General features: G+C 41.7%; 8 protein-coding genes, 1 long non-coding RNA gene and 3 pseudogenes across 18 annotated transcripts; 9 read left to right on the top strand and 3 right to left on the bottom strand.

The window, feature by feature from the left end:
- Positions 1-1,094: 1,094 nt before the first annotated feature.
- On the top strand, positions 1,095-194,232 carry PGM5 (phosphoglucomutase 5). The gene is made up of 11 exons (XM_081238180.1): positions 1,095-1,586; positions 23,685-23,847; positions 31,581-31,727; positions 35,109-35,234; positions 39,716-39,906; positions 40,508-40,662; positions 118,478-118,593; positions 137,163-137,298; positions 140,864-141,047; positions 157,242-157,376; positions 192,733-194,232. Exons 1-11 carry the CDS (start codon positions 1,326-1,328, stop codon positions 192,820-192,822), a joined length of 1,704 nt encoding a protein of 567 aa, XP_081094306.1. The 5' UTR covers positions 1,095-1,325; the 3' UTR covers positions 192,823-194,232.
- Positions 194,233-202,094: 7,862 nt separating this feature from the next.
- On the bottom strand, positions 202,095-205,841 carry TMEM252 (transmembrane protein 252; the record flags this gene model as incomplete). The annotated part of the gene is made up of 2 exons (XM_081237095.1): positions 205,490-205,841; positions 202,095-202,332 (listed from the first exon to the last, which is right to left on the bottom strand). The coding sequence occupies exons 1-2, from the start codon at positions 205,765-205,767 to the stop codon at positions 202,095-202,097; spliced, it is 516 nt and encodes a 171-aa protein (XP_081093221.1). The 5' UTR covers positions 205,768-205,841.
- A 134,875-nt stretch (positions 205,842-340,716) lies between these two features.
- LOC308619045 (large ribosomal subunit protein uL22-like) lies at positions 340,717-341,556 on the top strand (annotated as a pseudogene). The gene has a single exon. The product of its transcript is annotated as a large ribosomal subunit protein uL22-like (transcript).
- A 33,095-nt stretch (positions 341,557-374,651) lies between these two features.
- PIP5K1B (phosphatidylinositol-4-phosphate 5-kinase type 1 beta) lies at positions 374,652-701,879 on the top strand. Of its 2 annotated transcripts, none has more exons than XM_081238182.1 (15): positions 374,652-374,744; positions 483,837-483,921; positions 487,529-487,597; positions 533,256-533,386; positions 545,413-545,530; positions 555,128-555,280; positions 570,641-570,940; positions 594,375-594,586; positions 596,184-596,267; positions 596,391-596,439; positions 599,243-599,327; positions 611,078-611,233; positions 624,807-624,951; positions 678,760-678,877; positions 701,137-701,879. In XM_081238182.1, exons 3-15 carry the CDS (start codon positions 487,529-487,531, stop codon positions 701,137-701,139), a joined length of 1,623 nt encoding a protein of 540 aa, XP_081094308.1. In that variant the 5' UTR covers positions 374,652-374,744; positions 483,837-483,921; the 3' UTR covers positions 701,140-701,879. The 2 variants fall into 2 exon arrangements, with proteins under 2 accessions (XP_081094308.1, XP_081094307.1); XM_081238181.1 differs by lacking the exon at positions 701,137-701,879 and adding an exon at positions 691,355-691,511.
- PABIR1 (PP2A Aalpha (PPP2R1A) and B55A (PPP2R2A) interacting phosphatase regulator 1) lies at positions 447,442-448,836 on the top strand. Its single transcript, XM_081236821.1, has one exon. It carries the CDS (start codon positions 447,571-447,573, stop codon positions 448,435-448,437), a length of 867 nt encoding a protein of 288 aa, XP_081092947.1. The 5' UTR covers positions 447,442-447,570; the 3' UTR covers positions 448,438-448,836.
- Positions 560,586-563,114, top strand: LOC308619190 (M-phase inducer phosphatase 3-like). Its single transcript, XM_081237753.1, is given in 2 exon segments — positions 560,586-561,429; positions 561,435-563,114. Coding segments are annotated over 2 exon segments (1,365 nt in total). The 5' UTR covers positions 560,586-561,375; the 3' UTR covers positions 562,746-563,114.
- Positions 694,514-793,099, bottom strand: LOC308619422. Its single transcript, XR_014016175.1, has 3 exons — positions 792,654-793,099; positions 694,866-694,927; positions 694,514-694,776 (listed from the first exon to the last, which is right to left on the bottom strand). It is a non-coding gene; the product is annotated as an uncharacterized lncRNA (long non-coding RNA).
- Positions 729,277-751,151, top strand: FXN (frataxin). The gene is made up of 5 exons (XM_081238172.1): positions 729,277-729,466; positions 736,270-736,367; positions 739,674-739,794; positions 745,637-745,734; positions 749,577-751,151. The coding sequence occupies exons 1-5, from the start codon at positions 729,299-729,301 to the stop codon at positions 749,737-749,739; spliced, it is 648 nt and encodes a 215-aa protein (XP_081094298.1). The 5' UTR covers positions 729,277-729,298; the 3' UTR covers positions 749,740-751,151.
- TJP2 (tight junction protein 2) lies at positions 792,016-926,361 on the top strand. Of its 5 annotated transcripts, XM_081238175.1 has the most exons (24): positions 792,019-792,206; positions 819,289-819,409; positions 882,197-882,250; positions 885,015-885,139; positions 886,303-886,405; positions 892,094-892,757; positions 896,752-896,855; positions 897,795-897,948; positions 899,487-899,595; positions 899,701-899,834; positions 901,280-901,346; positions 902,406-902,556; positions 906,539-906,647; positions 907,948-908,158; positions 909,005-909,192; positions 909,823-909,918; positions 910,659-910,738; positions 911,153-911,363; positions 917,980-918,080; positions 919,304-919,516; positions 920,686-920,796; positions 921,990-922,319; positions 924,302-924,387; positions 925,414-926,361. In XM_081238175.1, exons 3-24 carry the CDS (start codon positions 882,206-882,208, stop codon positions 925,577-925,579), a joined length of 3,558 nt encoding a protein of 1,185 aa, XP_081094301.1. In that variant the 5' UTR covers positions 792,019-792,206; positions 819,289-819,409; positions 882,197-882,205; the 3' UTR covers positions 925,580-926,361. The 5 variants fall into 5 exon arrangements, with proteins under 5 accessions (XP_081094302.1, XP_081094301.1, XP_081094303.1 ...); XM_081238176.1 differs by lacking the exon at positions 819,289-819,409 and having other exon boundaries at positions 792,016-792,206; XM_081238177.1 differs by lacking the exons at positions 792,019-792,206; positions 819,289-819,409 and adding an exon at positions 840,356-840,411.
- Positions 887,646-889,433, top strand: LOC308619420 (UDP-N-acetylglucosamine transporter-like; annotated as a pseudogene). Its single transcript has 2 exons — positions 887,646-888,140; positions 888,501-889,433. The product of its transcript is annotated as a UDP-N-acetylglucosamine transporter-like (transcript).
- Positions 889,782-891,943, bottom strand: LOC308619421 (hypoxanthine-guanine phosphoribosyltransferase-like; annotated as a pseudogene). Its single transcript has 2 exons — positions 891,192-891,943; positions 889,782-890,954 (listed from the first exon to the last, which is right to left on the bottom strand). The product of its transcript is annotated as a hypoxanthine-guanine phosphoribosyltransferase-like (transcript).
- Positions 926,362-965,175: 38,814 nt separating the features above from the next.
- On the top strand, positions 965,176-1,026,822 carry ENTREP1 (endosomal transmembrane epsin interactor 1). Of its 2 annotated transcripts, XM_081238178.1 has the most exons (11): positions 965,176-965,684; positions 976,251-976,307; positions 1,002,563-1,002,673; positions 1,010,066-1,010,194; positions 1,011,709-1,011,816; positions 1,011,937-1,012,070; positions 1,018,620-1,018,749; positions 1,018,923-1,019,001; positions 1,020,305-1,020,457; positions 1,022,703-1,022,995; positions 1,025,960-1,026,822. In XM_081238178.1, the coding sequence occupies exons 1-11, from the start codon at positions 965,268-965,270 to the stop codon at positions 1,026,161-1,026,163; spliced, it is 1,815 nt and encodes a 604-aa protein (XP_081094304.1). In that variant the 5' UTR covers positions 965,176-965,267; the 3' UTR covers positions 1,026,164-1,026,822. The 2 variants fall into 2 exon arrangements, with proteins under 2 accessions (XP_081094304.1, XP_081094305.1); XM_081238179.1 differs by lacking the exon at positions 976,251-976,307.
- Positions 1,026,823-1,153,433: the final 126,611 nt, after the last annotated feature.

The following is a 1,153,433-nucleotide window of genomic DNA, read 5'->3' on the forward strand; positions in this document are numbered from 1 at the left end:
TGAGGGTGAAAGGAGATAGAAGCAAAAATGAGAATTGTTTCTTCCCTTTTGGGGCTTTATCCTTTTTCCTGTTGATTTTCTATGGGGAATTTCTTGATTTGGGATTTTTGGTGGGCTTTATGGAGAGAAGGCAGAACATATCTGACCCCCCCTCCCCACCCCACCCCCAAATGCCAGAAAGCTTGTGAAAGGAGCAAGCCCAGTTCCTGGTACCCTGTCCTTGTTTAATTGGGGTTTGTTCATTCATTCCTGGTAAGACCTTACAAAGGGCTTTACCCTCCTCCTAGTTAAAGCGATGAATCCTGGTAAGAGCTCCGCAGTGTGGACACGTACAGTGTGGGACAGCCTGTTTCTAAGCAGGAGCTGGGCCAGGGAGGGTGGAAGGTCAAGAAGAATAAGGAAATACGCGTCCACGCATCTGTGTTGCTGCTGTTGCGACCACCACAACAAACAAGCAAAAACAAAAAAAAGTTTTCTTCCTGAGAAGTGTGCTGCCTTCAGAGAGCCTGGGGAAAAGTGTGGATGGCTGGGTGGATCCTGCTGGATTGAAGGGCCTGACAGTATGTGATTCCCTGCAACAAATGGTAGTGGTGGGGTGTGTGTACACACGCAGACACACTCGCAGCGCCCAGCCTCCAATTTCAGCGCTGGCAGAAGATAACAATTCTCAGCTCGCTCTTCCAGGGTTATTTTTGGCTGGGGCTGTTCTCTGATGGCAAAAGGTTTCAGCCCCCTCCCAACTCCACCCCTGTCCTTGTTCAAAAGAGAAACTGGTGCTTGTAAACCGCTCACTCCCTCGGAGGCCGGGAGGCAGGGCTGCGGGTTGGAGGGGAGAGGGGCCGCGGGTACGGGGAGAGGACCCCCAATCCTGGTCAAGTTCTCACCACCCCTTCCCCGGCTGTTTTCTAGCGGAGGGTGTGCAGGGGGAGACGCGATCACCGGGGAAGGCTCGGGCTAGGCGCGCGAGGAGGCGTCCCCGGTATCGGGGTAGCTGGCCCTGGGAAGGGGCTTTGGGGACACCCCGAAAGTGGGTCCAGCTGGGAGAAGAAGCTGCGGGCACGTCGGGCGCTCCGGCCGGAGAGGAAGTTGGGCGGGTGCGAACTTTTCTTGGAAGGTAGAGGCCAAACTCTGCGGGGGCAGCTAGGGGCCGCGCGCAGAGGGGAGGAGCGGTCGGCGCGGCAGGAGGGCGCGGGGTGCGGGCCGGCCGCAGAGGGGGCCGCGGCGCGAGGCGGAGCCCGGGCACGCCGCCAAGCTGGTGGGGGCCCCGTCGGGCTGCAGATTCCCTCCGGCTCCCGGAGCCGCGGCAGGACCGGCCAGGAGGCGCCATGGAGGGGAGCCCCATCCCGGTGCTGACGGTGCCGACGGCGCCCTACGAGGACCAGCGGCCGGCCGGCGGCGGGGGGCTGCGAAGGCCCACCGGGCTCTTCGAGGGTCAGCGCAACTACCTGCCCAACTTCATCCAGAGCGTGCTGTCGTCCATCGACCTGCGCGACCGCCAGGGCTGCACCATGGTGGTGGGCAGCGACGGCAGGTACTTCAGCAGGACGGCCACGGAGATCGTGGTGCAGATGGCCGCGGCCAACGGGGTGAGTGACATGCCGCCCCTCGCGTCCGCAGTCCCCCTCCTCACCCTGCCTCCTCCGCCGGCCCGCCCCAGGCCCAGCCCAGACCCCCACCCTACTCCCGGGCTCGGCCGCTCCCCCAGGTCCCCTCCGCCCGCGTCCCGCTACCGCAGCTCCCCGCAGCCTCCCCGGCGCACCCGGGACGCCCGGGCTGTGTCGCGCCCGCCGTTCCGAAAGGCCTTAAGGGTTCCTCGCCCTTTTTTGAGCCCAGCCGGGCATCCCGACCGACGTGCCACATCGCCCTGAACTCTCTCTGGACGCTGACCATGTCCTGCACCTGCTCGCTGTTCTCGACTTTCTCTTCCCCAACCCTTTAAAAATATTTCCTCTGACCGTTTTCACTACCCTCCCGCTACCAATATATTGATAGTTGTCCCCCTCCCCCCAACTCCTGTATCCTATTTGCAGTCTTCTACTCCACATCTTGGCTCTGCCAAATTTAACAGTAGTGTTGGCTCCGAAGACACACACACACACACACACACACCAGTGTTGGTTACTGACATATTTAGCAAGCGTGGACCCTGAAGATTTTTAATATCATTGGTTCGTGGAGTTATATTTCATAATTGATTTGATTAGGGAAAGGATGGGACGGGGATCAATGTGAAGCTATACAGACTGCGCTCTCGGTTCCGGGCAGGCAAATCTCTAAATGGTCAGAAATGGGATTTGCAATGCTTTTCTTGAAGCAGTTCCCACCTTCTCTCCAAGATGCCCTTTGGCAGTCGACAACATTTCATGCCTCTTCCCCCCTGCAGTTTTCATCCTCCTTCCCTCTCCCTTCTCGCACCACTTAAGTAGTCTTCTTTTGCAATGTGAATTCTCAGACCTTGAGTTTATCTCTTTCTCCTTCCTTTCTCCCTATCCTACAACTAGAAGCACCTTTTGACATATCCCCATACCCTGATCTCCTCCTTTCCAAAGCCACAGCGTCTCAAGAGGGATACTGACTTCAAGGGTCCCTGAGTTCTCTGTGGGAAACATTGTCTAAAAGAGGAACTTAAGCCTTGTTAATGCAGTCAGATCCACACACACAGAACTTCCCTTTAAGTGAAACCTCTGCAGATGTATAAATGAGTGTGAACATTTAAAAAAGCGAAACTAAACAATGATCTGGCTTTTGAATGCCTCCTTCCCTCCTTTCCAACCCTATCCTTTTTAATTTTCTCATTTCTTGCTTAAAAAGACAGCTTTGAGGTTGTCCATGCTTCACATTTGTCTACTATAACTCCCCTTTCTCAGTGTTTCAGGAATAGGGAAAGAGGATTTTTTTTTTTTTTTACTAACCAAAAAGCAGTTGGGTGAAACAGGGCCTGGCTGGGGTGAGGGTGAGCTGGGTGGTGGGACTGTGATCTCCAGCCCCAGCAGATGATGCTGCTGGAGATATAAGACTTGTATTTCTCTCTGGCTCCTCACTTGGGATTGATGAAAGTTGGCCTGAATCAGGGATTTGGAGAGAGGTTAACAAATGGTCTTTTTACTCTTGTCTGACAAAGCCATTCCCATGGAATGATAGAGAATAATGAGCCTTGGGAGAGCTGTGGCAGCTTTCATACTCCTTCCTGGGCCAGGTTTTCCAAGGAGTGAGAAAAACATGGCCTGTCCAATATTTATTGCGGGTCAGGATAGTTTTGGAGTTACAGTTGTTGATTTGCATGGATGCATTATTATTATGCTTTATTATTTCTTGGCATACTTTACCCTAAGGGCTCTTCAATCTCTTAACTTCAGTGGGTCTTCTCTGTAAACACATTTTATTGACTTTAAGAGTGGAGTTTATTTTAGGAGATAGTTAGCATATGTTAATATATACCTAAAATAGAGTCAAATTTAATCTACCAGTTGTTATGAAGGACAGAATGACAAACTAAAGTCCACACAGAAGCACCGTCTTTTAAATAATCTGGAAGTATTAATTCTAAGATGGACGAGCATGGGGGAAAGGGATGGTTGACTCTTATAAAGATTTCAAACAGCCAGTTTTCACCAATCTTTTCCTCATTTTGTTCAGCTTCGTGGGAGCTTTTGCTAAAGCAAAGTGAATAATCAGAAGGCTGACTTCAGGAGAGAGGCGGTTTAAAAGGGACCACCGGGGCTTCCCTGGTGGCGCAGTGGTTGAGAGTCCGCCTGCTGATGCAGGGGACGCTGGTTCGTGCCCCGGTCCGGGAGGATCCCACATGCCGCGGAGCGGCTGGGCCCGTGGGCCATGGCCGCTGAGCCTGCGCGTCCGGAGCCTGTGCTCTGCAACGGGAAAGGCCACAACGGTGAGAGGCCCGCGCACCGAAAAAAAAAAAAAAAAAAAAAAAAGACCACCGTAAGCAAAATTGGTCTTGCATGATTGCAAATTGATGGGGATGCACTTGCCTCCTGACTTGGCCTGCTGATTATACTCAGGAATGGGGAACTTCAACTCAATTCCAAATGCTTTGGCCTTTTTTGATTTCCCCATTGGATATTCATAGTAAAAAAAAAAAGAAAAGAAAATAGTGGAAGATAGAATTTATTCTCTTTGAACTGACTTGAATATGACCAGGTGGGCTGCATTCTCTCTCTCTGAAAAACCTTGGTTTTGATTGAAAAAGTTAATTTTACAAAGCAGTTTTTCTATAAAAAATGATAGTTACTCTTCGATTATGAAATTGCTGGAGGAAAACAGAAGTTTGGAATTTCTAAAACAATAAACTACACTATTAATATTTTAATATCTCATAAAGTTTGAAATAGATTCCTACACAAATACCTGTACAATTGGAGATGTTAAAAAACTTTCTCATAAAGTTATGAAACTTTCGAGCTTTCAGAAAAGTGGAGAGAATAGATTAATGACATCCATATGCCCTTGTCCTAGATTGTTGACATTTTTCTATGTTTGATTCATCTTTTCGAGAGGCTAAAGTATATTAAAATATATTAAAGAACATGACATTTTACCCTAAGTTCTTCAGTATGGATCTCTAAAAAAGAAGAACATTTTCCTTGATAGAGACAGTATCATTAACATCCCAAACAAAATAAAAAATTATTTCTTTACGTTATTTATGACCCAGTCCACATTCAGATTTCTTCAATTATTCTGAAATGTCTTTTATACCTAATTTGTTCAAACTTGTTTCTTCTAATCAAGGAACACACATTACATTTGTCTTAAGTCTCTTTTAACCTAGAAAGTACCTCCCTTTTTATTTTTATTTTGTTAACGAAATTGACTTGTTGCCGAGACTAGGTCAGTTGGTTTTTCTATAGAATGTCTCCTCCACCTCCTTTCTGGAATTTTCTGATTACTTCTTTATGGTGTCGTTTAACTTTTCACTCTATTCCCTGTGTGTGTGTGTGAACTAGAAATCAGTCTAAAGGCTTAATTAGGGTCAGGTTCGGTATTTTTTTATAAGATTATTTCATAGGTGATGGTGTATATTCAGTTGCATAATACAAGGAAACATAATCTCTGGTTGTTCCATCATCCGTGATGCTGAGATAATTATAGAGCTATGGTGGTATGGTCCATTATTTTCCCCTTTGAGACTAGCAGTAGGCTGTGGGGTGAACTTTGTACCATGTGAATATTCAGTTCCTTATCAATTTTTACCCAATTGTTTTAGCATCCATTAATGATACTGGCTTGAGTTGATTATTTCATTAGGGGTTTCAAAATGATGATTTTCAAATTTCTAATTCTATCTACATGTTTTAGCTGGCATTTTTCTATAAACTGGGTATTTTCCTCACTACTAGGCTATTTGATTATTCTGTAATATAGTTCCTTCTGGAAAGACAGAATATGTGTTTATTTCTCTCTCTTTTTTAATTACCAATTTTCAGAGTAAGAATTTGGTGAAATAGCCACCTCTATTGATGATACATGAATTTTGTTTTGTTTTGCTTTCACTTTTTCAAATATCACTGTGGACTCCTGGATTTTTATATAATCAATTTGAATAGATTATTGAAGAATGAAAAGAAACTACCTTTTTTTTAGTAGTTTTTATGGGGCTATGTGAATTTATCTAAAAAACCCCAGAAGTATTTTAATCCGTCTTTAAAGATACAAACTATGTCATGCTATATAGAGCAACAAACAAACAAACAACAAAAAACTAAGTATATGAAGTAAATAGTGTCATTTAAATGAATTGAGATCAGACCTAGTTTGAAACTAATTGATTTTTTTATCCTATTTCTATTTCCATCTGCTTTAGATCCTCCTCAGGGGTTTAGATCCTCTATGTATCAATTTATTCTAATGTCTTAAAGAACTGAAAAGCTAAATGCATCATAATGGCTGCAGGAATGCCTTTGCCCTTCTCTGGGTAGATCCATTTGCGGCTAAGGGCATCTGTCTTTCTTCCTCCTCTTCGTTAAAATCTTCTTTTTTAGTCCCAAACTACCTTTAATATTGGACAGGTGACAGAACTGTAGCTGCCTGAAGATGTTTCTGACTTTTTCTAAAGTCTTCTTTTTCTAAGATGACATTGTATATCAGTACTGTCTAACAGAACTTATTGTGATGATGGGAATGTGCTGTAATCTGCACTGTCTTAGCCAACTAGGACACTTGACTGTTGAATACTTGAAATGTAGCTGATGCTGCTGAAGAACTGAATTTTACATTTTATTTAATTTTAATTAATTAAGATTGAAACTTAGATAGTCACAAGTGCTTAGTAGGTACCATACTGGACAGCACAGTTCTATAATTTAACTTTTTTTTTTTTTTTTTTGCTGTACGCGGGCCTCTCACTGCTGTGGCCTCTCCCGTTGCGGAGCACAGGCTCCGGACACACAGGTTCCGCGGCCATGGCTCGCGGGCCCAGCCGCTCCGCGGCATGTGGGATCTTCCGGGATAGGGGCACGAACCCGTGTCCCCTGCATCGGCAGGCGGACTCTCAACCACTGCGCCACCAGGGAAGCCCTATAATTTAACATTTAAAATGTGTGTGTGTGTGTGTGTGTGTGTGTGTGTGTGTGTGTGTTTAACGGAGCCAGACTGTTAAAATCAAAAGCAACTATTGGTTAAATAAAGGGAGGTCGACAAATACTACAAATACATAATTGGCAAACCCAAACCAGATTTCTTCGTACGATAACCACACTCTCTTTTGACTTGAGCCCAGGAGGCAATGAGGTATGGTAGAAAAAGCACTGTATCAGCAGCTGGAGGGCTTGCCTTATTTTCCTAGCTCTGACATACAAGTTGCAGTGCAAATGCTTTAGCCTCTTGACATACCTAGAAACCACTTGTTTTCTCATCTATAAATTGGGTATGATAGCATCTCTGAATTATCCTGAGAATCAAATGAAGCACTGCATGTGAAAGCATTTTGTAACATCTACAGCACTAAGAAATGCAAGGGAGTATTTCTATGGTCAGCTGAATACATCTCAGATAATAATGAGTTGACTCATGTATGGACTAACCTAGAGCTCTGTAACAAGTTTTAGCCAAGAGAAAATCCATTTGTCAATTAGCCATGCACTGTACTGGCCACATGATGATCAGCATTAATGTTAATAATATTGGCATACAGTGCAGCTTACAGAATTCAAGAGCTCCTCAATGGCTTGTGAAATCTTTTAGAGGTAGAAAATGAAGTGAAATGATACGAGGAATGCTAGATCAGTGAGGGGCTTGGGTGTGCCCTCCGGATAGATGCTGGCACAGGTTGTATTTGATTCCAACAGGTCATAAAGAGGTGTCTGTTTCCAAAGAATGAGAATACACTTGCCTTGGCATTTATGAGAACTATCTGGGCAACAAATTTTGGTTTGGTCCCAAAGACAAGGAACATATATTTGGAAGAGAAGCAGAGTGGGATATGGTGGTGGTTGGCCAGTAGTGATGAAAGAAGAAGGAAGCAAGAGAGGGAAACATGTACTGTAACACTAAGGCTTCTTTCCTGGAATGGATCTGGAAATCTGGGTGTGGCTAGTTCCAGATCCTGTCTCTAGAAGGGAAAAGGACTGGGTGGTGATCGCTCTGTATTTTCTATGGCTGTTCACAACAGAATAGGTGAATGGAATGGGCTACTATGGCCCAGATGTTAGGAAGGGCTGGTTTGTAATATATTAGAAAACCCTAAAGAGCCTCCCATAACTTTATCTTGCTTCCCTTCCCAAATCCTCATCCCCTGAATTGTGGAAATGGAAAATCTATTATATGAGCAATAGCAAATTTTAGGGAGCCCTTGGTTCCACCCTTCCCCTTGTTTGGGTCTGTTCATTCTTGACTCTTTTAGCCTCAAGTCCTCATTCACTTTTTTATGAGGAAGTAAAAGGAGTGGGAGAGGTTTTGAGAACAGCTGGGCCCTCCCAGTTGCTGGGGTGGGTTATTTTAAGCTTTGTTTAATGTGTCCAGAGACCCAGATGGCATTTTTAACTAAGCTGCTTTATTAAATCTTGTGATAAAGTATAATGATGTTTATTGAAAAGACAGATACCCATCAGCAACATTATGTCTGAAACTTGCCCTAAGAATTTTTTATAAAACATCTGTTCCCTTTGTGAACTCTGGAAGTTTGCTAGTTTCTGTACAGCCTTGAGGAATAGAAGTTGGAACCTATTTTGGGGGAATCTAAGGAGAGGTATTGGCTTTACCAACCTTACCCTTCATCTTTTGGGCTTTAGCCACTCTTCTGTTAGACAACAGTGACATGAATGAACACTGTAATAGGATTATTGGGGAATAATAGGCAGCAGAAAAAAAAAAGGTCTGAATTTCCCAGGGATTTTTAAATTGAAGGTAAAAAGCTAGGGCTGCAATGTCCTTTGTTAGCCTACAGCCTTGACAGCTAATTGCAAACACTCAAGATTTGGCCAGTATGCCTTTACTGTTTATACTTGCATAGCCAAAGGGAAAGTTTTCGGTTCTTTCATCTGACTTGACTCTCATTACTTATGAATAAGAGAATATCTGGGATATATATACACAAGACTTGTTAAAATCCACATTTTCTGAGTCTTTCAATACCTTTCATCTCCTGCATTGTTAGTGACGTCAAATTTTGGAGTAATGCCTGTATTTGTCTGAAGAAAAAAAAATTTTTAGGAATATTGAATCCCCAAAGAAATTCTTTTTCTTGGCATAAAGTCACAGACAATTTTCTTTCCCTTTCCAAGTCTCTACTAATAGATGCTTTGTACAAATAGAATAATTACTGCCTTTCTATTGTTTTCCTCTAATAAGAGTCCGGTTTGGTAGCTAGGGATATGTAGTTTTATATTTAGACATTTATAATAAAAAAGAGAAAAGAATTTGAAATCATAGGATCAGAGTTTATCCTGCTTGACAAAAGACCCCTCAAAATACTAGGAGGAGAGTTTTAAAGCAGATGGTTAATATCTACAATATATGAAAAGCTTTCCCAAATCAATAAGAAAATTCAAACAGTTTAAAAGAAATATTGTCAACAGCAACCACAAATGCATGAAAAGGTGATCAGCCTCATTAGTAACCAAAGAAATACAAATAAAAACAATCCATTAATTTGAAAAAAACAGAAAATACTCAGAGCTGGCATAGGTGTTGGAAAATTGTCATGTTTGTACACTGTTGGTGGAAGTTAAATTAATACAACTTTTTGGTCAGGCAATTTGGCAGTATGTATCTAAATTAATAGAGTACTTGTCCAATAATCTAAGAATCCCTTACTCTAAGAATATACCCTGTAAATTTTCTAATACAAATGTGGAAATATTTATGTACAGGAATACTCACTGCAGCATTTTGCTAAAGAAAAACTTTGAGGGACTTCCCTGGTGGTCCAATGGTTAAGACTCCATGCTTCCAATGCAGGGGGTGTGGGTTCGATCTCTGGTCTGGGGAACTAAGATCCCACATGCTGCTCGGCTCGGGCCCCCCCACCAAAAAAAAAAACTTAAAAAAACAAAACAGCTTTATTAAAAAAAACACTTGGAAACAATTTATATGTTCAGCAGTAGAGAACAGGTACATAATTTATGACACAACCACACCAGGAATGCATTAATATCCAAAAATGAAGAAGGTGGAGCTTATATGTGACATGACAAAGATGTGGATGATAGTTTGTTAAAGTGAAACAAAGCAATTAGTAGAGGGTCATGTGTAGCATGATCCCACTTTTGTGTATATAATTAGGCATAGAAAATAGGGTTGGAGGAACATAGTCCAGACAGTTAACAGTGAATATATCTGGGGTATGTGGGTGTGTTTGGTGGGGGAGGGGAATCCTTTCCCTTTCTACTCATATACTTCTCTTTATTAAGTAATTACACATGTATATATGCCTTGCTTTCATAATTAAACACATCACTAGAGAGTAGTTAAGAAAAAAGGAGAAGCTTTGAATTTGAATCATTATACTATCATTTGCAACGTGTGTGACTGTGGGGAAGTCACCTAGTTTTCTGGGGTTTGTTTCCTCATTTATAAAAATAGGCACTGTCATAATACTTGCCTCCCACATCTTCCAGGGGTTTTGGGAGGATTGAATGAGGTAATGGATTATTGTCAATTATTTTATTGATTCATATAGCACCATTATTACCAAACTATTTTTCTCTGATTAAAATAAAAGGACAAGTGCATATATGCTTTTTATTCTCAGCAGCCTTACTGATAGAAGGTGCCCGTCGACGTGGTGATCACAGTTGCTTTAGTAAGACTTTCGGCATTTCTGCAGGCTGCTGGCTAAGGCTTGGGTGGCAACTGCTGAAGTCATGATCCTCTCCCCTCTCCCAGCATGAACGCTCACACACACACACACACACACACTCACTCACTCATGCACACACAAACACACATGTATGCACACCCTGTCACGGTACTTGAGGTGGCAGCAGCTGCTCTGGCATAGACTTTGACTCAACATAAAGGACTTCTTTTTGCATGGTCTGTGCATTATTTCCTATTATGAATCAGCTGAGTCAATGCCATGCTTTTCAATCTTAAACCTTTCTGAGGCTCAGGCTACGTTAAGAGTAGACCCACCCTTCTATACCTGCTCCACTGCCCCAGCTGAGGCCAGATCTTAATCTGCTCATTTCATGCAGATTTTCAAGCCTAATGGGCTGGGCCATGTGAGGGATTACTGAGAGGAACAGACCAAGCAGAGGCTAAGAGACTCCATGCTCATCTGCTGAGTAGTCTGAAAATGCACAGCTGCAAGCTCTAGCGATGCTTTAAAGCATTTTGTCAGGATGTTTGTCAGGGTGCCTGTTCCTACAGCCCTGCTGAATGTTTGGTTAGGAGGCATAATCTTTTTTTGGACAGGATCTCCCAAATGTAAAGTGACAGATGCTAACGTGGAATATAATACAGAAGACCTAGCTTTGCTGTCATAAATAACAGTAAATTGTTGAATCTTGCTGAGTTGTAAATCTGTGATTGCCAGAGGTCTTTAGTTCACTGGAACATAGTATAAGGGTTGGTGGCATTTAGTAAATGGACAGTAATTATTTCCCAACCAGACAGATATTAGTCTGATGGAATTTAAAGATCCACATATATGTATTTTAATTGACTGTGACAACTACTCAGGGAAAAACACATAGCTATAAAGAGAGACTGAGGTTTTTCCGGGAAAAAATACACACACACATATATAGAGGAATGTGTATATGAATCTATATATATATATATATTCTATCTATAAAAGAGCCAAAGATAGTGAGTTTTTTCTTTGGGGATTTTATATGTGTGTGTGTGTGTGTGTGTGTGTGTGTGTATACTGTCTACTTATAAAGGTTCCAGATGGAAAGTGTTCTTAAGCATTTAGATAGTTTATCAAGTAGCATATGTGTGTGCACATGTGCCCAGGACACCCCCTCCCCGAAGATACATCTTCTTCCCTGGATATATTAAAAAAGAGAGTAGAGCAGAGTCCCAGATGACAGAAGTATCTGAAGACAGCATAGAGTTGAAGGAGGTGACTAAATGTTCCCAAATGACCTACGTTTCTATGATAATAAATAGAACTTGTGCTGGAGTTGGATGGACCAATAGTAAGAAATATACGTAGTATAAATCCTGCATTCCAGGCAGGATCTTGTACGGACAGCTCTCTGCTGTGAGCTCAGTAACGTGGGTAAGTTAGCAGTCTAGCATGGGACATACCAGTGGATGGTGCAAGTCAGAGGCATAGATGGGGCAATGAAAATAGGAAGATCCGGGCCAAGACGAGGATACAGACATGAGGTCCGGTCACTAATCACCATGACTTCAGCAGTTTCTTAATGAGCAGTTCTGGCGGTTAAAGAAGAAAGAAGACATTGCACTTACGTAGGTGTGTTACAACTAATTTTCTATTTAATTGGTGGCAAGCTACTTTGAGTTAAATTTATTCCATAGGATGGGTTTAGTCCTCAAACATTGTTAGTTTCACATATAAAAACTTAGGTAAAAGAACACTTTTATATTGGTCAGTAAACCATGGTACATTTAAATAATGGAAGATTATACAGCCACTAAAATCATGTTGTGGAAAAATAGTCAGTGACAGAGAAAGATAGACTCCATGGAAGGGGTAGATATGTTAAGTGAAAGATGTAGACTACACGACATTCCCTTTTGTAAAAATATAAATATGTAAATGAGAGAGAGAGAGATATCCCAAGACACACAGACAAAGGTTAGACACTGAAATGTTTACTGTGGTCACTTTTAGGTTTACAGATGAGTTTTACTTTCTTCTTGCTTATGAGTACTTTCTAAATGGCATATATATACTATATATACATATATTTGTCATATATATAAAAGTATATACATTTGTAATTAGAAAACCATTGCAGGTTGGTGAAACAACAAATGCATTCAATTACTATGAGTTAGAAATTCATAATTAAGAATCAAGAAATGACACCAGCAAGCAAGGCAAGGGAAATATATCAAAGATTTATTGGGTGTCAGATGCTGAACTGGAGCTTGGCTGTGTTACTTTCTTTCACCCTCTATCTTTTAGGTAATAAAACTGGAATACAGAGGATTCAGGATCTTGTCCAAAGTCATGTAGCCGGCAGTTGGCAAGTCCATTTTTGCATCATTTCCCATTGAATGCCAAAATCTCAGCTTATCTCCGGGCACTCAGCCCTGCTTTCTTGACCCAGATGGATCCAATAGTTCTTATCCTGGTATCTGGTTGGGTTGATCACCTCATAAAATGGCAGCAGATAGAGCCCTTTCTTCTTTCAGTGAGCCGAGTTCTATATCTTAAGGTAAAGATTTCAGTATCTTCCAAGCACTGAATTACCAGTAGGAACATAAGTTCCAATTTCATTGCCCCCATTTTGCACCCAAGCAAAGCTAGAGTGCCTGATCTTCTCAGTGAGACCTTGAGAATTGGTGGGCTGATTGAGGAATAGAACTTGGGCCAAACTTCCAGATGCCTGTGACTTTTCTGCACCTGTTCAGATGTTGGGAATCAAATGTGAAATACAGCTTGGTTTGGTTCTCATGAACTCTCGTCTCACCCTCCAGCCCCTGGGTATGTGGGTCAAGGCTTCCAGGGGAACACGCGTCTGAGGATGAGCTCGGTTGTTCCCATCTGGTCTCCGTGTAACAAAGCGTATAACTGAACAATTATCCATGTGCAAATAGAGAAGTCCCTTGATGTTTGGATAACTACATCCATGTCTTGAGTTTGTTATTTCTCAAAATTCCACTTAGCCATCTCCTGCTTACTCATGTGCAGCAGTGGTCAGGGGCTGGTTCTCTTCTCTGACAGCAGGGACGAGAGACTGAAGCCTGGCCATCCACAGCAGCGTGGCTCTGGGTTTCCTTCACGGCTTTTGTTTTTTGTTTAACCAAGAAGATGAGAAACAGGCATCTTTGTGTTTATGGCTTTCCATGCACTTTGTAGGTGGACATGGTGGTGGCTGTGTGGTCCTGTACAGCACTCTGTCTGCGAACCATCAAGGAAGTTTCTGTTTAGTGCCCTCTTTACTCTCTCTAATTCACTTTGGGAATTACAGGGATGTGACACAGTGACCAGAGGTTATTGAAGAATGTCATGCTAACTTTTTCTTTTCTCTCTGTGGGACTCCTTTTTTTATGACTTACTTAAAGTTAAAAGGAAACCATAAAGTGGAAATCTTATTTAAGGGATTTCACACATGAAAACAATCCTGCTTTCTTCAGTGTTATGTTACTGGGGAAAAATCATTTGGTATCAAAATTCCACGTCTATCCTGAGATTCTAGCCTGAGGGTTTAAGTTGTATATTGCTGCTCTCCTGGACTTTAATCTGAGCTAATTAGAAACTGAACTCGTACTAAATCTAAGTTAGAAGAGTAGTTGTTAGTGTTCTGGAAAGAGGGAGCCATCAGAAATGAAATCATTAAAACAATTCGTTGTATATGGCACATGGTGTAAAGTATGGATGTGCTGGGAGAAAGCTTCATGAAATAAAATTTTCTCTATTTCAGGACACTGGTCTGTGGCATGTGGAAGGGCATATCGATTCCAGAGGCACTTGCTGTGCCCATTCATGGGTGGAGTCAATGGTGATGCAATCTAGGTGAGGCGTAAGAGTTGGTGGAAGACGCCAGCATCTAGTTAGAAGAATAGACTCAGAGGGATTATAAGTAACTGCACTGAGGGAAATGATTGATGGTAATTGCACACGGCTACCTGCTACATCCTCCCTTTCCCTAGCATTTAGCAGTCATGACTGGATAAGAACAATGTCATGCTGGGTCTGTGTATCTGGGTGTCTGGGAAAGTGTGTGCCTCACGTATGTGTCTGCAGGCGCTGGTGTGACAGTGTTCTCATGGCTACCTGTGGATCCTGGTATCTGCCTGTATCTGTGTGCCTTCTGTGTGTGTGTGTGTAAGCAACACTGGACTGGGGTCTACTTTGCCCCCCTTTCCTAGTGGGAACTGAAGGACATGTTTCTCAGTAGCAGTAAAGCCCACCCAGGTTGGTGCACCATCTGCAGGGCTGGGTGGGGTTTCCTTTCCTCCAGTCAAAGACAGACTGTATGGTATGGGCGTGGCAGTTCCTCCAGTGCCCCTTTGGGAGGGTCGGCGAGGGAGCAGCAGAGTGCTATGGCTCAGACCTCCCCAGGCTGTGGTCTGGGTTTCACTCAGGAATAGAAGTCAGATGTTGCCTGCTTCAATGCTGTAAACAAAACCAAAGCCAATGATGTAAGTAGACCATCTTTTTCTTGCAAGGTAGCAGTCTGCAACATTGGCAGAGAATAGTACTTCTAATAGACTTTTTCAGAAAGGGAAATGGTAGTTTAAGGTTAATTTAAGGTCTAAAATTGAATTTTAAATGTTGGGGGAGGGGAGGGGGCTTGGGGAAGGCAATAGCATGATTTGGGTCATGTTGAATTTCATGAAGAGTTTATATAATCTCATCTTACGTGAATTTTCATGACCCTGAACCCTCTCAACTTTGCAGATGAAGACAAGGTGCCTCAGACAAGTGACGCAATTTGCCTTAGGTCAGGGGTGGAGCAAAGACTCATATCTAGATCTTTTAAGTTGCCTGTTGCTTTTTCTTTATGCAACAGGGCTTCCAAAGGTTATGTTTCTTTGATCAATTACTAGATCTTGAAACTCATAGCTTTTCTGATGACATTTGCCTTGGGCTAATTAGGAGAGGGAGAATTTACAGAAGAGAAGAAAACAGACACACAGAGAGGGTAATGTGAAGACAGAGGTGGAGATTGGACTGAGGGCTGGTCTCTGCTGGGAGCACATAGGGCCCTCAGCGGTGGCCACAGCCAGGTCAGCCTTGGTGAGTGGAGGTCCATGTGCTGAGCCCACGCTTGACCTCCCTCCCTGCAGCCCGTCGGCCACCCTGTTCACGAGCCCATTGGGCAATGACAGGAGTGGCTGGGGAAAGAGGCAGAGTGGTTTGACAGAGCTGGTCCTTCTAGCCACTTGATTATTTAAATCCTTCTCTGCTGAGGTCACTTTTTGGTGAGCATTCCCACGGGGCACAAATATCTTCATGATTTTCCATGTCTTATCTTAGAAGCCTCATCACCTGCTCTCCTGCATCCCCTCCAGCACTTGTCTCCTCTCAGAAGTCCCTCAACTAGAGTTATATACAGTGTCCAGCGTTACCTCATTCTTTTTGGTATTGGTGGGTTAATGAGCAGATCCACAGAGCTAAAACTTCCAGATAACTAGAATTTAATCTCCTATTAATCCTCCACTGACAACTAAAATGTTTCAGGTTGAAATTTTATTCAAGTGTATTTTCCCACTTTAATGTTAAACAGAGAAGATATTACCTTTTAAAAAAATTCAAATTTAATAAGATAAAAATGTATCTATAATCTCTCCTATTTAACAAATAAACCGTACATATTTATTTCTGTATTTTTCTAAGTGCTAGCCCCAAAGTGTACATAATTGTACATTGTTGTAATAGCTTAAAAGTTATTTAGATTTCTGCATTTTGACTTAGCATTAAAGCATTGTCTATGTTCCTTCTCTACTACTTAAGAAAGTGTAAGTTGTTATAGCAAATAAACTTGAATATTTAAATGTTTTAACAAAACTTAAATGTTAAATCTTAAGTCTGTTTAGAGCAGCTGTTTTTTGTTTTGTTTTGTTTTGCTTTTGCTTTTTTGAGGTACGCGGGCCTCTCACTTCTGTGGCCTCTGCCGTTGCGGAGCACAGGCTCCGGATGTGCAGGCTCAGTGGCCGTGGCTCACGGGCCCAGCCGCTCCATGGCATTTGGGATCTTCCCGGACTGGGGCACGAACCCGTGTCCCCTGCATTGGCAGGCGGACTCTCAACCACTGCGCCAACAGGGAAGCCCCTTTCTGGAGGTTTTTTATCATAAATGGGTGTTGAATTTTGTCAAAAGCTTTTTCTGCATCTATTGAGATGATCATTTGGTTTTTCTCCTTCGGTTTGTTAATATGGTGTATCACATTTATTGATTTGCATTTATTGAAAAATCCTTGCATTCCTGGGATAAGCCCCACTTGATCATGGTGTATGATCCTTTTAATGTGCTGTTGGATTCAGTTTGCTAGTATTTTGTTGAGGATTTTTGCATCTATGTTCATCAGTGATATTGGCCTGTAGTTTTCTTTCCTTGTGACATCTTTGTCTGGTTTTGGTATCAGGGTGATGGTGGTGTCATAAAATGAGTTTGGGAGTGTTCCTCCCTCTGCTATATTTTGGAAGAGTTTGAGAAGGATAGGTGTTAGCTCTTCTCTAAATGTTTGATAGAATTCGCCTGTGAAGCCATCTGGTCCTGGGCTTTTGTTTGTTGGAAGATTTTTAATCACAGTCTCAATTTCAGTGCCTGTGATTGGCCTGTTTATATTTTCTATTTCTTCCTGGTTCAGTCTCGGAAGGTTGTGCTTTTCTAAGAATGTGTCCATTTCTTCCAGTTTGTCCATTTTATTGGCATATAATAGGTTGTAGTAATCTCTCATGATCCTTTGTATTTCTGCAGTGTCAGTTGTTAATTCTCCTTTTTCATTTCTAATTCTATTGATTTGAGTCTTCTCCCCTTTTTTCTTGATGCGTCTGGCTAATGGTTTATCAATTTTGTTTATCTTCTCAAAGAACCAGCTTTCAGTTTTACTGATCTTTGCTATTGTTTCCTTTATTTCTTTTTCATTTATTTCTGTTCTGCTCTTTATGATTTCTTTCCTTCTGCTAACTTTGGGGGTTTTTTTGTTCTTTTTTCTCTAATTGCTTTAGGTGTAAGGTTAGGTTGTTTGAGATGTTTCTTGTTTCTTGAGGTAGGATTGTATTGCTATAAACTTCCCTCTTAAAACTGCTTTTGCTGCATCCCATAGGTTTTGGGTCGTCGTGATGTCATTGTCATTTGTTTCTAGGTATTTTTTGATTTCCTCTTTGATTTCTTCAGTGATCTCTTGGTTATTAAGTAGTATATTGTTTAGTCTCCATGTGTTTGTATTTTTTACAGATTTTTTCCTGTAATTGATACCTAGTCTCATAGCGTTGTGGTAGGAAAAGATACTTGATACGATTTCAGTTTTCTTAAATTTACCAAGGCTAGATTTGTTATCCAAGATATGGTCTATCCTGGATAATGTTCCATGAGCACTTGAGAAGAAAATGTATTCTGTTTTTTTGGATGGAATGTCCTATAAATATCAATTAAGTTCATCTTGTTTAATGTATCCTTTAAAGCTTGTGTTTCCTTATTTATTTTCACTTTGGATGGTCTGTCCGTTGGTGAAAGTGGGGTGTTAAAGTCCCCTACTATGATTGAGTTACTGTCGATTTCCCCTTTTATAGCTGTTAGCATTTGCCTTATGTATTGAGGTGCTCCTGTGTTGGGTGCATAAATAATTACAATTGTTATATCTTCTTCTTGGATTGATCTCTTGATCCTTATGTAGTGTCCTTCTTTGTCTCTTGTAATATTTGTTTTAAAGTCTATTTTGTCTGATATGAGAATTGCTACTCTAGCTTTATTTTGATTTCCATTTGCATGGAATATCTTTTTCCATCCCCTCACTTTCAGTGTGTATGTGTCCCTAGGTCTGAAATGGGTCTCTTGTAGACAGTATATATATGGGTCTTGTTGTTGTGTCCATTCAGGCAGTCTATGTCTTTTGGTTGGAGCATTTAATCCATTTACATTTAAGGTAGTTATCGATATGTATGTTCCTATTACCATTTTCTTAATTGTTTTGGGTTTGTTTTTGTAGTTCTTTTCCTTCTCTTGTGTTTCCTGCTAGAGAAGTTCCTTTAGTATTTGTTGTACAGCTAGTTCGGTGGTGCTGAATTCTCTCAGCTTTTGCTTGTCTGTAAAGGTTTTAATTCCTCCATCGAATCTGAATGAGATCCCTGCTGGGTAGAGTAATCTTGGTTGTAGGTTTTTCCCTTTTATCACTTTAAATATGTCCTGCCGCTCCCTTCTGGCTTGCAGAGTTTCTGTTGAAAGATCAGCTGTTAACCTTAGGGGGATTCCCTTGTATGTTATTTGTTGTTTTTCCCTTGCTGCTTTTAATATTTTTTCTTTGTATTTAATTTTTGATAGTTTGATTAATATGTGTCTTGGTGTGTTTCTCCTTGGATTTATCCTGTGTGGGACTCTCTGCACTTCCTGGACTTGATTGACTAGTTCCTTTCCCATATTAGGGAAGTTTTGAACTATAATCTCTTCAAATATTTTCTCAGTCCCTTTCTTTTTCTCTACTTCTTCTGGAACCCATATGATTCGAATGTTGGTGCATTTAGTGTTGTCCCAGAGGTCTCTGAGCCTGTCCTTAATTCTTTTCATTCCTTTTTTTTATTCTGCTCTGTGGTAGTTATTTCCACTATTTTATCTTCCCGGTCACTTATCCGTTCTTCTGCCTCAGTTATTCTGCTATTGATTCCTTCTAGAGAATTTTTAATTTCATTTATTGTGTTGTTCATCATTGTTTGTTTGCTCTTTAGTTCTTCTAGATCCTTGTTAAACGTTTCTTGTATTTTCTCCATTCTATTTCCAAGATTTTGGATCATGTTTACTATCATTACTCTGAATTCTTTTTCAGGTAGACTGTATTTCCTCTTCATTTGTTTGGTCTGGTGGGTTTTTACCTTGCTCCTTCATCTGCTGTGTGTTTCTCTGTCTTCTCATTTTGCTTAACTTACTGTGTTTGGGGTCTCCTTTTTGCAGGCTGCAGGTTCTTAGTTCCCATTGTTTTTGGTGTCTGCCCCCAGTAGCTAAGGTTGGTTCAGTGGGTTGTGTAGGCTTCCTGTTGGAGGGGACTGGTGCCTGCGTTCTGGTGGATGAGGCTGGATCTTGTCTTTCTGGTGGGCAGGACCATGTCCGGTGGTGTGTTTTGGGGTGTCTGTGACCTTATTATGATTTTAGGCAGCCTCTCTGCTAATGGGTGCGGTTGTGTTCCTGTCTTGCTAATTGTTTGGCTTTGGGTGTCCAGCACTGTAGCTTGCTGGTCATTGAGTGGAGTTGGGTCTTAGTGTTGAGATGGTGATCTCTGGGAGAGCTTTTGCCATTTGATATTACATGGAGCCGGGAGGTCTGTGGTGGACCAATGTCCTGAACTCGGCTCTCCCACCTCAGAGGCACAGGCCTGACACCCGGCCGGAGCACCAAGACCCTGTCAGCCACACGGCTTTTGGGAAGTCAGGTCTTCTGCCCGCATTCAGTAGGTGTTCTGTGGGAGTTGTTCTACATGTAGATGTATTTCTGATGTATTTGTGGGGAGGAAGGTGATCTCCACGTCTTACTCCTCCGCCAGGAGACTTGAAGGTCTCCTCGGCAATTTTTATTCCCTTAAAAACAATAGAAAATTATTTCTCACTCACGTAATAGTCCAACGGGGATTTTGCTGGTGAACAAAGGCTCTTGTCCATCCTGTGAGTTAGGCACCCAGGTTCTTTCCATCTTCTTGCTCTGGCATCTCCTCGAGCTGTGTGGTCACCTGTGTTGAGTGTGTGGAAGGGGAAATAAGCAGTGAGGAGAAGATGTATCTACTCCTTAACATCCTTAGCCCAGAAGGAACACACATTACTTCTGTTCTCATTCTCATAGTAGTTTATCACTCATTGCGAGAACTCGTCATGTGGCCACACCTAGATGCAAGGGTGGTCTGGAAAATGTAGCCCCTGGCTGGGCAGCTGCTGCCCAGCAACAGTTCTGCCCTGTGAAAGGAGAGCATAACTTGTTGTGGACTGCTCACCAAGTCTGCCACAGGTGCTCGGTCTTCATAATAATCCTTTTAGATGGCTGAAGAATATTCCATAAGTTGATACATCACACTTTATTTTACAGGTTCTTCATTATTAGACATTTATAATGATTTTTAAAAAATTTTTACCTCTAATGAATACCACTGTAGGAAATGTCTACACATACGTACCTTTTTCCCCTTTAAAGATTATTTCTTTAAGAATAATCCTGAAAAATGGGAGAGAGAGAAAATTATGAACAAAAGTTACAAATATTTTTCACATTCTTGAATCTGTAGGTTTACTCCTTGAGGGTAGTGATTAATTTGTATTCATTACTGTACCTGCAGGGTTTTCTACATTTTCTACACCATCACTTCTGCAATGTTCTACTAATCACTCAGGTCTGCCTTATTTGCTGTGGGAGGGTCCTGCACCGTGGCATGAATGCCAGAATGCACAGATCATTGGGGGCCATCGTAGAGGCTGGCTACTATAGCACCTCTCTTCTGTATTTCATTCCACGCACATGTTCTGTTCATTCTCCTTCCAAAAATATATTCATATGTAATCACTTCTCTTCATTTCTGCTGCCTCTGGTCTAGTCCAAGATGCTGTCCACACTCAGCTCTGCCGTGAGAGCCTTCCATCTGATCTTTCTCCTTTTGCGCTTGTCAGTCTCTAATGCATTTTTCATATTGCAGCCACTCACTCATCATTCATTCATTTTTTTCAATTAATTAATTCAACATATATTTATTGTGTACTTAGTATATGCTAAGTTTGTTTTAGATACTCAGAGTATAGCCGTGAAAAAACCAAAGTCCTTAGAATTTATATATAGTGGGAAAATAAATAAAATGGAAAATATTAAGGGGTAATATGTGTAATACAGAAGACTAAACAGGATAAAGAAAATAGAGGACAGTAGAGAAATTTGGGACTTATGGGTGCTGTACTGTATAGGGCTGTCAAGGGTGCTATCTTTGATTAGTTGACGTTGAAATAGTAACCCAAAGGATGGGGTGGGGCAGGCTTATGAATACCTGGATAAGAGTGCTCTAAGGAGAGGAAAGAACAATGGAAAGGCACTGAGCACGCTTGATGTGTGTGAGGAACAGCAAACCATCCAGTGTGGCTGGAGCAGAGAGAGGGAGGGAAGTGGAGAATGGCAGGTGATGGCGGTCAGATCATGTAGGGCCTGGTAGACCATGAAGACTTTGACTTTACCTGGGGTTGGTGGGAGACAAGGACAGTCATTGGAATGCTTTGCTGATGTGAATGACTTGCTTTTTATTTTATTTTTTATTTATTTTATTTTTTTGCGGTATGCAGGCCTCTCACTGTTGTGGCCTCTCCCATTGAGGAGCACGGGCTCCGGACGCACAGGCTCAGCAGCCATGGCTCATGGGCCCAGTCGCTCCGCGGCATGTGGGATCTTCCCGGACCGGGGCACGAACCCGTGTCCCCTGCATTGGCAGGCAGACTCTCAACCACTGCGCCACCAGGGAAGCCTGAATGACTTGCTTTTTAATACGATCTTTTGGATTGCTCAGACCATGATCTTTAAAAAATGTAACTGATATCAGGTCACTTCCACTGCTTAAAACCCTTCTATGGATTCCCCTTGTACTTAGAATAAAATCCAAGCTCCCTTAGCTATTACAATTGTTACTGTTACTATTAAAATTAACACCCCATTATTCTCTATCACAGAAACCTGCTGATTTTTTCCAATATGTATCTAACTAGTAATTACTACTACCACTACTACTATTAGGCTTATTTGTTTATAATCTGCCTCATCCACTTGAAAATATGTACTCTGGGGAGGTTGTGGAGTGTGGGTCTTTCTATACTAAATTATCACAAGACTGCTTTGTTTTTGGAGCTCTTGTGTTTGCCCTTAAAATTTTTTTTTTTTTGTATATTTTCTCATTGTCATATCTGGTCAGTGACCTACTTCCAGCAATGCTATCGTTGGTGCCAGGGTAACTGCTGTTGAGCTGGACATGGGAGCTGGTTTTGGTTGCTGGGCTATGTCGGTACTTCTCAAACGTTAATAGACAAATGAATTATGTGGAGAAGGGGTAGGGATCTTGCTAAATACTGATTCTTATTTAGTAGGTGTGGGGTAGGGCTTGAGGTTTAGCATTTCTCCCAGGCTCGCAGGTAATGCCCATGCCCCTAGCCCTTTGAGTAGTGAGGGGGTTTGATCACCAAACTTGGCTGAATGCTGGAGACAACTGTGGAGCTCAGGATCCCACCCCGAGATTCCAATGTAATTGGTCTGGAATGCAGTCTTAGTACTGAACTAGACTACTAGACTACTTAGTACTAGAATTTTCTAGGCTTCACTAATGATTCTGATTTGTAGCAACATTTGAGAACCACTGGATTGGATGACGTTGGGCCCTATTTTATTTAATTTATTTATTTATTTATTTTATTATTTTTTTTGCAGTACGCGGGCCTCTCACTGTTCTGGCCTCTCCCGTTGCGGGGCACAGGCTCCGGACACGCAGGCTCAGTGGCCATGGCTCACGGACCCAGCCGCTCCGCGGCACGTGGGATCTTCCCGGACGGGGGCACGAACCAGTGTCCCCTGCATCGGCAGGCGGACTCTCAACCACTGCGCCACCAGGGAAGCCCTGGGCCCTATTTTAAAACAAAGCATTTGGGGTAATGCTCTAGGGCTATGCTGTTTCCTTTCTTTTTAAAAAAAATCAGTTTTGTAGCTATAGACAGTCTGACCACACTGATGGATTACCTCCAGATCTCTGCCTGGCATGGCTGGATTTCTCCAGTGTCCCTAGCACATGCTGCCAAAATAGGACTTCTGCCTTCAGGAGACTGGGCCTTCCAAGTGCAGTTAAAATACACTTGCAGACGATGAGGATATAGCAGATCAGGTCCCTGCTGTGTGAGCTTGTGCTGAGGCAGAGAAGGAAGGTGAAGCAGAGAAGTGCTCTGTTTTTTTTTCTTGTAATTTCCAGCATGTACACGTGCAGTTTCTAATCCGGTAACAAACTAAGAACTTCTCGTGTGATTCAAGCTAACCCTTTGGTCATCAGAAGTGGGTGTTTTTTTTAATATATTAAAAAATTTTTTGTTTCATATTGGAGTATAGGTGATTAACAATGTCATTAGTTTCAGGTGTACAGCAAAAGCAGGTGTTTTAAACTACTGAAAATCAATGAGGCAGATCCCATTTACAGGTTAATAACTGACTGGGAGATGTGGGTGTCCCAAATGGTCTTGAAGACATGGGGAAGGAAAGACAACGCCTGAACTACCCTTCCCCCCACCCCCCTACACATGCCCCCTACCTTAACCCCACTCAGTTCTTTTTGCCAAGTGATTAGTGTGTGCTCACAGAGCCTGGGACACTTTCTCATTGAAATGCACTTCAATCCCATGTAACTGGATTGATTTGTTTTCCTTGGCTAATCTAGATTGGTCGGCTGATTATTGGACAGAATGGCATCTTGTCGACACCTGCTGTATCCTGCATTATCAGAAAGATCAAAGCAGCTGGTGGAATCATCCTGACAGCCAGCCACTGCCCTGGAGGACCAGGGGGAGAGTTTGGAGTGAAATTTAATGTTGCCAATGGAGGTATGTGGTTCAGAATATGCCCTAATTGTCATGATTTCTTTCTTCTTATATTGTCATAGTCTTATGGTGACCCACTGATGGTGGACAAGCAAGGCAGAGAGAAAATGGCTCAGAAAAATCTAGTGAGGTGCCTGTATTAGTCAGGGTTTTCCAGAGAAGCAGAACCAATAGGACACATAGACGGGCTCCAACCTACGATGGTTTGATTTAGAGATTTTTTGACTTTACAATGGTGTAAAAGCAATATGCATTCAATAGAAACTACTTCATTTGAATTTTGAATTTTGATCTTTTCCTGGTCTAGCAATGTGTGCGTGGTGTGATTCTCTCTCGTGATCCTGGGCAGGGGCAGCGAATGCAGTTCCCACCCAATCGCAAGGGTAAACAGCCAGTACACTTACAACCGTTCTGTACCCATTCAATCATTTTTGTTTTTTAGTCTCGGTAAGTATTCAATAAATTATATGAGATATTCAGCACTTTACTATAAAATAGGCTTTGTGATAGATGATTTTGTAAAAGTGTTGACTAACGTCGGTGTCCTGAGCACTCTTACGGTAGGCTAGGCTAAGCCATGATGTTAGGTGTATTAAATGCATTTTTGACTTATGATATTTTCAATTTACAATGGGATGATTGGACTATAACTCCATTGTAAGTTGAGGAAGATCTGTATAGAGATTTATTATAAGGAATTGGCTCATGTAATTATGGAGGCTGCGAAGTCCCAAGATCTTTGGTCAGCAAGCTGGAGGCCCAGGAGAGCCAATGGATGTTATGGCTCTGATCTGAGTCTGAAGGCCTGAGAAGCAGCAGAGTGTAAGGTCCAGTCTGAGTCAGGAGGGGCCCGTGTGTCAGCTGGAAACAGTCAGGCGGAGAGTGGATTCTCCCCTTCTCAGTTTTTTCTTCTGTCCAGGCCTTTAGTGGGTTGGATGAGGCCCAGCCACACTGGGGAGGGCAATCTGCTGTACTCAGTCTACTGATTCAAATGCTAATCTTACCCAGAAACACCCTCACAGACATACCCAGAACAATGTTTAAATGAACATCTGGGCTCTCTGTGGCCAAAGCAAGTTGACACATAAAATTAAGCATCACGTCGCCCAGGGTGACATGATGAGAAAATGGTATAACGGGGTCTCAAACCCATTTTGGTTCTCTGTACTCCTCAGCACAGTGAAACGGTTGAATGTTGATGCTTATCTGACATGGAAGGACTCTGGATTTTAAAGTTGGAACAGACCCTCAAAGTCATTTAGATCATTCCTGTCATTTTATAGGTGAACAAATCAAAGCCCTGAGAGGCTGTTTGCTCAAGGTCACATGGTCAGACAGATGACTCCTTAGCCTAAGTCCTACTTTCTCTCTTTCCTATAGTGTTGACTTTCTCTCACTGACATGCCTAGAATTATTTCACTTTTTCTTATATTTATAGAAATTTATAGTTTAGAAGTCCTAGTGGGGTGGGATACGTGTATAGGGGTGAATTAAAAAATTTTTTTGAACATATGTAAAGGTAGGAAGGATAATAAACGGATACCATATATCCATTACTTTGTTTTTCCATTTTGCTTATTTTTTTCCTCTGAAGAATTTTAAGATAAATTACAGCATGAAGATATTTTGCACCTAAATATTTCTGACATCTCTTTAAAATAAAGACGTATTCCTATATAACTACATGATCACACCTAACAAAAATAATAGTAATTCTCTAATATCATCTAAAACCTAATCTGTATTCAGAGTTTTCCAAGTATCCCCCAGATGTTATTCACATCTGTTTTGTTCAAACCAAGATTTATCCCAGAACCATGCATTTCATTTGTTTTTTTAAATTTTAATTTTATGTATTTATGTATTTATTTATTTATTAACTTATTTATTTTATTTATTTATTATTTTTAGCTGCTTTAGGTCTTCGTTGCTGCACGTGGGCTTTCTCTAGTTGCGGGGGCCACTCTTTGCTGCGGTGCCCGGGCCTCTCACGGTGGCTTTTCCTGTTGCGGAGCACGGGCTCTAGGCGCGTGGGCCGCAATAGTTGTGGTGTATGGGCCGCAGTAGTTTTGGCACGCAGGCTCAGTAGTTGCGGCTCGCCAGCTGCTGGTCTTGGAGAGTCCCCTGGAGAGGCGGGGTGGCTGTCCCTCACCCTGGGGCCGTTCATCCACGTGAACATGGTGGCTGCGTGTTTGCCTCGTTAGCATGGATACCGCACCTCATCCCACCCAACAGCCTACAGGTGCCGGAGCTGGGAAGCCTCGGGGCCAAACAAGTAACGCGGGAACAGAGCCCTCCCCATCAGCAGGCAGGCTGCTTAAAGCCTGAAGAACCCCCCGCTGTCTCTACAGTCGCCCCTAGACACGGCCCAGCCCACGTGAGGGCCAGGGACCGGCTCCACCCACCCTATTTATTTTTTAAATTAATTTTTATTGGAGTATAGTTGCTTTACAATGTTGTGTTACTTTCTGCTGTACAGCAAAGTGAATTAGTTATACGTATACATATATCCCCTCTTTTTAAGATTTCCTTCCCATTTAGGCCACCACAGAGCACTGAGTAGAGTTACCTGTGCTATGTAGTAGGTTCTCATTAGTTACCTATTTTATACATAGTAGTGTAAATATATCAATCCCAATCTCCCAACTCATCCCACCCCCCTGCATTTGGTTTTTAAGTCTCTTAAATCTCTTTTAATCTAGAATACTGAGTCTTCGTGTATATGTGGGTGGGAGCTGAATTTTAACCAACAACTGTTGCCATTATGAAGCATTACTGGCCCAGGCAAAATAGCACGTCCTGAAGGGGAAGTACATGATTGCCCCCTCCTTGCAGCCATTTTGGACATTATCCAAAGAAAGAACATTACTCACATCATGTTAAAAAAAACACCTTATGAAGAGCCTCATTCTTGAAAGTGTGATTGAAGAAACCTGCTTCACTAAGAAGCACACCTAGGGCCAACATCTAGTCTTGCAGCAGCTGCTGAATATTTCGGGAAAAAATATGCAATGCATTAAGTGTTCTGCACACTGATAACACAGGACATTTCATGAGCTCAGAAAATGGCAATTTGTAGAGCAATGTAATATATAAGTTGCCAAACTAAATAATGTATTTAATCATTTAAATTAATGTCTGACTTCATATCTTGTGAGAGAATCTCAGTCATCTCTATGATAACTTGTGAGGCATAAAAGGGGAAGATATTATTTAAATAACCATTTCGTAGGCCGAATTACAGGAGGTTTTGAGACCTGTTCAGTCATATCCTGATTAGGGGGAGGGGGTTGAACTTATTGTTTGGCCTTTAACTCTGTTGAAAGTCCTTCCTCTTACATTTAATTCTTTATGTTTACATGTCTTGGCATCATTAATGAGACTAACATTCCTAATGGCATAGAGAGATTCAGTTGGTTTCTTCCCACTTAGAGTGAGTTTTACCATGTTATCCTTCATCTGAAGTTGCAGACATTCATCTCTTCTATTGGGTGTCATACAAATACATTTTATGGCATAAGTTAAAAGCGAAGTGTCTATAGAATTAGTAGGCACATCCAGGGAAATAGGACACATCTAAAACTATGTTGCTTTTAAATTATTTAGAGGACAGGACCTTTCTGAGCATGTTTTTAAATAGGGGAGAAGGTGCTAGAGGACAAAAGGAATCAGTAATAAAAATACTGATTTTTTTTGAATAATTACAGTGTGCCAAGCTTCAGAGTCAGAACTTTACATACATGTTCTCATTTAATCCTCATGGTTTAAAAAACTTGCCCAGTGTCACAGAACTCATAAGCTGTGGAGCTCATTTGGAACCTAGATTCCAAGAAATAGGTAGAACTTCTGAGTAAGGAGGCAGAGATGAGGGAAAGAAGCACTTTGAGGGTGCAGAGTGGAAGTTTTGGGAAATAGTTGCCTATATCTGTTGAAAAAAAAGAAGAGGAAATGTAACTTGCTAAGATAATGGGGAAAGGATAGAGAAGGGGATAAATGGAGATGTTTTCTAAAAGGTCCTCTGGGAAATTTGTTGAGGATTCCTGAGGGGTTGTGAGGACCGAGTTGAAGTTAAGCAGTCTCATTCTTTGGGGGAGCCAGTTGGTGTAATTTCATGACTGCCTTCAGCGATGCATGGGGGGAGTATGGGAATAGCAGCAATGGAGCAGATGATGGTGATGTCCTGGGATTGGGGAATGGCAGTGTGGGCATGGCAGAGTATAAGGTGGGGCTGGCAGTTGTTAAGAGTGTCTGAGCTGACATCAGACTATTAGGAGTCAAACCCAGCCTCTGTCACACGAGTGATGTGACCTTTGTTAAGGTCACCTCTTCCAATTTCAGTTTCCTTATTTGGAAAATGAGGATACTAATAATTCTTACTTCATCTGCTTTTTGTGAATGCTGAATTCCACGTATGATGTGAAATGTGGTATGTGTAAGTTTCAACAAATGTTGGCTTGTCTTATTATACTAACAAAGGCAAGGCTCAAATGCTAGACCATAGGGTCCTTCTGGGATAAGAGACCAGTGAAATGAAAGGGACCGATGGCCTGGGAGTAATCAAGTGACGTTGGGCATCAGCATAGGACTGAAGAACAGATTCACAGGGGTACAAAGTAGGGTAGATGAAAGATTAGGAATTTGTTTAGATTAGGATTAAGATACTCAAATTTGATATTTTTGCAAGAAGCATATCAAAAGACAATAATACTTATGGTATGACTGTACTAGGAATTGACTAAAATGAAGAGGGATGTCACTGGAGTGGAAGATGTCAAGAACTGGGAAGATGTGAAGGGATGCAGAGGATGTTGATGAACTCAAAGGTTATCAGTGTTGCTTTTGGAAATCAGTGTGCTTTGGCAAACAAACTCAGATGGAGACTTTTAAAATGTGATGGAAACATCCCAAGAACATAGTGTGGTGCCTGGGAGGCAGAGGGATAGATGTGTATCATCTGGCAAGCATTAAAAATTGCAAAAACTAAATAACACTATTTACTTTTTAAGTTTTGCAAAAGAATAAAAAAGGTAAGGGGTAAAACAAGAATAAAGACACAGACTTACTTGAGAATGGACTTGAGGATATGGGGAGGGAGGAGGGTAAGCTGTGACAAAGCGAGAGAGTGGCATGGACATATATACACTACCAAACGTAAGGTAGATAGCTAGTGGGAAGCAGGTAGATAGCTAGTGGGAAGCAGCCGCATAGCACAGGGAGATCAGCTCGGTGCTTTGTGACCACCTAGAGGGGTGGGATAGGGAGGGTGGGAGGGAGGGAGACGCAAGAGGGAAGAGATATGGGAACAGATGTATATGTATAACTGATTCACTTTGTTATAAAGCAGAAACTAACACACCATTGTGAAGCAATTATACTCCAATAAAGTTGTAAAAAAAAATGGTAAGGAGTGAAGTTGAGAAGGACTATGTTTACTTCTCTGTGGTCTTCACTTTTCCTATACAAGAAAATGTGGGTAAAATCTACTAGGCTCTTTTCCACCCACTGAAATGGTGCTATTGCTACTCCTTTCCCCCCTCTTCCCCCGCATTATTGAGATGTAATTGATATATAAAAAACCGGCACATATTTAAGGTATGCAACTTGATGAGTTTGATCATTATTCCTTTTTATATGTTCAGTGAACCTTTTTTGGGAGACGGTAACAGTGCTATGCTCTAAGGCAGCACTGTGCAATAGAAATATATTGTGAAGCAGCTCATGCAGCTCAACATCAAAAAAACAAACAACCCAATCCAAAAATGGGCAGAAGACCTAAACAGACATTTCTCCAAAGAAGATATACAGATTGCCAACAAACACATGAAAGAATGCTCAACATCATTAATCATTAGAGAAATGCAAATCAAAACCACAATGAGGTATCACCTCACACCGGTCAGAATGGCCATCATCAAAAAATCTACAAAAAATAAATGCTGGAGAGGGTGTGGAGAAAAGGGATCCCTCTTGCACTGTTGATGGGAATGTAAATTGATACAGCCACTATGGAGAACAGTATGGAGGTTCCTTAAAAAACTAAAAATAGAACTACCATACAACCCAGCAATCCCACTACTAGGCATATACCCTGAGAAAACTATAATTCAAAAAGAGTCGTGTACCACAATGTTCATTGCAGCTCTATTTACAATAGCCAGGACATGGAAGCAACCTAAGTGTCCATCGACAGATGAATGGATAAAGAAGATGTGGTACATATATACAATAGAATATTACTCAGCCATAAAAGGAAACGAAATTGAGTTATTTGTAGTGAGGTGGATGGACCTAGAGTCTGTCATACAGAGTGAAGTCAGTCAGAAAGAGAAAAACAAATACCGCATGCTAACACATATATATGGAATAAAAAAAATGGTCATGAAGAACCTAGGGGCAGGACAGGAATAAAGACGCAGACATAGAGAATGGACTTGAGGACACGGGGAGGTGGAAGGGTAAGCTGGGACGAAGAGAGTGGCATGGACATATATAGACTACCAAATGTAAAATAGATAGCTAGTGGGAAGCAGCCACATAGCTCAGGGAGATCAGCTCAGTGCTTTGTGACCACCTAGAGGGGTAGGATGGGGAGGGTGGGAGGGAGACGCAAGAGGGAGGGGATATGGGGATACATGTATATGTATAGTTGATTCACTTTGTACCTAAAAAAGTAAAAAGAAGCAGGTGAAATGAATAATGTATTCTATTTAACTTAATATATCCAAAATATTATCACTTCAACATGTTACTATAAAAATATTAATGTGATGTATTCTATTTTTCTATTAACTCTTCAAAATTTGATGTGTATTTTATAACTGCAGTGCAGGTCAATTTGACTAGTCACATTTCGAATGTTCAAGAGCCACATGTGGCTAGCAGCTATTGAATTGGACAGTGTAGCTCTAAGCACTGGGATATAAAAGAAATCAAGAAATAATTTCTGTTCAGTAGAAAGTTATAATATAGCTGGTGAGTGAGATCAATACACAAAGTTATCAATTATTTATGTTTTAGATCTTTCAATCTACTTATTTATTTGATTCCCAAACTCATTGTAAAAAACCTGAAGTTGCTTGCATGAAGATATAAAAATTAAAAAGAAAAGAAAAATTAAAGGAGGACAACCATTGATTTCATGTTCAGTTCATTTAAAGCCTATCACTTCACCTTAACTGTCAGCTTGACCTTGTGAGGAAGTGCATCAGATATTTTAAACCTCACTTTAAAAACTTGGGAGTCACTAGAGAGTGTGAATTGGGGAAAATAATGTACCCTGGTCAGCTTATGCATCAAATAGGCAGCAGATCTGGGAGTAGAAATTGTATTTTCTTTCTCTAGGTGCACTTGGGAAGCTGCAGTTAAAATCTGGAATCCCTCAGTTCTGTCAAATGCATATCCTGTTTGTGTCTCATATCCTGAATAAAGCTGATGACATAACCAGGTCTCCCTGGCAGGTGTGCAACTATTTTTAGGGAAGACATATCATTGTTTAGAAGTGGATTAAAACAAACCAACATGTGGGTCATTGGCCTACATGGAACAGGTGAGGCTGGCCACATTTCCTCCAGAGTGGAAGGATAAGAAATATCGAGGCACATCGAACTGTGAACTGTTGACCATTGTCTAGAGCACAAATGAATCTTTCTCCTGCTTGGTGGAGGAGGAGCTAACATTTCTCTGATTGAATTTTTAAGCAGATTTATTTTGGGTGGTGCATTATGTTCAAATTTTAGGTCCTGCGCCAGATGTCGTCTCAGACAAAATCTATCAGATCAGCAAAACAATCGAGGAATACGCCATATGCCCTGATTTACGAATCGACCTGTCTCGACTAGGAAGACAAGAGTTTGACCTGGAGAACAAATTCAAACCGTTTAGAGGTAACAGAGAAACTGTATTTTGAAGACATCAGAATAACTCCGTGGATGGGGGTGACTCTGGTTTTTTCCTTCAGGGAAAAGCACACACGAAAGTGATGGAATTATCAATCTCAGGAGTGGCACTTGATAAGTAGATGTAATCTTAGTGTGGTGCAGAGGGAAATGAGACCAGCCAAGATATTTAGAACTGGCAAACTTTCAAAAACGACTTTCCAAACTTTCTATCATTTTTGACATAGGGAACATTTCATGGCTGACTCTTTTACAGTGTTCCAGGAATAGGCTGTGAAGCCAAAACGTGTCTTTGCTTTTCTAAGCAATTACGGTGAACATACCGAAATACTTCAGATAATTAAGAAGAGACCTTAAAAGGTAGTGGGGTTATTAAAATTTCCCATGGAAGGTAGGCATTTCTTTTACAAGGCAGAACCACGCAGTTCATGTTGATTCAATGCACAATTGTTGATCACCTGCTCTATATTACACTCCGTGTTAGGAGATTTTACAAAGGAATTTACAAAGTACCAAATGGATTTAGGAAAATGGTTCAAGAATTAAAAAACTGGGATGAAGTTGTCAAAAAATATTATCCTGTATTGTAGAAGGAATAAAACTTCTAAGTTCTCCATTATAACCTTTGAATTTGTAGATTAATATTGAACTATATAACAACATTAATGCCATGTATATGCATATCATTTTTTCACCCTTTATATTATCCTATTGTTTTTTCCTAGAAGGCATATAAGTAGCAATAAAACTAACACTTTTTTACTCCTTCAATGCCCCTATAAGCTTAAATCCAGTTTGTGTTAAGATGGTATCCTTATTTTACAAGTAATTTAGTTTAGTTAAAAAGGTGAAATACCTGGCTCATGGCCACATGGTATTTTAGGGACAGAAAAGAGCTTGAAATGGACTGTTTGGAGTCACAGTGTTGGGCCAACTCTACCACATTTGTCTTGGAAGATTTTGAGTCAATTGCTTGCTTAGCTAGTGAGCAGAAATTAATTGAAAACCATGTGATATTTATTGGAAGCAACATTTCCTGATTTTATTAATCTGGTTGGGAGTTTGCACACACACACACACACACACACGCTTGCACAATCGCTTGACAACTAAAAGCAAGGGATATTTTATTTATTTATTTATTTTCAAATTTCATTTATTTATATATGTATGTACGTACGTATGTCCGCCGTTGAATCTTCGTTGCTGCACGCAGACTTTCTCTAGTTGCGGCGAGCGGGGGCTACTCTTTGTTGCGGTGCGCAGGCTTCTCATTGCGGTGGCTTCTCTTGTTGCGGAGCATGGGCTGTAGGTGCACGGGCTTCAGTAGTTGTGGCACACGGGCTCATTAGTTGTGGCTCACGGGTTCTAGAGTGCAGGCTCAGTAGTTGTGGTGCACGGGCTTAGTTGCTCCGCGGCATGTGGGATCTTCCCGCACCAGGGCTCAAACCCGTGTCCCCTGAATTGGCAGGCGGATTCTTAACCACTGCACCACCAGGGAAGTCTGCAAGGGATATTTTATGTTAAACAAATGATTTAAGTGTACTTGATTACATATGTTTAGAAGGACTGGCAAATAAGATGCTAAGAAAAAGAAGGTATTACCATCAGGAAGAAAGTTTATTTATTTATTTATTGTATCTTCACACTTGTATTTGTTGTCCAAGAGACCCAGACCTTCGGTGAGCTCAGATTCAGGCCCACTGCTCCAGTCACATTGCTAGCTTGATGAGTTTTCTACAATGCTACAGATACCACGAGGTAGATAGAGACATTCCCTGGCTCCCAAGAAGAATTTGGAGATAACTATTTGGGATAATTTATGTACTGTGTTCTTGCTGTTTTAAATGTTGAGCAAGGCTTGAGTTAATTGGAAACAAATCAGTCTTTGACATTTCACCTTAAAGGATGAAGAGCATGAACTATGTGATGTGAACTTTCAGTCTTCATGGAATTCTACTTGCTTCCTTGTTTTTTACATTTCTGTTTGGTGCTGTGTGTTATCTGCTGTAAATACCAGATGTATTTAGACAAGTGGTTCAGGAATTTCTGAAAAGAACCAGAATGAAATAATTGCCAAAAATATCATCCTAAATTGTAGAGTGAGTAAAACTTCAAGCCACAACCTTTTATTTTATAGATTAGTTTTTTATTGTGGTAAAATATATGTAACGTAAAGTACATCATGTTAATCATTTTTAGATGTACAGTTCATATAGATTAACTTTTAATTTATTTTATAGATTAATATCCTCCAAATATCAAAAGATGATTAAAGACTATCTATGTTCTGTAAACAGTAATTACATTATATTTGAATGGACACACATACTACCTTGATTTAAGTGCAAGAAAAAATATTTTTAGACATGTATTTGACTAGACGAAGGGACAGTTTCATATTACATATAAAATCTCATCCATCAAGTATTGCACCTGGATTTACTAAAAATTATTAAAAGTGGATTGGTAATATCTTTAGTGCAGGTTTAAGTATTTCAGGATTCTAAAGTAGTATGTTTTTGAAAAATTTGAGAAACAGCATACATAAGTTTCAAAATTTAACTATGAATTTAAAAAGCAGGGCTCGTGGACAAATTTTAGTGCCTAAAATAAAATATTTATTACTTCTAGGAAAAGTACTTTCTGGGTATTAATTATGTACTGATTGCCAAGGTTGAAAAATGTGATGTATTCTGGGCTTTATGAATCTGTGAGATAAGTGGAAAGGACTTGTTTTGGATGCCTGGTCATTGGGTGGTGCAGGACACTGGAGAACATTTGTGTTTAATGAGGATTTCTAAATATCTGGCACTCACCCTGAAACTGGTACTAATTGGGCATGCAGGAGACGTCACACAAACTCAGGAAAATATCCTTCATCACCAATTCAGAACCTGGATCTGGTTGGCACCATGGCATTTGGAAAGTAGGGGTCATTGCAGAGGTCACTTCTTGATTTGTTTCAGGCCAGTTGAGTCATTCTTTGGCCATTCCCCACAGGAGAGGCAACCGGGTGTGCCAAGATGCCTCTTAGCATTGAGGTGTTGCCGTTTGGGGGAGGGAAAGAAGGTGGGAGTAGCGACAATAGGCATAGTTTTATCTTAACTACTTTATTCTTGTGGTTGATTTTTTCACTTGCAAAGAAGAATTTATAACGAGATTTTTTACACCTTTTGATCACCTGCAAACTTTGCAGCATCTTGATTGTGCTTTAATTTGTGATTTTGTCTGCAAACGGATACTTCGCTTCCCACGTAAATGTGTGGGGTTATGATATGATTGTCATCCTAATTTCATGCATTTTTATACTTCCAAGTATCCTTCATGGGTAGTCACTGGTGTCTCCTTTTGCTTTCCTATCCTTAGTGGAGATAGTGGACCCAGTGGATATCTATCTCAACCTCCTTCGGACCATCTTTGACTTTAATGCCATCAAGAGTTTGCTGACTGGGCCCAGCCAACTGAAGATCCGAATTGATGCCATGCACGGAGGTAAATGCGTGTTCTCCTACCAAGTGGTGGGCAAGAAATGGTAAAGGAGACCTCAGTGTGTGTTGGGTTCTGGGATTAAGAGGAAGGCTGGATTTATAGATATTCATACAGTGTGTGTGTGTGTTCAGGCATTTGGGATGCTCTGGAAAACTTCAGGGCTCTAATTTCTCTCTTTTGATGCAAATGAAAACAAAGCTTGAACAAAAGGTTTTGAGGCTATGCCTGTTAGAGTGGAGATAGCAAAACTGTAGTTATTAAAATTGTTTTTTTTTTTTTTTTTTTGTGGTACGCGGGCCTCTCACTGCTGTGGCCTCTCCCATTGCGGAGCACAGGGTCCGGACGCGCAGGCTCAGCGGCCATGGCTCACGGGCCCAGCCGCTCCGCGGCATGTGGGATCTTCCCGGACTGGGGCACGAACCCGTGTCCCCTGCATCAGCAGACGGACTCTCAACCACTGCGCCACCAGGGAAGCCCTTAAAATTGTTTTTGATATGTACACAGTTTAAAAGGTCAAATAGTTCAAAGTTTATTATGAAAAAATCCATTCCCAACTCCTTCCCCCAATTTCCTACTTTTCAGAGGCTACCTTTTTTTTTTTAAACTCTTTCAGTGTTTTTCTTTCTTTTTTTTTTTTTAAAGTATTGATCTTCCTGTTACTAAATACTATGAATATAATGCTCCTTGTTGATTTTTCAGTTTGGGGCATTACTGACTTCATACCATGGAAGATGAGGTTGTAGCTCTTTTTCACCCGCTCCAGTCACTAAATGCAAGCACACTTCCTTAAACTAATTATATCATCATTTTGGGAAGATCAGTATCTACTGTCTACATTATCATAACACTGCTGAGCCATGAAAAATACTGTAATTATATTTTCCTTACAGAACAACTTCTTCTGTGGAATTAGTAATTGTCCTGTTTTCTCACTGTTTAGGTTTTGTGAAGTGTATTTACCACTCTTAACCCTCATATTCTCCCAGTGTCTAAATCTTCTCTCACTTCATTTTCCTGGAGACCTGGGATCTCCTCTGCTCTGCACTGGTTGCTCTGTGAGCTGCTGTTGTCCTGGAATCTCCACTTAGCATCATCCTGTAATTCCCTTTACCCCTTTCTTATGCTGACTCTCCTATTTCTGGATCCTTGGTCTTCCACTTTCTTGATTTACTCTTACATTTTGGAGGAATAAGTTCTCCAGGAACTCTGTGAGAGAAAGCTCATAGGAGGTAAATGTTTTGAGTCATTGCATATCTGAAAATGCCTTTTTTCTGTGCTCACTCTGAGTTGCTATCTATCTGGATATAGAAATCTAGGTTGGATATTATTTTTCTTCAGAAGTTTGAGGGCATTGCTCCATTGTCTTCTAGCTATTACTACTGAACTTGAGAAATCTGATGCTGTTCTGATTTTTAATCTATGGTATGAAATCTTTCTTTGTTCTTTTCTGGAGGCTTTTAGGGCCTTTGACATATCTTCAGTGTTCCTTCTTTTCACAATGATGAGTCTTAGTGTGAGACTGTTTTCCTCTATTGTGCTGAGAACTTGGAGGATCTTCTTAATCTAGAAACTTGTGTCCTTTAATTCTGGGAAATTTTCTTGCATTACTTCTTGGATGATTTCCTCCATTATTTTCTCTTTCCTTTCTTTCCAGAATGGCTGTTGTTTAGATATTGGCCCTACTTGACTGATCCTTTAATTATCCTATTCTTTCCCCCACCACCCATTTTCCTTCTCTTTGTTTTTTGCTACTTTCTGGGAGATTTCCTCAGCTTTATCTCCAAGTCCTTCCATTAAGTTTTTCATTCCACTAAAAACTTCCATTAAGTTTTTCATTTCATTCATTCATATTTTTAATTTCCCAAAACTTTTTTTTTGTTTTCCAAATAATCTATTTTTAAAAATAGCTTCCTATTCATCTTTCATGAATGCCATATCTTTTTTTAATAAGTCATGTTTACTGAGGTATATAATTTATATGTAGTAAAATTGATACCTTGTTGGTATACAGTTTCATGAGGATTGACAAACATATATAGTCATGTAACCACTCTGACAATCAAGATATAGAATATTTCTCTCACTTCCACAAGTTCTTTTGCGGCTCTTTATAGTCTTACCCCTCCTCCTTTCCCTAGTCCCTGGCAATCACTCATCTGCTTTTTGTCCACCATGCCCCCCCAACTGCCCCAGTTTTGCCTTTTCCAGAAAGCCATATAAATGGAAGCATACAATATGTAGCCTTTTTCTTCAGGCTTCTTTCACTCACCATAATGTTTTAGAGATGCCTTCATGGTGTTGTATATATCAGTAGTTATTTCTTGTTACTACTGAGTAGTATTCCATAGTAAGGATGTACTACATATTGTTTATCCACTCACCAGTTGATACAATTAGGGTTATTTTTACGTTTTGGCTACTACAAAACAAAGCTGCTATAAAGATTTATGAACAAGTTCTTTATGGGGATATGTGATTTCCTTTGTCTTGGATGGATAAATACCTAGGAGTGAGAATGCTGGGTCATATGATGTATATGTTTAACTTAATAAGAAACTGCCAAAGTGTTTTCCAAAGTGTACCATTTGCAATATCAGCAGAGCATGAAGGCTTCAGTTTCTCCATGTCCTCACCAATACTTGGTATTGTCGGTCTCTTCAGTTTTAGCCATTCTGTCACATCTTGTTGATCTCTATTAGGATATGACTGAAATATACTTTAAAATATTTTTTCTCTCTGTGTTGTTTCTGCTTTCTCCAGGTTGCTCTTTACTCTCTTTGTTTTGGTCTCATGTTAGATGCATTCCTCAGAAGTTTGGTGGTCCTTGGCTGCCTGGCATGTTTAAGAGTGAGGTGCTAAAAATTTTGTTGGGAGCTCTGAGCCCATGTGTGGAACTTATCTTCCAAGGGCTTCACTCTGAGGTCTTCTGGCTGGGCTGTTTTGCTTTTTCCTATTGGGCTGGTTCTTTTCCCCAGAAAAGGCTCTTTCAGTTTCTTACCTTAGCTTTATCTGGCCTAGAGGGAAGACAGCTTCTCTTTCCAAATAGTTTGAGCCATGTTTTGGATTCGAGCCTCATTGCCTAGCTTGTACTGTGTGTTCATCTCTGAATCAGCCACTCTGGTTGAGGTATGGAGGATACTGACTGGCAGACCTAGGTCACCTCCCCAGCCTTAGGGTAAATAGGATTTAGCCACATCCTGATCACATGAACTGAGATGGGAGAAGGATTGGTTCTCCAAAGGAAACCCAAGATGCTGCTACCGGAGGAAGGGGAAATGGGTTCTGGGCAGGAAAAATCAAAAGATGTTCACGGGCTTCCCTGGTGGCGCAGTGGTTGAGAGTCCGTCTGCTGATGCAGGGGTCACGGGTTCGTGCCCCGGTCCAGGAAGATCCCACATGCCACGGAGCGGCTGGGCCCGTGAGCCATGGCCGCTGAGCCTGCGCGTCCGGAGCCTGTGCTCCGCAACGGGAGAGGCCACAACAGTGAGAGGCCCACGTACCGCAAAAAAAAAAAAAAAGTTTACTATTTGAGGTTTGAATTGTATTACTGGAAAATAAATGGAAGGCAGTACTTTGATATATTTCAGCCAACAGGATTATGTGCTGATCCCCAAATGTGCTTGCTGTGTGTTCTACCACAGGCTCTGTTTCCTTGCTCATAGTGTTCTTTTCATTTGGATGGCGTCCTCACTCCTGTCAAATTTATTTTCTTCCAAGTCCTCCCAGAAATGCCACCTTCTTCTTGAAGCCTTTCCTGTGATCATTTCTTCTTTCAAGCTATTGGATCGTATTATTTCATAAATATACATTGAATAGAACTAGTCTTCCCATTGCAGTCACTCACCTGTAGATTTGACTCATCCCACTGCTAGATGGAGAGCCCAGTAATGTCGGAATTGGGTGCTTTGCGTCCCTTGATGCCCTCCATTCTTCACATAGGAGTTCTGTGTTAGGCGCTCCACGAATGTGTGTTGAACTGGAAAACACAACTCCTTGACATTTATTTTGTAAAATGTGCTTAGTTTTATATGCTTCAGTGTTTTACAGTGTTTAATTATACACTTGGCAGAGTTAAAACAACTGTAGAGACAAAGAATGTTGCTAGAGCCTATTAGTGCTTTTGCATATATTCAGCTAAAGCTTTTCATACATAAAAAGTAACAGTCAATAAATCATTATTAGGTAGTCGATTTATTTCTGCCAATATTTTAGATAAGTTTTGGAGAGAAATTTCATGGAACTGGATTATTGAATACAACTTCTGTTGCCTAATGCAGTCACTGGCACATAGCAGATGCTCAATGAGTAGCAGTTGAAGTAAATATTATTCTGTGTTGTGTCTTGAGAAAACTTGTAGAATTTATCTTTTTTTTTCTTGTGCTATTAAGTAACCTTCTTGTTCTAAGCAGAGCAAAACACCCTTGGTTGCGGGGGTGGTGGCAGAGGTTCTGCAAAGATCTCATATTGCTGTGTATTTTTTTCAGTTATGGGACCCTATGTGAGAAAAGTCCTGTGTGATGAGCTGGGGGCCCCAGCCAATTCTGCAATCAACTGTGTCCCCCTGGAAGATTTTGGAGGGCATCATCCTGACCCCAACCTGACATATGCAACGACCCTTCTGGAAGCTATGAAAGGAGGGGAATATGGGTTTGGAGCTGCATTTGATGCTGATGGGGTAAGTAGGAAAGTTTTCTGCATGCTGACCCTTTTGCTATATAATGAACCAAGCACTGGAAGCCAGAGAACTATTGGATACCTCTGGAGCTGACATGTATGGGGCATATGAACCCTAACTGGCTCTGCATCTGCCCTTCTATCTAATGGCCAAGTATTGCGCTTAAATAACCATTACTTTTCTTTTTTCAAGTAAGCTTATGTTATAAAGAGGTTATTTCTTTTTTAAAAAAATTCATGCAATACATCTTTATAATGGCTGATTTTCTTGAAATCACCATGTTAAGAAGCGAGCTATTTTAGCAATAATCTCTGTTCTCCATTATGTTTGGGGGAAAGTGTGAATTGGGAATATAGAGGCTACTGAAGCCTGAGGAAGTCATCCACATTTCGACAGGTGGGATATATTCCTAGTCGTGTCAAGATCGTGGGCCCTATAATATTCAGAGGTCTTGGTTTCCCATGCCCTCTTTGGCCTCATTTAACTTGTTTCATGTTGTTTAAATGTGGAATGGCAGTAAAGTGGCTTGTAATGATGATGGGAATGGGCTGCTGGCGGCAGATGCCTTTGCCTGAACATTTTCACACATTCTTTCCCACAGGACCGTTATATGATCCTAGGCCAAAATGGCTTCTTCGTGAGCCCTTCCGACTCCCTGGCCATCATTGCCGCCAACCTCTCTTGCATTCCGTATTTCCGTCAGATGGGGGTCCGAGGGTTTGGGAGGAGTATGCCCACCAGCACAGCCCTGGACAGGTAAGCAAGGATGTCACCATGAAAGCCTTCATGGCAGGCCTCTGATATCAATGTTCCCTTTGCTGGTAGCTGTCACTCATACTCCCCTACTCCACTGGGAACTTGTTGAAAGCATGGGAAGTTAGAGACATGCTGTAGTATACTGGGTAGGCATGTGAAGAATCAGGTGGCCTGAACTTGATCCTCGGTTCTGCTGCTTTTTAGCTGTTGGGAACTTGGGGGACTTATTTGACTTCTGTGCCTCTGTTTTCTTATTTTTAAAACGAGGATTATAATAGTATCATCCTTACATGGATTGTTATAAGGTAGGATTGAGGTGATTCTTGTAAAACATGTAACGGAATGCCTGGTTCATAGTAAATACTTCACAGATGTTTAGTAAGAAAACTTACTAAATATGTAAGTGAGGTGGAAAGAACATGAGTCTTGAGGTCAGGTAATATGTTAAAATTCTCGTTTGTATCATCATTAGTTATGTAAAAACGGGGAAGATACATCATAGGTTTGTTGTGAGAATGAAATGAGATACGCGTGGAAAATGCCCAGTAGGAGACTCACTTAGTAGATAGAACAGTCTGAGGTTTCCTTCTCCGGGCCCTATCCATCCGTCTTTTACCTTGTCTTATAAAACAGTGAATTTCAGAGACTAATATTTTCAAGCAACATATATTATTGTGGAAGCAGTATTTGTTTATGGTGGAAAGTTAGAAAACACAGAAAAATAAGAAAATGTAAACATCATATCTCTCTGCCTGACTTATGTTAATTGATAAATATATATTCCTTATTGGATCTCTTTATATACATATATAACATACATACATAGTTCTAAATCATATATAATATACACAATATATAATATATATTTGCCTTTTTGTAAAAACCAAAAGGAGATCTGAAAGTACATACTGCCTTGTAACCTGTTTTTTATTCTATCAACAATCTCCCACTTTGTACTGAAACATTTTTATGTCATCTAAAACCAAGATCATATTAAAATTTCCTCCGAGTGTCCCCGGAATGTCTTTAATAGAGGGTTTGCCCGAAGCAGCATCCTGTCTAACACCATACATTGCATCTGGTTGTTACATCTCTTAAGTCTTTTATAATCTACCACAATCCCTTTATCTTTTACTTAATGACAGTAATTTTTGAAGAGACCTGACCAGTTGTCCTGCAGAATCCCACCTGGTTATCTCTGCATGGTGTTACCATTCATTCAGTCATTCATTAAATAAATTTTATATGCAGTGAAATGAATAATCTTAAGGCTACAATTCAGTGAGTTTTGAAAAATGTATACATCTGGGTAACAACCATCCAGAATAAGATATAGAACGTTCCCATCACCCCCTATAGTGCCCCCATCCTCCTTGCAATGCCCCTTAGGCAACCATTGTCATAATTTCTGCTACCGTATTTAGGTTTTGCCTGTTCTTGAACTTCACATAAATAGAGTCATATACTATGTACTCGTTTGTTACTGGTTTTTTCATTTAATATATATTTTTTGATTCATCTGCATCCATTGCATCTGTCACTAGTTCATCCTCCTTTGTTGCAGTGTGGTATGCCAATGTATGAATATATCACAGTTTACTTTTCCAATCTCCTGCTGATGAACATTGGGGTTGTTTCCACTTATTAGCTACTATGAATCATGCCATTATAAGCATTCTTACACGTCTTTTTGTGGCCACATCTACATTTCTTTAGTTAATATCTAGGAGTAGAATCCTGATTTTAGGGTAGATGCATGTTTAATTTTACAAGAAACTGCCAAACTGTTTTCCATCGTGTACTCCTATTTGCAATGTGTGAGAGTTCTAGTTGCTTCATATCCTCAACAACATTTGGTGTCATCAGTCTTTTTTATTTTAACCATTCTAGTGTGTGCAAAATATTATCTTATTTTGGTTTAGATTTACATCGTTCTAGCGATGTTGAGCTCATTTTCATATGCTTATTGTCTACTTGTGAGCTCTTTTGTTATGTACCTGTTCAGAATGTATTTGCTCAATTAAAAATGCACTGTTTGTCTTTTTGTTATTGATTTATAGAAGTTCTTTATATATTCTGGATAACACATCTTTTTTTTTCTTGGCCACACAGCCGGCTTGTGGGATCTTTCTTAGTTCCCTGACCAGAGACTGAAAGCAGGCCCTTGGCAGTGAGAGTGCAGAGTCCTAACCACTGGACCACCAGGGATTTCCCTGGATAATAAGTCTTTTTTCAGATATATGTATTACAACATTTTCTCCCTGTCTGTCACTTTCCTTTTCAAATTCTTTATTTTTTTTAACATCTTTATTGGAGTATAATTGCTTTACAATAGTGTGTTAGTTTCTGCTTTATAACAAAGTGAATCAGCTATACATATACATATATCCCCATATCTCCTCCCTCTTGCGTCTCCCTCCTACCCTCCCTATCCCACCCCTCTAGGTGGTCACAAAGCACCAAGCTGATCTCCCTGTTCTATGCGGCTGCTTCCCCCTAGCTATCTCTTTTACATTTGGTAGTGTATATATGTCCATGCCACTCTTTCACTTCGTCCCAGCTTACCCTTCCCCCTCCCCGTGTCCTCAAGTCCATGCTCTATGTCGGTGTCTTTATTCCTGTCCTGCCCCAGGTTCTTCAGAACCACTTTTTTTTTCTCTTAATGGTGTCTTCTGATGAGCATAAGTTTTCAATTTTGATGATGGCTAATTTTTTTTCTTATATAGTTAGTATATACTTTTTTTATCCTCTATAGGAAATCTTTGCTTGCCCAAAGGTCAAAAAAATGTTTTTCCTATGTTTTCTTTTAGAATCATTGTAGTTTTAATTTTTACATTTAAGTCTATGATGATTTTGAATTAATTTTTGAAAATTAATTAATTTTTGGCTGCACTGGGTCTTCGTTGCTGCGTGCGGGCTTTCTCTCTAGTTGTGGTGAGCAGGGGCTACTCTTTGTTGTGGTGTGCGGGCTTCTCATTGTGGTGGCTTCTCTTTGCTGTGGAGCATGGGCCCTAGGTGCACGGGCTTCAGTAGTTGTGACACGCAGGCTCAGTAGTTGTGGCTAGCAGGCTCTAGAGAACAGGCCCAGTAGTTGTGGCACACGGGCTTAGCTGCTCCGCAGCATGTGGGATATTCCTGGACCAGGGCTTGAACCCGTGTCCCCTGCATTGGCAGGCAGATTCTTAACCACTGTGCCACCAGGGAAGTCCTGATTTTGAATTAATTTTTGTGTGAGGTTCACTTTTTCCCCATATCCAGTTGTTACTGAAAACAATTTACTTTTCCCTTGATGTGTTTGTTAAAAATCAGTTGACCATATATATGTGGGTCTATTTCAAGATTCTCCCTTCTGTCCCATTAATCTGTTGTCTATCCCTATGCCAATATTACATTGTCTTGATTATTGAAGTTTTAAAGTAGATATCTAAATCAGGTGACTCCTTCAACTCTATTTTCTTTTTCTTCATATAGACAAAGTTATGTATCGTAGGTCCTTTGCATTTCTATATACATTTTATTTGTTTTTGTTTTTTGCGTTACATGGGCCTCTCACTGTTGTGGCCTCTCCCGTTGCGGAGCACAGGCTCCGGACGCACAGGCTCAACAGCCATGGCTCACGGGCCCAGCCGCTCCGCGGCACGTGGGATCCTCCCAGACCGGGGCACGAACCCGTGTCCCCTGCATCGGCAGGCGGACTCTCAACCACTGCGCCACCAGGGAAGCCCTCTATATACATTTTAGAATCAACTTGTCACTTTTTTACCAGAGCCTTTTGAGATTTTGACTGAGATTGTGTTGAATCCATAGAGCAATTTAGGAAGAATTGCATTTTAATAATATTGAGATTTCTAGTCCGTGAATGTGATATATCTCTCAATTTATTTAGTTTTCTTTAATTTCTTTTGCATACTTTGTAGGTTAATTTCTCTTACGTATGTTTTGCAGTTTAGTGTGGAAGTCTTACACAATTTTTGTTAAACTGATTCATGCGTATTTTATATATTTTCATGCTATTGTAAATGGAATAGTTTTATAAATTTAGTCTTCCAGTTGTTTGCTGCTAGTAGTTAGAAATATAACTGATTCCTGTAAATTGATGTTTTATTCTTCCATCAGTGGGGAGATGAATCACATGCCTTTTGGATGCTCCCTATTTTACTTCTATCCCTCAGGTGATATTGATACCAAGTCATGGTAATGAACCAAGCCTCAGCCTAAAATTCTTGCCTAGCAGCACCAAAAAGTAGGACGTATGATTCCACATTTTCCCCTTTGCCTTTGTTTATATCTTTCTTTAAAAAAAAAAAAAAATTCGGTGAAACTGTAGAGAGCAAAGCAAAAACCAGACTATCTCTAGAAATGGAAAACCCAGAGTCATAGAGGCTTCTGAGTCCTATGTGGGATATTTAATATTGTGCGAGCATATTTAGTAACACTTTCCACTTATACAGAATCTTATAATTTAGAAAGAACTTTCGGAAATTTGAACTCACTTGATTTTTGCAATAATTTAGTAAGGTAATTGGGTAGGCATTAACTCTCAACATATTAAAGATGTTGAACCAGTTATCAGAGAGGTTAAGTGACTTGTACAAGGTTACACAGCTAATAAGACAGCGACCCAGGATTTGAAACTATTGCATCTGCCCCATAACTACAACTTAATCAGGATGGTCCCTGAGAAACCAGTTGAAAATATTGCTCAACTCTCCTGTTGGGTAGTCAGCAGCTTTCCGAACCCTGGCCAGGAGAGGCTGGTTTTATTCTGACAACAAAAACCATTTGTCCTCTTTTCTCGTGGAAATTTCCCAGTAGTTCTTGATTTCACTTCATCCCCCCTTCCCAATAAATCTCTGTTTCAGTCAGAAACCAGAGGCCTTGCTTAGAAATTTCACAAAGGACCTGTTCTGATATGTAAGTGACCATTTAAAAGGATTATTCATGCTTGCTGGTTGGGATTCAGAATTCTGTGGGGCTCTGACGTGATGATTTGTTTTGGGTATGTGATCTCTTGTGGAGTCCCAGGTGGATTCTCATGATGGACGCTTTATAAGCTTCTTTCTTCTTAGTAAAATAAATGCACCCTCAAAATTTTATCTTGACAGTGGTTTCCCATACAGGTTAATTTTTTTAATTAAGAAAATCATAGGAATGTACCCTTAAATGCCAGTCCCCGGCAGAATGGCAATGGAGTGGCTGAGACACATTCAATGATGCACTTGCCCAAACTCCTGAAATTCCCGAATAAGGGGGGGCCTGCATCGTTGAAGCTGATGAATTATTCAGACAAACTTTCATTGTTCACAGATAACTGTTGTTCCCTGAGGGAAGACTTTCAGTATCTTTAATTTCTGCTCTTACAGTATCACTGAAACAAGGATTCCATTTACCCCAGAATAATACAGTTTCAGTCTTGAAAATGGCATTCTTTTGGGGCTTTGTCATTCTGAATGTGTCTGATTTGTGGTTGCCGATGAATCTGTGTTGTTGAAATCATTTTGCTTCAAATTATTTGAGAAGTAAAGCACATTCAAGCTATATTTGTGGCCCAAGGTCTGTCTCCACCCCATGAGGAGGTAGCAAATAATCCTCGGTGTCATCATTCTTCAGTAATATTTATGCAGAACCCATCTGTGTTTGGGGCTGTGCTGAATGCTGTTTTAAGCAAGGCAAACAGACTTGAAATCTCTTCATTAGAGATATTTAGAGCCTCAAACACAGCGAGCATCCTTGTACACACTACAAGGGAGCGAGATCTGAAAAGTATGTTTTGACTACAAAGTCCACCATATAAGGTCCACCACCCATAAACATGATGGTGCAGGGAATTAATGCTCTTTACTCTCTTTTTGCATTTTGTGTCACTCCTGTTGTTCACCATTTGTTCACTGAAGAAATATTTATTAATGACCTTCTAGGTCCTATAAAACTGTCCCTTGCCCTGATGGAATTTACAGTCTAATGGAGAATTTGAGTAATAACAAGTAAAGAAAAAAATATAAGCACAAATTGTAATGCGTGTTCAGGGGAAATGAACTTGGTGTAGTAATAATGGGCGGGTGTGGAACATCCTACTAAGATAAGGTAGCCAGGGAAGGACTTTCTGAGGAGGTTATGGGTAGGATCAAAGATTGGAAACGTGCAGATGGACCTGGCTTTGATGCTGAGATTAGAAATGGCCCATAACACATGTGAAGATACTTATTTTTGCAGAATGTAGTCTACAACTATTTGTTGCCAATCCCCAATGTGAAATATGTATTGTAGCTTTATCTTAAACATATTCAGGTGGTCATTGGAATCCAAACAGTGTTAATCCTGCAAGTATGCAAGTATCTACTGATCTACGATGACCTTGGTCCTTGCTACATCCTTTAGATCTGTGCTATTTTGTCTCAAGATCAGTCAGGATGCACAGCAGTAAGGGGAGAGATAGTGTTGTGAGATAATATGTAATTACTCAGTCTCCCATACATCCCTTGTGCTATAGCGTGATAGGAATTATGAGAGAAAAAAACCTTTATTGGAGTACTTATTGCCCTAAAACTCTCCATAGCTATTTAGGTCAGGGTCAAGGGAGAAAAGAAATGGCACCCTCAAAAGGGTTTGCTAAAAAGAATTTAGTAATAGTAGCTTAATGACCTGGTCCACAGAGGTATGGGTGAAGATAATGAAAGAAACCGAAAAAATCATGAAGTGATGGAGAGGTATCCCAGGACTCACAATATCAAAAAGCTATTAATTCTCCCAGGACTAAAGGGTCAAGGGAGGGATCAGGGTAACCATAGCCTGGTGAGGTTTGGAGTTGTCAGGGACTGAGCTTGTCAGGGAGGTATAAATACCCCAACTTCTCTCTTTTCCCACCCTCTGATTTCCTGCTGATACCTCCTCTTGACCAAAACCAACTGGAAGACAGAGGGTAACCTGTGGAGCTCAGCCTCCTAGGGAAGTGAATAGGGCAGAGATGGGCATAGAATGTAATGGGGACTCTTAAGGTGGAAGGGGGCAAACAAAGAATAAGCAGCATGACCAGCACAATGGCCAGCCTTTCTGGTAATCTCTACCTGCTTGTCTCCCAGTCTTAACCTTGTCCTAGTTTTTTGGAACTCGGGTGTAGTGAGTTGAGTTAATCATGCTCATCACTGAATAATCCTTTCGTAATTTGTCCAATGGGAGACATTTCTTATTATTAAAAAATTAATGTATTTCTCTTTTCTTTGACTACCTTTCCCCCCAGAGACAAGCACAAATGTGTGTTTATTGGGTGTCCTTTTGTTTGTGTATGTTGTTTTATTTGCATGTATTTTAAATGATTGTGACTAGTACTGTATAATAGATTGTATTTGGTTTCTTTTTTCCACTAAAGACTTTGTGTTAAGATCCTCTCAGTGGCTCTGTGTGCATCTAGTGTGTTGCTTCTAACTGCTGCATAGTAGTCCATCGTGTGTATCCACAGGTCACCTCTGTTCCCTCAGCTGTGAACACTCAGCATGCCTCTTATGACTCCCATTACAATGAATAGCCCCTTGGGATTTATGTGAGAATTTCTTTGACATGTGTATCCAAGAGCAGAGTTTTTGGGTCAGAGGCAGTGTGTATACTTAATTTGACCAAATCCTATGTTAGATTTTACTCTAGAATGGCTTCACTAGCCTGCTTTGCCCACCAGTTCCTGCATCTTCAAGACCAGGCCAATACTTTTATTGTCTAGCTTTCTAATTTTCCCCCAGTAGAATAGATAGAGAGTAATATACCATTGCTGTATTAAATTTTCATTTCTCATATTACTAATGAGCATCTGTTCAGATGCTTGAGATACTTGGGGATTTCCTTTCTATCAATTGTCTCTTCTTGTCCTTTGCCCATTTTTCTATTTAGGGTTTTCTCCCCTTTTTGATGGATTTGCATGAGTTCATTGTATATTCTGGATATTAGGCCCTTGTTAATTTTAGGCACTTCTAATTTTCATCTTTTTTCTTCAGACAGAAATGAACCCCTGTGTTCTATATCCAAATTGCTGTCAATAGACAGCTCTGCTATATACAACTCAAATTTATTATGTGTAAATAGCAATTAAAAAAATTTTTCCCTAAAATTGTTCCTTTTTATGTTTATTATCTGAGTGACTTACCTATCATAATCCTAGATTTTTACTTCCTCCTCATTCCCAGCACACCATTAGTCACTGGGCTCTGTTAGAAAAATCCCTTAAATAGTTCCTGAATCGTTCTTTCCTCTCCATCCCTATTTTTTACTTTCCTAGTTCAGGTTCTCATAATCTTTTGCTTAGACTAATGCAATAGTCAGTGAACTGGTCTTCTTGGCCCCAGACCTCCTCTTCTTTATTCCATATTCTAGAACACCTCAAGAGCGATTGTTCTAAGGCAGAGAGCCATGCACCTCCCTCCCTTGCTTAAAATGTCTTGGTGGGGGGCTTCCCTGGTGGCGCAGTGGTTGAGAGTCCGCCTGCCGATGCAGGGGACACGGGTTCGTGCCCCGGTCTGGGAAGATCTCACATGCCGCGGAGCGGCTGGGCCCGTGAGCCATGGCCGCTAAGCCTGCACGTCCGGAGCCTGTGCTCCGCAACGGGAGAGGTCACAGCAGTGAGAGGCCCGCGTACCGCAAAAAAAAAAAAAAAAAAAAAGTCCTGGTGGCTTCAAAAGCCTGCAGAATGAGATCCTATCTCCTGATTCTAAAACATGCATAATCTCTGGATTACTTACATCTCACTCTTGCCTGTCATTTTTATCCTGCCCTCCAGACGTGTTATGCTGCCTACAGTTTCCCAAATTTGATGGCCTCTCACACTGATGTGCCTTTGCATATCCTTCTCTCTTTCCTTGAAATGTGTTCCCTTTGCCCCATCCCACCCCACTTTGTTCTTCCTGATCTTTCAAGACTTGAATCAGCATCACCTTCTTAGTAAGTACTCCTTTGATGTCATGTTTCTCTACCCCAAAGCAATACATAGAACTTGCTCTTTAGAGATCCTTATATCACAGTTGTCACAGACATTGAAAACATGTACTTGTCTGTTTCCTAATGTCCTGTAAACCCCCCAAAGGTGAAGGTTTTAGCCAGTGCTTGGCATAGAATAGGTTCTCAGTATGCGCTTATTAAATGAATGAATGAGATTTTTTCCCGTTTTGGATACTTCTTATTTGGGAGAAAAAGTAACTAGAATGCCACAGCTCTACGAACAAACATGCTTCTTTGGACATTTTTACAAATTAAATTTGTCGATGCTATCACCTGGTTGCACAGGAAAGTAAGTATACTGAAGGATAAGAAGAAAATGAATGATGTCTAATTGCACAGTCTTTTTTTGGGTCTAATAAAACTGTGCCTGACTTAAGGTTTTAATTTACATTTAGGTAAGTTTGTAGTGAGTTGGATTTTAGTAATGATATGTGGGTGTTGATTATAACAATAAAAGTGAGATAAAAGGAAGCAACGACATAGCAGTTATTTCCTAGTCCATAACTAAAAAACCAAAGCCTGAACTTAAGCTCGGGTTTCTTTATTCCTTGCCCTGCTAAGTAGGGTGAGCAGTGAGGAGCTAAGTAGGACAGTTTGAGGATGCCTAGCATTGCCTTCCTCTATGCTTTTTGTGTTCACCTATTGGAGAGGATGCTGACAGTGATTCAGGCCTGCTTGTCAGTATTTCTGAGAGCTTCTGTCTGATGAGAAAGCAATTTCATGCCTACGTTTAGTAGAGGGCACTTACACATTAATTAGCTAAAGTGAGAGGAATAAATTGGGAACATTTAAGACTAGAGGCTGCAAGAGCTTTGGAGATTTTGGATAAACCATCTTTTGTCAGTTGTTCAGAGCTGTCTTGGGTTTTTGCTCTCCGTGTTGATCAGAAAAACAAATTTGGATGAGCATTAAGTGACTTGAGTTCCAAAATATATAATCATCATCACCCTTCCATGTGAACGCAGACAAACCATTTTTAGAAATTGGCTTTCTCTGGCCTGCTATATGTGCAAGGACTCTTTGCCGCTCTTTGGTTCTGTTTCTAGAAAGGCATAGTCATTGTTAATGGTGTCCAGCATCCTTTTCTCAGCCCTTCCACTGACCTGGCACTTGTTGGCATTTGGCAAGTAATTTCGACCATTGGTGGGTTCTGCCAGTACTGAAAGAAGTTCCTTTACACCACTCTGGGTGATTGGGGATTAAAGATCATTTTAAGCAGGGGTTTCAAGGCCATTCAGTCTAGAGCTAAGTGGAATGCAGTTGGTCTCCAGTGGGAATGTTGACTTCATGACCTGCTTTTATTTATTATCTCAATTTTGGTTTTTGGCGGGTGCATTTGGTTAATATCCTCCTTTCTTTTTTGTGACTTAAAATATTTATACACTTTAAAAATCAATCCCATTCGTTTTTGCAAAGAGGCATGAGGTAATTTTTTGGGCTGATAAGAATGTTTTATATTATAATTATGGTGGTAGTAATACAACTCTATCTATCTACCCATCTGTCAAGACTCATGGAACTATATACTCTTAACATTGTGAATTTTATTTTATATCAATTATACCTTGATAAAAGTGATAAAAATAATCAAACCCTATTTATTTGAAAGCAAAACAAAGAACTTGTCTTGGGTCTTCCTTTATGATTGGGGTCATGGATCATGACTATTTGAATGACCCCAGATCCCAGCATCAAGGCTTGCATTGACCAGACCGTCAGTAAACACTGGCTGGTTCAGGTGAGTCCAGTGGTCTTTGGAATCGCTGTACACTGTCTCCTTCTCTGTGGTGAGCCAGAATGTCAGTGTACTACCTGCAGGCTTGTCTTGCAAAAGACTTCCATTTAAAGTTGAGAGGTGCTTTGTGACCACCTAGAGGGGTGGGATAGGGAGGGTGGGAGGGAGGGAGACGCAAGAGGGAAGAGATATGGGAACATATGTATATGTATAACTGAGTCACTTTGTTGTAAATCAGAAACTAACACACCATTGTAAAGCAATTATACTTCAATAAAGATGTAAAAAAAATAAATAAAGTCGAAAGTTCTAAGATTTCAAGGTCATTAATCAAATTTCTTAATGACGTAAATATGTTAGGAAGACAGGATAGCCCAGCATAACTCTTGCTTGGTCAGTGTAACTGTATGCTTTGTCAAGCAGCCAGAGAAGCTTGGCACTTGACAGTGCTTTTAAATGATGGAAGATAATGATAAATCATCTCAGACCTGAAGATCCTCCTGGAGTGAAAGAGCTTTTTGCACAAAAAAAATTGGACTTTTTGTATTCGCTTTATATTTTGAAATGAATTTTGTAACTCTCACCAAAAAATGTTTTCTAATGGATTTTAAACCTCAACCTGTTAGGGTAGTGTTAAGCTGAACCTGTTGGAACACTGCTTAAATTGCTAAATATCATCAATTTCACTTACCCATCAGGCTGAGGGAAGAATAGTATCGAAAAAACATGCACAGGGAGGGCTTCCCTGGTGGCGCAGTGGTTGAGAGTCCACCTGCCGATGCAGGGGACATGGGTTCATGCCCTAGTCTGGGAGGATCCCGCATGCCACGGAGCGGCTGGGCCCGTGAGCCATGGCCAATGGGCCTGCGCGTCCGGAGCCTGTGCTCCACAACGGGAGAGGCCACACCAGTGAGAGGCCCGCGTACCGCAAAAAAACATGCACAGGGTAATCAGGAAACTGCCCCAAAGTTTTGCCTGCTCAGCACAGAGTAAGAGGGAATGCATTTTTATTTACAGTGGATTCCATTACAGTGCCTTGTTTGATATTCACACAAACCCTCAGAAGTATTTGTATCAAGTGCTATTATCAACATTTTATTTATAGAAAAAATACAATATTTGGAGATTAAGTAACTTGCCTACAGTTGCCCATCAAGAAGGAAGCAGTCAAGACTGGTGCCAGATTGTCTAATTCCAAGTCTCATAATTTCTTTGCAGTTCCTTATTGTTGAGAGCAGGAGAACATTCTGATTATATCAGAATGTCATTTGTGTCTATTGGTGTGTGTGTCTGTGTTGGGGGACCTATGTGTGTGGTGGATGACATCAGACAAGCATAATTAGTATCAACCCCAAGATGTCTTGTAATTTGACCTTGAACATCACTACTGTTTAGTAAAGCTCTGGAAGAAGCAGTTCTTGGCTTTAATTTAAGACTTCCAGGAAATTGTTGACCGGAGTTCAAGGCAGCATTTGAATTTTATACCCTTACCTCAGGATTTGCTTGCAGTAGTAAGATCAACAGTGGCTCTACCAAAAAACCTTTATCAGGTTTCGGCAGCCTTTCTCCATAACATTCTGTGTAAAGTGGGTGAAGCTGATATGATTCCTTCTAAGAGTTTTTAATCTTAAGCAAACAACACTGATGAGCAGAAACATAAAAGATACCAATTAAGTACAATGGAATCTTTTAGTAAATAATGTGCTGGCAGTTGTGTATAAGATATCGATGCTTAGAAAAGGAAAAGAAAAAGAAATGGTGTCAGCTCCTGTCTGTATGCCCTAAACAGGTGAGGATAGAATTCAGACCTGGGAGTCCACTCATCTCATCTCTGATCAGGTTTCTGCCTGAGGTTTAAGTTTGTCATTTGGAATTCCAAGTTCTTTTACAGTCCCCAATTTGCATCAGTGGTTTATATCCTAGCATGGAGGAAAATTGTTTGGTAAGTTGTTGCCTGTATTTAAGAATGCAAGTTCTCTATCCAGGACTCACAGAGAGATTGTATCAGTCAGGATCTTTGTGCTGCAAATGAGAGAAAACTAGCTGAAATGGGACCTAAATAATAAAGGGAATGTGTTGGTCCACATTAACTGAAGTAGATTTGGCCTCAGGTGAACCTTGATCCAGCAGCTTAGTGATACCTGATTATTCCCTCCTCTCTGCTTTGCCTTAGGAGGTATTACTTTCATCCTCAGGTGTTCCCTGCCTTTGGCTCTCCAGGCTCTCCCTTTGGTGGAGCAAATGTCTGCAGGATTTCTAGGCCTCACGCTCTTACACTACCTTGTCTAAGAGGAGTTTTAAATTTTTTTTAATTTTTAATTTTTTTTAACATCTTTATTGGAGTATAATTGCTTTACAATGGTGTGTTAGTTTCTGCTTTATAACAAAGTGAATCAGCTATACATATACATACATCCCCATATCTCCTCCCTCTTGTGTCTCCCTCCTACCCTCCCTATCCCACACCTCTAGGTGGTCACAAAGCACCGAGCTGATCTCCCTGTGCTATGCGGCTGCTCCCCACTAGCTATCTATTTTACATTTGGTAGTGTATATATGTCCATGCCACTCTCTCACTTCATCCCAGCTTATCCTTCCCCTTCCCTGTGTCCTCAAGTCCATTCTCTATGTCTGTGTCTTTTTTTTTTTTTTTTTTTTTTTGCTTTACGCGGGCCTCTCACTGCTGTGGCCTCTCCCGTTGCGGAGCACAGGCTCTGGACGCGCAGGCTCAACGGCCATGGCTCACGGGCCCAGCCGCTCCGCGGCATGTGGGATCTTCCCAGACTGGGGCACGAACCCGTGTCCCCTGCATTGGCAGGCGGACTCTCAACCACTGCGCCACCAGGGAAGCCCTATGTCTGTGTCTTTATTCCTGTCCTGCCCTTAGGTTCTTCAGAACCATTTTTTTTTCTTAGATTCCATATATATGTGTTAGCATACGGTATTTGTTTTTCTCTTTCTGACTTACTTCACTCTGTATGACAGTTTCTAGGTCCATCCACCTCACTATAAGAGAAGTTTTTTTTAAAATTGAAGTATAGTTGATTTACAGTGTTGTGTTAGTTTCAGCTGTACAGCACAGTGGTTCAGATATATATATATATATATATATATATATATATATATACACACACACACACACACACATACACACACACATATACATATATGTGTGTCTGTATATATATATATATATATTTCACATTCTTTTCCCTTATAGGTTATTATAAAATATTGAGTATAGTTCCCTGTGTTATACAGTAGGTCCTGTCCTTGTTGGTTATCTATTTTATGTATAGTATTGTGTATATGTTAATCCCAAACTAGGAGGATAAAACTGTGTGTGTGTGTTTGTATGTGTGTGTGACAAAGCTTTTCTAGAAAGAAGTAACTGAGAACGTGTCCTTGAGTCTTGACTTTGGTTGGGGTTTGTATCATCTCTGATCCATCGGTTCACTGAGGCCATGAAGGGTGGGAGAGGCTGAAAGTTTTTTTTTTTTTTTTTTTTTTGCGGTAGGCGGGCCTCTCACTGTTGTGGCCTCTCCCCTTGCAGAGCACAGGCTCCGGATGCGCAGGCCCAGCAGCCATGGCTCACGGGCCTAGCCGCTCTGCGGCATGTGGGATCTTCCCAGACCGGGGCACGAACCCGTGTCCCCTGCATTGGCAGGCGGACTCTCAACCACTGCGCCACCAGGGAAGCCCTAGGCTGAAAGTTTTAAGCCTTTTCCCCTTATTAAGTGGAGCTGGGAGGACAATCATTCCTTCCCATACCAAATGACAGAGAATGGATGCAGTTTTCCTCCAAAGCAAGATCTTTTCTTTCTCTTTCCAGAAGGAGTAGTGGTAGCAATTTGGGACCCAATAGATGGCAAGGGGAAGTGAGCTGGGTGAGTGCATTGGGGTACAGTTCTGGAGGGAGAATTCAGGACCGAGTTAAGAACTCAAGAGGCCCTTCTTCTTGTTACCTCCTCATACCCCAGCCGATCCTCTGCTACTTACGTAACTGACAACACTGTTACAGTGGTGGTGCTTGCCCTGATCCTAGCATATGCTCAAGGATTCATCTGTCCTTCTTTCCCATCCTGTTCTCTCTATGCTTCCTTCCTTTCTGTCTCCCTTCCTCCATCTCTCTTGCTCTTTCCCTCCTTGCTTCCTTCTTTTCTCCCTCCTTTATTCCCTCCCTCTCTCCTTACCTACCTTCCACTTTGTCATTCTTCAAAAACCATTTTTAACACCTGCTGTGTGCCAGGCACACTGCTAGGTGCTGGATACTCTGCCGAAATTCATCTCCTCTTCCACATCCTTTCTTCCTTTGTCAAACATCACCATCAACAAAATGCATTAATATTCTCCATGGAAGGTATTCTGCTAGCTTCACAAAGCCTCATGACTTCAATCTGAATGTTAATGATAGACTTGGAGAGTGTTTCCAAATCATGATGTTGTATCCTGCAGCTTGCCTTACACAGATTCTACTAAATTTAGGAGTGGGAGAGAAAAGAGAGTATGTGTGCTAGAAAAAGAGGACATAGGTTAAGGAGTGCAAACATTTCTGCCTGCCAGTGTACCCAAATGTGTTCGTGCATGGAGTGGGACGTGGTATCTTTGACTTTCATTGGCCTCTGCATTCAGACTACCTGGATTTGAATCCTCTGCTCTCTGGCTCTGTGACTTCGGGCTGGTTCCCTCATCAGGGTCTTCCCTGCTAAATGAGATAATAACAGCATCATTCTCATTGGGATTAAATGAGGTAATGTATGCACAGTGCTTAGAGGAGTGCCGTTCACAGTAAGAGCTCCAGGAAGGTTAGCTGTTATTATCATGATGATGGAATTTTAAAGATAACAAACTCAAGAATGGGCAGTGGATTCTAATAACTAGTCTGCAGTTCTTCCACACTAAGGAACTGGGACTAAACTTAGAGCCCATATCCCCCATGTAGCTAACAGTTATTGAGTGGTGTTCCTTCTATGGGTCCCTCACATTTCACAGTACAACAAGCTTTTAGAAGACTGCTGTGTGACCCTCAAATATCTGCATTTGGTAGTTTTTCAGGTTACTTTGTAAGTAATGATTGTTAATTTTCTTTAGTTCTTCTCTGTGTGTAAATGGAACCTTTCAACTAGGGATCGAGGATTAGACCCATTGCCATTTGATGCCTTTTTATTAATATCCTTTAAAGTTGTTATAGATGAAAAGTTCTTTGTTCATAGAAGCACTTGGACCCTGGACTGTTGGACCCTGGAAATCCCATCTCTTTAGAAAAACTGTCTTTATGGGAAAACATAGGGTTTCTTTTTTTTCTTTTAAAACACACCTGTGGGGGCTTCCCTGGTGGCGCAGTGGTTGAGAGTCCGCCTGCCGATGCAGGGGACACGGGTTCGTGCCCCGGTCCGGGAGGATCCCACATGCCGCGGAGCGGCTGGGCCCGTGAGCCATGGCTGCTGAGCCTGCGTGTCTGGAGCCTGTGCTCCGCAACGGGAGAGGCCACAACAGTGAGAGGCCTGCGTACCGCAAAAAACAAACAAACAAACAAACAAAAAAAACCACCTGTGTCTGTCTGTATTTTGGCCAGAACCATTAAACCCCCATACAGAGTTCAAAGTTTTTTTTTCTACTGCTAATTCTGATGCTAGGATTTTGGTGTTGTGTTATACATACATACCATTAAAATATATAATGTGGTTTGTGTGCGTAATATAAGCACTTGCCCATTTCACAGTCTGTTCAGTATTCAGCCAAAAGCTAAAAAGGTAAAATAAGAGAAACATTATGACCAAATGAATTGCTCTGTGATATACCCGTGTGTGGGGAGGAGAGGACTGAGGAGAGATTTGTGAAAGTGGCTTTCTTTGTTATTCATATACCACTAGCTACTTCCTTTCTTAACAGTTAGCATCTCAATCCCAATTTATTGTTGTAATGGTTGTTTCCTGCTTTTATAATGACTTTTTAAAAGTTTATAAGCTCCTCTGTAGTCCATTTATTTGCAGACTCATTAGCCAAGTCCTCTGGTGCACTAGGGAGAGGCATGGGAGGTGGAAGGGTGAAGATTCCTCCCCAAATGAGGTATATTTACGTGAATATTATCAAAGCAGGTGGGTGCCAGGAGCATGAGAAGTTTGAGAATGAGAGTTGATTTGGACAAGGCTGTTTGGATTTTTGGTGGAAATTTCCATCTGAGGACCAACTCCTGAAGTAGGTCAGAGATCAGGGGCTGTGTTGTGGCTCTGGGTGGGCATGACATCAAGCCAGGGCCGGGTGACGAGAGGGAGCTCTCACGGAGATACGGTAGAATCAAACAGAAAAGGAGATATGTGTGTGAGCATGTTGGTACTTCTGACTGTACTACTGATTCTTATCATTTCTCAAAGCCTGGCTCTCCCCTTCTAGAAGGGAAGTAGTCAGGGCTGGTATAGTGGCCCTTCTCCACAGAGCTCCCAGGGACTCACACTCCTTCTAGCTCATTGCTCTGCCTCATGTGGGTGTAGCTTGTGCCCTCATGTTTCAAGGTTGCAGGAGCTCCCACTACCATGTCTGCATTTTATGCAGCTACTGGAGTACAGGATAAAGAAGAGCAAAAGGAAGAGCAAAGATAGATACACAATCTTTTTAAAGAGGTTCACAGCGTAGATATTTGATGCTTTTGCTTATATCCTACTTGCCAGAACTTAATGATATGGCAACACTTAGCTGCAAGGGAAGCTGGGACATGGAGTCTTCACTCTGAATGGCCATGTGCACAGCCCAAAATCAAAGATTTTCTATCAAGAAGGAAGGGGAGAATAGTTATAGCGGGACAACTAGCAGTCGCTGCCATGGGTTTAATTTAGGTGATGGTCTAAACATTCTGTATAGAATATTGTAATCTATGCAATTATAAAATATTATTTTCTCTAATCTTTGACATGGTGAAAATCTTTTATTCTTTTCTTTACTAAAGAAGTTAGGATGATGACATAAATGATGATGATATGAATGATGATGAGGAGGAAGAGGATATGATATTCCTCATCTACCAAAGAAAAGATAAACCGAAAGGACAACTGAATGAGAAAAGTCTTATTTCCCTCATTTTATAAATAAGTAAATTGATGCTCAGAATGGAAGAAACCCACTAACACTGATCCTTACCTGTGGAGTTATGATATAACAACAAAGATTGGGAAGCAAGGTTTTGGGGAAGGAAACGAGGTGATTTTTAGTTTTAAGTAACAGAAACCTGAACTCTAAATGACATAAACAGTAAGAGAAAGATGTAGCTCACATATTAAAATGTCTAGAAGGAACTAGCTCCAAGGGGGAGGGGGCCAACTCATTGCCTTGGTCTCATCATTAAGGAGCTACGTTCTGTCATCCTCAGGGTGTGGTCTTTGTTCTTGGTGAGCTTTCCTCATGGATCGGCTCCAGCAAGTCTAGATATTTCCCCTACATATGATGTGGTCTTATGGAAGAAAAGGGACTGCCTTTTATTTATGTGTCTTTTGAAAGTCAAGGAGACTTTTCTGGAAACCATCCAGTGTCGTATTTTTTCTTTTTTATAGTATATTCACTTTTGCTGAGGTAAATAATAAAGTCATTGTTCTGTTAATGAGTAAATCAGTGTGAATGACTGGGTGGGCAACTGTCAGTAGCTGCTAATTCATTTAAAGTGTTTCCCCAGTGTCAAAAGACATTGTAGAATTATAGATGTTTCCTGAAAATGCCATTGCCTTTGATTTCACTTGCTTATTACAGGTTTTTTTTTTTTTTTTTTTGCGGTACAAGGGCCTCTCACTGTTGTGGCCTCTCCTGTTGCGGAGCGCAGGCTCCGGACGCACAGGCTCAGTGGCCCCGCGGCACGTGGGATCTTCCCGGACCGGGGCACGAACCCGTGTCCCCTGCATCGGCAGGCGGACTCTCAACCACTGCGCCACCAGGGAAGCCCCAACAGTTTGTTCACTTACTTATCAATAACATTTATTGAATACCTTCTCCGGGTGAGATGGTGTTAGAAGTGAATACAATTCGTGCTTACCCTCAAAAAACTTATGACTAAGTGAGAGAGACAGATATCCTGAGTAGCACTTACAATGCAACGTGAGGAATGCCATACTAGGAGCCATGAAAGTGCTGAGAGGAAACCATTTATGCTGGCCTGGACCAGGATCAAGACTGGTGGCTGTAATGGAACTTTCTTCTCTTAGGTTATGAATGTCTCTAGTGGGAAGCCCTTGAATGAGCTCCTTGAGAACAGGGACCACATTTTATTCTTTATCTTTCTTTTTAAATCTGAGTATAATGCTTTGACCATAGTAGTCGCTCATGGTGGTAAGCAGGGATGAGTCAGATCTGGAAAACAGAAAATATTCTGGAGCAAACCATCCACTGTGAGCAAAAAAGGTGTTACAGTGTGGCTATAAAGAGTAAGAGCTTTAGTTTCATGAAGACCTGAATTCAAGTGTGAGAGATCTACCGTGACTTAGCTGTGTAAATGTAGGGAAGTTACCTAACCTCTCTGTGCTTGTTTTCTCATCTGTTAAATGAAAATTAGAGTACTGGGACTTCCCTGGCGGTCCAGGGGTTAAGACTCCACACTTTCACTGCCAGGTGCGCCGGTTCAATCCCTGGTCAGGGAACTGAGAAAAAAAAAAGAAAAAGAAAAGTAGAGTACTTAACCTTGTTAGGTTGTTGTGCAACTCAGATGGGATAATACATGTAAAGTGATCAGCAGAGAATAAGCACTCAGTGGATATTGCTGTTATTATTACTTAGTAACGTAGTCTACCTTATTTCTAACTTATTTTTCCTCCCTCATCTAAATCTTCAGTTTTACTGAACTGTTTGTTGAAGAAAATTCTTTCCCTCAATCAGAATGTTTCTGGCAACTGAAAGTGAGCCATACACATATTATGCTTCCTGATACTTTAGTTGAGAGTCATAGAGTTAACAGACATTTATAGTGTGATTCTGACAAATATCACATGCTAGTATTTCCTACGTTCTGTTTATTCAGTGTTCTCTATTTCCTAAAATAGGAAAGGGTGCACTGCTGAAGAGTTGCCAAATTTTCTCCACAAGTGGCTGGGTTTTCTTTAATTGATGAACTCACACTTTGTTGATTGAACCCATTTCCACAGGAATTTCTAGATCTCAGGTCTCATGCTCTGGCTTCCCCCCTCCACCCCCTAAAGGTATTAGGTATTTTTATGCCAAGAGTGTCAACTAGTCATGGCAGCTGCATGTCAGAGACTGTATTTCCTCTAATTGGCTCTGGGGGCCATTCTCTTAATAGTTTCTCCCTTTTATAAAACTTGGTGCCGTGTTCCATTTATGAGAAGAACACAGAATTCCAGAGCATGTTGTTTAGGGATAACTGATCTAGCAAATGGAACAGTGAGGTTAAGGAGAAATCCAGTTGCATGGAGGCCCCTGGTCTTATGTGTGGCTTGAAGAGATGGAGGACACTGATGTGTTCTTTGGGGAGAGATTCACAGTTTGACAGGAAACATCTGCCTTCACCTGCTCCAACATCAACATGAGTGATGTGGTAGGAAACCTGTCGTGACTGTGTGGGTTCCATTTCTCAAGCCAGGGCTGGGCCTGAGATCAGGACTGTTTGGACAGGCAGCACAATGTGGCTCCATTTGTCAAAATATGGACATAACAAGCGACATTATTTGAGAGAATCCTGAGGCTGCTTCTTATTTAAAGCAAACCATTTCTAACCTGTCTGGTTCTCTCTTCATGTCACTCTTTTTTTTTTTTTTTATGTTTTCTCTCCCTCGTCACATTTCTAGTCTGGGTTTCAGTGATGAGTGTACACTTTTCAACCTTCATTCTACACCACATTCTCTCTCAGAAGTAAGAATGGCTCCCTGTGGAGGAGGATTCTCCCCAAAAGTATCAAAATATCTCAGAAACAAGAATGCAAACACACAGACTCACATCCACTCACACTCACAAAATTTTAGAGATTGTCATCCACCCCTTAAGATATATCTGCCTCCACTCCCCACCTTCAGGATTACTACCTAGAATTAATTAAAGATGCTGTTACTGTAGCATTCGAATTGGTTTGCAGAGAAAACTGCCTCATTTTTCAATATCCAGAAGAGTAAAGTTGGTATCTGACACTGTTCAAAAATAACTGACATTATTCAAAAGAGTAAAGTTGGTGTTTGTCTCTGGAGAGTTCAAAGAGAATGGAATTGCCATCAGGTCTGAAATAAATTGTGCATGCTTCTGGGAAGATGTAAGATCTGAGGAATTCCTTCTACAAATGCTCTGCCTATCTGATTATTGGTTAGCCAATGACTTTGTGCAATCTTCAAAAAACCCCACACTGAAATAGTAAGAAAAAATTAAACATTAGGTGAAGTACTTTGAGTCCAAGGGAATCCACACAAGGAGTTATGGATGGCTCTGTTGGGATTGCTGCATGAGTGCCCGAAGAGAGTTGGTGTATAAATACCCCAGCTCCCCTGCCCCTCAGCAGGATCCTGAGGCATGTGTTTTCACAGGTTCCTAGAGCATCTTTGCAGGATTAAGTTTCAGTCACCTACTGTGATAACTGGCTTGAGAACCCAACCTTTATGAACTTTCTTCCCTTCTGTGTTTTACTTCCCTTCTCCCGACCTGTGCTCTCTCCACTTCCTTCCTTCCCCCACAGATCAATGTGTGCACTTGAATCCTTGCTTCAGGATTCGAGCCTGCTCCTGGGGAACCCAAACTAGGACGTCAGGAATATTTATTCTCTTTCTTCTCATTTGGTATTGATATATTTTAAAGCCCTAAAATTTCCCCGAATATGCAGATCCAATTATTTGTGCCTGGCTTATGAAAAGCAGGTAATGAGAAAAGTAAGGCACACAGAGAAACCTTACACAATTATGGTGAGATAACTCAGAAATGTGCCCAGCTCTAGAAATTTATCTTAGACCCCTCTAAGCAGGAAATCTCAAAGGGGGGGTGCTTCTAGCTTTCATGATTATGTGTGATTTTGTTATTTTATGAAATCTGCTGTGTGACTCTGTTGAGGAAAGACACTAGATAAAGCTAGAAAAATATACATCTGCCACAAAGGGAATTTTATCTCAAAAACGCTATTTCCTCCTCAGCTCTGAATGTTGACAGATTCTTTCTTTCCTCACGGGGTTCAACAGGTTGGCTGGAAAGCCAGGATCAAATACCAACGGGAGGTGTGAAGACTGGGCAAGCTCGGGTCCCATGAGTAGCCATCCTCTTGCTAGGTCCTCCATCCTGATAAGATAACCACCCTCTTGATGGGATACAGGCCTGCTGGTGTCTTTATAGTGTCTGCTGCAAAGATGGATAAAGTAGATACAGCTTTTAAATTAGGTTTAGCAGAAGGTTCCTGTGAAATAGGATTTCCTTGTCAAAAAACGGTGAGACATAGTGACAGACTATATTTGGAGTCCCTTCTTTGACAGTGGGTTATGCCTTTCAGGCTACTTCTGCTGAGAAGCACATGTGATAGCTCTTCACTCACTCTGAAATTTCTGCCAAACCTGGGGGACCTCTGGGAAGAAACAGTGAGAGTCAAAGAACGAGGGAGTGTACTCTCCTGGGCCCTGGCGGGAGAGTGAAATGCTTGTGCTGCATCTCCATTTGTGGAGAATTTTGATCAAGTACCTGGATGACTTTTTTCGTGGACCATCGGGTCACACATCCTCTCATTTCCATCATTCAGGGCAACATCCGAAATAGAGGATAGGCATTTTTAACCACAGAGGTGTATTGGGAAATGAAATGTATGCTGGAAAAGGTACATTATATGCCTAATCAGGCAAGAAGAGGCTTAAAGCATATAGATGCTGCTAAATTCGGGGTCAAAATCTGTCTTCAAAACCTATTGACTTGGGCTTCCCTGGTGGTGCAGTGGTTGGGAGTCCGCCTGCTGATGCAGGGGGCGTGGGTTCATGCCCCGGTCCAGGAGGATCCCACATGCCGCGGAGCGGCTGGGCCTGTGAGCCATGGCCGCTGAGCCTGCGTGTCCTGAGCCTGTGCTCCACAACGGGAGAGGCCACAACAGCGAGAGGCCCGTATCGCAAAAAAACAAACAAACAAACAAACAACCTATTGACTTCAGCTGTAGCCACTGAGGACTGCCTTCTTTTCCTGGCCGTCAAGAAAGATTTTTCTTCAGTGTTGACATCCACATTTCCTGGGATTTGATGGCGTCTGCCAGACTTTGGAGGAAGCCAGAGGAAGCCTCTTAGCTCTGCCTCAGTTGAACCATGTCTCTCCACTGCCCCTGGCTTCTCAGGGACTTGAATTTCACTTTCTGTGTTATGGAACCTCTGGCAGTAACTGCTCCCTGCCTGTTACACTCCTTTTTTTTTTGTAAATTAATTTTTAATGCAGTATGGTTTCTTGACAATGTTGTGTTAGCCTCCACTGCACAACAGAATGAATCAGCCATACACATAGAGATATCCCCTCCCTTTTGGACTTCCCTTCCATTTAGGTCACCACAGAGCATTAAGTAGAGTTCCCTGTGCTATACAGTATGGTCCCATCCATTGTCTATTTTATATATAGTATCAATAATGTATATGTGTCAATCCCAGTCTCTGAATTCCTCCCACCCCACTCCTTTCCCCCTTGGTATCCATACATTTGTTCTTTACATCTCTGTCTCTACTTCTGCTTTGCAAACAGGTTCCTCTGTAACATTTTTCTAGATTCCACATATATGTGTTATTATGTGATATTTGCTTTTCTCTTTCTGACTTACTTCACTCTGTATGACACTCTCTAGGTCCATCCACGTCTTTACAAATGACCCAATTTCATTCCTTTTTATGGCTGAGTAACATTCCACTGTATATATGTGCCATATTTGTTTATCCATTTGTCTGTCGATGGGCACTTAGGTTGCTTCCATGACCTGGCTATTGTAAATAGTGCAGCAGTGAACACTGGGGTGCTTGTCTTTTTTTTGAATTATGCTTTTCTCTGGGTATATGCCCAGTAGTGGGATTTTACACTTCATTTGAGACAGTTACCAAAGCCCTCTCTGACACCACTGGAGAGAGGGAATTAATTCTGCCGTCTTTGATCTCTCCTTTTTTGCTCTGTTTCTGTCCTGACAAGAGCCAGAGCTCTTTTTATTAGGGTCACAGAGGGCCTCTCTCTCTGCTTTGTTCTCTCTGTCACGTCCCTGGATCATGGTCTCCTCACACTCACCTGCTTGCAGGGTCCCACGTTTTGTTTGCTGAGTTTGACCAAAGGCATCTCAGGCTTATATGAACTCCAGAGGCCAGATCTGCCTGCCAAACCCCAGTGCCCCATTCCACTGGGCAAACCTACTGGAAGGCTTTTATATTTACCTCTGTGAACTCAGAGGAAGGAGTCCCCAGAGAATTTGCCCCATGAGGTTTCTGCCGCCTCCCACTCTGCCTCGGCTTAGACAAAGGCCTTCTAGGCTCTGAACCCACTCGGCCCTGTGCTCGACTTGACAGACAAGTGGTCTTATTTTTAGCTTACAGACCTTTTAGTTGGCATCCTGTCGCATTGAGGGTGTGAGAGAGAAGCGCTTTGGAAATCAGACCCTGTCACTGATAGCTTGTCCTGAACTGAAAGGGCGATAAAAGAAAGGATACCTTGTGTTCAGGAAAGGAGAGAACTGGGCTCTGTGTGGCCACTGCAGGCTGCTTCTGTTTCTCTCGCCTTGCCGCTGCTCTTTGTCCAGATGACTCACTGCTCCTGACGCGCCTGCCCTGCGAGGTGCTGTGCCTTGGATGGCATCTCACCTAATCCCGTCTGAGCCCATGGGAGTCGGTTTTATCAACTGGCTGGTGGGAGTGGGGCATGGCTGGCACCCCTGTCAGGGTCCTCTTCTCTTTGCCTTCAGGACCCTTCCCTCCAGATCGTGTGCCTGGACCCCTCCTGCCAGCCCACAGCCTCTTGATTTGGGTGTCAGAGTCCGAGGGAGGTTGATACAGCCTGAGGAACCAGGCTTATGTGAGCTTAGAGTCGACTGAAAAAAGAAAATGTGGTAAGGATTTGGTGGCCTGTTTTAAAATGGCTGTAACTTTTACTTAATACTTTACCAGGTGCCTCCCCCCACCTCCCACGGTGTATGTATAAATAAACCTCTGCTTTGGGATTTTGACAGAAAAGAATCAGATTAAAGAAGACTTATGAAATTAATATGATTTAATATAACACAATTGATCTCAGTTCCATAACATATTATAATTTCTTTAATTAGGAGGGAGATACAGGCACTGTGACGTGTACTTTCAATTGTCTGAGAGAGAAGAAGATGAACAGCAGATAATGTCTTGAGGGCTTTGGTTAAAGTTTTAAAGCTTTGTGGCTGCTCATAGTTTTCCATAAATGTGTGGAGCACCCATCACTGTACATTTTATGGGCAAAACAGCAAAATACACATAGATTTTTGTTTTTACTTAATTAGTATATTTTAATTTTTAAATTAAATTTAATTTACCTTTAAATTTTATTTTATTTTTTATTGAAGTATGGTTGATTTACAATGTTGTGTTAGTTTCGGGGGTACAGCAAAGTGATTCACATACATATACATATATCTATGCTTTTTCAGATTCTTTTCCCTTATAGGTTATTACAGAATATTGAGTAGAGTTCCCTGTGCTCTACAGTAGGTCCCTGTTGCTTATCTGTTTTATATACAGTAGTGTGTATAGTTCCCTGTGCTATACAGTAGGTCCTTGTTGGTTATCTATTTTATATACAGTAGTGTGTGTATGTTAATCCCAAACTCCTAATTTACCCCTCGCCTCCACCCATCTTTGGTAACCGTAAGTTTGTTTTCTGTGTCTGAGAACACACGTAGATTTAATGATCAGCTCTCAGACCTCAGCTCTGTTCCTCCTCCTCCATTTCTACCACCAGCCAGGCATCCAGACAGAGGAGGGCGCCCTGCTTGGGAAGAGTGGTTGTAGGTGGAGCCCTGCCTGGGGTGATTTAGCCTCCGCCAGGGCCAGGGCCAGAGTGGGTACTGCTTCTGACCCAGCTGGGCATTGTGAAGCTGAGGTGGATGGAGCCATACTTGAGAGGATCTGGGAGAGGACATAGGACCCAGGAGGCTCCCACAGCTCCTCTGCAAACCATCTCCTCCTCCAACGCTTAGCTTTGTTTAGAAGCATTTCTTGGGAACCAGTACCCACTGCTCTTTTTATGTAGCATTTAAATGCTCCCAGTCTGGAAATGTCAGTCACCCATGGGGAGCCATGGCCTCTGCATATTCTCAGAGCCCAAACAGAATATTTCATGGTAGAAATGAGAGAAGTTTTGGTGTCACAACTAGGGTAGGCTTTGTGTCTTTTTTGAGATGGCCCTTTCCCCTCTTGTGAGAATTCTGTCAGGGTCTGACATTGTTTGGAAATCCTTGTTCTGCTGAGCGCTAGCCCTGCTGTTACAATCAGATTCCAATCAGGTTGTGATGCTCCGTACTGAACGGTGCGGCTGCTTTTCATCTGTAGTACCGGCTAAGAATAGTTGCCAAGTGCATGGAGGTGCCTTGATTCCAGTATTTGGAGCTGTCACTCCTTGCAGACTAGATCAAGTTACCATCCAGCGCTTTGTGCAAAGGTACACCAGGAGGAATCCCAACTATCTAATGGGATTGGCCATTCCTGCCTTACTGGTGGCAGGCATAGCCCTGCCCTTGCTCTGGGACTCTGAAGACCCTGAAACTCTGTTACTCCCAGAAGCAAACCTCTGAGGTGTGGTGTGTTCCAAACAGAGACAGAGCTGCTTTGTTGTCTGTGATTTTGTGGGTCAGGGGAATAGTTAGAAATAGGTCACATCTGAAGAAAAGTCCTCTAACTGTGATTTTGAGTACAAATGAAGGAAATGGATCTCTTTGAATTCATGCAGTAGGTCACAAGATTCATATTATCCATGAGGAAAAAAAAAACAACCTCACTGACCTTGAGCTTATTCACTTACAATGCCTGCAGATTAGATATGGGTTAGGTACCATGATGTATTTCATGAATATTATCATATCACATGGGGAAATGGGGAGCACTTTGTAAGCAGTCATGCACTATACAAATTATTGCCATGATGAATTTTTCTTAAAATGGGTAACTTGAAGCATAAAGTTGATTAAGAGAGGCTATTGCCTGTGATTAACTTAATATAGCCTCGTTTATTAGTGTGTGGCCAGATGTGGTGACTTAAAGCCTAGAGATTTTACTTTGCTCACCTGTGACCTTCAGGCACTCATCAGTAGGCAGAAGATAAAGAGCCTGCTCTTTGTGCCTGGAGAATCCAGGACTTAGATCTAACTCTGCAGTGTACTAGTTAGATACCTTAATCTCTCTAAATTTCCTCATTTGTAAAATGAGGCTGTTAATACATGAATTGCCTCATGTGGTGGTTGTAAAAACTAAAATAAAAATGCATGGATGGTTTTGAATGTGCTGTGAAACAGTGGAGTGTTATAGAAGTGTAAGGTCTTATGATGATCATAGAAGCTTTGAAAGAAGTTATCTTAACTTGGGATTCCTGCTTTGGTCATGGATGGTTTCTTCTCTGGAAGGCAAAGCTGAGGAAAGATAGATGAATGAATAATGTGGGGTGTGTGTGTGTGTGTGTGTGCATACATGTACACACGTGGGTGCCTGTGTCCTGGTCATCCTCACTTTTGCATTAAATCCATTCACTGCTTTCCCCCTCCTTGGCCCTACATCTCAGGGAGCTACGTTACCCTAGGTCTCTGACTACTGCCAGCTTCCTACCTCACCCCAGAGGTGAGGAGCTAGTTCCTTTTGAATGGCTGCAGCATCTGGGCTCCTCTTGTTGCCCCTGTAGCCCTGAAGGTTGTGACCATTTCCTGATATTGCAAATCTCTGGTGTCTCACTCTCTTCTGTTTGGCTGCTTACTCCTCCAGTTCCTGGGTAGCTGATTCTCCATATTAAATTCCTACTGCTTGAAATACCTAGAGTTGATTCTGCTTTCCTGATTGGACCCTGGCTGATACAAGATATTTGCTTCATAAGTGGATATTAGATTAAGACATGGGTACCAGCAATTTGTAGCGAAGAAAGATTATATAGAATTTTAAATGAATATTTAGCAAACTTATAGGTCTGTAAATTTGGTTACCCTATTTTAAAACAGGGTACTGTGTTGAGTGTACCCTGAATCTGCTTGAAGACTTAATTAAAATAAGCAGTTTAGCAAAGTTTGGGATCTAATATTCTGGAGCAGATTTTTTGAAAGTTTAGTTAACAAAAGTTTTTCCCTTAAAATCCTTTTTTAAAACTTAGAGTAATCAACGAGATATTTTATGGTGCCTGAGTTTTCCAGATCTCAGCTTGGGTCTATAAAATGGGATAAGAGCTATATCATCATGTAATAAACATGAATGAAATAAAAACTCAAGCTTGATTTTACAGAAACCATGCTGAGAGAGGTTGTAATCTAAACCTGGGTTCATCAATATTGCATTTACATACGATTAATTCTGAGTTCTGCTTATATGTTATCCTATATATTTGAGTCATTGTGTCTGTATAAAATTAAGGATAGGATATAATTTCCCAAGTTCTTAGTCATGGAGGGATTGGGGATGATTTTAAATGACTGTGTTGTACTATGTGATTAATGGGCTTTCCGATTTCAAAAGGCAGTTGAAACAGCATGTAAAGAATTCTTTGAATCTTAGAAAGTTAGTTCTACATTTGTTTTTTTGTCCCTCAGATCCTAACATTTCAGATACATCTGGGAAAAGACTTAAACATCTGTATTGAGGTTCAGAACAAGTATGAGAGTCAAGTGATGAGTTGTTTTTTTTTTTTAATTTTTATTTATTTATTTATTTATTCATTTATTTATGGCTGTGTTGGCTCTTCGTTTCTGTGTGAGGGCTTTCTCTAGTTGCGGCAAGTGGGGGCCACTCCTCATCGCGGTGCGCGGGCCTCTCACTATTGCGGCCTCTCGTTGCGGAGCACAGTCTCCAGACGCGCAGGCTCAGTATTTGTGGCTCACGGGGCTAGTTGCTCCGTGGCATGTGGGATCTTCCCAGACCAGGGCTTGAACCCATGTCCCCTGCATTGGCAGGCAGATTCTCAACCACTGCGCCACCAGGGAAGCCCAAGTGATGAGTTTTAACTTAGTTTACATTATCCATATTAAGAATGAAAATGAGCAATTAAAGGCTGTTGATTAAATGATCAAAACACCAAACTTTTAAAGTATAAGTGTGTAAAAGAAATTACTCCTAACCTTATTTTAAAACATTGCACACTGATTATAATTTTTTTGAAGTTTAAAGCAGGTTGTCCAGTACCTTCATACTGTAAGTACTCAACAAATATGTGTTGAGTGAATAAACCACAATTAGAATTAAGAATGGGATATACTCCTGCCAAATCACTGAAGAAAATATAAAGCAGTAAAATTGAGTCACTATAGCATTAGACAGAATTAGCAAACCAGTATAAAGTACAGAGCAAGATGACAGAAGGAAGTCCCTGATTTGTGTGCATGTATGGATTATAAATGTAAATGAATTAATATATCTTTTTAAAGGACAAAGACTCTCAGAATAGAGTTTAAATGGTTAAAAGTAAATTGTTAGGCAAAGATATATAAAAAATTAGGAGAAAAAAAGAAAGAAAAGCAAAAAGCAAGGTAAGAAAACGTTCAAGTAATGAAGATCATTTTTATTGTTTTAAAATAGCTTTCATAAATATTTATGTATTAAATATCATCATCAAAATATATATTCTTAAATATGCAATAATTTTTTTAGAAGCTCTATAGAACTGAGAAAACTTACTGTAATTCTCCTAACTTTTGACAGAACAAGTAAGAGGAAAAATCCCCAACAACAATGAAATAATGATTTGATGACTTGACAAGGTATTTAATAACATCAATTGGTTCCAATATGTCTGTATAGGAGGGTTTTAGTCATCATAATCTTTTCGGAAGGGGTCTAGAGGAATTGTCTTGAAACTCCATTTGCACAGTAAGGACTCAGTTTTTGTTCACGTTTAGTTAAATTATTGGGAGGATTGAAGGAGATAATGAGGGTGGGGCAAAATTCCCCCCGCCTTGGTAGCACACTGATCCTCAAGATTCCCTGTATGCCCTGTTGCTCCCTCTTCCCCATTTAGAAGAGTAAAAAAAAGTAAACATGTAGATGAGATAATTAAAGGAAATAAAATAAATTAGCATACTAATAGGACAACCAGTAATAGGATAAAAACATTCTGCAAAGGTAAAAATATTTTAAAAACATGCACAATAATTTGAATTTAAGAGTAGCAAAGCTCTTAGGGCGGCAAAGCCCCTTTGAAGGGAGAAGGCTCTAAGGAGCAGGACTGCAAAGCTTTGCACAGTCACGATTTGAATCAGGAATAATATGGGAATGGTAACAGTTTCAGGCAAGCCATTTCTCTCACTCTCCCTTTTCTTCAGGGGCTGAGGTCCTTGGAGATCTGTTAGCATTCCATGAATAATTAATAATTCTACACTACACTTGGAGCGGGCAAAGTGTGGTGTGCAGATACATAATCCTACCTCCTTCTTCTCTTTCTTCTCTCCTTGCCATGGGAGGAGCAGGAAGTAGATAGGGAAACAGGACAGCATTGGGGAGACAGAATTAACCCAGATGGGGAAGATGGGGCTGAATTTGAGGAGGCTGAGTTTTATTTTCAAACTCATCCAGATATCACTGCCGCCATGTCCCTTGACAAAATTAGAAGGTGATGCAGTTTGTGGCCGTTTCTCTCCTAACATCATTTCAGAACTCCTCACTCCTCCCTCCCCAGATCTGCCCTTCAGGCACCGCTGACCTCATGATGAACAAGGAGGGTGAAGTGTCTGAAATTTTTCCCATGTGGAGCTCTTGACAAAACCGGAGATGTTTAGCAAAGACAAGACTCAGCTTTGTAATTCCCACAGTGTTTCTCAACAACACGGCTCGTGAGAAGTGTTAATTGGTGTTCCAAAGCAAGGCAGAGAGGTTCCACAGACAAAATAAGTTTGAAAAGGGAGGAAATAAAGATAGAATAGAGTTTTTTGTTTGTTTTTAAGAAAACTTCTCACAGCCTTTAACAGGTTGCTGTGATTCTCCAGTAGAGGTAAAGAATGCAGTCTTTCCCAAACTTATTTGAGAAGAGAACCCCCAACCCAGGTGAACCTATTAACATATCTTAGGAACTAGGGTTCCTTGGGAACCACTTGGGAGAAATCTTAACCTAAGCCACTAAGTGGAAAAGCAATGGGTTTATTCTGTATTTAATCAGAGGGGAGATGCTGGTAGAAGTTTTAGGGAGAGACAAAATTTAACTCAGTATAAGAGAAACTTTAATTATTAATTCTGCTCTGCAAAGGAATTAAATGGACATGCTTGAAATGGAAGCTCTGAAACCCACAGAAGCTAGTCAGCTCCATTGTCATAGATTTTACAGGAGGGAGGTTGAAATATTTGATTTTAAAGATCCCTTCCAAAATCTGACACTCTGATTTCAAGTTGCCCTCCCTACTCAGACATGTCTTCTGATGTCCAAAATTGACCTTCTTCCCTCTTTATCTGAAATTAATGTTATTATGTGATTAAACATATTTCTAGCAAGGTAAATTTTATATAAATCTCATTTCATTTGCTGTTCATTAAAAAGTGAAGTTTGTTATTCCAAATAAATAATTAAATTTTAATGAGAGATCTGTTTTTTGAGGATTTTTCTGAATGCTCTTTGTAGTCAGGGTCACCTCATCCTGTTTTCTGCCCTTGGCAGGCAAAGGGACAAGCTTAGGAACAATCCAGAGCATCAGAACTTCTACAGCAGTGAGAAAAAAAAAGAGCAAGAGGAAGGCAAGAGAGGCAACTCCCTTGATGACATGGTAGAAACATCCAAATAGCTACATTGTTTTCAAAAGATGACAGGCAAGGCTCATGGTGACAGTGTCCCATATGGTTAATGATTTCATAACAATCCAATCCACCATGAAAGGGGGAGAGGTGAAGTGTAGAGTAATGCAGATTCCAAGGTACTTTGCTGGTACAAGGAGTTGTGGAAGCTTTCAATTGTGTGTGTATCTTAGAGGGAAGTGGGCTTGGAATTTTGCAAATGTATATTTGATATTACACTCCTTAATATACATAATGGAGAGAGAAAATCAAGAGCATACTCTCAGAGAATGCTGGGGTTGAATTAAATCCTATCCTATGCATTGTCCTATTTTGCAGTTAAGATACCTAAATTCCAGAAATATTTTTAATAGAATTCAGCTCAGTGCTGGACATTCAGGTTAAAAGATTGTCTGCTTGGCATGTGGGAGGGAAACCATCTTGAAACAGTTGTATTCCTTGGTCAAACAGTAAGATAACACCTTAGCAACTTTTATTGACTTATAAATTAAAGCCAAGTTTTAACTTTCACTGCAGTAAAACCTGGAAACAAAAAATGACAAGGGATGCCCAAAGTGGCTTTCTACAACTGGGATCAAGATGAATTCTATTGAAAGAAGACTAGGATTCCCATTTTCCTGATTTTCAGTTTTAGATAAAAAAAGAAACACGTCCTGGTTCTCAACAAAGTTGTTTATTGCTGTTATTTGATGTGTGAAACCCTGCTATGCTACTCTAGGTATATTTTTAAAATTAAATTTACTACTGAAAGCACTTTAAATTATTTAAAGATGTATATTGGTAATTAAAAACTAACACATATTTCACCTATACTAGCCCAACAATGATTTGCATTTTCCAGAAACAGAGTAATATAATGGAAAGAAGGACTTTGAGAGTAGACGTCTTTCTAGTGTTTGTTTTCTATTCTGACCTTGGACAAGTCACTTATCCTCCGGATCTCCATTCCTTAGGCATTAAAAAAAAAAAGTGGCTTCATAATCATACTGCTTATTTCCCAGGGTTGTTGGGAGTATCCAGTAAGAGAATATGTAAAAGCAGCTTGCAATTTTCAGGTTCCTTACACATCTGTGTAATCACTTTTAGTTCCTTTCTGGTCTTTGTTTATATGTAAATGGTTCCAATCACAGTACCTTATACAAATTTGTGTTCTACTTTTTACATCTAACATTATGTTGTGCTGTAGTTTATTAGGTTTTCTTCTAGTGATGGACATTTAAATGGTTTACAGTTGTTCCCTATTATAATAATATGGTGAAAAACATCTTTGTACATTTAAGCTTTTTTTTTGACCAATTGCTCTGGGACTAGTTCCAGAGGAGGGATTATGGAGTCAAAGTGAATGAACATTTTTTAATCTATCCTGTCTTTTGAGCTTTTCCCTTCATCCAAATACCCCTCCCTTTGGTAGCTTTCCTAGAATGTCAGAATGCTTAAATGCCCTCTTGAAAGCAGCCAGCAGGATTCAGAATCTGCATTTGGTGGCTGTATTTCCATATTTAAACTCTATCAAAATGATTCAACTCTAAGGCCTCCCCCTAGACTACTTGGTCCTCCGGGGCAGGACTGTGCCTTAATCATCTTTGCATCCTAGCGTGGCCTGGCCTGTCATAAGATCTCAATGAGTGATTGTTCAGTGGAAATAAACCGAGCAGATGGCTAATGCAGGATAGGCTCCTTACCATCACCTGACTTGCCAAAACATTCATTCATCAAAGAGTTGTTAAAAATGCCAGACACTGGTGCTAGAAACTGGAGCGAGAGAGGCAGATGTAGCACAGGTGGCCTTATTGCCCTAAGAGCAGAATTCCCAGCGGGAGTGGAAGACTTTGGTCTTCAGTCTGTGAATTCCCCAAGAAGGGGTTAAAGGGTAGAGCTGGCCTGACCCATGTAACATGATTTCAGGGAAGCCTCTTGCTCTGGTCAAATATTTTAATCATCTCCCCCCTAATATCGGTCATTCTGTAAGCAAGATCTTGTTACAGAGGTTAAGATGACAGAAGGGGCCTCTGCTGTGTTGCTTGATAACCATATACTGTGTCCTTGAACTCCAGACTGTGCTGTAAGAGCCAGGATGTGAAAACAGAGTTCCTTGACACAGCAGGGCTAGGGAGGGTTTCCAGATCCCCTCTGGAGCAGAAGATCCCTGTTTGATCATATTGAGCATCATACGGCCACCTGCTGTGGGCATGGATGCTGGGGGTCTCTGGCCAATTCAGGGAGGATCAGAATGCGGAGCTTTTGACTTGTATATGAATAAGTCCATGTCTAAATATCATGTGTATGCCACTTGCCTATTGCTGGAGAACTTTGATAAGGGGAGTAGAAATTAATAAACAGTTCGGAAAAGTTTGCCTTGTCCTCAGACTCTGGGTTGTTTTGCAACTGATTCCTCTGGAGTCTCTGTGATTTATTGAAGGCTGGCTGAAAGCCAATCTCGGGCCTCTTGTAGTGTTGGCTCAGCTTGAACTCTGAGGGCAGAGATTGTCAAAGACAGCAGCTCTGCTCCAGAATCCTAATTACTGTTGTTTTGTGTGGAAACCCTCAGGGAACTCTGATACGGTTTTCAGACCCCAGATTGTTTCATGTTGGACATCGCACTATTGAGCAATGACTTGGAGTTCTGTTTATGAGCTAGAACATTGGGGCTTTCCTTTTACAGTATCCTGTTAAAGAGCTCCCCAAATTTGGCTAAAAATTATACACTTTATTATGCTTTGTAGTACAGTCATCTGTAGAGTTTGGTAAAAATAAATGCACTGGACCTCACATACAGATGAAACTCAATTTGACAATATTTATTAATGTTCTAATTTGACCAGGAAGATGTTATTTGCCCAAGATTGTCACTTAACCAATTGGGACTAAACAGTTTTTCTATGTTTCAGACAGAGCATTAATGATCTGCAACTTTTAAAAGTCAAAGGGAGATGGATCTAGCACAGTTGTCTTGCATGGGGTATGGGTGGCAATTTCATACGTGCAGATGTAGTTAGAGGTTTGGTAGGTGTTTGATTTACTTTTGACAACCATAGATGATTTCTTTATCTCAAATTTATATTAATGAGCAAACGCTTTCAAACTTTTTGATTTCAGCTCCTATTTCAAAAGTACCTGTGCGTATTCTTTGCTTTGCCCCTGTTGACTGGCTTTCAGGCAGGCGTGCTAATTCCTGTTTCCCCTGAGCCAGGATCACATCTTGTGTTTCGGCTGCAAGCTAACAACCTGTCAGGAGTATGGAAATATAGATCTGGAGTTTGTGATTCTGCTTGGAATCAGGATTTCCAGGAGTGTCTGTTAGAGGACACTCTGCTCTGTGCTTCTCATTTCTTAATGTTGGCTCTTAATGTTAATTCAAAGCAGCTGCCGGAGACCCAATTTCCCCTGTAGGTTGCTGTCTCTGTCTTTCACATTCTGCAACCTTACATGCACAGAAATCCGATGCAACTGGTGGAATTTCTCTGAGTATGTGTGTTTTGGAGAACGATCCCCACAATTCAGATTTCCTGCATAGACTCATTGTCACATAACTGGGGAGGTAGAATCCATGGTGCAGGGCTGGGTTCAAATGCCAACTCCATTGCTTACTAGCTGGGTAGTCTTGGACAAATCTTCTAACCGTTCTGTCCTTTGCTTTCCTCATCAGCAAAATGAAGATGAACATTGTCTTGGTTTAAGTTTATCCAGTGGTTCAAGGTATATGTATAAAACACTCTAGGGTCTGCTTCAGTAATTGTTCTGTTGTAAGGATTATACCAGTCTTGCTGCAAGTATTATATGAAATGATTATCTAAAACATTTAGGGTTGAAAGAGCCAGGTACGAGGCCTCTGCACATAGCCCCCCTGTGAGCAAGAGAAACCCGACTAAGCACAAAGGAAAAAAGAAAGCCATCTCAGGGCTGTGACTATTTTCATGGCTACTGTTTTTCTCTGTGCAACCCTGCCTTTGCGGCAAAACAAGGAAGAAGCGGGTGATTCTAATGTGCAGCGCAGAACAGAAGGACAGCCACTGCAGGGCAGCTTCTCCAACTCTGAAGGCACTCCAGCCGTGTGGCTGAAAGGATCTTGGTGCTCCGGCCGGGTATCAGGCCTGAGCCTCTGAGGTGGGAGAGCCGAGTTCAAGATATTGGACCACCAGAGACCTCCCGGCCCCACATAATATCAGTCAGCGAGAGCTCTCCCAGAGATCTCCATCTCATTGCTAAGACCCAACTCCACTCAATGACCAGCAAGCTACAGTGCTGGACACCCCATGCCAAACGACTAGCAAGACAGGAACACAACCCCACCCATTAGCAGAGAGGCTGCCTAAAATCATAATAAGGTCACAGACACCCCAAAACACACCAACAGGTGTGGTCCTGTCCACCAGAAAGACAAGATCCAGCCTCATCCACCACAACACAGGCACCAGTCCCCTTAACCAGGAAGCCTACACAAGCCACTGAACCAACCTTAGCTACTGGGGGCAGACACCAAAAACAATGGGAACTACGAACCTGCAGCCTGTGAAAAGGAGACCCAAACACAGTAAGTTAAGCAAAATGAGAAGACAGAGAAATATGCAGCAGATGAAGGAGCAAGGTAAAAACCCACCAGACCGAACAAATGAAGAGGAAATAAGCAGTCTACCTGAAAAAAAATTCAGAGTAATGATAGTAGAGATGATCCAAAATTTTGGAAATAGAATGAAGAAAATACAAGAAACGTTTAACAAGGACCTAGAAGAACTAAAGAGCAAACAAACAATGATAAACAACACAATAAATGAAATTAAAAATTCTCTAGAAGGAATCAATAGCAGAATAACTGAGGCAGAAGAACGGATAAGGGACCTGGAAGATAAAACAGTAGAAATAACACCACAGAGGAGAATAAAGATACAGGAATGAAAAGAATTGAGGACAGTCTCAGAGACCTCTGGGACAGCACTAAACGTACCAACATTCGAATTATAGGGGTCCCAGAAGAAGAAGAGAAAAAGAAAGTGACTGAGAAAATATTTGAAGAGATTATAGTTGAAAACGTTCCTAATATGGGAAAGGAAATAGTCAAGTCCAGGAAGCACAGAGAGTCCCATACAGGATAAATCCAAGGAGAAACATGCCAAGACACATATTAATCAAAATATCAAAAACTAAATACAAAGAAAAAATATTAAAAGCAGCAAGGGAAAAGCAACAAATAACATACAAGGGAATCCCCCTAAGGTTAACAGCCGATCTTTCAACAGAAACTCTGCAAGCCAGAAGGGAGTGGCAGGACATATTTAAAGTGATGAAAGGGAAAAACCTACAACCAAGATTACTCTACCCAGCAGGGATCTCATTCAGATTCGATGGGGGAATTAAAACCTTTACAGACAAGCAAAAGCTAAGAGAATTCAGCACCACCAAACCAGCTTTACAACAAATGCTAAAGGAACTTCTCCAGGCAGGAAACACGAGAGAAGGAAAAGACCTGCAATAACAAACCCAAAACAATTAAGAAAATGGTAATAGGAACATACATATCGATAACCACCTTAAATGTAAATGGATTAAATGCTCCAACCAAAAGACCTAGACTGGCTGAATGGATACAACAACAAGACCCATATATATGCTGTCTACAAGAGACCCACTTCAGACCTAGGGACACATACGGACTGAAAAATGAGGGAATGGAAAAAGATATTCCTTGCAAATTGAAATCAAAAGAAAGCTAGAGTAGCAATTCTCATATCAGGCAAAATAGACTTTAAAATAAAGACTATTACAAGACACAAAGAAGGACACTACATAAGGATCAAGGGATCAATCCAAGAAGAAGATATAACAATTGTAAATATTTATGCACCCAACATAGGAGCACCTCAATACATAAGACAAATGCTAACAGCCATAAAAGGGGAAATCAACAGTAACACAATCATAGTAGGGGACTTTAACACCCCACTTTCACCAATGGACGGATCATCCAAAATGAAAATAAATAAGGAAACACAGCTTTAAATGACACATAAATAAGATGGACTTAATTGATAGTTATAGGACATTCCATCCAAAAACAACAGAATACACTTTCTTCTCAAGTGCTCATGGAAGATTCTCCAGGATAGATCATATCTTGGGTCACAAATCAGGCCTTGGTAAATTTAAGAAAATTGAAATCATATCAAGTATCTTTTCTGACCACAACGCTATGATACTAGATATCAATTGCAGGAAAAAAACTGTGAAAAATACAAACACATGGAGGCTAAACAATACGCTACTAAATAACCAAGAGATCACTGAAGAAATCAAGAGGAAATCAAAAAATACCTAGAAACAAGTGACAATGAAAACACGATGACCCAAAACCTATGGGATGCAGCAAAAGCAGTTCTAAGAGGGAAGTTCATAGCAATACAGTCCTACCTCAAGGAGCAAGAAAAATCTCAAATAAACTACCTAAAGCAATTAGAGAAAGAAGAACAAAAACCCCCAAAGTTAGCAGAAGAAAGAAATCATAAAAATCAGATCAGAAATAATGTAAAAGAAATGAAGGAAACTATAACAAAGATCAATAAAACTAAAAGCTGCTTCTTTGAGAAGATAAACAAAATTGATAAACCATTAGCCAGACTCATCAAGAAAAAAAGGGAGAAGACTCAGATCAACAGCATTAGAAATGAAAAAGGAGAAGTAACAACTGACACTGCAGGTATAAAAGGATCATGAAAGATTACTACAAGCAACTGTATGCCAATTAAATGGACAACCTGGAAGAAATGGACAATTTCTTAGAAAAGTACAATCTTCTGAGACTGAACCAGGAGGAAATAGAGAATATAAACAGTCCAATCACAAGCACTGAAATTGAAACTGTTATTATGGTCACAGTTTCATATGGTCACCTTATCTTTGATAAAGGAGGCAAGAATATAAAATGGAGCCTCTTCAATAAGCGGTGCTAGGAAAACTGGACAGCTACATGTAAAGGAGTGAAATTAGAAAACTCCCTAACACCATACACAAAAATGAGCTCAAAATGGATTAAAGACCTAAATGTAAGGCCAGACACTATGAAGCTCTCAGAGGAAAACATAGGCAGACACTCTGTGACATAAAGCACAGCAAGATCTTTTTTGACCCACCTCCTAGAGAAATGGAAATAAAAACAAAAATAAACAAATGAGACCTAATGAAACTTAAAAACTTTTGCACAGCCAAGGAAACTATAAGCAAAATGAAAAGACAACCCTCAGAATGGGAGAAAATGTTTGCAAATGAAGCAACTGACAAAGGATTACTCTCCAACAGATACAAGCAGCTCATGCAGCTCAATATCAAAAAAAACTCCAAACAACCCAATCCAAAAATGGACAGAAGACCTAAACAGACATTTCTCCAAAGAAGATATACAGATTGCCAACAAACACATGAAAGAATGCTCAACATCACTGATCATTAGAGAAATGCAAATCAGAACTACAATGAGGTATCACCTCACACCGGTCAGGATGGCCATCATCAAAAAATCTGCAAACAGTAAATGCTGGAGAGGGTGTGGAGAAAAGGAAACCCTCTTGCACTGTTGGTGGGAATATAAATTGATACAGCCACTATGGAGAGCAGTATGGAGGTTCCTTAAGAAACTAAAACTAGAACTACTATACGACCCAGCAATCCCACTACTGGGCATATACCCTGAGAAAACCATAATTCAAAAAAAGTCATGTACCACAATGTTCATTGCAACACTATTTACAATAGCCAGGACATGGAAGCAACTTAAGTGTCCATCGACAGATGAATGGATAAAGAAGATGTGGCACATATATATGATGGAATATTACTCAGCCATAAAAGGAAATGAAATTGAGTTATTTGTAGTGAGGTGGATCGACCCAGAGTCTGTCATACAGAGTGAAGTAAGTCAGAAAGAGAAAAACAAATACTGTATGCTAACATATATATTTGGAATCTAAAAGAAAAAAAAAAAGGTTCTGGAGAACCTAGGGGCAGGACGGGAATAAAGATTCAGACCTACTAGAGAAGGGACTTGAGAACACGGGGTGGGGGGGGAAGGGTAAGCTGTGACAAAGTGAAAGAGTGGCATGGACATATATACACTACCAAATGTAAAACCAATAGCTAGTGGGAAGCAGCCGCATACATAGCACAGGGAGATCAACTTGGTGCTTTTGTGACCACCTAGAGGGGTGGGATAGGGAGGGTGGAAGGGAGATGCAAGAGGGAGGGGATATGGAGATATATGTATACATATAGCTGATTCACTTTGTTATACAACAGCAACTAACACAACAATGTAAAGCAATTGTACTCCAATAAAGATGTTAAAAAAAACACATTTAGAATAGTTCCTAGCACATGATAGGCTTTTAGTATGCATTAGTTTCCATTGTCACCTTAAGGGTCTCAAGAAAATATTAATGCTCTGCCTCTGAAATGAGACAGAACTCTAATTAAACTAAATGCATGCCTGCTGTGGGGAGTTTGCATTTTCTCAATTTCTGCAAGAGTAAATACAATCAATTGTTAAAAATAATCAACCAACCATCTAACCATCTAACAAAACCAACCAACAAAACCAATCAATCAACCAATAAAACCAATCAGTTCAGATTTTAAAGCAGTAGAGTGACACTTAACTGCACTTCCTGCTAACACAAGTTTCTTAAATCACAACCGTACCTCAAAGAGTTAATCCAAATTGCCAGTTAATACTCTCCCTTCAGGAAGTATTTGTTGCTTTTATATCCCACAAAAGACAAAACTCACTGCCTGACAGTGTTCATTGTCAGTGTTTTTGGAAGTCAAATGAAACAAGTATATTTTGGAATGAAATAGTATAAAATATATTTGGAATGAAATGTGGTGAAAAATTTCACCCAAATACAATTTTTCATTGGTTTCTAGGAATTACACAGTCTTGGATTAAAGAGCACTCATCCTATTTGTCCCAGCATCTGGAGAAGAACAGGCCACAGTTTTACTCAGGCCTCCATCCCAGAGTTTAATGGCTATCACAGTTCTGAATTCTTTCTGAGAGATAATCTATGTTGTTGCAATTGAAGACAGTTTCTTTTTATCCTATCTTCCACACTCATCCTTTGAACAACAGCCAGGGATGGACTTGAACGTCATGATCCTGTTACACAGGGAAGAATGCCAGTGATCTAGAATAGGACTCAGTGTTGTTATTGCTGGGAGGAGGGGCAGTATCTGGGTACCTGAGGTTGGTTATTATTTGCTTTATTCTCTTAACACCCTTCGGCTTTATTTGAAAAGCAAAACCCAATTGAAAAACTTCTGTTGTAATCTTGAGATATATCATTTGAAATGTAGAAATACTCCGAAGAATAAGCATACGTTATTGAAATAGCTCTCAAAAATTAATACTTTTGGAAATATACAGTTTCCTTTTGTCTTCTCTACAGTTTTGAAATTTAACCTTGAGATATTTGTCATCATTCTACAGGTTGAATTTTCCAGCCCAGATTAGAGTGGCTGTTACAGTTTTGTTTCATGTTCCAGTTCTTGTGCTTGCAGTGGATGTGCATGAGCAATAAGCCCTGAGCTGGGCCTGCACTGCTCCATGTCTCATGGATAATCAAATTAATACATTTCATGCTTTTCCTTTCCAGAATGTTTACTCTATTAAAATAAGTTCTACTTACAGACATTTTCATTGTTTTTAATCTCTTCTAGCATATCAGTAATATAAGAGGTAAATAATTTAGAGCAAAATTAGGAGAGCATTTATATTCTTTCCTCACTGACCTTCACGTATTCTTATTTCCTTATGTAGTCCTGATTTTCTCAAGACCCAATGATGTTAAATTCGTCCATCAACTTCTCAGGAATCAAATTTCCTTGGATGTTATTTCTGATTTGAGAACTTTTAACCCTTGTTTCCAGGTGTAAAAATGGCTTCAACTTTCTCATTTTAAGGGAAATCTCAGATTTCCTTTCCCATACCTGTATGTGTATATACTTGAGTTCTCCATATCTTGTCTCTTTTATGGTCAGAAATAAAGACAGCCAGAAAGTTTGAAAACTTCAAGGTGATTGTTCTTTTCTAATTAGAATATTATTTTCTCACTTAATTCTTTCCTTGAATTCAAGTCCTTTGTCTTTTGAAGTTAGGATAATCAATCATAATATGCACATAAGCATCAGATATTTAAATTTTCTCAGTAAATAGTTTTTGCAATGAATTTTACTCCATGGCTCTTTTTTTTTCCCCCTCCAGCTTTATAGAGATATAATTGACATATAGCATTGTGTAGGTTTAAGGTGCACAATGTGATGATTTGATAGACAGATATATTGAGAAATAATTACCACAATAAGGTTAGTTAACACATCCATCAACACATGTAGTTACCTTTTTTTTATGCTGAGAACTTGTAAGATCTATTCTCTTAGCAACTTATAAGTCTGCAACACAGTATTGTTAACTGTAGTCACCATGCTGTACGTTACATCCTTAGAACTTATTTACCTTATAACTGGATGTTTGTACCCTTTGATTATCTTCACCCATTTCCCTCAACCCTCCACGCACCCCTGGAACCACCAATCTACTCTCTCTTTCAATGATTTCTTTTTTTAAGATTTGACAAATAAGGATGTTTTTTCTTTTTGATGCTATTGTAAATGGGATTGTTTTCTTTATTTTTTTTCAGATAATTTATTGTTAGTGTTTAGAAACATAATTGATTTTTGTTTGTTGATTTTGTATCCCGCAAATTTACTGAATTCATTGATTAGTTCATACAGTCTTTTGGTGGAATCTTTAGAGTTTCCTGTATTTAAGATAATGTCATCTGCAAACAGAGACAATTTTACTTCTTCCTTTCTAATTTGGATGCCTTTTATTTCTTTTTTTTTGCCCAACTGCTCTGGTTTAGACTTCAACTACTCTGCTGAATTAGAGTGGCGAGAATGGGCACCCTTGTCTTGTTCCTCATCTTAGAGGAAAAGCTTTCAACCTTTCACTGTTGAGTGTGATGTTAATTGTGGGCTTTGCATATGTGACCTTTATTACGTTGAGGTGCGTTTCTTCTGGACCCAATTTGTTAAGAGGTTTTTTTTTTTTTTTTTTTTTGCGGTACACGGGCCTCTCACTGTTGTGGCCTCTTCCCGTTGCGGAACACAGGCTCCGAACGCGCAGGCTCAGCGGCCATGGCTCACGGGCCCAGCCGCTCCGTGGCATGTGGGATCTTCCCGGACCAGACCGGGGCACGAACCCGTGTCCCCTGCATCGGCAGGCGGACTCTCAACCACTGTGCCACCAGGGAAGCCCTGTTAAGAGTTTTTGTTATGAATGGATGCTGAATTTTGTCAAATGCTTTTTCTACATCTAACTGAGATGTTCATATTATTTTTGTCTTTTATTGTATTAATGGATGTATCACATTGATTTGCATATGTTGAACTATCCTTGTGTCCCAGGGATGAATCCCACTTGATCAAGTGCATGATCCTTTTAATGTGCTGTTGAATTTGGTTTACTACTATTTTGTTGAGAATTTTTGCATCTATATTCATCAGGGATATTGGCTTGTGGTTTTCTTTTCTTGTAGTGTCCATATCTGGCTTTGTTGTCAGAGTAATGCTGGTCTCATAAAATGAGTTTGGAAGTGTTCCCTTCTCTTCAACTTTTTGAAAGAATGTGAAAAGGATTGACATTAATTCTTTAAATGTTTGGTGGAATTCACCAGTGAAACCATCTGGTCCTGGGCTTTTCTTTGTTGGGAGGTTTTCGATTACTGATTTAATCTCCTTACTCATTGGTCTGTTCAGGTTTTCAGTTTCTTCATGATTTAGTCTCAGTAGTTTGTATGCTTCTAGGAATTTATCCACTTCTTCTAATTTGTCCAATTTGCTGGCAAATAATTGTTTCCAGTAGTCTCTTATGATCCTTTGTATTTCAGTGGTATCAGCTGATAATGTCTCCTCTTTCATTTATAATTTTATTTATTTGATTCCTCTCTTTTTTCTTGGTGAGTCTAGCTAAAGGTTTATCAATTTTGTTGATATTTTCAGAGAATCCACTCTTAGTTTTGTTAATCTTTTCTATTGTTTTCCTTTTCTCTATTTCATTTATTTCTGCTCTAATCTTTATCATTTCCCTCCTTCTGCTAGCTTTGGGCTGCTTTTTTTCCCTCCTAATTCCTTGGAGTATAATGTTAGGTTGTTTATTTGAGAACTTTCTTTTTTCTTAGTGTATACATTTATAAACTTTCCTCTTAAAAATGCTTTTTCTGCTTCCATTTTCATTTGTCTCAAGATAATTTTTTAATTTCCTTTTTCATTTCTTCTTGGATTTAGTGTTTGTCAGAAGTGTATTGTTTAATTTCCATGGATCTGCGAATTTTTCAGCTTTCCTCCTGTTATTGATTTCTAATTTCATACCATTGTGGTCAGAAAAGATACTTGATGTAATTTCTGTCTTCTTAAATTTGTTTAATCTTGTTTTGTGGCCTAACATATGATCTCTCCTGGAAAATGTTCCATGTGCACTTGAGTAGAATGTGTATTCTGCTGATGTTGGATGGAATGTTCTATATATGTCTGTTAAGTGCATTTGCTCTATAGTATTGTTTCAATCCACTGTTTCCTTATTGGTTCTCACCATGGTTCTTTTAAATACAGTTCTATGAATATCATACCTGCCTGTTCCCCTGGAATGTATTATATCCTGAATAAATTCTGGCCTTATGTGACTAAGTCTCAGAGCAGTGTGACATTCAAAGAAACAACCAAAAGCAAATGAACAGTGGTTCTAAATTTTGCTTGCAGTTCTCAGAACATGGTAAAGGGGATCCAATGAACAACGCTTGCCTAAGATTCTCATAACCCTGTTCTTCCATTTCTTTATTGTTGGAGACCCCCTGGAGCCTTCTTCTCCACTTTCTCTTTTCCATGACTCCCCAGTGCTCTCCACTCTTTTTTTTTTTTTTACTTCTTGGATTCTGTCTTTCTAGTCCTACCTCTTTCTTCCCATTCTTCTTATTCTGTGTCACAGGAACCCAGCAATTAAGTTGGCAAGATAAGAAAAAAATCTCTTTAGAAGCTAGGCAAAGAGGAGACACTAAGCAGGCAGAGACAACATTACCTTTACTGGGGAGCAGAGTCCTCCAGGGTTCAGAGTGAGGCTAGGAATACTCACATAATAATAAATTTTGTCTCTGTCTCAAAAGCATTTTGAAAAAGGACACAGGGATTTAATATAGCTATTAAAGCTCTTGCTTTACTTAGCTTAGGTTAAGCTTTACATAACAGGCAACTTGTCCACAGTTCTCAAGCCTGTGGCAATGGAATGTGTGCTCAGAGAAACCCCTGATAATACATTTACAGTCTTCTTCTAGAACTGTAACAGATACAGGGGCAAAATGCATTATTAAGAGTCTGAGTCTATTCCATCTCGTAAGGAGGGTGGATTTTCTAGGATTCTGTGCTGTGGTTTTCCAGCATTTCCCTCCAGGAATAGGTAAAGGAGGCAGCTGGTTGGAAGGCGAGTGCTGGGGAGAATGAAACTTAGGTTTGAAAAGCACTTTATACAAGATGGAGAGAACGTCATTTTTCACATCAAAGAATGCAGGGGTGGTGGTGGCTACTGAAGATCAATGCAGCGCCAAAGCTGCGCCCCCCACGTCCCACCCCCGGCCAACCAGTCCACCCCTAGGAGTTCCCACTGCTCATGTGTGAGCTGTTTGCAGCCCAGGAGTCTTTCGTGAATGCAGTATGCCTCAGTTTACTAACATATTCTCAGATTATTCTGTTATTCTTGTTGGAGCCTTTGTGTTGTGTTGCTTTTTGTTTTTTAAAATTCCTCTATACATAACCACTTTAAACTGTGGTGTGTGGCTTTCCAGACATTGTACACACACGCGCACACATACACACACACACAAACGCACATATGCACATACAGTTTTAATTTGTTTTTTAAACAAACAAAAAAATGAGGTCATACTTGCTCTTTGATCTGAAAATTGCCTTTTCACTTTAGTTTTTCACGAATATCCATGGCAGAACATTTAAATATACTGTACAGTTTTTAACAGCTGTTTTATTCCATTGCATGGTAATGGAATCTTATACTCAATTATTCACCCATTGTTGGACATGTAGGTTGCTTTCAGTTTTTCTTTCTACAAACAATGGTGCAGTGGATATCCTGGTATATATATATTGCACATTTAACTAGTATTTCTATACTATTGGCTCCTAAAAGTGTCATTTCTAGGTCAGAGAGAGTATGCTTTCAAAATTGTACTTGCTGCTGCAGAATTAACACCCCTCACCAAAGAAAAAACTTGCCCCCAAAGGCATGGGTTCTAATCTGAATTCTGCTACTCCCTAGTCATGCACTTTGAGCAAGTTGCTTCTTCCCTCCTCTGTGTTGGCTTTTCCTCTCAGTGAAATGAGGGAAGAGGAGCAGATGACTAGCTCTGAGTTCCAGTAGCCCATGAGCCTTTACATGTATAAATTGATGTTCCCCAATTTCAGAGAATTATTTAGGACAGTCCCAAACCAATATGAAAATCTCCTCTTTTTGTGTGTGTGTGTGTGTGTGGTACGTGGGCCTCTCACTGTTGTGGCCTCTCCCGTTGCGGAGCACAGGCTCCGGACGTGCAGGCTCAGCGGCCATGGCTCACGGGCCCAGCCACTCCACGGCACGTGGGATCCTCCCGGACTGGGGCACGAACACGCGTCCCCTGCATCGGCAGGCGGACTCCCAACCACCGCGCCACCAGGGAAGCCCAAAAATCTCCTCTTTAAAAGATTGCCGAGAGCAAAAGTAACTTAAGTTCCTTCTGATTTAGCTTTGATTAGCAAACAAATCCATTAACCCGCTGGAGGATTCTTTTGAGACATTCAAGCTGTGAATTTTTCTTTCAGGGCTTTTTGAAAGCTGAGAGACAGTACTGAAAAAACTCCCATTTAGGCCAGATTTTGTTTATTTTGTCCAATTCAAATCAGTTTGATGGCTGTGTGTTTATGTGTGCTCTTAAACATTCCCCAGTACTTGGACCGGGCACATTTGACCTGTTGGTCGATGAACAGATTTGGTTTTAATCAAGTTCCAAGTCAGATATAGCACTCATGTGATGGTAATCTTTCGTTTAAAGGCCATGTTTTGCTCACTGAACCTTGTAAAAATCAAATACATAAATAAAATTAAGAGGTTGGGAAAAATGTTATTTTGGTTTCTTTTAACCTTCTGCTTTTTGAGGGCTCAGAGCCAAAAGAAGGGGAAAGGTAGAACGATGGGGATTTTACTCTTTATTTACTTAACTGAACAAGTCTGCAGATGTTTGGAACCATCCTCTGTAAAATATATTACTCACCAGTTCTTAGGAGTCCCTCAAGGAAACAGTCCTGGTTTAATACCGCAGATATCAAAGTGGATTTGAAATCTGTTCAAACCAACACAGGTATGGGTTAGAATTTGCATTGGTAGGATACATTTACGCCTACTCTGCGAGAGAGTGTTTGTAGTAATCCATGTGCTAGTTAACCAAAGGTCTGAAACCTAGTGTTAGAATTTTTGATTTCTCTGTGATGTTGGAACCTAACCAGGGTGAGTGAGCATCACAAATTTTGCCAAAGAGTGGTATTACTTTTATTTTTAAATGAATTTGAGCCATAACAGATTAGGCCAAGGATGGCTGATCAGCTCAAATGTGGCCTATTCACAGATTCGTCAGTGTCCCTTGAAATAGAGAAAAAGGTCTTCATAAATAGGAAATTAAAACACGATCAGATTCTTTTTTTTAGTAATCTTGAATTTAGTCGTGTGAATGTGACTAAACCAGGTAGGAATCCTCCTCAAGCAGGAGAAGAAGCTTTTAGGTAATAAGGTAGAGGAATCTGGTAGGGCTATGACAGTCATGAGTGAGTGGAAGTTAGAGGTAAGCCAGACCCAGAGTAATGAGAAAACAGAACCTAGAAGATAAAGTAAAACAAAAAACATATAGAATGGAAGATGATGCTGCCAGTGAGAAGGAATAGCTGGGCCAGGGTGGTGACAAGCCACATGACAAGCCATATCTCCTCCTTGGCTTTTGAACAATGTATGTTTGTGAAGCCTGGTTATTCAGTGTTTCCTGGATTTCTTTTAAAGCTTGGCCTCATGGTCAAAATATCTGTGTTCTCATTCTGCAATATATATAAACTACTTCATCTCATAGAATCCTACCCTATTATTTGAGGTTAACTTGAATTGAGACTTTGTTCCTTGAAACCAGAAAAGCGAGTTAAAAACTTTCATTATTAACTGCATTTTACAGATGAAGAAACCAAGGCTCAAGGTCATATTCTAGTAGGTTAAGGGGCTGGAATTTAGATTCTGTTTTGTTTGTTTGTTTGTTTGTTTTTTTGCGGTACGCGGGCCTCTCCCGTTGTGGAGCACAGGCTCCGGACGCGCAGGCTCAGCGGCCATGGCTCACGGGTCCAGCTGCTCCATGGCACGTGGGATCCTCCCGGACCGGGGCACGAACCCGTGTCCCCTGCATTGGCAGGCGGACTCTCAACCACTGTGCCACCAGGGAAGCCTTAGATTCTGTTTTATTTGACTCCAAGACCCAATCTTTTTACTCCACACTTTGTACTCAGATATATTTCCTGACATTCAGGTGTTTAACTTCAGTTTGGATAGCAATATGCTTTCACCAGTTAAGTGAACCAGCTTGGAACTAAGTGTAAATTCATCTTTATTAATGAATTTCTTCACTAAAATTAAATATGGTGTCATATTTATGCATAACTAACTCCTGCTTTTCTAGTAGTGACAATAACTGAGAACTGGTATGTATACAAAAATGTTTGTAGCATACATTTCACTTTATTATCTCTGTCAGGTCACATCACTTTGAAATTAAAATCAAATGAGACATGTCACATACCCTTCAGTAACTTGCAAATTAAAAATTCTTGGCAACATAAATTCAATAATTTTTGAGATTTTTCTTTCTTTTACTAATTTCCTCCCCTTGCTTCATTTCCTCCAGGTTCTTGTTGAAAGAAGAGGCTTTGCTAAAAAATATTCTTAATGGGGGAAAAGGAAGCTTGGCAAGTTCCATTAAATGATATGCCTTAAAGAAAAAGGAATTCTTAGTAATACCCCAGGGAGCCCAGTTCATGGGCAACAGTCTATAAATTGGTAAATATCTCTTTCCAAAGGGTGTTATACTTTACACATGTTGCTGCACCACAAAGTTTCCAAACAATGAATAGTTTGGCTACATATAGGGGATCTCCAGGTATTCAAGGACCGACATCAAATTTTTCAAAGGAATACACACACACACACACACACATGCACATGCACACACACATATACTGTATAATGCACAACCAAATTACTTTATAGAAATGCTACCAGTTTCTCTCTAGACCAAATAGATGCCCTGCAGTTACATTTTTGAATTGTTTTGCTACCATTTAAAAATTGGTAGATTTTGTATAAAAATCCAGATTGTTATTGTTTTATTGAATAATTGCAGTTCTGGTGCTACTGAGCCTGCATTCCCCCATAGGAGTAGTTGTTTGGAGCTTACTGGAGGCTACCCCTAGCAGACATGGACTTTCTAGTTCACCACGGTCCCCATAATTCTCTGGTGTCATAGTTCCAACTGGTTGCTTAACCTGTGTGGCCTGTGGAGGCATTTGAATTTGCGATCTTTGATTAAGGACCCAGAGTTCTTAAACTTTAGCCATTATCAGAGTGATCTGGAGTAGAATCTGAGCAGCTGCAGGTTATCTGTAGCTGGTTGACCGTGTTCTGAGAAATGGCTCTCCACAGCAGTTGTGCATCAACTCCTGTGGAGCTTTCCAAAAATCTACATTTTGTTCCCCACTTCCCAGTTCCCCTTTAAAAGCCTGTAGATGTGGTGTGAAGCCAGGGAATCTGAAGGTTTAAAAAGCTTTCCTCTTGTTTCTGATTTTAAGTAAGATGGAGTAAGCACATTTTATACACCCTGTCTTCCACGGAAAGTAGCTTATAAAATCTGGACAGGAGTATGGAACGACTGTTTGAGGACTTGGAAAAGTAAATAGTAGCAGACAGATTGGGGAAGACCAGCACTTAAAGTACCACCAAACTGGTAATGGGTTTACCTTTTGTGTGTATCTAGTATCCTCCAGCTTGAACTCATTGCAGTCTAAAACCTGGAAGTGAACATCAGCACAGACAGAACTCCAGGATAAGTCCTCTTCTTCTGGCTCAAGGAGCCTAACACACAGAGAGTTTGTGTGAGGAATTTCCCCGTTTTTCTTCTTTTCCTCTCTTTTTTCCATTCTCTCATGCCATAGCTCCCAAGAAGTTCAGGGGTAGCAGTAGCAATAGTAGTAAGGTGGCCAGCAGGAACCTAAAACTTAGGGGGAAGGAAACATTCCTCTCACTTGGAGAAGTAGTTCCAAGAGAGTAGAGAGAAACACCATTGCTTTGTTTTTCTTCTCTGTCTTCCCACTGCTTGACTCTCCCTATCCCCAGAAACAGGGGCAGACGTGGGAAGTGTGTGGCAGAATGGAGTAAATAAAGTGCCAGCTTTCTGGTCAGAATACCAAAAAGAGCTCCAGGAAAGCTGGAAAGTATCAGGGAGATCAAAAAGAGGGTGGAGTCAGGAAAAATGACCCTCAAGTTATGTGTATGAACTACTGGGTTCACTTCTGAGCTGAGCATGCATGGATCTGACCCTAAACCGTACACATTGGCTTTGAGAACTCAGCAGTACTGCAGAGTCTTTGAAAACTGAAATTATGTTAGACCAATTTACTAAAAAGACATAATAATCCTAAGTGTATATGCTCCTATAACAGAACTTCAAAGTATGTGAAGCAAAAATGGACAGAACAAGAAGGGGAAATAGAGAAATTCAAAATTCTAGTTGGAGAAATCAACAATTTTCTCCCAGAAACTGATAGAACAGACAAAACCAGATAGATTAGACAGAAAATCCACAAGGGTATGGAAATACTGTACAACACTATCCATCAACCATGTGTTATTGACATTTATAGAACACTCTTACCATCAGCAGAATATGTATTCTTTTCAAGTGCATGGAACATTCACCAAGGTAGACCATATCCTGGGCCATTAAAACAAACAAAAATAACAAAATGTAAAAGAATTGTGTGTTCCTGACCATCAAGGAATTTGACTAAAAATTGGTAACAGAATGGTAAGAGGAAAATCTGTAAATATTTGGAATTTAAACAATATGCTTCTAAATAATCTGTGGATCAAAGAGAAAGTTTCAAGGAAAATTTAAAGCATTGCGAACTAAGTGAAAATAAACACAACACAGAAAAATTTGTGGGATGCAGATAAAGCATTACAGAAGGGGGATATTATAACAGCGAATGGTTATATTAAAAAATAAGACAGTTTTCAAATCAATAATCTATGCTTTCACCTTAAGAATCTGGGAAAAAAGGGAGCAAAATAAATACAAATCAAGTAAAAGACAGGAAATCATAAAGATAAGAGCTGAAATCAGTGATATTGAAAACAGTAAAACAATTTAAAAAATCAACATCCAAAAGCTGGTTCTTTGAAAAGATGAATAAAATTGATAATCTTCAATCTAGTAAATTTCTTCAATCTAATAAAGGGCATCTACAATATAACCTACAGCTAAAACTATAGTTAATGGTGAAAAACTGAATGCTTCCCCCCTCAAGACCAGGAACAAGGCAGTTGTCCACCCTCACTACTACTAATCAACATTGTACTGGAAGTCCTAGCCAATGTGATAAGACATGAAAAGGAATTAAAAGGCATATAGAGAGTGGAAATGAAGAAATAAGGCTATTCCTATTCACAGGTGACATGATTTTCTACATAGAAAATCCCAAGGAAGCCACAAAAAAGTCCCAGAACTAATAAGGGAAGATTGTAGGATGCAAAGTCAGTGCTCAAAAATCAGTTGTATTTCCTTATACTATCAATGTTCAGTTGGAAACCAAATGAAAAAAAGCAGTACTATTTACAACGCTCAGAACATAAAATACCTAGCTACAAATTTAATAAAGCACATAAGGATCTATATGCTAAAAACTACAAAACAATGGTGAAAAAATACCTAAATTGGAGGGACATACCATGTCCATGTATTGGAAAACTCAACACAGCAAAGGTGTCAATTATTTTCAAATTAATATCTAGATTTAATGCAATTCCAATAAATGTTCCCATAGGATTTTGGTAGATATAAACAGATCAATTCTAAAATTTATATTGAAAGGCAAAGGAACTAAAATAAGCAAAACAATTTTGAAAAAGAAGAATGAAACTGGAGGAATCACATTTTCTAATTAGCATAAAGCAATGTGGCATTGGCAAAGGGACAGACATACAGATCAATGAGACATGATAGAGAGTCCAAAAGGAGACCCTAATAAATATGGCCAGTTGATTTTTGACCAAAGCGCTAAAGCAATTCATAGAAGAAAGTATAATTTTTAAAACACATTGGAAGAATTAGAATGTCAGTGCAATTTAAAATGGGCAAAAAATTTGATCCACAGAGAATGTATAGATGCCAAATAAGCACATTAAAAGATATACAACATCATTAGCCTTTAGGAGATGCAAATTAAAACCAGGGTGAGATAGCACTACATAATGATTAAAAAGGCTAAAATAAAAAGTCCTGTTAATACTAAGTGCTGATGAGGATGCACCTCTGGAGCTCTCATACAGTGTTGGTAGGAATGCAAAATGGGACATACAGCTACTCTGGAAAACAGTTTGTCAGTTGCTTATAACGTTAAACACATGATTATCATATGACTGTAATCTTACTCCTGTGTATTTATTCTAGAGAATTGAAACTTTAGGTTCATACAGAAACCTGGACACAAATATTTATAGCAGCTCTATTCATAATATTCTCCAAATGGAAATAACCCAAAGTCCTTCAACAGGTGAATGGATAAACAAATTGTGATATATCCATACAGTGGAATACCACTTGGCAATAAAATGGAACTACTGGTACACACAACTTGGATGACTGTCAGGTGATAATGCTGAGTAAAAGGAGTGTGATTCAAAATGTCATATACTGTGTGAATCCATTTATATGGTACTCAAAAAGACAAAACTAAAGAGATGAACCCAGAGCAGTGGTTACCAGGGGCCAGAGCAGGTGATAGGTGTGACTGTATGAGGGTGTTTCTTGAAGGTGATGGAAATGTTTTGTCTCCTGATTGTGGTGCCAGTTACATGAATCTATACACATGTCAAAATTCAAAACACACCAAAAAGTCCATTTTATTGTGGGTTAATTAAAAAAATTAAAATACATTTAAAAATCTTTCTTCCTAACGCCAAGTTGCTGTCTGGGTTGAACAGTACTTCTCTGGAGCAACTACCCAATGATGGGCCTCTTAAACAACAGTTTTGGAACTCTCCTTCAAAAACTTAGAACTCATTTTAGAGAATCACAGTAAATAGTAAATAACCTGCAAAAGGAGACAAGAAGACATTTCAATGCAAGAGCAGTAAAGAATCTGAAAGTTTGCCTTGCTGCCAAGTCAAAAGGAAAACACAAATATTTGTATAGCTTTGTAACAAAAGAGCCATATGGGTTTTGGCAGGAAGACCTCTTAATGGCACTTAACGGCTTTAAAATAACAAGCCTTGCTCCTATTATGTGGAAATTGCACGCAAATGTGCTGCATGTCAGGGACCATAGTGCTGCCCTGGGGAGAGGACATTAAAGATAAAACCCAGACTGACAAGGAGGAGAATCTGTCTACTTGTGTAGATGCGGTGAGCCCAATAACTTCTTGGCACTGGATCTTGAGAATGAGTGCACTACTTAGCAGGGTCATTTGGATCACTTTGCAGTTGTGGGTTCATGACTATTTCTATTTTCAGCTGTACAGATAGTATCTTAAACCCTTTAGTTTAAATGGAGTGTTTGGGGATCAAAGGCAAAAGACTAGGGTTTTTTGAAAGAGTAGAGTGGTGGTTATTGATGAAGACAGGGGTTTTCAGTATTGCATCCCCACTCATCCAACTGCAAGGTCTCATATCCTTTCTGTTTCCAACAAAGAGATATTTAACAGCAACTTCCCTTTCCATAGAACTGAATCAAATGCTTGCCCATTTATGGTTTTGGGTTAAGGAAGCAGGGGTCAAGTAGAGTTCTTGGCATATCAGTGACAGACCAACGTAAAAGGAATGCAATGGAAGAATAAGGGGTAACTCTCAGAATCAAAGGAAAAGCTGGTCTCAAAAATAATAGGAACCTGAGGTCAGAATGGCCATCATTACAAAGTCTACAAATAATAAATGCTGGAGAGAGTATGGAGAAAAGGGAACCCTTTGGTGGGAATGTAAATTGGTGCAGCCACTATGGAAAACAGTATGAAGTTTCCTTAAAAAAACTAGGAATAAAGTTGCCATATGATCCAGCAGTCCCACACCTGAGCATATATCTAGAAAGACAAAAGCTCTAATTTGAAAAGATACATGCACCCCAATGTTCATAGCAGCACTGTTTACAATAGCCAAGATGTGGAAGCAACCTAAGTGTCCATCAAGAGATGAAAGGATAGAGAAGTTGTGGTACATATATACAATGGAATACTACTCAGTTATAAAATAGAATGAAATAATGCCATTTGCAGCAACATGAATGGACCTAGAGATTATCATACTAAATGAAGTCAGACAGAGAGACAAATATCATATGATATCACTTATATGTGGAATCTAAAAAACAATACAAATGAACTTATTTGCAAAACAGAAACAGACTCACAGACATAGAAAACAAATTTATAGTTACCGAAGGGGAAGGGGGAAGGGATAAATTGGGGGTATGGGATTAACAGGTGTACACTACCATATATAAAATAAACAACAAGGATTTACTGTATAGCATAGGGAATTATATTCAATATATTGTAATAAACTATGATGGAAAAGAAAAAAATCTACAGATTAAAGAACAACACAACAAAAAATAATAGGAACCTGGGTGCCAGGAATTACATATGGACAATCTTGTTAGAGAATTGCCTTCCAGATCAAGGAAGAAACTTTATACATTTTCCCCATTTCACTTCACTCACCTCATTCTAGGTTGAGTCACATGCTTGCTCTTTGGCCAGGGAAGAGGGGGTCACCTTGAGTGACATGCAGTGGGGAAGGGGGTAGGTCTACCAAAGGTTTTTCCTTGAGAAGGGGTTGGATATTGGACAGACAGAAACAACAGTTTCCAGATCACCATGGTGGGGTATTCTACATTTTTAAAAATTAATTTTTATTGGAGTACGGGCATCCTACATTTTAAACTAAACAGCTCTGGAGAGTGTGTGACTGAGTGTGGGTATGGTGCAGAGAGGGGTGGGGAAGGTGTTGGGTGTTACGGCAGAACAAGCAGTAGTCTAGGAACTGGACCAGGATCAGAACTCCCAAAGGATTCTGCCGTAAGGTGGCAATAAGATGCCATGGCAAGTTAGTTACTCTTCCTGGACCTCTGCTTTCCTTATTTAAAGAATGAAGAGGTTGCATTTGCTGTTCCCTAAGATCTCTTTTTGCTACAAATATTAAGAGAGGTATATTTTGGGGCCAGGGCCATGACTGTATTCCTTAGCTGGGTATAAGACTGTGTTAAATTCAACAGGATTTTTTGAGTGCTTATAGCAGTGGTTCTTAAATGTTAGCATGCATAAGAATCTTTGTGGAGGTTGGGTGGGTCGAGATGTCCTTATTCCAACGCATATTCCAAAGCCCTGTCCCCAGAGATTCGGATTCAGCCATGCTGAGTGGAGCCCAGGCATCTACATTTTAAACGAAATGGTCAGGTAGTTCTGATGCAGTTGATCAAGCCTGCAGACTTGCATATCTACTGGTTGGTTTTCAGTGAAACAAAAGGGAACCTTCTCAGTTGGAGCTGCAGGTATTACAAAATATTCAAAGTAGGGCAACGGGCATGGCCCTGAAAGCTCCCTCGTTAAGCCCCCTAGACAGTGTGAAGATGCTGGGAAGACAGTGGACATCAGAGTAGCCAGGGACTCTACTGCCTTTGCATTGGGGCACAAGAGTCACACCCACCCAGGGCTCCTGCATTTTGTCCTCAGGCCTCTCACTCTGTTTGCCTCCAGTGTAGCCATGTAATAAAGCTGTGGGGTAGAGAGTAGGCCATGAGTACCTTGAGAGTTTTCCTTATTGTACCAATCTTACGAAGCTCTTAAATAGACCTTTCTAGGTGAGGACATGTGTTTGGGATCAGCAGAGTCTGATTTCTAAATTTCTGTTTTCAGAAGTTGAACCTCCAGGCTACACTTTCCCATTAAACACATCTCATGTGGAGAGTTACGTTGAAGGATGCACAGTCCATTGTTTTCTTGAGTCTTATAATTTGTACTGCACCCTCTGTCTGGGGATCTCCAAGTGCTTTTGAAGAATATTTCACTCAAGGTGCTCCATGCATACATGTCATTTGTAAATGGTGAAGGAATATGCATTATGTGTATAAAATGCCTGAATCCTTCTCTACTAGCTTGTACAGTGTGCCATTAAAACCTATAGTGGACAGCCAAGGGTTTCTTGGCTTTTTGAGGCAGAAGAATTTGGTCATGTGGACCAGACTGTACTCCAAAGAGATTCAGAGTCCTGGCCAAATGAAAGTGAAGTATAACCAAGGTGAAAGTAGTTTAAGTTGTGATATAACTTATACTTGGTTATATCCAAGAAACCTACTGGTGTATTATATAATACACAAAATAATAGTGATTTAAAAATAACAATGCTATGAGGACATTAACACAGTATTTAACTGTGGATATCATATGATTTATGATGTACAAAGCACTTTCCCATACATTCCCACTTGATGCACCCTCTTGTCTTCATTGGTTCCTATCTTAGGACAGAGATTGGATGGGAAAACTTGGTCTGTAACTTCTAACAAAATGGCTAAAGCCCTTTATAGATAAGAACTCTCTGTCTTTGCAGCTGACTGTTCTTAAGTAGGACTGTGTCCCATTTCTGTGTTATGTTTCAAATGAAATTGTCCTTTCTTTTCAGATACTTGATTGGTTGTGTATATGCTGTGTGTGTGTGTGTGTGTGTGTGTGTGTTGCATGGAGAAACAAAGGCTAGGGCTGGAGGGGGTATATGCATGAAGGATACCTTCTACAAGTTTTAATTCTTGCTTTATTTTTCTCTTTATCTGATTCTGAGGGGAGTTCAGCATATTCTTTGGCTTCAAGAAATGATATTTGAAAGAGGAATGAAAGTGTTTATTCTTCAGAGTTAAAAAAAAACCTCAGCAAGTATGCATTCTGTTCCACTTGGTCTTGGAAATCCTTTGCCAGCGAGATGAGCTTTATATCTTCTCTCTGGTGAAACTTCCCCACGTCTCCTGATCGACATTCCTCCACTTGTATGCTTCATAAATTAGGAGGGAGGGTGCTATTGTCATACTTGACCATATAAGGGAAAGAGAGGCCCCATGTTATTTGGTTCTGCCCTCATGTCAGAACTGTATATACACTCAGGGCCTTTTAAGGGAACATGGTGCGTGCAGGGAAAACATCCCCAGGCAGTCCATCCATTTTCCTCACTACTGCAGGGCTGGTGCCTGCAAGCTCTGTGTCACTTGGAAGCATAAATCACTGAGAGTTGCTGGCACTGAGCTCAGGGGAGGAAAGCCTCGGAGGACCACGCTCGCTGCCTAGTGCTGTTGGCCTCTTCATTTTTACTAAAAGCCTATCTCACCACTTGGCCTTCTGACTTATACATCCTGATGTTCATTTGGACACCCCTCACCCCGCTCCCTGTTACAAATTATTATGATGGCTACAGTGAGGTGACCACGGCTTCCTTAAGATTTCAGATGAGTCTTGTCTGCACTGTAACATTTGTCTCTGTGTAGCATGAGGTCTCGACTTCAGAGAGGCTGGCCTTGAACCACAGGGCTTCCTCTTCCTTGCTCTGAGAACTTGGACACGTTACCTAACCTCTATGAGGCCCAACGTCCTTATCTAAAAATGGGGAAGATAAAGGCGGTAACATCCATTTTAAAGTGTTTAGCACAGTGTCTGGTGCATAGTAAGTAAATGCTTGATACCTGTTAGCCGTTACTATTATTGCTATTGCTGCCAGAAGAGAGCTATAGTTCTGCTCTTTGCAGCAAGAATTTCCTATAGCTCCCACTGCTCTGATACAACACTCTTTTTACCAACATTTTCTTTGAATTCAAAACACATCCAGAAGTCTTCTTAGCAGCCCTGAAGAATGTCTTGGCACAATTCATTGTACAGAGAATAGGCTCTGGAATCAGGCAGGCCAGGGCCTGAATCCCTGCCCAGCCACTTACCTGTTACAGCATTGGACAAACGACTTAATCTCTTGGTACCTCAGTTTTGTGGTCTGTAGTCTGGTGGTAATGATTGTTTAAATCCAGGGTTTGTTTGTTTTTTTCATCTTTATTGGAGTATAATTGCTTTACAATGGTGTGTTAGTTTCTGCTTTATAACAAAGTGAAGCACTTATACATACACATATGTTCCCATATCTCTTCCCTCTTGCGTCTCCCTCCCTCCCACCCTCCCTATCCCACCCCTCTAGGTGGTCACAAAGCACTGAGCTGATCTCCCTGTGCTATGCGGCTGCTTCCCACTAGCTATCTACCTTATGTTTGGTAGTGTATATATGTCCATGCCTCTCTCTCACCTTGTCACAGCTTACCCTTCCCCCTCTCCATATCCTCAAGTCCATTCTTTAGTAGGTCTGTGTCTTTATTCCTGTCTTACCCCTAGGTTCTTCCTGACATTTTTTTCCCTTAAATTCCATATATGTGTGTTAGCATACGGTGTTTGTCTTTCTCTTTCTGACTTACTTCACTCTGTATGACAGACTCTAGGTCTATCCACCTCATTACAAATAGCTCAATTTCGTTTCTTTTTATGGCTGAGTAATATTCCGTTGTATATATGTGCCACATCTTTATCCATTCATCCGATGACGGACACTTAGGTTGTTTCCATCTCCTGGCTATTGTAAATAGAGCTGCAATGAACATTTTGGTACATGACTCTTTTTGAATTATGGCTTTCTCAGGGTATATGCCCAGTAGTGGGATTGCTCGTTCATATGGTAGTTCTATTTTTAGTTTTTTAAGGAACCTCCATACTGTTCTCCATAGTGGCTGTACCAATTAACATTCCCACCAGCAGTGCAAGAGTGTTCCCTTTTCTCCACACCCTCTCCAGCACTTATTGTTTCTAGATTTTTTGATGATGGCCATTCTGACTGGTGTGAGATGATATCTCATTGTAGTTTTGTAAATCCAGGTATTTTGGTTGCCACAGGCAGAAATGAATCAAGTATAGAACCAGGACAAAGAGGGTTGATAGCAATCCTGTAGAGATTTCACGGAAATAAATTGCAGTTCGGAGGGCTCTTCAGTGCTGATAGTAAGCAAGGTGGATGGACTTCCCTGGCGGTCCAGTGGTTAAGGTGCTGTCCTTCCAACGCAGGGGGCACGGGTTCGAACCCTGGTCAGAGAACTAAGATCCCACATGCCGCACGGCCAGAAAAAAAAAAAAAAAGAGCCAACTGTGAGCGAGGTGGAGACCCTTCTGCTCCTTCAGGTCTCGTCTGGCTCTGTCCATCTGGCGGACACCCGGTTCAGCCTTGGTCCCATCAGCTCAGATCACCCCGGCCACAGGGCCTCTGGGCTGGAGCACTTTCTCTGGAAGAGGCAGCACGTAATGAAGCACGAGGAGGAGGATAATAATGCCTCGTGGGATTGCTGGGAGGAGTCAGTGCATTACTGTAGGGAAACACCCAGCATGGAGCCTGGTGCTAGTCAGTGCTCACTAAGTGTTCACTCTGTCCCACCGCATCCCTAACTCCCTTCCCCAAGAGTAGACACTCCACTCCTAGAGCCATAGTACCAAAGATGGGGAGAGGAAGGAGCACTGATGTCACTTCTGGGTTAGAATTCAAAGGGAAAGAGATAGCTAAGTTTGGGGAAGAGAAAGAGAGGCCTTGAGAGGAGGGGGAGCTTCCACTTGGAGGTACATAGATTGTCTCCTCCGGTGCAGCTCATCAGACTCACTTCCTTCTTTGAATTCCACCCGCTTGAGCTACATTTCACAGAAAACCACAGTCCTGCAGGATAGGTCAAAAGGACAGTAACACGACTGTGGGTTTCCTTCAAACTCCTGCCCCTCTGTTCAGGCAGGTCCAGCATCAGCCACGCTGCCAGGACAACCAGGTAGCTACATCATCCAGGCCAGGGGGGTGTTGGGGAGAACACTTAGGGAAGCCTGCACGAGATGTCCCTTGATGCTCCCGAACCTTCAAGGCAGAGCCCTGGTCCCATCCAGAGGCTTCTATCCAGTACCCCAGGGGCCCCTGCTAATTTCATTAACAAACCTCCCTTCTCCTCTCGGGTTAGGTCAGAGGTTGTCAAACTGCCTTTCCGTTCACAGGCGTAACCCGCTCCCCTCAGGAGCACCTGTTGCCCCTGCAGTGATTCTCAAGCAGGTGGTGCTCTGCCTCGTAGAACCTCCCCACCTCTGAGTTGCGGATAATCCCTCCTGACCCTGTTAGAATGTAACTCAGAGGTTGTTTTTCAATCAATAAACATCCCTCAAGCACCTGTTCAGTACCTGGCCCTGTGCTAGGAGTTGGTCTTCAGAGAAGGACACAGCCCTTGTCCTCCTGAAGCTGCTGGACCAGGACAATGATGTTTTGCACGAGGCTATGGGAGGGCAGAAGAGACACCTGTGATGGGGTGATCTTGTTGCCTTCAAGGAACCTCTGCGGGTCTGGAGGTTCTTCCCAGAAACTGAGACTTAAAGGACATTTAAGAGTTAGCTAGCTGAAGTGAGGGAAGCTGTATTCCTGAGTCCCGGGGGACAGAAAGCATGGCTTATCTGGAAATGGCAAGCTTTTGGAGTCCCTGGAAGGTAAAACTGGAGAGTATTTCTTCAAGGGAGGACAGACTCTTTCCCTTGATGCCAAGCTTGGCTGTGAGTGCCCTGGGGCCCCCAGGGTCATAGCCCTTTTAGTTCCCATGCAGCACCTTCCCAGGAAGCACTCTGTGCCAGTCCACAGTGGAGGGAAGCGGGGTGGTGGCAGGTCCCCATCCCACACAGCCATCTCTCGGGTTCAAACCCCTCTGGCAGCCCCTGTTTCCTTGCAGGCTATCGCCAATGGATGAGTCACTTTTCTTTGAAGCCTTCAAAAGACCCGCTTACCCCAAGGAGGTTGAGGATTTCTGCCTGTTAAATTGTGCTGCTTTCCTGGTATGTTTACTGTGTCAGGAACACCCCCATCTCTTCCTGTGAGGACACTGAGACTCACAGAAATGCAGCGACTTACCAACAAAAGTTAGTGAAAGATGGAGTCAGGATTTTAACCCAGGTTGCTCCACCCAAGAAGCCCAAGCTTGCTTCACTCTGCTGCCCAGTCTCCCTAGAGCAGGGGTCCCCACCCTCCGGGGTCTAATGCCTGATGATCTGAGGCATTTCTGTAATAATAGCAATAAAGTGCACAATAAATATAATGAGCTTGAATCACCCCAAAACCATCACCCCACCCCTGGTCCATGGAAAAATTGTCTTCCAAAAAACCGGTCCCTGGTGCCAGGAAGGTTGGGGACCGCTGCTAGAGCACTACAGGAGAAGTGAGCAGCGAAGTAAACCCACTCCTCTCAGCAGCAGGTATTGTTATTATTCCAGTTTCTTGGATGTGAACCACAAATAAAAGAGGGTAAGTGGCCTATGAGGGTCACAGGATGAAAAGTGTAAGAGCTGCACTTTGAACCCAGGCTTGTCGGATTTCAAAGACAGTGCGGTACTTACAGGCTAGGGGGCTGGTTGTCCTGCTCACGTTTGCGGAAAGTGCCATGGTGCGGCGAGAGCTGAACCTCAGCCTGCCAGGGTTTGATTGCCATCTTCTGTATTCTCTTGAGACAGACTCACATCTAGGCTAACCCTGATGTTCAGTGCCAATCTGAGTCTGGACTCCCAATCGAATAATATCCTCTGAGGACTTCTTAAACATTGGGCAATATGTACATCAAAATTTGGTTATAGGGACTTTCCTGGTGGAGCAGTGGTTGAGAGTCCGCCTGCCAATGCAGGGGACACGGGTTCGTGCCCCGGTCTGGGAAGATCCCACATGCCGCAGAGCGGCTGGGTCCGTGAGCCATGGCTGCTGAGCCTGCGCATCCGGAGCCTGTGCTCCACAATGGGAGAGGCCACAACAGTGAGAGGCTCGCGTACCGCAAAAAAAAAAAAAAAAAAAATGGTTATTAGCATTTTGAATACACACACATATATATATATATGTATATATATCATATATATATATTTGTCATATTTAATCCAAATCCTTTACTCTGTATATATCTTTTAAAGTATAGAATGTTTGTAAATAAAGGTTTTTATCTTGCCCAAAGTCTATATATATATATACATACATGTATATATATATATGGTTGCATTGCTTAATTGATCACCATCATTTGCATATAGTTTGTCTTCACTCACAGCTTTTTATAAACCCTCCTAGAATAAGAATCTTCTAGAAATAAGAAACACTACTTGTTATAAGCATAGACACCAAGACCTACTAATTCAAGATATTCTTGTGGAGGGGCCTAGCAATCTTTATCTTTAATAAGTACCCCAGATGATTGTTATTATCAAGAAAGTGTGGGAAGCACTGGCTTCTTCTGTGAAACTGAGTGATTAAGCACCACCAGCTAGACAAAAGAAGGGGGAAGCTCATCCAAGCTGTGTGCCAGGTGAGGCAGGTGAGGCCTTTAAAAACACTATCTGGGTACCCCATAGATGTCATCTTACTCTAAGTTTATAAAAGTTTACATCATAGGAAGTCATTTTGCTACTTTTATTTGAGTTGAATATACACATTTGGTTTCACTAGGGGAAAAAACCCCAACTGTCGTATTTCATCCAGCTAGAAAGTCTGTTACAAGTGAATGACCATATTTTCTTTCTAACCTTTGGAGCATTGCCTTGAGATTTTTCCAAGAAACTCAGTCAGTAGCCTAGTGCCAGGTTAGTGTGCTGGGGTTGCATGCATCCATATCTGGCTTTCCAGATGGGCATTATTAACTGCATTGGATATTGGCAGAGAAAATGGGAGCTGGCTGAGAGAATTCTGGGATGGAATGTTCAGAAATAGATTTGTAGGACCTGCTGAAAATAAGTATAGTGTATGCAGAATGTGGTGGGGATAAAGTAAAGGAGAAGATGAAGCATTCTCCCCGAAACCTTATTGTGCAAGAAACTACCTAAGATTCTGACAAGAGTTACACCAATTTCCCTTGCCCCCAACACACACACCCCCACCCCCCCACCCCCTGACACACTCAAACACACAATACACATGCATACACATGCCCCCCCCACATGTCCACACACACACAAGCACACACACACACACACGTGCCCACATGCACTTGGGTCATTTTATCCGTCATTGGCATCCTCAGCTTCTTGCCTAGGGCCTTTGATATTCATAGCCTTAAAAATAGAGACCTGAAAACAATTACAGTTGATCCTTGAGCAACACGGGTTTCAACTAAATGGGTCCACTTATATACAGATTTCTTTCACTAAATACCTACTACAGTAATACATGATCTGAGATGAGTAGAATCTGCAGGTGCAGAACCATGGATACAGAGGCCCAACTGTAAAGTTATATGCGGATTTTCAGTTGCACAGGTGAGGTGGCCCTAACCCCTGTATTGTCCAAGGGTCAACTGTATTAACTCCAAAATGAAGAAAACTGCAACATCGACATGAGTAACTGCTTAGTTTAATGTAAAAATGTAACATTTTGTCACTTTATTATTAAATTTAGTATCCAAATAGTCAACACTTGAAAATAATTTGAAGTATGTATTTTCTCATTTTGAAAGGATTCCCAAGTGTGCATGATAGATGAGAAATCTTGTCCATAGTTAATTGAGTGACTTGTAGCCTCATTTCAAAAACAAAATTATAAAAATCCTTTCAAGATTCTTTTAAAGCAAGAAGTCAGTTTTTATGTGAGATGTAGATATATTTTAATATGGTTGGTATGATATGGGTTGAGGCCTCACCCACACTTGCACACTCACAGAGTTCACCACTTCTGAATGCTATTGGGTAGGGCATACGGTTGGAGAAAAAGAAAATGTGCTGTTTAAAGCTGTGTCTTCAACAGTCCAAAGACTGCAAAAGGCTTTAGGGTCCACCCTTAGTCATAGGACCATTGGGGAGGGTGTGACCCACCCCTTGCTACACCAGGAATATGTTTAAGGGACTTGAGAGCCATAGCTTCTGCTCTGGCTACATGCAGGTGAAACTGATGGAGAGCTTCTGCATCCAGTTGCACAGGCTGTGCATTGTGTAAGGGCCCCGCATTCCAAGGGGGCAATGTTCCCACTGAGGACACTTACATTTAAATATTTATTATGACAGTATTTTCACAGGTGGCATTAAAGTGCTCTCTTCTAAGAAAAGCAGTGTGCTACCACACTTTCTTGAAAGCTGGAAATTATTGGGTCTCAAAGATGATGTAGTACCTTTAGCACCAGGGCACTGCTTGGGCTGCAGCCTGGGCCGAAGGAAAAGGCAGTGCTCCTACCTCTCCACTCATCTGTATCACCCCTTCACCGTAGGAAGTGGTGTCTTGACCTGAAGAGAATTGTTCCTCTCACAGGAGACTGTGCCCCTGCAGTGGTTCTCAATGCCCAGAAGCCATCGTGTCCTCTGCTGACCCCGTCCCTCCTCTGTGGGTCCCCAATTAGGCCCAGCAATCAGCCGAAAACATGGAATGGATCCACACAGAGAAACATTTCTGTGCCTCAGTCTCTGAAAAGGGGGAAAGAACAGTTGAGAGGCATTCTAATTCCCCACGGAGACTCTACTTCTTCAATTAATTTCAGGAACTGTGTGTTCTCACCAACCTATTTTGGTCCCCATCCTCCAGAGACCACTTGGCCCTCTGAGAGAGAGTCTAGCCCACTGCATGGGTCACCCTGAATACAAACAGCTGCTTTCCCCATCTCCTTCCTCTTCCCCTACCGCCTCCCTAGGGACAGAACCCCAGGACCAGATTTAGATAGCTAAGAGCCCTGCTGTCAATCACCCTCACTGGCCCTGCCCCTGGGCTGCCTCCCTCTGTTGAGCCCAGAGCTTCCTGCAGTCCAGGACCTGGAGGAGGGTATCCGGTTCCCAGGGATGCCCTTCCACCCGGGGATGCCCTTCCAGTTAACTTGTCTCTCAAGCCTCTTTGGGAAAGGCATCTTCCTGAGAATCCTTTTTTTTTTTTTTGCGGTATGCGGGCCTCTCACTGCTGTGGCCTCTCCTGTTGCAGAGCACAGGCTCCGACGCACAGGCTCAGCGGCCATGGCTCACGGGCCCAGCCGCTCCGCAGCATGTGGAATCTTCCCGGACCTGGGCACGAACCCATGTCCCCTGCCCTCCTGAGAATCCTTGATGTGACTCCAGACTATTTGACATGTTCCTTCTGCCTTGCTCTTCAAAAGTGTTCAGTGGGAGTAAAGTCCTTTGAAGCGCACTCCTGCTATAGTCATATAAGGGATATATTTCTTGGTTTATCTTAACCAGTGTTTTCCAGCATGTGCTGCATGAAACGTCAGCCCCACGAGGTGCTACTTATAAACATGAGAAATATGCACCCTCCCGTCTCTTTAAAGTTTTACAGTAAAATGAGCATTTAGTTCTGAGAAATCCCGCAAAGGTAAAAAGAGACCAGTTTTACCATAATCTCCTACCTTTTCACAATAAACTTACAGCAGTGGACTTGGTAAACTAACATATACTTATTTAGAAGTAAGGTTATCAATCTTTTCAGCCAACTCTTTGTAAGTAATTCCACGTGGAAGTTCATCCACCGTAACTTAATTTTATCCTGAGCTTTCAACGGTCTCATGTACTTGCTCCCTCTGGTATTTGAAGGACTTAGTTCTGGAATCTAAATGACGTTTGTACCCATGTAGGAGAAGTCTGTGTTCCGATAGAGCCCACAATGTTTGCATGGAATTAACAAATGTCATTAAGTACTTGCTCTGTGCCAGTCAGAGCCCTTGCCCTCCGGGGGCTCACAGATGAGAGGCAGTCAGCTGTCCCAACATCTAATGCAATAACCTGTGCTGAGTGTGTCATTGGTAGGGTTTCCTGTGGCAGCACAAAGAAGGGACTGGACACATTGACCTGGATAGTCGAAATAGCCTGAGTGTAGGGGGCTGGATGAAAAGAGTGCTGGGTATCTTCCATTTGCCCCGGGATGCCTCTCCACTCTCTCCCTACACTCTGTCCTACAGGCTGACCTCTATGGACTGTATCAACTGGCTCATCTTCCCTCCTGATTTCAGTTGGGTTTGGACAATTGGGGGCACTACAGATGCCAGGCAGCTGGAGTAGAATGGGGTCAGGAATTGATTTCTCTCCTTGATGGGTCTCTATGGGCTGGCAGCGTGTCTCCTCTGAAGGTCATGGCTCCCTCCAGGCAGCCCTCTCCACCCAGCTCTGTCTCTGGTTCCAGGAATGAGTCTGGGGGTGGGGTAATGCTCACCCTGATGTTACTTGCCCTGGGGTACTGTACTGTCCATTGTGCTCCCCTTCTCCACTGCCCACGCCTGCGTAAATAGCACCTGTGTTTTGTTGTTTTGGTTTTTAAAATTTATTTATTTTTGGCTGTGTTGGGTCTTCGTTGCTGCACACGGGCTTTCTCTAGTTGCGGCGAGCGGGGGCTACTCTTGGTTGCGGTGTGCGGGCTTCTCATTGCAGTGGCTTCTCTTGTTGCGGAGCACGGGCTCTAGGTGCATGGGCTTCGGTAGTTGCAGCGTGTGGGCTCAGTAGTTGTGGATTGCGGACTCTAGAGCGCAGGCTCAGTAGTTGTGGCGCACGGGCTTCGTTGCTCTGCGGCATGTGGGATCTTCCTGAACCAGGGATCGAACCTGTGTCCCCTGCATTGGCATGTGGACTCTTAACCACTGCGCCACCGGGAAAGCCCAGCACCTGTGTTAAACTCTCCTCAAATTACTCAGTTTGACTGTGTCATCTATTCCTGTTGGGACTCTAACTGATATGAAGAGTATCCCCATCTATGTGAACTATGTGTGCCAGGATCTGAAGCTGCATGGTGCTTTAAGGAGGCTCTACCAAAATAGCAGTGTGCTCTGGCAGGAGGACAGAGGGAAATGCAGGAAGCAGCAGCTGGAGAGGTAACAATGCTAACAGCTGTTGCTGCTGGCCGTGCACGTCTCTGAATGTTTGGGGCTTCCCAAGGATCACCCCATTTAGTCCTCCCTGAATAAGGATATTCAGTGTTATTACATTTCACAGGTGAAAGAGCTGGGCTTATTGAGTTTAAGTAACTTGGCCAAGGTCACTCAGCCAAGAAGGGGTGGAGCTGGGGGGGACTCAGGCAGTCAGAATTCAGAGTCCATCCTCTCGTCCACGCAAAGGTGTTTGGACTTGATTCCACGGCAGTGCACGTCTGCCTCCCTTTCCTGTCCACTCAGCTTTACCTTGTGCTGTAAACATCATTTCCCACAAAAGGACATCAACTTCTCCAATCGTTTCTTCCCACATAACTATGTCTTACTAAATCAAAACTTTTTAAAAAGATAAATTAATGTGGCATGAGCTTTCTTTATACTTATCAGCAAAATTAAACCCAATCCTGAGTAAGGATGCACATCCTGGAAGGGTAAGTGCAGCCTTGAATATGTGATATCTTTCAGTTGGGGTGGGTGCTTCTGTGTCCCTTGATAAATGCTCATTTTCTCAGAGCCCAGTTAGGCATGGCTGCCTGATGAGTTGACCTGAGTTCCCAGGAAACAGCGAACTGGGTCATACATCAAGCCACAGATCTTTGAGAAAACTGATAATGACATGATATTTTACTGTTTACCTCTGCTCATGGTATTACCCATAGAATGGTGATGCAGCATTATACAAATACTTCTTTTCTCTGGGTTTTGTTCTTCCTTTAAAACGAGTGTCATTTTACAGCCGCTGTCTATTTATTTAATGTTCCATGCCCAGATGTCCCATTTCTCCTGTTTTATGACCTAAGAGCAATAAGCTTTTTTTAATACCATCCAGGAAAAGATGCTGATTGAATCCAGAAGAGGAAACACAGAAGGTTTTAAGAAAGAGAAGCTTGGTTTCGTGAGATGTTTTATCTCCTGGGTTAGAGCTGTCGCATCAGTTAGCATTCACTACTGTTTGTCTATAGTTGTAAAGGAAGTGATTCCAAATCTTCCAAGGGTATTATATAGGCTTTTTAAAAAGCTTCAGTAAGGTGTCGGGCTTCCCTGGTGGTGCAGTGGTTGAGAGTCCGCCTGCCAATGCAGGGGACATGGGTTCGTGCCCCGGTCCGGGAAGATCCCACAGGCCGCGGAGCGGCTGGGCCCGTGAGCCACGGCCGCTGAGCCTGCGCGTCCGGAGCCTGTGCTCCACAACGGGTGAGGCCGCAACAGTGAGAGGCCTGTGTACTGCAAAAAAAAAAAAGAAAAAAAAAAAAGCTTCAGTAAGGTGTCAACATACTTTAAACTTCAAAGCAAAACAAAAAGACAAGAAGATGCTTCACTTTTTGCTCTTCGGGAAGCAGTCTCATGGGAATCTGAAGGACAACTGACAGTCCGTCTTCTCTTTACCTCTCAGCTTAACTGGAACACTTGGGGCTTAATATTTGCCAGCCCTAGCCCCTCAACAGTTTTTCTTCTTTGAAAATAATTAGAACCAGGAGCAATTTACATCAAAGTTCTCAAGCATCAAGATGGTAAACATAGACACTTGTTGATTCCCAGACATAGGGTTCCCGAGTATTTGCTAGCTTAAGAGAGCGAACCTGTGATTCTTTCAATTTTACGTGTTTTTCTCTTGGATCTTTGGTCCAAGTCCAAAGCCAAATTTTTTTCTTTTAAGTGAACATCCTCAGAAATATGCCTGCCTTATGTTTCCTAACAAGCGTTAAAATCTAATTGGGAAGGATCCTATTTTCCTCTGTAACACTTACCTAAAATGAAAGTACAGAAGCTTTTAGATAAAGCAGCAAAAGCCCCTGGGTTTGGGGTCCACCTTTGTTTGTTTTACAATTGCCCCAAATCTAGAATTTTTTAGGGAGCATGAAACATACAGTTATGTTTTGCTTTTTTTTTAATAACTATTCTTTAAATGATATGTCCATTTCCCTTTGGATTAAGTGAAAGTTCCAATACCCAGAACAGTAATAGTGATGTAATACCGTAGGACATTTCACAGTTGTTAGAGCACTTTCTTTTCTTTTTATACCATCTCATTTGATCCTTAAGACTTCCCTGATAAGACAGGCAAGGGAGGTGTTACTTAGTATGTGAGTTTTGAGGTTCAGACCAGGCTGAGATACTACAGGCCCCAGGAACAAGCAGCTTGCTGCTAAAGTTGACATATATTAATATTTATATATATGGTTGAAAAACTTTTGTGGTCATCTTATTGTGACAGCCTCATGTTTTATATTTATTTTACCTGAAAGTGTGAGTTGCTCCATTCAAAGGATGAGGAAAGAGTGAACTTTGAGATCGGTATTAGAAAACAAGGCCTAGTCGAACTCTGCTTGATTCTTATTGGTGAGCTGGGTAGGCCACCTTAGAAATGCATTTAAAGTGCAAACTCACATAAGCCTTTTACCTCAGAGCAGCTCCAGCCAGCAGTGCCAGATATCAAAGAAGGGATCTGGGAGTGAACTCATCCATGTGAAAATACTAGGGGACAAACTTGCAGGCAGTTTTGTTCCATGTCTACCAGACCTTAACCAGCATGTCCAGAATGCTATTAAACTCCATCTTCAGTAGTTTATTTCTTGGGATGATGTAAATAAGGCTAATTTAAACATGTACTCAGCCATAAATACTACAGGGGTTTTTTTCTTTTAAATAAAACAGCTTATGGAGCTTGATATCAAAAAAAGAAACAATCCAGTTAAAAAATGGGCGGAAGACCTAAATAGACATTTCACCAAGGAAGACATAGATGGCCAAGAGGCACATGAAAAGATGCTCAGCATCACTAATTATTAGAGAAGTGCAAATCAAAACTACAGTGAGATATCATCTCACACTGGTCAGAATGGCCATCATCAAAAAATCTAGAAACAATAAATGCTGGAAAGGGTGTGGTGAAAAGGGAACCCTCCTGCACTGTTGGTGGGAATGTAAACTTATACAACCACTATGGAAAACAGTATGGAGGTTCCTTAAAAAACTACAAATAGAACTACCATATGACCCAGCAATCCCAGCACTGGGCATATACCCTGAGAAAACCATAATTCAAAAAGAGACATGTACCACAAAGTTCATTGCAGAACTATTGACAATAGCCAGGACATAGAACCAACCTAAATGTCCATTGACAGGTGAATGGATAAAGAAGATGTGGCACATATATACAATGGAATATTACTCAGCCATAAAAAGAAACGAAATTGAGTTATTTGTAGTGAGGTGGATGGACCTAGAGTCTATCATACAGAGTGAAGTAAGTCAGAAAGAGAAAAACAAATACTGTATGCTAATGCATATATATGGAATCTAAAAAAAAAAAAAAAAGGTACTGATGAACCTAGTTGCAGGGCAGGAATAAAGAGGTAGACGTAGAGAATGGACTTGAGGACATGGCGTGGGAGGGCGAAGCTGGGGCGAAGTGAGAGTAGTAACATCGACATATACACACGACCGAGTATAAAATCGATAGCTGGTGGGAAGCAGCCCCATAGCACAGGGAGATCAGCTCGGTGCTTTGTGACCACCTAGAGGGGTGGGATAGGGAGGGTGGGAGGGAGGGTCAAGAGGTAGGGGATATGTGGACATGTGTATGCATGTGGCTGATTCGCTTTGTTGTGCAACAGAAACTAACACAGTATTGTGAAGCAATTATACTCCAGTAAAGGTCTATTTAAAAATAAGTAAATAATGTTAAATGAAGCGTAATGTATATTTAACAAGGCACATCTCATGCGTAGCTCAAGGACTTTTTACAAAGTGCACACACCCATGTAACTACCATTGTAGATCAAGAAACAGAACAGCATTCCTGAAGCTCCCTCGATCCCCATTCCAATCACTACCTCCCGCTCCTCCCCAGAGATAACCTCTATCCTGACTTCTGTCACCAATGACTAGCTTTTTTGGTTATTTTTTCCAGCTTTATTGAGATATAATTGACAGATAAAACTATAATATATTTAAAATATACAATGTGATGATTTGATACTGATAAACATTGTGAAATGATTATCACAATCAAGTTAATTAACTCATTCATCACCTCACATAGTTTTTTTAGTGAGAATTCTGCTTTCAGCAAATTTCAAGTACACAGTACATGTTAATAACTATAGTCACCGTGCTGTACATTAGATCTTCAGAACTTATTTATCTTTTAATATTTTATTGAAGAATAGTTGATTTACAATGCTGTGCCAATCTCTGCTGTACAGCAAAGTGACTCAGTTATACACATACAGACATCTTTAGAACTTGTTTATTTTATAAATGGAGATTTGTACCCTTTGACCACCATCTCCCCATTCCACCTCCCCACCCCAGTCCCTGGCAACCACCAATCTACTCTTCATTTCTATGACTTCAGGTTTATTTTTTTTTTAGACTCCACATTTAAGTGATACCTTACAGTGTTTGGTTTTCTCTCTCTGGCTTATTTCACTTAGCAGAATGCCCTCCAGTTTCATTCATGTTGTTGCAAATAGCAGGATTTCCTTCTTTTTTTGTGGCTGAGTAATATTCATTGTATTTATATACCACATCTTCTTTATCCATTTATCTGTCATTGGACATGTAGGTTGTTTCTGTATCTTGGCTATTGTGTATAATGATGCAATGAACACAGGAGTACAGATATCCTTTCGAGATCCTGTTTTCATTTCCTTTGGATAAATATCTAGAAGTGTGATTACTGGATCATATGATAGTTCTTTTTTAATTTTTTGAGGAGAGGACCTCCATATTATTTTCCACAGTGACTGTACCAGTGTACATTCCCACCAACACTGCACAAGTGTTCCCTTTTCTGCACATCCACACTGGCTCTCTTATCTCTTGTCTTTTTGATAATAGCCATTCTGTCAGGTTGGCTAAAAGCCCAGTAATAGGTGTGAGGTGATATCTCATTGTGGTTTTGATTTGCACTTCTCTGATGATTGGTGATGTTGAGCATCTTTTCACGTATCTCTTGGTCATTTGTGTGTCTTCTTCAGAAAAATTTATTTTCCTATTTAGACCCTTTAACCATTAAAAAAATTAGATTGTTTGTTTTCTTGGTATTGAGTTGTAAGCATTCCTTATATATTTTGGATATCAACCCCTTATTGGATATAGGGTTTGCAAATATTTTTTCCCATTCCATAGGTTGTCTTTTCATTTTGTGGGTTGTGAATATCCTCTTTCGTAAAGTGCCTAATCAAGATTTTTGCCCATGTTTTAAAGGATATCTGCCTTTTTTATTGATTTGTAGGAGTTTTTACATATAAACTACGTATAAGTCTTTTGTTGGATATATGTGATGCAGATATCTCCTAATCTATGTAGATGGAGGCTTTTTTTTTTGGTGGGGGATACGTGGGCCTCTCACTGTTGTGGCCTCTCCCGTTGCGGAGCACAGGCTCCGGACGCACAGGCTCAGCGGCCATGGCTCACGGGCCCAGCCGCTCCACGGCATGTGGGATCTTCCCGGACCGGGGCACGAACCCGTGTCCTCTCCATCGGCAGGCGGACTCTCAACCACTGCGCCACCAGGGAATCCCTAGATGGAGGCTTTTTAAAAAGGGGCTGAGAGTTCAGTATGTAGAAAATAGAACCAAGAGGTGTGCTCAGCTCTTAAGAAAGTGGATGTTTGAAGATAAATTGAAGGAAGAGCGACCTGGATCTTTTCCTTTTAAAATCTATTGGAACTTTCTTAAAGTAGAATTCCAAGAGTAGCTGACGCTGCCTCATGTACTTGACATAATTCGTCATTTTTTATTTGGCTGTTTTCTCGCAAGGTAAAAGAGAGTCATTAGTAACCGTTGGTATTCCAGTAGCATATTGTCACGTACAATGATGTAGGACCGTATAATTAAGTTAATATATATTTTAATACCTACTGTAGGCGTGCACGGCGCTGGATGCGGGAGGTGCAAAGGTGGGTGTGCTAGCACCTCTACATGTAGTGAGCTTTTAGGGACATTTCAGGATGCTTTTGCATCTGTTATCTCGTTTGAGCACATGAGGGTAAGGCGACCACCAGACTGGTAAAATAGAAATAATTTGTCCTTCTGCTTCTCAGACTTTTTTTTTTTTTTTTTTTTTTTAATTATTTATTTATTTATTTATTTATTCATTTATTTATGGCTGTGTTGGGTCTTCGTTTCTGTGTGAGGGCTTTCTCTAGTTGCGGCAAGTGGGGGCCACTCCTCATCACGGTGCGCGGGCCTCTCACTATCGTGGCCTCTCATTGCGGAGCACAGGCTCCAGGCGCGCAGGCTCAGTATTTGTGGCTCACGGGGCTAGTTGCTCCACGGCATGTGGGATCTTCCCAGACCAGGGCTCGAACCCGTGTCCCCTGCATTGGCAGGCAGATTCTCAACCACTGCGCCACCAGGGAAGCCCCTGCTTCTCAGACTTTTGACTCATATATGCACTGCCCTCATTCTGTAAAATCTTTATTTTCAAGAAATGCCTTTGTCTTATCCTGATAGCCCCACCAATTAATACCTGGAGAAATTCTCTTTGCTCAAAATGACTAATTTAAATAAAACACGCAGAAATTACTTCATTATTTCTTAATATAATATAAGGAACCTACAATGAGAAAAGACCATAAAATAGAGAGACTTTTCCCCTTGCTATTCAACAATCCTCCTTAAATAATAGATATTAGTCAACTGAAATCATACAGAATTTATTGAGGGCAAGTCTGACAAGGTATTATGTTATCCTAGACACTGAAGAGCTATAAAAGTATATAAGATGCAGCCCCTGCCCTCAAAGAACTAACACACTGGTGGTTGTAGTGATGGTATCTGTGTGTGGAGGGAGAGTGTTAAGAAGGTAACAACATATACAATGACAATGTGAATATAAAAACCCCCTACCAAGAGAGGAAGCCTAGGGCAGGAAGGGTTACTTTGGATTGATAACGGCAATGAAAAAAGAATTGTATTTGTTACGATAATGGAGCTGGTGCTACAGAACTAATCCCAAAGTGTACAATGGCTCAAACATGGCAAGAGGTTATTTCTCAGTCATTAGAAGTTAAAAGCAAGTGTTCTTGATTGGTGACTGATTCTGCTCCAAATGGTGATTCAGAGATCCAGATCCTTCCAACTTGTAGGTCCACCATCTTCAACATGTGGCTTCTAGGATTGCTGGGTTTGTCCACATTAGACTGGCAGAAGGAGAAAGAACGTGGAGGATGGGGAATTTTAATAACCAGATTTGAAAAGCGTGTGCATTGTCTCCACTGGAGTTCCGTTGGCTAGAACTCAGCACGTGGCCACAGTGAACCTCGTGGGAGGTTGGGAAGTGTAGTCCAGCTGTGTGTCCAGGAAAAGATACTTTTGTTGACCACTAGCAGGCTTTGCCACAGGATTCATGATGGCGAGGCATTTAAGATAGGTTTTGAAGCAAAGGGAAGTATTTTGAGAGAGATTGGAAAGGAGGATTAATCCAGGTAATATGAAAAGCATAAAGAAGGACTCGTAAAAAACAACAACAAAAATGCAAGAGCATATTTGGAAAATAAGAGATGGTTCAGTTTTTAGGAGCATATGGGGAGTATCATGGGAAAAAGTATTGGCAAAATAGGTTGAGGCTATTTCCAACCTGAAGCCACATTTTTAGAGGTTTTAAAATCCACACTAAGAAGCTTATATCCACCTTTTTTTTTTTTTTTTTTTTTTTTTTTTGCGGTACGCAGGCCTCTCACTGTTGTGGCCTCTCCCGTTGCGGAGCACAGGCTCCGGACGCGCAGGCTCAGCGGCCATGGCTCACGGGCCCAGCGGCTCCGTGGCATGTGGGATCTTCCCTGACCGGGGCACGAACCCGTGTCCCCTGCATCGGCAGGCGGACTCTCAACCACTGCTCCACCAGGGAAGCCCACCATGGTTTTTTTTGTTTTGTTTTGTTTTGGCTGCCAAGGCTCAGTCCCATTTGCAGGAAAATTGTGGCCCAGATTCATTTTCTTTCTTTTCCTTTATATGCTGGTCTTTTCTAGAAAGTGAGTTTTGTTTGTCTCTGGCACATGGTGGTGGTAGTCAAGGAGAGGGGTGCAGACCCTCAGCATGAGCAGCTTCATTTTTAGCTTTTGTACCAGCGACTCCACTGGGGCCTCCTGCCAAAAACCAGTCTGGAGCCTGGTATCTGCTGAATGCTATGGTTGGGATGGATCCCAAGTTCAGTAGAAGGAGAAGGGAGGGGCATTCCTTTCTGACTCTAGGACACATCAACTCATGCTCAGGATCCGGGAATTTAATTACCCATGTTGTTATCTTAGCTTGTACAGCTGCAAATGTGGCTCATACTTATAAAAGTATCCGGTCTTTTAAAATCCAGCCTCAGCCTTCAGCCTGATGACCTCCTGACAGTGATCAGCTGAGAAGGGTGGAGCTGGGGAAATCCTCTCCCCTCCTTTCAGTTCTGCCAACTTGGCTTTGAACCAACAAGAATGTTTTGACCAGAGAATATATATCCCCACACCCTCTAGCCTCTCTCTTACCCTCACCTCTGCCCCATGTTGCATATTCTATTTTGTAATCTTATGCATTCATTTTAGCTAAATTAATTTTGACCCCGGCTTTATTATGCACTGCCCTAGAAGGCTTCTATGTGAATGATTTCTCCTTCCTTGAGCTTCTGACCATAAATTAATGGCTGTGAAAGCTTACCTTTGCCCTCCAGTTTGGAGAGGATTTATTTCATTATTCCTACCAGGATGTAAACATGATTGTATATCTTTCTTAGACTACTGAGGAAAAGAGAACCTTTGATGTAACACCCAAGCATCCAAAAGGTGCTTGTTTTCAAAGCAAACTTTTTTTTTAAGACATATTTTTTTTTTAGTTGAACCTTTATTTATTTACTCATTTACCGGCTGCGTTGGGTCTTCATTGTTGCGCACGGGCTTTCTTTAGTTGCAGTGAGCGGGGGCTACTCTTTGTTGCGGTGCATGGGCTTCTCATTGCAGTGGCTTCTCTTGTTGTGGGCTCTGTGGGCTCTAGGTGTGCGGGCTTCAGTAGCTGCAGCACACGGGCTCAGTAGTTGTGGCTCGTGGGCTCTAGAGCGCAGGCTCCGTAGTTGTGACACACGGGCTTAGTTGCTCCACGGCTTGTGGGATCTTCCCGGACCAGGGATGGAACCCATGTCCCCTGCATTGGCAGGTGGATTCTTAACCACTGTGCCACCAGGGAAGTCCCTCAAAGCAAACTTGAAAGAGACTTGGCACACAGTTTTTTCAAGATTGTGAGCACATTAATTACATTTGGGTTCAATGGAAGGAGAAGTGTTATGTTCCTCTGGCAAGAGTTCTAGATATTTTTTCCTCTAGGTGGTCACAAAACAAACCTAAAGAAATCACTATTACATCGTGTCCTTTGTCCTTTGTGTATTTTTCTTCCTCTTCTTCACCGAGATGCCCTCACTGGTTCCTCTCCATGGTCACCTTCTGCACGTACAGTCATCAAAGGACTAAACCTTGCTGGTGGCAGGCATTTGATGTTTTTCTCTTTGGGTTGCTTCCATGTGGGGCTGATGAAACTCTTCAGGCCAGTGTCTGTGGCAGCAGCTCGTTCCCCAGCCACCTTTGAGGTCTGTATATGTCTTGAAGCACTAAAACATTTGGGGAGACAGCATGGTGTAGTAGAATGGAACATGGACAGAAATTAAGCAGACTGGGGTCCAGAATCTAGCTTTGCCTCTTATCTCTGTGAGATCTTGAACAAAATACTTGACCTTCTGGGTCCTCTGAGCCTGAATTTTGACAGTAGAGCTTAGTTTTAGCTGTTTTTTAATTTTATCTAAATGGAACTGTATAGTGTATATTCCTTTGATACTGGTTTCTTTCACGTGATATTATGTCTGTGAGATTCATTCAAGTTGTTGCATGTAGCACTAGTTTGTTCAATGAAACTTATGCTATTGCATTATATATTGCAAATCATTTGTCCCTTCTACTTTGATGGACTTTTGTTTCAGTTATTACCAATTGTGATTCTATGATCATTAAAAAAAAAATCTTGTGTACATACTCTGTTGAGTAATGTCACATGCTAGGTTCCCCAGGAAGCAGCTCTGAGAGAGATTCACTTGCAGGAACTTTATTCCTTTCTGCCATCAAGATCAAAGTTTCCTTCAAGAGCAATACCTATGGAGGAGTGAGGAAGGAGGATCAGACAGAGAAGTTGGAGCTGAAAGGGCCCTACAGAGTTGTGCCAAATAGGGGCAAGAAGCCTAGACCTTTATATATCTCTCATTTGCCAGGCATTGGATGTGGATTGACCCAAGGAAGGGAGCATGATTTTGAGTGAGACATCTCTCTTTAGCAGAGGGTGGGGGCCACATCTGTGAGCTGTCACCATTCCTAGAAGCCATCAACACTCCTAGAAGCTGGTAGAGTGTTCCAGTCCTAAAAGTCCTAAAATGTGTGTGTGTGCGTGTGCGTGTTGGAGGTGAAGCTGAGCAGTGCACCACAGTGTCTACTACATCGTTAGTATTAATTTCTAGGAGTTGAATTGCTGGTTCATAGGATATGTGTATATTCATCTTTAGTAGATACTGTCAAACAATATTCCAAAGTGTTTGCACCCAAATACCACCTTAATTTAGATTCCGAGATTCCCCAACTGGGATCTTACCACCAAGATAAAGGAATATATATAGAAGTGAAAAATAAATGTGAGAATATGCTGTACATTAACTGAACATCTTCTATATTATGGGAAAGCAAAATTGAGTACCATTGGAATAGGCTATTTATCATTCTCTACCTAATGGCTTGCCATCTTGAAAACTGTCCACGTTGTTCAGGATGTTCTAAAATCTAGTTATGGCATTAACAGATCTTAAAGACTTCCTTATGTGCTGAGAAAAAAAAAGGAAAGGAGAAATATGAATTAACTGTTGCCTCGAATTTCATTTTTCAGAGTGGCCAAATCAATGAAGGTCCCTGTGTATGAGACCCCAGCTGGATGGAGATTCTTCTCAAATTTGATGGACTCAGGCCGGTGCTCTCTGTGTGGAGAAGAGAGCTTTGGCACTGGTAGGCTTTATTGGGTTGGTGTTACTGGAGAGGGTGGCTGCAGGACCCTGTGACCCTAGTTTGGGAACCTGTCAGTCCACTGTGAATCAAAGGCTGGCAAAAGAGTTAGAGGCAAAAAAAAAAAAAAAATCAGAGAAACCTAGTGGGATATGTGCTATGACACCTTCACGTCTTCTACCCATTTCTTCTTCTTTTTAGAGAGAGAGAGAGAGAGAGGAAATATATCAAATTCCCATGTGTTCATCACATAGTTTCAACCATCATCAACTCCTGGTCAATCTTACTTTATCTCTACCTCCATCCACAAGAGGAGCCCTCCCCTCTGATTATTGTGAAGCATTCCTTAGTGTGAATCTTTAAGTATAAGGGTTACTGAGGGAAAAAAAAAACCCATATATATATATATATATATATATAATATATATATAATATATATATATATAAAACCATAGTACAATTATCACACCTAAAATGTTAAAAAATAATTTCTTCTTTCACTATTTTAAGATGTCACACCATTGTCTTCTGGCTTGCATAGTTTCCAAGAAGTTGGCTCTAATTCTTACCACCATTGCTCTGTATTTAAATTTCGCCTACTTTCCACCTCTTGCTGGCTTCAACATTTTCTTTTTATCTTTTGTTTTTAACAGTTTAATAATATGTATAGGTACATGTATTTTTTTTTTAACCCTGCTTAGGGTTCTTTGGGACTCTTGGATCTGTTGTTTGTTGTTTTTCATTAATTTTAGAAAATTATCTGCCATTATCTCTTCTAATATCTCTCTTTCCTTATTCTCTCCTCTCCTCTGAGACTCAAATTACATAATGTTAGATAATTTGTGACCATGTGTTGTCTCAGAGCTCTTACATGCACTATTTGGTTTTGTTTACTCTTTATTGTTTTTGTGTTTCAGTCAAGATAATCTCTATTGGCATATCATGAATTCTTTCCTGAGCTGTGTCCAGTCTTTTGCTGAGCCCAGTGAAGGATTTCTTCATCTCTGATACTGTAGTTTTTATTTCTAGTATTTCTCTTTGACTCTTTTTAAATAATTTTCATCTCTTTGATGAAATTCCTTATCTGTTTATGTCTGTTGTTTATCTTTTCCATTAGATCATTTAACATATTAAGCATAGTTACTATAAACTTTCTGTCTGATAGTTCCAATAACTGGTTATTTTCTAACTCTAGTTCTGTTGATTGCTTTGTCTCTTGATACAGCAATGATTTACTCTTTCTTGATTTTTGCATGTCATAATTTTCGTTGAATGCTGGACTGTATGTATATAAGAACAGTAGAGACTCAGGTAAATAATATTTATACACAGAAATGGGCATACCTCTTCTTCTCTCAGGGCATTAGTGTGCAAGGTTACATTAAATATAGTCAGGAGTTGAGCTGGGTTTGGATTTTATTGTTTCTGTTATAATCTTTAGTATCTCAATGTATCACAGGTTTCAAATTCTTCTGGTAGTGGGATATTTTTACTATGTACTGAAAATGATGATGGGGAGATGGAGGAGATTTTTCAGCGTTTCTGTTGCATTCACAGGTTTCAGCAGTTATTGCATGTCTGTGAGACAAAATAGACCTCTATTATTAGGTACTTGACCCTTTTCTTGTGGCAGCAGGTGTCTGTTTAGTATTGGTGTAGGATTCTGGGCCCATTGTTTCCTACTCTTTGTCCAGGGACAGAGAGTTTTTACTTCAACCCCTATTTCAGAAGCAGTGGACCTCTGCCTGGATCCTAGGGATGAGAAGGTTTGAAGCTCATTCATCCAGGAGCTTAAGGCTTTTGTTTCCTATGAAAGAAATGTTTGGGTAACTAGAAGGGTTTCAGGCTTATCTCTTGGCAGGACTTGATCATTTCCTGCATGTCAGCACCACCAAGTCTCTCTCTCTCTTTTTCCAGTCTTTCTTGTGAGTACCCAGGGGAGCCTATGGGAAATAACTTGGAATGTGCCCTTCATATCTGGGACTCCAAGCAATTTAAAACTATCATAATAGGCTATACTTGGCCTTTAAGAATGTTTAAAACTCTTATGTGACTTCTTATTATTCACTTGTATGGAAGCATCCTCTTTCTCCTGTGCTCTGCTAAAGGTGAGATGGTTTGTGTCCTGTCTTGCCTTGAGACTCTTTGGAATTCACTTTATTTCCTGTGACCTCAGATCTTTTTTTTTTTTTTTTTTTAAGTTATGCCGTAGTTTCCTGGCCTTTTCTTATTACTGGGATGGAAGTGACATTCTCTTATAGATTTCCACATCCTAAACAGAAGTGCAGAAGTGGAACTCCAAAAGTAATTTCTTAATAATTTCTCCTATTCTCAACATTCCCCTCCTTGATAAATCTTTACAATTAGGATCTAAAAGATCTTACATCATAACTCATTGATATCTCTTAAGTCTCTTTTAATCTGCATTTCTCCCCTCTACGTTTTCTCTTTCTAATTTATTCATTGAAGAAACTGGGTCATATGTCCTATAGAGCTTTTAACAGCTTTGATTTTTTTTTTTTTTCTTTGCGGTATGCGGGCCTCTCACTGCTGTGGCCTCTCCCGTTGCGGAGCACAGGCTCCGGACATGCAGGCCCAGCGGCCATGGCTCACGGGCCCAGCTGCTGCACGGCATGTGGGATCCTCCCGGACCGGGGCACGAACCTGTGTCCCCTGCATTGGCAGGCGGACTCTCAACCACTGCGCCACCAGGGAAGCCCAACAGCTTTGATTTTAATGTTAATATCTTCATTTTCCTTTCTAATTTGTTTACATAGCATATAAACATATAACAGATAAAGAAAAGCTATTGATTAATATGCCTTTTCTCTGGTTCACAGCCACCTTAACAGATTCTATCATTAATTATGACATTTTCTTTTCTAAAAGGTCTACATTTTTAGGTATACAGTCCTATAATTTATGACTAAAGATTTTTTGTGTTTTCTAATATTTAGACCTTTTATTTCATATTCTTATGGCACTAGCTGCAATCTTCAAAATAATATTAAATAACAGTTGTGATAGTTCATGATTTTAATGGAAATCAATTCAGTATTTTACCATCTATTTTGATGATTTCTTTTTAATATTGGTAAAATCCCTATCATGCTTATGTAGTTTTGTTTCCTATTCTAATATTTCTTAGAATCATATTATAAATGGCTGATGGAAGGTGCCCTTTCAGAATCAAGTGATGTATTAATGTTTTTTCTCCTTTATTATGTTAATGTAATGAAGTATGATTGATTTGCTGATACCAAACCATCCTTGAATTCCTAAGAATAAGTCTTATTTGGTCATGCTTAAACAGATTGCAGTAAAACCACTCTAATTAGTCATCATGACAGCATTTCAGGCTATGTCAGGGTTCCTGAAGGAATTTTCTCCTGGGAAATTTTCTCCTTTTACCAAAATCAGCTAGACGCTAATAGCATTAATGGTGCAGAAAGGTTGGCAGGCACCTTTTTCTCCTTGGAAAAAGAGAGATCATATCAAGCTCTCTCAATTACTACTGTTTGATCTCAGAACTTATGGATGGCAGGTCTGCTTGGGATAGTTGAAACTGTTATACTTTTTCTCTGCTGAGGCCCTAAAAATAGGTGTTCTGTGTATCCTTTTTGGTGTTCTGTGTGTCTAAACCAGTGACCGTGACTCAAAAAATCAGGGATTGGGGCTTCCCTGGTGGCGCAGTGGTTGAGAGTCTGCCTGCCGATGCAGGGGACGCGGGTTCGTGCCCCGGTCCAGGAGGATCCCACATGCCGCGGAGCGGCTGGGCCCGTGAGCCATGGCCACTGAGCCTGCGCGTCCGGAGCCTGTGCTCCGCAATGGGAGAAGTCACAATAGTGAGAGGCCCGTGTACCGCAAAAAAAAAAAAAAAAAAAAAATCAGGGATTGTATATTGTATATAATAATTCTGCCTGCTGGTTATTAAAATAACACAAATCTAGCAACTGGAATGGAAACTGATAAGTCCAGGTTATCTCTCTCTCTCTCTCTCTCTCTCTCTCTCTCTTTATAAACATTTGTTGAGTGCTTACAGTAGACCATAAATTTATAGTCTTTAAAATTAAAGGATAAAATATTATATGTATGGGGCTTCCCTAGTGGCGCAGTGGTTGAGAGTCCGCCTGCTGATGCAGGGGACATGGGTTCGTGCCCCGGTCCGGGTAGATCCCACATGCTGCGGAGCAGCTGGGCCCGTGAGCCTTGGCCACTGGGCCTGCGCGTCTGGAGGCTGTGCTCCACGGCGGGAGAGGCCACAGCAGTGAGAGGCCCACGTACCGCAAAATAATAATAATAATAATAATAATAATATTATATGTATAAACCATATTATACCATTAATAACAAATGTTTGCTGACTTCAATTTAATAAACATTTATTCAGTACTTACAGAGTACAAGGCTCTGTATTGGATGGTATGTAGAATACAAAAAAGACCATACCCTTAAGAAATTCAAGATCTTTAGGGTACATAGTTAGAAAGATGCACAGGTGAGTTTTCTACAAAGCAGAAACTTTAAAGTTCCACAATAGAGGAATAGAAAAGGTGCTTTGGGAGATGAGAAAAGGAGAAAGTGGTTTGGAACTGGAGGCTCAAAGCAGACTTCCTGGAAGAGATGGAATTTGGGTAGTTCTTAAAGAATGGGAAGGATTTGCACACATAAAGATGAAAGGACAGAGCCTTGTCAGATGGGGGCAGCAATGTCAAGAAAGGAATAGAAGTGGGAGACTAGGGGCCATGTGTTGTAAGTAGCCAGCTGTTCAGTTTGTCTAGAGAAGTATTTTCCAAATATGAATCAAAACTAATTTGGGGTCATGAGGTTGGTATAGTTGTGAACAGCTTTTTAAGAAAATATAATAGGCTAGAAACTATCAGAATGCATTGTATTTAGGAAAGGTAAATGTTACTTTGAGAAATATTTGTATGTAAATATGTGCACAGGTATCTACGTGTTTGCTAGATCTCACAGTAAAATGTATTTATTGTGGGTCATGGCCAAAAGACTGAAAAAGACTGGTCTATATCAGGGGTTGGCAAACTTTTTCTGTAAAGGGCCAGATAGTAAATATTTTAGGCTTTGTGAACTGAGAGGCTACGTACGGTCTCTTCCACAGTTACTCAACTCAGTAATTGTAACACAAAAGCAGCCATAGACAGTACATAAATGAGTATGGCTGTGTGCCAATAAAAGTTTACTTACAAAAATAGGCCTAAGTCCAAATTTGGCCCATGGGCTGTAGTTCACTAACCTCTGATATATAGCGTAGGGTAGAGAAGGGAGTCCCAAGAAACAGTCTTGGAAATACCAGTGGGGAGGGGCTCATTTCTGAAGCCCTTTGCCTGCCTAGCTTAGACGTTAAGACTTGACTCAACTGGAAGTAGGAAACCATGGTCTTCACAGGGGGGAGGTCTGCTTGCAGCCACTTTCCAGCAAGCTTTGCTTTCAGACTGTTATGCTGATTGCAACGTGTAGCCTGCACTAGAAGGGACTTTTAAAAGCCTCTCACTGTTATATTTGCTTGCCATTTTCCTTTCAAGGAGCACAAGAGATTTTTCAATGTGTAGAGCTCTAAAGGTATTGCCCACCCCCACCATTCTTCAAGTTCTGGTGACATTGGCCTGATTTGCCAGATGAAGCTCCTGAACCCAAGTAGTTAAGTGACTCACCCAGGGCCCCAGAGCCTGGAAAAGGCCTCCACTTGAATTAAATTACAGTTGGACTAAAAGACAGGTCTCCTGCCCTACGGCGTATGCTGCTTTCCACTGTGCTGATCAGTCTTTCCAATGAAAGCAATGGCTAATTCCATCTCTCCAGCACCCGACAGTGAATGACTATTAGAAGGCCTGAGGAACTGGACCACTCAGTCTTGGAAGGAAAAAGTGGATTCATGCTGTTCCTTATTAATGCCAGTTCTTGGAGAGGCACTGAGCTGAATGTGTAAGAATCACCTGGGAAGCTTGCTAAAAATATAGATTTTCCATCCTACCCTTGCTTGGAATCCCTGGCAAGGTGGAGCCTGAGAGTCTGCATTTTAAGTAAGTATCCTCATGTAATTCTGATGTGCAGTCAGGAGTAGGAAACGTTGCTCTAGTGAAAACCAGTATTTGTTTTTCATCAGGAATGGTAGAAAGAGTGTGTCTGAGATGCCACACCAAGTTTGGTTCAGGAAGTCTAGAGGCCTGGAATGTGAGGCTGATGATTACATTCAAGACCCTCACCTGCCACCTACAGACAAGCCGCATGGTCCCTCTGACCCCTCACAATTCCAGCCTGTAAAAGTCATCTGATCACAGGAGCTCCCCATCTACCTTGGGATATAGTTCTCAAAATCAAGTGGGCTAATTAAGGAAGGAGAAAGCAGAGAGATGGAAAGATTTTAGACCTGAGACTAGGGAGACACTTCGAAAACTTATCAAAGCTTTCTCTAGTGGAGGCCTTTTTCAGTGCCCCTGGGGCATGGAGCTGTGTACCAACTAGTAAGCATAGTTTAGTGCCAAGAAACCTTGAAAATATGGATCTGCCTCAGGCTCAGGAATGCCAAGCTTTTTGCCCAAGAGAAGAAGGATATATATACCCTGAGTGGAAATTTCCCTCAGGGGAAAATCAGCCGGCATCTTGAGCTCCCAGAACTTTCCAAGGTAACAAGCTGGTGATAGGATCAGTGTTCAGGCTTCTCTCCTGTGGAAAGGTGCAGGTCCTGGACAATAGGAAGCCTATATTTATTGCTCTGTCAAAGAACCAAGGTCATTTCAGAAGCCAAATCATCTTTTGTGCTAGAACCAGATATTCATCCACTTCCTGGGAAGGGCTTTGGAAAACTCTTTTCTGAGAGAAAGAACATTTTACAAATCCTTAAACAGAAGACAACTGTTCATCTAAATGGCATTCTGGCTAACTTTCTCAAGTTCCAAATTGGAAGGAATCTGGACTTGTTCCCATACACAAAAGGGGATGTACTAAAATACTAAAACTAAGAGCTAAAAAACCAAAAACTTTGAGGTTTGGGGGCAATTTGTTGATGATGCTCTATTGGTTGCCATCATTGTCATCAGTTTTGTAAGAAGTCATACCATCTGGGGAGTGTTTGAATTATCACGCCAAAGCTTGTCCCTTTACAGGTAACATAAAGAATTGCTCTGTTTGTGAATGCCTGGAAGACCTCCAAGCTGACCACCATCTCGAGTATTACTATTACTTTTGTTATGTATTTTTTAAAAGTTAATGTCAATAGACATACAAATTTGCCAGATAAAATCAGGCAATACAACAATGTTTTCTCTTTCCAAGAAAGTGCTCTCTGTTGAGTTCTTCACAATAATAACAATTATCTTTTTAAATGAGCACTTAGTATGTGCTGGGGGCATTGCTAAGCCTTTTGTATACATCCATCTCTTTCTGGAAATTTGGAATTGAATCCAGGTCTCCTGGCACCAACATGGCTTGTCCCTCATTATCACACCAACTTTTTTCACTGTGAACTCTGGAGTACAGTCTGGTGCTCTTGACATTGGCTATTTTTATATCTCTCCAGTCTCTAACACAAAAGGAAGAGGCCCAGAGTATGTAGGTGTTTCATTCACAGGAAATCTCGTGTATCTTTCCAGTCTTTTGAGATTTTTCTGGATCCCTCTGCTTGCCATGCAACCGTAAATGCCCTGAGGACAGGCGCCATGTCTCTCTTGCTCAGCTCTATTTCTTATATATATGATAGGCTTTGACTGATTGTGGGTTGGATGGAAGGATAGAAGGAAGGAAGGGAGGGAGGAAGGGAGGAAGGAAGGGAGGAAGGCTGGAAAGATGGATGGAAGGAAAAAAGGGAGGAAGAAACAAAGAATTTCCATTTTGGTATTTCTTCTTTGCATTGCTAGTAGTTATATTTTTATCATTCTTGAGTGGTTGTATTTCTGGAAGTCTGGGCATTAGGGTATCCCAAGATTTGGGAGAATTCATAAAAACAAAAACACATAAATATAGACCAGTTGGAAGGCGGTGAGGAAGAATTTTATGAATGATATTAAAATTGGAATTATATAAAATTTTGAAATAAACTTTTGGTACTTTCAATTATCACATCATTATTAGCACAAATTAATAGCGAGCAAGGTGCTTCTAGGAAAATTCATTCCCAAGACCTGTGTTAATGAACAGATTAAAAAATTTAAATCCTGTTAAGTATTTATAATTCATTTTATTAACATTTATTTCCTGGGGGGGAGTGGAGGCTGCTGACAATTACCTGTAAATAGCCGTGTTCATTAGTGGCTAGGTTCCAGCTTTAGTGATCTTTTGTATATAAAGATCTTCTTACAGCCTTTAGCAGAGACATTCTCTGCTCTATTGTCTTATGGTTTATATTACTGACTTACTCTCTGGTTGCTTTATGAATGGACATTTTATTTTCCCTAATAGTTAAACAGTCTATAACACTTTCAAGTTCCATACCTACTTCTTCATCTGTATTTCACACATGAACTATGTACATCCTAACTCAAGATTAGGTTCACAGGAGTGCTGTTGAATATTGAATAGGCTTAACTGTCTCTTATTTATACAGTTATTTTTATTTAATGCCAGATTTTTTTAAGGTACAATAAAGGAAAGCTTTAGTTCATTCCCTATTTAGATAATCATTAACTCTACATTTGGCAGTTTTCACATCTGTCTAGTCTCTAGGCCAGAGAAGGAGGCCCATATATCTGTGAATTTCAGATTATTGAGGTTCTACCACATTTCTTTCTCTTATTTCTGGCCGATTTGGGTAAATTTGGCTGGGTAGCAGATGTGACGTGAGGAGGCTGTGATGACAGCATTATCAGCACTAGGAGAGCAATTTCTCTGCTGGGCAAGTCGAAACAGGCTGTGTGCACGTGTGCAATTCAATCTAGGCTGGGCCAGAGCACAGCGGCGCTGTGATTGACACTCCCCAAGAGCCTCCTTGTAAACTCTGAAAACTGAAACTCTCTTCTGGACCCTCTACAAACTCTCAACCCCTGTGCTGGGAAAGAGAGCTCCCACCTGGTGTGGAAAGAATGTCTCCATCAAAAACAGAACCAAACCAAACCTTTTCTTGGGGTCGCCACAGTTCCAGCTCCACTGACCCTTTCAATGATGAAAAGTGTGGCAAGAGGGGGTGTTGTGTGACACCAAAGTGTGGAGCAGAAAGAAAGGAATGGGGCCTCCCTCTGAGGCTGCGTCCACACTTACCCGTGCATTCTGGGACTGTGGATCCTGGGAAATCATTCTTCAATCTTCATGGATTGAAGAATTCCAAACACACTAAGGGTTTCCTTTCACAGTGTCTACTAGGGGACTTTTAACAAGGGGGCCCATCCCTTGGTATTTAAGATGCAGTCCCTAAAGTTGTGCTTTGAGGCTTCCCTTGCTGCTCTCTCCCAGGTAGCCCCACTGAGAACAAAGTACAATGCCTAAAGAGTGACAAGTCCTCAACCCTGTGGTGCAGGCTTTAAACCTGATGGAGAGATTTCTGCTTCAGCTTATGACCAAGCAAGGAATAATTCTTAGAGAGCTGTGTTGTTCCCATGAGCACTGGAGGCAAAGAAATGGGATGGGACCTATGAGTCAGGAGGTCCCACTGCCCTGTACCTTGGCTTGTTCCCGTGAGGGACGAGCATCAGCTGGCCAGCCCTGACATAGGGAACGCTTTGTCCTCCTCTGGGATAGATGAGATAGATGGCCTGGCTGCTGTAGGGCCTGTGTTAGTGAAACAGTGCTAATACTTGTTATTTATTGAGCATCTCTTGGAGTGCTAAGTACATTCTTAGGGCCTCCTAGATGTCATTTCACTGAGACTTCTTGACTCTGATATGAACTAGGGACCATAGTGACCACAGATAAGGTAATGGAGGCTTAGAGAGGCAAGTCGAACCACTGGCCAAGTTCACATGGCAGAGCCAGGATTCAAACCCAGTCTTACTCTGCTGCTCCTGTTTAAGGACAATGCCAAGGGTGTCCTTTTCTCCCATCTGGTTAATTCTTTTAGATGGGGATGGGATGCATGCCGGGGATGTGGAAGAATGGTGTCATGTAAGCAGCACAGCACCGGGAGATGACAGTCCCAGTTAGACCCAGATAGACCTTGACTCCCACTCTCTGTCATTGAACTTCCTTACACAGATCACTTCTCTGGGCCTCAGTTTCCTCATTTATAAGCTGAATCTGTTCAATGGGATGATCTATAAAGTTTTTTTCCCATATATCTTTTCAGGTTGCTTCTAGCTTTTAGTGAGGAGTGAATCTGATGAATCACACTACATACTAGAGTGTCACCTCATCATTCATTTACTCATTCAGTGAAGGTTTACTGTGCACCTTCTATGAGCCAGGGCCAGGATAGAATGATGAGTCATTTCAGATATGGGTCCTTCCCTCATGGAGTTTACAGGGTGTTGCAACGGTCAGGATATTAGCCAAGAGCCCTGCTGCGTTATTATGTCAAACACTATTATTATTAATCATCATCATCATCAGATTCATTGTTACATAGCATTGGGAGCCCGTATGCCCACAGCACAGCGTGAGCTACACTGTCGGTTACTGCCGTCCTACCTTGCTGAGCTGACAGCTGGCTCTGACCCGCTTACCTGCAGGACAGATTGGTTTTCCAATTGCAAACATTTTAGAGCATTAATTTTTTAAGAAGCATTTCTTTTTTGTTTGTTTGGTTTTGGTTTTTTTTGCAGTACGCGGGCCTCTCACTGCTGTGGCCTCTCCCATTGCGGAGCACAGGCTCCAGACGCGCAGGCTCAGCGGCCATGGCTCACGGGCCCAGCCGCTCCACGGCATGTGGGATCTTCCCGGACCGGGGCACGAACCCGTGTCCCCTGCATCGGCAGGCGGACTCTCAACCACTGCGCCACCAGGGAAGCCCAAGAAGCATTTCTTTTTAAGCATGGAAAATTGACAATTTTTCCATGAGCCCTGCTTTTGGCCAGATTTAAAGAGCTGAACATGAGCAGTTTGAGACACGGAAAAAAAAAAACCCAAAACAACAACCTGTCACAGTTCAATAGCATGTTCTCAAATCTCCGATTCCCTGCAAGGGGTGCCTCCCAGTGTTCCCTCATGACTTCACTATTTTGAAAAGACAAATCCTTGAGTGGATACAAAGAGGATGGAAAGAATTTCACTGCAAATTAATGAAAACTTCATTTGTAAATGAAAAGGGTAAATCGATAGGAGAGGAGAAGTAAAGGGAAATTTGGCAACTTTTCCTGAATGTCTAGTGTGAGGAGGAAAAAATACCAATCCATCACCCAGATCTTCAGAAGGGTTGCCTCAGGTCTAACCACCTGGGGCATTTTATCTGCCTCATTGCAGCTCCTGAGGACCACTGGCATGCTGGGCATTTCCAGCAGTGGTTATGTCCACAGGCGTTGGAGCCAAACTGCCCAGGTGTGAATCTTCTTTTCACCCCTTAGTGGCCATGTGACTTCATACAAATGACCTAACCTCAATCTCTTATCTGTAAAGAGAAGCTATCAAATTGTCAAAATTAGATAATAGGGCTTCCCTGGTGGCGCAGTGGTTGAGAGTCCGCCTGCCGATGCAGGGGACACGGGTTCGTGCCCCGGTCCAGGAAGATCCCACGTGCCGCAGAGTGGCTGGGCCCGTGAGCCATGGCTGCTGAGCCTGTGCGTCCGGAGCCTGTACTCCATAACGGGAGAGGCCACAACAGTGAGAGGCCTGCTTACCGCAAAAAAAAAAAAAAAAAAATTAGATAATAGATGTATAAAGTACTGAGTGAAGTGCCTGGTGCCTTGCTGTTATTCTTCCAAAAATGGAATTTATCTTGCTGTGTAATTCTGCATCAAGTATATAGATATATTTCCTATCATTTCTGGCTCTAGGAAATATGTGTGCTTAGGTATGTGCTGTATATGCACATATCCTGAAAACCGTCAGGAGCCTCTTTGAGCAAATGGCCTTCCTTATCAGCTGGCCAGCCACCTTGGTATGCATGGGATGGAGAGGTTTCCTGGGATATTGTTCATTTCCTGCTAAAATGGGGAAAGTCCCAGGCACACCAGGATGAGTTGGTTACCCCACATTTGGCAAGGCCCTCACAAGATTTCCAGACAAAAGGGGTGGGGGAAAACCATGATACTGAAGCTGGCTCCAGTGAGAGGGCCCCCCCTGACTAGGGCCAGGGGCATCCATCAAACTAGAGACCAATGACCACTTTCCTTTAGTGCCAAATTTGAGCAAATAGAGGAAGAGGCCTAATTCACTACCCCTAAGTAATCTGCCCCTGATATGGGACTGTTTTGAGTAGGCTTCTCTTAAAACAGTGGTTCTCAACTCTGGCTGCTCATAAAAATTACCCAAGGAATTAAAAAATATATATACTGATGCCTGGGTCCCATTGCCAAAACTTCTGATTTTATTGGTCCGGGGTGGGGCCTGAGCATTGGTATTTTTAATAAGTTCTTTAGGAGATTCTAATGGGCAGCCTGGGTTGAGAACCACTAACTTATTTCTAGCTTGGAGTTGGCAACAGGTGCATAATGATTTGTGTTTTCCCAAATGACAAATTAAGACTTTCCTGATCTGAGTTTCAGCTGAGATGACTTGATCTTTTAGTAACATGTGTGGTGTTTTATTGAGTTGATTTGCCCGTGCTGGCATTTCCATTTGAGGAAAATTCCTTTGAGATTGAGTACTCTTTTTTTCCCCCATTTCTTTTATGTCAGTATACTTACTGGTGTACTGCCTAGCTCAAAGTAATATGGTTTTAAAGCTTGAGAAAATTCAAAGTCTAGTTTTGGGGAATAGAAGAGTGGGGATGTTTCTGATAAGAAAAAAATAGACCTGTTTTTGGTGTCAGTTTTTCCTGGAGTTGTGGCAGGGAGAGCTGAGACCCTTCCTTCTGGTATCTGGGTGGGGATGACTGCTTTTCCAGGCTGGTCAAAGCAAGTCTGAGTGGGCTTCGGGCTGGGCTAGCCTGGATAGAGGAAGGACAGTTGAGTGGTACTTACAGGCTTTGGAAATATGGGTTAAAGCTTCTTGCAATGTTCTGAACCAGGTGGCAAGCTCTGGCTGCACCACCAGCCAGAAATCCAGAGGAAGCAAACTTCAAAAATTGTACTGTGTTATTCAATGCTAAGGAGAAATGAGCTATTAAGACATGAAAAGAGGGCTTCCCTGGTGGCGCAGTGGTTGAGAGTCTGCCTGCCGATGCAGGGGACACGGGTTCGTGCCCCGGTGCGGGAAGATCCCACATGCCGTGGAGCGGTTGGGCCCGTGAGCCATGGCCGCTGAGCCTGCGCGTCCAGAGCCTGTGCTCCGCAACGGGAGAGGCCACAACAGTGAGAGGCCCATGTACCGCAAAAAAAAAAAAAAAAAAAAGACATGAAAAGACATGGAGGAACCTTAAATGCATATTACTAAGTGAAAGAAGCCAAACTAAAAAGTCCAATTATATGATAATCTGGAAAAGGCAAAACAATAAAGATAATAAAAGGATTAGTGGTTGCCAGGGGCTACGAGGGAGGGAAGGATGAAAAGTCAGAACACAGAGGAGTTTTAGGGCAGTGAAACTGTTCTGTATGATACTGTAATGGTGGGTATATGTTTGTCAAAACCCATAGAATGTACAACACCATCAGTGAACCCTAATGTGAACTGTGGACTTTGGGTGATGATGTGTCAGTGTAGGTTCATCATTTGTAACAAACATCCCACTCTGGTGCAGGATATTGATGGTGGGGAGATTGTGTTTGTGTGAAGATAGGGACTCTTATGGAACTCTCCGTTCTTTTCATTCAAGTTTGCTATGAAGCTAACACTGCTCTAAAAAATAAAATCTACTAAAAATTGTACAGGCAATAGTATGCATGTATAAATATTAGTGCCGAAGAACTTTTTTCTGGAATCTCATGTTTTAAAGATGGAGCAGCTGTGAATATATGAAATGAGGAAGTAAAAGAGCTATTTTATTTGTTTTTTCCCAAACAGCTGTTTAACTGTTCACAGAGTGTAGAGATTTTGCCTGGGAAGATAGGGGGTGAAACACAGGCTGAGTGAGCCCCTCTTTGTGCCCGGTCAGCAATAGTAGAAATGCCCTAGGGGCTATTGGGATGAATCTGAAGCTTTGTCCTTGCTAGTGGAGTCTCCCTGTGAGGTGAACAAAACACATCCCCTAAGCCCAGCTTCCTCCAAGGCTAATGTTGACAGCTCAGCAGTGCACTGCCTTCCCTGTTCTCATTTTCTGTCAAGTCCTAAAGCCTTACAGTACATCCTGAACCAAATCCCAAAACCTGTGAGCCCCACGAGGGAGTCATATTCAGTCTCTATGCTCTAAATAGCTATTACTCAATCTAAGAAATGGGATGAGCAATAGGTTCAAAATTCATCACTTGTTCATCAGCAGTGTTGATCCCTTTAATATCCAGCTAACCCTTGGTAGATGGGGTTTCATGTTTTCAAATGTGAATTTGTACACACCGTTGACAGCTTTAAAATTTTTATTTTTTTCTTATAATGAAAATAATATACATTTATTGTGGAAATATTGCAAAGGAAAAAGAAGCAAAACAAAAAAAAGAAGCAAAAATTCTACTGCTTCAGAGATAACGCTGTTAACGGCTGGGTCTGTATCCTGTTGATAACCTGTGCACACACATAAATACATATCTAAATGTTTTTCTACAAAAAAAATACTGAATACTCTTTTTTGGTAACCTGATTTTTTTAACATTTATTAAAATTGGATGAACATCATTCCATGTGTTACCAAAGATTCTTATTCAATATTTTATCTATCTACACAAGTTTTTATATGGATTTTCCACAATTTCCTATTCTTTAACAGTTAGTATTCATTTTTCAACTTTCCCTCTTCTTTTAAAACAATTTTTTTCCTTTTTATTATTCCTTCAACTTTCTCTCTTCTTTAAGCTGTTTTAGTGAATGTCCTTTTGACTAAAATTTAAGAAGTAGAATAGCTGGGTCCAAAGCTGGTTGCTATTTTAAGGCTGTTGATTATTATTGCCAAATTATTCCACCAAACTGTACACATTTACACTGGTACTTTGCTAGTACTAGGTGTTCCCCTGCCCCCTAATGAACGCTTGCTAATTTGAAAGTCTCCAAATGGGATTCCATTTTATGGACTTTTCTGTGACTGAGGTGAGATTGAACATTTTTTCAAATGTTTCTGACTTTTAATATTTTTCTCTTGAAAATTGCTCATTTGTGCCTATCCACCCAGTTATCTATTGGGGTTCCTCTTTTTCTGATTAACTTATAAAAACATTTTTAATATAAAGTCTATTAGTCCTGTCATATATAGTGTCAGCATTTCTTGCATCCATTTTCACTCTGTTTATAGTGGGGTTTTAGGAAACCATTTGACGCCTTTGTATTTTCTGCATTTCCTGTTGAATTTATCTTCCAGGGATAGGGCATTATAGTTCACTTGCCTTAAAGTTATTAAAAGGAGAGTTGTTTCCCCAAAGCCCCCTCTAAAGCACATTATGAGAGTTCAGTGGAATCATGTGTGTGTAATTGCAAGTCATCAGTGTCTCCATCCCCACCTCAAACAGCTGTAAAGAGCACAGTTAATTTTACTTGATCATTGGCCCCTTATGAATCTGGGCAATGTTTAACTTGTAGGTGAGAATATCCAAGCCAGTTCACAATTTACTATGTGGTTGGTGACAAAGGGTTGAGGTGGGTTTGTGTGGGGTTTTTTTTTTTTTTTTGATTCTGCTAAAATAACTTTATGTCTCTCTCCCCTAAATTATGACATCTTATCAGATGTCAGACTTATCAACCAATGGGTCTATTTCTAGGTAATGTAATCCAGCTGGAGATTCAAGGTATGCAAAGCCCATGTTTTAAAACAAAAAGGTATTTCTCTCTAGACAGTAAATAAAAGTGATTTTTTTCAGCTGGAAAAGGACAAAGGATTTTGAAATTATCCCACTGGGCAGGACTTCCTAGACTTGTTTTTTTGCACTAGGCCATGGAGCTAACCCAGCATCTTCCAAATTTCTTCCATTTTTGTAGCAGTGTGCAGAATTCCTTGGATGGGACTAGAGTCACTCCATGCTGTGATGATTAAAAGCCCAGGGTCTTCTCAGGCTAAAGACAGGCACAACCAGACATCTAAAAGTGTCATCAGCAGACCATCGATCGGTGTATGGAGGAGTCAAAGACTTGATCATTTCTCCTTTTAAGTATCTTCACTGCCCTCTCAAGGTTGTATGTTTTCCTTTTTGAGGAAAAACATTTAACATTTAACACTGCAAGTGTACCAAGAAGTATAAATGGTCCATAGCTTTGGTGAGAAGTTCTCAAAGTTGCCTAACTTAAGTAAGGTATTGTTTCAGTCCATTTTCAAAGTTTAAACAGCTTTGTGTCATTGGGTTTTCCTTTCTGAGTTTCTATGTTTCATAGCCCTGAAACCCAAGTACTGTTGTCCATTCTTATTGCTCTATTGCAAGAAGAAATGATCCAACCCCTGGTCCCAGTCTCCTGGTCTTAAGACATTGCTGTAGCTAGAGTCAGAGGATAAAATTAAATGAATGACTGAGAACAATTTGCCTCAAAGCACATATTGAGGAATCAGCACCAGGTTGGTACTTTATGTGAATTACCAATAAGATCAACAACAAGACAACCACTTGTGACATCCCAGTCATTGATCTAAATACCTGGGCATATTTAGTTACTTCATCATGATAGTAACCCATGAGGTAGGGGCTATTATCTCCCTATGTTACAGATGAGGACAACAAGTCACACAAAGGTCAGTGGCTGAGCCAGACTTTGAATGTGAACAATCTGACTCCAGAGCCTACTCACTGAGTGTGATTAAATTCATATGACAACCCAACAAGATGGGTGATGGTGTCCCCATTTTACAGATGAGAAGCTGAGACTCAGAAAGGTTAACACCTTTGCGATAACTTCTCACATTCCGGGGAAGTAGAAGAGTTTAGTTTTAAACCCTAATTCCAAAGTCTTCCCCATGCTTTTCCCATTATATCACCTTTCTTACACTACAACACATTCCTTTGTATTCAGGACAGAGCTTACAATTAGCCAATAGACAGATGCTTAAATGAGCCTCCAACATATTCCTCTGGGTTCTTTTTGCACAGGAAGCTACCTGTTTAGCCCGCACACTTTATCGTGTGAATGCCACAATATGAGCTGCCTCTCTTTCTATGTAAATAGCTAGAGGAATAAGCTTCACAGTTCCTTCCTGCCTCAGGGACTTTGTGCTTTGTCCCCAGATCTCTGCATGGCTGACTCCTTCTTCTCAGGTATCGGCTCACATATCATCACTTCAGTGGGGCTGACCCTGACTACCTGTATTCGTTTCCTAATGCTGCCATAACAAATTACCAAGAACTAGGTGGCTTAAAACAACAGAAATTAATTGTCTTCTAGTTGTGGAGGCCAGAAGTCTAAAATCAAGGTGTTGGCAGAGCCATGCTTCCTCTGAAGTCTTTAGGGGAGAACCTTTCCTTGCCTCTTTCAATTTCTGGTGTCTTCCTGCCTTCCTTGGCTTGTGGCAGCATAATTCTGATCTCCACTTCTGTCTTCACATAACCTGCTCCTTTGGATTTCTCCTCTCTGTGTCTTCTCTTCTCAGAATACTTGTCCTTGGATTTTGGGCCCACCTGGATAATCCAGGCTGATCTCACCCCCAACATCCTTAACTTAATTATATCTGCAGGACTATTTCCCCAGATAAGGTCACATTCATAGGTTCTGGGTGGCCATATCTTCAGCGGGTGGAGTGGGGTTAGGGAGTACCATTCAACCCCACTCTAGGTAAGCTGTGCTGCTCTAGTAAAGAAGTCTTTGCTGATATCATGCTCTGTGACATTATCACCCAGTTTAATTATTTTCATAGCTCTTGTCCTTATTTGATGCATGTTGTTCTTTCATCTACTTTTCTGTTGCCTCCCCGCCTACTTGAATTCAAACTTGATGAATAAAGAGCTATCTTGTTCACTGCCGTATCCCTAGTACCTAGACCAATGCTTGGTATGCTGTAAGGATCACCAAATATTTACTGAATGAATGATACCATTAGTCAAATGTGATGTCAGCTTGGCTCTTGGATCCTTTCAACAACTTCCAGGATTTTATTTTACTTTTTGATATTGTTTTATGTTATTTGAATTTCGGTTGCATGTTTTTAGAAATGCAAGTTTATTATGGGACTTTTTTTTTTTTTTTTTTTTTTTTGCGGTATGCGGCCCTGTCACTGTTGTGGCCTCTCCCGTTGCGGAGCACAGGCTCCGGACGCACAGGCTCAGCGGCCATGGCTCACGGGCCCAGCCGCTCCGCGGCATGTGGGATCCTTCCGGACTGGGGCACGAACCCGTGTCCCCTGCATCGGCAGGCGGACTTTCAACCACTGCGCCACCAGGGAAGCCCTATGGGACATGTTTTTAACACAATAGATAAATATATCCTACCATTTCAATGTAACACTCAAGTGCTAACTGGTCTTCATAGTTCATTTAGTTTTAATTTTTCCCCTCGTGAACAAATCTTCAGCAGACTCTTCCTTTCTCCCATAGGCTCTGATCACCTCCGGGAGAAAGATGGCCTCTGGGCTGTCTTGGTCTGGCTCTCCATTATCGCTGCCCGGAAGCAGAGTGTGGAGGAAATTGTCCGAGATCACTGGGCCAAATTTGGCCGCCACTACTACTGCAGGTGAGAAGGGCAAGGGTCTCCGTATGGACCCTGGGAAACTGCTCTTAGAGAAGTTTTTTTTTTTTAAAAAGTGGGCTAGAAACTTAGGAGGGAGGCATCTTTCAGGAAAATCTGAGGAGCACAGACGCTAGAGCCAGATAACCCTGAGAGGTGGTAGGAGTGGTGTCAAGGAGTACCCCTCCCCTGGTGACACCCCTCTGTCATCTTTTCATCCTGCCTATACAGTGGGCCGCCATCCCCAGAGGGAATATGAACTACAGAACCTTGAAAGGTCCTTTGGTGGCCATGAAGGTTGTACAGTCAGACCAGGGGCTTTCCTTGTTGGCTTTCCACCCATAATTATCAAGGAAAGGGAGGCAAAGCCAGAAGCTCCCACTAATGGTCCCAACCGTGACCAAGATGCCTAAGCTGGCATCCTCTGAAGGGACCACATGGCTCAGGAGCCCCAGATTTTGCTAAAGTTTTGTCCCCATGAAAGGAGTTACAGCAAAAAGAAATACTACCCTGGGAAGGAGGGAGGGGAAAGGTCAGTGGCAAAGAGCTTAGGGTTGGGGGTTTCTACCGCTTTCCTGTTGTTGAAGCAAGCGATGGGGGCAGAGTCTTCTGGCTGTGTGGCTGCCTGCTAGATATGCTAGTACCAAGCCATGGTTTAGGGGATGCAGTGGTCGGAAAGGATGTTAACTGTGGAGAACGTGGGATTGGGGCAGGGAATCCTTGGGTAGTCTCAGCGGCTCTCTGTGTATTAAAAACAGAGACAGTGCCTCATTTGCTTTGCTTATGAATAGTTAACTACTTTGGATGTTTGGTTGCGTTTCAAGAGCCTAAGGGACAGAAAGAAAGCTTTAGACTTCCCTTATAAGGTGATTGTTTCTTCTCTTAAGAGGTCGTTTACTTAGATAAATATCAGAGAATAAGGAAGCCTGTGACAGTTTTCAGTAAACTCAAAGAGACTGCAGTACTCTGGGAAATGTAGACAGCACCATCGTATTCAGCTGGGAAATCACCTCAAATTATTCATTGTGTTATAAACTAAGGACTCTCAGGGCAGGTGGGAGCTTGTTTTATTCACTAGTGTTTCTAACAAGTGCCCCAAATCCTGATTCTTGTGGGCTTTTTTGGCATACCAAAGGGACCAATTGGCACAGCAAATCCTTTTATTGCCTGAAGCTGCTCCAAAAAATCCAACCTGATAAAATATATTGTGACTGCCAACCTCTGGCTTAGTGAGATCGCTTTGAGTCAGAGATGTGTTCCTCATAATTTGTGGAATGATTGTCTAGCTTTCTGCCAGCATTTTGAAGACATGGTATTATGATAAGTGTATTCATAATATAGTTCATTTTTTTGTGGCCAAGAGGTTACATGGCAATTACTTTTTTCATACCAAATACCGTATTAGAGAATAGAATGCAGTGGAGATATAAATTCTTGTAGGACTTTGAATTATGTTTCAGATTTCTGTACAAGGAGATCACAGAGATAAAGAAAAAGGCAGGAGGGAATAGGTAGAATGAAAGTAAACATTTCCTTCAGCCTCTGGGGAAGGTAGGTTAAAAGTGCTTGTGAAAGAAAATGATGTCTAGCCTGACTGTTGTCTTGGTGGGGAGGAGATAATTAAACAATTTTGGTTTAACTAATACTGAGCCTGAAGTTGTATCTGAGAACCCAGATGATTCTCCTTGTATGAGTGGACCCCAAAAGGAATTCTCCATTTTGAAATTTCTTTCCTCGAAAGTGTGTTGGTGGTGGTGATGGTCAGAGGGGGTTTTTTGGGGTAGTGAGGGGAAGGTAGTGCTAGAACCTGCATGTGTATGAAGATGAGCATTTGGGCAGCTGGTCTGATGACCTCAGCCATAGACTGGATGTGACCTGTCACATTAGTGTATTTTCTCAACTTCTAAGTCTCTTTCAGTGCCTCTCTGTCTCCTGCTACACCCTCTTATCTCAACCTCCTGCCCCCTTCTGCTTGGCTAGGTTTTACCTTCCCAAAAAGTTATCTTTAAAGAGAATCTAGGATTAGAACACATACACTACGGAGAAGGAATGTTCTGAGAGAATTCCCTTTTGTTTTGTTTCTGAGGCTGGGAGGACACACCTTGTGTAAGAGAGAACAGAAGAGAGGGGGGATGAAGGTGCAGGGGACCCATTGTTAGCCATGGTATCATTCCTTTTGGCTAACACCCTGTTGTCTGCTGAAGTCACAGAAGATCTTGGGTGGAAAAAAGTAGTAACAACTATTCAGATCTTCCTTCTTTAGTTCACTCTGAGAACTCACCTTCTTTCCTGTTTACAGAGAGCCCAGTGTGAGATCCCAGCACAGCTGCATGAGCACAGCTAGGGCTTCCTTCTTAAACAGAGCCCCCTGGGTGTGCCGTAAGGACTTGGTCAAAACCATCTGACATCGGGAAAGACCCTACAGTTTCCTTATGGTAGTGACTAAGAATAAAAGTAATTAAGAGTTTTAAGCACTGGTGTCGGGCATTGTGCCAACTACTTGGTATGCATTATCATATTTAAACTCCACAACAACAAATGAGATAAGGGTTATTTTTAGTCTTTTTTTTTCCCCTAATCACCTCCCAGCCCCATTGTTATATTTGATGTTCTTGGCTAGGGGGACCTTCTTTTTTAATGGAACAATTATGATATTTCTTCCAAGTTTCCAAGAGAGTTTTATGGTACATTGAATTCGCTTCCTCCTTCTCTCTTCCCCTGCCTTGATTCCTCTCTCTCCTTCCTTTCTTCCTTCACTTCCTCCCATCTTTCATTCCATTACTTACAAAAAACACTACTTGTCGGAAGCAACAGAGAACAAAACAGGTAAGATCTCTACCCTCCTGGAGCTTCCAGTACTCAGGGGCAAAGACAAGAAATAAGGAAACAAATATATAAACAGAGCAAATGCAGATTGGGATAACTACCAAAAGAAGAAATAAAGGATGGTAAGAGGTGGGGAGAGATAGAGGGAAGCTACCTTAGATGACTGGTCAGAGAAGGTCACTTTCTAGAGGTAACACTAAATTTGAAAGCTGAAAGAAGGGAATGTGTCAGCTATTTGAGTAGCCTGGGGAAGATTGTACCAGGGAAAGGAAACAGATAGCAAGAGCAAAGGCCCAACGAAGGGAAAGGGCAAAGTGTCTCTGAGGACTGGAAAGGGGGCCCATGTGGCTGGAGCATAGTGAACAAGAGCGGGACAAAGTAAAATCAAAGACGTGGGCAGGTCAGATCCCACAGTGCCTTATAGGCTGTGGTTAGGGTGTTGACTCTTGCTCTCAACATGACAGGCATTTCTGGAGGGATTTAAAGGAAAGGATTGGCACGATTTGATGTTTACAAGATGATGCTGGCTGCTGTGTGGGGAATGAATGGAGGGCTGGCAGGGGAAAGAGGGGAGACCAGCTGCAGATGCTTCTCTGTGCTGTTCTTCCATGTTTCTTCCATGTTCTTCCATGTGCTGTTCTTCTTTAAACAAAACCAATGATTAAATGACCTTGAGAGGCCCACCCAGCTGCTGGTTCTCTGATTAGATTTGTGTTTATCCTGTGTCCTGCTCCTCCCTCGCCAGGTTTGATTATGAGGGCTTAGAGCCCAAGACGACCTATTACATCATGAGGGACCTGGAGGCCTTGGTCACAGACAAGTCCTTCATCGGCCAGCAGTTTGCTGTGGGGAGCCACGTCTACAGTGTGGCGAAGACAGACAGCTTTGAATACGTGGACCCCGTGGATGGCACTGTGACCAAGAAACAGGTACTTGCTATGAAATCGCCAGAACAGGTTATCAAGCAGAGGAGGGGTGGTGTGCGGTGGGGATGCAAAATATCCTACAGCTGGAGAGATCTTCAGCGATGATCTACTCTGAGCCCTTCATTTTACAGATGAGCGCCCTGTGGCCAGGAGAGAGGAAAGCCCTCGGTGAAGGTTACCTACCTACTTAATGGCAGAGAGTGGATTAGAATACAGGGCCCTGGCTCTCTGTCCAGTATTCTTTCCACTTGGTAACTGATGGGCCAACACCACAAATAGATTTAGACCCAACATTTCTTTCTGAAATGTTTGCAGCCTGCAGTCCCTCTATATAGTGGCCATGACTGGTGACAGATTCAGAAAAGTTTCCAAGAGCAAGGGATCCCTTTCCTTGGGACCCCCAGGTACAGGGATGTTTCACCTTTTATTACCTTATGTCATTACCTTATGTCAATGATAGGAGCTTAGCCAGCTGGGTTTGTTACTCCTGGTAGGGGAAGAAACAATTGGAAATTCTGCCCCACAAACCCAAAAGCAAGATTTATGGTTGAGAATTATATTAAATGAAAGATAAGTGGCAAAATCAACCACAACTTTTATTATGATCTCATCTCTGTGAACTGTATGAGAGATGTTGAAAGCTATTACCATTATTTTTCTTCTCGATTTTGTTTATTTATTGGCTATGGCAATGTTGGCCACTCTGGGAGCACATTTTAACATTTATAGTCTAAATAAGACACTGAGTAATGTTAAGAGCAGTTCCATTCTAAAATCCCCAAATTCTTATCTTCTTGTACGTGCTTCACCAAGTACAGACAACAAAATAAATCAGAAGCTGTAGGCTTTAAGGGACTAGATGTAACGGTAGATATTGCTGCTTTTATTTTGACTAGTGCTTCATACATAGTCCTTGCCCTAGGGTCCCCTGACTTGCCGATGTTCCAAAGCCCAGTACCCTCCTGTTACTCTTGCGATATTCTCCCTCTGGTCTGCTTACTTTTGTAGTGATCTTTCATCTCTATCAAAATGTCAGTCTTTCGTTCTAGAAGGCCTTCCATGGCTAGACAAATTCATTACAGTCTTACTTTGGAAAGGTGTAGGGTAGTGGAGAAAATAGTGGTTAAGAAGTTTGAAGACCCAGAATTGAATCCTATCCCTGCCACTTATTAGTTGGGAAGGTTGTTGGATTTCTTTGAGCCACAGTTTCTTCTTCATCTGTGAAACATCTATCTCACAGAGTTGTTTTAGAAATAGAACAAAATAACATATATAAAAACTCCTAGCCTTTACGCAAGGCTTTGTAGTTGTGATTTGTTTTGCACAAGGATGCTTCCTTGTAGAATGGATTGAATTCTCTCCAAAATAATACCAGTGAATCCCTGGAGATGTGAAGCCAGCACACAGCACATGTGCATCTTTGAGCCTCCATGTCTCAGATAATCTATTCCAGTTTGGTACCATATTTTCACCTCTGTTTCACACAGGGTCCTCAGAACAAACTTCCCTAATCCAAGACTTATTTTGTTGTTGTTACTGTAGAATTTGAGTCGTAAAATACATGCTTTCTAAAGTATCCCTGAGAGGTTTTTTGTTCCCTGACGAGGAAGGCTTGAAAACTATTCCTTGAAGGGAATGTCTAGTCATTGGTAGGTTCTGGACCATATCAACTCATGCAGAGCTTGTTTGTTGAGCTCATTTGTTTTGCTGTTAAATCTACTAATACTCTACCTTGTTTCTTCTTCAATGCACTCAGCATTTGGGTGCTTTTTTTTTCCTTGGCTTTTCTTTAGTCATTCACACCAGGCTAATTCCTCAACTGGATCTCAAGTTTGGACTTTGATTTATTCTATGTTCCTCCCCTTCAACCCTGAATATTGGTTTCTATTTTTACTCTGGAATTTATTGATATTTTCCCCATACTCTTTCATCTGTCCTCAAAGGTGACCATAAATAGATACGTGCTACCAGGACCTGCTCTTGGGGGTTTCTCAAGTAACAAAGGAAGGGTAGTTGTTCATCTTCCTGGATTCCAGGACCCAAGTGATACCTTCATTAGCTGGTGGCCCTGAGTCACACTAGAGATTCTTGCTGGTCTGGGTTTGGCTCAGTGAGGGTTTTGGGAGATCAGTTAACACTCAGCGGCATCCCTATTGTCAGCAAGCCACAGATGGTTCTTTCACCACAGCTGGTCCTGTTGGAACAGAGGGGAAATTCCTCCACAGGTGTGGCCATTGCTAAACTTTCACCACTGAGGACCACGTTTCAGCCCTTGTGGGATGTCAGTATTATCAGCATTCACCTCAGGGGATGGTTGAGTCTGGGGCATAGTTTATGCAACGTTGTTGCTAAATAAACTATCCATTCCTAAAAGACATATTTGAATTTAAATAAACTAGTATTATTTTTAAATAGTCATTCATTCAATAGGTATTTCTTGAGAGCCTATCAAATGCATAATATTGGGTTTTTTTCATGGTGCAGTTTTTTAATATAAATATATAATTGCTCTATTGAGATATAATTCACATAACATACCATTCACCTATTTAAAGTCTACCATTCAATGTGGTACATAGAGAAAGTTGTGCAATTGTTACCACAATCAATTTTAGCACATTTTTTTTTTATCAACCTCCCCCAAAATAAACCATCTACTCTTTAGCTATCATCTCCCTTCTAACTCCTGGGAACCAATGATCTACTTTCTGTCTCTATAGCTCTTCCTATTCTGGACATTTCACATAAGTGGAATCATATAATATGTGGTCCTTTGTGACTGGCTGCTTTCACCTAGCACAATGTCTTCAGGGTATATCAGTGCTATACCATATATCACTACTTCATTCATTTTTATTGCTGAATAGTAATTCCACTGTGTAGATAAACTACATTTTGTTTATCCACTCATATGATGGACATGTGAGATGTTTCTACTTTTTTACTATATGAATAATGCTGCTGTGAATATTCATGTAAGTTTTTGTGTAGACGTAGGTTTTCAATTCTCTTGGGTACATACCTAGGAGTGGAATTACTGGATCAAATGGTTAACTCTATGTTTAACCTTTAAAGAAGCTGCCAGATAGTCTCCAAACACAATTGTACTATTTTACACTCCTACTGACAGTGTATGAGGGTTCCAATTTCTGCACACTTTCACCAACCCTTGTTATTATGTTTTTTCAATTATAGGATACTGTAACTTAAAAATAGTCTACTATATTATGGGTTATTTCAAAATTAAGATACAAGGAGACTTAACCTCCACAAGGAGAAACAGACATATGCTTCACCTAGCAAAACTGAAAGGAAACATAATAATGTAACATCTCTGTTTGCTGTCAAAGGCCGATTGCTATGGTTTCTCCAGTGTTCTGTCATGTTGGAGTCAGACAGACATAGGTTTGAAGGCTGGCTTTGTCACTGCCTAGATTTGTGACTTTGGACATGTTACTTAACTTCTTTGAACCTCAACACAGTGAAGGGGAGGGGGAGGCCATGCTGATAATTACCATATAGGGTTATGGAGAAGGTTTTAGGAGAAAGACTTATAAAGCCCCGAGGCACAGTAGCTAGTACTCATTTGATGCTCAAGAAATATCAGTTCCTTCCCCCTTATCAGAATCCTTAACTTGACTGCATATCAGTCTGAGGAAAGGGCGTGAGTGGCATTTAAGTGTGTAGTCTTAAAGTCAGATTGTCTTGGATTTGAGCTTTGGCTCTGCCACCTCCTGGCTGGGTGATCTTAGGCAAGTTACTCAACCTCCCTGTGCCTTTCTCTCCTGTCTGTGGAAATAGGAATAGTAATTATGGCTAACTCATACGGCCATTGGGAGAATTCAATCAGATAATATATATAAAGTCCTAGTACCTGATAAACATTAATAACTGGTTAACTAAAATAAGTTATGTTAAAAGAGCATCCTTGGGGGCTTCCCTGGTGGTGCAGTGGTTGAGAGTCCGCCTGCCGATGCGGGGGACACGGGTTTGTGCCCCGGTCCGGGAAGATCCCACATGCCGCGGAGCGGCTGAGCCCGTGAGCCATGGCCGCTGAGCCTGTGCGTCCGGAGCCTGTGTTCTGCAACGGGAGAGGCCACAACAGTGAGAGGCCCGCATACCACAAAAAAAAAAAAAAAAAAAAAGAGCATCCTTGGGAAAGAAAGATTTTGGCATTTAATGAACCATAAATGATAAGCAAAGCAGTGGGTAAGAGCATACAACAACAACTTTGCAGGGTGTCACGCGAAGATACAGGAAGGCCCCGTCAGTTTCTGAGCTATCTGTGAATTGATTCAAACTCACATTTCTCTGCCTGCCCCCACGGCCCCCCACCCTCCATCACACATACATTTTGCTTCAGAAAGAAAAACGTTTTTTAAGGCAGCTCTGTCCCCTTTTTGTCCTTGATTTGAGGTCAGAGTCAGGAAACAGACCGTGGGAAAAAAAAAAAGCTGTTTTACATGTATCTCTAGAGATAAAGAAGAAATGCTTCTCCATCCAAAATGAAATGAAAATCCTGTTCTGGTGATAAGCCATCCCTCCCACCCGCACCCACCATCTACTCCACTCCTATGGAAATGTTCAGCAAAATCTATCCTGCCTGTGAGATCCTGTGGAGGTCATTCAAAGAGCAAGAAGGAACCCCCTGAAGTACTCATCCCCTGATGTGAATTCCCAGGGACCTCACTGGCCTCACTGTGCCCTGTCGGGTCTCATGGAATTTACTGTGGCTGCCTCCAAGTGTCTGATATTTTTGTGACCTTGGGTGCCAGGAGAAAAGTTGATGTGTGCCTTCCATTAAACAGAACCCAAGAGAGGCTCTGATTTAGAAATAGCAATTGAGAGGTGTGGTTCAACAATTGCAGCTCATCTTTCTGTGGTCCCATGAGGATGTGTCACTTGTTATTTTCTGGTAAAATCTAGTCACATGAATGAATGATGATGGTTTCTTCAAATACGAGTGGGAAAAATAGCCAGTAGCTACTGTGAGAGTAGGGCAGCCGTTGGATCAAACTGCTGACTAATTTAATAGGTTCTTGATTTATGCCTTATAAAGAGATGGGAGAGATGAGGAAAGGTTAGACGGCCCCTTAAGGCATGAAGGGTGGCCCAGTCTTTCCTCAAGGATGGATTCATTGTTCAAATATCAAGATTTTCCATGGTGCTTGGCGTGCTCTCTCTTCCCTCAACTATCACTTTCTCTGGGAACATTATCGATACCCAGATTATCTTTTAGTGTTGTCCTCCCCATCTCATCCTTCTAGCCCTGACTGTGAGACTCTCCAGCTTTGGGAGAAGGGATGCTCTAATACCGGTGCTGTGAAAGAAAGACAACTTCACAAATGGTACCAGCCCTGAGTGATGGCGTATTGCCACCAGGGTGGGCATCAGTCCAGAACTATGACCTGTATTTTGAAAATTAGCTTTGAAATGAGAAACCTTGATACTTCAGGAGCAATATTTAACCAAACAAGTCTCTCTTTATGTCTCATCCAACTCCCTTACTTCTATTTAACAAGATAAAAAATCATTAAATTCTATGAGTGCTGAAGTCATTTGCAAGTAAAAGTTCAGCTGATATTAAAAAAAAACTGATGTAAATAAATGCATACCAGTTAGCTGATGTGGAAAACCAAATCCAATTTGATTATGTCAGACTAACTTTGAGCTTATTAATACCTCTTCAAGTTACGCAGGCTGTGTGGAAACATTTTTGATGTTGTCCTTAACCTGGAAAAAAGAACCATTTGAAATTAGTTCAGAGAAAAAGCACACTTTGAAGACTGATTCTGAAGTCAGTTTGCTTTTAGTGTTGTTATTTTAATATACAAGAAGGTGTCTGTACTTCTTACTTTTGGTATTTAGAAATAATAAAGAAAGTAAATTGGCAATCTTGAAATCACATTTCAGTCTGACATGTGGTGCTTCAATATATACTGTGGTGTTGCCAACTCCTGGTCAACAGATATAGAGAAGTTTACTGAGGCCTTGTCTCTGGTGGCCTCACATGAAGGCAACTGAACAGTCTTAGCTGGAAAATCTGGGGCCCCAGAGGGGCTCTCTACTCAGAGTTAACTGGTCATCCTTTAACTTCAAGCTTCAACTTTTATTACATTCCAATCAATGAACCAACTGAGAGACTGTCCTATTAACAATCCTTGTCCTATAATATGCCATTGGCTAGAGTGTGCTTTGGGCATCTAGAAGTAGAATTTAAGAAATCACTTCAGTCAGACTGGTTATCCCACCTACAGAATTTAGCTAAATCTGAATGTTAGTACCTATTAACAGTGCTCCTGTGTTGAGTAACAGAAATGTTTAGGGAGTGAGGTGTAATCGTTCAATGTATACTGTGATCAAACCTGGGTTAAAAAATCCTTTTTACATTGCAAGTTGTGATGTCTAAAAAAATTTCCCTTAATAAATACAGCTTCCTTTCCCACCTTAGTACCACATGGTGAAGGTAGTAGAAGTTTGATTCATTCATGTCTGCATCCATTTAACGACTATTTTCCAAACACCTACCACATGCAGTCAGCTTCCTGGGCATTGAGGATAAAACAGCACACAGGACAGGCCAGCGGGGAAGGCAGACTGACATTAAGCTTGTAATAACTACAGGGTTTGTTTAACAATATTACAGAGAAATCACTTATTTGGAAGTGCATAGCAGAAGGAACAAACCTAGACTAGGGCTCTGGAAAGCTCTCCATGGGGAGATGATACTTAAGCTGGGTCCTGAAGAATGGTTGGAAGCTGGCTCCGGCGAAACTGTCTTATCAGACTACATGCTTTTCTTCCATCATGTGTACTTATACAGTTGTTTAGCTTTCCAGAGAAAGAGATGGGTTTCCTATGGGCAATCACATTCCCCATGGGATGTTACAATAGCTGTGATTATGATTCTCAACTCCAGTGCTCATTCTACAACACTGTAGTTGTGGGAAATAGAGACAATTGGGCCTCTTAGTAGGATACCTTGAAAACTATGGATTAAAAAAAATTTTTCCTAATGGCTACTTTTCCTATGATTTTGCCTATTTGCCTTCCAAGGACCAAATATATTTTCAGTGCTTTGTAATGACCTGTTGGCTGATTTGGAAACAGAGAGAGGGAGACATTGTTTTTGGTTAGTTGGGAAGTTCTGACTCCCCTGCTTCTGATTTGTTGGAGTTTTGTTATAATGAATTACCTTCTCCTGACATAATTGATTGCTTTAGGGCTATCTTCTAAAATGTTGGTAGTAGAACCCTGCTAAGATGTGTGGTAAGAATCTAAGCATTCTGGAATGGCATCCCAGTTACTTCCTACTGAAATACTAATGTCTGTGTGTAGTCAGGAGGGCAACCATCACCAGGAAACATAAATATTAAAGGAAAAAGCTGCAAACTATCACAGGAACTGAGGGAGGAAACTACCCCTGTTGTCTGGGTAAAGTATGTCTGAATCCAGAATATCCCAGAACCGGGCCTGGTGTTGAGTGAACAGGCATCAGCAGCCATTTTGGCCATTTTGGCCAAAGACACAGGGAAATGGAACATGTGTGACCTAGTTCCATTGTTCCAGACTTGATAGTTAGAATCTGGATGAGGACTGGTTTGTCTTCACTTCCCACTTCACTTCTCATCACCTAATGTGATGGTTTTTGCTGGATGTGTGTTGTAAAAGTGCACTTAAGAAGCCATTTGACCTTGATTTCCCCAGATAATTATTTGCAATTGTTGGCTCCCAAGAGTGCTGGTTGGTTGTAAAAAAAGGCTAGCTGAGAATTGCTCCCAAGGGTAGGGCAGCTGGGTATGGCTGTGTAGTCAGTGCACTGCACAAAGGCACGGGCCTAATGCTGGAGGAGAAGCTGAAATCCAGACCAGCCAAGAGAAAAGATGCTCTTCTGTAATTTGTCCACCCAGAGAGGGCATTGCTTGTAATTTATATGAGGGCATGGTATGGACTAGCAGCTGCCCAGCTCAGCCACTTGTGAACTCATGCTCACAGCTAACTCTGTGACTTAAACAAAGAAAAATGGGGTAATTCTAGGTGATTTTTTTCGTGGCAAGAAATGTCTGTCCAATCCAAATTTTCTGCTTTATAAGCTGCATGCTTTCTTCTACAAAATATGGTTCAGATGTTACACAGCAATATTTTCACCTTGAAGCGTTCCAGATAAATCGTTGGGATTTCCTGTGGGAGATAACATCTGAGTTAATCTCACAGAGTCTCTCTCTTCCAAGCCTGTCCTGTCTCCAGGTTCATATGCCTGGGGTGGCCAACTGACTGTATATGTGACATTGTACCAGATTTCAGGGCCATATGCTGTTTTCCCCTGGAACTCTTCCTAAGTCGGTATTCAGCTAGGTCAGATGCTGCCAAATAACTGTTGGTAATGTACAGTTCCTCCTTCCCCGCCTGGCTGCAACATGTCCTATAGTCTCCAAACTCACATCTGGCAGCTCTGCTTGTACTTAGCAACTTGCAGATTTCCCTGCATTGATTTACACAAGGGCTTAAAAAAAAAAAAAGAAAAAAAAACAACCCAAGATTCATTTATCAAATGTTTATCAGATACCTACTCTACAAAAGGCTCTGTGCCAGTTTGCAGGACCATACAAAACATATGAGATATTGTTCAAATATTTCACATGAGAAGCAATGTATGGCTATCAGTGGTTTCATATGGTTCAACCTAAAATTGTAAGCCTGCAGTGAGAAGACGTAGGCTGAAACCCTGGCTCCTCCATTTACTGGTTGTGTTAACCTTGAGCAGGTTTTCTGACTTGCCTGTTCTTTTCAGTAAAAGGAGGAGATGGCCTGGATGACCCTAAGGTCCTCCTTTCAAGACCTTAAGTTTGTAAATTGACCAGCCAGGAAAGAGAATTTTATTGCCAGGAAGCCAGTTTAGTGGGAGATATGGATAAGATAAATGGTAACAGATCTCTGTGTTTAGTAGTGATTTCAGAGGACATGGCAAAGTTTTAAAAATAAAATTAATCTTAATTCTGCCTAATATAAAAATAAGTATGTAGCACTGCACCACAAACCATTGCCATTCAATCTTTATATAGCAATCTTTTGCAAAATCTGGAAAGTTAGACAAGTTAGAGCATAGCACCGTTTTCACTAAAAGCTTTAACATGAGAAAAATAATTCTATTTATATAGTGATTTATAATTCTCAAAGCACTTTTCACATACATTTTCTGATCTGATGCTCACAACAATCCAGTAAGCCGGGGTGTATTATTTTTCATCCGCTTTTTAGGAAACTAAGGCTTAGAGAGCTTAAATGACTTACTCAAGACCGCCAGCTAACAAGCCAAGCCAGAATTTTAGCCCAGTTCTCTAGTTATTCCTATATTGTTTCCAAACTCCACAAGTGGCAAACCAAAGAGGGGGCAAATCTGGGGAGGAAAAGAAATGCTACAGAGATAACTGGAAGCAGATTGCAGGATTTTTGTGTGGAGCAGTTCTTTAATAATCCTTTCTCACTGGGACAGAGCTAAGGTGGGCAAAACCCCACCCTGGTCACTGAGGCATACAACTATGGCCACTCAAAGGGTTTCCCCTGGGCTAGAAGTGCAGTGCCCTTTGTGTACCCCACCCCATACTTAACATTCTCTTCTAATGGAGGAGGGCATCTTCTTCCCTTCTTTGAGCTTGGGGCTGTTGTGTCATCCTGGAAATTCCCGCTCCTATAGCTGCTATGGTTATGGTGGTATCATGGATTCCTTCACTGTTGCTTCAGGAATTCCTTAGGAGATTGTGCTAGAAACAATTAATGTCAGATGCTCAAGAGGAGATGCTTCTAGTGGTTCTGCTGCTGACAAGGCTCTAGGAGGAGGCTTTCAGGACTCAGCAGCAACATGATGTTTTATTAGGCCCCTGTGTTATGGCCTCCTAAGATCCCAGTCTGATGGTAGCGTATGCAAGAAACCTCAGATCTTAAAGGCATCTTCCTTAAGGCTGACATGTGGTATAGTCAGTCACTCGGTACATGAGGGCGGTGACCTAGAAAAAAAAGACGACAGCAGTGCTGTCTGAATTTGGCTACACATTAGAATCACCTGGAGAGCTTTTACAATCCCAGTGCCCAAGTCACACCCCATACAAATTAAATCACAATGTCTGGAGTGAGAGCCAGGTACCACTATTTTTTTAAAGACTCCTAGCTGATCTTAGTGTGTAGTAAATTTTGCAATTAATAGGCTAGCTAATGATTTGTCCAAGATCACACAGCTGGAGACAGGAACTGTCTCCAACTGAACATGGTTCAACTCCACTGTTTTTAGCTAAAACCGACCCTTGCCCTAAAAATGAAGGATGAGTAGACATAGTATCTTTCACAATTACCCTTCAAGGTGAATATGTAGCCCCAGTTCATTAGTGAAGAATATGAGTGTGTTTCCATTTGGCCTTGTTACATGTGGAAGGAGGCCTTCCAGTGATGCTCACACCAGCTGTTGGACATGTAATGACATTCATTCAACAAGTGTCAATGGAGGACCTACCGTGTGCCAGGCTTGTCCTAGGCTGTATCAATAAATGGTGAACAAGGAATGTAAGGGTTTTCCCTCCCAGAGCTTATCAGCTAATGAAGGACCCAACGACATAATTCAGTGATTCCAACACTTTAGGGTTAAGATTGTAAAGGGAACTTATTTTATTCATTTGCACTGGGCCTTGTTTCTTCAAGAGGATTTGTGGCAGCAAACACACATAATGAAGTTGTTAGAATATAAATAAGAAACAGAAATCAAGACTAGGGAAAATATAAATAAGAGTAGAGAGTCAAGAACAGAAGAAGAAAAATTTTAAATTTTGCAAGTCATAAGGATCCACTTGGGCTGAACCTCAAATTTGGCATTAAGTGTCCTGGCAGCCATATTAAAAAGGAAACTATGGTTAGTTATAAAGTTCTTGTTGTCAGAAAGAAAACAGAATACCAGTTCCTCAGGGAAGGAAAGGCTTTCCTAACAACTTGGCTCTTGAGGAGATGTCTAATGTGGAGCTTCATACAGTCTCCTATAGTGACTGCAAAAAATGGATTTTATAACAGTGCCTTGCAGACCCTGCAATAAAAGTGAGGATATAAAACTAAAATGCGATTTAACAAATCTATTTCTATCATGAGTAGGTGATCAGAAGTAAGTTGATTTGGGCCAAATATATGTCCAGATGAACCTATGACTGGAAGGTGCAGTGCCTGAGGGACACCCTTATAACAGTGTTCATAGTTTCTCTCTACTGGGATTTCCATAGGCATACGGTTATATTTTTCATTTTCTGGGGTAGAGTTGAAGGGTAAGTGTTCCATGTTGTGGATAATGGAATAGTTTTTACCAGGGGTCAGCAAACATTTTCTGTAAAGGGCCAGATAGTAAATGTTTTAGCCCTTGTGGGCCAGACGATCTCTGTCATAACAATTCAGTGCTGCAGTTGTAACACAAAAGCAGCCACAGACAACACATAAGTGAACAGGCATGTCTGTGTTCCAGTAAAACTTGATTTATAAAAACAGGTGGCAGGTCAAATATAGCTGACAAACTGTATTGCCAACCCCCTGGTTTAACCCAAAAAATTTTCTAAAGCCAAGTATATTATTGGTATTCTTTTGTTGGGATTATGGAACATTTCGAAACTTGGCAAGTCTTGGTCAGTGGTTACTTTGGCCTTATTATTTAGTTGATAGCAGGTGATGATACATGCTGGAGAGAACATGGTTCATGTTGAGGTTACAAATTCATTAAGCTCATTGGAACAACATGCAGACCCCAAAGCAGTCCAGTACAACTATTCACACATCCAAGTGATGCTCAGCAGACATGGAACTAGGGTCATTGCAGCAGAGAACTGGGCTAGGTCTAAACATTTTTTGTTCCATGTGGAGAAGGAGAATTGTTATGCTCTTCACTGGGAGGTCTCACAAAGCAACATGGATTCTCTATTAAGATCTCATGGTTCCTTAGGAAAGAGAGAAGACACTGGATTATTTCCAGCAGGCTGATATGTGCTATTCACTCCCTTATCATCTTTTCAAGTGCAAAATCTATTCCAGGCTACCCGATACAGATTCTAACCAACCTTCCATGAGTACAGCCAAAGATATGGCTACACTTAGTGAAAAAACAAAACATGATTTCACTGTAAAAGGGGCTTAGCTATGAGCAGATAATACATGTTGAGGATTTATCATGGCCTGAATTCTTAAGTACCCCCCCACTGGCCATAAACTAATCTGGGAAGTTAATCGTGTAATGGAGCTACTTTAAAGGGTTAAGTCTGGGAAGTCCTCAGAAGAGGTGGCTTCAAGTGATTTAGTACCTGCAACAACAGGTGCTTTAGGGCTTCGACCTTAAAGTCTGTAAAAACATGGCTGTGGGGCTTCCCTGGTGGCACAGTGGTTGAGAGTCTGCCTGCCAATGCAGGGCACACGGGTTCGAGCCCTGGTCTGGGAGGATCCCACATGCCGCGGAGCAACTAGGCCCGTGAGCCACAACTACTGAGCCCGCGCGTCTGGAGCTTGTGCTCCGCAACAGGAGAGGCTGCGATAGTGAGAGGCCCGCGCACCGCGATGAAGAGTGGCCCCCACTCGCCGCAACTAGAGAAAGCCCTCGCACAGAAACGAGGACCCAACACAGCCAAAAATAAATAAATTAATTAATTAATTTAAAAAAATTTAAAAATATATTCAAAAAAAAACATGGCTGTGAATACAATGGTGGAACCAACCTTTGGGGCTTCATTGTCAGTCTGAACAGAATTTGGTATACCATACTTTTTGGATAGCAGGGTTTGTTTGCTCTATTGGGAATTTCCTAACTGTTCACTTCTCCAGCAGCATAAGGTGGTTAAGAAAATAATTTTGCTCATTGTGATAGAATATTTCAGGCTTATGGAGAGCAAATACTGTCTTTATCTTCATATACCCGGGGCTTAGCCCCATACCAGATCCCTAAGGGTTGCTGTAAAATGTGTGCCTAATGAATGAATCCCAGACAAAATCAACCTGTTTGCATAGCTAGTGTCACAGAGTGATAGGCTGCCAGGAAAAGACATGGCTCCTTTTTATTACACAAATTGTGGCAGACATTGAAGCCTCCAAAAGAGACTAAGCTTTTTGTTTGGGGATTGGAACAAACTATGCCTACACAACTTAAAAAGCAGAAAACCACACAGATGGAATCGTAGTGTTTCCCAGCAGATATCACCAGATGGGGGAGGGGGTAAGAGATTAGCGGTCAAGTTCACGTGGCATGTATGAATATTTTTAATAATGCTGTTCTTAACAAGCAGGATTTGAGGCCAGAGACGTTTCCAGGGTAAATTTCTTAGGGAAAATGACTGGTATCAAAGTTGCCTGAGACTTCTACTTTTTCAGAAGTAACAAGTGACCAGACATATTATTTTGTTCCTGGCTCTCTTTCTTCTGGCTCCTGCCAGTATGCTTCTTTATAACAATAACTTTAACAGTTGCCTTAAGAAAACCAATTTCCTTCAACAGAAGTCACAACATGATCTTACAGTCATACTTTTTAAAATGTCGCTGCCACTAATGAGAAGAGATGCATAGAGAACAGTGATGTTCCGAGCCAAAAATCAAATCCTGGGCAGCAGTGTGAGGTGCTGCCACGGCTCTGCCCCTGACCCCCCTGGTGGCCAGGTCTTACCGTAGGAAGGAAGGAGAGAACCAAGAGGATGAGGACGTACACAGAAACCCTCAGAACCCGGCAGATGCTCCAGCCCTGAGCATTTCATTGTAGGCTTCCATGGCTACCAGAGGAATGTGGGAATGAGGACAGAAACAGAGAGAAACTTAAAGCAAAGTCTAACATCATGTGGGGGTAGCTTTAACACGGGTCATTTGTCATACTGTAATAGATAAATTGCCTACTTGACTGCATCCAGCAGGTTCACAAGGGACAAACTTTGGCCCCAGGGACATTTAATTTAATTATTTTTTAAACATCTTTATTGGAGTATAATTGCTTTACAATGGTGTGTTAGTTTCTGCTGTATAACAAAACGAATCAGCTATACATATACATACATCCCCATATCCCCTCCCTCTTGCGTCTCCCTCCTTCCCACCCTCCCTATCCCACCCCTCTAGGTGGTCACAAAGCACCAAGCTGACCTCCCTGTGCTATGCTGCTGCTTCCCACTAGCTATCTGTTACATTTGGTTGTGTATATATGTCCATGCCTCTCTCTCACTTTGTCCCAGCTTACCCTTCCCCCTCCCCGTGTCCTCAAGTCCATTCTCTATGTCTGCGTCTTTATTCCTGTCCTGCCCCTAGGTTCATCAGAACCAATTTTTTGTTTTGAGATTCCATATATATGTGTTAGCATACGGTATTTGTTTTTCTCCTTCTGACTTACTTCACTCCATATGACAGACTCTAGGTCCATCCACCTCACTACAAATAATTCAATTTCGTTTCTTTTTATGGCTGAGTAATATTCCATTGTATATATGTGCCACATCTTCTTTATCCATTCGTCTGTCAATGTACACTTAGGTTGCTGCCATGTCCTGGCTATTGTAAAGAGTGCTGCAATGAACACTGTGGTACATGACTCTTTTTGAATTATGGTTTTCTCAGGGTATATGCCCAGTAGTGGGATTGCTGGGTCATATGGTAGTTCTATTTTTAGTTTTTTAGGGAACCTCCATACTGTCTCCATAGCAGCTGTATGAATTTACATTCCCACCAACAGTGCAAGAGGGTTCTCTTTTCTCCAAACCCTCTCCAGCATTTATTGTTTGTAGATTTTTGATGATGACCATTCTGACTGGTATGAGGTGATATCTCATTGTAGGTTTGATTTGCATTTCTCTAATGATTAATGACGTTGAGCATCCTTTCATGTGTTTTTTGGCAATCCATATATCTTCTTTGGAGAAATGTCTATTTAGGTCTTCTGCCCATTTCTGGATTGGGTTGTTTGTTTTTTACTGTTGAGCTGCATGAACTGCTTGTATATTTTGGAGATTAATCCTTTGTCAGCTGCTTCATTTGTAAATATTTTCTTCCATTCTGAGGGTTGTCTTTTCGTCTTGTTTATGGTTTCCTTTGCTGTGCAAAAGCTTTTAAGTTTCATTAGGGCCCGTTTGTTTATTTTTGTTTTTATTTCCATTTCTCTAGGAGGTGGGTCAAAAAGGATCTTGCTGTGATTTATGTCATAGAGTGTTCCTATGTTTTCCTCTAAGAGTTTTATAGTGTCTGGCCTTACATTTAGGTCTTTAATCCATTTTGAGTTTTTGAGTTGAATTTTGTGTATCGTGTTAGGGAGTGTTCTAATTTCATTCTTTTACATGTAGCTGTCCAGTTTTCCCAGCACCACTTATTGAAGAGGCTGTCTTTTCTCCATTGTATATTCTTGCCTCCTTTGTCAAAGATAAGGTGACCATATGTGCGTGGGTTTATCTCTGGGCTTTCTATCCTGTTCCATTGATCTATATTTCTGTTTTTATGCCAGAACCACACTGCCTTGATCACTGTAGCTTTGTAGTATAGTCTGAAGTCCGGGAGCCTGATTCCTCGGGCTCCGTTTTTCTTTCTCAAGATTGCTTTGGCTATTCAGGGTCTTTTGTGTTTCCATACAAATTGTGAAATTTTTTGTTCTAGTTCTGTGAAAAATGCCAGTGGTAGTTTGATAGGGATTGCATTAACTCTGTAGATTGCTTTGGGTAGTATAGTCATTTGCACAATGTTGATTCTTCCAATCCAAGAGCTCAGTATATATCTCCATCTGTTTGTATCATCTTTCATTTCTTTCATCAGTGTCTTAGAGTTTTCTGCATACAGGTCTTTTGTCTCCTTATGTAGGTTTATTCCTAGGTATTACCCCAGGGACATTTATTAAATATCACCCCATCCTTGTTACCTTTACCGCTTTCTGATTTCCACATCACCAGACCAAGGGAACTTGAGCATCTATTCATAGTTTTGCTCCTAACCCTCCCCCAACATGAACCAGAAGGCAACAGAAATAGAATAGAGACAAATAGATAACCTTAAGTAGCTTCTAGGTTTACCTCACTGTCCTGTTTGGTGAGTGTAGAGAGCCAATTATAAATTGTCACAATGCCGAGCATCTTTGGATGATAAGAATACGCTAATCTCCAAGGTCGGTATTCGTCATTTTTAGCTGTGTATTCATTTGTTCACTGATCCATCCTTTGATATTCTTGCTCTTAGGGCCTGAGGATCATTTTCTCAGATGCATCTCGGCTCATCTTCCGGCTCAGTTCCTCCAGTGGTGTACGGGCCACCATCAGACTGTATGCAGAAAGCTATGAGAGGGATCCCAGTGGTCATGATCAGGAGCCCCAGGTACCTGAACGGAGCTGTGCTCTCAGCACTGTGTGTCTTACTGCCCCTGGAAAACTTGAGGAGCTTTAGTGGGGGTGATTTTACTTTCTAGAGAGGTGTATTGATAGCTCCAGCTATCAAGGACAAACTGTGAGTGACTCTAAGCAGATTTAACTCATTTATTGCAGTGTTTGAAACAGAAAAATTGCTCTCAAGCATCTGTGAGTTTAGACCAGCATTTCCGAAGCCACTTGCCTCTCTTGACTGTTCTGCAGTTTGTTGATTGTGGTAACCTCAAGAGAGGCACCTTGTATAGACCAGTTAAGGAAATTCTGAGTTAGAGTCAAGCGGGTCAAACTCTTCAGAGCCTTGTCTATACTTATGTAAATGATGGGTTCCCAAGTGTTCTGAAAACTCTGGGTTGGACCATGTCCGTGAGGTGCCACTATAGATGCTACCCTGGGCTTCCTCTCTGAGGTTGCTGCATGGCCCACTGTGAGAGGAGGGGCCATGGCTGGTCTGAATTTAAAGTGAAGGGAGGACACTGACACAGCTGGGCTGGCCTGTGTGTGGCAGAGCCCCCTTAACTTGTCAGCACAGGGCTAATTAAAAACTCACTTAGAAAAGCAACAGCACAACCATATCCTCACCCCCGTATTTGTTAAAGCTCCAGGCAACATTATTTAATACCAGAAAGTACCCATTATAATGTTGAGCACTTCCATCTACACTGCTAGCTGCCCCTCCCTGCCTTGGTCTCTAGTTCAGCCTGGGTTTTGAAGCAGAGTCCTTGAGGAAATGGTTCCTTGAGATGAAACCATTGGTTCCATCTGCAATGCTTCTTTTGTGGAGAAGTAGAGAAGCAAAGAAAAACTCACTGCTTCTCAGTGTAGAGTTGCCCAGAATTTTCAGGTATAATTTGCCAAAGTTGCACCATGGATGGAATAAGATACCAGGGAGGGTTATCTTTCTTTGTAAGTAATTTAGTGGTTTTTGTTTTTGTTTTTAATGGTATCTTTCTTTGGAGGGTCTCAAAGAACTTGATGAAAATGGTACCATAGAACCTTACACCTGACTCTGTAACCAGTGGATCTATCTGGAGTAAAATTACCCCAGATGGGGAAGGAGAGGCCTGGAAGGCCTCTGTTGTCAGGGTCACTGTAAGTGTGAAGGGCCAGAGCACGAAGCCAGCATCGAGACTTTGGCCTTTTCCTTCTCAGGATCCCAGGCTCTCCATGCAGGGATGTGCCACGCTCTGTGAACATAATTTGTTACTGAGTACATTTCACCCAAGATAGTACCAAATCATGCAAGAATTAGAGGCTAACACTGTCTTTCCATATAAAACTCTTCTACACCTCATGTTGGGAAGTGAGATTAAAGCAAGAGCCTGAAAGTCCAGAGCTACATACAGGGTGAGGAATGATATTCCTGGCCTCACCAACTCTGACTCACTCTGATTCAAGGCTATTTTTTCTTCAACATTCCTTTCCCTATTTGCATGGGGTAAGTGGTTATGACGTTTGCTTATTTTTATTTACCTTTGCACTAACTGCAGAAGTATGATGTCCAGGCCATTAGACACATGTAAAAATACCCTATACACATGTGAGTCTCTCTCTGAGGTGGTCCCCAAAGGCCAAGTGATACCACTTTTTTTTAAGGTTTACTTTGAAGTTGAAAACCACCACAGGTCTGCTGCTAGAAGGTTGTGTAGTAAGTATATACTTCAAAAGAATCATAAGTAATGCTGGTTATAGTCGCCATTGCTGTGTATTTCCCATCCTGTTGGTTTAAAAAGTTTGCCACTTTGAATGGTTGGGAAATCCCTTCATTGATAGGGCTCTTCTTCTGATTGCTGATATTCCTTTCTTTTGTAATCCTAAGTGAGGGTTTTGCCGGACCTAGCTAGGTGGGCCTCAGAATATTTAGCTTATGATCTAGCTAAAAATTTTATATTAAAATAGAACTCCTTGTTCAAAGACCAGACATCATTAACTCATCATCTTAAGCCGTACTGTGTAATATATTTCAGTCAAGATATAATTTAGAGTAAGATTTTAAAAGGCACCTAAACCCCTAAGGAAAAGGAAGCAGCATCTCTCAGCAGGCCCACCTGTCTCAATTACTGCTGAACTGTCCCTAGGCATCTAAGTTTAACCACTGGGGGGCCTCCTTCCAGCACTGCTTTCCGGGACCACCTGCTTCTGCCTTCCAAGAGCTCTGGAAGGGAAAGCCTGTGGTTAACTGTTAACAGAGATCAAAGATAAGGCCTTCTGCTCAAGCTGCTAATATTATTATTGGTCCAGGGCCTAGCAGGGCAACACCAGCTTGTGGTGCTTTCTTAGCTACAGAGACCTCTTCCACCTTTTTATTATTATTATTATTTTATTTATATTTTTTTGTGGTACGCGGGCCTCCCACTGCTGTGGCCTCTGCCATTGCGGAGCACAGGCTCCAGATGCGCAGGCTCAGCGGCCATGGCTCACGGGCCCAGCCACTCCGTGGCATGTGGGATCTTCCCGGACCAGGGCACGAACCTGTGTCCCCTGCATCGGCAGGTGGACTCTCAACCACTGCGCCACCAGGGAAGCCCTTTTTATTATTTTTTAAAATTAATTAATTAACTTATATTTGTCTGTGTTGGGTCTTCGTTGCTGTGCGCGGGCTTTCTCTAGTTGCTGCGAGCGGGGGCTACTCTTTGTTGCGGTGCACGGGCTTCTCACTGCGGTGGCTTCTCTTGTTGTGGAGCGTGGGCTGTAGGCATGCCGGCTCAGTGGTTGTGGCTCACTGGCTCTAGAGCACAGGCTCAGTAGTTGTGGCGCACGGGCTTAGTTGCTCTGCGGCATGTGGCATCTTCCCGGACCAGGGCTCGAACCCGTGTCCCCTGCATTGGCAGATGGATTCTTAACCACTGCGCCACCAGGGAAGTCCCTCTTCCACTTTTTTAGCTTGTTCTGACTTAGAGTCCAGAAAGCAGAGAACAGATCCCACCCCCCCACACACACACTCCCACTTGCACTCAGAAGCCCATAAAAGTACCTCTCTGGTCTGTAGAGATTCCATTGATAATCTTATTCTAATTCAACAGGTATTTTTGGATGTTTTACCCACCCTAACAAGTTATTTAACAAGAAGACTCCCTTATTATTGTTATTTAACAAGAGTTCCCTTTAACTAGCTTATCAGCATCTGGCTCTTCTACTTTGCACATGGATAGTTTCTTTTCCAGACATTTTAGACACATGAACAGAACATGTTTTAAACATTTATACCGTGGTTGCCTTGTGGAAGTATTCATAGCTATCCTAGTGATGCAACTAGGAAAACTTGTGATACAATCTATATGCACATAAGTCTTTACTCCTGAGTGTAGATTTTCCACTTGGGTCCTTTTGTCTAACAGTGATTATGCTATTTGCCTTAAGCTGATGTAAAATAATTTCTTATCTACATCAGAAAATATTTTTTTAAAAATTCTATTCATGTGCACCTAAGAATTGGTGGTGAGGGGAGGAAGGGGGTGGGGAGGGCTCTGATGAGATGCAGAGGTGCTTGCCTTGCCCTCACCCTGTGTCCTTGGTAAATTAGGAAGGAAAGCTTCCAAGGCCTATTTCTGGGAGATTACAGAGTTTTCAAAATACAAGATTACTTTAATTTTACTGGCAATCAGTAGGCCTTCAATGAGCCCTCACACCAGCTGGGAATAATTTGAAAAAGGGATGAGCCAAAAGAATTTAAATTCACAGGTAACCAGAAACAGTCCAGTTATTTCCATTTTCTTTCCCACCAAGCTTATTAGCAGGACTGCTAAATTCACTTTTTCTTCACCTTCTTTCCTTGTCCCTTTGAGCCTGAGGGTGGAATAGCTAATAAACAATAAACGATCCAAAAGGAAAAGGAAGGAGAAGTTTTGCTAAGGCCAGGGGTAATCACAGGCTGATAATCAGTTCCCAGCTAATCAGCAGTTGGCTTTGGAACTTTAAGAGCTCCACCCCATCCAGCCCCTGGAAGGAGACTGATTTTCTCTAACCCTCCTTACAAATTGAGGGAATTTATGTATGTATTTCTGATAAGCTGTACATAGAACACCTTAAAAACTAATATCTAAGCACCAGAAGTCTCTCTACACTGGATTCATCTGTCAAACCAAAGGCCATCTGGTGTTTTGTCCTAGCTGTTCTTATTTTGACTTTATAATCCAGAAATATAAAGCCCAGAGCCCTTTTGTACTACGCTGGGAGAACATATAATTTATCTTCTAAACCACGATACTTCTGAGAGTGACAGGGGGCACCGATCCCAGCTCAACAGATGGTTACTCTAGCTACACACCTTCTTGCTCTCTGAGATATGCACACCTCTTTGGAGATGGGTTTCTAAGAGCATCAGCAGTATAAACCCAGTAGTACAGAGAGAGCAGGCCAAGAAGGGAAGAGTTAGATCAGTGGTTCTAACCCAGACTGCACGTCAGAACCATTTGGGGGCCTTGGTGAGGATAACACGCCTGGGCCCACTCTCAGAGATTGACTTTAGTTATTCTGCCTGGACCTATAGTTTTAAAAAGCTATCCAGGTGATTCTAATTAGACGAGTGCCTCTCAGACTTTAAGGTGTATATGAATCACCTGGAGATCTTATCAAGATGAAGATTCTGACTCAGCTTTGGGGAAGACTGGAGAGTCTGCATTTCTAACAAGCCCCAAGGCATATCGTGCTGCTGGTCCAGGGGCCACGCTTTGAACAGCAAAGAGTTAGATGAACTGTGAAGCCCTAAAAACAGGGCCTTGAAAAAAAAATTTTAAGGGGGAAATTTTATTTTTATTTAACTATGTTTTCCATTTTCAGAATTAAACTTTTTTTAAAAGTTAAAGTATATTTGATCGACCTTGAAATCTTTAAAATGGTAGAAGGGGCAACACCTGTTTTTAGTGCCCTTGCAGGCATGGGCTTCTGTCCTCTAGACTTCCCGGTTGCCCACTGGACTCCATGTGAATGTCTTCTAGGGCTCTCCCACTTGACGCCTGCCAGCGCTCTGCTCCCCTCCCCCACCAAACCCTGCTTCTTTCAGTGTCTTCTTCATCTCAGTAAATGGCAGTTTCATCCTTCCAGTAGGTTCAGCCAGAAATCTAAGATTCATCCTTGACTCCTTTCTTTCTCTCCTACCCCACATCCAAGAGCAAATCCTATCAACTTGACCTTCAAAACACAACCAGAGTCTGACCCCGTCTTACCATCCCTACCATTGCTACCCTGGGCCAAACTGCTGTCCTCTCTAGATGATTGCAGTGCCCTCCTCACTGGCCTCCTTCCTTCCACTCTTGCCCACTCCCTTGCCCACACCCTAGTCTCAGCACAACAACCAGAAGACTTTTTTTTTTTTTTGCCATATGTGGGCCTCTCACTGTTGTGGCCTCTCCCGTCGCGAAGCACAGGCTCCGGACGCGCAGGCTCAGGGGCCATGGCTCAGGGGCCCAGCTGCTCCACGGAATGTGGGATCTTTCCGGACCGGGGCACGAACCCGCGTCCCCTGTATCAGCAGGTGGACTCCCAACAACTGCGCCACCAGGGAAGCCCCAGAAGACTTTTTAAAAAAACATGTTAGATCACCTCATGACTCTAAAATCCTCCAGTGGCTCCCCAGCTCACTCAGAGAAGAGCCGAAACCCTTACTGTGGTCTCAAACACAACTGGAAATGGCCCCTTTTCTCCCTCTGACTTCATCTCCTACCTCTCATCCTGTTTCTCTCTCCACTCCAGCCATTGTTTGGTGAACATGCCAAGGATACTCTGCCTCATGGCACTTAACAGTGGCTGTTCCCTCTGCCTGGAATGCTTTTCCCTCTGATATCTGCATGGCCTTCCCCCTCACTTCTCAATGAGGGTTACCCTGGCCACTCTACGTAAAATAGCCCTCATACCCGAGTGCGACTTAGCTCCCTTGCCCTGCTTTACTTTTCTCCATAGTACATAGTCCCGTCACATATATATTTACTTGTTTCTTTGTTTTATTGTCTGTCTCCACCCAGTAGAATAAAACACCAGGAGGCCAGTGCTTGGTTTTTTTTCACTGTACCCCTAATGCACAGAATACCACCTGGCATACAGTAAATGTCCAGTACAATTTTGCCAAATGAACAAAATACAAACAGTCCCCGATTTATCATGGTTCAACTTGATTTTTCTACTTTTTGATGGTGCGAAAGTAATAAGCATTCAGTAGAAACCGTACTTCTAATTTTGATCTTTTCCTGGGCTAGCGATACGTGGTCCCGTACTCTCTGGTCATGCTGGGCAGCAGCACTGAGCCACAGCTCCCAGTCAGCCACACAATCTCAAAAGAAAACAACCAATGGATACACTTAAAACCACTCTGTATCCCTACAACCGTTCTGATTTTCACTTCAGTACAGTATTCAATAAATTACATGAGCCATTCAACACTTTATTATAAAATAGTCTTTGTGTTAGATGAATTTGCCCCACTGTAAGCTAATGTAAGTGTTCTGAGCACGTTTAAGGTAGGCTAGGCTAAGCTAAGGTGTTCCGTATGTTAGGTGTGTTAAATGCACTTCTGACTTATGGTATTTTCAGCTTAAGATGGGTTTATCAGGAGGTTACCCATCGTAAATCAAGGAACATCTGTATTCAGTGTTAATTACTTTGGAATATCTCACACTGATTATATCACACTGGAAACTGTACTCAGTATGAACCTTGGTGCTACCATCAGGTTTTCTTCTGTGATTGAGGGTTTGAATAAAACCAGTTGTCATTTTTAAGGTCTACAATGTGCCAGGCACCATTCTACATATTTGGTTGGCCAAAAGGGCAAAACATTGTATGGAAAAACCTGGACACACTTTTTGGCCAACCCAGTATTTTAGATGTATCCATTATTTTATTAATGGTTCCAGTGGCCCCCAGAGTAGAATTACTGTCCCGCTTTTGCAAGTGAGTAAACTGAGTCAGGGAACATTCAGCCCCACGGATCCGGTAAGGTCTGGACTGGAGATTCATACTAGGTCTTAATAAAACCTATGTTTTCCATGGTAACGCTTGAGGTCCTGAGGAGGTCCCGAGGAGAGAGAATTTCTTCTTACCTGTGCTTGAAGCCAAGGCTGCACCTGGAGCCTCGGTTCAGTGTTACTTATTGAGAGACTTTTTTCTCTCACCAACAACCAATTCTCTGATTCTTAGACACCAACTGGGTGTCCAACAATTCAATTCAGTTGAGACTAACTATGCTGAGTTAGCCCAGACCCACAGGTTAAGGGCTCAGTCTCACAAGATTGCCCCCACTTCAGACACTAGCTGCAAATGGGCACCCAGGCTCCCCACATTACCGCCCATTTGACTATAAATTCAGGGGTTCCCATGATTCCCCCCTTAGGCTTGATAATTTGCTAGAGTGACTCACAGAACCCAGAAAAGCACTTTACTTACTATCAGTGATTTTTTTTTTTTTGCGGTACACGGGCCTTTCACTGTTGTGGCCTCTCCCGTTGCGGAGCACAGGCTCTGGACGCACAGGCTCAGCGGCCATGGCTCACGGGCCTAGCCGCTCTGCGGCATGTGGGATCTTCCCAGACCGGGGCACAAACCCGCGTCCCCTGAATCGGCAGGCAGACTCTCAACCACTGCGCCACCAGGGAAGCCCTACTCTCAGTGATTTTTTATAAAGGATGCAACTTCATTTTTCTCCTCAGAGTTTAGTCTGTATTGCTGTAGTTTGGAGGTATGGGGGAGGGTGGAGTGATGTAGAGAGAGTTGAGAAGAGCAGCACGTGGTTAAAGGGTTGGGATGTAAACTCTATGGCCAAGTTGAAGAGCTGGCTCATTTTGCTTGAAAGAGAGGCGTGACCTGGAGGTCTTCAGGAATTTAAAGAATAATGTGATGCAGAGAAAGATGACCAGCTGTTCTCCATAACTGATGAATATGTAATTTGAGGAAATAAATTCAAGCTGAACTGGAAGTGATTCAGATTGCCTGTTAGAACAATTTCCCAACTTAAGATGGCTGGTTTGTGCTTTTCTAGAAGTCTCCATGACCACAAAGATTCAAATAATTTTTAAATATGGGCAAGGGTGGAAGAGATAGAGAAAGATAACATTTCAACGTATGCTTCAGCCTAAAAATTTTGGTTCTGTGATTATTACTTTAAAAAAAAATAAAGAAAATTTTGCTGAGGTGGGTTAGATTTCCCCCTAGTGGACTAGAAAGGAATTTAGTACAACTGTTTTCACAAATCAGAGTCACCTGGAGCTGAATTAAAATTGAGAAAGAAGCAAACATGTATGGGATTTCTTTATTTCTACTCATTTAGGTGAATTGCCCCTTAAAAAAAAAAAAAAAGACAGGGCGGGCTTCCCTGGTGGTGCAGTGGTTGAGAATCCGCCTGCCAATGCAGGGGTCACGGGTTCGTGCCCCGGTCCAGGAAGATCCCACATGCTGCGGAGCGGCTAGGCCCATAAGCCATGGCCGTTGAGCCTGCGCATCCGGAGCCTGTGCTCCGCAATGGGAGAGGCCACAACAGTGAGAGGCCCGCGTATCGCAAAAAAAAAAAAAAAAGACAGGGCAAACAGTCCTTATTTTTCTCACTTGGATATTGAAATCTGGACTCACGCTCTGCTGTTACTGTGGATTGTTTTCCCTGGAACTGAGGACCTTTCCTGGGATGGTCATCAGATGGTGTGTGATAAACTCCCTTGGGCTGGGAATTTGGCAGATGTTTTGAAGGGGCTAGTGACTGTCGCAGTCCAGGGCTGTTTAGGGTTTTGATGACAATGGGCCTTTCCCTCGGCCTCTGCTGGGATCACAACTCCCTTTAAGGTACTGAGTGTGTGCTGGCTTCGGGCAGAGGCTCACCCTGTCCACCCACACTGTGGACATTCTAGGACTTGTGGGAAAGCGTGTGCCTTGATGACAGCTGGCTGTCACTCACGTCAATCCCACAAATAGGGCCCATCTCAAATCCTCCTTCTTTTGCAGTATATGCAAAAAAGACCCTTGCTCCAAATCTTGTCAGACTGTCTTGATATTGCTAATTTATCCCAAGAACTTAGTGGTCTTAAGAAGTAGAACAGCTAAAAGTCATGCCTTGATCCTGGCTCTGGGTCAATTTTGAATTAAGGTTTACAGACCCAGAGCTCTGAAAAAAAAATTATATTTCCTCTTCCCACGTCCCCGTGTGTCATTCAAAATAAAACCAAAATCAGCTTTAAACATAAAGGTAAGGGGCTTCCCTGGTGGCGCAATGGTTGACAGTCCGCCTGCCGATGCAGGGGATACGGGTTCGTGCCCCGGTCCGGGAAGATCCCACATGCCGTGGAGCGGCTGGGCCTGTGAGCCATGGCCGCTGAGCCTGCGCGTCCGGAGCCTGTGCTCCGCAATGGGAGAGGCCACAACAGTGAGAGGCCTGCGTACCGCAAAAAAAATAAATAAATAATGGTAAGGAAATCTAACAAAACTTAGGTATTTTTTTTCCTTACAAGGCTATTTATTTTGGTGCTTCTGCTTTATTGTGCCCAAAGCACATACTTAACCAGCTATTGGTTAACCTAGAGTCTTGCTGGATCTTGTTTACTCAGCCTGAAAAGGGAGCATGAATGAATTTGCCTTGGTCACACAAGTACAGAGGGTCACTGGCCATAACTCCTCTCGCCAGATGAATGGGCTTGACAAGCTGTGGCCAGCACAATCTGGCTTTCCCAGCATCCTCTTTGTTCCAGCCCAGACGCACAGCACAACCAAGTTTCCATGCCTTTCAGCAGAAAGCTACTGAAGGCTCATAGACTGGCGGTGATTCAGGCTTTCTTTGAATCAGTGCCCTTCTTTGGTGGATAGTAAATCCTTTGCTTTACTCGTAAGTTAAGAGTGTACCTTGGCAAATAAACACTGATGGTGAATCTTGAGATTGTCTGTGACATTCAGAAGAAGGCCCAGGACGAGACCATGCACTGAAGCAGCCTGAGGAGGAGGAGGCATTGCCTGGCTTCCCCACCACGGTCACGCTTTTTTCCCATGATGAACGCAGGATCTGTGCAGTTGAGGTGAGGAATGTGGCTGTTTTTAGCTCTCCTATCTGCTCTTGGCTGATTTTAAGTGTGATGCCCTAATCCCCAAAAGAGAAACCCTATTCAAGATGCAGGTGGGGGAGTTCCGCATCCTTTGTTTTTGCTTCCCAGGAAAGTTGGGAGGTATGACACAAACTTCCGGAGAGCGGCACATCAATAGCGGAATGCTTCAGCCTTAGGCAGGAGGGAAAACAGCGAAAGGTTCCTGAAACTCTTGTTTTACTGTTTTTTGTTGTTTGTTTTTTAGTGGAGGAGCAGGTGGTTGGTTGCTTGGTTTCATTTCCGAGCACCTTTGTTGGTAGAAGTCATCATGTAAGGCATTGTTTGGTAGGTATTTGAAACAGGGGCACGGGAGGTAGATGAGGCTATGAGTGTTTTATTGGGTTTTTTTTTGCGGAACGCGGGCCTCTCACTGTTGTGGCCTCTCCGGTTGTGGAGCACAGGCTCCGGACGCGCAGGCTCAGCGGCCATGGCTCACGGGTCCAGCCGCTCCGCGGCATGTGGGATCCTCCCGGACCGGGGCACGAACCCGTGTCCCCTGCATTGGCAGGCGGACTCTCAACCACTGCGCCACCAGGGAAGCCCTATAAGAGTGTTTTAAAATGTAGGTTTTATCATTATTTGGGTATGGTGAGGCCAGTAGGTGAGGAGAGGATTGTCATTGAAAAGGTAGCTTGTTACTCACCATTCCCAAGAGGTGGGACAAGTCACTCCATGCAGTGCCATGTGGGGAGGAACCAGGGTTGGTTATGAGGCAGAAGGAATAGGGGGAAATGTAGCTAAGAGCTTTTATTATGGTTTCCGTGGAAAGGAAGAAGGGAGGCAGGGTTCGCAGGTTTAGGATTAGCTAGTTTGAATAATTTCAGCAGGCTCTGGGGCATAGGGGCTTCTTGTGTTCCTAGTTGTCGGGTACCTGGCCCTGGGGTGATTAGGGCAGGTGGATAGTGGTCTGAGTGTGAGAGCCCAACAAAGCAGGTGGTTGGGGAGTGAGCTCTGGATTCATTGCTCTAATTATAAAAGGGGGGGGGCTCCCAGGGGAGCTCTCTGCTCTCTCTAGAAATTAGCTAATCCTGAAGGAGCGGTCCCTTCCGGTGTCAGCAAGGTCCCAAATGTCAAAGCATCAGAATGGAAGACATGCTTCATACAAAGAGGAAGAAAACACAGTGACTTTTTCAGGTGAATAAAACTGTGGGGGCACCAAGATTTTGCTTTTTTCATATACCGTTAAGGCCACGTGGCCCACATTGAAAGGCTGGGCTTTGGAACCCTACATCCTTGGTCTTGAGCCCTGGGTCTGCCATTTTCCAGTTCTGTAATCTTGGGCAACTTAATTTCTGTAAACTTCAGTTACTTTATCAGTCACATGAGGATAAAAATACTTATTTCATAGGATTATTGTGATGATTACATGAAATAATTCATTTAAAGTGTTTTGGACAATGCCTGGTACATAAAAAATGCTCACTAAGTGTTTGTTGTCGTTAATAATCTCGTTCTTGCCATTATTTTTATTAATAGCAATGTAGACCAGAGTTTTGATCATGTGAGGATCAAAAAGTCCCAGACTAACTAGCAATTTGTTTTATAATGGAATTAACCTGTCTTGTCTTTTCATCTTCCATTAAATTCTCTGAGGGCCAACTGGATCTATGGGAGATATCCCAAGAGAACTGGCAGCTTTTAAAGATGTTGGTCTTATAAGAGGGTGCCGGGGCCCTGTGACACAATGTTTTAGTTACATAATACTGTATTGAAAGGTTCAAAAATGAATTTGAAATTCTCTTCCTGTCTCTGCATTCTCCTTTCCTTTTCTCACTCCTCCCGTTATTTAAAATTCTTACATCCATGGAGCTAGTGGAACAAATTTGCTGCCCTCCTGGCTTGAAGCAAGAGGTACTGAGTTGGGGTTGTTCAGTAATTCTGTTTTATCCAAGATAATGTGCCATTGGTTGGTTGTTCCCAACTCATTTGCCAGAGAAAAAGTATTTAAAGACTAGGGTAGGTGTGAGATAAAGAGAGGATTTCTCGAGTCTCTGTTGCTTGTTATGAGGCATGTGCTTGCTGGCTTCAAAGCATTAAATGCAAAAAATTAGTCCCATGAGTTGGGAGATTGGGATTGACATATACTATTTTATATTATATCTAAAATAGATAACTAATAAGGACCTACTGTATAGCACAGGGAACTCTACTCCATACTCTGTAATGGCCTATATGGGGAAAGAATATAAGAAAGAGCAGATATATGTATTGATATAGTATAACTGATTCACTTTGCTGTACACCTGAAACTAACACAACATTGTAAATCATCTATACTCCAATAAAAATTTTTAAAAAATTAGTCCCATGGAGTAGGTGTTAGCAAGCTTTTTCTGTAAAAGCCAGATAGTAAATACTTTAAGTTTTGCTCGCTGTATTAGTTTGCTAGGGCTGATGTAACAGTCCGACAGACTGGCTGCTTCGACAACAGAAATGTATTGTCTCACAGTTCTGGAGACTAGAAGTTCAAGATCAAGGTGTTGGCAGAGTTGCTTCCTTCCCTCACCTCAGAGCTGTGAGGGAAGGATGTGTTCCAGGCCTCTCTCCTTGGTTTGTAAATAGCTGTCTTCTCCCTCTGTCTCTTTATATCATCTTCCCTCTGTGTCCAAATATCCCCCCTAGTAAGCAGACCAGGCATATTGGAGTAGCGCCCACCCTCATGACCTCACTTTAACTAGATTGCCTCTGTCAAGACCTTATCTCCAAAGGTCACATTCTGAGGTACTGGGGATTAGGACTGGAACAGCTGAATGTGGGAGAGAGGGACACGAGTCAACCCATAACACTAGTCACATTGTCTGTGTTGCAACTTCTCAACTGCCACTGTAGCACAAAAGCAGCCACAGACAATACATAAATGAATAAGTAAATTTATTTATGGGTATTAAACTTTGAATTTCATATAACTTTCACATGTCACAAAATATTCTTCTGATTTTTTTTTCAATGATTTAAAAACGTAAAGGTAAGTCTTAGTTCACAGGCTATCCAAAAACCAGGTGGTAGACCAGACTTAGCCCGAGGATTCTAGTTTGCTGACCCTGGCCTTTTTGAACATTATGGACAATTTCTGATTATATTCAGGGAAGCATGCATCCAAATGAGTTTGGCTCAACAATACATTTTGTAAAAGGTACAATTACATTCGTATTCACATGTGTGTTTATATAGAGAGTTGAATTTTAACGTTTTCAAAACAAGTATCAAATATCCCTGGAAATCTCCAAAATTGGCCTTCTGAGGTTGAATCCCCAGCATATGATGGCAAGAAAACCTGAAAGGAAAATGTCTTCAAGCGTGGTTGTTTCATGAAATCGAATTCCTTTTTCAGGTGTTTGGTTTCTTTCTTATAGGAAGGATTCCTTCTTTTTTCTATTTAAAGCAGTTGCTTACAAATGATTTTCAGATGAGCAGCACTAGAACTATGTTGGAAGACAAAGGAGAACTATTCAGGAGGAACTAGTGGATAAATGGTATGAAAAAAGAAAGGTATGAGAGAGAGTCCTGGACAGTACTTAGAATGCATGGGCAGCAAGTGTGGGCCATTTCTACTTGTGCAAAGCCAGGAGTGCCCTGACATTGTGTTCCGGTGTGAATGGGGCTCCCAGGAGTGGCTAACAAGGCATGATTGCATTTCAGATGCTTTCTCAGTGACCCTCAAACCCACCGCCCACAGAAGCCCCACATCCCTTAGGAAGCCAAGTCTATTGTTGCCTTTTGTTCTTGGTTTGCTTTTAGTTACAGCCTCAGGTATTACAATGAGGATGGGCAGTATGGTATTCAACAAAAGCTAAGATACTTTGATATCTGACTAAGATTTTCCAGCTGTACATTATGTACTGTCTTTAACCACCTGGGCATTTGTCTACTGGTGAATCCAATTGCTGACCCCGACTTACATCAACATAGGGTATTTCATTTTGATACAGCTCAGAATTTGCAGTCCTGATGAATTCACCGTCCATGTAATGAATACGATTCACTAAGCAGTTTAAAAGCAGATATAGGGGCTTCCCTGGTGGCGCAGTGGTTGAGAGTCCGCCTGCCAATGCAGGGGACACGGGTTCGTGTCCCGGTCCGGGAAGATCCCACATGCCGTGGAGCGGCTAGGCCCGTGAGCCATGGCCGCTGAGCCTGCGCGTCCGGAGCCTGTGCTCCACAACGGGAGAGGCCACAACAGTTGAGAGGCCTGCGTACCGCAAAAAAAAAAAAAAAAAAAAAAAAAAAGCAGATATAATTTATACCGTTTCTATTAGTACTTGAAACTCTTGCTACCCAAAGAGTAGTCCTTGGTTCAGTAACATCAGCATCACCTGGTTGCTTCTGAGACGCAGAATCTCAGGCCCCACCCCAGACCTGCCAAATCAGATTTTGCATTTTGAGAAGCTCCCCAGGGGATCTGTGTCCACCTTCAAGTCCGAGCGTTCCTGCTCTGCTAACCTTCAGCATCCTTATTTCCACCTCTGTTTGGCAGGATTGACTTTCCCTCCAGACCAGATAAATCCCTCTAAAGCCAAACCACTAGGAGGCATTTGTAAGGGTAACTGGCCTCTGCTATTCTCTCCTCCTGGAAAATTACAAAAAGTGCAGAAAATAACCCAGACAAATGTCCCAGGACCTTTGAAGACCTGTTTCCACTTCTCAGAAACTTCACAAAGCAAGAAATAAGAAAATCAGTTTTCCTTTGCATCACCATAGAAACCCTACCTCAGTATCAACTCCGTAGTGTTAGACTGTGTTTTCTTCACACAATTACACTAGTCAAACTGAGAGATTCAAAATAACCTGGGCATGAAGAACGTTCTGATTTGATTTTACAGAGATAGGAAGCCTTGCCAAAATTGTGGGTAGGCAGTCTAGCACTACTTCGATTAAAAGGCCAACAACATACTTCGAGGACTTAAGGGCAATATGGCAGCCGCGTCACAGAGGCAAAGTCCACAGAAGAACATATTCTTTTGTCAAAAGTGGAAGAAACGTTCAGTCACTGCACTCGTAAAATGTATATTCACCGCCCATAAATTCCAGGCGCAGTCTTTATCTCGCAGGGAAGACTGTGCGTAGAGGGCTCGCTGCTGTCACCCTAGAGCCTGGCGCTGAGGACTCCGCTGCACTGGCCCTGCTCAGACAGCCTCACAGCACAAGTTCTCTTTCTTCTGTTGCTTCTGCCCTCTTTCTCCCTGTGGTGGTCCTTGCTCACTTACTGCTTTAGACACAGACACACCCTGAAGGAATGTGTTCTGAGTGTAGGCATGTCTGTTCCATCTGTTTTCAGCTTTGTCTTGTCCACCTGCCATCTGACTGTGTTCCCTCTGGCTAGATAGAGGGGCCCCCCGTGTACACAAACAGAAAAGGAAGGGATTTCCTGAGGCCCAGAGCATCTGACTGATACAGAGAGATCTTAGTTCTGACCAGAGTGACTTTGGGTGTCTTTCATTCAAAGAGCTGAGAACACTGGTGATATTCTTAATCTTTTTTTATCTGATCTTCCATCAGAAAAGATCATATGAACTTCATTTTATGGACAAGGAAGCACAAGGCAGAGGAGTTGTTGTCTGTCTATCAAAGGTCAACATGCTGGGGCTAGAATGCTGGTCTACTCACTTCCGCCCCCTGCGGTCCTAGCAAGCCAGGCTTCCTGCTTCAAGAATAACAACAACAACAACAACAATAATATATTCATTAGCTTGTGTTATATGTGTATTGGGTTAGGGTAGAATGCTAAGTGTTTTGTGTGAGTTATATCTGATTCTCACCACAGTCCAGTGGGATACATACTCATCCGTTCTTGTTATGCAAATGATAAAACTTTGGCCCTGAGGATTTGAATAACCTACTATTTCTAAATGATATGAACCTAGGCTCTGGCCCCAGAGCCCATGGTCTTAGCTAGGGTGCTGTGCTATGTGGTATCAAAAAATATAGGGTGGGCTTCCCTGGTGGTGCAGTGGTTGGGAGTCCGCCTGCCAATGCAGGGGACACGGGTTCGTGCCCCGGTCCGGGAAGATCCCACGTGCTGCAGAGCAGCTGGGCCCGTGAGCCATGGCCGCTGAGCCTGCGCGTCCTGAGCCTGTACTCCGCAACGGGAGAGGCCACAACAGTGAGAGACCTGCGTACCACACACACAAAAAATAATAATAAATAAATAAATAAATAAATAATATAGGGATGTGCACCCAGCTATGAAAAAATAGAGTAATCAGGGTGCCCGTCTTCAGTCTGGTGTATCACTGATGCTCCCAACCCATCCTCTACGAGTATTCTCAGATGCAACCCCTGAGCCCCACAATTCCAGAGCAGTGGGAAGTCTAGTTTCTCCTTTAGACTTCCTACCCCTGTTTATGTCCTCAAATCCTTTCCAAAGAACTAGTCCTCTCTTAGAAGGCTGTACCTTCTAGAGGCTAGAGAATGCCACAATGTTACCTGTGACCAGTTACATCAAGTGGGCTGGGGGTTGGCAGTTATGGGACATGCAAAGAGACTGTTAACTTTTCCCCTGGAGAAGTAGTATCACCACCCCAGGGTGGGCTCCCCAATGGTGGGCCTGAAAGGAAATGGTGGGCTAGGCCACTGAAGATCCCCCTAGGCCTCGGTGGTTTCTCAAGGTGGGAGAGGAAAAGATCCCATATTCTCAGAACTGCGCTCAGCCAGGAGTTCTCCCTGCCAAAGTGGACCTAGAGTCTCCTCATCTCTCTCTGTGGCTTCCTTTGCACGCTGCTTTGCCAGCCTCAAGACTGCCCCTGGGAGGCTGTGTCGAGAGGAGACAGTTCCTGGATTACAGTCCTGTGTCTTAGTCACGGTCAGCCCAGTCCATGTGGAGAATCTGAATCTCAGAGACTGCGGGTTGGGGACGACCTCAGCCCCTTCATTCCCCAAAACTGTTCTGGGCTCCTCATGCAAATCTGCCGGCCCTCACTCACAGTTTTCAAGCCCCTCACAGTGAGACTGCCTATTTCAGAAAAAGAAAACATGTAAATTAGAATGTCCTAGATTGCTGGATATAGAACTATCCAGGTAAGGTGTATCCTCATTATACTGAAATCATCTAATTGCTTCTGTTTCATTATTGCTTATTCAGTGATAGCCAATTCAGATGCCTGTCGAGACAGGCAGCAAATTCTAGACTGGGGCTAGTTTAAGACCACAGAGCACAGTGGGAACTCTGGTGACACTCAGCTCTCTCCAGTTATTGCCTTGTTAGTCTGTGAGCCCAGGGTTGCCAGATCCCCCGAATTTTCAGAAATCTAGATTTCATATGAAATTTAATATTGGCAGGAAAATGATTACCAGAACAAAAGCAAAACCCTGTCTGTGTGAAGGACTTCTAGTATGAGTGGGCTAGATGATTCAAACTAACCTTCCTTCTGAAAAGAGAAAAGCTGAAAGAAATCTATAAAAGTATCTTTGGAAAAGCATCAATGACCAATGACCTAATAAGATAGCAACATGAGTAGGAAGGAGGTGTGGGCTCAGGGAAACGAGCCAGAGCTCTTTCTATCCCGGGGCATCTGCCTACCCAGGTGAAGGGCTAAGAAGAGCTGCTTTTGGCAAATTACACAAAGTGTAGGTGACAGGCATCAGGTCCAATGCAGAACCTGGTCTATTTCCACCTGCCTCTGCCACCCAAAGGACGAACCAAAGGAGGCTAAGAGGCAGACCTGTGCTGCACATTCCTGTGGCTGAAGGAAAAAGAGTTAGAGCTAAGAACTCACCAAAGGCAGAGATCTTGGTACAGTAACCCCTGTTCTAGACTGTAAATTTGAAGGGAATCATTCCAAAGGTAGACTACAGACTGTAATCAAGGGGTTATAAAGCCACGGCTCTGAACTACTAGTGCCCTCAGGCATCTCACAGGAGGCAATGAAGGACGCTAGCAATATCCTAGGTCTCAAGTTATTTCTATAATAATTCTTTCAAACAAAATGGCCAGCAAACAGTAAAAGGTTACAAAGCACCTGAAGAGACAAAGCAGTGTGCACCAGAATCAATAGACAATATAGAATAGAGGGTAAGACACGTGGAGGATACATTGAGGTCTAGCATAATTTAATTGGAGTCTCAAAAGGAGAGGAGAGAGACTGGCGTATAGGTAAAACTTGAAAAGATAATAGCTGAGGATTTCCCAGAACCAATGAAGGAAAGCAATCCACTGGTGCTAGAAGCCTGAGCAGAGTAAATAAAAATAAATTCACATCTAGACACATCAGACTAAAACTACAGAAGATCAAAGACAAGTTGTTTGACTGACAACTAATTGTTCAACAGCAACATTGAAAATCAGAAGACTGAAATAAAATAACTGACAGTCTAGAAACGATCTTTCTCAAATGAAAGGAAAATGAAGACGTTTTTAGACAGACAAAAACTGAAGAGAATGGGCTATCAGCAGCCCCATACAGAAAGAAATTCTCCAAGATATTCTTCGGTTAGGAGGAAAATTATCCCCCATGAACCTCAGAGATGCGTCAAGGAATAAAAAGGAAAGAAAAATTAAAAATAGGGGTTGGTTTATGTGAACATTAGCTGTATAAAACATTAATAGTAATGTCTTATGATGCTGAAAATTTTTATCATATTAATATTATAAAGAACTAAAATATACAACCATAATAGCTCTAAGAACTGTGAGAGTAATCATACTTAAGATATACTAAGATCCTTGCATATTTTGGAAGAAAGTAAATTTATGGATCATTATTAGACTTTGATAGGTCAAGGATTCATGTTAACTCTTTGACCAAACAAGTTGGTCAAATAAAAAGCATATAAGATGGTAGATTTAAACACAAATGTATTTGTTATTACTTTAAATATAGATGAACTAAGTGCTCCAGGGAAAAGACAAAGTTTGGATTTTTTTAAAAAGACAAATATAAGCTCATTATAAGAGACACATTTTATATAAAAATACAGAAGATTTGAAAGTTAAAAAAATGGAAAAATATATACAAATAACAATAAAAAAATCTGACTCTGTTAGTTTCAGATAAAGGTCAAAAGTATTGCTTAATATAAAGAGGGACTCTTCAAAATGATCAAAACTTTAACTCCCCCCAGGAAGACCTAATAATTTTAAATTTATAAAGCAAAAAATTGATAAAACTATAAGAAGAAATAGAGAAACTGACAATAGCCCTGGAATATTTTAACAGCCCTCTCAGGAATTATTAGAACGAGGAAATAGAAAAATGAATAAGGCTGTAGAATATTTGAACAACATTGTTAACATGCCTTATTTAATGGACTTACATAGATACTACAGCAAACAATATCAACATATAAATTGTTTTCATGACACAGGGAACATGTATAAAAATTCACTATAAAAATTAACTATGTATAAAAATTAGGCAATGAAACAATGCAGAGTATTATCACAAGGGCAATTAAGTTAGAAAGTATCAATAATAACAAAATGAACGGGAATAAAGACACAGACCTACTTGAGAATGGACTTGAGGATATGGGGAGGGGGAAGGGTAAGCTGTGACAAAGCGAAAGAGAGGCATGGACATATATACACTACCAAACGTAAGGTAGATAGATAGTGGGAAGCAGCCGCAGAGCACAGGGAGATCAGCTCGGTGCTTTGTGACCGCCTGGAGGGGTGGGATGGGGAGGGTGGGAGGGAGGGAGATGCATGAGGGAAGGGATGTGGGAACAGATGTATATGTATGACTGATTCACTTTGTTATAAAGCAGAAACTAATAAAAAAATAATAATAATAATAACAAAATGGATACAGAAAAGCATTTGATAAAATGCTTTCCTAAATCATCTATTCATGATAAAAACTCTGCAGAGGGCTTCCCTGGTGGCGCAGTGCTTGAGAGTCCGCCTGCCGATGCAGGGGACACAGGTTCGTGCCCTGGTCCGGGAAGATCCCACATGCCGCGGAGCGGCTGGGCCCGTGAGCCATGGCCACCGAGCCTGCGTGTCCGGAGCCTGTGCTCCGCAACGGGAGAGGCCACAACAGTGAGAGGCCTGCGTACCGCAAAAAAAAAAAAAACCCTCTGCAGATAGAAATCAAAAGGAAGTCCTTTAATCTCATAAAGAACATTGCTAAAGAAAAATCTTGGACATGGGCTATATGTGCTGACAGTATGTCATGCTAACTAGGGAAAAAATTTGATGAGTTCATGTAGAACTCAAATGCTTAAGGGCCTCAGAAGTACAAGCATCAGCTTTACATGTAATTCAAGTATGTAACTTTTATGCACTTCCCTGTGATTGCTGCATTTCACAGTTCTTAAAAAGGTCGTTTTCAAATAGCGTACCTGAAACAGAGAAACCTTTTACAGTAAAGGCATGAAGACAAATATTTTAAATATTCAGAAAATGGAAAATTTTCCCTCAGTAGAAGGGCAGTCTAGGGTAGTGAGATACAGCCCAGCTTTGCCGTTAAAATCATGGCACCAGCTGGGTTCAGAGCTCAGCTCTGCCACTTACCAGCTGTGTGTCTTTGAGCAAGTGATGTAATGCCTCTGAGCCTCAGTTTTCTCATCTGTAAAATGGGGATAATACTACCTACCTCACACGATAGATATATCTGTTATTGATTACATAAAATATAACCATCTATTATAAAGATTAACTCAACGCATGAATTTGGAATAGTGCTTGGCACATGGTACATATTCAGTGTCAGCTATTAAAAACTGCTGAAGCAGAATTAAAACTTCAGAACCCGAGGCACAAACTATAGATGAGAGCAAGGAAAGGAATTTCCTTTTCCCAAGACTTTTGCAAGCCAGTAAATCAATTCTCTGTCTTCTTGTGTAGCCAATTCTATTGCCTGTGACCTAAACCCAGCCAGGAAACATAACATCTTCTGGCTTCCAAGACTGCTTAGGCAAGAGCAGGAATTATCTGATGTTCATATGTGCAAGCTGCATATTTATCAGGGTGAGGCCTCCTGGCAGCCTTCAGTGACAGAGTCACAAGTGCAGGGCTGGGGATGCTGTTGAGGGCCATGCTGTATCTCATTTCATGTTTGTCACCCTGTGGAGCAGGAACAATTATTAGCATCCCAATTTCAAAATTGATGCGTAGTAAAATACAGTGATGCACAGAGAGATTAAGAACCTTACCTAGTGAGTGCTGGAGATGGAATTAAGCCCAAGCCTAGTGGATCCATGCATTCAACCAACATACTATAAGTTCTCTCACTGTACTTAAGCCTTAACTTCTTTCCCCACCTCATGAATGGTCAAGCAATTTATCAGCCTAAAGTTCTGTTGAGACGGCTCACCTTTCACTCTGGTTGCCTATTGTTACTTCACAAATCACCTTAACCCTTGTTGACACCCTATGACAATGATTTCTGCCCGCTCATGGACCCTGTAGGCTAGGAATTTGGACGTGGCACAGTGGGATAGCTTGCCTCTGCTCCCTGATGTCTGGGGTCTCTGATGGGAGAACTAGAAAAACTGGGAGTGACTCAAATGGCTGGGAGCTGGAGTCTTCTGGAGGCCTCTTTACCTTTTTGGCCTCGAGATAGTAAGTCTTCTTGCATATAATATTGCTGAGGGCAATATGGGGAAGCTGCCGGGCTTCGTGAGCCAGGATCACGAGTCACAGAACAGCACTTCTGTCAAACTGCATTGGTTGAATAAGGCTGCCAAGTTTCAAGGGAAGAGGGACTAGACCCACTTCTTAATGGAAAGAATCCCAAAGAATTTGCAGCCATGTTTGAAAACTATTACATCATTCTTATCCTTTTAATTGGCTAAAGAGTATCCAATATAATAAAGATGGCCTAGTGCCTAAAGGCAAATAATAGTTCAGCAGTATAGAGTTTCCAAGACATATTCTCTTTCTTCACACCTTCTGATTTGGAAAATGTTTGTTTTGTTTTGTTTTTTTTTTTTTTTTTTTTTTTTGCGGTACGCGGGCCTCTCACTGTTGTGGCCTCTCCTGTTGTGGAGCACAGGCTCCGGACACGCAGGCTCAGCGGCCATGGCTTATGGGCCCAGCTGCTCTGCGGCATGTGGGATCTTCCCGGACCGGGGCACGAACCCGTATCCCCTGCATCGTCAAGCGGAATCTCAACCACTGCCCCACCAGGGAAGCCCTGGAAAATGTTTTTGAAATGGCATTTCCCACTTCGTTTTAGTGAATAATATTTTCATTAGTCCAGATGGGCTAGACCAGTGCCATGGTAACCAACAACCCCAAAATCTCACTGGCTTAAAACCACCACTGAAAATAAGGTTTACTTCTAATTCCTATTATATATTCACCACAGCTTGGCTGGGTGCTTGCCTCTGTGTTCTTACCCCAGGGTCCAAGTGTACAGAACAGGTGTCTAGAACAATCTCTGTGTTAGGGAGGGAGAAATTGTCCTCTGCCCTCTAGGTTCTTCTGGCTTGTCTAACTGACGTGAGACAGATTAACAGGAGAAAATCAAACAGAATTTTAATAACATGTCTACAATTGGGGAGACCCAGAAAAACTGAGTAACTCGCCCAAATGGCTGAAACCTTCACCTTAAAATACCATCTTCAGCTAAAGATAAAAGAAGATGTTGTAAGGGCTTGGGACTTCAAAAAGGAGGAAGGCAGTTGACCCGGAGATGGAAAAGCAAATGTTTGGTAAATAAATGTTTTCTGGGCTGTGCAGAAACAATGGGACTTAGAGTGGATGCATCTCTAGGCCCTGTTCTCCCCTGACACCAAGCCCATATTCTTTGCAGATGTCTCTGGTGAAAGTTCTATTCTGGGAACAGGCCCTCTATCTAATTTATTTTTTAGGCAGTTAGGGGGAAGGTCAAAATTTCGTCCTGAGTCTTTTGGGCCTTCATTGTTTTCAGCTCAAAATAACCTACGTGCTAAAGAGACACTTTGGAGTGGCAGATTTGCTCCCCAGCAGCTGGTTACCGTAAGGAGAGGAAGAGCTTTGGCTGAAAGTGACCACATCTCCTCTGCTCTTAACCCACTGCCTGGAAATTGTCAAAGGGCCCTGCCTGACCATGAGAAGGCCTGGAAGCTCAGCCTTCTGTGGCAGGGAGGAGAGAAACACTAGGTATCGTTGTGTGTGGCACTGATGACACCACAGTGATCCAGTAACGCCACGAAAGAAAGGAAGCTTAAATGTATTATTCGGAATAGTCTTTCTGAGCCTAGACCTATGAGGGCTTTGGAACCCAATATTTGTAACTGGCCTTTTGGAAGTGTGGAAAGGTAAGTTAGTTTGGATGAATATAAACAGTGTGCAAATGTGTTCAATTTCTGTTAAATGAACCAAATTCAAAAGTCCAGTGGAGGGGGCTTCCCTGGTGGTGCAGCAGTTGAGAATCTGCAAGCTAATGCAGGGGACACGGGTTCGAGCCCTGGTCTGGGAAGATCCCACATGCCGCGGAGCAACTAGGCCCATGAGCTACAACTACTGAGCCTGCGCATCTGGAGCCTGTGTTCCGCAACAAGAGAGGCCACAGTAGTGAGAGGCCCATGCACCGCAATGAAGAGTGGCCCCCGCTTGCCACAACTAGAGAAAGCCCTCGCACAGAAATGAAGACCCAACACAGCCATAAATAAATAAATTAATTAGTAAACTCCTACCCCCAACGTCTAAAAAAAAAAAAAAAGTCCAGTGGACACTGCAGATTGAGGAAGATATAGGACAGCTGGCTGAGGTTCCAAGCTTGGTTTCATGATCCTAAAGTGCACCTTGAGGAAAAACCTATGACCACCTATGTCTAACAATCACAGGTCTCCAGGGACACCCTATAGTCCTGATAGACGTTCCATATTGGGCCTCAAGTTGTACAGCCACTAAACCCAGGTTGGCTGCAGGTGCTCTTCCAGGGTGGAGAGGGTGTAAGATCTGGGGTCAGGACACCTCGAAACTCAGTCAGGAGCTTTTTGGTACGGTATCCATAGGTCTCTTCTTCCCCATGCGAAGCCACCCTCAGGAGCAGCCCTGGGGGCGTGCACCATCCTCTCACCAACACACCCACCACCCACATCGCTGACAGCAGCCAGCTTCCTGTGACAGGGATGGGTGACTACAGGGTATGCACCCCATGGCAAGTCCTGGGGTCAGAAATTCAAATGACAGGCGGATAACTCACCAATGTGAATAGGGCAGCAGGGCATAGAACAGTAGGAAGTTGTTAGAGCTGGCATGCCATCTAAAGGCATTCAGTTCATATTTTTTTAAATATATATTAAGTTTGCGCCAGCAAAAATGAGAGATGGTTGAGTGGATCTGTGGCCATGGATCTCCAGTTTGCATGCCCCAGTCTAGCCCCATCACAGTAGGTAAGTGTTCCCTATTTCATGGAAAGAGAATGAAGGTTCAGGGTGGTTAAGGCACGTGCCCAAGCTTGCACAGCTCATAAAGGGTAGAGCCAGGCAGTCTGGCTTCAGAGTCCATGCTTATAACCACCATTCTTCACTGCAGATTCTAGAATAAGTGTGCTTTCAAGACCTGGATATGCACCAGAATCACTGTGGGAGCTTGTAGAGCTACACATTGCCTTCCTGGTCCCTAGATTCACTGAAACAGCATCTCCATGACGGGAGGCCACAACAGCATCCCCAGGTGATTCTTACCTCGTCCTCAGGTAGCAGTCTGCTGACCAATCTTTGGGAGACTTCTGTTGATGCTTTTAATCCATCTCTAAGGAGCCAGGCTTTCTGGGATCTATACGCAGAAAGCCAAGCTGAATCACATTATTGTTCCAACCCTAAGAACCTAGTTTTAAAAAAATGACAACTACTAATAACCTAGACCTTGGCTTCAAAAGAGGAGGCAAGTGGCTACAAGGAGAGTCCTTTGAGAACTTGAACTGGAGAGTGGTTCTTTTTTTTTAAACCTCTGCTTTCAGTCTTGCAGTTATATTTCTGGTAACAGTTTTGCAAGTGGCGGTAGGGAGGTGGGCAACTCTAGGTTCCCTCTAAATTGGAAAGTGCATTCTACATCAGGGAAACCTTTGAAGTCTGCTGTGGAGTCGAAACGTGAAGACACGATAGGGACATTGGAGGGGGAAGGCAGAAATTGTGGCGATCTGAACCAGTTAGCCATTTCCCACCTTTTTGCAATGTTTTTGGTGGCAGATGAGGGGATAGAAAGAGAGAAGAGAGGAAAGAGGAAAAGGGAAAGAGTGACCAGGGGAGCAGTTCTATAAAATGGAAGCTGTGAACTCTTGCAGGTTGGTCTGTGTTTGCATGACAGGACAATGAAAGGCCACCAAGATTCTACTTAGTGCCTTTGGGCTGTGCCCCCAAATGCTGGCCAGCATGTTTGTTTTCTCCTCCAGCCCAACATGATACTTCTGAGTAGGGACCGAATGCAGCTCCAATTTATAGGAAAAATGGCTTCATTGACTCCTCTTATTTATTTTGGATTTGCAGCCTAAGCACTGCCTTTTGCTTCCTGAAGTCCCAAGTCAGTTGCAAAGGTGGGGAGGGCTGTGGAGAAGGAGGCCCAGCTGGCCTGGTCAGTGTGGTTTCTGTTAAGCTCGTCACTGCATTCCCAGAACGCTAGCTTAGTTTTTGCTTTGATTGAACTTCTTTGGGAGTATCTCATCGCTTATATCCTGGAATGGCTTTCTCCCCCTCAGAAGAGAGCTTCTATGGAGGCCTGTTTTCTGACATTCACAAAATAGATGGGTTCCCTCAGGGTTGGGCTTGGAATTCAGATTTATCTATAGTCATTTTTCATATTCTCTAGTTTGGTTAATTTTAGGTCCATTTTGGATCAAGATGGACAGATAGATTTATTACATGAAAAGGGGATTAAAGTTAGGACCATGGTTGTATGTATTATATTAAAGAGCAGAATGTTTGCAGTGTTTAGCATTTTCACTTAACTTTTTGTTTTTTTAAGGACTAATCTTTTTTAAAAAAATTATTTATTTTATTTATTTTTATTTTTGGCTGCATTGGGTCTTCATTGCTGAGTGCAGGCTTTCTCTAGTTGCAGCCAGAGGGGGCTACTCTTTGTTGTGGTGCGCGGGCTTCTCATTGCCATGTTTCTCTTGTTGCGGAGCACGGGCTGTAGGTGTGTGGGCTTCAGTAGTTGTAGTTCACGGGCTCAGTAGTTGTGGCTCACGGGCTCTAGAGCGCAGGCTCAGTAGTTGTGGCTCAAGGGCTTAGTTGCTCCGCAGCATGTGAGATCTTCCCGGACCAGGGTTCGAACCTGTGTCCCCTGCATTGGCAGGCACATTCTTAACCACTGTGCCACCAGGAAAGCCCTCAGTTAACTTTTATTAGCAACAAATGTATTTGATTTTTTTTGTTGTTACAATTTCTCTTCTAGACACTTCTCAGGTGGATTTGAAATAGCTAGTCATCTTTGTTACCCCAAATCTGGGCTTCTGTAAACAGGGCAGCATCTCACCTCTAGGACCCCTTTGTGCAAATTAGAAAAAGGCTCTCTCAGCGGGAATGCACAGGGTGGTGAGGCTAGGGGATGGCATCTTTGTGAAAAGACAAAGGCACCCTTCCTCTGGGAAAATGCAGCCCCTTGCCAGGATGCCTGGCTTGCTGAGAGAAGCTGGCATAGATTTCCACCCCTGCTTACCTCTTTGGGCAGGGCCCTTATAAATTTGCCCTGACAGTTAGTTACAGATTCCTATACTTGGCTGTCTCTGTTACATTGTGTAAGTGTTCAGGATTTGAAGGGCAATGTAATCAGAAACTTTCTCCCTACTGTATAGCACAGAGAACTATACTCAGTATTTTGTAATAACTTATAAGGGAAAAGAATCTGTAAAAGAATATATATATATATATATATATATATATATATATATAACTGAATTATATATGTATAACTGAATATATAACTGAATCACTTTGCTCTACACCTGAAACTAACACAACATTGTACATCAGCTATACTTCAATTAAAAAAAGACTTCAAAAAAAAAAAAGAAAAGAAAGAAACTTTCTCCAATGCTGAGATGTATTGGAAACAAAGCCAGAGGATGCCTCCAAGTTTATAATTATAGCAGGTATGGATTTTTCCACGACTCCTGTGATGCAAGGAATTTCTGTATTGTATGGATCTCTAGCTCCCGCCTGAATTGGCAAGAAGCTCAGCAGTAGCCATTTGGGGCTCCTTCCCTTTTCCAGATCATATAAAACAGCTCAGAGGGGATGGAGCCGGGAGAGGGCACACACCGTCCTGGGGGAGAGTGCAGGTCTCTGTGGTTGCCTTCACCTCTGCTGTTGTCCTGTCCTCTGTCTGGGGCACTGCTCTGGGCAGGGGCACAGAGTCTTTTCCCTAACAGTCCTTTCCACGGCCACAGGCCATCTTTTTCTCAGAGTTCTTTTCCCTTTCCTGCTTTCTCCGATCGGACAGCTTTCCTTTCCTTTGAACTCTGGATTGTGAAGGTTTCATTCAACCCTATCTCCACATTAGCACTTAGTGCTAGTTAGAACCACCCAAGCACCTGCTAACCCTTCACAGGCAGAGCAGTCCCTTGGGCTGAGGAAGAGGCAGGAGGGAGACTGGATGGACAGTCTCATCTCATCCTGGTGAATCTTCCTGATGAAGGGGGTGCAAAGCATAAGTTAGTTTCTCAGTATACCACCCCCTGCACTAAACACTCGAAATAGTATCCCAAGCCCACCATTTCTTTCAGCATCTCTTATGGGCAAGACACATAGTATCGGGAGGGAAACAGACACATTTAAGAAAAATTTTGCCTTCTAGTAACTTAGAGTTTAGTTGAAATGTGATAGAGGAAAGAAAAGAAAACCCCTACAAATTCCTGTAAATCAAGATAAAAAGGAATCATCAGAGAAGCAAGTGAAGGGGTCAGAGAATGGAGAGATCCTTCCTGGGACTGTCAGAGAGATTTCATGAAAAAGGCCTTGAGGGATGGGTGAGATTTCAGCATCCGTCCAAAATGAAAGAACAACATATGTAAAAGTGGAGAAGAGCGTGGGCTGAGAGGTCACTGTTCAAGGGGTGCAGTGAGGTGAGACAAGGAGCAGGCAGAAGACTGGGGAGGAATTGTGGAAAGGAAGGGTGTGTTCATTTCCTTTGGCTGCTGTGTAACAAATTACCACAAACTGGGTTACTTAAAACAATAGAAATTTATTCCCTCGGAGTTCAAGAGGCCAGAATTCTGAAATCAAGGTGTCGGCAGGCACACACTCCCTTTGGAGCCTCTGGGAGAGGATCTTTTCCTCGCCCTTCCATCTTCTGGTGGCTGCAGGCATTCTTTGGCTGGTAACCACCATCTCTGTCCCCATCACCACATCACTTTTTCCCCTGTGTGTGCATATGATCTCCCTCTGACCCTCTCCTATAAGGACTCTTGTGACTGCATTGAGGGCCCAGCTGGAAACTCCAGGCTAATCTTGTCATCTCAGAATCTTTCACTTAACCACGTCTGCAAAGACCCTTTTTCCGAATAAGGTCACATTCACAGACTGCAGGGGATAGGACCTGGTATCTTTGGGGGTTGAGGCATAGGATTCTGCCTACCAGAGAGGGTCAGACCCAACTGTCAAGAAGCTGACAGCCATACTGCAAGGGCAGACCTTGGGCTTAGGACACCATCCAGGACTTTTACATTAGGGTTCCTAAAAGCTCACTCTGGTGAGCCTGAGAAGAGTTAGCAGACTCCTGCAAGCCAGGGGTGATAGGGGACTGTGTTAAAGGAAGGAGCCATGGGATGAGAAGGAGTGGGTGACTGCTTAGATGTGGGGAAGAGAGAGACTCACCAAAGTGCACTTCCAGCCCAGCTGATGGAGAGATTGGTGGGATCTGCTAGTAGCGGAAAGGGGAGGGTGGTGCCATGAGCTGATCTGGTTAGGAAGTTAATTTCAATTTGCAAGAGGTTGAGTTTTATGAGGAAAGAGAGCCTTTTCTCACTGGTGGTAGAAAGCTGGATAGTGATGGTTCCTCAAAATGATCCAAGAAAAACATACTTGGGGTTTGTTTATTAGTGTGATTTAGTTTGTTTTAAATTTTTGATTTATTTTAGTGCACAGACAGACCAAAGGTACCTCAGGAAATCCAAGAGTAGGGTCAGGTCTCAGACACTAGACCTCGAGCAAGTTATTGATTCAGGCCCGCCTGGCAGGAGTTAGTGGGTCTTTACTTTCGAGATTATTGTGACGTACGCCATCCTTTTCTCTCTACCAACTCTTTATTATTTCCCTCTGCTCTGTTTCATTTTTATTTCTCCAAGATCTTTTCTAAATTTCTTAGAATTTTTCATATTTCTCAGAATCTCTGCTTTCTCGTAATCCTGGATTACCCTGGTGTCTTATGCCCTTGTGATTAGTGAATTATAACCTCGTGGTTAATGTAGCTCCCACTGCTGGCTGGCTTATTCTTTCATTACTTACCAATTAAAAAAAATTGATCAGAAAAAATCTGATCAGCTGGTTCAAGTTTTGCCTCAGGCTATTGCTCAGTCACTGGTCAGCCTATGGATCAGCTGCCTGTAGGTCAGGGACCTACTCCTGGTCCAGTCAGCTATGGCCAAGGAGTGGGATCATGGGAACAAACCAGGCAACCTAGTCTCTAGCTGGAGCAAGGAATTTGACAGGCACAGTCATGGGCGTGCCTTAGGACAGTGGTTCTCAAAGTGTGGTTCCTGGACCAGCAGCATCAGCATCACCTGGAATTTGTTAGACATGCAGATTCTTGGGCCCCAACCCATATGTCCTAAATGAGCAACTCCAGGGGAGGAGTCCAGCAATCTGCATTTTATCAGGCCCTCCAGGTAATTCTGATACACGCTCAAGTTTGAGAACCACTGCCTTAGACTAAGCAGACTGCACACGGACTAAAAATGAATGTTTGAATGAAATCATGAGAGAAAGGTGGTTCATCTTTAACCCAAGAAGGAGTGTTGATGCAAGTTGCCTCTAAGCATCAGGCGAACGTGGCATTTGTTGTAAATCCCTATTTTATGGATGTTGGAATGTCAGTGTTTTATGTTGTTGAATGATCTGCATCCTCCAGGTTTTACTACCTGCCTCAAACCATGAACTAGGATAAGTACTGTCTTCCCCATGCCCTCCTTCCCACATGGATACTTCCCTGACTGTCCTAATGCACAGTCCTCATTGGGACCAGCCAAGCCCTGGGCTCCCTCCACAGATTTGAACAAATTTTACTTAATAAGTGATTGTGTTTCTGGTGAGCATTTGTTTTTCTCCAAAAAAATCAGTTAACTATTTACTTTGAGTCTTGTGACATTCGGATCATTTACACCTCTCCTGTCTATTGCCGGTCAGGGTAAGAAGTTCATTTGTTAGGGGCTTGTTTTTATGGCTCCAATTTACATGAATGTGAATCAAAACAACAACAATATAGAACAAGAGAGAAGATGAAAAAGAAAGGGAAAGAAGAAACCTCTTTCCTTCCGGGGGGTGGGGTATAAACAGTTTAAAGCCTAACACAGGGCTAGGACGAGGCTGAGGTTAGCAGGGTGTAGAATTTAAAGGGGTGCCAAAAAATTCAGTACTCAAGATAAATATTGTAATGCAATACTTTAAAAAATCAAAACCAATGCAAAAAAATCCATGGTGAGCTAAGTATCAGAATTTTAAATAGAGACAGACTCCATTTCCCTTTCTAGGCTTATTAACTTGAGATGACAGCAAAAGCCACCCAAACCTCCAAGGTTGAATGGAGCCGCGGTGTGAGCACCCTCGAATGGAGGCATTGCCGATGCCGTTTGCTGCAGGATGAGCACTCACTGTGTCCTACTCTTGAGTGCAGAAAAGCTATGTCAAGCACTCTAAGAAGCACTGGAATTAGAAAAAAGATGCTATATTTCTAATAGATTATAGTCTCTATTAGTTTATTTCCTTCATTCACCAAGAGTCATCTTGGAACATCTAATACATTCACAAAACCGGAAATGCTTTTCTCCCCACTGTCCACCTGTTCTTGGTCAGTGGGAATGGCTAATCAGTCCTATCTGACCCCTCATCTGATGTGGGACTGGTCTAGTACAGTGGGATGACGATCCTACTTTTTCTTTATCTCTCCTCTTAGGCTCACCTTGTCCTCTCTGTTTTTCCTTGTCATTCACGGGTCTCGTGTTCAGAATTGTGTCATGGAAAGAGCAGTAGAGGAAGAATCACTATGTTCTCATCCCAGCTCAGCCACCAAACAGATGTGTGACCCTGGGCCAATCACATCTCCTCTCTGGGCTCAGTTTCCTCATCTGTCACGTGAAAGAATCAAATTAGATCATCCCATGCTCCTCTCTGTTTCTTAAGCTCTGTGTCCAGCTCCTCCTCAGAAATTTCACATCCGCAGGCTTCTAATTTTTCACCCCTCTTCTCACTCCCCAGTCTGAGGGCCTTTCCACTTGCTTCAGAAAGATGAATCTCCCTCTCTCTCTTTTCCATGATGAATGGTTGATGAAATGAAAAAAGTATCTGGGAATCGCACGTACCAAAGCTGTGATTTCTTTTTTTTTTTTTTTTTTTTTTTCTTTCTTTTTTTTTTTTTGCGGTATGCGGGCCTCTCACTGTTGTGGCCTCTCCCGTTGCGGAGCACAGGCTCCGGATGCGCAGGCCCAGCGGCCATGGCTCACGGGCCCAGCCGCTCCGCGGCATATGGGATCCTCCCAGACCGGGGCACGAACCCGTATCCCCTGCATCGGCAGGCGGACTCTCAACCACTGCGCCACCAGGGAGGCCCAAAGCTGTGATTTCTAAAGAAAAACATGACAGTAAAAATTCGGTACCACTGACCCTCTGGCTCACCCAGAGTGCCCTTCATGAATGGCCACAGAAGTCTCTATCAGCCTCATCATTTTCTTTTCATCAAACTGATATAGCATCCTTTTATTCCACCAATATTTATTCAATGCCTCCTAAGTAGCAGCACTTTTCTAGCCCTAAATTAGACAAAGCTCCTGCTGTCATGGTGTAACCATTCATTCTAGATCATGCATTCTGTGTACACACACACATTCACATGCACACTCAAGCAAGAAAAAAAATACTTTATGATCCTTAAATTATGACTTGAGGCTCCCATTTCACAAGACTGGCAAAAAATGCAAACTTGGGCACTTTTAGGGATCTCTCCCAGAATTTCCTAGGATCCTACAAGCATCTAAAGACTTTCTGGGCTCCTGAAAAATGTGTGAAAGGACCTCAGTAGTATTCAGTCCATGGTGATCATCACTGATGTTTTTCTTCCCAAACCCTCACGGTCTCTTGAGGGCAGATTGTTCCACAGCTTCTATGTCAGGCTGGCCTGGAACTCTTTGCTCAGGGTGGGAGTTCCCATGTTCAGGGTCTTCCTCAGAGAATTTCAGTTTGCATAGTTACCATGGAAGCCTTCTTCTCTGACATGGTCAGGATAAGGGACAAGTACTTAATTCACTACTCCAAAAAGAGAGTTAAAAGGGGTAATTAAATGTACACATATCTTGACCATTCTATTTTTAGCACAAAACATATAAATGTATGTTTGTTTGTCAACCTTTTAATTTTGGTCCAACACCTTTTCTTTGAATATGAGCATACTCTTTTGTTGTTGTGATTATCTTTCTTCAAAAGATTCCCACTCATAATTCATCATCTGTAATGTTCACCTTTAATTTCTTTATTGTCAGTGGGAACTTAAGGCCACTTGTGAGGCAATCTGAAAAAAGAATGTTCTATACTTTAAAAAATTCTCCCCAGTACTTTACAGCATCTCACTCACATCTAATTGGACAGGCATGGCTAATCACCATTATCTAACTCTTTCCAAAACATTCAACTTAATTTTCATAGAAAGAACTCTTCCTATTTATTCTCACATTTCTGTGGTTTACGTATAATTTAATAAATTCATAGTTTCAATAACAAGTACAACAGGCATTAACATATTTAGGAACAAACGTAACTGACTTCTAATAAGCACATAACTGCTAGAGGCAGAAGTAGGTGAGCACGTTAGAGGGTCATCTGTTGGTCACAGACATCCAGTGTGCAGTGGACCTCAGTCAGGATGGTCTACAGAAGAAATGGGCAGCATAGGTTCATCTGTAGAGTTCAGCAGAGATCAGTTAAGAGAACACCTGCAGTGTTTACAGTATCGGTTACAACTGTGCTCCCTTACCCTCTTGCCAATAGGTACCACCACTTCAAGGTAAGGAGTAGAAAATCCTTAATCTTGAAACTTACAATGCTGTCAAACAAAATAGGTCTTAATTTTCAGTTTAAAAAAAAGTGAGGGTTAGGGTTAGGGTTTCAAGTTCAGTTTCACTTCATTTTCTTAAATTGATAGGATATTTTAGCTTTATTCATCCTCCAGGACCTCAAAGTGATTGATTTTAGCTTTATTCTCTTTCTTTGTCCTCACTTTACCTCTCTTATAGGTGTTGTGTAGGCTTAGATAGCCGAAAAGGGGGGAAGAAGGAAAGAGGGGAGAGAAGACAGGAAGAGGAGGAAAGCTAATAATCTGACATCTATACAAAGTGGGTGTTTGTCTCTTAAAGAATCCAGATGCTGCCCTATGGGCATCCTGTGGAACAGGGCCTGGCAAAATGTGCCAGTGGAAAATTTTTCTGGGCACCAGTTGGGTTACTAAAAGGAAAGGAAATGCTTCTGTTTCTGTGTATCAAGTTTATGGACTCAGAACCAGAAGGAAGCAGCACTTGCTTGTGTAGTTGTGAAAAGGCTCTAGATTTTCATCTCTCTTCTGGCTTCCAAGATTACATCTGCGCTGCTTCATCTCGTCGTCTTTATAGAGTGAGATAATGTAATACATTTAGCCATAAATGTATTAAACTATGAGACTTGCTGCTAGAGCATTCTTTCCAAAGCACAGCTCTGACAGTGTCACCTTTTAGCTCAAAAACCTCCAACATCTCCCCTTACCTAATGAATTAAAACCTTACATTTGGCCCTGGTGGTTAAGGTCGCTCCAAACAAGTCTTGCTCACGTATAGCTCAGGAATGCCCTGTGACCACAGTCCACTCAGGACAACTGGGCTACTTGTGCTTCTGGTGCCCTGGGTGTTTGCTTGGGCTCTTGCTGTCTGATGAGGATGCATGCATTCCCTCCGTGCCTCTATCTGTTAGGAATACGTGAAGGTTGCAAGTAATAGAATCTTTCTCTCCCCTCCAAAATTACAGGTTTTATTTTCCTCAATATGATATCTTTTTTCCCCTTATGCCAGTATTTCCCAAACTTCTTTTCTGCCAGCACCCCTATATTAGCATTCGTCTTTAAATGGACTTAACTTTGTTTTCACTTAAATCTATTTTTTTATTCTAGAAAGCTTACATCAGTGCTCTCTATGGAAAAAGCAGTATCCCTAGGTAAACTCCCTTGATAAATAAAACAGTATATCTTGATAAATAAAAATTATCATAAAAAATAAATGCAATAAAAAATACAATGACATTACCTTCTATCTAGGTAACTCTTGCCTGAGGCATGCTCTGTCCTGGTAAAAGTGTTAAAGATTGGCAGCAAATAGATTTTCTCTTTGCTGAAATTAGGAGGATTGAAGAGGAATGGAAAATCGACTGACCTTCTCAGTGTTCTGGTGCCACGCCCATGCACCATCTAAAATCATCTCCTGCACCACCTGAAATCATCTCGAGTGGTGTGTCCTCCTCACTTTGGAAAACACTGCCTGAGTCTCATGAAATGATGAGCAGCTAAAGGGCAAGACGTGATTCTTACTCCCCTTCATGTCCTTCACCTTTCCAAGAAGCTATTCCCCAGGCCTCCAAACCTCCCCACCTCCTTCTAGGGGACGCTGAGGTGCCCCATGAGCCACTGTGTTATATGATGGGAAGAAATGAACAGTTATTCTCTGCAGCACTAGCTGATGGATTGGTCTGTCTTCTCCAAAACATCAGGAGAGTATGTCCATCAGGTCCATGGACTTAGGATGGAGAATGAGTGTTTTTCCTCAAGTTCACACACGTGTGTGTGGCAGTGGGGTGGGGTGGGGCGGTGGGGTGGGGTGGGGCGGGTATGTGTTGGGGAGGGAATGTAGCAGAGGAAGACTGGGGGGTTTTCTGAACTTCCTTGGTTCACAGCGCTCTGTTCCTGAAATGCTTCAGTACTCTCGTAGTTGGTTTGTGCAAGTTCCTATCTTAGAGCGGTGTGTTTGGGAGCCAGGTAAGACTTTGGAGATCAACTGCTCCCTCTCCTCTCCCTAACCCCCCGCCCACTGAGCCTCCTCTTACGGAAGAGGAAACCAGGGACCAGAGAACAGGTGTCCGGATCCGCAAATCAGAACTGAATCCAGATGCTTGGAATAGAAACCCATCCCTGTGGCCCTCCTGTGACTGACTTTCTTCCTCCTTTTCCAGGCAGTGCTGAGCCCTCTCATAGCCATCGCGCTGAAAATATCCCAGATTCACGAGAGAACCGGCCGGAGGGGCCCCACTGTCATCACCTGAACGGAGGACAGATCGCTCACCACAGCCAAAAGAACACACTCGGCGGGGGACGCTTCACTCATGCCTTCTTGCTACCTGTTTGTGCCTCTTATGACTTTGAAAAAAAACAAAGGTTGATTTGGTGGTGGGCGGGGTAGGTGGGGAAAGAAAAAAAAATCTGTTTTGTTTGGGTTTTAGTCAGTTTCTGCAAATGCAACAGGGTCTTTGATTGTCTCTGAAAGCTGCACTGTCATCTGATATCTGTGCTTTATCACACGAGGGAACCTGCCCTTTCGAGAGAGAATCAGTGGGCTGGGAATAGTCAGGGCATCTGTGCATCATTGGTGTCAGGGGAGAGAAGGTTCTGGAATAACAGAGGAGCGTGCAATGCCAGAAGTCAGCTGACCCTAAGCCCCAGGTGCTCCCAGACAGACCTAAGAAGGCTCTCCTCAGCAGGGGGAGGATTTAACTTTTCACCCCAGGTCAGGTCTCCCATGGGTGAAAGTTGTAGAACTCCTAATAGCCCACCTCATGCCCACCAACCACCTGATGGCCACTCACCCTCCTTCCCATCTCCAAAGTCCCCATGCCACCCCCTTCACATCTTCAAGAGCTTCCTACAAACCACAATGACACACTTTCAACAAAACATATCAAAGGGTGTTTTTCTCTCTTATTTTGTAAATAATATCAATACTAGCTATTAAGCAGGCTGCATTCCTTCAAATTCAGCCATTCATTACACAGGTGGGAGGTCATTTCTTAGCAGGACTCTTGAGAATGAATGCTAAACATTTTCGGGCCCTGCCTTGATTATATCATGTGGGTTGGTACATGAGTTGATACTAATTCCTGCTGAGAAGGCAAAATACCACCATGTCGGCCGTCTCTCTGACTTTCTCGCTCGGCTAACTTATCTCCCAATAAGGGCCTGTTTTCATGCACTTGTTTGGACACAGTTCGGATCTTACTTGTCATGTCCATAAAAGGAGACAGTGAAATGCTGTAAAAGTAGGAGACGAAGTGGATGCTGGAAGAGAACCTTGCTGGTGGCACAGTGATGGGCCTGATGAGATGGCAGGGATTGTGTGGTCCCCTGCTGGAAATCAGAGGGTCACAGCTGGCTTTATTTGCCCCGAGAAAAGATACTGTGGCCCTGGCAGCCTCTGTCAGTCCTCAGCCAGAACCCTGGGTGCACAAGACCTGTTTGCATATGTTTTGCTTCCTTGGGAACGCACCCACTTATCATGTCATTGGCACAGATAACATGGTGTGCTTTGACAGCTCAGCAATGCATTATTGCTGTAGTCAAGATTAGGGCAAGCAGGGAGACATTCCCAGCAAGGTATTTGTTTCCATTTTCTATCTATGCTCCTGTCAGAAACTTGCTAGGACCTTTAGTAGCTAATAAAAAAGAAATTTCTGATTTCAACCTTACACAAGAATTGTGGATTTTTGCTTATTTGTTTGTCTTGCCATTTGAGAAACTCCAGTAGTGGTCACTCTTCTGATAAGTCTGCCTTGCAGAACACTTGCAAGGGCTGGTTTTCATCATTATGATCTTGGGAATTTAGTAAATAAATGGAACAGAGAAGGCAAAGGGCTCAAAACTGCCTTTGGGCATCAGAAGAAACAAACGTGGCATCTAATCTTTCATCACAAGTGTCTTCATTTCAAAGTAATAGTAGGGTGGCTTTGAGCTGAGATTCTAAGGAACTAGTTATGAAGTTTATCAGCAATGGAATACAACTTGCCTTGTGGCTTTGGTTCTCATCATCTTTAAAGTGGAGGTCCATGGGACTTCCCTGGTGGTGCAGTGGTCAAGAATCTGCCTGCCAGTGCGGATTCGAGCCCTGGTCTGGGAAGATCCCACATACTACGGAGCAACTAAGCCCGTGCGCCACAACTACTAAGCCTGTGTGCCACAACTACTGAAGCCCACACACCTAGAGCCCGTGCTCTGCAACAAGAGAAGCCATCGCAATGAGAAGCCTGCGCACCACAACAAAGAGTAGACCCCGCTCGCCGCAACTAGAGAAAGCCTGCGCTCAGCAACGAAGACCCAACCCAGCTGAAAATAAACAGATTTATTTTTTTGAAAAAAAAAGAAAAAAAAAGAAAGTGGAGGTTGATGACAGCCCAACTAGATACACTCAGACTTAGACAGCTAAGCCTATTTTTCAGTATCTTTTCTCAAGTTGCTGAACTTTTCATCATGTCGAACTTTGAAGTTCAAATGTAAATTAATCCTCATTTTTAAATCCTGTTTCTTTTCTTTTCTTTTTTTTTTTTGTACACGGGCCTCTCACTGTTGAGGCCTCTCCCGTTGCAGAGCACAGGCTTCGGATGCGCAGGCTCAGCTGCCATGGCTCACGGGCCCAGCCGCTCCGCGGCATGTGGGATCTTCCCAGACCGGGGCACAAACCCGTGTCCCCCTGCATCAGCAGGCGGACCCTCACCCACTGCGCCACCAGGGAAGCCCAAATCCTGTTTCTTTATTTCAGTATGGAGTCATGTGTGTCCAGCAACACAAATATCATTCATTCATTCATTGAGCAAACGCCAATTGAACAACTACTCTATGCAGAGTCCTGGGTTTTTTTGGTGCAGCAAATGGATGCATAAAATATTATTCCTGCTCCTGTGAGTTTGTAGTTTGGGAACAGGAGGCTATGGCAAACATGCACAACGAATCAGGTAGACGTGAAGGTTACAGCAGCGGCACAAGCAACCGTCTGTGGGAATACACAGAGAGATTGACTCAGAGATGGAAGGCACTAGAACGGATTTCCCAAAGAGTAGAGTTTCCTGGGCCTGGTAACCATTTCTGTAATTTCACCAAGAGTGAATGTAGCAAGAACAAAGACTAAAAGTGGAGGGGTAGGATGGCTGGAGAAGAGGCTTGCTTTGGGTCTAGTGAGAGGTTGGCTTGCATGAGTGGAGCTGAAGCAGACACAACGTTATAAATATCAGACGAAGCAAATCTTTGGGCCCAGCTACGGAAAGAAGCAGCTGCACAGCCACCTATTTTTACGGAGCTTTTTCTCAGCGAGGGTGCAAAAGGGAAGGTCCTGTAGTGGCTCAGGACACAGCCTGCCTCTGGAACCTGCTTCAGATCACGCTGCCAAGGTACGAATTCTGCTTTACATAAAAGTCAAGCTTCTCTTGCTGAGCTATACATGCACATCCTCTTGCCTTACCCTTGGGAGAAGTGAAAGACAGGAAGTCACCCTTCTGCACATAATGTTCTTTGGTTCTTAAAGACAGAGCTTCAGCCACCAGTCTCTCTTAGGAGTAGATGACTGGCGAGGTCCACGAATGTTGTGGGGACCACAGGAGAGAATCGTGGAAGGGACTGTGGATAGAGTATGGCAGCTGTCAGGCCACTCCTGTGATCAGCTAGGACTGAGGTGTCCACTCACTGCACCACGTGCTTCCAGAGCAATGACAAGCACCAGTGTATATAATGCAGTGATTCCCAAAGAGGGCAGTGCCACTACCTGCCCAGGGAGTGTTTGGAAATGTGTGTATGTATGTGTGCCAGGGAGGCGCTTAGTGGGAGGGGACCAAGGATGTGAAATATGCTGCTGTGTCAGCCAGTCCCCTAGGTCAAAAAGTTGTTTTGCCTCATCTATGATTCTTGAGTTTATTGACTGACCTTGGAAATGGATAGACAGCTGTTATTAAAATGAGATCCTTTATCAATCTTACTGATTCAAGGTGCAGCCTACATCTACCGTATTCTTGGCGCAAATAGTGCTGCGTGACGTTGCAGGCTGAAGGGCTTGCACAAGACATGAAGGCTTTCTGCACAGGAAGCTTCAGATTGATGACCAATCCCATGGTGGCACAATGGGCTGACAGTTGGCCACACTGAGCCAGTGTTCTCTGCAGGTAATACAGGCCATGACAGGGTTAATGACATGGTGACTTCTGATTGGCCAGCGTGGCTCGGTGTAAGGCATAGGATTTACCTTGGCAACACATCCATCAGCCACGGCCTGTGGCGGGTGTGGGGAATTTGAAATGCACCTGCGGGAACTGGTAGTGATATAACAGATGACTCCATTTTATTGCTTGATTACCCACGGACTACTCGCCAAACACGTGGATCCTGATATCCCAGACACCTGCCTTGAAGAGATTTCCATTCCTGAGTGGTGAAGGGGCGGAGAAATCACACGCCTTTGGAAATGAGGTAATTCCCAGTAAACCAGTCTTTGGCCCTTCAAAAGTTACAAACAGGGCTTCCCTGGTGGCGTGGTGGTTGAGAGTCCACCTACCGATGCAGGGGGCACGGGTTCGTGCCCGGTCCGGGAGGATCCCACATGCCGCGGAGCGGCTGGGCCCGTGAGCCATGGCCGCTGCGCTTGCGCGTCCGGAGCCGCCCGTGAGCCATGGCCGCTGTGCCTGCGCGTCCAGAGCCTGTGCTCCGCAGCGGGAGAGGCCGCAACAGTGAGAGGCCGGCGTACGGCAAAAAAAAAAAAAAAAAAGTTACAAACAGCAAGAGATTATCCGAGGCGGCAGAGCTTAGCAGAATGCCTGCTCCACTCCGACCAGCTGGAAACGTCATCAGTGGATGGTTCATGCGGCTGACGACCCACCTGGTATGTGCCTAAGTTGTCATGTCATGGAGCATAGAATATGGTGAAGGGATGCGGTATAAACCCGTGTCTTTATCATCTTCCCATGTCTTTTAGCACCCAGTATGTGCCTTACAAAATAGGTGAGCTGGGGAGATACCTCACCAAAGACAGTGTGCTTAAGTAGAATCTTAAAGGATGGATAGGAGTGGGAGTTTTTGAGTGGAGGGGCTGAAAGTATACACTCTACATTTCAGATGTGCAAAAGATGCAGCACAGTGTATTCTATAAGTGACCTTGTCATGCTCATCTTCTGGGGGGTGGAGGTGGCTTCTTAGACGTTATAAGATTAAAACACTGGAGAGTCATCACCTCTGAGAATTTCCCTTCCTTTGTTGACACGTGAGCCCCCCACCCCGCCGTTCACTTTTTTGCGGTAGGCGGGCCTCTCACTGTTGCGGCCTCTCCCGTTGCGGAGCACAAGCTCCGGACGCGCAGGCTCAGTGGCCATGGCTCACGGGCCCAGCCGCTCTGTGGCATGTGGGATCTTCCCGGAGTGGGGCAAGAACCCACGTCCCCTGCATCGGCAGGCGGACTCTCAACCACTGCGCCACCAGGGAAGCCCCCGCCGTTCACATTTCAGAGGAGGTAACGGGTAAAGACCGCACTTTCTCATAGTCTAAGTGCCCTGCCTGCCATTCACAGAATCATGGTTCTCAATTCATCACCATTAATTTTATCATAAACTTCAGGAGGAAGAGGGGATACAATGTCTACTTCCCGTGAGTGAATCATCCAGGCGTGGCCAATGAATTCTCATTAATCACAACAGGACACTTTTTTTTTTTTTACTTTTCATTTTATATTGTATAGCCGATTAACAATGTCGTGATAGTTTCAGGTGCAGAGCAAAGCGACTCCACCATACATACACATGTATCCACTCTCCCCCAGATTCCCCCCCCCATCCAGGCTGCCACATAACATTGAGCAGAGTTCCCTGTGCTATATAGCTAAGTCTTTGTTGGTTATCCTTTTAAAATATAGCAGTGTGTACATGTCAATCCCAAACTCCCTAACTATCCCTCCCCTCCACCCTTCCCCCCACCCTGTAACCATAAGTTCATTCTCTAAGCCTGTGAGTCCGTTTCTTTTTGTAAGTATGTGCATTTGTATCACTTCTTCTTAGATTCTGCATGTAAACGATATCATACGATACTTCTCTTTCTCTGTCTGACTTACTTCACTCAGTATGACATCTCTAGGTCCATCCATGGTGCTGAAAATGGCATTATTTCATTCTTTTTTATGGTCGAGTAATATTCCATTGTATATATGTACCACTTCTTTATCCATTCCTTTGTCGATGGACAATTAGGTGGCTTCCATGTCTTGGCTGTTGTAAACAGTGCTGCAGTGAACGTTGGGGTGCATGTATCCTTTCGCACCATGTTTTTCTCCGGATATATGCCCAAGAGTGGGATTGCTGGGTCGTATGATAGTTCTATTTTTAGTTTTTTAAGGAACCTCCATACTGTTCTCCATAGTGGCTGTACCAATTTACATTCCCACCAACAGTGTAGGAGGGTTCCCTTCTCTCAACACCCTCTCCAGCATTTATCGTTTGTGGATTTTCTGATGATGGCCATTTTGACTTGTGTGAGGTGATATCTCATTGTAGTTTTTTTTTTTTTAATTTATTTTTGTTTTTTGCGGTACGCGGGCCTCCCACTGCTGTGGCCTCTCCCGTTGCGGAGCGCAGGCTCCAGACGCGCAGGCCCAGCAGCCATGGCTCACGGGCCCAGCCGCTCTGCGGCATGTGGGATCTTCCCGGACCGGGGCACGAACTCACGTCCCCTGCATTGGCAGGCGGACTCTCAACCACTGCGCCACCAGGGAAGCCCTCTCATTGTAGTTTTGATTTGCATTTCTCTAATCCTTAGCGATGTTGAACACCTTTTCGTATGCCTCTTGGCCATCTGCATGTCCTCCTTGGAAAAATGTCTATGTAGGTCTTCTCCCCATTTTTTGACTGGGCTGTTTGTTTTGATGGTATTAAGCCACGTGAGCTGTTTGTAGATTTTGGAGACTAATCCCTTGTCGGTCACATCATTTGCAAATATTTTCTCCCAATCTGTGGGCAACAAGACACTTTTGTCTGACTCGGCCGGTGGGTTTTAATTGGTAGGCCTCTCAAAGGCAGGATTTGTTGTGGGTAATAACCATGTTTCTGATGCTTGCTTCAGAGTACATTTGTTTTAAGAAAAAAAATAAAAGGCAATAAATGCCTGTTAGTCGTATTTCTTTATGAAAGGCACATGGCTCATTTTCTGACTCAATAGTTGATGTTCAACGATGTTAGGCTTTGCAAAAAGATTAACTCATCTGGATGCTGTGTTCCACATGGAGAATAAAATTTTGACTTACGCTCCTCTATTGATTTTTTTTTCTGATACAAAACAGCAAAAAAGGGGAAAGTTTAAGTACAAAATTTATTGCAGGAAAGAGATTAAAACAATTTTCTTATGTAAACCAAAATTACATTTGTCTCACATGACTACCAGTAGTTGGAAAAACCATCTATTACAAATTCAAACTCTGGACGATAGCCCAGTTATAGAGCTTGTTCAGGTCAGTGAATGTGCTCAGACCCCAAGGAAAATTTCAGGATAACCATCTCAGTAGAGGAATAGAAAGAGATGACAAGAGAGAAATAATAAATCGCCTTGCTAATAAATGACCGCCTTCCTGTTGGACAACCACGAGTGACCTTCATGTCCAGTTATGTTCTTGATGTCAAGGATTCAAATCACAGATGCCTAAAGTCCTGCTTTGTGTAAAGGAACCAGGATTTCCTTTTATGGCTTCCTGTGTATTTGTCAGGACATGCTTCATCTGAGCACTCAGCAATAACAAGGAAGAGGAGGCTATGGAGGCCCCATCCCATCTCTACAACCCTTATCCTCTTGAAAGCTCTCCATCCTTCCCACCACTGTCCAAAGCCCTCCTGTGCCGGTTCACCAAGGCTGTCTGTTATCTTTAGGAACCATCTTTCATCATCAGTATAAGAATCAGATGAAAGGAAATTACACCAGGAGGTGAGGGCCAAGCTCCTAGGCAGAAAACAGAGGGCTTATTTACATTTTAAAAGAGCAGCCAGACTGTTAACCCTAAAGCAACCTTTGCTGCCTCTCTTTAAGATAATGCTGCAACCCTGGGGCTCCACTTCCTGTTAGCGCCCACTTCCTCAAGTGGGAGACAAGTCCAAACTGTTCCCTGGGAGGAGGAAGTAGGACAGGATTAGCACAACCTAGCACAAAAGTGTGAAGTCAATATGTCTTCCCATCCCCCCCTAGGAACCTTTCTTCACCCTCCTGGAAATAACTGTATGTTGTTGGAGAGGTTTCTTAACTTCTCAAAGTCTCGATTTATGCATCTGTAAAATGGGAATAACCATAGCACTTATCTCTGAAGGCTATAATGAGGGCTAAATAAAAAGTGTAAAAAGTTCATAACACAGTGCCTGTGATATAAAAGGCATTCCCCAATTGTTAGATATTAATCCCAACATAAAGTCCTCACTTGATCGGGGAGGAAACTGAGGCCCAGAGAGATGAAGTTTCTTGCTCAAGCTCTAAAGCATCAGGCTGCATCTCCTCCCACCATTCTGCCACCTGATTTGTCCTCTTGTATTAAAACTTATAATAAGATATAATGAAGCTGAGGAGGAATCACTGGGCTTTAAAATAAATGTCCTAAGTCTAAAAGTGCCTGGATCTGTATCTTGAGACACAAAGAATTTCCTGTTAATGATTAAGGTACTACAATATAGTCTCCTTTCTTTCAAATCCTAGAGATTTACAGGGGGGTTCACTGAAATATATGTGTATTTTAAAACTTTTCAAGATTTATGTCCAATTCTGTATTAATACAACCTATGGCTAGTACAAATTCTTTTTTTCCTGAATCCTGTGTATGATGAATTTTTAAGTATTCTCTTTATTCAACTTGAGTCTCTAAGAAATCTTTTCATATATGCTTGTACAACCATCCCGTTCTTAAAATACTCATTTAAGATTTTGTACTTGAACCATTTTGAAAGCAAATATTGAAGTCACTTTCCTTTCACATAGAAATAAAATACACATACTTAACATAAAGTCATTCAAAATAACATTCATGGGTTCCAGAGGCAAATCTCTTACAGTGTGAATTACTGTGTCACTCTGGTAAATGAGGATAACTTCAAAGCCAGCCAGCAGAACCCACAATTTAAATGATAATGACCCTTCATTGCCAGCATGCTTTCCCTTTGTGATTATTGGTAATGCAGTACATGAAGGCACGTGGTGTCCAAGCAGCATCTATTCCTCCCTTTGCGGGGTCTAGGGGATGGGAGAGGAGAGAGAACGGAAAAGCTCTCTGCGGAGCAGAGCTCTCACAACACTTCTGCAGTCCAAAAGTTCACCTGGGTTGGGGTCCTGTGAAACGTTTGCCTGGTGCCGACCACACCCTTCCAGGGCTCCACTCTGCCCTTGCAGGCCAAGCACGTGTGCGGAATTGCATTGTTGTCACACGCAGCATCCCCTCTGCAAACTCTCATGTGGGATCACTGATGTGGCTTTTCCTCCCACAATCCCTGCCTGGGTTTATTATTAGCAGCTGCATCCCATGAGGGTGCCTCATGAGGGCTGGAGAGCTTCCCCTGCTTCAGCACTCTTGGTTTTGCCTTTCAGCATCCTGCAGTGGCGTTGCTGCCTCCACCCTGTCTGCTACAGACTCATCATAGGATGGTGGGGCCTCTGGGTGGGCATCACCTTCATCCTCAAATTCGAGGCCCATCTCTGTATACGGAGGTGGAGGAACACCCGAGGTCTCTTGCTCTGCAGGACAGGCTTGCTTTTCAGCGTCAAGACTCTCTTCATAAGCGGGAGGATAAAAATCTGGCCTGGGGGACAAAATGCCACAAACATACATGTGTTATTTAAGTGGTTCATGCCAAAGAGGCATATGTCTGCCTCTCTCAGATCACACTGTGTGAAGTTAAACTGTTAAGAAACATTGATTTTGAAACAGATGTTCTTCCCTGGCATCACCAGTTTTTTAAAAATGTGCTGCTCTTCCAGCAAAACCCTCTTTATCTGCCATTGGACGTGTGCCTCTATACTCATATTTTTCCCATTGGGTTATTCCAAACTATTCCCTCTCTCTTACTCATTGGAACCAGAGACTTTCAATGTGAGATCCTTATCAGGGGTAGGAGACATGGGGGCCTTGACTGTTATTTAGTTCATTCACATCTTTGTCCCCATTCACACACATCATCTTCTACTCGATTGCACTCACTGTCTCAGATCCTCACAACCAACAAAATGGTGAATGAAAACCAGCTCCATGAAGATTCCTGAACTATATCAGATGCTTCTCTCTTTCCTTTCACTCTTTCAATCAGCTAGTCTGCCCCTCCTCCCGCCGCCATACTTATTTCTCAAACTATTTCAACTGACAACTTTATGTAGATTTCAGTAGTGGTCCTTTCCATGCCAACAGGCCAATGGCTAAAGGAGCCATTCATGCCAGAGCTGATGTACTCATTGGGAATCTTGCCCAGTGTTGCTAATTGCTAAATCCTCTGGCTTCTCCATCGTCAGTGGGATTGGGGGTGGCGTGGAGGTGAAGAAGGGAGAGGGTGAGCTTGATTTAGTTGTGTATTTATGGAGTGAGTCCTTTCAGTGCCTACAGGGACTGTTTGTGGTATGTAACCACAACAGAACAGGGACTGCCATTTGTAGCCACAGCTCCATTCCAATGTTACCAGGCCCAAAACCAAAGAGCTGAAGGAGCTATCTACTGTACAGCATACATCTCAGCCTTCGCTCAGAATAGCCAAGGCTGTGCCATGGGGCACATGTGTACAGGCATTGAAGACAGAAAGTTGAGCTGTTCCCTGGAGTGATTTGAGAGGCTCCAGGATGACTGCTGCCTGCCCCCATGTCCCATCCACTTCTCCCATCCCCCAGCCTCCCCACACTGCTTCCCATTCCCAGTGTCCTGAATTCCACCATTGCAGACCCCTTTGGGTACCCATTTTGAATGCAAATGCTTCTGAGAAATGTAACTTAACCATTTACTGACTTACTAGCCATTCTGAGTGGGCTGGGCATCTATTAGATGCGGCAGAAAGAGGCAGTAAAAGGGAGGTGTCGTGATACCATAGTTTAAAGTATTTCAGCACAGACAGTGCAATATTATGCATGTGTTAGTAAATTAAGCTACATCCTAAAGGCAATCAGTTATTCTTATCAGGAATTCACACTCTGGAGGCAATCATCTAACATTTATACCAAAAAAAAAAAAAGAAAGAAAGAAAACCATCACTCTAGAAGCATCTTCTACAATCACTTCAGTTATCTTTAATTTTTTATCAAACCCAGAGACCTTGCAGTTAGTATCATAAACATTGGAAATGGATTTTGGTCATTGTAATTAGTATCTTATTAATTAGCATAATCATGTCAAAAATCAACTGTCATGGATAAAAATCACTTATATTCAAGGTACACGGAGTAGCTAAAATATTGTTTGGCTAAGAAGTTCGTTCGGGGTTTTCCATAAGATGTTACAGAAAATCCTGAACAAACTTTTTGGCCGACCCAATATCTTAGATGAAGAGAACAAAAGAATTTATGGAGTCTTGCAGACTGTACCTTAAGGATGATACCTGAGGTTTTATCCCTAAATGATTCCGTGTTCAGCCAAAAATTAGGAGATTTTTAGTTGTCCGATACTTACCATAAAGCTAACTGAAATTTTTTTATTGTGGTAAAGTACATATAACATAAAATTTACCACTTTAGCAATTTTAAGTGTACAGTTCAATGGTATTAAATACATTCATGTTGTTTTGCAGCCATCACCATTATCCATCTTCAGAACTTTTTCATCATTCCAGACTGAAACTCTGTACTCATTAAGCAGTAACTCTCCATTCCCTCCTCCCCCAGCACGTGGTAACCACAGCTGTACATTCTGTCTATGAACCTGACTGCTCTAGGTACCTTATAGAAGTGGAATCATATAATATTTGTCTTTTGGGCTTATTTCTGGCCTATTTCACTTAGCGTATTGTCTTCAAGGTTCATTCATGTTATAGCTGCATCAGTATTTCCTTTCTTTTTAAGGATGAATAATATTCCATCTTTTGTACGTACCATATTTTGTTTATCCATTCATCCACTGATGGATATATGGGTTGTTTCCACCTTTTGGCTATTGTGAAGAATGCTGCTACGAACACTGGTGTACAAATATCTGTTCAAGTCCCTGCTTTCAATTATTTTGTCTATATACCCAGAAGTGGAATTGCTAGATCAAGTGGTAATTCTATATTTAATGTTTTGAGGATCCTCCATACCACAGAGCAGCTGCACTATTTTGCATTCCCACCAGCAGTGCACGAGTTTTCCAGTTTTTCCACATCCTTGCTAACCTTGTTGTTTTCTGCTTTTTTGATAATAGCCATCCTAATGGGTATGAGGTAGTAAGGTTAACCAATTATTACCTCTGGAATATGAGTGCCTTGTCTCAGGGAAATCTTTCACGCAATGTGTGATGAGAACACCTAAGAGTACAGAAAGCTGGGACTTCACTGAGTTCATGAAGAGATTATATAGCTGATTTTATGCTTGCTTGCTCATTTGTTGTGTGACAGAATTTGGTCTGGGACTTGCTTTCCTTACAACCTGGTAGCCAGGTTATGAGGAATAACTAACCATCACCTGCCTCTAAGGACAGCTCCCATGATACAACAAAAGAAAATGAGTTTGGCCTCTTAAATTGGCTTTGGTGGGTTTTTCAGTGGTAATGGGAGAAGGGTGGTTATTCTCTGGCATAAATTCCCTCTACTTCACAGTTTTCCCCAGAGGCAGCACCATTCTTCCTCATGTCTAATCCCAGAGTAACTCCCTGACAATAAAGCTTCAGCTGTAGACACATAGCCCCATGGGACGTGTAAGTTGCTCCCCAGTGGATTAGAAGCCATTGATCTTTTCCGGAACTCAGCCCCACCTCAGTGCTCCCCAGTCCTCTGGCTTCTCAGCACGTACCTGTCCACTGTGGCCAGGGGCAGGGCCCCCTGAGCACCGTACTGTCTGAGCACACGGCTGAACACCCCTTTGCTTTCACTGGCCTGGTGGAAGGTGCTCCAGAAAATTCCACTCAGAAGGATCACAAACCCCAGAGGCAGAAGCAAATAGGCCAGGATCAGGTTCCCCTGGCAGTTGAACAGGGAGCCCGAGGAAATGAAGAAGGCCCCCAGGCAGATCATCAGGAAGCCCGTCAGAAGGGCAAAGGCACAGAGAACTAGACAGGTTCTGTTCTGCATCCCTGCTCCTTTGGAACCCAGCTCCCTGCCCCTGCCACTCCCCTGCTTCCCCTGCTCAGAGAGGATGCTCTCATTAGCCAGCTGTCAACTTTATATGCTCTGGGACCAACCGGCCTTTGGACAATTAAATGAAGCAGGCACTTAGAAGCTATTCATTAACCATTGAAAGTAACTATAATATCCTTGGATGATTAACCTAAAAACACAGCATTGTGTACTGCAGGAAGGAGTGGCAGAGCTCTCTTGGTCTTCTGAGCTGAATGGGACCCAAGGCTGACCCCAGTTATTTGAGGGAAGGTCTCCCATCCTTTGATTAAAAGGGTCTCTTGATTCCCATCACAGGAGATTCCAAAGTAATGCTAGAGAAATTAGCATTCCTTGCTGAACTCTTCTTTGTGGTTTGGCAGGGAGTCCTTTCCTAATTGCTTCTTCCTTTTTCAGTCCTAAAAAGATAATTGTTAAGGCTCTTACCATCTTTGTCTTGCTTCTCTCAGTGTTTCTCCCTTTATTACCCTCACATTAGAATGTTGGAAAGATTCCAAGAAAAAAGCCCAGGGGTGAACTCCCTGATTCAAAGGGGAGTGTCAGCAGGAGGGGGAAGAAAGTGCTATGGAGGAGGATTGTGATCGACAGATCTTCAGGAATGTGAGGGGTTTTCTGAGGATGGTTGTAAATGGTAATAATCTGGTGACTTCTGCTCTGAGTCTGATTTTGTATCTTTCCCATTGTCAGGCCCGAATGTTGAAATAATGTGGACTCCTAGGGTCATTTCTTATTCATACATAGGTGTTAGATACATTTTTTTGTATCTAAAAAAAAAATGTTAGATACATTTTTTTGCTTATTGCTAAACCACTGGCCACCATACTTGGCTCAGTAGAAGTATTTAAACCAGATCTCACCGTCCCTGCTCTCAAAAAGGCCACAGGTATTTGATAAAAGAGCATTCCCTAAACATGTGTAGCATGTTTCCACCTCCAGGAAAAGCAAATACGTATGAGAAGTGCTGCCTGTTCAGTCCTTACCCTCCCCCCAACATATCTTAGGGTTTCACAGAGTGCACTCAAATATTGAAGGCTCTGAAAAGTCCTACAACTTTTTCCCTCACAAAATACATATTAAATGAAATTTGTTTTGGTAGATGCTGCTAAAAATTGTTCCCTGTCCTCTCCTCTGTACCATTGCTCTACGTAGCACTGCCTTAAAAAAATCTTTCCAGAACCAGCCTTCTGTTTTCTGTTTGGAATTTGTTTCTTCCATCTTGTCTGTCTTTGGTTTAGACACCCTACTCCAGAGCAGGTTCATGCTCTGATTCCTTCCTTTTTTATTTGATGCTTTGACATGTCCCTGCTAAAAGTCTCCTCCCAGAGGGACTCTGGATCACTTTTGTCCAGAAAGGTTATCTTCTGTTCCTCTTTGATACTCCACTACTGCATTACTATTCTTTTCCATTTACTATCCCAATGGAAAAAGCAGTTCTTTGTGCAGTGCCCTAGTAGAAGTTCCATGTACACCCTTTAGTCTCATACCCACCACCTCCTCAGCTCTACTATCATGTTATGGGCTAGGAGAAAGAGAGAAAGTCACGGGATGAAAAATAATATACAGTCCTTCCTCATTTCACTTCGTAACCTCTATCTTTATTGGCTTCAATCCTTATCCTCACCTACTTTCATCTTCTAATCTTGATATTATCCTTGTAGCCTTAAAGCAACCCCTTCTCCCTTTTTCTCCAACTGTTTCCTTTTTTTGCCATATTCAAAATTTTAATCAAATGTATGTTTACTTCCAGTATCTAACATGCCAATTTATATAGATGTATATTTTTTTTAATTTTTTAAAATAAATCTTTATTGGAGTATAATTGCTTCATAATACTGTGTTAGTTTCTGTTGTACAACAAAGTGAACCAGCCATATGCATACATATGTCCCCATATGCCTTCCCTCTTGAGCCTCCCTCCCACCCTCCCTATCCCACCCCTCTAGGTCATCGCAAAGCACCGAGCTGATCTTCCTGTGCTATGCGGCTGCTTCCCACTAGCTAACTGTTTTACATTCGGTAGTGTGTATATGTCAATGCTACTCTGACTTCGCCCCAGCTTCTCCCTCGCACTCCGTGTCCTCAAGTCCATCCTCTATGTCTACATCTTTATTCCTGCCCTACCACTAGGTTCATCAGTACCATTTTTTTTTTTTTTTAGATTCCACATATATGTGTTAGCATATGGTATTTGTTTTTCTCTTTCTGACTTACTTCACTCTGTAGGACAGACTCTAGGTCCATCCACCTCACTACAAATAACTCAATTTCATTTATTTTTATGGCTGAGTAATATTCCATTGTATATATGTGCCACATCTTCTTTATCCATTCATCTGTCGATGGACATTTAAGTTGGTTCTGTATCCTGGCTATTGTAAATAGTGCTGCAATGAACACTGTGGTACATGACTCTTTTTGAATTATGGTCTTCTCAGGGTATATGCCCAGTATGGGGATTGCTGGGTCATATGGTAGTTCTATTTGTAGTTTTTTAAGGAACCTCCATATTGTTTTCCATAGTGGTATCAATTTACGTTCCCAGCAGCAATGCAGCAGGGTTCCCTTTTCACCACACCCTTTCCAGGATTTATTGTTTCTAGTTTTTTTGATAATGGCCATTCTGACTGGTGTGAGGTGTTACCTCATTGTAGTTTTGATTTGCATTTCTCTAATAATTAGTGATGTTGAGTATCTTTTCATGTGCCTCTTGGCCATCTGTGTATCTTCCTTGGTGAAATGTCTGTTTAGGTCTTCTGCCCATTTTTTAATTGGATTGGTTGTCTTTTTGCTATTGAGCTGTCTGTATATTTTGGAGATTAATCTTTTGTCCAATATATTTATTATTAGCATAAAGAATGTTGTACACCCCTCAATGTGCAGTTCTTTGAGCACTTTCAGTTAAACTTACAGAAAGGTTATCTTCAGTTCCTCTTTGATACTCCACTACTGCATTACTATTCTTTTCCATTTACTAAGTTTACTAAACTTACAGAGGAGTTCTTAGATCCAAATGGTCTTGAGGTTGACAGATTTCTAAAATGACCCCTGGAGATCCCTCCCTCCCGCTATCCATGTCCTCTTGAGTGTGGGCTGGACATAATGACCTGATTCTAACCAATAGAATATGGCAAAGGTGATGGGATGGTACTTTTTTTTTTATTAATTAATTTTTATTTTTGGCTGTGTTGGGTCTTCGTTTCTGTGCGAGGGCTTTCTCTAGTTGTGGCAAGCGGGGGCCACTCTTCATCGCGGTGCGCGGGCCTCTCACTATCGTGGCCTCTCTTGTTGCGGAGCACAGGCTCCAGACGCGCAGGCTCAGTAGTTGTGGCTCACGGGCCTAGTTGCTCCGTGGCATGTGGGATCTTCCCAGACCAGGGCTCGAACCCGTGTCCCCTGCATTAGCAGGCAGATTCTCAAGCACTGCGCCACCTGGGAAGCCCGATGGGATGGTACTTCTCTGATTAGGTTACAAAAGATTGTGACCTCTGTCTTGCTAGCAGACTCTCTATTGCCCTCATGGCTTGCTCTCTTTGAGAAGGAAGCCACCATATTGGAGAAGCCCACATGACAAGGCAGCTTCTGGCCGACAGTCAGTAAAGAACTGAGGCTCTAAGTCCCCAAGCCAGTGAGGAACTGCATCCTGCCAATGACATGAAAGCCTTGCCCAGCTGAGCCTTGAAATGACCAGACCCTAAGCAACACCTAGATTGAGAGAACTTGAAACCGAGGACCCAGCTAAGTCATGGCCAAATTCCAGACCCACAGAAACTGTGAGATGATAAGTGTGTGTTGTTTTAAGCTGCTAAGTTTTGGGGCAATTTGTTAGGCAACAATGGGTAACTAAAACAGTTCTTTAGGACTTGGAAACCAGAGGAGACAATCGGTTTTATGTGTTTACCCAGTAGCGAGCACATAGAAAGTGCCCTATCAAAGTCAGCTATAACCATCTTCCCCATTATTATTACTGTCATCACTGCTGTAAATCCAAAAAGCTGGGAAAGACCCAGGATTTCCAACTGAAAGGTCTGCACTAGGACTTGGGTCCCAAGAAAAGGTAAATGGTAGAGCCCCCGAGCTACAATTAAGTATTAGAGTAAGGAGGGATAAAATTCTCATTGAGAACTGCCCCAAGCACACATAGGGTTGGGCTTCTTTGTTTTAAACCAAAACTTGAGGATTAGTCAGGCTGGGCATTAGGACAGGTCAGGCCTAGTTCCCGTGATCACGTGAATATCTTAGTAAGGAAGTATCCCTACATTTTCTCTCCTCCAGTTCCAGTAAAGGGTAACTAGAGCCTTATATTTTGTCAGATAGGTTTTTCCTCTCCAACACCCTTTAAGGAGGTGTGTGTCATTCCAGAGCAGTGTATTTTGTTGTGGTGGTTGGTTTTTTGCTTCTTTGTTTTGGTGAGAAATTGAATAGGAAAGAGCAAGATCCAGGAAGTGGCAGAAGGGTGGAAGATCTTAGTTATTTTATATAAAATTTATATAAAATAAAGAGTAAGTCCCTGGGCTCAGAGTATTTAAGGAGTTTATCTGGGATGAGATGGGGCCCCAAGGAGGAAGTATAGGAGAATCTGTAGTATTTGAAGAAAGTAGATGAGAAAGGGGGGGTGAGGCAAAAATCAGTATAGAAATATGAAGTATTAGGACTTCCCTGGTGGCGCAGCGGTTACGAATCTGCCTGCCACTGCAGGGGACATGGGCTCGATCCCTGGTCTGGGAAGATCCCACATGCCACAGAGCAACTAAGCCTGTGAGCCACAAGTACTGAGCCTGCGTGTCACAACTACTGAAGCCTGTGCACCTAGAGCCCGAGCTCTGCAACAAGAGAAGCCACCACAATGAGAAGACTGTGCACCGCAACGAAGAGTAGCCCCCGCTCGACGCAACTAGAGAAAGCCCGCATGCAGCAACAAAGACCCAATGCAGCCAAAAATAAATAACTTAACTAATTAACTTTAAAAAGAAAGAAAGAAAGAAATATGAAGTATTTCTGAGAACTGTGTGTCTCCTTCATGGCTCTTGAGACACACTAGTGAAGGATTATGTGGAAGTTATTTTTGCATGATTGTGTTTATTATTATATTTAAATATGTAAGTTATTAAAATTTTTTTTTTACTGTGATTCTGCTTCAGTTCTGAACCACATGCATCACTGCTCTATGAGCATTATTCCCCTCTGATACCTCAAAAATGACCAAGGATAACTAAAACCAGTGATTTGTAGTTTTAAACAATCCTAATTACTTGTGGTTTCCCTGTTTCTTCGTGCTGTGGTATGCCCTCTTTCCCCACAATCACTAGCAGTGGAAACATTTTTGAAAAGTGAGAAATGAAAGAAGGTGTGTGCTTGCTTGTGTGATAATAAAGTAGCACAAACATTGAGAGGAAGCCTCCTGGTCTTCATCGGTCTTGAAGGGGCAGAAACCCCAGCAGAAGAGCAGTTGTAATGATAGAGGGAAAAAACGCAGGTCAGATCCTCAGAACCGGGGAAAAATTAAAACAGTCCAGTAAAGAGCCAAACACCAAAAATATCACCTTAAAGAGTCAGGAGACCTTAAAGTTTCAGGAGACCTTTGGGCCTCTGGCTGGCCTTCCTTAGGCTGGGCCCTGTCTTCCGGCTCTGCCTTCACTCCTAGGCCTCCTTTCCTGTGCTCGCCCACCTTGCCACCTAGCCAGCCCTGAGTGTGAGGGGAAGAGGCCAATGATACTGACTCCATTTCAGGCGGAGAAACTGCAAGAGGGAGAGATGGATGACTCATCTAAGTTAAGATGGTCAGCATGGGATTGATGAGAAAATGGATACTCTGGGAGGAGTATGGACAGAGGCCCACCTTCTATAAAGAAACGTTCTGGGACCCAGTGGAAGCCAAGTTCCCCCCATCCCAATTCCCATCCCCTCCACAAGAGATTCACCTAAGAAATGATGTCTTCCTTCTAAACCAGTTTATTTATTATTATCATTCATTAAAATTCACCAGTCAACAGTAGTGCCTGACTTGGCAGTAGGCAGTAACATGTTATTTGGTTGACAGCCAAACTATCTTAAAACGTAATCACTCTTTCAACACTCTGTTCCTTTGAGCATGACTGACCCACCAGTGCTGTTCTGAACATTGAGTGCAGCTGAGTTCCAAGCACTGTTCTGCCTTCTACGTCCGAGCCTCCAAAACCTCACCCTTTTTTCAAACTCTCCAGTGTAAGATGTGTCTTGGAACTTCTAACAGGCCTCTGCACTCCCGTCTTTGTTTACTGAGCACACGAGCCAGCACCCTTCTCTTGAAAGCCGGAAAAGCACGTTGCCCTGGATGAGAAGTAGATGGGGACTTTGGAAAGAAGCTAATGGTGTGTAAAGGGTGTTGCGTAGGAGGGGCATGGGGCCAGGAGCTGGGACAGAGTGGCCAGATTTCAGAAGGTCACTTGGGTTTAGGAAGTGAGGCTCTGTGGGAGGTGGGGAAGGTGAGCATCTGCGCAGTGAGCGATGTCACCTGGCCTGATTTCATGGTGGTGATTACTGAGTGATTTCTGGATTAGCCTTTCACACGTGTGGGTTCACTGGGCACTGGCCACTTCCTCCTCCAGCTCCTTGTTTTCTTTGCTTCTGACCCTTTCCCCCACCTCTCTTTTCTCCCCTCGCCCACGCAGGAAGATTTAAATGAAGGCATTTTTAGGTTAGCAGAGGACAAACAGCTTCAGAGAAAAAGTGTGGTGTAGTGAGGTAAAGAGATATGAGACCAGCACGCAGGACTCACGCTCCCCCCGCAATGAACCTAGTGAGCCTCTAGGACAGAGGGCTCTGAGCAAGGCCAGAACAGGGTGGGGCCCGTGAGGCACTCAACTACAGTACAGACTTCTGGGGGCACCCAAAAACTTAGTACTCAAGACAAATCAAAATTTCAAACAATGTTTAAAAAATCAAATTGGAGGGCTTCCCTGGTGGCGCAGTGGTTGGGAGTCTGCCTGTTGATGCAGGGGACACGGGTTCGTGCCCCGGTCTGGGAAGATCCCGCGTGCCGTGGAGTGGCTGGGCCCGTGAGCCATGGCCGCTGAGCCTGCGCGTCCGGAGCCTGTGCTCCGCAGCGGGAGGGGCCACAACAGTGAGAGGCCCGCGTACTGCAAAAAAAAAAAAAAAAATCAAATTGGCAAATACGGCTTATGAGCTGCCCCCTGTTTCTGTAAGTAAAGTTTTGGTGAGGAAATTGGGTCATGTCTGTGGACCAAACAAGACAAATTCTGCTCTAGACAGAGCTCAGCTTCCAATTTAATCCAGAAACAAGCCAGAAGAGATTTAATTTCTTTATGGATCCTTAGAAAACTGAAAGGAGGCCATACTTCTGTGGCCACTTTGGATCAGAGCAGAAGCCTCAAGCCAGGGCAGCTTTGATTGCCTAGGTTACACCAGTTGGTATGATGGCCAGTGACTTGTAAATATGAAGTGGGTTCTGTATCCCACCTCAGGAAATTTTCTTTCATATTGATCTTCTATTTCCTACCTCCCTGGTTTTTAATACTCTTGGATAACTTAAATGATAGCATAATTATATGTTCCTCAAAGATTTGGTAGAACTCACTCATAAAACCACAGGATCCAAGACATTTTTTTCCTCACTTTTTTATATCTTAGTTTTTTTTTAATTGAATGCCAGATGGTATGCATATGATAGTAGAGTCTAAGATAAGTAGTATTTATGCCATGCCTGGAAATGGGAACACCTCCTTCTGTGCTCAACTATCAGTGGACTAGGTCGAGTGAATCTAGTCAAGATTTGAACAGAATTTGGGTTTCATTGTCACTATGGTTACCTTCAGTGCACTACTGTTTTCCAATTCCTCGTGTGTTAACTGGTGCTTGGGGTGAGGGTTCGGTTGCTGGAGGGTTTTTTTTCAGTGTTCCTCCTCTGCTCTCAACTGTAGAGCTTCACTGTGTGCCCACAAGGGGTCTTCACACTCACCTATTCCCTCAGCAGTAGACTGCTGTTGCTTGAGACTGGTGCTTGCTAGCTGGGTGGTGGGGTCAGGGGCTTTCTCTGTTATCCTGTCCACCTCAGTCTTAGGCAGGCTGTGTGGTCCTGGGTCTTGGGGGTGAGGGCTTTCTCAGTGGTCCCACGATTTCTCCAACATTAGTCTCCTCTAAAGATCTGGCCTCAGGATGGTTCCCTGACCCTCCTCTTGAGGTAGAGGGTTTTTTTCCTTTTCGCTGACCCCAGCTACATGGGTTTCAGCTCTGTCCTGGGGGAAGAGGTTCTGCTGCCCTCTTCTCCAGCAAGCTGCTGCTTAACAAAGTCAGGTGGGGTTTTGACATTCATGTAGCAGCTTGGTGAAGGTCCACGGAAAAGAACCTAGAAAAGTAGGTGCAAATTCCCCTTGTGCCCGCAGCTCCCAGTGGTTCTGTTGTCTCAAGTTAGCCCACATTTGACATTTAACAATTCACTAAAAATGTTAACTGGATTCTTCCTACCAGCTTGTGTGACACTCTGTGTCTCTTCTTCCTGTCTCTTCTTCTTGTGTCCTACCACAAGTGAGCCAGGGCTCATGTCCCAGCTTCCCTTGGAGGCTCCTGTCTTTCCTTGGCCTCCAGGCTGTTTTCCCTCTAACTTCAGCTCTTTAATGGATTCAAGAAAAATTATGGTTTTGTAAGTTATCAGACATTTTCTTGTTGGGAGAGTGAGAACAAAGCTCTTGCCAGCTTTCTACATTCTAGGCAGAAGCAGACCATCCTTGGCACAATCTTTTTAAATGGGTCAACTTTAATTACTTTTTCAAAGTTTCCTAGGAATTAATATAGGGTTATCTCCTTTTCTTGAATCAGTTTTTGCAGGGTACAGTTTCCCAGAAAATGCACATAGAAAAAAAAAATATATATATATATATTTCACTCATAATTTTAAAATCTCCTCTGATTCTGTAGGTATGTCACCTTTCCGTTTCTTTAATATTGCTATTTGTGTCTTTACACTTTTTCCTTGATGAGACAAGAAAGCTATTTTACTAGTTTTTTTCAAAGATACTTGTTCATGTACTGATCTTTTCCAAGAGTCAGCACATTTGGTTTTATTATTCAAGCCTTTCTAAAAAGGACTTTGTGCGGGCTTCCCTGGTGGCGCAGTGGTTGAGAGTCCGCCTGCCGATGCAGGGGACACGGGTTCGTGCCCTGGTTTGGGAAGATCCCACATGCCGCAGAGCGGCTAGGTCCGTGAGCCATAGCCACTGAGCCTGCGCGTCTGGAGCATATGCTCTGCAACGAGAGAGGCCACAACAGTGAGTAGGCCCACGTACCGTAAAAAAAAAAAATAAACAAAAAAGACTTTGTTTTGTAAGTTTTATATTTCATGATTTTCTGCTTTTATCATTAATAAGATCTTTAGTATACTTTTAAAGAGTTCTTTGTCATTCTTTTGTCTTCAGTAAATCAGTTCTTTACTTTTTTATCATTTATCATATTAGGTTCATATTTCATCAATTTCTGCTCTTTGTCTTTAGTAAGTTATTTAGTCTACTTTTAATGGTTGTTTTTGTCATTCTTTTTGTAGTATCTTCCATAGAATGCTTAGTTAATTTATTTACCTTTTTAATTGTTTTCTAATCCATGTAATAAGGGCTACACATTTTCTCCTGTGTGTCACTTTGGCCTAAATCCCACAAGTTTTTATATGCCATGCTCATATTGTTACTCATTTCCAAATAAAAAGTAATTTAACCTAATATAAAAATGAGCAAAATATGTAAACATATAAATGATAGAAAAAGAAATGAAAATAGCCCTTAAATAATGAAGAAATATTCAACCTTACCTGTAATAGGAAAAACACTAAAATACAATTTCTCACCTATCAGATTGGTAAATCTCAAAGTCTGACAACACATTCTGTTGGTAAGTGCCTTAGGAAAAGGCACTCACTCTCATATGTTACTCGTGGGAACACAAAATCTAGCAAAATTACGTTTGTATTTTTCTTCTGACCCAGAAATCACACTTCTGGAAATTCGTTCCAAAGATACACTGGCAAAAACCCAAAAGTATAAATGCATACATCCACTCATTACAGCAGCACTGTTTATAGTTACATAATACTGGAAACACCCAAATGGCTATGAATAATGGGTCTGAAAAAACTAAGGTACATCCACATAATACAGTGTTATACAGTTGTAAAGGAATGAGTAATATTTTTGTATTACTATAGAATAATATCCAGGATATATTGATAAGATAAAAAGTCAAAGTAAACAACAGAGTTTAGAGTATAAAAAAAGGAGTAGTTGATAAAACAATGGTAGATACATGCCAGTATAAATTTGTCCAAACCCATAGAATGTACAACATCAAGACTGAATCCTAATATAAACTATGGGCTCTAGGTGATAATAATCTATCACTATAGGTTCATCAGTTGTGGGGTTTGATAATGGAGGAGGCTATGCATGTGAGTGTGGCATGGGATATATGGGAAATCTCTGCACTTCGTTCAATCTTGCTGTGAACCTAAAATTGTTCTAAAAAATAAAGTCTATTAAATAAAGTCACTTTTATAAAAGAATGGGATAAAAAATATATATGCATCAATGCCTGTATATTTTCAGAAAGAAACAATGAAAGTATCAAACAAAATTAATTTTTTAAAAAATGATTACCTTTAGGAAGAGGGAGGTAAAAGTGTAGGAGGGACAAGATTGGAAAACAGACTTGTCCGAATGTGCCTTTTAAAAATAGTTTTGACATTGGAACTGTATACACGCTTTATATAATTAAAACAAAATTAAATTAAAACTGAAAGACAGGGCAATCCCTAAATATTTTCTTTTTTAAATGAAGGACTTAAGGTTTCTGGTTCTGATGTAAGGAACTTGGAAGTTGCCACGCCATCCTAACAAGTAAGGAGCTAAGTAGACTGAAAAATCAACAATTTTCTTGGATCCATGAGGGTAGGGAGGACACAAGGCAAACCACTGCCTCCAAGATTAGAAAGACTGACAGGTGAATACAGGGAGTCATGGCTTCCTGGAGCCCCTCTAGACCAGGAACCATGGTAGGGACTGGTGCCAGTGCACGAAGACACTGCACTGAAAACTGAATTGAAAATTGAATTGAAAATTGCTGGAGACTCCCTATGGACAGCTCTGAGAGTTAAAAACTCCAGAGGGGCCCCATCAGAGGTGGACCCCTGCACAATATTGTGAGATTTACTGCTAGGAGCTCAACCAAGTTCCCACAGTAAATACTGGGGGGAAATCCCCTCATGCTTCTGGCAGCGGGAGGGGAAAAGGAACCATTTTGAAATATCCCTGAGCACTCTGTTCTTCTTAATGAGGCCTGCCCTCAGGAGAAACTAGTTAAGAGGAGCCTAACCAATATGGAAGAATGGAAATACCCAACCCTAGCTGGCTCTAGCCTTTGATACGGAGGAAGATAAATACCCAAATTCATCCCGTCTAGCCATCCTGTCCCACTTAAGGGGTGAGAAACAAAACAAAACAAAACTGAGAACACTTGTGAAGTTCACAGTCCAGAGGGCACAAGCTCACTAAAAACCTGAGACACAAACATTCTCATTCCATAGTGCTCCAGAACACTTCTCCTCCCTACCACCTCTCCACCACATTACTAAGGGCCTGTTTACTGCTATTCCTCTTACCTGGTACATCATGTCCAGCTGTCAACAAAGAAACAAACAACCAAGCAAAAACAAGGCCTACCAAAGGGCAAAAAACAGCATTTGAAAGATTAGAACCAGACATTGTAGGGATGTTGGAATTATCAGACCAGGAATTTAAAACAACTATGATTAGTATGCTAAGGGCTCTGATGGATAAAGCAGACAGCGTGCAAGAGCAGTTGACAATATAAGCAGGTAGAAATCCTAAGAAATAACCAAAAAGTAATGCTAGAGATAAGAAACACTGCAGTAGAAATGAAGAATGACTTTGATGGCTTGTGTAGACTAGACACAGCTGAAGAAAGACTCTGAGCTAGAGAATCTATCAATAGAATCCTCAAAATAAAAAAGTAAAGGGAACAAAAGACTGGAAAAAAAAAAAAAAAAAACAGAAGAGACTATCCAAGGACTGTGGGACAACTACAAAAGGTGTGGTATGTGTAATGGGAATACCAGAAGGAGAAGAGAGAAAAGAACAGAAGGAATATTTGAAACAATAAGGACTGAGGATTTCTCCAAATGTCAGATACCAAATCAGAGATCCAGGAAGCTCAGAGAACACCAAGCAGGAAAATGCCAACAAACAAACAAACAAACACATCTGGGCATATTTTCTGGCTACAAATTAAAAAAAAGAAATAGGAAACAAATAAACTTAACTCCTGATCAGGTTGATAACAAACCATAATGAAAGTAATTTTTTTTTTTTTGCAGTACACGGGCCTCTCACTGTTGTGGCCTCTCCTGTTGCGGAGCACAGGCTCCGGACGCACAGGCTCAGCGGCCATGGCTTACGGGCCCAGCCGCTCCGCGGCATGTGGGATCTTCCTGGACCGGGGCATGAACCCGTGTCCCCTGCATCGGCAGGCGGACTCTCAACCACTGCACCACCAGGGAAGCCCCAAAAACAATTATTTTAAGTAAATTTAAAATGCAGTATTTTCACTTAGTGGAAAAGATTTTAATGAAAAACAAAACAAAAGCAAAACCTAGGGATAAATCCTAATATGTATTAAGTGGTCTTATTGTTAGTAAGAATATAAAGTATTATTTTCAGATTTTTATATGTGTATGGTAGGATAAGCCAAACAGGTTAATGTCAGTATGGACAAAAATTTCAGCATAAGATACACATAAAAATCAAAGTTAAATAAGATCTGCATAGTCTTAAATTTTAGCTTGAAAAAGCACTTATGAATTCATGATTTATTTTGCTATTTATGAAAATTGCATATAATCTAGCACTGAAAAGGCTTTTAGAAGCAATGACAACCTAACAGCAAAGAACATCCATAGCACTCAGATTGTGGTCTCTCACCAAAACAAACAAACAAAACAAAACAAAACAAAAAAACCCAACCATCTTTGTAAAAAAATGGTTGATTCTAGGTCTCGGGCAGAAGATCTAGGAGATATAATAGTGACCCCCAAAACAAGGAAACTAACAAAAACTGCAGGAGTTATGCCTAAGAGGTGTAGGAGCAAACCTGAAGGGGCCCTTACTAGCCTGGGGTTTCTCATCCTCCACACTACATATTGACATTTTGAACCAAATAATCCTTTACAGCAGGGGCTTACCTGTGCCCCGTTGTACACGGTTTAATAGCAGCCCTGACCTCTATCCACTAGATACTCAGTCATGGCAATCAAAAATGTCTCCAGGCATTGGTGAATGTCTCCTGGGGATCAAAACTGTCTCTAGTTGAGAACCACTGCACTAGCCCAACATGGGGCAACCTGGGACCCAAAGTTTCAAAAACTGTAATGAATAGAAACAAATAAATTACATAAAAACGCATGACTTCATAATATTTCTTCAGCTCTGAAAATTAGTCCTCTCTGACTTTTGAACGCCCTTCCATCTATTGCCTTTGTTTCCTCCATTACAAAACTCTCTAGACAGATGTAGTAGCTTCTGGAAATATCTTTATATCTTTGCACTGTTTCGAAAGAGCTCCTCGGCCCAATGTTGCAGCTCTTTAAAATAATATTCATCTGTGCGCATGTATGGTCAGGCCACCCAAGGTGGCTGTTCTCTTGGTCTCTGTACATCCCCTACCTGACCAGTGCCAGCTTCACCTACACGCTACTCACCTGACTGACCTCCTTTTTACATACTCGCCTCAGGCCCCAGCTGATGATTGTTCTCATCAAGAGGGCAGTGAGGGGCGTGCCCTCTGCCGGTTTCCCTGGTAACCAGTGAGCGCACCTGCTGTCAATCCCCCTATAACTGGCAATCTTCCCTCCCCCCGGGAGCGAAGCCTGCCATAATGTCCTGCCCGCCGTTGGCCGCACACAGTGGGGTGTCGCTCCAGGACCTTGCTTCAGACAAGTAAGCTCCCCCGTCGGTTAAATCATTGATGTCTCTGTCGCTGACCCCGGGCTCTTTCTTCGGTCTTCGGTTTTCGGTCGAGTACAGGCCTTGTAGGCCCGCGGGGAGCCGCTCAACAGCCCGTTTGAATATTCAGCCCAATTTTAAGTAATGGTGATTCTATTTTCAGTAATCCAGAAGTCTGTGTATTTCTTTCACAAGGCTGCTTTTCTGTTTTATGGCTGCAATAATCATCCCAGTGAATGAAGGGTCTGACTAAAGAGCCAGCTTCTAGGGTGTGTGGAGTAGAATGTTGCAGACATGCAGGTAGATTATCTTCGTGTGGGAGATGCCTCTGCCCAGCGTCCAAGGTCTGGGAACCTCTTATATCAGAAGCATTTTGTGGTTTCTCTTTCTTGTCACCTCTTCCCACTCTAATTCTTGTTGTTATACAGGTAGAGTTATCAAGTTCTGCCCTGCTTCTCTGTCCAGAGTCAGCCCTGCTGATAGGAGACCGCCCAGCGTCACTGGTTGAAGCAGTTGCTGAGGCTTTAACATAGGAGCAGACGTCATTCGTGCCAGAACTTCAGCATATGATGCACATGCGTGGATCATGATAAGCCCCTCAGTTCGTAATACAATCTTTTATTTACCAGATAATTATTGACAAGGCCCCTCCCTACACTGTACCGTTAACCCTGAGCTTGAAGTTCCCTAGAAAGTTAGTGCACAAAACAGCTGTTACCTTTGCGGTGTCCTTCTGCTGGCTTTTCCCCCCCTGCTTTTACTGGTCTTTCCATCCAATTCTATCTTTCCTCTGTTTTCCAGGATAATATCTTCACAGTATCTGATCTTTGATTGTAACTCTTCTTGTTTGGTATTTCGGTGGAATTTAGTGGGGAAGGAAAAGCAGACAGGTGTGCTCAGCCTGCCAGTTTGATCCCCATATTTTTTCTGAGTGTATGAGTAGAACAACATATGTTTTCGAAAACATTATTTTTAATGAATAAGGCTTCATAGTTCATCATACTGGAGTATATATACTAATTTTCTTCTCTTTCTTCACCACTAAATCATAAGGTCCTTGAGGAGAGAGAAAACTGTCAGCTTTGTAGATCCTTAAGACTAATTGAAATGTCTGGCATGTAGCAGTTCATAAGCATTCCTGATTCAATCTGATTTTTTTTTTCAGTTGAACAGGTGAGAACAAATGTAGAGACTTGGGGTAGCAGGTAGAGAGAGAAAGCAGGGAGGAAGGTTGATTGGGGAACAGAAAACACTAAATGTGTGCGTTCCTGTGTTTGTATTTGATTCCCCCTCTCCTACATTTCTGTGCTATTGCAGAAGTTGATCCTTGTGCAGCCACTATGGAAAATAGTATGGCGATTCCTCAGAAAATTAAAAATAGAACAACCATATGATCCAGCTATTCCACTTCTGGGAATATATCCAAAGGGAAACCACCCCCCCAACTAATTTGAAAAAATATATGCACTCCTAGGCTCATTGTAGCATTAATTACTGTAGCTAAGATATGGAAGCAACCTAAGTGTCCACTGATGGATGAATGAATAAAGAGTATGTGAGATATATATATATATATATATATATATATATACACACACACACACACACACACACATATACATGCATGGAGTACTACTCAGCCACAAAAAGAAGGAAATCTTGTGACAACATGGATGGACCTTGAGGGTATTATGCTAAGTGAAATAAGTCAGGCAGTGAAAGATAAATACTGTGTGATTTCACTTGCATGTGGAATCTAAAAAACAAAACAAAACAAACACCCAGATACAGAAAACAGGTTGGTAGTTATCAGAGGGGGGAAGGTGGGTGGGTAAAATTGGTGAAGGGTGTCACTTGAATAGTGATGAATGGCAACTAGACTTATGTGTTGATCACTCTGTAGTATATACAGAGATCGAATTATTATGCTGTACACCTGAAACTAACAAAATGTTATACACCAATTTTACCTCAATGAGAAAAAAAGAAGTTGATCCTTAGTTAGACTGGGAAATATGGATGTTGAGATTTTCCTCTCTCTTTCTAAAGCCCTAGAAATAAGAACTTATCTTTGGAGCACAATGTTTCTTTCAGCACATATCACAATATGTATAAAATACTCCAGAAGGGATGTGTTTCTAAGTTACAGGTGTAGGAAGAAGTATAAAGATGGTGTTGATCTACCCAAGTTGCTATTTACTGCCTCAGAAGGATGAGTCATTCTGTTTATGTTGAGAGACTGAAGTCACGTCTCCTCACAGCCAGGAGTGTAATCAAGTCGTGAAAATGCCATGATAGGAACTGTAAACTCTCATGGGATTGTGACATTCAGATCGTTAGAAACCTTTATGGAAGCGTATTGGGATGAATGGTTCACTACACTTGAACAACTATTGGAAACCAAACCAAGAAGGCATAAGACAACATTATACTCACATATCATCAAACCTAGAATTATTTTTTCAAATTTTATAAATATAACTGGGAGCCTCAAAATCTGATGATTCCGATTTTCTATCCACAAAAACTGAAAAACAAATCCAGTCTTATTTTTTTTCTCTTTCACCCCCTGCCCCTTTTTTTTTTTTTTTTTTTTTGACCATGCCATGAGGCATGTGGGATCTTAGTTCCCTGACCAGGGATCGAACCTGTGCCCCCTGCAATGGAAGTGTGGAGTCTTAACCACTGGACTGCCAGGGAAGTCCCTCTTTCCCTTTTTTCAATGCATCTATTTATTTACTATGAGTCACTGGTGCCGAGCAAGCATAAAGTTGAATAATTTATTAAAATGTTCCTCTCTCTAAATGAGAAGTGATGTTTATACATAAACTGTCATCTCTTCACATATAATAGTTTCATAGATTTTTTAAATCAATAGGGGCCCAAATTTATTTCTTTTTTGAAAGATGAGTGAAAGAAGATTGGTGAGGACAACTTGCTGCTGATGAATAGGAGTTAGCAGTGAATACCTTGGTTTAAATTGAAATATGTATAGTTTCTCACATCTCATGGTCCAATGTGGAAAACACCTAAAACAATTGTGATAACAATTTGTTGAGTACCACCATGTACCAGGTACCACTCATTTACTATTTCTAATTCTTGCAACAGTACCACAAGGTAAGTATCATAAGCTCCATTCAAGATCGGAGGATGCTAGTTCTGAGAGAATCAGTGACCAAGGTCATGTAGAGCCTGTCTGCAAACCCTAATGGGCTCTATATCCTACACTCTTCATTGTATATCACAGTGCCTCTCTTGACAGCTCCGTTTAAGTCTGGTGATTTTACTTGATTAATTTACAAGTGATAGACATTGATGGCTGCTTCTGATGGATTTTGTAAAAATTCTAGACTCACAGTATTACCATTTACAAGTGTATCAATCAGGATGGGGTAGGCTTTGCTTTGTGGCAACCTCCAGATCTCAGTGACTTTCAATAACAAAAGTTTGTTTCTTGTTCACTCACCATGGCCATCATAGATCAGCTGGGGCTCTGTTATAAGTTGACATTATCCCAGCTGAGGGAGGGACTATTCTCTAGAGCATGAACAGTCACAACAGCCAAGAAGAAAGATGACCTAAAGGGTCTTGCGTTGGTGATTAAATTTTGTCCCAGATGTGTCACACATCACTTTACTTACAACTCATTGGTGCTAATTGGCCACATGTCCCCAACCAACCATAGGGGATCAAGAAGTGAAAACCTGTTATAGACCCAGAAGACTCTAATAGCCAGAAATATTTGGTGAGTGGCATTAACTCTTACCAGGTTTGCACCTCGGTGCTGGGGGGAGCACAGAGAGTAAGGCATGGTCTTTGTCCTTAGAAAACTTAGTGTGAGACATGCAAAAAATCAACCATAAGGCAAAGGAAAATAAGTTCTAAACTAGTATAAGCATCACATTAGAGGAACACGGAGGAAAGAATGATTAGTTTTAAATGGTGAGACTCCAGAAGCCTTTGCAGAGAAGAATACAGATGAGCTTTAAAAGCTTGAAGTATTTCAAAGCATTGAAGGATTTTTTAGACCCTCTTTTCTTCTCATCATGTGTTCTCTAAATTAGAGTATTCAAACCATGGGTAGTAACCCATTGTAAGGCCATTAAATCAACATAGAAGTTTTGACCAGCACAGGGAAAAAGAACAGAGAATCACTGGACGTCAGGCATGGCAGAGGTGAGAATTGTTCAGGGTAATTTGTTTCTGGTGTGTGTGTGTGTGTGCGATGTAAAATACATTTTTTTCTTTTTTTTTTTTTTTGCGGTACGTGGGCCTCTCACTGTTGTGGCCTCTCCCGTTGCGGAGCACAGGCTCCGGACACGCAGGCCCAGTGACCATGGCTCACGGGCCCAGCCGTTCCGCGGCATGTGGGATCTTCCCGGACCGGGGCACGAACCCGCGTCCCCTGCATCGGCAGGCGGACTCTCAACCACTGCACCACCAGGGAAGCCCCTAAAATACATTTCTTATTGTAGATCCTCATCAAAAAAGTTTGAGAGCCACAGGTATATATGGTCTCATTATTTCTTTGACTCCCAAACCTTTGTCTTTACCTGTCTGTCTATATCAATTCCAAACCCATATCTTCAACTGCCTGCTTAACATGTCCCCTCAGAAAGCACAGAGCAATTCACAGTCAAAGCTCCTTTTGCCATCATCCCTTCCAGGTCTGCTCCCATCCCCACCCCACTGCCAGCTCCAAACCTCCCTTGTTTCTTTCATCAGCCATCTACCCATCTTTCATGACCATCTACCCACTAGGCAAACTGGAACCCTGAGAGTCATTCTTGGCCCTCCACACACTACATTCTCGGTCTCTAAATTTTATTTCATGCCTATATACCTTTCAAAAAGGTATTTTTGCAATAACTTTCGCCCCTCTCCCTTACATGCTACCATCCTGCTGCAGACTTCTGTCATCTCCCTTCTGGACAAGGGCATTTGCTTCCTAACTTGCCTCTCCACAGCATCTCTTGGCCTTTTCCAATCCATTCTTCACTCTGCAGACAGAGGGATCTATTAACCCTGTCATTGCCCTACTAAAATTGAAAGGTAAAGCCACAAATCAATCTGGCTTGAAAGGCGCTCCATAACTAGGCCCTGACCATCTCCCCTGCCTCTCCCTCACAGCTTCCCATCTGGGGCTGCTCTCAGCCTTGCGTACGTACCATACCATCTCATGTTTGGGTCTCTGGAGATGCTTTTCTTCCCAGGAGCCCTCTTCTCCCCTCATCTCTTAATGTATCCAACCTTCCCTTATTCCTTGAAGTCTCAGAAGGCTGTCACCACCTTAGGGAGGCCTTCCTTGGCTCCTGAGTAAGATTAGGTCCTTCCAACATAACACATAGCACAACTGTAATTATTTACTTGTTCTAAGGTCTGTATTCCCCATGAGACTCTCAGCTCCATCAAGGCCAAGAATGCATCTGCTGTGCCTCTTCGCCTTGGAACCACAGTGCCATGCCCAGGGTCTGGTATACAGTAGTGGCTCAATCATTCTTTTTGAATAGATTGAAGAAGACTGTGTTTAAGACATTTCTTTAAATAATTATGGTGGCCAATTGTGGTGTTACATCCTCAGAAGAACACCTGATTGCCTGAAAGTGGAACGTTGCCATGTGACCTTTTCTGGGAGGTCTGGACTTCTTTGACATTCCAGATAAGATCAGCTTCATCTGTCTACCAGAAGCGTGTGTTCCCCAGGAGTCTGACTGTGCTACTCATCTGATAGTAAGTTGCTGGCTAACCAGATCCATACAATGAAATCGTTCATCCCCATCAGACTTCTCTGTCTCTCTAACGATCAGAACACACATTCAGAGATGTGACTTAGTGACACCGGAAGTGGCGTGATCCTCTCTCTGCCTTCTACTGCCTAGCATTCTTTTTCGGTCTCTTCTGCTCCCCTGCCAACCTCAGGCCTACAGACAGAGAGGAGCCAGCAAGGCCACTGACGCCTGATAACGGAGGCCTCACCTATTTTACTTTTCATGCCCTTCAACATGTTATTCCTCAGTCTGTCCCCAGGGGATACTACAATCATCCCCTTGGCCTTGGCCTCTCTTTGAAGTTGAAAATTAAAATGAGTTTTCTCCAGTTGCTTTAAGTAATAGAGTTAAATATTACAGTGTGGTTGACCCCTGCCTCCCGACATCTCCCCTTTGACGTGATTCTGACCAGCCTGCTGATCAGACAAGCATGGGTGAGCTACAGAAGGGAGTTAGCAGGGAAAGGGACATGTTATACTTTAATTAAAAAAAAAAAAAAAAAAAACAGCCATTTCACGTTCCCAAGAAAGTTACCTTGGGACAGGCCATGGAGACGCACATACTGCTTTCTGTAGAAACTACAAAGGCCAGGCCTCACTCGGGGTCCATCTTCCCTTCTGCACCAACCAGTGCAGGAGATGTGAAAGGGGAGGCTCCTTCCTGCTGCTGGTGAAGAGCCTGCACACGTGTGGGGACTCTGCCAGTGTCTCCATCACTTGTAGCCCCAGCACTGTTCAACAAAGAGGAAGCACGGGCCTTTTCCTACCTTTCCAAGCCACTGGCCAGATGCAAAACACCCACTTGTTCCCCCATTAGGCTATGGGGAGACCTCTGCTGGTGGAGCGAGTTCAAATTGTGTTTAAATAAAGTCCCTGGCAGTGTTTCCCCTTCTCTGTCCATTCAGAGACAGAAAAGGCTGAGGTGGCTGCTGTGTCTTCCTGGCTTTGGGGAAGGATGTCTGCTGTGGTTCCCAAAGAAGCTCCAGGGAAGTCATCACGCTCTTAATGACCATTCTGCCTCTGGGGACTATTTGCCTTGTCTTCACTCATGTGAGAGTCCACATCTTATGTTATGTGGACTCCTCTAATTATTTTCTCTCTTTACTTTGCCCTCTTTCCAGTGGAATATGTCTTGGCGAATTAATTGTTTTTCTTTCTTCACATGCTTCCTGTGTGAGTGCAATGCTCTGTACACCAAACTAATGCAGCCTTGGCTGAGTTTGGGTTCCCTGGAAATAGGCTCTGTGATAGAGAGCTGCATGCAGCTTCATTAGGGAGTGCTCTAGGGGGCTGTACAAGTAAGGATGTGAAAAAGGCAGAATTGGGCAAGGGGAGAAGCTGTCCCATGATGGGGCTGCAACCCAAAGGCCTTAGCCAATCGTGCAGGGGTCTCTGCAGCTGGATGGCCCTCCAGAGGTGTCCCAAAAGGAAGCTAGGGGCCAGGCCTTTGTTTCCCTATATCAGTCGGTCACTGGCCACAGGCTGTCCTTGGGAAGGGGTTTATTCTTGGACCAGGTCAGGTAGTTCCCTTCAGCAGAGGGGAGTTCCTGGGGATGGGGACAGCAGTGAGCTGCCCATAGCTGATAATCCCAGCAACTGGCAAAGGATGCGGCAGCCCTCATCTCAGGGAATACCGCTGCGTTGGCTCCAAGGCTGAATTTGGTCTTCAGATACATGTTTTTCTTTCCACAGTATTTTAAAAAATGAGTGATTCCATAAAATAATCTAGATACTTAGCTTCTCCTTAAGTCAAAAGAACTGGTGAATCAGTCAGAGTCCAGTCAGTCAAACAAAACCCACACTGGGTATTTCAACAGAGATTGAATGTAGTGAGGTTATTAAACAAGTGTAGGGGAGGCTGAAAAGTAAAAATGGGGAACATCGTGGTACCCACATGTAGTAACTGCAGGAAGGAGCCACCGCTCCTGGGGTTGGTGGAATGAAGGGAATAAACAGGGGTTATCAAAACCCAGGGGCTCAGAGAAGTGGGGTCTGTGGAGCTGGGGAGGAGGAGCCCCCTGTGAGGAGGTGGGAGCCCCTGGGGCAGCTGCTGGTTCCTTTGTGGGGACACAGGCTGATTCTGGGAGTGAGAAAGAAAGCTGGCATCTGAAACCGTGAAGGTAACTGCCGGGGTGAGGCTGGCGGCTCCAACAAGCAAACAGGCACAAGGGACTTGCTCCCTCCTGTCTCCTGCCATCCAGGCTCCCTCTACTGCCCTCTTCTGGCAGAACCTGCCAGGAAGGCAGTTGACAAAAGAGAAAGGCCCCAGCATCGCTAAACTGAATGTAGAAGAATAGATAATAGCTTAACAACCGACACGTCACGGCGATTCTGCATCCATGGTCCTGCATGATAACAATCAAGGAGCTGCACCTCAGCTGCCTTTTTTTAAAAATTGAAGTATAGTTGATTTAAAATGTTGTTTCCAAGGTACAGCAAAGTGATTCCTTTATACATACATATTTTTTCATATTCTTTTTCGTTATGGCTTATTACAAAATATTGAATATAGTTCCCTGTGCTATACAGTAGGACCTTGCTGTTTCTCTATTTTATATATAGTCGTTTGTATCTGCTAATCCCAAACTCCTAATATATCCCTCCTCGCCACCTTTCCCCTTTGATAACCATTCATTTGTTTTCTGTCTGTGAGTCTGTTTCTATTTTGTATATAAGTTCATTTGTATCATATACTAGATTCCTTCTAAAGAAGCTTACTTCACTTAGTACGATTATTTCTAGGTCCATCCATGTTGCTGCAAATGACATTATTTCATTCTTTTTTTATGTCTGAGTAATATTCCATTGTGTATGTGTGTATGTATATATATACCACATCTTTATCCATTCATCTGTCGATGGACATTTAGGTTGCTTCCATGTCCTGGCTATTGTGAATAATGCCCTCAGCTGCCATTTTATTTTATTTTATTTATTTTATTTTATTTTTTTTTGCGGTACGCGGGCCTCTCACTGCTGTGGCCTCTCCCGTTGCGGAGCACAGGCTCCGGACGCGCAGGCTCAGCGGCCATGGCTCACGGGCCCAGCCACTCTGCGGCACTTGGGATCTTCCCGGACTGGGGCACGAACCCGTGTCCCCTGCATCGGCAGGCGGACTCTCAACCACTGCGCCACCAGGGAGGCCCTATTTTATTTTATTATATATATTTTTTGTGGTACCCGGGCCTCTCACTGTTGGGGCCTCTCCCGTTGCGGAGCACAGGCTCCGGACACACAGGCTCAGCGGCCGTGGCTCACGGGCCCAGCCGCTCTGCAGCATGTGGGATCTTCCCGGACTGGGGCACGAACCCGTGTCCCCTGCATCGGCAGGCGGACTCTCAACCACTGCGCCACCAGGGAAGCCCTCAGCTGCCATTTTAAAGAGACAAGTGAGGTGCCCTCAAGTTCATTGATCCCACCTGGCTAGTGTCTCACTCATTTACCTTCCCAGCCGGGCCCTTGTGGGCTTCTGTTTGCTACACCTGTATGAAAAAACTATTGCTCCCAAAGGATCCACATCATCTTGAGGAGTTCCAGGAATGAGTATGGGCATGGGATTTAATGCCCCATGCATTAATCACAGCCAGTACCACTACATGATGTTTTTCCTGGGCCTAAATTCTCCTCCTCTGTCTTCTCCCCGAGTCCATAGTCACCCTCACCCAGCTTCTCTGGCTGAGAGAAGGTTGGGGACTTCCCATTCCTGATTTTTCTGGAACCTGGTTGTACCACTCAGCGCTGGGTTTGTAACCTGTCTGTCACTCACCGCTTTTTTTGTTTTCCCTCACTGTCTTTGTCCATTGAAGAGGGAGCTGTATGTAAGGCCAGGCTGCTTTTCACAGCATGTGACTCAGCAAATGCTGTCTTGAGGGAATCAAAATTGTCTTGAGACAGACCAAAGCCCCAAGTGGAACTATTTCCCCCTGATATGGATCTGTTTTGTTTTGTTTGAAAATTGATGTGATCAGGAATTGGCAAAAAAGTCACATTTTTCTGGCTTTCTAAGAAAGGCTACAAACGTTTTAGCAAATTAGTAGATAGCATTGGAGCCAATGATCATTTTGGAAATCAAGTCCCTGGGACCCAGACTATGGAAGTATGGGGTCATAGGTCTTCAGAGCCTTTCAGCTTTCAGAGCCTGGAGCCACCGATTGGTTCAGGAGAAGGAGGCCAATGGGGCATCAGGTGGGAAGAGCGCAGTGTCTGGAGGGGCCTAGGTCTGGCTGCCCCTCACTGCTTAGGGTCCGTGGGCAGGGTCCTGCAACCCAAAGGCTCAGTGTCCTGACCCATGACCCAAAGGGGAAGTGGATTCTGTGATCTCCCTTGTTTTCCAACAGTTTTAAGATATTCAAAATTGAACTTTCCCATCTCTCCTTACTATCTACTCCTTAGGACCCCTAGCAGATAAGCAGATTCCTCAGATCAGTAGCCCTCCAAGCATCTTTACCCTGCCTCTGCTGAATGTGAATTGTCACACCCACCTGACGCTTAGCCCACCCCTGCTCTGCTGAAGCAAGGACAAGTGAGATCCCACACCTGTGCTTTATTTCAAGCACAGAACTATAGTCTTTTTAAGAAGTGACCATTGGGCTTCCCTGGTGGCTCAGTGGTTGAGAGTCTGCCTGCCGATGCAGGGGACACGGGTTCGTGCCCTGGTCTGGGAAGATCCCACATGCCGTGGAGCGGCTGGGCCCGTGAGCCATGGCTGCTGAGCCTGCGCGTCTGGAGCCTGTGCTCCGCAACGGGAGAGGCCACAGCAGTGAGAGGCCTGCGTACCGCAAAAAAAAAAAAAGAAGTGACCATTGATCATAGTGACTTATTGAGTGCCTACTGTGTGCCTGGCTTTTTGTATATGTGATGTCTACACCTCTGAGGTGGTTCTCATTTTCAGACAGAAACCTGAGGCTCAGGGCAGTCAGATGACACAGGGCAAGGAAGGGACACAATCAGATTTGGAATCCAGAGCACATAGTAAGAAAATGATGTTTGAGAGTCTTTTATTCATTATCATTATGTTAAGGAGAAAGCCAAGTTAAGTTTTATTCTGGCATTAATGCACACTTTAGATTTTACTTTTTGTTATTTGTTTTGTCTTATGTTTTGGTTTTCATATATTTTTAACACCTCAGTAACACCTGCTTCTCTCCCCCCCACCCCACCCCCCGCTCCTTCTTCACAAAGAGAAAGCAAATCTTTGATCTTGGCAGGCAGGAGAATCAAGCTAGAAGTTAATAACATTGCTTTGCAGGAATTCTATCCGTTTTCATAGTTACCTCCTATTTATGGCAAGTGATACTGATTTCCCACCTACAGTTAGAGACATGAAGTTTCCTTTTGAAATAAACTTAAGTTTTAAAAAAACTTTATCAAGTTAAAAAAAAATCAGTACCTAATAGCTGAGGTGTATTGGCTGTAGCAAATATCCTGCGGGCATGACCTTGCATAATGTTTCTGACCATCTCTGTGCCTCAGTTTCACCAGGATATGAATCACACCTACCTCCCAAGGTTGTTGTGAGGATTAAATGTGTTAACCTATGTCAAGGGCATAAAGCAGCACCTGGGATACAGTAAGCTCTACATAAGTGATAGCCAGTGTTATTATAATGCAAATGTGTGACATTTAGAGACCATTTCCATTTGGTTCTTGTGTGTCTCCTGAGGAAATGCAGGCTGATAAAGCAAGGACAACCAGGGGCATCCAGCTTTCAAACACAGATTTATTGGTAAAAGCCATACCTAGTTCCACGCTCTTCTGTAAATTTTGCAGAGTGTGGGGAAATTTTTACTGTAATTTATTGTAATCAGCATGCAAGTTACCTTTTAAAAATTCATACTGTGTTTATGACTATAAGGAAAGTACAACTTTCGAAGCGCTTTATTTTTAACATGCTCTCCCTGCCACCCCCCTTATCCACACACCCACAAAAAATTGAGAACAGTAGTCAAGCTGTGGAGATTGCTTCAGTAATCATTTACCAAGTACTAAGCTTATTAAGAAAAGTCCAGGGACTTTTAGCGCGTATTTCGCTCACATGGGGCATCATTATGATGAGGTAAAACTGTGGCGTCTTCTCAAACAACCAAATATCTGGAAATACAAAGTGGAATCTGTGTGTAGAGGTGAACTTTTAAAAGAGCTCGTGGGGCATATTTTAGTGTTTCAGCAGGAATTAGCTTTCAACAACCAGCCATGTAATTTTGGAGATTAAAGGCTGGTGTGAGGTGTTGGTCATGGGAGACTGAAATGAAGCTTACCTGGGCTCTCAGGTGTGAGATATTTAGTAGTCAACAACAATTAGGTCCTCAGGATTGAAAGTAAAGGAGCATACTCCATGATATTTAAGGTACAAGGATTCTAAAGGAATACACTCTCGACTGAAGAAAAATTCACAACCTAAAGGACGTAAGTTAAGTTTTATTTGGGGACCTTACTGAGGACTATAGCCTGGGAGACAGCCTCTCAGATAACTCCAAGGAACTGCTCCAAAGAGGTTAGGGAGGACCCAGGATATATAGGAGTTTTTGCCTGGAGAAAAAAACAAAAACAAAAACCGAAGACAACTCATAGAGTTGAACATCAAAAGTTTACTGCTAATCACAAAAATAGACATCTCAAGTTAATGATTTCGGAGCTTGTCTGTGTATGGGAGGATGCAAGAGTCTGGGGCCATTGAAGTTATTCCTTAGATATGCACCTTAACTATCTAGGGCCAGGATCCTGTTTTTCTCCACGGAGAATCCTCCTCAGTGTGCCCAGTTAGGGGCAGCTACAGTGGATGATGGCTTGATGGCAGGCAACATTCTTTGTTTACCGAAGCGGCAGCCGACATTCTTTTGTCTGCACTTGCTTTGGAGAGGGTGTTGCAAAGAGGCCAGAGCTGGACGCCTCCTCAGTTTAGTCATGGTTCTCACCCTTCGTGAATCTGCAGCCTGTTTGTTAGATGAAACTCGCACCGTTGCTTGGCACCTCTGGGTCTCAATAAAATGAAAAAGACAAAGAGCATGGTGATTTTAGCTTAATCCCACAGAGGCAAGGGAACCTGCCTTTCTCATTCACCAGTGTCTCTAGGGCCTGGAATACTGCCTGCTGCGTAGGTGATAAACATTTGAAAAAAATCAGTGAGGCTGGTGGTAGTTTGTTATCAAGATGAAAGATGGGGCAGGGTTTTCTCCCTTAGACAACCAGGCAGGAAAGAGCCAAAGGGTGACACTCCTTATGGAGTAACTTGGTCAGTCCAAAGAAATCGGGGTAAGTGTGAAAGTCCAAAGGAAGGAACAGGGATGAAAACTGGAGAGAGTCAGTGGTCAGGAGGTGGGCAGAACTGAACTTAAATGGGATCAAGGGAAGGAAATGAGGTAAGGATAGTCCTGGTATCCATCAACTGCCTGGTACATGAGTAGGTTAGGTTGGCTTAAAGTTACGTTAACTAATATTTGACAAGTATTAAGTCCCTACTATGTGCCAGGTGCTAGTCTAAGAGGCATTTGTGATTTTGCAGTAAACAAACAAAACTCCCTGCAATCATGGAGCAGATAGCAACTGGCTCTGGAGGGAACATTAATAATAGCTACTTAATGATTTGATAATAGCAATTAATGATTGCTTACCATGTGTCAGGCATTGTCCCCTACTAGCTCACTTAGCCCTCGTAAATGGCTGATGAAGTAATTTCTATGCTTATTCTAAGTCTTACTTTTCCAAGGGTCATCCTTCTTTAGACCAGCCCCTTGTGGGACACAACCTTAGGAGTAAGTAAGGTCAGAACTTATGGCCTGGAATGTTGCATTTCAACTCGGTTACTAACATGGAGGCAGGCAAGTCACTTCACCTCATATCACTGGTTACGAAAGACTGAATAACATGGTTGCACTTAATGGAATAATATGAGGCTTTGCTGGTATGTTTATGTGAATAATAAGTAAAGGAAATGTTTTAAAACAATGAGCATCGAATGTTTTTATCCCATGGCATGTTGTCAGAAGAACATTAATAATGAACTCTTCTATAAATTCTCTCAACAATGATTTTATTAAAAAAATAATACTGCCCAAATTGATAGGAGTTTGGTTAAAAATTCCAGCCAGATGGTGATTACTTGAAAAAAAAAATCCTGATAAGTTAAACATACACACATTACGCTCTCGTGTAAAAATTTTCATTATGAAAAACTAGATAGAGATACCAGCCCAAAGCTCCTGTAGGACAATAGTACTCCTGGATATCAAATAAGTTTTTCAGAAAATTTCAGCCTTTGCAAGGGGTTCTCATTGTTTATCTCATACCTTCTACACATGGAGTTTGCTTATGTTAAACTAACTTCATTTATTTATTTAACTGACAAATGATTATGAAGCATCTACACTGTCCTCGGTGTAACAAGACAGACAAGGCAATTACCATCCAGTGGGAAGAAAGATCCTGGACAAGTAAAGCTCGGGTGTTGAGAGTTGTTACAAGAGGGAAACCCAGGATACTATTGTGGACTTTTGCTGGGTCCGGAGAGACAGGGATTGGCTTCACATGAGTCTTGTGTCTGTTCAGTGTCCACCAGGCAGAGAGGAAGAGACTGGCTGGGAGAAATGAAGGCATTGATAGGGTGTAATGGACTCCATATGGGGTCAAGGCTGGGTCCAGGGCTTGCTTCTTTGTTTCCCTCATAAGACTGTGAGAACGTCTTGAGGGCAGGGACCAAATCTTGCTTGTTTATTTATCTCTGGCATCCATCACAACATCTGCAAAGAAACTTCAGAACGTGAGTGAGGCATATAGCCTTCATGTCCCAATCATACCAGAACATGAAACCCCTTTGACTCACAGATGTCCCACCCCCACCTTGCTTCCTAGCAGGGGACCTAAGCTTTTGCTATGTATACTTCTCCATGTATTTCTGGGAATGCACCTGGTGAATGCTTCTGCGTGTGAGAGAAGAAAGTATAGCATTTTAAGGGCCCAGCCTCAGTAGCCAAGCCACTTACTAGCTATTTGATCATTAGGCAAGTTATTTAACTTCTCCATGTCTCATTTTCTCCATCTGTAAGATGGGATGGTAATAGTACCTCAGGGGGTGATTAGGAGGCTTGAGTGTGTTCATAAAGATAAAGTGTTTAGCGTGGAGGGTGTCTGTGGAACGCACTGATAGTATAATTCTCTTTTGCAAATCTGCCCGGCTGTCCTTGGCCCATTCAGCAGACCCTAGACTGCCCTTCCCTCTGAAGGTCTCCGTCTTCCATCCAGATCCTCTTCCTTCACAGTGCTGCTGCTGTCTCTTCCACCCAGTATCACCCGTAATTCCCCACAGCCCAGAAGAACCGAGCAATACCATTAGTACAGATAAAAAAAGAGAGGGGGCTTCCCTGGTGGCGCAGTGGTTGAGAGTCCGCCTGCTGATGCAGGGGACGCGGGTTCGTGCCCCGATCCGGGAAGATCCCACATGCTGCGGAGCGGCTGGGCCCGTGAGCCATGGCCGCTGAGCCTGCGCGTCCGGAGCCTGTGCTCCGCAACGGGAGAGGCCCCAGCAGTGAGAGGCCCGCGTACCACAAAAAAAAAAAAAAAAAGAGAGAGAGGGCACAGAGGGAATGTTCCCTCTCCGGCAGAGGCCCATAAGCATCTTAGTGTTGATTCCTGAGCTGGCTCAGGGCTTAATCCTGGCCTTTTCCATGTGACCAGAGACAGTTCTGTGCAACGAACCTACTCCAGGCTTCCCCACACCTCAGAATTTGTCCCCAGAAAATAGAACCATACTTTCCCCTCCCCCTAGTCTAAGGTCCACCACCAGAGCATCTGCCCCTGGATCAACCCCTCTCTAGGCTGGCTGAGAGTTGGAGCATCCCTTCCCTTCAGGGCAAGCCCCACCCCACCCACAGGGAGGTGAGACAGCCCTGAGGCCCCAAAAGACAATCCCATCAGGGTTTGATTTAGAGAGTCTCAAGAAGTGCGGCCATAATTGCATGGGGTGGGGGTGGGGGCCCACCTGCCACACTGTGCTGTTCAGCTCCCATTCCGCCAGTTCCTCCAAATCAAGATTTCAGAAGTCTTAGGGTCCAGTCTCACCCGGGGTTGCCTTGACCTGGGAGAGCTTGGGGTTCTGAGAGGCCCACATGCCTAAGATTCAGAGTTCCCTGCTCTATCAAGGATTATTTTAGTTATATTATAGTTTAGGAAGAATTTGAGCATCGCTCTGGAGACTTAACTCTATTTATAACATTGTTTCTATGGGAAAAGTGTTCCAAGTGACAATTTAAAACAGAATTCTTAGAATACAGCCTTTTCGTTGCTAGAGACTGCAAGTAATTGTTTTTTCACATGTAGTGATGATATTGAAGCTTTCTTTTAAAAAATGCATCTAGTGTAAACAAATAGAACAAGGTAAAACAGGTGTTGCTTCTTGCATTTTTTGGCAAGTTTTAAAAATTGAGGTTTTTTTTTTAAAAAGAAACTATTTTAATTTCAAAAAAATAACATTTATTGAGTATTTATTGTTTCCCGGACACTGAGTTAAAGCTGTTTGTGTATAATCTCATTTAATCCTCACAACAACACTCTAAGGTGGTATAATAAAGAATCTGACCCCATTTTTGACACTTAGCTGCTGACAGCGGTCAAGCCCCCCCAGGCCCCTTGCCCTTCTCCCCCACATCTTGGCAAGTTTATTTAAAAAAAACCCTCAAGTGCTCCCTACCTTGGTGCTATTGGGAAATTCGAACCATTTAAACCCCAGCTGCAAGGGGGAGCCTTCACTCCAGCCCCAGCCCCTCATTATAGAACCTCAAATCCAGTGTCCTTTCCTTGTTTCCCTAAACCATTCTTGGACCTGCTTGGGGACCCACCTTACTCTCCCCAGAAAGCCTCCTTACGTGAGTTATAAACCTTTTCAGACCCTCTTGGCATCTGTGTGGCATAAATTTGGGGTGAGGGGTCCACTTCATTTCTGCAAGGAGACCACAGCAGGTGACTACAGCATTCTCTATTTTACAGATGAGGGAAATGAGGCTCAGGGACATTAAGTTGTTTGCCAGAGGTCATAGAGCCAGTTAATAGTATCATCTTAACTACTCTGCTCTTTCCCTACTTCAGGCCAGATGAGCTTGGCCTAAAAATTAGTGAATACATTTTCAAATTAGTGAATACATTTGCATTGAGGGCTTATACCTCTTGCTAATATTTAACATGTGTGGAACACCTACCTTTTTCCAAGCCCTTTTTGTGAGTTAACTCATGGTATCCTCTTAACAACTCTTTGAGTTACATACCATTCTTATTCCTATTTTTATAGATGAGGAAACTGAGAAACAGCAAACTTAAATAACTTATGGAGGGTCAACCAACTAAGAAACAGCAGTGCTTGGATATGAACACAGGCAGTCTGGCTCAGAACCCAGACTTTGAGTCACAGGACTACAAGGCCTCATACATGGTGTACAAATAAAGAAGCTGCTGTTAACCCAGTTTACAAGGATTGTATTCTTGTCACTGCTTTAGTGGACAACACCTGTTTAAAAAAAACCTTATATTAATGACAAATTCATTGATTTCATTAGTGCTCTTATATTATCCATACATATGTCACTCAATATTGTATACTTATAAAGGGAAAAGCCAATGATGTGTTGTCTTTGACATTCCTCTCTCTTCCCCCAACAACTAGGAGATTGTTTTTGAGACAACAGGGGCTCAACAAGTGCCCTTTGAATAGCTTAAAGTCCATGGGTGTTGCAGAATGAATCCCTGAGATTTTACCTTCACCCTAGATACTGCACAGCACATCGCTGCAAATAGGCCACGGCTCTTCTGCAATTGCCATGGAAACTCTCTAGAATTCTTGTTCTCTGTCTTGTGCCATATGTCTGACTAAAGGTATAACAAGGAAAATAATGATCTGTAATTTCCTATAGGAAAGCACCCCAAATTCACCAGGAAAGATTCTTTTTTTTTTAAAAAAAAAAACCATCTGCTTTCCCTCTAGGCTTTCCAGAAACTTCTCTGCAGCCTAATAAATAAAGCTGTATGAAATTTTTCATGGCCGGTTCACCATACATGGCTACTGGCTCTAGAAAGCCAGTTATTTGGAAGATTAGGATTAAACAAAAAAGTCTGAATCAAAGAAAATCAGCATGAATTACGGCACTAATAGTTGGAACAATTATTAAAGCTAGTCTCTTATTCAGTCTGGGTACCAGAGGCAAGGCTTGCTGCTTTTAAATCTTGTCTCCCTCAAAACCCTTGGGCAAATAAGATTTATAATTTGCCCATGAACAAAGCTAGCTAAATAATGGCTTCCATGCAGAGCTGTCAGAAGATAAAGGAGGCTATGAAGGATTATGAGGAATACAAATTTACACAATTAAGTGTCAAATATAGTCATTCCTCTGAGGAAATAGGTCAAAGCCAGAGAGTGAAGTGTTTGAGTTGGAAGGCACTTAGTTCAGTGGTTTTCAATCTGTGTTCCAAGGAACCCCTGGATTGTCTCTGATTTCCCCCCGGAGCTCCCAGAGTTAAGAAGTGAGTGCAGTCACCTCTCGACTCACCTACCAAACTTCCCCAAAGCAACTCTACATTTACTTGATTTTCATTGAGGGTTCTCATAAAATTGATCTTAACAAATAGTTAGTTTGAGAAACCCCTGATATCATCCAGCTCCCTCATTTTATAGATGAGGACATAGCACTAGCTAGGACTAGAGCAATTCTCGTGACTCCCCAGTCTGCTCTTCTCTCCATGGTCTTTTGGCTGGAAATATAACACGAGTGCGCAGCTGCCACTCAGAGACAGTTCTGAACCATTCTTCCCCACCTCCGTCCTGACCTTCATTCTCTTGTCTACTAACTTCTTGCTTCTCTAATTTTATTTTCATCTGGCCAGTGGGGTTTGCTGCCTGGCATAGCTTTTTCCAACAATAACCTATTTGCTCTTCAGGTAGATAACTAAGTAAATGTTTATTTCCTAAAAATTCTCAGTGCACTCTGTCTTGGGAAAAATAAACCCTGCAGAGGTGTATCAGCAAGGTGCTGGGTCTTGATATCTTTAAGAAATGGTACTACAAGTGACCCACTTCAAAGAAAACACTATTTTTATTCATGGAGTGGGAAAATCATAAACTTCTTTGACATAAGTAAAATAACTAAAATTATGGCTTTTCATCAGGTGTCCCAGGTGAAAAAAATAATAATAAAAAAGGAGAAAAGTCTATGTTTTCTTTGTTACATGGAACTGTCTCCAGATCACAACATTGGTACTGCTAGACAGGACCACGGAGATCATTTCTCCTTCTGGAGAATCCATGCTTTCCAGTATCAATCATTATTATCATCTTTAATTCTGCTACCATTTTTTTGAGCACTTCCTATGGACCAGGCAACTGTGCTAAACCCTTCACATGGATTGTCATTTAATCTCCATAACTACTCTGGGTGTTACTATTCTCCCCATTCTTCAGATATGGAAACTGAGATTCAGAATACTTTCATTGAGACTACAACCTTGCACTACTACAGAGAGCATCATCCACTTTTTTTCTATGTAAATGGCGCCGCCTGGGGAACAATGCAGCAGCCCTTGTTAAAATGACTCCCAGCTTCACAGAGCTAGTAAATGGCAGATTTGGGAATCACACCAGGACTGTTGGGATCCAAAGTCCATGTTCTAACCACTTACACAAGCTTTTTTTTTTTTTTTACTTCAGATATCCTTCTGTGTGTTCAGACTCTGTGAGTCTTGTTTTGGATAATTATTATTATTGGTAATATATTGATAATAATGAATCAAGAAGGAAGTAAGTTGGCTCTTATATATTGAGCATGACTCAAACCCACCACAAGTGCCCAAGGAGACTTTATTCATACTGGTTTTCTTTTTCCAAGATAGCAAATAGTTTTAGTTTCATGGTATAATTTTTAATTTTTTAATTTTTATTTTGAAAGAATTTCAAACTTAAGGGAAAATTTGCATTAAGGGTAAAGAATTCATGAATACTTGTTACCCAGATTCACCAATTAACACTTTGCTACATTTGCTTTATCAGTTTCTCTCTCTCTATATATATATATATATAAATATGGTATCACATATGTATCATATAATGTATACGTATATATACATGTACACACACACACACATATACTTTTTAGTTCTTAAAGTGTGGTCCCTGGGAACAAGCATCACCTGGGTAGTTGGTAGAAATGCAAATTCCTGGGCCCAACCCCGGAACTACTAAATCAGAAGTTCTGGGGGGTGGCACCCAGCTCTCCAGGGGATACTGAGGTTACCTGGATTTGAGAACCTGTGTCCTATGGAAGAACACTTGGGGGAAAATTGTTCTAAGCACTTGCTATTTTTCTCATAAAAGGAGACAAGTTGGGAAGTGTATGTTAGTTTTTCTAGGGTTGACTGTGACATAAAAGAATCATTGTTGAATTTTTCTCCAGTCTGCTGAATTGATTCACATAAAGGGACTCCATAGCCTAAGGTAAGTTCTAGGGCTTAGTGATCTAATTAAGGTTCAAATATGACTTTCCAAACTATTGCCTGGAATGAATTCACTTCTGTGTACTTAATCTCTCTAAAATTGTTCTAACTTTATTGCTCACACTCATACCAAAAAAATCTTACAGAAAAACAATCTTAACAAAGAAGCTTAATGACTATATACATTAGTGTTCACCAAAGTGGCTTATTATAATTTTCAGAGGATGAGTTCAAGTTGAATCTACCCTTTCTAGAAAGCAGTTTAATAAGATTGTCAAACATTGAGGTAATCAATGAAATCATCAACTACATAAAATTTCATTCATCCTTACAATTACAAAGTCACATTTCTCCCTTTAAACAAATGATTTAGGGTTTCACAGCTTGCAAAGTGAAGATTCCCAACTTGAAAGCATGTGTGTGTGTGTGTGTGTGCGTGTGTGTGTGTGTATTTGAAAATGGAGCCTGAGTCTTACAACAGGTTGACATTGTTACCAATAATTATTTCTGTAGCCTGGTTCAGTTACCAGCAATCATAAAATAGGCTGATCATGATTGTGTATATAGAATAAGGAATAAATTTCTAAAGAAGGAACACTGGAAAACATTTATTTGGGCTATTAAAGTCTGGGTACATCTCTGTGGCGTAGTCCTTTCAGGGAGGTTCCTTTATAATTAATATGACAATTAAGTCAAATTATAATAAATAGCTTAAATTTCAAAGCCTAGATTGTGATACATTTATTTCAGAGAGAAGGTGGTAAAGAAGAGGAGGAGGGGAAGGAGGGGGAGGAAAAATCATCATCATCATCATCAGGGACTGTTTCTTAGAGTGTTCTAAAATGAAATCCTTCCTGTATTTAGGATTTTTGTGTCAAGAGGGGAAGTAGGTTTAACATTCGTTCCCTGGGGTTTATAAGCTATAGGACTTTGATAGTATTTGTGTATGTTTATTCTAAAACTTCAAAGAGCCCCATCTCACAACATCTCAGATAAGGAAGACGGGAGAACAGATGAACAAAGGACACGAACTAATATATTTTGGGATTTTTTTACTCCTTTCCTACAGGCAAATCAATCTTTTGGAAACTGACCATTTTCAATCATCTCCCTGTAATTTTGATGGTATATCTCCCAACAATCCTAGCCATCATTTATATTTAAAAGTCTTCCAACATCCTGCTCATACCACCACCCCTGCCCCATTTGGTGCTCTCTCCTTAGGATTCACTTTGACAACGGGCAAGTCTTTCCTCTATCCTAACTTCAAACCCAAGATGCAGCATGTGAAGTCCTGCCCCATATCAGATCACATTTCTGATAAGTGATCCATGAAAAATTAACAATACAGGTTTTATGGCAATGTAATCATAAGCGCTCTGAATTTGGGGTCCAGACACCTAAATTTGAGTTTGGGTCTGGCTGCTAATTAGTTTGTAACCTTGGACTCATGCTAAAGCTCATTGTCCTCATCTGTAAAATGAGGTAGTTGGAGTAGATGAACTAGAAAATACCCTTGACCGTTCAACTTCTGATACCTTTTCTCCCCCAGTTTTATTGAGATATAATTGACATACAGCACTGTATAAGTTTAAGGTAAACATCATGACTTATCTATATTGTGAAAAAGTTACCCCAAGTTTAGTTAACATCCATCATTTCATACACATACAAAAAACAGGAAAAAAAAGGAAAAAAAGTGGTTTTTTCCTTGTGGTGAGAATTATTAGGATCTATACTCTCAACAACTTTCAAATATACCATACAGCAGTGTTATCTATAGTCATCATGTTGCACCTTACATCCCTAGTACTTATTTATCTTACAACTGGAAGTTTGAAACTTTTAATCACCTTCATCCATTTCCTTCATCCCCTATCATCTGCCTCTGATAACTACAAATCTGACCTCCTTTTCGATGAGTTTGGTTTCCTTCTTCTTCTTCTCTTCCTCTTGCCCTTCTCCTTCTCCTTCTTCTCTCCACATGTAAGTGAGATCATTCAGTATTTGTCTTTCTCTGTCTGACTTATTTCACTTAGCATAATACCCATCCATGTTGTCACAAATGGCAGGACTTCCTTCTTTTCATGGCTGAGTAATATTCTAGTGTGTGTGTATATGTATGTATGTTTGCATATATATGTGTACATATATATATACATGTACATACATATATATACATATATATATATCACGAGTTCTTTATTCATCCATTGATGGACACTGAAGTTGTTTCCATGTCTTTAGTATTATAGATATCATGCTTCTATGAGCATGGGGGTGCCGATATCTCTTTGATATAGTGTTTTTGTTTCCTTTGTATGTATTCCCAGAAGTGTAATTGCTGGATTATATGGTAATGTTATTTTTAATTTTTGAGGCATTTCCATACTGTTTTCCATAGTGGCTTTAGCAATTTACAATCCCACCAACACTGCACAAGGGTTCCCTTTTCTCTACATCCTTGTCAACACTCCCAACCACTGTGCCACCAGGGAAGCCCAACACATATCTTTTTGATAACAGCTATTCTAATAGATGTGAGCTGATATCTCATTATGGTTTTGATTTGTATTTCCCTGATGATTAATGATGTAGAGCACCTTTTCATTTGTGTATCATTTTTGGAAAAATGTTTATTCAGGTTGTTTGCCCATTTTAAAAATTGGATGATTTGGTTTTTTTCTATTGAATTATATGAGTTCCTTATACAGTTTGGATATTAACCCCTTGTCAGATATATAGTTTGCAAATATTTTTCCCATTCCATAGGCTGCCTTTCCATTTTGTTGGTCATTCCTTTTGCTGTGCAGAAGCTTTTCAGTCTGATGTAGTCCCACTTGTTTATTTTTGAATTTGTTGCTTGTACTATAGGTGTCATATCAAAAAAATCATTGCCTAGACCCATATTAAGGTGATTTTTTCCTATGTTTTCTTCTAGGAGTTTAATGATTTCCAGTCTTACCTTTAAATCTCTAATCCATTTCAAGTTATTTTTTTCAAGTGTTTGTAAGATAGGGGTCTAATTTCATTCTTTTGCATGTGAATATCCAATTTTTCCAGCACCATTTATTGCAGAGACTGCCTTTTCCCCACTGAGTAATGTTGGCAAGAGTTAGTTGACCATATATGCATAGATTTATTTCTGGACTCTTAATTCTGTTCCATTGACCTATGTGTCTGTTTTTATGCCAGCACCATGCCATTTTGATTACTATGGCTTTATGATATAGGTTGAAATCAGGAAGTGTGATGCCTCCCACTCTGTTGTTCTTTTTCAGGCTTATTTTGGCTATTCAGGGTTTTGGGGGTTCTATATAAAACTGGGGATTGTTTTTCTTCTTTTTTAAAAAAAAGCCACTGGAATCTTGATAGGAATTGCTTTGAATCTATAGATGGCTTTGAGTAGTATGGACATTTTAACTATTAATTCTTCCAATCCATGAACACAGGATACCTTTCCATTTATTTGTGTCTTCTATGATTCATTGATGTCATATAGTTTTCAGTGGAGAGAGCTTTTACCTCCTTGGATAAATTTATTCCTAAGTATTTTATTGTTTTCAATGCTATTGTAAATGGGATCATTTTCTTTATTTCCTTTTCATATAATTCATTATTAGTATATAGAAATGCTGTTGAATTTTTGTATGTTAATTTTATATCCTGCAAATTTACTGAATTTGTTCATTCTAACAGGATTTTTGCTGGATTCTTTAAAATTATGTAGGATTTTGCTGGATTTTTAAGGATTATTTCTTTATAATCATGTCATCTGCAAATAGAGAATTTGACCTCTTTCTTTTTAATTTTGATACTTTTTATGTCTTATTCTTGCCTGATTGCTCTAGCTAGGACTTCCAGTACTACGTCGAATAGGAGTGGTGAGCATGGGCACTCTTGTCTTGCTCTTGATCTTAGAAGAAAAGCTTTCCACGTTTCACCTTCGAGTATGATGTTAGCTATGAGCTTGTCATATATGTTGTTTATTATGTTGAGGCATGTTTCTTCTATACGAAATTTTTTATGAGTTTTTATCATGAATGGATGTTGAATTTTGTCAAATGTTTTTTCTACATCTATTGAGATGATTGTATAATTTTTTTCTTTCATTCTATTAATGTGATGGATCACATTGATTTGCATACTTTGAAACATTCTTACCTCCCAGGGATAAATCCCACTAGATCATGGTGAATAATTCTTTCAGTGTGCTGCTATATTTGGTTTGCTAGTATTTTGTTGAGAATTTTTGCAATCATATTCATCAGGAATATTGGTCTATAGTTTTCTTTTCTTGTAGTGTCCTTATATGACTTTGGAATCAGGGTGCGCTGGACTCATAAAGTGAATTGGGAAGTATTCCTTCCTCTTCAATTTTTTTGAAGAATAAGCAAAGGATTGGCATTAATTCTTTTTTAAATGTTTGGTTAAATTCACCAGTGAAACTATCGGTCTTGAGCTTTTCTTTGTTGCGAGATTTTTGATTACCTATTCCAGTCTCCTTACGCATAATTGGTCTGTTCAGATTTTCTATTCTTCCAGTCTTGGAATGTTATATGTTTCTATGATATCTTTTTCACATTATGTCCCAAGAGCTGCAAATATAAGTTTAAAAAAAGCACAATAAATAGGAATTTAAAAGGAAATGAACATTTTAAAAGCACAATGTACTAGAAACTGTGCTGAGTGTATTTCTATGGATCAACTAATGTAATCTTTACAACTGTGCAAGATGTTTGCTTTTATCTCCATTTTATAGATAGAAAATTTAATTTCATAGGAGGCAAATAATTTCTGAAGATTACATGGTTTAAAAGTGCCAAACCTGTCATTTGAACTACTTGGGTTTTAGAGCAAAGAGGTTTGAATCTGTATTCACATTTTTTTTAACAGAATAGAACTTCTACAAGTAACCATGTGTGTTTGTTTTTGAATATGTATTTCAATGTACATATATTACTTACGGACAATTTAAAAAGTAGGGTCAGACATCACAACCATTTTATTTTTTTAATTTTTTATTTATTTTGAATGAGGTAAAGATTTATAATATTATAGTAGTTTTAGGTATACAGCATAGTGATTCAAAGTTTTTATAGGTTATACTCCATTTAAAGTTAGTGTAAAATATTGACTCTAGTCCCTGGGCTGTGCAATATATCCTTGTAGCTTATTTATTTTATTTTTTAAATTTATTTTTTATTGAAATGTAGTTGATTTACAATTTTGTGTTAGTTTCAGGTGTATAGCAAAGTGATTCAGTTTTATATATTTCTAAGTATATATATCATTTTTCAGATTCTTTTCCCATATGGGTTATTACAAAATATTGAGTATAGTTCCCTGTGCTATACAGTAGGTCCTTGTTTACCTATTTTATATATAGTACTGTGTATATGTTAATTCCAAATTCCTAACTTATCCCTCACCTCCCTTCTCCTTTGGTAACCATAAGTTTGTTTTCTGTGTCTCTGAGTCTGGTTCTGTTTTCTAAATAAGTTTATTTGTATCCTTTTTTTTAGATTCCACATGTAAGTGATATCATATAATATTTGTCTTTCTCTGTCTAACTTACTTCACTCAGTATGGTAATCTCTATGTCCATCCATGTTGCTGCAAATGACACCATTTCATTCTTTTTTATGGCTGAGTAATATTCCATTGTGTGTATATATATATATATATATATATATATATATATATATATATATATATACACCACATCTTCTTTATCCATTCCTCTCTTGATGGACATTTAGGTTGCTTCCGTATCTTGGCTATTGTAAATAGTGCTGCAATGAACATTGAGGTGCATGTATCTTTTTGAAGCATGGTTTTCTGCAGATATATGCCTAGGAGTGGGATTGCAGGATCATATGGTAGCTCTATTTTTAGTTTTTAAAGGAAACTCCATTCTGTTCTCCATAGTGGCTATACCAATTTACATTCCCACCAACAGGGTAGGAAGGTACCCTTTTCTCTACGACCTCTCCAGCATTTATTATTTGTAGACTTTTTGATGATAGTCTTTCTGACTGGTGTGAGGTGATACCTCATTGTAGTTTTGATTTGCCTTTCTCTAATAATTAGCGATGTTAAGCATATTTTCATGTGCCTTTTGGCCATCTGTATGTCTTCTCTGGAGAAATGTTTATTAAGATCTTCTGCCCATTTTTTGACTGGATTGCTTGTTTTGTTGTTTTTTTTTAATTGAGCTGCACGAGTTGTTTGTAGATTTTGGAGATTAACCCCTTGTCGGTTGCATCATTTACAAATATTTTCTCCCATTCTGTAGGTTGTTTTTTGTTTTGTTTGTAGTTTCCTTTGCTGTGCAAAAGCGTTTAAGTTTAATTAGGTCCCATTTGTTTATTTTATTTTATTTTTATTTTTTTTGCTGTATGCGGGCCTCTCACTGCTGTGGCCTCTCCCGTTGTGGAGCACAGGCTCCGGACGCGCAGGCTCAGCAGCCATGGCTCACAGGCCCAGCCGCTCTGCGGCATGGGGGATCTTCCCGGACTGGGGCACAAACCCATGTCCCCTGCATCGGCAGGTGGACTCCCAACCACTGCGCCACCAGGGAAGCCCCCATTTGTTTATTTTTGTTTTTATTGTATTTTCATTACTCTAAGAGGTGGATCCAAAAAGATATGGCTGCAATTTATGGCAAAGAGTGTCCTGCCTATGTTTTCCTCTAGGAGTTTTATAGTATGCGGTCTTACATTTATGTCTTTAATCCGTTTTGAGCTTATTTTTTGTGTATGGTGTTGGGAGTGTTCTAATTTCATTCTTTTACATGTGACTGTCCAGTTTTCCCAACACCACTTATTGAAGAGACTGTCTATTCTCCATTGTATATTCTTGCCTCCTTTGTCAAAGATTAATTGACCATAGGTGTGTGAGTTTATTTCTGGGCTTTCCATTGATCTATATTTCTGTTTTTGTGCCAGTACCATACTGTTTTTTTTTTTTTTTTTTTGCGGTAGGCGGGCCTCTCACTGTTGTGGCCTCTCCCCTTGCGGAGCACAGGCTCTGGACGCGCAGGCTCAGCAGCCATGGCTCACGGGCCTAGCCGCTCTGCGGCATGTGGGATCTTCCCAGACCGGGGCACGAACCCGTGTCCCCTGCATCGGCAGGCGGACTCTCAACCACTGCGCCACCAGGGAAGCCCTACCATACTGTTTTGATTATAAAATATTGACTATATTCCCTGTACTGTATAATATATCCTTGTAGCTTATTTATTTTATAGATAGTAGTTTGTACCTCTTAATCCCCTACCCCTATATTGCCCCTCCCCCCTTTCCTCTCCCTACTGGTAACCACTAGTTTGTTCACTATATTGGCGAATCTGTTTCTGTTTTGTTATATTCATTCATTTGTTTTATTTTTTAGATTACACATATAAGTAATAAGATACAGTCTTTGTTTTTCTCTGTCTGACTTATTTCACTAAGTGTAATACCCTCCAGGTCCATCCATGTTGTTGCAAATGGCAAAATTTTATTCTTTTTCATGGCTGAGTATATTCCTGTGTGTGTGTGTGTGTGTGTGTATTTATATATAATATATATATATATATATATCACATATGCTTTATCCATTCATCTGTTGATGGACACTTAGGTTGTATCCATATCTTGGCTATTGTATTGATAAATAATGCTGCTGTGAACACTGGGGTGCATGTATCTTTTTGAATTAATGCTTTTGTTTTCTTCAGATATATACCCAGGAATTGCTAGATCATATGGTAGTTCTATTTTTAGTTTTCTGAGGAACCTCCATACTGTTTTCTGTAGTGGATACACCAATTTATATTCCCACCAACAATGTACTAGTGTTCCCTTTTCTCTACAACCTTGCCAGCAGCTGTTATTTGTGGTCTTTTTGATGATAGTTGTGAGGTGATATCTCATTGTGGTTTTGATTTGCATTTCTCTGATGATTAGCAATGTTGAGCATCTTTTCATGTCCCTGTTGGCCACGTGAATGTTTTCTTTGGAAAAATGTCTATTCAGGTCTTCTGCCTATTTTTAATTTTGGGTTTTTTTGCTATTGAGTTGTATGAGCTGTTAATATGTTTTGAACATTAATCCCCTGCTGGTCATATAATTTGCTAATATTTTCTCCCACTCAGTAAGTTGTCTTTTCGGTTTATCAATGGTTTCCTTTGCTGTGCAAAAGCTTTTAACTTTAAGTAGGTTCCATTTGTTTATTTTTGTTTTTGTTTCCTTTACCTTAGGGACAGATTAAAAAAATATTGCTATGATTTATGTCAAAGAGTATTCTGCCTATGTTCTCTTCTAAGAGTTTTATGTTTTCCAGTCTTACATTTATGTCCTTAATCCATTTTGAGTTTATTTTTGTATATAGTATAAGAAAATGTTCTAATTTCATTCTTTTACATGTAACTCTTCAGTTTTTCCAGTACCACTTATTGAAGAGACTGTCTTTTCCCTACTTTATATTCTTGCCTCCTTTGTCACAGATGAGTTGACTCTAAGTGTGTGGGTTTATTTCTGGGCTCTCTATTCTGTTCCCTTGATCTATGTATCTGTTTTTGTGCCAGTCCCATACTGTTTTGATTACTGTGGCTTTGTAGTATTGTCTGATGTCCACGAGCATGATACCTCCAGCCTTGTTCTTCTTTCGCAAGATTGCTTTGGCTATTTGGGATCTTTTGTGTTTCCATACAAATTTTGGAATTATTTGTTCTAGTTTTGTGAAAAATGCCATTGGTATTTTGATAGGGATTGCATTGAATCTGTAGATTGCCTTGAGTAATATGGTCATTTAAGCAATGTTAATTCTTCCAATCTATGAAAACAGTATATCTTTCCATCTGTTTGTGTCATTTTCAATTTCCCTCATCAGTGTCTTATAGTTTTCTGAGTACAGGTCTTTTACCTTCTTAGTTAGATTTATTCCTAGATATTTTATTCTTTTTGAGGTGATGGTAAATGGGATTGTTTTTTAAATTTCTCTTTCTGATTTTTTGTTGTTAATGTATAGAAGTGCAACAGATTTCAGTATATTAATTTTGTATCCTGCAACTTTACCAAATTCACTGAGCTCTAGTAGTTTTTTTGGTGGTATCTTTGGGATTTTCTATGAATAGTATCATGTCATCTGTAAACAGGGACAGTTTTACTTCTTCCTTTCCAATTTGGTTTCCTTCTATTTCTTTTCCTTTTCTGATTATTATGGCATTATAACCATTATAGAGAATGAGAAACTTGACACAGAAGAAATACATAACTCACTTAAGGATTAATTTTCTGGTAGTAGAACTGGAAAGGAAGGGATTTTTCATGGGGTTCTTCTGTAGTTTTAGAAGTCAAAGATTCCACAGTGGACATTATGAAAACTTTGTAGCCATAAGCAGTCTTCCAGGAGGATGACAAATTGTACCCTCTGAATTAAGTTTTTTTAAAATTCAAGAAGCTATTTAATAAGTTGCAAATGTTTGTTTGGTGTCATATGAGACATACCCCTTGAGGGATGTACAGATGGCTTCACCTGCCTGAGAGCCCTAACAGCCATGCATAAGCCCTGGGCTGCATGGTTTGGATAATTTACTCAAATGGAAAGGCTGACTTGTTCCTTTAGGAGAACAGACCATTCATTTAAAGAAAGTGAAAATCTTTTTCTTTTCCTAAGATGGGCAAAAAAGTTGTGTAAATTCCATTCCACAGAAGGTGTCACCAAAAAAACCCAAAAAAGATAGTGTCAAAGGAAATACTTCTAATGGAAGAATACTGGCCAGTAAAATGTACCTGCCCATTTTCCTTAGACCCCTGACATATGACTTCAAAGAAGTCTCTTTTCAGGACCCTCGTTTGGTGCAGTGAGTTGAGTCTGGACAGGGCTCCAAAAAGATAGTTGCTGCAGACTTCCGCTAGCAGCATTTACTGGCAAGGGGAAATAGTCCCCAAGGTCAGGGGTAGGGACATTGCCTACATGCAGATAATCAGAGGGTACAGGATGGACTCAAACATTTGTGGCTTTCTCACCACCTTCAGTATTTCTCAATATGTAGAAAATCTCTTTCTAGAAACTACTAACACCTTTTATCTCAAACTGTCAACACTAATAGTGGTACCAACCCATTTTTTCTACCACAGGTAGTGACTCATTTTCTTGGGACCAGAGATTCCATCACACATTTTTCAATCTGCTGCCCCTGCTCCCACACCACCCTTCCCAGCTGCAGAGCAAGGCATACCATGGGTGTCAATGAATGGTTAATGGGTTTAGTTCATTCCCAGTTCCATTTTTTTAATACTTACAGGTTGGGCTATAAAAGTCTCACAGTTCCCTTGGCAATTGCACATTACTACTAGTAGTGAAAGCTCAGAAGTAATCATAATTACTTAGCCATAAAAAAGAATGAAATAATGCCATTTGCAGGAACATGGATGGACCTAGAGATTATCATACTAAGTGAAGTAAGAGAAAGACAAATATTATATGATATCGCTTATATGTGGAATCTAAAATATGACACAAATGAATCTATATACAAAACAGAAACAGACTTACAGACATAGAAAACAAACTTATGGTTACCAAAGGGGAGAGAGAAAGAGGAGTGATACATTAGGAGTACAGGACTAACAGGTACAAACTACTATACATGAAATAGATAAACAACAAGGATTTACTGTATAGCACAGGGTACTATATTCAATATCTTATAATAACCTATAGTGGAAAATAACCCAAATATATATCTCTATGTATATTCAGTTATATATATAACAAAGTGATTCCATTATATATATATATATATTTATAAACTATAGTTATAAACTATATATATATAAACAGAATCACTTTGCTGTATACTTGAAACTAACATAATACTATAAATCAACTATACTTCAATTTTTTAAAAAAGAAGTAATCATAGTGAGGATGAGCTGTACATTTCTGAACTGCAAAAGCCAGCCCAAGTTTGTGGTCAGGGCTTCTCTTTCTGCTTTCTTGTGGTCAGGGCTTCTCTTTCTGCTTCCTTGAAAAGTTGTTACAAGGGTCAGGTCAGTTCTCGTCTTAATCCTTTAAATCAATGTGTACCTGTCTGCAGTGAAAAGGGTACATGAAGCAGACAGACTTTCTAGATCCAAATATGGTGGAAAGGAAAGGGCCTGGGTTCCCTTCTGCAGCATCAGGCACTGTCGCCCCTCACCCTTCCAGGCTCACTATCCTGTACCTTCAACTGCTAGAAACATAGTTGAGAATCAGAATGTACAATTTTCTTGTTCCCTTGTTTGTTTCTAAGACTCTGAAGCACACAATACTTATGTAACAAAGTCTGTATACCAGAATCTTACTTTGGGTATGATTTCTATGGCAATTTCTGCCCAGTCTTCTAGACTGGACAGCCCGGGTGAGATATGCACAGATCCCTCAGATTCACTGCACATTCCTACTACAGTGCCACCCATGTTGGGCGTCCTTTAATGCAGACATAAGAAAGGAAAGTATCTTTATTTGAACATAACCACCTCACTATAGGCAAACAAAATTTCTACTAAATAACTTGACACATTTCAACTAAAAAAAAACCTCATGAATGGAGGTCCGGTTTTAATCTTTACTCCTTCTTCTGGAATAGTGGGTAAGGCTGTAGTTCTCTGTCCATGAGTAGCTAGGACAGAGCCACCATCTTATTTATGAGGTTTTCACATGTCTGTATATGCTCTTCATCCTTATGCAAGATATTTATGACCACGAAAAGCATCTCCTAGTCCATTTGTTGCTACTCCTCACGGGGATATTTACATTGGTCTCTTCTTTCTCCGTGCTCATGTTACACTCATGATCACCTTCTTATGCTGCCCTGGGGATGGATTTCCAGAGGCTTGTTTATTCTTTGGTCATCCACTTAGTAAGAGGCCTGTGATCATGTCAGACCCCATCCTGTCCATTTTAATTCCAGGTGTAAGTCTCCACTGGTCACATCTTTCTCGAGGGCACTCTTGTCGTGCACGGGTGAGTCCAGTTCTTTAGAAGGTCTGACTCTGGCAACTGACTCAGTCCTGCACTCTCAGTCTTGGGAGGGTCGCTTCCCTAACCACAGTGTCCTGGATAAGGAAAAATTAGCTCTCTGGATGAGCAATGTTTCTTTACCAAAATCTAATCCATAGAATACTAGGTAATGAGGATCTAAATACATGTAACATAAAGCAAAAAAATGATACCCTGTGTGTCCATATGGGGGGATTTGAGGGCCTTTACTCATTCATTGATTCACTCATTTACCACATCCTTAGTGAAAGTTCTAGAGGACACCACTGATATCCTTCCCAGGTCCCCAACTTTTCTGTGCCACACAGCTAGCTGCTCACAGCTTCGCCTTTCTTCTAACTTTTGACTGTGACTGCTGAAGTCACCTTGTCCACTTAGAGAGTCTGGGAGTTGATGACCCACCGTGCCCTCATGGCCTCTGCTGCTTAATGACTGACCTTACTGTGGAGGAAGCATTTGACATACCACCTTCCTTGCCTCCCAAAGGGACAAACTCTGAGGTGCAACTGATGCTCCAGAGCTCCCCTGGGACCCGGAGACCGGGACTTTCTCCTGGCATCACACCATTGCTTGACTTCATCCTCTTTTCTCTCTTGCCTCCACGATCCCTTAGCAACTTCTCCCAGGAACACGTCTTTAATAAATCACATGCACTCATATGTTTTTTAATTAAAATTTTTTTTTTAATTTATTTTTAACTTTTTATTTTATATTGGAGTATAGTTGATTAACAATGTTCTGATAGTTTCAGGAGTACAGCAAAGTGATTCAGTTGTACATACACATGTATCTATTCTTTTTCCAATTCTTTTCCCATTTAGGTCATTACATAATATTAAGCAGAGTTCCCTGTGCTATATAGTAGGTCCTTGTTGGTTATCCATTTTAAACATAGTAGTGTGTACATGTCAATCCCCAACTCCCTAACCATCCTTTTCTCCCACCCTTCCCACCTGGTAACCATAAGTTTAGTTCTCTAAGTCTGTGAGTTTGTTTCTGTTTTGCAAATAAGTTCATTTGTATCATTTTTTTAAGATTCCCCATATATGTAATATCATATGATATTTTTCTTTCTCTGTCTGACTTACTTCACTCAGTATGACAATCTCTAGGTCCATCCATGTTGCTGCTAATGGCATTATTTCATTCTTTCTAATGGCTGAGTAACATTCTGTTGTATATATGTACCACATCTTCTTTATCCATTTCTCTGTCCATGGACATTTAAGTTGCTTCCATGTCTTGGCTATTGTAAACAATGCTACAGTGAACATGGGGGTGCATGCATTCTTTTGGACCATGTTTTTCTCTGGATATATGCCCAGGAGTGGGATTGCTGGATCATATGGTCATTCTATTTTTAGTTTTTTAAAGAACCTCCATACTGTTCTCCATAGTGGCTGTACCAACTTACATTCCCACCAGCAGTGTAGGAGGGTCCTCTTCTCTCCACACCCTCTCCAGCATTTATTATTTATGGATTTTTTGATGATAGCCATTTTGACTGTTGTGAGGTGATATTTCATTATAGTTCTGATTTGCATTTCTCTAATAATTAGCAATGTTGAACATCTTTTCATGTGCCTCTTGGCCATCTGTATGTCTTCTTTGGAGAAATGTCTATTTAGGTCTTCTGCCCATTTTTTGATTGGGTTATTTGTTTTGATGATGTTAAGCTGCATGAGCTGTTTGTAGATTTTGGAGACTAATCCCTTGTCGATCACATCATTTGCAAATATTTTCTCCCAATCTGTGAGTTGTCTTTTCATTTTGTTTATGGTTTCCTTTGCTATGCAAAAGCTTTTGAGTTTAATTAGGTCCCATTTGTTTATTTTTGTTTTTATTTCCATTACTCTGGGAGACGGATTGAAAAATATCTTGCTGTGATTTATGTCAGAGAGTGTTCTGCCTATGTTTTCCTCTAAGAGTTTTATAATGTCCTGTCTCACATTTAGGTCTTTAATCCATTTTGAGCTTATTTTTGTGTATGGTGTTAAAGAATGTTTTAACTTCATTTTTTTTACATGTAGCTGTCCAGCTTTCCCAGAACCATTTGTTGAAGAGACTGTCCATTCTCCCTTGTATAGTCTTGCCTCCTTTGTCTTAGATCAATTGACAATAGGTGTGTGGGTTTATTTCTGGGCTTTCTATCCTGTTCCATTGATCTATTTTTCTATTTTTGTGTCAATACCATACTGTTTTGATGACTATAGCTTTGTAGTGTAGTCTGAAGTCAGGGAGCCTGATTGCTCCAGCTCTATTTTTCTTTCTCAAGATTGCTTTGGCTTGCACTCGTATTTTTGGTTCAGGGTCTGCTTCTGAGAAAACACCATCTAAGATAAGCACCTTCTACATGCCAGACAATGTGATTATGTTCTAGTGTAAAAGACTGTAGTGGAGAGATTAAAAAATGAAATAAATGGGTTTTAAAATGTCGTTAAGCATCGTGGATCTCTAATGAAATACATGGTCTATGAGTCAGGATCATGAAAGAAAAGAGATGGTATGCTCAATTTACCTATGGGTGAAGGATCCATACTCAGAAAACTATAAGATGCAGGTGAAAGAAATTGAAGACGACACAACAGATGGAAAGATATACCATGTTCTTGGATTGGAAGAATGAATATTGTTAAAACGACCATACTACCCAAGGCAATCTACAGATTCAATGCAGTCCCTCTCAAAATACCAATGACGTTTTTCACAGAACAAGAACAAATAATTTTAAAATTTGTATGGAAACACAAAAGACCCTGAATAGCCAAAACAATCTTGAGAAAGAAGAACAGAGCTGGAAGAATCATGCTCCCTGACCTCAGACTATACTACAAAGCTACAGACACCACACCTCCACTTCTTACCTTGTTATTTGTACTCTCAATCATAGACCCACCTTGCCTCTCCTCACTGTGATCTTTGCTCCCGTCTTGACTCTGGTTCAGATTCTCCTCCAGTTATGCTCCCCTGAGTAATATCTGCTTGCCCTCCTCTTATCACTACCTGCGGGATCCTTTTCTGTGAGACAGCAGCCTCTGGCAGCACCCTGCCCTCCTAACCACTAGAGGGCAGTGCTTCCAGCCTAGGGAGCAGGACCCAGCTCTCCTTCCCCACCCCTACCCCCCACAAGGAGACAAAAATCAAAAGAGGGCTGCCTCAAGAGCTCTCAGCTCGCATGATCAGCTGCCCATCCTAAGAAAAGTTTTAACACTTCCTTTTAAAAATTTTTGCTCTTTCCTACTCCCTGGGTGTAAATTCCAAAGGCACTACAAGGCATACTTGTATTCAGATAGGAGATTATGTGTTTTGCAAAGAGGGGAAGAGTTCAGACATTCCCGCTAGAGTCTATTTAACCTATTGCACAAAACAGAATTCTAATCAGCTCTGTTACCTCGTTTCTGGCTCCACAGTGGATTCGAAAGAAGGGTGGAGTCAGCAGTGGTGTTAGAAATGGGCAGTGAGATAGTGAGGAGAACAGGTGAAAATGGAAATAGAAACAAGAACTCAGAATGTGGTGCAGGCAGTTCACATGCAGATCACTAGCTCTGTAGTAGAAAAAAGTAGGAGAACTGTACTCAGACCTCAGCCACTTCTTAGCACTTTATTGCTATGGGCACAGAGTCATTTTTTACAAGGAAAAATAGGAGCCTCCTAGAAAATGGTTAATGTCGGTCGTTGTACTTTGTTTAAAAACTCAGTGAAGAATGTAATGCACCTTTTAAAAAATGTTCATCTTCTGGTTAAATAGTAATAGTTAACATTTGCTAAGTACAATGAGCTAGGCACTGTGCTAATATATTTATTACATTCTTTAATTGTCATAACTCTGCAAGGTAGGAACTATCATCATCCTCATTTTGTAGGTAAGGAAGGTGAGGTTTTGAAAAGTTAAGTCAGGTGCCTGCCTGCCACCCAGTTAGCAGAACGAGTGCTGGAATTAGCCATGACAGCCCATGCCTTTAATCACTATCTTCTATCTGCAAAACCTGACAAACGTTATAGTGGTTCAGAGACTACACCATCAGCTCTCTGGAGCATTCCCTTCATCCATAAACCATGTCTGATAAATGGGGCAAAATCGTACTACTGAAACTGGGTAATTCCAAGAGGATGCTCAAAGTAATGGAATAAACAGAACAATAACAAAAGGTATTGAATAAAAAAGACATACAATTCAATCATCCTAAAGGAATGAGAATCGATTTGATTCAGCTTTTAATAAATCTCTGAGGGGGAAAAACATACACAAGCTCTGGCGGAGGTGACTCAGTGTTTGCCAATCCGTCAGGTCAAGTCTCTGTCAGTCCAACGGTTTCTCTGTAGCCTTGGTCTCTGCCATCTCAGAAATGTGGATGTCTTCTCCTGCCCTCCACAAGAGGGCGCTGAGTTTCCCAGCACGGGACCCACCTCATGCCAAGAGACCCGCTGAAACAGGATAGAACCACTAGGGGGAAGCAGTGAGGTCCTTATGCTTCATTCTTCCCTGAGATTTCAAATTTGTACTCTTTGATGTCATCATTTTAAAGATGCTCTCATCTGAGAGACATATTTCATCGTGCGTGGATGGTGCCACAGAAAACCGGGCTCTGCAAATCACGGGGGCACACTTCAGCTCAGCGTTTCCATCTCATCAGGGCGAGTCTGATATCAGCAGTTAACTTTGCAGGAGGCCCCAGGTAAACAGCTTACCTAGTAGAAAAGGCATTTTCTTCTGCTCAGTCTACTCATAACATTTTGCAGGACATATTAAATCCATTAAACTTTCCCCCGTTTCAAGAATGCATCATCAATCACAAACAACTGCAAAATATCTGATTCTTGTCATTTCTTTTTTGAGGGAGTTGGAGTGAATACAGAAATACAAAGACAATAAGAGGGGTCAAGTCTGGATAGAAGTAGCCCACGCACTCTTCAAATGAGTCGTTTGGGTTCTGAAGGAACTGTGCCACCTAACAGCACCACCGGAAGACTCTTCTGGACTACAGAATGCTACATCAGGTATGCACTGAAAAGAGCTCTGAAGTGATTAACTTAATGGCAATGATTACTCTGGGTTTGATTTTTCAAGTGCCCTCTTCTGTACATGTGGCTAAGAACACATCACTTGAATGGATACAGTTAAGATTTTAACACAAATAGAAGTGGGAGATTGGAGACGGTTCAGGATGTTCTTCAACATGGACTAATAAATGGCCGTTTAAAATGATGCCGAGGAGTATACATATTGATACGGAAAGATAGTCACAAGATATTGAGTTTTCTAAAGTAAGTTCTAAAACAGTATGAACCCATTTACGTAATATAGATTTATATCCATGCATTCAAACAAGTCTGAAAGGCATATTTATTATCTCTGGGTGGTAGAATTATAAGTGATATTTCTTTTTCCCCCTTCCTTTTGCTTATCTGTGGCTTCAAAATTTTCTACCCAAACCATGTATTGCATGTACGATTTTAAGTTCACCAAAATATGCATTTTGTATCATTTGCTCTGCAAGGGTTTGTTTAGGTAGAGCCTTCTGATCTTTTTACACAGGATGTTCTCAGAATCACACAATTCTCATCCCTCTGTGCTTACCCTGGATCCACTAGGTTGAATTAAGAATGAGCCAGGAATAATTGCTGGTCTTATGTGATGTCGTATTTGCCGTCTTGCTTTCAGAGGGCAATGCCACATCTCCCAACTGTCCCCGCTCAAGGCTCTGGTCCCCAACGCCACCCCAACCATCTGACGTGTCCTGTCTTATTCTATCTCCCAAGCTCTGTGATTACGTAGACCTTTTCCTCTTCCTTGATCATCCCCTGCACATGCAGGGCCCTAGGCCTTTGGTCAGTTTTCCCACCACCTGGTAAACCTTTCCCTCTGGCCTCACCTGTCAAAATCTTCTCCATCCTTCGAGGCCCATCTCAAGTGTCTCTTCACTTGGAGCCTTTCCTGAATTCCCATAGGATGCGAGCAATCCAGTGTTGCGAGGGTGGGAGTGGGTGGGTGATGAAGCCAGACGGTGCTCCTGTGGCCTCTGCTTTTCATGGGTGCTTCTCAGGGACGGTAACCACATCCGCAAACAACCAGCAACCTTCACCCCCCAGCCACCGGTACCACGGGTGTTTATAAAGTGAAGGGACATATCTTAACCAAAAATACATGCAACAAACAAGAACAGGACTCTTACTAAGATGTTCCATTGTAATTCACAGGTTGTTTAAGAGAATTTCAAGAGCATATCTGAACACACCTTTCCCTCTTGAGTCACAGCAAAGGTTTTCGCAGAAATGATTTTGGTGGCCGCTGCTAGTATAAGACGGCGGAAAAAGATGGTCTGGGTACACACAGGGCCGTGAGGACACACAAGTCCACCCTACACGCCCCGGGAGAAATGGCACCGTAGTCCCACCCCGGCCTCTGCTGTCCTGGCCGATGGACATGGGCTCCGCGGGGCAGCTGGAAGACAGCTCCTGCTCCCTCCCCACCTGAGAATTCCAGGAGGCCCTGAAGGCCCTCCCATCCTGTTTCCTGGTCTGTCCTGGTCCCCCAGTGATAGCGCCATTTTCCCCACTTTCCTACCAGCCCACCTCTCCCGGGCCTGCCCTCAGCCAGGCAGTGGGGGTCTCACTGGATGTAAGTGGCCACTAAGGACAATCGCAGCCCTCCCGGGTGGGAGGCAGGCAGGTCCCGACCCAGCTGGGCTCAGCTACTCCTGGGTCCTCAAACACCCCACGTGCTTCCCTCCTGTTTCCCACAGGGCATATGCCTTGACCCCTGCCTGGAACTTTCTATCTTAATTCCATTCCAACTCCCATCCAACCTCCAAGGCCAGCTGAGGTCTCTCTCCCCTAGGGCTCTTCTTGACCGTCCCCACCCCCAGAGCATCTGTCCCCTCGTCCTCACAGCACTGGTCTTGCTGTCATTCATTTAGTCCTGGGCACATGCAGGCTTTGCAGTCAGGCTGCCGTCTCCCAGCCTGGGCCCGACCACTTGCTGGCTGTGTGACTCTGGGCAAGTTACTTACCTGCGGCTTCCTCAGTTTCCTTCCCTGTAAAATGGGAATAATCGTAGTACCTACCTCATAGCGTTGTTGTAAGAATTAAGCCAGCGATTCCTGCTACATAGTAAAAACTTCATAAGGGTTCATTTTCCTCTGGAGAGCACATCTTTCTCAATTTAGTACATTCTTATTTAACTTTCTATAATTTACATCTTGTCTTCCTAACAAGGTTGCAGCTCCTTTTAGTGCTACAACTGAGCCATTTATCTGCAGGGCTTTTTTGTAGTCTTCACAGCACCTACCCCGTAACCTACACACAGTAGGCGCTTAATTACTTACTGCTCAACTTACAAAATGGCAATAGGAGTGTCTTGTCATCTGCAAAATAGATCAAACCAAACTGCCAGTCATACGTCAGTGTACCTGGCTCTGCAAAACAAACCACCCTGAAACATGGTGACCTAGAGACCCTGATGACTCCTTATTTCTCATGATTCTGTGGATTGACTGAGGAGTTCTGTTGGTTGACAGCATTCAGCCAGAGGGTCCAGTGGGGCCGGAAAGTCCAAGATGGCCTGACTCACGTCTAACCATTGTTACTGGCTGTTGGCCAGGTTTCTTGATTCTTCTTGACTTAACTTCACATCCTCCAATAGGCTAGACTGGGCTCTCCAGCCTGGTGGGGGGTGTCTCGGGAATCTAGAGTGTTACAGTGAAAGGCACATTACCCTGGAGGTCTAGGCTCTGGAACTTGCTGTGTCACTTTCACCATATTCTATTGATCACAGCGGGTCCCAAGGCCAGCCCGGAGCGGAGGAGTGGAGAAATAGGCGCCACCATTTGATGGGAGGAGGGGCAGAGTCATATTGCAAAAGGGGTGTAGACAGAGGGAGGCCTGATCCACTGGGGGCCGTTACTGGAAGCATTTTCCACACATCCTTGGTAAGAGGTTTGGTCAGCTTGTGAGATGACAACCTCAGTAACCTTTCTCTCCCGTGCTTTGGGGTTTAACAGAGGGTTTCACAAGCATTAGCTTTTTGACCTTGACAACACCACCAATTCCTCTGAGGCAGGGAAAAGAGGTATTAATCCTCTTTACAGTGTAGAACAGAAAGCTGAAGTTAGACACGTGCCCTGACGCGCACGGCGATTATTAACAGAATTGTACTAGTGTGACAGTTTCCTTTTTTATGAGTTATGAAATATTTGTCTTACAGAAAGTGTGGAGAGTAATACAAACACCCACCCATGTGACACCACCTTGCTTAAAGGCTAGAGTGTGAGCGGCTCGTTGGGAGCCCCCATGCCCGGGTCCCCATCACATGCCCTCCATTTCCACATCAGCATTCTCTCTATGGTGATAGCAGCCATCTTGAACTTGGTGTTTATCATTTCCATGAAGAGTTTTTACATTTTTATTCATAAATAATACCTACCATATTGCATCATTTCTACGGCACACATCTTCTTTTGCTTTTCCATTATAGTTTATTTCAAGATACTGCATTTAGCTCCCTGTGCTATACAGTAGGTCCTTGTTGTTTATCTATTTTATATATATAGTAGTTTGTATCTGCTAATCCCAAACTCCTAATTTGTCCCTCCCCCCCTTTCCTCTCTGGTGACCGTAAGTTTGTTTTCTATGTCTGTGAGTGTTTCTGTTTTGTAAATAAGTTCATTTGTGTCCGTTTTTAAGATTCCCCATATAAGTGATAGCAAAATGTTGGTTTCCTTACAAAGCTGGACTGGAAGATGTGGCATGGCTGTGAAGTCGAGTGGGTTTGCTAATACTCTCCTATTTTGAACTTACCCTCCAAAATGTAAAGCACACATCTTTTTCCACATTTGAATATCTCAGAAATCAGGATGCTCTTATACCTGATGACACCTTACAATAGCTACCAGCCAGGTGGCAGTCGTGCCATACTGCCTGCACATCCTCCAACATCAAAAGTAGCAGGACTAAACTTGCAGAAAATTGTGGAGACAATAGTGGGGCCCTCTTTTTCCCTTCAGGAACCAAGTGGTTGTGAGGAGATTGTGGGTACGGAGGTAAATCAGAAATGTCCAGCAATGTTCCAGAAGGAGGACTCTAAAGAAGCTTAGCTATACCTAACTGTAAAAATAGCTTAAGAACCCAGTGACAACAACCATGAGTTCTCTTATGGATGACTTTCAGGGATGCCTTATCACCAACCCTCTAGTTTGGTGGAGGATTTATTATGTGGGAAACACAGACATCAGTGACTTTAAGTCAAAAGAATTTAGAAGAGTCAGAATTTACATGTGGAAAAGTTGATTTATTTCACTTCTACTTATTTCACTTCTATTTTACTTTTTTATGCATACACAAGAGTAATATATGGTAAAAAAGTGTCTAATCAAGTATAAAGTATCAAATAATAGGTGACAAGAAACATTTTGTCAGAGTTTAATTCTCAGCATTTTTTCTGTCTTAAGGGTGCATAAAGAAATGATAGACTTTATAAGCTTTAAGTACAGGATGTCAAGTTGTACCTGTATTTCTGCAAACCATGGCTGTTTGTTCAACATTACGCTTTTGAGATTTTTTCAGTTTGATAAATCCAGCCCCAGTTCATTCATCTTAACTACTGCATAAAAATTCATTGTATAAATATAGCATGTTTTATGTATTACGTTTTATCCATTCTCCTATTAATGGGCATTTAAATTGCTTCCAATTTTTTATTTCAAAGAATACAGTTATGAGCATCTTACCCATAACTTCTTGTGAACAGAATTTCTGGATCACAGGGCACACGTATCTTTGACTTTACTAGACATTCCCAAACTGTTCTCCAAAGTGTTTGTCTAACTTACACACCCCCTAGCAGTGGTATGAGAGGCCCCAGTGTAAGAGCCCCTTGACGGGATTCCCAATCTCCTTTCTCATTCCCTCCAGGTCACTCCCCTTACATAGTCAAGTGATTACGAAAACACACAGTAGGTCAAATCACAACTCAGGGGGCTTCCCTGGTGGCGCAGTGGTTGAGAGTCCGCCTGCCGATGCAGGGGACACGGGTTCGTGCCCCGGTCCGGGAAGATCCCACATGCTGCGGGGCGGCTGGGCCTGTGAGCCATGGCCGCTGAGCCTGCGCGTCTGGAGCCTGTGATCCGCAGCGGGAGAGGCCACAACAGTGAGAGGCCCGCGTACCGCAAAAAAAAAAAAAAAAAAAAAAATCACAACTCAGCTTTACCCCTTCCCTGGCTTCCCACTGAGCCTCCCTGGCCCTAACTGAGCTCTACCGCCTCTTTCTTCCCTTGCTAACCCTCTGTCACAGCAGACCCACCCACTCCAGCAACGGCAGAATCCTGCTATAGTTCCTAGCATGACACACACCCCTTCTCTCTCCTCAACCTCTGCATCTGCCATTTCCTCTCTCAGGAAGGCTCTTCCCAACTAAACTACCCTGCCGCCTCTGACACCCAGTTTTTGCCAGCTCACCCTCCGTGAGTTAGAACAAACTTATCCCTCTCTTTCTCCTCAGGGCCCCCTTTGACCTCCCCTACACACACACCGCTGCCACTGGAGTAAGTGCCTCTCCGCACCCTCCACAGCGTATCTCAGACACACCCCACTGACTCCTCCTCACACGGGGCTGAAATGGCCTCTTTGCTTGTTTGGATCTCGTGTTAGACTTTAAGCTCCCAAAATGGGGGCGGAGGGGAACAATGTTGACCTCGCTCACGGCCGTCTTCTCACCCAGTAGCTAGTCCACGTGGTCTTCAATAAATTCTGTATTTGTTGAGTGAACAAGTACATGAGTCAAGTCAGCCCTGTAACCTAGTCATTCGGGTCCCAGTTCCTTGAATTTCCTACTACGGGTTCCCACGCCACCCAAGACAGCTCTTTTTCCTAAACCTACAGATTATCAGCAGAGGGCCAGGTGGGCTACAGAAGCCACCATGAGGGGGAAATACCAGGGAAGAAATTGGGAATTTGGGTGTCAAACTACAGAAATTCCTTTTGGCTCATTGCAACTGAAAGCCTTTGAGTGGGCCCTTGGGTGTTTTTTGGTTTTTTTTTTAATTTTTATTGAAGTATAGTTGCTTTACAATGTCGTGTTCATTTCTGCTGTTCAGAAAAGTGAATCAGTTATACATATACATATATCCCCTCTTTTTTAGATTTCCTTCCCATTTAGGTCACCACAGATCATTCCCTGTGTAGGTTCTCATTAGTTATCCATTTTATGCATAGTAGTGTATATATGTCAATCCCAATCTTCCAGTTTGTCCCATCCCCTCTTCCCCCCTTGGCAACTGTAAGTTTACTCTCTACATCTGTGGCTCTATTTCTGCTTTTTGTTTGTTTAAAGTATGCTTTTTTTAAATTACTTAATTTATTTATTTTTGGCTGAATTGGGTCTTCGTTGGTGTGTGCGGGCTTCTCATTGCAGTGGCTTCTTTTGTTGCAGAGCACGGGTTCCAGGCACACGGGCTTCAGTAGTTGTGGCTCGCGGGCTCTAGAGCGCAGGCTCAGTAGTTGAGGTGCATGGGCTTAGTTGCTCCATGGCATGTGGGATCTTCCTGGACCAGGGCTCGAACCTGTGTCCCCTGCACTGGCAGGTGGATTCTTAACCACTGCACCACCAGGGAATTCCCTCTTTGTGCTTTGCAAATAAGTTCATATATACAATTTTTTTCTAGATTCCACATATAAGTGATATTATACGATATTTGTTTTTCTCTTTTTGACTTACTTCGCTCTGTGTGGCAGTCTCTAGGTCCATCCACATCATACAGAGTGGATGGCCCTCGGGTATTTAAAGGACGAATCTATACCGTGTAATGAGGGAGTCAAGGAAGGAGCCAGCTGGGCCGGTCCTGTTCGCAGCCACCTACAGTGTACAGCTTGGGTAACAGAAGGCACATCTGGAGGTGTTCGAGAAGAAACTAGCCATTCTCTAAAAAGGATGGAAACAAAATGGAAAAGGTTGAGTTCACGTTAAGAGATTAAAAATAGTCTGAGATTATTTTGAAAGAATGTGTCTAGATATTCGATTTGTTTTTTAAGACAAGGAATGAATTTGGCAGATCCTGACAGCCTTCCTCGACAACTCAAGAAAAAGGCCAAACCATTTTTGCCTTTGAAACGTCTATACTGACTTGGGGTTTTGGGCAGAATAACAAAATCCTGAATTTAGGAGCCTAGCAACTTCCTTCTATGTCAAAGAGCGTAGGCCGACATCTCCTAAATCAGGAGTTCTTAAATGCTAGGATGCCTTCAAGTAACCAAAAGGGCTTGTGACAACACCAGTTGCTGGACCCCACCCTCGGAGTTTCTGATACACTAGGTCTGGGTGAGGCAGGAAATTTGCATTTCTAAAAAGTTCTTAGAACCATAGAAAGGAATGAAGTGCTAACACATGCTACAACCTGGACGAACCTCAAGAACGTTATGCTAAGTGAAAGAAGCCAGACACAAAGCGTCGCGTATTGTGACTCCATTTCTATGAAACGTCCAGAATAGGCAAATCCGTAGAAACAGAAAGTGATGAGCGGTTGCCAGGGGCTGGGGGAGGGGAAGTAGGGAGCGACTGCTTAATGGGGACAGGCTTCCCTTTTGGAATGATGAAAATGTTTTGGAGCTAGGTAGAGGGGGATAGCTGCACAACACTGAGAACGTACTACATGAGGATGAACTGTACACTTTAAAATGGTTAATTTGATGTTGTGTAACTTTGACCTCAATTGAAAAAGAGATTCCTAAGTAGCACTGATACTGCTGGTCCAGGGACCACACTTTGAGAGCCACTGGCCTGAGTTACAGCACAGAGAGGGGAAGAGACTGAAGGGAGATCGACTTCCAAAGTGAATGGAAGCTTCTCTGTAATCCACCAAGCTGGTCTATGACTGAGAATTCTGAAAGTCTGAAACAGGTTGTTATATTGAACCTTAGTTCTCAATTTGGGCTGAGACCCAACAGCTGGCAACAACTTCCACATTTCAGATCTAAGCCCTGGACCACCTAAACACAGGTGTTTGAGGTGGCTGAGAACCAGTTTTGCCCTTCTCAGCTGATCATTCACCTCTAGCAGCTTATTCTTTATAAGATTTATTGGTTTTACAGGATGAGGGGAAGTTGCCAAATAGAGAGAGAATTTCTTTGGATGTAGTCATTGGTGCTCCATGAGTCTGACCACATGCACTGGGGAATGCATGAGAATTCTTCCCTTTCACCTCCTCAACCCTGTCTCCAAACACTATTTGCTCTCCTAGGACCATTTATCTTTGTAAAGAACTTGAGAAGGTGGAGACGATTTAATCCCCACTATAATATGTAAAGAGAGGGTTGAACCTGAAGCCAGAAGACCTAGGCACTTTTGAGCACCTTGAGCAATTGTTTCCTTTCTCTGTGCTTGTTCCTCAACTGGAAAATGGAATAAGAATAGCGCCTTCATAGGGCTCTTGCGAGAACCAAACCAGATAACTTGTAATTATCACAGTTATTTCCCACAGTTACAAAGTTGCTCTACTCTTGTCTTCATGGATCCAATCCCTGTGTCTCACATCCTCTGAGTGACGCCTCTCCGCACGTGGAGCGGCAGTTCTTGATCTTTGTTTCTATGGTGACACATGAAAGATGGCATTTATGTGTGTCACAACATAATACGCATTTGTGTATTATTTAAGAAAAATCACTGCTGCTTCAGAAGACAAGAAATACAAATGGGAAGTGTGGATAGGTAGGTTGGTGACTCAGGGGACATGATAGGGCATACAGAGCACGTAAATGCTGAACAGAGAGAGGAAAGAATGGAGGGGCCAAGAGGCACTTAAAATTCGTGAGGTAGTCAGTATTCATAAGGCCTTAAATTGACCCCAATGATGATGGCCATTCTGGTCCCAAGAACACAGTTGAAGACTACAGCTGCTCATCAGGCTAAGGGGTAAACTACAGCTTTGGCCAGTGTGCCTGCTCCTGGGATCCTTCATAGGAGCAAATGTGTGTTGTTGACTCTAGACCTTTCATCCGCCAATCTTCTTTGTTCAGACATCCGCTCTGGTCTGTGTACTCATGCTACGGGGAGGGGTAGGATCAGTAGTTGCCAGGAGTTAGTGGTTGGGGATGGGAAGATTGACAGCAAAGGGGCGTAGGAGAATTTGGAAGAGGGGGTAGAACTGATGTATATCATGACTGTGGTGATAGTTTCATGAGTGTATACACACTGGCCAAAATTCACAAAACCATACACTAAAAAGCATGAATTTTATTGCATGTAAATTATAGCTTAATGAAAAAATAAAAATAAGTATGGTTTTTTTAGCCCTTCCAAATTATACTTCATTTGTTCTGGGGTAGAACCAAGAGATTGTTTTACAAAAACTCCCCAGGTGGGAATATCTGCTTCTGTCTAAGATGTAGTAACAGGGCATGGATTTTCCTTCCTATTCCTGCCTGAGACAACTAAAAAAACAGACAAAATATGTGAAACAGTCATTTCCAAGTAAGTGGATGCCAGGCGACACCAAGGACAGTGAGCCTTGCAATTTGGAGGTGATAAATATGTTTATTATCTTGATTTTGGTGATGGTTTCATGGATGTATACGTATGTTAAAACTTATCAAATTGCTCACTATATGTACAGTGTATTGTACATCAGCTATATCTCTATAAAGACTTTGGTTTTATTTAAAGGTCCCCAGGTGATCCCAAGTGTATAGCCAGAGTTGAGCACCATCAGCCCAAATATATGACCTTACTTGGCCCTGGGATCTACCCTCATATGATTCTAATAATTTGAATTTAATGTAATGTTGAAGAATGTAAAGTATTAATGTTTATTAGAAGACAAACTTCGCATAAATGGAACTCATTTTGGAAAATAAGTCTGCACTTGCAGGAATAATATTTATTGACAAGGATTCTTTTGATAGCTCACTGTAAAGAAAGATAAAATAGACCTTCCATGGAGAATTTTTAATTGTTAGTACAAAACATGTCAATAGGGGCTCCGAGGCAATTTGGAATATGTATTAAAAGTCTCAAAATTGTTCATAACATTTAACCCAGAGTTTAAACTAAGGAAGTAAGAAATGAATGCAAGGGTACCACTGCAACAATGCTGGATTTTTTTTGAAGAGCAAAGGAACTTTTCCCAGAAGTTCCCTACAGACTTCCTTCCTGTCTCTTTGGCCAAAATAATGTCACATGTTTATTCCCAAGCCAGTCACTGACAAGACGAGTAGAATTATCCAGAACGACCTAGACCAATTAAGTTGCATTACTTCAGGCTGGAGAAGGTCCCAGCCTTCCCTCAGGCACATGGCTGTCCTCTATTTGGACAAAATCAGGGTTTACTGGTAAAGGAGAAAGCAGAGAAGGGGCTGTTAGGTAACGTGGTGAATGTGATATGATTCCATTTTTAGAAATAAAAGTGAACATAGTTAGGCACCCCCCCCAAAATGAATGAAATGCTATATATTCTTAAATATTATCTCCAGTTGGTGGGATTACAGTGAATATTTATTTTTCTTATTTCTGCTTTGCTTTTTTTCTTTCCTAAATTTTCTGTAATGCATATATAATATTTGACCAAAAAATTACCCAAGAAATGTCATTTTAAAATAAAACATGTTTAGCCCTCACCAGAGCTTTTTAAAAAGTAAGTTATAAGAGTAATTATGTAAGATCCAAGCCAGGGCATTCAGTGGAGATTGGAATCTGTCTGATGTAGCCTCCAAGGCAGGGCCTCTGCATCTACATGAATCACGAGGACCCAGAGGCCCCACAGAGATTTCAGCAGCTCTGTTTTGAGGGGCTACCCCTGCTGCCTGGAAAACTGTGCCAGTTAGTTCTTTTCCCAACCCAGAGGGTTGAGCAGCAGATTCTAAGCCATTCCTTAGAACATGGGGGCCGAGAAGGTAATGTAGATCAGACTAGGGAACAGAGTTACACAGAGACCCTTGCCCCTCCCCACACCCTATAAGCAGGAAGACAGAGATGGAGGAATGGAAATGAAAGGCATGAAAAAGAAGATAATTAAAGAGCAGCAAGGCCACTCTATGCCCCCAGACCACATGTCCGATAACTTGTGCTTTACCCTTAAGCACACTGATGTTGTGGCCAAGTCAGAGTGGAATTCTGGTGTGTCCCAAGTGTCACCTATGGCCACTTCTTAGTCCATACCTGGGATTCAAAGGGATGAAGGAGACCCAGAATGGCCAAAGTTGACCAAAACGGAGGGAAGACATTCAACAGCCAAGGCATTTCACGGCAATCCACATTGTCACTAAACCTCTGAGCTGCTCTCAAACCCAGCCAAACCTGGCCCCTGCATCCAGCCCAATCTCTACCTCCAGCCCGGTCTAGGGAGCACAGGGCAGGCAGTGCCGTCAGGGAATCGGAGAGGCAGCCCAAAGGGAAAAGACACCAGCTTTAGGGTAACACAGACCTCAGTTCATATCTGCCTCCACGAACTCCTGGTTGTGCAAATTTGGGCGAGATGCTTCCCCTCCCTCTGCCTCAGTTTCTTTACCTGTAAAATGGGGATAAATCTGCTTAAGGCACTCAGTGAGCTGGTGTATGCAGGGTGTGACAAACCGCACCTCCACATAATCCAGTGGAGAAGCTGGGAGAGGAGCAGTTGCCTGTGAATGCACCTCTGACACTTGCCCAGGAAATCCTTCTCTCCCTCACCTTGGACTTGGAGCACAGAAATTAACTGAGTGCCCTGAGGCCAGGCATCTGGGGCTGTCATTTTCACTTCTCTGAATCAAAGTTTTGTTTTTTTTGGTTTTTTGAAATAAATTTATTTATTTAATTTATTTATTTTCGGCTGCATTGGGTCTTCGTTGCTGCGCGTGGGCTTTCTCTAGTTGTGGCGAGCGGGGGCTGCTCTTCGTTGCGGTGCGTGGGCTTCTCATTGCGGTGGCTTCTCTTGTTGCGGAGCACGGGCTCTAGGCACGCGGGCTTTAGTAGTTGTGGTGCATGGGCTTCAGTAGTTGTGGCCCGCAGGCTCTAGAGAGCAGGCTCAGTAGTTGTGGCACACAGGCTTGGTTGCTCCACGGCATGTGGGATCTTCCCGGACCAGGGCTCAAACCCGTGTCCCCTGCACTGGTAGGCGGATTCTTAGCCCCTGCACCATCAGGGAAGCCCTGAATCAAAGTTTTGACGGAGGCAGATGACAGGTGCTTACTCTTGCCAAAAATAAACAAATAAATAAATGGTTTTTGGGAAATGATACCCGGCTCACTTCACCTGTTCACAGCCAGACCACCCGGTGCTGGGACAGCGAGCTCTGACTCTGGAGAAGAACAAATCGTGCCTGAGAGACCAAGGGAAATCACCAGAACCTCACTCTCTGCGGAGGATGGTGTGGGCGGTAGAAAGGAGCAGCAGAGAGGGAAGAAAGAAAAAGCAGCAGGAGGTGGACACTGGGGAGAATCCTCTGTCTGGGAGTAGCTGTGACTTTGACTTATCTTTCCTCTGGAAATGCTGAGCTCTTTGCTGGTTTAGCACAGTGAGGGAGCTGGCTCATGGGAACTTGAGGGGAGGTGGGGAAGAAATTCTCTCCAATGAAAATTTCTGAACTATACGCTTCATTAGTTCTACACAGGGCATCTTATGCCTGCAAGGAACACACAGGGATCTCTCCAGGGGGAAGATTATTTTTGGTGGCTTATCTGGACACCAAATTCTGGTTCAAGAACTATTAAAACTGTCCTGAGGTGGGGGGTGGGGTGGGAAATGGGGCATGTGAAAATGAGAACACTCAAGGTCATATTTATTTATTTATCCACATGGCATAGACTGAAAAAGCTTACAAAGCTTGCCAGGCTATTAAAAATGATACATGACAAAACATGGCCAGTATGTCAGAGTTTTTGTACTCCTTTCTTTCTTTTTTTTAACCTAGAGTGTTTTGGTGTGTTTTAGTATTTTATCTATGAAAAAGAATTGCGTTTGTGAAAATAAGGAGTTGTCTTTTTACAAGTGTTACAAGGTATTTTACAAGTTTGCGTTTTGGTAATAGTGCATTTGAGATTTCAGAGATCATAGATAATAAATTCAAACCTCCCACTTACAAATGGGGAAGCAGACTCAGAGGTGCAAGGACTTACCTGAGTCCTTGCTGGTGTGGTTGACTCAGGACTGGAACTCAGGGCTTCACGTAAATATTAAGAATATTTATTAGTATTTACACAGTAACTAATCCTTAAAATATGGACACATATTGCTCTGAAATAAAGAGTCAAACTGCACTACCCAATTTGTAACTGGAAACGTAAACCATAGAATCAACACAGAGATGTTACTCGTTCAAAGGATTCACTCATGTCAAGTTGAAAGCAAGACCAAGAAATGCTGAGGTGCAGAATCAAAGGTTAAGGTTGACTTTTCCAGGAACCGGGACAAGGGCACCCCAGAGGCCAAAACCGTCTAATCAGGCAGCCTTGCTAGCAGCTGTTGCCGTAAGTGGTCTCCACCCCTGAATGCATCTCCTCAGAAGTAACCACGTCCAAATCTGTCATGTGGCTCCTCTGGCACGTGCCTCTATGTTTTTAAATAATCTACTCATAGTGATTTCTTGATTTACCTACTTTATGCATCATCTATTGATTTCCTAATTTGCAAGATGAAGATTTAGTACGTCCCCAATTTCTCCTCCCATTCCACCTATATTTGGCAGTTATTATAAAATTTCTGATTAGATCAATAATCAGCAAAAAAATTAGTACAACCATGTAAATATTCTTGCCTGCCAAGTCAAGTAATAATTATGATATCCTTTTTCAACATTTTCTTGTTCTTAGAGTTAACAATTGCCTTATATTTTTAGATGACCTCAGTTATCCAGGTACTGTCATTAATTCTTCCCAATAAAATGTACTCTCCCTCTAGTACTATTTTCCACATACATCAAGTTTCCCACCAGTTTAATATTGTTCCTGGTTAGGGCTCCCCTGCAGACCCATCCTCCTGCTCCAAGCTGGCCAATGCTCTCGAGGCTCTGCCCAAACATCAAGCTGGGGATGCCCTTCAACGGATTCTCTCCATCTTGGGTTGGATTCCTCTGTCTCCTAATCCTGTATATTCTTCTTGGATGAATATCTTACTCATTGCGGTGGAATACTTTCTGAGGAAGGGTGCATAGGCTATAAAATATTTTGTGAAAATGGCTGTATTTGACCCTCATCCTTACTTGATAGTTTGGCTGGGTAAAGACTTCCCTTTCATAGTTTTGAAGGCGTTGCTCCTTTGACATCTCTAGCTTCCAATGTTGCATTTGGGAAGTCTGATGCCACTCTGACTTCTAATTTTTTTATGTGATCATTTCCTAAGGTATTCTCTTTGTCCCTTTGCACGGGAAGCATGTATTGAGCATCTACTATATATTAGACATTGTATTAGAGGCTTTCCATGTGCTTATCTTGTTTAGTCCTTACCCAAAACAAAAATAAAATCCTGAAATAGAAACTTCTCTTTTTAAATAAGGGAACTGAGACACAGAGAGGGTAAGTAATTTACCCAACATATGAGAGACCGTCACTGTAGATTTTGCTTATGCTATAGTGACGACCCCAAAATCTCACCAAAGTTTCTCATGGATATCAGGAGTTGTCAGTGGTCTCTGCTTATCACAATCACTCAGGGACCCTGGTTCTGGAGGTTCTAATTCAACATGTGGCTTCTATGATTAGTGCAGCAGAAGGAATGTGGCAAATCTCATCACAGTTGTCACAGTTGCCGCCTGGAAGTAACATGTTCCATTGGTCAAAGCCACCTCCCTTGTAAAGGCCATGGTGCTATTTCCATGAGTAAATGCCTTCTTGGCATTTTTCTAGAAATGTGTATGTTTTTCCAAATCCCAAGTCCCAATACAATTCAGTCAAGAAATTGGGAAAACAGGAAAAAGTTGTGATTCTCCTAAAAGAATTAAACCATAAAGAAGCAACATAGAGATGTTACTGGTTCAAGGGATTCACTCATGTCAAGTTGAAAGCAAGACCAAGAAACACTGATGTGCAGAATCGAAGGTTAAGGTTGACTTTTCCAGGAACAGGGACAGGAACACCCTAAAAGCCAAGACCATCTAATCAGGCAGTCTTGCTAGCAGCTGTTGCCATGTTTTAAGTGTGTGTTCATGGCCATGTCTGCTGGGTGAGGCATTCTTTCAAATAAATATCAATAAATTTGTATGCTTCATATATACCTCATCCAAATCCCTTGAGTGATGTTCTAAGAAATAAGTTTTGGAAACATTCAACACACGCTCCCATTTAGTGCTATTAACTTTGCTAGTAGATCTTAATGTTATGTTATTTGAACACAACCCAGTAATGTTCACTGGTGTTTTCCAGTGTTTGAATATTCCCTCTAGGCTACAATTCTTTGTAAATACTTTAGCTGAAAGAAATGCAAAGAGCTGATGATGGGAAAATTGTTGTGGAACACTCTGACAGGAAATCAGAAACTGAACAAAAATCTGAATTAGCAAAAGCAATATCAGTTTCAACAGCAAAATCAAAACCAGGGCAAGAAGAAAAGAAAAATAACTATTTTTAATTTTCATCATTAGAAAAGGAAATGAACTTATGTGAAGCAGTATGTACTCTAACACTTGACTTGAAATTGCTTTTGGATGCACTGCTAACAACTGAACGAATGTCAAGGCAAAAAAGAAAATTGGTTAGGCAATTAATGTTCTGTGTGTTTTAAATTTTCATTTTAATAACAATACCTTATAGAAATATTTGTGTTACATTCCATTTTATAATAATTTTCTTGAGTGTTTATCTTGTGCCTCTCCCCTTCTTTTAATATTTTTATTATCAAATGTCTCCATAAGGAAGAGATTATTTGTACATGTTATTGAAATATATAATCTTGTCACAAGAAATTGATTCATAACTATAATAAACCATGCTTTTATTATTATATCATTTTTACAGAAAACCCCTGGCAGTATAACCCTATCACAGAAAAATGATTCAATGTTCATTATTATGGTTACCCATTATTATTTAAATATAGGTAAATAAAATGTCATGAAAAATACAGAATAATTTATGATTTCAGAATTCCTGGGAATTCTGATCTCTTATTCCCAAATCCCAAAGACTGATGCCTTTTGGGAATTTGGAAACACTGCAATGCAAGGTAGAATTACCAAGTGCCTGAAATGACTGTGGCCAGGAATATTTGGTGAATACTTCGTACTTAAGGACCACCCAAATGATAGAGCCAGAATCCAAATCCTTTTTATTCCAAAAGTCATATTCTGTCCTCTATCTGAAACTTCCTCTATTGTCACTAACTATGTTTTAGTGTTCATTCATCCATCCATTATCCAGCAAGCGTTTACTGAGCCCCATGTGTGGGAACCATATTGGTGTAGCACAGAGAAGTTCAACAGGATTTGCTGACTGCCTGACTACGAGGCACAAAAAGTACTTGAGCCTGAATCAGTGGTCCTGAAGGAATGGGACACAGGACAATCCACTTTTGATTGGGGGTAGAAGATGTGGTCTAGGTAACAGTGGGGCAGCTTGGATCTAGAGTATGGTAGATGTCTACTGGAGTTACACCTAGTATTGTAAGTGTACTCATGGTAGGAAAAGAGGAAAGAAGGAAGGTCCTGAAATGGAGATGGTAGGCTTTTAGGAGAAAGATGAGAGGTCTCCAAGATGCAGAGCTCACTGAATAGGAACATGGACTTTGACATCTGATAGTCTTGCATTCAAATCCCAATTTTGTGATCTTAGACAAGTTACTAAAGTGCTCTGAGGCTCAGTTTTCTCGTTTGCAAAATAAGAACAATAATACTTACCTTTAAAGCTTATTCTGTGAGTTACATATATTTATATTTACTTATAATGCATATCAAACTCTTAGCATAGTATCTGGAACATAGTAAACTCTCAATAAGAGGTAGCTGTTAATCATATTTTTTTGTCATTTTGCCTGATCCTAAATACTGGAAGTTAAGAAATTTCCAGTATTTATGAAAAATGTGCCATGAAGAGTTTTAGACATTTCTTTAATGAATCAAGAGTTCTTTCCTAAGGGAACCCTCTTGCACTGTTGGTGGGAATGTAAATTGATACAGCCACTATGGAGAACAGTATGGAGGTTCCTTAAAAAACTACAAATAGGGGCTTCCCTGGTGGCGCAGTGGTTGAGAGTCCGCCTGCTGATGCAGGGGACGCGGGTTCGTGCCCCGGTCCGGGAAGATCCCACATGCCGCGGAGCGGCTGGGCCCGTGAGCCATGGCCACTGAGCCTGCGCATCTGGAGCCTGTGCTCCGCAACGGGAGAGGCCACAACAGTGAGAGGCCTGCGTACCACAAACAAACAAACAAACAAAAAAAACTACAAATAGAACTACCATATGACCCAGCAATCCCACTACTGGGCATATACCCTGAGAAAACCATAATTCAAAAAGAGTCATGTACCACAATGTTCATTGCAGCTCTATTTACAATAGCCAGGACATGGAAGCAACCTAAGTGTCCATCGACAGATGAATGGATAAAGAAGATGTGGCCCATATATACAATGGAGTATTACTCAGCCATAAAAAGAAACGAAGTTGAGTTATTTGTAGTGAGGTGGATGGACCTAGAGTCTGTCCTACAGAGTGAAGTAAGTCAGGAAGAGAAAAACAATTACCGTATGCTAACACATATATATGGAATCTAAGAAAAAAAATTGGTCATGAAGAACCTAGGGGCAGGACAGGAATAAAGACGCAGACCTACTAGAGAATGGACTTGAGGACACGGGGAGGGGGAAGGGTAAGCTGGGACAAAGTGAGAGAGTGGCATGAACTTATAAATACACTACCAAATGTAAAATAGATAGCTAGTGGGAAGCAGCCGCATAGCACAGGGAGATCAGCTCGGTGCTTTGTGACCACCTAGAGGGGTGGGATAGGGAGGGTGGGAGGAGACGCAAGAGGGAAGAGATATGGGGACATATGTATATGTATAGCTGACTCACTTTTTTTTATAAAGCAGAAACTAACACACCATTGTAAAGCAATTATACTCCAATAAAGATGTTTTAAAATAAATAAATAAATTAATTAATTAATTTTTTTAAAAAAAGAGTTCTTTCCTCAGGAGAGACTATTTAAAATGTAGTCTAACTTTTGGAGGAAGAAAATAGCCCAAGCTTTCATATTTCCTTTTCTATTCAGTGATGGGAAAGGTTTTTCTTAGTATGTTTGTCCTGAAACCATGGATACGGCACAAAAATAAAAGAACGTGGCTGCCCTGGGATTTAGGATGCATGTGTTAGTCAGAAAGCCTAAATAAATATATCTAATATGTTTCCAATATCTTTTCTTTCAAGATATGTGGAACCCATCCCTCCTCAAGCCTGTTGTGGTGTCACGGTGCGCCCTCTGGTGGCCCATTTTTCAATGGCTTCTTCGGCCCTGATGCGCAAACTTAAGGAACCCTCTCCTGGTGAGTGCTTCTCTCTTCCACTACGGAGGAGGATCCACAGGTGGGGGACAGGTTTCTAAAGGCAGAGTCTTGTAAATGGCCAGGTCAGAGCTGCTTCCGTGATTTCCCGAGGAGAAATTGCTTTATGTGTGCACACTGAGGAGCTGCATATGCTTTTTCAAGAACACATTTCATATACAGTATGTTACCTTGTTCCTGTCTCGGTCTCTCTGGCCAGAAGTGAGGCCAATAAGTAAGAGGTGGTTCCATGATGAAATGTATCACTGGTGAAGTGGGCCAACTCTAGGCTGTGGGCCTTGTATGCCATGTTAGGGAGTTGAGACTTACCCCTTTAGCCAAATGATCCTTAAGGGAATGGGGAGCTACCAAAGGGTTTGTTGTTGTGGTTGGGACATGATCAGATTTATACTGCAAACAGGTCACTCTGAATGAAGTGAGAGGAATGGATTGTAGTTCACAGAATCTTGGAGGCAGGGGGACAGTCAGGAGGCTGTTGCAGAAGAGCAGGTGAGAGATGCTGGTAGCCTGGACCAGGTGGTGCCATAGGGCTGGAAATAAGAGAATGAACTCTTGGGGATGTTTGGAAGGTATCCTCACACAGGATGGTTAGATGTGGAGATTCAGGAAGAGCTGGGACTAGAGAATGCTGCCCAGATTTTTGGCTTGTGCAACTGGGTAGATAGTGGTGATGTTCCCTAAAATTAGAACTCTGAGGGAGGCACAGGTTTGAGGGCGTGATTGCCTCAAAGGAGTTCAGTTTAGGATGTGTTCATTTAGAGGAACCCGTGGAATCTCCAAGTGGAGATGCCAGGTCATTGCTCATCTGACTCTCAGTCTCCAGCTCTTGCTGCTGCACCATGGTTGCCTCATCCTCCAGGCATAGCTCAAACTTTGGAATGGTGGAGCAAAGGTGCTGTCAGGGACCTGTAGTCATTTTGGCCCAAATGGTTTGCCTGGGGCATCCCTTTTCCTGTTAGAAGAGGAATAATGGGGAAAGGCTGCAGGGAAGAAACCTCACTATTACAATACTCCCTTTTCCAAAAGTATCTATGCACCATAGTAATATTGTAATTGATTCAGGCAAGGGTCATCAATGGATGCTAAAGCCAGTTTCCTTGTAAACAAGCTATCTACACAGTCTAAAAATATCTCTCCATAGATTATTTATTACAACAAAGGGAAAAATTACCGTTAGAGTGAAGAAATCTGGGTGACGATACCAATGTCTACTCATTGATTATTTACTGATTATGAAAAGGGCAAGTATCCCGTAAAGTGGAGAAATCATCTGGGTACCACTTAAACCACATGATCAAAGTCAATGTCACCAATAATGGGACAAATTGACAACAGGTGCCTCTTACTGCGATGTGCTGAGAAGGACACAGCATGTACGTAATTTGAATCTTGTCCAAAGGAAACACCAAACAAACCCAAATCAAAAAACCTGCTAGAAAACCACTGGCCTGTACTCTTCAAGAATATCAGTATTGTAAAAGACAAAGGCTCAGGCACCATTCTGAAATAAAAGAGACTAAAGAAACATGACAACTAAGTGTAAATATGCAATCCTAGATTGGGAGAACATGTTATAAAGGACAATATTAGAAATATGGCAAAATCTGTATATGATTGTGTTCAGTAATAGTATTACATCATTGTTAAGTGTCCTAAATTGGATCATTATACTGTGCCCTCATTCTTAGGAGACACTTGCCCATATGTTTAGGTGAAAAGAATCACAATGTCTATAACTTACCTCGAACATTGATATTTCCTGCCTTAGTCCATATGGGTTGCTATCACAAAATACAACAGACTGGGTGACTTATAAACAACAGTATCGTATTTCTCACAGTTCTAGAGCCTAGAAGTCCAAGGTCATTGTGCACATTTGAGTGAGGGCCCTCTTCTAAGTTGTTGACTTCTCCTTGTATCCTCAACTTGGGGGAAGGGTCAAGGGAGCTCTGTGGGGTCTCTTTTTTCTTTAATTTTTTTTGGGAATACTTTAAAAACCTTTTTTATTTTATATTGGAGTATAGTTGATTAACAATATTGTGTTAGTTTCAGGTGTACAGCGAAGTGATTCAGTTATACATATATATGTATCTATTCTTTTTCAAGTTCTTTTCCCATTTAGGTTATTACAGAATATTGAGCAGAGTCCCCTGTGCTGTACAGTAGGTCCTTGTTGGTTATCTATTTTAAATATAGCAGTGTGTACATGTCAATTCCAATCTCTTGATCTATCCCTCTCCCTCACACTTCCCCCTGGTAACCATAAGTTCATTCTCTAAGTCTGTGACTCTGTTTCTGTTTTGTAAATAAGTTTGTTTGTATCAGTTTTTTTAGATCCCACATATAATCGGTATCATATACTATTTGTCTTTGTCTGACTTACTTCACTTAGTATGATAATCTCCAGGTCCATCCACGTTGCTGCAAATGGCACTATTTCATTCTTTTTTATGACTGAGTAGTATTCCATTATATATGTATATACCACATCTTCTTTATCCATTCATCTGTTGGTGGACACTTAGGTTGCTTCCATGTCTTGGCTATTGTAAATAGTGCTGCTATGAACATTGGAGTGCATGCATCTTTTCAAACTTGAGTTTTCCTCTTTGCCAATATATGCCCAGGAGTGGGATTGCAGGGTCATATGTTAGTTCTATTTTTAGTTTTTTAAGGAACCTCCATACTGTTCTCCATAGTGGTTGTACCAATTTACATTTCCACCAACAGTGTAGGAGGGTTCCGTTTTCTCCACACCCTCTCCAGCATTTTTTTGTAGAATTTTTTATGATGACCATTCTGACTGGTGTGAGGTGATATCTCATTGTAGCTCTGATTTGCATTTCTCTAATAATTAGTGATGTTGAGCATGTGCCTCTTGGCCATCTGTATGTCTTCTTTGGAGAAATGTCTATTTAGGTCTTCTTATAAGGGTGTTACTCCTAATCATGAGGGCTCTGCCTTCACGACCTAATCACCTCCCAAAGGTCCCACCCCAATATCATCACATTGGGGGTTAGAATTTCAACATATTGGGTTGACCAAAAAGTTCGTTTGGATTTTTGGTAACATCTTATGGAAAACCGAACGAGCTCTTTGGCCAACCCAATATGAATTGGGGGAGAGGGAGGCATAAACATTCAGCCTATAGCAGTTGCTGACAATAATATTAATATGTATATTTGTATACAGAGAGATAAAGCAAATATGATAAAATGTTAACAATTGGTAAGAGTGTATAGATGTTCAATGTACTCTTTTTGCAGTGTTTCTGGGGGGTATTTTTTTTAAGGTAAAAAGAAAAGAAATACATCTATCCGACCCATATACAAATAGAGGGGATTCTGAACAATGAAAATTTTAACCAAGTTCTCTTTTTTAAGGTCAACTATAATATTATCTTTCAAAGCCACTAAATTCCATCTTGATGAAATATCAAAATAGTAGACAGGTGAAGGAGTAATTTCCTGTCCTGCCAGGCCCTTAAGAATGTACGGTATTTGCTGTCAATTTAGAACCTTCAGTGTTTAGAGAGGAATTTGTTTTCTTTTAAATCAAGGTACCTAAGTTGAAAGTGCCCAAGGTCCAAAGAGCAGCTGGAACAATCATTGCTGCCCGCAGGCGTTCCTGTCCACTAGCCACATGTCAGTGGGCGGCCTCCGGAACCAGCCAGACTGTGCATGCACCGGCTGTTCCTGCTGGGGGTGGGAGTAGGGGGCCAGGGCCATTTGGATGCTCCTGTTCACAGAGCTCCTCCTGAATCTTTCTCACTGCCTGCTGAGCATGCGCAGGAAGTCAGGGACTCAGAGCGTTGAAATGGATCTTGGAAGGCGCTCAGTCCAACTCTCCCCGCCTTCCCATCTGTGGCTTTAACCTCCTCTACAGTGTTCCAACCAAGTGGTCATCCACCCACTGCTTAAACATAGCCAGTGGCCAAAACTCCTAGACAGCCCCTCCATTTTCAGGCGTCTTAAATCATTTGAACATTTTTCCTCTTACGAACATGTATCAGAGCAAAATATCTACTACTTTTCAAGGCACCTAGTAAAAAACTTTTAATGAAAAAAATGTCAGAAAAGGTTAACTAAAATTGTGGAACACTTCAGATACTTACAGTCCATAGTTAAAGTCATATTTGACTGTTTCCAATCCTTTAGCAAGGCATCTCTGTGTCACATCATTCAGAAATAATAGAAATTGGGCTTCCCTGGTGGCGCAGTGGTTGAGAGTCCGCCTGCCGATGCAGGGGACATGGGTTCGTGCCCCAGTTTGGGAAGATCCCACATGCCGCGGAGCGGCTGGGTCCGTGCGCCATGGCCGCTGAGCCTGCGCATCCGGAGCCTGTGCTCCGCAACGGGAGAGGCCACAGCAGTGAGAAGCCCGCGTACCACAAAAAAAAAAAAGAAAAGAAATAATAGAAATTTACGTTAGAAGGCCCTTCTTAATCACCTCCTGAGGTACGCCAATTTTATGGCTATATTTTTAAGAATAAAACAAAAATAGAGCAAAATTATTTGTAAACATACAGAATGCATGTGTATATGTGCAAATAGTGTGTTTGCATGTGCACAGATAGAGCTGCAGGAGGATAAATGTCTAGGATACTCCTGGGGAGTCCTTATCCAAGCTATATGTTCCCATTTTCTTCAGCTGTCATTCAGTTGACAGGTTTCAAGTCTCCTTGACATCCTGTCACCCTCCACTGAACTAGAGCATATCAAGTGAGCTCAGAAAAAATCTATTTGGATGTTCAGGTGGCAGTTGGTCATCTGTTGAAAATTAGCAAGTCCATGTGTTCGTCCACTAACTTGGCCTAACTTTGTGGGTTCTCAAGTGCTCTATTAAGTGATTGTATCAGTGATGGACAAAGCAGGTCTGCAGGGCCCCCATGCAGTTTTTATCTCACAGTGCTTATAAAACCTGGCTGACTTATCAATGCCAACCCAGGAAAAGAACAGAAAGGGTGTCACATGATATCCTAGTTGGGCTTATCCAGAATAAAACCTTTGTCATAGCTTTAAGATGCTAATTCTGGATGGAAGGTTAAATTAGGAGAATGGGATTAACAGATACATACACACACACACACATACAAGATGCTAGTTCCAGTTTCATTTATCATTAGAGTGACAATACCTTCTGTTTGCCAAGTTGAGTCTTGGTTTAATGCAAATTTGTCCTTGCATAATTATTAATAATGCCACCTTTACTCTTAAAAGTATTGCAATTTGGATGTTTAGCTATATACATGGTCACCCCACTTATCACATACCAATAATAATATCTCCCTCACATAGAGAAATTTTCTTAACATTGGAAAAGGAACTTATCCCTGGCTTCAGCTAAATCCAAAACGTTACTGAACATTTCAGATCTATAGATGCTGAAATTCAGGGGATGAGGCCGCTGCTAACATGATTTTTCCTCTCTGGAGTTACATAACCATTTGAAATGGGAGCCCCCAAACTTCATATTGGGAAGTCAAGAACCAGATTCCTTGAGACAACTGATTTCAACGAAGTCTAAGGTTAGCAGAGTGGCCATGGTACATTTTTTCTTTCCCCTCTTCTTTAGCAATATGCATTCCCTTGAAACTCCATCCCACCTCTCCCACCCAGGAAAGTTTATTCCCCCAGGAATCAAGAGAATCAGCCAATAGGTGCAAATTACATCAGCACATATCAAGATGAAAGCACAAAGCACGTAGTCCAGAGTATTGAGTCTGCCGCTTACTTGTTCAGGTTTCTTAACCACTCCATGCCTCAGTTTCCCCATCTGTAAAATGGGGATGATAGTGGGCCCTACCTCATACAGTTAAGGGAGGCTTAAATGAGTTATTATTTTAAAACAGGGCCTGGCACGTAACATGTGCCACATGGGTATTCGGTAAACAAAAAAAAAATGGGGTAACTTGACCTTGATTCCATGATTCCAAGACTGGAATGGTCAGAGGAAAGAATATAAACAAGAGGTGTGTGAGTGGATCTGCTTGACAAATTTGAGAATTAAACTAGGCTCTGTTAGGAAACATCACTGGAGAATAGAGTTCTATCAGCTGAAACATCCCACCCAGTGCAAACACAGAGGAAATTGTCCTTTCATAGATTGGTGCTCTGGACACCTGCCTGCCTGCCATTTCCTCCTTGTCAATAAAGTCTAAAATAGACCAACCTCATTAGTGCCAGGAGGACAGGAACAAATTAAATGGTGGCTACACTGAATCCTGTTCAAAGGTACAATGACTGAGGAGGAAACAACTGCCATTCCTTCATTTACATGAAGCCTCAATGAGTGTTCTTTGGGGGGGCACACAATTGAAGCTCTATAATTTCCCCCATAATGTACCATCATTGTTTGTACGCAGGCAGATTGGATGTTCAAGGAGCTAGGGTTCTCACTACGCTGAGCATATCAACAAAATACAAGTTATCCTTGAACCAGGTCTTTCCTAATTCTGCGTTCTTCCCCTATTGTCTTCAGCTTACCCTCACTTCAGCTGGTATCTCCCCGCCAGGCATTGCCAAGAACTTCCTCTTCAAATCTGTCTCTCCCATGCTCAGAAGTTAATTACCCGCTTTCATATCATAACGTCCTTTCATGTATTTGCTAATGTCACAAGTTTTCCTGCAGTCACATGGCTGTCCTGGGAAGTTTTGAGGAGATTGAGTCGATTTCATTAATTCAACTCTCAGAGTTGAAGTATAGATCTTGTTTCCCTTTTTTAGGTTCTGGGGAGACATCTCACTTGGCCTCCCATGCTGCCTTTGGTTGATTATAGATTTTGCTTGTTTTTAAAAAAAAGTACGTGTGTGTGTGTGTGTGTGTGTATACTATATATATAGAACTTCAGTGAAAGAAAAATAAAAACAAGAAAAGAATTACTTTTTCTCGAATTTAGAACCAGACTCTAATTCCTGTTCCAGACTGTCATGACCACAGGAAATGAGGAATATCCTCCCATAAAATGTTTTCCCTCATGATTTCTTTCAGATGCTTCAAAACAGAGGTTTTAGGTCTTTGCCCAAAATCTGGTTCAGGTTGTGTATTTTTTCTGTGCCTGAGGGTGGCATGGTTTAGGAGGAGCAAATAACATTGGAAATCTCTTCTAACTAGGGTTGCCAGATTTAGCAAATGATAATTGAATTTCAGATAAAAATGAATACATATTTAATATAAATCTGTCCCATTCAAATTGGCAGTATCTGCAATATATGGGACATACTTATACTAGCAAGTTATTTCTTGTGTATCTGAAACTCAAATTTAATTGAATGTCCTGAGGGTTTTGTTTGTTTTGGGGTTTTTTAAAAAATGTATTTATTTTATTTATTTTATTTTTGGCTGCGTTGGGTCTTTGTTGCTGCGCGTGGGCTTTTCTCTAGTTGTGGTGAGCGGAGGCTTCTCTTTGTTGCAGTGCACGGGCTTCTCAATGCAGTGGCTTCTCTTGTTGCAGAGCACGGGCTCTAGGCGTGTGGGCTTCAGTAGTTGTGGTGTGTGGGCTCAGTAGTTGTGGCTTGCAGGCTCCAAAGCTCAGGCTCAGCAGTTGTGGTTCACGGGCTTAGTTGCTCCACGGTACATGGAATCCTCCTGGACCAGGGCTTGAACCTGTGTCCCCTGCATTGGCAGGCGGATTCTTAACCACTGTGCCACCAGGGAAGCCCATTTAGTTTGTTTGTTTGTTTGTTTTGTTTTCTTCTGTTCTTTGGCTACCCTAATTCCAACCCACAAGGTGAAAACCACTTGTAAGTGGCCCCTATAAGCATATACTAAGAGAGAATTCTTCCCCTCTCCCTCTCTTTCTCATTAATGTCTGGGTACTGTAGAGGGTGAGGAGGGATATTTTCCGCAGGGACTGATTTCTGATATGTAAAGCCTGAGTCTGAAGCCTTTCCCAGGGATGGAGTAGCACCTGTTAGATCTCTATCATCTTCCAGCTGACTGTCACCCAGACACCTGAGCATCCCTGGGTCCTGGGCCTTCTGAGAACAAATTCTTCAGCTTTTCCTTCAGTTCTATTATGGTAAACTGATTGCAGTGATGGTCCCAACTAGTGGCCTCCATATCCATGTCCTTTGCAAGAGTTAGAGGCCTATGAAGAGGTGGAGTCTAGTTCCTCACCCCTTGGGTCTGGAATGTCTTGTGACTTGCTTTGGCCAACAGAATGCAGGGGAAGGGAGAGTGTGCCAGCTCAGAGCCTAGGCTTCAAAAGGCCCTGTGTGTTTCCACTCTCTTTCCTGGAACACTGACTCCACCATAAGAACTGACCTTGTGGGAGACTGGGATTGACATGTATACACTGATGTTTATAAAATGGAGGACTAATAAGAACCTGCTGTATAAAAAAATAAATTAAATAAAATTCAAAACAAAACTTACAATGTTGCTTGATATGACATTTGAAGGCTTTAATTCAAATGAATACTTATAACAAAGAAATAAAATATATTTCCAGCAAAAACAAAAACAAAAAAACTGACCTCATCTTGGCCAGTCTGCTGGAGGATGAGAAACCATTTGGAGGAGAGCCCAGGGGCCTCAGCTAACTCACAGAAGCAGAACCACCTAATGGACACACAGGTGCCTTCAGATAGATGGAAGACCAGCCTACATTCCTGAGCTAAATAAATTGATTTTTCAAGCCACTAAGTTTAGGGTGGTTTGTTATGCAGCAATAGCTAACTGATACATCTGTGAACTTCCACATCCTTCCAATAACTTCCTGTCCTGGAGAGCCAGAGTGAATTTCTGTGGCTGCAAACCAAGAGCTCTAATTGACACTTTCAATTCTTCTACCAGAATATGATCATATGATACATCCTCTTTTGTAATCTACCTTATTTCACTTAGCAATTGATTTTGAGCATCTTTCCCTAACAATAAACTGGGCACAGTAAAGAAGGAAAAACTGCCAAATACCACTTCAGAGCCTCTGCCCAAATCAGTTTCCATCATGACATAATGGCCTTTGGTCAAAAAGCCATTCTTAGATAGGCCTAGAATGATCCGTTCTGTTCAGCAGGAAGTGCCTTTAATCTGTTTCTCAGTGAGATTATTGAACAGCAGGATGATTTTTCACAGCTTGATGACCAAGAGAATGACAGAGCCATGCCTCAGAGGTGCTTGAGAACATTAACATTTCCAGTCATTGTTTACCTCTTTGGAAAAGGAAAGCATTCACAATGTTCTATTCTTTTCAAATGTGTAAGACATTTGGATGGAGAAGACAGAAAAAAAGATAGGTATTCCCTATAATGATTTTATTTTTGGACCTAAAACTGAGTGATGGGAGTTCTGCAGTCCTTTTCTTCCTGATCATCCTATTTCTATTATCCTTTTTCTTTCCCACTAAATGGTAGCTTTAATTTGAGTTACTATTTGCTTGGCAGAATGGGACAAGGGAAGGTGCAATGCTTGCCTAATAATCATAGCGCTAATGGAAATACATTCATACTTTCCAAAAAAAAATGAGCGTTTGTCAAAATGGATCCTCTGCAACTCTGCAAATGTTTCTACTGGAGGGAGTTTTCTGGATGCATTATCTACATGGGTCCTTTCCATCAAGGTGCACCACTGGAAGTCAATTCTTGTCTTGATTGCTTTTCCTCTGAATTTGATTTTTGCTGATAATAACAATAGCTAGCATTTATAACACTTCCTATCACATTTATCTCATTTAATCTTCACAAAAACTCCACGAGGTAGATATTATTATGATTCCCCTTTGAATAAATTGAGGCTCAGGAAAGGCAAGTAAACAGTGCAAGGGCCCACAGGTAACAAGGCTCAGAGCTGGAATGTCAACCCAGTTTATCAGACTCCCAGGTGAGAGTGCTCTATGGTACCTTGATGTTATATTGCCCCAATCACTATGGAATTTTTTTAAAAGACATGATATATATATGTATAAAATCACCAAAATATGGGTTAAATACCTCTGATGCCCTTTTTATCCAATGGGAAGCAATAAGTGGTCTTAATGAATTTCCTTTCTATTCTAAGAGGGTATGATGTCGAAATCATACCTGATCTTCTCTGTTTCTTTCCACTTTAAGCAACTTCCCCAGTCTTCCACACAAGCCTGAAGGGGCCAGGAGAACACACAATATCTCCCTGAATGAGACCACTGGAGACCCTTGTACAGAACATCATTCAAGAACTTGAAAAACGTTCTCAATATTACCACAGGCAATTGCTGTGGTACTAGATGGTGAGAAAGAATACACTGTGTGTAGAACAGGCTCTCTTCTTTCTGAAGTGGCTCTCACCTTAAAGAGTAAACATGGGAAACATGAGAATACCTACAAGAGACACCAGAACTAAGAATTGCAGTACATTCTATAGATCTGTACTGTCCCACAGAACTTTCTATAATTATGGAAATGTATAATGTCTGTGCCATCCAGTATCATAGCCCCTGACCTCATATGGCTATTGACCACTTGAAATACAGCTAGTATGATGGAAGGACTGCATTTTAAATTTTAATTAATCTTAATTAGTTAATGAACCAAAATTTAAATAGCCACATGTGGCCACATCTTGCTACCGTATTGGACAGTGCAGCTCTGGATGATTGACAAAGCATAGTGAATGAAATAGGTAAGGGTGGTTGGGGAAGGTCTCAACCAGATGTATCTTGAGCAGTTTTTGAAGAGGGATAGGGAGGAAAGAAAATGCAATTGGGTTGAAAAAGAAAGGAGGAAAGGGGGAACACAAGAACTTTGTCCTAGGAGAACACCATGGTTATAGATTAAAATGCCTACCACAAGGACTGTGAAAGTAACTTAGACAAGGGAAGCAGGTTGGGGTTAATGGGGTATGGTGGGGACTCTGGAGAATTAGGGACCCTGGCCCCCTCTAACGCATAGGTCACTAGTCAGCTCCAGCCAGCTATTGTCATACAGAAATGCAGACCCAATGTTGACTACGTTATTTTTTCAGAGAAGTCAGAAATTCAGATTTTTATGTGAAGTCATCTAATTTTAAATGTTGGCACCCATATCAGTCAGTGTAGGCTACGTGTCTTCAGCAGACACTGTTGGTGCCCCCGTTCATGTCCACGCGGCATTCACCTTTGCCAGGCTGCCCCCCAGTGAACACCTTTAACTCTCCTCCTGAAGACATGGCACACACACTGGGCCTTCATGCAGGGCGGGCTGAGAGAGAATCCTGAAGAGTCTGAGTTCTTGGAAGCAGCTCTCCACCAATGCTAGACATGGAGGAAGCCCATCAATACCCCAGTCTCCCACCTCTCAGTTGGGATGGCTGTGAGGTACCATCTAAACTGTCTCCCAGAGAGACCAGCTCGGTGCTTTGTGACCACCTAGAGGGGTGGGATAAGGAGGGTGGGAGGGAGAGGCAAGAGGGAGGACATATAGGAATATATGTATACATATAGTTGACTCACTTTGTTATACAGCAGAAACTGACACACCATTGTAAAGCAATTATAGTCCAATAAAGATGTTAAAAAAAATAGATGAATGGATAAAGCAGATGTGGTATATGTATATGTATGGAATATTACTCAGCCATAAAAAAGAATGAAATTTTGCCATTTGCAACAATGTGGATGGACCTAGAGGGTATTCTGCTAAGTGAAATAAGAGAAAGACAAATACTGTATGTTATCACTTGTATGCTGAATCTAAAAAATAAAACAAATGAATATTTAAAATATATATATAAAAAAAATAATAAATTATCTTCCAGAGCTCTCTGTGAGATGAACTCCAGCTGTCCACAGCAGAGACTGGCAGAGGATGGAAACCCATTGGTTTCCATGCCTTCCCCATCTCACTCCCACCCTCGCCTACTCATGTTTCCTGGGATCACCTTCAAATAAATGACTTAAACACCAATCCCTATCTTAGAACCTGATCCTGGAGGGACCTGAACAAAGATACAGTTGTAACAAAGAAACTCAAAATCTCAGTGGTGAACTCAGCGAAGTTTTAATTTTCACTCCATCACAGCCAGTGTGGGTCATTGCGGAGATTTCTGTCTGGTCATTCAGGGACCTGGGTTCCCTTCATCCTGTGGCTCTGCATCCTCTATGATACCTTTCTTCTCTGCATTCAGCTGCAGATGGGGAGAGAGAACCTGCAGCACTGGGAGAAGGATTTTTATTGGCAAGGCCTAGAAGAGGTGAGGATCGCTTCTGCCCCCTTTCCACTGGCAAAACAGTCATGTGGTCCCTCCTCCGCCCTGAGGAAGCTGGGAAATGCAGTATTGCTGCGCATCTGTCACAGAAGGAAGTTGCTGTTTCTGCCACTGCAGCTTACCTAGATTTTGTAAAACACTGTCCAGACCAAAGAAACCATGTCTGGGAACCAGATCCAGCTTGTCAGCCACCAGTCTGGGATTTCTTCCCCACACGTCATTCCCTACAATTGAGAAAAAATGCTATAGCAAGTCACCCAACAAGTTCGTAACTTACACAGAAACAAGTGCGACACGTTTTACCCAATCGTGTAATAAAATAAGTGTATGAAAATTGAATCTCTTCTTCCTTGACTATAATTTTATAATTTCAGGGAGAAAATTATAATTTCATTTCTGATAGTTCTTACATGGACAGTGTCTCCCAACGGGGTCGCTTTCTTTACTTCCTGTGTTCTCTGTGATGTGATTATCTATCCGTAAACAAAAGATTTAAAGGTAGTCCTACGCCCACCTCATCTTTGAGCGTCCTCTCCTTGGCTCTCTACACTCCAGCCTTGTGGCCTTGGGGTCTTTGCAAATGCTGTTCCCTCCTCTAGGAATATGCACCCTCCCTTGTCTAGTCTCCTTTTCTCACCCTTTACCTAACTGCTCCTATTTATGATTCCATTCTCAGTATAAATATTGTTTCCTCGGAGAAGCTTTCACTGACCGCTCCAAATCAAGTCACTTTCTTCTGCCCAGCGTTATTCTCTCGTTCCATCTATCACAATTCAGGACCGTATTTGTATATTTTATACATGTCTCCTCCAGAGACTGCTCACTTCAGCATCATACACACAGCACACAGTGTCGGGCACACTGCTAGTGCTCAAAATAGATTTGTCCAATAAATAATACCGAGAAAAATCCACTGCTTTAAAGAATCTTCTGGGGATATCTTTTATAATTAAAATAACATTTCCCAATCTGTTTTGGAAGTTTAGTTAAACTTTATTGGGATTTAAGAACGAGGAGTATTTATACATTGAATGCTACCTGAAGCAATGAAATAAAATAAAAATTCTTTCTTTATCCCAGAAATCCTTGAACTTAGGCTCTTCTAAAACTAGCCTAGGGGGCTTCCCTGGTGGCGCAGTGGTTGAGAGTCCGCCTGCCGATGCACGGGACACGGGTTCGTGCCCTGGTCCGGGAAGATCCCACATGCCGTGGAGCAGCTGGGCCCGTGAGCCATGGGTGCTGAGCCTGCGCGTCCGGAGCCTGTGCTTCGCAACGGGAGAGGCCACAAGAGTGAGAGGCCCGTGTACCGCCAAAAAAATGATAATAATAATAATAATAATAATAATAATAAAACTAGCCTAGATAAAACTCCATGTGATCATTTATGGCAACAGGGGTGGAAACATGGAAGCTCTTTGAAAAAGTGAAAGAGGTATTACAATGTAAAGGGTTATTTCTTAAGAGCATAATTGGCCGGAATAACGTACCGAATTGCCTGGGCAGGGGAGCGGGGTGGAGTCGGAGTTAACTTCCCCGATTCTTCCCTTTACTTTACCCTGCGCATTTCCAATGCATCTGCCAGCATTCCTAGTTGTACTCCCAGCTGGAGCCCCTCCCCCCCACCGCCCCGCCCAGTCCTTTGCCACCAGCAGTCAGAGTGGTCTTTCCTGTTTGTAACCTAACCTGGTAGGAATTGCTCTTGGTCTTAGAATGAAATCCAAACTCCTACAAGGTTCTGCATGACCTGCTTCTGGGCTACTCCTCCATCTCATCTGGTGTTCCTCTCCCCCTTCTGTCAATCTACTATAGGACTATTAGTCTTTTCGTTTCTCAGACTCGCAAGATATTCCCCCTTATGGCTTCAGCGCCCTCTGCTTGGGATGCCATTCCCCATCTCTTTGCCTTAGCTGGCGAATTCTCAGCTGTCTGAAACATGATTTCTGCAAAGCAGCCCTTCCTAAATACTCCTGTAATGTAGATCCCCCTCTTCACGGCCAAGCGCCGTCACATCGATCTTCATTTTCCCCGCAGAACCTATCCCCGTCTGTGAGCATCTACTTTGTTATTATTTGCATCTCCCCACTGGGTAATGAGGAGAGGGATCATGTCTGTTTCTATTTGCTACCATATCCTCAGCATTCAGGACACTGCCTAGCAAACAGTAGATGCTTAGTTAGGTGTTTGTTGAATGAATGAATGAACGTTTAGCTAGCATATTATAATAGAAGGTTTATATCCACAGATGTTACATGGCAACATTGTTAATGTGTCACTATTACTATTATATATACACAATATCTTTATGCATGTTGATTCTTTGTGAATGTTCAGCCCAATCAGAGGTCACTTATATATTGCACTATTTCAACAGACATTTCTTGAGCACCCACCAGATGCCAAGCTCTGGGTTACTCTAAGTACTAAGCTCTCATTCCTAGCTGCACATTAGAATCATACTGATGTAAATCATTTCACAATGTATACATGTATCAAAACATCACGTTGTACACCTTAAATATATATAAATTTATTTGTCAAAAATAAAGGTAGTCCGGGCTTCCCTGGTGGCGCAGTGGTTGGGGGTCCGCCTGCCGATGCAGGGGACACGGGTTCGTGCCCCTATCCCGGAAGATCCCACATGCCGCGGAGCGGCTGGGCCCGCGAGCCATGGCCGCGGAGCCTGTGTGTCCGGAGCCTGTGCTCCGCAGCGGGAGGGGCCACAGCAGTGAGAGGCCCGCGTACAGCAAAAAATAAAAAATAAATAAAAAAAAATAAAGGTAGTCCAATAAACCACTGATGTAAAAAAATAAATTAATTAAATAAATTAAAAACAATTTTTAAGAGTAACTATGGATACAGTCAGGGAAAATGACTCCTGCTAAAGGTTATGTTTTGTACAGGAAAAACAAACAAAAAAAGAATCAGACTGACGTACACTGGGTCCCACCCAGACTAAGTAAGCTACATTCTCTAAGGGTAGAACTTGGGCGTCTGAATGTTTTATAAACGTTGGAGCGTGTACAGCGAGAGCTGAGAACCCCTTGCTCTGTGCTGCCCAGTACAGTAGCCATTAGGTACATGTGACCATTTAAATTTAAATTAATTAAAATTAAAGTTTCAGTTCCTTAGTCACATTTAAAGTGCTCACTAACCACATGTGGCACGTGGCTACAGCATCCGTGCAGACGTAAGGCATTTCCGTCACCAGGAAGTTCTAGTGGACAGTGCTGCTTGAGATGTTCAAAGGAGAATACGACAGTTTCTGCTGTGGAAATGCTCACAGTCTAGGGGAAATTCTTCGTGAAGTCTCATCTTCTGGGAAATTTGAACCTATAGTCTTGCTGTTAGATAATTTGTATGCCAATGAAATGTCCACAGGAAAGGTACAAAACCAACCCAAGGTTTAAGAGGTAAACAGTGTCCTCATAGCTAACATAGAAACGATGTCAAAGAGGCTGGCTTGTGATGTGGACAGTGTCTGGAACAGAGAGCAGCTCAATAAACACCTATGAATGAATGAATGAATGAGTGAGCAAACGAATGCAGAGCCGTAATGTATATGGACCCAAATGTGGTGTGTTCAATTCCCTTTCCTGCCTTCAGAGTCAAAACTAAAGAGACAGAATGGCCTGTATGGAAATAAGGTCAGAGTGTTACATGAAAGGCTTGAGGAGATTCTTAACAAGACTGTTTTCTTCTTCATGCCCTGAGCTACATTTTGTCTTCAGTTGTTCTCATATGGCCCTGGGGGTCTAAGATCAGGAGTGAGCTGATCAGAGATGAGGAGTGAGCTAGTCAGACCATTTGATTCCAGGGCCAGCACTTGCCAGCTGTGATGCCGGGTGAGTCACTTAGCCAGGTCTCAGCCCCGATTGCTCATGTGTAGAAGAGGAGTATTGGTACCTCCCTCGTAAGGCGGTGATAGCCACGGATGAGAATTGCAACATGTGGACACTTTGAAAAAGAAAGAAAAAGAAAAGGACACTTTACCTTGAGTCCACTGTGAACTCGTTATATATTTAGGTCCCTTCAGCTGTCTGGGATGCCCCATTTTTTTCTAAAAAAGCAAAGGAAGGGGTGGTAGATACAGGACTTGTATTGTGCTTTACCGCTGACATTCTCCAGTTCCTGGGAAATGATAAGAGATGTGAAGGTTCCGCCTCTGCCCAAGATTGTGTCCCTCTAAGCTACCAAATGCAGAACAAAGCTTTAGTTTGGGCTTGACATGATTTTTGGTTTTGGGTTTTTGTTTTGGAGGGATTTGTTGCCAACTGGTGCGATTTGAGTGTGTTTTCCCTGTAGGAGGCAGAGTCGGAAGTCTGGCCTGCTGAGACTCTTCTGGAAGCTGAAACTAATTAAAATGTTTACTTTAGCCCCTGTAGCTAAGACACGGCAGGGGAGAAAGTCCAGCATTCATTTCTATGCAGATGTAATTATACCTACCAAGCTCGGTGTGACCTGTTCAGCATCTGCCCGAGGGCCACCCCACCTGTTCAAACACCTGCCCAGGACACGAGTATTTGGTAGAACAGTACTTAATGCCGAGCCTAAGGCACCAGGGTTCCCCACCCACACCCAAGGACAATAAAGCCTTGTTCCACTTGTCGTTACCTACAGACTCACCTCTGAGTGAAGTACAGTCTGCCTTCCTGTCGGCAGATGTGGAAAGCAGGGATACAGAGGGCCAACCATACAGTGTCATTTTATCTAAGGGACTTGAGTGTCCTGGATTTTGGTATCTGGGAGTTTGTGGTGGTTCCTCGAACAAATGACCCACGGATACGGAGGAACGACTGTACTTTCCTAGTTTCCTCCTCAGTGACATCTATAAAGTTACGCAAAAGAGAAAAAGAGAAAGGGGAAAGAGAAGAGCTCAAAATAAAGTAATTGAGTGTTGGTCTTTTGTGTGTGGTATCACAAAGACTGAGAAAGATACAAGAATAGGTGTGAGCCCTCTGTACTTCCTGAGTACTTACAAGATCCTTGAAGAAGTGTAAAGGTACAAGACAAAGCTAATGGAGACATTCACGCTTTTGAATGGAGAAAATTAATGAGGCCACTTCTGAATACCCACTTTGTCTGAGCACGGGGTGACTGCTTCACTTACATCACCAGGTTATTCCCCGATACTCCCCACTGTAGGTGCTGTTATGAAGAGTCTGCAAATGAGGAAACGGGGGGCTCCAAGAAGTTCAGTGACTTGGGAAGTATAACTAGAGGGCTAAGAACATAGGCTTGGTGGCCCCACGGATATGGGAAGGAGTCCCAGCTTTGCTAATGACCAGCAGTGCGATTGGGGCCAAGTTATTCATCTCACTACACCTCTGTTTTGTCATTTGTAAAATGGGGGTGCTAATAGTGAACTACCTTTCTTATGAAGAGTCAATGAATTAGCACATGCCAAATGCCTGGCATATCACCTGTCACGGGAAACATGTCCTCAAAGCAAGGTTTACCATCCTCCTCCTCCAAGACCACACACAGCTGCGGGGCGTGGCAGAGCCAGGATACCAACCTGGGTTGTTTCATTCCACTTGTAAACCTTCCATATGTTCACTTTTCAAAAACTAAGTTCAGAGAAGACAGTGGGAAGTAGAAGGGGATAAACAGGGAGAACACCACAAGAGAGAGACCCGTCCTCCTGTCTCTGGAACACACCCTGCATGTAGGTCCTTTGACTCCCATCCCAGGCCCTAGAGAAAATCTGTTTGGTGGGCTAAGAAGTATTTGTTTTCATCAAGAGCAGAGACAGTAAGGCCTCTAGAATTCCCAGCCTTGATGGTGAAGAGAAATTACAAGGTACACATTATATTGTTACAGGCCAACTCCCTGTTTTCTTCCCCCCAAGACTTTTCTCACACCCTTTCCCCCTGTCTCCTTCTCCATCTCTTGACATTGGCCTCATTCTTCAAGGGCCAGTTCACATCCCACTACCGCCCCATGATCTGGTCTCCCCTTTCCCTAGATGCCAAAACTTGTATTTTCAGTTTCACATTTAAATTGATTTCTCTGTTTCAGAAGGACTAATCTCCCTTAAATAGACTTATGTGCTTCCTTTGTCTAGGCCATAGGGTTTGCTACTAAGTTGAAAACCTAGGAGGCTCTAGTGACGTGCTTTGTATGAACTCTTGTTGAGAACCAGACTGATTATGGCATTTGTGAAATGCTGGTGAGGTAAGGAGGACTGCACTGAGAACTTGGCACAGAATTTTAAGACTTGGGTCTCCACCTGCAAGACACTTCCATCCCTAAAGAGAACAAAGCTCACAGTATTTTGTAACTGGGAGACACTGTAGCAGAGAGGTTAGCAACATGGGTTCTACAGTTACTTAATTTCCCTTGCTTTTCTTAACAGTAAAATGAAAATAATAGTAGTACCTACTTCATGGGATCTTGTTGGGTTTAAACAAGATAACGCAAGTCAGCCTCAGTGCAGAGCCTGGCATCTCCTAAGAGCTCATAGTTAGCTATAGGTAGGTTCGGAAATGAGAAAAACAATTGTTCAAATGCCAGGGTAGAACAGCAAACATACTCAAGAGGCTCACCTGGACATATTCCAGATACAGCCCAAGCTCTGTGAAATTATTTTGAAGGTATTTAGTGCTAAGCTCACAGTAGGAACAGACACTGTGCCCATACCAGTTTCTATGCAGCGTGCCAGGGGAGAGGGAAAAGGAGCTGAAGAATGGAAAGGAGCTTGCTTCTGGGCTTGGGAAGACCCAGGTGGAAGTCAAGGCCACTTCTTGCCCTCTCTGACCTGGATCACAGGGACGAGTCAGTTGAAGACACATGAAGTGACAAAGTTCCAGGTAGTGAACGTGACGTTCTGTTGCTGTGTATTCCATTATGAGGGGAGTGGAGGGCTGAGGACACTGGGCTACAGTGGAACTGGGAGATTTTTTTTTTTTTTTTTAACAGAGGCCCCTTTTCAACACAGGCAATACTTCTTTTCTCTGAAACTGCTTTGAGGAGAACAGGCAGGCAGATTTGATATCACTGAGCTGGAATCATCCAGCCTCAGCGGCATCTCTTGGAACAGCAGTCTGATCCCGGGGGGCAGTTGTGTTCGACACTGGCACAGTGGATGGGGGAAATCAGCTGTTTGGGAAATGACTTTGGTCCACGTTGATGCGCTCTCCTGAGGAGGTGGGGGGGAGGAGTTCTTGGACTAGGTAGTGACTTGGTTTCTGGTGGTTGCTGGTCCTGCTGGAAGGACTTAACACTAAAATGAAGCTCCCCCAGCCGCTGTGCTTAGCATGAAGGTGCCACACATAGCTGAAAGTGGGTTCTGGTTCAAAGGTTCCTGTTCCAAATGTAACTGTGTTTTTGATGAAATTGGTTGGGGGGTGGGGTGGACACCTGCCAAGAGGGTCTCCGGTTGATCCTATTAATATGCATCCCCGCAGCTGGGGAAATCACAGTGCTAAGGTGCACTTGGCTGAGCTATGGTTTTGAGTGTGATCATCCTCCTCGCCTGAATGGAGATAAAAGAGAACCGCTTGCGTTTACAGATTCAACAGAAGCACGTGTTGAAATGCACAGAGGAAACGTTGCAGGCTCAGCTATGATGAGCTCAAACTCTCTTAGGAAGGTGATAAGGTAGACTTCCTAATAACAAGATCCACTCCAGAGACAGCACTTGCTGCGTGCTTCGTCTGTGCGCTGCACTCAAGACCACACCTGCCTTAATTATCTCAGACTCCTCAACATCATCACTCTGTGATCTTCCTTTTCTGTTGAGGTGCCCGAGGCACTGAGAGGTCAGGCACCTGCCTGGAGTCACACAACCAGAAGGAGCAGAGGCAGTGCTTGAATGCAGATTAGCCTGATTCCAAAGTCTGTTCTTCCTACCAAGCTGCCCGTGTTAGTCACTAATGCAGGTGACACTGACAGCAACACATACTGAGCACCTGCTGGGTGTGAGGGGAGACAGAAACGGTGCCTACAACACAGTTCTGAAAAAGCAGTGAACTTTTTTTTTTTTTTTTTTTTTGTGGTACGCGGGCCTCTCACTGCTGTGGCCTCCCCCGTTGCGGAGCACAGGCTCCGGACATGCAGGCTCAGCGGCCATGGCTCACGGGCCCAGCCGCTCCGCGGCATGTGGGATCCTCCCAGACCGGGGCACGAACCCGCGTCCCCTGCCTCGGCAGGCGGACTCCCAACCACTGCGCCACCAGGGAAGCCCAGCAGTGAACTTTTTGTGTGTCACTAATTGGATGAGAATAAGAGCCATCTCCCAAAGAAAACAGTAATCCTTTTGAGAGGGAGGCCTACGTCTGCTTCCTACCCAGCGTGCTTTGCTCAAAAGCCTATGCCTAGTAGGCACTGGGCAAACATCTCCTGATGCTGAAAGGAGAACAAACCAAGTCTTGGGGCTGAGGGTCCTGAATTATGGTCCCAGCTCTACCCCAAACTAGCTTAGTGCCGTGGGCAAGTTACCTCACCTCTTTGGGACTCAATTTCCTAGTTTACAGAATAGAAATAATAAAGTGAAATTTTAACGTATGTCCTGGCCGACATCCCAAGTTCCAGTGGAGATCAAACGAAGTAATTACATAAACATGCTGGAAAACACTAAGAAATGTGGTTATTGGACTTTATTCCTTGGATTATTAAGGAGGGGATATCACTGAGGCCTGAGTGCTGGGGGGTGGCCTCACAGATGCAGAGGATAAAGGGAGCTATGGAGTCTTTGGCATTCTAGAGGCCTTAAACTGGTCAGTTCTCCTTTTATGGTGGCTCTTAATAATCATGTTTGAAAGTCAGGGGGTGAAGGATGGGATCCAAAATTCTGTCCAGCTTTGGGATCAAGGGTCTCCTTGTTCAGTTCAAGTGGTCCTGCCACCCTTCCTCCCTGTGAGCTGTGCTGGCTTCCTCTTCCACACCCTCTCCACACCCAAGGAGTGACATTTTCTGGGGTTAACCATCAGACCCAGGGCCTGGATTGGAGTTGTTCTAATTATGACAGATTTCTTCACCACTCTAAACTGCTTCCTCAGCAGAAAAGAAGGAAAAAAAAAAAAAAAAGGAAAGAAAGATGATAATAGGACCAACCTTACAAAACTATTGTAAATATTTAAAAAAGGTAATCACTATAAGATGCTGAGCCCAGTAGCTGGGAAATAAATACAGGCTATTATTAATATTATTACTATATTTATAATTCTAAGTCCCATGTAGTTCTAACCTTCTGCCAGACTCATCCCTGATATACTTGTTTTTAGCTAAAGTTCAATATCCTAGAAAGCGATTTTAAAGAGTTGGGAAAGGTTAGTGAAATCAAAGAATCAAAGGTCGCTAAAAATTTATAAGGCAAGAAGCCGGAAGCATCAGTTTCCCAGGATCCAGGTTTTTCCCCAATAATCCAAACTGAAAAACATAAATTAGGACAGAGATAACCTGTCTTGCAGGTTTATTTATAAATGACATCAAAAGAATTTTATATTCCGTAGCCCCTCAGTTGAGAGTTTTGGAGACAGCAAATTCTTGTGTGCAGTAATCACTATCATTTGCTATGAATTGCCTTAAATTTCCAGGCTCGCCATAATTCCAAAGCCAACCCCCTGGAATCTGCCAACAAAAGCACACTGACTAGATTACAAGTCTTCTAAAGTTTCCTGATTCAACCTCGAAAGGCCAGGAATTCCTTCCAACAAAGAAGGTGAAGGGAAAGAAGGAACTTCAACAAAAATGTCTATTTGTGTTATCTCATTAAATATCTTCAAGGTTTATAGGTTTGGGGAAAGATTTCCTCTTTGGGTGAAGTGGCAGGAGGAAAGAAAGAGGCTCAAAAGCATTGCTTGGATTTCCAGAAGTAATGGTGGAAAATCCCCACCCCAGAGGCTTCCTTTCTCTCTACACAAAACAGTGCTCCTGGAGTTTCCCAGGAGAGCTCAGCGTCTTGACCCAGGCAGGCAGATGTCAATTATTGATCTTCCATTTTGCTGGCGGAGTCACCGGAGCTTAAAGGCGAGGTAGTGAATTCATGCGCACATCCTGGTAAACCTGCAGCCACGGGTCAAATTTCACTACGGTTAATTAAAAATGATCGAAGACCCGTCCCTTGGAAAAAAAAACCCCAAAACTCTGGGCAACCATTTTGTCTCAAGGAAGCTGCTCAGACCCAATGTAAAGTAGTTCTGGATATGTCTTGGTTGTGTATGGCGTTGCCTTGAAATAAGCAAACAGCTCTGGAAAAGATCTCATGACAGAAGTGAAGTGCTCTGTGGGGAAGTAGAAAGACGTAGCCTTTCAGTCCTGGCAACTATTTGCCCTCAGGCTGCTCAGTAAAAGCCTGGAAATCCCAGAGCAGTAACTTGGCGATCCCATCTGCTATATACTTGCCTGAGCATTTTTATGGTCATATCGACACTTGTCCTTCTGTTTGTGTAGTTTAACTTTAAACAAACTTGTTCCCTTTTTGGTGGCATTTTAAATTTCATTTCTTTTGATTCTTGACCCTCTCCTATTTCACGATCACTTCCGTTCCCTTTGTGACACTTCGAGAAAGCCTTTAACGAAGGGATGATGCCGTGATTGCCTTCAAGCCATAAACACAGGTGTTAATCTTAAATGAGAAGACGTCTGCTTCCCTGCCCAGACTGGTTATGACTGAACTGACTTGTCAATCAGCATCTTTTCTGGTGAGGCATGTAGCCCAGCATGGCAATGAGAACCCTGCAGCAGGCAGATAACGTTTTGAATCCTGTAGTTACCACTAAATAGTGCATGATGTCAGGTCAGTTACTTAACCCCTCTGCCTTCAGCTTCCTGATCTCTTAAACTGAGAGTACAATAGCATCCTCCTCACAGAGATGTTATGAGGATTACATGATCTTATAAAGCTTCAGTAAACCCTAACTCCAACTACAGTATTTTATTGAGGTCTCACTGAACTAGATGCCTGACAGAAAGAAGATAAAGTGGAGATGCTTAACATTTTATGACAACTTTAATGTGAAATTCACTTTCCCTAAGGATTATAATGCTTGTGTGACTTCAGTTTTCCCAAGATGATAGGGACAAGATATCATTCATCCTGAACGGCAGTTCCTACTTTCTGGCCCCGAATCTGTATCTATCCTCCAATTTTAATTATACCTTCTCTTCATCCTCATTAGCGTCACCACGTGACATGTGCTTTTCATCCAATACTCTCCTACCTTCCCAGAAACCTTAGATGTATCAATTATCCCTTCTTGCCTCTCAACTAGGTCCCTCCCATCAGTATCTAAGCCCGTAAGTACTAGAAAATAACCTCCCTGGTCCATGTCCCCACTCTTGTTACTCTTCCTTTTCTCTCTTTTCCTTCAGGGCCAGAATTTTAACAAATGGTGTACCCATTGCTGCCATTTTTTCATAACTGATTCACTCCTTAGCCCATTATAATCTGGTTTCTAGCCCAAACGTTCCTCCAAGAACTAATATCCCTAATGCTCTCCACGTTGTTAAATCCAAAAGACTGTGTCAGTCTTCATCTCATTGAGCCTTCAGCAGTGTTGGACATGGTCCCTCCTCCTTGACCTTCCTTGACTCTGGGACATCACATCTTGGATTTCCTTTCATCTCTCTGGCTGCTTCTTTTTTGTCTACATTTCTGGCTCATTCTCCTCCACCTCCTTTCATTAAATGTTGAATTTCCTGAAGGCTCAGTCCTAGACCCTCTTCTCACTTTATGCACTATGTCCAGGAAATAATTATCCATTATGATTTCAGTTATCATCTACATGACAGTGGGTACCAACTTATATCTCCAGCACAGACTGTTTCTTTGTGTTCCAGACCCAGATGTCCAACTACATATTAAATCTCCATTTGGAAACATTCCTTTTCAACATGTCCAAGACCAAGTTCATGATCTTTCCCAGCAAATCTGCTGCTCCTCTTCTTTGTTCCCTATTTCATTGAATGGCACCATTATCCAGCCAGAGTGTAGCATCCTTGCTGCCTTCCTTTCCCTCATTACCATATCTAAGTTATCACCAAGATCTGTCTCTTTCCCCTACAAAATGTCTTTCAAAACAATCCTGATTCTAGTATTTCCATAGCCATCACCCTAATCTATGCTGCCATCCTGTTCTCTCTGTTTTATGGTACTTCTTCCCCCATTTACTCTGCTTTCCCAGGCCCATTCCTTTCACACACTATAGACAATCGACCATGTGACGTCTTTCCATAAAACTTGCCAGTTGATCACATTGGCACTTCCTATTGGACTTCCTATTGATCACAGGAAAATAACTAAAATCCCTAATACAGTGTGGCAAAGACTGCCTTTCCATAATATCCATTTTCCCTTTTTCCTTACAAAAATATTATTAGGATGGTAATGTCTCTCTCTCTCTCTCTCTCTCTCTCTCTCACACACACACACACACACACACACACACACATTTCCTAGCCTCCTTTACAGAGAGAGATAATCTATAAGATGCAAGCAAAAGTTGTTAAGTAGAGTGGCCAGGGAAGCCCTCTAAACTTTTCCTTTTAGTTCTTCTTCATGCCTGGGTTGTGGATGTGATAACTGGAAATCCAGCAGGCATCTTGAAACCTTGAAGGTGGAAACTAGTACTAGAGGTGGTAAGGCAGAAAGATGAAAGAAGCCCGGGCCCTGATGACTTTGTGAAACCACTATACAAGACTTGACTGCCTACTTCTGGACTTCTTTCCTATGAGGAGACAAAATCCTTATTTGTTTAAATTCACTATCATTGAATTTCTGGCTTTAAGAGTTGAAGTCAATTTCTAATTGATTCATACAGGATTTATAAGGCCCTCCATGGTCTGATGTCTCTCAATAGCTTCTTTTTGCCCCACCTCTTGTCCTTACATTCTTTAGTTCATACTGGCCTGAATTCAGTTGTTCAACTACACCATGTGGGCTTTCCTTCACAGGGCCTTTGTATGCTCTTCTCTCCGTCTATAGGATTTTCCTTCCTGACCCTTCATCCTCCAGCCTGACCTAATTTACCTCGACTCATCCTTCAGATCTCAGCACAGCTTTCTTAGGGAAGCCCTCCCTGAACGTCCCTTTTACTCTTCTCATCCCCTCCCTCCACCAATCTAGACCAGGTCCCTTTGCTACATGCTGTCATGGAACTACATGCTTTTGCTTCAGATACTTTTCTTAAGTTCAGTAATTAGACATTTGTTTATGTAATTTTTTGATAAATATCTGTCCCCTCTATTAGATTTAAACTTTATGAAAGCAAGGGCCATGTCTATTTTTGTTCAAAATTTTATTTCCAGCACCTGGCGCAGTTCTTGTGTATGTGTGTGTGTGTGTGTGTGTGTGTGTAAACATGTATATATTTATTAGGCACAATATATATAGACACAGACATACCTCATTTTATTGCACTTTGCATACACTGCATTTTTTACAAATTGAAGGTTTGTGACAACTCTGCATCAAGCAAGTCATTTTTGTGTCATTTTTCCAACAGCATTTGCTTATTTTGTGTCTCTGTGTCACACTTTGGTAATTGTAGTAATATTTCAAACTTTTTCAGTATTACTGTGTTTGTTATGGTGATCTGTGCTAGGTGATCTTTGATGTTACTGCTATAACTCACTGAGGGCTCAGATGAGGGTTAGCATTTTTTAGCAATAGAGTATTTTTTTTATTAAGGTATATACATTGTTTTTTTTAGACTTAATGCTATTGCACACTTAATAGACTACAGTATAGTGTAAACATAACTTTTGTATGCACTTTTATATCATGTGACTCACTTTATTGCAGTGGTCTGGAACCAAACCCACACTATCTCCAATTTATACCTGTATTTCATGCCTAATAGCTAAGAGTCAAGTGAATGAAGGAAGGAAGACCTCCAGTCTCTTTTTCATAATCGATCTCAGTTCCCCCTCATTCTCTCTTGCCTCAATCACTCTTTTGCCAAAACTCTCAACCACCTTGCACTAACGTTTTCATAGTAGAGGTATCCGCTACTTTTTGAAAGTTTACTTTACACCACTTCACTTTTACACAAGACCTACATTAGTACCTGTTTTCACTGACCAAAAGAAATCCGAAAATTTTGCTTTTACAAAAAGGGGCAGAAAGTGAGAATATCGTTCAGAGCTTGTTATGCACACCCTGAGCAGCAAGAGTGCCACCACCAAGCTCCTTCCCCGGGAGCTACTGTACACTCAGCATCTCAGCATCAAGCCTCCTTGGCTTTGAATTGTGTCTGTGAGCATCTGTGCTTTATCTTGGTTTATTTTGTGTATCCATTAGCAAGATGTGTCCTAGGATAATTGCTTCTCCGTTTTACGTCATTTTGGCTCAGAAAAGGTTTCATAGGAATGCTCTACTTTGGGATAGCAGGGGAAACCTGTATTTTATGGCTTCAAAACACCTTCATACAAATTATCTCATTTTCAGTCACTCCAACAATTCTATAAGGTACTAAAAGAGTGGCAAATACTTTTTCAAACAAGACATTCAAAATAAAATTGATTTTTCTAATCCATTTAAATGGTCACCTGAGTTTGTGACCTCATTTCCTCTCATTTAAATTTTGAGCTCAGTAGTAAATTGCAATTTTGAGAATTTTTCAACAGGTCTGTGGCCATGCAAAATATACATATTCAAACTAAGAAAGGGAAAGGAAGAAACTCTTAACAGCACACATTTCAAATAATGTTTTCTGTAGCTAATTTGATTCTTCTGACTGTAAGATCTCAGGTGATACTGATGCTGCTGGTTCAGGCATGCTTTGGGAATCACTGTTTTAGTGGCTCCTCAAGGAAAGAGGATGTGTTTCTTTAAAGGAACCCAGCAGTGGATAAATTTGCTGTTCTGCATGTTTAATAGCAGCCTGCAGATCATGTCAACTTGGGTATAATTTCTAGCTCACCCAGGACAAAAGCAGTAGAGTTGTGATGATACTGAGACCCACTGAGCCATTGTGTATCACCCTGTGGGCGATGAGGAAGAGAAGCTATGGAACCTCAGTGGGAAAGCCCTGGGTGCTCGGTGGCTTGCCCAGAGTCCTGAAACTACCCTCCTCCTATGAGTGTGGGTCTTAGGAGGCCACAGCAGCAGCCGTGTGTGCTAGCGGGTAGCCTTCATTCCAGTCTCCATTTCTGCATCCCCACCAGCCCAGGCCAACCGGTACTGGTCTTCAAAATACAAATAGCAAGAAGAAGTAGGATGGCATCTCTGACCCCACTTTAACTCTACTGATGGCTTATATAGTGGAATTATTTCCTCTGTGATCCTAGCCATCCACCCAAGTCTGATAATCTTGGCAATCTTAACAGCTGAGCATTTTACAGTTTTCTCCCACCAAGATATTTATGTTGTTTCACGTTTTCCTTTTAAAATGGTCTGGGGAATTCGGTTTGTTCCTACAGTGTGGTTGTGTCTACTTTCATAACTGATGTTGAAAACCTGTTTGGGGTATAAGGCCCAGGACCAAAATAGAGACTAGTAAGATTTAACTATTCCTTTAATCCATTCAACACACCTTTATGAAGTTCCAGACCATGGGAGGCACTGGGATAGGCAGAGACACACAAAAAAAGTCTTCATTGCTCTTAAGGATCCTCTCTGAAGCCTCAGTTTCCTCACCTGAAAAATGAAGGTAACAGTAATAACCCCTATCTTATACAGTTGTTGTAGGAATTAAGTGCGATAATATCAATACATATTAAGTTTTTAGTAGCATGCCCAGTGCATCACTGGTTGTTATTAAATTAGGTAGAAAGATAACAGCACCAGTGTTTCAACTGATAGGCAAAAATATATTATGACTTTATCATGGTTTGAGTAAACCAGTACTTAAAAGTGTAAAATTTTATTACAACTCCCATCACTAGCATTACTATCCTAATATTCACTTAGGTTATTACCCACGGCCTTTGTTTAACGGGAATTGCATAACGCCTATAAACCAGTTTAAGTTGTGTCTTTACAGCCTTATTCTCTGGTGCATGTACGATGACTACTACTGTCAAATAATAATAACTCCTAACACTTTCTGAGCACTTACCATGTACCATGCACTGTTCCTAAATGCTTTGCAAGTATGATCTCATTTAACCCTCAAGAGCACACTAGAACACAGATACTATTTTTCATCACCCTTTTACAGATGAGGAAACTGATACCCAGTGAGTTTAAGAAACACAGGAAACTTCCCATGGCTCTTACTATAAACGTGTATAATACTTTTCACATACGCTCATGTGTGTGTGTCAGGAGGAAAATGAACAAGTATGTAAGTGTCCAGCTCTTACAATGCTGAGGATTCTGGTTCTACCTGCTCCATTTCTTCTTCTCTACTGCCTGAGGAAGGTCCAGCTTGCCAGAGGTCCATTATGTTGAACCTTTGTGCTGCAAAATGGGTAAAACAGATGGAGGGGGGGGGAAGAATAGGAGAAACCTGAATTAGGGTTGTAGGAGGAGTTTGAGGAGTGTTGAGAAAAGAAGTGTGGGAGTTGCCACAGTGTGTGTCAAACGTGGATGAGGGAGAAGAGGAATTTTGAGAGACGCTCACTCTATTGTGTTCTCAAAAGACAAGTAAATAACTTGAGTTATTTTTGACTAGTTATTTTTTGGATGCCAGATTGGGTTTCTTTGATTGAGAGGCTTTGAAACTAGAAGATGTGGATGAACAACTTTTAAACATCAAGGGTGTATATTTAAAACATTATAACTTTATCAAAACTGTCCTGATTTTATGTGTTTGTTTGCAATATAGTACCATTGGTGACAACAGGTTTTGAAAAACTTTGTCCTGGGATAGTGTTTCTTACACTTCTCGTTGGTCAGAACACCTAGAAATTACAGTGCCCTTTGCAGAATGCCATGAAATATTGCTATGTCTAATTCCCTCATAGAATAACTTTAAAAAAATTATCAGTCAGGCTGAAAATAGATAAATGGAATTTGAGAGCTGGACAAGTATCCTGAAGAGATGAAAACACTCAGAATCGTAGAAAAGTTTACTTCCAGAAATGAAGACTTTATTACATAAACTCTGTGTAGATCTCTGCATCTTCACAGAGAACAGTATATATATGATAACCTAACAAGTCAAGTTTATGAGTTTTTCTGTTATAACTTTCCTTCTAATTCATCGATTTTTGAGTAGTAGCCAGCTATTAATTCTGGGTACACAAACATTAGAAAAACATTGTGGGGGAAAAAAAAAGGGAAAGCAAGGCTAGTACCATCACACCCTAATTTCCATGGGCACACACAGCATACATCCCTGTGGTTTCTAATAAGTCAAAAGGGACACAGATTACACAGTGGTTTCTTTCCTGAATGAACTTCTCGAAGCAGGGTGTTCTGCATCTAGCGAACTGCCTCAACCAAGGAACGCCCTAGTTAGGCTTCTGGGCCTGTGCCTCTTCAAAAGCCTGCAGTGTTACATGAAGCACTGAGCTTTAGTTGAGTAGGAATGCAAGCAGACTTTCTCATGGAGGCAGGGTGACTTCAGGTAGGAGGTCCTCGATGAAAACAAACAAACAAACAAACAAAAAACCAGACTTTGAAATTAGCACAGATACCATTCCATAAACCAAATATGTAATAGACAAGACCTACTCCTTGCTCAATGAACTGGACTCAACACCCCCTATGAACCGCAGAGGAAAATATGTGACTAGTAAGAATCTTAAAACTTATGTATTGATATGTCTCCGTAAATTAATCAAGTGTGTGTAGAGCAGCATAAACACAGCAGTGAAAATCAGCTAAACCCCATTATAAAAATAAATTTCAAAAACAAAACACAAAGACAGGGAAAGAGAGAAATTCTTACAAAATTCATTCAGGGGCTGTGATGCACCCTGGATTGACCACATCTACACCCACAGCTGGATTAAAAAAAAAAAAAAAACATTGTGGGGAAATTTTTTAAACTGAGAAAATTGATATTCGTTAGCTAAGGGTTTTCTGCAAGTTGGGGATCTGTTATTTGATATTGGTGGTAGAACATTTTAGTTTAGATCACTGAAAACTAGTGTTACATAGGAACAAAATATGAGAACCACTGTAAAAGAAACGAAGGAAGTTACAAAGGGATCAATATGGGAGCTGTGCCTGTTGAAATAAGGTACCGATGTGCCATTAATCATATAAATATTTTGAGAGTGGACATCAGATTGTGAAATGCAGCTAAGAACCAACATTTTTGCTCTCAAGAATCCCTTTAATTGACACTATCAACTGTCATTCAGAAAATGTAATCCACATGATATGCTAATATTTTTCAGACTTGATGTTTTGACTAGCTCGTGGATGTAGATACTCAAACTTGTATAGATTTAAATGAGGATTTGGGGAAAAGAATTAGACCATGGGTTCTGTATCTGGCATTATGACAAACTACATAGCCAGAAAACCCAAGGAAATGATCAGTGATCAAAAATGAAGAGGAAATTGACAACTACAGTGATAAGCAAATAGACTGATGCTAGGGAAGCTTGGGAAAGAAGGGTCTCAGTTCCTTAGTGTCTTGTGTTTTAATGGCTTTGGACCCGTGCAAGGTGGGGAGTTGAAAATGAAATTCCTGCATAAAGCCAAGACCCCTGAACGGCTATAACTTTGCCCACTGGCACAGGACAACAACCAAGAAACTTCTAAGTTTCACTCTAGGTGTTGGTGGGGGAAAAATATCTCCCCTAAGAATTTGTAATCATAGGAATGTCCTCACATGGGTTAGGCATGGGTTTGGATTTCAAATTTACATGACTGACATGACTCAGGAAGCCTAAGAAATAAAAATCAAAGTGATTTTTAGTGGGTTATACCCTGTAGTGACTGGCAGATGCACATGCAAAGCCTCTCTAGAGGGACACAGAGCAGCATGAGACTCCTAGAGTTTCAGATAATAGAATTTCAGAGACTATAAAATAAGTTTTAAAAGTGATTAAGGATTAAAAAAAAGAAAAATATATGAAAAGAACAATTATGAAAAATGAACAAGCTGAGTTGAAAATTGACAAAAAAGAATTTCAAAAAATGTCAATGTAGTCAATGAAATTAGAAACTCAAGGGAGCAATAATACAAGTAAAATGCAGCTGAAAAAAACATAAACAAACTGGAGCACAGATCAGAAGAAATTTCTAGTTGGTAGCACAGAGAAATAAAAATATTAAAAATATTAAACTGAGGGCTTCCCTGGTGGCGCAGTGGTTGAGAGTCCGCCTGCCGATGCAGGGGACACAGGTTCGTGCCCCGGTCCGGGAAGATCCCACATGCCGCGGAGCGGCTACACCGTGAGCCATGGCCACTGAGCCTGCGCGTCCGGAGCCTGTGCTCCGCAACGGAAGAGGCCACAACAGTGAGAGGCCCGCGTACCGCAAAAAAAAAAAATAAAATAAAATAAAATAAAATAAAAATATTAAACTGAGGATAAAAATAGTGTTTATAGAATGAGAAGGTATAACATACATCTAATAGGAATTTCAGAAGGACAGAATAGAGAGTAGGGAGAAGCAATGTTCAAGGCAGGACACTTAGACGTATCATAGTATAACTGGAGAATACCAAAGGCAAAAATAAAGAAATTGGAGAGAATATTGACTGAAAATGTCAAGAAATAATGATGAAATTCCATCACAGTAAGCACACCAAACATCCATTTTTTTTAATGCAAAATACCAGTTTGTACTAAAATAAACCAGGCCCCCATGGGGACATGGCTGATTCCAGATCTGTCCAGGAAATACCCAAAATGAACCTAGAGTATCTTGTCATAACCAACAGTAAGGAAATATCAAAGACTATGAAAGCCACGTTAAAATGGCTTGAGAACCAACCTGAATAAGCTCCCTTTGGCCAGAATGGGACAATTGAGCAAGAAAAAGGGAAATAACTGAAATGAGTTAAAGTAAATCAGATGTGTTAAAATCCATGACTTCATACTAGTAGTGGGGGAAAAAAAAACCCTCAGTGATCACCTGGGAGGATGCCAAGGTATAATAATAGACACATAGATCAACCACAATATTTTGAAAACTGGTAAACAGAGAGAAAAAATCTGTCATTTGTCCTAATTTTCCTATATGATCTCAAACTCAGGATAACCAAAAGTATTTACAAAGGAATTTATAAAAGTTTAGCTAATAACTGAAAAAGTAATTATAGAATTAGACTATCATTTTACACGCCTTAAGGAAATAATGGGTCTAGGCAAGGCTCACCCAAAACTGCTAATATTACAAAAAACTAGCAGACATTATGTACCTCCTCATGTAAACATGCAACACCAACTATGGAGGCATCTTGCAAAACACAAAATGCAATAAAAACATGAATCTGGTCAAGCCTCTAGATTAACTATCAACTTACAGGAAATAGAAGGGAGTGGGGGAGTGTTCATACCTTGGGGATGCAATCAGCAAAATTCAGAATGTGGGAAATTCTACAGACCCAACTAACCAGTTTCTTCAACAAAATGTCTCAAGAAAAAAAGAAAAGGAGGAGGAACCTATAGACTAGAAGAAATTTAGGAGACCTACAAACAAATTACAATGAATGGATCTTATTTGGCTCCTGATTCAAAGTGTTAAAAACATATATAATGCAATCAGAAAAAATGTGAACATGAACAGAATATTTAATGACATCAAGGTATTATTATTAACTTTAGGTGTGTTCATTTATTTTGGTTATGTTAAAATGCACACACACACACATACACAAAATTCTTAAAATAAAGTATTCTGCCTAAGCACAATTTGTTGTCTTGTTAGTTAAAAAATCAAAAATATCTAGGAAATCCAGGACAAGGCAGTGAGAGTTGATGTGCAAGTATTAATTAGGTAGAACAACATATGATGACCAGTGAAAGTAGTTACTCTTATGTTCAGGAGCAGTGGTTTATACACCGTTGGGAACATGACAAATTGGGGAAATCTCTATAACAGAGCTCTTAAACTTATTCAAAATGCCCTTCAAGTGAGTTTTAATAAAATAGCGCTTTTTAAAAATGGAAGCGCATGGTAAGGAAGTGAACCACTTGGCATTCAACATCCTTTCAACCATGATGAGGAAAGCTATGAAGGCATGATAATAAACCTCAGAGCTAAGTGATAATACAAATCATGTTCACACAGCTTGAATGAGATGTCTAGGTCTATTTTATTTCCAACATTGTATAAAATGCTAACTCTAGGTAACTAGAAATGATTTAAAATATTACATTAGCGATATCATAATGGGAAAATATCATTTAAAAACTATTCAGGTAAAACTAACACAACATTGTAAATCAACCATACTCCAATAAAATTTAAAAAACAGAACCAAACAAAACTATTCGAGTAAGCACATGCAAATTGCAGGAATTATGGGACTTACAGGGGAGAATTCAGAGTTAGAAAAATATTGAGATTCCCCCATTAATTTATTTTGGGTTGATATGTTAACAGATGTTAAGGTTGTTTTACTGATTTTTCTTTAAATGTTCATCTCTTGCAAAGAGTTTTTTTCTTTTTGGAATTGAGGGTCTTTTTATAGTCATCAAAAAAAAAAAAACCCCACCACATCCTCATGATGTGTTATTGTTCAGAAATACATTTTTTTAATTTTTAATAAAACCGATTTGAAATTATTCATGGGTCCGACAAGAAATTATAATGGAAATTAGAATTATTTCACATTAAATGAGAGTCAGTGAAATTAAAAACTCAAGGTAGCAGTAATAGAAGTAAATGCAGCTGAACGGAACATGAAATAATCCAAAGCAAGAAGGGACCACACAAAACAGAAAGAGCACAGATTAATGAAATTGGAAACAGAAATATTGTTGGTGTTTGAGAGAACCAAATAGATGACTTTGCTATGTTCTTTCACATGGTGAACCCACTGAGAGATCAAAAGTCAAAGATATGAAGATTAAATTATCACCTTTATTGATGATAGACTACTAAGAGGGTGTGACTTAGAGCAAGCATCAAATGGGTCTACTAATACTCCCCAACCACCGTCCATTTGTAGAACTTGGAACCACACACTAGTGAGAACCAGATGCACTCACCCAGCATTGTTATCTTGCGCTGGTCTGGAGGTCAAAAGAGAGCCAATTCCCAAGTGCTTAGGAGGTTTGATGATTTACACTCACCCAATCAAGAAATGGCTGTCGCCCAACTACAGATACTCAAGTTCACCTTTATGCAGAGGGATAAGGAATGGAAAAAAAAAGTCAGATTACTTAAGGAAATCTGTTAACATGTAAATCATAGGAGTGGGGGATTAGTATTTCCTCCTGTTAAACACATGCAGAGGATCAACCAAATCAAATACTTTAAGTTTAATCAAGTAGACACATTTTGGGCAAAATTGAAAAAAATATAAAAAGGAGAGAGAGAGCACAAGTAAATACATGGAGGTGAAACAGAATATAAATGAAGATAAAGCAGACTTAAAATAATAAAACAATAATGTGAACTTTATACAGATAAATTTGAAATTTTTGACAAAATGGATAATTTCCCAGGAAAATATAATGTTGCATAACTGAGTCAGAAAAAAATAGAAAACCAAACAGGCTTATGACCATTAAAGAAATTGAATCTATAATTGTATAAATAATCTACCCCACTTCACCACCCCCCCACAAAAAAAAGGAAAAGAAAGAGAAGGTGGAAAGAAGAAAAAAGAGAAGGCAAGGAACCATCACCAGGTTAAAATTATTTTAGTGCTAAGTTCCACCAAGTATTGGAACATGTAAGTCCAGTATTATACAAGTTCCAGACAATTTGGACCACCCAAATATTTCCCAAGGATGACTTAAATTTCCTCTCTGAGAAGGAACAATTCTGTTTTCCTTTAAGTTTTTGAATTTTTCTTAGTTTTTTACTTTCTTTTCATAAAATATTCGAAGGGAGGCGAACAGGCTGTAAAAATATTGTTCTTTCATTTAATGGAATAATGGCTGTTGTGAAATGAGAGATTAGAGATATTTATATATATATTATATATGTGTATATATATATATATATATGGTATATGTATTAATTTTTAAAAGGTTGAAGAGGGGACAACTACACATCTATTAGAATGGCCAAAAATCAGAACAATGACCATACCAAATTCTGGGGAGAATGTGGAGCAACAGAAATTTTCATTCATTGCTGGTGGGAATGTAAATACAGCCACTTTGGAAGACAGTTTAGCAGTTTATTACAAAAGTAAACGTACTCTTACCATACAGTCTAGCAATTGCACTCCTTGGTATTTACCCAAAGAAGCTGAAAACTTATTTCTACACAAAAACCTACATATAGATGTCTATAGCAGCTTTATTCATAATTACCAAAACTTGGATACAACCAAGGTATCCTTCAGTGGGTGAATGGATAAACTGTGGTACATCCAGACAATGAAATATTAATCAGCACTAAAAAGAAATGAGCTATCAAACCATGAAAACACTTGGAGGAAACTTAAATGCATATTACTAAATGAGAGAAGCCAATCTGAAAAGGCTGCATACTGTATGATTCCAACTATACGACATTCCAGAGAAGGCAAAACTGAGGAGACAGTAAAAAGATTAGGGGTTGCTAAGGGCTACGGGGGAGAGATGACTAGGTAGAGTACAGAGGATTTTTAGGGCAGTGAAAATACTCTGCTTGATACCATAATGATGGACACATGTCATTATACATTTGTCCAAACCCATAGAATGTACAACACCAAGAATGAACCATAATGTAAACTGTGGACTTTGGGTAATTATGATGGTCAATGTAGGTTCATCAATTATAACAAAAGTAGCACGCTGGTGGGGGATGTTGATACCAGAGGAGGCTGTGCATGTGTGAGGGCAGGGGATATATGGGAAATCTTTGTACCTTTTGCTCAATTTTGCCGTAAACCTAAAAGTGTTCTGCAAAAAAAAAAAAAAAAAGACTAGTATGTTTTGTTTGTTTGTTTGTTTGTTTGTTTGTTTTTCTTTTTGCGGTATGCGGGCCTCTCACTGTTGTGGCCTCTCCCGTTGCGGAGCACAGGCTCCGGATGCGCAGGCCCAGCGGCCATGGCTCACGGGCCCAGCCGCTCCGCGGCATATGGGATCCTCCCAGACTGGGGCACGAACCCGCATCCCCTGCATCGGCAGGCGGACTCTCAACCACTGCACCACCAGGGAGGCCCAGTACGTTTTTTTAAAAGAGGAGACAATGCATGCATAATTAAGGTCAATTCATTTGATAACCTGTTCATGGGAGGAAAATTTTATGTTCCTCCTTCAACCAAGAAAAGCCAAGGAGTCCCATTCTAAGTTCACTGCCATAAGTGATCACGTTTTTTTAAAGAGGTGAAGGTGATCCTTTACAGGTGTTATTTCTGAATTGCCAGCCTGCCCCCAGATTTCTTTCCAACCCCTACTGTTTTCCAGAGTTTTGCTGCTTGGGAAGCCCTAAAGATTCCTAAAACATTGTCCACGGGCATCCCTACCCAGATTCATTCTATTTACTGTTGGCCTGCTTGTGGTATAACTGTGAACTTTCATCAGCATCCTCTTTCTTTTAATTCCCCAAAGTTATGAATTATGAGATAAAACGTGGGTTGCAAGAAGTCACTGATTAAGGATAATGGTCATGATCTAGCTCTTGGCCACCTGTTTACTTCCTTCCAGATGGCCTGTGAGTCATCACCTCTGTGAGGGTGCCCAGTTGCCAAGGTTGCCCGTTCTGAGCACCATCAGAGATGGGCTTTCTATGTGACCCTGAAGACTTCATGTCTGTTCAATGGGATTTTTTCCCCCTGCTTTCTGTCTAGAACCCATCTTTGTAAAGAGTTCCATTTCTTTGATTTAAGGCCTCCTCCCCCATTATATGTCATCATTCCTGGGAGGAGTAACACCGTAAGCCATACAATTGAAGTGGATGGTAGACTAGGATAAGCTTAAGATGGCATTTTGCAAGGGGTGGGGGGTGAGAGCTGAATCTTATGTTGGACCAGTCACCCCTCCTTCCCCACAAGGTCTTCAGAGGAGGTAAATACAAACAAACAGTAGGCAGAGCAAGAAAAAGTGATGTTTTTGTTTTTTGTTTGTTTGGTTTTTTTTTTGCGGTAGGCGGGCCTCTCACTGTTGTGGCCTCTCCCGTTGTGGAGCACAGGCTCCAGACACGCAGGCTCAGCGGCCGTGGCTCACGGGCCTACTGCTCCGCGGCACGTGGGATCTTCCCGGACCAGGGCACGAACCCATGTCCCCTGCATCGGCAGGCGGACTCTCAACCACTGAGCCACCAGGGAAGCCCATAAGTGATGCTTTTGATTAACTTCCTCAGTGAGGAGGTGCTGGTCTGGTTATCAGGGTGGACATCATCTGATACCCACCCAATGCATCTAACATTGAACCTCAGAACCTATCATCCCAATGAAAAGCCACACACCTCCAGTGCCAGAGGAAAGGGAATTCAGGAATGCTTAGAGCTGGCTCCCAACTCCCCACTCCATTCTTCTCCCCAACCCTCCCAGGTCTGCCTGCTGCAAAAGAAGACAGACCATCTAAAGAGAGAAGAAGAAAAGGCTGATGGTATCCCAAGCAACCCCATATAATTTGACCATTACAACTGGAAGAATATTAGTAAAGAGAGACACACGCCATTCCATGTGCTGTCCTAGAAGCCATCCAGAGTCCCCTAGAATTTCACCAAGTCATTGTTGGGGACACTGATCAAAGTAGATTAGCACATCCTCTCCTTGGAGTAGCATAAAAGGCGGGGAGAGAAGAAGGGAATGAAGAAGACTTTCTAAAGGTCAGAATTTACCTCCTACAGCATTTACACATTAATATGAATTAATTAATCACAGGAAGTTGACAAAATAAACATACATTAGGAAAGGCTGAGAGGAAGGAGTCTATCCAGGGAGAGATGAGGAAAGTGTGGAGGTTCTGCTGTGCTAACACGTTCAAAGTCCCAAAGCTGGGCGGTGGCAGAGGGAAGATTTCTATGGAGTTCCTTTAGATTTCAAAGATTACGCTCTTCCTACCATCTTGTGTACCAAAAAAAAAAAAAAGGGTGTCTAAAGAAGGCTTGACTCTATCTCAGCTACCTAAGATAGTATCACACCAAGAACTACTTGAAAATAAATTCCCGTGTCTGTATCTGACTTAAGTCTTTTATGGTATCCATTCTTGAGAAACACCAGAAGAGAATGAATGCCTCATTTTATTTGATTAAAATAAACTTGTTAAAATAAACATGTCAGAAAAAGATTTGAGAGAGCTGTTTTCTAATCCTTCATGCATATTTTCTCTTCTTAAAGTACAGGAGTAAAAGAGATGGAATGCATCATCATACTTTGCAATTCAGCACCACATATTCCAAATGCCTGTTATCGATACAAGTTATTCTGTGATACCAGTTGACACCTCAAGGAGATCTCAAGTGGCTACACTGAGTTCTCAAGAAGCTGCCTGTTCTAGGTTTTTTGAATCTCCAAACAAGGCAAGCCACCCATACTATTAAAAAAAAAGAAGTTTCACCCCCTAGTATGTCATGCGATACCAGCAATGTGTATGGGAGACCGTAAAATGGCACCCTGTGTCATTTATTTTCAAGAGAATGAAGGATTGACATGGACATTTATTGTGGGAAGGAGTCACTGTGCTGCCATATTGTCAACTGAGAAATATGCTTCCCAGAATCCCCTCCCCTATAATGATTCTGAGAGTTGGCCAGAAGTGACACTATCCAAGATCTGGAAGTGAAAGCAAAGAGACTGCCATTACCCTTTGAAGGTAGTTGTTGGTTAGAGGTGATGAGAGACCGCTTGAAAAGGACTTTGTTAGAGACTCAATCTTCTTTTGAGACAAGTTAGTACCATCCTATTCTGACAGGCACTCGGATTCCAAAAACCCATTTCAAAGATGGCATAGACTTAAAAATCACACTGGTTTAAGAGTCAGAAGCTTGTCCTAAGACAGCTAATAATAATAGCACACATTTATTGCTTGCGATCTGTTATCCTGCTCTGTGATTCACAGTACATATCTCATTCAGTCTTCACAATGACCCTATGAGGTAGACACTGTAATTATCCTCATTTTACAGATGAGGAAACTGCGGCCCTGAGATGTTAAGTAACTTGCTCATGGTTGTATATAGCTTATACGAGGAATATTACCAGGACCAGGATATTAAGCTTCGCTGAAACTCTAAATTTCTAGTTGTGTGTTGGTGGTCCAGTCACTTCAACACAAGGAGTCTCATTTTTCTCATCTGTCAAAGGAGAAACTCATACTGCGTGGCCTCTGAGGCCCCTTCTGGGACAGTTGGTCTATTATTCTACTTCCCTCATATTACAGAGTGACATTCTCCCCAGCAAGAATTTGATGCCACCTATGTAAAATTCCTTCATCAAAAATCACACATGCCATGGAGCAACTAAGCCTGAGCACCACAACTACTGAGCCTGTGCTCTAGAACCTGAGAGCCACAACTACTGAAGCTCATGCACCTAGAGCCTGTGCTCCACAACAAGAGAAGCCACCGCAATGAGAAGCCCGTGCACCGCAATGAAGAGTAGCCCCCGCTCGCTGCAACTGGAGAAAGCCCACGCACAGCAATGAAGACCCAACACAGCCAAAAAAAAAAAAAAAAGTTAATGGAAAACTACAACATCCAATATAAACTGGATTGGTAATGGCTGAGACCCTGCTGGAATGAAGGTTTGGTTTACTCCATCATGCAAGATTATGATCAGATTGGGAGTTTGGGATAGACATGTACACACTGCTATATTTAAAATAGATAACCAAGAAGGACCTACTGTAAAATAAATAAATAAACAAACAAATAAATTTGTTGAAGAAAATAAATTAGTTTTTAAAAAATCACCTTTTCGCTACCCTCTAAGAAACTCATCCCAGGTGGCTTAATCTTGCCTTCATCTTTGTATCTTTTCATCCAGTACCAAAATGCAGTGGAAGTCAACGAGAAAGTGATTTTATATACAAGTTTTTGTTTGTTTATTTGTTTTTACACAGATCTTCCCGCAAGTTACCCAGAGTGAATGTCTGAATTTTCTTATAACTTGGCATGCTTTCTCTCTTCTGCATTCTAGTATGTAACAAAATTCATAAAGTAACACCATATTCTGTTACTAAGTACCTGTTGTCCAACTTGCTTTTAGAAGCCAAAAGACTGGTATTCCTGGTTTTCATTTTGATGCAAAGAAGGGGTTCTGAAGCTAAGCTGAGAACAAGGAGAAAAAGATCAGCTGGCATTCCATGCTGCCCTTGGAAATACTCACAAGGCCTACAACTTGAGAAATATTTGGAGTCTTTCAAGTTCGGCAGGTTTCACAACCCATCCCTTAACTGGGCTCAAGGATAACAACGGCTCTAGTGAATTCTTTCCCACACACGTTAGTAAAGACCGTCAGAAGCTGTTTGCTTTCATCTGGCAGGCTTGGCAGTGAACCTTCACTGTCCTACCCCAGGGCTCTATCCACTTTCTGGTCCTCTGTCAACACCTAGTCTGCTTGCATTTCATTGCCTCTGTATTCCACAGGATATGATGCTGGTCCACTGCATTTTGACCTGGGGATTAGGAAGTAGCCATTACCCCAGACAGCGTGATATGACACATCCATGCCAGAGGGTGGGAAACAAATCTGACAAAAATTCAGGTGTCTGCGATGTTTCTCCCATAGCCAGGATTTATGTGTCTTGGAATCAAGGGGTGCAATGAGAGTGGCTTCTTTCTCTTTTATCCCTGGTGATCCATTAGTAAAGTCTTTGCTTTTTGTTCCCACAATTTTGGGCTCTTAGTTTAGAGATCTCAAATCCCAGTGGAGAAATGTTGCCAGTGGCAGACACGATAGTAGGTTTTTAGCTGATATCTGACATGCTCTTCTGATCATTTTAGGCAACTCGTACCAAAGAACAAACTAACCAAAAAAAAAAAAAAAAAAAAAAAATCTCAATACTTACTGGCTGGGGTGATTGATCCTGACCATCAAGGAAAAGTGGAGTCAAGGAAGAGTATGTCTGGAACACTGGAGATTCTCTTAGGCTGCCTCTTAGCCATCCTGTGTCCTATGATAAAAGTTAATGAAGGACTTCCCTGGTGGTGCAGTGGTTAAGAATCCGCCTGCCAATACAGGGGACACGGGTTCAAGCCCTGGTCCAGGAAGATCCCACATGCCGTGGAGCAACTAAGCCTGTGCACCACAACTACTGAGCCTGCGCTCTAGAACCTGAGAGCCACAACTACTGAAGCTCATGCACCTAGAGCCTGTGCTCCACAACAAGAGAAGCCACCGCAATGAGAAGCCCGTGCACTGCAATGAAGAGTAGCCCCCGCTCGCTGCAACTGGAGAAAGCCCATGCACAGCAACGAAGACCCAACACAGCCAAAAAAAAAAAAAAGTTAATGGAAAACTACAACATCCAATATAAACTGGATTGGTAATGGCTGAGACCCTGCTGGAATGAAGGTTTGGTTTACTCCATCATGCAAGATTATGATCAGCTGTACTGCTTGCTGAGGGAAAAGAAAATATGAAATATAGTAGTGAAAGAGAAAAGTAATAAATACCAGCTATGACCACATGACCAGTTGTAGAAATGAGGACTGTAGTATTTATGACTGTTTCTTCCTTGCTTTGATGTGAACATGTTTGTAATATATATTAACCAATACATTTTTATTTTTATTTTCCCAATTCTCCTACTATCTAACATAGGATGTGTTAATAGCAGTTAACTTTATATCTCAGTGTTTAAGTTAAAGGCTATCAGAATGTAACTCAGCTAGAAGAGGACTGAGCATCATTCAATAATGGACAAATGTTACACATGAGCTTCCGAGTAGCCTTTTTTGGGAAAAGGGTTTGCATTTTTCTGCTATATGAGGAATACCTGCATCATGTTAAATGGAAGCATGATTTTTTTTTTTTTTTTTTTGCGGTACACGGGCCTCTCACTGTTGTGGCCTCTCCCGTTGCGGAGCACAGGCTCCGGACGCACAAGCTCAGCAGCCATGGTTCACGGGCCCAGCCGCTCCGCAGCATGTGGGATGTTCCCGGACCGGGGCACGAACCCGTGCCCTCTGCATCGGCAGGCGGACTCTCAACCACTGCACCACCAGGGAAGCCCTGGAAGCATGATTTCGCTATTGTCTTTATTTGAAAGTTAAATGTAGTTTGTTTGTTTTTTTAAGCATTTATATACATGCCAGGGTGACGGAGCGTGGACTGTGGTGGTTTTGCTGTGTCACCTTGGTTAAACTTGAAGCTACATTTTCCAAAGTTATATTTCGTGTGTGGTTCCAAGTTATAGTTGGTCAAAAGAGGAATTCTGTGAAATTTAGGAGGCAGAAGTGAGACAGCAGCCATTATTCTCTAATGGTCGTTTTGTTGTCCAATGTGGTAACAGATGGATGCAGAGGTGTCCAACAGTTTCCAGCTGGAACTTACTCTCTTCTGTTGCATGTCCAACTCTTCTTCCCAACTCTTGGCCCTGCTGACACACCCCAGATGTTTGGCTGAGGACCCCGAGACGTGGCAGCAGCTTCCCATATATCTCGCTGGGAGCTCCCCCTTTCCAGCCCCTTCAGCAGCTCAACATGCTTGGCTTCTCAAAATAACCAGTTGGTGATGCCTTCTCTGACGCTCCAACTTTCTGCAGCTTCTCCCAAAATGTAGGGTCTATTTTTCCATAATAAATCCTTTATCCCATAACACTTGTAATCACTGGAACTCTGATGGATACAGACAAAATCAGAAACATCACGTGCAACTTCTCAAAGTAGCTATAAAGGGAGTAGGCCTTCCATTCTTTATCCGTTCTTTCTCCCTGCTGCCTGGAATGCAGAAGTGATGGCTGGGGCTCTAGTAGCAGTTCTTGGACCATGAGGGAGCAGTCACATTCCATGGATGGAGGAATAGCAAAAGAAGAAGCCTGAGTTGATGATTGGTAAACCACAACCTGCTTACTTCTGGCTTTTGTTTACATGAAGAAAAGTACATTTCTGTTTGGGCAACTCTAAGTCAGGTTTTATATCAGTCACAACCACTCTAATTTCAAATTTTCTATCACTCATAGCCCAAACTAATCTTAACTGAAATAGTACCTGAAGACCTTATTTGTTCTTTTTTATTTGTTACCTGTTACGTCATCCTATTAATATACCATATTATATTTAACCATTTCTCCCTGTAGATGGGCACTAAGGTTTTCTCCAATTTTTTGATGTTATAAATGATGATGCAGCAAATATCTTTGGGAATACACCTTTGCCCTTCCTTATTTACCAGTCTCTCCCTCCACCCATCTGTAAACCCCTCACGGAATTTTACTGTTCCCCGTCTTTGTATCCCTAAGTGCCTGGAACACTATAGCACTCCAAGCATGTTTGAGCATGAATGGATAAATGAATGAATGCCACATGGCTCTAGCCACAGTGCTGCAAGCCCTTCCCAACTGCTGGTCCTACTGACCAAGTTCTTACCTAAAAGCCACATCCTACAACCACCCTGAGCCCAGGAAATACCTACACAGCCCCAAGATGCAAGCTAATTTTGGTCTTAATATCAAGTCCATGCTTTTTATGCCTTCATGCATCTATCTATCCATTAATCCACCCGTCCATCCATTCATTTCTTCAACGAACAGTTATTGAGCCTCCCTATAATATACCAGGCATTAGTGTCTGATGCTAAGGATGCAATAATGGAAAAGAGTGAAAAAAATAATGGAAAAGTCCTTGCACTCAGAGAAGTCTCGGCCTAGTGGGGAAGCCAACAGGGGACAATTATAATGCAGAGGGACAAATACTCTGATGGGATAAGGTCCATGTGTTGTGGGTAGAGAGGAGGCCTTTCAACACAGACAAGGCAAGGGGGAGAGAGAACACAGAATTCTTCAAGGGCAGCTCCTCTGAGTGGTGGAGGAAGGTAGAGGGTATCCCTAGGAAAAGAGAACAAGGCCCATTTGTGGAGAGTGTGTCCTGCAATTGCCTTTACCTGGACTTAACCTTCTTGAATCTTGTCCCTGATCCCTGGTGACTCAGAGACACCCCGTGCGATGTTAGACTCATAACATCACTTCCTTCTCTGTTCTTTAATAGTATTATGTTCTTTTTTAATTTTTTAATTTTAAATTTTTATTTATTATTATTATTATTTTTTTGCGGTATGTGGACCTCTCACTTTTGTGGCCTCTCCTGTTGCGGAGCACAGGCTCCGGATGCGCAGGCTCAGCGGCCATGGCTCACCGGCCCAGCCACTCCGCGGCACGTGGGATCCTCCCGGACCGGGGCACGAACCCGTGTCCCCTGCATCGGCAGGCGGACTCTCAACCACTGCGCCACCAGGGAAGCCCTGTTCTTTTTTTAAAAAAAAAAATCTTAATTAGAGTATAATTGCTTTACAATGGTGTGTTGGTTTCTGCTTTATAACATAGTGAATCAGCTATATATTTACATATATCCCCATATCTCCTCCCTCTTGCATCTCCCTCCCACCCTCCCTATCCCACCCCTCTAGGTGATCACAAAGCACCAAGCTGATCTCCCTGTGCTATGCGGCTGCTTCCCACTAGCTATCTATTTTACGTTCGGTAGTGGATATATGTCCATGCCACTCTCTCACTTCGTTCCAGCTTACCCTTCCCCCTCCCCATGTCCTCAAGTCCATTCTCTATGTCTGCGTCTTTATTCCTGTCCTGCCCCTAGGTTCTTCGTAACCTTTTTTTTTTTTTTTTTTTGATTCCGTATATCTGTGTTAGCATACGGGATTTGTTTTTCTCTTTCTGACTTACTTCACTCTGTATGACAGTCTCTAGGTCCATCCACCTCACTACAAATAACTCAATTTTGTTTCTTTTTATGGCCGAGTAATATTCCATTGTATATATGTGCCACATCTTCTTTATCCATTCATCTGTTGATGGACACTTAGGTAGCTTCCATGTCTTGGCTATTGTAAATAGAGCTGCAATGAACATTGTGGTACATGACTCTTTTTGAATTATGGTTTTCTCAGGTATATGCCCAGTAGTGGGATTGCTGGGTCATACGGTAGTTCTAGTTTTAGTTTTTTAAGGAACCTCCATACTGTTCTCCATAGTGGCTGTATCAATTTACATTCCCACCAACAGTGCAAGAGGGTTTCCTTTTCTCCACACCCTCTCCAGCATTTATTATTTGTAGATTTTTTGAAGATGGCCATTCTGACTGGTGTGAGGTGATACCTCATTGTAGTTTTGATTTGCATTTCTCCAATGATTAGTGACATTGAGCATCCTTTCATGTGTTTGTTGGCAATCTGTATACCTTCTTTGGAGAACTGTCTATTTAGGTCTTCTGCCCATATTTTGGATTGGGTTGGGTTTTTTTTTGATATTCAGCTGCATGAGCTCTTTGTATATTTTGGAGATTAATCCTTTGACAGTTGCTTCATTTGCAAATATTTTCTCCCATTCTGAGGGTTGTCTTTTTGTCTTGTTTATGGTTTCCTTTGCTGTGCAAAAGCCTTTAAGCTTCATTAGGTCCCATTTGTTTATTTTTGTTTTTATTTCCATTTCTCTAGGAGGTGGGTCAAAAAGGATCTTGCTGTGATTTATGTCATAGAGTGTTCTGCCTATGTTTTCCTCTAAGAGTTTTATAGTGTCTGGCCTTACATTTATGTCTTCAATCCATTTTGAGTTTATTTTTGTGTATGGTGTTAGGGAGTGTTCTAATTTCATTCTTTTACATGTAGCTGTCTGGTTTTCCCAGCAGCACTTACTGAAGAGGCTGTCTTTTCTCCACTGTATATTCTTGCCTCCTTTATCAAAGATAAGGTGACCATATGTGCATGGGTTTATCTCTGGGCTTTCTATCCTGTTCCATTGATCTGTATTTCTGTTTTTGTACCAGTAACATACTTTCTTGATTACTGTAGCTTTGTAGTATATTCTGAAGTCAGGGAGCCTGATTCGTATTATGTTCTTTATCTTCTTTATCCCCTCTCACTGCCCCATCTTTCTCCCCAAGCTTGGACTTCAGTTTGTTTCCTTACTTCAAGCCTCTTTTAGTTTCCTAGGGCTGTTTGTGGTACAAAGTACCACAACCTGGATGGCTTCAACAACAGAAATGTATTGTCTTCTAGTTCTGGAGGCTAGGAATCCGAGATCAAGGTGTCAGCATGGTTGGTTCTTTCTGAGGGCTTTGAGGGAGAATCTGTTCTCGGACTTTGTTTGGCTTGTAGATGGCATTCTCCCTGTGTCTTCACATTGTCATCCTTTTGTGAGTCTCTGTGTCTACATTTCCCCTCTTTATAAGGACACTAGTCATATTGGATTCAGGCCCACCCTAATGACCTCATCTTAAATTAAGTTGATCATCTACAAAGACTCTCTTACCTGAAAACGGGGTTTGCCTCTTGGTGGGTGTCAAGCCAAAAGATAAACCAAGCTAAAGATCAGGAGAAGGAAGCTTTTATTACTTGCAGCAAGTAAGGAGAACACCAGAGATCCTTCCCAAAGCAGCATCTCCTTGAACACCAAAATTGGGGAAGTTTTAAGCTAAGGGTACGTGCATATTCATGAAGGGGCTGGGTGGTGTTTGCAAAGTCATGAAGGGGCTTGAGTGGAGGTAAATTCAATGTAGAGTTGAGGCAAAGGTTGACAGAGTCCAAGCTTTAGTCGATTGAAGTCACGAGGGTCAGAAAAGGTCAACTTCATCATTCCTTAGGTTCCGACCAGTCCGGGGTCTTAGCATGTAGTTACCATCCTCCAGCTGGTTGGGGACCTTAGTTCCTGTAGAACAACTCAAAGGTGTGTATCAGGTTGTTATGTATATTCCTTGAGGAGGAACTAGGACTCTGTTTTATTGCTGAACTATTGTTTCTTGAGTGCTTTTCCTCTTTTCCTGCATTCCTTTGTTCTCTTAAGATCATTAATTTCTGAGTCCTGTTCAAGGGCAAGCATTGTGGCCAGGCTTAGATCACAAAATGGGCTTAGGCAAAAAACGGCTTCCCTTATGGCAAGAAAGCCACACCTGGTTTTCTTTCTCCAGGGACCCCTACCCTATCCGCTTACCACTCTACTTCCAAATAAGGTCACATTCAGAGGTACGAGGGTTTAGGACTTCAGCATCTTCTGGGGAGGGACACCATTCAACCCTAAACAGAACCTAAGATCTCAGCTCCCCTCCAATTGTTCCTGCTCTGCTCTCACCTCCTCCAATGTGACAATTAGGAAAGCCACCACCAAAAAGTCCTGAGGTTTATGCTTGGGATTTTTAAAAAATTGCATTTCATCAGTAAGGCCCCCATGTGTTGCTGGTTTATTTCTTAATAAAATTGACCACCTCCTCTGTGGGCTTTCATTATAAGGCAGAGGAAATGAATAACAGAGAATCCAATCTGAGGTGGCAGTGAGGCCATTTCCATTTAACTTTTCTGCAGATCCCCACTGTGTACATCATTCTCATAAGCCATGGAATTAAGCAAATGAGCCCACTGGGTCAGACCTTGCAGCTCACCACTGTCAGAGTGGATGTCTGGAGTAAATAGTGATAGCTGGGTCACGTGCACAGATGGGGCTGCACTAAGCTGAGCGGGCTGGGTGCAGTCTCAGCATGCATGTCTACTCCAGGCTGCTCGGGAGAGGGCACACTTGAATATCTGCTCCAAAAATTATGCCTGAGAGGACAAGAAAGCTGTCCACTGCTTAAACAGGACAATAGGCTCTTGTAACTAGAAGAGATGTTAGTAAACCTCTTCCAAAGACTCTTAACCCATGTGCATGGATGAGCTTCCCAGGATCCGTAGCAGTGTTAATGCCCCACCCACATCCCCTCTTGGCCCGCCCAGAACTTACCTTCAGCTTCAGTGAACAATTCCCATACACCCGGAAGCCTTCTCAAACACCTGAGGGCTTTCCTTTACCTGAGGGTTTTTTTGGCTGCAGGAACGTGCTTGCCCCAGGGCAGAACAGTCTGGAATAGCTGGAAAGTTAACGCCACAATTCTAAGGTATGTTCTGCACATTGTCTCAGAGGACCTCCAGCAAAATGGAGCCTCTGTTATCCACAGTGGTACCTACTAGGTAACACATCCTTTATTGGGTTTCTTCCCTTCTCTGTTTTACTTCCTCAATGTATTCCTCTGAATCGCCTACCAAATAAACTACTTACATCCAAGTCCTTATCTCAGGGTTTATTTCTGAGGGAACCCAAATTAAATCAAGGTTTATAAACCCCCTGAAACTACGTGCAAAAGTCTGCATGCCTGTGCGTTTTTCTGGGAAAGGGTACATAGCTTTCATCAGATCCTCAAAAGTTTTCACCCCAAACCCCCAAAATGGTAAGAACCACTGCTCATCATTTCATGGATGACAGCAGTTGTTTCTTTCAGGTCTAATCTAATCACTTTCAGCCTGGGAAACCAAAAGGAAAAGAGTCAACATTTCAACTTGTTGACAGATCAGCACAATGGGAAAGAGGATGGCAAAGAGAACAGCACCCGTGTGTGAGCGTTCAGAACAGGAAAGATCTTTACATACAGTCCTCAGATGCTGTTTCCAAGGCCCGTGATTGTTTAAGGCTAATCTGATGTGTGTATGTGTTTTATTTTATTTTCAAATAGAAGGGCCGGTCACAAAAAGACAAAAACTGTATGATTCTACTTATATGAAGTACCTAGGGTAGTCATATTCATGGAGACAGAAAGTAGAATGGTGGTTCCCAGGGGCTGGGGAGAGGCGGGGAATGGGGAGTCGTTGTTTAGTGGGTACAGAGTCTCAGATCTGCAAGATGGAAAGAATTCTGGAGATTGGTTACATAACAGGGTGAATGTACTTAACACTTGAACTATCCACTTAAAATGGTTAAGCTGGTAAATTTTATGTTAAATGTGTTTATCACAATTGTAAAGGAAAATGTGTAAAAGCCACTGATCTCAATAAAAAACACAACAAATTAGAAGGAAATGTGACCCCCATATTGGCACTATCTCTTTTCAGGGATGAGTGCTCACAGATATGAAGCTGGTCTTTTGTGTTTCCATAAAACTGTGAAATATTTTGTTCTAGTTCTGTGAAGAATGCCATTGGTAGTTTGATAGGGATTGCATTGAATCTGTAGATTGCTCTGGGTAATATAGTCATTTTCACAACGTTGATTCTTGCAATCCAAGAACATGGTATATCTCTCCATCTGTTTGTATCGTCTTTGATTTCTTTCATCAGTGTCTTATAGTTTTCTGCATACAGGTCTTTTGTCTCCTTAGGTAGGTTTATTCCTAGGTATTTTATTCTTTTTGTTGCAATGGTAAATGGGAGTGTTTCCTTAATTTCTCTTTCAGATTTTTCATTATTAGTGTATAGGCATGCAGGAGATTTCTGTGCATTAATTTTGTATCCTGCTACTTTACCAAATTCATTGATTAGCTCTAGTAGTTTTCTGGTAGCATCTTTAGGATTCTCTATGTATAGTATCATGTCATCTGCAAACAGTGACAGTTTGACTTCTTCTTTTCCAATTTGGACTCCTTTTATTTCTTTTTCTTCTCTGATTGCTGTGGCTAAGATTACCCTGAATTAGCAAACAAAGCCTTATTGTTATTAATACAATTTTGTGCAAAGTACTTTACAAATAGATTTATTGTTCACATTGATATTTGTAGAAATCAAAAAAAAAAAAAAAAAAACCAGAGCAGGATAAATGTAGATCTGGACTTGTTTTTTGTCTCTTTTTTTTCTTTTCATATACCAGTTTATTATAAAGGATACAGAAGAACAGCCATATGAAGAGGTACACAGGGCAAGGTCCATAAGGGTCTGGAGCACAGGATCTTCTGTCCCCATGGAACTGGGATGAACCCAACCTCCTGGCATGTAGGTGCATTTACCAACCCAGAAGCTCTCTGAATCCCAACCTTTTATGTTTTTATGAAGCCCTAATAACATAGGCATGATTGATTAAATCATTGGCCATTAGCAACTGATTCATCCCCTAGCCCAGAGGTCAGGGGGTGGAGCTGAAAGTTGTTTGTCTTTTTTGTATTAAACCTTACACCAACAATTCAGTTTTAGCCAAACAATAATTTCTCAACATTACTTTAATATTATAAATATGAAATCAATTGCTTTTCTTGTTTTAGTTTGCATTTAATTTATACATTTTTTCCTTTTTGTCTAGTGTGTAAGAGCTATAACACAATGAGAATATACCTAGCTTTACTTGTACTTAAATAGTGTTATACTAGAAGTGCTTAAGTGAACCCCAGGGAGTCTATGAGACTTTGTTTTTTCAGAAGGGTTTTGTACATCACTCAAGCTAGAGAAATACTGTCTTAGAGATTCAGAGGAAGGTGTTATCAATGTAGCCTGGGTTGTCAGTGTTGGGAGATAATTCTCCATGGGACTGTCATGTTTCTAAACATCTTGTGAGCAGAGGTGCTCACTACCTTTGTTCTGGACTGTATTTTCAAGGATGTTTGCATCGTGAACAACATTGGCAGATAGAGACAATGTCTCTATGAAGCAAAGTGCAGATTTGGTTATAGCATTGGAATATAGAGATAGTAAAATGGACATGCTTACTGTCCATTATAAAAGGTTCCAGTTCCTTAAGCTCTGTGTTCCTCTCCTGTAATGCAGCCTACTGTGTATGCAGGTGTCACCCGATCCACTTCACAGTACCCTGTGGGCATCAGGACTTGGGAAACTGGCACCAAAAATGCTAGTACTCTGGCTATTACTATTGCTGTTGGTAAAGAAAAGAAAACAAACAAACAAACAAAAAACTATCCTATGCCTTTGTCATGAAACCCAGGAGGTTCATGGCTTCTGCCACATCCATGAAACTGTAACTGGTTAAATTGTCAACTTGCAAGTAGGGTGGAATTTCAGACCCTTCATAGTTCTAGACAATCAGGTTGGCCCTATGGAGGAAGTGGAGTTTGAGATATGACCTGAAGAATGGGTACAAATTGGCTGGATAGATGTGAAGGTGGCATTCCACCTGGGTGAATGTCACAAGATTCGTAATGGGAATTGGCTGTGGTCTCTAGTGAGGTGATAAGTAGATTAGCCTGATGAGAATAGAGGATTGGGACTAAGAAATAACAAAAATTAGATTAGAAAATTAATTTGGGGCTATTTGTCATGTGTTTAAATTTAGGTTAAAACAAATTCTGTATGTAATAGAAAATCTTTGAAAGTTTCTAGTCTCCTTCCTTCAAGTCACTGATTTATCTGTTTTTTTACTTAAGTTTCTAAGCAGGAAGATGAACATATTGAATCTCAGAGTATGATGTCAAAAAAGAGTAAGGTGTGGTGTGATAAAAGAAGATCACCAGGTTTCTCATTCTGACTCTGTCAGCTCTGTGACCTTAAGCAAGTTACTTCTCTGAATGCAGTGTTTCCATCTATAAAAGAAAGAATAAAAGTCACCTTAGCTTAAGAAGGTGTTGCAAATGTCATAGATAATGTCTCTAAAATGCTTAATGGAGTGCCTAGTACATAGTGGGGTCAATAAATGGGGAAGATTTTTAACTAGCTAAGTGCAGAATGTAGAAGAAGTGAGGGCACCGGTTTCCTCTGTTTTGAAGTTATTATAGTTATATAAGGATAAGGTCATTAGGACATGGGCTAAGGTAGTGATGCTGGTAACAGGAAGGACCCTGAATAAATGAAAAACTACTCGAACTTGGAGATAGATTAGACATGAGAGCTAACATTTATTGAGTGCCTACTATGTGCCAACTGCTATTCTAAGCACTTCAGTATAATAACAGTTCTCCTAAATATGCTCTAAGGACGGACTATTATTGTTGCTATCTCACAGCTGAGTAAGCTGAAGTTCACTGAGATGGAATAACCTGTCTGAAATCAAATAACCAAGAAAAAGCCAACCGAGACTCAAACCCAGGCAGCACAGTACCAAGCCCGTGTGCTAAAATACCATGCTGCACTCTCCCTGGCCATCAGAAGAAGTAAGGGAACAGTCAGTAAGGACTTGCTGGTCTGGCCATCCCAACATCCTTGCCATGTGTGATTCTGATGCTTCCTCTGTTTCTTCACATTGTGTGTTTTGCTTTTTAGTATGACTTGTAATTCTTTTTTTTCATAGCTGGACATGGTGTACCAGGTAAAAGGAACTGCTATAAATATGTGGTGGTGAGGTATGGGGGAGGGGAAACGTGCTGTAGTCCTACGATTAGGTCTCACTCTTTGGCCTGTGCCCCTGGACTGTGAACTTCACAAGTGTTTCTCAGTTTTTTCCTCCCACCTTAGATGGAACAGGCTGGTGAGAATGGGATGGAGTTGGGCATTTCCCTTCTCCCAATTAGTTAGGCTCCGATAATACCCCAGCAGGTTAGCTTCTGGTTAACTAGTTTCTCCTGAGGGCAGGCCTTGTTAGGAAGAGCAGAGTGTTCTGGGATATTTTCCTTACCTTGCTGGAAGCCCAAGAGGAATTTTTATTTATTTATTTACTATGGGAACATGGCTGAGCCTCTGGAGGTAAATCTCACAATACTGTGGGAGCCCCAGCCGGGTCCCCCTGGAGTTTTTAACTCTCAGAGTTGTCCCTACTGAGTCCACCACAATTTGTCAATTACAGTTTAGGTTTTCCTCCCCCAGCAGTGGGGCACCAGTGTCTGTGGCAGTTTCTGTTCTGTGAGTCTCAGCTCTCCCTATGCACTTGTCTTTCCAGTCTTGAAGGCAGTGGTTTGCCCTGTGTCCTCCCTCTGTTACAGATCCAAGAAGAGTTGTTGATTTTTCAGTCTGTTCAACTTTTTCCCTGTTGTTGGTGGACTTCCAGTTCCTGTGGGATCAGGAACTGGAAGTCTTCCTTGCTGGCCTGGGAACTGAGGAGGGTGGGGGGAGCAGAAGCTTGCACTGAGAAAAGGATGCTGTGTGTCCTGACATGTTGAGTCTGTGGTTGGGGAACATTGGAATGGAGGTGGCCTGGAGGTGCTCGTGTGAGAGGCTACGTATGAAGGCACAGGTGTGAGAGTCACCTACTACACAGGAAATGGTTGCACTCTTTCATCAACATCACCCTCTTTGACTGTCAAAGGTGTGTGACCTTGGGCAGAGACAGCCTAGCATAGCTGACCAGGAATTGGAGAAGAGCTAGGACATCTGGCACCTCTTGGACTAGGCTTGCAGGGGGTGGTGTTACACCTGAGCATACTGTCTTCTCAGAAGGACACTCAGGCCCCTCCTGCACCAGTGACTCTTATTTCCCCAAAGCAAGAAGGTAAGACCATGGTCTTTTCCCTTTAACCCCTTAGCTCCCATCATGGCACTATCTGCCATGGTTGACTCTTCTTCCTTTCTCTATGATAGACATCATGGTATAATGGTACAAGCTCCAGAGTTGGAATTAGATGGGTCTGGGTTGAAATCCCAATTCTCTAGCTCCATAGCTCAGCCGCTTTGTGTAAGTTAATTGTAAGTCATTTAATTTTGGATGTGTGGACTTCTCTTTTTTTTTTTTTTTTTGCAGTACGCGGGCTTCTCACTTCTGTGGCCTCTCCTGTTGTGGAGCACAGGCTCCGGATGTACAGGCTCAGCGGCCATGGCTCACGGGCCCAGCCACTCCGCGGCATGTGGGATCTTCCCGGAGCGGGGCACGAACCCATGTCCCCTGCATCGGCAGGCGGACTCTCAACCACTGCACCACTAGGGAAGCCCATGGATGTGTGGATTTTTTAAAGCTGTAAAATGGAAATAATAATACCTTTCACGCAAGGTTTTCGTGAAATAACTATGAAAAGCCTTTAGTAAATGTTGGTTGCCCGCCCCCAGTGATTCCCTCCTCTTCCCGCCCATCCCCGGCTGGTTGTAAGCCCTGACCACAAATTCTTTGACACTCCATTGAAAGATGGGGAATCTGTGTCCCCTCTCCTTGAATTCAGGCAGGCTCATGACTGCTTCAACCAATAGAGTAGGGTGGAGTGTCATTATTTGACTTCTGTGCCTAGGTCAAAAAAGATGCTGCAGCTTTTGCCTTATTTGCTGGTACACCTGCTCTTGGTGCCCTGAGCTGCCTTGTAAGAAGTTTGACTACACTGAAGCTACCAGGCTGGAAAGGCCATGTGTAGACATGGTGGACAACCACAGCAGAGCCCAGCCTTATAATCACTCCCACCAAGGCACCAGATAAGTAGTAAAGCTGAATTGGACCTTTCAAAGTAGCCCAAATGCCAGCTAAATACCACCCAGTGATCTCCACTGATGCCACATGGAACAGAAGGATCAGCCAGCCAAGCCCTGTCCACAAAATTATGAGATACAATAAATGGTTGTTTTAAGCCATTAAGTTTGGAGTAGCTTGTAACCCAGCAATAGTTAACTAGAACAACCCCTTTAATCCCATACACTCCAGTCTCCCAGCCTCCTTACCTGAAATTGCCAGTCCTGAGTATATTCTGAGTTTAGTCTCATTCTTCTAATATTTCATCATGTGAAATGTGATTTGGGAGAAATTCATTCTATCTCCTTATGCCTCCTTCCATCCTTCCTTCCTTCAATAAGAGTTTCCTGAGTGTTTTCCCCGTGTCAGGTGCTAGATTGGGCATGATTGCTTTCCTCTAGGTCAGGGATCAACAACCTTGTTGAAACTACCAGAGAGTACATAATTTAAGCTTTGCAACTCTGCCGATGAATCATAAAAGCAGTCATAGATGTAAACGTATAGGTATGGCTGTATTCCAATAACACTTTACTTACAAAAATAGGTGGTAGGTTTGATCTGGTCTGTAAGACTATAGTTTGCTGACAGTCTTCCCATTGAAAGGTGGGGTACATTGCATCGGCAGGGGCTACAGCAAAAGCATCAGGAAAAGGAAATTTAAGACATGTTTTGTTTTCTTATCATTTAGCAAATGCTGCTACCACCTTTGACACTGGTATTAAAAGTCTACAAACCCATCCTATAGAAATGGTACTTAACAACTGGCTGGGAACAGGTTACCTGTGCAGATGTCCTTCTGGGCAATGTGTGGTACATGCCAGCACTAGTGGCTCAAGAAAGATTCTCCCTCCACCCCAACTCAGATAGGACTTGGGATGCAAGGTGAGTCTTGGCTGACCGAAGGATGGATGTTCAGATGCAGAGATCATGGCACAAAAGCAGGTAGCCCCAAAGTACCAACAAGGATTTCAAAGAGGCTGATTGAGCTGGAGATGAGAACAGGCCTAGAAGAAGTATAAGAGGTAAGGCAGAATGCTAGAGGATCTCATTCTGTGAAATTGAGAGAATGCCTCTTTGGCTCACTCATTTTTTATGCGAGGAGTTGTAAGGACAAATCAAATAAGGTAAAACAGCTGTGAGCTCCGCAGATGCCTGCCACCCGTGACTGAGGCTATCCTCTTTCCTATTCAGAAAAGTAGCTCCTTAAAGGAGATGTCTTCGGAACATGGTGTAAACCCTCCCCCTCCCTGCAACAGAGCTGGCATTCATGGGAGGGAACCAGAATAGCAGGTCATGTTCTAACAGCCCTTCCAGCAGTGAGACTAAATACACATAAACTATTCCAAATTTGTATCTGCTGTGAACATGAACAATGACACAGTGCCATTCAACTATGAGGTTCATCTGGACAGATTATATGCGAAGAAGGAATATGCACGCTCCATCACTTTTCCTGACTTTTCCAGCTTCAACCTTTGTGACCAAAAATAAATAAATAAATAAATAAATAAACTCGGGGGCTTCCCTGGTGGCGCAGTGGTTAAGAGTCCGCCTGCCGATGCAGGGGACACAGGTTCGTGCCCTGGTCCGGGAAGATCCCACATGCCGCGGAGAGGCTGGGCCCGTGAGCCATGGCCACTGGGCCTGCGCGTCCAGAGCCTGTGCTCTGCAACGGGAGGGGCCCCCACAGTGAGAGGCCTGCGTACCACACACACACACAAAAAACCTCTGGCTTCACTTTTATTATCCTTTATTTGGTAGCTCTGTCACAAAGAGAGTGAATCCAGATTAAGATGGAAATAGGACATTTACAGGAGATACAATGCAGGTTTTTCTGGCTATCTCAGCTTTGTATCTTTAAATCAGCTCAGTTTATCTTAGTTAAATGAGTTTACTGGAGGGTTACACAGGGAAGTAAATAGGGTGGGACATCTTTTCAGAGCTATAAAGCAAGGCAGTCTTAAGAAAACTAACAAAGTGTGGGATACAGCACTAGCTCTAATCCTCCGTGCAAAGGTCTGAGAACCTAAGAGCAAATGAGCCTTGCTCCTGAGGCAGCTTCTCTGTCTGCCTGCTGCCTATCCTGACTCTTCTCCGTGCCTCTTTTGCCTGGTAGCTTTGTCATTGTTTCCTGTCTGATTTCTTAGTGTCTTTTGACTTATACCTCCATTGTCAAGTGCTTACTCATTCTTTCTAGGTCTCTCATTAAAACTCCATTAGAGAAAGTGTGTGATTAGAGTAGTCAGTCCCATTAAGAGTAGAACATACCAGTGGTAAGTACAATGTAGGACCACTTGAACAACCTGTGATAGCTTGGGATCAGTTACTTACCCTTGGTTCCAGCAGCTGGGCAGGGAGTGGGGGTCGGGTGGGAGTCGCTTTCCTCATAGGCACCTCTCCTGACCCAAGTCAATACACCTTAGCCCCAGTGTCCAGCCATGAGCACAAAGAGGCAGTGCTCTATCAACTACCTATAGTGTTTCCACTCTTGTCCTGTGTCCACCAGTTTCCTAATTCTGAATTCTCCATCATGATTCCACACCTGGCCACTCATGTCTGTATGTGTCTCTCTGGCTTCTGACTCTTCAATACCCTTCAAGGGCTTTGGCTCAGCCTACTTTGGCCAACTCTCTCCATTGCACGTTGCCTCTGAAATAAATCCTGACCCAGCAAGCCCACTGGCAGTGAAGGGTACAGGTTAAGCTGCTGTAACAAAAGACCCCAAAAGTATAGAGGCTCCAGTAAATATGAACTTACAGCTCCCAAGTAATAGTCCAGAATTATGTGGTCTACCATTATCTGCTGTCATTAACACTTAGCTTAGCTCTCTGGATCCAAGGTGGCTACTCCACTAATGCCTTTTTACCAGCCAGCCGAAAAGGGGGAAAGAGAAAAAGGGAAGGGCACATCCTTGACATTTCTCACATTACTTGTGCTCACACTCCATTGACAAAATCCTAGTCACGTGGCTTATAATAAGACTGGGAAATATTGTCTGTAGATGGGGAAGTCACACCCAGCTAAAACTTGGCGAGGAGATGGGTGATTGGATCACTGAAGGGAATGGGGGAGAGTGAGTTCCGTAGAACGACTAGTGGGCTCAGACATAGGGAACAACTTCTGGCCCAAGCCCAGGGGCAGTTCTGGATTTTATGAGGCCTGAAGCTTGTGCAACTCTTGGGCTCCTCTTTAAGATAAAGAATGCAAACTGATAACCACAAAATAATGAACTGAGGACTTTGGAACTGGCCCAAGCTAGTGAGGGGCTGGAAAGCCTAAGTTTCATCAGCTTCGTGGTAAACCTGCCTCTGCTCAGGTCATTAATCAATGTCCCAATCAGGTTCTCCCAACCCCTGCAAAGGGTAGTTTAAACCATTCCTACAGGATGAATTTTGTAGACTTTCCATGCCAGTGCCAAAGGTGGTAGCAGCATTTGCTAAATGATAAGAAAACAAAACATGTCTTAAATCTGCTCTTCCTGATGCTTTCGCTGTAACCCCTGCCTGTGCAATGTAATTTGCTGGTGGGCTGCCCCAGAAAGGGTTGAAAAATGTTCTGCAGCTAATGGTGTAACTGGGTTACAGCGATAAAACTTGCTGCTGTGACTTCTCCTTCGGTACAGTCTACTTCCCAGCCCCTGATTGGTGGAGAGACCGCCTTATTTATGGGCATTTATTCTGTGCAGGCAGGATACCATAAGAAACCCGTTTGGCAGCTGATCTCGGAAACTCTTACTGTGTCTTCATTTTCATATCAGTAAGCACACTGTAGGAGATGAAGAACAGACTGAGGACGATGGCATTATCCCGCATGCAGTCAGTCAAGACCAGGCTAATTAGATTTTCCAGGTGCTTGGATACTATGGGACTGCATACTACATAAATACATAGATAAACATTCCCGGCCGTGAGAACCAAAGAATTACTGCAGAAGGCTGCAAAATAAGTCTTTAGAAAAGGCTTCAATGCTCTTGCTTGCATGCTCTCCCTCTCTTTTTTAGAAAACATAATGAAACTTCAATACAACTGAAATGCTATGACTTGTGTACTATTAATGTTTCATAGGGCACAGCAGTGTTCCTCGAAAAGTGAAAATCTGAAAATATACATCCTGGAGGTTTGATGAAATCAAATATATAAATACTTCGCAGGTTAGGGAAATATTCAAGAACAGTTTGCTGTGAGGGATTATGATTGCTTCCTTATCTGTGTTCATACCATCCCTCAGTTACATTTAATCTCCCTGACTTTATATCAAAGATTTTTAAAAAATCATGTTCTTCATTCATTAAAGCTATAGCCTTAATTAAAGCTTGCTTCTGGCTATTCAGAAGCCATGGGTTTACTGATGAGCAGATCGCTCATGTGTAGCAAACCCGCTCTTCAATAGCCTTAGCATATCTCCCCCACACCCCAAACACCAGTATCTGTGTACCTAAGAGCATTGTGACTTTGTGACTTCTCTGAATATGGACATCTGGGCATTTGCCTGGTCACTTCACTAGCATTTCCTCTTATGCCTTGCATGGATATTCTTTGGGGGTTCATCCTTAGTCCTTCCCCTCTCCTTTATTTATTTATTTGTCTATCTATCTATCTATTTATTTATACTGAAATATAGTTGATTTACAATATTAGTTTCAAGTGTACAACATAGAGGTTCAATATTTTATAGATCGTACTCCATTTAAAGTTATTATAAAATAATAGCTATATTTCCCTGTGCTGTACAATATATCCTTGTTACTTATCTATTTTATGCATAGTAGTTTGTATCTCTTAATCTCCTACCCCTATCTTGCCCCTGCCCCCTTCCCTCTCCCCACTGGTAACCACTAGTTTGTTCTCTCTATACACCCCCTTCTTTAATTCAACATTCATATGTTGATGGTGTTTCATGCTTTATATCCAGCTCAAAACTCTTCTTCCTCCCTGAATTTGGGATATCTCCACTTGGATGTAACACTAGGACTGTGACATTTCCAAACCTGAACTCGTTTTCCCCCCAAACAATCTGACCCTCTTCTCATGCTCCACGTCTCCATGAATGGCTGTCATCCCACCAGTCTGGGAGCCATACTTGACTTCTCCCTCTCATTTTTCTCACTTTCCATGTTCAGTCACCAGCCTGTATTGATTCTATGTCACTAACTTATTTCACATCTGCCTACTGCTCATTCTCCACTGCAGAGATATTCAGCCAGAATCTCATTCTCTCTTACTTAGATTACTGAACAACTTTTTGTCCCCCTGCTTCCCACTGCTGGGGTGATTTTTCTAAATACACATATCAGTTATGTTACTGCCTTGTTTAAAACCCTTCACAACACCTCGCAACTTTCAGGAGAAAGCCAAAGGTCCTTAGCATGACATACGAAGCCCTTCTTCTTCTGTCTCTTTCTTATCTATTTGGCAAAATCGAGTTACATCAGAGCTCAGAAAAGTCAGTGCTTTCTTTGTTCTCTGGAATTTTAGTGCCCTGCCCTTCTTCACTTGAAGATCTCGCCACCATTCAAGAAGCTTCCTCTCACCCCACCACACTGGGTTTGGTGCCTCTTCTCTGTGCTCTCACAGCCCACTGTGTCTCCCTGTCCATGGCTCCTGTCACACTGCATGGATACTGCCTGTTATTTTTTGAGTTCCCCACGCTTAGACTAAGCCCCTGAAAGTACTTGTTCTTATCATAAATAGACACTGTGCCTTGTTTTTCTTTGTGTTGCCTTCATCTTAGCATGGTACTGACATATAATAGGCACTCAAGAAATGTCTATTAAATGAGTGAATTTGGTAGCAGAGAATCAAGTATTAGATTAATAATTGGACATTTCTAGGAATTATTCAGATAAAATTCCTTGGGCAGATTCTACTCTACTGTTTAAGCTATTGCTTTCCATACTCTCAGATCCAAGTTTCTTACCACTTAAACCATAGCTAAGTGTTTGATGAACACCTACTATGTGCCAGGAACTGTACAGTCACCAAGGATGTCTGGCACATAAAGTAGTGTGTAACATTGTCCCTCCCTCAAGAATCTCGCAGTCCAGGTTAGAGAAGTGGCTACTAACAAATAATGATATTGCAACGAGACACTTGCTATTGATTAATACAGGTGATAAGGGAAGTCAAAGGAATGAAAACTTTATTTTTCAGAAAAGGAAATAAGGAAGGGGTGATATTTGAATCTTTAAGGCTGGAGTGGTGTTTACCAGGACGATAAGGGGTTGGGAGTGGGCTTGGGGAGGACATTACAGAGGGGAAGATCAGCCCCTAGATTATGTGTATGACTGAATTCCAGGGATAGGTCTCAGAGAGTTAAGCTGGACAAAAATTGTGAAGGACAATGCAGGTCATGCCAAGAAGTTTGGACTTCACCTTCCAGGAGATGAGGAACCACTGAATGGGTGAAGCAAGTTTAATCCAATTTGCATTATTGAGGGATCCTTTGGGTGGCTATGTGAAAGGTCTTAGAACGAGAAAGAAGAGGCAGCAGGAGCAGCTAGGAGACAATTGCAGGATTCCAGGCTAGACTACGGAGGCCACAGATCCTGTGGTTACTCACGCAAATTCCTGCATTCAAGTTCCAACTCTGTTGTTTACTAGCTTTGGCAAGTTACTCAACTTCTCTGTGCCTCATTCTCTTCAACTGAAAATGGAATTGTAAGAATAACAACTGATGAGCTAGCTGTGCAGGATTAAATGTAAATTTATACAAATGTTTAGAGCAGTGCTCATCTAAAAGTATAAAAGCATTTACTTTTTTATTCTATGAGAGCCTGAACCAAAGATGAGAACATAGGATACTGGAGGTAAGCCAAGAAATATCTAGCAAGTAAAATTGAAAGTATTTGGAGTACAATAAGATATGGGGGTAAAGAAGATGGATAAGTGGAGGGTGATCCCCAGGTTTCTGGCTTGAGCAGCTGGTGAGTGATGATATCTTTCACAGGAGGAGGAGCAGGAATTTCTTTGAAGGTGAGTGATTGTTAGTGAGTTTGATGTTTTTTTATCTTTTTAATTTTTATTGGAGTATAGTTGATTTAAAATGTTGTGTTAGTTTCTGCTGTACAGCAAAGCGAATCAGTTATACATATACATATATCCACTCTTTTTTAGATTCTTTTCCCGTATAGGTCATTACAGAGTATTGAGTAGAGTTCCCTGTGCTATACAGTAGGTCCTTATTAGTTACCTATTTTATATATAGTACTGTGTATATGTCAGTCCCAGTCTCCCAATTTATCCCTCCCCCAACCTTATCCCCAGGTAACCATAAGTTTGTTTTCTACATCTGTGACTCTATTTCTGTTTTATAAATACGTTCATTTGTACCATTTTTCTTACATTCCACATATAAGTGATGTCATATGATATTTGCCTTTGTCTGGCCTACTTCACTCAGTATGACAATGTCTAGGTCCATCCATGTTGCTGCAAATGACATTATTTCATTCTTTTTTATGGCTGAGTAATATTCCATTGTCTATATATACCACATCTACTTTATCCATTCCTCTGTCAATGGACGTTTAGGTTGCTTCCATGTCCTGGCTATTGTAAATAGTGCTGCAATGAACATTAGGGTGCATGTATCTTTTTGAGTTATGGTTTTCTCCGGGTATATGCCCAGTAGTGGGATTGCTGGGTCATATGGTAATTCTATTTTTAGTTTTTTAAGGAACCTCCATACTGTTCTCCATAGTGGCTGTATCAATCTACATTCCCACCAACAGTGCAAGAGGGTTCCCTTTTCCCCACACCCTCTCCAGCACTTGTTGTTTGTAGATTTTCTGATGCTGCCCATTCTAACCGGTGTGAGGTGATACCTCATTGTAGTTTTGATTTGCATTTCTCTAATAATTAGTGATGTTAAGCATCTTTTCATGTGCTTTTTGGCCACAATGGCAAATCTGAGTTGCTTGCAGCAAATTCAGGGCAATGTATTCAGTAGGCTGGTGGGAATATAGATCTGGGGCTTAAGGGGAGATTCTCAGGCTGAAGATGGAGAATTGGGTCCTATTAGCATCCAAGTGGGGATTGAAGCCATGAAAGTGTGTGCGGCCAGATGGCTTAATGAGAAAGTACAGAGGAAGAAGGGAGGTGAGGGCAGAGCTCTAGAAGACACTGACACCAAAGCAGTAGTGGGAAAAAAAGGTCCCAGAGAAAGAGGCAAAGCAAGACAAAATAGAGGAATATGAAGAGAATCACAGCAGAACAAACTAAAGAAACGACAAGGTCACCTGTTGCTTAGCAATGGCACAAAACAGTACGTTCCTGAAAATATACTGTACCAGACCAGTGGCTCCAAATTCTAAATTTTATGAGAATTTTAAGGAAACTCTGTTTTGTTGAGTCCAGCCTCAATTCTTTGAAGCTGCAGGTTTGTACTAATTTGCATGGATAGTTTGTATCCCAGAATCTAAGCAAAACTGTGGTATTGTAGCTGAAATACTTTAATTTTCCATTTCAGGAAGCAGGCTGTAGGTAATACAGTTTTCTAACAAACACTCACTGTTTGTTAAATCAAGAGTTAAAACACCTACAAGGATTAACTCTTTGACAAGTGATGAGGAAAGAACCATATGACACTGTGGTCCGCCTTTTTGGCAGTTTAGGAATTCAGAACAAATTCTCCAGTGTGGGTCATTTGAAACAACACCTAGTCTGTCATACATGAAAAATATATACATATCAGTAAGTGACACTTGCTTACAAGGAAATCATTAAGCATTATCCCATAGAATTCTCATAACTAGAAGTTATCCTGCTGAGGGTCTACTAGAAGGCAGAAACAAAATTCCTCTGTATAGAAATGCATCTACCTAGAATTTTAAGACTTCAGGAAATTCCAATTCAATGTTAGAATGTACAGTATGATTGCGTGTGTGTAATTTGACTTTCATTTACTCGTCACATATGTATTGAACTTCTACTTTTGTCAGGCACTATACAGAGGGCAGGGCACACAATGGCATCCAAGGCAGATACCCCCATGCCTTCACAGAGCTCACAGTAATGCAAGGACATCAGCTCAAAAGGTAACAGAAAAATAAACAAAAGTTGTTTTAATTTGTAATAAATACTGTGATGGAAAGAAGGGACTGAGCAGGAGGATTACAGAAAGAGCTCGCTGTAGTTACTATGGTTGAACTAGAGGCTCACTTAGAAGGTGACATTCAAACTGAGCTTAGAGATAAGAAGGAGTAACCCTGGGGAGAAAATATTTGCAAATGACGTGACTGACAGGGCTTAATTTACAAAATATACAAACAGTTCACACAGCTCTATATCAAAAGAAACATAACCTAATCAAAAATGGGCAGAAGACCTAAACAGACATTTCTCCAGAGACGACATACAGATGGCCAACAGGCACTTGAAAAGATGCTTCACATCACTAATTATTAGAGAAATGCAAATCAAAACTACAGTGAGTTTTGATCATCTCACCCTGGTCAGATGGCCATCATCAAAAAATGTACAAACAATAAATTCTGGAGAGTGTGTGGAGAAAAGGGAATGCTCTTGCTCTGTTGGTGGGAATGTAAATTGATACAGCCACTATGGAGAACAGTATGGACATTCATTTACAAACTAAAAATAGAACTACCATAAATGATCCAGGAATCCCACTCCTGGGCATATATCCAGAAAAGATGAAAACTCTAATTCAAAAAGGTACATGCACCCCAGTGTCCACAGCAGCACTATTTACAATAGTCAAGACATGGAAGCAACCTAAGAGTCCACTGACACAGAATGGATAAATATATGGGATATATATATATATATATATATATATATATATATATATACACATACATACACACAATGGAATATTACTCAGCTATAAAAAGGAACGAAATGGTGCCATTTGCAGAGACATGGATTGACCTAGAGACTGTCATACAGAGTGAAGTAAGTCAGAAAGAGAAAAACAAATATCATATAATATCGCTTATATGTGGAATATAGAAAAATGGTACAGATGAACTTATTTGCAAAACAGAAATAGAGACACAGATGTAGAGAACAAACGTATGGATACCGAGGTGGGAGGGGTAGTGGGATGAACTGGGAGATTGGGATTGACATATATACACAATTGACACTATGTATAAAATAGATAACCAATGAGAACCTACCATATACCACAGGGAACTCTACTCAGTGCTCTGTGGTGACCTAAATGGGAAAGAAATCCAAAAAAGAGTGGATATACGTATATGTATAACTGATTCACTTTGCTGTACAGCAGAAACTAACACAACATTGTAAAGCAACTCTACTCCAATAAAAAAAAAGAATGAAATAATGCCATTTGCAGCAACATGGATGGACCTAGAGATTATCATACTAAATGAAGTCAGACAGAGAAAGACAAATATCATGTGATATCACCTATATGTGGAATCTAGAATATGATATAAATGAACTTATTTACAAAACAGAAACAGCCTCATAACATAGAAAACAAATATATAGTTACAAAAGGGGAAAGGAGGTGGGGGAGGGATAAATTAGGAGTATGGGATTAACAGATACACACTACCATATATAAAACAGCAAGGATTTACTGTAGAGCACAGGGAACTATCTTCAGTATCTTGTAATAACCTATAATGGAAAAGTATTGAAAAAAATATATATTGGGTTGGCCAAAAATTTCGTCCGAGTTTTTCTGTACAATCTTATATATATATAATCGAATCACTGTGCTGTACACCTGAAACTAACACAATATTGTAAATTAACTATACTTAATTTTTTAAAAAAAGATTCTGAAGAAAGCCATTAAAAAAAAAAAAAAGGAACAACTCTGGAAAGAGTTGGGGGAGAGCATTCCAGGAAGTGTAACCACACCTGCAAACCCTACTTGGGAATTCAAGGAAGAGACCGGTGTAGCTGGAGCTTAGCAAACAGGATTGGTAGGTGAGAGCTTCAAGAAGCATCATGGGGCTTCCCTGGTGGCGCAGTGGTTGAGAGTCCGCCTGCCGATGCAGGGGACACGGGTTCGTGCCCCGGTCTGGGAGGATCCCACATGCCGCGGAGCGGCTGGGCCCATGAGCCATGGCCACTGAGCCTGCACGTCCGGAGCCTGTGCTCCGCAATGGGAGAGCCACAACAGTGAGAGGCCCGCGTACCGCAAAAAAAAAAAAAAAAAAGAAGAAGCATGGTATCCTTTTCAAGTAAGCGGCCTGAGGTGACCTCTAAAAATGGTTTGCTATTCACTTGACCCAGAAAACCCCACAAAATCATGCAAGTCAAGAGGTTCAAATCTTTGTGTTCACTTCAAGAATATTTGTGAAACTGCATCTAAAAAGCACCAAGTATCTGAAGGATGTCACTTCACAGAAGCAATGTGTGCCGTTCCATTGTTACAATGGTGGAGTTGGTAGGTGTGCCCAGGCCAAACAGTAGGGCTGGACGCAGGGTCAGTGGCCCAAAAAGAGTTCTGAATTTTTACGGCACATGCTCAAAAATGCAGAGAGTAATGCTGAAGTTAACGGCTTAGACGTAGGACTCTCTGGCCACTGAGCACATACAGGTTCACACACAGGTGAACAAAGCCCCTGAGATGTGGCACAGGACTTACAGAGCTCATGGTCAAATCAACCCATACATGAGCTCTCCCTGCCACATTGAGATGATCCTTACTGAAAAAGAACAGATTGTTCCTAAACCGGAACAGGAGGTTGCACAGAAGAAAAAGATATCCCAGAAAAAAACTGAAGAAGCAAAAACTGATGGCCCAGGAATAAATGCTGTAAAAAAATAAATGCAAATAAAAGTTAAAAAACCCCATCATAGTAAAGATCTAAATGTTTCCCTAAATTCATTGGGAAGGGTTTACATGGGAAGGGATGTGGCTAAGAAATTTAAATTCTTAATGTTTAAGAAGTTTCAACCAAGATGCTACCAGAAAACTACTAGAGCTAATCAATGAATTTGGTAAAGTAGCAGGATACAAAATTAATGCACAGAAATCTCTTGCATTCCTATAAACTAATGATGAAAAATCTGAAAGTGAAATTAAGAAAACACTCCCATTTACCATTGCAACAAAAAGAATAAAATATCTAGGAATAAACCTACTTAAGGAGACAAAAGACCTGTATGCAGAAAATTATAAGACACTGATGAAAGAAATTAAAGGTGATACAAATAGATAGAGAGATATACCATGTTCTTGGATTGGAAGAATCAACGTTGTGAAAATGACTGTACTACCCAAAGCAATCTACAGATTCAATGCAATCCCTATCAAACTACCACTGGCATTTTTCACAGAACTAGAACAAAAAATTTTACAATTTGTATGGAAACACAAAAGACCCCAAATAGCCAAAGCAATCTTGAGAAAGAAAAACGGAGCTGGAGGAATCAGGCTCCCGGGCTTCAGACTATACTACAAAGCTACAGTAATCAAGACACTATGGTGCTGGCACAAAAACAGAAATATAGATCAATGGAACAGGATAGAAAGCCCAGAGAAAAACCCACACACATATGGGCACCTTACCTTTGATAAAGGAGGCAAGAATATACAGTGGAGAAAAGACAGCCTCTTCAGTAAGTGGTGCTGGGAAAACCGGACAGCTACATGTAAAAGAATGAAATTAGAACACTCCCTAACACCATACACAAAAATAAACTCAAAATGGATTGAAGACATAAATGTAAGGCCAGACACTATAAAACTCTTAAAGGAAAACATAGGCAGAACACTCTATGACATAAATCACAGCAAGATCCTTTTTGACCCACCTCCTAGAGAAATGGAAATAAAAACAAAAATAAACAAATGGGACCTAATGAAGCTTAAAGGCTTTTGCACAGCAAAGGAAACCATAAACAAGATGAAAAGACAACCCTCAGAATGGGAGAAAAAATTTGCCAATGAAGCAACTGACAAAGGATTAATCTCCAAAATTTACAAGCAACTCATTCAGCTCAATATCAAAAAAACAAACAACCCAATCCAAAAATGGGCAGAAGACCTAAACAGACAGTTCTCCAAAGAAGGTATACAGATTGCCAACAAACACATGAAAGGATGCTCAACATCACTAATCATTAGAGAAATGAAAATCAAAACTACGATGAGGTATCATCTCACACCAGTCAGAATGGCCATCATCAAAAAATCTAGAAACAATAAATGCTGGAGAGGGTGTGGAGAAAAGGGAACACTCTTGCACTGCTGGTGGGAATGTGAATTGGTACAGCCACAATGGAGAACAGTATGGAGGTTCCTTAAAAACTGAAAATAGAACTACCATATGACCCAGCAATCCTACTACTGGGCATATACCCTGAGAAAACCATAATTCAAAAAGACTCATGTACCAAAATGTTCATTACAGCTCTATTTACAATAGCCAGAACATGGAAGCAACCTAAGTGTCCATCAAGAGATGAATGGATAAAGAAGATGTGGCATATGTATACAATGGAATATTATTCAGCCATAAAAAGAAATGAAATTGAGTTATTTGTAGTGAGGTGGATGGACCTAGGGTCTGTCATACAGAGTGAAATAAGTCAGAAAGAGAAAAACAAATACCGTGTGCTAACACATATATATATATGGAATATAAAAAAAAAATGGTCATGAAGAACCTAGGGGCAAGACGGGAATAAAGACAAAGACCTGTTAGAGCATGGACTTGAGGATATGGGGAGGGGGAAGGGTAAGCTGGGACGAAGTGAGAGAGTGGCATGGACATATATACACTATCAAATGTAAAATAGCTAGTGGGAAGCAGCTGCATAGTACAGGGAGATCAGCTTGGTGCTTTGTGTCCACCTAGAGGGGTGGGATAGGGAGGGTGGGAGGGAGGGAGATGCAAGAGGGAAGAGATGTGGGAACATATGTATATGTATAACTGACTGACTTTGTTACAAAGCAGAAACTAACACACCATTGTAAAGCAATTATACTCCAATAAAGATGTTTAAAAAAAAAAAAGAAGTTTCACCCATGACCTGTCTGAAATGTTACCCCTGTCCATATACCTCAATGCATAGTAGGCTGTAATAGCATGGCTGCCATTATAAGGGGCAAGATTCTTTCTTGGCATTTCCCCCATTGGCGACAGGTGGTTATGAATCTAAATAGCAGCTAAGGGCACTAAGCACTCCTTTGGATCCCTGGAACACTTCTTACATTACACTAGGGAGATGTTTACTCCTGCTCTTGACAGGTTTGGGTGGCAGATTCTCTCCGTCTGAAGGAGAGCTTCCTTGACCTCACTTGTGAACTGATGTTTACGTCAGGAAGGCTTAGCCTCTATTAACCCACGTAGGAAAGACTCACATTCAAAAGTAGCATCGAAGAACTGGAGTGGTGCTAGCAGTCCTATAAACAAGATTTTCATAAAGTAAATGGACCTTAAAAGAATGTAGGGATCTCTACCACTTAGTGACAAATATTTTTTGCTGTTCTCAGCATACGGCTTAGCAGTTTGTAGGCAGTAGATGGCTGACTGGCTGGATGAGTGAGCAGCATGGCATGAATTGAGAGGCAGCCTGGCATAACAGAAGGCAGCCACACTCTGGAGGGAGCCAGACTTTGTCACGCTGGGTTTCTGGGACCCTCTGCTTTTGTATGTGTATTGAGGGAATCATGATGCTTTGCTGGGAGGTTGGATGGACATTGGAGATAGTGCTGATAACTTGGTTGCTGTTTTTATTCTCATCATCTCATTGTCCTTACTCGGTGCCTTTGGCTCTCATCCATCTCCTAAGTCACCCCAGTTGGGGTTTCGTCCTATCTCTGACAATACCTTCTGGTCTGGAACCCTCTTTCCTTCTTTCTCCACCTTCTCATCTTTCAAGCCTGGGTGATGCTTGGAAGGCAGTAAGTTGAGGCCCAACATTTGAGTTTTGAATGAAAACAAGCAAACCCACTGTGGCCTCATTCCTCATCCTATATGCCAGAGGTGTTACTGGAGGCCTGTAGTTACCAAAGATATTTTTGTGGTTAGTGACTCTCGGCATAGAGTCATATTAGGTTTGGTTATTTTTCAGATTCTTCTTCATAAAGCTGTGTTTCAGAGCCCAGAGTTAGTGGTGGGGAAATATTGCTTCTGGGAAATAAGAGGGGTCCCTGGCTCATGCCGAGGAAATAAGATTCTGTGAGTCAAACCCTTTATTAATCTGAGACACATCAATAGTAAATAGATTTGATGCACCTCACCTGCTCACAATAAACAAGTGGGCGTAGCACTTTAAGAGCATAAGACATGCGCTTACAGTTTATAAAAAATGAAGCGCTTAGTCATACAAGAAACCTCTAGCATCGGATTTTTAAGGTTGTCAGTGAAGCTGAAGAGAGACAATTCAGGAGAGATGTCCACTAGACACACTGTAAGCCTAGCCCTCCTTCCTCTATCTCAGCACCCTGAGCTCTACAACAGTGATTTCTATCAGGCTGTCTCTTCATGGAGAAAGATTTGTAACTCATCCAGTAAACAAATTCCTTTTTTCTTTAAAGTAAGAATGGGAACCATGTCAATAATAGGGAAATAAGTAACTGTCAGTGTACTGAGTGCTTAACAGGGACCTTGAGCCTCTCCCCACTGTTCCTCCAGAACATTGGTGACCAGACATTTACCTACAGGAGGAGGATTTTAAACCTCTTCTTGGAGGTGGAAGGGTAGGGGTACAGAGATCTGGCCAGCCTAAGAGGAATGACTCTAGGATACTAGCACCAAAGGCCCCCAGAAGGCCTACTTAGATCACCTTAGAGGGATGCTCGAAGTTAATAAGCTCTACCCTTGCCCTAAGAGATACCAATCAGCATTTTTACTAACCCCCCCCAACCCAAGCAGACAACCAAGATTGCCAGACAGGTTAGGAAAGCCTCCAGTAATCAAAACGAACAAATAAAAATGGAACTAGGAAGAAACAGGCTATTCAGGGAGAAAAAAACTTCATTGCCATAAACTAAAATAAATACCTGGAGAGAGATAGAAGATATTGCATCCATGAAGTTAGAATAGGATGCAATAGTAAAGGACAATTTAGAAAACAAAAAGAGCTTTTGGAAAAAGAGCTTTTGAGAGCTGAGATAATCATGCAAAAGAGAGGTTAGAAGATAAAGCTGAGGAAATCTCCCAGATAGTAGAGGAAAATGACAAAGAGGAAAAAAGAAAAGAAAAGAAAATAGAAGAGTGGTCCAGAAAGTTCACGCTTACATGATGGGACTCTGTGAATGGGAAGATAGAAAAAACAGGGGAGATAAAATCAGTGATAAAATAACTCAATGAAAATTTCCAGAACTGAAGAAGAGGAATTGCCAGATTCAAAGAACATACAGCATAACGAGTGAGAATAGACCCACACCAATGCACATCGTTATAAGTTTCCAAAAACACTGGAGACAAATATAAGATCTTAAAAGCACTGCTCCCCTACAGAGGAGCAGTTAGAATAGGTGCAGACTTCTTAACAGCAAGACTGGAACCAAGAAGGTATGGAGCCATTCCTCCAAAATTCTGAAGAAAAATGATTCTGCCCTAGAATTCCATTTCCAGCTAAGCTCTTTGTGTAGGAGGATAGAAGAAGGATTTTTTTGGAATGTATGATATCAAGAAAGAAATCTCCCATGCACACCACCCAAAAAGAGGGAGTACACCTAGAAAAGGTGAGATACCAAAAAACAGGAGATGCAACACAGCAAATGGTGAAAGCATTCCCCAGGGATGTGGCAAAGGGAGAGCTCAGAGTGACAGCTCTGCAGCAGATGCAAAGGGCTACCTGTCCAGATGGAACAACGTGGCATGATAAGAGAGCTGTCACCTTCATGATGCTTGCTGCCACTGTCCTCACTTAAAAGGCAAAGTGTCTAGGTGAAACTGGCCGGGTCTGACTCCCCTCCACGCCCGCCTCCCTGAATCAGCAGGGATACCTATCACACCCTCACAAATGTGTCTGCTTTGACCTATTGTTTTTTTTTCTAATTGTGGTAAAATATACATAACATTAAATTTACCGTCTTAACTATCAAAAATTTAACTATTTTTAAGTGTACAGCTCAATAGTACTTAGTCCGTTCTTACTGTTGTGCAACCAGTCTCCAGAACCCTTTTCATCTTGCAAAACTGAAACTCTATACCCATTAAACAACTCCCCATCCCCTCTCCCCCCAGCCCCTGGAACCACCCTTCCCCTTTCTATAACTATGAATTTTTTTTTTTTTTAAAGAAGATGTTGGGGGTAGGAGTTTATTAATTAATTTATTTATTTTTGCTGTGTTGTGTCTTCGTTTCTGTGCGAGGGCTTTCTCTAGTTGTGGCAAGCGGGGGCCACTCTTCATCACGGTGTGCGGGCCTCTCACTATCGCGGCCTCTCTTGTTGCAGAGCACAGGCTCAGTAGTTGTGGCTCACGGGCCTAGTTGCTCCACGTCATGTGGGATCCTCCCAGACCAGGGCTCGAACCCATGTCCCCCGCATTGGCAGGCAGATTCTCAACCACTGTGCCACCAGGGAAGCCCTATAACTATGAATTTGATTACTCTAGGTACCTCATATTAGTAGAATTATATAATATTTTTCATAAAAATGCTGGCTTATTTCACTTAGCATAATGTCCTTAGGGTTCATCCTTAGGGTTCATCCATGTTATACCTTGGATCAGAATTTCCTTCTTTTTTTTTTTTTTTTTTTTTTTGCGGTATGTGGGCCTCTCACCGTTGTGGCCTCTCCCGTTGCGGAGCACAGGCTCCGGACGCGCAGGCTCAGCAGCCACGGCTCACAGGCCTAGCCGCTTCGCGGCATGTGGGATCTTCCCAGACCGGGGCACGAACCCGTGTCCCCTGCATCGGCAGGCACACTCTCAACCACTGCGCCACCAGGGAAGCCCTGAATTTCCTTCTTTTGTAAGGCTGAATAATATTCCACTCTATGTATATTCCACATTTTGTTTTTCCATTCATCCATTGATGGATATTTAGGTTGCTTCCATATTTTGGCCATTGTGAACAATGCTGCCGTGAGCATGGGTGTACAAATATCTCTCTGAGACCCTGCTTTCAATTCTTTGGAATATATACCCAGAAGTGGAATTGCTAGATTATATGGTATTTCTATTTTTTCAGCTTTATTGAGATATAGCTGACATATAGCATTGTATAAGTTTAAGGTGTACATGGGTTGATTTGATACATTTATATTTTGCAGAATGGCCTTAGTTCATACCTATGTTTGCAACATAGCCTTAGTTCATACCTCTATCACATCATACATTTACCATTTCTTTTTTGTGGTGAGAACATTTAAGAACCTCTACTCTCTTAGTCACTTTGAAGTATATAATATAGTATTAGGAGCTACAATCACCATGCTGTACTTTAGATTCCCAAGAACTTACTCATCTTAAAACTGGAAGTTTGTCCCCTTTGACCAACATCTCCCCTTTTCCTCCACCCCCCAGCCCCTGGTAACCATCATTCTAGTCTCCATTTCTATGAGTTCAGCTTTTTTAGATTCCACATGTAAGTGATATTATATGCTATTTGTCTTTCTCTGTCTGACATCTCATTTAGCATAATGCCCTCAAGGTCCGTCTATGTTGTCACAAAAGGCAGTATGTCCTTGTTTCTCATGGCTGAATAGCATTTCACTGCGTGTGTATACACTCTTGATAAATCTTCATTATCCATTCATCAGGTGATGGACACTTAGTTCTTTCCATACCTTGGCTGTTGTGAATAATGCTGCAACGAACATAGGAGTGCAGATATCTCTTCAAGATAGTGATTTCCTATCCTTTGGCTATATGCTGAGAACTGGAGTTGCTGGATCAAATAGTAGTCCTATTTTTAATTATTTGAGGATCCTCCATACTGTTTTCCACAGTGGCTGCACCAATTCACATTCCCACCAAGAGTAGACAAGCGTTCCAACTTCTCCACATCCTTATCAACACTTGCTATTTTGCTATTTTCTGTTTTTGTATTTTATAGTAGCCATCCTAATGAGTGTGAAGTGGTATCTCATCATAGTTCACCTTGTTTTTGAGAGCTGAGGGAATCCATGATGAATTCAGAAGACACAGGTTTGAGTACAAACCCCCTTGACCACATTTCTGGTAGACATCTAGTATCTGGGTGATTCTACAATATCGCCAAATGCCCCCACTATCGTGATCTGTATTGAGTTCATACAAAACGTCAATTTGTCAAATGGGATGATGAGAATCCTAGGTTTTACTCAGCACCAAACTTTACTAATGATTAAAAAGATACAGGCAAGCAACAGGCACAAAACAGAACATTCTTTTCCTGGAGGGTCCTAAAACCACCAGTGTCCAAAAGTGTCCCTTTCACCTACATTAGGACATATTTTGGTGTCAGATCTACGTATGGGTTTTGAGCCATATATGCAATTGCTCTCAAAGGAAGCTATATCCGTTTGGGGGCCCCCCTCAGTTTTATACTTCATTTATATTTTATTTATTTATACAGATAGGAAGTAATTACACAGTTAGGAAATGCCCTGCCCCTGCCATTCTCCAGCCAGCCATGCTCTTAATCCATAAATTCCACATTTATTTACAGCGATCAATCTAAACAGAGCAGGTAATTCATGTTGAAAACACTTTTAAGTAGACCCTTTCCAAATCTTTCTTCTTAATACCATCGATGGAATTACAGCAATGGTCTGACAGAAGCATCCCCTAGTGGGGAAGGAGTGAATTACAGGCTTGTGTTAATCTTTTTTCTCCCCTTTCTTTCCCAGGACTCAGATGTGACGTTGCCCAATGACTTCCCTAGAAAAGGCTCCCATAAGCTCCCAGGGAACCTGAAGGCCTATTCTGGCTCTGGGGATCTTCAGCTTATTTTTCCTGGGAGTCTTCGTCTAATAGAGGTAAGATCATCCTGTCCTTACACAGCCAGGTATGTGCTTGCTACTCAGTATTTAAAACTAAAACATATTTTGTTTAGATACATACAGTAGTCACCACTTATCCATGGTTTCACTTTCTGCATTTTCAGTTACCCCTGGTCAACCACAGTCTGAAAACATTAAATGAAAAATTCCAGAAATAAACAATCCATAAGTTTTAAATTACACACCATCCTGAGTAGATGAGGAAATCTTGGGCCATTCCGCTAGGTGCAGCCCAGGTTGTGAATCATCCCATTGTCCATCATATCCCACCAGTTGGTCATTCTGTAGCCTTCTGGTTCTTCAGATGACCGTTGATGGTACCGCGAGGCTTGTGTTCAAGTCACCCTTATTTACTTAATAATGGGTACAAAGCATAAAAGTAGTGATGCTGACAATTCGAATCCATGAAAGAGAAACAGTAAAGTGCTTTCTTTATGTGGAAAAGTGAAAGTTCCGATTTAATGAGGAAAGAAGATTTTATGCTGAGGTGGCTAAGAACTATGGTAGGAACGAATCTTCTATTGGTGAAATTGTGAAGAAGGAAAAAGAAATTCATGCTACTTTTGCTGTTGCAGCTCAAACTGCAAAATTATGGCCACAGTAGTTGATAAGTGCTTAGTTAAGATAGAAAAGGCATTAAAGTTGTACAAGTAAGTATTTTGACAGAGAGAAACAGCATTCACATAACTTTTATTACAGTATATTGTTACAATTGTTCTATTTTATCATTACTTATTGTTAATCTCCTATGGCACTTAATTTACTAAACTTTATCATGCATATGTATGTATAGGAAAAAAATAGTATATATAGTGTTTTGTTCTATCCATGGTTTCAGGCATCCCCTGGGGGTTTTGGAATGTACCGCCTGCAGATAAGGGAGACTGTTATATGTATAAGTAGGAAATCTGTAAAGAACAGCAAGGGACTGGTTAACCCCAAAGTAAGCTAAATGTGTACTTCAAGGTGGGAAGGAGGGGACGTGGTTAGGGAAGGATGCATAGGAGGCTTCTCAAGTGCTGGAAATGATCTACTTCGTAACCAGGATATACGTACATGGATCTTTATTGTTTTTCAAACTGTAAAATTTTATACTTTTCTGGATGTATGACACATTTTACAATAGAAATCATTGAATAAGTTATAACATTCTGGAGATTTCTCAGTGGTTAGAAGACATACCAGTGAATTGGTACAAAAGCAAGCCCATCATTTTGACCTCCATGTCCTTTGGCATATTCCCCAACGTCAGCATAGGATAGGGAGGTAGTAAAGGGAAAAAAAACCCTCATCTAGGAAAAGGCAGGTCACTGGGATCCCGACGTTCTGCCCTAATGCCATAGCTGTGCCTCACTGGACAAGTTACTTACTCTCTCTGATCATCAGTTGGCTCATCTGTAAAATGGGATACTCACACCTGTCCTGCCCATCTCTCAGGATTGTGATGAGAATGAAATGAAATAAAATATGAATGTGCTTTAGTCTCAGAGCTTTGCTCTCTTTCACTGAGCATTCACTGAGCAGTTAGAATGCACTGGGCACTGTGGCAGACATTGGGGAAATAATGGGGAATAAAACTCAGCTGCTGTTTTCATGGAACATGGAGGTTGGTGGGACAGAGAAGCAAGTAAATATAGGCTCTCCAAGTGCTCGAATGGGGAAAAGCAGAGAGCACATTGGGAGCACAGAGAAGGGATCTCTACCTAGTCATCACAATTTGAAAATAAGATAGTACCATATATTATATATACGTAATATATATGTGTATGTATTATTTTTAAGGGAATTTTTCTAATTTGGGGTTTAAATAGAAGGCTATAGAAGTTCTATCTTACAATATATGAATAAAGGATCATTCTTACCTCTCTCTTGCCTCCTACCTCTACTCCTCCTCCTACCTCAATTACAGTACTTTGCCCACTGTAGTGCATTTGTTCATGTGTTTGTCTCTTTCACTAGATCACGGCCTCCTGAGGGCTAGGCTCTGTCTCACTCACCTTTGTGTCAGAGATGCTTGCCCCAGGCATTGCTATTTTTTAAGGACTGAGAATCAAGTCTCCTTTATCATGGCCTCTCCCTACCTGCAGCCCCTCTTTGCCTCTTTAGGCTCTTTTGTACCACCATCCCTTGCTTAATGAAACTCCAGACACTCTGGCCCCCTTCCTGTGCTTCAGTCACACCAAGCTCATTCTCACCCCAGGACCTTTGCACTTACTGTTGTCTCTTCCTGGAGGGCTCTTGCCTCAGTTTGTTCTTCTCACTCAGGCCTTGGCTTAAATGATGCTCCTTGGGAGAGGTCTTCCGCAACCACTGTATCTAATACCACCTTTTTCTCTGTCTTCTCACCTGTCCCCTCTGTCCTATTTCCTTGACTCATTTTCTCCAAAGCATTTCACTACCTGAAATTAGCTTATTTATTTATTGTTTGTTTATTGTCTCTCTCCTCCATTAGAGCAGGGCTCTTCATTTTGTGTGTGTGTTTTTGTGCTATATCTCCAGTAGCTAAACTATTACCTGGCCTATAGTAGGTACTAAATAAAATTTTTGAATAAGTGATTTAATGGATGTGTAGGTACTGTATAAGTATTTATATAATTGAGATGAATAACTGCTTCTTGAAGTATTTAGCAATGAACAAAGTAGACTCAAGATTAGTGTGCTAATATAGTACCTGATACATAGCAGGCACTCAATAAGTATTTGGCCAATGAATAAATATACAGAATATATAAAGGACTCTTGCAAATCAATTTTTTTTTTTTTTTTTTTTTTTTTTTTGTGGTATGTGGGCCTCTCACTGTTGTGGCCTCTCCCGTTGCGGAGCACAGTCTCCGGACACACAGGCCCAGCGGCCATGGCTCACGGGCCCAGCCGCTCCGCGGCATGTGGGATACTCCCAGACCGGGGCACGAACCCGTTTCCCCTGCATCGGCAGGCGGACTCTCAACCACTGCGCCACCAGGGAAGCCCGCAAATCAATTTTTAAAACCCACAAACCAATATATAAGTTGGCAAAGGAAAAATTTCTAGAAGTAATGGGCTTAGCAGTGTTGCAGGATTTAAGGTCAGTATACAAAAATCAATTATATTTCTATATACTAGCAACAAGAAAGCAACATTTTTTACTTTTTTATTTTAATTTTTTAATAGTTGATTTACAATGTTGTGTTAATTTCTGATGTACAGCAAAGTGACTCAGTTATACACATATATACATTCTTTTTTATATTCTTTTCCATTATGGTTTATCTCAGGATATTGAATATAGTTCCCAGTGCTATACAGTAGGACCTTGTTGTTTATCCATTCGATATGTCATAGTTGGAAAGCAACCTTTTTAAAAGTACCACTGACAAACTGCACCCCAAAAAAGAATACTTAGGTATAAATCTAACAAAATATGTGTAGGATCCATATGGTGAAAACTGGAAAACACTGATAAAAGAAACAGTGAACTAAATATGTCAAAAGATACATAGCCCTGGGATAAACCATAATGGAAAAGAATATATATATATATACACATTAGAAATCAACTATACTTCAATAAAAAAATAAATTTAAAAAAGACACATAGCATGTTCATTGTTTTAATCTCAGTTTTCCCCAAATTAATCTACAGATTCAACATAATCCTAATCAAAATCTCAGCAGAGTTTTTTGTAGATATCAACAAGCAGAATCTAAAATGGATATGAGAAGGCAAAGGAATTAGATTAGTCAAAATAACTTTGAAAAAGAGGAACCAACTTGAAGAGTCATGCCACCTGATTTCAAGAATTACTATAAATCTCCAGTAATCAAGACAGTGTGGTATTGGCAAAAGGATAGACAAATAGATCACTGAAACAGAACAGAGAGCCCAGAAATTGACCCACACATGTATGGTCAATTGATTTTTGACAAAGATACAAAATAGTCTTTTCAACAAATAGTGCTAGAACAATTGGACATCCGTAAGCAAAAAACTGAAATTCAACTCATATCCTGTATTATGTACAACAATTAACTAAAAATGCACCATAGACCTAACTGTAAAACCTAAAACTATAAAACTTGTAGGAGATAAAATAAGGGACAAAATCCTTGTAACCTTGGGTTAAGCAAGGATTTCTTAGACATGTCACCAGCAACATGATCCATGAAAGAGCAAACTGATGAACTTGGCTTCATCAAAATTAAAAACTTCTGCTCTGCAAAAGACACTTCAGAGAGTGAGAAGACAAGCCACAGACTGGGAGAAAATATTTGCAAACCATATATCCAACAAAGGACTTGTATCTATGATATAAAGAGTTTACAAAACTCAATAATAAGAGAACAAACCCCAGTTTTTCAAATGGGCAAAAGATTTGAACAAACACCTTACCAAAGAGGCTATATGGACAGAAAATAATCACATGATAAGATGCTTTTCACTATTATACATTAGAGAAATAGAAACTAAAACTGCAATGAAATAGTTTTACATCCACCAGATTATAAGTTTTACAACTCCAAGTGGTGTGGAAGATGTGGAAAAACTGGAACTCTTATGGCCTACTGATAGGAGTATAAATTTCAACTGACTGACTCTGGTCCATCCAAATTATCTAGGATGATCTCCTTTACTTAAAGTCAACTGATTATGGAGTTTAATCACACCTACAAAATACCTTCACAGAACGCCTAGATCAGTGTTTCATTGAATGACTGGGCACTGTAGTTGACACATAAAACTGACCATCTCATGTATCAATAAAGATAAATCTTGTAAATATAATGCTGAACGACAAGTTGCAAAATTGTATGTGAGGTATGGTAACCTTTAAATGAAAGCTTAAAATAATCATAACAATTTAACAAAATTGATGTATACATGGATATATAAAACTATGTGGAACAGTGATAAACAGCCACTTTATGATACTGTTTGACACTGGGGAGGAAGGAAAGGAATGGAACTGAGGGTGGGTATACTGTATCTGTAATTTTTTTTTTAAGGCAAGAGACTCCAAAGCAAGGGAGGCATGTAAGAATCTTAATAAGCTTCACCCTGGTGTTGCAATTTTTAAACTGTATTATTAACACTATGTGCGTTTCTAATCTTTCACAATCATTATTTAAAAAAAAATCTTAAGGATTGCCCTCCTTTGGACAAGCTTGAAGAAGCATGTTTGCACTGTGCAGTCCACTTCGAATCAGCACCACACTGGATAGGATCAGAGAGTAAAAGCTTCTTTTTTTCCCCTAAATGTAAACACCGTCTTCGGGGGCTACTTCAGTTTTTTTGCATGGATCAGTATTTCAGGGACTGAGCCTCACAACCTGGGAGCCGAGCATGGAAAATCACAGTGTTCATCGTGCTCCAGCCTGTGCCCAGCGGAGAGCATGGAGTGGGGTGTGAGTCATTCTTACTGGAGCCCTGACCTTGGCCGACCTCCACAGTGTCAAGCTCTGTAGCCAGACAGAACTCCTGACTTAAGGAGCTAGAGATAAAGAGGCAGGTGGCTAGTCACATGGCACGTGGCTGCTGATGGAATGAGACTTGTCAGACCTCCCAGGGGGCTCTCACCAGGGCCCCCCTGTGTGTTCACACAGTAAGGGACACAGCACTGAGCATTCTTCCTGAAGAATGTCAGAAGATTTCTGATTTAAGAGGTGCTTAAGCACAGATCCAGAGATTGCAACCTCCAGTAAGCCTGCAGAAATCGATCAATTGACGTTTCATACAGCAAGGCAACATGACTCCTTTTGCAAAAATTAATTCTTTTTTATGATTCAGAAAAGTACATGATCTTTGTAAAAAATTGGAATATCTGAAAAGCTAGAGAGAAGAAAACAAAAATCTCCCTATGCAGAGTTATTGGTGGTTATATTCTACTCTTCTTTTTCTTTGTCATATATATTTTTTTCTATAGTCAATTCATCTTTTCAGCAATGATTATTGAGTAGCTACTATGTGCCAGGCTTTATTCTAGGTGCTAGAGATATATAAGTAAACAAAACCAAAAAAATCAAGGTTTCTACCTTTATGGAGCTAACAATGAGGAAGGTAAACCAACCATGGAAAAGTAAATACATAAATATGCAAGAGAAATTTAGACTATATGTGGTATAATGGAAAAAATAATACCTAAAAATACCAGACTTAACAATGTGCTGTTCTAAGCCCTTCACCCCATATGTATTAATACATTGAGTAAAACCAGTGTGCATGTGTGTGGTTTTTTTTTTTTCATATTTATTGGAGTATAATTGCTTAACAATGGTGTGTTAGTTTCTGCTTTATAACAAAATTAATCAGTTATACATACACATATGTTCCCATATCCTCTCCCTCTTGCGTCTCCCTCCCGCCCTCCCTATCCCACCCCTCCAGGCTGTCACAAAGCACCGAGCTGATCTCCCTGTGCTATGTGGCTCCTTCCCACTAGCTATCTACCTTACGTTTGGTAGTGTATATATGTCCATGCCTCTCTTTCGCTTTGTCACAGCTTACCCTTCCCTCTCCCCATATCCTCAAGTCCATTCTCTAGTAGGTCTGTGTCTTTATTCCTGTCTTACCCCTATGTTCTTCATGACATTTTTTTTTCTTAAATTCCATATATATGTGTCAGCATACAGTATTTGTCTTTCTCTTTCTGACTTACTTCACTCTGTATGACAGACTCTAGGTCCATCCACCTCATTACAAATAGCTCAATTTCGTTTCTTTTTATGGCTGAGTAATATTCCATTGTATATATGTGCCACATCTTCTTTATCCATTCATCCGATGATGGATACTTAGGTTGTTTCCATCTCCGGGCTATTGTAAATAGGGCTGCTATGAACATTTTGGTACATGACTCTTTTGAATTATGGTTTTCTCAGGGTATATGCCCAGTAGTGGGATTGCTGGGTCATATGGTAGTTCTATTTGTAGTTTTTTAAGGAACCTCTATATTGTTCTCCATAGTGGCTGTACCAATTCACATTCCCACCAGCAGTGCAAGAGTGTTCCCTTTTTTCCACACCCTCTCCAGCATTTATTGTTTCTAGATTTTTTTGATGATGGCCATTCTGACTGGTATGAGATGATACCTCATTGTAGTTTTGATTTGCATTTCTCTAATGATTAAACATGTTGAGCATCCTTTCATGTGTTTGTTGGCAGTCTGTATGTCTTCTGTGGAGAAATGTCTATTTAGGTCTTCTGCCCATTTTTGGATTGCGTTGTTTGTTTTTTTTATATTGAGCTGCATGAGCTGCTTATAAATTTTGGAGATTAATCCTTTGTCAGTTGCTTCATTTGCAAATATTTTCTCCCATTCTAAGGGTTGTCTTTTCATCTTGTTTATGGTTTCCTTTGCTGTGCAAAAGCTTTGAAGTTTCATTAGGTCCCATTTGTTTATTTTTGTCTTTATTTCCATTTCTCTAGGAAGTGGGTCAAAAAGGATCTTGCTGTGATTTATGTCAATGAGTGTTCTGCCTATGTTTTCCTCTAAGAGTTTGATAGTGTCTGGCCTTACATTTAGGTCTTTAATCCATTTTGAGCTTATTTTTGTGTATAGTGTTAGGGAGTGATCTAATCTCATACTTTTACATGTCCCTGTCCAGTTTTCCCAGCACCACTTATTGAAGAGACTGTCCTTTCTCCACTGTACATTCCTGCCTCCTTTATCAAAGATAAGGTGACCATATGTCCGTGGGTTTATCTCTGGGCTTTCTATCCTGTTCCATTGATCTATCTTTCTGTTTTTGTGCCAGTACCATACTGTCTTGATTACTGTATCTTTGTAGTATAGTCTGAAGTCAGGGAGCCTGATTCCTCCAGCTCCATTTTTTGTTCTGAAGATTGCTTTGGCTATTCGGGGTCTTTTGTGTTTCCATACAAATTGTGAAATTTTTTGTTCTAGTTCTGTGAAAAATGCCAGTGGTAGTTTGATAGGGATTGCATTGAATCTGTAGATTGCTTTGGGTAGTACAGTCATTTTCACAACGTTGATTCTTCCAATCCATATCTCTCCATCTATTTGTATCATCTTTAATTTCGTTCATCAGTGTCTTATAATTTTCTGCATACAGGTCTTTTGTCTCCTTAGGTAGGCTTATTCCTAGGTATTTTATTCTTTTTGTTGCAATGGTAAATGGGAGTGTTTTCTTGATTTCACTTTCAGATTTTTCATCATTACTGTATAGGAATGCCAGAGATTTCTGTGCATTAATTTTGTATCCTGCTACTTTACCAAATTCATTGATTAGCTCTAGTAGTTTTCTGGTAGCATCTTTAGGATTCTCTATGTATAGTATCATGTCATCTGCGAACAGTGACAGCTTTACTTCTTCTTTTCTGATTTGGATTCCTTTTACTTCCTTTTCTTCTCTGATTGCTGTGGCTAAAACTTCCAAAACTATGTTGAATAAGAGTGGTGAGAGTGGGCAATCTTGTCTTGTTCCTGATCTTAGTGGAAATCATGTGTGTGTTTTAGATGGAAGATCGTTACCATAAACCTTTCTGTACAATGGTCAGGAAAGTCCTCATGCAGGAAATGACACGGGAATCAAGGTTTACATGAAGGGAAGAAGACAACCAGGGAAGATCCAGGTTAAGGGCTTTCCTGGCAGAAGGAACAGCAGGTTGAAGTTCCCTGAGTACAGAATAGTTTAGCATGTTCGTGAAACAGAAAGAAAAAGACAAGTGTGTCTGAAACTTTGGGGAGCAAGGGATGGAGTGGTCTGCAGTGACACCAAAGATGTATATTTTGTGATCACACAATGTAGGGCCTTGAGGGCCACAGTAAAGAATTTAACTTTTATTCTAAGACATTAAAAAGACTTTAGAATATTTTAAACAGCAGAGGGACAAAATCTGATTTCCACTGGTTTAAAGATCTCACTGCACAGTGTTTGGCAAATGAATTTTAAGGAGGCAAAAGTGGAAGCAAGAAGACTTAGTTAAAAGTTTCCTGAGGTCATCCAAGCAAGAGGTGATGGTGCATTGGGCCAAGGTAATGGCAGAATAGATGTACAAAAGTGGAGAGAGTTAGGATTTTGTTGAAGTGATACTGTTTTTGTAGTTTTATGTATGCCCTAATTATTTTGCTTAATTTTATAAAATAAAAAGGATTTAGAAAAGTCTTCTAAAACAGAATTTAAAAATATATCAGGGCTTCCCTGGTGGCGCAGTGGTTGAGAGTCCGCCTGCCGATGCAGGGGACACGGGTTCGTGCCCCTATCCCGGAAGATCCCACATGCCGCGCAGCGGCTGGGCCCGCGAGCCATGGCCGTGGAGCCTGTGTGTCCGGAGCCTGTGCTCCGCAACGGGAGAGGCCACAGCAGTGAGAGGCCCGCGTACAGCAAAAAAAAAAAAAAAAAAAAAAAAAAAAAATATCAGCCATACTTCAGGAGACCCAAGTTGGAGAACAAGCTGGGAAGCCTAAGAATGATAGATCCTGAGAAGATGAAAGGGTAACCCCAGACTGTCATTTTGGCGGTTCCAAGGAACTCTTAAGAAGAGAAGAACCAGGCAATTTTTTCCAGCTGTTTCATTCTCTCCCCATCCCAACCCCTATTTTCACACTCTCATTTCAGTATGAGTAAAGGCCTGAACTTTTGTTACAGTTGCCACGCAAGGAAAAATTGAGACCCCCCTAACTGACACAGTGCTTGTGCCTGACTTACCAACATCTCACAGACAGAATTTGAAGCTTGGGGGCCCTCTTTGCTGAAACTCTGCCCACGCTTAGGTCCGTGCAAAGTTGAAGGCAGTTGCAACTGGGGTTTTACCAAAGGCTGTAGAGCTCACATTATGGATTGCTACACGAAGTCACTCTCTAGTACTTCTTCCTCTCCTGAGAGCCTTCCCTTTACTATAAAGAGTGACAATACCAGGTATTTTTCCTAGCCTCCCTTGCAGCAAGATTACCAATCTCAGAGTCTTGTCTTGGTTCTTGGATTTATTTCCTAATGACCACAGGATGGCTGCCTCTGTCTCCCAACAAGAGTTTCCTACAGTCTGGATTTTGAATCTTTATGATGTCATTTAACATGGTCTTCTGATCTCTATATTTCCTATAAAATGATAGTTGTAAACCTCAACACGTATATAATCCTTGCAACAACTCAAGGAGGCAGGGCTATTAATGTCCCCATTTTACAGAGGAATAATCAGCTAAGGCATAGAAAGTTTCCGTACTAGAGGTCATGTGGTCAGGGTTTGAGTCTAAGCAGATGCTTCTAACCTCTATGCCACACACAAGGAAATATATCAGAAAGACATTTATGCAACTCCCTTTGTTTCAACATTCTCCAGGAGCAGATAATTGGTTGGCTTGTAAGCCTAGAAATCAATTAAGTCAATTAGCAGCAGTTAGTGAGCATCTACAGCGTGTGCTAATCTAAGCTGTGGGATGCAAAGAGTGAGGAGATGATGTTGAAGATTATGATAGCTGCCCTACTGAGAGCTTCCTGTGTACCAGACCCTGGGCGAAGTGCTATGAATACAGCAGTGATCATCACAGTCAAAATGAATTTCGCTATGTATCTCAGTCTTGTGAAAGGTGAACCACAGTGTAAGTGCTATAATGGGAATTGTTGAGAGCTGTGTGGTCCATCCAGTGGTCACTAGCCACATGGGGCTATTTCAATTTAAATTAATTACAATTAAATAACACTTAAAATTCAATCTGTCAGTCTTTGTAGCCACTTTTAAAATGCTCAATAACCATATGTGGCTAGCGGCTCCCTATTGGGTAGCACAGATTATAGAATGGAATCATTGCACCAAGTTCTACTGGACAGCACTGGTTTAGAGAGTTGGGAAAGCACAGAGGAGAGACACTGCCCTGTCGAGACTTGGAGGTGAGGAGGGGTATGAGGAAAGGGACGCCAAAGAAAATAATATTTAAGCTGAGACTTGAAGACTGAGTAGTTTTAATCCTTACTGTACTCCTGTAAGATGTCTTATATCCCTATTTAATGAATGAGGAAATGGACTTTGAAAAGTTACAAAATTCGCCCAAAGTCTCAAGAAAAATGTGAGTGGGAACATTTGATTCCAGATCCATCTGTCTACTCAAAACACTAATGATTGAAATGCTAATACTCTAACTAAAGGAACCCTGGGCAAAAGAGATGTCTTTTAGAAGAAATGGGTGACAGCTTCACAAATTTTTTTTTAATTAATTAATTTATTTATTTATTTTTGGCTGCGCTGGGTCTTTGCTGCTGCCTGTGGCCTTTCTCTAGTTGCAGCGAGCGGGGGTTACTCTTTGTTGCGGTGTGCAGGCTTCTCATTGCGGTGGCTTCTCTTGTTGCAGAGGACAGGCTTCAGCAGTTGTGGCACGTGGGCTCAGTAGTTGTGGCTCGCGGGCTCTAGAGTGCAGGCTCAGTAGTTGTGGCGTGTGGGCTTAGTTGCTCCGCGGCGTGTGGGATCTTCCCGGAGCAGGGATCGAACCCGTTTCCCCTGCATTGGCAGGCGGATTCTTAACCACTGCGCCACCAGGGAAGTCCCAGCTTCACAAATATTGATTGAACACTTTGTGCCGTATTTCAAAGCACTTGGTAAGCACTGATGTCATTTGGGCAGTTTACAAAAACTGGGGCCTCTCACCACAGGGAGTTTTCCATCTCGCTGTGAAACGGGTGCAGAAAAGTGAGTGCCATGGGAATCACAAGTGGTGGCGATGGCTTCCTGCGAAGACTCCTTCGAAAGAGGAAGAGTCAAGGGGGTCGATGTGATATGATATTGCTTATATGTGGAATCTTTAAAAAAGGGTACAAATGAACTTATTTATAAAACAGAAGTAGAGTCATGGATGTAGGAAACAAACTTATGGTTACCAGGGGATAAGGGGAGCAAGGGATAAACTAGGAGATTGGGATTGACGTATACACACTATTATATATAAAATAGATAACTCATAAGAACCTGCTGTATAGCACAGGGAACTCTACTCAATTCTCTGTCATGGCCTGTATGGGAAAAGAATCTAAAAAAAAAAGAAAAAAAAAGACCCATGGGATGTGAATAGCAGGAACATTCCAGGATGGAGGAAAGGCTTGTAGGAAGGCTTAGGGTGGGAGTATACAAGGCCAATGCCAAGACCACAGATCATACCTCCGTCAGGTTGGAGATTTATTAAGACGAGATGACTCAGTCCTTTCTGCAGGCATGGAATTTCAATGCGAATTCTTCCTGAACAACCTTTATGGGTATGTTTATAAACAGATCAATTCAGAGGCAGGTCAAAGACATTGCTGATTTCCCCCTGATCTCTGAGAGCATCACGGATATCACAGCAGAGTCTGTCTCTTTCCAACAGGAAAGTCTTCAGGAGCATAAACACGAGAGGTTTTGGGGGTGATGCATTTTTGATTTCAGAAGCATCATGGTGCTGCCCCTGTCTCTCACACCCCTCTTCAAACCCTCAGATGGCCCCCAGCTCCAGAGAGGGAAGGACATTTAATCATAGACTACAAAATTAGTTTTGGGAATTTTAAATCAATGTACTGTTATGTACTTCACTCTATGGGAAAAATAATCCAACTAACAAAAAAATCAGAATTGACTTGTGAACAGTGCAGATACGACACATCAATGTTGTACAAACATTTTTTATAGTGTTCACTCTTCACAAACTGTCTATGTGTTCCATTTTTTTGTCTTTAATTCATGTACATCTTTTTGCACATCAATACAGTCCAAATAATATTTCCTTCTAGTGATAGTCTGTAACATAATGTCTTTAGTTGTTGACTGTTGAGTTTATTTCTTGTCACTATTTTTTTTTTTTTTTTTTTTTTTTTTTTTTTTTTGCTGTACGCGGGCCTCTCACTGCTGTGGCCTCTCCCGTTGCGGAGCACAGGCTCCGGACACACAGGCTCCGTGGCCATGGCTCGCGGGCCCAGCCGCTCCGCGGCATGTGGGATCTTCCGGGATAGGGGCACGAACCCGTGTCCCCTGCATCGGCAGGCGGACTCTCAACCACTGCGCCACCAGGGAAGCCCTCTTGTCACTATTAATATCAATGCAATGAATAGTTTTGAACAATCATTATTTTTTAAGTTATGTAATTTTTTTAGAATATATTCCCCAAAGTAGGATGTCTGGGACATAGGTACTAATAAGTGTATGCTTCTTGTTAGTTGCTCTCTAGAAAGACTATGCCAGTGTTCATTTGGTGTATCTGTTCCCCCAAAACCCCATCAACACTGGGTTTTGTATTAGTCCTTTGCTTTCAGTAATTTAAGGTATTTGGAGCCATGGAGAATCTCAGCCCTGTTAGCTTAGGGACTTAGCTTTTCTGCCTCAACCGCTTCATTTGAGAATGTAAATAAGACTAATTTCCTGGGTTGGGGATTGCATGAGATACTTCAGGAGAAGCGGCTGGCACAGGGCCTGATGCACAGTATGTAGGCAGCCAATGTCTACTCCGTGTCCCTTAACAGGGATTCAGAGGTACCTTAGAGCTCTCACTTTGCGTTTTCCCTTTATTGCTGCTGAGGTTAAGCATCTTTTTCAGGTAATTATCATTGGAATACCTATAGAATATGTAAGAACTACTGTCCCTTCCCACTCTTCTCCATCTCCTCTGTCCCACAGGATGCCCCAACCTTGAACTAGACTCTGTCATCCTCTCTTTGCCACCTGGTCCAAGATAATCACCACAGCATCCAGACTTGAAGTCCAGTGCTAACAGGATATAGCTGAGCATCCTCCTTACAAACCCAAAGTTCCAGACTCAAAGGCTCTCTGAGTTTAAAGGAAGCCACAATGGTTAATCATCCAACTTTCATTTGGATGCTTGACAGCTTCCCATCAGCATAAGTGGTCTCTTCTTAAAATAGATTAAATAATGCCTATTGGGTAAATATGATGATGAATTTAAGGTAAGGCTAGTATTTGGTCTCTCTATTCTTGGCCCCCAAGCAGCACAGTGTTCTTATACACTATGGTCAATTCTCACATAAATTTTTTATCACTTAGCCAAATTTTGAGAAACATTTAAAGTTCTGAATGTCATAATTAAACAGGGTAGGAAGCAGTCTTCTGTTGATAAAACTCAGTATTTTATTTAATTGAATTTCTCCCATGTAGTTTATGTAGTTATGAAACATCTAAGATCTACCTCCTTCTATTTAATAGATGGTGTCTAAGATTGATAAATCAAGAAATAGAGGCTTGAGTATATTATTAAAATTATAAAAGTGGAAACTATTACAAAAATAAGAAACACAGAAATTGGGAGGCAGAAAGGAGGAGAGGATATGAGAGTTAGTAAAACTGTGTTAATTTTCTTCTCTTTCAGAGCAGAAAGTCAGATATTTTTTAATTTGATAGCTCAGTTAACAAAAGTATAACTATTATTTAATGTTAAAATGAGAGCCACATGAAGAACAAAAAAACAGAAACTTAAAAATGGTCTTCTCTAAAACTAGGTTAGATGGTGAGTAGGAAGGAAAATCTTACTTTTAATTTTAGATTCTTATATTGTTTTAATTTTTTGACATCTGTATGTTATTTTTTTCCTTTTTAAAAAACTGCTTTATTGAGATTAATTTACATACCATTCCATTCACCCACTTAAAGTGTACAATTCAATGTTTTTCAGTATATTCACAGAGTTTGTACACTCATCACTGCTATCAACTTCAGAGTGTTTTCATCATCCCCCCCAAAATCCAGTACCTATTAGCAGTCACTACCATTTCCCCAGCCCTAGGCAACCACTAATCTATTTTCTGTCTTTATAGATTTGCCCATTTTGAACATTTCATATAAATAGAATCAAACAACCTGTAGATTTTTGTATCTGGCTTTCTTTGAATTAGCATAATGTTTCAAAGTTCATCCATGTAGTAACACGTATCAGTACTCCATTCCTTTTTATTGCTGAATAATATTCCTTTATATGGATATACCACATTTTGTTTTCTGTTTTTTTTAAATTTAATTTAATTTATTTTTTTATACAGCATGTTCTTATTAGTTATCCATTTTATACATATTAGTGTATACATGTCAATCCCAATTTCCCAATTCATCCCACCACCCCTCCCTTCCACTTTCCCCCCTTGGTGTCCATACATTTATTCTCTACATCTGTGTCCCAATTTCTGCCCTGTAAACCGGTTCATCTGTACCATTTTTCTAGGTTCCACATATATGCGTTAATATACGATATTTGTTTTTCTCTTTCTGACTTACTTCACTCTGTATGACAGTCTCTGGATTAATCCACGTCTCTACAAATGACCCAATTTCATTCCTTTTTATGGCTGAGTACTATTCCATTGTATAATATTCCTTTATATGGATATACCACATTTTGTTTATCCATTCATCAGTTAATGGAGATTTGGATTGTTTTTACTTTTTGGCTATTGTAAATAATGCTACTATGAACATTTGTATACACGTTTTCCTGTGGATGCAAGTTTTCGTTTCTCTTGGGCATATTACTCTAGCAGTGAAATTGCTGAGTCATATGGTAACTCTATGTTTAACCTTTTGAGGAACTGCCAGACTGTTTTCCAAAGCAATTTCACCTTTTTTATATCCCCACCAGCAGTGTATGAGAGTTCGCTTCTCCACATCTTCACCAACTCTTGTTATGATGATGTCTTTCTGATCTAGCCATCCTAGTGGGTGTGAAGTGGCATTTGGTTGTGATTTTGATTTACATTTTCCTAATAGCTAATAATGTTGAGTGTCTTTTCATGTACTTATTGGCAATTTGTATACCGTCTTTGGAGAAATATCTGTTCAGCTCCTTTGCCCTGTGCACATGTTATTTTCACCTTTAAAAAACAGTATAAAATATATTAAAGCAAAGTAAGCAAATACCAAATGTTAGAGGTGATGGTCTCTGTGTGAAGAAAATTAAGTATTTCTTTTTTGCTTTTCTAATTTTTTCTAAAATTTTAAAACATGCATAATTTTTATTCATCATCAAACATTAACATTTCCCTCATTTCTTTATCTTTCTCTGATTTGAAAAAGTAGCGTAAGGAGTTTTTTTAAAAGGAGACACGATATTAACCTAAAGGCAATAATAGCTAATATTTTAGCAGATTTCCCTCCAAGATATTTTACTAGACTTTCTGTGCTTTTTGAGGTTGTTGCATACGTGCAATTTCAAATTATGCCTTTTATTCTTATCATAATATAGTAAATAATCCCCTGCATATCAAACAAAGCTCTTTAGCCATTTCTTCTGAAAGTTTCTAGAGGAAATGCCAGTAAATCTTTTGGTGTACAGAATGGTCATGAGAGAGGGCTTCTGTCTTATATTTGTTGCTTTAGAATTAAGGGAAAAAATTAGGTCACATACCTAATATATACTGTCCCCAAGTTGTGGAAAACACAAACCCAGTAGAACTTGTTGAGGACATAGCCTGGTCTTTTGCTGCAGTGTGATGCTCTCTCCCCACTTCACATAGGAAAAGACAGAAAGGAGTCTCATGCAGTAGGAAGAAGCTGGGCAACTCTCCAACTTCTTCTAACTTATATCTTCATGGTGTGGCTTTGCCTTCTGGCTTGAAGTATTTGTAAATCCCCACGGTACCACCAACTCCTGTATTTTTCCTTACAGAGTATTTGTGCTAAAAAGAACAAGTATACTTCTCTTGCTTGTCCCATCCTTTTTCTCTTTCCCTCATTATAACTCTTTCTTCTGAAATCACTCATGCCATCAGGACAGGCTGACTGCAGATAGAGCTATGACTTACGTTTCTTTTTATCTTTTTTTTTTCCTCCCAAAGGCTCCAGAGTTTGCAGTTGCAGCCACTTCAAAAGCTGATTGCACAGATTCCATTTTCTCCCATGACGATGGAATCAGTAGCCCTCCCCTTGTGGCAAGGGTTCCAGAAAGACAGTTTTTAATACACTTGCTTCAAGTGTTCAATTTTCTGTAACAATATAGGCTGCTGACTCTTTATGCTCCCATGTATGTCCACAAACACTTCCAAGATAACAATGCCATCCCTAACTACACACATACAACAGGCTGCTTCTCATCTAAAAATGCAGGGAAAACACCGGGATACAAGCATAGGAGAATAAATCTGACTACCAAAGACTCCCCCCAGGCCTCCAATCACAGCTGTGCAAGAATAAACTTAAGATGAATGATTCATCTTTAATTCAGCACATTGGGAAGAAAATATAGCGCTAACACCCATGCTCTCCTCTTCTTCCTGAGCACAGCACTTAGACATATCTTTCCAGGCTTCATACTGGTGGGTGGGGCCCTGGACCAAGTTCTGCCCAGTGGAATGTGGGTGGATGTGATATTCACCACTTCCATACCTGACATCTTAAATCCTTTGCTCACTCTCCCAATTCAGCAGGGATTTTGGAGGCCACTTGTTGAAGATAATGGTGCCACAAGATGGAAGGACCCAGGGTCCCTGAATGGCTGCAGGAAGCCAACCCCACCACCAAACCATGTTGAACAGAGTCATGAACAAGCAATGAACCTTTATTATATTTGTCCGCCTTAACTGGGGATTGGGGATTTTATCTTTCATCATTTGCACACCCTGATTGACACATTTGCTTTTTCTATCTCCTACCCCAGCAAAATATTCTAGGTTTCTGTGATAGCTTGTAGGCTATATGTTTTAAAAGTGGTCAAAGTAAGGGCTCCATTTTGCTAACAAAGCATTCAAATTCAAATATTACCAAGAGGAGAAGCTTGCTAGTCAGGTTCTGCCTAAATGGTTCCAAGTCCAAGAAAGTTCCTAAATTTTTTGAGAAATAAAAGCAAAAATCAACACTGTCTTCCTGGTTCATTCACATGGTGAAGTGTCACAGAAGACTTGAGAAATCTTAGTGGGGGCTTCATTGGTTGACTGAAGTTAACATTCGCTTCTCTTCACCAAGTATCTATTGTGTCATCAGCATAATTCACACCATCTCCCTTCAGACAGCAAGGCTGAGAAACTCCAAGTCTTGGCCCTGGAACCTGCCCCTCCACAAAGGGTGGGAGCTAATCTTGCTCATTGTAAGCACCTGAACCCTTCCTGAAATGGCTGCAGGAAAGCGTCAGTTAAACCATGGACATCTTAGGTGGGCAGCCATTGCTGCTATTTAGGAAGCTCAAGTGTCTGTTGAATTCATTACCTTTTCTTCTTTTTCAGCCTTGTAGATTCCATTATTTCTCGGTATTGTTTCTAGACCTATCACTCTTTTATTGTGACCCATTTAATGTCAAATGTGCTCACTATTGATGAGAAACTGTTTTAGTATTTCAATGAGGTAGAACACAAACTGAGCATTTCACATTTTAGGGCAAATGAGGCTTTGGCATGAAAAACCTATGCTTAGTCATGAAGAGTCCAGGGCCCATTCTGCTGACCACCTCCTGATCCAGGGATAAGATGGCAGCCCTAGGTTTTGTTCCTGGCTCTATGGCTGGGTTTTGTGACCTTAGATTATTTCGACACACTGTTTCTCAGGGTATAATAATTGCAATAGATTTTGTGAAGTTTTGAGGATCCCTGCTGATTCATTTCTGCCTCCTTTCTCTACTTAAAGCTTTTAAATTAGCCCCTCCAACCAAAAAGGGGTTTCTTTCTCTCTTATGAAGACCTTGACTTTCAGCTTCTTTAAAACCCAAGTTCAGACTTGATATACAAAATGTGTGTATAAATTTTACATGCCTTTAGGATGCTGTCTTAAATGCCGCTTGGTTCTCTGTGTCATCCTACCAATTCTCTATTTTTTCTTCTTTCTTCCCTTCATTCTGATATTCTCTTGTTTCTTGTTCAGTCTTTGAATCAAACACTTAAGTTTACGTTGTTTTTGTAACTTCTGGGCAAGGTGAACATTCATCTAGAAAAGGTAGGCATGTGCGTCTGTTTGTAACAAGAAAAAACCATTGAAGAGAAAAGGAGTAACTGAACTCAACAGAAAACAGGTTGCACAGGCCAACAGAAATTAGAAGTTGTATGGCATATGCATTTTTTAAATGTAAAAACAACATAACATCAAAACGTTTTTAATCTTAGAATTCCCCTACCCTAGCACAAGCACTTTAATATTTAATTGTTTTCTTTCAGGAGTTGTTCATGTGCATGTTTTTCCACACAATTGTAATCTCAATGCATATAATTTTGTATTCTGGTATAAATTTGTTATGGAAATCTTTCTTAGCTCTTTTTCATATTTCTTAGGTAAGTTACCAGGTATTTGGGGAAACATTTTTAGGGTCAGACCTGAATGCCTGCTAACACTGGGCCTCCAGTTTTCATACTGTTTCTGGCTAACAGATGTAAAACATCAGCTGGTCTTGAGAGCTAGGATGATACCAACCTCTGGGTAAAAAGTAATGCGTTAAATAGATAGGGCTTGTAGCTGGTAGAGTTGCATGTTTTCTAATTAAAAACAAACAAACAAACAAACAAAAAACCTTAGGGAAAAGTACTGAGGTGCTGGGAATTGCTTGAGAAGGGTTGAGACACATGTGTACCCCTTCTAAAGGGTTCTGAGTCCTTAATATTCAGCCCCCTCCAAGCCTTGCCACTGTATGTATTGCAGAAGCATCTAAGGATCGTAGACTGTCAGGCTTGTGACCTTTCAGAGCATCTCATGATACAGACATGAATCTGAATCCAAGAAATATGAAGCCAAGAGAGAATGCAGACTTCACTGTTGCAGGGACAGTCCTAAGCAGGCCTAGGACTCCTAGTTCAGTGCTATACGGTTAAGGAAGAAAGGATGCAGCAGGAAAAGAAAGCATAGCTAGAGGAAAGGAAGATGGTACAGGGAGAAAGAAGAGATGGAAGGGAATTGGGGGTGAGGTTCTCAAGTCTTTGCTAATTTTAAGAGCAGACCTGAAATTAGAGAGCGTAAGGTCCCCCGGGTAAACACACCCTCTGAAATGAGCATCTCAAGTTATATAGGGGAGTCAGCTAAGCATTTAACTTTTCTTATCTGCTTAGAAATCAAATTTCTAGAAAGTGAAGACAAGACAGTGTTATGAAAGATGATCCTTGAGGAGTCATGATGGATGCATCCTCTACTTTACTGCTTGATGTCCATGGAGGCAACGCATGCCTTACATGTGGCATCTTGAGAATTTTTGCTTGAAAAATAATTAACAGATGAACTGCTAAAAGTACCCATGGTTGACCAATGTGCCCCAGATTCCCTGTGGCAACTCCTTTTTAGATATTTATTGGACTTCAGTTTGCCCTTGAGACATCACCAAAGAAAAGGTAAATAGGCATTAGCAATATAGAGAAACTCAACCTCCCTCATTTCATAGAAAGGTCCAGAAAGGACTTGTAACTAGTCCAAAGTTCCATAGCTTAAAAGAACAACCACTCCAAAACTTAGGAGGTGAGGTAGTCTCCCCAAAATGGCTGTGATAAGGCCCTTTAATTCCTGTACATACATGCTGCCCCTCAAATCAAAAGTTAGAGTCTATTTCCTCTCCTCTTGAATTTGGTTGGTCTTGTGGCTGCTTTGACCAATAGAATGAAGTGGAAGTAATGTTCTAGAACCTCCCATCTCAGTTCTTAAGAGGACTGGCAGTTTCCAGTTCCTCCCTCTGAGAAGCTAGCTGCCATGCAAGAAGTCTGACAAGGCTGAAAGGACCATATGGCATGAGGAAGTCCAAGCTAACCACGTGGAAAGAGAAAGGTCGGGGGAGGCAGATGGAGGTAACTGATGTGTGAGTGAAGCCTTCTCAGACCTTCCCCTTTGGTCCAGTTGCCAGCGGCCACCTAAATGCAGTCAATTGAGTGACACTAGCCAATGCCTAGCGGAGCCCAGTTGACTCACAGACTCATGAGAAATAGGAAATGGTGGTTGTTTTTGGCTACGAGTTTTGGGGTGGTGTGTTACGCAGCAATAGATAATTAATTGAAGCCGTGACTTAAAACAGCAACCATGTAATATTTCTCATGAATCTATGAGCTGGGTGGGAGGTTTGGCTGACCTGGACCAAGCCTGGCAGATCTCAGTTGAACTTGTTTGTACCACTGCAGTCAACTGAGGGCTGGCTGGTCAAGGATGACCTCAGCTGCAATGACTCAGCTCTGTTCCACAGGGTCTTTCATCCTCCAGGGGCTTGTTCTCCTGGTGATGGCAGAATTCTAAGAACAGAAACAGAAATGCACACAATTTTTTAAAAATAGACTTTATGCTTTAGAGCACTTTTTGGTTCACAGCAAAATTGAGGGGAAGGTACAGAGATTTCTCATACACCTCCTGCCCCAGCACATGCACAGCCTCCCCGTTATGGACATCCCCCACCTGAGGGCACATTTGCTACACCTGATGAACCTACACTGACACCATCATTATCACCACAGACCACGAATTACATTAGGGTTCACTCTTGATGTACATTTTAAGGTTTCGGGCAAATGTATAATGACATGTCTTCATCATTATAGTATTGTACACGATTTACATTAGGGTTCACTCTTGATGTACATTTTAAGGTTTCGGGCAAATGTATAATGACATGTCTTCATCATTATAGTATTGTACACGATTTACATTAGGGTTCACTCTTGATGTACATTTTAAGGTTTCGGACAAATGTATAATGACATGTCTTCATCATTACAGTACTGTACAGAGTAGTTTCACTGCCCTAAAAATACTCTGTGCTCTGCCTATTCATCTCTCTCCCCCCAACTCTTAACAGCCACTGATCTTTGTACTGTCTCCATAGTTTTGCCTTTTCCAGAATATCATATAGTTGGAATCATACCATATGCAGCCTTTTCAGATTGGCTTTTTTCACTTAGTAATATGCATTTAAGTTTCTTCCATGTGTTTTCATGGCTCGATAGCTCTTTTTTGTTTGTTTGCTTTTTTGTTTTTAGCACTGAATAGTATTCCGTTTTACCACAACTTAACCATTCACCTACTGAAGGACATCTTGGTTGCTTCCAAGTTTGGGCAATTATGAATAAAGCTGCTATAAACATCCACATGCAGGTTTTTGTATGGACATAAATTTTCAGCTACTTAGGGTATATACTAAGGAGGATGATTGCCAAATCACCTGGTAAGAGTATGTTTAGTTTCGTAAGAAACTGAAAAACTATTGTTCAAAATGGCCATTGCATTTTGCATTCCCTCCAGCAATGAATGAGAGTTCCTTTTACTCCACATCCTCGCCAGCATTTGGTGTTGTCAGTGTTCTGGATTTTGGAAAATTTAATAGATGTGTAGTGGTATTTCTTTGTTGCACAAACATTTTTCAAACCTTCGTTTACATCAAGTCTGCTATTGTTCCACTGACCAAAGTAAATCATGTGGGTGAGCACAGAGTGGGAGGAGACTACAAAGTTAGAAGGAAAGGACCTGGATAAAGGGAGGTCATTAACTGGAGCCATTAATGCTATCAAATCTACCATAAGAAATCTATGCATGTTTCTCATAGGGGAGTATTACATAGCATTATTAAGATTTTGGACTAAGATCTGAAATCAACTGGAGAAATTATACTCGAAATCAAGTAAAACAATTAGATAAGCATTATCTGATTTTTAAATATTTCCAGATTTTATGGCCAAGCCACTATTGCTAATGGTAGTGATAGTGTTTTATTTCCAATAGAAGGTGACTTTCCCAAATTGCTGTTGATAGATTTCGAGATAGAATCAAGGAGAAATATCAGGTCTCATGGTATGTGGTCCCTTGTTCCATTAATTAATTTACAGTAATGATGGTCTTAAGGCTCTTGGTATATTTCCTTAAAATCCTGTTTAATAGAGTTAGCTCTCTAAATAGCCAGTGGGGAGTCTGCTTTGTGACTTCTTTCTGGAAACTGAAGCCTGTTGGCATCTGTGCTTTACAGAAGGGAATCAAACTGGCTCTTAATGGAAAAGGGGGAGTGTGTATACACGTGTATGCATCCATTTGTATGTAGCATGTCTGACCACCTCTGATCCACTGTGTTTTAAGTTTGGTTTTACCTGTTTTCACCTCCTCTGCATTCCCAGGAAATCTTGAGAACTGACTTTGCATTTTCACTTATCACTACCTCTGTGGGAAGCAGGTTTGTTTTCTACTCCTTGGATTTCAGAGCAAACGTCTGAGAAGCAGAGAAGAGACTGGGATTACCATCCCCAGATCCCAGGCAGTCTGCTACTTACAGCAGGGTGCTGCTGCCCTCTGCACAGTGATTCACACCAGGCAGATGAAGCGTTCTTTGATCTGTTTCTCTTTCCTCCACCCGTCTCTCTTTAGACCCCAAATTGAACTTTGTTAGTCCAGTGTTTCTGGGAGTCATGAAACCTATGTTCTCGCCCTTTGGTCACTTAATGTCTTTGGGTCTCAGTTTTTACTTCTGTAAAGTGAGCATGCTGGACTAGACTTGTGTTCTTGCTCTGAGCTTTGAAGAGCCTAGGATGCTAAGATAAAACCAGACACGAGTCACAGGGTCCTATACAAGCGATGCCAAAAAAAAAAAAAAAAACCCAAACAAACAAACAAACAAACAAAGTGATGCCCTAAAACTCCCAGTGATGGCTAGACACATCTGGAAGAAGTATGCTGGAAAAACAGTCTAACAGATATGTGTTACCAAGGAATTCTTTCACTCCATTCTGAGCTGATGTGGTGGGAGGTGGGAAGTAAAAAGGATTTCAAAACTGAAAAAGAGGGTTTTCACTTGCTGAGAACGAACGGAGTATCCTTTCAAACAAATTCATTTTGGCTTGCCAAGCCGGTGGTATCTGAGGATAAGGACTATGAAATGTTGGCTTTTTTCGGACAGAATGTATCCCACATTTCCCATGAGTGTGTTCGTTTGTTTTTTAAATAAGGGTAAGGTGGAAGGAAGGGGTGAGAGTGAGAAATACCACTTGCTTTGATTCAGCTGGGAGAGATCCGCTCCCTTTTCGGTTCCAATTAAGGACATTTAGCTATAGCTTCCATGATAGCATTCCCCCCGCCCCCCCCCCCCCCCGCAAAAGAGTCCTTTAGACCTGGCCCGTGCCCTCTCCGTAGCTAGGCTGACGTCAGGTGAGATTACCAGGGCCCCACGCCCGAACCCCCATCACCGCCTATCCGTGCTTAAAGTCCCTCCAGCCTTCTCTCTCCCAAGACCCCTCGCCTACCCACTTCTACCTGTTTGGTAGGTCTTACTTCCTGGGAACACCTGCTGTCCTCAGACTAGCTTGTCCCTTCCTGGTGAAGGGGACACCTGTGCTTAAGTGCGGCTTCGGCACAAGCAGAGTTCCAGAGGGCAGGCGACCAGGTGTTGCTGAGGAGGCGGGGAGCCCTATCCTAACAGCCCTGTTTTCCGGGGCTACAAGACTTTGAGCACCGCCGGAAAGCCCTTGGCTAGCCCTGGAGCCTTAAAGGAACCGGCCAGATCGAGGGGCCCGCCCCAGCCCCGCTCTCCGTCTTAGGCATTCGGCGGCGGGACGGAGCGCCTTGTCCCCGAGTATCGACTCGGACGCCCAGTCCGACTGCAGCGGAGGCTCCCGCCGCCTCAGCTGCAAACCCTTCTGCCTTCCCTGCAGGGCGTGCGGGGATGGAGCGAGGGGGTGGAGAGAAAAGGGGAAGAGCCTGGGCGGCCGGCGGGCGGGGCCTGCAGCCTCCCGGAGCCGCGGCCGCCGCCGCGCAGCCCGCTCGGTCTCCGCGCCTCGCTCTCTGCACCGGGACCCGCGCCCGAGCCCGAGCCCGGGGGCGCCCTGCTCCTCGGCCCCCGACCCCGAAGGCACCGCGGCCAGAGCGCGCCCGGCTGTGGAGCCGCTCGGAGCGGCTGGGGCTTTGGCGGCCGCTCGCGGCTCAGTCTGGCCGGAGGACCGGCGGGGAAGGAAGGGGAAAGCGGGGACACACACCCGCCGCGGCGCGCGCGCATTGCACACTCGCAGCCGCGCGCCCCCGCCGAGGCGCGTCGGGGGCGAGTTTGGCCCCGTGGCTCGGGCCCCGGCACCTGCCCGCTCCCCGAGCTGCGCCCCGGCCCCGCCCCGCCAATCCTCCGCCCCTCCCGCTCCTCGCCTGCACTGCTCTCCTTTCGTCCGGGGGAAGCGACAACGTCCCGATAACTTGCAGACTGTGGCGCAACTGGTCTCGACACCGGAGGCGCCCGAATGCTGTCCGGGTGAGGTAAGTTTCCTGCGCGTCCCTGGCCCCTCCTCCCGCGACCCTCTTTCTGGGCTCGAGCTTGGGGGCTCTGAGTCTCGGATGAATCCTGGAGGTCTCTCGACGCTCTCACTTTGTCCACCTTGTGCTGGAGGTAGGGTGTAGGGGGTGCGCGTGGCCACCGAAGCGGGACCTTCATTCCCCCGGGCCACGGCTGCGCGCTCCCCGCGGGCACCCACCCGCTCACCACCCGGATCCCCGGAGCCGCAGTGACACTCGGGGACCACTCTGGGTTCACTTAAGCAGCAGCCCCCTCCCCTTTAATAGGAGCCAGCTGAGTTTGGCTGCAGAAAGAGAGATCTCCCACCACCCTTCCCCGGTATTAAACAGCGGAGAACTTGTTAGGCGCCCCTGGGATCTCAAGAGGGGCTTGCGAGTCAGTGTTTGGTCATTTTTGGTGCCGGAGCCGGGTTGAACAGGTGCGGTATGGTTCCAGCCTAAATGCAGCAACCGACTTCTGCATTTCCCCTGCTTCTCTCCCCTAGCCCCGTCAACATGACGCTTCAGCAGCTGGGGAGGGGGGTGGGAGTGTGGGGCACCGGAGAGGGAGAATGCCGGGGTTTGATTTGCCACACCGGTGCCAGGAGTCACCAAAACAGCAGACAACGAATGTCTGCTTATCGTTCATCTATGCAGATGAGCCTGTTGTCAGTTCTTACCAACCCCCCACCCCCGGCTCACTTGTCCCTCGTGCCCAGCGTGGTTGGATAGAAACCTGTTCCAGAGAAGTTGTTTGGATAGGCTGATGAATTCTTTCTTCTGATCAACTGAAATCAGGGTTCTCAGCAAGGAAATGCTAGTTACTCTGATGCCTTGTTAAAGGCAGCGTATTGCAGACCCAAAATACCGGCCCCCGCCCTTACTATTTTTCTGTGACATTCTCAGCCTGCCAGAGGCCCTAGCTCTAAGGTGAATGACTCTTGAGGGACCGGTTGGGCCTAAGAATGTGTTAGTCTCCTGCAAAGAAGCAGCAGTCTCCCCATCAATACTACTGAGCGTGGGTTTGGGTAACCCTTGTTGCCCCTCCCGTGAAAAGCATCCACCCAGACTTCTGTCTCATTCTATGTGAAGGCTGAAGTGTTCTGCAGTTGTTAGGAGTGGAGAAAAGCCAAAGGGTTGGATTCATTACCCCTCTAACGTGATGAAGTAGAATAGTGTTCATGGAAGCTTTTGTCAGAGCGTTTCCAGTCGAAAGGAGGCCCTAGAAAAAAACCTTTCTTGGTCAAGTCCATGCCAGTGGGAAGTTGAGTAAGCAGTAAACATTATCTCTGAGCTGAGGGAAATGGTGCGTTCTTTGGAGACTTAGGAAGACTGATGAGAAAGCTGGTAAGTCTGAGATTGAATGCATAGTGATGTCTTAGTTGAGGAGGAAAACTGTTAAAAAATGAATAATAAAACCATGTTACATTTTTGTCCAAATTAAGACTAGAGGGATTTGGTAATAATACCTTACGTTTGCATCAATGCCTTGCTATTTGTAATTGCTTTTTAGTACTCTCTGAAAAGCATTTAATTCTGTCCATTTCTGAGGGAGGCAGGGCAAAGATTATTAACCACATATTCACAGGAGGAATGTGAGGCTCACAGGTTCAATGACTTATCAAGGTAACAAGTGGCTGGAATTAGAGTTGAAGCCGGGTTTCACCACCATTTCAGGTGGTGAAATCACCACCACCACCACCACTATCATCACCCAGTGTTAGTTCTGTACTTATATAAGGTTTTTTACAATGGCCAGACTTCTGCATTTATTGTGGTCTGTACCATCTTACTGTGAATTACTGTTCACATTTCAACAGATGAGGAAACCGAGGTTTAGACAAGTGATTAGAGTTTTCTATAGTATCATGTCTAGTAGCTTACAGGACTAGAACTCAGAGCTTCTGATGTCTAGTCCTTTGCTTTGTGGATTATGCCATTGTTCCACTTGTGATAGCAATGAGGACACATCATGGGATACAATACATGCAATTCACCAGAGACTGTTAAGCATGCCTGCTGGTGACCTGGGTTCTAGTTCTGGCACTATATTTAGCTGTATAACCTGGACCAAATTCTACCACCTTTGAGCCTCAAGTCTCCCACATATAAAACAAGAGGTTTGTATTATTTTTCTCTTTCTAGTTTTAGCATTCTATAATGCTTATCAATATATTTGTAATCCAGTGGTATCATTTTTCTCTAGGGGAAAGAGAAATCTTCACCCTGTATTAACTAGGGGATTTAGCTAATAATCTATTCCACCTGTATTCTAATTTGCTAATAACCTATTCCACCTGTATTCTAATTTACTCCCCGTTCCTCTTCATCGCATACCACTTAATGAAGGGAAAGAAAATTCCAAGTGCACTTTAGCTTAGCATCTGAATTATTTAGTATTATTTTTTGATTTGGAAATATTCTCAGGGGCTGAACTACTCTAAAATAAATGTCAAGATTCACCTGAATATTCCAGACAGTCAACTCATACCTTTGTTTATTTATTTTTTTGGCTTTGGGGTTTGCATATAGTAAGTATTTAATGAAGAGTTGCTGAGTGAAGGAGGGAATGAAATCACTCATAAGGAAAACACATGCTGTAAAACATAGAAAGCATCTTATCATGTAAATTCGCAGCATCTGCTGACCCAGAAGGTAATTTACATACAAGAGGTATGCCTCCTGAAGCTGGCAGGTGCAGGTGCCCATTGTGTCTCTCCTTGCTGAATACATCATATAAAGAAGAGTTTTTATTTCTCCGTGTAGACAGTAGACTCACATCATCTATGTCATGCTCTTTTGCTTGCCTCCCCTGCCCCTTTAGTTGTTAGTAATGTGTAACTGGCTGAAATATACGTTCCTAGAAATTGACTTGTGCCATTTTCTGAAAGAGTATGTCTTGAGATGAAGAAACCAACCACTCTTATATTTGGGTAAATTTCAGCAGGTGCTAATACTGGCTCGTGGTTTCAGAGGGGGAACCTAATTAACAAAACCAACCTAGTTTCTGTTCCCTTTAAGAATCCTCTTCTCTTTCCACCCCTTCTTCCTATAAGCACAAAAGTAGTGTTTTTACCTTTAGAAGTATGATGACAAATAATTAGAATGGGTCTTAAATATTATTAACAGATTCAGCCATTGGGGATTGAGGTAGATTTCTTTCTGATAAAGAATTAGTATATTAACTAGTTCAGAAACTCGCACCTTTTATGGGTAAGACAGCTGAGGCTTGGAGAGGTGAATTGACTTGCTCATGGTCGAACAGATAGATGTTTAGCGACCAGGGCTAACGTGGAATTCTTAAGGTTCTTACTCAAGGTTTTGCTAGGGGTTCTATGGTGAAAGTGAATTTTTGACTTCTAGAAATCATAGAGGTTAACAGAAAATTTCTGTTTACTAGTAATTAATGAGTTGTCACACTTTTTTTTTTTTTTTTTTTTTTTTTTTGCGGTACGCGGGCCTCTCACTGTTGTGGCCTCTCCTGTTGCGGAGCACAGGCTCTGGACACGCAGGCTCAGGGGCCATGGCTCACGGGCCAGCTGCTCCGCGGCATGTGGGATCTTCCCGGACTGGGGCACGAACCCACGTCCCCTGCATTGGCAGGTGGACTCTCAACCACTGCACCACCAGAGAAGCCTGAGTTGTCACATTTTAACATTGTTTAGTATTTATATTTTTATATCTTCTTGTCCAAGCAGATAATTAAGGAGACAATGTCCATTTTCATCCATTCACTCTGATTCTCTTGGCTTATATATGTCCCTGGACTCAGAATTAATACTTTGCTCCAACCAGTGCTTGGGCAGAGAGAACTATTTGAATAGAAATACAAATGTGTGGTGGTTTTCCAGGCTTCTCCTCCTGGTTAATAAAGCCAGAAGCCAAAGGTGGCCTTGTCATACATTGGTAAAGTCATAAATATGTATACATTTAATTTGCATTTTCATTTTACTTGTACTTCTGTTAAACGGTGAATCAAAACATTTAATATCCTGGAAAAATAATTTTTTTCCTGTGGCTGGAGCCTTCATTAGTTACTCTGTAAAACATCAAGCCTGAAATGTATTTGTTGCAGAAACATGTTCTCTTTATATCAAGTACATTAACTGGGGTTGGAAGGAGTCCTTTTTTTTTTTTTTTTTTTTTCAGAAGCTGCCCAGTTAGAACTGGGCATTATGCAGCTCAGCTGTTCATTTGTGGACTTATCTATGGCAGTTCTTCTAAATGCCAGGGAAATCGGGGAGGGAGGAAACCTAGCCTTTTGTTTTATTTAGTATTTTTCTTTTTTTAAATAAATGTTAAACTTAATCTCTTTTTTTTTTTTTTTTTTTTTTTTTGCGGTATGCGGGCCTCTCACTGCTGTGGCCTCTCCCGTTGCGGAGCACAGGCTCCGGACGCGCAGGCTCAGCAGCCATGGCTCACGGGCCCAGACGCTCCGCGGCATGTGGGATCTTCCCGGACCAGGGCATGAACCCGTGTCCCCTGCATGGGCAGGCGGACTCTCAACCACTGCGCCACCAGGGAAGCCCTAAACTTAATCTCTTGATGACATTTTTGAAGTACTGTGTAGTCAAAATTGGCTGCCATTGATGAAGCATTTTATTCAGTCAGGTTCCTTTCAGTATAAAAGATTAGGGCAGGGAAACCAGGCTTGATTTTGTGTATTCCATTCTCAATTGCATCTACTAACTTCATCAGAGGTGTATAAGGAGATGATATAGGAAAACACAGGAATCCCACTCAAATTAGGTTACTCTTGGGAAGATTTGAAACATAATAATTGGGATGTTGTTACATGTCTAGTCAACTGGCATTTCCTTGGTATTATCATTTTAAGTTAAAACAAATCCCTGTTTAAAAGGACAACTCCATGAAGTGTGTATTCTTCTTGTAGAAAGTCTTCTGTGTTGTTTATGGGATGAATTAAAAATAGGTGTGCAGTATGTCTGTGGGAGTTGACATATGGGTGAGCAAGTTCTTGAGACCTGTTTCTCTCAGAGTTTTAGAAAGTCAATTATAAAATTGAGTATTGTATTGAACTATACAGCATTGTGTGTGCAGTATTGCTCCCACTAAAAATGGGCTTGTGTGTCTTTCAGTAGAGGTTCTTCAGGCAAGGGTTGGGCTTGCAAGCCCTGGAGGCCTAGAAAGTATAATTACCTGGAGTTGGAACTAAAATCCCAGGACTAAAGACACAGGACTGTAGAATATTCCTCTCTTTTGTAGGAGAAAGGTGATATCTAAGACTTTGCCATCCAGTAATGCTGAGCAAGGGGTTTAGGAGGAAGTTATAGTTAGCCATAGACTGGCACAGGAAATGCAATAGATTCTACTTATTGGTTAGTGGGTTTTCTTTTTTTTTGCTTAAGTATAGTTGATTTACAGTGTTGTGTTAATTTCTGCTCTACAGAAGTTATATAACTTCTTTTAAAAATTCTTTTCCATTATGGTTTATCAGAGGATAGTATAGTTCCCTGTGCTGTACAGTAGGACCTTATTGTTTATCCAGGGTTTATCCAGGATTTTGCCCATCATAATCATCTCTTGATCATTTGGTCATGACATTTGTTGATAAAGTAAGGAAACAAAACAGTAGCAATAAAAAGAAGCAAAACTGTGACCAGCTTGAGGAAGCGGTAAGTGCATGATAGGTGTTTAGCTAATATTTGTCAGTGGGAAAGGTTAGGCATCATGTTTTATCTTTGTATTCTTGGAACTTAGCACTTTGCATGGGAAATGGTGGGGATTTAATAAATGTGTACTGAACAATTTATGAATTTACATGATATCATTCTTCAAAACCTTGGAATGTTTTATAATTATTCTGATTTTATTATTTTCCAGACCATTTTAGAAATGTCAGGCAGGCTGATAAACACTAGTTTCAATAGTTTATAGTGGTCCTTCTTTTTACATCATAAATGGTATTTATTCACCAGACCTCCAACTTTTTTTAACCAATATGCCTAGGAATGATTTTTTTTCTCTTCCTTAACAGAAATAATAATATAAGTATGAAATGTATTATTCTTTTTACTTTTTATAAGTATCAGATAAACATATTTTTAAAGCTCCCAGGGTGGCTTAAGGGTGAATTTGGCTCAGGGTACACAGACAAGAATGGACTTTAAACTTCTCTAAGTTAATCAGTTTAAACATCACCTCCCCTAGGGGCTTTCTCTGATCATCTAACCTAAAGGGGACTTTCTCCGTATGTTTTCTTCACCTATCACAGTGGATACTTATACATTTATGCATTTTTGTTTATTTTTTATCACCTCTACTCAAATTCACAGTCAATTTATAAGCTCCTTGAGGGCAGAGGTCATGGTTCGTTAACACTGTTTTTCAAGAAAGTGCTTGACATATAGTAGGTGCCCAGTAAACATGTAAATGAATGAATGACTAGGTCCCATCCATCCTGTCAGGATGAATTGAGCCACCATTGAGGTCACTCAAGCCAAGCAGGTTGAGCTGTGAAGACAGTTCTTAAAGGCTGGCTATGGCAGGTCCATGAGAAGGACAGCTAGGTCTTCCAGAAGGAGGAAACAGTGCTTGTTTAGGTGAATAGGTTCTGGCATGAGTATGAAGTAGTATCTCTATTTAAAGAGTTCTCACATTTTATTTACTCAAAAATGAATAGCAGAGAACAGATAAGTAGAAATTATGAAGCATAAGACAAAATGTTCCAAAACTATTAAAATAAGGTCTGAAAGTACCTAAATCCCAAACATATGTAATTCCTAATTAAGACACCTTACTGATAGTATACAAGGCAACATCCTATGACACTCCAGGTAAAAACTTCCCAAGCTCAGCTGGTTTTTCTTTAAATGTTAGAAACATCAATAGCCCTGTCTCAGGGAAGAAGCCAGGACAGTGGTTCTCAGGTGTGGCCCCTCGACCATCAGCATCACCTGAGAACTTGTTAGAAATGCAAATTCTCATACTGTTCCCCAGGCCAGCTGAATCAGAAACTCTGGGGATGGGGGCTTAGCAATCTGGCAACAGGTGATTCTGATGCACACTCAAGACTGGCAGAAAATGTTAAATCCATTGCTCAAAATCTACGCCTCCTGAGGTGCTTGGTATTCCCAAGTGAATTTCAGGATACATGGAGAGGGTGCCATCTGCCTGCTCCACTAGAAATACCAGAGGAGAAACAAAGCCAGTCTTTGCTTTTCTCACATCCTTGTGGATCACAAGAAAACAATTTCATATGACTGGATTGGGTGTCTAGGACTTTAGATAGTACAAAAAAGCTCTGGGTAGTCATTGGCCCTGCCAAGTGATGGTTACTCCCAAGGCTGGGAGATGTGGCTGAAGAGGGGTAAGACACGCTCCATGCATAGCTTATGTTTGGGTGTTGCTTCAGTAGGACCCCAGGTGGAGGAATGATTTCGGGAGCTAGTGGTTGTCTAGGAAACTGTGGTTTACTGACAATTCTGAATATTTCAGGTCAGTTCATCATACTAGATACTGATGGACCCCTTGGCCAGGACAGTACCAGGTGCCATGGGGTATACAAAAAAGTACAAACATGGTTCTGGCTCCACTGTGCTGAGAACTTGCTGTGTTCCAGGCACTTCTCAAGTGCTGTTTCTTTCATCTCCACCATGCTTCTGACAGTGGGCTGCAGCATCCTTGCTGATAGAGGAGGAAATGGAAACCTAATCAGGCAGGTACATAGCTCATGGGCACAGAGCCACTAAGGCAAGGTTCCATCTCTGGCTTTTCTGATTTTAAAGCCCACATTCTTTTCTCTGCTTCATGCAGTTGTGCCTCGAAATGTAGTTTTGGTACAAGAGTTTAAAAAAGGAGGACACAAGTGAGTCTAAAATTTGTATCTCCAACCTAGGCCTCTCTGTGAGCTCTAGATTACATAATTGACATTGCACCTGGATATCTCAAAGGCACCTCAAGTTTTTCATGTCCAAGACCAGAATCCTGATTTTCTCTTCATACCTCATCCTCTTGCAAGGTTGCTTAGCTCTGTGATGGGCACAACTAGCCACTATCTCGCACAAGGCAGAAACTTGGGAGCCATCCTTGTCCCCGTCCTTTTCATCCACCACATCTAACCCATCACCCATTTCTATGGATTTTGCTTGCTTAATAGCTCCTCCATCCGTCTGCTTCTCATTGTTTCTACTGATTCTGTCCTAGTCCAGCTTCTCATCTCTCTGCTGGATTCTAGCCATCGCCTCCCTGGGCTTCTGAGTCCAGCCTGGCTCTTCTCTAATCCATCCATCATCCATACTGCAGCCAGAGCAACTGAAATGGCTGGAGAGGACCCTAGACTTGGCTGGCTGGATCCTTACCTCTCACATCCAGCCAGGCCCTCCAGGAAGCAGACACGTTTTGGTCCCTGAACTCTTGCACAGGTCTGAGGACTTGCTCTTCTAAACAGCATCCTACTCTGATGCTTTTGCTCCCTGGAATGTGGTCAGGCCACGGTCATAACTATAGTCGGCTGCTCTTAAAGCCACAGGATGAAGACTCCAGTGTGATCCTAGGGACCGCCCAACCTACACCGAATACCAAGATTTTAGAGTGGTCTGGAATCCCGAGGTGCACCTAACAGGAACCAGAGACTGCTATTTAGATAAGAGAAAAGCAGTTGTTGAGTAAGGAGTTAGTTGGAGGCCAAAAGCATTATCTTTGATGTTCTAGGTATTTTTAAGATGAATACGAGGCAGGATTGTAGGATCCTGCAGAAACTAGTGAAAAGAAATTAGCCTAAGCTAAGCTTGCATTTAATCTTTGCACGTGGCTTTTTCAGTTACTCGGTGTCCCTTGACTGTAAATAATTGAGAAGTACCAAACTGTCTTAGTCAGTTCGAGCTACTGAAACGAAGTAACATAGACTGGGTGGCTTGCAAACAACAGAAATTTATTTCTCACAGTTCTGGAGGCTGGAAATCTGAGATCAGGGTGCCAGCATGGTCAGGTTCTGGTGAGAACCCTCTTCCAGGTTGCAGACTGCTGAGTTCTCTTTGTGTTGTCATACAGTGGAAAGAGGGCAAGAGAGCTCTCTGGGATCCCTTTTATAAGGACACTAATCCCATTCATAAGGACCCCACCTTCATAGCTCTGTTACCTCCCAAAGGCCCCATCTTCTAATACCATCACACTGGGGGTTAGGATTTCAAAATATGAATTTGAAACACATTCAGTCCATTACACAACCCTTTATGGCCAACTCAGTGCCCTTTAGGAAGCACATTCTATGTTGAAACCCAGTACAGACATAAAAATATAAATAATAAATATATTCAAAATAAAGCTTTCATGGAGCGATACTTAGCTATACTGCGTGCAGTGTGCTCTAGTATTTTCTGATAAGTTCCATCCCACCTCCAAACTCTACCAAACACTGATCATGATCCACCAAATTGATTTTACTCCCCACTGATGGGCTGAGACCTGCAATTTGGAAAACAGATCTATCCTATTGTCCCTTCCAGTGCTGCCTGTGCAGAAGCTCAGACCAGATGTGTGCATTCATTGAGGAGCTGAGTGTGACTTCTCATCCAGTGCTCTTTCCATCCCTGTGGGTTCAGGGAGGGTTGTGAGTGAACAACTCCATAAGGCTCCGTCTGCAATTTTTTTTTTTAACATCTTTATTGGCGTATAATTGCTTTACAATGGTGTGTTAGTTTCTGCTTTATAACAAAGTGAATCAGCTATACATATACGTGTATCCCCATATCTCCTCCCTCTTACGTCTCTAATTTCTGTCAAAAAGCATTGTGAAATTGGGAAAGTAGGCATCTGATAGAACTTGGCGTTGGGGGAAAGTAACTCATAAAGCCACCTTGTCAATTACATAGGATAAATAATCTACAATGATGAACTATGACCTTTAAACTGGGGCAGGGCTACATTTTTTCATATACTGTTCACCGTAAAGTTCCTACTAATTTATTTTAGCAAGAATCTAAATAGTACTTCAAGAAAAAAAGACCTTACTTAAAAAATATGTCAAGAACAATTTGACAGTGTGGTTTTTTTCTGCCTGAAGTTCATTGAGACATCAAGCCTGCCAATTTTAACTGGCTTGTTCAAGCACAAAATGAAAGAAGCTTAAAACAGGGAACTCTTAGGTACTCAGAACTTTGGGGCAGGCTGTTTTACTTCTAGAATAAATTTCCTGATCACTGAGGGTTTGCTTATTTAAGAATCAAAATTTATTATAGCCAATTTTTGTATAGAAAATTTCCCCAAAGTTGCTACAACCTTCCCTGATTCTTTAAAAGATTATACAGCATAGAGTGTGTCTCTAATGTTGTAATAAAGTGATAGCTTTCAGATTCATTCACGGATACAAGGCTCTTTGCACCTGTACCAAACGGCCCCACTTTGCTGTTTTTGAAAATCTTACCTGCCTTGATTTTTTTGTTTGTTTTTTGATGCTGTTTCTATGGCTTTCAGCAGTGATAACCCTTCACTCACTCATTTGCTACTGAGAATCTGTTGTGATCTTGGGAGCCAGATAACACCCATATTGTCTGAATTGTGTTTCCGAAATAGACTCATCTTATGCATTGACTTGAAATTTATTTTAAGAAAGAAAAAACGGTTTTCGAGGGAGAGTCTCAAGGAAGCAAGCTTTAGTTCTTTCTCATTCACTTAGCTCATTGGCCAATAAAGAGCATGTTTCTCTTATGTCTTGTTTTTGGGCTGTTCAGGTAAATAAAGTGCTACCTTTTTAGGCTGAGATATTCATGGTTTCTTTTTTATTTGTATAAAATATTTGTGTTTACTATATTATGATCTAAAGCACACTTTCATAGACTTTTTTCATTTAATTTAAACAGAGTGGTAATTTATGGGTGTTTTGGTGAGAGTTTCATTTTTAATATTTTATGCCCTTGGAGGTTATAAATCACCAAAGGTTATTTCATGTCCCACTGGAGAAATTGCATAGAAACTTCTATTGTATAGGACTTCTGATGTCTATCTTCTATTGGAAAACTAACTTTAATACCTACAATAAAGCAAATAAGGTGAATATGAAAATTTTAACTTGTTTTTAAGAAGTGATGTGAGCCAGAGTGTTCTTAGACTTATGAATTCATCATATGGAAACAAACAGTAGCGTCATTGCTTTGGCAAGCTCTATTTAAATGATGCCCTTTGCTGTTTTTCCCAAGACATGTAGTTTAGGCAGAGTGGTGAAGATTTATGGAAAATGAGAAATCAGTCTCTCATGCTAAGGATTAAGAGAGAAACATGCCTTTGCTTATATTTGTTTATAAAAGATCGAATGGAAATGCAGCTTTTAAGGTTTGTATGGAGTTGGGCTTCACTATTTAGTTTTGCAGTTTCTCAGAAAATTCCTCTCCTACGTGGCAATTTATAATGTAAACATGATGCATCATTTCATTTTGTGCAAACTATATGTAAGGAACAGTCACTTTCCACATATGTCAGAAGACTCCTGGCAGCATTTTAGAGCCTAAAGTATCCTCCATAAGCCCTAGCAGCTTTAGAGGCAGTCACCAGCACTCCCTGACAATCCGTTTTTATTGTTTTCTTCATTGTCTGCCTCTTGTACTGGAAAGTGAACTTCCACAAGGGGAGGGACTGTGTTCTGTTGGCTCTTGTATGCCCAACACCTAGAAAAGTGTCCAGCGCAGATGGCTCTCAATTAACGTTTATTGAGTGAATGATTTTCTTAAGCCACATCTGTCTTTTCTTCAACTTCCTAGGTCCCTCTTCCTTTGTAAAATGTTAACAGTCAAGCTTCTAGCCTTCCCGCTGCTTCAAGTTCCTTTCCCAATGAGCAGCCTTGCTCGTGGCCAAATTTTAGTCTTTTTTCCATCTCTTGCTTTTTTGGTCTGTTACATTTAGAACTATTTAATAATTCATGCCTCACTCTCTCTTAGCTGCTTATCTGCTCTTGTGAGCCCAACTCTTGCCTCTGTCAAAAATCCCTATATTATGAAATCTGAGCTTGTGCCTTTCAAAAACCTGAATCTGTCTCCTTCCCTAAATTCTAGATTTTCATCAAAGATACCCTCTTTTTTTTTTTTTAACCTACTTTTGAAATTTCAGCAATCTTTTTATCTTGCTCATCTTTGTTTCTGTGCAGCTACCAAGTCCTGAGGAAGTTTTTGAAAAGTTCTCTTCCATTTTCACGTGTATTTCCTATATTAACTGCTTCTTACCTGGACTATTGTAGCAGCTTCCCAAACGGCCCCTGTACCTCCCTCTCTCTCCCCCTTTAGTCAGTTATAATACTTGCTACCAGAGATTATAATTTCATCACCTCCATGCCCCCAAATCCTTAGATGCTTTGTTATGCCCCAAATCTAAGTACCTTGGTTTGGTCCTTAAGAGCATCCACAGTTTGGCCCTAGTTCTCTAACGTCATCATTGTCGTTGCTGTCATTGTCATCCTTGTAGTACTGACAGCAACTACCATTTCTTAAACTCTTACTCTGTACCAAGCCCAACACATGGGAAGAAATGAAGTCATAAAGGTTTGTGGTATGTTTGGAGCTATATCTGATAATGAGTAGGGTAGGTGTGGGTGGGAGGAAATAGGGCTGGAGGGGTATGTTGGCGCCAGACCACGGGCAGCTTGTCAGATGGGCTAAGGAGTTTGAACTTTTCTTCTATAGGCAGGGAGGCAACAAGAAGAAGATTTTCACAGACGAGTGATGAGCTCATGCCTTAGGTTAGATCAGCAGCATGGCCTCCAGCTTGGGAGGTGAATGAGGTGGGAATGAGACTGGAGACAGGGAGACTAGTTAGAGGAGATGATATCGTTACAAGAGAGATGATGAAGACCTGAATTCAGGTACGGAGGGGATAGGGAAGAGTGAGCAAATTTGAGATTTAGGAGGAAGAATCGATAAGACTTGTTACCACTTGCATGTGGATTTTGAGGGAATGGGAGAGGTGGATGATGATAATTCTCTGGCTTTGGCTTGACTAGCTGGAGAGATTGGAGAATGATGATCAACAGAGAGAGAGAGTATGGAGAAGAGGGAGCATGTATGTGGTGGCAGAGGTGGGAGGGCTGTAATGATGAGTTCAGTTTTGAACATGCATTTCAGATCCCTGTGGGGTATCTGGGTGGAGTGTGGCTGTAAGGAGAGAGGTCCACAATGGAGACACTGGCTGTGTTATGGTCATGGGTCTTTGGGCAGCGATTCAAGCCATCAGCGTGGATGAGACCGAGATGCCTGCAGGACTTCAAGGTATATGAGTGTGGAGGTGAGGAGAGAGGCCTGGGATGGAGACAGCGTTATGATCTCTTGCCTGTGATTAAAGCCATGGGATTAGACGAGGCTTCGGAAGGGTTTGTAGACCAGGAAGAGAACATGTCTGAGAACCGACATCATTCCCTGATCTTCCTTTGCAATTTCATTTCTTTACACCTTGGCTCATTACATTTTTCTCTTACTGAATCTTCTTCCGTTTTCTTCTCCGTTGAGGGAAATGGCATCAGGCTTTCATGACACCACATATATCCCACTTCTCTGATGCCCACACATGCTCAAGAGTGATTTCTCGGGCACGCATTCCCTTTGGCATTCTTGCTCTTACCACTCTCTTGGAACTTTCCCTCAAGGCTGACTTTTCATTTGTTCTCCACTTAGCTCTCCACGCAGGCTCGAGTCCTGACAGCAGGGACCACATCTTCTCCCGCTTCATGTTTCCCACCCAGCTTGACAGCTCCAGTGTCTCCTTCACACTAGCTGCTCCTACACCTTTTTGTTTATTTTCATTCTTCTATAGAGAAATAAGGAAAAAGGTGAACAACTCCAAGTTCTCTAAGGATTTAGAGCAGTTGAGGTCCCTTGAACTAAATTGAAAGTGCCTGCTTACAGTAAGTTTGTGGCTAGAAGTTTCTGTTTCTCACTAAACAAACAAAAAAGAAACATAATTAGCAAAAAAGTCCATAAAACCAGTGCATAAGTCTTGTCATTTATCATTCTCACTATTTGAAACTTTCAGAGGAAGAGAATATATCTTTTGGCAGCTCCCCTACAACTACCATTGCTTATTGCAAGCAGAGTTTATCTCCAGGTTTCACTGGGTTGTACTTCCTGTGTTTTAAAATAACATTTCACATACATTTGCACAGGCTGAATCTGGGTGCAGTGAGAGATCTGTCCCTAGAAGCAGGGATTCTGGCTTATCCTGCCCCTCTCCTTCTCCTGATACTTTGGTGACCTATGGTCAAGTGGCTTGACCTCTCTTGTACCTTTTTGTTCTCATCTGTGGAATGAGAATCTGTACATTGGCTCTTGGCCTCGTTCAAAGGTATGTTGTGAGGCCAAATGGAATGATGGCCTTTGAGGTTCTTAGAAAAAAAGCATCATGCACATTACATTAGAGAATTTATTTCATAAGAATTACAAAAGGAGGTCAGGCTCCAGACAACCACCTTTATAGCCCATGGATAAGGAAATCTGAAGCAAAGCTGGTAGCATCTACTGTGATGGAGTTCCCATAAAAGAAGTCTCCTCCCCAATCCCCAGAGGCCAAGGGTGAAAGTGGGACTCTTTGCTAAAGTCTGTCTGAACAGAGTTCCAGAATTTAAACACACCCTCAGTATGGATGAGAAGAGCAGCATACTCTGATCTTTAAAAAGGGATGGATCTTGGATGTGGAGGTTTGTTGAAGAAAGCAAAACTCATGTTTACTTGTTAAAAAGAATGCCGGTCGATTAATCTATGACGAAGGATGTAAGAATATACAATGGAGAAAAGACTTCAGTAAGTGGTACTGGGAAAACTGGACAGCTACATGTGAAAGAATGAGATTAGAACATTTCCTTACACTGTATACAAAAATAAATGGATTACCTAAATGTAAGACCTGAAACTGTAAAAATCCTAGAAAAGAAAGTAGGCAGAACACTCTTTTGACATAAATTGTAGCAATATTTTTTTTGATCGGTCTCATAAGGCGAAAGAAATAAAAGCCAAAATAAACAAATGGGACCTAATTAAACTTAAAAGTTTTTGCACAGCAAAGGACACCACCAACAACACAAAAAGACAATCTACTGAATGGGAGAAAATGTTTGCAGATGAAATGTATGAGAAGGGGTTAATATACAAAATATATCAAAAAAACAAACAACCTGATTAAAAATGGGCAGAAGACCTGAATAGACATTTTTCCAAAGAAGACATACAGATGGCCAACAGGCACATGAAAAGATGCTCAGCATCTCTAATCATCAGTGAAATGCAAATCAAAACTGTGTGAGATATCATTTCACATCTGTCAGAATAGCTATTATCAAAAAGTAAATAGCAAATGTTGGTGAGGATGTGGAGAAAAGAGAACCCTCATACACTGTTGGGAATGTAAATTGGGGCAGGACTATGGAAAACAGTATGGAGGTTCCTCAAAAAACTTAAAATTGAACTACCATGTGATCCAGCAATTCCACTCTTTGGTATACTTCTGGAAAAAACCAAAATATTATTTTGAAAAGATACATGCACCTCAATGTTCATTGAGCAGCATTATTTACAATAGCCAAGACATGGAAGCAACCCAAGTGTCCATCAACAGATGAATGGATAAAGAAGTGTGTGTGTGTGTGTGCATGTGTGTGTATGGTGGGATATCGTTTAACCATAAAAAGAATGAACTTCTGCTGTTAGCAACAAAGTGGATAAACCTAGAGAGTATTCTGCTTAATGAAGTAAGTCAGACAGAGAAAAACAAATACTATGTTATCTCTTATATGTAGAATCTAAAAAAAAACACAATTGTATATAATGAAATAGACTCACAGATATAGAAAACAAGCTAGTAATTACAAGTGGGGAGAGGGAGAGGGGGGTAAGATTGAGACATGGGATTAAGATATACATGCTACTCTGTGTTATATAGATGAGCAACAAGGATATACTTTAGAGCTCAGGGAAATATAGCCATTATTTTGTAATAACTTTAAATGGAGTATAATCTATAAAAATATTGAATCACTGTGCTGCACATCTGAAACCAATATAATGTAAATTAACCATATTTCAATTTTTTTAAAAAAAGAATGCTGGTGGGCAGCAAATAATTCATATGATAGAGTCCAAACTAGGACATGATGCTCAATGTATTAAACAAGTTCATTGCTTATTCAGTTTAGATTGAATGGTATGTGGTGGTCATTATCACCCCTAATACTGTGCCTCACATACAAAAATGGTCAGTGTTTCAATTAGTGCCTATTTAGATGGAGTAGGAGAAGCTCCTAGAGGTCATTCAGGAAGCATTTTTAATACCTGTAGAATCCTTAAGGCTGCTTGAGGTTAATTGGACATTCCTCAAATGCTAATAAAAACTTCAATTAATAATATAGATATTTATAGTTCAGTGACCTGTATCACACCGCAGAGAGGTTTGACTGGAGTCACTGATGTAGGTAATACCTGATCAAAAGTGAGGGGAACTCAAAGAGTTTAACATCATTGGCATAGGGGTAACAATACTGGATCTGTAGTCATGACATGGGATCTACAGTAAGAGACCAAAATCTTAATTCCTTCCTTAGCCTGGCTGTGAGCATACTGGCATAATCATAACTATACAGGTGCTTTTTCTCAGTTTTCTGCCCTTAGAGTCGACTATGGACTAAGTATGGTGGACTTGGTTATGTTGGTAGGCTAGATAGCAAATTGTAGCAACCTCAACAGAGTAAAAGTATAGCTGACAGAAGGTGGAATGTGGAAACAGAGGAAAGGGTTAAATGTGCTAATATTTTCACCTCCTAAAATGGGGGGTAACATATAGTTGTTAAAAATTGGTGGGGGGACGTCTCTGGTGGTCCAGTGATTAAGACTCTGGGCTCCCAGTGAAGGGGGTCTGGGTTCGATCCCTGGTCGGGGAACTAGATCCCACATGCATGCCACAGCTAAGAAGTCCTCATGCCACGACAGCCTAAATAAATAAATAAATAAATAAATAAATAAATAAGTAAATACATACATACATACATACCTACATACATACATACATACCCATGCGCCACAATAAAGAGTGGCCCCTGCTTGCCGCAACCAGAGAAAGCCTGTGTGCAGCAATGAAGACCCAATGCAGCCAAAGATAAATAAAATTAAAAAAAAAAAAAGTTGGTGGTATTCTGGAGTTGTGCCATCTTGCATTCCCACTGGTGGCATATGAGAGTTCCAGTTGCTCCACATCTTCATCAACACTTGGTATGGTTAGTCTTTTTTATTTTAGATATTCAGATAGGTGTATAAGGGTACCTCATTGTGGCTTTAAATTGTACTTCTCTAATGGCTAATGGTGTTGAGCATTTTCTCATGTGTTTATTTGCCATCCTTATATTTGGTGAGGTGTTAAACTCATGTATTCATTCTGATGACTTCTTTTTTGTAGTATGCATAGAATTTTTTACATAGACAATCATGTTGTCTGTGAATAAAGACAGTTTTACTTAAAAGAAAGTTGGTGGAAACACACATGAAGACCTGAATACTTAAAATTGCAAAGGTTATGAACAGACGAATTAAAACAATGACATATATTAAACTTTGGATGAAAACCAGGGCAGTATGAGGAAAGTCCCTGATATGAGCCAAGAACAAGAGATTTAAGCATGTTATCAAGAGTTATGGAGATAACTGAGACCAAAATAGAAAATTTTAAGAATGGTTGTCTTGGGAGAATGGAACTAATGGCAGGAATAGGAAAATCAAGAAATGGTGACTCTCATGAGGTCCTTTATGTCATATGATATATTACCTCATACATGCATTTCTTTGATAAAAATAAATCATTGGTATATTGGTCATTAGATCATAAAGATAAAAAGCAACACGAAATAAAACAGGTAGAGGGTGAGAGCTGAATATTATAAAATAAGAAATACTGGGGAAATAGTTTATGTTTAGAAAGCTGTATAAGAGAAGGAGGGGCCCTAAAATGGCAGTCATTGCTGATATGTACCTAACACTTATTTGGGCACTTACTACATTCTAGGTATTTTTTAAACAGTAGACATTCATTAACTTGTTTAATATTCACAGCAACCTGTGAGGTCGGTACTATTGTCATTTTATAAGTGAGGAAGCCATGGAGTAGAGATATAAGTATGTTATTCGAGGCCACACAGCCAGGTTTCAAAGACAGGTGGTCCAGCTCCAGAACCATCTCTTTTAGCTATGATACTATGTGATGTCTCACAGTAGGATGAGGGGTGTAACACCCCACAGTACATACAGTGCATGCTCACTGATTCTAAGATGACTTGTTCTTTGAAGCTGTCTCCTAAAGAGGTACTTGATTTAAGTTCACTAATAATTTAACAGATATTTGAGTGCCTATTGACATGGTTTTAGGTACTAGGATTATTCCATTCTAGTGGGAGAGGCCAATGATGAAAATGTAGAATTTACATTTACAAAAAATACATGTAGAATTTAACATAAAATGCTGTAGAGAAAAAATAAAGCAGGATAAGGAGTAGACTGATGGTAGTGGTGGTGGAGGAATGTTATTTTAGAAAGCAAGTTCAAGGAAGACCTCTCTGAGGGGACTATACTTGTCTTAGCTCAGGCTGCTTTAGCAAGTACACCACAGGCTGGGTAGCTTCAATAGCAAACATTTGTGAAGGTCCCAACAGATGTGTCTGGTGAGTGCCTGCTTGCAGGTTTGCAAATGGCCTTCTTCTCATGGTATCCTCATATGGGGGAGAGCAGAGAGAGAGGGGGGGGAAGCAAGCTCTCTCATGTCTCTTCTGATAAGGGCACTAATCACAATTACGAGGACTCCACCCTCTTGACCCAATTACCTTGCAAAGGCCCTACATCCTAATAGAATATTGGGGGTTAGAATTTCAGCATGGGAATTTTGGGGGGGATACAAACATTCAGTCCAACACAAACATAAATCTAAATGAAGTAGAGAAGTGAACTATTCAATATCTGTTAATTGTACTGGGAAAAGCATTCCAGGTAGAAGGATAGTAAGTGCAAAGGTCTGAAGCAGAGCTCCTTTGGCCTGTATGAGGAACGGTACAAATGGCCAGAGCTGAGGGAGTGGAGGGGAATACTTGGTGCCCAGGCAAGTAAAGCCTCTTAAACCTGATAGTGACTTTTATTTTTAGTGCCCGAGTGAGGCACTTTCCTTGCGGTCGTAGTTGAAACCTGGTCCTCCTTTACTCACCCTTCAATCATTAACAAGTGAATAGATATGACCATCATAGTCATCACTCTTCTTAAGGCTGTCACTCTTAAGCCTATGGATTCTTTTCTTTTAAAAATTATTTATTTTATTTTTGGCTGTGTTGGGTCTTTGTTGCTGTGTGCAGGCTTTCTCTAGTTGCGGTGAGCGGGGGCTGCTCTTCGTTGCAGTGTGCGGGCTTCTCATTGACGTGGCTTCTCTTGTTGCAGAGCACGGGCTCTAGGCGCGCAGGCTTCAGTAGTTGTGGCACGTGGGCTCAGTAGTTGTGGCTTGCAGGCTCTAGAGCTCAGGCTCAGTAGTTGTGGCTCACGGGCTTAGTTGCTCCACGGCATGTGGGATCTTCCCGGGCCAGGGCTCGAACCCGTGTCCCTTGCATTGACAGGCAGACTCTTAACCACTGTGCCACCAGGGAAACCCCTATGGATCCTTTTTAATATGTGTGATAGTTTAATTCAAGGATCATGGGTCATGTTTGAGTACCGCTTTAGAATCTTAGAGACTTGTTCTAGAACTCTTGATGTCTGAAAGTTGTAGTATTTCAGTGTGACAACGGTGTATGAATATCTGTTGACCAATATGATTTCTGATGCTCCCGATGTATGGATAAGATGTGTATGTTTTGTAGGGGAAAGTGAGGAGAGGGGAACCTGACATCGCATTGTGTACAGTGGACAGGGTCTGAGATAATTCAATCTCTTTGTCTTCCTAGCAAAGAACAGCCTCTGAAATGAGCCTAATGGTGCCCACTTCAGTGTGTTCTTGAGAGAATTAAATAATAATTAAAGGAATGCGGGTAGTAGGAACGAAGTAAATGTGAGTTCCTTTCACTTTTTATGTGCAAAGCTTTTTGTAAGGTGCTGAGGACAAAAGGGGTAGCATTTAGAGCGAGGGGGTGGGGTAAGGAGGCAAGAGCAAAACCAGATGAGTGGTCCTTGCCCTCAAGGAATTTACAATAGATAGGGGAGCCAGTCAGATACCCTTAATTAGGGGAAGATAATGCAATTAAAAGAAGAGTGGCAAAAATGCTGAACGTGGCTTGAGCTAGGGTAAAAACCAGCCTCCAGTTTCCAAATTAAGCCTGGGGTTTGTAGTGTGTGATGCTGGTTCTCTTCAGGTTTGAAGGTAGGCTGGTGCTGAGGGCGAACACAGCTATGAAATTTCTCTGAGAGAGTCACACATAATGCTCGAATTGTGCTCTTTGCTTTTCAGAATTGCCTGTTTTTCACTGTATTTCAGGAAGTATTTCAGATTAAGCAAATTGCACTCCTTTTTGTTATGTGGATGAGAGGAGGCTGGGAAGGGAGCTCATTCTATTCCTCTTCCTCTTCCAGGGGCTCCTGTCAACTAGTCCCAAGGTAGAATTCTTCCTGAAGCTCCTGAAACTTTTGTGGCACTGGAGTAAATAGGGAGGTGGAGGAGATAAGCATTTTATGTGTACTTCTCTGACGTCCTGCCTTTCAGTGTGTATTTTCAGTTATTTGCAGGCGTGTCTTGTCTTCCCTGCTGAATTGAAAGTTCCCTGAAGGCAGAAAGATCTCTTGTTTATTTTTTTAATAAAACTTGTCCAAAGCAATTCCCTTTATCCCAAAGACTTGCTGACAGAATGAATTACATGGATCACTTCTGCTTAATAGGGCTGTTCAAGGAGTACCCGAAACTCTGTATTCATTTGGTTTTTGGCATATTTACGATTCAAAGGAAATTCATTCCCTCACCATTTCTAACTTAATCCTCTGCTAGCATTTTCCCTTTCATCTGCTTAGGAATCAGCTACGGTATGTTTTAGTCTTCATTCAGATTTTTTTTGGAAACTCAGAACTATAGCTACGTACTGTTTGCAAAGGGACGTCATTAGAGGAGGCACTGGTCCCAAATCTGATAGCTGAACCAGACATGTGGGTCTGGTAAACAGAAGCTGGTGGGGCCCAAAAGATGAGTAATTAACACGTCTAAGAGATGGAGGAAGGACAGTGTTTTTCCCTGGGCAAAGCTTTCTGCGAGTGCTCAGAGTTCAGTAGCAGCTGGCATGAGAGTGATGGCAGGAAGTGGGCAGAGCAGAGAGGTCTGCCTGTCCCTTAGGCAAAGCCTGGTGAGTCTTTTTTTTTTTTTTTTTGCTGTACGCGGGCCTCTCACTGTTGTGACCTCTCCCGTTGCGGAGCACAGGCTCCGGACGCGCAGGCTCAGCGGCCATGGCTCACGGGCCCAGCTGCTCCGCGGCATGTGGGATCTTCCCAGACTGGGGCGCGAACCCGTGTCCCCTGCATCGGCAGGCGGACTCCCAGCCACTGCGCCACCAGGGAAGCCCCAGGCATCCTTTAAAAGCTCATCATCTGGTGGTGCTGCTAGTGATGATGATGATGATGATGGAGATGATGATGATGAAGAAATTGGAGGCTTATACCAATTTTGATGCTTTGCACCTGCTGAGGAGTTCAGCACCGTCTTCCTCTCATAGAAAGGACAGTGGCTTAATTTAGCCATGGGCTACATGGTGACTGTAAATACTTGTGTACTTGTGTCATTGAATTGGTGGTAACTTAGTTTTAGAACTCTTCTAAGAAGCCGATCATCCAACCACAAAGTTGCCCGGGGGAAATGAGAAGCAGATGGCTGAAGAGGACCTCGCTGTGTTGTCCGTGCCCATATGGGATGGTGCTGGGTGCTGGCTGCTCCTCTAGCAGGGTGCCTTGCCTCTGCCCAGTTTCCTCAAAGTGTATGAGCCAGCCTGGCACTGCAGTCCAAACTGTCCAGACTTGCATATTTTGTTTTCCTCTGTTGGTTCATTCTGTGTCCACCAGCCCTCCGACTGGTTCATGTGTGAAGAAAGATGGCGAACCACAGTACTTGCTAAAGAAGCGGTTTTTGATACAGCTTTATTGAGGTAGACTTTATATGCCAAAATTTCACCGATTTTAAGTATGTATTTGGAAGACTTTTAGTAAACTTATACAGTGGTGCAACCATCATTACCATCCAGTTTTAGAACATTTCTGTCACCCCAAAAGTTATCCGGTACCCCTTTTGCAGCCAATTCACCCTTTCCCGTTCAGCCCCAGGCAGCCCCTGAAAATGATTTATTTTTCAGTAAAAATGCAAATAAGGATTTTGGTGATGCACAAAGTCAGGATATATACAATGGAATTACTAAAATCCATGGAGAGACATTTGCACAAATAATTGCACATATAACACACTATTTCCTAAAGACTTTTTTAAAAGTACGGTCTCCCATGAGTCCTACTGTCTATGCTATAAACAAACTCTGTGATTTTTAGGTTTTTTGGGGGGAGGGACAATTGAATAAAAATTTTCTCAGTCCATTTGAGGTCCACAGACCAAGGGTTTTTTTTTTTTTAATTCTTATTGGAGTATAGTTGATTTACAATGTTGTATAGTTTCAGGTGTATAGCAGAGTGAACCAGTTATACATATATCCACTCTTTTTTTTTTTAAGATTCTTTTCCCATATAGGCCATTACAGAGTATTGAGTAGAATTCCCTGTGCTATACAGCAGGTTCTTATCAGTTTTTTTTTAAATTAATTTATTTTATTTCTGGCTGCATTTGGTCTTTGTTGCTGCGTGCGGGCTTTCTCTAGTTGCGGCGAGCGGAGGCTACTCTTCGTTGCGGTGCGTGGGCTTCTCATTGTGGTGGCTTCTCGTTGCGGAGCACGGGCTCGAGGCGCGCAGGCTTCAGTAGTTGTGGCGCGCGGGCTCAGTAGTTGTGACTCGCGGGCTCTAGAGTTCAAGCTCAGTAGCTGTGGTGCAGGGGCTTAGTTGCTCCGCGGCATGTGGGATCTTCCCGGACCGGGGCTTGAACCCATGTCCCCTGCATTGGCAGGCAGATTCTTAAACACTGTGCCACCAGGGAAGCCCTAGTTATCTGTTTTATATACAGTAATGGGTATATGTCAGTCCCAGCCTCCTGATTTACCCTCCCACTCCTTATCCCCCAGTAACTATAAGTTTGTTTTCTAAATCCGTGACTCTACTTATGTTTTGTAAGTAAGTTCATTTGTACCCTTTTCTTTTAAATTCCACATATAAGTGATATCATATGATATTTGTCTTTCTGTGTGCAACTTACTTCACTAAGTATGACAATTTCTAGGTCCATCCATGTTGCTGCAGATGGCATTATTTTATTCTTTTTTATGGCTGAGTAATATTCCAGTGTATATATGTACCACATTTTCTTTATCCATTCCTCTATTGATGGACATTTAGGTTGCTTCCATCTCCTGGCTATTGTAAATAGTGCTGCATTGAACATTGTGGTGCATGTGTCTTTTTGAATTATGGTTTTCTCTGGGTATATGCCCAGTAGTGGGATTGCTGGGTTGTATGGTAGTTCTATTTTTAGTTTTTTAAGGCACCTGCGTACTGTTCTCCATAGTGGCTGTATCAATTTACATTCCCACCAACAGTGCAAGAGGATTCCCTTTTCTCCACACCCTCTCCAACATTTATTGTTTATAGATTTTCTGATGATGGCCATTCTAACTGGTGTGAGGTGATACCTCATTGTAGTTTTGATTTGCATTTCTCTAATAATTAGTAATGCTGAGCATCTTTTCATGTGCTTTTTGGCCATCAGACCCAGATTTTAAATTTTCCTTCTGAGATCACCACTTACTAAAATACCTAGACTCTGTAAAAGATCAGTTAACTAGTAAGTGTGTATTAGGAGGCAGTGGAATGTACTGAGGTGATTAAGAGCTTGAATTTGGGTTCATATTCAGGCTCTGCAACTTCCATGTAACCCTAGTGAAGTCACTCAGCTCCTTTATTCCTCAGCATTTGCAGCTCTAAAATGGAGGTAATTATGTGCCTACCTCATTGTTGGCAGATTAAACACTCAGTGGCAAGCTTTCAAATACTTGCTGATGTTTACTGGGCAATTTGAATGATCAGTGCACAAAGTGTATACAGAAAAGGAGACAGAGGAGTTTTCCCCAGTGAGGAGCTTGCAGTGTAGTTGAGGAGAAAATGCTCATGAAACCAGTGGTGCTAAGAATGCAAAGTGCGTAAGGTGGGGTTTAGGAGAGTTCAGAGAAGGGGAAGATCACTCCTGTGTGGGAGGCACACAAGATGAATGAAGCTGGAAGAAACAAGGGAATAGGGAAATGGCCTAGATGGGAGGGAAGGACAACAAAAACAAAGGCTCAAAGCTGCACCCAGCATGTCTCTACTGCTTGGTTAAGAACTTTTAGCCAGTGAGGACTGGTGTTAGCAGGCAGGTGGTCCAGAATGTGCCAAGTGGACCCCATATGGCAGGTCCTACTCCTTTCCCCTATACTTCTTTTCTTTAACATGGGGGTTGATGTTTGCCCCCAGGGCTTCCTGCCCAAGTGGTCCTGAGACCCACAGGAATGGGATTGACTCTCCCATCCATGGAAGAGAAGAGGAGAAACAGGATTGATAAAGAGGGAGGAACACGCTTATCTATAAACCTACAGTCTGATGGAGGAACCGTTCTGCAGAGCATTTGGTGAAGTTAAAAGGAAAAAAACCAAAGCACTAGTTTGATTGTCGTGGGGACATTCTGCTAACCAGACAGATGGAGACTAAAGCTGAGGATACGTTGTTGACACAGACTGCAAAACTGGAAGAGGCAGTAGGAGATGGCTATCTCAGCTTTTCCCGGCTGGATAATTGGGCTAAAAAAAAATCTAATACATTGTGACCTTTTTTGGGTCATGTCTCAGAATAAAACAAAGGAAGTTGTTATATTAGACTTAACATTAACCACTAAGGCAGAACCACTTTATGAGGTGGAAGGTGGAGGAGCCTTTGAAGACAGTGATTATGATCTCTTGAAATTATTTTTAGCACATTTTTAGATTTAGAGAACTCTCAAGAAGATAGTATAGAGGATTCTTGTATACTTCACACAGTTTTCCCTGTCATTGTCTTTCATGAGTATGGTACATTTGTCCCAATTCATGAACCAATACTGATAACATAATTATTAACTAAAGTCCGTACTTTATTCAGATTTACTGTTTTTCCCTGCTGTTGTTTTGTTCATCTTGTCTGGGACAGCACATTACATCTAGTTGTCATTGTCTCTCTACGCTCCTGTTGGTTGTGACAGTTTCTCAGATTTTTCTTGTTTTTGATGATCTTGACAATTTTGAGAATTACTGTTTGGAAGGAAGTCACTATTTGCAGCCCACACTTAAAGAGTGGGGAGTTATGTTTCTCTTCTTTTAAGGAGGTGTCCCTATAAAAATTCTGTGGAATTTTTCTGTGTGAGAGATTTGTCTGTTCTCCATTTGTTTATTTATTCAATCATTTATTTATATCACTATGGACTCATATTTGTTATACTTTGAGTTACAATCCTGGCAATGATTAGGGGCTAGAATTCCCGAAATTGAGGTTTCAGCAGGGCTGCGTTCCTTCTGGAGGCTCTAGGGGAGAATATCTTGCCTTTTCCAGCTTCTAGAGGCACCTGTACACTTTGACTCATGGCCCCTTCCTCTATCTTTTATTTTTTTATTTTTAATTTTAAAAAAATGTTTGGCCGCGCCCTGTGGCATGGGGGATCTTAGTTCCTAGGGATCAAACCCGTGCCCCCTGCAGTGGAAGCGCAGAGTCTTAACCAATGGACCCCCTTCCTCTATCTTTAAAGCCAGTAGCATAGCATCTCCACATCTCTCTCCTCCCTCCTCCCCACTTCAGTCTCTCTGTCTCTCACCTCTGCTTCTGTCATCACATCTCCTTTTCCGACTTTGACCCTCCTGCCTCCCTCTAAAGTGGACACGTGATTACATTGGGCTCACCTGTATAATTCAGGATAATCTCCCCCTCTAGAAATTCTTAATTTATTCACATCTGGAGAGTTCCTTTTACTATGTAAGGTAGCATATTCAGAGGTTCTGGGATTGGGGGTAGCTGCCTTTGTTGTGGGGCAGGGGCATTATTTGGCCTACCACAGTTGGTATTCTGTGGTTCATAGCCATTGCCGTTGTTGGACACTTAGACTGTATCCAGTTTGGGCTATTATGAGATTCCTAAAGACATAGTTTTGTATACTTGTATCTTCTTTTCTTTTTGCAATGTGTCTCTTAAGATAAATGTACAAGTGTAGGGTCCCTGGAGCAAAGGGCATGAACATCTTGTATTTGCTGTCCAAATACAATTACATTTCTGGTAAATGTAAGTATGTCCATTCCCCTACAACCTCATCAACATTACTTTGATCACTTAAAAGGTATGTTCCTATGGTTTGTTATAAAATGACATTTCATTGTTGTGTTCATTTAATTTCTTGACTGGCTAGGTTGAACATTTTTGGTGCACGCCTGTGTGTGTCCAATTGTGTAAGGTGTGTGGTGTGTCATTTGTATTTTGAGAACAGTATCTTAGTTTGCTTTGCTTTTTAGTTGTATATGGAGCTAGAAGGAGAGAGACAGAGGCGGACTCTTGCTTAAGTAAGTGTGTAAGGCTGATATCAATAGATGACATTTACAGAACTATTTTGCTTTCACTTCTCCATCGAAGAGAATGATCTTCAAAATGGAAAAGAATTAAGAGGGATTTAGAAGACAGTGAGAGATCATCTAGGTAATTTGAATGAGTTCACATCTCTAGGGCCCACTAGATTGTGTCTCAGGGTGTTGAAAGAGTTAGGAGATACCATCTCTGCGTCACTGCCAGTGATTGTTGAGTAAATCTTGGAGAGTGGGAGAGGTTCCAGAAGACCAGAGACATGCAAATGTTCTGTATAGCTTTTGAAAAAGTCGAATTCCTAAAGCTGTTAATGTGGAAAAGCTCCCTTGCAAAAATTGTGAATTATTATCGTACAAATGATTTATGAGCCTGTAGAAGACACTGCATTGATCCCTAGGAACCAGTATAATTTTACTAATGTGTAGTGACTGATTTATCACATTTTTTTAAGATAAGGGTTTTAGATTGGTAGAGTAAGAAAATGTCATAGACATTGAAGCATCTGATAAAAAAATCTCCCACAGGTCTCCTTATGCGCTTAATAGAGAAAAGTTGGAGGATGATGGAATAATTACATTCACAGCTGACTCTGTTCATATGCCATAGCATAATTAATGACTGAGTGTTGGCCTGGAAAGAAGTTTCTAGTGTCAGAACTTCAAGTTTTTCTTTGGCCCCAACTTAAGAAAGCTCCTTAGGATTTGGATAGAAATCTAAAAAGTCATATATTCTATGTGATTGATGATGCAGAGCTCAATGGGTTAGCTAAACCTATAGAATAAGGATTCACACTATGCAATACATACCCACCAACGATGAAAATACACCAACTAGATAAATTTAATAGAAATGATGAGAATTTTTAAAAACTGAGGTTTTTAGAATTGAAATTGCAGTTCATTTTCCTCCTTCTTTGGCTTTCTTGAATTTCCCCCAATTAAAAATGAAAGCAAAAAAAAAAATGAAAGCAATAGTACTTGTATGGTGAAAATTATTATTTTAATTCATGTATGATGGGAGAATGGTGGGTCCATCTATATATGGTTGATATGAGAGCAAGGTATATAATATAGAAATTGCTGGAATGAGAGGAAAAGATCTGGGTGCTAACCCTGGCACTGCCATGAACTAGTTGGCATCTTGGGCGAGCAGTTGACATCACCTTTCTGGGTCTGAGTTTTCTTAACTGAAAGTTGGGGTTGGCAAAGGGTGGGGTGAAGCTAATTGCTTTGCCCCATTCCCGCTCTCAGGTTCCATCATGCTGTTACAAGTTCATCCTCACGTTCCTTGGTAAGTTTGGCCAAATTTCTAGACTAAATGGAACCTTCCAGACTTTTCTGGATTAAACAGACCCTTTCAGGCCCTCTCTAAAAGGGGCTCCATTTTCTTGTAATCTGCAGGTTCCCTCAGGTCTCCCTCCTTCAAGGTTCTGTTAGCCCATCCTTTTTTCAACCCTTTAATCCAAGGGTAATGAAGCACTGTACTTGGGCCCCCTTTGATCTTAGGAAGACCAACATCTTTTTTTGTTTAGGGCTCAGGCCCACCTTTGGGATTTCTGGATGAGCCTGGAGCCTCTCCTTCACCACCCCAAAAAGTTCTCCATGGCTTTACCCAAGGGCACTTGGCTTCAGCATCTCCATCCTCCATCAGTCTACCCTGGACCAGCCTGGCGACCACTGGCTCCTGGTCCTTGACTCTTCTCCTAGCTATCTTCCCAGCACCATTATTTTGATTTAGTTGTAGCTATAATGAATGTTTAATTTTGAATTTTGAAACTTCATATTGGTTCTCATTTGTATCTTCATGTTATCATTTCTAAAGGGGTTGAGAATATTTCATGTGCCTTAATTTATTCTTGTCTAATTTTTCCCTACCGTTAGTCACCAAGTAAGATCTAGTGTTTTTACTTTTGCTCTTACAGAGTACAATGTATTATGCACCTTCATACAACCTAGCCTTTTGCTCCTTTTGTCTTACTGACTTAGATTAAATTCTCAGAGTTGATTCTTTTTATTTTATTTTTTAATTGAAATATAGTTGATTTACGATGTGTTACTTTTGCTGTACAGCAAAGTGATTCAGATATATATATACACTTTTTAATATTCTTTTCCATGATGGTTTATCACAGGATACCGAATATAGTTCCCTGTGCTATACAGTAGGACCTTGTTGTTTATCCATTCTATATATAATAGTTTGTGCCTGCTAATCCCAAACTCCCAGTCCATCCCTCTTCCAGCCCCCTCCCTCTTGGCAACCACAAGTCTATTCTCTATATCCATGAGTCTGTTTCCTAGATAGGTTCATTTAAATTCTGAATTCTCAGAGATGAGAGTCTGATTGAGAGGTACATTGGTAGGATCCTTGTTCCATTTTAAGTGTTTTTGACTGACGAAATAAAGAAGAGAGATCACTTCACATTACATTCTTTCCTTAAAACTTACAGGTATTTAAGAATTTGGCATTTATAGTTAAACGTATAAAATTCAGTCTCCTTCTAGGGCTTCCCTCAATACTGAAATAAGTTTGGTAAGAGGAATATTTTGCAACCTGAAATATCTCAGGTTGCAGTACTTTTCAGCCTGCTCTTACCTAAATTTCTCCTTGGAGTCTTGTACCATAAATTCTTCCAGTGTCAGCAATTTCACATTTTCGCAGCCCGTTTTAGATCCTTCCTGCTCTGCTATGCCTATGCATGCTCTAAGCTTTGCCTTATTTTGCGTGACGTGCACAGCTAACTTCAGATTCTAAGTTAATTACTGCTTAATCCAGGCAACTGATGTATTGTCCAGGCAACTGATGTATTGTCCAGACTCCTGCACGCTCTCTGCCCACCATAAGTATATCTTGGGCTGCCTATTATGTTTCTGGTTAGCACACTGGGCAGGAAACAAGCCAGCTGCTGTGCCTGTGACCAGGGTTAGAGTCTTTGCTTACCTGAAAAACAGTTCTTTGACTTGCCACCTGTGGCCCGTCCTCTGCTACTGTGTCCTTGGAGGCCACCTCCCCACCGCTTGCTGAAAAGCTTTCCCAGCCCCACCAGCTCAAGATAAGCAGAGCAAAATCGGAAGACACTTCTGTATGGCCCATGGCTGCTCTTGTACTTGTGTTTGCATCAGATGTCTGAATTTTTTCCCTTAAGAAATGAAAGAGCTTGAAACTGATCTTTTTGTCAGATTTAGATGATGCTTTGTTCCTAACAAGGTTTCATGTTTATAAATAGGAAGTACTTAAAGCCTTTAGGATGTGAGAGCTTCTAAAGAAGGTTTTCAGTCTGTCTGCTTTTTCTAAGTGTTTTGGGGCTGGATAAATGTTAAGTAGTTCTAATACAGCATGATATGGTGGAATGGAAGTTAAGTGACTGTTGTATGTGATGTTAGCAACAGTGGAAGATGGAAAATAAGCCATTTCTTCCCTCATCGTCACAGAGATGCCTAGCTTACGGACAGAGGTGCCTTCTGATGTATGTTCATCTTGAAAGTCTCTGAAGGTGGGTTTCTTTGCAATGCAGGAGTAAAAATGTAAACAGGACTGTGGTTCAGTAGCTCTGATGAAGTCACCAGAGCTCCTTTAGCAACTGAGTTGTTTGCATGTCATAAAACTATGATATAACTCTAGGCAAATATTTATTTAGTGAGAAGTATAGGTGTGCACAGTAAGACTTGCTCCTTCCTTATGGAGTATTTCCTTCTGAAGTTCATTAGTCCCTGACTCCAGGACACTGTGATGTCATGGGAGTGGCACAGGCCATACATGTCACAAGATCTGAGTTCAAGCCACCGTTTGGCTAGTTCTCCATTAGTTGGAAGACTTCAGACTCATAAGTCACCTGAGGGACCAGAGGTATTTTCCCTATAAAATTAAGAGGGGTTGGAGGAAGTGTTGGATTAGGTCATTTCTAAGAATCCTTTTTGCTTTAAAATCTCTTATTCGAGTTTCTAAATTCCATTTTACCCCTTTTAATATAGTTACTTATTCATTTAACCAAACTTGGGAAATACAGAAAATTATAAATAAACCAACACACACAAACACACCCTGTATTTCCATAACACAGACAAAATAATTGTTCATGTTTTGGAGTCTTTTTCCTTCTAGTCTTTTTTCTAAACAGATATGTAAGGATGTATAAAACAGCATGTACATGTATTTCAAAATTGAAATCATACCATATATACATTTTTCATGAAATGACTTCTGTTTCATCTAACATTGTATCATAAGTATTGTCCCATGTCGTCCGAATAGGGCTCAGAGTTTTATGCAAAACCAGATTCCCTTGGTCATTTCTGCAGTTTCTTTTGACTTTTCCATATTAGAGACAACATTATAGGAACTGGCCAAGCTGCATACACTTAGCTTGTGAACATACTGTAAGTCCAAACAACCAGCCTCTGCCATTCCAAAGACAAGCAGGGCGGAATACCCCAGAGCACTCTGTGCCTTTTTGCTGCCCATTGCGTGAAGTCAGAGTGGGCATGGCCAGGGGTCAGACTGAGGCTGACAGATAACCCCTAAAAAATTGCATATGCATGGTGACCCATCAGGGTCTCAAATGACCTCCACAAATAGTTTTAATTTGTGCACAACCAGGTGAAACAGGGCTGACACTGGGAAAAGTGAGAAAGGAGGTGAAGTTGGTAACCAAGGCCTTTCTTCCTGTGCCCTGCTTCACACCCACACCTCGTCCCCTTTGACACCCCCCCTCCCCCAATTCTCTCTGTCTCCTCTGTGGGCCTGCTACGTTTTGTTCACGCTGCAGATAAAGTTCCTATCTCATGTTAACTGGAAGCTTTTTTGTGGCAGTTGTTGGATGTGGGGAGGGGCAGGGTAAGTTATAAGAAATAAGAAATCGTCTCCCCACTTTCTACATCAGTGAATTTCCAAGTGGAAAGATAATCTTAGCTAAGGTTAGAAGATCATGTGAAGATGAACTGATCAACATTGAAAAATCATTTTCTACTATTTTTTGTTTGCTTGCGTGTAGTATTTCAACTACATTATAGGTCATGTTGGTTTTGAATGACTTACCTGAAACTTAAACCCCAGGGAGCCTACATTAGGAAATACTCCATTTAGTGGGAAGTTTTATTACATCACTAGATGAGCTTTGAGGCACCTTCTAGTTCTGAAATTCTATGATTTGTAGCATTGTTCCTATGGGAAAATGCATTTCAAGTTCCAAACAGCTGAGTCTTAGATCTCAGCTCCTTTAAGAGTTGTGGACCACTTATGTATAATATCATCTTTAGATGCAGATAGGTGTATGTAATTCTCTTTATGTGTAGATAATGGTAATAAAACTGCTGTTTGAACCCATATTATGTGTCAGATACTATAATCAGAGCCTCCATACATTCCCTCATTGTCTGCACAGTGGTTCTTTGAGGTAGGCATTATGATCTCCATTTTACAGATGAGGAAGCTGAGGCCCAGCAGAGCCAAGACATGACTGGCTGCAGACCTGTCCAAATCTTGTGACCTTTCTTCTTTGGTGCCTGATGCGTCCCAACCATCTGCTAGTGAACCTTTCCTCTTTCTGCTTTGCCCCCAAAGGGTCTTCCACAAGAGAGGTGAAAGTCAGTTCTTTTCAGTGTATCTATTTTAAAGCAGTATTATTCCCTTTGAGAGACCTGAAACATGGATTCCCTTAGACGGAGTCACATACCATGATGGATCTTTGCTGTTGCTTAGTGGGGGTGAATGGCCAGTTGACCTGGTCTCAGGGGCCTGTTGAAAGAGTAGCCTTAGAAAAATCTTTTATACAAAGTAACACTAAAGTATCCAGTTATAATATTCAAATACACACACTAAAATTGGTAGAGAGTAGAATGGTGTAGTCAAAAATGATGGACAGCAGGTTTCTCCCTTTTTAAAAACATATTCAATTACAGTATTCACAGAAATCTAGCTTGAAGTGTAAGCCAAGATATTCATTTGTTTGTTCATTCACTTATCAGCCATAGGACTGTATTGAACCCTCTTAGGTACCAGATTCTGTGCTAGGCCCCAAAGGACGCAAAACAGATGAGACACAGTCTGCCTTCATGGAGCTCAAAACTTAGCGAACGGCAGGCCCAGAAATACCTTTTAAAATTATCTTGATTTTAAATGAACTCTCATCAAAGTAGAGCATGTATATCTTGTATAGCATGTATTTGGTACCAATATTTCCAATAACATAAAGACTAGTCTAGTATGTGTTGATTTGCTAAAACCAACTCACATATAATGATGCTGAAACTGTTGATTTTGCACATTTGCTTGACCAAAGTGTCAGTTTATTGAAGATGAGTTCTGTTTCATGTTTTACTGCTCTGCATTCTAAGATATGCTTCTCATGACCCATAGACAAAGGGAAACTGAATGGAGGGAGTTAGAGAGGCCACCATTTTGGGATTGATACCCTTGGGTTTACCGCTGGGTGTGAGTTGAGGTTCTGGGCTTCTCAGCTGGGTCTCAGTGGAAGGAATCCTATTAGAGTGATGTCTAAGGAGAAGACTGGTGAGGCTCCAAGTTGGGAACTCAGTCAGAAACTATTTCACACAGATCAGAGCTGAGCATGGTGGTGGCTCCTGGTGGCAGGGATCCCTTCCTGGACCATGTGTGTATTTCTGGAAGAGCAGGAGGGTGTTGGGGACAAGAACTCTGCTATGGGCAACAGGTTAGTAGCTTCAGCTACTGCAGACTCTGCATGGCCTTCCCAAGGCTGGAGGGTGTTACAAGGGGAACCCAAAACCCACAGGGATCTTCATCTTCAAGTTGGGACACAGTGGACCTCATTTCTGTAAAGTACACTTTCCATGAGATGCGCTGCCACGAATCGTTCCGTGTATAATGTGCCTCCAAGTAGATTTTGTGGGAGAGAACCAACTTTATCTAGTTGTCAAAAACCAACTTTATCTAGTTTCCCACTCTCTCATTAAAATTTATTCAGTGGAAAGCATTTCTCCTGTTTCTGGACGAAAACATATCCCATGACTATTCTGATTCGTCTTACATAATGAAAAGTCCCAGTTTAATGTGCCAAATACTGCAAATGTCTTGTGTCATCTCATAGTCAGAGCTCCCAACTTCCAACTTCATTCCTACTTAGCCTGCTCCCCTTCCTCTGGGGAGGGCCTGTTGCAGGGAGAAGGGGCTGGGGTTGGATGCTTTCCCTCTTGCTTACTCAGTAGCTATTGCTTCTGGCTTGGGCAGGGGTGGGGAGGACAGGAAGGGGCTCAGGAAAAGTTTGATTGGCAGGTGAGCCGCCTTTGTGCTGTAAGTGTCTAGAATCGGTTCTTTCTCTGGTGGGACCCTTTTGTGGTTCTTCAGAGATATCCCCTTACCTTGTCTCTGGGGACCTCTTACCTCCAGTTTCTTTGGTGTGACTGCTGCACTCTGTCCTTTCATAGACTCTGGAAAGCCCCCTGGTCCATGTGGACTCCTGTCTACTGGGTTCCATTGTTGTGCAAGAGGTGGCCCTTGTTGGGCAGAGCCTGAGATAGCCCCATACATGTGCTCAGGGTGTGGTCCATGTCTGGTCTTTGGGAAAGACTCACACATCTTTGCTCCCACAAACTTGGGGGGTGCAAGCCGATCCCAGTGCAACTGTTATTTCCTCTGGCTTGTCCATCAGCATCCAGGACTTCTAGTCCTTTAAATTTCTTAAGTAGAAGTCATCAACAACGTTACCATGTCCCCCACGTTGCAGGAGTCTCCTGCTCTCCTGCTAATGGCTAGTCCTGCTGAGGCCCCTCACCAGGCTAGCAGAGGAGGGCTGGTACTTCTGCCTCTTCCGAAATCTTTTACCCTATGACCAGAGCTGCAGCCAGCTTGCTTCAAGCATTCCCTCCTTTTAGCTACCAACAGGCTGGCCCATTTGCACCCTCACTGTGGCTGAGGAGCTGAAGATCAGTGAAAATTGTTTGGGACCATATTGTCCTTTGAAGAATTGCATCCAGGCCTGGCACTTCACTTTGGAATCTGATATCTAGTCTTAGTGGTTGCCATGTCCATTTTGACATCCTATAATACTCTTCTGGGAGGCGGTGCTTACCATACCCCCGATTTTGCCCTAGTTTCTTCCTCTCTCTTTTTTTCTCAATACTTTTATTGAAGAGAAGTAACAGTACATGGACGAGTAGGTTATAGCATACAACAAATTCTTCAGACACATAGTTCAGTGTTCTTCCCAGCTTGTGCCTTTACATTCTAGTTTATCAAAGTGTTTGTAATAGATTCTCAGTGCAGAGGAGATCAGCTCTGCCTGGTTCTTTCTCTCTTTTTCTCCCTCCCCGCCTCCCCATTCTCTCTTTCTTCTTTTCCTCCCCACCCCCCCCCCCCGGCTTTTCTTGGTAGTTGTTTGGCACAACGAAAGGATTTTCTAAGACATGTATTTAAAGTTTTTTAAAATTTATTTTATTTTTGGCTGCATTTGTTCTTCATTGCTGCACGCTGGGGTTGCAGCGAGCGGGGGCAACTCTTCGTGCAGTGCGCGGGCTTCTCATTGTGGTGGCTTCTCTTGTTGCAGGGCACAGGCTCTAGGAGCATGGGCTTCAGTAGTTGCAGCATGTGGGCTCAGTAGTTGTGGCTCGTGGGCTCTAGAGCACAGGCTCAGTAGTTGTGGTGCACGGGCTTAGTTGCTCTGCAGCATGTGGGATCTTCCCGGACCAGGGCTTGAACCTGTGTCCCCTGCATTGGCAGGAGGATTCTTAACCACTGCACCACCAGGGAAGCGTAAGACATTTATTTACGTGGATTGCCATTTAATTCAAAAGAGGGCTCTCTTGGTGAGTTGGGGGAAAATAGGATATTTCAGTGAATGTATGCTAAATAAGTCAATAAATTTGAGAAAAGTTCTCTTCTTCTCCTGACCTTCCTCCTCCAGGGGCTGGGCTCACACTGTATCTCCCCTCTGGGTGTCCCTTCCCTGCTCCCTGTCCCTCTTTGCCTTGCTGGCTCCTTCTGAGCCTTCAGGATTCTGAAATATTGCTGCCCCAGAAAAGACTTCCTCCCCCGCCTCCCACCCAAGTAGATTTCTCCCTAATTTTCTGCCACTGCATTCTCTTTATTTCCTTCACAACACATATTTAGTATCTTCCTCTCCTATCAAATTGGAAGCCCCACAAAGGAAAAGTTCATACCTGTTTCATTCAGTAATATATACCTAACTGGTGCTCATTAAATATTTGTTGAATAAATGAGTGAAGGCATGAATAACCAAGTCAACTAAAGCCATCATGTCCCAAATGCATCTCTTCTTTCGTGTGAACTATTAACATCTGGGGGCTTGGTTGCGTGGGATGCACCTGTGGGGTTTAGGAAGTGCTGATGACTTAACTTTCGGTGTACTTTTCATTATAGTCCCCTTCCCCCCTTCACTCCCACTTTTTTTCCTCACTCTTTTTTTTTTAATTTAATTTTAATTTATTTATTTTTGGCTGCGTTGGGTCTTCGTTGCTGTGCACAGGCTTTCTCCAATTGCTGCGAGCGGGGCTACTCTTTGTTGTGGCACGCGGGCTTCTCACCGCACCGGCTTCTCTTGTTGTGGACCATGGGCTCTAGGCGTGAGGACTTCAGTAGTTGTGGCACGTGGGCTCAGTAGTTGTGGCTCACGGGCTTAGTTGCTCCACGGCATGTGGGATCTTCCTGGACCAGGGATCGAACCCGTGTCCCCTGCGTTGGCAGGCAGACTCTCAACCACTGTGCCACCAGGGAAGTCCCTTTTCTCACTGTTTTCTAACGGGAACTTTGTTTGAGGCTGGCAGGGCCACCGCCCCGTTTTACAGATAAAATGTAAGTCCTCCTCCAAGGAGGAGGACATAGGGGTGAGATCATGGAAGGGGTTACTGACCAGTGTGGCCCAGAGATCAGCACTGCCAGCTCTCTCCTGGGCTTTTCCCTGTCGTCACAGCTGTCCTCTGGCCTTGCAGCAAGGCTGTGGCCTGGCTTACCACTTCCAAATCACACAAAGGTGACGGCAGCCCAGCTGCCGTTTGGAATGGAAAGACTAGTTCCCCGCCCAGAGTCTATCGTGCATGGTGCGAAGCAAGAGAATCTCTAAGAGTCACCCCTAGGAAAGTGGTGCATTTGCAGGTGGCATGTCCCCTCCCTGTCCTCAGCCCACATAGTTGGAGGCTCCTGGGCCTGCTTCCTGAGGGAACAGTAGCAGCTGGATTCTGAAGGAAGGTGTTGGGCTTGAACTAGGGTATGCTGGGCAATCGCCTTAGCTTTCCTTCTTTCCCAGCTGCTCAACAGACTGCCCTGACCCCGGCCACAGTCAGAGAACTTTACATTCTTGAATGTTTTACCCGGCACAGGGCCCCTGGGGCAGTGCAGGCTCCCTGAGGCAACAGCCTTGAGGTGCTCACTCAGGAGGAGGGAAGCTTATCTCATAAGTGCACATTCTTCTGGTCTGTCCTATCTGGTTATTATCACATCGAAACTGCAGCTGTTGACGTTTGCTTAATAAGTGTCTGTTGATTGTGCAGTAATAGACCATCAATTTCTTTGGTTAGTTATTACTGCCTTGTCATTTTTTAAAGTGCTCACTGCAACGTGTCAGTATTTTACTTGCTGCTGTCTTTTTCTTGGTTATCATTATGTATACTAACAATAAATGCCTTACATTTGAGAGGTGCTTCAGAGTTAGTAGAGCATTTTCATTTTGTTATCTCATTTGGCTTTTTTATAGGAAAATCCAAGTAGGCAACTTACTTTAGGAGAGTGGGAGGTAAGGTTTTTATCCTAGGTATTACTTTACTATAAATTTGGCATAATTAGTTTTTACACCAAGTATTTCTTACATTAGTTGTAAAAATTAAAAAGTGAATTAAAAATTTTTATGGGGCCTCCCTGGTGGCGCAGTGGTTGAGAGTCCGCCTGCCGATGCAGGGGACACGGGTTCGTGCCCCGGTCTGGGAGGATCCCACATGCCGCGGAGCGGCTGGGCCCGTGAGCCATGGCCTCTGGGCCTGCGCGTCCGGAGCCTGTGCTCCGCAACGGGAGAGGCCACAACAGTGAGAGGCCCGCATACCGCAAAAAGAAAAAAAAAAAAAAAAAAAAAATTTTTATGGCCTCCAGTTCTTTAACACTTCTTGTCAAACTTCAAAAAGTAGAATAGTAGAGGGAAGATTCTGTCCAGGGACGTATAAAATAAATCATAGTTTCTTGGCTAGGTGCCACTACTCTAGGAATTGAACCAGAATATGGTTTAACATTTAACACTGTAACTAGAAATGGGTTTTCTACCCCAGAGTTTGCTTAGCATAGAGGTCTCCGTTTATTTGTCTTTGTTCATATTGAGGTGGAATTCACACGACATAAAATTAACCATGTTAAAGCAAAAACCGGAGGCAACCATCACCTCTATCTAATTCTGAAACATTTTCATCACTTTAAAATAAAACTTCATACCACTAAGCAGTTACTTCCCATTCTCCATTCCCTGTAGCCCTAGGCAACCAGTAATCTGCTGTTTCTATGGATTTAACTATTCTGGATGTTTCATATAAATGGAATCATACAATATGTGTCCTTTTGTGTCTGGCTTCTTTCACTTAGCATGTTTTTAAGGTTCATCCATGTTGTAGCATGTATGCATACTTCATTCCTTTGAATGGCTGCATATCCAGTATTTTTAATATCAAAAAACTTGTGGGGTTACGAAAACTCCAATATCTACCCACACGTAGACCCACCGTATCCTTCCCTCCATTGGCAATAACTTCCTCTCACCATAAGCTTGGGATTTTAGTCCATTATAATGTACATATCCTGAAGGAACCTGTGCAGTTAAAGCTGTAATTTGTAGCATATTACGTAAGACTCAGGAAGAAAGGCTGTAGGCTGATCTGTGCAAGGCTTACAGGTAACTCTTTGTACAGTAAGATACCTCCAAGGGGGATAAGAAATGATCACTAGGGGCTTCCCTGGTGGCACAGTGGTTGAGAGTCCACCTGTCGATGCAGGGAATACGGGTTTGTGCCCCGGTCTGGGAAGATCCCACATGCTGCGGAGCGGCTGGGCCCGTGAGCCATGGCCGCTGAGCCTGTGCGTCCGGGGCCTGTGCTCCACAACAGGAGAGGCCACAACAGTGAGAGGCCCACGTACCACACACAAAAAAATGATCACTAAATTATGTAAAGAAAATAATGAATTAATGCAAATATTCTCAAGACCCTCTCACATCATGGAAGTTTGTGCTTTCTTGATTTTTACTGGTAATTCTTGGAGCACGTGTCAATTTTTAGTCTCCTTGTATTAGTGCCCACTTGGTGGTTGGGCCCTGCTAGTTTAAAATCTTTTCTTCAGCTTTCCTAAGTGTTGTGGCATAAAGATAAGAGACTGAGCTTCAGAGGTGGACAGAGGGAGGTTCAAATCCCACCTCCACTGCTTGTTAGCCATTTGTCCTTGGGCACATGACTTCAGTCTCCACCATGGGTAAAATGGGAGTGTGCTCTCTACTTGTAGTGGGCTGAAAAATGGCCCTCCAAAGATATCCATGCCCTAATCCCTGCAACCCTTAAATATTACTTTATCTGAAAAAGAAGAGGCTTTGCAGATGTGATTAAGGATCTTGAGATGAGGAGATTATCCTGGATTATCTAGGTGGGCCCTAAATGTCATCACAGTAGCCTAATAGGAGAGAGGCAGGGGGATTACACATAGAGGCACAGAGAGAAGACGGTGATGTGAGGATGGAAGCAGAGACTGAAATGATGTGACCATCAACCAAGGAGTGCCAGTGCTGGTAGCAGCCAGCAGCTGGGTGAGGCAAGGGACAGAGTGTCCCCTAGCACCTCCAGAGGGAGTATGGCCCAGCCAACACCCTGATTTCAGCACAGGAATACTGGATTTGGATGGCTGGGCTCCAGAGCTGTGAAGGAATAAATTTCTGTTGTTTTAAGCCACCAAGTTTGTTTTGTCATCTGCTACAACCTTCTCAGGAAACAAATATCCTTCTTTTATATAATAACTTATAACTGCCTATTACTGGCAGGTTATACTTAATTTACCTCCTTTAGTCCCTGTATCAGTGGTGGTGTTTCTCAGACTTTGAGAACAGTCAGTGGCTAAGAGTTTTAGCTCTAGAGCAAGGTTTCTCAGCCTTAGCACTGTTGATAATTCTTTGTTGTGGAGCTGTCCTCTGAATTATAGGAAGTTTTGCAGCATTTCTACCCACTAGATGCCAGCAGCACCTTCACTCCAGTTGTGACAACAAAAAACATCTCCAGACATGGCCAAATAGCACCTGGGGAACAGAACCACTCCCTGTTGAGAACCACTAACCTGGAGTGTGACTTCTGGGTTTGATCCCAGCTCCATCACTAAGTAGCTGTGTGGTCCCAAGCAGGTTAGGCAACCCCACTGAGCCTCAGTTTCATTATCTATAAAATAGTAATAGTACCCACATCACAGAGTGGTTGTGAGGTTATTCAGATGATGTGATATGTGTGAAGGCCTCAAAACAGTGCCTGGTACCTAGTAAAATGTTTAATAAGTGAAAACAATTATTAACTCATGCTCTGCCATACTAGGTTATCATATGATTTTCTCTAATTTCCTTTGCAGAAATAATGAGCATTTTAAAACATTTCCAAATATGTAGTGACTTCTATTATAAAGATCAGTGTTTGAAATTAAACATCCTTCTTTCGTTGCACTGACCTCCCACCCCACTACTCCCCAGCCCTGTGCCTGAGAGTTGAGGAATCATGGCTTGATTTGCATGCTCCGATCACCTGTCAGTCATACTAACTTACTGAACTCTTCATATAATTCCCTGGGTAAGGTGTAGCAACAAGAAAACCCTCTTCCATCTGTCAGTGATATTTCTATTATTCCATAATTACAGCTTTCTCCTCAGTGACACAGCTGTTGAATTCATGTATGGATGTGTCAGTGTCTCCACTCAAGTTTGCGAAATATTTAGCAGCATTTAGCAGTTTTTGGTGAAATGTTAGAAAGTGTTTTGAATAGATACCATCATCTACTTTTGTGAGGAAGAGGAAAGCACTCCAACTGTGGTTTAGGCCACTGTGTTTCTTAGCACAGGGGACACAGCAGTGAATAAAACAAAGATTCCACCATTGTCAATGAGCTTGCGTTCTAGCACAGCGGAAAAATATGCACAGTCCGTAAGTCAACGCTGTAGTGTATTAGATGGTGATGAGAACTGTGGGAAAACTAATAGTCTAGCGTAAGGGGGATTGGGAGTGCTGGAGGTGGCACCAGGGAAGAGATGCGGTCTTGAGCAGGGCAGGAGCATTTTTGAATATTTTCATAGGGATAAGTGAAAATGTCTTTGATGTGGATTGAAACCAATGTTTGCTAATGCATTTCTGCTGATAACGAACAGTTGGAATATCCGAGGAGCTGAACCTCTGTTTCTTCTCCACAGTACCGCCTGGGAGTGTCTTTCACAGTTAAGCCATGTGGCTTTGGTTTATCCCAGCTGCCGTGGGAATTCTTGATAGAAATGGTTCCAGAATAATTACTGGCAGTGCAGTCTCAGGGAAGGACTATGCCTAGCAGATCAGAGCACTTTTTTTTTTTTCCTCTTACGTCAAATAGATCATCTTTTTCATTCTGGCTCTCCACATATAAAGTGGATGATTTGGGGCCAAGTCACTTAATCTCTCCAAGCCCCAGTCTCCTTATAACCTTTGTCAGGAGTAAATGAAATAATGTATTGAAAGCACTTTGACCTGTGTCAGGAGCATGATAAACCCTCAGAAGATGCTGGTACAGGCACACCTCGTTTCATTGCACTTCACTTTATTGTACTTCCAAGATACTGCATTTTTTACAGATTGAAGGTTTGTGGCAACCCTGCGTCAAGCGAGTCTATGGGTCATTTTTCCAACAGCATTTGCTCATTTTGTTTCTCATGTCACATTTGGTAATTCTTGCAGTATTTCAAACCTCCACTAGCAAAAAGATTATAACTCACTAAGGCTCAGATGATGGTTAGCATTTTTTAGCAATAAAATATTTTAAAATTGAAATGTACATTTTTTAAGACAATGCTACTGCACACCTAATGGACTGCAGTCTAGTGTAAACATAACTCTTATATGCACTGGGAAACCAAAAAATTCGTGCGACTTTATTGCAATATTCATTTTATTGTGATGTTCTGGAACTGAACCTGCACTATCTCTGAGGTCTGCCTATAGTTGTAATTTTACAATTAGCACAATAAGTATTTCTAAGGGAATATGTAAATATGGTAATTGTAAAGTGTACCTGTAATTGTTGGTTTCAGATGCATGCAAACATCTCTGTAATAAACTCTGCCTGCAAAAGGGGCATCCTAGGTAGAGAGCCTGTGAACTGGCCTCTTGTGAGCTTGGACCCCAGACACACTGTAAGGACTCTGTGCAGACTCTCACAAAGGGAGATTGAAATGAGAGCGTAGACACAGTGAATAATTCAGATAATAAATGTCTGGCTGTTGAAAAACGTGATTAATTAGTTCTCATGGATGGTTCTATTGATTGGCTTTTCTAAATAATTGCATGTCTCTTCACTTTATTGATAGAGACCTAGATGGACATTTGTTAAATGGTTCTGGAGTAGAATGAGTTGCCCAATTATGCTGAATGACTTCAAAAATTCCTCCAGGAATCAAAGGCTTCGCTGGGAAAAGGTCAGGATCAGGAGTGGGGTGCATCTGGGATGTATTGCTGCACTGCAGGAGAGGTTTTGGAACTGGTGGAGGTGGTGGCTGCACAACATTGTGACTGTACCAAGTGCCACCGAGTTGTTCACTTTATTTTATTTTATTTTTTTTTTGCGGTACACGGGCCTCTCACTGTTGTGGCCTCTCCCGTCGCGGAGCACAGGCTCCGGATGCGCAGGCTCAGCGGCCATGGCTCACGGGCCCAGCTGCTCCGCGGCATGTGGGATCTTCCTGGACCGGGGCACGGACCCGTGTCCCCTGCATCGGGAGGTGGACTCTCAACCACTGCGCCACCAGGGAGGCCCGAGTTGTTCACTTTAACATGGTTACCTCTGTGTTATGTGAATTTCACTTCAGGAAGTTTTTAAAAAGTAAATTTCTGACACTGCCAAATTCCCCACCTCCTTGTCTAGTCTTTAAGAGTTATTAAAGGATATGATAGTCTGACATTTTATATATATAAATATATATGTAAATTTACATATGTATAATGTATGGAATAACTTTTCTTTAACTTTACAAATGTATTAGAAGTTTAGTATTTCAGTATATGCCAACACTTTGTGCTTGTTTGCTAATTTATACAATTCAGTCCTTCCCAGCTCTAAAATTTTATGGTGCTATATTGGTTACATAGATAGAGGCCAAAGCGATATCCCCACAGTATCTGTCAGGGTATCTTGCCCATAGTAGGTGCCCAATAACTGTTCATTGAATTGAATGTATGTTGTTTTCTGTGTTGCATCATAGGTTATAATTTCATACTTTAATGGAAGTGGACTTAAACTGTACAGTATTAGAGATCTTCAAGTTCAGTTTGCTCTAAAATGAGTAACCTAGGCCCAGAGAGGTTAGGTTACTCCTAGAGCTAGGGGAAGGGCAGGAAGTTGTGGTTCCCTGCCTTACCCAGTTTTATTGAGATATCATTGACATACAGCAGTGTATAAATTGAAGATGTACAGCATAATGTTTTGACTTACATATATTGTAAAATGATTACCACAGTAAGTTTAGTTAACATTCATTATCCCATATAGGTACAAAAAAAAAGAAAGAAAATGGTTTTTTCCTTATGATAAGAGCTCTTAAGATCTACTCTCTTAACAGCTTTCAAATATAACACACAACACTGTTAACTGTACTCATTATGCTATAGATTACATATCTCCAGTACTTATTTATCTTATAACTGGAAGTGTGTACCTTTTGACTGCCTTCACACAATTCCCACTTACACCACGCCCTACCTCTGGTAAACACAAATCTCAACTTTTTTTCTTTGAGTTTGTTTTTTTCTTTTTCTTTTAGATTCCACATGTATGAAAGATCTATAGCACTTGTCTTTCTCTGACTTTTCACTTGGCATAAAGCCTTCAAGATTCATTCATGTTGTCACAAATGGCATGATTGCCTCCATTTTTATGGTTGAATAATATTCTGTTGTATGTATGTGTGATATATATCACAAGTTCTTTATCCATTCATCTGTCAGTGGACACTTGGGTTGATTTCATGTTTTGGCTACTGTGAATAATACTGCTGTGAACATGGGGGTGCAGCTATCTCTTCAACATAGTGTTTTTTCTAATTTAATTTTTATTTTATATTGGAGTAGTGTTGATTTACAATACTGTGTTAGTTTCAGGTGTACAGCAAAGTGATTCAGTTATAGATATATCCATTCTTTTTCAGATTCTTTTCCCATATAGGTTATTATAGAATATTGAGTAGAGTTCTTTGTACTATACAGTAGGTCCTTGTTGGTTATCTCCTTTATATATAGTAGTGTGTATATGTTAACCCCAAACTCCTAATTTAAGTTTTTTTGAAGTCTGTGAGTCTGTTTCTGTTTTGTAAATAAGTTCATTTGTATCATTTGTTTAGGTTCCACGTATGATATCACATATAAGTGATATCATATGATATCTGACAGTTCACTGAGTATGATCATCTCTAGGTCCATCCATGTTGCTGCAAATGGCAATAGTTCATTCTTTTTTATGGCTGAGTAATATTCCATTGTATATATGTAGCACATCTTCTTTATCCATTCCTCTGTCGATGGACATTTAGGTTCCTTCCGTGTCTTGGCTGTTGTAAATAGTGCTGCAGTGAACACTGGGGTGCATGTATCTTTTCGAATTATGGTTTTCTTCAGATATATGCCCAGGAGTGGGATTGCTTGTCAACATAGTGTTTTAATTTCCTTCAGGTATATTCCCAGATGTGGAATTGCTGGATCATTTGGTAATTCTATTTTTAATTCTTTGAGGACCCTCCATAATGTTTTCCATAGTGCTTGCAGCAATTTACAATCCCATCAACAGTGCACAAGGACTTTCTTTTCTCCCAGGATGTTGTTTTTTAACTTAGCATTTGTGAAAACGTGTGTAGGTAATTCATTCATCCATAGCCACTGGAATATGATTTGGTGTCCTTTTTTTCTTTGCCTTTTCTCTTTTTCCTCCCTCCCTCTTCTCCTCCCTCCCTCCCTCCCTCCCTTCCTTCCCTCCCTCCTTCTTCCCGCCCCTCCTTTTTTAAAAGATTCATGTCACCTGATGTTCTAGAAAACGTATGTTTCTAGGAACATAAGACCTGAGTTTCATTCCTCCTTTTGCCACTAGTTAACTGTGTGTTAAAATTTTAGCCAGTTCTTCCTCTCCGGGTTTCTCTTACCTCACCTATCAAAAAGCGAGAGTAGTACTTTCCCTGCCTTAAGGGTCAGGGACCAGACTAGATACTAGGTGTGCTTTTGAGGCTTCTTTTGATTTTACAACCCAATTCAGTGATTAGTTGGTGGGTTTGCTTTGAGCTGACTTAAAGATGAGGGGCTATTGCAGGTTCTGTTTATAACTATCTTTCATACTGTTCTTAACTATTTTTCATACTGTTTTCATGATAGTACTTGAGAAGAGATATAGGAGGAATGGATATTGCTGTGGAAGAGGTGGAAAGGGGTCATATCTGGAGTGCAGACAAGGATTCTATTGTATGTTAAGTTCAATGTAACAGAGTGTGGTTGGGTGAGATTAGAAAGTTTGAAGGGGTGTTGTGAGCAGCAGGATCATTAGCCCCTGGGACATAAAAATGAGGCTGGCAAACTGTGTCCAAAACAAACAAGGTAGTTCTTTTGTTTTGTTTTTTTAGTGAAAATAAAGGAGGAAATGGACATTTTTTTAAAAAGGGAAATAACCCAGGAAGAGCAGGCAGGAGGAAAAAATATGGAGAAAGGGGCAGTTAAGATTCAGTAAAAATAAAGTCCAGTACCTGAGCTTACTGGCTAATATAATGCCACATGAATCTTGGAATCTGCAAGTTCTATTTCATCTCTTCACAAGTCTTCCCCCAGCAAAATCTGCTGTAAATCTACTTTGCATAAAAGTTAAATATTTATTTCTATAAAAGGAATACATTGCTCATGTAGAAAATTTAGAAAATACAGGTGATAAGAGAAGATAAAACCTCTAGTAACCTCACAATTTAGAATAACCAATTTAAATAATTTTGGTATGTATCCTTAAATCTTTTCTACGTCCATTCACTGCACATCTTCTAAAAACATAATCATAGGGGATATGCTGCTTTAGAATCTGCTTTTTAAAAAGTTAAGATGGCTTGAATATATTTTCTGTCTCTAAATAGTCTTCAATAATATTTTTAATCATTGCATTTTTAGTGGACATAGCATAATGTATACAAATTACTAGTGTCAGAAATGTATTTTAATCATTAAATATTATAAATATGCTTTAAACATCTGCAGTCATTTCCATGGGATAAATTCCTGGAAATGCAATTACTGGATCGGTGTAGTTGCAGAATGTTAGGTTTTTTAAATGTGCATTGCCGAATTTCTCTCTTGGAAAATGATACCTATATAGATTCAGACCAGCAGTGGGAGTGGCCAATTCCTGCTTGCTTGAGAACACTGGATGTGATCATGTTTTTAAAGCCTTTGACACGTTAATGTTGAAAACAGTGTGTCATGTTTTAATTTGCACATATTTGCTTTTAGATATGTTTGAATTTTTTTCGTATGATTTCTTTTGTAAATTGTCTTATGTCACTTGCCTGTTTTTGAAAGCAAGATTTTTAATCAGTTCACAAAAACTCTCTTTGGTTAAGGTTATTAACTCATTTTCTGCCACATGTTGCAAATATTTTGTTTAATTCACCTGCCTTTCAGTTTTGTGTTCGGTGGTTTTATTTTTCTCAAAGATTAATATTTTTATGCTATCAAATCTAATATTTTTCCCTGTGATTTTGGCCTGTATTAGGCTTAGACATTTCTTTTCCACCCCATTATTATATAAATATTGCCTTAATTTTTTTCCAGTACTTTTGTGGTTTCATCTTTCACATTTAATTTTATTGCATCCAAAATTTATTTTTATGTGAGGCAGGAGATGGGGATCCAACTTAATCTTTTCCAAAATGAATAACTGGTTGATGAACCTGATTTAATAATCCATCCTTTTTGCATTAATTTGAAATGTCATTTTAATTGTATGCTGAATTTCAGACTGTATTTGGACCTTCTTTTCTGGTAAGAACAAAACAGATTTCAACTCCTATAGCTTATAACACATTTTGATATCTGATAGTGTGAGCTCTATCTAGTTAACTCATCCCTTTTCCTCCAAATTTTCGTGAATATTCTTGGCTATTTATTCTAAAGGAACTCTGGAGTAATTTTGTCAAGTTCTAAAGACAATTTCTAATGAAATATTATTGATAATTGTAACTGCATTACATTTCTGAATTTATTTGGAGAGAAATTCTCATCTTTACAATTAAGCTTTCACATTCAGCAGGATAGTACCTCAGTTCATTAATTCAAATCTTCTTTTGTGCCGCACAGTAAAGGTACATGGCTTTCTTTATGTTGGCTCTGTATACCTCTCTTTAAATATAGTTCTATTTGTTTACTGTCTTTTTCTCCCTTTATATTTGTGACTTATACCCTGTTATGTTTTCCTGATGGTTATTTCGGGAAATTAGGGAAGCTGTGGATTTTGTATGTTGACTCTGAATTGTTTTCAAGCATTTCTACTGGGTCTTATCAGTGAATTATCATGTCATTTCCAAATAATGTTAATTACATTTTCCAGTTTCCATTATCTATAATTGTTTACCACTTTGGCTAACACTTGTAAAAACAATAAATATTAAAATAACAGAGCTGATAGGAGGCATCCTTGTCTGCTTTCTGACTTTAAAGGGAGTGCCACTAGTCTTTCACCATCATACATGATTTGTGGATACTAACAGTACTTTGGCAATGCCAGTCTCTTTCCTCTCCAAATAAGATATTTTTAATAGTGCGTTATTTGTGTATGGCCTTCCTGATGTATAGCAGTTAAACTCTGTGAAAATGGTAGCTACATTTTTGCCTGGAGCTCTATGACTAAAAGGTGACATAGCAATCAAATAAATACCTTTTGTATTAGATTCTAAGTGATTTGTACCTCTCTGCCCTGCTGAACTTTTAAAAATCTATAAGAAATAATTTGAAATATATCATACTCAAGTTAGAAAAGTGGATCAAAATTCATGTAATGTAAAGTCTTAATTTTTCATGCAGTATTATCAAGACCTTAGACATACAATGTAATTGAATGGTCGAAATTTCCACTCACACTTCAGAGAAGAAATGTTTTAGGTTTATTGTATCTTACTTTGGAGACTACTTTCCTAAAGGATCCACTTTTTAGTAGTGATCCTGTTTTTTGGATTAGCAGGGTGGCGCTTTGAAAGTACACTTACAAATATACCTCTGCTTAATGATGTTACAAGCAGTTTATAAAATGTATTAGGTGCTAATATCAAAGGAGCATGCTAACTCAAGATATATTCAAGTACCTTAGGAATATGGACCCTTTTTATTTGTTAACACTCCCCTGTACCAAAAATGAAAATAAAATAAAAAGGAAAATTGGCCTGTATGAGTAATACAAGTTCCCCCCCCAAATGTGGAAAATATTGAAAAGTATAAGCAATATAAACTTTCCAGTAGAGATAACCACTGTTGGCATTTGCAGTTGTTTTTTCCTGTGTTCATGTAGTTACAATCACACTGCATATATGGATTGTATATTGTCCTTTTATCTAAAATATTTTAATCATGTGTTTTTTGCCTAGCGGTGGAGCTTTTAAGTATGAAAGCTGGACTGTTTGGGCTGTGGGAATGGAGAATGATGTGATCTGAGCAGGCTTACAGATGGCCGGAGTCCTGAGGATGAATCCCAGGATGAACTCAGCAAGGTCCACCACGGTCCTCAAACAATCACTGACCCAGGTCCTCAGAGTTCCTGGAAAACAAAGCTGAGATTATCCTGCATGACCTCTGGGAGGCTTAGGGTCAAAACAAAATACTCCTTTTCTCTGAGCAACCGGGTGTCCTCTGGAAGCTGGCCTCCTCTGAGCGGCTGTGTAGACTGCCGTGACTTCTTTGGTCAGTCGTCTGGCACACGGGGATATTTCCAGGGTAGACTCACTCCTGTTGTGCATAAAGAATCCCGTGAAGAAGGAAGTCGGATAAATTGGTTTACTCCTAAGGCCAAATTCCAGGGATTTCTGTAGGGCCTTTGGCCATGTGATATTTTCACATAAACATTTTTTAAGACCCCTGTCTGATAGATCAGCATTTCTCTCTCTGTGGTGTAATACTAGTTCTAAAAAACTTATAGCTAATCCATTACCAAGACTGAAAGTAGGGAGAGCTTGGACTGGCAATTTAATGCAAAGTGTTTGTGAATTGCTTGTATTCTCATTTTGTCAGCTTGACACATTTGTAGAAAAAATAGGTTTTTAAAAATGTATAATGACTGCTATGCAGTCTGTGTGCTCATTCTTAGTTTACAATTTTGTTTTACAAGGTTATCTGTAAATTAAGAGCCAACTAACAACAAAGGGATGTTTTAAGAAGGGTAATTTTTGTTTGAATCGTCCTTTGTATTCCAATTGATTAAAAATAAAATTAGAAAAAACTTTTATCTGTGACCTTGTTACAAAGTTTGAGGGATCTGGTCATATAGATGTGTATTCTTCTGTCATGTGTTCCCTCTATAATTTCTTCCTTGCATCAAACAAATACCTGGTATTTTTGCTGTTTCCATTTTTTTAGAGTATCAAATTAAAATACATGTGTATCTCAGTCTATTCCTTCAGAACATCAGTGTCTGTTAGAAATATGAGAGCCACATGTGTAATTTAAAATTTTATAGTAGCCACATTTCACCTAATATATCAAAAATACTATCATTTCAGCACTTAATCATATGAAAAATTAAGGATACATTTTATATTTTTTCTTCAGACTGGATCTTCTAAATCCAGTGTGTATTTTGCACTTACAGCGCATTCAGACACTGGATTTTCATCAGAAATACTTGATCTGTATTTAGATTTCGGAAGCTTTACAGTTGAAAAAGTAGGCTCACATTCCCAGGTTGTTCCAAACATACCTAAAAGTTTCCCAGTAACAGAAACGTCAGGTTTTAAAAAAAATTAAAATGGGGCTTCCCTGATGGCGCAGTGTTTGGGAGTCCGCCTGCCGATGCGGGGTGCGCAGGTTCGTGCCCCGGTCCGGGAGGATCCCACGTGCCGCGGAGCGGCTGGGCCCGTGGGCCATGGCCACTGGGCCTGCGCGTCCGGAGCCTGTGCTCCACAGCGGGAGAGGCCACAGCGGTGGGAGGCCCATGTAACACACACACACCCAAAAAAAAAAAAAAATTTAAATGAAATAAAATTTAAAATTTACCTCTTATGTAACTAAGCAAGTAAAAGCTCAAGTGCCATTTTAGTTGTATGCAAAGCATTTAATTTTAGTTACTAGTAGCATAGGGCAGTGAAAGAGAATTGGAGAGGGAGAACGAGAGAGAACGTGTATGGCTTTGAGATTAACTAGCTGTGTAACCTGGAGAATAGTACTACCTGCAGCCTTCTGGCCTGGATGTCATCATTTATAAATTAATTATAGGGAATGGACCAGATGTTCTTCTCTGAGGTCCCTCTGGCACTCAGAAAATGTTATGAATCTTGTATGCACAGAGCCTCAAAACGCCACACCAACTTGAATGTATTTCAGACCATTTCTGTAAAATAGATGGGTGTGAAGTGTTCTCTTTCATGATAAGGCTTAAGTTGAGGGCAGAGATGGGAAAGGGCCACATCAGATCTGGTCATCTGCAGGAGATCTTGGCTCTCCTTTGGGGGAATAAGTGGTCACCTGCTATAGAAATTATAGAAATCATGTATCTCTCTCTCAGGTGAAATTCCCTGTATTCCTTTCCTGTTGCTACTGTTACAAATTCCTACAGATTTAGTGGCTTAAAACAACCCAGATTTATTATTTTAGTTCTGAAGGTCAGAAGCCCAAAATTGGCCTCACTGGACTAAAGTTAAGGTGTCAGCAGGGCTGCGTTCTTTCTGGAGGCTCCAGGGAAGAATCTGTTATCTTGGCGTCTTTCAGATTGTTGAGGCCAGCAGCAGCAGTCTTTGGCTCATGACCTCCTTCTACCATCGAAGCTAACAATCCCCGGTTCAGTCTCTCTCTTCCCTCTAAAGGCCCCTTATTTTAAGATCAGCCGATTAGCAACCTTAATTCCACCTGCAACTTTAATCCCCCATGCCACAGTCACAACATAGTTACAGGTTTGGAGGATCAGGACTTGGACGTCTTTGGGGGAGCATTTTTCTGCCTACCACATTGTCAAGTCTCTGAGGTTTCATAGTTTCTATGAATAATTTCAGAGCAAGTCGTTTTTGTCTCTGTTCCCTCTTCCCACTCCGAGTTAGGCACAGTCAGCCAACAGAAGGCAGGAGTCAACTGTGGGAATTAGGGCTAAATAGTGACCTTGAATGACTAAAGAATTTCTCTTCAGCGAAGCCTGCCTCAATCTCCAGCTGTTTCTTAAAGCTAATTGTGTGTAGAAGGTTCTTTGACCAAGGACCATGTTCCCACCCATGGAAAGACAGAAACTGTGTCCTTCTAAAGAAAATAAGAATGTATTGCCTAAGCTTTTTTTTTTAACCTCTAATCAAAGATATCATAAATGTTTGCCAAAGTTCAGTGTGTAATTTTTTCTCTCTGCCGAGCAGGTGGTTGGAAGTTGTGGAATGTTGGTTTTCTGAATTTAGAATCATGCTGTCCTTGTGAACGTGCTCATTAAATAGAAAAATTGGACTTAGTTTGTATTTCAGTCCACTCTTTTGGGTAGATTTTTATATCTGGCTCTCACTACGATTATTTGCGTCTCTGGTGAAAATGCCACATTTATTTGCAGATTAATTATGCCATTATCAAAGGCTTAGAGGGAAATCTAAATTCACTGTTAGCATTTAGAGAAAATGTACAAGAAACTGATGTAGAAGAGACAAGGCAGGAGTTTTCTGAGTGTGCAAACCAGCACTTATCTTTCGGTTGACAGTGTTGGTCTGGAGGGTAATGAACTGGTTGGGAGACCTCAATGGTGAAGCACCATTTCACATTTATTGTGAGCTCTGTCTCGGCCATTCAGTCACTTAGAAATGTGCCAAATTCTTTGGAAGGCAATGGGGATAGTGTCCTTTAGAGCTGCCATATCGTACAACCCCAGGAGTCACCATTTACATCACTCTGTAGTCTATGAATGGCACCCCCTGTATTTGTGCAGTGAAAGACTATGAGACCTTATTCAGTGACCCTGATATTGCCCGTGAGGGAGCCTGTAGCCCAGTGGGGGACAGATTTGCATACAGACTCTTACAATCCCCATGTTAGGTGTGAGTGGATACATATTGGTAATAGGAGTGCAGAAGAGGGAGCATCTAACTTATCTTAGGGAAGTCAGGGTATCTAGAAAGTTTCTCAGAGGAGGCCCTACCTAAACTGAGTCTTGAAGAATCAATAGGAAATGGTCAGATAAGAAAAAGTGGAATGGTTTTTTGGGCAAAGCCAATCATGTGCAAAAGCATATGGCGTTTGCAAGACCTGCAAATATTTCAGTATGACTGAAGTGTGAGATTCATGTGGGAACGTGATGAAGCAAAGCATTTAACCTTTCTGTGCCTTAGTTCCCCATTTAGTAAAACAAAGAAAACAACACTAGCTACGTTGTGGGGTTTTATTAGTAAGATCTCATAAGTAAAATGCTTAGAACAGGGCCTTGGATATAAAAAAAACACTTAACAAATGTCAGCTGTTGATGTTGATCACAATCATATTACATGAGGTTGAAAAAGTAGGAAAGGTCTGCGTAGCCCATGCTGAGGAGTTTCAACATCAGAAATTGTTGGGAAAATTGTTGATTTTTAAAAAAAATATGATTTGAGCTTCGTGGATTTATCAACTCTGTCCTTATTTTGCAAGGCTGATTAGACCCTGGTGGTTCGATTCTTACTACTCAAAATCATCAGAGAGACTGATGAAGAAAAATGACACTTTTATCAATTTATACTCAAAATGGAAACCTCTCAGCGTGCTGTGACAATTATGGCAATGAGGTGGTGTATTTTCTTCCCATGAACTGGTAAACTTTCTTGAGCTCCTGTGTTAACATCAAATGGTCTCATAAGTAAGGATGAGGAGTTGGAGCAAATGTAGATGAATGCTTTGAAGGGCTGGTTTCAACAGACGATGCCAACCCAGTGGATCAGCCTTGCTCACTTAACTCCATGTCTGCCAGACAAATGAGAATTCTCAGAGCATTTGGTTCAGGGCACCATCTCTCTGTAGATAGCAGAGACACTGATTTTCTCTTCTCTCTCCTTTTATAGATATCCCTTTTTTTGGACATATTCCTCCCATGATTTTTTTTTTTTTAATCATCACCTTTGTTTCATCTTTCAGGAGATGTCACGATTTTTCGGTTTATCTTGACTCTCTTTAAACTTGGTTGCTTTTTGATGATACTAATCTCAACAATAAACAGTCTCCATAGTGGTCATTTTTTCATTGCATTCAGGAGCTAAGTGGTGGGTTATTTCTGGGAATATTTACTCGGTTAAGTCCATCCATTGTGGGTGAATTCACAGTACTATTAATTCCATAAAATGGCCTTTCCATTTCTTAGTGTCATCTTATTTTCCTAACCTGTTGCTTTAATCATCTCTTATACTAGATTTTAGAATCTGTTATATTTGGGGGCCTATAGCTCAATGAATGAGTTGGGAGGATAAGATTTGTTTCCCAAAGTTGCTATATTTGTCTAGTAATTCTTTTATCAAAGTACTATTGAAGGACCTTAGAATTTTAGTATCTTTCTACTGAATGCTTTAGGAATATAAACTTTTTTTTTTTTTTTTTTTACTGGATTTTCATTTAATGCTAGAGTGTTGCTTTATACATTATATCAAGCGTTGCAAAGTCAGACAGATTAGGCAATACTTTATCAAAACAAAAAAGAATAATGGTAAAAAAAATATTTATTCTAGTTATACTTGATAAATTAAACCTTTTCTTGCCCTCACCTTTATTATGTGATCTCTTGATATAAACATAAACATCAGTGTTTCCCCCCAAAATTTTATGTTTCAAATTATAATTACCTTGATTTCTTTAATGACAGTTATTTAAAAACACTGAAGCATTTCACACATTTGACGTGTGCATTTAAAAATAAAACTAGAGTTTAAGAAAAAGTGGAGAAGGCCCATCTAAATTTGCTGCCTTTTGGAATATGGATTCTGAATCTTGTTTTTAAGCATTTAAACAAAAATGCTTTGATGGAATGCTACAATCACTGCTCATTATCTTGAATTCACTTGCAGGTCGTTTGTTCTTAACTGTTTAAAAAAAAAAAAGTGAATGTTCACCATGTTATTGCTCCAAAGGAAATCAGTCACAATTGTTCATAATGGGTGCTTATTTAAAAATGAAAGCCCTGAAAAAAATGAAAGCTCTGAGAAAGATTGCACTCCTTATTTTTTAATGCTTCAAACATTACAGATGTTGACAATGTGATGAAACTAGCCTGCCTCTAGTATTTTAGTGGTCTGTTCCATGGAGCAGTTAGAGATGAGACTGTATTATAATGAAATATCTATTAAAATGCTTATGCTATACTGGAAAGTTGGGTGTGTACCCGTGCTACACTGAATTCTGTGCTCCAACAAAACATTTTATAATGTTCTGGTACCTATTCATGTTAATGCAACATGGAGAAAATGGTTGCTCTCCCTTACTTGGAATAAACTTAGAACAAAATTCCAAAAAGAGCACCCAGAGCTAATTCTAAAAATGCAAGGCATGTTTTCCTTTTTTCTTTTTTTTTTAATTCTCCAAAATAGGACTGAAGATTTTAAGAAATAAATATGATTTATTATGGCTATTCTGTTTATAGATAGCTACTAGATCATATAGAGTGATTTGGTAACTTGTGAAGAGCCAAAAAGTACATAAAAAATATCCAATTTATTAATAATTTTTAAAATGCAAAAAACAGGGATTTCCCTGGCGGTCCGGTGGTTAAGACTGCTTCCAATGCAGGGGCGCGGCTTCGATCCCTGGTTGGGGAACTAAGATCCCACATGCCGCAGGGCGAGGCCAAAAAGTTAAAAAAAAAAAAAATGCGAACAATAGCAAACCTAAGTGCCACTTTTTGTTATCTAAGCCTAAGTTTAAGAACAAAAATACCGAGGTTGAGGTTGAGGTGGATGTGGAGAGCAAGCACTCAGACTGTTGGGAATGCTGATTGGTGCAGACTTTCTCAAGGGTCTTGTGTTCATCAGAAGCCTTGAAGTAAAAATCCTTTGATCTAGCAGTTCCACCTCTGGGAATTTAGCCTAAGGAAATAATTGAACAATGGAGCCGAAACTAAAGACGGTGATATTCATAGTAGCATTGTTTATAGTAGCAAAAATTGGAAACATCTCACATTTACATCAGTAGTTAATCAAATTATGGTTCTTTTATCCATTGAATATCTTATAGCTGTACAGAATGATGCTGTGCAGGAAAAGATGGTATAATATGGAAAGTAAGTTACAAATTAGTATGTATAATATGGTCTCATTTATGGTTTTAAAAAAAGTATACACTAAGGCTTGGTGGCTATATCCCTAACAAAATGTGAACAGAAGTATCACTGGAGAATGGATTGCAGGAAATATTTACTTTGCTGATTTTTTTAATATAAGAAATATAGACTTTTTATAAGCAAAAAATTGTTTTTAAATATATCTATCTTTGACTAGCACTTCTACTTTTAATAATCTGTCCTACCAGTATAACTGGATGAGCATGCAAAGATGTTAGTTAACGTTCAATGCAGCATTGTTAAAAATAGTTAAAAAAAAAAAACCCATCTACCTATCCCCTATTGTCAGGAATTTAAATAGGAAAGTCATGGTATAATCATGCTTCACAGCCATTGAAATTGAAGATGTAAATATGTATTTATTGATATGGAAAATATGGTCACACCATATAACAAGGAAGAGACTAGTTAATAAACGCTGTGCGTAGGTAGGAATACAGGTTTGTAGGCAGCCAAAAGTCTGAAATGTTCCACATGACAGTGTCAGCAATAATTATTTCTGAGTAATGGGGTTATGGGTAATTTTTAACTTTTTCTTTGTATGTGTTTTTATTTTTTTAATTTTGTATGTGTTTTTATTTGTTTTTTTAAAATTTTGTACGGTGAACAAGTATGGCTTTTGTTCTCTTATTACCAGAGAAAGTAAAAGTCAACAAAATTAAAGACCAAAAAAGAAGAAATAACCAAAAACTGTTGTAAGGTACTATGTGAAATTCCATGGAGATAGATGAAGTAGGTGGTATTTCTAGGAAATTTTACTGTTTCAAAGTGGCTCCCAGGAGAGAGAGCTTAAATCAGTAACCATGGAAGAAATGAAAAAGTTATCAGAAGATGCTTTCTAATTTCAAAGTGCAAGGTCCAGTTGGCCTCAGTAAATTCTTCCAACATTCAAGGATATTGATGATATTAAGTAGGGTGACCATATAATTTATTAAAGGGAGTTTGACTTGGGACAAGTGATGTAAACTGGAGCTTTCCCATGTAAACCTGGATGAATGTCCACATTACTGTTACAGCTTTTTCTAAGGAAAGAGCAAAAAGCAAACTTCCAAGTTTTTTTATTCCAAAATGATCTTTATATCAGAACTTCACAAAGATAGTGTGTGTGAACATGTACATGTGTATGCTCACACACACCGAAGATCAATCTGGCTTTATGAATATCGATGCAAAACCCTTCAATAAAATACCATCAAATAGAATTTAGCAGTACATTAAATAAATACATGGTCAAGTGGGGTACATCACAGGAATGTGAGCTTGGTTCAGTATTGGAGAAGCTGGGCTCCATATTAGATCAAAAGAGAAAAATCTATATTGTCATCTTAACAGGTGCCAAAAATGCTTTGCTAAAATTCAACATCCAATGATATATTGATTGTGGCAATGTTTATGTGGCTATATACATTCGTCACAACTCACTGAACCGTATTCTTTATAAAGGTGAATTTTATTGCATGTAAATTGTATGTCAATAAACTTAACTTCATAAGAATAAATAAAATCAGTCTTTGGTAACAGAAAAAATATCCAACACACATTCTGGATTATAAAGAAAAAAGTTAAACTTAGTAAAATTAGAATAAGTAGGATTTGTTACTTTTGTTGCTTTATTTTAAATACCGCATAGTCTCATGACAAAACAGCATCATATTTTGTGAAACACAAGAAGCATTCCCATTTAAGTCAAATGCATGATAAGAATGCTCATTTTCATTGAAATTATAAACCTGACTCAGAAAATACCAGCCAGGAGACAAGAGAAAGTAGTAATAGATATAAACATTGAAGTGGAACTTATTATTTGTAGGTATTTGAAGTACGTACCTAGAAAGAAGAGAATCAACTGGAAAATCATTAAAAACAGTGAGAGAAGTCAGTAAGACACAGGGCTGGTTATAACTGTTGCTGGTAGGGATAGAAGTGGGAAGAAAAGGAAAAACTGGATGCATCCATCATCCACTAGGAGAGGTATCAAAGGTATCACCCACCATCATTCTCATGTTCTTGACGTGCACCAAGCCCCAGGTCAAGCACTGCAGGGTATCCCTTTACTTCTAAAACATGACTGCTGTCCTCTTAGCCTGTGGCCAGAGACTAGGTTGAGAATAAAGAAAAAAGACAAAGGATATTGTGGAAGGAGGGGTCATCATGCAGCAGAACAGGAATGACAGTCCTGGGGAAAGAGGGCTGAGACTAGAGTGGCATGGACATATATACACAACCAAACGTAAAATAGATAGCTAGTGGGAAGCAGCCGCATAGCACAGGGAGATCAGCTCAGTGCTTTGTGACCACCTAGAGGGGAGGGATAGGGAGGGTGGGAGGGAGGGAGACGCAAGAGGGAAGAGATATGGGAACATATGTATATGTATAACTGATTCACTTTGTTATAAAGCAGAAACTAACACACCATTGTAAAGCAATTATGCTCCAATAAAGATGTTTAAAAAAAAAATGAGAGAAAAGAATGGGTTTTCAGAGGTCATGAGCTAGTGCCTCCGAGCCTAAACCAGCGTTTATACCCTTTTGATCAGGCCCACCCAGTGTGTTAGCTTTTTTATTTTTTTTAATTTAACATCTACAGATTGTGAGAATCCATGGTTTTGAAAATCTGAATGTTTAGCCTCTCGAAAAATTAGAAGCTTCAGCATTGAATGACACCCTTTTCTGCAAAGGGCAACAGTTGGCTGGAATTGCACAGTGGCTGTTTGTCTCCTTTAGGTGCCCCCCAGCTCTCCAGTCTGCTGAGTGCAAATGCTCTTTCTTGTAGTGCTATCACTCCTCTGCCTGCCTGTCCTTGGAAGCATTTCAGTTGTTGATAATAAACTGAAGCGAGATACTGGGCACATGTGTAGACAGTTGACTTAGTCACACTATTGGGAAAAGTGGTGGAAGCATTTGAAGAAATTAAATATTTGCTTCATTAAATGCACAACCTCTTCAAACCCAATAATATACCCCTAGTTCCCTCATCTTATTTTTAAAATTAAAACATTATATACATAAAAAAAATTATTTTATTTTATTTTTGGCTGCATTGGGTCTTTGTTGCTGCACGCGGGCTTTCTCTAATTGCGGCGAGTGGAGGCCACTCTTCCTTGCGGTGCACAGGCTTCTCACTGCAGTGTCTCATTGCAGTGGCTTCTCTTGTTGCGGAGCACGAGCTCTAGGCACACGGGCTCAGTAGTAGTAGCTCACAGGCTCTAGAGCACAGGCTTAGCAGCTGTGGCACCCAGGCCCATTGCTCCGCCGCATGTGGGATCTTCCCGGACCAGGGCTCAAACCTGTGTCCCATGCACTAGCAGATGGACTCCCAACCACTGCGCCACCAGGGAAGCCTAGGCTGTGTTTTTTTTCTAGCTTATAGTCTATATCCGGCTTCCAGAACTGCTAGGTATAATAAAAGCACTAGCATTAATTGCATTTTCCCTTCATTTTTGCTGAAGAAAAGTGGAAGTTTTCATGTTGTCAGTGATGGAGTAGATCAAATGTAAGCAGCCCTCTGAAACTGTAACTAGCTATTATTATTTTTTTTTTCTTTGCGGTACGGGCCTCTCACCGTTGTGGCCTCTCCCGTTGTGGAGCACAGGCTCCGGACGCACAGGCTCAGCGGCCATGGCTCACGGGCCCAGCCGCTCTGCAGCACGTGGGATCTTCCCGGACCGGGGCACGAACCCGTGTCCCCTGCATCGGCAGACGGACTCTCAACCACTGCGCCACCAGGGAAGCCCATAACTAGCTATTATTGATGAAGAAAAGAGCGGTGTAATTCCCCCAGATTTGACTTCTCTAAAGCTAAAGGTTATTTTTATAGGCTTTAAATAAATATTTATAACCTGTTGCTTGTGCCCCCAATTCCATTTCCTCCCTGCACTCCAGGACTTTCTGTCCCAATTATCTTTCCTTTCATATCATTAGTATTTCTCTTACCATTAGTCACTTCTCGGGAAAGAAAAAAAGTTAAAGAAAATCCTGTCCTTAAGAACCCTTCCATGATCCGTCATGGTGATGTTTTATTGCTTGCTTTCCTCTGAGTCTGTGCGGAAGCACCTGGCACCCCGTCAGAACTTGAAAAATGTTTTCTCAGTTTGAATCAACCACATTTTTCAGAGCATAGTCTACTGGCTTCCTCCAGTTTCTTATCACCCACCTAAGGTGCAGCTCCTCCCAATTCCACCCCCCCCCCCCCCCGCACACGCCCTCCCTCTGTTTCTATCTCCCTCCCTCTGCCTCTCCCTAAGATCCCCAGGTATCTCCCAGACATCATCCTCCCTCCCTGCAAACCAAATCCTTCAGCATTTCTGCCACATTTGACAAGTGTCATTTTAAATCCCTGTTTGCTGCTGGTATCTCCAATGTGATTGGCAGAGCCTCCAACTTCATTTCAGCTCTTCTCCCCTCCTTCGGTAAGGCCTGCTGCAGGCAAAAAGCCTCTTTCTCAGCCTTTGGCCATCTTGCTGAGGTCCTGTCCTCTCCAGGTCAAAACAGGGATAAGAAGGAGTCCAGATAACAGAAAAACAAAAATTCTCACGTGAAGGTTTCACTCAGCTAGTGTTATTATTGGAAGATGGCTTCTCATGCTCCAAATTGGGCAGGTTAGAACAGACTCCCTTGGGATCCGTTTTGCAAGAATTCTGCATAGACTTTCTGTTATTCCCCTCAATCAGCTGAAAGCAATCTCCTCATCTTCTAAAATGTTAATATTTTAATAAGTACTTGTGAGCAGTAGAGATGCTTTTCACTCCAGGAGTTTCCAACCTTTGGAGCACATCAGATTCACTTGGAGAATTTTTTTTTTTTTTTTTTTTAACAAAAATGGCAATACCAGGTTCCGGGCCTATTGAGTGAGAACCTCTGCACTGGGGCTCTGTTGTGTTTGTTTTAAAAATTCCACAGATGATTCTGATGCTCACTTAAGGCCAAGGATATGAGAACTAGCTTTTTTTTTTTTTTTTTTTTTTTTTTTGCTGTACGCGGGCCTCTCACTGTTGTGGCCTCTCCCGTTGTGGAGCACAGGCTCCGGACGCGCAGGCTCAGCGGCCATGGCTCACGGGCCCAGCCGCTCCGCAGCATGTGGGATCTTCCCGGACCAGGACATGAACCCGTGTCCCCTGCATCGGCAGGTGGACTCTCAATCACTGCGCCACCAGGGAAGCCTGAGAACTAGCTTATTGTATGGTTAATAATGTGCTGATTACCTCCTTCCTGGATTCTCAACTTCCCTGGTGTCTTTTTCATCTTTATAATAGCCTCTACAGAGCCTTCATTGTAACAGATTTTGAGTGTTTTGTGGTTTGAAGGATTTTGAAATCTCAGAGTTCTAGCAGAGAAGCTTTGTCACCAGTATTTGTTCAATCTCCAAACTGAACGGCATGTAGATTCGGCACTCAATAAATACTGCAGGAAGAGCTCGCTAGGTGGTTGGTGCCTAGGAAAGAGAAGTGAGGCAACAGTCTGGTTAAATAAGATGTACTGGTTATGGTTCTAGGATCTGTTTTGAGAAATCTCATGTCTGGCTGTGTTCTAAGAGTTTCGTGCATATTAGCTCAATTAATGTTCACAATAGTCATTTGATAGAGGGACTATTATCCTCATTTTTCGATGAGGAAACTGAGTCTCAAGGAGGGGAAGTAACTTGACCCCCAAGCCACGTATGTGTAAGTTACACAGTCAAGATTTAAACCCAGGTTCTCTGACTTCAGAGCATGATTTCTTAAATACTATGTTGTAGTACTTTCCATTCAAAGGGAGTGGAGCTTTAGAGCAATTTGGGCAGATACTAGGGTTAGCCACTTCCTCCCTCCCTCCCACCCTCCTTCCTTCTTTTCAGTCTGTCTTCCTCTCTGTAGCCTGTCTGTCTGCTCTTGTGATGAGATTATTTCAGAAAATTCATCCTGGCAGCACTTATGCAAATTGGGTAGGATTGGAGCCATCCTCACATGCCCAAGACTCATTGAAGCTATTGTAGTTGGGGGCAGACAGAATGCTTTAGTAATAGAGGCAGAAAGAAAGGGGAGGCTATCAGATGTTAAGCAAGTAAAATTGAAGAGATTTAGTGATGGTTTAGATGGAAGATATGAAGGGGTGGAGAGATCTAGAATCTGTGCAGTTTTGCTGTGGCTGTCTGGAGAGATTATTGTGTAATTCATTCTCAAGAGAAGAGTGGATTTGGGGTAGGGAGAAGTGAGCTTGTTCACAGACAAGTTTGAAGGACCTGTGAAAAGTATAGTGGAATTGTCTAGTGGGTAGTTATATATTACAGTCTAGAGATAGGTCAGCCCTACTTAGGGACATGAATCTGAGAGACATCAGCACATTGGTCATAGTTGAAACCATGGAAGTGGATGCTGTTGTTTAGAGAAAGAGTTGAAAGTGAAAGGGGAACCCAGAGAGCAAACATGAGGAAGCAATTTCTATGACTTAAATAAAGCGTCTTGCCTCTGTCCTGGATGCCTTTTTGACCTTGAAGAAATCACTGGCTCTCTCTGCACCTAATTCCTTGCTGATAAAGTTTAGTGTAGGTGATTTCTAAAGCTCCTTTCAGAGCTGACATTCTGTGGTTCTAACACTTTGCATTAGTTTTCGGCACTGCTTTGGGGCAAGTAGGGCATTTATTAATTGCTGAATTTTGTTACCTCGCTAGTATCTGTAAGCCCATGCAATTACATGGATCCCTCATCTGTCTTTCTGATAAGCAGAATGATTATCCTGTACATGTCAAGTCCACCATCATTCTTTCAAAATAGCCTGGAGCACTATGAACATGGCAGGTTTGAGGAATCCACCTGTGTTTCATGAGCTGTGAGCCTCTGAAGCCAGACCCCTGGGCTTAAATTCCTCTACCCCTTAACTGGTTATGTCATCTCAGGCACCTACGTTAACCTCTGTGTTCCTCCTTTCCCTCATCTATAAAATGAGGATCATAATCCTAGAAATGGTGTAGGGATTAAATGAGTTCATATACACACAGTACTTAGAAGGGTACCTGGCACATATGCCCTCAGTAAATGTAAGCTACTATTGTATGATGATGATGATAATGATGACGACATTGTCTGGTAAAAGTGTCACAACCATAAGGGCTGAAGAAGTCTCCTCTTTTAGAGGAGAAGTCTTCTCATTCCTTCTGTATGTAATAACAGCCCCGCTGAGTTCCTCTGACGTTACTTTAACTCTGTTTCATTTCATGAAGTATGCTTAGGAGGATACCGCAGAACCGACTGAACAGAATACACGGATTGCAGTTGAGAAAGTCAAAGGCTATGAAATGGGCTTCATTTCCTCTTTCATGCCTCCATAGAAATAAGTAACTTTGAGAACAGGGCCAAGGAGAACCGACGGTTCTGTTGGTGATCTGTAACTGGCCTCAGACAAGTGTCCAGGGTTTGTGTGAGTCTCCTGGAGTCTCTTGGTGTTTAGGGCCCCAGTGAAAGGCCGCTTGAAGGGCGTATGTGTGTGTTTCTGTCTGCTTTCTTTGTCTTGTCAAGGCCAACTAGCTATTCTTCCACTGATAATGTTGTGTGTCAGAGATTTGGAAGCTTAGCGTTCCAGTTTAGAGTTAGACTCGTGGATAGCGTTTGAACAAAATGAACAAACGGAGAGTGAAGAAGAAAAATCTGTACCACTTCCTAATAAGTGAAACTTTCAGATGACAGAACTCCATGGGTGGTAAAAATTCATTTCCTACCAAAAACTGGAGCCGCATGTGGAAAAGGCATACAGATGCTGAATTACGGTTGCATTCAGTTTATAAATTAGTAAGTATAAGATAGGAGGAAATAGAGCACCCCTCCATAATACATATTAGCTTAAAGTATAGCTGGGTGAAAGGAAAAGAACAAATTAGAAACTGCCCTCTTTCTCAGTCCTAGAATTCACTTTCTTCAAGTGTCTTAGAGGTTAGGTGACTCTTGGCTATGCAGCTGTCATCCTCTAAAGCCAAAAACATTTCCCTAAAGCATGTAGTTTATGAATCTTTAGGTCTGGGGCAGCAGCTTCAAACTTCTTCAGGTCGTTTGGCCTGATCTTCAAAACATACCTACAAGGAGTCAGCTACCTGGAGAGAAGGGTGTGCATCTCGAGGAACGGTAACTCTTGAAACTTCTTGAATCTTCTTCTGGTCTCTTCCCCTTTCCCCTTCCGATTTTGTCTGAGAGGGGCTGGGTTCATCTTGTTTATCAGGCTCAGCCAAATGTGTGTCTGTGCAGTTCATTATGTGCCAGGAAAGACAGTAGCACGACAGCAGAATTCAAAACAGGGTTTAAAATGAATAAATGAGAATAAGCCTCTGGGATTAGTCCCAGTTGAAAAGTTCAGCGCTATCAGGGAGGGTAGCTGCTGCTGTTGGGGACAGACAAATGACTTGCTGCGGGGAATAGGATTCACTGATCGAGCCACATTTTTAGTCCTGATGGCCTCTCCACCCTGTGGGGTCCATCTCTTCTCAGGCAGACTCAGAGAGTGAAATTCTTAGAAATATGGTTTTTCTTATTTCTCCTTCTTAGAAATTGTCCACCTAATTGCAGATGAACTTTTCAGTTCATACTTCTTAGACCACAGAAACTGTGTGTCTCTAAAAATTACTAATGGTCTTGGGGAAGAAGGCAGGGAGAGAATTTTATTTCACAGAATCAAACTAAAAGCAAGAAAACAAAGGAAGCTTTTGGATGAGAGTAGGGGAAAAGTAGGCAGGGTCATTCTGCGATCATAGCACTAAGTATTTTCATTGAGAGAAGCCTGTTTGTATAGGGCCTTTACCATTTGCAAGGCCTGTTACGGACAGAGATCATTTGATCTTTACAACAAAGAGGTTGTGTCCCCACTTCATAAATGAGAAAAGCAAGCCCAGAGAAGTTGACAGACTTGTCCAAGGTCACTGTGCTGGAAGTATGATTGTCTGACTCCAGGTTTGGTACCGTTTTTTTTTTGCTATAGTCCTACTGGCACTAATACCCCTTTTAGAAGTTTCCCAGACACTAATACCCCTTTTAGAAGTTTCCCAGACACCCAACTGGAAGGCCAAGTATATAATCCAACTAGATTTGCAGCTTTTGCATGTTTCAAAGTTAACTTTATACATTATCCGTAAAGACATCAGTTCTTTTTTCTTGCTTGCCAGATGGGTTAATCTTTTAAGGGAAAGATAGCAGACAGGTAGAGAGAAACATGAAAACAGTAAAGGACAACAATCATAACCTTGGTTTATGGCCTAGGAGAAGTTTAATGCCAAAGAGAAGGCACTAAAAAATGGGTACTGCCTAAAATGTATAAAATTGGCGAGGATCAAAAAGTGATACCAACTCATTGTTCTACTTTATTCGAAGGACTTAAAGTAGAGAGTGGGGGCTGGATGGCTATTTTTAATATCTTCCTTGATATTCTCCCTTGAAAAAAATTGAACAAAATAACTACAATTCACATATATTTGTTTGCTTGAACTTTGGTGAGGACCTAGGCTGTTTAAGCCTCCTCTATCAGGCCTTTGAGGCCCCCTTTCTGCCTTTTTACTTCTTCCCTATAAAGATTGTAGCTCCATGCAAGTGGCATGATGGCTTTTAGCAGTTGTCGAAAATGAAAGGTGAGGGGGTCAAAAGCCCCTTAGTAAACTTTGTGCTTTGATCTTCTAATCCTTGCTGCTGCTTTAAAGTTTTAAGGATTAGATTAAGCAACCTCGAGGGTAGATGCTAGGAAGAGTCTCTGTACTTACTGGCTCTCAGTAAGTGTACAGTAAATGGTTGATAACAGTTTCTGAGATCATCTACTATTTTTCTTTCATTATGATAACGAAATAAGTTCCCTGCGGCCAAAGTCGCGTCCTCAAACACAATTCTCATTCCTTCCATATGTAATCACAGCCCCCGCTGAGTTCCTCTGACGTTACTTTAACTCTGTTTCATTTCATGAAGTATGCTTAGGAGGATACCGCAGAACCGACTGAACAGAATACACGGATTGCAGTTGAGAAAGTCAAAGGCTATGAAATGGGCTTCATTTCCTCTTTCATGCCTCCATAGAAATAAGTAACTTTGAGGGCTCTTTGGGAACAGGGCCAAGGAGAACCGATGGTGCTGTTGGTGATCTGTAACTGGCCTCAGACAGTGTCCAGTGTTTGTGTGAGGCTCCTGGAGTCTTTTGGTGTTTAGGGCCCCAGTGAAAGGCAGCTTGAAGGGCATATGTGTGTGTTTCTGTCTGCTTTCTTTGTCCTGTCAAGGCCGACGAGCTGTTCTTCCACTGATCATGTTGTGTGTCAGAGAGATTTGGAAGCTTAGCGTTCCAGTTGAGAGTTAGACTCGTGGTTAGCGTTTGAACAACATATCTTCATCCCGACTAAAGTACATCCTTATTCTGTTTTGTCTTCCATTTACGTTCCAAGTTCCCATTCTGTTTTTCTCTATATCGATAACATTTTGAGGACTAACTTGATATGCAACAAAGTGTATACATTTTAAGTACTTATTTAATCATTTTTTACATATGTTGATGCCTGTGTTAACAGCACCCAGAACAGGATATGGAACATTTCCTTGTGTCCCTCCTAGTTAGTAGTCCCAAGGGTAACAACTATTTTGGCTGCTACCTCCATCGATTGCTTTTGGCTGTTCTTGAATCTCATAAAACGGTAGTCAAAGAGTATGCTTTGTTATGTGTTTGATTTCTTTCGTTCAACATTGTACTGTAACTCATCCATCTTGTTGAGTAAAGAATTCCATTGTAGGACTTCCCTGGTGGCGCAGTGGTTGAGAGTCCACCTGCCGACTCAGGGGACACGGGTTCGTGCCCCGGTCCGGGAAGATCCCACATGCCGTGGAGCGGCTGGGCCCGTGAGCCATGGCCGCTGAGCCTGCGCGTCCGGAGCCTGTGCTCCGCAGCGAGAGAGGCCACAACAGTGAGAGGCCTGCGTACCGCAAAAAAAAAAAAAAAAAGAATTCCATTGTATAATGTGTTCACCCTTTTTGACTGTTCTGTTCATGGACATTTGGGTTGTTTCCAGTTTGGGGCTATTATGAATAATAATGCAAGGAACATTCTCGTACATGGCTTTCAGTAGACATAAGTACTCATTTCTCTTTGATATATACCCCAGAGTGGAATTTCTTAATCATAGAACATGCATATATTTTCTTTTAGTAGGTAGTATGATGTACTGCCAAACATTTTCCCTAAGTTGTTGTACCAGTTAACACTCCTGAGCTCCTGTGCTTTGAAAGTACACTTTTCCTCTGCAATATTTTTATTCTAGATAGGTGATATTAGTTAATGTGGGATATGGAGACATTTTCCAGCTTATCTCAGATTATACATGTACACATATTTTTGTATTTCACATTCATTCAATACGGATTCAAAGGTGGATATTTGCCTTTTTATATGCTTGGGGGTTTAATAGTCAAAAATTGCTCCTAGATGTTTATAGAACTCCTATTTGCTGTAGCCCCAAACTGTAAACTGTGCAAACTTCCACTAGTGTTTGAATGGATAAATAAATTGTGGTATATTTAAAGGGTAGATACTATACAGCAACATTATGTTGAATCTCAAAAATAAAATGTTGAGTTAAAAAAATTGCTCCTAGGAATTAAAAGGAAACTACCTGTTAGTTTGAAAAAATATGATATTAATCACAATAAAGTTTAATGAGTAGATGTTTGATTTTATGACTTACTCCTAAGTGTGGTATTTAATTCATACCTGGAGTGAAACCAGAAGGGTGAATTGACTTAGGGAAGATCTAGAGCCTGCCTCTGGTATTATTTTCACAACAGGCTGAATTGCATTTTATGGCTGCTCTTTTCTTTCATCTATCTTTTATTCCTTTGAGATGAAGCAGTAACTCAGTATATTAAATACTGCTTAGAATCCTCAGCACTGAGCATTTTAACTCTGTCAAGTGTGTATAAGCAGATGGTTTAAAAAGAATGGAAACTTAGGACTTAAAGGTCTTGGTTCACATAATGGTTTGTTCAGGTAGCCTACCTGCATGGGCTGGAGGGCACTGTAACTAATAATGATATTCTTGATATGAGAAAAGGAATTGTCAAAGTAAGGAGCACTTAGGATCAGTGTAGAAAAGTCTATTAGGCTTTTCTGGACTTCCAAATACCAGAGTTCTCTTCCCTTTTGGACAGAGCTGTGTTAGTCCATTCATTCATTCATCATTCACTTGCACAATGACTCAACAGCTGCTTACTGAGTGCTATGTGCCAGGCCCTGTTCTAGATACTAGGCTTATAGCAAGGAACAGAGCAAAGGCCTTGCCCTCATGGAGTTGGCCTTCTTGAGGATGAGGCAAGAAAACAATGTATACATATTGTCACTGGAGGAAAATGAAAACAGAGTGAGGGGGATGGGAGTGTAGACTTGGTGTTGGGAACTGTTGTTGCTTTTTACAAGGAAAGGTCATTCGTGCAGAGAGCTGAAGGGATGGAACAATTTGATGTCCACTGGAAGAAGAGTAAGCTAGGTGGCAGGGGAGCATGCCAAAGCATAGCAAGGACGCCTCTGCAGTTGGAGGAAGGCAGTGACTGGGGAGAGCTGTTGGAGGTGAGTAGGCAGAGGGATGGCAGAGACCCAGATAGAGCTCTATAGGTCATTGGAATGACCTTGGCTTTTCCCCCCCCCCCCCGAGTGGGAATCCATCAAAGGGTTTTGAATAGGGAAGTGACTCTTCAAGTCTTATTTTTAAGGATGACCTTGAACATAGGGTGGAGAATTGACTGTAGAGACAAGGGTAGAAACAGGGAAACAAGTGAAGATCTCTAATAGGTGTATGTTTGATTTTGTAGTTATCACCATCTCTGTGCTTTATTAGTAAAGATAATTATTGTGTTTATCCAGACATGGATGAACAATGTTGGCACATTTGAGGCATACTATTGATAGAAATAATTTAGTAATATGCAAATTAGAAATAAGCTATGGATACTATAAAATAAGCTCTATAGTTAATACTTTTTTCCTATTAATCTAATATTGATTGTCTTCCGGAAGCTCTTCCTCTCTCTTCTGTTTTTATTCAGTACTGTTGTACCATTCTTTCAGCTACTCATGCTTGAACTTCAGTTGTTTGTGACTCCTCTCTGTTCATCCTCCATACAGCCAGGCAGTCAGGTTCTGGGTTGTTACCTTCTGGTCTCCACATCCATCTCCTTTTTCTGCCATTCCCAACTTTAGTTTAGACCCTCTTTTCATCTCAGAGTTAGCCATCAAATTCTCCATCTTTATTTTTTTAATAGATCTTTATTGGAGTATAATTGCTTCCAATACTGTGTTAGTCTCTGTCGTACAACAAAGTGAATCAGCCCCATGCACACAAACATCCCCACATCCCCTCCCCCCGAGCCTCCCTCCCATCCTCCCCATCCCACCTCTCTAAGTCATTGCAAAACACCGAGCTCATCTCCCTATGCTATGCGGCTGCTTCCCACTAGCTAGCTATTTTATATTCGGTAGTGTGTATATATGTTGATGCTACTCTCTCACTTTGCCCCAGCTTCCTCCTCCCCACCCCCCACCCCCGTGTCCTCAAGTCCATCCTCTATGTCTACGTCTTTATTCCTGCCCTGCCCCTAGGTTCATCAGTACCATCTTTTTCTTTTTTTTTTTAGATTCTATATATATGTGTTAGCATATGGTATTTGTTTTTCTCTTTTTGACTTACTTCACTCTGTATGACAGACTCTAGGTCCATCCACCTCACTACAAATAGCTCAATTTCATTTCTTTTTATGTGCCACATCTTTATCCATTCAACTGTCAATGGACATTTAGGTTGGTTCCATGTCCTGGCAATTGTAAATAGTGCTGCAGTGAACATTGTGGTACGTGACTCTTTTTGAATTATGGTTTTCTCAGGATGTATGCCCAGTAGTGGAATTCCTGGGTCGTATGGTAGTTCTATTTTTAGTTTCTGAAGGAACCTCCATACTGTTCTCCATAGTGGCTGTATCAATTTACATTCTCACCAACAGTGCAGGAGGGTTCCTTTTTCACCACACCCTTTCCAGCATTTATAGTCTCTAGATTTTTTGATAATGGGCATTCTAACTGGTGTGAGATACCTCATTGTAGTTCTGATTTGCATTTCTCTAGTGATTAGTGATGTTGAGCATCTTTTCATGTGTCTCTTGGCCATCTGTATATCTTCTTTGGTGAAATGTCCATTTAGGTCTTCCGCCCATTTTTAAATTGAATTGTTTGCTTTTTTGATATTGAGCTCCATGAGCTGTTTGTATATTTTGGGGATTAATCCTTTGTCCGTTGTTTCATGGGGAAAGCAGCAAAAAGAATATAGGTTTTGAAGTGAGATCTTGATTCATATTGGTTCAGATCTTTGTTCTTCCATGTAGCTATAGGGCCTTTTGTAATTTTTGAACCTCACTTGTCCCTTTATAAGATGAGCATAACAGTATCTGCTTTATAGGATTACAATGAGAATTAAGTGGAACTATAGTGTTTAAAGGGCCTGGCAGCATTGGGCACTTAGAAAATGTTGGTTCTTTCCACCTTCCATTCTTCCACTTCCCTCTATCTAAGATCCATCCACCTGGCAGGCCCTAAAGCATAGCTCTCATTGTGTCATTCCTCTTGTCAACAGCTTCCTATTGCCCCACACGTTAAATACAGGCACTTTTGTTTGGCATTCAGGGCTCCAATTCTCTGACTCCAACTTTGATTTCCAACTTTTTCCCATTACCTATTCTTCTCCATGTACTTTATGTATTAGCATATTTGCTATTATATACTCATGCTTCCAATTCTATATAAAATATCATCTATTAAAATCCTACCTGAGGGCCTCCCTGGTGGCGCAGTGGTTGAGAGTCCGCCTGCCGATGCAGGGGATGCGGGTTCGTGCCCCGGTCTGGGAGGATCCCATGTGCCGCGGAGCGGCTGGGCCCGTGAGCCATGGCCGCTGGGCCTGCGCGTCCGGAGCCTGTGCTCCGCAACGGGAGAGGCCACAACAGTGAGAGGCCCGCATACCACACACCAAAAATAAAAATAAAAAAAAAAATAAAATCCTACCTGTCCTTCAAATTCTGTCTCAAATACCATTACACTCACGAAGGTGTAAACAATCTGGAAGTGGTTTCTCCTAGTCTGAAATGTTACTGCATGTGGAGGAGGCACCATCGTGCCCATGCTCTGGAGCCAGAAGGGCGAGGTCCCATCGCTTCCTGTCATCCTGGGCACATTACTGAATCCCTGCATCTCAGTTTTCCCTGCAAACTGGAACAGTGCTACTTACTTCCTAGGGTTAGTGTGAGGATTAAATGAGATTCTACATATGATGCACCTTGAATAGTGTCTGGCACTTGGAAAACTTAAATCCGTTTCTATAATTATAGGTATGAATAATCAACATTATTTCATTACCAGGATCTGTATTCTGTGGGGACTTCAAATTAAAAGCTGTTTGAGAGACAGTGGAAAGGGTATGGACTATGATTCTCATACTGGATTCTAGTACTGGTTCCCACTACTAAACAAGCTATGTGATGCTGACTGTACCGCCCTCTCTGGATCTTACTTTCTTCAACTGCAAAAAGGAGGCCAAACAAAAATCACTAAGCTCTCTTTCAGTTCACCTAGGCAGATGGATATCTAATAGACACTTCCAAATCAAATCAACCAAAACAGAACTCTTAATTTCTACTCCTCTAAATGCACTCTCTCCCTATCTCAGTAAATGATACTGCCATCTACCCAGTTTAAGTAAAACACCTCTGAGTTGCCTTTGAATTATCTCTTTCACCATCTAAATCTAATCCATCTGCACATCCTATAGGTTCTACTTCCAAAACATATCCTGAATCCATCTACTTCTGCCCCATCGCCATTGATATAACCCTAGTCCAGTAATCTCTTGTCTGTACTGTTGCCATGGTTCCTAATCCATCTTTGTCTCCACTCCTGCCCTCTTTCAGCCTGTTTTCCACAGAGCCAAAGTGATATCTAAAACATAAACTAGATAATATCACTCTCCTGCTTAAAACTCCCCAGTGGCTTTTCATCATACTTAGAATAAGAGCCAAACTCTTGTACCTCCTCATACCACTCCCCCACTTATGCTTCAGCGGCACAGCCCTTTTTTCTTTCCTTGCCAGCTCACCACACTTACGTTTGCCTTGGGACTTTGCACCTGCTAGTCTCTATGGTTGGAATATTCATCCCCCAGATGTCTGCAGGACTTGATTCTTGTCGTTTAGATCCCAGTTCTATCTAATTGCCCCCTGCCTTCTACCGGTAGTGCTCTGGCACACCACCCTATTTTATTTTTTCCTAAGGCTTACCACCATCTGAAAAATAGCCCATATATTTATCTCTTCCCCGCCAGATAGAAATTAAATGTCTCCATATTAGGGCCTAATTCCTACCACATTGCCTGGCATACAGTTGGTTATGTGCGAAAAAATCTGACTGAATACACTAAAGAATAAATATAAACCGATTTTTAATGATATGAAAGTTTATGTTACTTACATGAGCCAAGTATTGTGTTTTTATTTTTTAAAGTTCGAGGACCTATTGGTTTTCCCCTCATTAAATTCCTCATCCTAAATGAACATGATTGAGCACATATGCCTGTGCTGGAAATATGATTCTAAATAAAACAATAGTAATATAGGTTGGTTTTTTCCCCTCTTTGACCGAGTTCCCAGATTTTCCCATTCTCTCCAACTCCTCTCCTACAGTACCACCTTACTGCAAACTACCATCATCTCTGGCCCCGAGGATTGCCTCCTCTCTGGTCTTTTTCTGTAGGTTCTAATCTCCCAATAACGTTATTCCCCGGACTGCAGCTACGGACCTTTACAGTCGCCATTATACCCATGGCTGGAAAACCTTCCGAGTTTTCATTGTTCTCAGGATAAAGATCCACCACCTCACGTCCCGCCAGCTTACTCTCCACTCCAGGCCACAGTGCTCACTCCCTCCCTTCCTGGTTCCCGCCAGCCACCCAGCTGGCAGCCCTCGCTTCCCGCTTCCCAGGCAGTTCTACACCGCATCCTTTTGGCCTGCTTCTTGGGATCTCAGGAGATGGTCCCTTCCTCAGGGAAGGCCTCTCTGGTTAGGACGAACTCCACTCCTAGTCATACAGCCCCACATCGCCAAGGGCCTCTCTTTCAGAGCTCTAATTTTATAAATATATACTCCTGAATATGGTGGTAACCTTATTAATATGCGTTAAAGCAGGCTTGCGCTCACAGCTATCTGCAGAAGGAACGTACTGACTGGTGGCCCAACCACTCCTCCCCCCTCCCCCTAGGGCTGCGGCGCAGCTATTCTGCGTTAAGCGGGCGCCGCGAAGAGAGACATTGCAGGGCGCCTGCGCCAAGGGGCACGCATGCGCAGCGGGACGAGCCCGCTGACAGATTCTCTCGGTGGTGGCGGCGGCGGCGGCGGCGGCAGCGGCCCTGGACTGCGGGGAATGGGAATCCTAGGTCTTTGAGCACCGCCCCCGCCTCCCTGCCCGCGACATGGCTCAGGAGAAGATGGAGCTGGACCTGGAGCTGCCTCCGGGCACGGTTGGGAGCCCGGCGGAGGGCGGTGGCAGCGGCGGTGGCGGCGGGGGCCTCAGGAGGTCTAACAGCGCCCCCCTGATCCACGGCCTCAGTGACACTTCGCCGGTGTTCCAGGCCGAGGCGCCGAGCGCCAGGCGAAACAGCACAACGTTCCCGAACCGCCACGGCCTGCTACTACCGGCCTCCCCCGTCCGCATGCACAGCAGCCGCTTGCACCAGATCAAACAGGAGGAGGGCATGGACTTGATCAATCGAGAGACCGTCCACGAGCGCGAGGTGCAGAACGCAATGCAGATAAGCCACTCCTGGGAGGAAAGTTTCAGCCTGAGTGACAACGACGTGGAGAAATCCGCCTCCCCGAAACGCATCGATTTCATTCCGGTGTCGCCAGCACCGTCACCCACCCGGGGAATTGGGAAGCAGTGTTTTTCACCATCCTTGCAAAGTTTTGTGAGTAGCAATGGATTGCCTCCAAGTCCGATTCCCAGCCCAACGACCCGATTTACTACCCGGAGAAGCCAGAGTCCAATTAATTGCATTAGACCAAGTGTTCTTGGACCATTGAAAAGAAAATGTGAAATGGAAACTGAATATCAGCCAAAGAGATTTTTCCAGGGCATCACCAACATGCTTTCTTCTGACGTTGCACAGCTGTCAGATCCTGGTGTGTGTGTATCTTCCGATACCCTTGATGGAAACAGCAGCAGTGCCGGATCTTCTTGTAATTCACCAGCGAAAGTCAGCACTACCACCGACTCTCCTGTGTCACCTGCCCAAGCGGCCTCTCCATTTATTCCAGTAGATGAACTTTCATCTAAGTGATTCACCCACCCATCCTGAGACTCGGTTTTGTTTTTGTTTTTGCAGTGGAGAGAAAAATGAAGTTGGAACAAGCACTGAACTTTGTCGATTAATTTGAGGCTATTTCCTATTTTACCCTTTTCCTTTTTTGGAATTTCCTGAAATGTTGTTATTCTAGAGAACTTTTATGTCAGATTCCTGCGGGTGCCCTTGACTTCAGTGTAGTAGTATTTTCAGACGTTTCCCCAATAAGTGTGTTGAAGCATACATCTTTACGCTGCTAATATGTCTAAATACATATGTTATCCCTTGATTTTTTAAAATAACTGAGAGCTCTATTTATTTATGCGATTATTAAGTTCTGATGCAAATATAAATGTTGAATTAATCAGCATAGTAAACTGATGTTTTAAAATTCCATACTTCATGCCCACACTAATTTTTAATGTTATTTTCAGTGATTGCTAATTTCTATTTGATGAAGAACAATAACTTACCTATGTACAGGTATTTTTAAAATGTTAGTTTTATCCATCCAGTGGTTGTCTGTTTTACCCAGGAATCCTTGAATATTTAGTTTTCTGGGTACAGAAGTGGATGGGGGATGATGATAAAAGAACAGAATATAAAAGTTTGCAACAAATCTTTTAAAATTAAATATATAAAAGTAAACATATTTAAAAAACATTTTCTAATGAAATATTAATAGTAATTCTAATAAGTTGTGCAAATATAACTACTATACAGAATTTCTTTCTTTTTTTTTAAACCAGAAAGTGCATTCTTTTGGGCATAATCCTAAAGTGAAATGGGACAGTGCCTTGCAGTCTTAGCCCACTGTACATAGGCTGAGGCCAGGTTCTTTGTACCACTGCAGATTTAAAAGTTTTTCCATTGTAGAAGATGTGTGGGAAGCCCTGTTGAACTTCAGCAGAGCACCCAGGCAGATGAAACTCTCTCAATCATTAATATGCTTTAAAATACCCAATCGTGCCTCAGTGAAAATCCTTGCCAACAAGGAACCAGCGCAACTTTTGGCTGCTTTTATGCTCTGCCCATCTGTCACCTTCTTGGTTTTCCCTGGCTCAGGAAGGAAGCAGCTGTTTCCTTGCCAACAGGTCCTTCCTCTCCACCTCCCAAGAAACTAGGGCATCATCGGTTAGACAAAGGTACAGTGTGACTCAAACTTCTGACAGTAAGCAACAACAGGACCGTGGAATTGTTTCAGGAACCTCTGTGGTTAAAGCTACAGCTGGAGTTGACTGCCTGGGGGATGTCGTTTAATTAAGGGGCAGTGACTTGCCAGAGAAAATCAGGGGAGAGTCACCTAGGTAAATCATTATTTAACTTAGGTTTTGTTAAAGGTAGAATTGTAAAATGTTCTTTTCTTTGCCTTTTACAATTAAGACAAAGTATGAAAATATTTAATAACAAATTTTTTTGTATTATACTTCCTTATATTTCCTGTATCTTCCTTAACTAGATAAGTAGGTAGGTAGAAAGAATGGCAAACAAAAGGGGAAGGGGAAAAAAATAAAAGAGAGACCAAGAAACGAAGACAAAATGTTCCGGCTCACTTTAAGTTATTGCCTACAGAGACTTTAACAATTACGTGGAATTTTTACAACTATGAGAATACATGGAACTGGTCAACTTTTGGCAGTTGCCTCAAGAATTCAGTGCATTACATCGAGGGTAAGATCGTGTCCACAGGCTTAAAATTCTCTATTCTGGGTAATAGGGTTAATGTGCTCCAGTTCTGACTTTGTTCCTCAAATTCAAACGTGTATGTCCAACTTCCTGTTGGGCACTTTGACCTGCTTCCAGAGGTACTTTAACCTCAGCATCTTCAAAACAAAATTTATGATCTCTTCATTTAACTTGTTCTTGGATTACCTAAATTGATGTCATCCTATCTAATTCCTTAAAACCATGGGAAGCATCTTTGACTTTCCCTTTTTTCTGTGTGTCACATCCAGCTCAATCGCCAAGTCCTTTCTACTTGTGAAGTGAATCTTGTGTCTCCCCTTCTCTATCTCTGTTGCCCTGATTTAGCTTAAGTTCCGGTGTAAGTGATCTCCCAGCCTATTTTCTTACCTCCCTTTTGGCCCAGTCTTCACACTGCCTCTAAAGTGATCTTTCTAAAATATAAACTTGAGTTTGTTGTCCTCCTGCTTAAAAACTTTATATGCTTCTCCATCTTCTACAGTTGAGAGAATGCTTTCTTTAACGACATATGATAAGGCCCTTCATGAGCTGGCTATACTCTAACACAGGTTTAATCCTCTGCTCATCCTGTCCCAATTACACAACTTCCCTTCTTACTCTGTAAACACTAGACCACTTGATACTCTAAATATGCCATGTACTTTCATGTGTTTGTACCTTTGATTAAATTGTTCCTTTCCCTAAAATGCCATTCCTATCCTTTTTACCCAGGAAAATGCTGTTTCTTTTTATTGCATTTGAATTTAACTATGAAATAATGTATACCTTCTGCTTATAAAAATACTTAAACAACGCAGATATCTATATAGTAAAAAAAAAAAAATGAAGGTCTGCCTTCTACTATGTAAAATTCATCTTCCCTACCCATAGGTAATTTCTGTTAATAATTCGTTATATGTTATACAAGATGTTACTCTGCATTCCATGTATATGTGTATATAAATTCAGGAAACCAACATCTCACTGACATCTCTTTTCTTTCCCTCATATCTAATTATTCACCAAATCTTACTGATTTTATCTTCCAGAATCTATCTTCTTTCATCTGTACTGCCACCTGGATCCAGCCTACCATCATTTCCCTTTTAGGCCTCCTAATTCCCACTTGTCCCTTCACACTCATTCTGGTTGGCTACCCGTTCATCCTCCATACAGCAACTAGAGTAATCCTTTTAAAATTGCAGATCTGATCCTTCCATCTCCCAGCTTAAAGCTTTTCATTTGCTTCCTGTTGTTCTTATGGTATACCAAAATGTATTAATTCTGCCCTAGGAGGCCCTGTGCAGTCTGGCCCTTGCCTCTCCCTCCCCTTGCTTTCTGTGCTCCACCCTCACTGGCTTGCTTTCTTCTTGTTCAGTACATCTTGTTCTCCTGTTTTATGGGCTTTTACCAGATCCTTTTACCTGAAGGTACAGAGAAACTTTTATTTCTGTAAGTTAATTTTTCTATATAGGTGGTAAGTCTTAAATCAGATAAGGCTCTAAGAGTTTATATAGACAATTTAGATTATTATATTATTGCTCATGGCTTCAGTCATTACTCTATAGGATGTAAAGGCTTAGCTCATGTAAGAATTAGCCTCAAAAAAACCTTTTTAATGTATTAGTATTGCTAATCTATAAACTTTGTGCTAGAAGCCCCAAAGCACATCAACATTGAGTTAAAGTACAGTTTGTCATATGTAACAAACCTCTGTTGTATATTTTCCTTTATTATGTCTCTCAAAAACACAGTGTAAATGGAACATATAATTAATGGTCACCAAATCTGCAGCTGCTGGATGTCAGAACCTTTAAGCATACGTAGAAGATTGATTGTAATCAAGAATAACCTGTATGGGATTGCCTTCCAGTGGTTCACATTTATCAGTTCAGCCGGCTACATACCTATAGCAAGAGACCACTCTTAGGTATTTGGCATATAAGTGGGAAAGGGTCAAGGCTTCTGAGGGAAAAAGGGCTGAGGATTGTTTTCTTATTGGCATGTGTTTAGATGAGTAGAAAAAGTCTGAAGATCCAAGAGAGAAGTGGGAGACTGGGGGGAATAGTTGCCAAAACAACAAACCTAAGAAGATGATGTAACTGATATTTCCTGAGTAGCGTCAGTGAATAGAAGGAAGAGTTGGTCTTGGAAAGGTTGTCTAGAATAATTTTTTTTTTCCTTTGCAACAGGAAGGAGAATGAAAAGGGTAGGCAAAGATAGTAAAAATGTTGAACTGATTTGTGTTGCAGGAGTTTAGGGGTTTAGAGGAAGGTATATATGAAAAGTGAAAAGAATTTGTATCTGATTGCTTCTATTTTCCAATTTTTAAGGAGTGTAGGATGTTTGAGGGTGGGGCAGGAGTAGATTTGGAAGCTTGAATGAAGTAAAGGTTTAATGCTGCCTCTGTGAGAATCTGTAAAGGAGTGACAAGGGTGAGTAGGAGCTTTATTAGGCCACATTGGATGACAGGTTGCAATTGGATGTCAGGTGCAAAAGAAGTAGATTGGATTGACCTAAGTTTGGGAATTGGTTAAGCGGGAACTAGGTGAAGTCAAGTGTGTGAAGCAAATAAGTATTCTGCTGAAAGTGGAGTTGAGTGATTGGCCAAGATCTTGGAGATGCTAAAAGAAGTCAGCAGTGGGTCATGGAATCGGCCGTTTTTTTTTTCCAAGGTCTTACGTTACAATCATCCATGACAAAGTATACAGAGAATCTGATCTCACTGCAGAACTCTCACTTTAGCAGTTTTGCCCAAATTTTTCATGTCTCATTTTGTTCAGAGACTCAATCCTGAATCAGCAAGCCTTGAGTTCCATTTAGTTGATTTAAAAAAAAATTTTTTTTTTTGAGTCAAATTGCTCACTGTAGCCAAGACAGTTCTTTATGCCTTCCCTACCTTGCCATCCAGGTAAAAAGGTTTTCTTAAAAGTTGATATGACCTTTATATTAAAAAGTATATATAAAGTACTTGCTACATATACTGTTCTAGCTGCTAAACAAATGTATTGTTTCATTTAATCATTTAATCTTCATTTAATCTTCATCAGTATCCTCTGAGGTTAGTGCCATATTATCCTCATTTTATGTGTCCTTATCATGTTGGCACAGAGACGTTAGGTAACTTGCTCAGGATTCCGAACTGGGAGGTAGTGGTTAAAAACACAGACTGTGGAGCTGGGCGGCTGAGGTAGGGGTCACTCTAGGTAAAGTCCTCACAGCAGTGCTGGACAGTTAGTGTCAACTGTCATTACTATCCTTGTGGGGCTGGTGGTTGTCCTTATTGTCACCTAGTGTGGACTTGCTAAGGAATCTTCTTTATTATCCATGACTGATGAAACTCCTACTTTCACACCAGAGTAAAAGTAACTGTATACTCTACCCTTCTAGGCAGCCTATCCTTTTATAAGATGAGAGTTTTTGACTTTGGAGTCTTTTTTACACTGAGCAGACATTTCCCTCTGGAACTTACACCATTTAATTCAAGTCCAACTCTCTGGAAAATGCAGAACAAGCCTTATCTCTTTTTTAGATGATAACCTTCCCTTCACAAATCAGAAACACTGATCCCTCCGTAATGACCTCTTCTTACTTCTGGATTTGGGGAATCTTGAGCAATTTTTTTAGTGTACTTTCTCTGGGAAATCAGGCTATCATTGCTCGGCAGCCAGGATTTTCACAAGATTGTGATCCCTTTAAGACTGTTTGCTTTCCCTAGTAGAAAAGCAAGAGATGGTCTAATAACGAGCCATTGCCAATAGTAATAATAATAATTAGCACTAATATTTATTGAGTATTCAATAAGGGCCTAGACACTATTTTCCATGCTTTGAATGTAATGAGTTTATTTAATCCTCATGACAACCCTGTGAGGTAAATGCAATGATTATTCCCATTTAACAGATGAGAACACCAAATACATTTTCTCAAGTCTCTGTTACTTTCTATTTTTTTTTTCCATTTGGATTTAAGTCTTTTTTGTCTTTTCCTTATGAACAGACTTTTTTGGTTTTGTTTTTTGAGATAAAGCCTATTTTCCAGCTTGCTAGGGTTGCCACTTGTTTTGAATCAAACAATATGTTTACTTAAAATGATGGCTTTAGACATTATTATCATATTAGAGGAAGCAATCAGGAGGATTGTTTTCTTCACTAATAGGTTAAAAAAATTAAAGATGTATAGAAGGATATCATGGTTTACATATTTTAAAACTGATTTGCTATTTGAAATAAGAAATCCCCAAACTACAAATTTTAAATTATTGTTTTTTTAAAAATATATATATATGTTATATATGCTTTGTTATACTTGAGTTATACAGTATCCTTGGTTGTCCTTAGATTTTCACTCCTGGGGAAACAAAAGCAAGAACCATTTGACCGCCCCCCCCCCCAACAAACTCTATAAGGTAAAAATGTATCATTTTTAGAGGAAAAGTAACAGCAGGATTTAAAGAGTGATCCAAAATCTTTTATTACCTAATTAACAAATTTGCCTTCTTTCTCTATAAGAAGCTCTCCCCAGAGGTTAGAGATTTAAATTCAGAACACTTGAGGAATCCCTGAGAAACTATTATTCTTCTTACCTTTACTTCATAGAAAATCACTGTTCAGCAAAAGGACCCAAAAAGGAAAACTTGCCTTTGAATGCATTTTGGAATTGGTGCTTAAACTTCAAGTTTCACAGTGTAACGTCCCTGCATTAGATATTTTGAAACAAACCATTGAAAGCCACAGTTTGTTCCAAAAGGTTAGTATCATTTTTGGAAGTTCAATAAATATTTTAAAATCACCTCAAAAGTGACTTTTGATTCTACCTATAAGGGAAATGAATCTGAAAAAGAATAGATAGGTAGATAGTTAGATAGATAGATAGATATGTAGGTAGATAGATAGATAGAGAGAGAGAGATAACTGAATCACTGCTGTACACCTGAAACTAACACAACATTGTAAATCAACTGTACTTGAATTAAAAAATAAAAATAAGGAAGTTAACCTTAGTGAAGTTAGGTGATTTACCCAAGCTCACAGAAATAGTAAGTGGATGCAAATAAAATTTGTACATAGATCTGCACACACACACACCCCCGCCAAAAAAGTGACTTTTGGTTCTACATGTAGCTTGTTTGTGAAAACAGTTTTATAACAGAGCAGTTAGGCAGATAACATCAAATACTCCAGTCCTGTGCATGCACAACTAAATGTACATGCACATTTGCACATACACACACCTGACCTACTTTATGAGTTTTGTTCTGTGTGCTTGGAGCCTTATTTAGCTTTACCCCCATTTTAGATTTCCCCTCATTTTCCTCTCCTCGGTTTTCTTAGGTAGGTTAGACTTTGTAAATTACACACACACACACACACACACGTACTGTTGGTGAAAGTGTTTTGTGCCTTGATTTTGCATCACCTTTCCAAATTCCAAGTGCTGCCCTAGAAGAGAAATAGGTATTTGGTTCTCATACCTAGGATTTCTTTGTGCCTGATTTCTATTTCTCCTTTTTGAACTTTTGGAATAAACACTTGGGAGATGTGCAAATCACTCATTAACAAATTCTTAGGCAGTGTGACTGAAACTAGAAAGCAGAGAATGTGTAGCTTTTATTTACCTGTGAAACTTCAGTTCTGTATCAGTGCCAGGGATAGTTCTGGTTCTTTTCCAATTGCCTACAGTGGCCTTCCAAAATAAACTGACCTCTAAGGCTTGGCTAGCAAGGCAGATTGTGAAAGAAGACAATTGAAAAAGATCTTTTGTGCCCTCACAAAATAAAATTGGTTGAGGTAACCATTCCTGTGATTCAGACGATCCCTCCCTCTTACTTTAAGGACAAAGAATGATTTCACTGTTACAGTGCCCGGAGGGTTACTGGAACTCCAGAGTGACAAGTAGCTATTGAGTGTTGGTGTCTTTTGGAAAGAAAAATGCGAGGCGTTCAGGAAGGGATGGGAGTGAGGAGATGATGCATGGATTGGGTATTCCTTTTGGCATGTGAGACCTCGGACTACCATGGTGAGCTCCCTGTTGACTAGAGAGTGACATTGATGGTGGTTTTCTTCATGAATGTTTTTTCTTTGTTCCACTTCATTTGGGATTTGGGGTTGAATCAGTATGTGTTTAAGAATGTCTTCGACCATCTTTCCCTTAATGGTCTCGTCTTTTAAGTCTTCTAAAAAATGGTAAATAATAACAATAGCGATAATTATCTTTCTTTATTATCAAAGGTTACTTTGAGTCAAGAATTAAAGTTCTTGGAGCTCTTTACCTTACCAATTTATACTAGGTTTCTAACTCAATTAAAATTATACACCTATCTATATGGTCTTTCTCAAGGCCCCATTTTACCACACTACTTGCTACTAGTATTTCTAAAATGCAAACCTGAAATTCAACTTTAATAGCTACCCCTTAACTTCAGGATTAAGTCCAATTACACAGTATGATAAGCTGCATATCTCCACATACCCCGTGAACCCAAGGACTCTAGCCACACTGAGCTGCCTGGGCTCCCCTGCTTCGGGCTCCCCTGCTTCAGGCTCCCATGTACTATCTGTGCTTTGACAAGCTGTGTCCTTGGCTGAGAACAGCACTTCCTCCCTTCTTCCTCTGCACTCCCTACCAACCTTTTTTCTTAACTAACTCCTTAAAAACTTAGCCCAAGGGAGCATAGCTTCTGGAAAGCCTTTCCTAATGGCCTCTGCCTCTCCAGCCCTGGTGAGTTAGATAGCTTTCTTGTGGGATCTTGTTATACCCAGGACTTCCTTCTATAAAGGCAGTTAACAGGCTGATGTGTGTTTGGGTTGTTTCTTGTTTCTTTAACCTATGTAAAAACAAAGGCTCTGTCTTTTACTTCTGTTCCTAATGCCTGTGCATAGAACATTATAGTTACTCAAATTTATATTGAGTGGATGATTAATGGATGGGTAAGTGGGTGAACAAATGGCACAGACTGTTTTTTTTGTTGTTGTTTTTTGTGGTACGCAGGCCTCTCACCGTTGTGGCCTCTCCCATTGCGGAGCACAGGCTCTGGACGCGCAGGCTCAGCGGCCATGGCTCATGGGCCCAGCCGCTCCGCGGCATGTGGGATCCTCCTGGACCGGGGCACGAACCCGCGTCCCCTGCATCGGCAGGCAGACTCAACTACTGCGCCACCAGGGAAGCCCTGCACAGACTGTTTTTAAGAGAAAGGAATGTAGTAAGATTTTTAGTGGACCAAGTCTAGTCACATGGCTGGGCTCTTTATAGTTTGCTAAGAGACTAGAAGTTCATTTGTTAAATAATTTTGATTTGATCGCCTGCCTCACATTGGCTAGTCTCTTAGGCTACGTCAGTGTACAAAACAGACTCCCACCCTTGTAGAGCACACATTCTGCTTACATCCTAACAGGGTGGAGGTGGAGGGAGGGGTTGGCAATAAACATAATAAATAAGTAAATTACATCATATATACAGTGAGAAATGGCAAGGAAATCAAGGTGGCTGGAGCAGAGTTATTGAAGGGAAGGATAGTTAGAGGGGCTTAGAGGGGTGGGCAGGGGTGGGAACTGCTGCCAACACAGGGGGCATAAGGTCTCGTATGCCATTATAGGACACTGACTTTGGGCTTCCCTGGTGGCGGAGTGGTTGAGAGTCCACCTGCCGATGAAGGGGACACGGGTTCGTGCCCCGGTCCGGGAAGATCCCACATGCCGCGGAGCGGCTGGGCCCGTGAGCCATGGCCGCTGAGCCTGCGCGTCCGGAGCCTGTGCTCCGCAACGGGAGAGGCCACAGCAGTGAGAGGCCCGCGTACCGGAAAAAAAAAAAAGGACGCTGACTTTGTCTGTGAGAGATGGAGAGCCAGTGCAGGGGTTTGAACGTAGAAGTGGCACGACCTATCTTAGGTTTTAAAGGAAACACCCTTGCTGTCTTGGCTATGAGGGGCAGAGGAGGAAGCAGGGGGACCAGTTAGGAGGCTTTCCAGCAATCCAGGTAAGAGAGAATGGTGGCTTGAACGAGGGTGGTAACAGTGGAGGCGTGGAGAAGTGGTTAAACTCTAGATATATTTTGAAGGTAGAGCCAATAGATTCTGCTGACAGATTTAAGGTGGGCATAAGGTGGGGTTGGGGCAGAGGGGAGAAGGAGAAAGAGAACCTGGAAGGATCGAGTTCCCATCTACTGAGATGTGGAAATCTGTGAGTAAGGTAGGGTTTTTTGTTTTGGGTTTTTGTGTGTGTGTTTGTTTTGCTGCTGTTGTTTGGCTGGGGGGTGGGGTGAGTTGAGGATGGGAGGCAGTAGGGGCTCAGTTTGGATATGTTAAGTAAACGAACCTTATTAGACATTCAGATGGAGATGTCAAGTAAGCAGTTAGATTTCTGAATCTAGAGCTCAGGAAAGAAGGCTGGGCTGGAAATACCTAATTGGGAGCCATCTGCCTGTGATGATATTTAAAGTCAAGAGAATACATGAGATCACCAAGGGTCATGTGAATGTGGGTAAAGAACAGAAGAATAAGAACTGAACCTTGGGACACCCTATAACATTAAGAGGTCAGGAAAAGGACCCTGAGAAGGAACAACCAGGGAGGTAAGAAAACCAAGAGAGTGTGGTGTCCTAGAAACTACGGGAAGGAAACATATGAGAGGATGGAGTGATCAAATGTTATCAGTTGCAGCTGATCTGACAAGAGAGGCTTGATTGTTGAGCCCTGGATTTAGTAACATGTAAGTTACAGGTCACCTTGGTGAGAGTCATTTCATTGGAGTGGTGGGGTGGAAGCCTGATGAGAGGAGGTTTAAGAGAAAATAGGATGAGCAGAATTGGAGACAGCCAGATGGCTGAAGAAAGAACTTGAGTCCTTCTAGATCCTTAAGGATAAAGAGGAACTAAAGTGAAAAGGTCACCCCCCTCCCCTTCTTATGGGTAAATTGTTATTAAGCATTTCACAAGAAATACCTCTTTACATATATGTGATTATAATTGGGGAAAAACCAAGGTCAAAAGAAATTGTTTTCTTTCCTTTTTTTTCTTTTTGGCTTTTTTGTGAGGAGAAAAACCTACAGGTAAATGCTTTTACGCCAAACATGAGGAGACTGTTCTAGCAGAAGACTTACTGATTTACTTCCTTCATGAATTCATCTGGTTCATTTTATTCCCTTGTCATCTATTTCTCTTAATGGCTTTTTTTTCCCACTTATAAATTGAAATTTAGTTCCGCACCCGTGACACAATTATTTCTGCAAGTTTGGCCCAGTTTCTTAACCCAGAGACATTTTGCTCTTCAGTGAGTACTGTGAATTTTTTTTAAAGTAGTTCATTGTCTTCTTAGGTTTTATTTAGGGACAGATTTTTTTTTTCCTTATCCCTTTTCAAAATTGTTGCTGAACGGTGGGAGAGGAGAGTGCCAGTAATGATAAGAAAGAAAGAATGCTTTCCTTGCTTTAAATTGCTACAATTTCATTCTAATCATAAAATATTGTCAGGTTCCTTCTTGTGGGTTGGGCAGTCCATCCCAGTCTTTCATACAAGAGGACTCAGGGACATCCAAACCATATTTGTACTCAGGAGGGAAGAGTGCTTTCTCCTGGACTTCCTTCTCTCTCCTGATACTGCATTTCTGCCTTTCAAGACTCCAGTCAAGTCCTGCTGACTTCATGGAGCCTTCTCTGCTTCTCCTGGTTCTAGGTAGTATTGGTTTCCTCTTAATCGCTATACCTACTGCCTGTAGCCCTTACTTTGTCGGGTTTTGGGGGGGGAGGGGAGCAGAGGGGGTGTAATGTCATGTAATGGTTGTAAAAGCACTGCATCTGCAGACTTGTAGAACTGCATTCCTGACCTAGCCCTCCCACTTCCCTGCTTCGTGCAAATTAATCTCTGTGTGCCTCAGTCTTTTTACCTGTTGAATGGGAGTGGTTCCTACCTCAAAAGTCATAAGAATTGGAGGGGAGAAGGCATGTAAAATTATTTGGCAGAAAACGAATCATTTGAAAAAATGGAAACCTGAAGAATATATATAGTATATAAAATAATCCCCCATCGTTATGGCAGATTTCCTGAAAGAAAGACAATGGCTTATGTATCTTTCCTAATAACAGTGCATCTCTATAGAAAGAACTTGGGGTTTATCAGTGATGATAGGTGGAGCTTGGGAAACATGGAGTGTTTGCTCATGGAAACCTGTGATACACATGTCATGATGTATTTCACTGTTGCACATTAGAGAGTATTTCAGGCTTTAGGACCTCTTCCAGACTAAAACCCTTACAATGCACAGGCTAGGGAGGGTGATGTTGCAACTTTGATGGTATGTGAAGTCAATCCGCTTTCGTTTTAGTTTTCCTAACACTCGTGAAAGTTGCTGGGGTTTTTTGCCTCTCATTCACGTTTTCACAGCCCAGAATTCAGAAATCTGCTTTAATTTTAACACAGTCGATCAAATTCCGCATAATTAGGAGAGAAGTTTAGATGACATTTACTTTTAAGCAAACTTTCATAAGCTGTGTATTTTAATAATGTGAAAAAAGATTAAAAAGAAAGAACCAAATAGGCTAAAACAAGCAAATTACACTTTCTAATGATACTCAGGAGGGAAGAGTGCTTTCTCTTGGACTTCCTTCTCTCTCCTGATACTGCAATACAGATTCATTTGAAATTAAAAGAATTCCAATAAGCAAAAAGAAGTACACTTCACTGAGTTGCTGCTGTTTATCTTCCCATGTATATTCTAGGCCTTTTCTTTTTTTTAAATAATTTTTTAAATAAATTATTTATTTTTGGCTGCGTCGGGTCTTCATTGCTGCGCACAGGCTTTCTCTAGTTGCGGCGAGCCGGGGCTACTCTTCGTTGCAGTGCGCGGGCTTCTCATTGCGGTGGCTTCTCTTGTTGTGGAGCACGGGCTCTAGGCGTGTGGGCTTCAGTAGTTGTGGCATGTGGGCTCAGTAGTTGTAGCTCGCAGGCTCTAGAGCGCAGGCTCAGTAGCAGTAGTTGTGGCGCATGGGCTTAGCTACTCTGTAGCATGTGGCATCCTCCCAGACGAGGGCTTGAACCCATGTCCCCAGGTGGATTCTTAACCACTGCGCCACCAGGGAAGTCCTATTCCAGGCTTTTTCTATGCTTAAATATGCACATGTAATTTTTACACAAAAATGGCACCTATAGTCAGCTCCACAAACTACTTTTTTCCATATAATATACAGTGAATGCTTTAAATATACTTTTGCATCATTTTGCCTTCTGTGGCTGTACCATGTTATAGGTAACCAGCTGCTTTTGGTTCTTTAGGATGTTTCTAATTTCTTCTCAGTTACAGTGTTCTGATGTACATCTGAACAACTTTTAAAATGTAAAGACCACAGAACTTTCTTGGACTTGCCAATGTGAAATAGCTGGCATGTTAATTTCAATTCCATTTTGTCCACTTCTAAAGCATTCTTTTCCAAGTCAGTTTTGAGTGATTTATTTGATGGTCATGTTTGGAGCTCCCGTGTGTGACTGAAAAAAAAAAAATAGAGCATAGTTCTCTGAAAATAATCTGTATTTCAGTTTTTTTTTTTTCATGAATCTAAGACAGCCTTTTCTTCATTTAATCCAACCTAAAGAGTTTTGATAATGTCACTAGGAACATGTTGCTCTGAGGTCTTTATCTCCTTTACTAGACCTATCTGTAATTCAGGATTAGCGAGGTCTCCAGGAGGTCACTTATTACTGTTCTGTCATTCAGTGGAAAAAAGGCTGGAGCATGTGGAGGTGAGAAGGGGTGCAGAGATTGCATGGGTGGGTGGTGGTGATGGAGAAGGAGGCCAGGATTAGACAGATATCTGCCCTCACAGACTTCAGGTCCCCACCCGTTTTCATCTTTCACAGCTATGGCAACTTGGGATCTCACATTTTCTAGGGTAGTCAAGATAACAAATATTGCCTCCAGCTGCCCATTGAAATGTCTCAAAAATCTTGACATTAAAATTGGCATATTTCTGTTTCATCCATCTAGAAATGATATGAAAATCCTTCATGATGTCATGTTTGTCAGTATTAGGGTTATAATATATGGTCACCAAAGGTGTAGGTCTTAGGAGAAGGAATAATAGAGATGACTTACTCATTTTTGCAGTAAATGTTCAGTGAATACCTAGTATGCACCAGGCACTGTGCGAGGGGCCAGGGATACAAAGAGGGGTGGGCAAGTCTTTAAGCTGCTCTTGGTGGGGTACACACATAGAAATTAAAAATGGACAGTGCTTTGCTGCAATATAGACATATTTCCAAGATTCTATAAGAATACAGAGGAAGGAAATACAAAGGTGTTTACAAAAGAAGCAGGTCTTTAGCAAGTTGATAAGTGAGGAGGTATCTTCCAAGGGGAACATGAAGAGGGTCATGTAACATGTGCAAAGAACAGAGCGTATTCCAGCAATTTCCAGCAAACAAGAATTACAGTGTTCATTAAAAAATAATAATTAATTCTTAAGTTAAAAAAATTTTTTTTTACTAATTTAATGTTTTCTTATTTCTCTATATTTCTGATTTTTAAAAAACCAAATTATTTATTTGTTTATTCCTTTTTAGGAAGTTATGAAATCATTTGACCCTAAAAGAGTAAATGAAATGAACTTGGTTTGTAAGGTGTTCTTGTAACTGCCTCCATCTCAATGACATTCTTTTTCTCCTGCCTTGGATTTAATAGCTTAGAAATTATGGCTGTAGATTCATAAGGAGATTGAAAGATAGAATAGACAAAGACTATGTAGATCAAATTATCTGAGAATTTTTTCATGCTCTTAGTAATATTCCAAAATATGATCAACATCACTGTGCACATCTGTTGGTCTTAGCATTGGAAAAGCCTTGGGCTACACATTCTGAGATTTCAAATAAAGTGGATTTATAGTGGAAAGGAACCAGGGTTCCTGGTTCCTAAATAGATACTAAATAGATACATTGTAACAGAGCCATAATGATCTTATTTAGATATTTTCCACATTAAATAAGGCATATAGTACTGCTCTGTTATTGTCATGATTTTTTAAAATAAATGAATTTGCATCCATGGTAGTTTTTTTTTTTTTTAATTCTCCATGGAGTACCACATGTGAATAAAATAATCTGTTGGAGCCCAGATTTGAATTAAGCTTCCTCAAAGTATAATGATTCCTTCATTAATTTTAATCTTGTTTTATAGGCAAGAATTTTTTTAAGTTTAGGAAGCCTAATTAACAACATTCTGGGGAGTGATAATTGGGGTGAATTTCTAATATGGTTGTAACATTGTTCACTTGGTAAGTATTTCTTTTTTTTTTTTTTTTGTGGTATGCGGGCCTCTCACTGTTGTGGCCTCTCCCGTTGCGGAGCACAGGCTCCGGATGCGCAGGCTCAGTGGCCATGGCTCACGGGCCCAGCCGCTCCGCGGCATGTGGGATCTTCCCGGACCGGGGCACGAACCCGTGTCCCCTGCATCGGCAGGCGGACTCTCAACCACTGCGCCACCAGGGAAGCCCGGTAAATATTTCTTAAGCACCTACTCTAGGCCAGACACCGACCTTTCATTGACAATTTTATCTCAGTTTTCTAAAAGACACATTAATTCCCTTGCTTCATGGAGTTTATATTATAGTGAGAGGTAACAGACCAAAAAAAAAAAAAAAAAGGAGAGGGAGGGAGGGAAGGAGAGAGAGACAATGGAATCCTTGCCAATTACAATAAAGGTTAGGAAGGAAGTAAATGAGGGACTGAGAACTTGAATGATAGAGAAGCACCTGTTTTGTACAGGCTGGTCAGGGAGAAGCATTACAGACCTGGAGTAGCGTGTGCAGAGCCCTTGAGCTAGAAAGAGCTTGGTGTGTTTGAGGAATTGCAATAAGGCTAGTGGGGCCGAAGCCTAGTGAGTCAGGGGAAAAACAGCATGAGATGAGGTTGAAGAGCAGGGTAAGTAGCAGATCCTACAGGGTCTTACAGGCCAAGGCCAGGAGTCTGGATTTTATTGTAAATGCAATGGGAAAGCATTAAAGGGTTTTACACAAGGGACTCACCTGAACAGATTTCCTCTTCATGATCGTTCTTGCTTGCGGAGAATGGAAGCGGGGAAACCCATGGGGAAGCTGTTGTATTCGTCTAGGCAAGAGATGCCGGTAACAGGGACCCCAAGGGGTAGCAGTAGGATGGAGAGGGGAGGATAAAGAAGGGAAGGTGGTTGTGAGACATCAGCAGGGCTTGGGGGGAGGACGTGGTGAGGGGGGAGGGGGGACAGCAGGCATGATTCCTAGTTTACTGACTGGAGTAAAAAGGGGGGGTGGAGTGACATTGAACGAGATGGGAGATTGGAAGAGGCAGGAGTAGGGGTGTTTGAGTTCTGTTTAGGATGTATTACGTCTAATATACGTGTGAGAAGCACCAAGGGAGATGTCACTTAGACATGTAAGCCCAAAGCTAAGGAAAGTGACGTTCTAGCTAAAATTATATTTGAGATGACCACACTACCCATTAGAATGTTAGCTTGAATCGATTTTTTAAAAGTGTTGGGAGAGTGATGGATAACACTGAAACTCTCTCTCTGTAGTGCATATCATTTGTTCATCAGTGACTCAGTTTAGGGCACACGCCAGTTGTGAAAATGAACGAAGTGGTGACTCTTCTCTTATTCCAAAGGCATGGCACACAAGACCTTCCCTGTAGAACCTTCCAGACTCGTGCCAGGCCCCTCCCCAACATGTACCTCTGTATTTCCACCGTGACAAATAACTGGTAATTTCCAGAAGGCACCATGTTGTCCCACCCTTGTGTCTTTGCAAATGCTGCTCCTGTGTCCTGGAAATACCCATTCCAGCTTTTTCTACCTTGCTCTCCGCGAGTCATTTAAGATACAACTCAGGGGGCTTCCCTGGTGGCGCAGTGGTTGAGAGTCCGCCTGCCGATGCAGGGGACGCGGGTTCGTGCCCTGGTCCGGGAAGATCCCACATGCCGCGGAGCGGCTGGGCCCGTGAGCCATGGCCGTTGAGCCTGTGCTCCACAACGGGAGAGGCCACAACAGTGAGAGGCCCGCGTACTAAAAAAAAAAAAAAAAAAAGATGCAACTCAGGTAGGAATCACTTCCTCAGAGGAGCCTTCCTGGAATCCAGGTACTGTGCCCCTTCCATGTGCTCCCCTGGGCAACCTGTATCTGCCCCATCTCAGTGCTGATTACACTGTTTTCTGGCTGCCAGCTGGTCCTCCTGTTTCTTAGGCAAAACTCTCTTAAACCCAGGCAAGAGGGGCCCTGTTCTTGAGGTGTTTAGGTGTAAGCGTTCCAAGTGTCAGAATATTTTGAGCTGTTGTCTCCATACCTATATCTCCTTCTTCAACCTCCCCCCGATTCCCAGACAGGAAACTTGACCCAAGTCACTGGTGTCCGTGCCCATTCCCAGTGCTCCCAAGGCTCTCTCAGTTAGCACTTGCTGCTGCCACACAGGTAGGTGGTCCAGAGGTATTTTAGGCTGTCACTGTTCCTCTGCCTGCCTGCCTGCTGATAAGGTGAATTGAAATCGTGTGTATGGGGGAGGGGGGCTTGCTGCCTTCCTTGAGCCAAGACACAGTCGTCCTGAGCTTCTGATGGAAACTCCCCACGTAGGGCTATTCAAGGGGAAACGACAAGCCTGGGCAGCAGAGAACTTGGAATTCCAGGGAGACTTAGTGGTATTAACACTAGGAAAAGGGCACATATTTTTCCATGGATTGCTAATAATCAAAACAATGCTCGATCCTTCCTGGCTTGCATTCCTGAATTTAAACCTCAGAGATTTATCCTTTTCCTTGATGTTAAGAGGGTATGTTTAGTACTGAGATACCAGCATGGTGGTGAGCTTTGAGGCAGCCTGCCAGGTGTGTGGGATTTGAAATAAATCCTAAAGCTGAAGATTGGGGATTTTCCCCCCTATTTTCAAAGCCATAGGAATTGAAATCGTTCAATAATAAGATGGAAAGTTACTCCTGTGAACTTAATACACCACTTGAAAAGAAATCTTTGCCAGAGTGGACTGAGTCTCATCCAACGGATAAGTGAAAATCTAGACAGTTTTCACTTAAAGGTAAGATTACTTTGCAGTATAGATATACCCCAGTAGGGTTTGAAGATGAATAACAGCTCACTCCAAGAGAAGCCCAATCTCAGACTGAAGTTCACTCCTTAGAACGGCCGCTCCACAGGGTCTTCTTATTTTGTTCTGTGACTCATGCTGCATTGAATTCTGCTGGAATGAATGACGCAGGCTTGCCCCAGGGTATCACAGCCCAGTTCAGCCCCTGTGCCATAGAAGCAGTGAGGGGATGGAGAGCAAGGCAGTGTGTGAGCATACCAGAAAGCAGGTTAGAAGAGACTCCAGAGGAACACAATGGGCATCTCTGGGCGGTGAGATAGCTGGCCAGTTTTATTTTCCTTGTGATTTTCTATATTTGTGCAATATTTCTATAATAGATACGAGTTGCATTTATAGCCATATTTTTTTTAATGTTCAGAAAGAGATCCATTTGAAGAAAATGAGATGGGAGGAGGAATAAATTAGGAGTTAAGGATTAACAGATACACACTACTATATATAAAACAGATAAACAACAAGGACCTACTGTATAACACAGGGAACTATATTCAACTTATTGTAATAACCTATAATGGAAAAGAATCTGAAAAGTAATTCAGTATATATATATATATATATATATATATATATATATATACACACATACATACACTGAATCACTTTGCTGTACACCCAAAACTAGTACAGCATTGTAAATCAACTATACTTCAGTTGTGTGAAATAAACCTAAAACAGGGATGGAAAGAAGGAAAGAAGGAAGGAAGGGAGGGAGGGAGGGAGGGAGAAAGAGACCTCTTGTAGAAGTATTTGGGATGCAAAATCACCATCCTAGTTTTTCATCTTGTTTCTCACTCTGAAAACTAAACATTCATTTATTATCCAATGCTAAAAAGAAGGAAGAAGAAAACATTTATGAAGCATTGACTTAACTGAAAATAAGTAAGGACTGAAAATAAGACCTCCTTTCTGTACTCAAGATAGCTTATCTAAGAAGTGTGGCAGACATTCTTATATGTACATTCATTACACTTTCAGCTTTTAAGTCCGTGTGCCAAGCACTGTGCTAGGTTCTGTGATTTACAGAGAAATACACAGAGGTTATTGCCCTGAAAGGGCTGATAGTGTAGTGGAAAGAAAAGAAATTGAAACTCATAATTACAGTATAATCAGTAAGTGTCACAATAGGGGCAGGACCAGGGCACCATGGGAGCACAGAGAGGCACTGAGCCCTGACTTGGGAGGAGGGAGCGTGGATTCATAGAAGGAAGTGATTGCCTTAGGTGCATCTTGAAGAATAAGAAACACCCAGCCGGGGAGCGGGTGGAGGAACAGTGGCATGTCAGGCTCTGGAGAGAGTGCAGTGGAAGGAGGCAAGAGAGCACTATGGCTTCTGAGAACTGCAAATCATCCCACATGGCAGCAACCATGCCGGGGTGGGCAGCAAGGAGAGATGAACTGAAGAAGCCAGGTCATGAGAGGTCATGTGCTGTGCTAAAGACTTTGAGTTCCACCCTGAAGCAGTGGGAAGCTACCACAGGATTTTGAAGAAGGAGAGTGGCATAGAAAGATTTGCATTATAGAAAGATTCTTCCAGCAATAGTGTGCCCCAGCAAGGCAGACTAATTAGGAGGTTGAGGCAGGAATCTGTGCAAGAAATAAAGAAGTCTCAATTAAGATAGTAACAGGGGAAATGCTGAGAAAGAATCAAAGAACATTGAGATGGATTTAAAAGAATTTGATTGATTGGCTGTGGGATGAGGTTAAAAGAGGAGTCGGGATGACCCCTTGGTTTCTGGCTTGGACAACTAGATGGATGATGGCAGCATTCTCTGAGCGGGGAGGCGTGTGATGAACTGTAGAATTGATAGTGCCCCTAAGATGCTCTATAAGAACCCTGAAAGCAACCGAAAATATAGATCTGGAGCTCAAGAAAGAGATGTAGGCTCCAGAGTTATGGGGGACTATCCCAAGTAGGTGGCAGTTGAACCCCTGGGTAATGGAAGAGATGGTGCAGAGGGAGTGAGAGGAAGAGAATGCAGAAGACCACGAGGAACATGAATTTTAAGAGGCAGCCCAAGAAGAGGGAACCTGCCAAGGAGACCAAGGTGTGTTCCGAGAGGTAGGGGGAAAGCCGGCTATATCAGGAAGGGAAGACCAGGTATATGTGGAATCCTGGTTCAGGCCCACTCTCAAGCCTGCCATCCATGGAAGAAAGGGCAAAGAGCAAGTGACAAGTGGCAGAAGTGCCCACACCAACTGAGTTTGCCTCTAACAAGTCTCCCTGGACATAAACGTCTGCCAACATCTCATTTGTAAAACGTCTGGGAATATAAGTTTTCTGTTTGTTTAACTGGGCGTATTGCCTCCCCCAAACAAAATCAGGCTTCCGTTAGTAAAGACCACGAGGAAAGGGATTTGGGGCAGGCAAACGACAGTGTTGGCCATGCGGGGTAGCCAAGGGTGGAGGCACTGTCGATGGAGAAAGACTGGTCCTTCATCAGTTCAACACAGATTTCAGAGCCCACCGTGTGCAGGCTACTCCAAGGTCAATGCTGTGAAGAAGTCCAGAAAGGTGATGAATGAAGCTTTGTGGGTGAAGCAACCAGTAGCCCGCTTGTGAAGTTGGGGTGGTTATGGGGGGTGGCTGGATTGCTGCTGCATCCAGAAGTGAAGGGGGAGGGGGAGGAAGTCAAGGCAGGGAGCGTACACTAGTCTTTGGAGGATTTGGTCTTGAGCGTAAGGGGAGTGACACAAGGTTGCAACCAGAAGAGGGCGTCAGGGTGAAGAAGAGGTGTCAGGGAGGAAGGGTCTCCGGAAAGGTATCAACGTGCTCACATTCCCAAGGTAAAGAGCCAGATGAGAGAAAGCGGTTGAAGATCCAGGTCGAAGGATAACTGATGGAGAGAGGGCTCCGGACTGGTGTGTGCGGGAGGGAACACGGAACATTCCTTAGGTGTGCATTAGAGAGGAGGAGAGAGCCCCAGACTAGAGAGAAGGTTGGGAATCGGTGTGTGAGAGTTCACAGGTGGGGAAGGCAGCAAATGAAGGGACCATTCATCCCTCTGTGAAGCAGGAGGCAAGGTGCAGAGATTGTCAGGCAGGGGACTTAAGGAAATAAGTGAAGTCTTAAAATAGGCAGTATTCATAGAGTGGTTAGGAGCCCTTCTTTGGAACTGGACAGTCTGTATGCTCACATCCTCATTCTGCCACTTAACTGTGTGAATTTGGATAAGCTATTTAACCACTCTGTGCCTTAGTTTTCTCATCTGTAAAATGAGGGTAATAACAGAAGCCTGTTACTTGGAGTCGTTGAGAGAATTAAGTGGCTTGATTAACGTACCTTTTTTTTTTTTTTTTTTTTTTTTTGCGGTACGCGGGCCTCTCACTGCTGTGGCCTCTCCCGTTGCGGGGCACAGGCTCCGGACGCGCAGGCTCAGCGGCCATGGCTCACGGGCCCAGCCACTCTGCGGCACTTGGGATCTTCCCGGACCGGGGCACGAACCCGTGTCCCCTGCATCGGCAGGTGGACTCTCAACCACTGCGCCACCGGGGAAGCCCTTGATTAATGTACTTTTAACTGTGCCTGGCACAGAAAAAGTGCTCCACATGTATTATCTGTACTAATTACTATTAGCAGGACTGAGAGCAAATGCAGTCCGGGGTCACACAAACACCAAAATGCAAGCGGTTGATGGGGATTCTGCGAGCACAGCCAAGGAAGCGCTGTGTTCTTCTAGAATAGAAGGAATCAAGGAAGTCCTCAGAGACGAAGGACACTGGACTGATGCACAGGTCATGGAGAACAAACACTGGGCTTAGGCAAGAGGCTGTGGAAGAGCATATGCTCTCCTGAGACTTGAGAGGGGGCAGGTGAGGCGCGGGGCGTGGTGTGTATGTGTAAAGGCTCCTTCCACCTCCAGTGAGGCAGGAATGCGCAGGCAGAGCAGAGCCGTGAGCCTGAGACTCAGCAGGGCCTTGAGTGCTGGGAGTCTGCCCTGTGGCCACGTGAAGTTTGGAAGCACAGCAGTGACAGGATCCGCTGTGGCTCATGGTGCCCCTGCTGGTGCGAGTAGCTGAGGAGGAGGAGGATAATAATAATGCTGAATTTATGGAGTGTGTGCTCTGTGCCCGGGACACCGTGAATGCTTTACATATTGGTCACTCCTCACAGCTGCCCTGTGACAGAGATACTGTCATTTCGCCCATTTCTCAGATGAAGAGGCTATACAGCTGGTGAAGCCGGGCAGTCTGACTCCATCGCGTTTCCGTGACCGCTTCGTTGTCACCACCTTGCCCATTAGGGTGTGACTCGGAGGAAAGGGTGGCAGGCGGAGGATGGGGTGAAGACCTCAGTTAAGCCTGTGGTAGCTTATTGATAGTGGATTTTCTGTCTTAGTTAAGGAGAGTTTGGCCGTAAGGATTAGAACCTCCTGCAAAGAGCTCAGGGGAGGGCTTCCCTGGTGGCGCAGTGGTTGAGAGTCCGCCTGCCGATGCAGGGGACACAGGTTCGTGCCCCGGTCTGGGAGGATCTCACATGCCGCGGAGCGGCTGGGCCCGTGAGCCATGGCCGAAGAGCTCAGGGGAATGGTGGATGTGTTATGAAGATACAGAGCTCTCCCAGAAGCCAGCTGCTAGCTAGGAAGTGTGACTAGATTCCAGGGCTGGGTGTCGGCAGGCAGTAGTAATATCTCTGTCTGGAAACGCAGAGCCTTGTCTGTGAATCCTTCTATATTCTGATTAAATTGCCAGGTTCTCAGTTTCACTCTCCTGGGCTGGCTTCTGGCTCTTCCTGACCTGAGAAGTCCAAGACCAACCCCACTTGACCACTTAGTCCCTGCGTTGTGGGAAAGTTCTCGATATGGATAACGCAGTGGATCAGCCTGGGCCTAGTGTGGCCCCTCGGTTCATCCTGAGGCTGGGATGGAGGTGGGGAGGGTACCACAGGCGGGGAGACAGCAGCTCTTAGAGCTCCCATGATGGTCCACAGTTAGCAAGGCTTGAAATATTAGTCACCCTGACTGGCCCCCAAATTCCCACAGGCCCTGGCAGTGCCTGGGTTCTGACCGTGTTTTCATTGTCAGCACCACTCAGGGCTCTGTCCTTTTAGTCTTGAGCTCAACCTGGCCTTCTAGGTTCTCACCACCGTGACCACTGCAGCAACTGCTGCGTTCACTCTTTCAATCCAGTCTTCCGTTCCCCTTTCATCCTGTCTCCTTTTAAGCAATATTATTATTTTTAATATTACTGGCCTCCTACTCAAAAGCCTTCAGCAGGTGTTCTCTAGCTTTTCATATCTGTGGTTGGCTCCCAAGGCCATCTAGCCCGGGCCTAATCACTGTCTCCAACTTCATCCCCCACTATTAGGTCAGGGCGATCTTCCTGTCTCACCAGGAGTGGTTTTCCCAGATGCACCCACTGCTGTCACCTGACAGCTGCTCCATCCATTAGGGCTGCACTCCAGACCCTGTCACGTCCTCTTCTCTGAACAACTCCTTTAGTCTTGATTCTCCAGTTAAATTGTTGGTTTGTTGAAAACAACTCTCTGTCAGGATGTCTCAAACCTGAACCCAGATCTTGGGAAATTTAATATTCAGGGACTAATAACTGATTTACGATCTCATGGCCTTGGGTTTTTGGGGTCAAGGTTTTTTTGTTGTTGTTGCTGTTGTTTTTAATTTTTAATTGCATTTTTTAGAACATTCCATGTAAGCCTTCTGACTGTGATAATTGAATACCTGTTAGAAGCAAAGCCAAGTAAAAGGTATTAGCTCCTAATCCTGTTAAAGACTTGCCCATTATTTCTGTGCTTTTGTTTTGGCTTCTCTTTTACGCACCTTGACAACAGGGACCATGTTACTCATTGTCATTTCCCCCCAAAGTACCTACCATAGAAGTGCTGGAATCAATGTTTGGGTAAATGAATACTCTTCTGGGTGAAAGTGTGTCTTAAGTGGTCATCTCACCACTGTTTTCCCTCTATCTAGACTTTTATATTTGTGCCTCGTTTGAAACTTCTCTTATTACTTGTTGACTATTAAGGTTATTAGCCTAGAACTCTAGAAAATTTTTCTCCTGCTCAGTCTCTTCTACTCTTCGGAGCGTTTGCCATTCCCTTGAGCAGTGCATTTCTTTTAGGGTCCTACCTACCCCCATCTCTGTCCTTTCAGATTTCCCCTCAGACACACAGCCCACAAACACTGGCAAAAAGAAAGTGCTTTGGGGTAAACTATTATCTGTCCCTTGTTTGGGGGGCATATAGGAGATCTGTGTTGCTCTGGCTTTCTTTGAAGAAGATGAAATAAGCCCAGAAATACCCTGAACACTGCTGCAGGAGCAAAACCAAATCGATTTTTGGTTATTTTGTTTGGACTACTTCTTTTTACCAGTCATGAGAGCATTCATTCCTATATGGTTTACACAATTATTATTAGTGGAATAATTGAATAATTTCTGAGGCATATACTCTTGGGGGGAAAAAAGCTTAGAAATAAAATGTGGACAGGAAGCATAATCTGGTAAATAAAAAATGAGAAAGTTTACAGTGTAGTAAGAATATAATGTTGTGAAGTCTACCCAATATCAAATGTCTAGTAAAACTGGGGAAAGAAAAAATGTAAGCATTATATAGAGGGAGAAAGTCCAACTATGTGCAATTCTTAGCGACTGTCCCAGATGTCTCTGGGAAGAGACAAAAAAGTGACAATGTTTGTGAAGTCTTCATAGAGGCTTTTCCTTGTGCCAAATGGAAGCCCAGGTGTCATGACCATGTATGAATTTGCTCTCCTGACTTTCAGCCCTTTCCCCAACCCTCTTACACTACCCCAAACACACACAAACACACAGTAGGTCTTTGTGTATTTAACATGAAAACCAGGGCAGGAGAAGATTGTACAATAATGGTGTTTTCCTGAAAGGCTGTGAGTTGCACTGGTCTGGAACCAACACACCCGTCACAGTTGTTTCCATGGGCTACTTTCTTCTGTTTAATGTTTGCAGTGAAGGCTTGGTTTGAAAAGATGTATGAATTCTTTTAGCACAACTTTTGTTGGGAAAATGAATTACGAGTGGTTCATTTTATGCTGAGCCTTTTGTCATCGCCATTTATAACTATTCTGTTTATTCACTTGGTGAGAGCCATTCTGAGAGTTCATGAGTGTTTCGTGAGAGACTACAAGAGCCCTGCAATTTGTTTTGATTGGTCTCCATTTGGATTCATAGCAAGCAGGTGCCATCGTTTGGAATTGGTTTTGGCAGCAGCTTGGTTATATAAATATTAGATACATGAAACGAAACCTCATGTAAATTATTTTCATCAGTAGGAATAGGGGAGCATTACACTGAATATAAGAGCACCACGGTTCTATTTGTACAGCTTCTGAGCTTACAAATGTGTAACATACCATATGTCTGAACATATGTGTGTATAGGTGGCCTCCTTTGTGCAGATACTCAACATGCAGATCTTCTGCATTTCTTTGAGAGTTTATGCAAATATTCTAAAGAAAGAAATATGAGCCTATGATTTCTTAATAGAACAGAAATTTTTTCCCATTTGAAAAATATAGGTATTTCTACCTTGGAAAATCCGTCAAGGATTGTTTTCAGTTTGGTGTATTTTTGTTGCTTATATTTAAGCCTTGGAAAATAACCTATCACATTTTTAAGCCTTTGGTTTTTCCTGTCTGTTCTATTATTGTTGTTGTTTGTTGCCAAAACCACATTAAAAGAGTATCACACCCCTCCCAAGTGCACGGGAAGGACTACAATACTTCTTACCTCCCCAGCAAAACTATTTACAAGGCTGACATTTTCCTAAGAATGACTTTCTAGGTTTTCATGAAAACCATATACATTTTTTACAAATTTAGTTTTATGTAGGCAAGGGACTGAACAGGGGTTTGTGATCATAGGTGGAATGAGCAATCTGGATGTCTGTCTGTAACATCCTAAGCCTGCTTCTGGGTATATTCTTAAAATGCAAGATTCAAGATCTCAGAGAACACGCCGGAAAATGTGTTAAATATGCTTCATCCTGCTGGGGCTTTCTTTAAGCTGCCATGGCACCTGGCATCTTCCTCACCCTCTACCTCTCAACCTTGTGTCCCCCAGAAACTGCTCAGTTTCAGTGTTCCTCATAAATGAAGCTTTCCATGGTCCCTACAGGCTGACTTGGGCAGCTCTTTCTCCAAGAACTCTAGTAAAGCACGTGGCATGTCTGTCTCTCCTGCTGATGTGACTTCTTTGAGGACGAGAATCTGTTTCTGTCTTTATGGCTCCAGGGCCAAGCTCATAGCCTGACATGTACTGTTCAATGATGTTGATGAATGCATGAAAAAGTGAATTAGTTTGCTGGCAGATAAGATGAACTCAGAAGAGCATAATTTAAACAGAAATGATTAACATTAACAGGCAGACATGACCAAGGCCCAAACTGTGTTTTAATTGCTTTCTCTATTGGGAAATGATCTAGGAAATGTTACCATAGATAGCCTGAATGGCGTGAAAACATTTGAATATGGCTAACTTGTGGAAGATCAATTCCCATAGGGCAGGTTGTACTCAGGATGATCAAATGATTAGTGAGTCTCCTCCTCATTCCAAAGAGGATCTGAGGGGAGGCTGTACCCAAGAAACTTGGCGATGGCACCAAACCAGAAGCGCCACGTAACAGAGTCAGCAGGATTCGTGATAGAAAAGAAGTGGATATGACCCAAGGTCATAGAGAATCAGTAGAAGAGATGGACCAAAAAACAAGGCCTTCAGAGGCCTCTTGCACTGTTCTTCCCATTAGTCCTTTTTGCGTTGCTTCATCGGTGTTTAATGAAGAGGTTGTTTTTATGGGAAGATCAGTAAGGATTCATGGCTAGTGCCCCTCGCCTCTTGTATCTATAGGTTGGCCTACTTAGTTGGGTAATTGGGTAATTAGTCATTTCCCCCCTCATTTGGCCTTGCATGAGGAGCAAACTCATCTGTGGCAAATTAAAATACTGACTTCAATGGCCCTAGCTGGGAAATTAGAGGTTGAAAGGGTTGCATCTGACTAACTCGAATATGGCCCCCAAGTATAATATATCTAAAACCTTCAGTAACTGTAGAGTTTTTGTTTTTTTTTTAACACCTTTATTGGAGTATAATTGCTTTACAATGGTGTGTTAGTTTCTGCTTTATAACAAAGTGAATCAGCTATACATATACATACATCCCCATATCTCCTCCCTCTTGCATCTCCCTCCCACCCTCCCTATCCCACCCCTCTAGGTGGTCACAAAGCACCGAGCTGATCTCCCTGTGCTATGTGGCTGCTTCCCACTAGCTATCTATTTTACATTTGGTAGTGTATATATGTCCATGCCACTCTCTCGCTTTGTCCCAGCTTACCCTTCCCCCTCCCCGTGTCCTCAAGTCCATTCTTTAACTGTAGAATTTTAAAAAGCTCCCCTACCACCTTGTAAACTCAGAAATGCCCTCCAGGTTGAGACTCACTGATGTCGAACAAGTTTTACAGGAAATAATTATGTAAATTAATATTGTCAGCTAACCTCCTGATTGCATTTACAAATTGAAAAATGCAATGTAATATTTAGTAGACAGTCTTCCAACATTTTGTCAGATAACTAGGAGGGAGAGTGTGGTATGGTAGAATGAGCAGTAGATTTGAAGTCAGACAGCTCTGGATCAAGTCTCAGCCCCACCACCTCTTGACTTGACCCCAGGCAAATTGTCCCAAGTCACAGCCTCACTCCTATGCTTAATGAAGAGGCTGCAGTAGACCCTGGCTACTTTGTAGTGATCTATTTAAGCTCTTTGGAAATCCCCAGAGTCATAAAAATAGAAATGTTTGTACCAGCTCCTAGCCTGCCTCCCAATCCACATTTTCTTTGGGAACCATGTATCTTGCGCATATCATTAGCTCATATCTGCTTTCCCACATTCCTATTTTTATCTCATTTTTGTATCTCATTCTGTAGCCCATCACTGGCCTGTTTGTCCTCAAAGCCATTCCTCACTCTTCTCCTGTTCTGTGTCACAGGGCAGGCATTCCTAGAGGATACATTTCTCGGGCTCCCTGTGTCACATGGTTTTCAGTAGGCTGGCCCATGGGAGCCATAGACAGGGATTGCTGGGTAGAGGGGCTGAGGGAGAATCTAGAGTGTATCCCCCTCTGTCTGTCCTGGGTAGTGTCTGCAACAGTGACTGTCTTCACCATGTCTCCAAATATACCCCCTCCTCCTATAGTTCCAGCCTCTTCCAGTTCATCCTCGCCATGATGTTCTGCAGAGCCCTCCAACTTTTGAGGTCTGGTAACACCCCTTACCTTGGTGTGCCTCTAGCCCTTGGGGTGCCGATGTTAGTCTCTGCATTTCATCACCATCTTTTGCTTAGCTTTTTAACTCACCCGTCACTTTTATAACTAATTCCATGTCTTAAATTCTCTTTCTTTAACATACCCAGAATAGGTTGTGTGTTCCCTCCTGGACCCTAACATCTCTCTTGAAGTGATAAAACATATTTATTGCCCCTGCTGCTTAGAGTAGCTTAGATGAACCCAAGCTCTTGAAGCATACTGAAAAAAACGGATTCCTCAGACCCACCATGCAGAGGCAGTGATTTAGTTGTTTTGGTGCATGGCCTGAGAACCTGAATTTTCATAAAGCTCCCCAGGGGTTCTGATGCTCAGCATTGGTAAAGAGAACAGCAAACCAGGCTGAGATGGAGGGGTTTGGGAGTTGCTATATTTATTCACCACTAAGGGCTTCACTTCTACAAACCAGCCTAACAGCGAGAGCCTCAGCAAAATTAAAAATGACTGCATCCCATGGATGTTATAGGACAGTCAGTTACGAGTGTCAGAATCACACAAGCTAAATTGAAGAATGCCAAAGGATTCGTTGCAGGATTAAATGAAATCTTTTTTGTGACAGCGTCTCACACATAGTTGTTGCTCAATAAATGATAGTCTTTCCTTCCCTCAAATTGAATGAAATTTGTAGCAGGCTCTGAAATAGTATAAATTATTTATTCCTTATGCTAACAGAATCCAGATACCAAATACCAGAAAGGATACATAAGCCATCATCAACAAGTCAAAAAAAATTTCAGTGCTTGGCATGTATTATTGTTAGCTGAGCTGGTGTTTCAACAATCTAATCATATGACACTATAAATTGGCTCTGTTTAATGTCAGCAATAATTTAAGAAAATAAGTTCTAACAGGGAGTCTCGTGTCAGATTACATATTAACACATCTCCTAAGGAGACCTGAGTCTTATGATTATGTCCTTACTTGGCCATTAGAATTTCTGCATTCCAGGCTCTTGCCAGAGACTATAATTTTGAATGCTCCCCTGTCCAGTTCTTATCAAAAGGTTGGTCACGAGAAATAATTTTCAGAGAGCACTGCCTGAAGGATATGAAGTCTGTTTATTCCTCAGCTAGAGAGCCTACATATTATTCATGGTTTAAGTCATCAGATCTCCGTGTAACAGCTTCTTGTCAGTTTCCCTTTGCTGGGCAGGATTGATGAAAAAAAACACATCTGTCCTTATGGAATTTTTGAACTATGTGTTAAAAGGGAAAACTCTCATAGGTTTCTAGACAGAGAAAACCAATAAGTTACCAAGACAGAAGCATCAGACTAGCATGAAACTACTCATCTGTAAGCCAGGAAGCAAGAAGACAGCAGTGACATATCAACAGGGAGATGAAACAAAGGGCTGGGAGCCAAGAATCCAAGAGATCTAGTTATACATGGGGACAAAGGAAAGACATTTCTGGTCATGGAATGACACAGAGCAGACCATCCATGTGCCACTTCTGGGGAACTACTTGAAAAGTTTTTCCAACTGAATGAAAATTGAATCAGAACAAAGGTGTTCGGATAGGAGGAGATGAAGAGCCAAAGAAACAATTATGAGCAATGAACCTTGTAAAACTTATGGTCAAGTCTAAATAAATGATAATGATATGACTGAACTATAAATTGTTCATTAAGAATAGCTGTGTCGGGGCTTCCTTGGTGGCACAGTGGTTGAGAGTCCGCCTGCTGATGCGGGGGACGTGGGTTCGTGCCCCGGTCTGGGAAGATCCCACATGGCACGGAGCGGCTGGGCCCGTGAGCCATGGCCGTTGAGCCTGCGCATCCAGAGCCTGTGCTCCGCAACAGGAGAGGCCACAACAGTGAGAGGCCCGCGTACTGCAAACAAAACAAAACAAAACAAAAAAAACATATATTGAAGTCCTAACCCCCAGTACCTGTGAAACATGACTTCATTTGGAAATAGAGTCTTTGTAGATGTAATGAAGTTAAGATGAGGTCATTGGGTAGGTCCTAATCCAATAAGACTGGTGTCCGTATAAGAAGAGGAAAATGCCATGTGAAGGCAGACAACAGAGGCAGAGACTAGAGTGATGCAGCTGCATGCAGAGGAATGCTCAGGATCAACGGCCACCACCATGCAGCTAGGAAGAGGAAAGGAATGATGCAGTCCAGAGCCTGGGGGGAGCAGGGCCCTGCTGACACCTTGATTTTGGACTTTCAGCCTCCATAACTGTGAGAGGATGAATTTCCGTCGTTTTAAGCCACACCGTTTGGAGACTGATACAGCCTGTGAAAGGAGGAGGGGGGAAACACGGTCAGGCAAGCAGAGGCAGAAGTCAGACTTCCATGTAGGACCCACAAAGCCGGGGCCAACTCAGTGGGGAGCTGCCCCACCATTCAGTCACAGGCTGTGTGCAGCCCCAGGGAGGCCAGGGCCTGCGAGAGGAGGCTCCCTGCAGAGGCAGACCCTGAAAGAGCTGGCAGCCGGAGGCATCTGCTGACCACCCTCTTAGTGGTGAGCAACCTGCCCTCCTTGAGGGGAGATCTGGGTGGCACAGGTCTGTGTCTAGCACAGTAGACCAAAGGAAAAATGCCTGGGTAGTGGGATGGCATAAAGTCATTTTATTATTATTTTTTTTTTTACTAGAAACATATAGATTCTTAATGGTTTAAAAATAGAAAGATAATTATGAGCAAAATATATGTGGAATAAAAATCTTCAATTAATGGGAAAAAAAGAATTGTAAATTTTATTAACCCAACAAGAAAGGAATGGATAAAAATAAATGCAGGAAGCATAACTATAATTAATAGTAAACAAATACGATGGAAGTAAACCAAATATAATCTAATCACAATAGATGTGAATTTGTTAAGTCCCCTTTCAAATGACAAAGACTCTTAGATAGGTTAAAAAAAAATCCAGTTTTAAGCTATTTGTCAGGCACACAGCTGAAACCAAATGACAATAACTAAAAAAGCTGAAGATAAAAAAATGGACAAGAAGATGCCAAGCATGTGCAAATAAAAGGAAGGAAGTGAGGATATTAGCATCAAGATGGAATCCAAGACCAAAATTATTAAATAAGAAAAAAGATACTTTTGCAGATAAAGAGTACAATTCACAAGGACACTATTATACATATATCCTTTGTACACGGCCAGCGTAGTTATGGAAGTTTTAAGGCAAAAAATAAAAAGTAGAAATACAGGAGAATATGCTTAACCTATAACCATATCAGAGAATTTTACTGTATTTTTTCATAATTTGACAAAGTAGACAATGTTATAAGGTGGTAATAATATAGTGTTTTTCTACCCTAGAAACAGGGCACAGGCATGTTTTTCTCTTGTGTCTATGGAACATTTACAAAAAATTGTTTCTACGGCCATAGGAAAAAACTTGAATTTGAGTGGGAGGGGAAATTTTACTTATCCCATATTTTGATCCCAGTGCAATAAGCAAGAATATGACAATGAATGAAAAGATTAATAATTAAAATATAAATGCTTAACATTAAGAAATATAGATGATTCCTGGATCAAATTGAAAATCAAGTCCAAAATTACAAATTATTTGGAAATTAACTAAACAGAATACTTCACATCAAAATTTATGAGGAAATCATTAATATATTCAGGAATACTTTGTAGCCTAAGTGATTTTAATACTATCTTTTTAAAAGAGTGAAAATAAACTAAGTAGTGCATCTAAGAAATTCTTTAAATCCCAAAGAAAGGAAATATTAAAAGCTAAAATTAATGGAAATGGCCACAAAAACAAATAATAGAAAAGGGAAGTCTAAAAAAATACATATTTATAACATATATATGCAACATATAATACATATACATTTTATGTCTATACCCACATACACACACACACACACATGCATACATGCACACACACACACATGCATACATGCACACACACACACCCCATCAGGAATAAGGAAAAAGACATTACCTGGATTTCAAAAGAATCGAAAGAATTCAGTAACAAAATATTATGTGTTAACTTTATGGTAATAAATTAAAAAATCTAAAGGAAATCGATGGCTTTCTAACAGAATATAAATTATGAAAATTTGATTCAAAGCAAGGTTATAAATTCCAAGAAATGAATAATCCCCCAAAACTAAGTGCATATAAAGAGCCATCCAATTTTATGAAAAGTATTAATTTTTTAATACCAAAACCTGATAAAGATGGGAGAAAATATTTCAATTATGAAAATATCCTTTTAAAAATGGTAGCAAATCAAATCCAAGTTAGGGTTTTTCTAGAAATATATAATTTTTCATTGTGAAATTTCTCAATGTTATATTTGACACAGTAGAATAAAGGAGAACAATTATGATTATATCAACTGATGTTGAAAATGCATTTGATATAATTCAGTAGACATTCCTAATAAAAAGTAAAGTAGAATATAGCAGAAAGAAGCTACTATGCTACCAAACGAACAAGAACATTATAGAGGATGGTGACTACTGCAGGATTATAATATAAATATCAAGCACTACTACTATTACTCAACTGCTATTATTCAACATTTATTTGGAAGTTCAGTGAATGTAATAGGAAAAGAAACAGAAGTAAGATGTATAAATATTGCAGGTAGTGTGATTGAGGCTCTGCCTAAAATCTTTTAAAATTCTGTAAGAGGATTTGATTAAATGACTGGGTGAAAGATAATAGATGAAACCCAATCATTTTCTTTCTATGAGTTAATAACCAGTTAGAAATGCAAATAGAAAAATCCCTATTTAAAAGCATGACAAACTAAAGTATCTGGGAATGAATTTAGGAAGACATAAGACAAAAACCAAAAATATGGTTGTAGTAAAAGTTATAAAATAACATTTGAAGAAATAGAGAACTATACCATGATTTGAATAAGAAAACTTAAAATTCCAAAGATATTAATGCTTCCCAAAGTAGTATATAAATTTAATATAATTCTAGTCAGAATTCCAACTTGGCAGGGGGCTGGTGGGGTGGGCGTGTTTTCAGGTTAAGCAATGTGATTTTCAAGTCCATATAAAAATATAAACTTGGAAGAAACATAGTGTGGGGAACTTGTAGCAGCAGCATGTTACTGCATTTAAGACAACATATTAGCTTAGAAATCAACAAGTAAGTCTTTGGAACAGAAAGCCTAGAAATATATTGAGGTATATAGGAAAACTTAATATTTGCTAAAGGAGGCATGAAGGCATGCCCTTCCAGTAAGAAGATAGATTATAAAGTAAATGATGTTGGGGCAGTTAGCTACCCATCTGGGAGACGATGAGGTTAGATTCCATTTGAAGCAAAGATCTAATGTTAAAAATGAACTATAAAGGTATTTGAAGAAAATACAGGAGAATACATGTAGTGTAACATCAGGCTCGGGAGAACTCTCCCAAGTAAGGCAGTAAATCCACAGTCCATCTAGGAAAAATTAGTAGATTTGACTATGTAAATATTTTCAATGTCTACCTGACAAGTCACCATAAACAGAGCCAAAAGATGAACAATAGCCTGCAGCTCATATGACTGAGTTAATGTTTAATATACCAGGACATCTTACAGATTGATTATAAAAGAAAAAAAGATAAACAGCACAGTATAAAAGTAAGCAAAAGGAGGGGCTTCCCTGGTGGCGCAGTGGTTGAGCGTCTGCCTGCCGATGCAGAGGACACAGGTTCGCGCCCCGGTCCGGGAAGATCCCACATGCCGCGGAATGGCTGGGCTCCTGAGCTATGGCCGCTGAGCCTGCGCGTCCGGAGCCTGTGCTCCGCAACGGGAGAGGCCACAGCAGTGAGAGGCCCGCATACCGCAAAAAAAAAAAAAAAAAAGCAAAAGGAAATGAACTGAAAATGTAAATCACCAGTAAACCTGTGAAGAGGATAGGCCCCGTTAGTCGTAAGAGACCGTGAATTAAAATGACTGAGGTGTCATTCTCTGCCCATTAGATTGGCAAACATTTTAAAGATGGTGAACATCCAGTGCTGATTAGTATGTCATTAAGCAGGTACTCAGTATGCACTGTGGGACTCATTGCTTCACCCTTTTTACAGAAAAGAATGTAACAAAGGTCCTTCAAATATTTAACGCACTTATCAACTTTGGATTAATTTCCAGGATTCTTTCCCACAGAAATAAAAGTACTAGAACATTAGAGATGTTTATGTAAGTCTGTTTATTCCTTCTCTGGTTACAGTAGCCAAACCTGGAAACAGTCTGCATGTTCATCCGGGAGGGAGTGATTGCTTAAATGATGGTGTGTCCATTTTGTGGAATATGGTACAATTATTTTTTTTTAAGGTTACACCATAGGATTCCATTTGTAACATTTTTTTTTTTTTTTGGTTGTGCCGGGTCTTAGTTGCGGCAGGCAGACTCCTGTTAGTTGTGGCTCGTGGGCTTCTTAGTTGCAGCTCGCTGACTCCTTAGTTGTGGCATGCGAACTCTTAGCTGCGGGATGCAAGCGGGATCTAGTTCCCTGATCAGGGATTGAACCCAGGCCCTCTGCATTGGGAGTGCGGAGTCTTAACCACTGCGCCACCAGGGAAGTCCTGATACAGTTATTTTTAAGTGAGAGAGATATATAATATAGATTTGAAAAATATCTTTAAAGTGCCAATAGAAGTGGCTGAAATAAGTGTGTGCATGTGTGTGTGTAAGCATAGGGAAGATTTGAGAAGGATAGTCAACAAACTGTTACCACTGGTTATCTCCTTGGGGAGATACTGATGGGACCTTATTCATTTTTACTTTAAACTGTATTTTTAAAATTGGTTACCATAAGCAAGTATCTCTTTTGTATAAAAACATAATTATAGGGCAAAAAGGTTTGTTGAACTGTCTTTGAAGTTGTGTTATTGAAACAACCTTCATGAAAATCACAGTTGATTTATCACAGGAATAATATTGCAAAATTATCCACATACCACATGGGGTCTCTTTTATGAAGACCCACAGGAGAAATTTCCACTGCAGCCTCAATCCCCAGTGTGGTTCATTTGAGCAACTGACTTGTTTTTATCTTATGAACATTGGACATTTATGTAACTGATTATTTCTTCCTCTGCTGTGACCACTAGGAATCTCAGAGTCAAATTGGAGACTGACCAGGGTATTCAACAACTATACGGGATTACACAGCTCACATTCTGTGCACAGCCCATACTGCTGGCACCATCTTGTTCCTCACCTTTATCTTCCCTTCTTTTATACACACATTTCTTTATTTTAGTTTTAACTGATTGCATTGTGTGTATCCCTATAGCCACCTCTGATCTCTTCTGGGAGATGAAGTAGAGGTATGAATAAATGATGAATAGTGATTTCTATTTTAACAGGAACCTGGGAAGGAAAACAGTCTCAACAATGAATAGGCCACTCATCACGACCAGTAACAGATGACTTGCCATTTCATTGACAAAGGTAAGGAAGTACAGTCTATATTTTTAATTAATTCCAACGGACTCATTATAAGCCCTTACTCTTTTATTTTATATTTACAAATACTCTAAATCATGTATCTAGTTCATGGCCTTTAACTTTGACATTATCAAATTGAAAACAAACAGCAAGCAAATAGAAACAGGAAATTTTGTGGTCGTTGGCATGCCAAAAGGGACAGAACCCAGGAGATGTGGTCTCTGCTATTAATTACTGTGTCTGGTTAAATATTTGACTAGCATTAGTGTTTTTCTTTTTTTTTTTTTTTTTTTTTTTTTTTTTTTTTGCGGTACACGGGCCTCTCACTGTTGTGGCCTCTCCCGTTGCGGAGCACAGGCTCCGGACGTGCAGGCCCAGCGGCCATGGCTCATGGGCCCAGCCGCTCCGCGGCATGTGGGATCCTCCCGGACCGGGGCACGAACCCGTGTCCCCTGCATCGGCAGGCGGACTCTCAACCACTGCGCCACCAGGGAAGCCCTGTTTTTCTTATTTTTAAATGTAGCAGTGCTCACTTCAGAATACTTGGAGAATATAGCAAAATATTAACATGATAAGCCAAAGCATTCACAATCCCATCATCTGTAGATAATTACCAGTACTTCTGCGAATTTCTTTCCTCCTTCCTTTATGCATATGTAGAAATATATATGATTATAATGTTTTTAAAAGCAATGTTTTTAATCCATACTTACCTTGGCTTCCATAGTTATAAATGATATACCTTAATGAGTGCAGAACATAGCAAGTCTAGGAAGAGACAGTAATTGTCACTGTGACCATTTTAATAGCCATTTGCAGTCGACCAGAGCATCCCCAAAGCATCTCATTTGCCTCTCCTACATGGATGTCCTGGTGAATAAGTCCGTGTGACCTTTGTTAAACATCATCCTACAGAGACAAACAAACAAAAACCTTTGAATCCAGGTGATATCTCATGGTCTGCTTTTAACATTATTATCTGCTTTGTGCTGCTTGAAGGGAATTGTCTTTTTTTTTTTTAATATATTAAGTTTACCCACTTTTCTACCGTCTAGTCAGGAATGATTTACAAAGTAATAAAAAAAGACTCATCATCCGTCCTTCATTCATGCCAATTTGTCAACCCCTCATTAAGACTGTATTTTCAAGCCCTTTCAGCATTGCTCTTGAAGTTTTTCGGGTTTAAAAGCTGCAAAGGCTTAGAAGTGAAATTACTGAAATGGCATTCTTTAGGGAAGTCTTCATTCTGTGGGCTCTATCAAACAGCTGAAGATTAAGGAAAATCCTACTCTTATTAGTGGTAGTACATACTAAATTGCACAAACATACTCTAATACAGAAATAGGGATCAAATATCAGATAACTCCTTATATATTCTTATAGTGATTATGTAATTTGAGCTTTCCAGGGGAATGATACAGGGCTGGGTTTGGTTTTTACCCTGAGCCTGATATTGCAAAACCTTTCCAATATTCCAATTCCACTCATGTATTATTCAAAACTCATATTATGAAGTAACTAGAAAAATCAATTATTCTTTAAATAAATTAAGCAGATACAGTGTGGGAAGCAGTAGTGTATGAAACATCTGTCCTTGAAAACTTCACATTCAGATACGGACAGATTGAATGGAGACAAATGGAACTGAAAGTTTATCTAAGAGAATGCTTGGATTGGTGGGCCGTCATAGGTCTGGTGAGGTTGGCTTGCCATGGTCCATTCTTTCATTTTCTTGGGTGGTTTTTAGTCACATCCAGCTCATGGCAGTCATTTAGCTCCAGTACAGAGAAATGGCTGGCAGATCCTTAGGTTTAGTGCATACTATGTTTATTGAAAGCCCAAGATTTAAAATGTGCTTCAAAGGCTTATGAGAAAGTCAGAAGTTTTCTCCTCCATGGTGTATAGAATGCTCTTCATTGCAATTTTTTTTTTTTTTCTTTTTGCGGTATGCGGGCCTCTCACTGTTGTGGCCTCTCCCGTTGCGGAGCACAGGCTCCGGACGCGCAGGCCCAGCGGCCATGGCTCACGGGCCCAGCCGCTCCGCGGCATATGGGATCCTCCCAGACCGGGGCACGAACCCGTATCCCCTGCATCGGCAGGCGGACTCTCAACCACTGCGCCACCAGGGAGGCCCTCTTCATTGCAATTTAAGATAAGACTCTTAAATATCATGGCACCTTGAGTTATGTAGTTATCCTTGTTTACCACATAGGTAACTGGTTTTAAGAAATCAGATGAATTAGAAAATGTAAAAGCCTTATTATTAAAAGATGAGAGGAGCACATGTTTAAACATCTGATACCTGCCAATGAAAAATAAAATTTTATCTAAAAGCATTGGAAGAAATCACAAAAATAGTCAATAGTTTTAAGTATGAAAAATGTAAAACTTCTCCATGTCATAATTATAAAACACATTAAAAGACAGCAGCATGGAAGATACTCATAATGTGCTTGTGAACAGATTAATAACCTTAATACATAAAAATCAATAAGGAAACCACAATATTACTAGCCATAATAGGTCAAAAATCAATACCTAAGACCCCAATAGATCAGTGGACAAAATAATAGAAAAGTTGAAAGAAGAAATACAAAGAGCCAAAAAAAGATATGCAAACAATGTTAACCTTCGCTAATAATTTTCAAGGATGCAAATTAAAATCAGGAGGTGCTTCCTTTCACCTGTCAAGTTAGCAAAGCTCGTTAAAATGATAATAGTCATTGCTAAGCGTGTCATGAAACCAGCCCCCACTCATTGCTGATAGTGTGAATGGGTGTATTCTTCTCGGAAAGAAATTTAGCAATACGTGGTAAGAGCTTTCGATTTTTTAGTGACCTAGTAACTCTAGGAAACGAGTCCAAGAAAACATGGAAGGTGGACAAAGGTAGAAGCGCACAATCATTACTGTTGCATTATTTGTAGAAACAAAACCCCCGATCCACCTCAACTGTCCTTCAATGTTGGCATTGTTAACTAAGTATTAACGCACAGTTGTGTTCACCCAGTGGTGTCTCTTGCAACTAGAAAAAATTATTCTTACATTGAGATTTTTATAATCAAATGGGAAAATGCTTATTACATAAGTGTTCAGCGAAAAATGCTGTGTTAAGATAGTATCATAATATTTTTAGTATGAAAGTGCATGGAACAAAAGGTGGAAACAAACATACCAAAATGTGAATAGTGGAGTTGCCCAAGGGCAGTAGAGCTGGGTAATGTTTTTGTTCTGATTCATGTTTTTGGTACTTTCCAGATATTTTTACAGGAAGCGTATATAACCAGAAGAATAGGGGAAAGAAATTAATTTTTTAAGGCTTTGTAGAAAGAAACTTATACACACATGATCTGGGCTTGGACTTCCACGGCCTCTTTCTTAGAGCCTACGGAGTAAAATATGCTTCCAAAACGATTTATATGTGAAGCTTTATTTTGGAAAGCATGGGGAACACAGAATTTTTTTTTAGTATTCTGAGAAATCTCTTCCTTTCTTGGAGACAACAGCATAACAACAAAACTGTAGTTAACCCAAACAGGTAACAGTATTATTAGCATATTGTATTTCAGAGTAGAATATCTAAATTCAAATAGGTACATTTTTCTCTTGTAGATGTCGTCTGCTGCTGAGAATGGAGATGCAGCACCTGGGAAACAAAATGAAGAAAAAACCTATAAAAAGGTGAGTGAGTGTGTTATCTTCTTTTTTCAGCTCAAAAAGAGGAACACTTTTATTGCTTAGAATGCTAGCATTGCCATAAGCCTTTTCTTCCTCCAAAGCATTTGTATGTAAGTTACCGCCTTAGTTTCCTATTTCTGTAACATATTACCCCAAAGTTAGTGGCTTAAACAACATAAATGTATTTTCTTACAGTTCTGTAGGTCACAAGTCTGGCATGGGTCTCACTAGGTCAAGATCCAGGTGTCTACGGGGCTGCATTCTTTTCTGGAGGCTCCAGGGAAGAGTTCATTTCCTTGTCTTTTCCAGCTTCTTGAGGCTGCCTGCATTGTCTATATCATGATTTCTTTCCAACTTCAAAGCCAGCAAAGGCCAGTTGAGTCTTTATCAGGCCCTATCACTCTGACACTTTAAAGGATGCTTGTGATTACATCAAGCCCTCCTGGATAATCCAGAATAATCCCTTTATTTTAAAGTCATCTGATTAGCAACCTTAATTTCTTCTCCACCCTTACTCCTCATTGTCACATAATGTAGCATATTCACAGATTCCAAGGATTTGAACACGGACATCTTTGGAGGGCCATTTTTCTGCCCACCACAGTTACCGTGATATAGAACATTGACAGAAGGTAGTTACTTGAAAACCCTTTTTATTCCTAAGAAGAAGGCCTTTATGTGTGTGCAGTGTTCTTTGTTCACTATGTGAATCTTTTAATTGACTTTCTACTTGCCACCATAATTTTATTTTATTTTATTTTATTTTTTTATTTTTTTATTTTTTTGCGGTACACGGGCCTCTCACTGTTGTGGCCTCTCCCGTTGCAGAGCACAGGCTCCAGACGCACAGGCTCAGCAGCCATGGCTCACAGGCCCAGTTGCTCCGCAGCATGTGGGATCTTCCTGGACCGGGGCACGAACCCGTGTCCCCTGCATTGGCAGGCGGACTCTCAATCGCTGCGCCACCAGGGAAGCCCATCCACCATAATTTTAAACATTTTCTACCTTTAAAGAAGATTTTTAGCCTGGAATTTCATCTCACCCCTTTCTAAGCCTCTCAGATTCCATGTCTTCAGCCCATTTCACAAAAATCTCTTTCTAGACTTCCCAGAGTATCTTGCCTGACCACTCTTTGACTTCGATAAATTCTTGGTCTCTAGCAACCAAGCTAATGTTCAGAAGCATTACTGGGTAATATATGTTCCCAAGCACTGCTGTTCCTGATTTTAAATGGACTGTACATTTTAGCTTTTTAGCTTTTAAAAGACCTTGCTCTCCTCCTCTCTGGGGAGTAGAAGGTTTGTGTATTGAAGCTTTAATATACCTTAACATTTCCTTTTGCCTTTTACTCTGTAATGGATAGCTAGCAAGAAGTTTTGTCATAAAGTCACATGAGCCATGTGATCTGCCCACAGATTTAGGTCATGGAACTAACATGATGTGTTTCCTGTTCCATTTCCATGTGGAATAACATGCCCTTTTTCCTGGTATATCTTTTCTTCTGACTTTTCTACTCAGCCAAACCTAGACATATAAACAGAGAGCTTGCCATCCAAAGTGGTGATGTGTTTGGTGAAGAGTAGGTTAAAGATTCACGAGCTCACAAGTGTCATGTTACAGCTTATAAAATGTGTTAATCTGAACAGAGGCAGCAATACATTATTATTTATTTTCAGACACAGGTGGAACACGAAATCTTATCTCATTTACCCAAGACTCTTTGTAAATTCAGTCATACATGGGACCAACACAGAGATGGTCAAACTGCCAGTCTGGCATTACTTCAGAGCAGTTTCAGGCAGTTTTCTCAGTCAGCATCAAGATGCATTGTGGTTCTTGATTGTGATCTGATGTACAGGAGCTCTTTAGTAATGCAAAAGTAATAGAAGGCATGTGACCATGCGATCTTGGAGTTTACTAAGTGTGTCTTGCTCAAGAATTAGTAAAAAAAGGTTTTCAGTAATATTATAGGTATGATTCTATGATGAATGTCCCTAACAGGGTATCTGACTCAGCAATGTTGGGAAGGTTATAAAAACTAAAAATCATATTGTATGATAGCAAATAATTCTGAAAAATAAAGAGAAGACGCAGGAAACTTAAGAGGACCAAAAAAATCAATGATTTTTTTTTAATGTGTGATGGCATAGGGACCTTTTTGATGACCTCTGATTTTAAAAGGAAGGTTAGCAAGGGAGGAGGAGGAGGACCCTCTCTGTAAGAAAAGCACCAAGACACAGCAGAGTGCCTAGAACTTTAGCCCTCAGTTAATATGGTGTTATTATGCAAAGCAGGAAGATGGGATCACTTAGAGAAAGTGTTGCTTCGCCAACAGGTTAACAGCTCAGCTGAACTATTCCACTGAATTCTTCTCCATTAAGCAAAAGGTCTTTAAACTGGAGGTGTTAATGGTGGTGTTAGGAGTGGTGATAGTAAGAGTTACGTTAGCTACTGCAAATGTGTTTGTCTCTAGGCCCAGCTGAACCATGCCCCAGATGAAAGAACTTGAAGCTAGAATAGGGAAACCATTGAGTGTGAGCTTTGAAAAATTGGGAGAACGGAAGGCTTATTTTATCAAAAGGCAGGAGCTGAGCAAATATCATCCCTATTTTCAAAAATGAGGAAAAGGTACATTCTGGAAACCAGATGTGAGACTGTTCCTCGGCATAATTTGAGCATGGGTTAGTAAACATACAGCTATGTACATTTAGAGAAGAAACACATGTCTTTTACAAACCTGCAGAGGTTCATAAAGATAGAGTTTATGTCAAATTAACTACATTTCCTATTATGAAAGAATCATTAAATTGGTCACAGATACGGGAGAATTCTCAAGTTTAGTGGATCTTGATTTAAAGGTACCTGGAACATTCTTGTCTCTACTGACATGATGCGAGTTGACCCTGTGTAGCTTCATAATTTTTACCCATGACCTTCATGAAGACATCAAATTTATACTTTGCAAATGTGCAGATGACAGAAAACTGGGAATGATAACAGATTAGGTGGGTGTCATCAAGGCTTATCATTAACTATTTCATTTCATTAACTATGTATACATATTGTCCCCTGCATTTCATTAACTATTGTCCCTTTTACAAATACTTTAAAATTAACTTTCTTTCCCAGCCCTGAAGCCCTGACCATGGGGTGTGCTCCTTTTTAATGAGGAGTTTGATGAGCAATTGGATTTTACCTGCGACTGAAGCCAATCCGGGTTAAGAACACTCTGATCTTGGGTACTAGGCGTGAGAAGGATATCAAGGGAGTTTATAAGGAACTTACGGTTGAGTGGGAGAGCCAAGACATGAAAACAGTTTTAGAACACAGTAGTCTATAACAAAGGTTCAAAAGAGGAGAAATCAATATGGGTTAGAGTTAATGAGCGGGTTTAGGCTTTCTGTGTCAAGATTCATTGGGCAGCTGCCAGCAACACTCAGCATCATGAGTGCTGTGATGTCCACGTGTTTTTAGGGAACACTCAGAGTTCATGGAACACTGTTATGCTCTCTGAGTTTCAATTATTTGCATGTGATTATTTAGGCTGGCTGCTTTTTGTTCTTCCAGTTGACCATTTCTCGAATCCATTATCAGTTCCTGACAAGCCCAGGAAGAGTAGCTAAAATCAGTTGGGAAGGTTAATGTCTTCAGCTAATGGCTGAGATAAGAATTCTGATTTTAGCTGCTTAGAACAAACATGATGCCCATGAAGACAGGCATTAAGGGCTGCCTGGCTTCGTTACAGAGCGTAGTATTTCTGTTCTCAGTTCATTTATTGGGTGTCTTCCACAAGAATTGTAAATGCAGAGGCTTTAAGGGGCCAGGCAGGTAACAAGGGAGTAAACAAGCAGGGGGAAGGTGGTAAACAGGAGAATACACTCCTTTTATAAAGGGGACAGGTGGCCTTAAACGCTAGCTAATAGAGCTTTGCATGAGTCCTCACCCAGGGTTGCCAGATAAGTGATTTTTCAAGAAACCCAAAATGTAGATTCTGATGTAAAATCTCCTAATTGTTAAAGATTGGCAACTGATTCAAAATTGTTCAGAAATACACTCTGGAAGAAAGACTGTACATAGTGGAAAATAACAAAGACTCTGGCCCCTTCCTCAAATGATTCTCCGTTTAAAAACTTTCATGGTCTAGCAGAATGTTGCGGTTAGTTTTTGGACAGGAGTCCACCATGTCCCCAGGTGCTGGCCTCCTGAATAAAGCAACCTTTCCTGTTCTTACCAAAAAAGAAAAAAAAACACTCTGGAAAAAGCAACAAACTGTATCAATCATATCTGGTCCTCACATGGTGGCCAGTTTGCAATCTCTGCACTCTTTAGGTGGAGAAGTGAGATAGGAGAGGAAGATGCAAAAGATATGTGTGTAAGGCCTGGTCTCTGCTTCCTATATCCATACAATTTATTTAAGAGAAAAAAATAGATAGGAGGCCCATGTGAAAAAAAAAAACAACGCAGAGTGGTATGAAATGCCAAGACAAGTGACATTTCACTTAATCCTCTAGCAAGTCCTGACAAGCCCAAAGTTCCTTACAGTCTTCTGGGGAAAAGTCCTTTTCTTGGACTTGTTTGTTAGCAGAACATTTTGCCTGGATAAAAAGTTCCCACATGCCTCATTGCTTTTTGTCATGGCAGAAAATGCCACTCATTCGACGACTGTGCACTGACTAACCAAGTCATCTGTCTCAATGACGGGGAATCCGATGGGCACAGGCACAGAATCAGGGATGAATTTGTTGGAGGGACAGTAGAGTCTGACCTAGACAAAGCTGCGTGTCATTGTTTGGGGGAAGCAGAGGCAATTTCAGAAGTATGGGCTGGCTCTAAGTGACAGCTAGCTTTGAGTGCTGGTTCGAGGAGTTTGGATTTCATGCTCTGAGCCAGCACTGTCCATTAGAACTCTTGACAATGATGGAAATGTTCTATAATCTGTACTAATACAGTAGCTACAAGCTGTGTGTGGCTATTGGGCACTTGAAATGGGACCCATGTGTCTGAGGAGGGAATTTTTAATTTTAATTTCAGTTAAATAAGCACATGTGGCTAACACCTACCATGTTGGACAGCGCAGCTCTAGGCAGTGAGGTACCATGACACTGGTTCGGAGATCAGTGACATGATGAAATGACAGTCTAAACCACAATGAAGGGTGACCTGAAAGTTTCCAATCAGAGTAACTACTAGAAATTTTCTGCCATTGATGGAACTAGAGAAGTTTGAAGAAGAGATGTTTTTTAACAAGATGATAAGGAAGGAAGGAAGCAGAAAGCAGGACCTCAGTTCACTTTAAGAATGCTTTAAACTCGAGTTAAAATACCAATGCCAGAGGTCTGAGTTGTTACTCTTTTGTATGTGAGGAAATTGCCCACCCCACTTCCCCCACCCTTCCAAAACAGACATGTCAGCGTAGTTCAATGGCTTATCCCAGGTCCCTTAGCAATTCTTTGTCAGGAAGATGATGAAAAGCTCCAGCCACATGATGTCCTAATTGGTGACTTGTCCATCGGAATCGATCAGTGTTTCCCAGTCGGCTGGCCGTGGATAGGCGTGGGAAATTTTTAGGGCTGCCCTTTGCTTTCCTCCCTGTCTCACCTCTCCATCCCAAAGGTGTCCTTCCTGGCTTGTCATCCTCCCTCCTCTACCCCCCCTTCCATCCTGGGCCTACCCACAACAGGTCCCCACTAGGAGATTCTGGTTTTGATGACTACCACAGGCTACTTGAGGTCTGGAGGGCCCACATTTGGCACCATCAAACACCCTGACTTCAGGTGTGGTCTGAATCTTGTTAACCAATTTCCGCCAGGACGGGCACACGTGATGAGAGCACCCAGAGTGACCTAGTAGGAAACTGACCACTCTGGATACAAACAGGGTCCTTGACCCAAGTTCCCCAGGTTTTTTTTCATTTTGTTTTGTTTTTTAAGACCTAGGTTGTCATGTAAATCCACTGCCTCAGCCAGTGTTCCTCTCAGTGGAGGCAGGCAGGGACCAGGTGGGAGGACGATGCCTGCCTCTTACCACATGGCAAGGGAAGATGTCCCTTATGACTTTCTAAACATGAGTGAAGTCATGACTCAGCAATACTTTGAACTAAGAGGAAGCATTTATTTAAATACAAGCTCTTTTATACAACATCTCTGACAGATATGCAGGCAGCTATCAACATTGACTGCCTCTGGGGAAAAATGGGTGGTGGGAATCTTGAGTCAAGGGAAACTTTTCTGTATATACATTTGATGGCTATTTAATTTTGAACCATATGAATGTTTTGCCTATTCAAAAATTGAATAAATAACATTTTAAGATGGGAAGAAGGGGTGGGGGAAAGGGTTAGCATGTGTCCCAAGCCCTGACTGCTCTTCCTTCCCTTCAGACTCTAGAAAGCCATGACTTCCAGAAATAAGACCCTTGCTTTCCGCGTTGGTGGAGCTACACTCTGTAGCTTAACAGAGACAGCTTTGTCTTTGCATCACGCGGCCCTTGTCATCAATAGCAACTACATTGGTCTATAGGAAGAGTGATCCTTTGGCATTCCAAGTGTTATTCCTAATTCACCTTAATCCAAAACACCCTAACCCAGTGGTTCTCAACCAGTGCCCAGGGAACATTTGGCAATGTCTGGATACATTTTGGTTGTCAAAACTGGGGGCGTAGTGCTGTTGGCATCTAGGAAGTAGAGGCCAGCAATGCTGCATCCTACAATGCCCAGGGCAGAGCCCACAACAAAGAATTATCAGAATTTTAGCAGTGACAAGGTTTTTCAGCCAAACTCAACTACCCTTTTAAGTGGAGGGTAGATGTGAGTCCAGCTCTTTTATTTTATTTTTATTTATTTATTTATTTATTTATTTATTTATTTTATTTATTTAATTTTTGGCTGCGTTGGGTCTTCTTTGCTGAACGCAGGCTTTTCTCTGGTTGAAGCGAGCGGGGGCTACTCTTTGTTGTGGTACACGGGCTTCTCATTGTGGTGGCTTCTCTTGCTGCAGAGCACGGGCTCTAGGCACGCAGTCTTCAGTAGTTGTGACGCGTGAGTTCAGTAGTTGCGGTACACGGGCTTAGTTGCTCCGCGGCATGTGGGATCTTCCCGGACCAGGGCTCGAACCCGTGTCTCCTGCATTGGCAGGCGGATTCTTAACCACTGCACCACCAGGGAAGCCCCAGCTCTTTTAGGTACTAGTTGTATCATCGTAGGCATTTTCCTTAATTGATCTGAATCTTTATTTTTCTCATTGATGAAATGTGATTAATACTTGCTCACAGCTCTGTGAGAATCAAACAATTTAACAGATGTGAACACATCCTGGGAAAAGTGGAATGCCAAGGAGTGAAGTGACTGTCGTATTAGCAAAAGCAGAATCCCTCAGCCTCTGATTTCCAATCAGATTTTAGTTCTGTTAGGACTGAGCACGGCAGCCAGTGTGACTTCCTCCCCCAGCACTGGGCTTACGGGGAGAAGTGTCACTTAGCATCCTGAAGCTGGCTCTGGTCTGGCCTGGGCATCATAGAGTAGGCGGAGCTGGAAGAAGACAGTCTTTCCTTCCCAGCAGCAGTGGCTTCGGAAATAAGAGAGAAAGATGTTCTTCTAATGGTGGGCTGCCTCTGTGCGTTGAAAATTAGGCAGCAAGTAGGTCTGTGTCTTTATAAAGCAGAAACTAACACACCATTGTAAAGCAATTACACTCCAATAAATGTGTAAAAAAAAAATAGGCAGCAAGGAGATGAGCTGCACCATTCAGAGAGGGGGAATTTTTAAATAATCTCGTTCAGTTTAGAAGCACGTATAAGCATTTACCATTGCCATCCACCCCTTTGTACAGATCTTCCCTCCAAATCCCTCAGCTTCCATAGAAGGTCACCCGTGCTTGTCTTCTTCCTTGAAAAGTCCTAAAGCAAATGATTTCAAATCTGCCTTGATGACTTTTAAGAAAGAAGTGGCAGGTAATTAAGCAAAAACTATCAGGAGCTTCTGAATAGGAATAGAAGCTAACCGCCCCCCCCCAGGGTGGTTCCCTGAGCCGTTCAGTTCTCAGTGACCTCTTTTAGCATTCACTTCCAAGGGAGCATCTGTATGTTAAGCCACCCAGGTTTGCCACGCTTCTGCATCCTGGTTAACCATGGAAAGTCCCCCAAACACTGACTCCAGGGGATAACATGCTACACCCGAAACTTGCTGCACAGTTTCCTTTGGGGGCAATAAGAACCACTGCATTGTTGCATTTGGTGTTCATGACGGGCTGGGAAGCTGGGGTTTCCAGTGTTTCTGTAGCGTCTGAGCTGGAGCACCTGCTCTCAGGGCACAAGGGTGCTTTTGTTTTCAAGTTAAAAGGGTTAATATCCGCGGGTGATCTGCATGCCTCCCTGCACAGCTTGGCCAGCAGGTTCTGATCTGGTCAGCAGGCTCCTGTCCCAATGCTCAGGACTTGACCATTTTTATCACTACCACCCCTCTTCCCTCACCTGGATACTTAACAAGGATTATTAAAGGTGGCTCTTAAGATGTTGCATAAGATCATAGATATTTAAAATTCTGGAATTCTTCATTCTGGATTCCAAAAAAGATGACAGGCAATGTATGTTAGATTCTCGGCTTATATCTACTTAATAGACACTAACAGGACATATGCCATGTGCTTATTCAGGACTTTTGATGTTTTATGAAGTTAGAATCATTGGTTGCTGGAAGCATCTTACTTTTCAGACTCCAGTGGGTTTATTCTAGCCAGAAATCTATTAATTCAGCAAATTAAAGTATAATTATTACCAGTTGGAAGCATTTTAAAAGCTATGCTAGTAATAAGAACTAACATTTATTAAGTGCTTAGCATGTTCTAGGTACCATTCTAAGCACTTAGAATTATTAACTCATTTACTCTTATAAGTACCCTATGAAGTAGTACTATTATTCCCATCTTACAGATGAGAAAACTGAGGTACAGAGAGGTTAAGTTAACCTGCTTCGGGCCACACAACCAGTCAGTGGCAGAATAAAGCTGGGATTTTCACCCTGATTGTCTCTCCCTAGGGTCTGTCAGACCCTAACCAGTACACTCTCCTCAGAATACTGTGGTGCCTATGATGTTAAAATGGAAAATTCTCAATTATCCAGTAGAATAATGGGGGCCAGTGGCACAGATAAACCCAGCCATCTTTGGAAAGGGAAAAATGAATGGAAATCAACAATTTTAGAGCATGATTTCCCTAATTTAGTGGTTCAGAAGCCAACTTGTCTCCTCCAAAGTGTCTCACCTCTGAATATAGAATCTGAACTATAGCCTCAAGAATACTTTTTTCTAGAAAGTGCATAGTACTTTTGAAATGAAAAACAAATCGATCCCTTGGGCACTGAGCAGAACACTGGAAATAAAATGATGAATAAAGTCATAACTTCAAAAATTATTCTTGACCACAGAACTCAAAATTGTCAGGAAGGGATGAGATCTACTTGGAGGGGGTGACATATTCTGAACTGTCAAATTAGGAGAATATGTTTTAGAAGCTAACTATTTGGTAGACTGTCACAGAGGGGTAATAACTCACTAATAACCTATTCAGTAGCTAAAAAGACCTGATAAAGGAAGAATTGGGTCAAAGGGTGACCCAAGTTAGAAGTTATTTTCCCCTATGGGAATCACATTCCCCCAGATGGCACACCTGTCTTTTCCGGTGAGTTCAGTTCACTGCATCTGAGACTTTTGTTATGAAAGGAAGATGAGATGGCTCGCCCTCTGCATGGAAGCCATCACCCCTGAGGTGGCTGACATAGCACTAGGCAGAGAAGAAAAAGAGGTTGGTGTGGTCTCTGGGGACTGTAATATTAAGGTCCTTTGTCCTCCTGAATTGATTTTGCTCAATTCCTGAGACATATATATATATATAGACACCCAGAGATATAAATCGGGTCCGATTATAAGGAATATAAGGAATTGTAAGGAATTGGGTTCAATCATAGGGTCTAACTGTACTTATTTCCCAGTGGAGATAAGATGGGACTACTGTTACTTTTATGCAAGTGCTTTCTCTTCATCCAAGATATGCTGCCATCTGCTTTGCATTATGGATCAGGGTGCATTTGGTTATTGAGCACAGAGCTGAAATATAGGCTGTCTAGGTGACGTTCTAGTTCTCCTGAGCTAATTTTTCATATTGTGGCTTTGTCAATTTTAAGGGTGTGGTCAGTGCCTGGGCTCTAAGACATACGTCTGACTGTACGTCCGTGCGTTCACTCAGTTATTTAGTTGGTGAATATTTGTTTAGCTTGGCACTGAGCTAGACCTTGGAGGTAAGACAGCGGCCAAGACAGACATAATCCTAGCCCTGCTTTCATTGTTGTGGTAGAGACAGACCTGAAAAAGTAAGCATAATAAAATTATTACTACCTTTAAAAGTGTTATGAAGGGCTTCCCTGGTGGCACAGTGGTTGAGAGTCCGCCTGCCAAGGCAGGGGACGCGGGTTCGTGTCCCGGTCCGGGAAGATCCCACATGCCGCAGAGCGGCTGGGCCCGTGAGCCATGGCCGCTGAGCCTGCGCGTCTGGAGCCTGTGCTCTGCAACGGGAGAGGCCACAACAGTGAGAGGCCCGCGTACCGCAAAAAAAAAAAAAAAGTGTTATGAAGAAAATAAACACAGGCAGTACTGCTACCTTTTAGACGAGGTATTCAAGGCAGCCTAAGGAGGTAACACAGGTCTGGGATCACAAGCTTGAGAAAGAGCCGGCTGACAGAAGAGTGTAATTGAGAGCGTTCTTGATAGAACAGCATCTGCTGAGCCTTGGAGGCAGGAAGGAGCAAGTGGATTCAAGGACCTGAAGGAGAGCCCAGTGCGATGGAACGTCCCAAGCATGGAAGAGAGAGGCAGCCTGAGCTGAGAGCAGTGGCTTTCAACTGGGGCTGGTTTTGTCCCCCAGGGTCATTAGACAATGTTCTCACAACTGTGGGCAGGGACTGCTCCTGGTGTCTAGCAGCTAGAGCCCAGGGATGCTGCTACACGTCCTACAGTGCACAGGACAATCTCACAAAACAACTGTCTTGCCCCAAACATCAGTAGTGCTAATTGGAGAAGCCCTGGGTTAGAGAAATAGGCGGTGGCCTAAGCTAACCTTGTAGGCTAGGAAGAGGAAGAAGGAAAGGAAACAAGTTCAAGGTATATTTCAGAGTTAGGATGGACTGGGCTGGCTCATGGTTGCATGTGGGAGTGAGGTGACAGGAATGACTGATGAGCCCAGCATTCTAACTTGAGCACTTGGGTGGATTTTGTGGCCATTTATCAAGATGGAAAGGAATGGTGTGGGGAAAGGTTTGTGAGGGAAAATCAAGATCTCCAATTTGGACATGTCACTTTGGGGGTGTCTGTGAGCCATCTAAGGGGAGAATCTGGTAGTTGGAAGTGTGGATTTGGGACACTGGGGAGAAGTCCAGGGTTCTGCTTCAGTTTGTCAAGCTGTTGATTCACAGGAATTGGTGAGACAGATGGAAAAGAGAGGCCCCCAGACTAAGGAACACCCACATTTTGATATTACCTCCTAATACCCTCTCCTCCAGAGTGTCAGATTCCTGAAATAAACAAAGCTGGCCAAGTCATTCCCTTATGATCTTCCACTGGCCTTCTGTTACCTACAGAGAACACCCACACTCCACAGCACAGCATACGAAATCGTTTGCAGTCCTCCGCCCACTGGGTGTGTCTTAACCCATCTTCTGCCATTACCTTCAACACACACCTGACTCCAGGCACACTGAATGAATCCATCCCTGTTCCTCTCTGCCCATGCTGATCACTGTAGAATGCCTCATTCCGGAAACAGCTCTCTCATGGCCCTTGCCCATGCTCCCAGGTAGTGACTCTTTGTCACTGCTTCCCAGGCCTCCTGGACTTACCACTGTTATATCGTGGATGACTTTGTTTTGTAATAACCGTTGGAAATTATGCCCTGCCAACTGCTCTGGGAGCAGCTGGAGAGCAGGGGCCTTGCCCAGTCCTCTTGACATCCGTAGGGCCCACACAGTGCCTGACACATAGCATTGAAGAAATGTATCACTTTTTTCTTCTTAATTCTAAAATTGTTGTAGACTTTCCAGAGAGATATGTTCTTGAGCCTACAGTTCCAGATCTGCAGTTAGAGGTGAGATATTTTGGGGGGAGGGAGGCGGGGAAGAAGTGGGCAGAATTTGGGCTTTGAATATGCAGATCATGGGAAGAACATTTTGAGAGAGCTCAGTTCACTTCTGGCTTTTTCTGTTCAAAGGTGATAGTGATTGTCTGTGTCATGGGTCACCATAGGGATGTTTGAAAATTGGCTGTTCATGACATGGCATCCTCAAGTCCCTTAGTCTGTGGTCCACAGACTGTTTATGATCAGGCACATAGGGAAGAGCTTCAGCAATGAATTTTAAAAGGCATTCTTCTCCCATCCCTGTCATATAAAGCTTCTTTTCTTTCTGGATGTTGGCCCCATTAAAGGCTGCCCTAGATGGAGGCCAGTAATTGTCAGGGAGATCAGGATTTGGTTGGCAGTCTGTTTCTTTAGCACAGCAGCCTAGTAAACACCCCTTTTGTGTGTGTGTGTAACTTTATGTTGGAAAGAAACAGGATCCATGATTTTTTCGGGTTTGCTATTGCAGAGGGAGGGAGAGGGAATAATAACTTAGCAGTTTTAAAAGCAGCTACATCCCTCACACAATCGTGGAGGAGTGCAGACTTTCAAGCTGCACTCAGGAACCAAAACAGGCAGTGATGAAAGTGCCGGCCCTTGGGTCTTCCTGCCTGCTTTCCTCACCAGCCACGGATGAGAGGGGGTGTGGCCGGGCAGTCAGGCTGGCTCTGCTGTTTATGAACTCAGCCTTGTGCAAGACAATGAATGTCTGGGCCCAGGAGTACCACAGTGTGGTTTGAGCATTAGATCTGAGGATGTATGAGAAGGCACTTGGAAGATGATAGTTGGCTGTACAAATGTTAAATCTCTACTCTTGTTGCTGGATCCCCACTCACCCACAGTGGAACTTAAGCCACTTGAGAGCAAGGACCTGGCAGACCCGGTAGAGCTCAACTCTTAGTGAAGCAACAGATATTAGTGCCCCCTTCTCCATACTGGGACCCTGCTCAAACTGGGAATCCCAAGTAGCTTAAGATGCTGTCCTCTCTTGATGGCAGTTCTACTGTTGACAGGTTGTTTTCGAAAAGCAGTGGGATTCAGTGGCAAAAGGAAATCTAACTTTTGTCCATTAAAGAAACCTGAAAAAAAATAAATAAAAGACTGTCTCCAGAAAGGGGAACTGTTTTCTTTGCTTTCCAGCATATTAAATAAAAATCTGAGGTCTTCTGTTGTAGCTTTACCATCACCCAGGGTCTGAAATAGTCTGAGGTAACTGTATAGTGTTTCAAGAGCCCTTTCTCCTCATCTGTCTCTGCCTTTAAGTGTTCTAGCTGCTCGTCCTGGGCCAGTGGAATTCTCCTGAGGAAATGAAAAGTCATTCTTTCCAAGGACACAGAGTGCAGTAGAATGGGGTGAAGGTGTGTCATGGAAAACAGCAGGAGGGGAGAAGTGGGGATGGGCAGGGAAGTCCAGCTTTGTGTTCCATGCATTTTCAAGAAAATCATGGAAAAACTAAGCAGCACGATCAGCACAGTCCTCCCCCAAGATCATTTCCTTATTTTTAACTTAATTATTTGAAACTTGAAAACAAATCTGTTCCACCATTCCCTCCCCTCCTCTGTTCTATGGAACATTTAATTTGGATATAACTGTAATATAAATTAGGGGTGTCTTAAAGTTGTAAATACAAAAGAGATTTTGAAGCAGTGAAGTTGCATTTGTGAACAAAATCGAAGGATGAAGTCTTCTGGAATTATGCTTGGTAAGATGAAATCCTGTTTTTCAAGGGAGTTTTACATACAAAAATGTCCTAAGTTTCCATTTCCTTTCGAAATCTGGAATATGCCTACCTAAGCCACCTTGATGTTTATCACCACACTTGTTATTCATTCATTTAATTTTTAAGCAGGCTTTTAAAAGTATATTGAATACTTCCATTGGCATATGTATTGCTATCTATCTATCTATCTATTTATTTATTTATTTATTTATTTGGATTACGGAGGTTCTGGAATGTTTCAGGCAAGTTTACAAATGGGTGGGAAGAAACTACACAGTATGATAAAGCTCCTGGGTGCTCTAGCCAAGGGAACGGTATCCTGCCAGAAGACAAGCTGCACAGAGCAGCAGCAGGTGGAGCATATGCCAGTGGAGCATCCCTTGGACCTCAGAATCCTTTCAGGGACACACACAGTGCTTGGTGCCCAAGGCAGAGTCTGACCAAATGTGAGGCACCAGGCCATAACCTTTTACCCTCAGGCTTCCAGCCCCACGAAGGAGGAATTTAGCAATCTACTCTTGAATAGCAAACATTACAACCATCCACACTCTTCCTACTTATTGACCCAGACTCATCCTTAGCAAAATCACCTTGAGTGATTTTGATTTCTAATACCCTGTGGATTAGAAACTCAAATGACGAGAGAGCACTCAGCACCCAATGGCCCAGGCAGGATAGCATCTTTGTTCTCAGCTTCCAAGGCCTTAGGATACCTATTTCCTCATGTGTCCTTACTCAGTAGATAAATCTGGGCACCTACTGGTGTTAGGCAGCAGGAATACAGCAGCGAATACAAGGGACTTGGCCCCTGACCTCATGAACCAAGTTAAACTGTCTGGACATCTTAGCACTATTACTGAATTACCTTTCAAAAAGTTATCCCACTTTAGACTACCTGTAGCTGATCAGGCGAGGGCATATTTTCCCAGGTCCTCACCAACACTGAGCACGATTATTTTCAAAAATCTTTGCCAACAGGATAGGTGGAAAATGCCCTAATTTTCATTTTAATTTGCATTTATTTTTATCACTAGTAAGTTTGACCATTTTTTTCAGATGATTTTTATTCACTTGCATGTCTTCTTTTGAGGATTATCTGTTTTAAGAGCTACTTATATATGAAAGGCTTGCATTTTTGTTGCCAGTGTTTTTCTGGTTTTAGATTAGGCTTTTAATTTTCTTTAACTCAAGATTTATAGAGTCAGATTTCTTGATAGTTCCCTTAAAGCTTTTGTCTTTGCTTTCATTTCTTAATTTTGTGCTAGTAATGCCTTGTTTTAATTATAATATTCATAATGTAAGACCTCCCATGGTATTTTTAATTTTCAAAAATTTCCTGATTGATGTTTTTATATTTATCCCTTTAATTGAACTTTTGACTTCTAAGGTCATTTCCTCTAAAAAGATTTCTATTGTGATATTTGTTAAACTTATTAATGAATTTAGGGAGAAGTAGCATCTTTATTCTTCCAAGAATGAAATGTCTATATATTTATTGTCTTTTCTGCTCCTCAGTAAATTTTTATTCAAAGATTTTGTACCTCTTTTTGGTTAAATATACTTCTGAGTAATTTATATGGGATTTTTTTGTTTTGGGATTTTTTAATTCCTACTGTGAATAGGATTCTTTTTTTTTTTCCCATTGCATTTTCTAACTAGAAATGTATAAGATCTTGATTCGTGTGCATATATTTTATAAAGTGCCAACTTGATCTTTTAAAACTATTCCACTAGGTCCATGATTGATTCTTGAATATTACAGGTAATAATCATATCATCTGTGAATTATAAGTTTTCTCCTTGTAACCAGCATTTTGTATTTGGTTTTCTTGTCTTATTTTACTAGCTTGATCTTCCAGAATAGTATCAAAGAATCTTCATGATAAAAGGACAGCCTTGTCTTGTTCATGATTTTAAAGGGCAAATGGCTCTTGCACTGTTTCTCAGAGTGCATTCTTTGGCACACACACATTATTAATAGATACGTGAATGCAAATCCCTTGGTCAAATGCATTTGGGAAGTGTCACTCTAGTGCTTCCAATAGTATAATGTTGTCACGTAGCTCAATAATTGTTTTTCATATTAAGAAAGTTTCTTCCTGACTCTAGATTTATTAAAAGTTTTTTTGTAAACCTTAATTGGATATTGACTTTTTTGTAAAATTGATTTAAGCCGACAATGAAAAGGCAGTCACTGGAAACACAATTCTCTTTTTGAGATACTCTAAGTACTTGAAAATAATAAAACCATGTTTTTCATAAAATATTGTTTAATTTAGATTTGGTATCAGTTCAGATGGACAGGATAATTGTATTATTTCCTTATAGTTTGGGACAATTTTTAGAATTTCTTCCTATAGGCCTGCTGATCTTTCCCCCATACTAGAGTAATCTGTGTGGAAATTATCCTAAGGTTTAATGCCTTCCGCGAGCTATTCTGGGGTAGGCAAGTTGTTGAAATCATTCTCAGAAATTGTGTTTTGGGGGAAAAAGGAGGGGGAACATATTTTTTCCACCTGAAATTCTTTGTTTATTGATCTCACTTTTACTTTTGAATGTAATTTTATATTATATTTGGTCTTCTCTTTCTTCACTTGTAAAATTGAGGATGTGGATGACAACCAAATGCCCTTCAAGTTGCTCAGGTTTTTAATGTTGTTTTGTTTGTTGTTTGGTTTTGATTCTGTGATCATCCCCTGGAACAATTGCTTTATTAAGTGCATGCAGGATGCTATAGAAAAGTGAAAGTGAAGAAGGTGAAAGGTGGGCAGGAGGTTACATTTTACTTCTCAACTGTTTTAAGAAAGTCTGTGCTAGTTTTCCTTTGGTGCAAAGGCGATAATATCTTGCATACTTTCCCACCCTTTCTTAAATACCCTGTGGATTAGAGACTCAAATGACTCTATGGGTTTAAAAAGATTAATCCTCTCTGGGAAAAAGTGGAGATTTCCCCCTTTTTCTATGGTCCAGGGAAAATGAGTACACCAGAAAATGATCAAAAGCCTGTCACGAGACTTACAAGACAATCTTGTAAGAAAATAAAATAAACTGAAGTGTGTGTAAGCTTAAAATAAGTGTGTATAAAGCATGGCACTGTGACCCTACCCCACTTGCTCTTCAAGCCTAGGAGAATCATGACATAACCAGAGACTAAGATATAGAAGTGGTCTCGTGGAAAGAAAAGGAGAAAGACCAGAGTGCTGTGTTCCTATTGGGTCCATCCTTGGTCATCTGTAGTCCACAGAGGTCCTGTAGAGACCGTCTCCCATCCAGAAGGCCAGATGTATACTCTTCCATGTCAAACCCGTCACCCATCTATTCATTCATTCATTCAACAAATGGTCATTTAGAGCCTGTTTTCTGCCATTCACTGGTACTGTAGAGATATAAACCCATCTCCTTAATTTTAGCCCAGTGCAAATTAGCTGTGAAGAATGCCTTGGAAATAATTTTGTAAGTAATGAGTTTAAAGAAAGAGATAGTCAGCCAACAGTCAGTCCCCTTGGTCTGACTTCAGTGTGTTTAAACTTACTGTGAGCTGCCAGCATGTGACTCTTGCCTTAAAAAAAACAAAGATAAACCATTCCAGACAGGTCTCAGTAGAACATTTTGTTTATAAATAGATCCATCTTTTGGGGGCTGGTGGATGAAAAGGTGGGGTGCCTCAGGTAGACAGGACCTAAAAGTATTGAGAGTGTTTTAAAATTAATACATGCATTAGTTTCCCTGCTGCAATAAATTTCCACAATCTTAGTGGCTTAAAACAGCACAAATTTATTATCTTACAGTTCTGTACGGTAGATATCCAGTACCATCTCACTGAGCTCAAATCAAGGTGTCCCAAAGGGCTGCATTCCTTTCTGGAAGCTTTAGAGGAGAATCCATTTCCTTGCCTTTTCCAGCTCCTAGAGGCCACTTATATTTTTTGATTTGTGGCCCCTTCCTCCATCTTCAAAGCAAGCTATGGCAGCTGAGTCCTTTTTACATCTCACTCACCCTCTCTTTTGCCTCTTCTTTTTTCACTTTTGAGGACCCATGTTTACTACATCGAGCCCGCATAATTCAGGACAATCTCCCCATCTCAAGTTCAATTGATTAGCATCCTTAATTGCATCTGCAACCTTGTAGGGTAAAATTTTGCCTTCTAAGGTAACATTCTCTTAGGTTTCATAGGTTCTAGGGGTTAGGACATGGACATATTTAGGGGTCGATCTTAATATAATTTAACAGCGTCTTTCTCTGTGTACCTAGAGCACTTTTCCATCCCTTTATCATGTCTGTCTGAGACTGTCAGTAGACCTTGGTGTAGGGGTCCTGAGGTGTACACTATCTCCTGTCTATTTCTTTTTCCTCCCCTCTTTCCCCTCTCGCTTTTATTTAACTCCCTCCCTCCAATCAACAAGAGTAATAAACATATGTCTAGGACCTAAATCTTTCTGTAATAAATTTACATAGATAAGAGATCATTTTACAAGGTGTGAGCATGAAACTGGGCTTCTGATATTATTCCATGTGATTAAAAAGCAAATATGGCTCATGTGTTCAAAGATTTACTGTTTCATGTTACAGTAGTAACACGAGCCATATTACTTTTCAGTCCTTGAACACAGTTTTGAAAATCAAATGCTGATCTCGCTGCTGGAGATAGTACAGATGGTGTCCTTCATTTCCTGTATTATTATGCATCTCCCACAGTACCATTTGCCATGTGATTTCTTCGGTCTTTACAGAAGCAGGTCACGTTTATGAAGCATGTCTGGAAGAAGGAAATGATATATGGAAAATCTCTCCATGGGGTATAGAGTCAAGTGATCCCTAGGTTGGAATCAAGGGCTATAAATACTCTGGTGACTTCATATGCACCATGGGACTGGTATTTTCCATCTTTCAGCACACAGTTTGGGTTAACTAGAATGGACCTTTTTAGTAGTTCTTTGAAAATGGAACACTAGCTATCCACAGAGATTTAATCTTGGGCAAAAACATAGGAACAAGGTCATCACCTCCGATGACAGGATTAGTCCTTTTTCTTGAAAGTAATCGGATATCTTGTGCATTTTTGCAGTTTCTGTTGAATTGAGAATACTCATCATCACTCGAGGTGGAAATAACAGGAATGATTAATTTAGAAAGGAGAAGGATTGTGGGGTGGGTGGGAGTGACATTTGTCTGCATTATATTCTTAGAAACTTAAACTGTTAAGAGTTGGAAATGCCTCTGATAAAACTGTTCATTAACATGTAAGGAAGTAAAAGCCCAAACACTTATCTCTAGCCAAGAATGTGCTGAGTCAAGAAGCAGAGCTGGAGCTTAAGTTGCAAGTTTCTGGGTCTTCGGCCTTTCTCAGCACACTGCACTTGTTGCCAGCGCCTTTGGTGGCCACACTGGGATGAGCAGACCAAGCCATCTACCCCAGAGACACCCTTCATGTCGATTTCCACGTGGGCATTTCTCCTGAGCAGATGGCCAAAATACTTCCTGTGCCATTTACCCTGGGGAACTGGAGAGTCATCTGCTCTGGGCCACAGTAGCCCCTGTTTGTGTGTACGTGTGCAAGTAGACATGGAAGGTAGGGAGGGTGGGCAGGCTCGTCTGCACACACACACTATGCCAGCAGCATTTTTAAGGACCAGGATCATGAAAAGGTGAACAGAGTGCACTTTCCTGTCCTGCTCTATCATTGGTTTTTTGTTTATAAATCACTTCAGTAATTAGGTTTTACACTTGGCTTGGTGCAACACAACATGAATTAAAACAACTGTGGGGCTTCCCTGGTGGCACAGTGGTTGAGAGTCCGCCTGCTGATGCAGGGGACACGGGTTTGTGCCCCGGTCCGGGAGGATCCCACGTACCGCGGAGCGGCTGGGCCCGTGAGCCATGGCCGCTGGGCCTGCGCGTCCGGAGCCTGTGCTCCGCAGCGGGAGAGGCCACAATGTGAGAGGCACACATAACGCAAAAAAAACCCAAGACAAACAAACAAAAAAAACTGTGAAACTTCAAGACATTGTTCTTGATAAACCTAACATGCAAGACATTCTTTTGACATGGACACCATATACACAGACAACAAATTAAGCATCAACACGGTACTTTCACCAGCAGATAGGAGGTGATTTATCTTCGTGTATATTATGAGAGTTTTGCACTTAGATGAAGTTGTGGTTTTCACCCAGTGCTAAGTTTGTCCCCCTCCCCTCAGGGAACTTTTGCCAATGTTTGGAGACATTTTTGATTGTCCCATTTGGAGGAAGTAGTGCTACTGGCATCTAGTGGGAAGAAGCCAGGGATGCTGCTAAACATCGTACGATGCACAGGACAGACCCCACATATGCAACAAAGAACTATCCAGTCTGAAATGTCAGCGGTGCCAAGGTTGAGAAACCCTGGCCTAAGGGAATCTATGACTTAACTGATACTTGGCTTTAGAAGGCTATGTGAAGAGTTGATTAATTTAGAAACAGCTTCGATTGTGGAATAAACATGCCAGTATAATGCATGGCTTGAGGAAGTTTCCCTAGTCCGGTTAGGTAAAGGAATAAGTTTGCCCCACAGTCCCAGAACTGCCCCTGTGCACTCTCTTTCAGGCCTCTATTCTCAGCGACTAGAATTGAAAATCAGCTTCCCTCTGCTCTTCACATCTGTGGATTCTGTGGTTGAGGATTTAGATGTATTGTTTTTGTTTGTGGGTCATGGTATAATTTAGATAACCAAACATAGTATTAAAGAAGATAATTACGATTATAAAGACTAAGGAATGCCTTACCCTTATCCATTCTTTACAAAAACAGCCCAATCAGGGAACCCTATGGCAGGTGAGGAATCAGGCCTCAGTATGGTCAAGTCTTGGCGAAGTCTACTATGACAGCAGTAGTTGAAAAGGGAGAAGGGTCCAGGGAGGGAAGAAGTGGTCAGGAGGCTGCTGGAGCCCTGGCCGTGTGCTGTATGCTACTCAGGCACTGAGTGTAATAAGAATGATTTGTATTTCCTTGCTCCTTTTTGAATCTTTGAAAAAAAAATTTCCATATTGTTTGGGTTTTTCCCCATTACCAAGTGGTTACATTCCAACCACATTAAATCATGGGATAGAGATGCAGGTATTTCCAATCACGCTCATTTTGCAGGGCTGATGGCAGGTGGTTCCACTCCCATGAAATTAACGCTCCTTGACGATGCAAACCCATCAGTACGAGTGGCTGTGGTGCTTCGCATCAGGACCATCTGCACTTTTGTCTAGCAGCCCTGGTTGGTGGTGGTCGATCGAAGAGACTGGGACTGCTTTCCTTCCCTTCAGTTCACAGTGAGACACTGCTCCTCTTGGGAAAAGCTATTTTCTTACCCAGCCAGGCTGCAGAAATTGCCCCGGAGCCACATACTTTACCAGGTATGTCTATTTCACAAGCCAAGCCGTTTCTAGGCAACCATCCACGGAGCCGCCTAAAGCCGAGTGTCGGATACTGGTGCTGGAAGAAGGGTGCAAGGATTGTGCACAGGTCCAGGTCATATCAAAGCAGACCTGGAAGAGCAGAAGTTGGAGGTGTGGGTCAGAACACAGGTGGAGGCCATCGGAAGTTAAGACAAGGTCGGGAATCAGCCAGGCCTTTTCTACAGCAGATTGAAGGAACACGTAAGAGAACATAACACAGAAATTTCTAGACAGAAAACTGCTTCCTTATATGCATCCTGAGAGTTAGCTACTGCAGGGCCTAAAGAGGTGCTGTGGTAGATGGCAGACAGGTTAGCACAGTTGGAGAGAGAATGAGTGTAGGGTCGGAGGTCTGGGCTGCGGAAACCCACCACAGTTTCCTCTGTTACCAAGAAAGATGGAAGGAAGCAGCCCTCTACTGAGCAGTGGACTGTGGGTCAGGCACTTTCACTTTAATAGCAGGTCATCCACCAGCTGGGGCCATCAGTGATCCATCTGAGCTGGGCCACTGGAAGGCTGGTTTGTTGGGATCAAGTCAAGAGGTTCTAAGAAACTTGCTAAGAACAGTCACATCACCTGAAGGTCCAGAAAGTTACCTGAATCTGGTGGCGAGCTCCCATAGGAAGAATCCCAAACTAGGTGTTTATCTGTTGGTAACTCTGACACCAACTTTTATGACCTTAGGCAATGTCAAAATCAATTTAATAATGCTCTGAGTTCAAGAGAAAAAGACCAAACACATAAGTAGCACCTTCAGCTTTATCCAGCTGGCACTTCTGGGAATTGCTCATGGGTGAAGCAAGGTTGCTTCCTCCTGCTTCTCTTGTGAGAAAAGACTACCGTGTTCTCCTTTCTCAGTATCAGTCTTACTTACTTTAAGGATTGTGATCTAAAGTAGGCAAAATGCATTTACTTATGTTGTATTTTTTAAGGAGCAACTGTAATGGGAAAAAAAAAAGCAGAGAGAAAATGTTGGAATGCAATACGTTAAACCTTGCAAAACAAGTGGCTTCTGGTTGGTGACTGCATAGACTGAAAAATAAGTGAAATTAGAAAGTAGACTTATAGAAATTTAGATGGGGAAGAAATTTTGGCAATCATCTAGTCAAATGCCTTCATTTTACAGAGCAGGAAATTGAGGCCCAGTGATATCATTAACTTTCTCAGTCTCACAACGCCCCCCCGCCCCGTAGCAGAAGGGGTCCCAAACTCAGATTTTTCTGCCTATTGCTGATCGCAAATGTCTGTTCATGTTTGTTCATTAATATGGTGGCCTTATGAAATATAAGCAGTAGTCATTGTCTGTGAATGCTTTTTCTTCTCTTTTTCTACCTTTGGTGAAAAAGCTGGTTTGGCAGAGCAAGGAACCTCCAATCAAGTGTCTTTTCACTTGTGTCTGGGCCTCGTCCTGCACCCCCAGCATCCAGCTGTAGGTGAGAGGAGACAGAGGGCCTGGGACAATAGATGGTGGCATGGTGCCATGGAAAGGATCTGGGAGAAGCTTCTCCAACGACCCGGAGCTGTGGTGAATGCAGAAACATCTTAGGCAGGCAGGACCCCACAGTAGAGCTTCTCAGGGATTCAGGGGGAGGTACTGGCCCCTGTCAGTCCATCACATTCGCCTCAGTGACCAGCAGCCCTCTGGCCAGGGACTCTTCCCTTCCATCCTAATTGCAGCCCAGGTGTCCAGCTGGGTTTTGATAGTGCTTCTATTACAGAGACCTAGGGAGCTTTTCTGGCAGAAGGGGCCGATCTTAGCTTTTGGGATCAGGAAAACCACAGTAATTTGAAAGGGCCATGATAGGAGGGATCCAGAGGCAAGGGAGAAAAAGCCATCATCAGACATGGATCGAAGGAGCTGCAAGCAGACGGGAAAGTCCTGAACTCCTACAATGGCTGGGGTTTTGTTGTTGTTCAAATGTACAGGGTTCTAAGACAGAAGATTTTGGAAATGGTTCCATGATTCTAAAAGAGAAAATGTGTAGGGAGAAAATCACATCTTAAATGCAATGTAATCCTAGATCTTGAAACATACAGGTTACATGGGCAACGAATGCTTAATCCCTACTTGAAGCTGTGCACAATGTCTCAGATTATCCCCTTACTTTAACCTGGTTATTGAGATTCTTGAAAGATTCATAAAGAACCTCTACTTCTGTCTATACATTTTAATTGCATAGTCTTTTGTGCAAAATGACCTAGAATTTATCTTTCAGATGTGCAGTGTTTCTGAATTTCAGTATTCATCCATAAGAGGAAGACCATAGGGTTATGGTGAGAAATCAGTAATGCAAGTAACTTGACCTGGCCCATACATAATAAGCACTTAAAACAATTACAGCAGAATCTAAGGCAGTATTATAGAAGTATATGTGCATATTTATCTCACAAAAGCAATTATTATATTAGGGCCTTTAAATCCTTAGAACCAATCTTTTTGTATTAAGGAAACACCTAAATTCCATATTTTAAAGCCCCATCAGATAAATACTAGCATTAACATTTCAGATCTTTTTGTTAAAAACTCTCTTGGCATTGTTTTTCTGTGGCTTATCAGAAATATGGGCAGAACTACCAAGCAAGTAGTAATAACACTGTTAACAATTACTGTTACGATCATTTAAACTAACTTAATTGTGAAAGGAGGGATAGCTTCACTCCCCATCCTTTCAGAAAAGACAGCTTGATCCTAGGAATTTAAAGAGAAGCCATTTTTTTTCATCCTTTGTCAGCATCCATCATTCCTTGGTCTGACAGCTGCTGGTTCTGTTCTATAAGGAGTGTTAGGACCTACCTATAGAAGAAGGGTCGAAGATTGACAGGCAGCACATCTCTAGCAAATGATGCTTTTCATTGTCAATCTACAGAAATCACTGTATTTTCAGTTTGTAAAATTACTTTTGTTTTATGTATGATTCTGTCTCATTTAGCAATTATAAGCCTTCCCCTTTCTTCCCTCTAAGTCTTGGATCCTTTTTTTTTTTAATTTATTTATTTTGGCTCTAGAGCGCAGGCTCAGTAGTTGTGGCGCACGGACTTTGTTGCTCTGCAGCATGTGGGATCTTCTCAGACCAGGACTCGAACCCGTGTCCCCTGCATTGGCAGGTGGATTCTTAACCAATGCGCCACCAGGGAAGTCCCGGAAATCTTGGATCCTTGAGCTTTGCCTTTCTATTCCATAAATATTATTTATTCCTGTAAAAATATATATATATACATATGTGTATATATTTTTCCATAAATGTTATTTATTCTTATAACATACATATGGATATGTATATATTATGGTATCATAGAGAAAAACAAATACTGTACACTAAAGCATATATATGGAATCTAAAAAATTAAAACTGGTACTGATGAACCTAGTGGCAGGGCAGGAATAAAGACATAGACATAGAGAATGGACTTGAGGACACGAGGTGGGAGGGGGAAGCTGGGGCAAAGTGAGAGTAACATGGACATGTACACACTACCGAATGTAAAGTAGATAGCTAGTGGGAAGCAGCCGCCTAGCACAGGGAGATCAGCTCGGTGCTTTGTGACCATCTAGAGGGGTGGGATAGGGAGGGTGGGAGGGAGAAGCAAGAGGGAGGGGATATGGGGATATATGTATGCATATGACTGGACACTTTGTTGGACAACAGAAACTAGCAGCATAGTGAAGCAATTATACTCCAATAAATTATAAAATATATACTTTATATACTTTATACTTTATTAATATATATTATAATATATATTATATATATTCATAAAATATATTAAAATATATTTTTAATATATTAAAATATTTTTAATATACATGAAATATTTATTATATATATAATATATGATATATATTATATATAATATATATTTAAATATATATTCATAAAAGTCCCCTCTGGCCTACTTAAAGAGTTTGTCATGAAAATTAAACTAAGGGGAAAAAAATTAAACTGGGCGAGGTTTGAAAGAAGAAGCAAAGCTATTTTATACTATGGTATATGTCTGCTTCTATACCATTTATTATTTTTCTCATCTATTTTTTATAGATCAAGAAACTTAGTTATTAAAAGCATTGTGACTAATACAAATCGAAGCATAAATGGAAAAAAAAATCCAAGGATCCCTGCCCCAGGAAGAAGTTTCATTTCTGTTTTTGTTCTCTTTATTTGAGTAAATGTATAGCAATTAAACCCACCTGTTTTATGAAGTCAGAGACCTTACCTCCTGAATAGTGACCAATGGCCCTGCCAGCAGTACTGGAGCACTGAGAGGTGCTGGGTTATTTCTCCTCCTTAACTAAAGACATTCTTTTAAAAACTGAAGAAGTCAGTGGAATGAAAAGAAAAGGTTTGCAGTCTCTTCAAGTAGGTGATAAAAGATAGAACAACAAGATCTTATATACCACCAGTAGTTCCAGAAGTATATTCAATGTCCCTGTAGGTCTTAACCTCCCTTAAGGAGTTGTAATTATCCCCTCCCATTCCCTAAAACAGCAACAACAGCAGTGCGTGTGTGTGTGTGTGTGTGTGTGTCTGTCTGTCTGTCTGTCTGTCTGTCTTCATATGCAGCAAGAGCATAAGAGGTAGGGGTGTAGGTGGGCAGCGGTTAGTATCCTCTCAAAGTAAGCGGGGCTAATACAAGGCTGGGAAGGATGGATAAGAGAGTGGAGGTTCCTCGAGGGTTTCTTTTGGCGGAGAGGGGTTGGTTGTCTTTCCTACACCTGCCCTATGGAAAGCTGGTAGACAAGCCTAGGTTCTAATTCCTTTTCTAAAGATTCCAAAATGCCAATATTGTAGTGAAACCTTTCTACTTTGGCCCCGTCTAGGAAGCCTTTCAATCGAGTGCCCACGTCTCCGTGTACCTAACTGGCAGAGTTCTGTGAAACTGTCTCGTGGGAACTCTAGAGGAGTGAGGCTTGGCTTGGCCCTGACCCACCTCTACACCTCTGGGCAAAGAGAGTTAACCATGAACTTGCTGGTCCATGGAGAGCACAGATAAAAAGAATAGAAGCTGGCTTGATATTGCTTGGAAATAGGCCCACACAGCCAAGAAACAAGTAGACAGACTAACCATAGAATTTAGCTGGGTGTGTGCTGAGTTGAGAAGCACAGTTGGCAAAGCTGATATCTCTGTATTCCTGTGTCCAGTTATGATGTCAGATGTGTTGATTATGAGCATGGACTCAGGGTTAACAGATCTGGGGTTAAGGGCCAGCTTTGTCACTTCCTCATTGCATGGCTCTGAATAAGCTTCTATATCTTTCTGAACCAGTTTCGTCTTAGGTAAATCAGGAGTAATAGTTTTACATTCCTTATCAAGTTGTGTTGACGATAAATGCACCTAAAGGAGAAAATACCTCTAACACACTTAGGACAATGCCTAGATGACAGTAAACCCTCAGAAAATGCCAGCTATATATACGTCCATGCCACTCTCTCACTTTGTCCCAGCTTACTCTCCCCGCCCCCCCCCGCCCCTCCCCACCGCCGTATCCTCAAGTCCATTCTCTAGTAGGTCTGCAAACGTAAAATAGATAGCTAGTGGGAAGCAGCCACATAGCACAGGGAGATCAGCTCAGTGCTTTGTGACCACCTGGATGGGTGGGATAGGGAGGGTGGGAGGGAGGGAGATGCAAGAGGGAAGAGATATGGGGACATATGTATATGTATAACTGATTCACTTTGTTATAAAGCAGAAACTAACACACCATTGTAAAGCAATTATACTCCAATAAAGATGTTAAAAAAATAAAAAAATAAAGATGGCTTCAGTCACGTGGGAAAAAAAGAAAATGCCAGCTAGATAGGAGAATGATGAAATGCTCTCAATGTGCTTCATTCATTCCCCCCCTAAAAGGAATGAAGCAGAAGTATGGCAAGAAATATACTACCAGGGCTTCCCTGGTGGCGCAGTGGTTGGGAGTCCACCTGCCGATGCAGGGGACACGGGTTCGTGCGCCGGTCCGGGAGGATCCCACATGCCGCGGAGTGGCTGGGCCCGTGAGCCATGGCCGCTGAGCCTGCGTGTCTGGAGCCTGTGCTCCGCAACGGGAGAGGCCACAACAGTGAGAGGCCCGAGTACCAAAAAAAAAAAAAAAAAAAAAAAAAGAAAGATACTACCATAATGTAAAACAATTACAGCTAAAGAGACCTGATTGCTTCTCACCACAGGGAAGCTAATCCTAAAGGTCCTTTTCAACCCTATAGTGTAAGATTCTAAAGGGATAGGTAAACACGCACTTTTACAGTTTCTCTGTATGTCTCTCTGCCCAGGTGTGTTTCTCAACCCTCCAAACACCCAGCAGGCTGTTGGTATACATCCCCCCAAAAGAATCCCCTGTCCCTATCAGCCGATTATGAAGTGCATCTCTTATTTGTTATTGCAAAAAAAAAAAATTGTGAATATGGGTATAAATTCTTCTAAACTACTTTCAAATTTCAAAAGCTATCTAGAGAAGTGCAAATTTTTATTATAGTAAAAAGGAATAAAGAAGGACTATTTGGTAGATGATGAAGAATACCTACAAGTTTCTGCCCTGTGAGAGCTTATAAGTTTAACAATAAAAACTCCTAACAGCAGGCATGGAATCTTATTCATTTTAGAGTTTCCAGGATGATTATTTTGTAAATGCAGTTTAATTGGTATAAAATATTTGAGCATGTTATTAGTGTATAAACATAAAACAGGAAAAAATTATGAAGTTAAAGGCAAATAATACAATGAACACACAAAGAGAGTCTGCTTCGCTAGTGGTCAGGAAAATGGGAACTAAAACAGCAAGATTTGCAAAAATTAACAGTATCAGTGGTACCAGTGTTGGTGAAGGGTTGATGACAGGTGCATTCTTCTGTTCTGTTGGTGAGTGTACAAACTGGTGAAATCTCTTTTGGAGAGCATTTTGGCAGTACCGGCAAAAGTATAAATGTGCATATCCTTTAACTCAGCAGTTCTTTCTCTAGGAATCGATGCTGCAGAAATTTGCAGGAAAGAAGTGTGCAAAGTTATATGAGCAAGAACATTCATTACAGCATTTTTTGCTATTAAAAAGAGAGAATAAGAGGGTTTCCCTGGTGGCGCAGTGGTTAAGAATCCACCTGCCGGGCTTCCCTGGTGGCGCAGTGGTTGGGAGTCCGCCTGCCCATGCAGGGGACACGGGTTCGTGCCCCGGTCTAGGAGGATCCCAGGTGCCGCGGAGAGCCATGGCTGCTGAGCTTGCACGTATAGAGCCTGTGCTCCGCAATGGGAGAAGCCACAACAGTGAGAGGCCCGCGTACCGCAAAAAAAAAAAAAAAAAAAAAAGAATCCACCTGCCAATGAAGGGGACATGGGTTTGACCCCTGGTCCAGGAAGATCCCACATGCCGCGGAGCAACTGAGCCTGTGTGCCACAACTACTGAGCCTGTGCTCTGGAGGCCGCAAACCACAGCTACTGAAGCCCACGCACCGAGAGCCCATGCTCCATGACAGGAGAAGCCACCGCAATGAGAAGCCCGTGCACTGCAATGAAGAGTAGCCCCCACTCAATGCAACTAGAGTGATGAAGACCCAACACAGCCAAAAATAAATAAATAATTTTTTAAAATTTAAATTAAAAAAAGAGAATAAGAACCTCAATGTCTATCAATAGGAGAGTAGTTAAAACAGTTGTTTTTACATACAAACTGTGAAAATCTGTATAACTATTAAAAATAATGAGAATCTGTACAGATAGACATGGAAGGATATTGTGTGAAAAAAACAAAGTGCAGTAGAGCATGAATAGCAGGATCCCATTTTTATATTTTTTAATGTATATACATGTGCATGTATTTTCAGTGTGTAAAGATAACATGGAAGGATACACACTAAAGAAGGGATAGTAGTTAACCCTGAAGAGGAAGATTGAGAAAGGCACATTTGTGTTTTACTTTCTATAGCTGAGTTGTTTGACTTTTTCTCAGTGAGTGTGGGCTACAATTTAATTTTTTTAATTAAGCAATGTTATCTGTGTAGACATTTCTCTTTCAGTTTGAGATATTTTTGAGTCTGCATCACTTTTCAGGTAAAGAGCACTTGGTCATAATATCATAGGTTTATAAGCAGTTGGAATATAGGTTCAGTTACATGTAAAAGCAAGAACCTGAATAACTGACTTAAGCCAAGTTGAAATTTGTTTCTCTCTGGCATAAGAGTCAGAGGTAATTTACTTCCTCTTCAAGTCATCAGGGGCCCAGGTTTCTATCTTGTTTTTCTGTCATCCTCAATGTACAGCTTCCAGATGAGGAGGGCTGCTGCAGCTCCGGCCATCACAGATGCAGAAGACATTCCCCTCCCTGTGAACAGTGTGACCTGGGAGTTGGACACATTTTCTCTCACATCTTGATGGTCAGAAATAAAACACGTGACTACACCTAGCTTCAAGAGAACCAAGCAAACTACCCAATTCGAGCTTCTGTTAGCATCTAACAGGGGCTCTCAGCCTCGGCACTGTTGACATTTGGAGCTGGATAACTCTGCTCTGGGGGTCATCCTGTGCATTGTAGGAGCAGCATCCCTGGCCTCTGTCCAATAGATGTCAGTAGCACTACTCAGTTGTGACCACCAAAATTGTCTCCAGACACTGTTCCATGTCTCCTGGTGGACAAAATCAACGCTTATTGAGAACAACTACTAAACAAGAAGGGTGAATGGATACTGGGGACAACTAGCAACATCTGCCATAAGCATTGTGTTGTTTCCCCCAAAACAGTGCTTAGCACCAATGTAACAGTTTATCTTTAAAATTGACACCCACTTACCAGGAAATATAATACTCAAGACTGTGGTAAGGTAGGTTTTTTTGATTCTAGAAGGATGAAAATTCAGTCCTTTCTTATTTTTATTTATTGAATCTACATTTGTATTTGTATCAAATAAATACTATTTTTATTTGAATGTACAAACAAATGAAACTTTCTGCCCTAGTCTGTAGGGTAGCATTAAGGATATTACACTGTGCCACATTTATGATGAATGTCTCAGTTTACACTGTAATATTTATAAAAGACTAATATAGCAGCATTCATAATACTGTTCTATCCTAAATCAAAAATTTAATCTGCGGTTGATGGCATATCTCTTTCTTTTTTTTTTCTTGTATGATCATTTTTAAACTCTCATTTTGTTTTCTGTTTTTTTGGTTTTTTGTTGTTTTTTTAACATGTTTATTGGAGTATAATTGCTTTACAATGGTGTGTTAGTTTCTGCTTTATAACAAAGTGAATCAGTTATACATGTACATATGTTCCCATATCTCTTCCCTCTTGCGTCTCCCTCCCACCCTCCCTATCCCACCCCTCTAGGTGGTCACAAAGCACCGAGCTGATCTCCTTGTGCTATGTGGCTTCCCACTAGCTATCTATTTTGTGTTTGGTAGTGTATATATGTCCAAACCACTCTCTCACTTTGTCACAGCTTACCCTTCCCCCTCCCCATATCCTCAAGTCCATTCTCTAGTAGGTCTGTGTCTTTATTCCCATCTTCTCCCTAGGTTCTTCATGACCTTTTTTTTTTTTTCCTTAGATTCCATATATATGTGTTAGCATATGGTATTTGTTTTTCTCTTTCTGACTTACTTCACTCTGTATGACACACTCTAGGTCCATCCACTTCATTACAAATAACTCAATTTTGTTTCTTTTTATGGCTGAGTAATATTCCATTGTATATATGTGCCACATCTTCTTTATTCAGTCATCTCTTGATGGACACTTAGGTTGCTTCCATGTCCTGGCTATTGTAAATAGAGCTGCAATGAACATTTTGGTACATGACTCTTTTTGAATTATGGTTTTCTCAGGGTATATGCCCAATAGTGGGATTGCTGGGTCGTAAGGTAGTTCTATTTTTAGTTTTTTAAGGAACCTCCATACTGTTCTCCATAGTGGCTGTATCAATTTACATTCCCACCAACAGTGCAAGAGGGTTCCCTTTTCTCCACACCCTCTCCAGCATTTATTGTTTCCAGATTTTTTGATGATGGCCATTCTGACTGGTGTGAGATGATATCTCACTGTAGTTTTGATTTGCATTTCTCTAATGATTAATGATGTTGAGCATCCTTTCATGTGTTTGTTGGCAATCTGTATATCTTCTTTGGAGAAATGTCTGTTTAGGTCTTCTGCCCAGTTTTGGATTGGGTTGTTTGTTTTTTTGATATAGAGCTGCATGAGCTGCTTGTAAATTTTGGAGATCAATCCTTTGTCATTTGCTTCATTTGCAAGTATTTTCTCGCATTCTGAGGGTTGTCTTTTGATCTTGTTTATGGTTTCCTTTGCTGTGCAAAAGCTTTTCAGTTTCATTAGGTCCCATTTGTTTATTTTTGTTTTTATTTCCATTTCTCTAGGAGATGGGTCAAAAAGGATATTGCTGTGATTTATGTCATAGAGTGTTCTGCCTATGTTTTCCTCTACGAGTTTGATAGTGTCTGGCCTTACATTTAGGTCTTGAATCCATTTTGAGTTTATTTTTGTGTATGGTGTTAGGGAGTGTTCTAATTTCATTCTTTTACATGTAGCTGTCCAGTTTTCCCAGCACCACTTATTGAAGAGGCTGTCTTTTCTCCACTGTATATTCTCCCCTCCTTTAACAAAGATAAGGTGGCCATATGTGCGTGGGTTTATCTCTGGGCTTTCTGTCCTGTTCCATTGATCTGTATTTCTGTTTTCATGACAGTAACATATGTCTTGATTACTGTAGCTTTGTAGTAGAGTCTGAAGTCAGGGAGCCTGATTCCTCCAGCTCTGTTTTTCGTTCTCAAGATTGCTTTGGCTGTTCGGGGTCTTTTGTATTTCCATACAAATTGTAAAAGTTTTTTGTTCTAGTTCTGTGAAAAATGCCATAGGTAGTTTGATAGGGATTGCATTGAATCTGTAGATTGCTTTGGGTAGTATAGTGATTTTCACAGTGTTGATTCTTCCAATCCAAGAACATGGTATATCTCTCCATCTGTTTGTATCATCTTTAATTTCTTTCATCAGTGTCTTATAATTTTCTGAATACAGGTCTTTTGTCTCCTTAGGTAGGTTTATTCCTAGATATTTTATTATTTTTGTTGCAATGGTAAATGGGAGTGTTTTCTTAATTTCACTTTCAGATTTTTCATCATTAGTGTATAGGAATACAAGAGATTTCTGTGCATTAATTATGTATACTGCTACTTTACCAAATTCATTGATTAGCTCTAGTAGTTTTCTGGTAACATATTTAGGATTCTGTATGTATAGTATCGTGTCATCTGCAAACAGTGACAGCTTTACTTCTTTTCCGATTTGGATTCCTTTTATTTCTTTTTCTTCTCTGATTGCTGTGGCTAAGACTTCCAAAACTATGTTTAATAATAGTGGTGAGAGTGGGCAACCTTGTCTTGTTCCTGATCTTAGTGGAAATGGTTTCAGTTTTTCACCATTGAGGATGATGTTGGCTGTGGGTTTGTCATATATGGGCTTTATTAGGTTGAGGAAAGTTCCCTCTATGCCTACTTTCTGCAGGGTTTTTATCGTAAATGGGTGGTGAATTTTGTCAAAAGCTTTCTGTGCATCGATTGAGATGATCATATGATTTTTCTCCTTCAGTTTGTTAATATGGTGTATCACATTGATTGATTTGCGTATATTGAAGAATCCTTGCATTCCTGGAATAAACCCGGCATATCTCTTCTAAGGGCAATTAAGTGGGCATAATTTACCACTGCTGAATATCTTAAGAGTATAGTATTTTTATGTTAATGAGAAATGTTTGCTGAATATGTTTTTCCATTCCAATGAGAGTACGTGCTTCACTGCCAGTCATGTACATAAGGGAAAATCATTTAAAAGAGAGCACAAAACACCTTTTCTTTTTTCTGCCTTTTCCAACACATTTAGAGAATCAAATCTTCCTTCCAACAAGTGGATACACTAGGATCTAGTTATAAAGGCTGCTTAGTAGTAAGGGAAAATTAAACAGAATGTGAACCCGTCTTGGGCTTCTTCCAAGGTGGCTGAGTGCCTAGTGTGTCAGAATGACCTTTTTATGAGGCAGTTTCACCACATAGAAGGTCTTTGCAGGTGCAGGGGAGGATATCATTATAATGGTGCTCCAGTATTCTTGTTTTCAAAAATGTCAGCTGCAGAAATTGTATCAGAAAAGTAGTTTCCAGCTGTGAAAATAGCGATACCCCAAAAGTATGAAACCACTCATACTGGGAGAGGGGAGTAGTCATGTCTCGCTGCTGGGTGAGCAAACACTGTGTGCAGAGACTAATGGTAGAACTGGACCTGGAAGAGTCTGTGGGGAGCAAAGGAGAATGGAGACAACATTGAAGGCAGGGGGATCAGCGTGGGCGGAGACCAGGAATCACACGGCAAGTTTAAGCAGGAGAGTTTGGCGGAAGGCGTAGAATTGTGCGAAGGCAGTAGGGTCTGTTGTGTGGCCTAGACAGCAAACTGTCCACCAGAATTTGTGTTCCCTCTTCCATAGCAAAGCTGGAATTGGAAAGCAGCTGCAAAGCAAGCCCTCCTTGTGTCTTGGTGAGGCCATGTGGTTCGTCCTTGCTAATGGACCGTGAGTGGTCCACTGTCTTTAGCCTAGAGGATCTGGATGGCAAATGGATGGCAGACTCAAATTAGATCACTTGAAGAGAGTTTAAGAAAGGCACTGTTTGCAAAGATGCAGGAGTGGATAAGGAAACTACAATGGATAGTATAGTATCATGAAGCCCAACCCTACCCCGTTAGCTCTTTTAGACCTGAGAGAGAAGAGAATGGTACAGTTTCTAGGAGTTAGAATAGGAGTTATCTGGAGAGGCCCACAAGAAAGGAAAGGAGCTGTAACCCTCAGAAGGACACAGCAGTCTGAGTCAAACCCGAGGTAAGGGAAGGAGGGGAGTGGACACCCTGATGTCACTCTCCAGCCTCTCTTCAGTCTTCTGTGGAGGCGTCCTATTGGCCAAATCCAACGGGAAGCCAGAAGGATAGGAAGTACTTTAATGTAGTTGTACAGGGAATGTTCCAGGACACAGAGTAGGATGGAGAATGGCTGAGTAGCAGACCTGGGGTAAATATCCTGCACGGTGACTTCTGGCAAAGGTAGTCAAAAGTGGAAGGTGGGTGTTCCTTCCCCATTCCTGCTTCTTCTATCAGCCAGCTGGATTTGGAGGACTTTGAGACCCGAGGGGATGTCAGAGCCACAAGGATACAGGATGCCAACCAATAGAGGGAAACAGAGCACCAATCAGGGACCACCATGGAAGACTGTTCCTGATGGAGAAATCAGCGTGTATAGAAGTAAGACACCAGATTTCAGGGCTGTGCTTTTTACAGAAGTTAGAATTTGGAAATTTATGTATTACTGCAGTTAGCATTAGCAGGAAGTAGATTGTAGAAAAATTTTGAAGACCAAGCAAGGAATTGAGGTTCACTTCTACAGATAGTGAAAAAACAGTGAAGGTTTTTATGCTGGGAGGTGGTGTTAAAAACAAAAAACCCAAAAACCTGAGAATGATGAGTCTGGCAGTCATGTGACAGGTGGAAAGGAACACAGAAACCAATTGATGCCACTGACCACAGCCCCACGTTTTATCGGCAGGACCTGTGAATTAGTGAAGGACAGTGCAAGCCAAAAGGGTGCCAGTCCTCCACGCGGAACTTGGGAAAGGAGGTGGTCTCAGACCAGTGCAGTGATCATCCTGGTCTGTGAAAGAGCTTGGCTGCCCCATGTGAAATGTGGAGACTGGAAAAAGAATTTTGGAGAGAGTTGTTGATGTCAGGAGTTACCCCCATGAGGGGGGGCGGGGGTTAGGAGAGGGTTTGCCCGTCATCTTAAGCCTAAGGAAACGGGGCTTCAGTGAGACCACTGTGAATGTGATATGACCCCTGCAGCCTGGGGGATGCAGTGAACTGTAGTATTTTCTGGGAAACTGAAAGAACAAGAGAATTGTTGGTCAGCTGCTCTGATGGTGGCAAATCTAAGAGAGGGTTCTTAGGGAGGGTGGGGGATAAATGAGATGTGACCAGTTGAGGACACTAAGCTAGAGATAAAGCTGCTGTGTGGTCCTCACTGAGCCTGTCCAGGTAAGGACCTGGAGGAACAACATGGACCTACCAGCCAGAAGGAGATGTGTTCTTCCCCTAAAGGGGAGATGCAACCACCATGTGGATGGGTAACTGCCAATCCTGTGAAAGCATGCAAGAGAAAGAGGTGTACATATACACCTGGTGAGCCTTGAGTGCCTGGGGCATCTTACAACTGTACCCCTCTCCTCAAGTCAGACCTTTCCTGCTCCCTCAGGCAATCAGTCAGAAAAGAGAAAGAAGTTTCCCCAACCCTTCCCCTTCCCATAATAAAGTTCATTATGATTACACTTCATCAGAGTATAATAGTTACATGTGTTTCTAGCATAGAGGCCTTGACTTAAAACGAGATTTTAAAAAATGAGCAAATCCTAAACATGCCTTTGTCATCCTTCAAAATGTATTTATAAACATAGTAAAAGCGCTTTCATTGAAGGACGTTTCCACTCCTGCCTGGAACACAACATTTAGAAACTCTGAGAAGTACAAGAAAAAATCACCCAATATCCCACAACCCAGAGATAATCGTACAGTTTGATGTATTTCCTTCCTGTTTTGTTTTCCTCTGTGGATGTGTATAAAACATTTGGAGTTTTTCTTTTTCCCATTTTATTATATGTATTTTGTATCCTGCTTTTTTTTTTTTTTTTTTTTTTTTTTTTTTGCGGTACGCGGGTCTCTCACTACCGTGGCCTCTCCCGCTGCGGAGCACAGGCTCTGGACGCGCAGGCTCAGCGGCCACGGCTCACGGGCCCAGCCGCTCCGCGGCATGTGGGATCTTCCCGGACCGGGGCACGAACCCGTGTCCCCTGCCTCGGCAGGCGGACTCTCAACCACTGCGCCACCAGGGAAGCCCTATCCTGCTTTTTTAATGTAATATTTTTAAAGTTATAGAACATTTTAAAAATATGGTTTAAATGAAGGCATAAGTTGACTGGAGTTTATCAAATAATTTTGTCGAATATTTTAGATCTGTACTTGGACTGTGAATCAATGATATGAATGAGAGAAGAATAGAGAATTTAATGCATAGCTTTAGATATTCCAAATTGTGACACTCATATTATCAAATGAAGGAGCCACTTGTTGAGACTGTTCTCGCTTCAAATTCTTCATCTGGTTTTCTCAGTTTTTCTGAAGCCATGTTTTCGTGATTTTCTTCCCACTCCTGTAATCACTCCTAAATCGCCCCCAAAGGTTCTCCTTTCTCTGTCTCCACCCTGACTCTTGACTATGCTCAAGGCCGTTCTAGAGCACTCCCCTTTCTCCCTAGGTTACTCATCCAGCCCTTTGGTTTTCAATATTATTTATATGCTCAAAACACTCAAATTCAAATTTTCAGCCCAAACCTCTCTTCTAAGCTCCAGACTTGTATCTTGACACCTCCGTTTGGATGTCTCACTGGCATCTCAAATGGAACTCTTAATCTTCCCCCCAGAATATGTTCCTCCTTCAGTCACCCCAACTCAGTAAAGCAACCTCAGTCCTCTTAACTGCTCAAGGAAAACTCCAGGAGGTGTTTCAGTACTTTTCTCTCCCTCGTTTCTAGTTCATAGCAAGTTCTGTTTATTTCCCTCCAAAATGTATTTCAAATTCAACTCTTCTGTCCATCGTCTTGTTCGTCACCCTACTCTAAGCCATCCACATCTGAATATGAACCATGACCATTGCCTCCTGATCACTTTTCCTCATATGTTCTGTCCAATCTGTTCTCCACACGGCAGCCAGAGTGAACTTTTTCAAACTAGACAATAACCGTTCCCTTATTGAAACACATCAAACCCTTAACAGGATCTATAAGGCTCAGACCTAGATTCATCCCATCTTTGCATCCTCCAATTCCAATGTTCTCCCTGATGCCCACCTTAATTTACCCACAGTGATTTGCTTTCAGGTCCCTAAACTGCTACTTTTCTATGCCTGGAAATCGATTCCCCTGACCTCCTAATGTGACTCTCAATTCCTTGAGGGCAAGGACTCTGGCCAGGTCACTTCTGCATCCCCAATTTGTAGACGAGTGCCTGGCACGTGGTGGGCATACAGCCAGACTCCATTCACGTGACCTGTCAACTCACCTTTCACATCTCAGCCTGCATGTCATTCCTTCTAGACCTCTGCTAACTCCCCCATTCTAAACTGGATCCCCCAACCCCGCTTTCGGCCTCAGTCACACCACACTGTTGTTTGTATCACTGCCTATCATGAATGTGTATCTTTATTTTTTATTTTATTATTATTTTTTTAACATCTTTATTGGAGCATAATTGCTTTACAATGGTGTGTTAGTTTCTGCTTTATAACAAAGTGAATCAGTTATACATATACATATGTCCCCATACCCCCTCCCTCTTGCGTCTCCCTCCCACCCTCCCTATCCCACCTCTCCAGGTGGTCACAAAGCACCAAGCTGATCTCCCTGTGCTATGCGGCTGCTTCCCACTAGCTATCTATTTTACGTTCGGTAGTGTATATATGTCCATGCCACTCTCTCACTTTGTCCCAGCTTACCCTTCCCCCTCCCCGTATCCTGAAGTCCATTCTCTAGTAGGTCTGCGTCTTTATTCCCGTCTTGCCCATAGGAAAAAATGCTGGAGTCAAACCTGAAATAGAGTGTGGTGTGCAGAATCATGGGGACGCCAAAGATGGCCACAGCCTAATCTCTAGAGCCTGTGAATATGTTACTTTACATGGCAAAAGGAACTTTGCGGAGGTGATTAAGTTGAAGATCTTGCGGTGGGGAAGTGATCTTGGATTATCCAGATGGGCCCAGTGTACTTACAGAGGTACTTGTAAGAGGGAGGCTAGAGAGTCAGAATCAGAGGAGGTGTGATGACAAAAGCAGAGGGGAGACAAAGAGAGATTAAGAAAGATTTGAAGATGCTGCTGGCTTTGAAAATGGAGGACGGGGCCACGAGGCAAGGAATATGATTGGCTTCTAGAAGCTTGAAGGGGCAAGGAACTGGATTCTCATCTACAGCCTATAGCACGCAGCCCTTCCAACACCTTGATTTTAGGACCTCTGACCTCCAGAACTGTAAGGTAATACGTTTGTGTTGTTTGAAGACACAGAGTTTGTGGTCATTTGTTACAGCAGCAATAGAAAACCAACACAACAAGGAGGGACTGGGGAAATGGGTTGGGGAACCTGCAGGTGAGAGGCAGTCCCACCTCCTTTCAGAAGGCTTTAGGCTTGCCTGCTCACGAAGTATCCCGTGTCCACAGTCCTACAGCCAGTTTTGTGCAAGCTATCTCTTTCTTTTTCCTTAATTCTCTCATTGGGATGAGCAAGAAATCTCTACCCTCTTTGCTGATTTCAGGTTCAGAGACAGGAGGGAGAACCTAGAACTGGACTTGAGCTGTCAGTTGGGAAAGAGGGGCCAGGGTCTCCCTGGCTGAACAAGGATTGTCTCCTCTTGCTCTTAAGAGGTGTTACGGAACCATTTTTTTTTAATGGCCTTGTTTAAGGTGCTTCTCAGTAAACATCTCTGACTTAGAATTAGTCTCTCTACAGCTGTGGTTTTGAGAAAATGGATGTTCTGAGATAAAGAGAAAGCATTAGACCCCCTCCTTGGAAAAAAAATGCACATACCAGAAAATTTCACACATAGTAGTTAGGGGTTCATGGACCTGTAAGGTCCCCTTGCTCAAAGGATAGTGTGTGTGTGTTTAGGATCTTTTTTTATGTTGGCATGCAGGAGTCAGTGGGAGGTACGGAGGGTCTAATATCATAGATGGTTTCCGTGTCAAGCTAAGGTATTTGGAGTTAATCCTGTGGTGAGGATACTACAGACCCATTAGAAGGCTTCGAGCAAGATGGTGACAAGATTAGATCTGTGTTTTCTTAAAAATCACTCTGGTAATATATATATTGGCTATAATCCTGTAATTAGGTTATCAGATCACCTTAGGGAGGAAAATGCTGTTGACTTGAAATGTTTTCATACTTCCTTTTAAAGCTGGTGATATCAGATTGCATATTAAGTGATCTAATTTCATAGACAGTGTGCTGTAGAAAGCAGTTTCCTGTAACCAATGTAAGAGCATTAAAACCTTACTGTTGTCGGCATCACTGCTCCCCTAATAGTGGGTTTACATAGATGCCTAGTCTCATTGATAGTATCATCATTTAATTATCTGATGGTTCAAGTGTGTCTCGGCTTCAGTCAGATCCGTCTCCTGCAGAGAAAATTCAGGCAGGTAAAGCACTGCACACTGGTAGAGCACTGAACTGGTACCTTCCAGACCAGAATATCACTCCTGGCTCTACCACATACTAGCCAGGGGACTTAGGTCAAGTTAATCATCCAAAGCCACAGTTTCTTTATAAAATGGGCGTTAAAACCCTACCTACCCACATAACAACTGTGACAATCTAATGCAATCATTAAAAGGTAACATTGTGGAAACCGTAACAGATTATCCAAATGCAAGCTGACATTAATTTTCTTCTTAGTATTGCCATCATTGCTGAACAAATTTGGGTTAGTAAAGAGAAGCTATGAAATTAAGTGTGTGTGGTTTGCCTTTGTGGTGTGGTCTGGTTCTTTCTCCAAGTCTCAAAGGCTTTAGAGGTGTTCCTAGTATCCACACAATATGTTGCCTCCACTTAGCCCTTGAAAAAAACCCGAATTACAAATAGACCCTGGGGCTTCCCTGGTGGCGCAGTGGTTGAGAGTCCGCCTGCCGATGCAGGGGACATGGGTTCGTACCCCGGTCCGGGAAGATCCCACATGCCGCGGAACGGCTGGGCCCATGAGCCATGGCCGCTGAGCCTGTGCGTCCGGAGCCTGTGCTCCGCGACGGGAGAGGCCACAACCGTGAGAGGCCCGCGTACCGCAAAAAAAAAAAAAAAAAAAAGACTCTGTTTGGCTGTGTTCTGAAATCTAAACCTATATGTTTTCACAGAGGTCAAAGGGGAAATGGTCACGTCTCAGCATATTTAGAGCATATGCAAAGCCACACAGCAAATTGGAGGGGCTGAGTGTGTGTGTGCGAAGCTGCCAACTCATTACAGACTCACTGCTCTGTTGGTGGCATCCCCGAGGAAGGAGGAGAGGAGTTTTCCCTCAGAATGTTCAGGGAAAGAACTGCTGGTTCTAGAAGAGCACTACACACAGCAGGTTCTTTGTCATCATGATTTACTAGTCTGCTGATCAGAGACGCTCCAGCTAACATTTCAAAGTGTTTTCGTAATTTTAAAGCACATCTTGCTCAAGAGTGATTGTGTCAGAAAATACTATGGTTTCTTCCATCCTGGCCTCCGCGCCTAATGTCCAATGGGAAAATGTCAGGTAGTGGGGCCTTTACTGCTGGTGGCTCTAAAAACCACGTGCCACAGTGAATACAATCAGACGTTTCCATGAAATAGACAAGATGCTTTTTAATTATACCCAAATACACCAATGCTAAAGCATTTAATTTTACACAAAGATGGGGAGGAGGAAACCTTGAGGTAATGATCCTCCCGCGGCAGCAAAATATCTCCTTTTGTTTATACCTCCCAATGTTAGTAGTAGTGACCTTAACAATGGAGTTCATACTGGTTTACCAAGTGGTTTACAGGGTTTTCTTACGCTTACCCATGGTTGGGTATGATTAGAAGCAAATAAAATATTTTATCCCTATTTTCATCAAAAGGAATGGCTCCCACAGAGCTGCTTCCTTGGCTGAGGTCAAACAGCCAGACTTAATAGAGAGCTTCCAGCTCTGATTCCAGGCTCATTTTGAAAAAAAAAAAGAAAGAAACACTGAAGCAGCACGGGTTTTGCAGCCAGACTACCACGCGCTAACAGTGTGAGTGGGGCAAGTCAGTTAACTTTGCTGAGCCTTAGATCCCCAACGGTAAAATGGGTGTGATTGGCGCTACCCTTCAGTGTCCTTGGAAGGCTTCAGTAAGGTCAGAGATTCTAACGTGTACTTTATAAGCTGGACTCAGGAGCCATACTCCCCAGGTACGAGTCCCAGCTCCACCTCTTCACTAGCTGTGTGACCTAGTGTAAGTTACTAAACCTTCCTGAGTCAGTAAGATGGAGATAATAATAGTACCTACCTCACAGGGTCGTTGTGAAGATACAAGAGTTAATGTAACCAAAAGCACTTAGAATAGTGCCTGCCTTTTTGTAATCACTCTATTATAAGTGTGTGCTATGATTATGGTAGATTGTGATAATAATTGTTGTTATCTATATATTAAGTGCCTGGCACAAATAGTTGATCAAAAAAGATTAACTTTATTATGATTTCTTTTATATCTCTCTTCAAAGCCCTTGAATTTTAAGGAGCCTGAAAGGAAAGTAATAGTATTACAAGTCTGGTTTTTGGTTTAACTAAACAGATGTCAGCGGGGTCCTTTCCAAAATCTTATTCCTTCGGGGATTCAAAATTTAATCTTATACCTCAGGACAGAGATTTTTTTAATGCTCCTTAGAGCAAGAGCAAATGCTTGAGCCTCACCGCAGACCTTCAGAATCAAAAGTTCTGGAGATGCAACCCGTAAGTCGCTTTTCTTTTTTTCAGTGCCTAATGACTTTTTTTTAAGACTTGCTTCTTAGAGTAGTTGTAGGTTAACAGCAAAATTGAGAGGAAGGTACAGAGGTTTCCCATACACCCCCCTGTACCCACACATGCACAGCCTCCCCATTATCAGCATACCCCGCCAGAGGGTTACAACCGATGAACCCACATGGACACATCATAATCACCCAAAGTCCATAGTTTACGTTACGGTTCACTCTTGGTGTTGTACATTCTGTGGGTTTAGACAAATGCATAATTATATGCATCCATCACAAAAGTATCATACAGAGTATTTTCCTTGCCCTGAAAATCCTCTGTGCTCCATCTCTCCTCCCCCAGCCCCTGGCAACCACTGATCTTTTCACTGTCTCTGTAGTTGTGCTTTCAGTCTGTTTTAACAAGTGTCCCAGTGAATCCCCGACTTTCTAAGGTTTGAAAATACCAGATATATCCTCCTGCACCTTTGACCACCCTCTGTTCCTGGGGGTGTGGGAGGGGGGACGTGGTGGGTGGTTGACGAAGAATTGGGTACTCCATATTTGATAGATGTTCCAGTCCAAGAAGCCCTAAGTGACTGAATTAAGCAGAAATCCAGGTAGTTCTGGAAGCAAAGTCGGGGTGGGGTGCGGTGAAGGAAAAGCAGTTTGAGAGCATGTGAGTCTGTTGATAGGTCTGGAACAGAACGTTTTGGGATGTTGGGTCCTCTGGAAAATGCTGATGTCGTGTCTTGCGCCGTACTGCCCTGAATGATGGATAGGAGAAGAGAAATTTGAATTTTTATGTGAGGTTAAAATGAGAAAAATTCATTTCAGCCTTCAGAAGTCAGAGCTATTGGTACAAAAGGTCACTGATGCCAATTGGCATTGCTGAGCTCAGAGCAGGAGTATTAAAATAGCAACTTTTTGTTTTTTAAGCACTGGTTGCACTATTTGGGCTTGACTCTCAGTCTTTTGCCATCTTGCTGCTCTGGGATCATAAGTAAAAAGGCATGTGTAAAAAAGAAAAACACCAAGATGTTTCTCTTACCTCCTGCAGGGACAGGGATAGGTAGTTGTCCTCACACAAAGGTGATGTAATATTTGCAGTGAAGTAAGCAGAGCGATTAAATGATGACTCCATGGGAAAGTGATTGTTACTGCTTGTATAGTGGAGGTGACTGAGCGGTATGAATGATCGTGGTCATTTCAAGGGAAGTTAGCAAGTATTTATTGGGGACCTAGCCCTGTGCAAGATGTGGTTTTTGGGGGGTTCAACCTTGGTTGACAGGATTACTGAACCTTGAGAGAGGAAACCAGTCTCGGGGGAGGGGGGGTGGAATGGTTGTAAGATAAAATTTAGTTTGGTGCCGTATATACTGTGTTTGTGATGATAGAGTAGCATCCAAGTAGGTTTCAAACGTCTGAGAGTCATATGCATAGAGCCAGTATTTGAAGCCATTAGGAATGGATTGATTGCCTGCATAATTAAGGAAATCTAAGGATCAAGGATCAATCTTTTAGGGACACTGCAATTATAACAAATAAAATATGAGAAGTCAGTGAAGACATTAGAGACTATCAGAAAAGGTGGAGGTGGGCCCAGGCCCATGTTCTATCATAGAAATCAAGAGGATACATTTTTTCAAGGAGATATGTTTTTGAACGTTAAAAGCAAGAAGAAGTTAAAAAAAAAAAGCATGTGGGAAAGTGGAGATGGGTCTTGGATTTGCTAAGTGAAAATGATAACTCAAAAGGAATATATTTTTTTATAAAACAGATGATCTTTATTACATTCATTTAAGACATGGTTTCTCAACCTCAGCACTAATGATAATTGGGGCTCGATAATTCTTTGTTATGAGCTGTCCTGTGCACTGCAGGATGTTTAGCAGCATCCCTGGCCTCTACCCACTAGATGCCAGTGGTAACACCACCACCATCACCAGTTATGACAACCGAAAAATGTCTCCAGACAATGTCAGATGTCCCTGGTTGAGAACCACTGATTTAACTATTTATTTAGCTCCTGCTGTGTACATGGTACTACATTAAACACTGCAAGGCATAAAAATATGTCACACTTTCACCCTTAAGAGGAATGCATTCTGATTTTCCTAAATTAAGTTATTCTGCTATTTCTCCTATTATGTTGGTTAAAAGTATTTATGTACACATGTACACACACACACACACACACGTACATGTTATTCCCCCAAGATAACATTGTCAATTTAATTATGGATTAATATTAGAAAAGTAGTAAATTGGAAATACTTGTGTTCCAATGCTATGTGTTTTATCATAGATCAGTGAAGGAAATTTTGATTATGGACCCATGGCAAAACGAGTAAGCAATTTTCAAATTAAACTTTATATATTCCATTTGCATTTCTCTAATGATTAATGATGTTGAGCACTCTTTCATGTGTTTTTTGGCAATCTGTATATCTTCTTTGGAGAAATGTCTATTTAGGTCTTCTATATCACCTCACACCGGTCAGAATGGCCATCATCAAAAAAATTTACAAACAATGCTGGAGAGGGTGTGGAGAAAAGGGAACCCTCTTGCCCTGTTGGTGGGAATGTAAATTGATACAGCCACTATGGAAAACAGTATGGAGGTTCCTTAAAAAACTAAAAACAGAACTACCATACAACCCAGCAACCCCACTATTGGGCATATACCCTGAGAAAACCATAATTCAAAAAGAGTCATGTACCACAATGTTCATTGCAGCTCTATTTACAATAGCCAGGTCATGGAAGCAACCTAAGTGTCCTTCGACAGATGAATGGATAAAGAAGATGTGGCACATATATACAATGGAATATTACTCAGCCATAAAAAGAAAGGAAATTGAGTTATTTGTAGTGAGGTGGATGGACCTAGAGTGTGTCATACAGAGTGAAATAAGTCAGAGAGAGAAAAACAAATACCGTATGCTAACACGTATATATGGAATCTAAAAAAAAAAAAAAAAAAAAAAGGTCATGAAGAACCTAGGGGCAGGACGGGAATAAAAACGCAGACCTAGAGAATGGACTTGAGGACACGGGGAGGGGGAAGAGTAAGCTGGGACAAAGTGAGAGAGTGGCATGGACATATATACGCTACCAAACGTAAAATAGATAGCTAGTGGGAAGCAGCCGCATAGCACAGGGAGATCAGCTCGGTGCTTTGTGACCACCTAGAGGGGTGGATTAGGGAGGGTGGGAGGGAGACGCAAGAGGGAAGAGATATGGGAACATATGTATATGTATACCTGATTCACTTTGTTATAAAACAGAAACTAACACACCATTGTAAAGCAATTATACTCCAATAAAGATGTTTAAAAAATTTTTTTATATATTTCAAAGGCTCAAATTATTTTTTGCTCTCTCATTTCTTATGAAGACAAACACTCTTCCTGATCCATAGGTATGTTACAGAACTTCTGATTTTTTAAAAACTGCAATGGTATCAATTATCCTTTGGTAGAAATTATAATTCTGTATATTGCAAGTGTTCTACCAAGTTTCTAAGTTCTTAATAAAAGAAAGCTGGAGATTTTGGACTGTAATTTGACCTTAGGAACATTTATAGGAAAGATTACCACCAAAATAATTTCATGGCCAGAAGTGTCCTTGATGTTTGGAAAGTACTCTCCATTAAAAGAAGCAGCCTGTCATCTTTCCAAACCTAGCTTCCTCTTTGCTTAGGAACAAGAAAGGAAATCTAACCTCACTCTCCTGTTTTTGCTGCTTGTGACATTGAACAAGGCCCCACCTACTGAGGCTAACGCTGAAATCCTTGTTGTCCCTGCAGACTGCATCATCTGCCATCAGAGGTGCTATTCAGCTGGGAATAGGATACACAGTGGGTAATCTCACCTCCAAGCCAGATCGAGATGTTCTCATGCAAGACTTTTATGTGGTGGAAAGTGTGTTCCTACCCAGGTAAGAACGTTGTTACTTGTGATGATTTCCATGCTAAGGAACCTTCGTTGTGACACCCCCATATTGAAGACTTTCTACCAGTACAAGACTTTATTATCCATGCATGTGTACATCATGTACTGATGTTCATGTTAAACCTTTGGCTTGCCCAAAAGCAATCCAAATGATTATGACTTCCGGTTGCATCAGGTGTCTTGCATTTGTATATGGTGATGGTAAATAGGGTTCATCCTTTGGGCCAGTTGTAATTAATTAGTTGTGATAATGCCTAGAAGACCCTATGGAGAAAGACTCTGAGATTCAGTGGGAAAGAGTACAGTAATCACAGAGTAATGCCTGCATAGGTTTAGAAAAAGAGGACACCCAAGACGCAGCAGCTGGTGCCAAGTTTTTGCTAGCCCTAATTTAAAAGGTGAGTCGGGGGATGCGCATTTGGGCCTCCTATCTGAGTACACTCATGCATCTCCTCTTTTAACTTAACTTTCCTCCAGAAAACTTACGAGGATCCCCCTATTTGGATGCCGTACTTGCAAAGTTACCCATATATATCACCTCTAACTTTATTATACTGGGCAGGGGGAAATCAAACTAATAAACTAATAAGTCTGAGATGGATGGCAGGGATGGTTGCACAACAATACGAATGGACATAATGCCACATAACTGTGCATTTTTAAATGGTTAAGATGGTAAGCTTTATATTATACATGCTTTACCAAAATAAATAAATAAATAAATAATTTAAAAGGCTGGTGCTAGCTTAACATAGGAAGAGAGCTACTCGTTATTAAATTGGAAATGTCGCTACTACAAACAGGACTTTTCAAAAAAATAAAAATAAAGATATTTGGTTTGGGGGCTTGGGGGCAATTATATTTTCTTTGGGGCTGTGAGGATTGACTTGTCATTTATTTTAAAATAACTGTTTCTCTCCAAAATAAGCCAATTTTATTATCAATTATTATTTGGCTTGTGTGAGAATGGTTGGACTGACACTTTCCCTCTCAGTGTTCTCATTGCCTTATTTTTTTTTAAAAAAAACCTTCAGGGAAATGGTACTTACATTTATTTTTATGTCCAGGTGTCAACTGCCTAGAAATAAAACCTTTAGGTGAGGGTGTCCATGTAGTCACAACAGAGCCCATAGATAAAAGAAAGTCGGCTATGAGCCCAGACAGCTTCATTTTGCTTTAAATGCTCTGGGCTGAAGAACAAAGTTGGTCTATGCAAGTTTTAAAGTTTGCTTCTCTAGGTTTCCCTAGCAGCCACAAGAACTAGTTTCCATGTAGAAAATGGACAACCCCAAGACCTAAGATATAATCCTGTCTGCTCATGACACTGCTCTTCTTTCTATAGCTGGAAAATGTCCGTTGTGTTTGTTTTTAACAATCTATCATTCCAAAAAAGTATGTAGTAACCATTTTTTTCTCTTTAAAGTCAGGAGCTTATAAGTTTATCTTAATCTTATGGTATGTTCTGTTAGGCTCAATTTCCTGTAAATTAGGCTCAAATTCCTGTAAATGTGTTTCCAGAATATTCGAATTCTCATGGTCTTCTAGGGCCTCTACCCAAATATTCCAACCTTATTTTTTTCTTCCACTGTAAAGAACAAGAGGAGCAGAGGCCTTTTGTAAGAGGCTGGCTGGCAGTGAGTTCAGGATGCTGGAGCAGTTACAGCTCAAGATGGGTGTACAAAGAAGGGCAGGGTGCTCCATCCTGGCTCATCCTTTCTGCTCATAGTGTCCAATCAACAGAGCCAACCATTGATGGGAACCACAGGAAGGCATGGCCCAAGCATACGGTCCCCAGGCCGGCAGCATCAGCATCATCTGGAACTTGTTAGACATGCAGATTCTTGGGCTCCCCCCAGATCAACAAAATCAGAAACTCTGGGTCTGGGACCCAGGAATCTGTTTTAACAATTGCTCCAGGTGATTCTAAGCACATAAAAGTTTGAGAACCACCGAGCTAGCACATTGCTTCCCATTTTAGAGTGACAGTTGTTCTAGTTGATACCAAGTTTTGTTCTTGGAGCTCATAAAACCCTAAATGATTTTTATTTATTTATTTATTTTTTTTGCGGTACGCAGGCTTCTCGCTGTTGTGGCCTCTCCCGTTGCGGAGCACAGGCTCCGGACGTGCAGGCTCAGCGGCCATGGCTCATGGGCCCAGCCGCTCTGCGGCATGTGGGATCTTCCCGGACCGGGGCACAAACCCGCATCCCCTGCGTCGGCAGGCAGACTCTCAACCACTGCGCCACCGGGAAGCCCCCTAAATGATTTTTTAATATCTTAAATATCAGAATTACATCTGTTTAGCAACTGAATTATACACGACACTGTATGAGATACGTACAACAAGGAGCACATAACTGAGGTCTTCGCAGGCACTTTTTAGGCCCTTTGAGTGCCTTGATTCCTTTTGTTCACTGACAATTTATCATAAGCATACTGCATCGTTATGATTAAGACAAGAATGAGATTTTTTTTTCACCTTTTTATTCAGGAGTAAGAAACCAAAGTTGGACCTGGCTGGATTCTGTATCTTTGACCTTAACTCTATATTCCAGGATAGCAGCAGCAGCCGCTGAATGGCACACATGTCACTGGTGAGGGGAGCACCCAGCTAACTGACCCTATTTAGAGGAGTCCATTGTCACATTTAAAATAGATCATTTAAAGCATATATAGCTTTTAAATGTCAATATGACATTAAATGTTTGATTCAGGCAAAAATTTCAGCAGATACTATATTGTTTGTTTAAAGAACATCTGTGCTCCAGATGCATTTATATGAAGCAGAAGAAAGTTACATTGGGTCTTGTCTCAGTTTCCTCATCTGGGATCAGTTTCTTCATTGGTTTAGCAAAGGGTTTGGACCCAGTATTTCTCAATGGAGGTGCTATTGGCTTTTTTTGGATGAGATAATTCTTTGTGCAAGACTGCACATTTGTCAACCCCAGGCCATGCCAGTAACTGTAGCAATCAAAATGCCCCCCAAAGTGATGGATAAATTCAGTATCTTGATCATGGTGGTGGTTTCACTGGTGTATGCATATGTGAAGATTAATAAACTTTATACTCTATTGTATGTCATTTATAACTCAGTAAAGGGGCCAAATAATGCTCCTTCCCTACCTGCCCATATGCCTGTGGATGAGTAGAGAAAGGTGGGCAGGACTGGCCCTTGTGGAAGCAGCTGAAACATTCTGAAGTCTCTGGTGGCTCTAAAATTCAATGCATTTATCTGGGTCATAGAACTAATTGATTAGGGTACCTTGAGATGTTTTAATTTACCACTGCTAGGAAGCTGCTGGTTCTGTTTCCCTTAGCAACAAATTGCATTGTGTCATTTTTTATTTCTTTATTTTAAAGTGGCTCAAAGTTATTTTCAGATATTATGTATTTGCACTACAGATTATTTCATTTTGTAGATGGAGAAAGCTCTGGACCTTTCTTTGAAGGTCCTTTCTGGACCATCCTTTGAAGGATGATATAATACCCTTTTCAACTATCTGGTTCCATTATCTTCGAAGATCACAAAGTAGATGAGTAAGAGAACCATGATCATATCTCAATCTTTTGACCCCCAATTCTGTGCCATGATCAGAAACTCAGGGTTGCAGATAAATGTTCCCATGTAAGTGGAATTAGGAAGAAAGAGGACGTTTTATAATGTTTCTACCATGTAAACCTGAACCTGAACTGGCAACAGGAGGCGAAGTTTATGTGCCAACTATGGACCAAGCATAGTTTTATTAATAATATTTATATAATATACATTATTCAGTTATTGTTATTACTTTCATCTTTACCATAAAAAAGCCATTTTATGTATGAAGTAACTAAGGCCCTGGGATGTTAAGTGGCTTAACCCAAAGTGATAAACCAATAAATGGTAAAGCCGGGATTTGAACTCCGGGGTGGCTGGCTCCAAAGTTTTGTTTCTCCCGACACTATGGTGATAAAGCACAGGAACAGTATTTCTGCATTTTTGAATCAAAAAAAAATCTAGAATTATGAAACTAAATCTACCTGTCTGGCCCCTTGACAACCAGCTTGAATCCATCCCTCTGCTCCCCTGCAGGAGACACCATCACTGCCTTCTCTGGAAAGCTGGCAATAAAAGTTTATCTATCTTTCCATATTCAAGAGTAATTATCTAACCAAAGAATTTGTAAAACTCTCCTGAATTTTCATCTCCTCACTTATGAAATGGAGTTTAGCTTGATGTGAGGACCATTGCAAAGCACAGACTGCCCTTAGATTGATGGATGCTCTTTGGGATTTATTTGAATCTCCAGGGAATACCCTCAAAGAGAGGAGAGAATTCCACAGAACTACTGTAAGGGTGAAACATTATTCTAAATGACAAGCAAACATATATGTCAAAGGTGCATCTAAGTGTTGCCAGATATCAGTGCTAGACGTTATGGTTTTGACAGACTAGCCAACCACCTGCATTTCAAGTTTCACTGACATAAACTCATCCAAGAATCTATCTGTATCAGGGGTCAGCACACTACAGCTCAAGAGAAAAAGCTGGCCCCCTGCCTCTTTTTTTAAACAAAGTTTTACTTGTAACACAGCCTCATCCAGTGGTCACACAGCCTCGCCCATTCACTTACATATTGTCTATGGCTCCTTTTGCACTACGACAGCACAGCTGAGTAGTTGCAACAAGACTCTAAAAAGATTGCCAACCCCTGATCTATACAGACATTCCATACCAGGTTTTATATAGATGTGGATAGAACACAAAGCTGCCAGAATATTTTTCTCTGGATTAAATGAGAGGTGTGACTGTCACTGGACAAGCCAATAACACAAGGTCCCTTCAATTCAAAACTTTAAAAATATTTGTTCAACATTTATGTAGCGGGGATGGGGAAAAATGATTTTCTGTCAATAAAAATTATATACCTTTTCCTTTAACTCAAAAATGAAAGATTTATTGCATGCACTGAATATTACATAACATTTTAACTTATTTGAAATTGCCTTGAAAACATAATTTCCCAGTGTGGTAATAACGACTTGAGAAGTTTAACATTTACATGATGAACAACGATATCACATGTTCCCCAGATGCATTCTTCTGGGGTTCCCCAAATGACACCCCAGAATACATTCTTTGGTTTTGGAATTTAAGCTGTCTTCAGCTACTGACTTTTAAAGACTGGCTCTCAGCTGATTCACCTCAAAAGATGGTGCAGCCTCGTCTTTCACAAGGCAGCTCAGGGGTAGCCATCACAGACGTGCTCAGTAGAAGGAGGTTGGCACCAGCAGGGGGTTGTGTCTGTTATTTTCTTATGTTTGTTTTGTTTTTCCATTCAAGAGCACTGTCTAATTTGGCAAGAGAGAGGACCAATTTCTGTTTCACAGGTTAATTAGTCATATGTGAAAACTGAGTGATCTCTACCTTGCCTGAGTTGGCAGAGGCAATTAATAATGCTTAAAGCTGCTTCTTCATACCCTGACTTACAAAGGTCTACTTTGAAGACTGGCTGCCACCACTAGTTTGTTACTGGACTGTAGTGTCACTTGTCCAATTGTATTGCACTGCAGTTTTCTTTGTCTCAGCATCACCATCTGTACATGAGGACAAAGGACCCTTCACTTATCCTGCCTCATGGGAGGTGTGGTCATGTTTGCTGTGATGGTTAAATTTATGTGTCAACTTGACTGGCTAAGAGATGCCCAGATAGCTGATAAGACATTATTTCTGGGTGTGTCTGTGAGGATGTTTCTAGAAGAAATTAGCATTTGAATCAATAGACTGAGTAAAGAACATCACCTCACCAATTTGGGTGGGCATCATCCAATTCGTTGAGGGCCTGAATAGAACAAAGAGGTGGGAAAAGGGCTAATTCACTCCCTGCTTGAGCTGGGACATCCATCTTCTCTTGCCCTGGGACGTCAGCATTCCTGGTTCTTGGGCCTTCAGACTTGGACCAGGCCTTATACCATTGGCTTTCCTGGTTCTCAGACATTCGGGTTTGGACTGGAATTACACCACCAGCTCTCCTGGGCCCCCAGCTTGCATATGGCAGATCACGGGACTTTTCAGCCTCCATAATCGCATGAGCCGATCCCTCATGAAAAATCTGTCACCTAGGAGGTTGCTGACCCACTTGTTTTGCCAGGAGGCCACAAACCCACTAACTGTCGGTTACAGTTTGAAATCAAGGAAGCTCACCATATATAAAATGCTGCCTCTAAAACCTCAAAGCTCTGGGTCTCAGCTCCAAAACTGGACCCCTTAAGGGTTCTGGAGATGCTTAATCAGTTTCACCCCATTGCTTAGCACCAAATCTCTCCACCCAGTGCTGCCAAAAATAACGCTTGGCTATCAGGCTCTAAAATCACATACACAAAGCTGGGTGTTCACGGTACATACAGATGAGAACCCCAGCATGGCTAATCAGACTCAGCCTACCTGAGGCCCTCCTGGGGAAGTAATTGGGGTATTTGGGCAGGTTGTACCTGAAGCCTCTAACTGGATCCTGAAAAGGAAGACTAACCAAGGAACATTAAATTGAAGTTAAGGCAAAGCTGACTGCTTGTGACTTTTCCACTGCCCTGAGGTGGATCTAATCTCCCCTCTTGTTTGTTCCTGACTAGCTTCGGTCAGTATTTTCCCTCCCTGGACTTTGATTTCCTTATCTGCTAAATGGGAAATTCCAGATGGTGGCTAATGCTTCCTCAAGCTTCAACGTTGTATAATCCGAAACATTTATTGCCATTAAGAAATAACGTACTTTTGGACTTAAGACGAACACTAACTTTAAATGAAATTTAGTTAAATTAAAAATTGAACACTCCTCCAAAGAGTGAATATTAGAATGTCAGAGCTGATCCATAATCAAACTTTGCTTCTTGGTGAAATAAGGGAGAAAAGGACAAGATAGAGAAAAGTACAGTTTTTTAGTCGAAGTTTCTTCCTCCTTTGGTGGAGTTAACAAACCCTTTCTTTAATAATTTGATAAGACAGTACTGTGTGTTGGCTTACTTGTTTGGGTTCTTACTTGGCCAGAGAAAGTTGGAAATCCCATGTCGGCCTCCAGATTTTTATTGGTGAAATTTTACCAGCTCTTGGGATCCAAACATGTCAAACCCCTGGTGAAAACCTCACAGCTGAAATTTCCAAAGGCTCCATTTTAGGCCAAGACAGGAAAGTGGAGTTTTTTTCCCCAATCACTACCTAAATGGATTGAAGAAACATAAGTCTTAAATTGTGAAGAAGTCTGCTCTTCAGCAGAGTCCATTTTTGCTGAGGAAGTCTAGGTGCTGGACAGTCTCCTGATGGCTACCACCCAGGCTCCGGCAAGGAAAGCCTGCAGGAGTCTTCGGTGGACCTCTTCCACTGGCCAGCAGACTAATGCTGATTGCGGTTGTGTTACTGCCTTGGCTTAGCCTTTCGTGCACGTGCAGAGCAGCCTCTGTGCTGGGCAGCAGTGGACCAGCACCCACACTGGTCCCCAGTAGGTCTGCCCGTGCTCAACCTCAGAAAATCAGGTTATAGTGTCTGCTGGCTGGTCCTCACTGCACCCGCTGTTTGGTGTTGCTCTTGTGCCCTCTACCTCCTGACAAACTCTAGCTGGAGCCCACAGCCCATTAATTTGCATTTCCTTCAGTAGAACTTCATTCATGCCGAGTTGGTATTTGTTACTCACTGGAGCAGCTTAATAAGCAGAAGCAAACCCAGTGTGCAGAGCTTTGTTTTGGGGTTATGGCTTTTACCCCTAACTTAAAAAAAATTTTTTTAATGTTGTAAATGGTCATACGTAGAAGGGTCAATCCTCATGATGCTTTTAGAAGAAATACTGTGAAAAGTGTCCCTTTCATTCCTGTGCCTTTATTACCTGTCTAACTCTAGTGATCACTGTTACTTGGGGTCTGTTTATCCTTCAAGGATTTTTTGGGCAGATACATGCCAAAGATATATTTTTTTGCTTTTGTATGCAAATGGTGGCATGCCATACACAGTATTCTGCATCAAGCTTCTTTCACTTAATCTGTCTCAGATCTCACCACGTCAGTACATAAGCCTCCTCGTTCTTTTTTAATAGCTGCATGGTATTCCAGTGTGTGGCTGAACCATAATTACGTTGACTGGTTCCCTTCTGAGAGACATCTAAGTTGCTTCCAATCCTTTGTACTTACAAACAGTGCTATAATGAATAACCAGGTACAAACATGTCATTTTGTACAAACAGTAGTTTATCTGTACTGTAAATTATAGCCATGCATTTGCCGAATCAAGAGTTATGTACATTTGTCATTTTGACAGGAGTTGTGAAAATGTCCTCCAAAGGAAAACTATCAATTTACTTTCCCACTAATAGTGTCTCAGGGTACCAGTCTCCCTTGAGTTCTATCAAAGTTTTAAATTTTTACCCATCTGAGAGAGAAAATGATATCTCGGTGACCGTTCATTTGCATTTATTCTATTATAAATTAGGTTGAACATCTTTTTATATGCGTAAGTCATTTATACTTCCATTTCTGTGAAGTGCCTGATTATACCCTTGGCTATGTTTTTTACATATATAACTTTTCAGTCTTTTTCTTTGCTGTATTTTGGAGCTCTTTGTATTGGGAGATTAGCTCTTTGTGATACGAGTTGCAAACATTTTTTCATTTTGTCACTTTCATTTTTCCTTTTTTTTTTTTTTTTTTTAAGCCAGTTAGTCACTTCATTCTCCACATGACGTGTCCAACCCTGGGCTGTCTCCCGTCACCACACAGCCTTAATCATCCAGACGCACTGAGGGCTCCCCACTTGCCAGGTGCATGGCCTTTCACGTTTCCATCCACTTTGCCATGTTATTTCTAGAGGCTCAGTACCAGGCCTCAGAGAGCACAGCTTGTAAATGGCAGAGATGGAACTGGAACGCAGGTCTCCCTGGACCACAGGGAGTTAGGAGCATGTTAACTCCCATACAGGGTATCCAGTATGATTTAACAGAATGCAAAGTCTTAATGTTTGTCAAAGGAAAGCAGAATTCATAAGCTAAAATCTACTAAGAGAAAAAAAATGGTGATGTTTTATTATCCACTATTAGGGAATGTTCCTCTCCATTCAGGCAAATGGAGAGGTTCAAGATTGTGTAACCTCAGCAGTTAATTATTAATATATTGTTAATTATGCTGTGAAGAAATTGCCACTTTCTATAATGCCTGTGTTAAGTATTATCCCTGCCCCCTTTTCATCATCTCCATTTATACAAATACAATTTATTGATGACCCCATACAGGCAAGCCTGCCTCACAGTTGACCCATACCATTCTCTGTATCTTAATGTGGCCCAAAGCTAGCTAGGTTCGGTGGGGGTTTTTTCTCATTTTTAGTGATGTGGTGCCTTTTAATACGAGCTGTGTCAGGGTGGATACCTAAAGAAACGAATGTTCCCTTTCTCTAACCAGAGATGTTCTGTGTGTGTGTGTGTGTGTGTGTGTGTGCATGCATGTGCATGCGCGCATGTGCCTGCTGTCTCATTGCCAAGGAAACCTAGCACTATCCTTTTTACACCATTGCTGAATAAACCACAGTACTTAGGGAGATGTGAATCCAAGGAAAACTATTGTAATTAATACTTGCTTCAGGGAAAGGTGAACAACTCAAGAAGCTCAGAGTAACCAAAAATGAAAATGATAATAAAAAATACTGTATCCTCAGGGGCTTCCCTGGTGGCGCAGTGGTTGAGAATCTTCCTGCTAATGCAGGGGACACGGGTTCGAGCCCTGGTCTGGGAAGATCCCACATGCCGCGGAGCACCTAGGCCCGTGAGCCACAACTACTGAGCCTGCGTGTCTGGAGCCTGTGCTCCACAACAAGAGAGGCCGCGATAGTGAGAGGCCCGCGCACCGCGATAGAGTGGCCCCCGCTTGCCACAACTAGAGAAAGCCCTCGCACAGAAACGAAGATGCAACACAGCAAAAATAAGTAAATTAATTAATAAACTCCAACCCCCAACATCTCCTTAAAAAAAAAAAAAGAAATACTGTATCCTCTCTAATAAAATCTTGGCCCCCCGACTGCATGGAAATAAATCCTTTAAAGAATAATTCCATGTAAGTGGAACGGGTATTTTATTTTACTCTTGAATGTTGAAGGTGATCTGCTGTAATGGAATGAATTGCTTTGCATGAGATTGAAAGGAGAAAACAGAGTGGAACAAATTAAAAAATTGGCAACACTCTTAACCCACTGAAAATAGCCTGCTTCAGAACCCAAGGCATTGTGATTATTTTTACTTGCTTGCAACAGTGAAGAAGGATGTCAGAGGTCATTTTGAACCTCTGCTTTTACCTCCTATGTCTGCATAGCGCATGTTTTCAAGTTATATTCATTTAAGTTCCAAAATCATTCCTTTTGGCAATCCCATAAGAGCTGTAACGGAGTGCATGTCTCTTCATAAATCCCAAAATATGGAATGAGGAAATGTTTGAATACCATACCTGGGTGTCATACAAGCATTATGAATATTCAGCTGTACTTACTTAGGGCAACAATAGCCATTTAAGTGAGCAGGTGATATGGGGGCTGTTCCATACATGAGCTCTTCTCCCAGGCAGCCTTCGTTCCTGTGTCACTTCCCTCCTGTGTGTGCCTTGCTGCTGCCTGAGTGCAGTCCTGGCCTTTCCAGATAAGATTTATTATAAGAGGATGGCCCCTAACAACACTAGCCAACTACTTCCTCTGGAACTCACCAAAAGGAACAGTCATCTGTAACCATGCAGGGGAAAACCTGGCCGCACTGGATACATTGAACAGATCAAGGATGATCTTTGACTATGGTGATTTTGACTTTATATGTTGACTTTTGAACCTAAGCTTCACCTAAGAATCAACTTTACTGAATTAGCGTTATCTTGAAAACTCATTTTTTCACTCAAAAAATACTTATAGTCTACCATGTGTTAGGTGCTGATACAAAATTCTGACTGACCTCAGCAAACTTAAATTATAGTAGATTCCAAGTGCTTGTTGTATGCTAAAAGCCTTTTTATTTGCACAGTTGATTTGTTTAACATCCATGAGAATCAGCCTTCAGTGTCCCACCTAGAATATGGTAAAAAGAGACCCTGAATCTCTACATAAAAGTATATTATTCTACTGCATTGTTCTAATTTCTTACAATGAAGGATTAGGTGACTTTTCTGATGTCATGTGAAATATATGTAGTCAAAGAATAAAATGAATGATAAACATCATAAACATCAAAATTCAGAGTAGTGGATGCCTCTGAGGAGAAGGAAGGGTATATGATCAGTAAAAAGTACAGAAGGCAATTCAACTATATGAATAACATTCTTAAGCAGCATTTTAGGTTCATAAGTATTCACTGATTTCTTTATACCTTTTATATATCATAACTTTTGCACAAAAATTTTCAAAGGTGAACCCAGAAGAGGGAAAAAAAGATAATGATATATATGGGAATGGAAATAAGGTTTTAAAATCCCTAAAATATCTAAGGTCTTTTTCCTGTAACTACGGATGTAAGAAAGAGTTCAGATTCAGGACCCATCTATTTCCACTGTGATGGTTCTCTCTGTTGGTGAGATATTTTCTAAATTATTTTACTTATTCCTAGTTTAAAATGTTTATCCAACATTCAAAATTCATGGCCAAAAAAATGCATTTTTGACATTGCTCCAAACACTAAGCCCTGGATCTTATACCTAAAGCATTACAACAGTGGTTTCATTGGGGAAAATGGAGAGATTTTCCCAGGAAGGAGGCAGAGGGGGATGATGAATTTTCAGGTTAAAGACACACTGTGATTGACAAGGGATGCCTGCGTGGAGTGGCCCTTGCTGCGTTAGCATCTGTTTTTACCTGATGTCCATTGGCCTTTGTGACATGAGCTTAGAGAGACCCAGTATCAAGGGATGTTTTCCTAGAAGGGAAATTGGCACAGGACTAATAGAGCTAGAATTTGAAGTCAAAATTGTCTTTGCTGATGTTCCTTCTCTCTCTCTCTTTCTTTTTTTTTCTTTTTAACATTTTAACTGCAGTGAAGGGAGCAATCTGACCCCAGCACATCACTACCCAGACTTCAGATTTAAGACATATGCTCCACTAGCATTCCGATATTTCAGAGAACTTTTTGGTATCAAGCCTGATGATTACTTGGTAAGAACCTATCATTTTCCTTCCTTCTCCAGAAATGTGTGACGTCAACATTTTTCTCATAGCAACAGTGACAAGTGGCTTGTGTCTCTTATTTTACAAAGCTCTGGAGCATAGTAAAAGTTTCAAGTTTCATAAGGATTATAAATTTAGCTTCAGGAAATGTAGTTTGACTCTGCAGCTTTTACCTGATAGCTACAAAATGTGCTATGGTAATTGATATTTAAATAAGCAGGGTATCGGTTGCTACTTCAGATAATTATTCTAACAGATATATTATAATTAGTTATAAAGACTCCTGTGAATTTTGCTGATTGGATTCTGTATGAAAGCCTTCCTATCTTAACTGACTTATTTATACCATTCGTCTCAAACCTGCCTTGGCCCACAGCCATTTTCACCTTGACCTACAATTTGAATATGATTTTAAAGCAGCTGGATAGTTTTGTTCTCAACAGCTCTTCATGCGAGCTCTTTCTAGAGGTGTTTTTGTTTGGTACCAGGACATGTATTATCCTTAGGCCTGTCTCTTCTCCCTGTCTGCCTCCTTACACACAGTGGGTACAAACACAGCCGCCTTATTGTGAGAATGTCTGATGTGACCTCAGAGTTTTACCTTATTCCTGTTCAAGAAGCCAGGAGCTTTCTTTCTGTTTCAAGAGAAAAAATGGTTTATCTCATAATTTGATCACTGTTAACACCCTGGGGCTCTTGAAAATTGGTTTTCAAGAAGCTTTAGGAAGGATACCATCAAATAGTTATTGTTCATCCCATTCTGAACGATCTTAATAAGACTTGAGCCAGATCCTAGAATAATCCTTTGCAGAGGAAGTACAGCAACATGTGTTACTTGTTAACAGAGAGTATTTAAACTGTATCTTGTAATTTGGGTAAGGTATAAATGGTTAAATTCAGAGCTGATTCTGTTCTGGGCTGATGAAAACCCACGAATTTAGCTGGGCCCTAAGGAAATAACATGACTTCTGCCTGATGAATGAGAGAATACTGGTTCCTCAAGGCACATTCATAAGTCTTCACAGAGCATGAGAACTGAGTAGAAAGTCCTTGGGTACCCTGCTGCCCTTAAATGTGCACTCATACAACTCAACATCAAAAATGAATAAATAAACAACGCAATTAAAAAACGGGCAGAGGATCTGAATAGACATTTTTCAAAAAAAGACATACGGATGGCCAACAGGCACATGAAAAGATGCTCAGTGTCACTAATCATCAGAGAGATGCAAATCAGGACCACCATGAGCTATCACCTCACACCTGTCAGGATGGCTATGTTGATCTCTGCCTCACCACACCCCTTTGATGGAGAGACTAGGTGTCTCTACCCAGCATTACCAACCCTGCCCTCGCAACCACTCAAGTACAACACAAACACACACATTTGCAGGATTGAGGGGTGGGGTGTACCTTAGAGAAGATCCTTTAGTTTCTGGCCATTCTGTAATTACTGACGGTCACTGTCATTCACGAAACATGTTTGGAGAACCCAGTGGGGTCTTGATATTGTGTTATTGAAAACAAGATTGATAGCTCATCTTCTGCCATATGTTACCACTTAATGGATTCTCTTCTGACTTACCTTGAGCTTCTGCCAGCCAAGGAGATGCCACTAGACTTGCATTTCATAACACAGATTCAATCAGTGTGATGAGATGGCTGTCTACCCCGAGTAGGTCTTCCTTTAGTGTTCCTATGGCCACTGACCTGCAGGCTGGGAAGCCCATTCTTTTACTCAGTCTTTCTCACAAGATTTCTCTCCTTGGGGAAGGCCTTTTTCTGAGCAACAACTCACACAGCTTATACAGTTTCTAACGAGCCTTTAAGCTGGAAAAGTTACCTTCATAATGAGGACAGAGTATTTACAAAGGAGCAGGGGAGACCAAGCTGATGGCTACTCAAAGCAAAAGTCCTCCTTTGTGTACCTGGCAAAAGGTGGTTAATTGATCACTGGGTACTTTGAATACCAACTGTAACTAATATACTTTGCTAATAATTATGGAGAGATTCAAAAAATTATAAGTCATGACACTCAGAGAACTTAGAATCCAATTGGAATGATGATTTATGTGGGAAAACAACTAATTCTACCAGGCAGTAAATAAAAAGATGGAAGCAAAACAATAAATACTCCAGGATTTTGAAGGAGAGAGGGTTTCCCTGGTGGCGCAGTGGTTGAGAGTCCGCCTGCCGATGCAGGGGACGCGGGTTCGTGCCCCGGTCCGGGAGGATCCCACATGCCGCGGAGCGGCTGGGCCGGTGAGCCACGGCCGCTGAGCCTGCGCGTCCGGAGCCTGTGCTCCGCAACGGGAGAGGCCACCACAGTGAGAGGCCCGTGTACCGCAAAAAAAAAAAAAAAAAAAAAAAAGGAAGGAGAGGTCTCTCTCTGTTGGATTGATGATTAGGGGGGCTTCTTATGGGCATGGCGTAGTTTAACTGTGACTTAAAAATTGCAAGGGAGTAGGTGGGAAAAAGGGAAAGATGTTGGGACAGGGTATAAGGGTGGGGAGCAGTGTTAGTACTGTCAGCCAGAGATGCAAGTGCATTAAATATTTAGAAGGACTTTGAGTGGTCCAGTATAGCAGGAGGGGAAGGTTTTGATCAGGAAGAATAAAAAGACAGGGCTAGATAATTCAAATAACCAGTTGTGTGTTTTGTGATTTTTTTGTTTTTGTTTTTTTAATTATAGGAAATTGGTGAAATGTCAAGACTGACTAGATATTTGATTATGTTGAAGTTTTGGGGGTTTTTTGGTGGCATGATGGTATTGTGGTTGTGGGTTTTTTTTTGTTTTTTGTTTTTTTTTTTTGCGGTACACGGGCCTCTCCCTGTTGTGGCCTCTCCCGTTGCGGAGCACAGGCTCCGGATGCACACAGGCTCAGCGGCCATGGCTCACAGGCTCAGCCGCTCCGTGGCATGTGGGATCCTCCCGGACCAGGGCATGAACCTGTGTCCCCTGCATCGGCAGGCAGACTGTCAACCACTGCGCCACCAGGGAAGCCCATGGTCATGTTTTAAAAGAGGAATCCTTGTCTTTTAGAGACATGTACTGAAATATCTGTGGGAGAAATGATATGATGTCTGTGATTTGCTTCAAAAGAATCTGAGAGAAACAGCCAGGGCAATGGTTGAGGGTTTAAAGGAAACAAGGTTGGCCATGAGTTGATAGCTGTTGAAGTCAGAAGATAGACACGTGTATCAATTCACACATAATGTTAATTAGTTCTCTTTACTTTTGTGTATGTTTGAAATTTTCCATAATGAAAAGTTAGGGGGGAAAAAAAGATGGGATGGGGCAGATAAGTGTGCTTTTGTTTGATTGCATTTTTCACCTCCCTTATTAATTGTACACACAGTTTAGTAACCGGACCCATCTCCGGGACCTGCAAGAAACAGAACAAGGGCAGTGGATCTCTAGCTAAACATGGCCGCCTGGTCCCCAATGGCTGGGGCCACCCACAGCCCAGGACCAAGGCAGCTCACCTTACTGGTCTTGGAGCTTCTGGAAGCTCACTCTAAACTACTACATCTGAGGAGCCCACCCAGTCATCTGGAGTGTAGTAGATGAGGAAGGGGTCTTTTGCCGACACAACATGCTTCAGAGAGTCAGGTGGAAACTCAAGAGACTTTTTTTTTTTTAATAAATTTATTTATTTATTTTTGGCTGCGTTGGGTCTTTGCTGCTGTGCACGGGCCCTCTCCAGTTGCAGCAAGCAGGGGCCACTCTTCGTTGTGGTGTGCGGGCTTCTCACTACAGTGGCCTCTCCACTGCAGAGCATGGGCTCCAGACGCCTGGGCTTCAGTAGTTATGGCTCGCGGGCCCCAGAGCGCAGGCTCAGTAGTTGTGGCACAGGGGCCCAGCTGCTCTGTGGCATGTGGGATCCCCCCGGACCAGGACTCGAACCCATGTCCCCTGCATTGGCAGGCAGATTTCCAACCACTGTGCCACCAGGGAAGCCCTCAGAGACTTTTTAACCCAACTCTTCATTGTAGATGAGGAATCTGAAGCTGGTGAAGGGAGGTGCCCAAGGTTACCCACGTTGGGGAGTGGAGGCAGAGCCCAGGCCAGAACCGTGGTCTCACCTCCTTCCCTGGTGCTCTTGCCCTCCACCAGTTGGCCTCATGCTTCCCAACCACTAAGTCTCAGACCTCTTATTAGATGTGGTCTCAAGGTGACCACTCCCTAGCCATCAAACTATGAACTGTGGTTATCCATTCTGAAAAATACAGCCAAAGAGGTAAAAGACCCCTAACAAAGCACATTTTCAAAGAGTTAAGCCCAAAAATCACAGAAAAATGAAATAAAACGTCCCCTGAAAAACTGTGTGAAGAAATAAAAAGGATACGGTGCAGATCACAAATGCATTCTGGCATCTATGAAACTGGGGTTATCTAAACCCAAGTTTGTGAAGATATACTGATCTAAATGGGAGAGGAAAGGAGAGGGTAACTTTATGTAGGGATTGGTAACCATTGGTAGATTTGATATTGGATCTCTGTGATATGTTTGTATTTCTACTTAGTCTTATGCTGTTGCATCTGGATTTCAGCCTGAATAACTCTGATTACATTCTCAGTGCCATTAAAACTCACCATGTGCGTGCTAATTACAAATTCATGTTGAAACGTGCATAATTTGGATATAAGACAGTGCGGTGAAGGTATGTCCACGTGCACCGCACGGCAATGCAAATGCTCCTTATTCCTTATTTGTTCCTAAATAAATGCCTCCCAGGGGAAAGCCAAGAGGCCCCAGAGCATTTTCTTCCCATTTCTGCTTGGGCAACAGGCCTTTGGTTCATTTCCTTCTTTACCAGGTGCCTGGGTATTCCCAAATCCAGGGTGATTCATATGATATTTTCCAGGCTCACCAACACCCATAAGAAAGAGAGCGGGGTGAATAGTTGACACCATCGAGGGTAAGAAATGGCAGGAAAAATGATCTCCACCTCACTGTGCAAGTTTACAACGTTAATTTGCCTTGGCAGGGCCCAGCCGGGTTGTACTTTGCATTCTTTCCAGTGGGTGCTTAGGGAGGCCCTGCAGGAAATACAAGGCAGGGAAGGAACACATTGGAACAGCTTGCGCAGATGAGAGGGCTGGGAAGGTGCATCAACCCAGGCGTGCACACGGGCTTGTTGATCATAGCTAATTAAACTGTTCCTATAGCTCCTCTATATTTGCTCTGAAAAGGCAACATTTCAGAGAAGATTGCTTAGCAGAGAACATGGTAACCAAGTTGCAGGGTGGAAAACCATAGAATTAGAGGTGATAATGGTAAAAGTCCCAGGTATTCAGCATCATAATGCTAGTTTTTTGCAGACTGATGCTGTGCTAGGAGTGACCCCAAAATGGTTTTTAAAATAGGCCAAAACAACTGATTTCCTCATTCATATTCATTTATAAATTACATAATGAAGGAGTTTTTGGCAATTAAGTAACCAATGAAATAGCCTCCAGATTGTGTTACTGCTTGTAGAAGAATTTGAGTCTTTAATTGGAAGCAGATGTTCACGTCTGAATCCGGTTTTCCCTAGACAGCTCTTCCTGGATCACCCCCTAATTTCTCTATTTGCAGCCCCTAATTTCTGCATCCTTTGCTGTTTTTGTACTTTCACAACATTTACTCCTATCCATAAGAAGGTTCTGTGCCAGAAATTCAAACCCCATGGAACAAAAAATCAGAATCCTAAAGAGAGTCTGGGGTCTGCCTTCACTTTTTATGAGAATGGGATCCACACCTTTATTTTCCAGGGTCTCAAATTCATGATTATACAGAAGACCCAGCTTTTTTCTTTCTTTTTTTTTTTAAATTAATTTATTTTCTAGTTGAATTATAGTTAATTCACAATGTCATGTTAGTTTCAAGTATACAGCAAAGTGATTCAGTTACATGTGTGCGTGTGTGTGTGTGTTATAGACATTGCAAGATATTGAGTAGAGTTCCCTGTGCTATACAGTAGGTTCTTCTTGTTTATCTGTTTTACGTATAGTAGTGTGTATATATTAATCCCAAACCCCTAACTTATCTTGTCACCCCCGGCCCATCTCTTTTCTTGCTTCACCAAGAATATCTTAGTGTACCTTTGGGTAGCCCTCTTGTCGTGGGACTTAGGCTGAAACCCTCAGTACATCCTAGGGCACTGCTGGCTCTCCAGCTGTGTGTATGATCATGTAATGAAAAATGACAACAGCAATGACTAAGTGGTCACTCTGCCAGGGGTTTCAAAAGCATTCGTTTTTAAAACTTTGAGCTGCTGTTAGGTAGATATTACCATCTTTATTTTAGAGATGAGGTTCCTAAGACTCCAAGATGCTAAGTTCCTCACTCAAGGTCACAGAACTGGCTACAGACAGAGTCATGATTTTAGAAACATCAGTCGATTTCAAGTCCCAGGCCTTTCCTTCCACGTGGACTCTGCACACAGCAGGGAAGGTGCCCTCTGCTTCTTGGCTTTTATGGCATCCTGTGTGCAGTATGATGACTATTTTTGTTTTCCTCTCTTATCCTCAAGTGGTTCATAAGGGCTTAGGCTGCATTGCTGCTTAGCAATAGAGCTTCAGGAAGCAAGGCTAGAGGAAAAAGAAGGAGGTAGCAGATGGAAGTTGCCAGTGACGCTTAGGAAGGCAGCAAACACTTGCTTCATTCTTTTCCTGGTGAATTTTGTTTCCCTTACCCACAGTGCTGCCAAAGCAGGTTAATTTAAAAGGTAACATCTAGAAACTTCCTTTTAATCATTCTTCTCCCAGTTTCTCTGTTTCTTCTCCTCCCTCCTTCCTTTTGTTCCTCACTTCCTCTCAGATTTTTCTGTGATGAGGACTTAAATATTCACAAACCCAGATAAAATGCTTTGGAGGATGTTCAGTCCTGGTGTTTTCAGATGCCTCCATCCTCAAAGTACAGTTCCTTAAACCCCTGCTTCTGCCTCGCACCAGGGCTCGTCTGATCTCACACCATAGCTTCCTTACCTTTTTCTCTGCCCCTAATGTTGCTCTAGTCAATAATGGGGATTTATTAGCTAATAAACACTAAGCTCATTAACCCAAAATTGACTGTTCTGCTGGTTTGGGGCACTTCTTGGTGAGACAGCCCTTCAGTTGTTGGTAAATTTCAGTCATTTATTTGACAAAAATTTATTGAGTTCCTTCTGTGTACAAGGCACAGGTCCTGAACTGTATCAGAGTCTAAGATAGTCATAGTTTCTGCCCTCATAGAGTTTTACAATCTCATGGGAACTTGGAATAACTAAATAGGCAATTAATGTATTTTGTGGTAACTTGTGTGATGAGAACATTCAGTGCCAGGAAGCAGTTGATCTGGACTCACAGAACCAGGGAGAGTTTTCCAGGGCAAGCGCTGTCCAGCAGACAGTGAAGGCCAAAGTCACTGTAACAACCTCCTCACTTTGTCTTCCTTTTGTCCACCTACTGTGGGCTCTCAGCACAACAGATGGAACGGTCCTCTGCTCCAGGTGCTGCAATGGCTTTCAGCTCCCCTAGAGAAAGGGCCAAAGTCCATACCATGGCCTATGGCTCCCTATGTGTTGGGTCTACCCAACCCTTCTGGCTTCTTCCCTTTCAGCTCTCCTCCCTGCTCCCTCTGCTTCAGCCATGGCCTCCTTGCTGTGCCTTGAACTCTTCAGGTCTCAAGACCTTAGCATTTGCCCTTCCCTCTGCCTGGAGTACCCTTTCCCCAAATATCCCCAGGCCTCTCCTCAAATGCCACCTTCCCAGTAATGCTTTTAGTGACCACCCAGTCCTCATCATTGCTGGTACTCCCTGCCCCCCTTTCCATGCTTCTTTTTTCTCAACAGCACTTGGCACATTCTGATGTATAAGTTATTTACTTGTTTGTTGACTGTTTCCTCCTACTAGAATATAAGCTTCCTGAGTGCCTGGGACAGTACAGACAGATGCTCAGTAGATACTTTTTAAATGTTGAATGAACACATGAATGATGCATTTCTGGCATACAACTAGAATCATATATCAAATTAACCAAATCATCCTGAGGGTTTTCATGAAGAATCAGCAAGCCGAGTATATGTTAAAACTGGTATGTGAAGCATATAAGTGCATACTCATTCTACCAAAAATACTCTGTTATAATATAATGCTAGTCTAGTTTCTATTCTCAAGAAAATAAGGGGGTTTTTTAGAGTAAGTTTTATTCAGTGGTAGTCAACCAGGTAAAGGTAGCATGGAGGTTGTTTCTGATAGAGGAAAATGCAAAAGCCAAGAGTGTGTGGCACACTTAAGAAAATGAGAAATAGTTCTCTGTGTTTACAGGTAGAGTTTGAGGAGAGAAGTGATGAGAGAGAAGGCTGGAGACAGGACTCCATCATTTATGGACTCAAATGCTCTCTTAAGAAACTTGGGTATTTTCTTGGTATTGGGTATTCTCTTCTTTGTAAACAGTGGAACCCATGTTTACATGTTGAAAGGTGTGAAGGCGTGGAAGGCTATGCAATTCAGAAAGATCTCTAGTCTCCTGGTGGAGAATGCACAGTGGGGTCAAGAATGGATAGTTGAGAACAGGTGGAGCTTGCCTTAGTAATCAAGGCATGAAACGATGAAACCACTGAACTTCGGGTATTGGAAAAAGAGATGCCATGAAGGGGGCAGATATTATCAATAGTCTGGATATGGAACGTGAAGAAATGTGAGGCATCAAAGAGGATGCCCAAGTTTCTGGTTTGGGGAGCAAAATAAAGGTAATGATGCATCAAGATAATGATGCTTCCATTATCTAAGATAGAGGAAAAGGGGAGAAGATGGAGGATGGGAGAGGAGGCAGATGATCTAGAGTCACCATGTATAGTTGTACAGGGTGTGCACTGCCCAAGAACACCTGGCTAAGGTGAAGGAATGAAGACCAGAATCCATTCCTTCATCTGTTCACCAACTTGTATCTGGTCCAGAGCTGCATCTGCCAGGAAAAAGAATTCCCTCTTTCTAATTACTACAAAGTCACCACAAGGGCTAACCACAGGCCTGAGATGAACTTGCTTTTGAACTTGTTACATGTGCAGTGTTTCTGGTATAACGAAATAGAAATGTCTATTGAAAAGTTAGGCATACAGGTCTGGATCCCTAGAGAGAGAGCTGAGCTGGAGATTCAGAGGTTAGAGTCATTTCCTTGTTGAAACCATGAGTGGATGACCTCCCTTGGGAGAATAAATAGTGAGAAGAGAATAGGTGTTGGTGTCAAGTGACAAATACACAGTGTGGATCACACCTTCTGTTGTTATTCTATGGGCACTTGTTGGAAACAAAGCACCTTGATCAATACCACTGTTGGAGTTGTCTCATTGGACAAATATGGTGATTGTGATTCTGTCATACTGGGAGTGGAGGAGGGCATGTTGTTTCCCATTGTAGAATTATTAAGGTAAATGGATCAAGTAAATGTTTAGAAATCTCAAAAGAGCCTTCTTAGCATACGTGGAGTCTCCTTTTAAAGCTCTTGGAGAGGGCTTCCTATTTTAACATGGCCAAGATATGTAACACTGTGATATTTCTTCCTTGTATGCATCATACACATTAAATGTATTTTTACTATTTATTTATTTGCTCTTGTAGTATTCCATATGCAGTGAACCTCTAATAGAGCTGTCTAACCCTGGAGCCAGTGGATCCTTGTTTTTTGTGACCAGTGATGATGAATTTATCATCAAAACAGTTCAGCATAAAGAAGCAGAGTTCCTTCAGAAGCTCCTGCCAGGCTATTACATGGTAAGTAACTGCACATAATTAAAGCTTCGACTTAAGGCTTAATTACTTTCCTCCACAGTTTTCTTTTATATGTTTTTTTCAGTGGCTCTTTGGCATGTTTCCTTCTCTTTGGTGAGCTTTATTTTGCATTTAGAGTATACTATGACATTCGTTGAATAGATTTTTAAAAGTAAGTAGAACTGAGTAGTAGAGCGTAGCTGTTGACTGACTCAGTCCTGGGCTTACATCCCATCAGCCATCAGCTAACTATGTGAATAAGGTAAGCTCTGAGCCTCAGTCTCCTCAGTCTTTGAAGGCTGGGAAACACCTATCTTCCATGGTTGTCATAATAAAGAAAGGATCTAGGATGTAAGATAAAGGAACCAATGCATTGCAGAGCTCTTTGCCGCAGTACATAGCACTTATATGAGTAGTTAACATTCATTGAGGGCTAAACCCTGTGTTAAAACACAGCTGTAAGTGCTTTGCATACAGTAACTCATTTAATTCTCACAGCATCTTAGATACTTCAGTCACTGCCATTTTATAGATGAAGTAGTTGAGACAAAGATAAATGGAATCACTTGCCAAGGGTTATTTAGCTAGTGGGCTGTAGAAGTGGAGCTTGAATACAAGCAGTAGGGTTCCAGAGGCTGCATCTTTAACCCCTGCACCATGTACTGGCATACATTCCATATTAGCTATTCTTAGCCACTACACTTCAGAATTGAGGATTTCATCAGTTAAATATAACGTGGTAATCGCCTTCCATGTAATGTTTTAGAGACAAAGAAACAATAACCTAGCCCAGGTGGATTTGCTAGACATTTAGACCAGATTTTTAAGAAATAAACACTTTTCCTCAGTAGTTTTGTCATTTTCATACCGCTGGTTTCTTTGTACTTTCATAGCAGTTATTAATTTTTTGTGATTAGAATGGCTACAAGAAGAAGTTTGGATTTCAGAAGCCCCAGTTCTGCCATTCATTTGCTATGAGAGGTGATAACTGTAATCTTTGTTTCAAAACAAAATTGATGAGATATGCCACTTAGTATGTAAAAATATTATTTAGTTCCAACATCAGATAAGACAACAATTAAATGCTATAAATTAGTCCCACATATAAATATAGGAATCAAAAATCTAAACAAAAATATTAGTGGGCAGCATATACAGATTTTAAAAGGTTTTGATCCTGAACAACACTGGGAAATATTTTTTAGCACAAATTATCTACTTATGTCAGAGAAAATAGAAAATACAGAAAAGAAAAAAAATGCAACGAACTATATTTATTTTCTCAGAAATACATATTACTAATATTTGGTATATCTCTTTTCAAATGTATTCTAGTCATATACAGATTTTTAAATAATTTAAAATGGCAATCAAACTGATAGCACTCTTTACTAATCTGCTAAGTGAGTAAATCTTAAACTTCTATACTTCTAAGCTTAGATAGAGTAGTCTCTTATTATAAAACTACATTGTCCAATATCGTAGCCATTAGCCATATATGGCTATTAAATTTAAATTAATTAAAATTAAATAAAATTTTAAAATTTAGCTGAACAAGTAATTTTATCCCAATCATGTAAGCTAGTATAACAAACAATAGAATCCATCCCACTAAGAAGAAGAAATGTGAACATTATGTGGTTGTCCATATAGAGATTGAGGAGAAATTAAGGCACTCAAAGTTCAGTATCTTCTCTTAATTCTTAAAATTGGCATGGAAGTTTTTAACATAATAAGTAAATAAATGAACATATACATATTATACATTTATCAGTCTCCAAGAGTTCACATAATGTCTCATGGAGAAGAACAAAAGCTCTTTCACTGGAAGTAATAGAAAAAGTAAGGATGCCCTCCATCAGTGGTCCTTTCTGACATATTTGCTAAAATTTCTATCAATAACTTTGAGTACAAAAAAAAAGAAAAGTATAAATACTGTTCTCTGCAAATTATACAATTGAAAATGAGCAAAATTTCAAGAAAATAAGCCAGTAGTTTCTAGAGGTAATGAGAATCCAGTAGCTTTGGGGGATATATGATAAATCTACAAAATCTATCATATTCCATTATGTAGATCATATAAAGTTGGAGGGTATAAGGGGGAAAAAAAGAATCCCATTCATGATGGCAATAATTTATAATGATTATTATTAGAGAAAAAATATGTAAATGAAGACATACTATAATTCTGATTGGGAAAGCAGATATAACACATGGACAACAATCCAAAAAGAATTCTTGTAGTAAGAACTCAAATACTTACGTCTATAAGAACAAATAAACAAGACCAATATGAAGGAAACTACAAAATGTTATTCAAGGACATAAACAAACTTCTGAAATAATGAAGAAATGTGCATCATTCCTGAGCTCAGAATTGTAAACATTTTAATTCCCCCCATACCAACTTATAAATCCAGTCAAATTCCAATCAAAAATTCCAGGGCCTCCCTGGTGGCGCAGTGGTTGAGAGTCTGCCTGCCGATGCAGGGGACACGGGTTCGTGCCCCGATCTGGGAGGATCCCACATGCCGCGGAGCGGCTGGGCCCGTGAGCCATGGCCGCTGAGCCTGTGCGTCCGGAGCCTGTGCTCTGCAGCGGGAGAGGCCACAACAGTGAGAGGCCCGCGTACCGCAAAAAAAAAAAAAAAAAAAAATTCCAACAGGATTTTTTTCCCTGAACTTGACAAAGCTGGCTCATTTGAAAGTGAAAAGAAATATTATTTTAAGAGCATTTTAAAAAACAAACAGTGGAAGGCAAAAGTTGACAAACTTTTGGACAAGGAATGGCAAAACATTTTCAGGAAAAAAGAAAAATGGTGGGCCTGCCGTAACATACACCAAAAATATGTAAATCTATAGTAATATTAAAGATGTAGCATTAGTACAGTTCTAGACAGAAAGATTAATGGATTCAAATAAAGAGTCCAGAAATATTTGACATTTTATTGTATGATATAGGAGGGACTTAAACACAATTGAGAGAGGACAGACTGTTCAACAAATGGTTACCCATTTCGGAAAAAAATTAAATCCCCTATTTCAGATCTTTCCCACACACAAAATTGCTTCCAGGCAAGGGAAACAAAAGCAGAAATAAACAAACAGGACTACATCAAACAAAAACACTTTTGCACAATGAAAGAAACTATCAATAAAATGAAAAATGAATGAGAAGAGATATTCAGAAGTGGTATACATGGTAAGGTGTTAATATCAAAAATATACAAAGAAGGGACGGTCCAGGATCCTGACAAGTTGCGGCGGGGATAAGGGAGGAGGGGGGCGTTGGCTGCTTCTTCTAGGTGCTAAGGCATGCAGGTGGACCTGGATCCAAAGGAGCCTCTCCATATCGACCAGGCCCAGAGAACATTGCCCAGCTGGAGGACTGAGCAGAGCACAGAAGGCCAGCCACCCTGTGCCTTTAGATTGGAGAATTTAACCCATCTATATGTAAGGATCTTGGTGCTTAGGCGAGGTGTCAAGACTGAGGCTCTGAGGTGGGAGAGCCGAGTTCAGGACATTGGACCACCAGAGACCCCAAGCCCCATGTAATCTCAATCGGCAAGAGCTCTCCCAGAGATCTCTGTCTCAAAGCTAAGACCCAGCTCCACTCAATGACCAGCAATCTCCAGTACTGGACACCCCATGCCAAACAACTAGCAAGACAGGAACACAACCCCACCCATTAGCAGAAAGGCTGCCTAAAATCATAATAAGGTCACAGCCCCCCAAAACACACCACTGGATGCAGTCCTGCCCACCAGAAAGACAAGATCCAGCCTTATCTGCCAGAACACAGGCATCAGTCCCCTCCACCAGGAAGCCTACACAACCCACTGAACCAACCTTAGCCACCGGGGGCAGACACCAAAAACAACGGGAACTACGAACCTGCAGCCTGCAAAAAGGAGACACCAAACACAGTAAGTTAAGCAAAATGAGAAGACAGAGAAATAGGCAGCATATGAAGGAGGAAAGTAAAAACCCAGCAGACCAAACCAATGAAGAGGAAATAGGTAGTCTACCTGAAAAAGAATTCAGAGTAATGATAGTAAAGATGATCCAAAATCTTGGATTTAGAATGGAGAAAATACAAGAAATGTTTAACAAGGGCCTAGAAGAACTAAAGAGCAAACAAACAATGATGAACAACACAATAAATGAAATCAAAAATTCTCTAAAAAGAGTCAATAGCAGCATAACTGAGGCAGAAGAATGGATAAGTGACCTGGAAGACAAAAGAGTGGAAATAACTAATGCAGAGCAGAGTAAAGAAAAAAGAATGAAAAGAATTGAGGAGAGTCTCAGAGACCTCTGGGACAACAGTAAACCCACCAACATTCAAATTATAGGGGTCCCAGAAAAAGAAGACAAAAAGAAAGGGTCTGAGAAAATATTTGAAGAGATTATACTTGAAAACTTCCCTAATATGGGAAAGGAAATAGTCAATCAAGTCCCGGAAGCACAGAGAGTCCCATACATGATAAATCCAAGGAGAAACATGCCAAGGCATATATTAATCAAACTATTAAAAATTAAATACAAAGAAAAAATATTAAAAGCAGCAAGGGAAAAGCAACAAATAACATACAAGGGAATCCCCATAAGGTTAACAGCTGAAATTTCAGCAGTAATTCTGCAAGCCAGAAGGGAGCGGCAGGACATATTTAAAATGATGAAAGGGAAAAACCTACAACAAGATTACTCTACCCAGCATGGATCTCATTCAGATTCGATGGAAAAATTAAAACCTTTACAGACAAGCAAAAGCTAAGAGAATTCAGCACCACCAACCCAGCTTTACAACAAATGCTAAAGGAACTTCCCTAGGCAGGAAACACAGAGAAGGAAAAGACCTACAATAACAAACCCAAAACAATTAAGAAAATGGTAATAGGAACATACATATTGAAAATTACCTTAAATGTAAATGGATTAAATGCTCCAACCAAAAGACAAAGACTGGCTGAATGGATACAACAATAAGACCCATATATATGCTGTCTACAAGAGACCCACTTCAGACCTAGGGACACATACAGACTGAAAGTAAGGGGATGGAAAAAGATATTCCATGCAAACGGAAATCAAAAGAAAGCTGGAGTAACAATTCTCATATCAGACAAAATGGACTTTAAAATAAAGACTATTACAAGAGACAAAGAAGGACACTACATAATGATCAAAGAATCAATCCAAGAAGAAGATATAACAGTTGTAAATATGTACACATCCAATGTAGGAGCACCTCAATACACAAGGCAAATCCTCACAGCCATTAAAGGGGAAATCGACAGTAACGCAATCATAGTAGGGGACTTTGACACCTCACTTTCACCAGTGGACAGATCAACCAAAATGAAAATAAATAAGGAAACACAAGCTTTAAATCACACATTAAACAAGATGGACTTAATTGATATCTATAGGACATTCCATCCAAAAACAACAGAATACACTTTCTTCTCAAGTGCTCATGGAACATTCTCCAGGGTAGATCATTCCTTGGTTCCAAATCAAGCCTTGGTAAATTTAAGAAAATTGAAATCATATCAGGTATCTTTACTGACCACAATGCTATGAGACTAGATATCAATTACAGGAAAAAAACCGTAAAAAATACAAACACACGGAGCCTAAACAATGCACTACTAAATAACCAAGAGATCACTGAAGAAATCAAAGAAGAAATAAAAAATACCTAGAAACAAATGACAATGAAAACACGACGACCCAAAACCTATGGGATGCAGAAAAATCAGTTCTAAGGGAGAAGTTTATAGCAATACAATCCTACCTCAGGAAACAAGAATAATCTCAAACAACCTAACCTTACACCTAAAGCAATTAGAGAAAGAAGAACGAAAAAAAAAAAAAACAAATTTAGCAGAAGGAAAGAAATCATAAAGAACAGATCAGGACAGTCCGCTGAGAGAAGCGGAGAAGCCAGACTCCAGCCTAACTGGTCGAGAGGCATAGCTGTCCTCTGGTCGAATCACCTCCTTTCCCCAGATTTCCTTGAATTCTGCTAGAGTCTTCGCTTGTGTGTGATTCCCTGCCTATTTCTCTTCCTCCTGAAGTGAGAACTCAGAGACCATGTCTGCAGAATTCTTTTCATCTACAAGAGAGGAAGGAAGCCCTGGCTCAGGATCTAGTTTCGGTCCAATCAGAGGAAGATATTAAACCTGCTCCTGGAGAGAGATACTTCCTTTTCCATCAGTTCAGATCTCCCTAGAACCCCAGTGGAGAAGAAACTTTTTGGTGATTCTGCAAACCTAAGCATTTTGTCTGGAGAAACCCCCAAACGTTGCCTTAATCTTTCGAATCTTAGCAGCGGGGAGATGTCTGCCACTCAGTTTACCACTTCTTCAGATCTTGATGAAACTGGTCACTTGGATTCTACAGGACCTGAGGAAATACAGTTAGCTGGGATGAATTATCACCAACACCTTGTAAAATGCAGCCCAGCACAGCTGCTTTTTAGCACTCCGAATGCTTTGGACCATGGCCACAGGAAGAAAGATGCAATATGTAGCTCATCCGCAAATAAAGAGAATGAAAACAGCACTTCAAAGCCCTTGGAGTGGTGGGTACCCAGGAACCTGAGGTCTCCTCTTTTTCTACTGGACAATGGAAACTTGGTGGAAAGTGAAATGAAACATCAGGGCAGTCCTATTACTACAGTTTCAAAATTAGATAAAAATCCAGAGCTAGGAGAAAACCAGACAGAGGAGATTTCAGATGAATTGATGGAGTTTTCTCTGGAAGATCAAGAAGAGGCCAAGGCATCTGTGAACAGGAGCTGCCTGTATCGCTCCTCTTCGTTGCCAGACAGTTTGAACAGTCCAAGACTGAAGCAGATGGTAAAATTCAAGGACAACACAATACCAGATAAAGTAAAAAAGAAGTATTGTTCTAGCCACAAAGAGCTCAGGAAGGGCTTAGGTATAAAGAAAATGGTCTCCCTCTGTGACATTAATATGACTCAGATGCTGGAGGAAGATTCTAACCAGGGGCCTCTGATTGGTGATTTCTCCAAGGTTTGTGCACTGCCGACCGTGTCAGGGAGACACCAAGATCTGAAGTACGTCAACCCAGAAACAGTGGCTGCCTTGCTTTTGGGGAAGTTCCAGGGTCTGTTAGAGAAATTTTATATCATCGATTGCCGCTATCCATATGAGTACCTGGAAGGACACATCCAGGTAGGTAGCTCTCTGAGACAAGAGGACAGGGCTGTGAACCAGTATCCTGCACTGTACTACCCAGAGCTGTATATCCTCAGAGGGGGCTACAGAGACTTCTTTCCAGAATATATGGAGCTGTGTGAACCACAGAGCTACTGCCCTATGCATCACCAGGACCATAAGGCTGAGCTGCTGAGGTGTCGAAACCAGAGCAAAGCATGGGAAGGGGAGCGGCAGCTGCAGGAACAGATTGCCTTGCTGGTGAAGGATGTGAGCCCATGATACCAGATCACCCACTGGCTGCCTAGGACTCACCAAAAGACACTGTAGAAACCCTGAGCAGAAAGAGGCCATCTTCTATGCAGCTAAATCCAAGATGTTAAAAGATGTCAGCAAACCAACAGGCTGCCAAACTACTGAAATCCCAGGCCTGGGGACTGGTTAGGTGTCAGTAGAGCTGCTGGCTGTTGGGAAGTCCTGGAGCTGGCTCTATAAGGCTGGAGCCTTGGGTTGCAGAGAGATTTGTGTTGCTTCAGGGAGCTGTTGCATTCCTCTTCCTAATTGCTCGAGTCTCCTCAGAGGTCAGCCACATCTTTTTCCCCATGAGCTTCTGGCTATTCAAGAGAGAGTTGCCCATCTTCTTTCTCTATATTTTCCTTCTTTGTTTCCCTCTCTCGCCTTTTTTTAAAATGGGAAAATAAACATTGAAGAATGAGAAAAAAAAAAGAAAGAACAGATCAGAAATAAATGAAAAAGGAATGAAGGAAACGAGAGCACAGATCAATAAAACCAAAAGCTGGTTCTTTGAGAAGATAAGCAAAATTGATAAACCATTAGCCAGACTCATCAAGAGAAAAAGGGAAAAGACTCAAATCAACAGAATTAGAAATGAAGAAGGAGAAGTAACAACTGACACTGCAGAAATACAAAGGATCATGAGAGATTACTACAAGCAACTCTATGCCAATAAAATGGGCAAATTCTTAGAAAAGCACAACCTTCCAAGACTGAACCCGGAAGAAATAGAAAATATAAACAGACCAATCACAAGCACTGAAATTGAAACTGTGATTAAAAATCTTCCAACAAACAAAAACCCAGGACCAGATGGCTTCATAGGTGAATTCTATGAAACATTTAGAGAAGAGCTAACATGTATCCTTCTCAAACTCTTCCAAAATATAGCAGAGAGAGGAACACTCCCAAACTCATTCTACGAGGCCACCACCAAACCAGACAAAGATGGCTACCTGATACCAAAACCAGACAAAAATGTCACAAAAAAAGAAAACTACAGGCCAATATCACTGATGCACATAGATGCAAAACTCCTCAACAAAATACTAGCAAACAGAATCCAACAGCACATTAGAAGGATCATACACCATGATGAAGTGGGATTTATCCCAGGGGTGCAAGGATTCTTCAATATATGCAAATCAATCAGTGTGATACACCATATTAACAAACTGAAGGAGAAAAACCATGATACTCTCAATGGATGCTGAAAAAGCTTTTGACAAAATTCAACACCCATTTATGATAAAAACCCTCCAGAAAGTAGGCATAGAGGGAACTTACCTCAACATAATAAAGGCCATATATGACACACCCACAGCCAACATCGTTCTCAATGGTGAAAAACTGAAACTGTTTCCACTAAGATCAGGAACATGACAAGGTTGCCCACTCTCACCACTATTATTCAACATAGTTTTGGAAGTTTTACCTACAACAATCAGAGAAGAAAAGAAATAAAAGGAATCCAAATCAGAAAAGAAGAAGTAGAACTGTCACTGTTTGCAGATGACATGATACTATACATAGAGAATCCTAAAGATGCCACCAGAAAACTATTAGGCTAATCAATAAATTTGGTAAAGAAGCAGGATACAAAATTAATGCACAGAAATCTCTTGCATTCCTATACACTAATGATGAAAAATCTGAAGGAGAAATTAAGGAAACACTCCCATTTACCATTGCAACAAAAAGAATAAAATACTGAGGAATAAACCTACCTAAGGAGACAAAAGACCTGTATGCAGAAAACTATAAGACACTGAGGAAAGAAATTAAAGAGGATACAAACAGATGGAGAGATATACCATGTTCTTGGATTGGAAGAATCAACATTATGAAAATGACTGTACTACCCAGAGCAATCCACAGATTCAATGCAATGCCTATCAAACTACCTATGGCATTTTTCACAGAACTAGAACAAAAAATTTCACAATTTGTATGGAAATACAAAAGACCCCGAATAGCCAAAGCAATCTTGAGAAATAGAAACAGAGCTGGAGGAATCAGCCTCCTAGACTTCAGACTATACTACAAAGATACAGTAATCAAGACAGTATGGTACTAGCACAAAAACAGAAATATCTATCAAAGGAACAGGATAGAAAGCCCAGAACTAAACCCACGCACATATGGTCACCTTATCTTTGATAAAGGGGGCAAGAATATACAGTGGAGAAAAGATCACCTCTTCAATCAGTGGTGCTGGGAAAACTGGACAGCTACATGTAAAAGAAAGAAATTAGAACACTCCCCAACACCATACATAAAAATAAACAAAAAATGGATTAAAGACCTAAGTCTAAAGCCAGGCACTATAAAACTCTTAGAGGAAAACATAGGCAGAACACTCTATGACATAAATCACAGCAAGATCTTTTTTGACCTACTTCCTAGAGAAATAGAAATAAAAACAAAAGTAAACAAATGGGACCTAATGAAACTTCAAAGCTTTTGCACAGCAAAGGAAACCATAAACAAGACGAAGACAACCCTCAGAATGGGAGAAAATATTTGCAAACAGAGCAACTGACAAAGATCAATCTCTAAAATATACAAGCAGCTCATGCAGCTCAATATCAAAAAAACAAACAACCCAATCCAAAGATGGACAGAAGACCTAAATAGACATTTCTCCAAAGAAGGTATGTAGATTGGCAACAAACACATGAAAGGATGCTCAACATCACTAATCATTAGAGAAATGCAAATCAAAACTACAATGACGTATCACCTCACACTGGTCAGAATGGCCATCATCAAAAATTCTGCAAACAGTAAATGCTGGAGAGGGTGTGGAGAAAAGGGAACCCTCTTGCACTGTTGATTGGAATGTAAATTGATACAGCCACTATGTAGAACAGTATGGACATTGCTTAAAAAACTAAAAATAGAACTACCATATGACCCAGCAATCCCACTACTGGGCATATACCCTGAGAAAACCATAAATCAAAAAGAGTCATGTACCACAGTGTTCACTGTAGCACCATTTACAGTAGCCAGGACATGGAAGCAACCTAAGTGTCCATCAACAGATGAATGGATAAAGAAGATGTGGCACATATACACAGTGGAATATTACTCAGCCATAAAAAGAAACTAAATTGAGTTATTTGTAGTGAGGTGGGTGGACCTAGAGACTGTCATACAGAATGAAGTAAGTCAGAAAGAGAAAACAAATACCGTATGCTAACATATATATGGAATCTAAAAAAAAAAGTTGGTTCTGATGAACCTAGGGGCAGGACAGGAATAAAGACACAGATGTAGTAAATGGACTTGAGGATGCGGAGAGGGGGAAGGGTAAGCTCAGATGATTTGAAAGAGTGGCATGGACATATATACGCTACCAAATGTAAAATAGTTAGCTAGTGGGAAGCAGCTGCATAGCACAGGGAGATCGGCTCTGTGCTTTGTGACCACCTGGGAGGGGATAGGGAGGGTGGGAGGGAGATGCAAGAGGGAGGGCATATGGGGATATATGTATATGTATAGCTGATTTACTTTGTTATAAAACAGAAACTAACACAACATTGTAAAGCAATTATACTCCAATGAAGATGTTAAAAAAATATATACAAAGAACTCATACAACTCAACATGAAAAATAAATAATAAACAACCCAGTTTAAAAATGTTAGAAAATGGTCAGAAACGGGCACATGAAAAGGTGCTCTATATTGTTAACTATTAGGGAAGTGCAAATCAAAACTATTACAATGAGGTATCACCCCAAACCAGTCAGATGGCCATCATTAAAAAGCCTATAAATAATAAATGCTGGAGAGGGTGTGCAGAAAAAGGAACCCTCCTACACCGTTGATGGGAATGTGAATTGGTGCAGCCACTACAGAGAATAGTATGACGATTCCTTAAGAAATTAAAAATAGAACTACCGTATGATTCTGCAATCCCACTCTTGGGCATATATTTGGAGAAAACTAATTTGAAAAGATGCAACCCAGCATTCATGGTAGCACTTTTTACAATAGCCAAAACATGGAGGCAGCCATGTGTCCCTCGACAGATGAATGGATAAAGAAGATGTGGCACATACATACATAATGGAATATTATTTAGCCATAAAAAAGTGAAAAATAATGCCATTTGCAGCAACATGGATAGACCTAGAGATTATCATACTAAGTGAAGTAAGTCAGAGAAAAAAATATCATATGGTATCACTTATATGTGGAATCTTAAAAAAGGATACAAGTGAACATTTTTACAAAACAAACAGACTCACATACATAGAAAACAAACTTATGGTTACCAAAGGGGAAAGGGGGTGGAGGGATAAATTAGGAGCTTGGGATTAACAGACACACACTACTTTATATAGAATAGATAAAGAACAAGGTCCTACTGTATAGCCCACAGAACTATACTCAGTATCTTCTAAGAACCTACAATGAAAAAGAATCTGAAAAAGTACATATATATATATATATATACACACACACACACACACACACACATATACATGCATATAAAATTGAACAACTTTGCTATACAACAGAAACTAACACAACATTGTAAATCAGTTATACTTCAATAAAAAATAAAAATCGGGGCTTCCCTGGTGGTGCAGTGGTTGAGAGTCTGCCTGCCGATGCAGGGGACACGGGTTCGTGCCCCAGTCCAGGAAGATCCCACATGCCACGGAGCGGCTGGGCCCGTGAGCCATGGCCGCTGAGCCTGCATGTCCGGAGCCTGTGCTCCGCAACGGGAGAGGCCCCAGCAGTGAGAGGCCCCAACAATGAGAGGCCCGCATACCGCAAACAAACAAACAAACAAATAAATAAAAATCGGCAGAGGGTCTGAATAGGCATTTTTCGAAAGAAGATATACAGATGGCACAGAAGAAGGCGGTTAATATCACTAATCACCAGAGAGATGCAAATCAAAACCACAGCGAGCTATCACGTCACATCCATCAGAGTGGGTATTATCAAAAAGACAATAAATAATAAGCGTTGGCAAGGATGTAGAGAAAAGGGAACTCTCATGCCCATTGGTGGGAATGTAAATTAGTGTAGCCACTATGGAAAACAGTATGGAGATTCCTCAAAAAATTAAAACTAGAACTACTGTTTGATTCAGCAATTCCACTCCTGGGATTTATCCAAGGGAAACAAAAACACTAATTTGAAAAGATATATACACCCCTGTGTTCATTGCACCATTGTTTTATGATAGCCAAGATGTGGAAGCAGCTCAAGTGCCCATCAATAAATGAATGGAAAAACAAGATGTGGTATGCATATGCAATGAAATATTACTTAACCTTAAAAAGGATGAAATCTTGCCATTTGTGACAACATGGATGGACCTAGAGGGTATTATGTTAAGTGAAATGTCATACAGAGAAAGACAAATACTGTTTGATTTCACTTATATGTGGAATCTGAAAAACAAAACAAGTGACCAAACATAACAAAACAGAAACAGAGACATAGACACAGAGAACAAAGAGGTGGTTACCAGAGGGGAGAGGGGTGTGGGGCTAAAAGAAATAGGTGAGGGAGATTAAGAGGTACAAACTTCAGTTGCAAAATAAATGAGTCATGAGTATGAAATGTACAGTGTGAGGAATATAGTCAAAGATTATGTAGTATCTTTGTATGGAGACTGATCTTAACTAGACTTACTGTAATCAGTTTGAAATGTACAGAGGTAGCAAATCACTATGTTGTGTAACAGGAACTAGCATAGTGATGTAGGTCAATTATACTTCAAAAACAAACTCATAGAAAAGGAGATCAGATTTGTGGTTACCAGAGGCGGGAGGTGGGGGAAGGGGGCATTAGAGGAAGGTGGTCAAAAGGTAACAAACTTCCAGTTTGCATTAGGGATGTGATGTACACCATGGTGAATATAATGACCACTGCTGCATGTTGTATAGGAAAGTTGTTAAGAGAGTAAATCCTAAGAGTTCTCATCACAAGGAAAAAAAATTTTTTCTATTTCTTTAATTTTGTATCTATATGAGATGATGGCTGTTCACTAAACTTATTGTGATACTCATTTCTTGATGTATGTAAGTCAAATCAATGCTCTATGCAAACTTTCTGGAAGAAGCAAATTAATTCCATGTGAAGTAAAAAAACCAAATGTACCTAGAGTCTGTCATACAGAGTGAAGTAAGTCAGAAAGAGAAAGACAAATACCGTATGCTAACACATATATACGGAATTTAAAAAAAAAATGTCATGAAGAACCTAGGGGTAAAATGGGAATAAAGACACAGACCTACTTGAGAATGGACTTGAGGATATGGGGAGGGGGAAGGGTAAGCTGTGACAAAGCGAAAGAGAGGCATGGACATATATACACTACCAAACGTAAGGTAGATAGATAGTGGGAAGCAGCCGCAGAGCACAGGGAGTCCAGCTCAATGCTTTGTGACCGCCTGGAGGGGTGGGATGGGGAGGGTGGGAGGGAGGGAGATGCATGAGGGAAGGGATATGGGAACAGATGTATATGTATGACTGATTCACTTTGTTATAAAGCAGAAACTAATAAAAAAAAAACCCAAATGTAATCACCAAAATTATTAAAAATTTGTAAGACCGTAGAAGAAATTTATAAATTTCTTGGGGTATAAAAAGCTTTGCTAAATAAGAAGCCAAAAAAGCACAAGAAACAAGTACATAAATGTGACTACATGAAAAAGCAAAACATCTGTATAATCAAACAAAAAAAACCCAGGTATAAAATTAACATAAGCACATAGGATATTTCTAAAATGAAAGAAAGTGGGAACAAGAGTTTCCACAAAAGTTGGGAATTGGGGGAAGGATTAGGGATAGTAGACTTTTCATTATATAAATGCCTTTTAGTAAACTATTTTTTACTTTTTGCCTACTTTTAAAGTGAAACAAAAATAGGTGTGTATTCCCTACTTTTATAGCAAAAAAGACAACATAGTGGAAGAAAATATTTGCCCCGAATAGAATAGGAAACTAATAAATATCCAGAATATATCAAGAACTCCAACAATGACAAAAACGTAAAGAAAAATGAGCAAAGGATAGTAACACAAAATTATCTTTGAGGTGGCTAAAAACATGTAAAAATATTAAATTTCTCTAGTTATTAGTGGTATTCACATTTAAATTAAATTAAATTGAAATCAGGTTGTCATTTTTCACCAGCCATGCTTACAAAGATTATAAAGTTGGATAATATTCAGCACTGGTAAGAGTGGTGGGAAATACGTAATCTTGCAAAGTGTGGTAAAGTGGTCTGGCCATTTTGGAAGACAGGTTCTCAGGAGCTATTAAAATTTTAAATGTTTGGGCTTCCCTGGTGGCACAGTGGTTCAGAGTCCGCCTGCCAATGCAGGGGACGTGGGTTCGTGCCCCGGTCCGGGAGGATCCCACATGCCGCGGAGCGGCTGGGCCCGTGAGCCATGGCCGCTGAGCCTGCGAGTCCGGAGCCTGTGCTCCGCAACAGGAGAGGCCACAGCAGTGAGAGGCCCGTGTACCACAAAAAAAAAATATATATATATATATTAAAAATATTCATCCCTCATACCCCAGCAATTAATTTTCTCTTGAGCTACCTTAGAGAATAATCACACATGGCACTAATCACGTCTTTGCCTGATTTTAGTTGGAGCTAATTTGGGACATTCTGTCCATTTTCAATTCAGCCACTTTTAATGCCCTGAGATCAGAATGATAAAGTTGCTGTTCCCATAAGCCAACTTAAAAACTAGGTTAGGAACAGCAAAATTTTAACAATGGCCGTTAACAAAAATAATCACATTCCATTTTTAATTATCATTTTAGATGAAAACACGTCATAGTGGAGCATTATTTTGTAAAAGCAGAGTTGAAACATTTTTTTCCTTTTTCTTTTTTTAGAATTTAAACCAGAATCCAAGGACTCTTTTGCCCAAATTTTATGGACTGTATTGCATGCAATCAGGGGGCATTAACATCAGGATTGTGGTGATGAACAATGTCTTACCACGCTCCATGAGAATGCACTTTACATATGACTTGAAAGGCTCAACCTATAAGCGAAGAGCATCCCGAAAAGAAAGAGAGAAATCCAACCCCACGTTTAAGGACCTAGATTTCCTGCAAGACATGCACGAAGGGTTGTATTTTGATACAGAAACATACAATGCGCTCATGAAGACGCTTCAGAGAGACTGCCGGGTAAGGAAATGTCATTGCTGTGAATGCCTTTGAAAAGTCATCTGTGGTAAGGTACCTTTGTAAGAATGTCCAAAAACTGTCACATGGAATCCCGTCATTACCAATCCTGGTGCTGATCCATGCTTCCCTGTTGTTGAAGGAACTGGTGGATGATAAGGGAATTGTCTGGAGTCTGGAGTCTGTTGGTTTTATTAATAAGCTAAGTCAGCTTTCTTTGATCGCAAGAATTTTTTTTTTCTTTTCATCCTCCCCTGGGGGAAGGGTGGTTAAAGTGGAGGGAAAAGAAGTTTAGGCTTAACACAGTGATTAGCGAGAAAAGCCACATACAAGACTTGAATGAAGTAAGATTCCAACAGGGGAGAGAAGCTTAGAGAAAATGCACTTGGTGGGATTGATAAGTGGATCCCTGGAAATCCACTGTATATGCAGAACCATGAGGTGGGCCCATTTGCTGAAATTGCTTTATGTGATCTGAATAAGAGGCGATCAGGAATGAGGCTTGACAGAGCAAAGACCATTCCATGCAAAGTAGCCAGAGCGATTGTCAAAAGGAGGAGGAGTTCCCCCCAGCCAGCAATGCGTGAGAAAAAAAGGAAAAAAAAAGTAAAACCGAAGTCCAGGATAAATTTTTCTGACATGGTAAATTTACAGAAAGTAGGTAAAAGCCCTTTTGGAGAAATAGATGAAAATGCAACTCTGCTAGGTTTTGAAGGATGATGATCATTTGATTAACAGATTCTCAGGAATGTTATTTCCTGGCCCAGATGAACTTAGGAGAACCATACAGGTTCTCAGCTGAGTTGGGCATGTTGGAGATGGGCTGAAGGCGTGCTGGTGCGGGGTTGGGTCCAGGCCTGACCAGGGCTTTCTGGAGAAGAGAATAGGACTCATGGGGCCTGATCACTGGGAAATATGGGGTGTGCCTTGGCTTCCTGGGCCTTCTGTGGACTTGGTCAGATGATGCACCTTGTTACAGGGGAGGGAGGGTCCCTTCTCTGCCAGACTTGAGCTCACCTGAAGGTGAAGAAGGCAGTCTAACCACCGCATGTAATGTATAAAATGGGGAATCCTCAATGAGTAACACATCCCCACTGTTGCTGGGTTTTTTCTTTCTGTGTGTTAAAACATCTATGGTAATGCATAAAGATGTGTCCTTGGAATTGTTTGTTTCATCGGTAGAGGATTTACTCCACAGCTCCTGTCCTTTAGATGCCATTCATTGATGCTTCGAGTTTACCAAGCTAGCCTAAGATATTTTCCTTTGTTTTTATTTTTTTTATTTTTTTATTTTTTTATTTTTTTGCGGTACGTGGGCCTCTCACTGTTGTGGTCTCTCCTGTTGCGGAGCACAGGCTCTGGATGCACAGGCCCAGCGGCCATGGCTCACGGGTCTAGCTGCTCCATGGCATGTGGGATCTTCCTGGACCGGGGCACGAACCCGTGTCCCCTGCATCGGCAGGCGGACTCTCAACCACTGCGCCACCAGGGAAGCCCTTTCCTTTGTTTTTAAATTGAAGTATAGTTAACTTACAATGTTGTGTTAGTTTCAAATGTATGGCAAAGTGATTCAGTTATACATATATGTATATATATATTCTTTTTCAGATTCTTTTCCATTATAGGTTATTAGAAGTTATTGAGTATAGTTCCCCGTTCTATATAGTAGGTCCTTGTTGTTTACCTGTTTTATATATAATAGTGTGTATATGTTAATCCCAAACTCCTAATTTATCCCTCCCCCCCTTTCCCCTTTGGTGACCATAAGTTTGTTTTCTGTCTGTCAGTCTATTTCTGTTTTGTAAATAAGTTCATTTGTATCATTTTTTTAGATTCCACATATAAGTGATACCCTATGATATTTGTCTTTCTCTGTTTGACTGACTAAACTTAATAGCCTAAGATTTCTTAATGCATTATTTCTTTTAATTATCTCAGCCACCCTTTGACATCAGTACCATTCATACTCCCATTTTAATTGGTGAATAATTAGGTTCTTAAAATGGTTAACAAACCTGTCCAGCATCACCTAGCAAGTCAGTGGCAGAGCCCACTGTTTGGGGACAAAGCATGTGCTCTTAACAATTGAAATTTAAAGATTCAACGTGAGGATTTTTTTTTAACTATCTTTTCAGAAGTCATGGGAAGAACAGTGGGAACCAAGCAAACAAAAAAATATCCAGCTGATCTATTCAGATATCTGGGTGCATATGAGTGACTCTTGTTTTTCTTTAAAAAGAAAAAATAAAATATACACACATTTTAGGAGAAACCTTTTCCTGTGCTTTTCAACCCTGACAGGATGTGGGTGAAAAGTGACTCTCAGCTCCCCAGGGTTTCAAACAGTTTTAGATTTGCTTTCTCTTTGTGTGTGTGTGTGCATTTCTTGCCTCTTGAATATGGAAAACCTTTTTTCTGCTGTTTTCTAAAGCCACAGGCTCCTATGCCAGAAAAAAAAGGAAAGGTCAAATGTAAAAAGCCATTGCACAGGATTTGTCTGTTTATTAGCATTTCCTAAGCCCAATCCTGATAGAACAAGGTCAAACATGACTCTGCGTCAGGAATGAGACCCTGGGGATTTGCCTTTTTATTTTTTATTTTTTGAGGATTTGTTGTGCTAAGGCACATAAAGGTCAATGTGGAGGTATCCTAAGCCTAACTCCCTCTCTTTCATTGCATTTGAACTTGTCAAAGACACAGATCATGAAACTTCCTTAAATTGCACACATCGGCCTTCAGAAAGGCTTTTCTTGGGGTGGAGTTGGAGCATGGGAATGGCATGCTGCGGGGGACCCTGAGTCCCTTCTGTGATCTGCCTTGACTATATGACCAAGGCCTCTGTGATCTGGAGTCAGCAGCTGATTCTCAGATCAGAGCTACCTGGAGGAAGGCACTTTTCTGGAATGGTAGGTCTTAATATTTAATAGTCATGGGCCTCTTTGTAAAACTGATGAAAGCTGTGAACTGTCTCCCCAGAAAAATGCCCACTCACACTCCAGTTCATGAATCCCTTGCAGCCCATCGTCTCTCTACCTGCTCCCTACCCCAGGCTAATGACCCCCATCCTAGGGCCGAGCAGACTCATCTCTCTTTCTTCAGGTCATCCTCTGAAGGGCTGGAATAGGCTGTGTGGTTGGCATTGCCCACAGCATCTCTTACCCTGACATTTCCCTCACTTTGCAGAACTGAGCTTTAGCACCAGATGAGGTGCTGGGGAGATGCAGGGAGGATGTAAGTTCACCCTGGGGCTGGCACCGGCCCCAAACCATCGGGAATCTCTGCTGTTAACAATCCTCTGAGTGAGGCAGTGCTGCTAAGGCTCTAGAAACAAGTCAGGCAGGGGACTGGATTACTGTGTCACCAGCCCAGCCAAAGAAAGGTGAGTTACACCCATATTAGGATGCATCCTTTTACTCACTCATCAGACATGTATCGCAGGCCTCCTGTGTGCCAACATGAGGTGAATGACCTCTGTTTTTATTTTTATTTTTTTGAAAAATTTTTTGAAGCATCAACCAATGTGATTTATTAATATGTGATAAACATTTTCTCAGCAAGAAATTTCAATCAATTCTAATGTCAATTCATCATCTCAGCGGTAGCAAGATCTTTAAGACAGAAATAAGGTTAGGGTGGAGGGAGGGAGGGAGAAATGAAGGAAGGTCAGGTGTCTGGATGCCTGGATATTAGATCTTCCACTGATAAGCTGTATGATATTTGACAAGTCATAACCTCTCTAAACCACAATTTTTCCTTAATATCTAAGCTCATCTTATGTCCCAGGAGCATTGTGATGATTAAATTAGATGGTGTAGGTGACATTATTTTATAAATGATAAAGCCAATATAATATATATATTTATAAATACTTACATTTATTATTATAAATTATAATTATTTATTATTTATCTTTATAAATAATATGAATTTTTGAATTTTATTTTATTTACTTTTTATACAGCAGGTTCTATTTTTAATCAATTGCCATTCAGAATATTAAGTGCAATGATAATATTCTAAAGCATTTTAGGAATCAGAGTAGGTAACATCATAGCTTGGTTCTGAAGAAGGAGAAGAGTTCTCCAGGTAGGCAAAGAAGTAGAAGCATATTTCTAGGAAGAGAAAATAATATAAGCTAAGCATGAAATGGCATAACATGTTCCAAGAACTAGAGTTGTTTGGTGTTGCAACAGTTAATAGTAAAGGAACATGTGAGGTAGGAGAGAAATGCAGTCAGGAACCAAAGAATGTCCAAAGACCCTTTCTGCTGGTGCCAGATCCTCTTAAGGGCTTAGAGGTGGAAAAGCCAGGAATCCCAGACCTTTGGACCTCAGCTTTTCTGCTGTTCCCAGATAGAAACGATAAGCCTCCTCACCTCTTGCTGCCGACTTCTTGCTTCCTGCCCCCACCTCTTTCATATTTCGGCGTGACGTCTCAGACCCCAGGACTCCATTTCCCTTGCGTGACTGCTGACCGGAAGATACCTGCCTGACTCATTGACCCAGCCTGACCTGCATGCATTGTGCCCTGCTCCCCACAGCCTACTTCCCTGACTCCCCATCAGAGCTGCTGCTTCTGGACTCTGCATCCAAAACAGCCTGGGCCGCCTCAACCCACAGTGAGCCCTCTTGACAAATGCCATCTTCCCCTGCGCCCTTTGAGCCGCTCCCGAATCCTTTTCCCCAGCTTCCCCAGCCCAGCCTCGGGCCCTTGCCTGTAAGCCTGTCCCCCTGTGCTGGTCCATCCCTACCAACTCCTCCACATGGCACGCTGTCCACTTAGAACTCTTAGAACTCTTCTAGGGAACGGAGCGCACTTTATCCTTCAACCCTGCCGAGGCCACTTGCCCACAGGATTCAGACAAAGGGCTCTTTCCAAAAGCAGGGATCCAGATCTTGGGTTCTCCCTGGGTCCCACATTGCTGTTCCCTGTAGGCTATGTCTGGGGAAAATGGACATGTGAATAACTGGGTTCCCTTTCTGGAAGCATTTCCTCTGCCTGCTGTGACAGCCATCTACACCCATAAGAGAACTTGGACCAGGGTAAGGGTTATGTCAGCACAAAGTACCGCCAGGACGTCACAGGTCACTTGCCATCAAAAACGGGAAGTAGGATTTATTCACACCATCCCCTGTGGTCCCATGTGACAAGCTGAGAGACACATCCTATGTGAAAACTGGTCTTCCCAGGTACTCCATTATCTTCCCACAGCCTGTTCCTCTGCCTGTCTTCCCTGGCCTGGGGAACATGATCAGCATGAAGCCAGTTGCCCACATCAGTACCCTGAAGCTACTCTTTCCAACCTTCGTTCTTGTTCTCTTTCCCCACACTCAGTAAATCACCATGTCCTCTCCAGTCTGTCTCCTCAATAACTCTTGGATCTGCCCCCTCCTCTCCAGATGCACAGCCACAGCCCTTATTGAGACCCTTCCTCACCTGGAGTTTTGCAGTAGCCTCTTTACTAGTTTTCACTATCACTGCCTTTCAGCATAGCCCTAATGCTGCTGCCAAAGTGCTCCTCAGATCAGAAGACCACCAGTTCCTGAAGATCCTCTAGTGGAGGTCCACTACTGCCTTTGGGCCAGAGCCGTACTTACTTCCCAGCTTGCAACATTCAGATCCTTCCCGATCTGTTCCTTGCCACTTCTCCGGATGCTCCTTCAGCTTCCTTCTTCAGCCTTCTCTCTCCCCTCTCCCCAGAGCATCTGTACTCTCCAGCCATTCTGATCTACTGGACATGTTCTCTAAAGGTGTTGGTCTTTTAATACATGTCTCAGTCCCCTGGACCATTCTTCCCTTCTCTCCTTTACCTGTCCCCCTCCTACTCATCTCTTCCGTGAAGACCACCATGCTGCGATTCCCCAAGCCTCTGGGGCTGACCTCTTTTGTGGGATTTAACATACTATTTTATTTATTCACATGTAGATCCTTGAGCATGAGGATCAAACCTTAAAGTCTTTGTTATCTTCATTGCCTGGTGCTTAGTCAGTACTTAGTAACTGTTCATTGAAACACATATTCGAGGGACTTCTCTGGTGGTGCAGTGGTTAAGAATCCACCTGTCAATGCAGGAGACACAGGTTCCATCCCTGCTCCGGGAAGATCCCACATGCCACAGAGCAGCTAAGCCCATGAGCCACAACTACTGAGCCCGTGCCCGTGAGCCACAACTACTGAGCCCGTGTGCCACAACTGCTGAAGCCCGCATGCCTAGAGCCCATGCTCCACGACAAGAGAAACCACTGTGATGAGAAGCCTGCACACCGCAATGAAAAGTAGCCCCCGCTCACCACAACTAGAGAAAGCCTGCACGCAGCAATGAAGACCAAATGCAGCCAAAAATAAATACATAAAATAAATATATTTTAAAAAGAAAAGAAAAACAAATACATATTTGAGCAAGGGAATAAACTATCTGATGATAGAGGGAGACAGGTTTAGTCACACTTCCAAAAAAAATCTATCTTTGGTGACTTTTGTACATCTAGCTGTTTTTTAAGTTCTGCGTATTTTGGAAGAAGTATCCAGTTTCACTGCAATGCCTGCCACATATAGCATTGAGAATTTAATAAAGCAGATGATCTCCCTTTTGAATCACTTGGGATTTTTTTTAGAAACTGTATTGATTGTCCCCATGTTAAAAGTCATTTGTGTAAAAAAAGTATTTTTATCTTTCAATTATTTTCCCATAGAAACAGTATTGTAAATAGTCATTAGACTTTATTTTATTTAATACTGATCCTTGTCTCCTTTGGGTGTATATCCAGTCTCCCTAGCTAGACTGTAAATGTCTCAAAGGCCAAAGCTCATTCCTTATACCTCTCTGCAGCTGCGTACCTGGCTTATTGTGTACACTCAGTACATATTATAAGATTATGAAATTAAAGTTGACTTGAAATTTATGTATTAATTTTGGAAGAACAATTGGGAACTATTTTGTGTGCATTTTAAATTTACTAGAATTATTTCTTCTCTGGCATAACTTATTTATGAGAAATCTAAAATGTCTCATATCATTTAATTAATTTGATAAATTATTACATCCTACAATATTTGTTGATAATTCTGTGGACATGACATTGATAAAGTATATTAGTGAGAACTTGTGTTTGCAATTCAAATAGTTCTTATTCCTTCATGTGGGAGTCATATCAGACAGTCTTGATAATTAATGACCTAAATGACTTATTTAACTTTTTTTTTTGTTGAGCAGCAAGTTTATTAATTTTTATGTGGTGTGGAACCAATTTTCCTTTTTCACACAAATGTCTGTCATCATAAATATTAATATTAATGAAATATTAATGAAACCGGTCTTAAGAATACTGAGACTTTTTGATGTGCAAACTGGGATTTCATCCTAACTATGTATGGCAAGCTCTAAATTTGTAGATCAGATTCTTCTCAGCTATAGGCATGTTTGTATGGGTTACAATGCAGGTTATTTTCTATAATACTTAATTTAGCATAATGTTAGTGCTTACCCCATAGCTATAAATTTCTTTAGCATTAATTTTTTTGCATTTAGTTTAGACAGGTTCTTTTCTTTTTTCATATGTATTGGTTGCCTTCCAGTTATCTTTAAGGAGGAAAAAATGTTTCAGACCTAATAGAAAAAAGATGTACATCTCTTACTGATGACAGCACTTATATTTAAGCTATTTCCTTTATCAGTAAGGAATTGGAGTTTGTTTTTAGACTTCAGCTAAAACATGGGAAGGGGACAAGTATATCACTGACTCCACATCTCTGTTCCAGACATTGAAAGATTACTTCCCAAAATAGATATAGATAAATGCACTGTTTTGCAAATTATATCTTTAAAACACTATAATCCCATGATATATTTTATTTGCTCCATTGTTTTAAGTTATGAGTTTTGCTATCTCTTATTAGTTATTTTGATAACATTGTAATACCAACATAAAGCAAAGATAAAGTTGGTGGAAAAAAATAAGTAAATAAAACCAACTTACAGAGTCCAAGATTGTTTGAGCTAGGAAGAATTATAGGACTTCCCTGGTAGCGCAGTTGTTAAGAATCTGCCTGCCAATGCAGGGGACACGGGTTCGAGCCCTGGTCGGGGAAGATCCCACAAGCTGTGGAGCAACTAAGCCCGTGCGCCACAACTACTGAGCCTGTGCTCTAGAGCCCGTGAGCCACAGCTACTGAGCCCGCGTGCCACAACTACTGAAGCCCGCACGCCTAGAGCTCGTGCTCCGCAACAAGGGAAGCCACCGCAATGAGAAGCCTGCGCGCTACAACTAAGAGAAGCCCCTGCTCCCCTCAACTAGAGAAAGCCCATGCGCAGCAACAAAGACACAACGCAGCCAAAACTAAAATATAAATAAATTAATTAATTAAAAAAGAATTTTTAAAGGGCAATGAGTTTAAAAAAAAAAAAAAGAAAATCATGAAGTTTCTGAGAAACAGTGGAACAATGCCTTCTGTGCTCTGGTCTGAGAGGAAATGATCTTGGACATAGATGTCTGTGTCTAGCCAAGCCAGATTTCCCTGTGAGACTGGAAATGAAGGCATCACATATGCAAGGACTTTAAAAAACTTCCTACCTCTAAATCTTCTTTTATAAAAAAAAATTTATTTTGAGATAATTGTAGATTCACATGCAGTTGGAAGAAAAAAAATACAGAGAGATCTCATATACTCTTCACCTAGTTTTCCCAGCAGTAATATCTTATAGGACCTTAGTACAATATTACAACTAGGAAATTGACATGGGTACAATTCAGGGATCTTTTTCAGATTTCACCAGTTTTACATGCACTCATTTGTATGTGTGCATGGGTATGTATATATATCGTTTATGCACATGTGTATTTATGTAACCACCACAGTCAAATATAGAACAGTTCTTCCACAAAGATCCCTCCTGCTCCCCTTTTATATGTGGCCAGAGACACCTCCCTCCCATCCCACCCCTCCCCAGTCCCTTGCAACCACCAATCTGTTTTCCGTCTTTATAATTTTGTCATTTCAGGAATCATATGGTGTGTAACCTCTGAGATTGGCTTTTTTCACTCAGCATAATACCCTTGTGATCCATCCAAGTTATTTTGTGTATTGGTAGTTTACCCTTTTTATCGCTGAGTTATGTTTCATGGTATGGATATACCACAGTTTAAGCATCCACCCATTGAATGACATGTGGGTTTTCTGTAGTTTTTGACTATTATAAATGAAGCTGCTATGAATATTTTCATAAGGGTTTCTGCATAAGCACAAGTTTTCATTTCTCTGGTATGAATGCCCAAGTGCAGCTTCTGTGTTGTATGGTAAGCACATGTTTAGTTTTGGAAGAAACTGCTAAACTCTTTTCCAGAGTGGCTGTACCATTTTGCTTCCCATCAGCAATGTATGAGTGATCTAGTTGCTTTTCATCCCCACCAGTATTTGCTGTCATCACTATGTATCTATACACACACACACACACACACACACACACACATTTTTTTGTGGGGGGGCTGCATCAGGTCTTTGTTGCTGCATGCAGGCTTTCTCTAGTTGCGGCGGGCCGGGGCTACTCTTCGTTGCGGTGCGCGGGCTCAGTAGTTGTGGTTTGCGGGCTCAAGGGTGCAGGCTTCGTAGTTGTGGCACACGGGCTTAGTTGCTCTGCGGCATGTGGGATCTTCCCAGACCAGGGATCGAACCCGCATCCCCTGCATTGACAGGCAGATTCTTAACCACTGCACCACCAGGGAAGTCCCATGTCATCACTATACTTTTTATGTTAGCCATTCTGATAGGTGTATATTTAAGTCTGTTGTTAAAAAAATAGCTTAAGTATATACTTCACCAAAGTAAAAGATAAATCCAAAAAAGTAGTAGTTTGGGGATAAAGAGTGGTGAAAATGAAACAAAAGAGCTTACAATTAAGTCTAATGGCTGATCGTATGTCTGTGGGTCTTAATGCAATTGGTAGGGATTCCTGAGAAAGAGACACCTGAGGTATAAGACATTAGCACTAATAATCATTTCTATGAGACTTTAGAAGCTCATAGCACTTGATCTAACTCTATTCTATAGCCATTGGTATTTCTATATTGTATTGTAATTACGTGGGTACACGTTTTATGTTTGCCTACTAAAATCTGCTCTCTAGGAGAACAGGAATTGTGTGATTTCATTTTCCTACCCTTCAAATCACTTAACAGAATAGCAGTTGTCTCAGTGTTAGTCTTTTGATGAAGCCTAAGAGATAACAACAACATTTTTTTTAAATGTTTATTTATTTGGCTATGTCGGGTCTTAGTTGCAGCATGAGGGATCTTTTGTTGCGGCGTGCAGGCTTCTCTCTAGTTGTGGCGCACGGGCTTAGCTGCCCCGTGGTATGTGGGATCTTAGTTCCCCCACCAGGGATCGAACCCGCATCTCCTGCATTGGAAGCAGGACTCATAACCACTGGACCACCAGGGAAGTCCCAACAACAACATTTTTGAAATTATAAATCTTACCTAATCAATAAACATAATAAGAGCAAGGTTTGTTAATAGTGTACCAGAGTTAATCATCATATCAGTGTTGTGAATTGGAGGATAATGGTTTGAAGTACATTTGTATTGCTCACCTGGCCAGCACCTGTTAATGGCCACTAAATTAGTCAATCGCAACTGTGCTGACCACTCAGTCCACTCAGTTATTTATTTAGGTGGTGACTGGTGTCCCCATTTAAGACTATCTGAATGGCACAGCTGTTCATCAGTCCTGGAACGGGGCTGATGTTTGTCCAGCTTTGGCACTCACTGCTCTTCATCTCTCATGCAGGTGGGTGATGGGCAGGAGCTGCCACCGCAGTAACAGAAGGGACAAGTTGGTCAGTACCAGAGAATTTCAGGGTAGCTGCCAAAATCCAAATACTCTTCTATGTTGTTGTTCACGCCTGACTTTCTACTCAGCAAGAGATACCTCAATTTGAGCCAGACAAGTAATTCTCAATATATCAAAACAGCTATTCCAGTTTTGGGTAGGGGGAGCATTCTATCTTAGATATAACCTGTAGATACCAAAGTAACAGCATTTAAAACACATCATACATGGTATATAGTCATGAAATACCTATGCACAATATAGTACCCAATACATGATTTTATGGATAGTAAGGACTCATTTCCAAGGCTCAGTCCATCCATAGGTTGTTTCCTTTAACATTTGCTCTGAGCCAGGCAGTGCTTGACATTTCAGATAGATTGTCTCACTAATCCTCACAACAGCCCTGCAGAGTGAGTGCCATGATTCCATTTTGACAGACGAAGCGGGGACCCAGGAGAGGTTCAGCTTCCCCAGGCCTGCAGAGCTTATAGTGCTGGAGCCAGGATTTCCACCCAGGTCTCTTTGGTTCTAAAACCCAGGTTCTTTCATCTGTGCACTCTCCTTAAGGGGCGTGTAGGTATAATGGAGGAAAGTCTGTGGAAATGAAAGTGTTAAGTAATAACTTGGATGGACGCAGACAGGGTGGACTGGAAGTGCCCGATGACTGGTTTTCTAGCTCTGACACAGAGCTGGGGAGAAGGTGCTGTAGGGGTTAAGAAAGGGCTCCGTCAAAGTAGAGAACTTGGTTTGGACAAGGCAAAGAGTTATTGAAGTCTCACAACCTACTTCAAGGAAGGAGGGAGAGAGGAAAATCGTGCCAAGTGACTGAGGAACACAAAGTAAAATTAGTAATCCAAACATTTAGTTTTGAAAGTTTAATGAAAAGCATAATCAAGCCCATTGACACTTGCCAACTGTTACCAACATGTGTGCACATGAAATCCTTTTAACTTAAAAGCAAAACTTCTTTCTGAGAAATGTGATGGTTACAGTGGAGTTGATTGTTTTTCCAATCCGGTGGAGAGGGAGACTGGGGACGCGATGTGGGCTGTTGAATCCTGTGTGAGCAGCTTTTGAGAATTCTCATTAACTCCAGAAATTGAAGGATTATCGAGCCAGTAGTTGTTTTTTTTAACGCTCACTTCAAGCCAAATGGAACAATATAAAAATTTCTACCGAAAAGAATGGAAATGGGAGACTGGAAATATCTTCCTCAACTCCTTTAAAACTCCTTTATCTTTTTTCTCATAAGAAATAATGCCTAAAGATGAGAGAACTCACATATTTCCTAAGGTGTGGTGGTGGTAATGTGTCTAGTTAACTTTCATTTTAAGTAATTTGTCACATATAAATATAAATATACAATAATTCCAGTCAAAGGAAACTGAAGTCTTTGGCCTTTATGAAATAAAAATAGTATGTGAGGGTTTCCTGCTTTTGTGTGAATAGAACCTACCTGTCTTTGATTTTGTAGATGACCTTAGGTCTAGAGGTGAGGTCACTGTAGGTCCCAAATGGGAGGACTCACAGAGTATCTGAGGGCAGGGAGCAAAGGGAAGGAAATGTCCCCATGGCCATATCCTCCTCCCCTGCGGGAATCCTGGGAAACCAGAGCAAAGAGGTAGAGCAGGAAGGGGAAGTGGCCGCGGGGGACATGACAGTAGCAGCAACCCTGGCTTTGAAGATGTGTCTGGAAAGGCTGTGAGGTTGGCCGGGGTGGGTCCGGTTGTGGGTGCCAGTGTAAGTCTGTCACGCAGATGACCATGTGAATTAGAGCAGGGTTGTAAATACCCAAGCCCATGGGAGACAGGGGTGGCAGACCCCAGCAGCTTACAAAACAGAGCTGAACCTCCATAGCGTAGGAGAAACTTCTGGAATCTAGTAAGAGACTGAGTTCCAGAGACTTAAGAAGTATTTGAGAGTTTCCAGGGTCTGGGAAAATGTTACAAAGTTTAGAAAATGGTTCAGAAATATGCCCCGTGGAAACACTTTTAAAGGGGGAAATCTGTTTGATTTTTATAGGGCTTTATTTTATTCATTCAACAGTGCCCATTTACTGAGTACCCACGTTATGGAGGAGTAGGGCCTACATGACTGCCTTGTGAAAGGCAAGGTACTTCTTGGGCCACGCACTGGTTCTAGTTCTTTCCAAAAAGCTCAGCACATTCTGGCTTCTGAGAGGCTTGGGCTCACGTACACAGCTCTTCATCCCTGGCCCTATCAGCAGTTTTATATGCCTCCTCTCTCCTGCAAGTGACTGTCCCTTTGATGTCACCATTGTTCTTCCTTCAGAGACATACCTTAATTTAGTTATTTCAATCCAGAAAGGATAACTACTCTCTCCTCACTTCTGTTCCTCGAAATTCTGCACTTCTATACTGTGAGGTAGAAAATCTCCACAGGAGAATTTCTACCTTCCCTCAAAAGAGTGAAATGGCCAAGGACAATCTGTTATTAGTGAATGTATATATTATATTTCAACTTTTAAAAATTTATTTATTTTTACTTTTATTTTTGGCTGCGTTGGGTCTTCGTTGCTGTGTGCGGGCTTTCTCTAGTTGCAGCGAGCTGAGGCTTCTCTTCGTTGTGGTGCGTGGGCTTCTCACCACGGTGGCTTCTCTTGTTGTGGAGCACGGGCTCTAGGTTTGCGGGCTTCAGTAGTTGTGGCACACGGCTCTCAGTAGTTGTGGCTTGCGGGCTCTAGAGTGCAGGCTCAGTAGTTGTGGCTCGCGGGCTCTAGAGCGCAGGCTCAGTAGTTGTGGCGCACGGGCTTATTTGCTCCACAGCATGTGGGATCTTCCTGGACCAGGGCTTGAACCCACGTCCCCTGCATTGGCAGGCAGATTCTTAACCACTGCACCACCAGGGAAGCCCTAAATTTCAACTTTTTATAAACAAAAGGATACATCTGTGCACTTCTCTACATGTATACTTTAAAAAACTATTTCAAAAGGGATACACAGTCCATTGGATATATTAGTTGTCCGTAGCTATTAGAGATGCAGGGAAGTTAAAACCTAATGTTTATTTAAAATATCCTCATCCAGCCTGAGAGTGAGCCTGGCTAGAGTCCGATATTGTTGACTTCCTCTCTTCATTCCTCCACATGAAGACCTCATTTGTAAACTTTGCCTGTGTTCAGTCCACTTCAGCTGTTCCAAAAACAAACCATTCTAGATACCAACTCATTGTTTACTGTGTTTTCACAAGAACCTGGTAATCTGGCTTCAGATGATAATGGACATTCTCTGGAGATAGAGATCTGCCAGACTCTGATATTCCTCTTTATGAAAGAGCTATAGAACTTTTTCTAGATTATTAGCAATTTCAGAAAATATGTCAACAACCTATTCTCAAGGAGCAGAGAAAGCAGTGATTCTGGGTTGCAGGTTTATTCTCTCCACTCAGATGTGTAGGGAAAATTGAGTCTCTTAATTTTCCATGACTACTCTTGCTCACTAAAATCCACAGTCTTGAACTTACCAATTAATAATATTTCAGTCTTTTCGGGTTTAAATAGTCACGTCTCAATTTCAATAGTCTTCTTATTCAAAGTTGAACTCCCCCTGAGGACTGGTGTAGATTGACCCTCTTTTATCACTCCATCTTTTTAGATACACACCATTGAAAATGTAGGGTATTGATCACATCTTGACATACAGAGACTAGAACATTGCTACAGGGCCCTCCACTTACTATATTCTACTTCCACCTCAAACCATCACTCTCATGCTATGTGGGATGTGGCATTGAGCTACCATCCTATGCTCTCTTTAATTTTGACCATAATTGTTTCTTAAATAAATCAAAATACCTCAAGACCCCAAAGAATTCATTTCTAGTGAAGGCTCCCACAACCTGGGTTTTCTGTCACTTCTTAAAACTTACCCCATGGGTAGGTACTTGTTCTTCGTAAATTGTAAGTTTTTCCGTACAAATGATGACTTTCCCAGACTTCAGATTGTTCCTGCCCTGTGGAACCTTTTATGATCTCAGAGCATGGTTTGGCTTGATTTTTCTGGCTTCAAACCACCACAGGAATCTTGGTTGACAAATTGTACCTTCCCTTCCTACCAAATTAATTACATGTCATTCAACAAATAGTTTAAATTCTTGCTCTGCAAAAGGCTCTGTGCTAAGTCTGTGGGAGTGATAAAAATGAATAGGATATGGCCCTCGCCTCAAAGAAGGCTAGTGTTTAAACCATAAAGCCAAACCACTGAGGTCTTATTTATTGTGGACAGATTACCCCATTCTTCTTTGCTTTCTTTGTTTATTAGAGTAAAGTGAAGAGGGGAGGGAAAGTGAAGAGGGGAGGGAAGAGGACTTTTTTCCTCTTTACCCAGAGAGGCAGTTCACCACAGCAGGTGGACTGTAGTAGACAGTGTGGAAGATTCAGGAACTGCACCTCATACATTGAAGTGGATGTGGAAACTTGTGCCACGTGTGGCCTCTGAGTCTCACTGGACAGCTGGACAGCCCCAGGCTCTCAACTGTCCCACCAGTCAAGCCACAGTGAAGCAAATTACTTATGGCAAAGCAAACCAAAAGATAAAATGGGAAGTACTTGACAATTTTAATGTGTTACTTTTAAATGTGCTTACAAATAATTTATTAAGACATATTTATGTGTAGAAATGAAGTGTCTATAAAGAAAAAGATCCATAACCCATCTAATGTAGAAGATGATGAATATATATATTATTCATTCATATACCTTTTCATAGATAGATAGATAGATAGAGGTTTTAAAATAATAAATGACTATTTCTAGTGCCTCTAAGGTATACTTCTATTACTTTAAGCTTTTTAAGTGAGCAAAAAAAGCCTGTGTACAAGGTAATCAAGCACAGCTCAGAATTCTAAATCACCACATTAGACACAGTGAAAAACACATTATTGCCATCACTAGGCTAAGGATTGAATATTTATTTCAGTCTGCTTTACCAGCCAAAATTGTATGGCTCGTCACAGCCTGTTTTTTCTCTTTATTATATTAGCAAAGAACACTCTGAGCTGTGTTGAGGAAATTAAATTAAATTATAAAACAACGTTTAGCTTTAACTGGGCTTGCACATGCGAGTAATTCTGGAGCTGTACTCCAAGGAGCCTACTTTGGGGGGAAATGGCAGACCCTTGGATTCATTTTACCCTAAACCAATGGGTCCAAGAATGTCTATTTGTATAAAATCTTCAGGATACTGTTTTGAATTGTGTCGTATCATTGAATTAACACAAATGTTTTAGCCAGTCATTTACTCTTTTTTTAAAAATTTTTTTATTTTTGGCTGCACTGGGTCTTCGTTGAGGTGTGTGGGCTTCTCATTGAGGTGGCTTCTCTTGTTGCGGAGCACGGGCTCTAGGCGCGTGGGCTTCAGTAGTTGTGGCTCGCGGGCTCTAGAGTTCAGGCTCAGTAGTTGTGGCGCATGGGCTTAGTTGCTCTGCGGCATGTGGGATCTTCCTGGACCAGGGATCAAACCCATGTCCCCTGCATTGGCAGGCAGATTCTTATCCACTGCGCCACCAGGGAAGCCCAGTCATTTACTCTTTATTCAAGGACTAGACAAGGCCAGTTGGAAAATTACTCAGGGCCCTTGATACATCTTCCTGTCAGCTCCACATCTTGTTAATTTGGTTGTTCTTTAGATCTTTCATCAAAGAATGATCAGGTGAGATGAGTGTAGAACATAGCAACTTTTCTGCTTTAATTATTTTAGTTAAGATCCCGAATAATTTTTTATTTTTATCTGTGCCATCTCTTGCCTGTCATTAGCAGAGGTAGTGGTAAGTTAACTCTAAACAGGTATATGAATACATTTTATCTAAGTATTTCAAAGCAGTATATTAAACTTTACGTTTTGAAAAATTCAAACATATGCAAAAGTGGACAGAATATTATAATGAACACCCATGTACTCTGTACCCAGCTTCAACAGTTTTCAACTTGTAGCCAATCTTGTTTCAGCCCACTTCCAACCCCCCATAGAATTTGAAGCACATTCCAAACATCACATCATTTTGCTCAAATATATTTTAGTAAGAGTCCCTGAAAACTAAGGACTCATTCTTTATCATACCTTTACAAAATTAACAATTCTTACTAGTCAGTGTCCAAATTTCTAGTTGTGTCAGAAATAAAACCTTGTTTTATAGTTTGGATCAGGATTTAAATAGGATCCACCCCCCACCTCTCACCCTGGTCACTTATTTTTTCACTGTGGATATTCGTTGAAGAAATTGGTTTCTTTATTCCATTGTCCAGATTTTGTTGATTACATCCCTATAATTTCTTTTAATATGTGCCTCTCTCCCCCCCCCCTTTTTTTTTTCCTGTAGATTGGTTGTTGGATCTAGAGGTTTGGTCATATTTAGGTTTCACTTTATTGTTAGTGCTCTCTCCTCCCATCTGGAGGCACATAGTGTCAGAATGCCTTTCTTTCTGTGATTTTAGAGGCATTGCTGACCACTGACTAGATCCATTAATTCATTAGGGGTTGTAAAATGGCAATGTTCTTGTTTTATCACACATTAGCTAGAATGCTCAAAGGATTTCTAAACAAGAGAGTGCTGAGCACATAACAGGTGCTCAGTAAAATATTTAATGAATGGATTAATTTTCATAAAAGCCCCCGTGACAGGGGAAGTCATTAGAAACCTTGCCTAAGATCTGATTAAAGAGCATCTTTTTACTCCTAGAATCACCATCCTTCTTTCTCCACTTTGCATAAAGCATCGCTTACAGATGACTTCAATTATTTTTGCCACTCTTAATATCTTCTGGTGCCGTTCTTCAACAGTCTTTTGGACTTCTCTGGTGATTTTCCTTTCTCAGTCTTATGCCAACTTAACTTCACATTCCTTACAGATTGGAAAAGCAGAGAAACGGAGGCCAGGAATGCTAAGGAAACCCTAAGATGTGTTTCAGAACAGAGCCTCCATCTTAAACTCAGCACCAAGCACTCTTGGATAGTTAAAGGGTCTTTGAAGTTGACCCAGCCTGTGACATGCTCTTTTTGCAAAGCCTTCCTAAAAAGAAATGTGATGATCTTACCAGCTTCCAAGCTCAGACTAGTTTATAGCCAACAAGCTTGCCTTTTATCTGCCATTTAGTTGCGTGCCTACTGAACAGTGAATTCAGAGTCTCTAAATAACAGCTTGATTTTTGTCCCTGACACAGTGCTTATAAATACCTCTGGTGTGGGAACGTTTGAAAATACTGTAGGCTATTAGCTGTATTTTTTTCTGACAACAGACCACAGAATCACAGTAAATGCTTTCAGTGCTGAAGATTTTTCACACGCATTGTAATTGTGAAGCGGAGAATCTGAGTTCTTATATTTGAGATATAAGATGTATTGCTATACATTTTTTGCTGCTGAATATTTTCTTTTTCACTTGCTTGCTCACAGGGAAAGCAGTATAACAAATGCACATTTCTGCTGTGATCAGAGTGTACAGCAGGGAGCACAAAGTAAAACAAGTCTTTGGTGAGCAGAGCAGCCTATGTGCATGATAGGAAAAGTATAGATAAACCGAGGGTCAAATTTTATTCCGTAGAGGGGCACTGATAATGTGCTTGGGTTTTCAGAGAGGAGGTGTTTTCCTAATATTTTGTGCAGATCATGAGTATAGTCTTCATGGAGCTAAGAATTGAGATAGACTTTGAAAAACCAGTGTGATTTGAATAAGGACCTTCTAGAAGAGACAACCTGAGCTGTTCACCTTACCTCTTCAGGGCACATTTTGGGGTAATTAAGGGATTTCTGTTTGACTAGCCTGGGAGGTATCTCTAGACAGGTATGAAATAACAGAGAGATGTTGGCTGGGGCCACGGTAGCAAGGACCTTCAGTGTCACTTGAACAATGGTGAGAGACTACAGCCTTTGAGGAGAGGTGTGATATCACCTGGTCAAGTAAAGGTGTCAGGAATGAATCAGAAAGGGAAAAAAGGGAAGTTGAAATCAAAGCTTTAGCAAGGAGGATCATTTTGATTATAGAAGCTGCTGGATTGGGCAACTTAATGAAAGGAAAAAGAGTCATGGAGTCTGAAATCCACATTAGAATGATTTCAGGTAAGAGAGAAAAAGTGAGAAAGAACTCCTTTTGGGGGAAAGTATACAGAAGTTTAGAAACGTCCAGAAGGCTATGGGAAATGTACAGGACTGGAGGTTAGGAGTGAGCTTGGACTAAAGGTAACATTTTAGGAATTGTCTGTAGAGCAATAATAGTTGGAATCTACCCCTAAAGGATTCTTAAATCTATCCACGTCTCCCTTGAGCTCCCCTGCTACCACCTCATTCAAGTACCATCAACCCTCACCTACACTATTGATACCCTTCAGTCAAAAGTATGTCCCCCCTTTTGTGGGGTATCTCCACAGCACCCTGATTTTTCCTTCCAGGCCTTATTCCAACCTGTGGTTCAAGCTTGTGTAATTTTGAGGCTGGTGTCATTGTCTGTTTTACTTACTCCTGAAGGTCTGGCAGCTTCCAGGGTGCCTGGCACAGACTAGACACTCAACTTGTTTTTTTCCAAAGAAAAAGAGTAAATGAACATCACTACCAAAAAGCAGAAAAAGAGAAGAGTTGAAGAGAGAACTCTGGTGAATATTTTTAGGGCATAGAAGAAAAAAGTGGGAAAAACAAATAGGAAGGCAAAGAACCAAGAGAAGGTGGGCCCCCGTAGCTGAGGATGAGTGGAGGTTCCAGTGGGAGGTGGTCAGCAGTGATGGATTCTACAGGTGGAAGAGAACAAGGATGACAAGTAAAAGTAGTATTTATTGGGTGCTTTCTGTATGCCATGACTATCCTAAGACTTGATGTGGATGAACTAATCTTCATACTAACTCTGTGAGGTAGGTGTCCCTGTTATTTCTGTTTTACAGATGAGGATGCCAGGCCCAGAAAGGTTACATACTCTGCTCAAGGACAAACCAGTGGGGGACCCATGAGTCCAACGAGGCCACCTGGCCCCAGAGCACAGTGTCTTTACTACCATGCAGCCATTCTGGCTCCTTCTAGCAGAGGGCTAAGGGCTATGGCACAGAGATGGAAAAGGAAAAAGACTGGCCACTCTTTATGACCTTTGGCTGCGAAAAGAGGATAGCAGTGCCTGTCATTCTAAGTTAGGACATCTCCCACGTTAGGTCACCAAGTCTACAGAAATCATATGTGAATGAGAGCATACCTGATGCGTTGCCAGCCATGAGAGCCTAGAGGATATGCTTTATTTCAGAAAAGGATAGTTTTTTTAACTTTTTATTTTGTATTGGAGTATAGTTGATTAACAATGTTGTGTTAGTTTCAGGTATACAGCAAAGTGATTCAGTTATACATATACATGTATCTATTCTTTTTCAAATTGTTTTCCTGTTTAGGTTGTTACATAATATTGAGCAGAGTTCCCTCTGCTACACAGTAGGTCCTTGTTGGTTATCCTTTTTAAATATAGCAGTGTGTACATGTCAATCCCAAACTCCCTAACTATCCCTCCCCCCTACCCTTCCGCCCTGGTAACCTTAAGCTTGTTCTCTAAGTCTGTGAGTCTGTTTCTGTCAGAAAAAGATAGTTTTGATCACATCTTCAGGATTTTGTAGCAGCTGCTTTAACATTGACTTTTATCCCACATTCCAATATTGTTACTGACTTAAAAATAGTCCTTGAGAAAGAAGAGAAAAAATAATCTGGCTCTGACGATAAAAAGCATTATGGTATTTCAGCTTGCTTTCAGTTTTACATGTATCTGTGGATCTTTCCTGGAGTAAGGTCTTGCCCGAGCTAGATGGGAAAGCACCTGTATTTGCCTTGCAACTGTGTTTTGCATAGCAAATGCATAGGTACAGTATCCACCAGCAACAGTGAGGTCAGGCCAACATTCTGGGAGAAAACGTGTGCCTGAGTGACTGATTAGACTGGTGTCTGTTATGTTGCAGGATGTTGCACCCTCTCAATGCTCGTGCGTTAAGATTTGGCAGATGTATCGATTCCTTTCATTAAAGATCTGAGAGGATATGAATAACAGAGCTATTTTGTTCATAATTGATGCAAATCTGCAGTGCACGTGACTAAAATCTGTTCCCGGAATTTTTCATTACACAAGTTTGGGAATTTGATTTAAAATATATGTCTATATATTTATCGTTTTCTTCCTTACCATTTTTTATGGATGGTGACTTTCCCTAACCCCAAATCCAAATATCATGCTCAACTTTCCACACAATAGGAATAAAATTTATCCTTTTTTTTTTTTTTTTTTTTTTTTAAGGCTTTCACTCAGAAAGTAGAAGCCTGGCCCTCTGAGGACAATGAAGCCCCTTCAGGGTTGCTGGCAATCCAGTTTAAAAGTACAAAGGAAACTAATCTCTGTTGAAAATTTATTTGTAACTTTTTCTTAGTTCTCTAAGTTTTGGTTTGTATGTTTTTTAAATAAACCCAGACTAATATTTGACCACTTAAAGCAATTAAATCATTTCTTGCCTTGTCTACTAGTTGAAGTTGGACCATAGCCTGACTTCATATTCCTTATAAAATGCACATGTTCTCTTTGGATTGTCCTTGGGCAAGAAAGGAGACTCTAAGTACAAATGGAACAGTTCATGTTGAATCATGCATTCAAAAAGTATTATAAGAAATTATAAGAAAAAGTATTGTATAAAGAAAGCTTATCAACAATACTATTATATGGATGGTTTACAGAGAAAAATGAAACAAATATGGTGTCCGCGAGTGCCTTGCAGTTTTCACTACTCTAGATGCCTGTTAGGAACATTTACAATATTGTCACAGGGACTGATTAGAATTTGCTTTTGAAACCAGTCCACTGCTTTGTGGGGGAACATGTACCAATGGGCACTTTGGGCTGTGCAGGGCACAAGGCTGTGACTTTCACCCATTGAACACAGGACTGTTCCCTCTGGCAGATCGTGAAGCCATTATTTTATAGCCCATTGACCAGAATTTCTGTGTCAGCCAACCTTTTCCTGCTGAACATCCAAGCTGTGCTCCTGGGTACCCCCAACCCAGAACTTTTAAAGGAATCGGGACACACCAAAAGGGCACTAGTAAGCAGGCTAGAAGTACAGTGATATTTTTGTTGGCTTTTTATGATTTCTGTTTTCAGAAGTATAACCCGATCAAAAGCACTTGGGCTGAGGGAGAATGAGAAGTGTAAGATATTCTGGGTACGTATTCAATCCCTGGTTAAACAATTATCTATAGACTCTGATCTTCAAAGGCATTTCCTAGCTAGGGTACAGTGATAGGTTATCTCGTTGGTTCAGAAACAGCTATTCTGCTGTGCAAACTGGTCTTTCTGGGCTGTTTTGATTTCCTGAGTAACTTTGTGTGAAAAATGCCAAGGTGTTAAAAAAACAAAACAAAACAAAACAAAAAACCTGTTGTAGGAAGAGAATCATAGACAAACTATTAGGAAAAGAGCTTTATCGTAGAGGAAGACACCCCATTTTCCTGAACCCCTCCTGAACACTCTTCCTCACTTGAAGAGTCCTGAGTGTCAACGACTTACCCACACTCGGAAGCCATGTTGACTGCCTGTCTTGCATCTCGACCGTGTCTCCGTCGTTTTCCTGTCAGAGCATTGCTATCTCCTTTGTCTGGCTGCATCCAGCTACTTTTTTTTTTTTTTTTTTTTTTTTGCTTTTGCTGTATGTGGGCCTCTCACTGCTGTGGCCTCTCCCATTGTGGAGCACAGGCTCCGGACACGCAGGCCCAGCGGCCATGGCTCACGGGCCCAGCCGCTCCGCGGCACGTGGGATCTTCCCGGACCGGGGCACGAACCCGCGCCCCCTGCATCAGCAGGCGGACTCTCAACCACTGCGCCACCAGGGAAGCCCAACAGCTACTTTTAATTCCTTCTCTTTCCCACTGTTTGCTGAGTGGATAATTAAACAGTGAGTCCTGTTCTTTGTTGAGACCATACATTTAAAAAAGACTCGCTGCAGGGAACCGAATGATAACTTTGAAAGACAAGCTTTGAAAAGGAGACCACCAAACTCTAGGAAGATGAAAGTTTATGAGAACAGATTTCAGACAAAAGCCCATTCCAGCTGAGTCTTCGTGCTGAGGAGGGTATACAGGCTTGTAGAGACCATTGGTTGTTGGTGTCTCTCCTCTAGTACCTAAGATGCTGGAGTTGACTGCCTGGGTTCAAATCCCGGCAGTGTTGAGTTTTGAGCTGTGTGATATTGAGCAAATTATATCTCTCTCTGTGTCTCATTTTTTTCATCTGTAATACAGAGATAATAATAGCACCTAGCTCAGAGAGTTGTGAGGATTGAATCCAAATGAACCATTTAGCACCTGGCACATGGAAAGTGTTCAATAAACGCTATTGGTGAAACATTAATGGAGTGCTGAGGAAAGATGTGCTTATTCTATATTTACATAAAAATATCACCTCAGAGCCATGGTGATAATCCTTACTGCACATGACCTAATCGTAACCTCAAATGTTTTTATTTTGATTTTTCCTCTATCAGCCACCCTCTGGGAGGCAAGCAAGAGCTGCATGTCTGCATATCTCTCTGATTGTGCACAGATGAGATTTACAAGCCATTTGGGTGATGGGCCTCCTTGTTCTTTTCCTTACTCAGGTGCTGGAAAGCTTCAAGATCATGGACTATAGCCTTTTGCTGGGAATCCACATCTTGGACCATTCCCTCAAAGAGAAAGAAGAGGAAATTTCACAAAATGTGCCTGATGCTAAGCGGTCTGGGATGCAAAAGGTCCTCTACTCAACAGCAATGGAATCCATTCAGGGTCCAGGGAAATCAGGAGACGGGATCATCACAGAGAACCCGGACACGTAAGTGCAACGCCTGCCCACACATTTCCTTGATCGTGGCAGCCAGCGTCATTGGGTAATTAAATGCAAGCATGTTCCCTTCATGGTGGCTCTTTAGGAATAGATTCCTACCTGGTGCTAAAGTGGATTAAGCCAGGCTTATTTCCTTTCATCCACGGATAACTAGATGAGTGGCAGTTTTTCGAGTTATTATCATTCTTTCACCCACATGGTTTCTTTTTTTAAATGGCTCCATTCTTTAACAATGGCTAAAAATGTTTTTATCCTTATTTACTACATATTCAAAACATCCACCACAAACAGGGTGAATATTCTTTGAATTTGAATAAACATGTATTTAGGCAAATACATGCTAGAAATTATGTCCGCAATTCAGAGCTTTTTATGTGCGTAAGAGGATTCTGTTGTCCTAGTCCTATACCCTGGCAGATATGATCTCTTGCTTCAACAAGGTGTGATAGTAACTGCAGGATTAGTTTGCATGTGTAAAAAGTGCATATTGACTAACAGAAACAATTACAGTCAACCATTTCACTAATTTTCTTTGGTTGTGTCACGTGTGTGTACTTAGCTGAGCAAGGAGACTGAAAGAAAGAAATCATTTTCCTTGACTGTAAGTGCCTGCCTTGTAAGATTCTTCAACAATGACTAAATCACAGGCACATTTCACTTTTATGAAGGAAATTCATACATATTAAAGATTTTTTAATCCTTCCTATAAATTCAAATAGCTCTTCAAATAGAGCTCTTCTAAATGTCCAATAACTGATTAAACAAATTATTCTGTGTCAGTATAGTGAAGTACTATACAGCCATTAAAAGCACATTAGCACTGAATATGAAGAAATGTTCATCATTTAGCAAGTGAAAAATTCAGGTTATAAAACATGATAAATTAAATAATAGCTTTTGTGTATTAATAAATATACACACACACAGGAAAGATGTACCAAATGTTGATAGTGTTTATCTTTGCATCCTAAGAATGGATTCTTTATGTATTTTTTCTTTGTGCTGTTCTATATTTTATTTAAAAATCTCACGGTAAATATATAAAAGTGTTGCATTTTTGATGAGCAGTATTTTGAAATACTTCAAAATTCTTGCTCTTGGTTTTAAAGTAGGAATGATTTTTTGGGTTTTTGGGGTTTTTTTGCGATACACAGGCCTCTTACTGTTGTGGCCTCTCCCGTTGTGGAGCACAGGCTCCGGACGCACAGGCTCAGCAGCCATGGCTCACGGGCCCAGCCGCTCCGCGGCATGTGGGATCTGCCTGGACCGGGGCACGAACCCGCGTCCAATGCATCAGCAGGCGGACTCTCAAGCACTGCGCCACCAGGGAAGCCCAGGAATGATTTTTTAATTGAATTCTTCCCATCCAGCTCTTCAGAATTGACAGCTATGGTGTTATTCTCCTTCAGGGGAGGTACATCATTCTGGATTCCCAGGAAGACTTTAGCTGAAGCAAAAAAAAAGATGAAGGGAGAGAGAGTCCAGGAATCTTAGAGACTGCCCATTTTCATTTACAGTCTATTTATTAGAAATGATTTTTAACTTCCTATTCATATAAATTTTTTCTCTTTTGCTCTATTCACAGAATGGGAGGCATTCCAGCTAAAAGCCATAAGGGAGAAAAGCTACTTTTATTTATGGGCATTATTGATATTCTGCAATCATATAGGTAAGAAATTTGGGGAAGTAGTCTTTTATTATTTCAAAATAAATCAACAAAAGGTTCTGAAAATTCACCAAATGGGAGTGATTTTACATTCTTATTTTTATTTTTCTGTCTGTTTATGTTTAGGTTAATGAAAAAGTTGGAACATTCCTGGAAAGCTCTTGTTTATGATGGGGTAAGTGATTTATCATGCTCCTTATTAAACTGTATATTTTTCTGATTTCTCAGAGACTTCAAAGTATGTCTAGGAAGCCGTGTCACTTGAAGAGGAAAGGAAACAAAGATCTTTATAAACTCAGAGTCTCAGGCTAGCAGATTGGTTCAAATCTAAGAACAAAGACAACATAAATGTGAATAGCTCTTCAAATAGAGGCCATCCAGCCGATGACTAGGTAGAGGCCAGGAAAACAAAATGAGGTCTCGTTTTTATGTGCAATCTGCAGGGACCATTATGAGATGGTGAGAAAAAGGAGGAGACTTTTCACAGACACTGGGAACACCAGTAGGGCACTTGAACTCACGTTGTCCCAAGACCAAGCTTCAGAGGGATTTGAACCCTACTTTGATGGTAAATGGCCCTGGGCTTGAACTCTGCATTCAAACCACTTTACTAGCCATGTGTCCCAGACACATTGCTTGCTTGTCGTCTCTTAGCCTGGTTTCCCATTTGTAGCAGAAGCCTAGTAATAGTACCTCGTACCTGCCTCGTAGGCTGATGTGAGGGTTAAATTAAATAATGCCCCATAGTGTTCAACATGATGCCTAACATAATAAGGACATAGGAAGGGAAAACTTTTTCAGTTGTGTTGGACAAAGGCTGACTGACATGAGGATGTCTTTTGGACCCAGAAGTGGCATGACTGAAGAAAACCATCGGTTTTCAAAGAGCAGCCTCTGTCTCTCTATATATATACATGCACATGCGCACGTGTGCGTGCGCACATACACGAGACTTCCTATCTAGATGTTAAATTTGAACTTCCTGCTGTTGACAAAACATTTATGGCCTCAGCCTCCCTCAGTTAATAACTCAAAGTGACACTTCCAGAGAATATATTGGGCAAAGATTTGCTCTCACATTTTTTTAAGATGTTATCAGATGCTTTCCTTTGAAGGAAAGATAAATTATAGATGCTATTCTTTTCTTTTTTTGGAAAAGAACACCGACTTTCTCAGTTCTGTGGAAGACTGGTAATAACCTTTCAGCGTGAAAGATCTGCATTTTGTCCACAGGCTAAGGAAGGACCTTCATCAGAATGCACTTTTAAACAACAGGTTCACAAGTTTGTTTCTGAGAATCAAACTTAGGCTTATTATTCAAATCAAAGATTCTTTTTATGAAAAGGCCAAGATGGTAGGTTAATTTTTTTTCCTTCTAGCTGAGAAACGTAGCAACTACATTAATGCCTCAAACATGGAAGGGAAAGAGAGTAAACACCCTCTGTTTCATTCTCCTTCTGTTTATTGACACAATTTCAATTCTGTGTTACCAAATGAGATTTGTGCTCTGTATGGCCTAGTCCTCTATTGGTCAGATGCTTCTAAGGAGCCCCTACATTTGTCTAAATAAGATATATATCTTCTGTTTATATATAATCATCATCTCTGTGCTGATTATATATTTGTGTAATTATAGGCAATAATTAAGACTTATTTTTGTCTTTTTACAAAAGTGCCTTTTCTTTAAACACTGCTTCTTCATACCGAGGAGAACCACAATCTAGCTTCTCTTGGAAAGCAAGAATTTTAATCATCTTGTAGCCTACATATTTTTAAATGATGGTACTTGTGAATTTGTGTCCACTTCCAACAGGAGCTGACTGAATACTGGGGAGAGTGCATGTCAAACCAGTGGGAAATTTTCCACCACATCTGCAGCATCACTGATAGTCTAGGGGACCATTTTAACTTGGCAAAGAGGGTTTCTCCATACTGTGTCCTTCGTAAATCAATCATTAGAGAATTACCTTATGCCTCATGTAACACCCAGTTTCACAGATGAAAAGACTGAGGCACTGAGATAGTGTCTTTACCCAGAACCACACAGCTTTTTAAAATTAGACGAAACACCAGAACCGGGTCTCTGGATTCTGGTCCAGTGTGTGTTTTTTCTTCCAAACCCATCACAGACACTTTATAGTATCTAAACGTAAACTTTTAGAAGTTTCCCTGTTGGACGCCATGAACCTGAAATCAAAATGGAGCACTAAATAAGCAAATTTACTATTTTTAGGAATGTGTATCTTGGATAGTAAATAAATGACTACTGAATAAACATACAGAATTAGCTCCTTCATCCATCTTCTTTCCTAGACTTGTAATAAAATGCCCCCTCAGTCCTAAAGACTCCTACCAAGCATGAGAGAATTAACAATTTAATTCAATTCAACTCTATCTAATTAGTAGATAATTGAACATAACAGGGGTCATCAGTCAGCCTTGTCTCCTAGGAGTCTTCCCGGTGTCTACATACCTTATTATTGGGAAGTGAAACCAGCAAACTTTTTTTTTTTTTTGCCCTGTATCTCACTCTTACTTTAGGGTTGTTTTGCTTCTTTATGTCCCCCGTTTTTGTTCCTGACTGAAAGTGATATGTCTTTATTCCAGATGACACTTGAGACACTGGCTGCCTGTATGTTAAAAAATGGAATTAAAAAACCCCTCATGGCACACAGTGGAACAAGGGTCAGCTGTTTGGGTTTATGAAGCAGAGTCTTTGCTATCTCACCCCTGCCCCTCTTAATGCTCTGTTTCACCATGAGTATCTGGAATCTTTGCTCAGATTGAGCCTTGTGCTTCCTGCCCCAACCCAGCTCCTGGGCACACAGCACGTGGGCATCACTCTTTTGTGACTCCCAACATCCACACCTTCTGGTTAAGGACATTGGCTAACAGAGAGCCAACTGCATAGAGCTCTCCTCTAGCTTGAAACAAACTGTCTGAGAGGTAAACCTCTGGTACCTCATTTGTCTTTTCAGGACACTGTTTCGGTTCATAGACCAAGCTTTTATGCAGACAGATTTCTAAAGTTTATGAATTCCAGAGTTTTCAAGAAAATTCAAGGTAAGATTTTTGTGAGTTTCTTTTTTTTTACCTTTAGCACTTACTGGCTGACTTCACTTTGTAAGATTTTTATTGGAAGAGTTGGAACTATTTATCTCCCAAAAGTGGTAATCACTTAGTAATTATGGTTAAGTATCCTAGCCAGGTATTTATTGATGCTGTAATTATTAAAGTCTAATTTTGTGCTGGAAAAAATTATAAGCTGCCTAAATATCCGACCCTATAATATATTGGTTAAATATGTTATGATACAGTTAAATAATGGAATAATATGCAACAAATAAAAAATGATGTATTAAAAGTACATTTAGTCCTTATAGCTAGCTTCATTCACATATATATAGTTATTGGTCTGCATACCTAAATGCACAACAAAATTCTCATGGGATATATAAAAATGTTAACAATAGTTATTCTCATGGAGTGTTCTCCAGAATAGACCATATGTTAGTACTCAAAACACATTTCAATAGATTTTAAAAGATTGAAATCACGCAAAGTGTCTTTTCTGATCACAATGGAATGAATCAGTAAAGAGTGAAAACTGGAAAATTCACAAATATGTGAAAATTAAACAACACACTCTCAAACTACCAATGGGTAAAAGAAGAAAACACAGTGAAATTAGGAAAAACTTAGAGATGAATGGAAATGAAAATACACATTCCAAAAACTTAGAGGATGCTGCAAATTCAGTGCTCAGAGGGAAATTTATAACTGTAAATGCCTACATTAAAAAAGAAGAAAGATCTCAAATCAATACCCTAACTTTAAACCATAAGGACATAAAAAAAGAAGAGCAAACTAAAACCAAAGTTAACAATGGTTATTCCGAACCATGAGATCGTGTGGCATTTTCTTTTTCTTTACATCAATATTTATTAAATTTTCCACAATGGATGTGTATTATTTATGTAGAAAATTTAACTATGTGAAAAGGAAAAAATAACCCTGTTGTTACTTATGTTATTTTATCATTTAGGTATTTTGTGGTCCAATTTCATAACAATTTAGCCACACGCAAAAAACTGAAAGAGTAGAATGTTCATATTTTGTATTTATATAAGACAGATTTTTTTCTTATAATATTTGTTGGAGTTTTTTGTTAATGAAAGTAAAACACTTTCTTTTTTAAGGCTTTTTTTCCCCAGCTTTATTGAGATATAATTGACATATAACATTATGTACATTTAAGGTGTACAATGTGATGATTTGATGCACATATATATTGCAAAATGATTATCACAATTAGGTTACTTAACACATTCATCGTCTCGCATAATTACAAGTTGTGTGTGTGTGTGTATGTGTTTGTGTGGTGAGAACATTTAAGATCTACCCTCTTAGCAACTTTCCAGTGTGTAAGACAGAATTATTAACTATAGTCTCCATGCTGTATATTAGATTTCAAGAACTTATTCATCTTATAACTGGAAGTTGGTACCCTTCGACCAATGTCTCCCCATTTCACCCACCCATCAGCCCCAAGTAACAATTCTTCTACTCTCTATGTCTATGAGTTCAATTTTTTAGCACATGTAAGTGAGATCATACAGTATTTGTCTTTCTCTTTCTGGTTTATTTCACTTAGCATAATGCTGTCACGGTCCATCTATATTGTCACAAGTGGCGGGATTTCCTTATTTTTTTCTATCCATTCATCCGTCATTGGACACTTAGGTTGTTTCCATGTCTTGGCTGTTGCGATTAATGCCTCAGTGAACATGGAAATGCAGATATCTCTTCAAGATAGTGACTTCATTTCCTTCAGATACATACCCAGAACTGGGATTGCTAGTCATATGGTAGTTCTATTTTTAATTTTTTGAGGAAACTCCATACTGTTTTCCATAGTGGCTGCACTAATTTACATTTCCACCAAGAGTGTACTAGGACTACCTTTTCTTCACATCCTCACCAACATTTGTTATTTTTTGTCTTTTTGATAATAGCCATTCTGACAGGTATGAGGTAATATCTCATTGTGGTTTTGATTTGCATTTCCCTAATGATTAGTTATGTTAAGCATCTTTTCATGTATCTGTTGGCCATCTGTATGTCTTCTTTGAAAAATGTCCTTTGCCAATGTCAGGTCTTTTGCCCAATTTTTAATCAGATTATTTGCTTTTGTTACTATTGAGTTTTATGAGTTCTTTGTATATTGTGAATATTAACCCCTTATCTGATATATGGTTTGCAAATGTTTTCTCCCATTCTGTAGGCTGCCTCTTTATTTTATTGATTGTTTCTTTTGATATGCAGATGTTTTTTAGTTTGATGTAGTCCCACTTGTTTATTTTGCTTTTGTTGCTTGTGCTTTTGGTGTAATATCCAAAAAGTCTTTGCTAAGATCATTGTTGAGGAAATTTTCCCTATGTTTTCTTTCAGGAGTTTTACAGTTTCAGGTCTAATGTTTAAGTCTTTAATCCATGTTGAGTTAATTTTTGTGAGAGTAAAACCGTTTCGATGTAAAAATATTGGAAAATACAAAGAAAACCATAAAAATTATTTGATATCTCACAACCCAGAAATATCCACTATAAATATTTTTTTCCAGTTTTATTGAGATATAATTGCCATACAGCACTGTATAAGTTTAAGGTGTGCAGCATAATGGTTTGACTTACATACATCATGAAATGATGAGCACAATAAGTTTAATGACAGCCATCATCTCACATAGATACAAAATTAAAGAAATAGAAAAAAGTTTTTCCTTGTGATGAGAACTCTTAGGATTTACTCTCCCAGCAGCTTTCCTTTATAACATGCAGAAGTGTTCGTTATATTCACCATGTTGTACATCACATCCCTAGTGCTTATTTATCTTATAACTGGAAGTTTGTACCTTTTGACCACCTTCGTCCAATTCCCCCTCCACCGCCCACCCCCAGCCTCTGGTAGCCACAAATCTGATCTCTTTTTCTATGAGTGTGTCTAGTTTTGAAGTATAATTGATCTACAACACTGTGTTAGTTCCTGTTATACAACAGAGTGATTTGATATTTTTATACATTTCAAACTGATCACCACGATAAGTCTACTTATGATGTGTCACCATACAAAGATATCACATAATTATTGGCTACTCCCTACACTGTACATTTCATACTCATGACTCATTTATTTTGCAACTGGAATTTTGTACCTCTTAATCTCCCTCACCTATTTCTCCCACCACCACCTGCCCAGCAGCTACCTATTTGTTCTCTGTATCTATAATTCTGTTTCTGTTTTCTTAAGTTTGTTCATTTGTTTTGTTTTTTAGATTTCACATATAAGTGAAATCATATAGTATTTATCTTTCTTTGTCTGACTTATTTCATTTAGTATAATACCCTCTAGGTCCATCCATGAGGTCACAAATGGCAAGGTTTCATTCTTTTTTATGGCTGAGTAATATTCCAGTGTGTGTGTGTGTGTGTGTGATCTTCTTTATCTATTCATCTATTGATGGGTGAGCACATAGGTTGCTCACATATCTTGGCTGTTGTAAATAATGCTACAGTGAACATAGCGGTGCGTGTATCTTTTCTAATTAATGTTTTGTTTCCTTTGGATAAGTATCCAGCAGTGGAATTGCTGGATCATATGGTAGCTCTATTTTTAGCTTTTTGAGGAATCTCCATACCATTTTCCATAGTGGCTGATCAATTTACCTTCCCACCAACAGTGCCTAAGGGTTCCCTTTTCTCAACATCTTCACCAACAGTTATTATTTGTCATCTTTCTGATAACAGCCATTTCTGTTGGCACCTCTATGTCATCACTGGAAAAATGTCTATTCAGATCCTCCACTACTAATATTTTCACATACTTCCTACCATCTTTATTTCTGTGCTTTGTGTATTTATATAAAAATGGTAACATAGTGGTGTACAATTTTATGTATATGTCCTCTATTTTTCACACATTATAATATGAATAGTTTCCCATATCACTGTATATTGTACAAAGAAACCATTTAAAATTACAATACAACATTAAAATTATATGGGTATGCCATAATCTATTTAAGATTCTATCATTTGGACATTTACATTATTTCTCCTTTTTCTAATGAGTATTTTTATGAACATGATTTTAGATAAATATGGTGTCCAAGCTTATGATTATTTCTTTCGGATAGATTCCAAGAAGAAGTACTAAGGGTTTAAAATGCAGATAATTGCACAGAATGATTATGCCACTCTCGACTTCCACAAGAGTCTGTATTCTTCTAGCCTTTAGCCAGAATTATTCTTTTTAAATTATGCTACTTGGATAAGTAAAAGATGTTATCTGGTTGTTTTATTTTGTATTTCTTAAATATTGGTGAAGTTCAACCATTATTCATGTTTATTGCCCATTTGTAGTTCCTTTGAGAATTGAGCTTTGTAATATTTGCTCGTTTACATTAGTATTTATTATTTTTCCAAATGATTTATATGAACTCTACACGTTAAAGATATTAATCTCTTTTTTTAACCTTATTTCATTCTAAGAAAAACTTTTGTTTCACATTTGACTATCTCAGTGGTATCTTGAAATTGGTCTCAAATTGAGACCACTACCAATTAAATTTTCTGTTTAAGGTCTTTTTTGCCTAAGATGGACCATAACATAGTATTTATTCAGCCTGCAATCCTGTGTGGATACCAACTTGGTTCAAATTTTGAAGGAAGATTTTCTGCCTCTCTTTACCCTTTGCCGTGGTTGAAAATCATGAGTTTCCTTGTGGCCCCTGGTAGGTTTATGGAGGATGTAACCCATGGGATCCCAGGTTTAGTGAGGCTCCTCCACGAGATACCCCATGTTGGAAGTTTTTGCTTTCTTAGTAGTGTATAAATTAATGGTGCAGTCAGTGGCATCCTCAATTCCATGAAATATGGTGTGAGTTGTGAACCTTTCCAGTTTGTATAGTTTATCGTGTTTTTAATGTAACAAGTCTTTTACTTCTCAAGTAGTCAAATCTATTTTTTTTCCCATTTTGATTTCTTAGTCTACTTTTTATAGCATCTTTATTCAGGTGTAATTCACATACCAGGAAATTCACCCTTCTAAAATGTGCAATTTGGTGATTCTTAGTATATTCACAAAGTTGTACAAACATTACCACTATCTAATTTTAGAACATATTTATTACCCTGAAAAGAAACCCCATATCCATTAGCAGTTACTCTTCATTCCTTCCTCTTCCCAGCCCCTGGCAACTACTCATTTATTTTCTGTCTCTATGGATTTGTCTATTCTGAATATGTCACATAAATGGAATTATACAGTATGTGGCCTTCTGTGTTTGGCTTTTTTCACCTAACATGATGTTTTCAAGGTTGAGCCATCTTGTAGTGCTTTATTCTTTTTATTGCTGAATAATACTCCATTGTATGGATTTAACACATTTTGTTTATCCTCTCACTGGTTGATGGATATTTGGGTTGTTTACATTTCTGGCTATTAAGAATAATGCTGCTATGAAAATTCATGCACAGATTTCTGTGGACATAAGTTTTCATTTCTCTTGGGTACATACCCAGGTGTGGAAACACTAGGTCAGATAGTAACTCTATTTAACATTTTGAGGAACTGCCAGACTCCTTTCCAAAGCAGCTACCCAATTTTGCAATCCCAACAGCAATGTACGAGGGATCCAATTTCTCCACATCCTCACCAACGTATGTTACTATGTGTCTTTTTCATTTTAGACATCTAGTGAGTATAAAGTAGTATCTCAATGTGGTTTGATTTATGTTTTTCTAATGATTAATGATGTTGAACATCTTTTTATGTGCTTATTGACCATTTATGTCTTCCTTGGAGAACTGTCTATTCAAATACTTTGCCCATTTTTATTTGGATTGTCTTTCTATTGTTTAGTTGTAAGAGTTCTTTATATATTCTCAACACATGTTTCTGTTATCAGGTGTATGATTTACAAATATTGATTTAATTTATAGTATATGGTGTGAGGTAGGGTCCAAATTCATTCTTTTGCATGTGGATATCCAGTTGTCCCAGCACCATTTCTTGAATGGTCTCTTCTTTCCCCCATTGAATTATCTGGGTTCCTTGTTGAAAATCAGTTGTCCACAAATATTAGGACTAATTTCTGGATTCCCCCAGGTTGGTCAAGAACCTGCCTCACATCCTGAGTCCATGCCTCCCTGAAGGTCACCACAATTTACTCAGTTACCCAAACCAGACATGCAGGCATCAAGCTTTGTCTAAGCTTAACCACCCACATACAGTCACTCACCAATATCTAGTCTCACCTGGAAATATCAAGAGTTCGTCCCCTTCTTTCACAGCACCTCTCCTAATTCAGCCATTGTGATTTTTATGGTTTTGGTTTGGGCTTTTTTTTTTTTCTTTTTTTTTTTTTACATAAAGTTGTGGCCTTCATGTTCCTCTCTTACCTCCAGTCATATCCCCTTCCAACCCAATCTCCCCCAACCCCAGCCAGAGGCATCAGTTTAAATTTCCTCTTGCTAATTTCCTATTTAAAACCCTTCCATGCTTAAAAAAACTTTTTTTCTTAATAAAAACTTCAGTGTATTTCCTAGTACGCAAAATCCTAACTTCGCTTCTGAGTCCCTGTGTCATGTGGCCTCTCTTTCCCTCGCCGTGACTTTTCTCACACCCATTCCATGCTCTACCCTACCCTCAAGCCTCCAGCAGCTCTGAGCGCCCTGCAGTTACCCCTAACATTCCAGGCTGCCTCTACATCTGTACATGTTCTTGTCCCTTTGCCTGTAGTGATCTCCATCCTTCCCCTGGTCTTCCTTCACATCTCAGCTCAGATGATGCTTCCTTCACAGCAGTTAGCATACTCTGCTATAGTAAGCTGTTGTTGTATCTCCCCCACTTGACTTTGAGTTCCTGAAAAGTAGGGGCTGTGTGTGGTTCTCATATATATATTCCCAGAAGCTAGCACATTTCCTGGCACATTGTAGGCCCTCGATCATTATTTGATGAATAATTGAATGAATGAATGGACTTTTCATCTACTACCAGCTTTTCAAAGGGTAGCCATTTAATTAGTAAAGTTGACACTTTAAAATACAACTTCCAGATCCTTTATCAACTATGATTAAGTTAAAGCCCTTAATTCCTACAGTCATACTTTCCTTTTTTTCTGATTGTGAAAGTAATACATGTTTATTATAGAAAGTTCAGGGGAAAAAATACAGATTGAATTACAATAATGAAAATGCATTACCCAGAGAAAGTCACAGTTTAAACTTCGGAATATAAATTTCCAACTGTTTCACAAAGCACATACACACACATTCACACACCCCTTCTGTTGTGATTTTATTTTAAAAAATAGTTTATTACTCATGTTAACTAAGTTTTACTGCAGCAATAAATTAACTCTGGATTCTCAGTGGCTTAATAAAACAAAGATTATTCCTTGTTCAGACTTTCCCAGCACAGGTTGGCAAGGGGCTCTGTTCTACTCAGCCATTCAACGACAGGCATACTTTTTTTGTATGTGAAAATTTCCCCTCCCCACCCCTACCCCCAAGAAAACAGTACTTGGTCTTCAAGTTTCTTTTTTTTAATCAATTTTTTTAGCCTTCTTAAATCTGTTATCCCACCCCAGAATTGAGTCATGCTGTCAATGTAATAATGTTTGCAAAATCCTATAGTTCTTTCTGCAAATATTAGTCACCGTAATGTTGGAACCTCACTGAAATTCTCTACCCAGATAATGTGTCTAGAGTACTAAAACTTAGTTTCCTGAAAGGAATAGAATAGTACTGATACATTAATTAGTTAAAAATCAACTGTCCTAAAATTTCAGAACAATAGTTAATTCTTTCAACCAACATTTGAGCACCTATTATGTACTTAACACTATGCTAAGCATTAATAATATAGAAAGCTTTTTTTAAAAAAAAAATTAAATTCCCTAAGTAATTTCATGGTCTATTTTGGGTCAGGGATTGGAACATGTAAAAGATTTATAATGTAATAAAGCAGCTGTTAATAGAGTTTTTGTGTAGGCTACTGTAGGTACACAAAGAGAAATAAAACCAATCTTCCCAAAGAGAGCTTCACAGAGAAAAGAATATTTAAATTAAGTCCTGAAACTATAAGCCAGCATTTATTAGGAAGAGAGGCAAGAAGGGCATCTCAAGTAGAAGGAGCAGCATGTACAAAGGCCCTGGGGTAGGAATGAACATGGAGGTTCAGGGGATGGCAGATAGGTGAGCTGAAAAGCAGTCAAGGGTAGGAGCAGTGAGTAGCAGGATGTAGAGCTGGAGATGGACACACGATACCTGTCGCCATTATTTAGCCAAAGACAAATCCAAGAGTTTCTGTGAACAGAAGAAAGTAACCAGCGACCCAAACCATCCTTTGAGATTTTCCAGTCAAAACAATTCCCTGATTAGGTGCTCACCTCCTGGTGGCAGTAACTTTCCAAAGTCTCCACAGCCCAGCCAAGTCCAAACACAACAGCTCTAGGCTCTGGAGAAGAATGAGCTTGGCTCTTTGCTTGATGTTTTATATGTTCTCCAAAGACCACGCCCATTTCCTCCAAGTGATACAGTTATCAAACCTTAGGAAAGGTATAGGTGCACATGATTAGATTTTTACAGAGTTGAAAACACACCCTGATGCCAATGATTGATGTCAAACCTTTTGAAACCTACTTAATCCAATTGCCACAACCCAATCTCTGGTATAAAAAATAAAAAGTCACAACTTGAGTTCACATTTGTAATCCATGAAATCGTTGTTTGGAAAATAAATGATCTCCCCAAATATGAAAACAAACAAAAAAAAACAAGTCCCTGAGGTATTCAGTTTCTGCAAGATTCAAGTCCTTATCCATTGAATGAGGCTCAGATAATTCCTTTAAGGAAGATTGACCATTTAAGACAAAAGTAAAGGCTTTCTTTAGGTGCCATCTGGTCCTGGCAGGGGTTTGTTTTGGGGTCTTCTCTGCTCCTCTTTGTATGTGATGCTGATAATGAGCAAAGAGCTATTTCTTTGGGGGGCTCTTGGCCTTGGGTCCATGATAAGCCACAACAAGTACAGACAGTCCTCTGAGCATCTTCCCCTCATTCACTCTTCCATGATGCTGCCAACATTCTTCTGATCCTAGTTGTTTCTCAGTTTAGAGAATTAGCACTGACCTAAGAGCTATGGAATTCTCAAACCTTTTGGTCTCAGCGCCACCTTACCCTCTTAAAAATGACTGAGGACCCCAAAGAGCTTTTATTTATGTGGATTATAGCTGTCTATACTTAACCTATTAGAATTTTAAATTGAGGAAAATTTTAAATATTCATTCTTACAAGGTAACAATAAAAAAATTGCATGTTAACATACGTCAATATTAACAAAAAAGTAAAAAAATTCTAACAAAGTAATTATGAAAAATAATTACGTTTTCCAAAACAAATAATTGCATGGGGAAAGTGGCATTATTTTATATTTTTTCAAATCCCTGATTCTGGCTTTTGTTTGTTTGTTTGTTTTTTGCGGTACGCGGGCCTCTCACTGTTGTGGCCTCTCCCGTTGCGGAGCACAGCCTCCGGACGCGCAGGCCCAGCGGCCATGGCTCACGGGCCCAGCCGCTCCGCGGCATGTGGGATCTTCCCGGACCGGGGCACGAACCCGTGTTCCCTGCATCGGCAGGCGGACTCTCAACCACTGCGCCACCAGGGAAGCCCCCTAATTCTGGCTTAATAGAAGACATCCAGACTCTCTTGTATGCTTCTGAATTCAGTCTCTGTGGTGATACCACAGGTCATGTAGCATCTAGAAAACTCAGGAAAGAACGGGAGTGAGGAAGATAAATAATTTCTTAATATTGTTAAGAAAATAATTTTAACATCACAGACGTTCGAGGAGAATTTCAGGGATTCCTAGCAGTCCCTGAACCACATTTGAGATCCTCTGACTTAGAAATTTTAAAACGCGGTTGACCCTTGAACATCATAGGGGCATTAGGCGTGCCAAAGCACGACACAATGGAAAATTCACATGTAACTTAGAGTCGGCCCTCCACATGTGTGCTTCCTCAGCATCTGAGGATTCAACCAACCCCAGATCATGTGGGACTATAGCATTTGGTATTGAAAAAAATCCATATATGAGTGGGCCCACACAGTTCAAACCTGTGTTGTTCAAGTCAACTGTACTAGATTGAAAGGTGAGAGCTGAGAGTTTATGAAAGCTAGCAGATAGAATATTAAAGCCAAAGCCAGCGTATGCATAATTACTTCACACCTGTAAAGCAAATGTGACCACTCTTTTGATGGGATGAGGAGTTTAAAAAATGACACATTGGTCCACTTATTTGCCACTAAAATCCATCTGATCAGTTTTTAAACATTCGAAGTCTCCTCCCCTCAAAGAAAAACAAACTAGTTTTATCTTATTCCTGCCTCACTCTAACCAGAAAATAGAATGCCAAAGAGCTAGGAAATGAACCACCAGTTAAACAACTTCAAACAAAGACACCTGGGATTCCATGGTTTCTAGCTTTGTGACCTTGAGCAGGTCACAGTTTTTCTGCTCTGTTTCTGGACCTATAAAAGGGCCTACCTCCCTCTGAAGACCATCTGGATAGTTTGAGATAAGGAATGTGGATGCTGGCTTCCAAATTCTCAAGCCTTCTAAAATGTTATTGATTACGATTATGTTATTATGGTTATAAGACTGCTCACGGGACACATAAATCTTCCCTTCTCTTTCAGTGAAAGATTGCCGTCTATTCTTTCCTCATTTGTGTGTCCCAAAGTCCTTCTCCAATTAAGTTTTTGCAAGCTGCTGATGGGATGCCCCTGATGAGCAGTGTAATCTAAGCTCTGAGATTCCCAAGGCTGAACACAATCACTGTAATGCATCTGCTGTCAGGTTAGCCCTGTATGCAAACCTCCAAAGGAAGAGAGACACTGCTAACACCAAGTTCAGGGGAAAGCGTAAAGAGGCCTCAACCTCCCTCTCCCTCTACCCTCCAAGAAAATTCTCTAACAGTGTTAAGCAAGAAGAACGATTGCAGCATGGAGAAAATATACATGGGGATGGTCTGGCTGCAGCTGAAGCAGCTCCCACTGACATATCAGAAGTCAAGTTCCAGCCTTCAGTGAGCGTGATTGATGGTGAAGTACACTTGCCTTTGTTCAGGTTCCCAACACATTTCAGAAGTTATACAATGCTGTCTGGACAAAAATCAGGAGTGAATTATACATCTGAAGTAACCATGACCTAGAAAAGACCCAAAGGCAGGAAATTTCAGTGGAAAGTCACTGAAAGAAAAAAGCAACCAGAAGTAACTTGGCTAAATTGGGTAACATGAGTATAAGATTAAACATTGGCATGTTTAGAAATTCCCAGTCCCAAGTTAATAAAACTGGGGTCATGAGAATTCTCCTTACTTTACCATCTGCGCTTATCGACGCACTCAACCTCGTCCCAGCCCTAGAAAAACATTGCTTGGAGGAGGAAATATAATTCTTCAGCAGCATTTGAATTTCACCTCAAATAAGAATATATTTCAACATCTGGAGAGATATCTCAATCCAAATTTATTCTAAGCTATTCTAATTTAAGTCAAATCATTTTGGACAAATAAAATTGCCAAAACATAATATCATCTCCCTTTCCTCATGTATATAAAACAAAGCATCTTGCATCCTACTGAAATAATGACTAAAATCTTAATAAATCATGAGTAAAATTTTAATTTAATAAATAATATATTCATGTGGTTTTACAATAACTATAATTGTCTCTCCTTTTCCTTTTTCTAGCTTTGAAGGCCTCACCTTCTAAAAAACGGTGCAACTCCATTGCCGCCCTGAAGGCAACCTCACAGGAGATTGTGTCCTCAATTAGCCAGGAATGGAAGGATGAGAAGCGTGATTTGCTGACCGAAGGGCAAAGTTTTAGCAGCCTTGATGAAGAAGGTAAAGACATGGAACTTAGAAAAAGAAAAGATAAAAGTTCTTGTGATTTTACTTGTATAAGTAATGTAAACTCACAGTAGAAAAATGAGAAAGTACTTTCTCTAGGAAACAAAGTCTCTTAACTAATTTTTAAAATGATGTTTACAGTATGACACACTTAATGTAAAATTTTTATAACACATAAACAATACTGTATATAGTTTATGGTAAAAAAAATTTAAAACAGACTAAAATATTCAGAAACAAAGATCTATAATCCCACTACCTGAAGGTAACACATCTGAAGGTTTCAGTGTTTTTACTAGTAGACCTTGGTCTGGGCTTGTGTATATATATTTTTCAAACATATACATACATTATATACATAGACATACATACATACACAATGTAACAGTGAATTACCAATTTATTTAGGTCCTCTTTAATGAGTTTAATAAAAGTTTTATAATTTTCTCCTGGCATGTCATATATTCCTACCTTTTGTTAGATTTATTTCTCAAATGGTTATAGAGATAAAGACATAGATACGTATTTTCTGTCTTTTCAGGTAATGTATATATATATATATTTTTTTTAATGACAAAAATGATTTAATGGAGTGTCTGGGGTTTCTGACAAATACCAACCTAAAAGGCCAAACAAAGAGTCATTCCCAAGAGCATCAACTTTGCAGGTTACCCTCGATTAATTTCATCAACTGCCCATCAGAAATCTGTTGCAAAGGCTCTGATGGCAGATCACCATTTGGGCAGACCTTTGGAAAGAAAGCCTCCCGTTTGCTCTGGCTCAATTTCTGCCTGCATCAGGGAACTACAGAAGTTAAATCTGCACTCAGTAAGAAAGGGCGTGTCTGAATCTCAGTGATACTTGAGTGTCTGAGAGAAACTCTGTTCTCTATTTCTATTTCACAAAGGACCCATAGTGCATGAAGCTGACAAAGCAGTGATTAAGGCTGAGCTTCCTATAGCCTCAAACAGTATTGCTTAAATTGGGGATTTGGGGAGGCCACCAAAATCCCACCCAAGTGTTGACCTTTGGCAGAGTTTCTCTTCAGCACCACCCTCTTCTCTTTTTCTCTGGTGCTGGGGAAGGAGTCTTGGGCTTAGAATGATCTGACATACGTTTATTGAGTGCCTACTATGTGCCAGGCACAGTTTTAGGATCTTGAAATTTGGCTTCAAATCCAAGATCCACCAGTCCTAGCTATGGACCTAGCTGTGGACCCTTAATATCTGAGCATTGCTTTCCTCATCAGTAACTGGGGCTAATTGTGCTACCTTCTTCATGGGGATATTTTGATAATTCACGTGGTTAATATACAGCATAGAACCTGTCACAAAGTAGGTGGTCAATAAGTGTTGCATTTAATAGGATCTGTTTCCAATACCCCTGGAAAACTCCTCTCACGTTGGCACCTTTCGAGACTATTCAAAGCTGCCCCATCCAGGTGCTCCATATTCTGAGACAATCCAACCACTATCAAACTTTTGCATTAAAGAACATTCTGGAAAACGAATACAATACAGTGTTAGTATTACTTAAAGAATGGCTTAATAGGGTACCTTCCCAGAAATGTTTAGGTTTAAACTCCACTCATCTTTTTTTTTTTAACATCTTTATTGGAGTATAATTGCTTTACAATGGTGTGTTAGTTTCTGCTTTATTACAAAGTGAATCAGCCATACATATACATAAATCACCGTATGTCCTCCCTCTTGCGTATTCCTCCAACCCTCCCTATTCCACCCCTCTAGGTGGTCACAAAGCACCAAGCTGATCTCCCTGTGCTATGTGGCTGCTTCCACTAGCTAGCTATTTTACATTTGGTAGTGTATATATGTCCATGCCACTCTCTCACTTTGTCCCAGCTTACCCTTCCCCCTCCCCATGTCCTCAAGTCCATTCTCTATGTCTGCGTCTTTATTCCTGTTCTGCCACTAGGTTCTTCTGAACCTTTTTTTTTTTTCTAGATTCCATATATATGTGCTAGCATACGGTATTTGTTTTTCTCTTTCTGACTTATTTCACTCTGTAGGACAGACTCTACGTCCATCCACCTCACTACAAATAACTCAATTTCATTTCTTTTTATGGCTGAGTAATATTCCATTGTATATATGTGCCACATCTTCTTTGTCCATTCATCTGTCGATGGACACTTAGGTTGCTTCCATGTCCTGTCTACTGTAAATGGTCCTGCAGTGAACACTGTGGTACATGACTCTTTTTGAATTCTGGTTTTCTCAGGGTATATGCTCAGTAGTGGGATTGCTGGGTCATATGGTAGTTCTATTTTTAGATTTTTAAGGAATGTCCATACTGTTCTCCATAGTGGCTGTATCAAATTTACATTCCCACCAACAGTGCAAGAGGGTTCCCTTTTCTCCACATCCTCTCCAGCATTAATTGTTTGCAGACTTTTGATGATGGCCATTCTGACTGGTGTGAGGTGATACCTCATTGTAGTTTTGATTTGCATTTCTTTAATGATTAGTGATGTTTAGCATTCTTTCATGTATTTGTTGGCAATCAGTATATCTTCTTGGAAGAAATGTCTATTTAGGTCTTCTGCCCATTTTTGGATTGGGTTTTTTGGGGTTTTTTTGATATGGAGCTACATGAGCTGCTTGTAAATTTTGGAGATTAATCCTTTGTCAGTTGCTTCATTGGCAAATTTTTTCTCCCATTCTGAGGGTTGTCTTTTTGTCTTGTTTATGGTTTCCTTTGCTGTGCAAGAGCTTTTAAGTTTCTTTAGGTTCCATTTGTTTATCTTTGTTTTTATTTCCATTTCTCTAGGAGGTGGGTCAAAAAGGATCTTGCTGTGATTTATGTCATAGAGTGTTCTGCCTATGTTTTCCTTTAAGAGTTTTATAGTGTCTGCCCTTACACTTAGGTCTTTACTCCATTTTGAGTTTATTTTAGTGTATGGTGTTAGGGAGTGTTCTAATTTCATTCTTTTACATGTAGCTGTCCAGTTTTCCCAGCATCACTTATTAAAGAAGCTATCTTTTCTCCATTGTATATTCTTGCTTCCTTTATCAAAAATAAGGTGACCATATGTGCGTGGGTTTATCTCTGGGCTTTCTATCCTGTTCCATTGATCTATATTTCTGTTTTTGTGCCAGTACTGTACTGTCTTGATTACTGTAGCTTTGTAGTATAGTTGGAAGTCCAGGAGCCTGATTCCTCCAGCTCCATTTTTCTTTCTCATGATTGCTTTGGCTATTCGGGGTCTTTTGTGTTTCCATACAAATTGTGAACTTTTTTGTTCTAGTTCTATGAAAAATGCCATTGATAGTTTGATAGGGATCGCTTTGAATGTGTAGATTGCTTTGGGTAGTATAGTCATTTTCACAATGTTGATTCTTCCAATCCAAGAACATGGTGACCTCTCCATCTATTTGTATCATCTTTAATTTCTTTCATCAGTGTCCTGTAGTTGTCTGCATACAGGTCTTTGGTCTCCTTAGGTAGGTTTATTCCTAGGTATTTTATTCTTTTCGTTGCTATGGTAAATGGGAGTGTTTCCTTAATTTCTCCTTCAGATTTTTCATCATTAGTGTATAGGAATGCAAGAGATTTCTGTGCATTAATTTTGTATCCTGCTACTTTACCAAATCCATTGATTAACCCTAGTGGTTTTCTGGTGGCATATTTAGGATTCTCTATGTATAATATCATGTCATCTGTAAACAGTGACGGCTTTACTTCTGCTTTTCTGATTTGGATTCCTTTTATTTCTTTCTCATCTCTGATTGCTGTGGCTAAAACTTCCAAAACTATGTTGAATAGTAGTGGTGAGAGTGGACAACCTTGTCTTGTTCCTGATCTTAGTGTAAATGCTTTCAGTTTTTCACCATTGAGTTTTTCACCATTGAGAACAATGTTAGCTGTGCATTTGTCAAATATGGCCTTTATTATGTTGAGGTAACTTCCTTCTATGCCTACTTTCTAGAGGGTTTTTATCATAAATGGGTGTTGAATTTTGTCGAAAGCTTTCTCTGCATCTATTGAGTTGATCATATGGTTTTTCTCCTTCAATTTGTTAATATGGTTTAATCACATTGATTGATTTGCATTTACTGAAGAATCTTTGCATCCCTGAGATAAACCCCACTTGATCATGGTGTATGATCCTTTTAATCTGCTGTTAGATTCTGTTTGCTAGTATTTTGTTGAGGATTTTTGCATCTATGTTCATCAGGGATATTGACCTGTAGTTTTCTTTCTCTGTGACATCTTTGCCTGATTTAGCTATCAGGGTGATGGTGGCCTCGTGGAATGAGTTTGGGAGTGTTCCTCCCTCTGCTATATTTTGGAAGAGTTTGAGAAGGATAGGTATTAGCTCTTCTCTAAATGTTTGATAGTATTCACCTATAAAGCCATCTGGTCCTGGGCTTTTGTTTGTTGGAAGATTTTTAATCACAGTCTCAATTTCAGTACTTGGTACTTGGTCTGTTTATATTTTCTATTTTTTCCTGGTTCAGTCTCAGAAGGTTGTGCCTTTCTAAGAATTTGTCCATTTCTTCCAGGTTGTCCATTTTATTGGCCTATAGTTGCTTGTAGTAATCTCTCATGATCCTTTGTATTTCTGCAGTGGCAGTTGTTACTTCTCCTTTTTCATTTCTAATTCTGTTGATTTGAGTCTTCTCCCTTTTTTTCTTGATTAGTCTGGCTAATGGTTTATCAATTTTGTTTATCTTCTTAAAGAACCAGCTTTTAGTTTTATTGATCTTTGCTATTGTTTCCTTCTTTTCTTTTCATTTATTTCTGATCTGATCATTATGATTTCTTTCCTTCTGCTAACTTTGGGGGTTTTTTATTCTTCTTTCTCTAATTGTTTAAGATCTAAGGTTAGGTTATTTATTTGAGATGTTTCTTGTTTCCTGAGGTAGGATTGTATTGCTATAAACTTCCCTCTTAGAACTGCTTTTGCTGCATCCAATAGGTTTTGGGTCATCGTGTTTTCATTCTCATTTGTTTCTAGGTATTTTTTGATTTCCTCTTTGATTTCTTCAGTGATCTCTTGGTTATTTAGTAGTATACTGTTTAGCCTCCATGTGTTTGTATTTTTTACAGATTTTTTTCCTGTAATTGCTATCTAGTCTCATAGCGTTGTGGTCAGAAAATATTCTTGATACGATTTCAATTTTCTTAAATTTACCAATGCTTGATTTGTGACCCAAGATATGATCTATCCTGGAGAATGTTCCATGAGCACTTGAGAAGAAAGTGTATTCTGTGTAGAGAATGGACTTGGGAACACGGGGAGGAGGAAGGGTAAGCTGGGACGGAGAGAGTGGCATGGACCTATATATACTAACAAATGTAAAATAGATAGCTAGGGGGAAGCAGCTGCATAACACAAGGAGATCAGCTCGGTGCTTTGTGAGCACAGGGGTGGGATAGGGAGGGTGGGAGGGAGACTCAACGGGGAGGAGATATGAGGATATATGTATATGTAAAGCTGATTCACTTTGTTATAAAGCAGAAACTAACACACCATTGTAAAGCAGTTATACTCCAATAAAGATGTTAAAAAGAAAAAAGTAAAAGAGAGTGCATTCTGTTGTTTTTGGATGGAATGTCCCATTAATATCAGTTAAGTCCATCTTGTTTAATGTGTCATTTAAAGCTTGTTTTTCCTTATTTATTTTCATTTGGGATGATCTGTCCATTGGTGAAAATGGAGTGTTAACGTCCCCTACTATGATTGTGTTATTGTCGACTTCTGCTTTTATGGCTGTTAGCATTTGCCTTATGTATTGAGGTGCTCCTATGTTGGCTGCATAGATATTTACAATTGTTATATCTTCTTCTTGGATTGATCCCTTGATCATTATGTAGTGTCCTTTTTCGTCTCTTGTAATAGTCTTTATTTTAAAATCTATATTGTCTGATATGAGAATTGCTACTCCAGCTTCTTTTGATTTCCATTTGCATGGAATATCTTTTTCTGTCCCCTCACTTTCAGTCTGAATGTGTCCCTACGTCTGAAGTGGGTCTCTTGCATATATACGGGTCTTGATGTTTTATCCATTCAGCCAGTCTGTGTCTTGGTTGGAGCATTTAATCCATTTACATTTAAGGTAATTATTGATATGTATGTTCCTATTACCATTTTCTGAATTGTTTTGCATTTGTTATTGTAGGTCTTTTCCTTCTCTTTCTTACCTGCCTAGAGAAGTTCCTGTAGCATTTGTGGTAAAGCTGGTTTGGTAGTGCTGAATTCTCTTAGCTTTTGCTTGTCTGTAAAGATTTTAATTTCTCCATTGAATCTGAATGAGATCCTTGCTGGGTAGAGTAATCTTGGTTGTTGGTTTTTCCCTTTCATGACTTTAAATATGCCCTTTCACTCCCTTCTGTCTTGCAGAGTTTCTGCTGAAAGATCACCTGTTACCTTATGGGGATTCCTTTGTATGTTATTTGTTGTTTTTCCCTCACTGCTTTTTAATATTTTTTCTTTGTATTTAATTTTTGAAAGTTTGATTAATATGTGTCTTGGCATGTTTCTCCTTGGATTTATCCTGTATGGGACTCTCTGTGCTACCTGGACTTGTTTAAGTATTTCCTTTCCCATATTAGGGAAGTTTTCAACTATAATCTCTTCGAATATTTTCTCAGTCCCTTTCTTTTTCTCTTCTTCTTCTGGGACCCCTATAATTCGAATGTTGGTGTGTTTAATGTTGTCCCAGAGGTCTCTGAGACTGTCCTCAATTCTTTTTTCTTTATTCTGCTCTTCAGTAGTTATTTCCACTATTTTATCTTCCAGGTCACTTATCCATTCTTCTGCCTCAGTTATTCTGCTATTGATCCCTTCCAGAGAATTTTTAATTCCATTTATTGTGTTGTTCATCATTGTTTGTTTGCTCTTTAGCTCTTTTAGGCCCTTGTTAAACGTTTCTTATATTTTCTTTATTCTATTTCCAAGATTTTGTATCATCTTTACTATCATTATTCTGAATTGTTTTGCAGGTAGACTGCCTATTTCCTCTTCATTTGTTTGGTCTGGTGGGTTTTTACCTTGCTCCTTCATCTGCTGTGTGTTTCTCTGTCTTCTCATTTTGCTTCACTTACTTCGTTTGGGGTCTCCTTTTCACAGGCTTCAGGTTCATAGTTCCTGTTGTTTTTCGTGTCTGTACCCATTGACTAAGGTTCGTTCAGTGGGTTGTGTAGGCTTCCTGGTGGAGGGGACTGGTCCCTGTGTTGTGGTGGGTGAGGCTGGATCTTGTCTTTCTGGTGGGTAGGACCACGTCCAGTGGTGTGTTTTGGGGTGTCTGTGACCTTATTATGATTTTAGGCAGCCTCTCTGCTAATGGGTGGGGTTGTGTTCCTGTCTTGCTAGGTTGGAATAGGGTGTCCAGCACTTTAGCTTGCTGGTCGTTGAGTGGAGCTGGGTCTTAGCGTTGAGATGGAGATCTCTGGGAGAGCTTTCGCAGCTTGATATTACGTACAGCAGGGAGGTCTCTGGTGGACCAGTGTACTGAACTTGGCTCTCCCATCTCAGAGGCACAGGCCTGACACCTGGCCAGAACACCAAGACCCTGTCAGCCACATGGCTCAGAAGAAAAGGGAGAAGAAAAGAAAGAAAGAAAAAAATAATAAAATAAAGTTATTAAAATAAAAAATTTAAAAATTATTAAAAATTAAAAAATTAAACAGTAATTAAAAAAAAAGAAAATAAATAGAGGAGCAACCAAACCGAAAAACAAATCCACCAATGATAACAAGCGCTAAAAAGTATACTAAAAAAAAAAAAAAAAAAGACAGACAGAATCATAGGACAAATGGTAAAAGCAAAGCTATACAGACAAAATCACAGAAAGATGCATACACATACACACTCACAAAAAGAGAAAAAGGAAAAATATATGTATATCTATATTAAGAAAAAAAAGGAGGAGAGCAACCAAATCAATAAAAAAAAATCTACCAGTGATAATAAACTCTAAATACTAAACTAAGATAAACATAAAACCAGAAACAAAGTAGTTGCAGAAAGCAAACCCCAAGTCTACAGTTGCTCCCAAAATCCAGTGCCTTGATTTTGGGATGATTCGTTGTCTATTCAGGTATTCCAGTGATGCAGGGTACATCAAGTTGATTTTGGAGATTTAATCCATTGCTCCTGACACTGCTGGGGAAATTTATCTTTCTCTTCCTTCTTCGCACAGCTCCTGGGGTTCAGCTTTGGATATGGGCCCGCCTCTGCATGTAGGTTGCCTGAGGGCGTCTGTTCTTCACTCAGACAGGGCGGGGTTAAAGGAGCAGCTGTTTTGGGGGCTCTGGCTCACTCAGGTCTGTGGGGAGGGAGAGGTACAGATGCAGGGCGAGCCTGCGGCAGAAGAGGCCGGCGTGACGTTGCACCAGCCTGAGGCGCACCATGTGTTCTCCCAGGGAAGTTGTCCTTGGATCACGGGACCCTGGCAGTGACGGGCTGCACAGGCTCCCAGGAGGGGAGGTGTGGATAGTGACCTGTGCTTGCACACAGGCTTCTTGGTGGCTCCAGCAGCAGCCTTAGCATGTCATGCCCGTCTCTGGGGTCCACATTGATAGCTGCAGCTCATGCCCATCTCTGGAGCTCGTTTAGGCGGTGCTCTGAATCCCCTCTACTCGCGCACCCCGAAACAATGGTCTCTTGCCTCTTAGGCAGGTCCAGACTTTTTCCCGGACTCCCTCCCGGCTAGCCGTGGTGCACTAGCCCCCTTCAGGCTGTGTTCACGCAGCCAACCCAGTCCTCTCCCTGCGCTTCAACCAAAGCCCAAGCCTCAGCTCCCAGCCCCGCCCGCCCCAGCGGCTGAGTAGACAAGCCTCTCGGGCTGGTGAGTGCTGGTCGGCACCGATCCTCTGTGCGGGAATCTCTCCGCTTTGTCCTCCGCACCCCTGTGGCTGTGCTCTCGTCCGCAGCTCCGAAGCTTCCCCCGCCCACCCCTCATCTCCGCCAGTGAAGGGGCTTCCTAGTGTGTGGAAACCTTTCCTCCTTCACAGCTCCCTCCCACTGGTGCAGGTCCCATCCCTATTCTTTTGTCTCTGTTTTTCCTTTTTTCTTTAGCCCTATCCAGGTACGTGGGGAGTTTCTTTTCTTTGGGGAAGTCTGAGGTCTTCTGCCAGCATTCAGTAGGTGTTGTGTAGGAGTTGTTCCACATGTAGACGTATTTCTGATGTATTTGTGGGGAGGAAAGTGATCTCCATGTTTTACTCCTCCACCATCTTAAAGGTCTCTCCCCAGGTAGTATATTTTTAAGGTTTGGTTTTTCTGGCTGTTTGTTGCTACTGCATAGACCTCACTTCTTTTTTTCTTTCTTTCTTACTTGCTAAGTAGGACTTCTGGTAGAATGATGAACAGAAGTAGTGATTGTGGGCGGCCTTGCCTCATCCTGATTTTAAAGGGAATGCTTCTAATGTTTCACTGCTGAGAAAGAATTTTGCTGTATTTGATGCCCATAATCAAGTCAAGGAAGTTTCTTTTTATTCCTAGTTTCTAAAGTTTTTATCAGGAATGAGTGTTGCATTTTATCAAATATTTTTCTCTATCGAGTTGATCATTTGGATTTTCTCTTCTAATCCTATAAGAGGAAATGACATTTTAGATTTTATTATCAGTATATTCTTTTGGGAATGCCAGCATTTCCCAAAATTTTCTTTTATTTCCTGTAGAAGATTAGATCTCTTCTGGGATTTTCTTTTCCTCAATCTTTAGAATAGTGTGTTCATCCTTTTCCCTTCTGCAGCACTTATCCATATCTGCCATGTTGGGTTTCTTTCTCATCTTATAAACCAACTTTTATGCAGATTTAGTGATTTCAGCTAGAGTTACTGAATTGCCCTTGCTCCTCTCTCTGAGTTGATGGCTCCAGTTTCTGACAGGCATCCACCTCTTTCCCTAAACGTCCCTGCATTGGCATCTCCCTACCACACTGCCTAATTTTCTAGGATAAACTTATTTTTAAACTGTGATAGTTAAACTTTCAAATAGTGTGCTCATTATGACTTCTATCGGCTATACCTCAATAAAAATGTATGTATTGCTTCTAAAGTTTAAGCCGTGAGTCCGGTTGTTAATCTTAGGGATAAGTATAATAAATACACTACACAGCATCTAGAAAATCTGGAAACATAGGAAGCAGTGCACAAATTATGCTTTTTTCAACTGAACTATTGGACCCATTGCTTTAGATCTAAAGGTACTTCACCAGAAAAAGTCTCTTAAGTTTGAAGAAAAACCTATTGAGCATATTCTTTGAAACTGTTAACGTACTATTTTTAAATGAGTTTATCTTGATAATTCTCTGCATCTACAAAGTTTGCTGCAAGGTTCGGCCTTTCCATAATGCTCTATACTTGGGGACTTCCCCTTTCGTAATGCACCAAGTCATTACCAAATTTCCCTCCAGTTTTTAATCATTTGTTTTCTATCATTCTCAGTATGTCTGGGTTGTATTAGTTTTCTTTTGCCATGTGACAAATTATCAGAAAGTTAGTTAGCAGCTTATTATAACTTCCATTTATTAGCTCACAGTTCTATAAGTCAGAGACTAGCAAGGCTTACCTGGGTTCTCCAACACAGCTTTTCAGGGTCTCAAAAACTGGGATCAAGGTGTCAGCTGGCTGAGTTCTCATCTGGAGTTTCTGGAGAAGAATCCTCCTCCAAGCTCATCCTGTTGTTGGCAGAATTCACTTCCTTGCAGTTGTAGAGCTGAAGTCCCATGTCATTGCTGTCTAACAGCTGTGGGCCAGGCTCAGCCCCTAGAGAGCATCCTCATTCCTTGCCATGCAGCCCCCCTCCATCTTCAGACGGAGAATTTCTTGCAGGTCAATCCCCCCTTACACTTGGAATCTCTGCCATCACCATCTCTGACCTCTAGACACAAATTTAAAGGGCTCACATGACTAGTCCAGGCTCACCTGAATAATCTTCCCTTTGACTAACTCAGAGTTAACTGATTAGTGGCCTTAATTACATCTGCAAGATTCCTTTTGCCACATAAGATAATCACAGGAGTAATATCTCATCATTCTCACAGCTTCCACCCACACTCAAAGGGAGATTATACAAGGGTACAGGTCATTGAGAGTCATCCTAGGATTCTGCCCACCACACTAGTTATTTTAAAAAACTGAAGAGTGGGCTTCCCTGGTGGCGCAGTGGTTGAGAGTCCGCCTGCCGATGCAGGGGACACGGGTTCGTGCCCCGGTCTGGGAGGATCCCACATGCCGCGGAGCGGCTGGGCCCGTGAGCCGTGGCTGCTGGGCCTGCGCGTCCGGAGCCTGTGCTCTGCAAGGGGAGAGGCCACGACAGTGAGAGGCCCGCCTACCGCAAAAAATAAAAAAAAAAAAAAAAAAAAAAAAAAAACTGAAGAGTATGGGCACATAAGGAAACAGTTCTCTACTTCAAAGAACTGCTCCTAAGGGTCAGCTACCCAGTGTTTGGGTGCTGTCTGACCTGGGCCCAAGTCACTGGACAGGTAGTGTTTTTCTGTATTCTGTCACTCAGCGAGCCTCTGGTTTATGAAATCAGGCTGAGGATGCCCAAGACCTGAGTCTGCATTAGCTGTTCTCAGTCTAGCTCTATCCGCCTTATATTTAGTAGTGATTCATTGGAATCTGATGTGAGGTTATTTTTCAGATTCAGTTTTCTATGTTACTGAGAGTTTTCATATTTTTCTCTGTATTTAATGAGAAGGTGGGATCAAGTATATTGAAGATTGCTAGCCAACTGTCGTATGGAAGCCTTTCTGACTTTTGCATGTTGAGCATGTTGTCACTTGTGTTTTTATATGATTATCATCTGTTATTCATCATGGCAGTTCTTTATTTTGATCTGAATCAGATGCAGAGCTGCACCATCTCATACATTTTAATGTGTGTCTGGATTCCTAGTCCAGAGTCCAGACCTTCTGTGCTTGCCCCCTTCTCCCTCCACGCCTCGCCCCACCTCTCCATCTATTTCCCTCCAAGTCCAAAATCCAAACGTCACACTCACATGATAGTGCCTATTAGGATCAATCTCCATTCGTTCACTCCCTGACAGTACACAATTTTGAGCCTATTGTGCCTATAAAGGAATACCAGAAACACCGTAAAGTTATATTGTATTTATTATCATCTGTTTTAGTTTAGTTTGGGGAAGTGATTGAAAAGAATCCACAGTACATGGGCTTCCCTGGTGGCGCAGTGGTTGAGAGTCCGCCTGCCGATGCAAAGGACACGGGTTCGTGCCCCAGTCCGGGAAGATCCCACATGCCGCGGAGCGGCTGGGCCTGTGAGCCGTGGCCACTGAGCCTGTGCGTCCGGAGCCTGTGCTCTGCAACAGGAGAGGCCACAACAGTGAGAGGCCCGCGTACCGCAAAAAAAAAGAATCCACAGTACAGCATGGTGACACGAGCTAATAATACTGGATTGCATGTTTGAAAGTTACTAAGAGAGGAGATCTTAAAAATGCTCATCACCAGAAAAAAATGCTGTAACTGTGGTGATAGGATGTTAACTCAACTTACTGTGATGATCAGTTCACAATATATACATAAATCTAATCACTACGTTGTATACCTTAAAACTAATACATTGTTATAGGTCAGCTGTAGTTCCATAAAATTATAAAATATCTCCACTGGTGAAAAATAAATCAGCTTGAGCCCAACTATAGAACTTTAAAGACAGGATTCATCCACAATGTTCCATCTCTGGGAACATGCATGTCTCTGTTTAAAGGAGTTCTGTTCTGTGTGGCTGGACCTTTCAACAAAATACTGTCTCTGACAAGCTGACCAATAATGAATGTGAATTTGTCCAAAGTTTAGGATAGGATGAGTAAAAATGATCCAGAAAAAAAAAAAAATCCAGATTGAACTCTCAAAAAAAAAAAAAAATCCACATAGAGAGAGTAGGCTGGGTCACTGCTCAGCCTTGACTGTTCCACTTTCCTGATGAGGGAGGGCTCCTGCATAAGTATTTTCATAGGTACGTACATTTTAAAGAAAAATAAGAGTTTTCTCATTTTTAAAAAGGCAGCCTTGCTGTTAGAATATAATGTCAAGAAGAGCTGTGGATAATATTCAAAGACGTGTATGGGCTCAAATAGGGTTAAGGTATAGCTGGCTGTTAGTCTGTGAAGCATTTGTTTCTTGGCTCTTAACAAGTCTGAGTTCTTAGATCTGCACTGAGAATCACAGATATGGGCATAGCCTCGGGAGAGGAAAGCAAGTTCACTGTCTGTTTATACATTTGCCAGTCATCCTTTTAATCTCTGTCGAATTATCTCCTTAAGCTCCTAGGAGTTTTTATGTCATCTTTCAAAACAGTAAATCACTTTATTAGGTTTTTAAAAGAACATTCATAATGGCATTCCCATAAGCCATTTTGTAAATTAATGCAATTTCCTTTCTGTTTTACCTGTTTGCAAGAAGCTATTTTACATTTCTGCTGTAGTTCAGAAGAGCACAGTTATTTCATAATTTAATTTGCAGCCTGATATGTAGAATGAATGCCTTTGACTCATTTAAATTATTATATACACTAAAGCAGCATTTCTTACCGAGATTCATGAGTGTTTGTTTTGCTTTTTCTCACCCAGCATTGGGATCCCGACACAGGCCAGACCTGGTGCCTAGCACTCCATCGCTGTTTGAAGCTGCTTCCTTGGCGACCACAATTTCATCTTCTTCCTTGTACGTCAATGAACATTATCCACACGACAGGACTACGCTTTATTCAAGCAGGTAATACTTAGTGCACTCAAACTACCAGTGGGCTATTACCACACTAACATCACAGCTAGCCAGTATCTCTGAATGAGAACAAGTCATCCCTAACAACCAGGTTGGGACCGTCGCCTGCCCTGTAACAGAAAGAGAGAAAATGCTGGATATTTACTGTGACAGGAGGGAAAACCCTCCTGATTTTTCTGTACAGTTAATCATTATGTCCTGTAGAAACTATGTACTTCACTCTGTGGAAGAAGATGAATCTTTCATCATTTTTATTTTAATAATCGTATGAGTGGATATTTTAAGCAAGCACTCCTGGTTAATATTTACACAAATAGTTACAAAGTATCTGAATATTTTCTTTCCGTATGAGTGACCTTAGTAACTACTGATAGATAGAATAACAGCCCCCGCAAATTGTCCACATCCTAATCCCTGGTATCTGTGACGCTGTTACCTTATATAGCAAAAGGGCCTTTTTTTTTTTAACATCTTTATTGAAGTATAATTGCTTTGCAATGTTGTGTTAGTTTCTGCTGCATATCAAAGTGAATCAGCTGTACGTATACATATATCCCCATATCCCCTCCCTCTCGCAACTCTCTCCCTCCCACCCTCCCTATCCCACCCCTCTAGGTGGTCACAAAGCACCGAGCTGATCTCCCTGTGCTATGCGGCTGCTTCCCACTAGCTATCTATTTTACATTTGGTAGTGTATATATGTCCATGCCACTCTCTCACTTTGTCCCAGTTTACCCTTCCCCCTCCCCATGTCCTCAAGTCCATTCTCTATGTCTGCATCTTTATTCCTGTCCTTCCCCTAGGTTCTTCAGAACCATATATATATATATATATATATATTTTTTTTTTAGATTCCATATATATGTGTTAACATACGGTATTTGTTTTTATCTTTCTGACTTGCTTCACTCTGTATGACAGACTCTAGGTCCATCCACCTCACTACAAATAACTCAGTTGCATTTCTTTTTATGGCTGAGTAATATTCCACTGTGTATATGTGCCACATCTTCTTTATCCATTCATCTGTCGATGGACCCTTAGGTTGTTTCCATGTCCTGGCTATTGTAAATAGAGCTGCAGTGAACATTGTGGTACATGACTCTTTTTGAATTATGGTTTTCTCAGGGTATATGCCCAGTAGTGGGATTGCTGGGTCATATGGTAGTTCTGTTTTTAGTTTTTTAAGGCACCTCCATAGTGGCTGTATCAACTTACATTCTCACCAACCATGCAAGAGGGTTCCCTTTTCTCCAAACCCTCTCCAGCATTTACTGTTTATAAATTTTCTGATGATGGCCATTCTGCCTGGTGTGAGATGATATCTCATTGTAGTTTTGATTTGCATTTCTCTAATGATTAGTGATGTTGAGCATGCTTTCATGTGTTTGTTGGCAGGTCTGTATATCTTCTTGGAAGAAATGTCTATTTAGGTCTTTTGCCCATTTTTGGATTGGGTTGTTTGTTTTTTTGATATGGAGCTGCATGAGCTGCTTGTAAATTTTGGAGATTAATCCTTTGTCAGTTGCTTCATTGGCAAATTTTTTCTCCCATTCTGAGGGTTGTGTTTTGTCTTGTTTATGGTTTCCTTTGCTGTGCAAAAGCTTTGAAGTTTCATTAGGTCCCATTTGTTTATTTTTGTTTTTATTTCCATTTCTCTAGGAGGTGGGTCAAAAAGGATCTTGCTGTGATTTATGTCATAGAGTGAGTGTTCTGCCTATGTTTTCCTCTAAGAGTTTGATAGTTTCTGGCCTTACATTTAGGTCTTTAATCCATTCTGAGTTTATTTTAGTGTATGGTGTTAGGGAGTGTTCTAATTTCATTCTTTTACATGTAGCTATCCAGTTTTCCAAGCACCACTTATTGAAGAGGCTGTCGCAAAAGGGCTTTGCCAGTATGACTGAGTTAAAGGTCTGGAGATGGGAGGAGTATCCTGAATTATGCAGATAGGCCCAATGTAATCACAGGGTCCTTGTCAGAGGAAGTCAGGAAGATTAGAGTCAGAGAAGGAGATGTGATGGCAGAAGCAGAGGTCAGAGAGAGAGAGATTTGAAGATGCTACACTGTTGGCTTTGAAGGTGGAGGATGGGGCATGAGTCAAGGAATGCAGGTAGAGTCTAAATGCCAAAACAGGCAAGGAAACAGATTCTCCCTTAGATCATCCACAAAGGAACACAGTTCTTCCAACCCCTTGAATTTTAGGACTTCTAACTGCCAGAGCTATAAAATAATAAATTGGTCTTATTTTAAGACATTAAGTTTATGACAGTTTGTCACAGCAGCAATAGGAAACTAATATAGGGACTCTCAAACATTTAAAGTGAATTTGAATATTGGGGAGGGGTACTGAAGTTTCTTAGATAGCAAGTTAATTTGTTATTTTTTTTTTTAACAAAATATTCTGAAACATTGGTTCTAGTAATAGAAAGTACCTCTACAAAGAGGTCACAACATTGTGGGATTAGCTATTTTTTCTATGTTTATATATGCACTTTTGTAACTAGCTTCAATTACAGGTCAGGGATAATTGTGTATATACATTCTCAAAAATTATCTGTTAAATGTTGAACTGGTTCTTGTCATAAGTCAGCTCTCAAGAATCAAGATCAAATTTGTGCAGGTGAAATGTTTTTTATACTGTAAGTCATTTCCCCCTCCACCCTAGCAACTTGGTTCACTTCCAGAAAGAGGACTCAATATGGTAGATTCATTTTTAATGTATGCATGTTTATAAATTCTAGCTTGGTCTTTTGGCAAGTTAAGTTTTGGTAGTTGGAGGTTCTAGAAATTCTCTTTTTGTTGCTGTTCCCTTCTCTCTTGGCTAGATACAGGTTAGGTGGTAGCAGGTGAGACAGCCCATCTAGGTCTAGAAAAGAAGAGCAAATGACAAGGTGAATCACAAATCTTGGCTAGGCTTCCGTTTGGATAGCCCTGCTGTAGGACCAACAAATAAGGCTCCATTGTAAATTATTCAACTCACCTGAACTGTAAAAGTAATTTGGTTAGCTTCCTCAAATTAGAAGAATTTAAAGTGACTTATACCTAAAATGAATGTGTACCTTGAATGTTCAAATTTGTTATGTAAATTTATCAAGCAACAGTTATTCCTATCTGTACGGTACAGCTGAAGGCTGTTGTTTTGCTCTCAAATATAAATAGCAGCTCGAAAGATGGCTGGAAAGTTGCAGGAAATGCTTTGCAAGGTCAAAACCAATTCTCATGTGAAGCTGCGGTGGTTTCTTACCATTTGCTACTGTTCTCATTATCAGGGCAGATAGTTGGATATGTATAAAATTATTTACTAGAATTTTTAGCACAAAAATAAAAGGGTTTTGTTTGTTTGTTTTTGGTGGCAGTGGTTTTGATTAAGTATTCAGTCTCTTGGCCAGAGGTATTCACCTCTTGGGTATTCATAAGGTTCCTTCAGGATCTGAATCAGAGTTCCTTCTGACTCCCAATCCTTTCTGGCCGGCTTGGGAGCAAGCTACCTCTGCATGCTCCAGGGCTATGGTATAACTCTTGGTACTTTTATTTATGCTGACAGTGGTTAACATGTATATTTAGCTGAGAAAAGCATCAGTGTTATCTATGATATTTCCGCCCCCCCCCCCTTTTTTTTGAAGAGAATTATTTGAAATAAATCTTCTGTGGCATTGTATCTCTAAATTGTGATTTGATATCTTATATTTTGCTATCCATCCCAGTTCAATTGCAAAAACAAGAAACCACTCTATCTTAAGCAGAAAGGGATTTGATACAGGGAATTCACAAAGTCTTTAAAAAGGCTTGGGGAGTGGGCTCTAGGCTGAACATCAGAAAACCATACCAGCTACACACCACTGGGCTGGCCCACCAGCAGCCTTTGTCACAATCAAGTGGGTGTCCTGCCAAAGGAATGCAAGCCAGAGAAAAGCATGTTGTGAACCTAGAATTTTCTTTTTTGGTAGAGTGCTATACAATTTATTTATTTACTTACTTACTTACTTATTTATTATGGTTATCTAGTTTATACATATTAGTGTATGTATATGTGAATCCCAATCTCCCAGTTCATCCACCACCACCCCCTGCCCTCTTTCCCCACTTGGTGTCCATACATTTGTTCTCTACATCTGTGTCTCTGTTTCTGCCTTGCAAACCAGTTCATCTATACCATTTTTCTAGATTCCACATATATGCGTTAATATACAATATTTGTTTTTCTCTTTCTGACTTAATTCACTCTGTATGACAGTCTCTAGGTCCATCTACGTCTCTACAAATGACCCAGTTTCGTTCCTTTTATGGATGAGTAATATTCCATTGTATATATGTACCACTTCTTCTTTATCCATTTGTCTGTCGATGGGCATTTAGGTTGCTTCCATGACCTGGCTATTGTAAATAGTGCTGCAGTGAACATTGGGGTGCATGTGTCTCTTTGAATTATGGTTTTCTCTGGGTATATGCCCAGTAGTGGGATTGCTGGGTCATATGGTAATTCTATTTTTAGTTTTTTAAGGAACCCCCATACTGTTTTCCATAGTGGCTGTATCAATTTACATTCCCAACACCAACAGTGCAAGAGGGTTCCCTTTTCTCCATACCCTCTCCAGCATTTGTTGTTTGTAGATTTTGTGATGATGCCCATTCTAACTGCTGTGAGGTAATACCTCATTGTAGTTTTGATTTGCATTTCTCTAATAATTAGTGATGTTGAGCATCTTTTCATGTGCCTCTTGGCCATCTGTATGTCTTCTTTGGAGAAATGTCTATTTAGGTCTTCTGCCCATTTTTTAATTTGGTTGTTTGTTTTTTTAATATTGAGCTGCATGAGCTGTTTATATATTTTGGAGAGTAATTCTTTGTCCATTGATTCATTTGCAAATATTTTTGCCCATTCTGAGGGTTGTCTATTCGTCTTCTTTATAGTTTCCTTTGCTGTGCAAAAGCTTTTAAGTTTCATTAGGTCCCATTTATTTATTTTTATTTTTATTTCCATTACTGTAGGAAGTGGGTAGAAAAGATCTTGCTGTGATTTATGTCAAAGAGTGTTCTTCCTCTGTTTTCCTCTAAGAGTTTTATAGTGCCCTGTCTTACATTTAGATCTTTAATCCATATTGAGTTTATTTTTGTGTATGGTGTTAAGGAATGTTGTGATTTCATTCTTTTACATGTAGCTCTCCAGTTTTCCCAGGACCACTTATTGAAGAGACTGTCATTTTCCATTTTGTATCCTTGCCTCCTTTGTCATAGATTAGTTGACCATAGGTGTGTGGGTTTATCTCTGGGCCTTCTATCCTGTTCCATTGATCTATATTTCTGTTTATGTGCCAGTACCATATTGTCTTGATTACTGTAGCTTTGTAGTATAGTCTGAAGTCAGGGAGTCTGATTCCTCCAGTTCCATTTTTTTTCTCTCAAGATTGCTTTGGTTATTCGGGGTCTTTTGTGTCTCCATACAAATTTTAAGATTTTTTGTTCTACTTCTATAAAAAATGCCATTGGTAATTTGATAGGTATTGCATTGAATCTGTAGATTGCTTTGGGTGGTATAGTCATTTTCACAATATTGATTCTTCCAATCCAAGAACATGGTGTATCTCTCCATCTATTTGTGTCATGTTTGCTTTCTTTCATCATCAGGCAAGTCTTTTGTCTCCTTAGGTATGTTTATTTCTAGATATTTTATTCTTTTTGTTGCCATGGTGAATGGGATTGTTTCCTTAATCTCTTATTCTGATCTTTCATTGTTAGTGTATAGGAATGCAAGAGATTTCTGAGCATTAATTTTGTACCTTGCAACTTTATTAAATTCGTTGATTAGCTCTAGTAGTTTTCTTGTGGCATCTTTAGGATTATCTATGCATAGTAACATGTCATCTGTGAACAGTGACAGTTTTACTTCTTCTTTTCCAATTTGCATTCCTTTTATTTCTTTTTATTCTCTGATTGCCATGGCTAGGACTTCCAAAACTATGTTGAATAATAGTGGCGAGAGTGGGCATCCTTGTCTTGTTCCTGATCTAAGAGGAAATGCTTTCAGTTTTTCACCATTGAGAATGTTAGCTGTGGGTTTGTCATATATGGCCTTTAGTATGTTGAGGTAGGTTCCCTCTATGCCCACTTTCTGGAGAGTGTTTATCATAAATCAGTGTTGAATTTTGTCAAAAGCTTTTTCTGTATCTATTTAAATGATCATATGATATTCATTCTTCAATTTGTTAATATGGTGTATCACATTGATTGATTTGCATATACTGAAGAATCTTTGCATCCCTGGGATAAATCCCACTTGATCATGGTGTGTGATCCTTTTCATGTGTTGTTGAATTCTGTTTGCTAGTATTTTGTTGAGGATTTTTGCATGTATATTCATCAGTGATATTGGTCTATAATTTTCTTTTTTTGTAGTATCTTTGTCTGGTTTTGGTGTCACGGTGATGCTGGCCTCATAGAATGAGGTGGGTGGTGTTCCTTCCTCTGCAATTTTTTGGAAGATTTTGAGAAGGATGGGTGTTAGCTCTTCTCTAAATGTTTGATAGACTTCACTTGTAAAGCCATCTGGTCCTGGACTTTTGTGTGTTGGAAGATTTTTGATCACAGTTTCAGTTTCATTACTTGTGATTGGTCTGTTCATATTTTCTGTTTCTTCCTGGTTCAGTCTTGGAAGCTTATACCTTTCTAAGGATTTGTCCATTTCTTCCAGGTTGTCCATTTTATTGGTATAGAGTTGCTTGTAGTAGTCTCTTAGGATGCTTTGTATTTCTGCGGTGTCCATTGTAACTTGTCATTTTTCATTTCTAATTTTATTGATTTGAGTCCTCTCCCTCTTTTTCTTGATGAGTCTGGCTAAAGGTTTGTTTGTTTGTTTGTTCTTTAATTCTTCTAGGTCTTTGTTAAACATTTCTTGCATCTTCTCGATCTTTGCCTTCATTCTTTTTCTGAGGTCCTGGATCATCTTCACTATCATTATTCTGAATTGTTTTTCTGGAAGTTTGCCTATCTCCACTTCATTTAGTTGTTTTTCTGGTGTTTTATCTTGTTCCTTCATCTGGTACGTAGTCTTATGCCTTTTCATTTTGTCTGTCTTTCGGTGAATGTGGTTTTCATTCCACAAGCTGCAGGATTGTAGTTCTTTTTGCTTCTGCTGTCTGCCCTCTGGAGTGAACCTAGAATGTTTTAAAAGAAACTAACATTTTAAAATCATATTGTTTCACTAAAATGGCCAGATCCTTTTGAAAAATCACTAGCTTTGGCACCACTTGGCTCCATTGCTTCCTGGCATTTATCTGCTGGAGGGGAGAAGCATGGACCCTCCAGGTCAGCAACCTCTGCTTTGTTCACCTCTGCTCTTGCCTGCCTGCTCCTGTGGGCATTTCTGCTTTTAGCCTTGATGTATAAGAGAAGCCAAAGACATGCCTTGGATCTTAATGACTGCCTTATGGAAATCATAAGGAAAAGGTGCGAAAAAGGCACAGACGTGCTAAAGAACCCTGAAGAGAAGTTATGGCAGGCGAACCCCTGGGAATCCATATCCCTACTTCCCTCCCCACCATACCCACCCCTAATTATTCAACAGGGAAACCTTACCAGCAAACTGAAAAGAAGTTGTCATATTTTGTTCCTATCATTTTTTCCTTTAGAGCCCTCCTAGTCCTACGTGGTGTCTCTTGAGGTAATACATAGACAATATTCTAAGTCTCATGTGGCCCACTAAGGTTTAAGACCTAATCCAGATAGCCTGGAAAGAAAAGTGATGTTATAATTCACATGTTAGGCTTTTCTCTTTCTTTATCTATGAATCATTTTTCTGTTAAGGCAGAGTGGTCTGTTTTCCCACTTCGCATTATACTAAACATATCTGCACTTAAATACGCTGTAAATACTTCAGCTAGTGGTTGTCATTCTGTCAGTCTTTTCAGAATCCTTAAGTTTGAAAAGTGTCAGTTAGTGCCTGGATGTCTCCACACCTAAATTATATACTGCAATAGGAAGCTGCTGTCTCTTAGAATTATTCCTTTTTTTAAAGGATTATTGTTTGTGACTTCAAAAACCCCAATCGCAATTTATTCTTTTTTTTTTTTAAGCATACTCCAAAAATTGACTAGGAAGCAAAGAAAAAATAGTATCATTTTTTAAAGTATATATTTGACCTGCTTAGTGGGGGTACATATTTTCAAGTTCTGCTCAACAGTCTTATGTTAGAGCATGCAACTCATAGGAATAAAAAGAAACTATGGTGGATTCTTGCTTCCCAGTCAAATAGCAGGATTTACATTCTGAAGTTTTTATTCTTAAATTTTTCTTTCCTAATAATACTTCTGTCCTTTGAAAGGAGGTATAAATTGAGCACTAAGAAATGCAGAGGCAAATGTGTTTTATCTCAAAGTTAAGAACAATTTAGTTTAATGTTGTGGATATTGGTTACACACATGAATATTAATTCTTTTTTGTGATTTCCTGCACAGTTGGTAGCAAAGCTGAAGCTTTGATTATGCATAAGGATAGAAAACCCTACTGCATTCCAATATATTTATCCTTTCCCCATCAAAGATGCCTTTTCCAACATCACCACTCTGTCTAGTCTCATGTTTTGCTAGTGGCTATTTCTAATAGTTGACTCATCCTGAAGACATTTGGTGTATTGTGAGAAGGGCAGATAGGTCAGAGGAAAACCACTGGTCATTTGCCCATAGAGGGACGGCTGACAAAGGCTCCCTAAATGATGGGTCCAACATTCTAGACCTCAGAGGCTGACTCAGTGGTTCCAAGCAAAGTTCTGTGCCGCTTTCTTCCTGCCTGTAGAGTATGGCAAACCTAGGAGAGGGTGGAACCATTGCCTCCAGCTAAAAGTACCTCCCCACAAATTGCTTACCACTCAAATTTAAAGACATACAAATAGAGCCATCCCAAAGAATATTAGAGACCCATTATCTTACAGATGTGTCTAAAAGATAAGGAAAGAGAAATGCAGAGACATGCATTATGTGATATATCCAAGGTCACATAGGCTGCTAATAGAATTTAAACTGTCACACAGTTCTCTGGGGTCCAAGCCTCATGTTCTTTCCACTGTACCGCCCCTTTCATCATGGTCTCCAAAGACTTCTGGTCTTATCCTTGATGTGTGTGTTATGCACAGATGGTCAGTGGTTGATTTTTTTCCTAACGTGAATTCTGGCCCTGTGTTTGAGCCGTTTTTTGCTGCTTAATAACTATAGTATTTCCAGTAGGCAAAGTGCTGTGCTTATGTTAGCATCTACCTATGATGTTTATTCTAGAAGTCATTGGGCTAAGTTTGCTTACTAAAAATGTGGTACCTATGGGAACTTCTCTGTCATAGTACTAGTCATACTTCAAATCGCCAATAATAATCCAATAACAACTACAAAAACAGCTAATTATTGGACCTTATTAAGGGTTTGTGTTAAGTTCTTAACATGGGATCAAGTCACTCAATTCTCACAGCAACCCTATAAGGTCATTATCTTCGTTATCTCCAGTTTACAGATGGGAGTTGCTTAGCAATATTAGCTAACTTTCCTGAGGTCAAATGGCTAAAAAGTAGAGCCATGATTTCCATGCACAGCATTGACAGAGAATATAAGGCACGAGCCTCAGCCATTCAACAGCTGCCCTCATCCATATCATCACATCTCAGACAAGATGGCTTTTAGATGATGCTTTTAATGGAAATTCAGTAACATCCACACAAGTTCTCTTCTTTCTTACCCGTTTTGCCTTTTCTTTTTCCATGTGATTTTGAGTAAAGATTTTCATTTCAAAGATGTTAGATTCTTAGTGTTCAAACACTAAAAATATGACATATTAAGTTAAATTCATAAGAGACCTAAAATAACTATTTCCTTACGTTTCTATTTTCCAACTCTACAGGTTGACTCCAAATTGTTACATGATCATTGAGAAGAGACTTATTTTTAAATTGAAATATAGTTGATTTGAAATTCTATATTAGTTTCAGGTGTACTGCATAGTGATTCAGTATTTTTATAGATTATACTCCATTCAAAGTTATTATAAAATATTAGCCAGATTGCCTGTGCTGTACAATATAACCTTGTTGCTTATTTATTTTCTACATGGTAGTTTGTATCTCTTAATCTCCTACCCCTATCTTGCCCCTCCCCCTTCCCTCTCCCCACTGGTAATCACTAGTTTGTTCTCTGTGAATCTGTTTCTGTTTTTATTATATTCATTCATTTGTTTTATTTTTTGGATTTCACATGTAAGTGATAATATACAGTATTTGTCTTTCTCTGACTTATTTCGCTAGGCATAATACCCTTTACATAATACCCATTACATTGTTGTAAATGGCAGAACTTCATCGAGAAGAGACTTTTGTTAGGTATGTTTCTGCTTGATTTAGGAAATCCCATATCCTCTGTTGACACAGTAAGGTTAAAAAGAACGCTTCATTACTTACAAAATGAAGGGAGAAGAAAGTTGGGTGCAAGAACTTGCTAGTAATTCCAGTTCTCTAACCATAACCTCCAGGGAGGGCCAGCACGTGCCTGCAGTATCTGCTGTGGCCACGGCAGCTCCCTGCCATACCCAGATGCCAGCTGGGGGCTCTGCCAGCCCCTTGGAAGGTGTCTGCAACCCTCCTGTTGATGCTGAATTTTGAATCTGACCTCTCCAAACTCTGTGCTTTTATGCTTCTTCTTCTGAATACTCCTACCTGCAGACAGACCTCCTTGACCCCTCCAGCCCCGGCCAAGTTTTTCTCTTTCACTTTCACTATTATATATCATCAGTTAGGGCATTAGTCCTCAAACTGCCACTTCTAGCTATCGAACATTGGGCAAGTCACTTTACCTTTGTGTGCCTCGGTTCTTCATTTATAAAATATGGATTATGATGCTACTGCCCCAGAGCGTTGTTACAAAGGTAAAATGAAATAATAATTGGAAAGTACTTATCATGCCTCTTGGCACATAGTAGGCAGCCTCAAAATACTTGTTCAAATAATCAAGTGATTCCAGACCCTAACACCTTGCAGCTTCCCCATAAGTCCCACTGTAAGGGGCAAGATATAGTTGTTTTTGGCAAAAAGCCCTCATGGAGTACTTTATTAGTCAGAGTTCTGTCAAGGAAACAGAAAACACATTTGGAACTTCAAAGAGAATTTAGGCAATGGAATTGGTTACAGAGCATGGGAGGCTGGAAGAGTGAAAGGAGGGAGTTGCAGAAACCCAGGTAAATAACTAACTGCAGGAAGCAGCTCTTAGCAGGAGCCCTACCATGTCACCAGAACCTAGACTCATGAAGGAGGGCCCCACGTGGGGACCAGATGCCCCCTTAGGAGCAGGAACAATGGAGGAGGACGTCACCTAAAGAGCTGGGATAGTGGCAGGGACACAACCGGCTCCAAAGACATCGTCCAAAGAAGGAAGGAAAAAAAATAAGAGACCCTTCTCTCTTCCGCCCACCCTGCTTCCTGCCAGTGTCCTCAACTGTCAGAACCTGTCCAAGGAGCCTGAGGAATGTGGTTTGCCCAGCATTGCAAAGGAGACTGGAGACAGCATATAAATAACAACCAGAGCACACAGAGCAAAAACTTAGATAGAAGTAAGTTCTTTCACAAAAAAGAATTACAGGGCTTCCCTGGTGGCGCAGTGGTTGAGAGTCCGCCTGCTGATGCAGGGGACACGGGTTCATGCCCCGGTCTGGGAAGATCCCACATGCCGTGGCGTGGCTAGGCCTGTGAGCCATGGCCACTGAGCCTGCGCGTCCGGAGCCTGTGCTCCGCAACGGGAGAGGCCACAACAGTGAGAGGCCCACGTACCGCCAAAAAAAAAAAAAAAAAAAAAAAAAAAAAAAGAATTACAAAAATCAAAGCTTCAGGGCTTCCCTGGTGGCGCAGTGGTTGAGAGTCCACCTGCCGATGCAGGGGACACGGGTTCGTGCCCCGGTCCGGGAAGATCCCACATGCCGCGGAGCGGCTGGGCCCATGAGCCACGGCCGCTGAGCCTGCGCGTCCGGAGCCTGTGCTCCGCAACGGGAGAGGCCACAACAGTGAGAGGCCCGCGTACTGCAAAAAAAAAAAAAAAAAAAAAAAAAAAAATCAAAGCTTCACAAAGATGGTGTGTGCGTGCAAGAGCAAGAATTGATCTAGACTCTTACAAAAGGAATCGTAGAGTCAGTTTAGTACTATGCCAAGGTAATAATGGAATGTAAGGTAGCCATAATTTTTTTCAATACTGTGTGCAATTAGAGACTCCGATATTTACCAACAAGTCTGTCTGACAGCCAATAACACTTTCCCTGGTACTGCGCTAGAGTAGATGCATTTCTATAAATACTCATAGAAATGTCATAGCTAATTCCAGGCACATGGGATAGATAAAAAGGTTCTTCAGCTCAAGAATTCCACAAAGAGGTTTGTAAGCCTGGGGAATCCAGGAGATAGAGCAGCTGATAGAATTTGGAGGCAAGATAGCCATCACCCATGCCCTATCAAAGCACTTTATTGCCAAGACCCCAGCCTACCCCATCTCATCAACTGAATAAAACTCAGTTTAGAGCAAACACACTTTTGGCTGGTGGAGAGGTGTGGTGTCACTTCCATTCTCCTTAGAGTGAAGAGAAGGATTTAGTCAACTTTTCTCTTGTGTCAGGAAACTAGGTCACCAAGAAAATGATGATACGTGTTTGGGGGAGAATAACACTCCTCAGAATCCTGAAGCAGAAGCCTGCTTTGTTACCCAGCCTCCCAAGAGAAGAATATCTCATTTTAGAAATTAGGACCTTTTTAGGCATGCTGGGATTACAGGAGAACCTAAGAGCCGTGTCATATCTTTCTCCAGTTGTGACTGGGGCACCTGCAGAGAAAATTGTAGCCTGATAGCAGCTTCATTATATGCCTGTTAGTTTAGCTTCCCCTCCTCAAACCCAGGCCTTTTTTTGGCAAAAAAAAACCCCCAGATTTACATCATATAGTCTACACCTGGATCCTGAGTTTGATTCTCCAATACACCTAATATACACAAAGTAACAAACCTCATTTTTTCCAAGGCTAGAAGGAAGTTGATCCCCAGCACCCTGTGTTAAATCCTTCTGTTATCTGTGGAATTATCTCCACAGTAACCAGCTTTATCTCCCTGTAACTTAGATGACTTGTGCTTTGGGGTAAAGATTTCACCGTGGAAGTCCACAAATATAAACCTGCTGCTGAGGACTCATTAATTTTGGAGAAACTAACGGACCTCCTCGCCCCCCCCCCCACTGGCTGACTAAACATGTCTACACAACCACCTTTTGCTTGAAGCTCATGATAGTCTGGGTGACAGGAGAATTAGGTAAGAGTAAGGAGGGAATTAGGAGACAATGATAAAATCTCAAATCAAAATAATATTAATCCAAAATGTAATTATTTAATAACCTGCTTTCAAGGATAAAGTAATAAAGATGAAATATATAATGATGTGAAGGAGCTCATTACTTTTCTGGCCAGCCATATTAAAAATTAGTGTTTGGAAGGTCACAGAAGACCTTAAAAACTACCAGACTTGTTTTCTCAACAAAGGATTTGGATAAAATGAAAATTCATCCTGATGGCTACTGGAGAAAATATGTGTTAGTTTCTCTGTCTTTTCTTTTGTTTGTTTCTCATCACATTGGAAGAATACTTTTGAGTATTTAATCACTAATGTCTGGGAAAAGGTGTTTTATCCTTTATTTATATGTAAGTGCATCTGGGTTCATGTCCTGATAATTCTATTTGCCATTACTGGCCATTTTCTTTGTCCTCACTGAGTTGTGACAGAAGAGAAGGCAGGCAAGCCAAGGCCAAGTTCATTAGTGAATTTCCCTGCCCATCCTCCTGATAACTTTTCCAATCCCAGTAGCAAAACTTGCCCTAAAAGAATCATGGAGCTTTGGCAATGGAAGGGTCCTTTTGACATCATGTCATCCAGCCCTTTTATTTTTTTATATCAAAATTCTGTGTACTGAATTTGACAGTCAAATAGTTGTATAAAGTTTATTAGGAAATAGAGAAGGTCCTTGTTCACCTCCCCATACACTTTACTGTCCCCAGCTGTGACCACCTTCAATTCTTTTAGCTGATTTGTTTGGCAGTTAATTCTGTATCTCTAAATAGCATGCTTATATTGCTGTTTCTCAATCTTTCAGGTTTAGACATTAGCTAATAACTTCCCGCTATAGAAGATGAAGATTTAGCTGTCTTTTCCCCATTCCACACCCACCACAAACATGCGTCCTTCCCACCCACTCTTCTAGTCTTCCAGTATAGTTATATCATGATTGTGCTTAGATCTATATCGAGTGTTTTATTATAATCATGTGAATATTATGTTTGGGTTTCCTTTTCTGTATGACTTTTTATTTTCTCTGTAATAATCATCTTGTTCTTTCGTTTGCTTAGCTTTCTATGTATTTGTATTTAATGGAAGCCTAAACTCTCCACCAGTTGTCTTAATTGCTTCCCAAACTATTTAGATGCATCATGTTCTGTTAATTTCACTGTCTTACAGAAGTTTCCCCCAAAGCCTTCTGACTTGCTCCCGTCTGGATTGGATTGCCCTCTAGGGCCTGAAGTTCATATGCTATCTTGGAGTCTCCCTTCTCCACCATCCTGGGATCCTTATCAACTCTTGTCTGTGTTGGTTCCCCTGTTTAGCATATCCTGTATCTGCCTCTCTTTTGGTTTGCTCCCTCATTTTGGTGGAGCGCATCCTCCAGTATCTTCCTAAGGATTCATGGGTGGCAAAATATTCAAGGCCTTGCATGTCCAAACAAGTCTTTTTTCTCACCCTAACACTTGATTGATAGATTAGCTGATATAAAACTCTACACTGTAAATCTTTTTTGTTGTTGTTTTTAACTGTGAAGGCTTTGCTCTGTTATCTTCTAGTTTCCAGTTACCATTGAGAAATGCAGTGCTGTTCTGATTCCTGATCTTCTGTATATGGCCTGTGTTTTTTTCTAGAAGCTTATTATCTCTTCAGTTTCCCCCTAGTGTCTCAGTGGTTCATGATAATAGGCTTTGCTTCAGGTCTATTTTCCACCAATCTCAGAAGGCCTTTTTGATCTGCAAACGCATGCTTTGGAGTTTGGGAAAATTTTTGTAACTTTTTAAATTTCCTCCCTCTACTTCCTTTCTTCTTCCTACAACTCCTTTTATGCATATAGAATCTCCTGGATTTGTCCTTCCAGTTTACTTTTCTTTCTTTCTTTCCATCTGTTTGTCTTCCTATTTTACTCTCTCAGAGAATTCCTCCACTTTATCTCCTAATCCTTCCACTGAGGTTTTCATTTTTGTGGCCATATATTATGAGAATTCTTTTTTGTTTACTGAAAAAAGATTCAGTAAAAAAAAAAAATCTTTTTTGTTTACTGGTCTCCTTTCTAGCAATCTTTCCTTATTTCACAGTTGAAATTTCTTCTCTTTTCTCCTGAAGAGATCAGGATTTTGTTTTTTGTTTTGCTCTGATTTTTGTCTCTTATCTTTTGGTCTCAATTTTCATGTGGGTTGCCTTTTTCTGTTCGTTTTGGTCTGCCTCTTTCATATTCAAAGTTTTCCTCAAATTTCTGGAAATCTTTGCCTGTTGCTCAACCATATGTTTGAATGGGAAATTAAAAGTCTGACTGGAAGCTTAAGCATTTGAGTTGACCAAGCTTCACTAAAGGGCATCCAGTTGGACTCTTTGATGTGGAACCAGTGTTGGTGTCCACCAGTCTTTGCTGTGACCTGATCTGATTCCCTATAGAAGATGCTTCCAGTTTCTTGCTTGGAGGGGAAAGGCCTGGCTGTCAGCCTTCTGGGACCTTTGGCAGGGAGGAGGGCTGGGTGTCTCAGCATCTAATAGGCACATGTTCAACCTCATCACTCTCTTTTCCCTCAGCTGCCTCTGGTGTCCCTGGGTCCAGATGTCCTCTGTTCTATGTCCTCATCAGAGGGGAAAAAAAGCCTTCCAGCGTGCTGCTGGAATGGGCCCGAGTATATGCCTGGCTATGTGTCTCTCTGCTTTCCCCACTGGTGGCTTAGGATTCAGCTCTCTTGGGTTTGCAATCAGTTACTACCTGTCTACGTGGCTTCTAGGCTCCAAACTGTTGTGTCTGTTACCCTCTCCCCATCTTCTGCCCTTTTTTTAAGTTTATGTCTTTTTTTTAACCCTTTATTGTCATTTTAGAGGGGTTGGAGGTGACAGAACAATTAGATGTGTTGTATTCCATCTGCTTCTACTTCTTTGTCTATAAATTAAGAGAGGCCCAGAGAGTTGCCGACTGAGTATTCTGAAGTTGCAGCATAACTTAATAGCAGAAATGGTACTGGGACCTATACTTCCTGTTCTTGTTCAGGGCACCCTCTTTCAAAATAGACATCATCAATAATGGATTCCTCCATAACGAGTATGTGCCTGGTTCGGTGTGAATGAGTTTAAAAGTCTATTTTGCCATGAGTCCTTTGTATTTTTGCTTTGACTGATAGCTTATCACGAGGCTGTAAATCAGGAAGCATCCCCCACTCTGTGACTTTCTCTGTGTCTCTAGCCCTAGGAATAAAGCATGAGTCCTTGGGGTTAGCCTACCACTGAACTAAACATATCATCTGATAATTAAGACGTGACTCAGTTCATCTGCTTTCTTAGATCTCCCTCAACCCTCAGCAAATAGACATGCACTGGGCCTGCCCCGCCAGCCTATCAGACAGATCTAAATCCTAAAAATGGACATTGCCTCATCTCAGTGCCCCAGGCTGGGATCCTTACCACGTCTGTTCACATCGATAGTACACATTCTCACGTACTTTAATTCAATATCCCCAAACATTTGGGGAGGACCTTCTAGTCACAGGACATTATATAAGATGCTAGAGAGAATGGAAAAGATGGAAAATCTTTGCTCTTAAAAAACTCTCATATTTGAATATATAGAATGGAAGGTGAGTGGTATTCAGTTCAATGAAAGATCTATGCAAAGTGAGTTAGGAGAACAGAGTTAGGAAAGATGACTTGCCCGGAGCTGTCTGTGATGCCCGCAGCACCGGAAGGCACTAAATAGCAAAAACTCTATGTCCCTAATGGTAGTGTCCCTTTCTCTGGCTCAGAAAATGTTTCTTCATTATCCAAATGCAACATTTGAGGTGTATATTCTTAGTTGAACTAAGAAGGGATCCCCAAAAGGGAAATGCTGTTTTATTAAAAACTTAATTCCAGGAAGATGTATACTGATCATTTGCTTCTAGCCATATTCGTAACAATAATTAATACGTCTACCTTTTCAAGTGCAGACAGATGCCTTGAGCTTATCACTCCAGACACTGAGAGAGCAGAGTTCCCCAGTTTGCCCTTGATTGTCATTCGGTCCCATGTGTCATTCTGTGGCTGAGGCAGATTTAAAATTAATTTCTGTGCCTTAGTGACGTAAAAACAGTTCTTAACAAACAAGGGGCTCCCACATAAAATCCTCTCAGTATGTTCTCTGGAGAACTAGGGAGCTGGATATTTTTGTTGAAGAACACACAGTTCTCAGACATAACCGGAGCATGGCACCTCTTTGCTAAGACAGGAAGGCAGGTCACTTGGGAGCTGGCCTGAGATTGAAATAATTACATGAATTCTGGGGGATGGTGAGTGCTTCATATTTTTATAGCACTTATCTAATAATATTTATAAAGTCTTTTACTAAATATGGAAGATTTTTGAAAATTGATGAGTTATATGGCTACCATTAATTAATGCATAATTTTTACATTTCTTGTTATGATAATAATATTAAGAACATGTATTGGATGCCTACTCTATACCATGTAGTCTACCAGGCACTCTACGGGTGTTATTTTATTTAATGCACCTGTCAACCCTGTAGGGTAAGCACTAGTGGAGTTGGTTAAAGGGACTTACTCAGAAACATACATGACAATAATGTAGAAAAGTCAGTTATTATCAAGGCCACTGTGTACCCAAACCTAAGAATGTATTAAAAAATGTAATAACTTGACCCATAAAATGAATTTCTAGATACTAATGAATTTTTTTCCTCAGAAATCTATAGTTCTTCAATCATAATGACTATATTCTCAATTGCATCGTTTGAAAGCTTTCCTATTTTAAGATCTCATGAAATGTGACCTTAGCCAATTAGGAAGTGCCCCATAACTGACAAAAAAGAAAACAAGTTAAATAACAAATAGTCCAGTCAGTGGAATCATGTGATGTGATTTAGGCTTAGCTCAGTGTTTCTTATATATTTATATGTTGTTAGAGAATGTATAAGATATCTTATGAAATCTTGTCACTTTGCATTAAGAAGTAGAAGTGAGCCCAGTAATAGTTAGAAATGCTTTCAGCCCAAGTAACAGAATACTGATTGGTAAGCACAGCTTAAACTAGAACTTTCCAACCTGTATGGTGAGACCCACTGGTGAGCCACAGAAAGAGGAGCAGAGATATTTATTCCCCCCTCAGTCTTCAGGGTGGTGAGGGAGACCTAGGAGAGCCAAAGTCCCAAGGGCTATTCATCTCAGCAGCCAGCAGTCTCCTCCATGTTCCCTGTAGGACAGTACAAATATTATCCTGTCCTATGAATGCCATGACACTAAAAAAACATTGGGCAGTACTGGCTTAAAATATAATAAAGAAGATTTGTCATTTATTTGACATAAAGTCTGGAAGTGTGCAGTCCAGGATGGGTGCAGCTGCCCAGTGACATTCTCATGGATCCATGCTCTTTCCATATTGTTGCCCCATGGTCACAAAGTAGCTGCCACAGCCTTAGACATCTTGTCCTCACTCCAGGAAATGCATTCAAGAAGGAAACAGAAAGAACAAAGCAAAAAAAAAGGGAGGGTGTTTCATATGGTGATGGTCTGTTCTTTTATCCAATGGGTAGGGGAGCTGGGGGGAGCTTTCCCAGTCATGGCCCCAAAAGACCTCCTTAATAACTCATGGTCAGAAGTAGATTGCATGACCACTTCTTGTTGCATAGGAGTCTGGAAAGAGGCCTACCTACTCTGAGACTACTGATCTCCACCCACTACCTAAACTCAAAATTTGGGGGTTCTGTTAGCAAAGACGGGGTGCTATGCCAGTTGTATAGGCACCAGTGGTAGTACCAAACATAGCCTGTAAGGAAAAAGTCAGTATTTTTTTTTTAATGAGACAGATTTTCTGCTTCTTAATTGTTCAGACTGTTTCAACTAAAATACCACCCACAGGATCACTTACCCCTGAAACTAAAAGCCTCCTCTGTGGAAATGGGTTTCAAACAGAGCATCCTACAGATAAGAGAAAAGTTTGTGTAAATATTAGTCAAAGAAATTTAAGTTTTTTCAGTATTCATTTTCATTCAGAGACATCCAAGCAGCGTTTATGATTTTGTAGCTTTGAGTTGTAGAACTAGGTATGGTTTTTTACCTTATTTTCTCCTGTTTGATAGTTTACTAAATTTCATCGTGTATCACATTCGCAATGAAAAGGCATTAATATTTTTAATTTTTAAATCTGATGGAATCTTTGGAATGTTGTGTGAGATGTCTCCAGAGTTAGACCACAGAGCTGGTTTTATTTCATTTCTTGAACATTAAAATTAAAAGTCATTGTAATGCATATGTCTCACACCACAAATTTTTAAAGATTAACTTTATTTGAGCAGTATTAACTTTGGATATTTGGAGATATTTTTTCTCATTTCCTCAAAATTGACAGAGCAATTATTTTTATCTCATTGCAAAGACTATATCTGAGACTCATGGTACTGAGTGGAGAAACTAAACATAAACACTACCTTTGATTAACTGATCATTTTTAGAAGGTTGGTTCATAATATTCCCAATACTGACTTGGAAGTAAAAAAGAGTAAGAAAAAGAGAAAACACCAGCCACCCAGAATCCTTCCTTGATAACTTGATCTTGGATTTGGAAAATAGAACTAATTCTTGACCAATTTTCGGTCCATGATAAGGAATACTCTTTTTCAGCTTTGTGAATTCATTTTCTGATTATAACAGTTATATAAGAACTTTATAGTGTAGGGAATTTGGAAAAGAAAGCAGTTATTCTTAATCCTACCACCATAATACAATTTTTAATGCCTTTGTGAACCCCAGTCAAGCTCTTTTCAGATTTGTTATATGATTATAATCATAGCATAAATGCTACTTCATATCATGCATATTTTATGGCACTGTTCTCATGCTTTTTTCATATTTTTTTAAGTTTTTATCAAAGATATACTTTAGAGTCAAATAGTTCTTCAATTACTACTAATGAAAACCGTCAACCCATCCACTCCTCACCCCCATTTCCTCCTTCCCAAAGGCAATCACTTTCACCTTTTTATCTGATTTTTTGGCTGTTTCTCTCCATCTCTCTAAACAGAATGCTTGTGTTTCTACTTCTTGTTCTCATTTTGGAAAAGGATAATATAGCTCCCTTTTATTACCCCTACCTCCACACTAACCCTTCTCTACCCCTCTATCCCCCTAGTAGAGTTGCATCATAATTTTGGTTAGATTGTTATTTACCTTATTATGTCATAATCACTATTTACAACTGTGCCTTATAAAATCTCATTACTTTTCCTTGTATTTTTCCCCAAAATAACTGATGTTCTGTTCTTTTTTGTTTACTTACTTGTCTAATACTTGTTACTAATTGAATCTCATGCCTAATTGGTTCAGATGCATCAGACATTGCATCACTGTCATCACCTGAAGCATCTCTCCCTGGGACCTTCTGACCTGATTCAGTCTGCCCTCTGTGCCTGATGTACAACTGTCATCCTGAGAATTTCCTTTACCTTTGTCTCCGGTATTGGCTCCCCTGCTTCATAGTTCTCACATCTTCCTCTTTTGGGGATTGTTCCCTTGTTTTTGTGGAGTACATCGTCCAGTATCTTTTTGAGAAAAGGACTCGTGGGGAGCAAATTTTTTGAGTTCGTGCATGTCTGAAAATGTCTTTATGCTTAGCTCACTCACATAACAGTTTGTCAGGCTGTAGGATTTTATTTTGGAAATAGTTTTCCTTTAGGTTTTTAAAGGCATTATTCCATTGCCTCAGGCTCCCCAGGTTTTTACTGAGACGTTCAAAGTCATTCTGCTTCCTGATCCTTTATATGTGACCTATTGTTTTTCCTATATGAAAGTTTAAAGATCTTCACTTTGTCCTAATAAAGTATGTTGGAGTGGGTCTTATTTTTATTCATTGTAAAGTATATCCAATGGACCTTTTCACTCTGCACACTCATGTCTTTCAGGTCTAGGAAATTTTCTGTTTCTTTTACTTTTTTTGTTTTGGTTTGGTTTTTTCCTTTTTTGTTTTGTTTTTAGATCTAGGACTTTTTTTTTTTTTTTTTTTTGCTGTATGCGGGCCTCTCACTGTTGTGGCCTCTCCCGTTGCGGAGCACAGGCTCCGGACGCGCAGGCCCAACGGCCATGGCTCACGGGCCCAACCGCTCCGTGGCATGTGGGATCTTCCCAGACCGGGGCACGAACCCGTGTCCCCTGCATCGGCAGGCGGACTCTCAACCACTGCGCCACCAGGGAAGCCCTAGATCTAGGACATTTTCTTTTTTTTAATTGAAGTATAGTTGATTTACAACATTGAGTTAGTTTCAGGTGTACAGCACAGCGATTCAGCCATATATATACACACACACACACACACACACATACACACACACACATATATACATGCACACTTTCAGATTCTTTTTCAGATTCTTTTCTCAGATTCTTATATTCAATATCTTATAATAATAGGTTATAAGATATTGAATATAGTTCCCTGTGCTATACAGTAAATCCTTGAGGTATTTTATATATAGTGGTATGAATCTATTAATACCATATTCCTAATTTATCCCTCCTGACCCCTTTCCCCTTTGGTAAACATAAGTTTGTTTTCTGTCTGTGAGTCTATTTCTATTTTGCAAATAAGTTCGTTTGTATTATTTTTTTATATTTCATGTATAACTGATATCATATGGTATTTGTCTTTCTCTGTCTGACTTAGTTCTCTTAGTATGATAATCTCTAGGTCCAAACATGTTGCCGCAAATGGCATTATTTCCTTTTTTATGGCTAAGTAATATTCCATTGTATATATGTTCTACATCTTCTTTATCCATTCATCTGTCGATGGACACTTAGGTTGCTTCCATGTCTTGGCTATTGTAAATAGTGCTGCTGTGAACACTGGGGTGCACATATCTTTTGAATTAAAGTTTTCATCTTTTCCAGATAATATGCCCAGGAGTGGGATTGCTGGATCATGTGGTAACTCTAGTTTTAGTTTTTTTTTTTGTTTTTTTTTTTGTGTGTGATAAGCGGGCCTCTCCTGTTGCGGAGCACAGGCTCCGGACGCGCAGGCTCAGCGGCCATGGCCCACGGGCCCAGCCGCTCCGCGGCATGTGGGATCCTCCCGGACCAGGGCACGAACCCGTGTCCCCTGCATCGGCAGGCGGACTCTCAACCACTGCGCCACCAGGGAAGCCCCTAGTTTTAGTTTTTTAAGGAACCTCCATACTCTTTGCCATCGCGGCTGCACCAATTTACATTCCCACCAACAGCGTAGGAGGATTTCGTTTCTAGGACATTTTCTTGATGATTTCCTTGCCTCTGTTTTCTCTCTTCTCTCTGTATTTCCTCATTTGAAAATCAGAACTGCTGGACTGGCCTTCTATGTTTCTCTTGTTTTTCTCTGTCTCCCATCTCTTTGTTTCTTTGCTCTGTTTTTGTGTGTGTGAGATTTCCTCAAATTTTCATCCAGCCCTATTACTGAGTCATTTCTACTATTGTATTTTTATTCCCCAAGACCTCTGTCTTGTCTTTATTGTTTTTTAAGTATCATATTCTTTTGTTTCATAGTTACAGTTACTTATCTGAGGATATGAAAGATAGTTGGGATGTGGATATTTCGGCATTTTTTTCTCCATGCATAATCTCAGTTTCCCTCCAATTAGGTTTTTTTTCTGTATTTTCCATCTCTATCTTTTAAAATAGTGACTTTTCTCAGATTTATGGTAATCTTCGGTTGTCTGTTCATACTTAAAAGGGCACCACTATGAGTCTATAGAAACAGAAAGTGGATTAGTTGTCACCTAGTGCTGAGGGAATTGGGGAAAATGGAGAGTTCTGCTTATAAGTACAATTTTCTTTTGGAGGTGATGAAAATCTTCTAATATTGGTTGCAGTGATAGTTGCACAACTCTGAATATACTAAAAACATTGGATTATGTACTTTAAATGGATCAGTTGTATGGTGTGTGTATAATATCACAATAAAACCATTTCAAACAAAAAGTGAGACACTAACAAGATAATTAAAAGCTCTACCTGTGTGGCTGGGGCTTGTCATCTGTGGTTTTCACTGTACAGTGATCTGGCTGAGTTGTTTAGTTGGGGGAGCCTCTGATAATCAGTATCTTTGTCTTCTTGGGTTGATAAGATTCCCCAGGAATGACTCTACCAATCTCTCCAGCCTGGAGGATAAAGGCTGCCTGCCAGCATTCTGGGACCTGAGTGAGGGAAGGAGGCTGCCTCTGAATGGAGCAAGCTAACACCCACCTAATCTCCTCATTTCCAGAATGATCTCTAGCCCTCCATGGTGCCTGATGGCCCCTGGTCCAGAGACCCTCTATTCTACCCACTGTAGAGAATCAGTCTCCATTTGTTTGTGTTTGAATGTGTGCCAGGATTGAGAAAGGGCAGTTGCCCCATGGTAGGGAGTGGGAGAGATGATCTGCCTGCTCCTTTTTTTTTTTTCCTGGCTGCACTGGGTCTTCATTTCTGCACACCCTTGGTCGTGGTACGTGGGCCTCTCACTGCGGCATGCTGGCTTCAGTAATTGTGGCAAGTGGGCTTAGTTGCTCTGCTGCATGTGGGATCTTCCCGGACCAGGGAACGAACCAGTGTCCCCTGCATCGGCAGGCGGATTCTTAATCACTGAGCCACCAGGGAAGTCCCGATCTGCCTGCTTCTTAAACGTACTTATCTTAGTTGCCCCCCACCACATACACACACATATACACACTTTCAGAGACCCCTGGTGCTTCTAATTTCTAAGTTTTGGGGGATTCTGTGAATCAGGTTGGTTCTAGGCTTTTTTTTCTCAATTTTATGAGTTCTTATGTAGGAAGCAAAGGTGGAAATGTGTTTACACCATTTTTACCTGAACACAGATACACGTTTTGCCTTCTCCAATTTTTCAGGAATGTAACAATATGTAATATTGAGATTACTTTTTTATTTAAAATTCTGATTTGGAAAAAAAAACATAGAATAAACTTTTGATTCTGGACAAAATACTCTTGTTTTATGCAGAATCCAAAAATTTGATGATATTTCTCTGCTATCAAAGGAGGGTATATTATTTTTCATACGCAAATAGAAAAAGCAGTCCTCTCTGAATTCAGAGAACCAGTTAAGTGCATTCAAAATTATTAGGCTTGTGTTAAACTGATTTAAGATAAATAGATGAAGTAAGCTTCTCCTCAAATCATGAAGCATTTCTTTACCTTAGCAAGTGAGCAAGGTTCTCAAATTCTGACTGCCTCATAAAGATTAGATGGATTTTATTGTTAATTTTCCATAGATAAAATTAGATGTTTAATACTTGCCTTAAATACTCTCACGTTGTTCTTTGATTTGAAGAGGATCATTCAGCCCATCTAGACTGAATCTGGAGCTCAAGGTATTAAAATTATGGAAAAGACACTGGCCAAGCTTACCATCCTCTATGATACTTGACCTTGAGGCCAGGGGCTGACTTAATTCCTCTTTGCATTTCTGGTACCTAGAATTGTACTTGGTACGTAGTTAACATTTCTTAAAACGATAATAAGAGAGGAAAACGTTCATAGTCAAAAGCACAGCTGTGTCATATATATTGACAACGTCAAGACAATTCTAAATTGTACTCCAACTAAACATTTCAGTATAATACAACCTTGGGCCAAGTTCTGCTTGATAATAACCATGTTCTCTACTATTACCACAGTCTCTAAAACCTTATGATTCTGTTTCTCAACCAAAAATACCATCCTTTTACTTTTAAAAAGAACCTTTATCTTGCTGTATTGAAACTTATATTTAATTTAGATTAGTATGCAAAACCACTTGACCTTCCCAAAGCATCACAGCCATTCAGGACGACTGCATAATTTGTGGGATCTCCTGCAAAATAAAAATGTGGGCCCCTTGTTCAAAAATTATTAATAGTTTCAGGATAGCAACTACAGGGCATTAAACCAAACAAGCGGTCCCTCTAAGGATGACATGCTGACCATTTCTGGAAGGAGTATACTTCTGATGTTTCTTCCAATAAAAGTTGACTTTGGTTCAGTTGTTACAGGGCTGACACTCCCCTGCTCAGTGACCTTTCCTGTGAGAGCAGTTGGGGCATTCATTATACAGTCTTTGCCTGAAACTCTGCATTTCAGATACATGCTGGCGTTCAGTCACATAGCTATTACACTTCAGACTTCAGTTCCTTAGACTGCACACTTCCCGCCATGGGCATTCGGTAATTGGTGGTGATAATTTTCAGGTGCTTTCTTTGTGCTCTGACAGTAGCTTTCCATGGGTGAAATTCTTCCAGCCAAGTTAACGTAAAACGCAAGATCTGATCCCCAAGGGGAAAAGAACGTGAATAAAAATATATCTTCTGGGCTTCCCTGGTGGTGCAGTGGTTGAGAGTCCGCCTGCCGATGCAGGGGACGCGGGTTCGTGCCCCGGTCCGGGAAGATCCCACATGCCGTGGAGCGGCTAGGCCCGTGAGCCATGGCCGCTGAGCCTGCGCGTCCGGAGCCTGTGCTCTGCAATGGGAGAGGCCACAACAGTGAGAGGCCCGCCTACCGCAAAAAAAAAAAAAATATATATATATATATATATCTTCTATTTCTCAGCTCCTGGCAGTTGGTAGAGCTACGTATTTTCCCCCATCACGCTTGTGTGTCAGCTCAGTGTGTCTGAGCACCTGCTATTCATATCAGAAGGAAATGAAACCAATAGCATTTTTCTTTCCCAGTGGCAGTCTTGAAACTTCCTTCTCTTTTTTTTTTTTTTTTTTTTTTTTTTGCGGTACGCGGGCCTCTCACTGTTGTGGCCTCTCCCATTGTGGAGCACAGGCTCCGGACGGGCAGGCTCAGCGGCCATGGCTCACGGGCCCAGCCGCTCCGCGGCATGTGGGATCTTCCTGGACCGGGGCACGAACCCGTGTCCCCTGCAACGGCAGGCGGACTCTCAACCACTGCGCCACCAGGGGAGCCCGAAACTGCCTTCTCTTTTGCCAGTAAGCCATCATTCTTCTTAGAGACTGCTTTTATACTGAGGCATGTCCGAGATTTCCTTGACTTGTTTGTTTTGGACCTTGAATCTGATAGACACTTAGAAATGTATGCGGTTCCACCTTCACCCATAGGGGCACTTTACATGAACCCAGTGGGCTAAATGTCTCTTAAGGGTTTACCAAAGGATGATTGTGATCCCATCAAGAGAAGTAAAGGTCCTAAGGGAAGTAAAGAGCTAATATTTATTGATGACGAGTAAACGTTCGATCTTTGCTATCTCAGAAGACGGGCATGTATTAATATGCTGACTTTGGATACATTGGCACTGCAGTTCTGTGGTTGCCTTGCTGTGAAGGATGCTCCCTTGGATCCACCCCAAAATAAGCAGTACCTGATGCAGGGCTAACCGGACTCCCCGCACAGTCCAGGAAGCTGATGGGGCTGGCATGTGGAAGCAGGCTGAGAGCTCCTCTTCAGAAGGCAGAGAGTCAAAACCCATGCCTAGAAGTTACAGAGAGACAATTGTTCTATACAAGGAAGAGTTTCTAGTGTGGTTAGAGAAGAAATAGGCTACCTCTGAAAATGCTGAGCCTCTCACTGGAGCTGAACGACCATCTGGGAGAGCTGCTGGGGAGGGGAGGGAAACATCACGTGGCTTTCTTAGCTAGAGTGCCTTTTGGTTTCCTTGTAACCTTGCAGTTCTGGGTTTCTCTTAAGGTAACTCCCAAGAGAAGATGCTTGATTGTAACCAATACAGAGCCTCATGGGAGGAAAAGTCTAACCCATCTTTGCCCTTTCTTATGAATAGAGCGAAACCAAGCCAGCAAGCATGTGGCCTTAAATAGGCCTAAGGCTCACACTGCACCCACTTGGCACAGCATGCTTCCTTTGAGGAAACTGTAATATTATATAGCCATAATTTCCAGTCTGGAGGGGTAAGCTAGCAGAGAGACTTTTGAATTAGAATGCCAATCTGCCGTTCAGCAGCTACGTGACTTAACCTCCCAGGCCTCAATCTCTTCACCTGTAATAAGAGAATAATGATATCTTCCTATAAGATTATTGTGAGGATAAGATGAGAAAATATGTATGACTGTCTAGTGCCTAGAGTGTAACATGTACTCAAATATCCAGTTTTTTAGTAAGATAGCCCTTCAGACATTCTTGTAGACACACTGCGTGCTCAGTACTATGCCCAACTAACACAATTAGAGGACACCTGAACTCCCCTGGGTCCCCAAGGATGAATGATTCCATATTCTGTCTACATTACCCCAGGACCTCCAACCAGGAAGCTGGTTCCACCAGTGATAACCAGTGGATTGCTTCTAACTGGTGATAACCAGTGGACTGGTTCCAACCAGTGACTGTGAAGATACAACTTGAAAGTACAAGGTGAAGTACAAAGGAGCAGAGAGTATCCCTGGAAAGGCTAACGTTCTAGCAGAGTTTACTTCACCGTTGCCACCTCTGATGGTCAGCCTAGTTCTGAAAGACCTAGCCTTTCAATGTGAATTAATACCAATCATGGGCTAGGAATGGTTTAAGGAAAGTAACCCAGTTCTGAACCCCTGTACAAAGTTTGTCCAATGAATGAATGACGAAGTGAATGACGTCAGTCTTAAACCTTTGAATTAACTGTAAAATGATGCCAGAGCTCAATATTTACTGAGGATTAGAAGAATCAACCTAGTCCCTCAGTGGTTCCATAGATAAGCCATCCAAAGATACAGATATCTATCCTTCTGTATTAAAAAAGAAAAAGTAATTGGTGTTCAAACAGCAAAACAACGGGGATATGTCAGAGGGCATGGGAGCCAACTGAAAGAATTCTCAACGGGTGAAACTGGAACAATTCGAGCAATAAAATAACATAGTATTGAATTATAAACCAAAGAATAAATAAATATACAAGTCCATACTGATATTGCTGTATGATTGAATAAATAAATAAATGGGGGAGAAGAAACAAATCTCCCATCAGAAGAATTCCAAATAATTATGTAGCTACTCTGCCCTCAAAGAGGTGGAGCGTAGGGGCTTCCCTGGTGGCGCAGTGGTTGAGAGTCCGCCTGCCGATGCAGGGGACACGGGTTCGGGCCCCGGTCCGGGAGGATCCCACATGCTGTGGAGCGGCTGGGCCCGTGAGCCATGGCCGCTGAGCCTGCACGTCCGGAGCCTGTGCTCTGCAACGGGAGAGGCCGCAGCAGTGAGAGGCCTGCATACCGCAAAAAAAAAAAAAAAAAAAAAGAGGTGGAGCATAACTCCCCATCCTTAAGTGTTAGCTCTACCTAGCAGCTTGCTTCCAAAGAACACAGCATGGAAAGGGAGGTAGGGGTAACTTAACAGTGAAGCAACCTGATAAACACCACCTTGGCCAGGTAATCAAGGTTAACATCATCAGGGATCAGTCATGTTAATACTCTATACCCTTGATATGATGTGATGAGAATGGTACTTTACCTCTGTGATCTTCCTCCCAAAAACCTATCATTACTGTCTAACCATGAGAAAGACATCCGCCAAACCCAAATCGTGGGACATTCTACAAAATACCTAATAAGTACTCCTCAAAACTGTCAAGGTCTTCAAAAACAGGGAAAGCTTAAGAAACCATCACAGTCTATAAGATTATAGCCCAAGGAGATATAATGACTAAATGTAGTGTAATATCCCGATAGGGTCCTGGAACAGAAAAAGAGCATTAAGTAAAACTTACAAAATCTAAATAGAGTATGGACTTTTGTTTTGTTTTGTTTTGTTTTTTAAGTGGTTGGTGTTTCTTCCCTCAAAGTGACATCACCAAAACCTACACAACAATCATGCATTATAACAGCATTTCTTATAATGTGAGTGCTGGGGATCATGTTTTAAAACTACCTGTGAGGCTTTACTTGAAATGCGGTGTACTCGGTATATGGGTTGTACACACAAGGACACAGGTAATCTGTTAAATGGTATAGGTCTTTTTGCAGCCACACTTAACTGTGATTAATGTATTATGCAGATTATATTTTAACCTGCCTTGGAACCTCAACCCATACAAGGCTGGTATGGATTCCTTTGGCTTTTATAGCTCAAATTTCCCAGTTTCCAGAATTTGGGATTGGGTCGAAGAAATTTTCCATGCGTATGTGTCCGGGATAAGGGAAAGTTTCTTGCTTATACTTAAGTGCCCATAGTTGACATACAGACAGCTGTAATTTCTTTATGTCCCAAATATAGGAAACCAGGCTGTGTCTCTCCTGAGGGAAAGGTACATGTAGTCAGACCATGTTCCATTCACTGCAGGCTTAGGAAACTTTACTCAGAGATTGTTGCCTTGGCAACACGTGTCATCGTCATCACTCTAAGGCACTCTTTTTACATCAACTCCAGCCTTTTCCACTGTCAAGGAGATGAAAATCAAAGCAAGAAAGGTGTATGATTTCTTTGATACTGGTTCTGTGCACACTATTGGTTTTTATATCTTTTTTTTTTTTTTTTTTTTTTTTTGCGGTACACAGGCCTCTCACTGTTGTGGCCTCTCCCATTGCGGAGCACAGGCTCTGGACGCTCAGGCTCAGCGGCCATGGCTCACGGGCGTAGCCGCTCTGCGGCATGTGGGATCTTCCCGGACCGGGGCACGAACCCGTGTCCCCTGCATCGGCAGGCAGACTCTCAACCACTGCACCACCAGGGAAGCCCGGGTTTTTATATCTTGATACCGTTCCTCGAAAACAATCATCCCATCTCTTCCTGAGAAAATGTTAATATTTCCTGTGAACTCATATGCTGTTTGCATTGATTTTGTTTTTATGACTGTTCCTGGATAAACGTGTGGAAGTTGGTCCAAGTTTAGGATGAGTCAAATGCAGTGTAGAAATAAGCTACTTCCTCACATATTGTAGCTGGTCTTTTTCACAGGGACCTGTATGGCACTGAATAAATTACCTCTCTCCTATGAGATTATATAGTTCCTTGATGCCCCAATTGAAGAATTTTCTGTCAGCATCCTTATTTAGGGTGACAATAGTGGGTAAAATACATTGCTATAGGAGAATAGAATGCCACAGGGCTGTGTTTTCAAATATTATGGCACATGTAACAATTCCGGAAATAATAATCAGATAGGGTTCTTTGCTTGCAAGCAAGAGAAGCTGCCATTGCAAAAGGAATAAAAAGCTGGCATTACACTGGGAAAACACCAGTTAGTTCACATAATGTAAAGAAAAGGCTAAACTGTCAAGTCAAGGGAAGAATATGAAATGTGACAGCTCAGGGGATTCATTCATTCGTTGAGCAGTATTTACTGAGCATCTACAATGTCCCAGGCACTGTGTCCACGGTGAGGATATAGCAGGGAATCTGTCATGCTCTTGCTTCCACTGAGCTTGCTTTCTGAGGATGTCAAACCCACAGACAGCTTCACGTTCGCCTGCTGCTGGTGTTATTACTGAGCTCCTATAGTTTTCACCCATCATTCATCCAAGATTCAGACCCCTTAGAGTGTCCAATGAGCATAGGTTAGTCAAAGACACCCTCACGGGGCGAGGTGCTGTCATGTACATTCCCCACAGGACCACATGGGATGAGGGAAGGCTAGTTCTCCAGAGGCTGAGTGGGCTGCCCTTACCAGCAGAGGAAAGGCGTGCTGGGTGGGCAAAAAGAGAAATCCACTATAATTTAATACTACTCCTGTGAAGAAAGGAATGAGAAGGCTCAGATGTGGCTTAGAATTCTGGCTAAGGCCACTTATAACTAAATAAGTATAACCTTGTGTATGTTTTCATAACCTCTCTAAAGGTCCCTTTTCTTAATCTGTATAAAAATAATCCCTACCTCATAGAATTGTGGTTTTTGTTGCTATCTTTCTCGGATGCCCTCTCAAGGCCCTTTACAATCACTACCCACTTCCTCCTTCCCAAACCTCACCACCCTCCTGACTTCTAATACTGTTTGTTAGTTTTGCCTGATTTGGGACATTATATAAATAGAGTCATACCATGTACTCTTTTGTACCCAGCTTCTTTGCTCCATATTATGTTTGTGGGTTTCATCCATGTTGTTTGGTGTGGCTGTATTTATTCATTTTCATTGCTGAATAGTATCCATTGTTTACCAATATTTGTTTATTCTATTGATAATGGACATTTGTGTTGATTCTGGTTTAGGGCTACTATACAAAGCTCCTAAGGATATTCTCATACATGACTTTTGGTATCATATGCATGCATTTTTAGGGGGTGTATACCTAGGATTGGAATTGGTGGGTCGATAAGTATGCTTTTCTTCAAATAGTTTTCACCGTACACCTGCCCCCAGCAACGTAGAGCAGTTTTAGTTGCATCACAACCTTGCCAGTGCTTGGCATTATCATAGAATCATTTTGATGTTTAAATCTGGATCACATTTAGTAGCCAGTTGAGAGCTTGTTGTGATAGTGGCTTAATAAAGTTATATTTTCACACAGTTGTGAAATATACATAGCGTCTATAGATATTTTCCATGCTTCTCTAACAAATAATATTTCAGTACATTCTGCAGGTATGGTTTTCATCTTAGCATGGAAGTCCTTACTGGGTTGGATAATGTGTTGGACAGTCCTTACTGGGTTGGACCCTTTTTTGCATGTGTTGATGGTAAAGCTTTGCTTGGTGAAGTGTCACATTCACTTCAGAGTGGGTATTCTATCCCAGCTCCCAGCTGTGTCTCATGAACGATGTTAATGGTGAAACTGCCAAGCACTGAATCTCTCTAAGCTGTTCTACTGCTCTCTTCCCCGTTCAAAACCAAGACAGGCATCAGTCTTGCCTGGGTCGTGCTGGGGTTTTAATTTGCAGTGGCAGGTAGGGTAAGGGAGATCATACACTTACTAGCCTGTGCCACCTGGGTCTTCGGGCACAGTACTTAGCTTCTCAGGACCTCCTTTGCTTCAGGTATGAAACTGTGTTGATAATGCCCACTTTGATAGGTTGGTAACATTGTAAATGAGATAATATATATAAAGTGCCAGGTTCAGTGCCTCAGTAAGGGGCAACTATTACTATTCTTAGGGGTGGTGGTTTTTGTTGTTGTTTAATCTCAGGCATGATATACTGAAAACTGCAGAATTTTTTAATTGGACAGTGTCGGAAAAGACCACAGACTCAGAATTTTAAAGTAAGACTTAGCCATTTGAAGAACTACACTGCTAGAGGTAGAAGAAGAATACTCACCAGCCAAGGGGCTGGGACCACCTCACCCTGTCTTCCTAACATATCAACATTATAAGATATCTTTTGTACCTGGGCATATCCTACACCTCCCACAACAGCCCCTTCCGGGAATTGCTTTATGATCTACTAGAAAAGAGAGCCTTGTTCTCACAAGTAAACAAGCTCCAATAGGGAAAACTGAGAATACACATTTGAAAGAAGGTCAAGTGTACATTTGGAAACTAGAGGAATCACAGTGTGTGTTCACGAGAACACAGAGGAGTGTGACATTGAAAATCTGTAGGAGGGTCTTAACGGTTGTTCAAGGGAGTTACATGGAGGATATGTTTGTTGCGTTTTAATTTTTAATTCTATCACGGGACATGAAATGCTTTTGATTATGGAGGTTGATTTCCTCGTTTTAAAAAACTGGCCATTATTTAGCCCCACACTTTTACTTTAAAAATTAGGAAACTAGGGACGTCCCTGGTGGGCAGTGGTTAAGAATCCGTCTGCCGGGCTTCCCTGGTGGCGCAGTGGTTGAGAGTCCGCCTGCTGATGCAGGGGACACGGGTTCGTGCCCCGGTCTGGGAGGATCCTACATGCCGCGGAGCGGCTGGGCCCGTGAGCCATGGCCGCTGAGCCTGCGTGTCCGGAGCCTGTGCTCCGCAACGGGAGAGGCCACAACAGTGAGAGGCCCGTGTACCGCAAAAAAAAAAAAAAAAAAAAAAAGAATCCGCCTGCCAATGCGGATTCAATCCCTGGTCCAGGAAGATCCCACATGCCACGGACCAACTAAGCCCGTGTGCCACAACTACTGAAGCCCGTGCACCCAGAGCCCGTGCTCTGCAGCAAGAGAAGCCACCGCAATGAGAAGCCCACGCACCACAGAGAATAGCCCCCACTCGCCGCAACTAGAGAAAGCCTGCACGCAGCAACGAAGACCCAATGCAGCCAAAAATAAATAAATAAATTTTTAAAAATAAATAAATAAAAATAAAAATTAGGAAACTAAGGTAAATAGAGGTGACATTACTTAAATTCAGCATCACTCGGCACACAAGATAGGTAGTAGCAGAATCTAGGTCCTTCAACTCTGAATCCAGTGACCTTTCCATTGATCCTTTCTTAAATATTATGAGGGTTGAGGCTGACTTTCTAAAATCATTGCCCGGTGAAGTCTAAATTTATTTCAAGGAGCATTTGTTTTCCCTGAAATTGTTTTTCACTGAAACTCTGTGCCATCTAGAATTATAGCCGGGGTTAATTATAGGTTGTCAAGACCAGATACTATGTCAAGTCTTTTAGATGCTTATTCATTATGTACTTGGAACAGGACTGGCCTATGCTTTCACGATTACCGCTGGTGTTTGGTTGTTCCTGGCAATTAGTAGGAAATTGTCCTACACAGGTAATATTGCATCAAGGGGATCATCTGAGATCATCTTTCCTGCAAGGTGAAGAAAAGTGTTGGTTAAACAAAGTAGGTCATTAATACCAAGATAGATGAACTTTTGTTCATCCAAATGTTGTAGATTTTATTCCCTAAATATATAATATCTTCCCTACAAGAAGGTATACACTCTTTTCTAGCTCTCAGTTTGTAGAACTAAAAGAAGTGGGCTCTCACTCTTCAAAGTTGAAATGTTCATGCAATTGTATTTTTAATGTCTGTTGATTAAGAAATTACATATGGATGTATAGATTTGATTATTCTGGAATCCCACCAGGCTCTATTGTTCACTGACTGGTAACATTTTTTTTAACATCTTTATTGGAATATAATTGCTTTACAATGTTGTGTTAGTTTCTGCTGTATAACAAAGTGAATCAGCTATATGTATACATAGATCCCCATATCCCCTCCCTCTTGCGTCTCCCTCCCATCCTCCCTATCCCACCCCTCTAGGTGGTCACAAAGCATGACTGGTAACATTTTGCCAGCAGCCATAGTGATTCTGATGGAAGCAGCAACTCCAATAGATTGTGTCCAAAATGTCTCCTAAGGTTTTCCTTTAGCGTTTGTCTAGCAGTGTGCTGGAGCCCGCTCCTTCTGGCACTTGAGAGTCAACTGTGAAATTTTGCAAGCCAGTTGTTAAGCACAGCCATTATTAGAAATTAAATTACATAAACTAACAACTAAATGAGTTTTATATATATATATATATATATATATATATATATATATATATATATATATATATAGTGTGTGTGTGTGTGTGTGTATGTGGTACGCGGGCCTCTCACTGTTGTGACCTCTCCCGTTGCGGAGCACAGGCTCCGGACACGCAGGCTCAGCGGCCATGGCTCACGGGCCCAGCCGCTCCGTGGCATGTGGGATCCTCCCGGACTGGGGCACGAACCCGTCCGTGTTCCCTGCATCGGCAGGCGGACTCTCAACCACTGCGCCACCAAGGAAGCCCAGTTATATTTTTAAAAACGTAATACTCAAAATCATCCCTTCCTAATTACTTCACTATATACCTACTGTTATTTGCCCTTGAGGTTGTTTATGTACACTGGATCTGTATCTTGGGAATACTAGGTAGTCTTCTATGGTGCATTCCATTCCAGCTCCTCATTCAGCAACATCACGTTGGTAAACTGAAGCAGAAGTATTTATTCCACAGCAATTGTCAAGCGCTATAAGTCAGGGCTAGATTTATTGTTTTGTTAATCATCTCTTTTTAAACCTTCAAAGTGTGTCGTATCTATAGCCATTGCATTGTCAATAGCATAAAATATTGAGGAAGTAATTTTCCATTATTTGAAAACTGTTTTTCCACTTATCAGAAAAGTAGCTCATACCATTGACAAGTGAGTGAAGTTCTGACAAGTGTCTTTATTGTATTTTGTCTTATTAATGTAAAGGAAAATACCAACCAACATCATGTTAGAACTACACAGTCATCTATTGCAATCATAAGTTGGCTGTGGATGCAGAAGTTCTACCAAAAATCAACAGAAGCATTCTATGACAATCAATTGGTTATATGGAATTGACAGTAAAGACTATTGCATGTTTTATTATTTTTTGTATATTGTGTGCTACACATTCTTTGCCAGTAAAATTTATAATAAGCATATATACACACAGACATTTTTTCCCAAAATTCTAGTTGTTAAACACTTCCCAGTACACCACTCCTTATATGCCACTGAAGTCCATAAAATGTCTATTAGAATTATCTTCAGTGATAATATTAATAACAGCTAAAATGTATTCAACACAAGCGACAGACTTTATAAGAGTCACCTCACTGAATCCTCGCAAATGCTGTTATATTGCTAGAGACAAGGGGACAACGAGGAGGTAAATTCAGGCACCTCCAGCTTTAGTGGAGAAGAGGACGTCCCAAGGGCAAGAAGCATGGGAGACACTTGCATATAAATTACTCACGTCAGTCTTGTGATAAACAAGAAAAGTTATCATATGGATAAAGAACAATCTCAGAGAGATGGAGTAACTGCCTAAGTGGCAGCTAAGTAACACTGGTTAGAAGGGGAAACCACGAGGGGAGGACCAAAGCTTTCAGGTGCCTCTTCGTAAATCAACTCACATGTCATATAACTACGTTATCTAAGGAAATGCTGTGGAGGCCTCTGAATGGTAAATACTTTGAGAACATTTTTGTTAATAGCCATTGAGAAATTTCACATTAATAGGATGTAGACGTGCATATGAAAGATAGGCATTATCCAAAATTAATAGCCTAAGTCAAACTCCCAAAATGGATAATTTAGACTTCTCCAGAGTAGGTAGAATAAATGGGAAAGGGTATCATTTCAGTGACAACTTTTAAACATTAATATTTGTATTTACAGATTGCTAAGCACATTTACACATGTCAAAGAGTCAGGTATGTGAACAGTGTAAAATAATGGGTAGCCTTTTTTATGGTGTTTTACAAAGTGCCTAATCATTTATTAGATGACTTATGTGTTTTTTCTGGAAGGTAGGATTTCTTGAGCGTGACACCTGGTAAATGGCTACATATCTGACCCCAGTAAAGTCAATGGTATTCAGAGCTCCTGAACACCAGCCAGGTCCAGCCTACAGAACTGGACGCCAACCCTTCCAGGCACTCTCAACACCAGCTGCAGAGCAGAGCCAGCATTGAACCTCGAAGGCATGGGCGAGGCCCTTCAGCAGGGACCAACATCTTCCTCATGCTTTGTCAGGCTCCCCAGGATGGGCCCTTCTGGTCCTTAGTAGACGCATACCACACCATGTCTGGACTGCATGTCCCACTGCACTGCCTTACCATTCTGTTAAGCCAATATTTCTTTTTTCTTTTTTTTTTTTTTAGATTTTAGTGTTTATTTATGACAACCTGATATACTAATTTGAATGCCTATGACCATTTCTCTAAAATACTAGTTTCCCAAAAATTATATAGGAAATAATATATATGCAATTCATCAAAGTTTTATCGTGCTGAATATATTTGGAACTTATTATATTTCCTGTTCTTATTTTGCATAGGTTATTACAAACTGTTCTCCCCCAGAAGTCTTATTTTTACAGTCTATATTTTTAATAAAAATGGCATACGTTTAAGGGGTAAAACATGATGAGTTGCTATACATAGTGAAATGGTTACTGTAGTCAAGCTGATTAATATATCCATCTCCTCACATAGTTACTATTTATTTTTTTTTTTGAGACTAGGAATTGGTTTTATTTACTCGAAGTTAGCTTGTTTCTTCACTAGGTTATGGACTCTTAAAGGTTAGGGACTATGTTTTGTGTCTGTTTTAGTTGGTTTGGTTTGATTTTGTTTGTTTTTAAGATCTACTCTCTCTGCAACTTTCAGACATACAATACAGTATTGTTAACGACAGTCACCGTGCTGTCTATTCCATCCCCAGGACTTATTTTATCTTATAACTGGGGGAGAGAGAGAGAGAGAGAGAGAGAGAGAGAGAGAGAGTGTGTGTGTGTGTGTGTGTGTGTGTGGTGAGAGCACCTGAAATCTCCTCATGTAATTGAGATCATGCAGTATTTTTCTTCCTGTGTCTATAAGGCAGTATTTCTTAAACTACAGGTTCTAGAACCACCTGCTTCAGAAACAGCAAGTTGGTAAAAATTCAGCTTCCTGAGCCTGTGAATTCTAGTGCATGGTTGGTATGAGAACCACTATTGAAGCTAATGGGGTGTCCTGACTTTCTAAAGCACCTAGTTTTTAATTCCTTAACTTAAAAGAAGGGTTTTGGTGTATAAAAGGACCACTGCGAGAGATCATTAAAGCTGAGCCATGATTTGGAAGCCAGAACAAGTCCCAGTTCTTCTCAGAGATGCCAGTACTCTATTCCCCACCCATCTCAGCCAGCCACCTCCCATCCTTGGCAAACTAGGGCTCTGTTCGATTTGTCTCTCCTTAAACTCCTTACGTTCCTAATGACTCCAGACAGGGTGTTGACCTGTCCAGCAGAAACCAGTAGTTTCTGTGACATTTTCCGATTATTCCAGGCAGAGCTTATAATTAGTTTGGCATTGGCCCGGCCACGTGTGAGAAACCTTCATGTCATTATGCACCTCTTTGAAGCTAGCAGGCCCACTAAAAATCAATTCTGCTAATGGTTTTCTGATAGCCCTGAACAGTGATAATTACAGTGTACATCAGTGAGAGCAAAGCTGCCTTGTAATCTGTTCTCGTATTATTTTTTTCCAGCAGCTTCTGCAGACTTGATAGTAATTTGGATTTTGAGTAAATGATGCCACTTATGTGCTGAGGTGGTCATTTCCACCCTGTGCATATTTAGCACATTGACATGAGGAGGACCTGAGTGGAGTCCGAAATCTAAGCCACAAACACTATCTAGATATTCCTGGTAGGCTCAACAAATGTTTGGGAGATTTTACTGGAGTGCCTTACTTTTTAAAAATAGGAAATGTAGTGTTTAGCAAAGAAAAGGAATAGTACTTTTTTCAGGTACCCAAATGATAAATTTCCTGAAGGTTAAGTTTACTGGTGTTATGGGCTAAGGAAAGGAAGGGAAAGTTAGTGAGCCCCAGCCCACTGGCCAAGGCAGGGTTTTCCTTTAAGCATTTATACCACCTGTACTAGTTTGCTGGGGTGGCCATAACAAAGTACCACACACCGGGTGGCTTGTCTCGCTGTTCAGGAGGCCAGGAGTCTGAGATGTTGACAGTGCTGCTTCCTTCTGAGGACTGTGGGGATGAATCTGTTTCTTGCTTGTCACCTGGCTTCTGGTGATTTCCTGGCAATCTTTGGCATTCCTTGGCTTACAGAGGCATCACCTGGTCTCTGCCTTTATTGTGACATGGCGTTCTCCCTGTGTGCATGTCTGTGTTCAAATGTCCCCTTTTCATAACAACACGAATTGTTATTGGCCCACCCTACTCCAGTATGTCCTCATCTTAACTAATTACATCTGCAATGACCCTATTCCCAAATAAGGTCACATTCTGAGGTACTGAGGACTAAGTTGTCAACATACAACTTTTAAGGGGATACAATTTAACCTATAGCACCATCTCTCTGAATAAGGATTTCTTTTCCTGGAATCTTTTTCCCCAATCTTGCTAGGAAGCAAGTGTAAAGAGATGGCAGAGTATCTGACTACAAACCACCATCCGTGGGAGTCATGTCATTGAGGTACAGGGTAGGGGGTAAGGGTGCTGTGGTTCAGAATTATTTGTTCACTTTATCTTAAACCCTTATGGTTCCATTGGCTTACACAGCATGGACATTTCCATTTCAGCATACTGTATTCCTGATAGGCTGCTCTGACCTCAGTCTTGGTTTTCTGGGGAAGTTGAAAGAGGGCCAACTAGGCTAAGGATCAAAGCTTTTGAAAGCTGGAAGGACCTCTCCAAGTTCAAAGCCCTGACTTTTACAGAGGAAACCGGGGCTCAGGGCAGTTAAACGGCTCACCCAAATACAGCACACACCACACTTAGTGCCAAGTTAGTACCAGAAGTCAGCTACCCTGCCTCTTGTTCTAGCATATTCTTCCACATACCATGGAGGCCATGGGTCCCCTGTGATTTAAAAGGTCCCAATTCCTGTTGCCTTTGTGGTGCTTTTCTCTAGCTAGAGTACTGTTTTCAGTGCATGCCACTTATCTGAGGGTGTTTGCATTTTTATATTTGATAATAATGATATATATCTAGTCATTTTGCTCTTTTTAACATTTATCATCTCACCAACTCTTCTGAAAGCTCCTTAAGCCAGTGACTCAGCCATGTGACAACTGTTTACCAACTTATTTTTCACTTTTAGCACAGTACCTGGATGAAGTAGGCACTCAGTATACATTTGAATGGATGACTTATAGTTTTGTGAGCAGAAAAGCAGATACTGTTTTTTGATGCAGACAGTTCATTGTTGAAATATAATTTGTGTATAGTAAAATGCACACATTTTAAGTGTATAGTTTCATAAATTTTGACAAAAATGTGTATACTCCAGGGCTTCCCTGGTGGCGCAGTGGTTGAGAATCTGCTTGCCGATGCAGGAAACACGGGATCGTGCCCCAGTCCGGGAAGATCCCACATGCCGCGGAGCGGCTAGGCCCGTGAGCCATGGCCACTGGGCCTGCGCATCCGGAACCTGTGCTCCGCAACGGGAGAGGCCACAACAGTGAGAGGCCCGCGTACCACACACACACACACACAAAAAATGTGTAGACTCCAGTAACCATCACCCAGCTTGAGATAAAGAATATTCACGGGCTTCCCTGGTGGCGCAGTGGTTGAGAGTCCGCATGCCGATGCAGGGGACACGGGTTCGTGGCCCGGTCTGGGAGGATCCCAAATGCCACGGAGCGGCAGGGCCCGTGAGCCATGGCCGCTGGGCCTGTGTGTCCGGAGCCTGTGCTCCACAGCAGGAGAGGCCGCAGTGATGAGAGGCCCGCGTACCACAAAAAAAAAAAAAAAAAAAAGAATATTCCCATCATACCAGAAGTTCCCTTCTGTCTCTTCCTAGTCATGACCCCCCAAGGTCAAGGAGACATTCCCCTTTGTTTTCTCCTGGAAGCTTAATAGTTTTAGCTTTCACATTTTGTGATCCGGCTCAAATTAATTTTTGTGTATTGGGGTATCAGAGTTCCTCTTGCTGTTCTTTAATATCTGTTCCTGCCTGTCTTAAGTCAGATAATCAAGACTTATTTATAGTAATAGATTTGTCATTTGGAAACAGATTTATATATGTCCTTTTTTCTTTTATATAATTAAACCATTGTTGCTGGGGATATCTTAGGAACATAGCAAAGGGTGAATTTTTTGCAGTGGTTGGACACTTGAGTGAATATGTGTGGCATTGCTCCAGAGTCAGGCCTGGGTTCAAATCCAATGCCACCATTTATTAACTGTGGTTAGACACGTTAGCCTTAAAACTCACATGTACAAAATAAATAGGAAGAGACCCAACCTAACAGGGCGATCTTTATTTTTTTAATTTTTATTGGAGTATAGTTGATTTACAGTGTGGTGTTAGTTCCAGGTGTACAGCAAAGTGAATCAGTTATACATATACATACGTCCACTTTTTTTAAAGATTCTTTTCCCATATAGGCCATTACAGAGTATTGAGTAGAGTTCCCCGTGCTATACAGTAGGTTATTATTATCTATTTTATATATAGTAGTGTGTATATGTCAATCCCAGCCTCCCAATTTATCCCTCCCCCAACCTTATCCCCCTGGTAACCATAAGTTTGTTTTCTACATCCAAGACTCTACTTCTGTTTTGTAAATAAGTTTATTTGTACTTTTTTTTTTAGATTCCACATATAAGTGATATCATATGACATTTGTCTTTCTCTGTCTGCCTTACCTCACTCAGTATTACAATCCATCCATGTTGCTGCAAATGGCATTATTTTGTTCTTGTTTATGGCTAATATTCCATTGTATATATGTATCACATCTTCTTTATCCATTCCTCTGTTGATGGACATTTAGGTTGCTTCCATGTCCTGGCTATTGTAAATAGTGATGCAATGAAAACTGGGGTGCGTGTATCTTTTCAAAGTACGGTTTTCTCCAGGTACACGCTCAGGACTGCGATTGCTGGGTCATATGGTAGTAGTTCTAGTTTTAGTTTTTTAAGGAACCTCCATACTCTTCTCCATAGTGGCCGTACCAATTTACATTCCCACCAACAGTGCAAGAGGGTCCCCTTTTCTCTACACCCTCTCCAGCATTTATTGTTTGTAGATTTTTTGATGATGGCCATAGTGACCGGTGTGAGGTGATACCTCTTTGTAGTTTTGATTTGCATTTCTCTAATGATTAGTGATGTTGAGCATCTTTTCATGTGCTTTTTTGGTCATCCTATCAGGGGGATCTTTGATGATTAAATGAAATAATGTCTGTAATGCAATCATCACAGTATAAACATCACCGTCAATGAGGACTGCTAGCTTTATTTTTTTTTAAGTATCTTTATTGGAGTATAATTGCTTTACAATGGTGTGTGTTAGTTTCTGCTTTATAACAAAGTGAATCAGCTATACACACACATATATCCCCATATCTCCTCCCTCTTGCATCTCCCTCCCTCCCTCCCTCCCACCCTCCCTATCCCTCCCCTCTAGGTGGTCACAAAGCACCGAGCTGATCTCCCTGTGCTATGCGGCTGCTTCCCACTAGCTGTTTTATATTTGGTAGTATATATGTCCATGCCACTCTCTCACTTCGTCCCAAATGTGTGTGGGAGGATGTTGAAAAGAAAAATAAATCTCCTAGAGATATATGGTGGAAAAGTTCCCCGAACTCGGATGGGGGTTCCTTTTTGAAAGCATTCTCCCTCCAGCCACCACCCACACACCTACACAGGTTTTCCTCAGAGGGAGGGCCCTGACCTCCTTCCTCTGCTTGCTTCTGAAGCTGCTGGTGGCAGGAGCTCAGTTGCTGCCAGCTCTCTCAGCAGCTGTGACTTCCGGTCCCCAGAACTAATAGACCTGGCAGCACACTGCTTGCTTCTCTCTTCCCCTGCCAGTTCAAAGTGCTACTCTTTGTGCTCTGTCTACAACAGTCTTTGTGCCTCAGGTGTCACTTATGCAGGGAGAGACGAGGGTTAAACCCAAGTGTTAGACCCATAAGGCAGCCATTGCTCAATTCCAGAGAGAGCCTGCCACTCTGCTTGCCTTTTATTAGAAACAGGCAGCCTCCTTGTCTAAAAACAGCCAAAGTGGGAAAGCATGGAAGTGGCTGAAAAGGAGAGAAGACAGAAAGAAAGCAACAGATCCTTCTGAAAGCCTCCTGTCTGGCAGGGTAGGTTAGGAAGGTGGGTGGTAAAGCATTCTGGATGCAGTGACCATGGCCAAGGGCTTCCCAGTTCTCTGGGTCCATACTTTGCGGGAGGGGTGGGGGGGGGTCTTGTAGATGTGCCCGTACACTCAACCAAGGAGCTTGGCATGAAGGAGATGCTCATCCTGGCACAGGCATGAGACTTGCTGCAGGCCGACACTATCCCAGCTGCAAATAGGCACCCCAGTGCCAGGGTTTCAGAACTCCAGACCCTAGAGCAGCCTCCACCCGCAAGCCACCCCAGCCAGAGTTGAGCTTTTCCAAGAGGGGCATGTGGCCTTGCCTTGATCATCCCATCAGAAGTGCCTGAGTCATGCTGGGGTGGGCCTGCCCATATGCAGAGTGTGTCTCTAGGACTGAACAAGTATTTGTAGCCTTTAAGTGAGACTAGGCTATACTTGTCGGTTGTCTCTGCAAGTAGAGCTTTCCCGTCCACATTTGTTATCATCAGTCAGTGTTCCGGTAGCTAAACTTAGACCAGCAGAAAAAGAATTCTTTCCAAAGTGTTATGATAAATCTGTCTATGCCAGCAGACCTCCTCAAACAAACACCCCCTCCCCCCACCCCCAGGAAACAAGCAGAGTCCCGGAGGTAGAAGTCATAGTGATACTCCAGGTAGTTTATACAGAAGAGCATTACCCTCTGTCTGCCTTTCTTTCACTTGCATGTTCTGACTTGGTCCTCTTGATGGCCCTGGGAGGTGGGCTGGACGGGGACTGCCATTCTCACTTTCAGAGGAGGAACCAGGACCCTCAGGGTCATGACTTGCCCAGCGTTGTAACTAATAATCCGAGAAGCAGGGCTTGTATTCAGGCCTCCACACTTAGTCCAGATGCTTCCTAGGTTTTACCCACATGGCATTCAGTCCATGTCTAAAGGGCAAAAACCTCCAACCGTGAAGCAGACTAAAACGTGGTAGGAATTTGAGCAAAAGTTAAAAAACAAAAACAAAAACAGAGAGATTCCAGTTAACCTTGATGATGGGACCATTTTTCTTTGCATGGCCCAGCAGTCATGATTTTGAATCCAGAGAGGGAAATGTAACCCTAACACACTGTTGGCCAGGCATTAACAACATTTACATAGTCATAATAATATAAACTCTATGTATTGATTTTCTAATTTTAGAATCAATCCATGGACAAAGCAGGAAAAATTGTTTATAGCTACAAGATAAGAATAAGGTAATATAAGTATGAATAGCCAAGACAAAGTAAAGATTTTTAAAGATCTTTTTAAAGTATATCTAATATAAAATGAGAGAGGAAAGCAGGGACAAAGAGTAAATAATATGGGAAATTAAAGATATATGGTTTGTGGTTGATGGACTAGAAAAAGTTATTAAGTATATGATTTACAGTTACACAATAAATAAAATATAAATAGCAAATGTTGGGAGGAAGTACGAAGTAGGGGTAGGCAAACATCCTTTATATTGAATCAATAGATGTTGCCTTGGGTTGAGAATATATTTTATTCCCTGATTCATCAAAAGATATGAAGGGAACCGTCAGAAGGGCTAAAAAGAGAAATGGTGAAAGGTGCCGCCTTTGGGGAGATGACTGGGGTGCAGGTGAGAGCAGGAGGTTGTTTATTTCATCATAAGTCATCTGTATTGTATGATACATTATGATACTACTTTGACAAAAAAGAAATTAAGGCAGTGAGAGGATGACTTTCAAAAGACAGAAACTGTGCTTTTAAAAGACAAAAACCATATGTTCTCTGAGCAAATACCCTCACGAGAATTAGCTATAAAACACTCATTAGGTCTGCAAACAGAAATCAGAGTGTTCCAGGCTATAAAATGACTGATGTCTGTTTTCAGCAGTCCAGCCAGGCTAATGCTCTCCAATGAAGCCAAACTAATGTTGCTGGTAACAGAAAGGAGCATTTTTGTAAATGATAGAGAAGCCTGTGTGGCATCAGAGAACCATTAATGTCAGCTCCCAGAGGGAGCTGGGAGGACATAAAATTCCCCCTCCTTGTACTGCTCTTACCTGTGACAAGTTTGTGATGTGTGCAGAGACCAGAACACAGAGCAGCTGAAGAATATTGGCAGTTGCTCTGCTTTTACAAGGGAGGAACAGAACTAGATAGATTAACGGTTTCCTGAGCGCCTTGCTGCAAATTAGGTGCAATTAGCCCTCAGACAGTCTGACTTGAGGGAACTGTGGCAAAACTTGATGGTGCAGAACCCAGGCAGCCAGCCAGACTTTTAAACCCATTCACGTAAAATTGCTTCTAGACATGGATCTTCCCAAGCTACAAGGCTGAGGAATGGCAAGCCCTCTGACTGGATCCCTGGGTTTTGAAGGCATTCTACCCAAGAGAGATGCTCACACTTATAAGTGACCCCTAAAATGGAATCTGGAAAACTCTCAGCCAGAGAAATTAGAAATTGATTCCAAATAGGCTTGTGCCCAGGAAATCAACAGTGAGTAAGAAAATAGGGCAATAGCAAGAATATTTCCCAATGTCAGAACTGAAGAGAAATGAACATGAAATTGATCAGTGACATAAACATTTAAGTGAAAATCCCCTTTTTTTTTTTTTTTTTTGGCGGTACGCGGGCCTCTTACTGTTGTGGCCTCTCCCATTGCGGAGCACAGGCTCCGGACGCGCAGGCTCAGCGGCCATGGCTCACGGGCCCAGCTGCTCCGCGGCATGTGGGATCTTCCCAGACCGGGGCACGAACCCATGTCCCCTGAATCGGCAGGTGGACTCTCAACCACTGCGCCACCAGGGAAGCCCGAAAATCCCTTTTTTAAAAAAAATTTATTTATTTTTGGCTGTGTTGGGTCTTCGTTGCTGTGCGTGGGTTTTCTCTAGTTGAGGCGAGCGGGGGCTACTCTTCGTTGCAGTGCGCGGGCTTCTCGTTGTGGTGGCTTCTCTTGTTGCGGAGCACGGGCTCTAGGCACGCGGGCTTCAGTAGTTGTGACACATGGGCTCAGTAGTTGTGGCTCGCAGGCTGTAGAGCACAGGCTCAGTAGTTGTGGTGCACGGGCTTAGTTGCTCCATGGCATGTGGGATCTTCCCGGACCAGAGGTCGAACCCGTGTCCCCTGCACTGGCAGGCGGATTCTTAACCACTGCGCCACCAGGGAAGTCCCGAACATCCCTTTTAGAACATATCTTACCTTTCTACTTGGGGCATCTTCAAAGAAGGAGGAATTTGCTGTCGGCTAGGGATGGATTTATTTAGGTTGGATGGTTTATTCTTACATCACCTCCCTACTCTTTTGATAATTGCTCTTCATTAATTTTTTAAGTAGCAATGACATACACATTCAAAGTATAGCATAAAGGTTCTTAAAGCCCAGATAATACTTTATGTCCTTATGTGAAGCATTTTCATGTATAACCTTTACTAACCTCTTTGCTAAAAGTAACATAACGGAATGTTAAAATGAAATATTTTTACTATCAGTTTCACCAGAGACCCAAAACAAAAGCAAGGTGTGAGACTGCAGAACATGCAAAGGAAGTGGTCAAAAACCGTTAGTTGACCACCACCTCCACTCCCTAAAAGAAGTTAGAGAAGCCAAGAAGAGTTGGCAGTTTGAGTGTGATCTTTGGAGAGAGCTGTCAGGGAGTGTGGGTGCCTGTCCCAGCCCAGGGAAAGGGACTTCAGTGGGCTTCGGAGGGCTTGCTATTGTGTCCCATGGAGTATAGGAGACCTGGGTGTGTCCCCTAGTGTCTGACTCATGCCTGAGACCCCAAAAACTCCAATGGCAGAGCCCGGAAAGTGTGCTGCTTGGAAATGGTCTATGCCACTCACTCACTTCTCTCCCTTCTGTGCTTTATTTTTCTCCTTGGTGCTTTTGACCAATGTAATATGTATTTTAAGTATTTTTCTCATTATCTGTCCTCCTCAATGCTATGTAAGTTCCATGAGGCAGAGATCTCTGTTTATTTTAATCTCTGCTGCATCCTGGCACCTAGAATACAATGTGCAACAATGGCTGTTTGTGTTGTACATTCGTTATCACTCATCACTCCAACAATCCTGCATGTTTGGTATTATTCTCATTTTACATGTGGGAAACTGGAGTTCAGAGGGGTTAAGAAACTCATCCAGTATCACACACACAGCTAAGAGGAAGAGCCAGAATTCAAAGCCAGTCATCTGATTCCAAAGTTCATGCTTTGCCTGGAATGCCTTATCTGCTCAGGTATCCGTTTCCCTAGAGTGTATTCTCATTCTTTCTTGGGCAGTAGGTAGGACCTAATCTAAGAGTTTTAGGCAAGTAAAATGCCAGTTCTGTACTCTGATCTCACTGAGTACATACTGAATAATGAAGATAACAAATATTTTTAAAAGATGAATCAATTGGTTATATAGCTTTTGCTATTTTTTAACATCTATTGGAGTATAATTGCTTTACAATGGTGTGTTAAATTCTGCTTTACAACAAAGTGAATCAGTTATACATATACATATGTTCCCATATCTCTTCCCTCTTGCGTCTCCCTCCCTCCCACCCTCCCTATCCCACCCCTCTAGGTGGTCACAAAGCACCGAGCTGATCTCCCTGTGCCGTGCGGCTGCTTCCCACTAGCTATCCACCCTACGTTTGGTAGTATATATATGTCCATGCCACTCTCTCACTTTGTCACAGCTTACCCTTCCCCCTCCCCATATCCTCAAGTCCATGCTCTAGTAGGTCTGTGTCTTTATTCCCGTCCTACCCCTAGGCTCTTCATGACATTTTTTTTTCTTAGATTCCATATATATGTTAGTATACGGTATTTGTTTTTCTCCTTCTGACTTACTTCACTCTGTATGACAGACTCCAGGTCCATCCACCTCACTACAAATAACTCAATTTCATTTCTTTTTATGGCTGAGCAATCTTCCATTGTATATAATGTCAGATTATTCTGAGTGCACTTAATGGGACTTTATAAATGCCTGATTATTTATATAGAGCTATATATTTATATGTCATTTTGTTTTAAGTATTAAAACATTGGAAGCTTAAATAGCTTTGTTGTTCTTGTGAACTATTAGATATTCATTATTTTTAATAATGAATATTTATTACTTTTTTTAACTGTGGTAAAATACATGTAACTTACCATCTTAACCATTTTTAAGTGTACAGTTCAACAGTGTTAGGTACATTCACATTGTTGTGCAACCAATCTCCAGAACCTTTTCATCTTGCAAAACTGAAACTCTGTACCCATGAAACAACTCCCCATTTCCTCCCTCCCCTCAGCCCCGGCAACCACCCTTCTACTTTCATATCTCTGTGAATTTGACTACTTACATGAGGAAGTAGGTGGAATGATACCACCTATAGGCTACTGTGAAAAATGCTGCTGTGAACATGGGTATATTAGTTTTAGGGTTACCATAACAAAGTACCACAGACTGAGTGGCTTGAACAACAGAAATGTATTTTCTCACAGTTCTGGAGGCTAGAGGTCCGAGATCACTGTGTCAGCAAGGTTGGTTTACTCTGAGGCCTCTCTCCTTGACTTGTAGACGGCCGTCTTCTCCCGCTATCTTCACATGGTCTTTTCTCCGTGTGTCTGTGTCCTAATCTCCTCCCCTTCTTATAAGGACACCAGTCATATTGGATTAGAGCCACTCCAATGATCTCACTTAACCTTAATCACCTCTTTAAAGAACGTATGTCCAAATACAGACACATTCTGAAGTACTGGGGGTTAAGAGTTCAAGATATAAATGGAGGGTTGGGGGAGGCACACATTCCAGCCCATAACACTGGGGGAACAAATATCTGAGACCCTGTTTTCCGTTCTTTGGGATATATACCCAGAAATGAGATTGCTGGCTCATATGGTAACTCTTTTAACTTTTTGAGAAAGATAGATATGTGGCTTATAAAGCATATTTTACCTACTTACTTTTCCTCAAACCTTTCTGGCCATGATAACTCTTCTCAAACAAAAGATCTCCACAGCTCACATCAAGCTCACAACAATCCTGCATGTTTGGTATTATTATTCTCATTTATTCTCAAATCCTGCATTTGTTTATTATTCTTCTCAAATCTTTATTATTATTCTCAAATGTTTATTATTCTCAAATCCTGCATTTGTTTTTGCTGGTTTATATGATGATTTTCAAGCTCCTAGATACATTGGCCTCAGCTCCCTCAATTTCTGCAGTGGCAAATTTCTAAAATTTCATCACAGATGACCATAGAAAAAGTGTTTAATTGGAAAACAGAGTTTATATCCTAGTTTATATCCTATTCAACTGCAGTGTGACCTTGGGCAAGTTACTGTGCCTCCCTGGGCCTTAGTCCCCTCATCAGCGAAGTAGGGATGTTGGGCTGACATATACACAGAGGGGCCAGGCAGAGGTGATGCAAATGGGTAGAAAGGCCAGGTGTGACACCGAAGAGAGCAGTGGGGACCCTGGGGAACCAGAAAGGACATGCCGCAACCTCATCGCTACTCAGAAATGTGGGCTCAGAGTTGCCTGCTCTTCTCGTTTCTCATAAGAAGCTGTGGAAAACTGGGTTTGGTAGGAATTTCCTGTTTCTTAATTTAGCAATCATTCAAATTAAAAAAAATCTCCTTGGGCCCAAAACACACTTCTCCCAGCCAGACTGGCTCTGTGGGCCAGCAATTTGCATCTTCTAGGCAAAGCATCCTCCAGGATAAAGGTCCCCTTACCTCTGCTCGTACTTCAGCAGCACTGGCCCTGTGACACTGCTGATGGTCCCCAGGCTTCCCCAGCCTGCAAGCAGCATCTCTCCACCTCAGGCCTTGAAATCGCAGAGCCCAACTCTCTCATGTCAGTTCAACTAGAATTTTTTTCTCTATTAGGAAAAAGAAGATGTTTTCTGAATGACCGGCAAATAAATCGGGGGTTTATTCAATACAGATAATTCTAAAATGTATGTAACCTAAAAATATCTATTCCATCACATTTCTGATATTTCTAATACTGTGTACTGAGAGATCAAGTTTAGAATCATGACCCTTGGTGGGAATATACGTTGGTGCAGCCACTATGGAGAGCGGTATGGAGGTTCTTTAAAAAGCTAAAAATAGAGTTATGTGGTACATATGATTCAGCAGTCCCTCTCCTGGGCATATATCCAGAAAAGACAAAAACTCAATTCAAAAAGATGCATGCAACACAATGTTCATAGCAGCACTATTTACAATAGCCAGGACATGGGAGCAACCTAAATGTCCATCAACAGATGAATGGATAAAAAAGATGTGGTGTGTGTATATATGTGTATTATGTATGTATGTATGTATACACACACACACAATGCAATATTACTCAGCCATAAAAAGAATGAAATAATGCTATTTGCAGCAATATGGATGGACCTAGAGATTATCATACTAAATGAAGTAAGTCAGACAAAGACAAATATCATATGATATCGCTTATATGTGAAATCTAAAATATGACACAAATGAACTTATCTACCAAACGGAAACAGACTCATAGACATAGAGAACAGACTTGTGGTTGCCAGAGGGGAGGGGGGGGAGGGAGAGGGATGGACTGGGAGTTTGGGGTTGGTAGATGCAAACTATTACATTTAGAATGGATAAACAACAAGGTCCTAATATATAGCACAGGGAATTATATTCAATATCCTGTGATAAACCATAATGGAAAAGAATATAAAAAAGAATGTGTGTATGTGTATAACTGAGTCACTTTGCTGTACAGCAGAGATTGGTACAACATTGTAAAACAACTATTCTTCAATATAAAGAAAAGAATCATGACCCTTAGGTACCTCATGAAACTTTTAAAAAACTTTATTAAGATATATTTCACATACTACAAAATTCACCCATTTAAAGTATATGGTTTTGTGGGTTTAGTGTATTCACAAAGTTGTGTAACTGTTACCAGAATTTAAATTTAGAATGTTTTCAATGCTTTAAAAAGAAACCCCACACCCAATAGTAGTCACTCCCTATTGCCCCCTCACCCCTGCCCCTGGCAACCACTAACCTCCTTCTGTCTCATAGATTTGCCTCTTCTTACCCTTCACCTAAATGGAATCATACAACATGTGGTCCTTTATGACCAGCTTCTTTCACTTACCGTGTTTTCACGATTCACACATGTTGTTGCATATATCAGTGCTTTGTTATTTTTCATTGCAAAATAATATTCCACTGTATGAATTATTTATCCATTCATCAGTTGGTGGACATTTGGATTATTTCCACATGTTGGCTATTATGAGTAATGCTGTGAACATTCATGTTCAAGTTTTTGTGTAGGCATATATTTTCATTTTCCTTACGTATATACCAAGGAGTGGAGTTGTTGGGTCATATGGTTTTGAAGATACACCAAACTGTTTTCCAAAGTAGCTGCATCATTTTACATGCCCATCAGCAATGTAAGAGGGCTCACACTTCTCCACATCCACCCCAACACTTTATCATCTGTCTTTTTTATTATAGCCGGCCTAGTGGGTATGAAGTGGTATCTCATTGTGGTTTTGATTTGCATCCCCCTAATGACTAATGATATTGAGCATCTTTCCATGGGTTTATTGGCCATTTGTATATCTTTTTTGGAGAAATGTCTATTCAGATCCTTTTCCCATTTTTAATTGGGTTACTTGCCTTTTTGTTTTTTTACTGCAAGTGTTCTTTATATAATCTGGATATAAGTTCCTATGAGCCTCATTTTTGTCCCACAAATTTAAGGATGCTCAGGATATTCTGCTTACTAAGATAGATAGGAATTATTCTAATACATGTGAGAAACAGTGTAAATAACAGGAGTTTTTGTTTTTTTAAATATGCTTGTTTGATTTTATCAAATTTGGCCATATGCTACTAAGGAAATCTGGTATTTTTTCTGTAATCATATTATATCTTAGCTAAAAGAATCGATAAATGTACCTATTAAACCCCAAAGAATACTCTAATTTTTTTTCTATTTTAATTTAGTCTTAACCATGCTAGTGGCTCACTCATCGTTTCCAAAAATAAAACAAATATTAGATTGAAAAATACTTGCAAAATGGATTTACTCCTAGGGAGGTGAACTCTGTATCACAAAAGGACAAGAAAAAGAGAAGGATTACTTTTTGCTGTATTTTATACTATATGTGGTGCTATTAAAAATTAAATTTAAAAAGAAAAAGCACTTCTAGAATATTCTTGGTTATACCCTTAATCTTAGGATGGAAATAATTAAAAATTGTAAGGAAAAACTCACACAAAAAGAGGTAAACTTAGATTTGAACCTCATCAAATAAATTATATGTTTACAAAATAACCCAGAAGACAGTAGAGATTTTTTTAGTTGTATCAAATGTGAACCATACATATTTTCCGACCACTTTGTTTCTTGCTTTGATGTTTAAATAGATAAAGCATTCATCTCTCTCACAAGGCTTAACCAGGCAGGACTGTTCTCTACCCATGGGATTAGTGAGTGACATCTTAGCAGTTAAAAGGCAAAAGCCAATTAAAGCCCATCACTGCATCCTTGCTCTTGATCCAGAAGATAACCTGGGCAATGTTCACTACCACACAGTGCCTCTCCAAACAGCATCCCTTGAAAGCTGATGGTTTATTTAACCCAAGAAATCTGTGGAGGTTTACAATATAAAATCATCAGCTCAATGGAAAAGGCCACATTCACCCTGCTCTTTAAAATCAATCAAAACAGACTCTGTTTCCCACATTATATAACCCATCTTGGGTTTTTGAAAAGCAAGAGGACTTTTTATCTGTGTCCAGAACTTAAAGAGAAAATATATCAAGCCAAGGTGAAGTGGCTTTCATCTCTGAATGTCCACATTCTCAAATATCACCAAATGGAAGACCTATGGGAGATCCCCCCTTCTCATTCCTCTTACTGCTAGTCTGGATTCTTACAATTTTGCATTATGTGTTATATAAATGAACCTGATTGAATAAGATCCACACAATTCTTTTGAGAATTTTTTTTAATATTGAAAACCTCAGAATTTCTATTTCATGTATCTTCAGTTAATAGGTAAATATGTTCACAAGTAGAATTATGTGTAGTCCCCAGACTCGGGGAGGGCAATAGTCCTCAATAGTCTCCTGTCCAGCTGGGAAGCTCAGACAAGAAGCCCAGAGGATGACTTAGATGGAGAGTTTTCAACAGGGTGAGCTCAGAGCTCAGCCCCAAGGGGTGGCAGCCCTGGTGATGGGGAGTGAGTGAGGAGGCCAGTCTTCTGCACTCGGGCTCTCAGCCCTAGTGCCCGCTGCCAGGTTTGTCCCACGTGGCTGACAGCTAGCCCCCTAGCCCACCTCTTCTAATATCAACGTCACACTCTTCCACCATTGCTTGTAGATATTTTGTTCCTGCAAAAGCATCACGTGGAAATTTCCACAGGTTAAAAACATAACTAATTTTTATTTCAGTGGGGGAAAGATTATACATTCCTTCAATCCTTCCTTCCTTCAATCCTACAAGCCCAGGAGGTTGGGCTTTCACCAGCCCCCCATGCTCCTTTGAGAACCATGGATGTAACTGAACCTTTCATGCCAAAAAGAAAAAGAAAAAAACAATAGAAAGAAATCATCGGGAGGGAGGGAGACGCAAGAGGGAAGAGATATGGGAACATATGTATATGTATAACTGATTCACTTTGTTATAAAGCAGAAACTAACACACCATTGTAAAGCAATTATACTCCAATAAAGATGTAAAAAAAAGAAATCATCACTGCTAATGAGGTACAAGGTTATCTTCTATAAGCTAGCAAAGCATCAGTACTGTTGAGAGAAGAATTTAAACAGCGAGAACTAACTGTTCAGAGTCAGAGATGACTGGTGGGCCTCTAAATTCCCAGCAGTCTCCCCTCACAAGGCGTGGAGACCACAGATCACCTCTCAGAAGTGTGAAGTGTCTCACGCGCTGAAGTAGACAGAGAAAAGGCACTGTCAGTAAAGCCAAATCCTTTAAACTCAAGTGAGCATCTCTATAGGTATAACCATATTTCCTTCAAACGCCCTAAATTTGTTTTCTTGCCCCAAAGCTTTCCCACCTCAGCCACCACTTTGGAGAAGTCCTTGGATTTTGTTCTGAAGGCCACATGCTCATCATTCTTTTTTTATTTTTCCAGTAAAGGGTTACCTTCCAGTTCAACATTTACCTTGGAAGAGGGGACCATCTACTTGGCTTCTGAGCCAAATGCTCTGGAAATGCAGGATGATAATGCCTCCGTGCTTGATGTCTATTTAGTAAGTAATTTCTGGTTTCTTCCCCTTCCCCTCCTGGTTTACAAATGGGCCTGGGCCATGGCTCACACAAGAACAAGTTCTGTAAGATCAGACATACTTGGGTTTTAAAAGAAATAATAGCACCCTGTCACTTCTACAAATGGTGTGTCTTTTCACAAGCCATGTCGTCCCACAGTTCCTACAGAACAGCGCACAGAAGAGTATCTAGCATAAAATCCTAAATCACTGTATGTGATGAGAACAAATCCCCTACTGTTGAAGCCAAGTGGGGCGCCTCAGTGTCATTGCCCACAGAGTTATGTCTTCTTTGACTCAACTGTATCCACTTGCGTGTGAATCTTCTTCGCCTTGGGCTTACTCCCTTGATAAATTGGTAGCCTAAGAGGCACAGAACCAGGTTATGAGAAGAACCTGAATTCAGTGCCAGATGATCTTGACTCCCTCCCTCCCTCCGTTGTCACCAGCTGTGTGATCTGGGCAGAAACTTCTCGTTACTGAATTAAGTCATATGGACTGTGCCCAGGCCCTAGCTTGGCTAAGGCCCTCTGCCTCAGCTGGAAAACGTTTTTTTTCCATTCGGGTTCGTGTAGCCAAATAATGAAGCTGAAGCTGAGATCAATGCGGCACAAGCTTTATTCAATGGCCAAAAAATGGAGAAGCGAGAACTTAGTTCACAGATCAACTTCTCACCCACGTGGTGAAAAGGACTTTATTTTAAAGAGTAAAGACAAAGGGAGGAGGAGTGAGGCTCATGATGGAGAGGCATGTGCATTAGTCCACCTGGGAAGGGGCAGGGCTTTTCGAGGGAGTGGGGTGCCACTCTCTTTTTATCCTTTTTTGGTCCTTAATTTCCCGTCGTGGCCACCAGTAGGTGTATCATTTAATTCGCTAATGTAGTAAAATCAGTGTAGAGTGAGACTCAGGGTCTGTCAGAGGTCAGATTTGTCGCCATCTTGGTCCCTGCTGGTTCCATCTGATTTTTTTGTCTGTCTCTCCCTATAACTTCCTTTCTTATCCCCAGATCCTGTGACGTAAAGATTTATGTTAACTCCTGCTAAAGGTGGGGGGTTGGTGGGTTTTGAGCGAGGACCTGGCGCAGCTCTGGCAACACTCTGTGTGTCCTTATTGGCCAAAGGAGGAAACTAACACCTGCCCTCTCTACCTCACAAGGCTGCTTGGAGGATCATGAGTGATCACTTAAGGGAACACCCTTTAGTGCGCCTCAAGTTGTCTCTGGAGGCTTAACTGAATTGTTAGGTGAGGCCTAGAAAGATACCCTGATGGTCTGGACTGCAAAAGAGGAGACTATTTTCCTTACAAAGTACATCTCACGCCCATTCTCCACGCCCTTTCCACCTGCACAAGGTCTCGTGAAACGGGGAAGTGCTGATTCAGAGTTTTCTACTTTTGAAAGCTTTGCCGAGCCTGAGCCAACACTCTCCATCACTCTCCATGTGCAGGCTCCACCATGGGCATCAGCAGCACATCTCCACGCCCCCACCCTCTGCTTCCCCGTATCCCCTAGCCTTGCACTGTATCTCCTCAAGTGTCCCCTGCAGGACATCAGTCCCAAATTGCTACTCCTCAGCCCAAAGCCTTCCAGCGTCTTCCCACCTCTGCCAGAGCAACATCCAAAGCCCTTAAGGCCCTATGCCTGTCTGGTCTCCCCGCCTCTCTAACCTCCTGCCTTGCTCTGTCCTTGCAAATGCTGTTGCGGTCACACTGGCCTCCTGGGCATTCCTCCCACAGACCAAGCACATTTCTGCCTCAGGACCTTACTGTTTCCATCTGGACACTTTTTCTCAGCTGTCCCATACTTGCTTCCTCCCTCCCTTCAGGTCTCAGCGCAAACATCTCTTTCTCAGATGAGCTTTCCTTGACCCCCTGTATAAAACAGGAACCTCCTCCCCACCAACCATTGTGAGAGGATTTTTTTTTTTTTACACCGCAAATATCCCAGTTGTGGCACACAGTCTTTTTGCACTGAACAATACTCCTCCCCACACTGCCTTCACTTTTTTAAAAAAGTAGGTTATACTGCAAAATCCTTGCAGAAGAGTTGGCTCCCCTCCACAACCAAGAAGACAGGGAATTAACTAGGAAAAAATATACAGTATTTTTAAATTTTTCATCTGGAAGTAGAAATCAGGAAAGCTGAAAGACCAGGTGAAAATCTCATCTTCCTGAGCTGAGGGTTCATACCACTTGCGTGTATCTTTACAAAAACCAGATTTGCACCAGCCGGGGGCCTGTGACACTCCTGAGTGGAATGTAAAATCACAAGGTAGTTAAATGGCATTGCTGGCGCCAGTTCCTTATCTGTTATCCCTTATTCCTTTGGTAGAAAAGTTATCTTATTCATTGTTTTGATTGTTCCTCCTTGGTACTGTCAGTTTTATTTCTAAGAATGTTGCTATTTATTTGGTTTTACTAGTGTCTAACTTTATTGGGTTTTTTAAATGTCTTTATTTGAAATTGAAAAGCAAAGCACTTTGGAAAAGGATAATGCTTCCTCAGAAGCCATAGGGAAAAGCCACAGCATTTAATTGTTGCTTGTATTGAGAGCATTTGAGGACCAATTAGAAATATCATGGGCCTTTAGAACTGAAAGAGATAGTGGTGGTGGTTAGCTGGCTGGTGTGGTCAGCTGACCAGTCTTCCTAGCACAGCGTTTGTTGTGATTCAGAAGCATTGGAGGACAGGAAAGGAGAGGGAGGTCGGGCTGTAGGAGGGTAACCAGACAGTAGAAACTTTTCTCACCAAGCTTGGAGAAAAACTAGTTTCATCTTATTTTATAGCTAATAGCAATAAGCTGTGAAATATTTTGGAGCATTTTCTTTATTTTATTTTACTGACGTATAGTTGATTTACAATATTGTGTTAATTTCTGCTGTACAGCAAAGTGATTCAGTTATACATATATACGTTCTTTTTTATATTCTTTACCATTATGGTTTATCATAGGATATTGAATATAGCTCTCTGTGCTATACAGTAGGACCTTGTTGGTTATACATTCGCTATATAACAGTCTGCATCTGCTAATCCCAAGCTCCCAACCCATGCCTACCCCACCCCCCTTCCCCCTTGGCAACCACAAGTCTGTTTTCTATGTCTGAGTCTGTTTCTGTTTGGTAGATAAGTTCATTTGAGTCATATTTTAGGTTCCACATATGAGTGATATCACATGGTATTTGTCTTTGTCTGGCTTACTTTGCTTAGTATGATAATCTCTAGGTCCATCCATGTTGCTGCAAATGGCATCATTTCATTCTTTTATATGGCTGAGTGATATTCCATTGTGTATATATACGACATCTTCTTTATCCATTCCTCTGTCAATGGACGCTTAGGTTGTTTCTGTGTCTTGGCTATTGTGAATAATGTTGCTGTGGACATAGAGGTGCGTGTGTCTTTTTGAATTAAGAGTTTTGTCCAGATATATGCCCCGGAGTGGGATTGCTGGATCATATGGCAACTGATGCAATATATTTTATATTATTTTAGCTTCAGGTAATTTGTTACTTTTATAGATTATACTCCATATATATGGACAGTTATAAATATTGGCTATATTCTCTGTGTTGTACATTACATACATCCTTGTAACTTGTTTATTTTATACCTAGTAGTGTGTACCTCTAAATTCTCTTCACCTATCTCGCCCCTCTCGCCCCCCTTCTCCCCTCTGGAACCAACAATTTGTTCTCTGTATTTATGAGTCTGTTTTTGTTTTGTTTTATTCATTCCTTTATTTTTTTAGATTCCACATACAAGTGAAAACATATAGTATTTGTCTTTCTCTGTCTGATTTATGTCACTAAGCATAATACCCTCCAGGTCAGTCCATGTTGTTGAAAATTGCAAAATTCTCATTCTTTTTTATGGCTGAGTAATATTCCATTGTGTGTGTGTATGTGTCACATCTTCTTTATCCATTCATCTATTGATGGGCATTTAGGTTGCTTCCATAACTTGGCTATTGAAAATGATGCTGTAATGAACATAGGGGTGTGTATATCTTTTTGAATGAATGTTTTCATTTTTTTTCCGGATATATACCCAGGAGTGGAATTGCTGAATCATATGGTAATTCTATTTTTAATTTTTTGAAGAATCTCCATACTGTTTTCCATAGTGGCTGTACCAATTTACATTTCCACCAACAGTGTACTAGGGTTCCCTTTTCTCTACATCCTCGTAACACTCATTATTTGTTGTCTTTTTGATAATAGCCATTCTGACAGGTGTGAGGTGACATCTCATTGTGGTTTTGATTTGCATTTTAGTGATGTTGAGCATCTTTTCATGTGCCTGTTGGCCATCTGTATGTCTTCTTTGGAAAAATGTTTATTCAGGTCCTCTGCCTGTTTTTTAATCAGGTTGTTTATATATATAATGTTGAGTTACATGAGTTCTTTATACATTTTGGATATTGACCTATTATCAGACATATCATTTGCAAATATCTTCTCCCATTCAGTAGGTTGCCTTTTTGTAGCATAGGATTTTGAACAATAATTATAATGGCCAAATGAGCACTTATCATATGCAGGCACTATCCCAGTGCTCTTCTTACGCTAGCTCTTTCATGAAGGTATGTGTTATATTTGTCTCCATTCATTCAGATAAGGAACCTGAGGCTTAACTGATCAGCTCCCAGAGCTAGTAAATGGCAGAGCCAAAATTCAAATCCAGCTCCTACCTACACCCCTATCTATCACTGTAGTGTTAACCATGAAGCACCATATCACTGTAGTTGTTACTGATTGATTGATGTGTCCATCTCATTGGAATCATGCTCCTCATGAAGGTGAGAGATGGATCCAAAAAAGAAGTGAGAGTAGTTTTTATAAAATTCCACTTTCATCTTGGTTTCCTTTCTATTTTTTCCAAGTTTTAGTGCCACAGTTCTTAAACCTTTTCATCTCTGAATCCCTTTACATTCTAAAAATTGAGGATCCCAAATAGCTTTTGTGTATGTGGGTTATATCTATCAATATTTTATATATATATATATATATATATATTTTTTTTTTTTTTTTTTTTTTTTTTTTTTTTTGCTGTACGCGGGCCTCTCACTGCTGTGGCCTCTCCCGTCGCGGAGCACAGGCTCCGGACACACAGGCTCCGCGGCCATGGCTCGCGGGCCCAGCCGCTCCACGGCATGCGGGATCCTCCGGGATAGAGGCACGAACCCGCATCCCCCGCATCGGCAGGCGGACTCTCAACCACTGCGCCACCAGGGAAGCCCAATATTTTATATTTTTAAAATGAGAAAATTTTTAAATATTCGTTCATTTAAAATAATAACTATTAAAATGTTAAATAAATTTTTATGAAAATAACTTTTCCAGGACAAAAATAAGCTTAGTGAGAAGAGTGCCATTATTTTACTTTTTTGCAGTCCCTATTGTCTGAAGAAGCTGGATTCTCATATCAACTTCTACCTACATTGGTCTGGCATGATCTGGCACATGACTGTATTCAACTGGGCGCCCATGAGAGGGAATGAGAATGAAAGGGCAAATAACATCTTAGTATGAATAGGAAAATAGTTAGACCTCATGGACCCCCAGAAATGGTCCCCCACACCATTGTTCTAGTACTTTAACTCAGTCCCTTCAACTCTTGCAGAATCAAATAAGACAAGAATTAATTAGAAATAGGCACCAGGATACTATGCTTATCTCTGCCTCTCATTAATCACTGACCTTGAATTAATCAACCTTTTTGGTCCTCAGTTTTCTCATCTATGAAATAGATCATTAAGTCACCTCTTAAGACCCCTTCTAGGTCTGACTGGCCATGACTTATTCTAAATTACAAGGAGTTGTAGAAATAAGGTTTTTCCCAGAAGAGCTATAGCTGTTTCTTCAAATTTCACTGTTTCATCACATATTCTACCATCAACCATCACAGTAGTTAAACTTAACTTTTGTGGCAGTGCATCTAGAAAGTTCTGCACCATTAACTTGTAATTCCAGGGTGTGTTTTCATGCTGGAGATTTTTATTTAGCATGCTCTTCCAACCTTAAAGGATACAGCTTATTGCCTTCCCTTCAATATTGTCATTTGCCTCCACACTGTGAAAGAGTGGATGGCAAAGAAAAGCATCAGAAGGGAAAACCAATCTTGCCTACACCTTTGTCTTTCCTTCCTCTTGACCTGATTAGAATCCTCTTAATCGTAGCCATCCTTAAAGGGCAGTTGAAGGCTTCTGTGGTGACATTATAGTGGGTGTTATAACCAAACATAGATTCTCTTGTGATGTTTCTTCTCCTTTAAGAATTGGTAGTTGTAACTAATCCCCTAGTGCTACTGTTTGCATACTAATGGACAATACTGTTTATATCACTGTAAAATATGATTTAAACTCAAATGATTTATGCACACCAGATAACATATGAAATTTCCTTTTTAAAGATCTACCCACATTATGTGCATGTGAATTAGGCCAGCTATCCTGCTTTTTCTGATAATTTGACATGAAATTAAAAGGGTAGGTTACCTTAAAAGGCTGCTAATTGTTCCAGCACCCTTATTGAAGCATTTGGTTCAGGTTCCATGTTCCTAGTTATTGCTTGGAAAAGGCCATTCACCTTCACGCTGCAGTTCCAGGCTATCTGATTCATTTTCAAATACTCAAATCATCGTGTTTTTGAAGATGATTTTATCCAGTGACCAAAGAGGTGTTTCCATTGAGTTTTGAGTTGATGACACAGATTAGGGTATTTAAAAGAATACAGCAGAGATAAGCAGGCTCTTGATTTTAAATGGGCAATCATGCCATCTTCATAATAGGGCTAGATTCCACTTTTTGAATAGTCCGATATTCTAAGGTGCTGATCACGACAGCTTATTATTTCAGTTCCTCAGGCGACTCCTTTACCTGGTGTAGAATGCAATTTGGTGTTAATGGAAAGAGGAACAACCAACAAAGGCAATGCAGCTGAAAAATGTCATGGGTGAGCGTGTCCCTTTTTTATGACTAGCTGAGAATGGATGGGTAAGTGGGAGATAATGGAATTGCTTTTGTAAATAATATAGAAGTTTGAAAGAGGGCTGCCACAAAACGACAATTTTCTCACTTCTGTTATTTAGGTCTTGAGGTTATGCCCTTTTCTTTTTACACTGTTCCATATTAACAGCCTCTCAATAATATGTCCTTTCATCCAGATATGTGTTCCTGCAAGGTGGCTGAAGTACAAAAATAGCTGTGGGCAGAGAAACAGTTAAGCCATTTTTTTTAGCCGTGCCAGTATTGGAGATCAGTGCTCTGATGTGCAGCTGTTGGACAGCTTTGTTATTTAATGTGTCTTTACGGTGGTTAATAATACTCTTTCATCATGGGATGAAGGGTGGCAGAGAAGTGGAAATGATTGTGAATTAACAGCTTATCAGACTATTATGTATGAAAAAAGCCTGAGAAGAAAAACACTTTAAATTAGGTCATGGGGGTCCTAGGAAATTCAGTGGAACTTTTTGGCAAGAGAAACTGCCTTTCTGGACTTGACTCTGCTGGCATTGACATTAATGACTTGGATGTGAAGTATCGGGTCTCTTGAATCCCTCCTTGCATGAGCCAGCATTGGCTGCTGCAAAAGATGTTTATGTGCAACAGTGGCAATTCTATCGCTTCTCAGCAGAGAGCTACAGTCCCCATCAACCAAAGATGCTGCTCGAGGTTTTGGCAGATTTTAGTGAGACCAAAACAGGAAGAGAAGAAGCCAAGGCTGCCTTGGGCTTGTAAGGCATTTCACCAGAATGCCATTTTCTTTCACCATATGACCACATCGTTGAGAAATGAAGAGATTTCAGAAAGAACAAAATAGGGCCCTTTTTTATCTCTAGGAAGGCTTGACCCTCTTAAGTCATTGACCAAATAATATTTCTAAGACATGTAGAAAAGATGAAAAAATGGATCCAACTGCCGGCACCCCATGGCACCTAGAGGGATTCCTGTCCTGAAACGAGCGACGCCAGCTTCAAATTAATGAGACAACCCGCTGTGCCGGATTAGGAGGTCACTGGAGGATTTTTTTTTTTTTTTTTTTTTAACAAACAGTATTAAACTGCTGTTTAAGGATTACCTTAGGGAATTGGAGTTATAAATGCATACTGGCTTTTCAGTTGTATTAGGCCCACAGTTAACAATTAAATGACAGCAGACAGGGCTATGGTAGATTTTTTTCTGTTCTGTCCTAGTTTCACAGTGAATCCTGGCCTCACAGGCCAGGTGACTTCCACCTTCCTCAAGGCCAGTTCTGCTCTTGGTACTTGCCTGAGTCTATTCATCCAGGCCCTCCTTGGGTGGCACCATTATTCTTCTTTCTTTACCTCCTAACACCAGCCTCTCTCTCCTTCCCCACTCCCTCCACACTTTCCCTGCTGCTTTTGTTTCTGATTTTGATCTCCATCTTCTCCATCGTCATAGGAAGCCAGGGTTTGCCAGGCTCCTGAGCCTTCAGAAAACAAAAACCAATTCAAAAGGAACCAGACTAGGAACAAATGAGACTTTTAGGGGAAGCAAGTTTAAATCACACCTGTGGACCTTGTGAGAGCCGGGCTGGCCTCCTTCATGCCATTCGCTCTCCTGGGCCCTGAGGAGGAATGGGAAAATTGGGTAGAAGGGAGGATGCATAAGTACTGTCCACTTAGTAAAGAACAAGGCCTCCCCAAGTGTGATGGATGGTGTGCGGAGGACTAGGGAGTGGAGATGAGGGCCTGGCTTCCCTTTGGTTTGGCTTTGCCTGTGCTCCTAGGGCTGCCGTGACAAAGTACCCAGGCTGGGAGGCTTAAACAACAGAAATTTGTCTCCCAGTCTAGAGGCCAGAAATCTGAGGTCAAGGTGTTGGCGGCGCCCTGGTACGTCTGAAGGCTCTAGGAGAGGATCCTTCCTGGCTTCCTCCAGCCTCCGGTGGTCCACGTGGTCCTCAGCGTTGTTTGACTTGCAGCACTCTGATCCCTGCCCCAGTTCCCACTACCTCCCTGTGACTCTGTGCCTCTGTGTCCTCTCTTCTTGTGAGAACACCTGTCACTGGATTTAGGGCCCACCGTAATCCAGGATGAACTCATCTTAACTAATTACATCTGCAAAGACCATATTTCTGAATAAAATCACATTTCAAAGGTTCCAGGTGTACGTGAGTTTTCAGGGGACACTATTCAACTACACCGCCTTACCGAGGACATGTGAAAGGGCACGCACGCTCTTTACCACGCTTGGCCCCATTTTTTCATTCACTTCCCGTCTCCCCGGCTTAGTCACTGTGAGGTTGGGTAGATGTTTCCAAATTATGGTGGATTCCTCGCAAAAAGGTGTCAGGTAAACGAATGTATTAACTGATACAGTCACCTGTTGGGGACATATTGTGTATTAGAAATAAAATCCCTGAGGGTGGACCAGGGCAATGGTATTTTTAAAAGTTCCCCACACATACAGGGCTGAGACCCAGTCAGCTTGTTGACAGGGTCCTTCAGCTCTGAGCATCCTATAATTCTTCTGTGCTAGATGAAAGGGAAATCTGTATCACTTCCCTAAGAGCCCTCCTAAGATGGCTGGCCAGTTAGCTTTGCTTTACATCAGAGGAAAAATGAACTTGATTCTAAGGTGAACCTTAATCACATTCAAGTTTATGAACTGGTCTTGGGACTGCGTTCCTGCAGCAGACCCTACTGCCACCTAGTGGTAGGAAGGCGCCTCTGACCAACCAGGATAAGGAGCTGTTGAGGTCCTTGAATTGAACGCTATTAAGTGCCAGTGTGAGGCTCAGAGGGCTGTCTCCACTCCGTGTACTTTACGGTCGCCTCACACTGCTGTGCACGCACGTTTGGCAGGGGCACATCCTTCAGACGGCAAAGGCAGCTCCCTCAAGTGGAACTAGAGGCTGCAATTACAATCATGCACAGCAATGAAGGTGCTACTCTTCCCTAGGATCCCATCGTGCCCTTCTCATCCATTAAGGCCAGTTCCACTTGAGCCTCTTTGAAAAGGCCCTATGGCAGTTTGGGGATTCAACACAGAAAATGCTTCTTTCTGCTGCTTAGGCAGCAACTTGAATGAAGTATCAAAAAATATGGAGTGAAAAAAACCTTTTCTTCACTTTCAATCTTTGACAGGTTGTCCCTTACAGCCACTCCACCCCCCAGGTAACTGTAGCTTTGGCGGTAGCCCCCAGTGGAGGATCGGATTAAGTACAAAAAAATTCAAATATGGATCCTTATATTTTTTAAAAACTTTCTAAATCCCAGTAATGGCTACTGTATTTGTTTCCTAGGGCTGCCATTACAAAATATCACAAACTGGGTGGCATAAACAACAGAAGTGTATTGTCTCACAGTTCTGGAAGCTAGAAGTCCAAGATCAAGGTGTTGGCAGGGTTGATTCCTTCTGAGGCAGGGTTGATTCCTTCTGAGGGCTGTAAGGGAAGGATCTGTTTCTGGCTTCCCTCCTTGGCTTGTTGATGGCCATCTTCTCCCTGTGTCTTCCTTCTGTGTGTCTGTCTCTGTGTCCAAATTTCCCCCCTTTTTATAAGCATACCAGTCCTATTGAATCAGAGCTGACCGTAAGGACCTTATTTTAACTTCCTTACTTCTGTAAAGACTGTATCTCCAAATAAGATCCCATTCTGAAGTACTAGGGGTTAGAGCTTCAACATATGAATGTGGGGTGTCAGGGGCGGGGGGGAGGCACAATTCAATCCATGCCGGCTACTGTGTGTTTTTGTAAAGAAAAATGGTACCAAGAAAAGTGCTGAGAGGGGCGTCTTGATAGGGGTGCAGCTTCTGGTTCCTACACTCTAGGCTGTGCCTGGGGGCCTCACCCTTTCCTTCTACACAGGGAGAGAGAAGCCAGTGGCCTCATCCCAAGGCAGTGCTCCTTTTCAAATGAAACCAGTACCATATTCCTCTCCCTACACTATCCAGAGTGAATTTGGTTGCAGCCCCAGGGCTGCATGATATATTAGATAACAAGGTAACCATTTGGATTTACAATTAGCAGAAGTCACTCTCAGGCGGGAAAGTCCACTGTAGAATTGTCAGCCCATAAATCACTGATTTCCTCCAGCTTCTCTTAGGTCTTTGGAAAACAAATTAATCAGGCAGGGAACTGTATTAAAATACTGCTGCTGCACTAACATTTTTGAAATGAGAGGCCATAATCCTAAATACATCCCACGAGGCATCTGAAATCAGTGCCAGTTTTTTCGTGGGTCTGTTCTCCTCTTATCAGTAATCTATCTGCTGGTTGGTGTGGAACGCTTTGATAGGGCATTTGAAGGTTGGCAGGAGGCCTGGTACTCCATGTGCTGCCAACACCTCAGAATTCAACAAACATTCTACCAGATAGGCACAACATGGTAGTTTTCATCCAAATTGTACATACTCTTCAAGGTTGTTCCAAGTCCTACCTTCTGCCTCAAGGCTTCTTAATTAAGGCCCTGTAGTCTCTGGTTCTTGGGAAAGAATAATTTCACCACTGATTCTGAATCTAAATTTTTTTTAAGTGCAAAGGTAGGAAATTTAGACCTAAGCTTCCTTCCAGCTATAAAACCCCATAGCACTGTGGTTGGACTCCATATATATAGACCGTGTCCTGATTTCTGTAGCACTAGTGTATGTATTTGTTCATCTCCTTTAAAAAAAAATGGTGAGCTTTTGGACACCAGCAACTGTTGTTCAAAGAGAAATCCCCTATTCCAATCTATTTCCAAGTGATTGTGCCTTGTGAAGTACCCCCAATATGAGGTAGATATGAATGTGATAAAAAGTAAATATAGAGCCTTATGTTAAAAAAAAAAAAAGATTTCCAGAGAACATGGTGGCTGCTTGGTGTTTGAAGCATCTTTGGTGAGCCCAGAGCTGGAGGGGACACCAGACCCAAGGGGATGATTAGGGTGGGGCATTGTGAAGCCTTTACATGTGTTTGTGGTGATGCTGTGAGTTTAGACGAAAATGAGGGGAGTGAGGCAGGATGAGCTGGTGTGCTCTCATGGCAACAGATAGAACGTTGGCCAAAAGAACAATATGAACTAGAAAGGAAAACAGTGGGGCTGGGGAAAACGGGCTCAGTATAGGAAAAGGGACTTGCCACCTACAATAGCCTGGAGAGAAATCAATATTTTCCTCAAGGGTATTTTGGCAAAGAATTTCAACTTGAATTCAAAATGAGGCTGCCCTTGGACACCAGACAGGAAAAGATCCTGCTTCTGTGGGACCCTGGAGCTGAACTCTGAGGCAGTTGTAGTTTAAAAAGAACATTGCCCCTGAGGGTCAGGAGCTCATGGAACAAGGATACCCCAGGGACTATTTAGTGTGATCATCTTAGCCAGTCTGACTGTCCTGAAGTTCTGCTTTGTTTCAGCGCTGCCCTTAAATCTCCTCACAGAACATTCCAGATCTTGTGAAATTCTATTGGCTAAATATGTCTTTTAAACAGTCGGTTGAGGGTATATATGTGTGTGTATCTTTCAGGGAAAAGCTTGAAAAAAAGTGAGGGTAGGAAATGAGCCTAGAAATGAGACCTTGGAAGAGAAACTTCTCGTCTTTGATGCCGTCTGCACATGGCTCTAAAAAGTCAACTTAGACCCTCCAACTTAGCTCATCTTGAAGTGATCTATACTTTGGGGGTCACTGGGGCAATCTGGCTTCCAAAAAGTGCAGCCCACCCTCCCAAAGGGCTTTGTGGTTAGCAAACAAACTGCTTTTGCTTTGCTATGTTCCCTTATTTCTCTGTGTCTGTGTTTTAAATAATTTTATTGAAAAGGCTTTGCAGTCTTTGACCACATGTGTGCATTACTGTGTAGTTTCAATCACAGAATTAAGTACTTGAGTTTAAGTGGAAATAAAAATACAAGCCTCTCACACACCCACACACTTACTCACATATGTGGCTAAACAATGCTAAGGATTAAGGCCACAGAAATACCTTAAACCTCTACTCCTTTCATGGCAACTGTTATCATACCTTTACCTTCAGGTCCCAGAATTTAAAATATATCATGCATTCTCAAAGCATCACACGCTTAGGAAGAAACACTGGCATCTGTGTGGATGTATGATTGCGTGCAGTCCGACTGGTTAAGATGACCACACTAAAGAGTCCCTGGGGTATCCTTGTTCCATGAGCTCCTGACAGGGGCAATGTTCTTTTAAAACACAGCAGTTATTAGGCATAGAGGGAACTTACCTCAACATAATAACAGCCATATATGAAAAACCCACAGCCAACATCGTTCTCTATGGTGAAAAACTGAAACCATTTCCTCTAAGATCACAAACAAGACAAGGTTGTCCACTCTCACCACTATTATTCAACAAACATAGTTTTGGAAGTTTTAGCCATAGCAGTCAGAGAAGAAAAAGAAATGAGTCCAAATCGGAAAAGAAGAAGTAAAGCTGTCACTGTTTGCAGATGACATGATACTATACATAGAGACTCCTAAAGATGCTACCAGAAAACTACTAGAGCTAATCAATGAATTTGGTAAAGTAGAAGGATACAAAATTAATACACAGAAATCTCTTCCATTCCTATACACTAATGATGAAAAATCTAAAAGAGAAATTAAGGAAACACGCCCACTTACCATTGCAACAAAAAGAATAAAATACCAAGGAATAAACCTACCTAGGGAGACAAAAGACCTTTATGCAGAAAATTATAAGACACTGATGAAAGAAATTAAAGATGATACAAATAGATGGAGAGATATACCATGTTCTTGGATTGGAAGAATCAACATTGGGAAAATGACTCTACTACCCAAAGCAATCTACAGATTCAATGCAATCCCTAACAAACTACCAATGGCATTTTTCACAGAACTAGGACAAAAATTTTCACAATTTGTATGGAAACACAAAAGACCCCGAATCACCAAAGCAATCTTGAGAAAGAAAAATGGAGCTGGAGGAATCAGGCTCCCAGACTTCAGACTCTACTACAAAGCTGCAGTAATCAAGGCAGTATGGTACTGGCACAAAAACAGAAACATACATCAGTGGAACAGGAGGGAAAGCCCAGAGATAAACCCACACACCTATGGTCACCTTATTTTTGAAAAAGGACGCAAGAATATACAATGGAGAAAAGACAGCGTTTTCAATAGGTGCTGGGAAAACTGGGCACCTACATGTAAAAGAATGAAATTAGAACACTCCCTAACACCATACACAAAAATAAACTCAGAATGGATTAAAGACCTAAATGTAAGGCCAGAAACTATCAAACTCTTAGAGGAAAACATAGGCAGAACACTCTATGACATAAATCACAGCAAGATCCTTTTTGACCCACCTCCTAGAGAAATGGAAATAAAAACAAAAATAAACAAATGGGACCTAATAAAACTGAAAAGCTTTTGCACAGCAAAGGAAACCATAAACAAGACGAAAAGACAACCCTCAGAATGGGAGAAAAAATTTGCCAATGAAGCAACTGACAAAGGATTAATCTCCAAAATTTACATGCAGCTCATGCAGCTCCATATCAAAAAAAACCAAACAACTCAATCCAAAAATGGGCAGAAGACCTAAATAGACATTTCTCCGAAGAAGATATACTGATGGCCAACAAACACATGAAAGAATGCTCAGCATCACTAATCATTAGAGAAATGCAAATCAAAACTACAATGAGGTATCACCTCACACCATTCAGAATGGCCATCATCAAAAATTCTGCAAATAGTAAATGCTGGAGAGAGTGTAGAGAAAAGGGAACCCTCTTGCACTGTTGGTGGGAATGTAAATTGATACAGCCACTATGGAGAACAGTATGCAGGTTCCTTAAAAAACTAAAAATAGAATTACCATACAACCCAGCAGTCCCACTACTGGGCATATTCTCTGAGAAAACCGTAATTCAAAAAGAGTCATGTACCAAAATGTTCATTGCAGCTCTATTTACAATAGCCAGGATATGGAAGCAACCTTCATGTACCAAAATGTTCATTGCAGCTCTATTTACAATAGCCAGGACACAGAAGCAACCTAAGTGTCCATCGACAGATGAATGGATAAAGAAGATGTGGCACATATATACAATGGAATATTACTCAGCCATAAAAAGAAATGAAATTGAGTTATTTGTAGTGAGGTGGATGGACCTAGGGTCTGTCATACAGAGTGAAGTAAGTCAGAAAGAGAAAAACAAATTCTGTATGCTAACATATATATATGGAATCTTAAAAAAAACCCAAATGGTTCTGAAGAACCTAGGGGCAGGACAGGAATAAAGACATAGATGTAGAGAATGGACGTGAGGACACGGGGAGGGGGAAGGGTAAGCTGGGATGACGTGAGAGAGTGGCATGGACATATATACACTACCAAATGTAAAATAGATAGCTAGTGGGAAGCAGCCTCATAGCACAGGGAGATCAGCTCGGTGCTTTATGACCACCTAGAGGGGTGGGATAGGGAGGGTGGGAGGGAGACGCAAGAGGGAGGAGATATAGGGATATTTATATATGTATAGCTGATTCAATTTGTTATAAAGCAGAAACACACCATTGTAAAGCAGTTATACTCCAATAAAGATGTTTAAATAAATAAATAAACAAACGAACAAACAAACACAGCAGTTCAGTTGGTGATAGAACTGAAATTTTCTGCCATCCCTTACCTGAGATATGGCTAGGTTCTCTCTCCAAAGCACCAGTTCCCATTTCTGTTTCTAAATCCATCAGGTCAGGAGAGGGTTGAGTCTCAGCACCTCAGAAGAAGTTGCTGGTGTTCAGGGCACTAATACCTGAAGAACCCATCTTCATGTTGGGGAGCTGGAGGGGATTCTACATGCACCATATTTTGAAGAATAAACTCAAGCTATGAGTTTCTTCCCAGGGTAGACAGACAGCTGACACTTTGTCTCTTCACTGATGGCCAATACAGGACTTGTGGATTATAATTTGAAGAAAGGAAAATTATTGCACACTTAATACTAAATAATGGATAATAAAATTGCCTTCTGGAGCCAGCTTACCATGGCCAAGTTTACAAGCAGGGAGACACTGTGCTTTCAAGTTCCACAGAAGACTTAAAGACCTATCAAAAAAAAAAAAAAAAAAAAAGACCTGTCAGGCCACCTCATTTTATTAGGGTTATAAATGGACACTTTCGGGTAACCAAACATGTCATCCCAGGATTACATTACAACATGGATATAGAATTGGCAGTTCTCACCCAACTTTGACATTCTTGTACCCTGGGGGTGAGAGTGAGTGCTTAACGAAGTTTATAGAAACTTCTACAAGACCTTCAGTTTACAAAAAACTTGATTCCAACGGGACAAGAAATAAGATGGTGGAGTAGAGGACTTGAGCTCACCTTCTCTCACAAAAACACCAAAGTCACAACTAACTGCTGAACAACCATCAACACAGAAAGACTTGAATCTAACAAAAAAGATATTCTACACCCAGAGACAAAGAAGAAGCTACAATGAGATAGTGGGAGAGGCACATTCACAATAAAATCAAATCCCATACCAGTGGGTGACCCACAAACTGGAAAATAATTATATCACAGAGGTTCTCCCACAGGAGTGAGAGTTCTGAGCCTCATGGCAGGCTTCCCAGACTGGGGTTCTGGCATTGGGAGGAGGATCCCCCAGAGCATTTGGCTTTGAAGGCCAGCAGGGCTTGAGTGCAGGAGCTCCAACAGGACTGGGAGAAACAGACTCCACTCTTGGGAGGCATGCAGAGGTTTCACATGAACTGGGACCCAGGGCAAAGCAGTGACTCCATTAAGAGCCTGGGCCAGACCCACCTGTGGGTCTTGGAGGGCCTCCTGGGGATGTGGGGGTCAGCTGTGCTCACTGCAGGGGCAAGGACAATGGTGGTGCATGCCCCAGGGAATACTCATTGGCTTGAGTTCTCCTGGAGGTCACCATTTTGGCACTGAGACCTGGCCCCACCCAATAGCCTGCAGCCTCCAATGCTGGAATGCCTCAGACCAAACAACAAACAGGGTGGGAACACAGCCCCACCCACCAGCAGACAGGCTGCCTAAAGTCCTATAAAGTCATCCTGAGCCAACAGCCACCTGTAAACACACCCCTTGATGTGACCCTGCCCATCAGAGGGACAAGACCCAGCTCCACCAGTGGGCAGGCACCAGTCCCTCCCACCAAGAAGCCTGAACAAGCTCCTGGGCCAAATTCACACACCAGGGTGTAGACACCAGAACCGAGAAGGATTACAGTCCTGCAGCCTGAGGAACAGAGACCACAAACACAGAAAGTTAGACAAAATGAGACAGCAGAGAAATATGTGCCAGACGAAGCAACAAGATAAAACCCCAGAAGAACAACTAAGTGAAGTGGAGATAGGCAATCTACCTGAAAAAGAATTCAGAATAATGATAGTAAAAAATGACTCAAGATCTCAGAAAAAGATTGGAGGCACAGACTGAGAGGATACAAGAAATGTTTAATAAAGAGCTAGAAGTTTAAAGAACAAAACATATGAAAAATACAATAACTGAAATGAAAAATACACTAGAAGGAATCAGTAGCAGAATAAATGAGGCAGAAGAATGAATAAGTGAGCTGGAAGATAGAATGGTGAAAATCACTGCTTCAGAACAGAACAAAGAAAAAAGAATGAAAAGAAATGAGGACAGTCTCAGAGGCCTCTGGGACAACATTAAATGCACCAACATTTCTCCTTCTGGGACTCCTATAATGCAAGAGAGAGAAAGAGGGCCTGAGAAAATATTTGAAGAGATAATAGCCAACAACTTCCCTAACATGGGAAAGGAAACAGCCACCCAAGTCCAGGAAGCACAAAGAGTCCCATATAGGATAAACCCAAGGAGGAACATGCCAAGACGCATATTAATCAAACTGACAAAAAGACCATGAGAAAGTATTAAAACCAACAAGGTAAAAGCAACAAATAATATACAAGGGAATCCCCATATGGTTATCAGCTGGTTTTTCAGCAGAAACTCTGCAGGCCAGAAGGGAATGGCACGATGTATTTAGAGTGACAAAAAGGAAAAACCTTCAACCAAGAATACTCTACCCACCAAGGCTCTTGTTCAGATTTGACAGAGAAATCAAAAGCTTTACAAGCAAAAGCTAAGAGAATTCAGCACCACCAAACCAGCTTTACAACAAATGCTAAAGGAACTTCTCTAGATGAAAAAGAAAAGGCCATGACTAGAAACAAGAAAATTACAAATGAAAAAGCTCACCAGTAAAGGCAATCTCATATGGTAAAGGTAGGAAATCATCCACACACAAATATTATATAAAAATCAGCAATCATGAGAAGAGAAGGGTACAAGTGTAGGATATTGGAAATGCATTTGAAAATAAGAGACCAGCAACTGAAAACAGTCTTGTGTGTATGTGTGTGTGTGTGTGTGTATAAACTGCTATATCAAAACCTCATGGTAACCACAAACCGAAAATCAACAATAGATACACACACAAAAAAAAGGAATCCAAACACATCACTAAAGTTAGACATCAAATTACAAGAGAGGAGAACAAAAGAGGAAGGGAAGAAAAAGACCTACAAAAACAAATCCAAAACAATTAACAAGATGGCAGTAAGAACATACATATTGATAATTACCTTAAAAGTAAATGGATTAAATGCTCCAACCAAAAGACATAGACTGGCTGAATGGATACAAAAACAAGATCCATATATATGCTGTCTACAAGAGACCCACCTCAGATCTAGGGACACATAGACTGCAAGTGAGGGGATGGAAGAAGGTATTCCATGCACATGGAAATCAAAAGAAACCTAGAGTAGCGATACCCATATCAGACAAAAGAGACTTTAAAATAAAGCCTATTACAAGAGACAAAGAAGGACACTACAGAATGATCAAGGATCAATCCAAGAAGATATAACAATTGTAAATATATATGCACCCAACATAGAAGCACCTCAATATATAAGGCAAATACTAATAGCCATTAAAGGAGAAACCAACAGTAACACAATAATAGTGGGTGACTTTAACACCCCACTTTCATCAATGGACAGATCACCCAGACAGAAAATCAATAAGGAAACACAGGCCTTAAATGACACATTAGATCAGAGGGCCTTAACCAATATTTATAGAACACTCCATCCAAAAGCAGCAGAATACACATTCTTCTCAAGTGCACATGGAAGGTTCTCCAGGATAAATCATATGCTGGGCCACAAAGCAAGTCTCAGTAAATTTAAGAAAATTGAAGTTGTATCAAGTATCTTTTCTGACCACAACACTGAGATTAGAAATCAACTACAAGAAATAAACTAAAAAACACAAACACATGGAGCCTAAACAATATGCTGCTAAACAACCAATGGATCACTGAGGAAATCAAAAAATACCTAGAGACAAATGAAAATGAAAGCATAACAATCCAAAACCTAAGGGACGCAGCAAAAGCAGTTCTAAGAGGGAAGTTTATAGCAATACAATCTTAGGAAACAAGAAAAATCACAAACAACCTGTTCTTACACATAAAGCAACTAGAGAAAGAGGAACAAACAAAACCAAAAGGCAGTAGAAGGAAAGATATCATAAAGATCAGAGCAGAAATAAATGAAATAGAGACGAAGAAAACAATAGCAAAGACCAGTGAAACTAAAAGCTGGTTCCTTGAAAAGATAAACAAAGTTGATAAACCTTTAGCCAGACTCATCAAGAAAAAAAAGGGAGCAGACTCAAATCAATAAAATTAGAAATGAAAAAAGTTACAACTGACACCACAGAAACACAAAGGATAACAGACTACTACAAGCGACCATATGCTAATAAAACAGACAACCTAGAAGCAATGGACCAATTGTTAGAAAGGTACAATCTTCCAAGACAGAACCAGGAAGAAATAGAAAATATGAACAGACCAATCACAAGTAATGAGATTGAAACTGTGATTTTAAAACTTCCAACGAACAAAAGTCCAGAACCAGCTGGCTTCATAGGTGAATTCTATCAAACATTTAGAGAAGACTTAACACCTATCCTTCTGAAACTATTCCAAAAAATTGCAGAGGAAGGAACACTCCCAAACTCAGGCCAACATCACCCTGATACCAAAACCAGTCAAAGATACAACAACAACAACAACAAAAGAAAATTACAGGCCAATATCACTGATGCACATAGACACAAAAATCCTCAACAAAATACTAGCAAACCGAATCCAACAATACATTAAAAGGATCATACACCATGATCAAGTGGGATTTATCCCAGGGATGCAAGGATTCTTCAATATATGCAGATCAATCAGTGTGATACACCACATTAACAAATTGAATAATAAAAATCATATGATCATCTAAATAGATGCAGAACAAGCTTTTGACAAAACTCAGTACCCGTTTCTGATTAAAAACTCTCCAGAAAGTGGGCATAAAGAGAACCTACCTCAACATAAGAAAAGCCATAGCTGACAGACCCACAGCTAACATCATACTCAGTGGTGAAAAGCTGAAAGCATTTCCTCTAAGATCAGGAACAAGACAAGGATGTCCACTCTCACCACTATTATTCAACATAGTTTTGGAAGTGCTAGCCACAGCAAACAGAATAGAAAAAGAAATAAAAGGAATACAAATTGGAAAAGAAGTAAAACTGCCACTGTTTGCAGATGACAGGATAGTATACATAGATAATCCTAAAAATGCTACCAGAAAACTACTAGAGCTCATCAATGAATTCGGTAAAGTGGCAGAATACAAAATTAATACACAGAAATCTGTTGCATTTCTATACACTAGCAATGAAAGATCAGAAAGAGAAATTAAGGAAACAATCCCATTTACCTTAGCATCAAAAAGAATAAAATACCTAGGAATAAACCTACCTAAGGAGGCAAAAGACCTGTACTCTGAAAACTGTAAGATGCTGATGAAAGAAATTGAAGATGATAGAAACAGCTGGAAAGATATACCATGTTTTTGGATTGGAAAAATCAATATTGTCAAAATGACTGTAATACCAAGGCAATCTACAGATTCAGTGCAATCCCTGTCAAATTACCAATGGCATTTTTCACAGAACTAGAACACAAAAATCTTAAAATATGTATGGAGACACAAGAGACCTCGAATAGCCAAAGCAATCTTGAGAAAGAAAAATGGAGCTGGAGGAATCAGGCTCCCTGACTTCAGACTTTACTACAAAGCTGTAGTCATCACAACAGTATGGTGCTGGCACAAAAACGGAAATATAGATCAACAGAACAGGATAGAAAGTAACAGTGTGAACATGTTTTAGATTAATGAGAGGGAGGAGTCTCAACTATTAAACAACAAAAGTTACAACTCACAATAGGCTCAAATTACGAGATGTAATACTTTTAAACAGAATCCTCTTTGATACAGTTTCTTTCCTAATAATTTTCAGTCATTTCAAACTTTTTACTCAAGTTTTTTCAGCCTCCAAATGAATGTGTTGGGCCACACAATCTCTGTGATCCCAACTGCAACCTTCTTAACTACTATTTTGGAGACACTAATATTGCCAGGCACTAAATGATATGTATAGAATTTGTGTATATCATGTATGTGTGTCTATTTGTACAGATACTATTTCCTCATAGAAAAGTTTATCACTTATAAAGTAGGGTTTATTACTCCCATTTAACAGATAATTAAGGTGCAAAGATGGTTAAGTAACTTGCATAATGTCCTGTAGCTGTAATAATTAGAGAGAATCAATAGATTTAAGCCATTGTGTCTGACTGACCATGGTACCACTTCCCCGTATATATCTTCGTGCAGCTGTCAGGGGTTCAATTAGCTGCTTCTGACCTTAAGTGGCTACCATTTTAGGTCCAGTATTTGCTGGACATATTTTTTGCTCCCCAGCCACAGGGATAGTGTGTAAAAATGCACACAGCATTCTTGAGTTCCAGACCATGTTCAAGTTGCTCTGATTGGCTTCAGGCCTGATATACCACAGCACATACCCAAAGCCCTGTGCACTTGGAGGGCAGGAGTGTGTCTTAGCCAGCGCTGTTTCCTTCAAAGTCCCTAGCACTAAGCTGTGATGTGGTAAGTGCTTGATAAATCTTGGTGTAATTTACATGTTGCAGGTCCAGGGAAGCAGATGTTCATCACTGCAAAAGAATCAATTCCAGGCCTAATGCCCTCCCATTTCTACCTGCATGTTTTCCAGGCACAAGTCATTGGAAGAAAGAATGAACTTGTTTGCAATCATGAGGTGCCATTATAAATTGATGCCAAAACTTAGTCTTACATCTGCTTTCTTTTTTTCTCCCCCAGTAAGTGAAAATGGTGACCACCTAAGCAGATGGATGAGGCAGGAACACGGTTGTGAGAGAGAAGTTTCTCCACTCCACAATTTCCCAAAGGAAACTTGGCTGAGCCCCACTACACACAGAGTCATAATCAACTGGACTCGGAGTTTGCGAGATGTCAGGGGAGCCTTGGCCGAGAGGCTGATCAGCAGATGTGATGTGAAAAATACCACACTCTTCTGTCATTTGCTGTTGCTTGCTGAACTGTGAAGAACTGCATGAACTCTATTTAAGCTGCTTTCTATACCATTGCCTTTGGACTTGGAAGTGCTATTTTACTATTGACACTTGCATTATTTCATTTTGCATGCATCCAGTGATTATCCATAAGCAACATATGTAATCTGCTTATATATTTTTAAAAAATCTATCCATGCAAAATGGTAAATAAAGTCTGAATTATGCTCTTTTTCAAAGTTATAATCAGCCCATGTCATTAAAAGTTTAAATTGGTTTCATATAAAGATCAGTGTAATAGGTCTGCATATACTTTATAGAAAATTAGCTTCTATAAAGATTTTTTCACTGTTTACTAGTGAAATGAGAAAAGCAAAGCTATTTATAAAAGGCCTTATGTCGTGTACATACAGTGTCTTTGAAATATTTGTGATTTAGTTTATTGCTTGTAAAAGAGATTATATAATTTATTTAGTAAATACTATTGTAAACTATAGTTTTATTGAGAGAAATAAAATATTTTGTTCTCAATTGTGGTATTATATTAATTCTAATGGTTTATGGTCTTTACATTTCTTTCTTTTGTTAATAAAAAATAAGTAACTTAGATACCCCTCATTTTTACATATTCTGGAATCCTAAATAAACTGACTCTCGTGATTGATAGATGAAAATGGAGAGAAAATTCCCCGGGCCCTGAGAAAAGACTCAATAGCAGATTCTGCTCAACTTGTTCAAGAGACTTTCCCAAATGTCCTGGTGTGTTAGTCAGCTTTCACTATGTTATGTTGTGGTAACAAACAACCCCCAAATCTCTGGATTGGGATCCAGAGCAACCCCTATCTAGGACATGCCACGTTTATGGCAGAAGAAAAAATGTGATAGTGGAACCATGGGAGCTCATAAAGCTTCTGCTTCAACATGGTTTACAGAACTTCTCACATTCCACTGGCCAAAGCAAATAACATTGACAAGTCTGTCGTCAAAGTGTTGGGAAGTGTACTTTTCACATAGGAATAGACTCAGCAGAGAGGGGCAATGAATATTTAAGCAGTTAATACATCTATAGTATCACATGAGTGTCCCAAGCAGCAGAAGATTAAGAGGCTGCATAATCATACACTGCAGAAAAAATCATTAGAAAGCAAAAAGACATTCCTGATGAGTAAGATGCTCAGTGTAAAATACTTCAAGTTAAAGCAAGCTGATTCTCATAAGCAAACATAATATTAGCTTTTGTAAATACAGCTTGGAGGCTTGGTGACTCAGTATAAGTATTAATTTCATCTGCAGAGTTGGTGCTGGGAATTTATCCTGGGTTGGGCTGTCAATGGGAAATTTTACTGAAGTGGATCATGGAGGATTCTTTGCCTCTCTCTGCCTGGTATCCATATGTGCTAGCAGATGCCCGATCTTACTATAGGGGTTTACTTAGCTGCAGTCCTACTCTTCCCCCTCCCATTTGTATCCATTTATCTAAGCAGGGGTCCTTAAGCCCAGGACCCATTGATTCTTAGGAGGGTCACAGATGAATATTAATAGGGCCATGAAATAATATACACAAGTTGGGTATGCCTTTGTGTATATGGGGGCTTTTTTCATGAAGAGAAAGACAATAATTTTCATCAAATTCACAGTGACTTTGACCCAAGAACTGTTGAGAACCACTATTTTAAGACTTAACTCAAATGCTATTTCAATGCCATGAAGCTGTCCATAATGCCCAATCCTCTCTCCCCCCCACCACCATCACCCTTAGCCAGTCTGTGGTCAACTCACCTGTCTCAGAAAACCTCAACACTTTGTACCTTCTTTTAAAAATTGAGGTATAACTTACATATAATAGAGTGCACAACTATTAATTGTATGATGCAATGATTTTTTACATATATACACACACCCTTGTAAGCAGCACCTAGAACAAGAGAGAGAATATTTCCAGCTAACCTACAGGCTCTTTCATGCCCCCTCCCCATCAATACCATTGGTAGGATTGATGCCTTTCCATCAATGCCCCAAAGGTAACCATTATTATTATTTCTATCATCATGGATTAGTTTTGCCAGTTCTTGAACTTCATATAGAGTAATAGAGTATGTCCTCTTTATCTAGCTTTTTGGTGTTATTATTGTTCAACACTGTATGAGAACCATTCATTTCACTGTATACAGTGAAAGCTCATTCTTTTTCATTGCTGAGTAGTATTCTGCTGTATGATTATCCCACAATTTTCTACTCTATTGCTGATTGACATTTGGGTAGCTTCCAATTTGGGGCCGTAAGCATGTGCACTGAAAGATAAATAATGAGTCCCTAGACATCTTCCTCCACACAGTTCCTAGATGCAGACAGCTTGACTTCTAGCACCCATACTGGGTGTGGAAGAATTTTCTCTGAAAAAAATATCACTACCAGGAGGTAGATGACCATATGCTAATTTGCCTAAGACAGTCTGAGTTTATGCCGGACAGTCAGGCATAATAACAGTATATACTTTCACTCTCAAAAATGTTCCATTTTTACCACAAATTATATAGTTACCTTACCGAGGGGGAAAGCTTAAAGGTAATAACACTGGAGATTTCCCTAACAACTGACTCAGCCAAGGCACCCTACAGTGAAGTTCCACTACACCCCCCACACCCAGTGCTCACTCACATTTTAGTCCCCACTCAATGCACAGCCAACCAAATATCACAAGACATCTAAGGAAATTCTCTAAAATGAGACTGAAATATACAAACAGAAAATTGCCACTGGGGTAAACAAGGACAGCAAGAAGTAAAGTTCAAAACAAAAATTACCATACATCTTCAAAGATAATAAATTATACAGCATCCATGAAGCATGATCAGGATGCTGTGACAAAAATGAACATTCTTACAGATGGCCAAAAAGCACATCAAAAGATGCTCAACATCACTAATCATTAGAGAAATGCAAATCAAGGCTGCAATGAGCTATCACCTCACACCAGTCAGAACGGCCATCATCAAAAAATCTACAGGGCTTCCCTGGTGGTACAGTGGTTAAGAATCCTCCTGCCAATGCAGGGGACACGGGATTAAGCCCTGGTCTGGGAAGATCCCACATGCCACAGAGCAACTAAGCCCGTGCGCCACAACTACTGAGCCTGCGCTCTAGAGCCTGTGAGCCACAACTACTGAAGCCCGTGTGCCTAGAGACCATGCTCTGCAACAAGAGAAGCCACTGCATTGAGAAGCCTGTGCACTGCAACAAAGAGTAGCCCACGCTCACCGCAACTAGAGAAAGCCCACGTGCAGCAATAAAGACCCAACACAGCCAAAAATAATTAAATAAAAAAAAACTTTTAATACTTAAAAAAAAATTTTTTTAAATCTACAAACAAGAAATGCTGGAGAGGGTGTGGAGAAAAGGGAGCCCTCCTACACTGTTGGTGGGAATGTAAATTGGTACAGCCACTATGGAGAACAGAAAACTAAAAATAGAACTACCATATGTTCCTGCAGTCCCACTCCTCAGCATATACCTGAATAAAATCATAATTCGAAAAGATATATGCACCCCAATGTTCACTGCAGCACTATTTACAATAGCCAGGACATGGAAGCAACCTAAATGTCCATCGACAGAGGAATGGATAAAGATGTGGTATATATATACAATAGAATACTACTTATCCATAAAAAAGAACAAAATGATGCCATTTGCAGCAACATGAATGGACCTAGAGATTGTCAGACTGAGTGAAGTCAGTCAGACAGAGAAAGACAAATATCATCTGATATTGCTTATATGTGGAATCTAAAAAAAGGGTAAAAATGAACTTATTTACAAAACAGAAATAGAGTCACAGATGTAGCAAACAAACTTACAGTTCCCAGTGGGTAAGTGGGGGGAGGGATGAACTGGGAAATTGGGATTGACATATACACACTACTATACATTAATTAGATAACTAATAAGGACCTACTTTATAGCACAGGAAACTCTACTCAATACTCTGTAATGGCTTATATGGGAAAAGAATCTAAAAAAGAGTGGCTATCCTTTACATCATGTTGGAGTTAGTATTTTTGAAAACTTTGGGGACAAGAATGTGGAGGTGACACACACCAACTTAGAAAATGAAAAAAAGGAACACAGATGACCAATTCTTCCTCTCCCCATTTCTAACCTTATAAGAACCCATACTAATTTTTTATGTTCTAGCTTCTTTACATACAGTATATCATTTAATAGGCACAGTGGTCTTGAGCAAACATAATAAGCTATATTATATATAAATAATAGAATGTATAAAGCACCCCCCAAAATTTGTAATTAAAAAAATTAAAAATTGGATATGTGTATATGTATGGCTGATTCACTGTGCTGTACACCTGAAACTAACAAACAGAACATTGTAAATCAACTATACTCCAATAAATGAGAATGTAAGGCAATTCTAACTGCCATACTTTGCTGTTGGGAATGCAAAATGGTACAGCCACTAGGGAAAAATGTGTCAGTTTCTAATAAAGTTAAACATACCCTTATCATGTGACTCAGCAATTCAACTTCTGGTATTTAACTTAGAAAATTGAAAACTTACATTTGGACTTAAACTACATATAAGACCAGACAGACTTGACATTTTCAGATCATTCTATCCAAAAGCAGCAGAATACACATTTTTCTCAAGTGTACAGGGAACATTCTCCAAGATATGTCATATGTTAGGCCACAAAACAAGTCAATAATTTTAAGAAGATTGAAAAAAGTCATGCATCTTTTCTGACCACAATGGTATGAAAGTAGAAATCAATGACAAGAAGAAAACTGGAAAATTCTCAAATACATGGAGATTAAACAACATGCTCCTGAACAACCAATGGGTCAAAGAAGAAATGAAGAGAAATCAAAAAAATATCTAGAGACAAATGAAAATGGAAATACAACATATCAAATCTTATGGCACGCAGCAAAAGCGGTTCTAAGAGAGAAATTTATAGTGATAAATGCTTACATTAAGAAACAAGAAAGGGGGCTTCCCTGGTGGCGCAGTGGTTGAGAGTCCGCCTGCCGACGCAGGGGACACGGGTTCGTGCCCCAGTCCGGGAGGATCCTGCATGCCACGGAGCGGCTGGGCCCGTGAGCCATGGCCACTGAGCCTGCGCGTCCGGAGCCTGTGCTCCGCAATGGGAGAGGCCACAGCAGTGAGAGGCCCGCATGCCGCAAAAAAAAAAAAAAAAGAAAAAGAAACAAGAAAGGGCTTCCCCCGTGGCGCAGTGGTTGAGAATCTGCCTGCCAATGCATGGGACACGGGTTCGAACCCTGGTTTGGGAAGATCCCACATGCCGCAGAGCAACTAGGCCCGTGAGCCACAACTACTGAGCCTGCGCGTCTGGAGCCTGTGCTCCACAGCAAGAGAGGCCGTGATTGTGAGAGGTCCACGCACCGCGATGAAGAGTGGCCCCTGCTTGCCACAACTAGAGAAAGCCCTCGCACAGAAACGAAGACCCGACACAGCCAAAATTAATTAATTACTTAATTAATTAATTAATTTTAAAAAGAAACAAGAAAGAGGGACTTCCCTGGTTGCACAGTGGTTAAGAATCTGCCTGCCAATGCAGGGGACACAGGTTCAAGCCCTGGTCCAGGAAGATCCCACAGGCTGCAGAGCAACTAAGCCTGTGTGCCACAACTACTGAGCCTGCACTCTAGAGTCCGTGAGCCACAACTACTGAGCCTACGTGCCACAACTACTGAAGCCTGTGCACCTAGAGCCCATGCTCTGCAACAAGAGAAGCCACCGCAATGAGAACCCTGCAAACTGCAACGAAGAGTAGCCCCCACTTAGTGCAACTAGAGAAAGCCCGTGCACAGCAATGAAGACCCAGCACAGCCAAAAATAAATAGAAAAATAAATAAATTTATTTTTAAAAAAAGAAACAAGAAAGACCTTAAACAACCTAACTATACATCTTAAGGAACTAGAAAATTAAAACTAAGCCCAAGTTAGTAGTAGAAAGGCAATAACAAAGATCAGGGGGAAAAAATGAATGAAATAGAGACAAGGAAGACAATAGAAAAGATCAATGAAAGCAAAAGCTGGTTTTCTGAAACAATAAACAAAGTAGACAAACCTTTAGTTCAACTTTCTAAGAAAAAAGAGGAGTCAAAAAAATAGATAAAATAGGAAATGAAAGGTATTACAACTGATACCACAGAAACACAAAGGATCATAAGAGACTAGTATGAACAATTGTATGCCAACAAATTCGACAACCTAGAAGAAATGGATAAATTGCTAGAAACCTACAACCCACCAAGACTGAATCATTAAGAAATAGAAAATATGAACAGACCAATTACTAGGGAGATTGAATCAGTATCCAAAAACTGCCCAACTAAAGTCCAGGCTTTCATTCGCTGGCTTCACTGGTGAATTTGACCAAACAGTTAAAGAATTGATACCAATCCTTCCCAAACTTGCCAAATGCTAGCAAGGATGTGAAGAAAAGGGAACCCTTGAACACTGTTGGTGGGAATGTAAATTGGTGGAGCCACTATGGAAAACAGTATGGAGGTTCATCAGAAAACTAAAAATAGAATTACCATATGATCCAGCCATTGCAATCCCAGTTATATATTCAGAAAAATCAAAAACACTAATTCAGGGCTTCCCTGGTGGCACAGTGGTTGAGAGTCCGCCTGCCGATGCAGGGGACGCGGGTTCGTGCCCCAGTCTGGGAGGATCCCATATGCCGCGGAGCGGCTGGGCCCGTGAGCCATGGCCGCCGAGCCTGCGTGTCCGGAGCCTGTGCTCCGCAACGGGAGAGGCCACAACAGTGAGAGGCCCGCGTACCGCTAAAAAAAAAAAAAAAAAAAGAAATGCAATTCAAAACAACTATAAGAGGGACTTCCCTAGCAGTGCAGTGGTTAAGACTCTGCACTTCCAATGCAGGAGGTGTGGGTTCGATCCCTGGTGGGGGAACTAAGATCCCACATGCTGCACGGTGTGGCCAAAAAAATAAAAAATAAAAAGGATCCGTTAACAAAACAACTCACCTCACACCTGTTAGAATGGCTATCATGAAGAAGACAAGTGACCACAGGTGCTGAAGAGGATATGGTGAAAAGGAAACTCTTATACACTGTTGATGGGAATGTAAATTGGTCCAACCACTGTGGAAAACAATATGGAAGTTCCTCAAAAAATTAAAAATAGACCTACCACACAATCCAGCAATTCCAATACTTCTGGGAATATACCCAAAGGAAATGAAAACCCAAAGATGTGATATATACACAATGTAGTATTATTTAGCCATGAGAAAGGAGGATATCCTGCTTTCTGTGACAACATGGATGGACCTTAAGCACATTTTGCTAAGTGAGATAAGCCAGACAGAGAAAGACAAGTACATGTTACATAACATCACTTATATGTGGAATGTAAAAAAAAAAAAAAAAAAAAAAGTAAAACAGTGGTTAACAGGGGATGGGGGGATACGAGGATAAGATTTAGGATGTTTAAGAGCACAAACTTGTAACGAGTACTAACATAGCCATAGAGATTTAATGTAAAGTTTATTAAACATAGACAGTAATATTGTACTATAAGTATGTACTGTGAAATGGGTGGAGGCGATCAAAAGGTATAAACTTCCAGTTGTAAGATAAATACAATCTGGGGATGTAATGTACAGCATGGTGACAAATATACAATATGCTACAGTCAAATATACAATACTATATTGTATATTTGAAAGTTGCAAGGAAATAGGATTTAAAAGTTCTGTCAAAAGGGAAAAAATGGTAACTGTGAGGTGATCGATATTAACTTATAGTGGTAATTATTTCAAAATATATATCAAACTATGTTGCATACCTAAAACTAAAATGTTACATGTCAGTTACATCTCAATAAAAAATAAAAAATTTTAAATGTATATTATTTCCTTTCTTCCGCTTGCTTTGGGTTTAATGTGCTCTTCTTTTGGCTTCTTAAGATAGAAACTAAGGTCACTGATCTGAAATCTTTTCTAATACAGACTTTTAGTGCTGTAAATTTTTTTCTAGGTATTGTTTTAGTAGCATCTCATAAATTTTGATATGGGGTGATTTCTTTTTAATTCAGTTCGAAATATTTCCTGTTCCCTTTTGATTTCTTCTCTGATCCATAGGCTACTTTTAAATGTATTATTTAGTTTGCAAATACTTGGGACTTTAAGAATTTTCCTGTTGTTGAGTTCTAATTTAATTCCATTGTGATCAGAGAATATACTCAGTATGACATAATTCTTTCAAATTTATTGGGACTTATTTCATGGCCCAGAATATGGTCCATCTTGGTAGATGTTCCTTGAACACTTGAGAAGAATGTTTATTCTGCTGTTATTGGGTAGAATGTTCTATAAATGTCAGTTAGGTCTGGTTGTTTGATAGTATTATTCAGGTCTTCTATATTCTTATTGATTTTCTGTCTATTCTATGAATTATTAAAAACATACCATAGGAATTCACGAGAAGACAGAGTGTATAAGTGCTGGGCCCTTCATAACTCCCTCAGGCCACCATGTCAGAACACCCACTAGAAGAGACCCTGGACTGCCCTCCCCTGTCAATTCTATACAATAGATTGTATCCCCCATTGCAAACGCCTAGCTAACAGACATATCCATTTATCATCTCATTTTCTCTTCAACCTGCCCTTTAAGTTTGACAGTTCTGCGTACCTGCAGTTCTGATTACACACCTGGGCTACATCACTTTTAGCTATGCTTTCACCCGGCCCTGCAGGCTGGAATGAAAAAAAATAAAGAGGAACTCCCAATTGCTTGACTCCAATTAGAAGGTTTCTACTGTAACTGTGAATTCTTTCCAGTTAACTCAGCAAGTGTTGGTTAAGCAAGTGTATATACTGCGTGCAATACCCGGTTCTGAGCTTAGGTTTTAATCTTGGACCAATAAACGGGGATTGACTACATATTCAGAGAGGGTCTGATCGGAGGGGAGGTGAAGGAGGAAAGAAGTAGTGTTGATAGAAAGAGGAGCCCAACTTCCACAAAAGGGAAACCCACATTCCCTCAAGAAGAGCATAGCAGCAGGGGAACATTGCCCCTCCGCATTTTGGATCAAGGGAGTGCCTTGGCAGATGGGACTTCTAAGTCTTCCCCACAGAATAATCTTAGAGACCCCCTCTTTGCTTTCAACACAAGCAATTGAATAAAATTCTGCCCATTTCTGATAATAATTACCTCCAGATTATTCAATAGAACTGATACACAAAGAACAATTACTACTCAGTTGTCTTCTTAGCAGTAGTCCCATGCTTTGGAGGTGGGACAGTTGGTTGAGAAGCAGCCATGTGCCATTCAATGACAAGTTTATATGGCATTCGTCTCTGAAGTTCAATTAGAAAAACTGAACAGAGTCTAGAATGAGCACAGGCTGCGTACAAGAAACAGCTCCATACTTTGTTTACAGGTCAGAACATCAAGTATTTAGCTGTCCCAGAGCCAGCACAGAATAATTACACTCTACATCTTTCCACTTTCCCTTCTGCTTTTCCTCGTGGTCTTGGGGAGCAGGGGAGTCCTTAGCATGTGCAGGGGAATGGGGATCCCTCTGCATTCATATAAATTCTTTCATTTGATGGGAAAAAATCAGAGAAGCAGGCCATGGTGCATCCAGAATGTCCTGCTTGGAGCCCAATGAAGAGGGGAGAGACAGCCCTGCTTTGTGTGACCATCTGAAGACAATCAAGATAACCTTTCGCCCCCAAAATTGCTTAGTGGGAACACACCAGCTGACGTCCCTCTTTGCTGCTTACGTAGCTGTTTCCAAATGGCCAGTAGTATAAGAAGGCTTGTATCAGTCAATTCTAACTTCCTCTCTATCTGTAAAATATTTTATAAGAAAAGTATTCCCCCAGACTTCAAACAAGAAAAAAAACTGCAAATATCTATCTCCCCCAAAATTACTTACGTAATACTGCATTTTCTGGTCCAGAGAGAGATACTTAACTGGATTTTGACAAACCAGCTTCTAGTTTGTTTCCTTCCTATTAGCAGAATAATGTAGAAGATTTTTGAACACCAGTTTCTATATCAGATTTATAAACAGCAAGGATATCTATAAAATGTTGATTTTAAAATTGGCATGGCCTCTGTTTTATGAAAAAATATATATTTGGGGAGTCAGGAAGTTTAGAAGATGGAGAAAGTTTACTGACAGTAACTTAACAAGTACTACATTTCTTAACAAAAATCTTGGCAATCATCCATCCATCAATACTATTTTTTTTTTTTTTTTTTTTTCCCGTTACGCAGGCCTCTCACTGTCGTGGCCTCTCCCGTTGTGGAGCACAGGCCCTGGACGCGCAGGCTCAGCAGCCATGGCTCACGGGCCCAGCCGCTCCGCGGCACGTGGGATCTTCCCAGACCGGAGCACGAACCCGTGTCCCCTGCATCGGCAGGCGGACTCTCAACCACTGCGCCACCAGGGAAGCCCTCCATTGATACTACTGATTTTGCTCTATTTATGGAAATGGGCTGAAAAACATGGTAATCAGCACTGTAATATTGTTGAGATAAAGAAAGGGAGCGGTCCTAGAAATAAGCCCTACTTGTTTACCTTGAAGTATTTCTTCTGATACAAAAGAAACTTAACAGTGGTTACCTCTGGGAAACAGCACTAGGAATTAGGAAAATGTGGATTAGAAGGAGGGAAATTTTTACTTTTCATTTTATAAACTTCTGAACTGCTTAAATTAATGTTGACCATGAATTACTTTACTTGCAAAAATAGAAATGAGGTAGAGCTGGTGGGTTTCCAACCACAGGCTCCACCCACCTGAGTTAAAGTCAGGGGTGAGCACATGACCCAAGATAGGCCAACCAGCTCATCTCGCTCAGGAATTTGAATCTTGAGCAGAAACACATGGGGACTGGAGGTACTTGTAAATGAGTCGTCCAAAGATAGCGTCTTAAAAGGCTACCCATGTGTATCTGAGGCTGCGAATCAACAAGTTTCCTGGGCTCCTAACCTCCTTACTTCTGGTTTATCAGTTCTTCATTTGTGTGTCCTTTCAGTAAATTCCTTAAAAAAAAAAAAAAAAGCAAAAAACAAAGCAAATGGAGAGAGAGTAACAAATGTATTGAAAATAATAATAAATTCAGGATTTATTATTTAACCATTGAGTCCATGGTTCCTATAAGACATTCAGGAGGAAATGTCTAATAGACTGTTGGAAATATGGGCTTGGAACTCAGCAGACAATAAGAATTCTCGGCAGAGATTTAAGAGGTATGAGTGTGCAAGCCAAAGTAAGTGATCCAAGAGAGACAAGACAGCAGAGTCAAGGATGGGATTGTGGGAAATACCTCCACCTGAGGAGGGGGGAAGGACTATCAGAGCTGCCATTTGCCCACCATAGGTAATACCACCATAATACCATGGTCTCTGGTGGGGCCCGCCATACTCAGTCCTGAGACCTTGAAGACGATTTTTTGTGCATACCTACCCACTGGGCATTGTCACATGGTTGCGATGTGACTGCACGTGCATGACATCTAGTCATTATCGTATAACATATAGACCGTATACCCAGGTGACTGAATAAGAAATTGTACACAGGACAAGATGTTAAATCAGATAGTGTGGACCATGAAAAGAGCCTTTGCACCCATTTAAGGTCAAACAACATATGAGTTTCTCAGGGACCTCTTCTGCCATCACCATAAAAACCCACATTTCATGACAAAGAGTTGGGGCCCTCAAGAGAAATAGAACAGGAGAGCATTTAATGTTTTCCTTTGGAGGTCCCATCCAGGGCACCTGACATCTGGTGATCTAGCATCCCTGCCAATGAACACTAGAAAAGACCCAGGTGGCACAGAGTACTCATAACAGCCTCCTGCCAAAACATGCCCTTAGAAGTGAGGTCACAAACTGATGGGCATCAAGCCCAGTAGTTCTGAACCTTAACTGCACTTTGGAATCACCTGGGACATTTTGAAAAATACTGATGACTCATCCTGCCTCTCAGATTCTGACTGAATTGGCTGGGGGGTGTGATTTGGTATCAGCGCTTCTAAAAGCTCACCAGGTGGCCCTAACCTGCAGCCAAGGTTTAGAACCCCGAATGAGCCCATAAATGTTTTGTTTGACTTGCATTATACTGACCTATACAGTATTTTTAAATAATTTTTCAAAAATTAAAAATTAGTCAATTTTCATAGAAAACAAACTTATGGTTACCAAAGGGGAAAGAGTGGGGGGATAAATTAGGAGTATGGGATTAACAGATACACGCTACTATACATAAACAACAAGGATTTACTGTATAACACAGGGAACTATATTCAATATCTTATAATAACCTATAATGGAAAATAATCTGAAAAAAATATATATATATAATTGAATCACTTTGCTGTACACCTGAAACTAACACAATATTCTAAATCAACTACACTTCAATTAAAAAAAGAAAAAAAAGGGGCTTCCCTGGTGGCGCAGTGGTTGAGAGTCCACCTGCCAATGCAAGGGACGCGGGTTCGTGCCCCAGTCCAGGAAGATCCCACATGCCGCGGAGCGGCTAGGCCCGTGAGCTATGGCCACTGAGCCTGTGCGTCCGGAGCCTGTGCTCCGCAACGGGAGAGGCCGCAACAGTGAGAGGCCCGCGTACAGCAAAAAAAAAAAAAAAAAAAAAAATTTAGTCAATTTTATATACCCAAATCACCCAAGATGGCGGTCTTCTGTAGGAATACCTGTACACAGTAGGCCTGCATTCCCATGGGATGCTATTCAGCCGTCCTGAGTTGCAGCCACACCTTATATAAACATTTTCTCTGCGTTCCACAGTCCTCCCCAGCCCACCCCACTATCACCACAGCACACAGCCCATGACAGTTGCTGCTTATCATCCTGCTTGTGCTGTGGGGTTTTCACATCAATGTTAAGAGAGGTGAAATAGTGCTTATCCCCGTGTCTCCAGCAGAACAGGAAATAGAAAGGCACTCCAAGAGGGCCATGTGTTCCACAGGGCCTGCTGCTCATTTCCAGTAACTGCCTGGCCCCTACAGCATTTGGGTGTGTGCCCTACCTAGATTGAAATCTCTCTGTTTTCCCAGCAGGAGCACCAACGTGCCTCATAGCCTGTGGAGCAGAAACCTGAGAAGTGAGAGATCGCACCTCTCATTATCTTAATAATTAGATACCTCTCTGATACAAAAGGAAGCTACATAAAAGCAGTAAGAAAGGAGGAGCGGGGCTTCCCTGGTGGCGCAGTGGTTGAGAGTCCGCCTGCCGATGCAGGGGACACGTGTTCGTGCCCCGGTCCGGGAAGATCCCACATGCCACGGAGCGGCTGGGCCCGTGAGCCATGGCTGCTGAGCCTGCGCGTCCGGAGCCTGTGCTCCGCAACGGGAGAAGCCACAGCAGTGAGAGGCCCACGTACCGCAAAAAATTAAATAAAGAAAGAAAGAAAGAAAGAAAGGAGGAGCATGCAATGGCACCAGAGAGCAAGTTCCAGAATTAAGGAAATGCAGGAAGTTTATATCCTTCATAGGGGACAAAGAGGGCTGGAGCCAAAGCTGACATGTGAGGGGAGAATGGGGAGCTGCTATTTAACAGGTGTAAGTGTCCCTGACGCAAGATAAGTTCTAGAGACCTGCTGTGCCTATAGTTAACAATACTGTATCATGGGACTTCCCTGGTGGTCCAGTGGTTAAGACTCTGCGCTCCCAATGCAGGGGGCATGGGTTCGGGCATGGGTTCAATCCCTGGTCAGGGAACTAAGATCCCGCATGCCACACAGTACGGCCAAAATAAACAAATAAATAAATAAATAAATATATATATATATATATATATATATATACACACACACACACATATATATATATATATATATATATATATATATACACATATACTGTATCGTGCACTTAAACTTTGTCAAGAGGGTAGATCTCCGGTTAAATGTTCTTACAAGATTCCAGGAACTAGGAACCTGGGGTGGGATAGACCATCAACTTCGTGAATACTGGAGCCACCCTTTGACACTCCAGAGGTGAAAGGGAGGGACGACTGTGGCCCGGGGGCCAGAGGGCTCAATAAATGTCAATATTTAGGAATGATTTGGAGGACAAGAGATAAAACAAGGAAGGGAAAAGGGCATTAGTGTTACATCACAAGCCTGGTCTGAAAAGAGCAAAGGAGAGGTGGAATATCATGAGAGCTTAAAGACCAAGTGTGAGGCTTCCCTGGTGGCGCAGTGATCGAGAGTCCGCCTGCCGATGCAGGGGACACGGGTTCGTGCCCCGGGAGAGGCCGCGGCAGTGAGAGGCCCGCGTACTGCAAAAAAAAAAAAAAAAAAAAAAAAGGACCCAAGTGTGAGTCCCAGCTCAGACACTTCGTAGCTGGAGGATTTGGGCATATGAATTAGCCTCTGAGCCTTGGTCTGTAAAATGGAGATAATAATAGTACACTCAGTATGGCTGTTAGGAGAATTAGGTGAGATAGTAGACATAAGCTACTTAGCACAGGGCCTAGTGATGGTAGCCATGCAGAAAGTACATTCAGAGTACATTCTCAACTCTAGAGCACTGAGGAAAAGGCTTCCTCCGAGCTCTGGTCCAGGGTCTCATGTGAAGTTGTAGTCTGTTGGCAAACCCCTTTCCTCACTGGCTTTTGACTGGGTACCTCAGCTCCTGGCCGGGCCTCTTCGTATGCTGCCTGTCTGTCCTCACAGTAGGGCCACCAGTTTCCCCTAGAGTGAGTGATCAGAGGATGAGCCCAAGAAGCAAGTCACAGTCTTCTAAGACCTAATCTCAGACACGACATTCCATCACTTCTGCCACATTCTATTGCTCACACAGACTAACCCTGGTACAATGTGGTACAATGTGGAAGGAACCACCCAAGTGTGTGAATACCAGGGGGGATCCTGGGAGGGCCATCTGGGGCTGGCCACTACACTTCCTCTCCCTCTTCCTTGCTTTACTTTTCTCCATACCACCTATCACCAACTGACACATCATTTAACTTATTTGGTTTATTGTCAGTCTCTCCACAATAGAATAAAAGACGGAAGACATTTTTGCCTGTTTTGCTCACTGTTGTATCATCAGCCCCTAGAACAGCGCCAGCACACAGTGGGGCTTCATTAAATTTGTTAAACGGTGAATCGTGGGCCACCCAGCTGCACCATTTCTGCAAGAAATGAGCCTGAGTTCCCACCCAGAACATCACTGCTCATAGGTCCTACCCTCACTTCTTAAAAAAATTCTAGTACGTGATTCTCACTATTTTATTTGTGAGGCAGTTGAAATCCAGGGAGATTAAGGGTCTTCTTGCCCAGGGTCAGCAAATGGTGCCGTGGATCTAGGACCAGTTGCCTTGCCCTTGACCTGAGCACTCCCTGTCTCCCAGGGCCTACCTACAGCTCGGTGCAGCATATGACCTTACTGACAAGTCATGATTCACACAGGTTGGTTCACTAATATGATAATTCAGAGTGATTCCTATAATTAATAGCTTGTGTATATTAGTTTGTATGGCTTCCACTCAGGTAGCGAGGTTACTGCGGGAATGAGAAGCGGAGCTGAAGAGCCTGGAGAGAAGGCGCTCACCAGATGCTCTGACTCAGTTCTCCTTTTCCCTGGAGGTAGCGTCATTTCACTCCAGAGAGAGCCTTAAGCCCAGGCTGCACCTGTCAGTGTTCTATACTCAGGGAATGGGGAGCGGTTGTCCCCACAGATGGGAGAGGGTTCTATCACCTCAGGATGAACCAGTTCTGAACTACCCCCTGCAAAAAAAAAAAAAAAAAAATTACCACACATTTAGCAGCTTAAAAAAAAGAAAAGAAAAAGAAGACAGAAACCCTAACATAACCGCTTCCCCAGTCCCAGGGCCCCATGCACACGGGCCCCTTTGCTGGACAATGGAGTCCCGGGGGTGTCCCATGGAGGGAGCTGGGCTAGTCTGAGAGTGGCTTCCTAGGTAATCCCTTGTCTCCTCCTTCAGGGAGGGGGCCTGGGACCACAAAAGCCCCTTTCCCCTCAAATCGTACCAAAGTATAAAAATATGCTAACAGTACACACATATGTTGGGGAGGGATAAATTGGAAGATTGGGACTGACACATACACACTACTATATATAAAATAGATAACTAATAAGGACCTACTCTATAAGTATAGGGAACTCTTTTCAATACTCTGTAATGGTCTAAATGGGAAAAGAATCTAAAAAAGAGTGGATATGTGTATATGTATAACTGATTCACTTTGCTGTACATCTGAAACTAACACAACATTGTGAATCAACTACACTCCAATAAAAATTAAAACAAAACAAAACACACACACACATAAATTCAATTCAGTTGATCAACAAGCTCACCTCTGAAAACCAGAAGTGCAAGGATAGCAACGAAGGTGCCAGTTACACTTCCATATGGAATTCCTGCCCCCTTCTGTGGTACCCTTGATTGCCTAAGCCAGAGGAGAGAGAGGAACAGGCAGGGCCAGAGTCCTCGCAGAAAGCAATGGAGGGGTTGACAACAGCATCAGGTTAGGGGGAGGAGAGAGGGCAACACGATGATGGCCAAGGGTAAAGAAGGGTGGGTAGCCAGCCACTCCCCGTTCCTCACCTAAGTCTTGTCAAGACGACCCACACTCCTCTGCCCCGCCTGCAGCGGTGAGGAGAGGTGCCCAGATCAGCTGCCGGGCCCTGGCTTCTCAGTGATCCGAACGGGCCTGCCATCTCCTGAAGTGGGGACTGGATATCTGTACTCCACCAGCTAAAGTGGTCCCAGGGGAGCTCTCGGCCCTCTGGGGCCACAGGTGTGTGGACATGGCCAATCATGGGCCTAGTGCATGACAAGGGTTAGATGATGTCTTTGTTTTGCACATACAGTTTCACTTAATCACACAAAACTCTGAGGTAAAGGTGTGTTGCTTGGTTTTACAGCTAAAGAAACAGAAACTCAGAGAGGTTAAAAAACAGACCAAAGTCATACCAATAGGGAGGGGCAGAAATATGAATACTGTTAATGACATTTATCTAAAACTTGGAAGTCAGGCAAAAAGATGGCTTTGGGCCTTTGATTCAAAGTTATACTAGGACAGTGGTTCTCAACTAGGAACAGTTTTGCCCACCTACCACCAGGGAACATTTGGCAAGAAGCATTTTGTCTAGAAGCATTTTGATTGTCACAAGTGGATGGGGGAGCACATACTACCACCATCTACCAGGTAGAGGTCAGGGATGCTGCTAAACATCTCATAAGGCACAGGATGGCCCACAAAACATAGAATCGTCCAGTCCAAAATGGCAATAGTTCCACTGATGACAAACTCTGCTCTAGGACAATGTGACAAAGTCTGACTTGTTACTTGGAATTTATTAGATCTCAACGAATGTCAACTTGTAGAAGACTGATAAGATGCAAACGGTTCTCGGGACTTCCCTGGTGGTCCAGTGGCTAAGACTCCGCGCTCCCAATGCAGGGGGCCTGGGTTCGATCCCTGGTCAGGGAACTAGATCCCACCCACATGCCACAACTAAGAGTTCGCATGCCGCAAGTAAAGAAAAAAGATCCCGGATGCCACAACAAAGGTCCTACATGACGCCACTAACCTAAGACCTGGCACAGCCAAATAAATAAATATTTTTTTAAAAAAAGATGCAAACGATTCTTGTCTAGGAAGGTACCCTGAAGGTTCTAGTTTTACAGACCTGAAGGACACTCACCAGTCATGGATCTAACTTAGCAATCTCACTCCAGCACTCTCATTATCACTGTCCATATAGCTCAGTCTCTTCCTTCCTCTTTGAAACCACCTTTGCCTTCCTGCTGATTCTCTCTTGTACTTCTTTAGGGCTTCCATAACAGAATACCACAGACTGGGTGGCTTGAATGACAGAAATTTATTTTCTCACAGTTCTGGAGCCTAGAAGTCCATGATCAAGGTGCCAGATGGGTGGCTTCCTCTGAGGCACCCCCTCCCTGGCTGGTAGACGGCTGCCTTCTTGCTGCCTCACATGGTCTTTCTCTGTTCCTGTGCAACCCAGGTGTTCCTTCCTCTTCTTATAAAGACAACAGTTATATTGGATTAGGGCCCCACCTTTGTGACCCCATTTAACCTTAATTATCTCTTTAAAAGTTCTATCTCCAGGGCTTCCCTGGTGGCGCGGTGGTTGGGGGTCCGCCTGTCGATGCAGGGGACACGGGTTCGTGCCCCGGTCCGGGAGGATCCCGCGTACCGTGGAGCGGCTGGGCCCATGAGCCGTGGCCGCTGAGCCTGCGCGTCCAGAGCCTGTGCTCCGCAGCGGGAGAGGCCACAGCACTGAGAGGCCCGCGTACCGCCAATAAAAAAAAAAAAAAGTTCTATCTCCAAATATAGTTACATTCTAAAGGACTGGAGGTTAGGATTTCATCATATGAATTTGGGGGGAACGCAATTTAGTCCATAACGCCTCTCTACTTAATCTTTGACACATGCTCAGTATATATTTGTATGAGAATTATGTTTTTAACTTTTTAAAAAATTATTCTTTGCAAATATATCTAAGTCCACAAAGTCTACATGTTTCTGCCATGCCAGTTTGAGGGCTATTGTTACACTAACACAAATTCAACAAGACTGACTCTCCCAAAGTGATATTTCAGATACATCATATGCTTCTTTCTTCAGGTCCTCTCAACAAGACTCCATTAAGAGTTTTTTGTACAGTGAGAGTCCTTTGCCTGAAGCTTTCCTAATCTGTCAGATGAAGGATCAAACACTATGACACATGTCCCCAAGGAATCCTGCAGGGACTCTTTCTCAGCAAATAAATCCAAACCTCCTTTTTTTCTGTCCACTGAAAGTTTCCATATTTAGCATATTATTTAAATAATTCACGTTTCTGTTTATTATCAAAAACATTTTAGAATTATTGATCGATTAATTTGTTGAATAGCTTATGAACTTAATCTACATTAAATGCAAGGTCATGTATCAAATTGCATTCCAGAGCTGGGATTCAGATTCTGGCCCCATAATCAGTCTCCTGGGACATACTGCTAGTTCTCATTCCTCCTTATAGAAAAATTTGCCCCTGGCAAATGTCAGAAAAGAACATCCTTGGTAATTTCTCTTATCAATCGATCCAAGCAAACACAATGGGCTTGCTTCTCCCCAGAGCTGAAGTCACCTCCTGGCAGGAAGTTAAGTGTTAGGCTCTGAGTCAGGGCATTGAGCTGAAGCTGAAAGCCAAGCAAGAATGAGTGAGATTTGGAGACGAACGTTTTTATCATCTGTGGTGGACTGGGAGAGCACCCATTTTTGGCACCCTGGAAAGCTTTCCCATCTGCCTTCATCTGGCAATATGCCCACACCCCCTGGCCTGACCAGTCATGTCACCCCATCCCCTTAGCAACAGTGATTGCTCCAAGGGGTAGGTACACGACCCCAGCAGAACCAATCAGAGCCCTTCCCTGGGACTGATACAGGCACACCTTGGGATATTACAGGTTCGGTTCCAGACCACCTCAGTAAAGTGAATATCCTAATAAAGAGAGTCACACATTTTTTTTGGTTTCCCAGTGCATACAAAAGTTGTGTTTGCACTATACTATAGTCTATTAAGTGTGTAATTGCATTACATGTTAAAAAAAAAACAATGTACATACCTTAATTAAAAATACTTTACTGCTAAAGAATGCTATCATCTGAGCCCTCATCGAGTTGTAATCTTCTTGTGGTAGTAACGCAAAAGATCACTGATCACAGTCAACATAACAAATATAATAAGAATAATAAAAGTTTGAAATATTTCAAGAATTACCAAAATGTGACACAGGGACACGAAGTGAGCAAATGCTGTTGGAAAAATGGCTCCGGGAAACTTGCTCGACACAGGGCTGCCACAAACCTTCTCTTTGTAAAAAATGCAATATTTGTGAAGTATTGTACAATAAAGCGAAGCGCAATAAAATGAGGTCTGCCTGTATATGGAAACTAGGAAACTACTGTTGTCTAGGATTGTAGGGTCGGAGCACTGAGCCAGAAATCCAGAGGCCTGGGTTCTAGTCCCATTTCAATCGTGGGCACATCACTTAAATTCTCTGGGCCTCCATTTCTTCATCTGAAAATTAGGGGCAAGTCAGAGAGGACCATATTAGCACCTACCACACACACACACCTATGAACACAGCACTTTCCTTTGGCCCAAGAAGAGTGCATTTCTATAAGAAATCTGGTTTTCTTTTCCAGCAAGAAGGATCAGAAAGGTTTGCTGTGGGAAATCAGAAGAAATGTTATGCCAAGGCAGGTGGGGCCCCTTGGCTGTTTTCACCACCTGGGCTGCTCTCTTCCCCCCAGCCCATCTCAAGACCCTCTGGGCAGAAGGCTTTGCTGGCAGTCAGCCGACTCCTTGAATTCTGATGTGCTCTCAGCTCATTAGACGTTGCACCATGTCAAGCAAACGCACTTTCCAACAGGCACAGAGGAGACCTGCCACATCGTCAGACAAGGCCAGTCCTCATCCCCTCCTCCAGTCAAAACTCAGTCAGATGATTCCAATTCCTAAGTGACCCAGAATATCAGAGAAAGTATCTAGGCCGTCAGACATCTTGGAATGTAAGTTCCATGACAGCAAGAATTTTTGTTTATTTTGTTTATCACCGTATCTCCAGCACTAGAACAGTGTGCAGGCACTCAATAAATACCTGACTGAATAAATTCTGACAGCCCAAGAAGTTCTGTGATTAGCTCAGGTTTGCCCTAGCAGGGTCAGAGTTGGGCCTAGAATTCAGGGCCAGAAAAATAAAAGAGAATAATAACTGTCAAGGTCTAACTATATGCAGATAATCATTTTTTAAAAATGTATTCCTTATTTCATTTAAATTCTTCCTACACTATGTGGTGGATACCACTATCAGCCTCATTCTACAGATAAAGCTTAGCCAGCAGGTCACAGAGCAGCACTGTTCATCCATTCATTCATTGGGCAAATAGTCACTGAGCACCTGCTGTTTACCTGGCACCACATCCAGCAGGAGGATACGACAGTGAACAGGACAGACACGGAGCTGATATTCTAGTGTGGGAGACGTCCAGTGAGCAAGCAAGACACACACAATATACGTGTCCGTTAGGATACGTGCTACAAAGGAAATCAATGGAGGGAGGTGACCGAGAGAGACAGGAGTAGAGGGAGAGGTCTCCGTTAGGTACATTGTTCAGAGCAGGGCCCCTTAAGGAGGGAACATGCAGACTGAGGCCTGAAAGATGAGAAGGGTCCCCCTGGGATGAGCTGGAGAAAGAGCGTCCAGCAAGACGAGCAAGTGCAAAGGCCTGAGGGACAGAAGGGCATGGCAAGTGGAAGCACTAGAAAGGCAAGCAGAGGGAATGGTGAGGAGGGGGTCCAGGATGAGCTCCAGGGGTGAGCAGAGGTCAGATCTCTTTCCCCAGGAAAACGTAGAGAAGCTGTCCTTCTCCAAACACTTTCTTAGAATGTTTCTGGAGCTTGTTCTCCATCCAAACAAGGAAGTAACTCCAGGAAAGGGAAGGCATGGAATTCAGATGGGGAGTTCCAGGATGGAATTGTGCCCTGAGCCTAAAGAATATTATCCCAGGTTGGAGCAGGAGGGAGGAGCCTCCCAAGAGAGGGGTTTCTGCAGGACAGGACATTCCAGGGATTTCACACAGTCCTGGGGAAGCTGAGGAACGTAAGAATACAGTCAAGGCAGACAACACAAGTGGGGGTAAGGCAATTAAAACTCCATGAAAAACACCTAACTGTCCATGAAAGGAAATGTATCAAATATAAATATTGGTTGTGCCATGGATAGTATTTGCATAGTAATAATTTATTTATTCAACAAATATTGAATATTGAGGACCTTCTATATGCCAGGCCCTTATCTGGCTCTGGGGACATATCAGGGAACAAAAACAGACAAGCTGCTTCCTCTCGTGTAACTTGTATTCTCGTTGGGTAGACTCATGCATTTAAAAAAGAATGAGGGACTTCCCTGGTGGCACAGTGGTTAAGACTCTGCCTGCCAATGCAGGGGACATGGGTTCGATCCCTGGTCCAGGAAGATCCCACATGCCATGCAGCATCTAAGCCCGTGCACCACAACGACGGAGCCTGTGCTCTAGAGCTCACATGCCACAACTACTGAGCCCATGCGCTGCAACTACTGAAGCCCATGTGCTCTAGGGCCTGCATGCTGCAACTACTGAGCCTGCATGCTGCAACTACTGAAGCCTGTGCGCCCAGAGCCTGCGCTCCACAACAAGAGAAGCCACCACAATGAGAAGCCCGCGCACCACAACGAAGAGTAACCCCCCGCTCACTGCAACTAGGGAAAGCCTGTGCACAGCAACGAAGACCCAACGCACCCAATAAATAAGTAAAAAAAATTTAAAAATTAAAAAGAATGAGATTGGTTTTGCCTTGCATCCTTGTTCAACCGACCAAATATATACACCTACTGCATTGTGTGGAAGAATGTTCACTACACATTTACCGTAGAAAACATATTCCAAAGGGTGATTTCTTGCTCTCTTTGAGTACGTTTTTTCCAATCTCCTAACTTTTTATAAAACATAGATCATTTGTGCAAAACACTAAATCGTTGCTTTGGGAAAAAAAGGAATGCCGTAAGAAAGGCATTCTTACACTGCCTTCCGTGTGAAGAAACAGCTGGCTGGGGTGGGAGGTGAAAGACCAGGTATGAAGCCATTGCAGTTATCCAAGCAAGAGAATGGTTCTAAACAGGGACCAAAAAAAAAAAAAAAAAGAAAAGAAACTGGGCAGATTTGGTATACATTTTGGAGGTAGAATTGACAGAACTCATTGAGGGGTTGAGTGTGGGGAGTGAGGGAAAGGAAGGTGGAGGTGGGGGGTGACAACCCAGGTTACTGCCAAGAACCATTCAGTGTCTGAAGATAATATTTATTGAGACGGTATAGACTGGAGAACTTTCAGATTCGAGGTAAGACTATTTATTTATTTACTTACTTATTTATTTTCGGGGGTAAGATTTTAAAAATCCATTCACTGGGTCTTAAAAGTTTTGAGACTCCAAGTAAAATACAAATAAACATCTCGAGGATGACATTACTCTGTAAATCTCTACTGGCCAGTATCAGTTAGTTCCATACTATTCCTTGGCAGTGAGACCCAAGATAATAAAGCCATTCCTAGAGGAATAAGAGACCAACAAAGAAGAACATCATTCACTTTTTCTTTCATTCATTCACTCACCAATAGAGTGTCTTATTTAGCTAAATAAGGAAACACTAGCTAAATAAGGAAAGTCACAATGACATCACAGCCTGTGGAAACACAGAGGAGGGTGCCTAAGACACGCTTGTGAGAACAGAGAGGTTGGTTTCAGAAAAGACTGTGGAAAGGGTCACATCTGACATCTAAGTTGAATCCTAGAGGAAGAGAAGGAGATAACCACATGTTCTAGTTATCATGACTGTTGAACAAATTACCCTGAAACATACTGGTTTAAACCCATGCCCGTATCTTTTATGCTCACAGATGCTGTGGGTCTGGAATTCAGACAAGGCACAGTGAGGATACCTTGTTTCTGTTCCATGGTGTCTGGGGCCTCGGCTGGAAGGCTCTAAGGCTGGGGCTGGCATCATCTGAAGGCTGATTCACTCACTTGTCTAGTGGTTGATGCTGGCTGTTGACTGGGGGCCTCAGTTCCTCTCTATGTGGTCTCTACTTGGGCTAGTTTGGATTTCCTCAAAATATGATGGCTGGTCCCCTGAGCAAGAATTCCAAAACGATGGAGTTAGGAGAAACCTATATCCTTTTTATGACCTAATCTTGGAAGTCACACAGCATCACCTCTGAGGAGTGTCAAAGACTTTGGAGTCCATGTGAGATGAAATAAATATTTGTGTGGTGCTCTTTGAGAAATCCAATCTTCCACACCAGGCAAAGAGATGGAAAACTAAGGAACAACATGAGGGATGACCCAGAAGGGAAAGAAAGCATCGCTGGTTCTGGGAATTGTGAGTCGTGTGCGAAGGCAAAGATGTCCAGCTGCCTCCTCATATCCATTCACCCCACCCCCGAATTTTTTTGGTAGTTCCCTGACCAGGAATCAAACCCACGCTCCCTGCATTGGGAGCGCAGAGTCTTAACCACTGGACCATCAGGGAAGTCCCATCCCCTTTTTTTAAATTTTATTTTTTTATTGAAGTATAGATGATTTACAATGCTGTGTTAATTTCTGCTATACAGCAAAGTGACTCAGTTATACACATATACACATTCTTTTTTATATTCTTTTCCATTATGGTTTATCCCAGGATATTGAATATAGTTCCCTGTGCTACACAGTAGGACCTTGTTGTCCATCCATTCTATATGTAATAGTTTGCATCTGATAACCCCAAACTCCCAGTCCATCCCTCCCCCATTCTCCCCTTTTCTTTAATAACAGGATTTCCAAATTTTAGTTGGGACACATTGACTGCTCAGCTAAATGACTCCATTTCCTGGCCTCCCTTGCAGCTAAGTAAGGTCAGTCACATGATTAATTTCTAGCCTATGAGATGCAAGTGAAAGTATTAGGTGAAAATTCCAGAATGTGTCTTTTGAAGGGAGAGGATGCCTTTCCCTCCACCCTGCTGCCTAGAATACACATGTGATGGCTGATATACTGGCAACTATTCTGGACTGTGAGGACAAGGGCCACACCCCAGATAATAGATTGGAGAGCTGGAAGGACTCCTAATAACTTTGTTGAGCTGCCCAAGAAAACTGGATGCCAGTTTCTCAACATCTTTGGATGTGAAAGAGAAATAAACTTCTAAATTGTTTAAAACATTATTTTCTTGTTCTCTGATATACTCAGCAAAATCTAACCCTAATTGGTATACTCAGATTACCCGGAGAGCAGGGTACACAAAAGCTAGTGGAAAGAGCACTTATCTTGATGGTGGTGAAAGGGACCTAACAGTAGCGCTATGGTTAGATTAACATTTTAGATTTAGAAAGATAACCTCATGACACCAGCTTAATTCACAATTTTGCCCAAGATGTACCCTACTGCAGTGGTTCTCAAACCTCAAGGTACTTCAGATTTCCCTGGAGGGCTTATTAAATCACAGATTGCTGGGCCCTACTCGTAGAGTTTCTGACCCGTAGGTCTGAATAGGACTTGAGAATTTGCCTTTCTGACAAGTTCTCAGGTGCTGCCGAAGCTGCTGCTCCGCACATTTTGCAAATCACTGTCCTAGAATACATCTCATCAAAGTACCCTAAGGTAAGCTGTGACAAAGCGAGAGAGAGGCATGGACATATATACACTACCAAACGTAAAATAGATAGCTAGTGGGAAGCAGCCGCATAGCACAGGGAGATCAGCTCCGTGCTTTGTGACCACCTAGAGGGGTGGGATAGGGAGGGTGGGAGGGAGGGAGATGCAAGAGGGAAGAGATATGGGAACATATGTATATGTATAACTGATTCACTTTGTTATAAAGCAGAAACTAACACACCATTGTAAAGCTATTATACTCCAATAAAGTGGTTTAAAAAAAAAAAAAAAAAAAAAAAAGTACCCAGGGCTTCCCTGGTGGCGCAGTGGTTGAGAGTCCGCCTGCCGATGCAGGGGACACGGGTTCGTGCCCCGATCCCGGAAGATCCCACATGCCGCGGAGCGGCTGGGCCCACGAGCCATGGCCGCGGAGCCTGTGTGTCCGGAGCCTGTGCTCCGCAACGGGAGAGGCCACAGCAGTGAGAGGCCCGCGTACACCAAAAAAAAAAAAAAAAAAAAGTACCCTAAGGGCCGACAATGTGAGTTCCAGGGAAATTCTCCCCCGCCCTCAACCAGACAGGCATTGGGGTTGCCACACACCACCCCCTAGCACCTGCCTTTAGGGGGAGGCAACCTAGAGAGCAGGGGAAAGGCACTGGTACCTACAGGGTCCCTCCACATCTATGCACATCCATGGGTGGGGTGGGGGGGGGCCCAGCCTCTTACCAGGTGTGCCCAATTGCCTTTGATCACCTCCCAGAATCTGGAGAAGAACAGATTTTTGGGAGACCTTAATATTCTCTGCTCTGCTATTCCAAGCCTGTTTCCTTGGCTGAAAAGACAGGGCAGTGATACCAACTTTGCAGGCAGTTGGAGCAGGTACCGGGGCACTTTCTATGCCAGAACACGCTAAGCATGCTGGTTAATAGTAATTCAACTCTCTAAGTAATGATGTTCTGAGTGTGTGAGGAAGGGCCTCACTGTTAGTGCCACGGGTCTGGGGCAGAGGCCAACAACCAACACACTTCTCTTTGCCTCCAGTGGATTCTACCAGTGTGGCTTTAGTGAGTGCTTCTCAGACTTGGCACCATTGATGTTTTGGACTAGATAATTCTGTGTTGTGGGTGTCCTTCCTGTTCATGGCAGGATGTCTAACAGCATCCCTGGGCTCTACCTACTAGATGTCAATAGCGCACACACACCCTACCCCGGCCTAGTTGTGACAAGCAAAAGTATCTCCAGGGCTTCCCTGGTGGCTCAGTGGTTAAGAATCCGCCTGCCAATACAGGGGACACGGGTTCGAGCCCTGGTCCGGGAAGATCCCACATGCTGTGGAGCAAATAAGCCCGTGTGCCACAACTACTGAGCCTGCCCTCTGGAGCCCGCGAGCCACAACTGCTGAGGCCCGCGTGCCTAGAGCCCGTGCTCCTCAACAAGAGAAGCCACTGCAATGAGAAGCCCGTGCACTGCCATGAAGAGTAGCCCCCGCTCACTGCAACTAGAGAAAGCCCATGCCCAGCAACGAAGACCCAACAGTCATAAATAAAATTTATATTAAAAAAAAAGTATCTCCAGACACTTTACAAGAAGAAATGGTTTCTTCATGCCTAACATCTACATAACAGGTGCTCAATAAACTGCTGTTTAGAATTACTTGAATGCAGGAAAATGTCTCCCAACCAAAAGAATGCCCTGTCAGAGAGCCAGTCAGATTCCACCTCCTTTATCCTGTTTTTCAAGGCCCTGAACAAATGTCCCTTCCTCCGTGAAGACTTCCCTGACTGCCCCCACCCCTAGTTGTATATACTCTCCCATGCAACGCTGACACCCATTTAACACTTGTCACTGTCCTAAGTATTTATATGTGTGTCTTATCTACTCTATTCACAAAGTACCAAGGTGGCTTTGGTAGAATTTTAACACTTTCTATCTCCTCTTCCCACTATCTTACCCATAAAGATGATATTCTCTAGTACACATATTGGACATTTTCTAAAGCACATATAAAATACAAAAGAACTTTCACAGTTCATATTCCTTTGCACTACACTACCTAAGTAAAATTTTATTTTAAAATGTATTAACTTAGTATTTATTGTGGACTTAACAGGATCCAGGGCCTGTCCAAGAAAACTTCACATAGATTAACTCATTTTATCCTTATAACAACCCTGTGAAGTAGAAACTTGTATACCCCATTTTACAGATGAGACACAGAGAGGTTAACTTAACCCACTGGCCACACAAGTAGGAAGTGGGCAGGGGACATATTTAAATCAGGCAGTCAGTCTCCTGTCCGCAATCTCCTAACTGCTGTAACCTATACTGGCGGCCAAGCAGCTTCAGGACCCCAACCCGTTCACAGCAAAACTACAGCTCCCAAAGCCTTTTGTATAAAATTCGTCAGCAGCGGGTCTAAGCTGAAGTCTCCGAGGTCAGGGACCTTGGTTACGCATTCACTATGTTGCCCAAGGGGTAAGCCCCCTGCTTTGCACGAAACAGGTTCTCTATTTTTGTTAAATGCATAAATAGAGCAACGCAGGGAAGCTCTTCCTGAAGTCTAACTTCTGCTCGTTTCCAAGCCTGCAGAAAAGGGAAGCTCGCGACTGCAGCTGCAACCCGTGACCACCAGGTGGCGCACGGAGTTCCCGGAGCAGGAGGCGGAGCGGCCGCAGATCGCGAGGAGCATGTGGACGCTTGGGCGCCGAGCGGCTGCCAGCCTCTTGCCCCGCTCGGCGCCCCCGGGCTCTGCCCAGGCCCGCGCCGGGGCCCCGCGGCCAACGAAGAACGCCCGGCTCTACGGCTGCCGGGGCCTGCGCACCGGGACCGCCGCGGCCTGCACACCGAGCCAGCCCGTGAGTATCTGCACGGGTAGCCGCCCGGGCCGCACGCCGGCGTAGCGAGGCTGCGCACGCCGGGCACGCGCACCCGCTCGCTCCAGCTCCCGCGGGGCCGCGCTCAGGCGGGGGAAGGGCGGCGGCGGCCGCCGTGCATTCCCCAGTCTCCGTTTCTCCCGGTTACAGTTGCACTGGCTTCTGCTTTCTGGTGAGAAGACAGAGATTGTAGCCTGCAGTGCAACTGCGGGAACCGCGCCGGCAAAGGCAGGGAAGGCGGGCGGGCATCGGCTCTTAGGGACCTGTGGTGGCTCTAAGCTTGTCACTTCTCTTTGCGAGAACTTTAATAATATATGCCAGGTACTATAATATACATAATATGTATATTATCTATATATTAGCATGCTGTAAATATAGAACTACTTCAGTAAAATAGTATATATCAATATAATATTGACAGTATATAAATATGAGTAGCCATACTGTCAGATTGATGTTTTCAAGCATGGGCTTTTATGAACGAAACGCTTTCAGCGAGCGAGGTAAAGATGTCAAAGTTGTGGAGCACAGTAGCTAGAGCAGCAGGGCTTTTGGATCGGACCTGGGTTCCAAAGTCTGGCCCCTGGACTCAGCAGAGCTCGGGGACGTCGGGGGATCCCAGAACCTCTCTGAGGCCTGCCTTCTTTTTCTGTGAAGGGGAGAGTACCCATTTTGCCGAGCTGGCCTGCAGTTTAATTAACATATGTAAAGTCTTCAGCACTTAATTGCACTTATCTTCCCTCGCGGGGATACAAAGAAACACCTGACCCGGTTACCCCACGACTTGAAAGGAGGAAGCCCAAAGAAAGTCTGTGGGGTTGAAAAGGTTACACCGGAGGATGGAGATGATGTTTAATCAGGGTCTGAAGACGGCAGGGGGCAGTGAGGGGCTCTCAGAGGAGAGAATGGCCTGGATAAAGGCCAGGAAAGCGGGCGACGATCAACTCTGAGTGGCTGGTCCGCTGGATGGATTGTGGATGGTGAAGGAGGCAGGTGAAATCCAGCCCAAATTGTTCACGGAGCTCCGGAATTTAGACTTTAGGCCTACACCTCCCGCTGACGTGTGTTATTTGACCCTGTTTGAAGAAACACTGGGATTGGTTGTCAACACTCAAAGCTGGAATCACGGATTTCCCCCTCTTCTCAGGAAAACTAGGTAGTTATGGCCATGCTGGTCCCATGATCCCCTTCTGCAGAGCGCCCCCGTTTATTACTCTGCTCCTTCTGTGCTGCTCTCACCTGGAGCTGCCCTGACGTGCCCTTCCACGCCTGCCTGTGTCCTCTGCAGTTTTTAATTTAGGAGATTGACAAGATATGGCATGGGCTTTTGGACGGTACCTAGTGGCTGTTAAGGGCTGTTGATTCAGAGGTGCACCCGGGAGGTGGGCACTTGGCACATACTGGGATTTGGGCCACTGGGAGGTTGCTAGGTGGTTAACAACCTAGGCTACCCATTGGGCCCCTTTTTCCATAGTTAATCAGGTTGGTTTAACCTGTCTATTCCGCAGTTCCCTTGCACATCTTGAGTACTTGTGGAGTTGGGTGGATGACAGTGACAACTGGGATCACGATCCTGTTTTTTTTAAGGCCTTAACTGTCCTCAGGTTGATCCCTAAAGTCCCTTGGACTCCATGTGGGTCCTGATGACTTCTGACCCAAGATCGTTTGGGGAGTTCATTTGGGGACCCTTTTCTCCGGCTTTATTTTCTCTGCTGGCTGCTTCTACTTCCACAGCAGAAATAGAATGGGAGCCACCTGTGCAATAAGTTTTCTAGTAGTTACATTGGGAAGTAAAAAGAAACAGGTGAAATTAATTTCAACAATACATTTACGTAACCTACTATAGCCAGAATGTTACCATGTCAACAGGTAATCAAGACTGAAAGATCATTACTGAGATATTTCACATTCCCTCTTTGTACTCATTCTTCCAAATCCAGTATGGATTTCATACTTCCATCCCTTGTCCATCAGATGTTAAACTGAGTTTATTGTGGAAATACTTGATCTATATTTAGATTTTATAAAATTCACAACTGAAAACGTAAATTCACACACTTGAGTTGTCCCCAAACATATTTTAAAATTTCCAGTAACCATATTGAGTATCATTTTTAAACTAAAATTAAGTGAAGTTTAAAATCCAGTTCCTCGGTCACACCAGCCATGTTTCAAGTGCTCAGTGGCCACGTGTGTCTGACGGCTACTGTGTGCACAGCTTTGGAGGTGAGCAGATTTAGCTTCTGATTGTCAGTGTTCAGTTCCAGCTGGTCAGCAGAACCCAGAATCCACAGAAATGCCTTGTAAGCCTGCAGCTCACAGCCCTCCACTGCCTGCCTTATTCACCCCGAGGCTTGGAGAAGACCCTACTTCCAGCAGGCAGCCTCCGACCCTAATAATAAGAGAGTGTGACAGTGACAGGGTCTCTAACCTTTCCCCTTTAATGCTGGAGGCAGCTCCAAGGAGGTGATACCTAGGTGCCACTGCTCTTAAACAACTTCAGGAGCTCCTGCTGCAACCACTTCTGCGTACCTCGGAAGGCATTTAGGCATCTATTAATTTTTCTAGAGGGACACGATCGTCACTTATGACCCCATGGCCTTTGCCTGGGTGGGTTATGCCCTACTTCACTCTAAATTCATTGTTATTGTCTTCCACAGACAGTATACATGACTCTATATGTAGAGTCTATACACAAAAGTGTATTTAAAATATCCGTGGGCTTCCCTGGTGGCGCAGTGGTTAAGAATCCACCTGCCGGGATTCCAGGGCACGGGTTCGAGCCCTGGTCCGGGAAGATCCCATGTGCCGCGGAGCAACCAAGCCCGTGTGCCACAACTATTGAGCCTGAGCTCTAGAGCCCGTGAGCCACAACTACTGAGCTTGAGCTCTAGAGCCCGTGAGCCACAACTACTGAGCCCCCGTGCCACGACTACTGAAGCCTGCACGGCTAGAGCCCATGCTCCACAGCAAGAGAAGCCACTGCAATGAGAAGCCCGCGCACCGCAACAAAGAGTAGCCCCTGCTCGCCGCAACTAGAGAAAGCCTGCACGCAGCAACGAAGACCCAATGCAGCCAAAAATAGATAATAAAATAAATATTTTAAAAAATATATCTGTATTGTTTAAAGATTAATAACAAACTCCCACGTTCCCACCACTAGGTTAAGAAATTGAATATGGAGTGTTCCAGGGACTTCCCTGGTGGTCCAGTGGTTAAGAATCCACCTTCCAATGCAGGGGATGTGGGTTCAATCCCTGGTCGGGGAACTAAGATCCCACGTGCCTCGGGGCAACTAAGCCCGTGCACCACAACTACTGAGCCGGCGTGCCGCAACTACTGAGTCTGCACGCTCTGGAGCCCGCACGCAACTAGAGAGAAGCCTCTGCGCTGCAACGAAGAGCCCGAGTGCTGCAATGAAAGATCCCGCATGCCGCAACGAAGATCCCGTGAGCCACAACTAAGGCCCGACGCAGCCAAATAAATAAATAAATATTTCTTTAAAAAAATACAATATTGAGTGTTCCACGAAGGCCTGGTGCTCTTTCTGTTACAGCCTGGTCCTCCCTGAGAGGAATCTGCTATCCTGAATTCTGTCAGGCATCCCCTTCTCAGAGTTTCACCTCCTTGTGTATGTCTCCCTAAAGCATGTAGCATTCATTTAAAGAAACCATTTTGCTGTATTTATTCTGCTGTGCTGTACTCCTGGTGATCAGTGTTTGAGACTCGGCGACACTGATGCACACAGTTGTCATTTATTTGCTTTGTCTGCTGGATAGCAGCCGTTGGGTGAGTATGTCACACCTTGTCCAGGCTCCTCCTGTCACATCCGGTTGAGTCCAGTGAGCTGCTCTTACAGGGGTGCTGCACTGGGCGTGCCCGTGAGTGGACAGGACCTCCTCTTGGGTGAAGTCCTCAGACTGTCATTGCTGAGAGAGGGGCCAGCAGGTATCCCCCTCACTAGATGCCAAGAGTGGTCGTACCAGTTTGTCCTCCCCAGCAGCGGATGAGAGCTGATTCTCTCTTCAGGCTTGTGGTTTGACAGGGCCCAGGAGACCGAGGGGACCCCGGGGTGAAGGCTGGCCTCCCTGCCGACCACCAGGCCAGGCCTTAGTTGAGTCGTGTGGTTCCAGTGCCTGAACTTGAGCCTGTGGGCCCAAGAACTATCTAGTATTTCCTCCAACGTCTCCCATGAGCCTCTGTGCTGCGCTCATGGAGTCACTGAACCCTGGAGACTCGAGTAAGCAGACCCGCACGAGACACATAGTCCAATGGCTCCAGGTGATGTGGCCACAGGAGGGGTGGCCCTGGGTGGCTCCCTAGCGTGAAATCCATCTGCCTCCCTTGGGCAAAGGCCGGATTTTGCCTCTCTGACCTCCTACCTCTTCACACTTCCGTTGACATGCTTCAAAATGGAAACTGATGGAACCCTCAGGCCCCGTGTTTGGAATATTTATATCCTCTTGTTGGATCCTCATAACCAGACTGCAAGGCCAGTACCATGATCCCTACCTTCAGAGGAGGAAGCAGAGCTTGGGAGGGTTAAGCTGTTACCCAGGGAATGTTAGATGGGGAAAGCAGGTGAGAGACAAGGCAGGGAGTCTTTGGCAACTGTTCCTCTTGTGATTGTTGAATCAACACAGCTGAATGAAGTCTTCTACTCTGGCTGTGAATGAGTACCTTGCTTTTAGACCAGCCCTCCCACCAGACCATGGAAGATGTAAAATTAAAAGACAAAAACAGCTGTGTGAAGGTAGCAGAGAGACTGAGACAGCTAGGATCTGAGGGGCCAGGATCCCGGAGAGAAGGGAAATTGACTGAGGTGAGCCCTGCATTCTCAAACACCTCCCCTCCGTGTCTGGAGTCCTGTATCATTCCCAGGATGTGATTCTTTCCTTTGGGGCCCAGACCTTGGGTCCAGACAGCGTGGGTTCCAATCCCAGCTCCCCCACTTTGTGTGTGTGTGACTCTGGGCAAGTTACCCTTCCGTGCCTCAGTTTCCTCATCTGTAAAATACAGATACAGTCGACCCTCCTTATTCCTGCATCCTCTACTTGTGAATTCACCTACTCACTAAAATGTATTTCTATCCCCAAAATCGATACTCAGGGCACTTCTGTGGTCATTCTCGGACGTGCACAGAGCAGCAAAAACTGTGAGTCACCTCCACTCACATGTCCCTGGCTGAGGTCAGACAAAGTGCCACTCTGTCCACTTCTCAGCTCCCACACTGGAAACAAGGGTCCTGTTCACTGTCTATCTGGTGGCGCGTTTTTCACATTTTCGTGACTTCCGTTTATAATTTCACTGTTTAAAGTGACCCGCAAGCATCGTGCTGAAGTGCTGTCTAGTGTCGCTCTGTGCAAGAAGGCTGCGATGGGCCTTAGGGAGAAAATACTTGGGTTGGATAAGCTCTGTCCAAAGTGTGAGTTCTAGCGCTGTTGGCTGTGAGTTCAGTGTCAAGGAATCAACAATATATTAAACAAGGCACCTTAGAACAGGAACACATGTAAAACAAGGTTATGCATTGATCATTTGGTGAACATGTGACCTGAGGCTTGCAGGAACCTCTCCATATTTCCCTTAGTAACTTGCTAATCCAGTGTTTGTGGCAACTTTATAGGACATCACTGTCGTGAATAATGACTGTGAATAGTACTTCCCTCATTCGAATGTAATGAGGACTAAGTGAGTGCCTTTGTCTAAAGTCTGAGGACGCCACCCAGCTGATGGTGAACACTCTAGAATGTGCTGTGGCGATACTGTGCTTATCACGGCCGCTCTCTCAGTTCTCCCTTCTGAGCCAACGTTTGTAAACGGCCATCTGCGTTCTGCACCCCCCTTTCCTCCGCTCACTTCTCAGCCTCCTCCTTTCTCAGCCTGCCCAGGGCCCTGATGGCTCAAGAGAGTAACCACAGCCTCTGCCCCCTTCTCTTAGTGGCAACCACATGCTCTTTGGAGAAGGTGAGCCTTGCCACCAACCTCAGGAAGCACCTCGGTGCCTTCCTGGGGTGAAGTCCAGCAGCCCACCTCTCCATCACTCCCCTGCCGTCTCCGCTCGGCAGTACCACCTCTCCCTCCGTCCAGACCTCCGTCCCCTCCACCATCTCTCTAGCTGGTCCGCCTGCCTGGCAGTCATCAGCTCAGACCCTAGTCCTCAGAGCCGGGCTCCAGGACGCTCAGCAGTTACGTATTGCAAGAAATCAGTGGGTCACGGTGTCCCCTGCAGATCGTGTTAGTGAGATCTGTCACATAGCACTGGAGGCACGGCCTGTCTTCTGGACACCTGCTATCTGTTGTTGCTCACTTGAGTCACATTCTAAGAACTTGGCTGACACTTCCCATCGCACCCCCCAACCCCCCTCCACCCCCCCACCATGCTAACTGCCCCATCCCCGTCCGGAGCAGTGCTGCCAGCAGCGCCTCCCGTGGTGGTGGGTGTGTCCTGTCTGTGCCACAAGCCACATGATGCCACAGGACACCCGAAACATGGCCAATGGGACCGAGGAACTGACTTCTAAATTTTTATATTATTCAATAAATTTACATTTAAATAGCTGCCTGTGGTTTGTGGCTACTGAGTTGGACAGCACAGGCTTAGAGAGAGCCCGGGAGAGCACAGTTTGATGCACTAAAAGACGGCGAAAAAATTTCCTGAGAAAGATATACCCTGAAAAACTTTAACCTCGTCACTCTCGAATGTAGAAGTAGCGACATTCAAACTGTGCATTAATGGACTGTATGTTGTAAAAAATGGTAACGTTCTTCTTCACTTTGGCTTTTAGAGTCTGAGCCTCTGCTGCCTCAACCAGATCCTGAATGTCAAAAAGCAGTGGGTCTGTTGGATGAATTTGAGGACAACGGGAACTTTGGGTGACGCTGGGTGAGATAAAACACCTTCCACATCAGAGATCTCTTCCTCCCTCTCCCTCTCTCTCAGTATACACATACGCACACATACACATACTTTTTTTCCCTTTTCTCTTACCTTTTTTAACAACAACAACAACAACAAAAATCAAAGAAAACCAAAACCATCCCATAGCAACCCATCCCATCTGCTTTCTCCCTAAGCAGCAGCATTCATAAGCATCTTTCCACATCACTACTTACCCACCGCATTATTTTTAATGAAATAGTATTAAGTTTTATGGACATACCATAATTCATTTAACCCATCCCCTATTACTGGACATTTAGGTTGTTTCCAGAGTTTTGTTGTTATTCTCTTTGACATCTTAGTAGCTAGGGCAGGCCAAGCGTCTGTAACAAGTAGACCCAAAACTGCAATGGCTCCAACCAGGAGTGGTTCGTGTCCCCGCTCTCTGTCGGTGGGGGGTGGCCAGGCCTCTGTGAAATGATTCAGGGAGCCAGGCTCCTTCCACCTTCCTATCGCCTATCAGCCACTTACTGTCCTCTGCAGGTCGAGGCCAGGTCACCCTGTCCAGCTTCCAATCCACAGAAAGGGACAAGAGCATGGAAGGTCTGGAGGTGACATCTGTCCCTCACTCACATTTTAGCAGGAAGGACTTAGTCCGGGGGCCCCAGCTAACAGCTGGGGAGGCCAGGAAATGTAGCCTAGCGGGTGCCTGGAGGGAGGACGCAATGGGTTCTGGGGAAAAGCTGCAGCCCCCCACCCTGCGCCTGTATCTGCAGGGACTCTCCTTCCATACACACCCCCAGGCTGCAACCACAGGACCATGCAGTCACTCATCCACCTCGAAGGCCGAGGTGTCCAGCGGCACTGGGACAGCCTCTGCCCTGGCTCTGGGGGACTTCCCTCTATGAAACCCTGGTTGGAGACTCTTCCTTGTCTGTCACTCCCCATGGCTGCAGGGGAGGCGGGCGGTGGGACCTGTGACCTCCTCGGGCAGACTCTCTGCTACTGTCTTCCAGTCCCTCCAGGCAGTCCTCTGAGGTTGGGTAGGACCTTTGCAGGAAGCCCCAAGTCCAGCTTCCTTCTTCAGGGTCTACTTCTGGCCTCTGGGAAGCGCACCTTCGTCCTGCCATGCTAAGGACAGCCCACTTCTGCCATGGCCCCCCTGTCATCGACAGGTAGCACCTGTCAAGCTCTTGACTTTGGACTTTATGCCTGAGTCATGGGTGCCTTTATGTTCCCCAAGCTCCTCCAGGCACATGTCAACCTCTCCTGGTTCTCTCCAGATCCCCCCTCCATCGGCTGTAGCCGAGGAGAGGGAGAGGGAAACGTCCAGCACAGCCCCACCGCAGGCCCCCCACTCGCCATGTCCTGATCAGCCCTGTAGCCTTCCCCACATTGTGCCCTTGAGGTGGGTGATGGTCTGGGTGGGGGAGGGGCCATACTGCAAACCTCTGTCTTGCACTGACTGACTGGCAGCCACTGGTGTCTTCCTGGGGCCACTTAGAAACTCTCAGATGATGGAGCTGTCCAAGACACCTCCTGTAACCTACAGACATGTCCTCACCCGGGCACAGAAGCTCATACAGGGATGTTTATAGCAGTTTTCTTTGTCATAGTTTACACACCATAAACGCCACCATTTTTAAATATACCATTCCGTGGTTTTTAGTGTCCTCAGAAGGTTGTGCAACTTTCACCACTGTCTAATTCCAGAACATTTTCATCACGCCAAAAAGAGACCCCATAACCATTCGTAATCACTCCCCATTCCTCCCTCCCCCAGCCCCTGGCAACCACTAATCTACTTTCTGTCTCTATGGATTTATAGCAATTTAAAAAAATGAAAACATAGTATCTATACAGGAATGTCTCCAAGTTATAAGTATACAGCTTGATAAATTTTCAAAAACTGAAGATACCATGTAACTCAAGAAATGCTTCGAGAAATAGAATGTTACCAGCCCCTTGAAAGCAAGCCTTCTGCTCACTTCTAGTTATTAACCCCTCCCTGCCCCAGAGTAGCACCATTCTGATTTCCAATAGCATGGATTAGTTTTGCCTGTTTTTTAACTTTATATAAATGATATCATCAAATGTAAATATATCTGTATGTGGCTTCTTTCAATCACCATCAAAAGAAGTGTTTCGTCCATATTGCTATATTTATAGACAATTCTGTTTTGCACTGTAGTATTCCATTTTATGAATATATCACAATTTATTTATCTATGGTATTTCCTATGGATACTTGGGCAGTCTCCAGTTTGGGCTGTTGGATAGTTCTGCTATGAACATTCTAGCATGGTGCATGTCTCTTGGTGAACTTGGGTATGCATTTCTTTTTTTTTTAGAGCAATTACAATATTTATTAAGTATCAAACTGTATTATACAACTCTATATTTCTGTCATCTGAATTTTTTTCAAATCGAAATTGGTTTTGGTCTTTTCACTGCTAAGGAAATTTATATTTGGGTATGTGTTTCTGTTACATAAATGCCCAAGAGTGGAATTGATGGGTCATAGGATATGAATATATTCAATTTTAGTAGAAGTATCAACAGTTTTCCAAAGCGATTGTCCAATTTACTTGCCCATCAGCAGTATCTGAAAGCTCTGGTTACTGCACTTCCTGGCCAACTCTTCATATTATCTGTCTCTTTCATTTTAACCATTCTGGTAGTATCTCAATGTGATTTTTTACTTTGCATTTTCCTGAAGATTAACAAAGTTGAGCCCCTTTTCATATGTTCATTGGCCATTTGGATATCTTTTTTTTTTTAACGAAATCTGTTCAAGTATTTTGCCCATTTTTCTATTGGATTTTCTTGTTGATTTCTAAGAGTTCTTTACATGTTCTAGATATGTCCTTTTTCAGATATATAGAATAAAGATATTTTCTCCCACTTTGTGGTTTGCCCAACAAATTTTAACAACAATGGAAGCAACCTCAGTGTCCTGCTGAAGGGGACAAACTGAATGAATAACATAAGATAAAATACTATGAAAACTGTATGTGCTAATATGGAACAATTTCCAAGACATATGAAAGGAAAACTGCAAGGTGCTTCATTTATATATTTAAAAGATTGCTCATCATAGCTGACTCTGGGATGGGGGCTGCCTATTTGGGAAGAAAGGCTTACTTCTCTGTAAACCCTTTGATGCTGTTTCAATTTTTACTCAGTATATGTTAGATATTTTCCATCAATTTAAAAAATTTAAGTAAAAAATAAATGTGTCCATTAATGTTAATAAAACGGAGCGGTTTGGTCATTGCATGATCGGGGTTGTTTCTGTTCCCCTCACAGCCCTCTGGACGATACCACCTATGAAAGACTGGCCGAGGAGACGCTGGACTCCTTAGCAGAGTTTTTTGAAGACCTTGCAGACAAACCTTACACATTTGAAGACTATGATGTCTCCTTTGGGGTACCTATTTGCTTCTTTTCATTCTTCTGTATCCTCCTTAAGAATTTTAGCTCACTAAGATAAAGAATTCCTCTCCAGCAGTATGCGGTTATGGATGGGACCAAAAGACTGGGGTTCTGGTGTCAGCCCTGCATCACCAGGCTTGTGACATCGGGCAAGTCACTCGGCCTCTCTGAGCCTCACGTTTGCCTAAAAATACAGATTCTCAAGCTTCACTCTATACCTGTGAAGATAAATCAGGGAGGGACCCAGGCATGTGTTTGTGTAGCAAGACGCCTCTCATCATGCAGGCAGGCTAGTTCCTAAGCAGGGTGAGAGATTGCCCAAGATGTATTCAGACTAGACATGGGCCCCACTCCTGGAAATTCTCATACAGTGGTCAGGGTACAGTCCTAGGAAGCATGTTTTTGAAAAGCTCACCTGAGATTCTACTGAGCATCCCTGGGTCTCATCCCTAGAGATGTTTATTAATCAAATAAAAATCGGTCTAGAGTGTGGCCCAGGCCAGGCTTTGGGGTTTTAAAAGTTTTTAGAGTAACTCCTCAGAGGATTCTAATGCAGCTGGGCGAGAACCCCAGGGCTGGATGAAACTTAAGCCCCAAATCCTAGAAGCCAGGGCAGTGCTGGTGTGTATCGACTGGCCACCAGGTGGCAGACTTGAGCAAGGGTCTGCCTTTGGGTTTAGAATTATTGCTTAGGCCTTAGGGAGCAGCCCTTTTTTGCCAGTGGGGGCACATCCCCTGCAGAGGTCAACCCTCTTGACAGCAATTAATTAATGCCAGAAAATGTCATGAAGAGTGCATTTGGGATTAAATCATGGAATTATCTAGGACAACCAGCTGTCAGGCTAAAGTGATAGAAATGGTATTGGATATTGCTGTTGGGGGCACTGGATAGAAAAGGACTCCATCAGATGGGCAGGTGTCAAGCTTAGTTGTAAGGACAGTAAGGGACTTCGTGGTAACGAGGCAAGATACGATCAAATGCCTTCCAGGTGGATTCGTTGGTCGCTGTCAGCAGCAGAAATGTCCCGGCAGGGCTATAGACATGCTTATGCAGGCAGACTCAGAAGGCAGAGCTACTTGGGAACCATTACAAACTGGCCTCTGGAACTTGACCATCTGTGGGATGATTAGAGCTGGGGAAGTTACAGGTCTCCTCTACCCCAGCCTCCTTACCAGGCTCTGTAACTATGGGGAAACCAAGGCTCAGGCTAAACTCTGCCACACATGCAAACCTTCAGGAACATGCCACAGAAATAGTCACACCACCTGTTCTTACAGGATTAATGAAGCCCCTGCTTGACTCAAACACTTTGCCTGAATGTTTCATTAGAAGCAAAGGTGCCAGTATTCTAGCGGCTGGATTCTGCTTACCTCACTAAGGCAGGCAACAAAAGCTTCTGCTCAGTGGTGGGTCAGGATCTTACCTACCTTCAGAGTGTCTCTCTGAAGAGTGATTCAGCTGCTGCACTTTCCAGAGTCTAAAACCCATTCTTGCAAGGGAAGAGGCACCTGAGTTTTTCTAGCCAATCCATACCACTCTACTCACTAGGGAAGAATTATTTCTAGGAAATCATTTGCCAAGTAGGAAAATCTCTAGTGTAGGTGTAGAAGGTTAATGGCATATAGTAGCTCCCTCTGTAGTTTGGACTTCTGAGTACTTTGAAATGCTGTCTACCCTCAGGTGTGAATTCCTGATTAGAGTCCTTCAGATGCTAGCAAACTATGTATTTCACATATAAATCAGTTGAAATTACATTATAGACAGTAGAACACCTGTAACACCATTACTTGAGCTTGGTTGGAGTGCAGTCTTTCCGTGCCCTCAGGGTCCAGTTGGATGTCACCTCCTCTCTGCAGCCCTCCTAGATGCTCCAGGCAGACACCACCCTGCCCTCCTTGCCCAGCACTCCGAGGACGATCACCCTGTGTTGTAACTGTCTCTTTACACATCAGTGCCCAAGGCTACACTGAGCTTGACAGCTGGAACACTGCCCATTCCTGGTCTCCCAATGCCTGGAACATTGCTAAGTACTTAGCGGGGACTTAACAAATGTCGATTCACTGTAAATGAAATGAGGCCCACCTCCTTTTCCAGAACATGCTTTCATTGATGCCACTCAGCACTTACTGCTGTTTTATCCACTTGCTACTGGCCAAATAGGCAAATGAAAGGAATACTCCAGATACACCCAGGCCATGTTTCTTCAGTTTCCTCCTGTGGACTGGGAGACGTGAGCAGCTTCTTGGCTACTGTGTTGTCCATCAAGTGGGGCGGGTCGCGGTGGATGTCAGTGTCTGGGTTCAGGCCTCACTCCTCACTGGTAATGGATAGCAGAGGGAACTGCCTACCAGAGCCCAAGCCCCTCCCGTCACTAGGCAACCACGGAGTCTGCTACACTTGACACTGAAGACCATGAGAAGCACCACACTATTTAGAGAGTTACCTCCAAACTGCCTTCGTTTTTTTCCCCAGGCAGAGCCCTGGCCTCTTAGACACTTAAATGAGAATTTGCTTGCCGCCATGTCCTTCGTTCACTGAGTTGTCTGCATATTATTGCCATAGAGCAGAGGTTCCTTAACCATTTGGCGATCAGGACACCCTGTGAGAATCTGCTCTCCCAAGAAAAACATCCCTGCATACCTATGAGTACATATCAGCTTCCAGAGCTCTATGCAGACCCCTGAAGACCACCTCTGGGTCCTAGGTCACACACCCCTGCTCAGACTTAGCACTTTATTGGATATGGTGACAGAGGGCCTGGCCTAGCATCCTGCATTTGTATTTTCTTTCCGAGAGCGCTTCAGTGAATTATCTGTGAGGGCAGGTCCTTCAGCTGTAAAGGAGTGGTGACAATAACCTCTACTTCCCCGGGTGTATCTTAGGATTCATTGAAACTGTGTAGGTAAAAGTGCTTTATATTCATTATTCTTATTCCTTAAGGGGAAGTCAGCATCTGTTTTAGGAGTGTGGGAAGCCACATGCACACATGTGAAATCCCCTGACTCAACGTGCGATTCCCATATGTGCCTGTTTCTGCAACTGAGCTGGTGACAACAGAGCCTGAGCCTTGCTATTTTTGCTTCCACTGATACTGCCTGTCGGGAATCAAGCCTCACCAGCTGTGGCCAGGGTCTGTTCCAACTGGTCAGTGCCTGGGTCTCAGCAGCTGCTAAGTACTGCCTCTCTCTCCTGCACTGCCCTGCATTAAAGTCTACCCACTCTCTCAAAGTAGACACTCAGATTGCCCCTTAAGGAATAACACTAATGGACAAAAAACTCTCTTTATTTGTCTACTTGAAGACAGTTGCAAAAGCTTTAAGAACTCCTGGGGAACCAGTAAGACAGCTAGTTTCCCTTCTCTTGCCACTTGCCTTTGGAAACAGCTTCTGGCTCTGTGGGGAAAAACGTCTAATGACACACCACGAACAAGAGGGGGCGTGGTTGAGTGTTGCCTTGCATAACCTTGCCCTTCATGTGGTATGTGTGTGTTATCACAGTGCCTGGTTATCAGCCACTCTGTTCACTCATCCACAATTTTTTTTTAAATTCAGTGATATTTTGCACAAATACTGAAAATGCTAGGATGAAAAGACAGATCTGCTCGCAAGGTGCTTATAGTAGTGGAGCGAAGGGGCAGGTGACCGGCAAACAAGCTAGCAGCTCAGACGCAGTGAGGAAAGCACAGAAGCTGTGGGGACATGCGCGGGTCATGGTCCCAGCTGAGGGGCGTCAGGGTAACCTTCCCAGAAGCACCTCAGCTCACCCATCGGCCCCTCGCCCTCGCACTGTCTCTGAAGGAGGCAGAAAAGATATTGTCCCAAGGAGACGACACAGCTGATGGGGCTTAACGCACATCCCTAGACCTGGCCCCCTGCCTTTTCCGCTGCATCACGCACCTCCCAGGTATAGAGTCAATGCACATTGGAGCATTTAAGGGCCACAAATAGGTCAGATTAGAAGAAATTATGTCTTGATTCTCTGGGCCTCATATCATATGGAAAAATAAGCCATAAACTATATATGGAGGGGGGAAGAAGCGACTGCTGATAGGTACAGGGTTTCTTTTGGGGGTGACGGAAATAGTCTGGAATTAGACAGTGGGGATGTTTGCACACTTTCTGAAAATACTTTGTGGAATGCTAAAAACTACTAAATTATACAGTTGTAAGAAATTTTGAAATAAATGAAAGGTAGTCCTAACAAAATAGTACACGTGGGTTTCAAGAAAAAATGTTTTAAAAAGCAAACTGATGTATACTGTGATCCTAGCCCTGCATTTAAAAACCGGCAGCCAATACCTGAGAGTGAACAGCTCATGTCGCTGATTAATGGGATGGAGAGAGCACTTCGTGTTATGGAAACAGCAGCATCTTATGGACCCGAGCAGACCTGAATTTAAGATCAGCCCTGCCTGTTACTAAGTTTTATTACCCTGTCCCTCTGTTGTCCTCATCTATAAATTGGGTAATGATTCCAACTCCGATGGTTATGGTCACGGAGGAAGCAGTTGTACACAAAGTGCAAAGTACAGTGCCTGGCACAGAGTAGGTACTGAAAAATAGTAGATGCTATTTTTATTGATGTTTGCATTTTATTTATACCACCTGTATTCCCAATGCTTCTAATTTTGCTACGTTTCTTTTTTAATCAGAAAAAAATTATTTAAAAAATAACCCAATAGTGTCCTCCCCATCCCATGCCTATCAGTTATATTATTGGCACTTTCTCCACCATGTTTTGTTTGTTTGTTGTTTATTTTTTTCCATACCGCTTGTGGGATCCTAGTTCCCCGACCGGCGAGCGATCGAACCCGGGCGACCAGCAGTGGAAGCACGGAGTCCTAACCACTGGACCACCAGGGAATTCCCTCCACCTTTTCAACAGCTCTTTGTGTTTGCAAACCAACCACAAAACTTTTTCTAAGAACCACTGGGGGGCCCCTTGGTGGATAGGGGCTCTGAGAGGCACAGAGACAGGCTGCCTGTCTGTGGGCTGCGCAGGGGATGGGGGGCAACGAGGCTCCCCGTTCACCAGCTCAGCCGTGTAGCTGTTTCTTTAATATCCTGCCCATTCTAGAGAGACCTCGGGCCTTGGGAGGAAAGGGCTCCTTTGTTGAAAAAGGGTTTTCACATTTAAATGAGCATTTATTGGGCAAAGGTGGACCAGCCAGTCTTTTGACGAACTCAAGGCTCCTGTAGAGGAAACTAAAGCTGGAGAAGGGTATCTGAGAAGCTTGTGAGCTTGGGAAGGGTCTGGGAATAAGAACCCCAGTGTGGACTGTCAGCCTTCTGCTGGCAGAGCCCAGGCTACTGCTCTTCTGAGACCAGCAAAGCAGGTGGTTTGATTATTTCCTTCTCTCTTGCCTTTTTTCCTTTCTTCGGTCATGAACTTGGCCTGCCCGATGTTTGTGCTGACTGGGACGTCGGTAGAGTTGGTGTCTCCATTTTTTAATATCTCTAGTATGTTCTGGCTGGTATTTGAGGAACCAAGGCAGCAATAAGGATGCGGATCCTTTCGTTTGCCAGATGCAATACCTCTGACTAGTCACTTAACTAGGGATATTCTCACCTTGCCCACCTCATAGGAAACGAGGAAAAGCACTGTGAGATTTTGTAAGTGTCATTGTGGTTAATCATAGTCTGATTCTGAGAGCCGGGCTCTTTCTGCATTACTTCCTAATTCCAAACACTAAATTAAAGGCAGTTCTTTATGGTGTGTGTTGTGTACCTGTATAAATGCAAAGTGTTGAGATATAACAAAATAGGAGGCAATTACGACACAGTGATAACTTTGTCTTGTTTTATTTTCTTCATGCTTTTTCCATCTGATGCACCAGGGTGGTGTTTTAACAATCAAACTGGGTGGAGATCTAGGAACGTACGTGATCAACAAGCAGACCCCAAACAAGCAAATCTGGTTGTCTTCACCATCCAGGTACGTTCAGAAGTCAAAATCTCTCATTGTTTAGCTTGTTCGAAACAAGACTTTGTGGACCGTATAAGAAGTGTCACCCTCATGTGTTAGCAGCAGTGTAAGTGAACCTTCTCTGATGTTTTACAGCGTGTCTCATGCTCAGTAGGAAAGCTTACTGTGGTTCTGTCACTTCTGTCTGGTGATCATGTGGCTCTCAAAGCAGATACTGGGACGTTAACAAGATGCAAAGTGAAAAATTTTCGGAGCCCACCTTGACAGTTTTTCTCTACTAAATCACTGCCGTGCCTTTGAAAAAGCCACTTTTGCTTTTACAGCATCTGAACAAGTTGCCCTTTGTCTTCAGAGTTTGGCCTCTGGTTCATTTTGAGCATCTCAGTTAAAGGTCAGTTTAATTCCATTTGCAGGATAGGGCTGTGTACTCTGTGGAGGTGGGAAGGTGTTTTGAACAGCCCTTCTAGGGCTTTTCATCCCTCCTGCCTTTTCCATTGATGTGCTTTCAATCTAGTGGAATAAAAGATTGTATTGGAGACAGTCTGTACTGCGTCTCAAGGCCTGAGAACATGCAGGGAGAGGGGGTCCCTCATCCCTCTGGCTGAAGCGGTTGTAAGACAGTAAAAGAGACGCCCACAAAAAGCTCTCAGACCAGCCTTCCTGGTCACTCATTAGCACTTCCAAAGAGAATGCGCTGTGAATTGGGAAAGGCCCAGATATAACCAGCATGGAGGTCTTTGAAAGCCTAACGCTTTTTGCATTTAAAAACAAAGTATTTAACTCTTCTCCTGCCCCACAGTTGGCAGCACTTTTAGGCAGTTAATATTATGCTGTTTATGGTGCTGTAATGTGTGATTCTTCATTCAAGATAAATAAAGCATTAGGCCTCCTTTATCCCAGCCTCGTCTAGGAAGTATGTTATAATTCAAGAAAAACAACTCCAGGGAATCACTTGTCATTTCTAGTGAGGCCCTTATTCACAGATGGTCTTGCTTTTAGATTCAGGTAGTTTACTTGAAGTTTGGCCGGGGTTAGGGGGTTACCCTGGGAGGGCCAATTAGCCTGCTCTCTTTGGCCTCAAACAGTTGCCCTGACCCTAACTGTGGCCATGCACAAGGGCTGCAGTCTTGTCCTTCATCTCAGAGGAACCAGTATGAGAGAAACTGGCTGGATCAGCTCAAATCCAGCCATCAGCTTTGGGAATCAGTGGCTTTGTAAATAGCAGGCAGGGCACCAGAACCAGCTGTGATGGCTCCACTAACAGAATTCCCTCGTGTTGTATCTTGAGACAGAAAAAGTCCTTATGGCATTTGGACACACCTACCAGCAATGGGATCCTACCGCAGGCATGTTTAGAAAAATCGACTTCTGGATAATAAGAAATTCCAAGTTTTGTTGTTTTTTAAAAATCTGTAATTCATGATGGGAATCTGGAAAGAAAATCTGCCGAGCAGCCATTTACTGTCATGGATACTATGTTCCTCAAAAAAAAAAAAAAGAAATTATTTTCCACTCCATTTTTCATGTTGGTCCAAAATAATCCTTCCTAGGGCTGCATTTCTGATATTTGGGAGGCTTTTTAATTGACAGCGTTTCAGGTCAGAGCAAACAGTGGCCTTACCCCATCACCTTGCTTGAGGAGATTGTAGGGTGGAATCAAGGAGAGGTCTGGGTGGACAGCTGGACGTCCGAGGCAGCGTGGAGGGGCCTGGAGGTTCTCACGCTTGCCTGGCATCCTGGCAGCAAATCGGAGTCCAGAGCCAAGGGAACGTTCTCTGGATCTGGTCCAGGTTATTATGCCTTTACGTGTTCAGCTATTTGTGCATATTAAACAAAAGTCCAGTGCTTTTGGTTTATCCCCATTGTTAAGGAAGCGTTCAAACCCCAGCCTTTGGCTGATAATCCAGAAATCCTTGATGTTTTCCTAACCCCCCAAAGATGCTTCCCTTCTAAGCTTTCCTCGTCCCTGGCAAACCCGTCCCAGTCTTGGACTTCGGAAAAGCTCCCCTGAGTGTGCAGGTGGACTCGGGCCCCTCCTTCCCATGGGCTCTCAGCATCCTCTGCTCCTTTGTCCATCGAGGCGTCATCATGTAGCACCATTAGCTGCTGGCACCGATCTCGGCTGGCCTCGGCCTGCAGCGGCTTGAAGCAGGATTTCGGTTCCCGGCCAGAGATTGAGGTCAGGCAGTGGCAGGGAGAGCGCTGGATCCTAGCCACTCGACCACCAGGGACCAGTGGCTAATGACAAGGCCCCGGCCCATCAGCTGTGTAGAAATGAATTTCCACATAGAGACGGAAAGTAGTGAAGCAAGTAAAGTGTTATTAGGAGGAAAAAGAGTACAGTACGTGTGGATAGACACACTTGCGGCTCAGAGAGAGAGTCGCGCCCTTGTGGTAGTTTGAATCACTTTTATGGAGCATTTCTTCCAGGTTTCCTTTAACCGATCATCTTGGTTTGTCTGGTTCTGAGGCCATATTTGTTATATCTCAGGGTCCTCCACTGTGTACGTGTGCATCTCTTAGCCAAGATGGATTCTAGCGAAGAGGCCTATGGGTAGTTGACATCACTTACTATGGGGTGGCACCCCCTCCCTTTTGACTTGCAAGGAGCCTTTCTCTGCATGTGTAGTTGGGAAGGTCTCCTTGACTTTGAGAATGAGGGATGTGCGGCCTTTTCTCTCTTATCTGGGCAGGGCTCAGCTCTTCTCCCAACTGTCCTGCTATTGATATTTTGGAGTTTCTGTCCACAGGGAACGAACTCCAGGTGCTTACCCTGAGGCCTATCTATCTCCTGCCTCAGCACGTGTCCCCCCACCCCCCACCCGGCTCCACGAGGCCCAGAGGAGGTGGAATTAATGGGCACACTCTGTGTCCATCTGGAATAATAAGACACGGCGAAAGCTAGCCACACCTGGGTCCACACAAACACAGCGTTCCCAGCATGAAGTGCACGTACGGCTTGTGTTCACTAGATGAGCTTGAGATGGATGAACTAGCCCATCAAACTCTCACCTTCATGGACTTAAAATTGAATTAAGAAAACTATTTTTTAAAATAATAAATACAGATGGTTGCCAGGGGCTGGGGAGAGGAGTGAATAGGGAGTAACTGCTTAATGGATATGGAATTTCCTTTGGGTGATGAAAATGTTTTGAAACTAGATAGAGGTAGTGGTTGCCCAGTGTTATGAACGTACTAAAATGATAATAATAATGTAGGTAAGGGACAAATCATGTCAGTGGTACATGAATGGCCATCATCTAAAAGACACTGCTGTGATATTTCGGGTATCATATGTGAGTTAGGAAAAGCAAAAGATCAGAATGTGATACATGGAGACTCATCAATAGGGTTGAAATATTTTCAGGTCTTGAGAGGTGTTCTGTGAATTGTACCAGAGGATAATTGTGTAGCTGCTTTTTTTTTTTTTTTTTTCCGGTATGCAGGCCTCTCACTGCTGTGGCCTCTCCTGTTGCGGAGCACAGGCTCCAGATGCACAGACTCAGCGGCCATGGCTCACGGGCCCAGCCGCTCCGTGGCATGTGGGATCTTCCGGGACCGGGGCACGAACCCGTGTCCCCTGCATCGGCAGGCAGACCCCCAACCACTGCGCCACCAGGGAAGCCCTGCTTTTTTTTTTAATTGGAGTATAGTTGATTTACAATGTTTTGTTAGTTTCAGGTGTACAGCAAAGTGATTCAGTTATATTAAATAGACCCTAAGACGAGAAGTCAAATACATGGCTCGTTAAGTATTACTTTCTAGATCTGCACTGCAGTCAATTTCTTGGTGAGAGTTTCTTCTGAAGGGCTGTTCCCGTGGACTTACTCTGACTGTGTTTTGTCCTGCAGTGGCCCCAAGCGTTACGACTGGACTGGGAGGAACTGGGTGTACTCCCACGACGGTGTGTCCCTCCACGAGCTGCTGGCCACAGAGCTGACTCAAGCCTTAAAAACCAAACTGGACTTATCTTCTCTGGCCTACTCCGGAAAAGGCACCTCCTGCCCAGCCTAATGCTAAAGACATTGAAAGCTCTAAAGCCAAGACCCCAGCTTCGTTCTGCAGCTGAATGGCTAGTTCTTTTCCATTCCTGCTTTTGAGGACAGTTGCATTATGTGTAACGGCTCTGTGAAAAGACCGTGTCACCTCCTGCCCTGCCCCTGAGTTCAGATTTTTAATTTCCATAGGTTTCTCTGGATTTATTGTCTGATTTCCTCCCTCACGTGATAAGCCCTTATCTTTCGTAATGTCTGTGTGCCCGTACCTTTACTATATAACCTCACAACAAAGAAAAAGAAGAAAGACAAATTCCAGGAGGAGAAATGAATTGGCTTCACCATTCATTCTCTGAAAGACTTACTACAAAAACTGCATGAAGAGTGGCTGGCCAACCTTGCCATCCTATCTCAAAATGAGACTCATTAAAGGGAAGCCTAAAACATTCCTACTCCTCTTGAAAGTGTAAATACTTCTAAGCCCTTTAGTATTGAAGCATCAGTGGCAACTAGGGAATTCTGAAACCGAAGACCATTTTCTGTTAGTGCTTTGTGACTGCCAGGGTGTGGCCCGCATGGGGTTAACCTGGGGAGATGTGGTACCGTGTCTTCCATATGTGCATATATATGTACACACACATTTACATGTGTGTGTACATACATATTTTTTAAATTTAAGGGTCAGTATAGAATAAGCTATTGCAACACTGGTCTGCAGATGCAAAAAAATCTCCCAAAAGCCATCTCTGTAAGCTCATGGATATAGTAGTAATAAATGAGGTCATGGAGCTGATGAGGTGCTTGGTAAATTGTGAAAGCCCACGTAAATGAAAAGATGTTGGTGTTAATGAAAGGAACCCTGCTCTTACACTTGGCCCAGCCCAAAAGTAGTTGTCTGTCTCTGGGCAAATTTCTCGAACTCCCTGGATCTCTGTTTCCCCGTGTTAACAGAAAGGGTTAAACTGGATAGAATATAGTCAATTCCCAATTTAGACATTTAGTGGTCCTGTCAGGCAACTTAACAGGCCAGCTTTAATTCCCTCTAGTAGAGGAGATGACAGTGAACAGTTTTTTTTAAGCTATAGAGTAAGTATATGGTTTTGAGTTTTGTTCAACTTGAATTTCAGTTGAATTCATGTTTAAATAATCATCTTTTATTGTGCCATTACCGTGCTAAGCCTGGGCTGTAGGCTGAATGCTAAGGTGTTGATCCTAACCCCCAATCACAGCCCTCATAAATGAGATTAGTGCCCTTATAAGAGAGACCCCAGAGAGCTCCCTCATCCCTCTCACCATGTGAGGACACAGCGAGAAGACAGCTGTCTATGAACCAGGCAGCAGGCCTTCACCAGACACCCAGTCTGCTGGGGCCTTGATCTTGGACTTCCCAGCCTCCAGAGCTATGAGAAATAAATTTCTGTTTATAAGCCATCCAGTCTCTGGTATTCTGTTACAGCAGCCCTGATGGACTAAGGCAGCCTGCTATACCATATGACCTCGTTTGAATTGTTACTGACCTGGATTTTACACATGAAGAAACCAGGGCTCAGGAACATTAAAACTCGCCCCAAGTTAGGCTCCTGTTCTGCTACTTCCTTACTAAAGCAAGATTTATTAGTGACTAGTCTATGCAAATCTATAACAAAGGCTTTTGCGGTAGGAAAACTAAAAACACATTCCACTGTGGAAAAAAACTCTTAACAATAGAACAATATAAACATGCTAAATGAGTATTTAAAATATAGTCCTTTTTCAAAAATAGATTATTTTTTAGTCCAGTGGAAATTTGTAAGTGGGGTAGGTCAGTACCAGTGAAAAAATAAATCGTGTGTGTGTGTGTATGTATCTCTTGCTTCTAATGAAAGTTTCGTTGTCCCTCATTTACCTAGAACTCAGTTAAGTGGTGCGCTCTCCCATCTGGGACACAAAACTTAAAAGAAGTATTTAATTGGGCTGTGGTAACATGAAAATGGAAATTAGGGACTGTGCTCTTAATCTTTTCCTTGTGCAGGCTTTCAGGCCTATTTACTTCTATTTATGTACAATTCTAACTGGTTTAATTATTTATATTCTAAGACCCTGGGAGATTCCCATTTAAGGCGGCGAAAAGACTGCAAGCACAACAGCAGCTGGGGGAGGAATAAAAATCATGCTCTGACAAACTGGAAAAGCATCACGGTGTGTGGCCAGTGCCCCCCATACATCGGACCCTGGGAGCATCATCTCATCTCTGGTATCACCCGTATGAAGGATGAATTCTCAGGAAAACATTGTAAATGTTCAGTATTGTTTAGCATAATGTTAAGGGGGCAAGAAAATATATTACATAATTTTAGAAAGCTTTCTATTATGTTTCGCTTCCTGAGTGGATAGACCCTTTGCCACTAGAAAATAAAACTATCCAGAATGATTTATTTACCTCTTTGTGAAGATACAGAAAAGCACTGGGGTACGTAAAAGAGAGCCTGAGTTTTTTGGGGTTTTTTTTAATCAGAGTTTTAAAAATTTGATCCAAACTTCCACTTAGCTTGTTTGTTGACACTAGCCTCAGTTTTCTTGTCTGTAAAATGGAGAACCTAACCTGTGGCACCTGGGCCATGTGCAAAGCAAACACATGAAAAATACTATCACATGTGCAGCATAATTTCATATTCAGATTTGGGATTTCCCCCCAAAGTATGATTTATGACATCCTCTACTCAACCTCAAACTTAGTCAAAACACTTATTTTGGTTATCTTGGTGATGGATTCTGATTCCCTGGAACAATTTTTCTTGCCCCTTAACAGTACTTGTATTTTACTCCATCTTTTGCATAGCTTCTAAAACTAATAAGCCAACCTTATGTTTGACAGTTTGTATTAAATAATAGGTTTATAATAGGTTTCTCAAGCTATACCTGACTCGATATCCTAATAAACCTCATTGCTACTTCTGAAGAAAGACCCCTGTTCATACATGTAAAGTCTGTGTGGATTGGCTATACACAGTTGCCAAGGAAAGCGGACTTCAAACCTCCACGGTACACGCTAAGATTAAAGTAATTTTAGGTCATGACCAGTTGAATTCTTGGCATGGATTTATCTTTTGCAAATGAAAACAGCTACATACCAGAAAAAGAAGGAGGGGCACAGGTATGAAATTTCATATAAATTTACCCCGCTGTTCAAAACTATGACTTCATGACTGTCTTTCTGTGTATACTACTATTAGAGTAAGAAATGACTTCAGATCCTTGGCTTGACTTAATTAACCATGACATTTTAAAGATCCCAATTAGTGGCCCCTGCGAATTTATAAAACTGAGCTCACTTATATCCTGATGTTTGCTACAGAAACAATCTGAGCTCACCTGGTCCATTTTCTCTGGATGTATTATTTAAGATAAAATGTTTCAGCTCTCAACAAACTGGGTATAGAGGGAATATACCTCAACATAACAAAGGCCATATATGACAAGCCCATAGCTAACATATTCAAGAGTGAAACGCTAAGAGCTTTTTCTCTAAGATCAGGAGCAAGTCAAGGATGCTCACTCTTCCCACTTTTATTCAACATAACATTAGAAGTCCTAGCCAGAGCAATTAGGCAAGTAAAAAAGAAAAGGCATCGGAATCAGAAAGGAAGAAGTAAAGCTGTCACTATTTACAGATGGCATTATATTATAGATACAAAACCCTAAAGACTCCACCAAAAAACTGTTAGAACTAATAAACCATTTCAGTAAAGCTGCAGGATACAAAATCAACATGAAAAAATCAGTTGTGTTTCTAAACACCAACAATGAACTATCAGAAAGAGAAATTAAGAAAGCAATCCCCACCCCCAAAAAAGCAATCCCATTTACAATTGCATCAAAAAGAAATAAAATGCTTAGGAATAAACTGAATCAAGAAGGTGAATGATCTGTATACTGAAAACTTTTAGACATTGATGAAAGAAATTGAAGAAAATACACATACATGAAAAGGTATTTTATGTTCATGGATTGGATGAATTAATATTGTTAAAATGTCTACAGTACTCAAAGTGACCTACAGGTTCAATGCAATTCCTATAAAAATTCCAATGGCGTTTTTCACAGAAATAGAATAAACAATCCCAAAATTTGTGTGGAACTACAAAAGACCCTGAATAGCCAAAGCAATCTTGAGAAAGAAGAACAAAGCAAGAGGCATAACACTTCCTAATTTCAAACTGTAGTACGAAGCAATCAAAACAGTATGGTATTGACGTAACAGAGACACATAGATCAATGGAACAGGATTGACAGCCCAGAAATAAACCACCACATATTTGGCTAATTAATTTACAACAAAGGAGCCAAGAATATACAATAGGAAAAGGATAGTCTCTTAAATAAATGGTATTGCAAAACCTGGACAGCCACATGCAGAAGAATGAAAGTACACCATACACTAAAAAAAGAATGAAAGTTTTACACCACACAAAAACAACTCAAGGGCTTCCCTGGTGGCGCAGTGGTTGAGAGTCCACCTGCCAATGCAGGGGATGTGGGTTCGTGCCCTGGTCCGGGAGGATCCCACATGCCGCGGAGCGGCTGGACCCGTGAGGCTGGGCCCGTGAGCCATGGTTGCTAAGCCTGCACGTCCAGAGCCTGTGCTCCGCAACGGGAGAGGCCACAACAGTGAGAGGCCCGCGTATCGCAAAAAAAAAAAAAAAAAAAAACAACTCAAAATGGATTAAATAACTGAACCTAAGACCTCAAACTATAAGACTCCTAGAAGAAAACATAGGCAGTAAGCTCTTTGACATTAGTCTCGGTGATGATTTTTTTGGATTTGACACTAAAAGAAAAGGTAACAAAAGTAAAAAACAAATGGGACATCAAACTAAAAAGCTTCTACACAGCAAAGGAGAAGAAAATATTTGCAAACCACTTATCTGATAAGGGGTTCATATCCAAAATATACAAGGAACTCATACAACTCAATAGCAAAAAGTAAATAATGCAATTAAAAATTGGCAAAGGACTTAAGTAGACATTTTTCCAAAGAAGGCAAGAAAATGACCACAAGGTCCATGAAAAGGTGCTCAACATACTAATCATCATAAAAATGAACATTAAAACCACAATGAGATATCACATCACACCTGTTAGAAGAGCTCTCATCAGAGAGACAAGAGATAACAAATGCTGGTGAGTATGTCAAGAAAAGGAATTCCTTGTACACTACTGGTGAGATTGTAAATTGGTACAGTCACCATGGAAAATAGTATGGAGGTGCCTCAAGAAATTAAAAATAGGATTACCACATGATCTAGCAATCCTACTTTTGGGGATATATCCAAAGGAAACAAAACTATTATCTCAAAGAAATATATGCCCTTTACACTCATTGCAGCATTATTTACAATAGTCAAGATACAGAAACAACCTCAGGGTCTGTTGATGGATGAATGGATAAAGAAAATGTGAAACATATCTACAGCTATATCTTTACTTAGATATAGATATAATGAAATATTTATCAGCCTTAAGAAAAGAAGAAAATCTTGTCATTTTCAACAATATGGATAAACCTGGAGGGCATTACACTAAGTAAAATAAGCCATACAGAGAGAGACAAATACTGCATGGTATCACTTATATGTGAAATCTAAAAATAAATAAATGAATACATACATTTTTTTAAAAAAAGTCAAACTCATAGAAACAGTTGAAAAGTGGTTGCCAGGGACTGCAGGGTAGGAGAAATGGCGTGATATTGGTAAAAGGGTACAAACTTTTAGCAATTAAAAAAAAATAGAATGTTTCTATTCTTATATAAGAGAGAATAATCCAGAACCAGAGAGTTTAAGCCAATAAACCAGAACAGATTTTTTGAGCTGTCTACTGAAGACTTATTTAAACTGTTGAGGAAAACACCTGTACCCAACAGGAAAATTGGCTCACAAAGACTTTCTGCTGCTCTAAAAAGAAAAGTGAAGCCCATTGAAGCTCTATCCAGTTGGAAATATTAGTGCAAGACAAGCCTCTATTTCCACTTGTGGTTCTGTGATATGTGGGAGCATTGGTAATGCCACATCTTGACCCCAAAGTTTTTAGCTCCAATTTCTGCCATATTAAGTGGAAAAGTAGTTAAATTATATAGAAAGATAAAAGAGTGCCACTGCCCAGTTACATTAACTTCCTACCCCTTCCTTCAATGCTGAGATTTTTCCAAAAGAAAGTGAATGAAATAAAATCAGAAGAGAAATAAAAGTTTAAAATCTCCAAGTTTCAAAATTTAGGGTCAGGGTTGCTGTGTAAGGCTGCCCAGGCTGTGCACTGCACAACTCTCAGCATTACTACTTATGAAGATTACAACAACCACAATGTGATGTGAATGGTGCCACCTAGAGCTGTGCAAACTGTTCACAGCATATCCACCTGATCCTGCTGGAATTCATTTTGCCAGTTTATCAGCAATTCTCCTCAAATGCTTCACCAAACATTCCTAAAATCTGCCCTCCTACCCACCCCCAATTCAGGTCTACATCATTTCTTACCTGTATTATTGCAGAAGCTTTCTTGCTTCCACCTCCCTCCCTTTCTTTTAGCTCACCACCCATGCTGCCTCCAGAGTGAGCTTCCAAAAGTATAAATATGATCTTTACTTCTATACAACCTTAGCAGGACCAGGTCAGACAAGACCAAGTCCAAGTATCATAGCATAAAAAGTGAACTTCTCTGACCTAACCCTGCACTGACACCACAGTATAATTAAGCTTTTCTCACCCTTCGCTCTCAACATTTGGCTACAAGTCCAAATCCCCAGCTCCCTAAAGATGCTACGCTGTTTCACATGGTTCTGAGACTTGGCCAGCATTGAGTCCATTTTTGTCCTTATTACCCACTTTGCTGCCTGGGGCATTCATTTTACCTGAAAAATGTTCTCGCCACAACCTTGCTGACCCCTCCTGCACTCAGCCTCTTAACCTGGACACCCTTGATTGTTCCATAATCTCACAGCACCTCATGTTTCTCCTTCCCAGCACTGACGGCAATGGGAATTCACTACTCTAGAATTTTTCACTTCTCCTGGACTACACACTCCAAGAGGACAGAACTGCCTCTCCCCCATTTACTGCTGTAGCTCCAGCATCTAGCACAGTTCCTTGCATACAATAAGAGCTCCATAAATGTCAAATAAATGTGTTGTAATTATGTGTTTACCAGTACAGCCCAAATAAAGTTCAAATAAACACAGCTCCTGAAGTGTTAACAATAAATATAAATTCTATAGAAAAATGGTTGGGGGGGTGTCAGTTGAGGGTAGAGAGGAGGGGAGAAATCCTATTCCTCTACCCGTTTTAGATTGTTCAGCTGGGGGGCTATAAATTAGACTGGCAAGAGACAAATTAAGCAGAGAAAAACAAACAGAAGTTTATTAACATGTGCATTGCACATGGATTCACAGGTATTGGATACTCAGTATTGAGTACCTCAAATGAGTGGCTGGAATTTGGGCTTAATATACCAATTTAGGTTAAACAAAGGCAAAAGGGTTTTGGGTGGCTTTTGAGCATGTAAGGGAAGTAATGGGAAAGTGACCAGGAGAAGTATGATAAACAAGGGTTGTTTAGTAATGTTTGTTATGCAGATTTAAGTCGCTGCCTTCTCCATTGGTAAGAACTCTTAAGAGTCCTCCTCTTCCTGACAAAGGGGAGGAAGATAGCTCTACAAATGGAAATTTCCTTTATAAATGTAAATTTCCGAGGAGGGGAGTAGGAAGACTTGGACCTCACCTCCTACACATCAAAAATACATCTACATACAGAGCATTCTCACTGAAAACAAACTGAAGATGGTCAGAAAGACTCTTGTACAACCAGGGCTATAAGGAAGATTCACACAGAATTGGGTAGGAAGGGAAGAGAAGTGATAATGTCAGGACATGCACCCCTGGGAGGGGACACAGAGGAGGAGGGTGATTACACAGTCTCGGAGATCCTCACTAGGAAACAAGTAGCTCGAGCCACATATTGAGTGCCCCAGGCCTGGTGTCCAACACAGGGAAGACAAATCCCCGTAGCTGGTTTGAAAACCAATGGGACTAACAGGAGGGCTGTAAAAAACCTGGACTCTGCTCGTGAAGAGCACACACACATTTGCTCACTCCCAACACAAGGCAGAGGAAGCAGATTGAAACTACCGGGGACTCTGGCCGTTTTCCCATGACCACCCCAGCATGTGCACCAGCCTGAGCTGAGCACCCACTCCAGCCTCTATTGCTCCATAGTACAGCTCAACACTAGCCTGAGGGCGGCAGCCGAGGGGAGCCATTGTTGGCATTACAGAGGCAGCAAATCAGGAGAGGTCCAGGGCACTGACTGGGGCTAGGACCACCACAGCCCACTCCCCTACCCATGCCAAGTGCCCGCTCAAGCCCCACTTGCTCCAGCACTGCTCCCTTTTGGAGTGAGGGTGCCAGTACTGGGTAGTACACATTAAGAGGGAATGGAACCAGCTCAGACCCAGCCCCTCAGAGCTTTTGCTCCAGTAACTTGTGACCCACCCCTGCCCCCAATAGGGTGGTGCTGGCCACTGAGCATAGTAGAAGCCCCACACACCTGGCTCTGGCTCTAGCCCCTCCATCTCCAGCCTCACTTCCTACCAAGATGAGAGTTGCCAGCACACTCTGTGGGGAAGATATGACTCATTCTCACATCAGATCAGCCTCTACCACCAAAGCCACTGGGCACTCACAGACTGTACAGGGACACTCCCACACAAGAACATCCCTTCAAGACCTAAATAGGTAACTATTTCACCTGATTTCATAGAGAAATTAGGCAAAATGAGAAGACAGAGGAATTTTTTTCAAATGAAAGAACAAGAGAAAATCTCTGAAAGAACAACTAATGAAACAGAAATAAATAATTTACCAGATAAGAGTTCAAAGCATTAGTAATAAGAATGCTAATTGTATTAGGGAAAAGAATAGATGAACACAGTGAGAACGCTAACAAGGAACTAGAAAATGAAAAAAAAAAAGAACCAGTCAAAACTGAAGAATACAATAACTGAAATGAAAAACACACTAGAAGAAATTAATAGGAGGCTAGGTGATACAGAAGAATGTATAAGTGATCTGGAAGATAGAATAATGGAAATAATCCAATCAGAACAAAAAAAACCCCACAGATTTTAAAAAATGAGAATAGTTTAAGGGACCTCTGGGACAACATGAAGCATACTAACATTCACATTATAGGAATCACAGAAGGAGAAGACCCAGAGAAAAGGATCGAAAATGTATTTGATGAAATTATGGCTGAAAACTTCCTGAACCTGAAGAAGATATCCATGTACAGGAAGCACAGAGGGTCCCAAACAAGATGAACCCAAACAGACCCACACAAAAACATATCATAATTAAAATGGCAAACGTTGAGGATAAAGGGAAAAATTATAAAGGCAACAAGAGAAAAACTAAAGACTCATATACAAGGAAACTCCCACAAGGCTATTAACTGTTTTGTCTGCAGAAACTTTGCAGGCCAGAAGGGAGTGGCATGATTTATTTAAAGTTCTGTATGGGGAAATTCTGCAACCTAGGACACTCTACACAGCAAGATAACTATTTAGAATTAAAGGCGAAATAAAGAACTTCTCAGACAAGCAAAAACAAAAAGATTTCATCAATATTAAACCTATCCTAAAAGAAATGTTAAAGGGTCTTCTGTAAGTGGAAAAGAAAAGGCTATAACAAGAGTGAGAGTCAATAGGAAAGGAAAAATCTCACTAGTAAAGGCACATATACAGTAAAGTCTGTAGATCAACAACTTAAATAAGCTATTACAAAGACTAAAAGACAAAAAAAATTGTAAAATCAACTATAACTACAATAAACAGTGACAGGATAATATGAAGATATAAAATATGACAGCAAAAACACAAAATGTGACAGAGGGGAGTAAGAAAAGGTAGATCTTTTGGGATATGTTTGAACTTAAATGACTACCAGTTTCAAACAAGTAAACAAAGTTATAGGTCAACATATACAAAGCATATGGTAACCAATAATCAAAACCTACAATAGATATACAAAAACTAGAGAGCATACCACTGCAGCAAATAATCAAGCCACAAGGGAAGAAACTAAAAGAAGGACAAAGAAGAACTATAGAAAGAACCAGAAAACAAGTAACAAAATGGCAATAAGTAAATACCTATCAATAATCTCTTTAAATGTTAATGAACTAAATGCTCCAATCAAAAGACATAGAGTGGCTGATTGGATAAAAAAACATGAGTCATCTATTTGCTGCTTACAAGAGATTCACTTCAGAGCTAAAGACACCAAGAGACTGAAAGAGGATGGAAAAAGATATTTCATGCAAATGAAAACGACAAGAAAGCATAAGTAGCAATACTCATATCAGACAAAATAGACTTTAAAATAAAGTCTATAACAAGTAACAAAGAAAGGTATTATATAATGATAAAGGGATCCATACAAGAAGAGGATATAATGCTTGTTAACATATGTGTACCTAATATAGGAGCACCTAAATATATAAAGCAAGTATTAACAAACATAATAGAAGAGATTGACAACAATACAATAATAGAGGGGATTTTAATACCTCACTTACATCAATGGACAAATAATCCAGACAGAAAACCAATAAAGAAATAGTAATCTTAAATGCCTCATTAGATCATCTGAACTTAATAGATATCTTCCAAAAAACAGCAGAATACATTCTTTTCAAATGAACAAGGAGCATTCTCCAGCATAGATCATATGCTACTTCACAAAACAAGTCTGGGGGCTTCCCTGGTGGTGCGGTGGTTGGGGGTCCGCCTGCCAATGCAGCTGGGAACACGGGTTCGTGCCCCAGTCCGGGAAGATCCCACATGCTGCGGGGCTGCTGGGCCCGTGGGCCATGGCCACTGGGCCTGCGTGTCTGGAGCCTGTGCTCTGCGGCGGGAGAGGCCGCAGTGGTGAGAGGCCCGCATACCACAAAAAAAAAAAAAAAAAGTCTGGACAAATTTAAGAGGATAGAAATTATATCAAGAAATATTTCTGACCACAATAGTATGAAACTAGAAACCAATTACAGGAAGAAAAGTGGGAAAAACACAAACACATGGAGACTAAACAACATGATACTAAAAAAATCAATGAGTCAATGAAGAAATTAAAGAGGAAATCTGAAAATACCTTGAGACAAACGAAAATAAAAACACAACTTTCCAAAATCTATGGGACGCAGCAAAAGCAGTTCTAAGAGGGACGTTTACAGCTATATAGGCCTACATCAAGAAACAAGAAAAATATCAAAAAGCAGCCTAACCTACTATCTAAAGGAATTAGAAAGAGAAGAACAAACACATCTGAAAGTCAGCAGAAAGAAGGAAATAATAAAGATCAGAGAGAAAATAAATAAAATAGAGATAAAAAACATTAGAAAAGATCAATGGGGCCTCCCTGATGGTGCAGTGGTTAAGAATCCGCCTGCCAATGCAGGGAACACGGGTTCAAGCCCTGGTCCAGAAAGATCCCACATGCCGTGGAACAACTAAGCCCATGCCCCACAACTACTGAGCCTGCACTCTAGAGCCTGCGAGCCACAACTACTGAACCCGTGTGCCACACCTACTAAAGCCCGCGCACCTAGAGCCCATGCTCTGCAACAAGAGAAGCCACCACAATAAGAAGCCCGCGCACCACAACGAAGAGCAGCCCCTGCTCACAACTAGAGAAAGCCCGTGTGCAGCAATGAAGACTCAATGCAGCCAAAAATAAATGAATAAATAAATAAATTTATTTTTAAAAAATCAATGAAACCAAGAGCTGCATTTTTGAAAAGATAAAATTGATAAGCCTTTAGCTATGCTTATCAAGAAAAAAGACAGAAGACCCAAATAAACAAAATAAAAAATTAAAGAGGAGAAATTTTTAAAAAGACAAGATATCACAGAGATATCAAAAATCATAAGAGAATACTACAAATAGGTGTATGCCAATAAATTGGACAATCGAGAAGAAATGGACAAATATTTAGAAAAATGCAGCCTTTGGGACTTCCCTGGTGGTCCAGTGGTAAAGAATCTGCCTTAAAATGCAGGGGACGTGGGTTCCATCCCTGGTCAGGGAACTAAGATCCCACATGTCGCGGGGCAACTAAGCCCGCATGCCACAACTACTGAGCTCACATGCCTCAACTAGAGCCCACATGCTGCAAACTACAGAGCCCACATTCCCTGGAGCCTGCACGCCACAACTAGAGAGAGAAAACCCGCACGCCACAGCTAGAGAGAAGCCCGTGCACCACAACAAAGAGCCCGCGCATTGCAACGAAAGATCCCGCATGCCGCAACTAACACCCGACGCAGCCAAAGATAAGAAAAAGTAAAATTTAAAAAATACAGCCTTTAAGACTGAATCATGAAGTAATAGACAATCTGAACAAAATGATCACTAGTAGTGAAACTGAATTTGTAAAAAAAAAAAAAAAAAAAAAAAAAACCCAGCATATAAAAGTTCAGGACTTGATGGCTTCACAAGGAATTTACCAAACATATAAAGAAGAGCTAATGCCTATCCTTCTCAAACCATTCCAAAAATTGAAGAGGAGGGGACACTCCCAAATTCATCCTACAAGGTCACTATTACCCTGATACCAAAACCAGAAAAAGACACTAAAAAAAAAAAAGTACAAGCCAATATCTCTGATGAATATAGATGCAAAAATACTCAACACAATATTAGCAAACAATACATAAAAAGGATCATACACCATGATCAAGTGAGATTTCCAGGGATGCAGGGTGGTTCAATATCCACAAATCAATCAATGTGATATACCACTTTAACAAAAGGAAGGATAAAAATCACATGATCATCTCAATAAATGCAGAAAAAGCATTTGACAAAATTCAACATCCATTCATGATAAAAACTCTCATCAAAGTTGGTATTGGGGGCTTCCCTGGTGGCGCAGTGGTTGAGAGTCCGCCTGCCGATGCAGGGGACACGGGTTCGTGCCCCTGTCCCGGAAGATCCCACATGCCGCGCAGCGGCTGGGCCCGCGAGCCATGGCCGCGGAGCCTGTGTGTCCGGAGCCTGTGCTCCGCAGCGGGAGAGGCCACAGCAGTGAGAGGCCCGCGTACAGCAAAAAAAAAAAAAAAAAAAAAAAAAAAAGTTGGTATTGGGAACATATCTCAACATGATAAAGGCCATTAATGACAAACCCACAGCTAACATCATACTCAGTGAAAAGCTGAAAGCATTTCCTCTAAAATCAGGAATAAGACAAGGATGCCCACTCTCACCACTTCTATTTAACATGGTATTGGAAGTCCTAGCCACAGTAATCAGATAAGAAAAAGTAAAAGGCATCCAACTTGCAAGGGAAGAAGTAAAACTGTCACTATGCAAATGACATGATACTATATATAAAACCCTAAAGTTGCCACCAAAAAACTATTAGAACTAATAAACAACTTCAGTAAAGTCATAGGATACAAGATTAACATACAGAAATCTGTAGCTTTTCTATACACTAATAGTAAACTGTCAGAAGGAGAATTCAAGAAAACAATCCCATTTACAATTGATTTGAAAGGAATAAAATACCAAGGAATAAATTTAACCAAGGCGGTGAAAGATCTATACTCTGAAAACTGTAAAACACTGATGAGGGAAATTGAAGATGATACAAAGAAACGGCAAGATGTTCCATGTTCATGAACTGGAAGAATATTTTTTTTAATGTACATACTACCCAAAGCAATCTACAGATTTAATGCACTCCCTATCAAAATACCCATGACATTTTTCACAGAACTAGAACAAAAAAATCTTAGAATTTATATGTAACCACAAAAGACCCCAAATAGCCAAAGCAATCTTGAGAAAAAAGAACAAAGCTGGAGGTATCACACTCCCTGACTTCAGACTATACTATAAAACTATAGTAATCAAAATAGTACGGTACTGGCACAAAAACAGACTCATAGATCAATGAAACAGAATAGAGAGCCCAGAAATAAGCCCATGCTCCTATGGTCAATTAATCTATGACACTGGAGGCAAGAGTATACAATGGAGAAAAAACAGTCATTCCCTGGTGGGGGAACTAAGATTCTGCAAGCTGCAGGCTGTCAAAAAAAAAAAAAAAAAAAGAATAAAAAATGTGGGCGGGGGCCTCCCTGGTGGCGCAGTGGTTGAGAGTCCACCTGCCGATGCAGGGGATACGGGTTTGTGCCCCGGTCTGGGAGGATCCCATATGCCGCAGAGCGGCTGGGCCCGTGAGCCATGGCCACTGGGCCTGCGCGTCCGGAGCCTGTGCTCCGCAACGGGAGAGGCCACAACAGTGAGAGGCCCGCATACCGCAAAAAAAATAAAATAAAAAATAAAAAAATAAAAAAAAATGTGGGCGGGAGTGTTTGCATAAAACCTAAGCACATTCTCCTATATACTATAAATCATCTCTAGATTACTTATAATACCTAACACAATGTAAATGGTATGTAAATAGTTGCCAGCTCCCAGTAAATTCAAGTTTTGTTTCTTAGAAATTTCTGGAATTTGGGGGGCGGGGGATTTTTTTTTTCTTGCCAAGCCATGCGGTATGAGGCATCTTAGTTCTCCGACCAGGGATTGAACCCATGCCGCCTGCAGTGGAAGCGCAGAATCCTAACCACTAGACCGTCAGGGAATTCCCCAGAGAAGAATATTGTCTATTCACAGTTGGCTGAACACACGGATGCTGGACCCGTGGATGCACGGATGCTGGACCCGTGGATGCAAACAGCTGAATATATATATTTATCATAAACTGTGTCATTAACATTAATAGGTCATGAGCTTGTTATTTCTAAATTAATGAATACTTTGAATATTAAATTAATAAGTACATAAAAATTTCTCAGTTTTAATTTTAAATATGGGGCTTCCCTGGTGGCACAGTGGTTAAGAATCTGCCTACCAATGCAGGGGACACAGGTTCAAGCCCTGGTCCAGGAAGATCCCACATGCCACAGAGCAACTGAGCCCGTGTGCCACAACTGCTGAGCCTGCGCTCTAGAGCCCGAGAGCCACAACTACTCAAGCCTGTGCACCTGGAGCCCGTGCTTCGCAATGGGAGAGGCCACCGCAATAAGCCCGCGCACTGCAACGAAGAGTAGCCCCCGCTCGCCGCAACTAAAGAAAGCCCGCGGCACAGCAACGAAGACCCAACGCAGCCAAAAATAAATAAATAAATATATAAATTTAATTTAATTTTTTTTTTTTTTTTTGCGGTACGCGGGCCTCTCACTGTTGTGGCCTCTCCCCTTGCGGAGCACAGGCTCCAGACGAGCAGGCTCAGTGGCCATGGCTCATGGGTCCAGCCGCTCCGCGGCATGTGGGATCTTCCTGGACCGGGGCACGAACCCGTGTCCCCTGCATCGGCAGGTGGACTCTCAACCACTGCGCCACCAGGGAAGCCCCTCCCCAAAATTTTAAATATGGTAAAAATGAATAGATACAGTATACACAAACAAAAGCTCTTTGGAATCCTCGATAACTTTTTTTTGTTAATAGACTTACCCAGGCCCCCTGCATTGGGAGCACAGTCTTATCCACTGTGCCACCAGGGAAGTCCCTAGAGCAGTTTTAGTTTTACAGCCAAATTGAGCAGAAAGTAGAGATTTCCCATAGGCCCCCTGACCTCACACATGCACAGCCTCCCCTATTATCAATATCCCCCTGAGACTGGTACATTTGCTATAATTGATGAATCTACATTGACACATCATAATCACCCAAAGTGCACAGTTTACATTAGTTCACTGTCTTGGTGGTGTACATTCTAGTTTTTTGGACAAAATGTATAATGACATGTATCAATTATTATACTGAAGAAACTGAAGACATGACAACCTAAAATATGCTGCTTTGGCATACTGACTATTTTGAGCTGAAGGCACTTGGAAAAACAGCAAATGCAGGGAGAGGCTTTCTCTGAACTGCCCTTATCTGTCACCTCCTTTGGAGGCAAAAGAAATTCACTTGTCATAAATCCCCCCCCCCAGGTAGTTTCACAGCCAGGGAAGATTGGATTTTATCACACTCAGACAAATTTTGTCACAAACTAGTGCTGGGAAGGAAAATTTTTCCTTGTAGTTTCTTCTGGCTGCTCTAAGAATTAAATTGACAGGAGACAGGCTAACAGGGGGAAAATCAAACAAAAGTTTAATAGCGTCTGCACATGGGAGACACCCAGGAAAACTGCATAACTTGCCAAAATGGCCAAAACCCTCCCCTTAAAATACCATCTTCAGCTAAAGACACAAAGGATGTTGGTGGTAGTGTTTTGGGACTTCAAAGGGGAGGAAGACAATTCACATGGAGATGGAAAAGCCAGTGTTTGGTAAACAAGTGTTTGCTGGGGGCCAAGCACAGACAATGAGACAGAGGGGATTTTCAGCACCAACTGCTAAGTTCCTCTTTGTCTACCATGCCTGATTCATATAATACTATAGTTATCTGCGGTGATAGTTCATTTCGTGGAACAGGCTCTCTGTATAAATTATTTTAGGCAGTTAGGGGAAAATGTCAAAGGTTCTTCCTAAGGTTTGGGGGCCATGTTTGTTTTCAGCTTGAAATAACTCCCATGCCAAAGAGACATATTTGGGGTGGCAAATTTTGCCCCCCTACATTTTCATATCTCCTATCTATTCTTCTAAGGGTGCATTCATCTTTTCTAAAAATTATTTACTTTTCTCTAAACAGCCTACATCCCCCCCAATAAAGATGTTATAAAAACTCTCAAAATAGGGGCTTCCCTGGTGGCACAGTTGTTGAGAGTCCGCCTGCCGATGCAGGGGACGCGGGTTCGTGCCCCGGTCCGGGAAGATCCCACATGCCGCGGAGCGGCTGGGCCCGTGAGCCATGGCCGCTGAGCCTGCGCGTCCGGAGCCTGTGCTCTGCAACGGGAGAGGCCACAACAGTGAGAGGCCCGCGTACCACAAAAAAAAAAAAAAAAAAAAAAAAAAAAAAACTCAAGTATCATTGCTTTTTGGGGTATTCTCTTTTCTTCCTGTGATGTCCCCGTGCATACGATATTAAAAATTAATACATTTGTATACCTTTTCTCCTGTTAATCTGCCTGTTGTCAGTTTATTTCATAGACCCAGCTCTTGAACATAGGATGATAGAAGGAAAGTGTTCCCCCTGTCCCGTAACTGTATCGTACAGAGTAGTGTCCTACAAGTTCTCTGTGCTCTGTCTCAATAACTGTTAAGAGTATAAGAGATCTTGAGATTTTTTTTTAAGTTTGGGAATCACTTCACCATCCTATCCCACTAGAGATCCACAGTCCCACCCAGGTTTCCTGAATTTCTGGAATTGCTGTGAAACTCCAACTTCAGACCCTCAAAGGCCTCTCACAGTGTCTCCTAGCTGTTGTCCAAGAACCCTCTCCCCATTTGGGCTTCCTAATTTTTTTTCCCCCTTTTAAAGGCCTTTTGTCCTTTCATTCAGTTCTGTGGTATGTCACCTGCAGGGTCCTGCTTCTTCCAGATCTGACAGCCAGTCCTTTGAAACCCCAAAGGACACATTTATAGGGCACAGGGGGATGGAGGAGGGGAGAAAGTGAAGAGCCTTTTCATTCATCTGCCCTCAGGGTGTGCTATCCACAAGATAATGGGACCTGACTCCTTTCTTCTAACTGAGATGTGCCCAACCCTGGGGGGAGGAAGCAGGAATCAGAAACGGGAACCCTGCCTCCTGCTCTGGGTTGGAGCTCTCTGGAGGGGTAGGGGGCTCTACCCTGCTATATGCCCTGACATTGCTTCCAGGGCAGACCACCTGCCTCTGGAGGCTCATGGTGGGAAAAGCCAGAGCAACTCTGGTAGGTGGGGTCTTGCAGAGCTTTTATAAAGAATTAGTAAGGGGACAGTTGAAAGACTGCAGGATGCCATAAAAACATCACAGTAGACACCTTTCCAGACACTCACTGGAATGTAAATGGAGCTCAGCCTCCATCCTATCACAACTGACCTGGTCTCATCTTTGAGGTTCACGGAGCTATGTGACTCTGTAGAAGAACTCCAGCTCTGGTCTGGCTGTTCGTTTCCTCCCTCAGGATTTTTCACCAATGTTTACAAAACTTTTGCTCAAACTACCCCAAGCTCAAGGTAAAAAGTGCAAGCCATACAAAAAGGTAAAATCATTGGACTCCCAGGGAGAGTTCTGTTCACTAAGCAAACTCCTGGACAAACTCCAGGGGCAGAGCAGAGATCTGCATCTCTGACCAACTCCCCAGGGGGATTCTTATGTAAACTGCAATCTGAGAGCAGAAGGAGAGAAATTAAGGGCTTTAGAGATGCTAAGAGTGGTTATTTGGAAAACCATAGAATAGGGTGGATTCTGAAAAGGAGGAGAATCCAGACCTTTCTTTCTGCTCAGAGAGAAGCCTGAAAAGGGCAATTATTTCCTGGAGAACTAGCCAACTCAGGTGGAAGGAAGTAGCCTGGGTGGGAAGGGAGGGAGGAAGTTGGAAGCAGGGATTATTAACATCCCCTGCCTCACCCCTCATGGCCTCCCTGGTGGCACAGTGGTTAAGAATCCGCCTGCCAATGCAGGGGACACCGGTTTGAGCCCTGGTCCGGGAAGATCCCACATGCCGTGGACCAACTAAGCCCCTGTGCCGCAACTACTGAGCCTGCACTCTAGAGCCCGTGAGCCACAACTACTGAAACCCGCGCGCCTAGAGCCCATGCTCTGCAACAAGAGAAGCCACCTCAGTGAGAAGCCTGTGCACCTCAACGAAGAGTAGCCCCCGTTCTCCGCAACTAGAGAAAGCCCGCGCACAGCAACGAAGACCCAACGCAGACAAAAATAAATAAATAAATAAATAAATAAAATGTATATTTAAAAAAAAGAAAACATTCAGGGCTGCGTTTGGCTGCAATCCTATAAATACATTCTTCTCTCAGATCGGACACACGAATACAGAAGACTGGCCATTAAAAAGATAAACAGTATTAATAATATTAATAATCATGATTGCCAGTAGTGTTGAAATTTTCTGGAACCCTTTCCTGAGTTGCCTAATGCCCAGAGAAGGAAAATAACAGTGTTTAGTAGACATAAATTATAGGATCAGTGCACGTAGATATCAGTGCACATAGATGATGAGCCAAGGCTTGTAAGTTGGTTTTGTTTTGGTCTAATTAGATGTTTGTGGTGTGTGTGTGTTTAATTTCACTTTTTTTTTTTTTTTTGGCCTCTGACTCTTCCTGATTTAAAAACAAAACAAAACAGGGCTTCCCTGGTGGCGCAGTGGTTAAGAATCTGCCTGCTAATGCACGGGACACGGGTTTGAGCCCTGGTCTGGGAAGATCTCACACTCCGCGGAGCAACTAGGCCCGTGAGCCACAACTACTGAGCCTGCGCGTCTGGAGCCTGTGTTCCTCAACGGGAGAGGCCGCGACAGTGAGAGGCCCGGGCACCGTGATGAAGAGTGGCCCCCGCTCGCTGCAGCTGGAGAAAGCCCTTGCACAGCAACGAAGACCCAACACAGCCAAAAAAAAAAACAAAAACAAAAAAACTTTAAAATGGTAGGAAGTGACATACACCCTTGATGGATCTGTGTTTATGTTAAAATATTGGCTTAGTAAATTTAACTGAGAAGAGGAAACTGTTAAAGGCAGTGTTTCTGCCTTTATTTAATGATTCCTTTATCCAACTGACTTTTATTGATTGCTTATTTGATCCAAGCCACGTGCTAGGATACAAAGGTCAATGAAGGCATACCCTCCTCTCAAGTAATTCCCTCCTCTCAAGGAAGTCATGGTCTTCTGGAAGAAATAGAAAAGTAAACGAATAAAATGCATTGTGAAAAGAGTGCGTACTATAGGCATACAGAGACCACCTTACATTTATCTAAGAATATGTAAGACTGTTTTTTAAAGTTATAAAAGGAAAAAAATTAAAAATAAAATTAAAAAAGATACTACATGGTACCAACAGTCCAGCAGCTTTTTTTTTCTTTGATTGACTGATTGATTCTTTTAATTCAAGTAGTTGATTTTCGGTGTGTGTGTGTGTGTGTGTGTGTATGCACGTGTGCATGCTTTGTTTTTCACTGTACAATATTCCCTGGAGATCGTTCTACAGTAAAGAAAAAAATGTTGCCTGCCATTCCAGTTTTATAGGGATCAAGCCATTATCCACTGCAGTGCACCTTGTGGGAATTCAGAATAGAGAAAAACAGGAAGCATTCTGTGCTTTGGATATACCAGACCCTAGATAGTTAAGATACATAACTAAGGAAATTTTTCAATGACCCCAGATTCTTGCATGTTTCCATACATAGAAAAGCACTAAAAAAGAATGAAATAATGCTATTTGCAGTAACATGGATGCAACTAGAGATTATCATACTAAGTGAAGTCAGAAACAGAAAGACAAATACCATATCATTTATACGTGGTATCTAAAATATGACACAAATTAACCTATCTACAAAACAGAAACAGACTCATGGACATAGAGAACAGACTTGTGGTTGCCAAGGAGGAGGGGATTGGGGGAGGGATGGGGTGAGAGGTTGGGGTCAGCAGGTATACGCTATTACACATAGAATGGATAAACAACAACTCCTACTGTAGAGCACAGAGAACCATATTCAATATCCTGTGATAAACTATAATAGAAAAGGATATTTAAAAAAACAGAACATATATATGTGTATAAATGAATCAATTTGCTGTGTAGCAGAAATTAACACAACATTGTAAACCAAATACACTTCTATAGGAAGAAAGAAAGAAAAAAAGAAAGAACTTGAGATGTCTGTTCAACAATATTTTTCTGCTTGACTACATGTTTTTCTCAGCAAAAAAGTTCGTATATATCCTGGGTCCTCCCTTCCAGCTTCAGAACGGTTTCCCCAGGCTATATTCCTCAGTAAGACACTAAAAAAATTCTACTTACAGCTCTTATATAGTGCGTTTTTTTCAAGAGGACGCTACCGAGTAGCTGTGCATTTTTGAATAGATCCTCTGGCCCTAGGTGAGTCGTGGGTAGGAGGAAATGGGACAGTGGAGACTGAACCAGGGAGGAGAGTTAGCCATGGTGGGGCTGTTGCATTTTCATGATTTGATGCCTGGTTGGGAGTGGAAGGCATCCGGGCTGGTGCTCCATGTAACGGGCACTTCACTCACCCTCTTGCATTACTGTACGGTTTCTCTAGTGTAAGAGGAAAGTGTTGTAACTGCTAGGGTAAAACTGAAAAGCTATTCTATTTATGCTGCAGATATGGTGGGCTAAGTGCTGGTGTTCAATAATTATTGTGGTAAATACAATTTACTGTAAGGCTTAAGATCTAGGTAAGTCCATAGGAGGATGTTAAGCATATATAATTCTTTTGGGGGGGGCAGCATGCCACGTGGCATATGGGATCTTAGTTTCCCACCACGGATCAAACCCGTGTCCCCTGCAGTGGAAGCGTGGAGTCTTAACCACTGGACCACCGGGGAAGTCCTGATCTCATCTTAATGTAACTACCTCTGCAATGACCCTACTTTCAAATAAGTTTACATTCTGAGGTACTAGGGGTTAGGGCTTCAATATATTTGGGGTCGGGGGGAGACACACTTCAACCTATCACAACCCCTCCCGCAATATCTAAACAACCCTAATTAATAAATCTCCACTCAATGTTTCAGACATATAAGAGTTCTAAAACTTCAATCTGTTTTAAAGATTTTGCCATATACATTTGTAATTGAAGCATTAAATAAATAAAAATTTGCCAATTCTAGAATCCTCTGGCTCAGTTTAAAAATGCTTTGTTAGAATTATTTCTGGGTGGTGAGAATTGGGGGTAAATTGTAATTTACTTGTACTTCCCTGTATTGCATTGTTTTCAAATAGTCATATTATTTTTACATTTTGACAACGATGCATCTAGATTTTCAGAGAAATGAAGAAACCCATGTTACTCTGTTTGCACTGAAAGGATAATGGCTGGGAGATGAGCCGATGGGACAAAATGGGACTCGTGCAAAATAAGGTAGACCACGACCAGGGAAGTCACAGTGAGGCCAGGCGTGGGAAGGGCAAGTAAGCTTGGAAAGGAAACTTAGAGATTCTCCATCCCAGCATCTACCCAAGTGAGTCCCAGGGGTTTATGGGAATAAAAGAATTCTGTGGCCAAGGAAATCTGGGACACCCAGCACTTCTCTCCCTCTTGAAAAGTTACAATGCATACATCTGAGAAGTCCTGCAGTGCAGAAACCTGTCCAGCCCAGAATTTCCCAGACATCTGGATTCAAAACCCTTTTTGGGAAAACCTATTAAATCTATTAGAACTGGTGTATTACTCGGCTAGTCTAGTCCACCTCTCCCATTTTATACATTAGAAAATTGAGGCCCAGAGAGGTGAGTCGAGGTCACACAACTAGTCAGAGGCAGAGCTGGGACAAAAATCCAGGATTTGTCCCCATACCCGCTGTTTCCTGAATTTCTTCCTGCTCAGGGTTGGTGAAGTTCTGTCGGGAACGCTGGAGAAGAGGAAGATGAGTAGGACATCTCCGTCGGATTTAGGAAAGGAGGAGTCGAGCTGTAGCTAGAGCAATAGAAGTGTATTTGTTTGGGACGGTTGTTGAGTTTTTGTTTGTTCTACTATCTATCATAATTCTCAAGTAACTTAAAAAATTTTTAAATGTTTATTCTCTTAGTTCATACTCCAGAAATCAGTCAAGTTTTGTGCATGAGTTTTGCAGCTTGCACATTGGTTCCCCAACTTAACTCCATCCAATCTTCCACTGGTCCCTGGTTGGACCCTCCCATGAGAGAGATGTCTGTGGTGACATGACCAGACCAGACCACAGGGTTTCCTGCAGGTCAACGCAGATTTCTCCCTCCACGCTGCCTCAAAGGTAGAGGCTGACAAAGCTCTGCTTTCCATGGCTTCAGGATCCACTTATCAGAAGCCCTTTTGCTCCTCTGATGAGATACATCTGCCCTCTACGTAAACATCTGCCCCGGTGACTCCCTCGGAAACTCCACCAGGCCTAAGGGCTCAGTCAGGTAGATGCAGACAGGGCTGTCTCTTCTCTCTGCTAGTGAAGTCTGTGTGTTCTGGCATCACTGTGCCCTGGCAGGACACAGCCACCAGCATCCATGCCTAAAGCTGACGGACAACAGCCTCATAGAGGGTCTAGCTGTGGAGAATTGTAATGTCCTGGAGGCACACATGACTAGAAGCCAATTCTGACAGGCGCTTTGAGCACCTATTGTGTACACTGCCACCCTCCTCTCAAAGTTTACAGTCTGGTCATGAAGAGAGGCAGAGACATACAGGACCTTGATCGAAACCCAAAATAGTGCTGATGAGAGGCTTAAAATACCAGATGAACTCAAGGAAGTCGGCAACTGCTTCTTGTCATGGTCCGAACGTGGGTTGGAAAAGAATTTCCAGACACAAGCCAGAATGTAAAGAAGACAGAACTTATTAGAGGGAAGGGTCGCTGCCAGAACGGCGGGCCGACTTCCTAGTAGTCTGGGAGAGTTGAGCCCAAACACATGCTATTGATCAGTTTTTATAGCCAGAAAACAAAGGAATGGTCCGAGGTGAACATTTTGTTTACTGATTGGTTGAGGCACATATACCTTCCTTCTGTAAGCTGGGAGTGGGACAGGCCAGATGCCTTTCCTTATTTGGGACAGGTCCCTTTCCTTATTTGGGACAGGACACCCAGGTGGGTGTCACCCAGGTGGGCTCAGGAATTTCGTAACCATCACAACTTGGTAGGGAAAGCGATTAAGAGTCTGGTAAGGGGTGTAACACTGAAACCTTTCCAGGCAGGGTTGTCCTTGAAGCATCATTGTCCTTGAAGCACCACACCTTTTTTTTTTTTTTTTTTTTTGCAGTACACGGGCCTCTCACTGTTGTGGCCTCTCCCGTTGCGGAGCACAGGCTCCGGACGCGCAGGCCCAGCGGCCATGGCTCCCGGGCCCAGCCGCTCCGCGGCATGTGGGATCGTCCCGGACCGGGGCACGAACCCGTGTCCCCTGAGTCGGCAGGTGGACTCCCAACCACTGCGCCACCAGGGAAGCCCGCACCACACTTCTGATTGGGAGGAGAGGGTCTTGGAGGATGAGCACAACTGTGGCAGGTGGAGAGGGGAAAGGGGTATAAAGGGGTCAGCTGGAGGGGGAAGTGGGGACGTTCTGGATACAGGGGAGGTTTGAGCAGAAGGAAGGGGGGAAGAACACGGGTATGATAAAGTGAGTAGAAAAGTATACTCTTGCTGGGGTGTGGGGAGCACGGTGTGGGAGAGGAACAAATTCCTTCTAAGTTTTTCTGGCTGGTCTGAGAATTAAATTAACATGAGGCAGATTAACAAAAGAAAAATCAAACAAAAGTCTAATAACATCTATACATGGGATGAAGCCAGGAAAACTAACTCACCAAAATAGCCAAAACCCTCACCTTAAATATCATCTTCAGCTAAAGACAAAAGAGGATATTGGGGGTAGTGGTTTGGGACGTAATGCACATGAAGATGGAAAAGCAAATGTTTGGTAAATAAATGTTTGCCGGCTGTGCAGAGACAATGGGACACAGAGTGGACTCTGGTCGCTAGGCCCTGCCTCTCCACCACACCTAGCCCATCATCTTTGCAGATGTCTCTGGTGATAGCTCTATTCCAGGAACAGGCTTTTTTTTTTTTTGAATTTTTGATTTTAATTTTTTATACAGCAGGTTCTTATTAGCTACCCATTTTATACATATTAGTGTATATATGTCAATCCCAATCTCCCAATTCATCCCACCACCACCTCCCCTCCCCGCCGCCACTTTCCTCCCTTGGTGTCCATACACTTTTTCTCTACATCTGTGTCTCTATTTCTGCCCTGCAAACCGGTTCATCTGTACCATTTTTCTAGCAGGAACAGGCTTTTTATGAGAATTCATTTAGGCAGTTAAGGGGAAGGTAAGAAGAAAAACTTCCTGAGTTTTCCAGCCTAAATTAATCCTCATGCCAAAGAGGTATTTGGGGTAGCAAATTTTGCTCCCCTACAATGGGGTGGAGAGGAAATGGAAAAAGACAGGTAGGGTCTAGATTGTAGAGGCCATGAATCTATCAATAAGGATTGGATTACGCTCCTGTATCCCTACTCCATGAAGTGATTTGGGGGAAGGAGAGACATGCTTATAAATTATATGGCTGTATTAATTATTGTACTGGGACTGTTACCTTCAAAGAAATTAAAATGTCATGCCATCTATTAAATTTGGACCTTCTACTACAGTTAGTAAAAAGCCACAGCTGGTTTGGGGAATTTTTTGTTGCTGTTATTCATGGTGTTGGTTTGCTTATGACCTAGTATCTTTGTTAACTCTTATATGAGACTTTGACAGGCAGAGAAACTAGGATGTTATTTCTCAGAGATGATCTAGGTAACATTCTGTGGTTATCACTTGTTATTTCTTCTTCTCCTTTTAGAAATAGTATTTGTGTTTCTGCTAAACATGCAGAATTTGAGACCACGGGAATAGTAAGATCAGATCTATGTTTTCAAAAGAAAACCCAGGTAATTCTAGGGTCAATGTCTAAGCTGGATTGGATTAGAAGGAGAGAAGCTAGAGATGGGAATACTAGTTTCAGACCTAGCTTGCTAGTTTGCTTTTATTCACTCACTCAGAAAATCTTTAGGAGTATCTACAACATGCCAGGCACTGTTCTGGGCAACACAAATAAAGGAGTGAATGGATTTCCCTGGCAGGCCAGTAGTTAAGACTCCATACTCCCAATGCAGAGGGCATGGGTTCGATCCGTGGTCGGAGAACTAAGATCCCTCATGCTTCATGGTGTGGCCAAAAAAAAAAAAAAAAAGGAGCAAAGAAAACAAATGAAGCATCAGCTCTCCTGGATCTTCCTTTCATCTGGGGGAGTATAGATAATAGACATATGAATCTACAGTGTTGGGTACTGATGTGCTAAGAAGGAAAAAGAAACAGGTGAGAAGGATGAAATGTGCTGGGTGGAGCTATTTTTCTTCCTTTTTGTCTTTTTTTTCTCAATGTGGTAAAAATGTCCATAACAGGGACTTCCCTGGTGGTGCAGTGGTTAAGAATCTGCCTGCCAAGGCAGGGGACACGGATTCGAGCCCTGGTCCAGGAAGATCCCACATGCCAAGGAGCAACTAAGCCCATGTGCCACAACTACTGAGCCTGCGCTCTAGAGCACCGAGCCACAACTACTGAGCCCTCGTGCCACAACTACTGAAGTTTGCACTCCTAGAGCCTGTGCTCCGCAACAAGAGAAGCCACAGCAATGAGAAGCCTGTACACCGGAATGAAGAGTAGCCCCTGCTCGCCACAACTAGAGAAAGCCCGTGCGCAGCAATGAAGACCCAACGCAGCCAAATATAAATAAATTAATTAATTTAAAAAAAATGTCCATAGCATAAAAGTTACCATGTTAACCATTTTAATGTTACAATTCAGTGGCATTAAGTACACTCACATTATTGTATAGCTGAAACAGGAGGGAAGGGGGCAGGGCACAACCTTTAAAAGAATGACAGCTGTTGAGGATACAATATAAACTGGTTACAACCAACTAGGTCCAAGGTGGCAGAAGATTCAACTTCCAGTAGACCTTGAGCCTCATTATACGCTAATTGTAATATATCAATATGCTAAATGACACACCCACCAACGCCATGACAGTTCCAAGGCTAACCATAAAGGGCCAAAAGTGGGCGGTGGCCCAATTCCTGGGAAATCCCCACCCTTTCCACAGAATAGTTGGAATAATCCTCCCACTCGTTAGCTTATGAAATTACCCAGCCCATAAAAACTAACCACTCCCATATTTCGGGGCCACTCTTGCCTTTTGAGACAGACCGCATTCTGTCTATGGAATATGTATCTCTGTGAATAAATCCACATCTTACCTATCACTTTGTCTCTCACTGAATTCCTTCCGCACTGAGACATAAAGAATCTGAGCTTCATTAAGTCCTGAGACTAGGTGTGCAAGATTTTAATTAAAAGACCATGGTGGGGGTGCTTCCCTGATGGCACAGTGGTTGAGAGTCCGCCTGCCGATGCAGGGGATACGGGTTCATGCCCCGGTCTGGGAAGATCCCACATGCCGTGGAGTGGCTGGGCCCGTGAGCCATGGGGCATGTACCAAAATGTTCATTGCAGCTCTATTTACAACAGCCAGGACGTGGAAGCAACCTAAGTGTCCATCGACAGACGAATGGATAAAGAAGATGTGGCACATATATACAATGGAATATTACTCAGCCATAAAAAAGAAACAAAATTGAGCTATTTGTAATGAGGTGGATGCACCTAGAGTCTGTCATACAGAGTGAAGTAAGTCAGAAAGAGAAAGACAAATACTGTATGCTAACACATATATATGGAATTTAAGAAAAAAAATGTCATGAAGAACCTAGGGGTAAGACAGGAATAAAGACACAGACCTACTAGAGAATGGACTTGAGGATATGGGGAGCAGGAAGGGTAAGTTGTGACAAAGCGAGAGAGAGACATGGACATATATACACTACCAAATGTAAAATAGATAGCTAGTGGGAAGCAGCCGCATAGCACAGGGAGATCAGCTCAGTGCTTTGTGACCACCTAGGGGGGGGGATAGGGAGGGTGGGAGGGAGGGAGACGCAAGAGGGAAGAGATATGGGAACATATGTATATGTATAACTGATTCACTTTGTAATAAAGAAGAAACTAACACACCATTGTAAAGCAATTATACTCCAATAAAGATGTTAAAAAAAAAAAAAAAAAAGACCATGGGGGGCTTCCCTGGTGGCGCAGTGGTTAACAATCTGCCTGCCAATGCAGGGGACACGGATTCGAGCCCTGGTCGGGGAAGATCCCACATGCCGCAGAGCAACTAAGCCCGTGCGCCACAACTACTAAGCCTGCGCTCTAGAGCCTTTGAGCCACAGCTACTGAAGCCGGTGCACCTAGAGCCCATGCTCCGCAGCAAGAGAAGCCACCGCAATGAGAAGCCCGCGCACCGCAATTAAAGTAGCCACTGCTCGCAGCAACTAGAGAAAGCCCGCGCACAGCAACGAAGACCCAATGCAGCCAAAAATAAATAAATAAAATTTTTAAATAAATAAATAAAAGACAGTGGGTTCAAGTCCTAATCTGAGTTATGAGGTTTCACAACTATAACCACCAACCATCTCTAGAACTGTCTTGGGTGGAGCCCTTTTTGCTAGAGTAGTTGAAGACTTCTCTAATACACTAGCATCTGAGTAGCAGCCTCAACGAAGTGAGAACAAGCTTTGTGCACAGCTTAGGTTAGTGTGTTCCACACCCTGGAAACAGTTAAGATGACATCAATAGCCCAGGTGAGAGTTGATATAATAAGGTTTGGTGTCGCTAAAACCCCACCTCCAGAGCACAAAGAAGGGACTTGGGAGTCACTTTTCTCCTGGAAGTAACGCATTTAGCAGAGATGTCAACCCAGATCCATGAAGAGACAGACAATTCAGTGCTAAGCACAAGTTCTTTAATCATGAAGAGGATCTTCATATTTTTCCTGGGATTCTGCATCAAAGAGCATACAGTGGTTGTGAACACAATTTATGAGGCTGTGAAGTTTACTGAGTTTCCTTTTTGAGTTATAGAACTTTCTTCCATCAGATATGATTGAGGAGTCATGAGTTTCCTTTGGAATGTCCTTTAGCTTGTTGGTACAAGTTTCCCCTGTGCAGGAGCAATTAATCCTACATTATTGACTACATTCCATTTTTCTAGGTACAGAGAAAAACAGGGACATGCCTATATCTCCTCTACTTGGTCACCGGAAATACCTTTAGACCTTAATCTGTTCAGCTAACCTAATAATTTGCCATCCATGAAACCTTCATATGTTCTGCATTCTGCATCCGATTCTTCCTGTTCAGTGAAAGATCCAAATCATGATTTCTGACTTAGGTGGATATTTGAAAGATTAACTTGCTGTGCTGATATCATACAGGAGTCACAACACCAAGCCTTGTGCCACAGTCACATAAAGAAAATTAACGGATACACAAAAGAAATTGAACATGTTGTCCTCCTTTGAGCTGCCCTTCAAATCTGCTTTCTTTGCAAACTTGCATAGAAACTTAAATATGTTTGCCCAAGGCGGGTGCTTGTTTTCTTACTGATATGAAAAGCAGTAAGAGGAAATGGACTTGTTTTGCCTGTAAGGAGGAGCAATCCTTGTAAACAGAGGCCGAGTCAGTGAAAATTCACAGTGTAAGAATTTGGGGGGATGTAGGGACTTCCCTGGCGGTCCAGTGGTTAAGACCCCCTCTTCCAATGAAGGGGGTGCAGGTTCGATCCCTGGTCGGGGAGCTAAGATCCCCACCTGTCTTGGGGCCAAGAAGCCAAAACAGAAGCAACACTGTAACAAATTCAATAAAGACTTTAAAAATGGTCCACATCAAAAAAAAAAAGAATTTGGGGGTGTGTATAATGAGTTTGCAAAATTTTCTACAGGGCTGATACAGCGTGCAATAGTTAGGGTTACATATATTGTGTGTTTGGGCAGGGAAAGCAGAGACTCTACAGTTTATAAAGAAGCTGCAAGTACAATGGGATGTGTTGAATAACCCATCACTAACTACATATCTCCCTGGGGTTTAATTTCACAAGTTCATAATCCTTTATCTGAAACTCTTGGGCCATGTGTTTTGGAATTCAGAATTTTCTTTTCAGAAATGTGGTGCATATACTACATAGCATTACGTGATACTTCCAGCAGAGTCTGGAATTATTTAAAGCCATGGATATATTCCCAGTGAAATGTATGATTATTTGTACTATGTAGAATAAATAAGGATCATAAACAGACTTACATCAACAGTTCAGGTCAGATTCTGCTGCCAAATTAGTTTGAGCACCGAACCTTTGGTTTCAGAGGCAAAACTCTGAAATTTCAGAATTGTGGCTAAGGGATTGTAGATTTATATACCCTTTCTCTGTGTACCTCTGAAAAGCAAGCAATTGCTTGAACCAATCTTATGAGTAGCTAGGATGCTATGAATCAACAATCTGGGTCTGGGCAGGAAGGAATTACTCAACACCACATCCTTCTATACACTGCGGATGTGTCTGTAACAGGAGGTCTTTTGTTGGGGGGTATTTGGTATATATCAGTGGGACCTGAAAACACACAAGTAAGAACTAATAGACTTTTGCAGGGCACCTTTTTCTGGCTCACCAGAAGGCAGAAACCCAATGAATAATATCCCGCTAGGCAGGTGCAGGCAACAGACAACTGATATCTCCCAAGTGTATTTGAAAGGATCTTATTACCTAAGAACCTAAGGGGGTTGTTGCCTTGTTGCCTTGGGAACCATAGGTAAGGATAATGAAGTCAGCTCATTTTAGTCACTCTTCAGTTCTCAATACACTTTCTCACAGACATGGCTGCCTAACAGTTGCCAGACCTGCAACTCAGGACATATTTCTTCTCCTGGAAAGTTCACGTGGGCCCTGTGGCTGCTCCATCCCTGGGCGTGCTCGTGGACCATGCTCTCCAAACAGGCCACACGCTGGACAGCCTCTGGTTTCTGTCTCCTGGGTTTCAGATTAGCTAGCCCAACGCAAAGCAACCTGGACAATGTGGGTCGTAGGATGGCTTGGGAGCCAGGTGAGTAGCTTTTTATTTTTTCCTCACTGTGGGTATTTCCTAGTGAAGGAACATATAGAACTTTCTTGACAGGAGCCTTTACTCATATCAAGTCAAGAACTTAATATTTTACTTTTGACTTATTATTCAATAAGGAAAGCATACCTTGATGAGGAGACTAATTTTTCAGCTCAACACATTATTTTTTATTTTTGGCTGCATTGGGTCTTCGTTGCTGCATGTGGGCTTTCCCTAGTTGCGGCGAACGGGGGCTCCTCTTCATTGCGGCGCGCGGCCTTCTCATTGCGGTGGCTTCTCTTGTTGCGGAGCACGGGCTCCAGGTGCGTGGGCTTCAGTAGTTGTGACTCACGGGCTCTAGAGCGCAGGCTCAGTAGTTGTGGTGCATGGGTTTACTTGCTTCACAGCATGTGGGATCTTCCCGGACCAGGGATTGAACCCGTGTCACCTGCATTGGCAGGCGGATTCTTAACCACTGAGCCACCAGGGGAGTCCCTCAACACATTATTGAGCACATATTATGTGTCACTGTGCCAGGTGTAAGCAGTATCTGCAAACAGTTGAGAAGCTAGAGTAAGTGTGTATGGGTATGTGTGACTGTGAAACTAGGAATAGCCTTAGGAGCTACATTTGGCTTATGTAAGCACAAAAGCTTACAGGAAAGCTCATAGGCAGACTCAGCTGGTGCAGGCTTTTGCTTACCCTATACGCTAGATGTCTGAAGGTGGAGGAACTGTCTTGGACCCAGGAAGATCAAAACCACAGGCAGAGGGCTTCCCTGCTGGCACAGTGGTTGAGAATCCGCCTGCCAATGCAGCGGACATGGGTTTGAGCCCTGGTCCAGGAAGATCCCACATGCCGCAGAGCAACTAAGCCCGTGCGCCACAACTACTGAGCTTGTGCTCTAGAGCCTGCGAGCCACAACTACTGAAACCCACCCACCTAGGGCCCGTGCTCCGCAACAAGAAAAGCCACCGCAATGAGAAGCCCGCTCGCCGCAGCTAGAGAAAGACTGCGCACAGCAACAAAGACTGCGCACAGCAACGAAGACCCAATGCAGCCAATAATAAATAAGTAAATAAATAAATAAATAAATTTATTTAAACAAAAAAAACACTGGCAGAGCAGAAAGAATGGAAAAACCTTGTCCCGTGTTGTTGTTGGGTTTTTCTTGTCCCCTGCTTTAATCTTAGAATTGCTGTACAAAAACAAACAAAAAAACCCCGAACTGTTTACCTCCAGATATTTCATGATATGAAACAAAATAAAGGCCTACCTTGTTTGGCCACTGTGGTTGAGATTCTGTTATCTATAGCCAGTTATAATCCTGAAACAATGTTCTTCTAGAGTTTTTCCTCTGTGTATGTAGATACATAAATTCTAACACTAACAACAATCTATGAAGCAGGTAATATTAGCCTTTTTTTTTTTTGCGGTACGCGGGCCTCTCACTGTTGTGGCCTCTCCCGTTGCGGAGCACAGGCTCCGGACATGCAGGCTCAGTGGCCATGGCTCACGGGCCCAGCCACTCCACGGCATGTGGGATCTTCCCGAACCGGGGCACGAACCAGTGTCCCCTGCATCGGCAGGCGGACTCCCAACCACTGCGCTACCAGGGAAGCCCTAGCCTTATTTTTAAAAGGGAAAACAGGTTCAGGTAAATCCAGTGAGCTTACCTCAGTCACTCAGCTGGAAAGTCACCACACTGGCATGTATGCCCGGGTCTGGGGAACTCCAATACCCAATGTTCTTTCTCCTGTACCGTGTGCCTCTCTCTAGAGTTCCTGGACTGGCAGAGGAAGACAACCCTCCAAGTCTCTTTTTAAAGTACACATTGTAACAAGACTTGAAGCAACAAATTAACATGCACTTGTTAAAAAGAAAAATGAGTTAGCTCAGATCCCATTGCTCTTCCTGATACTTCCTTTTTGCACAATTGTTTTCACTCCCTGTTCATCTACATGCAGAGCTGCAGCTATTCTATCCATACTACTTATTATTCTGGGATTTTTTTCAGCTAACAAAAGTAGCTCTTGATGTTTCTATATATCTCACAATATTTGAAATTAAAAAATACTCAATACATTCTGTAAAATGATGAAGAGGGGGGGAAATCATCTGTGCCATTACTATCTCCCAAAACACCACAAAGTTTGTATTTTGGTTTATTTTGTTTCTGTCCTTCTGCCTATGCATTTCATTTTTGCGTTGGGGTACTCCTAGTATGTGAATTTTGTAGTCAGTCATTTACACTGAATATTATATTGTAAGTGTTATCCACAAGTTCCATGAGGACAACACTTTCTCCATTTTTTTGTTCATCACTGTATCACTTGTGCTTAGCACAGTATAGTAAAGCTGGCTCAATAAACATTTGTTGGCTGAATAAATATTGCTACATACTTTTTTTTTTTTTTTTTTTTTGCGGTATGCGGGCCTTTCACTGGTGTGGCCTCTCCTGTTGCGGAGCACAGGATCCGGACATGCAGGCTCAGTGGCCATGGCTCACGGGCCCAGCCACTCCGCGGCATGTGGGATTTTCCCGGATCGAGGCACGAACCCGTGTCCCCTGCATCGTCAGGCGGACTCTCAACCACTGCGCCACCAGGGAAGCCCTGCTACATACTCTTCATACTTAATATACATATACCCACATAGTGTTCCTTTTAGTAGATATCCCTTAATTTACCCTACTTTCCGATAATTATTGGATAGTTGTTGTTTTCATTTTTTGCTCTTATGAATAATATGTTGATGATAAGTTTTGTGCGTATAGTTTTCTCTGCATCTGTACTATTGGCTTAGGATAGGGGTCCCAGTGTAAAATCACAGGGTCAATGATTTTATTTTTATTTTTATTTTTTTTTTACAAATCTTTGTGTTTTCTGAGAATACTTTTTAAAACAGCTAGAGCGGTTTACAAAGGTAATAGCAATGCAGCAGGGTCAACACACCCTCAACTGCCCCGGGTTTTTGTTGTTTTTAAATTGTGGCTATTGACTTAAGCAGAAGAATCCCTCGATCAATTAACATGCTCATATAACATCAGTTTAGTGTCACAGGCATTCTATGCCAAATAAATACTCATTAAAATGTGAGGCCATAATTTTGGTCATGTCCTAATACCCCTACTATTACCCAATGCATAATAAGCACAGGTGCAATTCAACTGTATCTCAGCCTCTAAATTCTATGATTGATCTATACATGTAAATACCAGTTGTAATTATTACAAAACTATTAGTTTATTGTTTAGAGCTTTTTTTTTTTTTTTTTTTTTTTTACGGTATGCGGGCCTCTCACTGTTGTGGCCTCTCCCATTGCGAAGCACAGGCTCCGGACGCGCAGGCTCAGTGGCCACGGCTCACGGGCCCAGGCGCTCCACGGCATGTGGGATCTTCCCGGACCGGGGCACGAACCCGCGTCCCCTGCATTGGCAGGCGGACTCTCAACCACTGCGCCACCAGGGAAGCCCTGTTTAGAGCTTTTTGAGCATCATAATGAGAAAAATGAATTTTACACAAGACACTATAAATAATCACATCCTTGTTTTTCTACTAAGTTGTTCAATGAATTTATCCATATCTCTATATATTTCTATCTCCCTGGAAATTCCAGCACCAGGGAAAATATGCTTTTCGTGCATATTTAAAATTAATATTCACCAGAAGCTTAACTAAAACTACAGTGATCTTTGGACTAACAAGTAATTGAGACAAAGTACTATATTTTTATGAGCTGTTTGTCAAAGTCCAAATAATTAACATTGTTGAATATCATAAGGCAGGCAGTGTGCCACTTACTTGAACTGATATTTTCTTAGAAAAACTTCCAAAACTTTGGCCACAGGAACTATGAATCTAGAGGTACCTCCTGGCTCTAAACAGAGAATCATAAATTGGATGACTTAAGATGTCATGCCAAAGTAGAGTGACTACAAAGGGTGTTAAAAGGGATCAAAGTAATCTTCAACCCAGTGATTGCTGAGCATGGCTCTTGACTTGCTTCTCAACACTGTGACTGGCAGCCACACATGGGGCGTTTACCTGCCCCATTCCTGCCTTTGCCCAGGGAGAAGGTGGGGCTGCTGCCTGCTGTGGCCCCATAAAGGAGGGCCTTGGCCCAGGAGCAGCCGTGCTCTCAGGTGTGTCTGGGGATGAGGCCAGGGTAAGGAGTGTTGAAAGAGCACTTAGCAGTCCTTTGACCCATGCAATCATGGCCTGTTTCTCGGAGCTGCAGCTGGTCTCATTCAATCTTCAGAGAGCACTAGAGCCCCATGACCACGACCTCCCACCAAGTCCCCCTCAAGACAGCTGTGCTCCATCCCCCCAGGATCACTGCAAGTGTCAGTCGGAAGAGGGCTGGCGGGTCTTCTAGTCCACCCCATGCATTCATTTTACTTTTGCTTTTAATTAAATTCAAAACAGTACCCCAAAAATGCAGGTCTGTCTTCACCACTATTCACCTCTCCCCCTAAATCACAGCTTCTCCCACTGACTTTTCCAGTTAACCACCATTGCCAAGATGCAGAGCATTCTTCCAGCCCTTTTTATACTCATTTGCATATAGATGTGCATGTATTTATTGCATAAGCAGGTTCATAGCATATGTATTGTTCTGTGACTTGCCCTTTTTTTTTTTTTAGCAACGTGTCTTGAAGAACTTTGCATATTGGTTCATATAGATTAGCTCACTGCTTTTAACTGATGGAGAGTGCTCCTCAGTCGATCAGCAGAAACAGCTTAAAAAGTTGTGACCCCCAAATCAGACAAAGCCAAGAAAGACATCAGAATTCAATTCAATCCTCCTCCCTCAATTTTTATACAGGAAAAAAATCAAACATAAAAAATAGTGGAAAGACTAGTATAGGAAACACACACATACACTCCACTAGATTCAACAACTGTTACCACGTTCATTGGCTGTCATTTTAATATCTGCTAGAGTTGTGTGGTTCTAAGTTGAGAGGTATATGGAAAGAAGCAGGATTCATTAAGTCCCAAGGTCTTAAGAATTAGGAAGAAAAGACATTTACAAGTTGTAAGAGCCAAAGAAATATAAAACCTTCTTGGGTGCGTGGAAGGTGCACATTTCTATGAGTAGAAGCAAGAATTAGTAATCTAGGGATGTGGGCTAGAAGGCGACCCCTTCTTGAAATTCTGGAGTAACTAGCATAAGTATAAATGATATTTAGTGAGTTCCACCCAGATGCATTTTTCTGATAGTTATGCATCTCTGCCATACTTAGGCAAAGTATGGGATGATATATGTATTTATCCCCAAAGACAGGGGATGATATATATATTTCCTTGATGAGTGAAAAGAAGAATCACTCTTCTTGCCTGCAAATTCTGATGGTCTGAAACCTTTTCCTTAAAGTTCACTAAGAAAGTAATCATCTGCCTAGAGGGTGGGCATCCTTTTATGCAAAGGAAAACTTAAAATCAAATATAGAAATAGAATATTATACAGGAATAAAATTGGATGAAATATATCTATACTCAAGAAGTTGAATAAATCTTAGAAATATAATTTGCAGTGAAAAACAGCTGGTTGCAGAAGACTACATACAGTGTGATTCTATTCTTATAAAGCTCAAAAACTAGCAAATCCAAACAATATATTGTTTAGGAAGATGTACATGTCTTGGTAAAAAAAATTTTTTCCATGAATGCATAAATTAGGATAGTGATTACCTTGAAACGGATGGGGGGTGAGTAGGATTTGCAAGCATGTGGCATAATCAAAAGCACTGGTAATGTTCTTTTTTTAAAAATTTTTTTGGCTGCATTGGGTCTTCGATGCTGTGCACGGGCTTTCTCTAGTTGCGTAGAGCGGGAGCTACTCTTTGTCGCAGTGTGCGGGCTTCTCATTGTAGTGGCTTCTCTTATGGCGGAGCACTGGCTCTAGGTGCACGGGTTTCAGTAGTTGCGGCACGTGGGTTCAGTAGTTGTGGCTCATGGGCCCTAGAGCACAAGCTTAACAGTTGTGGCTCACGGGCTTTAGAGCGCAGGCTCAGTAGTTGTGGCTCACGGGCTTAGTTGCTCCGTGGCATGTGGGATCTTCCCGGACCCGGGCTTGAGCCCATGTCCCCTGCATTGGCAGGCAGATTCTTAACCACTGCATCACCAGGGAAGTCCAGGTAATGTTCTATTGATTAATAGTGTGGTGGATTTCTGTATTCATTTTATTATATGCTCCGAAGCTCACACAGATGGTACTTATATTATTTTGTACGTATCAAATATAACATAATAAAATTTTGTAGGTGAAAATAAAAGCTAGACTTACAAGATAGAATAATAAAAATGTGTAAAATTAAAGCCTAAAGAAGAACTAGGGTTTGGGATCTGTAACTTTAATTAACTGAATACTCATTTTGGAACCAAAGCAAACCTCTGAATAGTTCATACAAAAAACTACCCTGAAAGGTACCAAAATACATTTAACACATCATCCAGATGTACCATTGTTTACCTAGCCATTCTTTTAGTGGCATTTAATTTTAATTTTTTTGCTATTCTAACACAGAGGAATAAGCATTCTTAAATATATTTCTTTCAATATGTGTGTAAATATTTGTGGGGGAGGGGTAGATACCTAGATACCTAGAAATGGAGTTGCCAGGTCAAAGAGTGAAAGACTGAAGTTGAGACTCAAGGAAATTAAGTATAAATTTGCAGCCTGGGTGGTGGGGCATTGCAGAGGGAATTGGAGGAAGATGGCCAAAAGGTAAACTTCCAGTTATATTATTATAAGATATCATAAGATAAATATTATAGCATAAATACTAGGGATGTAATGTACAACATGCTAACTATAGCTAACACTGCTGTATGATATACAGAAAAGTTGTTAAAAGGGTAAATCCTAAGAGTTCTCATCACAAAAACACTTTTTTTCCCTTTTCCTTTTATTGTATCAACATTCACGATGGATATCAATATCCACGATGATGGATTTTAGCTGAACCTATTGTGGTAATCATTTCCCAATATGTGTAAATGAAACCATCATGCTGTATGCCTTAAACTTATACAGTCATGTATGATGATTATTCCTCAATAAAACTGGAAAAGAATGCAAAACTCAGGATCATACAGGCAGCAAGTAGCAAAGTCAAAACTAGAAACAAGGCTCTTTCTGGGGCTCGATAATGCACCTATTGCCCAGAAAGAAAACACCTATCTCACCAAGGCAAGTGCCCCACTTTAGACTGTGATTTGACCCTTTCCCCATCCTGTCTGTCCAGTCTGCAGGTGAAGCACAGTATTGATTTCAGAACCTCAGGACACAGAATACAAGAGCTCCCTGTCACAAGACGCAGCAGAATAGGGCTTTGTCTCCCGGGAAGGCAAGACGGTTTCTATGGGACTGACTTGGTGTCAGTGGTGGGAAGGGAACCTTTGCTGAGTTCTGAGTCAGAACCCAGAGTTCTTGTCCCATTTTTCAGAGTACTGTCCCTGTGGTCCATGGAAGTGTCTCTTTTTATTTCTAAGAGCAGATTTCGCAATGTTTAGTCTTCAGAGTGGAAATATTTATTACTGAATATGCTGAAAATGCTGTTTTGCTGATTACAGGAAAGCACAAAGGCATACATACAGCCCATAACCAGAACGAAAAGAGTGGGTGGGAAAGACAAAAAGAATGTCAGTTACCAGCTGTGCCAGCCAGAGTCCCTTTCTTCCCACCTGAACACATTCAAAGAAAATCCAAGTCTTCTCTGAAATGTTCATTTCATTTCAGATACAGAAAGAAATTAAACAGGTGTTTTATTTTGTGTGTCTGTATACGTGTGTGTGTGTGTGTATATAGCACCCAAACACATGTAGTAGCAACACCAACTCCATACAGTAGATTAAATCAGTGGCATGTGATTAAAATATTTTAAAATTTTCCCTAAAATTTTACTAACTTAGGGACTATCAAGTTTCCCCAAATATCTCACCATTTTGAATCAGGACCCAAACAAGAAATACATGTTGTATTTTATTGGTATCACTTAAGTCTTTTAATCTATACATTTCTTCCCCCATCATTTTTTTTTTTAGAAGATGATGGGGGTGGGAATTTATTAATTAATTAATTTATTTTTGCTCTGTTGGGTCTTTGTTTCTGTGCGAGGGCTATCTCTAGTTGTGGCAAGTGGGGGCCACTCTTCATCGTGGTGCGCGGGCCTCTCACTGTCGCGGCCTCTCTTGTTGCGGAGCACAGGCTCCAGACGCGCAGGCTCAGTAATTGTGGCTCACGGGCCTAGTCGCTCCGCGGCATGTGGGATCCTCCCAGACCAGGGCTCAAACCCGTGTCCCCTGCATTAGCAGGCAGATTCTCAACCACTGCGCCACCAGGGAAGCCCTCCCCCATCATTTTTAATGCCTTGGTACTTTTTGAGGAAACTGGGTCATTTGTCTTTTTGAGTTTCTCACATTCTGGATTTTGTTGATCATGGACCCTAGTAATGTTAACACATTCCTCTATTCCAATAGTTCCTCTAAACTGGTAGTTGGATCTAGAAGCTCGATCAGATTCAGGTTTGCTCTTTTTCGGCAAGAATGTGTCATTGGCAGTGTTGCGTATTTCTATCATATTGCACATAATGTCTGGTGATCTTTTCTATGAGATTAGTGGCCATTGATAACCATTGCCTTGACCCATTATTTTATAGGGTTTTGGAAAATACTGATATTCTTATTTATTTGCTAGAATAATTTCCTCATCAACTATTTAGTTACCCTGAGATACAGTTTGTACAGGTCTTAGCTTGGGTTTCCCAGGAAGCAGAGTTCTTGAGACATGGGCTTTATTGGAAGCATGGTCCTAGGGAAAGAAGTGAGGGGTGGGGGAAGCCGAGAGAGCCAATTCAAGCCCGGTAGGCTGCAGCTTCAAGCACCTGATTGGTTGATTCTTTGTGACTTGATTTCTGAGAAGTCATACAGACTGAGTTTCAGAACAGTTCGTCCTGAGAGAAAAGGAAGGAATATTTATTTATCAGCTTCTATCCCCCACTGGTCTTAGGTTAGACCACGAAACATTAACTCACTCACCCTTCAGGGTGGTGTATGCATAGGCACCTAGATAGTTTCTATGGATCCCCACACTGGCATTAACAGGGAGGTGCTGGGGTGGAAGGTAGGAGATGAGGTTATTTGGGTTGTTCCTGTATGAAGGTGGAAAGAGCCCACGTAGAACTTACTGCTGCAGCAGTGGCTGCAGTAAGAGACAGGTGAGGCAAAGAAGATCTGAAGTGGTACATATGAAGTGTTAGATACAGTCCAGAAGAGGCAGGTAAAATGTGTAATTCTCTCTTGCAATTTACCAGCTTTCAAAATAATGAATTAGTTCTACTGCTTCTGCAAAGGTAACCAATCAGGTTTTTTTACCCCATTTTTAAGTATCCTTGTGAATCATGGAGATATACATATTTGATATGTCTCAATTCATTGCAGTTATTTTCCTTACTGATGCTGAAATTTATCCCACTTTAGCCAGTGGGTGCTTCTACAGGTTGGCTTCTGCTTCCATTTCATGTGAACCTATTAGTTTTTGATAGCTTCCTTGCTTTCTGAATTGACAAGATGCTCCAGTCTTATTTTGGGTACTTCTTACTTTTAACCTAAAATAAATCACTTCTCCAAGTAGGTCTAGTTCCTTTTAGGGAAAAATGCTATTTAGAGACTACAATCTGGGATCTAAGAGTGCTTATTCCTACTAGGTTGGTCACTGTTTGGTGGACATTTTGAGTAAAAGACCTTGGAAAAACATTTTTTAAGTAAAGTATATCATGAGTTCTAAATGATAATTCCAATTCAAATTTAATATTGCTTAACTTGATTTTGTATTTATCTCTTTTATTCTGAAAAACGTTGATTCTTAAGAACACTAACATAAATTACTAATAACATTGTGATTACTGAAAAGCAGTTTCTGTTTTGTTTTTTAACATTCTCTTCATCCTTAGGGTATATTCCTAAGGGCTGTAGAGTCAAATAATTGTGGTTTAAAGTCACCTCACATAATTTCCCTTTACGTGGTTAAGCCACCAACTTGATACCTACATTCATTAGTTGCATTTTGCTTTTTAAATTTCTGATTTAATTTTTCATAATTATGTAAAATTTACATCATTCCAAAGTCAAATCTACAAAATAAGATATAGTCAGAGAAGTCTAGCCTCTATCCTTGTACCTTCCATCTTGTTCCAACTCTCCCAAATAAGTAACCATTTTATTTAGTAATTTATCTTTCCTTTTAAAAAAAATACATAAGCAAATGTATGTATGTGCTCCTGCTTTCTTAGATAAACAGTAAGACACTATTTACACCTTTATTCATCTTGCCAGCACTATGTTTCTGACAAACTACTGTTCATCTTTTTAAAAACTGTACTGTCCTCTAGGCTCAATCTACTTACTTCTTGGAATAACTTGTTGATATGTACCCCCCCCAAAGTCTAAACTAAATGAACTTTAGTTTTACTTATTCCATTATATCTGGCAAACGTTTGTGTAAGGGAAGAGGGAAGGGGGGCCTGGCAATCATAAGCAAAGCTGTCTTGAATGAATGAGGGTATGATCTTCCCAGGATTTTTTTTTTGGTAGTAAAATACACAACATAAAATTGACCATTCAAAGCATTTTTAAGCACACAATTCAGGAGCATTAAGTACATTCACATAGTTGTGCAACTAACACCACCATCTATCTCTACAACTTTTTCATCATCCCAAGTGGAAACTCTACACCCATTAAACAATAAGTCCCCATAACCTCCCCAGGATTTTTAACAAGACTGAATGGAAGCGGCACCTGCTTGCCAGTTGCACGCTGGGGCACTAGGGGGATTCGGCCCTCCCAGCGGAGCAGAGACTCCCGTGGTGACTAAGCCAGCTCTCGGGTTAACGCTACCGCCCTCACCTATTGTCCCAGCGGGAGGAACCGGTATTTCCGGACTGGGGCCTCAGACCCTGTGATCCGGCTAAGGGTGAGGCTGGTGGAGGAGGGGAACGGAAGCTGATCATATAAGTTAACTTTCCACCAAAATAATTAACCTGCCTTCCCATCCCACCCCCACCCCACCCCCGCCAATACCACCAATCAAACACCCACAATGGTCCACAACGATCCTCCCATAGTTTTTGAAAGGGGAGCGACGCTCACCCCTTCCTTGCTCACACCCCTGGAAGGGATCGAAAAGCCGACCAGGTCACGAAGAAAGAAGGCAGCACTGCGAATTCCGCTCGCCCTTCGGGGGAAAGAAAGCTCAGCGGCAGTTTTTCAGAGAAGGAAAGAGGCAGGGGAGTGGGCGCGCGGGCTGAAGTGGCCAAGCGGTCCCTGCGGCCGCAGCCCCTACCCCAACGCTGGGTGGCGTGCGTGAGCCACCCTCCGTCCTTCCCAGTACCCCAAAGTAGCGCTGCAATAAACTACATTTCTCCCCCGGCTCGCGCGCTAAGCACCCTCGGGGGCTCGAAGGAACCAGGTGACAGCCTCTCCCCACCCTCGTCCCCTCCAGGCCGCCGCTCTCCGGCTCACCGCCGCCCCGATCCCCCTGCCCCCACCTTAGATTTTTTTTCTTTCTTTCTCCCAAACCTCCAAACAGGAAATAGCTTGAGTCACAATAATACACAGGAGCAGCGGCCGAGGCCACTCGCGCCCGCCCATTCGCTGGGCCGCCTCCAGCACTCCGGCTCCGCGAGGCGCCGCCGGCGACGCGCGCGGGGAGCGCAGTGAACACCGGCCCAGCAGCCGGCGCCGCCTCGGAGGCTCCCAGGCGCCGGTCAGAGCCGCCTTCGCCCTGCCCCCGACTCCGCCAACTGCGGCCGCCACCCGCCTCCAGGCGAGTACCCCCGTCCCGGTCCCTCGCTGGCCACTGAGCGCCCGCGGGCGTCCCGGCGCTGCCCTCCGCGAGGCCGGAGAAGAGCCGCCCCAGGCGCAGCCTCCGCGCTCCGGCAGCGCCCGGGATATCTCCCTCCGGTCCTGACTCTGGCGGGGGAGGGCTTTGGGGGCTGCGGCGGGGCGCTTGCGCCCTCGTCCTTCATGGGAGCGGAGGTGGGGGGCAGCGTGAGTAAATGCTCTGTCACCCCATGCCCCTGTGGATTCGGGCTGGACTTTATTGGGCATTGATTATTTCCCCTTTCTGGGGATGCTTAACTGACTTTTGCCTCCCCATACCCCCCTCCGGGATGACAGTCACGGGGTTTCTCTTGGGGACTCATCTGGAAGTGGGTTTGGGCGCGCAGTTGGGGCAGCTACAGGTGACTGGGAGCCACCTTCTTTTTCCTACCTGGCCTGGAGCCTTCCCCAAGGGATGGGAGCTGTTTCACTTTCTGTTGACCTTCTCTTGAACCAGATTCAAAGGGCCTCTGAGTTTCTGTTGGCGTAGTCAGCGTTTGCGGTATCTGGAGGGCGCAGGATCTGGTGCCTCGGATTTATGTGGGCCGAGGGAGGCGCTGGCTAGTTGAGAGCAGGTGGGCGCTGCCTGGGCTGCCGGCGGCGTCTCAGCCGCGGAGCCTGGAAAGTGCGCACACCTGAGAGCCCTGGAGATGCTTGTCAGCCCACGCAGCCCGGGAGCCGAAATCTGTGCTCCCAGCTCGGCGGAGTTTGGGGGAAGTTTTGGGGGTTTTTTTGTTTTTGTTTTTTTTCACTTTCTGACCCATTTGTAAGGAAGGGGCCGAGTTTGTCAACATCCTGGGTGTTGTCAGTCTTCAAGGGCTACATTGTGAGGTTCTTCTATAGGGAACTCAGTCAAAACTGAGTTGGACATCTTTATGTTGGATAAAGGCCACTGAATTCCAGGCATTCTTCGAGCTTGAGAAGGGTGTTTTCAAGACTGTTTTGAAGTCGGCTTGAGGGCTTTCTGCGAAACTGCCGCTGTCAATTATCGTTATCAGCTGCGGCTGCTTGCTAGTCCCGGAGGTGAGTGGGTTGTCTTAGAAGGCCTCCATTCAGTCAGGCCTTCTATCCAAGTTTCTCAGCGCAGTTTTACAAACTGTGGTTGTTAAGTCCTTAGCCAATTCTTCTGAAACACATGATCAACCCTCCGCGTTTCCCGGTGAGGGGACCTTGGTTTTAAAGGGTTAAGTTGATAGGGGACTGTCTTTACATCAAGCGCGCTGGGGCCTTGCGGCTTTGAGTGAGATTCACGGTCCAGCAACAGCGGTATCACCTGGGGGCCTGTTAAAAATACAGGACTTCAGACCTACCCAGAACTGCTCAATCAAGGTCCCCAGGGGACTCTGCATATTATGGCTTGAGAAGCACTGGCAGAGGGTTATGTTGGGGTGAAGTTTTTTGTCCAGTTTAAAGAAGTGATTTACATTTCCCTACATGTCCATCCAGTCCTACATTTGAACCTTCGTTTTGCCAGACCAGGACAAACACTACAGCTTTATGGGTCACAGCACCTCCACCGCAGGTGGCAGCCTCCTTAAGCCTGTGGGTTTTTTGTTTCTAGGTACTTTTATTCTTTCATCGTTATTATTGGGATAAAATACACACAACATAAAATTTGTCATTTTAACCATTTTTTTCTTTTTTTCCTGCCCCTCTAGGCGTCTTGTGGGATCTTATTTCCCCCACCAGGGATTGAACCCAGGCCCTCAGTAATAAAAGCGCAGAGTCCTAACCACTTTTTTTTTTTTTTTTTTTTTTGCGGTACGCGGGCCTCTCACTGTTGTGGCCTCTCCCGTTGCGGAGCACAGGCTCTGGACACGCAGGCTCAGCGTCCACGGTTCACGGGCCCAGCCGCTCCGCGGCATGTGGGATCCTCCTGGACCGGGGCACGAACCCGTGTCCCCTGCATCGGCAGGCGGACTCTCAACCACTGCACCACCAGGGAAGCCCTAACCACCATTTTTAAGAGTACAATTCAGTGGCGTTAAGTATGGTCACAGTGTTGTGCAACCATCACCACTATCCTTTTCCAGAACTTTTTCATCGTCCCAAACAGAAACTCTGTACCCATTAAAAGAATACCGTATTCCCAGCTCCTGAGCTTCCGGATACTGTTAATGACATTTTCTGTAGGGTACAGAAAAGGTTGAACAGGAATGTAAAGTAAAAGTAAAATCATCTTCTCAGAATATGAATAAACGTTTGGAAATTCCTGGGTCACTGGCCTGGTGGACTTGGCATTTTAATTCCAGATTCTTAAAGTGCATGTGCTTTCTTTTAATGGAGACAACCTGAAACTATGAGGGCTTCCTCTTTGGTTTGGTTGGAAAGGAATGGAACTACCCAGGGCTCAAACTGCACTAATTGAGTAGGTGCAGATGACTGATAAAATCTCTGTGCTTCTTTTAACTGGCTTTATTTTAGGGGTCGTGTTTACATTGAGTTTAGCATTTTGTTTTTGTTTTTTAGTACTGATCCAAACTCATTGTTGAAAGTAGTTGAAAGAAGCTTAAGAAAAAGTGTTGTTGCTTGCGTATATATAGGAGGAAGTCAGAAAGATTTGAAATAATTTTCTAAAAGACCCCAAACTATTGTGTTACTGCTTTAATGTTAAGTGAGTCTAATGGTCCAAGAACATTATTTCTGGTTGTAAAAATGTTTGTATAATTTAGAAAAGCTTTGTTGTTGTTGTTTCAATTGAAATATAGTTGATTTATAGTTGATTAATTTCAGGTGTACAGCAAAGTGATTCACTTACACACATATGTATATTCTTAAGATTCTTTCCCATTATAGGTTATTACGACATTGAATACAGTTCACTGTGCCATACAGTAGGTCTTTGTTGTTTATTTATTTTGTAGATAGTAGTGTGTATCTGTTAATCCCAAACTCCTAATTTATAGAAAGCTTTCTAATACTGAAAGTAATCGGCTTGCATCTGCTCAAAATTATCCAGGTTGTGGTTTGAGGACATGCTTTTCAGTGAGAACAGAAATGTGAATTGGCAAGCTAATAAAAATGGTTTCATTCATGATCTAACAAAGGCATTGTTATAGATCAAGAATGTGGTTCAGAATACGTAAATGATCAGAGATATTGGGAAGATTTAATAAGTAGCTGAATAGTGGCAGATCCTTAAAATTCTTCCCAAATTCTTTTTTCTCTAAGACCCTTGACTTTTCTTGTCTTAAGACTTTCATTAGAATGAGGCTATCACCTTGTAGGAAGGAACTTAGAGCTCCCTTTGATTAAAAAGTCCCTTTGAAATGATGAATGAAGATAATTCAGATAGGCAAGATTTGGCAGAAAATTCTCCTTTTTCAGGAGATTCTTGCAGTCACAGAATTTCAGAATGTTATTATTTTTTAATTATGGTAAGGCAAAGAGAAAATGTTTCCCCTCCTCCACTATGTTCTCTTGGAAATAGCAATATAGTTCAGTGTTTTATTTGGTGAACAAATGCTATTTTGTAGTCCACACAGGAGAAAAAATTCCTAGAAAGTGTTCGGTGAATGGATTTATCAGTAATTCAGTGATGCCTGGAGAATCACTTGGGGAGTTTAGTAAAAATGGAACCTCTCCAACTACTCCAGACCTCTGAGACTCCCTGCATTGGAATCTGTAGGTTTAATAACACCTTGGGTGATTCCAATATATAATTAGGTTTGGGAGTCACACACACATGCAAACTAAGATTGAGAAATTAATCTGAAAGTACAAGAGAACACAATTTTATATTAAACATGAAATAAAATTAATGATGAATTCTTCTTTAAAATTAGGTAGTCATTGTTTCAGTTTGGCAACTTGAATAAACACTTTTTGATGTTGGTCTTCATTCTTGAGATCTGAGGTTCAGAATCCTGAATGTCCAGAAAAACCCACTGGTCTCCCTAAGGTATCAAGGTATTAGATTATTTGATCCAGCATCAATGAACTTTTGTCGAGTGCCCATTTTGAATTGGGCATTTTCATATATATTCTCAATAAATCTTTACAATGACTTTGAGAGAGGTGTTTCTTTTTTTTATAATATTACAGATGAGAAGACTGAAGCCAACCTGGGTCTTCCTACTCTAGGATATGGTCCTTTTCATGGTCCTTCCACGTAGAATTATAAATCCCTGCCTACTAACTCCCTTTCACCTCCAAGAAACTATGTATTCATTAATTCTTTTTTTAAAAAAATAAATTTATTTATTTATTTATGGCTGTGTTGGGTCCTCAGTGTTGTGCGCGGGCTTCTCATTGTGGCTTCTCTTGTTGCGGAGCCCCGGGCTCTAGGCGTGCAGGCTCAGTAGTTGTGGTACATGGGCTTAATTGCTCCGTGGCATGTGGGAATCTTCCCAGACCAGGGATTGAACCCGTGTTACCTGCATTGGCATGCGGATTCTTAACCACTGCGCCACCAGGGAAGCCCTCATTAATTCTTCATTCAAATCTTTTGGAACATCAGGTACTAGCTGCTCTAGGCTTTGAAGCAAATAAAAAATGAGCCCAAACTGAAATAAATTCCAAAAGAGCAAAGGAGTCAACAGCAAAGTGTTCTTTCCATGGTACCACAAGACCTCTGATGAGTGATCAATTAGACTATACGTGTCTTGAACGTAGCATTAGCATAGCTAGTCCAGCTCCCAGGAAAAGCAAGTCTTGGGCATTCTCCTTACTGACACCGGTCAGCAGTACCATCTCTGCATATCAACCTGATGGTATTTACGAGGCACCCCAAGATGTTACACAGTGTGGAAGAAAGGGCACAGAATTCAGGTGTAAAAGAACTGATATTTACCCTGACCAGCTGACTGAGAGGGGATAAACCTCATAAACTCGGAGCCACCGTGTCCCTAAATGTAAAATTAGGGAAATAATTACCTCCCTCTAAGATTATAGTAAGGACTCAAAAAGACCTTTTTTATAAAAATGCTTCTGTAAACTGTAAAATAATAAAAATGTCTTACCTTCATTTGGGAGAAATTTACAATGCAAAGGAGACAGAAGAAGCCACACATCTGAGGTACCTCACACATTTTACTTAACTGAGTTTGTTTGTAATTCTCTTCTAGCTTCTAGGCCGTTCTTTAAAAAACAGTTTTATTGAGATGTAATTCACGTGCCATACAATTCACCTATAAAGTGTGCAATTCATTGATTTTGAGTATATTCACAGAGTTGTGCAACCATCACCAGAATCAATTTCAGGACCTTTTTGTTGCCCTAAAAAGAACACCACCCCTTCATGAAGCCCTTATGCCCCTTAGCTGGCACTGTCTAATCCCCTACTTCCCCCACCTTAAGCAACCACTAATCTACTTTCTGTCTATAGATTTGCCTATTCTGGATATTTGATATAAATGGAATTATACAATATGTGGTCCTGTATTTCTGGCTTCTTTCATTTAGCATAATGTTTTCAAGGTTTATCTACATTGCAGCATGTTTCAGAGCTTTCTTTTTATTGCCAAACAGTGTTCCATTGTGTTTATCACATTTTGTTTATCCGTTCATCTGTTGAGGGACATTTGGGTTGTTTCTACTTTTTGCCTGTTATGAATAATACTGCTGTGAACATTCATGTTTTTATGTGGACATATGTTTTCATTTCTTTGGGGTACATACCTACAAGTGAAAAACATATCTAACTCTATATTTAACATTTTCAGGAACTGCCAGACTTTTCCAGAGTAGGTGCACCAGTTTACTGTCTCAGCAGCCATGTGTGAGAGTTTCAATTTCTCCACATCCTCATCAGTCTTTTTATTTTAGCCATCCTAGTTAGTGTGAAGTAGTTTTTTGTTTTTTGTTTTGTTTTGGTGTGAAGTAGTTTAACTTCACACTCCTCTGATGCCTTACGATGTTAAACATTTTTTCATGAGCTTATTTATTAAGCCATTCTTTCCTGACCTTTTTTTAAATCCCCTTCTAGGGGAACACTAGATAGAGGAAGAGGAAAATCAATTTTGAATAAATTCCCTAGTTTCAATGGTTTAGAAAAATACTAAAAATGTAAACGGAGCCCTTTGCTCTTTTAAAATTTATTTTGGTTTTGGCTCATCTTTTTATTTGCCTTGGGGCCTAGTACATGTAGTACCTGATGTTCCAAAGGATTTGAGTGAAGAATTAATATGTAGATTCTTGGAGGTGATGGGGAGTAAGTAGGCAGGGACTTACTATTGTATACGCTGATTTAATGCCCACTAAAAAATCATGCACCTCTCAAATGTTAATACACCAAAAAATATGCTTATGCTGATGGTGGACATTTTATTATTTGTTTGTTTGACTGCACAGGGTCTTAGTTGTGGCACACGGGATCTTCATTGCTCCGTGCGGGATCTTTTAGTTGTGGCATGTGAACACTTAGTTGCGGCATGTGGGACCTAGTTCCCTGACCAGGGATCGAACCCGGGTCCCCTGCATTGGGAGTGCAGAGTCTTAGCCACCTGACCACGAGGGAAGTCCTGATGGTGGATAGTTTAAACACTTGAACGAAAATATTGTTTGATATTTTGTTGGTTAACATCTGTCCATTCTACTTATTAAAATATGTAAGAATATACAAATCATATTAATAAATTGTTGATATTTTTTATTAGGGTACTCTTGATTTTATTTTCAAGTACTCCCAACAGGAGGGTAGGCTGATGGACATTTTGGTGTGAGTTTGTACATTTTTGTTCTTTCCCAAGCTGCATGGCAGTGTTTTTTCTCTATAGCCGTATGGAGAATCATCTTCATGTCCTACAGTTACAAATCCATCCTGAATTTTTAAAATACCTGTTGGCATTTTAGAGGCCCACTCTATTGAACTTGGGTTGTGCTGTTTGGATCTTGTATTACTGGCAAATGTAGGGAGCAGTAAGAGAAACAGGGAAATCATCTGGATTTAGAAAACGAAAATTACTTCCATTTGAAAATTAAGACAGCCTTAGAATAAGCAAATGGAAGTGTGTGGTTCAGTGGTCCTAACACATTGGGCTGTGTCTGAATCACCTAGAAGCTTGTTAAGACACACATTACTGACCCCCTGAGTTTGGTTTCTGAGTCAGTCAGTCTGGGGTGGGGGCCCGAGAAACTGCATCTCTAGCAAGTACCCAGGTGATGCTGATGCTGCTGGTCTGGGGGCCTCACTTAGAGAACCAGTGGATTGGAGGCATTTGGAAGTGTAGGACCGGGGAGCAAGAGTGAGGGAGGGGACGAGGCTAGAGGTGAGCTCACGTGTCCTGTGTATACAGGAGCTTAGTAGAGCTGAGGAAGTAGATATGACCCAGGCTGGGCTGGGAACTGGGACACAGGGATTCTGTGGGGAGGGGTGGCTGGAAGAGAAGCCTCTGAGATGGGGGAGAGATGGGGAGAGAGTTCTGAGGAGACAAAGGCCAGTGAGGCCCCCCAGCTCCATGTAAACAGGCGACTGAGGACACGCCTTTTCACCACTTCTAGGAAGGCCAGCGTTACCAGGTAGTGGGATGGGCTGCTTGGGCACAGGGCCAAGTGTGGACTTGCCTTCATAAGATAAGGGGTCCCTTTAGTCCTTCAGGCCACAGTCCTGGAGTCGTGACTGGCCCTCTCCCTCTTGCCTGTTTACCATGAATCATAGTCAACCTAGAACCCGAGGAGCTTTGTAAGCCAGAGCAGGAGTCCTTTGTGCAAGTAGTGGCCATCGAGTTTTAGTTTTCTTCCTTTCACACCTTTGCCTGCTCAGCTTAATGGCTTAAAAAATCTGTGCTACCAGGTGTCTAGTCTCCTTAGCATAACTTGGCATAAGCCTATTCTGAGGGTGGGTGCTGACCGTCCATGCTGTGAAGGTCAGAAGGTTTGCTACAGAAAGGAAATCCAGGAAGGGCAGTGGCCCACTGCTATTGGGTCCTGTGAAGTTGAGCTGTGTCCCACCCTCCCTGCAGTTTCACAGACATGAGACAAACATCTCCTAATTTTATTTCACATTTTTCTGAAAGGAATCCTCATCGTACCTGAGGATAGAAAGCACTTCTCTTGGGCTTTGGAACAAGGCCCAAACCTGCCCTGCAGTGTTCTGTGTTACCATCTGGGGGCACCTGCCGTCAGCAGAGGGAGAGGGTTTAGTATCAGTGGGTGTTATCCGTGCCGGGCTCTGCCTGTGACTTGCTGCTGAGCTCAGGAGCTGAGTAGCCACCGCCTACTTTAGACTCACCTTTGTGTCCTCCATCCCACTCAGCCAGTTGCACAATTCTACATGCCTGTGGGCCCAGGGTGTGCAATTCCTCTGGTAATGGTCAGAACTGGACAGGAAGTATTTCTCAGTCCTGCTTCTGGGAGAGATTGTGTCTCAGGACACTTAAGGTCACCTCCAGTTTCAGTGATTCACTAGGAACACTTAAGGTCACCTCCAGTTTCAATGATTCACTAGGAAGACTCACAGGCTTAGCATACAGTCATAGCCACCTCTATGATTGCAGTGAAAGAGCACAAAGCAGAGCCAGCAAATGGCAAACGTACACGATCAAAATCTGAGAAAACCAGGTGCAAGCTTCCAAGTATCTTCTCCCAGTAGAGTTACGCAGGACATGCTTAATTCCAATAGACCACGTGTGTGAAATGTTGCCAGCCAGGGAAGTTCATTAAAGACTCAGTACCCAGGGTATTTTTTCTGGGGACTTATTATGTTGGCATCCTCTGCAAAGCATGTACCAAAAGTTCAGACTCCCAGAAGGAAAGCAGATGTTTAGCCTAAACCGCATTATTTGTGTAAATAGTTGAGGGACAGTGAACAACTCTAATCAGTCCTGAGAATGGTGGAAGATTCCTCAAATCCAAGCTCCCTGACATGCCTGTGTCAGGTCTGGCACTATACTGGCAAATTTAAAAATTTTATCTTATGCATGTGTGTGTGTGTGTGTGTGTGTGTGTGTGTGTGTGTGTTATGTAATTCATATATATGTATATGATTTTTTGTATAATTACTTTAGACAGTATTTTATCCCCATTTTGCCAATGAGTAAAGTGAAGTTATAAGACACTGATAATGATAGCTAAATCAGGCTGAATTTGACTCTCTGGTCAATATTTTCTAGCCCCCCATTCAAGGGCCAGTCTTGTAAGCAGGCCTCTCAAAGGATGTTAACGCTTTTGTGCACAGATGGGGGTGAGGATGGAAAGCAAGGACGGTGGCAGAAGCTCTTGCACTTGGAGGAGGGGTCCGTCCATGCAGCTTCAGAGGCTGGTTCTGTAGGAGTTTTTCTCCCTTTGACCAAAGCGGCAGAGGGTGGAAGTGAACTTGGGTTTTGCACTCAGATCTTGGCTTTAGGATGATAATGGGGACTCCTTCACTTCAGGGACAGAGAAGGGTGAGAGGGCACATTGGCAAAGAGTTCAAAGCCCTGTTCATTCATGTGTTCATTCATTCTCAGCATGCCCCATTGATGCCATACTCTGCCAGGCCCTGTGGCAGCTGCTAGGGGTACAAAGTCTCTGCTGTCATGGGATCCTAGAGGGAGACCAATCAGTAAAGGGGCAATTCCATTTCATTATGATGGGGACATACCAAGGGCCCCAGGGCACCTACCCAGGCTTAGTGGGTGTCAGAAAGTATGAATTTTGTAATCAGACCAACCTGGGTAGGAATCCCACCTCCACTACTTCTTACCAGTGTGGCCCCGGGAAAGTTAACCTACGCATTTGGTGCCTGAGTTTCTTCATCTGAGAACAGGGAGAATTTCCATCCACCTCTTAAGGTCCTTGTGAGAATTAAACAAGGTAATGCCTGTGGGGAGGCTTATCTCGGTGGCTGGCACAGAGGACATGTTCACCATGTAATGGTTCAGCCACATCTAGGCAAGGGGAAGGGTGTGTTAGCAGGAGGGGGTGGCATCTGCCCTACCTGCTGTGTGCAGAGCCTAAGGTCAGAAGGCATCCCTAGCCCTGAGCTCACAGGTGCACCACAGGCTTCCTTCCTGCCAGCTCATCCTACTAACCGATCTGAGAACATTCTTCACTGTTTTGCTTTTCTGGCTCTTGGGGATATTTTTCCCTCTGCCTGGGATGCCTCAGCTCCTTTTGTCCGCCTCAGGAATGCCTACTCATATTATTAAGACCTAACTCAAGTACATTTTCTGTGAAGACTTTCCCAAGCCAAGTCCCTTGGACAGGGTTGTCCCCTCTCTCCTTTGTCCCATCCCTGTTCCATGGTCACTTGCCTCCCTACTGCAGCGTGCTGGGTTGCAGTTACTTGTTGCTCCATTCGACTGGATGGCTCTGGAGGGCGAGGACAGTTTCGTATTACTTGTATGTACATCCATCAGAGTGTTGGATAGGGAGCAGCTCAGTGGTTGTCCCAGGAGTGAATGAATGAATGGAGTATCGGGTTGGACTTAGGAAACCCAACAGGAAATGGATACAATGTCAGCCAAATAGGTATCTGCCTTCACAGCAGAGCTTACAGTCTAGTGGGGGAGATAGTACACAGGTATAATTAGAGAAGCGACACAAGGGAAACAGAGTCTGGCCCAGCAGCAGGTGCGAGGGGAGCGGGAACAGAGAGAAAGGGGCGGTCCAAATGTTGATGCCCTGGGCAGTGTGAGGTTATCTTCTGGATATCTTCTGGAGCGTGGGTGGCGTTGGAGGCCGGAAGGACTGGTCAGCAGGGAGCCACCCCAGGAGAGCCAAGAGTCCTCCCGATGGGGATGGAGAGGAGGATCAAAGGATACCAGCACCTCAGCTGCCAAAGGACAGGAGATCTAAGTGGACAGTTGGAAGGTTGAAGTAGTCCACTTGGGAGCATGGAAAACTGGGGTTGAGGAACGCAGGGTTGATTGAGGAAGTGGCACCCGGTGAGCTGAACAACCTGTGGGCTGGATTTCCAACCTTATTCTGCTCAGGCTTCCATAACAAATTACTGCAGCCTCGGGGGCTTAAACAATAGACATTTATTTCTCACATTTCTGGCAGCTGGAAGTCCGAGATCGGGGTGCCAGCATGGTCCGGTTCTGGGTGAGGGTTGTCTTCCTAGCTTGAAAAAGGCAACCTTCTCACTGTGTGCTCACATGGCCTTTCTTAAGTGCATGTGTGTGGAGAGAGAGCCATCTCTTTCCATCTACTTATGAGGGCGCTTATCCCATCATGAGGATCCTACCTTCATGACGTAACCTAAGCCTAATTTACCTCCCAACACCCCACCTCCGATTACCATCATGCTAGGGATTAGGGCTTCGATTGATGCATTTGGGGAGGACAGAAACATTTAGTCCATCATAACCTGGACCAATAAATATTTGCTGAGTAAATAATAATCATGGCTAGCACTTAGATAGCACCTCAGATGGTTAAGGCCCCAAGTGTATTGCATATACTTATTCAATTTAACTTTCACACAACTTTAATAGGTAGGTGCCATTTTTATCCCCTATATACAGATGAGGAATCTGAGGCCCTGGAGAGGTATAGAGGCTTGACCGGGTCACACAGCTCATTAAATGTGAAGCTGGGATTCAAACCCAGGCAGTCTGGTTCTAGAGAGCAGGGTTTTAACCATTATACCCTATTGCCTCTTAGGAAGTAAACCCTAATATTATTGGGTATCTATCATACGCTGATTCCTGAGAGAGGAGAGATGCTGCAGATACAAGGTTGAGTACGACATCAGATCTACCTTCTAGGCCATCATAGAATGCTGAGAGAGACAGAGCTGTGATTTTTGAAGTCAACTGAAATATACTGAGGCCAACAAGGAACTTTGTTTCACCTTTCTTTTGTAACTGTGGTACATAGAACCATTGGCAGAGGCAAGTGTTTTGCTATTTCAGATGTATCTGGTAGCTGAAGTGCTCACAAAATTATATATATTGTTTAGGGAATAGTGGGCTGACTCATCAAATTAAAACTGACTATTTTTACTAGAGTTTCTAAAGTACTGATAATAATTAAATGATGATAACACATATCCTAAAATTTATAATACTATCAAGATACAATTTGAGAAAAAGTAGAACCACTTATATGAAAAAGTTTTTTTAACTAAAAATAAATATAGATAATTTAGAAATATTTTACAGGAAAATTTAAAACAAAATGACTTTAAAAACCTTGTGGTGTTTCAGGATCTTGACCATTAGGGAAGCTCATGTATATGTGGAAGCTCAGTAAACCCAGGAGGTAACTAACTCACTTTTATTGTCTGGATGGGGGTGTGCAGGGGAAAATCCAGCCCATGAGGAGGAGGAGGACAGTGACCCCTAGGTGGGAAGCCAGCTTGGTGATGGTTGTGGAGAAGCAGAGCTTCCTGGAGAAGGAGAAGGAAGGGGATGTCTTCTTGCCACAAACTCCACATTTGGATCCACTGGAAATAGCAGATTTGGGAAAGGGGAGGTGAGGGAAGAGGAAAGGCTGCAGCCAAGAGGGGGTTAGAGGGTAGGGGTGAGATATCCTTCTGTCTCAGAGGAAGCAGCACTTCTGCTAGGGATCAGGAAGCAGATGTTCTGTCTGAATCCTCAGTTGCATGGAGGTCCACTCAAGAAGGCACTAGAACAAAGTAGGAAAGAGTCAGACCTGGGCTTGAATATCGACTCTGCCACATAGGAGCCGTGTGATCTAGGGCAGGTTTCTCAACTCTAAGCCTTAGTTTTCTCTTTGTAAGAGGGAGTCAATAATATGGGCTTCTCCCTGAATTGCTGTGGTTCAAGTTTCATGGTTCTTACGGTTATTTTTTTGTCTTAAGTCTGCACCCTTCTGTCTTGAGGGGAGGGGGTTTTGTCTAGCCTCGCACACTCAGCCAATGATCATAAGCTCCTTTTGAAGGAATAGAATTTGGCTTGAGAAGAACACGGGGTCACTGCAGCTTTTCTTCAAGGTCTCCAGCACCTCACCGTCACAGCTCAGCCTGTTGTTTGCTTCAGACCTTTCCTCCTCTGGCTCTGCCTCAACAGGCAATATCCCAACAGGCTGCATTTCTTTCTTGTGAAGGAGTCACATCATCTCCTTTCCTCTCTGCTGAAGTTTTGGGGCTGCACTTTCACTCGAGGCTTGTTCAATCTGACATCAATAAGATGACCTGTTGAGTCTGCTTTTCTGTTCTCTTCTTCTGCAACATTGGTGTAAATAGATTTTTCTCTCCATCTTGGGTGGTGAGATGCATGCTTGGTTTTGGAACATTAGTCAGTTTCCTCCTGGATCTTCATGCCCGGTCATCAGCATTATTGCCATCCCCTGATTCCAATTTATTACCCTGTTCTCTTCTCCAAGAGAAGCTAATTTTTTTAAAAATTTTTATCGAGATATAGTTGATTTACAATATTGTGTTATTTATATATACATGTATGTATGTATATATACTTTTAAAGATTCTTTTCCATTATAGGTTATTATAAGGTACTGAGTATAGTTCCCTGTGCTATACAGTAGGTCCTTGTTTTTTATCTATTTTATGTACTTTATGGTAGTGTAAATATGTTAATCCCAAACTCCTAATTTATCCCTCTCCTCCCCCCACTCCCACTTCCCCTTTGGTAACCATAAGTTTGTTTTCTGTGTCTGTGAGGGGAAGCTGATCTTGAGTCATCAGTCCCACCAGACACTTGATCTAACTTCCCACACAAGCCCTAGAGTGCCGTCTGGAGACCCCAGGTCTTTCTCAGTTGCTCGTAATAGTTTTATATGGGATTTAACTTCTTCCTCTTTTATTTTATTGGATTCAGCTTCCAGAGAACAGATCCTTCTCACAGTATCAGACATTGGCTCATCTTGAACATGACGCATTTTCTTTTCCCAACTGATTTGCTATAAAGCATATATGCTGGATCAAATCACAGGCTGGACATGTCCAGGCAACTCGCTTCTTCTGGGCTTTTATCTTTTTCATCTCACTTGATGAGGGCTTTCCTTTTTTTTTTTTTTTTTCCCAAGTTTAGGTAGCATTATGGATTGAATTGTATCCCCCTCACCCAAATTCATATGTTGAAGTCCTAACCCCAGTACTTCAGAATGTGACCTTAGTTGGAGATAAGGTCTTAACAGAAGTAATCAAATAAAAAAACTGAGTTCATTAGGGTGGGCCCTAATCTGGTATCACTTGTGTCCTTATAAGAAGAGGAAATTTGGACACAGACACGTCCAGAGTGAAGATGATGTAAAGACATAGGGAGAAGGTGGCCATCTATAAGCCAAGTAGAGAGCCCTGCCTCATGGGCCTCAGAACTTTGATCTTGGACTTCCAGCCTCCAGAACTGTGAGATAATAGATTTCTGTTATTTATGGCACCAGTCTGTGGTACTTTGTTACGTCAGCCCTCGCAAACTAATACAGTCAGAATAAGAAATTCTGCCTGGAACCAAGAGAGATGTTAACACAGCAGCTGTCATGCACACTCCACCATCTCCCACTGATGTCCCAGGAGAGCGAGACAGGGGCTCACATCATCAGGTTCTTCTGCCTTGAACTCTGAAGTGTCTCCTGGGTTTGCCAAAAGTACAGTTTTGGGGCAGGATGAGGCTCCTCAGGGGGGGCCCGCACTGAGGCTCTGTGGCCAGCTCGGCCACAACACTGTGATCACTAAACAGGCTCTGCCTGGAACCAAACCTGTGTCTGACACCCAGGCAGACCACCGCTGGGGTGGATTGGGGCGGAAGCCAAACCCACCAACACTGCCCCAGACTCCTTCTTAACCTTTAATTAATCTTCTCCTTCCATGGCCCAGAGGACCCACCCTATCCTCTGAACATTCCTAAACACATAATTTAAATTCATTGTGGTTCCACTATTTTTTTCTTTTTAAAAACTAATTAATTTATTTATTTTTGGCTGCATTGGGTCTTCGTTGCTGCGCACGGGCTTTCTCTAGTTGTAGCGAGTGGGGCTTACTCTTCATTGCGGTGAGCAGGCTTCTCACTGTGGTGGCTGCAGAGCATGGGCTGTAGGCCTGCAGGCTTCAGTAGTTGTGGCTTGCAGGCTCTAGAATGCAGCCTCAGTAGTTGTGGCGCACAGGCTTAGTTGCTCTGCGGCGGCATGTGGGATCTTCCCGTACCAGGGCTCGAACCCGCATCTCCTGCATTGGCAGGCGGATTCGTAACTACAGCACCACCAGGGAAGCCCTGTGGTTCCACTGTTGAGAGATTAAACAGAAAGTATTTGAGAGAGAGCAGAAGTAACCTAGCCAAGTTTAGGTGGTTCAACCAAGAAGAGCTTTCTGGAAAAAATGAAGATATAACTAATTAGCAAGTAAAAGAAAATAACACACACACATGACATATATTTTATGCTGGACATTACATGTGCTAAGTGCTTTACAGTTAAAAACTGATTTAGTTTTTTTTTTAAATTTTCCCTGTTTCTTTCTTTTTTTCCCCCTCCAGTTTTATTGAGATATAATTGACATACAGCACTGTATAAGTTTAATGTATACAGCATAATGATTTGACTTACATACATCATGAAATGATTATCACAAGTTTAATGAACATCTGTCATTTCATACAGATACAAAATTAAAGAAATAGAAAAAAAACTTTTGTGATGAGCGCTTTTAGAATATACTCTCTTAACGACTTTCACATGCAACATACAGCAGTGTTAATTATATTTATCATGTTGTACGTTACATCCCTAGTACTTGTTTATCTTATAACTGGAAGTTTGACCTTTTGACCACCTTCATCCATTTCCCCCTCCCTCTACCCCCACCTCTGGTAACCACATATCTGATTTCTTTTCCTATGAGTTTGTTTGGTTTTTTGTTTTTGAAGTATAACTGACCTACAGTGCTATGCTAGCTCCTGGTATACAACATAGTGATTTGGTATTTCTGTACATTTCAAACTGATTACCACAGTATGTCTAATTATGATATGTCACCATACAAAGATATTACACAGTTATTAACTATGTTCCCCATACTGTACATTTCATACCCATGACTCATGTATTTTGCAACCTAAAGTATGTGCCTCTGATTTAGTTTTTAAAACAGCCCTATGAGGTCAGGGTTATTATTAGCCTCACTTTACAGATGATGAAATTGAGGCAAAGAAACATTAAGTGACTTATCTAAGGTCACACAGCTAGTTAGTGGTAGAGCTGGACTTCAGTCCTGGGCAGTGTCATGCCACAGTTCATGCTAAGGAGGTTGGGGGTGGGTGTCGGCAGGTGGGATGTGGGATTATGTGAACTACTTCTCTCTAGCCACTGGCCACAGATTGCTGGATCTCAACACTTCACACCTTGTGTAGTCCCTACCAAGTTCCAGAGACTCTGTCCCTTTCTGAAAGTTGCAGAGCAGAGGTGACTGATATCCCCTAACCCAGTGAATGGCCAAGCCCTTCGTGACTTAAACCAGCTCCTGTAAGTGTTCTCACTGCTGTGCACTGCCACTGCTCAGCTGCTCCCAGGCAAGAGAACTGCCCAAATCCTACGACTCTAGGTTCAGCGTAGAAATGTAACATGAACACAGTTCCTACTGACAGTAAGAAAGAGTGAATTTCCCTCACATAAGGAGTTGAAAGTTTTTTATTTCTTAGGAATGAGGGTACTTATAGAATTACTATGTATTCAAGTTATTTGGGAGGTACAGTCAAGTGATTTTAATTTTGGCTTTTAATTATTCAGTAGCAGAGATTAAAAATTTGTGAAATATGGTAAGGGAGAACTTGCCCAGTTGGTGAGTACCACCTGAGCTGGGCCCCTTTCCTCTGCTCCCTATAGCAGGCCCGGAGACCCTACTTTCTCTTTTTGATGGTTTCCATCATTCACTTCAGCCCCTAGGTTCCTGTACCCTTCAGTCAGTCTCCCTATTTTCCCCACAAAATCACTCATCCTTGGGCTTTTCTGTAGCTGCAGGGGAGGGTCAGAAGTTGGTAAGTACTCCTTGTGCTTGCCTGCAAAGAAATGAGGATTAAGGAAGGTTTCTTACAGAGGTATTAGGAATGGAAAAAGAAGGACAGATGGGAGAGATGGAAGGAAGGGAGGGAGATGATATCCACTGACTACAAATACATCATCTCATTTATTATTTAAAGCCACCTCTGCACTGTGGTCTTCTTGCAGCTTTACAGATAAAGTTCAGAAGGGTCAAGTAACTTGTTCAAGGTCACATGGTATTAAACAGCAGAGGTGGGATTCAAATCAAGTCTTCCCATTTAAACTCAGCTCTCTTTCCCTGTGTCACGGGTTTGGTATGACTGGGCACCCCAGGAATGGGCGAGGATGTCTTCAAGATCTCATGCCAGGAGAGCCAGGAGGAGGATGCTAGAAACAGGAAAAGGCAAGAAGCAACTGCTGCTGGGGGCTGGGCAGTGGGTTCCTTCAGGTAGATATTGGGTTGGGTGGGAGGACAGGGTTGAAAGGACAGATTTGGTGACATCCAGTTGAAGGTAATAGTATAAACCCAGTAGTGAGTGCATTTTGAGACTGGCTATGAAGAGAGAAGACTAGTATGAGGTGACCGGGGGTTGGCGGTGGGGAGAAATGGGGTGTGTGTTAAATCTAGGAGATCCGCAACTAATCTTGAACTCTTTGTAATTCTCTTACACCATGTAGTCTTTTTCTTACAGTGCTCTAGTGGCTCATCTGAGTAGCAAACATGTAAAGGTGTATTCTATATGTAGCTACTGGGGGCGGGGTGTGGGGATGAAATTATGCCTAAAGTCATATAATTTATCTTATGTGCAGTGGAGTTTAAAAAAAAAACAAACAAAACTGTTTCCCTGACTCTTCCACTTTTAGTTAAGGCTTTTTTTAACTCCCTGAAAAGCAGACCACACCCTGTATAACAGCCTGTTTGGGGCATTAGTTCATTTCCATTTTTATACTTCTAAAGCACAGGAACAGTTAGAATACCCCGTGAAGAAGGATGTCCACTGTTTTCCTCCCGCAGAAATAAGTAGAAATAATCAGTTCAAAGGGAAGGTCAGTCTTATCTGTGAATTTCTATATTCAATTTTGATTATTCAGAAAGAGAACTTGAGCATCCTGACTTAAAAGTTTTTTGGATCATGTATATTTAACAATTTTTAAAAAATAAATAACTGATTTTTAAATCAGATAGTTGTAGTCATAAAGAATTTCTAGAACTCTAGAAATTGGAATTAACCAAGTAAATGAATATTTCCGAAGATGTTGTAGAATTACAAAGAAAATAGCCTTATAATTACATATCTGGATGGAATGTTTTGGCTAGATTTATTTTCTTCTGGGTTATTGTCCTCAGGTGCTATTATGAGGGAGTTCATACAAAGATGACAGTTTTTAAAAATGAAGAAATAAATTAGAAAACTGAACAATCTTATTTGTGGAAGAAAAGCAAATTCTTCCTAATGACTTGCTAAAGCAGAACTTTTTTCCTAATGAAAGACCCAATTTTAATCTTGTATGATATTATCATAGATAAGAATCACTGTGTAAGAGTTATTTCGCTAAATGCATCAGAAATTCCTACAGAAAATGAAACTCTAATACATGCCGTTTATAGAGTATTGTCACTTTCATTGTAGGAAAACAGTTTCCAACGGATAACAAGTTAGCTTGATTTTTGTTGTTGGTAACTCAGACTTCATTTCTTGTTTGAGAGGGTTGTGTAGTAATTTTTATCACGCGTCATTAGAAATACAATTTGTTAGAACAAAGACTGTTGTGTAAGTATAATTACATCGTCCTGTATGATTAAATGAGGGCTGTATTGGAGCTTTTTTTGGCAGTGGCAGCTGTAGCCAACCAAGTTCAGCCTATAAAAGAATTCCTGTGACTAACTGGTACTAATTGTTTGTAGAACAACCAGTGGGAGTAATATCATGAATGATATGGAAATGGAATATTCCAAGATCAAATGGTTTGTCCGTTGTTTTCACCACTTACTGTGGTCAGATTATATTACGGTATCCATGGGAGATTCATTCCAGGACCCCCAAGGATACCAAAACCCAGAGATGCTCAAGTCCCTTATATAAAATGGCATAGTATTTGCTTACAACCTACACACATTCTCCTGTATACTTTAAATCATCTCTAAATTACTTATAATATTTAATATAGTATAAATGCTACATAAATAGCTGTAAATATAATGTAGATGCTATGTAACTAGTTGTGAGTACTGTGTAAATGCTATATAAATAGTTGCCAGAGCTAGGCAAACTCAAATTTTGCTTTTTGAAACTTTCTGGAATCCTCACCCCCAAGGTTGGTTTTACCTGTGGATAGTAATCCTCAAATGTGGAGGGCCGACTGTAATTATATAATCGGGCCAAGTGAAGCGGGGGCTTTTAGTCTGTTGCTGGTTTTGGAAGATAACTTGGTGTTCATCTGTTCAGGCCTCTAATGAAGAGGGAAATTGAGGCTTAGAGAGCAGTTGAAGTGTTAAGTTACCGACCTTGAAACTTCTTTTGCACACACCCCATCAGATTTTTACGCATACTCTATAATATATATGAGTATATTACTTTATAAATTATATACTTTTGGGACTTCGGGAACTAAGATCCTGCATACCTCGAGGCGCAGCCAGAAAAAAAAAAAAAAGATATACTTTTATGTAATTTAAAATATACAGTAAGTTCCCTACATATGAACCTTCACATTGTGAACTTTCAAAGATGCGAACGTGCATTCTCATGCCCAGTCACGTAAGTTTGTTCCCATGTCTAGCGTACATTGTCACGTGCAGCTTGCCCTCCGTCTCCTATTGCTGATGATCCCTCAGCTCTACCATCTCCCACCTCCTCTCCCTCCTCCAGTCAGTAACTCTTCTTGCCTGTTCACTTGATGCCAGCTCCTGTATGCCAGCTGTTGTACTGTACTACTGTACTTTTCAAGGTACTGTACTGTAAGATTAAAAATGTTTTCTTTATTTTTTGTGTTTGTTTGTTTTCTATGTATTAGTTGTGTGAAAAGTATTATAAACCTATTACAATACAGTACTATATAGCCGATTGTGTTAGTTGGGTACTTAGGCTAACTTTGTTTTACTTATGAAGAAATTGGACTTACAAATGTGCTCTTGGAACAGAACTCGTTCATATGTAGGGGACTTACTGTATTAGTTCCTAAAGTAAACATTACAAATATTTAATAACATAAATGCTTAAACTAAAATTTTAATAGACAAGAGACAAAAAAATAGATGGTTTAATATTTTCTTCCCACACCCCAAAGATTGTTGGTATATGCACCCTACTTTGGAGACCACTGATTTAGGTCCCTTAAATTAAAAAAAAAAAAAAGAAAAAAGAGACTTGCTGTTAAGGAAAGAGAGAGACTGTGGAAGAAGAGTTCAAGATTTGGGGGGATGTGGAAGGATTTGGGACACTTATTCACTGTGAATATCTAGGTTAGTCAGAAGTATTACAGGACGACTCTCCTTGATTTTACTTCCCTTCTGTATGTGAATTTGTTTAGACAAGGAGCAGTACAACGTGTATTGCAGTAAATAGAAAAGAAGAGAAAATAGCTTGAAGAAGTGGTCAGGGAGGCATATAAATCAGAACTGTTTCAGAGTGACAACAACTCAAGTAGAACTAATTTCACAAAAATCAATTTATTATCTTAATAAAAGTGTACCTAGGATCTCCTAGGATGACAGTTATCTTAGGCATAGCTGGATCGAGAAACTCAAATGATGTCATCACATTTCCCCTGGTACCGTTTTCTCAGCAACTAGTGGAGAGCCCTTTCCACCTGGTGGGGAACATGATTGCTAGCAGCCCTAACCTCCCATCAGCCCTGGTTACCAACTCCAGTGGAGAGAGGGCATTTCTCTCTGAATGTCTTATTTTCAGCCCAGGGAGGGCTGGTCTACCCAGGCTGGGTCATGTGGACTGTGACCCATTAGGTTGGCCATATGATGGACCATCCACCTTTACCCCATGAAAAGAGGGTAAGAAAAGTCCTTACAGCTGAGAGGAGACATTTATAAAAAAGGGAGAGGGGTTCGATTCTGAACATCTCCAAATAGTTATTATTTCCATGGTAGCAGAGCTCACCTCTGTTGGGTTTTAGAGGTATTTAAAAAGATATTTTAAAAAAACAGAATTGTTTCTCTATTAATTAATCTTTGCTTTGCAATTGACTCAAGCAAAAAGTTTATAGCATTTAGAAATGCATTGCCATAAATGACAACTGGAACTCCTTTTTCAGTGTCAAGCGCAGCCTTTTAGAGAAAGGTATTTATAGAAGGAGCAGATCTGCTTCTGATTTTATTTTACCCAGAGGCATGCAGGCTTTTTGGACCAATTATTATTTTATTACTAGACCTTGAGATAAATCACATCCTGTGCTGTTAGTACTTGAAGGATTAGTGGCCTCAAGGATTTATGTGTGGATTAATTGGGGATTGTACGTTAGATTGCCGTGTTTAAAACCACCGTCATCCTGCAAATCATTTTCATTAGTGCTTTATTCAAAATTCTCTAGCCTTATATAATACTGACGTTGCAGGGAAGTTTATTTATTTATTCGTGGTTTGGCCTTGGCCTCGCCCCCATGCCTTACCCCCTACAGTGGAGTGTAATAGCTCTGCCTAGGGGTACGCTGAGCATCTAAAAGCAGAGCAGCTTCTGGTATTGCAAAGATTACTTCATCTGCTTCAGCGGAACAGTGCCCAAAATTTACTTGACCTTGTACTGAAAGAGACAAGATGAGGTACAAGAAATATATGGCTATTCTGGAAGCAGCAGTTGGTATCACCCCACTTAACAAAAGAGAACTTCTACCTGAGAGCAGAAGACACGTGAACCTTTGGCAGCACCCCGGGTAAGCAGCGGAGACCAGAGATGCTTTGTGTGTTTCCGGGGCCTAGATGGAAGAAAGTGTCATCCCTGTCATAAGGGTAATAGATGTTGAGTTCTTCGTTGAGAGCTTGTTTCTTTCTTTGCTTTTCTTTTTGTGTAGCTAGCCTCCCGTTTATTTGTTAAGTTCTTATCAGCATTTTAAATAACATTGCTCCCCAAAGCAATTTATACATTTTATCTCGTTTATCATATTCATTTTCTAAGCACACTACCTTTTTATGGCTAAAGTTAAATTCCATTTCAAGTTCCATCTGAGCTCAGATTCCAAATTTGTGTCATCTCAGCAAATGAGAACTTGTTTCTTCCTGGCAGATATGGCCTTCCCAGACTGAATTAAAATAGTCAGTAATGAAATTCATGGAAATAATACTCTAAGAAAATTCCTGGTCTAGCAGTCAAGAAGATGAAGTAATGGGTGTGTCTAGAGCCCATTTTTACATTCAGAAATTTTAATTTCATGATTTTGAAATTTTTTTTCATGGTCTATAAACGTAGCAGTTCTTAAAGATGAAGTAAATTGTGCCTTATTTTTTTTTTTTCCTACAATGCAAGTATTTTTCTGACTGAAGTGTACATGCAGACTGTGTTTCAGGTAAACACTTCTCTTGAAACAGCAGTCTTTGCTTCACATCTCTTTCTACAGCCCCACTGATTTACCATGTTGAAGAAACGTTTCTGAATGGTTAAGAGGCCTCAATCCTGACTTTATTCTCTGAAGTCCTTCATCTGTGTCTTTTATATGTTGAGAAGTTTAACTGAAGGTGTCTGTATGGTACACAGTATTTTTAAAGACCAAATTCAATTTTTAAACTGAACAAGCCACACGTTGGCACTCAGGGACCAACTTGAGGTATCTGTATAGCTAATGATATTTCTTTTTAAAAAATAGAAAGTCACTAGCTCCTTTTATCATATGAACAACAGATATTCAGAAAAATAAGGAGGGAAAAAATCATCCATAGTCCCATCTTCCTGAAAGGATTACTATAATCATTTAGGTCAGTAGTTCTCAAGGGAGGGGGTGCAGTGGCAGGAATTGTCCCCTAAAAGATATCTGGCAATGTCTGGTCACACTTCTGGTTGTTCCAGCCCTTGGGGGTTGGGTGTGGGATTGGTATCTAGTGGGTAGAGGCCAGGGATGCTGCCCAACATCCTACAATGGACAGGACAGCCCCCGCCCCCCACAATAAAGAATTATCCAGTAAAAAATGTCCATGCTACTGCTGTTGAGACACTTGATTTAGGAAGATTCTCTTCGAATCTAAAAGGTAGTTTTTATTGGAAATAAATTAGGTATTTCTTTGGGAAGTTTCAGAGATGCTTTAGAATGGAATCCTGAGGCAGCATGATGATGACAAGGATGACTTTGCTGTTGTCTTGAAAGTCAAAGGAAGTGAGTGTATGTGTAGAGGGTGCAAGAGGTATAGAGTGACCCTAGGAGAGACATTGTGGGTCAGTGTTTAGTGATGACTATGGAAAACATGTTGTAATGACCAAAATGTGATTCCTCAAGTAGCCCCTAGAGATTGGGCATACCTTAGCCCGGCCCTTCGTCCCAGAATGACAGAAATTTAGAGCTGGGAGGACCTGTTGTAAGGGATGGCAAACAAGTTTCATAAGTCAGGCCAAAGCCTGCTGATGGGTGGACGACTTAGAGGGTCAAGTCAGGGAGGATCCCCAGGCCAAGTATGGAATATTGTGAATAATGAGGGATGTTTGTTCTGGACATATAATTTGGAGAATTGGGAAGCTGCAATACACATGGCTTATATCTTTACCATTCCTTAATTCTAATTTGGTCTTCGAATTTTACACATGTGAAACAGCCTCATTTGAGTCATCATGATCAAGGGCTTGGCCCACAGACAGCAGCTGGATGTTCTTAGTTTCTGGCTCAGGACCATTCAATAAGGGATTAACCCTAAACAAACACACATGATTCAGATGTGTAAGTTGATTGCCACATTCTTTATTTCTTTTTGGAGATAACCTTTTCCAGCCATCAGGATGAGTAAGTACCCTAGCTAGGTAGAACCGCCTCTGGTTCTCCTCAATTCCCAAGTCTAGCCAAACAGAAGTCAAATTATTCATTCCAAAGTGACCCTTAATAAGAGAAGTTGAGTGTTCCTTTTTTTTCTTTTTCTTAAGAGAACATTCCTTTAAGCCTGATGAAATAGCACTGCATCACAGGTCAAGATCTTCCTTATATCTGTAAAACTTTGAGTTCCTTGAATATACATGGACAAAACAGTATTTTGCTGATCCTCATTTTTTGTTTGCTGACTCTCTTATCACCTCACACAGCCTTCCTGTGGACATATAAATATCCCTTGCTGACCTTGTAGTAAACTCTCCTTTCCTGGTATCCTAGGACGGATTATCTCCTACTGATTAATTTACTTAATGAGTTCTAAATCCTTCAGAGGCACCTGGATATCTTATTTCTCACCCTTTAATGTGCATATGGGTCACTCTGTTAAATGCAGGTTCTGATTCTGCAGATGTGTTGGGGCCTGAGAGTCTGCATTTTAATATGCTTCCAGGTGATACTGTCAGTTCAGGTGATGCCCACCCAGTGGATGGTCCAGATGATGCTGATGCTTCAGTCATGAACCACACTTGGAGGAACAAGCATCTAGAGAGGCACTTTCCATGATATCCTACTTGTTCTCTCTTGACCTCAGAGTTCTCTGATCTTCCTGAAAACTTTCTGTCCCAATACCTTCCCTCCCTGCTGCTGTTAGACATCTCAGTGGTAAGAAGGTAGGTGGTTGGCTGTGCTTCTACAGAGGGAAATCTGCCCACCAGCATTCATACTGGAGATTTCTATTGAGCTGGTTGACTGAATAGTGGGGCCAGTATTTCTTCCAAGAATTCTATCCCTTTCATTCTTTTCAAGAAATATTCCAGGGCTTCCCTGCTGGCGCACTGGTTGAGAGTCCGCCTGCCGATGCAGGGGACACAGGTTCGTGCCCTGGTCCAGGAAGATCCCACATGCCGTGGAGCGGCTAGGCCTGTGAGCCATGGCCGCTGAGCCTGCGCGTCCGGAACCTGTGCTCCGCAACGGGAGAGACCACAGCAGTGAGAGGCCCATGTACCACAAAAAAAAAAAAAAAAGAAAAGAAAAGAAATATTCCAATTGCTGCAACTTACATATAATACTGCATAGTCTTTAAGAGCAGCTCCTTTTGTGTTTTAAAACATAATTGGAAGTCAGGTAATGATTGAGTTTTCAAAACCTCAAGGAATTCTTTCACCACCAACCCCCTCCTCCTTTTAGTACTTTGTCTTGCTGTCTGCAAACAGGCCTGTGCTGGGGCTTCTACTCTGCAAAATGTAATCACATGATAGGCCAAAACTGGCTGAACCAACCAATTGACTGTATATTGCAAGTTTATTGAAGCACAGATTGGATGTCTTACACATGTGTATATTGATCCTAATGCCCTGCAAATGACAGGTGCACAACAAATCTTTTGCCAGTGCTTACTTGGTTTTAGCATAGACACAAATGAAAAAAAAAAATTTTTTTTTTTTAAGAATTGACATCCATTTACAGAAATACTGAGCCACTTATGGATTTCCCTTTTAACGTTTTGTAAAGTTTTCCAGCACTAACTCATGTTACCTGACAAAAAATTTGCATATTGAACACCAAGAGTATTATTTAGTTTTTTATTCCAAGCTTATTGACAAGGTAGCCCTAGTCAATAATAGTGTATTTCAGAAATGGCTGATTGTTATTGGTGGTTCTGGTACATGTCAAAAACCTCAGGCAATATCATAAAAGAAAGTTAAAATCATGATGTTATCAAAATTCAGAAAACTGATTTAATTCAAAAGCAAGCCATTTCAATAAAAGAAGCAAACTCTCTTTGGAACTGACACCTGTAGGAAAATTTCATATTAAGGCCAAAAGCATAACCAAGCCCACCTTGATCTGCTGGGCATTTATTTATCGTGGGAAGTAATAATAGAAACCATATATGGACTGGGCTGTAATCCTGTTGCTTGCTTTGTAGGTTATCCAGATGGCTCTGCTTTAGCCTGTGCCCACATTTCCTGCTGATCCTTGGAGAAGGGAAATGTGTCCCCTGCCTGTACAAATAGAATGGACACTATCTCTTATTTCTGTTTCATTGTGTAGGGAGTGTTTTGCACAGATGCCACAATATCACTTTGTCTAGCAAACAGAAGAGTATGTCCAGAACTGGTGAGAAGTCACATTCCTCCTCCCACTGTTAGCGCTCTCTGCGATGCCCCATGTGAGGCTGCCGGGGCCCAGGCCCAGCCCAGAAATGAACTTGCCCCCTTGTGCTGTGTGAAAGGCACATGCAGGATTCATAAAAATGTCCAGAAAGGGTTTTCTTGGGTTTCCCTGGGATGAGGGGTAAAAAGAAAAAAAGTATTTGCCATCTTTTCTGATTCGGGGCAACCCACACACAAATATATAGAAACGAGCCAGTATTGTAATTATCTTTTAGTTGAAAATGTTTTTTCTATTGTATATTTTAAAATGGTAAATTTTATATTAAGTGTATTTTACCACAATTTGAAAAAGTTTTCTCTAGATGTTTTCTCACCTGCTGAGTACTTTTTTTTTTAACCTGAAAAGTGAATTCTTATAAGAGCTTGATCCTCAGGATGGTCCTCAGGTGGATTGATGGTGCCAAATTTCACATGATTACTCATTTTTTTCCATTTTTTGAAGACTAGAAACATTAGGGGCAGCAGTTTCACTCAGAGATATATTTCCAAGAGAAATGAAAACTAGGTCCATATACACATTTGTGCATAATAGCTAAAAAGTAGAAACAACGAACCAAATGTCCAACAGCTGTAAAGTAGATAAGTATGATATAGCCATACAGTGGAGTGAAGCTCTGACACAGGCTACAATGCAGATGCAACTTGGAAACATTACGCTAAGTGAAAGAAGCTGGTCACAAAAGGTCACGTATTGTATGAGTTCATTTGTGTGGAATCTCCAGAAGGGGTAACTATATAGAAACCCAAATTAGATTGGTGGTCGTCTAGGGCTAGGGTGGGGGAGGGGAGGGAATTGGAGGATTAGGGAGTGATATCTAAGGGGTCCTGGGTTTCTTTCTTGAACTAATGAAAATATTCTAACATGGATTGTGGTTATGGTTGCACAAGTCTGGGAATATATTAAAAGCCATACTATAAATGGGTAAATTGTACAGAATGTGAACTTCAGTGCATTTCGAAGATCTTGCCAAGCTGGGAATGACTGTGCTGGATTTTTAACAACACTGTCTTTTTCAGGGTGCGAAGTACCACATTATTATCATCTCCCTGTGAGTGGGATTGGTACCCCAGCTGCACCTCCTGGCACAAGTGCTCCAGGAAACACAGACTAGTGCCGGTTGACAGCCTGCTTTACCAGGTACTTGCTTTTTTGTCTCTCATCAGCCTAGTTACTGGCTTTCCTCCACCAAAAGTGTGATGTAAATTATGTCACATCCTGGAAGTCAAGGCCACCATTTTCGATGTTGCTGATAGTGAAACTGTTTAATATCCAGGAAAATTTAATTGTAATGGCCTATTTCCCAAAGAACAGGAAGATCTTACCCGCATTTATGATCTGAATCGATAGGTAATTTTGGGCGAATGCCAACTGAGGTGCTTCCTGCTAAAGCATGTAAGTCCAACCCCCGTAGTTCAGAATAAATGCCTAGCAAGGTATTTTGATGTCTAGGGTTATAGGTCATTTTGGTAGGTCACGTTTGTTCTATTAGCTTTGAGGTAGCAGAATTATATAACAGTGGTAAGCACTTTGCTGAAAATAAAAAAGACATCAGTCACACTGGCTTCTAAAGATTAATTATGTACAGGCTTTTGGCAAAATAGGTGAGTATCACCTATTTACTGATTCAATTTTAAGTACGAATTAAGTGGGATTTACAATGTATTAAATTTTAGTTTGACAGATGCTGGGATGTATTTGTTCTTAGTTACACTTTAACCACTGATGATAGGCCTGACCATGGACGGCTGGAATGGGGTTAGGATTTTTTCCGTGTGCTTGTTTCATAATTCCTGTCTGTTTAAGCTCGAGGATCCTGCTGGGGTGGATTCCAACTGCATGACAGCATTGGAGTTTAGTGGAGTGTGAATAGCAGATAGCTGTTCAAATCCTAGGGTTCCTGCCTGCCGACTCTGTGATCTTGGGCACATCTTAATGTCTGAGAGCCCCAGATCTGTAAAAAGGGAGTGTTAGGGAATTCCCTAGTGGTCCAGTGGGTAGGATGCTGTGCTTTCACTGCTGAGGGCATGGGTTCAATCCCTGGTCAGGGAACTAAGATCCCCCAAGCCATGCAGAGCAGCCAAAAAAAAAAGGGAGTGTTAACATGAAGCTGAATGAGTTAACATATAGCAAGCACTGGGCACAAACCAAGGCCTTAACTGAGGCCTTTCTTGGAGTCTAGTTGTCCAAATGGGGACACTTGCGTGGGGAAGTCCTTAGTGTCCACTGAACTGACAGGGCTGGGAGTGGATTTTGTTTACTGAGATGTTCTCTATGGAGCTCGTAAAGGTTCCAAACATAAGACAGATGCTTGCCCAGACCCTGGAAGTGGTTTTCCTGAAAGTAGATTTCTAGGTAGGATCTGTTGCTTTAGTCAAATGACTTAGAGGGGCTGCATGGAGTATGGCAAAGGAGGGGTTGGGGCCGACATTGTCTTTGGAGGGAAGGATCTTTCTGACTCAAGCAAGCCCTTTCTGATAAATATCTCTCTGGTCAGATTCCCTACACTAGTGACCACATTCCCTTCAATGTCAGTTTGGTTTCCCAAGTCAGTCTTACTCCAAAGCTCTTTCATGTGTAAACACTGAAGCTTGGGTTTCTGGGTAAATTAGCCTCAGGTGAGCTTGGGTGGTGAGGTTTTCCCCCACATGGCTGTAGTTTCAAATCCAGCAAACATTTATTAAGAGCCTTTTATTTGCCAGGCACTGGGCAAGGTGTTTTCACCCATCTTGTTTATCCTCAGAACATTCCTGAGGAGATATTGCCAGCTCCCTTTTGCAAATAAGGAAACTGAGATTCAAAGATTTTAAATGGTTTCCCCAAGATTGTATAGCCTCTGATTCCTAAGTTCAGTGAGATTCCTATAGTAGCAGCTGTTTTCTATACTAACTTTACAGAGCTTGAAGACTTAACTCCTAAACTAGGATAGTAACAGGTTTTTTCTCAAGGGCCAGTTCTGATCAATTGGTAGTGGCTGCCTGGAGCTAAGGATTCCTAGGTGCCATCCCCGTTTGTTGAGTACGAATGTTGTGATCCATAAGCAATGTCTGGTGTGGGGGGAGGAGGGTCCCTGTAGAGCACACTCTTGACCTGAGGTTTCTGATCATCAGCTTCTACCTGCAGCTGTCCTCCTTTACAATCTTGGAGTCTCTGGAGAGCACTATTTGCCTGGCACTTGTTTGTTGCTACTTGGTGTTCACTCTTCTGATGTGGCAAAATCACCTTTGCCTCTGTGCTCTCAGGAAGGATGCTAGGAGTCTGGGCAGAGACTCACTTCCTAGATATGGATTCTCACTGTTAGGTAATTTAGATACTTTAGAGTTATTACCAGCTCGTCCCATAATATGGGCATAGAAAAGTGAGTTGAAGGTGAAAATTAAAAACTTCTGTGCCCCTGGGAGCCCCTCTGCAGTGCCCTCTCCCCTGGGGGGTCCTCATCAGTAGGGATACCTGGGGAGCTCACACCAGCAGCCCAAGCTCTTCATATGGAATTGGAGACACTCATCACAGTAGCTCTCAAACTTTTGACTGCATCAAAATCACCTGGAGGGCTTGTTAAACCACAGATTCCTGGGTCCCACCCCCGAGAGTTGCAGCTTCAGTCAGTCTGGGGTGAGGCCCAGGAATTTGCATTTCTAACAAGTTCCCATTCAGGCTCATACTTCTGGTTTCCCAACCATGCTTTGAGAACCACTAACTTGGACAGTATTTTTTTTTTTAAATTAATTTTATGGCTGCATTGGGTCTTCATTGCTGCGCACGGGCTTTCTCTAGTTGCGGCAAGTGGGAGCTACTCTTCGTTGCAGTGCACAGGCTTCTCAGTGTGGTGGCTTCTCTTGCTACGGAGCTCAGGTTCTAGGCATGTGGGCTTCAGTAGTTGTGGCTCGCGGGCTCTAGAGCACAGGCTCAGTAGTTGTGGTGCATGGGCTCCACGGCATGTGGGATCTTCCCAGACCAGGGATCGAACCCGTGTCCCCTGCAGAGATCGAACCCAGGTCCCCTGCCTTGGCAGGTGGATTCTTAACCACTGCGCCACCAGGGAAGTCCCTGGACAGTACTTTTAACAGTTGTTGTAGAGCATGGGTTTGTTTATAGGTGGTGTGTGGCCAGTTTCCCTACCTGGGGTGAAGGGATTCTTTCCGCAAACATTTAATGAGCACCTCACACAGCACTGCCTGAGGGAAATTTAGAGGAATGTAAAGGCTTGTGGGGCATCTGGGAGTCTAATTTGGGATCAGTAATTACATTGCTGTGTGAAAAGGGCTACTCTCACCCTGTACTGTAAGCAGAAGGCCTGAGGCAGTGATTATGTGACAGGAGGCCTTCTGGGGGGAGGTGATATTCAAGAGGAACCTGAGGAGGGAAAGTTGTTGGCCAGGTATGAAAAGAGGGGAAAAGAAACGCGGGGAGCAAGACTGCATCAGAGGCCTGGAGATGCTGCACTGAGTGAGAAGAAAAGTTGTTTGTGGTGAGGATTCCATTGTAATTCTGATAGGAAGTGAAGTGTCAACCTACAGTAATAAAGAGGAAAGCTTTTTGTTTATTTGGGTGCTTATTACAGTGTACTTGGTACTGCACTGAGTGTTTTACCTGCATTGTTTTCATTTAATTCTCATACCTACCCTATGAGGTGTAGGTCCAACTGTAATCTTGATTTGTATTAGTTTCCTAGGACTGCAGTAAAAAAAAAAAATATCGCAGACTGGGTGGTATAAACAACAGAAATGTATTGTCTCGCAGTTTTGGAGGCTAGAGGCCTGAAATCAAGTTGTTGGCAGGGTTGGTTCCTTCTGAGAGTTATGAGGGAAGGATCTGTTCCAGGCCTCTCTCCTTAGCTTGTCTGAGGTCGTCTTCCCTCTATATGTGTCTGTCTCTGTGTCCACATTTAACCTTTTTATAAGGATACCAGTCATACTCGATTAGGGCCCAACCTAAAGACCTCACTTCAACTTGATTACCTCTGTAAAGACCCTATCTCCAAATAATATCATATTCTGAGGTAATGAGGGCTAGAACTTCAACATGTGAATTTGAGGAAACACGAAACAACTCATTACACCATTTTACAGATGCAGAAACGGAAGCTTAGAGGGTTTAGATAAGCTGACCAAATCACACAACCATTGGGTCCAACCGTGTAAACTTGCCATTTTTATAGCTCAGAAACAGTTGAATAGGGGCAATGTCATACTTTAAACCTAAGAAGTAGCAGAACTGGGGCTTGTTGAAACCAGGTCTGATTCACCTTGTGCTCTTTCACCCAGTGCTTCAATTTGTTTACTAGCTTTTCCTTTTTTTCTGCTGTTTCCTCATGGTTCACGGGGAAAAGCAGTGGTATGGAGATCAGGATACCAAAGCGCTAGCCTGTTTGTTTCTGGTTCTTGAGTTTCTGGATGAGATACTCTTATATTTCAGTTTTCTGTACCGCCTGTTTAAGGAGAGTGGTCAGAAATTATTAGAGTATGTGAAATTAAAAATTCATTGCTAGTAAAATGTTAAATACCTATAAATATACAGGTTATCTGAGTATAGATGTTCTATTCTTTTTTTTTGAAGAAGGGAATTACACCCCACCTTTTTTTTTTTTAACATCTTTCTTGGAGTAAAATTGCTTTACAATGGTGTGTTAGTTTCTGCTGTATAACAAAGTGAATCAGCTATACATAAACATATATCCCCATATCTCCTCCCTCTTGCGTCTCCCTCCCACCTTCCCTATCCCACCCCTCTAGGTGGTCAAAAAGCACCGAGCTGATCTCCCTGTGCTATGTGGCTGCTTCCCACTAGCTATCTATTTTACATTTGGTGGTGTATATATGTGCATGCCACTTTCTCACTTCATCCCAGCTTACCCTTCCCCCTCCCCGTGTCCTCAAATCCATTCTCTACGTCTGCGTCTTTATTCCTGTGCCGCTCCTAGGTTCATTAGAACCACTTCTTTTTTTTTTAGATTCCATATGTTTGTTAGCATGTGGTATTTGTTTTTCTCTTTCTGACTTACTTCACTCTGTATGACAGTCCCTAGGTCCATCCACCTCACTACAAATAACTCAATTTCGTTTCTTTTTATGGCTGAGTAATATTCCGTTGTATATATGTGCCACATCTTCTTTATCCATTCATCTGTCGATAGACACTTAGGTTGCTTCCATGGCCTGGCTATTCTAAATAGAGCTGCAATGAACATTGTGGTACATGACTCTTTTTGAATTATGGTTTTCTCAGGGTATATGCCCAGTAGTGGGATTGCTGGGTCGTATGGTAGTTCTATTTTTAGTTTTTTAAATAACCTCCATACTGTTCTCCATAGTGGCTGTATCAATTTACATTCCCACCAATAGTGCAAGAGGGTTCCCTTTTCTCCACACCTTCTCCAGCATTTATTATTTGTAGATTTTTTGATGATGGCCATTCTGACCACAGTGACGTGATACCTCACTGTAGTTTTGATTTGCATTTCTCTAATGATTAGTGATGTTGAACATCCTTTCATTTGTTTGTTGGCAATCTGTATATCTTCTTTGGAGAAATGTCTATTAGGTCTTCTGCCCATTTTTGGATTGGGTTGTTTTTTTTTTTATATTGAGCTGCATGAGCTGCCTATATATTTTGGAGATTAATCCTTTGTCAGTTGCTTAGTTTGCAAATATTTTCTCCCATTCTGAGGGTTGTCTTTTCGTCTTGTTTATGGTTTCCTTTGCTGTGCAAAAGCTTTTAAGCTTCATTAGGTCCCATTTGTTTACTTTTGTTTTTATTTCCACTACTCTAGGAGGTGGGTCAAAAGGATCTTGCTGTGATTTATGTCATAGAGTGTTCTGTCTTTGTTTTCCTCTAAGAGTTTTATAGTGTCTGGCCTTACATTTTGAGTTTATTTTTGTGTATGGTGTTAAGGAGTGTTCTAATTTCATTCTTTTACATGTAGCTGTCCAGTTTTCCCAGCACCACTTATTGAAGAGGCTGTCTTTTCTCCATTGTATATTCTTGCCTCCTTTATTAAAGATAAGGTGACCATATGTGTGTGAGTTTATCTCTGGGCTTTCTATCCTGTTCCATTGATCTATATATCTGTTTTTGTGCCAGTACCATACTGTCTTGATTACTGTAGCTTTGTAGTAGAGTCTGAAGTCAGGGAACACGATCCCTCCAGCTCTGTTTTTCTTTCTCAAGATTGCTTTGGCTATTCAGGGTCTTTTGTGTTTCCATACAAATTGTGAACTTTTCTGTTCTAGTTCTGTGAAAAATGCCATTGGTAGTTTGATAGGGATTGAATTGAATCTGTAGATTGCTTTGGGTAGTGTATAGTCGTTTTCACAGTGTTGATTCTTCCAATCCAAGAACATGGTATATCTCTCCATCTGTTTGTGTCATCTCCGATTTCTTTCAACAGTATCTTATAGTTTTCCGCATACAGGTCTTTTGTCTCCTAAGGTAGGTTTATTCCTAGGTATTTTATTCTTTTTGTTGCAATGGTAAATGGGAGTGTTTCCTTAATTTCTCTTTCAGATTTTTCATCATTAGTGTATAGGAATGCAAGAGATTTCTGTGCATTAATTTTGTATGCTGCTACTTTACCAAATCCATTGATTAGCTCTAGTAGTTTTCTGGTGGCATCTTTAGGATTCTCTATGTATAGTATCATGTCATCTGCAAACAGTGACAGCTTTACTTCTTCTTTTCCAATTTGGATTCCTTTTATTTCTTTTTCTTCACTGATTGCTGTGCCTAAAACTTCCAAAACTATGTTGAATAATAGTGGTGAGAGTGGACAACCTTGTCTTATTCCTGATCTTAGTGGAAATGGTTTCCGTTTTTCACCATTGAGGACAATGTTGGCTGTGGGTTTGTCATATATGGCCTTTATTATGTTGAGGTAAGTTCCCTTTATGCCTACTTTCTGGAGAGTTTTTTTTTTTCTTTTTTTTTTTTTGGCGGTACATGGGCCTCTCATTGCTGTGGCCTCTCCCGTTGCGGAGCACGGGCTCCAGACGCGCAGGTTCAGCGGCCATGGCTCACAGGCCCAGCCGCTCCGTGGCATGTGGGATCCTCCCGGACCGGGGCATGAACCCGTGTCCCCTGCATCGGCAGGCGGACTCTCAACCACTGCACCACCAGGGAAGCCCTGGAGAGTTTTTATCATAAATTTGTCAAAAGCTTTTTCTGCATGTATTGAGTTGATCATATGGTTTTTCTTCTTCAATTTGTTAATATGGTTTATCACACTGATTGATTTGCGTATATTGAAGAATCCTTGCATTCCTGGGATAAACCCCACTTGATCATGGTGTATGATCCTTTTAATGTGCTATTGGATTTTTCTTGTTAATCTTTTGTTGAGGATTTTTGCATCTATGTTCATCAGTGATATTGGCCTGTAGTTTTCTTTCTTTGTGACATCTTAGTCTGGTTTTGGTATCAGGGTGATGGTGGCCTCATAGAATAAGTTTGGGAGTGTTCCTCCCTCTGCTATATTTTGGGAGAGTTTGAGAAGGATAGGTGTTAGCTCTTCTCTAAATGTTTGATAGAATTCGCTTGTGAAGCCATCTGGTCCTGGGCTTTTTTTTGTTGGAAGAATTTTAATCACAGTTTCAACTTCAGTGTTTGTGATTGGTCTCTTTATATTTTCTATTTCTTCCTGGTTCAGTCTCTGGAGGTTGTGCTTTTCTAATAATTTGTCCATTTCTTCCAGGGTGTCCATTTTATTGTCCTATAGTTGCTTGTAGTAATCTCTCATGATCCTTTGTATTTCTGCAGTGGCAGTTGTTACTTCTCCTTTTTCATTTCTAATTCTATTGAGTCTTCTCCCTTTTTTTCTTGATGATTCTGGCTAGTGGTTTATCAATTTTGTTTATCTTCTCAAAGAACCAGCTTTTAGTTTTATTGATCTTAGCTATTGTTTCCTTCATTTCTTTTTCATTTATTTCTGATCTGATCTTTATGATTTCTTTCCTCTGCTAACTTTGGGGTTTTTTTGTGTTCTTCTTTCTCTAATTGCTTTAGGTGTAAGGTTATGTTGTTTATTTGTGATGTTTGTTTCTTAAGGTAGGATTGTATTGCTATAAAATTCCCTCTTAGAACTGCTTTTGCTGCATCCTATAGCTTCTGGTTGTCGTGTTTTCATTGTCATTTGTTTCTAAGTATTTTTTGATCTCCTCTTATATTTCTTCAGTGATCTCTTGGTTATTTAGTATTGTATTGTTTAGCCTCCATGTGTTTTTATTTTTCACAGATTTTTTCCCGTAATTGATATCTAGTCTGATAGTATTTCAGTCAGAAAAGATATTTGATATGATTTCAATTTTCTTAAATTTACCAAGGCTTGATTTGTGACCCAAGATATGATCTTTCCTGGAGAATGTTCCCTGAGCACTTGAGAAGAAAGTGTATTCTGTTCTTTTTGGATGGAATGTCCTATAAATATTAGTTAAGTCCATCTTGTTAAATGTATAATTTATAGCTTGTGTTTCCTTATTTATTTTCATTTTGGATGATCTGTCCATTGGTGAGAGTGGGGTGTTAAAGTCCTTTACTATGATTGTGTTACTGTTGAGTTCCCCTTTTATGGCTGTTAGTATTTGCTTTATGTATTGAGGTGCTCCTATGCTGGGTGCATAAATATTTACGATTGTTATATCTTCTTCTTGGATTGATCCCTTGATCATTATGTAGTATCCTTCTTTGTCTCTTGCAGTAGTCTTTATTTTAAAGTCTCTTTAGTCTGATATGAGAATTGCTACTCCAGCTTTCTTTTGATTTCCATTTGCATGGAATATCTTTTTCTCTCCCCTCACTTTCAGTCTGTATGTGCCCCTAGATCTGAAGTGGGTTTCTTGTAGACAGCATATATACGGGTCTTGTTTTTGTATCCATTCAGCCAGTCTGTGTTTTGGTTGCAGCATTTAATTCATTTACATTTAAGGTAGCTATCAATATGTGTGTTCCTATTATCATTTTCTTAATTGTTTTGGGTTTGTAATTACAGGTCTTTTCCTCCTCTTGTGCTTCCTGCCTAGAGAAGTTCCTTAAGCATTTGTTGTAGAGCTGGTTTGGTGGTGCTGACTTCTGTTAGCTTTTGCTCGTCTGTAAATGTTTTTTTTGGGGGGGAGGTTTTTGCCATATGCAGACCTCTCACTGTTGTGGCCTCTCCCATTGCGGAGCACAGGCTCCAGACACGCAGGCTCAGCAGCCTATGGCTCACAAGCCCAGCCGCTCCGCAGCATGTGGGATCTTCCCGGACCGGGGCATGAACCCACGTCCCCTGCATCGGCAGGCGGACTCCCAACCACTGCGCCACCAGGGAAGCCCTGTAAATGTTTTAATTTCTCCGTCGAATCTGAATGAGATCCTTGCTGGGTAGAGTAATCTTGGTTGTAGGTTTTTCTCTTTCATCACTTTAAATATGTCCTTTCACTCCCTGCTGGCTTGCAGAGTTTCTGCTGAAAGATCAGCTGTTAACCTTATGGGGATTCCCTTGTGTGTTATTTGTTGTTTTTCCCTTGCTGCTTTTAATATGTTTTCTTTGTATTTAATTTTTGACAGTTTGATTAATATGTGTCTTGGTGTGTTTCTCCTTGGATTTATCCTGTATGGGACTCTCTGTGCTTCCTGGACTTCATTAACTATTTCCTTTCCCATATTAGGGAAGTTTTCAACTATAATCTCTTCAAATATTTTCTCAGTCCCTTTCTTTTTCTCTTCTTCTTCTGGGACCACTATAATTTGAATGTTGGTGCCTTTAATGTTTTCCCGGAGGTCTGTGAGACTGTCCTAAATGCTTTTCATTCTTTTTTTTTTTTCTTTATTCTGCTCTGTGGTAGTGATTTCCACTATTTTATCTTCCAGGTCACTTATCCGTTCTTCTGCCTCAGTTTTTCTGCTATTGATTCCTTCTAGAGAATTTTTAATCTCATTTATTGTGTTGTTCATCACTGTTTTTTTCCTCTTTAGTTCTTCTATGTCCTTGTTAAATGTTTCTTATATTTCTCCATTCTGTTTCCAAGATTTTGGATATCTTTACTATCATTGCTCTGAATTCTTTTTCAGGTAGACTGCCTATTTCCTCTTCATTTGTTTGGTCTGTTGGGGTTTTACCTTGCTCTTTAATCTGCTGTGTATTTCTCTGTCTTCTCATTTTGCTTTACTTACTGTGTGTTTGGGGTCTCCATTTCACAGGCTGCAAGTTCGTAGTTCCCGTTGTTTTTGGTGTCTTCCCTCAGTGAGTAAGGTTGGTTCAGTGGGTTGTGTAGGCTTCCTGGTGGAGGGGACTGGTGCCTGTGTTCTGGTGGATGAGCCTGGATTTTGTCTTTCTGGTGGGCAGGACCACGCCCGGTGGTGTGTTTTGGGGTGTCTGTGAACTTATTATGATTTTAGGCAGCCTCTTTGCTAATGGGTGGGGTTGTGTTCCTGTCTTGCTAGTTGTTTGGCATAGGGTGTCCAGCACTGTAGCTTGCTGGTCGTTGAGTGGAGCTGGGTCTTAGCGTTGAGATGGAGATCTCTGGGAGAGCTTTCGCCTTTTGATATTACGTGGGGCCGGGAGGTCTCTGGTGGTCCAGTGTCGTGAACTGGGCTCTCCCACCTCAGAGGCTCAGGCCTGACACCTGGCTCAAGCACAAAAACTGTCAGCCACCTGCCTGGTTGGCGGGAGGAGTCTTGGTAAAAAGCAGATTCTGGGGAATTCCCTGGCAGTCCAGTGGTTAAGACTCCGCGCTTTAACTGCAGGGGGCACGAGTTCGATCCCTGGTTGGGGAACTGTGGCAGGCACCTGACACTTGAGAGAGCAGAAGGGTTTAAAGTCAGAAGAACTGGATGAAGTGATGCCTCAGTCACTTGCTGGTTGTGGAACCCAGGCACAGCCCAAATCTCCCTCAGCCTGTTTCTCACATTAATGGAAGTTTGGAAGAAGTTGATTCCAGTCCTCATGGATGAGTTTGAGGGGTTCAAGGCTTCAGTGGAGGAACTACCTCCACTCAGCCCAAGGGCCGTTCCAGTGTTGTCGGGCTCTGCCTGTCACTCGTGGCTGGTGCACCTCCTTCCCGGCCCTCAGCTGACCTGGAAGCAGACACGAGATGTTCTATTCTTAATTTCCTTCTCAAACCAGCCTAAATGTTTTAAGCAATGTGTTAGTCCTGCACTTGTATTTTAAATACATTTTCTTGGAATTATTTCAGCATTCAGGGGTTCAGGCAACTTAATTGTGTAACTCTAGAGATTTCAGACAAATAGTTTTGTCAGTACCCAAAGAATAATTCCATATTTTCTTTTCTAAGTATTTAAAATGAAAGAGCATTGCTCCAAATACATAGATACAAAGACTTTGTCATTTTAGGAATTTAAGCAAACTTTCATTGTGATAAATTGGTGTACCATTGAAGTGGAAGAAAAATAAAAATAAGAAGTGTTTATTTTTACTTTTGAATGTGTTAGTTATAGTCTACCAGGTTTTCCAAACAAAAATTAGAGTGCATGGTTCACTTATGAAATCAGCAAGACAGAGTGGTGGCCATTGGCCTATCTCTGGAAACCTGAGATGTCTGGACATTTTAAGTATAGGACATAGATGAGTAATATTCCATCTAGGTTCTGAAACATAAATTTAATTATACTCCTGCATGTTTTAGAGAGCCCAGAACCCAAGAATTCAAAGATGACTAGGGGCTTGTGAACCCAGATCCCCACCTCTCTGTTACTTTTCACAGCCACATTTCTTAAAAGGAATCTCTGTACTTATCACCCTTTTTCCTCCCCATCACCTGCCTCTCTCTTCAGCACTTCATCCTCCACCTATTCCAGACACTCAGGGATCCAGTAACTGGCTTCAGGTACCCTCTAGGCTAAGCACAGCACTACCTAAGGAAATTTTCATGGACAAGGGCTCTTCCGTGGCTGAGATATGCAATTGAATTTTCAATCAGCAGTTACATTGTGTGTGTGTGTGCTGCCTTTATTGGGCCCCTGGTGCTGTGGCTGTGTGGGGAAGGCTGGAGTAAGCTTATTTTATTATTCCCATTATAATAAAATAATGCAATTAGCTTCTGGTTGGGAGGAGTGTCATCACTGGAGCCCTGATTTTGGTACTTCACATTTTCATTAGTTCAGTGGTTGGTGACAGTGATTTTCACTTCAGCCAAAATTTTGATTCATTTAGAGGTAATCTGATTGTAGGGCGAGATTAGACAAAATACCCTGGACAGGAATTCCCTATTGCTTGCTTCTCTCCATTACTCTAGGAATGTGGGAAATTACCTTGATGCAGTCTTAGCCTCCAAGGACACTGCCAGGCAAGCTCTCCCAGAGATTATGAGACAGAAAGGCTCAGACACCAAAGTCGGGTATTGCAGTCACACGATTTATTCAATTTGAAAACATGCAGTGAGAAGCAAGGGGAAAAGATTCGAACACTTTAACATAGTTAGGTTAGGATATTAATAGGGTGAAAAGTCCATACTCTGGAACCTGTGCTTGCAATCTTTATATGTCCTGTCTCTGTGCGGTGTCAGCTTTCCCCAGTGATGGTGTGGTCACAAAGAACAGACCTGTGGTTGAACAAGTGGTCTTAGCAGATAAAAGGTGTCTGAAGCCAGCATAGGCTTGCTCCATCGGAGGGATGCAGGGCAAGTATACCTGGCCAGTAGCTATAGCTCACTAGTAATTTGTCTGCGTTTTGGGGCAGAGTATACATGGGACCAGAATTGGACATAATGGGTGTCACCAATGGGTGATCAATTTAGGATGATTTAGCTGTCAATCTGGAGGCAACATGAGCTGGGCTCTATTATGTATCATTAATATTTTATTAGATAGGGAATATTTATTATTAACAATAATATAAAGTTATAAAAATATATTATTATCTTATATTATATCTAAATGAATACAATTGTAAATTAGACATTATTACATTTATTAATATTTTATTCAATATGAATATTTATGATTTACTTTGTCCTTCCATCAGAACCCTTCTATTTATAAGTAACATTCTTATTTGTTTCATTCTTTTCATCTATATTTAACATAAAAAACACTCCATTTATTTTGTTTTTTAACATGTCTTACACGTTACTAACATACTATGTACACTATACACATCTTTTTAAAATATATATATTTATTTATTTAGGTTGCACCATGTCTTAGTTGCATGCGGACTTCTTAGTTGTAGCATGCGAACTCTTAGTTGCGGCATGCATGTGGGATCTACTTCCCTGCCCAGGGATCAAACCTGGGCCCCCTGCATTGGGAGCACGGAGTCTTACCCACTGGACCACCAGGGAAGTTCTGTACACTATACACATCTTATGAATTGTACCTGAGTCTTACAAACCACTTGTTTTCTCACTGTCTATGGAAAATCTTAGGAGTTTCATCCATCTGATTTTTACTTTGTCCTCTACACCAGTTTCTAAAAGAAATTTAAGGTATTTATTCAGCAAATTATGGTATATTCATACAAATGAAATATTATGCAGCTAGAAAAATGATAATATAGATCTATATTGCCATGAAAAAATTAGTCAAACAATATTCCTATGTGGAAATAACAGGTAGCAAAAGAGCGTGTCTAGTATAGTCCCAGGGGTATAACATTATGTATGATACCTATATGCTTACCTGTGCATGGAGGTACCTGGAAGGATGCTCATCCAATTATTAACAGTAGTTTGCTCTGGATGATGACACTTTAGTTGCATTTTACTGTTTTTTGTGTGATCTGCTGTATGGTTTGTGCAAATAAACAAGTATCATTTATTTAAAAATAACTGAAATCCAAACATATGTGTATATACAAATACGTATGCAAATCAGCATACCAAAGGATTATAATATCAGACCCTTTCTTTTGTAAACCAAAGATGTTTTGCAAGTAGAGAATTATTTTCTGACCTTCGAAATGTTTTACCTCCTTTCAAAATGGTAACCTTCCTGTCTTGGGTCAGAGAACTGTAACAATGTCCCTTTAGCAGAATGTCCTAAAACTCCCTGATGATAAGACTCAGCCTGGTGGGTACCTGCTAAAAATGTAAATTTCCCCAGGGCCCTTCTCAGATCCACTGAATCAGTATCTCAGGGAGGGACCTGGGATGCCTCAGGTGATTCTTATCATCAGGAAAATTTAGAAAGCTGTTCTTATAGAAACAAATGCTACGCGCCATGTTTCAAGCTTTAATGAATGCCTCTTGGAAGTGCCTTTCCCAGGCCCAGCTTCCTTTGTTTTAAGAGGCCTGCACTGTTTTGCATGGCTGCCCTGGAAAACTGTTTGCAGCTTTTTTCTAAGGCCCCTTTCAGGTCTGAGGATTCTTTGACAGTTAAGGAGACACTTCAACAATTTCAATCTGTGTCTATCAGGGTACTGAGTTCTTAGGGCTAGAGGATTCTGGTGATAATTTTTTAAAAGAAATTCATGTGTTGCCAGGGTCCCCTCTGGTCTCCCTGGAGGACTTGTGTATCACGTGGACAGTCCCCTGGGCCTCTCTCACCTTAGATTCCCTCCCTTGCATGGGAGATGAGGGCATTTTTCCTTAAAAAGGAAAATTATTACCTTATTAAAGTGTTTTTCTTAAGGAACTTATTCTGGGAGAGGGACCACTGGAATTCTTAGCACCAGAATCATATTTGAATTGAGAATTCTAATTACTGGCTCACTAGCTGGAGTCAAACGACATTTGCGGCATTTACCTTTCTAATATTGTACAGGAAGATTTTCACAAATATTCCCCAGCATTGTTTGTTCAGTTGTTGTGTCAGCAAAACCCCTCTTAAGTTCTGTTAAAAGGAGCCAAAAAGAAAACAACAATAATAACTACCAAAGACCTACCTCTACCCCAGCTGTGTGCAATTGTTTTATTGCTGTAGAGGGGAGGGGCCGGAGAGCAGTGATGAGAATGGGCTTTGAGTCCAATAGGTCTGGAGTCTTACCCACCATCGGTGATGACCTTGGGCAAGCTGCTTTCCTCCGGGAAGTTTGGTTTCCTCATCTTAAAGTAGGGCAATAATGCCAAATATACAGGGGCGATGGGAGGGTTTGCATTAAATGAGTTAAAATAGTGTTTGAAAGATTTGCGGCACACAATGTGCATTTGATCAATTACTTTCTATCCAGGTTTTTTTGTTTTTTAATGGAGGGTTAACAAGCAGCACCTGTCCCTGAAGAGTGGATTTTATATATTCGGCAATGTAAATAGTAGTAAAATAATTTTTAAAAATGTCAAAACACAGAGCACAGTGCCTCTAGGACCCAGGGCACCTTGCCAGGAGGGGAGGGTTCCCCCACAGGCAGAGCGCTCTCTCTAGCAGGGTCTGCCCAGATGAGACCATACCCCAGAAAGTGCTTCTAGGATCTCCAGGTTTGGAGTTGGATTATGCTCTATCTCAATTCCCTGTTAATCAGGCTGAGTACACCTTGCCTTGCCTACCAGCCTGAGCACACCCAGACCAGCCCCGTAAGTCTCCTAGAAGCCTGCCCATTGACAGCCTTGCACCCCAAGGTCAGCCCAGACCACAGCCACCTCCTTCCAGCCAGAACTCCCCCTGTAACGCCAGGCTGGGGCCTCCTCAGACTTATAATCCATGCAGCTGACTCTGAGTTGCACAGCTAATTCTTTTGACAACTTTGTGGCCAGGTGAACCCATTGCGGAGTTCTTACACAGGGCGGGGCGGGTATGGGGGATGCTGGGGTTTGGAGTTTGTGCCACTGGCAGGGAGAGGAGAGGTGAATAGAAGGCAGCATCCATTTAGAACTGAGAACTTTCTCTCCCTGTTAAGTCTGATTCCTGATGTTTTTTCATCCTTTTTGCTCTTACTCTGACACCTTTTCATTGTAGTGATGATAGCAGCAATGCTAACATGTTACCAATAGTGGTAATAATGATGATGACGATGATGATGTTTAAAAAGAGGGGGCTCTGGGCTTCCCTGGTGGCACAGTGGTTGAGAGTCCGCCTGCCGATGCAGGGAACATGGGTTCGTGCCCCGGTCCGGGAAGATCCCACATGACGTGGAGCGGCTGGGCCCGTGAGCCATGGCCGTGAGCCTGCGCGTCCAGAGCCTGTGCTCCGCAACGGGAGAGGCCACAACAGTGAGAGGCCCGCATACCAAAAAAAAAAGAGGGGGCCCTTTCTTGGGCTGTTCTCCCTTCCTGCTGTTGTTCCTCTCTGGTCTTCGCTTCCCCTAAACAAACCCGTTACCCCCCCCACCCCCTTTCATACCCCTGCACTGGGCTCTCTGAAACCCTTGATTCACAGTAAATGAAACACTCAGCTGGCCTCCACCTCCTTGCTTTAATTTAGACTTGGCTTTCTCCTGAGGGCATTGCTTCCTGATAGCCACCTCAAGGGATGCTTCCTACTTTAGATGGAAAGAGACATCTAAGCAGGAGCTGGCTCTGTGGTCCAGGCAGAGAAGCTCCAACAAAGCCTCTGGGGCAGGAATGAGCTTGGCAGGGTCTCAAGAGTGACAACTACAAAGAAAGGCCAGTGTAGCTCCAGGAAGTGAGGTTGGGAGTGTGCAGCCTGAGCTGTGCTTGGAGAAGGCAGCAGGGTCCACTCATGTAGGACGTGGAGGCTGGCTTAGCTCAGGCTGCTATAACAGAACACCACAGAGAGGGTGGCTTAAACAACAGACATTTACTTCTCACAGTTCTGGTGGCTGAGAAGTCCAAGATCAAGGTGCTGGCAGACTTGGTTCTTAGTGAGGGCCCTCTTCCTGGCTTGTGGACAGCCACCTTCTCGCTGTGTGCTTACAGGGCCATTCCTAGGTGCACGCACGTGGAGTTAAACTTTGAAAGTGAGCAAGTGTAACATTAAATAACAAAATGTGAAGCCATGAGGGGCAGAGCAAAACTTTGAATGCCTCTCTCCTGGATGTTCTTTTAGGGGCTGTGGGTGGCTGCTTGTGGAAGAAGGAGTCCTTTAAGTGAATATGCACAGTTATTGGCATGGTCCTTTGATTTGGAAAGCTAAGGGGATGCCGGGCCTTGTCTCCTGAAAAGTGCCCTTTCCTCAGGCAGAGTTTTAACTGTCAGCACTTCAGTCGTACATGTACTTGAGCAATTCTTGTGCCTTGTCATTGTTTGTTTACATGTCTTTCTCTTCATGCTGTGAGCAAGCCCCCTGCTTTGTGTGTGTGTGTGTGTGTGTGTGTGTGTGTGTGTGTGTGTGGTACGTGGGCCTCTCACTGTTGTGGCCTCTCCCGTTGCGGAGCACAGGCTCCGGACGCGCAGGCCCAGCGGCCATGGCTCACGGGCCCAGCCACTCCGCGGCATGTGGGATCCTCCGGGACCGGGGCACAAACCCACGTCCCCTGCATCAGCAGGCGGACTCTCAACCACTGCGCCACCAGGGAAGCCCAAAAGTGTTAAGTTTATTACATTTATTTGAGGTCTTCTGACTATAATTTAAGGATCTTACACTGTAATACATAATGACAAGTTTTGAAAAATTATCTATTGCACAAACAGTAACTACAATTTTTTTAATAACTACTATTTAAAAAGAAAAACACAATCCTATCCATTCATCAAAGCATGTTCTCATATACTTTCCAATTCTTTTCTTTTCTTTTGTAATTTCTTGGTTATTGCCATCAGCAGAATAGATACTTTTTTTTTTTGGCTGCACTGCATGGCTTGTGGGATCTTAGTTCCCCAACCAAGGATCAAACCCATGCCCCTTGTAATGGAAGCGTGGAGTCTTAACCACTGGACTGCCAGGGAAGTCCCAGACTTCTTTATATAATTTTAAATGATGGCTTGCTGTGCCAATTAAGTTGATTTGCTGTAATTTAATAGCCCTCCATCCTTGGACATTGATGGTTTCCATCTTGTGTTATAAATAGGCATACAGTGAAGTGCTGTCCCACCTCCCAGTCACCCTCTGTCATCTAATCTCCAGTCCCATCTTGCCATTGAAAGAGCGCTGGCCAGGATGAGCAGTGGTCCTCTTCCTGGTGAATGTCTTCTGTTGTTATCTTAGTTGAGCTCCTCAAAGTTCCATGTTGGCTATTCTTCCCTTCTTGAAATTCATTCTTCTCTTGACTTTTTGGACACCCTGCACCAGAGGATTTTTTCCTTCCCCTTCTGGCAGTTCCTCTTTTATCTCTATTCTGAGGACCTAAGCTTGCCCCTTAAATATTGGCATTCCCAGGGATGGGTTCTATCCTTACTCTTCTCCTGCCTCAGTCTTCATCACTTCTCTGAAAAGTCTCATTATCTCCCATGACTTCAGCTTTCTTGATACATTGGCGATTTCCAAATCTCTTCCTCCACCTCAAATCTCTCTACCCAAACACTCATCAATACCTGGCATATAGTAGATACTTGAACATCTCCACCTGGAGAACTCATAGTCCTCAAAACTCAATCAGTCCTTAATCGAATTCACCATCCTTCCTCAAGCCCCTCTCAAAATCTGCTCCCACTCCTGTGTTTCCTATTTTGGCAAAAGGCACCGTCATCTACTTAGTTAAGCCAGAAACCTAAGAGTCACCGTAGGCTCGCTTCCCTCTTCCTTACCTCACATCTGATCAGGCAGGCACCCAGTCTGCTGATTACACTTCCTTAATTTCTCTTGAAGTGGCTCCTTTTGTCTAACTTCACAGCCACATCATCTCTCACCTGCATTCCCACAAAAATCCTTTTTTTTGTGTGTGCTGGTCTTGTCATTCTTACTGATGTCCCTCCCCACAGCTCCCACCCAACTCATCCATCTTCCAAGAAGCTGACAGAGTGATCTTTATAAAATGCCAGTCTAATTCCACTTCTATTGTGTCACAGTAGAACACTGCCCCTGCTTGCCTGGACAGCCTTACTTCCTGGCATCTCAAGAGCAAGCCCATGGTCTTCCTTCCTTGTTTCTCCACTTGTTATTTATTGCCTTCACCTGGAAAGCTCTTGCCCCTCTTTTTGTCTCACACTCATTCCTACGTGTCCTTTAGAATGTGTAAGTACCTCGTTTCTGGAAAGCCTTCCCTAAACTCCATACCCCTAGTCTGGTGAGGAACACCTCTCCTGAAAGCCCCCAGACTACCCTGAGTCTGCCAGGAATGTCAACACTTACGTGGTTTCTTATTATTTACTGATTGTCTATTACAATAAACTGAACTCTCTGAGGATAGAGCCTAAGTCTTTTATGAGGGGGTTCTGACTTGACAGAAGGTGTTTGGTAATTACTTCTTGGATAGAAGTTCTTCAGAGAAAAAAATTCTAGGAGTGGGGTTCACATGTGCAAGCCCACATGTGTAAAATATGTACTACTATAACTTGTTTTTCCAAAGAGTTGTATTGATTTATACCGCCACCAGCAATGCTACTGTATCAATTGAATCACTTTTTTTCAACACCTGAGTCAGAACTATGTATTGTGCCAAAATATTTGTATTTCTACTGTAAAAATATGTCATCATTTGGAGTAGTGTGATGCAATAGAACTTTCTGCAATGATGGAAATATTCTATATCTACACTGTCCAATGTAACCACTAGCCACATGTGGCTACTGATTGAGCACTGGAAATGTGACTAATGTGACTAAGAAACTGAATTTTTTGTTTCCTTTAATTTTAGTTAATTTTTTAAAATAAATTTATCTATTTTATTTATTTATTTTTGGTTACATTGGGTCTTCGTTGCTGTGTGCGGGCTTTCTCTACTTGCGGCGAGTGGGAGCTCTTCTTTCTTGTGGTGCGCGGGCTTCTCATTGCAGTGGCTTCTCTTGTCGTGGAGCTCAGGCTCTAGGCGCGTGGACCTCAGCAGTTGTGGCACACGGGCTCAGTAGTTGTGGCTCACGGGCTCTAGAGCGCAGGCTCAGTAGCTGTGGTGCACGGGGCTTAGTTGCTCCGCAGCACGTGGGGTCTTCCCAGACCAGGGCTCAAACCCATGTCCCCTGCGTTCGCAGGCGGATTCTTAACCACTGCACCACCAGGGAAGCCCTAATTTTAGTTAATTTAAATTTAAATGTATTCGATACTCACATGTGGCAAGTGGTTATCATATTGGACAGTGGAACTCTAGAGAGAAAAAGGAAATTCAGCAGATATAATTGCTACATTCTGGGTTCCTTTGTTCCTTTTTAAATGCTTAGTGGTGTAAGCTCATGCCACTAAGGTGTGACCAGTTCACAAATGCTGCCATTGTTATTATTTGTCCACACCGCCTAATTTGGGAAACATTTTTTTTAAATGGCTCTTTCAACAGGAGAGTGACACCTTACATCAGGAATACAGCCAAAACGTCTAATTCTGGAGACTTGAAGGAAAATGGGAAATGTTACTCACAGTGCTTTTTATTCAGAGGCAGGCACTTAGCCATTCCAAAGGAGGCCAGAAGCCTAACACTTTCAGAGAGGCATCTGCTGTACTTGTTTTTCCACATAAACTGCCAAACTTGTTTTGATTAGGCAGGAAGTGAAGCAACTTTTCGGGGAGAGAGCCCGGCATCTGTATCTTGTCAGCTGGTCAGATCAGACCTTTTTACCTTTTACCTTCTTGTGAGTCTAGGCCGAGTTTCGCTTTTCAACTTAAGAGCAGGATGGGCCATACTTTTTTCTCTTACAACATGGTTTCCTTAAGATTTCAAATCCAAGATTATATTTGTAATCAGTGTACCTGTTTTGATTCTCCAAATAATTTACATGCCCTTAAAATAAGGAAACGTTTATTTATCGTGCACAATTCTTTATACATAGAGGACTCTAAAACGAATAAATGTACTGAGTTGAATTCGATGAATCCTGCCTGATAAGCATTTGTGACCTACTTTTTTAAAGAAAGCCTTTGAAAAGCTGGTGAGGGGAGAGGAGTTTTAATCTCTTTACTGGAGTTATTGGAAATGTGCCAAAGAGATAACCTGGAGTATATTTTTCTCAAAAGTCGTGTTTTAAACGTAGGGGTAGTGTGTGTGTGTGTGTGTGTGTGTCCTCTAGGCAGGACAGAAAAAACTTCTCGGTTCCTTTTCGAAGAGAACTCGGAAGGAGGTTCTGCAAACCTCTCCAGAAAGGGTTCATACAGGATGCGCACGCGACCTTGAGGGAAGAACCCGTGGACAAACAGGCCGCCCAGGGCTCGCTGCTACACGCAAACTTGGAGAGCTCCCCCGGCGGGCGCCCGGAGCCGGACCTGCTGCTCGCAGAGCTCGCCGCGGAGCGAACCATCAGGTCCGCCGGTGGGGGGGTTGGGTGTCGGGGCCGCGGGACGCTCTGTCCTCGGGGTCCCCCTGCTGCTGCCGCCCTCCTTCGTCCCCGGCCGGGAGTCGCGCGTGACACGGCCCTCTGCGGGGACCTCGAGGGCGCGGCGCCGGCGAACCCTCCCCCGGGTCGCGCAGGGGTGGTAGCGGCCCATTTGAGAGTTTCCCGGGCCAGGCGGCGGGCGCCGAGGCGCTGCCTCGGGCCGGGGGCGGGCCGACGCCGCGCCGAGGGGGGAGGGACAAAGGGGTGGGTTCCCGCGGGCCGGCACCTGGCTAAAACCCGGCTGCGGGTCGGAGCACTGACCTGCCGCCCGGAGGAGGAGGAGGAGGTGGAACTGGGTCCTGGACCTGCGCGCCCACGCGGGACCCGCGCCCGAAGATGCCGGTGCGAGGAGATCGCGGGTTTCCACCCCGGCGGGAGATGTCAGGTTGGCTCCGAGTAAGTGCCCTCTTGCGTCCCGCTTGGTTGGGAGAAGGGTCGTGAGGACGGGGCATGGGAGCGCGTGGTGGGCTTCCCAGATGCTCATTAGGTGGCTGGAATTCTCCCATCCGGAGGTGGGGTTGAGGGCAGGGACTAGGTTTCACCGAACAGAGGTGGTGGCTTGTGGCCTCCAGGGCTTCTGGACCCTTTTCTCTGTTCTCTAAAGTCACTTGGATTTCAGGTTAAGTCGCGAGTAGGGAAGACTGTCTTGAACTCTGTCTTGGATCGCTACTACTTCGGAGGCATCTCGTTGTTCCTGTTGTGTCGCCTGCCCTATGCCTTTGTGTTTTCCTTCTGTGTTTCAGACCGCACTCTACTTGATGCAAAATTACAGGCGTGTGTACGTGAGACAAACTGACAACTCTCTGGAGACCAGAATCCTCTCTTTCCCTTTTAATCAGTTGCCTCTGCAATATAAGTAAAAGTTATTTGCAGTAGGGAATGGATGTGTACTCTGGTATTATCTTACCTGTCACCAGTTGCTTTTCTTTTGTGTCTTCATTTGTAAAGTTTCTGCTTTACACAGTAGGTTATTTTAAGTTATAAATAATCAGGGTTTTGACTACAGGGTTTTAACATTCTTGAAATGTGGATGAACTTGGGAGTGAATACTCCAGGGCTTAGTAATGGAAAGGAATACAGCCTCCCACCTCTATTTTAGCTTCAGTTCTTAGGCAGCGCTGCTTCCTTGGCAGCTGTCTGGCCTGAGTAATGGTTGTGGTTTCCCTGCAGTTCTCAGCGTAGACAAATCCCATCCTATTGCCCTCCCTCCCTTCCTTCCTTCCTCCCTCCCTCCCTCCCTCCCTCAGCTAGGGGAATCCCAGCAGAGAAGAGGCCCTTTTCCTCAGATCTCTAGGTGGTCTGTGCTGGGTGCGTTGACAGTCACCTTGGGAGAACAGGTCCACCTGTGTCAGGATTATTCCTGGGAGAGACAGTCTACACGCAAACCTTGGAAGTGGACCATTTTCATTTTAAGTGAGGAGTTACTAGTAGTGATTGCATTTGTGGCAAAATGCCATGTAATATCTTGCCTGAGAGAATGAAATATGGTTATTCAATAAATTTTCATGAACAACTTCGCTTCAGTGTGGGGAATACAAATGTTAAGAGTGTGCCTCTACCATACTGTCTTGTTGGGGAAGAATGCAAATAATTAAGACTCTGATGCATTCCAATTAGAAGCATGAACAGGATGCTGTAGTTTCCCCTCTCTTGGGAGACGAGAGAAGGAGGGTGCTTTACTAAGGCAACGGTGGCTTTTGAGGTGTTTCTTGAGCTTTTTCAAAGCTGCTGTCAGAGATTAATGAAGGGAGATTGTTTTCCCCCTGAGTTGCTGCTGTAGCTTTTTCAGGACCACACAGCTGATAACTTAATGAGCGCCCACTTGTGCTGGTCCACTGTGAGCAGGTGGGGTACAAGATAAGCAAGACTCAACTTCTGCCGTCAAGAGTCGTCTGTTTGATCTGAAAAGTTTAGATGTTTTTTAAGACCCTGCAAACTCTCTGCTGGGATACCTGCGGCTTAAGGAGGGAGTATGCGATACAGATGCACACTCTGCAATACAGAAATGCAACAAAGTGTGGGTTTGTTCTGTGCACACTCCCTTCAGGGTTTCTTTTTGGGAAGAAAGTTTGCCATTTGAACAGATACCTCACAGGGTAAGCCAGCCTAGAAAATGGGGCTAATAACGCGTCTCTAAGACGAGGACTGAGTGAAATGACATAGGGTGCCTGGCTAGTGGATTCTAAGTAGACAGTAGCTAGTATAGTCATCCCTCAGTATCCCGGGATGGCGGGGAGAATGGTTCTGGGACCCCCCTCAGGTACCAAAATCCAAGGATGCTCAAAGCCCTTTATATAAAATGGTGTAGTATTTTCCTATAACCTAAGGGCATCCTCCTGTACACTTTAGTTTTTTTTTTTTTTTTTTTTTTTTGCGGTACGCGGGCCTCTCACTGTTGTGGCCTCTCTCGTTGCGGAGCACAGGCTCCGGACGCCTGTTCAATGGCCATGGCTCACGGGCCCAGCCGCTCCGTGGCATGTGGGATCTTCCCGGACCGGGGCACGAACCCGCGTCCCCTGCATCGGCAGGTGGACTCTCAACCACTGCGCCACCAGGGAAGCCCCTCCTGTACACTCTAAATCCTCTCTAGGTTACTTACAGTACCGGATACAATATAAATATTATGGAAATAGTTGTAAATACAATGTAAATGCTGTGTAAATAGTTGCTGGTGTGTGGCAAATTCAAGTTTTGCTTTTTGGAACTTTCTGGAATTTTTCCCTCCCTGTATATTTTTGATCCACAGTTGGTTGAATCCTTGGATATGGAGGGCCAACTGTAATAAGAACCAAAACAGGTGCTGAAAACTCTATTAAGTGCTGGGCTCTGGGTTACTAAGGACCGATAGGAGGTGCCAGGTATGTTAGGGCAGTTGCTGAGGGAAAGAGCAAGAGATGCTCACACTCTGTTGAAAGGCTTTAAATGCCAGGAAGAGAACTTTGAGAAAAAGAAAAAAAAAGTCACAGAAATCCCTAATGTATTAATGACTTGACTTTTCCTATAAAGAAGTGAACCAGTTTCCCAGTAAACAGGGCTACCCCACGCACCCTACACAGGGAATATTACTCTTTTGGGGGCTCTCATATGCTTAAGACCCAAAATATTTTAGCATCACCCCCTGGGGAGTTCCATTTGCAAGGGTTTCTGCCTACATTTGTTTACCTTTTAATCTGATTCTTTGTACATTGACAAAAGGTCACAGCCAGACATTGCTCTTATGCTGGAGAAGTTCCTGGGAATTCCGAGGGAGATAAAAGCCGTACAGTGACTTTTGAGTTTAGCAAGGTTTTCTCTCCTGAAGAAGGCTTTCTTTTTAGGAGACAGAAAAGTTTTTGAAACTAGGCGGGGCCACTGTAGTCCTGTGTACTGTCATATGTTCCGTAGTTAAAAGCTATGCAGATTTGGCGGGGGTGTGGCCTGAGGTATGGGAGGGGCTGATGGGGTGAAGACTCAGGAAGGGTTAGTAATCACGCTGAAACTTTCAACATACCTCTACCAAGAATATGAGCCATCCGGGAATTCCTTGCCTAAACCCTAAAACAAATCCCATTGAGGAGTTGTGGCTGCAGATTAGCTTATCGAGGTTGAGAGCTGACACCCTATAAAATGCCTTATTGATCAGGCTCTAAGCAGTAATCGGGGCCAACAAGTGCTGGCTGGAATGGCCTTGGACCAGCCAGCCTTGGTATTGAGAGGCATTTTCCGTTGAAAATTGGGTGGGTGCGGCAGAATGATTATCTCACGTGTTTTACTGAATTGTTTCTTCATCCTAAATCCAAGGGGCAGGGTCAGAAACATACAGTCAGACAGAGGTCAGATTTAACACCTATTTAGTGGGTTAAAAACTTCGATGTTTTACATGGGCTTTTTAAAAAATTTATGTATTCATTTATTTATTTTTGGCTGTGTTGGATCTTCGTTGCTATGCACGGGCTTTCTCTGGTTGCGGCAAGTGGGGGCTATTCTTCACTGGGCTGCATGGGCTTCTCATTGTGGTGGCTTCTCTTGTTGCAGAGAACAGGCTCTAGGCGCATGGACTTCAGTAGTTGTGGTACGCAGGCTCAGTAGTTGTGGCATGCAGGCTCTAGAGCAGAGGCTCAGTAGTTGTGGCGCACGGGCTTACTTGCTTCACGGCATGTGGGATCCTCCCAGACAAGGGCTCGAACCTGTGTCCCCTGCACTGACAGGTGGATTCTTAACCACTGTGCCACCAGGGAAGTCCCTACATGGGCTTTTTTAAGGTTAAAAAAGAAATGTTCCCTAAAACGATTTAGAACCTACTTCGTCCCCACAGGAATTTTTATGACGACCCTTGTGAGAGAAAGCTCGTACAGCTAGCAAATTTATGAGGGTCTGAGGTGGTATTCCCATTAAAAATTTTGCAAAAACTGTATAACAGCAATGGAGAAAAGTTATCAGCCACTCAGTCCTAACATCCGGTATTGGCAATAGCTAGTTCCAGGTTTGAAGGTTACCTAGGAAAGCAGTCGATTAACTTTGTACACTGCCTATGGCACCGTGTGAGGAAGAGAGTTCTGAGTTGGAAAGTACCTGCTTCCACTTTTGCAGCTTGATTAGGAAATGCCCTTCTTGGAACTTAGCGTCTGACTGCTAGAGCCTGGACAGGCCTGCATGGGCCTTCCCATGACGGTGACTGTTTCATTCGGGGTTTTTTTTTTTTTTTTTTTTTTTTTTTTTTTTTATGCGGTACGCAGGCCTCTCACTGCTGTGGCTTCTCCTGTTGCGGAGCACGGGCTCCGGACGCGCAGACTCAGCGGCCATGGCTCACGGGCCCAGCTGCTCCGCGGTATGTGGGATCCTCCCGGACCGGGGCACAAACCCGTGTCCCCTGCATCGGCAGGCGGACTCTCAACCACTGCACCACCAGGGAAGCCCTCATTCGGGTTTTTTAAGGGGGCTCGCGCCTCCATCTTCCAAAGCTGTGTCAGTCTCGATAACCTGTGAACTCAAAAGGGAGACTCAGGGCTGTCATATTGAAAAAATGCCTATTAAATTAAACATTTTCTCTGCCTTTTTTGCTGTCTTCAAAACAGTGTTGTTTCCTAAGTGTGCTGTGCAGACAGATTTACAGGTGGCACAGGGAGGGACGTAGCCCATTCTTTAATTACTGTGCATGACCCTTGTAGTTCAGGACTAAAAAACATAAAGCCGGTCACCAAACTCATTTATTTCATGGATAGATTGCTTAGAATGAGACAAAAATAAGTATTAAATAAAACGGTGAGTTCGATTTAAGAAAAATAGTAAATTATCAGGATGAGTGGTATGAGAATAAGGCCAAAACTGTGAAGATGGCCCTTGAAATCTGAGATTTGGAAAATACTCTTAAAATATGAGTGTGACGTTTAGGTATGGAGCGCTAGGTGTACCTCAACTGCACCTTCAGGAAAGTCGGACACAGGATGGCCCAGAAAAGCCAGGAAAGTTGAATTTGATGGACTTTGTGTCTTAATGTGTACGTATTGCTCTTGTCCACCCAGTTCTCTCTGTTGCTGCAGACAGTGTATTCGTGAAGCGATTTAATGTCTTCCCTAAGTCTCATTCCTCTCTTTGCTTCCCGCAAGCCATTCTGCAATTTTAAAGTCTGTTGGTGTGACATTTGTGATAGGATAGAGTGAAAAGGGGGGAAATGCTTTGGCACTCCTGGGGGACATCACCATGTTACCAAGTGTATCGCAGTCACCATCCGTCAGCGCCTAAGAATACAGAGACCCGAGCAGCCTCACATGTAATGCATCTAACTCTTTAAAAATGGAGCTTTCATTGGGTCTGCAGAATAGGCTTTAACAAGGATTGTTGTAGGAATTGGAAGTCTTGAGGTAGGAAAAAAGAAACCCTGCCGTGACCTGGAGAAATGAGCAATTGAAGTTCATGTTCAGGATAGGTGAATAAAACCACAGTAGAAAACACTTTGCTTCAGTCAGCAAAATCCCTAATTGTGTGTGCGTGCACACTCTTTATGAGAAGTGCTAGGCCTTCAATTAGTAACTTTAGTCATTTAAAATCAGTACAGTTATTTGTTTAGTACCTCTGCCAGATGGTTAAAGTTAAATCAGGTCTTTAACCTTAAAAAACATAATGCAGCTTTTCTTAGTCACTTATACACCATTGTGTGTTGCAAACCATAGCAGTATAAATTCCAGTAATCATGAATGTTTATTTTAACTTTCAAACTAAATATTTAGCCTGATTAGAATATTCATAGATTATAGGTTCTACTTGTGTTTCTCTTCCCCCATCATTGTGTATGAGTGTTGAGGGGTTGGAGAGTTTGGAGGGTGGCAGGAATGGTAGTAGTGGTGAAAGACTCTTGATAGATCCTTTGAGAGTAAAATATTTGTTGCGTGTTACACAGGAAGCTCTACTGACCCCAGAATTTCAAATTATACCATTAATTATGGCAAAGACTTCATGTCACATCCTTGAATACAAATGTTTCCTGAATTTTACCCATATGCATATGTAAACATGGATTTCAGAGTTAATATGATAATTATTATTTGTATTGTAGACTTTACTCAGCCATATGGAATATATACATTATGTTCACAAGAGAAAGTGACATCATCTTCGAAAACTAATTATAGTATGCTTCATTTGACAGACAGCCTATATAAACATGGGACTAAATATAGAGCTATATATTTATAGTTAGTGACAATATAGTTAGTGACAAGTCAGAGTCATTTAGGGAGAATATATGTAATACATTGTGGGAGAGAATTATTGGGATAGCTTGCTGGTCGGTAAGAGTTATTAGGCCGTAATTAATAGATAATGATTAGAATCCAGTTGTATCTTTTTTTTTTCTTTTCTTCTGCGGGGGAGCGGTGCCGTGCCATGCTGCTTGTAGGATCTTTGGACCCTGGCTCCCCTGCAGTGGAAGCCTGGAGTCCTAACCACTGGAGAGCCAGAGAATCCCAGAATCCAGCTGTATCTTTGCCACTGTGTGTGTTAGAAAAACCTTTGATAGAGATGAGAGAACACTGCAGATACTCTAGACGTTGTCACTTAGTTGAAGGTGAACCGGGGAAATAATGCATTCTAGTCATCAGTAGGATTTACTGAACTCCTCTTCTAAGACTTGTAGCTTCTTGGAGCTTTGTTCTTCGGAGGAGGAAATAATGTTCCAAGTGTAGCTGTTTGTTTCCATTCGCTGAGAGCCATTTCTTATAAGGGAAGTGTTCCAAGTCCTAGGCTGTGGGGTTCCTTCTCTGCCTCCTCTTGCCCGGAGCACCTGGGAGCCTGGGTGACAGGGAGGAGGGGTGATGTAGCTGTGCGAGGCAAGTAGCCCGTTCTCAATCCTAGGAAGGCTGTTGCTAAATATATCTAGTAAAGCAGAATGAAATTCTCTGAAGGAGTTAGTATTAGCGAAACTCATCCGGACTTCCCTGGTGGCTCAGTGGTTAATAATCCACCTGCCAATGCAAGGGACACGGGTTCGAGCCCTGATCTGGGAAGATCCCACATGCCGTGGAGCAACTAGGCCTGTGCGCCGTAACTACTGAACCTGCCCACGAGCCACAACTACTGAGCCCTAGAGCCCGTGCTCTGCAACAAGAGAAGCCGCTGCAATGAGAAGCACTGCAACGAAGAGTAGCCTCCGCTCCCCGCAGCTAGAGAAAGACCGCACACAGCAACGAAGACCCAATGCAGCCAGAAATAAATAAATAAAAGTAACAATTTAAAAAAACCCATCTGTAAAATAAAAACAACAAAACTCATCATTTCTGCTTTTGAAAAGAATGAATAGTTTAGAAGAAACTTCCTGATGAGCTCATTTTTAGAAGTCCAGTTCCTCCCTTACCCTTTTTCACTCAGGCTGAATCAGTTGCCTCCTGGCCTGTGACAGGTTAGCGTGCACATGCCAGTGTTTATTCGAGCCCTTATCACATCTGCCACATGCCAGTCATTTCCCGTCAGCCGTGAGCCCCTCCCTGGTCTGAGTCATCTTGGTCACCCCAGAAGCTGACAGGGCACCAAGCACATGCACTAAGTGTTGACCACTTTGTACCGACTTGATTAGAAGGCTTGTTGCATAAACTAGTAAGAATTGAAGACATCGAGAACTTAGAAAAGTGGATTCCTGACATTGATACAGTGAGTGGATGATAGTTTGTCCATAAGAAAAAAAAAGGTGTAGAATTTTATACACACCCTTTCTTTAATGGTGCATAAGCTATTCTACGGATTAGCTTGGTGACTCTAGCTAAGGCGTGTAATTCTAGTTCTCAGTTTCTTTATAGGGAAATGAATAATTATATTTGATCAACTCTGAAGTCTTTTACAGTGCTTAAGATTCTGAGTGTTTGGTATAAAGCCTAGAGAACATTCTGGGTAATTTCTGTTGGTTCATGCCATCTTTAAGTGCTTCCACACTCCTTAAACAACTTGCGTGTGTGTTTTCTTTCTGTTTTCTCTTTTAAGAAGAGAGCCAATGCATTCTCTCTGCAAAGCAGTTTCCAAAGAGTGGCTGTCTTGGTTAGCCCATGAAGTGGTGGAAAGATCTATTATTCAGTTGCAGCTTAAATAATGTACCAGCTCAGTGGGTGCTGAATTCTCTTCCTCACTCTGCAGCCCCAAGCCAGCAACTGCAACCATCTCCCAGGGCTTCCTGAGAATCGTTCTCCTTCCTCTTTCCCTCCATCCTTCCTAGTAAAAGCTGCATCCTGGGAGCCTCCGGCACCCCTCCTTTCCCCATGGACTCCTCTCCCAGGGACCGCATTGCCCGTAGCACGAGCACGGAAGGTAAGGCAGGCCTGCCACTGGGAACCCTTTCTGATTTGTTCTTCACAAATGCGCCGAAGACGAGCTTCCTGGTGACTGTCGCAAGGCCTCATTCACATCACTGACTGATGCGAAGTCACTCGCCAGCAGCCATGTTTCAGGGTTACCTCAGGCACATCAAAGTTTTTCTGCCTAACTTCAGGGAGAGCACTTCGCCTGCCTTGGCCCGATCTGTTTAGTGTCTGGGTGAGTTTTAAGAGGGGAGAGAGATTTGTGGCATCTCAGACAGCCATTGAAATTTTCCAGAAATGGAACTGGAAACATTCGTGCTTTTCCTTCTGGCATTATTGTTAAGTGTCTAAAAACAGTCAAGTGGCGACACATTGAAATGAAGAGGCAAGGAGTTCATTTTGAATATTGGTGGTCTTCTTTCTAGCAGAACCTAATTCGGATTTTAATCAAAGGTCTGGGAGAAGTATTTGGTCTGCTTATACTGCTTAAGCGCACAGTTTGCAGATGTCTTTACTCAAGGGTCAGGAAGAGGCAGGAAAGGTAGATTCAATTAACCAAAGAACTGAGGTGAAAAACATTTGCCTGAAGCTGAGAAAAATTTTCCTGTGGAAACACTGGTGTCCTGGGTCTGTCCTCCAAAGCCTGCTTACTCACAATGGAGCTTTTTCTATATTATTATTTTTATTTTTTAAATTGAAGTATAATTTACAGACAGTAAAATGTACAACTCTCAAGTGGAGAGCTTGATTTTTTTTATTGTAGTAAAACGCAATAAGATCCACTATTTTAACCATTCTTTTTTTTTTTAACACCTTTATTGGAGTATAATTGCCTTACAATGGTGTGTTGGTTTCTGCTGTATAACAAAGTGAATCAGCTATACGCGTACATATATCCCCCATCCCCTCCCTCCTGCGTCTCCCTCCCTCCCAACCTTATTTTAACCATTCTAAGTGTGCACTCAGTGGCATTTAATTGTGGCAATTAATTGCAGCCACCACCACTATCCAGTTGCAGAGCCAGATGAACTTTTACGTGAATGTATTCACCTGTGTGATTACCACCTAGATCAAAAAATAGAACTTGCCATCACTCCAGAAGGCTCTCTCTTGTCACTTTTCTGACTGTTCACCACCCCACCCACAAGGGAACCTCTCTTCTGACATCTCTCACCATCCTATAGTCTTGCTTCACCTTGAGAGGATCTGTGTAAATGAAATCAGCATTTGGTGTCTGGTTTCTTTCCTCAGTAACCTTTGTGTTGTTATACAATTCAGTAGTTCTTTTTTTTTATTGCTGAGTAGTAAATACTCCATTTGTATGAATTTACCAGTTTGTTTATCCATTCTTTTGTTGACGGATATTTGGGTTGTCAGGTTTTTGTTTTGTTTCTATTATGGATGAAGCTGCTATGAAAATCACCTATAGTTTGTTCTTTGGGCTTACACACCCATTTCTCTTGTGTAAATTCCTAGGAGTAGAATTGCTGGGTCATGGGTTGGAGATAGGCTTACCTTTCACTCTGTGTGTTTAACTTTGATTTTGTGATGTTGAAGTCAGGCAGACCTGGGTGTGAATTCTTCTTGTCCTGACACTTACTTGCTTGGCCTTAGGCAATTTACTTTTCTCAGGTTCAGTTTTCTCAGCTGTGAAATGAACATTACAAACCCTCTGGGTCAGGATTCAGTGAAAAAAACAGACATCGTTCTAGCTAGTTCAAGGAAAATGAAATTTAATGGAGAGAATTAGGTGCCTACAGAGCAAAAGGGCCCATTGCTAGTCTCTGACTTGCCCCCTAGAAAGTTAGAAAGCTGCTGCTGCCCTGAGCCAGGACCTCCAAAAAACCCTTTTACCATCCCAGCCTCTGTAGCCCAGAGGAGGCTAAAATGGTAGGGAGCTTGGAGGCAGCTGCAAAGCTCAGGTCTGGGAAATCAGTTTCTGCCTCTGACTGCTGCTACAGGAAAATGAAAACAAATGGCATTTGCTTCCCTTCATCCTTTTAGATCTTAAACAAATACTTGCACCTCATTGGTACCCTGTTGGCAAGGGGATTGGGGGCTTCTGGTCTCTGGGACTAGGGGAAGCTGAGTGCCAGCAAACAAAAGGCATAGATGCCTCCTGGGGTTGCAATGGCAATTTAGTGGCAGTAGTTATAATTTACTCATATCATCATCATTACTGAGGGACTGCTTTCTATAATTCGTGTTCAGAACTATAGAAATCAGTCCTTTGACTTTATAATCACCTGCTTGAGTGTGGATGCCACCCTAAGTCCTACCTGTCACATAAGGTATTGTTTCTCTGAAGGGCCTCAGTTTCTCAACTGCTCTGTGATTCTTGGTACTTTTCTATATGAGTAAGCTTGAGAAATTATAGTTTGCTAGCCTACAAGTTAATACAGACTGAGAAGTGACTTGATTCTAAGAGCTGCTGCTTTTACATATAACTTTATGAAACTTAATGAGTATTTTCTTTTTGAAGTCATTTTGATTTATTTGTTTTTATTTTAATTTTTAAAAAATTTTATTGAGGGCTTCCCTGGTGGCGCAGTGGTTGAGAGTCCGCCTGCCGATGCAGGGGACGCGGGTTCGTGCCCCGGTCCAGGAAGATCCCACATGCCGCGGAGCGGCTGGGCCCGTGAGCCATGGCCGCTGGGCCTGCACGTCCGGAGCCTGTGCTCCGCAACGGAAGAGGCCACAACAGTGAGAGGCCTGCGTACTGCAAAAAAAAAAAAAGAAAAAAGTTGATTTACAATGTTGTGTGAGTTTCAGGTTTACAGTAAGGTGATTCTGTTATACATATATATAAATATATATACTCTTTTTTTATATTCTCTTCCTTATAGGTTATTACAAGATATTGACTATTCCCTGTGTTATACAGTAGGTCCTTGTTGGTTATCTGTTTTATATATAGTAGTGTGTATGTTTTAATCCCAAACTCCTAATTTATCCCTCCCCTGATTTGTTAGTTTTTAATAAAAAGGTGATATATAAATCTGGTTTATAGATGGGCTGAAGAGAATGTCCCCTTTCCTCCCTCTGTCTTCTTTATCTTTTGACAAGTTAAATGGTAAGAGATTCGATCTTTATCCTATTTTGTGCCTCAGATCTCATGCTGACAGCACGTTCTAGTCTACCAAAACATTGGCAATAGTGTCTGTCCCACTTCTACTTATTTGTGAAGTATGAGCCGTAATGTATTGTTCTTGAAACATTTAAAAATATAGGCTCAATTTTGGCAAAATCCTCCCTATAATGATGTCTCATGTGGAAAGAACTGAGTTTTTCTTATTTTAGAATGTCTGTGAATCTTCTCTCTCATTCAAATAATTTTCCCTATGACCCTGACTGATTAGGGACCTTACTATTATTGCTTTCAGGTAAGTAGCTAGAAGCAGACTGGCCAAGCAATTTATTGATTAATATTTTATTTTAGGCTTCTATCTACAGTGCTACTTCTGAAGACTCAGAGAAATTTGAAGCGATAAGGAAAGTATATATTCTAAGGGCCAAGATAAGCTTGAGCAGTAACTTCATTTCAGTCACTTGTTTAGCAGTTAGAGTGAGCTGGCTCTGTGCAAAAAGCTTGCTTAAATTTGAATGTGCTAGAAATATATTGACAGAATCTCCTGTTTTATCTCTTTTTCGCCAGACTTATCCAGTCAGCCAGGACTAACAATGGATGTCCAAACAGTTTACAGTGGCTAATACAATGCACAAAGGTTTTCTTTGTTTGGAGAGTGGAAAATAGAGCTGAAGGGGAGCTTCTTAAGGGCACTGACCTAATTCACTCCCTCAACAAAAATGATTGGTTATGAACATATAGGTATTTGTGATCCAGGTGTCTATAAATATTTCAGCTAGTAGTGTTACAGCCTGAGGAAGGGCCGTGTGGTGCTGCTTTGTGTATTTTTGTAAAATAGCTTTATTTTTATTTGACAATATCCTTTAAAATTAAGAAAAAAAAAAAAAAAGTCAAGTTCTGGCATGAGCTGATATTCCCCAGAAGCTAGGGAATTAAGAAAGGCAGCTGGCATTGCATCATCACCCTCCTCAGTCCTTGAAACCTCATATTTGGGGACTGGTTAGTCATCTGCTTTTTTAAAGATAAAGTTCTTTGTGGGCCATTCCTCTGTAAAATGTGGGGAAACAGAGCTGGGTTAAAAATAAAATTAGTTCAGGCATTGCTAAGTTTTCTGAATTTCTTAAATTTTGTGGTTGTGATTTACTTTGTCCAGAAATCATACATCGGTGATGTTTTTGCTGTTTATTACCACAGAATATTTGCAGGCAGTATGCACTGCCTTAAAGAATCTCTCTTACTTATTAATAGAATAGGAGCCAAGGAGAATACACATGTCACTGGGCGGGGGTTGGGGGAGGACGCTCACTTGGCTTTAGCCTAGTAATAAGCTCCAAGGAACAATGGCATTGTTGTTCTCAGTTGTCTTTGAGTGTGATTGGACGATCACATATAAATGTTGGCCTGATTGGATTATATCCCAGTAATGAACTGTCCTGAGAAAACCGCAGTCACATATCATTCCAGTCACCAGACTTGTCCTTTTGGCTTTATATACGGGCTAGTGATTTATGCAGCCAAGTGCCCTGGCAACTGGGGTGCTGCTGTCATGTCCTTCTGTCTGTCTCATCTCCTCCAACTTGGGTATGTTGGCTCTGTTTGTGTAGGCTGCTACATGGATAGGTCATTATCTTCCTGAGAAGCCACATAAGCTTTTTGATTGGGTTGAGCTTAGTCAAAACGAACGCTTGGAAAACAGTGAACTGCCCAAAAAAAAAAAAAGTCCTCAATTAGATGTAAACTTTCGTGGGTGTGTTTATCCTTTTGGGAGAGCAGTGTGTTTTCCACGAGGCCTGGATTCGGCCTAGTGTTGGGAGGAGGGTCACTTTTAATGTGGGGGGTTGATTGTGAGTGCTCAAGGGCAGGTCTGCTTCTTGGCATTACCAGTGCAGGCATAGAATAGTTGCTCATTAAATGAAGGAAGGTGAAAGGAAGAGAATGGAGACGGTAAGTCCTAAAAAACTGAAATGAGATTGGCCTGGGTGAGTTTTCTCTTGCCTTGCTCACTGTGTTCCCCCCCAAAAGCACTTTGTAGGTAGCTTGGAGACTGTTTGAAGCTGCAACATTCTGTTCCTTTATTGGACCAACAAATGTAAAATATGCATTAATGGAGTTTATAGAAGGGCTCTGAAGCTGTGTTCTTGATTTTTGCAAATCGGGGTGTGTTGGGGATTGGCTCCCTCAGCTCAGTTCCCAAGTGTCCATCAGAACTCCTGATGTCTCTGTAAAATGCCTAATCGTGAGGGGGCCCAGGACATAAAGTAAGATGCAGTCAGACTTTTCTCTAGTGAAGTGGTTGATGCAGTGTTAGACCCTTGGTACAGATCTCATTGAATCCTCCCAACCAATTGGGGGTAGGGTTAAAACCCGATTTTATAGGTGAGGACACTGAGGCTCAGAAATGTTAAGTAACTCGTCCAGCATCACCTAGCTTGTATGACAGGGAGGGAATTTGAGCCAAGATCCCTTTAATTTGAAACTTATAGGTGCTTTCAACTCCCAGCCTCTGCTTTTCAGGATCAGATGAGCAGAGAAATAAGAGGGAGAAGCTAACGGCCCTCTGTTGATTTGAAGGATTTTGCACATTATCACTGAAAGTATACAGAAATTTTTCCTTCAGGGAATCATGCGTCACAATGAAATATCAATGTTTTTAAGAGATGTTTTCATTCTTCAGTGACCCATGTGTGTCCATTACTGTAGGACGCCCCAAAGATGCTAGGGTGTGTAAGACACAGCTTTATGGGGAAGTAGATTTCATAGACAACTAGTTAAAATCATAATTTTGTTATAAAAATATTAAGACTGTCTTGTCAAGTGAGAGAGTCCACTGTCTCCAAGTCCACAGCCTCTAGTTAGAAATGGCTGTGTAATCCCATCCCACAGAAAACAACAATTGTAATTAATGTCAAGAAAAACTCGTGGCTACAAAGCATCTGGGTTGTGGAATTCGAAAGAATGTTCATCTTTGATGTGCTGTGTTTGTGAACTTGCCTGTTAAGGATCAGAATTCCATCAGGAGTTTCATCAGGGTCAAAGTACATCTTTTAAAAAAACACCAAGAGGTGTAGGTTACCAGGCACTCATACTTTAGTGGGAAGTAGGTCATCTTTTTCTGATATCTAGCTGAGACTGAAAGCATTGATACAGTGAGAGTTTGGGTTGGGGATAAAGATAGAGAGGGAATTTGGGAGCCAGAACATTTTGCTGATGGAGCAGACATTATGTGTTTGGAGTTCACCTTTGAACGCTTTGGGGTAGGAGGACATTGAAAGCCAGAGCAACCAGCAAGGGGTAGAAAGAGCTAGAAAGGCTCCAGATATAAACTTTGTTTCTTTCCTGTTCCCCCTGGAGTCTTATCAAGGGTGCTTTTGTCTTTTCCTCATTGCCTCACTGCATGGCTTTCTTTCTTCTCCCAGGATTCAGAATTGATGAGTTTGATGAGTTTCCATGGACAGTCTAATAAGGTTGACATGATTTGAAATGCTGATTCTTGGTTCTAAGTTCAGCCCTGACACAAGCTGTATATAGAATTCTGACCAGACTCTAAGTCAGACTTCATGGTGGGCAATGGAAACTTGTAGTGTTTTCACGTTCTCTTTAAAACATTTCTTCTGCAGTGGCATTTGTCTTGGGTTGTGGGTGCCGCATCCTTATTGTCTTTTTGTGAGGGTACACAGACGGCAGCCCAGCTTGAGATCGGGAGCAAAGGTTTTTACTTCTCTGTGTCCAACACATTTCCTCACTCTCGCCCAATAAAGTGTTGATAATCTCCCACCTGTAGTTAGTTAATCATCCACTTGGAGGATTATCTGAAGCAAGATTCTGATCTCAGGCCAGTTTCCCCTGTGGTATGTGATTGGAAATTGTGAACAAGTTCAGATTTTTGTTTAGGTAAAATATAACCAGAGAAGTTAAGTTGCTACCAAAACCAAGTGTACTTCACTTTGTTTTGTTTTGCTTTTTTTAAAATTTTTGGCTGCCTTGGGTCTTAATTGCGGCATGCAGGATCTTTGTTGAGGCATGCGGGATCTTTTGTTGCAGCGTTCGTGCTTCTCTCTAGTTGTGGCGTGCGGGTTTTCTCTCTCTAGTTGTGGCGCACAGGCTTCAGGGCCCGTGGGCTCCGTAGTTTGCGGCACGCGGGCTCTCTTTGAGGCGCTCGAGCTCAGTAGTTGTGGTGCGTGGGCTTAGCTGCCCCCGCGGCACATGGGATCTTAGTCCCCGACCAGGATGGGATCTGTGTCCCCTGCACTGGAAGGTGGATTCTTTACCACTGGACCGCCAGGGAAGTCCCGAGTTCACTTTGAATTGACCTAACTTTTGTATTATGTACCCACTAAAAACTTATGCCTTATTAATTAAAAAAAGAAAAGAAAGAAAGAAGCAAACACCAATCCTAAGGATAGAAGTGAGGATAGAAGTGAAAACCAAGATGAAGGAAAGCAGGAATCAAGCAGTGTGTGCACCTCCCTGTGTGCTGGTTGTGAGCACTTTGCTGGCTAAACATGGTACCTTGCTTGGTGAACAGACACCTGCACATCTATTACTAGTCAGTTATTAAATTTTGCATAAGTGTGGACTGGGGGTTGGCACACTACAGCCGGCTGCCTGGTTGGTGGGTTTTTTGGGTTTTTTTCCTGCCTGGTAGCTAAGAATTGTTCTTACCTTTTTTAATGGTTACATTTTAAGTTGCTATATAAGTATCTATTTAATATCCTCTACTTGCAAAGCCGAAAATATATACTATGTGGCCCTTTAAAAAAAATGTTTGCTGGGCACTAGTTTAGAACTTCCAGAAGCAGGATGCTTGGTTTCTAGGCAGTTTTTCTGCCATCTGGGTATAGATATGTCAGATGCTGACTTATGAAGTGTTCTGGCTTTATGAGGACACTCTTGTCCAAGGTCCCCCTTGGCTATGGGAAAGCCAGATGCAGAAGAGTGTGGATCTTAGCACTGAAGGGCTGGTTTGCTTCTGGTTTCAGTCTCGGAAGGTGACTGGTAATAGCCCAGTTGAGAAATTATGAGTGTAGACTTCCTCTGGTTAAGCAGTAAGTTAAATACAAGAAAGTGTGGAGAAAGTATATGTCCAAGCTCATTTTGGTTTTAGGATGTTGAAAGGCCATAAAACTGAGATGTCCCTCTACGGTAAAACATTTGTCTGTGTTTTGGATGTTCTTATTTATGCTCTGGATTTCCAGCTTTGGAACAGATTATGTTTGTCGTATTTCTAAGTTGTTGGCTATTTCATTTCCAAACAATTCATTCTTTACTGTCTGGGGAAAACTTCAAAGATATGATAAACCACCATCATGGTCAAAGTTGTGAAGAAATGTAACGCAGAAGAGGAATTAATGTTGTTTTTCCAACTCAGGGGATTTGGAAAGACTTGAGGCTGATAGATCAGTGACTGATACCCCAGTTCAGTACACATTCACTGCCATTGTTCTCTAGACCATTCCAGGCCTTTCTATATCCTAAAAAAGGCAACCTTTGAGAGCGGGGACTGTGTTCTACTTCGATAGGCCTTTGTTTTCAAAGCCTGAGTCATAGTAGATACTTAAATGCTGAATGACTAAATGCAATCTATTTGCAAAATCTTTTATTAAATGTATACCATACTGCCTCTTTTTAGAGTGAGATTTATTTAATATAGGAGGTACCCCTCATTTGTGTGAAACCTTCTGGTTTGTAAAAACTTCCACATAGGACTTCCCTGGTGGCGCAGTGGTTGAAAGTCCGCCTGCCGATGCAGGGGACACGGGTTCGTGCCCCGGTCCGGGAGGATCCCACATGCCGCGGAGCGGCCGGGCCCGTGAGCCATGGCCGCTGAGCCTGCGCGTCTGGAGCCTGTGCTCCGCAACGGGAGAGGCCACAACAGTGAGAGGCCCGTGTACCGCAAAAAAACAAAACAAAACAAAACTTCCACATAAAATTCCACTTGATCTTCTCAAGAACCCTGTGAGGTGGGTATTAACACCTGAGATGTTCAGCGAACTTAGAGGTTTTACAGCTGCTTAATGACAAACCGGGAGCTCATCTACTGACAAACTAGAACAGCTGGAGAGAGCTCAGCGTGTTGTGTTGTTGTCTGGACCCTGGCCCCAGCCCTCCAGGGAAGCAGAAGCCTGAGTCTTCCTGGCAAATGCAGTAGAAGTCCTTACCTGAATTTTCTTTCAATAGACAGGTTTTGGTTGTTGCCTTTCTTCAGACGAGCACTCTTTTTTTTTGGCCGTGTCTCGGGTCTTGTGAGATCTTAGTTCCCTGACCAGGGATTGAAACCTGGGACCTCAGCAGTGAAAGCACTGAGTCTTAATAACCACTGGACCTCCAGGGAATTCCCCCTGATGAGCACTCTTGATGGTGCAGTTTGTTCCTTTGGTCCTTTGGCTTATTCTGGTGTCTGCATCCATTTCTCAGAAAGCCTTTTAAACATTCCTGTTTCCTGCCCTGATAGCAGTTTCTTGCCCACTCCTAAATGATGTACTTGCAGAGGTGGCTTTGGAACGTGGCTTAGAAATTATGGTTTGCTTTATTCTTTCCTCACAGTATAAGGGGATCTTGACTGGGGCTTAAACCCTTGGGTGGGCCCTGGGGTTCAGCTGCCCTGAGAAAGCCGTTACTGCCTGGGGAATTCAGTGCACCTCTCCCTTACTTCCTTCTTCCCACCTCTTGTACCCAGTAATCTACTGGGGCTATCGACCTAGGCTTAGATTTCTTCCCTGCTTCTCAGTAAAATGAGGAATTTGGACCCAAATATATAAAACTGCAAATCCACCTGTGCCATTGATCTGCCTCAGACTTATACTTACTTTACTCATAGATGAGAACAAGATCCTTCCTGAGACCCAGGCTCCCCCATCTGCCTCCCTCTTTGTGCCTCAGCCGTGGTGGTGGTCTCTCGTCTTGTCCTCCTTCAGTGGGTTGCATTCCCTATTTCCACGGTGTCACTAAGAAGGAAAGCCTTCCCTGATGTCCCTGGAGAGGCCAGTTCTTCCTATTCTAGACCTTTCTGTACTTGCCCTTTAAAGCACGTGTGTCACAGTTTTAGTTCTACAGTTGCTGACAGGCTCCTTGATTTACAGCTGGGCCCCCATTAGCCTGTAAGCTCCATGAAGGCAGGACCTTGTTTATTTTCCTCACTGTTTAATCTCTAGTGCTCAGTACAAAGCCTGGCATGAAAAAGGCGTTTAGTAAATATTTATTGAATGAACCAGTGAATGGACTCCACCTTCTACATGAAACTCCAAATCCTGTAACTTTTTCTCCTGGAATATGTTCCACTATACCAATTAGGTCCTGCTATTAACAGAAAGTGCTGTCTTCTACCTTCCAGGTGGTTTAAATTGCTTTGACTATCCCACAACCAGAGCAGGGCCAAAACCTCATAGGATGTTAATTGATTGTAATATGTATGCTGTAGTGGTTTTTTAAAAATATTAATGAATGACAAATAAAAGTGTAATTTTCCTCTTTTAGTTTTCTCCCTTGAGTTGCAAATGTACCTTACCTCTTATAAAAGCTATAATGGTGGGGTTTTATTGTAAGTTTTAAAGTTTGTTTCTAATCTCCCTGAATTATGTTCTGAAGTTTTAAATTTGAAAGGAAACAGCATTCTTTTTTATTTCTGCATCATTGCGCCACCTAGTGGGTTATATGTCTGTTACTATGCAGTGGCCTTTGCTGATTTCCTAATAACCACAAATTCCACAAAAGGGAAATGTTGGGTGCCTTTTTATGCTTTAAGATCACATAAAATTTCTGCCAACCATTTATGTTACTAGGCATAGACAGGTTTTTTGAGAGGAGCTCAACATTGTTTAATTCAGAATTTAAAAAATAATATTGACCTATATCTGAAATTTCCCATGTCACCAATAAAGGAAAACAGTGGCAAAGAGTGGGGACAGGAGGGTACATATTTTTTTATGGACTGTCCATTTAACTCAGTTTATATAATAATGCCATACAAGATACTAGATCAAAGAATGTGGTCTCTTTCTAAGTTTAGCAATAAGGCTGTTTCAAACATCTGAACTTTTTCTTTCAATTTTGTCATGAGAAAAAAAATTAGAAGCCTAACTATTTAGGTACAACTTGCTTCAATTTCATCTACTCTGTTTTCTTATTAAGTCAAAATCATTAGTAAAGCTTGCTGATATGCATTTTCATTATTTTTAATAGCTTGGCTTGGGCTCCCACCTTTCATTGGTGTGGGAGCTGGATGTAGGAAACCTCACCTTTCCCCTTCCTGTCTCTAGTCTTTGCTGTCCCCTCCCCTGAATGGAGTGTATTCTTGAATAACCAAGTGGGTCTTTGTTTTCCTCCGTTGATTCCCTGAGATACAGTGCACACTCATTATTCTGAATGTACCATGCAAGTACACATTCCATTGTGAAGTTTATGATATTTAAAATGTACAACAAATATACAACTCAACAACAACGACAAAAAACCCAATCAAAAAATGGCAGAAGACCTAAATAGACATTTCTCCTAAGAAGAAATACAGAAGGCCAATAGGCACATGAAAAGATTCTCAACATCGCTAATTATTAGAGAAATGCAAATCAAAACTACAATGAGGTATCACCTCACAATAGTCAGAATGGCCATCATTAAAATGTCTACAAATAGCAGATGCTGGAGAGGGTGTGGAGAAAGGGAACCCTCCTACACTGTTGGTGGGAATGTAGGTCGGTGCAGCCATCGTGGAAAACAGTATGGAGGTTCCTCAGAAAACTAAAAATATATAGAAATACCGTATGATCCAGCAATCCCACTCCTGGGCATATATCCAGACAAAACTATAATTCAAAAAGCTACATGCACCCCTACGTTCATAGCAGCACTATTCACAATAGCCAAGACATGGAAACAACCGAAACGTCCATGGACAGATGAATGGATAAAGAAGATGTGGTACATATGTACAGTAGAATACTACTCAGCCATAAAAAGAACAAATGCCATTTGCAGCAACATGGATGCAACTAGAGATTATCATACTAAGTGAAGTCAGTCAGAAAGAGAAAGACAAATACCCTATGATATCACTTACATGCAGAATCTAAATTATGACACAAATGAACGTATCTATGAAACAGAAACAGAATCACAGACATAAAGAACAGACGGGTGGTTGCACAGGATGAGGGGGTTGAGGGAGGGATGGAGTGAGAGGGTGGGGTTAGCAGATGTAAGCTATTATATATAGAATGGATAAACAGCAAGGTCTGACTGTATAGCACAGAGAACTTATATTCAGAATCCTATGATAAGCCATAATGGGAAAGTAAATTTTAAAAAGTATATATATATGTATAACTGAATCACTTTGCTGTACAGCATTAATTAACACAACACTGTAGACCAACTACTTCAATTAAAAAATTAAAAATAATAAAATGTATAACAAATACTTAAGCAGTTAAAGCCATAAATTGTAAACTTTTAAATCTCATCCATAGATTAACGATTTAATAGAAAATTATTGTGTCTCTTACTGAGAGCTAGTTAAATTAGTGTTTTCAAAGGGTCATTTGCTAAGTTTTATCAATGTTCCTACAGAAGGAGTTCAAAATATTCTTTTCCCCACAATCTCTTCCTTTTCTTGCAGGAAAAGTTTAAAAAGAATACCAGAAAGATCTTTAAAGTATGGAAACAAGCACTGCTTCTGTAAATAAGTAGTATTTTGTTCTCAAAATGACATTTGACTCATCTTGATACAGCACTGTAAATTGCTAGAACTTGTTTTAAAAGTAATAAGTCAGTACACATGAAAAGGCTTAGAAATGAGTATGCTCTTTAATTCAGAAATACTGCAAATTATGGGGGGAGTGGCTGCATGCACAACAGTGCCTGCCATAGTATTTGTTATGTAGCAAAAAATTGGAAACAGCATTAAAGGATTGCTAGGGATATGGCTAATTATTTACTAAATGTGGCTGTTTACAGTTAATTTAAATTAAATTAAGTTAGACATTCAGTTCTTTAATTGCAGTAGGCACATTTCAAGTGCTCAGTAGCTGCAAGTGGCTCGTGGTTACCATATTGGACAGCACAGCTACAGAAAAAACACTGTAATCGGGGCTTCCCTGGTGGTGCAGTGGTTGAGAGTCCACCTGCCGATGCAGGGGATGCGGGTTTGTGCCCCGGTCCGGGAAGATCCCACATGCCGCGGAGCGGCTGGCCCTGTGAGCCATGGCCGCTGAGCCTGCGCGTCCGGAGCCTGTGCTCTGCAACGGGAGAGACCACAACAGTGAGAGGCCCGCGTACAGCAAAAAAAATAAAAAATAAATAAATAAAAATTAAAAAAAACCCACTGTCATCACGGTGCAGAGTTCTGTTGGGGACCTGTGCTTCTCCATCTTTAATGTGCACATTAATCACAGGGGGGCCCTTGTTAAAATGCGTATTATTATCCACGGGTCCAAGGAAGGGCTTGAGATTCTGCATTTCTATGAGGCTCTCAGGTGTTGGCAATACAGTATCTAAAGGTGAGGTTCTTTATGTTCATGCATTTATTCCCCAATTCACATAGGAAAGGCATGTCTTTGAGGCTCAGGACTCTGTCTATAGGCTTCCTAACTTTCTGGGGATTAACCAGGCACACTGAAATACGGAAGAAGCATCACGTTGCTCCTTTTTTTAAAAAAAATTTATTTTGTTTATTTATTTTTGGCTGCGTTGGGTCTTTGTTGCTGCACACAGGCTTTCTCTAGTTGCCGCGAGCGGGGGCTACTCTTTGTTGTGGTGCGCGGGCTTCTCATTGCGGTGGCTTCTCTTGTTGCAGGGCATGGGCTCTAGGCACGCAGGCTTCAGTAGTTGTAGCATGCAGGCCCAGTAGTCGTGGCTCATAGGCTCTAGAGTGCAGGCTCAGCAGTTGTGGCACACGGGCTTGGTTGCTCCGCGGCATGTGGGATCTTCCCCGACCAGGGCTTGAAACCATGTCCCCTGCATTGGCAGGTGGATGCTTAAACCACTGCACCACCAGGGAAGCCCCATGTTGCTCCTTTCTGTGTGAGCTATCCTCTGATGGTGCCTTGGGTCTGGGAGGGACAGTTGACCTTGGGTATTTAATACAGGGCCAATCCTGCTGGCAGGATTTAGCTGAGCACACTAATTGGTTTTCTAACCTGCCTTTTGACAAAGCAGTTTATATACCTTGGTACCAGCATGGATGGTGGTTTGTACGTATGTTTGTTTTTTTAAGTAAAGCTATATTTTAAAGTTTATGGGCTTAGTCAGATTTAAAATCATAGAGTAGACAGGGCTGTGTCTGTGTTGTCAAATTAGCTCCTTCTTTTTTGGCTTATTAATGGCTTCTTTGTGATTACAAATAAGAAGGGCCTGTTAAATTATAATTTTACTTTGTAACTTAGTGTAGCAAAACTGTGAACATAGAGGTCTTAAATGTAATTATCTGTTGATGGTGTGTTTTTGTTTTTGCCTCATATCTTACTAAAATTGAACTTAAGCAGATCTGGATTCAGATCATGACCATCCACTTACTAGCTGTGGGGTTGTGTGCAAGTCCCTTAATATCTCAGGATATGTACATATATGTATATATATAAAAACATATATATATATATATATATATATATATGTATATAAAAATGGGTTCCAGGACCCAAGGTGGATACCAAATTTCAGGGATGCTCAAGTAAGTCCCTTATATAAAATGCCATAGTATTTGCAAATAACCCAGGCAGTTCCTCCTGTATACTTTCAGTTATCACTAGATTACTTATAATATCTAATAATATAATGTAAATGCTATGTAAATAGTTGCTTGCATATGGCAAAGTGAAGTTTTTGTTTTGTTTTGTTTTTTTATTACAGTATTCATATTTTATTTTTCTTTAGTGAAAAGATACTGGAAGTACAGAAATATAGCATCACTGTGAAGAAATTCTTTTTTTGAATTTTTATTTTATATTGGGGTATAGTTAATTTACAATGTTGTGTTAGTTTCAGGTGTACAGCAAAGTGGTTGTATATATACACATACATATATCCATTCTTTTTCAGATTCTTTTCCCATATAGGTTATTACAGAATATTGAGTAGAGTTTCCTGTGCTATAGAGTAGGTCCTTGTTGATTATCTATTTTATATATAGTCATGTTTATATGTTAATCCCAAACTCCTAATTCCGCCCCCCCCAAAGTTTTGCTTTTTGGAACTTCCTGAAATTTTTTTTTTTAATATATTTTCAATCCATGGTTGGTTGAATCTGCAGAAACTGCAGATACAGAGGCCAACTGTAATATGCGTTAAGGTTCCTCCATGTCTTTTCATGGCTCCATAGCTCATTTCTTTTTAGCACTGAATAATATTTCCTTTGTCTGGAAGTGCCACAGTTTATTTATCCATTCACCTACTGAGGGACGTCTTGGTTGCTTCCAAGTTTGGGCACTTATGAATAAAGCTGCTAAAAACCACATGCAGATTTTTTTTTTTTTTTTTTTTTTTTTTTTTTGCGGTAGGCGGGCCTCTCACTGTTGTGGCCTCTCCCCTTGCAGAGCACAGGCTCCGGATGCGCAGGCTCAGCAGCCATGGCTCACGGGCCTAGCCGCTCTGCGGCATGTGGGATCTTCCCAGACCGGGGCACGAACCCGTGTCCCCTGCATCGGCAGGCGGACTCTCAACCACTGCGCCACCAGGGAAGCCCCACATGCAGATTTTTGTGTGAACATAAACTTTCATCTCCTTTGGTTAAATACCAAGGAACATGATTGCTAGATCGTATGGAAAGAGTATGTTTAGTTTTTTTAAGAGCCTACCAAACTGTCTTTCAAAGTGGCTGTACCATTTTGCATTCTCACAAACAGTGAACGAGAGGTCCCGTTGGTCCACATCCTCACCAGCATTTGGTGTTGTCATTGTTCAGATTTGGACCATTCTAATATGTATGTAGTGGTATCTCATTGTTACTTAAATTTGTATTTCCCCGATGACTTACGATGTGGAGCATCTTTTCATATGATTATTTGCCATGTGTATATCTTCTTGGTGAGGTATCTGTTTAAGTCTTTGGCTCATTTTTTAGTCCAATAGTTTGTTTTCTTATTGTTGAGTTTTAGGAGTTCTTTTGTATATTTTGGATAACAGTCCTTTATCAGATGTGTGTTTTGCAAATATTTTCTCCCAGTCAGTGGTTTGTCTTCTCATTCTCTTGACATTGTCTTTCACAGAGAAGAAGTTTTTAATTTTAATTGAAGCTTCTTAATTCCTTGTTTTGTGGATCATCAGGCCTTTATGTTTTCATATGTAAAAAGGGAGGAATTTTGTAGTTTTTGGAAGGATCAGTGGTCAAGAGCGATAAAGCATTTAGCACAGTATCTGGCACATTGTAACGTTCAGTTAATAATGGTGTATGTCATGCCCCCTCATTTAAACGTGTTTTCACAGGGGCACAGCCGTTAGGGAACTTATAACTAACTGGTTATTGAAAGAGCCAGAAATGAAATAAAATAAAGTCCGACCCTATTTCCTTCCTGCACTCTCTTCTTACCAAGTCACTGAGGAAGAGTTCCTGAGCTGGATTGACTGAACCCAGGCCAACTGCTTGAAAGTGACCATCATGCTTTTTAAGATGTTCTGAGTTGTCAGAGTGATTGGATCCATTGCAGGTCTGGTGCCCAAGCACCAACAACCATGGCTTTTTTTTTTTGGTTGGTTGGTTGCTTGGTTGGTTTCAAGGCCAGGGACCAGTCATCACTCATGGGTAGGTTCTGAAAGGAACAATTGCTGTATAGTGAAAGAGGCAATGTACTTCAGTCGACAGGCTTTGTAGCCACACTGAAAAGCGTTAGAATCTATCCTCTGCCACCTTTAACTTGTATAACCTCCAACAAGTTACTTTTTTTCTCTGACTTCAGTTTTCTTTTCTGTAAAATGAGTCCAATAATTATGATAATGATAATAGCTGAAAATGGCAGAGCATTGGTTGTGTGTAGAGCACCACCCTGAGTTCTGTGCATGAATTACCTGATTAAATTCTCAAAACAACTCTAGGGGAGTGGGTCTTGTGACTACCCCTGCTTTACAGATGGGGGAAACTGAGGCAAGGAGCAGTTAAGTAATGGAAGTGGTGGAGCAAGGATTAGAATCCCTGCTTTCTGGGAATTCCCTGGCAGTCCAGTGGTTAGGCCTCCGCCCTCTCACTGCTGAGGGCCCAGGTTCAATCCCTGGTAGATCCCATAAGCCACTGAGATCCTGTAAGCCATGTGGCACAGCCAAAAAAGAAAGAAAAGAATCCCCACTTTCTGAGTGCAGAATCCATGATGCATTCTTTAAATTAAAAAAAAAAAAAAGCTGTATTGATATAGTTCACATATAGTTCACAAAATAGAAGTGTACAACTCAGTGGTTTTTAGTATATTTACAGAGTTGTGCAACCAACACCATATCAATTTTAGAACATCTTTATCACCCCAAAAAGGAAACCCTGTACACATTTAGCAAGTCACCCCGCATTTCTCCCCGTATTCCCCTATTCCTAGGCAACCACTAGTCTACATTTGGTTTCTATGGATTTGCCTCTTCTGGACATTTTACATGGAATCATAATATTTTGTGATTTCCCAAAGTATTATGCATCCGGCTTCTTTAATAATGTCTTCAAGGTTTATCCTTGTTGGAGCATGTATTGGTATTTCTTTCCTTATTAGTCTGAATAATAGTTGATTATAGGCATATACCACATTTTGTTTACCCATTTATTATTTGATGGACATTTGAATGGTTTCCACTTTTTTGCTATGATAAGTAGTGCTGCTGTAAACATGTGTGTACAGGTGTTTGTGTGGACATATATTTTCATTTCCCTTGGCTTCCATATGTGTTCTTATTGTAGTTAATCATACTCTGGGAGAGTATGATTTCTTCTGGGAGAAAGAAAACAGTTTCTTACTTGGGAGTGGTCACCTTACATTGCTGCTGCAGAACTAATGGTGGGGACCTTTACGAAGAGTGGTAATTGTGTGATGAGCCCTGGGCAAGGCTCTTTACAAGCATTACTCCATTCAGTCCTCACAACAATTATAATAGGGTAGGGATTTTGAGCCCATTTTATAGATGAGGCAACTGAGCCTCAACAAGCAAACTGCTCAGGGTCACAGAGCTCGTAGAGTGTGTGAGAGATGAACTTGGACCCAGGCATGTGCAGTGGCCTACAGGGCTCTTCCCACCATGTTATGTGGCTGCCATTGTCAGGGGTATTTATGACAACCCCACCTCCCCATTGAAGGTTTACTGGCCTGGATTTTACAGTGTTTTTGTGGGAGTTTGCTTCATTTCACCCTGTGAAACAGATGATGATATACTTGTTTTCACCAAGTGGCAATGGAATTGAGTGGGTGCCCAAGGTCATGGATCAGTTGGGAGGGGCAGAGTCTTGGCTGGAAGTGTCTTCCTGGGAGTCTGGGTTCATTGCTATGTGCCTTTCAGCACAACTGCTTTCAAAACTGCCGATTGCACCCCTAGGAATACTGTCATCCTCTCCCAGTTCTCTATTATTTCCTTAAATACGCACTGAAATTTTACCTTAGGTAGATACTCTGGTACCCATCAACAGTAACTCTAGAATCTAATCCTGTGAATTCTGTTGAGCTATCAAGAATCCCTCTTTCAACTTCTGTGTGTAGCTTTTTTCTTTAACCCTGGTCACACTCAGGCTGTGTCCACTGTGAGTTGTGTGCTATGAGCACACTGTGCGCACTAGTTGTTCCCTGTCAGCACTCACCTTCCTGAGTTGTGAAGGGAGGGTAAGGCGCTAGTGGTGGCATTGTCATCGCATTTGAACGTGAAATACTGACGGAATAAACTATGAAAGATTTTTTTTTTTGTAAACCAAGAATCACATAAGGGGTTGTTTAACTCACTGCTTACTAGTTTACTGCTACCAGGAAGGGTTTGGCTTTGAAGAGACACAGGCAAGTGCCTTGAAGCCAAAGACTTGGTTTATAATTTTAAAAACTACTCATTTTAGGAAGAGCAAGAGTGGAGCTCATTTTTTGCCTTTTCTAGGGAAAAGAGGTTCCTGTGTACTTATTTGACAGGTGTTTCAGAACTGGGTCTGGTGAAGAGAATTTTGACTAAATAATTCACAGCCATTAAAATGAGACCAATTTCCTGGGGGAAGGGTGGGGGGAGGGTGAAACAAAAGCCCTGTTATCAGCTAGAGGTAGGTGGGCTATGGTTTGCCTACCCATCCTGAGGCTGGCTGGCTGTTTGTTTATACTCTCTCTTGAGATGCCTTCTAAAATGACATACTGGACACAGCATAAAAACACCATAGGAATCCTGGTGCAGAAAACCATTAGCCCAGTTTACCCTGGTGGTGGTCTCCCAAGATTTCATGTCTGCTGTATGGAGCCTCCTGGGAACCTTGATGATTTATTTCACTTTGTACTCCTTCTGTCTTACTTGCTTTCTTCCTCTCTCCTTTTATTTCCTTCCTTATGATGTGTCCACATAACATTTATTAAGGGCTTAGTGTGTGCAAAGCACACATCACATTCTACACATAGAAAAGGAATCAAATCTGGGGTGGGGCTCCAGCCTCACATCCGTATCTGACAGCGTAAACTGTGAATTACGGCTTCAGCTTTCCTGTTCATAGAATGGAGACAGTCGTAGCTAACGCACAGGGTCGTGGGCATCAGTGAAAAACTGTACAGAGAGCCATGGGCGAGGTGCCTGCTGAGTGTTAATGGCTTCCTTCCGTTCCGGTTCCTATAGCCGTCTGGTCTCCTGTTTCCAGGGTGGCTGTGTGTTTTAAGACTCCCAAGCTGTAATTAAGTTATTTAACACATCCGTCCGTGCTGAGAACGTAGCATCCCATGTGTGTTATTAAACAGCTTACTTCCCAGCCACACCGAGTGCTTTCAGTGTCTTGCACACACCTTACAGGTTATCCCTCCTGCTCTGCCTGCGGTTCCCTCCCAAGGTCATCCACCCCGCCCCCCGCCCTGACAAGTTAGTCATCTTTCAGCACTGAGCTCGCGTAGAACACAGGAGGGCCTCCCCTGCCACTGGGGCACACTTCCATCCACCCCAGACCTCCCATCCCGGTTAATAACATGCATTCATGCCATCAATTTCACATTGTATATACCTGCCATTACTTCAGGGGTCGCCTTGCTCCAGCCCCATGTAGCCTTTTTTCTTTCATGATTATAAGCTTGTTTCTCACCTCATGGCCTTTGCACCTGCTGTTCCCTCTCCTTGGAGAGAGGTCCAGGTTTTCTTATGATTCATTCTTTCCAATGTCACATCCCATGGCACTTACTGCTACTGAAGATTATAATATATGTTTACTTGTCTGTTATCTCTGTTAAAATCCTCCCTGTGAGGGGAGGACACTGGCTTGTATTCCCCCCAGCATCTACAGCAGTGTCTGACACGTCCTGGGTTCTTGGGGAATATTCGTTGAATGAATGAGCCTTGTATATTCGTCTGCTGTTGTAGTTGCGTTGACTTGTGATTACTGTTTACGTGTCCCAATTCCCCACTGGACTATGGCTGCCTGAGGGTAATGATGTAGGGTAATTTTTCTTTTATCCACAGGGCGGGTGTCTAGTTGCTCAGTAGATGTTTCTCGAATATGTGACTATGGGAGTTAGGGATCTTGGAAAAGGTAAATCCCTAAACTATTGAGATCTTCTCATGGAGGCAGCTGTCCACCACAGAGTGTCCTTTTGATGCCACTGGTAGAATAGCTGCTCATCAGTACAGGCTGCAGTGGTTCTGATGGCCTTTTCGCTAGTGGCCCCTCCTGACTTTCTTTTTCAGGGTCTTTGCCCTGTGCTGTTCTCTGGGTCCTGCACAACCCCACCCCATCCCCTATTGTACTCATTCTACAAACCTCATCTCAATGTCCCTTGCTCATGGGAAACACCCCCGACTCCCCATTCAGCCAAGTAGGTCAGGTGCTAGCTCCCGTCAGACTTCCTGAAGGCAGCGCTGTGTATGATTTGATCTTCATTTGATCCTCAAGGTCTGGCCTATTGTACTTGGTAAACATTTGTTGAATGAATGAGTAAAGAATTGGTATATGTGCACACCTCCATTCATAGCAGCATTATTCACAATAGCCAAGAGGTGAGAGGAACCCAAGTGTCCATTGGTGGATGAATACATAAAATATGGCATATGTATACAGTGGAATATTATTCAGCCTTTAAAAGGAAGGAAAGTCTGACACATGTTTCAAGGATGAACCTTGAGGGCATTATGCTAAATGAACTAAACCAGACCAAAAAAGTCAAATACTGTATGATTTCACTTACATGAGATATTCAGAGTAAATTCATAGGAACAGAAAGTAGAATAGTGGTTGCCAGGGGCTGAGAGGAGAAGGAATGAGGAGTTGTTCGATGGGTATAGAGTTTGTTTTGCCAGATGAAAAAGTTCTGGAGATTGGCAACAAAAAAGTTCTGGAGATTCACAACAACGTGAACGGACCCAACGCTACTCAACAGAACACTTAGAAATGGTTAAGATGATACATTTTATGTTATGCAGGGTTTTTTTTTGCGGTACGCGGGCCTCTCACTGCCGTGGCCTCTCCCGTTGCGGAGCACAGGCTCTGGACACGCAGGCTCAGCGGCCATGGCTCACGGGCCCAGCCGCTCCGCAGCATGTGGGATCTTCCCGGACCGGGGCACGAACCCGTGTCCCCTGCATGGGCAGGCGGACTCTCAACCACTGCGCCACCAGGGAAGCCCTGTTATGCAGTTTTTTTTAGCACAATTTTTAAAAAAGAGTGAGTGATGGCAGAAACTGTGACTTTTGGAAATCATTGAAGAAGAATCTGGAATTCTTAACTTGTAGGATGCCTATGACTTCTGGGCAATATGCATAAATTTAAGGGAAAGAAGTGTTTATTTCCTCATCAGGGAAGCAGGAGTGTTTACCTAAGGACAGTCACAGTAAAGGAGTGAGCTGCTTTGTGCCCTCCGTCCTTGCTCGTCTGCGCCTGGGGCCCTGGGCTGGTCCTGGCTGGTCCGCTGGGGTCGAGTCCTGGGCATCCCCTCAGCTTCTAAGGCTCCTGCTTCACTAGGACTCCTTTGTCCTCCCTGCCCTCCTCAGTGCAAGATTTGAAACAAACTTTCATTCATTTCCTATCCTATTTTGCTGTCCCAACACTGCTGAAGGACTTACTCTTGTAGAGTCCAAGGGAAGGACGTGAACATTTTCGAGTGCCCGTTCAGCAGTGCACTTTGTAGGGAAAGGTTGCCTCATTCCAGGCTGATATTCGCCCTCCAAGGTGTAAGTGTGTTATCCCCATTTTGTGAAGGAGACAGATTATCCCAGGCCCACAGCTAAGTGACGGAACAGATTGCCCCCAGATCGTCTGCCTTTAAAACTCACGTCCTTGCCTCTGCTTCAAGTTGCTTCCTATATGGTCTGCATCTCATGGTCCACATTTATTTCACATCTCAATCTTAAATAAGTCAAAGGGCTCACTCTCACTCGCTCTGGCCCATTGGTATCATATACACTGTGGTAGTGAGAAGGACCACCAGCTCCCTGAGACCATGCTTCCAAAATCCCAAACCCAACTTTCAAACCCCCGGTATCCCATACAGTCTTTCTTAGCTGTTCAGAAACCCAAAATGTGCTTTTCCACCCCACCCCAACAAGTGGTAAAGACAAAGAGAGAAATGGATAGCAGGGCTCTTTGTTATTCTTTTATCTTCAAAGTTTACAGAAAGGGGAGAAAGAGGAGGAAGCTCTGCTTAGTGAGCATTCTATCCCTGCGGTGGCTCTGAGCTGCACCAACAGCCCAAGTACAGATTTATGTATCTCCAAGGATGAGCAACTTCTTATCTTCATGCCTTTTAATTTTCTAGGCAACAGTAGCAATTCCATTCTTCTGAAACATTACCAGTAGCTGTTCAGCCAGCTTATGCTTTTCGTGTGTGTGTGTGTGTGTGTGTGTGTGTGTGTGTGAGCATCTATGTAAATAAAACTTCTCTACGTGTCTCTAGAATGCCCTACTTACTTAATAATTTCTACTTGGATATTGAATCATTCTACATGTCTAAAAGGAATATTTACTCCAGTTCTCTGGTTCCCTGGCACAGGAGAGAGGGAGGAAAAGAAAGCCAAAAGAGCGGTGCAAATCCAGACTGCTTTCTTTTCTCCTCACAAGTGGTGCTTTTCAAAGCGTTTGGCATCCCTGCTGTATGGATGTGTCACTGAGAGATGACAACAGGATTTGCTGGGAATGTGGGCCACTATTGTATCTGCCTTACGTAACCACGTGGAGTGATGGCAATGGGTGAGCAGCCTGGGATGTAGGCAGTGGTCTGGTTGCTTAACCTCCAGAGGCCATGAAGACCACTCAGGTCCTCCAGAGGATGTGGATCCAGGCTGTTGAAAAGTTGGGGAGATTGAAAGTCCATGTGAGTCCCTCTATAAGCTCTCCCCCTTTTCTTTCCAGACCTTTCTTTTGTGGGAAGTTCGTTGGGGGGGGGGCCTTCTCACAGTGGTTCCTTTTTCCTTTGATTTATTTGTGCTTCTGGCAGCTTTCAGTAACAAATTGTGAGATTCAGATTGTAGTCATTGGTGGGTTTTTAAAATACTTGTATTATTTTTAGCAGACGTGTGCAAAACTGATAGCCTCTTATGGGGTTTCTGAATCAAAGGCTGCTGTTTTCCATGTGTTGGGAATCTGCAAGCACGCACAGTGTTGCTTCCTGGGGATAACTCAATAGTTTGCCTATTAGATGTTCGTTTGTATTTGGGTAATTGTAATTTCTTGTTTGGGGAAAAAACTTTTTGCTTCCTTATCCTGCAGAAATGTATATTCTTATTCTTTTTAAAAAATATTCTTATATCTCAGATTCTAAATGATAGAAAAAAAGTTTTTCCCTTGTTCTTTTTTTCCTTTTATAGTTTGAACATCTGTAGCACCATAACATGTATAAGTGTTTACTTTTATGGTGGGTGGGATTTTTATCAACCATGTCCCTTCTGGGCAGATATTGATTAATCTTTAGCTTTGGCTCTGACCCTCCATCACTGGGAAGCAACAATTTGTAGACTTTAAAAAGCTTAAAGATTTCCTGTTGGGGCAGTGAAGACTTTTGGTGTTTGCCTTCTGGTTGGTTTTTAACACGTTTCCATATTCTTTATGTAAAATATGGGATTTACCTGTTTGGCCAAAATTTTTCAAAGGAAAGAAACTTTATAACAACTAGAGAATATTTTTTAAAAGATCGAATAACTGTTTGTCTTTGTCCCTTTCTCATTCTGCATGTAAATACCTTACTGCTAACACAGTGTTTTATTTATGGTAAAAAAACAAAACAAAACAAAAATTGGCCCCCTTTTATCATCCTGTGTTGTCTAGGAATGAGTCATTACAGTTTTGTGGGAGTGATTATTCACACTACTTACAGGAAAAGTGAAAGTGATGAGGGGAAGCGGAGGTCCTCCTGCTCCTGGAATGTTGACTCTTGGGGTGAAAAAGAGACTTGGCATCTTCTGCAGCCTGCTGCTCCCTCAGAGCTAGCCTCTCCTCCACCTCGCCTGCCTTTACGCACCTCTCAAATGACTGCTATGATCCCCACCCTGCCCTCCTCCAGTGCAAATGGTCACACTTTCTTCTGCTCTTTGGCTTTGCAAAGTCTGTACTGCATTAACAAATATTTGGTATGAGGTCCTTGGGCCAGGAATCATTGAGTACCCTTTGTTCACTCATGAACCCGCCCCCCTTTCCCCTCTGTTTTTTAATTTACAAAATGTTTGGTACATATCAGAGAATTATGTGTCTAAATCATAAAGCATAATTATAAAATATACCCATGAGCCCATCACACATACCTATGGACCCTCACCAAAATGGACCCAAGGTCCCTTCTCACTCCTCTGCCTCATCCCAGGTCACGTACACATACATACATACAAACATTTCTAAACAAAAGATTGGTTTTGTTTGATTTTTTTTCCATTGTCATAGAAAACACATAACATAAAACTTATCGTTTTAGTCATTCTTAAGTGTACAAGAATATATTAAGAATATTCACATTTTTATGAAACAGTGTTTGCTCTTTGAACTATATAAAACTGATAGCATGCTCTATAAATTCTTCTGGGATGTTTTTCACTCCATATTATGTTTGAGATGCATCTATGTTGTGGATGTGTGGCTCTAGTTTATTTTCATTGCAGTATAACATTGCATTTTAATAGTATGTCACAATTTATTTGTCAGTTTTGCTCTTGAGAGATCGTTTGGGTTGTCTCCAGGTTTGGGCTGTTGAAACATTGCTGCTGTGAATACTCTCTGTGTGGATCTGTGTGCACATACTGGCACATTGTTCTCGGGCCTCTGCGCAGGAGAGGAATCACTGCGTTGTGAATACGCGTACCTTTACTCTGATATATGTGTGCTTGGAAAGCTCTCCAAAGGCTAAGCAGCTTCCTGCTGGCATTCATGCAGTCTAAATATTGACAGCAATTCTCTGATCTCTGCACAGCCCAGCACAGGTTGGGTGGGGCCCAAGCCCGTTGGCCAAGTTCGAAAGGCCTGATCTCAGCTCTCAGCTGAGTTGCTGCACGCCAGTAGGCCGTCCCCGGCCGTGTACCCGGAGCTGATTTTCTGGGGAATATGTGTGATTGTGTGGGGTGTCTGTGTTTCTGGAAAGATAGTATATAGTTGAGGCAGACTTTCAGTGACTGGCTTTTCGGGGCACACCTGTGGTTGGTAAGCTGTACATGGGCTTTGGCTGGTTTTTTTTACCAGTGTAATCCAGGTGCCACAAACCACATGCTTGGCACATAATGGATGCTCAGTAAATATTTTTGAGTGAGTGAGTGAGTGAATAAGTGAGTGAATGAATGAATGAATGAATAAAGGGTTTTCTCTGAGACTTTGTAAAAAGTCACAGCTTTGTGGGCTAAATACAGCATGGTGTACTTTTAATTCTCAAAGGCACTATTAAAATTTATTTTACTCTAATTTCCTCACCTTTAAAATTAAGATTTAAAATTTATCACTTAATATATTCTTTTAATATTATATTTAAGTAGTCAGTGGTTTGTGTCCCAACCCATTAACCCTAGGTAAGGAGAAGTCACTTATAATCTGAACAGTTTCATGACAAGTTGGTGAAGTCTTTGGCACCTGGTAAGGTCTGATTGATTAAAAATTTGATTCAGTCCCGTTGGCATGGTAGTGGTAAGGGATTCATCCTTTCTCTGCCAAAATGAATTTAAAATACTACTGCAGGCAGCACAGGAATGCTTAAAGACAGTATAATCTTATTAAGGAAGAACAGTGAATTTCAAAAGCCAGGTGCTTGGACAACATTTTGAAAATAAATTTTGTAGTAATGCACTTATTTTGTGAAATGATAAAAAAATTTAAATCCAAAACTTTTAATGGAGAGTTTGCTGTTTTTATTTTTGACATATATTCTAAAAGCAAGGTACTCATAAAAATACTCTCTGCCATACCACAACTCCTGGGGAGATTTAATATTTTTTGGTATTTACTCTTCCAGTCTTTTCCCTGTATGCTTATAAAAATAAATATATCAGGGGCTTCCCTGGTGGCGCAGTGGTTGGGGGTCCGCCTGCCGATGCAGGGGACACGGGTTCATGCCCCGATCCAGGAAGATCCCACATGCCGCGGAGCGGCTGGGCCCGTGAGCCATGGCCGCTGAGCCTGTGCATCCAGAGCCTGTGCTCTGCAACGGGAGAGGCCACAACAGTGAGAGGCCGGCGTACCGAAAAAAAAAAAAACACAACGAATTCTCTCTTTCTAATTGAAAACACAGGCATCATAAAGAAAAAACTTTAAATATGGACAGAAATTAAATGATTATTTCAGTGCCTATGTATTTTATTGTGTTGATTCATTTAACCTAAATATCACTCTCTTTTTGGACATTGTGCTCCCCTCCACCCTATAGCACTGCCCAATCCTAGGGGTCGTTGTCATGGTACTGGTTCTTTTCTGATGACTTTTAAATACATTTTTGGGGTAGGGTACTGTGCGCTGTTTTTCTTAATATACGGGAGTATAGCTATATTCAAAGAGGAGTTGGCAACTGTATTTATTTACCATAACTTACAGAGTAGTTCACTTTGTTGAAATTTGTCAGCTTTAAGGTATAGTAAAGAGCAGAGAAGAAACTTGGAAAACATACATGCTAGTAAGGTCACTTCCGGGTCATAGTGGATTGGTTGTACAAAAGCCACTTTGAAAACCAAAGATGCCAAGAAGTTAAGAGGTATTCTCTGGAAATGGCAAGAGATGATCAGTTCTGATCAGCTGGGTTTCTGCTTACTATTTCCTTTTAAGAAAAAATTCCTTTTTTGTTGTTTTAAATTTATTTATTTATGTATTTTTTAAAGTCACAATTTTAAAAAAATTAAATTTATTTATTTTATTTATTTATTTTTGGCTGTGTTGGGTCCTCGAGGCTGCGCGTGGTCCTTCTCTAGTTGTGGAGAGCGGGGGCCACTCCCCGTTGTGGTGCGCAGGCTTCTCATTGCGGTGGCCTCTCTTGCGGCGGAGCACGGGCTCCAGGCGTGTGGGCCTCAGCAGCCGTGGCGCCCAGGCCCAGCTTCTCTGCGGCACGCAGGATCCTCCCCGACCAGGGCCCGAACCCTCGACCCCTGCATTGGCAGGCGGACTCCCAACCACTGCACTACCAGCCAGGGAAGCCCTATTTGTGTGTATATATATATATATATTTTTGGCTGAGTTGGGTCTTCATGTGGGCTTTCTCTAGTTACGGTGAGCGGGAGCCACTCTTTGTTGCGGTGCGTGGGCGTCTCATTGTGGTGGCTTCTCTTGTTGCGGAGCATGGGTTCTAGGCGCGCGGGCTCAGTAGTTGTGGCTCACAGGCTCTAGAGCGCAGGCTCAGTAGCTGTGGCGCATGGGCTTAGTTGCTCCATAGTATGTGGGATCTTCCCTGACCAGGGATTGAACCTGTGTCCCCTGCATTGGCAGGCGGATTCTTTTTTTTTTTTTTTTTTTTTGTGGTACGCGGGCCTCTCACTGTTGTGGCCTCTCCCGTTGTGGAGCACAGGCGCCGGACGCGCAGGCTCAGCAGCCACGGCTCACGGGCCCAGCCGCTCCGCGGCATGTGGGATCTTCCCAGACCGGGGCACGAACCCGTGTCCCCTGCATCGGCAGGCGGACTCTCAACCACTGCACCACCAGGGAAGCCCCCAAGGCAGGCGGATTCTTAACCATCAGGGAAGTCCCTCTTTTAAAAAAAAAAAAAAAAAAAAAAAAAAAAAAAGGAGTTAGAAAACTTTATTAAAATCATCGAAAAGTTGTGTTATACTGGTACAAATTGGGAAATGCTGTTATAGACATAGACCACAAAATTCCAGAGAGGAATGGCTATAAACTATTCCTCTCTGGACACCAGACCACAGACACCTGAGCTTCCAGCTAACCACCTCAGGTGTGCTATGAAAGAAGCAGAGGGCCACTGAATGTAATAGAAATTTCCTTTAAGAAAACTTGTAAGTAGTAGCAATCAGTGCCTTCATCATACTAATTGGGTGATGAATGAATAGTGTATCCATCTGTTAGTTTATTGAAAAGAAAACCTTTTTGAGTGCCTACTCTGTGTGCCAAACACTGTTCTAGGAGATATGGAAAAAATGTGAGGGAGTGAGATATAAAAAAGCTCACCTGAAAATCCACTTTCTTTTTTTTTTTTTTTTTTAATTGAAAAACAGTGGTCCTGGTGGACAAACTTAAATAATTGGGGAGATTTACATAATTTAGACAATGACCTTTTTTGAATGTTTACATATTTCATTGTGTTGATGTGCCTTCATTTAACCTAAACATCACCTCACCTCTTTTTGGATGCTGATGCTCCCGCCATCCCCCCACCATAGCACCCAGTCCCATGCGTGCTGGTAGCACAGATCCTAGTTCTCAGCTTTCCCAGGTACCATTTTTAAAATTCTTTTTAACCCTAGCGGTGATTTGAATTATTATTATTTTTTATTTATTTTATTTTTTTTGCAGTACGCGGGCCTCTCACTGCTGTGGCCTCTCCCGTTGCGGAGCACAGGCTCAGCGGCCATGGCCCACGGGCCCAGCCGCTCCGCGGCATGTGGGATCCTCCCGGACTGGAGCACGAACCCGTGTCCCCTGCATCGGCAGGCAGACTCTCAATCACTGCACCACCAGGGGAGCCCTGAATTCTATTTTTAAATCTCTCCCTAAGAGTTCTTGGAACCAGATGGTATTAACCAGGGAAATGTCCCTAAAGTGAGTACATAGAGGGAGGAGGGAACTAAAAGACTATAAATTCCTCTCAATTTGAGTAATCAGTTATAGCTACTCAAGAGTGGCTGGCTCATCTTTCTTCTCTACATACAAACAAAATTGCCTTTTCCTAATCCCGTTCTATCAAAGGATAAATTATCTGCTCCAATATATCAGTTGTTAGAATTGCCTTTTGTGCTAAATGTCTTTCCCCCCCAAGCCTAAGGGTTTGTTAACTGGGTAAAACAGGAGCACATTATCTGGACATGTTTTGATTCTTTTCTCTGTCATTAGTAGCAGAGCAGAATGGCACAGTTGATTTTTAAAAAATTTTAATCTAAAGGAACTAGATAGTTTTTCTTAAATTATTTGTATATAATAAGTACAGCAAGGCTTTTTATTCATATAATTAGATTCCTTTCCTTTGTGTCCTTATGTTTTAGATATTCTCTATTAAAAGAAACATGTAACTGGATCTACTTGTTTTTAATCCATCTTGACCATCTATCTTTATATTTATTGTGATTACTCTATTCTTCTATATTCATTTCTGCAGTCACAGTTTGTTTTGTATTTGCCCTGCTTTTTCTAAATTTCCCATTTTGTCTCTTCTGCCTTCTTTTGGATTGACTTTTGTTTTGCTTTGTTTTCATTTTATTTTCCTCTCTGCTATCTTGGAAATTATATATGCCAGAAAATTTAACATGTGGATTTTACTCAGTGAAATTCAAAATTAATCTACAGTTTAACTCTACTCTTGAATAAAATATTTAGAATAATTAAATCATGTTAAAGTCTTCTGGATTTACATGCTATGTTGCCCAGTGTTCTACTTCTGTCTTATTTGTTTAACTCTCACAAATCATACATTATTATATTGATTAGTTGAATACAGCCAATATATGTCCAGGCTTACATTCCTTCTTGTGTCTTAGGTCTTCCTTCTGGGATTATTCCTTTCTTAAATTTATCCTTTGGAAGTTCATTTATTGCTTGTAATAACCTTTCCCAATTTTTGTTTTTTTAAAAAAAGTCTTTCTGCCCCCTAAATCAACAGATACTGTTTTAAAGATACTGTTCTACCGAGTTCAGCCTTTCATGATTGCTGTTTCAAAGTCGGCTCTTATTCTGTTTGCTCTTTTGTAGCCTCTTCTACCTATATGCTCTCATCTCTGTATCTTTTTCTACAGTAAGATTACCATGAATTTCAAAGTGGTTTTCTTTCTTTTTGAATTTACCCTGCTTGTGATGTATAAGCCTTCTTCAACCTGAAAAATCATCAAGTCCTGAAGAGCTGTTGTGACTGAGTATTGCATCTCTCCCAGACCCTCTTATCATCTCCTTCAGGAAATCTTAGACACATTGTAAGACTTTCTCACTCTTAATTTCTTTCATGTGTCCCACTTTTTTAATGTTTTGTGCTGTATTCTGGGTAATTTCTTCACATCTTTCTTCTAATTCATTATTGACTTCAACCATGTGTCATATGTGGTTTAATCCATTTTTTTAATTTAATACATAATTGGGGGATTTTTGCAGAAACTAACTCCTGTGGCCATAATATGTCTCCCGTCAAAAATGTGTTAATTTTATCATATTTTTTTATTTCTAAAATTTTTTCTTTAGATTTGCTTGGTCATTTTTTAAAAAATAAATAAATTTATTTATTTATTTATGGCTGTGTTGGGTCTTCATTGCTGCACGCAGACTTTCTCTAGTTGCGGCAAGCAGGGGCTACTCTTCGTTGTGGTGTGCGGGCTTCTCATTGTGGTGGCTTCTCTTGTGGAGCACGGGCACTAGGCGCGCGGGCTTCAGTAGTTGTGGCACACGGGCTTAGTTGCTCCATGGCATGTGGGATCTTCCCGTACCAGGGCTGGAACCCGTGTCCCCTGTATTGGCAGGCGGATTCTTAACCACTGCGCGCCACCAGGGAAGTCCGGCTTGGTTATTTTTGATGTTCTTTTGTACTTTCATTATACTTTTAATTTCCCCGTTTAACTTCTTATAATAAACAAACATATGAAACATTACACATCCTTTATTTGGTCTATGGTTATATTTCCATGAAACATTATACATCCTTTTTTTGGTCTGTGGTTATATTTCCAATATTTATAGTCCTTGATTCTGCAGTTTTTTGTTTCTTTTAACTCACTTGCTTTGTGTGTGTGTTTAAATTGTGAACTCATGTTCCTCAAATGCTTATCTGAGGGATTCTCTGAAGCCTGTGTTTTAATGTGTTTCTGGGGGAGAATTTCATTCTCCTCCATGTACCTGGATGGTGCTACCAATGCAGTACCACTTTGAGTGTGAGGGTTTTGGAGGGGGGAGGGTGTGGTCACATCTGTAATATGAATTTCAGTCTCAAACCTGAGTGAGTACAGGTTATTGATACAGGGATTCTCTATGGAGATATTTTTAGTTATTTCCATTCTACCCAGAGCCAAGAATAAGGTAAGCGACTGTCCCTGCTGTCTCCATTGCCTGGTAGTGTTTTTGCCCCTAATACATTCACTCTGATCTGATCTCCACCCTGTTTGGATACTACAGTTTCTCTCTTTTCCTGGCCTCCTGTTGAAATGCCTGCTTCAGTGCTGCCTTATTTCTCTGGCTTTGAGCTTTCTTGGCATTTCTTGCCTTTAAGGATTTCCCCTCAAAGGCAGCCTGCATTTAATGGATTATTATTATTATTATTGAATGATATCCACTGTTTTCAGGTTTGTCTAGACATCTATTTTAGAATATTGTCAGAAACTGAAGCCCAGTGGTCTTTATGCTGGCATCATCATCTTTCACACCCACACTACTGGTGGAGAAAAGGCCAAGGGGGTCCCACAGATTACACAATTTGGCAGTCTCTGTGATAAGGCCAAGGATTCCTTTAGACATAAAAATCCATAAAACTTGAGTTCCCTGGTGGTGCAGTGGTTAGGACTCAGCGCTTTCACTGGCATGGCCCCGGGTTCATTCCCCGGTCAGGGAACTGAGATCCCGCAAGCTGCACAGCGTGGGCCTCCCCCCGCCCGCCCCCCCGCCCAACAAAAATTCATGAAACTTGCCTAGGAGGTCACCTTTCACTGGAGGAAGGGAGATTTTTTTTTTTTTTTAAGAATGAAAATATATCTGTTTGCAACTCTAGATAAGGGCTTTTATCATGACAGTGTTTTGGAGTGGTGATAATAAAAAAGCTTAACACTTAATATTCCAGTCGTTCTTTTTTCTTTTCTTTTTGGCCGTGCTGCGCGGCATGTGGGATCTTAGTTCCCTGAGGAGGGATCGAACCCGCGGCCCCTGCATTTGATGCACAGATTCTTAACCTCTGGACTGCCAGAGAAGTCCCTAATATTTCATTCTTTTTAGGGTACATCTCTCCCTATGTATTTCACTAATTTTCTAGTATTGTTAAGTTTGCCATTTCATTCAAGGAGAGTATATTTGAAAATATAGTAGATAGTATAATGTTCCTAAAAAATATCCACTCTTTGGTGTATAGAATGTGTGAGCTGGCCTTTCTATGGAGACATTTTGAATTATAGTTTTATTTCTAACATTGAAACGTTTGTGGTTTTAATCAAATTGGTTTTGATTGTTCTAAAACAGGCCCCAGGCATGGAGGAGTTGATATGGGAACAGTACACGGTGACCCTACAGAAGGTGAGTACTACACATGTCATATCTGCTACAGTCTGTTCTTGAGTTTACAGATCATGGATTTTTTTTTAATTGAAGTATAGTTGATTTACAATATTTCAGGTATACAGCAAAGTGATTCATTAAACACACACACACACACACACACACACACAAACACTTTTTCAGATTCCTTTCCATTATAGGTTACTACAAGATATTGAATATAGTTCCCTGTGCTGTTCAGTAGAACCTTTATCTGTTTTATATATAGTTGTGTGTATCTGTTAGTCCCAAATTCTTAATTTATCCCTCCCTCCCCTTTTCCCTTTGGTAACCATAAGTTTATTTTCTATGTCTGTGTATCTGTTTCAAGTTTGTAAATAAGTTCATTTGTATCATTTTTAGATTCCACATATAAATGGTATCATATGATGTTTGTCTTTCTCTGTCTGACTTACTTCATTTAGTGTGATAATCTCTGGGTCCATCCATGTAGCTGCAAATGGTATTATTTCATTCTTTTTTTATGGCTGAGTAATATTCCATTGTATATGTATACCACAACAGATCATGGATCTTATTTATTTTTAAGCAAACACAGTTATTGCATTAACAAGGATTTGCATGTTGTTATTTTTTTGGCTAAGATCTGTATAATATAGAAAATTATAGAGGTTAATTAATGTATTGAGGTTAATTAATGTATTCACCTGTCTCCAGATAGAATAGTTTATGAAAAAAGAGAGGAAAGGAAGGGAGGAATGGAAATAATCTGTTCTGTTTAAGGACGTTGAGGTAGCTTCTACAACTTTTGTAATTTTAATTACAGCATTTATAACTGATTCCCTCAGTGAGTTTTAAGTCCAAACTAAAAAAAAATTTTTTTAATTAAAAAAAAAATGTTTTTTGGCTGCACCACATGCATGAGAGGTCTTAGTTCCCTGACCAGGGAATGAACCTGTGCCCCTGCAGTGGAAGCTTGGAGTCCTAAGCACTGGACCACCGGGGAGTTCCCCAAACTAAATTTTAAAACGTTAGTTTAGCACTCAGGAGACATGGGTTGTAGTCTTTGTCCCACTCCTGATTATATTAATAGGTGCCGAATTAATCAGGTTTTAAACAACAGCCCCCTCCCCACAGTGGGGTTGAAAGTAGAAGTAAGATCACATGTAAGTGTATTTTACTTAATTTTTAAAGGTATTTCACAGGTATTGCCCCTCTTGATTAAATTAGGTAATACAAAGAGCTTCTAGTACTTGGAGTCCAACACATAATCACTGCTTAATAAATGTTAGCTCTGTTCCTTTTTATTCTGACAGCAGAGTTTGAGGTGGGCATGATAGGTGCTAGCCCCGCTCGAAACAAGCGCAGCCACCAAGAGTTTTTAAGTGACTTGCGTGCGGCTGAGTCGAGCTAGACATGCACTCGTGATCCCAAAGGCTTATTCCATCAAGCTGCCTTGGTCAGCATCTAGCTTTTCCTGGGCCCTGAATGGCTCTTTCTCCACTCTGAGTCTCTCCAGTCTCTGTCACCTCTTAGATGGATTGTAAGTTCCTCAAAGGGAGAGTTTTCCTTTGACCTTCACAACCATGAACTTCAACCCTTGACTTGAGTGCAAATTTGGTTCTTGAATAAATGTGTATTAAATCGATCCAGGTAGAAAAACACAGATTGGTGCTCAAGTGCTGAAACTTCTGGAGCAGTCATCATGATTTCTTCAGTTGAGAGGCTTCCCCCTTTAGGTCTTATTTTTCACCTCTTATCATCTTCTGACTCTTCTCTCTGCCCTTCCACCACATACCATTTGAGTTTGGACCCCGAACTGGCAAAGGTGAGAAACATTTTTGGCCTGGTATAGAGGATGGAGCTCTCTCTGTGTAAAAACAGGTACCAGGGGATAGCACTGCCAAATTCAAAGCCGTGCGATTAATGAACAACAAGCCAGCTTGTCTGTGTTGCTGTTTGTTATCTATTGCCACAGTGGGCCCCACGTGGGAACTTATCTTGAGGTGAGGGTTCTTTCATTCTCTGAGAAGATTTTTATGTAATGAAACCCGTATTTAGTGTGATAGTCACGTACATGCCCTTGTGATCTGGATGAAGAAATCCAGAAGCTTAGCTTTTTTAAACACCGAAATGAGTGGGGATTCTGTATTATTTGGGTTCACTGTTATACATTTCTCTATTAATCTTGAATCTAATTCATCTGTATTTCCATCTTACATGCATGTAGAAAAGAATTTAATGCTTTGCTCTCTCATGAGATCTCAAAACTAAGTTCGTCTTCGGATTTTATCTTTAAAATCCATTTCCTTCTTTTTGACCCTATATGAAAGTGAAACCACTAGCTCCCCTAACTTGGAAGTTAAAGGTATTCTTTAAAAATATGGTTTTAGCATAGATTCAGTTGTGACCAGCCCATCTGGCTCAGGCCTGGATATGAGAACAGGTGTGATTGGTGAATCCAATAACACATCCTTATTTGGACAGAAGATGTAATTTCCCATCCCCTGCCAGCTTCTAGTGATAACTCCAGTCTGTGCTATCAATCTTGTCCAGCTTTCACAAGGCTGTTTCTTTTAGATAAGGAATTTCCCTTTATAAACCTGTCAGCTAACCATGATGACGCTGTACTCTGTTTCTCACTTGTTTCTCTAAGCCTTCTGTTCCTGAGCTGTCTCTGGTTATTGGTTTGACCTTTATTTTATCGACTGCTTGTAATAAATCCTGAAAACCACTTATAGAAGGATTTTATTTTAATTTTTCTCTTAACCCCAATGAACAGGATTCCAAGAGAGGATTTGGAATTGCAGTGTCCGGAGGCAGAGACAACCCACACTTTGAAAATGGGGAGACATCAATCGTCATTTCTGACGTGCTCCCTGGTGGGCCCGCCGATGGGCTGCTTCAGTGAGTGTCCTTACTCCCTGCCCCCAACCCCTGCCAGCCCACTGGTTGGCCCTAGACAGGGGGCTTTGAGTGGTGTGCACTTTTAAAATTCAAAAAGAAAATAAAATTTTATATATGTATATTGAAAAGTCTTCAGGCAGTAATGGAGACCATAACACACCATGTTTTAACAATCCCCAAACCTTTGGGAATATCCAGACTTTGAATAGAGGAAAATAATAATTTCCACAGGAAGATGGTTATAACTAACTATCGTAACTATCATTCCTGGGTTTAGGAATCATTTATGAACACGGAGTGTAAAATTGGCATGCTCTTTTTTCCCCTAATGCCTACCCACACTATCTATATTTATTTTCATTTTTATTCGTTAAGAATGAGGATAGTCTGCTTAATGATTATCTAATTTGTAAGAGGGATGTAGAAGTTGGAAAAATTTACCAAATGGAAACCCAAGTTTTCCAACTGCTAGGCTTCTGGTCTGAAGAGCAAATGCCACTGGAAAAGATGCATGTCTGAGTCCCCTTAGGATAATTTCTCAGGGCAGAATCTAAAGTTAATTACACAGCTGCCTTGGCCACATGGCTCCAGAATTTAGCTTCTGTTGGCATTTCATCTCAGTGGTCCTCTCCAAGTTAGTGTTCTTTCATACAGAGAGCATGGTAGAATTTTTACATGATTTTTTTGGATGAGACAAAGTAAGAGTTAGGGTTCTGTGACCTCAAAATTTCTTTAAGAATCTGAGGTGAGCTCTTGATTTCATCCCCTCCAAAATACAAGTGAATATCATCTTCCTTTGGGGACATCTGTAGACTTGCTGAAGCGCACCGTGTACCATGGGTAAGGAGGCCCTGACACACAAGCTCCACTTGTGCTCAAACCTCGCTGCTATCCAGTGCCTCCTGGAGGGACCCCATGGGTTTGGGTCCTTCTCCCCAGGTGGTTTCCAGGAGACACTGTCCAAAGTGGGCTGAGTGGCTCCTGGGTTCCTTCCTCGGAAGAGCTCAGACCAAGTTGATGGATTAAGCCTCAGGAGTCATTAGACACTGAGCCCTTTAATAAGCATTTTGGGTCAATCCGCCACTTTTATTTGTTCCTAAATAAATGATCCAGAGGGACGAGATGGGAGTTTTTCACATTCCGTTTTTCTGTTTTATTTGCAGAGAAAATGACAGGGTGGTCATGGTTAACGGTACCCCCATGGAAGGCGTGCTCCATTCGTTTGCTGTTCAGCAGCTGAGGAAAAGTGGGAAGATCGCTGCCATTGTACGTTCTGGGTTTGTTTTCAGCTCGCCTCGGTAGGACTTTGTTTTTATGCCCAGAAGAAAATTACTACTTGCTCTTCAGCCCTATTTAGGGACCACTATTTCCATATCCTCAGTACTTTGGGAGGGTGATGTTAAGGGTGATGTGAAGATGTACGTGAGTGACCCCTCCCTGCCTTCTCCTCATCCTACTCCTAACTTAAGACCAGTGCTTCTCTTGTCAGAGTGAATTTGCCTTGAGCCAGGTTAAACAATTATTCCCTAAGAGAATTAACTAGATTGAGAACAATGGTAAAACAGCATTCATTTAAAGGCTAAATTATGAGCTCAGAAACTCATTTGTACAGGCCCTCACAGGATCTGTCCTATCTTCATAAACTCCTGTTTCTTAGGAGATACTGGCAATCTGTACCATTCACTCATTTATTAGCTCACTCAGTCATTCAGCAAACATTGGTTGAAAATGACCTGAAGCAGGTCTGAGCTACAAGGAGTGTTCACTCCAGTGGGGCAAATGGACACACTAAGCGAGAATTGGAACACAGTGTGTTAGGGGCAGTGCTGGGGGGGATGCATTGGGTACGTGGTATTTAACTTTTTTTTCAACTTTATATTATGAAAATTTTCAAACAAAAAGAAAAGTTCAAAGATTAGTATAATCAACACATATATCTTCTACAATATTAATATTCTGCCATATTCACTTGATTTTTCTTTATGTATGTATATAAAGACATACTTTTTTTTTTTTTTTTTTTTGCATTACACGGGCGTCTCACTGTTGTGGCCTCTCCCACTGCAGAGCACAGGCTCTGGATGTGCAGGCTCAGCAGCCATGGCTCACGGGCCCAGCCGCTCCGTGGCATGTGGGATCCTCCCAGACCGGGGCACAAACCCGTGTCCCCTGCATTGGCAGGCGGACTCTCAACCACTGCGCCACCAGGGAAGCCCAAGACATACATATTTTTAGTGAACTGTTTGAGGGGAAGTTGCAGACATGACAGTTAAATCCTTACTTCTCAAGTCTCCTAAATAAAGACATTCATCTGCATAATTATACTACTATTATCCTATTTAAGAAAGGTAGCTACAGGCTGTATAGCAGGGCTCATGGCGGTCTCTGGGAGGGCTCACGCCAATGAGTACTTCCCAGAACTGCTGCTGCCAGTGCCCTTGTCCCCATGGTGAGCCTCAGCTGCCTGCCACCTCTGCAGGAGACCCTCCAACACTAGCAGGCAAATGAAGATAAGACATTGTCAGCCAACCTAAAATACCTTTCCTTGGGAACTTTGGTCTTTCAGACTACCAGTTTGGTTCTAACAATGTGTTATTCTAGGACCTTAAAACAGGAGGGGCCTCGTTATCTGTCATCTACAGCTGTGGCTGTTGCTGGACTTTTGAAGACAATGGCCTGTATTTTATTAGTACAAAGACAGCAAATGTAGTCTAAGAGCACTGAATTGAATACTACATGGTGAAATTCTTAACAAACCTATGGAAACGCTTAAACTTGCTATTCCATCAGGGATATATACTCTTCAGAATAATTTACTCTCTGTGGCACTGTCAAATCTAGATGCAGCTACTTATCAGGTCACATATCAGTTGAAAATTCTTACGACTGCATTCTTTTCTGTGTTGATGCTTAGTAAAAAAATTAGGTGTGTACCAGTGGCTCTCCCTTGTAATTTTGATTACAGGAGTTGCTTTTGTACAGTGGCCCTCAGATTCTCAGGCGCTGAATTCTTTTTTAAAAAATTTTTTTATAAATTTATTTATTTATTTATTTTTGGCTGCGTTGGGTCTTCGTTGCTGCGCATGGGCTTTCGCTAGTTGTGGCGAGCAGGGGCTACTCTTCGTTGTGGCGCGCGGGTTTCTCATCGTGGTGGCTTCTCTTGTTGTGGAGCACGGGCTCTAGGCACACGGGCTTCCGTAGTTGTGGCTCGCGGGCTCTAGAGCGCAGGGTCAGTAGTTGTGGCGCACGGGCTTAGTTGCTCTGCGGCATGTGGGATCTTCCCGGACCAGGGCTTGAACCCATGTCCCCTGAACTGGCAGGTGGATTCTTAACCACTGAGCTGCCATCGAAGCCCCACAAGTGCTTAATTCTAAGGAACTTTCACCTGGCTCACAATTCGTAGGCCTCATGGCAGTTTGCACAGCATGTTTTTCAAGTGGCTTTGCTGGGTTTTACTTTGAGAAAATCTTAAAAGAAAGCAATCAGTGTGGATAAGAAATATTCAACTTGGTTTTTTGGGGAGTGTATTTGGATTAATGGGTGTATATGTTTATGATGGAGAACTGGAATCAAAGAATGGATTTTTTCAGGGATATAACCGGCTGACATGGATAGTTGTTGTTCTTCAGGCACTGGGAGGCCTTGTAATAGCTGCTGTTATTAAGTATGCGGATAACATTTTAAAAGGATTTGCAACCCCTTTGTGAATAGTATTATCAACACTGATATCTTATTTTTGACTACAGGATTTCGTACCAACCAGTGTCTTTTCCCTTGGAGCCATCCTTGTAATAAGAACTACTTTCCTACATGGTTATGATCGCAAACATGCAGGAAATCCCACAAAAGCATAGTGGTAATACTATCTTTATCTGGTTTTTCACATTGGCGCACTGGGAATCTCTACATTAATCCTGAACAGAGGACTTCCACAGATTCTAAGAAAAAATCACCATGCTGAGTATGATTATAATGTTCACATAGTTTGAAAATACAAAAGTTGAAGGATAAAATATATGTATATGTAACAAAATACCCATTGCATCTAGAAATCAAAACTTGAAAGTATTTCCAGGGAGTAGAATAATTATCAGAGGAAACTTGAAATCTGAGTTTAAAAAGATTTTATGTTTTTGATTGCTGCAGAAATAACCTATGCACTCTTTGCACGAGCACACAACAAATGTCAGATATCAATTTTGCAAATTAGATATATTTAATTTTATTAAATGGTTTTTATCTTACTCTTTCTGTACAGATATATCAAATAACATGGATATTCAAAGTTTGAAAATTATAATTACCTATAATTTTGCACATATAAAGCTGTGAAGAAATAGAAGAATGATTTGAAAAACATTTTCATGGATCTCAGATTTTTATATTTATACTGAAGATTACTAAACAAAGGATTGCTATATGTTGCAGATGTTCAAATGCATAAAAATTGATAAAGTAACATTCTGGGTCTGACTTGTCAGAATAAAACTCATATTTAGATTTAATGTGAAGAAATATACACATCTATTTCCCCATCTACATTTTAAGATATTTTAGTGCTTCAAAACTGCTGGAAGCAAATCCAGTTGTTCCTGTGCTTGATAGTAGCTAGTGACTTTTACACTAATGGAGTTTTGTCCTTAATCTCTTAATTGTATTTCTTTTCTGTAAATCAGATAATTCCTTGTTATTACTTTAAAATTAAAAAAAGAAAAGTAATAATAACTCTACAATATCATTTAATATACAGTCCATACCCTAAGATGACTTTGGTAGATTATTTTTCTTCCCCATCCAGGGTCCAGTCAAAGTTCACGCATCACATTTGGTCCTAATCACTTTAGTCCATTTTAATCTTTTTTTTTTTTTAAGAGACAGCCTTTATTTTTAGGATTTTTACATTGAAGACTTCAAAAAATGGGAGGTTTTTAGAACTTATTGACCTGTATTTAAATGGAACTGTTGACAAAGATTCGCCAGAAATAATCTGAACAAGCAGGAAAATACAGTTAATGCTACTGAAATCTACTAAAGTAATTCCAACATAACAATACCTCTAAATGCTGTCACTGATATGAAACTGACTGCTTCTTTTCTAAACACACAGTGGTATAATTAACAATGTTCAATCACTTCTGTTCTTTCCTGAATATATAAAAATTAAAATATCAATTAAAAAATAATATATTCTTGTCTTTAAATGTTTCTTACAGATACAATTTCAATATTTTCATTTAATAGTGGTGTGGTTTAAGAGATTTTTCATTCACAAGTCAAACAACAATCCACCCAAAGGGAACTGATAGTCTGTAGGCTCATAGTGCAAATAAAGAGTACGGGAATGCGGCAACTGACCTTTCTAAAATACAAAACAGATAAAATTCTTAGAAGATACATGCAGTAAGCTCTACTACGCAGCTGGCCACAGAACTAGACCATTTGGTAATTTTCCTGGTGATTTCAATGGGACTCCAGATGTTTCCAAACTCAACTTGAACTCTCATCTTAGGCTTTGTATTTTGCTTTTCCAGTTTCGCTAATGACACAAACATGATTCAAATCCCTGAAGTATTCATTGTAGTCAAGGGCATATCCTACAACAAACTTGTCTGGAATTTCAAATCCAAGAAAGTCTGGTCTATATCCAACACTTCGAGGGATCCTTTTCACCAGCAAGCTTGCAGCCTTGACCATCTTTGGATTATGCTGCTTGACCAAGGAAACAAGGTTTGCCTTGTTTTGCCAGTGTCAGTTATATCTTCAACAGTCAAGACATTCTTTCCAGTTAAAGTTGAGAGATCATCTCCACCAATTACTTTTTTTTTTAACATTTTTATTGGAGTATAATTGCTTTACAATGGTGTGTTAGTTTCTGCTTTATAACAAAGTGAATCAGCTATACATATACATATGTTCCCATATCTCCTCCCTCTTGCATCTCCCTCCCTCCCACCCTCCCTATCCCACCCCTCTAGGTGGTCATAAAGCAGTGAGCTGATCTCCCTGTGCTATGCGGCTGCTTCCCACTAGCTATCGGTTTTCTATTTTCCACCAATTACTTTTACATCACCTGTTGACTGGTCATTACAGTAGCTCTTCAGTCTGATAAAATCTAGTCATAGGTATAGATCTATCACTATTTCTGTTCAGTGCTTTGATGTAATCCAGCAGGTCAGCAAAGAATTTATAGCCCCCCTTGAGCACACAGAGGGCCACGATGTGATGGCCTCCCATCTCCTTCATCACATTCTCGAGCCAGCTGTTCGGTCCTGTCCATAATTAGTCCATGAAGAATAAACACCTTTTCCAAATTCTAAGCATAATGATTAGGTCTACAGAATAAATCTAGGTCATAACCTGGTGCATCATCACTAATCACGACTCTGGGGCTGCGGGTCGCCATAGCGGAGCCGACTGGTGCGCGGGCTGAGGGCAGTCGGGGGAGGAGAAGCCGGCGGCGGTCCGAACAGGAGGCGGAGGGCGGGAGGCTGCGCGGCGCGGGAAAGCAGAGTGGTCCGCCCGAGCGCTCTTCGCCGCCTCCGCTCCGGTCCATTTTAATCTTAAAGGATCCCTCTTTTACCTCCTCTCTCCCCTTACCTGCCCCCCCCCTTTGAATGACATTGACTTTTGGATGAACCTACGCAGTTGTATACAGAATGTCTCACTTCCTGGATTTTCATTTTTGTAACTTAGTGATTTAAAGCCCTTTGGTGCTTTTCACACTTTGAGTAGAAGCAGATTTTGGAGGCACTGTGCTCAGAGTTTTATACTCATTGTCTTATTTTATCCTTGACCCCCTGAGGGGTCCTCATTTTCCAGATGAGGACCCTGAGGCTTAGCAGCTGGGTGGGGACACAAGAGTTTTAGTGGAAGGAGAACGCGGGCTCTTAACCACTGCATTCTCTCTGTTTGGTTGTGATTTGTCTTGCGTCCCCACTGTTTGTTTTGTGACAGGTGGTCAAGAGGCCCCGGAAGGTCCAGCTGGCCCCGCTGCAGGGCAGCCCTCCCGTCCACGAGCATGACCGGGCTTTCGAGCTGATGGACGAGTTTGATGGCAGAAGCGCGCGCAGCGGGTACAGCGAGAGGAGCCGGCCCAGCAGCCGCGGAGGGCGCAGCCGCAGCTGGGAGGAAAGCCCGGAGAGGAGGGGTCGTCCCCACGACCGGGCGCGCAGCCGGGAGCGGGACCGGAGCCGCGGCCGGAGCCTGGAGCGGGGCCTGGACCACGACGACGACGATGACTACTACCGGCGAGCCCGAGAGCGCAGCCGTGGCCGCAGCCTAGAGCGGGGCCTGGACCACCACGACGACGATTACTACCGGCGAGCCCGAGAGCGCAGCCGTGGCCGCAGCCTCGAGCGGGGCCTGGACCACGACGATGATGACTACCGGCGAGCCCGGGAGAGCAGCCGCGGCCGGAGCATTGACCCGACCTACGATCGCGCCTACAGCCCGGAGGGGGAGTATGGCCGCAGGGCCCAGCCCGATGCCCTGTACGGGGCGTCCCGGAGCCGCAGCCGCGAGCACCTCCAGTCCCGCAGCCCCAGCCCCGACCCGCGGGGGCGGCTGGACTCGGACAGGCCCATCGGGGTCCTTCTGATGAAAAGCAAAGGAAATGAAGGTAGTCATGCTTGATGAAGGAAAAGCACTATAATAGCTAACTCTTACGTGGGACCTGCTATGTGCCAAGCACTGACCTAATAAATGCTTTGCACAGATTAGCTCATTTTGTCTTCACCACTGCCCACTGTGGGAGTTAGTCATATCTTCATTTTATAGACAAGGAAACTAGAGGCACAGAAAAGTTCATTGACTTGCACAAAGTTGTATCATCAGTGGCTAAGCCAGGTGGTGGAAATCTGGCTTTAAACTAATAGGCCAGTGGTTCTCAGAGCAGCACCTGGACGCTTATTAGAAATGTAGATTCTCAGGCCCCAGACCAGCCCCCACTGAATGAGAAGCACTGGGGTGGCCCCTGGAGTCTCGGTGTGAACAAGCTCTCTTGGTGAACCCAGTGCAGCTTAAACTGATGAAACCACAGTAGGGGACAATACTCCAGCTAATCTTGATTGAGTTTTTGCTCTATGCCAGGGCCCTCTGTGGAATAAATACTTTCTAATTTAATCCTCACCAGAAGCCTTTGTGGTAGGTAGGAGACTTCATTCCTCTTTTACAGGTGGATATAGCAAGGTGCAGAGAGGTTTTTCGTGTGTCCACAGATGAGGCAGGCTCTGGCCCAGGCTGCCCGTCCCGTCCCGTGTTGCATGCCTGGAGCACTTGCATACGCTTAAGCACATCCAGATTCACTAAACCCCTTTGTGGCAGCTGGACAAGCGAGCAGCACTTGCAGTTTAGGTGAGGCTTCTGAAACTCAGAGATGGGAGGTGACTTGCCCACATCTTGACGCTGGTAAGTAAGTGGTGGAGTTGGAGCTCAAACTTCATCTCTTGGAAATAGATGATAGGAAGCAAGTAGGTGAATGAACTGGAATTTAGAGCCCCACGTTGAGCTATTCCTTGCATTGATTCTTGGCTTCCAACTTTTTGAATTCCTGGTAACATCTTTTATCTCTGCTTGTTCTCTAATTGTCCTCCTTCAAAGAGGAAAAAAGATGAAGAGTACCCAAGAGTGCAGAGTGAAAGACCTCTTGCTTTTTAGGTTGGGAATTTGCATTTTAAAGAGCCTATCAGATGAGAGGGTTTGTTTTCTTTAGTTCTTCTAGAGGAGCATAAAGAGTTGAGTTATACAGTTGGGTACCTATTGAAAGGATATTGAGGTAACTGCAAGGATGCGAATAATGGGATACCTGGAGCCCAGGTCCAGAAAATAAAGGTGAAAGTGGAGATGGTACTATCTCTGAGGGATGTGCATCTTGGGAGATTTAAGAATCCCAGAAAATCTTTATAACCATGGAAAATGACATATTAATTCATCAGCCCCCAAGAATTGCAGAGTAAAAACCATTCTGCTTCCAGATTGTGGACTGTAGAGAAGTTTTGAGAAAGATAACTTGACACAAGGCCTCCTTCACAGAGGTCTGATGCATGTCCTGTAGGACTTGCACCCAGCTTCTTGAGTTCCCCGTTGCAGTATTTTCCTCCTCTTTCTCCTCTTCCCCTTCTTCCTCTTTCTCCTTCTCTTCCCCCTCCTCCTCCTGCCACAGAAAGAACCACATCTTACAAATAATTGTGGAGGCACCAATATGTGAAAAACTTGGCCAAGTGTTTCATGGAACGGTACTTAACTCTGTGTGATGATTTTTGAGAGGTTCTATTACATTAAATTTAAAAATACTGGTCACAACTCACTGAATTGATTTCAAGACTCACTCATGAGTTGTGACCCACAATTAAAAAGATGTTTGTCCTAAGAAACTGCCCACATCATGCCTGGTCTTAGTAATACTCTTAAGGAACAAAGAGGGCTCATGCCCCTTTGCTGATACGACATTTTACTGCTTCTGGGCCATTTTGCTTTTTAAACTTAGAATTCAGTGTTTGCTTGTTTGTTTTTTCCAAAGTTCTACTTTGTAAAAGATTTTTTAAGCCACATTTTGCTAAGATGACACAGTAGTTTAGCTATCACTGGCCAGAGTTGCATAAGAATTAATCTTTAAAAATATCTGGCTGTAGGCAAACCCTACATTTGATTAAGAAAAATAGGATCCATTCACATGGCCAGCTTTTACATGTTTCATGGGCATCAGATAGCCTTGCTGGTAAAAGTCTTAGAAGCTGGCCAACTGACTTTTTTTCCTCATTTGAGAGGTGCCCACAAACATACCAATAGCATCCTATTTGTAATTTTACAATAAGAGTGCAGTTTTTAAGAGGATGGAGGAATTGTTGACACGTGAGAAAGAAGTCACTGCTCAAGTTTGTCTCAGCCTTCTGTCCTGGGCTGTGAGGCTGTTTAACCTGTAAGGAATTGCCATCCCTGAAGAAAATGCTGTCTGTCTTACCTTTATTCTTTCTTGAGTATCAGCTCCCTAAAGGGCGGGGGTGGACCTTAATAGCTTTAATCCTTGTGGTAAGATCTGACTCTAACTTACTATAAGTCACTTAAAACTTATCTTTAAATCTACTTCTAAGTGACAGAAAGTTACTTTATTTTGAATTGATAAGATTTTTATTGGAGTATAATTGCTTTACAATGTTGTGTTAGTTTCTGCCACACAGTGCGGTGAATCAGCCATATGCATACACACATCCCCTCCCTCTAGGACCTCCCTCCCCACCCCCATCCCACCCAACTAGGCCATCACAGAGCACCAAGCTGAGCTCCCTGTGCTATACAGCAGGTTCCTACTAGCTATCTGTTTTACACGTTGTAGTGTATTTATGTCAAACCTGATCTCCCAGTTCATCCCACCCTCCCCTTCCCCACCATGTCCACACATCCGTTCTCTACATCTGCCTTTCTATTCCTGCCCTGCAAATAGGTTCATCCATACCATTTTTCTAGATTCCACAAATATGCGTTAATATACGATACTTATTTTTCTGTTCCTGACTTCACTGAGTCCATAACAATAATAATAAAATTTGAATGTGCCTCTTTTAAAACCTGCTAGGTTTAGGTAGCTTCCTAAAATAACCAAAATTCATCCTTAAAGTGTGTATTTTTACAAGTTTAATAAGTAAAATCAGAATAGTCTGAATAGTATTTAAAATATTTTAAAATATACATACTTAGTAAATACAGTGGTTTTTCTTGAGAGCAATGCAAAGTCCATAAATCCCCAGAGCTATGCCAGTTTTAGTTGAATACTTTATTTGTTGCTTTGCTGGCTTATTTACCCCTTTTCTTCACACAGTGACATTTTTTCAGTGCCAAATCCCACACAATCTGAATTGTTACAGATAGAGGGTTTGCTATTTGTGCTATCCTCCTGTAGGCAACTGTATTGTCAGTAGAACATGCCTGTTAAGATGTACTGAATTGTTTTTTTTTTTTCTCCCCAACATTTTGTTTTGAAAAGTGTTAATTTTGTGGCAAATAACTCAAATAGCCTTCACCTAGTTTTACCAATTGTTAACATTTTGCCACATTCGTTTTATTTCTCCTTTTTTTCCCTTTCTCCCTCCCCCGTCTTCCTTCCCTACCGCATCTCTCTGTCTCTAAATGGTGTTTTGGAACCACCTGAAGGTAAGTTGCAGGCAACATGACCCTTTACCCCTAAATATTTCAGCAGGTACCTCCCAAGGATAAAAACATTGCCCTTCATAACCATAATGCCATTATCACTCTTAAGAAAGTTAGCATTAATATGCCTTTTAATATATTATAGTGCAGTTCATTTTGAAGTTACTCCAAAACAATGTAATCCACCCCTACCCCCCACCCCTACCCCATATTGGATTGAGGATCTAGTGAAGTTTCATGCAGTGCATTTGGTTTTTATGTCTCTTTTAATCTAGAACAGTCCCTCTGCCTCTTTTTCTTTTTTTTTTAATGACATCGGCTGTTTTGACAAGTGAAGGCCAGTGGGCTTACAGACTGTCTCACATGCAAAATTAATTTTTCATACATATTTTTAAATCATCCTAAAAGCCAGCCTTAGTTTTCTGAACACGTTGATGAAATATGTGTTTGTTTGTGTGTTTGTCTTCTAGAGTATGGTCTCCGGCTCGGGAGTCAGATCTTCATAAAGGAAATGACCGGAACAGGTCTAGCATCTAAAGATGGCAACCTGCATGAAGGAGACATAATTCTCAAGGTGGGTGGAAAAGGGAGGAGAACAGCTGGGTTCATGCTCAGCTTCCTAGTCTGTATTTCTGCGTTCAAGTGCCAAGTCAGTGAAACTTTGTTGAGATAGGAGTCAATAATAAGACAAAGCTAGGAAGAGCAGCAGAGAGATCATTTTTATCAGGAAAACCAGATTTGGAGATTTGTAATAGTGTAGTGTCAGTTAAAAAAAAAAATCTTGGGGGTTCCCTGGTGCAGTGGTAAAGAATCCACCTGCCAATGCAGGGGACACGGGTTCGAGCCCTCGTCTGGGACGATCCCACATGCCGCAGAGCAGCTAAGCCTGTGCGCCACAACTACTGAGTCTGCGCTCTAGAGCCCGCGAGCCACAACTACTGAAGCCCGCGTGCCTAGAGCCCATGCTCCGCAGCAAGAGAAGCCACTTCAATGAGAAGCCCGCGCACCACAACGAAGACCCAACACAGCCAAAAATAAAATAAATTAAATAAAAATAAATTAAAAATAAAAATTTAAAAAATCTCAACAAAGTCTTTCTTCTTCCCTGTTTATTAAAAGGTTAAGCTCCTGTTCTCTAAACGAAGGAAAGATGAGAAGGCAAGTTGGTGGTATATGAATGCTGAATATTTAATAGTTTTTGTAAACCTCTCTAGTCAGGAAATATGTTCCAGTAGTAAACCAAACCATCGTCTTGAGCTTGGAAGTTAAATAAATTAGCAGAGTAACTTAAGTACACTACAGCTTTCTCAGGCCTGTGTTTGGGTTCCAGGCATGCAGGGTTATATTTAATTTAAAGGATAATTCACTTTTATTCAGTCAGTCATCCTAAAGCCCACGTCTGTTTGAGTAACTGAGCAAAGCCCTTAACTCTTTAGAAGAGGAAAATAAGAATTTTCTATTTTGCTGTGGGTAGTTGTATTGCATGGAACATTACTGTTCTTCATAAACACAGATAAATGGAGCCGTAACTGAGAACATGTCTTTAACGGATGCTCGAAAACTGATAGAAAAGTCAAGAGGAAAACTCCAGCTCGTGGTGTTGAGGGACAGCAAGCAGACGCTCATCAACATCCCCTCATTAAATGACAGCGACTCAGAAATAGAAGGTAAAGAAAGGGGAGGCTGTGAGCTGAACTGGAGGAGAGTGAGACTGTTGCTTCTGCATTGTCATCTCTATTTAGCATAGCCATTCACCTGGCAGTTAAATTTCTAACAGAAGCCTCTCTTTTAAACTTTAATTCCAGGTTTGGTTGTTATTTTCTTATTAAAGGGTCTGTTGACATTAGGATTCCAGTATGAAATTCTGGTGTACTCGTGAATCCCAGTGGACTCTGATTTAGGCCATTGAAAACAAAACTTGTTATTAAAAAAATGTATGTAGGAGTGGTTCACAGAACTAACCACATACATTTGTAAATTGCTCATTCTTGTGCTTTATCATGTGATTTTTTTTGAAGTGACTATTAATATTTCCAACTAAGAGAAGACAATGTAGAGGATAGTTAAAACTGGTAGACACTATAATAGACTCAATCAGAATGGCTGAATATTGTGATATTCATTGGTGAGCAATCTGTGTCACCTCTTCTCTTAAGAAGCTAGTCGTTTCTTTTTTTTTAATTTGAATATGAATTTTACATAAGATAACATTTGTTTATTTGGTCTCTCTTCATTTATTTCCACAGCCAAATCCAACTTCTTGTCCTTCAAAATGGTCTTGTGTCTTCTTAGCCCTTTACTTTTTGGCGGGGCGGGGGGCTCTTGGGCATGTCTTTATTATTTATTTTTATTTTTTTAATTGAAGTATAGTTGACATACAGTACCTACGATAACATTTTAACCATGTAAAAATTACCAATAAAAATAAGTAGGCATGCTATTTCCTACTTAACCATCTAGTATTGGCTTTGTGCAGAAACGTTTAGAAAATATTAAGTTCTCAAGTTTAGAAATGGACTTGTTGATTTTTAAAAGAATTACTTTATAAAACCTTAAACCTTGGTTTAATTTCTATTATATAAAATGTCTAATCAGGTGGTTACTGCTCTGAATACAGGAAAACAAGTAGAGCACAAGAAATAATGCCAGGGTGCTAGGAGCTTACAGGTTATTTCCTTGTCACTCCAAGTGTGCTACTCAGCCCACTAGCAGCATCGTGTCATCCAGGAGCTTGATGGAATTGCAGAATCTCGGGCCCGGCCCAAAAGAGTTGCATTCTAACAAGATCCCAGGTGATATGTATGCACATTAAGGTTTGAGAAGCACTGGTCTATGTGCACACTCAAAATGAGTGTGTGTGTGTGTGTGTACGTGTGTATATACACTAATATAGATTCACACATACACACACACATATATATATTCCCATCATTAGATTTTGTCTCTTCCGTGTCAGATTTGATGGAAGGTATGATGAAAGAGGAACATAAAATTCTGGACTTAGAGCCCTCTTTGTTAATTAATGCCTTTCCTTTCAAACAATCAGATTCTTTTTTTTTTTTTCAACGAAAGACCATCAGACTAATAGCACATTTACTGCCCACCCTCTCTTCCATTTCCCGTTTCCTTGCCCAGAGAATAGAATAATTTCTGGCACAGGTCTCAAATATTTTATTAAGAAATCTTTTCTTATTTTTGAAATCAGACATCTCAGAAATAGAGTCAAACCGATCATTTTCTCCGGAGGACAGACGACAGCAGTATTCCGATTATGATTATCATTCCTCGAATGAAAAGCTGAAGGAAAGACCAAAGTAAGATGATGAGTATTTTCCCTTGCACACATCCCTGTGAGTGTACGCACATACGTATTTGCAAATCTGTCACATGATGAGACATTAACATGACGTGTGCTTAAGTTCAAGAGAGGACATGCATAGCAGATGGTCCAGGATGGTCGCCACACCCACTCCCTTTAAGTCCACTGGGGATATTGCAGCTGCAGTGAGCACAGAGCCCAGCAAGGAACCCACATACCAAGAGGAATCCCCAGGTGAGGCTCATTTTAAACAGTCATGTTCAGGTGTCAGTGCTTGGTAATTCTAGAAGGTGGCTGGAAAGAGAGAGAGAAATTATTTTAAAATCATTTTATATATGGAAGAGGCACTCCTATCTCATTTAATATTGAAAAAAATATAAAGAATAACAGCTCTTTCTGTGTGCCAACAGGTTGGTCACCTTTTGTTATATTTCATTAGTCATGGTCCTTTTGTCTCCCATCCCTGATCCCAGCCTGAACTGTTTTCTGCTCACAACACTTCTGACACCAACTCTGTGGGTTTTGTCCTCCGCCCAGCTACCAGTTCTCGAATTCTCCAGACACCGACCGGGTGTCCTACAGTTCAATTCGGTTCTGACACTGACTACCCAAGTTCGTGCAGACCCCGCAGGTTAAGGGCTCAGTCTCACAAGATGCCCCCACTACAGGTGCCAGTCACGAGTCCCGGGTTGCCGCCTTCACTTCCGACCAACCAGCTCTAAATTGGGGGTTCCCATGACCCTCTCCTCAAGTTTGATAATTTGCTAGAATGACTCACAGAACTCAGGAAAGCACTTTATTTACTATTACTTTTTTTTTTTTTTTTTTAATACAAGATACAATTTAGGAACAGCCAAATGGAAGAGATGCATAGGGCAATGTCTGGGGAGAGGGTGGAGAGCTTTCCTGCCCTCTCCAGGCACATCACCCTCCCAGCACCTCAATATTTTCACCCACCCTGAAGCATTCTGAATCCCCTTGTTTATGGAGGCTTTGTCATGTGCATGGCTTCCTCTTCCTGGTGACCAGCCCCATTCTGAGGCTATCCAGGAGTCATCTCTTTAGAACAAAGGATGCTCCCATCACCCAGGAAATTCCAAGGGATGTGGGACCTCTGTGTCAGGAACTGGGCTCAAAGACGGAACATTAGAGCAAAAGATACTCCTGGCACCCCTTTCACTCCAGAGATTATAGGGACTTTAGGATCTCTGAGGGTGGGGCAGAGACCAAATACATACTTCTAATTATGTCACAGTCACACTTTGTCAAGTTTGATTAGTTGGAGTCCTTTTACGTCCCATTTCTGATCTCAACTCCATTCCCTACCCCTGCCCCCAACCCCATAAAATTATCATGCTTTAAATGCATAAATATTTATCCATGGAAAAAAAAACAGCATTACTACATGGCTTTTAAGTTATTTAAAAAATGCTACCTGCTTGTAAATGTGATTATGCGCCTTGCATTTTAAAGGTTCCTTTTCTTCTCACTTCTTTTGAGAAATCATTGACACCTACTAATGCCTCAAAATTAAACTTAAGACATTTTTGTTTGACGTGATAACATATATGCAGCATAGGGTACCGACTTGAATTTTTTGTGGATTTTGTGATCTTTATATGTAGAGACAAGACAGAGCCTTTTAGTCCAGGTTGGTAATGATGTTTTTTAATCCACAGCTCCTCCACCAAAACCAGCCCCAAGAACTGTTCTTCGTCCGAGTCCTGAAGATTTAGCAATATATGGGTATGTATTTCAGTCTTTCTTGCTTTCCCCCTTTCTTCCTCCACACAGCTCTATCTCCTTAATGGAAATTTGGAAGAATGGTTTTCTTAAACTATAGATGGTGATTTTGCATATAATCAGCTGCCCTTTAACCAACCCCTATTGCTAGTGTTTGTGAGAAAGAGAAATCATTTGTAGGACGAGTAAAATGTGGAAGTGAGTGAATGTTAACTTCGTCTGCTTGTCTGCTTACATGGCTAGTTTTCCAGATGTTATTTTGAATACTTGAGTTTGCCAGATCAAGAACGCACAGATGGATGAAGTATTGCTTAAGTATGGTGCCTCTGTAGGGGCTGTAGTGACAGGTGATCCTGGCGTGTGGAGGGAGGGGAGAAGCGATACAGTGCTCTGTACTTGACAGTGAGAACCCCTGCTTCCAAGCAGTGGCCTCTGGATTAGGATCCTGCTTCCCTGGACCCAGGCTGTGTCTCCATTTGACAGGATCCCTGTGGGGTCAGCAGGGTTTCCTTTGAAAGAATCCTGAAGTAGGAATCAGATGGCCTTGATTTTTGCTCTAATCCTGCCCATTATTTGCTTTTAATCTTGAATGAGTTTACTTAAACATTCTCTATTTCTATTCTTCACTGGTAAAGTGGCCTACTGATATTCATCTCACAGCCCCAAGGAAGATAAAATTATAGATTACATGAGAAAAATGAGAGAGAGCTTTTTTTTTTTTTTTTTCCCGGTACGCGGGCCTCTCACCGTTGTGGCCTCTCCCGTTGCGGAGCACAGGCTCCGGACGCGCAGGTTCAGCGGCCATGGCTCACGGGCCCAGCCGCTCCGCGGCATGTGGGATCTTCCCAGACCGGGGCACGAACCCGTGTCCCCTGCATCGGCAGGCGGACCCCTAACCACTGAACTACCAGGGAAGCCCCGAGAGAGAGATTTTAAAAGGGTAAATCACTCTATAGATAGAATAAATTAAATTGCTCACTGCTAATGTTGGTTTCCCTTTACCCCGCCCCCCCCCCAAAAAAAATCTCCCATCTTTCTTTCCTGAAATGGAACCCATTGCAGCCCCAATACCAAAATGGTGAGGTTCAAGAAGGGAGACAGCGTGGGCCTCCGGTTGGCCGGTGGCAATGATGTCGGGATATTTGTGGCCGGCATTCAAGAGGGTACCTCAGCGGAGCAAGAAGGTCTTCAAGAAGGGGACCAGATTCTGAAGGTAGGAAATCCCAGCCCTGTTTCTCAATGTTACTGGGAAAGAGTGGGGGTTTCTGGAGGGTCTTACATAAGGGACAGGAAAGTGGTCCAGCTTGTGAAAATAGACCAACTGCAGGTTTGTTGCTGCCAAGCATCAGGTCTCTGTTTCCTTCGAATGGATCCTGTCTCCTCAGTCCTGGAACCCAAAACTCATCCCTACGTCTGTGGGACTTTATAGTGTTCAGGACCCTCACAAAGATTTTTATTAGTTTGATTAACAAAAAAATTGAGACTTCAACTAAAGGCCTAGGTGGAAGAACTTTCAAAAGATCTTGCTAATGGTTGGTTTTTAGTTGATTCCCCTGCTTGGTTGTCACTCTTCAGGCCGTGTGCTGTAACTGAACAAAGGTGGGTATTGGCATCAGATCATCTGATTTGAATCCTGTCCCAGCTTCATATTAGTCTGTGGCCTTGGCTTTGGCTCTGAGACTCGGGTTTCTGTATCTGTTCAATGGGGATAAGCATACCTGCCTCGCAGGCACCCTGGGAACATTAGAACAGATGATCCTTGCAAGGTGCCCAGCAGAGTTCTTGGCACAGAGTAGGAAAGTCAGTGTCTGTTCTTTATCCTGTTGGAAACTAACGAGTTGCTGCCACTCAGTGTGTTACTTACCTCTAAAATTGTCCAGGAAGGAGAATCCCTGGTTAATCAAATATTGGTACTTTTCAATTTACTATATATATGTTTGTATAATCTATTGGTTTAAAAAAAATGATAACCAACTCATCTTTGACATTTTATCATGTATTTTCCACTGACTTCAGAATTAACTTCAAGAACACTGAGTACCTTGTGACTATAAAAACACAGAATGCTGGGGAATTGTCTACACCAGAATTTCTGCTTCTGTAAACTTGCATTTCTTATGCGTACTAGGTGGTCTGGTAAGAGCCTCTAGCCTCAAAGGAGAGGGCAGAAAAGCAGAATTCCCAAAGGAAGCAGGCAGAGCACAAAAAGAGGTGGTCCTTTTCCTTCTTGGCCCTTGGCCTCATGGTGGTAGTTCAGATTTCATTTCTGGAGCCGATGAAGAGCAAACCTTGACCTTGAGCTTTGCTGAAGCTTTCCAGTGACATTCTAGACCCTCTTTGGCTCTGGACAGGATCCTAGAAGACTAAGTGTACCTGAGAGAACCTCAGGGTACCACATGGTCCTAGGAAATACCACTTACCAAGTGCTACCGATAAGAACCCCATTTGAGTGCCAGCTTATACCAATTTACTCGTGGGCTGATGCCAAAGAAGAAAAAGCGTGTTTCCTAACTGATGTGGGACCGTAGGAAGTCAAGTAAGAATTTGGAAACTTTTGCTCACGAAGGTTCACGGATGACATATTTTTGTACCCTGTGGGGAAAAGGATTTTCAGAATTTTCATGAAAAAAAAAAGTAAATTCACTTAGGGACTTGACCTCTCTAAGTCGTTAAAATGAGAGTCACTTCCACATGTAAAAGTCGTGAAATACAATGTTTTCTACTTGAGAAAGTGTCTTGTTTCCTGTTATCACCTTGGCGACAAGGAAGAAACTGTGGGAACCAGCTTCTTTTGCAGTAGTCTCATCTGGAGGTCAGGCAGTAGATGGTCCTCATTCTTAGGTGTGTGGAAATTTTCTGTTGACTACAAAAGGAGCCCTCAATTCTTCAAAGGGGTGAAAAAGATTGAGCTCACCTACTGGGGCAGAGAAGTTGCGACACAGCCTTAGCGTAGCTGACACAGAATCCTCTTCAGGCTCACAGCAGACACAGCTAGACCGTGTAGACTACTAAATAGATAATGAAAGAGGATATTTATTGGGGAGGGCTGTACAACCTAACCAAAGTGCTGTCCTGGCCTTTTTTCCTTTAATTTGTTTCAGCACTCCTTTTCACGGTCAAATTGAATATATCAGGGTACAATGTACATACAGTAAGCACTTTACTCTGCTGTGGGTTTTTTAAGTGCAGCTCTTCCTTTTGTAAAGGTGACAGCTTGACACATGGAAAAGTGAGTGTGCTGTGGCGAAATATGTGCCTTGTAAATAACAGAAGTACACATGCTTTAGTGCTTGGCTTTACCTATCTCTTTGCTTATTTTTTTACCTGGTATGATTGTCATTTCTCTTTCAGAAACTATTAGAGGAAGGGAAAGAGAAAAAAAAGCTCCTAAGTTTGGTTATTAACCATGTGGATTTTAGCTACCATGTGTTGCTTTAATTTTGACCATTATAGTTTTTGGCTTGACAGAAGGTCAGTCTCTGATAGAGAAGGACAGAGGGACCTCCAAGGTCTTCCCCCATGCCCTGTGGCCCTATCTTATTTAAATAAACAAATACAAGCATGTACAGTGCATACAAAAACATACACGTGGGGCTTCCCTGGTGGCGCAGTGGTTGAGAGTCCGCCTACAGGGGACGCGGGTTCGTGCCCCGGTCCGGGAGGATCCCACATGCCGCGGAGCGGCTGGGCCCGTGAGCCATGGCCGCTGAGCCTGCGCATCTGGAGCCTGTGCTCCGCAACGGGAGAGGCCACAACAGTGAGAGGCCCGCGTACCGCAAAAAAAAAAAAAAAAAAAAAAAATACACGTGGCCACATATGGACACAGATGTAGATCTGCAGATGGTGCACAAGAAAGGATTAATTACCAAAGTGTGAATATCCCTAATTCAGGGACAGAGAGATGGGAATGAGCTGTCTTAAATGCTATAAATATTGTTTCAATGGAAAAGTTAACATGATTGGTTTAGTAAATCACTCTATTTTAAAAGCACCAAGTAAATTTTAATCTCATGCCTATTTTCACTTAATGGTAAATTCCAACCTTAATTAAATTAGACTCAATTAACAATTTTTTTTCAGTAGTAAGGCATTACTCTTTTGATTAAAGGATTCTACAAGTCCTCGGTGACTGAAGAAAATATTTCAGGGGAATTACGTATCTTCACTTCTGTAATACATTATCAAAATATTAGGTACTTTAAAATCATTTTTACATCTTACTTATGTGTAATTATTCTGTTTTAAAGTGGTTTTCAAGGTACAGGACAAAGATGTCAAAATGTGTTTTTCTTTGTACCACTTTTCAATTTTACCTGCTTTCTAACTTGTCTTCTGAGAGCTATTTACAGTGTACCCTACTCAGTGGGGAATAGATGTGAGCTTCTTGCCCATTATGTATCAGAAGCTTAAACTAAAAGCCTATAGATTAGGCTAATGGTCTGCCACATAAGACTAATGTTCTTCAATTTCAGGTGCTAGAAGCTGTAAGAGAAAGGTGGATTTGGTCAGAATTCTTATTTGCAGGCTTTTATTTGAATCAATTTGAAAAGTATTAATGCCTTAAGCTGGGCCAGCACGCTCATTTACCATAGACCCCACCACTCCTTATTGCATTACAGTTATTGGATTTGTAATTGTACATTACCTTCCTGGCCACCTCTACAGGAGATTCAAAGAAGAGAGGGAAGCAGACACAACTACAAGAAATTCTAACCTGGTCCAGTGATGAGTCCTTCGTGGAATGGCATAGTCCTAAGGGGTGGGCAGTGTGGGGAGGCAGGAGGGTATGGTGGTGCCCATAGCCCAGACCGGGTGCTAAGAGTCCCTGAGTAGGGCACTAAGGACTTCTTTACATCTGAGGTTTGCTCTGGGCAGGCCCTGATGAAAACAAACAGATCAAAAGCAGGTGGCACCTTTTTTTTTTTTTTTTGCTGTACGCGGGCCTCTCACTGCTGTGGCCTCTCCCGTTGCGGAGCACAGGCTCCGGACACACAGGCTCCGCGGCCATGGCTCGTGGGCCCAGCCGCTGCGCGGCATGTGGGATCTTCCGGGATAGGGGCACGAACCCGTGTCCCCTGCATCGGCAGGCGGACTCTCAACCACTGTGCCAACAGGGAAGCCCCCAGGTGGCACCTTTTTGAAAACAACTTCTTATTTCTTCTTGTTTTGTTTTTTCTGTATGCCCCTCCTATCAGGTGAACACACAGGATTTCAGAGGGCTCGTTCGGGAGGATGCCGTTCTCTACCTGTTAGAAGTCCCCAAAGGCGAAATGGTGACCATTTTAGCCCAGAGCCGAGCTGATGGTGAGCAAGTTTGGTTATGAGTTTAGTGGGTGGTAGGAGAGGGAGGTAGCTTGGGAGCACAATAGGAAAATCTGGATATTAAAAAATCGAAGTGGATCCTGACACCTGATCTCTAGGTCATAGGTATGTGGAAAGAATTCGGGTACCATTTAACTTTCTATACACATGTTTTCTGTGCACCTACTGAAAGAATTTCACTAGTTGTGTGATTTTGGAGTAAAACTGCTTTTCTGGACAGAGATCCATCCTTAATTACTGCCTGAAGTTATTATTGAGTTTTTCCATGACAGATGGAAAGGGCCACACCTGCTGGTCAGCTCTCATATTAACCCATATCAGTCTGACAAGTTGCTTCACCTTTCCAAGCTTTATTGTTCTCATCTGTAAAATGGGGGTTAATAGAATCTTCTTGTCTGCTTCAACTAATACAGTTGATTGGCGACTGTATTAGGGTTCTCCAGAGAAATGGAACCAATAGGATGTTTGTGTGTGTGTGTGTGTGTGTGTGTGTATGTATATCTTTCTATACAGAGACAGAGACAGGCAGATAGAGAAAGGGAGAAAGTGAGCTATTTATTGATACTGTGAGGAATTGGCTTACATGATTATGGAGCCTGGCAAGTTCCAAGATCTTCAGGGTGAGTTGGTGAGCTGGAGACCCAAAGAGAGCCAATGGTTTAGTTCCAGTCCAAGTCCAAAGACCTGAGAACCAGGAGAACCAATGGTGTAGTTGCTGTCCAAAGGCGGACTGGCTCAAGATCCAGGAAGAGCCAGTGTATCTGTTTGAGTCTGAAGGCAGGAGAAAAGCTGATGTCCCACTTTGAAAGGAAGAAGAGTTCATTTTTCTCTTACTCGGGGGACGGTTTACCTTTTTGTTCTGTTCAAGCCTTCAATGGACTGGCTGAAGCCCACCCAGATCAGGGAGGGCAATTGGCTTTACTCAGTCTGCCCGAGTTAAGTGTTAATCTCATCCAGAAACACCCTCATAGACACACCTAGCATAATATTTGACCAAATATCTGGGCACCCCATGGCCCAGTCAAGCCAATGCGTAAAATTAACCATCACAGCAACTGGTGAACTTAGTTATTTTTCCTTCTTCCTGTTTGAACTATGGTTCCCATGGGACCTGTGTGCTGAGTTCGCTAAATGCAAAGAAAGTAAAGAGGACCTGTGTGCTGAGTTCGCTAAATGCAAAGAAAGTAAAGAGGGTGATCAGAGTTCAGAGAGCTGATAACTCTTCCAGAAAAGACCTCTGGCCAAGCTGAGTACCGCATGCAATGATGCTTTTGTCTTTCAGTATATAGAGACATACTGGCTTGTGGCAGAGGGGATTCGTTTTTTATAAGAAGCCACTTTGAGTGTGAGAAAGAAACTCCACAGAGCCTGGCCTTCACCAGAGGGGAGGTCTTCCGTGTGGTAGATACGCTGTACGATGGGAAACTGGGCCACTGGCTGGCGGTGAGGATCGGAAATGAATTGGAGAAAGGCTTAATCCCCAACAAAAGCAGGTATCTGAGACTGCACACTCCCACGCAACCCCTTTAAGCCTTCTTCCCACAAGTAAACAACACCTCTCCCCCACAAAGGAAGCCCCATATGACTTCATCATTTGTCATCATGACCTCTCCCATCATCCATTTCTGGTGTATGAGGAGACCTTGGGGATATTGCAGGTTTGGTTCCAGACCGCTGCAATGAAACAGATATCGCAGTGAAGCAAGTCACACAAATTTTTTGGTTTACCAGTGCATACAGAAGTTATGTTTATATTTTACTGCAGTCTGTTAAGTGTGCAATAGCATTATGTCTCAAAAAAAAGTACATACCCTAATTAAAAATTCTTTATTGCCCAAAAAATGCTAACCATCATCTGAACCTTCAGTTAGCCATAGTGTTTTCGCTGGTGGAGGGTTTGAAATTTTGAGAGAATTCCCAAACTATGACACAGAGGCACAAAGCGAGCAAATGCTGTTGGGAAAATGGTACTGATGGACTTGCTCGATGCAGAGTTGCCACAAATCTTTAATTTGTAAAAAAACGCAATATCTGCAAAGCACAATAAAGCGAAGTACAGTAAGACAGGGTGTGTCTGTATATCAGCCTAAACAGAACAAGCCATGTCATCATGTTTATTACTGAGCTATTTCTGCAGGATTTTATGTGCACCTAGCCTTTCTCTGCCTCCATCCAAAAGAGAAAGGCCCTGTGTTTCTCACCCCGTGAAACTTGCTCATTGTCAAGCTGCACCTCTAATCTAAGTCCATGAGTGACCTTGACTGGATTTGATTAGTGACCCACACATTTGCGCATTTCCTAGCTTTAGAGCTTTACTTCCCCCCGGTTTCTTCTCTCAGAGCAGAACAAATGGCCAGCGTTCAGTCTGCCCAGAGAGACAGCACTGGGGACAGGGCAGACTTCTGGAGGATGCGCGGCCAGAGATCGGGCGTGAAGAAGAACCTACGGAAGAGTCGGGAAGACCTGACGGTTGCTGTGTCGGTCAGCACCAAGTTCCCGGCTTACGAGAGGGTTTTGCTTCGAGAAGGTGTGGAAGCCAAGTGGGCCAGGAAATAATCCGACTGGGCTCAGAGCCTGTTTTTCTTTGTTTTTTAACTTTAATGATCACATTCCAACTTATCTGTATCACTTAGGCCAAGCCAGTTTACAGATTGGAATCATGTTTAAACATGAAATAAGACTTACAAAAAAGTGAGCTGTGCAAACTCGTAGTTCTACAATCTCAGTTATTTTTTTTAATACTACCATTCAGAAGTTTTTATATATTCTGTAGAGCAAAGCTTATCTTTAGTAATAGTGGGAGGAGTGAACTATAATAAAAGAGGGAGCTCTTATTTTTCAGAAAAGAGCTAGTCTGAACTGGAGGTGGGAGAACACACAATTTCTTTCATTTAGTTGTGTTATCAATATATAAAATACTTTTGCTTCTTAACAGCTAAGGACATGTAGGTGTCTTCATGGCTTTTTTTTTTAATTGAAGTATAGTTGCTGTACAATATTATATGTTACAGGTGTACAATATAGTGATTCATAATTTTTAAAGGTTATGCTTCATTTGTAGTTATTATAAGATATTGGCTATATTCCCCATGTTGTACAATATATCCTTCTAGCTTATTTTATACCTAATTTCATGGCTTTTCTTATCTCATTTCAGCTGGTTTCAAGAGACCTGTGGTCTTATTTGGCCCCATAGCAGATATAGCCCTGGAGAAGTTGGCAAATGAGTTGCCTGACCTGTTCCAAACTGCTAGTAAGTCTGTCAGTGATATTTTTTTCTCCACCAATTTTTATTTTGAAAGATATCTAACATACAGAAAAAATAATTAACACCCACATACCCTTCACCTGGGGTCACTGTCAACAGGTAACGTTTTGCCATCTACACTCTTTCTCCCATAGACACACACATGCACACACACAAATTTTTATAATTTCTGCTGCACTGTTTGAAAGTTTAAGTTGCAGGCATTATAACACTTCCTACCTCTGTGAATCTCCTAATTCTCCTCCTATACAATCACAATACCATTATCACAGCCAAGAAATTTAACACTGATACAATAATTTTATTTAGTATATAGTCCTTCATTCAAATTTTCTTCATTTATCCCAATTATGTCTTTCATAGCTTATTGCTACTGTTGTTTTTTTTTTTTTAATTCAGAATGCAACCAAGGAGCATGCAGTACATTTGATTTTTATGTCTTTCTGGTCTCCTCCTTTTTCTAAATTAGTTTGTAATGCGATATTTTGAACAGTCCAAGCCATTTGTCTCATAGGATGTTCCCTGTTGGCCTGGCCTGTTTCCCCTGGTTAGATTTTGGCTAAACGGGTAGTGTGGGTCTTTCCCATTGCCTCTCATTAGGAGACAGCAAATGTCAGCTGTCCCATCCTTGCTGATGCTAGGTTGGTGTACTTGGTTGTCACTGGTTTCTAAAATTTTATTCAGTCTCTCCACCCCCCCCCCTTTTTTTTTTTTTGCTTTTGCAGAAACGGAACCAAGAGACGCGGGATCTGAGAAATCCACCGGGGTGGTGCGGTTAAATACCGTGAGGCAGATTATTGAACAGGTGAGGAAATTCACCCGAAGGCCATGCTGTCAGAAGGAAGTGGGTCATGGATTGCTGCAGTCTTTTCAAGAATAGAATCTATATTTTTAATAATTATTAACTGTTAATGATAAAAGCTGAATATAAACATAAGCTGTTTCAGTGTGTGGAAACCAGCTGACGTTCTGTGGCACTGATACGTTGGTTCTCTCTGAGTTCTAAGCATTATACCAAATAACCTGTTAATTCATTTTCTCAGAAGTTCTCATAGATTGGTAATATTAAAGTGGAGGGAAACATTTTCTGCTTTTTGATTTAAACTGGTACATTTTATCTGATGCAGCCTTTACTTATGAATACAAACTCTTTGATGCTATGTGGCTTTACATATTCATTCACATACCCATTTATGTAACTTTTTCCCATTTTTAACAGGAAAAGCATGCACTCCTGGATGTGACTCCTAAAGCCGTGGACCTGTTGAATTATACTCAGTGGTTCCCGATTGTGATTTTTTTCAACCCAGACTCTAGACAAGGTGTCAAAACCATGAGACAGAGGTTGAATCCATCATCCAACAAAAGTTCTCGGAAGTTATTCGACCAAGCCAACAAGCTTAAAAAAACTTGTGCACATCTTTTCACAGGTAAGTGAAATGCAGAATGTAGTCTCTTTGCTCAAAAGTGAGAAATAGAGAATTGTGGAATGGAAGGAATAGGAAAATAATCAGAATGGAGAATAGTAATCTGAAATTCTATTCATGACTCCTTGAAAAGTCGCTAATCCTATAAAGTGAGTATACCAGACTCATGGCGTTTGTACATTTAGCTTTGTAATTTTGACTGTTTGAAAATGATCATAAAGATCCATAATACACAATACCTGGTCATTTTGATGAGGCTCACATTTGGGGGTGAGACTACAAAGCTAGTGATTAAGCCTGGTGTAGCACCAAGTACCCACATCTGTTATGGATTGTGTCATTGTTCTCTGCTTACCATCTATGCATGTGCTGACTTACAAGGTGATCAGAACGTGGTTTCATTATTTTAAAATGTCCTTGAAATATAAACTTGAACACTCTGGATATTAGATGATATTAAGGATTTATTACTCCTGTTTTTAAGGTGAAAATGATATTGTGATTATGGGTTTTTTTAAGAGTCCTTATTTTTTAGGCATATATGCTAAATAAAATATTTATGGATGACCTAATATCATGTCTGGGATTTGCTTAAATAATAATCTTAAGTGGGACTATAGGCCAGACTGGCCAAGAGTTGATAGTTGTTGGGTGATGTGTACGTGGGAGTTTGTTAAACTGTTCTCTCCACTTTTGTGTATGTCTACAGTTTTCCATAATAGAATTTTAAAAATTATTTATTTATTTGGTTGCACTGGGTCTTAGTTGCGGCTCATGGGCTCCTTAGTTGCAGCTTCAAGCCTCCTTAGTTGTGGCACATGGGCTCTTTGGTTGCAGCAGGTGGGCTCCTTAGTTATGGCCCATGGGCTCCTTAGTTGTGGCATGCATGTGGGATCTAGTTCTCTGACGAGGGATCAAAACCAGGCCCCTGCATTGGGAGTGCAGAGTCTTATCCACTGTGCCACCAGGGAAGTCCCATAGAATATTTTTTAAAGTTCCTGAAATGAAGACCTACTGCCTACTGCTACTGTTATTCATGAAAGTAAAATGATTTAAGAATGTGACCTGTTTTAGTAACTGAATATATGCACTATCTATGAAAATGACTAGTTCTGTGAATGTGGTATAATTAAGGGTCTAACAGGGTGGCACGGTTTTTGGTCATGCAGTTTTGTGGGAGCAACATGAGGAGACTGTGTGGATGTAATTAATATCCTTAGGATAATGATAGCTCTTTTGAGTTCAGTGCCAGTCATCACCAACCTGTGTCATTTTTAGCTTATCTGACAGTGGGAAGGGAAGGGGAGGGGGTGAATGTATGATGAGTGTCCACATTAGACACTATTTTACTCTTACTGGCTTTCCTTGTTAAAGAGTGAGATGCACTACTTAGCACTATGGTGAAGTGCTCTAACTAAGAGGTAGGTAATCTAGCCAAATGCAAAGAAGGGAATGGTGTGTCATAAACTGAGTTTTTGTGAATGTAGCATCTTAAGAGCTTGTGCTTTTGGTATGTTCATATATAATCTTTCCTCTGTTGTTTTTACTACTACTACTACTATAATTATTATCATCATTACTATTTTTATTATAGCAATGGCTAACAGTGGTACAGACTTTTATGTGTACTGTCTTATTAGGCCATAGAAAAGGCCAGGTGATTTCCACAAGGTCACACACTAGTGTATGGCTAAGCCCAGACTAACACTGTAGTGTCTCTGACTGTGAGTCCAATATTCTATATACTTTACAGCACAGACGTATTATCCTAATGCTGAAAGGGGTCATATAGTGCTGTTCCTCCATTTAATAGATAATTTGCCCATTGAACTGAGGTCCATATGATTGCGACTAAACTAATCAGGAAGTTGAAGGTTTTGGGATAACTAAAGTTGGAGGCTGTGACACTGTGAGTGTCCAATTTCATCTAGAACTTTGAGGTGATCCACTGTCAGCATAGGTTGCCAGCCTTCAGTATGGAATTATTTGGTCATCAGGATGGATGGAACAGGGTGCCAGGTAACTTATCAAAAGGCCCCAGTTGTCTGTGAGATGGCCTTTCGCAGCAATCTTCCAGACTTCTAAGTTTAACTCTTGAGAGCTGTGTGAATGGCCCCACTGAGCGCTTTCTATGCCTCGTGTCTCACTCAGCCTGGCCAGGCTGTGATTTGATTGTGTGCACCATGGCCAAAATCCAAGGTTTTTTTAATTATTTTAAATTTATGTCATTTTAATGAATTAATAATTGGGAAAAATAGAGCTACTATGATGAACAGTAATTCAAAATCAAGGCTTATGTTGCAGGTGGCCTCACCAGGCTCAATATCCTTCTTTTTTCCTTGTTGCACAGTAACAAGAAAATCTTGTTTCCCGCAGGTGATTATTTAATTATGACGGTATGAAAATGGCTCTTCTTGAAGTTACTGTGTAGTAAACGTGATTGAGTAGAAGAACTGAAGACTTGTAAACTGTTAGTGTGTTGGTAAATTGTTAGTATTTCAGATATAGGACAAATCAGGGCTTAGTATGATAATAATAGTGGTTACAGGAAAAGCTAACATTGCTAGTGCTTGTTGATTTACCTTTTTTGTACTGTTATACTTATTGTTATGTCTTGGTCATTTTTGAAAGGTATAATTTATTTTATAAATTATTTGGTCTTTTGTTTTTTTACATATGTCCATTACTATTTTTACAATATAATAAATGCCTTTTACCTAAAAAATAAAAACTAAAATAATTAAAATAGAATGGCTCTTCTTGCAAACTCAAGATACTTCTTAATTAAGTGGAGATGACCAGGGAAACTTCATTCTGAGATTTGCCCCAAAGCAAATTAACTTGTCAATGTAAATTAAAATATTAGGCTGCCCAACCCTCCCCCCTCATTTAAAAAATTTTATTTTAGAATACATTTGCATGCACATGTTGCAAAAATTATTTTTTAAAACCTGAAGTTTAAGTTACATGCTTTCTTGGAATTCCTGAAGCACTCAGTTCATGGTTTAAATACCACGGAAATGGAATTGTGGACTTAAAGACCCACACAGGGCCACTCTTTGTATGAAATTGTGGGATTTTTAAAGTACCAAAGGATAGCACTTTTATCAGTTTTCTCGGATTTCATTAATGTGAAATTTGTATAATTCAGTCCTGAGATTTTGGAAATGCTAAACAAATGCTATTTATTAGTGATGCTATTTTATGCTTTTTAAAATCTTGATAAACGTTACATATTGTAAAAGAAATTTTCTATGCCATAATATAGTGTTTGAGAAAGCCTAGGGAGAGGAGTGAATCATGTACTAGTCAAAAGTACCCAAACCGCAGGAGGCAGTTCTTGGTTTCCCAAGGACATGTAGGGACTCTGAGGGCCACAGGAAGCAGATGGAAGTTGCCATACTCCCTGGCCGGGCACTTCAGTTGATGCTTGTCCATTTAGAGAGGGTCCCTGCCACATGAATAGCTTTACTGAAATTTAATTTATATACACTATAATTCGCCCACTTAAACTGTACAATTCAGTAGTTTTTAGTGTATTCAGAGATGTACAGCCCTCAGCACCATCAATTTTAGAACTTTTCCATCACCCAGAAGAGAAACTTCATACCCATTACAGTCACTCCCGATTTCTCCCCACCCCTCCAGCCTCACATGTCATCCTTTTGCTGTTGCTCTCGGTGCTCCCCAACCTCCTTGAGTAGAGAAGGAGAAGAAGCACGGAGCGCGCTTGTGTGGGGGCTGGGAAGGGATGCCCACAGAATCCCAGGACTCCCAGCCGAGAGGGAGGCTGAGTGAAGCTCCTTTCAGTATTTCACTTTCTGGCGTTCTATCCAAGGGAACATGGGTCTAGTCCAGAGGTTGGGAACAACAGGAATTAACCAGTATTGCTTGTAGTCAAAGAATCTGAAAAAGTTAAGGAGCAGAAGCCAATAGTAAACCAAAGGAACTTGATTTCAAGTGAAGGGAAGCATCATAGCTGTGCACCCACCTGTTAGAGGTCAAGTGCATGAGTTGGATGTTACCAACTTAGTTGGAAATTACATTTTTTTTTTTTTTTTTTTTTTTTTTTTTTTTCTTTTTGCGGTATGCGGGCCTCTCACTGCCGCGGCCCCTCCCGTTGCAGAGCACAGGCTCCGGACGCGCAGGCTCAGCGGCCACGGCTCACGGGCCCAGCCGCTCCGCGGCACATGGGATCCTCCCAGACCGGGGCACGAACCCGCATCCCCTGCATCGGCAGGCGGACTCCCAACCACTGCGCCACCAGGGAGGCCCGGAAATTACATTTTTATGGGGCTTAGGAAATTAGTTACTGTAAAGTTCTTTTTTTTTTTTCATATACTTGACTCAATGTGGTTTCAATAAGAGGTTTCTGACTTTTTTCATTTTATCAGGGGGCATGAACATATTTTCTGCATTTCACAAATGCCCCTTTTACCTTTAGGTTTTCCCCATGATAAATACAAACTGTACTCATCTCAGACAGCTCCAACATAAAGCTTTAAAAGGCAGCTGAATGTTCTGTATACACTTAGTGCAAATCACTCATTTTGTCTATAGGGTGCCCGATCTCACTTCTGTTACCAAGAGGACAATAATCTTTTTAAAATACCATGATAAGGATACAGAAATCCAAGGAATCAAGGTTAATTTTCCTTGAGTTGTCCAAGGTATCAGTTTATTCTAATGCTATAAATAATTAATAACCAAGGAAACTGTAAGCTCATTCAGGATTTTCCAAGGTCAGTGTTAGGACTCTTTAAATGAAAGAATGCTATACGTTACTAGGAAGAAAACCTGAAGCATAATTGCTTACAAAATTTGCTTACTGGTTCTTTTTGGCTCTTTACAAAGAATTATGCAGACTTCAGGATAGGTGGGACAGGCTGCCGAACAACTTTTATCAACAAGTTCCAATTTTCTTTTGGGTGCCACATAGTGCAATACCCCTTAATAACAGGCCATGGTGATACAGTTTTTTAAAATCCTACTTTACCTTCAGTTTGTTCATTTTAGGCCCCCTTTTTTTGTGTGTGTGGTACGCGGGCCTCTCACTGTTGTGGCCTCTCCAGTTGCGGAACACAGGCTCCAGGCGTGCAGGCTCAGCAGCCATGGCTCACGGGCCCAGCCGCTCCACGGCATGTGGGACCTTCCCGGACCGGGGCACGAACCCGTGTCCTCTGCATCAGCAGGCGGACTCTCAACCACTGCGCCACCAGGGGAGCGCTAGGCCCAATTTTGATTATCTGGTTTATCCCCATTAGGTCCATGAATTCATATTGCTGAAGAACGATCACATGTGTTTTACTTGGTTGGTATTTTATACCGGTGCTCTAAATTCATGTTTGTCATGCAGTGGCCAAGACCATAGACTCTAAAAGCAAACTTCTGAGTTTGCATCCAGGCTTTTCCACTGCCTTGGTGCGAGGCCTTGGGCTAGTTACTTTCACTACTGTGCTTCATTTTCTCACCTGTAAAACAAGGATAATAGCAATACCCACCTTGTGAGGTTTGTTTAAGCATGAAATGAGCTAATCCATGTAAGGTATTTGGAAAACTGCTTGGTCAATCATAGTAAGTGCCATTACATAAGATATACTTTGTTCTGAATAGAAAATGTATGTTCTGTAAATACACACCTGTAGAGTTTGGTTAATCTATGTCTATATTCTAAAATGTTTAATCCTATCAAAATGATATTCATTTAAATGTTATCTTTAGTTTTTTATTGGAGATAACATGTACCTTGGTATATGTTTTTCTCACTTATAATGTTCCTGTCTATGTATTGATCTTTAAAATACAGCACATTTATATTTGGTTCAGATGTGTTATCTTTGCCCCTGAAAACACACTGTTTAAAAACATATTTGGGAGTTTCCTGGTAGTCTAGTGGTTCGTATTTGGCGCTTTCACTGCCGTGGCCTGGCTTCAGTCCCTGGTTGGGGAACTGAGATCCCTAAAGCCATATGGCACAGCCAAAATAAAAACAACAAAATTTTTAAAGGTAGCTTTTCTGAAAAATAGACATTCTTTAAAGAAATTAATCCATTTTTAGCTTTATAACATCCACCTGTAATGTAAACTCCAACAGCCAGATGGTAATAGGTTTTTTTTAAATATAGCTTTATTTTATTTATTTTTATTTTTGGCTGTGTTGTGTCTTCATTGCTGTGCACGGGCTTTCTCTAGTTGCGGCACGCGGGGGCTACTCTTTGTTGCGGTACGCGGGCTTCTCATTGCGGTGGCTTCTCTTGTCGCGGAGCACGGGCTCTAGGTGCACGGGCTCAGCAGTTGTGGCTCGCAGGCTCAGTAGTTGTGGTGCAAGGGCTTAGCTGCACCGCGGCATGTGGTATCTTCCTGGACCAGGGCTCAAACCCGTGTCCCCCTGCATTGGCAGGAGGATTCTTAACCACTGCGCCACCAGGGAAGCCCGAAGATGGTAATAGTTTTAATTCGACTAAAGGGATTTAGTGTTCAAATATTTGTAAACACTTTCTCTTTCATCTGCCAAAGTTTTAACTTAAATATGAAAGTTAGGATAAATTATGTCCAATGGGATTTCTAATAAAAATTTCTCTGGAAATTGAGGCACACCTTTTGGTTTGCATTTCTATAGCTACAATCAACCTAAATTCAGCCAACGATAGCTGGTTTGGCAGCCTGAAGGACACGATTCAGCATCAGCAAGGAGAAGCAGTTTGGGTCTCCGAAGGAAAGGTATGTGGCACAGATACTCTGCTATGAGGTGAGAGTCCGCGTTCTGAGTTTTTTCTCCAGAGGGTAGTGAATGTAGTAAAACCATGCCCATTTCAAGTGATCCCAACATGTGCATCAGTAGTTCGAAAATTTATAAATTCTCTGAAAAAGTAATAAAATGAAGGGACCTTTACAAGAAAAGCAGAATGGGATATATGCAGCCCTACATTCACTTCCCTTTTGCTTTTAACGTAGTAACTAGTGTTTTGTTCCAAGCACACTAATCAGAGCTTACAAGACCTTGTGTTTAGCTCCACAGCTTATTATGAAGGACTTGGGAAACCCAGAGTGGAGAGGTGAGGTTGAGCTATGTGGAGAACATGGTTAAAAATTAATAGAAAGAAGAAAAGCTAATGGAGTTTGAATCATTGGCTTAGAAAGAAGTTTGGCAGAGAATGTGTCCTAGGGATTTGAGTAGGTGATGGGAGAGCATTGGGTACTTGTATAGGCGCCTAACTTTGGCTCGCGTCTCATCTGTGGAGGCAGTTTACACGCAGCCCTACTTCAGGGAGGAAACAAAGAAACTATAGAATTCCCTGTGGTTCTAGGAGCCTTTGGTGCTGGTGTTCTGTGGTCCAGCTGAATTGAGGTAGTTTGTGAGACGTTAGAGGTACGATTTTTGTTGCGGAAGTGCCTCCATTACCAATTAGATGGTTGAGCCTAGTCTTGCCCTTCAGGAACTGCGTGTTTAGTCAGAGTATCTAGTAGCATCTACTGAGTGCTTATACCCACTATGGCTTTGTGCTAGCCTCTGTGGTGAGAACAAGTTGAACAGGACATAGCTTCTGCCCTCAAGGATTTGAGAATCTCATGGATGAGCGGAGAGGTGTACAGCTCAAGGTAGCATGCACTATTGCTAGGAGACAAATACAACAGAGACAGCTGGAGGAGAGCCAAATTCTGGAAGAAAAGTGCAACAGTCTGAGGAAGCCTGGCTCAGTAGTGGTATATAGGATGGATGGTGGCAAGGAGAGATAGGGCGGAGGGTTTCTAATCTGAGTTTCTGCACAAAAAATTAACATAGTAATTTAAAGCCAAGTGATTCCAGGAAGATAAAGGTGACTTCCCTTTCTAGAACAAGTCAAGGTTTCAGTCACTTGGCTGTGCCCTTGGGAGTTTTCTTGAGTCCTCACTCCCAGGGGCCATGTCAGATCCCACTGACCCTCCAAAACAAATTCCTCTAGATGGAAGGGATGGATGATGACCCCGAAGACCGCATGTCCTACTTAACCGCCATGGGCGCGGACTATCTGAGTTGCGACAGCCGCCTCATCAGTGACTTTGAAGACACCGACGGCGAAGGAGGTGCCTACACTGACAATGAGCTGGATGAGCCAGCTGAGGAGCCACTGGTGTCTTCCATCACCCGCTCCTCGGAGCCGGTGCAGCACGAGGAGGTGAGGCGAGGAGGCCATGGGCTGCCCAGCCCTGGGCAGGAAAAGGAGGTTCTGGCGTTTCACTTGAATTCCTCTGGCCAGCTGTTTATTCAGGGTGATGTGGCAGGTATTCCTAAGGGTTGGAGCGGATGATGTCTAGGGAGCCTCTCATTCCAAGCCAGTGCCTGTATGATTGTGGATGTGGTCCATGGGGGAGTGGGACAGGAACTAAGCTCTGGGAGAGGTTGAGTGACCAGCACTCATCACACAGATGCTGTCGGGCATGACGTCATGATATCGGGCCCACTGTCCAAATTACAAGTGGGACATTATTTTTAAATACAGTATTGTTATATTTACTTGTAACCTTTGATTAGGTCTCTCTCTGTACTCTTAGGTATCCGTGCTTTTTCTTCTCCACCCTACCTTTAACCTTTCTAATCTTGCAAAAACTCCTGTTTCCCCATCAGTTTCCTTCTCTCTTGTATTTCAATTTTTTTAATTGAGTTCGCTGATTAATTATATGTCTGATCTCATGTACTATGCATCCACTGACCAGCGAATAGACAGCTTCTGTGATCCTAGGAATCACATTGCCAGCACTAAGGATCAGAGCGGTTATTAATTATACCTCAGAGAACATTGGGATAATTACCTTTGTAGACAAGATGCTCCATGTATGTGGATAATTATTACTGTGGACTTCTCTTTAGCAGTTTAGCTCATTTCAATGAATGATTTTATTCTTTACGAAGTATAAGTACCAAAAATACAAGTTGAAAGGAGGAACAACTCACCATGACAAATTAGTATATACTGCTGGACAAGTTGTAAAGAATACATTAACTCATGAATGTCTGCAGATACAGCTGAGCTAATGCTTTAAAATGTTAACAGCTGTTAGTGATAAAAGAGATTTTAGACTTTAGGAAGACCTTTTGTTTTCGTACTTTAAAGGGAGAGATGCAGCTAGTTTTGGAAAAATGTATCTTAAGCACTTGCTAATGGGAGAATATGCCTGGTATCTGCCTTTTCAGTAAAGAAGCACTGGGTCAGTAGCTCAACTTATGCAAGTTATGAACCTTAACGTCTGAATTCCCACAAGTTCGAAGAACTCCAGCAAAGCAGACCAGTGCTCTCTTCTTTCTGCTGGGATGTTCTTGTTATGAATGAACCTTTATGTCTTGTAGAGCATAAGGAAACCTAGCCCAGAGCCAGGAGCTCAGATGAGGAGGGCTGCTAGCAGAGATCAACTTAGGGACAATAGCCCGCCCCCGGCATTCAAGCCAGAGCCGCCCCAGGTACGTGGCTGGGAAGCCCAGGATGGGAAGGAGAAGGAAGCACGTGCCCCCGGAACTCCTCGCATAGCCAGGGAGAAGCACACACAATAATATGGCATTGGATTATGTTTTTGACTCACCAGGTTCTCTCTTAGAGCCTATCTTTTGGCCTTTTGGGTGAAACCAAAAATTAGGAAAAGGTGAAAAAGTAGAATGGAAAGGCAGTTTTAGAAGAACGTATAACTTTAGTACTATTAGTGTTTGTTTCCTTTTGTTTTATTTGTTTATTTATGTAGAAAGAATAAAAGTTTGATAAATACTGCATGCCCAGAATCACCTGTCTTAGAATCTGTTTTTCTTCTTCTGTCCAATTAAATTTTTCTGCCCACAATCTGATTTAGATGCACCTGAAAAATCCTTCCTGGTGACTTGCTAAAGAAAACAATCACCACCATTGTTGACAATGCATCTCATTATGGGGACCATTTAATTTATTTTTTAAATAAATCATTGTCCAGAACAGAATCAATGTGAGGACACGTGGGTGTATGTCCTACGACAGTTTACCCCTCTGTGAATCAAAGCTATGACTATAGGCTTTTCCTTATAACCCAATAAAATTTCTCTCTCTAACTCAATACTTCAGATAAGAGGAAAGTAATAATTGACTGAGCTTTCAGAAGTAATTGGTGACCTCCTAAAATAGATCAGTGAAAATTGACAAGCAGGCCTAGGATGGAAGTGTGAAGAAAAAGTGGCCATCAGCATGATATGCTCCCTCCCTGCTCCCCACCCCAGTCTCCTGCACCTCTGGCTGGACCTCCAGGCCAGGGCACGCACCCTCCGTGTGGTGTGAACTCGGGAGCCACTATTCCATCCTGAAGCCTGACTTGTTCTGAGGTTTTCTCCAAAATTCTGATCTCCTCTAGTACAAAGTGAGGTCTGATCCACCTCTAGCACTTGCGGGCCTCCTAGCACGTCCCCAGCACCCTCTTGCTTTCCTGAGCACTTAATTCTCTTCTGTAGGGAGTGAGGTAGGGCTCCGGATGCCAGATCAGTGGCCGTGTGCCTTGTTGTATTTGATTCCTTTTCGGAATGGAGTTTGTTGACTACCTTTGGAAACTGATCAGGAAATAGAGTGTATTAAATCACTAATAGAGATTTGAAAATAAACCGAAAGCTCACGGTTAAAACTATGTCATTGCTCTCTGCAGGCCAAAACCCAAAACAAAGAAGAATCCTTTGACTTCTCTAGATCCTATGAATACAAGTCAAACCCCTCAGCTGTTGCCGGTAATGAAATTCCCGGGACATCTACCAAAGGATGTCCACCTCCTATTGCAGCAAAACCCGCCTTTGGACGGCCTATACTGAAGCCGTCCACTCCCATCCCTCCCCCAGAGAGTGAGGAGGGGGGAGAAGGCAGTGAGGAGCAGGACAGCGCCCCCAAGTCTGTCCTGGGCAAAGTAAAAATATTTGAGAAGATGGATCACAAGGCGAGATTACAGAGAATGCAAGAGCTCCAAGAAGCGCAGAATGCAAGGGTAATTCTTTTTCAATCACTAGGTCATCTTAGCGTGTCATCAGTAAGAATTTTCAAGAAGTTTCATTGCAGTATAATGATTTGCAGTCCTTTTGCCCCTGCCACAAACATGAGAGGATGTTCACACGCGTGATACAAAGGCACATCCTGTATGTGTGTCATTTCCAGATGGCCAGCTATCAGTGCATCCCTTTTTCTTCCAGTCAAGAAAACCTAATGTTGTAGGCGAACAGTGTAGGCCCTTCATACTTCAGAACTTTTCATCAGGTTCTAGAATGGGGAAGTGTGACAAGAGAATCAGTGGCCTCTTTGAAATTGTTTTTTGTTAAAACAGTTTATAACTGAGTTTTAATTTGCTCCCAGATTTGCCATAGAAACTATGCACACCTTGGGTGCTAAAATTGAAAGGCCTGTAGATTGTCCTTTTTGATACTGTTTGAATTTTTGTGCCATGTGCACAAAAGCCTTTCAGAAGCCAGAGAAGAATTTAAGCATATTCTGCCCAGTGGTTATGGGAGTTTTTTTCATTTAAGTTTGTCACAACAGTGGCAGTGCTTCTGAGCCTTTTTCTGGTTTTCTTTTTTGTGTTTTTGGTGGCGGGGGTGGGAGAAGGAAGGATTTATTACTCACTGTAAGTAAGGAGAATACTGGGGATTTTCTCCCAAAGTAGCGCCTCCCAAACTGCAAAACTGGGGAGGTTTTAAACTAAGGGTATGTGCATATTCATCAGGGGGCTTGAGCAGAGAATTCAGCATAGAATTGGGGCAGAGCTTGACAGAGTCCAAGCTTTAGCTGATTGAAGTCAGGAGGGTCAACATCATCATTCCATCCTCCACCTGGCTGGGGACCTTAGTTCCTGGTGTCAAGACTTACTGAAGCTCATTTTTTTTTTTTTTTAACATCTTTATTGGAGTATAATTGCTTTACAATGGTGTGTTGGTTTCTGCTGTATGACAAAGTGAATCAGCTATACATATACATACATCCCCGTATCTCCTCCCTCTTGCATCTCCCTCCCACCCTCCCTATCCCACCCCTCGAGGTGGTCACAAAGCACTGAGCAAAGCTCAGGTTATTTTATTTATTTATTTATTTATTTTTTTTGCGGTACGCGGGCCTCTCACCGTTGTGGCCTCTCCCGTTGTGGAGCACAGGCTCCGGACATGCAGGCTCAGCGGCCATGGCTCACGGGCCCAGCCGCTCCATGGCATGTGGGATCTTCCCAGAGCCACGGGGAAGCCCCAGCTCAGGTTCTTTATGTCTCATCTCAGAAAGAATTCAGTGAGAGATAAAGTGATAGATAAGAAGTGGATTTATTTAGAGGTACACATTCCATAGACAGGACACTGTTCATCTCAACAGGCAAGAGTGGCCCTGGGAGAAACACACTCCACAGACAGAGTGTGGGCCATCTCAGAAGGCAAGAGACCTCTTTTTTCTTTCCTTTCTTTTTTTTTTGGTGGTAAAGTATACATAAAACTTACCATTTTAACCATTTGTAAGTGTTCAGGGGCATTCAGTATATTCACATTGCTGTGAACTACCTCCACCATTCGTCTCCAGAACTTTGTCATTCTTCCCAGCTGAAGCTCTGTATATGTCAGTATTAATGACCCCCATCACCTCCTTCCCCAGTCCCTTAACCACCATTCTACTGTCCATCTCCGTGAATTTGACAGCTTAGGAGCCTCATATAAGTGGAATCATACAGTATTTGTCTTTATGTGACTGGCTTATTTCACATAGCACAGTGTCCTGAACGTTCAACCATATCGTAGCATGCGGCAGAATTTCATTAGTTTTAAACATTTTTCCTATTTGACATATACCACTAGGCATCATGTACAACCCTAGAAACTAGAAATTTGCTTCTATTTTCCTCTTCTCCTTGAAATTGGATTGGAAAATGGAACCAGCAGGAAATGAGCAAGCTGACTGTGTAGTCATTCATCCCTTCCCTCTTTTTTTTCTTTATCACCACAGATTGAAATTGCTCAGAAGCATCCTGATATCTATGCAGTTCCAATTAAAACACACAAGCCGGAGCCTGGCCCACCCCAGTACACAAGGTAAGAGCTGCTCGGAAGGTATAGGTCTAAAAAAGGGGCTTGTCTAGGACTTGGATGCCTAAGAATTTTTTTCACCTACATTTCAAAGTAACGAGATTTTTTTTTTTCCTGGTCAACCGTTTGCTTATTCAGTCAAATTAATTGTAAAGATCATAGAGTCAAAATTTTATGGTAGTGTTGATTGTGTGCTAAAACTGACAGAGTGTAATCATTGACATTCCAAGTCAGTCCCATTAGACCCATTGGAGCACAGATGTGTTAAATTATGTTAGGATAGCACATGAGCAAAATTCCTGGGGCTTAGATGCCAATTGTTTCATTGCCAGTATTTTCTAGCTCTTAGCCAAGCTCCTTAATTCCTTTGCGTCACCTAGCAAAGTCAGGCCACTTGTTCTGAGCTGTGGTCTGAAGGGAAGGTGACATCAATCGACCTGTGTTGGTAAGATGCTTTATGTTTAAAGTGCTACATAAGCACTAGTAACTATCACAGTGTCTTCCTGTTGAGGTTTTATGCTGGATCATTTCCTGCTTCTGAGAATAGGAAACAAAAGAAAAAAAATCACATTTTCTTGCAGCCATTCTGACTGGAAACTAGAGTCTAGTTTTAACGCAACAGAAAACTAGAGGCACATTTCTTCTTTGCCAGTTGAACTGTGGCACAGCCTACCAGGTGGCCCCTGGCAACAGAGGGGATTTGGTATAATTGACTGAAACTGGCAAAGAGCTTGCTCTGCTTGTGAGCTTTTAGCCAGTGAGCTTAAGAAGGCACCCACATCCGGCTGAAGAGTTCTTAGGTCAGGGAGCACGTGGCTGGCTTCCCCACTCGGTGCTCAAGTGGGCATTGGCCTTGTTATTCCCGTCCTCACTCCTACCACTCTGGGAACCTGGAGCCGGGCCAGGAGGGCCCTGGCTTGTCAGCGGAGTGCGACTCAGGTGAGCCAGCCATCCTGGGCAGTTGACCACTGCATGCATCACGGGCGGGGAGGCCCGAGCTTTCGGCTTCATGTAATCCTCTCACTTTGTTAGTTCCAGGCCCCCCGAGCCGCAGAAAGGTCCTGCCAGACTTTATCAGGATCCCAGAGGAAGTTATGGCAGTGACGCCGAGGAGGAAGAATACCGACAGCAGCTGTCGGAACACTCAAAACGCGGTTATTACGGCCAGCATTCCCAATACCGGGACACAGAATTATAGATGCCCGAGGATTAACTCTTGTGTGCCCCGCTGCCGCCCCCTCAGAGCAGCACTCCCACCAGCTGTGGGAGGATGGTTCTTTGCAGTTTTGATGCACTGTGGAGATGTAGGGGCACTTCCTGGGGAGCCCAGGGGCCTGAGTCTGGGGAGCTTATGGCTTTTGGCTCAGAATTAAGAGAAACACTACCATCTGATACTGTTACCTGCTTCAGTGGACCAAAATCTGTATTAATTCTGTTTGCGTATTTTTAACATATATATTAAGAAATGATAACTATTTTTCCTCATTAATAGCTGCCTTCCAGGACCGTTTCAGTGAGAGACAGAATGTGAAAAAAATAAATAAAAATACTGTGTGACTCAAACTGAATTCAAAGAAGTAGTTTATTACAACTCTGTAAGTGCCTTTGATGAGAAGTGTCTTAAATTTTCTTCTTTTGAAGCATTATGCAAAGCCATAATGGACTAAAACATTTTGACTAAATTTTTATACCAGTTTAAGAGCTATGGTTTTCTCTGCACTGTGTCATCTTTTCAAGACATTTGTCTTTGTAATATTTTCCATAAATTCTGACTGTATATATAATAGCTATACTTGGTAGTTTAGCTACCAGTGCTAAATAGCTTGAAGACCAAGAAGTTGGTATAGAAGTATTTTGTCTGTCTGTTTAAAACCATGTGTTCCACGAAAGCAGATACTTGAGAAAAACACATTCCCAAAATTGTGTGTATTGACTGCAGTCAGTTTTATAATTTAATAAAAAGGAGGACATTGTAATCAAGGTGCTTTGTGGTGGATTTCTACACTACTTCCGACTTTTAAGGGCAGCTTTTATTTCAGTTACTGATCATAAAAGTGAGGACATGCTCATCGCTGAACATTGGAAAATTAGAGACATATGAAAAAGAAAATAAAAGTTACTTATAGCCCCATCCCTCAGATAATTTTGGTGCATTTCCTCCAATTATATATTTGTGGATGTCCATGTGTGTAATAGCTGGGTGTACACTGTGCAGTTCTCTTTCCTGCTTTTTCTGTTTGAACGTTTCAGGTAGGTAAAACTCACGCAACATCATTGCTAATAACTGCAGAATAATAATATATGCTGTGACCACTGCAGCATAAGTAGATAGTTCTGCTAGTGTTGGCCGTTTGAATTATTTCCTATTTTTTGCTTCTTTTTACATGAGATGCACCTTTTTGTATATAATCCATGTTTGTATATCAATGATCAGCATTCCAGTCCTCTTCTTCAGGTAGGTACTCAGAAATGGAATTACTGAGTAAAAGCAGAGGAACATTTTTGAGACTCTTGATGTTTACTGCCAGATTGCTTCCTAGAAAAGTTGCATCAGTTTATACACCTGCATTCACTCTTTTTTTTTTTTTTTTTTTTTTTTTGCGGTACGTGGGCCTCTCACTGTACGGGCCTCTCCCGTTGCGGAGCACAGGCTCCGGATGCGCAGGCTCAGCGGCCATGGCTCACGGGCCCAGCTGCTCCGCGGCATATGGGATCCTCCCGGACCGGGGCACGAACCCGTATCCCCTGCATCGGCAGGCGGACTCTCAACCACTGCGCCACCAGGGAGGCCCTGCATTCACTCTTAAAGGCTAAAATATATTTAGAATTTTTAAAAAACAGCCTAGGAATTTAGGTTTGTGTGAATCAAAAGTACCCTGAATTTAGGAAAGGAGAAGAGTCTTGGTTCCATTAAGGGCTTTTTGTAATATAAATTCACACAAAGATGATAAGCATGTGTTTAGCAGAGTTGGTAATTCAGCTTATTCATAACTGAGTTACATTATAAATTTATCCTTGGTTGTATCTGTCAATTTGGTGCCGTAATTTATATACCATTCAGTACATTACCTTGAATTGAGCAGGCTTCAAGGCACTGACTCAGATCTGCATATTTCATAAATAAAAGCCACCTTTTGTGGATGGAAGAAAAAAACAGGTTAAATATATGATGGTTTAGTTTGCTTGTGTTCTTTAAATACAGGAATGCGCCCTTTTGCAAACTCAAGGAAGGGAGGAGAGGAGGCTTTTGATCAGGAGCTGGGCTGTCATCTGGCTCGAGCACTTCTTTGTGATGCGTTAGGTGGTGCGGGCAGGAAGAAGGACCTCTGTTCCCTAGAATGTCCCAGTGGTGCCCAGTGGACCACCAGTGTCTGCCCCACACCTTTTTAGTTCATTTTCAGCTTTGTCCTAGGGAGGATTTAAGGCTGCCTACAATATATGTGTAGTATAAGGAAGAAAAAAATGGTGCTAGGCAAATGAGGAAAGGGAAGAATATCAGAATAGGAAGGACAAACATGAGTGAGCATAGTGTCCACTCTACATGGAGGAAGGGGGGGAGTTGTCCCAGAATTCTCTCGCCTCCCCCATTCTTTTTATTCTGTGGGGTCTCATTTTGCCTCTTGCAATCATGACCACTTACTTGCAAGGAGGATCTTGGAGGTCCATTTCTTACTGTGTTTTTCTTTGTAGGGCAGTAGCATGATTCTGAGGGCCGTTCAGTAAATGTTCTGGAGAAAGCACCTAAAACTGCGGTGTAGAAGCATCACTCTGACTTCTGACCTAATCCAGAGAGCAGTTCTAGAGCATTCAAGGCCATTCCCTCTCAAATAGCAGCATGACATGCATGAAGCCCCAAGGAAAATGCGTTATCCATCTTTCTGCAAAATCCATCGTACTCAGAGTGGGTGGTGGGTGTTTAAAACACAGGGCAGATCATGCTGCAGGGTGCAAACCTCACACGAATTTGTAGGATAAAACGGGGGACTTATGTAAAGTTTTGTACCCTCAGCAGGTCTCTTTGGGGCACCTTCTACCCTCCAACCTGAGACTTCCCGAGTCTGCATGGTAGTCCTGCTTCATGAGCAGCGTGTTCAGCCTCTGCTGGTTAGAGAAGTGCAGCATAACCTTCTATCCATCCCTGACTTTACTGCTTCTGTCAACCGTGCTTTTGTCTGGTGAAGGAAACAGCAGTAGTTGCGGGGTGGAGGCTGGGGGAGATGGTAATTTGGGTAGCAGACCCCAAGATCAGGTTTTGAGTTCAAGTAGTTGGTTTGGGAAATACAAGGAAACTCTACAATGGGAGACCAGAACTTAATCCCCCCAAGAAATGCTGGTCAATGGTATGAAACACGTGCCTCAGAGTTTTCCCACCCAAGTTGGAGGCAGGGGCTGGGCTGTTTGTTCACCAGCTGGCTTCAGACTTTGACTGAGGGCTGCTTAGTGCAAGTATGCTTGCTTTTTTTTTTTTTTTTAAAACATCTTTATGAGAGTATAATTGCTTTACAATGGTGTGTTAGTTTCTGCTTTATAACAAAGTGAATCAGTTATACATACACATATATCCCCATATCTCTTCCCTGTTGCGTCTCCCTCCCTCCCATCCTCCCTATCCCACCCCTCTAGGTGGACACAAAGCACCGAGCTGATCTCCCTGTGCTATGAGGCTGCTTCCCACTAGCTATCTATTTTATGTTTGGTAGTGTGTATATGTCCATGCCACTCTCTCACTTTGTCCCAGCTTACCCTTCCCCCTCCCCGTGTCCTCAAGTCTGTTCTCTAGAAGGTCTGCGTCTTTATTCCTGTCCTGCCCCTAGATTCTTCATAACCATATTTATTCTTTAGATTCCATATATATGTGTTAGCATACGGTATTTGTTTTTCTCTTTCTGACTTACTACACTCTGTATGACAGACTTCAGGTCCATCCACCTCACTACAAATAACTCAATTTCGTTTCTTTTTATGGCTGAGTAATATTCCATTGTATCTATGTGCCACATCTTCTTTATCCATTCATCTGTCGATGGACACTTAGGTTGCTTCCATGCCCTGGCTATTGTAAATATTGATGAGGGAGAGGGTGTCCTGACCCTCCTCCCTCTCCTTACCCCTCCCCCCGCTTCAGGCAAAGAAATGCGGAGAAATGCAGAGGCAGGCGGTTGACGGGCTGGAGCATGCAGCGGTACAAATCCTGAGGAGCCCTGACTGCTTGTAACGTGATGATGATTGGGCTATGAATCTACTGAGCCCTCCAAGGCGAGGGATTTTTTCTGTCTAGTGTCTTAGAATGGGCTCGGAGAACTTGAGAAGAACAAGGGAACTATCCGCTAGGGAGAGTGGAGGGGGAGAGCCTATGTACCTGTATTAGTCAGGGTTCTCCAGAGAAACACAACCAGCAGGATGTGTGTGTTCAAATAGAGATTTATTTTAAGGAATTGGCTTATACCACTAGGGAGGCTTGGTAAATCCTAGATCGGCAGACTAGAGGCCCAGGGAAGACTTGTAGTCTGAGTGCAAAGGTGATGGCCTACTGGCGGAATTCCTTCTTGCTCAGGGAAGATCAATTGTTCTATATTCAGGCCTTTAACTGACTGGATGAGGCCGGCCCACATTACGAAGGACAGTCTGCTTTACTCAAAATCCACTGATTTGAATGTTAATCTCATCGCCCAAACACACTCACAGAAACATCCGGAATAACCTTTGACCAAATCTGGCCACCATAGCTCAGCCAAGTAGACACAAAATTAATCATCTCAGTATCCTTACAGGCTACCCCTGCAGCTGTACTTCTTGTCCAGTGTTAAAGCATGAGTGAATGAATGAACAAATGAATGAATGACTGAATGGACCAAAAGAAGGAAAATTACATATATTTACACATCTTTATAGATTTTATATGGTATTTATATAATCACATATGCATATATTATATATGTACTTTTGTTTTAAATAAAGAAGAGTTAATTTAATTTTAATGAGTAGAAAAGCCCTAAAAATTAAGAGAAAATGGAATTCCCTGGCGGTCCAGTAGTTAGGACTCAGCACTTTCACTGCCATGGCCTGGGTGTAATCCCTGGCTGGGGAACTAAGATCCTGCAAGTTGTGTGGCACAGCCAAAAAAAAAAAAAAAAAAATTATGAGAAACAAAATGAATAAAAAGGATTCAAATAATAATCTGCTTGCCAATGCAGGGGACATGGGTTCTAGCCCTGGTCCGGGAAGATCCCACATGCCGCAGAGCAACTAAGCCCGTGTGCCACAGCTACTGAGCCTGCGCTCCAGAGCCCACGAGCCACAACTACTGAGCCCGCGCACCTAGAGCCCGTGCTCAACAAGAGAAGCCATTGCAATGAGAAGCCTGCGCACCACAACAAAGAGTAGCTCCTGCTTACCGCAACTAGAGAAAGCCCGTGCACAGCAACGAAGACCCAACTCAGCCAAAAATAAGTAAATAAATAAATTAGTTTTAAAAATTAAATAATAAGTAGTGAAATGAGATTTAAAATAAAAGGCTCAGGGCCTCCCTGGTGGCGCAGTGGTTGAGAGTCCGCCTGCCGATGCAGGGGATACGGGTTCGTGCCCCGGTCTGGGAGGATCCCATATGCCGCGGAGCGGCTGGGCCCGTGAGCCATGGCCGCTGGGCCTGCGCATCCGGAGCCTGTGCTCCGCAGCGGGAGAGGCCACAGCAGTGAGAGGCCCGCATACCACAAAAAGGAAAAAAAAATAAAAATAAAAAATAAAATAAAATAAAATAAAAGGCTCAATGGCAATTAAGATATATGTGAGTAAATAGGGAGATAAATACAACCCATTGCCATCCTACCTTGTATTTTACTTTTTTACTTTTTAAATTTTTTTATTATTATTTTTTGGCCATGTCACGTGGCATGTGGGATCTTAGCTCCCCAACCAGGGGTGGAACCCATGCCCCCTGCCATGGAAGTGCATAGTCTTAACCACTGGACTGCCAGGGAAGGCCCCCTGCCTTTTATTTAAATCATGCCTATATGTACATAGGTATAAAATTGGCACAATCTACATTCCCCAAACTAGTGGTTGCAATGGCAATATAGTATTTTGGTATTTATTTTGTGCAGTAAAAAGTGAGATGTGGTTTCATTGCTTCTACATTGTCCTCAGATGCTATTCCAACTCAGAGAGGGCCAGAGGGCCTCTGTCCTTCTGAGCTTAAGTCTCTCCAGGAAGGATGGTTGGGGAAAAGATATTGACTGATATAAATCATCCTGGGAGAGATGCATTGAGTTAATGAGAGTAGATCTGTCTCTGAGGACAAGAGAAGAGAGGAGTAGAAAGAATGAGCGGGGGCTGGAGCTGGACTAGAAACTTCCCAAACCCCCTTTCTCCTCCTTCCCAAATCCCCCACTGAATGCTCTCTTTGCTTTCCACAACCCACTCCTCCCCCCCTCCACCCCCACCATTCTAAAATAAGTTCACTGCAGACTACTGTAAGTATAGATGGACCAAAGGATCTGTGAGAAACAAATGGTGAATACACATAAACCTCATTAGAAGCCCAGGAAGAGGGAATTATAGCAAGATACTTTGGAAGGGTTTGAAAGAGCGGAGGGATGGATTCTGAATCTTTCCAAATGAATGTACCTTTGAGCCAAAATGTAAATGACTCAAACTTCAGGCATTTTAAAATATCAAAATGATGTTTTATACCAATAAATAAGGTGGCATTTTATTACTCAAAAGTAGTATGATGGCCAGGATATAAAGTCAATAATCCAGTCCCTTCCCCAAATCAAATGTTAGTTCCCCCCAGAGCTGGTTCCCTCATTATCCCTATCCTGCTGAGGCAGCCCATAGAGGTTCTGAACTCAGATTCTGGAATCAAAATGGTTTTATGTTTAAACTCCGGTTTTGTCAGGTATTAGCTTAGAACCTTGGGCAAGTTACTTAACTATCTTAAGGCTCAGTTTTTGCATTTACAGAATAGGGATAGAAAATTATAACACTGTGTCGTGGGTTTTATGTGGCACTTTAATCAAATGATCTGCATAAAATGTTTGTAATAGTAGCTGACACAAAATAAATGCTCAATAAAAGTAGCTAGTGATATAATTCTCAGTGGTTTTCCCATATCAATTTAGAAATCTGAGTGGTGTCTGATTTTCCTACTCTTCATCCAAATGATGACCTACTTTATTCTACATAAGAACTATTTTTAATTTGTCCCTCTGTCCCTTTTCCCACAGCCACTACCCTAGTTCAGCTGGTTGTAAATTCTCTAATCCTCCACTAGCCAACAGGCATAATCATCTTTCTAACATAGATCTGAGAATGTCTCCCTGCTGCTTAAAAAAACAGTGATGACTTCTCCTTGCCTAGAACGAAGTTTACTTCTTTTATATGGTGTATAACTTGTTGGTTCAATACACTTACATATTGCAATATAATTACCACCTGGGTGTTAGCTAACACCTCTATCATATTATATAATTATAATTTCTTTTTTGAGGTGAGAACAATTAAGATCTAGTCTCTTAGCAACAAAGTTTAATCGTTAATCATGGCATTCAGGTTTTCCTACTATTTGTCCCTGTCGAGTCTGTTCTTCACCCTTCTCTGTATCTATGTTCTTTGCCTTGTGACTTTACAATTCCTTCCTCTAAAGACTCAGAATGTATTTCCCCACCCCTTGGCTTTGGATTGACCATATGACTTGCTGTCCTGCACCTCTGCCATCCTGTGCCAGGGAACTCCTCAGACTACCTGCTGTGTCCCAGGCAGGGTGAGAGGGATATGGAGCAGAAACATTCTAACTGAGCCCAGCTTAGATCAGCAGATATATGAGAAATATTACACAAGTTTTGTGTTTATCCACTGAGTTTGGGGTAGTTTGCTTTGTAACAAATCCTTTTTCAGGTAACTTTCTCCTGCAAAGTCATGTATGTTCCAGCTTCATAGGAGGATTGTCCTCACTGCATTTCTTGAATTCTCTGCTGTTTCTTCTGCTGGGAATACCTTTCCCTTTTCTTCACTGTTTTTCAAAATCCTAGGCATTTTTCCAATCAGCTAATATATCCCGTTCTCTGGCAGACCTTCTCTGATACCCCCAATCCAATTTAACACTGACTCCTTCAATAAGTTTCCATAGCCCTTCATCTATATTCTCTGATATTCTAGTTATCAATGTACAGAACTGCTCACCACTCACTTCTCAACTCCCTTAAAAGGAGTGTGTGTGTGTGTTTGTATGTGTGTGTCTGTTATTCATCTATGTATACTCTTCAGTGTCTTGCATATATTCCAGAAATGTTGTTGGAAAATGGAATGAATGAATGAAGGGAGAAATAAATGCAGTGTCTGTGTTTTGTCACAAAAGCATGTCAGTGACATAAGATTTTCTATCATTGTGCCCAGTTTAAACTTCAACACTGATAGCTCTAATTTAAACGGGAGAACTTTAGTAAAACAAGTAGAGGAAAACTATTAAGAACTTAGTTTGGCTAGCAAAAGGCAGGCTAATATCGAAGTATAGTTTTCAAAAGGATAAAATGATTCTCATGCAAATATAAAATGAATCCTTGTCAAAGACTTTTTTCAGCCCATTACTTAATGAGGGAACCAATAAGATATAAAGACTGGTTTAAAGAACATCTGAGGAACTAGTTATAGATAAGCAATTAATTAAGCAATATTAGAATAAGAATTCAGAGTTAAATAAAAACTGGTTAATATCCTACAGGATAAGAAATGATAACCTTTGTCTTTGTCTTTTCCACCAGGCAGAAATTATTTGCATCTCTACCGGACAAAAATCTACACATTAGCGTGTAATTTGACTCTGTCTGGGAACTTCGATCAATAGTTTTAGCCCTCATCAGTCACTATGTGAATTATTATGCTTCATAGTCACACAAAAATATTTTGTAGATCCTTAGAAAGATTAGTTCTCTAAATTTGGATTATAGCAGGAATTTCAGTAAGCTAAGTCAATGAAAAATATTTATCGAGTGTCTCTGTGTGCAGATAAACACAGGCACTGTGTACTGAATATGAACTATTCTCTGCCTCTCAGAGGTTTACATTGCAAATTACTTTATTTGCCTGAGAAATGCCTAAATTGATAATCTGATCTGTTCTTTGCAACAGCCCTGCATAGTAAGAATGGCAGGTGTGGCTATGCCAGTTTTATAAGTAATCTATAACTTAGTTGTATAACTTGTTCAGAATCCTTCAGCTGATGAAAAACATGTATAGTTTGGGTCCAAAACAAAGTTTTCTGCTTGTGAATCCAGTCTTCCAGTCTGTCTTTCTAGAGTCCCCTTCTATAGGATCTCTCAAAATAGTTTGTTGATCATGTTGTATTGTTTTCTATTTACAATTAAAATTTAAAAAGTACTTTGAAGCCGATTCTGCAAATTGCCAGAACCTATGGAACTAATCTAGTTCATAAACATGTTTTGTTTGGTCTGCACAGGGTGGGTGATGAAATTTTTTTTTTTAATTTAAAAATCAGCAGATTTTACGTACCAGTCCAGATTGGGGGCTTTCCTTTTAAAAATGGTAGATGTGGCAGTTCTGGGCGCACATCTTTGCATGGCAACCATAGGCTGGGGCTGGGTGTTTGCTGCCCCATATAGAACCCACCCAGGCTCATTTACTAATATGACCTTCATGACAGGTGAGGGCATTGAGTCTGCAACCCTCCCTTACCTCTTCCCTGCATCCCTTCCCCACCATGGATGCTGAGTGTGCAGCATCCACGCAACTGCAAGGGATGCCCAGTTCTGAGCGTGCAGAAGGAACTCTGCTGCTCCCTGGCATGGTTTGTAACTTACTCTACAAGACGGGCCAGAAATTTCACCTGGTTCTAGGGAGAACTCATGAGTATAGCTCTTCAGGTCCTGTTCTCTGTGTCTACTACAGTTGAAATGTGTTGGAATAAGAAATAGAGATTTGGGAGAAGGTGACAAATATATTTTTGTTGCTTAGAAAATTAGCTCCCAGAGCTCTGCTGAATAAGGACCAAATGGGATTTCAGAGGGATGGCTGTCCACCTTTGTTAGCAGGATGATTGCAGAGGTCACATTTGTGGAGCTGGTCTGGGGAAATGCCTTCTGAAAACTTCTCTATAGAAATAGAATGTAGTCCAGGGCATTACAGGTGATTAGATAATGGTTTTAGGCCCAGCTGCTGGACTTGTCCCTGGACCTGTATTCCTCTTCAGGCCTAGATGAATTAACATTGCCTAAATTAGTCAATACTTATCTATTAATAGATATGAATGTGACAGAGGGGAATGGGAACCAGCTCTCCAGTCTTGTGCATTTCTACTAACTGGACGGAACGATGGGAACGTTCTTTCTGTGGGATGGGGAACGGAGACAGTGCCTTCTCCCTGTTTGTCACTTTCTTATCTGCTGCAGAGATGATTGAGCTGAAAGAGGAAAAGGGTCCTGTGAGAGAGAACCTGAGAGGCTGGAGTGGAGCTAGTCCCATCCATCCTCAGTTCAGAGCAAGGACTTGTGTCTCAGCTGATCTGGCTGCAGTGCCTCACTGGTCCTGGGACCTGGGGTAAGTTGCCTGAGCCTCAGCCTCCTCATGTACAAAATAAGGGTTGAGGTAGTTCCTTCTACGAAGTGTGGTGGTGAGAATTAAATGAGGAGTCTACCTAAGTGACTGGCCCAGGGTAGGCAGTACAAGAATATTAGCCCAAACCTACCACCAATGTATGTCAACTTCCTTTCTTTTTTGACAAAGCCTAGGGAGTAGAATTCCTCTGAAGGCAATGAATTCACAAAGCACAGTGATTGAGGATGTTGGCCCCTGAGCGGACTACCTGTGTTTGAATCCCTCTCTGAAAGCTATTGATTAGTTTTATAACCTCTTTGTTACAGCCTGTTTCCTCATCTGTAAACTAAGCATAAAAATTGCACCTATCTCAAGAGGTTGATTGTGAGGGTTACATGCTATAATACATGTAATTTCTTAGCACAGGGCCTGGCACATGGTAGGTGCTCAACAGATGTAAGCCTTAAAAAACAAAAGCAAAGAAACCTAGATGCAAAAGTTCTTCTTTTAAACTGAGGTAAAATTCACATAATATGAAATTAACCATTTACTATTTTAAAGTGTACAATTCAGTGGCATTTAGTACATTCACAGTGTTGGGCAAGCATCACTCCTATCTAGTTCCAAGGCATTTTCATCACCCCAGAAGGAAACCCTGTACCATTAAGCAGTTACTTCCCATACATCCTGCCTCCAAGCCCCTGGCAAACATGAGTCTGCTTTCTGTCTCTATAGAGTTAGCTATTCTGGATGTTTCATATAAACGGAATCATACAATATGTGACCTTTTGTTTCTGCCTTCCTTCACTTAGCATAATATTTTGGAGGCTCGTATGTGAATGGAAATTGACTGAGGGCCCATGCCTCTTCATTGTGATTCATGCAAGTCTCTTCCCAAACCTAAAGTTTTTCAGCTTATACAAATCAAATAAGACTTTTGAAGCCTAGCCATCTACATCACCATGATCAACTAGCCCATGTCAAGATCTCTGCAGATCAGTTTGCTGACTACTGATCCACTCTGCTCCCTGTTACCATAGGCATGCCCACCATGTCTTTGAGACTTACCCCGGGATCCCATCATTTCCCTCTCTGAGAAGCTCACCAACAAGGAAAGGACCAGAAATTGCACTTTCTAACCTCAAAAGAATGTCTGAAGGCTCAGATATAGATGCCTGGATATTGATAGAATATAAATGTGTGGGTTAGTGCTCTCAATCTAATTTTTTAATTAATTAATTTATTTTTGGCTGCGTTGGGTCTTTGTTGCTATGCGCGGGCTTTCTCTAGTTGTGGCGAGCCGGGGCCACTCTTCTTTGCAGTGTACGGCCTTCTCATTGTGGTGACTTCTCTTATTGTGGAGCATGGGCTCTAAGCACACTGGCTTCAGTAGTTGCAGCACACAGGCTCAGTAGTTGTGACACGTGGGCCCTAGAGCATGCGGGCTTCAGTAGTTTTGGCTTCAGTAGTTTTGGCTTCAGTAGTTGTGGTGCATGGGCTTGGTTGCTCTGCGACATGTGGGGTAGTCCTGGACCAGGGATCAACCCCGTGTCTCCTGCATTGGCAGGCGGATTCTTAACCACTGCGCCACCTGGGAAGTCCCCATTTTGTTTTAAAACCTTCCTTCAAGTCAGTAAGGAAAGCTGAAAGCCCAATAGAAAAATGGGCAAAAAATAAAGTTTCCTTAAAAAGCGATACGTATAGCTAATAAAGATATGAAAAAATACTCAACTCCACTAATAACGGCATGAAAAATAAGACAACAAAGAGTTACTATTTTTCATCAGTGGGGAAGGAAGTGGAGCCTTAGAGTCTCATTTTTAAAATTGGAGTATAAATCAGTACACATTTGTTTTGCAGGTCGACATAGCAATATACATCAAGACCCTTCAACATGTTTGCCTTTGCTCAGCAGTTCCACTTCAAGAATTTGTACTAAGAAAATAATAAACGTACGAAGATAGCTGTTTTTATGAGCAGAAACTTGGAAACAATCTAAATATTCAACATAGGAACTTGCTTTATATAAGTTATGGTATATACACGAAATATTATTCAGGCATTCAGTCATTCATTCAATAAGCACTCACTGAGCACATACGTTGTGAGAATATCATTGTAAAATCTAGGGATACGGATATGTCTTTTTTTATGGACCTTACATTTTAAGCGTTGGTGACCTGGAATAAATAGATAAAAACTTTTTTAAGCTGGGGTGTGTAAGTGCTATGATGAAAATGAAAAGGGTATTGTGATAAAAAGTGATTAGGGATGGGGCTACTTTAAGTAGGTCAGAGGAAGCCTGACTGAGATGACATTTAAGTAGAGCTTTACATGGCAAAAAGGACATTAGAAATCACTATTATGTAGGCCTATATTTCTTGACCTGAAAAGATAGTACAATCCCTGTTTTTTTCATAAAGCCATATGTGTGGGAGTAGGGTCGGTGTGTATGCCAGAAAGAAGTCCGAAGAAACTGACATTGATTAGGATACTTTCCCAGCTGCTAGTAACTGAAAACTCAACTCAAAGCTAATTTAATAACGAAGTCAGTTGATTCCTGTAACTGAAAAGGCAGGGTTGCCAGGGGCTCAGTGACATCCCAGAGAGCCTGGTTTCTTTCTGTCTCTCTCTTCTGCATTCTGTGGAGTTGCTTCTTCTCTTATGATCCCAAGATAGCTGCCAACGGTCCCTGGGGCTATGTTTCCTCATTCACTTCCAGTAGAACATAGAGAGAATCTTTGTTTGAGTGTCCCAGAAGAAGACGCACACTTCACTGGGGTTGGTCTGGCTTGGGTCACATAACCATTGCTGAACCAAATTCTCTGGCCAGGGAGATGGGCTACAGTGGTGAGCTGAAGCTATTAAGGACTGGACAATGGAACCGAGAGTGAGGCAATCCCTAACCACCAGGCTAAGAACTAGAGGGAGAGAACGGGTGCCAAAGGAATTTGGGTGAATTTTGCCCAGAGAAAGAGGGAAAGTTCTGGGTAGCAAATACCAGTTGTTTACGTACAACAAAAACAACAGCAAAACTCACCGTAAAGTGAATAGTGTTTGTATCTCTGAGCTTTGGATAACGGAATTACTGCTGATTTTTACTTTCCTTTTTATTTTTTATTTATTTATTTTTATTTATTTGCCCAGGTCTTAGTTGCGGCACGTGGGATCTTGGTTGCTCTGTGCGGGATCCCTTAGCTGCGCATGAGGGACCTAGTTCCCTGACCAGGGATTGAACCCGGGCCCTGTGCATTGGGAGCGTGGAGTCTTAACCACTGGACCACCAGGGAAGTCCCTACTTTCATTTTTATACTTTACTGTATGTGTTTTTGTTTTTGTTTTTTTTACAATGAGAATATATTGATTTTATAACTGCAAGACGACAAAATTAATTCCATGGTTTAAATCTGGCAAAATGAAGAAAAGACATGAATGAAGACTTTTTTTTGGCCTTTGTGTACTAGCTCTCTACTTTGAATTTACTTCTTCTCCCCTAAAGCATTGTTTTTGCAACAAAACCGGCTATTCCGGCCTTTTCCCTGAGTGAAAAGAAAGGCCCTTTGACCCGGCTCTCAGTGTCCACAGGATCTCCCTCCTCCCCACCCAGTTTCACTTAACAATGTAGCAGCGTGCCTGCTGGCTCGCTCTTCCTGGTTTCAGATGTGCTATTCTGAGCCACTGGAATTATTCAGCCAGTTGAGAGTTCTCTTCGGTGACCACTGAGATACCTCAAACTAAGAATAGGACTGTGACTGATGAAGAAGGGCGACAGCGATGGGGCCACGAGGAGCTTTGCTTGCTTCCTGCCAGGGATTCCATAAGACCCAAAACTCAGCTTTGTTCTTCGCTCCTAGGTTTTCCGTCAGTCTGTGGTTTTGCTGTCCACATGTTTCTGTGAAATCTTGTCAGCTGCATCATCACAAAAATAACATGGGCTGGAGAGGCTTATCAAAGGTCTCAGAGAATGTTCCTTCTCAAGTCGCCTTGCAGCTGGGAGCCCTGGGTGTAAATGTGTCAGACAATTCCTGTTGTACACTTGGGGACTTTTTCCTCAGAGGCCTTTTGATTTGAGGCCAAAAAAGATAATTTTGCATTTTCTAAGAGTTTCTGAGAGACCAATGAAACTGTCTGCCCTCTTTGCACAGTAGAAGCGGTTCTAAAGAGGCAAAAGGTTTTAAAGTTAGAGGGTGGGGCTCCACCTCTGCCTAGCTCTGTGGCCTTGGGCAGTTTAAGATTTTTAAGCCTCAGCTTTGTCATCCATAAAATGGGGATTATTAAAACTCACCTCACGGTGTTGTTGTGGTGATTAAACTGTGTTTGGAAATATGTAACACAATCAATGCCCAGCAAATACTAGCCTATATTATCCTACAGTGGAGAAATTCCATATGCTTCTCAGGAAGTCCCATGGAATCACGCTCCACGATCTAGAGCAGCAACTTCAAAGATGTACCCTTTTATTGTTTTTTCCTCCTTTCAGGTCTATTCTCCCCTCTCTTTCACTCTGGCTCCCTGGGATCTCCTATCACATAGACCACCTGCACGTAGGTCCTTGTCTTGGGTTCTGCTTGGGGGACCCAGGGTGAGATAGCTACAGATGAATAAAAAACAGCAGAATATACTCAAGTGGTTTGGAGTTATACTTTTCATAAGATTAAGCATTATTTGGTCATAACAAAGATAATGATGACAACAATGTTGACAATGATTATGATGACTGGGGATTATTGGGGCGAGGATTGCTGATGGTGCCACCACTGTTGGGTATTCAGCTCATTAAATTCCACAAATTCTGTGTTTAGCAAACTAAGCAATAATGAGTAGATGCGTATGAACAGGAGAGAGGGTTTGGAGGAAGCCAAAAAGCTAGAGGTAATAAGGCCCAGGGGAATAAAATGATTCAAAGCCCCACTGCCCATATATCTTTTCTTCTTTCTTAAAAAAAGTGGGGTAGGGGTGACTATAAAATGCCACTGCCAAAAATAGGGTTCTAGCAGACACAGCATCAGGGTTAGAAATGGTCAGCGTTGGGTAAATTACATTCTATACAGTGTACAGTCAATTCTCAATGATTCTTTTTGTTTTTTAAATAAATTTATTTATTTATTTTTGGCTGTGTTGGGTCTTCGTTGCTGTGCACGGGCTTTCTCTAGTTGCAGCAAGCGGGGAGCTATTCTTCATTGCGGTGCGCGGGCTTCTCATTGCGGTGGCTTCTCTTGTTGCGGAGCGTGGGCTCTAGGCATGCAGGCTTGCTTCAGTAGTCGTAGCACGCAGGCTCAGTAGTTGTGGCTCACGGGCTTAGTTGCTCCACGGCACGTGGGATCTTCCCAGACCAGGGCTCGAACCCGTGTCCCCTGCATTGGCAGGCGGATTCTCAACCACTGAGCCACCAGGGAAGACCCCCCAATTATTCTTATGCTTCTGCGGGTCTCTTCCCATTTTTCATGTCTTTGCCTCCTTCGTGGCCAAGCTGTCTGTGGCAGCAGAACCCTCCCTGTGGTTACCCCTCCAGTCTCGGTGCATTGCTACTGTGACACAGGACGAGTAGGAGTCTGCAGATGCCAAGGTAAGGACCTTAGAAGGTTTCACATTTTTTGCTTGGTTTGCTGTCCCAGTTACTCTGGCTGTCTAATAAATTACCTTAAAAGTAAGTGGTGGGGCGTCCCTGGTGGCGCAGTGATTGAGAGTCCGCCTGCCGATGCAGGGGACACGGGTTCGTACCCTAGTCCGGGAGGATCCCACATGCTGCGGAGCAGCTGGGCCCGTGAGCCATGGCCGCTGAGCCTGTGCGTCCAGAGCCTGTGCTCCGCGACGGGAGAGGCCACAACAGTGAGAGGCCCACATACCGCAAAAAAAAATAATAAAATTATGTAAATTCCTCATTAAATAAAAGTTAGACATGTGTACAGCTTCAATTCTTGACACACATTTTCTGTACTTATGATAAAAGGAGAAATAACTTCTTAACCATTGCCTTTATTTAAATGTCAACTTGTTCTTTCTGTAAATAACCATCTACGTTGGAAAAATCTGGAAGTTGCCCAGATTTAGGCCAAGGAGGAAAGACAAGTGAGCTCAGATAAACCACGAATCACACTGTGGCTGAGAACTCAGGCTGATATTTATGAGCATTTATAGCAAAGATTCAGTCATTTAAAAATATGTGCTTAAGTGATGAGTAATAAACCTTTCGAGAATTAAAAGGGTTCTTGCTGTCAACTCCATTCCGATTCCTGTTCTCTCCTCCAGAGGAATAAAAAGTCAGATTATCAAGGTCATTTAAAAACACATGCTACAGCTCGGTATGGAAAATGTTGTTTTGTAAATAGAGCTGTTGAAAGACAGGCAAGGCAAGATTACCCAAAAAGGGGAGGTGAACGTATTTTAAAACAAGCTGTTTCTGCCAATTACCCTTCTGATTTGTCTTTTCACTTGTTCATACCTTATCTCTCCCCTACAGGGTGTTTATAGTGGCTTGCAGAGATGTCACAGTAAAATAGGATTAAAAAAAAAGTTGACACCATCACGCTGAAGAAAGCCTGGTATAGGAAAAAAAAAGATGTTCCCAGGGATGACTTGGGTATACACGATTCATGCCATGGGATCCTACACTCTCTGCTGGTGGTACAATACCAACTGGATTCTGAACTACTTGACAGCCAAAACAAAGTGGGCAGTGCCATAGATAACAAGAATCACACAATTGCTAAAACAAAAATAAATCAGCTATCCGGGAGAGGCGGAACTTTTCCTGGAACTTCCCTTCCTACAACTGCCAGGAAGCCCTGCGTGATGTAAGGGACAGTATCCTCATGATCACCCCCGCAGCAGAAACAGTAGGCAGTGTCAGTGTGTCATTGAAACACGTCCTGTGTTTCTGTATGTGTATTCCACGTGAGAAAGGAGTGACACAGAAGTAAAAGTTAAGGAACCTCCAGAAGTGGCCAGAAGGGTGCAGTCCAGGTGTTTAGCTCTCAGATGACCAGACGCAGTTGAAAGTCAAGGTTAACTTGTGGCTATCAAGTGGACTGCAGATAGTGTAACATTCCTATTATTCCCCATAATAATACCCTTGGCAAAATCTGGACAATAGGGAGACCCATCTGACTGACTCAGGGACTTGTCTATGGAACTTGCATCTGCTCCTCATCTGGACCCTCCCTCTGGGTGTGGAAAACCTTGCATACAGCTTCTGTGACCTGGTTCTCTTTCTTGCACACTGTACCGTCCCAGGCCCCCCCAACACCCTGTGGGGCGAACCCCCATGAACCCGAAGTCCTGTCCCTGTAGTGGTCCTGGTGCTGGCAGACCTTGCATTGCCCTGATCCTCTGTTGACTAGATATTCAAAGACACTTCCCAAAGAATGCTCAGCCTCTATAGCTCTTGATTTGACAAAAAGGTTTGTGCCAAGGTCGAATCTACTTCCTCCACTAGGCTCTAAATTGCTTTGTTATCTTCCCGGCAGTGGAAGTGATAAAAGAAAAGCCTTCTGATTGGGAACTAGAGCAGATATGTTTATGGCCGTGATAAACTGTAGAGGTTTTTTTCTCCTACCACCTTCATCAATTTAAACAAAAATGTTTGCGTGCAAAGTCCAGAACAGAAATAATAGTTTGTTTTCAATTTTGGTTTCACTGGTGTTTTATAGATTAGTCGTCGTTAACAAAAGCTCAACACAGGGCCACACTTGGGCATTTTGTTCAGCCCTGCACACTTGCTATTTTTATGGGCCTGATCCTGTGTGTCCCATGTAGGCTCTGAGTGGTGGGGAGAGAATGACCAGATACCACCCATCACCAGGAGGCGCTTGAAGCAACAGGCTCTCTGGGTGCCAGGCACAACGTAGGAGGAACATCTTCCCTAAAGAATCCTGATCCTGGATCCTAAATAGCCCAGACCAGAGAAGCCTCATCAATAGGCATTGCCTTGTCTTTGGGACTTCCAAGAGTTGAAGGGAAGGTCTCAAAGGGGAGCTTTGCCTCCCCTACAGCAGATATTGGGTCTCATCAAAGAACACACGACTGGCTTCTGGCAAATGCAATGGGCTTACGGAGTCCCTCACAAGGACTGTGGGAACCACACTGTTGGTCCCCTCTCAGCCCCTTCCCGAAGCTCTTGGATATGGGGACCTGCCCCTCGTTCTTTGGAAGGGAGGATTGGGGGTGGCCAGGAGGGAGTTGTGCAGATGAGTCTGTACACAATGTTGACTTAAAAAAAAAAACATGCACAACGTGAGAGTTGCAAGTTAAATTTTATTTGGGGCAAAATGAGGACTTCAGCCCAGGAGACTGTTTCACATAACTCTGAGAAACTGCTCCCAGGAGGCGAGGGGAGGAACCAGGATATATAGGAGTTTTGCAACAAAGAGCAGGTAATTGGGAACATCAAAAGATTATTGTTAAATAAAGAAAACCAGATATCTCAAGTTAAGGAATTTAGCGCTTTTCTATGTATGGGAAGATGCCAGAGTCTGGGCTTACTGAAATCATTCCTTTGATATGCACCTCAGCTCTCTGGGCCCTGTATTTTCACATCCTGAGTTTCCTCAGGGCTCACTGCAGGGAGTGGCTGCAGTCTGATGGCTGCTAGATGGCAGGTATTCTTTTCAGCCCTGAGTTTCCTCAAGGCTCACCAGCTCTCGCTGGAGGGCTGAAATCATTGGTGACTGTGACATCCTTTGTTTACTGATAAGGCAGGAAATATTCCATTTATAAATATTCCATTCCATTTATAAATATTCCATTTGTCAACAACTTACCTCAACTCTGTGCATGGATGCATCACTTCAATGTTTCATTGTGGTAACTTCACAAAACCACCAGTTTTCAAGAAAGACCATTATTTGAACACATGAAAATTTTGGTACATTTGCTTTAAAAATCTGTAGTCACAACCTCCAATATATTTAAACAGGTACAACTCTGATTAACTTGCTTAATAAAAAAAGTTGACTTTTGATATACAACCTTATTATTTTTCCATCTTTATTGAGGTACACTTGACAAATTTTAAATGTACATATTTAGGTGTACAACTTGATGTTTTGATATATGTGTACACTATGAAATAATCACATCCATCACCTCACCATTTTCTTTTTTTTTAACTTTATTTTTTCCCTTTTTTGTGTGTGTGTGTGTGTGGTGAGAACACTTACGATCTATCCTCTTAGCAAATTTCAAGTATACAATGAAGTGTTATTAACTATAGTCACATTGCTATACATTACATCTCCAGAGGTTAATCATTTTGCACAACTGACTCTTTGTACCTTTTGACCAATTTCCCCATTTCCCCTCTTACCAGCCCCTGGAAACCACTATTCTACTCTCTGCCTCTATGAGTTTGACTATTTTAGATTCCACATATAAGTGATATCATGCAGTATTTGTCTTTCTGTATCTGGCTTATTTCACTTAGTCTCCAGTTTCCTCCATGGTTAATGTCCTCTAGGTTTGTACATGTTGTCTCAAATAGCATAATTTCCTTCTTTTTTAAGGCTGAATAATATTCCATTGTGTATATATTGATATATATGTGTGTGTGTGTGTATATATATATAATCTGCATACTGTGTATCAAAATGCCCATTGTGAGTATATATACATACACACATATTCATATACAAAAATATATACATATATACAATGTATATATATGTGTGTCCATTCATTGGTCAGTGGACACTTTAGATTGCCTCCATATCTTGGCTATTGTGAGTAATGTTGCAATGAACATGGGAGTACAGATGCATCTTCAAGATACTTATTTCATTTTCTTTGGATATATACCTAGAAGTGGGATTGCTGAATCGTAAGATTGTTCTACTTTAATATTTTGAGGAAATCCCATACTGTTTTCCATTATGGCTGTAACTATTTGCATTCCCTTCAACATTACACAAGGGTTCCTTTTTCTCCACATCCTTGTCAGTATGTGTTATCTTCATACTGTTGTCAGTTTCTCCGTTCAGATCTGTCTTTTTTTTTTTTTTTTTTTTTGCGGTACGCGGGCCTCTCACTGCCGCGGCCTCTCCCGTTGCAGAGCACAGGCACTCCGGACGCACAGGCTCAGCGGCCATGGCTCACAGGCCCAGGGGCTCCGCGGCATGTGGGATCCTCCCGGACCGGGGCACGAACCCATGTCCCCTGCATCGGCAGGCAGACTCTCAACCACTGCACCACGAGGGAAGCCCGGATCTGTCAATATTTGCTTTATATATTTAGGTGCTCTAATGTTCGGTGAGTATATATTTACGATTTTTATATCTTCCTGTGGAATTGACCCTTTTATCATTATATAATAGCCTTTTTTGTCTCTAGAGAGCTTTTGATTTAAAGTCTGCTTTGTCAAAGTGTAGCCCCTTCTCCCTTTTTTTGTTTTTTGTTTGGTTACCATTTGCAGAGAATATTTTTTTCATCTCTTCACTTTCAGCCAGTGTGTGTCCTTAAATGTAAAGTGAGTCTCTTGGACACAGCACATCACTGGATCTTTTTTTTTTTTAGTCCATTCATCCATTCTTTTGATTGGCGTGTGTAATCTATGTTTAAAGTAATTATTAATAGATGAGGACTTACTCTTATCATCTTGTTAGCTGCTTTCTACCTTTTTTGCAGTTGTTTTGCCCCCTCTTCTTTTGTTGTCTTCCTTTGTTATTTGTTTTGTTTTGTTCTTCCTAGTGATTTGCTTTGATTCTTTTCTCTGTCTTTTGTGTATCTGCTTATAGGTTTTTTCTTTGTAGTTATCCTGAGGCTTGCATTAAAATATCTTGTAGTTATACCTATCTATTTTAAGTTGATAACAACTGAACTTCAATCCCATACAAAAACTGTTAAATCTTGGTTTTTCTGGGGAAATGAGGTCTGGGACCTCCTAGTCTACCATCTTGCTGATGTTACCTCTTTGATATGTGACTTTAATTTCCTAAAGTATTTTGACACTTTCTGTCCAATCCTTCCTCTCCCCTGCTGCAAAACACCTCGTGGTAATTTATATTGTGGTCAGTTTGTCTGTTCTTCTCATGTGTTTATTGGTCATGTATATATCCTCTTCTGTGAAACGTCACCTCATGTCTTCTGCTCATTTTCTAATTGGATTGTTTGTCTTTTCATTGTTGAGTTTTGAGAGTTCTTTATGTATTCTAGATACCAGTCCTCTGTCAGATACACAACTGCAAATTTTCTTCTCAATTTGTAGCTTATCTTCATGTCCTCTTAACAGCTTTTTGCAAAAGTTTTTAATTTTGATGAGGTCCAATTTTCAAATTTTCTTTTCATATATTGTATAATTGGTGTCAGAACTAGTAACTCTTTACCTAGATCTAGATTCCAAAGATTTCATCCTATTTTTTCTGAAAGATTTATAACTCTAATATTACATATAAACCTGTGATCTATTTTGGATTAATTTTTGTATAAGGTGTGAGGTTTAGGTCAGTGCCCTTTCTTTCTTTCTTTCTCCCTTCCCCCCAGGGATTTCCAGTTGATCCAGTACCATTTGTTTAAAGGATCCTTACTTTCATTTATTTTTCATTCACAAACGGGAGAGGAGACCAACAGACGGAGAAACAGATTTTTTTTTTTTTTTTGAGGTACGCGGGCCTCTCACTGTTGTGGCCTCTCCCGTTTCAGAGCACAGGCTCCAGACGCGCAGGCTCAGTGGCCATGGCTCACGGGCCTAGCCGCTCCGTGGCATGTGGGATCCTCCCAGACCGGGGCACGAACCCGCGTCCCCTGCATCGGCAGGCGGGCTCTCAACCACTGCGCCACCAGGGAAGCCCTGAGAAACAGATTTTAATGACGTAATTGGATCTAGGCTGAGGCAGGTAAAGGAACACTGGATAAAGATGATAATTAGGTAAGAGGGAAGGACTGACCAGGGAGTAATTAGCTTAGTTACACGCTGTTAAAAACTAAGGAAAATAGGGAGACATTTGATCTATGTGTTTTCCATTTTTAAGGGGGGAGGAAGATTGGTGGGAAAGAGAATGCAAAAAGTCGATCTGCATCTTTGTCCCTAGGTGAAGTAGCAAAGTTGAGCTGTCCTGTAATTCTATGGAGGAAGAGGGTGAGGACTAAAACAGGCTAGCATCCAGGTGGGTGTTTCAGGAGATTGTATGCAGCTGATTAGAACCTGGAGAAGATGCTGTTTCCCTCCAGATAGCCTTCAGGGCTATAGCGGTGGCAACACCTCTTGCAGAGCACCCTAACGTCTCTAGGGCATGACCAAACTTGGTATCTCCCTGGAGAGGAATGCCAGGGCTGCCTCTAACCTTCTCCTCACTGCATTTGTCCTCTACAGCTTCCTTGTGATGTTGGAATGTAACTACTTAAGGACTCAAGAGCCTTCCACAAGAGACAGGAAGGTTTTGTATTCCAATGCTTGGTTCCCTGCTATGTAACCGGCTCCAAAATTTTCTGTTATTTTTGGAATGAAGAAACCAAACGCGGTACGGCTGCTTTGGAAAAGCAAGGTGATTGCTCTTCAGCTTGTTTTCAGAAAATAGACACTCTGGGGGGCTCTTTTCAATAGAGATTTAAAATTCAAGAAGAATGAGGCTGTAAGGAAAAAACTATTTTGAAACAGTTAATTCTGTGTGTGCACTTTGTTAGTGGCTGTAGTGAAATTTGGAGCAGAGCATAACCAAACATTTTGGCACTTATATGGAGGTAGCAAACAGTAGGAAGGGTGATATAACTCACTTAAAATTTTTTGTTAAAAAAAGAAAAAAAAAGAGCCACGTGGCTAACTGATTAGCTCTGGGATTCTTCAAGCAGGAGCTATTAACATAAAAGAGGGGAGGATAGGACTATCTAAGTGGTAATGGCTTATTTTCTGTCTCCATTATACAACAAACTGGGTTGTACCTGTAACATACATTCATGCCGTATGATTCTTTCACAGCTTTTTTTTTCGCAGTACGTGGGCCTCTCACCGTGTGGCCTCTCCCATTGCGGAGCACAGGCTCCAGACTCACAGGCTCAGCGGCCATGGCTCACGGGCCCAGCCGCTCCACGGCATGTGGGATCTTCCCGGACCTGGGCACAAACCCGTGTCCCTTGCATCGGCAGGCGGACTCCCAACCACTGCGCCACCAGGGAAGCCCTCACAGCTGTTCTTAATGTAATTTCTTCACATTCTCTCCAACACTTGTTATTGCCTGTCTTTTCTATTCTAGCCATTCTGGTAGGTGTGAAGTAGTATCTCATTATGATTTTTGCCCAATGCTGAGCATGTTTTCATGTGCTTATTGGCCATTTGTATATCCTCTTTGGAGTAATGTTTATTCTGATCATTGCCCATTTTAAAATCGAGTTCCTTGTCTTTTTATTATTGAGTTGTAAGAGTTATTATTGAGTTCTTTAGCATACCAGTCAGATGTATAATTTGTGAAAAATTTCTCCCAATCTGCAGATTGTTTTTTCATTTTCTTCATGGTGTCCTTTGAAGCACAAATTTTTAAAATTTTGATGAAGTTCAATTCATCTATTTTTTCTTTTGTTGCTTGTCCTTTCGGTGTCATATCTAAGAAATCACTGCCTAACTCCAGGTCCGGAAAATTTACTCCTATGTTTTCTTTTAGGGGCTTTATGGTTGTAGCTCTTACACTTAGGTTTATGAGGTAATTTTTGTGTATTGTGGAAGTTTAATATTCTGTACACGATAAGCAGCTTAAATACAAGTTTCCTTATTGCAGAATTTCCCAAGGGTCTTCATTTTATTAACAACTTGGTGATATTAACTATGACACAACTCTCCCTCTGTGAGCTGGGGTTCTCCTGCTATATAGCTCTTACCTGAAATTGTCAAGGTCCTTGGGAATATTGAAATGTTTGTGTTGCCAGAGGGAGAAATCTAAATCAAAGTAGCCAGAAAAGGCGATTTTGTTGGAAAGATATCAAGATACCTCATGTAACGGAAGGAAGAGTTGAAGACCCTGAATGCAGGATGCCTGAGGTGCGGCTGGTCCTGAGGAATGGCTGGAACTAGGACTTGAATGCCACTAGGACAATTCTCTCTTTTGCTCTCTCCCTTCCTCTCTACCCTTGCCCCCTCTTCTCGCTCTCACTCTTGCTCTTTCTCTGGGTCTTACTTCCATTTCTCTCTGACCATCATCTCCACTCTCCATGCAGGCTGGGTTCCTCCACGAAGCCCACAAGACTATGGGCAGCTCAAAAGACCCTGGACTCCAAGCTCACACCAGAGACTTTTTCCCCAGTTCCAGTTTGAAAAAATTCTAGGTAAGATCTCTGATTGACCACTTGGGGGTCATGTGCCCCTCTGGACAGTCAGCGCAAGCTTTCTGGTAACACTGAGGGTGGATTTTATTTGTAAAAAAGACTCTTCAGAAGTTTAGTTTGGGTTTAAACAAGTTGTTCTCAATGTATTATAGCTCTTGTTCCTTACAGAACTTTTAATTCTACTTATCATCTTGCAGTTGTTAACAATCACTTTTTAAGTGCTTTAAATATCATTTGGTCTGTTTGAAAACTCAGTTAATGAAACTGCTTTAACATTTCAAACATCCTTTATCAATTTAATATATTTGATTTTCTTTTAAAGTATTTTAATTGCTTGACCAAACAAGGCAATCTTCCTGAAGAGTTAAATAACTCTTAGAAATGCAATAAATTAGCCTTATAAATAAGGGAAACCTAAAATTCTCATAAGTGTTCCAGTTCTGTGCCTGAACTTGGTAGGATTTCAACAAAACATCTTAAGTCTAACTTATTCAATTGAATGTTCTATACTGGAGTTACAAGACTGTCACTCTAATGGAACAAATTCTCTTCACTATTACAAACATATAGGATATCAAATCTATTTAGAGTCTTTCTAAACACCAAAGTATTAATACCATGGTTTTGATCCCCTTAAAAGAAAATTTTTTTAAATAACTTTATTTATTTATTTTTGGCTGCATTGGGTCTTCGTTGCTGCGCGCGGGCTTTCTCTAGTTGTGGCGAGCGGGAGCTACTCTGATGTGGTGCAAGGGCTTCTCATTGTGGTGGCTTCTCTTGTTGTGGAGCACGGGCTCTAGGCATGCGGGCTTCAGTAGTAGTGTCACGTGGGCTTCAGTAGTTGTGGTGCATGGGCTCTAGAGCGCAGGCTCTAGTAGTTGTGGTGCACGGGCTTAGTTGCTCCACGGCATGTGGGATCTTCCTGGACCAGAGCTTGAACCCGTGTCCCCTGCATTGGCAGGTGGATTCTTAACCACTGCGCCATGGGGAAGTCCACCCCTTAAATTTTTTAATGCTTAATTTAAATCTTCCCAGAACTAAAACCTGGTACTCACTAAGGAATACTAATAGAATTTCAGAGAGCTCAGAATATTTAATTCTTAATCTTCCAGGGTTAAAAGATGTTCATTCACTAAGGAAATTTCATCTTATTCTAAGATGCACTTTTTTTTTTTTCCGCATTTTAATGTCTCTGAAATTGGGATGTGTCTTAGAATCAATGGCCCTTAATTGGCAGTAGTCTTTCTCAATGATACTTAAAATAATGGTGTCTTACATTAGGTGAGATATGGTACCATCTCAGTTAACTGGGATTACTTAAGACTAGAAATGAAGGCTGTGTTGAGGCCTGGAGCTGCAGACGTCCAGGGCATTTCTTCTCACCCACACCACTGTCATGTTGAGGTTGCCTTTTTTGGTTTTTGTGATATGACTTCCAAACTTAAAAAAGAAATGTGGCTCATGTAGACCACTAGCTGGTTTCACTTTATCCAAACCCAGGAGTCCCACCACAGATGATTACTTGATTGGATTTGCACTTATCTGATTTTAGCGTACGAAAATGTCTTTTTTCCATCCAGCCTCAAAACTGATGGGAGCCTATGCTATTTAAGTAGTTTTAAAAATTTAACTTGAAGGATATTTGAATGTGACAGATTCTTTTATTCTTTCATGTTCCAGATATTTAAGGTTACCCTACTTTGTCCAGGTATAAATCATGTATTTGAAATCATAATAATTATTCTTTTTTCAAATATTTGTCATTGCTCAGCTAGAAAGTGGGGAACACGGACATTCTTAATTTTTTCCTAAAGTCAGTGAAACTGTTTTGTATGTTCTTGATGATGATTTGAGATAGATATGTTAAGAAATTATGCCATTTATTTTACTAAGAGATTAAAAAATCACAAATGGATTTTTAAACAACTTTATTGAGGTATTGTTCACATACGCATAATTCACCCATTTAAAATGTGCCATTCAGTGGTTTTTAGTATATTCACAGATATGTGCAACCATCACCACTGTTAGTTTTAGAACATTTTCATCACCTCAGAGAGAAACCTCATACCTTTTAACTTTATCCCCATTCCCTCCCAACTCTGAGCAACCACTAGTCTACTTTCTTTCTTTATAAGTTTGCCTTTTCTGGACATTTTATGTAAATGGAATCATATAATATATGTTAAAAAAACTTTTTATTTATTTAATTTATTTATTTTTTGGCTGTGTTGGGTCTTTGTTGCTGTGCACGGGCTTTCTCTAACTGCAGCGAGCGAGGGTTACTCTTCATTGAGGTGTGTGGGCTTCTCATTGCCGTGGCTTCTCTTGTTGTGGAGCACAGGCTCTAGAGCGCAGGCTCAGTAGTTGTGGTGCAGAGGCTTAGTTGCTCCATGGCATGTGGGATCTTCCTGGACCAGGGCTCAAACCCATGTCCCCTGCATTGGCAGGCAGATTCTCAACCACTGCGCCACCAGGGAAGCCCTAATATATGGTTTTCTGTGACTGGCTTCTTTCACTTAGAGAAATAGATGCTGAAGTTGATCAAACATCTTTTCAGGAAATATTAGAGGGATAGCTTACTTTTTTATTTGGACATTTCATATGGATTTGTCTGACTTGCAGTCACAGTGATGAGGTCTTTCTATTGAAATGGACCAACCAAGTGTGGTCCTGAGGGGCGGGGCTTGGAGGGTCCCCTCAGATCAAGTGCCTGCCCCAGACCCAATCTGCAGATGGAGGTGGAGTCAGGCAAGAACATGGCAGCCCTGACTGGGAGCGCATGGCTGTGGTAAAGCAAGGAACAGCCCCTGGAAATGAGGACAGAGAGAATTGAAGATGGCTTCCTTAATTCAGCTCTTTGTGGGCCCTCTCCCATGTTTTCTGAATCATCAGTAATGCTGTGCACAAAATAGTGCTGTGGCATACTGGAAAAGAGACTGAATTAAAAGTCAGAGGCCTAGGTTTTTCCTTTGACTTTGCAGTTTGACTTGAAGGAAATCAGTCTATCTCTCTGAACCTCAAGTTCTTCTATTTAAAGAGTGAACATTTACTACCCAGCATGGTTGTTGGTGTATTATGAGATCATGTGACTGAAAGATCTGCACAAACATGAGACGTATGAGTGTCCAGTGTCTGTCTTCTCACTCTTTCTGATTCTTGGTATCCTGCAAGGTTGCTCCATAACCCACTGTTTCCTGGAGCTGTTTCAGTTTTAACTCTGGTTAAGTGCAGCGTCTACCCCTCCAATGTGTGTTGCCATTGGGGGTCTCTGTTTATAAGGCCCATTATCAGTGTCCTCTGCGGTCCTCAGAGGTTTTCCCCAGGCTGCATCCATCCACACTTCCAAGAACACTGAAAACCAGGCACCACTGCCTCCCACCCCACTCCCACTTTAGGTCTCCACTCACCCACTCCATGCCAGCAAAGATGGCTTGGTTGTTAGTTACATCAGTCCCCTCAGAGGTCTGTCATAGCCAAGCTCATCCTTAGTCCTATTCTAAGCTGCAAAGCCTATGAGTTGAAGAGGAGCACAGCTCCTGCTCTCTGGGCTAAGTTCTGAGGCTGACACATAACATAGCCACCACAAGTGGGACACCTGATATGTGGGTGGCAGGTAGCCTGACACCAGGGCTGTGGGGCCCTGGCCTGTCTTTCAGCTTCATTTACACACACACACACACACACACCCCTTTCTTTGTAGTTTCCCATTGAGATGATTCATAATCAGGATATTCCTCTTCAAAGGAGACCAAGGCACCTGGAGAAGAGAGAAATTCTACATGCTTGAATTTAGAATTATATGTCAGAGCTGGAAAGAACCGTGTACATGATCCAGTCTAAATCCCGCCCCATCTCTATCCCATCCCTCGTTAATGGAAAAGACTGAAGCTCATTGAGGTGATGTGACTTGTCTAAGATCACACAGCAAGTGAGAGAAAAAGCAAAGATCATTCATTCATTCATTCATTCAATAAAAGTTTATTGATTCCTATTTACCAGGCACTGCTCTAGGAGATGAGAATATAGGCTTATTCCACACAAAGTCCCTCGTGGAGCTTACATTTGTCATATCTCCATGGATATAATAAACAATGTAATGTCAGATGGTGTTAAGTACCAGGAATAAATCCAGAATATGAAGATAGGGAGTGAAGGAGGAGGGGAAGTGCCACATTTGATAAGAAGGTCAGGGATGGTTTCTCTAAAAAGTGAATAAAATAAGGGAACAAGACATATCTGGGAGAAGAGCATTCCAGATAGAACAGCAAGTGCAAAGGCCCTGATGCAGTAAGGAGGCCAATAAGACCAAGATGTCTAGATTCGCCATCCTGAGCTCCTTCATCAAACCACACTGCCACTGAGTCCTCAGGGGTGTCCCAAGGAACTTCATGCCACATAATGTGTCCAGGTTTGAGGATGACTATATAAACCCAGAGTCACCATGCTGCCCGGGTTGGAACAGAACTTGTGCCCCCATGTGTACAACATTGACCCAGTACCTCAGTGTAACATAATAGAAACAGCTCTGAGCTGGGGATCAGGAGACCTGTTCTATTGAGTGAGTCATCTAGGTCAAGCCCTCTTGGAAGATCAGGTTGTTGCTTTAAAATTTTTAATTAAAATTTAATGTTTAGTGTTAAAATGAGTGAGTACCCAATTTTCATGTATCCTGACCTTTTTTCGTTGTGGTTGTTATAACTAAGTACAGAGATATACACGAATCTTAAACGCACAGCTTTATGAATTTTTATGTATGTATATATCTGAGACTATCACCCATATCAAGATGTAGAGCATTCCAGTGTCTCTGAAGCTTCCTTTATTATGTGTCTTCCCCCATTCCCCTCCACCCCCAATACACCACCCTCCCCTCTGGCAAAGGTCACCATCTGACCTCTATCAGCATATATTAAGCTTGTCTGCTCTTAAACTTCATGTGGAAGGACTCATACAGGATGCACAATTTTTTTTTTTTTTTATGGGCCTCAGCGTGTGGCTTGCGGAATCCTAGTTCCCCACCCAGGAATTGAACCTGAGCCCCCCTGCAGTGAAAGTGTGGAGTCCCAAGCACTGGACCTCCAGGGAATTCTCAGGATGCACTTTTTTTGTGCCTGTCTTCTTTCACTCAGCATTGTGTTTTTGAGATTTATTCATGTTATTGAGAGTAGCAGTAGCTATTTTTTTCATTGCAGTGTAGTGTTCCATTAGATGAGTGTAACATTTTGTTTCTGCAGTGTCCTGTTAATGGCCATTTGGCTTGTTTCCAGCTTGGGGCTCTTATGAAAAAACTGCCATGAACATGCTTGTGCACATCTTTTGTTTGGACAATAAGCACTCATTTCTCTTTTACTTAGTGTTTATACTTAGAAGTTGAATTGTCTGAGCTTTTTTTTAAAGTTCAAGTATTTCTCAGAAAATCATATGACAGTAGCTATTTTTAGTATCTGTTAACCCTAGATCCTGGAGTCATTATGCTTTTAATGACTTTATTTTATTAATTATGAACATACCTGTGTACATTTGGAAAAATATCCATATGAAACTATTTATTCAGTCTTCAGATAAGGCATAGTGTCCAAGTGGTTCTTGAGCTACAGGTGGGGAATCATGGCCTTAGAGAATGACTAAAGTATCCTTGAGACATAATCCTCTGTGATTCTAAAAGGCAGTATTCCTAAAGGTACACATATATTTTGATTCTCAATAGAGCTTTCTCGTCTTGAGCTGTATGCTGGTGCTTAGAAATGGGGCTCCAGGACTTTCTTGGTGGCGCAGTGGTTAAGAATCCGCCTGCCAGTGCAGGGGACACAGGTTCAAGCCCTGGTCCGGGAAGATCCCACCTACCGTGGAGCAAATAAGCCCTTGCGCCACAACTACTGAGGCTGTGCTATAGAGCCTGTGAGCCACAACTACTGAAGCCTGGGCACCTAGAGCCCGTGCTCCGCAACAAGAGAAGCCACCGCAATGAGAAGCCCGTGCACTGCAACGAAGAGTAGCGCCTGCTTGCCTCAGCTAGAGAAATCCCGTGTGCAGCAATGAAGACCCAACACGGCCAAAAATTAAAATTAAAAAAAAGAAAAGAAATGGGGCTCCATGCTGAAATTGTGTGGCTGTTTGACTCACAACATTATTCTAGCATTGAGTGATGAATATATGTGGTTATCAAGTATCTTCTTTTCCTTTCATCAGGGACCCACTGTCCCCCAAATTAGAGTCTAGAGTGCCATGGAAAGGTCCAGCAAATACAGTATGCTAGTTTATTCTTGGGGATCAGCAGGGAGTAGGGGCCCCTAAGACATCCTGTGACCAGGGAGAGGGCTTGTCAAGGGGTGATGTGAAGGCTTTGCTGCAGGAAGGACGGACTGCAAACCAAAATGACAACCAGATGGGTTGTGGCGAGGTTTCGTATGGCAGTATGGGAGCTACTTGTTCTGTCTGCCTAGCGCAGTCCCTCCTCTCTCCATTCCTAGCACAGACCCTACTTCCTAAACTAAAGTAGGAATGTGACCCAAGATGGCTGGTTATGGTGCTCTATTTTCCTGGCCTCAGGGATTGCTCAAAGAATGGGCAGAGAAGCTGGGCTGCACCAATCATGATCCTTCTAAGGACTCTCCTCGCTAGAGAGATAGGAGGACTTTTCTTTTCTTGGATGTAAGCTGGAAAGATGAGATGCCAGAGTTCCTGTAGCCATGTCTGCTGTCATGGACACAAGCCTGGTAGAATGACAAGAGGTAGAGAGATGGTCCTGGCAGGTTGCACCCCTGTTTCTTGTCTCTGATGGCCACAATACACCCCTTTCTTTTTTTTTTTTAAATAAATTAAATTAATTAATTTATTTATTTATTGGCTGTCTTAGGTCTTTGTTGCTGCACGCAGGCTTTGTCTAGTTGGGGCAAGCAGGGGCCACTCTTCGCTGTGGTGCGCGGGCTTCTCATTGCAGTGGTTTCTCTTGTTGTGGAGCACGGGCTCCAGGCACGTGGGCTTCAGTAGTTGTGGTACATGGGCTCAGTAGTTGTGGCTCACGGGCTCTAGAATGCAGGTTCAGTAGTTGTGACACATGGGCTTAGTTGCTCTGCGGCATGTGGGTTCTTCCCGCACCAGGCCTCGAACCCATGTCCCCTGCATTGGCAGGCGGATTCTTAACCACTGTGCCACCAGGGAAGTCCCTACATCTCCTTTCTAGTCAAACTGGTATGGATTAGCCTGTTGAGCTTTGGTGGAAAGAATCTGAACAAATATACAGCCAACTCCTTCATAGCCAAACCTGCTACTTGGTAGATGGTCTGGGTGGACTTAGTCTTGAGAGCTGTCAAGAAGGGCACACATGGCTGGCTCTTCATTTGGTAAAATCACTGCCAGTGCTGAGCAGAAACCGAAGTCCTCCCGTGTTTCCAGAATGATCCTGTCTTGACCATGCCACAAAAATATGAGCTACCTTTCTGGAGTGTCTCCCACATGCAGAGTCTAGACAGGAATCTAGACAAGATGTCAGGCAATCACAATATGGTGTGGCGAAGACCATGCTGGGAAGTAGAGAGTGAAAGAAAGCACCAAGCAGGCTCACCTTACCTGGCCTTTGGGGGCCCTCGTGGGTGTGTCGAGGACAACTTTCCGGAGCAAAGGAGCTCCATTCTGTAACTAGGGGTGAGTAGGAGTGTCCTGGGAACATGTTAGGTAGTTTGGGCACCAAGGAGGTAAGCATGCAACAGTATTTTTGGCAGAGGGAACAGCACTTTTTTTTTTTTTTTTTTTTTTTGCGGTACGTGGTCCTCTCACTGTTGTGGCCTCTCCCGTTGCGGAGCACAGGCTCCGGACGCGCAGGCTCAGCGGCCATGGCTCACGGGCCCAGCCGCTCCGCAGCATATGGGATCTTCCCGGACCGGGGCACGAACCCGTGTCCCCTGCATCGGCAGGCGGACTCTCAACCACTGCGCCACCAGGGAAGCCCGGGAACAGCACTTTTAAAAGCCCCAAAGTAAAAATGAGCCTGGGATAAGAGACGGATGTATGTCTAAATACCAATTTATAAAATCAGAGCAACATGTGCAAGTAAGCATGTGAAAGGCTTTCAAATGCACAGAAGTCACATCTGCTATCAAGGGCAGCCTGTTTCTCAAACCAGAAGAGGTGGGAGAGTGACTTAGTAGCATACCATTTCATGGAGAGCAACTTTATTTTCGTGCTATGGACTGTTGAGAGACAAACAGTGACTATGAGCACAAGAGGCCCAAAGATGAATAGTTTTCCTTTCTTTTCTTCCTCTTCTGTTTTGGCTCAATTCAGCTAAGGAGCTACCTCATAGAGATGTGAGTATTCCAAATAACGCACGCAAAGCCTGGTCATAGCGGACTGCCAAGACCAGTAGCTAGTGTTATGAGGAGGTTCAGAGAAAGCACGAGGTTGCTCCTTTTCCTGCATCTTAAGCTCCACGTTCCTCATTCTCAGTTCCTGTCCCAGGTACATCCTCTCACAGGATGACTGATGGCAGTTGTGCCCTCTCCATGCGGGGGAGACCCCCCCCTCTTTCTCCCTGGATGGCCAAGTGGTCTTCAGTAGGTCAATGGCTAATGCATTTTAAATCCAGTGAATCTGTACATTTCCCATAGGTAGTCAGTCTTGAAAAACCCAACATGTGGGGACATCCACAGCTCCGTCTACATGGGCCGTACGAAGCCCAGGCCAAATCCCTCTCGTCCTCTCTCCTTTGGTTTGATGGGCAGGAACGCCCATCCTCTGACTCTCTTTGTGGGCCCAAGGTTTTGTCTTCTGTGAATAGTTGCTAGAAAGAAGAAAACATGCACATACACACGCACACAGATGGAAAGGTATATTGGTCTCTGAGACATAGCTTTTGAGGGCATCTCCAACCTCTGGGGAACTTTTACTAAATAGATGTGCTTGGGCCTCACCCCAACACACACCTCATAAATCAGTATCTCAGCAACTGGGGGCTTAGAAATTACATATATATAATTAATTATTTCTTTTTTGTTTTTATTGAAGTACAATTGACTCATAATATTAGTTTCAAGTGTACAACATAGTGATTCAATATTTTTATACATTACAAAATGATCACCATGATAAGTCTAGTTATCATCTGTCACCATACAAAGTTATCACAATATTACTGACTATTGCCTGTGCTGTACATTAGAGTCCCTGTGATTTATTTATTTTATAATTGGAAGTGTGTACCTCTTTTTTTTTTTGCCACACTGTGTGGCATGTGGGATCTTATTTCCTTGACTAGGGATCGAACCCATCCCCCTGGCACTGGGAACATGGAGTCTTAACCACTGGATCGCCAGGGAAGTCCCAGGAAGTATGTACCTCTTAATCTCCTCATCTATACAGAGGTGGTTCCAGAGGGGAAGGAGGGACGTGGGACGAGTGGAATAGGTGAGGGAGAAGTTGGATATATTTTTAAAGCTCCCCTGGTGAGTCTGACAATCACCCCAGACCAAGAGCCCCTTAGTGGAGGATATGAACTCTGCTCACATCTGGCAAACACAGCCTACCTTGTTATCCTACAGCATTTTCCTAAACATCTTTGTTCCTAAAAGTTCTAGGCTTCACATTTGCATAACTAAAAGTCTTGTTCAAGAGATTTCTTTAAAACAAAGGAATGGTCTCCACTCAAAGATGAATTAATTACAGCTTTGACTTATACAGAAACTTGAACCTGCAGGAAGCTCTGGTATTACAAGGTTTCACACACACACACAAATACACAAGTTCTCTCACACACACACTTATAAAACACACTTTATTACATATATTTGTGCAGCTTATCTCCCTTAGAAAGTTATAAGCCATAAGTAATTTTTACGGCAGTTGACTTGAATTGTATTTTGTGAGATTTGCATTATAAGAAGCTCTTCAGTATTTAATTTCAACAATGTGAAAAGTATGGCTGCAGCCCTTCTGTTTAACAGATAAGTCTGTCTTGGGGCCGGTGGCGTTAGAAATCCTTAACAACCAGTCTGCACCATTATTTCAGAAAAATGGGGTGCCTGGTTTGCCCAGCTCTGCTCAGGGTTACTTTCTTTTCTTCCATTCTCTCTCTCTCAATTAAAAAAAAAAAAATTCCATAGCTCTTTCCTTGCGAAGGGAATTGTTATTATGGAAGTTGCCATTCCATTTCCTGGACACAATCCTTGTACAAAATTGTACCTCGTGGAAAAACAGGAGACCATGGAACTGGAGGCCTTAAAGTTTAGAATGAAGGACTTTTCATTTTGCCTGGGTATTTTGAGTCTGAAAGTTTACCATTCTGCACCCCAATTCACCTGCTTTTCTTGGTCTCTGCTCTCTTACTGGTGACCTGACAAATCATGGTGATGAGAATGGCTTAATTTCAAAATGCAGGCCTTGGGGATTCCATGTGATTACATGGTCCAGCCTCAGGCAGATGAAGCATCACAGATATGCAGTTGACAGATGAAGCAGTTGAGGCTAGAAAAGCTTGCTGCTAAAGATCACAGAGTGGAGGAGGGGCTAGGGCCCTGGATGTCTGGCTCCTAATATAGTCCCCTTTCCATTAGAACCCAATGGTCTAAGTCCTTCCTGTGCATTAGAATCACCAGTGCCTGCCTGGGGACCAGCCAAACTCCTACCTCCAACATATTTACATCTCAGTTTGTCTTCAAGCCAAATCCGCTGCCTTCCCCTTCCAACTAATTTGCTACTTCTAGTCCCCTCCCATATAAAAATCCCTCATGTAAAGATTCTCAAGTCTGGCTACTACCATCCATTAACATTTTTTAAAAAATTGTTAAAATGTAGGCTCCCCGTCCTCTCCAGAGTGTCAGATTCCGTGCAGGAGGAGGAAGCCCGTGAGCCTGCATTTTGACCTGCTTCCGGAGTGGTTATTTAGTCCTTGGACCAAACTTTGCGAAGCTGCTCCACAGTAGCCATATTAAATGAGGACTTCTAGATTCCATTCTGCCTTACTCAGAGAAGCTCTTCTCCTCGTAAAATGCAAGTACTGGAGGCAGGTTGCCAGGGAACATGTTTTGAGGAGTTTCTGCAACAGCTCTCACTCTAATGGGGAATAACCTCCTGTAATTCGCTGACACGTTGGGGCTTCTGAGGAATGGTGGGAAGAACTGAAGAGTTTGTGTAAAAAGTGCCCAGCGTAACCTGAGTGAGAGAACCTGAATTCCTGGGAGGTAAAGTCTTTGAGGTCAGGGAGTGGAAAATGAGGTACAGGGAAGGGAAGAGTTGATGGAAATTTCTCCTCGGATTTGGCTTTGATATTGAGAAAAGCTGGCAGCTGGGTTTCACCCAACAATACACTACAACCGTTGTTTCCTTGAACTTTCACCTACATAATGAAATGCCTGGTCAAATTTTCCACGTGTTCTTCTTTAATTATTTTTAATATTTTTTGGTAAGGGCTTTATTGAGACATAAAGATAGATTCACATATAATCTTTATTGAGATACAATTCACCCATTTAAAGTGTTCGATTCAATGGTTTTTAGTATATGCACAAAGTTATGCAATCATCACCATAATAGATTTTAGAAGCTTTTTTTCACCTGAGAAAGTAAACTGACCCTTTAGCTATAACCTTCCCCCAATTCAATTGTCTAATACACCCCCTCTGCCCCCATCCCTAAGCAACCATTAATCTACTTTCTTTCTCTATGGATTTGTCTGCTCTGGAGATTTCATATAAACGGAATCATATAATATATGGTCTTTTGTGACTAGCTTCTTTCACTTAGCGTGATGTTTTCAAGGTTCATTCACGTCGTAGCATGTTCCAGTACTTCACCCTTTTTTTATTGCTGAAAATACTCCATTGCATGGCTATCCTGCATTTTGTTTATGCAGGATAAACAAATTCATCCATAGTACCACATTTTGTTTATTCATTCATCCACATTTGGGTTGCTTCTACCTTTTGGGCTATTGTGAATAAAGCTAATTGTGTCCAAGCTTTTATGTGGATATGTTTTCACTTCTCTTGGGTATACACCTAGGAGTGGAATTACTGGGTCAAATGATAATTCTATGTTTAACTTTTTGAGGAGCTGCCAGACTGTTTTCGAAAATCCTCACTTAATTTTTTTAAAGTCAACCTGAAATCAATGGCTCTGAATCATCATATAAGAATTTAGTTACATACAACTCAGCTTGATCACATATAAATAAGGACTTATTGTAAGCAACTGCTTGGCAGATGCAAAGAGTCAAGCTTGGGTTATAAAAGTCAAAGCTCAAATACTCAAGAGTGCTATTTGTTATAATCTTAAAGGTTGGGGTTGGGCTTCCCTGGTGGCGCAGTGGTTGAGAGTCCGCCTGCCGATGCAGGGGACACGGGTTCGTGCCCCGGTCCGGGAAGATCCCACATGCCGCGAAGCTGCTGGGCCCGTGAGCCATGGCCGCTGAGCCTGCGCGTCCGGAGCCTGTGCTCCGCAACGGGAAAGGCCACGGCAGTGAGAGGCCCGCGTACCGCAAAAAAAAAAAAAGGTTGGGGCAATTTTTTATGGATTTGTGTTTATGAAAAAGAATCTTCACAGCTATAAATGTGGCCAATAACAACAACATAAAATAAAATTACTGCACAACAACTCTGAATTAGCAGCTTTGAAAAACGTTTAGTGGCCTGAAAAAATAAGTAAAGCTATTGGATAAAACTATCTATGGATTTTAATTACCCTTGTTTATCATCATTTCTGTATAGGGAAATAGACAAAAAATTTAAGAATAAAGGACTTAGAAATACTTTAAAGTGTTTAAATATAAAATGCAGAGAACTGCACAAAATGTAACTCCATAAATTTTCTCAAAATGAGTCTCACTCATGTAACTGGCACCCACAGCAAGAAACAGATGGTTATCAGCTCCCCTGGAGCTCTCCCTTTCCAGCCATTAACCATCCAACGGAAGAGGATATCTGACTTCTAGCACCAACCTACCCAGACCCAAAGAATACATTTTTGACAGTACATTTCAGGAGTCAGGGACTGACCAGAGGAATAGATTTGTTAAGCTGACAGAATTTCCCAAGACTCAATCAGACTTTTTTATATTTCACAATATAGTAGAATCTTAAAAATTAAATACCTTTAAGCTTGTGCATAAAATAAAATGTACAAACTAGCACACAAGAAACTTTCAGTTTAACATCACCTGCAATTTAAGAATATGTACTGTAGGGCTTCCCCGGTGGCGCAGTGGTTGGGAGTCCGCCTGCCGATGCGGGGGATGCAGGTTCGTGCCCCGGTCTGGGAAAATCCCACTTGCCGCAGAGCAGCTGGGCCCGTGAGCCATGGCTGCTGAGCCTGCACGTCCAGAGCCTGTGCTCCGCAACAGGAGAGGCCACAACAGTGAGAGGCCCGCGTACCACAAAAAAAAAAAGAAAAAAATGTTTTAAAGTGCATGAAACGACATACTTTAAATGTTTATTTTAAAAGACAGGTCCATTTTTTTCTCCAGGATTTGAAGTTTATTTTCAAGAGGAGTCTGTAAAAGAAGTCCTTGGGATTATTAATCACAGGTGCTTTATTTATTTTATTTTATTTTTTAACATTTTTATTGGAGTATAATTGCTTTACAATGTTGTGTTCGTTTCTGCTGTATAAAAATGAATCAGCTATATGTATACATATATCCCCATATCCCCTCCCTCTTGCATCTCCCCTCCCTCTTGCATCTCCCTCCCACCCTCCCTATCTCACCCCTCTAGGTGGTCACCGAACTGATCTCCCTATCACAGGTGCTTTAATTATTCAAAAAGTGTACATGTAAACACATGCACATTGGCAGTGCATCACACTGTGGGCTGAAGTAAGTAATGACCAAAATAAATATAGCCTTTGCAAGCAGAGCATAAAAACGGATACACATTTCCTTTGGTTTACTGGACAGGAGGATATAAAATACCCTCACCTTACTGATAAAATGAGAAGCCTAATACAGAGGCTGTCTTGCTGCAAAACGACACTGCTCTGGTTCTTAACCTGGAAAAAAATCTATTATGATCATTTTATGTATACGAACACTTTCAACACATAAGAATTCTTCCGAGGGAAGGGTAGACTATTAGGAAAAATCATTTTACAAAGGCGAGTCCGTTTTTTAAGCTCTAAATATATCTTATAAGTTACCAAAAACAGATTATGTTTTTATTAGGCTGTTTCTTTGGAAGTTTGGGATTCTACGTTCTACCAGGTGATGCCTAATACAGCTCATGAGTCAAGATGAGTCGGCCACAGAGTGTAACCCTTGCCACGCGCTCCGGGCCGTCCCCGCTTCTTTCTTTCTGGAGGCTGGATACTTCCAAGGTAACCTTGGGCTGCTGCTCGCTCCTACTCTGGTGCCGGGAAAGCACTCCCCGCCCCCCCCACCACGCCCCAACTTCCAGGCGGAGGGGCCGCAGCACAATGTCAGCGCCCGGAAGCCGCACGCGAACGGTAACTTCGCTCTGCGTTGTCCTTCCCCGAAGCCCTGAGCCTTATACTTTTCCCACCAAGTCACCCACAACTCCTCTTCCTGCCATCCTCCCTCCCCGGGGGAAAAAGTTTAAAGCCAGGCTCCCTTCGTATTAAAGGTTGCCAGAGTCTCTGGGCTGGACCTGAAGGGGCCGAGGGTCCACAGCACTTCGGCGGCGCTCCTGTCCCACCCCAGCTTGGCGGGTGGGGACAGTCTCAGACCTTCGGCTGCCTGTACCTCAGCGCCCTGACCGCCGTTCCCTCCTAGCCCGAGGGACCAATTTTAAATATTAGGGCAGGCACCTTTCCTGGGGACCGGGGAGCGAGCGTGGGTTCGGCCGGACCCCATAGGGTGGCGGCGCTGCGTGGCGTGAGCGAAGGGCGCGCGTGGGTGTGCCCGGGTGGGAGTGGGGCGCGCCCGGGCGGCCGGAGGCGGACCCGCCGGCTGACAGGTGGGTGCGGCCGGCGGGAGTCGGGGCGGCGGCAGCGGCGGCGGCGGCAGCAGCAGCAGCAAGTGGTTGGGCCCTGCGCATTTCCTTCCCTCCCCCTGGGCCTCGGAGCCCGCCCGCTTGCCCAGTGCGCGGCGCCCGCGGCTCCGCTCCGCGTCCTCTTACCGCCGCCACCGGCCGCTCCTTCCCCGCCCGTCCATGTCCCTGCCCGTGGTGCTCCCGGGCTCCTGCTGCCCTGTGGCTGGGCTCTCGGGCGGGCCGCAGGCCGGGGGCCCGGGCGCCGCTGCCGCTGCCGCCCAGGAGCCACCGCTGCCCCCGCTACGGCCGCGCTGGCCCCGGGCCGCGCTGCAGCCCCCGGCGCGGCCTCGCTGCGCGGCCACCGCCGCCGCCGCCGGGGTGCTGGCCCCGCCGCCAGTGCTCTCCTCCCGCCGGGCCGCCGCCGCCGCCGCCGCCGCGGCCCCGGGCTCGGCGCTGCTGCCCGCTCGCCCGCTGTTGTCGCTCGGTCTGCTGCAGCTGATCCTGGGCTGCTGCATGGTGGCACTCAGCTTTGGGGCGCTGTCGCTGAGCAGCTCCCCGCAGGTGAAGAACTCGTGCCCGTTCTGGGCCGGCTCCTCGGTGAGTGCCGCGCGTGCCCCGCTCGCCTCGGCAGGGCCCACCCGGGGAGCGGGGGGCTCGGGCCGTTCGCCTCCACTGCCCCGTGATTGATCGCCCCAGGGCTGCCCTTCGGGAGCACAGCCCCTCAGGCCAGTTGAAGTTTTTGGAGGCGTTGAGGCTGGGGGGAAAAAAAAGGGGTAAGAGAGAGAGGAATTCTGGGGTGAATTGGGTTGCACCTGGACAGTGTCTATTCCTTGTAGGCTAAAGGGTTTTGTTGTTTCTGTCAAACTAATAGAATAAACCCGATTTCCGGCTCTTTGGGAGATTGGAAGGATGGGGGTGGGTGACAAAAAAGCGGGAAGAAAATGAGTAAACTTCTTTCAGCTGTTGAACATTTACTTCGCTGACAAGGTCCGCACGGGGAGGGCAAGGATCTTGATCTGTTTTGTTCACTGATGTATCAACAGTGCCTGGCACATAGTAGGAGTATTTGTGGGGTGGATGAAGTGACAGGTTGGCGCACGTCATTTGTCTTTATTCCGCACTAAGGCACAAGTAAATGTGAAGTGTCTGGTGGTGTAGGGTAGCTCCACTGTATCTGGGGACGAGTTTAGGAGGTAATAACAGGGTGTGTGAACGCACCCACGTACTTGGTCATTAAAGGAGGGCCCTAAGCCCGCACTAGGTTCCTGGAGCCACGCAGACTGATGGGCAGAATTTAATTCTCCAGAACCCGAACCCATCGTGGATGAGCTTGCCCAAGTCCCAACTAGCCGGAGATGTCTGCCCCGCTCCGGTACAGGCCCTACCGGCCCTGCCTCCTCCGACAGGGAAGGCTGTTCTGGGGCAAAAGGCTGCTGCCCTCGAGCGTTTATGGAAACTGGTGGCTGCTCATCCCTGCCTCCTAACGATTTCACAGCTTCCAAAGCATCCTGCATCTTGAGGTTTGCTGAGGATTGAGAGACCTGGAAATAGGTTTTCGTGGAATGATTGTGGAAGATGAATATTTAAAGTAAACGGCCTTTCTCTAAACTAAATCTAAAAGCCTGGCAATGCCTATAGTTTTTACTAAGATCTGTAATGAATGTGTATTTTGAATGGCTGAAAATTGTCCTTGCAGGTCCACACAAACCCAGATTCAAGACCAAATTTTAAGAATATAGGGAGAACTAACTGAACCCAAAGTAATTGTTTGAATAAGAACTGCAAGAACATTAGGTACCTAGAACCTGGCCTGACATTTTATACTTAAACTGATGCCAGTTTGTTCTTCTTTTTGAAATACTTGGATGCTGGATGATCATACTGTGGTGGGTGGAATTCACAATCTGTGCATCGTGTAAAAGGAATCCCACCCTCCTGGCCCTACCCTTGGGCTCTCCCACTGGCCTCTGGGAGTCCTTTAAAACTTCAGAAAGGAGTATTCCCAACAGGGTAGGGATTAGATCCGTTATGCTCCTTAGTCCACTTGTCAGACTAAATTCAGCCAAATGGTGGCTGCATTTTATTTCTCTAAATACCATGGGCCAGAAGTGACTGTTGCATACATTTTTAGGGATTTGCTCTTTGTAAAATCATAATCTCTTGTCTTCTCAAAGATAGCTAGTTTAGGATTATTGAAAACTATTTTTTCCCTCCTAAAATTAAACCCCTAAATCAGTGTACTATTGTGAATTATTTCGGAGGTAAATATACTTTAGATGTCAGTCAAGCCATTGTTAGATTTGATGAACTATTTAAAAAAAAAAAAAGAGGAATCAGCCAGAAGATAAAGGCTGCTAGCTTGGGCCTGCTGGCTGGGCACATCCTTGTCTCTGGGACTCAGCAAACCAGAGCAGGGAAAGAATGAGTGATTTGGAACTGAGTCTCTTCCACAGGGTCCTTTTCCCACATTGTGCCCCCAACTCTATACGCAAACTTGCAACTGTTTGTTATTCTTATTTGTTGTGGCCTGTTTCTGAGGTTGTCCTCAGAATTTGCAAAGTGACAACAGAACCAACAGATAGTACATGTCCAGAACAACTGAATAGGATTTGAGAATGGCATTAAGTCCCATGACTTTCCTGGTGTTGCAGGAAAAAAGTCTCAGCAGTAGCATACCTTTTGAATTTATGTGTGTGAGAGAGATTTTTTTTTTTAACTCTGCTTTATGGAAAATTTTAAATTTATTCAAACACCGTACAATGAATCTTCTTCATGTACCCCTCACCCAGCTCTAACAGTTGTTTTATCTCCTGTACCTCTTTCTGGCTCTGCTGCCGGCTCTATGTGTTCTTTTTTTTTGGCTGCACTGGGCAGCTTGTGGGATTTTAGTTCCCCGGGCTCTCGGCAGTGAAAGCGCTGAGTCCTAACCACTGCACCACCAGGGAATTCCCTCTATGTGTTCTGATAACTCCAGAAGGAAGGGTGTTCTAAGCAGGGTAGAAATTAGCTTCAGCGTGCCCTCTAGTCCGTTTGTCAGATTCACTTCCCACGTTATTTTGAAACAAATCTCAGACATCACATCATAACACCTGTAAATATTTCAATACATGTATGTTTTTAGAAAGAAAATATAAGTGGACTTGAGAGACAGCAGAGAAGTGACCAGGAAGTCTTAAGAACCCCACTCTACCTTTAAAATTTTATTGTGGAAATTTTAAATCTCAACAAATGTAGAAAGAACCCCCATTGACCCGTCACCCAGCTTCAGTAGTTATCAACATTTACATGGTCACTGTATACTCACACCCACTCCCCCTTGGTAACACCCACTGGATTATTTTAAGGCAAATCTCCAGTATTGTAGTTTCAGCATTAAATATTTCAGAATGTATTTCTAAAAGAAAGGGGCTTAATAGTTAAAAGGAAGGAGCTTGATAGCACGTTGTAACTAATTTAAAGACAGCTAAACTAAAGTTTTTATGAGAAAAGCTTAAAAATTATGACTTGACTGCAGAGTATTTTTTTTTATGACAGCTTTTTTGAGATATAATTCACATTCCATTTAAATCTACTTATATCACCCATTTAAAGTGTGCAGTTCAATGATTTTTATTAAATTCACAGTTTTGCAACCATCTCCACAATCAATTTTAGAAAATTTTCATCACCCCCCAAAAGAAACCCTGTACCCATTAACAGTCATACCCCATTTCTTCCTTACTCCATTATCCCTAAGCAACCACTGATCAATTTACTTTCTGTCTCTATGGATTTGTTATTCTGGCCATTTCATAAAAATGGGCTCATACAACAAATGGTCCTTTGTGACTGGCTTCTTTCACTTGGCATAACATTTTCAAGGTACATCCATGTTGTGACATGTATCACTACTTCATTCCTGTTTATGGCCAAATGAGATCCTATTGTGTTGCTATACCATGTTTTATTTATCTCTCAGAAGTTTGACTGGCATATGTAAGTAGGTAGTTGAGTGGCAGTGCCAGCTTAAGTCTAAGGTTACTTCAAACCCACGTAGGAACACAGTAGAAGGATATCCTCATATTTCAAGCTTTGAATGACCATTATATGCCTGAGTCTGCTGTATCAACTAAGTCAGCAAATCTTTTGGCTGCAGCAAAAATTTTGCTCATAAGGGACAAATATATTCATTTGAAAGGACTATTTTGTCAAACACACTATAGTTCAAGAATATTTTTCCATATATGCCGCTGTGTTATTCTCACCTTGAGCCCGAGATTTGGAGTCTTCCTTCACTTGTCTGAACCTTGAAGGTGTATTTTATCTATTGTAATATATGTTTGAGAATTAACAAGTCCTATAAAGACTCTTTTCCCATACTTTACATACTTACTTTCAGCAACTTTGAAGGGAGTGTTTTTAATGTGCCCATTGTTTCTGAGCGCTCTGTGATCATTTATTTTCTGGCTGGTGTCCTTGGTTAATGACTCAATCTATTATTATTCCCAAAGTTCATGAAACTAAGCGAGTAGACACTTTAAAAACATGCTGAAGTTTGACCCAGGTGAGGGCAGAGGGAGGATCTCCATGTCTGTGTTCAGGCCACGCTATCCTGGCTCCTGATTTGGAGGCATAGTTAGTTAATATTAGTTAGATTCCACTGGGACTACGGGAGACCAGCCTACCACACTGTTTTAGATTAATGAAAGAGTAGAGAGAGTTGCATTGGTTCGTGTCTCCCTCAAAAAACAAAATTCCTGACTCTGATGACGTATATGATCCTTGGGAGATATTTCAGGCAAGTGGTAGAGAATTAGTTATTGTTTTTTGTTCTTCTCTGGGGGCCCTGATAACCTTTATCATCTACATACATTCATGTCTCTCTATTGAAGTCACTGACCTGAACTCATGGTCCCCCCTCCCTTGAGTCTGTGATTCTTTGGCAAGATTCCAGTTCCTTATAAAGAGACAGACACTGGTGAACCTTAAGGTAAACCTATTAAAAAAAATTTACAATGACAGAATGTAAAAAAAAGCATGAATGGTCCAGAGTGGAAACTAACACAAAAATTCTAAAGTCTCTACCAGTTAAACAACAGTAAGTACATTTTTTTCTGTCATAATCATCAAATACTACTTTAATATTGAAGGAGTATTTTTTTTTTTTTTTTTTTTGTGGTACGCGGGCCTCTCACTGTTGTGGCCTCTCCCGTTGCGGAGCACAGGCTCCGGATGCGCAGGCCCAGCGGCCATGGCTCACGGGCCCAGCCGCTCCGCGGCATATGGGATCCTCCCAGACCGGGGCACGAACCCGTATCCCCTGCATCGGCAGGCGGACTCTCAACCACTGCGCCACCAGGGAGGCCCTGAAGGAGTATTTTTAAGTATAACTTTTGAGATGAATTTAATTTTCTTTGGTCCTTTATTTTACACAACAGCAGAGTCACATGATAAGTTCTTTTTTTATTGGAGTATAATTGGTTTACAATATTGTGTTAGTTTATACTGTACAGCAAAGTGAATCAGCTATACGTATACATATATCCCCTCCTTTTTGGACTTCCTTCCCATTTAGGTCCCTACAGAGCACTGAGTAGAGTTCCCTGTGCTATACAGTATGTTCTCATTAGTTATCTATTTTATACATAGTATCAGTAGTGTATATATGTCAATCCCAATCTCCCAATTCCTCCCACCCCACCCCCTTTCCCCCTTGGTATGCATATGTTTGTTCTTCTCTACGTCTGTGTCTCTATTTCTGCTTTGTAAATAAGATCATCTATACCAATTTCTTCAGATTCCACATATATTCGTTAATATATGATATTTGTTTTTCTCTTTCTGACTTACTTCACTCAGTATGACAGTCTCTAGGTCCATCCATGATGATAAGTTCTTGAGCAAGTCATTGAGCCTCTCAACCTCAGTTACTCATCTGTAAAATGGGTGGGATGATTCTTGCCTCAGAATTGATTTTGTGAGAGTGTAATTAGAGAACATTTAGGAAAATGCTTCGTTGCTGAGTCCTAGCCCCAGGCCTGGCACATACTAGAACTTCTATCAATGTTTTTTAAACATCAAGACAATATTTAATTAAGGTAAGGTGAACAGGCTAGTTTTTTTTTGTTTGTTTGTTTTTTGGTGGGACATTGTGGTAACCAACAAGCATACATGAGAAATACCCAGTTGTCCACTTTGTCAGATCTTTTACTGAGTTACCCTGGGCAGATAAAGAATGATACATGCCCACATACATTTAAAAAATATATGCAGTGTAAAAGCTATAGGGCAAGATAGGTTATTAAGAAGTGTGAATATTGTAAATATGGGACACCTATAACATGGCTCTTTTTAACTCTGTGTTTAGATACGGCAACTTTTGACAAACAATTCAGAACATTTTTGCCCTAAGGTATGTTAATGGATTAACACAGAAAAATAAGGTAGTAGAATTATATGCTTTTGACTTTAATGATTTGATTTTTAAGCTGGAAAGTTAAGGCACATTCACCACATATGGTGGGTAACAGTGATTCTTGCCTGGAGTATCTTAGCATCCTTCTTTGCAATATCAGAAAAAAAGAAAGGCCTCTGCTTTTCCCCATAAGCTACAAAGAATGGGTCACAAGTGAGTAAAACCAAAATTGTAATAAATCTCATTATAGTGATATAGAGATAATTTGGTGTTAGAAAATAGGTTCTCGCCTGTTTATTCTGAGCAAGTTGCATCTGGCACTGGGTGGAAATCATGCTGATGGAGTTGCTTTTTGCTGTTGATGTACTCTTTTAAGAAGCACAGGAGTGAAAAATACGTTTAGGCTTACATAGTCATCTTTGAGCAAGTTCATCTCCTGTTTTTGACCTTCATTCATTCATTTATTCATCATCCACTCAGTTGTTCGTTGACTCTTGCCATAACTAATTGAGTGCCTCTAGCACCCTTTAGTGGTACTTGAGTGAATATTCAGAGATCCGAGCCCTCATGAGATTGCAAGTGAGTGTAGAACACAATTGAACAAGTAATAGCATGATGAGGTAATGGAAGGCCAGTGTCAAGGGATCTTGAGTCCCTTCTGATGGAGCTCCAGCTGCTGCTGCCATTGATGGAAGCGGAGGCATTGAATACTCTGCCTCCTCCTCTTTCACTTCCCCATCCTCTCTCCCCAGTCATGAATTGCACACACACCCCCGAAATGTGAACCTCCATTCCCTTCAGTCTTGAGCTCTTAAAGGATTCATCCCTAGCTGCAGCACTTTTATTCCACATTCCAGAGGCTTCCTACTTCCTCTGCTTCCCCTTCTCTATCTCACCACTCACGGGGTTCCCCAAGTGTGTTGGGCTTACTTAATCTTGAAGAATGGGAGAAATAGAGTAGAAGTTGGTGTGTGCCTTTGTTGCAGGGTTCAGGACTGAGGTGGATGGAACTACAACTCCCACCTACAACTAGAATGTAGATTCTTGAAGCATCCTATAAAGAAGGGTGGTTTACAAAAATCCTGTTGAAATTTAACATTTGTGTGTGCTGAGTCTACAAAACAATTCAAATGGAAATGATATCTTTAAGTATTTTGTCTTCCAACCCATGAATGTGGTACATGTCTTGATTTATTTGGGTCTTTAATATTGCTCAATAAGCTTTATATTTCTTCCTACTGAGGTCTTAAGTTTCTTTGTCACATATATTTTGAGATTGTTGATATTTCTTTTTTTTTTAATTTATCTTATTTTTAATTTATTTATTTTTGGCTGTGTTGGGTCTTCGTTGCTGTGTGCGGGCTTTCTCTAGTTGCAGCGAGCAGAGGCTAATCTTCTTTGCGGTGCGTGGGCTTCACATTGCAGTGGCTTCTCTTGTTGCGGAGCACGGGCTCTAGGTGCATGGGCTTCAGTAGTTGTGGCACGCGGGCTCAGTAGTTGTGGCTCACAGGCTCTAGAGCGCAGGCTCAGTAGTTGTGACGCACGGGCTTAGTTGCTCCGAGGCATGTGGGATCTAACTGGACCAGGGATCGAACCCACGTTCCCTGCATTGGCAGGCGGATTCTTAACCAGTGCGCCACCAGGGAAGCCCCTGTTGATGTTTCTTATATGTCAAATACATTTTGTACATTTTTAACAATTATTATTTTTTTAATTAATTTATTTGGCTACGTTGGGTCTTCATTGCTGCGCACGGGCTTTCTCTAGTTGCGGCGAGCGGGGGCTACTCTTCGTTGCGGTGTGTGGACTTCTCATTGCAGTGTTCTCTTGTTGCGGAGCAGGGGCTCTAGGCACGCGGGCTTCAGTAGTTGTGGCTCATGGGCTCTAGAGTGCAGGCTCAGTAGCTGTGGCACATGGGCTTAGTTGCTCTGCAGCATGTGGGATCTTCCCAGACCTGGGCTCAAACCCCTGTCTCCTGCTTTGGCAGGCAGATTCTTAACCACTGCGCCATCAGGGAAGTCCCAACAATTATGTTTTAAATTTAGTTTGCTCATATATGCAAAGTCCTCTCTAAAGAGAAAGGGAGGGAGGGAGGGAGGGAGGAAGAAAACTGTCTAGCTTAGGGGACTTCTCTGGCGGTACAGTGGTTAAGACTTCTCCTTCCAGTGCAGGGGGTGCGGGTTCGATCCCTGGTCGGGAGCTAAGATCCCACATGCCTCGGGGCCAAAAAACCAAAACATAAAGCAGAAGCAATGTGGTAACAAATTCAATAAAGCCTTTAAAAATGTTCCACATCAAAAAAATCTTTAAAGAGAAAAAGACTGTGCTCCCAATGCAGAGGGCCCTGCTTTGATCCATGCTCAGGGAACTAGATCCCACACGCCACAGCTAAAGATTCCACATGCCACAACTAAAGATAATGCATTCCAGAATTAAAGATTCCGCATGCTGCAACTAGAGATCCCGCATGTGGCAACGAAGATCCTGCATGCCGCAACTAAGACCCGGCACAGCCAAAGATAAATAAATAAATAAAAATAATAAATAAAAAATAAATTAAATTCTTGAGTTTAAAAAGAAAGAAAGAAAGAAAGCTTAGTTCTTTTGTCCCAGAGACTCTTCATTTGAAATGATAATTGTATCTGTCATGATCTATTAAAAACATTTTATTTATTTATGTACTTATTATACACGTGCCCCTTTCAACTTAGCAGTGCTACTCCTGGGACTTTATTCAGCAGAGATAAAAAGCACTTGTTTGTAAGGATATATGGCCATGATGTTTACTGCAATATTGTTTGGGGGCAAAAAACTGGAAAAAGAGTGAATATCCATGAATATGGAAATGATTGAATACATTAGGTAGTGGTTGTACAAAGGAATATTATGTAAACATTAAATGGAAATGAATGAGAGCTAGTCCAGTAAACATGAAGTGATTTCCAGTGAAGTATTTGTTGAGAGAGAAAAAGAAGAGGAGGAAGAGTATCTTTTATGATTTTTTTTTTTGTAAATATCATACCCCTGTGCATGTGTGTGTATAATTCAAAGCCAAGTAAGGAACCTGGAACCCAAGATCTCATGGATTCCAAGTTCCAATTTGTAAGTAGATGTCACCCGTACCCTCTAGACAAGCCCCATCAAGTGTGTTTCCAGGAAGAAATCGTTTAGAGGAAGGAAATATCCTATTGAATTTAAGATGATGAAAGGATATAGTGCCCAGTGAGCAGGCAGCTGATAGTATGTTTAAACATAGACATGAGGGCTTCCCTGGTGGCGCAGTGGTTGGGAGTCCGCCTGCCGGTGCGGGGGATGCGGGTTCGTGCCCCGGTCCGGGAGAATCCCACATGCTGCGGAGTGGCTGGGCCTGTGAGCCACGGCCGCTGAGCCTGCGTGTCCTGAGCCTGTGCTCTGCAACGGGAAAAAACATAGACGTGATACAAAGAAATTGTCTCTTGTCTGCCCATATATGTTTTTTGGTCCTTGATATAAATGGGTAGACTTGTCCTCTACTGGTTTGTTGTGAAATGATTACCCTCAGTCAATAAATGGAGAACAGAGAGTATCGCAGGTAGGCCTGTGAGCTTTGGGTTTCAAGTAGCACTGTAATCCTTACTGATTTGTAGTTAAATAAATAGTTATTGTGAAATGGTGCATTTGAGTGATTTTGGTGTAAGGTGCACTTGAAAGAAAATCCTCATAACTGCTTTCAGCAGATGCACTTTATTACATACACAAAGGTCATCAGAGTGACCCTGGGCTGAATAATTACTTTGCTTATCCTTTCCTAACTGCTTAGTGAACTGTGTTATTCAAAAGGCTGATGTTGTCTTCCAGATTACGTTTTGGCAAAATGCTGGTTCTTCTTTACTGAGGATTTTAGGTTATTGTTTATTGACGTGTCATTTTGCAACATGAGATATTTCTCACTGTAGTCCCTCTGCCTTTGAGGAATAAAAGTTCAGGAACATTTACTAATTACCAATCATGTGACAAGCACTTTGCTAGGAGCTGGGGATTCAGAGAGACAGGACAGGCATTCACAGTCAGTGGGCAAGACAAAAATGCAATGAGTTTTTTTGGGGGAAAAAGTTATATGTAGAGGGCTTACAGGAGTGTGGGGTGTTAAGATTAATATGGCTCATCGGAGGTGATGACTGTGTGTTGGGGCCTTGCAGAATGCATAGGAGTTCTCAGGCAGCTAGGAGGGGAGTTGGGAAGAGAGGACTCTGTGACAAAGAGAAGCACAAAGTCCTGGAATGTCTAGAGCCTGGCCAGTCTGAGGAAGGACAAGTATGCCTGGAAGGAGGGTGGGTCAGGAGTACATGGAAACCAGGCTTGCGAAGTAGGCAGGGGAACATCCTAAAAGGCCTTGTTTACCATTTTGAGGAATTAACTTGTCCCGTGAAGGATGGGTACCCACCAAATGAAGGGAGGGTTGCAGCCAGACATTCTTTTTATGCGGCTGACTCTGGTGACAGATTAGGTGCTACTGGGGGCAGGAAACCTGGATAGGAAATACTGATTCCTTAACTCGGAGGATAGGCTAGTTTCTGTTCGTATGTTCTTAACCGACCTTAAGAAAAAACATACGTAGTCAGTGAAAAAGTTTCAGGAACTTGGACAAGAAAGATACTCTAAAACCATATACCAGGGTTAGAAGCTTTTGAAATTTCAGTATTTAAAAAAAATATATACTTCAGAGACTGGGGATTAGTTTATTGGAATTGGTCCCTTTTCTAGATTTATGATCCTGTTTATCCTTGTAGGTGATACTCTCTGGAATCATAGGATTAACAACTTGGAAACGGCCTATGATACTCCTGGTATGTACTGATCTTATAAATTTTTACCCTTTGTAAAATGTGCTGTTTATGAAGTATGTTGAAATAAATTGTTGAGGAAGTGCTAAAGCTTCCTCGTTCATTAAAAAAAGAAGTTAACAATGGACAATATTAGAAGCCAGATGTTCTCCTGACAGTAAAGTAAGATGATAATTTTGCTGCTTTTCTGATTCACTTTAAGCTTCTTATACACCCAATTCTATACATGTGTTTCAAGTTCCAGGATTAGATCTATTGTAAAGATATAACAAAAGCAAAGCAAGGGCTTCCCTGGTGGCGCAGTGGTGGAGAGTCCGCCTGCCGATGCAGGGGACATGGGTTTGTGCCCCGGTCCGGGAGGATCCCGCATGCCGTGGAGCGGCTGGGCCCGTGAGCCATGGCCACTGAGCCTGCTCGTCCAGAGCCTGTGCTCCGCAAGGGAAGAGGCCACAGCAGTGAGAGGCCCGCGTTCCGCAAAAGAAAAAAAAGCAAAACAAAACTAAATGGCTGGGACTTCCCTGGTGGTCCAGTGGTTAAGAATCTACCTTCCGGGACTTCCCTGGTGACGCAGTGGTTAAGAATCCACCTGCCAGTGCAGTGGACACGGGTTTGAACCCTGGTCCAGGAAGATCCCACATGCCGTGGAGCAACTAAGCCCATGTGCTACTACTGAGTCTACTCTCTAGAGCCCGCAAGCCACAACTACTGAGCCCACGTGCCACAACTACTGAGCCCATGCACTGCAACTACTGAAGCCCGCTTGCCTAGAGCCCGTGCTCCGCAACAAAAGAAGCCACCACAATGAGAAGCCTGCGCACTGCAACGAAGAGCAGCCCCTGCTCACTGCAACTAGAGAAAGCCCACACACAGCAATGAAGACCCAACGCAGCCAAAAATAATAAAAAAATAAAAAAAAAAGAATCTGCCTTCCAATGCAGGGGACACGGGTTCGATCCCTGGTCAGGGAACTAATACCCCACATGCCGCGGAGAAGCTAAGCCTGTGTGCCGCAACTACTGAGACTGTACACTCTGGAGCCCGCGTGCCACAACTAGAGAGAAGCCTGTGTGGCGCAACGAAGAGCCCGCGTGCTGCAAGTAATAACCCAAAGCAGCCAAATTAATTAATTAGTTAATTAATTTTAAAAAATAGTCTTAAAAAAACCCCACTGGGCTTCCCTGGTGGCGCAGTGGTTGAGCGTCCGCCTGCCGATGCAGGGGACGCGGGTTCGTGCCCCGCTCTGGGAGGATCCCACATGCCGCGGAGCGGCTGGGCCCGTGAGCCGTGGCCGCTGAGCCTGCGCGTCCGGAGCCTGTGCTCCGCAACGGGAGAGGCCACAACAGTGAGAGGCCCGCGTATCACAAAAAAAAAAAAAAAAAAAAAAAAAAAAAAACCCCACTAAACGGCTTACTCTGGGCATTTTGAACATACACAAAAGTGAAGGGAATGATATAATGAACTCCCTGTACCAATCATCCAGCTTCAACAATTATCAATCCTTAGCCAATCTTGTTCATTTAGACCCTTACCCATTCCCCACCCCTTCCACATTCTTTTTTCCTCCACATTCTTTCAAAGCAAATCTCAGCTTAAATCATGAATACATTATTTTTTATTGTTACAGTACTTGGGTTGGGCAATCTCAGAATTTCCTTGCTTAGATTTCCTATATTCTCTCTTTATCACACCTATATTATATTTTCATTGTAATAGAGACATATATTGTTGACTTTATCCTTTTTTTAGTTATTCAGGTAAAATTCACATAGTATAAAATTAACCATTTTAAAGTGTACAATTTGATGGCATTTAGTAAGTTCCCATCCTTTATTTTTATTTATGTCCTTTTGATTCAGGGAATACTATAAAAAAGATAGACAAATGCCAATGGAGAGGCCAACTTACAAGGATGAGGTAGAGGATTTAGGAAATTCAATTTGAAGTATGCTTAAAAAATTTATTTTTCTGTATAGCATCTCTTATTTTTCTCCCATCCATTTTGAAATAGGGTTAAATAATTTTCTGAATTCATTCCATTTATATACATAACGCAGCCAGGCTGTCCTTCAGACCACTGTTTGCTAAGTGATGGGTAACAAATATAAAACTAGTTAAATTCTTAAATACAAGGAGATGGAGCACATTTCAGGATACAGTAAGAATAATGGAGCCCAATACTGTGTTGACGACCTTGAAAAACTGAACTGAAGAGTTTTCAGACCCACAAGACAATGCAGGCAACATTTTACAGGTCCATCAATTATTGCATTTGGTGAAACTTTGTTAATATTTCCAGGAGTAAATGATTGATACAGCATTTTAATATATTAGCAGGATAGGAGAAAATGAGGCTTTGGATGAGTCTTATGGCATGAGTTATGAGTGCTTGGGGTTTGTTTTACAACAACTCTCTAGGTTTACAGTCACTGCAGAAAAATTTTTGATGGTGTTCAATGTTTATACTAATGTTTGGTTCTGGGCGTCATCTTTGCACTGTCCTTTTCCATTGGGTCAGTATTGAAATGCTCAGTAATATGAACCTCAGGTATTTAAAATCAGAAAAGTATCTCATCTAATGCTATTTGTACTTTTAAAATTCCAAATGGTGAAGAGAATATGAGTGCTTGTTCTAGACAGATATTAAGAAAGTCCACCTTTTAAAATATTTCTTTCTTTAACATTGTTTTCTTTTGGAAAGGTGCCCTTGTAAATTTATTATGTGAGCTCAAGCAACTTTAAATGAAAATGACCTTAATAAAAATGTATTTCTCATCCTTGTTAAGTATATGTACTTTGTCGCAAAGTTGTAACCAGTTTGTACATACCATGTTGTGCTCTGCTTTTTCTGTTTAATATGAAATTAAGTTCACATTAGTAGCTATTATGTTTCCCTGTACGAGGAGTCCACATGCCTATAACTTAGAATTGCTACGCAGCATTTTGTCATATTTCTGAATTACCCTCAGTCATAAGCCTGTTGGACATCTGAGCTTCGAAGTTTTGACTGTTAAGAATTATGTATTTAGAAGGTCATTTAGTGATCATTTTGAAATGTTAATTAACATCAGTTTATAAAGAAGATAAATTAATTGGCGGGAATTGTGCAAGGGAAACTTTCTGAGTATATCAGTAGGTCATTTGACCCTTAGTCAGTATCATAGAGGAAAAAGCAGTCCACGGGAATCTTAGTAGTATATCATTATAACCTCTGCCAAATGCTTTTGTTATGTTAAAAAGCCACATGAAAGAAACTGACGCACCAGTCTGACACTCCTAGTTTGAGTCCTAGTTCATTTACAGAAGAGCTATGTCACTCTGTGCAGCCACTTAGCTTCTCTGAGTCTAGTTTTCTTTTCTGAACAGAGGATAGTCTAGTGACCCTCAATGGATACTTTACCTTTTTTTTTTTTGTTCCCCACGCATCCCCCTTTCTGAGTTTAGGGAATATGCCATCAGATGATTTGAGTGGGAGGCTGTGTTCATTAGAGAAGCCAGAAGTGCCCGTGTGTTTTTGCAGACCCGGGCTGGGCTGGTCAGAGTCACAGCCCTACCGCCATTCACGTCCCACACTCGACCTACAGGGGCGCCTTCTGACTCTGACACAGCCAGGCTGTCCTTCACAAACCTAGGACCTTCTTTCCCTAGCTGTTTGCTTGGCTGCCTTCTTCTCTTCTGGGTCTCAGCTCAGCAGTCATCTCAAGAGAGAGACCTTCCTTGACCACCCTGACTGCAGTGACCCCTCCTCTGCGCCCCTCACCGGGTCCCAGCACTGAATACTGGCTTCTTCTTGGTCTGTAAGTAGCCTGAGTGCGCCTCACCTGTCTCCCCCAGTAGATGGTTAGTCAGTTCTGTGAGGACAGGGGTCTCTCCCCAGGACCACTGTGCTCAGGACACACTTACGTTTGAACGGTGGCATTAATTTGGCAACCAGTAAGAAATTCAGATCCTGGGTAGTTCTCAAGGTTTCTCTTTTACATTTGTCTTAAATTTTTCTCACTTGTTTTTGTTCACTTGAACTTTGTATTTACCACCTTTTACCACCACTTCAGGGTGGTTAGAGAGTATTTTGGTAGTGAAGTTTGGGAGGGGGCTGGTTGGTCTCTTTAGGGGCTTTCAAGAGGCAAGCTGTTCTCATTTTAAGTTGTTGGGTGTCCAGAACATTTGAACACTTCCTTTTGAGAGCGTTTACATTTGTGCTCCCCCTTTGTGTTTGTTTCAGTGATTACATCAGGTTTATACTGGTTTGAACAAAGAAGGTCAGTTTGACCTAGTTCCTTCAAACTCAAGTTTTCATGGAAACTCAGAGTTGGAAGATTTCGTTCACTGGGTCTTCTTCTTTCTACTGATAGAATACTCAGGTGTCCAGAACAAAATAATAATTTTGGGAGACACTTTGTGTATGTTTGTAGCTATTTTGGGCTGTGACTGGGATTAAGGTTGGGGGTGTGTGCATGTGCATGCATCTGTGTGTGTATGTGTGTGTGTATGGTATTCTATCAAGAATACTTGTGTATTTTCCATCAAGAGCAAACATTTTCCATTTTAAAAGAATGTCCTTATATTTTCTAGATATCATTCAGTTTTCATTCTAATAAAATGTTTTAGACTTGTTTAGGAATCACAGACTCAGTGCTGGGAATGACCTCAAAGATTGCCTTACTTAGGCACCTCAGGTGGAAAACAGAATTGCCTTGATAAGATAGTTACTGAATTGGCGGACTGGACACAGGCTGGTGTCCTAGCCGGGGTGGAGACCCCCTGTCTCTGCCAGGGAGGTTCTTTCTCCTATTGGATTTGCACAGCCAGTAACAAAACTGATGCTGAGACTGGAACAGCACAAGCTTTTTTTTTAAACTATAAAGATGTTTTTATTTTTATTTTATTTTTTTTCACATCTTTATTAGAGTATAATTGCTTTATAATGATGTGTTAGTTTCTGCTGTATCACAAAGTGAATCAGCTATATGTATACAGATATCCCCATATCCCCTCCCTCTTAAGCCTCCTTCCCACCCTGGAACAGCACAAGCTTTATTCAATGGCCAAAGGATGGAGAAGAGGGAACCTAGTTCTCAAATCCACTTCTCAACCCAATTTGGGGGAGAGACACCAAATATATAGGAGGGTCAAGGTAAAAGGAGGGAGGGAATTAGAAAGAGTGGGAAGAACACTCATGAGTTATTCGAGAATCAGAGTGTGGTTTGGACCTGGAACTGTTGCAGCTCTCCTTTTCAGTCGTTATGTGGGCTTTTCCAGTTGTTGTCATGGCAATCGTCAACTGTCATGGTGTTGGTGGGTGTGTCATAACCTGCTGATGTATTACAACGAATGTATAATGAGGCTCAAGATCTACTAGAAGTCAAATCTTCCGTCATCTTGGGCCTATTTGGTTCTAACCAGTTCTTTTTTTTTTTTTCTTTGCAGCTTCCTCCTGAAGCTTAGATTAAGACTCATTGGTTTCTATTTGAGGGAGGGGCAGGGGTCTGATTCTGGGGCAACAGCCTCGGTAACAAGATGTTTTCCTTTGGTGGTACATTTGGTAAGAATTGCCACTGTGAAAGCCCAGCCAGGCATTCTGCCTACAGTTTTGGTTGCTTATGAAGTGGTAATTTGACCTATAGTTATTTTTATTTTTCTTGTCAGTTTGGAACAGAGAGGATGAATATGACCTTCAAGCTGATAAAAGACAGCTTTATCCTTTAGCATAAAGAATGAAGGTTCTTCCCTGGTGAGGTTCTTGGGTCACGTATGTAGTTTATTCTCAACTGCAGGTCCTGTTGATTTGAACCCTGGACTAAGAACAGAAGAGGTAGATGAATTGGCTGTTTTTAGAAAATGATCCATCAGTTTCTCTTCTAACTTCAAGATTATAGTATTTAGGGTAAAGCCTCCCTCATTCCCCAAAGAGACTAAAAAATGGCATCAGTATGATACACAGATACCTTATTACCCCTCAGCTAACAGTTCAAGTAGGCTAGGCTGGTAAGATGGTCCTGCTCCATTTGGGGATCCAGGTTCTTTCCATCTTATTGTGCCTCAAAGGGAGGGTCATGAAATGTCCAGACACTTTGTCAAAAGAGATTGAGGAACTAGTCTCACCAGATAGTCAGAAAATTCTTATAGGTGGGTTATGCCATGGGACAGATGGTGGCCCTTTCATTCCTGATGATAAAAGAACAGGAGGGAGCAGAATACCTAGGCACAGATTAGGAATCTGTACATTTATAAGAGGAACTCTGAAGCTCTGGCTTGTGCAGTCTGGTTCTTTCAGGAATATTTCATGGTTGTCAGTCATTTGGAATGAGCTCCCTGGTTTGAGAGTTCAAGAAACCTGCATTTTAATGCTGACATGTTACCACTAATTATTGGATGATCTCAGGGAAATCTCTTGATTTCTGCAGGTATGAAGTGAGGGTTTTTTTTACGTGTAGTATTTGTTGCATCCCCATGTCTTGAATACCACTGTTGATTCCCTGAAATCCCGTTGATCAAGCAAAGCTAAGTTTATTGGACCTGCTGAAGTAAGGGAGAACACCTTACTGGCAGTTCTCAGAAGGAGTGAGTCTAAGAGAGGATATTTATAGAGTTTTAGGACCCCGGCTGGGTGATTTTAAGGTGAGTCTTGCAAGATAGGGAATTGACTGGACTTGGGCAGAACCTATGAGATAATAGCTTTGGATTGGTGGGCAAATGGAGGGGAGGGCCTTGAAGCAAATTTGATGAGTAAGTTGTTAGTTTTGATAACTATTTTAGTTGGTTCACAATCTTACCTTTGAGAAGCAAGTATTTCTTGGAGCAAGTAGCTAAGTTATCTTTGCTTGTTCTCAGTATTGTTTATTATAGGGTCAGAAGAGTATGGCCAGTCCCAGAAGTAGCACAGGGAATGGAAATTATGTTGGTTTTAGTTCTCATCATAAATTTCATGGAGGACCCATTCTTTTTTTTTTTTTTAACATCGTTATTGGAGTATAATTGCTTTACAATGTTGTGTTAGTTTCTGCTGTATAGCAAAGTGAATCAGCTGTATGTATACATATATCCCCATATCCCCTCCTTCTTGAGTCTCCCTCCCACCCATCTAGGTGGTCACAAAGCACCGAGCTGATCTCCCTGTGCTATGCTGCTGCTTCCCACTAGCTATCTTTTTACAGTTGGTAGTGTATATATGTCCATGCCACTCTCTCACTTCGTCACAGCTTACCCTTCCCCCTCCCTGTGTCCTCAAGTCTATTCTCTACGTCTGCTTATTTATTCTTGTCCTGCCCTTAGGTTCGTCAGAACCATTTTTTTTTTTTGGATTGGAGGACCCATTCTTAACATCCATTATGCTAATTAAGCAGACAAATAATTTCATCAATCGGACAACTTATTTCCATTGTCACTCTGCTAATTTAGCAAAGCTGCTTGGCTGTTTTTGGGAGATAAAGATAAAAGCAGCAGCTTCTGGAGTATGGCTTTTTTCATAAATGCTGAGTATCCTGGAATTTGAATTCTTAATCATCCTGAGGGTGTAGCTTGGACCAGTCCATATGTACATGATATCACACTGTCTGTGCTGAAGTTTTTGGAAGTGTATTTCAGACATACTGTAGTATGTGTGCGTCTGGGTTGCTGAAGGGCCTTCTGACCATCCTGCATTCTGAGCCCAACAGGCCATAGTGATCAATTTCTGAATATGACTGTGAGACAACTACATGGACTGTGAATGATTTGGGGCACGGGAGAAGACCATTTTGAATCAGGGAGCATCTTAAAATAGATGTCGTGTGAAAAGCTGCGGAATAATGTGTGTGGTACCCCTTGTGTTTTTTAAAAACATGTGGGGGATCATACGTGTGTTTGTAGTTACATGAAAAATTCTTGAAAAGATATACAAGAAACTGTTCACAGTAGGCACCTCTGTTGAGTGCATTGGGAATGGGAAGGAAGGAGACTGACTTTCCACTTTATGTCTGGAGAGGACATGTGTTGTGTGAAGTGGAGGATGTTTTAGTTTTCCTATTTTGTTTGGGTTCTGGCTGCCAGTACCTACATATCTGAACTCTCTTTCTGGGGTGTTTGTTTATCTGCCCTTCTGTGTCCTGATGAGAGGCAGGATCCTGTCTCTGGCTGGAAGCTTCTGAGGCTAGACGCTTACACTCCTGAATGCCGGCAGCCAGGGTGTGAGCCGTGACCTCCCCCCCACTGAAGCTCCGGCCCAGGACTTGGAAGCTGGAGCCCTTGATGCAGAATAGCCGGGGCAGCTTAGAATTCATTAGGCAAAAGAGGCAACCTGTGTCCAAGGCTGGCATCCAGTGACCTGGCTTTCCTGTGGCATGACCTTGGTAGAGGTCCCAGCACCCAGCTTCCCTTGGCTCCTTCCCAGATTTCTGAGCCTGGTTCCTGTGGATTCTATGAACTACCCGATAGCCTGCTTATTTAGTCTGAGTTGGTTTCTGTTGTTCATAACATAATCGGGAACTCCGACTGCTGTGGGACCATGATTTTTTTTCTTCTGTGAATGTTGCTTTTACAAGAATTTTTTTAAAACTAGTTCAGATCTAAAGAGATTCATTGTAAACATTTGCTCATTTATGGTAACTCAGTTGAAGAACAAGAAATCCAGTGGGTGCTCAAGTTAGATTGATTTATGGTTTGTGCTTGACTTGGGTGGAAAGTGTTAGGTAGATGAGCTGGTGGGGGCAGTTGTCGGGGGTGGTGGTGGTGGAATTGGGTCTGACAAGCTGTCACTTCTCAACGAGGATACAAAGGGTTGCCTTGTAGAGCTCTTTAGTGAACAGAAAAGAATAATTTATAAAGGGACATTGTGTATTATTAGCAGGTATTCTGCATGTTGATGGAGTGTAGATTTGAGTCAGACCTGGATCTGATTGGGGTTCCATAATTAGATGTATAGTTTAGGGCATAATAAATAAATCACCTCTCTGAGACTTTTCCCTATTTATTTCTATATCTATATTTATTTATATATGATATACATACATGACACAGTATACGTATATGTATCAAACATGTGTATATAGGATATATACACACACATACATAGACACCATATATATATATTTCAAACATACCACTGTGACATTGTGACATTTTATAATTAACTAAGTGCCTTTTAAGAGGAAAAGAATCTTTTTTATTTAAAAAAGGGGGAGCTCATTAGCCTTCTTACTCTTATTGAAAGTAATAATTAGACCTCTGTGCATTTTTCCCAGCATCCAAACCTCACCACACTCCCCCAAATTAACCATTTTAATTTCTCTCTGCTTTTAGTGCCCCTGGCAGTTGTCTCCATCTCACTAAAAGGGAGGCATGGGTGACACATTCTCTCCTATTGAAGTTATTTTTATTTGAAAATAATTTTTATTTCTCCTATTGATGGCTTTATAATTTTAAATAATATTATAAAGTTCTGTTTCTTAATTCATTAACTTTGGACAGTATCTTTTGATTCTCTTTTTTTTTTGTTCTAACAAAATTTATTATGCAGTAATTACAAAGATTAAAAACTCTCCCATCTCAAATAAAAATAACTGTTATAATTACACACATAATACAGTACCTTATAGAGTGATTCCAATAAATATCACAGGAAATACAGGGCATTTTCAATTGGAGAGGCAAATACTTTCACCGTGTCTGACATAGGAAACCCTGTTCACATAACGATCTGCATAAGGTCATGCTTTTAGTAGCAGTCCGCCTGTTGATTCTCTCTTTTATAAGATGAAGAAATTAGCAGTTAGCTCTTCTTCTTTCCCCCTTTTACCTCCTGTTGATGGTAACACCATTCATTTCCTTTATATGGGCAGTGATTTAACATTAACATTTTACTCTTAAACTATGTCATACCATTCAGATTTTGTCTGTAAATTGTTTCTAAAAGAGTGAAAACCGATAATAGCATTTATAGTATTTTCATTATATGAATGTGATTGAAATAGGAGGTTAGAATTGGATTCTTGCTTTCCAGATTCACCTGAAGCCAAAATACAACCCATGCCAACAGCTCCCACGTTCCAGTGTGTGTTAGACTATCTAAGCAGGACTTGTAAAGCTTCTGGGTGAAACCAGCTTTGCAGCCCTTAGCTGATCTCCATCCCCCAGCCTATAAAAGGATTAGGGGTTAAAGAGATAAATGTTTGGAGAAAGTTACTGAATTGCTGCGGCATTTTAAGTTCCACCCCTGCATGGGGGAGGGGAGCGGTGCTTAAAGATAAGCACTGGAGAACCTGAGACAGGTCTCACAGTGGTTGACTGGACTGGTGTCTGACTCCTGCCTGGGGAATTTAAAGGGCTGGCTGGAGTCCTTGTGACCTGAGAGTTAAAGACTGCAGTTGGGAAATAATTGTACTTTCACAGACCAAGCCCAAGAAGTGTACTTCCAGCTGACCAGATGGGTGGGCCCTGTAAGAGAGAGTAGGCCTGGGGTGAGCTTATATCCTGCCCCAGGGAGCCCCTTAGAGGAGTGAGGGGACCAGAGGAGAGAGAGGCCGGGCCTGCCCTGACAGATGCCCACATTAAGGGAACTGCAGGTTCAAAAATGGGTATCTCAGAGGAGCCAATGGAAGCCTCATTCAGGAGAGTCTCTTGTAAACACTTGCCAAGGCCGGTTGTGAACAATCAAGGGAACTCTTCCTGCCCCCCACCTTGTTTATGCACTTGGCCTGGCCTCCCCCTTGCTCCCTCCTCTCCAGAATGTCAGAGCTGTGGCCGGCAGGCTCAGGAGAAGTGGACACATAAAACAAGGAAATAGAGGAGATTATATCTTTTCACTGCCTTTCCTACTGCCGACGTGTTTGCTGCCTACAAGAAGGAGCCTGATGAGAAGGAAAGAAGCCGAAATTTAAATGCAGTTTCAAGTTTTGACTGGGACACAGGTCTGGACATTTTAATTACCAAAATGGGACTTTTTGTGACTTGAAGTTACTGGAGGACTTTTTGTATCTGATGTTGACCAGAGGAGTCATGGGCCCAGCCTCAGATTTCATCTAAGGGTTCAGCCCTACAAAGTGGGCGTGAACATCGCCCGGGTGAGGGTGGAAGCAAAGTGGTTTTCTGCTGACGCCCATGAGTCCTGCTTGTTCAAAGGATCAGCTGCATTATTTTCTGTAGCACCAGGAAGAATGATTGGATCTGGAGAGAGAACAGTTTCAAGCAGCCAAGTCAAATCTATTATTCTTTTTTATTCTCTATCATTTGCTTAGCATCATGTCATATTTTAGTTTGCTTCAGCTTTGGACCATGACTGATATATAGAGTGACGTTTTTCTTAGAGTTTCTAAATGACTCTTTTTTTTCTTGTTGGCAAAAAAGGTGCCTAATCTCAGAGATCATGTAGCTTCTTCTTGTATTTTTAAACAGCTTTATGGAGTTGTAATTGGCATACCACAACATTCACACATTTAAACTGTACAGTTCAATGGCATGTTCACAGATATGCACAAACATCACCACCATCAATTGTGGAACATTTTCACATCACCCCAAAAAGAAACCCTGTACCCATTAGAAGTCACTCCTCGTTTCCTCTCAATATTCCCACCCTAGGAAACCACGAATGCACTGTCTGTCTCTATAAATTTGTGTGTTCTGCGTATTTCAAACAAACAGAATCATATAATGTGATCCTTTGTAACTGGCTTCTTTCACTTAGCATTTTTTTAGCCCAGTATTTTTAAGGTTCATCATATTGTAGCATGTATCAGTACTTTTCCCCCTTTTTATTGTTGAATACTATTCCATTGATGGATATACCACAGTTTATCTATTTATCAGTTGATATACATTCCCACTTTCTGTCTACTATGAATAATGGTGCTGTGAACATTAGTTTTTTTGTGGACATGTTTTCATTTCTCTTGGCTATATGCCTTGGGGTGGAATTGCTGAGTCATATAGTAACTCCAAGTTTAACATTTTGAAGAACAGTTTCCCAAAGCAACTGTGTCATTTTACATTCCCATCAGCAGTGTATGCGGGTTCCAATTTCTCTGAATCTTTGCCAATACTTATTATTTTATTTTTAATTATAGCCATCTTTATGGGTGTGAAGTGGTATCTCATTGTGTTTTTGATTTGATGTTGAGAATTTTCATGTGTTTACTGGTCATTTGCATGTCTTCTTTGGAGAAATGTCTATTCAGATCCTTTGCCTCACCATACCTCACCATAGTAACATTATCACAACTAACAAAATTATCCAATTTCCCTTTTCAAGTCCCTTATCAGATATATGATGTGCAAATATTTTCTCTCATTCTATGGATTGTCTTTCAACTTTTTCTGTGGTGTCATTTGAAGCACAAAAGTTCTTAATTTTCATGAAGTTCTTTTGTTGCTGTTCTGTCATATCTAAGAAGGCTGGTCTAATCTAAGGTCATGGAGATTTACTCCTATATTTTCTTCTAGGAGTTTGATTGTTTTAGCTTATACTTAGGTCTATAATCTATTTTGAGTTAATTTTTACATACAGTGTGTCAGTGGTTCGAGTTCATTCTTTTGCAGGTGGATATCCAGTTGTCCCAGCACCACTTGTTGAAGAGCCTGTTTTTTCCTCATTGAATTATCTTGGAACCCTTGTTGAAAATCAGCTGACTCTAAGTGTGAGTTTTACTTATCTAGCTTCTTTTTTTTTTTTTTTTTTTTTTTGCGGTACGTGGGCCTCTCTCTGTTGTGGCCTCTCCCGTTGCGGTGCTCCGGACGCGCAGGCTCAGCGGCCATGGCTCACAGGCCTAGCTGCTCAGCGGCATGTGGGATTTTTCCGGACCGGGGCACGAACCCGTGTCCCCTGCATCGGCAGGCGGGCTCTCAACCACTGCACCACCAGGGAAGCCCTATCTAGCTTCTTAATCATACTTTTTGCTAGTTGTTTCACTTTCTCCTTTGGACATTTCTAAGACTATTAACTTCCTATTCCAGTTTGGACTTAATTGTTTTCTAGGTCTCCTATACAGATGTCATCTAAATATTTCTTTTCTTGGTATTCTTGGATTAGAGCCATTGTTTCTTAGATCTCAAGCCTCATGCATTCTTTTTTCTTGAATTCCTTTTTCATTTTGCCAGAGAATATTCTCAAATAAAAGTTTTCATGAAGAATGTGAGGGAAACGAGCTCTCTAAGGGTTTGAATGTCTTGATGTGTCTTTGTTTTGCCCTCCCACTTGAATGATAGTTTGGCTACATATAGAATTTTGGGTTCAAAATGATTTTCCTTCCAAAATTTGAAGGCAGTGCTTGATGACTTCTGTCACTGATGCTGACCTGATTCTTGTTCCTTAGTGGGTAGCCCCTTTCTTTCTATCTGGAAGCTTTTAGGATCTTTTCTTTATCTTCATATTGATAAAGTTTAATTTTCAAAAAGATAAAATCATGACTCTTAGGCAAATATAAAATGAACATGTGTCAGTAATGAGGGAAAACTGGTTCAAAGAACATTTGAGGAGCTAAGTATTTATAGGTGATGTTAGGAGGAGATTACTGGGATAGATACAAAACTGGTTGATGTCCAGCAGAGCCATAAACAGTAACTTTTGAGGTTTTCTGTTCCATTGGACAGAATTTATTTCCATCTTTACTGAAAAAAAAATCTGCAACTTAAACTCTGCCTCTACAGAGTTATAAAATAGCCAATCAAATAACTAAATAAGTAAATGGAATACCCAATAATCTCTTTTGCCCATTTCCAAGTTTCAGATAATTTTTCTGACAGTCTTCTGAAATTACATGAAGGTATATTTAGGTGTGGGTCTTGTTTCCTTCATACTTTTTGACTATTTTTCCGTTGAGTATTTGAGTTTTTTAAAATTTGAAGACGTGTCCTTCTTCAACACCAAGCAATTTTCTTTGCTGTTTCTTTGATTATTTCCTTCCCTCCATTTGCTCTGTTCTATTTTTCTAGAACATCTCATAGTTAGATGTTGGACCTCTTGAATTGATCATCTTTGTTTCTTAACTTTTCAAAGTCTTATACTTTTTATTTCTTTGTCTTTTTCTTTTCTATTCTCTGAGTAATCAGTGTTTCCTCCATGGGGGTCAGTAGTTCTGGTTGACATCTTGGTCCTTCTTGTTTGGTGCTGTTAGATTTTTGAATGTCTGTTGTTCCTTGATTATTCATAAATTCTAGTTGTGACTGAAGAACTAGGTTGGTAATATTTTTAATGTTTGTAATAATTTATAATAAGAATAGTAATAGTAAATAATAGTAAACAATAGTAATAGTAAACAGTAGTAAACACATAAGTAAGATGCACTCACTAATCCTATAAGATTTTATTAGTATCCTCATTCTGAGGAAACCAAGGCACAGATAGGTTAAGTAATTTGCCCAAGGTCACACAGCTAGAAGTGACAGAGTTGGGTTGCAATTTCAGGTGGTTTCTATCTAGAGTCCATGTTCTTAATCACTACCCTTGCTTTTGTGGGTCTGTTTCCACAGCAGGCTTGTCTGTTAAGGGGTGGGAGGATTGCTGGGAGCTCTGTGCAGGTGAGCGGGCCTTCGTGATGGATAGGCTTTATTTTAAGGTGTGCTTGAGAGAAGTAGATGACTCTGTTATACCAAAAAGAAGACTTGACTTGGAGGGACTATTCCACCAGGACCCCTGTATCCCCAGGCACATAACTCAGCTCTTTTATAAAGAAGTTCATTAGTAATAGCTGGTGGGCACATGCTTCTGCTTCTTGTTACTTTTGCACCTGCAAAAGCCTCTTCAATATTTTTTTAATGTTTTATTATGAAAATTCTCAAACTTACAGAAAAGTTGAGTAAATAATGAATTCTCATATACCTTCCACTTAGATTCAATAGCTTTTAATGTTTTGCCTTACTTGCTATGTTTATATATAAATATTTTACATTGAAGTATTTCAAAGTTTCAGACTTCATGGTACTTCACCCCTGTATGCTCTAGGAGGCATCTCCTAAAAATAAGACATTCTTCTACCTCACTGTAATAACATTATCATAAGTAAGAAAATTATTTGTAATTTCCTAGTGTCATCTAATATTCAGCCCATATTTAAACTTTCCCAATTACTCCAAAATGTTATATAATTTTTTATTCATCAAAAAGCTTTTCAACTGAAGTATGATTTGTGCATATTTGTGTATGTATATGTGTACAGCTTGACGGATCATTCAAAAGTGAATACTCCTATGTGACCCTGTTCTGTTCTTCAAAATCCAGGACCCAGTCAAGGTTCAGTCATTTTATTTGACTATTCTGTCTCTTTAGTCTTCTGTATTCTAGAATACTCTTCCTGCCACTTTTTTTTTTCTTTTTCCAGGAATTGACTTTGTGAAGAGATGAGTCCAGTTGGTTTCTTTATCTTCTCTCCCCCCGCATCTCCTTCCCTTCTCCTCCTTTTCTTCCTCCTTCCTCTCCTCCTCCTCCTCTTCCTTTGATATGGGAAATTTCAAATATACTCTTAATGTGAGAGAAACACAGCAACCCCCCACCTTGTACTCATTGCCCAGCTACACATGTTCAAGCTTGTCTCCCCTACACCCCTAACCATCCATTTCTCTTCTCCCTTACCACTGTGTTGTTTTCACATAAATCCCAGCCTTCACATTTCCTCCTTCAATATTTCAGTACATATATATAAAAGACACAGCTGGGAGCCCAGCAAGGGCTGTTAACTAGAGCATGGACATGTGACCTCCTCCTGTAACAGCCACCCAGCATGGAGACTGGGTTCTGAGAGGGACTGTCTGTAATGAGTGTTCCAAAAGGCCCAGGTGGCCCAGGCGTCATCTTACCGTCTAGCCTGGATGTACCAGAATGTCACTCCTGCTACATTCTCTTAGTCAAACAAGTTCCCAAGACCACCTTAGGATCAAGGGGAGGGGAATTGGAATGGACTCTACCTCTTTTCCTCTTTTTTTTTTCTTTTGTGAGTAAAATCTACATATTTAAGTTTGTTTTTTTTTTTTTTTTTTTTGCAGTACGCGGGCCTCTCACTGTTGTGGCCTCTCCCGTTGCGGAGCACAGGCTCCGGACGTGCAGACTCAGTGGCCATGGCTCACAGGCCCAGCCGCTCCGTGGCATGTGGGATCTTCCCTGACCGGGGCATGAACCCATGTCCCCTGCATCGGCAGGTGGACTCTCAACCACTGCACCACCAGGGAAGCCCCATATTTTAAATTTTACAATTTTAACATTTAAATGTATACAGTTCAATGACATTAAGTACATTCACAACGCTGTGCCACCATCACTACTATCCATTTCCAGAACTGTTTCATCATCCCCAACAGAAACGCTGCACCCATTCAACCATAACTCCCCATTCTCCCCTGGTAATTACCATTCTGCTTTCTGTCTCTATGAATTTGATGACTCTAGGGACCTCATCTAATTGCAGTCCTACAGTATGTGTCCTTTGTATCTGGCTTATTTTACTTAGCATACTATTTTCAAGGTTCATTCGTGCTGTAGCATGTGTCAGTACTTCCTTTTTAAGGCTGGATAATATTCCATTGTATGTATTAGTCTTCACCTCTTGACGTGAGGAACAGCCTGTAAAGTACAGAGGGAAGGACTTGATGGCAGCTGTCTTTGAGGACTGTTGGCTCTGGATAGTTTCTCAAGAGCCTCGTTCTTCATTGTTGGGAAGTCATAAGATCTGACTCTCTCATTTGCTGAACCTTGAGAAACTAAGAGCAGTGGAGAAGGGGCTAGAAGCAGGGAAAGAACGAAGAGTAGAGATGCACAGATGAAAGAGAAGAATAACTTAGAAGGAACGTGAAGTCTTAAGAATCATAGATCTGCAATTTTGCTTAAAACTTTCTGCTGCCTTTCTTATCTTCAAATCCAAACTGACTTCTGCCACCTTATTCCCCAGGGGCAGAGCAGACCACGTTCCTGACCCTTTCAGCTTGTTCGAAGAGTACATCCCCTGTGTCATGTCATCCTCTGATTATTTCTCTTGAGACTCTCATTAGGATATTTTCCTCCTGGTCCTCTGCCACATTCCTGATGAGAATGTATTAATTTAGAGTGGCAGAGCTGCCTAAGTTGTACCAGGGAATTATGGAGCCAGACACATGATGAGGACGCCCCCTTCTCTGCTACTCCCGATTGCCTGGGTCATGAGAAGAGTCACTTTCCTGAGAAATGAGGGGTGCAATGTGCTGAAAGGCCGCCCTGGGGGATGGGGGATCTGCAAGAGAACAGGGCAGGGAGGACCCCAGGTAAGGCAGAATTTCCTCTCACAAGCTGGAGCCTTGAAAATACCCTGAGATTTGTATATTTTCCTCAGGAATTTGCACCTCTCAGTTATAAGTGCTTTTAGCTCACCTTGAAGCTGTGTCCCAAACTAGTGAAAATGTGTGTCTCACTCTGGTGGGGAGAGGAAGAAGCCCTTCACTACTGTTGAAAAAGGAATTCAAAATAACTGTTATTACACTTTAAATATTTTATAAAAAGAAAATCTGGGATAGCCATAACATGAGTAAATCTGACACTTAAACATCTCTGAGAGAAAAGAGAGACAGCTGGTTCTGTTCACAGCCACGGGCCTGTGTTTGGCTTGTTGGCAGGGAGAACCAGTCTGGACGTTGGTAATATATCTGCCAAGCTTCTGGAAGAAGTTTAAAAGATGTCAAGGGAGTGAAGCCCAGGAGCAGGTTCCCTTGGGATCTGAGGATTAAAGGCGCCCTGGCAAACCAAGTCAGCGCATGTGTGAGCTCCCTAAACGGCTTTAGAGCAGCAAGAGGCTGGGCTTTGTGAGTCGCTGTGATTTACTATGTTTTGTTGGTTGCCATGGTGCTGAGCGGTCTGTCAGAAGATTCATTTTGCTAAACTAGTTCAGGAAGGTTTTAGTTTGGTGTCTTGTCTTCGATTTTTTTCCCTGGTGTCATTGGTGTTGTATTCAGATAACTTTGCTCAGGATTCTACACCTTTGTATTAACATGCTTCTCCAAAGTGAATTAAAATTGTAAATGTTAAGAGTCAAATAAGTGGTTATGTTCATTGTCATGGGTCCTATGACATTCGTCTTATTAACCGGTGACTGATCAGTGGTTTGGAGCTTGGACTTCTTGTCTCTGAGAACATATATGTTAGAATGTTGGTCACGTTCCCAGCCAGATCACAGAATGTTCTTGTTTCAATGGGAAAATGTAACCTGAATTCTAAGGACTGGGTGCTTTGTTCTTCCACCCACTCACCCACCACCCCCACTCCTTCCTACAAAGGGATGGGACAGAAGTCCCATCTTCATGCCCCAGGAAATGGTGAGTTCCCACCAGGAGCAGTAGCAGTAGCCATTTTCATGCAAGCAGTGAGAGTTAATCTGGTGTTTGCCTTTCAGGGCCTGTCTGTATATGTTGCAGAATATTAGTAAGGATGTATGATACCTCCATGTAGTGTTTATAATAAGAATCAATTTTCTTTCGTTTGTTCATTGATTGATTCATTCATTCATTCAGTAATATTTAAGACCACCTATGTTTTGGTGCCCCACTGGAGAAAAGTGTATTCTGTTTTTCGTTTACTTTTGAGCAGTATCCAAAGAGTGCCTGTGGGGGAAAAAAGGCATAGTGACTAAATGGGTAGCAGTGATATTTTCTTGGGAAATTAAAAGAAGAAAGAAAGTGTGAAAGAAAAGGATTCTGAGGCAGTAGTAGTATTTTTTGAATTAAAAGTTTTTGAGAAGTTTCTAAAGGAAAGAATTTGGCAAGCTTTTGATATTTAAATAGAAAAAAATACACACACATACACAAGTTCACTAATCTCATTCATGAGGAATAAATTCTGTTGTTTTGGCTTTCCTCCTTGCTATTGTAGGATTCAGTTTTCTCAGGACCACTGTGTCAATTTGTGCTTGCCCACTGACTCTGCCCTCATGACCTAATTACCTCCCAAAGGCCCCAGCTCCTATACCATCGCTTTGGGATTAGGATTTCAATTTACGAATTTTGGTGGACACAAACATTCAAACCACAGCAGTGGGTTTTATTTCATTTATGAGTGTACTGCAATTTGTTCGTCTGTTCTCCTATTCTTAGACGTTTGGATTGTTTCTAGTTTTTGGCTATTGTGAACCAGTCGCTATGAACATTCTTGTACATGTCTTTTTCTAGGCATATACACTGATGTATATACCTAAAAATGAATTGCTGGGTCATAGGGTGGTAGATATTTAACTTTATTAGAAACTGCCAATAGTTCCCCATAGTGGTTGTGCCATTTTCTAATTGTTTCTTAGACTCACAGTCAGTCCTTTTCTAGCCTCACTTTCATATCCAGAGGTATCTGCTGCCACCCGTTTCTGAACATTTGGAGATTCTGAGGAATAAATTCTGCTGTTTTGGCTTTCCTCATTGCTGTTGTAGGAGATTGAGTTTTCTCAGGACCACTGAGTCCATTTATGCTTGCCCACTGGTTTTCTAACTTCTAAAATTGTACTGCCATTTTTCTGTTCTCTCTGTCCTTATGGATTTCTGCATTTAAAATATTTCCTTTATTGCCATTTTAATGGGTTTTCAGGAATTAGTAGAACTAAATGCTTAAGCTCAATTCACTAAACTCATTCATTTTTAAGCTACCCTACCTTCACACAATTACTGGAACTGTTTATTTAAACATACATAGTTGACTTTTCAGATGCATCTTGAGCTTGGAGCAGTAGGGAAGTAAAAAGCAAAGTGAAAGTCCTTAAGCAGCAGGGAAAGATCAGTCTATTTAGAGAATGAAATCTTGTATCAAAAAAGACACTCATCAATACCAAGCTGTGATAGGCATAATTATTTAATGATGTTATGTGATGGAGATTATGAGGAACTTTCTTAGCAGGTAGGAATGGGCAAACTGAAGGTGATGCTTCTTCTTGGATAGCTTCAGGTTCCCCAGACATTGTTTTATTGGGTCACTTAATTGAGACCTGGAATGAACTCGGGGCACAGTTGCAAGAGATCAGTGTCAAGGTGAATTCCAAATACTCAATTGAAAAACATACCTTTTGTGTCAAGCTACCGGGTATATAAGTATCAGAAGATATTCATGATTCAAGTTAGTAACAATAAAACCAAAAACATAAAAGGCTTAACTCATGTTGCCTGTCCTTGTGAGAGGACCAGCTCTTTGGATCCTGGATTTTGCATTTTACCCTTAAAAGCCACAGGCTGCAGTGAGGCAAGCTCTCTACTTTCTGAGTCCCACTGTCTTTCATGTCTAAAGTACAAGTTCTAGGAAGACATCTCTCCATCAACTCTGGGCTTTTCTTTTTCTTGATGGTAAAACCCAGTGATGAATTGGCTTCAGTAGAATTCAGGGACTGTAACCCATGGGGTTCACTTCATTGAACAAGTAATGTTGAATTTGAAGTGAGAACAATAGGAGCTAAGCTTAAAGAGCAGAAAAAAATTAGGTTAAATGTAAGGAAAAATTTTATAGAGAAGTTGTTATTAGTCAAGGTCTTGGTAAAACATAGATGACAATAAAACTGTAACTTGACAAGCAGTTAATTAAGGGCCTGTTCACAAAGGTCTGTGCAGGGTGTTGGGGACAGTGAAGCTGTTACCATCCCTAGTCCTGATGGGAGAACAGTGGTCAGAATCTGGAAGTCGGGATCATGTACAGAGAGACCCCTTGAGACCTTGAGAGGACCTGTGGCTTTCCATGAGGGACACAGCCATCCTGAGGCTGCAGAGAGGGAACCAGGAGAAAAACACCCCAGCCTCACTCTCCTCCCTCCCTTGGATCTTCTGCCAGGCCTCCCCATTGGCTGAACCAAACCAGCCACCAGAGGGCAAAGGAGCCCCAGTGATACGGTCCGCGGGTCAGTCTCCCTGGGAGGAGGGGATGGAGTGAAGAGTAGAGAGAGGATCTGGAGGGGCCAATAGGAGACACCCCACACACGTGACAATGGTCAGCGTGGTGGAGTGAGTTCCTAAAGCAGGTCTCAGAATTATGGAAAAGTTTTGGAAACAGTATACCTACAGATCGTTTTTACAGTTTGTATATATTCTTTCCATCTGCCACAAATTCAGGTGCATCACAAGTGTAAGATACAAGGTTCTGGTATCAGACCGAGTGAAATTCGTTTTATAATAAAAAGCTGCTCCCCTAAAGAGGAAATGCTTATTATTAGTAATAGTAAAACTGGTTGCCTAGCATTTTGTGGGATACAGAAGATTTTCATATACATCATTTTGTGTGAGTCTCTCATTAATCTTGGGAGGTACCTAGGATGATAGACTTTTTTTTTAACCTATTTTGTTGAAGTATAGTTGATTTACAATGTTGTGTTAATTTCTGCTGTACCGCAAAATGATTCAGTTATACATATATACACATTCTTTTTCATATTCTTTTCCATTATGGTTTATCATAGGATATTGAATATAGTTCCCTGTGCTCTACAGTAGGGCCTTGTTTATCCATTATGTGTATAATATTGAGTTTACATCTGCTAATCTCAAATTCCCAATCCATCTCTCCCTCCCCCTCGCTCCCCCTTGGCAACCACAATTCTGTTCTCTATGTCTGTGAGCCTGTTTCTGTTTCGTAGGTAAGTTCATTTGTGTCATATTTTATTTCACTTTATTTTATTTTTTTAAATAAATTTATTTATTTATCTTTGACTGTGTTGGGTCTTCGTTGCTGCTGCAGGCTTTCCCTAGTTGCGGGGAGTGGGGACTACTCTTCATTGTGGTGCGTGGGCTTCTCATTGTGGTGGCTTCTCTTGTTGTGGAGCACGGGCTCTAGGCATGCAGGCTTCAGTAATTGTGGCACGTGGGCTCAGTATTCGTGGCTTATGGGCTCTAGAGCGCAGGCTCAGTAGTTGTGGTGCGTGGGCTTAGTTGCTCCGCGGCATGTGGGATCTTCCTGGACCAGAGCTCAAACCTGTGTCCCCTGCATTGGCAGACGGATTCTTAACCACTGAGCCACCAGGGAAGCCCTGTGTCATATTTTAGATTCTATAGATAAGTGATATCATATGGTATTTGTCTTTCTCTTTCTGACTTATGGCAATCTCTAGGTTATCCATGTTGCTGCAAATGACACTATTTCATTCTTCTTTATGGCTGGGTAATATTCCATTGTATATATGTACCGCATCTTCTTTATCCACTCATCTGTCCATGGACATTTAGATTGCTTCCATGTCTTGGCTATTGTAAATAGTGATGCTATGAACATAGGGATGCGTGTATCTTTTTGATTTATAGTTTTGTCCAGAATATGCCCAGGAGTGGCATTGCTGGATCATATGGCAACTCTGTTTTTAGTTTTTTGAAGAACCTCCATGCTGTTTTCCATAGTGGCTGCACCAATTTACATTCCCACTGACAATGTAGGAGGATTTCCTTTTCTCCACACCCTCTCCAGCATTTATTGTTTGTAGACTTTTTGATGATGGCCATTCTGACCGGTGTGAGGTGGTACCTCATTGTAGTTTTGATTTGCATTTCTCTAATAATTAGCAATGTTGAGCATCTTTTCATGCATATGTTGGCCATCTGTATGTCTTCTTTGAAGAAATGTCAATTTAGGTCTTCTGCCCATTTTTCAACTGGGTTATTTTGTTGTTATTGTTGAGTTGTATGAGCTATTTGTTTATTTTGGAAATTAAGCCCTTGTCAGTTGCATCATTTGCAAATATTTTCTCCCAGTAGGACAATAGACCTTTTTAACAGATGAGAAAAGTGAGTTTCATGGAGGTTGTCTAAGATATCACAGCAAGCAAGGGGAAAGCCTGATCCCAAATTCTGGTGTCTTCCACAAAGAGAAACTCAAATCACCTGCAATGATTTTTTTAAAGGCAAGAATGATGACAATAGAAGAAAATATGAGAAATTCTTCCCCTTTCCAGGTATAGCTGTGTGGGCTTTGTGACTATGATGTTCTTTACTAGTAGCTGATTTTTCACTGTCTTCTGTTTAAGGGGATGCCATCTGGTGATGGTTCGGATGCATATTTGAGTCCTGGATGTTATACCATTATAACTAGGTGAAAGCCAGAGGGGTCCATTCTGAAGGTCCCCGTATATCCTGAACCCCTTATAACTCCAATATTTTGTACGGTTGAGCCTGATCCAACCTCTGAAAGAGATATGCTTGGTATCCTAATATCTGCCATGTCTGATATATACCACAGTGGTCTACACTAGAGTACGGTAAGTCCCCTACCTATGAACCTTCAAGTTGAGAACTTTCAAAGATGCGAACATGCATTCAGGCATGAGTGAAATGGCAGCTTGCCCTCCGTCTCCTGTTGCTGACGATCCTTCAGCTCTACCGTCTCCCACCTCCTCTCCCTCCTCCAGTCAGTAACTCTTCTTGCCTGTTCACTTGAATGCCAGCCCCTGTATGCCGCTGTTGTACTGTACTTTTCAAGGTACTGTGCTGTAAGATTAAAAATGTTTTCTTGGGCTTCCCTCGTGGTGCAGTGGTTGAGAGTCCGCCTGCCGATGTAGGGGACACGGGTTCGTGCCCCGGTCCGGGAAGATCCCACATGCCATGGAGCGGCTGGGCCCGTAAGCCATGGCCGCTGAGCCTGAGCATCCGGAGCCTGTGCTCCACAGCGGGAGAGGCCACAACAGTGAGAGGCCTGCGTACAGCAAAAAAAAGAAAAAAGTTTTCGTTATTTTTTGTGTTGGTTGGTTTTTTATATATTATTTGTGTGAAAAGTATTATAAACCTATTACAGTACACTACCATACAGCTGATTGTGTTAGTTGGGTACCTAGGCTAACTCTGCTGGACTTATGAACAAATCGGACTTACCAACACGCTCTCCGAACGGACCTCATTTGTATGTAGGGGACTTACTGTAATTAGATGATCATTTGGCCAATGTTTGGCCAGAGTTTTAATAATAGTAATAAAAAAGCCAAATTTAGGGATAAATTTGGGGAACAGTGCATGGCTATTTTGTACACAGCCTGTGTGCCTTGGCCCATGTCCTCATTCTGGGGTTTGCAGGGCGGCATTCTGGTGCTGTGGCTTTAACTTCTCATTAGCAGCCCCTCCAGTGTAGGAGAGAAGCCAAGCCCACCATACAGTGAATCCCTGGGGCCTTCTCTCATCTTGTTTTTTTTGTTCTGACATTTTAGAAGTAGATCATATTCACTATATGATCTCACACTCCTGTCTTGGCAGCTGAACTCAGGATTCTCTTCCTTATTTGAAAAATATATATTAACTATAATTTATATAAATCCCAGATCATAAGTATTCAGTTAGCTAAGTTTTAGCAGTTGGATACACCCATGTAGCCAATACCCAAAACAAGATATAGAACATTTTTATCACTCCAGAAAATTCCCTTATCTCTTCCCAGTCAGTCCCCTCGCTCCACGCCTTCTCCCTAAAACAGGCAACTACCCTTTTTTTTAAAAAAAAAAGCTTATATATATATTTTTTATTTTTGGCTGCGTTGGGTCTTCGCTGCTGTGCGTGGGCTTTCTCTAGTTGCCATGAGTGGGGGGCTACTCTTCGTTGCAGCACGCGGGCTTCTCGTTGTGGTGGCTTCTCTTGTTGCAGAGCACAGGCTCTAAGCACATGGGCTTCAGTAGTTGTGGCACGTGGGCTCCAGAGCACAGGCTCAGTAGTTGAGGTGCACGGCTTAGTTGCTCCGCGGCGTGTGGGATCTTCCCGGACCAGGGCTCGAACCTGTGTCCCCTGCATTGGCAGGCAGATTCTTAACCACTGCACCACCAGGGAAATCCTATATTGATTTCTTAATGGTGTCTTTTGATGAGCTGGATTTAAGATTTTAATGGAGAGATTTGGGGTCCAGTGTTGGATAATGGACTCTCATCCATTCTATATCTGATGCTGCTAATTTTCAGTTATGAAGATTAGTGGTGGGCTGGTAGGCATAAGGATTATAACCATGTTTTCTTTTTAAGGCATCTGATATTGCATTAAAAAAAATTTCTAAAGGCAAGTTCAAGATTTCCCCATAGTAACAATAATTGTGTTGCTGGGTGTGAAGTTTCCAGATGTATTAGGTCTCTTTGAGTAGCTACTGCCAGGGCATAAAAGAAGCCCATGTTAGAAGACCGTGTCCTGTCTTTTGCCAATTATGCATTCTCATTTCCCAAAAAACTTTGGCAGTGCAAGAGGGGGCTCTTGCAAGAGGGCACAGTGCAAGTCAAGTACTACAGACCTGGAAGAATCTAGCCTGGGAAACAGTAACACAGTAGCCGCTTCCAGCTTTTTCCTCAAGATTTGATGGCAGGGCACATAGTCCTTTTACAAATTAACAAAAAAGGAGAGAAGCAGAAGCCAGATTCCTCAGTGAAAAATGAGTTGCCTTGTTCATTGGTCAGGAAAGAGTCTTCAGTCAAGTCCAGCAAGGGTCTGGATTCCTGGAGTCACTTGGTATTTATAATTCATATGCTCCTCTTGGAGAGGAAGGAAGAATTCCTCTTAAGAAAAGTGGCATCATGTGATACTAAATATTGACTCATAACCTGGGTCTGGGGAGATACTTTCAAGCTTCTTGGAATACCAGCAATAAAGGATGAGCTTTCTGTAGTAGAGTTCACGTGTGAACTCATTTGCCAGCCGATTCTGACATATCAGCTACCTGAAATGATGCTTGGTTCTAACACTGATAATCATTAGCTCCAGTCTTTTATATTTACATTAAGGTTTGATTTTGACAATAATCAGAGTTCTCAGGTTGAAAAGCCTTTGTAGTCTCTAATTTGCCCTAAGTAAATACTGGCTTCTTGGTTGATTTCTGTCAATTCTTAATCATTTAGGGTAATATTTGTAATATTTGACTTTGGATACAAGTACATGGAAGATCACTGCACACCTTTTCTTTAGTACCAACACTGCTTGGAACTGAAAAAGACTTATCGTTATTTTTACACATACTGTGATTTCTGTCTGGTAATGGCTCTGAGCTCCTTGATTTTCCTGGGTTCCACTTATATTCTAGAATTCTCCATTTGTCTAGTTACCATGATCCTGTAAAAGTCGGAAAGAAATAACAATGGCTCAAGGAGGAAATAGCCATGGCTTAAAGTAGCGTACAGCTAACAGAACTCCCTCATTTGCAAAGAGCAAGAAAAATAGGGACTGGAAACTGAGAAGACTTGAGGGTCAGGGACATTCCTCAGCACAATTTAAAACATTCTAAAAAATGAAAAAAAAAGTTTGTACATTAAAAACATTGGTCTGACTTTTTTTAATGTTTCCTCTAGGGAAAGAATATGAGTTTTTTACTCAGACAAAACTATCTCTGAATTTACCCACGGTCTTTTTTCTAACTGCTTCTTCTCTTGCTGTTTCAGGTGAACCTCTTTGTGCTGCTCTCTGTGGTGTGTGTCCTCCTGAATTTAGCCGGATTTATCCTAGGCTGCCAAGGGGCCCAGTTCGTGTCCAGTGTGCCCAGGTGTGATCTGGTAAGCAGTTCTGAATCATCACTTTGCACCTGGGCCGACCCTGGCCTGCCTGGCTTTCCCGGGTGCCAGTGTGTGGCTGGCAACACCCAGGACCAGGCAGCATCTTAAAATGAAACCTGAAGTTGGTAAAAGGAAGCAGGAAAACAAAACAAAGAGCTTCCTGCTAAGTATTTTACTCAGGTTGTCAATTTTTTTTTCCCAAAGCAGGGGCCAGCTAGGAGAACCCCAGAACCACAGTAATAAAATGCATCATTAGTTAGTGAATAGATGGATCAGTTGTCCACAATCAATATCTATCTGCTCTCATCTAAAGAGGAAAAATGGATATTATCAGAATTTAGGTCAGCAGTCCTTTATCTGAAACCTTTGGAGGCCAGGTGTGTTTCAGCATTCAGAGTTTTTACAATTTTTAGAAGATAAATGTGACGCATATACTGTTTATTCTGTAGCGTCCCAGTGGAGTCTGGACAACAGAATGTAATCCAGAATTTTTGGTTTCCAGAGCTTTTTGGATTTCAGAATTGTGGATAAGAGGTTATGGGCCTGTACTACGTCAATTTCTATTTTTTCCTGATTTTTGACTGTTGTAGTAAAATACCCATAGCAAAAAATTTAGCATCTTAACCATTCAGTAGTGTTAAGTACATTCACATTGTTATGTAACCGATCTCTAGAACTCTTCCCATCCCCTCCTCCCCCTGGCCTCCGGCAACCACTCTTTCTTTTTTTTTTTTTTTGCGGTTCACGGGCCTCTCACTGTTGTGGCCTCTCCCGTTGCGGAGCACAGGCTCCGGACATGCAGGCTCAGTGGCCATGGCTCACGGGCCTAGCCGCTCTGCAGCATGTGGGATCTTCCCAGACTGGGGCACGAACCCATGTCCCCTGCATTGGCAGGCGAACTCTCAACCACTGCGCCACCAGGGAAGCCCAACAACCACTCTCTGACGCTGTGGATTTGACTGCTCTTGTTACCAGATGTAAGTGGAATCATACAGTATTTGTCTTATTTCAGTTAGCATAACATGCTCAATATGTATGCATGTTGTAGTAGGTATCAGAATTTCCTTCCTTTTTAAAGCTGGATAATATTCCACTGTATATACAGGACACATTTTGTTTACCCTTCACCCATCGGAGGACACTTGGGTTCTTTCCACCTTTTGGCTATTGTGAACAATGCTGCCACGGAAATGGGTCAGTTCTCTGGAATATATGCCCGGAAGGTGGAATTGTTGGCCATCTCTGAACTTTTTAAGAGGACTTTTCTGTAACAAATATCTCCCTGTGGCACAAAGCAAAAGAAGTGGACTCTTTACAGGTTGTAGTAAACCTCATCTATTTGGAACTTGGTTCCATGGCAATCTCGCCCTTTCAAAACCAGCAGGATGCAAGTGAAGAAGGCTGCCACATTGCTCAAAACACTGTGACCAGGTCCTTGCAGTGAGACTCATGGCCCTCCCAGATAGGAAGGCTCCTCCTGGACTCACTAAAAACCTATTGCTCTTCCTTAAAAACCCTTCACAAATTTCTTTGATTTTTGTCATTCCCTCACTTAATAAGCGTAAGTTTTGGAAGCACAGGCTCAGTGTTTTCTGGTTTTTAAGGCCCTGTATCATTTGCCCTCATCCTGCTCTCCTGCTGCAGCAACTCACACTCCCTGTAATGGAGCCCAAGCCTGCATGTCATTACCCAGGCTCCTGCCCTACTTTCCTGTTTCTGACAATGCTGTCTTTCCCCCGACCATTCCCTGTCCCTTACTTCCCTGTTCATCCAAATGGTGTCAGCCTTTTAAAGCCTCATTCACCGATGATCTTCTTAAGGAAATACTCCCTGATCCCCAGGGAAGGTAATCTTTCAGAATTCCTATCTGTACATCTCTGAAGTATTTCTCTTTCCTTTTTTGGACTAAAGGTATTCATACACCTTTCTTCTCTCTTCTACTGGTCTGGAATCTTCCTGAGGACAGTGTCTGGCTCTGTATTTTCTTGGGAGTTTTCAATAGCACCTCCCACAGACTTCTTTACATACATAGAGTCCCCAGAAAATAAATTTTAAACAAGGTTTGTTCTTCCTGTTACTAATTACACAGAAAATTGGAAGGGGCAAAGAGAACAGACACAGGCTAGAAGTGAAAAGTCATAATATTTTAAAAGATAGTTCGATAAAAGAGTAGCATCTATTATATGCAAGACTCCATGCTAGAAACTGCAGATAGTAGAAATAAAAGTCAGACATCATTTCTGACCTAGACGTTTATCACGTAGCTAGAGGAGTGGGATAACCATGGCAGGTGCTTGATCAGTGTTTGTTGAGGGAATGAATAAATGCCCAACTGCAAAGCAAGGGAGTCTGTGATCAGCCATCAGAGTGAGACACAGTGCTCTGGGGGTGCAAAAGAAGAAGGATTTCTACTCTTGGGAAGACGGGAAAAGGATACCTGGAACGTAGGTATTTGAGATGAGCCTTGAACAATAAATAAATAAAGGGAGTGGGTCGAAGCCAGGAGAGGAGAGGATTCCAAGGGCAGTCAGTGGTTAGTTAGTAGTTAGTTAGCCTGAGTGGTTAGATCACTGTTGGGTCTATATGGTTGACTCTTCTGAGAAATTCTGTGCTTCTCTACCCTGACTCCCTGTTAGAATCACCTGGGTTTTTTTTTTGTGTGTGTGTGCTGTACACGGGCCTCTCACTGTTGGGGCCCCTCCCGTTGCGGAGCACAGGCTCCGGACGCGCAGGCTCAGCGGCCATGGCTCACGGGCCCAGCTGCTCTGCGGCATGTGGGATCCTCCCAGACCGGGGCACGAACCCGCGTCCCCTACATTGGCAGGCAGACTCTCAACCACTGCGCCACCAGGGAAGCCTGGAACTTTTTAAAGAATACCCAGACTTGGGCCCCATACTCAGAGATTCTCAACTGCCCTGGAGTGGGGGTCTTAGCATCAGTATTTTTTTAAGTTTTAAAGTGTATTTTTAATTAAAAATTTTTCCCACCACAAAACCAACTCTGGGATTGTTTCTGATTATATAATTGGACAAGCCATAAAAGTGTAGGATGGAACTCAAAAATCATTTGAAATCTCACTATCTGGGGACATCATAGTTAACCATTTGACAGGTTTTTTGCATGTCTTTATGGATAAAAACACACCTAATTTTTCATCAACAGGACCATATTGTAATTGTTTTTCATTAGGGAACATATTTGGCAAGTGGAGTCTTTCTGAGGAAGGGATGCTCTCCTTCCCTCTTTGCCTCGCCATCTACACCAGTCACCCTGAGTCCACGGTAACAAGCTGGGGGATTTCCTTGTTTCATGCTCATGTAACCTTACGTAGATGTGTATGAGGTGGGGTTGTTCACGACTTATTCTTCAGAAATGGGAGCTTTTGTATCCACTTCCCTGCATATTGTTTTTCTCACTTAAAGATGTATTAGGTACAGTCTAACACCCTTTTTTCCTTTGAACAAGTCAGTTCTCTATTTTCTTGTTGTCTGTTGTGGTTTGGGTTTTGACAGATAGAAGCAGTACTGCTATGAATACTATCCTGCAGATCTCCATCGGGGCTGTGACCTAAGTGGAGTAGGCTCCCAGGACAAGGATTGTTCTTCTGTTTGTCTCATTCTTTTTTGTAGCACTTTCAACCATTTGATGATTCTATCCATTTTTTTAAAAAACTGAGATAAAATCTATAGCTAAATGACCAGATGTCAAGTGTGCAGTTCATTAAGTTTTGACCAAAGTATACATTCATCATGACAAATACACTCATGTATACACCCCAGACAAAATCTAGAGCATTTTTATCACTTTAGAAAGTTATTTGCTGTCTTCTTTGAGGCAGTCTCAACTCTCTCATAGGCAACCAGTGTTCCAGTTTCTTTCACCATAGATTAGTTTTGCCTGTTCTTGAACTTCATGCAGGTGGAGTCATGTGGTATGTACCTTTTTGTGTCTGACTTATTTAGCTCAGCATGATGTTTTTGAGATTCATCCATGTTTTTGGGTCATATCAGTTGTTTGATCTTCCCTTCTCTCTCTCTTTTTTTTTTAATCAGGGCAATATTTCATTGTATAAAAATAGCACAATTGGTTTTATCAGTTCTCCTGTTGCTGGGCATTTGGGTTGTTTCCAGTTTAGGGGTGTTATGAACAAAGCTGTTGTGAACATTTTTGTATAGTGGTTTTTGGGGGGCCTGTTTTCATTTCTCTTGAGTAAATACATAAGTATGGAATTGCTGGGCCATGTGGTAAATGTATGTCTAACTTTAAAAGAAACTGCTCAACAGTTTTCCGAAGTGGTTGGGAATAAGTATATTTAATTTAAAACGTATGGACAGTTCCTTTATTGAAGAGCTTTAACTTACATTTCTACCAGTAAGCCTCTACCTACAACAAGTGTTACTCTCTAATTTTTTGCCAGTCTGATGGGGCTAAGTTGAGATCTCATCGTTACTTTAATTTGCAGCTCCCTAGTTGCTAAAGATGGCATCGTCATTTTGGGGAAAACTTCCCAGAAGATTCTAATGTGCAGCTAGGATAGAGAGCCATAGTAGTGATTGATGACGGGAGGAAGGAGAGGATCTGACAGCTTCAGGTAATAGCATCAAGTGTGAGAGAGGGATGTTTTTCAGTTAAGAATGGGGAGATTCGAACAGGGTTGTTTGCACATGGTTAAAGACATTGAAGAGAAGTTAGACTATGTTTTCAGAAATATTGGGCAGATGGGATTAAGAAGGCAGATGAAGGGTCAGGAACAGGAAGAATGAGGAACACAAAAGGCTCGGTTGCCTAGAATCATTTTGTATGAAGCCTCAGGGCTTTCTTATGTCAGCTGGGCACAGTGATAGATATTCATTATTGTTTGCATAGTGATTAACTTTCAGATAAGATCCTTTGTTTAAAGGGATTAATTATCACTTATCTGGAAAATTTCGCCACCCAAAGTTTCTAGAGAGCTGAGGTTTCTGTATATTTGGATGTCCGGTGTTGTGTGACTAATGCAGCTGTGTATGTGCGGCCCACACAGGATTGGCTTCTGTCTTAAAATAATGCCTTGGATTAAGAATGGACTCATGTGGGAAGGGAGTACTTTGTAAGATGACACCTAGTCTTACCTAAGGGAGGTGAAGTCCTCAGGTAAGATCTTGAGGCTTATACAATATAAGAAATGGAAATCGCACTGTGTCGCATTGAAAAACGTGAGCTTGGTTCCTGCTTGGTGAGAGACGGCCTTGTGTACATGAACAGAATGGAGACATGAGAAGAATGAATCATCTCTGTTAGGTGCTTCTTTGTTATACTAAATAATGCTGTTAATATTAAAACAGGAAGTTCTCAGCAGGAGACTTTCAAGGAGGAAGCCCATTGGGAGTAATATTTACCTTCTGAATTTAGCCTGATGTAAGGATATTATTAACTATGGAAGAGCAGCCAAGAGAAAGTCAGCGATCCCTGAGGGAAAGAATAGTTCCCACCTGCCTAGGGAAGTCCTGTCTGAATGTCCACAGTAGTTTTCCTTTAGAAGCCAGGAATCTAGATATTAGCAGCAGGATGTACCTTCAAAAATGTGAGACAATGAAAGAAAAATTCAAATAGAAACAGCCTTGTGCCTTTGTGTGTGGAGTCGTAGATCTAGGTGTGGGGATGTTGCTGAGATAACAATCTCTGTGGACAAACTAGGAAAAGACAGAAACCAAAGTGGTTGTGAATTGATAGATTATGGAGGCCATCGAGGTAACTCTAGTTGTAATTCTTTGTATCAGAGGCAAAATTTATATAAAATCTGGACATCAGTGTTTATTTTAGTAATGCATCCCTTTCAATATGATTTAAGGACAAGGAATAAAAAATGTTCTAGGATTCATGGAATTCTGGAAGAGGCAAAACTAATCGATATGGAAAAAATATCCAAACAGTGGTTGTCTCTTTGGAGGGTGTGGGCAGGGATCGATAGGAAGGGACATGAAGGAATTTTCTCTGGTGATGGCATGTTCTGTATGTTGATAAAGGTTTGGGTTACAGAGGTATATGCATGGCTCTGAATTCCTTGAACGGTATGCTTATGATTTGTGTATGTAAATTGCAGTTCAAAAGAAAAAGAAAACCAAACCAAAAATTGTGTAATCCAGTGGTACAAATTTTTCCCTTTGGCTTCCTAGTCAACTTATATTAGAAGGAACTAAGTTTCCTCCTAATATGGAAAATACGATGAAATTTCCACTATGACTAGAGGATAAGAATCTTAATTCAATGAGAAAAAAGGCTTTTTTTTTCTGTTAAGCAACAAAAGCATTGTAAATGTTCAGTCATTCTTAAAGATTCCTGAAGAATTTTGCAGCTAGTGAAGTCAAAGCCGCCTATTTAATTTAACAAGTATGAAAGAGGTGTGGCCTTTCTTTTTAGCCAAAATAGAATAGCCAACTTTAACAGCTCAAGCTGCAGAGCAAGTAAGAATGAACCTCTGCTCCCAAATTATGGGTCTTATTAGCCCAAGTCAGCTAGTACATATGTTCCCACCCTGACTCAATGGAAACTTGGAAAAGTGACCCAAAGTTTGCAAAGCATCTCACTAAAAATATATGAGATTACTCATCAGTAATTGTATCACTTCAAATAAAGAAAAGAAAACTTCTACTAGAATCTATGAACACACTGAAGATGTGAACTAAGAGATCTCTTTAAGCCTCCATGGTTTAGGGCTACTGTTCACCAAATAGACCTGTGCTTCTTCCAGGAACATGGTAGATTGAACTTCCTTGTCCTCTTGGATTAAGTGGAGCCATATGATTTACTTTGGAAATGAAACTGAGCTCATGTGAGGAGTGTCATTTCCAAGAGGAAGATTTAAGCTAGGGTGACCAGATTTAGCAAGTGAAAACACAGGACACCAAATTAAATTTGAATTTCAAATAAAGAGTAATCGTTTTTTACTATAAACATATCTCATGCAATATTTGGGACATACTGACCCTAAGGAATGACCTGTTTATCTGAATTCAAATTTAACTGAGTGTCCTACCTTTTACCTTGTAAACCTGCTTTAAGTGCCAATGTGCAATTCATCATGTGCTCTCCATATCTCTAGCATAGTGACCCTCAATCCTCAGATAGTGGATGCTCCATCAACTTCGGTCCCTAAGGGAATATGATGAGCAGAGCCCTCTGCTGACTTGCAGTGCACGTGTAGCGTAGTCAAGAAATAACCTTGGTTGATTGAGCCACTGAAATTTTGGGGCTGGTTGTTACCACAGCATACCCTAGGCTGTCCTGACTGATGTAGACTTTGCCTGACACTGAACCCTGCCATATCTCATTCTGTAGGATTGGTGTTCCATGGTGTGGCCTGTGTATTTTTACTTAATAGTTAAATTGTTGTTCTGCCTTTTCCCCTTAAGGTGGACTTCGGTGAAGGCAAGATTTGCTTCTGTTGTGAAGAATTTCAACCAGCCAAATGCACAGACAAAGAAAATGCCTTGAAACTCTTCCCAGTTCAGCCTTGTAGTGCTGTTCACCTTCTACTCAAGGTATCTGGAATAGATTCCACCCCCCACCAGTAACTACACCACAGAGACCCCAAGGAAGGCAAAGCTCCCTGAAATATTCCTCCTCTTTTATCTCCTTCAAATAATCCTGTTGAAAGCAGATATGAGAGACTCCTTATCAGTGACCTAGAGACAGAATTGAGAACCCACAGATTATTGTGTTTCTCTTAAGTTATGAATGGATAGCTTCTTTGTGCTCAAGAATTATAAGCTAGTAAAAAATGTAAAGGAGCCTAAATGCATACACATGTATATGTGTATGTATGTGAATTTACATATACATATGCATGCACACATATGCACACATACACACCCATGATGTAGCTACACGTATAAGATGTAGTTTTAGCAGAACCTCTAAAGTCCATGCCCATTTGTTATTGTTCTAGTGCTCCTTTGTTGGCTTAAATGAATCCTGTAGGCTGTTGAGTGCTGCCGTTCTAAAACACATAGACTAAGGAGATATATTGGCCAGAAAATACTAAGAGAAATTCAAGACACTACCTCTTGTTTAATAGGCCACAACTATCCTAAGCAAAAGAGATGAAAAATAAGTGATACCAGCTGAAGAGAAATACAAAATTAACCTTTATTAGGGAATTGGATAAAAACCATGTCCTGACTTAAGGTCTGTTAGCCCAGTGAGTGACAAGCTCAGTTGGTGAACCCTGAGATATTAGATTTTGGATGGTCCGTCCCTGATGGCTTTCTTTAGATCTTTGTTTTGGGTTTATTTTCTTGTGGGGAAGAGGAGTCTCTAAGCAAAGAGAGAGAAGCTGTCAGCTCTCTGAGTTTTGGGGGATGTGAAAATGGCCTTCTTTCGTTGGCTTCTGGATTTTCGGTAGCTGAGTCACTCCCAGACTTTCTGAGCCAGGACTTTGCTTGGGGAAAGCCTCGCTAAGCAGCCAGGACTGTGGCAACAGAAACTTTTGGAATTGGCTTTGCTGCTATTTTGAGACGTGTTTAGAGGAGACAAGCCCTGTTGACACTCGGGCCAGCCTGCCCCCTGTGTTGTCCCCATTGGGTGCCCGGGGCAGCTCTGCCAGTGGCTCCTGAAATAGAATCAGTGGCCACGAATTAAGCAGCGTGCTGTCCTGGTGGGAGTCTGTGGGAGGGGGCAGGTTGGGATTTGCTATCACTGGGGACACTGACTTCAGAAGAGAAATTCAGTACTTTCCTGGAAGGCATATTTCCAGACAGGATTCTGATGCAAAAAGAAATACGGTACTACCAGGTCTGCCCGGGACAGGAATCTTCTAAGATAAGTTTTTTAAAAAAAATTAAGAAGTACACACTATTGCATGACAGTGTTAATAATAACCAGCGTTTGTTTGGCACCTAGCATGAGCCAAACACCACCTAAGTCCTTTACATGCATTTTCTCATGGGACTTGTCTTCCTTGGGGCAGTATTATTATTATTTTTTAAAGTTTTTGTGTTGCATTCTGGTCCTCAGTTTTGAGGTACTCAGGTGCGTCCTTTTTTCCTGGTTCCAGAAAGTCCTTTTCGCCCTGTGTGCCTTGAATGCCCTGACCACCACCGTCTGCTTGGTGGCAGCCGCCCTTCGCTACCTGCAGATCTTTGCAGCCAGAAGATCCTGCATCGTAAGTCCATGCGAGGTGGCAGGGTGTCTGTGACTCCACTGACGCCACCCTCGGACCTTTTCGTGTCATCCGTTGCTTTTCTCCCTGAGCTGTTGACTAACCGAGGTGCTGTTTAATTAGGATGAATCCCAGATTTCTGCGGAAGAAGTGGAGGAACACAGACGCATCCCAGACCCTGACGACTTTGTGCCGCCAGTGCCTCCCCCTTCCTATTTCGCCACGTTTTACTCGTGCACACCCCGGACGAACCGCAGGTATCCTCCCTACATACCCCCGCCCAGGTCTCTGGGCTGCTCTCAGTTTTGAGGCCAAAGGGTCTCCAGAACTCACAGCATGGGCTCTGACTTCTCTCCGAAATCTAGACATTGTATTATTTTCCAGGATCGTCCGGTTTTTCTCTCTCTTTTTTGGTCTGACAAATTGCATGAAACCAAAGTCAAACTGTGACCTAAGGATATAGTTTTTCAATTTCAATTAGCTTCTTAGGAAAACTGACACCCAGTGAGATAACTGCTGTAATTTGACATGATTGAAAACTGCTGTTGCCCTGGAAACGCTCTCAGTCGGGCCAAATCGATATTCATTGTAAACCATCAGCAGGTCCTCAAATCATGAACTTCTTCCCAGCCATTAAAAAAAGATTAATTATTAATTATATCTCCTTGGTCTAGAAAAAGAATAGGTACTGTGTTTATTCTCCTTTTCAAATTCTAGCTCGAAATTTGATCGTCTGTTTCTTAAATCTCAGAAATCATTATTTGTAGAATGAAGTGCTGCATGCATTCATTTGGTTGTTAGCCACTTCTAGAATTGTTCCATTCTAAAGAATGACTTCATTTATTCATTCATCAAACATTTAATCCATCCTCTGCTGCTTACTAGTTACTGTGCTGGGTTATTGGAATTCAAAATGAGTTATACCAACTTCCTCCCCCTGTCGGGGGCTCACAGTCTAGGTCATTAAAAATGAGTGTTGAAAGGATCACAGTAGTACTCAAAAGGGAGATTTTGAATGCAAGAGGAGGACTACCTAACCTAGACTGGTGAGTGGGCTGCAGAGAGCTTGAAGGAAGAGTCAGCTGGTCAGGGTTGGCTTCCAGGATGAAGTGATGATCTTAGTCCGAATTTAAAGGCTAAAGCAACCCTACATTTAAACTTAAACCCTACATTTAAACTTCTAAAAAACAAATCTCTGAATTCTACAAGAAAGACTAGTGTCTTTCCCTTGCTATTGAGAGGGCTTGGAATTTCTACTTTTTAACCCTGAGGTACACGTGGAGAGTTGTCAAACAAATTTGGTGTCAGCCTTGGGGTTTTTGGAAATCCACTTTCTAGTGCTCAGGGCAGCCACATGTCATTTTGAAAGAGGTCACCAGTGGGAGCTCCCACCCAGACACTGTTAATGTTCTTTTCAATGGGTTATCTTCCTGACTTGTCCCTCAGACTCGTGTCTAAACCCCACTCTAGCCCCTCCCCTGCCCACCCACCTCGGCGGAAATAAGAGATGACCACAAAGCTGGAAGGGACTCAGCTGGCTGGACAGATGGCCTGGGGGACAGCTCAGCCTCCCTGTTGTACAGGGACTGGTGGACTGGAATTTCGAAGCTTCAGGGGCCAGGATGGCTTTGCTAGTCTTTTAGGAAATGAGCCAAGAATTACAGAGGCCAGAGGGACATAGCAACAAAACACATATTCTTTGTGTACCATAGGACACATTTGCTAAAAACGTAGCCCAATCTCAGGCTGTCTGCAGAGTGCACATTGAAGGACAGTAAAAGTGCCTGTTACTTCATGGTTGGGGAGAGAAATGCCCTCTTCAAGGAGAGTTCCTTGGCTCTCTGAGGTTGTGGGTGAGCACTTGGTTGACCTAAGAGGAGGCAACAGACACTTAATTTCATGCTGTGGCAGAAAGGGAAAGTAACTCATGTGGGTTTAGAAGTAGTGCTGACCTGTGGGATCCCCCACCCTTCTTCCCTCTTTCCTTTCTCTTCTCTGCACCTCCATAGTCATGCTTATCACTGTGGGTCTTTGAGGATCTGGGTGCATCCCTGGATTTGCTCCTCTGAGCTCTGAGCCAGCCCCTGGCCAAATCTGAGTTGGAAGAAGACAGACAAGCTTGTCATCAAGGGCTCTACCAACCAGAACTTCCCAGAGGAACATGGGGGAGGGGGTTATGCAGAACACCCTTGAGAGAAAAAGAATGCTTGGCCTAAAGTATATACCTGGAGCACTAGCTCATATCTCCAATGGGCAAAGAGCCTCATTTTCTAAAATTCTACCAATATCTGAATGCAGCCCACTTTCTCTTTTATTTTTTTAACATTTTATGTATATTTTTAAAATTGTAGTTGATTTACAATATTATATTAGTTTCAGGTGTACAACATAGTGATTCAATATTTTTGTAGTTATATTCCATTTAAAGTTATTACAAAACAATGGCTATATTTCCCTGTGCTGTACAATATTTTGTGTTGCTTATCTATTTTATACATAGTGGTTTGTGTCTCTTAATCCCATGCCCCTGTCTCCCCCTCTGCCCCTTGCCCACTCTCCTTTTTTAAATGGCTAAATTTATTCACCTTTAGATATATATTCTATCAGAGATATTTTTAAATTTGACTGACTTTGCTAGTATAAATCAACATCATAGACACTAGCTGTTTAACCCCAATTGGTAATTTTCTTTCTTATAAGCAGGCAGGCAAGAATATTTACAGATGTTTTCATTAATATTTCCACAATCAGTTATGTTAAGAGTTTTCACGTAATACAGGCTCCCCTTTTCCTGTAAGGTATTAGGACCTCTCAGAAGAGCTTTATTTAACTTCTATAAATACAACCATTTCATGCATTGGTATCTCCTTGAAAAAGGGCTTCTCAAGTTACTCTCATAAATAGAAGCCTGATTGCAGTCAAGGCTTCTATCCAAAGATGGTTATCTACTTTGTGAACCAATTTGTAAGTACTGGAGGGGGCTGTGTACCCCATCTCCTCTGCTCCAGGGAGTCCCCCAGTCTCAGAAATTGGCTTGAGCCAGGAGTCAAAAAGGAAAGTCTCCAACCTATTTCGTGAATGTGGACCTGGTTATACTGTGGGGATGTTACCTGCTAGAGGAAACTGAAGATGAGTGCACGGGAGCCAGGTTGACCTGGGCATTTCTTAAAGGTGAAAGCAACAAGGCCCACCCATTTCCTTTCCAAATGAACTTCAAAACCCAAACTCAAGTGGAGCTGGGCTGTGCCTAGGCTTGACTCTGTGCTCAGCTGTTGGGCTGGGCGACCCTGCCTCACTCCCCACTCCACACCCCTACCAACATGTGCCCCGTGGAAGGGCCAAGCCCTCTCAGCACACAGAGGAGGATCGTTCTTTGGTCAAGGTCATATTAGTTGCTCCATCAACCTCGGATAAGTTCTCAGGGCCTATTTGGAGCATCAAAGCAGAACGTGTTTTGCATGATCTGTTTGGGTTTCCTGTTCATCTTCAGGTCTCATGAGCATGAACCAGCGAAGGTTTCCTGGAGACTTTGGGATGAATTTGAATAAGCCCGGACTCTGGAGTCTCTTAAAAGGGTCACCTTGGGTGGATCTCTTACCATTTCTGAGCCTCAGCTTCCTCATTCACCTGCCTTGTCATGTGACTCCTGAGAGGATTGTTATGAGAAAATGGGCTAAAAAAAATCTTTCTACAAACAAAAGCTTAGACCGTGCTCTACCATTGTTAGTTGCGTGGTTTCAGATGTTCTTGGCACGTTTCTTACTCTTAAGAAACATTTAGCCCTTAATCTTACCCCTACCTTATCAGGCAAGTTTTCTAAAGACACTCATTTTCAGTAAAAGTTTGATCACCTTTCCCAGATATAACAGGGTTTTGATTTCAGCCACCATAATCCATTTTGCTTAGCAGTGGTCTCAGTCCTGGCTGTGCCTTGGGACCACCTGGGAGCACTGACAGCATACAGATACCTGGGCCCCACCACAGGCAACTAGGGCAGAATTTCTAGAGGCAAGGCCTGGGCCATGCCCAGTTTAGGAACCCTCCTGGGTGATTCTACTCTATAGCTGGGTTGAGTACCATAAAGGATCACGAACAAAACCTGTAGCAAACAGACCTATTTCCCTCCATGGATCCTCATTTACCCAAAGGTGGTACAAATAAGGAAAAGTTGCTTAATAGGAAAGGAACTTTCCTTCTACATCAACTCTAGCAGCATCTTCCATCTAAATGAGGCTTTGCTGGTCATTGTAATAACCACCATAGAAGCCATTCATTTTGCAGCCAATTTAGATAAAGCGTACCCCCTTTCTCCCCCCAGTTTTCCTTCTTGAAGAGATTCTGTAGTAGCTTAGGATCTAAAGTGAAGCCCGTTCCTCCCACTTCTTGGTCCTAAGCAAGCCCTCTCTCTTCTATAGGAACATACAGGTAGCCACTGGGTTGGGAACATGAAATATACAGCACCAGAGCTAACAAGCAAAGCTGGGGGATGAACTTGCCAGGCAAGGACACCGCAGTGAAGAAACGCATGGGGAGTTGGCTGAGGGGGGACAGGCAAGAGTTTGTAAGTGCCGGAAAGATGCTCACAGGATTATGGTAATTAAGGATTAAAGATTGGCCCTCTGGAGCCGAAGGAAGGAGTGCATAGGTCTCAGTGAGTAAAACAAGTTGCCTTGTTCATTGGTCGGGAAAGTCTTCAAAGTCAGGTCCACGAAGGGTCTGTATTCCTGGAGTCGCTTGGTGTTTATAGTTCTTAAACAGCTTCAGCTGGAATGGAGAGTTGGCGTGAAACCCATGGGCAAGTCCTCCTCTAAAGGAGAAGAATATCCCTTTCTTGATGACTTTACCAGGACCCCTCCCAGCCAGGCTAGGGAGGGACCATTCCTGCAGGTACCTCTCCTCAGATGTGCTGAGCCTGCACACATCCCTGCCTGGGGTGCCAGCCCGTGACCTTCTCCTTTCCTCTCAGGTCAAGCACGAGCTGAGAGTCTTGTTTTTGAATAAAGATGCAGGAAAAGGGAGCACTTTCTCACTTTTTCATTCAGGCTGTAGGAGTCTCATCCTTCTAAATCCCAGAACTCCAGAAGTTTTATTGTTAGGAAGACAGAATATCACATCTTTTTCAATTTTTTTCTTCCACCAATTGCATTTTTGTAAATGGGCACAAATGAAACAACCATAAATGCAGAGAGCACCTTTCTAAAACAAAACAAAACAAAAGCAGTCCCTTGTAGGCAGCTGGCCCCAGAATTTGTCTTTTCATCAATCTCCTTTAGTTTATGACGATTTTTGCATTTCAAGTCAAACGTTAAACTTTTGCTATTATCTTTTTTTCATTCTCCAACACTTCATGGCCTGAGTACAGTTTTTTTTAATTGTGATATAATTGACATATAACATTGTATTAGTTACAGGTAAACAAGTAATGATTTAACACTTGTATATATTGTAAAATGATCACCACAATAAATCTAGTTAACCCATCACTACATATAGTTACAAGTTTGTTTGTTTTTTTTTTTTGCGGTACACGGGCCTCTCACTGTTGTGGCCTCTCCCGTTGCGGAGCACAGGCTCTGGACGCGCAGGCTCAGCGGCCATGGCTCACGGGCCCAGCCGCTCCGCGGCATGTGGGATCTTCCCGGACTGGGGCACGAACCCGTGTCTCCTGCATCGGCACGCGGACTCTCAACCACTGCGCCACCAGGGAAGCCCAAGTTTTTTTTTTTCTTGTGATGAGAACTTTTACAACCTACTCTCTTAACAACTTTCAAATACATCATGCAGTATTATTAACCATAGTCACCATGCCGTGCATTACATCCCCAGGACTTATCTGCATGTATTTTATAACTGGAAGTTTTGTCATAAGATACAAACTTTCATGTATTTTTAACTGTCGTTTTCAAATTTAGGTTCTTTGTTATCCAGATAACTTGTGTGTGTGTGTGTAACCTTCTGTGAATGCTGGTGGAAAATCTTGTGGGTTTTTTGTTTTTATTTTTTGCTATCAAAGGTCTCTAACCCACAGGCCAACAGCCACAGCTACAGCAAGCGCTCCATCAGTGTTTGTTGAATGACCACCTTTAGGAAGAGGTACTCTGTGATTCCTCCTGCAGCATTGCTGCTTTGTCTCTGAGCTGTGATGTTGTTCACTTTTTTTTTTTGAAAAATGTATTCATTATTTCAAACATTTATTTAACAAATAGTGAGTTTCTACCATGAATCAGACATGAGGGAAACCCGGGCAAGAAACTTTTGTCATGTACTAATGTAACAAATAATTGAGTTTCCCTGAATCCTTAGTAGTTTTTTTTTTTTATTGAGGTAAAATTCACATGACATGAAATTAATCTTCTGAAAGTGTACAATTCAGTGGCGTTTAGTACATTCACAATATGGTGCAACCATCACTTCCGTCTAGTTCTAAAGCATTTTCCTCACCTCCAAGGAGACCCCGTACCCATTAAGCAGTCACTCCCCGTCCCCACCTTTCCCCAAACCCCTGTGCAACCACTAATTCGCTTTCTGTCTCTTATGGATTGTTGTTTGCTTTTTGACTAGTAAATTTAAAAGGAATGATGGTATTGCATTTTCTATGTTGTCACTTGCCTAAGAATTCTGGGCACTCCATCAGAGAGCAGCTTAGGTTATTCCCCTGCTCCTGGACCAGGAGGTTGTAGCGTGGAGTGGCGAGTGATGTTCCCCATTGTCAGTGGATAACCCTCTAGAGGAAAAGGCCAGTATGCTGGAGCCACTACCATCAGATGGCCAGAACATGCTTCCTGATGCCAGGATGCTCTTCCTAGGATGGTTGGTCCTGATGTTATACCACTGCCGCTTATCTGTGGAGCGCGAATCAAAGGCGTGGAAGTGTTCTGTCCTCTGGACCCCCCACCTCCCTATGAAGCTGTGGTGAGCCAGATGGACCAGCAGCAGGTACTGTCCATAGGGTTTCTCTTTGGTACATTGATGGCAAGTAGGAAAAGCAGCCACACAGAGAGCGGGGTGGGGAAGGGACCATGCCCTGTAGATCTTTTCAGGTTCACTCCAGTCCAGATGATGGTTGAGTTGAATATCAACAGACAACCCTCTTTTTTCCTGTGTTGCAGGGATCTTCATTCCAAATGCCAGAAGGATCAGAAGCTGCCACCAGCCCTTTAGAACCGATTAGCATGCCAGTGATTCAAGGTAATAAATACATTATTGCTGCCCAAACTCATGATTCAATAGACTAAAAATGGTAGAATAATCATCTGTACTATATTTTGTTGGAGGTCAAATATTCTTGGAGCAAATGGTTCAAGCTATATCCTTTCTTCTGGATATAAAAATATTATAAACTCTTAGGGCTTACAAGTAGGAAATAATATGTGAACAGAAATAAAGATATCTTTAGAATCTTTTATGAATAACCAGACTTTTCAGAAATGGATTACAGAGTTTAATTTGGTTTTCCTGTGTTTTCTGATCTAAGATTTTTTTTCTCCTGTTAAAATAAGATAAGCTCTTGTAAAGAGACAAAAAGAGTTTTACCTATTGCAGAGTGATTTGCTCATTTATAACCAAGGACCCAGGTCATACTGCCTTCACATGTACTGAATGCTGATTTGCAATCCTGCATTAAATACTAGAGTCCGTTTACAATTATCCTTGTAACTTAAGGGAACATTGTTACCGCTTTCTCTCTTTGGAGAGGTTTTAAATGGCCCAGAGAACTGTCCACAGGACAAAATTGCAAATGGTGATAAATAATGGATCAACTTTCAGCTATTTTAGGTGGAGGTAATTTTTCAGCAGCGCCATTTAGAATGGGTTTCTGCTCTGTTCACCTTCCATCTTAAGTAGAATTATGCAGCAGGGTTCTGTTTCCTAAGTGCGTTTTTAATTCTTCCATTTCTTAAAAAAGTTTCCCAAACCACGAGTCAGGCTCACAAGTGATGGGACTTTATTTTCCTGAACAGCAGTCATCCAATTCCAGAGTGGTGTTTGACTGATTCATTTAGTGGCCACTGGCTCTTTAACTTGGCTTTCCGGGAGTTTCCCAGCCTAGCCCGTAGACACACCCTCTGCCTGCATTTGGCCTGCAGCCCCACCCCACCTGTACCCGTATCACCTTCCACCTAATCAAGGTCAGCCTGAGTTGTCAGAAAGGGTAAAACGGCTAGGACCTTTCCAGCGCTGCACCAGGCTGCTCCACTGGAGAAGACGCCAAGCACCTTTAGGCATTTTAGCATGGCTTCTTTTTCTGCTCCTGGATTTAAAGCTTTTTGTTTGTTTGTTTTAGGTGTGGAGGGGTAGTTTGAGGAGGCAGCATTTCCCACGGTGCTGCAGGATAAAAACTTACTGGGCCCACAGCCTAAGCAAATATTATGAACTGTATTACCCTTGTCCCAGAAGGTTTGGGCTCACAGGTGTTTCCTGCCCAACATTTTGAAGGTGCCAGCTGAACAGAAATGATTTCTGTTTCTCCTCTTTAAAAAAAAAAAATCAGGTGGGGACATTCCTAACACACCTGGAGAAGAAAGCGCATCCATATCAACTCCCAGCTCTAACCAGCTACGTCCGGCGAGGAGCCGGAGAGCTCTCCAGCCCCCGAGGACAAGATCCAAGAGTGACCCTGTGCTTCATCATTCTGCAGAGAGAGGTGATGTCATTTCCCAAGTTCTTCGCAGGGCGCTGTGCTTGTTTGCCTATAGGTGCCGAGTGGCTCTGGCCACCCAAGGCCCTGGGGCTCAAGAGAGAGCTTGGAGGGGGCTAACAGGTCTTGGGAAAATCAGGTATTCTGCATGCACGTTAAGGATAGGCATCTACCATGTCTTTTAAGGCTGGTAAGAATTTTTCTTGTCAAGTCACTGTCATCAGAAGCATTTGGTTGCACGTGATACTGTGCTGGGTACCAAACGAAGAAGACAGTGCAAACCTAGTTCTGATTCCTAGATGCTCCCAGTCCTGTGGGAATGAACATTCTCTCTCCAGGAAAAAGTCAAAGGGGTGTATTTTTTACCCCCCTCTTCTGTAATTCAACACTAGTTATCTTTTTACTGTGTATGAGTAGATTGAATTATTTAAATCTGACCTTGCTTTAAGAACTTTGGATAGAGCGAAGCTCTCACACTCCATCTCTCTCCCTTTCTGTTTTGAGTTTGTTTGTGTATAGATGTTATTTGAATAATTTTAAATTTTAATAGTTACAATTTTTTTAATTAAAAAAAATTTTAAACTGAAAATGACATTGAATCTTCTTTTCTGAATATATGACTGCCTGAACATCTTCAAATACCTCTTCCTTGTAGAGAATTGTAAAAAATAGAGGAAATAAAGGAAGAAAATGAAAGTCTGTAATCCTACCAGCACAGGCTTCTTTCAGTGACCTGTTCTAACAAGTTGCCTATGCTGTCTTCAAGCTCTATGCAAATACAGCTTTGCAAACCCTCTGGTCCTGCTCTGTCCCGGGCCCCACGTCACCTCCTAGTTGTATTCTGTCCCCCTGACAGCCTGTGTTGTTTGCTACAGCTCTGGACTGACCGTGTGGGAGCCAGAGGGAACACTCCTCTTGTCTCTCCAGCGGCTTCTGAGCGGGGAGGAGTCCTGCCCGGGACTGAGCGCCCTCTGGCCCCTCAGCTCCCCGGACCTGTCTTCACCGTGGGGTCCTCTGCCCCACCTGGCAAGCTGAGGACTCGGGATGGCCACCTGCAGCTTCCACAGGAACTTGGCTGTCTACACAGCTTAACGAGATCTTTCCAGAACCCGCTCCCCTTCTGCAGCGCTGCAGGGGCAAGGATGACACGTGTTTACCCGTTGGAGCCCTCTGCTGTGGAAGGGACCAGGTCGCCTTCAAGCGACAGTGGAGTCCCTGACTCTGTCCTCACACATGAGTGGGTGTAGTGAGTGTTCCCCGAAGAGTCAGGTTCTCTGTGATGTGCACGTGGCAGCCGAGGAAGACGGCTGCCAACCCCTGTTTAGAACTCCTCATGCCTGCCTTTCTCCAGAGGAAAAGGAATGCTCCCCTTCCTCCACCTGTCTTCCCACCCCCTGCCTCCCTTCTTCCTTGAATATCTAAATTCCTACTTGTCAGACCTTCACAGAGTGATATCTCCAGTGTCGTGTACACTGAAGGCTGCTGGCTGGCTTATGAACATGTGGAGACCAGGCCTGATTTCACTTCACCCATCTGCCAGTGCAGTAATGTTCTGCCAGTCCTTATACCCTTGCTGAAGTAGTAGTTGTGGAAATTAGCCTGTGGTGGATTTCCCAGGCCCTCTGTTGACTTCCAGAATGACGTGTACTTTTTCTGCACTAGATTTCTCTTTCTGTAATAGTCAGCCCTAGCGCCACCTCCCAGCCATGGTGTGACGTCGATACTATAAGTCAGTACAGTGCCCCTGAGGATGTTTAGGACAAAGGTACAGTCAATGTGAGCAGAGCATTCCATTCATCCCACAAGTTTCGTCTCTCCTCAGTTCCTCTCTTCCATTGGCTTCTTCATCCTCTCCCCAGAACATTCTTCCATCAGTCAACCATGTGTTTTCTGCCTGCCCAAACCATCCCTATATATTGGTGATCACCCCATGAAACCACTGCTCCATCATGATTTGCATTCTGGATGCTCTTCTCTGTCATCTGTCTTTACCTTGATGGTTGTGTTTTATGTGGCACAATAAAATATTCAGGGGACGTGTCCTATTGAAATTACACTTCAGGGAGTAAGCTCGTGTCATAGTTGGGTTTTTTTTTTTTTCCTCCTGCAAGAGGAAAAGCAAGATGTGCATGGCTGTCAGCATTTGTCACATGTTTTCCACATGGAGTTTCTTGGTTTGTGCTGTTTCAAGTACAGATGTGTGCTCACGGGGCTTGGCCAAAAGGTGCGTGTTGTTTGTCTCTGCCCACAGCCGTCCCCGTGCTCAGTTGTGAAGCCGCGACTCAGACTGAGGGAAGACCAGACCTGGCTGCGGTGACCTTGAGAAGAGGGTTGAGATCCCGAGCTTCGAGATGCAGACCAAGGTCTTTAATAGATTACAAGTCTTACATGGACACCAAGCTGCTGGTGGCGAGGTTCCTGGAGCAGTCCTCCTGCAGCATGACCCCGGACATCCATGAACTTGTAGAAAACATTAAATCTGTTTTGAAGTCCGACGAGGAGCACATGGAGGAAGCCATCACAAGTGCCAGTTTTCTAGAACAGGTAGTTTTATTATTAATATCAGGCATGAATCAGATGACTTGTTTCCATAGCAGCTGAAGCGGCTTCTCCGGTTTCCTGTCGAAGGCACAGAAAGTTCATGGTCACTGTATCAAGGGGAATGGGGTTAGGAGGTCTGGGGAAGGAGAGGAGGAAGTTGCGTGCTTCCTTTTCACATGTGACTTTGCCACAGCCTTCTTGGCCCAAGAGAAGGGAAACCGATTTTTCCGAGATATGGAAGCATGCTTGGAAAAAAGAAAAGGGAGCAGCTCAGGGATGAAAGCAAGGGCTATGGGCAGTGTGGAGTACATTTAACATTCCATTTCCTAAGTTGAACGTTTCCCTTGATCTGGCATGTTTTTTCAGCCCTTCGACAATGATGGACATATGCGAATTTTAATACTGGCAAGATTCTGGGAGCCGTTCACGTTCCCATGAAATGTTTGGCAAGATTACCTAAGCTGATAGACTTAAAGGAACAAACATCTTTTCCTTTCCATTTATTAAAAAACACACGGCAATCCCCAAACAAGTAGCCTGTGAAAAGATAAAACCGGGCACGTAAATATTCCACTTGCGTGTCAGGTTTCTCATCTTTAAAGTGAAGTGTTGGACTAGGTGGTCTCTACATCCGTACCTCTGAGTGAATGGAATTTCCCTCTGATGAGAAGTGGGAATGGGCCGCAGCTTTCCTCACCCACATCTTTCAAAAGCAGCGTTTACCTTTTGGGTGTTTGCTCTGTAGCTCCATGTCTGTGGGGTGGCCATTGGAGACCTCAGTGCACAGTGGCTCACGGGTGTTACTTGGCTGTGCCTGTGGGTATTATGTGCCCATCAAATACTTCTTGAGTTGAGTTGGCCTGGTTCTCAGGGTCATTGCCAGATACTGGATCCTAGGTACGTTTTTCAGGCAGATTGAACAAATCCCCATCTCACTTTCCTTTCTGTTCCCCTTCCCACCTGCTGGCCTCTTCTTACAGAAGCCAGAAGCCAGATTCTGTCCCATCCCTCAGGGGACCATGGTGGGGGAGAACAGTCTGATTACTCGTGTGAAGAGGTACATGAACCATGGGCCCTTTTGTTGTTTACTTTCTTAAAAAGTGGTCAACCAGTAGTCCTAGGTCAGGCTCCAGTTGGTAGCCTGTGTAGGAGAGAGATTTACACGCACATGTCCCTGATCTCCTCCAGATGTCATTCCCTGCCTCCTTCCCTCTGTTTACCCCAATTGCCTGAGAAACAGAAGCAAGTATTTGGAGCTGCCAAGTTCTGGTGAGGTAAGAGCTGGAGCATCTGCAGAGCTGTTGGTCTGGACCTTCTGCAAAGTCTTGCTTGATGGAAAATAGCTTTGGGGAAAAAGAACAAGCAGTTATAGTTCAACAGATGCTATCACTATAAATGTTTGCGAGGTCTTTGTGCACAGACTGGACCAACGTTCAGGTACAGGGGTTGTGGCAGTAGACTCTGGGCCATCTGCCGGGGCTTCCAGAACTGGATCCCAGTGGTGAGGTATCATAATGCCACACCATCCCCCAGACAGAAGGAGACAGGGACAAGGGCAAGGGAGCTTTTATTTCTGACTCTACCCAGCTTTGCACATTTTCACCTTCTCTAGTGTTATTGGGATGTGTTTTTATATCCATTTTAATTTTTTACCAATATCCAAACCACTTGTCCTAACTTACCATGTAATAACAGTAGACATCTATGAATGTTGGAATTTTCTTCTTACTCAGGAAACAAAGACAGCCTTAAAGACAAATATAATAACAGAGTGTTAGAAAAATTTGATGTCCCATCTTTTGGGGGGATTAACCTTTTAATGACCTTAAAATCTCAGAATGGTGGAAACTAAACAAAAAGACATCCCAATGATTGTTCTGTGATGTTAGATGATAATAAAGCACTTGAGTTTTTCCCCACGTGCTAACAGCAATATAGGTCATACAGACATGACTGTGTAATTTTAAAAACTGTGTGTACACAGCAGTTCTCCTCTTATCAATCTCAGTTGGATTGGGGATTGCCCATTTTTGCTGTTATATGATATATTTAAAGTTATGTATGTGCTGCATTGCGAAACAGATCTAGCAGTAGAAACATTCTTAACAGCTTTTACAAATAAATTGGCCTAGTTTTTATGTTGTTTATCATGTTTTTTCCTTCATTGGAGAGCTATCAGATCAATTAGAAGCACCATTAGTTTTAGCTGACTTTTTTTTTTTTTTTTTTTTTTTTTTTTTTGCGGTAGGCGGGCCTCTCACTGTTGTGGCCTCTCCCCTTGCAGAGCACAGGCTCCGGACGCGCAGGCTCAGCAGCCATGGCTCACGGGCCTAGCCGCTCTGCGGCATGTGGGATCTTCCCAGACCGGGGCACGAACCCGTGTCCCCTGCATCGGCAGGCGGACTCTCAACCACTGCGCCACCAGGGAAGCCCTTAACTGACATTTTATAAACTTAAGCAGACCGGTGGTTATACAATTTTCAAGTATATCGGGATCACCTGAGTTCTTGTTAAAAATACGGATGCCCAAGCCCCGTTCCAGATTCCCATGTCAGAATTGCTAGCGGGGAGCAGGGAATCTACTTTTCTGACAGGCTCCCCTCCCCTCTCATGATGTGCAGACCCAGTGGGAATCACTGGCTTAGACCACAGGGAAATCGGGAAAAAAGTGATGAGAGAAGAATGTTAAATATAAAGCAGGAAATTGCAATTGACAAATAGTTAAACACGGTAGGTCTACAGCTGAAACAAGAGAAAATTGGGGGTATTTCTTAGGAACTTCAGGAAAGAGCCAACATGTTAAGAGACTTCCTGGAATTCCAAGTGGGTTCCACCTTGGGAAAACACCCTTTTTTCTTTCCCAAGGCAACTAAACTAAATATTACATGGATAAATGTAGGAGGCAGGTCTGAGGACCACATCTGGTGAAGCTTAACCTCTTTTGTCACCCTGTTTATTCTCCCAAAGATCATGGGCCCGATGCAGCCCAGCACTTCCAGGGCCCTTGTGCTGCCCTCGAGGAGACAGCCTGGCCTGCTGCACCTGCGGAGTTGCGGAGATCTGAGCACCTTTGTCCCCGCGGGGAGGCCGAGAGCCGAGAGGAGGCCCCGGCGAGCGGAGGCTGAGAGGCCACACAGCCTCATTGGCGTCATCCGAGAGACTGTCCTGTGAAGCTGCGGGGCCCGGGCTCCTGAGGAGCAGGAAGAAAGATGGGCCCTGGAGGGCACCCAGGGCCTCTGAGGGGATGGATCCCCTTCCTAACCCTGTAGTTTCCTGGCTGGGAGTAGGGGTCCCCCTCTGGGTACTCCTCAGAAAGGGGGCACTCTGGAGAACATTTATTCCCTCTCTTTGGCTCCCCTTTCTGCCGGCCAAGGGCACTCGAGGAGGAATGACAAGTTATTCCGGACCCATTTGGCTTTTGGATGTGCGGAGTTGGAGGCCGTGAATGAAGCCGCATCTCCTTCTCTGCCCAGGTCTGCCCTGCTCTGGGCGGAAACAGCTCAGGATTCTGTGCCCGCCGCACCCCTCGCGGCTCCCTTCCTCACTGAGTTCTTTACCTGGCTGGAAGGGCAGATCTGCTGGGCGGCTATTTGCTGCCAAGTGAGAGTGGCACGGAAGCAGGATGATTAACCCTGATATACTGTGATGGTCAAGCCTCATATTAGGTCACTTTCAAATCACACTCTCTTCAGGAAAAACAGGAAACTTGTTTGGTGACAGATTTTATTGAAAGACATTGAGGGAGAGGATTCTTGTTGATTCCATTTATTCATGCTTGCAAAACTAGAGACAGCTAAGGCAGAACTGAGAATAAAAGTGTTTACCTTGGACTTCCGGGTTCACTGTGCAACATTTGTTTATGCTTAGGTGGCCAGGCCTTACCTTACAATGGGTTTGGAACTTGCAACAGTGATGGCCAGGGGGTCAGGTCCGGGCAGGCCACCAAAGCAGCTTAATCTCAAAAGCACCCAAGCCCCATGGATAACAATGCATCCTTTATCCATTCAGTCAGTGCTTGGCTTCACTGAGCTGCCTTCTCGTGGGGTCATGAGCAATAAATCAGTAAAGTGATTACAGATTGAGGATTAGTGCTAAGGAGGATGGGGCCATTAGAGAGGGCTTCTTTGAGGAAATGACATTTGAACTGGACTCGACTTTGAGGGTCAGGGAAGAGTGTTCCAGGCAGAGGGAACGGCCAGTGCAAGGACCACGGTAATTGCAGCCCCGAGCGAGGGGAGAGGTGAGAGGAGCCTCTGGCTGGATTTTTCTGCTAACAGTGAGATATGATGGAAGAGTTTGCAACAGAAGAGTGCAGGTTTAATTACATTTCAGATGATCACCATGCCACGTGGTGACTAGTTTAGGTCAGGATATGGGATAAAGCGGCAGTGAGGAGCTAAACAGAGGCCGTACACTGAGAGGCTGGCTGTCCTTGTCGGGTACCGCCTGGGCTCCGGGTACTGTGCTGGGGGCTTGACAGTCTCATGTCACCCTCGCAACAGCCTAAGAGGTGGAAGCTGTGATTGTCCCCATTTTAAAGATGAGGAAAATGAGGTTCAGTAACTTGCCCAAGATCACTCGCAAGTTAAGTGCTAGAGATGCCATTCTCACCCAAGCCACCCGTCTCCAGAAAGCACTCCATTCCTTGACCTCCCAAATAGTAGCAGTTTGCCATTTCATGTTTCTGTGAGAAGATGGTTGCTGAGACTTCTAGCTTGGTTCGTGGAAGCACAGACTTCCCCAGCTCCAAGACAACAAACAAGGCCAGAGTGGGAATTGGGGTGAGGTCAGGGCACTGAGTAAAGAAGAGGGGAAAGACCAGAGGCACGGAGCTGGGGCGCCTCTGTGTTCTGGGGGAACACAGAAACTGAGGGCATCACTTGATGCCTATCAGCAGGAAGTGAAGACCTATCTCAACTTTGAAGAATTGCCCCTCAGCCTGGGGATAGTCCCATGTATTTCCATGGTCTGAAGATATTGGTGAACTCAGATAACTGACTTTTGTCTTCAAGGAATATTAAAGTAAAAAATATATATTATATAATACAATATATATTTGCCCTGGGAGGGAACTTAGAGGCCACGCAATTCATCTCCCTATTAGTTTGCTGGGTGTAATATACTTTAAAAATTATTTATTTTATTTTTATTCTCATTTATTTTTAATTTAAAATTTTTTTTAATTTTACTTTTTAATTGAAGTATAGTTGATTTACAATGTTGTGTTAATTTCAGGTGTATAGAAAAATGATTGTTATAGTTTTTTTTAAGATTTTTTTCTGTTGTGGACCATTTTTAAAGTCTTTGTTGAATCTGTTACAATATTGCTTCTGTTTTATGTTTCGGTTTTTTGGCCGTGAGGCATGTGGGATCTTAGCTCCCTGACCAGGGATTGAACCCACACCCCCTGCATTGGAAGGTGAAGTCTTAACCACTGGACTGTCAGGGAAGTCCCCTTTATTTATTCTTTTTTAGATTCTTTTCCCTTGTAGGTTATTATAAAATAGTGAGTATAGTTCCCAGTAATATACTATAAAATACGTAGGCATTAATAATGTGCTATTTATGTGTATGTATAACTGAATGTACCACGGAGGGCAGCTCTTTTGCACTTAGAGCACCTTAAGAATCCAGTCCAGACGTGGTAACAAAACATCTCAAAGGTACTTATCAAAATTACACCAGAAGGGCTTCCCTGGTGGTGTAGTGGTTGAGAGTCCGCCTGCTGATGCAGGGGACGCGGGTTCGTGCCCCGGTCTGGGAAGATCCCACTTGCCGCAGAGCAGCTGGGCCCGTGAGCCATGGCCGCTGAGCCTGCGCGTCCAGAGCCTGTGCTCCGCAACGGGAGAGGCCACAACAGTGAGAGGCCCGCGTACTGCAAAAAAAAAAAAAAAAAAAAAAAAAAAAATTACACCAGAAGGTTGACTAATTGGCATGAGAGGTGTTTGGAATACGTTTTCACTGGGGAAATAAGTGATGTTCAAGATCTTGCTAGCTAGAAACACTGGACAGTCAGTGTTACCTCTGCACCAGTGCAGAGTGAGAGGCTGGTCCCCACTTCAGGAGACTGGCATGGAGTGGACTGGCATGGAGCAGGTTACAGGCTGCTCCTCCAGAATGCTGTTGCCTCTGCCTCAACCTTTCACGCAAGTTGTGTGTCCCAGCGTCCTCAGACAGAGCAAGACTTGCCCAAGCTTACAACCTATTCCGTGCAGACTTGCCAGTGAGCATTTGTGTCTGGCTGGCAGAATTTCCCCAAGACTTGCTTTCTCTGGAATGTCCCAACGAACAGTGAGGGGTAGGGAAGGGGTCCATGGCCCCTAACTGCCTGAGGTTGCCCATATTTACCGAAAGAACCAGCATTTGCTGAACAGCCACATTTGCTGGGTCTGGTCACTCTACCCTTCAGTTTGCAGATGGGGAAACGAGGCAGAGAGCTAAATACAGAGCAGCAGCAGGAGACCAGTGCTTCCGGCTCCTGGACTAGGGCTGTTGGTGCAGGTCAGAGCTTCTCAAACTATTTGGGATGGAGAATCAGTTTTTTCCCCTCCAATCTGTCACAGACCAAAAACTTTTGTAAACTATAACAAACTGACTGAAAGCTATCTTAGCTCAAGCTGCTATAACAGCATACTGTAGAGTGGGTGGCTTAAACAACAGAATTATTTATTTCTCACAGTACTGGAAGCTGGGAAGTCCAAAGTGCTGGAAGATTCAGCATCTGGTGAGAACAGCCACCTTCCTGGCTTGCAGACAGCCACCTTTTTGCTGTGTCCTCACGTGGTAGAGAGAGAGGGCTCTGGTCTCTTCATCTTCTTAAAGGGCACTAGTCCCATCGTGGGAGCTTCACCTCATGACCTCATCTAAACCCAGTCATTTGCCAAAGGTCCCACATTCAAAAACCATCACACTGGGGATTAGGGCTTCAACATATGGATTTTGAGGGGACATAAACATTCGGTCCATAGCACTGATTTGCCAGGAAAAAGAAATAACCGTAATATAAAAAAAGACATACAAAATACAACCCACCCCAACCTTGTATTAAATAAACTTTATTTTTAAGAGCAGTTTTAGGTTCACAGCCAAACTGAGTGTTCTCATAGACCTCCTGCCCCCACACAAGCACAGTCTCCTCCACAGTCAACATCCCTCACCAGAGTTGTACATGCGTCATAATCCAGCCTACATTGATGCATCATTATCACCCCAAATCCATAGTTTACACAAGGGTTCACTCTCGGTGTTGTATATTCTGTGGGTTTTAACAAATGAATAATGACGTATCTACCATTATAATATTATACAGAATAGTTTCTCTGCCCTAAACATCCTCAGTGCTCCCCCAATTCATCCCTCCCTCCCTGCAACCCCTGGCCACCACTCGTCCTTTTACTGCCTCCATAGTTTTGCCTTTTCCAAAATGTCATATCGTTGGAACACACAGCAGAGAGCTTCTTCCAATTGACTTCTTGCACTTAGTCTATATGCATTTGTTTCCTCCGTATCTTTCAGTGGCTCAGCGGCTCATTCAACCCCCTTATTAAATTATTAGATTCAATAGTCATAATAGAACTCTACCCAGTTAACATTTCAAAACACCCTCAATCTGAACTTGCTCTTGTTAGGGACCAGGAACAAAGAGCTCTTGGCTCATGTGCAGCCCACACTTTGAGTGGTTCTGGTTGGGGTTCTCATTCTAGCCTGAGTTTCCCAGTTCTGTGTGATTCTGTGTGGACATTGATGGAGGGGGAGGGATTAATGGACTGGGAAGGGGAGGGCAGGAAGACACCCTTCCCTCTGCACCCACGTGTCTCCAAGGGTGGCTGACAGCTAAGGCTCCCCTCACAGAGAAGCCCACACCGAGAAGGCCTCAGGCTTTGGTGAATCCCTCAGGGTTAGGAAAAACTGGCAGAGGAAAGGGGCAACTGTTGCCTCCACCCAGCAGGAGAGGAATTGGGGAAGCAGAATAAAGGAATGCATCTCCACCTCCCCCCAGGCATGGCTGGATGCAGAAGAGAACAACAAAGGGTGGGCAAGGCTAGGGGCCTGAACAAGGGCATCTTTGTTTACATGGTTTTCATCTCTGGGGTTCTGCAAGGGAAGCCAAATCTGGGGCAAGAATGTACCACATTTCTTCCATTTCTCTCTCTCTGCAGGAGCTTTCATCCTCTCATTCATTCAGCTGGTATTTATTGAGCTACGGAGTAGCAAGCAGTGAGCCAGGTGCTGAGAGAATGCTGAGTGGTGAGAGGGGGACAGACCACAATTATAATAATAAACGCAAAGTTACATTTCTCTTGCCTGCTTCTGATAGCTCTGAGGGACTGTTCCAAAGAGGTAAGGTAGGGGCCAGGATATATACAAGTTTTTGTTGAAAAAAACATGTAGTACAACATCAAAAGATTACTACGGGGACTTCCGGGGAAGATGGCGGAAGAGTAAGACGCGGAGATCACCTTCCTCCCCACAGATACACCAGAAATACAGCTACACGTGGAACAACTCCTACAGAACACCTACTGAACGCTGGCAGAAGACCTCAGACCTCCCAAAAGGCAAGAAACTCCCCACGTACTTGGGTAGGGCAAAAGAAAAAAGAAAAAACAGAGACAAAAGAATAGGGATGGGACCTGCACCAGTGGAAGGGAGCCGTGAAGGAGGAAAGGTTTCCACACACTAGGAGCCCCTTCGCGGGCGGAGACTGCGGGTGGCGGGTGGCGGGTGGGGGGGCGGGGTGAAGCTTCGGAGCCGCGGAGGAGAGCGCAGCAACAGGGGTGCGGAGTGCAAAGCGGAGAGATTCCCGCATAGAGGATCGGTGCCGACCGGCACTCACCAGCCCGAGAGGCTTGTCTGCTCGCCCGCCGCGGCGGGCGGGGCTGGGAGCTGAGGCTCGGGCTTCGGTCGGAGCGCAGGGAGAGGACTAGGGTTGGCGGCGTGAACACAGTCTGCAGGGGTTGAGTGCACCACGGCTAGACGGGACGGAGTCCGGGGAAGTCTGGACCTGCCGAAGAGGCAAGAGACTTTTTCTTCCCTCTTTGTTTCCTGGTGCTCGAGGAGAGGGGATTAAGAGCGCTGCTTAAAGGTGCTCCAGAGACGGGTGCGAGCTGCGGCTAAAAGCGCGGAGCCCAGAGACGGGAGTGGCACGCTGGGGCTGCTGCTGCCACCGGCAAGAGGCCTGTGTGCGAGCGCAGGTCACTGTCCACGCCCCCCTTCCAGGGAGCCTGTGCAGCCTGTCACTGCCGGGGTCCCGGGATCCAGGGATGGTTTCCCCGGGAGAGCGCTCGGCGCGCCTCGGGCTGGTGCAACGTCACGATGCCCTCTGCCGCCGCAGGCTTGCCCCGCCTCTGTACCCCTCCCTCCCCGCGGCCTGAGTGAGCCAGAGCCCCCGAAGCGGCTGCTCCTTTAACCCCGTCCTGTCTGAGGGAAGAACAGACGCCCTCCGGCGACCTACATGCAGAGGCGGGGCCAAATCCAAAGCTGAGACCCGGGAGCTGTGCGAACAAAGAAGAGAAAGGGAAATCTCTCCCAGCAGCCTCGGAAGCAGCGGATTAAATCTCCACAATCATCTTGATGTACCCTGCATCTGTGGAATACATGAATAGACAAAGAATCATCCCAAATTGAGGAGGTGGACTTTGAGAGCAAGATTTGATTTTTTCCCCTTTTCCTCTTTTTCTGAGTGTGTATGTTTATGCTTCTGTGTGAGATTTTGTCTGTATAGCTTTGCTTCCACCATTTGTCCCAGGGTTCTATCCGTCCGTTTATTTTATTTTATTTTTTTCTTAGTAATTATTTTTTATTTTAATAACTTTATTATATTTTATCATACTTTATTTTATTTTACTTTATCTTCTTTCTTTTTTCCTTCCTTCCTTCCCTCCTTCTTCCCTCCCTCCCCCTTTCTTTCTTTCTTTCTTTCTTTCTTTCTTTCTTTCTTTCTTTCTTTCTTCTTCTACTAATTCTTTCTTTCTACTTTTTCTCCTTTTCATTCTGAGCCGTGTGGATGAATGGCTCTTGGTGCTGCAGCCAGGAGTCAGTGCTGTGCCTCTGAGGTGGGAGAGCCAACTTCAGGACACTGGTCCACAAGAGAACCCCCCAGCTCCACATAATATCAAACGGCAAAAATCTCCCAGAGATCTCCATCTCAACACCAGCACCCAGCTTCACTCAACAACCAGCAAGCTACAGTGCTGGACACCCTATGCCAAACAACTAGCAAGACAGGAACACAACCCCACCCATTAGCAGAGAGGCTGCCTAAAATCATAAAAAGTCCACAGACACCCCAAAACACACCACCAGACATGGACCTGCCCACCAGAAAGACAAGATCCAACCTCATCCACCAGAACACAGGCACTAGTCCCCTCCACCAGGAAGCCTACACAACCCACTGAACCAAACTTAGCCACTGGGGACAGACACCAAAAACGGGAACTACGAACCTGCAGCCTGCAAAAAGGAGACCCCAAACACAGTAAGATAAGCAAAATGAGAAGACAGAGAAACACACAGAAGATGAAGGAGCAAGGTAAAAACCCACCAGACCTAACAAATGAAGAGGAAATAGGCAGTCTACCTGAAAAAGAATTCAGAATAATGATAGTAAGGATGATCCAAAATCTTGGAAATATAATAGACAAAATGCAAGAAACATTTAACAAGGACATAGAAGAACTAAAGATGAAACAAGCAATGATGAACAACACAATAAATGAAATTAAAAATACTCTAGATGGGATCAATAGCAGAATAACTGAGGCAGAAGAACGGATAAGTGACGTGGAAGATAAACTAGCGGAAGTAACTACTGCAGAGCAGAATAAAGAAAAAAGAATGAAAGAACTGAGGAGAGTCTCAGAGACCTCTGGAACAACGTTAAATGCACCAACATTTGAATTATAGGGGTTCCAGAAGAAGAAGAGAAAAAGAAAGGGACTGCGAAAATATTTGAAGAGATTATAGTTGAAAACTTCCCTAATATGGGAAAGGAAATAGTTAAACAAGTCCAGGAGACACAGAGAGTCCCATACAGAATAAATCCAAGGAGAAATACGCCAAGACACATATTAATCAAACTGTCAAAAATTAAACACAAAGAAAATATATTAAAAGCAGCAAGGGAAAAACAACAAATATCACACAAGGGAATCCCCATCAGGTTAACAGCTGATCTTTCAGCAGAAAATCTGCAAGCCAAAAGGGACTGGCAGGACATATTTAAAGTGATGAAGGAGAAAAACCTGCAACCAAGATTACTCTACCCAGCAAGGATCTCATTCAGATTTGATGGAGAAATTAAAACTTTTACAGACAAGCAAAAGCTGAGAGAGTTCAGCACCACCAAACCAGCTTTATAACAAATGCTAAAGGAACTTCTCTAGGCAAGAAACACAACAGAAGGAAAATACCTACAATAACGAACCCAAAACAATTAAGAAAATGGGAATAGGAAAATACATATTGATACTTACCTTAAATGTAAATGGACTAAATGCTCCCACCAAAAGACACAGACTGGCTGAACGGATACAAAAAAAAGACCCATATATATGCTGTCTACAAGAGACCTACTTCAGACCTAGAGACACATACAGACTGAAAGTAAGGGGATGGAAAAAGATATTCCATGCAAATGGAAACCAAAAGAAAGCTGGAGTAACAATTCTTATATCAGACAAAATAGACTTTATAATAAAAACTATTAGAAGAGACAAAGAAGAACACTACATAATGATCAAGGGATCGATCCAAGAAGAAGATATAACAATTGTAAATATCTATGCACCCAACATAAGAGCACCTCAATACATAAGGCAAATACTAACAGCCATAAAAGGGGAAATCGACAGTAACACATTCATAGTAGGGAACTTTAACACCCCACTTTCACCAATGGACAGATCATCCAAAATGAAAATAAATAAGGAAACACAAGCTTTAAATGATACATTAAACAAGATGGACTTAATTGATATTTATAGGATATTCCATCCAAAAACAACAGAATACACATTTTTCTCAAGTGCTCATGGAACATTCTCCAGGATAGATCATATCTTGGGTCACAAATCAAGCCTTGGTAAATTTAAGAAAATTGAAATTGTATCAAGTATCTTTTCCGACCACAACACTATGAGACTAGATATCAATTACAGGAAAAGATCTGTAAAAAATACAAACACATGGAGGCTAAACAGTACACTACTTAATAACGAAGTGATCACTGAAGAAATCAAAGAGGAAATAAAAAATATACCTAGAAACAAACGACAGTGGAGACACAACGACCCAAAACCTATGGGATGCAGCAAAAGCAGTTCTAAGAGGGAAGTATATAGCAATACAATCCCACCTTAAGAAACAGGAAACATCTTGAATAAACATCCTGACCTTGCACCTAAAGCAATTAGAGAAAGAAGAACAAAAGTCCCCCAAAGTTAGCAGAAGGAAAGAAATCATAAAAATCAGATCAGAAATAAATGAAAAAGAAATGAAGGAAACGATAGCAAAGATCAATAAAACTAAAAGCTGATTCTTTGAGAAGATAAACAAAATTGATAAGCCATTAGCCAGACTCATCAAGAAAAAAAGGGAGAAGACTCAAATCAATAGAAGTAGAAATGAAAAAGGAGAAGTAACAACTGACACTGCAGAAATACAAAAGATCATGAGAGATTACCATAAGCAACTCTATGCCAATAAAATGGACAACCTGGAAGAAATGGACAAATTCTTAGAAATGCACAACCTGCCAAGACTGAATCAGGAAGAAATAGAAAATATGAACAGACCAATCACAAGCACTGAAATTGAAACTGTGATTAAAAATCTTCTAACAAACAAAAGCCCAAGACCAGATGGCTTCACAGGCGAATTCCATCAGACATTTAGAGAAGAGCTAACACCTATCCTTCTCAAACTCTTCCAAAATATAGCAGAGGGAGGAACGCTACCAAACTCATTCTGTGAGGCCACCATCACTCTGATACCAAAACCAGGCAAGGATGTCACAAAGAAAGAAAACTACAGGCCAATATCACTGATGAACATAGAAGCAAAAATCCTCAACAAAATACTAGCAAACAGAATCCAACAGCACATTAAAAGGATCATACACCATGATCAAGTGGGGTTTATTCCAGGAATGCAAGGATTCTTCAATATACGCAAATCAATCAACGTGATACACCATATTAACAAATTGAAGGAGAAAAACCATACGATCATCTCAATAGATGCAGAGAAAGCTATTGACAAAATTCAACACCCATTTATGATAAAAACCCTGCAGAAAGTAGGCATAGAGGGAACTTTCCTCAAGATAATAAGGGCCATATATGACAAACCCACAGCCAGCATCATCCTCAATGGCGAAAAACTGAAACCATTTCCACTAAGATCAGGAACAAGACAAGGTTGCCCACTCTCACCACTCTTATTCAACCAAGTTTTGGAAGTTTTAGCCACAGCAATCAGAGAAGACAAGGAAATAAAAGGAATCCAAATCGGAAAAGAAGAAGTAAAGCTGTCACTGTTTTTAGATATATGATACTATACATAGAGAATCCTAAAGATGCTACCAGAAAACTACTAGAGCTAATCAATGAATTTGGTAAAGTAGCAGGATACAAAATTAATGCACAGAAATCTCTGTCATTCCTATACACTAATGATGAAAAATCTGAAAGTGAAATCAAGAAAACACTCCCATTTACCATTGCAACAAAAATAATAAAATACCTAGGAATAAACCTACCTAAGGAGACAAAAGACCTGTATGCAGAAAATTATAAGACACTGATGAAAGAAATTAAAGATGATACAAATAGATGGAGAGATGTATCATGTTCTTGGATTGGAAGGACCAACATTGAGAAAATGACTCTACTACCCAAAGCAATCTACAGATTCAATGCAGTCCCTATCAAACTACCACTGGCATTTTTCACAGAACTAGAACAAAAAATTTCACAGTTTATATGGAAACACAAAAGACCCCGAATAGCCAAAGCAATCTTGACAACAAAAAACGGAACTGGAGGAATCAGGCTCCCTGACTTCAGACTCTACTACAAAGCTACAGTAATCAAGACAGCATGGTACTGGCACAAAAACAGGAAGATACATCAATGGAACAGGATAGAAATCCCAGAGATAAACCCACGCACATATGGTCAACTTATCTTTGATAAAGGAGGCAGGAATGTACAGTGGAGAAAGGACAGCCTCTTCAATAAGTGGTGCTGGGAAAACTGGACAGCTACATGTAAAAGTATGAGATTAGATCACTCCCTAACACCATACACAAAACTAAGCTCAAAATGGATTAGAGACCTAAATGTAAGGCCAGAAACTATCAAACTCTTAGAGGAAAACATAGGCTGAACAGTCTATGACATAAATCACAGCAAGATCCTTTTTGACCCACCTCTTAGAGAAATGGAAATAAAAACTAAAATAAACAAATGGGACCTAATGAAACTTCAAAGCTTTTGCACAGCAAAGGAAACCATAAACAAGACCAAAAGACAACCCTCAGAATGGGAGAAAATATTTGCAAATGAAGCAACTGACAAAGGATTAATCTCCAAAATTTATAAGCAGCTCATGCAGCTGAATAACAAAAAGAACAAACAACCCAATCCAAAAATGGGCAGAAGACCTAAATAGACATTTCTCCAAAGAAGATATACAGACTGCCAACAAACACATGAAAGAATGCTCAACATCATTAATCATTGGAGAAATACAAATCAAAACTACAATGAGATATCATCTCACACCAGTCAGAATGGCCATCATCAAGAAATCTAGAAACAATAAATGCTGGAGAGGGTGTGGAGAAAAGGGAACCCTCTTGCACTGCTGGTGGGAATGTGAATCGGTACAGCCACTATGGAGAACAGTATGGAGGTTCCTTAAAAAACTACAAATAGAACTACTATATGACCCAGCAATCCCACTACTGGGCATATACCCTGAGAAAACCATAGCTCAAAAAGAGTCATGTGGGCTCCCCTGGTGGCGCAGTGGTTGAGAGTCCGCCTGCCGATGCAGGGGACACGGGTTCGTGCCCCGGTCCGGGAAGATCCCACATGCCGCGGCGCGGCTGGGCCCGTGAGCCATGGCCGCTGGGCCTGCGCGTCCGGAGCCTGTGCTCCGCAACGGGAGAGGCCACAACAGTGAGAGGCCCGTGTACTGCAAAAAAAAAAAAACCAAAAAAAGAGTCATGTACTAAAATGTTCATTGCAGCTCTGTTTACAATAGCCTGGAGATGGAAACAACCTGAGTGTCCATCGACTGATGAGTTGATAAAGAAGATGTGGCACATATATACGATGGAATATTACTTAGCCATAAAAAGAAACGAAATTGAGCTATTTGTAATGAGGTGGATAGACCTAGAGTCTGTCATACAGAGTGAAGTGAGTCAGAAGGAGAAAGACTAATACCGTATGCTAACACATATATACGGAATATAAGAAAAAAAAGTCATGAAGAACCTAGGGGTAAAACGGGAATAAAGACACAGACCTACTTGAGAATGGACTTGAGGATATGGGGAGGGGGAAGGGTAAGCTGTGACAAAGCGAGAGAGAGGCACGGACATATATACACTACCAAACATAAGGTAGATAGCTAGCGGGAAGCAGCCGCATAGCACAGGGAGATCAGATCGGTGCTTTGTGACGGCCTGGAGGGGTGGGATAGGGAGGGTGGGAGGGAGGGAGAAGCAAGAGGGAAGGGATATGGGAACAGATGTATAACTGATTCACTTTGTTATAAAGCAGAAACTAACACACCATTGTGAAGCAATTATACTCCAATAAAGTTGTAAAAAAAAGATTACTACTGACTCATTACAAAAAACAGACATCTCATGGTAATGATTTCAGTGTTTTTCTATGTGTGAGAAGATGCAAAGTTCTGGGCTCGTTGACAGTATTCCTTAGATATACATCTTAACTATCTAGAGCTAGTATCCTGTTTTCCTCCACCCTGAATTCTCCTAAGTGCTCACAATTAGGGGCAGCTGCAGTGACTGATGACTTGACGGCAGGCAACATTCTTTGTTTACTGAAATGGCAGGCAACCTTTTTTTTTTGTCTGCAGACCTATGGGAAGGTAAAAGAAACACCACTGGAACCCACGGGAATTGAAACATTAACACCAGTGTATCACTGCAAAATAGTAATCATGACTAACATTTATTATGAGCCCTCTAGAGCTATCTTACGAGCAGGCAATCTTCACAATAACCTTCATAATTCACCAGTGTATGGTCAGGCCACCCAAGATGGCTGTTCTCTTGATCTCTGTATAACCCCTGCTTGCCCAATGCCTGCTTCAACTATACTCTACTCACCTGACTGATCTTTTTACATACTCGCCCCAGGACCCAGCTGGGGATTGTTCTTATCAAGGGGGCAGTGAGGGGCGTGCCCTCTGCCGGTTTCCCTGGTAACCAATGAGCCCACCTGCTGTCAGTCTCCCTATAACTAGCAGTCTCCTTCCCCACCCGGGAGCGCAGCCTGCTTCCGTCCTGCTCAGTGTTGGCCGCACACGGCGGGGTGTCGCTCCAGGACCTTGCTCCAGACAGGTAAGCTCCCCCATCGGTTAAACCGTTGATGTCTCTGTCGCTGACCCCGGGTTCTTTCTTCGGTCTTGAAGCTGGGCGAGTACAGGCCTTGTAGGCCCGCGGGGAGCAGCCCATTAATTGGAGGAGCAGCCAGGAGACCGAGGAAGCTCCTGTGAGCGCTGAGATGTCGGGAAATACAGGACGGGGAATCGAATGTTGCAAGGGCCGTCCACTAGCTCATGTGGCCCAGAAGTTCCAGGGGTGATCCTGAAAGTTGCGGGGGAAGTCCCAGTGTGGCCGTCCACCAGTATGTGGGGCTTGTGGTGGCTGTCCTTGCGGAATGGGGGCTGCCAAGAGATCTGGAGAACAACGGCCCCAATGGCTCTGCTATTGCATCCAAGTGAGCCTTTTGTAATTGGTTTAAGTAATTTGTTCTGCTCTAGAAGAAACTGGTATTTCTCTTCTTGTGCCTTTGAGATGTAAATGACTTGCCTGGGCTCTCAGGAACTTTAATCATTTGTGATCTCTAAGGGTGAAGGGGAAAGAAAGAGCTTTTAGGTAAACTACAGGAATAATTATGTTTTGGGAATGTCTATCTAAAATAATCTCTCCAGATTTTGGAAACTTGAAACTAAGTTTTTGGTTTTTTAAAAAAAATTGACTTATAGTTGATTTACAATGTTGTGTTAGTTTCAGGTGTACAGCAAAGTGATTCGGTTATACATATATACATTTTTTTTAGATTCTTATATAGGTTATCACAGAATTTTGAGTAGAGTTCCCTGAGCTATACAGTAGGTCCTTGTTGGATATCCATCTTATACATAGTAGTGCCTGTGTGTTCATCCCAAGCTCCTGAATTATCCCTCCCCTCCACATTTCGGCTTTCGTAACCATAAGTTTGTTCCCAATATCTGTAAGTTTGTTTCTGTTTTATAAATAAGTTCATTTGTATCATTTTTTAAAGATTTAATTTTATTTATTTTTGGCTTTGTTGGGTTTTTGTTGCTGCATGCAGGCTTTCTCTAGTTGTGGTGAGTGGGGCTACTCTTCTTTGTGGTGCTCAGGCTTCTCCTTGCAGTGGCTTCTCTTGTTGCGGAGCCCGGTCTCTAGGTGCTCGGGCTTCAGTAGCTGTGTTGCCCTGCTGCATGTGGGATCTTCGTTCCCTGACCAGGGCTCGAACCCATGTCCCCGGCATTGGCAAGCGGATTCTTAACCACTGCGCCATGGGGAAACCCTGTATCATTTTTTTTAGTTTTCACATATGAGTGATATCATATGATATTTGTCTTTATCTGCCTGACTTACTTCACTTACTGTGATGATCTCTAGGTCCATCCATGTTGCTGCCGATGGCATTATTTCATTTTTTTAATGGCTGAGTAATATTCCATTGTATATATGTACCACATCTTCTTTATGCATTTCTCTGTCAATGAACATTTAGGTTGCTTCCATATATGGCTATTGTAAATAGTGCTGCAATGAACATTGGGGTGCATGTATCCTTTCAGATTATGGTTTTCTCTGGATATGCCCAGGAATGGGATTGCTGGGTCATATAGTAGTTCTATTTTTAGTTTTTTAAGGAACCTCCATACTGTTCTCCATAGTGGCTGCACCAGTTTACATTCCCACCAACAGTGTAGGAGTGTTCTCTTTTCTTCACACCCTCTCCAGCATTTATTATTTGTAGAGTTTTTTTTTTTTTTTTTTTTTTCTTTTTGCGGTATGCGGGCCTCTCACCGCTGTGGCCTCTCCCGTTGCGGAGCACAGGCTCCGGACGCGCAGGCCCAGAGGCCACGGCCCACGGGCCCAGCCGCTCCGTGGCACATGGGATCCTCCCAGACCGGGGCACGAACCCGTATCCCCTGCATCGGCAGGCGGACTCTCAACCACTGCGCCACCAGGGAGGCCCCTATTTGTAGAGTTTTTGATGGACATTCTGACTGGTGTGAGGTGATACCTCATTGTAGTTTTGATTTGCATTTCTCTGATAATTAGTGATGTTGAGTATCTTCTTTCTGTGCTTTTTAATCATCTGTATGTCTTCTTTGGAGAAATGTCTATTTAGATCTGCCCGTTTTTGATTGGGTTGCTTTTTTTCTTTTTTGACATAGAGCTACATGAGCTTCTTGTAAATTTTTGAGATTAATCTCTTGCTTGTTGCATCATTTGCAAATATTTTCTCCCATTCTGTGGGTTGTCTTTTCATTTTATTGATGGTTCCCTTTGCTGTGCAGAGGCTTTTAAGTTTAATTAGGTCCCATTTTTTAATTTTTGTTTTTATTTTCATTACTCTAGGAGATGGATCCAAAAAGATATTGCTTCAATTTATATCAAAGAGTGTTCTGCCTATGTTTTCCTCTAAGAGTTTCATCATGTCCAATATTATATTTAGGTCTTTGATCCATTTTGAGATTATTTTTTTGTGTGATGTTAGAGAATGTTATAATTTCATTCTTTTTACATGTAGCTGTCCAGTTTTCCCAGCACCACTTATCAAAGAGGCTGTCTTTTCTCCATTGTATATTCTTGCCTCCTTTATCAAAGATAAGTTGACCATAATTGCGTGGGTTTATCTCTGGGATTTCTATCCTGTTCCATTGATCTATATTTCTGTTTTTGTGCCAGTACCATACTGTCTTGATTACTGTAGCTTTGTAGTAGAGTCTGAAGTCAGGGAGCCTGATTCCTCCAGCTCCGTTTATCTTTCTCAGGGTTGCTTTGGCTATTCGGGGTCTTTTGTGTTTCCATACAAATAGTGAAATTTTTTGTTCTAGTTCTGTGAAAAATGCCACTGGTAATTTTTTTTTTTTTGCGGTACATGGCCCTCTCACTGTTGTGGCCTCTCCCATTGCAGAGCACAGGCTCCAGATGCGCAGGCCCAGTGGCCATGGCTCACAGGCCCAGCCGCTCTGCGGCATGTGGGATCTTCCCGGACCAGGGCACAAACCCATGTCCCCTGCATTGGCAGGCAGACTCTCAACCACTGTGCCACCAGGGAAGCCCGCCATTGGTAATTTGATAGGAATTGTATTGAATCTGTAGATTGCCTTCGGTAGTATAGTCATTTTCAGAATATTGCTTCTTCCAATCCAAGAACATGGTATATCTCTCCATCTGTTTCTGTCATCTTCAGTTTCTTTCATCTGCATATTATAGTTTTCAGAGTACAGGTCTTTTGCCTCCTTAGATAGGTTTACTCCTTGGTATTTCATTCTTTTCGATGAGATGGTAAATGAGATTGTTTCCTTAATTTCTCTTTCTGATCTTTTGTTGTTAGTGTATAGAAATGCAACAGATTTCTGTGTATTAATTTTGTATCCTGCAACTTTACCAAATTCATTGATGAGCTCTAGTAGTTTTCTGGTAGCATCTTTAGGATTTTCTATGTATAGTATCATGTCATCTGCAAACAGTGACAGTTTTACTTCTTTTTTTCCAATTTAGATTCCTTTTATTTCTTTTTCTTCTCTGATTGCCATGGCTAGGGATTCCAAAACTATGTTGAATAAAAGTGGTGAGAGTGGACATCCTTGCCTTGTTCCTGATCTTATAGGGAATCCTTTCAGCTTTTCACTGTTGAGAATGATGTTAACTGTGGGTTTGTCATCTATGGCCTTTATTATGTTGAGGTAAGTTCCCTCTATTCCCACTTTCTAGAGACCCATCATAAATGGGTCTTGAATTTTGTCAAAAGCTTTTTCTGCATCTATTGAGATGATCATCCAATTTTTATTCTTCCGTTTGTTAATGTGGTGTACCACATTGATTGATCTGTGGATTTTGAAGAATCCTTGAATCACTGCGATAAATCCCACTTGATCATGGTGTATGATCCTTTTAATGTATTGTTGGATTTGGTTTGCTAGTATTTTGTTGAGGATTTGAGGATTTTTGCATCTATGTTCATCAGTGATATTGGCCTGTAATTTTCTTTTTTTGTGGTATCTTTGTCTGATTTTGTTTCAGGGTGATGGTGGCCTCATAGAATGAATTTGGGAGTGTTCCTTCTTCAGCAATTTTTTGGAATAGTCTCAGAAGGATAGGTGTTAACTCTTCTCTAAATGTTTGATAGAATTCACCTGTGAGGCCATGTGGTCCTGGACTTTTGTTTGTTGGAAGATTTTTTTTTTTCGGTACACGGGCCTCTCACTGCTGTGGCCTCTCCCGTTGTGGAGCACAGGCTCCGGATGCGCAGGCTCAGCGGCCATGGCTCACAGGCCCAGCTGCTCCGCGGCATGTGGGATCTTCCCGGCCTGGGGCACGAACCCACGTCCCCTTCATTGACAGGCGGGCTCTCAACCACTGCACCACCAAGGAAGCCCTGTTGGAAGATTTTTAATCACTGTTTCAATTTCAGCACTTGTGATTCACCTGTTCATATTTTCTTTTTTTTCCTGGTTCAGTCTTAGATGGTTGTACCTTCCTAAGAATTTGTCTATTTCTTCTAGGTTGTCCAGTTTATTGTCATATACTTGTTTGTAGTAGTCTCTTATGATCCTTTGTATTTCTGTGGTGTCAGTTGTAACTACTTTTTAATTTCTAATTTTATTGATTTGAGTCCTCTCTTTTTTTTCTTGGTGAGTCTGGTTAAAGGTTTATCAATTTTGTTTATCTTCTCAAAGAACGAGCTTTTAGTTTCATTGATCTTTGCTATTGTTTTCTTCCTCTCTATTTCATTTATTCCTGCCCTGATCTTTATGATATCTTTCCTTCTACTAACTTCGGGTTTTGTTTGTTCTTCTTTCTCTAGTTGCTTTAGGTGTAATGTTATGTTGTTTATTTGAGATTTTTCATGTTTCGTGAGGTAAGATTGTATTGCTATAAACTTCCCTCTTAGAACTGCTTTTGCTGCAACCCAAAGGTTTTGGACTGTCGTGTTTTCATTGTCATTTATCTCTAGGTATTTTTTGATTACTTCATTGATTTCTTCAGTGATCCATTGGTTGTTTAGTAATATATTGTTTAGCCTCCATGTGTTTCTGTTTTTTACAGTTTTTTTCTGTAATTGATTTCTAATCTCATAGCATTGTGGTCAGAAAAGATGCTTGATATGACTTCAGCTTTCTTAAATTTACTGAGGCTTGATTTGTGGCCCAAGATGTGATCTATCCTGAAGAATCTTCCATGTGCACTTGATAAGAAAGTGTATTCTGCTGCTTTTGGATGGAATGTACTACAAATATCAATTAAGGCCGTCTGGTCTACTGTGTCATTTAAGGCCTATGTTTCCTTATTGATTTTCTGTTTGTATGATCTGCCCATTGATGAGAGTGTGGTATTACTATTATTGTGTTACTATCAATTTATTCTTTTATGGGTGTTAACATTTGTCTTATATATTGAGGTGCTTCTATGTTGGGTACCTATATATTTACAATTGTTATATCTTCTTCTTTGAGTGATCTTTGTTCATTATGTGGTGTTCATTTTTGTCTCTTGTTACAGTCTTTATTTTAAAGTCTATTTTGTCTGATATGAGTATTATTACTCCAGCTTTCTTTTGATTTCCATTTGCATGGAATGCCTTTCTCTATCCCCTCACTTGCAGTCTGTATGTGTCCCTAGATCTGAAGTGGGTTTCTTTTTGCAGTACACAGGCCCCTCACTGTTGTGGCCTCTCCCATTGTGGAGCACAGGCTCCGGACGTGCAGGCTCAGCGGCCATGGCTCACGGGCCCAGCCGCTCCGCGGCATGTGGGATCCTCCCGGACCGGGGCATGAACCCGTGTCCCCTGCGTCGGCAGGCGGACTCCCAACCATTGCGCCACCAGGGAAGCCCTGAAGTGGGTTTCTTATAGACAGCATATATAGAGTTCTTGTTTTTTTTTTAATTCATTCAGCCAGTCTGTGTCTTTTGGTTGGAACATTTAATCCATTTATTTTTAAGTTAATTATAGATATGAATGTTCTTATTGCCATTCTGTGAATTGTTTTTGGTTTGTTTTTGAAGGTCCTTTTTCTTCCCTTCCTCTTTTGTTTTCTTCTCTTGTGATTTGATATCTATTTTTAGTGATGTGTTTACATTGCTTGTGTGTGTATATGTGTGTGTGTGTGTGTGTGTGTATCTATTGTAGATTTTTGGTTTGTGGTTCCCATGAGGTTTTGATATAGCAGTCTATATGTGTACAAGATTGTTTTAAGTTAGTGATCTAGTTTCAAATAAATTTCCAATATCCTGAATTTGTACTCTTATCTTCTCTTGATTGCTGTTTTTTTTTTTTTTCTGTACGTGGGCCTCTCACTGTTGTGGCCTCTCCCGTTGCAGAGCACAGGCTCTGGACGCGCAGGCTCAGTGGCCATGGCTCACGGGCCCAGCCACTCCGTGGCATGTGTGATCCTCCTGGACCGGGGCATGAACCCCTGTCCCCTGCATTGGCAGGTGGACTCTCAACAACTGTGCCACCAGGGAAGTCCTGATTGCTGGTTTTGATATCATATTTGTGAGTGGATGACTTCCTACCTTTACTTTATGCTTGCCTTTACTGGTGAGCCTCCTCATTCGAAATTTTCTTGATTCTAGTTGTGGCCTTTTCTATTCCACCTAGAGAAATTCCTTTAGGATTTGTTGTAATGCTGGTTTGGTGGTGCTGACTTCTCTTAGCTTTTGCTTGTCTGGAAAACTTTTGATTTCTCTGTTGAATGTGAACAAGAGCCTTGCTGGGTAGTGTATTCTTGGTTGTAGGTTTTTCCCTCTCATCGCTTTAAAATATATCATGCCACTCTTCTGGCCTGTAGAGTTTCTGCTGAAAAAAATCAGCTGATAACCTTATGGGGATTCCTTTGTATATTATTTGTTGCTTTTCCCTTGTTGCTTTTAATAGTTTTTCTTTGTCTTTAATTTTTGTCAGTTTGATTAATATGTGTCTCGGCATGTTCCTCCTTGGTTTTATCTTGTATGGGACTCTCTGCACTTCCTGGAGTTGAGTGTTTCCTTTCTCATGTTAGGGAAGTTTTCAACTGTAATCTCTTCAAATTTTTCTCAGGCCCTTTCTCTGTCTCTTCTTCTGGGACCTGTATATTGTGAATGTTGCTGCATTTAATGTTTCCCAGAGATCTCTGAGACTGTCCTCATTTCTTTTCTTTTTTGTTTTTCTTTATTCTATTCCGAGGCAATGATTTTCACCATTCTGTCTTCCAGCTCACTTATTCGTTCTTCTGCCTCAGTTATTCTGCTATTGATTCTTTCTAGTATATTTTTCATTCCAGTTATTGTATTGTTCATCTCCGTTTGTTTGTTCTTTAAATATTCTAGCTCTTTGATAAACATCTCTTGTAACTTCTCTGTCTGTGCCTCTTTTTCCGAGATCTTGGATCATCTTTACTATCATTACTCTAAATTCTTTTTCGGGTAGCTTGCCTATCTCCTTTTCATTTCTTTGTTCTTATGGGTTTTTATCTTGTTCCTTCATCTAAAACATATTTCTCTGCCACCTCATTTTGTCTAACTTTCTGTGTTTGTGGTCTGCTTTCCACTGGCTGGAGGATCGTAGCTCCTCTCTCTTCTGGTGTCTGCCCTCTGGTGGGTGAAATTGGTCCTGAGGCTTGTGCAGGCTTCTTGGTGGGAGGGACTGGTGCCTGCCTACTGGCGGTGAGTTCATCTCCAACCACTTGCTGCCTCCCTCTCTCTGCTCCAGCTATGCCGCCCTACAGCCTTCCCTGCAAGAGGGGGCCTCAGGGCCTTTGTGTGTGCTGTCCCTTCTTTGGAACCCTCATCCCCTAGACATCTACAGGGCCCCACCTTACTTCCTCTCACTGAGGCCTTCTCTAGCCATTCCATATAAAATACTACCTCCAAACTCATTCCATCCTGTGTATTTTTATCTTAAAAGTTTTGGTAAACTATACATAATATAAAATTTACCATTTTAACCATTTTTAATTTGATTATTTTTTAATTTTTAATTTTTTAATTTTTAACATCTTTATTGGAGTATAATTGCTTTACAATGGTGTGTTAGTTTCTGCTGTATAACAAAGTGAATCAGCTACATGTATACATATATCACCATATCCCCTCCCTCTTGCATCTCCCTCCCACCCTCCCTATCCCACCCTCCCTATCCCACCCTCCCTAATCTACCCCTCTAGGTGGTCACAAAGCACCGAGCTGATCTCCCTGTGCTATGCAGCTGCTTCCCACTAGCTATCTATTTTACGTTTGGTAGTGTATATACGTCCATGCAACTCTCTCACTTTATCCCAGCTTACCCTTACCCCTCCCCGTGTCCTCAAGTCCGTTCTCTAGTAGGTCTGTGTGTTTATTCCCATCTTGCCCCTAGGTTCTTCATGACCATTGTTTTTCTAAATTCCACATATATACGTTAATATATGATATTTGTTTTTCTCTTTCTGACGTACTTCACTCTATATGACAGACTCTAGGTCCATCCACCTCACTACAAATAACTCAATTTTGTTTCTTTTTATGGCTGAGTAATACTCCATTGTATATATGTGCCACATGTTTTTTTTAACATCTTTATTAGACTATATAATTGCTTTACAATGGTGTGTCAGTTTCTGCTTTAAAACACGGTGAATCAGTTATACATATACATATGTCACCATATCTCTGTCCTCTTGCATCTCCCTTCCTACGACCCTCCCTATCCCACCCCTCTAGGTGGTCACAAACCACGGAGCTGACCTCCCTGTGCTATGCGGCTGCTTCCCACTAGGTATCTATTTCACGTTTGGTAGTGTATATATGCCCATGCCACTCTCTCACTTTGTCCCAGCTTACCCTTCCTCCTCCCCGTATCTTCAAGTCCATTCTCTATTAGGTTTGCATCTTTATTCCTGTCTTGCCCCTAGGTATTTCTGACCGTTTTCTTTTTAAAATTCCATATATATGTGTTACAATATGGTATTTGTTTTTCTCTTTCTGACGTACTTCACTCTGTATGACAGTCTCTAGTTCCATCTAGCTCACTACAAATAACTCAGTTTCATTCCTTTTTATGGCTGAGTAATATTCCATTGTATATATGTGCCACATCTTCTTTATCCATTCATCTGTCGATGGACACTTAGCTTGCTTCCATGTCCTGGCTATTGGAAATAGAGCTGCAATGAAAATTGTGGTAACATGACTCTTTTTTGAATTATGGTTTTCTCAGGGTATATGCCCAGTAGTGGGATTGCTGGGTCGTTTAGTAGTTCTATTTGTAGTTTTTTAAGGAACCTCCATACTGTTCTCCATAGTGGCTGTATCAATTTACATTCCCAACAACAGTGCAAGAGGGTTCCCTTTTCTCCACACCCTCTCCAGCATTTATTGTTTCTAGATTTTTAAAAACAAGTTTTATTTATTTATTTATTTCTGGCTGTGTTGGGTCTTCGTTTCTGTCCGTGGGCTTTCTCTAGTTGCGGCAAGCAGGGGCCACTCTTCATTGCGGTGCACGGGCCTCTCACTGCCGTGGCCTGTCTTGTTGCGGAACACAAGCTCCAGATGCGCAGGCTCAGTAGTTGTGGCTCATGGGCCTAGTTGCTCCGCGGCATGTGGGATCTTCCCAGACCAGGGCTCGAACCCGTGTCCCCTGCGTTGGCAGGCAGATTCTCAACCACTGCACCACCAGGGAAGCCCTGCTTGTAGATTTTTTGATGATGGCCATTCTGACCGGTGTGAGACGATATCTCATTGTAGCTTTGATTTGCATTTCTCTAATGATTAATGATGTTGAATGTTCTTTTTTTTTAATTTTTAGTTTCTAATTTCTTTTCTTAAAAATATCTTTATTGGAATATAATTGCTTTACAATGGTGTGTTAGTTTCTGCTTTATAACAAAGTGAATCAGTTATACATATACATATGTTCCCATATCTCTTCCCTCTTGCATCTCTCTCCCTCCCACCCTCCCTATGCCACCCCTCTAGGTGGTCACAAACCACCTAGCTGATCTCCCTGTGTTATGCGGCTACTTCCCACTAACTATTTAACATTGGTAGTGTATATAGGTCCATGCCACTCTCTCACTTTGTCGCAGCTTACCCTTCCCCTTCCCCATATCCTCAATTCCATGCTCTAATAGGTCTGTGTCTTTATTCCCATCTTACCCTTAGGCACTACATGACCTTTTTTGTTTCTTAGATTCCATATATATGTGTTAGTACATGGTATTTGTTTTTCTCTTTCTGACTTACTTCACTCTGTATGACATACTCTAGGTCCATCCACCTCACTACAAATAACTAAATTTCGTTTCTTTTTATGGCTGAGTAATATTCCATTGTATATATGTGCCACATCTTCTTTATCAACTCATCAGTTGATGGACAACTTAGGTTGCTTCCATGTCCTGGCTATTGTAAATAGAGCTGCAATGAACATTGTGCTACATGACTCTGTTTAAATTATGGTTTTCTAAGGGTATATGCCCAGTTGGGGGACTGTTGTGTCATATTGTAGTTCTATTTGTAGTTTTTAAAGGAACCTCCATACTGTTCTCCATAGTGGCTGTACCAATTTACATTCCCACCAGCAGTGCAAGAGTGTTCCCTTTTCCCCACACTCTCTCCAACACTTATTGTTTGTAGATTTTTTGATGACGGCCATTCTGACTGGAGTGAGATGATATCTCATTGTACTTTTCATTTGCATTTCTCTAATGATTAATGATGTTGAGCATTCCGTCACATGTTTGTTGGCAATCTGTATATCTTCTTTGGAGAAATGTCTGTTTAGGTCTCCTGCCCATTTTTGAAATGGGTTGTTTGTTTTCTTGATATTGAGCTGCATGAATTGCTTGTATGTTTTTGAGATTAATCCTTTGTCAGTTGCTTCATTTGCAAATATTTTCTCCCATTCTGAGGGTTGTCTTTTGGTCTTGTTTATGGTTTCCTTTGCTGTGCAAAAGCTTTGAAGTTTCATTAGGTCCCATTTGTTTATTTTTGTTTTTATTTCCATTTCTCTAGGAGGTGGGTCAAAAGGATCTTGCTGTGATTTATGTCATAGACTGTTCAGCCTATGTTTTCCTCTAAGAGTTTGATAGTTTCTGGCCTTACATTTAAGTCTAATCCATTTTGAGCTTAGTTTTGTGTATGGTGTTAGGGAGTGATCTAATCTCATACTTTTACATGTAGCTGTCCAGTTTTCCCAGCACCACTTATTGAAGAGGCTGTCCTTTCTCCACTGTACATTCCTGCCTCCTTTATCAAAGATTAGATGACCATATGTGCGTGGGTTTATCTCTGGGCTTTTTATCCTGTTCCATTGATGTATCTTCCTGTTTTTGTGCCAGTACCATACTGTCTTGATTACTGTAGCTTTGTAGTAGAGTCTGAAGTCAGGGAGCCTGATTCCTCCAGTTCCGTTTTTTGTTGTCAAGATTGCTTTGGCTATTCGGGGTCTTTTGTGTTTCCATACAAATTGTAAATTTTTTTGTTCTAGTTCTGTGAAAAATGCCAGTGGTCGTTTGATAGGGATTGCATTGAATCTGTAGATTGCTTTGGGTAGTAGAATCATTTTCACAATGTTGATCCTTCCAATCCAAGAACATGGTACATCTCTCCATCTATTTGTATCATCTTTAGTTTCTTTCATCAGTGTCTTATAATTTTCTGCATACAGGTCATTTGTCTCCTTAGGTAGGTTTATTCTTAGATATTTTATTCTTCTTGTTGCAATGGTAAATGGGAGTGTTTTCTTGATTTCACTTTCAGATTTTTCATCATTAGTGTATAGGAATGCCAGAGATTTCTCTGCATTAATTTTGTATCCTGCTACTTTACCAAGTTCATTGATAAGCTCTAGTAGTTTTCTGGTAGCACCTTTAGGATTCTCTATGTATAGTATCATGTGATCTGCAAACAATGACAGTATTACTTCTTCTCCTCCAATATGAATTCCTTTTATTTCTTTTTCTTCTCTGATTGCTGTGGCTAAAACTTCCAAAACTATGTTTAATAATAGTGGTGAGAGTGGGCAACCTTGTCTTGTTTCTGATCTTAGTGGAAATGGTTTCAGTTTTTCACCATTGAGGATGATGTTGGCTGTGGGTTTGACATATATGGGCTTTATTATGTTGAGGAAAGTTCCCTCTATGCCTACTTTCTGGAGGGTTTTTATCATAAATGGGGGTTGAATTTTGTCGAAAGCTTTCTCTGCATCTATTGAGATGATCATATGGTTTTTCTCCTTCAATTTGTTAATATGGTGTATCATGTTGATTTGATTTGATTGATCCAAAATCTTGGAAATAGAATAGACAAAATGCAAGAAACAGTTAAGAAGGACCTAGAAGAACTAAAGATGAATCAAGCAACGATGAGCAACACAATAAATGAAATTAAAAATACTCTAGATGGTATCAATAGCAGAATAACTGAGGCAGAAGAACGGATAAGTGATGTGGAAGATAAAATAGTGGAAATAACTGCTGCAGAGCAGAATAAAGAAAAAAGAATGAAAAGAACAGAGGACAGTCTCAGAGACCTCTGGGACAACATTAAACATACCAACATTCGAATTATAGGGGTTCCAGAAGAAGAAGAGAAAAAGAAAGGGACTGAGAAAATATTTGAAGAGATTATAGTTGAAAACTTCCCTAATATGGGAAAGGAAATAGTTAAACAAGTCCAGGAGACACAAAGGGTCCCATACAGAATAAATCCAAGGAGAAATACGCCAAGACACATATTAACCAAACTGTCAAAAATTAAACACAAAGAAAATATATTAAAAGCAGCAAGGGAAAAACAACAAATAACACACAAGGGAATCCCCATAAGGTTAACAGCTGATCTTTCAGCAGAAAATCTGCAAGCCAAAAGGGACTGGCAGGACATATTTAAAGTGATGAAGGAGAAAAACCTGCAACCAAGATTACTCTACCCAGCAAGGATCTCATTCAGATTTGATGGAGAAATTAAAACTTTTACAGACAAGCAAAAGCTGAGAGAGTTCAGCACCACCAAACCAGCTTTACAACAAATGCTAAAGGAAGTTCTCTAGGCAAGAAGCACAACAGAAGGAAAATACCTACAATAACGAACCCAAAACAATTAAGAAAATGGGAATAGGAACATACATATCGATAATTACCTTAAATGTAAATGGACTAAATGCTCCCACCAAAAGACACAGATTGGCTGAATGGATACAAAAACAAGACCCATATATATGCTGTCTACAAGAGACCTACTTCAGACCTGAGACACATACAGACTGAAAGTAAGGGGATGGAAAAAGATATTCCATACAAATGGAAATCAAAAGAAAGCTGGAGTAGCAATTCTCATATCAGACAAAATAGACTTTAAAATAAAGACTACTAGAAGAGACAAAGAAGGACACTACCTAATGATCAAGGGATCGATCCAAGAAGAAGATATAACAATTGTAAATATTTATGCACCAAACATAGGAGCACCTCAATACATAAGGCAAATACTAACAGCCATAAAAGGGGAAATCGACAGTAACACAATCATAGTAGGGGACTTCAACACCCCACTTTCACCATGGACAGATCATCCAAAATGAAAATAAATAAGGAAACACAAGCTTTAAATGATACATTAAACAAGATGGACTTAATTTATATTTATAGGACATTCCATCCAAAAACAACAGAATACACATTTTTCTCAAGTGCTCATGGAACATTCTCCAGGATAGATCATATCTTGGGTCACAAATCAAGCCTTGGTAAATTTAAGAGAATTGAAATTGTATCAAGTATCTTTTCTGACCACAATGCTACGAGACTACATATCAATTACAGGAAAAGATGTGTAAAAAATACAAATACATGGAGGCTAAACAGTACACTACTTAATAATGAAGTGATCACTGAAGAAATCAAAGAGGAAATAAAAAATACCTAGAAACAAACGACAGTGGAGACACAATGACCCAAAACCTATGGGACGCAGCAAAAGCAGTTCTAAGAGGGAAGTTTATAGCAATACAATCCCACCTTAAGAAACAGGAAACATCTCGAATAAACAACCTGACCTTGCACCTAAAGCAATTAGAGATAGAAGAACAAAAATCCCCCAAAGTTAGCAGAAGGAAAGAAATAATAAAAATCAGATCAGAAATAGTCTGGGAAACTCTTCATCTCTCCTTCAATTCTTTTTTTCCATAAATTTATTTAGTTAGTTATTTTTGGCTGTGTTTGGTCTTCATTGCAGTGCATGGGCTTTTCTCTAGTTGTGGCAAGTGGAGGCTACTCTTCATTGTGGTGCACGGGCTTCTCATTGCAGTGGCTCTTCTTGTTGCGGAACATGGGTTCTAGGTGCTCAGGCTTCAGTAGTTGTGGCTCATGGGCTCTAGAGAACAGGCTCAGTAGTTGTGGCACACAGTCTTAGTTGCTCTGTGGCATTTGGGATCTTCCTGGCTCAGGGCTCAAACCCATGTCCCCTGCATTGGCAGGCAGATTGTCAACCACTGTGCCATCAGATAAGCCCTCTCCTTCAATTTTGAATCATAATCTTGCTGGTAGAGTATTCCTGTTGTAGACTTTTTCTTTTTAGCCCATTGAATATATCCTATCATTCCTTCCTAGTCTGCAAATTCTGCTGATAAGTCATCTGACAGTCTTATGGGAATACCTTGAACATAACTAGATCCTTTTATTTCACTACTTCTGTGATCCCTCTTTAAATTTTTAAATTTTTGGTGCTTTATAATATGTCTTGGTGTGGACCTGTTTGTCTTCATCTTGTTTGGGACTCTGTGTTTCCTGGACCAGGATGTGTGTTTCCTTCCCCAGTTTAGGAAAGTTATCGTTCACTATATCCTCTAATAATTTCTCTTCCAGTTCCTCCCTTCTCCTCGTTCTGGGGCCCCTGTAATGCTCATGTTAATATTCTTGATGTTGTCTCAGAGGTCCCTTTACCTATAGTCTTAATTGTTTTTTCTTTGTGCTATTCAGTTTGGGTGATTTTCACCACTCTGTTTTCCATTTCACTGATCTGTTCTTCTGTATCATATAATATAATGTGGCTTCTCTCGTGTGTGTGTGTGTGTGTGTGTGTGTGTGTGTGTGTGTGTTTTAATCTCTTTTATTGTTTTGTTCACTGTTTGGTTCTTTTTGACATGTTATTACTCTTTGTTGAAATTCTCACTGTGTCCATCTATTCTTCTCCTGACTTGGGTGAGCATCTTTATAATCATTACTGTGAACACTTTATCGGGTAGAATGCTTATCCCTGTTTTATTCAGTTCTTTTTCGATGTTGTGTCTTGTTACTTCATTTGTAACATATTCCTCTATTTCCTTATGTTTCCTAATTCTCCGTGCATTTCTATTCACTAGTTTCAGGTTGTTACATTCCCTGGTCTCAGAGAAGTGGCCTTATAATAGGAGATGACTGATAGGGCCCAGCAGCACATTGTCCTCTGGCCAGCAGAGCCACATGCTCCAGGGGTGTCCCCTGTGTGGGCTGCACACACCTTTCTCTTAAGGCAGGGCCAACTGCTGTAGACAAGCTGGTGGACGATGTTGGGCCCTGGCCTAAATGGCTGTGAGCCCCCGCAGTGTGTGATTGCCGTGGGTTTGCTGATAGCCAAGGCAGCCCTCCATTATGGGTGGCTGTGTGGTGCTCCAGGTGCACAGGCAGACAGGGTAGGCTCCCAGTGTGTCTGGTTGCGAGGGCTTCTGGTGCAGGAGTGCTATGGGCATGGTGATAAATGGGGCAGGCCCCTGATTCTAATTAGTTCCAGAGAAGACTGTAAAATGTTGCTTGCCAATGTCTCAGTTCCTACTGGGAGTCCCAGCTGCCTCTTGCCTTTCCAAGAAGCTCTCCGAGATTAGCAAGTGGGTCTGACACACGTGTCTTTCACACTATTGGCTCTGCACAGGGACTGAGGACATGTGAGATTTGTGTGTGCCCTATGAGAGCAAAGTCTCAGTTTTCTTTAGCCTCTAGCTTTCCTGAAAATGAGCCCTGCAGGTTTTCAAAGCCAGACCTGCTGTGTTCTTTTCTTCTAGTGCAGGAACCCTGGGCTGAGCAGCCTGGTGACGGGCTCAGACCCTTCCCTCCATGTGGAGGACTTAGGCAATTGTGATATCTTCCAGCTGTGGGTCACTGTGCTCCACGTGTGGGTTCCAATTAGACTGTGTTTCCAGTCCTCCTACCTGCCTTGTGGTTTCTCCTTCCTTATATGTTTAGTTGTGGAAAACGTTCCCTGCTAGTCTTCAGAGATAATTTCCGTGTAAGTTGTTGTAATTTGGGTGTTTCCATGGCAGGAGGGGAGCTCAGTATCTTCCCACTCTATCATCGTGATCCCCTCTCAAGAATTCTTTGAAAATATATGCATTTATTACTGTAAACATAACTCTTTGAATTGCAGTCTTGTTCCTGTATTCCATAAATTTAGGTACTTTGTGTTTCCAATTTTGTTTGCTTTAAGATTTCTTTTAAATTTCCCTGTTGATTTATTCCTGTATGCATTGGCTATTCAGGAGCTTATTGTTCAATTTCTAAGTGTTCTTGAATTTTCAATTATTCTTTTTAATATTGAATTTCAGTTTCATACCATTGTGGTTGGAAATGATCCTTGATATGATTTCAATATTCTTGGATTTTTGAAGACTTGTTTTGTGGCTTAACATAGGATCTACCCTAGGCAATGTTCTATGTGTACTTAAGAACAATGGAAAGTTTGCTGCTGTTGAGTGGAATATACTGTAGACGTATGTTAGGTTCATTTGATATCAAGTGTGTGTTCAAGTTCAGTGTTTCCTGATTGATATTCTGTCCGGATGATCTATACAGTGTTGAAAGTTGGGTATAGATGTTTCTTACCATTATTTTATTTCTGCACATTATCCCCTTCACGTGGGTTAATATATTCTTTATATGTTGAGAGGCTGCAAAGCTGGATACATACGTATTTATAATTGTCCTGATTTTGTGATGAATTAATCCATTTATCATTATATGATAACCTTCTTTCCTTTGAGAGGTTTGACTTCAAGTCTTTTTTACCTCATAATAGACTAGTCAGGCAAGTATCATTTTCATGGAGTATTTTTTCCCAATCATTCAATTTTATGCTATATATGGATTAGAGTTAACATGAATCTCTTGTACACAGTATAATTGAACTTTCTTTAATCCATTCAGCCACCCTATGGATTATTTAAATTGAAGTATAGTTGATTTACAATATTACATTAGTCTGAGTGGTACAACATATGGATTGAATATTTTTATAGATCATGCTCCACTAAAGAGATTACAAAATAATGGCTATATTTCCCTGTGTTGTACTATATATCCTTGTTTGTTTATTTCATACGTAGGAATATTGGATTTAGAGAAACAAACTACTGTCTTTCCCTCCCCCCCTTCACTTGCCCCACCAGTAACCACTAATTTGTTCTCTGTGAGTCTATTTCTCTTTTGTTATATACATTCCTTTCTTGCATTTTTAGATTCTACAGAGAAGGGAGAACATAGAGTATGTGTCTTTCTCTAACTTATTTAAGTAGGTATAAATATTCTAGGCCTATCCACGTTGTTGCAAATAGCAGAATTTGATCCTTTTTAATGGCTGAGTAATAGTCTATTGTGTATACATGCCACATCTTCTTTATCCACTCATCTGTTGATGGACATTTAGTTTGCTTCCATATGTTGGCAATTGTAAATAATGCTGCTATGAACACTGGGATGCATGTATCTTGTCAAATTGGTGTCTTCGTTTTCTTTGGACATATACCAAGCAGTGGAATTGTTGGCTAATATGATAGTTCTACTTGTAGCTTTTCTCAGGACCTCCATATTCTTTTCATAGTGGGTGTACCAATTTACAATCTCACCAACAGTGTGCTAGTATTCCCTTCTCCATGTCATGAACAACATTTCATATTTATAGACTTTGGAATAATAGCCACGTTGAGAGGTTTGACCTGACATCACATTATGGGTTTTCTTGTGGGTCATTCATTAAATTTAATTTACAAAAGAAGGTGATAGGCTGGATGTGATCTCCAGGTTTAGTTTGCTAATGCCTGGTATAGGTTAATTTGGGGAGAATTAATACCTTTACAATGTTATTTATTGCTTACATTTTTCAGGTTGACATTTAATGATTGGTAACAGATTTAAAAATTTTTCTCAGTGAAGGATATCTGAAGTCTGTTGGTTTGTTTCCGTTTTATAAATTTGTTCATTTCTATCATTTTTTAGACTCCACTATAAGTGATATCATATGATATTTGTCTTTCTATCTGAATTACTTCACTTAGAATGAAATAATGCCATTTGCAGCAACAGGAATGGACCTAGAGATGATCATCCTTTTTCATTTCTGAGTAATATTTGATTGTGTACATGTACCACTTCTTCATTATCCATTCATCTGTTGATGGACATTTTGGTTGCCTCCATGTCTTGGCTATTGTAAATAGTGCTGCAGTGCATGTTTGGGTTTGGGTGCTTTTGTCTTTTTGAATTCTGGCTTCCTGCAGATGTACGCCCAGAAGTAGGACTGCTGGATGATATGGTAGCTGTATTTTTACTTTTTAAAGGCATCTCCATAGTGTGCTTTATAGTGGCTCTTACCAGCTTACATCTCACCAGCAGCATAGGAGGGTTCCCTTTTCTCCGTGTCCTCTACAGCATTTATGGTTTGTAAGCTTTTTGATGATGGCCATTCTGACTGTGCGAGGTGATACCTTGTTGTAGTTTTGATTTGCATGTGTCTAATAATTCGAGATTTTGAGCATCTCTGCATGTGTTTTTTTTAAACACTGTGAGAAAAAGTTACAGCTGACATTGGCTTTTTGAAAGTCTGACTATTTTGAATTTTTGTTCAATAACTACCACAGGACATTTGTTAAGGGCAGGTGTTATTTACACCCTGGCAGTCCTTGTGACTATGAAGTGCCCATAAGCACATGTTTTAAAGTTGCCGTTGTGGAAATGGGCACAGATGGTAGGATTTCCTTCATGCCCCTCTCTGATTACTTGGGTAAGAAGACCCACTGTGGAAGACGGGCTCCTGGGTTGTAAATTAGTGTGGGCTGTGGCAGAACAAACACCCCAAATCTTCTGTTTTGTTACTTCTTGTTTTTGTTTTAATTTTTTTTTTTCTGTACGTGGGCCTCTCACTGTTGTGGCCTCTCCCGTTGCGGAGCACAGGCCCCGGACACGCAGGCTCAGCAGCCATGGCTCACAGGCCCAGCCGCTCCGTGGCATGTGGGATCTTCCCGGACCGGGGCATGAACCCGTGTCCCCTGCATCGGCAGGCGGACTCTCAACCACTGCGCCACCAGGGAAGCCCTTGTTTTAATTTAATTTTTCTTTTTTATTGGAGTAAAGTTGATTTAAAATATGCTGTTTGTGGTAGGCGTACAGAATCTTGTTCAGTTATGTATATTCATGTGTCTATTCATCTTCAGATTCTTTTCCCATATAGGTTATTAGAGAGTGTTGAGTAGATTTCCCTTTGTTATACAGTAGGTCCTTGTTGATAATCTATTTTATATGTATTAGTGTGCAAATATTTTTCCCAGCCTCCTGATTTATTCCTTCTGTCCACCTTTCTCATTGGGTAACCATAAGTTTGTTTTCTAAGTCTATGAGTCTGTTTCTCTCTCTTTTATTTTATCTGTTTGGCTGTACTGCGAGGCATGCGTGATATTAGTTCTCCCAACACCAGGGATCGCACCCATGTCCTCTGAAGTGGAAGCTCAGATTCTTAACCATTGGACCACCTGGAAAGTGCCTGTTTCTCTCTTGTAAATTAGTTCATTGGTATCAATTTTTAAATTTCAGCTATAAGTAGTATCATCTGATATTTGACTTTCTCTTTCTGACTTACTTCACTTCGTATGATTACCTCTAATTTTATCCATGATGCTGCAAATGGAATTCCTTCATTCTTTTTCATTTCTGAGTAATATTTCACTGTGAACATGTACCACTTCTTTATCCATCCATCAGCTGATGGATATTTTGGTTGATTCCATGTCTTAGACATTGTAAATTGTGCTGCAGTACACATATGGGTGCATGTGTGTTTTCCAATTCTGGTTTTCTCATGTTATACGCCTGGGAGTGGGACTGCTGGATCATATGGTACCTCTAATTTTATCTCGTAAAGGCACCTCCATACTATTATTTATAGTGGCTGTTACCACGTTAGATCCCAACAGCAGCATAGGAGGGTTCCCTTTTTTCTACAACCTCTCAAGCATTTATTGTTTGTAGACTTTTCGATGATGGCTATTCTTACTCATGTGAAGTGATCCCTCATTGTAGTTTTGATTTCCATGACGCTAATAATACAGGAATTAGAGCATCTTTTCAAGTGAGTTTCTTTTAAACAGTGTAAAATTTACCTATTGAAATAGGATCTTGAAAGTCTGTTCCTTTAGAATTTATTTTGCTTACCTACCCCTGGACATTTCCTGTTTGTGGGTGTCATTTACAGCCCAACGGTCCTTGTGAATATTAAGTACCCATAAGCATTGTTTTTAAAGTTGAAGTTGCAGGAAAGGGCAACAAGGCAGCGAAATTTATTCATACTCAACTTGATTGCTAGGGAAAAGAGAGGCTTAGTGGAATTCCTCTTCCTATGTTGTAAATTGGAGTGTAAAGTGCCAGGACAAATACCCAAAATCTTGTGTCACATTACTTCTTGTTTAATTTAATTTTTATTTCTTATCAGAGTAAATTTGATTACAGTGTTGTGTTTGTTCTAGGTGTACAGAATCTGGATCATTCATATGTATACATATATCTAATCAGGTTTAGATTCTTTCCCATGTTGGTCATTAGAGAGAGTTGAGTAGACCTCCCTTGGCATCCAGTAGGTCCTTCTTGATTATATATTTTATATGAATTATTAAATGCATGTTAACCTCAACATCCTAAGTTTTCCATTCCTTTCACCTTTTTCAAAGTCTGTATGGGTCTTTCTCAGTGGAAATATGTTCATGGATATCAATTTTTAGATAACACTAGTAAATGATATCATTGGATATTTGTCTTTCTTTTTGTGACTTACTTTACGTAGTATGATTACCCCTAGGTTCATCAGTGGTGCTGCAAAAGGCATTGTTTCATCTTTTCCATGGCTAATATTTGATTGTGTACATGTACCACTTCTTTGTCCATTCATCTGTACTTGGACATTTTGCTTGCATCCATGTCTGGCTATTGTAAGTATTGCTGAAGAGCACTTTTGGGTACCTGTGTCTTTCTGAATTCTGGTGTTCTCGGGTTACAGGCCCATTAGTGGTTTGGCAGGATCACATAGTAGCTCAATTGTTACCTTTAAAGGCACCTTCATTCTGTTCTGATTAGTGGCTGTTACCAGTTTACATCCCAGCAACAGCATAAGAGTGTATCCATTCTTGGAAACCCATTCAGCATTTATTGTTTGCAGACATTTTTCTCTGATGCCATTCAGACTACTGTGAGGTAATACCTTTTTATAGTTTAAATTTGCATGTCCCTAATAATTCTTGATGTTGAACATTTTTTCATGTCCTTTGAAAAAACACTGTGAGGAAATTTACCTCTTGAAATGGTCTTCTCCAGATTTTCTACTGTTTTGCATATTAATGTCCATTCCTGACCACAGGATATTTTTTGAGGGCAGGTGTCATTTAAAGCCCTGCAGTCCTTGTGAATATTAAGTGACCAATAACACTGGGATTAAAGCTGCTGTTGCGAGAATTGGCCACAAGGCGGCAGATTTCTACATTCCCAGCTTGGTTACTTGGTTACAAGGGCAGGAGAGCCTTCCTGGAAGTTGTGTTCCTAGGTTGCAAATTGTAGTGGAATGTTCCAGGACAAACTCCCCAAAGCTTATGTCTCCTACTTATGTTTGTTTTTTAAATTTATTTTATGTTTTTTATAAGAGTAAATTTTTAAAAACTAGATCCTTACTCTATCTACAATTTCCCCTTTCTTCTTTGCCTTTAAGATTTATTTATTTATTTATTTATGGCTGTGTTGGGTCTTCGTTTCTAAGCGAGGGCTTTCTCTAGTTGTGGCAAGCGGGGACCACTCTTCATCACGGTGTGCGGGCCTCTCACTATCGCAGCCTCTCTTGTTGCGGAGCACAGGCTTCAGACGCCCAGGCTCAGTAGTTGTGGCTTGCGGGCCTAGTTGCTCTGTGGCATGTGGGATCTTCCCAGACCAGTGCTGAAACCCATGTCCCCTGCATTGGCAAGCAGATTCTCAACCACTGCGCCACCAGGGAAGCCCCTATTGGAGTAAATTTTATTAGAGTGTCATGATTCTCTGGATGTACTGATTCTGATCAATTTTTCATACATATCTCTGTTCATCTTTGGATCCTGTTACCATGTCGGTTATTACAGAGTGTTGAGTAGACCTTCCTTGGTATTTGGTAGGTGTTTGGTGATTATATAATTTATATGTATTAGTGATTATATAATTTATGTTTTATATATTGAAAGTTTATATACATGTAACATACATCAGTGTATGTATGTTAACCCCATAATCCTAATTTATCCATCCTCCCACATTTCACTTTGGTTAACCATTAGTTTGTTTTATACATCTCTGAGTGTCTTTTCCTTTGGAAATATGTTCATTGGTAGGAATCTTAAGATAAGATCTATAAATTATATCATAGGCTATATATCATACACTTTGACTTAACCTAATATGATTATTTCTAGACTCACCTGTAGTCATGAAAACGGCATTGTTCATTTTTTTTTGAAAGCTAATCTTCCATTAGGTACCTGGACCACTTCTTCTTTGTCCATTCATCTGTTGATTGACATTTTGGCTGCTTCCATGTCTTGGCTATTTTGAATATTGCTTCAGTACAGCTTTGTCAGCCTGTGTCTTCTCGAGTTGGCTCTTAGGTGATAGGCCCAGTAGTGGGCGTGCTGGATCGAATGGCATCTCAATTTTTACTTTTAAACGCATCTCCTTTCTGTTCTCATTACTGGATCTTACCACTTTACATCTCACCAGCAGCTACAGGGTACACAGTTCTCTAAAACCCCTTCAGCATTTATTGTTTTTTTTTTTTTGTAGCCTTGCTTCCTTTCGAGGTAGTTGTCTTAACCTTACCCAGCTTTTTATTGCTGGACTCACTTTCTTTTTTATTTTTTTTAATTTTAATTTTTTATTTTTTGCTTTATAACAAATTTAATCAGTTATACATATGCATATGTTCCCATATCCCCTCCCTTTTGCATCTCCCTCCCACCCTCCCTATCCCACCCCTCCAGGCGGTCACAAAGCACCGAGCTGATCTCCCTGTGCTAGCAGCATTTATTGTTTGTAGATATTTTGCTGATGGTCATTTGACTGATGTGAGTTGAAACCTTTTCATAGATTAGATTTGCATGAGTCTAATAATTCCTGATGTTGAGCTTTTATCCATTTTCCTTTTTTAAAAAATGAGTGTGTAAAACTTACCTCTTCATACTATCTTTTTGAAAAATTTGCCAGTTGTGAATTTTTTTGGCCATTCCCTACCTCAGGATAATTTTTGTCCTTTGTCCTTTACAGCCCTGAGTCCTTGTGAATGTTAAGTGAGTGTTAGCTGTGGGTTTAAAGCCACTCTTGTGGGAAACGGCCACAAGGCGGCAGCATTTCTACATAGCCAATTCTGGGTTTTTGGGCAACAGAGATTTCCTGGAAATCGTGTTAGTAGGCTGCAAGTTAGAGTGGAATGTGCCAGGGCAAACCCCCAAGAGCTTAAATCTCCTTATGTCGTGTTTGTTTTCTAAATATAATTTTTATTCATTATCAGAGCAAATTTCATAAAAATGTCGTTTCAGGTGTACAGAATCTGATTCATTATATCTATGTATCTAACTATTCATCTTTGGATCCATTCCTGTGTAGGCTATTACAGAGTGTTGAGTACACCTCTCTTGGTATTCCATAGGTATTTTGTGATATATATTTCATATGTGTTATTACATGTCTGTTAACCCCCATATCCTACATCATCCATTCCTTATGCTTTTCCATTTGGTTAAATATAATTTTGTTTTCTTAATCCATGAATATCCTTCTCTTGGAAATAATTTCATGGGTATCAATTTTTAGGTAACACCTATAAGTGATATCATAAGATATCTGTTTTTCGGTTACTTCCTTACTTCAATTTCAGTGTTTATCTGTAGGTCCTTCTATGGTGGTGCAAACGGCACTGTTTTATTCTATTCCATGGCTAATATTCCATGTGTACATGGACCACTTATTCTTTGTGCATTTTTCTGTTGATGGACATTTTGGTTTCTTCCAAGTCTTGGCTATGTTAAATGTTGCTGCAGTGCAGGATTGCCAGCCTGTGTCTTTTTGATTCTAGTCCGCTCAGATGATAGGAGCATCAAAGGGCCTACCAGATCACACGTTAGCTCAATTTTTCCTTTAAATGCACCTCCATTCTGTTCTCACTACTGGCTGTTACCAGTTTACATCCCTCCAGAAGCTAGAGGGTACACAGATCTCTAAAACCCCTTCAGCATTTATTCTTTGTAGACATTTTGCTGATGATCATTCTGACGGCTGTGAGGTGAACGTTTCTGTAGGTTGGATTTGCATGGCTTTATTAATTCCTGATGTTCAGCATTTCTTCATACCCTCATTTTTTAAAAAATAAAAAGAAGATGTAAAAGACAATCTGTGCGTAAAATATGCCTCTTGAAATTGTGTTCTTGAAATGTGGAGGTCTTTTGAGTTTCTTGGTCGATTTACAACCCCAGGATTTGTTTTGAGGGCAGGTGTGATTTACAGGACTGCTATTTTTTTTTTTTTTTTTTTTTTTTTCTTTTTGCGGTATGCGGGCCTCTCACTGTTGTGGCCTCTCCCGTTGCGGAGCACAGGCTCCGGACGCGCAGGCCCAGCGGCCATGGCTCACGGGCCCAGCCGCTCCGCGGCATATGGGATCCTCCCAGACCGGGGCACGAACCCGTATCCCCTGCATCGGCAGGCGGACTCTCAACCACTGCGCCACCAGGGAGGCCCTACAGGACTGCTATTGTTTTGAGTATTAAGTGACCATTAGCGCTGGGTTTAAAGCTGCTGTTGTGTGAAACGGCCACAAGGCGGCAGGATTTCTCCTTATCAAATCTGGTTACTATGGCAACAGACCCTTAATGGAAGTTGTGTTCTAGGTTGTAAATTAGAATGGAATGTGCCAGGAAAAAGCCCCTTAAGTTTATCTCTCTCTACTTTTTTTTTTTTTTTTTTTTGCGGTACGCGGGCCTTTCACTTTTGTGGCCTCTCCCGTTGCAGAGCACAGGCTCCAGATGCACAGGCTCAGCGGCCGCGGCTCACAGGCGCAGCCGCTCCGTGGCATGTGGGATCATCCCTAATCGGGTTACAAATCCATGTCCCCTGCATCCGCAGGTGGACTCTCAACCACACTGCCACCAGGGAAGCCCAAAGTCTCATTATTACTTTTTCATTTTTTAAAAAAATTTAATTTTAATTTTTTATGACAGCATATTTGATTACAATGGTTTCTTTGTTCCACGTGTGCAAGATGTGCTTCTTTTACACGGATACATATATCCTTCTTCGGATCCTTTTCCCATGTAGCTTATGACACAAAGTTGAGTAGTCTTCTTTCGGTATTCCATAGGTCTGTGTTTGTATACGTGTGTTAACCCCAATATCCTAATGTATCCAATCCTCACACCTTTCCATTGGTGAACCATAAGTTCATTTAATGAGTCTGTGATTGCCTTTCTCTGTGGACATATCTTCACTGGTATCAATTTTTAGGTAACACCTATAAGTGATACCATAGGATATGTGTCTTTCACTTTCTGACTTACTACAACTTGCGTGATTACCTGTAGACTCATCTATGGTGCTGCAAATGGCATTGTGTCATTTTTTTCCTTGGCTAATATTCCATCTGTACATGTACCAGTTCATCTTTGTCCACTCATCTGTTGATGGACTTTTTGGTTGCTTCAATGTCTTGGCTGTTGTAATACTGCTACAATGCAGATTTGCCTGCCTGTGTCTTTCCAACTCTGTCTTCATAGATTATAGGCCTAAGGGTGGACATGCTGGATCATATGGTAGCTCAATGTTTACCTTGTAAAGGCACCTCCATTCTGTTCTCATTAGTGGCTCTTACCAGGTTATGTCTCACTTAAAGTTGAGGGTATGCACTTCTCCACAACCACTTCAGCATTTACTATTTGTAGTTTTTGCTGATGGTTATTCTGACTAGTGTGAGCCGATACTTCTTTTTGGTTGGATTTGCATGCGTCTCCTAATACCTTCAAATTGAACTTTCAGGCATGTCCCTTTTTTTTTTCAAACAATGACTAAAACTTACCTCTCCAAATAGTTTTCCTGAAGTCTGTGCCACATTTTGAAGTATTTTGGCCATTATCTCCTTCAAGACATTTCGAGGGCAGGTTTAATTTACAGCCCTGCAGTACTCGTGCATATTAACTGACCATTAGCACAGGTTTTAAAGCGGCTGTTGCAGGTAACAGCCAGAGGGTGGCAGCATTTCTGCGTTCCCCTCTCTGATAACTAGGGAAACAGACATTCCTGTCAGTGGTGTTCCTCGGTAATAAATTAGAGAGGAATGTGCCCGGATTAACCCCCAAAAGCTGATGTCTCCCTACTGATGTTTGTTTTTTAAATTGAATTTATATTTTTTACTGGAGTCTGATTCCATTGTGTACATGGACCACTTCTATTTTCTGCACTCGTCTGTTGATGGACATTTTCATTGCTTCCAAGTGTTGGCTATGGTAAATATTGCTGGAGTGCAGGATTGCCCACCTGTGTATTTTTGATTCTCATCCTCTCAGGCGATAGGCCCAGTAGTGGGTATGTAGCTCAATGTTTACTTTTTCAAGGAACCTCCATTGTGTTTTAATTACTGGCTCTTGCCACGTCTCACTTAGAACCGAGGGTTACACATTTCTGCATAACCACTTCAGCATTGTTTGCACATTTTCTGCTGACGGCCATTCTGATTGGTGTGACTGTATAGGTTTTTGTAATTTTGATTTGCATGTCTTTAATAATGCCTAATGTTCAGCATTTTCCCATGACATTTTTTTATTTCTGTTAAACAAAAGAAGAAAAACATTTTGAGTTCAATAAACGTCTTGAAATTGTCTTCTTGAAAGGTAGCCCTCATAAGAATTTTTTGATCGATTTTCGACCCCAGGATATTTTTTCAGGGCAGGTGTCATTTAGAGGCCTGCAATGAGTGTGAATATTTAGTGACCATTAGCACCGAGTTTAAAGCTGCTGTTGTGGGAAACGGGCACAAGGCGGCAGCATTTCTCCATTCCCAAATCTGGTTACTAGGGCAGCAGAGATTTTCAGGAAGTCCTGTTCTTAGGTTGTAAATTAGAATGGAATGTGAAAGGAAAAACCCCATAAGCTTATGTCACATTACTACATGTTCGATGTTTTAATTTTTTAAAATCGGGGTAATGATTAGAATATTGTTTATCCTAGGTGTACACAATCTGGTTCATTTGTACATTACACATATATATTCATGTACGGATCCACTTCCCATGTAAATTATTGCAGAGTGTTCCGTAGACCTCCCTTGCTATATGGTCAGTCTTTTTGATATATTTGTTTTGCACATTTCCCATTTTGGCTTCTTAGTTTATAGGCCAATGAGTGGTCCTGCTGGATCATATGGGAGCAAAAAGTTTACCTTGTAAAGGCACCTCCATTCTGTTCTCATTAGTGGCTCTTACCAGGTTACGGCCCACTTAAAGTTGAGGGGATGCACTTCTCCACAAACCCTTCAGCATTTATTGTTTGTAGTTTTTCTGCTGAAGTTTTTCCTGACAGGTGTGTGCTGATACCTCTTTTTGCTTGGATTTGCATGTGCTTCATAATCCCCTGAAACTGAGCTTTCAGGCATGTCCTTTTTTTCTTCAAACTGTGAGTACAGCTTACCTCTTCAAATTGTTTTCTTGAAGTAGGTGGCACATTTTGAAATCTTTTGGCCATTACCTCCCTCAAGACATTATGAGGGCAGGTTTCATTTTCGGCCCTCCTGTACTTGTGCATATGAAGTGACATTTAGCACAGGTTTTAAAGCTGCTGTTGCAGGTAACGGCCAGAGGGCTTCAGCATTTCTGCTTTTCCCAATCTGATAACTATGGAAACAGACCTTCCTGCCAGCGTTGGTCCTCGGTTATAAATTAGAGTGGAATGTGCCCGGATAAACCCCCAAAACCTGATGTCTCCTTACTTATCTTTGTTTTTTAAAATGAATTTATAGTTTTTATTGGAGTCATATTCCAGTGTGTACATGGACCACTTCTTCTTTGTGAATTCCTCTGTTGATGGACATTTTCATTGCTTCCAAGTGTTGGCTATGGTAAATATTGTTGGAGTGCAAGATTGCCAGCCTGTTTGTTTATTATTATTCTTATTTTTTGGGGGTACGTGGGCCTCTCACTGCCGTGGCCCCTCCCGTTGCAGAGCACAGGCTCCCGACATGCAGGCCCAGCAGCCATAGCTCATGGGACTAGCCGCTCCGCAGCATGTGGGTTCTTCCCGGACCGGGGCACGAACCCGTGTCCCCTGCATCGGCAGGCGGACTCTCAACCACTGCGCCACGAGTGAAGCACAGCCTGTGACCTTTTGATTCACATCCTCTCAGGCGATAGGCCCAGAAGTGGGTATGCTTGATTGAATGGTAGCTCAATATTTACCTTTTCAAGGCACCTCCTTTGTGTTTTCATTACTGGCTCTTACCATGTTCCACGTTGAACCAAGGGTAGGCATTTCTCCACAACCCCTTCAGCATTTATTGTTTGCAGAATTTTTGCTGATTGCCCTTCTGACTGGTGTGAGCTGATAGGTTTTTGTAATTTGGATTTGCATGTGTTTAATTATTCCTAATGTTCAGCATTTTCCACACCGTTTTAAATTTCTGTTAAACAAACAAACAAAACAAACGGTGAGTACAATAGACCGGTTGAAATTGCCTTCTTGAAAGGTGGCCCTCTTTTGAATTTCTCGGTCTATTTTCGACCCCATGTTTTTCTTTTTTTTGTGTGCAGGTGTCATTTACAGGCCTGCAATGAGTGTGAATATTTAGTGACCGTTAGCCCTGGGCTTAAAGCTGCTGTTGTGGGAAACGGCCACAAGGTGGCAGCATTTCTCCATTCCCAAATCTGGTTACTAGGGCAGCAGAGCCTTTCTGGAAGTCCTGTTCCTAGGTTGTAAATTACAATGGAATGTGCCAGGAAAAACCCCCATAAGTTTATGTCACATTAATTCATGTTTTAATTTTTTATCGCGGTAATGATTAGAATATTGTTTGTCCTAGGTGTACACAATCTGGTTCATTTGTACATTACATATACATGTTCACGTACAGATCCACTTCCCATGTAAATTATTGCAGAGTGTTCCATAGACCTCCCTTGCTATATGTTCGGTCTTTTTGATATACGTATTTAATAGGTATCTGTACACGTATGGTAAGTGTACTCTTAATTTTTCCATTCCCCCCACCTTTCTTTTTAGATAAGCATAGTTTGTTTTCTAAGTCTGTGAGTGTCTTTCTCTGTGGAAATATGTTCATTTGTGTCAGTTCTTAGATAACGCCTATAAGTGGTATCATAAGATATGTCTTTTGCTTTCCGACTTACCTCATGTTCTGTGATTATCTCTAGGCTCATCTATGGTGCCTCAAAGAGAAGTGTTTCATTGTTTTCCATGGCTAATATTCCATTGTGTACATGGACTACTTCTTCTTTATCCATTCATTCGTTTATGGACATTTTGGTTGCTTCCGTGCCTTGGCTATTGTGAAAGTTCCTGCAGTGCAGCTGTTGAAGCCTGTGCCTTCTCGACTCTGGACTTCTCAGGTGAGAGGCTCATCGGTGGGCCTGCTGAATGGAATGGTGGCTCAAGTTTTACTTTTAAACGCAGCTCCTTTCTGTTCTCAGTATTGGCTGTTACCACTTTACATCTCACCAGCAGCTAGAGGGTACACAGTTCTCTAAATCCCCTTCAGCATTTATTGTTTGTAAACTTTTTGCTGATGGTAGTTGACATGTGTGAGTTGAAACCGTTTTGGAGGTTAGATTTTCATGAGTCTAATGATTGCTGATGTTGAGCTTTTATCCATTTTCCTCATTGTTGAAAAAGAGTGAGTAAAACTTTCCCCTCCATACTATCTCCTTGAAAATTTTGCCAGTTTTGAATTTTTTTGGCCATTCCCTACCTCAGGACATTTTTTGACGGCAGGTGTCCTTTAGAGCCCCGAGTCCTTGTGAACGTTAAGTGACCATTAGCTGTGGGTTTAAAGCCGCCCTTGCGGGAAACGGCCACAAGGCGGCAGCGTTTCTTCATTTCCAACTCTGGGATTTGGGGCAACAGAGCTTTCCTGGAAATCATGTTAGAACGCTGCAAATTAGAGTGGAATGTGCCAGCGCAAACCCCCAAGAGCTTATATCTCCTAAATTGTTGTTTGCTTTTGAAATTTAATTTTTATGAATGATCAGAGCAAATTTGATAAAAATGTAGATTCTCCTGGGTGTACAGTTTCTGGTTCATCCTATCAATGTATCTGTCTATTCCTCTTTGGATCCTTTCCCATGTATGTTATTATAGAGTGTTGAGTAGACCTCTCTTTGTATTCCATAGGTATTTTGTGATTATATATATATATATCATATGCATTAGTACATGTCTGTTGAACCCCATAACCTAATTCATACATTCCCTACACCTTTCCATTTGGTTATACATAATTTGGTTTTCTGAGTCTATGCGTGTCCTTCTCTTGGAAATTATTGCATGGGTATCAAGTTTTAGGTAACACGTATAAGTGATGTCATAGGATATCTGTCTTTCGGTTTCTTTCTTCAAGTTGGGTGATTATCTCTAGATCCTTCTGTAGTGGTGGCAACGGCACTGTTCCATGCTTTTTCATGGCTAATATTCCATTGTGTACATGGACGACTTCTTCTTGGTACATTTTTCTGTTGGTGGACATTTTGGTTTCCTCCAGGTCTTGGCTATGGTACATGTTGCTGAATTGAAGGCCTGGCAGGCTGTGTCTTTTTGATTCTGGTCTACTCAGGTGATAGGCCCATCAGTGGGCCTACCAGATCACATGGTAGCTCAATTTTTACCTTGAAACGCACCTCCGTTCTGTTCTCACTACTGGCTCTTACCAGGTTACATCCCACCAGCAGCTAAAGGGTATGCAGTTCTCTAAAACCCCTTCAGCACTTATTTTTTGTAGAGTTTTCTTGCTGATGATCATTCTGACGGCTGTGAGGTGAACGTTTTGGTACACTGGATTTGCATGGCTTTATTAATTCCTGATGTTCAGCCTTTTTCCATTCCCGTTTTTTTAACGAAAGAAAGAAAGAAAGAAAGAAAGAAAGAAAAAGAATCATAAGACAAATGTGCATAAAATATGCCTCTTGAAACTGTCGTTTTGAAATGTGGACGTCTTTCGAATTTTTTGGTCGATATACGGCCCCAGGATTTGTTTTCAGGGCAGGTGTCATTTACACGCCTGCAATTATTTTGAATATCAACTGACCATTAGCACTGGGTTAAAAGCTGCTGTTGTGTGAAACGGCCACAAGGTGGCAGCAGCTGTCCTTTACTAAATCTGGTTACTAGGGCAACAGAACGTCAATGGAAGTCGTGTTCTAGGTTGTAATTTAGAATGGAATTTGCCAGGAAAAAGCCCCTTAAGTTTATGTCCCTACTTCTTGTTCGTTTCTTTAATTGAATTTATATTTTTTATCACAGCAAGTTTGATTACAATGCTTTGCTTGTTCTAGGTGTGCAAGATGTGGTTCTTTTACACATATACCTATGTCTATTCTTCCTGGGATCCTTTTCCCATGTACGTTATGAGAGAATGTTGAGTAGTCTTCTCTTGGTATTCCGTAGGTTTTTGGTGATTATATATTTCACCTGTGTTTGTATGAGTCTCTTAACCCCAATGACCGAATGTATCGAATCCTCACACCTTTCCATTGGTAAACCATAAGTTTGTTTAATGAATCTGTGATTGCCCTTCTCTGTGGAAATATCTTCACTGGTATCAATTTTTAGGCAACACCTATAAGTGATACCATACAATATGTGTCTTTCTCTTTCTGACTTACTACATGTTGCGTGATTACCTGTAGACTCATCTACAGTGCTGCAAATGACATTGTGTCCTTTTTTTCCTTGGCTAATATTCCGTCTGTACATGTACCAGTTCTTCTTTGTCCACTCATCTGTTGATGGACTTTTTGGTTGCTTCCATGTCTTGGCTATTGTAATACTGCAGCAATGCACATTTGCCTGCCTGTGTCTTTCCAATTCTGTCTTCTTACGTTATAGGCCCAGGAGTGGGCCTGCTGGATCTTATGGTAGCCAAATGTTTACCTTATAACGGCACCTCCATTCTGTTCTCATTAGTGGCTCTTACCAGGTTACGTCCCACTTCAAGGTGAGGGTACGCACTTCTCCACAACACCTTCAGCATTTATTGTTTGTAGTTTTTTTGCTGATGTTTATTCTGACTAGTGTGAGCTGATACCTCTTTGTGGTTGGATTTGCATGCGTCTCATAATCCCTTGAAATTGAGCTTTCTGGCATGTCCTTTTTTCCTTGAAACTGTGAGTACAGCCTAGCTCTTCAAATTGTTTTCTTGAAGTATGTGTGACATTTTGAACTATTTTGGCCATTACTTCCCTCAAGACACTTTGAGGGCAGGTTTCATTTACAGCCCTCCAGTACTGGTGCATAGGAAGTGACCCTTAACACAGGTTTTAAAGCTGCTGTTGCAGGTAACGGCCAGAGGGCGGCAGCATTTCTGCTCTTCCCAATCTGGTAACTAGGGAATCCGACCTTCCTGCCAGTGTTGGTCCTCGGTTATAAATTAGAGGGGAATGTGCCCGGATAAACCCCCCAAACCTGATGTCTCCTTACTTATCTTTGTTTTTTAAAATGAATTTATATTTTTTTATTGGAGTCATATTCCGGTGTGTACATGGACCACTTCTTCTTTGTGAATTCCTCTGTTGATGGACATTTTCATTGCTTCCAAGTGTTGGCTATGGTAAATATTGCTGGAGTGCAGGATTGCCGGCCTGTTTCTTTATTATTATTCTTATTTTTTGCGGTACGTGGGCCTCTCACTGCCAGGGCCCCTCCCGTTGCAGAGCACAGGCTCCCGACACGCAGGCCCAGCAGCCATAGCTCATGGGACTAGCCGCTCCGCAGCATGTGGGTTCTTCCCGCACCAGGGCACGAACCCGTGTCGCCTGCATCGGCAGGCGGACTCTCAACCACTGCGCCACGAGTGAAGCCCAGGCTGTGACCTTCTGATTCACATCCTCTCAGGCGATAGGCCCAGAAGTGGGTATGCTTGATTGAATGGTAGCTCAATATTTACCTTTTCAAGGCACCTCCTTTGTGTTTTCATTACTGGCTCTTACCATGTTCCACGTTGAACCAAGGGTAGGCGTTTCTCCACAACCCCTTCAGCATTTATTGTTTGCAGAATTTTTGCTGATTGCCCTTCTGACTGGTGTGAGCTGATAGGTTTTTGTAATTTGGATTTGCATGTGTTTAATTATTCCTAATGTTCAGCATTTTCCACACCGTTTTAAATTTCTGTTAAACAAACAACCAAAACAAACGGTGAGTACAATAGACCGGTTGAAATTGCCTTCTTGGAAGGTGGCCCTATTATGAATTTTTTGGTCTATTTTCGACCCAATGTTTTTTTTTTTTGGGGGGGGCCGGTGTCATTTACAGGCCTGCAATGAGTGTGAATATTTAGTGACCATTAGCCCTGGGCTTAAAGCTGCTGTTGTGGGAAACGGCCACAAGGCGACAGCATTTCTCCATTCCCAAATCTGGTTACTAGGGCAGCAGAGCCTTTCTGGAAGTCCTGTTCCTAGGTTGTAAATTACAATGGAATGTGCCAGGAAAAACCCCCATAAGTTTATGTCACATTAATTCATGTTTTAATTTTTTATCGCGGTAATGATTAGAATATTGTTTGTCCTAGGTGTACACAATCTGGTTCATTTGTACATTACATATACATGTTCACGTACAGATCCACTTCCCATGTAAATTATTGCCGAGTGTTCCATAGACCTCCCTTGCTATATGTTCGGTCTTTTTGATATACGTATTTAATAGGTATCTGTACACGTATGGTAAGTGTACTCTTAATTTTTCCATTCCCCCCACCTTTCTTTTTAGATAAGCATAGTTTGTTTTCTAAGTCTGTGAGTGTCTTTCTCTGTGGAAATATGTTCATTTGTGTCAGTTCTTAGATAACGCCTATAAGTGGTATCATAAGATATGTCTTTTGCTTTCCGACTTACCTCATGTTGTGTGATTATCTCTAGGCTCATCTATGGTGCCTCAAAGAGAAGTGTTTCATTGTTTTCCATGGCTAATATTCCATTGTGTACATGGACTACTTCTTCTTTATCCATTCATTCGTTTTATGGACATTTTGGTTGCTTCCATGCCTTGGCTATTGTGAAAGTTCCTGCAGTGCAGCTGTTGAAGCCTGTGCCTTCTCGACTCTGGACTTCTCAGGTGAGAGGCTCATCGGTGGGCCTGCTGAATGGAATGGTGGCTCAAGTTTTACTTTTAAACGCAGCTCCTTTCTGTTCTCAGTATTGGCTGTTACCACTTTACATCTCACCAGCAGCTAGAGGGTACACAGTTCTCTAAATCCCCTTCAGCATTTATTGTTTGTAAACTTTTTGCTGATGGTAGTTGACATGTGTGAGTTGAAACCGTTTTGGAGGTTAGATTTTCATGAGTCTAATGATTCCCGATGTTGAGCTTTTATCCATTTTCCTCATTGTTGAAAAAGAGTGAGTAAAACTTTCCCCTCCATACTATCTCCTTGAAAATTTTGCCAGTTTTGAATTTTTTTGGCCATTCCCTACCTCAGGACATTTTTTGACGGCAGGTGTCCTTTAGAGCCCCGAGTCCTTGTGAACGTTAAGTGACCATTAGCTGTGGGTTTAAAGCCGCCCTTGCGGGAAACGGCCACAAGGCGGCAGCGTTTCTTCATTTCCAACTCTGGGATTTGGGGCAACAGAGCTTTCCTGGAAATCATGTTAGAACGCTGCAAATTAGAGTGGAATGTGCCAGCGCAAACCCCCAAGAGCTTATATCTCCTAAATTGTTGTTTGCTTTTGAAATTTAATTTTTATGAATGATCAGAGCAAATTTGATAAAAATGTAGATTCTCCTGGGTGTACAGTTTCTGGTTCATCCTATCAATGTATCTGTCTATTCCTCTTTGGATCCTTTCCCATGTATGTTATTATAGAGTGTTGAGTAGACCTCTCTTTGTATTCCATAGGTATTTTGTGATTATATATATATATATCATATGCATTAGTACATGTCTGTTGAACCCCATAACCTAATTCATACATTCCCTACACCTTTCCATTTGGTTATACATAATTTGGTTTTCTGAGTCTATGCGTGTCCTTCTCTTGGAAATTATTGCATGGGTATCAAGTTTTAGGTAACACGTATAAGTGATGTCATAGGATATCTGTCTTTCGGTTTCTTTCTTCAAGTTGGGTGATTATCTCTAGATCCTTCTGTAGTGGTGGCAACGGCACTGTTCCATGCTTTTTCATGGCTAATATTCCATTGTGTACATGGACGACTTCTTCTTGGTACATTTTTCTGTTGGTGGACATTTTGGTTTCCTCCAGGTCTTGGCTATGGTACATGTTGCTGAATTGAAGGCCTGGCAGGCTGTGTCTTTTTGATTCTGGTCTACTCAGGTGATAGGCCCATCAGTGGGCCTACCAGATCACATGGTAGCTCAATTTTTACCTTGAAACGCACCTCCGTTCTGTTCTCACTACTGGCTCTTACCAGGTTACATCCCACCAGCAGCTAAAGGGTATGCAGTTCTCTAAAACCCCTTCAGCACTTATTTTTTGTAGAGTTTTCTTGCTGATGATCATTCTGACGGCTGTGAGGTGAACGTTTTGGTACACTGGATTTGCATGGCTTTATTAATTCCTGATGTTCAGCCTTTTTCCATTCCCGTTTTTTTAACGAAAGAAAGAAAGAAAGAAAGAAAGAAAAAGAATCATAAGACAAATGTGCATAAAATATGCCTCTTGAAACTGTCGTTTTGAAATGTGGACGTCTTTCGAATTTTTTGGTCGATATACGGCCCCAGGATTTGTTTTCAGGGCAGGTGTCATTTACACGCCTGCAATTATTTTGAATATCAACTGACCATTAGCACTGGGTTAAAAGCTGCTGTTGTGTGAAACGGCCACAAGGTGGCAGCAGCTGTCCTTTACTAAATCTGGTTACTAGGGCAACAGAACGTCAATGGAAGTCGTGTTCTAGGTTGTAATTTAGAATGGAATTTGCCAGGAAAAAGCCCCTTAAGTTTATGTCCCTACTTCTTGTTCGTTTCTTTAATTGAATTTATATTTTTTATCACAGCAAGTTTGATTACAATGCTTTGCTTGTTCTAGGTGTGCAAGATGTGGTTCTTTTACACATATACCTATGTCTATTCTTCCTGGGATCCTTTTCCCATGTACGTTATGAGAGAATGTTGAGTAGTCTTCTCTTGGTATTCCGTAGGTTTTTGGTGATTATATATTTCACCTGTGTTTGTATGAGTCTCTTAACCCCAATGACCGAATGTATCGAATCCTCACACCTTTCCATTGGTAAACCATAAGTTTGTTTAATGAATCTGTGATTGCCCTTCTCTGTGGAAATATCTTCACTGGTATCAATTTTTAGGCAACACCTATAAGTGATACCATACAATATGTGTCTTTCTCTTTCTGACTTACTACATGTTGCGTGATTACCTGTAGACTCATCTACAGTGCTGCAAATGACATTGTGTCCTTTTTTTCCTTGGCTAATATTCCGTCTGTACATGTACCAGTTCTTCTTTGTCCACTCATCTGTTGATGGACTTTTTGGTTGCTTCCATGTCTTGGCTATTGTAATACTGCAGCAATGCACATTTGCCTGCCTGTGTCTTTCCAATTCTGTCTTCTTACGTTATAGGCCCAGGAGTGGGCCTGCGGGATCTTATGGTAGCCAAATGTTTACCTTATAACGGCACCTCCATTCTGTTCTCATTAGTGGCTCTTACCAGGTTACGTCCCACTTCAAGGTGAGGGTACGCACTTCTCCACAACACCTTCAGCATTTATTGTTTGTAGTTTTTTTGCTGATGTTTATTCTGACTAGTGTGAGCTGATACCTCTTTGTGGTTGGATTTGCATGCGTCTCATAATCCCTTGAAATTGAGCTTTCTGGCATGTCCTTTTTTCCTTGAAACTGTGAGTACAGCCTAGCTCTTCAAATTGTTTTCTTGAAGTATGTGTGACATTTTGAACTATTTTGGCCATTACTTCCCTCAAGACACTTTGAGGGCAGGTTTCATTTACAGCCCTCCAGTACTGGTGCATAGGAAGTGACCCTTAACACAGGTTTTAAAGCTGCTGTTGCAGGTAACGGCCAGAGGGCGGCAGCATTTCTGCTCTTCCCAATCTGGTAACTAGGGAATCCGACCTTCCTGCCAGTGTTGGTCCTCGGTTATAAATTAGAGGGGAATGTGCCCGGATAAACCCCCCAAACCTGATGTCTCCTTACTTATCTTTGTTTTTTAAAATGAATTTATATTTTTTTATTGGAGTCATATTCCGGTGTGTACATGGACCACTTCTTCTTTGTGAATTCCTCTGTTGATGGACATTTTCATTGCTTCCAAGTGTTGGCTATGGTAAATATTGCTGGAGTGCAGGATTGCCGGCCTGTTTCTTTATTATTATTCTTATTTTTTGCGGTACGTGGGCCTCTCACTGCCAGGGCCCCTCCCGTTGCAGAGCACAGGCTCCCGACACGCAGGCCCAGCAGCCATAGCTCATGGGACTAGCCGCTCCGCAGCATGTGGGTTCTTCCCGCACCAGGGCACGAACCCGTGTCGCCTGCATCGGCAGGCGGACTCTCAACCACTGCGCCACGAGTGAAGCCCAGGCTGTGACCTTTTGATTCACATCCTCTCAGGCGATAGGCCCAGAAGTGGGTATGCTTGATTGAATGGTAGCTCAATATTTACCTTTTCAAGGCACCTCCTTTGTGTTTTCATTACTGGCTCTTACCATGTTCCACGTTGAACCAAGGGTAGGCGTTTCTCCACAACCCCTTCAGCATTTATTGTTTGCAGAATTTTTGCTGATTGCCCTTCTGACTGGTGTGAGCTGATAGGTTTTTGTAATTTGGATTTGCATGTGTTTAATTATTCCTAATGTTCAGCATTTTCCACACCGTTTTAAATTTCTGTTAAACAAACAACCAAAACAAACGGTGAGTACAATAGACCGGTTGAAATTGCCTTCTTGGAAGGTGGCCCTATTATGAATTTTTTGGTCTATTTTCGACCCAATGTTTTTTTTTTTTGGGGGGGGCCGGTGTCATTTACAGGCCTGCAATGAGTGTGAATATTTAGTGACCATTAGCCCTGGGCTTAAAGCTGCTGTTGTGGGAAACGGCCACAAGGCGACAGCATTTCTCCATTCCCAAATCTGGTTACTAGGGCAGCAGAGCCTTTCTGGAAGTCCTGTTCCTAGGTTGTAAATTACAATGGAATGTGCCAGGAAAAACCCCCATAAGTTTATGTCACATTAATTCATGTTTTAATTTTTTATCGCGGTAATGATTAGAATATTGTTTGTCCTAGGTGTACACAATCTGGTTCATTTGTACATTACATATACATGTTCACGTACAGATCCACTTCCCATGTAAATTATTGCCGAGTGTTCCATAGACCTCCCTTGCTATATGTTCGGTCTTTTTGATATACGTATTTAATAGGTATCTGTACACGTATGGTAAGTGTACTCTTAATTTTTCCATTCCCCCCACCTTTCTTTTTAGATAAGCATAGTTTGTTTTCTAAGTCTGTGAGTGTCTTTCTCTGTGGAAATATGTTCATTTGTGTCAGTTCTTAGATAACGCCTATAAGTGGTATCATAAGATATGTCTTTTGCTTTCCGACTTACCTCATGTTGTGTGATTATCTCTAGGCTCATCTATGGTGCCTCAAAGAGAAGTGTTTCATTGTTTTCCATGGCTAATATTCCATTGTGTACATGGACTACTTCTTCTTTATCCATTCATTCGTTTTATGGACATTTTGGTTGCTTCCATGCCTTGGCTATTGTGAAAGTTCCTGCAGTGCAGCTGTTGAAGCCTGTGCCTTCTCGACTCTGGACTTCTCAGGTGAGAGGCTCATCGGTGGGCCTGCTGAATGGAATGGTGGCTCAAGTTTTACTTTTAAACGCAGCTCCTTTCTGTTCTCAGTATTGGCTGTTACCACTTTACATCTCACCAGCAGCTAGAGGGTACACAGTTCTCTAAATCCCCTTCAGCATTTATTGTTTGTAAACTTTTTGCTGATGGTAGTTGACATGTGTGAGTTGAAACCGTTTTGGAGGTTAGATTTTCATGAGTCTAATGATTCCCGATGTTGAGCTTTTATCCATTTTCCTCATTGTTGAAAAAGAGTGAGTAAAACTTTCCCCTCCATACTATCTCCTTGAAAATTTTGCCAGTTTTGAATTTTTTTGGCCATTCCCTACCTCAGGACATTTTTTGACGGCAGGTGTCCTTTAGAGCCCCGAGTCCTTGTGAACGTTAAGTGACCATTAGCTGTGGGTTTAAAGCCGCCCTTGCGGGAAACGGCCACAAGGCGGCAGCGTTTCTTCATTTCCAACTCTGGGATTTGGGGCAACAGAGCTTTCCTGGAAATCATGTTAGAACGCTGCAAATTAGAGTGGAATGTGCCAGCGCAAACCCCCAAGAGCTTATATCTCCTAAATTGTTGTTTGCTTTTGAAATTTAATTTTTATGAATGATCAGAGCAAATTTGATAAAAATGTAGATTCTCCTGGGTGTACAGTTTCTGGTTCATCCTATCAATGTATCTGTCTATTCCTCTTTGGATCCTTTCCCATGTATGTTATTATAGAGTGTTGAGTAGACCTCTCTTTGTATTCCATAGGTATTTTGTGATTATATATATATATATCATATGCATTAGTACATGTCTGTTGAACCCCATAACCTAATTCATACATTCCCTACACCTTTCCATTTGGTTATACATAATTTGGTTTTCTGAGTCTATGCGTGTCCTTCTCTTGGAAATTATTGCATGGGTATCAAGTTTTAGGTAACACGTATAAGTGATGTCATAGGATATCTGTCTTTCGGTTTCTTTCTTCAAGTTGGGTGATTATCTCTAGATCCTTCTGTAGTGGTGGCAACGGCACTGTTCCATGCTTTTTCATGGCTAATATTCCATTGTGTACATGGACGACTTCTTCTTGGTACATTTTTCTGTTGGTGGACATTTTGGTTTCCTCCAGGTCTTGGCTATGGTACATGTTGCTGAATTGAAGGCCTGGCAGGCTGTGTCTTTTTGATTCTGGTCTACTCAGGTGATAGGCCCATCAGTGGGCCTACCAGATCACATGGTAGCTCAATTTTTACCTTGAAACGCACCTCCGTTCTGTTCTCACTACTGGCTCTTACCAGGTTACATCCCACCAGCAGCTAAAGGGTATGCAGTTCTCTAAAACCCCTTCAGCACTTATTTTTTGTAGAGTTTTCTTGCTGATGATCATTCTGACGGCTGTGAGGTGAACGTTTTGGTACACTGGATTTGCATGGCTTTATTAATTCCTGATGTTCAGCCTTTTTCCATTCCCGTTTTTTTAACGAAAGAAAGAAAGAAAGAAAGAAAGAAAGAAAAAGAATCATAAGACAAATGTGCATAAAATATGCCTCTTGAAACTGTCGTTTTGAAATGTGGACGTCTTTCGAATTTTTTGGTCGATATACGGCCCCAGGATTTGTTTTCAGGGCAGGTGTCATTTACACGCCTGCAATTATTTTGAATATCAACTGACCATTAGCACTGGGTTAAAAGCTGCTGTTGTGTGAAACGGCCACAAGGTGGCAGCAGCTGTCCTTTACTAAATCTGGTTACTAGGGCAACAGAACGTCAATGGAAGTCGTGTTCTAGGTTGTAATTTAGAATGGAATTTGCCAGGAAAAAGCCCCTTAAGTTTATGTCCCTACTTCTTGTTCGTTTCTTTAAATGAATTTATATTTTTTATCACAGCAAGTTTGATTACAATGCTTTGCTTGTTCTAGGTGTGCAAGATGTGGTTCTTTTACACATATACCTATGTCTATTCTTCCTGGGATCCTTTTCCCATGTACGTTATGAGAGAATGTTGAGTAGTCTTCTCTTGGTATTCCGTAGGTTTTTGGTGATTATATATTTCACCTGTGTTTGTATGAGTCTCTTAACCCCAATGACCGAATGTATCGAATCCTCACACCTTTCCATTGGTAAACCATAAGTTTGTTTAATGAATCTGTGATTGCCCTTCTCTGTGGAAATATCTTCACTGGTATCAATTTTTAGGCAACACCTATAAGTGATACCATACAATATGTGTCTTTCTCTTTCTGACTTACTACATGTTGCGTGATTACCTGTAGACTCATCTACAGTGCTGCAAATGACATTGTGTCCTTTTTTTCCTTGGCTAATATTCCGTCTGTACATGTACCAGTTCTTCTTTGTCCACTCATCTGTTGATGGACTTTTTGGTTGCTTCCATGTCTTGGCTATTGTAATACTGCAGCAATGCACATTTGCCTGCCTGTGTCTTTCCAATTCTGTCTTCTTACGTTATAGGCCCAGGAGTGGGCCTGCGGGATCTTATGGTAGCCAAATGTTTACCTTATAACGGCACCTCCATTCTGTTCTCATTAGTGGCTCTTACCAGGTTACGTCCCACTTCAAGGTGAGGGTACGCACTTCTCCACAACACCTTCAGCATTTATTGTTTGTAGTTTTTTTGCTGATGTTTATTCTGACTAGTGTGAGCTGATACCTCTTTGTGGTTGGATTTGCATGCGTCTCATAATCCCTTGAAATTGAGCTTTCTGGCATGTCCTTTTTTCCTTGAAACTGTGAGTACAGCCTAGCTCTTCAAATTGTTTTCTTGAAGTATGTGTGACATTTTGAACTATTTTGGCCATTACTTCCCTCAAGACACTTTGAGGGCAGGTTTCATTTACAGCCCTCCAGTACTGGTGCATAGGAAGTGACCCTTAACACAGGTTTTAAAGCTGCTGTTGCAGGTAACGGCCAGAGGGCGGCAGCATTTCTGCTCTTCCCAATCTGGTAACTAGGGAATCCGACCTTCCTGCCAGCGTTGGTCCTCGGTTATAAATTAGAGGGGAATGTGCCCGGATAAACCCCCCAAACCTGATGTCTCCTTACTTATCTTTGTTTTTTAAAATGAATTTATATTTTTTTATTGGAGTCATATTCCGGTGTGTACATGGACCACTTCTTCTTTGTGAATTCCTCTGTTGATGGACATTTTCATTGCTTCCAAGTGTTGGCTATGGTAAATATTGCTGGAGTGCAGGATTGCCGGCCTGTTTCTTTATTATTATTCTTATTTTTTGCGGTACGTGGGCCTCTCACTGCCAGGGCCCCTCCCGTTGCAGAGCACAGGCTCCCGACACGCAGGCCCAGCAGCCATAGCTCATGGGACTAGCCGCTCCGCAGCATGTGGGTTCTTCCCGGACCGGGGCACGAACCCGTGTCCCCTGCATCGGCAGGCGGACTCTCAACCACTGCGCCACCAGTGAAGCCCAGCCTGTGACCTTTTGATTCACATCCTCTCAGGCGATAGGCCCAGAAGTGGGTATGCTTGATTGAATGGTAGCTCAATATTTACCTTTTCAAGGCACCTCCTTTGTGTTTTCATTACTGGCTCTTACCATGTTCCACGTTGAACCAAGGGTAGGCATTTCTCCACAACCCCTTCAGCATTTATTATTTGCAGAATTTTTGCTGATTGCCCTTCTGACTGGTGTGAGCTGATAGGTTTTCGTAATTTGGATTTGCATGTGTTTAATTATTCCTAATGTTCAGCATTTTCCACACCGTTTTAAATTTCTGTTAAACAAACAACCAAAACAAACGGTGAGTACAATAGACCGGTTGAAATTGCCTTCTTGAAAGGTGGCCCTCTTTTGAATTTCTCGGTCTATTTTCGACCCCAGGTTTCTTTTTTGAGGGCGGGTGTCATTTACAGGCCTGCAATGAGTGTGAATATTTAGTGACCATTAGCCCTGGGCTTAAAGCTGCTGTTGTGGGAAACGGCCACAAGGCGGCAGCATTTCTCCATTCCCAAATCTGGTTACTAGGGCAGCAGAGCCTTTCTGGAAGTCCTGTTCCTAGGTTGTAAATTACAATGGAATGCGCCAGGAAAAACCCCCATAAGTTTATGTCACATTAATTCATGTTTTAATTTTTTATCGCGGTAATGATTAGAATATTGTTTGTCCTAGGTGTACACAATCTGGTTCATTTGTACATTACATATACATGTTCACGTACAGATCCACTTCCCATGTAAATTATTGCAGAGTGTTCCATAGACCTCCCTTGCTATATGTTCGGTCTTTTTGATATACGTATTTAATAGGTATCTGTACACGTATGGTAAGTGTACTCTTAATTTTTCCATTCCCCCCACCTTTCTTTTTAGATAAGCATAGTTTGTTTTCTAAGTCTGTGAGTGTCTTTCTCTGTGGAAATATGTTCATTTGTGTCAGTTCTTAGATAACGCCTATAAGTGGTATCATAAGATATGTCTTTTGCTTTCCGACTTACCTCATGTTCTGTGATTATCTCTAGGCTCATCTATGGTGCCTCAAAGAGAAGTGTTTCATTGTTTTCCATGGCTAATATTCCATTGTGTACATGGACTACTTCTTCTTTATCCATTCATTCGTTTTATGGACATTTTGGTTGCTTCCGTGCCTTGGCTATTGTGAAAGTTCCTGCAGTGCAGCTGTTGAAGCCTGTGCCTTCTCGACTCTGGACTTCTCAGGTGAGAGGCTCATCGGTGGGCCTGCTGAATGGAATGGTGGCTCAAGTTTTACTTTTAAACGCAGCTCCTTTCTGTTCTCAGTATTGGCTGTTACCACTTTACATCTCACCAGCAGCTAGAGGGTACACAGTTCTCTAAATCCCCTTCAGCATTTATTGTTTGTAAACTTTTTGCTGATGGTAGTTGACATGTGTGAGTTGAAACCGTTTTGGAGGTTAGATTTTCATGAGTCTAATGATTCCTGATGTTGAGCTTTTATCCATTTTCCTCATTGTTGAAAAAGAGTGAGTAAAACTTTCCCCTCCATACTATCTCCTTGAAAATTTTGCCAGTTTTGAATTTTTTTGGCCATTCCCTACCTCAGGACATTTTTTGACGGCAGGTGTCCTTTAGAGCCCCGAGTCCCTGTGAACGTTAAGTGACCATTAGCTGTGGGTTTAAAGCTGCCCTTGTGGGAAACGGCCACAAGGCGGCAGCATTTCTTCATTTCCAACTCTGGGATTTGGGGCAACAGAGCTTTCCTGGAAATCATGTTAGAACGCTGCAAATTAGAGTGGAATGTGCCAGCGCAAACCCCCAAGAGCTTATATCTCCTAAATTGTTGTTTGCTTTTGAAATTTAATTTTTATGAATGATCAGAGCAAATTTGATAAAAATGTAGATTCTCCTGGGTGTACAGTTTCTGGTTCATCCTATCAATGTATCTGTCTATTCCTCTTTGGATCCTTTCCCATGTATGTTATTATAGAGTGTTGAGTAGACCTCTCTTTGTATTCCATAGGTATTTTGTGATTATATATATATATATATATATATCATATGCCTTAGTACATGTCTGTTGAACCCCATAACCTAATTCATACATTCCCTACACCTTTCCATTTGGTTATACATAATTTGGTTTTCTGAATCTATGCGTGTCCTTCTCTTGGAAATTATTGCATGGGTATCAAGTTTTAGGTAACACGTATAAGTGATGTCATAGGATATCTGTCTTTCGGTTTCTTTCTTCAAGTTGGGTGATTATCTCTAGATCCTTCTGTAGTGGTGGCAACGGCACTGTTCCATGCTTTTTCATGGCTAATATTCCATTGTGTACATGGACGACTTCTTCTTGGTACATTTTTCTGTTGGTGGACATTTTGGTTTCCTCCAGGTCTTGGCTATGGTACATGTTGCTGAATTGAAGGCCTGGCAGGCTGTGTCTTTTTGATTCTGGTCTACTCAGGTGATAGGCCCATCAGTGGGCCTACCAGATCACATGGTAGCTCAATTTTTACCTTGAAACGCACCTCCGTTCTGTTCTCACTACTGGCTCTTACCAGGTTACATCCCACCAGCAGCTAAAGGGTATGCAGTTCTCTAAAACCCCTTCAGCACTTATTTTTTGTAGAGTTTTCTTGCTGATGATCATTCTGACGGCTGTGAGGTGAACGTTTTGGTACACTGGATTTGCATGGCTTTATTAATTCCTGATGTTCAGCCTTTTTCCATTCCCGTTTTTTTAACGAAAGAAAGAAAGAAAGAAAGAAAGAAAGAAAAAGAATCATAAGACAAATGTGCATAAAATATGCCTCTTGAAACTGTCGTTTTGAAATGTGGACGTCTTTCGAATTTTTTGGTCGATATACGGCCCCAGGATTTGTTTTCAGGGCAGGTGTCATTTACACGCCTGCAATTATTTTGAATATCAACTGACCATTAGCACTGGGTTAAAAGCTGCTGTTGTGTGAAACGGCCACAAGGTGGCAGCAGCTGTCCTTTACTAAATCTGGTTACTAGGGCAACAGAACGTCAATGGAAGTCGTGTTCTAGGTTGTAATTTAGAATGGAATTTGCCAGGAAAAAGCCCCTTAAGTTTATGTCCCTACTTCTTGTTCGTTTCTTTAATTGAATTTATATTTTTTATCACAGCAAGTTTGATTACAATGCTTTGCTTGTTCTAGGTGTGCAAGATGTGGTTCTTTTACACATATACCTATGTCTATTCTTCCTGGGATCCTTTTCCCATGTACGTTATGAGAGAATGTTGAGTAGTCTTCTCTTGGTATTCCGTAGGTTTTTGGTGATTATATATTTCACCTGTGTTTGTATGAGTCTCTTAACCCCAATGACCGAATGTATCGAATCCTCACACCTTTCCATTGGTAAACCATAAGTTTGTTTAATGAATCTGTGATTGCCCTTCTCTGTGGAAATATCTTCACTGGTATCAATTTTTAGGCAACACCTATAAGTGATACCATACAATATGTGTCTTTCTCTTTCTGACTTACTACATGTTGCGTGATTACCTGTAGACTCATCTACAGTGCTGCAAATGACATTGTGTCCTTTTTTTCCTTGGCTAATATTCCGTCTGTACATGTACCAGTTCTTCTTTGTCCACTCATCTGTTGATGGACTTTTTGGTTGCTTCCATGTCTTGGCTATTGTAATACTGCAGCAATGCACATTTGCCTGCCTGTGTCTTTCCAATTCTGTCTTCTTACGTTATAGGCCCAGGAGTGGGCCTGCTGGATCTTATGGTAGCCAAATGTTTACCTTATAACGGCACCTCCATTCTGTTCTCATTAGTGGCTCTTACCAGGTTACGTCCCACTTCAAGGTGAGGGTACGCACTTCTCCACAACACCTTCAGCATTTATTGTTTGTAGTTTTTTTGCTGATGTTTATTCTGACTAGTGTGAGCTGATACCTCTTTGTGGTTGGATTTGCATGCGTCTCATAATCCCTTGAAATTGAGCTTTCTGGCATGTCCTTTTTTCCTTGAAACTGTGAGTACAGCCTAGCTCTTCAAATTGTTTTCTTGAAGTATGTGTGACATTTTGAACTATTTTGGCCATTACTTCCCTCAAGACACTTTGAGGGCAGGTTTCATTTACAGCCCTCCAGTACTGGTGCATAGGAAGTGACCCTTAACACAGGTTTTAAAGCTGCTGTTGCAGGTAACGGCCAGAGGGCGGCAGCATTTCTGCTCTTCCCAATCTGGTAACTAGGGAATCCGACCTTCCTGCCAGTGTTGGTCCTCGGTTATAAATTAGAGGGGAATGTGCCCGGATAAACCCCCCAAACCTGATGTCTCCTTACTTATCTTTGTTTTTTAAAATGAATTTATATTTTTTTATTGGAGTCATATTCCGGTGTGTACATGGACCACTTCTTCTTTGTGAATTCCTCTGTTGATGGACATTTTCATTGCTTCCAAGTGTTGGCTATGGTAAATATTGCTGGAGTGCAGGATTGCCGGCCTGTTTCTTTATTATTATTCTTATTTTTTGCGGTACGTGGGCCTCTCACTGCCAGGGCCCCTCCCGTTGCAGAGCACAGGCTCCCGACACGCAGGCCCAGCAGCCATAGCTCATGGGACTAGCCGCTCCGCAGCATGTGGGTTCTTCCCGCACCGGGGCACGAACCCGTGTCGCCTGCATCGGCAGGCGGACTCTCAACCACTGCGCCACGAGTGAAGCCCAGGCTGTGACCTTTTGATTCACATCCTCTCAGGCGATAGGCCCAGAAGTGGGTATGCTTGATTGAATGGTAGCTCAATATTTACCTTTTCAAGGCACCTCCTTTGTGTTTTCATTACTGGCTCTTACCATGTTCCACGTTGAACCAAGGGTAGGCGTTTCTCCACAACCCCTTCAGCATTTATTGTTTGCAGAATTTTTGCTGATTGCCCTTCTGACTGGTGTGAGCTGATAGGTTTTTGTAATTTGGATTTGCATGTGTTTAATTATTCCTAATGTTCAGCATTTTCCACACCGTTTTAAATTTCTGTTAAACAAACAAACAAAACAAACGGTGAGTACAATAGACCGGTTGAAATTGCCTTCTTGGAAGGTGGCCCTATTATGAATTTTTTGGTCTATTTTCGACCCAATGTTTTTTTTTTTTTGGGGGGGCCGGTGTCATTTACAGGCCTGCAATGAGTGTGAATATTTAGTGACCATTAGCCCTGGGCTTAAAGCTGCTGTTGTGGGAAACGGCCACAAGGCGACAGCATTTCTCCATTCCCAAATCTGGTTACTAGGGCAGCAGAGCCTTTCTGGAAGTCCTGTTCCTAGGTTGTAAATTACAATGGAATGTGCCAGGAAAAACCCCCATAAGTTTATGTCACATTAATTCATGTTTTAATTTTTTATCGCGGTAATGATTAGAATATTGTTTGTCCTAGGTGTACACAATCTGGTTCATTTGTACATTACATATACATGTTCACGTACAGATCCACTTCCCATGTAAATTATTGCAGAGTGTTCCATAGACCTCCCTTGCTATATGTTCGGTCTTTTTGATATACGTATTTAATAGGTATCTGTACACGTATGGTAAGTGTACTCTTAATTTTTCCATTCCCCCCACCTTTCTTTTTAGATAAGCATAGTTTGTTTTCTAAGTCTGTGAGTGTCTTTCTCTGTGGAAATATGTTCATTTGTGTCAGTTCTTAGATAACGCCTATAAGTGGTATCATAAGATATGTCTTTTGCTTTCCGACTTACCTCATGTTCTGTGATTATCTCTAGGCTCATCTATGGTGCCTCAAAGAGAAGTGTTTCATTGTTTTCCATGGCTAATATTCCATTGTGTACATGGACTACTTCTTCTTTATCCATTCATTCGTTTTATGGACATTTTGGTTGCTTCCGTGCCTTGGCTATTGTGAAAGTTCCTGCAGTGCAGCTGTTGAAGCCTGTGCCTTCTCGACTCTGGACTTCTCAGGTGAGAGGCTCATCGGTGGGCCTGCTGAATGGAATGGTGGCTCAAGTTTTACTTTTAAACGCAGCTCCTTTCTGTTCTCAGTATTGGCTGTTACCACTTTACATCTCACCAGCAGCTAGAGGGTACACAGTTCTCTAAATCCCCTTCAGCATTTATTGTTTGTAAACTTTTTGCTGATGGTAGTTGACATGTGTGAGTTGAAACCGTTTTGGAGGTTAGATTTTCATGAGTCTAATGATTCCCGATGTTGAGCTTTTATCCATTTTCCTCATTGTTGAAAAAGAGTGAGTAAAACTTTCCCCTCCATACTATCTCCTTGAAAATTTTGCCAGTTTTGAATTTTTTTGGCCATTCCCTACCTCAGGACATTTTTTGACGGCAGGTGTCCTTTAGAGCCCCGAGTCCTTGTGAACGTTAAGTGACCATTAGCTGTGGGTTTAAAGCCGCCCTTGCGGGAAACGGCCACAAGGCGGCAGCGTTTCTTCATTTCCAACTCTGGGATTTGGGGCAACAGAGCTTTCCTGGAAATCATGTTAGAACGCTGCAAATTAGAGTGGAATGTGCCAGCGCAAACCCCCAAGAGCTTATATCTCCTAAATTGTTGTTTGCTTTTGAAATTTAATTTTTATGAATGATCAGAGCAAATTTGATAAAAATGTAGATTCTCCTGGGTGTACAGTTTCTGGTTCATCCTATCAATGTATCTGTCTATTCCTCTTTGGATCCTTTCCCATGTATGTTATTATAGAGTGTTGAGTAGACCTCTCTTTGTATTCCATAGGTATTTTGTGATTATATATATATATATCATATGCATTAGTACATGTCTGTTGAACCCCATAACCTAATTCATACATTCCCTACACCTTTCCATTTGGTTATACATAATTTGGTTTTCTGAGTCTATGCGTGTCCTTCTCTTGGAAATTATTGCATGGGTATCAAGTTTTAGGTAACACGTATAAGTGATGTCATAGGATATCTGTCTTTCGGTTTCTTTCTTCAAGTTGGGTGATTATCTCTAGATCCTTCTGTAGTGGTGGCAACGGCACTGTTCCATGCTTTTTCATGGCTAATATTCCATTGTGTACATGGACGACTTCTTCTTGGTACATTTTTCTGTTGGTGGACATTTTGGTTTCCTCCAGGTCTTGGCTATGGTACATGTTGCTGAATTGAAGGCCTGGCAGGCTGTGTCTTTTTGATTCTGGTCTACTCAGGTGATAGGCCCATCAGTGGGCCTACCAGATCACATGGTAGCTCAATTTTTACCTTGAAACGCACCTCCGTTCTGTTCTCACTACTGGCTCTTACCAGGTTACATCCCACCAGCAGCTAAAGGGTATGCAGTTCTCTAAAACCCCTTCAGCACTTATTTTTTGTAGAGTTTTCTTGCTGATGATCATTCTGACGGCTGTGAGGTGAACGTTTTGGTACACTGGATTTGCATGGCTTTATTAATTCCTGATGTTCAGCCTTTTTCCATTCCCGTTTTTTTAACGAAAGAAAGAAAGAAAGAAAGAAAGAAAGAAAAAGAATCATAAGACAAATGTGCATAAAATATGCCTCTTGAAACTGTCGTTTTGAAATGTGGACGTCTTTCGAATTTTTTGGTCGATATACGGCCCCAGGATTTGTTTTCAGGGCAGGTGTCATTTACACGCCTGCAATTATTTTGAATATCAACTGACCATTAGCACTGGGTTAAAAGCTGCTGTTGTGTGAAACGGCCACAAGGTGGCAGCAGCTGTCCTTTACTAAATCTGGTTACTAGGGCAACAGAACGTCAATGGAAGTCGTGTTCTAGGTTGTAATTTAGAATGGAATTTGCCAGGAAAAAGCCCCTTAAGTTTATGTCCCTACTTCTTGTTCGTTTCTTTAAATGAATTTATATTTTTTATCACAGCAAGTTTGATTACAATGCTTTGCTTGTTCTAGGTGTGCAAGATGTGGTTCTTTTACACATATACCTATGTCTATTCTTCCTGGGATCCTTTTCCCATGTACGTTATGAGAGAATGTTGAGTAGTCTTCTCTTGGTATTCCGTAGGTTTTTGGTGATTATATATTTCACCTGTGTTTGTATGAGTCTCTTAACCCCAATGACCGAATGTATCGAATCCTCACACCTTTCCATTGGTAAACCATAAGTTTGTTTAATGAATCTGTGATTGCCCTTCTCTGTGGAAATATCTTCACTGGTATCAATTTTTAGGCAACACCTATAAGTGATACCATACAATATGTGTCTTTCTCTTTCTGACTTACTACATGTTGCGTGATTACCTGTAGACTCATCTACAGTGCTGCAAATGACATTGTGTCCTTTTTTTCCTTGGCTAATATTCCGTCTGTACATGTACCAGTTCTTCTTTGTCCACTCATCTGTTGATGGACTTTTTGGTTGCTTCCATGTCTTGGCTATTGTAATACTGCAGCAATGCACATTTGCCTGCCTGTGTCTTTCCAATTCTGTCTTCTTACGTTATAGGCCCAGGAGTGGGCCTGCGGGATCTTATGGTAGCCAAATGTTTACCTTATAACGGCACCTCCATTCTGTTCTCATTAGTGGCTCTTACCAGGTTACGTCCCACTTCAAGGTGAGGGTACGCACTTCTCCACAACACCTTCAGCATTTATTGTTTGTAGTTTTTTTGCTGATGTTTATTCTGACTAGTGTGAGCTGATACCTCTTTGTGGTTGGATTTGCATGCGTCTCATAATCCCTTGAAATTGAGCTTTCTGGCATGTCCTTTTTTCCTTGAAACTGTGAGTACAGCCTAGCTCTTCAAATTGTTTTCTTGAAGTATGTGTGACATTTTGAACTATTTTGGCCATTACTTCCCTCAAGACACTTTGAGGGCAGGTTTCATTTACAGCCCTCCAGTACTGGTGCATAGGAAGTGACCCTTAACACAGGTTTTAAAGCTGCTGTTGCAGGTAACGGCCAGAGGGCGGCAGCATTTCTGCTTTTCCCAATCTGGTAACTAGGGTATCTGACCTTCCTGCCAGCGTTGGTCCTCGGTTATAAATTAGAGGGGAATGTGCCCGGATAAACCCCCAAAACCTGATGTCTCCTTACTTATCTTTGTTTTTTAAAATGAATTTTTATTTTTTTATTGGAGTCATATTCTGCTGTGTACGTGGACCACTTCTTCTTTGTGAATTCCTCTGTTGATGGACATTTTCATTGCTTCCAAGTGTTGGCTATGGTAAATATTGCTGGAGTGCAGGATTGCCGGCCTGTTTCTTTATTATTATTATTAATTTTTGTGGTACGTGGGCTTCTCACTGCCGTGGCCCCTCCCGTTGCAGAGCACAGGCTCCAGACACGCAGGCCCAGCAGCCATAGCTCATGGGACTAGCCGCTCCGCAGCATGTGGGTTCTTCCCGGACCGGGGCACGAACCCGTGTCCCCTGCATCGGCAGGCGGACTCTCAACCACTGCGCCACCAGTGAAGCCCAGCCTGTGACCTTTTGATTCACATCCTCTCAGGCGATAGGCCCAGAAGTGGGTATGCTTGATTGAATGGTAGCTCAATATTTACCTTTTCAAGGCACCTCCTTTGTGTTTTCATTACTGGCTCTTACCATGTTCCACGTTGAACCAAGGGTAGGCATTTCTCCACAACCCCTTCAGCATTTATTATTTGCAGAATTTTTGCTGATTGCCCTTCTGACTGGTGTGAGCTGATAGGTTTTCGTAATTTGGATTTGCATGTGTTTAATTATTCCTAATGTTCAGCATTTTCCACACCGTTTTAAATTTCTGTTAAACAAACAACCAAAACAAACGGTGAGTACAATAGACCGGTTGAAATTGCCTTCTTGAAAGGTGGCCCTCTTTTGAATTTCTCGGTCTATTTTCGACCCCAGGTTTCTTTTTTGAGGGCGGGTGTCATTTACAGGCCTGCAATGAGTGTGAATATTTAGTGACCATTAGCCCTGGGCTTAAAGCTGCTGTTGTGGGAAACGGCCACAAGGCGGCAGCATTTCTCCATTCCCAAATCTGGTTACTAGGGCAGCAGAGCCTTTCTGGAAGTCCTGTTCCTAGGTTGTAAATTACAATGGAATGTGCCAGGAAAAACCCCCATAAGTTTATGTCACATTAATTCATGTTTTAATTTTTTATCGCGGTAATGATTAGAATATTGTTTGTCCTAGGTGTACACAATCTGGTTCATTTGTACATTACATATACATGTTCACGTACAGATCCACTTCCCATGTAAATTATTGCAGAGTGTTCCATAGACCTCCCTTGCTATATGTTCGGTCTTTTTGATATACGTATTTAATAGGTATCTGTACACGTATGGTAAGTGTACTCTTAATTTTTCCATTCCCCCCACCTTTCTTTTTAGATAAGCATAGTTTGTTTTCTAAGTCTGTGAGTGTCTTTCTCTGTGGAAATATGTTCATTTGTGTCAGTTCTTAGATAACGCCTATAAGTGGTATCATAAGATATGTCTTTTGCTTTCCGACTTACCTCATGTTCTGTGATTATCTCTAGGCTCATCTATGGTGCCTCAAAGAGAAGTGTTTCATTGTTTTCCATGGCTAATATTCCATTGTGTACATGGACTACTTCTTCTTTATCCATTCATTCGTTTTATGGACATTTTGGTTGCTTCCGTGCCTTGGCTATTGTGAAAGTTCCTGCAGTGCAGCTGTTGAAGCCTGTGCCTTCTCGACTCTGGACTTCTCAGGTGAGAGGCTCATCGGTGGGCCTGCTGAATGGAATGGTGGCTCAAGTTTTACTTTTAAACGCAGCTCCTTTCTGTTCTCAGTATTGGCTGTTACCACTTTACATCTCACCAGCAGCTAGAGGGTACACAGTTCTCTAAATCCCCTTCAGCATTTATGGTTTGTAAACTTTTTGCTGATGGTAGTTGACATGTGTGAGTTGAAACCGTTTTGGAGGTTAGATTTTCATGAGTCTAATGATTCCTGATGTTGAGCTTTTATCCATTTTCCTCATTGTTGAAAAAGAGTGAGTAAAACTTTCCCCTCCATACTATCTCCTTGAAAATTTTGCCAGTTTTGAATTTTTTTGGCCATTCCCTACCTCAGGACATTTTTTGACGGCAGGTGTCCTTTAGAGCCCCGAGTCCCTGTGAACGTTAAGTGACCATTAGCTGTGGGTTTAAAGCTGCCCTTGTGGGAAACGGCCACAAGGCGGCAGCATTTCTTCATTTCCAACTCTGGGATTTGGGGCAACAGAGCTTTCCTGGAAATCATGTTAGAACGCTGCAAATTAGAGTGGAATGTGCCAGCGCAAACCCCCAAGAGCTTATATCTCCTAAATTGTTGTTTGCTTTTGAAATTTAATTTTTATGAATGATCAGAGCAAATTTGATAAAAATGTAGATTCTCCTGGGTGTACAGTTTCTGGTTCATCCTATCAATGTATCTGTCTATTCCTCTTTGGATCCTTTCCCATGTATGTTATTATAGAGTGTTGAGTAGACCTCTCTTTGTATTCCATAGGTATTTTGTGATTATATATATATATATATATATATCATATGCCTTAGTACATGTCTGTTGAACCCCATAACCTAATTCATACATTCCCTACACCTTTCCATTTGGTTATACATAATTTGGTTTTCTGAATCTATGCGTGTCCTTCTCTTGGAAATTATTGCATGGGTATCAAGTTTTAGGTAACACGTATAAGTGATGTCATAGGATATCTGTCTTTCGGTTTCTTTCTTCAAGTTGGGTGATTATCTCTAGATCCTTCTGTAGTGGTGGCAACGGCACTGTTCCATGCTTTTTCATGGCTAATATTCCATTGTGTACATGGACGACTTCTTCTTGGTACATTTTTCTGTTGGTGGACATTTTGGTTTCCTCCAGGTCTTGGCTATGGTACATGTTGCTGAATTGAAGGCCTGGCAGGCTGTGTCTTTTTGATTCTGGTCTACTCAGGTGATAGGCCCATCAGTGGGCCTACCAGATCACATGGTAGCTCAATTTTTACCTTGAAACGCACCTCCGTTCTGTTCTCACTACTGGCTCTTACCAGGTTACATCCCACCAGCAGCTAAAGGGTATGCAGTTCTCTAAAACCCCTTCAGCACTTATTTTTTGTAGAGTTTTCTTGCTGATGATCATTCTGACGGCTGTGAGGTGAACGTTTTGGTACACTGGATTTGCATGGCTTTATTAATTCCTGATGTTCAGCCTTTTTCCATTCCCGTTTTTTTAACGAAAGAAAGAAAGAAAGAAAGAAAGAAAGAAAAAGAATCATAAGACAAATGTGCATAAAATATGCCTCTTGAAACTGTCGTTTTGAAATGTGGACGTCTTTCGAATTTTTTGGTCGATATACGGCCCCAGGATTTGTTTTCAGGGCAGGTGTCATTTACACGCCTGCAATTATTTTGAATATCAACTGACCATTAGCACTGGGTTAAAAGCTGCTGTTGTGTGAAACGGCCACAAGGTGGCAGCAGCTGTCCTTTACTAAATCTGGTTACTAGGGCAACAGAACGTCAATGGAAGTCGTGTTCTAGGTTGTAATTTAGAATGGAATTTGCCAGGAAAAAGCCCCTTAAGTTTATGTCCCTACTTCTTGTTCGTTTCTTTAATTGAATTTATATTTTTTATCACAGCAAGTTTGATTACAATGCTTTGCTTGTTCTAGGTGTGCAAGATGTGGTTCTTTTACACATATACCTATGTCTATTCTTCCTGGGATCCTTTTCCCATGTACGTTATGAGAGAATGTTGAGTAGTCTTCTCTTGGTATTCCGTAGGTTTTTGGTGATTATATATTTCACCTGTGTTTGTATGAGTCTCTTAACCCCAATGACCGAATGTATCGAATCCTCACACCTTTCCATTGGTAAACCATAAGTTTGTTTAATGAATCTGTGATTGCCCTTCTCTGTGGAAATATCTTCACTGGTATCAATTTTTAGGCAACACCTATAAGTGATACCATACAATATGTGTCTTTCTCTTTCTGACTTACTACATGTTGCGTGATTACCTGTAGACTCATCTACAGTGCTGCAAATGACATTGTGTCCTTTTTTTCCTTGGCTAATATTCCGTCTGTACATGTACCAGTTCTTCTTTGTCCACTCATCTGTTGATGGACTTTTTGGTTGCTTCCATGTCTTGGCTATTGTAATACTGCAGCAATGCACATTTGCCTGCCTGTGTCTTTCCAATTCTGTCTTCTTACGTTATAGGCCCAGGAGTGGGCCTGCGGGATCTTATGGTAGCCAAATGTTTACCTTATAACGGCACCTCCATTCTGTTCTCATTAGTGGCTCTTACCAGGTTACGTCCCACTTCAAGGTGAGGGTACGCACTTCTCCACAACACCTTCAGCATTTATTGTTTGTAGTTTTTTTGCTGATGTTTATTCTGACTAGTGTGAGCTGATACCTCTTTGTGGTTGGATTTGCATGCGTCTCATAATCCCTTGAAATTGAGCTTTCTGGCATGTCCTTTTTTCCTTGAAACTGTGAGTACAGCCTAGCTCTTCAAATTGTTTTCTTGAAGTATGTGTGACATTTTGAACTATTTTGGCCATTACTTCCCTCAAGACACTTTGAGGGCAGGTTTCATTTACAGCCCTCCAGTACTGGTGCATAGGAAGTGACCCTTAACACAGGTTTTAAAGCTGCTGTTGCAGGTAACGGCCAGAGGGCGGCAGCATTTCTGCTTTTCCCAATCTGGTAACTAGGGTATCTGACCTTCCTGCCAGCGTTGGTCCTCGGTTATAAATTAGAGGGGAATGTGCCCGGATAAACCCCCAAAACCTGATGTCTCCTTACTTATCTTTGTTTTTTAAAATGAATTTTTATTTTTTTATTGGAGTCATATTCTGCTGTGTACGTGGACCACTTCTTCTTTGTGAATTCCTCTGTTGATGGACATTTTCATTGCTTCCAAGTGTTGGCTATGGTAAATATTGCTGGAGTGCAGGATTGCCGGCCTGTTTCTTTATTATTATTATTAATTTTTGTGGTACGTGGGCTTCTCACTGCCGTGGCCCCTCCCGTTGCAGAGCACAGGCTCCAGACACGCAGGCCCAGCAGCCATAGCTCATGGGACTAGCCGCTCCGCAGCATGTGGGTTCTTCCCGGACCGGGGCACGAACCCGTGTCCCCTGCATCGGCAGGCGGACTCTCAACCACTGCGCCACCAGTGAAGCCCAGCCTGTGACCTTTTGATTCACATCCTCTCAGGCGATAGGCCCAGAAGTGGGTATGCTTGATTGAATGGTAGCTCAATATTTACCTTTTCAAGGCACCTCCTTTGTGTTTTCATTACTGGCTCTTACCATGTTCCACGTTGAACCAAGGGTAGGCATTTCTCCACAACCCCTTCAGCATTTATTATTTGCAGAATTTTTGCTGATTGCCCTTCTGACTGGTGTGAGCTGATAGGTTTTCGTAATTTGGATTTGCATGTGTTTAATTATTCCTAATGTTCAGCATTTTCCACACCGTTTTAAATTTCTGTTAAACAAACAACCAAAACAAACGGTGAGTACAATAGACCGGTTGAAATTGCCTTCTTGAAAGGTGGCCCTCTTTTGAATTTCTCGGTCTATTTTCGACCCCAGGTTTCTTTTTTGAGGGCGGGTGTCATTTACAGGCCTGCAATGAGTGTGAATATTTAGTGACCATTAGCCCTGGGCTTAAAGCTGCTGTTGTGGGAAACGGCCACAAGGCGGCAGCATTTCTCCATTCCCAAATCTGGTTACTAGGGCAGCAGAGCCTTTCTGGAAGTCCTGTTCCTAGGTTGTAAATTACAATGGAATGTGCCAGGAAAAACCCCCATAAGTTTATGTCACATTAATTCATGTTTTAATTTTTTATCGCGGTAATGATTAGAATATTGTTTGTCCTAGGTGTACACAATCTGGTTCATTTGTACATTACATATACATGTTCACGTACAGATCCACTTCCCATGTAAATTATTGCAGAGTGTTCCATAGACCTCCCTTGCTATATGTTCGGTCTTTTTGATATACGTATTTAATAGGTATCTGTACACGTATGGTAAGTGTACTCTTAATTTTTCCATTCCCCCCACCTTTCTTTTTAGATAAGCATAGTTTGTTTTCTAAGTCTGTGAGTGTCTTTCTCTGTGGAAATATGTTCATTTGTGTCAGTTCTTAGATAACGCCTATAAGTGGTATCATAAGATATGTCTTTTGCTTTCCGACTTACCTCATGTTCTGTGATTATCTCTAGGCTCATCTATGGTGCCTCAAAGAGAAGTGTTTCATTGTTTTCCATGGCTAATATTCCATTGTGTACATGGACTACTTCTTCTTTATCCATTCATTCGTTTTATGGACATTTTGGTTGCTTCCGTGCCTTGGCTATTGTGAAAGTTCCTGCAGTGCAGCTGTTGAAGCCTGTGCCTTCTCGACTCTGGACTTCTCAGGTGAGAGGCTCATCGGTGGGCCTGCTGAATGGAATGGTGGCTCAAGTTTTACTTTTAAACGCAGCTCCTTTCTGTTCTCAGTATTGGCTGTTACCACTTTACATCTCACCAGCAGCTAGAGGGTACACAGTTCTCTAAATCCCCTTCAGCATTTATTGTTTGTAAACTTTTTGCTGATGGTAGTTGACATGTGTGAGTTGAAACCGTTTTGGAGGTTAGATTTTCATGAGTCTAATGATTCCTGATGTTGAGCTTTTATCCATTTTCCTCATTGTTGAAAAAGAGTGAGTAAAACTTTCCCCTCCATACTATCTCCTTGAAAATTTTGCCAGTTTTGAATTTTTTTGGCCATTCCCTACCTCAGGACATTTTTTGACGGCAGGTGTCCTTTAGAGCCCCGAGTCCCTGTGAACGTTAAGTGACCATTAGCTGTGGGTTTAAAGCTGCCCTTGTGGGAAACGGCCACAAGGCGGCAGCATTTCTTCATTTCCAACTCTGGGATTTGGGGCAACAGAGCTTTCCTGGAAATCATGTTAGAACGCTGCAAATTAGAGTGGAATGTGCCAGCGCAAACCCCCAAGAGCTTATATCTCCTAAATTGTTGTTTGCTTTTGAAATTTAATTTTTATGAATGATCAGAGCAAATTTGATAAAAATGTAGATTCTCCTGGGTGTACAGTTTCTGGTTCATCCTATCAATGTATCTGTCTATTCCTCTTTGGATCCTTTCCCATGTATGTTATTATAGAGTGTTGAGTAGACCTCTCTTTGTATTCCATAGGTATTTTGTGATTATATATATATATATATATATATATCATATGCCTTAGTACATGTCTGTTGAACCCCATAACCTAATTCATACATTCCCTACACCTTTCCATTTGGTTATACATAATTTGGTTTTCTGAATCTATGCGTGTCCTTCTCTTGGAAATTATTGCATGGGTATCAAGTTTTAGGTAACACGTATAAGTGATGTCATAGGATATCTGTCTTTCGGTTTCTTTCTTCAAGTTGGGTGATTATCTCTAGATCCTTCTGTAGTGGTGGCAACGGCACTGTTCCATGCTTTTTCATGGCTAATATTCCATTGTGTACATGGACGACTTCTTCTTGGTACATTTTTCTGTTGGTGGACATTTTGGTTTCCTCCAGGTCTTGGCTATGGTACATGTTGCTGAATTGAAGGCCTGGCAGGCTGTGTCTTTTTGATTCTGGTCTACTCAGGTGATAGGCCCATCAGTGGGCCTACCAGATCACATGGTAGCTCAATTTTTACCTTGAAACGCACCTCCGTTCTGTTCTCACTACTGGCTCTTACCAGGTTACATCCCACCAGCAGCTAAAGGGTATGCAGTTCTCTAAAACCCCTTCAGCACTTATTTTTTGTAGAGTTTTCTTGCTGATGATCATTCTGACGGCTGTGAGGTGAACGTTTTGGTACACTGGATTTGCATGGCTTTATTAATTCCTGATGTTCAGCCTTTTTCCATTCCCGTTTTTTTAACGAAAGAAAGAAAGAAAGAAAGAAAGAAAAAGAATCATAAGACAAATGTGCATAAAATATGCCTCTTGAAACTGTCGTTTTGAAATGTGGACGTCTTTCGAATTTTTTGGTCGATATACGGCCCCAGGATTTGTTTTCAGGGCAGGTGTCATTTACACGCCTGCAATTATTTTGAATATCAACTGACCATTAGCACTGGGTTAAAAGCTGCTGTTGTGTGAAACGGCCACAAGGTGGCAGCAGCTGTCCTTTACTAAATCTGGTTACTAGGGCAACAGAACGTCAATGGAAGTCGTGTTCTAGGTTGTAATTTAGAATGGAATTTGCCAGGAAAAAGCCCCTTAAGTTTATGTCCCTACTTCTTGTTCGTTTCTTTAATTGAATTTATATTTTTTATCACAGCAAGTTTGATTACAATGCTTTGCTTGTTCTAGGTGTGCAAGATGTGGTTCTTTTACACATATACCTATGTCTATTCTTCCTGGGATCCTTTTCCCATGTACGTTATGAGAGAATGTTGAGTAGTCTTCTCTTGGTATTCCGTAGGTTTTTGGTGATTATATATTTCACCTGTGTTTGTATGAGTCTCTTAACCCCAATGACCGAATGTATCGAATCCTCACACCTTTCCATTGGTAAACCATAAGTTTGTTTAATGAATCTGTGATTGCCCTTCTCTGTGGAAATATCTTCACTGGTATCAATTTTTAGGCAACACCTATAAGTGATACCATACAATATGTGTCTTTCTCTTTCTGACTTACTACATGTTGCGTGATTACCTGTAGACTCATCTACAGTGCTGCAAATGACATTGTGTCCTTTTTTTCCTTGGCTAATATTCCGTCTGTACATGTACCAGTTCTTCTTTGTCCACTCATCTGTTGATGGACTTTTTGGTTGCTTCCATGTCTTGGCTATTGTAATACTGCAGCAATGCACATTTGCCTGCCTGTGTCTTTCCAATTCTGTCTTCTTACGTTATAGGCCCAGGAGTGGGCCTGCTGGATCTTATGGTAGCCAAATGTTTACCTTATAACGGCACCTCCATTCTGTTCTCATTAGTGGCTCTTACCAGGTTACGTCCCACTTCAAGGTGAGGGTACGCACTTCTCCACAACACCTTCAGCATTTATTGTTTGTAGTTTTTTTGCTGATGTTTATTCTGACTAGTGTGAGCTGATACCTCTTTGTGGTTGGATTTGCATGCGTCTCATAATCCCTTGAAATTGAGCTTTCTGGCATGTCCTTTTTTCCTTGAAACTGTGAGTACAGCCTAGCTCTTCAAATTGTTTTCTTGAAGTATGTGTGACATTTTGAACTATTTTGGCCATTACTTCCCTCAAGACACTTTGAGGGCAGGTTTCATTTACAGCCCTCCAGTACTGGTGCATAGGAAGTGACCCTTAACACAGGTTTTAAAGCTGCTGTTGCAGGTAACGGCCAGAGGGCGGCAGCATTTCTGCTTTTCCCAATCTGGTAACTAGGGTATCTGACCTTCCTGCCAGCGTTGGTCCTCGGTTATAAATTAGAGGGGAATGTGCCCGGATAAACCCCCAAAACCTGATGTCTCCTTACTTATCTTTGTTTTTTAAAATGAATTTTTATTTTTTTATTGGAGTCATATTCTGCTGTGTACGTGGACCACTTCTTCTTTGTGAATTCCTCTGTTGATGGACATTTTCATTGCTTCCAAGTGTTGGCTATGGTAAATATTGCTGGAGTGCAGGATTGCCGGCCTGTTTCTTTATTATTATTATTAATTTTTGTGGTACGTGGGCTTCTCACTGCCGTGGCCCCTCCCGTTGCAGAGCACAGGCTCCAGACACGCAGGCCCAGCAGCCATAGCTCATGGGACTAGCCGCTCCGCAGCATGTGGGTTCTTCCCGGACCGGGGCACGAACCCGTGTCCCCTGCATCGGCAGGCGGACTCTCAACCACTGCGCCACCAGTGAAGCCCAGCCTGTGACCTTTTGATTCACATCCTCTCAGGCGATAGGCCCAGAAGTGGGTATGCTTGATTGAATGGTAGCTCAATATTTACCTTTTCAAGGCACCTCCTTTGTGTTTTCATTACTGGCTCTTACCATGTTCCACGTTGAACCAAGGGTAGGCATTTCTCCACAACCCCTTCAGCATTTATTATTTGCAGAATTTTTGCTGATTGCCCTTCTGACTGGTGTGAGCTGATAGGTTTTCGTAATTTGGATTTGCATGTGTTTAATTATTCCTAATGTTCAGCATTTTCCACACCGTTTTAAATTTCTGTTAAACAAACAACCAAAACAAACGGTGAGTACAATAGACCGGTTGAAATTGCCTTCTTGAAAGGTGGCCCTCTTTTGAATTTCTCGGTCTATTTTCGACCCCAGGTTTCTTTTTTGAGGGCGGGTGTCATTTACAGGCCTGCAATGAGTGTGAATATTTAGTGACCATTAGCCCTGGGCTTAAAGCTGCTGTTGTGGGAAACGGCCACAAGGCGGCAGCATTTCTCCATTCCCAAATCTGGTTACTAGGGCAGCAGAGCCTTTCTGGAAGTCCTGTTCCTAGGTTGTAAATTACAATGGAATGTGCCAGGAAAAACCCCCATAAGTTTATGTCACATTAATTCATGTTTTAATTTTTTATCGCGGTAATGATTAGAATATTGTTTGTCCTAGGTGTACACAATCTGGTTCATTTGTACATTACATATACATGTTCACGTACAGATCCACTTCCCATGTAAATTATTGCAGAGTGTTCCATAGACCTCCCTTGCTATATGTTCGGTCTTTTTGATATACGTATTTAATAGGTATCTGTACACGTATGGTAAGTGTACTCTTAATTTTTCCATTCCCCCCACCTTTCTTTTTAGATAAGCATAGTTTGTTTTCTAAGTCTGTGAGTGTCTTTCTCTGTGGAAATATGTTCATTTGTGTCAGTTCTTAGATAACGCCTATAAGTGGTATCATAAGATATGTCTTTTGCTTTCCGACTTACCTCATGTTCTGTGATTATCTCTAGGCTCATCTATGGTGCCTCAAAGAGAAGTGTTTCATTGTTTTCCATGGCTAATATTCCATTGTGTACATGGACTACTTCTTCTTTATCCATTCATTCGTTTTATGGACATTTTGGTTGCTTCCGTGCCTTGGCTATTGTGAAAGTTCCTGCAGTGCAGCTGTTGAAGCCTGTGCCTTCTCGACTCTGGACTTCTCAGGTGAGAGGCTCATCGGTGGGCCTGCTGAATGGAATGGTGGCTCAAGTTTTACTTTTAAACGCAGCTCCTTTCTGTTCTCAGTATTGGCTGTTACCACTTTACATCTCACCAGCAGCTAGAGGGTACACAGTTCTCTAAATCCCCTTCAGCATTTATTGTTTGTAAACTTTTTGCTGATGGTAGTTGACATGTGTGAGTTGAAACCGTTTTGGAGGTTAGATTTTCATGAGTCTAATGATTCCTGATGTTGAGCTTTTATCCATTTTCCTCATTGTTGAAAAAGAGTGAGTAAAACTTTCCCCTCCATACTATCTCCTTGAAAATTTTGCCAGTTTTGAATTTTTTTGGCCATTCCCTACCTCAGGACATTTTTTGACGGCAGGTGTCCTTTAGAGCCCCGAGTCCCTGTGAACGTTAAGTGACCATTAGCTGTGGGTTTAAAGCTGCCCTTGTGGGAAACGGCCACAAGGCGGCAGCATTTCTTCATTTCCAACTCTGGGATTTGGGGCAACAGAGCTTTCCTGGAAATCATGTTAGAACGCTGCAAATTAGAGTGGAATGTGCCAGCGCAAACCCCCAAGAGCTTATATCTCCTAAATTGTTGTTTGCTTTTGAAATTTAATTTTTATGAATGATCAGAGCAAATTTGATAAAAATGTAGATTCTCCTGGGTGTACAGTTTCTGGTTCATCCTATCAATGTATCTGTCTATTCCTCTTTGGATCCTTTCCCATGTATGTTATTATAGAGTGTTGAGTAGACCTCTCTTTGTATTCCATAGGTATTTTGTGATTATATATATATATATATATATATATCATATGCCTTAGTACATGTCTGTTGAACCCCATAACCTAATTCATACATTCCCTACACCTTTCCATTTGGTTATACATAATTTGGTTTTCTGAATCTATGCGTGTCCTTCTCTTGGAAATTATTGCATGGGTATCAAGTTTTAGGTAACACGTATAAGTGATGTCATAGGATATCTGTCTTTCGGTTTCTTTCTTCAAGTTGGGTGATTATCTCTAGATCCTTCTGTAGTGGTGGCAACGGCACTGTTCCATGCTTTTTCATGGCTAATATTCCATTGTGTACATGGACGACTTCTTCTTGGTACATTTTTCTGTTGGTGGACATTTTGGTTTCCTCCAGGTCTTGGCTATGGTACATGTTGCTGAATTGAAGGCCTGGCAGGCTGTGTCTTTTTGATTCTGGTCTACTCAGGTGATAGGCCCATCAGTGGGCCTACCAGATCACATGGTAGCTCAATTTTTACCTTGAAACGCACCTCCGTTCTGTTCTCACTACTGGCTCTTACCAGGTTACATCCCACCAGCAGCTAAAGGGTATGCAGTTCTCTAAAACCCCTTCAGCACTTATTTTTTGTAGAGTTTTCTTGCTGATGATCATTCTGACGGCTGTGAGGTGAACGTTTTGGTACACTGGATTTGCATGGCTTTATTAATTCCTGATGTTCAGCCTTTTTCCATTCCCGTTTTTTTAACGAAAGAAAGAAAGAAAGAAAGAAAGAAAAAGAATCATAAGACAAATGTGCATAAAATATGCCTCTTGAAACTGTCGTTTTGAAATGTGGACGTCTTTCGAATTTTTTGGTCGATATACGGCCCCAGGATTTGTTTTCAGGGCAGGTGTCATTTACACGCCTGCAATTATTTTGAATATCAACTGACCATTAGCACTGGGTTAAAAGCTGCTGTTGTGTGAAACGGCCACAAGGTGGCAGCAGCTGTCCTTTACTAAATCTGGTTACTAGGGCAACAGAACGTCAATGGAAGTCGTGTTCTAGGTTGTAATTTAGAATGGAATTTGCCAGGAAAAAGCCCCTTAAGTTTATGTCCCTACTTCTTGTTCGTTTCTTTAATTGAATTTATATTTTTTATCACAGCAAGTTTGATTACAATGCTTTGCTTGTTCTAGGTGTGCAAGATGTGGTTCTTTTACACATATACCTATGTCTATTCTTCCTGGGATCCTTTTCCCATGTACGTTATGAGAGAATGTTGAGTAGTCTTCTCTTGGTATTCCGTAGGTTTTTGGTGATTATATATTTCACCTGTGTTTGTATGAGTCTCTTAACCCCAATGACCGAATGTATCGAATCCTCACACCTTTCCATTGGTAAACCATAAGTTTGTTTAATGAATCTGTGATTGCCCTTCTCTGTGGAAATATCTTCACTGGTATCAATTTTTAGGCAACACCTATAAGTGATACCATACAATATGTGTCTTTCTCTTTCTGACTTACTACATGTTGCGTGATTACCTGTAGACTCATCTACAGTGCTGCAAATGACATTGTGTCCTTTTTTTCCTTGGCTAATATTCCGTCTGTACATGTACCAGTTCTTCTTTGTCCACTCATCTGTTGATGGACTTTTTGGTTGCTTCCATGTCTTGGCTATTGTAATACTGCAGCAATGCACATTTGCCTGCCTGTGTCTTTCCAATTCTGTCTTCTTACGTTATAGGCCCAGGAGTGGGCCTGCGGGATCTTATGGTAGCCAAATGTTTACCTTATAACGGCACCTCCATTCTGTTCTCATTAGTGGCTCTTACCAGGTTACGTCCCACTTCAAGGTGAGGGTACGCACTTCTCCACAACACCTTCAGCATTTATTGTTTGTAGTTTTTTTGCTGATGTTTATTCTGACTAGTGTGAGCTGATACCTCTTTGTGGTTGGATTTGCATGCGTCTCATAATCCCTTGAAATTGAGCTTTCTGGCATGTCCTTTTTTCCTTGAAACTGTGAGTACAGCCTAGCTCTTCAAATTGTTTTCTTGAAGTATGTGTGACATTTTGAACTATTTTGGCCATTACTTCCCTCAAGACACTTTGAGGGCAGGTTTCATTTACAGCCCTCCAGTACTGGTGCATAGGAAGTGACCCTTAACACAGGTTTTAAAGCTGCTGTTGCAGGTAACGGCCAGAGGGCGGCAGCATTTCTGCTTTTCCCAATCTGGTAACTAGGGTATCTGACCTTCCTGCCAGCGTTGGTCCTCGGTTATAAATTAGAGGGGAATGTGCCCGGATAAACCCCCAAAACCTGATGTCTCCTTACTTATCTTTGTTTTTTAAAATGAATTTTTATTTTTTTATTGGAGTCATATTCTGCTGTGTACGTGGACCACTTCTTCTTTGTGAATTCCTCTGTTGATGGACATTTTCATTGCTTCCAAGTGTTGGCTATGGTAAATATTGCTGGAGTGCAGGATTGCCGGCCTGTTTCTTTATTATTATTATTAATTTTTGTGGTACGTGGGCTTCTCACTGCCGTGGCCCCTCCCGTTGCAGAGCACAGGCTCCAGACACGCAGGCCCAGCAGCCATAGCTCATGGGACTAGCCGCTCCGCAGCATGTGGGTTCTTCCCGGACCGGGGCACGAACCCGTGTCCCCTGCATCGGCAGGCGGACTCTCAACCACTGCGCCACCAGTGAAGCCCAGCCTGTGACCTTTTGATTCACATCCTCTCAGGCGATAGGCCCAGAAGTGGGTATGCTTGATTGAATGGTAGCTCAATATTTACCTTTTCAAGGCACCTCCTTTGTGTTTTCATTACTGGCTCTTACCATGTTCCACGTTGAACCAAGGGTAGGCATTTCTCCACAACCCCTTCAGCATTTATTATTTGCAGAATTTTTGCTGATTGCCCTTCTGACTGGTGTGAGCTGATAGGTTTTCGTAATTTGGATTTGCATGTGTTTAATTATTCCTAATGTTCAGCATTTTCCACACCGTTTTAAATTTCTGTTAAACAAACAACCAAAACAAACGGTGAGTACAATAGACCGGTTGAAATTGCCTTCTTGAAAGGTGGCCCTCTTTTGAATTTCTCGGTCTATTTTCGACCCCAGGTTTCTTTTTTGAGGGCGGGTGTCATTTACAGGCCTGCAATGAGTGTGAATATTTAGTGACCATTAGCCCTGGGCTTAAAGCTGCTGTTGTGGGAAACGGCCACAAGGCGGCAGCATTTCTCCATTCCCAAATCTGGTTACTAGGGCAGCAGAGCCTTTCTGGAAGTCCTGTTCCTAGGTTGTAAATTACAATGGAATGTGCCAGGAAAAACCCCCATAAGTTTATGTCACATTAATTCATGTTTTAATTTTTTATCGCGGTAATGATTAGAATATTGTTTGTCCTAGGTGTACACAATCTGGTTCATTTGTACATTACATATACATGTTCACGTACAGATCCACTTCCCATGTAAATTATTGCAGAGTGTTCCATAGACCTCCCTTGCTATATGTTCGGTCTTTTTGATATACGTATTTAATAGGTATCTGTACACGTATGGTAAGTGTACTCTTAATTTTTCCATTCCCCCCACCTTTCTTTTTAGATAAGCATAGTTTGTTTTCTAAGTCTGTGAGTGTCTTTCTCTGTGGAAATATGTTCATTTGTGTCAGTTCTTAGATAACGCCTATAAGTGGTATCATAAGATATGTCTTTTGCTTTCCGACTTACCTCATGTTCTGTGATTATCTCTAGGCTCATCTATGGTGCCTCAAAGAGAAGTGTTTCATTGTTTTCCATGGCTAATATTCCATTGTGTACATGGACTACTTCTTCTTTATCCATTCATTCGTTTTATGGACATTTTGGTTGCTTCCGTGCCTTGGCTATTGTGAAAGTTCCTGCAGTGCAGCTGTTGAAGCCTGTGCCTTCTCGACTCTGGACTTCTCAGGTGAGAGGCTCATCGGTGGGCCTGCTGAATGGAATGGTGGCTCAAGTTTTACTTTTAAACGCAGCTCCTTTCTGTTCTCAGTATTGGCTGTTACCACTTTACATCTCACCAGCAGCTAGAGGGTACACAGTTCTCTAAATCCCCTTCAGCATTTATTGTTTGTAAACTTTTTGCTGATGGTAGTTGACATGTGTGAGTTGAAACCGTTTTGGAGGTTAGATTTTCATGAGTCTAATGATTCCTGATGTTGAGCTTTTATCCATTTTCCTCATTGTTGAAAAAGAGTGAGTAAAACTTTCCCCTCCATACTATCTCCTTGAAAATTTTGCCAGTTTTGAATTTTTTTGGCCATTCCCTACCTCAGGACATTTTTTGACGGCAGGTGTCCTTTAGAGCCCCGAGTCCCTGTGAACGTTAAGTGACCATTAGCTGTGGGTTTAAAGCTGCCCTTGTGGGAAACGGCCACAAGGCGGCAGCATTTCTTCATTTCCAACTCTGGGATTTGGGGCAACAGAGCTTTCCTGGAAATCATGTTAGAACGCTGCAAATTAGAGTGGAATGTGCCAGCGCAAACCCCCAAGAGCTTATATCTCCTAAATTGTTGTTTGCTTTTGAAATTTAATTTTTATGAATGATCAGAGCAAATTTGATAAAAATGTAGATTCTCCTGGGTGTACAGTTTCTGGTTCATCCTATCAATGTATCTGTCTATTCCTCTTTGGATCCTTTCCCATGTATGTTATTATAGAGTGTTGAGTAGACCTCTCTTTGTATTCCATAGGTATTTTGTGATTATATATATATATATATATATATATCATATGCCTTAGTACATGTCTGTTGAACCCCATAACCTAATTCATACATTCCCTACACCTTTCCATTTGGTTATACATAATTTGGTTTTCTGAATCTATGCGTGTCCTTCTCTTGGAAATTATTGCATGGGTATCAAGTTTTAGGTAACACGTATAAGTGATGTCATAGGATATCTGTCTTTCGGTTTCTTTCTTCAAGTTGGGTGATTATCTCTAGATCCTTCTGTAGTGGTGGCAACGGCACTGTTCCATGCTTTTTCATGGCTAATATTCCATTGTGTACATGGACGACTTCTTCTTGGTACATTTTTCTGTTGGTGGACATTTTGGTTTCCTCCAGGTCTTGGCTATGGTACATGTTGCTGAATTGAAGGCCTGGCAGGCTGTGTCTTTTTGATTCTGGTCTACTCAGGTGATAGGCCCATCAGTGGGCCTACCAGATCACATGGTAGCTCAATTTTTACCTTGAAACGCACCTCCGTTCTGTTCTCACTACTGGCTCTTACCAGGTTACATCCCACCAGCAGCTAAAGGGTATGCAGTTCTCTAAAACCCCTTCAGCACTTATTTTTTGTAGAGTTTTCTTGCTGATGATCATTCTGACGGCTGTGAGGTGAACGTTTTGGTACACTGGATTTGCATGGCTTTATTAATTCCTGATGTTCAGCCTTTTTCCATTCCCGTTTTTTTAACGAAAGAAAGAAAGAAAGAAAGAAAGAAAAAGAATCATAAGACAAATGTGCATAAAATATGCCTCTTGAAACTGTCGTTTTGAAATGTGGACGTCTTTCGAATTTTTTGGTCGATATACGGCCCCAGGATTTGTTTTCAGGGCAGGTGTCATTTACACGCCTGCAATTATTTTGAATATCAACTGACCATTAGCACTGGGTTAAAAGCTGCTGTTGTGTGAAACGGCCACAAGGTGGCAGCAGCTGTCCTTTACTAAATCTGGTTACTAGGGCAACAGAACGTCAATGGAAGTCGTGTTCTAGGTTGTAATTTAGAATGGAATTTGCCAGGAAAAAGCCCCTTAAGTTTATGTCCCTACTTCTTGTTCGTTTCTTTAATTGAATTTATATTTTTTATCACAGCAAGTTTGATTACAATGCTTTGCTTGTTCTAGGTGTGCAAGATGTGGTTCTTTTACACATATACCTATGTCTATTCTTCCTGGGATCCTTTTCCCATGTACGTTATGAGAGAATGTTGAGTAGTCTTCTCTTGGTATTCCGTAGGTTTTTGGTGATTATATATTTCACCTGTGTTTGTATGAGTCTCTTAACCCCAATGACCGAATGTATCGAATCCTCACACCTTTCCATTGGTAAACCATAAGTTTGTTTAATGAATCTGTGATTGCCCTTCTCTGTGGAAATATCTTCACTGGTATCAATTTTTAGGCAACACCTATAAGTGATACCATACAATATGTGTCTTTCTCTTTCTGACTTACTACATGTTGCGTGATTACCTGTAGACTCATCTACAGTGCTGCAAATGACATTGTGTCCTTTTTTTCCTTGGCTAATATTCCGTCTGTACATGTACCAGTTCTTCTTTGTCCACTCATCTGTTGATGGACTTTTTGGTTGCTTCCATGTCTTGGCTATTGTAATACTGCAGCAATGCACATTTGCCTGCCTGTGTCTTTCCAATTCTGTCTTCTTACGTTATAGGCCCAGGAGTGGGCCTGCTGGATCTTATGGTAGCCAAATGTTTACCTTATAACGGCACCTCCATTCTGTTCTCATTAGTGGCTCTTACCAGGTTACGTCCCACTTCAAGGTGAGGGTACGCACTTCTCCACAACACCTTCAGCATTTATTGTTTGTAGTTTTTTTGCTGATGTTTATTCTGACTAGTGTGAGCTGATACCTCTTTGTGGTTGGATTTGCATGCGTCTCATAATCCCTTGAAATTGAGCTTTCTGGCATGTCCTTTTTTCCTTGAAACTGTGAGTACAGCCTAGCTCTTCAAATTGTTTTCTTGAAGTATGTGTGACATTTTGAACTATTTTGGCCATTACTTCCCTCAAGACACTTTGAGGGCAGGTTTCATTTACAGCCCTCCAGTACTGGTGCATAGGAAGTGACCCTTAACACAGGTTTTAAAGCTGCTGTTGCAGGTAACGGCCAGAGGGCGGCAGCATTTCTGCTTTTCCCAATCTGGTAACTAGGGTATCTGACCTTCCTGCCAGCGTTGGTCCTCGGTTATAAATTAGAGGGGAATGTGCCCGGATAAACCCCCAAAACCTGATGTCTCCTTACTTATCTTTGTTTTTTAAAATGAATTTTTATTTTTTTATTGGAGTCATATTCTGCTGTGTACGTGGACCACTTCTTCTTTGTGAATTCCTCTGTTGATGGACATTTTCATTGCTTCCAAGTGTTGGCTATGGTAAATATTGCTGGAGTGCAGGATTGCCGGCCTGTTTCTTTATTATTATTATTAATTTTTGTGGTACGTGGGCTTCTCACTGCCGTGGCCCCTCCCGTTGCAGAGCACAGGCTCCAGACACGCAGGCCCAGCAGCCATAGCTCATGGGACTAGCCGCTCCGCAGCATGTGGGTTCTTCCCGGACCGGGGCACGAACCCGTGTCCCCTGCATCGGCAGGCGGACTCTCAACCACTGCGCCACCAGTGAAGCCCAGCCTGTGACCTTTTGATTCACATCCTCTCAGGCGATAGGCCCAGAAGTGGGTATGCTTGATTGAATGGTAGCTCAATATTTACCTTTTCAAGGCACCTCCTTTGTGTTTTCATTACTGGCTCTTACCATGTTCCACGTTGAACCAAGGGTAGGCATTTCTCCACAACCCCTTCAGCATTTATTATTTGCAGAATTTTTGCTGATTGCCCTTCTGACTGGTGTGAGCTGATAGGTTTTCGTAATTTGGATTTGCATGTGTTTAATTATTCCTAATGTTCAGCATTTTCCACACCGTTTTAAATTTCTGTTAAACAAACAACCAAAACAAACGGTGAGTACAATAGACCGGTTGAAATTGCCTTCTTGAAAGGTGGCCCTCTTTTGAATTTCTCGGTCTATTTTCGACCCCAGGTTTCTTTTTTGAGGGCGGGTGTCATTTACAGGCCTGCAATGAGTGTGAATATTTAGTGACCATTAGCCCTGGGCTTAAAGCTGCTGTTGTGGGAAACGGCCACAAGGCGGCAGCATTTCTCCATTCCCAAATCTGGTTACTAGGGCAGCAGAGCCTTTCTGGAAGTCCTGTTCCTAGGTTGTAAATTACAATGGAATGTGCCAGGAAAAACCCCCATAAGTTTATGTCACATTAATTCATGTTTTAATTTTTTATCGCGGTAATGATTAGAATATTGTTTGTCCTAGGTGTACACAATCTGGTTCATTTGTACATTACATATACATGTTCACGTACAGATCCACTTCCCATGTAAATTATTGCAGAGTGTTCCATAGACCTCCCTTGCTATATGTTCGGTCTTTTTGATATACGTATTTAATAGGTATCTGTACACGTATGGTAAGTGTACTCTTAATTTTTCCATTCCCCCCACCTTTCTTTTTAGATAAGCATAGTTTGTTTTCTAAGTCTGTGAGTGTCTTTCTCTGTGGAAATATGTTCATTTGTGTCAGTTCTTAGATAACGCCTATAAGTGGTATCATAAGATATGTCTTTTGCTTTCCGACTTACCTCATGTTCTGTGATTATCTCTAGGCTCATCTATGGTGCCTCAAAGAGAAGTGTTTCATTGTTTTCCATGGCTAATATTCCATTGTGTACATGGACTACTTCTTCTTTATCCATTCATTCGTTTTATGGACATTTTGGTTGCTTCCGTGCCTTGGCTATTGTGAAAGTTCCTGCAGTGCAGCTGTTGAAGCCTGTGCCTTCTCGACTCTGGACTTCTCAGGTGAGAGGCTCATCGGTGGGCCTGCTGAATGGAATGGTGGCTCAAGTTTTACTTTTAAACGCAGCTCCTTTCTGTTCTCAGTATTGGCTGTTACCACTTTACATCTCACCAGCAGCTAGAGGGTACACAGTTCTCTAAATCCCCTTCAGCATTTATTGTTTGTAAACTTTTTGCTGATGGTAGTTGACATGTGTGAGTTGAAACCGTTTTGGAGGTTAGATTTTCATGAGTCTAATGATTCCTGATGTTGAGCTTTTATCCATTTTCCTCATTGTTGAAAAAGAGTGAGTAAAACTTTCCCCTCCATACTATCTCCTTGAAAATTTTGCCAGTTTTGAATTTTTTTGGCCATTCCCTACCTCAGGACATTTTTTGACGGCAGGTGTCCTTTAGAGCCCCGAGTCCCTGTGAACGTTAAGTGACCATTAGCTGTGGGTTTAAAGCTGCCCTTGTGGGAAACGGCCACAAGGCGGCAGCATTTCTTCATTTCCAACTCTGGGATTTGGGGCAACAGAGCTTTCCTGGAAATCATGTTAGAACGCTGCAAATTAGAGTGGAATGTGCCAGCGCAAACCCCCAAGAGCTTATATCTCCTAAATTGTTGTTTGCTTTTGAAATTTAATTTTTATGAATGATCAGAGCAAATTTGATAAAAATGTAGATTCTCCTGGGTGTACAGTTTCTGGTTCATCCTATCAATGTATCTGTCTATTCCTCTTTGGATCCTTTCCCATGTATGTTATTATAGAGTGTTGAGTAGACCTCTCTTTGTATTCCATAGGTATTTTGTGATTATATATATATATATATATATATCATATGCCTTAGTACATGTCTGTTGAACCCCATAACCTAATTCATACATTCCCTACACCTTTCCATTTGGTTATACATAATTTGGTTTTCTGAATCTATGCGTGTCCTTCTCTTGGAAATTATTGCATGGGTATCAAGTTTTAGGTAACACGTATAAGTGATGTCATAGGATATCTGTCTTTCGGTTTCTTTCTTCAAGTTGGGTGATTATCTCTAGATCCTTCTGTAGTGGTGGCAACGGCACTGTTCCATGCTTTTTCATGGCTAATATTCCATTGTGTACATGGACGACTTCTTCTTGGTACATTTTTCTGTTGGTGGACATTTTGGTTTCCTCCAGGTCTTGGCTATGGTACATGTTGCTGAATTGAAGGCCTGGCAGGCTGTGTCTTTTTGATTCTGGTCTACTCAGGTGATAGGCCCATCAGTGGGCCTACCAGATCACATGGTAGCTCAATTTTTACCTTGAAACGCACCTCCGTTCTGTTCTCACTACTGGCTCTTACCAGGTTACATCCCACCAGCAGCTAAAGGGTATGCAGTTCTCTAAAACCCCTTCAGCACTTATTTTTTGTAGAGTTTTCTTGCTGATGATCATTCTGACGGCTGTGAGGTGAACGTTTTGGTACACTGGATTTGCATGGCTTTATTAATTCCTGATGTTCAGCCTTTTTCCATTCCCGTTTTTTTAACGAAAGAAAGAAAGAAAGAAAGAAAGAAAAAGAATCATAAGACAAATGTGCATAAAATATGCCTCTTGAAACTGTCGTTTTGAAATGTGGACGTCTTTCGAATTTTTTGGTCGATATACGGCCCCAGGATTTGTTTTCAGGGCAGGTGTCATTTACACGCCTGCAATTATTTTGAATATCAACTGACCATTAGCACTGGGTTAAAAGCTGCTGTTGTGTGAAACGGCCACAAGGTGGCAGCAGCTGTCCTTTACTAAATCTGGTTACTAGGGCAACAGAACGTCAATGGAAGTCGTGTTCTAGGTTGTAATTTAGAATGGAATTTGCCAGGAAAAAGCCCCTTAAGTTTATGTCCCTACTTCTTGTTCGTTTCTTTAATTGAATTTATATTTTTTATCACAGCAAGTTTGATTACAATGCTTTGCTTGTTCTAGGTGTGCAAGATGTGGTTCTTTTACACATATACCTATGTCTATTCTTCCTGGGATCCTTTTCCCATGTACGTTATGAGAGAATGTTGAGTAGTCTTCTCTTGGTATTCCGTAGGTTTTTGGTGATTATATATTTCACCTGTGTTTGTATGAGTCTCTTAACCCCAATGACCGAATGTATCGAATCCTCACACCTTTCCATTGGTAAACCATAAGTTTGTTTAATGAATCTGTGATTGCCCTTCTCTGTGGAAATATCTTCACTGGTATCAATTTTTAGGCAACACCTATAAGTGATACCATACAATATGTGTCTTTCTCTTTCTGACTTACTACATGTTGCGTGATTACCTGTAGACTCATCTACAGTGCTGCAAATGACATTGTGTCCTTTTTTTCCTTGGCTAATATTCCGTCTGTACATGTACCAGTTCTTCTTTGTCCACTCATCTGTTGATGGACTTTTTGGTTGCTTCCATGTCTTGGCTATTGTAATACTGCAGCAATGCACATTTGCCTGCCTGTGTCTTTCCAATTCTGTCTTCTTACGTTATAGGCCCAGGAGTGGGCCTGCTGGATCTTATGGTAGCCAAATGTTTACCTTATAACGGCACCTCCATTCTGTTCTCATTAGTGGCTCTTACCAGGTTACGTCCCACTTCAAGGTGAGGGTACGCACTTCTCCACAACACCTTCAGCATTTATTGTTTGTAGTTTTTTTGCTGATGTTTATTCTGACTAGTGTGAGCTGATACCTCTTTGTGGTTGGATTTGCATGCGTCTCATAATCCCTTGAAATTGAGCTTTCTGGCATGTCCTTTTTTCCTTGAAACTGTGAGTACAGCCTAGCTCTTCAAATTGTTTTCTTGAAGTATGTGTGACATTTTGAACTATTTTGGCCATTACTTCCCTCAAGACACTTTGAGGGCAGGTTTCATTTACAGCCCTCCAGTACTGGTGCATAGGAAGTGACCCTTAACACAGGTTTTAAAGCTGCTGTTGCAGGTAACGGCCAGAGGGCGGCAGCATTTCTGCTTTTCCCAATCTGGTAACTAGGGTATCTGACCTTCCTGCCAGCGTTGGTCCTCGGTTATAAATTAGAGGGGAATGTGCCCGGATAAACCCCCAAAACCTGATGTCTCCTTACTTATCTTTGTTTTTTAAAATGAATTTTTATTTTTTTATTGGAGTCATATTCTGCTGTGTACGTGGACCACTTCTTCTTTGTGAATTCCTCTGTTGATGGACATTTTCATTGCTTCCAAGTGTTGGCTATGGTAAATATTGCTGGAGTGCAGGATTGCCGGCCTGTTTCTTTATTATTATTATTAATTTTTGTGGTACGTGGGCTTCTCACTGCCGTGGCCCCTCCCGTTGCAGAGCACAGGCTCCAGACACGCAGGCCCAGCAGCCATAGCTCATGGGACTAGCCGCTCCGCAGCATGTGGGTTCTTCCCGGACCGGGGCACGAACCCGTGTCCCCTGCATCGGCAGGCGGACTCTCAACCACTGCGCCACCAGTGAAGCCCAGCCTGTGACCTTTTGATTCACATCCTCTCAGGCGATAGGCCCAGAAGTGGGTATGCTTGATTGAATGGTAGCTCAATATTTACCTTTTCAAGGCACCTCCTTTGTGTTTTCATTACTGGCTCTTACCATGTTCCACGTTGAACCAAGGGTAGGCATTTCTCCACAACCCCTTCAGCATTTATTATTTGCAGAATTTTTGCTGATTGCCCTTCTGACTGGTGTGAGCTGATAGGTTTTCGTAATTTGGATTTGCATGTGTTTAATTATTCCTAATGTTCAGCATTTTCCACACCGTTTTAAATTTCTGTTAAACAAACAACCAAAACAAACGGTGAGTACAATAGACCGGTTGAAATTGCCTTCTTGAAAGGTGGCCCTCTTTTGAATTTCTCGGTCTATTTTCGACCCCAGGTTTCTTTTTTGAGGGCGGGTGTCATTTACAGGCCTGCAATGAGTGTGAATATTTAGTGACCATTAGCCCTTGGCTTAAAGCTGCTGTTGTGGGAAACGGCCACAAGGCGGCAGCATTTCTCCATTCCCAAATCTGGTTACTAGGGCAGCAGAGCCTTTCTGGAAGTCCTGTTCCTAGGTTGTAAATTACAATGGAATGTGCCAGGAAAAACCCCCATAAGTTTATGTCACATTAATTCATGTTTTAATTTTTTATCGCGGTAATGATTAGAATATTGTTTGTCCTAGGTGTACACAATCTGGTTCATTTGTACATTACATATACATGTTCACGTACAGATCCACTTCCCATGTAAATTATTGCAGAGTGTTCCATAGACCTCCCTTGCTATATGTTCGGTCTTTTTGATATACGTATTTAATAGGTATCTGTACACGTATGGTAAGTGTACTCTTAATTTTTCCATTCCCCCCACCTTTCTTTTTAGATAAGCATAGTTTGTTTTCTAAGTCTGTGAGTGTCTTTCTCTGTGGAAATATGTTCATTTGTGTCAGTTCTTAGATAACGCCTATAAGTGGTATCATAAGATATGTCTTTTGCTTTCCGACTTACCTCATGTTCTGTGATTATCTCTAGGCTCATCTATGGTGCCTCAAAGAGAAGTGTTTCATTGTTTTCCATGGCTAATATTCCATTGTGTACATGGACTACTTCTTCTTTATCCATTCATTTGTTTTATGGACATTTTGGTTGCTTCCGTGCCTTGGCTATTGTGAAAGTTCCTGCAGTGCAGCTGTTGAAGCCTGTGCCTTCTCGACTCTGGACTTCTCAGGTGAGAGGCTCATCGGTGGGCCTGCTGAATGGAATGGTGGCTCAAGTTTTACTTTTAAACGCAGCTCCTTTCTGTTCTCAGTATTGGCTGTTACCACTTTACATCTCACCAGCAGCTAGAGGGTACACAGTTCTCTAAATCCCCTTCAGCATTTATTGTTTGTAAACTTTTTGCTGATGGTAGTTGACATGTGTGAGTTGAAACCGTTTTGGAGGTTAGATTTTCATGAGTCTAATGATTCCTGATGTTGAGCTTTTATCCATTTTCCTCATTGTTGAAAAAGAGTGAGTAAAACTTTCCCCTCCATACTATCTCCTTGAAAATTTTGCCAGTTTTGAATTTTTTTGGCCATTCCCTACCTCAGGACACATTTTGACGGCAGGTGTCCTTTACAGCCCCGAGTCCTTGTGAACGTTAAGTGACCATTAGCTGTGGGTTTAAAGCCGCCCTTGCGGGAAACGGCCACAAGGCGGCAGCATTTCTTCATTTCCAACTCTGGGATTTGGGGCAACAGAGCTTTCCTGGAAATCATGTTAGAACGCTGCAAATTAGAGTGGAATGTGCCAGCGCAAACCCCCAAGAGCTTATATCTCCTAAATTGTTGTTTGCTTTTGAAATTTAATTTTTATGAATGATCAGAGCAAATTTGATAAAAATGTAGATTCTCCTGGGTGTACAGTTTCTGGTTCATCCTATCAATGTATCTGTCTATTCCTCTTTGGATCCTTTCCCATGTATGTTATTATAGAGTGTTGAGTAGACCTCTCTTTGTATTCCATAGGTATTTTGTGATTATATATATATATATCATATGCATTAGTACATGTCTGTTGAACCCCATAACCTAATTCATACATTCCCTACACCTTTCCATTTGGTTATACATAATTTGGTTTTCTGAGTCTATGCGTGTCCTTCTCTTGGAAATTATTGCATGGGTATCAAGTTTTAGGTAACACGTATAAGTGATGTCATAGGATATCTGTCTTTCGGTTTCTTTCTTCAAGTTGGGTGATTATCTCTAGATCCTTCTGTAGTGGTGGCAACGGCACTGTTCCATGCTTTTTCATGGCTAATATTCCATTGTGTACATGGACGACTTCTTCTTGGTACATTTTTCTGTTGGTGGACATTTTGGTTTCCTCCAGGTCTTGGCTATGGTACATGTTGCTGAATTGAAGGCCTGGCAGGCTGTGTCTTTTTGATTCTGGTCTACTCAGGTGATAGGCCCATCAGTGGGCCTACCAGATCACATGGTAGCTCAATTTTTACCTTGAAACGCACCTCCGTTCTGTTCTCACTACTGGCTCTTACCAGGTTACATCCCACCAGCAGCTAAAGGGTATGCAGTTCTCTAAAACCCCTTCAGCACTTATTTTTTGTAGAGTTTTCTTGCTGATGATCATTCTGACGGCTGTGAGGTGAACGTTTTGGTACACTGGATTTGCATGGCTTTATTAATTCCTGATGTTCAGCCTTTTTCCATTCCCGTTTTTTTAACGAAAGAAAGAAAGAAAGAAAGAAAGAAAAAGAATCATAAGACAAATGTGCATAAAATATGCCTCTTGAAACTGTCGTTTTGAAATGTGGACGTCTTTCGAATTTTTTGGTCGATATACGGCCCCAGGATTTGTTTTCAGGGCAGGTGTCATTTACACGCCTGCAATTATTTTGAATATCAACTGACCATTAGCACTGGGTTAAAAGCTGCTGTTGTGTGAAACGGCCACAAGGTGGCAGCAGCTGTCCTTTACTAAATCTGGTTACTAGGGCAACAGAACGTCAATGGAAGTCGTGTTCTAGGTTGTAATTTAGAATGGAATTTGCCAGGAAAAAGCCCCTTAAGTTTATGTCCCTACTTCTTGTTCGTTTCTTTAATTGAATTTATATTTTTTATCACAGCAAGTTTGATTACAATGCTTTGCTTGTTCTAGGTGTGCAAGATGTGGTTCTTTTACACATATACCTATGTCTATTCTTCCTGGGATCCTTTTCCCATGTACGTTATGAGAGAATGTTGAGTAGTCTTCTCTTGGTATTCCGTAGGTTTTTGGTGATTATATATTTCACCTGTGTTTGTATGAGTCTCTTAACCCCAATGACCGAATGTATCGAATCCTCACACCTTTCCATTGGTAAACCATAAGTTTGTTTAATGAATCTGTGATTGCCCTTCTCTGTGGAAATATCTTCACTGGTATCAATTTTTAGGCAACACCTATAAGTGATACCATACAATATGTGTCTTTCTCTTTCTGACTTACTACATGTTGCGTGATTACCTGTAGACTCATCTACAGTGCTGCAAATGACATTGTGTCCTTTTTTTCCTTGGCTAATATTCCGTCTGTACATGTACCAGTTCTTCTTTGTCCACTCATCTGTTGATGGACTTTTTGGTTGCTTCCATGTCTTGGCTATTGTAATACTGCAGCAATGCACATTTGCCTGCCTGTGTCTTTCCAATTCTGTCTTCTTACGTTATAGGCCCAGGAGTGGGCCTGCTGGATCTTATGGTAGCCAAATGTTTACCTTATAATGGCACCTCCATTCTGTTCTCATTAGTGGCTCTTACCAGGTTACGTCCCACTTCAAGGTGAGGGTACGCACTTCTCCACAACACCTTCAGCATTTATTGTTTGTAGTTTTTTTGCTGATGTTTATTCTGACTAGTGTGAGCTGATACCTCTTTGTGGTTGGATTTGCATGCGTCTCATAATCCCTTGAAATTGAGCTTTCTGGCATGTCCTTTTTTCCTTGAAACTGTGAGTACAGCCTAGCTCTTCAAATTGTTTTCTTGAAGTATGTGTGACATTTTGAACTATTTTGGCCATTACTTCCCTCAAGACACTTTGAGGGCAGGTTTCATTTACAGCCCTCCAGTACTGGTGCATAGGAAGTGACCCTTAACACAGGTTTTAAAGCTGCTGTTGCAGGTAACGGCCAGAGGGCGGCAGCATTTCTGCTTTTCCCAATCTGGTAACTAGGGTATCTGACCTTCCTGCCAGCGTTGGTCCTCGGTTATAAATTAGAGGGGAATGTGCCCGGATAAACCCCCAAAACCTGATGTCTCCTTACTTATCTTTGTTTTTTAAAATGAATTTTTATTTTTTTATTGGAGTCATATTCTGCTGTGTACGTGGACCACTTCTTCTTTGTGAATTCCTCTGTTGATGGACATTTTCATTGCTTCCAAGTGTTGGCTATGGTAAATATTGCTGGAGTGCAGGATTGCCGGCCTGTTTCTTTATTATTATTATTAATTTTTGTGGTACGTGGGCTTCTCACTGCCGTGGCCCCTCCCGTTGCAGAGCACAGGCTCCAGACACGCAGGCCCAGCAGCCATAGCTCATGGGACTAGCCGCTCCGCAGCATGTGGGTTCTTCCCGGACCGGGGCACGAACCCGTGTCCCCTGCATCGGCAGGCGGACTCTCAACCACTGCGCCACCAGTGAAGCCCAGCCTGTGACCTTTTGATTCACATCCTCTCAGGCGATAGGCCCAGAAGTGGGTATGCTTGATTGAATGGTAGCTCAATATTTACCTTTTCAAGGCACCTCCTTTGTGTTTTCATTACTGGCTCTTACCATGTTCCACGTTGAACCAAGGGTAGGCATTTCTCCACAACCCCTTCAGCATTTATTATTTGCAGAATTTTTGCTGATTGCCCTTCTGACTGGTGTGAGCTGATAGGTTTTCGTAATTTGGATTTGCATGTGTTTAATTATTCCTAATGTTCAGCATTTTCCACACCGTTTTAAATTTCTGTTAAACAAACAACCAAAACAAACGGTGAGTACAATAGACCGGTTGAAATTGCCTTCTTGAAAGGTGGCCCTCTTTTGAATTTCTCGGTCTATTTTCGACCCCAGGTTTCTTTTTTGAGGGCGGGTGTCATTTACAGGCCTGCAATGAGTGTGAATATTTAGTGACCATTAGCCCTGGGCTTAAAGCTGCTGTTGTGGGAAACGGCCACAAGGCGGCAGCATTTCTCCATTCCCAAATCTGGTTACTAGGGCAGCAGAGCCTTTCTGGAAGTCCTGTTCCTAGGTTGTAAATTACAATGGAATGTGCCAGGAAAAACCCCCATAAGTTTATGTCACATTAATTCATGTTTTAATTTTTTATCGCGGTAATGATTAGAATATTGTTTGTCCTAGGTGTACACAATCTGGTTCATTTGTACATTACATATACATGTTCACGTACAGATCCACTTCCCATGTAAATTATTGCAGAGTGTTCCATAGACCTCCCTTGCTATATGTTCGGTCTTTTTGATATACGTATTTAATAGGTATCTGTACACGTATGGTAAGTGTACTCTTAATTTTTCCATTCCCCCCACCTTTCTTTTTAGATAAGCATAGTTTGTTTTCTAAGTCTGTGAGTGTCTTTCTCTGTGGAAATATGTTCATTTGTGTCAGTTCTTAGATAACGCCTATAAGTGGTATCATAAGATATGTCTTTTGCTTTCCGACTTACCTCATGTTCTGTGATTATCTCTAGGCTCATCTATGGTGCCTCAAAGAGAAGTGTTTCATTGTTTTCCATGGCTAATATTCCATTGTGTACATGGACTACTTCTTCTTTATCCATTCATTCGTTTTATGGACATTTTGGTTGCTTCCGTGCCTTGGCTATTGTGAAAGTTCCTGCAGTGCAGCTGTTGAAGCCTGTGCCTTCTCGACTCTGGACTTCTCAGGTGAGAGGCTCATCGGTGGGCCTGCTGAATGGAATGGTGGCTCAAGTTTTACTTTTAAACGCAGCTCCTTTCTGTTCTCAGTATTGGCTGTTACCACTTTACATCTCACCAGCAGCTAGAGGGTACACAGTTCTCTAAATCCCCTTCAGCATTTATTGTTTGTAAACTTTTTGCTGATGGTAGTTGACATGTGTGAGTTGAAACCGTTTTGGAGGTTAGATTTTCATGAGTCTAATGATTCCTGATGTTGAGCTTTTATCCATTTTCCTCATTGTTGAAAAAGAGTGAGTAAAACTTTCCCCTCCATACTATCTCCTTGAAAATTTTGCCAGTTTTGAATTTTTTTGGCCATTCCCTACCTCAGGACATTTTTTGACGGCAGGTGTCCTTTAGAGCCCCGAGTCCCTGTGAACGTTAAGTGACCATTAGCTGTGGGTTTAAAGCTGCCCTTGTGGGAAACGGCCACAAGGCGGCAGCATTTCTTCATTTCCAACTCTGGGATTTGGGGCAACAGAGCTTTCCTGGAAATCATGTTAGAACGCTGCAAATTAGAGTGGAATGTGCCAGCGCAAACCCCCAAGAGCTTATATCTCCTAAATTGTTGTTTGCTTTTGAAATTTAATTTTTATGAATGATCAGAGCAAATTTGATAAAAATGTAGATTCTCCTGGGTGTACAGTTTCTGGTTCATCCTATCAATGTATCTGTCTATTCCTCTTTGGATCCTTTCCCATGTATGTTATTATAGAGTGTTGAGTAGACCTCTCTTTGTATTCCATAGGTATTTTGTGATTATATATATATATATATATATCATATGCCTTAGTACATGTCTGTTGAACCCCATAACCTAATTCATACATTCCCTACACCTTTCCATTTGGTTATACATAATTTGGTTTTCTGAATCTATGCGTGTCCTTCTCTTGGAAATTATTGCATGGGTATCAAGTTTTAGGTAACACGTATAAGTGATGTCATAGGATATCTGTCTTTCGGTTTCTTTCTTCAAGTTGGGTGATTATCTCTAGATCCTTCTGTAGTGGTGGCAACGGCACTGTTCCATGCTTTTTCATGGCTAATATTCCATTGTGTACATGGACGACTTCTTCTTGGTACATTTTTCTGTTGGTGGACATTTTGGTTTCCTCCAGGTCTTGGCTATGGTACATGTTGCTGAATTGAAGGCCTGGCAGGCTGTGTCTTTTTGATTCTGGTCTACTCAGGTGATAGGCCCATCAGTGGGCCTACCAGATCACATGGTAGCTCAATTTTTACCTTGAAACGCACCTCCGTTCTGTTCTCACTACTGGCTCTTACCAGGTTACATCCCACCAGCAGCTAAAGGGTATGCAGTTCTCTAAAACCCCTTCAGCACTTATTTTTTGTAGAGTTTTCTTGCTGATGATCATTCTGACGGCTGTGAGGTGAACGTTTTGGTACACTGGATTTGCATGGCTTTATTAATTCCTGATGTTCAGCCTTTTTCCATTCCCGTTTTTTTAACGAAAGAAAGAAAGAAAGAAAGAAAGAAAAAGAATCATAAGACAAATGTGCATAAAATATGCCTCTTGAAACTGTCGTTTTGAAATGTGGACGTCTTTCGAATTTTTTGGTCGATATACGGCCCCAGGATTTGTTTTCAGGGCAGGTGTCATTTACACGCCTGCAATTATTTTGAATATCAACTGACCATTAGCACTGGGTTAAAAGCTGCTGTTGTGTGAAACGGCCACAAGGTGGCAGCAGCTGTCCTTTACTAAATCTGGTTACTAGGGCAACAGAACGTCAATGGAAGTCGTGTTCTAGGTTGTAATTTAGAATGGAATTTGCCAGGAAAAAGCCCCTTAAGTTTATGTCCCTACTTCTTGTTCGTTTCTTTAATTGAATTTATATTTTTTATCACAGCAAGTTTGATTACAATGCTTTGCTTGTTCTAGGTGTGCAAGATGTGGTTCTTTTACACATATACCTATGTCTATTCTTCCTGGGATCCTTTTCCCATGTACGTTATGAGAGAATGTTGAGTAGTCTTCTCTTGGTATTCCGTAGGTTTTTGGTGATTATATATTTCACCTGTGTTTGTATGAGTCTCTTAACCCCAATGACCGAATGTATCGAATCCTCACACCTTTCCATTGGTAAACCATAAGTTTGTTTAATGAATCTGTGATTGCCCTTCTCTGTGGAAATATCTTCACTGGTATCAATTTTTAGGCAACACCTATAAGTGATACCATACAATATGTGTCTTTCTCTTTCTGACTTACTACATGTTGCGTGATTACCTGTAGACTCATCTACAGTGCTGCAAATGACATTGTGTCCTTTTTTTCCTTGGCTAATATTCCGTCTGTACATGTACCAGTTCTTCTTTGTCCACTCATCTGTTGATGGACTTTTTGGTTGCTTCCATGTCTTGGCTATTGTAATACTGCAGCAATGCACATTTGCCTGCCTGTGTCTTTCCAATTCTGTCTTCTTACGTTATAGGCCCAGGAGTGGGCCTGCTGGATCTTATGGTAGCCAAATGTTTACCTTATAATGGCACCTCCATTCTGTTCTCATTAGTGGCTCTTACCAGGTTACGTCCCACTTCAAGGTGAGGGTACGCACTTCTCCACAACACCTTCAGCATTTATTGTTTGTAGTTTTTTTGCTGATGTTTATTCTGACTAGTGTGAGCTGATACCTCTTTGTGGTTGGATTTGCATGCGTCTCATAATCCCTTGAAATTGAGCTTTCTGGCATGTCCTTTTTTCCTTGAAACTGTGAGTACAGCCTAGCTCTTCAAATTGTTTTCTTGAAGTATGTGTGACATTTTGAACTATTTTGGCCATTACTTCCCTCAAGACACTTTGAGGGCAGGTTTCATTTACAGCCCTCCAGTACTGGTGCATAGGAAGTGACCCTTAACACAGGTTTTAAAGCTGCTGTTGCAGGTAACGGCCAGAGGGCGGCAGCATTTCTGCTTTTCCCAATCTGGTAACTAGGGTATCTGACCTTCCTGCCAGCGTTGGTCCTCGGTTATAAATTAGAGGGGAATGTGCCCGGATAAACCCCCAAAACCTGATGTCTCCTTACTTATCTTTGTTTTTTAAAATGAATTTTTATTTTTTTATTGGAGTCATATTCTGCTGTGTACGTGGACCACTTCTTCTTTGTGAATTCCTCTGTTGATGGACATTTTCATTGCTTCCAAGTGTTGGCTATGGTAAATATTGCTGGAGTGCAGGATTGCCGGCCTGTTTCTTTATTATTATTATTAATTTTTGTGGTACGTGGGCTTCTCACTGCCGTGGCCCCTCCCGTTGCAGAGCACAGGCTCCAGACACGCAGGCCCAGCAGCTCATGGGACTAGCCGCTCCGCAGCATGTGGGTTCTTCCCGGACCGGGGCACGAACCCGTGTCGCCTGCATCGGCAGGCGGACTCTCAACCACTGCGCCACCAGTGAAGCCCAGCCTGTGACCTTTTGATTCACATCCTCTCAGGCGATAGGCCCAGAAGTGGGTATGCTTGATTGAATGGTAGCTCAATATTTACCTTTTCAAGGCACCTCCTTTGTGTTTTCATTACTGGCTCTTACCATGTTCCACGTTGAACCAAGGGTAGGCATTTCTCCACAACCCCTTCAGCATTTATTATTTGCAGAATTTTTGCTGATTGCCCTTCTGACTGGTGTGAGCTGATAGGTTTTCGTAATTTGGATTTGCATGTGTTTAATTATTCCTAATGTTCAGCATTTTCCACACCGTTTTAAATTTCTGTTAAACAAACAACCAAAACAAACGGTGAGTACAATAGACCGGTTGAAATTGCCTTCTTGAAAGGTGGCCCTCTTTTGAATTTCTCGGTCTATTTTCGACCCCAGGTTTCTTTTTTGAGGGCGGGTGTCATTTACAGGCCTGCAATGAGTGTGAATATTTAGTGACCATTAGCCCTTGGCTTAAAGCTGCTGTTGTGGGAAACGGCCACAAGGCGGCAGCATTTCTCCATTCCCAAATCTGGTTACTAGGGCAGCAGAGCCTTTCTGGAAGTCCTGTTCCTAGGTTGTAAATTACAATGGAATGTGCCAGGAAAAACCCCCATAAGTTTATGTCACATTAATTCATGTTTTAATTTTTTATCGCGGTAATGATTAGAATATTGTTTGTCCTAGGTGTACACAATCTGGTTCATTTGTACATTACATATACATGTTCACGTACAGATCCACTTCCCATGTAAATTATTGCAGAGTGTTCCATAGACCTCCCTTGCTATATGTTCGGTCTTTTTGATATACGTATTTAATAGGTATCTGTACACGTATGGTAAGTGTACTCTTAATTTTTCCATTCCCCCCACCTTTCTTTTTAGATAAGCATAGTTTGTTTTCTAAGTCTGTGAGTGTCTTTCTCTGTGGAAATATGTTCATTTGTGTCAGTTCTTAGATAACGCCTATAAGTGGTATCATAAGATATGTCTTTTGCTTTCCGACTTACCTCATGTTCTGTGATTATCTCTAGGCTCATCTATGGTGCCTCAAAGAGAAGTGTTTCATTGTTTTCCATGGCTAATATTCCATTGTGTACATGGACTACTTCTTCTTTATCCATTCATTTGTTTTATGGACATTTTGGTTGCTTCCGTGCCTTGGCTATTGTGAAAGTTCCTGCAGTGCAGCTGTTGAAGCCTGTGCCTTCTCGACTCTGGACTTCTCAGGTGAGAGGCTCATCGGTGGGCCTGCTGAATGGAATGGTGGCTCAAGTTTTACTTTTAAACGCAGCTCCTTTCTGTTCTCAGTATTGGCTGTTACCACTTTACATCTCACCAGCAGCTAGAGGGTACACAGTTCTCTAAATCCCCTTCAGCATTTATTGTTTGTAAACTTTTTGCTGATGGTAGTTGACATGTGTGAGTTGAAACCGTTTTGGAGGTTAGATTTTCATGAGTCTAATGATTCCTGATGTTGAGCTTTTATCCATTTTCCTCATTGTTGAAAAAGAGTGAGTAAAACTTTCCCCTCCATACTATCTCCTTGAAAATTTTGCCAGTTTTGAATTTTTTTGGCCATTCCCTACCTCAGGACACATTTTGACGGCAGGTGTCCTTTACAGCCCCGAGTCCTTGTGAACGTTAAGTGACCATTAGCTGTGGGTTTAAAGCCGCCCTTGCGGGAAACGGCCACAAGGCGGCAGCATTTCTTCATTTCCAACTCTGGGATTTGGGGCAACAGAGCTTTCCTGGAAATCATGTTAGAACGCTGCAAATTAGAGTGGAATGTGCCAGCGCAAACCCCCAAGAGCTTATATCTCCTAAATTGTTGTTTGCTTTTGAAATTTAATTTTTATGAATGATCAGAGCAAATTTGATAAAAATGTAGATTCTCCTGGGTGTACAGTTTCTGGTTCATCCTATCAATGTATCTGTCTATTCCTCTTTGGATCCTTTCCCATGTATGTTATTATAGAGTGTTGAGTAGACCTCTCTTTGTATTCCATAGGTATTTTGTGATTATATATATATATATCATATGCATTAGTACATGTCTGTTGAACCCCATAACCTAATTCATACATTCCCTACACCTTTCCATTTGGTTATACATAATTTGGTTTTCTGAGTCTATGCGTGTCCTTCTCTTGGAAATTATTGCATGGGTATCAAGTTTTAGGTAACACGTATAAGTGATGTCATAGGATATCTGTCTTTCGGTTTCTTTCTTCAAGTTGGGTGATTATCTCTAGATCCTTCTGTAGTGGTGGCAACGGCACTGTTCCATGCTTTTTCATGACTAATATTCCATTGTGTACATGGACGACTTCTTCTTGGTACATTTTTCTGTTGGTGGACATTTTGGTTTCCTCCAGGTCTTGGCTATGGTACATGTTGCTGAATTGAAGGCCTGGCAGGCTGTGTCTTTTTGATTCTGGTTTACTCAGGTGATAGGCCCATCAGTGGGCCTACCAGATCACATGGTAGCTCAATTTTTACCTTGAAACGCACCTCCGTTCTGTTCTCACTACTGGCTCTTATCAGGTTACATCCCACCAGCAGCTAAAGGGTATGCAGTTCTCTAAAACCCCTTCAGCACTTATTTTTTGTAGAGTTTTCTTGCTGATGATCATTCTGACGGCTGTGAGGTGAACGTTTTGGTACACTGGATTTGCATGGCTTTATTAATTCCTGATGTTCAGCCTTTTTCCATTCCCGTTTTTTTAACGAAAGAAAGAAAGAAAGAAAGAAAGAAAAAGAATCATAAGACAAATGTGCATAAAATATGCCTCTTGAAACTGTCGTTTTGAAATGTGGACGTCTTTCGAATTTTTTGGTCGATATACGGCCCCAGGATTTGTTTTCAGGGCAGGTGTCATTTACACGCCTGCAATTATTTTGAATATCAACTGACCATTAGCACTGGGTTAAAAGCTGCTGTTGTGTGAAACGGCCACAAGGTGGCAGCAGCTGTCCTTTACTAAATCTGGTTACTAGGGCAACAGAACGTCAATGGAAGTCGTGTTCTAGGTTGTAATTTAGAATGGAATTTGCCAGGAAAAAGCCCCTTAAGTTTATGTCCCTACTTCTTGTTCGTTTCTTTAATTGAATTTATATTTTTTATCACAGCAAGTTTGATTACAATGCTTTGCTTGTTCTAGGTGTGCAAGATGTGGTTCTTTTACACATATACCTATGTCTATTCTTCCTGGGATCCTTTTCCCATGTACGTTATGAGAGAATGTTGAGTAGTCTTCTCTTGGTATTCCGTAGGTTTTTGGTGATTATATATTTCACCTGTGTTTGTATGAGTCTCTTAACCCCAATGACCGAATGTATCGAATCCTCACACCTTTCCATTGGTAAACCATAAGTTTGTTTAATGAATCTGTGATTGCCCTTCTCTGTGGAAATATCTTCACTGGTATCAATTTTTAGGCAACACCTATAAGTGATACCATACAATATGTGTCTTTCTCTTTCTGACTTACTACATGTTGCGTGATTACCTGTAGACTCATCTACAGTGCTGCAAATGACATTGTGTCCTTTTTTTCCTTGGCTAATATTCCGTCTGTACATGTACCAGTTCTTCTTTGTCCACTCATCTGTTGATGGACTTTTTGGTTGCTTCCATGTCTTGGCTATTGTAATACTGCAGCAATGCACATTTGCCTGCCTGTGTCTTTCCAATTCTGTCTTCTTACGTTATAGGCCCAGGAGTGGGCCTGCTGGATCTTATGGTAGCCAAATGTTTACCTTATAATGGCACCTCCATTCTGTTCTCATTAGTGGCTCTTACCAGGTTACGTCCCACTTCAAGGTGAGGGTACGCACTTCTCCACAACACCTTCAGCATTTATTGTTTGTAGTTTTTTTGCTGATGTTTATTCTGACTAGTGTGAGCTGATACCTCTTTGTGGTTGGATTTGCATGCGTCTCATAATCCCTTGAAATTGAGCTTTCTGGCATGTCCTTTTTTCCTTGAAACTGTGAATACAGCCTAGCTCTTCAAATTGTTTTCTTGAAGTATGTGTGACATTTTGAACTATTTTGGCCATTACTTCCCTCAAGACACTTTGAGGGCAGGTTTCATTTACAGCCCTCCAGTACTGGTGCATAGGAAGTGACCCTTAACACAGGTTTTAAAGCTGCTGTTGCAGGTAACGGCCAGAGGGCGGCAGCATTTCTGCTTTTCCCAATCTGGTAACTAGGGTATCTGACCTTCCTGCCAGCGTTGGTCCTCGGTTATAAATTAGAGGGGAATGTGCCCGGATAAACCCCCAAAACCTGATGTCTCCTTACTTATCTTTGTTTTTTAAAATGAATTTTTATTTTTTTATTGGAGTCATATTCTGCTGTGTACGTGGACCACTTCTTCTTTGTGAATTCCTCTGTTGATGGACATTTTCATTGCTTCCAAGTGTTGGCTATGGTAAATATTGCTGGAGTGCAGGATTGCCGGCCTGTTTCTTTATTATTATTATTAATTTTTGTGGTACGTGGGCTTCTCACTGCCGTGGCCCCTCCCGTTGCAGAGCACAGGCTCCAGACACGCAGGCCCAGCAGCCATAGCTCATGGGACTAGCCGCTCCGCAGCATGTGGGTTCTTCCCGGACCGGGGCACGAACCCGTGTCGCCTGCATCGGCAGGCGGACTCTCAACCACTGCGCCACCAGTGAAGCCCAGCCTGTGACCTTTTGATTCACATCCTCTCAGGCGATAGGCCCAGAAGTGGGTATGCTTGATTGAATGGTAGCTCAATATTTACCTTTTCAAGGCACCTCCTTTGTGTTTTCATTACTGGCTCTTACCATGTTCCACGTTGAACCAAGGGTAGGCATTTCTCCACAACCCCTTCAGCATTTATTGTTTGCAGAATTTTTGCTGATTGCCCTTCTGACTGGTGTGAGCTGATAGGTTTTTGTAATTTGGATTTGCATGTGTTTAATTATTCCTAATGTTCAGCATTTTCCACACCGTTTTAAATTTCTGTTAAACAAACAACCAAAACAAACGGTGAGTACAATAGACCGGTTGAAATTGCCTTCTTGGAAGGTGGCCCTCTTTTGAATTTCTCGGTCTATTTTCGACCCCAGGTTTTTTTTTTGAGGGCGGGTGTCATTTACAGGCCTGCAATGAGTGTGAATATTTAGTGACCATTAGCCCTGGGCTTAAAGCTGCTGTTGTGGGAAACGGCCACAAGGCGGCAGCATTTCTCCATTCCCAAATCTGGTTACTAGGGCAGCAGAGCCTTTCTGGAAGTCCTGTTCCTAGGTTGTAAATTACAATGGAATGTGCCAGGAAAAACCCCCATAAGTTTATGTCACATTAATTCATGTTTTAATTTTTTATCGGGGTAATGATTAGAATATTGTTTGTCCTAGGTGTACACAATCTGGTTCATTTGTACATTACATATACATGTTCACGTACAGATCCACTTCCCATGTAAATTATTGCAGAGTGTTCCATAGACCTCCCTTGCTATATGTTCGGTCTTTTTGATATACGTATTTAATAGGTATCTGTACACGTATGGTAAGTGTACTCTTAATTTTTCCATTCCCCCCACCTTTCTTTTTAGATAAGCATAGTTTGTTTTCTAAGTCTGTGAGTGTCTTTCTCTGTGGAAATATGTTCATTTGTGTCAGTTCTTAGATAACGCCTATAAGTGGTATCATAAGATATGTCTTTTGCTTTCCGACTTACCTCATGTTCTGTGATTATCTCTAGGCTCATCTATGGTGCCTCAAAGAGAAGTGTTTCATTGTTTTCCATGGCTAATATTCCATTGTGTACATGGACTACTTCTTCTTTATCCATTCATTCGTTTTATGGACATTTTGGTTGCTTCCGTGCCTTGGCTATTGTGAAAGTTCCTGCAGTGCAGCTGTTGAAGCCTGTGCCTTCTCGACTCTGGACTTCTCAGGTGAGAGGCTCATCGGTGGGCCTGCTGAATGGAATGGTGGCTCAAGTTTTACTTTTAAACGCAGCTCCTTTCTGTTCTCAGTATTGGCTGTTACCACTTTACATCTCACCAGCAGCTAGAGGGTACACAGTTCTCTAAATCCCCTTCAGCATTTATTGTTTGTAAACTTTTTGCTGATGGTAGTTGACATGTGTGAGTTGAAACCGTTTTGGAGGTTAGATTTTCATGAGTCTAATGATTCCTGATGTTGAGCTTTTATCCATTTTCCTCATTGTTGAAAAAGAGTGAGTAAAACTTTCCCCTCCATACTATCTCCTTGAAAATTTTGCCAGTTTTGAATTTTTTTGGCCATTCCCTACCTCAGGACATTTTTTGACGGCAGGTGTCCTTTAGAGCCCCGAGTCCCTGTGAACGTTAAGTGACCATTAGCTGTGGGTTTAAAGCTGCCCTTGTGGGAAACGGCCACAAGGCGGCAGCATTTCTTCATTTCCAACTCTGGGATTTGGGGCAACAGAGCTTTCCTGGAAATCATGTTAGAACGCTGCAAATTAGAGTGGAATGTGCCAGCGCAAACCCCCAAGAGCTTATATCTCCTAAATTGTTGTTTGCTTTTGAAATTTAATTTTTATGAATGATCAGAGCAAATTTGATAAAAATGTAGATTCTCCTGGGTGTACAGTTTCTGGTTCATCCTATCAATGTATCTGTCTATTCCTCTTTGGATCCTTTCCCATGTATGTTATTATAGAGTGTTGAGTAGACCTCTCTTTGTATTCCATAGGTATTTTGTGATTATATATATATATATATATATATATCATATGCCTTAGTACATGTCTGTTGAACCCCATAACCTAATTCATACATTCCCTACACCTTTCCATTTGGTTATACATAATTTGGTTTTCTGAATCTATGCGTGTCCTTCTCTTGGAAATTATTGCATGGGTATCAAGTTTTAGGTAACACGTATAAGTGATGTCATAGGATATCTGTCTTTCGGTTTCTTTCTTCAAGTTGGGTGATTATCTCTAGATCCTTCTGTAGTGGTGGCAACGGCACTGTTCCATGCTTTTTCATGGCTAATATTCCATTGTGTACATGGACGACTTCTTCTTGGTACATTTTTCTGTTGGTGGACATTTTGGTTTCCTCCAGGTCTTGGCTATGGTACATGTTGCTGAATTGAAGGCCTGGCAGGCTGTGTCTTTTTGATTCTGGTCTACTCAGGTGATAGGCCCATCAGTGGGCCTACCAGATCACATGGTAGCTCAATTTTTACCTTGAAACGCACCTCCGTTCTGTTCTCACTACTGGCTCTTACCAGGTTACATCCCACCAGCAGCTAAAGGGTATGCAGTTCTCTAAAACCCCTTCAGCACTTATTTTTTGTAGAGTTTTCTTGCTGATGATCATTCTGACGGCTGTGAGGTGAACGTTTTGGTACACTGGATTTGCATGGCTTTATTAATTCCTGATGTTCAGCCTTTTTCCATTCCCGTTTTTTTAACGAAAGAAAGAAAGAAAGAAAGAAAGAAAGAAAGAAAAAGAATCATAAGACAAATGTGCATAAAATATGCCTCTTGAAACTGTCGTTTTGAAATGTGGACGTCTTTCGAATTTTTTGGTCGATATACGGCCCCAGGATTTGTTTTCAGGGCAGGTGTCATTTACACGCCTGCAATTATTTTGAATATCAACTGACCATTAGCACTGGGTTAAAAGCTGCTGTTGTGTGAAACGGCCACAAGGTGGCAGCAGCTGTCCTTTACTAAATCTGGTTACTAGGGCAACAGAACGTCAATGGAAGTCGTGTTCTAGGTTGTAATTTAGAATGGAATTTGCCAGGAAAAAGCCCCTTAAGTTTATGTCCCTACTTCTTGTTCGTTTCTTTAATTGAATTTATATTTTTTATCACAGCAAGTTTGATTACAATGCTTTGCTTGTTCTAGGTGTGCAAGATGTGGTTCTTTTACACATATACCTATGTCTATTCTTCCTGGGATCCTTTTCCCATGTACGTTATGAGAGAATGTTGAGTAGTCTTCTCTTGGTATTCCGTAGGTTTTTGGTGATTATATATTTCACCTGTGTTTGTATGAGTCTCTTAACCCCAATGACCGAATGTATCGAATCCTCACACCTTTCCATTGGTAAACCATAAGTTTGTTTAATGAATCTGTGATTGCCCTTCTCTGTGGAAATATCTTCACTGGTATCAATTTTTAGGCAACACCTATAAGTGATACCATACAATATGTGTCTTTCTCTTTCTGACTTACTACATGTTGCGTGATTACCTGTAGACTCATCTACAGTGCTGCAAATGACATTGTGTCCTTTTTTTCCTTGGCTAATATTCCGTCTGTACATGTACCAGTTCTTCTTTGTCCACTCATCTGTTGATGGACTTTTTGGTTGCTTCCATGTCTTGGCTATTGTAATACTGCAGCAATGCACATTTGCCTGCCTGTGTCTTTCCAATTCTGTCTTCTTACGTTATAGGCCCAGGAGTGGGCCTGCTGGATCTTATGGTAGCCAAATGTTTACCTTATAACGGCACCTCCATTCTGTTCTCATTAGTGGCTCTTACCAGGTTACGTCCCACTTCAAGGTGAGGGTACGCACTTCTCCACAACACCTTCAGCATTTATTGTTTGTAGTTTTTTTGCTGATGTTTATTCTGACTAGTGTGAGCTGATACCTCTTTGTGGTTGGATTTGCATGCGTCTCATAATCCCTTGAAATTGAGCTTTCTGGCATGTCCTTTTTTCCTTGAAACTGTGAGTACAGCCTAGCTCTTCAAATTGTTTTCTTGAAGTATGTGTGACATTTTGAACTATTTTGGCCATTACTTCCCTCAAGACACTTTGAGGGCAGGTTTCATTTACAGCCCTCCAGTACTGGTGCATAGGAAGTGACCCTTAACACAGGTTTTAAAGCTGCTGTTGCAGGTAACGGCCAGAGGGCGGCAGCATTTCTGCTTTTCCCAATCTGGTAACTAGGGTATCTGACCTTCCTGCCAGCGTTGGTCCTCGGTTATAAATTAGAGGGGAATGTGCCCGGATAAACCCCCAAAACCTGATGTCTCCTTACTTATCTTTGTTTTTTAAAATGAATTTTTATTTTTTTATTGGAGTCATATTCCGGTGTGTACGTGGACCACTTCTTCTTTGTGAATTCCTCTGTTGATGGACATTTTCATTGCTTCCAAGTGTTGGCTATGGTAAATATTGCTGGAGTGCAGGATTGCCGGCCTGTTTCTTTATTATTATTATTAATTTTTGTGGTACGTGGGCTTCTCACTGCCGTGGCCCCTCCCGTTGCAGAGCACAGGCTCCAGACACGCAGGCCCAGCAGCCATAGCTCATGGGACTAGCCGCTCCGCAGCATGTGGGTTCTTCCCGGACCGGGGCACGAACCCGTGTCCCCTGCATCGGCAGGCGGACTCTCAACCACTGCGCCACCAGTGAAGCCCAGCCTGTGACCTTTTGATTCACATCCTCTCAGGCGATAGGCCCAGAAGTGGGTATGCTTGATTGAATGGTAGCTCAATATTTACCTTTTCAAGGCACCTCCTTTGTGTTTTCATTACTGGCTCTTACCATGTTCCACGTTGAACCAAGGGTAGGCATTTCTCCACAACCCCTTCAGCATTTATTATTTGCAGAATTTTTGCTGATTGCCCTTCTGACTGGTGTGAGCTGATAGGTTTTCGTAATTTGGATTTGCATGTGTTTAATTATTCCTAATGTTCAGCATTTTCCACACCGTTTTAAATTTCTGTTAAACAAACAACCAAAACAAACGGTGAGTACAATAGACCGGTTGAAATTGCCTTCTTGAAAGGTGGCCCTCTTTTGAATTTCTCGGTCTATTTTCGACCCCAGGTTTCTTTTTTGAGGGCGGGTGTCATTTACAGGCCTGCAATGAGTGTGAATATTTAGTGACCATTAGCCCTGGGCTTAAAGCTGCTGTTGTGGGAAACGGCCACAAGGCGGCAGCATTTCTCCATTCCCAAATCTGGTTACTAGGGCAGCAGAGCCTTTCTGGAAGTCCTGTTCCTAGGTTGTAAATTACAATGGAATGTGCCAGGAAAAACCCCCATAAGTTTATGTCACATTAATTCATGTTTTAATTTTTTATCGCGGTAATGATTAGAATATTGTTTGTCCTAGGTGTACACAATCTGGTTCATTTGTACATTACATATACATGTTCACGTACAGATCCACTTCCCATGTAAATTATTGCAGAGTGTTCCATAGACCTCCCTTGCTATATGTTCGGTCTTTTTGATATACGTATTTAATAGGTATCTGTACACGTATGGTAAGTGTACTCTTAATTTTTCCATTCCCCCCACCTTTCTTTTTAGATAAGCATAGTTTGTTTTCTAAGTCTGTGAGTGTCTTTCTCTGTGGAAATATGTTCATTTGTGTCAGTTCTTAGATAACGCCTATAAGTGGTATCATAAGATATGTCTTTTGCTTTCCGACTTACCTCATGTTCTGTGATTATCTCTAGGCTCATCTATGGTGCCTCAAAGAGAAGTGTTTCATTGTTTTCCATGGCTAATATTCCATTGTGTACATGGACTACTTCTTCTTTATCCATTCATTCGTTTTATGGACATTTTGGTTGCTTCCGTGCCTTGGCTATTGTGAAAGTTCCTGCAGTGCAGCTGTTGAAGCCTGTGCCTTCTCGACTCTGGACTTCTCAGGTGAGAGGCTCATCGGTGGGCCTGCTGAATGGAATGGTGGCTCAAGTTTTACTTTTAAACGCAGCTCCTTTCTGTTCTCAGTATTGGCTGTTACCACTTTACATCTCACCAGCAGCTAGAGGGTACACAGTTCTCTAAATCCCCTTCAGCATTTATTGTTTGTAAACTTTTTGCTGATGGTAGTTGACATGTGTGAGTTGAAACCGTTTTGGAGGTTAGATTTTCATGAGTCTAATGATTCCTGATGTTGAGCTTTTATCCATTTTCCTCATTGTTGAAAAAGAGTGAGTAAAACTTTCCCCTCCATACTATCTCCTTGAAAATTTTGCCAGTTTTGAATTTTTTTGGCCATTCCCTACCTCAGGACATTTTTTGACGGCAGGTGTCCTTTAGAGCCCCGAGTCCCTGTGAACGTTAAGTGACCATTAGCTGTGGGTTTAAAGCTGCCCTTGTGGGAAACGGCCACAAGGCGGCAGCATTTCTTCATTTCCAACTCTGGGATTTGGGGCAACAGAGCTTTCCTGGAAATCATGTTAGAACGCTGCAAATTAGAGTGGAATGTGCCAGCGCAAACCCCCAAGAGCTTATATCTCCTAAATTGTTGTTTGCTTTTGAAATTTAATTTTTATGAATGATCAGAGCAAATTTGATAAAAATGTAGATTCTCCTGGGTGTACAGTTTCTGGTTCATCCTATCAATGTATCTGTCTATTCCTCTTTGGATCCTTTCCCATGTATGTTATTATAGAGTGTTGAGTAGACCTCTCTTTGTATTCCATAGGTATTTTGTGATTATATATATATATATATATATATCATATGCCTTAGTACATGTCTGTTGAACCCCATAACCTAATTCATACATTCCCTACACCTTTCCATTTGGTTATACATAATTTGGTTTTCTGAATCTATGCGTGTCCTTCTCTTGGAAATTATTGCATGGGTATCAAGTTTTAGGTAACACGTATAAGTGATGTCATAGGATATCTGTCTTTCGGTTTCTTTCTTCAAGTTGGGTGATTATCTCTAGATCCTTCTGTAGTGGTGGCAACGGCACTGTTCCATGCTTTTTCATGGCTAATATTCCATTGTGTACATGGACGACTTCTTCTTGGTACATTTTTCTGTTGGTGGACATTTTGGTTTCCTCCAGGTCTTGGCTATGGTACATGTTGCTGAATTGAAGGCCTGGCAGGCTGTGTCTTTTTGATTCTGGTCTACTCAGGTGATAGGCCCATCAGTGGGCCTACCAGATCACATGGTAGCTCAATTTTTACCTTGAAACGCACCTCCGTTCTGTTCTCACTACTGGCTCTTACCAGGTTACATCCCACCAGCAGCTAAAGGGTATGCAGTTCTCTAAAACCCCTTCAGCACTTATTTTTTGTAGAGTTTTCTTGCTGATGATCATTCTGACGGCTGTGAGGTGAACGTTTTGGTACACTGGATTTGCATGGCTTTATTAATTCCTGATGTTCAGCCTTTTTCCATTCCCGTTTTTTTAACGAAAGAAAGAAAGAAAGAAAGAAAGAAAAAGAATCATAAGACAAATGTGCATAAAATATGCCTCTTGAAACTGTCGTTTTGAAATGTGGACGTCTTTCGAATTTTTTGGTCGATATACGGCCCCAGGATTTGTTTTCAGGGCAGGTGTCATTTACACGCCTGCAATTATTTTGAATATCAACTGACCATTAGCACTGGGTTAAAAGCTGCTGTTGTGTGAAACGGCCACAAGGTGGCAGCAGCTGTCCTTTACTAAATCTGGTTACTAGGGCAACAGAACGTCAATGGAAGTCGTGTTCTAGGTTGTAATTTAGAATGGAATTTGCCAGGAAAAAGCCCCTTAAGTTTATGTCCCTACTTCTTGTTCGTTTCTTTAATTGAATTTATATTTTTTATCACAGCAAGTTTGATTACAATGCTTTGCTTGTTCTAGGTGTGCAAGATGTGGTTCTTTTACACATATACCTATGTCTATTCTTCCTGGGATCCTTTTCCCATGTACGTTATGAGAGAATGTTGAGTAGTCTTCTCTTGGTATTCCGTAGGTTTTTGGTGATTATATATTTCACCTGTGTTTGTATGAGTCTCTTAACCCCAATGACCGAATGTATCGAATCCTCACACCTTTCCATTGGTAAACCATAAGTTTGTTTAATGAATCTGTGATTGCCCTTCTCTGTGGAAATATCTTCACTGGTATCAATTTTTAGGCAACACCTATAAGTGATACCATACAATATGTGTCTTTCTCTTTCTGACTTACTACATGTTGCGTGATTACCTGTAGACTCATCTACAGTGCTGCAAATGACATTGTGTCCTTTTTTTCCTTGGCTAATATTCCGTCTGTACATGTACCAGTTCTTCTTTGTCCACTCATCTGTTGATGGACTTTTTGGTTGCTTCCATGTCTTGGCTATTGTAATACTGCAGCAATGCACATTTGCCTGCCTGTGTCTTTCCAATTCTGTCTTCTTACGTTATAGGCCCAGGAGTGGGCCTGCTGGATCTTATGGTAGCCAAATGTTTACCTTATAATGGCACCTCCATTCTGTTCTCATTAGTGGCTCTTACCAGGTTACGTCCCACTTCAAGGTGAGGGTACGCACTTCTCCACAACACCTTCAGCATTTATTGTTTGTAGTTTTTTTGCTGATGTTTATTCTGACTAGTGTGAGCTGATACCTCTTTGTGGTTGGATTTGCATGCGTCTCATAATCCCTTGAAATTGAGCTTTCTGGCATGTCCTTTTTTCCTTGAAACTGTGAGTACAGCCTAGCTCTTCAAATTGTTTTCTTGAAGTATGTGTGACATTTTGAACTATTTTGGCCATTACTTCCCTCAAGACACTTTGAGGGCAGGTTTCATTTACAGCCCTCCAGTACTGGTGCATAGGAAGTGACCCTTAACACAGGTTTTAAAGCTGCTGTTGCAGGTAACGGCCAGAGGGCGGCAGCATTTCTGCTCTTCCCAATCTGGTAACTAGGGAATCCGACCTTCCTGCCAGTGTTGGTCCTCGGTTATAAATTAGAGAAAAATGTGCCCGGATAAACCCCCCAAACCTGATGTCTCCTTACTTATCTTTGTTTTTTAAAATGAATTTATATTTTTTTATTGGAGTCATATTCCGGTGTGTACATGGACCACTTCTTCTTTGTGAATTCCTCTGTTGATGGACATTTTCATTGCTTCCAAGTGTTGGCTATGGTAAATATTGCTGGAGTGCAGGATTGCCGGCCTGTTTCTTTATTATTATTCTTATTTTTTGCGGTACGTGGGCCTCTCACTGCCAGGGCCCCTCCCGTTGCAGAGCACAGGCTCCCGACACGCAGGCCCAGCAGCCATAGCTCATGGGACTAGCCGCTCCGCAGCATGTGGGTTCTTCCCGCACCGGGGCACGAACCCGTGTCGCCTGCATCGGCAGGCGGACTCTCAACCACTGCGCCACGAGTGAAGCCCAGGCTGTGACCTTTTGATTCACATCCTCTCAGGCGATAGGCCCAGAAGTGGGTATGCTTGATTGAATGGTAGCTCAATATTTACCTTTTCAAGGCACCTCCTTTGTGTTTTCATTACTGGCTCTTACCATGTTCCACGTTGAACCAAGGGTAGGCGTTTCTCCACAACCCCTTCAGCATTTATTGTTTGCAGAATTTTTGCTGATTGCCCTTCTGACTGGTGTGAGCTGATAGGTTTTTGTAATTTGGATTTGCATGTGTTTAATTATTCCTAATGTTCAGCATTTTCCACACCGTTTTAAATTTCTGTTAAACAAACAACCAAAACAAACGGTGAGTACAATAGACCGGTTGAAATTGCCTTCTTGGAAGGTGGCCCTATTATGAATTTTTTGGTCTATTTTCGACCCAATGTTTTTTTTTTTTTGGGGGGGCCGGTGTCATTTACAGGCCTGCAATGAGTGTGAATATTTAGTGACCATTAGCCCTGGGCTTAAAGCTGCTGTTGTGGGAAACGGCCACAAGGCGACAGCATTTCTCCATTCCCAAATCTGGTTACTAGGGCAGCAGAGCCTTTCTGGAAGTCCTGTTCCTAGGTTGTAAATTACAATGGAATGTGCCAGGAAAAACCCCCATAAGTTTATGTCACATTAATTCATGTTTTAATTTTTTATCGCGGTAATGATTAGAATATTGTTTGTCCTAGGTGTACACAATCTGGTTCATTTGTACATTACATATACATGTTCACGTACAGATCCACTTCCCATGTAAATTATTGCAGAGTGTTCCATAGACCTCCCTTGCTATATGTTCGGTCTTTTTGATATACGTATTTAATAGGTATCTGTACACGTATGGTAAGTGTACTCTTAATTTTTCCATTCCCCCCACCTTTCTTTTTAGATAAGCATAGTTTGTTTTCTAAGTCTGTGAGTGTCTTTCTCTGTGGAAATATGTTCATTTGTGTCAGTTCTTAGATAACGCCTATAAGTGGTATCATAAGATATGTCTTTTGCTTTCCGACTTACCTCATGTTCTGTGATTATCTCTAGGCTCATCTATGGTGCCTCAAAGAGAAGTGTTTCATTGTTTTCCATGGCTAATATTCCATTGTGTACATGGACTACTTCTTCTTTATCCATTCATTCGTTTTATGGACATTTTGGTTGCTTCCGTGCCTTGGCTATTGTGAAAGTTCCTGCAGTGCAGCTGTTGAAGCCTGTGCCTTCTCGACTCTGGACTTCTCAGGTGAGAGGCTCATCGGTGGGCCTGCTGAATGGAATGGTGGCTCAAGTTTTACTTTTAAACGCAGCTCCTTTCTGTTCTCAGTATTGGCTGTTACCACTTTACATCTCACCAGCAGCTAGAGGGTACACAGTTCTCTAAATCCCCTTCAGCATTTATTGTTTGTAAACTTTTTGCTGATGGTAGTTGACATGTGTGAGTTGAAACCGTTTTGGAGGTTAGATTTTCATGAGTCTAATGATTCCCGATGTTGAGCTTTTATCCATTTTCCTCATTGTTGAAAAAGAGTGAGTAAAACTTTCCCCTCCATACTATCTCCTTGAAAATTTTGCCAGTTTTGAATTTTTTTGGCCATTCCCTACCTCAGGACATTTTTTGACGGCAGGTGTCCTTTAGAGCCCCGAGTCCTTGTGAACGTTAAGTGACCATTAGCTGTGGGTTTAAAGCCGCCCTTGCGGGAAACGGCCACAAGGCGGCAGCATTTCTTCATTTCCAACTCTGGGATTTGGGGCAACAGAGCTTTCCTGGAAATCATGTTAGAACGCTGCAAATTAGAGTGGAATGTGCCAGCGCAAACCCCCAAGAGCTTATATCTCCTAAATTGTTGTTTGCTTTTGAAATTTAATTTTTATGAATGATCAGAGCAAATTTGATAAAAATGTAGATTCTCCTGGGTGTACAGTTTCTGGTTCATCCTATCAATGTATCTGTCTATTCCTCTTTGGATCCTTTCCCATGTATGTTATTATAGAGTGTTGAGTAGACCTCTCTTTGTATTCCATAGGTATTTTGTGATTATATATATATATATATATATCATATGCCTTAGTACATGTCTGTTGAACCCCATAACCTAATTCATACATTCCCTACACCTTTCCATTTGGTTATACATAATTTGGTTTTCTGAATCTATGCGTGTCCTTCTCTTGGAAATTATTGCATGGGTATCAAGTTTTAGGTAACACGTATAAGTGATGTCATAGGATATCTGTCTTTCGGTTTCTTTCTTCAAGTTGGGTGATTATCTCTAGATCCTTCTGTAGTGGTGGCAACGGCACTGTTCCATGCTTTTTCATGGCTAATATTCCATTGTGTACATGGACGACTTCTTCTTGGTACATTTTTCTGTTGGTGGACATTTTGGTTTCCTCCAGGTCTTGGCTATGGTACATGTTGCTGAATTGAAGGCCTGGCAGGCTGTGTCTTTTTGATTCTGGTCTACTCAGGTGATAGGCCCATCAGTGGGCCTACCAGATCACATGGTAGCTCAATTTTTACCTTGAAACGCACCTCCGTTCTGTTCTCACTACTGGCTCTTACCAGGTTACATCCCACCAGCAGCTAAAGGGTATGCAGTTCTCTAAAACCCCTTCAGCACTTATTTTTTGTAGAGTTTTCTTGCTGATGATCATTCTGACGGCTGTGAGGTGAACGTTTTGGTACACTGGATTTGCATGGCTTTATTAATTCCTGATGTTCAGCCTTTTTCCATTCCCGTTTTTTTAACGAAAGAAAGAAAGAAAGAAAGAAAGAAAGAAAGAAAAAGAATCATAAGACAAATGTGCATAAAATATGCCTCTTGAAACTGTCGTTTTGAAATGTGGACGTCTTTCGAATTTTTTGGTCGATATACGGCCCCAGGATTTGTTTTCAGGGCAGGTGTCATTTACACGCCTGCAATTATTTTGAATATCAACTGACCATTAGCACTGGGTTAAAAGCTGCTGTTGTGTGAAACGGCCACAAGGTGGCAGCAGCTGTCCTTTACTAAATCTGGTTACTAGGGCAACAGAACGTCAATGGAAGTCGTGTTCTAGGTTGTAATTTAGAATGGAATTTGCCAGGAAAAAGCCCCTTAAGTTTATGTCCCTACTTCTTGTTCGTTTCTTTAATTGAATTTATATTTTTTATCACAGCAAGTTTGATTACAATGCTTTGCTTGTTCTAGGTGTGCAAGATGTGGTTCTTTTACACATATACCTATGTCTATTCTTCCTGGGATCCTTTTCCCATGTACGTTATGAGAGAATGTTGAGTAGTCTTCTCTTGGTATTCCGTAGGTTTTTGGTGATTATATATTTCACCTGTGTTTGTATGAGTCTCTTAACCCCAATGACCGAATGTATCGAATCCTCACACCTTTCCATTGGTAAACCATAAGTTTGTTTAATGAATCTGTGATTGCCCTTCTCTGTGGAAATATCTTCACTGGTATCAATTTTTAGGCAACACCTATAAGTGATACCATACAATATGTGTCTTTCTCTTTCTGACTTACTACATGTTGCGTGATTACCTGTAGACTCATCTACAGTGCTGCAAATGACATTGTGTCCTTTTTTTCCTTGGCTAATATTCCGTCTGTACATGTACCAGTTCTTCTTTGTCCACTCATCTGTTGATGGACTTTTTGGTTGCTTCCATGTCTTGGCTATTGTAATACTGCAGCAATGCACATTTGCCTGCCTGTGTCTTTCCAATTCTGTCTTCTTACGTTATAGGCCCAGGAGTGGGCCTGCTGGATCTTATGGTAGCCAAATGTTTACCTTATAACGGCACCTCCATTCTGTTCTCATTAGTGGCTCTTACCAGGTTACGTCCCACTTCAAGGTGAGGGTACGCACTTCTCCACAACACCTTCAGCATTTATTGTTTGTAGTTTTTTTGCTGATGTTTATTCTGACTAGTGTGAGCTGATACCTCTTTGTGGTTGGATTTGCATGCGTCTCATAATCCCTTGAAATTGAGCTTTCTGGCATGTCCTTTTTTCCTTGAAACTGTGAGTACAGCCTAGCTCTTCAAATTGTTTTCTTGAAGTATGTGTGACATTTTGAACTATTTTGGCCATTACTTCCCTCAAGACACTTTGAGGGCAGGTTTCATTTACAGCCCTCCAGTACTGGTGCATAGGAAGTGACCCTTAACACAGGTTTTAAAGCTGCTGTTGCAGGTAACGGCCAGAGGGCGGCAGCATTTCTGCTTTTCCCAATCTGGTAACTAGGGTATCTGACCTTCCTGCCAGCGTTGGTCCTCGGTTATAAATTAGAGGGGAATGTGCCCGGATAAACCCCCAAAACCTGATGTCTCCTTACTTATCTTTGTTTTTTAAAATGAATTTTTATTTTTTTATTGGAGTCATATTCCGGTGTGTACGTGGACCACTTCTTCTTTGTGAATTCCTCTGTTGATGGACATTTTCATTGCTTCCAAGTGTTGGCTATGGTAAATATTGCTGGAGTGCAGGATTGCCGGCCTGTTTCTTTATTATTATTATTAATTTTTGTGGTACGTGGGCTTCTCACTGCCGTGGCCCCTCCCGTTGCAGAGCACAGGCTCCAGACACGCAGGCCCAGCAGCCATAGCTCATGGGACTAGCCGCTCCGCAGCATGTGGGTTCTTCCCGGACCGGGGCACGAACCCGTGTCCCCTGCATCGGCAGGCGGACTCTCAACCACTGCGCCACCAGTGAAGCCCAGCCTGTGACCTTTTGATTCACATCCTCTCAGGCGATAGGCCCAGAAGTGGGTATGCTTGATTGAATGGTAGCTCAATATTTACCTTTTCAAGGCACCTCCTTTGTGTTTTCATTACTGGCTCTTACCATGTTCCACGTTGAACCAAGGGTAGGCATTTCTCCACAACCCCTTCAGCATTTATTATTTGCAGAATTTTTGCTGATTGCCCTTCTGACTGGTGTGAGCTGATAGGTTTTCGTAATTTGGATTTGCATGTGTTTAATTATTCCTAATGTTCAGCATTTTCCACACCGTTTTAAATTTCTGTTAAACAAACAACCAAAACAAACGGTGAGTACAATAGACCGGTTGAAATTGCCTTCTTGAAAGGTGGCCCTCTTTTGAATTTCTCGGTCTATTTTCGACCCCAGGTTTCTTTTTTGAGGGCGGGTGTCATTTACAGGCCTGCAATGAGTGTGAATATTTAGTGACCATTAGCCCTGGGCTTAAAGCTGCTGTTGTGGGAAACGGCCACAAGGCGGCAGCATTTCTCCATTCCCAAATCTGGTTACTAGGGCAGCAGAGCCTTTCTGGAAGTCCTGTTCCTAGGTTGTAAATTACAATGGAATGTGCCAGGAAAAACCCCCATAAGTTTATGTCACATTAATTCATGTTTTAATTTTTTATCGCGGTAATGATTAGAATATTGTTTGTCCTAGGTGTACACAATCTGGTTCATTTGTACATTACATATACATGTTCACGTACAGATCCACTTCCCATGTAAATTATTGCAGAGTGTTCCATAGACCTCCCTTGCTATATGTTCGGTCTTTTTGATATACGTATTTAATAGGTATCTGTACACGTATGGTAAGTGTACTCTTAATTTTTCCATTCCCCCCACCTTTCTTTTTAGATAAGCATAGTTTGTTTTCTAAGTCTGTGAGTGTCTTTCTCTGTGGAAATATGTTCATTTGTGTCAGTTCTTAGATAACGCCTATAAGTGGTATCATAAGATATGTCTTTTGCTTTCCGACTTACCTCATGTTCTGTGATTATCTCTAGGCTCATCTATGGTGCCTCAAAGAGAAGTGTTTCATTGTTTTCCATGGCTAATATTCCATTGTGTACATGGACTACTTCTTCTTTATCCATTCATTCGTTTTATGGACATTTTGGTTGCTTCCGTGCCTTGGCTATTGTGAAAGTTCCTGCAGTGCAGCTGTTGAAGCCTGTGCCTTCTCGACTCTGGACTTCTCAGGTGAGAGGCTCATCGGTGGGCCTGCTGAATGGAATGGTGGCTCAAGTTTTACTTTTAAACGCAGCTCCTTTCTGTTCTCAGTATTGGCTGTTACCACTTTACATCTCACCAGCAGCTAGAGGGTACACAGTTCTCTAAATCCCCTTCAGCATTTATTGTTTGTAAACTTTTTGCTGATGGTAGTTGACATGTGTGAGTTGAAACCGTTTTGGAGGTTAGATTTTCATGAGTCTAATGATTCCTGATGTTGAGCTTTTATCCATTTTCCTCATTGTTGAAAAAGAGTGAGTAAAACTTTCCCCTCCATACTATCTCCTTGAAAATTTTGCCAGTTTTGAATTTTTTTGGCCATTCCCTACCTCAGGACATTTTTTGACGGCAGGTGTCCTTTAGAGCCCCGAGTCCCTGTGAACGTTAAGTGACCATTAGCTGTGGGTTTAAAGCTGCCCTTGTGGGAAACGGCCACAAGGCGGCAGCATTTCTTCATTTCCAACTCTGGGATTTGGGGCAACAGAGCTTTCCTGGAAATCATGTTAGAACGCTGCAAATTAGAGTGGAATGTGCCAGCGCAAACCCCCAAGAGCTTATATCTCCTAAATTGTTGTTTGCTTTTGAAATTTAATTTTTATGAATGATCAGAGCAAATTTGATAAAAATGTAGATTCTCCTGGGTGTACAGTTTCTGGTTCATCCTATCAATGTATCTGTCTATTCCTCTTTGGATCCTTTCCCATGTATGTTATTATAGAGTGTTGAGTAGACCTCTCTTTGTATTCCATAGGTATTTTGTGATTATATATATATATATATATATATATATATCATATGCCTTAGTACATGTCTGTTGAACCCCATAACCTAATTCATACATTCCCTACACCTTTCCATTTGGTTATACATAATTTGGTTTTCTGAATCTATGCGTGTCCTTCTCTTGGAAATTATTGCATGGGTATCAAGTTTTAGGTAACACGTATAAGTGATGTCATAGGATATCTGTCTTTCGGTTTCTTTCTTCAAGTTGGGTGATTATCTCTAGATCCTTCTGTAGTGGTGGCAACGGCACTGTTCCATGCTTTTTCATGGCTAATATTCCATTGTGTACATGGACGACTTCTTCTTGGTACATTTTTCTGTTGGTGGACATTTTGGTTTCCTCCAGGTCTTGGCTATGGTACATGTTGCTGAATTGAAGGCCTGGCAGGCTGTGTCTTTTTGATTCTGGTCTACTCAGGTGATAGGCCCATCAGTGGGCCTACCAGATCACATGGTAGCTCAATTTTTACCTTGAAACGCACCTCCGTTCTGTTCTCACTACTGGCTCTTACCAGGTTACATCCCACCAGCAGCTAAAGGGTATGCAGTTCTCTAAAACCCCTTCAGCACTTATTTTTTGTAGAGTTTTCTTGCTGATGATCATTCTGACGGCTGTGAGGTGAACGTTTTGGTACACTGGATTTGCATGGCTTTATTAATTCCTGATGTTCAGCCTTTTTCCATTCCCGTTTTTTTAACGAAAGAAAGAAAGAAAGAAAGAAAGAAAAAGAATCATAAGACAAATGTGCATAAAATATGCCTCTTGAAACTGTCGTTTTGAAATGTGGACGTCTTTCGAATTTTTTGGTCGATATACGGCCCCAGGATTTGTTTTCAGGGCAGGTGTCATTTACACGCCTGCAATTATTTTGAATATCAACTGACCATTAGCACTGGGTTAAAAGCTGCTGTTGTGTGAAACGGCCACAAGGTGGCAGCAGCTGTCCTTTACTAAATCTGGTTACTAGGGCAACAGAACGTCAATGGAAGTCGTGTTCTAGGTTGTAATTTAGAATGGAATTTGCCAGGAAAAAGCCCCTTAAGTTTATGTCCCTACTTCTTGTTCGTTTCTTTAATTGAATTTATATTTTTTATCACAGCAAGTTTGATTACAATGCTTTGCTTGTTCTAGGTGTGCAAGATGTGGTTCTTTTACACATATACCTATGTCTATTCTTCCTGGGATCCTTTTCCCATGTACGTTATGAGAGAATGTTGAGTAGTCTTCTCTTGGTATTCCGTAGGTTTTTGGTGATTATATATTTCACCTGTGTTTGTATGAGTCTCTTAACCCCAATGACCGAATGTATCGAATCCTCACACCTTTCCATTGGTAAACCATAAGTTTGTTTAATGAATCTGTGATTGCCCTTCTCTGTGGAAATATCTTCACTGGTATCAATTTTTAGGCAACACCTATAAGTGATACCATACAATATGTGTCTTTCTCTTTCTGACTTACTACATGTTGCGTGATTACCTGTAGACTCATCTACAGTGCTGCAAATGACATTGTGTCCTTTTTTTCCTTGGCTAATATTCCGTCTGTACATGTACCAGTTCTTCTTTGTCCACTCATCTGTTGATGGACTTTTTGGTTGCTTCCATGTCTTGGCTATTGTAATACTGCAGCAATGCACATTTGCCTGCCTGTGTCTTTCCAATTCTGTCTTCTTACGTTATAGGCCCAGGAGTGGGCCTGCTGGATCTTATGGTAGCCAAATGTTTACCTTATAACGGCACCTCCATTCTGTTCTCATTAGTGGCTCTTACCAGGTTACGTCCCACTTCAAGGTGAGGGTACGCACTTCTCCACAACACCTTCAGCATTTATTGTTTGTAGTTTTTTTGCTGATGTTTATTCTGACTAGTGTGAGCTGATACCTCTTTGTGGTTGGATTTGCATGCGTCTCATAATCCCTTGAAATTGAGCTTTCTGGCATGTCCTTTTTTCCTTGAAACTGTGAGTACAGCCTAGCTCTTCAAATTGTTTTCTTGAAGTATGTGTGACATTTTGAACTATTTTGGCCATTACTTCCCTCAAGACACTTTGAGGGCAGGTTTCATTTACAGCCCTCCAGTACTGGTGCATAGGAAGTGACCCTTAACACAGGTTTTAAAGCTGCTGTTGCAGGTAACGGCCAGAGGGCGGCAGCATTTCTGCTTTTCCCAATCTGGTAACTAGGGTATCTGACCTTCCTGCCAGCGTTGGTCCTCGGTTATAAATTAGAGGGGAATGTGCCCGGATAAACCCCCAAAACCTGATGTCTCCTTACTTATCTTTGTTTTTTAAAATGAATTTTTATTTTTTTATTGGAGTCATATTCTGCTGTGTACGTGGACCACTTCTTCTTTGTGAATTCCTCTGTTGATGGACATTTTCATTGCTTCCAAGTGTTGGCTATGGTAAATATTGCTGGAGTGCAGGATTGCCGGCCTGTTTCTTTATTATTATTATTAATTTTTGTGGTACGTGGGCTTCTCACTGCCGTGGCCCCTCCCGTTGCAGAGCACAGGCTCCAGACACGCAGGCCCAGCAGCCATAGCTCATGGGACTAGCCGCTCCGCAGCATGTGGGTTCTTCCCGGACCGGGGCACGAACCCGTGTCCCCTGCATCGGCAGGCGGACTCTCAACCACTGCGCCACCAGTGAAGCCCAGCCTGTGACCTTTTGATTCACATCCTCTCAGGCGATAGGCCCAGAAGTGGGTATGCTTGATTGAATGGTAGCTCAATATTTACCTTTTCAAGGCACCTCCTTTGTGTTTTCATTACTGGCTCTTACCATGTTCCACGTTGAACCAAGGGTAGGCATTTCTCCACAACCCCTTCAGCATTTATTATTTGCAGAATTTTTGCTGATTGCCCTTCTGACTGGTGTGAGCTGATAGGTTTTCGTAATTTGGATTTGCATGTGTTTAATTATTCCTAATGTTCAGCATTTTCCACACCGTTTTAAATTTCTGTTAAACAAACAACCAAAACAAACGGTGAGTACAATAGACCGGTTGAAATTGCCTTCTTGAAAGGTGGCCCTCTTTTGAATTTCTCGGTCTATTTTCGACCCCAGGTTTCTTTTTTGAGGGCGGGTGTCATTTACAGGCCTGCAATGAGTGTGAATATTTAGTGACCATTAGCCCTGGGCTTAAAGCTGCTGTTGTGGGAAACGGCCACAAGGCGGCAGCATTTCTCCATTCCCAAATCTGGTTACTAGGGCAGCAGAGCCTTTCTGGAAGTCCTGTTCCTAGGTTGTAAATTACAATGGAATGTGCCAGGAAAAACCCCCATAAGTTTATGTCACATTAATTCATGTTTTAATTTTTTATCGCGGTAATGATTAGAATATTGTTTGTCCTAGGTGTACACAATCTGGTTCATTTGTACATTACATATACATGTTCACGTACAGATCCACTTCCCATGTAAATTATTGCAGAGTGTTCCATAGACCTCCCTTGCTATATGTTCGGTCTTTTTGATATACGTATTTAATAGGTATCTGTACACGTATGGTAAGTGTACTCTTAATTTTTCCATTCCCCCCACCTTTCTTTTTAGATAAGCATAGTTTGTTTTCTAAGTCTGTGAGTGTCTTTCTCTGTGGAAATATGTTCATTTGTGTCAGTTCTTAGATAACGCCTATAAGTGGTATCATAAGATATGTCTTTTGCTTTCCGACTTACCTCATGTTCTGTGATTATCTCTAGGCTCATCTATGGTGCCTCAAAGAGAAGTGTTTCATTGTTTTCCATGGCTAATATTCCATTGTGTACATGGACTACTTCTTCTTTATCCATTCATTCGTTTTATGGACATTTTGGTTGCTTCCGTGCCTTGGCTATTGTGAAAGTTCCTGCAGTGCAGCTGTTGAAGCCTGTGCCTTCTCGACTCTGGACTTCTCAGGTGAGAGGCTCATCGGTGGGCCTGCTGAATGGAATGGTGGCTCAAGTTTTACTTTTAAACGCAGCTCCTTTCTGTTCTCAGTATTGGCTGTTACCACTTTACATCTCACCAGCAGCTAGAGGGTACACAGTTCTCTAAATCCCCTTCAGCATTTATTGTTTGTAAACTTTTTGCTGATGGTAGTTGACATGTGTGAGTTGAAACCGTTTTGGAGGTTAGATTTTCATGAGTCTAATGATTCCTGATGTTGAGCTTTTATCCATTTTCCTCATTGTTGAAAAAGAGTGAGTAAAACTTTCCCCTCCATACTATCTCCTTGAAAATTTTGCCAGTTTTGAATTTTTTTGGCCATTCCCTACCTCAGGACATTTTTTGACGGCAGGTGTCCTTTAGAGCCCCGAGTCCCTGTGAACGTTAAGTGACCATTAGCTGTGGGTTTAAAGCTGCCCTTGTGGGAAACGGCCACAAGGCGGCAGCATTTCTTCATTTCCAACTCTGGGATTTGGGGCAACAGAGCTTTCCTGGAAATCATGTTAGAACGCTGCAAATTAGAGTGGAATGTGCCAGCGCAAACCCCCAAGAGCTTATATCTCCTAAATTGTTGTTTGCTTTTGAAATTTAATTTTTATGAATGATCAGAGCAAATTTGATAAAAATGTAGATTCTCCTGGGTGTACAGTTTCTGGTTCATCCTATCAATGTATCTGTCTATTCCTCTTTGGATCCTTTCCCATGTATGTTATTATAGAGTGTTGAGTAGACCTCTCTTTGTATTCCATAGGTATTTTGTGATTATATATATATATATATATATCATATGCCTTAGTACATGTCTGTTGAACCCCATAACCTAATTCATACATTCCCTACACCTTTCCATTTGGTTATACATAATTTGGTTTTCTGAATCTATGCGTGTCCTTCTCTTGGAAATTATTGCATGGGTATCAAGTTTTAGGTAACACGTATAAGTGATGTCATAGGATATCTGTCTTTCGGTTTCTTTCTTCAAGTTGGGTGATTATCTCTAGATCCTTCTGTAGTGGTGGCAACGGCACTGTTCCATGCTTTTTCATGGCTAATATTCCATTGTGTACATGGACGACTTCTTCTTGGTACATTTTTCTGTTGGTGGACATTTTGGTTTCCTCCAGGTCTTGGCTATGGTACATGTTGCTGAATTGAAGGCCTGGCAGGCTGTGTCTTTTTGATTCTGGTCTACTCAGGTGATAGGCCCATCAGTGGGCCTACCAGATCACATGGTAGCTCAATTTTTACCTTGAAACGCACCTCCGTTCTGTTCTCACTACTGGCTCTTACCAGGTTACATCCCACCAGCAGCTAAAGGGTATGCAGTTCTCTAAAACCCCTTCAGCACTTATTTTTTGTAGAGTTTTCTTGCTGATGATCATTCTGACGGCTGTGAGGTGAACGTTTTGGTACACTGGATTTGCATGGCTTTATTAATTCCTGATGTTCAGCCTTTTTCCATTCCCGTTTTTTTAACGAAAGAAAGAAAGAAAGAAAGAAAGAAAAAGAATCATAAGACAAATGTGCATAAAATATGCCTCTTGAAACTGTCGTTTTGAAATGTGGACGTCTTTCGAATTTTTTGGTCGATATACGGCCCCAGGATTTGTTTTCAGGGCAGGTGTCATTTACACGCCTGCAATTATTTTGAATATCAACTGACCATTAGCACTGGGTTAAAAGCTGCTGTTGTGTGAAACGGCCACAAGGTGGCAGCAGCTGTCCTTTACTAAATCTGGTTACTAGGGCAACAGAACGTCAATGGAAGTCGTGTTCTAGGTTGTAATTTAGAATGGAATTTGCCAGGAAAAAGCCCCTTAAGTTTATGTCCCTACTTCTTGTTCGTTTCTTTAATTGAATTTATATTTTTTATCACAGCAAGTTTGATTACAATGCTTTGCTTGTTCTAGGTGTGCAAGATGTGGTTCTTTTACACATATACCTATGTCTATTCTTCCTGGGATCCTTTTCCCATGTACGTTATGAGAGAATGTTGAGTAGTCTTCTCTTGGTATTCCGTAGGTTTTTGGTGATTATATATTTCACCTGTGTTTGTATGAGTCTCTTAACCCCAATGACCGAATGTATCGAATCCTCACACCTTTCCATTGGTAAACCATAAGTTTGTTTAATGAATCTGTGATTGCCCTTCTCTGTGGAAATATCTTCACTGGTATCAATTTTTAGGCAACACCTATAAGTGATACCATACAATATGTGTCTTTCTCTTTCTGACTTACTACATGTTGCGTGATTACCTGTAGACTCATCTACAGTGCTGCAAATGACATTGTGTCCTTTTTTTCCTTGGCTAATATTCCGTCTGTACATGTACCAGTTCTTCTTTGTCCACTCATCTGTTGATGGACTTTTTGGTTGCTTCCATGTCTTGGCTATTGTAATACTGCAGCAATGCACATTTGCCTGCCTGTGTCTTTCCAATTCTGTCTTCTTACGTTATAGGCCCAGGAGTGGGCCTGCTGGATCTTATGGTAGCCAAATGTTTACCTTATAACGGCACCTCCATTCTGTTCTCATTAGTGGCTCTTACCAGGTTACGTCCCACTTCAAGGTGAGGGTACGCACTTCTCCACAACACCTTCAGCATTTATTGTTTGTAGTTTTTTTGCTGATGTTTATTCTGACTAGTGTGAGCTGATACCTCTTTGTGGTTGGATTTGCATGCGTCTCATAATCCCTTGAAATTGAGCTTTCTGGCATGTCCTTTTTTCCTTGAAACTGTGAGTACAGCCTAGCTCTTCAAATTGTTTTCTTGAAGTATGTGTGACATTTTGAACTATTTTGGCCATTACTTCCCTCAAGACACTTTGAGGGCAGGTTTCATTTACAGCCCTCCAGTACTGGTGCATAGGAAGTGACCCTTAACACAGGTTTTAAAGCTGCTGTTGCAGGTAACGGCCAGAGGGCGGCAGCATTTCTGCTTTTCCCAATCTGGTAACTAGGGTATCTGACCTTCCTGCCAGCGTTGGTCCTCGGTTATAAATTAGAGGGGAATGTGCCCGGATAAACCCCCAAAACCTGATGTCTCCTTACTTATCTTTGTTTTTTAAAATGAATTTTTATTTTTTTATTGGAGTCATATTCTGCTGTGTACGTGGACCACTTCTTCTTTGTGAATTCCTCTGTTGATGGACATTTTCATTGCTTCCAAGTGTTGGCTATGGTAAATATTGCTGGAGTGCAGGATTGCCGGCCTGTTTCTTTATTATTATTATTAATTTTTGTGGTACGTGGGCTTCTCACTGCCGTGGCCCCTCCCGTTGCAGAGCACAGGCTCCAGACACGCAGGCCCAGCAGCCATAGCTCATGGGACTAGCCGCTCCGCAGCATGTGGGTTCTTCCCGGACCGGGGCACGAACCCGTGTCCCCTGCATCGGCAGGCGGACTCTCAACCACTGCGCCACCAGTGAAGCCCAGCCTGTGACCTTTTGATTCACATCCTCTCAGGCGATAGGCCCAGAAGTGGGTATGCTTGATTGAATGGTAGCTCAATATTTACCTTTTCAAGGCACCTCCTTTGTGTTTTCATTACTGGCTCTTACCATGTTCCACGTTGAACCAAGGGTAGGCATTTCTCCACAACCCCTTCAGCATTTATTATTTGCAGAATTTTTGCTGATTGCCCTTCTGACTGGTGTGAGCTGATAGGTTTTCGTAATTTGGATTTGCATGTGTTTAATTATTCCTAATGTTCAGCATTTTCCACACCGTTTTAAATTTCTGTTAAACAAACAACCAAAACAAACGGTGAGTACAATAGACCGGTTGAAATTGCCTTCTTGAAAGGTGGCCCTCTTTTGAATTTCTCGGTCTATTTTCGACCCCAGGTTTCTTTTTTGAGGGCGGGTGTCATTTACAGGCCTGCA

The sequence above is a fragment of the Mesoplodon bidens genome, assembly GCF_964165515.1.
Source record: "Mesoplodon bidens genome assembly, chromosome: 6".
NCBI classification, from domain to species: Eukaryota; Metazoa; Chordata; class Mammalia; order Artiodactyla; family Ziphiidae; genus Mesoplodon; species Mesoplodon bidens.

Excerpts from the sequence above, each read along its gene's own strand:
- PGM5 (XM_081238180.1), top strand. The coding sequence starts at position 1,326 with ATGGAGGGGAGCCCCATCCCGGTGCTGACGGTGCCGACGGCGCCCTAC. Across the intron at positions 39,907-40,507 it reads CTGCATTTGATGCTGATGGG|GACCGTTATATGATCCTAGG; the intron begins GTAAGTAGGAAA and ends TCTTTCCCACAG. Across the intron at positions 118,594-137,162 it reads AGAAGAGAGCTTTGGCACTG|GCTCTGATCACCTCCGGGAG; the intron begins GTAGGCTTTATT and ends TTTCTCCCATAG.
- PABIR1 (XM_081236821.1), top strand. The coding sequence starts at position 447,571 with ATGGCTCAGGAGAAGATGGAGCTGGACCTGGAGCTGCCTCCGGGCACG.
- PIP5K1B (XM_081238181.1), top strand. The coding sequence starts at position 487,529 with ATGTCGTCTGCTGCTGAGAATGGAGATGCAGCACCTGGGAAACAAAAT. Across the intron at positions 555,281-570,640 it reads TCCTGCCAGGCTATTACATG|AATTTAAACCAGAATCCAAG; the intron begins GTAAGTAACTGC and ends TTCTTTTTTTAG. Across the intron at positions 611,234-624,806 it reads TAGCAGCCTTGATGAAGAAG|CATTGGGATCCCGACACAGG; the intron begins GTAAAGACATGG and ends TTTCTCACCCAG.
- FXN (XM_081238172.1), top strand. The coding sequence starts at position 729,299 with ATGTGGACGCTTGGGCGCCGAGCGGCTGCCAGCCTCTTGCCCCGCTCG. Across the intron at positions 736,368-739,673 it reads GGAACTTTGGGTGACGCTGG|CCCTCTGGACGATACCACCT; the intron begins GTGAGATAAAAC and ends TTCCCCTCACAG. Across the intron at positions 739,795-745,636 it reads ACTATGATGTCTCCTTTGGG|GGTGGTGTTTTAACAATCAA; the intron begins GTACCTATTTGC and ends CTGATGCACCAG.
- TJP2 (XM_081238173.1), top strand. The coding sequence starts at position 840,820 with ATGCCGGTGCGAGGAGATCGCGGGTTTCCACCCCGGCGGGAGATGTCA. Across the intron at positions 909,193-909,822 it reads GAGGGTTTTGCTTCGAGAAG|CTGGTTTCAAGAGACCTGTG; the intron begins GTGTGGAAGCCA and ends ATCTCATTTCAG. Across the intron at positions 924,388-925,413 it reads GGCCCACCCCAGTACACAAG|TTCCAGGCCCCCCGAGCCGC; the intron begins GTAAGAGCTGCT and ends TCACTTTGTTAG.
- ENTREP1 (XM_081238178.1), top strand. The coding sequence starts at position 965,268 with ATGTCCCTGCCCGTGGTGCTCCCGGGCTCCTGCTGCCCTGTGGCTGGG. Across the intron at positions 1,010,195-1,011,708 it reads CTGTTCACCTTCTACTCAAG|AAAGTCCTTTTCGCCCTGTG; the intron begins GTATCTGGAATA and ends TCCTGGTTCCAG. Across the intron at positions 1,020,458-1,022,702 it reads TCATCATTCTGCAGAGAGAG|CCGTCCCCGTGCTCAGTTGT; the intron begins GTGATGTCATTT and ends CTCTGCCCACAG.